Raw genomic sequence first — 1139791 nt, forward strand, 5'->3', positions numbered from 1 at the left:
TACATTAAACACTGGGTCGGTTCAAAGTCGTTGTCATTAAGAAGTATAAAGATCTGGACTGGGAAACACGAGGGTCCAGAGGATGAGAGAAGCGATCTACGAGAGGCGGAGGCGCAGCCCTCGAGGCAAAGGGCCGGAGACTGAGGAGGAGCCGGCGGGGTGCCCTGCTCTGAGGCCCCAGCCCCGGAGGCCGGAGCCGGGCGCCCTGGGCCCGCGGGCATGCCCCACCCTTCCCCGCCAGCAGGAGCGCGCAGGAGCCCTGTGGTCCCGGGCGGGGCGGCGGAGCTCTCGCCGCCCCGGGGTGTGGTTCCCAGGGCCCGGCCGGGTGGGGCGCCCTGTTTAAGGCGCCGGCCAGCAGGTCTCCGCTCATTCGCGCTCCCTCTGCCGCCGCCGCCGCCGCGCCATGGAGCGGCCGCCTCTACGCGCCCTGCTCTTCGGCGCCGCCGGGCTGCTGCTCCTGCTCCTACCCCTCCCCTCTTCCTCCTCTTCCGACGTCTGCGGTCCCTGCGAGCCGGCCTCCTGCCCGCCCCTGCCCCCGCGGGGCTGTCGGCTGGGCGAGACCCGCGACGCGTGCGGCTGCTGCCCGATGTGCGCCCGCGGCGAGGGCGAGCCGTGCGGGGGCAGCGGCGCCGGCAGGGGGTACTGTGCGCCGGGCATGGAGTGCGTGAAGAGCCGCAAGAGGCGGAAGGGTAAAGCCGGGGCAGCAGCGGGCGGCGCCGTGGTGAGCGGCGTGTGCATGTGCAAAAACCGCTACCCGGTGTGCGGCAGCGACGGCAACACCTACCCCAGCGGGTGCCAGCTGCGCGCCGCCAGCCTGAGGGCCGAGAGCCGCGGGGAGAAGGCCATCACCCAGGTCAGCAAGGGCACCTGCGATCAAGGTGGGCACGAGCGCTTTTCTCTCCGACCCCGCTCCCCACAAAGTCCTCAAGGGTGGACAGCCAGCGGGGCGACCCCTGGCGGGTCAGTCCGGACCAGGCGACCGTGGCGGGTGAGACCCGCGCTGGTCCTGCGACTCCTCTGTCGGGCATCTCAGGAAACACTCGGGAGGGGAGGAACTGCAGCCACGGAGACTCTGGCAGAGATGGGTGACGCCTCCCTTCTCTTCCTCTCTTCTTTCTTTCTTTCTTTCTTTTTGTTTTTTGGGGTTTTTTGTGGTTCTATTTTAAGAGTTTAATGTGTGCACCAAGAAAGTGAGGACTTGAAGGGCCAGTGTATGTATAGAAAAGAGTTTGAGATAGCTCAGACTACCGCATCCCAAAAGCTCACCTAAGAGATGCTAACCGCTGGCAAGTCAACTGCAAAAGTGGCCCCCCATTTTGGGGGGGACACCAGAGAAATCATGTTGTCATCATTTTTTCTTGGCTGGGCAGTACAAATAAAGGTGAAGTCAAGAAATAGGGAAAAGAAGTTTGACCATGAAATGCGAAGTAAGGGCTTTCAGAGAGTTGTTTGTCCCACCTTTAATTGGCTAGATTGTTAGAATTAAAACCAGGATTTCGTGGTGTCTTAAAATATAGAAAAATACTTCACTTATGGGAAATTATAGATTCTTAAACACTAATCTAGCTAATTATTTGTGAGCAAAAAATATACAGACTTTGATAAATGTCTTTATGATGTAGTTTGTGTTATGAACCTCATGGACATTTTGTTGTTCTTTCTTGTTCCTTTTTTGTATGATTTGTCCCCAGGATGCACTGTTCAGCAGGAATGGCTTTGAGGTTATTTTGTAATGGTTTATTCCAAACAAGTCCAATCTTGCCATAAATCAAAGTGGAAAATAAGTAGAGTCCTGACTTGGGGGAAAAAAAACAGACTTTCACTCTAATGCCTGCAATAACATTTTCCATAGGCAGTAGTTTCAAGAGAAGGTTAGAAATCCAACCTTGGCAGTCGGTCCCCTGGTCCCAGCCAAAGCAGAAAAGAGGAGCGAGGTGGTTCTGAGGTGGCAGAAGCCGTTGCTTCTGTAACAGCGCAGATTCTCACTGAACTTTCCAAATAATTCATTTTTACAGCTTTTCCCAGAAGTCCCTATGCTAACAGGTCATGTATTATTAATTTCAGAGTTCACTACTGAAAGCCTTAAATCATATAACTTAACTGGCAACTGTACTATTATCACCTGAAACTTAGAAACTCACAGCCCAGAGTAATGCACATACTTTTCCAACAGAAACAGTCATTTGTTCCTTTGGATCTAATTTATCAGTCCCATCATGAAAGAGAAATGTGCATAGCTGAAGAGTTCATTTCAAATACTGAGATTTTCTTAAATGTCCTAAGGGGCATTTTTCTCCATAGTCTTTCCAGATCACAGTCTTCCTAGTGGCTGAGACTGACAGCCGTATGGAACTACAGCGTATCTCAGAGGTCATGCAGTTAGGTTCCAGACCTCCGAATCAGAGTCGTAATCACGTTTTTCTTTTAGGTGGAGGGCCTTGCTGTCCATTTATCTTTTGAGCCTTGACACTTATGAAATGCCAGCAATAAAGAGAAGTGTGATAAAACGAGGAATACCTGTGGTCGCATGACTTCATTACCATACACACCCACCTCTCAGTCTCTTTCCAGGATGCAAACCCCAGGAGGGTATAGATCTGGTTTTCCCATGTTTGGGAAAAGGTTAAGAGAAATAGCATATGAAACTGAAGACCTAGACAGAAATTAGCCATTTCTTCCCAACCTAAATTTAGAGATGGAGTGTAGTGCCTGGGACCAGTTATAGAAGAATTCCAGCAAGCACAGAAAAGACTGTGAGGTCCACCAGAGTGCTTTTCCACAGCAGATGCAATTAGGGCAACAACAACAACAAAAAAAAAAACAGGTTTTCTGATATGTTGCTCTGACTCCTGAATGTATTTTGATAATTATAGAAGCAAACCTGATAGAGTGCCATTGACTTCTGTGCCGTTTACCTTTGGGCCTTTGCAAAGAGTAAGAAATGCATTTTCCTGATTCCTGCCGCAATTTCTACCTTGAGCAGGAACACGAGTTGTGTTTCCTCATGTATTGAGAGAGAGGGGACATGTAGGGCTCAGCCACAATGGTGTAGTCCAATCCGTATTCTTTTGTTTTGGTCTCATGTAACCCACACTTCCTGACCATCCAAAGTGTGTCAGCACTATGCTAGGTGCTATAGAGCAAGGGATGCACAAAACAGAACTGGTGTTGCTGATTTCCATACAAGTTGCAAACTCAACTCCCCGGGTGCTTTTACAGGAGCCCTGGAGACACTCCCAAATCTTCCCCTTATTTTTTGAGAGCAATTACCCACCTTCAGGAGACAGAGCTTGGTCTGTTTATTTTCTGTACCTCTGTCGATAAGAGGCAAAGCCATCTTCTTGAAAATCTTTTTGAAAGGTAATGAGTTCATAATCTCATATCTTAGAACTGTCATCATGAATTTACTGCCACTAAATCTTACTGAGGTCCCTAAAGGCATGAGTAACTAGAAGAGGGGATTTGACAATTCAGTTTAATAAAAAGTTAATTTAGAAAGGCAGCTATGTGTAATAAAATCTCTCAGTTGGAAGAGAACATGGTGCTCCTTTTTTCCAGTTCTTGGTTATACTTCTTGTTCATGGCCCTTTAAATCTGGCTGGGTGCGTTGGTAAGGCCAGTTCAGCCCCCTTGGTCCCTTTTGGGTCTCATATTCTCTTTTCCCCCTCAGAATTAATTTTAACATATGGGATCAGAATTCTTTCTCAAGAATCTCCCACGTTAGTACCTTTAGGACCAAGTTCCAACAACCTAGCAGGGCACACGAGGCTCTTCACCATGACGGTTCTGTTACTGTGGCCTCTGCTCTGCAGCTCCCTTGTAGACCAGCGCAGTGCTTGCTGTTTGCAGTTACACCCGCGCTCTCGCCCTCACCCTTCCATGCTCTGAACTCTTAGCTTTCAAGGATCATCAGGTGTCACTTTCTCTGTGAAGCTCCTTGACTCTCCCACCGCTGCAGTTCCCCGGTGATGTCCCTGTCCTTTGGCCTTTCCAGCCATTTTTTCAGTAGTGTTTATTGCACACCTACTGTGCATATAAAAGCAAGAGGTATTGTAGCAGAACAGTTAAGATATTGAGCTCCAGAACCAGACTCCCGGAAGGTGAATCTTTACTTTGTCATTTACTTGGCCTTGAGCAAATTTCTTGACCTCGAACAAATTTCTTGACCTCTCCGGGCCTGGGCTTTCTTACCTGTAACATAAGGACTGTAATCATACCTGCCTCATAGAATTCTAAAGAGTAAATGTTTTTCATAGAAAGCCCTCAAAGAACATTCATTGTTGTCATCATTCAACCTTCAAGTAAAATCCATGAGGGAAGGAAATTTTTGCTCCCCGATCCATCCCCAAGGGCTTAGATCAGGGCCTGGTACTAGTAGATGCTTTAAATACATGTTGAATGAGTGAATATATGAATTTTCCAAGTACTGTTCTAGTCTCAGCCTTGAATAAGATAGATGAGATGTATCCCTGTCTTATGACACTTCCTATAAGCTTTACACAGAAATCACTGAACAAATAGTTTCACATAGTCCTATGTGCTGTGAAGAATGTACCACAGGAAAAGGGACAGAGACTGGAAATGGATGAGCAGTATTAAATGGGGTGGGCCGAGCCATGCGGAGGACCCATGTTGCAGATTTCAGCAAACGGAGCAGAGCTTCTGAGGGGGAAATGAGCTCTGCTGGTTAGTGGCTGGCTAATAGTTGGACACTTTGTAAATATTTGTTGATTAGACAAAGGATTCTCTTAAGAAAGTGCCTTCCTATTTGGAAATGCAGGCAATGGACTCTCCTGCCTGTCTGCTCTCTCTTCTCCCTGTAGCTTCTGCCTTCTTAAAGTCCAGGCTGGGGAATACACTTGACATCAACTCACCTTCCCATCCTCTGCTGTCCTGAACTCTGACATCAGGTCACTCTCCCCACTCCCGCCCTCGCTGACAAATCTCAGCATTTCCACATCCCACTGCTGGTTAGAATTAGGTTCAAAACAACAGGAACTGTTGAAACTGTTCTGTAAATGGAGAAGCTTCAGTGAGTGTTTTTATTTGTAGAAACTCATTTTGATGTATTTTAAAATATTCATTCTTTAAGAAGCTCATTTTGCACTCATTTTGATAATGTATTACTTAAATGCCCATATTCAGTTACTGCTTTTCAATGAATTTATGAACTTGTGATATTGTGATTTATAATAAGAAATATATACATTTGATCTTCACCCCATATAGCTCCTGGAACCTTTGAAATTGTCCAAGTGTTGAGAGCAACAAGATCTCTTGTTAAATCAACAAGGTGACTCAGAAAGCCCCTAAGTCAGCTAAGGATGACCACCAATCACCAGTGCAGCCAACCATGTGATCAGTGGGTCAGAACTTTCAGTTCCCCGCCCCCCACCTCCTGGGAGGAGGAGGGGCTGGAGTTTGAGTCCAGTCACCAATGAATGAATGATTCAATGACTAGATCGATCATGCCTATGTAGTGAAGCCTCCCTAAAATCTCAAAGGGTGGGTTTGGAGAACTTCTGGGTGGTGGAGGTGCTGGAGGAGTGTCTCACACAGCGAACACGGAGGCACTGTGTCCTTTCTTCGTACGTTGCCCTGTGCATCTCTTCCCTCCGCTGTTCCTGAGTTACAGCCTTTTATGATACACTGGTAACCTCATCAGTACGTAAAATGTTTTTGACTCCTGTGAGTCACTCTAGCAAACTAATCGAACCAGGGAAGGGGTTGTTGGAACCTCCCATCTAGAACCAGTCAGTCAGAAGCACAGATGACAACCTGGACCTCTGGTTGACACATGAAGCCGGGGGTGGGATGGTCCTTTTGGACTTAGCCCTGAACTTGGGTGATCTGATGCTGTCCCAGGTAGATAGTGTGAGCATTAGTTGAATTGGAGGACACCCAGCTGGTGTTGGAGAACTGCTCAGTGATGTAAAAAGAGACACACATGCAACCGGTGTCAGAATGGTAGCACCCGTTGAAAGTTGAAACAGAGTGTCCCAAGGTTGAATGAAATTGTTAATGGTCTGGCTTACCTTGTGGCAAAGGGTTGGGGAGGCAGGCAATGCAAGTCAGTGCAGCACTTTGTTCAACTGCCGCTGTCATACCACAAAGATGGCCAAGGAGCCCATTCAATTCAGATTTACGAAGAGCTAGGAGTCACTTCCTAGGAGAGTCATATCCTGACTGAGACAGGGATGAGAAGGAATTGGCTGGAGAAGAGCTAGCATGACGCGTGTAGGGAGTTAGAAGGAAGTGAGAGGAGCATTACGAGCAGAAGGAACAGAGCCAAAGGAACAGCACGTGGTTCCATGGGGCTGCCTGACAGAGAGGGAGAGCCAAGGGGGCAGCTGGACACTTAACAGAGCTTAGTGATCCAGGGCCTCGTGGCCCACTAAAGAGTTCAGACACTCTCACAAGAGGGTGGGCCACTGAATGATGTGATCTGATTTGTGCTTTTAAAAATCTCTGTTGTCCGCCCTTAGGAGAATGGCTTGGAAGGGGCAAGACTGGTCAGGGACTCCCATTAGGAAGCTGTTACAATAATCCAGCAAGAGATGCCTACCTGCTTCTTCACAAGACCTTTGCTTTCTCTCTCAGACCTCAGAAGCATTGTTGAAGCCAGGGTCCTAACCTGCCGTAGCAAGCTGCTCATTACTTGGAAGTGAAAAGTCTGTTCTGTACTTTTTTTTTAACTAAATGACTCCTCACAAAGCACCCTGACATTGCTCTGTCATGAGCCAGCCCTGCGCCCAAATTACAGCCACTTGCTCATTTCATTTCAGGAAGATTTTCCCCCTATAATTTCCATCCCCCCCTCTCTCTCCATTTTCAGATCAGACACAGAAACAGTCACATGCTAAAAAGTTTACCCAAGCTCCACAGAAATGCTGTAAATTTTTTCTAGCCTCAGTTGCCCTTCTTGAGTACAGAAACTTCTAGAAAACTGAGTGAATCACTGGTTCTTTCTTATCACTTTACCCAGTTTTAATCACTGCATCTTAGGAAAGATTTGAAAACCTGAAGAAGCTTTAGAAAAGAAAGTAGGCAGCCTTGTTCTCCAACCCGCCCATCAGGAACTGATACCATGGGCAGCTGTGCAAACTTCCAGACCTTTTCCTATTCACATATGAACATATTCTTGTGTGCACATGTGACATATATAGCAAAGGTGTAACATACTTATGTGTGGCCACACATTTATTCACAATTAACTTGGTTTTTCACTCTACACCCTACACATGCATTTTTATGAATTTACAATAGTATTTCTGATTGATAATTTACTGTCAGTAGAATTGATGGAATAAAGGTTATTCACATTCTAAATGTTATAGACCAGTTGCCTACCTAAAAGGTTTATACTCCCTCCAACTGTATATGTGAGAATACATGGGTATCATCCATCTCTTTAATTCTTCACAAGCTGAGAAGCAGTGTCTCCATGTTTAGTTTGCAACTTCCTGGTCTCTAGTGAGGTTGAACATCTTGTATGTCTTCTGTGAATTGCCTGTGTATGCCTTGCCATTTTTTTCTGTGTGTTATTTTGTATTTTTCATATTTATTTGGAGAAGATTTTGGATTATTAAAGGTATTGACATTTTGTAAAATACTTATTTTTCCTCTGAAAAGAAAATAGGCAGCCTTGAAGAAGGGTCTTAGAGGACTTAAGATGCTTTTCAGGGAAAGTAATCCAAAGAACAAATCAATGTTTCTTCAAGGTTTGAAAATTAGTTATTAAATGGAAAGTACCTGACCTACTTTTCTATAATTCATCAAGAGATGGAATTAAAAGGCCTGGAATGAAATAGCCCCTCTCACCCAAGGTCATTGGCACCAATTCAAAGTCAATCAGACTCCCCGATTTGGGGTGTGGTAAAGAAGGAAACTTTGTTCAGTGAAAACAGCTCAATTGCGATACAGCACAGCTGTGGAACAGCTCAGTAGTGTTATAGCTCAATTATGATGTAGCAAGGCTCTAAAGAGGCCCTGGAGAGAGGCCCCTCTTCAGCTAGGCCCCTCTGGTCTGCTCCACATGCTCTAGCCCACCCCAGTCTGCATCTGTCTGCCTCACTCTGCTTTTTTGCTCCTGCAACATGTGTTTGGTTTTCAGCTCCAGCTAGGGAAATGTACTCTTCAGTCTCAGGTGGAAAGAGAAAGTGTGCTTGGTGGAGCTGGTTTATATAGACAGAAGTCCCTGCCCCTGGTCCCTGATTGGCCCATCTTCATGCAAATGACAACTCCAAATCTTCCCAGTTTGATTACTCCAAAAGGCACTGTCCTGATTGGTCAGAATGGAACTGCTTTGATTGGTTGGTGAAGATGATGCTAGGGATATAGTTGTGCGGCTCCAATTGGATGGGAAGTCTCAGCCCTGTTGACTGAAATAGAATTCCAAGAACTCTGTTCTGTATAAGGGCTGGCTCAGGTGGAGGAATACAGTGCAACTACGCAGTTCAGTGCAGAGGTGGGCTACTTATTAGTGCAGGCTTCTTCTCCCTGAAGTGCAGTTGCTGTGACAGACCCCTGTGTAGAAATGTCTGCTAGGCAATTTTTCAAATTTGAGCCCAGTTAAGCCACTGAGGGCCCTTCTTAGTAGGTACTTTCTTTCTCAGGGTCCACACTGCAAAGCATAGTTAAATTATACACAGGGAAGAATTTGCAAGTTAAAAACTGTTAACATGTTGAATACTGTTACGTGCTCACACAGGAGTGAGAATTCTGTTCTGCAGATTCTCGGTCAGAGAGCTGAAGGGGAAGCTGGGAGAGGATGTTATCACTGTTAAGATCTTTTACACCCCACATGTGGGATGGAATGATTAAGCTGAGCAGGCATTTATTATCATCTTTAAATATGATTTCCATCCTGTCCCAAGAGCCCGCCCTCGAGGTTTACTAAAGACTTGCCTTCTAGAAGAAACTGCCTTATAAGTAAGTATCTCTTGGATATTTTAGTGACAAAACTCCCTTGGGTGGAGTCCAAGGCCGGCTGGCCTTCCCTTGTTCTAAATTCCTCCCCCACAGTGGATAAGATTGTGGTGTTTCCTTTAACCTCAAGTTACTCCCCAAACCATCTGACCTCATTCGTGTGTTTAATTGTAAGATGAGTAACATCTTATTCTTAGCGACTATTGAAAGGAGGCCCTGAATTAGTGTCAAAAGGACTTTTAGGCCAGAGAATATGTGAGTATAACCTTTTTTTGTCATTTAAATCCAGGAGTGGCACCTTTTGACAGCTTTGAGATGGAAGGAGACTTAAAAGTATATACATTAATGAGTCTGCTTGTTTTAGGCAATTTTAAAGATTTCCCAGGGAATCCTTTTTATGAGGGCGTAGAAAGGTGGGAAGGACCAGAAATGTCAAAGGAAAACTTTCCTAAGCCTGTTCTAGGTGGATTTTCCAGATCAATCAAGACCATCACCCAACAGCGCCTCACCAGCCCCATGAAGCCTCAAAGAGAGAGTGAGAAAGTTGGGAGAAGAAAGCCATGGTTGATAATGTGGGGAAACAGTTTATTTATGACTTAAAATTGATGCGTTAAATAGTTGAATTAATGGCAAATGATCTGGTGGGATTCATCAGAAACAGCTGGAGCTGGCAATAACCCCACCCCATCAAGACCTCTACCAAGCAGTAGGTTACTAGAGAGGCACTGTTCATGAATCACCTGGGCCCCAAATCAGGCCAGGGTTACAGAGAAATTTTGTGTCTGAAAAGCAAGGAAGGTTCAGACCAGGTAAAACAGACCTAGTAACCCCGTGCTGACAAAGCCCCATTCATTTGGTGTGAAGTTTCTTACTTGCACTAAGAGTGTTGACCAGGCTAAGCACAAGCCAACATGATCAAAGTAGAGTTTACCACTATGAGAAAGCAACCCCCCAAAAAAACTTAAGGAAAATATTTATTATAAATGAAGGTAGTTTTAGTTTACCTCCTTCACAGGATTATTGCTAAGGTCACATTATAGAACAGATATGAAATCAGTGTAAACAGTACAGCACCAAATACATATAAAGTATCACTGACTGCCTGTTAACTCCTTTGGACAAGAATTCCATGTAGTGCCTTGTAGGTGGCGATTATGATGACTGAGGCTTGTGGTACTTCGCAGGTTACTGGGGGCTTCTGTGGATGTTTCCTCATTTCTTACAAGTAATTTTGGAAAGTAAGGGAAATTACTGTCCCAGTTTCCAAATAAGGAAACTGAAAGTCAGCTATCACATAGCCAAGTAAATAGCAGTTCTGGTATGGTAATCTAGATATCCTGCTACAGCCTTGCTGTTCAAAGTATGACCTGTAGACCAGCACTGGCTCTCTGTACTGTCTTTCTCTTCTGTAAACCTAACACTGTTTCAAAATAAGCAGTTTAAAACAGAAGTAGCCTTGGCTGAGTAGCTCAATGGTTAGCCTTGGTTAGAGCGTCATCCAGATACATCATCCTTCCAAGGTTGAAGGTTCAATCCCCGGTCAGGGCACATACAAGAAGCAACCAGTGAATGCATAAATAAGTGGAACAACAACTTGACGGTTTCTCTCTCTCCCTTCTCTCTCTCCATAGTCAATCAATCAATAAAAAATAGTAAGTGATTCACAGGAGTCAAACTCTTGGGTGTGAAAAGTTTTAGGAAGGCCTTAATGAATTTATCTTGCTTGTATTTTCTTTTTGATGAATTGATGAAGGGGATACATGATATATTCCTGTCTAAGTAGCTTTAAAAGAGTTCTTTCAATTAGCATAAAGTAGAAATTCTATATGATAACAAAGTTCATGTCATATTTAGGTTGTTTTTTTGTGGTAATGTGGTACACCCTATAATAAATGTCATATCACATTTTGGGGAAGATGGAATTTCTTAAATGAATGAATGTCTCTGAGTGGACAGATTTTGTATAGATTCCTGAGCCCAGTCTAGCATCAGTCACTCCAGGCCCGATTGGAAATCTGAGGGCCAGTCTCCTCATCTGCAACCAACAGGCTCCTGAAAGGCCAGTGGATTGGGGGCAGCAGGCCCGAATATTTCCCCAGGCAGGCCTTCTTGGGGCACAACATTTGTGTGTGGTGTTTGATCATTTGCCAGGCCTTTCTGGTAACTCTGAGTAGGGTAAAGGAGGAGAAAAACCACTAAGAACCGGCAACACATTCAGGTGTTCATTTCCACCTGAGGTTTCAGCGCTGCACGCTGACTGAGCCCTGTCTGAAACATCACTCTGCCATCCACTCTACCAGGCAAGATCATAGTGTTTACCCCACATCCAAGCCGTGGTTCACTGGAGGGTTACTCTTTTCAGGGAATTTGCATTTTTAGGGACTGAAGCATATTTTTGGTCAGGTGACAACTTCCAGAAGAAGGAAAACCCATGTGAGAACTCAAGCATCATCCATTTTGACTTTCTGAGGAGAGTGAGGGGAGAGCATTTTAATGTTCTCACAAGCCAAAGTGCAGCTGACTCTAGTCACCCTGTTCTTCCATGTTGTTTTTCTTCAAGAACAGCCTCCAGCTTTTTTTGGAGACTTGTCTTTCCCACCCCCACCCCCATTCCCTCCCCCGGAGTGAGCGGGCCAGTGGTCAAGTGGGTGAATCAGGAAGGCTTTAGATGTAACATCTGTTCTGCTCTCCTCTGGCCTGACCCCAAGCAAGGGAGAAAATTTTATCAAGAAATAGATCTCCTGGAACATTCAGAAGGCTTTGAAAGAGACCACACAGAAATGAGGCTTTAGGAATTTGTCAGGGGGAGCCCAGGCCTGCAGGCCACAAAGCCTGCTCCTCCTCCCCGTGAGCTTTCAGAGCTTCCAGGAACAGAAATCCAAAAGCAAATCTCAATAGCAGCTGCAGCAATTACATTGCAATCCGTGTCCCCCACCCCCAACCTCAGGAAGGCACAGAGCGTGTGATAGAAAATGAAATGCTTAGGCAACAGTGCCATTCAGAGTTCGAGAAAGCTGGCTGAGGGGATCCATGCAGTGAGGCTGCTTATTAGAGATGCTCAGCCCAGCTGGAGTGGGCAGGCTGGGGCAGAGATCAAGATGCTACTGAGTTTTGACAGGCCAGGGCCGCGGAGCCAGAGGCCGCTCTCCCCTCGGGTGTGTCTCAGATGAGAGCTGTAGGGCAGGGGCCGGAAACTGACCCAGCGAGGTGCACCACAGAGCCTTTGGTTTACTAGAAGATAACCATCAGGGCAGGAGCAGGCTGTCCAGGACCAGTCATGGTGTGAAAAGTTAGTGGCCCCCTTCCTTGTCCTTCTCATCTGAGCCCCCTTGCTTTCCACCTGCTCTGCCTGGCCTCTCATGGCATGCTGCCCCTTTTTCCTGTCTAACTGAACACAAGTGTGGTTTCCTTTTTCCATCCCCAACCCTTTCTCAGTTACAGGGCTTGGCCAGCAGCTTGATAAATCGTGCCCTGCTCAATATGCTCCCCACCATTTCATCCCTGGACTCAAGAGCCACCTCTGGCATTTCTCCCCAAACTTGACATGCCACCCCTGAGGGGTAGCCAACACAGTCTTGGTCATCCAGGAAATGTTTGTCCCTTCTTTTCTTTTTTTTTTTAAACTCTGGTTTCTCGATTTTTTAAAATATTTTATTTATTTATCTTTAGAGGGGAAGGGAAGGAGAGAGGAAGGAAACATCAATGTATGGTTGCTTCTCGTGCATCCCCTGCAGGGAACTGGCCCCTGCCGGAAACTGGCCTGCAACCCAAGCATGTGCCCTGACTGGGAATCGAACCGCAATTGTCTGGTTCGCAGGCCCGCGCTCAATCCACTGAGCTACACCAGCCAGGGCTTTGTCCCTTCTTTTCTTGATGCTACTTCAGTACGAAATTTTTGCAGATGTCTTAGGATCCTAATTTACTCCATGCATCAGCCCAAGACCTTAATGGCCCCTCTTTTAGTCCAAGGGGTAGGGGACACAGCCACAACCCCATGGCATGAACAACATTGTAGCTAGCACACAGTAAAGTCTCAGTGAATGCTGTCTCATTTCCATTTTTATTGTTATTGGAATATAAACCCTGCTATCAGTTCATTATAGCAACCTTGATTGTGATGTGTTGATATCTTATTTTGACCAATCCAAACATAATAGTGCCTTATGTATCCCCAGCTTAGATCTGAACCCTGTTTTAGATCTATGCAAACAAAAATGGCAGGATAATGTTCTTATAACAAATCCCTAGAAACTTCCATCTAGCTCTTGTTCTTGCTCTTCAGAGATTCCAGGACAAGCAGTCCTATTCCATCTCTGAGAGACCTCAGGGTCCAAATGCAGACAGTTGGTCACATGGGAAGCACCCCATGTGCTAACCAGAGGGTTTGCTTTGCTTTACAGCATAGAGTATTTCCATCTTCAAGTTCAGAGTCACACACACAATTTTCTAATGGCAACTTTTAGGTATATAGGACATTTTGGATTCAAAGGACACTCAAATTCAGTAATTATTGGTCCCTTTCTGCCCTACATGTATAAGAAATATTTTGGTATTTTGTTGGTTGGTTCATTTTTTTAAGTTGGAGATATTGGCTTCAAAGAGGAATATGAACCAAAATCATAGAGTTTGGCAGAGAAAGAATACGATTAATGTCCATTGGGCACATATTAGATATTATCCTTGACTTTTAGAGCTTATTGGTGCAAATAATAAAACTCTGCTCGCAATTTATGTCTGTCTTCTTTGGCTTTCACATGTATTCTCAGCTTAGCAGGAACTCACTTAAAAAATTGAAACATTTAACTATAAATGGGCATAGTTAGACTCAGGAAGGTACTCACCAAGGTGGTTCTTGGCATCTATCCAAGAAGTGATAACATCCACGCCACCCCCAGCATAAGGTGGAGAGAAGAAGTAATGAAGCTGTGCAGGGGAGAGTTAAGAATCCAGGTAACTTTCCAGGCCCAACAGGATCACTAACTGCGAGTGAGATGGACAGAATATTGGGACTGCCACCTCTCTCTGCACAGGGCACTCTCTCACCTCCTGAAGCAGAGGTGCTTGACCTTGGCTGGATATCAGAGCTACCTAGAGAGTTTTACAGAGTTCCAATGCCTGAGTTCAACTCCAAAATTCTGACTTCACTGGTTTGCTTGTGACCTGGACAGCAGGACTTTGAAAAGCTTCCCAGATGATTTAATATTCAGACCAAGTTCTGAGCATTGTCCTAAAGAGACTTCAAGTAACTTTGGAGGTGCAGCTTTTCCTTGGGATAATAATAATAATAATGGGCCAATTTTTGCTTAGTTTATCCAGCATCCAGTGTTTTACAGCAAGATAATGTTTCAGAATGTCTCTCATACACCATAGGAAGTAGAAACCCCAAAAAACATGATCACTTGGTACAGTGCAAGCAGCATAATGGTTTGGCTGCTTCTTGTCCTCTTGGCTACTTCACTGCCATTATCTGAATCAGATATAACATTTCTACATCTATCAGTATTATTGGTATTAATAGACGTTTGGTAGTAATAGAGGTTTGAGTGCCACCACACTTTAAAAAAAGTATTCACCTAAAGCCACAAGAGTCTAATCTTTCCGTTATGCTACTAGAATGTAAGTTCCATGAGCTTTTATCTGTTTTTTTAATTGTTCAATACCCGAAGTCTAAAGAGTCCTTGGGATGTAGTAGGTACTCAACACATACTTGTTGAATAAGTGAACAAAGAAGAGTGGATTACAGGGTCTTTGCCAACAGCTACCACAGCTTCCTGCGTCAACAGTGCTTGAATGGAACCTGGTACTTGATCCTCATCGCAGCCCCCCACCCAGATCCATCATTTCGCCCCCTCCTCCCAGTGCTCCTGGACCGCCTGAAGGCCCCCGCCACCGCTCTTGCACCACAAAGCCACCCCTCCACAGGTGCCCGTCGTGACACAGCGTCCACCTCGCAGGTGTGCCAGAACTACCAACAGGACTCAGAAGCCACCATCAACCTGCAGCCCTGTGCTTCCTACATCTACCTGTCCATGTCTTACTACTTTGACCACAATGATGTGGCTTTGAAAAGCTTTACCTAACATTTTCTTCACCAGTCTCATGAAGAGAGGGAACAGGCTGAGAAACTGATGAAGCTGCAGAACCAACATGATGGCCGGATCTTCTTTCCGGATATCCGGATATCGAGATCCTCTTTCTGGTCCGGTTCCAAGAAACCAGACCATGACGACTGGCAGAATGGGCTAACTGCAATGTGGTGTGCATTACACTTGGAAACAAGTGTGAACCCGTCACTACTGGACTTGCATGAACTGACCACTGGAAAACATGACCCTCATTTGTGTGCCTTCGTTGAGGCTCAGTGCCTGGATGAAGAGATGTAATCCATCAAAGAATTGGGTGACCACAGAGCCAACTCGTGCAGGTTGGGGGCCCCTGGATCTGGCATGGCAGAGTGTCTCTTTGACAAATGCACTCTGGGAGACAGTGGAGAGAGCTAAGCCTTAGGGGCTTAGGGGCTAAGCCTTCCCACAGCCACAGGGGACTTCCCTGGTCACCAAAGCAGTACATGCGTGTTGGAGTTACCTTTACCTTTTCTGTAACTTGTACAAAATCATCCACGTATGTCTTTCATTTGTACCATTCCTTCAAATGAAGTAATTTGTCAACCCCCCCACAAAAAAGAGTGGGTTACAGTATGCCCCATGGGGAAGGGGAACCTGGTAGAAGCCTCTTCTCTCTCTGTCACCCAGTCTGGGATCTCTTTAATAAGGAAAGATGGCTCTGTCCAGCTTATAGGTCCCCCACTCTAGAGGAGAATCAAAACCAACAGCCTCTAAGTAATGCTCGAACAAAGATTATCTAACACACATATTTTTTCTAAGACCCAAAATAGCCATTTTTTCCCATACTGCACAGACAGCACTTCCATACTACACTTGGGGGCCATTTTAAACAGCAAGATCACCATCACAAAGCACATAAATGCAAAAAATATGTGGCATTAAGTAGACTGTGAAAGGGACACTTGTTTATAGTATGAAAGCTGAAACGAGGCAGAGGGTTGTCTTGTCCCTCAGCTGGGACCTCAAATTTTTTGCCACTCTGTGCATGTACAAGAATGGTTTTATTGAGAGGTTACAAATAAATTTTAGCAGGTAGGTGGATTTACAGATATGGGAATAATGATCCACAAATCTGTGAATGATGAAGATCAATGTGTTGGAAGTGGTCAGATCAGTGACAAGCATTAGGGAACTACCAGGATTTCTGAGGATGGGGAGCATTCAGGAGATACGCTTCCTTCGAATGCCCCAAAGCATTCAACATAGTTCTGGGCACAGAGAGGGTGCTTAGTAGATCATTTTTGAACTCTTGATCCCATTTATTAAACACATGTACTATTCCTGTGTAGATTGTCTCCATGAGGAACCTCTGGTTTTTTCCTTGTACCCATCTGCTAGCAGGATGCCCATTCCACAGGCGTCAAGGAGAAGTGGAGATTTTTCTAAGTTTCCGCAGGGGCAACAGCAAAATCCCTCCCGTTTCTCTCCAGTCTTCCCACCAGCTGGAGTCTCCTGCATGGCCCTTCCCTCACACAGAGTCAGCCTGGCCTTCACTCTGCCCGCAACCAGGCCTCTCATCCCTCTCCAGGTTTATGCTTATAAGTTAGTCTCTGTCCAGGCTCCTCCAAGCTCACCTATCATGTAGCTCAGGAAACAAAGGTTACCTGGATTCTCACTATCATTAGAAGTAGAAAATATGACTCCCTGTCACTTACGTCGAGTGCTTGCTTTTTGTAAATGCTGCGCTTGGTGCCAGAAGGAAAACTGCAGTGATGAGTCAGATAATGCCCCTTCTCTATGGAGCCACAAACCTCTGGTCCATCTGGTGGGTTCTGAAGCGTGGGAAGGCAGAAGAGGTGATTAGACTAAAATAGAAGAGCCCCATGTAAGTCAAGTGGACAGAAATGCAGACAAGCAAAGAATGCACACACACATATGTACACTCTTCAACTATTTTAATCATTGCAAGCATGTATTGTCTATGCAGTTTCTACTGGAAGGGAAAAATGAACAAAGGTACATTCACATTTGTGGCCTATGAATACATTATAATTTAATTATAGACTGTATGAGCTTATAAATAATGTAACTATGTAACTATGTCTAGATGTGTACTATATAAATTAATGAATTAGTTATTAGCTTGCCCAAAGTGACATTCTGGAGAGGAGATGAATGAATTTTGTTTTGTTTGCTCAAAATTGAGCTAAGGATAGAATATTGATCCAAAAGAATACTAAAGGTCATATTTAACTTGGTAAACACTAAGAAAAAAATACACGGTAAATTCACTTTCCTTTTTATCATTCCCTGAAAATGTGTAAAAGCAAAATTTTAAATTGGCATGATGACCTATTGAAGCAATTAGGATACTATTTTGCAGTTAGTGATCCATTGTCATATGTTTAGCTATTTGGACAAACCACGATGGGTTTTAAATTCTAGACTTACGTATCCTCGTTGGTTAATTTCAGCTGCCGTGCAAGTATTGGAATATGTTTTGTGGGACTACGAGCTCATTTAACCTCCCTTTCCTTAAAGATATTTTTTGTTGTTGGAGAAAAACATAAACACTGAAATTTGTAGGACTCATGACATCAGAGACAGTCATCAGTGTTTTTGGTGTACCCCCTCCATGTTTTATTGTCTTTTATTCTAGTGTTTTGATAGACTCGTGTAATTGATAATGCTATTCATATCTTTTTATACAGATTGTTTTCACTTTATAAGTGTTTTCTCTGTGTTTAAAATATTTTATAAATATCATTTATGCCGCATAATCATCTGAAGGAACCATGATTTACTACCATTTTTCTCTGTCACAAATAACCCTTAAATACTCATCTTTGGACATAGTGATCTTATTTCTTCAGCATGATTTTTTAAGAATAGGTCTCAAATTGGAATTACTGATTCAATGGTATGAACATATTTTTAATTTTAGGTGTGTAGATATTGGTGATTCCATTTTAAAAATTAACCTCTTCTAAATAATTTAGGCACACTTTCTCCAGAAAACAGAAAGCCAATGCAAAGCATTCCAATATGCAGTTGAAATTACTTCTTAATTATTTTCAGAGTTGGATTATACTTGAGACTGTTCCTCTCCAATGGCATAGAGACCATTGAGAGTAATACTTCACCCCAGTTCCTGTGAATGAAATTTGTAATGAGTGGACAAAAAAAAAAAAAAAAAAGCCCTGCCAACTGTCTAGTTTGCACCCCGGGCATCGGGTTTGGTCCAGGTCAGCTACAACCCTTCCAGCCAGGACAAAAGGGCTGTATGCTTGCTAGCATGCTTTTCTTTTGTTAATGTCCATTTTGCCAATAAAATATTTCATAATAATGGGGAAATGGAAAGAATGTGCCTTTGCACGTCATTGCACTGGGGCTCATAAGAAGCACATGCATCCCTGATAGAGGAGCTTGCAGACGTCTGGTAATAGCAGCCACTTACATGAGATGTGAACAGTAAAAGGGCTGTGAAATTTGGAGGTTTGTCTTTAGTATTTTCTCACAGCAGGAGAAAAATGGCCTTCACAACTCTATTTGACTACAGTCAAATACCCATACAGTTGACTCCCAGCATCTCCACGCACAACACGGACACCATGGCTTGACCACTGGTCTCATCTCAGAGTGAGCTGTGCTGTCACTCTCCGGCTCTCAGGGAGCGCCTCTGGCCTGCTCCTCTTATTAAAACTGGAAAGGAGTCTGTTCACAGCATTTTACTGCATGTGTCTTTGGGTCCTTAAAGAGATCAACAAAGTCTTGTTTCTCTTTTCCTCAGATCCTTTCATCTCCAGCACATTCAGCAACAATAGTTCTTTGTTAGGCAGTTATTCGCGCTAATGCAGTAACTAGACAGTGCTGAGGGTATATTTATAAAGTCAAGAAGCTGCTTGTGATTTTTCTGGCAGAATTTTTCCCATATTTGACCAGGAGATAGAAATACAACAATGACTTACATTAACATAGCACAGCATAGTTTACAAAAATGGTCATATACTTTCATGTGCACATCACCTCTTTAATCCTCACGGGAATGCTGTGTTGTGTTAGCCCCACATTATATAATCAGCAACCAAGATGCAGTGCATTTGAGTGCCCAAGCAGAGCCCGGAATAATGGGAATCAAGTGAAACCAGAGCAGATCTGAGGGGAGCTGCTGTGAACACAGGTGCACACACACGTGTGCTCACACTTAAAGCCATAGGAAGCTAAAATTGAGTTTCAGAGCCTGTTCAATATGAGACACCTTATTCCAATTCTTTTTTTCAGTCCTCACCCAAGGACATTCTTTCATTGCTTTTAGAGAGAGAGAAAGTGGGAGAGAGAAACATTGATGGGGAGAAACATGAATTGGTTGCCTCTTGCATGCACCCCGACTGGGGATGGAACCCACAACCTGGGTATGTGCCCTGACCAGGAATCAAACCTACAACCCTTCATTCTGTAGCACAACACTCCAACCAACTGAGCCACACCAGCCAGGGCCTCATTCCAATTCTTCTTTTGTATTTTTTTTATTGTTTATGCTATTACAATTGTCCCAGTTTTTCTCCTCCTCATGCCCCCAGCCAACCTCCCACTTCCATAGTCAGTCCCCACACCACTGACATACACAAAGGTTTATGTCCATGGGCCCTTATATGTTCTTGGATTTCAGTCTCCACTCCTAAATCTGTGTCTCCTTCATTAAATTCCCTGTATTGTTAATACACTAATGATCACAATCTCCCATTACCCTGAGGTAACTGGAGATTGCAACCAGTGTATGGAAATGCACATGCTTGTGCTTGTCTTGTTAAACCAGGCAGGTATGTTTGAAGAAAACTATCCAGAGAATCTAAAGATGTTGTTTTAGTGAATTAACATAACTTAAATTCAAGGTTTCAGTAATGGCAGTTCTCTAATATAGCGTGATAAAATTATTCTCCAAGTGCCCATGATTAACTTGGTTAATTAGAAATGGTCCAACTCCCAAAGCACACACACAGCCTAGGTCTGTTAGCTTTGCTCAATAAAATAACCAATGTGACATGAATTTTCTGAGTAAAATGTAAAACAAGTTAGAAAATCAGATAAGTTGCTGCTTTCATATATATTTTCTAAAAATCAAACATAACTGAAGAGTATAAAAAGAACTTTTTGAAAAACAAATTAAATTTTAATCAATTTGAATAAAATTGAGTTTGGGGGAGATTTCATTCTGGCTGTGTTTCATCTCTGTGAAATGAGAATGTGACCACTGCAAAGTCCTTAAAACCAATAGGCAGTGTCATAGAACTAGGAAGCCTAACTTAGGACACTGCCAAAGAAAGCAGAAAATAGTAAGCTTCTCATAGAAGCCTGACCTTATCTCAGACTCAGGAAATTCTTGGGCAAAGAGGTAAAGAAACATGTCTCAGCAGTCAGTCATATAATTTAGTTTGGAGGTAGTTTGTATTATATTTTAGTTTATAAATACTTTTAAGTACATCTTCTCCGGTTGTGAAGGTGCCATTCTGTACTAGTTCCTTCAGCTTAGAGGAAAGAAGTTCGGTGAGTTTTAGGGAAGGAAAAAAGAAGAATGATCACCCCAAAACAATGGCTATTCTATCAGTAAGGAATGTGTTTGGCTGCAAGTAATAGGAAACCTGGCTACAGTAGCTCACCCAACAAGAAGTAAAAGGGTTTTCCAGTCATCCTTAACTACCTGAGAGGGATTGATTCTAGGACCCCCCTATATAAAATGGTATTTGCATAAGTATTTGCATACAACTTATGCACATTTCTCCATATACTTTAAATTAACTCTAGATTATTTACAATACCTTATACAATGTAAATAGTTGTTACACTTTATTGCTTAGGAAATAATGGTAATTTTAAAAAGTCTGTACATGTTTAGTACAGACTCAACCATCATAAGCCTACTACATGATACACATTAGCAACAATGTTAACATTATTTTTTAAATACAGAGTCTGGCACAAATAATGATCCTTTTTATTACAAAATCATAAACATGTAACTCTGTATCATAATATCACACTCAAGCACACCATATGACATTTTAGGTAAAATGTTCAAATTAAAACTATAAATTATTACACCCATATTATCACCCTACCAANTAATGGTAATTTTAAAAAATCTGTACATGTTTAGTACAGACTCAACCATCATAAGCCTACTACATGATACACATTAGCAACAATGTTAACATTATTTTTTAAATACAGAGTCTGGCACAAATAATGATCCTTTTTATTACAAAATCATAAACACGTAACTCTGTAACATAATATCACACTCAAGCACACCATATGACATTTTAGGTAAAATGTTCAAATTAAAACTATAAATTATTACACCCATATTATCACCCCACTAACCACACTCAAGCAGGAGTTACTTCAGCCATACCCTGTACTTTCGCTCTGCAATTGGTTGAATCTACAGGTGCAGAACCAGCAGATATGGAGGGCCAGCTATACTTGCACACAGAACAAGGAGTCCAGGTGTAGATGCTGCTGGTGTGGGTTGAATCACCCAACAATGCTGTCCAGAGCCCAAGCCTAACAGTCAAAAGTAGGGTGCTGCACCTCCAAATATTGAGTCCTAAATCAAAGCCATTAGAAGGAACAGAAAAAAGGGTTGTTCCAGTCTTACATCCAAAGTTATCAGATGAGCAAGTGTTGCTCAGAAGCTCTCCTCTCAGCAAATGTCTGCCTGATCTCACTGGCCAGAAATGGTCATGTAGCTACCTCTAGCAGCAAGACAGACTGGGGAGGAGGGCAGGGATTAGGCAGCATCAGCCTACCTACAGCTGATGCTCCCTCCCCTTGGCTGGGCAGCACTTTCTGGTTTTAGTTACCTTTCAGAAGCGGTTTTAAAGGATGACTGGAAGTGCAGTGTCAGAGAATCCGCAGACCCCTTCAGACTAGTAATCAATCACTTTTGAAAACCAGATGATAAAACAGATCGTGGCTGGGGGAAAAAACAAGACAAGCTTTGTAGCAAAATATGCCGTGCCCAAAGATTAGTGGGAAGAGAGAAGTCCTTTCTAAAAAATGCCAAAGGTCTCCACAGAGACCATTTTGAGAGAAATGCTATTTCCTCCTTAACAGCTTCCTTTGCAGAAATGATGGTCAGCACGTTTGAGAGTTCCTTCCTGATTTGTTCTAGTATGTGAAAAGGGACCATTCGAAATTAATTCGAACAATAGGGAAAAATGTTTTAGCTGTTTGTATGCAGATATGTGCTGTAAAATTCTCAGAAAACAAGCACACTTTGCTTTTCATTAATTGTGTAAAGATAAGCTTCAATTCACCCTCAGGTCTAAGTATGCTGACTTTTTAATTACAATTTTTTATGCCTATTTAAGTCATACATATTACAGAGATTAATGTTAAGGACAACATGGAGTTCAAGTCTCCACCCTCCCACTTACTAAATGCATGACCTTGGGCAAATTACTTAACTTCTCCGAAACTCGGTTTTATCATCTGTAAGTGGGGACCATAATGCCTACTGTGCAGGGTTGGTAGTAGAACTGACTCTACGTGAGGCTTCCAGCGTGGTGCCTGTCAGTCGCATAGTAGGGGCTCAGCCTGGTCACTGCCTTCATCATAAGTCATAGGTCTAATGCTTCTAGAACTGTCATACCATGGTATTTAACTTGGTTCTTCCCTCTTTTTTGTCTTTCTGCAACTAGAGATGTGCCGATTAGGTATGGAGGCAGAAACTGGGTGGTAGCAGTTGTTTTGGGGGTCGTATGAAGACAAAGAAGCCTATTTTTGCCCAGACTAGTCCAGAACTTCTTTGTTTTTAGATATTTATAATTTATATGTGCCTTCTTCAGACGTGGGCTAAGAGGTAGTCTATACCACCTCACTCTTCAGGTAGTAACGACAGTGTAATAAACACTGAACTTAGAAGAACAGAGTCAGAGTGCTGGCTGTGCACTGACTAAATGTGTGACTGTGAGCACGTCACTGGGTCTCTCAGTTCCCTCCATTTCCTCACCCATGAGGTGGAGCTCGCAGGACCTGTATTAAAGCCTGAGGGTAGGCTTGTGGGAATAAACAAGGTGATGGGTTTGAAAGCCCTTTGTAACTAACTGTAAGGGCTATAGGAAGACAAGATTTTTTCCCTTTGATTCCACTCATTATTATAACTCTCAAATATGCCCAATTAGTTCATTACATAGTGTGCATCTGTGTCAAATGTTTATTTCTGAATAGGCCACTCATGTACACCTGGGCCATGTACTTCCCTCCCTTCAAATCACTACCAGCAAGTAGTGCCCAGAGACTGCTTATGTTACAATGCGAGCCTGAACCAAGCATCATTAGTAAGGAAATGTGCCACAACAAATTCGTACATGGCAGAATGTAAAGTACTTTAAAATCAGCATCCATTTGAGATAGACTGCCCTTTAGTTGGGTAATCAAGAGTTGGCAGCGTCCTCCCCTCTAGAAGCTCATGTTGCATGTTGACCTGGAAAAGTATTAGTCCAGGTAACGATGGCAACTTTTATGTTAACCATCAATCACTTTAATGACTACAAGAAAGCATCCTACCATCCTGCCAGAAACAGGAATTAAGAGAGACTCACTCATCAGTTGAATATGTGCATGTTTTCCACGTGTCAGGTGCTACACTGGAGCCGTGGGCGTGGCGAGCAGACTCGTCTCCAGGAGTTACAGATTGACCCTGGGGCCCTGGCAGCAGCAGAGACTGACAATCTCCCCGTATTTCTGTCCCAGAAACAGAGCCCTAGAAGGGCGGTTGCCAGGACTGGGAAAGGAGGAGGGGGGAATTATTTAATCAGCACAGAGTTCCGTTTTGCAGGACGAAGAGCAAAATTTCGGGAAATTGGGTTGCACAGCCAAATGTACTTAACACTACTGAACTGTACACTTAAAAATAGTTGAAGATGGTAAATCTTATGTAATGTGTATTTCAGCATAAGTTTTAAACTTTAAAAAATAAAAATAAAGCCACTGGATACCAAAACCCCATGGACAACATTTAGCACAGAAAAGGTCATAACTTAGTCCCTTGAATCCCAGTAAAAATGGTTGATGCAACCCACCCAGCCACGCCACAAGGCCATTTAAAGTCAGCTTTGTGGGACTCTAGTCACTGTGCTTTTAACACCAAATGAAAACAACACAAAACAGCTCTGAGGAGTTAGGAAAGGTTCCTTGGACAATACCTTCTTGTAAAAGTTCAAGAAAACTAATTTTTTGTAAAAACAAGCACAGAAAAGGAATCAGTTCAATGTCATACTAGAAAGAAGTCCCATATAGGAACAAAAGAGAGAGAGAGAGAGAGTGGGCATAACATCCCTACGGGTAGTGAAAGTGAGCCAAGAGACATACCTACAAAACAGGGGGAAACTGTAACCCACTATTCAAAATCAGCTACAAGACATTTTTTTTAAATACAAGACATGAAATAATAAGAGAAATCAGAATTCAAAAATGAGGTGAAGAGCTCAGGAAATAATTGCAAATAAAAAGTAAAATTCTTTTAGAACTATAATGAAAAGATAAAAAACCCACAATAGCATATAAACACAACAGATAATCCCTCAAAAGAAATAGGTCAAAAGGAGGAAAATTGTTAAAATTTAAAAGAAATGACAAAAAAATGAAAGAAATCAAAATTAACCACTGAAAATATGCAAAGCAGATAAGCACAAAAATCTATAGCAAGAGAATGGTTTAAATACTTACATTTTACATACTTAAATCTGTATTCTAGAACTATTTTCTAAAACTGTATCCTACAAAACTGTTATATAAATATATATTTAATATATATATAAATGTATATTTATATAAATGTATTTATATAAATATATATATTTATATATGACAGCTTTGTAGAATATAGTTCTAGAATTAAGTATTAAGTAAAAATTGGAGAAGTGGAGAGTATACCTAAGAATAATGGTCTAGAATGACAGACACCAAATCATATTCTTGTCAAATTAGTGAACTTTTAAAGAAAAAAAAAAGCCTTTCAACATCTAAGTAAAAAGAGAAAGTGACTTGTAAGGTAAAAAAACTATTATGAGACCTCTTGACAGCAGCTCTTTATGCTGGAAAGAAATGGAGTAACCACTGACTAATGGAGGCAGCTTAGGTTTGCTTGCAAGCCACCTTGTGAACAGCGCCCTGGGCGGGGGTGGTGGAACAAAGAATCCCTGGACAAGTCCTGACACATAAGGCACCACTCCCAAGCAGAAGGTCTTCATGGAGGAGGGTGGAAGTGTGTTCTCATTAAAGAAAGCCTTGAAAAATTTTAAGCTGCTAACATATTTCAGAATTATAATGTATAAATGTAATGTATTCTCAAAATGTTTAACTATGTACAATATCAGGTTCATTGCATATTGAACCCTGTGTCCATATTTTTCCTTTGTTTTTACAAAGAGTATATTATTTCTAGCTAAAAGGATTTTTAATATTTGAATGTGAGTGATTTATTCTGTAAATCCAGGATATATTGCTATTAAATAAGTGATATACAATTCAGTGACTTTATTAGAGTAGATGTGATTTAAGCAACATACATAAATTTTTTATGTGTAAGTAGAACCCTTGATAATCCAGCCTCTGAGTTGGTTGGTAATTGAAACAAAAGTGATTATATGTAATTAAAGAGAAATCTGAGCAAAATTATTTATAAAGCACTCTCCGTCTTTATTTTGGAGAGGGTTAATTATTTTTAGATATTGTAATAGTATATAAGATGGATAGTAGGGTATATTTACATTTTAATGCATAGAACACCTTAAACTAAATTCTAAAAAAAATGGCATCTTATGTAATGCACATTGTACAAAGTAGTGGCCAAAGTTCAGTGTCAGACAGTTTACCCTGTTTCACACCATATGCAAAACAAATTCAAGATGAATTAGGATTCCAGATAGGAAAAAAAATTAATGAAGAATCCAAGATGCATTCAAGGACTAATTGCAAAAAAAGTAAAACTAATAAAATCGAGCTATTCTGATAGCCCAGAAACCATAGAGGAAAAGATTGACAGCTACATGAAAATGTTAAGCTTATATGTTCATTCATTCATTCATTCATTCACACATCATTGTTGGTATGGAGAACGCTGTTCTCAGTGCCAGGGATAGGCTGCAGCAGCGTACTGCTACACAGCCATCATCACCGCTCTCCTAGAGCTTACGTGCCGTTCGGCAACCAACACCACAAACAAGTGGCTGTAGACAAAACTGAAAGATAAAGATTCCTGGAGAATCATTTGCAAAATATAGATAAAGAGTAAATGTCTGTAAAAAAAAGAGCTCATATAAATTGATGAACAAACCAAGTGAAAAATGAGCAGAAGTTACAAATAGTGAATTAAAAGGAAAGCCACTACACATGGCCAGTAAACATGTGAAACAGAGTTGCTCAACCTCACAGCAGTCCCAGAAGAGCAATTAGAACAACAATGACAAACAGTGTGTCCCCTTCTGCTTGACCTAACTTTTAAAAATTTCTAACTCCCGCTGCTGGGAAATGTGTGTGGAAATGAGCACCCTCACACACTATTGGCAAGTCCAAGAATTCCTCAGAACCTTTTTGAAAGTAGGACTAGATCTGTTAAAATTAAAACATTCTCATACCCTTTGCCCCAGACACCACATTGCTGGGAACCTGTCCCACAGAAACAAAAGCATTAAAACATAGGACATTTGTATAAGAATCTTTATTGTATCGTAGTTTGTATATAGAAAAAAAACTTGAAACATCCTGAATGTTCTTAGAGATATGCCCATGTTATAGAATATTCTACAGCTTCTGAAAGAATGAATTTGATTTACGCGTATTGACCTAATGAGATCAGTATATGGTATATTGATTGTTCACTGACAAGGCAGTTTATAGGGTAATTGGGATGAAATCTTTAATTAAAAAAAGAAAGTGGAAAATATATGTGTATGTATAAACTGCAATGTAGGTTAGGTTATTTGGGGTGAGGGTTATCATAAGATTAAAGAAGACAATCTACTACCCCTTGTAACATACTGCTATAAGAGTGTTTTTTGAATTGTTATAACGAGCAGGTATTTTTTTAACATCATATGGAAAAACAATTTATTTCACAATATTTTGGAGAATGGAACTGTAATCAATGGTAGAAGTTCAGGAAGGCCGATTTTTAGTTCATCTAAGGAAAAACTTTATAACAATAACAGTGATTCAACAATGGATTTCAGAACCTGGGGTGCAGGTTTCTGGACGTGTTTGGGCTGAGACCTGCAGCTGGGGAAGAGAAGACTTCGTATCTAATTTGAAGGCTGGACTACGTGACTCTAAGATTCCTCCCAACCGCCCCCCCCCCCCAGTTTTTGTAATAGCTTAATCACATTACATAATAAGATGTGTAATTATTTTTATTAAAGACTTTATTGAGATGTAATTGGCACATTACATTAGTTTCAGATGTACAATATAATGATTTGATATTTGTATATATTGCAAAATGACCACAATAAGTTTAGTTAACATCCTTCACCACACAGCTACAAATTTTTTTTCCTGTGATAAAAACTTTTAAGATCTACCCTCTTAGCAACTTCTAAATAAACAATACAGTATTATTAACTGTAGTCACCGTGCTGCACCTTACATCCCCATGACTTATTGCTTTATAACCAGATTGTGTGCCTTTGACACCCTCCACCCATTTTTCCCTCCCCCATCTCCCCCTTGCTTCTGGTAACCTCTGATCTCTATGAGTTCTGGTTTTTGTTTGTTTTAGATTCCACATATAAGTGAAATCATACAAGACTTGCTTTTCTTTTTCTGATTTATTTCACTTAATGTAATACCTTCAAGCTCCATCCGTCTTATTGTAAGAGGCAGGATTTCTTTCCTTTTTAAGGCTGTGTTGTATATGTATATCACGCTTATCCATTCATCCCTAGATTGATGGGGATGAATGAGTAAATCAGAAGTGATTGATGGACATTTAGATTTGTTTTCATGTTTGGGCTGTTGTCAATAGCATTGCAATGACCATGGAAGTACAGATAACGTTTCTAGTTAGTGTTATTTCCTTCAGACAGATAGACAGCAGTGGAATTGCTAGATCATATGATAGTTCTTGCTTTAATTTTTTTAAGAACCTCCATTCTGTTTTCTAATTAACCATCCCCTGCTCGCATTTCTATTTTATTCCAATCTAAGAGATTTCAAACACGACAACTCCAAAGACACTAGCACCCGAAGAGCTCTCTCAGACCACACCTGGGGACCCCCACTGGTCTAGGAAGAAGAAGTCCAGAGCATCCTTTGCAAACAGGTTTACTCTTAGGAAAGTCTTTCCTGTTGTGATTGACACCCTTTGTGCTAAAACTTCTACCCTTTTCTCCCACTTCAGATATTAAAGAATCAGACATGATTCTTGGCCTCAAAAGGACCTCCTAGGTGATTGCTTCCCCCTTCCCCTTTTAGAGATGGAAAGAAAACTGAGAACCCAGGAGAATGTGGAACCTGCCTGTGGTGAGAACTGGTGCCCAAACCCGCTCACCTCCCTCCTACACCAGTACACTTCCTGTTGTCCCCGGCACTCCTTTCTCTCAGATGCACACTAGCCTCCCCTAGATGGTTCTACATACAACGCCCTTTACTCATTAGATGCACAGTACTTACCGGACATCCAAAGTATAAACTAATTTATCAGTGTCCAAGGCCCAGGCAGGCAAAGTAGGAGTGTTTCAGAGCCAGGATAAAACTGGGTGGCTCCTAATTTTGTTCTAAGGATCTGGAGCCTCTACTTTCCCTTCTCCACTCCCAGGCTCCATGCTGGGGCTTTGTTTTAAGATCAAGGTCCCACCAGATTAGGAACCAAGGTGGTTTTCTTCCACACCTATTCAAAACTGACGCCCTGCCACCATCAAGATGCTCAAGTTCTTTGCTCAGTGTCTGCTTGTGTCTGGGCTAAGTGAAAATCCTGGAGGAGCAGTAGGTGCTTCCTGCACCAAGTGATTTCTGCATGAGGTCCAAGCATTCCTGCTTGTCTGATAGGAGGCTCACACCACACACCAAGGAGGATGTGACTAATAAAAATGTGCCTTCAGAGACTCTGCAAGTCCAGACAACTTCTGATAAACATTTAGACAGAAGTCAAGAATGTTTTCCTTTCTGAGGGGAAACTATGTGGTCTATGGTGTGAGTGGGAGGAGGTGGAAGAGACTAAGTCTAAATATCAGCTTCCTCCTTCCATAATTCTTACACAGTGTAGCAGCAGCCATTTTTAACTCCCCGACAGGCTTTCATACTCATACCCCTTACCTGGGTGCAAGCCACAGAAAACAGGGACAGGATCTGTGAAGAATGGGCAATTCCCAAGTGACGACCAAGCAAGTTTCAAACTAAACTGGACATCGGGGCCAATTTCCCTGGTTCCCACTGAGGCCAGGAATGCTTCAAAAGGTGTCACGCAAGGCGCGCTTGAAGTACCGAGATGGAGATTCTCATGGATTCTCACTTCCTGTGCTGACAAAAGTGGGAGGCTCAGTGGAGGAAACGGGTATTGCCTCCTGAGGGAGGAAAGGTGAGGTGGAGTAGATGGCACCTCTCAGCATTCTCAGCGCACCAAGGAATTCCAGGACCATGGAGCCAGAACAGGGAGGGGAGACTGAAGAGCAGAGGGCCTGCAGGGACAGCCCCGTGGCAGGGGAAAGGAAAGCAGGGGAGTTTTTGAGATCCAAAGCACTTTTGTTGGTAGTATTGATCCACCTTGCGTCTTCGAGCACTTTCCTTCCCATCGGCTGTTCGGTTTGTCTCCCCACACTTCCTGGACCGGTGTGTGTTACGGGGCATGAGGGTGTTGAGTGGGGGTAGATAAGAGACTGGCATTCTCTCTAACCAATTCTAATAAAAAGGTAAGAAAAACAAATGTCTTGCAAGAAAAGACATTGATGTTAACTTAAGTAAAAACCGTTCATGTATCTGGAATCTCATGTCTGGATGAGAAACCGTTTTGAAAGAAATTTCCGAGTATCTGTCTGTTATTCAGCCATGACCCCTGTGGCCAGGAGCGCTCGGACAGGATGCAGTCCTGCCACTTCTCCTTGGAATTTTAAGCAGGAGGAGAAATGATTGCATTTTGAATCATAAGGATTCCCATACTCAGTTGTAGATATTTCTTGCTTCTCTGAGAGAGTACTTTATTTTAAAAAGTTAGTGTTCAGAAACAGTCATTTGTTTTTGTTTGTTTGTATGTTCATTGATTCATTCATCTGTTCGTTCATCCATTCGTGGGGATGGAAAGAGCCATATCGGTGGGTCGTTACTCAGAAACCTGGGAATCATAATCGGGATGAAAGCTCTGGAGTTGAATGTACCATCGAATCCTGGTCCTGCAACTGATAAGCTCTGTGACTCTGTTCGGAGCCTCCTCCTTCTCATCTGTAAAATGGGGTTAATATAAGCATAACCACCTCATTGGATTCTTGTGAAAATTATCTGATAACATAAGGAAGAGCCTTCACCGCGCCTTCCTTATATGATAAGCTCAGTAAATGGTAATAGCAGAAGGATTAGTGGTGATGACAAGGGCAGTAGTAATTTTTGTTATTAACAATTATTGTTAATGAGACCAAGAGCATAAGAGTGACAGAGCAAACCACCGTTAGATGTCAGTTGCGGGGAGAGATTGAGGGATGGGAAGATTTCATATAGAACTTGACTTGCTAGATTTCTTTCCTTCAAGCTCTATTTTTTTTTCAATCACATCTTTAGTGGAGAAATTGGGTAAGTCCTTTCCCTTTGCATTGCATTTTCTATTACATTCCTGAGCACTGCAGCTTTGGTACCAAATTCAATCGAAGGTTACCTCCCAGCATTTGCATTGACCTTGGAGTGCCAGAATAACTATTCTGTCAATTATTTGACTTGTTAAAGTGTGCTTCCCTTGGAGAACCCCTGCAGAGGAGGACTGTGTTAATGTGTAACATGGAGGTGAGCCGTGTGCTGCTTCTTTTCTGCGGCCATTCAACTGGAAAACTGAACTGGTTTCTATTTGCATCTCATCGAGCAGTGTTGCATAATGGGTGGGATGTGAATTTTAGCAACACAGAACGTACTTCGTTTTTGTTTTAAGAAGAAAAGTAAATTGCAAGATCATGCAATGCCTTGAGTGAGGCAGTGAGGACGTGATGATAGTCACCAAGAAGACAGCCAAGAGGAGGACTCTGAGTTGGTCGAACCAGGTAGCTTTGTGTTTCTCTTGTAGATGGAATGAATGGTTCCCACTTGCATGGATGGCAAGGTCATTTTCTCACCTTAAGTAGAAGGTGTCAATCACTGGGGCTGGATGACAAGATTTGGGACAGGAAGAAATGAGCAACTGCAGCAGGAGGCATTGAGTTGAGCCAGGAGGGTGGGGGACCCTGTGGGCAGGAGCCAGCTCTGCCCCTGTGGCAGCTCCCAGGCTGCAGGGGGACTCTGGAGGGAACAGTGGGGTGGTAAAGCTGGTCTTCTAGAGCCCTAACAGCTCCACTGGTAACTTTCCATTGCTAGAGAAACCTCCTAGTCATGGTACAAGTGCATTTCTGAAATGCCGGACTGCTCAGGGCTCAGTAAGCTCTGGATTAGCCAGCCTCCATGCCCCCAGCCTGCTAATAACTCACTGCACAGGTAAATAGGAAATGCATATGTGTATCACTGGCCCCTCAAGGCTAAGGGTGTTTTGAGAGAGGAGAGAAAGAAATTGATAATTAGGAGTAAAACTCTGGAATTTTTGAGGCAGAAGAACTATGTCGAAGACTGAGGAGCCTGAAAGCAAACACTGGATCTGGAACCACTTTTCCATCACCTGCAATAAGAAGTTTACTTGGATGTTGGTTAATTGATGTGCCGAGGCACAATTTTTAGTTACCAATAAGGTAACATGGCATAGTGGTTAGGTGCCCGGGTTCTAGAACCAACTTGCCTAGTTTTGAATCCCAGCTCCACCATTTTTGAGCCTTGTGAGTGTAAGGCCAGTCACTCACTCTTTCTGTGCCTCAGTTTTCACCTCTGTAAACGGGAGGTAGCTCCAACCGCACAGGGTTGTCGAGAGGGTTAGTTACACATCTGGATGCCATTGGTGAGCAATCGATGAACAGCTGTTGCTATTGTTTCTGTTAATGGCCTCTAGTGGGGAGGTGGGGGGCGGGAGTGAGTTCAGGCGGAAAAACTAATGTGGAATAGGATCTTAGAGTATGGTGGTTGGAAGGGACTCTGCAAGTCATTTAGCTCAGCCTCTTCCTTATCCAGGAAAACAAATTCCATCACATTTTTAAGTAATTATCTTTAAATCATAAATAACAGTTACCATTTATTGGCACTGTGTGCCAGCCAGCCTGGGAAGTCCTATGCATGTATCACAACAATCTCACAAGGCCTGGGTACTATTATTACCCCATTTTATAGATGAGAAGACTGGGGCTCAAAATGTTAAATAACTTACCCAAAGTTACTTAGATTAGAATTTAGATCTGTCTGAATCCAGAGATTATGTGAACACAGCAATTCCTTTCCCTTTGAGTTCCATTTTTTATCACATTCCTAAATATAATGCTTTGGTGCAGAATTCACCGGAAGGCTCCTATATTCCAACATTTGCATTGGACTGTCAATCATTTGCCTTTTTAAAATTTGCTTACCTTGAAGAACCTCTGGGAAGGGAGGACTGATTTATTGTGACCTGTGGTTTCATAGAAGCAATTATTTAATATCTATGTTTTGTTTCTTGCATATAAATCCAGGACACCATATATCAAAAATTAATTCTATTAATCTTGAATGAAGCATTTCCCAATGCTATTGAGGTTAGCTATGTAAAAGACATGGTAATATTAAGCAATAAAAAAATTTTCTTTGGAATCAATTGAGTGTATTTGATTAAAGAAAATGAAGACTTTATCCTTGACAACCCTAAGCCATTACTCATGTACACACAACTGCCTTTAAGGAAGTCTTGTTTATTGTTGGACAGCTTTGTCTGCCCACACTTTGTTACCTTGACCTTCAATGTGTAATGCATCTTTGATCTTAGTGCTTTCTTCTGGGGTAACTAAAATCCAGACTTCTCGTTCTGTGACATGGCTTTCCTTCAGAGGTTGGAAGATATTTAACAGGTACCTCCTTCCCCTCAGGCTTCCCTCCTTTAGTTAAACACTCACATACTATGTTGGTTTTCAGACCCCACAACATCCTTTAATGGGTCAGTTCTGCTTTTAACCTCTTGAACGGGACCCAGGGCTACAGGGCCGGTTGGGTGGGCACAGAACACAGTGGAGCCAGAGGCATGCGTGAGTACCGACCGAGAGGGCTGGCCTCCAGCTCTCTGCCTCACTGATGCGATGGTGGGCTCCACCGCTCAATAGTGAAGACACAGTGAGGAGCGGAGCCAAGGGAAGAGCTCCCAAACCCTGTTTCAGCGTGGTCCATGGCAGAGGCTTTATGTCACTGCTGCCGTTTGTATTTCAAGTGAGAATTTCTCGTTATAGTCATTCTAACAAAGAGAGCCTTGGTAGTCAAGACTTTTATATACTATTTCTAAACTCTGAGGAACAGGTTCTAAAAATGAAGAGATGTTCCTTCTTTTCGTAATAGGGGACACTTGTAGCTATGTTTATCTCAGGCCCGCATTACAAATAGATAAGGATGCGTAGAAAGGGAGATTTTTAAAGCCAGATATTGAGATATTCAGGTGGCTCCTGTGTAATTGAACTACTATACTGGTCTGCTTTGTGTCCACCCTTTTTCTCAGATGTGAAACTATTGGACTTTATTTTTCCACTTGTCAAATTCTCTTCAGCTTTTTAACTGCTGTGTTGAACTCTTCTTTCCCTTAAAGGCATTTAGTTATTTTTTTAATGTTTTTGCTTCACTGAAGCTTATTATGTTTTTTATGGTTTCATAGTTACCTTGCAGAAATCTCATTAGAGAAGCACTTTAATATATTACTTGGCAACCAGACATCTGACAGTGTCCTAGTTCATTAGTTAGGACACCTCCCCCAGCTTGGAGAAATGGACATTCCTCTGTGAGTTGGGAAGCTTTGATCACCGCTTGGAGGGCCAGGACTTTTTGTAATGCATTTTGCAGGGAGGGGAAAAGATACTCTGAATCTGGCCAACTAAAAATAGCACCGATGAAGAAAACACTGAAATATTCTTGAGGAAGGGAGACAGAGTTCATTTCAGAAAACAGGTCTCCTTTCGTGGGCAAGAGGCTTGTCGAACAGCCTCACACCAGACCACAGATTACATTGAAATGATGCTAATGAGGATAGACTTTTCAAAGCTATGTTCATTTTACCATGAATAAACGGATTCAAGTCTTATTCGTGGGTTTTTAATTTTCAACTTTGAATTTGCAAACTATCAAATTCCTGCAAAGCTATGGTGTGCAAGGAAGGCTCCGAGTAATAGGATTGCTTATTTTTTAAAGAAATATGCCCTTTAGCAAAGCACTAGGCTTTGAAATGTGATCAGTCAAGGGTCCAATCGGCATGGACTTCCCCACATGACCGTTTCTTGTGGTACTGCAACCAGGTTTAATATTTTACACCAAGTACGCTACCCTGCGGGCTTCCAGTGCATTCAAAGTAGATAATGCTGTATTGTTTTAACACCGATTATGGCAAATGAAGGAACATTTTAGTCCCTAAAGCATGACAGTACTTGGGTGCTGATGACTTTTTTTGTAATTTAAGATCTGTATCTGTTTATATTGAAGGACTTAAAAGAAGCAAGCCATGAGAAAACGTGTTTAAAAAAAAAAAGACGGCTCGTTGTTAGAATGGTATAAATAGGATGACAGAACACAGTGGTGCTGTGAAAGACAAGCATTCCTCCAGCTTCAAGAGATAAAGGAGGAGGAATAGACAGCTTTGCAAGAGTGAGTTAAGCCCCTGAACTCAGGCTGGAAAGTGAACACCAGCATCTCACGTGATGAGATAGGTAGGGGAAGCCTGCTGTACTTTCAGACTTGCCTGAATGAGAAGCGGAACCCAGATGCCAGTTAGGGCTCACTTCTACCTTTTCACACCTTCAGAGACAATAGGAGACAGGATGGAAGGATAGAAGGAAGGGGCAGAAACAATAGAATGGTTTTGTTCTGGGCTACAGGTATTTTCCAAAGAGGAAATGGGCCAGCAGGGTTGGAACTCATACCAGGAGAGCAGCTGTGTGAGCTCCTGACCTTAGGCAGGTGACTCAGTCCTTCTACCTCACCCCCAGTTCTCACCTCTGTGTAACAGGATTCATGGGCACTCTGCTGATGGCTGAGTAACATACACACTTTAGAGAGCACTCCACAAATGGTCAGCGGTGGTCGGGGAAGTTAGAGGTGATGGTGCTGATGATGGTGTTGTACTGGGCTGATTTATAGTGAGTCAGTAACTGAGTGGTCATGGAACTTTATGAGGCTGCCCAAAAGGCCCATCCAGGTGTCACCCCCATGATTCAGAGACGCTAGTGATCTTGGACAGTTCTGGGACATTCTTTTTTTTTTAAGATTTTATTTATTTATCCTTAGAGGGGAAGGGAAGGAGAGAAGGAGAGAAATATCAATGTACGGTTGCCTCTCGTGAGTCCCCTGCTGGGAACTGCCCTGCAACCCAGGCATGTGCTCTGACTGGGAGTTGAACTGCGATCGTGTGGTTCACAGGCCCGCACTCACTACACTGAGCTACACCAGCCAGGGCTGGGACATTCTTTATAACCACCTCCCTCCCTCCCTCCAGCCAGGGTTCCCAATACTCAAAGAAAAGCTGTTCAAGCCCTCTTAAGCAGACCCAAAATTCTGAAAGCCAGTGTGCACCCGCCTTCCTGAGTACCCTCATATCCTCCATGCCAAGTTCAGCACAATACCAGTGTGGCTCCCTTAGACGTGTCACACACTAACCGAGGCCCAACCCCTCTGCTGGGCTGAGCACCGAGACTGTGGGTCAGGGCCTGAGGACCCAGCGCATGCTGTCAGAGGACCTCGTCTACTCAGTGACCATCCAGGGAGAAACAAAGAGAGGCTATCTTACCTTGTGCATATTGGAGCTCACTAACACTGGAGATCTGGGACTGCTCAGTCAAAGCCTGAGTAATCAAGAACCGGGTTCAGTGCTAGAATGAACACAAGTGTTTTGTTTTGTTTTGTTTTGTTTTGTTTTGTTTGTCAGCACAGATGGAAAAAGGAAAAAGGCATGCTAGCTGTAAGAGTCCCAAATGGGCCTCTCTCGGGACAACCCTCTCTCCCTACCCACCCAGAACTCCCCTGATGTGTGGAGTCACGTTCCCACACGGAATGTAGCACAGGACTAGAAGAGGCTCCCCAAAGGCGGCGGCAGGGGGAGCAGCCTGTGTAATTTCAAGCTAAGGTTTCGTGCCCCGGGTACATCACAGACCGTGCCTTCCGTGGGACCTGGAGCTGCACCTTGATGGGCATCACTTTCAGCCAAAATGTGCTTACCCTGCACTTCGTACCAATTTTCATAGTTCTTCCAGCTCCGCTTCACCACCACGGTATACACATGGACCGCGGTGACTCTGTGAACCCGGTGGGCCAGGTATGATCAGAGCAAAAGAAATAGGACAGAGTATGAAATGTGTACAGAGAACCCATACACAGATAAACTGGCCTTTTTAATTAGCCACTTTACTTCAATCAATTATTTAGTACATTGAAATGTGTGCACTGGACCATTCAACATTGACTGGCAAGATTGATCGCATTTGTTTTTCAGGATCAAATAGAAAGTGCACTGAGGTTTCCTTGTGTTCATTGCCTGCTACCCGCCTCCCCAGTTTGTGAGCTGGCTTGAGTTATCTTAGACAATGAAAAGAATAAAACAAAAGTTACTATTTAAGCCTTCGGTTTTACATTTTGCATGTTTTGATTTGAGAACGAGTTTCATCTCAGGTGGAGGCCTGCAGTGAGAGACTGAGGACCTTCCATCATTATAAGTGTGGCCTGGGGCATCCACCTCGTTGTACAGCATAATGTGGAGGAGTGATTTGGGACTGACTCCTTCCTCCCACAAATTAATCTTTTTAAATGGTTTGTACTTTTTCTTGTCCCTAAAGGAATTTGTTAAATGTGATTTTTTTTTAAGCAGGCAATGTGCTTTCATTGTATTTGTTATCCATAATGGAAATGCGTAGACAAACAGACCTGTGTTACTATAATAAGTCAGTCAGACTTGGTGGTGGAAGGGCACCAGGGAGGGGACAAAGCTAGAAAAGCCCTGTCGAACATGAAATGGGCATTTCTTTGCTTTTCATTTTTATTTAAGCCAGCCTCCTCTGTGTAAAGTTAACTGTTTGATAAGACAACATTATACAGCGAGTCTGATCAACATTTTGAGGGAAAAACATCTCGCTCTGGGAGGACTTCTAGAAGAAAGAGAGAAAGACGCACACCTGGTCCCCTGTAGGAAATGGAAAGAGGATTCCTGCTGCCGAGGGGCTCCTGCTGCAGACCCGCGCTGGTGCTGTGCTGAGGGACCGTAAGCAGCCTAGAGAGAGAGACCTCAATGGCTGGAACATGCGTGGTTCCTGCCCGACCACTGTCTGCTTAGTTGCCGTCTATATCCTTCTCTTCTGCTCCCTCCGGCCCCGTAGAGGGCCCAAGAGGCTCTGGTGGGCATCCCAGCTTCCACACCANGTAGGAAATGGAAAGAGGATTCCTGCTGCCGAGGGGCTCCTGCTGCAGACCCGCGCTGGTGCTGTGCTGAGGGACCGTAAGCAGCCTAGAGAGAGAGACCTCAATGGCTGGAACATGCGTGGTTCCTGCCCGACCACTGTCTGCTTAGTTGCTGTCTATATCCTTCTCTTCCGCTCCCTCCGGCCCCGTAGAGGGCCCAAGAGGCTCTGGTGGGCATCCCAGCTTCCACACCAACTTGTTCTCTTACTGGGCAAGTCAGTGTGTCTTGATAATACTGTCTTGAAACAATACAAGGGGAGGGTATTGTTCTCCTTCATTTGACTCTTGGAAGCACACTTAGAGGAAGGCGTAAGAGCCGTAGGTTTGGTGGGAGCCAGCCCAGATTCAGTCTCCTGACTTGGACCCCCCACCCCTCAATGTCTGGGCAAGGAAAATGCTCAGAACATTGCTCTAGTCTTGGCCAGAAAGGCTTCCTAAGAACCTTGGCTTCTCTTTCATGTTCTTCAGAAGGGGCCTGCACCTGAGAGTGGTCATTGAAAAGCTTCACAGAATTGGCTTTTAATGTAAAAAAATAAATAAAATAAAAGCAGGCTGAGGAATCGGTAAAGAGAAGGCTCACTTCAACTGTCAATCAGCTTTGAGAGCATTGGTGTATGTTCTAAATTCAATCAGAACTCGCCCCTTTCTCCTTGTCCTGATAATATCCAGTTTCTTTTCAATTCCCTCCATGCCTTCCATTAATTGCATCCCAGGTTCACTATGTGGCAATGATAATTAGGTAGATGCATTGTGAAAATTCCACCCCTCGTGTGCCCTTTCCCCTCCTGTGATAATTTTGTTCCTTCTTTTCGTGAAAAATGATATACCAGAAACTCGCTATCCATAGGTTCTTCAGTGCTGGCCCAATCGTGTATTAATGAATAGAGAGCATTTCCATCTTCTTTCTTTTTCTCTGTCAATACGGATGTAACGCACGGCCCCTCTGAGCTGTGCATAAGCTCATTGCTTATCTGAGTCTTTTCTGGTCTCTGTTCTGCCCTCTGCCCTTCTCCTTGGATATTATGTTTACACAATCTTTGCTGTAGGGACAATTAGAAAGTAAACTGGTGATGTCAGTGCTTGACTGGAATTTATCTTTCAAATGTCCCTGTATTTTTTCCTTAGGCCCACTTGTTTTGAAACTTCAAATCTAGATCAGTGATTCCCAGACTTCTTGGAATTACAACATCCTATTCTCCTGCTTGGTTACATGGCATCCTGCCTCCCTTCCCACCCTGCCAATCCTCCAGGAAGAAGGGAGACACGTTTTTGTTTTATTGTGAAACAAGTAAATTTTTTTTATTTTTTAACTTTTGAGGTATTTTTGAAACAGTATCACACTCGGTTCTGGAGTATTAAAAAAAGAATTGCTGCTGTGAATCTGGAATTCTTGGAAGGCCATTTTAATCTCAGATTCTTTTTATTGTAGTTCAAAACCATAACATGAAATTTCTTCTCTTAAATTTTAAGTGTACAATGTAGTATTGCTAACCTATGTGCACATTGTTTGATAGCAGATCTCCAGAACTTTCTCATCTTGCATTGAAACGCTGTACTCATTGAACAGCGACTCCCCCATTTTCTCTCCCCCTGATCTCTGGTAACAACCGTCCAACTTTCTGCTGAGTTTGACCAATCTAGATACCTTGTGGAATCACACAGTGTTTGTCCTTCTCTGACTGGCTTGTTTCACTTAGTATAATGTCCTCCAGGTTTATCCACATAGTATATAGCAGGTTAATCTCACTCACTATTCTTAAATATAAGGCTCTTTTTTAAAGAACAGTCTCTTGTATCTTTATGGCTATTTAAGGTTACAAATACTCATAGTTGAGGCTTATGTCTTGGGGATTCTGAGAAACGTAACTGTCAGTCCTTTTTTAGGTGATGAGGAAGTAACATAAAAGATTCTAGGTACAAAGCACACGTTAAGAGTAGCCCTTGACAACTCTAATAGCATAATCAATAAAATATAATTTAAAAAATAAAATAAAGGAAAATCTGGGAAGATGGGGTGCACTGGAGAAGGAGCTGGCAAACTATTATCTGTGCCTGTTTTTGTAAATAAAATTTTATTGAGACACACTCACATGAAAAAATAGTCCTTGAAGATGTGTATTATCCCCATGCAGGCATCCCCTTGGGGTTGCGCCACACTGGCCTCAAATCAACAAATGTCCATCCACGAGGACTCTGTATAAATGTGGGGTTTTTTTACCCTAACCCTTGGGAAGAGAATATTAGGACAAAAAACAAATAAGGAAAAAAACTCTCATTCTCCAAAAAAAAGATAGCTTAATTAAGGGGAAACTCAGTTAGTGCTGGAGAAAGTTCAAAGATGTTGTTTTAGTTATTTATCGCTACATGGTAAATTAGTCTAAAACTTAGAAGCCTAAAACAACAGTGAACATTTATTATCTCATGCAGCTTTTGTGGGTCAGTCATTTAGGACTGGTGTATGTAGGTCGTTCTGGCGTGAGGTCGCTCCCAAGGCTGCATGCAGTTAAGATGTCAGAGGGGACTACAGTCATCCGCAGGCTTGGCTGGGTTGTAGGGTCTCTTTCCACATTGGCTCACTCACATGGCTCTAGTCGTGAGGATTTAGTGCTTCCTCACACGGACCTCTCCAGTGCTCTGCTGGAGCATCCTAACCCCGTGGCACCTGCCTTCTCCCAGAGCAAGTGAAGCAAGAACAAGCAAGAAGGAAGCTGCAGCCCACACTGGGTAGCTCAGTTGGTTAGAGCGTTGTCCCATATGCCAAGGTTGCAGGTTTGATCCCTGGTCAGGGCACATACAAGAACCAACCAAATAAGTAGAACAACAAATCGATGTTTATCTCTCTCTTCTCTCCTTCCTTCCCTTTCTGCCTTCCTCCCTCCTTCCCTGCTCTCTTCCTCCCTTCCTCTCTGTTCAAAATCAATAAATAATTTTTTAAATTAAAAAGAAGAAAGCTGCAATGCCTTAACAACCTGTCCCTTTACCATATTCTGTTCAGTAGAAGTGAGTTACTAAGTCCAGCCCACACTCAAGGGGAGCAGAATTAGGCTCTACCTAAAAAGGGGATTTGATAAAGGGATGGGAGACCCATACAGCAGAAGGGATGAACAGGACCCCGACCAGATACTTTACTGACACTGGGAGACAAGGAGAGACAATGAAAATGTGGACTGAAGCGCCACCTGTGGTAGGTGCGGGGCTGGGGTAGGGGGTGGGTCAGTAGGTGGGTCGGAGAACCGGGGGAACAACTAGCCAGCCAAACCAGAGAAGTGATGCAGGTAAGGGCAGTGTCAACCAGGGGAAAAAGTGGGTGCTCCAGACCAGCCCAGGAGCTTGGCACTCCTGGAAGGAGGAAGTGCTGTCGCCCATCGGACAATCATTTGCTGTTGGTACAGTGCCATCAGGCCTGGTTCTGCACTGGAGAGGCTCTTTCAGCTCAGCGAGTAGCTGGCTCAGAACCCAGACTCCACATTTCGGTGGAGTGGGTGGGACGCTAACATCTTGGTGCTGTTTGCCTCTGCAGTTGCTTCTTTGAACCAGTTCATCTGTTGGCATTTTCAGAACTCCACGCCTTAAGAGTGAGCCCTTTTCTCACTGTGGAATTAGATTCCAGGGATGGCTTCTGTGTTTTTCCCAAAGCCGAACTTGTGTTTACTTCCTAAATTGGCCTCCTAACCTCCATAGACTTGAGTTTATTTGTCTTGATGGATGAATCAGCATCTCAAAATCATCTCTTGGGCTCCAGCTCTCTTGGCAGAGAACACAGGAAGATAGTTTCTGCTGATATGTGTGTCTGGGAAGGATTTTTTCTGTGTTTTTCTCTCTGCCACAGCCTGTGGGCGAGCCAGCACCTGGGGCCTTGACAAACCTCCATGCGTGGGCTGAGGTCCCATGGGGAGCTCTACCCGGACCGTCTGTGATGGCCCTGAATTCCAAAGCAGGCTACAGTTTTCCAAATCCAAGGCTCGGGGGAACTAGGGAAATTACGTTTCTGGAGCCAGCCTTATCTTATTTGTCCGTGTTTCATTCACGCCAGCTGGAAATACTCCCATAGCTAAGCTACATCTCTGCCTGGGAACTGTGGCTGCGGACGCTTAGTGGCTTTGCTCAGCGCCTTTCTAATCTCTCAGTTTCACACCGTTTAAATGGTGACCCGCTGATGAGAAGAGATAACGATTTTTTTCTGTGTTATTTGTAAAGCACAGGGACATGAATTTGTATAGTTCTAGTTTTTATTCGGTCATCATCCAGGAATGAGCTTAGGCAAATGTTTAACCCACACGAGTTTCTTCTATAAAATGAGAATTTGGGCAAGATGGTTCTCAGGGTTCTTCTGAAAAAGTTCATTGGTTATGTAATCATTTAGGAATATGAACGTATTAACAGGGGGGGATTTGTATACCACAGGAAGAGGATCTCAATACTGGCTCCTGTCACCCATCCCACTAGAAAGGGCCTGTCCCTTAGTGGGAGTTTTTCCTCTATGTATGGAATCAGCAATTCTTCTTTCATGTCTGGAAACAGGTTGTAAGTTGACTTTTTTAAAAATATATTTTATTGATTATACCATTACAGTTGTTCTATTCCCCCCTCTTCATTCCCCTCTACCCACACAATCCCTCCCCCACCATTCTCCCCCCTTAGTTTATAACCACGTGTCTCAAGTTCTTTAGATCCTATATTTCCCCCACTATTCTTGCCCTCCCCCTATCTATTTTCTACCTACTGTCTATGCTATTTTCTGTACCTTCTCCCCCCTTCTCCCCCTCCCACCCCCCTGTTGCTAACCCTCCATTTGTTCTTCATTTCTATGGTTCCACTCCTGATCTAGCTGTCCTCTTGGTTTGCTTTTGTTTTAGGTGTGGTTGTTAATAACTGTGAGTTTGCTGTCCTTTCACTGTTAATATTTTTCATCTTCTTTTTCTTCTATAAGTCCCTTTAGCATTTCATATAATAAGGGCTTGGTGATGATGAACTCCTTGAACTTGACCTTATCTGAGAAGCACTTTATCTGTCCTTCCATTCTAAATGAAAGTTTTGCTGGATAAAGCAATCTTGGCTGTAGGTCTTTGGATTTCATGACTTGGAATACTTCTTTCCAGCCCCTTCTTGCCTGTAAGGTCTCTTTTGAGAAATCCGCTGACAGTCTGATGGGTACTCCTTTGTAGGTGACTGTCCCCTTATCCCTTGCTGCTTCTAGGATTCTCTCCTTCATTTTGGTCTTGGCTAATGTAATTATGATGTGCCTTGGTGTGTTCCTCCTTGGGTCCAACTTCTTTGGGACTCTCTGAGCTTCCTGGATATCCTGGAAGTCTATTTCCTTTGCCAGACTGGGGAAGTTCTCCTTTATTATTTGTTCAAATAAGTTTTCCACTCGTGGCTGTTTCTTTCCCCCTTCTGGTACCCCTATAATTCGGATGTTGGAACGTTTAAAGATGTCCTGGAGGTTCCTAAGCCTCTCCTCATTTTTTTGAATTCTCATTTCTTCATTCTTTTCTGGTTGGATGTTTTGTTCTTCCTTCTAGTCCATTCCATTGATTGAGTCCCAGTTTCCTTTCCATCACTGTTGGTTTCCTGTGCATTTCCCTTCATTTCAATTAGTTTAGGCTTCATATGTTCCTCTAATTTGTGACTATAATCAACCAGTTCTGTGAGCATCCTGATAAACAGTGTCTTGAACTGTGCTTCTGAGAGGCTAGCAATCTCTCGATCGCTTAGTTATGGGCTGTGGGACTTTGAGTTCTTCTTGCACCATCTTTTGGGCTATTTGTGCCTGTTCCATAGCAGGATCGGAGCCCTAGGTGTTCACCAGAGCAGGGTAACTAAGTCGCTGGGTTGTGACGCTGTATGTGGGGGTGGGGTCAAAGAGGAACAATGGCATCCCGTCTGCTGCCTCCCACCGCGGCCCCCACAGGTGGCCCGTGCCACAGCTGCCACTGTCACCTGGGCCCGTGTGTTTTGTCCCACTGCACGCGAGTGTGCCACCACCGTTAGCCCTCCACTGGGTTCGCCCCCTGGGGCCTGCGTGGTCCGTCTCACTGTGCTCGAATGTGCGGCCGCGGTCAGTCTGCCCCACATCCTGACTGTGTCCGGGCTGCCTGCTCACCTAGGTCTGCGGATCTTTCCTGCCCGACCCTACTCCACTGCTGGCTCTGCCCCTCTTACCGTCCCCGGTTGAACCGTTCGTTGTTGTTGGACTTCCGTATAGTTCAGTTTTCTGTTCTTTGGCTGTGTCTTTGTTCTCCAAACCTTTGTTGTATTCAAATTTGGTTGTGGGAGAAAGCACGGTGTTTCCACCTATGTCTCCATCTTGGCGGAAGTCTCATAAGTTGACTTTTTTCACTTAAAAACCTCATATAAATGTTTTGAACATCTTTGGGTAACTAGGGCTTATGCTTAGTTGGTTTTCTTTTAAATCCATCTTTTCCAATATAATTTTATTGCTTGGCAACACAGAATTGCACGTTTGCACTTCTACGTAGTTACCCCAACCTTCATTGTAATTTCTGCCACCAGAAGTCTGACCAAACCCCCAATTTTTAAATCTTATAAATTTATGAATGAGGGGCATTTTGCTATAGAGTCTGTCTTTACTTTTTGTCTCCTGGGTCTTACTTACACTGTTTAGCGGGATGACTATCTTTTTATAGATTTTTAACATATGATGTATAATAGTGTGGGTATAAACATACAGAATCAGCACCCTCGGCTATTTTACTGCTCTGGTTGAACAGCTGCATCAGGAACATGAGAAGGGCATACCTAAACATTGACCTGTTAGTACCTAGGAACAGCTGAGGCCAGCCAATTTTTAACTCGGCCACAGTGAATCATAATCCCTATAATTCAACCTTTCCTGAGTGCTAAAACATGCCCTTGTGCCGACTCTGGAATAAAAGTACAGCTGACCCGTGAACAACACAGCTTTGGACGGTGCAGATCCACTGTACGTGGATTTTTTCTCAGTTGACTTGTACAGCTCAACTGACCCACACAGTTCACACCCATGGTATTCAAGGGTCAACCTTGCATATATGGAGGGTGGACTGGAGTTATATGCGCATTTCTGACTATGCAGAGGTCAGCTCCCCTAAGCCCCACATTGTTCAAGGATTAACTGTAGTTACACCTAACTAGACCCCAAAGTCTTTTTAATAATCAAGAGCAAGGAAAGAGTTTCTTGAAACAGTTCCTAAGCTCTTACTATTTAAAACTTCCTGTGAAAATACTTAACCTGGTGTATGTTTTGGTAGTGGCATTGATTTTCTCAACTGCCCAGCCATTTGTGGACCATCCACTCAGTGCTAGCCTTCGGCACACAGGGAGGAAGTAGCAAGAACAGGTTGATGGGTCCTCACCAGCATGGAGCCCCTAGTCTGGTGGGATGTACAGACACAAATATGATGCATTGTGAAAATGCTGTGATAAGGATAAATACACAAAGCCACAGGAGCAGGAAGGAAGCCCCCATTCTAAATGGGGGAGGCAACGAGAGATGAAGAAAAGAGAGCAATGAAGAAGAAAGGTTGTCAAAGGAGGCTCGTCAAACCAAAGGGTGACTAAACCCAGACCTGAAGGATATCTAGGAGATAACCAGAGGTGGGGAGAAGTGGGAAAGTGGGGATGAGAATCTAGAAAGAGCAGGAACACAAGTTTATTAGGGCTGGAGCCCAGGGTTCAGGAGGGATGTGGAAGAAATGAGGCTGGGAAGATCCTCAGGGCCAGATCTTACTTGTTCTGGATTTCTTAGGTTAGTGAGTGTATTCATTCAGGACCCTCATTTCCTTTCTGGCGCTTATGAGCTTTCTCTCAAGATGCAGATTTAAATCTACAGCATATCTTAGCCAGGAAACATTTTCACTACTATAAAGATTGCTTGGCTGTGCCCAGCAATGTTTACTCAGGCCTAACAATGACTTTTTAAGTTCTCATCGGATTCCTGCCTCTATGAGGTACTTTCTAAGAATGTGGCATCATCTTAGTCAGTTGCAAGAAAAAAATATGAAGGATTATTTTCAAATACTGATTTTCACCATTTAAACATTCATTGAAACCATTCAAATCCAACAAAAAAAGTTCTGAAGTTCCCAGATTGTTTTATTCTAAGATATGGGGAGGACCCTGGCCATATGGTCATACTAGGGTTAACACCCGCCCAGCATTATATGTAAAGAGGATAATTCTCACCTATTTGGAGTTGCAAGTGCAAATTACCCAGAACCAGTAAGATAAAACCTCGAAAACTTTTCAGGCCAGAGTGTGAGTGGTGACCCAAGACCTCTGTTCACATTTCTAGCATTTGTGTGCCATGCTCCCCAAAATCTGTTGATGTTTTTATTATCTTATTTTTCCTTTCACTATGATAACTTGCAGACATAACTAAACTCGTTAGCTTGACATTGAGAACCAACTAGTCTGGCCTCCAGTCCCCAAGATTTCTTTTCCTTCTCTTGAAATACCTCACCCTCCAACAACACAAAGCAAGGCAGAATGTGGCAGCCTTACATAGGGAGGCTCCACAGTAGCCCAAGAAAGCTCTGAGTTTGGACTTGAAACCTAGATTCCTGTCCTGGTCATACCACCCCGTCTAGGTGACTCTGCACAAGACACTTAACCTTACTGAACCTCAGTTTCTGAGTGGAAAACAACCAGCTTAGCTCACAAGATTGTTGGTAAATTCAAAGGAAGTAGTGGATGTAAAAACTCTGTGTGGAGAGTAAAGCCCAATTCCAGTATTAAGGATTACTATTTCCCCTGAGAGGGACACCCCAGCTGCATCTCACCTCTTTGAACGTGCTGATTCCCTTGCCTGCAATTTCCTTACCCACTTCACCCACTGTCTTTAACTTTGGAAAGCCCTTTTTCCTCTTCCATGAATTTGGTTCTGACCCACTCAGTCAAAATATTTATATATATATATATATAAATATTGTACATATTTATATATATATATATATAAATATATATTTAATACATACATACATACATACATATATTTAATACATACATACATATACATATACATACATATATATATATACATATATATCACAGGGCCAGCCATACTTTGTCCATATTATAATTGCTTATGTACTTGTATATGTGTCTACGCTTCCTGGGCTGTAAATCCCCACCAGGTAAGGAGTCCGACCACATCACTTTCCATCCCTCACATCACCCAGCACAGCACTCAGTTCACAAGGGACCTGAATGAATTCATCTGCTCCACATTTCTATCTGCTTCATGCCGCACAGTGCTGAAATTTGGTTTATTTAATGTCACTGTGGGTCCTTCTCAGCTTTTATACCATTTCCAACCGGGACTTTCCTTTAGAGGATGAATTCAGCTGGGCCACAGTGGAAGTTAACACTCTTATTAAGGGTTGGATGTTACAGTTAATGACGAATGGATGGCATTTTTCTTTTGATATCCCCTAAGTATTAGGAATTAAATGTCTGGCCAGCCCAATTTTACCTGGTGATCAGTATGCCCCAGGCCATTTTTAAATCAGCTTTTGAGCATATTGCTTGACCCTGGGAAAGCTCTCCGGTGCTGGCATTGTGGAATACTTGTGGAATTGTTATTCCTCATTACTATAGTGCAGGTAAAAATACTGCTTTCTCATTTCAAAAAATTGCTTAGAACTGTCTTTGAATGGGATTTATCTCAGCTCCAGCAATCATGACCCTCAGTTCTCATGCAGGCCAAGCTCCCATGGGTATGTGGGTAGAATTTGGAGACAGATTGCATGTTTAGCCAACGACATACTTGCCCCAAAAGGCTTGTTCTTATTATTTCTATTTGAGCCTCCTTTGAGTTCTCTTCTCTTCAAGTGACCATTTAACTGGTTTATGGTCCCAGAGACCATAATCCTTTCCCATGGACAGATAAGTCTGGTCCTTCTCATTTTCTATCTCCTCCTTCATTCGCAAGCAGAACAGCATCTTCTCCCTTGTGAAAAGCATCATCTTTGAGGCTCCCCACTTCCTAAAGGAGTCACCCCTTTACTAAAGAGATTCCCTGAAAAATGTACCCAAAAGGACTGAGGAGGCGTAAGCTGCACCTTCCAAGTCAATTTCAGGAAGATCGAGGACATTCTCTTCCCAGGTCTCTAAAGAACAAGTTTCCTACTTTTCTGTATGGCTGCTCTGAAGAGGTGCCAAATCTGAAATTCCAGCTGCTCTCTGCGGAAACTATCAAACAAAAGAATAAAATCTCTAGGGCCAGAGCTGGTGGCCGCTCCAAGGAAGACCTAGGGAGGGGAAGGGGGCTTCTACAAGGGGCCCAGGCTTCTCCCTGAGGCTCACCTCGCCTGTAGGGCACTTGGCTTGTACAGTTGCTCCCAGTTCTGGTAAAGAAGCAACATCCTCCTTTCAAAGCCAATCCACTTGAAACCATGGAAACCCCTTTCCTTGTTTCTTCTTGTATTGTGAAAGGAATTAGCAACTCAAGGAAAACAAAATCCAAACAAAGAAAAAAAGCACCACTAATTACAGAAAAATAATCACTGCCTGAAATTAATCACAGTGCCACAGTAAAGATGTCTGGTCCTATAAATCCCAGTAAAAGCAGGAATGAACAAACCCAGGTCCCCAGGGCCCCTATTTCCAGGGTAGCTACTCCTCTGTACATTGGCACAGCTTTCCCTCATCTGCTTCTCATTTCTCAGAGCTCATACCCACCAGGTTGGGCTCCAGGTTGTCCCCCACCGGATAAGAACAAGTGGGACTTGCCTCACTAGTGAAAAATACAGTGTCCCATTCAAAGCCCCCCCCCCCACCGCCCCCTGCCCAGGTCCCACTAGATAAGCCCTGTGGTCAGAGCGCCACACCTACCTATTTCCCTGGTCTTCAGACCTCATTGTTTGGCACTTCTGAGCCACACTGAACAATCTAGCTCTTCTGGTCCAGATGGTCCAGTGCCCCCACAACTAGCATCTTCTGTGATGTGAATTTCCCCTCAGAAAGAATGTCTTGTAGTTGTGCTGGAACACAGTGTGTTCGCAGTGATTGGCAACACAAGTACACAGTTGTAAGCAAAGGAAGTACCCAGGACACGTGTACCCACAGGGTAAGAGGGGTGCTCTGCTCCAGTGTGAGCCAGAGGGTCAGCACTAGAAAATACAGAACAGGGGGAAAAGACATGATAAATCCTACCAGGAAGCTGGGAGGAAATCTGAGAACACTCAACAAAGCAGAGATAAACAAAGGATGAGACTAGGGGTAAACAGCGGAGAGCTTTCCAGTCTGTGGACCTCACAAAGAAGTACAGAAAGTAGCCAGAGGGCACAAGTAAGAGAGAGAAAAACACTGAGAAAGAACAGGGGGAGCTGTTATGCTGGCTGATTAATGTCTGGGGTTGTCGGCCAAGGAGGCAACTGTAACCCAGAAAGAAGTGAAAAGAAGGCTGGAGCCTGAAGGCAAAAAACATCACCAAGTAAAAATGCCAGGCACAAGCACAGCAGGCCCCAGCGCTGCTCCCAGTCTCCACGGCCGTTCCCTCGCACACAGACCCCTTGTGTTTCACCCTGCTCCTGGCCTCTCAAGGCCAAGTCTAATGTGTCCAGCCAGACCGGCGATCTGACACGAAATGCGCAAAGGCAAAGGGTCCTGATTTAGCGGGGTTTTATTTAAGCCCCACAGACTCCTGTGCAGCGCCCCTCCTCTGCACACTACCATTAAGGGTAGGGATTCCGAAGGCAAGAGAGGGCAGGGGCGGGGCTGGGGCTGTGAACCAAATGCTTTATTTAAGGAAGAGGGACAGTAACACAGGAGAACTGCTAAACTCTGAGAGCAGGCAATTTAGAGCTTTGACCAAAAAAAGGGGGCAAGTCAGACACTGCCCACTGTTCCCTGATATAGCTTAAAACAATGATGATAACAATGCAGTGTCGTTCTTGTCATCAGGTTTCTGTCCCCTTGCCCCTCCGGTCCAGCTCCCAGGCCTTTTCTCTCTTCTCCTTGAGTACTTGCATGTCCGGGTGTCCTTGGCCTCTCTCTAAAAAGACTTTGGAGCATTATGTCTTCAAATCTGCCTTCCTGTCCTCCTCTCTTACTTCCCACCTTCCTGTCTTTCTCATCATCTGACTTACTCCTGTTCTGAAGTCGTGTTTGAACTGAGTGGTTCCTTCTATGGAGCTTTTCAAAAGTCCCAGTGTCAGACTCCACGCCCAGCCCCAGGGGAGACTCTGGGAGTGCTGCCCAGGCCTGGGTACTATGAAACTCCGCCAGAGGAGCCCAGCGTGCAGCCAGGGCTGGCAACCACTGCAACGGAGAACCCGTCTTAGAGCCGGTTTCTGGGTGTCTGCAGCTTGCCTAGTTGGCTCAGCGTGTCTGGTGCCTGTTATTCCTGCTGACTCCCCTCTTCGAGATCTTTCCCAACGTGCCTAACCTTCCCGAGACCGAACAACCCTATTCCCGTTGATAACTCCTGGTCTGAAAGGGGGACCCTGTGTGCTGCACTGACTGACCGCTTCCACAGGCTGTCTCCAGAGCTGTCAGCCCGGCCTGCGGATTTGCTGGGACTGCTACAATGCAAAACTCTTCCTTGGTCTGAGAGGGGAACTGGGGGCTTCTCGAGTTCTCAGGGAGCTGAGGAACTTTAGTCTTCCACTACAGACCCAGGTGGGAGGCACCCTGGTACCCAGGCTGTCCCCTGGACAGGGGACAGCAGAGGTGACTCCATGGTAGTATCTTCCCAAGGCCTCCTGGGAATGAGGCCCCAGCCTTCTTGTTTCCCACGGTGTTCTAGGCGCTAGGCTTAGCAAGACCAACCCTCCTCAAGTTGAAGGCCACGGGGAAGTTCCTCACATCCTTCTCCCCAGGGGCAAGGTTCAAGAACATCAATTTCTTTGGGACCCCGCAGACTGCAACCCTTGTTATTCAGGACAGAGCCCACGGGCTGAGACTAAGCTTTGAGGGTAGGTGAGCCTGCAGGCTCGGGAAGACTTCCCCTCACAGCTCGTTTCAGGAAACACTTCCTGATGCCTGACATGCCAGCACTGGGTGTGCATGTAGGGCAGAGGGTGGATGGGATCTTAGGGAGGAAGTGTGCTGGGGAACCCACTGTCCAAGTTTCTGGGAATCCCAGGATTAGGTGGCAGTGAGCGCCTTCCTGTGGAAACTTCCCCACTTGATTCAGTGCTTGTGGAAGAGAAAAAGGTGATCCCAGGTTTTAATTCGTTGAATTTAAGGTGTGTCATAGTCCAGACAGGACAGGCCCATGAAATGTGGAAAATATTTCCAAGACTCCAGTAACATGAACAAGATACACCCCCATCCCTAGGGCATTTCCCTTCATAAAGGTATGCTGTATATAGTCAGTCCTTTCATTGTGCTCAAACCAAATAAAAATCTAGCCTGCTGATTTAATTTGTGTGGACATCAGTCAGCCTGGTATTATGATGGTAGCCGTAGTATTTCAGCTTCCATGGAGCTCAGTGAATGAGCTCACCCCTTGGCAGTGTCGCTACCAGAGAGATCTCTCCACCTTACACATCGGAACTTGCCCTAAAATCTTTCATGGATTTACCTTACCTAATGCAGGCTTCCTCCAAAGATGGCCCTAGCCAACCAGAACCACCTGTGGGAAAGGAGGCCTCACACCCTGGAGTCAGATGCTTGGTCAGAACCCTACTCTTTCTTGTGCAAGAGTCATACAAGTTAGAGGGAAAGAATAAAAACACACAGTCAAGAAACAGATTCGTTTGCAGGCAACAAATCATTAAAAATCAGCTTTCTATGTTCCATGATAAGTTCAAACTTACGGTAATCATTTAGAGACACTGCAAGATTCACAATCATGATAGAAAGACCCGTGAATACTGTGACATATGACTGTAAAGAAATAGTCTAATACACTCCAGGAAGATTTCCAGTGTCAGAGACTGGGGCCAGCACAAGGTGTCTCATTACCCCAGAGGTGCCTAGGAGTCGGGAAGTGTAATTTACAGGGTCTGTGTGTGTCATCACCTGGTTGGTATCAGAATGGAAAGTCTGCTTCCAGATGGGCTGCTCCCATAAACAAGTGGCTGGCGGCTAAGCAATGCCTTAGCTGTCTACTTCTCTGCCTTAGCTGGGGTGGGACGAGGATAGGCTGGGGGTCACCAGGGAGCTTCCCTCTAGAGAGCTGCCAGGAGGAGAGCCACAGCTGTCCTCCTTGCATATGAAGGAACCCACCCAACCTACCCAGGGCTAAAACGTAAACTAGACAGTGTTTACCTTAGCACCACGGGTCCACCCCAATCGGTATCCTTTTCCCTTTCTCCATGGGGCTGAGCACGTCCGCATTGCCCAGGTGATAGCTCTAACGCAGCACATGTAAGCCCAGAGCCACCCTTTCCCCCTTCCCCAATCCAGTGCCTTCCTCACACTGACATCCCTGCTTCTGTCTGTTGGGTGGCAGCCTCCTCTTGCCCAGGCCCACAGCCTTTGACTCATTCCCCTCTTCCCCACATGCAATCCATTGCTGCATAGTGTTAGTTCTTCCTGAACAGTCTCAAGTCGGCCTCCTCCCTCTCTGTTCCGTCGCCACAAACCTGATTGAGGCCCCTAATCCCCGCTCTGTCTCAATCCTGCTGCAAAATCCTCTAAAATCGTCTCCTGAAATGCTACTTCAGTCACGTTGCTCCAGCATCCGGAGACCTGGGAGTCTCAGCTTCTCCCCAGGGCTCTCCCAGGGCTGGGTTGGTGCGCTCACTCTCCGTTCCTCGGGCAGGGTGGCGTTTTCCTGCCTCCACACCTCTGTTCTCTGAAGGTGAAAACCATCCTTGGCAGAAGGCCGACGTCTGAACTTCAGGGCCCACTCAGATGCTGTCTCCTTTTCCTAGCCACCCCAGGTTCAAGTGATGTGTTTCCTCCATTCCCTGAATAAGCAAGTGATTTGTATCAGCTCTAATCACAAGGAATTTACTTTGAAATAAAAACAACGGCTAATACGTATTATTTACTGCAGGCCAGGCACTGTGCTAGTTCCTGTATCTTGTTTAATCTTTCTGATAGTCTAATGACTTAGGCATCATTACCCCATTTCACAGATGGATAAACTGAGATGTTAAATGAAGGATGCAGTGTCACGTAACTCAGTGTGGTAGAGCAGAGCTCCTGCTTCCAAGGTCTATGTTCCCAATTCACCACAGACCACCACCTTCCCAGCATTTGTTCTCAGTCTAAATGCACTGAACCTCCCCCATCCCACATCAGTGGATCATATTTAGAAAAGAGGAAGCAATTCTCACACACTTTTCTGTGACAGTGCTTGGCAGGGCCTCATCACTATAAACTATTGGTTTTTCATTCCCACTAAAGTGTGAATGACTAACAGCAGCTACCATGACTGGATAACTTCTCCTTAAACTAATACCCTGAAATTAAACCTAAACTATGCTGTTTAAGGTTTAGTACTTTTGTTTCCTACTCTTGCTGTCCTCAGCTGATACCCTTGAGTCTGAGAGTGAGATTCCCATACCAAGGTCCAGCTGCTAAGACACCCCACCTCTGGAAGTTCCCGAAATGACTTGCCTTGGCAAGTGGCTTCACTCTTTAATTAGCCATACAGCTACTGCTTCCCCTTAGTTAATATCAGGAAGTTTACACATGTTCCATCATCCCCTTCCCCATCTTGGCCATAGTGCTTTCCTACTATTCTTTTCCCATGCTGTACTTTTGTTCGGTGCTTTTCCCTTCAATGTGTTATCGGAATTCAATCTGCAGATTTTTGCCAAGTTGTCTGAACTCTATCTCCATATGTGGTACCTCAGGTCTTTCCTAAACCCTCCTTTTTTGTATGAATGCACAAGTTTTACATGAGCTATTCCAGGACCCAGCCTCATTAAGAGTCAAGATGGCTGAGGGTTGCCCTGACCAGTGTGGCTCAGTGAGTTAGGTGTCATCCTGCAAAGCAAAAGGTCGCTGGTTGGATTCCCAGTCAGAGCATATGCCTGGGTTGTGGGCCAGGTCCCTGGTTGGGGGCGTGCAAGAGGCAACCAATTGATGTTCTCTTGTACCTCAACATTTCTGTCCCTCTCTTGCTCCCTCCCTTCTCCTCTCTCTGAAGAGGAATACATAAAATCTTTAAAAAAAATAAAAAGATGAGTGTGGATTGCCCACCTACCAAAACTTACAGAAGTCTTTAAACTTAGCTGTCTAAGACATATTAATAAATACTCAGTGAGGGCTTTGTGGAGGTCAAGATGCCCTGTGACTGCTCTCAGACACATTCATGAGAGGGACGTTCACTTCTGTGCCCAAAGAGATTCTCAGACCTGCTCTGGTTTCCTCTTCTGTAAAAATAGGTAAGTGGCTTGTTCAAGGTCTCTGGGCTATAAACGGCAGACAAGATTCCAGAGCCAAGTTTTCTGTCCCCAAGAGTGCTTCCTTTTTAGTGGTAACATGGTAAGGACATCTTAGGTCATGTCTGAAGAGTGTTTTGTGCTCTGAAGGAGACAAGGAAATTGTTCACATACTTCTTTTACATCTTCCCCATGCTTTTTATAGGATAATAAGTTTTAACTCTGTTTTCTTTACTACAACTTTATGAAAAAGCAGCTGGAATGAATTGCTTGTCAGATTCAAAGTTAATTCTATTTCAGGGTCTTCTTCTCATGACATTTGTGTATTTTGTGAGGAATGTCCTTCTGAGCTTCTTCAGAACCAAGTCAAAATATTCCAGATTTGAATCCATTCACCCACATTAACCAATAAATTTAATGTCACCCCAATAAATTTAATTAAAAATAAACAAATAAGCAAATCCACCCATCTGTAATTCTTCCTTTTGTATAGCTTTAGTGATTTCACAGAACATTGTTATTTCCAGGTTATCACCGAATTTTCCTCAGGTGATCTGCTAGTCAGCTGGTCATTTATGTAGAACTTAATGAAAAGGGGCTAAAAAGGATGAACAGACAGGTAGGGTGTCTAAGGGAGACACCTAATTCCTTCTAGGTACTTTTAAGGTGACACTAATTCATTAAATTGAATTTTAGTATTTCTTCCAAATTTACAATTTTCTTCTTCCTTGCTACATCTTCACTTAGGATCTGGCCGTCTTTCTTTTCACCTTTTTCTTTTTCCTCCTTCTCTTCTACTTCCTCTCTCCCTTCTTTTTTCTTCCTCTTTCTTTTCAAGGAATGATTTTTAAAAAGGCACCATTCGTGATGGAAGGAGACTTGACTTGGGGGGTGAACACACAATACAGTGTACAGATGATGTGTTGTGGAATTGTGTTCCTGAAACCTGTATAATTTTGTTATCCAAAGTCACCCCAATAAATTCAATAAAAAGGAGAAATTATAATGATAAACAATCAAACAAAAAGACACTGTGTTTGGTTACTGGCAACAATTATAAATAAGAGATCAAAAAATGAACTTAGACTTCCGGCCAAGATGGAGGCACAGGTAGACACACTAATACCTCCTCACACAACCAAAAGAAGGACAACAAATTTAAAAACAAAAAACAACCAGAACTCCCAGAAAACCAAATTGTATGGAAGTCTGACAATCAAGGAGTTAAAGAAGAAACACTCACCCAGGCTTGTAGGAGGGGTGAAGACCAGCAGCTGGACAGAGAGGACTCTCGGCGAGGCAGCGGCTGGTGGACCTGGCTGTCCCATATTCACATGCAGATAAACTGGGAGAAACAACTGGGGAGTGAGACAGACTACAAAACCCAGGGTCCCAGCACAGGGAAATAAAGCCTCAAACCTCTGACAGAAAACACCTGTGGTGGTTGAGGCAGCAGCAAGAGAAACTCCCAGCTTCACAGGAGAGTTTTAGGAGAGACCTGCAGCGACCTAAAACATACACAAGCCCACCCAGGAATCAGCACCAAAAGGGCCCACTTTGCTTGTGGGTAGTGGGAGAAGTGACTAAATGCAAGCAGAGAGTGGAGTGAGCACCATTTATCCCTCTTGGACCCTCCCCCATATAAAGCATCACAACACAGCCATGTGAGTTGCCTCACCCAGGTGAGCACCTAAGGCTCCACCCCTTATATGTAATAGGTGTACAGAGACAAAAACAAAATAGCCCAAATGAAAGAACAGATCAAAGCTCCAGAAAAAATACAACTAAGCAACGAAGAGAAAGCCAACCTATCAGATGCACATTTCAAAACACTGGTAATCAGGATGCTCACAGAATTGGCTGAATATGGTTGCAAATTAGATGAAAAAATGAAGGTTATGCTAAGTAAAGTAAGAAAAAATGTACAGGAACCAACAGTGATGGGAAGGAAACTGGGACTCAAATCAACAGTTTGGACCAGAAGGAAGAAAGAAACATTCAACAAGAACAAAATGAAGAAACAAGAATTCAAAAACATGAGGAGAGGCTTAGGAACCTCCAGGACATCTTTAAACGTTCCAATATCCGAATCATAGGGGTGCCAGGAGGGGAAGAGGAAGAGCAACAAGTAAAAATATTATTTGAACAAATAATGAAGGAGAATTTTCCCAATCTGGCAAAGAAAATAGACTTCCAGGAAGTCCAGGAAGTTCAGAGAGTCCAAAAAAAGTTGGACCCAATGAGGAACACACCAAAGCACATCATAATTACATTACCCAAGATTAAAGTGAAGGAGAGAATCTTAAAAGCAGCAAGAGAAAAGGAGACAGTTACCTACAAAGGAATTCCCATTAGACTATCAGCTGATTTCTCTAAAGAGACCACATGGGCAAGAAGGGGCTGGAAAGAAGTATTCCAAGTCATAAAAGGCAAGGACCTACATCCAAGATTGCTTTATCCAGCAGAGCTTTCATTTAGAATGGAAGGGCAGATAAAGTGCTTCTCAGATAAGGTCAGGTTAAAGGAGTTCATCATCATCAACCCCTTATTATATGAAATATTAAAGGGACTTATCTAAGAAAAAGAAGAGGATAAAAAATATGAACAGTAAAATGACAACAAGCTCAAAGCTATTAACAACCAAACCTAAAACAAAAACTAAAACAAACTAAGCAAACAACTAGAACAGGGACATTCACAGAAATGGAGATCACATGGAGGGTTATCTGCAGGAGAGTGGGAGGGGGAGAGAGGGGGGAAAGATACAGAGAATAAGTAGCATAAATGGTAGGTAGAAAATAGTCAGGAGGAGGTTAAGAATAGTATAGGAAATGTAGAAGCCAACGAACTTATATGTATGACCCACAGACATGAACTAAAGTGGGGGGATGTGGGTGGGAGGGGGTGTGCAGGGTGGAGGGGAAAACGGGGCAAATCGGACAACTGTAATAGCATAATCAATAAAATATATTTAAAAAAAGAAATGAACTTTAAAAGTTGAGAAAATCAAGAGATTGAATCAGAACAGAATCATGAAAGTTAAGAAAGGAAACGGAGCAGCCTGGTTTGGATACAGTCATCTGAGATGGAAAGACATGAGTGGGTTTGAGGTGGGGACACCCTGGGGCAGACAGTCTTCACCAGCCACCAGGCAGCACTGTGGGCAGCTTGGTTGCTGCCTGGAGTGGCCCAGGGTGGGAAAAGGGTGGAGAAAGGTAGTGGCAGTCATTTAATTCTATACACAGGATGTCTGCCAGACAGGTGTGTGTGAGCAGCCTGAAGTCCTTACCCAAACAATGGCAAGAATAAATAAATAAGGGAACCCACCCTGCCATTTGTCCCTGTACACGTACATATTCTGTGACTTGCTTTAAGTGGAGCCCAAACACCAAGCATGATTTAGATGGGGGTGCTGTTGTTATCCTTGGCCTGGCCTCCAGGACTGGTTTTGAGCTTTCTGCCTGACAATGGGCTCAGAGTACACTAAAGCGTTCTTAAAAACAGAAATAAATGCTGGATCCGCTTTGGCATTCTTAGAAAGGAGGCACAGTGGAAAGATTTAGAAGTTACTTGGTAAAGAGTCATTTTGCTGAGCACTCTTCTGAAGTGGAATTGAGTTGCACAATAGGCGATTTGCAGTGATTGTGTGCGGGGAAACTGCTTATCAGTGGAATGTGGGGAGGGGAGTGCGGTGTTGTGGGATCTGCCCTCCTGATATTAGGGAAATAGCCCTAATATTTCCACCATCGTCTCTTCCATGCAAGACTTGTCCACTTGCTTTCTCTGAGGGTTATCATTTAGTCCCTTCCTTACTTTTCCTAATCCTTACTCATCTTTCTACAATGCTGCTGCTTTCTGCCTTTATCAAGAATTTCTCCATTCCACTTTTGTATTCTGAGGTAATTTCCAATTTCCAGCCCAATGAGTGGCAAGTCTCCAGGCAGAGTTTAGTGAGTACATGACCCTGTGGGTGTCAGCACTGAACGAAGTAAGCAGGAAGAATCCGAAACCTGTAGATTCGTCCAACGCTAGGAAGTCAGGTGAAGCTAGCCTGGCCTGCAACTACTGGAGAAGTTTGGCTGATCACTAGAATATTAGTCTAATCATTGATCTGACTTTTCCTTTGCAAGAGACCACGTATCGAGCATTAGCCCTTTCCAGTTTAGAAACTGTTACTGAATCCAACATTGTTCGAGGGCTTTTGAAATAGCCGTGGGTTTTTGTAAACGTTGTGCAGCAAACCAGTGTGAATGGCCCCCCCTCGGCCCCTCCATCCATCAGCTCAACAGGAGTCAGTGAGCAATACAGACTGTTGCTGCTCGGAAATCCAGCGGAATTCCTGGGGTAGCCTGGTGGCAGAATCAACGACATCATTTGTATTTTTAGGATGGTCCAAATATTTACTCAGCTCATTAACCGAAAGTATTATATGTATTCCAAGGATTGGGAGAGAGGAGGAGAAACCTACAGTATAACTTGTCCTAACCTCAAACCCCTGGTGATGGATCTCATTGAAAGTGTTTTAGGGCTCACGTTTGTTAAAGAATTCTTGCTGCTCCTTATATGTTCTACTTCCTGAAATAAGGAGAGGATTGGAGGGAGATGGAAATGATGGATCTGCCCTCTGTTCAGTGTTTCAGTTATAATACAATTAACTCTAAATTATACTGCGGTTGTTGGTCAGGGATAGACGCACAGATTGATGGGACAAAACGGAGAATCCCACAAGTAGGCTCCCATGTGTGTGGCTAATAGATTCACCACAAAGCCATCATTACAGTTCAGGAGGGAAAAGATGGTCTTTTCAACAAATGATGCCAAGGCAAGTGGATGTCCTTTAGGGGAAGTGGGTGAACTTTGACCTCTTCTTCATAGCATACACAAAAATTAATTAAAGATGGACCACAACCTAAAACGTGCAGGGTGAAACCATAAAGCTTAGAGGAGAAAACAGGAGATCTTTACAGACTTGGGCTAGGCAAAAATGTCTTTACCAGGACACAAAACACACTAATCATAAAAGAAAACTTGAGCAATTGGACTATATTAAAACTAAGACTATCTTAGTTCTTAAATCACGCCGTGGGAAGAGCCCACAGCAGGCAGTGACAGAAGAGCAGGCGGGAATCCCGCCTGTACTCCAGAATCTGCCTCTGACAAAGAGGAATGGCCCCGCCATCTGCTGGGCAGAGGGTGTGAGTTCAACTCAGCGGCATGTTGCCAGGCGCAGGCACTCGGAGCCCTCACCGTGAGAATGCCCCACGTTCCTCGTGAGGTGTGGGTACGTGAGCTTTGCTCCTGAGCCCCTACACATATCTGAAGACTGGTGTATTCTTCTCAGAGGGTCCCTTGAGGTCCCCTGAGCTTTGATGTCATCCTGCTAAGTCCATGCATGGGAATGAGGACAAAGCCACAGAGGGGTTCTCAGAGAGGTGAGTGAAAGCAGTTCAAAGTCCAGCCAGATCCGGTCATGTGGTGTCCAAGGCCTTGTGGTCCCAGGGCCCTGGAGGAAGCCTGGGACGGGGGGAGGCCCAGCGCAGCCCTTTGTGGGGTTGGGTTGCTGTGGCCAGACAAGGAAGCATCTGAGACAGGGCCAGAAACACACACAAACAGCCCCTCCGTGCTCACCGTGTCCATGTTTACAACAGAAAAGTCCAGACCCCCAGCCAAGACAGGGCTTCCTCTGCAGGCCCGTGGTGTGCGGGGAGGGGGGCGCAAAATATATTTAGAACTTTCAAAACTTTGATTGCTTTGCACATTCTTGCAAAGGAAAAAAAAATTAAAATGCCCCAGAGACTTTTTAAAAATCGGCTTCTAATCCTTTAGTTGAGTGGAAAAAATCTTACATGGTAGGATCATTTCCTTTCTGTTTCAAGAAATTAATGGTGTGCTGGAAATAGCCTGTTGCAAGAAGGGAGACTTCGTGTCCCTCGAATGCTGATTATGTGAGAACACTTTTTAGGCCTAGAGGGGAAGAGTGTCCTTTTCCCAGGACTCTGATCAGGATGACCCTGCAGTTAGCTGAAGGGCTGAAGCCCTGAGGCAGGGGAGAGCTGCCATTCAGAGGGAAGACTTAACTCATTCATTCTAGAAATAGTACTGAGCCTGAGGACTGCGCCAGAGGCCAGGTCTGGTTCTGGAGTAGTGCACTGTCATGGAGTGGGGGCACCCAGCTCCCACCTTCCCTCCCCTCCTCTGGGCTGTCCCCAGTCTCTCTGACGGTCCCTGGGGCCTGAAACCCGGCATTCTGAATTAGCAGAAGTAAAATTCTAATTTCCACCTATTACAAAGTAGGTACGCGTGTCTCTGCTGCTACAGGTGCTGGGGAGCTGGCACCTCAGCAAGAAAGAGCAGTAAGCAAGTACCAATCTTTCAGTATCTGTTGGCCTCAAACGGGCTGCCTTTCAGAACTGGAGCAGAAATCATGCCCTGGGTGCACTGGCAGCTGCTCTGGGTAACGTGTAACGCATTGACATCCGGAGACTCTCCCATAATGTCTTATCTCAGTATCAGTTGCCCCTCAGTTGATTAGAGCAGGGATGTGCACTTGTCCTGTGTAGAGACCAATAGAAAACACTTTAGGCCATATAGTCTTCACCTCAACTGCTCCACTCAGGGCATGGCTGTGTTCCAATCTCTGGGCTCTCCCTGACTGGTCCCATACCGGTGACTCTATTCAGACAGTGCTTTGACAGGTGCCCCCACTTGCCAGTGCCCACTGCCAGGGACCTGGACACTGAGAATCCTGGGGAAGAGCCCTCTCCTTGGGGGCCCTGGTCACACACCGAAGAACTGTCCCTGCTTCTCCTTTACCCACTGCCTNGCCCCTCAGTTGATTAGAGCAGGGATGTGCACTTGTCCTGTGTAGAGACCAATAGAAAACACTTTAGGCCATATAGTCTTCACCTCAACTGCTCCACTCAGGGCATGGCTGTGTTCCAATCTCTGGGCTCTCCCTGACTGGTCCCATACCGGTGACTCTATTCAGACAGTGCTTTGACAGGTGTCCCCACTTGCCAGTGCCCACTGCCAGGGACCTGGACACTGAGAATCCTGGGGAAGAGCCCTCTCCTTGGGGGCCCTGGTCACACACCGTAGACCTGTCCCTGCTTCTCCTTTACCCACTGCCTCCCCCAGCCCGTGCTGGGAAGAAAGACCCTTCCCTCCACCTTCTTCCTTGACAGCCAGGCCTCTTCTGTTCAAAAGTGTCTCCTTCCAGTCTCCCAGGTCACACGCACTCCATGCCAATCTCTTTCATGAAAGTTTCCATCCCTGCCCTATTGCCCCTGACTCGTCAGCCTCAGATCCTAAACTTCCTAAGGCAGGGACTACCGTCTTTTCAGGGTACTCAGTGCATTTTCGTGTATCTTCTAAGGTTTGTTTGTTTATTACTCAAGGAGTGGTTGTATGTCATCACCTCCCACCCCCTGAAATAAAAAACAGCTGGTAAATTTTTTTTAATTTTTAAATATTATAAAATTGTTTGTTAAATTATTTAAAATATTTTAAATAATTTAAAATTTTTTAAAGTTTTAAAAAATTTTTTCCTAATTATCATTTTTGTCTACATATGTGCATTCTTGAAGCACAGCTTAAAGCCATGCTGGTGACAGGAGGAAGCCCCTCTGGTCTTTGAAATTTGCTACAGAGAAGGCACTGAGGGTTGGCCTCAAACATAATCAAGTATTTATTTCCTATCATGCTGACTGACATTAAAGCCTTTAAAATATATATGTTTGTCTTTGTGCCTTCTCTTGTAGGTCCTTCCATTGTGACGCCCCCCAAGGACATCTGGAATGTCACTGGTGCCAAGGTGTACTTGAGCTGTGAGGTCATCGGAATCCCAACCCCTGTCCTCATCTGGAACAAGGTCAGTGACACGGATTTCAGAAAGACAGCCTAGACTGACAAGCTCCTCTCTTTCTGCCCAAGGGTGGTAATAACCTAAAATCCTCATCCTGTTCCATTGCCTGACCCCCCTCAATGGTGAAGCCTTATGCCAGTCTTCCACCTGCCTCCCCGAGTTCCAGCCAGTGATTTTACACAGAGCCTTTAGGAACTGGGGAACTATAATGCTGAACACCCCAACCCACCCTCTGAGCATGTACATGTGTGCACATGTGAGCATGCATGTGCTTCAATGTGTGAGCATGAGAGCTTGTGCATGCATGAGTGTGTGTGTGTGTCCCCATTGAAGTTTGAAGCGTGTGATTTAAGAACAGTGGTTAATGCCCCAGCCAGGTGGCTGAGCTGGTTGGAGCCTCATGCTGTGCATCACAAGGCTGCAGGTTTGATTCCCAGTCAGGGCACACACCTAGGTTGTGGGTTTGGTTCCTCCTCAGGACGTGTACGAGAGGCAGCAGATCAATGCTTCTCTCTTACGTCGATATTTCCCTCTCTCTCTCCCTCTTCCTCTCCCTCTAAAAGCAGTAAACATATCCTCAAATGAGTACTTTTTTAAAAAACAACAGAATAGTGATTAAAAATGTGAGTTCTTACTCAGGTTGGCTGAGTTCTCTCTAAGCCAGGGTTTCATAGCCTCAGCACTGTTGACATCTGGAGGCAGATAATTCTTTGTTGTGCCCTGTAAGGTGTTTAGCAGCATCCCTGGCCTCTACCCACTAGATGCTAGTAGCGCCCCCTCCCGGTTGTGACCATGAAACACATCTCCAGGCACTGCCAAATGTCCCCCAGGGGGAAAATTACCTAGATTGAGAAACACCGCTCTAGGCCTCGGTCTTCTCCTCTGCAGGATGAAAGTAGCGTGCAATTCTTGTAAAGATTACATGAAGTAAAGCAGGTAAAGTCACTTGGCCTGGTGTCAGATGCATTATTAGCATCTGGCTGCTAGGTGCTGTTCCTGGAAACGCTCCTTTTCCAGTGGCATTATCTTGTCACTGTCTTCACTCCGAGGCCAGCATAGTCTCAGCATGTCCGTAGAAGGGAAAACATTTGCTGGTTCAAATAACACTTGACGACTGTACGGTACATTATTTTATATTTCCTTTTTTATACATTTTGACGCGTTTAGATGCTACAACAATCCTGTTGCGTAAATGTCATCGGACTCGTGCTAACAAAAGGGAAATCCATTTAAGTAAAAAGGAAGCCACATTCTCCGCGGCAGGTTTCCTTCCCCAGCAAGCCCTGAGGTGGACATGGTCTCTTGATTACTCTGTTTGCTCCTAGCCAGAAGAGCAATTTTTGGAGCTTTGGGGAGGATTTTTGGCACCAGAACTCTTTGTTGCAAGTTGGAGAAACTCACTTAAAATTAGTTCAGGCAAAAAAGGGGGGAGGGGGGGTAAAGGGAGCGGGGGCGGAGCGGGTGGCGATTCCTCAAGGGCAGCCAGATCCCAGTACAGTGTGGTCAGGTTCTTTCCTCTTGACTCTGCTCACACTGTACTGGTGGTGGTGGTGTTTTTCCTTCCACCTCAGAAAACTTCCTCTACACTGTAGGCGATACTGTCACTGGCAGCTCCAATTTCACGTTATTACCACAGATTAATGACCCCAGAAGAAATTTCTTTCCGCTCTCTATCTATCCGCTCTCTATCTAGGGCATTGTAAAATTCCCACTGATCACCTGCCGACCTCTGGCGCCTCCATGTGGCCAGAGGGATGCATCGCCCCCACGGGGTCCTCTGGTGGGAGTGAATGCAGGGTTTTTCCAGAAAATGCCTGCGGGTGGGGTGGGTAGAGACAGCACCAGCTGTACCACAACTATTCTTTACAGCTTGAATTTCTGTTAAAGAAAGCAGTGAAATCTCACCTTAATAAGTAATTTTTTAAAGGGGAGCGAGGATCCATGAAGAGCAAAAAACGCAGCCAGTAGGAATGTACGTACCTCGCCGCCTCCGGCGAAAGCTGCTGAGGATCCTCACTGCTTATTTGGAAGCTATTGGTTATGGGGTGGGAGCGGGGCGGGGCGGGGTGCGGAGAGGAAGAGGCGGAGGAACGTTTGCAAAGATCAGGCCTACGGTGCTCACAGAGCTCTCTGTTGCAGCCGTCGCTCTAGGGATTGCACTGTGAGAAGCCAGGGTGACCCATGTGTCCCCGGACCGTGACTTCACTGACCAAGAATCTGGCCAAGAATAATTTCTTCTGCCCTCTCTCTGCCCCATCCCAGCTAACGGACAAATATACCAGGGGAACCAATCTGCCTGGGGAATCTTTTCCTTTAGGCTTCTTGAATTGCCTGGGGCAGGGCCCATGGGCTTCCCTGGGGCTTGTCAACTTGGGGTGGGGGTAAAGGACTTGGGGGCGGGGAGGGACAAGAGGAAAATAATGTTCTACATACTTGCCAGAAACGAGCAAAAACCCAGCCGATAGACTCTGTTGACTTTCCTCCACCCTCATAACCTAATTTGCCACGTTCATGACATGAAGCTGCTTTTTCAACCTGCACATCGATTCCTAATTGGGGCCCATGCTTGGGTTGTGGGCCAGGTCCCCACTGTGGGTTGTGTGAAAGGCAACCATGTATTGGTATTTCTCTCCCTCTCTTATTCCTGCTCTTCCCCTTTCTCTAAAAATGGCTAAAAAAATTTTTAAGTTACAAGGGCAATGTTTTAAAACGGGAAAATGAACCGAAATGGCCATATTTACATAAACCCCAGTAAGTCAGAGGTGATGCTTACAGGGAAGGTAAAACACCCACAATTCCTTTCAAATACCTGATGTTTCTGAGATGGGGAGGTTCCTATTCAGTTCTTTTTTTTCCTGCCTGAACATTTCTTCAGATATAGGCTTTTAACACTTCTAAGAATATTCTTTTTTTATTACAAATACACAGTAACTTGTAAGGAGAAACTATCCAAAGATGTATAAAGAGTTCATTCATAGTCTCCAATGTGAACTGCCCTGGTTTGCATCTTTCAAACCCTTATGTCCAAACACATACAAGTAAATGCCCTTTTATGCAGAGTTAGGTGAGAATATAGTGTCCACATCACTCTGAAACTTGTTTTGCTCCATAAATACTTGATGGGCATCCCTCCAGGTCTGCTCCCAGTAACTACATAATATCCCAAGTACAAGTGCACCATAGCCATTCAACAATGCTACCCTGAACATCCAACTACACATATCCTATGTGTAACATTTTCTTTTTTTCCCCCTATAGGATAGAGTTCCCCAAAAGTTCTGTGAACACATCAAAAGATTATAGTTTCACAGACATTGCAGATTACTCTCCATGTGGACTGCAGCAGCCCACGCGTCCCAGCAGTGTGGGGGGCCATGTCCCTGCATCCTCTCCAGCACAGAGCATCACCCCTCCTTTTAGTTTTTGTTAAAGATGGGTAAAAGTACCATCACATTATTGCTTTTTTCCTTGACTACATTGAGAATATTTTCATATTTGGACTTTCTCTTTTATAAGTTACCTGGTTCATATCCTTTATCCATTTTTTTTATTTTTTTAAAGATTTAATTTATCTATCTTTAGAGGGGAAAGGAAGGAGAGGAGAGAAATATTAATGTATGGTTGCCTCTCGTGCGTCCCCTGCCAGGAACCGGGAACTGGCCTGCAACCCAGGCACGTGCCCTGACTGGGAATCGAACCGCGATCGTGTGGTTCGCAGGCCCGAGCTCAATCCACTGAGCTATACCAGCCAGGACCTTTATCCATTTTTTTATTGAATTGTTTCTTGTTACCAGTCTGTGGCTTTGTACATTAAAGATATGGACCCTTTCTCCTGTATTATAAGTATTTTTTTCTAGAAAGTCATCATTTATTTACAGTGGCTGGGGGTCTGAAAGTTTTAACAGATGCATATTCTATTTCATCATAAACTCTCCTGAAACTTACCATAAAGGCACAACAAATGTGTTCTGGGCCCAGGCTGGGTATCTTCATTGGTTAGAGCATCAACCTGATGTTGTGGGTTCGATCTCTGGTCGGTACACATACAGGGGTCGACTAATGAATGCATAAGTAAGTGGAACAACAAAACGATGTTTCTGTCTCTCTCTCCCTCCCTTCCCCCACTCTCCCTCTTCCCCTCTGTCTAAAATCAATAAATAAAATTTCTAAAAAATATGTTTGGGGCTGTATAAACATCCTTTAAAGCTTCCATGAAATTTAGTAAGCCCTTAAAATGCATTAACCTATAGTAATCAGACTAAGCCCTCCTGCTTCTGTAATCACTGGCACTTTAAAAAATTTTTATTTGAGGCATAATTAACTCATAACATGGTGTTAGTTTCAGGTATACAATGTAACTGGTATTTGTAAACAAGGTGAAATCACCACACTATGTCTAGTTAGTATCTGTCACTTGAGGTGGTTACAAAGAACCTTTTCTTGCAATGAGAACTTTTAAGATGTTTCTTAGCAACTTTCAAACATGCAATACAGTATTAATTATACTCACCATGCTGTACATTACATCCTCATGGCTTCTGTATTATAACTGGAAGCTCGTATCTTTTGACCCCCTTCATCCATTTCTTTACCCCATACCCATCTCTGGCAACCACCAATCTGTTCTCTGTATCTATGAGCTTGGGTTATTTTGCTTTTGTTTTTGTTCTTGTTTTAAATTCTACATATAACTGAGATCAGACACTTGTCTTTCTCAGACTTATTCCACTTAGTATAATGCCCTGAAGGTCCATCCGTGTTGTTGCAAATGGCAAGATTTTCTAATTCTTATGGCTAAATAACATTCCCCTATATGTATTTACACCACACTGTCTTCGTGCATTTATCTGCCCAGGGACACTTAGGTTACTGCCATGTCTCAGCTACTATAATCAATGCTGCAATGAATATAAGGGTACAGATATCTTTTCAAGATGGTGATTTTGTCTCCGGCAGATAAGTACCCAGAACTGGCATTGCTGGATTATATGCTAACTCTATTTTTCTTTTTTGAGGAACCCCCATACTGTTTTTCATGATAGTTGTACCAATTTAAATTCGTACTAACAGTGCACAACGGTTCCCTTTCCTCCACATCCTCACCAGCACTATCTCGTCTTTTTCACTGTAGTCATTCTGACAGGGGTGAGATAACTCCTTGTGGTTTTGATTTGCATTTCTCTGATGATTAATGATGTTGAACATCTTTTCATATATCTGTTGGACATCTATATGTCTTCTTTGGAAAAACGTCTGTTCAGATCCTCTGCCGACTTCTTAATCTGATTTTGTATGTGTATGCTGTTGAATTGTATGAGTTCTTCATATATTTTGGATACTAACTTCATATGAAATTTGCTAATTCTCCCATTCAGTGGGTTGCCTTTTCACTTTGCATATGGTCTCCTTTGCCGTTCAGAAACTTTTTGGTTCAATGTAGTCCAACTTGTTTATTTTAGCTTTTGTCGTCTCTGCTTTGAGTCAAATCCAGAAAATCATCACCAAGACTGATGCCAAAGAGCTTACCACCTGTTTTTTCTTCTAGGAGTTTTGATTTCAGGTCTTATGTCCATATCTTTATTCCATTTTGAGTTAGTGTTTGTGTGTGGTGTAAGATAGTGGTCCAGTTTCATTCTTTTGCATGTGGCTACCCAGTTTTGCCACCACCGTTTATGGCACTTTTTTTTCTTAGTTGCTTATCGGCAATAGTAGGATTCAGGAAGATTTTGTTGCAGCTAAAATACAGACAGAGGGGCCTGACATGATTTCCTGGTCTCCCTCTGACTCTCTCCTTGATTGGCCCTTTACAATGAGCGGTCACCACTAGGCAGTTTTTTCTGCACTACAGGTATCTCAAGTTCAGACTTTGAGGCACTTCCTTGCATATTTGTACAATCACCTGACAAGTCACTTTTATCCACCTTCATCTTGTAAAACAAATAAAGAAAAACCTCCCCTTACACAAGCAAGCAGGTTAAAAATTCTTGACACCTTTTCTGTATTTTTAACGTGGTGTACTAACTTTTTACAATATATTAAAATGACTTCTGTTAAATGTAAGTATTCATTTTCCAATCAAAATAGTTGATGAGAACAATTTCTCTGTGTGTAGCAGATTAGGTTAATGGGCACCGAAAGGTCTTTACAAAGAGCTTCATGACCTAAGTCACAGTTGGTCAGACGCACGGTTTCTATGCTGCAGTGTTTTTCTGCTTTGGTCACACACAAAACCCTTCAAGAATCCTGAATTCGGTAAATAAAAACCAAAGATGTATTACTTTAGCCATTGAATCAAATTAATACTTACACATGAGAAACCATTTTTAAATAACTATTTCAAAATCAGCACTTAGCATAAACCATTTCTGCCAGCAACTGAGGAAACTGAAGGAAAAAGATGCTTGTTGAGTCTATCAGTTTTGTCTTATAACACTCATGAGAAACACAGAAAGATACCAGGTTTTCTCTGTTAGTGACAATGTGGAGAAACCCTAGGGGAGAAAAGCAAAGCAGCGAAACCCAGGCCTTCAAAATCAGTAACCCTGGATCCTTTCCATAGAGGAGGAGTGGGCCTGGACCCTACATGGTTTGCAGAGTCTCAGCCCTGGCATCAGAGAGCAGAGGAGACAGAGTGGGTCTGAAGCTGAGACGACAGTTTAGTAACACCACGTGGGGGGAGTGGGCTTACCTGTAGGGTGGCCAACACTGATGCGGGGTCAAAAAAATGTATATACTGTGGTCTGGCCTTTTTTAACTCAAGATTTGCTTCATTACAAAAGAAAAGGAAAAGGAAACAACCTGTTTGAAATTGTAAACTTTTTCTAATTACAAAGGTAATACCCATAATCATCAGCTTATCTTTTAAAGAACCTGGGATGGAATAAACATCACTTCATGTACCCTTTAAAAAAAAACCATCATTATAACAAGCTTGAAAATATATTTATCCTCTGTGACTCAATTCTACTTCTAGAAATTTATGCTAAAAGTATATTCATGGAGGAGCTACAAGTAAATTTTATTCTGTGAATTTTTGTGTATTTTCCGAAGTTTACATAATGAGCACAGTTTGCCTTTTTAAGTGAATGGGAAAGTTAGGACAATGTTCGCTACTGGCCTAAAATCAAGGTCAATTTTCTTAACCCACCCTGACCCTCATTATAAGATGTATAGGGCTAGGCAGCAAGTTTTGTCATGAGAACAATGACAGAGGTATGTACCTGACAGGCATTTTTTGTTCTCAGGACTTCAGTAAATATTTGATGAACCCTTTGCCCTCAAAGAGTTGGTATTGGCTGTGGACTCAACCTAGTTTCCACTGATGAGTGTGTTGAAGGAAGAACCCTGGATCTGGGCTCCGACACAAGAGCCCAAGCATCAAACCTACCTAGCACTGGGCGACACAGTTTGTCAAAGTCAGATACACCTTGGCAAGCAAGAGAAGGCCCAGCACTGAGGAGAACTTAAAAGGGCATGAGTGACTGTGGTAGCCAGTGGCAGGACAGTATGACATGTATTCCCCAAGCGTGCAGAAAAATATATTAATTTAAAACATGTAAGCTTAGAGGGAAACCGACAGGAATAGATCTGTATTTTTTTTAAGTATTCAGGAAAGTGGAATGTGAAAATTGCTAGTTTTAATTGAATTAGAATTTTGCCTTGGCTGGTGTAGCTCAGTGGATTGAGCACGGGCCTGTGAAGCAAAGGGTCACTGGTTCGATTCCCAGTCAGGGCACATGCCTGGGTTGCGGGCCAGGTCCCCAGTAGGGGAAACATGGGAGGCAACCACACATTGATGTTTCTCACTCTTTCTCCTTCCCTTCCCCTCTCTCTAAAAGTAAATAAATAAAATATTTTTTAAAAAATTTGATGTACCCCTTGTACAATTACAGAAATGTGGCCACTTCCAAGCTCATGATTCAGTGCAGAGAACAAAGTGACTATTTCCCCCCTTTTTGGCAGGTAAAAAGGGACGATGATGGATTTCAGAGGATAGAACTCTTGCCCGGTGACCGGGAAAACCTGGCCATTCAGACCAGAGGCGGCCCAGAAAAGCATGAAGTAACTGGCTGGGTGCTGGTGAGTACCCAGAGTTGGCGGGGATTTCTTTGTTGGGATTAGATTTGGCGGACCTGGCGAAGATGCCTGATGCACACCAGGCTGAACATACGTACATGGTGCTGCTGCTCCGCTTTCAGAGGAAACTGAAAAAACAGCAGAGGTTTGCTGGATATTTTGGAACTGACCACAAATAAACAAGAACTACAAAAATTGTTTTTCCCTAAGGGTTCAAAGCAAAATTCTCACAACTAACTAAATGATCCAAGCCATTAATTACTTTAGTCAACTATTACTAGTTACTTTCCTTTACTTGATCTTTGATAGCTATGAGTACTCAGGGGGATAGTACTTCAGTCATAAATCCTATCCCAGTTTTCCTCAAACTGATATATGCACCTCTCCAGTTTTTAACCTTTGCATTGTGACCAAAAGGACCAAGCGTGTCCGCATTTCCTCAGAGTATGAATCTTCCCAGCAGACCAAATATGGTAGCTGTATGATTCTCCTAGCACAGAACCTGCACTATTTCTAGCAGTATCTTTGCTGTGAATTCCCTGGTCATCTTAGGCAAATTATGAAATAATGACTTAACAGAATCCGCTAGAGAGAGAGAGGAGCAGCACAGAGGCACTAATGACCCTTTTTCTTCCAGTTATCCCCTCTCAGTAAGGAGGACGCAGGCGAGTACGAGTGCCATGCCTCCAATTCCCAAGGACAGGCTTCAGCATCAGCAAAAATTACAGTGGTTAATAGCTTACATGAAATACCAGTGAAAAAAGGTAGGTAATAAATCTCACAACCACTTAAAAATGACTAGTGCTCTGCTAATAAAGAACAGAACCAATTTGCAGTTATCAAACATAGCTCTTAATGAAATTCTGTAATGTTAGGAATCCGCAGGGCATTAAGTATGTAATCAAAGTGTGGAGTGCATAGCTCTAAGTCCTGTCAGACGGTTGATGGAATGCTATTACGATGACTTAGATGCTTTCACCTTATCTTACACAGATAAGAGACAAAAACTCAAACTTGACAAATGGCTTATGTTGGGTTGGCCACAAAGTTCATTTGGTCTTTTCTGTGAAATCACTCTAGGAATGCTTAGTTATCTTTAACTTCAAAACAATTTTGTTTTTGTACTGTGATAGGTGTCATATCAGCATTCATTTTTTACAAAACATCAAAATTGGTTAACTTTTGTGTAGCCGTGTTAATATTGAAGATGGAAGAAAATATGCAATATTTTAGGTATATTATGCTTTATTACTTCAAGAAAGGTAAAAACGCAACTGAAATTTAAAAAAAGACTCATGTAGTGGATGGAGAAAGTGCTGTGGATGATCAAATGTGTCAAAAGTGGTTTGCAAAGCTTTGTGCTGAAAATTTCTACTGGACGATGCTCCATGGTCCGATAGACCAGTTGAAGTTGAAAGTGATTAAATTGAGACATTAACTGAGAATAATCAACATTATATCACATGGGAGACAGCCAACATACTCAAAATGTCCAAATCAATGAAGTTATTGGTGAACATGAAAAATGTCTTTTATTTTACAGAAAAAAAACACATAGACTTTTTGGCCAACACAGTATTTCCCATAACTTTCTATCTATCTACACTTTTCCTTAGTGTTGTGATTATTAAACTCCCACTTAAAAGGAGACAATTTGGGTCTGTCACCTGGAGCTTTTACAAAAGCCAGAAAGGAGAGTACAGTGGCAAGGACCCAACTCTGTTCTGCCTACGCCCACACTCCACTGTCGAAAGCTCCCTGTAAGCACCCATCCTGGTGGTGTTAGAGTAATGCAGCTTTGCATTTACAGTGTACAGTTCTATTAGGATGATGCCTGGATTGACTTGTCTTTAAGCCAAAAATACAAAATTTACTGGCAGCATTTGTCAAATGATTCCTGCATGTGGATCACTCAGTTGTGGTATCAAAGGGAGAAATACCAAGTAAAGATGTTTCATCAGATTCTCTTCAGCCAAGATGTGTAAAGCCAGGAAATGAAACAGAGCAATAGCTAAGAGTCATGGGTTTGAGCCTCGGCTCTGCCAGTAATTATTCCACTTAAAATTTTCGATGAGAGCCGATGACAAAGGGAAGTTCTTAGCCTCTCTGGATCTCAACCTGCTCGTCTGTGAAATGTGTTCTGCCAGTTCTATAAGGTCCATTCGTAGACACAGACCAGTTCAACAAACTGGCCTTCCACATCTAAAATGGTATATAGCTCAACCTCCAAAGAGCACTCCCCCAGGTCATACATACGGTATATCCTTTATCTCCACATTTTAACATCATTTACTTGGAAACACTAAAATAGCTAAAAATCAGAAAGCCAACCATGAAAAGACATATAACTAGGTTTTTCATCTTTTTTTTAAACAGGTGAAGGTGCCAAACTATGAACCTGAAGAATATATCAGTCTGCACAGCTAAAAGTAATCATGGATATACCACACCTGTTCTTGCCTAGTAATCAGTTTCTTTTCATCCAGTCCACTAACACCTCTCCTATACTCACTGGTTTTACATAGTGAAATACAAAATAAAAACAACACATCAAGACTATCTACAAAAATTTATTGTCTATTTACAGAAGAAAAGCATGCATATCATCAAATGAAACAAATAAAATGCTTTTTCTCACAACGTAGCTCATATTTGTTATTTTTAAAGCCATTTCATAAAACAAGATACAAAAGATATTTAAAAGTATCTTACTATGAATCTTTTAAAAGAGCTAAACACTCATCATTCGAGGAGCAATACTCATAGACATAAGCTCCTGAAACAATAGTTTGCATGCGTAAGGCATTCGCACCAAAGAAATCTGAAAGAAAAAAAAAGAAGTAATTAGCAAAGTTGTACTGAAATAAGCCTACTTCCCTACCCCAGAAAGAGGTAAAGACTTGGTACTGGAGATGATGAATAAATGAGAAGGAAGATAACATCCTACAAAGTTGGTCTTCACTGGTCCTTCTCTTAACAGGCTTTAATGTTTCACCCTTTCTGCCAGACCATTTATATTCACCCTTTCTTTAAAAAGATTTTATTTAGGCCCTGGCTGGCATAGCTCAGTGGATTGAGCACAGGCCTGTGAACCAGAGGATCGTGGTTCGATTCCCAGTCAGGGCACATGCCTGGGTTGCAGGCCAGTTCCCTGCAGGTCAACTCCCAGCAGGGGACGCACAAAAGGCAACCATACATTGATGTCTCTCCCCCTCTCTCCTTCCCCTCTAAAGATAAATAAATAAATAAATATTTTAAAAAAATAAAATAAAATAAAAAGATTTTATTTATTTATTATTTTTAAACAGAGGGGAAGGCAGAGTGAGAAACATCAATGTGTGGTTGCCTCTCATGCACCCACTACTGGAGACCTGGCCCATAACCCAGGCATGTGCCCTCACTCGGAATTAAACCAGTGGTTTGCAGGCTGGTGATCAATCCACTGAGCCACACCAGCCAGGGCTACATTCACCCTTCCTAAGTTATAGGTTTTTTTAACTGTATCTAAACAACAATAAAAAAATAGCATAAAAATACTGAATGTAAATGTAATTGAAAAATAAAATAAATGGTAAATAAAATAAAATTCCTTCTACAAGGCCTTTTCCAAAAGATGAACAGCTTAGAGACAATACCATAGTAAAATTTAAACTGATTTTTAGAAAAATCTAATTTTGTTTTATTCATTTAAAACTAGGTATCTTATAGAGGTATCTTTCTATAGAATTTCTTATAGAAAATTCTTATAGAATTTTCACTATTCAAAATTGTGAAAATGCCAATCTGTTCAACCACACTAAATCTGCTGGGGAAATTAGCCCAACCTGGTTACATCCTAAACTGATATCAACGGCCATGAAAGTCTATACACACCTGGGTTTTATTTCGACAGCCCCTGCATTCGTACGTATGCGTCCTGGTGTTAGCGATCGCCATTATTCCACAAAGATTGCAAACATGAACCTGATACGGATCTGATGCCTCAAACAATCTTTCCCTTAAAAACTGGGCTGCTCCGTGGGCAATCTGACAATCTCGTTCCATTTCTCCAAAACGCAGGCCACCGTCACTGTTAAGGGAAAAACAACAGATTACTTTGTATTTTTCTATGTCAACACCTTCACTAATGGCAAAGGTAAAGAAGAATATTAGTAATGGAGAACTAGACTCTAATTTGTATATCCTAGCATTCTCTCTACATGGTGCAGAGGGGAGAAATCTACCAACTATTGGATGTACATTAGAAGGTCCCCAAATAGAATAAACACATTAGATCCTCACGTGTAGCACATACTTCTCCTCATAAAATACAATGAGGTACAGAGTAGAGTCTCATGTTAGTTCAACTGACTAAAATTCAACTCTATGTTCAAAAATGAATAACAAAATTTGATCTAAATAAAATAGCTTCTCCATGAATTAGTCTCCCAGGCAACCGCACCTGCAATAATAAATGCATGCTGGCAAAAGTAGTGGGAAGAACAAGTGAACAGTAACAGGTTTCTGCAGAGTGGAAGTGAAATAAAACATGCTCTTCAGATAGCCAGGCAGGTGAATGGTGATGGCTTTCTTAACATTCTTAATACACAGAAACATAAAATCAGTTGAGTTTCTAATGTTATTACCAAAAAACCAATCACTGGTCAACTATGAAGGTGCTAGACAACCAATTCACAAACTGGAAAATAAAGGGAGAGAATGAAGCATTTATCTGCCTTTACTACATGAACTATGTCACCAGGTAAAGCTGAAACCAAGTTTCTCTTCTGTAACAGTATTCTAGCAAAGAAATAAATAATAAAGTTAGAATCTCATCAGTTTGCAATCCTTATCTAATTAATGGTTTTAGGTAATGATCATTAATTAGTAGCTGCTAAAATCAAAAGAGACAACCAGATATCAGTATACAATCATCTATGAAGTATTACTGAACACAATCCCATCATCTCATCAAGGCTCTAGATGTGACTAGCTACTCACGAAAAAACAGGAACACACAGCCCGTGAATGCAAAGATCCAGACTGCAAAGGAATGCAATCTGGACAGCAAATCTGGACTGGGAGAAACCCTCTAGGATAAACAATCCAATTTCTTCAACAAAAAAATCACAGGGCAGCCTACAGATTTAAAAAGCTTAAGAGAAGTACCAACTGCAAAGCACAGACCTTATTTTTATCCTGATTAAAACCAACAAACCTTTTTAAAAATTATTCAAGGAAGAGGTAAATTTGAACACTGCATATTTAATAATATTAAGGAACTACTGTGGTTAGTTTTTGGTTTTTCATGTTATAATCTTTTAAAGCAAAGGTTCTACGTGGACCCCGTGAAAGCGAAAACTATTTTTACAATAATACTAACAACACATCTGCTTCTCTCACTCTGCTGACACTGCACTGATGGTTGCAAAGCACCTGAATAAACACTGCTGGCACCTGAACACACATTGAGGCCACCAACTTCACTAGCTGTCCTGTTTGCTACTGTGAGTGAAAGAAGGGAAAAGCCCATTTTTACTTAACAATGTCAGTAATGAAGCAGTAAAAATGATTAGTTTTATTAAAACCTGACCCTTGAATACACATCTTTTTAATATTTTATGACAAAATGGGAAGTTCTCATGAAGTACTTCTGTTGGATACTGAACAGGAGGGTCCAAGAAAAGCACTTGAACTAGTCAGAGTCACTTTGACCATGGAATATCTTTTCTACTTAAAAAAATAGCTGACTCCAACACCATGTTAATCCACCAATGATAACACTAAATTATGTTAATTCAGACTTACATGGCAGAATATTTTCTGAAAAGGAACAATGTGAGCCTTTTACTTCAAAGAAAACAATTTTAAGTATTTGCTGAAAAAATGATTAAAAATTTGAGTTTTTGATCCAAAATAAGAATTTGAGAAAACCTCTGTCCAACACTATGAGCTTGATACTTCCCAATACATCCAGACTATTCTGATGACCTCAGTGGTGATATTCACAAATGTGAATGTTTTTTCTGGTATAATAAAATATGTCAACATTTAAAAATCTGCGTAACTCAGTGAACCAATATTTTCCATTATGATGCTACAAAATCATGCATGTGTAAAAGATGCAATCAAAGTGCAAAAACAGGATGACAAATTTTAATATAATAAATATAAAAATTCACTTAAATGGTTTCAGACTCTACAGTACAACTAGCCTAGGAGAAACTACAACTTGTCGTTTTGGTGTAGCATCCAAAGAAATAGAGCCACAATCACCTGAAAATGTTATTAGAATATTCTCCCCCTGTCTAACCACTTATCTATCTACATGAGGACAATTATCCTCATACACTTGAATATAGATATAATTCTTAAACAAAAGCTCTTTGGGGTCCTGGAATCAAGAAATTCAAAAAACGACTCTTTTATAAATATTCGATGAAATATTTACAGAAGAAATTGTATGTTTGGGCTATGCTTAAAAATAACCAGTGGTTGGTGATGATGCCTTGAGTTCATAATTACTAAAGGGGTGTGACAAGAACATGGAGGTTCATTATACCACCACCTCTATTTCTCTGTGTTTCACGTTTTTCACCAAAGAAAAAAAGCTAATTAATAATAACAATGACAATGGTACCGTTCTCTTACCGGGATCTGCCCTCCATGGGTTGTCTGTTAAGAATCTGAATAGGTCCCCTAGCACGAGAATGAATCTTGTCATCCACCATGTGCTTCAAACGCTGGTAATAAGTGGGGCCAATGAAAATTTGTGATGTGATTTTTCTGCCAGTGAACCCATTGTACAAGACCTGAAACAGATTTTGAAGCACAGACTTAAAAACAGTAAACAAGTTCAAAGAAGATATATGCATATATTGCATGACTGTATTCTTATTAAAAATCAAAACATAAAACTGATCTATACTGTTAAAGGTCAACAAAGTGGTTACCCTGGAGAGGGGGGAGGGAGTTATGAGGGGACATAAGAGTAGGTCTAAGCATAAAAGAGTTCTGGTCATTTAATTTTCGGGGTCTGGAGCCAGTAACACATGCATGTTCTGTGAAACTTTGCCAAGCTCTACATTTATAATTTATGAACATACCTGAAGTATATGTTATACTTCAATAAAAGGCTTAACTTTTTAAGAATGAAACTATACACATACAAAAAAGAATATACATAACAAAAGTAAGCAACATTACTAAATGCAAAGGCAAGCATACCTCATTTCCTCTGAGATGGTAGCCATAATCAGACAAAAGGTTAGAAATCTTCTGTACATTAACAGCATCATTAAATGGAGTGGCATCACCAATTTCACCCTTGTTAGCTGAAACCTTTTAAAAAAAAGTAGTCTTTAAAAGGATATTTCCTTCATTCTCCCCTTAGAAATTTGTATCAACAATATATTCAATTAAAAATCCTTCCTAGAAAAGATTTTGAACTTAAAAAAATCTTTTATGAAAAGCTATAATATTATATTTTATTAACACAGTATTTGTAACTAATTATTAACATAGTATTTATAACTAGATTTACCTAAAAAATAAAAACTCAATTATAACACCTGAAATACAAAGCTATCCACAGGAACAGTTACAAAAAAGGAGACTCCCAAATACTTCCTATAGCTCAAGAAAACATTTTAATGCCCTAAAACTAAGTCACCCAATTGTTGGGCTGCAACCATTGTACCTTAAGACACTTAAAAATAGAAAACCTCCATTGAAAAATGCACACACAAGTAATAAAATTAAGCTGACAATTAATTAACCATCAATGAATTAACACTTTACCTATAGAAAGAAACAATCAAAAGTATACAACCAACATGTACAGAGGTGGTAACAGGTTTACAGCTTTGAGTACACAAAGAGTTTATTCTGTATTATTTATCAATGGTTGTATTATTCTCTATATGCATGACTATAAACCTACTTTTGCCCACTCCTGTGTGTGTGTGTGTGTGTGTATATAGGTTGGATGTAGTAAATCTTATAAAAATTGTGACTTAGCTGTAACTGCAAATTTTGCAGGGGAAGAAAGGCATGATCATAACCAATTTCAAAGGAGGAAAGTATCGTCTAGCTTTTTCCAAGGTGCCCTGGCTCAAACATGATAAAACCCACCTATCATTCCAGAAGGAACATGAGCTTGGAACCCATATTATTAAAGAAAACCTCTTACCTTCCCTTGAAGACATTCAATCAAGTGACCAATAGTCATACGAGAGGGGATGGCATGGGGATTTATGATGATGTCAGGGGTGATACCTTCACAGGTGAAAGGCATATCCTATAAAGAAATGTTTTAAAAAAAACTTAAACCTCTTAGCTATGGAACTAGGTCCCCCCTCACCTAAGTTCTTCTATGTCCTGAATTCTGTTCAATATAGTGTGTTCATATAACTACTCAACACTAAAATTCAATGTCAAGCCTTTACCGCCTTTGGACTCTTAAGTTAAAGCAAATTTTGAACTAATAAAATGTTCAACAAAACTGGGTTAGGAGTGAGGGAGATCAGAAAAACAGCTTACCTCTTGTCTATACTGAATACCACAAGTACCCTTCTGACCATGTCGACTGGCAAATTTATCTCCAATCTGCGGGATTCTAACAGAGCGTACCTGAATTCATATAAAAATAAGTTAGTTAAGTCAATCTGGTTTGCTTTCTATAAACAGTGATATGACAAAGCTGTACTCACCCTTATCTTACAAAATTTATATCCTTCCTGGTTGAGGGTTACCATAACCTGATCCACAATGCCTGTCTCACTAGTTCTGAGAAAAGTGCTACAGTCTCTCTTGGTATAGCGTCTATTAGTGCTCTCCAATTCATCCTCATTTTCAGGCAAGGTGACTGTTTTGCCTATAATAACATCATCTCCCGATACACGAACCCCAGGAGCTATCAAGCCATCATCATCCAGCTTGTCATAAATGGCATGCCTCATACCTATGAGGAAAAAGATGTGGAATTTTCTGAAATGGCACTACCACGTAGGGAAGTATATAAAATGTCACCTAATCCCCCACTAAATACATAAATCAATTCCAAGTCAGAGAAGTTCACAGAACTCTCTAACACACCACGACCCTATGTGTAGTCATACTAGAATGCCCTTACTCCAAACATTACAAGTTACTGCAAACTCCGTAAAAAGCTCTGGACTAAGCACTAGAAAATGAGATTCTCCACCTGCTGGCCGACTCTAGGTAAGTGTGTTGCCATCTTCTGATCTCTTCCTTACATGAGAAAATATCTATGCCCTCTACACATATCCACCCACAGCAATTTTAAATTTTGTCTTAAGTAATGTTAACTCTACTGGACAGAAATTCTCTACTGCACAGAACCAGCCCAGGAAGTGAAGAAATAGGAAGATGCTTAGGGAACAAAGCACATTTTACTTCATGCAATACTACTGGAAGTCAAAACGGAAACAGAAATACTTCCCTGGGACATTCCATCCATACTACTGCATACGTATTTTCTAAGTGTCTATGAAAATAGTAACAACTAGAAATAAGTCTGAGTTTTTTAGAAGATACAAAAATGTTAGGTATCCTATCATTTATCTGGTAAAATACGGTCACACCCCAATGTGAAGGAGGGAGGAAGTTCCCATGCAAATACATAAACTAGGGGACAGGACACACCCCGCACACGTGAAAATGAAGCCGAGGTGCACCCCATGAAGTTCCGTGACCTCTGTGATTTACAAACACCCTCCTCAGAGCAGGATCCACGAGGAGAGAAGAACTTGTACCAAGCCTACTCCTAGGTACAAAAACTGTTCGAAAACACACATTTTCTTAAATATGACCTCTAAAAATGACATAAAACCATACTCCTACATGGCAGAAAAAAAGAGGGGGAGAGAGAAAACCCAAAAATTAACTAGGAAAGCCACGGTAAGTTAAGTCTGAATTCCATAACTTAAATGTTATCACTTACCCTGGCATGTTTCACGTGTAGGCTTCTCAAAAACTTCTTCTTGATCAAATCCTTTTTTAGACTCCTGTTCTTTGTATGATCGATAGAAAACAGACCTAAAAAACACACAAGTCTGAGGGTAATTTCTATTTTCCTCTAGTAAAAGGACTTACAACATACCAATAATTTGTACTTACTTGGTATTTGGGAAGTAATTTAAATCACGAATTTAGGGTAAGAGTTAACTGTGTTAAGGACCATAATTAAGTCCTAAGCGGTAGTACATGGGCCACACATGTGGCATTTGACCCATAACCTTAACACAGGGAATTATATGTGAGAACAGGAAGGACCTCATGTCACTGAGTACACCCTTCTACTGAAAATGAGAATCCTCCCATTATTACCCTCAGAGATGGTCACCCGGGATCTGTCCCAACAGTTCAAGTGAGAAGTTTGTGATATGCTACACTATAATGCCCACCCCCTGGTCCTAGTGCTAGCTAGCCTCTGAAACTACACCAAAAAAACCCCAAAAACAAACAAACAAAAGTACAGCCTCTTCTAAATTCCCACTTTTTTTAACCAGTCAGCATATGCCAAGGATTTGAAACTGTTTTGTTAATAAATAGCATAGTAGAAAAGAAAATTGAAAACAAAACACATTATAATTTTAACAGTTACATGTGGGTCCTAAGATTACAGGTTTATTTCTATTTCTTAGATGTTTCTATATTATATAAATGCAAACACACATTTGCTTACAAAAAAGAGGGAGTGGGGCTCAAAATAGTAGCATCTGAAAATCCTGAGATACAGGAAGCAGTGTCTTTAGCAGCTCAAGGCCACCAACCAGGCCTTCTGCATTCTGGAGTAAGGCACTGGTTTCACCACACTAAGCTCCTGCCAGCCAGCCACAAGCTTCGTGAATGGAGGCAAAAGATTAAGTGTCTTAACAGAAAATTGTCTGTTATCAGATCAGAATTTCTCCCCAGTCCAACCTTCAAAACCACCAAAAAGTTTGAACACACATAAGTCAAACCTATTTCTAGAGAACTTTTTGACTAACACATTAATATTTCCATCATTTCTGTATTCAACAACTTTATGAATAGCTGACCTGAAAAAGCCTCGATCTACAGCTGAACGATTCATGATGACAGAGTCCTCTTGATTGTATCCAGTATATGATGCAATGGCCACAATTGAGTTGATACCTGTGGTGCATTGAAGAGCACACGTTAAAGCAACACATGGGAAACAAAGACAAACTGCCCCTTCCTTCCACATCCATTTTATTCCACTGTATCTGCCACAGCTTTTTTCACCATGGCAACTGTCAACGTCTACTCCTCCTGGAATAGCAATCTGTGAGACAACCACTCCAAGGGCTTAACATTTAATACAAGCAAATCCTGAGAGCAGTCATTCCCAATGTATTCTTTCTTAGGACTAGTGATTATATATACAAGTTACCTCAGAGTTATAAAGCACCTCCCCAAACCAAGTTTCATGATTCTCATAGTAACCCTGTATCATAAACAAGGCTGTATTATTATTATTCTCATTATCAGAAAGAGCTAATTAGCTTCCGCCAAGATGGAGGCATAGGTGGAAACACTGTGCCTTCTCCCACAACCAAGTCTGAATAAAACAAAGGTTTGGAGAAACAAAGACACAACCAAAGGACAGAAAATTGAGTTATACGGAAGTCCGACTACATCTAACCGTTCAACGGGGACGGTAAGAGGGGCGGAGCCAGCAGTGAGCAGGGTCGGGCAGGAGAGGGCCCCTGACCCAGGCGCGCAGGCAGACGAGAACCAGTTGGGGTGCGGGGCAGACCGCGGGCGCATATTCGCGCACAGTGAGACAGACCACGCTGGCCCCAGGGGGCGAGGGCTGACGGCAGTGGCACACTCGCGTGCAGTGGGACGAAACGCGTGGGCCCGGTGACGGCAGCAACTGCGGCACCGGTGAGGGCCGTGGCGGCAGGCGGCGGACAGGACGCCATAGTCCCTCTTTGACCCCGCCCCCACATACAGCGTCACAACCCAGCGACTTAGTTGCCCTGTTCTAGTGAACACTTTAGGGCTCTGATCCTGCTATGGAACAGGCACGAACAACCCAAAAGATGGCGCAAGAAGAACTCAAAGTCCCAGAGCCAATAACTCTAAGCGACCGAGAAATTGCCAGCCTCTCAGAAGCACAATTCAGGACACTATTTATCAGGATGCTCACAGAACTGGTAGATTATAGTCACAAATTAGAGGAACAAAGTCACAAATTAGAGGAACATATGAAGGCTAAACTAATTGAAATGAAGGGAGATGCACAGGAAACCAATAGTGATGGAAAGGAAACGGGGACTCAAATCAATGGAATGGACCAGAAGGAAGAACAAAACATCCCACCAGAAAGGAATGAAGAAATGAGAATTCAAAAAAATGAGGAGAGGCTTAGGAACCTCCAGGACATCTTTAAACGTTCCAACATCCGAATTATAGGGGTACCAGAAGGGGGAAAGAAACAGCCACGAGTGGAAAACGTATTTGAACAAATAATAAAGGAGAACTTCCCCAGTCTGGCAAAGGAAATAGACTTCCAGGAAATCCAGGAAGCTCAGAGAGTGCCAAAGAAGTTGGACCCAAGAAGGAACACACCAAGGCACATCATAATTACATTAGCCAAGACCAAAATGAAGGAGAGAATCCTAGAAGCATCAAGGGATAAGGGGACAGTCACCTACAAAGGAGTACCCATCAGACTGTCAGCGGATTTCTCAAAAGAGACCTTACAGGCAAGAAGGGGCTGGAAAGAAGTATTCCAAGTCATGAAATCCAAAGACCTACAGCCAAGATTGCTTTATCCAGCAAAACTTTCATTTAGAATGGAAGGACAGATAAAGTGCTTCTCAGATAAGGTCAAGTTCAAGGAGTTCATCATCACCAAGCCCTTATTATATGAAATGCTAAAGGGACTTATATAAGAAAAAGAAGATGAAAAAGATGAACAGTGAAAGGACAGCAAACACACAGCTATTAACAACCACACCTAAAACAAAAGCAAACCAAGAGGACAGCTAGATCAGGAGTGGAACCATAGAAATGAAGAACACATGGAGCGTTAGAAACAGGGGGGTGGGAGGGGGAGAAGGGGGGAGAAGGCACAGAAAATAGCATAGATAGTAGGTAGAAAATAGATGGGGGGAGGGCGAGAATAGTGGGGGAAATATAGAATCCAAAGAACTTGAGACACATGGTTATAAACTAAGGGGGGCAGAATGGTGGGGGAGAGAGGGTGTGGGTGGAAGGGATTGAAGGGGGGAATAGAACAACTGTAGTGGTATAATCAATAAAATATATTAAAAAAAATAAAAATAAATTTAAAAAAAAAAGAAAGAGCTAATTAAGTAACTTTTCCATGATCCCAAAGTTAAAAAGCAATGGGCTGATTTCTGATTTCAGGTAGGAACCTGGTACTATCTCTTCCCAGCCCTGCTCTGTTCCTAAATCCTCTTCCTATGCCACCAAAAAAGTGGTATTATATCCTCACCACCACAATCTTATTCTTAGTTGCCCCAGACCTCCCCAGCTGCTGAAACTACCGTATTTTTCGGACCATAAAACACACCTAGGTTTTAGAGGAAAATAGGAAAAGAATTGTTTTGAAGCAAAAAATGTGGTAAAATATTTAATAACAGAAATAACATAATGTTTCACCAATGTAAATGTAAACAGAACTCAACAGCAGCATTAACAACCATTATTCCTCCCAATTGGGCAGGGGGGCGGGGGAGGAGAAAGTGCGTCTTATAGACCAGAAAAAAATTATTGCTTTTGGTGAGACCATTTAAAAAAATATTCAAGGGGGGAAAAAGTTGAAAACACACTAGACTACAATATAAGAGATGACTTTCGAATGTGAATGTGGTTTCAATGAACATAATCCACATATTTGTAAATCATCAGATTTTTCCAAAAATTAAAATATACTATACTCTAAAGCTATAGTTAACAAGATATCTTGATTTAAGTATTTCAAATGTGGAATAAAAACTACAGAATATAAAGGAACCAAAATCTGGATTACTGAATGTTTCGGTTATCTGAATTCTGAATAAATCTGCTTCCTTGCAGCAAAATTCAATTTTCAAAAAACACCCCACCCTTCATAAAAAGACACACCCTTCATTTACTCCTTTGTGAATTCAGCAGGAATGTACCAGTTTAACAAGTGGAGTGCAGGTGAGGGGTGGCAGTGCTGCTGGCCTGGGACACTCAGGCACACTGCTCCAAGTCCCACGCATCCCCACCCAAAGGACAAACAGATGTGGAGAAAGGGACGCATGCAAAGGGCAGGCCCTGCTCCCAAGCACCTGCATTTGCTCCTCGAAAGCGCTGACTGCTGTGCCACAGGAGGCTTCCCACCAGCTGTTTTAGACACACTGGCCCAAGGTGGCTGATTTCACAGTTTGTTTTTAACCTGAACTCATTCCTAACATTTTTAAAAAGAAATTTCACACAAAAACTTAGGTTTCAAACTTTTCTTGAAAAATATATCTGACATCACTGAGTCTGCACATACACATCACAACCACACCTCAAGCTAAATCAGGCCAAACTCCAGAGACAGGCAAACCTCTGCCCACTAACCAACTACTCACCAGCCCAGCCTAGTCCCGCAGGAATCTGAGATGGCAGGCCCCTTTAACATACAGCACAAAATGCTTGTGCTAACTATAAATGTGACTGCTCTCTAGGGATGAAGGATCACAGAAACAAGGCATTTGTTTTTCTGAGCATCTGCATGTGTTGGAGTATTTTCCGGGAGCAGAAAAAGCTAGAATGCTCTGCTTAGGGAGGAAGGAGAGTGTGAAATTCTCCAAAGACAGGACAGTGTCAGGGCAGCCGAGCCCTTCCTGGGAAGGGCCAGAGATAAAGGCCCCAGTAGCAGGCCGTCCGTCAAGAAGAGATCAGTAAAGTCAGAGAGTCACTTCTCAGGTGTGCAATAAAAACTCCTCCTAAAATCTAAATGATTTCCTCTAAGAACTCTTTAGTAACATCCACATTGGTGGTCATCATCCTTTTGTGTGCATTCTTTGGGAGCACTAAAAGAATTTTAAGTTTCACACAGCCAAGCAGCATAAAGCAGAATTTTGAAGGTGAAAAGACCTGAAAAAAATTGAGAATTTGCAGAAATCTCAGAGTCCTGGAGACATGATGTGATCACAGAACGTAAGTGCCATTTGTGATACATGGAATGGGGAGACCTCCTAGCATGCCCTCACCTTTCCATGGAGCACTGCTATGGCCCCATTCCTCTCCAGGTATGCAGCCCACAGGTGCTCATCCTGTCTTGGCCCTTGGGCGGCAATCCCTAGATCACCCACTTATGTCGCATTCACTAGCGCCCAGAAGGCAACCTCCTCCATTCTACAACCTTTACCCATGGTATTTTGGCAGGTAGAAGAGGTCAGCTGAATTTAGCTGAAAACAGTACACTTCTGAATTGTTTCCTTAATTGTTCCCTTAGCTTAATAGTCCAAAATCAGGAAGCAATGTAGTGAAAAGAACACAATAAAGGGAAAGGCGAAGGGTTGGGGGGTGGAGGTCAAGGCCTATATCTGGTCAAAAAGGCAAAACATACATGCGAGTTTAAATTCTGGATTTATATATTTAAGTTATGTAACTTTTGGCAAATAACCCTTCTGATCCTGTCTCCACATGTATAAAACAGCGATGGTGTAACAACCACTGTTACTAATCAACTGACTCCTACACCTCCCTTACTGCAAGGCACTAGCCATGACTTTTAAGTGGATTTAACCATTTAATCATCACAAAGGTACTATTATCATTCTCATTTAGCAGGTGAAGAAACATCACAAAGCTTTTATGAGGTTTAGAAATGATGTGTAAAGCACCTTGGACAGTGTTTCACACACAATGAATGCTCAATAAATATTAATAACTTTGTTAAAAGTGTCTGCCGGTTCAAGGACCATATACATGTGGAATCACGGCAGCCAGGCTCAAAGCCTTCCTGCCGCTTTGTCCTCACCCACTTCAAGCCTCACCTCAGCACTGAGAAGGCTCAAAGCCCAGACCCACTTTAAGTCAAGGTGAACTTCTGTCACAAGGACCTTTGCTCCCAGAAAGATAAACCAGGTAACAGTACTCTGCAGAAATAGGAATGACAGTAATCAGAAAGACTGTCCTTAAGATAACCTGATTAGCCCATTGCCCTTGGTCAGCACTTGGAAGTTAGCCACCGGGGTGGTGTGTTACCCAGGGGTCAGGGCCAGTAGTTCAGCCAAGATGGCCAGGAGATTGGTTCCGGCAACAGACTGAGCAAAGCAAATACACTGAGGACAACGGGGGCCAGGCTTCTCACTGTGAGAGACTGCAGTTCTAAAATAAACACTATGGTGTGAACTCACGATTATTTCCTATACAGAGACAGTAAATTAGATTAAGAGGGTGCATTTGGATATACGCATATATATTTTCCCTGGTGCTATCAACTGAGAGAACCTAGAAGACATTCTAATAGCATCGAACATACCTAGTAACTTGCCTGAACTCTCCAAAAACATCAAGGTCATGAAAGACAAGGAAAGACTAAGGACCTGCTCCAGATTAAGAAGACTCAAAGAGACATGCAACCAAATGCAATGCACAGTCCTAAATTAGATCCTGGACCCAACAGGAAGTTAAGAGGACAACCGGCAAAATCTGAACCAGGGACTACTGACTAGAAGGGTATCAATGATAATTAACCTCCTGATTTTGATGACTGGTATGGAGCTGTCCTTGTTTTTAAGGAACATACACACTGAGGAATTAAAGAATGATATGGCTTCATGTCTGCAATTTACTTGGCAATGGCTCAGAAAGAGAAAGGGGGAAACGAGGTAAATGTGGTAAAATAGAAACTAGGATATCTGGAGTTATTTTCAGGAGTTATTTGTACTAGTCTTACAACTTTTCTTTAAGTTTGAAATTATCTCCAAGCAAAGTTTTTAAAATAGATAATATGATTAAGGCATGAAACAGTTAACAGACCTGAAAGGCATGCAGATCCTACCACCAAGCTCTCACTACTTCCCATCAGCACCAGAGGAACATTTTACTTCAAATCCAATCCTTCAGTTATCTTTATTTTCTTCTCTAAAGAAACTAGTATCCATATGTTGAAGACTGCACAGCACTGTAAGCACAGCCCAAAGATATGAGCATACTGCCAAAAACTTATCAGATTTTGTTTTTCTAGACAAGAGGAGCCCCTTGTGGAGGACTTCAAAAATAAATCATTCTAACCTGTGAGAATCTGCTATCCAAATGTTAAGTCCCTATTACAGTTAATAATTTAAAGCCACTACTTACAAGGCAAACTTTACTAAATAAATGATGTTACCCACAGTAAAAGCCAAAATTTGTTAATGATACAAGACGACAACTGTAGCAAAGAACATGCCGTCTGCGTTGACATCAGCACCCCCACACCTTCAGACTGCTCTGCACCATTCTGCCTGCTGTCCAGGCTCCCTGAGAACCTCCTCCTGCCAGCTCCTGACTCCTCATCAACTCCGTCCCAAATCCCCTCTCCTGATTTCTTTTCCTGGTGCCCAAAGTTCTGCCTATCTCTGGCTATTAGTCTAGCTCTGAACTTAACCTCAGCAATTTTATAGTCATCTATAGTTACCATTAATACATCAAAAACTTCAGAGCTCTAGATTTGACCTCTTTTCGAACGACACTTGCAACTCACTATTGGGAGATAATTTCTCAGATGTTCTGGTAGCAACTCAAAATCGACAGGTCAAAAACAGAATTTACCCTACCTCCAAAACCTCTTCCTTCTTCCAATGTGCTTCCAAACTTACAACAGTCCCTCTCTCTCCTTGACCACCCAAGCCAGGCACACCATAAATACTTCCAACTCCTTTCTTCCCTCTCTTCAGTGTTCCACAGCCACTCAGTCATCAGGTCCTGTCAAGTGCATCCTAACACCTATCTCCCCCTTACTCTTTTCCAATCTTTTCAGACCTTACCATTTCTCACTTAAAGCACTGCAAAAACCTCTAAATTATCTGTGCTAATATTGTATCTGACTCCAATCTACTCCTCAGACAACTACCACGAATATTTTAGAATATTCCTAAAATTTATTTCTATTATTTTCTTGCTCAAAAGAGCTGAAGGGGTCTTCATTCTCAAAACGAAATTCAAGCTGCTCTCCTCCACACCAGGAGACGAAGCTGTACCCACGTGCATTTACACTCCAGTCATCAAAATGACACGACTACTGACTGTTCCCGTATCTCGTGTGCTCCTGGATCTAGGCCCTGATGACACCTTCTCTCAAACTCAAATACCCTTTCATCAATTTGAGTCTAAAACACTGCTACCTCCCCCCTGAAACTGGCTCTAGTCTCCCAACAAGAATCAATCATTTCCTTCACTCTGTGCTATCAAAGGACTGTGTACCTCCATCACAACACTTTTAACATGTCTACCTTTTTATTCAATTGTGTTTGTGTTTCCCAGCACAGTATCAATTCCATGGAATAGAGACCGTCACATGCATTTTATTAACCTTCTGAAGAACCCAGAAAAGTGCCTTAAGCATGACAGGTCTAAAAAAACATAGAACAAAACCGAACGTACCCGCTGGCAGCTCTCTAAATCGCAGATACTCCATAGACCGTGTAGTCACAAGTGGTTTTTGAGGATAATAAAGAACATGAGCCAATGTATCCATACGAACATGAAAGTTGGTGATATAAACTCCCATAGCCTGCTTACCCATAGCAGACTGGTATGTGTTTCTAGGGGACTAGGGACAGAAATAAAAAAGCAGAATCAACAAAAATTTAATTATTTCTAAAGGAACAGACTCTACAGGTTACTACATAAATCAAAATATGATTGGCAAAGTTTCTGGGTTTTTTTGAGAGATAGTGATTAATAATTATTTACTATTAATTATTTGGAATCATTTATTATTTATTTAAATTGTTTATTTGGAATAATTAATTATGGCTCTTAACAGTGAAACTCAAAAACAAGCACTTAAATTCTGATTCTACAGGAGCTCACAGACTTTTCTTTAAAAGGCTCGTCTTTAAAAATGACACACTAATCTCTAACTTCTATTGTACTTCCCCCAATTCCTCACAAATGAGAAGTTACAAATGGCAACCAACCTGGTTGTGATCAGGAAATGGAATAATAGATGCACAGACACCAAGAATCATTGACGGGTGAATCTCACAATGTGTATACGTGGAACAATAAGCTACTTCCTTCTCCTGCAAATCATCTGGAGTCATTGCAAGCATTACTGTTTCTTCTTCTAGAGTATCGATATACTCCACTACTCCACTGGCCACAAGATCCTGCCAACTAAAAAAGGAGAATTCTCTTAGTTGGCTTGTTTTCTGAACTCTTTTAACTAGGCATTCTACCAAATATAGAGAGTATTCCTATACATATATTTACTCACATAGAAAGTGTTCCAAAATAGGCATATTACTATTAACAGTGAAAAAAAGCAAGTTACTGGACATTACCATTAGTTTTGTTTTGTTCTAAAGAAAGGAATATATTTGTGAGGGTGAGGGGTAAGTATGTAATACACAGATTAAGGTCTGGAGGAACACATACCCAATGGTTAACAGTACTTACTTTTGAAGAGGCAAGTATGAATTAGAGGCTTTTATTACACATACTGTTTGATTTTTTTAACAATAAAATTAGACACAGTCATATATTACTAAAAATAGATTTTAAAGCAGGTTCGCCTTTTTATTTAATTTACTTATATACTGTTCATGTTATATGTTATTTGTAATATTTATTACTTGTTATTATTATTACTAGACTTTAACATGTCACAAAGACTTTTATGCTTAAACCTGTTAAGTCCCTTACTTGGTAACAAAAACTAAAAAAAAACCCACAAGTGTGACTGCTAACGAGTACAGAGTTTCCTGTTGGGGCGATGAAAGTGTCTTGGTGTTAGATGGTAGCAATGGTTACACAATCTTGTGAATATCCTAAAAACCAATGAACTGTGTACTTTAAAATCATTAACTTTATGGTATGTGAATTATAGCTCAATTCCTTCTCACTGCGTGTACTCACCTGTAGTTGTTATATTCTCTCTCCTTCAATTGATCAATATGTCTCTTCTTCAATAGCAGCTTTTGTTTTTCCACAATCAGAAGTGGTCTACAAATACGACCTGCATCTGTATAGATCCGAATCTCCCTCTCTCGAATATCTCTGATCATAGAAACCTGGCCATTAAAAAAAAAAAAAAAAATCTCACGGACTTTTATTTTCTCTGTATCATCAAGGTTTAGCTAAAAATACAAAAAAACTTGTAATGAATTTCTGGAGCACCCAATTATCAAACAAAATGGACAAATTTTAGTTTATCATTGGTTAATATATTAAAAACTTAGGTATAATTTTAAATTTTATAAAGGATAAGTATCTAACCATGGTAATTACAGAGCTGAACAGCAGCATCTAGTAATAATGTCATGCAAGATAAAGCAAACTGAAGAACTATTTTTAGTATCACGAACACTAGTAAATGGCAATTTCTTACTTTGCCCCTTTGATAATCTCACATACTTCACTCTGTAACCTTCTGACAACCTGCCCTATATCACTCTGACTTGACAATACTTTCCCAGCAATAAGCCTGACTTCTCCCACTCACCTAACAGACAAACGGCTTACAGCCTAGCTGTCCAATATAGTAGTTGTTAACCACATCACTCCTGAGCACCTAAAATGTGGCCAATGCAAACCGGCATATGCTGTAGTATAAACTACACACTGGATTGCAAAGACAGTACCACAAAAAAAAAAAAAAAGAGTAAAGTTTTTCACTGATATTTATTTTGATTATATGTTAAAACTGTAATATTTCAGATGCATCAGGTCAAATAAAATATATCATTAAGGTTATTTTCTTTTGTTTTTTACTTTTTAAAATGGCAACTAGAAAATTTTTAATTGAATGTGTAGCTATTATATTTCTCCCAGGTAGTGCTAAAAATATATTCCTAGAATATATCAAAAATATTAAAAAATTGCAATAAAGAGCATAATAATTATTATAAGCACTGCAGAATCTAAAGTACATATATATTAAAAAATAAGTAAAAAAAACAATTTCAAGTTAATTATCTAGACCTAATATATAATCTTGGAAGTTAGCTAGGAAATGAACTACCAATAAGCTGGGAAATGAAAAAATACACTGCTATTTCTCTACAAAAGTACTTTTAAAAAGTAAAATCACATCTGGATACTTTTATTATAAAGAAAAAACTGAGTCTATTTAAGAAAGGAAAAGATATGAATTACTCTGTTTAAAAATAGTAGTAAACCAGCCCTGACCAGTTAGGTTTCATCCAGCAAAGAAAGGTCACCAGTTCAAATCCCAGTCAGGGCACATGCCTAGGTTGCTGGTTCAGTCCCCAGTTGGGGCATATACTAAAGGCACCAACCAATGGTTTTCTCTCATATCGATGTTTCTCTCCCTTTCTTTCTCCCTCCCTTCCCCTCTCTTTGAAATTAAATAAATAAATCTTTAAAAAATAGTAAAGCATAAAAGCTTTACCCAAAATATCAAGTTCTCTAAAACTAAAGCATCAAAATCAATAAGAAGAAAATGTTCCAAGTTCTTAGCCCACTTCCTATCCTTGAAAAGTATCAGAAGCAGTGCCTGTGAGCAAAAACATGAGTGGCATTCTCAAGTCGCAGAAAAGACACTGCTTTCAAATGGTTTGCCTTGAATCCCTAGAGAACCCTAGTAGAATACAGCTCCAATAACTTAACAGAAGGACATAAATTGAGTTGTGCCTCTCAAAGGCCAAACAGTATCTTACGTTCCAAAGGAAACAGGTGTTCTTTAGTACATTTAGAGGACTATTGACAGGAAAGCCGAACAAGCCCAATAGATGACTCAAGTTAGTTATGGGGAAAATGAGAACTTCTGATAATCAGAAAAGATGAAGGAAAAGAGAAGTACAGACTACTTCTGAAAAACAGACACAACTCCCCCACAGAAAGGCTCCCAACATCACTCTCCAACAGGAGATTAAACTGCCTGGTCCAAGGACAGAGGTCCAATTACAATGTTCAACAAACATTAAAGGTCTGCTGTATGTCAGCACCATGTTCAGAGTGGAAAATCCAATCATAGTGAGACATGTTCCCTGTCTCTGAGGAGTTAACAATGTATGAGTGAGTCAGGCAAATGAATCAATAATTACTATACAGTATAAGCATCATGTAAGAAGTATTTTAAGTAAATATGCTATCTACAGTAACAATAATCTAAATATGGGGGGGTCAGTGAACAGTCTACAAGTCAAATCCGCCCTCACCTGTCATCTGCTTTTACACATAAAGTTTTATTGGTTCACATACTGTCTGTCTATGGCTGCTTTTCACTACACTAGGGTTGAATGCATAACAGACACTGCATGGTAAACAAAGCCTGAAATATGTAATATTTGGCCCTTTATAGAAAATGCTTGCCATCCTGGCTGATGTGGCTCAATGGACTGAGCGCTGGCCTGCGAACCAAAAGGTCTCCAGTTTGATTCCCAGTCAGGGCACATGCCTGGGTTGGGCGCCAGGTCCCCAGTATGGGGTGCAAGAGAGGCAACAGTGCAGTGATGTTTGTCTCCTCTTTCTCCCTCCCTTCCCCTCTAAAAATAAATAAATAAAATAAATGAAAAAATAAATCTTGAAAAAAGAAAATGACTGCCAACTTCTGATCTACATCAAACTGGGAGATCACGTAAGGGATCCCGAAGAAGATGAATGTTAATATGCATTTTGCAGATTAAGTGAGATTCACCTGGAAAAAGTAATAAGCACATCCTTCTCCCTACTGCCTGTTTTTAAGGAGGCATTGGACCATAGGGAGCAGAAATACTCCAGGTTGAGGGAATGAGCCATGGAAGGGTAAAAAGGCCTAAAACAGCATGAAGAATTTAGTTTTACCTCAGAGAATACAGAAAAGCTGAAGATGGCTCTCGGCAGAAAAACAGGGCATTCACAAAGTTCTTATTCATAAAAAATACAACCCATTTTGGTTCTTAGGTTTTCTCTTAGCCCTGCCGGCCCTCAAATGAAACATGCTCGTCCTGCCTTCAAGCTATGAAAACACTGGGTCAAAACCTAGGCTGTCTGCCTGCTAGAGTAAAGCCTGGAGCAACCAAACTCTCTGCTCTGCTCTGCTCTGCTCTGCTAGGTAGAAAGGAGGCCAGCTACTAGCTCAAGTGTATTATAGTTTCCCTCCAAATCCACTTTCACCCAGAATGACCCCAACAGTAGATTTGGAAGAAACAAATGGCTTAATACAGTACTAAAAGCAAAAGCTCTATCTTAGGAAGTAATAAAGCTCATGTTATAGTTTAGTAATTTGTGAAAAATCCAGCCTTATCCCCCCAAAGCATTTCACTATCCACCTAAATAGGAGAATCAATTAGAGGTGTATCACACTTTGTGAATGCATCTCTGGATTCAGAAGGTCAGAGATGATTATTCCCTTTTTAAAAGCACTGTTGTCAGCCCTGACTGGTGTGGCTCAGATGGCTGGGCATTGTCTGCAAAGCAAAAGCTCACAGGTTCCACTTTGGGTCAGGGCACATGCCTGGGTCGCAGTTAGGTCCCCAGTTGGGGCACATTCAAGAGGCAACCAATAGATGTTTCTCTCATCAATTATTCTCTCCCTCTTTTTCTCCCTCCCTTCCTCTCTCTCTAAAAAAAAATACAATAAAAGCATTGTTGTCAGCCTTATAAAAAAGATCCTCAAAAAATTCCTTTTACTTAAAAATATAATTTAAGTACTAAAATATAATTTAATAAATTACATATCAGCTTTAGGAGCATATACCTAAAGCATTACAGCAAACAATACCTTATACTAATTGAATTTAGCTCAAAATATCACCTACGATGCTGACAATGTACTTTACAATTCAAGAAACCAGTTAAAGATGCCAATACACAGATTATTTCCTCTCATCTTATGCCTTATCTAGAAATCCCACAGATCATGCCCTCTTAGTTAATCAAAGACTCTTACTTCAGACACAATGATGTCCATCTGACGCCGCAATTTCCTCAGAGTGTTCATAAGTTGTTCAGGATCTTTATGTATTCCAACCCAGCAGCCATTAACAAAAATTTTGGTTGCACTAAAATACAAAACCAAAAGCATTTTCCACTTAGTAACTCTGCACTAAGCTATAACCAAAAAATAACAATAGCTTTTTTCTTTTAATTGCATCTATACACACTCAGCAATAGCTGCAGGAGAAATTTCTTCTAAATTTTCCATACTCCATTCTTCTAAAAATTCCAGAATTGGAGAAGGTTGCGATCCAACTGAAATATAAGCCATCAGGGCTAAATTCTTCACAAGTCCCACAGCATGGCCCTTGGAATAATAAACCAAGTATTAGCCATACTGATTTAACATGCCTATCAAAATTCTCTTTCACAAACACTTCTTCAACTCAATTTAAGGATTTAATCTTACTTTCAAAGAACAAAATTAAAAATAATATCGTAGTTCTAAACCACAGTACATAATTAAATAAAAACTCACTCTAATTATATCCTATGCAATCACTGGCAGACTTTTTGTTCTGAACATAAATTCTCATGCATTACCTCTGGGGTCTCAGCAGGACACACCATTCCCCACAACGTGTTATGCAACTGTCTTGGTTTGGCCAACTTGCCATCTCTACCAATAGGAGAATTCAAACGACGCAGGTGAGAAAGAGTAGATGCAAAAGTCAGGCGGTTTAATACCTAGAAGACAATAATGAAGTTTTAAAGTCCAGCATTTGTTACGCTATCACATTTTTGGCAAATACTAGAATGAAGCAAAGTCATATTTTTACATATAACCCATTATCCATCAAATTGACCCTATCCTGCCTTTCTCCATCCCTTCCCAGGATAATCTTGTTCACTCGCATGACTTCCATAATTTAACTGCCCCTTTAAACAGGGATGGTAAATATGTAATGTACAGTTCTAATACACCACCACACAACATAAATGTTTTCTTTATAGTGTAGATTTTTTTATTTGTTTTCTTCTCTCTTGCGTCCCAGTGCCTAGAACAGTACTTGGCATACATCAGGCACTCGGTAAGCATTAACTGGTACCAACTCACGTTCCTTTGACCATAACAGACATCACTAATCCATCCTAGTATGAGACCTCTGAATCCAACAACGATATTCAATACTTACAGGATATCAAGCAAGGCAATACTTCCAAGGTAACATTTAGAGGAAATAGAGCAAGCAATATAAGCTTAGTATAACTAATAACAAATCACCATCTTTCCCAGCCCTATAACAACCCTAACCTCCCTCTTCTTCCTAAGTCTCCCATCACCCTTCCCCCCTTAATGGCATCACCCTTCCCTTAATCTTCCAATCCAGCAATCTCAAAATAGTTTTTGCCTCTGACTTCCTCGTATCACACATCAACAAACATATCTCATCAACTCTATTTTCAAATTCTCTCAAAAACTCAACCTTTCCATTCCCAATGGCACAGCAATACACCAGCCCCTGACCCCTTACCTATACTACTATCATCACCTCGTGTTCCTGCAATGTCCCCTCCAATCTACCCTCCTCAATCACCAGATTAACACACAGGCATGTCACATCTCTCACCCATTTAAAAATCTTAGAACAGCTCCCCACCAACTACTGAGGAGCACACTTTTAAACTCTTCCCTATGAAGTCCCAAACGACCTTCCCACACCAGCCTCCTAAACTTCTGAACCTGTCAACACTGCCAAACACCCTCTCATCTCCATACTTTTGACCATGCTGCTGCAACGGAGCAGAACACATTTCCCCACACAGCTCTGCCTGCTCTGTAAAGCCATCTGACCCACCTCCAGGAAGATCTGTTCTCTTTTCTAGACTCTATGGAGTTCTTCATCACTTAACTAGTCACTCACGAAATCTTACAAAACATACTCCTAAATAATTCTCAAATTGGACTCCACTCTCCGTCTCTGTAAGACTGCTCTACTCCAAGTCCCAATTATTTTTCACTCAGCCTGCTGCAACCATCTTCCTCCCACCAACTTTACCATTCTCAAATCTTTTCTTCACACTGCCAATTACTGTGAAACTACCTAAAAACAAAAATGAACATGCTGCTCCCCTCTCCAACCCCGTCTTCCTAACCCTCCCACTTTGATTTGAAAGTCCTAGACTGCTCTAGCTCCTCCCACAAACACTAGTTCTCTTCTCTCCATCCCTTTGTTCAGGATATCAAGAAATTTTCTCCAATTTTCCTGCAAGCCACTGGCTCTCCACTCCTGCCAGGCTTGGACTACTTCCGAATTGCCCTTCACCCTCTCAGCTGTGTTAAATGCTTTTTCCAGCATTCCCACAAAGCAGTTGCACACATCTATCCTTATATATCCTGTACCACATTGTAACTATCTATTTACATCTATCTCTGAGTACAGATGGTAAACTACTGGAGATCAGGGATGATGTTTTATTTATCTTTGCATCGCCAATGCATGGCAGAATCCCTGACTCATCAAAAGTCCCAAGAACCAACCATTCACTAAACAGGCAATGCGGAATTTATCATAACACAGCTCATAGCCTACAGAGCTGTACTCAGATAATCAGTTTCCTCTAATAGATGGTGAGCTCCTCGAGGGCTGGAATAGTATCCCACTCATGTTTGTGAATCCAGCATCACAAACACTACATATACTCAATAAATCCTTACTAAAGGAACGAGAAATTTAACTTTGCTATCAAAAAGCCTCCCAGAATTTCTCTAGGTTTCCAGGAATCAAGCACTTGAAGTTGGTGTCTGAATGCCAAATTAACCAGGTGGTACTGCTACAAGCAAAGAGGCCAAGATCCAAAAAAAGGAAAAGCATAAAGTTAGATATTACATTATAGATTCTCACTCTTCAGTGAAAACTAAATAGAAAAAAATTAAAATGCCTGGTGAGACATTCCCCATTATTCCACCTGAGAGTAGCTACTGCAATCACTGTACACACAGCCAGCCAACAGAGAAATCAGCATTAGAACTTCTATATTTTGCAACAAAGTGGATGCCCATTTATATTTTCAGTCAGCTTCTAATATGAAGCTTTTAAGACATAAAAATTTCACTAACATGGACTGTCTTACCTCCCTAATAGCTACGCTCATTTATTAACTATCTTGATGAAAGCCAAAACCTTAAGTCTCTCTTAGTAATTGTAATAGCTAATTTAAGAAAAATTCATTTTCATAATTCCAAACTCTCTAGTGCTTTTACACCCGACCAAGGAGAGGGGGAGGCAAAAGAATTCGCATTCAGTGAATGAGAGAATCTATTTGGCCCACAGCATTTTCCTGTCAAGCCTGGAGCCACAGTCGACACCCTCACCTGAGATACTCCAGCTCTGGCTTGATGAGCTTTCTTTTGGTCGCCCCAGTTTCCAGTAGCTAAAGAATATTTTAGGCCATCAGATATAATCCTTGTTTTAATTGCCAACTCCAAATTAAAATCCTTTCCTCGATCAATAAACTTCTGTGCATAGATCCGTACTTCTTTAAGCAAATTCTTAAACATGCTGCCAAAGAAAATGGTACTGTTTTACACAAGTAAAAGTCTACATCATGCATCCTCAGTAGGAACAACATTGCCCCCAAGGGGACAAAAAGTGTTTGGAGTAGAGAAAGAGAGGCGTTACCACTCCTTTAATGTATAAAGTACAGATGTACACAGAGTACATAAACATATATGGAGAGCAATTAGGGGCAAAAAACGTCAAAAGAGGTTATTTAGTGGGGTAATAAAAAAAAGTTAAAATTAACATTAATCTATAACACACTAAAAAACAGAACATGTACAAAACAGTGCTAATACTATCTTATTTTTATTAAATTGCCTACATATTTTATTTTTAAAAATAATTTTTCTAATTTTAAAATATATGTTCACCATAAAAAAATATAAAAACATAACAAAAATAAAATAAAAATCACATACAACCCCAATACCATAAGACAACCACTGCTAATATTTTGATAGAGTTCCCTCCAGCTTTTGTGTTTTTATAAAATGCAAAAGCAGGACTAATAAAAGTTCTAATATCAGCTCTTAGAAAATCAAGGCAATAAGTCAACTTTTTCAAATGCCTTGCAAAGCTAGCAGAGAAATAAAAAAATGTAAACAAGGGCCATAATAAACTGTTCCCGCAAACCTGAAGTTCTCAGACATGAAGCAGAACTAAATCTGGGCCAGTGGCAAAGAGAATGTAGTTAACCTCATTTGCACCCAGCATGGATGCCAAGATAGTCTGCACCTCTATGTGCAATGACCAATCTAAAATGAAATCTCTCTACTTGTAATAATGTCATTTTATAATTGCTTACCCTCTAAATAAGAATGCAAGTAGTGGTCCAGCAAGATCCAATCTTTTGTTTCCATAGTGATCTCTGTCATCTAATTCTCTTCTACCCAAAGCTGCTAGAAGCAACCTATGAACCATGTACCTTAAAAAAAGAAAAGAAAACACATGGTGTTTGGCATTCTAAAAAGTTTATATATTAAAAAACATTTTTGACATTTTGAGCTTTAAGAAAAGCTCTATCTCAACTATACATTTTGCAAAGAACTTAACACAATGAAATTTAACATACCCCAAGAAATAAGCTTTTTTGGTCTCACAAAAATCACTGACACCAACATGAGGGAGCATTTCTTTTTGTAAGACTTCCTTTGCATATTTAATTCTTTTCTCTTTGGTGACGCCAGGTTTTGCCCCTCTTGAGCCAATGAAATTTAGTGCAACATTCTGTTCTTGGATAACAAAAGCTTCATCCAGAGAAGGTTTAACCTAGCAGAGAATTTATATAAAAGTTATTTTAAAGTTCATACTTTCACCTTAAAAATGAATCAACTGTTAGCATATAATATGTTAAGGATTCTGGTAAACTTAATCAATTATGCAAATATTTTTAGAAAATCAAGGAATCAAAAAATCTTGGAACATGAAGATATTTTAGGGATCTAGAGATCTCTAACAGAGTACATAAACCCACTGATCAGAACTTTCCAAAAAAATACAAATAACTCCATTATAAAAATAACAGTGTTTCTTTTTTTTTTTACATTTTAATAAATAATGGTAAAACAAAGTTCCTTCAACATATCTAAAATCAAAAGTTTAACAAAAGTTAAACTTATCTAATCACAAAAGTTTAACAGTCAAATTAAAATTTAAAATACAAATAACTCCATTATAAAAATAACAGTGTTTCTTTTTTTTTTTACATTTTAATAAATAATGGTAAAACAAAGTTCCTTCAAAATATCTAAAATCAAAAGTTTAACAAAAGTTAAACTTATCTAATCACAAAAGTTTAACAGTCAAATTAAAATTTACTAACCTACATACAAATGAATAAATGTGCCAGATTGTTTTAAACCCTGGTTTAACAAGTTTTTTATCCTGTAAATAAAATTACTCACTTTTTTGTTAAGGAGAATATTTTAAAGGCACATTGTTAGGGAGACCTGCATTCCACACCTGCCCCTAACTATTGCAGCTATGGTATATCAGCATCAGCTTCCTCATCTACAAAGAGGCTAAACAAAATCATCTCTAAATCCCATTTCAGTTCTAACACTGTAAAGTTCCAATTTTACACAATAATGAACACGAGAAATGAGGGGCAACATTTAGTAACACTGGCCCCTGTAAATACACACTTTAAGTCCTATCAAAGTTACTGACGTGCCCTTCCTGTCTTTGATTTCCTATGTCCATATGTCACTGATTCGCAAGTTTTAACATCCAAATTCCAATCATAGAACCAAAGATCAGAAACACGTCAGGTCAACCAGTCAAGTGAGGCTACAGTATGGTAAACAAAAGTAATCTTTTTAAAGGTAATTGTCATTATGAAACTGTTTAAAGTTAATATGAATCTGAAAAAAGGAATAAGAATAACAATGTATTTTCAAGGAAAACACTCTTGCACAGTGAATGCTTAACTCACAGATGTAAAATCTGACTTCAGTTTCATAAGAGATATAGAAACAACCAGTAATTTTCAGAAAGACAATATGCATACATATATACATAAAAAAGGCAAAAAGACAATATACATAAAGCAAATCAGGTCTTTCACTTTACTAAGAAAATCCCAGTACTATCTGAACCCAGTTCAAATCATTTGGAATGCCTTTTGAATAAAAGATAACATGTATTACTTATTATAAAATAATTACTTATTATTTTTAAGTATAAAAAGAAGCATATGACTACTGGTGAAAGCTTAAACCAGTAAAATCTAACCAGAACCCATTCTACTCTTGTAACCATATCAATAAATACTCTAGCAACTAAAATGTATTCTCCTCTCTAACTTTGTGACCAATGCTTACTTAGCCCGCATTTTACCTTATCTCTCTGTAGTCTTAAAGTCTCTGAACAATTCAGAACAATTTTAAGATTCAACTACTATCTATTCACACAAGGATCATTAATAGAAAAGACTGATAAGGAAACGAATATTTATCTAGACTCAAAGGACCTTCCCACAACAATTGCAACTTTACAGAAGAGGAACCTAAAGACACCACACTGTACAGTTAACACTACGAATAAACGGACAAAACGACATCATGTGACTCCTGATGCAATGTCCTGGGAAGCACACAGTATTATTTCTGTATTTTTCCTGCCCCTAAATGCATAAATTGAATCAAATCATGAGGAAATATCAGAAAACCCAACTCGAAGAAAATGATACAAAATAAATGGCCTATCCTCTCCAAAACTTTCAATGTTATTAAACACTGAGGAAAAAGAAGAGGAAAAGAGACAGAAAACAATATGCAATACATGATCCTGGACTGGATTCTGAACTAGGAAAAAGAAATGCCATTAAGAACACTATCAGGACAACTGGCAAAAACCTGAGAAAGACCTGTGGGTTACGAGAACTGTAGGTAAGTTACTGTATTTTTAGGACCATAAGATGCACCTAGGTTTTAGAGGAGGAAAATAGGAAAAAAATTTTTGGAGCAAAAAATGTGGTAAAATATTTAATAACCTGTAACCCCCTGCTCCACCAGCCCCCACCCACAGCAAGCCAGGTAAGCTATATTCGGACTATAAGATACACCCCCATTTTCCTCCCAAATGGTGGGGGGATTATGTCCTATAGTCCAAAAAATACAGTAAATGTCCCGATTATGTAAGTGAACTGAATGTCCTGGTTCTTAGGAAATACACACTGAAGCTTTTAGGAGTAAAGGGGCATGACCCCTGAAACGCACTCTCTAATGTCCCAGAAATAAGGTGCATATGAAGAGAATGCTAAAGCAAACATGCCAAAGGTTACGAGAGGTGAATCTGAGTAAAGAGGATACAGGAGTTCTTTGCAACTTTCTGTAAGTTTGAAATTACTTCAAAATAAAAAGTAAAAAAAAAATTTATAAACTACTAATTTTCCCATTTTTCTAAATTATACCAGACTGGAATGCTTCTAAGACTTTCCTTACTACTGTTCTTTCTTGCACCTGTCAATGAACCCTGACACATCTAGTTTTCACATCTATTTTATTGAGAATTATCAGGAAAGAACCGGAGGCTAAAGGCTTTCACTACAGGATAAATGGCATGAGATTTGTAAGAAGTAAATTGCTCTTCAGAGCAGCTTTCTACTTGTTTTAAGATTAGCAACAATTAGTAACTTTGAACGTCTTGTAAAACACAAGAAATACATTTTATTTACATATTACCATTTCCATCATCTCTGGATCTTCAAAATCATAAATAATATGCTCTAAAATATCTCTGTCAGACACAAAACCTAATGCTCTGAACACAATAATGATGGGGACTTCTTGCTTGATATATGGTAAAGTTGCCACAATGCGCTGACCAATGGCACTCTTTTTTGCACCCTAGGAAAATAAAATATAAGAATATGAGTATACAGATATAACAGCCATATGAAAACATCGTATAAGAACCATTTTATATACATGTTAATCACTGTATGCAGTTCAAAAGAAGCATACCTCTCATGCTAGAAATTATGGCTACTTTTCAAAACCACTAGATCAGATTTATTAATTTTATAGACAGATTTGTCATTTAGATCTAAGAAAACATCCTTTCTCTACTACTGCCTGCCAAAATTCTCTCAGAATCAACCAACACTGTAATTGGAAATGACTTTTTGGCTACAAAAAATGTATGAACACTGACCCCTCAGCTTCTCTACCCACAAAATCAATCAACCAATCAATCAAACCTCTGGAAGAAAAGAGAGACTATGAAAAAGTGAGAGAAAACACGGACAGACATACGTTGAAAAAAAGCTGAAAAATAACTATTAGCTCAGAGCTGGTCTATGTGGTATCATCTCCTTGTTTGAATAAACAGCCTATTTCACAAGCTTCATTTTTTTCCAATCTCTCTCCTTTTATTTGTAAACACAAAACCAAATAAAAATTACTAGCCTAAACTGGCATTCAAATATGTGGCTTCTCAGTTTTAATCACATTTCTTTCCTTCAATGTCAACTTCTACTTTCACTTGGCCTGAAAACCATGCGTTATCATGACCCCTCTAACAGCAGTTTCTGTGTCTTCCTCTTCCACCTTCAGGCCTCCTTCCTCAGAAACTTTATCCCACCTCCTGGCTGTTCAGTAACAACTTTTCATAAATGATCCCCAAATCCTCATCTGGATCTTTTTTCTGTACTCTCAGCCCTCACATGTCCAACTACCATTTGGTTATTTCTATCGATTATTCCATTCAGTCTATTTGTTTCATCATAGATCTTTTTCCAAATAAGCAAAACATTAAAAAATAATGCCTACATCACTCTTCCCCCCAAAAGACTTTTGTCTCAAAATGAAATCAATAGATTCTCTCTAAAAATAAATTCTTGGAAGTTTTTTTATATAGAACACCAGGATAGAAATCACAGAATCTTAAATGGCTCATCTTCACACGCTATCAAACCTATCACTAAATCCAGATGATTTTCCTTTCTCTGCCTCTAATTAATGCATTATGCCCATTTGTTGCCATGACAATCTAGCATATGTTGTGTTCATATCTCTGCCCTCCACAACCCAGGCCAATGCTTCTCAAAAATAAATGCACATCACAACCACCTGGGGACCTTTTCCAAACATTTATACCTGGGCCTCATCCCACTCTCATTTACAAGTAAAAACTTTTAAAATTAACATGTATTCTACATACGTGTTTAACTTGAGGCAGTTAAAACTCTCTATCTTCAAGGTTTTCATCTTTGTAAGACTTATGAAAAGTGAAATTAGACTGCAGAACTATTTGTAAGAGCACAGGACTGGAAACCTAAATGACCACCTTAAGAGAAATAGTTAAATTATGCTACATCTGCATAGGGAATGTCACAGCCCAAAAAGAATGATTGAGTGAAGATGTAAACATGACTTTAAAGGATACCAGCAAAGTGTGTACAATATGCTGCCACTTGTATTTTCTGCATTAAGACTATTTCTGGATTGAGTCACAAGAAATTTTCAAAAGTAGCTGCCTCTACAGAAAAGACCTGGGGGTCAAAGATTACTTTTTATAGATACCCTTTATTGCACTTCTTGAATTATTTTATTATGCATGTATGACTTATTCAAAAAAAATTTTAGCCCTGCCTGGTGTGGCTCAACGGACTGAGTGCCAGCCTGCAAGCCAAAGGGTCGCCAATTTCAATTCCCAGTCAAGGGCACATGCCTGGGTTGTGGGCCAGGTCCCTAGTAGGAGGCATACGAGAGGCAACCATACACTGATGTTTCTCCTCCTCTCTTTCTCCTTCCCCTCTCTCTATAAATAAAATCTTTTAAAATTTTTAATGGAAAATCTTTTAAAATTTTTAATAGAAAATTTTTAATAGAAAATGTACATAAAACTAAATAGAGGTAATTACAACTACTTTCCAAGAAAGCTGTAAAGATTAAACCAAGCAATCTGAATAACTTAATTGGCACACACCAAATATTCTAATCACCTATTATTAGATTACATTATTTTAAGTAACATCCTTATGGTAGGAAGCTTTAAAGATAGTGCCTGACAATCCCTGCCTACTACTATTATCGCCTATGTAATTCCCTGGCATGGAGCAGGGTGCTGAGCATACTGACTTGCATCTAACAAAAACAGTAAGGCAAAAATGATAAAATGTCACTTCCAAGATTAAGTTATAAAAGACTGCAATTTCCACCTTGCTTGCACACTCTACGGCTCTTCCCAATTACTCTCTGATGAAGTCGGCTGCCATATTGTCAGCTGCTGCATAGAGGGAACCCATGTGGCAAGGAACTAAGAGAGGCTTCCAGCCAATAGCCAGCGAGGAACAGAGACTCTCAGATCAAGAGCCCATGGTGAACTGAATCCTACCGACAACCATGTGAATTAGCCTTAAGATGACTGCAGTCTAGGCAAACACATTGACTGAAGCTTTATGAGATGTTCAACTAGGGTATCCAGCTAAGCCTCACCAAGATTTTGGATAAAGAAACTGTGAAAAGATGTATGTTGCTACTGGAGTAATTTGTTACACAGCAAAAAGTAAATAATACAATGCCTGTCATGTAACACTGATAATGTGTTCAAGAAAAGCTTTCTGACTAAGAATCCAGTCTGTAAATTACAAAAGGAATAAACCCAAACAATATCATATCCCAGTCCGTACCTGTCCTCCTCTTGCCAGCATGCTAACCCAAATTGTACTGGTGGGTCGGGAAGAATTCTCCAGACATGATCTACACTCCCCTGTGTAGGCATATTTAGAATCCTTTTTGGCAAACACATAGACTGTGTTTGTTGCCATTTTCTCTTGAGCAATCAGAACCTATATTGACAAAAAAAAAGGTACAGCCAGAAATCCCATTTAAGGTCCCTCCCTGAAGTAGAAAGAGTGAAATCTGTATCTTAATTTAATCTGATCATATAGGGTCACTGAAACATCAATTCTCAAACATCATAAATTCCATTTTGTATAAGTGCTTCACAAAAGCAAGTAAATTCAAACAACAGACCTTATTTCTAGTGCATATTATATAATACAGCTACATAAAATTTTGGTTTATGTAACTTCAATTCTCACACCTCTATAAATATTTCAACTGCCACTTCCAGGTTATTCTGTATAAAAGTTTACTTTTTAATTTCAACTTTCATAATTTAAATCTTAATCATCATTGTGTAAATTTTTTTAAATAATGCTACTATACCTTTTCTGACCCATTAATAATGAAATAGCCACCAGGATCCAAGGGGCATTCATTTAATTCACAAAGGTCACGATCTGTTAAGCCATTCAACAGGCAGTAAGTTGAACGCAACATAATTGGAATTTTTCCTATGAAAGTTTTCTGATGCTGAGTCTGAAGTTGCTCTTCGCCTTCTTTAATAACTGTTTTTGTTATATCAACATAAAGTGGAGCAGAATACCTTCGAAAATAAAAACAGAAAATAATAAGTAATAGTAAGGTATTCGCTAAAACTCTTAACTCATTAAACTTACATTTTCTGAACTGTATTATTTCACTACCAGCTGCTAGAAAAAATCTTTTCTTACGTGAGATTTCTTAATCTGGCTTCATTTGGCATCATTGGTGAAGGAGCACCATCTCTTTCCCAGTGGGTAGGCTTGGAGAGATAAATTTGTTCAAACTTCAGCAAATACCTTGGCTGAAATAAAACCAAAATAACGAAGAAGGTAAATCATTTTTTTCCATAAAAGTTTTAATGATTCCATTTTAATCTATATTAACATTTTGAGAAGAAGCTATAAAAACAGACAAAATTCATCCACTTTACTAACAGGGATGTTTCAAAGTCAACATTCTTATTCCATAGACATCAAGTTTTATACTTACCTTAAGACAGAAGAAACAAAATACACTTAATATATCAAAAGTAAATAAAGACTATGTACATTTCATGTGCTCTAAACTTGTAACAGTTAAAATGAATTTGTATTAAAAATCTATATAGTTCCACGTGTCCTCTCCTTAGTTAGGGTCAGAAGTACAAAGTTATCAGATAAAAAAGATAAGGTAACCCATACAATTAAGAGCTTCCTTCTGATTTCTCAAAAGAGACCTTGCAGGTAAGAAGGGGCTGGAAAGAAGTATTCCAAGTCATAAAAGACAAGGACCAACATCCAAGATTGCTCTACCCAGCAAAGCTTTCATTTAGAATGGAAGGACAGATAAAGTGCTTCTCAGATAAGGTCAAATTAAAGGAGTTCATCATCACAAGCCCTTATTATATGAAATGTTAAAGGGACTTATCTAAGAAAAAGAAGACCAAAAAAAGGTATACTAAAATGACAGCAAACTCACAATTATTAACAACCACACCTAAAACGAAAACAAGAACAAACTAAGCAAACAACTAGAACAGGAACAGAACCACAGAAATGGAGATCACATGGAGGGTTAGCAACAGGGGAGTGGGAGGAGGAGAAGGGGGGAAAAAGTACAGAGAATAAGTAGCATAGATGGTAGGTAGAAGATAGGTAGGGAAAGGGCAAGAATGGTATGGGAAATACAGAAGCTTAAGAACTTATGACACATGGACGGACATGAACCTAAAGCAGGGGAATGTGGGTGGGAGAGGGTGTGCGGGGTGGAAGGGAATGAAGGAGGGGAGTGAGACAACTGTAATAACATAATCAACAAAATATATTTTTAAAAAGGACTTTCCCTCTAATCTAATCAATAGAACACCAGGAAAAACTGCATCTAATTCTTACATAAAACATACAAAAAGATACTAATTATTCTATGTAAAGTAGTAGAACTTCCAACTCTAGTTGACTATAGCTCAGCCAACAGCAGGAGAAAAAAAGAAGGGTCTCAATTAAATATCTATTTGTGTCTTGGTTGGTATGACTTAGTGGGTTGAGTGCTGGCCTGAAAACCAAGGGTTGCTGGTTCAACTCCCAGTCACAGCACATGCCTGAGTTGCAGGCCAGATCCCCAGTTGGAAACACAAAAGAGGCAACCACACATTGATGTTTCTCCTCTTTCTCCCTCCCTTCTCCTCTCTCTAAAAATAAATAAGATCTTTAAACTTGTGTGTGTGTGTGTGTGTGTGTGTGTGTATTTGCTGCCCAATAACAAGATCCATGACAGCTTTCCAGAGATAAATGGATAGTGAGTTTCTCTCTAAATCAAATCTCTTTCTCTGAGGTCCCTTTCAGTGGACCAAACAGACCACTGAAGGTACACTGACACTCCAGTTTCCCAAAATGGGGTAAATAAAGGGCAAAGAGAACTGGTGATGGTAATGAAGCAAAGGGAAGCCTTCCATCTACTCTTATTTCCACCATCACCCTAGTCTAGGACATCATTATTTTAAACTTAGGCTATTCCAAGATTTTTCAACAATTCCCCATGACACCCAAAGATATCCAAAGCCTGGGTCTGGTTCCATCTCATTTTCCATTAGCAGCTACCAAAGCCAGATCAAACCAAAAATCATATACTGAATATTGTGGTCCCCATTCCATCCCCAAGCCAAACACACCAAGCATTTTCTTGCTGAAATGCCTAAGTATCTTTTCTCTACTAAGAGAAGTTCCACCCTGCCCTCCATAGTCCTTCAAATACTTTTACTTTTATGATTCCTTATACTGGTAAAGAAACAAGTGGGTTTTTCTGAAGGAATATGACTATTTTTGCCTTGCTTCATCTTATTTCTGAGCTCCCTCTTCCCAACTATTAAATACTACTATCTGAATAGGATTAGGGTTTTGGATTACAGTTCACCCTTGAACAACTTGGGGGTTGAGGTGCCAACCCACATTCCCAATCTCATGCAGTCAAAAATCTGCATATAATTTTAGACTCCCCCAAACCTTAACTACTAACAGCCTACTGTTGACTGAAAGCCTTACTGATAACATAAGCAGTCAATTAACACATTCTGAATATTAAGTGTATTATATACAATATTCTTACAATAAAGCTAGGTAACAGAGAGTGTTGTTAAGAGAATCATAAGGAAAATACATTTTTAGTACTGCACTGTATTTATCAAGACTACAAGTTTATACAATGTGTGTACAAGATGAAAAAGATCCACATGTATGTGGACCCAAGCAGTTCAAATCCATGTTGTTCAAAGGTCAAATGTACTTGCAAAAATGGATCTCTCCATTTGTAAAAATAAAGTAGGGGATGACTAAAGACCCATTAGTACTCTGCCTAACACACCAACTGACTTTTTTGTTTAACCTTTAAGTCAGGTGAGAGAATTGAGATTTCAAATATACAGTCTTCTTTCACATGTTATTTGATTGCATAACCATCTTACCGGTTCTTCAACTTCTCCACTCGCATGCTGAGCTTCAGCTTGCAGGTCTATAGGTGGAGCATCTTCCACAATTCTTTGAACAGACATCTGAATAAACTCATCAAAAGAATCCAGCTGTTGTCTGACCAAGCCTTTCTCATCAAAATAGGAACTAGGAAAATATTTGAGTTCATAATTAGTTACAACTCAGTGATGTTTTCTAGTACATTTCTCCATTTTCATTATAATTAAATTCAATAAATAATCATTAAATACCAACCACTACATGACCACCACTACACAAGACACTATGAGGTATCCAAAAAGGGGTGAGACTAGGAAAACTTTCTTTGTAAAACTTAAGTTTATAGAAACAAGACTTATAGGTAAAATAATTAAATACAACATAAGAACTATACGGGAGCACTAATTTACAAATGTCCTTTATAGACAGATTTCATCCAACCTCTCAGAAACATTTCTTGACAAAAATGTCAGGAGAGAAAACTAAAAAATTGCAGTCAAAGATAAAAACAAGAACTCTAATTTCAATAGGAGCTAAGATGATATTAGTGACCTTTAAAATATGCATGAATAATTTCAATTTAAGGTTAAAAATTACTAGTTCTATTTTAAATCTGTTAAAGGTGAGATGAGAGTAAGGCATTTAATTTAAGTGAAAATGCTCAGCAAATGATTGATGATAAAAAAATGGATAAAACTGCTTTTACAAATAAAAAGTCTGTTAATGCCCTGGCTGGTGTAGCTCAGTGGATTGAGCACAGGCCTGCGAACCAGACGATCGCGGTTCGATTCCCAGTCAGGGCACATGCCTGGGTTGCAGGCCGGTTCCCAGCAGGGGACTCACAAGAGGCAACCATACATTGATATTTCTCCCTTTCTCTCCTTCCCTTCCCCTCTAAAGATAATTAAATAAATAATCTTTTTTAAAAAAGTTACCTGATTACAATCCAGCATGCTTCTTGCCACAAATCTGGGGTGATTTCATCATCATCCTCATCATATTGCATATCTGCAAAAAATAGAAGCATTATACTAGTTAGGAAAACAATGCTACTAATTAACACTTTGCTCCAAAGACATTAAGTAGCAGAAACATATTTACTCTCTGCTAAATAAAAAGCAATCGTTTCGCCTCACTTTTCTAAAATTTCAATTACATTAATTAAATTGCAATGAAGTAACATACATAGGCAGGTATATCTACGTATAGGTCTACATCACAGAGGTTTTCTCCCCATATACAAAGAGGCCTCATAACAAAGGTTCAGCGTAAGTGTGAATCTGGAGTTTTTCATCTTCTCCAGAAACTCCATCTAATTCTTACTAATAGCTAACTATGAAGGTAACCAAGAGCAAGCTTATAGTCCTCTGTTCATTAAGCTCCTCAGAGACTGGAGTCAGGGATTAGGCTAAAAGTATAGAAGCAGAAAAGGGTTCCAATAGCTGGACAATACCTTAAGGTTGAGTGATCCATTACAGCAATATTTCAAAATGTACATGTATGTACAGATGGTATTTTCCAACCATATCTTACGTTTCACTAGCTTTTTTACTTGTGATCTTGACATTCCTACCATCAAGATATAGGGGTCTACATTTCCTCCCTTTGAATCTGGGCAGGTTTTTTTATTCCCCATAACGAAGACAATGCTGCTAAAGCAACATTATGTGACTTCAGAAGCTAAGTCAGGAAATGCAACATCGTTTCACTTTGCTTGTTGAAACACTTGCTTTTGGAACCCAAAACTGCCATTAAGAAGTCCTACTACTCTAAAACTGTCTACGATAAGGAAGCCCCAATCATACGGAGAAGCTACTTGTCGACAGCAATCCTAGTCCTCGAGTCCTCCTAAACGCACGCCAGCCATGTGAGTAAACACTCCAGATCCTGCACCCTCCAGCTGTCAACACCCCGTCTTTGAGTCTTCCCAGGTGAACTACGGACGTGGAGCAGACAAGTCATTCCTACTACGATCTCTCCAAATTCCCATTTAAATTCATGAACATATTAATTTTTAGGCAACAAATTTTGGAGTAGTTATACAGCAATAATAATTTGAACAACATAGCATTTGAAAAACCAGTGTGTGCTGATCATCTAATACTATTTTCATCTTATGTTAAGGAATAAGTGTGCTCTATTTCTGTTTTTATATTCTGACCTATATAGAGAGAGAGAGTCTGTAAAACTTAAGAGCTCTGGATTCAAAATTTAATATACATCCAAAATAAATTATTTAATAAGTTCCTGAGTAGACTGGAATTACTGGTAACTAACTACACATGGGGCGAGGGGTAAGAAAAAGCTATCTAAAATAGCTCACAGATTTCTAACTTTGATGACAGACTCTGATCATTAATTTCAAAGCCACACAGGAAAAGCAAGTAAGAAGGTAGGAAAAGAAAAGAAAATTATGAGGTCAGCTTTAGGTATACTTATAAAACATTTGTCCCTTTAAATACTTATAGTAGGCAATTAAAGATAAACCTGAGTCCTGGTTGGCATAGCTCAGTAGACTAAGCGCAGGCCTGCGAAGCAGACGATCATGGTTCGATTCCCAGTCAGGGGACAGGCCTGGGTTGCAGGCCAGTTCCCAGCAGGGGACGTATGAGAGGCAACCATACATTGATGTTTCTCTCCCTCTCTCCTTCCCTTCCCCTCTAAAGATAAATAAATTTTAAAAAAGATAAACATGAAACTCAAGGCATATAAATTACAAAAAGTTGAAAACATCAACATGGAGTTGTTAGAGTACAGAGTTTTTCCAAAAAGAAGGAAGACTGAAGGCAGAATACTACAGAACACTGCTGTTGGCCATGTGAAAGAAAATGAACCCCATGAAGGTCACTCAATTATTCATCCATTCTTTCAATACCTATTGAATATGAATGTTTACTATGTCCCAAGCATTGGAGACACCACCTTCAACAAGATAAAAAAGAGAGCTGCGTCCTCCAGGAGGATATCACCTACCAAGGAGATATAGACAAGATGAAATAAACTAGGAGTAAGAACAAAGTGATATGAATAGTCCTAACCTGGACCTGAGGAGGTTAGGAAAGACTCTCCAAAAGCTGAGCTAGGCAGAGACCTCAAATATGAATAAACAGGAGCTAACTAGGCAAAAGAAGTGAGTGAAGGTGGGAGGGATAGAGAAGTATTCCAAACAGAAAATACAAATTGTGCAAAAGACTCCACAATGAAAGCTACTTAAGAAATGAAAGAAGGCCAATGTAGCTGAAACACAGAGTTATGAAGTTGGGAGTGACCAACAAGCTTGGTTTTCACTGACAGAGCTCCAAGGAACCTGTGTAAGATTTACACAAGGACATAGCTAGATCAAATTTTCATTTCTGAAAAATCACTATGTCCACTCTGTGGAAAGTGGATTGGAGAGGCAAGAAAACTAGACACACACAAAGCAGTAAGGAGTCTGAGGAAATAGTCCAAGCAAGAGACGGTGACGGTCTGAATTAGAACTGTGGCAAAGAAGTGACTAGGTTTGAGATATTGAGAAGAGAGAAACCCTGGGGTTTGATGACTCTAGATACAGGGGTAAAGAAGAAGAATCAAGAATGATGCCCAGGCTCTGGTTTCAACAACAGAGGAAGGTGGAAAGCTAGGCGGAAGCATCTTTGGAAGAAGGACTGATAATAGAAAATGCTCAGTTTGGGCAGTGCCAAGTTGGAGAGACCTGGGAGACAACCACGTGAAACTCTGCAGTAGCAGTTAGACATGCAAAACACCTGGCCTGGAAATATAGTTTCAGAAGTCATCCACATACTGATGGTAACTGAAGTCATGGAGAAAATCATCCAGGAATAATGTGAACGGTAGAAGAGATACGAAGGAAAGTCACATCGATAAGAATTAGGTGACAGTGACGTGCCAAAAGGCAGAAGTGACTTTCCAGGAGTAAGTCATCAACAATGTTGAATACGACAGGGTCTGGGTGAAGTTTAAAAATGTCAGTGCTAGCCAGGGGCTCAGCTGGTTAGAGTGCTGCGCCCATAGGCCAAGGCTGCGGTTTAGATCCCTGCTCAGGGCACATACAAGAAACAACCAATGAATGCATAAGTGGAACAATGAGTTAATGTTCTCTCTTTTTCAAACCAATAAACAGACAAAAAATTTTAAATGTCTACCTGACTTATCAATTGAGAAATCACTGATATTCTTAATAAAAGCTCTTTAATGTGTTGACATGAGCAGAATCATACTGCAGTGGATTGAAGAAAACCTGAAAATGGAAATCAGAAACAAGGACAGCCTATTCTTTTTAAAAACTTGTGGTGATGGAAGAAGAAAGACAAAATATTAGAAGAAAAGGGAAAAACAAAGAGTTTAATTTATTTTTTGGCAGACAAGAGAGATTTAATGTTTCACATTGAATCTCCATCAGTTTTCAGATACACCTCTTCTGAAAACTGATGGAGGCATATCTAACTGAGATAGCAAAGGACACTGGCAGGAATGAATGTAAATATCAATCCAGACTTGATAAACAGGATAACGTGTAACTCCCTTTTAGGATACAATGTTAATGAGATTAACAGGATTATGATACAATGTTAATGAGAAGACAAATTAAAGCAATCACTGTGGTGACTCAGCCATCATCTAACAAAATATTAAACATCATTTGACCTGACAATTCTACATCTAGAAATTATCCTAAACATACATACCTGTCTTGGACAAAATGACAGGTACGAAGTTATTAATTCCAACATGGTCTGAACCAGAAACAAACTGGAAATAACCCAAATGTCCATCAATAAGACACTACTTCAGTTATGGTATCCACTCAAACTGAGTAGCTGGCGTGGGTGGGGAGGACATTCTCTATATACCGATATGAAAATCCAGATGTACATAAAGCCAAAAATTAAAAATACAGAAGTGTAAATTCATCTGTAGTGGAGGGAAACTGAATCCCATTTATTTAGTTGAATACCCATGCAGAATTATGAAGTGATAAGAATCGAGGGACAGTAATTGCCTGCTGTGGGGGAGCGTCACACTGGATGGCTGGTGAACAAGAAACAGACCTGACACTTTTATAAATTCTGTCTGTGAGACACGAGAATATATTGCCCACTTGAAAGATAAAGCTAAATTTTTTTAAAATTTCTTTTCCACTGATAGGAGTTAAGGAGAATGTAATGATGCTAGTAAATTTCTAGACTCAGATATGAGACAGAAAAGTTTAAACAGCAGAATTTAAGCATTTTTTGTTTTTTCCATGAATTGGCTGAGAGAAGAAGAAATGTGAAGGGCGGCCACGGGATTGAGAGAAGAAAATGAAGTCTGAAATAGTAGCTGTGGAGAATGGAAGAGGGAGCTTTAAAAATACACAATGAAAATACACTAGATATGACTAAGTATATATGTGAAAAGAAAAAAATAAAGACATAGTGGCCCAGTTAACCGTCATTTTTGGGAAGAGAAAATCTAACGGTCATCTTTTTAGACGACTTACTTACACATATGACAGCATGAAGAACTGCCAAGCTAGACCAATCCCCACCCTCTGTCCCCAGCGTATTTCCAGAGCCTACCGCAGTGCCTCGCACAGGCTGACGCTCAATTAAGCTACTCAATAAATCCACTAACTCTGGCCTTAAGGGAAACGAAAAAAGCGCCCTCTACTTCAAAGACAAAACAAAGGAATTTGTCTTATGGTTCTGCACACTTTTTAAAATGCAGAAAGGTAGTACTGACTCATCAAGGAGCAAGCAGTGGAGAGAACAGTATCACCCTGATCGGGAACATTATTGCTACACTCCCTGCACCCTCCACCCTCGCAATCCCAGATTCACTCCGGTCTGAGCTAAGGGGGAACGCGACTGGGGACACTTTCGCGGCGGGATTGGGGGGAAGCCGCAAATCTTCAATTAGTCCATCTCCCCACATTTCCCTCCTTAGACGGGTCTCCGCGGTGTGTCCTGAGCGGTCACCTACCCTCGTCTGCGTCATACATATTGGCAAACGGTTCCCGAACTCCTAATTCTTGAAATCACAGACAGAAAAGTACGGTTCAACCACCGGCACCTGGAACGAGAGACAAAGTAATTTCCGCCTCCGGGCGTTCCCAGAATACTCTGCGTCTTCCGCCAGAGGCCACCCACTAAGAAGCTAAGGTTAAAATCTGCGCCTGCGCGAATGGCAAGCCGAGGGTTGATCGCCGTTAGAATTGCGCAGGCGCACATTGTGGGCCACCGCCTCTGTGGCTGATTGCGAGTACTTCTACAGTCTCAGGATCGGATCCAGCCAAGGAATGTTTTTTTGTTGTTGTCTTCCAATGTTATTACACAAACGATGACATCTGGAAAAAAGCCAATAATTATTAGTAAAAAGTTTTAGTTGCCGCCATGAGTACGCAGCACTTAATGCTCTAGTTTTTGCGCTTTTATAAACAAGAAACGATGTTTTTTAAAACGCCACTAAGGGCGGGTTGTGCCAGCAGTGGCGTGCTGAAGAAGCCTTTAAAGTGACAAACCCGCACTAGCCCCTTCAGTACACCCAGCACAACCCAAGTCCTGGCACCTTTACCACAGTGTCAAGTGGGCTCTCAAACTCGGAACCTCTATCGCGAGAATTTACGGGATTAGACGCGGGAGGAGGAGACGACTTTTGGCGGCCGACCAATCTTTCAGATGTCCGGGGCTTGCGTCTCCGGTTTGAAGTGCCTCTCGGGCCCCACTGCGGGTGCGCGCGCGTGGCTCCACCCACTTTGTCGACCTAGTTCCCCATGCTGCCTGCACGGTTAACCGCTAGACTGCTCTGGCCCTTACTTGGGGCATCCACTCCCACCGTAGTGTGCCGTGGCCTCCGAGAGCCGCTCCTCCAGAGACGATGCGCGGCCGCCACCTCCTCCCAGCACCCAGCGGGCCTGGGACCTGGGCTTCCTCTTGGCCCGACGGCGAGTGGGGGTTACGAAGGAAGGGATGACTTGGAGGAGCGTTTTCTGTTTCCCGAGTACGTCCCAGAGCCGGAGCCCGAACCCGCTCTAGAAGAGCAGCTGCGGGAGCTGCTGCAGCGTCAGGAGGAGGAGGAACGACAGAAGCAACAGCAGCGGGAGGAGCGGCGGCAGCAGAAGCTACGCGACAGCCTCCGGGTGCACCCGGTGGTGGGGCACCCAGACCCGACGGTGCCGCCCAGCGGCCTGAACTGCTCGGGCTGCGGGGCGGAGCTGCACTGCCAGGACCCGGTCGTGCCCGGCTACCTGCCCAGCGAGAAGTTCCTTAGCGCCGCGGCGCAGGCCGACGGCGGGCTGGCGCGGATCGTGTGCCAGCGGTGCTGGCTACTGGTGCACCACCGGCGCGCCTTGCGCCTGCAGGTGAGCCGCGAGCAGTACCTGGAGTTGGTGAGCGCTGCGCTGCAGCAGCCCGAACCCGCCCTGGTGCTTTACATGGTGGACTTGCTTGATTTGCCCGACGCCTTGCTTCCCGATCTGCCCGCGCTGGTAGGCCCAAAGCAGCTGATCGTGCTGGGGAACAAAGTGGACTTGCTGCCCCAGGACGCGCCCGGCTACCTACAGCGGCTCCGGGAGCGGCTATGGGAAGACTGTGCCCGCGCCGGGCTCCAGCGGCCCCCTGGCCACAGAGGGCCACTGCACCCCGGCGGGGGCGGGCCACCACATAGGGAGGAGAATTCGAATCATTCAGCCAGGTCCCGTACTGTACTCAGGGACGTGAGGCTTATCAGCGCCAAAACTGGCTATGGAGTGGAAGAGTTGATCACTGCACTTCAGCGCTCCTGGCGCTATCGCGGCGACGTCTACCTAGTTGGTGCTACCAACACTGGCAAGTCCACTCTCTTCAACACGCTCCTGGAGTCAGATTACTGCATCGCCAAGGGACCCGAGGCTATTGACCGAGCCACTATCTCTTCTTGGCCTGGTGAGCCTTAGGAGGTCCGCCCCCTTCGTGTTTTTTGTTTGTTTGTTTGTTTGTTTGTTTGTTTTCACACAATTGTATGTCAAGTGTTTACTAAACCCCTTCGTTTTTTGAGATGTTAATGTCTGCCAGGAACTGTTTGGAGCCTTCACCTTAATAGTTCTCTTTCCACTTTGGTCACACCTGTCTTCAGTGTCAGTTTAATGCTTGCAATAGTAATAGAATATTTATGGAGCAGTTCTGTATTCCAGTCACGGTTCTAGGAATTGGAGATAGAGAAGCCAGGCAACAAAACCGTTCCTGCTCTCTCTCCCTTTAGCTTTACTGTATGTTTCCCTGGAATGTCCTTTGACTTTCTAAACCTACCTCCACTACCTTAAGTTTACTCATGAGTTCAGTAAACTATATAGACATTTAACATTGTAATAATTCACTAGCACAGTATGATATATGGCTTTCTTGAGAAGAAATATTAATTTTTTGGCTTTAAGGTACAAATTGGGTCCTTCTGTGACCATTTGTATTTAGCATTTGGCAAAACTGCCTCATTCGTTTCTCTGAAACCAATGTTTAACTTAGTTTTGTAAGCTGTTCTCTTTCCTGGACTTTACTTGAATTATACACAGCAGTTCTTTTTTGTAGGATGGTAGTGTGGTGAAAATAGAAAGAAATCAGGCCTGCAGATTTGGGATTCACATCCTGGTTGAGCCTGTGAGCCAGTCTCTGAACCCATTTCATCATCTGTGAAGTAAGGATAATTTTGTAGAAAGTTGTCATAAAGGTTAAGTGAAATAAATCACAGTACTCAAAGACAGTGTGTGTAGCTCTTCGTAAAATGTTACTTGTCCTCCCCTTATTCCATTGTGCAACTTCATTAAAATACATTGTTTGGTATTTCAGGTACTACATTAAACCTACTGAAGTTTCCTATTTGCAACCCAACTCCTTACAGAATGTTTGAAAGGCAAAAAAGGCTTAAAAAATACGCAGCTGAAGCTGAAGAAGATCTTAGTCAGCTAGAACAAAATCAACTTCATCTCTTAAAAAAGCATGGTTATGTAGTAGGTAAGCATCTTCTGCAGGGAAACTCGTAAGGGGCTCTAGGCTAAAATTATGTTTTTTTATCTTCACCAGAAGACATGCCCTCAGACCTTAGAGAGAAGGGAATAGAGAGGGAGAGTCACACGAGGACTTGCTCACTGACCTTAGAAAGAGGGGAAGATGGGGAGAGAAACATTGATCTGCTGCCGCTCCCCCCCACACACACCCCGTCATCCTGTCCAACCAGGACCAACCCCACAACCTAGGCGTGTGTGCCCTGACTGGAACTGAACCTGCCGCCTTTTGGTCTGTGGGGCCAGCCCTCGACCAACTGAGTCACACTACCCAGGCCTCTATACTAAAATGTTTTGTTGAGCAACCTGAAATACTGCTGTCTGGGGCTAGCCAGGTTTTGCAGGGACAGACTACTTTCCTCATTCTGGAAGATCAAGGCCCCTGAGAGGCAAACCCAGAGTTCATGGTGCTGAGAAAATTGAGAGAGTAGATATTTGGAGAAATCCAGGAAAGGAATCATATAGTAACTAGTCAGTGTCAGCAGTAAAAGCATTCCCGCTGAGCTACGTCCCCACTCCTTGAAGACCAGTGCAGACTGTTGGCAGCTCTATGTAAGATGGTCCCCTTTCCTTGGTATTTCTTCTCAACCTTCATTTACTAAAAAAAGTTTGATTTCCAATACTTCCCCCAATGCCTGATGTACACAGCCAGCCACACACTTGATCCTTGCAAGAGTCTGACTCCTGCTGCCTTTAAAAAAAAAAAAAAAATCTATTATCTTTGTATCTCACTCTCAGAGCTGGTCCCCTTAGTAACTTATTTGACACAAACATGAGAATTATCTGTCTAGAGTTAAAGGCTTTAAAGGAGTGACTAATAACTTCAATATAACTTGTTCTAGGAAGAGTTGGAAGAACATTCTTGTATTCAGAAGAACAGAAGGATGAAACTGCATTTGAGTTTGATGCTGATTCGCTCGCCTTTGACATGGAAAATGAACCTGTTATAATTGCAGATAAACCCACCAAACAAGTAGATCTGACCCCACAAGATGTGAAAGATGCCCACTGGTTTTATGACACCCCTGGAATTGCAAAGGAAAATTGTGTATGTATTTGACATGTTTTAGAAACAACTTTGAACTTTGAATACTGTCTACCTATTGAGAACACAGGAAAGGAGGTACACTTTTATTATAGACTCAGTTTTGATTCATTCATAGAAGTGGTTCAGGGATGACTATGTTCCATCAAGTTCTGTATTTCATTTCTTAGACTTCACTGCTGACACCCTACTTATGTTATCGTGCTTCTTACCTTAGGGAGACATTTACAGAATCATAGATTTTAAGGTTGAAAGAAATCATACTATATTATGCTGTGTATAATGCGCACCCACAGTTTTATGATCGTTATACATGGGATTTATTTTACCTATGGAATTGTGATCATTATACCCATGTATAATGCACATCCTTATTTTTCCCTCAAAAATTTGGGCAAAAAGTACACATTATACACAGCAATATACCGTAAATATCGTTGACTCAAGTGTGCATCCAGGATATAGCCTCACCGCAGGTCCCTTAATCAGCTTCCTTTGAATCTGGTTACTGACCAGGTTGTAATTCACCGAATTGTCTCTGTATCTCCCTGTGAAACAACGTTGGTTTCTTAGGTACTTTTCCTGCCTTTGTCTCATGGGGATTAGAGTGTCAGTCTCAGAATTGTGTTCTGTTTGGTGACCCATAACATAGAATCGTATGAATCTTTTTCTCCCTTCTAGAATTATTGCTGTGTCCAGTCTTCCTTACCAATCAAAAACTTCAGAGTAATTGGACTCTTTTCTGATAATGTTCTATCACTTTAACTTCAACTCGTTTTTGCATTTTAGCCTTGGATCAGGGGTAGCAGTTACTTTAGTCATACCATACCCTCTTGTCATATAGTCAGAAAGGCAAGAATTTGCTAAATATTCTAGCCAGCAGAAGGAGACCTCAAAATATTGGATATAAAAGGTCTTCAAGGTTTTTAAGGTAGTTTGCAAATACTGTCAGATTATTGATATTTATTTGAGGCCTTAAATCAGTGTTTCCCAGGAAATTCTGTTGTAAAATGGAAGTATTAGGGTCCAAAAAGCGTCACAAGTTTTCTTTACCGCAGTTTCTTTGCTGTGCTTTTTCAGACACAAATCCTGGGAAAAGCTGCCAGCAGCCCCTTATGTGTTTTCATGTGAGCCTCTCTGGGTATCACATGTTTTTTATTACTGTTATAATGATAATTTCCTTATTTTTTTAATGTTTTCAACATGAGTTATATTTTTGTTTGAATCCTTTTTTTTTTTTTAATTTATCTTTAGAGGGGAAGGGAAGGAGAGAGGAAGAGAAACATCAATGTATAATTGCTTCTTGTGCATCCCCTGCTGGAAACTGGCCCCTGCTGGGACCTGGCCTGCAACCCAGGCATGTGCCCTGACTGGAAATCGAACCACGATCGTCTGGTTCGCAGGCCTGCGCTCAATCCACTGAGCTACACCAGCCAGGGCTCTGAATCCTTTTTAAACTTTTTTATTGTTCTGTTAGTCGTCCTAATTTTTCCCCATTGCTCTCTCCTGCCCCGCCCACCACACCCCACAGTCAGTCCCCACCCTGGGTCATTGTCCATGGGTCATTTATACCCATGCATTGATTAGACCCTTCTTTCCCTTCTTCGCCCCTCCAGTTGCTGTCAGTGTGTTTCCTGTTTTCATGCCTCTGGTTCTATTTTGTTTGAAATGTAAATGTACCACAGGCTTTTGATCCACTCGTTTACTGATGGACACTTAGGCTATTTCCAGCACTTGGCTATTGCAAATAATGCTGCTATGAATTCAGTATTCTTAGGGTATAATCCCAGCAGTGGAATCAAAATATGATTCCATCATAATTGGTGGAATCAAATATTTGACCCAGTTATCAAAATATGACTGGGTCAAAAGGCAGTTCTGCTTTTAGTTTTTTGAGGAAATTCCATGCTGTTTTCCACAGTGGCTGCACCAGTCTGCATTCCTACCAACAGGGCACTAGGGTACCCTTTTCTCCACATCCTCTCTTAACACTTGTTTGTTGATTTGTTCATGATGGCCATTCTGACTGGTGTGAGGTGGTATCTCATTGTGGTTTTAATTTGCATCTCTCTGATGGCTAGTGATGCTGAGCTTCCTTTCATATGCCTCTGGGCCCTCTGTATGTCCTCCTTAAAGAAGTGTCTGTTCAGGTCCTTTGCCCATTTTTTAATTAGATTGTTTGTCTTCCTGGTGTGGAGTCCTATGAGTTTTTTATGTATTTTGGAGACCAAACTCTTGTCCCAGGTGTCATTGGCAAATATGTTTTCCCATATGTTTGGTTCCATTTTCATTTTGATGTTTTCTTTGGCTGTGCGGGAGCTTTTTAATTTGATGTAGTTCTATTTGTTTAGTCTTTCCTTTATGTCCCTCACCCTGGCAGGAGTGCCCAACCCACGGCACCTGAGCCGCATGGATCCCAGGATGGCTATGAATACAGCCCAACACAAAACCGTAAATTCACTTAAAAACTTTTTTTTTTTTTTTTTTACTCATCAGTTTTCATTAGTGTTTGTGTATTGAATGTGTGGCCCAAGACAACTCTTCTCTTCCAGTGTGGCCCAGAGACATGGAAGGTTGGATGCCCCTGCGAGGATGTACAGGAGACAGTATTGCTACATGGGGTATCTGAAAGTTTACTGCCTGTTTTCCTCTAGGACTTTTATGATGTCACAGCTCATGTTTAAGTTTTATCCATTTTGAGTTTATTCTGGTGGTGGTGTAAGACAGTAGTCTAGTTTCATTCTTATTTTTCTTAAGAGCCAAGTTCACAAAAATTTTCTTTCTCCATTTTTTTTACCTTCTCTATTCTCTTCCTTTTAAAATCAGATGTGAGTTCCTTAGATCTTACCAGAATCTTATACTTTTGGACTTTCGTTTCTATTTTCTCTAATCTGTTAATCCTTCTTCATCCTTAGGAGCCAGAGGATTCATACCTTTCCTCATTTTTGCTGAGTATTTGGGAGAAATAAGGAAACTAAAGACCAGGATTTAGAAAGGGGTTCTTTGAGCTCCTTACCTGATCCTAGAGTGCTGTGACCATTTTGCATGTAATGCATGCACACTTGCCATTAGGACACAAGAGAGTTTATTGCCTTGCCTTTAACTGAAAACCGCTGCCCTCTAAAGCCTCGATGGTGAGGACGCATATTTCTGTCTTGGGACTGGAACAGCAGTGTTTTCAGTGCACGCCGATTTTGGCATGTGGGGGATGCTGCTGACATAAGAAGGTTTCATACTGCTATAAATATTTTGTCATTACTCAAGATTAACTTGTGAAACAGAAGTAGAGCATTTGTAAATTGGTTCATTTAGACAGAAACAATGAATACATTTTACGTGCAACTAATTTGGTTTATTGTGAAATCTGGAGTATTTTTTCATCACTTTATCTTACAGGTAAATCACAGTATATCTTCAATAAAAGTAATTCTCTAAAAAAAAATCTGCCCTTTGCTTCACAGATTTTAAATCTTCTGACAGAAAAAGAAGTAAATGCTGTTTTGCCAACACATGCCATTGTGCCAAGAACGTTTGTGCTTAAACCAGGAATGGTTTTATTTTTGGGTGCCATAGGCCGTATAGATTTCCTGCAGGTAAGAGAAGTCTGTATGTACCATTAAAAAATGACTTAGTATTGGGATTTACCTTAGGGAAGCAGATTTATGAACACTGGGAAAATGTGGCTAACTAGGCCATGACTATATGGAGCACTGAATGCTATTCTTTTTGTTTTATTTTCAAAGTGTCCATTGTAAAAACCTAGGACAAATGAATGGGGGGAGAATACAGTAGTGGGGCTTAAAACCATATCTTCACTAGGATGTCGAGCACCCTATACAGCTGGCATTAAGAAAAGATACTGCCACTACCCCGTGGTGTTGTTCCCCACGGAAATCATCAGTCAGACCTTTGAAGTACAGTGTTAATATGCATTAGATTCCTTACTTCTTTATATCCCAGGATTTGTATACTTCTGTATATGTGGTTTTTGTCTGGAATTCACTTAGATAGCATCGTCCTAGGGGTTCAGACTATCTGGAGAGTTGTTCCTGTCTTGCCCAGTGAGGAGAAGGGAAACAAAACGCAGTCCAGTAGCGCTTTTTGCTACTTGCAGGTCATTGCTTTAGCACGCTTCTTGGGTTTTGTGTTTGTTCACAGTTGGTTGGAAATTCAGCTTTACACACTTAAAACCCTTATGTATTTCTTTAAAGCTCACAGAATGTTAATTTTTTAAAACCTAACTTTACTCAGAGACAGTTGAGGTGACAGTATTTCCTTTTTTTTTTTAAGAAAAGTATCCTTAAATGATACCAACAAGACTAAGTAAGGAATCATAGTTTTACATAAATTGTGGAAATGCACTGCTTCTAACATATTGTGCCCTTATTTTTAGGCATTAATATAGTTTGATTACAGCTGCCATGCCAGTAGTTACCAAGGGAGCTTGCTTATTTTTTTTCAAATTGCACCGTGTAATGTGCTGTTTTTGCAACTGTTTCATTGTGCCAAATAACTTCTTTCTTTCTTAAGGGAAGTCACTCAGCTTGGTTTACGGTTGTGGCTTCCAACTTCCTTCCTGTGCACATTACTTCCTTGGACAAGGCGGATGCTGTATACCAGAAGCATGCAGGTCATACATTACTCAAGGTGAGGTGACACATTTTGGTGATTGCATAGTGAGGTTCCCGTGCACCGTGGTGCTAGACACCCCACAGCTCTGCTAAGAAAGCAGAACCATCTTCGTCACACCATCAGTTAGCCATCCCCTCACCTTGTGCTCCTTAAGGACTTGACTCTGAAGTGGGCCCTGTTGGAAAAGGGGATGTTGGATGGATCCTCAAATAGCTACAGAGCTGTGTTTTCTCTAGACACAACTTCCAATATGGTAGCCACATGTGGCTATTTAAATTAACTTATTTAATATTAAATAAAATTTTACATTTTGCTCGTCATTTGCAATAGCCACTTTCCAATGGCTCAGCAGTCACATCATTGCAGAGAGTTGGACTGGATAATGCTGAGTGAGGAGAAGTGACAGATTCTCTCAGAACTGGGAGATGCTACTGGCATCTTAAAGGTGGAGGTCAAGGATGATGCTAACCATTCTGCAGTGCACAGGACAGCCCCTCACAACAAAGACTTATCTGATCCAAAATGGCGTACTGCCAATGTTGAGAAGCCCAGGTCTGGGCAGAAAAACTCTCCTCCCAGCTTCTTAATCCCAGATGCTTGTAGACTATATCTCACCTTTTCTCTCCTGTTCTACTAGCTCCTTTCTTCAACCTCTAAATATGTTAAGGTTTCTTTCATCTCCAAAAACAAAACTCAGGGTCCTCTTTATTCCTTTCTTTACGATCAGGCTTGCTCCTGCTCCTCATGCCCCTTCCTCTAAAGTCCCTGTTGGCCCTTATGTGCCACTGACGTTGTTCTTACCAAGTTCACCAAGACCGAGTAGGTACTGTTTTCAGCTCCTTAACAAGACATGCTGTAGACACTGTCAGCTGGTGAGTATTGTAAAATGGTTAAGGTCACAGGAGCCAGACTGCCATCAAATTCCACTCCGTTCCACCACTTAACAACACTGTGCTTTAAGCAAAAGTCATTTTACCTGTCTGTGTTGAACCTACGCCGTGAGGCCGAGGTCAGGACACTGGGCGAAGTGCTGGGCGAGCATCTGTGGCAGCCATGGTGCTGGAACAGCGCGGCTGCAGAGGTACCGGGTACATCCAGCGACAGGCAGTTTGACATTAACTCATGCTCATGCAACCAAAAATAAGTCAAAACACAAAACATACATCTGCCCTACAGTTAATATTCCAGAGACTTGTAGGATTGGCCAAGTGGGTGGGGACATAAAGGCAATTGGCAATTAGGATCTGTTGCTTTTTCTGCAACAGAAGACTTCCTTAGTTTGTACGACATGGGGATCAGAAACATGAACTCTGTGTTGCTCTACCCCATGTATCTGTGCAGTTTTCGGGATGGACACTGCTGATACTTTCCAAAGCAGCAATTCTAGTCTTCTCTCCCAATGTGGCATAAACAGTTTCTCTCTGAATCTAGCCCTGGAGTTCAAGCCATCAACTGCTTTCAAAATAAACTGCTTTCAAAACAGTAGGCTGTTTTTGAGATCCTTAAATATTTTCTCAGCTTCCAGTTTTTAACCCCACCCCAAACGTACCTTCTCGCCACAAGAGCAGTGGTTCTCAACAGCACAGACTTTGCCCTTAGAGGACATTGGGCAATAACTGGAGACATTTTTGGTTTTCACACCTTGGTAGGTGCCAGGGATGCTGCTAAGAATCCTACACTGCACAGGACAGCCTCCCCACACCCCGACAAAAAACAGTTCAGTCCAGAATGTCAGCAGGGCTGAGGTCGAACACCCTGCACTGGAGAGATCTTCCCCAAGTACAAACAAAGCAGGTCACGGCGTTGGTTATTGTTGTTGTCGTCATCATCTCTGTTCTCTTTCCTCTCTGTAATCCCTTGGTACTTTCACATTACTGAGAAGTTTGCACCGATAGCCTCATCACTAACACGCATGACCACAGCATACCCTGGACAGTTAAACGACAGTTCCTGAACTCATCCCTTCTCCAGTTTTGTTCCTATACATGAATGCTAACCCAGCATAACTTTCCACTAACTTCGACCTGCTTCTCAAAATGCTGCTGAGATATTGCTTCTTCATTAATGTTTTCCTTGACCAAAACCCATTCATTACTTCTTCCTCCACAACCACAGCACTCAGTATATGCCTCTCATCACATTTCTTCCTTAATTGGTTTACCTGTTACTTCCGCCTTCTGATCTTCCTGGGAGACGAGACCATACTGTACTATCTATCTTTGTGTCCCTAGTGCTAAACACAGAGACATCTGTTAATGAATAGTTATTATCCAGTCACTTCCAATTCATGGAAACATCTGTAAACACAGAAGCTGTATCTTATATATGTACCCTTGGCCTGTCATGAGGCAGGGGTTAATCTTTGTGGGATGCCCGGCTTATAAAAGCTAAGGTATTTGGAAAGACGTTGCTTTAATCACCTGACATTGCTCAGTATGAGGCTTTATGGAGGGCTGTAAAAACAGTGTAAACTCATAAAGCAAGATTCTGCCACCAGCAGGTCACCGCCCACACAGCGCCCCTGGCACTGGCAACCAAATGCTTTCTGTGCTTCTCATCCAACCTAGAAGTGCTTTGGGGTTCTTCCAACAGTTAATGATTAAAAGGATTTTACTCTTGACCCTGTACAGAATTATCAATGTTTTCATTAATATTAGAGTTACAGGGAATTTAATTTGAATTTCCATTTTCAAACATCTTCGTTTTATCCCCATGGAAGGTTCCAATGGGTGGAAAAGAACGAATGGCGGAATTTCCTCCGCTTGTTGCTGAAGACATTACCTTAGAAGAAGGACTTGGGGAATCCGAAGCAGTGGCTGACATCAAGTTTTCCTCTGCAGGTAATTTTACACCAGGCACTTCTTTAAAGGTGGATAAAGTAGACTTCTTACATTTTTGTAGAAGTCTGCCTTAACCAATATAAGGTGAGTATTTTAAGGTATACATGCTAGTTTATTCATAAATGCAACCCTACTCTGAAAATAAGTTTGTACCTTTTCACAAATACATTGTATGCTCTTTTAAAAATAGAGTGAAAGAGAACAGTAGCCTTCTTCAGTGCTCCATATTAAGCTTTAGTTTAGTGGGTTGTTTTTTTTTTTAGAATTTATCAATTTTTTATTTATCAATTTCGGAAAGAAAGAGCAAAGGGAGAGAAACATCAATTTCTTGTTGCATTTACTTATGTATCCATTGGCTGATTCTTGTATGTGCCCTGACTGGGGATCAAACCTGCAGCCTTGGCATATCAGGACAGCCCTCTAACCCACTGAGGTACCTTTCCAGGGCAGGTTTAGTGTTTTTAGTAGTAAGGCAGTTGCTAACATACGTACTGGGCAGGGGAGATACTGTGATCGTGAAGGCGGTTCTCCCAGGGCGAGGCTTGTCCGTTGCTCTCAGGATGTGCTGACCCCATGATTTCCCCACTGTGGGAAACTCCACTGTGTGATTCGGGGCGGGGTGGGGAGGAGTTGCTGATACCATTCTGTGTTCTGTCACATGCCTGCATAGGTTGGGTTGCAGTAACGCCTCAGCATAGGGACAGGCTACACCTCCGAGGCCATACACCTCAAGGAACAGCGCTGACAGTCCGGCCCCCGCTCCTGCCACATATCGTTAACATCAAAGGACAGCGCATCAGGAGAAGTGCCGCCTATAAAACCAAGAAGCTTCCTTCCCTTGTGTACAATCTGCAGAAGAAGAAACAGATGAAGATATAAAGCTGACCTTGCTCGTGCTGAATATTTTAGCTAAACTACATAGCTAAAACTTTTTTACTGCTCAGAACTGTGCCTGTTTGTAATGTACTCAGTTTGTAAATACAAGTTTTCTTGCAGGGTGTGTATATATGTGTGACCCAAATACTTGTATACCTGAAAAGGAGTTCTGCTACATTCAAGTTTCTCTCACCACTATCTATTTTTATTGAGAACAGATGTCATTTCTTATTTGCAGTCTGGTCGAGAGGACAGTTTAGCAATTGGCATATGAAAAAGTGGCATAAAATCAACTTCTCCAAATAAGATAGTCATGAGTAGGGGACTCTGCACTGTGTGGTCATCCAAGGTTCCAGCTGGTGGAACACTCCATGGCTTTCATCTCTAGTCTGGTGTTTGCTCAAGTGGCCATCCTTTCCCAGTGAGGGGGAAGAAGAGTGGAAATGAAGAGCGAGCAGCTTCCCTGTTTAAAAGAAGGGGCAGAACCTGCCTGGCTGGTGTAGCTCAGTGGATTGGGCGCGGGCTTGCAATCACAGGACTGAGGTTCAATTCCCAGTCAGGGCACATGCCTGGGTTGCAGGCCAGTTCCCGGCAGGGGATGCACGAGAGGCAACCATACATTGATGTTTCTCTCCCTCTCTCCTTCCCTTCCCCTCTAAAGATAAATAAATAAAAATCTTTAAAAAAGAAAGTGTCTGAAATTTTAGGTAAAAAGGTTTCAAATTATATCTTGTTGGCATCCATAGTCTATTCTGCAACTATCAGGGAGTTGAACCATTTTCACATTTGTATACACTGTAACATTACATTAATCAAGTTTTTACCTATTTTATTTCTCGATGAATACATACAATGAGCAATTTGCAAGTCAAGTCCCAGGCGCCTTGCCAGAAACTGAGATAAATGCTAGCGGGATAAGCTGACCTGAAATGCAGTCAGGTCTGTGAAGTTCTTATAGACTCAGGTTTAACATAAACTTCTTTAAATTGTTGTATTTTATTTTATTGATTTTAGAGAGAGAGGAAGGGAGAGAAATGTCGATTTGGTGTTCCAATTATTTATTTAGAGGATCAGAAGACACTAACCATCGGAGCTACTCAGCCAGGGTGGCATAAACTTCCGTTCTCTGTCAGTGTGTGCCCTCTGCCCCCCCCCCCTTGTCACTAAGTCCTCTTAGAATAAATGCAACTTGGAAAAACTGTAGATCTCGCTTTCATCGTGTTTCAAAGCAAATGCTATTGGCATCTTGTGGAAGATAGCTTTTTATGTTTAAAACTGCACTTAAGTGTGTCCCTCATCCCCAGATAATAAATGCCAACCACCCCTCCCCCCACTCTGGCAGTCACTGGCAACCTGAAAGTACCGCTGACGCTTCTCAACTCGCCCTCTAGAGGGCAGTAGCTTTCCAACTTCAAATTGGTAGCTGATTTCTAGTTTTTCATTACGGACAGAATGAAATACCATTGTTTTTACAAAGTTACATTGTGGCCGTTCTCTACTGTTCCTAGCTTGGAGCTTAGGCCTACTCTTAGAAAAAGTGGAGGAAATATAGTGAACTTGGCATTTGTAGAGAAATACAGAACCTAAAAACATGGTGTCATTACCCCAGTAACTTCTCAATACATATTTTAGGAAGAACAGCGCTCCTTCGTCTGCTCTCTAGGCTTTTAGGCCTCTTGCCTAACAAAAATTCCATTTTTTAACATTCAAAGCTGATATTCTCAGGTCTCTTACCTCTAAAATTTAACGTTTTTGTTTCATAAATCTTCACTGAGGCATATCTAAAAATGTTCCCAGGTGCCTTGCTAGGAGGTTTAAACTGCAGTTTACTAAGTTTCGGTCTCCCTAGTTATGTTAGTCATTCTTCGGGTCTTCATTTTCTCACCAATAAAGTGAGGAAATGGCAGAGTTTTCTCAGTCCGAACCTTTTACGATTCTCAGTAAAAAAGCAGGGAAGCCAGGAAAGGGTGGTTCCGACACCTCGCACACACAACAGACATACTGCGTGCTCAGATGGCCAAAGACTCCTGCAAGGCTCTGGCATTAATTTACTTCATAGTCCGCTAACCTAATGCAGCCCAGGACCACTGCTGGCCTATTCAACTGTGGGTTTTGCTTTAAGAAAATTGGTTTCTGACTCTTAGTCAGGTTACTGTTGCTCCTTACTCCATTAATCTGAGTATAAAGACTTCCCTTGAATCAGTAATCGGTTACACATGGCAGCTTGCAGGGGTCGGTAAAGAGGACAAATTAATGGCTAAGTGGCAGGACAGCCTCCTCACTTCCAGGGAACGAGTTGTTCTGAATGGCGAGAAAACAATTAAGCAAGTTTATACTAGATCGTTTACTGGGCTCTGCAGCCTTGTGGTGGTCGGTATGTCACTCCTTTTGTATTCAGGACACCGAAAAAGACAAAGCATGTGCCCTGAAAGGGCTTGTTACTTTCTATGTGATACTTGGTTTTATTTTTTAAAGTTACGCCTTTTTTTCTCCTCTTTAAAACAGCACCATTTTTTCCAAAGTTACTGAGACCAAGTTCAGTTTAACGCACTTTGTATTTTTAGTCACCATAAACGGCAAGCTGTACCCATCACCAGGGCTTTACTGTGTAGTTCCCCAGAGTCTACATTTGTTTATGTTACTTGCAACACTTCCCATGACCAAGGAGAAGTGGCGTGCAGATGCAATCTTGTGTGCTTGTGTGTTTTGATCATTCAGACACTTGTTGCAAAAGGGAGCTCAAGACGTTTCCTGCAGATGGCTAACTTGGAGCTTCAGCTGTCCCCGCCGGGGCAGGGTTGTTGCTGCTTTGCTGGGTAGGCACCCAGCGCCGAGGCAAGCTGTTTCGTAGACAGCCTCTGATCATTTACCCTGGCCGCCCTCCCACTTGGCTCTGCCTCATGGAGCAATAGAATCATTTCCATTCTTTCTCAGACTGTTCCATGTTCCCTTGGCTGCTTTCCTCCTCCCAGGGGGGTTGTTTTCCCTCAACTGTCAGCGAGCAATGCTTAAACATTAAAAACAAGACTTCAGTCATGTGAATTAAACAGATAGCACCTCGGCCTGCTCTTAATGTCTCTGTCATTGTTGTCTGCCCCATTAATGACCTGTGGTGGCAAGGGCCTGGTTCAAGATGAATACTTGAACATCACACAGGAATCGTGCCTCACGTGTCCCCTTCCTGTCAAAGAGCATCCATTTAGTAACGGAATTTCACTCTGACTATTTCCAAGTATATGTTTAGATCATCCTTAAAACACCCATGGCTTGAAACTCTGTTTTTCAAAAGCTTCCTTTTACTTCCCAAATAATTCTCAGAATTTATCTTCTGGGTAATGAACCTAGTAGAAGAATGTACTGGGTCTGAACATTCTCATTGGTAGACTCAGAAGGTATGACGCTTCATCACAGACATCATCAGTACCTTTGGCCTATAGCTACAGTAAATTCAAGAAAACTGAGGCCACAAAGAAAAAGAAAGACACACATGTGCTACAGAACACATCATCAGGCGATTTGGGAAGTGAAAAACTGCCGAGATCATTCCTTTTCAGAATGCCCCTGGAAAACAGACATTCGATTAGGAGAATGAAGGGATTTTTTTGTTTTGGTTGTTTGGTTGGTTAGTCTATGTCCCCCCTGGACAACAGTAACGGAGCAGACTTAAACACATTTAGCAGGATTTACACTTTAGAGTTTCTTCCTCTCTTGCATAATGGCAGTAGTACCTCACGTTAGCTGTGTTTCAGACTACCCATGTCGCTCTGGTCATACAACAGCCCATGTACCTTATCATGTATTGCTTTACAGTCCTGTAACAGTAGCTAACTCTTGCATTGAGCCAGGCACTATTTGGAGTGCTGTATGTCTATTAATTGAATCCTTACAACAACCCCATGCAGGAGGAATTGTTACCTGCATTTACAGATGAGGTCACTGATGCCCAAGCCACTTAGTCCAGGTTACACAGCCTAGTAAGTGACGAAGCTCGGATTCAAACCCAAGTGGTCTAGCTCCAACACCCATGTGGGTCTTTTTAATGATACAGTGAAACTGGCTTGTTTACCTTTGGATACACAGTTCTACAGATTATAATATTTGTACAGGTTCCTTTGACGACCACCATAATCAGGATACAGAACCAGCCCACCAGCACCCACATATTTAACCACTGTACAGTACTTCCTCTACGTATAGAGCCCATCACATGTCTAAGCACCAGAACTTTTCAACCCCAGCAGCGAAACATGTTATCTCAGAAAAAAAGCACAATCACTTACCTGGAAGACCTCCAAAAGAAATGACACAGTTTTCTTGTTAACTCTGTGTAACTGCCACTAAATTGCCTTTCTAGCTTCCTTTGATTCCTACCATACACAATTCTACCTTAAAAATATTTAAGAGCTGGGAAGGGCGTATGTATGAGATGCTACAACCTTGCAGTCTTATTTAACCAATGCTACTCAAACCTAAACAAGTCCCAGTGTGGCTTCCATGCCATCTTACCATCTCAGGTAGCTTTAAATTGACCGTGTTTACCCTGACTGGTGTGGCTCGGTGGGCTGGGCGTCATCCCGCAAACCAAAAGATTACTGGCTTGACTCTCCATCAGGGTACATGCCTGGGTTGTGGGCCAGGTCCCTGGTTGGGGGCCCCTGAAAGGCAACCTACTTAGCACATCAATCTCTTTTCTCCCTCTCTTCCCCTCTCTCTTAGAATAAATAAATAAAATCTTTACAAGAATAAAAATAAACTAAATAAATTGACTGTGTTTTTATGGCTCTCTGGGAATCTTTTCAATTGCTAGTGAGCTTTTCCAAGTACCACGGACAGATCACAGCATGAGTGGAGATCCTGACCCACAATTCTGATTTAAAAAATAATCAATAAGATACACAGGAAATCTGGAATGCAAACATCTGAAGAATTACACTGCCAAACTATCAGAGAACAGAGACTGACTTTTAATCCTGGCCCTACCGGTTCCATAGGATCAGAACCAGCAGGCCCCATTCACTCACAAATCACAACAGCCTGAAAAACAAAATTAGTTTGGCTCTGAATCCCTTTGAATGGCCTTGTCTTTGACTTGTGCAGCACTCATCCTGTTTCCTGTTCCTCTTAACATCTTTGACCAAAAGAGCATTCTGGTTTTCTGATTAAAAGCTATTATCTCCCGTTTTAACATCTGGCCTAAAAAAAGACTTATCTTCTTTTACTGCCTTTGACTTTAAGCTCTATGGTTACTCAACAGGATGGAAAATTAGAAAAATGGGGACTACGTTCCTTTAAAGTGACAGATAAAAGGTGTGTTTTATTGAAGCACTAAGGAAAATGTCTTTTTCATGGAATAAAGCTATTACATAAAGCTAATTTTGAGAAATGTGTTGAAAATTTTCAGCATGGGAACTTGAATGAAACTGTTCAACAAAGGAAAATAATGCTTAACAGTCCCATTTACCCATGAATTCCCCCATTTGGCATGGAGCAAGTCACTTCTGGGCACAGTTGCTCGTTTAATTGGAAATGCTTCTTTTCCATTAACTAGATTGAGGGCATGATTAAGCTTGTATCCATGTCTATTGCTGAGTAACGAACCACTCCAAAACTTGGTGACTTCTAGCAAGCATTTATTTGTTCCCACTCTTTAGTTTGGCAGTATACTCAGGGCTTAGCTTAATGGTTCTGCTGAGAACATGCATTTGGAGATCTCACTCCATGTCCGGGGCTTCAGCTGGGATGGTTGTAACAGCTGGGCCTTTTTCCATTCACCACTCTACCTAGCAGGGGTGTCCACCCTTTTGGCGTCTCTGGGATACAGTGGGAGAAAAGTTGTCTTGGACCACACATTAGATACACTGCAACCATAATCACACACACACAAAAAAACCTCATACTCTTTTAAGTAAATTTATAATTTGGGGTTTGGCCACATTCATAACAGTGGGCTGGACACCCCTGATAGGGTCTCATCCTTAAGGTGACTAGTTCAAGCCGGTAGGCTTGTTCACAAGGTGGCTTTTTCAGAAAGTCCAGAGCATGAGAGTAGAAGCTGCAAGGCCTTTGGACAAAGCTCAGAAGCCATATATTGTCACTTTCTATGGGTCAAAGCAAGTCCTGATGTCAGCAGATTCTAGCTGACTGGAAGGGCTGCAAAGAATTTGGGGCCATTTTTATCCACCTTGAGGAAAATGCAGTATAACATGTTACCTGTTCTAATGACCTTATATGAAGAGAATCCACTGTAAATCTACCAAGTAAGAAATATGATGCTAAGCTTACCTCAGGAGTCAGACACGTAAAGCAGCTATGTGACAAGAAAAGGAGGAAGAAATAGGCTGTGAAATTTCTATTCCATTATAAATCTTTTTTGACATATTTTGTTTTTAGCTGTGCAATTTTTATTGGAATCCATGAAAAAATCCATTGAAAAAATCCAATGAAAAAATCCATTACATTTTTTCGGTATGATGGCTCTGGTCATGCTTAGTTGTCTTTAACTTCATTTCAAACAGTTTTGTTAGATCGTATTCTGACAGCTGTCGTATCAGTGTCCATTAAAAAAACACATCAAAACTGCCAAATTTTTGTGCAGCCATTGTAATATTTAATGGCAGTAGTGCTCAATTAATATTTAATGGCCCGTGCTCAATCCACTGAGCTACACCAGCCAGGTGCATATTTATCTTTCTTGAAATGGTAAAGCATAATATGATGCAAATGCATATTTTTTCTATCTTTTTAATATCAAAGAAAGAAAAAATATGCATTTGCATCATATTATGCTTTACCATTTCAAGAAAGATAAATATGCACCTGGCTGGTGTAGCTCAGTGGATTGAGCACGGGCCTGTGAACCAGAGGATCACAGTTCGATTCCCAGTCAGGGCACATGCTTGGGTTGCAGGCCAGTTCCTGGCAGGGGACACACGATACATTGTGTGTCCCTGGCAGAGGCAAACATACATTGATATTTCTCTCTCTCTCCCCTTCCCCTCTAAAGATAGATAAATAAAATCTTTTAAAAAAAGAAAGATAAATATGCAGCTGATATGCAAAGAATGCATTTTATGGAGAAGGTGCTGTGACTGATCAAACTTCATCAGTCAAAAGTGGCTTGTGGACTTCCAGCCAGGATGGGGGCGTAGGTGGAAACACTGTGCCTCTTCGCAAAACCAAGTTTAAAGGCAACAAAGTTTTAGTAACAAAAACATAACCAAAACACAGAAAATTGAACTATACAGAAGTCCGACAAAAATGAACCATTCAGCCAGACAGGTAAGAGGGGTGGAGCCAGTGACTGGCGGAGCTGGGTCGGAGTGGAGTCACGCAGGAAAACTCGGCCAGACTGACCCAGGTGCGAGGGAGGCGGTTGGCAGATCCAGGTGTCAGGTTGTAACGGGCAGACCCAGTGAGGGTGCGAAGCAGCAGGCTGACCGTGGTCACACATTCACGCACAGATAAACCAGGTGAAGGAGCGAACAGTGAGACGGACCACTGCACAGGCCCCAGGAGCGTGCAGCAGCAGAGGGGACTGCCATTGCCCCTCTCTGACCCTGCCCCCACATACAGTGTCACAACCCAGCGACTGAGTGGCCCGGCCCTGGTGAACACCTACGGCTCTGCTCCTCATACATAACAGGAGTGAATAGTCCAAAATACAGCTCAAGAAGAACTTAAAGCCCCAGAGCCGATAACTCTAAGTGACAAAGTGATAGCAAACCTCTCAGATGCACCGTTCAAAACACTGGTCATCAGGATGCTCACAGAACTGGTTGATTTTAGTCACAAATTAGAGAACAAATGAAGACTAAATTAATTGAAATGAAGGGAGATGCACAGGAAACCAATAGCGATGTTAAGGAAACTGGGACTCAAATCAAGGGAGTGGACCAGAAGGAAGAAAAAAATGACCAAACAGAAAAGTATGAAGAAACGAGAATTCAAAAAAATGAGGAGAGGCTCAGGAACCTCCAGGACATCTTCAAACGTTCCAACATCCAAATTATAGGGGTACCAGAAGGGGAAAAGAAACAGCCACAAGTGGAAAACATATTTGAACAAATAATAAAGGAGAACTTCCCCAATCTGGCAAAGGAAATAGACTTCCAGGAAATCCAGGAAGCTCAGAGAGTCCCAAAGAAGTTGGACTCAGAAGGAACACACCAAGGCACATCATAATTACATCAGCCAAGATTAAAATGAAGGAGAGACTCCTAGAAGCAGCAAGAGATAAGAGAACAGTCACCTACAAAGGAGCTCCCATCAGACTGTCAGCGGATTTCTCAAGAGACCTTACAGGCAAGAAGGAGCTGGAAAAAAGTATTCCAAGTCATGAAATCCAAAGACCTTGGCTGTAGCCAAGATTGCTCTCTCCAGCAAAGTTTTCATTTAGAATGGAAGGGCAAATAAAGCAATTCTCAGATAAGGTCAAGTTCAAGGAGTTCATCATCACCAAGCCCTTGTTATATGAAATGTTAAAGGGACTTATCTAAGAAAAAGAAGATGAAAAATATGAACAGTGAAAGGACAGCAAATTCACAGTTATTAACAACCACACCTAAAACAAAAGCAAACTAAGTGGACAGCTAGATCAGGAGCAGAACCATAGAAATAGAGATCACATGGAGGGTTAGCAATGGAGGGTTAGCAACAGGGGAGTGGGAGGAGAAAGAGGGAGAAAGTACAGAGAATAAGTAGCATAGATGGTAGGTAGAAAATAGATAGGGGGAGGGCTAGAATAGTATGGGAAATATAGAAGCTAAAGAACTTGAGACACGTGGACATAAACTAAAGGGGGGGAATGGTGGGGGAGGAGTGTGCAGGGTGGAGGGGAATGAAGGAGGAAGTAGGACAACTGTAGTGGTATAATCAATAAAATATTTTTAAATTTTTTAAAGATTTTATTCATTTATCTTTAGAGGGGAAGGGAAGGAGAGGGAGAGAAATATCAACGTATGGTTGCCTATCGTGAGTCCCCTACTGGGAACTGGCCTGCAACCCAGGCATGTGCCCTGACTGGGAATCGAACCACAATCCCTTAGCTCGAAGGCCCGCACTCAATCCACTGAACTACACCAGCCAGGGTTGGCCAAATAATTCTTTGTTGTGGGACCGACTGATGCATTGGACGATGTTTAGCAGGACCCCTGACCTCTACCCACTAGAAGCCAATTCCAGGAGATAGCCCACATACTCAAAATATCCAAATCAATCAAGTTACTGGTAAATATGTGTCTTATTTTACAGAAAAATGTTTAAGACTTAGGAAAAAAGTTGAGGGTTTGAGGAAGAATCCAGACTAAATTTCCTGAGGCCCTAGGAACTGGCTTGAACCAAGGATAGGGGTGGTGGTGACATGGGATTANGGGAGGAGAAAGAGGGAGAAAGTACAGAGAATAAGTAGCATAGATGGTAGGTAGAAAATAGATAGGGGGAGGGCTAGAATAGTATGGGAAATATAGAAGCTAAAGAACTTGAGACACGTGGACATAAACTAAAGGGGGGGGAATGATGGGGGAGGAGTGCGCAGGGTGGAGGGGAATGAAGGAGGAAGTAGGACAACTGTAGTGGTATAATCAATAAAATATATTTTTTTAAATTTTTTAAAGATTTTATTCATTTATCTTTAGAGGGGAAGGGAAGCAGAGGGAGAGAAATATCAATGTATGGTTGCCTATCGTGAGTCCCCTACTGGGAACTGGCCTGCAACCCAGGCATGTGCCCTGACTGGGAATCGAACCACAATCCCTTAGCTCGAAGGCCTGCACTCAATCCACTGAGCTACACCAGCCAGGGTTGGCCAAATAATTCTTTGCTGTGGGACCGACTGATGCATTGGACGATGTTTAGCAGGACCCCTGACCTCTACCCACTAGAAGCCAATTGCAGGAGATAGCCCACATACTCAAAATATCCAAATCAATCAAGTTACTGGTAAATATGTGTCTTATTTTACAGAAAAATGTAAGACTTAGGAAAAAAGTTGAGGGTTTGAGGAAGAATCCAGGCTAAATTTCCTGAGGCCCTAGGAACTGGCTTGAACCAGGGATAGGGGTGGTGGTGACATGGGATTAGAAGTGATTTCAGGGACCCTTTTGGCACTGGCCACCTGCCAGCAGTTTTCCTGTCTCTATCCCCACCTACGTCTACCTATTCCAGTCCTGTCAGAGCACACTGGGTCCAGGCTGTTTTGAGGAAGGGACATTGTGGAGCAGGGACTGGGGAGAATAACTGCAGCCCCACTTCCCCCTAAACCAGTCTTCAAATCAGTGTGGTATTAGAATTTCACCCCGGGATCTAGAGATAAAGTACTACTTTCTGTCTGTTACAGCTAGCTCCCCTCTGGAACTAAGTAGTAGTACTGGCAGGACAGAGTTTGGGCATTCCTAGGTTCCTGCCTTCAATTCAATCACACCAAAGAACAATGAAACCTCTCCACTTTAAAATGCTAAGGATATGCAAAACACACAAAACCACTTCATATTCTAAATATCTGATACTCTCCAAGGGGCAAGGGAGGCTTACCCTGCTGTGTCAAATCCTCGCAGGGTGAAGGAAGACAGGTTAAAAATGGTGTCAAGGTGAGAGGAGGGGTTGGGTGAAAAAAGTGAAGGGATCAAAGGGTATAAATTGGTAGTTACAGAACAGTCACAGAGTTGTAAATTATAGTACAGGGACGGTAGTCAATAATGTGGTAACTATGTCTAGGGCCAGGTGGGAACTGGAAGTATCAGAGAGACCGCTCTGTAGAACACGTGGTTGTCTCTACCTCCTCCCCTCTACATCTGAAACTCACACAGAACAATGTTGAGTGAGGGCTGTAATTGAAAGATAAAAAATATAAATAAATGCAATCAAGTTTCAGATCTTTTTAAAAATCAAAAACCAGAAAACAGCCTCCCAGTGGATGCACGTTTCCCAACTACATTCCAGAAAGAGTAGCATACGTTTCCTTAATGTCCACTCAAACCTGAATTCATTATCAATCTAACTTCCTCAGCCAAGTCACTAACGCTGCAGCTTTCATCACCACTATCCTATTTACTGGCAAATTCAACTTTTTTGCAGACTTTAAAAAAAGATTGAAACCCCAAAAGAAATTATTTGAATAATCCCCACCAGTTAATGTGAAAAACATCATAAAAATGAAAACAAAAAGGTACAAAGTTGTAACATGACTTTTAAAAGCTTTTGAATTTCATCATATTTTTTATGGAATTGTTAACTTTGTAAAGGCCACTTAATTGACAGTGTTTGAGCAAGAGTTGGAGTCTGGGGACCTGCAAAAGCCTCAGGGTATACACTCTGTGACTTTCCAGACTCTATACTGTAAAGGACATTTCCATTCATATGACCCAAGTCCAGGGGATGTGTCTCCACAAGGGGTCCTTCTTCCACAGTTCATTAACTTGAGACCAAGGCCCTGAAATAAATCTGTGCCTCTGTCTTTATCTGCATGGGGTGAGCTGACCTGGGGCTGCTTGCCAGTAAGCCCTCTGTTTATCAGCCCAAACTCCAGCATGGTTAGTGCAGTTTACAGGCTGGTGGGTGTGCTTGTCTCTGCCCACTGGATACCACACAAGCAGATAGGCATTCATGTCAAGGTTATTTGTTGCTCGCGCCTTTCCTTGTGTCTAGATGTTCTGTTAAGGTAGGTCTCTACCATGACCTATCAATTCTGGGAGACTGAGTCATGAACCTCCTGCAAGTATCTGCAACTCAAGTGATATTCTAATGGATCAGACGGGACAAATACCAAGGCTTACAATATAGCAGGCTCACAAGGTCCAAGGGCCAAGGACATTTTCAAGTAAATCCAACTCTTAATGTTTTCAAATAGTTACCTACACAATGAACACAGCAGCTTATCTAAAAACACGAGCTTATACTCAGTTGCAGGCATAAACAGAATCAGGGCACAATTGTTTTACGTGTACTTTCATCTCAAAAAGGTGCAATATCTTACTGCTGGTAAACTTAAGGTCTTTAGTAAATATAAACTAGTTAGTAGAGTGCCCTCCATATCATGTTACTGCATTAACCTTGTTAAGAACATTCAGATTAGACTTAAACCCATCCTATTCTTTTATTTTAGCATGCATTTCCCCACATTACATCCTTCACTTAATCAGACAGTATGCATGTGGCACAGACCTGCCACTTACTACTTGTGTGACATCGGGCTACCCATCTTTAGGAGATTAATAGTTAATCTAATGTGGTTGGAATAATGCTTGGTTCTAGTTCATCTAGAATTACTCATAATGCTAATGCAGGAACTCCAGTTTCATGCAAAATGTTCAGGCTACTTCTGGGGATCCCCAGATGGCCCATGAGTAAGGCCTGCCCACCCTTCTACGAGGCACTTTCTTCCTCCCAAACAGCTCGCGTTAATGGAATTTCCCACTTCTGTGCATAAGGCACAGAGCAGCCACAGGCAAGGTCTCCTCACACAACTGCTGCCACTAGTAAAGTGAAATTATCACGCTCATTAGTGTCCCTACCAGTCTCTCTGGGTGCTTCTCACACTGCTTGACCATTACTGCCCTTGCCTTTCTCTGGATTCCAGGTACTGCAACCACCAGAGTTACCTTGGCTAGTTCTAACCCCAAGGACCCATGCTTGCTGAGAAAACTTGCCTTATTCTCAATCTTTTAAGGTAAGCTGTATCTTGTCAGAAGAATCTTCCTTCTCTCATGCAAATAACAATCACACTGGACTTCCCACACTGGTCCACTAGACATGGCTGAATTCCAGCTAAGGTTGTAGCTTATGCTCATGTAGGAATCTATAATTTATTAAATTATAATTTAATGTACCATTATGTGGATAATTCATTCACTCCAGTAATGTTAGTTAAGTGCCAAAGTGCTATTCCCCTACTACCGTATTTTGCCGTGTATAATGTGCACCCATGTTTTTGGCCCAAACTTGTAGGAAAAAAAATTTTAATCTTTTAATCCAATTTTTATTTATATTTAGAAACAAAACCAATGATCATATTCCACAGTGTCACCTTGCATATGAATAGTTATTGCTTTCTGGAGTTACACTTTTAACACACAAGCATAAATAAAAGAATTAAAATATTTATATAGATATGGAATTAGTACTGCCCACATATAAAGGCACATTCTTATTTTTCCCTCAAAAAATGTGGGCAAAAAAGTGTGCATTATCCATAGCAAAGTGCGGTATATTTATGTTGACCATTACTTATTGGAGATGTTATCCATCATTACTGACACAACACTAAATTAAATGTTCCAAATATGGAGTCTCCCATGTTAAAAAAAACTTTAATACAGGGTGTTAAGACTTTACTACTATTGGCAAATCTGAAAGATTTGCAAATCTTAAGAACACAAGTATAAACGTGTAAAGTTTAAGAAATTATGGTCCTCTGAAACACTCCATAGTCCCCACTCCCATATACTTCCACAGTGTCAACAAACTCTGGCAATAAGTATGTCAGAAAAAGAAATTAATTAAGCCATAATATATCACTAACTATAGATCATGCAGTAGCTATAAAGAATGAGGAAGGTCCTTAACTATTGACAAAGACCTTCAAATTATGAGTTTTGCAAATTGTAGAGTATCAATTATCTTATTTATGTTAAAAGAAAAATAATGCATTTCAATATGCACACATATGGAGGTAAACAGTGACCAGTAAACCAGCAACAGTAGTTAATTCTAAAGAAACAAATGAATAAGGGGGGGGAGGATGAGTTAAGAGGATCAGTAAGAAAAAGCTAGTCAAGACGGATTTTCTTTCAATTTTATGAGAATGTAGTTGTATACATGACATGATTTTAAACGTAATTAGAGCACCCAGAAAAAAGTGTGATATTTCAAAATCATTAGGTTATTGTTCTCAAAAATGGTCCCTTCTGGTAGTATAATCTTGACCACTAATAAATTTCCACTTGCAGTTTATCCCTCAAGACATTCCATCAAGCTTTCGTAAATTTTATCCTACTGTTATGACTTAAGCAGAGAGAAATTTTGGTATGTCTGAGCTCCCGAGGATTTGGTCCTAAGAAAGAATCCTTCAGTATATTAAGTGACTGTAAGAAGTCTCATATAGGGAGCTGCAAAGGGCAGCCCCCACTGGCTGAACTGGGGTAAAGTGAATGAATTATTGTCAGATTACACATGAAAAGAATGAGTCTCCCAGGAGAAGGGAATGTGCAGAATACCACCTCATACAGAAGGTGAGGGCGAGTCAAGCAAAAATCAAGAGATGCAAAAGCCATTGCTGGGGAATTAGATAGTTTCAATGTATCCCCCCACAGAATATGAACTATAAAGGGGAAAAACAACTTTACAGTGGAGAGAGCTGGTGGGCGCCTTAACCAAATAGTAAGATACAAGCAATAATGGGACACACTGACATCATGTGTCTTCCTATGTAACTGATGCAGAAGTTTAGTATTTCTGACAAAATGCATTAACAAAAAGCATGAGGAAACAATCAGAATAATCCAAATTAAGGAACATTCTTGAAACAGCTGGCATGTGCTCTTCTTAAAGACAAAAAGGAATTTTTCCAAACTGAACTGAAGAGATGGTGACAGCTGAACGCTGTCGGTGATCAGGAACAGGGAGATTGGTACAGCATTTAGTTAGTTAGACGGGTGGCGCAATTCGAACAGACTGCATATTAAATGCTACCCCAACCTTCAAAGTCCTTAATTGGATTAATTATAGTAGGATTGTGCAAGAGAATGGCCTTATCCTTAGGGAGATCCAAACTAAAATATTCTAAGGTGAAGGGGTATTCTTGCAATTTAATTTCCGATGGTTCAGCAAGTAACACTCAATACATATAGAAAGCAACTGAGCGGTGAATCCAAGTCAGGGGCACACAGGATCTTCAGGGGAGCACTCCTGCATCTTCTCTACAAGTTTCAAACCGCCTCAAAATAATGTTTCTTAAGTCTCTTTTTTAAGATTTGCTATTTCCTACTACTTGGGTTGACTCTCCTCAACTGAAAATGTTAACGCATCCAGAAAAACACCCTAATCTGTCTGTGAATCAAAAGATTTCCCCATTATAAAAACCCTTTAAATTCAGTAAAACTGTCTACTGATTAGCAAAAACAAGGAGAAACACATCTCACACAGTTCTTGGACTACGCAATGAAGGACTGTTTGCCCTACTAAGGACCACATAATGTTTTAGGTGCTTGAATAAAAGCATCCTCACTCTTAAGATTATAAATGCAGACACAAAGCCCACATACCACTTTAAAAGCTCACTATTTTGAGCCCTGGCCAGGAAGCTCAGTTAGTTAAACCGTCATCCCAACACACCAAGGTTGCAGGTTTGACCTCCAGTCAGGGTGCAACCAATAAAGGCATAAAGAAGCAACCAATAAAGGCAACAAATGAGTGAAGCAACAAACTGCTGTTTCTCTCTCTCTCTGAAGCCAATAAATTTATTTTTTTTTACTTAAAAAAAAAAGCTCACTATTTTGCATGCAGGACAACCAGGTGAATTATACAACTTCATCACACTGATAGTTGAAGCACTTTATATATTTAAGGACACTTAACTTGGTTATCTAGTAAAAGAGATCCTAAAATTGTAGGCCAACCACTAGGTTAAATGTTTAGTAAGCACTTAATACTCACAGCCACTCTACAGATAGATGTCCCCATTTTATAAAGAAACAGGTTTATTAAAAGTTAAAATGATTTGTCCAACAATAGTAAGATAGCTCTATTGTGAACCCCTCACTAGGCCCTGAAGAGCTCGTAATACAGCGAGCATCAAAATCCTCTGAAAAGGCTGTTTCTTAACATTAAAGTTTCCTGATTAGCACACATGAGCACTGTTCTCAGCACCTTCACCACACTGCCTTCATGGAGCTGAAGATAAGAGCTATAAAGGACCCCTGGGTGTAGCTCATACTACTATACTAGAGCCAAGCCCTGACTGAGACGTTAGGGAGGAAAAGGTTAATAGTAAATGTATGACACGGGTAAAAATCCTAACAGTGGTAAACCTCTGGGAAAACAGCAAGGGACGAGACACTAAAGTTCATTCTGATTCATTAAAGATAACAAACCAAATCAGACATCAATAGCATGTATGTATCCAGCCCTGGCTAGTGTAGCTCAGTGGACTCAGTGGACCAAAGCAAAGGGCCGCTGGTTCGATTTCGTAACAGAACATGCCTGAGTTGTGGGCCAAGTCCCCGGGGGGGGGGGGNGACTCGGGGGGGGGGGGGGGGCATGCAAGAGGCAACCACACATTGATGTTTCTCTTTCTCCTTCCCTTCTCCTTTCTCTAAGAATAAATAAAATCTTTTTTTTGAAAAAAGGCATGTATGTATTCACGGTAAATTCCCCGTATTTCTCCATATAACCTTGATCAGGCAGAAACTCCCCAGATCACAGTCACTGGTTCTACCATGCCAATAAAAGAAATGCTTGGAAATTCATTTTGCTTTGTTGCTTATGAGGAATCTTAAAGGAGGGGAAAGAGAGTGACTCACTCCCACTTCGAGTATGAAACACCCACTCTTTAAGATTCACGATACTGCAGGTCTCTTCGCTGCATCGGACAGAATGCAAACCCAGCTGCTGACGCTTACACAGCCAGAGAGGTTTCTCCAATTCCTCCTTTTTCTCAACTTCACAAAAACATAAGCTCAACTGTATATTTCCATTAACAAAAGAAGCAAAACCTCACTAACAAAAAAGTTTATCACTTTCTCTTGAGTTTCAATTTATTCTCTGAGTTCCGTTAAACACAGTAAAAATCCTTTAACACTCTGTAACTCAACTTACCTTCCCTTCCATCACCTTCTTCTGTTTATGAGTCAAAATTTACCACCACCATACCTGCCAAGGGACTTGTACATTAAAACTGGTAAGGGGACCTGCGACTGGGAAGGAATTACCATATACAAAGTCTTCTGTGAATTGATCTCTCATTGTTTCTCCCTCCCCTCGTCTCCCAGGAAGCAGGTAACAGGAAGATATGCTTTGGACTACTTACTATACAATGGTTTCTTTCCCCAAGCAATCGGTTGCCATGACCTTTTAATCTACTATGAGTTACCTGGAGAAAACAATTTATAAAATTACTGATATACTTGCAATTCCAGCAAAATAAATTTAGCTTCCTTGGTACTTGATATACCAGTAATAAGCAAAGGCACAATATGCTTTTTAAAACTTTATTTCAACATAACTATGCTTACAGAAATACACTCATATTGGTTAATAGAATGCAATTTAACTTATTTTACATGATTTTGGACCAATAACTTGGTACATGGTTTAAGCATTTTTAAAAAAAGATTTGCAATCTGGTTTATTTTTCATCTATTACAAATGTATATAAAAGACCATCCATCAAATGCTGCTAAAGCAAGCAGCAAGAACCTTGAGAAATTAACCTTTGGTTTGTCTCTGAAAAATAACACGTATTGCACTGTAAAAGTTTATAAAATTGGTGCAACAAAATAGTGTTGCAATGTTTCCATGCCAGTTTACAAAGTTCAATAACTAATAGATGCTGAAAAGGGTGGTGAGAGCCTATGTACACAGGTGAAACTGTAAAAGCTATCTGATTTAGTTAATATTGCATGTAGATTGCAAATCTACACAAACCAAGATTCAGATAACTTCCTGAATCTGATTAACACTATCAGCTCAGTTTATCTGCTGAGGTCAACAAGGAAACTCCATATACTAGCTATTTTTCTGATTTATGCAAAAAAGCAAATTACACTTCTTCCCCAGCTTTTCAGTCCAGAACTGATACTGACACTACAGGCAAGGTAGTCCTTCCATCGTCAACATTCATAGGGTGACATGTGATGAGGTCTACTTGGGTTTAAATATGTATTAGCACTCAAATGCAAAACAGTCCCCAAAGTTAAAGACCACAGGACTTTAGAAGTGACTCTAAAAAATAAAATGGCCCTTCTTGGAAGACTAGAAAAAACATCCAGCCATAGTTATAAGAAGCCTTGTCAAAAACGGTTACCCCTTGTAAATTACACTTCAATTAAAAAAAAAAGCCCCAAAGCAGCTCTGAAAAAAGAGGAAAAATATATAACTTAAAATATCTTGAAAACATTACAGATGCAAAAAGATAGTTAAGAGATACATTTTCATAAGACTACCTATGATTAGGCTTATAATGTCTTCTAGGATTTCAAGTTTATCTCTAGTTACTAAACATCAATTTACATATGACATGTTTCACTTTTTATTCCTTTATCAAAAGGGAAAATTCTAGTTTCAATTCTATCCAGTGGAGGGGAAACTGAAAAAAAAAAAAAAGATTCAAACAGTTCCATGCAAATATCACATTTTGCAAATGGAAGAACTCCCAACTAGACTAGAAGTTCATATTACTAATAAACTTTTCACTGAAACAATTTTTAGTAAGTACAAATACATGGCATTAAGGTTCAGAACCTAATATAGGCCTGACAATCAAGTCCTTGTTTTCTGGAAGAAAGGCCTCAAGTCCTACTCAATTTCTAGTAACAATTTTTTCAGATCAATTTAAACAATAAAGGGTTTTAATTTCCTTTACATTTTTGTTTTTGGTGTTCTGGTCTTTAAAACTAAATAAGAAAATCAATCCAATTCCACAGAGGTCATTTTTTTCCTCTTTTGTAGTATCAAAGAATCCACAAACACCTCTCCCCCAAACTGATTCCCAGTCTCTAATCTGTACTTAACAGGAATCTTTTCACATATAAAGTAAAAGACAGCTTACATAAAATGTACCCATGAACATCAAAACTAGCTGTTAGAAAGATTTAACTAGCTTTATAATTTAAGTTTTAAAACATAAATATTTGCAGCTTGATCTTCTGTTGACAATGATTGTCGGAGCTGAGAATTCACCTAGAATTCAACATCATTTACAAATTCCCATTCATGCACACAAAACACACACCGTGAACACACAACTTACTCCTCACGTCTTGAGAGAATCATCTTTCAATCTTTGGCCTCCCAGTCAATTCAAACGTCTTTCAACTCAAACTTCACTCTCAGATTTTTAGCAAGTTTTCCACCCACACTTCATCAATGCTTTTCCTAATCTTCTTCATGTTGCACTGCCAAACTCTGAAACCTGTGCCCCAAAGAGATCACCAGATTAAAATAGTAATAATAAATGAAATATAAAGTGGTTAATTCAAAACAGAAAATGGAAAATCAGAATTATTCAAGATTCCCTACTTGAGACCATACTTTATTTTTACTGCAATGAGTAACTACTATCAGCAAGAAAAATCCTATGCTGGATTTCCATATTCTTCAGCACCTGGCCAAAGAACCTACAAAAACAGTTTGGGAAAACACACTCCCTTCCCCATACAAAGTATTCCCATAGGAACACCAGGATAGCTGCAATTCATTTGAGGCCTCACCTGTATAAAGAGGCTGTCACAGGAACAGCCAGGAAACCCACTAGTTTGTGGAGATCCCTGAGAAAGTGTGATTTTTAAAATCTGAACTGTAACTAAGGTTCACCAGCCTTTTTCATTATATTCATAGGAAGTAGCAGCTGGCTAATCAGCACTCATACTGCCTTTATCATCCTAGGCTTTCCATATAACTGCTATGGCTTTGGAATCTCACAGCTGACATCCTGTGTAATTTGCAGGTGGTATGTGTCTCTTAATTTCAGGTTTGCAACTTCCCAATGTCACACAGTTGAGTAGTCATATGGACACCAACCATCTACGAAAAAAAGTTTTCCTCAAAGATGACTTAATACTGTACATTTAAGAAGTAGCTGTACTAAAACAGGCCAATAAACTTTACTTACAGTTGGTATTTGAGAGAAAAATCCATTCAATATAGAGCCTAGTGGTTCATTTATTGCAAAGTTTAAATTGAGAGCTGTGTGAATTTACTACATCCACTTAAAATAAATAACTTACATGAAATACAGATCTGGCATAGATATAAGGTGTGAAAATCAAAATCAATGACTTGAACCTGCATGTTTCATTTGCTCACAAACTTGCACACACTAATATTCTGCAAAAACGACAATTGCAGCAAAAGAAAAACTGCCCTTTTGCAAACAAGACTAAAAGCATCCCTCCAAAGAGGACAAAATAAACATGCATATATATGTATAAAGTGTTACTGTTCAACACAAATGCTATATCTAGGAAAAATTTAACTGCATAGTTAAAAAAAAACACAATGTGCAATATAGCCATTAAAGCACCAAAATAAAAAATAAGATAAAAAAATCAATGTTCTTATGACGATTAACATATACAAATAAGAAATATTGATCAAAACTTGGGAGTAAATACCTGGACTGAAACAATGTCCACTGTTGGGAGATTTTTTTCAATTTAAATGTCTCTTCTCACCTCTAAAAAAATTTTAAAGTGCTAACTTTATATAAAGCAGGCAAATTCTTCAAGTAATTTGCTATTTAAGTATGCCAATTTTAATAGAGCTAAACAAAAAATTAACAAGAAACTAAACTGTAAGAGGAAGACAGACATGGGGAGGAAACTGACAAGTCATAGCAAGACAAAGCAACAGAATGCGGTACTACCACCTTGGCCTTCTAGTTTCAATTAAATGCACAAGCTAAAAGATTTAGGTGTCTGCAGGTTTAGTACACTAACTCCCTTGGATTTGCTAAAATTTACACGCTAGGTATACGGAGTCCTAAGAAAAAGAGTGCCACTTAAAAATCAGCATCAGACACTTATTAAAGCAACTCTAAAAATAAAAGGTGGTCTACCAGTATAAATGAATATAAAATGTAGACCTTATGAACTAAGAACTGAAGCCTTTTCCAAAGTTTAATTACTCCTGCCCTTTAGCTGCTTTTTCAAGGAAGTATACATTAACCAAATGGCGATTGAGGTGTTTGCTATAATCTTTCTCCTTTCTAAAAGAACGATCACAGAAGATACAAACAAAATCTCCTTCAGGCACCTTGACTGGCAAGGCTTCCTTTGCATTCTTCCTACTAGTTTCTGGTGGAACTGGCCGGGCCCCATTTAATCCAGAATCATCACTACCCTCTGACATGTTGTCGCTTAGGTCACTTCCATCATGACTGTGGATGCCTTCATCCTCATCCATTTCCTGAGACTCGTTTACTGCAATGGTGACAGGAGGTGATGTCACACCAGTTTTGAACACTGCTTCACCTTTCTCTGTTGATGGGGGAAGAAGCAGTGGTGAAACTGGTTCTTCGACTGCTGAGTCTTTTCCAGGGGGACTCTCTGTTTTGTTCTCACTAGTGTCCATTTCACAAAGCCCAGTGTCAGCCTGCTGTTTACCATCTGATGTTTCGCCCTCTGGCATATTCAAGTTCTGTTCAGAGGATGAAGTATCGGCAGATTCCTTGATAACAGCATCAAGACCAGCTAGACTCTTATCTGCCTCTGCTGCTTCTACTTTTTGAAGGGGAGCTTCTTTATTTTCTTCGCATTCGGTGAGTGATTTTTGGTCTGCTGACTCCTCTTCTTCTAAGTTTTCCTTTGGCAATGGTGGTGATGGTGGTGAGAAATCCTGTGCCCCTGCACTTTCCTTCCGAAGCTGGCTATCTTTAACAGGCACTAAGCCAACTTCAATTAGGACTTGCTCCTTCCTAGCCATTTCATTCTGCATGTTCAACTTTGCCTTTTTATTATCTTTTTGAGGAGACCTTTTGGAAACTGGAGGCTCCGCCACAGGAGCAGGCTCCACCCCAGGAGGAGATGCCACAGGAGGAGGCTCCTCCACCTGCACAGCCCCCTTCGGAACAACTTCCATCAGAGAAGGCTCCTCAGGAGGCGGCGGCTCCGTCTGAGCGGGCTCCACGGGGGGCTCCACGGGGGGCTCCACGGGAGGCTGCAGCTCTGTCTGCGTACGCCCCCTCTGAACAGTCTCCTTCTGAGCAGGCTTGCTGCTTTTTTTACTTGATTTATTATTTTTCAAAGTTTTTTTCTTTGTATTTTTTTTCCCAGAAGTATTTTGCTTCTTATTCTCCTCTACTTTGTTCTCAGCCTTTGGCGCTTCCTGACTATTTTTGGACTTGCTTTCCGTCTTCTTTTTCTTTTTTGTCACAGGTTCCTCATCATTAACAGAATCTTGTGAGGAATGAGCTTCAGCTTCTATCTTCCTTTTACTTTTCTTGGTTTTACAGGTTTTTTCTGAATTGTTTCCTGTACGCACATCCACGTCTTTAGCTTCCATTGCTGATTTGCGAGTTCTGGTAGTCACTTGGATGGAAGCATTACTACAAGGCTTTTTCTCCTTTGAAACATTATCTTTTTTCTCTGCTTTTACAGACTTCTCATTTTTCTTTCCAGCCACATCCCCCTTTGTTTTTGTCTGCTCTGTTTCTGTTTTTTCCTTGGTATTGTTATCAGGCAAGTCAGCCTCCCGCTTTTTGGTTTTCTTTAGTTTCACTTTTGAGACATCCATTGTTTTATTAGGACAAGTAGGATGCTTAGATTTGAAATGATACTGCAGATTACACTTCTTGGAAGCTGCATAGTCACATACAGGACAATTGAACTGCCGTGGGTTAACATGTAGCTCTACATGTTTTTTGAAGTTACTTCTATCTGCTGTTTTGTAGTCACAGTGTGGGCAGTTAAGAGGTTTAGGCCCGTTGTGAACCTGCCTTGCGTGGCGAGTTACTTCATGTTGATTAGAGGCCACGTAACTGCACTGATCACATTTAAACGGCTTCTCACCTGAAAGTAAACGAGACATTAAAGACATATTAAAAAATAAATTCAAGATTTTACTAAAATACTAAGGAATTGAGCTATGTAAACAAAAAACCCACAAAAAAATATTTTTGAAAAGTGTTTCATGCATTTACATTTACCATATTTATTTGTATATTTTCCTATCCCTTGACATTGATTCTCAAACCAAACAAAAACAGTATCTCACAGTCATCATTGTCTAAAAAGTTCATCAAGCTAGGTTCTCAAGGACTATTAAAAAGCAGAGACTCGTTAGTATACAATTACTGGCAAAACTGAGCTCTAGATACTCATTTTGGGGCAAGGACTCTCAAAAAATAACTTCAAGTGTTTTATGTTTAGTTAAACAATTGTGCAGTGGAGTAAAATATAAAATTCATACATATTTAAGATAAAACTTGAGACCTCAAAGAAGTACTGTGTACTCTAAGCTACACTCCCGAACCTTCAGCACAGAAGTTTTAAAACACTGCTCTCACATCAGGGAGCAAAGGCTTTTTCTTTAAATTTAACCCTTTTATCCCTCTAGGCAAGAGCTGAGTCAACCTTTATTGGGCAAATTTTTCCAACACCAAAGTTGCTATTTTAAAGCAAAAATATAGTCTGATCAGAAATCTTTTGATTTTTACCCATCTTCTTCTTTAAAAATGGGCCAAGAACCTAGGTAAATGAGAAGGAGCATACAAATAGATATGGTATACAAAATAAGCAAACAAAGTCATAATCACAGGTACATACAGAACCAGAACTCCCACCCCCAAATTAAAGGTACAAGAGTAACACATTCTACCTGAATACATACCCATCTAGATCACACTCTAGTAAATATTACCAAATGGTATCCATACCCCACTGGTCCAATGGAATGCATAGCAGAAAAACGGAAATTGACATTTATGAAAATTCATCTCTCAAACAATCGCAAATTCATAGCAAATCTTAATTTTTTCATAAAGCAAAGCTACTCAGACATTAAATAAAACCATGTAGATGGTAAGCTCTACATAATTAGACAATGTCTGATAACAAAAGACTCAATCACAAAAACAAATACTTATCCAGGTATGTCAGATTGGATACGTAGATAAGTGGACAACTCTTTTCCATGCTTATTCACTAATAAATTGGTAAATACAGGTTTCTATAGCACATGGTATTACACCATAGTACTTGGCTCTATCCTGTCCTCTGCCCAATAAATCGCCTCAGTGGAGACAAGCATTTAACACATACATAGAACAGGCAAAGATAGGTGGCATCATAGTCAGAAACTTTTTTGGAGTAAGAGTGTCTGTCTGGGTGATCAATATGGCACCGTGCAACTTATTGTGAGATCTCGAGCAAGGTACTGAAAACTCTCTAAGGCTCAAGTTCCTTATCTGTAAAATATTCTTTTTTAAAAAGTTTTTATCGAATTTATCAGGGTAACATTGGTTAATCAAATTAAAGGTTTTAGGTATATAGTTCAATATGTAAAATATTGTTGAGTGTCATGAACTATAAATAATCTAATCCATATTAAGCTCTTAGCATCGGCAGGCAGAAAGGAAATCATTAAGCATTACTTTTCATCACTGTTGGAACAACCTGGTTACTTTTTAGTATGAGTCAAAAAAAGTGGGAATAAGAGGTCTTTCCACATAAACCGAACCTCAGAGCAAACATCTGATTAATGCAGTTTGCCTCCTCATGAAAATATCTGTGCTAACTAAAAAATTATAATGTAACAGCACCATTTTAAAAGCCCTAGTGAATAAGGGCACCGTGTTTACATATTTACATAGCAAGCATCAATCAAGTTACAGAAAGATGTAGGAATCTGTTCAAAATTTGACGGCAACATAATTTACCTGCTCTACTCATTTGCTGCCCCCATGTTCCTTCTAGCGTCATAAAAATCCTGCTTGTATTAGAACATCTACTCATCCAATCGTATAGCTTATTAGTACCTAGCTGAATATAAATCCTTTTGCCCTGTACCAATGGTTTTAACTTTTTTTCAATTCTAGTAATACAAGATGAGACAAAAATAGGTTTACAGTTCATGTAAAAAAAAAAATAAATACAAGAATAAAATGTTTTACATACTCACAACTCTAAACCTACTTTTGCTCCACCCTATTATTTACCTATATTTTTCATCTTTATGAATTCATCACATATCCATTTTACTCTCCCCAAATTAATTTATAGATGTATGGCAAATTCAAAAGGGGATTTTTTTTTTACAAGCTTTACACATTCCTATCATGAATAATCTAGAAAGAACAGCAAGGAAAATTTCTAAGTAAAAGAATAATAAGGGCATACAACTGATTACTACTCAACAATAAAAACAAAGTTCTGATCACAAAATGGGATGAATTATCAAAAACATTTCATAGGAGAATGTTCTTTCTGATGGGAAAAGTTAGAGATCTGGTTGGGTGGGACTATGAGAGTACTGACTGGAAAGGGTAATGAGGCAACTTTTCCAAAGGTGGTAAAAATGTTCTACATCTTTAATTAATCTGGGCAGTAGTCAAATAGGTGAAAACAGATGTAAGGTCACTGACTATATATCTAAGATGTGTACATTTTCATGTGTACAAATTAAACTTTAATAAAATATTGTTTAGCCCTGGCTGGTGTAGCTCAGTGGATTGAACGCAGGCTGCAAACCAAAGGTCTCCAGTTCCACTCCCACTCAGGGCAGATGGTCGAGTTGCGAGACAGGTGCCCAGTAGGGGGCGCACGAGAGGCAACCACACATTGATGTTTCTCTCTCCTTCCTTTCCCCTCTCTAAAAATAACTAAAACCTTAAAAAAAAAAACATTTAATACTATTGCAGAATTCATGAAGAGAGTCTCAAACTATAACATCTTTCAAGTAAGCCCAGCTATTAAAATAATGCCCCGATAATAATAATGATAGTAACAATAAAGTACTTAGTGAAAGGAAAATAAACTGATTGCTAAATAAAATAATTTTCTATCTTAAAAAGAGTACTAAATGGAGGTGGTAATTGGAAAGTTTTAAAATTCCCTTTAACATCCATTATGCTCATAATTGAAAAATATTAAAAATGAACTCTTTTTTAAGAGAGAGGGGAAGGGAGAGAGAAACATTAATCAGTTGCCCCTTATATGCACCCCAACCAGGGACTGAACTCGCAACCTAGGCATGTACACCCTGACTAAGAATCAAACTGATGAGCTTTCGCTGTGCCAAACACCATCCAACAAACTGAGCCACCCATGTCAAGGCAAAAACGAACTCTTAACACAGCAAGATGGGGAACTAAATAAATACAAACAATGTATTTCACCCAATAAGAAATACTTCACCCAGGATGAAATGGAAGCATCTCCACTGAGAATGTGAAAGGGAAAGCTGAGGGTAATGTCAGTGTCTCCAGGACCACCCAGGTCAGGACTCTAACAAACATCAGGTAGTTTCACACCAATAAAGGAGAAAAACACCAGAGTAGGGTAGTGTCTGTGTTTTCATCAATATTCAATTTTCTTTTTCCAAGGGACTAAATCAACATTCTAGTCCCTTCCCTATTTGGCTCGACATTCTACCCTATGGATGGAAATACTCCAAGAAAATATTCAATGTGTTTTTGCCTCAAAAACCAATCTCTTTGTCAGTTTAGCCAAAATGTATCAACTCAACAAAGACTGATCTCTTCCAGAAATAAGAGAGTGAGCACACACATCCCTTATGTATAATATATTCACATGAACAAGGAACAAAATGCCCAAGATGACCTGTAAAGATCAGACCGCACTCCGCAGAGAAGGCACCCATGAAGTCACTCCATGCAACCCCATCAGAAACACTCACTTCTCAATTTGAGCAAATTTAGCTTTACGTTATTCCAAGTGTTATCAGCAACATTTATTAAAAATATTAAAATACAGTATCTGCTGAAAATAATTCAGCATACTCAAACACAAAAGAGACTGGCCATGTTTTTTCCTGTTTGCAACTCTAACAGTAGGCATCCAATACAAGACAATGGCTCTACTCTCTCAGTACACCCTGGTTCCAATTTCATTACGCAGTAGCTTCTTCAGCCATTCTCTGAGCCATATAATGTTCTTTCAAGGCTGCTGATAACTAAAAATGGAAGAGTAAGGGAGTCTGACACCAAATCCTAGCTCTTCTAATTTGGAGGAATGACAACCTTACATGGAACATTTATCTTCTCTAAACCTATGTCCTAATCTACAAATTAGGATTAAGTTATTTGAAGAGTACTAAATTTGGAGATAACAAATCCCAATTTTTCAGTACCCAGCATGCATACAATAAATAGTAGCCTCTATTCATTATTAACAGACTTTTTAAAATCGATTTGAGAGAGGAGGGGAGAGACAGAGATTGATTGATTTGTTATTCCACTCATTGATGGATTCACTGATTGCTTCCTGTATGTGTGCCCTGACCTGAAATGACACCCACAACGTAGGTGTACGGCAACAACACTCTAGGCTATTAACAGACTTTTAAAAGACTTTCTATACCACTAACAAACTACTACAAATCACCTTTCAAATATAGCAAAGAAAATCCAAGACAACAGCACACTCAAAACTGTTCAGGCAAAGATTACTGACCAGTATAAAACACCACAGACAAATGCTGATTCCATGACAAAAGTATTATAAATTCAGTAAAAAAGATATGAGTAGTATCATTCTAATCCAGTGACCTAACCAACACTTGTAAGGGTCAATCAGATATGACTTTAAATGAAATACCATGAAGTTAGTTATCAAGCATTTAATTTCCATTGTGCAAGTAATACAAGGCACACGGACAGAGAAACTAAATGACACCAAGAGAAAGCAAGTTAAGACAAATCCGGAAAAGTGATATTCTACAAGAAAAATGGCCACATTTTTTCAATGCCTTTGTTTCCCCATTTGTAAAATAGGAGTAGAACTTACACATCGTAGGATAGTTAGGAAGACTAAAATGAGTTAACTCATGTAAGGTTCTTAAACATTTTATTGAAGAGCAAGAGCATAGCTGACAGCAAGACATATATATGCCTCCCTTCAACGAAGCCTTAGAAAGCATCCAAGTTCCCTCAGAAAATGAAACCAGGAAGTGCAGAAAAAATAACTAGGTTCTGGTTAAGAGACCCAACTCAGTAACTCTGGAGACTTAGAAGGCACATTCAATGTATATTAACCTGACAAGCATGTATCAAGAAAGGCTTGCCAGCACACCATGCAATCCCTTCATTACTACTCAAGTCAGAATCTGTACTGTGATCATGACTTACTCATCACTGACTTCAGACAGCTATATTCAATTGCAATAAAATGCAAGTATTTAATTTTAAATTTTGTAGTAGTCACATTATAAAGGTAAAAAAAGAATCAGATAAAGTTAAATTTACAAATTATGTAATCCAATATATCCAACATTATGTCAAAACTCAAAAAAATCAGTATTTAAAAAATAGGTTATTTACATTTTCTTTATATCGTTTTTGTTTAGAGAGTCAAAGATGGGAGAAGGGGAGAGGGCAAGGGAAGAGAAGGGAGAAAGATTGTTGTTACACTTATTTATGTATTCATTAGTTGATTCTTACATGTGCCCTGACCAGGGATCAAACTTGCAACCTTGGTGAATTGGGAGGGTGCTTTAACCAAAGGAGCTCTTCATACTAATTCGAATTACTGTTCGAATTTCAGTTATTTTATACATCTCAATTCCAACCAACCACATTTCACAAAGCTCAATAAGCACACGGGGCTAGTGGCTACCCAACTGGACACACAGATGTAAGTTACTTGTTAACTTATGGAGATGGGTCTACACCGACTTTTGTAAACAGCAAGACTTTATTTAGCACAGTTTGCCCACAGGGGGTACATCATACATATTCTAAATCTGGAAGGAGAGTGCTCTGATCAGACATGGCAGTCCACCAAGGATCAATCACGGCCAAAATGAAAAAACGACCCATTCAAGACCACTTCTGCTAATTATTCACTCCTTGGCCAACTTGGTAACCGAGACCAATTCTGGTTGGTGATCCTGATTCTTTCACTGAAGTAGATAAACCTCCCACCTGTTATAGTCCTGCATTTTATCTACTATAGACTAGTAAATTAATATCTCAGATCATGTATCATTCTTTAAAGTTTACCTTTTGTAAATCGGTCCTCAAAGAAGCCCTATCAACTTGCAAAAGAGAACAAATCCAAATTTCAAGACCTGAGAAGCTAAGAAGAGATCCCTGGAGCCTCATGACCACACACCATGAAACTTGGTGTCACACTGTGTTGAGGAAGGAGTGCGAGAAGGTAGTTGTCCCAAAGGATTAACCGGCCTTGGTCTATGAAAGTAGTTCAGCTTTTGTTAGTGTCATGAAACTTGCTGAAGAGCTAATAAAAATTAAGGACCTGCCTTCCAGAAAAGTACACACACATTTACATTTACAGGAGTTCCATCTATGGACTCATTAACAATTTCCACTTAAATACAGCTCCATGTTAATAGCTCCATATTAACACAACATTTATTTTTAGCTCTAATTTCTAAATTGTATTAAAAACATAATCATAAATAATGTCCCAGGTCCAAGTCTAGAAGAACATCCTTACAATGGTGATTTACTAAAAATGACAGAGAACTCCCATTTCTTACCAACCTGAGTGAGTACGCATATGTCTAGTTAGATGAGTCTTCTGAGAACTTGAGTAAGGGCAAAGTTCACATTTATATGGGCGTTCTCCTGCAAAAATATAAGGATTAATGTTTAAATATGATAAAAATACAATCCTTACTAATGTTATATATAGTCAATACCGAGTATTTTTAATATAAATGTTTTTCCTATACCTACTAAATAATTTATGCAAATATTAGAAATGTTAATTATTTCACTAAGAATTTAAATAATATCATCATCTCAATTTTGCTAACAATATCATTGGCTTTCTTGAAAAATTCACTTTAGAGAGAAAGTGAAACAGAAAAAGACATCAATTTGTTTTTCCACTTTTTTATGCATTCAGTGGTTGATTCTTGTATGTGCCTTGAGGGGGAGAATCGAACCTGAAACCTTGGCCTATCAGGACAACCCTCTAAACCACCCTAGCTAGCTACCTGGCCAGGGCTACATTAAATATTAAGAACTAAAAATTTATCTTGATAAGGCATAAAGAAGCATTCTTTAATTAGAATTATCCTTAAAGAAAAATCTACCCAAATTTTCTGAATTATGACTTAGTTAACTTTTTTTTTAGACCCTTGTAAATGATAAATCTGCCATTTGAAATTGTTCCACTTAAAGCAAGAATGCTGTTAGTGGGGATTTTGTTGCTTTACTCTAAAAATTTCAAGTGGCAGATATAACTGTTATGAAGTAAGTCAGTGTTAAAACAAAGTTTATTCATAAAACCACCAAGACAGAACAATTGAAGATGAGAGGCCAGTGAGTTACTACTGTACAGAAGAATTGAAGGCAGGAAAATGCATGTTCTGTTTTTGTTGGAGCGTGGGTTGTCCAACCACAAAAGTGTTGGGTTTTTTTTAAGCTCGAAAATTTGTTTCATCTAGTCTTTGGTCACAAGGTAATAATTATGACCTTGAGCAAGTTTCTGTGTCTAGAAAAATAACAGTATCTTCACTTCTTAGAATTGTGAGAAATTAAGTTAATACACACAGAGTACTTAACATTGTGCCTGGTGATAAACATCAGCTATTTTGTCTACATAGTAAAATACAGCAACACATGTGTCTAATAAAATGAGACAAAAGAACGAATGAAAAAAGAAAAAAGGATGTGGTGATGAGTGAGAAATGTGTTTCCAGTAACTGCTCAGCTGTAACTGGCTGGTAGCTATAGATTAGCTGTAAATAATTCATAGCATAGAATGACTACTTTTAACTGGAAGAACTTTAAGAAAGTTTTCAAGGTTTTAAAAGTAGTTCTTTACAGAAGAGCCACAAATGGCCAATTAGTACATGAAAAGGTGCACAGTATCTTCAGCCATAAGGGAAATGAAAATCAAAATAAGATGAAGAATTCACACCTGATTATGCTGGCAATAATCAAAACAACAGATAAGACATTCTAAAAAACAAAAAACCAATAGTAACAAGTTTTGGTTAGGATACAAAGCAACTGGAACCCTTTTATACTGCTGGGCTTGTAAACTAATGCAGCAACTTTAGAAAATATTTTGGCAATTCCTCAAATGATTAAACCTAATTATTAGGCCCAGCAATTCTACTCCCAGCTATATATATATCCAAAGGAGATTTTTTAAAAAAATCGTCCACACAAAAACTCGTACAAGAAATGTACAGAGCATTACTGATAGCAGACGAAAAAGTGGGAAAAACCCAAATACCCATTAACTGGTGAATGGACAAACAAAGTATTGTGCATGCTTACAAGACTTACATGACAAGCAAAGGAAAATAAGTACTGTACATACAACATGAGCAAACCTTGAAAACACTGTGCTACGGGAAAGCAGTCACACAGGACACATATTGTATGATTCCATATATATGAAATGTCCAGAACAGGCCAATACATAGTGAATTGTATGCTGTGTATCTCAATTAAACTGTTACTTTAAAAAGTTAATGAAATAAAAATTAAATAAAATACTGCTATAGAGTAACATGAAGAATCAATAAAGGAGAATTTACTTTTAAATTCTCTGTAACAAAGTAGATTGCTTTTATCTGTGCAATTCTACACTATAGGCACAATCTACAAAATAGTGATTTTTCAGTCACACAAACAGGCAAGAATGCCATCTTTTAAAGTAGAATTCATGAACTGGTTACATATCTAAACCACAAAATTAAAAATCTTTTGATTGAAGACAAATGAAAACAGTCTTCAGCCCCCACCATGATAATTACCCATAAAAAGAAATTAGGAGCCCTGGCTGGTGTGGTTCAGTGGATTGAGCGCAGGCCTATGAACTTTAAGGAAGCTGGTTGGATTCCCAGTCAGGGCACATGCCTGGGTTGCCAGCCAGGTCCCCAGTTGGGGGCCCATGAGAGGCAACCACACAATGACGTTTCTCTCTCAATCTCCCTCCCCTCCCCTCTCTCTAAAAGTAAATAAATAAAATCTTATTTAAAACAAATGAAATTAAGGAACTTTGAATCTGCTGAAGCTGACCTTAGGAACCTCCTCTAAGTAAACAAAGGCTACTGTCGGGCATACTCACTTCATCAACAGATAATTCTGAAGATTAGCGTGGAATTGAAGGAAGTACCTGCCACTGATCACTCAAAAGAAACCCATTAACTGACTCTGAAAACTAGGTTACTCAATGAGAAATAAGTGATTCTGCTATCATTCCTTTTCTCTACTCTTCAGCACTAGATAAATTTATTTTTCCATAAGTACAATTTCTTTTGCACCATGTATTAATACTAGATACTCTCAGAATTTAAATAAATTATCCTTTAATCTACACATCAGCAAATTGTTTTTTAAAAAATCATAAATATCACAAATAGGGTAAAAAAGGGGGGAAATCCCTTTTAAAAGCATAAAGACCAAATAAGTTTAACAATAAAATGTGAAATGAGGCACATACAACCAATGTTAGTATGTAAATCATAACCTTATGGTGAAAATACCAACCTCAAATTAATGTGAAAATGTTAATAAATGGCATAATCTATATAAATATGTAGCCATTAAAATTAGTCACCCAGACTGTAATTAAGTGAAAATAAATCACTACAATAAAAAAATTAATACATGAAAAAATTTTAAACCTTTCACATAAAAAATTGGAAATACACACAAAAATTAAAATTTCCAGTTGTCTTTTTTCTTCTAAAAATGTTTTTGTTTTTAAGATTTTATTTATCTATTTTTAAAGAGAGGAGAAGGGAAAAAGAGAGGGAAGAAACACTGGTTGGTCCCCTCACGCAAGCCCCCAACCAGGGAGCCCCCCTGACAGGGAATTGAACCAGTGACCTTTCACTTGGTTGAGCGTCAGCCTCAACCAACTGAGCCATGCGGGTCAGGGCTAAAAATGCTGTTAAATCAACAGTTTAGATTTACGGTTGAAAACATTTTTAATTTTGTTAGCCTGTGTCACCCCAATAAATTCAACAAAAAGGAAATAAAAACATTTTTAGCTTTTAAGGAAAATTTTTAAACCTGTCCAGTGACCCAACAGTTCGAAAGGTATCAAACTAAAACTGATAAAAATAAAAAATTAATGTAACAAAGGCAATGAGGTGCTGGTAACATTCTCTATGCTGACTTTCAGGGTGGTTAGGAAAATATATATTTGTAAAACTTCATCAAGGTGTATACATAAAAGTCATGAGCTTTACTACGTTTCATAGTTAATACCTGAAAGCTCTACATTATAGCCAATTCTAAATTAGACTTAGAGGTTTTCAAAAGCTGTTAAACGAATATTAAGTACTTAAAAATGAAGTGTACATATGGTCTTTGGGATCAGTTTTAAGACATCGTAGGTGAGGTTAGTTTTAGTCTTTAACAATTTGTTTAACTCAAAAAAATGTTAGGCGATTAATGGGGCAGGATGCCCACATACTTTGTTTCCTACACTATATTTTTTGTAATGTTTGAACTTACTTTAGTTTTGAAATAAAATGGTTTCAAGGCATGTTGACAATCATTCATAGGTTACAACAAACTGCAAAAGGGCTACAAATTATTTTGCTTGACAAGATTTAAAACTTTACATACAGAAGCCATCTGCTGGAGCTTAGAAATCTTGCTGCAGAAATCTTTCATTTAATGGAATTTCACCTGCAAATTTGACGTCTACCACTTAAGCTAAGAGGTATCAATTTATCTCCCCACTGTGTCCCACACTTTACCAGCGGGGTTCAGCCCTACAAAGCAACAACTCCCGCAAAAGGGAACTGAACCCAACAGCATTCAGTTTATTCCCCTTTCACTTGGGATGCAAGAGCACAGCACTAGATCCCCCCCGTTTTGTTCAGACCAGCAATCAGACCTGAGTACCAACTCTTAACAGGAAAATGTAGATGAAAATTAAGTCAAGAGTTTCAAACATTTCTTTGAAAAAAATGAGACCACTAATTACAATAATTTGAAAGTAAATTTAAAAGTGAATAATCAACAAGTGTTGAGGAGAAAGGGGAGTAACCACTGATGTGAGTTTCTTTTTGAGGCAAAAAGACCTAAAACTGATAGTGGTGATGGCTGCAACAACACTGTGACTATGTCATTTTTGAATTGAATTTGGGGGGTGTCACTGGTTAATAAAATTATATAGGTTTCAGGTATACAATTCTATATAATACATCAACTGTATAATATGCTGTGTTCACCACTCCAAGTCAAGTCTCCTTGCATCACCCTTTATCCCCACCCCCTCCCTGTAACTTCTACCTTCCCCAACCCACCCGGCCTCTGGTGATCACCATGCTTTAGTCTGCATCTATGAACTATCTTTTTGTTTTGTTTGTTTTTTTGCCTAAGCTCTTCACCTTTAACCCAGCCCAAAACTCCCCTCCCCTCTGAGAGCTGTCAGTCTGTTCTCTACCTCTGGGTCTGTTTCTACTTTGTTTTGGTCATTAGATCCCACACATAAGTGAAATCATATGGTTCCTGTCTTTTTCTGACCGCCTTATTTCACTTAGCACAATGCTCTCCAGCACTGTGAATGCATTAAAACCACTGAATTGTAACGTTAAATGGATGAGCTCTGTTAAAGCAGAGTGCAGTATATCTCAATAAACCTACTATTTTAACAAATGAATTGCAAAATGTGACCAAATACTGATAACTGTTGGACATAGGTGATGGGTGCATGTTGAAACAGTGTAGCATCAAGTGTAGCATCTTTACTTTTAAGATGTTTGCAATTGTTCATACTTTTAAGACTGTTCCTTTTTTTGACAGAATGTACTTATAAATTAGGAAGGTCCTCTTACCTGTATGAGTCAAATATGCTGAACATTATTTTCTGTCTGAAAAATAGTTGCATTTTCCACGTGTTTCCTTTCTGAGGACAATGGGTTCCAAGCGTGGTGATCCCACCAATCCTCTAAAAACTAACTCCTCATACCTTTCTATGTTTGGGGGACAAAACAAGTTAGGTTGTCCTATTTGGGAGCTCAATACCGTAAGTTAAATGTTCTAAATAGTGCGAGACTGTGTTAAATGGAGTTATGCAAATATTAATCAGTGGATTTTTTTCCTTTTTGTCTAAGCCCTCAATTCCTTTGGGAAACTACTGTATGCATCTTAACACGTGTTCACTGCCAAATCAATCTTCTAAAAAAGTTGTCTAATCTGGCTAAATGGTCTATCCCAAGTTGCTTAAAATATGTATTTTTGAAACATTGATAAGCTTACTAATAGCTATTCTTCCATATAACACTCAGTACTTGTGTTCCTTCACTGAATCATTTAATCCTATAGTATACTGTGACCTCCACTGAGAAACTGAAGCATATACAAAATAAATAATGAGTTCAAGGTCACAAAGAAAGCATATAATGAAACCTAGGTTTGAACTCAGGGTCCCCCTTCCCCCTTTTCAGCATTATTTTTTAACTACCCACTCAATTAACTACCAAAAGTAACGTGAACTTACGGACTGCAAAGAGCCTCTTACCTGTATGAGTTCGAACATGTTGAACATAATTGTTCTTTCTGTCTGAAAAATAGTTGCATTTCCCACATGTGTACACTTTCCTTGGAAAATGGTTTCTCAAGTGTTTTCTCCAGTGATACTCGCTTACTGTGGTGTATGTGCAAATGATGCACTTATAGACTCGCTCATTATCCCCAGCTCTGGTGTGGTGTTTCAAGTGAGCAGTATAGTGATCATATCGATTGGTATTGTAGCCACAGCGGTCACAGCGAATGGGGCCCTTGGAGAAGTCTCCCTCTTCTGCAGTGGAAGAGCCAGATTCCCTGGCTTTTGCTTGCTTCTCTGCACTTTCTTCCACAAAAAACTTCTTGGCACTATGAACTCTGATGTGGTGCACAAACTGTTCTTCAGATTCAGCTTCATACTGGCATGGCTTACAACGAAAGGGTTTGGTCTTCAAGTTTTTGCATTTGTCTTCTGCTCCAGGTGTTTCAGGAGGAAGATCCTTATTTGAGCTATAAATTTCTGGGGCAGCTGGTACCTCAAACACAGGCTGCGGTTCTGTAACACTGAGTTCCAAACTTTCCAGTTCCATGTTTTCCAGTCCATTGGGTTCGTCTTTTACTTCCGGAGACTCCTCAAGTCCTTCTCCATCACTATCTGAAAAGTTGTTATCCCCAACAGGCATCAATTCTGCCATCTGTCTTTCTTCACCAACTAGGTAATCACAGCAGCTGCCATTTACTTCCCCAGTTAAGGCCACATTTGCCAACATGATAAGCTGAGGAGCAGCCAATTCAGCTTTGGAGAGGTCATGCAAGTCATACATATCGTTAGGCAAGGCCATGCCAATGTTGCCACTGCTGTTGAATAGCCCTCCTCCTCCAGAAGACTGCCCCATTACCTGGGTGGCCATAACTGTATTCTAAATTCAAAACGAAACAAAAAAACACAGAAGCACCAGTTTAAATACAACTCTTACTGGTCTAAAACCAAAACATCTCTGTAATTCTCTGTAACTTTTTAAAAGTACGTTTTCCAATACAATTTTGAAGTTCAATGAACTTGGTTAACTAGTAAAAATAAGCCTTTAAAATCTTTTTGTATCAAATTGTCTTTATTGCATCATCCCAAAAATTTCTATTACCCCTCAAAAATTTTATCAATTGTTTGACATAACTCATCCATCAACTAGGTCTACTACTGGCAAACAACACTTTTTAATTTTTCTGGCAAAAAAATCAATAGCCTTCATTTTTAATGTTAATTTAAAGTATCTTAAAATTCAGTACATGAATAATAGTAAATTGCCAGCCTCTCAATTATCCCTTCAACCTTTACTGGTATGAATCTGAAACACAAGAAATTCAAAGCCAGACAAACGTCTAGAAAGTAGAAGCTGAAATAAGTGGTCAACTGAACAGAAATTCACATTACCTCAACTAATACCAGAGGAGTAAACCACTGTGAAAAAGTACCACAATGGTAGTTTCTTTTTTTTCCTGATTTGTCCTGTTTGAAAGGAGGGAAAAAATAAGAGCCTACTTTTCCTGTGAAAAAGTTTGGTGTACTCAAAACTTCACAAATGAAAATAATCGTTTTAAACACCTAATAAAATAAAATAATCATAAAACTCAACAGTCAGCAACTTTTTTCCATCGTGTTTGACTTGGCCTACTTGCCTAGTGGAAGCCATTACAAGATCACCTTCTTGAAAACATGTTGGGCTTTTTAAAATCGTCTTAACCAGGTTGCTTTCCACCCTTTGGGTACTATTCTCAAAGTAGATGTTTTCTTGCAAATTACATAAAATACTAAAAAAGTTAGACCCAAAATACAAAAAGTAATCCGTTTCACCAAAATGGATAAACACAAACCGGTTGAGTATAGTACCAACAAAAGTTGGAATCAAATGCCATCACAGAGAACAAACCGAGGGTAAAAGCTGTCCCAAGGTTTAACAGCCCGAGCTACTTGGTTATTTAACCAAGCATCGACTTTTCTAATACTCCCCAAAACCCTAACTACCATCCCTAATAAAACGTTAACGTTTCTCAGGAAGACCATCCCAGTAAAGTCCCAAAGCCCAATGTGTTGCACGAATTCCTATGTGCTCCTGCCACCAGCGACTGCCTCGGCGGCGGCATTCCTGGCTGAAATAGGCATTCGGCCATTTTCTCAAAATACCAAACACAAAGCAGCTCTTTGCAAACTCGGGCGCTCTCGCTTCCTCTCGGCTCGCCCCGCTCACTGCACACATTTACAAACCAGTTCACAGGAGTTGCCCCGACACTCTTCCTGAAGTTTTCCTGTGCTCCCCAACACTAAAAAAGGCAAGAGGGGCCAACTCGGGGTGCAGTTGGGCCAGACCAAGACTTGCCCAGTCCAGCCTCCTCTCTGGCCTTCGGGCCCGCGACTGGGAAGAGGGCAAAGTTACCGCGTCGCCGGAGTCCCGGCTCCTCTCACTGTCCCCGGGCTCGCCCTCCGCAGAGGGTCTGAAGGCTCCGCGGGCGCCCTCCGGAGGCGTCGAGCCCCGAGCACCAGGGGGGCCCCCACGAGCGCCCACCGCCCCCGGAAGTTTGCGAACTCACTCCCCCACGGCGCCACGCGGGACGTGCGCCCCAGCCCTGCCAGCTCCGGCGGCAAGGTGGCCAGGCGCGGAGGGCCGCGGCGGCGAAACGGCCCAAGTGCAGAAATCGCTGTCCAGCCCCATTGGCGGAAACGCCCGGGCCCCAGGGCTGACTCAACCCGCCCGGCCGCACTCAACGGCACCTTCCGGCGAAAGGGAGAGGCCGGAGAGGGAGGGGGACTGGAGGGCCGCAAGCAGGCGAGGGGCTGCGGCGGGACCTGGGTGCAGCAGGAGGACGAGAAGGAAGTTTCAGGACTAGGGCCCCAAGCAGCTCCGCTCCTCGGCCCCAGGAACCCGCTGCAAGGCGCGTCGGGGCCCGCGCGGAGGCGGAGGCCGGGCCTGGACTGGAGAAGGGGTCCAGGCGCCGCGCAGCTCCCCACGGACGCCCCCGGCCCATCCCCCGGGCCGCGCCAGTGTAACCCGATCCCGCTCGGCCACCCGCCCCCGCCCGGCGCGGCGGCCGCCGCCGGAGCCACAGTATCTGCAAATCAGCCCTGGACAGCGCCTCGCTCCGCGTCCTTCCGCGCCCTCCCCCTCCCGCGGGCGCCGCCGCCACCACTACCGCCCGGCCGGCCCTCCCCCACCCCTACGACCGAGCCCTCAGCCTCGCGCCGCACTTACTGGCCTTCCTCTGCGAGGAGGGACTAGGGACCCGGCGTCGCCGCTCCTTCTCCGACTACTTTTCTTTGTTGCTGGAGTTTCGGGGGAGGGGAGAGGGAGAGTGGAAAAGTTAGGCGCTGGGGCAGTCAAGGCCCGCGAAGGCCCGGGAGTGGGGCTGCAGAGAGTACTGACTGCCGGCTATCGCCCTGCGGTCCCGGCCGCCGCCACCGCCGCCGGGGTCTGGGGCCCCGGGCCTCGGCGGCGCTTGCTCTGTTGCTGCGCCGCGAGCTCGCGGGAGCCGCACATTCCAGCACAGCGCTGCGCACCCGGCCCGCGCTGCCGCTGCCTCCCGCGGGACACGCCTCCTCCTCCGCCCGCGCGCGCCCGCGGGACACGCCCACTCTACCGCCCGCGCGCGTGGCCGCTCGGTATGCCCCGCCCCTTGGCGAATTGGGTTGCGCTGGGCCGGGGCTGCGCTGGGGGCACGCCTAGAGGCACCCTCACTTAATCCTTCCGGCCCCTCACTCTAGACCTTAGGTCAAAAAAAAAAAAAAGGCTCCCTGCTCCCTTTCTTGATTTCTTATTAAATAAGCTACAAAAAAGTAAGCCCCCAGCGCAGGCGAGAATGTTTGAGAATAGAGGTGTTCAAAGAAAAATCTCCAGGCTTTAACCGTACTCTTTAGAACTATTGTCACCCGCCTTCAATATCAAAAGCGCTGGAAGTACCCTTCAGAATCTCCTGGACGCTTCAGCCATAGCCAACCCTTAACTAATGAAACTTGGTTTTAAGCTTCTATGTAAAACTGCATTCTAAATTTTAAACGGTTAAATGCAAGCTGTTCCTGAGTAGTGAAAAGAAGATGTTTCGGGAAATCGAGGACCCAAAACAAAATGAGTGACGAGGGAACAAGTCCCTAGACTTAACAGGTAGCAGATCATTGCTGATCCTTCCAAGCACCACGTCAGTGGGGCAATTACCCTCAGATTACAGAGGGCAAACAGGGTGATGAGGACATAGAGGCTGCCTGGCGACCATGTGTTGGAGAATAACCTGGTTTCCCACGTTTCATGGCGTAACCACGCATAATGCCTAGCACTTTGTAATGTGCTGAGAGAGAGAAAGAGGGGGGAAGGGTGAAGAGCCATGCACCTCTCCTTCAGTATGCACCAGAACTGCGTTCTTAGTCTGTCTTTGATCATTGTAATCACTCCAGTCCTCAGAAACTCTGTGGCTCCCATAAACCTAGTGTGGCGCTTAAGGCCCTAACTAACCTTATCTAGATAAATTGGACTATCACCAGTAATATAATAGAGGTAGTGAAAAGTAGGCGAGAGAACATTCTACCAAATGAAAACAGCAAGCTCAAAAACCCACCTATTGAGACTTCCTCCTTCGGGCTCTCCGGGTTCCTTTTCTTTTAAGTTCCCTCACTTGTTTCTCTGACTAAAGAGCTGCCAGCCAGCCTGTCGTTTTCTGGTCTACTACTCAGTATGACCTTTGTTTTCCTGTATCTGGACAATATATTATTAATTAATGCAGCATCTTGATTACTACTTACTCTCAAATGCATGCTTTCCCCATGAATTAAACTTGAGAAATAGTAATTTTCATTGAACCAAAGAGAGAAGGGCAGGCCCTGGCTGGTGTGGTTCAATCGGTTGGGGGTGGTCCATTTAAGCAAAAGGTTGTTAGTTCAATTTCCAGTCCGCACAGGCCTGGATTGCGGTTCAGTCCCCAATTGTGGTGTGTGCGAGAGTAAACGGATATTTCTCTCTCACATCAATATTTCTCTCCCTTCCTCTCTCTCTAGAATCAATAAAAGAAAAAAATTTTAAAGAAAAGAAAGAAGGGAGGAAATGCAGAAAGGAAGAAGGAAAAAAAAGAAGGAAACATTTTTAGGTCTGGTACAAACTTTTCAGCATTCATTCTCTTTTAAAATTTCTGGGTTTGGTTTGGTTTTGTTTTTTAACTAAAATCCAATTTGAGGCTGCATTGTTTTTTTAATTACCCTAGCCCACGGAGCAATTCTGGCCTCTATCATAAAGCTCTAAATTGTTTTCTCTCCCCTTTTTATGTCCAAAAAGGCAAAAATGAAGCATCTCTTTTTAAACTTACTAGATAAACTGTCCTTCCTTCATTTCCTCAATCTCACTGCTTGCTGGAAATGTTTTATTAATTGCAAATTTATTCCCACATATGGTGATGCAAATAGAAGAATGGCAAATTGGCAGCTGTGTTCATTTAAAATTAGCAGAGGCCCTTGTTCAAGAAATGGCATATTCAGAGTGACCCAAATTATCATGACATGAATGCCAAGGTCAAATTCCAGGCCAGGTTACAAATCAATAGAAAATTTCCTTGGGGGAAGCTGGTGTTATGAACATGAAATCTTAATTGTTTTTCAAGAGACTGTATTTTATTCTGTTGCATCTAAAATTTAAGATCTTCTGCAAGATAAAGACTCTGAAATGTGAACAAGTTCTGGTTTTCTTATATTGAGAATATGGGTTCTTTCCTATATATTTAATTCACCTATTTTAAATTTTAATTTTCATATGTTCTTAATATTGTTTTTCTCTGGAGACTTAAACATGTGGTAAAATGTAGTTTTTGAGTTTCATGTGCTTTTTATTCCTTACCATGTTTGCTTTTTTTTTCTTTAGGCAACAGCATATTTTCTGTAGACCCACATCTTAGAATACCTAACTATGTTGTTTCCTTTATTTGCAGAATTATTTGTTAGATCTGTGAACTATTTGTTAGCTACTAAAACTATAAAGCTCTAATAATATTCAAGTGTTTTTGAATTGGTTTAGTAGGTTGATATATGTTTTAGGTTGACATATCCCAATAATCTGCACTATTCTAGAGTGTGATGGCTTAGGAGTGAATATGATTTAAACTTATTCATGTTTAAAGGATGCCTGAAATTGAAAACCAGGCAGATACACATACTCTGATCCTAACTGTGCCCCTGAACTAAATTGCTAGAACTGTGGTCCCAACAATTAGAGGTGGGGGATTTTTTCAGTATGTCATATTCAAGTGGAGATCAAAGAAGCCCCAATGAAAAAATTGTGGATGACTGACATGACAAGTATGGATTGAGCAAAAATTGTTTTTAAAACGGATTAAGACTCAAAATCAGGAGGAATTAAGGCAGTGGAAGGAATCACATGTGAATTCTTTAAGTAAAAATTTATTAACTTTAAATAATTGTGCCTATGTTATACATAATAAAAAAAACCCTTTACACTTAAAAAAAAAAGAAAAGAGGTTAATTGGACTGAACCACATTAATGTTACATTGAAGTTAAACTATCTGTGTTAAATGTTACATCTGACTCAAGGTTTGTGTAAATTAAAAACTGAAGTATGCGTCTTCATCCTGATGTTGAAAGATTTTAGTTCCACTTGCTGTCACCAGACAAAGAGTAGACATTGGCCTGTCTAGGACTAACATGGGAGGTTTTCTCCCATTCTCTCTACATTTCTGGTGGAACCTATCACTGCTGACCCCTCCAGGAATCTCATCCCAATGTAACAGATTCCACAGGGTGAAACTCTGGCTCTGAAATTTTGCACAATTTATATTTCTCACTTAGTTAACAGTGAACTTAAAACACAACTTACAATATTGCTTCACTTTCTCTGTAATCTTATTCTGAAACTTACCGTAAGAGTAAAAAGGGTTGTGATAGAAGAGAAAATGCACTGGCCATGTAAGCTAGAGAGGCCTCTTTCTCCTTTCCTGAGTTGCTTTAACAAATTACTTCTCTTGAGTTTTCTCTGTAGGATGCAGAGCTTGGACCAGTGATGACTAAAATTCTCAGAAGCTGAGAACTCTAGGGGGATTTTTATTCCATTTGAAATTTTGAATCATGTGCAGTTATTTCCTAGTATAATCATATGTATTTAAAGTTCAGTATATCTGGCCTCCCTAGTTTCTTTTCTATATAGCTCTCTTCTGCCCTCATTGGGGACCCATCAGTAGGCCTTGAGCCACACTGGCCTCAACATGGATGGTGTCTGAAGAAAGGAGAATTTAAGGCCTGGTCTAGGTCTATTTTAAATGCAGCATCATCAAGCCCTTACTGCCAGTTGGCCTCTGACCTTTTTGTTCTGGGTTATAATTACTGGAACACTGTATCTTATTCACTAGATATCTGCAGCTTAAGCCAAGGAGGTGGTTCCTAAATCCTGAGAGGAGGGAGGTGAGCAAGGAAGCTTCTGAATGAAGCTTGCCCCTCCCCTGCATTGTATCTCTTTGCTCTGGCCTTTATCATTGTCCTTCTTCCCAAAATTTTCCCTCCATGTGGTGTACAGAACACAAAATGTCACAACTAAAAGAGATCTTAGGGGTCCAAGCTCTTCTTTTAAAAAAGAAAGGAGCTGGCTTGTCCAGGTTTATACAGCTAGGTAGGGCACAGCTGGAAACGGGATCCAGAAGCTCTGGTTTCCACACAGTCCGGTGTTTTTACCACCTCTCTCAGACTTCCCTCTGTTTTCCCATGACCCGCATAGCCCCCTTCCTGAAAATATATTTTACTCTTGAAGACCTAGTGGGCTACTTTGTTCAATGGCTCTACAGTATGTAGTTGAGGTAAAAATTCTCTTCACATCTATATTTCCTTAACTCTTAAATCTATTTTCATATTAAGATTAATTTCCTTCTGGGTAAGGAAGCCCTTATTGTCTCCTATTGCAAGTAAAATACTCAAGACCCAGCATTGACATTTTATTAATCTACAAAGCTTATCACCAATTTTATGAAAAAGGGGACTTGACTTAACAGGCACCTTCTAGTAGCCCAGGGTAAGGTAAAAAGCTTGCTCCAAAAGTGTCATGAGAAGTATACTCTTGTTCCACTTTTTTATGCATTTATTGGTTGTTCCTTGTACATGCCCTGACCAGGTATTGAACCCACAACCTTGGTGTATAGGGACGACATTCTAACCAACTGAGCTATGCCACTGGGGCGAGAAGTATATCAGCTCTGTCCAAAAGGTTTAGTCATGTAATAAGAAAAATAGAAACATGTGTTAAAAAAAGATACAAACAAGATACAAGAAATGTTCTACATAAGATAATAATGACTCAGTCCCCTTCAAAATAGGTACCTCGGGACCTTACACAGTTCTCCCAATCACTACCAGCTGCTTCACTGTATTTTCCTGAATCTCGCCTGACGGTCTGAAATCTCTTCCCTTTCAAAGGTGATTTTAGTTCTGGAAAAGCCAGAAGTCTCAGGGCACCAAATCTGGGTTGTAGGGAGGCTGTCACCTGTGTAATCTGATGTTTTGCCAAATATCTTTGTACTACATGTGATGTATGAGCGGGTGCATTGTAGTGATGAAGCTGCCTATCACCAGTTGCCCACATCTACAGTCTTCTGAATCATTCCAATAGTTTCCATGGAGGAATGTTCAAGCTTAATGCAAAATTTGATGCAAACTCATTGCTTTACTTGCTTAGTCATTTTGAATGCAATGGCCACACAGTACACATAGTCACTCAATGGCACCTACCTCTTCCCCGCCACTGACTGAGACTGTGAAGTCATTGTTCATGCATGTGCATTCTAGTCCACTCTCCCTGGCTGCCAGATTACACTGATGTTGCACAAACCATTATTATATTAACAATGGCTGGACTTTTTCTGGACAGACCTTGTACTCTTACACATATTTTCTTTCCCATATCCTTCTCACAGGACTGTGAGGACCTGAAGATAAGGAACTGTGTTAAATGTTCTCAACATGATCATATTTTGGACACAGGCAACAAAATCAAACACTGACAAAGTGTATCAACCTAGCCAAAGGTAAAATCAGGCGTTGTTTTTTTTTCATCAGTGAATGTTTCAAAGATGAGTGATCTTACACATTTTCCACATTTGTCTTCCAATTATCACTTCATTTACTGGAATGCATAAAAGTAAATCAGCTGACAAAATGAAGTGCTGATAAGAATGCTGAGCAACTGGGACTCTCATATATTACAGATGAATATGCAAACTTGTATAACCACTTTGGAAAGCCTTGCAGTTTCTTATAGAGACATTTAGCATATAATCAAGGTATCCCATTCCTAGATATTAACCCAAGAGAACTGAAAATACATACCACACAAAGACCCTGTAGGGAAACGTCCATAAACTGGGAACAACCCCAAGTCCAACTGGTGCATGGGGAAACCAATTGGAATACACCCAGACAGTAGAATAACCGTGTCAGGGAGTTAAAACTTTCCCTGTACTCTCTTGGTGTAAGTGACTGGTATCCTGCAATTAAACTGACCAAAGGCATTAGCAAAAGATAGAATCTAGTCACCATGTTTTTGTAAAAGTATATGGAGGGTACACAGTAAAATGTGACTCACAGGGACAGATAGAGTTTGGGGTTATATACCATTTTGACAAGGTCAGCAGAAGCAGAGAAGGACCTTTATGGAAAAATAAAGAATGTCTTAATACGTGAAGGGGAAAGGAGAAAGAACATTTATGGGGAAAGAAAAATGACTGCTTGGAAAGGTAACTGTGTCTCAGGAGAATAGATGGGAGATATTATCTCATTTTTTAAGTATATTTTCTTGATTACGCTATTACAGTTGTCCCAATTTTTCCCCTTGGCCCCCTTCTGCCAGGTACTCCCTTCCCTCCAGCAATCCTCCCCCTTCGTTCATGTCCACGGGTCACACATGTAAGTTCTTTGGACTCTCCATTTCCTATGCTATTCTAAACCTCCCCCTGTCTATTTTGTACCTATCGGTTATGCTTCTCATTCTCTGTACCTTTTTTCCCCATTCTCCCCCGCCGCCTCCCTGCTGATAATGCTCCATGTGATCTCCAGTTCTGTAATTCTGTTCCTGTTTTAGTTGTTTGCTTAGTTTGTTTTGTTTTTAAGGTTCAGTTATTGATAGTTGTGAGTTTATTGGCATTTATTTCACTGTTCACAGTTTTGATCATCTTCTCTTTCTTAGATAAGTCCCTTTAACATTCTATATAATAAGGGCTTGGTGATGATAAACTCCTTTAACTTGACCTTATCTGGGATGCACTTTATTTGCCTTTCCATTCTAAATGATAGCTTTACTAGATGGAGTAATCTAGGTAAATCCTTGCCTTTCTTTCCAGCCCCTTCTTGCCAGGAGGGTTTCTTTGAGAAAGCAGCTGATAGTCTTATGCGAACTCTTTCATAGGTAAATGTCTCCTTTTCTCTTGCTGCTTTAAGATTCTCTCCTTCTCTTTAATCCTGGGTAATGTAATTATGATATGGTGCATTCCTCCTTGGATCCAACTTCCTAGGGGTTTCTGTGAGCTTCCTGGACTTACATGTCTAGTTCCTTTGCTAGACTGGGAAAGTTTTCTTTTTATTATTTTTTCAAATAAGTGTTCAATTCATTGCTCATTTTCTTCTCCTTCTGGCACACCTGTGATTTGGATGTTGGAATGTTTAAAGTTGCCCCAGAGGTTCCTAAGCTTCTCATTTTTTTGAATTCTTGTTTCTTCATTCTGTTCCGTCAAATGTTTGTTTCTTCCTTCTGTTCCAAATCTTTGATTTGAGTCCTGGTTTCTTTCCCTTCACTGTTGGTTCCCTGAATATTTTTCTTTATTTTACTATGCATAGCCTGTACTTCTTCCTATATTTTGTGACCATACTTCTTCCTATATTTTGTGACCATACTCAACCATTTCTTTTTCTTTTTTTAAGATTTTATTTATTTATCTTAGAGTGGAATGGAAGGACAGAGAGAGAGAGAGAGAAATATCAATGTATGGTTGCCTCTTGTGTGTCCCCTGCCAGGGGCCAGGAACTGGCCTGCAACGCAGGCATGCGCCCTGACTGGGAATCGAACCGCGATTGTGTGGTTTGCAGGCCCGCGCTCAATCCACTGAGCTACACCAGCCAGGGCAACCATTTCTGTAAATATCCTGATTACCAGTGTTTTGAACTCTGCATCTGATAGGTTAGCTATCTCCTTGTCACTAATTCTTTTTCTGGAGTTTTGACCTGTTCTTTCATTTAGGCCATATTTCTTTGTCTCAGCAGACCTATTACATTGTAAGGGGCGTTAAAGGAGTTTATCCTCACCGAGCCCTTATTATATGGAATGTTAAAGGGACTTACCTAAGAAAAAAAAAGATAATCAAAATTATGAATAGTAAAATGACAACAAACACAACTATCAACAGCTGAAACTAAAAACACAAAACAAAACAAAAACAAACTAAGCAAACAACTAGAACAGGAACAGAATCACAGAAATGGAGATCACGTGGAAGGTTATCAGCAGAGAGTGGACGGGGGTGGGGGAGGAGGAGGGTGGGGAAAAAGGTACAGACAATAAGAAGCATAAATGGTAGATACACAATACAGGGGGAGAGTAAGAATAATATGGGAAATGTAGAAGCTAAAGAACTTATATATATGACCCATGACCATGTACTAAGGTGGGGGAATGCTGGCGGGAGACAGAGTACAGGGTGGAAGAGAATAAAGGGGAGGGAAGAAACGGAACAACTGTAATAGCATAATCAATAAAATATATTTATTCTTTAGCATTTATTTATTTATTTATTTTTAGACAGAGGGAAAGGGAGGGAGAAAGAGAGGGAGAGAAACATCACTGTATAGTTGCCTTTTGGGCACCCCTCCCACTGGGGACCTGGCCTGCAACCCAGGTACTGCCCTGACTGGGAATTCAACTGGTGATGCTTTGGTTCACGGACCAGTGCTCAATCCACCAAGCCACAGCAGCCAGGACCAATAAAATCGATTTTTAAAATTCATAGTAATACGCAATTTAAAAGAGCAAATTTTACTGAATGTAAGGTATACTTCCATAAGCCTGACTTCAAAAATATAGCTGTAGACAACAGAGAGTAGTTCTTGGTGGGGTGGGGGAGATTATTTACATAATTTTTGTAAGTCTTCAAAATCCTTTTACAAAATGTTATATCTGTGAATGATGATTTTCTTCTGATAGAGTCTCTACCAATTTATACTAAAAAGTTACTTCTTACTCTTAACACTGTTCTACTTAGCAGATATTTATTAAGCACCTTTTCTGTTTAGGGCACAGGGTGATGTAGGAGTGCAAGCCAGATAAAGAAGTATAAAACAAGCCCTGGCTGGTGTGGATCAGTGGCTTGAGTGTCAGCCTGCGAACCGAAATGTTGCTGGTTCAATTCCTGGTCAGACCTTGTACCCTTGAACACATGGCCCATGCCTGGGTTGCAGGCCAGGTCCATCACTGTTTGTCTCACACATTGATGTTTCTCTTTCACCTTCCCTCCCTTCTCTCTAAAAATAAATTTTAAAAATCTTTAAAGAAAAATAAAAGTAGCCCTGGCTGGTGTGGCTCAGTGGATTGGGCGCCAGCCTATGAACCAAAAGGTCCCTGGTTCAATTCCCAGTCAGGGCACATGCGTGGGTTACAGGCCAGGTCCGCAGTTGGGGGCGTGTAAGAGGCAACCATGTATCTCTTACACATTAATGTTTCTTTCCCTCTCTTTCTCCCTCCCCCTCTCTCTAAAAATTACATAAATAGAATGTAAAAAAATAAGTATAAAATAGGTTTTGGCCTTAACCAGTTTATAATCTAGCTGGCGGAAAATATATACATATCCTACTTAATACAAGCACAGTCAGTAAGAGTTTTTAGAGCTTGGTGGAAAAATTGTTCCCAGCCAGGCAAAGCTTCAAGGAGATGGAATACCTCTTCCAGGAAAGTAAGCAGCCCAAGGCCACAGTATACAAGGAAAGAGTTCAAAATCTAGAGATCAGTTATCTTAAGGTTATTCCTAATGTGTCATTCAGGAGAGGAGAATGGTCCTTTGCTGAAAGACAAAGAGGCTGGAGAAGGGATGCCGGGAAGGAAGTCCGATAAAGCAGAAAGTCAGAGCAGCTGGGGGTGGAGCCAAGCAGGGCTGAAGAGGAAGCAGGGCACAGTCTAGGGCAGACACCCTTAGAACTGGGCGTGGCTTGCTCCAAGAGGTCTGAAGTAAGCAATGATGAATTCTCTCAGAAACAAAACAAAACCAGAGCACTTCAGTCTATTCACAGTTGTGGTTGTCAAACAATTAAACCTGAACCAAGTCAAGTATATCGATTGTGAGAAAGATAAAAATCTAAATTCCTGTATTGTGCTCAGAAGAACCGAGTGTGTTCCATTAGAAGCTTATCTGCATACTACCTAGGAATGAGGAAAATGAAGAGTGAAAAAATCACTTTACCCAGCACTGCCCAGATGATGGAGACACTGACTCTGACAGGCAGAAAGGCATACTCTAGATTTCAGACATGGACAGTGTACTCAGATTTTCCATGGTCCAGAACAGAGGTCAAGATTATTTTGTCTCTCCTGACTTTGGACATAAGAATGTCCAAAACTACAGAGAAATCTTACGAGTTTATTTGAGTCAAAACTGACAGCAACTGCTGGGAAGCAAGATCTCAAAAGCTCCGGAGAGTAACAGTTCTGCAGTTTCTTTTAGACATTTGAAATGAAGGATGGTAAGGGAGATTACCTGGAGATGGGAAAGCGCAAGGCAGGGATCGGATTACAGGTTAACAAGATTATGTGTTCTCTTGAGGATCACGCCTTTGCCTTTGAGGGGTATTACCCCCAGCATTTCAAAGGTGTGTTAATCTAGATGTATAAGAACAATGGACAGGGCTTTATTAAAAAACGTTTACTAAAGAAGTTATAGGCCTGAAGCATAGCTACCCAGCAAGACCCATCCAGGAATGTATGATGTATTACAGCACCCCCTTTTCAGCCCTGGGACATTAAGTCCATGCTCACAAAGCAACTTAAAGTCAATAGTACACACCCCCAAGTCATTTATCAACTGGTATTTTAACTTTTTCATCTCCTACAACTTTCCCCTGACACCTCCCACAATATTTCTTCCTTCTCTCACCCTCACTCACCTGGCTCGAGCCACGCATGCCAGGCACAGCCTAACCTCAAGGCTTTTGCAGATGTAATAAAATTAAGGATCTTGAAATTAGATCATCCAGGATTATTTGAGTGTGTCCTAAACCAAAATACAAATGTATTTCATAAGATTCACAGAGGAGAAAACAGACAGAGGAGAAGGCAATGTGAAGACCGAGGTAAAGACTGAAATGATATGACCACAAGCCAAAGAAGGGGGCAACCACTGGGAACCAGATGAGACATGGAATGGATCTCTCCCTAGATGTCATTCAGAGGGAGACCAGCCCTGCCCACACCTTGATTTTGGCCTCCTAGGCTCCTGTGAGATAATAAGTTTCTGCTGTTTTAAGCCATCCAGTTTGAGGTTAGTTAAGCAGCCTTAGGAAATTAATGCATTGCATGATTCCATCTATGTATCATTTTAAGTAGATACAATTGTAGACATGGAGAATACATTAGAAAAGGCCAAATTGTTAAAAATGTGATGTGGTGACCCAGCAGTATTACCTTTGGGAATATATTCAAAGAAACCCGAAACACTAATTCAAAAGATTACATGTACCCCTATGTTCATAGCAGCATTACTTATAGTAGCCAAGATTTGGAAGCAACCCAAGTGCCCATAAGAAGATTATAAGTGGATTAAAAAAACTGTGGTACATTTATATAATAGAATACTACTTGGCCATAAAAAAGATGGAAATTTTACCTTTTATAACAATGTGGACGACCCAGAGAGTATTATGCTAAATGAAATAAACCAGTCAGAGAAAGACAAGTACCATATAATTTCAATTATATGTGGAGTCTAATGAACAAAATAAACTAACAAAATAGAAACACACTCCTAGACACAGAGAACAGACTGACAGCTGTCAGAGGGAAGAAGGTTAAGAGCAGGGGGGAAAAGGAAGGGATTAAGAAAAAAAAAGTCCTTGCCCCAACTCCTGTGGCTCAGTTGTTTGGGCATCATTCTGCAAAGTGGAAGGTTGCCCATTTGATTCTGGGGGCAGGGCACATGCCTGGGTTGTGGATTTGGTCTCTGGTTGAGGCACATGCAAGAGACAACCGATCGATGTTTCTCTCTCATGTTGATGTTTCTCCCCCTCTCTTTCTCCCCTTCTTCTCCTCTCTCTAAAAATAAATAAATAAAAATCTTTATAAAATATGAATTTAAAAACATCCTCACAGCCCTGGCTGGTATAGCTCAGTGGATTGAGCACGGGCCTTCGAACCACAGGATCGCAGTTCCATTCCCAGTCAGGGCACATGCCTGGGTTGCAGGCCAGTTCCCAGCAGGGGGTGCACGAGAGGCAACCGTACATTGATGTTTCTCTCCCTCTCTCCTTCCCTTCCCCTCTAAAGATAAATAAATAAAATCTTTAAAAAAAACATCCTCATAGACAACAGTACACTGATTACCAGAGGGAGAGGGAGTGGAGGAGGTAGAAGAGGGTAAAGGAAAGGATAAATGGTGAGAGAAGGAGACTTGGCTTGTGGTGGTGAACACACAATGCATTATACAGAAGAGGGGGATGTATTACAAAATACATGATGTATTACAAAATTGTACACCTAAAACATATAATTTGTTAACTAATGTCACCCCAATACATTCAATTAAAAAAAGAATGAGATAAGTTAGTGGCTTGTGAGTATAACGGGGTACCGGAAGGACTATCTTTGTTGTAATGGAACAGTTATGTATGCATTGCAAATCTGATGAAATCAGAATAAGGTCTGTGTGCTGCATCATTGTCAATTTCTTTGTTTTGACATTATAATTTATAAGATGTTCTCTCTACAGCAAAGTGAAAAGGGAAACAGAGGGTCCCTCTGTACTATTTTGCAGCTTCCTGTGAATCTAAAATTGCATTAAAAAGAAAAGTCTAAAAAATTAATTTCACTTGTTTCTTTTCACTATTTTCAGTTGTAGCTGCTGGAAAATTCACAATTATGTATGTGGCTTACAGTATATTTCTATTTGAATTTTGCTGCTCTAGGATGTCATTTTCCACTGTGGGGTGGTATATAAACAGCGTCCTGCCCTGAAATCTCAACTTCACCTTCTGTAATTGCAGTGAAAACAATATAAATCTGAGAAGTAACCTGATAACAGAGGAGAAAGTACAAGCTGAGTCAGACAGACCTGGGTGGAATCCTGGCTTTGCACTTAAGTTAGACCTCAGGCAAATTCCTTAGCCTCTCTCACCCTGCTTTTCTCAGTGTGGAGATTCAGAATTATGTCGCTTTGAAAGGGCTAAAGTGAGGACAACATGAGATCACAGATGGAAGCCACCTAGCAGAGTGTCAGTTCTTTGCTTTTCTAAGTTTCTCAAATCATATTAGGCCTTGATATATCAAGAAAAGGGAAGAGAAGGGAAGTGATAATTGTGGGCCATGTTACAGGCTGCCTACCATGCATTGGAAAGAACATTATTGTTTAGAAATGCTTGCAGGTACTTAATTTCTTTCACTGCTCATGATAATCCTGTGATGTAGTTATTGCGGTCAATCATTAACCTTCCAAAAGACCACCAGAAAAACCTATTGATCAAGCAATACGAAGTCTGTTAAAATACTGCAAAAAGAGGAAACAAGATCTAGATGGAATCTCAGTACTCAGAGGAGGATATTTATAGGGTTTGAGGCTCAAGTTGGCTGACTTAAGCAAGTCTGGCAAGACAGGAAACTGGTTGGGATGATCAGGGTTGATAATATAATAGTTTAGGCGTAAGGAGCAGAGCAAGGTGAAGGGCTTTTTATATGTATTTTTAAAGATTTTGTTTATTTATTTATTTATTTTCAGAGAGAGGGAAAGGGAGTAAGAAAGAGAGGGAGAGAAACACTGATGTACAAAGAGAACCACTGATTGGTCATCTCTCACAGGCCCCAACCTGCGTACCTGGCCCGAAGCCCTGTGCCATGACAGGGACTCAAACCAGAGACCTGTGGGTTTGCAGGGCACTGCTCAGTCCACCAAGCCGCACCAGTCAAGGTGGTGAAGGTTTTGGAACAAGTATTAATAAGCAAGTTATTAATTTTGATAAGTAAACTACTTTAATTGATTCATAGAGGTATCTTCTAGGGGCAAGATTTCATAGAGCAAGTAGCTATTTTTACCTGATCCCAGAATTCTTTAGCCCAGGAACAAGAAAGTAAGCTGGTTTCAGTTCTTATGGTAAATAACCTGAAAATAATTAAATTAATGGTTCATGGTACAGCAACAAGGAAAGATACGTATTTAATGCAGCCATTAAATATGGTAATTATTAAAAGTACTAAAATATGTATATCTTATATGTTTATGATATAATAATGTTCAACGAAGGAAACAGAAGGCAAAATATTAACATAGTTGTGACAATGTAAAAATTTGTAACACCCTTAAAAACTACCAGAACTGATAAATGAATTCAGTAAAGGATAGAAAATAAATATCCAGAAATCAGTTGCATTTTTATGTCAATAATAAACTATCAGAAAGTGAAATTAAGAAAAGATTCCATTTATAATTGTATCAAAAAATAAATAAATAAAATACCCCAGAATAACCTTAACCAAGTATGCAAAAGACTTGTACTCAGAAAATGAGAAGACTACTGAAGAAACTAAAGAAGGTAAAAAGAAGTGGAAGCACGTACTGTGTTCATCAATATAAAGAATTAACATCATTAAAAATGTCCATACTACCCAAAGCAATCTATAGATTCAACATAATTCCTATCAAGATACCCATGGCATATTTCACAAAACTAGAACAAATATTACGGAAATGTATATGAAACCACAAAAGGCCCCACATAGCAACAGTGATCCTGAGAAAGAAGAACAAAGTTGGAGGAATCATACTACCTGATACCAAACTATACTATAAGGCCATAGTAAGCAAAACAGCAAAACTTATAAAACTCAACACCCCCAAAAAATTCCAATTGAAAAATGGGAATAAACACTTCTTCAAAGAGGACATTCAGATGCCAATAGACATACAAAAAGATGCTCAATGTCACTAATCGTCAGGGAAATGGAAATTAAAACTATAATGAGATATCACCTTACACCTGTCAGAATGGCTATCATCAAAAATCAACAAACAAGTTTTGGCAAGGATATGGGCAAAAGGGACGCCTCGTGCCCTGTTGGTGGGAGTGCAGATTGGTGCAGCCACTGTGGAAAGCGATATGGAGTTTCCTCCAAAAACTAAAAATGGAACTGCCTCATGACCTCGCAATTCCACTTCTGGGAATATATTCGAAGAAAGCCAAAACATGGATTCAAAAGAATATATGCACACCCCTGTGTTTATTGCAACATTATTTACAATTGCCAAGACTTTGAAGTAGTCCAAGTATCCATCAGTAGATGAGTGGATAAAAAAACTGTGGTACATTTACCCAGTGGAATGCTACTCAGCCATAAAAAGAAGGAAATCTTACTCTTTGCGACAGCGTGGATAAATCTGGAGAACATTATGTTAAATAAATTAAGTCGATCAGAGAAAGACATGTAGTACATGATTTCAATCATGTGAATTTAATGAACAAAATTAACTAACAACAAAAAAATTGTGAATGGGTGGAAGAAAATATGCTAAGAAAATAATTCTAGGTTGCAAGGTGATGAGTATATGAGTCAGGGTCCTATCAGGAAATAAAATCCATTTCTCAATTTTAAACTCCCTCAGTTTCTCAGAGGGAGTTTGAAGTAAGGGATTGTTTGCAGAGTGGATGGAAAAACTGAGGCTCCAAATAGGGCAGTTAAAGAGTTAGGAACATACACCAGGAGCTGGGGCCACATGGGGCTAGTGTAGCAGGAAGTGGAGCCATGGAGATGCTGGAGCAAAGGAAGAGATAACTGCCCTTGCAAAGACACTTTCCAGATCAGAGAGAGAGGGAGACAAACTTCTCCCTTCCTCACCTCCTGCCGGGGCTCCCCACGAGCCAACCCCACACAGAGGCAGAGACTAGGAAATGAAGCTGGCGGAGGCGGCCCCCTTCAGAAGCGATGGAGTGGAGTACACGGGAGCTGGTAATAGATCGGAAGCCACAGTACGAGTTCTCCGTTTGCTTGAAGGAAAAGTATAATATATACATTTGCTGACATTATATTGCTTTTTCTATCCCAACGGGGAGGGGGGGAATGTAAAGTAAATAAATTAATAATTATCAGAAAAAAACCTGAAGTACTCTTCTGACACTGTAAGTCACCGTGTGAATTTGTGTCAGTTCTTGGGCAGGTAATGTGGCTACAGTACCTGAAGAGTTCACTGTACATATTCTTTGCCCCAGCCATTCCACTTCTAAGAATTCACAGAAATATTTGTAAAAACCTGCCAAGATATATGTATAATGATGGTCATCGCAGCACTATTTGCAACTGCAAGAAAACTGAAAATAGCCCAAATGTCCATCAGTAGGGAATTGGTTTTGGATATAATCATAACATATAGTTTCTAGCACTGGCCGGTGGAGCTCAGTGGATTGAGCACAGGCCTGGGAACCACAGGATCGTGGTTCGATTCCCAGTCAGGGCACATGCCTGGGTTGCAGGCCAGTTCCTAGCAGGGGACTCAAGAGAGGCAACCATACATTGATGTTTCTCTCCTTCTCTCCTTCCTTTCCTCTCTAAAAGATAAATAAATAAAATCTTTTAAAAAACCATATAGTTTCTAAAAAGGACAAAATACAATATAGTGAAGGCACATTGTGCAATTTCTTTTAAAAAGCAGGTTTCAGAATATAACATATAGTATAAGCTGGTATTTAATATGTATCATCTCAAGCTGACAAAATTATGTGCTTGGAGACTAGCATGGATGTGGCTAATCTAATACTGTGATTCAGTTTAAAAGGGTGTATGTTGGTACGAAAAAATATTTGAAATAATATTTCAAACTATTTATGGTGATTTAGGAAGTAGGCCGAGAGGAAACTTCTGCTTTCAAATAGTACTTTTCTTGCTGTTTGAATTTTCTATTACACTGAAAAAAATGAACTTTTTATTATACTGAGTATTATTTTATAACATGAAATACACACATTCAATCTAGTAAATGCCTTTTATCAGTTAGCCTAGGTCAGAGTTTCTCAACTCTGGCCCTGATATTTTGACTGGATAATCTTTCTTTGTGGGGGGCGCTGTCCTCACACTTTAGGATGGTCGTATCCGGGCCTCCACCCACTGGATGCCAGTAGCATCCCATCCCCCACCTCCCTCTTCTGGCTCCAGACCTTGGGAATGTTTCCTAGGAATATGGGTATTTTACATAGAGACCCAGTTAAATCTGAATTTCAGATAAGCAGCCAAATAATTTTTTTCAAGTATGTCTCATGTACATACTGATACAAAATTGTATTTTTGTATAAGGATGGTACATCCCATATTTTTATTCACAAAATCTGGCAACCCTACCTGGGGAGGAAATTGCCATGGTTGAGACCCGCTAACACTGCAGTTTTGTGAAGAAAACTCCACTTCTTTGTCCCTCTCTTCACCATGAAATAGGCATGGCCAATAGGCTGATTAGAAGCCTGTAAAACGCCAAATCATTTCTCTGTTCCATTCTTTTGCACCGTCTGCCACTAAACAATCGATAATGTAATCTAGAAAATTATCTCATCCTGACTGAGTCTCACAGTGTTTTCCAAAAGAACCTGCTGGGCCAGTTTTGTGTAGAAAATATAAATCACGTCCTTCTTCTCTAATATGATCATTTCTAAGCCAATCAGTCATGCCTACAAAGGTTCACGCTCCAAGTTGAAAAATAAATTGTATGACAAATTGACAAAGGTTTAATGAAATGGTTCCAAATACATACTGTCAACTTAATTCATAAATTTAACATTGATTAAATGTCATTGTATATAAACAACTGATGGGCTAGATTTTCTCATTTCCCAAGAAATCATGTATGCAGAGTAATTATTGAGAAACCGTAACTGATAAATAAGTTACTTACAATAACCAAGTACATTTAAAAGAAAAATGTTCAATGACCACCTTTTAATATATTATGTATGTGATATTATATTAAATTATATACATTACACTGTAGACTAGAATAGTGTAGTACATTTGATGGGGGTGCATTTGAAGATGATTGGTAGGATGTAAGGTGCCAAAGGCCTCAAAGGCCTAGGCAGTTTTCTCCCAGAATTCCTTAGCGGTGACATAGGTTGGTTACACATGTTGGAGGGAAGAGAAGAAAAAATAAAATTGGTTTTGGAAGTTTACTATATTGACCTTATCATAATCTCATTCTAAACTAATCCCCAAATTGGATGAAGGGCATGAAATACTGTAATTCTCTGGTTTGTATGCTCCAAAATTTTTCTAACTTTTCAAAAAGAATGATTACTTTTATAATTTAGAAAATAAGAATTTTTAAAGTACAACCATGGACAATGAATCTCACAACACTGTGTTTGGGGGAGTGTTAACTGTCACAACCTTTTTGAGAAATAAATGGGCACTTCAATAAAAAGCACGCACGCACACACACATAAGCACAAAGCTTGGGACCCAACATACCCTCCCACACGCATAGTGTTTATACAGGAATGTTCAGTCCAGTGGCTTTACCAAAGCCTTCAGCCAAAATATTGACCAAGATTATTTTGCAGAATGGGTTTGTGGGAGGGCACTTTCACTTTCTACAATATGTATTTTATTATTAAAGATTTTATTTATTTATTTTTAGAGAGAGGGGAAGGGAGGGAGAAATAAAGGGCGAGAAACATCAATGTGTGGTTGCCTCTCCCACACCCTGTCCTGGGGACCTGGCCTGCAAGGCAGGCATGTGACCTGACTAGGAATTGAACTGACAATGCTTTGGTTTTCAGGCCTGTGCTCAATCCACGGAGCTACACCAGCCAGGCCTCTGCAATATACATTTCTATAACATGCTCCTTATAATGTTATATTTAAATTATGAGTCTTAAATTTGCTTAATAATTGCTTTATTTATTCAACAAATATTCTTATAATTTGCCAGATTTGTTCCTTTGAATCTGTCCTCATTAATATAAGATTGGGGTAAAAATTACTTTATTTTATTTTTTTCAATTTGCCTATTTATTGATTTTAGGGAGTGAGAGGAAGGAAAAGAGAGAGAATAATTTGTTCCACTTATTTATGCATGCATTGGTTGATTCTTATATGTGTCCTGACCAGGGATTAAACCCACAACCTTGGTATATGGCGATGATGTTCTAACTAACTGAGCTACCCTGCCAGGTCATAAAAAAAAATTTTAAAAGAAGAAAAAAATAGAGATGAGTAAGAAATGCTTTCTGGATACCACAGAGAATCTAGGTGGTGCAGAAAGACTGGGAAGAAGATAAAACAGAGGATACTAATTGAAGTTTTCCTGGACCACATCCTTCTAGAAAGGCCCACCACACTAGCCACTTTGAAAAACAGACTGATAGCTTCCAAAGAAGGAAATATTACCCTTTGCAACAGTATGGATGGACCTGGAGAACATACATCATGCTAAGTGAAATAAACCAGTCAGATAAAAACAAAACCACATGATTTTACTCATATGTGGAATCTAATGAACAAATTGCACAAACAAGCAAAACAGAGACAGACTCATAGATGGAAAGCAGATGACAGCTAGTGGGGTGGGAGGAGATTAGAGGGTGGAGGAATTGAGCAAACAGTAAAAAGGACTCAGGGACACGAACAACAGTGTGGTGATTGCTGGGGGGGAGGGGGATATAGGGGACTAAATGGTAATGGGAAAAAATGCAATAAGATTCAACTTTAAAAAAGAGAGACTGCTAGCTAAAGTTGATCCCTTTAACTGTCAATCATCACCCTCCAAGACCCAGAAATTTCAGATTGAAATCAAATAAGTTTCACCACTATCCCATCTTCTATATAATTGTTTTAGTAAATGTAAATAAATGGCTACATTTGCTTTCTATGTTCTGAGGCTATTAAATGATTAACAAACCCTGGTGTAAATAAAACAAATCTGGACCTTCTTCAAGTTTATATTTAATATGTAACATAAATCATAAATAGACAATTCTGTGGTCATTCTTGGTGGCTTATGTGGACAGCTGTGGTGACATTGATTACTCAATTTCAAGAAGAATTTTTTAAAAAACATTTATTGATCAGAGAAAAATGGGACAGGCAAGGACGTCTACATACATGAATTCACTTTGGTCTCACAATAGCTCCTGATAAGTATGATAAGTATTGATCATGGGAATTCATATACTAGAACCCATAGAGTGGAGGTTGCCCCAGTGGCCTGGGCCACATCACAAATCTAAACTTAAGTCAGCCTGCACTTTCAGGAAACACTTTGAGGTAACCTAACATAACACCAATCATAATCCTCCAATTCAGCTTTACCCAGTTTACCTTACCCTTAGAAAACAGGGCCTGCTGGCCTTACGGGGAGATTCCGGAGCTCCTAGTCAATCATGCTCTTTCCCATTTGCCTCTTTTGATGCTCTATAAAACTCAGGCTTGCCCAAAACCCCTCAGGAGGAGTGCTTCCCAGCTCATTAGGCCCTCTACTCCCCCAATCCATGGATTCCCCACCCCCCACACCATGAATAAAGAACATCAAATTCATCAGTAAATTGTATTGTTTTTGGCATTACAACACAGACTCCAATTTCACAGAAGAACTGAACAGAGGTTATGTCTTGCCCCATGCAAGGGTCAGGGAGACCAGCAATTTGGAATTATCTGTGACTAGGGCTGTCAGTCCAAATACCATCCTGCTGAGTCTAGCAGGTTGGGAACCACAGGGCACCATGAAGTACGAGAGCCCCAGGGAGCTCTGGACCAGTCTCCTTTGCCAAACTTTCAAAGGCCTTGAGTTTGTACCTATGTCCCAACAGTTTTAAAGCATTGCTTCTTTTTAAAAAAAAATATTTTATTTATTTATTTTCAGAAAGAGAGGAAGGAGGCCCTGGCTGGCGTAGCTCAGTGGATTGAGCACAGGCCTGTGAACCAGAGGATTGCGGTTTGATTCCCAGTCAGGGCACATGCCTGGGTTGCAGGCCAGTTCCCTGCAGGCCAACTCCCAGCAGGGGATGCACAAAAGGCAACCATACATTGATGTTTCTCTCCCGCTCTCCTTCCCCTCTAAAGATAAATAAATAAATAAAATATTTAAAAATAAATAAATAAAATAAAAATAAAAAAAAGAAAGAGGGGAAGGGAAGGAGAGAGAGAGAGATATATCAATGTGTGGTTGCCTCTCATGTGTCCCCCACTGGGAACTGGCCTGCAACCCAGGCATGTGCCTTGACTGGGAATCGAACCATAATCCTTTGCTTCACAGGCCCGCACTAAATCCACTGAGCTACACCAGCCAGGGCAGCATTGCTTCTTATAAATATTTATTATCAGCATTTTCAAACATAATCAAAGTAGAGAATAATGCAATGAATTCTATGTATGTACTGTTTAGTAAAGTATCGTGTTTTTATTTTTTAATTTTTTAAAAGAATTTTAAGCATTGCTTTTTTAAAAATTTAAAAACTGGTCATGTCACATGAAGTGGTCTGTGAAAAATGATGGGAAAAGACAGAATGCATAACTGGTTCACCATCCTAGCTTTCTATGACTAAGCTACATGGCACTGAATAATTTATAATGCCACCTGGGACATGGTTTCCTCATTAACTGAGATGTAAAACCTAGATGGAATTTCTGGGGACTTCCAGGTCTTAAACCCTGCACTTTGATTCTAAAGTTCAGTCATTCACTCAACTCCCACTCAACAAGACACCATTATCTCTTGTTTTAATCTCACTTTGTCCTGCGACTATGATTGGGCTTAAGTTGGGCTGGGTTAGTGAATCCGGAGGAACCCAGTAGGAACTCTTTTTTTTTTTTAAGAGAAGAGTGGGAACTACAACTAAGGAAGTAGATTTACCTTTAATTTGAGCTGTGAAATGGCAGCATAACTTGTTTCAATTATAGTTGATATTCAATAACTCTTTTTAAAAAAGAATAATCAGCCCTGGCTGGTGTAGCTCAGTGGATTGAGCGCAGGCTGTGAACCAGAGGATTGCAGTTCGATTCCCAGTCAGGGCACATGCCTGGGTTGTAGTCCAGTTCCCTGCAGGCCAACTCCCAGCAGGGGACGCACAAGAGGCAACCATACATTGATGTTTCTCTCCCTCTCTCCTTCCCCTCTAAAGATAAATAAATAAATAAATAAAATCTTTTAAAAAAAGAATTTATTAAAAAAATAAATAAAATAAAAAAGAATAATCACTTTTAATATGTCAGCAAATGTAAAGTCACCTTGAACTGAAAGTCCCAATGAAGTGGGTCATTTGCACCCAGAGAAAGTTTTCAGTCCTACCATTGGCTCTTATTTTATAATAGTCTTACAATTTACTTTTATCTTACTAGTTTCTATAAATATAAATTTAAATATAAAATAATTATATACTTTATAAATACTAGAGTCTGTAAATTTTTTGATTTACAACTAATCAGAAACAAGGCTGTAGAAAGTAGCACACATTTTAGAAATATACAATCTAAAAATTAAAACCTTATATATTAACCAAATGAAATGTATTTATTTAGCACTTGTACCGGGTTGTGTCTCCTAGAAACATCATAGCAAAATTTGCTCAAGCATAAAACCTGCCAAATCGTGTTGTAGGTAAAAAGATTAAATTTTACATATAACCTTTTTAAAACTTTTTTAAAAGATTTTATTTATTTATTTATCTTTACAGGGGAAGGAGAGAGGGAGAGAAACATCAATGTATGGTTGCCTTTCGTGCATCCCGTGCTGGGAATTGGCCTGCAGGGAACCTGCCTGCAACCCAGGCATGTGCCCTGACTGGGAATCAAACCACGATCCTGTGGTTCTCAGGCCCGCGCTCAATCCACTGAGCTACACCAGCCAGGGCTAATCTTTTTAATAAATTAAAAAAATTAATTTATTGGAGGAAATCACCCCGAGAAGAGTTCTAGGAAGATAGAAGGGTAGAAAAGGTCGGTGTGGGAGAAGGAAACAAGATGTATTTGGTGTATTTGTGGTATGCAGTTTCAGGAGCACAGTGAAACCTTTCTTTTTTTTTTTTTTGTTTAATTTATAGGAGGGTTGTCTTTAAATGGAGATAAGAGATTAGTAGAATAGATAAACTAAATAACGTTGGTTTGCCTGTGCAAGCCACTTCAGAGTGACCTTGAAGTTCCTCTGGGACCTGATTTAATCCACAAAGGCTTTTTTTTTTTCATCCTTTAATCTCTGTAGGTAAAACCCTGTTTGAAAAAAAAAATAGGACACATTTTTCCAGGTGGACATATTTTGCTGAAATTTCTTTAGTGCTCAGTTTCTTGAAGTGCTTTAGGAGTTTGGATTCCTACTGCTGCGCAAGATGAAACAATGGAGGGTCCAAAGCAGAATGACCAGTTCTGATTCTGTTTGCATGAGGTCACTTTGGCTGATGTGGGGAAATGGACCCCAGAGATGAGCAGCAGCCTGAGAGAGGTTTTATAAATAATGCGTGAAGGTCAAGCCATTTCTTGCTCAAAACTCTCTATCACAGAGTGAGGCCTTTCAGGGCTCAATCCCCTTCCCTGTCTTCTTTCAACACCCCCCCTGCCCTCTCCAGCCACTGCAGGCCTCCTGTGGGCAGCGGGGGCAGGGGTTTACAGCTCTTTCCGTTGCCGTAGGGCCAGTGCTGGGCAGAGCTTCCAGGCTAATAGTGCTGATAATATTGGTTATTTAGTGAATGGTTCTCCTTTGGCTTTATAAATAATTTAAAAATTCTTTTAAAAATATATAGTCTTTATTATATTTTTTAACATTACCATATAGTGCCCCTGATACCCTCCTCCCACCATAAAAATTCTTAAATTGGTATCCAAGGCTTATCTGAGGCAGCCTCAGATTTGTTTTATCTTTTTTGCCTCGAGCTCCCGTAGTCACCCTGAACTGGTTTTTAATTTCTCACAGTCTTAGAATTCTCTGTGACCTCTGCCTACAAGAATCTTGACTTTCTCTTTCCTCGGCCAGCTCCTTTTCAAGGCCGAAGTTTCAGCTTTTGTCTGAGTCTTCGGGACGGCCTTTTCTTGAGAGCTTTTACGGACTCGAACAACGGACATCCCGTTTTCCGCCTTTTTAGTGTTGACCACAATAATTTTTGTTTTTATTTACGGGGAAATTATTTTAAATTTTTTCTAGACTGTATTTTTTTAGAACACTTTTAGATTTACAGAAACATGGAGCAGATGGTGCAAAAGTCCCATGTACCTTTCCCCCAAAGGCAGTTTGTCTATTACTAAAATTGTATATTAACAGGGCACATTTGTTACAGTTGATGAACCCATGTGGGTCTATTACCTTCAATACATCATTATGAACTGAAGTGCACAGTTAGTCCCTTCAGATTTCTTCAGTTTTTACCTGTTGCCCTTTTTCTGTTCCAGAATCCTACCCAGGGTACTTTATCATATTTAGTCGGCATGCCTCCCTTACGCTATGACTGTATCTGAGGTTTTCCTTACTTTTGACAGATCTGACAGTTTTGAGGAGTATTGGTCAAGTTTATTTAGGGTGTAACTTTACATAAAATTTGAATTTAAGTATAATTTCTTAACAGTAATTTAATTCTCTTTGTGAAATTAGTATCTGTCTTCCCCAGTACATTCATATCTTCATGAAACTTAGGGCCTGTCTGACCTCCTCATAGCTTTGTCCCAGGGACTGCACGTGGCAGACGGCCACTGTAGATGGCTGACTGAATGATGACTTGCTCACGGAACAAGGACTCCTCCAGCAGGCAGCACTGATGACTCCATTCTCAGGAATTCTCCTTGGGGCTAAGGATGGTCTTCTTAATCTCTCCGTTTAAATCATATTCTTTCTTCTAGTCAAATTTCTGATTCCTTTGTTCTATCGAGTTTTCCATACTATTTTATTTTACAGTATGCCTCTTTTATCTCAACTTCTTTAGCATTCATTTTGCCACCTATATGAGGCCTCACTTCTCACTAATCCTTACTGAGCAATGCAGAGCTTACTCAAGGGTCGAAAGGAGAGAAAACCTTTTGAGAGGCTTACAATCTCCTTGTGGAGGACACTAGACATATACATGAAGATGAATAACACTAAAGAAAACGTTGGGTACACTGGCAAATGAATGATACAGTATAAACCTAAAGTATTTACTAAGTCTCTGGGAACAGAAAACTCTGAACAGAGCAGACTTGGAGGAAATCTAGCAACAAGGCTCAACCTCCTAAGATCAATCGGTTCTGTAAAGGATATACAGTTGTCAGCCTTAGAGCCTGAAAACCTTCACTGTACCTGCCCCCCCCCCAAATTAAAGATACTTTGTGTTGATGAAGTATAGCAGAAGGAATATGAGCTTTGGGGTCAAAAATCCCAGCCCTGTCTATTATGAACTATGTGCTCAAGAAAAAAGTGGGTGAAGATTATGACACGTGTTAAGAAAAATTACCCAAAGCATGGAAACAAAGCAAAAAGAAGGCCATATCCCTTTTTAGTTATTGTAGCTCAGTTCTGCCTTAACAGCCCACCCAAGAATAATCTCATTCTCTAAGGAAAAAAGCACTCTTGTTATTTACTATCGATTAGGCCCAGACTCGTTAACTTGTAGATTTTTGTTTGATAGAAAGGTAAATGGTTTCTCCCCAGCAGAGCAGATACTTCCAAATGGCTGTCCTCTGACTGCCCCGTAGGACATTCACTCATTTTGTCTCTCAACCTAGCACATTCACTTTAGCACGCCTTTTCAGGCAGCATTTATAAATTTCAATTCTTCAAATGGTCTTTGACCCACTTTAACATTTGCCAGTTCTCTCATTGATAAGTTAAGTCTTTTTCACACACACACACACACACACACACACACATACACACATACTTTTGTTGGGGAAGCCATATTTTAACTCCGGGCAAGTCGGTCGCTAAAAATATCATTTTACTTACCCCATATTTCCTCTCTGTAGTCAGTGTCATGTGGGAAAACAAACTTTTTTTTGGTAAGAGATTTGTCCAGTTTCCACACCTCGTGGAGCTTAATTTTTCTGCTTATACCTTACAGTCATGTTTAGCTTTGAATATGTGAGGTTTAAGATGCCCACAAAACACACGGGTGGAGAGGTCAAGAAAGAACTGAGCTTAGAGGCAGGGAAGAGGCGTGGGCTGACAATATAAATTTGGGGGTTGTTAGCATCATCAAGAAACATCAGACATCAGAGAAAAAAAAAAGTGGAAAAAACAGAAACCAGAGGGCTAATCTGGGCCCCAGTGCTGAGAGGCTGGGCCAGATAAAGAGCAGAAAGTACTTTTTAGACATGGCAACACGGAAGACAGTAGTGCGGTAGAAAGATCACTGTGTGGAGTAATGAGCACAGATGGCTGGCTCAGTTTGAGTGGGTGGAAGGGTAGCTGAAGACGTGGTAGCACAAGTAGAAAACTTGAACCAGAGGTGTACCTGGAACTTCTGGAGGAGAGTTAGACTACAAGCATTTATCACATTCCAGCAGGATCCTGGCCATTTCACCATGAGAAATCCAACAAGATTGGGTGCCTACTACACAGCACACTGAGTGGTATTATGGAATTGCTGACAGGAATACCTAAGGAGGCTTCCGCTCCAGTGGATTGTGGGTTCCAGAGCTGACTGCCCGGGCCCACATCCCAGCCCTTTCACTCAATGAACTTGGGCAATTACTACAAATCTGAGTCTCAGTTTCTTCATCCGTAAAATGGGAATAGACAGTAGCACCTAATTCATGAGGCTGTGGTAGAGATAAAAAATGTTCAGAATATCTGGCACATAGCAAGTGATCACTAAATATTACCTTTATCGTTCATTTTTTCCCCAAGAAGCTAGTTTAAGTAAGAAAATTATTAAAGAGATTTATAAATACAAGGTATTATGTCATGATTGAAGCATAAATACAGGTTATGGGAACCCAGAGGATTGCTTGGCCCAGTAAAGGCCCAGGGAAGATCTCCATTGAGGTGACTCTTTTTTGAAATAAGATTTTTTTAAATGTATTGATTTGAGAGAGAGAGATTGATTTTTTTGTTCCACTTATTTAGGTACTCATTGGTTGGTTCTTGTACGCGCCCTGACCAAAGATCGAACCCACAACCTTGGAGAATTAGGATGCTGCTCCAAACAACTGAGCTACCTGCCAGGACCCAGGTGACTGTTGTCTGTGTGTCTGGACCGTATGATTGTTTTTTCTCATGATGACCCATGAGGATATACTGCACTCTTCTGATTTCTTCAGAAAGAATCAGAGAACAGATGCTGCAGTTTGTTATGGAAGCCAGAAAGCTTCCTTAAATAGTTTTTCTTGTAGTCTGCAAAACTGCAAAGGCCTGGGAATGTGTAGCTTTGAGATCATGTACATCTTGAGCAAAAACTGAATCTCCTATCAGATGCCTAATGGAATTTCTTGATGTAAACTTGCACTTAACCGCCGGGCGAGGGCAGGAGGGAGCTATAGAGATAAAGACTTGTCTAGCGCTTTGTTGTTACAGAAGTTACTTGGTGACTTTCCTTTGTGGTGGCTTGTGTACTGTTAATATCTACCCTGGGACTGAAGTTTAGTGCTTACTTAGCAAGAAAAGAGTGATGGTAAACCAATTTGACCAAGTCCCTTTTTGTTTAAGCCCCGTCCACGTTCCTCCATGGTAAAGCCCTCAACAAGTCCTGTCTTAGGATAGTTTCTATTCATATTGTTTTCATTCTTAAATGTCTTCTCATGAAAAGTCTTCCTGTACAAAGCCATTTAGTCCTTGCTTTGGAGACCTGGTCCCACTGAGTTTTGAGAATTCCGTGAATCAGCAATGCTATCATTACCTGAGAGACTGTGAAAAATGCAGAAAATGAGGCCCAAACCCAGGCCTCCTGAATCAGGAATTGCATTTTGGCAAGTTGTCCATGCACATTAAAATTTAAGAAATACTTTATAAAAGAGGTGAAAGGCACTTAGAAAAACTTCAAGGATCCAACAGATTTGTGCACAGAAGTAGGACAAATTAAAATGAAATCTATCATGGAAATGGTTTCCAAAACCAGATTTACAAATTCAAAATAAAATTTGTGACATTTAGTATAATCATTCAAGTGACTCGCTACAAAGTCTCAGCTCCTTTTTAAGTTTTTAACTTTTTTCAGACAGTGGGATTTCATATTGGTAAGATTGACTTAAATAATAACAGTGGACCTGGCTGGTGTAGCTCAGTGGATTGAGCGCGGGCCTGCGAACCACACGATCGCGGTTCGATTCCCAGCAGGGCACATGCCTGGCTTGCAGGCCAGTTCCCGGTTCCCGGCAGGGGACGCACGAGAGGCAACCATACATTGATATTTCTCTCCCTCTCTCCTTCCCTTCCCCTCTAAAGATAAATTAAAATAATAATAAAATTTTAAAAAATAATGACAACAATGGAAAGGACACATTGTTATATACTCAGCCTGGGACAAAGTCATGTCCAAGAACGTGGGTCAAATAGAAGAGGTTAGTTAAATGAATTCTCTTGCTGTATCTTTTTCTCCTTCTAGAATCAACTGTAGCCACTTTTAAAAGTCTTCTTTTTCTTTTTCTAAAGAATTCATCTGACATTGTTTGTAGACAACTTCGCATTCTCTATGACAATATGTTCTTCCATCATTCCACATAAATAATTTGATACTTTTTTATTATTATGAGAAACCACTTTTTACTCTCTGTGAAATTCTTGGCTTCAGAGAAATTTTTAAACCACTTCTACCTACAACTCTATCTGTCAGGTTTACAAGTGCATTTGAATATCATTTATAGGAAACAACTTGTCAATTTTAAATAATGTTAGGACTGGGCTCAGAAAAATATTGAGAAGTTCAAAGATGATAAACATAGCTTATACGATTTCGGCATATTTGAAATGTGATTAATTATGAAGGGCAGTGGAAACCCAAGGCATGACTTCCTCCAGTGTGGCCGGCGCCTTTAGTTTACCTCGCTGGGAAATGGCCCATAGTAGAAACCTGGAGAGTGAGAGTCTGAAAAGGTAGCGTCTGGTCCTTGAGTACTTGTCACAGGTGTGATGGGCTGGAAGTCAGGACACCTACTAAACTGTTAAAAAGTTCATAATGAAGTACTTTCAATAATAGTTTTCAAATTTTAGTTATTTCCCCCAAATCAGGATGCATTAAAGGTGAGCATTTTGCTCCAACTTAATTAAACGAATATGTTGGGTTAGATTATTTTATGCCCAATCCCTTCGAAGCATAGTCCTGGTGGCATTACTGAGCATACAGCCCCAAACAAGCCAGTAATCTTGAATCCCATCCCCCACTCTCTCATAGTTCCTTGAGTCAGCAGATGAGAGTTCAGACCCTCAAGAGAGCCTCGTTTGTCTCATCAGTAGATGGGACTGGTAATACCTCTTAAATGTGGTAGGATTAAAGTGAATCTGTAGAGACCATAATTGTTACCAATTCATGTTAGTTCTTCCTCTGGAACTGCCTAAAATATCCTAATCCTTCAAGAAAGGTTTCTAGGTATGGAAGGTAGAAATGATTTATAGAAGACAGGACGCAGGGCAGTGCCAGGATCTCCTCCTCTTCCTACCTGTTCACTGAATTCCCCAGCTACAGCCTTGCACTATTAAGAATCACTTTGCCACCCTGGCTGGGTGGCTTAGTTGGTTGGAGCGCTGTCCAGTGCACCAAAAGTCTGCAGGTTCCATTCTGGTTGGGGTGTGGATCAGAGGCAACCAATTGATGTTTCTCTCTCACATCAATGTTTCGCTCTCTCTCCCTTTCTCTTTACGCCCCCCTTCCCATCTTTCTAAAAATAAATAAGTAAATTTTAAAAAAATCAATAAACATATCCTAGGGTGAGGATTAAGGGGGAAAAAAAAAAGAATCACTTTGCCCACAGCAGAGGCACCTTGGGGATCCGGTGCAGAGCCGAGGGCAGAACTGCAGCTCAGAACCATGTGACAGTGGGCATACCCTGTGGAAAGGAAAATCATCTATTTCAGGGTGAGCAAACCCTTGGAAGTCGGCTTAGCTCTCCGTGCAGCCTTCAGCAGTACCGCTGATACTGCTGTTACTGAGGCAATAGTCTCCATTGTGTGGGCAGCCTCCCAGGGTAATTGACAGCGACAGAGGTTAGGAGAGGGAGAAAGGCCACAGAACAGACATCAAAGGCAATTATCACAAAACCCAGCTTGCTGTGAATGGAGGCAGTCACTCAGAATGTCATTTTGGAAATAAAGTCCCTAGACGGATTAAAATTTTTATAGTCACCAAAGTAAAAACGAGACCCCAGAGCTTTCTATGAAAAAGATGTTTTGACCAACAGCACACCAGCATCTGCTTCCTGGGGTTGGGCATTTCCTGGTCTGCAAACACTCCTTTCTAGTGCCTCAAAAGCTCTTTGATTACATTTCCAAAGTAGTCACATCTGTTTTCCATTTCACAGTCAAGTTATACACTCCTTCCTGCCAGCTTGCAGTAAACAGTTAACATAGCACCTACTATGTGCAAGTCATTGCTTCAGGTAATATGAACATTTGACCACAGAGGTGGACAGGGGAGCACATTAATGCAAGCCAGAGATCTCACATTAATTATCACCCTGTCAATTATTTTTGTCGGTATTGGCTCCAGGCCATCAGGAAAAATTCCTCTCCAGTTGGCCATAAAATCTGACAAAGCCGATGTTTTGATGGTCCCAGAGAATTACGCTTTTTTGTTCTTAATACTGGAAAATAGATTCCAAATTCAAAATCCCATTTTGTGTTATTATTTTATATACTCATATTTTAGTGTATATATTTCTCAACTTTGTTTTTGGGGAATACACCTATGTAGCCATAAAATGGAGGTCTCTATCCTTATTATTTTGCAATTCCCACTTCATTTAACAATATACCACAAAGATCTTTCCATATCAATGAACATCCAAATTTGTATTTTTTCTTCCTAATGCACATCGCTAGCTAAAACGAAATATTTCATTGTATTACTTATTCACCCTCCCCTGATGTCTGGTGAGTGCCATGGTCTCCCCCTTAATGCAAGCTCCAGATGGTAGAAATCTAGTCTGCTGTGTTCCTGTGTTTGCAACAATGGCTGCGCCCAGCAGGAGCTTCACAGATACGCATTAAATAAATGATTGAATGAGTAACAAAAATGTTGTACTTGAATATTTTATTTATTTATGTTTAGAGAGAGGGGAAAGGAGGGAGAAAAGCATCCATGGGCCAGAGAAACATGGATCGGCTTCCTCTTCCACACCCACAGCAGGGGGCCTGGACCACACAACCCAGGCATGTGCCCCGACCCGGACTCGAATTGCAACATTTTGGTTTCGGGGACATGCCCAACCCACTGAGCCACACCAGTCAGGGCAGACATACTGTACTTTAAATGCTAAGATATAACTACTCCTTCATTAAATTTTTACTATTTTATGTTTCTGGATTTATGGTTTACACTGTTTTAAAGTAACTGGAGAAAAACCAACCCCCTCCCCAAAGAAAGGAAAACCAAAAAAACCCCCCAAAACATACATATATATATATATATATATATATATATATATATAACAAATAAATAATAAACAAACACTTACTTATATATAGATTTTATATATTTTTATAAATATATAAATATAAAATAAATGAAATTGTGAGAATAAAAGCATGAATTTTTTAAGAAATAATATAAAAATTGGCAAAAATTTCTTTTACCATTTTTCGGGCAAGGCTTAAAGCACAGGTGGCAAACACAAGGCCCCTGGGCCAAACCTGCCCTCTACCTTGTTTTATCCAGCCAGGCACCTTGTTTTTATCTGGGGGCAGTGCTGAGCTCTCGCTTAACAGTTAAGGAGTAGTTACACTTACACAGTCCTAACATTACATTCGGCCCTTTGAAAGCAACCCCGAGGCTGATGTGGCCCCCAGTGAAAGTGAGTTTGACACCCATGGTTAAAGGATGGTCTGAGCTACCTCCAAATATAAATTTGAAAAAGTAAGGAATTTGATTTTAAATAAGCTATTCTAAAAAGTTAATCAGAACAACCTAAAATCTAATAGTTCTTTTCAAGAAGTCATGGTAATCTTCTCATAACTGAAATTTAAGGAACATTAAACACCTGCAATGGCCAGAAGAATAATGACTGGCTGAAGTATGAGCAGAAGAAAAAAATATTAAATATTATAATTGTATGCTCCATTATATATTCACTTGCTCCTACTGACTGCTTGCCTGAAAACATGAACTTCTTTATGCCTGGCTCACAATCCTTCTTTGAGCACAGATACTAGTGAAACATGGGACTTACAGACTGCAAGAGGCTAAAGTTGTTGCTTCTTGACAATGTGTTTCTAGATCTCCCTAAATGAGAAACAAAGAACAGTATTCTTCCCGTGCCCCTTGCATAGAACAGAGGAAGCTCAGAGGAACATGCAAAAATCAGAGAGAAAATGAGGCTCAACCATAATAAGAAGAACTCTGGATTATTCTGTGTTTGTTGATTATCATCGAAGATATCTGCGTATGACTTCACAAAACAAAACAAAAAAAAAAAACCCCTCGGAGATAAGAAATGTTCTCCTCATGTTAGTTAATAAATGTTTACTGTGGGCACATTCAAAGATGTCCAGAACAGGATCACTGCCATGGGCCCCTGTCTTTCTAGGCTTGTGGAAGATGAGTTTGAAAACCACCCCCAGTATAAATGAAAGCGTGGGGTCCCTTGTTAAAATGTTTTTAAAGAATTTCTAGGCAGTGACAACGGAGCATTAAATCAGAGGATCCTTCTAATTTCAGGGCCCTATGTGGCCACACAGGTTGCATCCCCATAAAACTGTCCCTGAAGGAAACAACAAACCACTAAGACAAACTAAAATGAAATACACGCTGGAGAAATGCATAAGGTGCCGAAGAAATAAAAAGGGAAGCAGCTGCAGACACTCGTGCATCAGAAAAGGGGTTAAAAGATTATACACAAAAATGCCAATACCTCCCCCAAGGGCAGTGGACACGGGGCAGAGGAGGGTAGGAAGACGATGCAGGGGAATTTTCTTACTGAGTTTCTGTATTTCTCTTTTGTTTTACATTTTACAAAAAGTTTATATTTATCTATTTGTTATTCAAATAAATGACTTACCAAAGAACCTAGGCTATAGCCTACTATTTCTTTTTCTTTTAAGAAGTGGTTTTAAAAATTCTTTGTTTGTAAATGGTGTTGGGAGAACTGGACAGCCACATGCAAAAAAATGAAACTTGAGCACCAGCTTACACCATACACCAAAATTAATTCAAGGTGGATAAAAGACTTAAATATCAGCCAGGAAACTATTAAAGCCCTAGAGGAGAGCATTGGCAGGAAAATCTCAGATATTTCACGCAGCAATATTTTTACTGATATGTCCCCTAGAGCAAGGGACATAAAGGAAAGAATAAACAAATGGGATCTCATCAAACTTAAAAGCTTCTGCATGGCCAAGGAAAACAGCATCAAGATAAAAAGAGAAGCAACAGTTTGGGAAAACATATTTGCCAATGATACCTCAGAATAAGGTTTAATCTCCAAAATATACAAAGAACTCACACGACTCCACTCTAAGAAGACGAGCAACCCAATTAAAAAATGGGCAAAGGACTTGAACAGACACTTCGCCAAGGAGGACATGCAGAGGATCCAGAGACACATGAAAAGATGCTCGATATCACTAGCTATCAGAGAGATGCAAATTAAAACCACAAGGAGATACCACTTTACACCAGTCAGAATGGCTATCATAAACAAAGAAACAAACAACAAGTGTTGGAGAGGTTGTGGGGAAAAGGGGACTCTAGTTCACTGTTGGTGGGATTGCAGATTGGTACAACCACTATGGAAAACAGTATGGAATTTTCTAAGAAAACTAAAAATGGACGTGCCTTTTGACCCAGCAATTCCACTCTTAGGTGTATATCCTAAGAACCCTGAAACACCAATCCAAAAGTACCTATGCACCCCAATGTTCATAGCAGCACAATTCACGATAGCCAAGAGTTGGAAGCAACCTAGATGCCCATCGGTCAATGCCTGGATCAAAAAACTATGGTCCATTTACACAATGGAATTCTATGCTGCAGAAAGGAAGAAGGGCTCCTACCCTTTGCAACATCATGGATGGAACTGGAAAGCATTATGCTGAGCGAAATAAGCCAGGCGGTGAAAGACAAATACCATATGATCTCACCTTTAACAGGAATCTAAACAACAAAACAAACAAGCAAGCAAAATGTAACCAAAGACATTGAAATACAGAACATGCTGACAGGGTCCAGAGGGGAGAGGGGAGAGAATCATAGGGGAAAAAGGGAAGGACTCACATGAACAAGTATAAAGGACACATGGACAATAACTAAGGTGGGGGGCGGAGATGGGACAGAGGTGGGGAGCACTGGGGTGGGGCAGGGCTGGGAATACAAGACAGAAAACTACTTGAACAAGAGTTATATAAAAAATTTAAAAAATTCTTTGTTTGTTTTTTATTTTGTTTCGGTTTTTATAAAGACTTTATTCCCCCCCCACCCCCATTTATTTTTAGACAGAGAAGAAGGGAGGGAGAAAGAGAGGAAGAGAAACCTCAATGTGCAAGTGAAACATGAATCAGTTGTCTCTCATACACCCGCAACTGGGAACCTGGCCCTCAACCCAAGTATGTGCCTGGACTGAGAATTGAAATAGCAACCTATTAATTCACAGGCCAACACTCAATCTGCTGAGCCACACCAGCCAGGGTCCCTACTGTTTCTTAATGCTTATCTTAGGAGTCAGGAGGAAGACAAATCTTTGGTATTAGTTCTTTATTTCTGAACTAAGTCAAAGTGAGTGGCTTAAAACAACAACAAACACCAGCTCAGACAATACCAGGAATTTGGGAGCACCTTAGCCAGGTGCTTCTGGCTTGGAGTGTCTCATGAAGTTGTGGTCAAGGTATCAGATGCAGCCGCATCTGAAGGCTTGTTGCAGTGAAAGGATCCATTGAGAAGATAGTTCGCTTGTCTGACAGCCCACGTGATGCTGGCTGTTGACAGAGGCCTTGGTTTCTCACCAGAGTGACCTCTTTGTAGGACTCAAATGTCCTTATGACATGGTAGTTTGCTTTCCCCAGACCAAGTGACTTAAGAATGCAGGTCAAAAACTTCAGTGTCTTGTATGACCTAGGCCAGGAACAGGCAGATTACGAGTGGCCCATAAAGCCAGACTGCCACCTGTTTTTGTAAATAAAGTCTTATTGGAACGCAGCTTTACTCATTCATTTACTTATTGGTAAATTTCATGCTACTGGGACAGAGTTAAGTAATTGCAATAGAAACCATATACCCTGCAAAGCTCAAAATATTTACTAACTAGCATTTTATGAAAAAAAGTGTGTCAACCCTGACCTAGCCTTCGAAGTCACACACTATTGCTTCCATGGTGTTCTGTTGGTCACAGAGATAAAGCCTGATACAATGTGGGAAGAGACTACACAGAGCATGAATACCAGGATGCGGGGATTATTGGGGACCATCCTGGTCCCCAGCTGCCACACACTTCCCCGCCTAGAGGCTCTCTAATGTTACTATTGTTGCACTTGCCACTTCCTATGGGTCAGTTTCCCCCACTACGATACTAAAGCACCTGGAGGCCAAGGTTGCACACTGTTTTATCTCTGGGCCTCAAGGCTAGGATAGCAGCAGATACAAGCATAAGGACAGAAAGAGTTCAGTAATATTCATGGATTGAATGTGTGTAAACTGGGAGTGGCTGGAAAGTTTGACTTCACTGGGCAGGGGGCATTTGAACAGCTCATGAAGGAGGAGTGAGGTTTGATTAAGGAGAGAAAACAAGGTAACAGAGGGAAGACACAAACAGAAGAAAGAAAAGCTGTTAAACAGAAGCGACATTGCAACTGTTGATTATTAGCCTGGTGAATTATCATAATCTATTCTTCCTTAAAAGCCTGTGCATTACTCAGGACCCTTTAGCCTGCAAATTGCAGAAGCCCAACTGCAGGAGAACCAGGGAAGGGTAGCAGTGCAAATGGGTCTCAGGGCTGTCCTGCATCCAGAGTACAATGTCACAGGAGTCCCTTTCTCCATATTTCCCCTGCTCTTCTGCCTGTCAATGGGCTGCAAGGCCTCCAGTTGCCCCAAGAAAGGACTCTTTTCCTCTATAACGCTGAGTAGAAAAATTGTAGGAAAGGATTCTGATTGGTCTATTTGAGTCACAGGTCCATTCCTGTGATGATGGTTGAGAGCTGGCAGAGAATAGGTACCGAATGGGAGGTACCCACGAGAGCCCCTGACTTGAGCAGGAGGTGCAGTGCATCCCCCAAAGGAAGCAGGGTGCTGTTAATATTGGAAGGGAGGAGTACTGGGTGGACGCAAGTTATATCTACTCTACCAGTGGCTTCCATGTTGTTTTGACCTTATTGCCCAGCAAGAAAAGGTGTATTTTTTAAAAGACTTATTTTCAGAGAAAGAAAGCAGGAGAAATGTTGATGTGTGAGAATGTAGTGATATAAAGGACTTGAACAGACATTTCTCCAAAGAGGACATGCAGAGGATCCAGAGACACATGAAAAGATGCTCGATATCACTAGCTATCAGAGAGATGCAAAGTAAAACCACAAGGAGATACCACTTTACACCAGTCAGAATGGCTATCATAAACAAAGAAACAAACAAGTGCTGGAGAGGTTGTGGGGAAAAGGGGACTCTAGTTCACTGTTGGTAGGATTGCAGACTGGTACAACCACTATGGAAAGCAGTATGGAATTTTCTAAGAAAACTAAAAATGGACGTGCCTTTTGACCCAGCAACTCCACTGCTAGGATTGTATCCTAAGAACCCTGAAACACCAATCCAAAAGTACCTATGCACCCCAATGTTCATAGCAGCACAATTCACGATAGCCAAGAGTTGGAAGCAACCTAGATGCCCATCGGTAAGTGACTGGATCAAAAAACTATGGTCCATTTACACAATGGAATTCTATGCTGCAGAAAGGAAGAAGGAGCTCCTACCCGTTGCAACATCATGGATGGAACTGGAAAGCATTATGCTGAGTGAAATAAGCCAGGCAGTGAAAGACAAATACCATATGATATTAACGTTAACAGGAATCTGAACAAAACAAACAAGCAAGCAAAATATGACCAATGACACTCAAATACAGAACAGGCTGACAGGGTCCGGAGGGGAGAGGGGAGAGAATCATAGAGGGAAAGGGGATGGACTCACATGAACAAGTATAAAGGACACATGCGCAATAACTAAGGGTGGGGTGCAGAAATGGGAGGGAGGCAGGGAGCACGGGGCGCGGGGTGGGCAGGGTTAGGAATATAAGACAGAAAGCTTTACTTGAACAAGAATTAAATTTAAAAATTATAAAAAAAAGAACATAGTGATACAATTGCCTCCCACACACCCGCACCTGGGGACCTGGCCTGAAACCCAGGCATGTACTCTGACTGGGAATTGAATCTGAGACCTTTTGGTTCACAGGCTGGCACTCAATCCACTGAGCCACACCAACCAGGGCAAAAAGGCATTTTATCATTGGAACCTACTGCATGTATAAAGTACACTGAGTTCTCTGGGAAGCACTCTAGTGGGAGAATGCCATGTTGCTCATTTATTGGGGAGTGCTTCAGGATCAGCACACATGAAAGAACAAGGCACACAGGATTGAGCAGAGGCAGAGGTTGGACTGCGATGTCCTTGAAGCCCAGGTGAAGCTTCGATCGATTCCACAGAGTTCTGAAGTTGGCTCATTAGCGGTGCCCTAAATTGTGGCAAAAGTAGGATGACCAACCATTCCAGTCTGTCCAGGAGAGAGCAGGTGCTTCACAAAAGAAGATACTCAAATAGCCAATAAACATATGAAAAGGGCCTCGGCTTCAATAGTTATCAGGAAAATACAAATTTAAATCATACTGCAATATCACTGCATACCTAACCAAATGGTTAAAATGAGAACAACAATGCCAATTTTTAGTAAGGATATGGAGCAACTGGAACTTCTATACATTATTTAGAGGATTATAAATTGGTACAAGCTAAAAAAAATTAACGTTTTCTACTGAAGCTTTGCACAGACATACACTTTGACCCAACAATTGCGTTCCAAGATACATATCCAACAGAAATGTGTATACAGTCACAATACATGTGTGAGAATGGTCGTAGCAGCCAGGCAGATTCTGTTTCTCCAAAGATGGCTGCAGCAATCTCTCCTGTCTGACATGCTTTCCTATAATATAACATGGGGACTCCTCACTGGGAGAGGTAGGACCTGTGTGCCTTTCCTCTGGACGTAGGCAAGCCTGTGATTCACTTGTACCAAATAAAATGCTGTCGAAGTGATGCTGTGTGACTTTTAAAGTTAAGTCAGTTGGGGGGTAGCAGAATATATCACCCCAAGATAAGCCACTTTGACATTAGGGTTCTTTTGAGGTGAAGGTAATTGAGAAAAAGGAAGCTATAATAAAAGCTCTCTGCCTTCCCTCTACTTAGCTAAAGGCAGGACATACGTAAAGGTGCTCTGTCTCCTCTCCATCAGGAAGGAGGGTAGTGAATCATCACAGACAACTCCAGGCCTTATCAGCCCAGGGATGGCACCATCACAAACCTCGCTAAACCTGGCCCTTATCTTCCCATACATTTACCTTCCTGCAATTTGCCTCCCTGATAACTTAAAGTTCCTTTTATTTGCCTTATTACTTCTCTAAAAATTCATGGTTCTTTTGTGAAGATGTTATATAAGCCCAAGTTCTAACAATGGCTTGAGTTCCTCAGTACAGTGTTCCAATGTGTATGTACTATGCACATGTTAATAAACTTGTTTGTTTTTCTCTTGTTTTTTATTAAAGTATAAAACACAAGTGTAGTTACCATACAATATTATATTAGCTGTAGGAGTATAACATAGTGATTTTATATTTATATACCCTACCATGTGATTACCAGTGATAAGTCTAGTAACCGCCTATCACCGTACAAAGTCACTGTATTATGGGCCACACTCTTTGTGCTGTAGACTACATCCCCATGACTTCATTTTATGACAACTGGAATTTTGNCACATGTTAATAAACTTGTTTGTTTTTCTCTTGTTTTTTATTAAAGTATAAAACACAAGTGTAGTTACCATACAATATTATATTAGCTGTAGGAGTATAACATAGTGATTTTATATTTATATACCCTACCATGTGATTACCAGTGATAAGTCTAGTAACCGCCTATCACCGTACAAAGTCACTGTATTATGGGCCACACTCTTTGTGCTGTAGAGTACATTCCCATGACTTCTTTAGTTTATGACAACTGGAATTTTGTATCTCTTATCCCCCTTCACTTTTTTCACCCATCTACCCATCCCCCTCCCCTCTGGCAATCATCAGTTTGTTCTCTGTACTTACAAGTCTGTTTCTTCTTTGTTCTGCTTTTTTAATTCCACATATAAGTGAAATCATATATTTGTCTTTCTTTGTCTGACTTATCTCACTTAGCATAATACCAGGTCCATCCATGTTTTCACCAATGGCAATTTCGTTCTTTTTTATAAATAAATAATATTCTATACAGCCTAACCTTTTATTGTATATATCTTACATCTTGTTTATCCATTCACCTACAAACTGACACCTAGGTTGCTTCCATATCTTGGCTATTGTATATAATGCTGCATGTTTTCCTCTTATTAATCTGTTCTATTTTTTGTCAGTCTAAGTTGTAGGGCTCTAGCCAACGATCCTAAAATGGGTACAAGGAAACAGTTTTTTATCCTCTGCATCAGAAAAAAATGAGTAGCTTCTACCTTGTTCCTGGGGACACTCATCCTTGCAGCTTTGAGTCACGGTGTGGGAAGGCCAACTGCCCTGAGGCCACCGTGCTGGGAAGAAGCCAAACTACCAGGGAGTCCACAATTGGCAGTACGTAGTCTCAGAGTCCTCTCAGCTCAGGTGCCAGATACATGCTGGTGTCACCATCAATTAACTTCCCTCTTTCCTCACCTCCCTTTGCCACCCTGTTATTGAGTCTTTTCAGCCAGGGCCCTGGCCAGACCTCAGGCCTCATGAAAGAGATAAGCCATCTCCACATTGCCTTTTCCAAACCCCAGACTTGTAAAATCTGTGAGCATGAGAATATGGTTGTTCTTTTACACTACTTTCTGTAATTGCCAAATACTGAAAACAACCCAAATGTCCACTAATAGCAGAATGGATAAATTGCAGCATATTCATATAATAAAATATTCTATGGCAATGAGAGCTACTGATACACACAATAACATGGATGAATTTCATGATACAGTGCTGGGCAAAAGAAGCAAATACAAAAGAATGCATATCATATGATTCTATTTGAATCATTTGATATGGAATTCTATTCCATAGAATTCCAAAAGGGCAAAACTTACCTCTAGTGCTAGGAAGCAGGCTCGTGGTTAGCCCAATTTCTCTGGTGGAAGGGCATACGTGGAGAGTTTCTGAAACGTTAGCCTTGTTCTGTTTCTTCATGTCAGTCTGGTTCCATGGGTGTGTTCATTCTGTAAAAATGTATTGAAATGTACATTTCTGATGTGTACTCTTCTGCTTTTAGGTTCTACTTCAATAAAATTTTTAAAAGGTGCAGGACAGTGGCCAGCGGTGATCTTGCCCCAGGCAGCCAGGTAGGTATTTCAGGTCAACTGCTCAGGAGTGAGCACAGAGCATACTGCCTCCCAGAGGCAACTGCTCTGTGTGGGAAGGCTGTTCTTCCCTTTCAGATCAGGATTGAATTGAAGTGTGCCCCTAAAGAAGGCACCTGAATAAAAATGTTTCTTTAGCACCTACTCTGTACTAGCGCTTTATGTGTACAATCTCATATATCATCAGGACAAACCTATGCAGTAACTTAGTTCCAATTTAGAGATGAGGAAATTAAGGACAGAAGGGGTTAAATAATCTCCTGGAGTTCCCACAGTCGGATTCATGTAGATAGTATTTGTAAGTGTTCAAGGATAGAATCTGACATATTATTATATTTATTGAGTTGCCTGAATACATGGACACACTTCGAATCCAAGGACTGAGAAGTATGGAACTAGCCAGCCCAAAGTGGAAGGAAGAGTTTACTGATAACACTAAAGACTTCTGGCCAAGAGCAACGTCAGGTTAGGAATACATACCTCTGGCATGAGTTCTATCTCCTTGACTCATCTTTGACTCAGTTGAGTCATTTCAGTTGGGTTTTGTTTTTTTCTGTGCTGTTAAGTTTGTTTTCCTTCTACAAAAAGGAAATAGACAAATAATTATTAAGCATTTTTTGACTCTTCAGATCTTTGTATGATTATCTTATTTCTATCATTCAGATGTTTGGCTGAAAAGTCCACCTCCTCCAAAAGGCCTTTTCTAACTGACTTGTTTAAAAGATCCTCCTTGTCATTCTCTGGCTCCTTTTATTCTTTTTATAGTTTTCTTCTGAGCAATCGTCAGTACTTAGAAACTTATTGTTTATTTGTTCATTACCTGTTGTCCCCAAAGAGTTGTCTGTTTTGTTCACCCAACATCCCTACTGCCTAGAGTAGTGCCTAGAAGGAATGTATCATTGTTAGTATTGGGGATGGAAGAAAGGAAGAAAGCCAGGGAGGGAAGGAGGGAGAGAGAGAGAGAGAGAGAGAGAGAAAGCAGAAGAAGGAGAATTGTATAAAGATACTTGAGGACTTAGAGATGGCATTTTGTGTTTAAGATTGCATTGGTAATACTAGTAGCTATAAAGGGATAAACTGCCCTAAATCTCAGTACCTTCACACACAAAAAGCTTATTACTAACTCACAAAATAGTCTAATACAAATGTTCCTGGTTCGGCAGTTCTCCACCAAGTAGTTCAGAGATCCAGGCTCCTTCCATACAGAAACATGGCTCCCAAGGTTGCCCTGGAAGTCATCTCCCTACCTGTTAGTGGGGAGGGTTCAAGGGCATGGAGGATGATGAGTGGGAGTTTTAATGGGCCACGGCTGGAAGTGGTACATGTCACTTTTAACCACATTCCGCTGGGCACACCCAAGTGCAAGATTGGAAAATACAGGGTAGCTGCATGCCCAGGAGGAGAAGGAAACAGGTTTGGTGAAAGGCTAATCAATCCCTGCCACTGTGGTTAAATAAGTTGGTGCCTGTAAGACATCTACAGGGAGTTTAGAGTGAAATAATTTGCTACTGTATATGGGTATAAAAAATCTTATATTTTTTTAATATTTTATTTATTTATCCTTAGAGGGGAAGGGAAGGAGAGAGAAAGAGAAACATCAATGTATGGTTGCTTCTCATGCATCCCCTGCTGGGAACTGGCCCCTGCGGGGAACTCGTCTGCAACCCTGGCATGTGCCCTGACTGGGAATCGAACCGCGATCATGTGGTTCACAGGCCCGCGCTCAATCCACTGAGCTACACCAGCTAGGGCTATGTGTATAAAAAAATTTTAAAGCCCTGGCTGGGTAGCTCTGTTGGTTAGAGCATCATTCCATAAACCAAGGTTGCACGTTTGATCCCTCGTCAGGGCACATACATGAATCAACCAATGAACTCATAAGTAAGTAGAACGACAAATATCTCTCTTCCTCTCCCTCTTTCTCTCTCTCTCCCCCCTCTCTCTTTCTCCCCTTCCTCTCTCTCCCTCAAATCAATAAATTAAAAAATGTTTTTAAATTCTTACCTGAGGATATGTTTGAGGGGGAGAGAGAGAAACTGCCTCCCAAATGCACCTGACAGGGGATTGAACCTGCAGTCTAGGCACATGCCCTGATGGGGATTGAACCCGCAAACTTTCAGTGTACGGGACCATGCTTCAATAAACCAAGCCACGTGGCCATAGCTATATGTGCACTTATAAAATCTGGTAACCATTAGCTTCAGAGACCTTCCAAAGTCCATCTACAATGAAATCATTCCCTGTTTTTCAGAGTTGCCTGTTATAAGCTCTGGGGAGAGAAAAAAATTAGATAAATCAACTAGTTTATTGTAAAAACTCCAATTGTATCTAAATTGCTTTGCAAGATGGTATAATATTTAAATATAAGCTACAGTTTTGACTTGATTGCAACACCTCCCAGAGTTGCCCCCCAAAGGTGTGGATTTTCTGACAGTGTGGGTGTCAACACTGCAAAATACCCTTCTGAGACTTTGAAATCTTACCCCCTAGCAAGAAGTGGATATTTTTTAATTTCCCATTTTTTTTAAAGTTTCAAGGGTTGTTTTTTTTAACATTTTATTTATTTATCTTTAGAGGGGAAGGAGAGAGGGAGAGAAATATCAATGTATGGTTGCCTCTCATGCGTCCCCTGCTGGAACTGGCCTGCAACCCAGGCATGTGTCCTGACTGGGAATTGAACTCCGATCATGTGGTTTGCAGGCCCGTGCTCAATCCACTGAGCTGCACCAGCCAAGGCTAATTTCCAAATTTTAGTTTAGGCATAATTAAAGCCTGATATTTCTACTCAAATTGCCTTACCATAGTGCTTCTTTGCTTTTTCTTTTATTTTTTATTGTATTTTTTTCCATTACCATTTAGTGCTTCTTTTCTAATGTAATACTGGTCAAGACTATAAGCTCTAGAAGAACGAGTTTTAGGACATTGGTCAGAGGGATAGAAAAGTGGTGACACAGATGGGTGACAATAAGAGAGAAACTAACATTTACTGAGGCTTCTTTGTCAAGACTTTGTTAGGCACTGTGTCCATGCATTTGACTTCTTTTAATCTTCACCTCAATCCACAGTTTTACTGATGAGGACCCTTCGTCTCTGAGAGGTTAACTCACCTGCCCTTCCAAGCCACTAAGGGACAAAACTTGGGTGTGAACTGAGGTGCCCCAAAGCCCACACTCTTGACTAGACCAGACTGGGAAAGAGAATGAAACCAGGAACTTGGGAAACCAGCTGGACACCAACACTGAAGAGTTTCGTTCTTTAGAATTTGATTACTCAGTCTTCTCGTTCCTAAGAAATCCCTGGAGATGATTAATTCCTTTGTGTCTCTTAACCACTAGCGCTGTGCAAAGACTGAAGTCACACACGTACAGGGAGAGCTTCAGATACCAGCACCAGCCCTCTGATGTTTCCAGTCCCTTCTTGAAATCTCCTTGCAAGGAGTTTTTCCAAACCAGCTGTCTGTGGGAGCAATCAAGTTCCAGCCCCCATTCCGACTGGGAAGGTTTGGTCTCCCTGATCACGCCTCCATGGGAAAAATTAAACTGACAGATTAAGGGAGCAATTCCAAGAATAATTTTGGCACTCGATTTAAGACTGGAAAATAATTTTCCTTCTTATTTGGGCAAGGAAAATGCCTCAAGAACAGAAAAGCCTGCGGGAGAGGCCAACTGAGAGCCCTTTTTCCTCTTCCCCTCTGCCAGAGCTTATGTCTGTACAACAGCTGAACTATTTGCTACCCTCTGAGTTTGTACTTAGTTGTTTATAGCAGATCTGGAAATACGTGCATCATTAAAGTAAAAAATTCAGCCAACTAGCAGGACTTCAGAATGGGAGGAACAACAGACTTTACAAGAATCAAACCAAAATGCTAGCTTTATCCTCAGGCTAGAATTTTGCAAGATTGAATGTGTCATTTTTGGAAGCCATTCCTTTAGAATCTTCTTGGTTAACACTATTTTCAAATTTCCTTTCTCAGAGCTATTGCATATAGAACAAGGCAATAAGGGACATTTGTGCTAAAATGCAGTCCTCGTAAATTGATGCAGGCTCTGTGGAATCTTGAAGAAGGGTACATTGACATTTATCAAAATTATAGCACAAATTTACAAACTTTTTGACTCAGAAATGCCATATCCAGGAATTTACATGGTAAACATATGTGCCCATGCACTGATATATGGACATGGTTATTCTGCACCATGGTTTATATAAAGGCAAAAAAGAATAGAAACAACTTAAATGCCAATAGATGACTAGTTGAATATAAATCACAGTACATGTATGCAATGAAATACTATTCATTCATTGGAATGAATAAGGATGCTAATATTTAATGTGTTGGTTTTCAATGATCTCCATGATATATTGTTAAATAAAAAAAGCCAAGTGCAGAACAGTGTAGAAAGTATAGAAAAATCAATTTGTATAGGGTGGGGCTGGGGATATATATGTTTTTTATTTACATGTGCAGAAACTCTATATGCAGAAGCTTATGTAAATCTGGACTTTCTGGCTTTCTATTCTCCGTCATTAAGGGTGAAACAGGATGAAAGTGTTACAGAGCAGGAGTGTGTGTGTGTGAGCACATGTGTGTTTTAGGGCACAGAGAGCAAGTTCATTTGGTGAATGCTGATGGCAGACATCATCCAAGAGAGACAAGCTGGGGAAGGTCCTGTGACAGGAGCCTTCGGGGGCTCAGGAAGCCTTAGGGGGCTCAGACTCAGTCCCACACAGGGGAAGGCACAGGGCTCTGGTCACACTGGGAATGTCTTCAGACAATCAGCACCGTGCAGATGGGCTCTTCGTACTTGATAACACTTGCTGTCCGAGTGCCCTGCCACCCACCAGCATCTCTACTTCTCCCACTGTTATCTTCTCACCCAGTGTGGCCAGAACATGCCGACAGTGCCATGCCCTTCCTTTTCGAACACTCTAAGGCCTTCGACTCAGTCCTCATAGGTGCCCTGGTTCTTGTTCTTGGCCACAGTCTGCAGCACAGGCAGGAAGCACCCAAAGTCCTTCACATTCATCCCATCACTCTTGGGGTTCCCCAGGACTTTGGGTGCCTCGGTGTTGGTGGGGTTTCAGCCCAGGCCCTCATCACGTCCTCACATTGGCTGCACAGAATTCTGCCACCCCCTGTTCAGCTAAACAGCTGCAAGTCTCCTTGGACTCAGTGGTCTGGTCCTTGAGGAAGTCACACATCTTGACTGTTCCGTTCTATCAGGACTTTTCCTGCTGTAATGGCACCAGAAGAGTATTTTTTAAACTGCATGGTTCATGAAATCAATGTAGTGGATCCTGACAAGAACTTTGAAATGGCACACAATAGAATATAAGGGTCTGAGTGCATAGCACATAAAAGGGATAAGGATTGTTTTCATAAAACTTGTCCTTGCATGTTTGAGCGTGTACACATTAGTTGCTATGTAAAATGTATTTCTTACTCTTTGTCCAGGTCAAAAGGGTTTGAAAACTATTAGTGCACAGCTCTCAAGGGACATGGAAAGTAATCCATACATGCGCATGGCTCCCCCCAAATTTTTAATTGTGAGTCTTTACTCTCAAACAAGAGGGTACAATGTTTCTCCATTGAAACGCGCACCGCAACCTCGTAGGCTTCCAACTCTGACTCATCTTTTCCAGGGGTTAGCTTTCCTTCCTATACCTGCAGAATATCGCTGACAATTTCCATCTGGTCCAATGATCTTGTATTTCATGGCAGTTCTTAGACTTCCTCAGTTTTATCCATTTTAAAAGTACACTTGCATGTTTTTCATATTGGGAATTTGCTCATTTCTTGCTACATGGTGGATTCCTGAACTTTGACTATGGTATTTTTTCCTTTAGTTTTAAGTTATAATTTGTTTCCATGTGGAATCTGTCTGCCTAACATATGGAAAAACAAAGAAAAACATTGATGATTAAGCCATTTCACCAGTCCTTTGGGTTGCCCTTGGCTCCTACCTTAATTTCTTCTTGCTGCTCTTTCCTACTCTTTTTCTAAGTATTGCACCAAGAAGGCACTTGCCCTACTTCTTCTTCCTCTTCCTCTTCTTCTCCATCTTTTTTCTCTCTCTTCCTCCCTTCCTCTCCCTCGCCCCCCGTTTGGGCAAAGCCAGCTGCCATGCTGCACGTAGCCCTTTGGAGAGACCTATGTGGCAAGGAACTGATGACGCTGACTAACAGCCAGCAGAGGCCCGAGGCCTGACAACAGCACCATGAGTGAATTTGGAGGTGGATCCTCATTTGGATCCACGTCCTCACCCAGATGAGGACCTGCCTCCTAGCTGAGACTTGAGGTGACTGTACTCCTGACTGTTGACTAATTGCTTCCTCCTGAGAGACTCTGATCCAAAGGACCCAGCCAAACTGTATCCAGATTCCTAACACACAGAAAGTGTAAGAAAACATTTATTGTTTTAAGTCACTGTGATTTGGGATGATTTATCACACAGCAATAATAACTAACACAGGGGCAAGTCACCCATTGTTTGTATATTGGTTGAAGGTATGGCTCAGCCTCCATCATGAGTGTTGGAACAAGCCAAGTAAGTTCTGTCCTCAATTCCTGATGAATGTGGGCCCATGTGAGCACATGACCTGGGCTCAGCCTGTCCAGGAATGGCCTGGGATTTAATGACCTAAATAAGTAAGTGTGGTTGAGAAAGAATTCTTCACAGTAGCTGCCCCGAGTGTCCCGCAGCAGAGGTGCCAATGGCAGCGTCCAAGCCAGACTGCTCCTGCAAGGGAACCTTTGTCTCTGGCCCTCAATTTTCCTGTCTGTAAAATGGAGATAATAACAGTTCCTATATTTTAGGGTCGTTGTGAGGATTATATGGATTCAAACGTGGAAAGTGCTTAGGTCAACACCTGGCAAACAGTAAGTGCTATTTGAGTGTTCATTTTTAAAAACAATTATTTTATACATGAGGAAAAGAAGGCCCAGAGAAGCATAAAGCAATTTTCCAGGATTAAAAAAACTCTTACTAAAAACTGAGAAGGGCAAATATGAAAAAAGGGGTTCCTTTTCTACTTTGCTCTTAGGGAACTTGTAGAAAGATGATCTAAAGCTGGAAGATGTTGATACTGAAGACACAGATTCAATGGGAGAGGGTGTTTTTAAAGATTTATTATTTATTTATTTATAGAGAAAGGAGAGGGGCGAGGAAGAAAGGGGGAGAAAAATCTACCAATTGATTGCCTTTTGCATGCCAGCAACCCAGACGTGTGCCCTGACCAGGAATCAAACCAGCAACTGTTGAGTTTGCAGGACAATGCCCAACTCACTGAGCCGCACCAGTCAGGGCACAATAGGAGAGTTTTCAGCAGTTCTGCTTCACCATCCCCAAGCCATTGTCTCTCCTGCACAATGTACACCTGAGAATCCTAGTACCACACCGCCTTGGCTGTGCTGAGACGGGCTGGGACCTCAGGGTTTCACTTCCACTGAGAATGGCCCTGGGCCCTGGTTTGCCAATCTCAAGTACCATGGTGGGGTGGGATGGAGGAAGGGACTTCCCAGTGCCAGAGGTCATATGTCCTAACTGATCTTGACCTGCATTGCACTACAATGACACCACTGGCCAATGTCCTTGCTCTTAAACAAAGGGCACATATCCACAGTGACTTTTGCTCCATGTCAATCCCCAAGTCAAGATGTCAGCAGGTTATTTTGTCCTATTCTCTCCTGGGACAAGGGGTGCTCTGTGGGGAAACTGAGAGTGGATTTTCTGGTCCAGGAAGAGGATGAGGAGAGGCCCCTAACTGGGTGAAGTTAGTGGGGGAGCAGGGGAGGAGCAGATTTTGCTCTAAACAAGGAGGTCAGGTTGGCAGGGAAGGGATGAGGCCTAGACCGCCATGAGGGAGACTTCGGATTCCCAGTGTAGTTCGCTTCTTCAGGGCTGACACAAGCTCACATGGAGAGGTGAGATTAGGGCATGCCCAGCTTTTCTCTGTGAGCAATCCCAAACGGTTAACACTTCCTGAGGGCTTACTGCACGACTGCCACTAGTCTGTTACAGGTTTTTTTATGCACTAATGCAACCATAATGTGTAGTTATTATTATCTCCATTATAAAGATGAGGAAAATGGAGGCACAGAAAGGTTAAGTAACTTACCCAAGGTCACACAGCTAGTGAGTAGCAGAACTTTGACTTTGGGCACTCTGGATCCAGATTGAGCTCCTAAACACTGTGCTTCCCTGCTTCTTAGGTGAAGAGGTTCGGTCCTATTAAAATCAAAGCAGGCTCACTCAGATACCCAGTAACCACCTCATGTGCTAGTCACTGTGGTAGGCTGACTAATGGGCCCCAAAGATACCCATGTCCTAAGGTCCCAAACCTGTGAATATCACCATATATGGCAAAAGGGACTTTGCAGGTATGATTAAAAGGAAAATTAAAATTAAAAAAAAAACACACTTTTTTCCAACTTCTGTCGACACTCAATATAAGTAGAAAATTTTGAAAGGCAGAGATTATCCAGCATTATCCAGCTGGGCACTAAATGTAATCACAAGTGCCCTAAGTGAGAGGCCAAGGGGCATCTTCGTACAAAAGAGCCAAGGGGAGACCTGAGGAAGGAAGCAAGGGTTGGAGCCCATTTGAGAAAGGGGTCAGGAGTCAAGGAATGTAGGCGGCCTCAAGAAGTTAGAAAAGGCAAGAGAATGGATTCTCTCTTCTGTCCCCAGAAAGACCCCGCCCTGCAGACACCTTGCCTTTAGCTCAGGAAAACTGATTTTGGACTTCTGACCTCAAGGAGTATAAGAGAACACACCTGAGTTCTTTTAAACTACTAACTTTGTGGTAATTTGTCACTGCAGCAATAGGGAACTAATACAGTCACCAGATCCTAGGGTGCTTCATTTCAGGGGTCATGGCATTGAAGATCACAGGCAAATTCTGCCTCTCTCTACCTCCCCCCACCCCCCACCAAATCGGTCACCTATCAAATTGTATGCCAGCGGCTTTCATTCCTTCATTCACATATTTTTTGAGTGTCTCTTGGGATCTAAGCACTATTATAAGTCCTGAGCTATCCCAAGCAGTAAACAAGATAAAAATTCCATCGCACAGTGCCTGTTCTAATGAAGGAGAGAGACCAGACACACAAAAATGAAGACATAAATACTCTAAAGACAGTCATCTGTTTAGCTTCTGCCTTAGTCATCTGCCACCTGGGTAACCTCACATCCCAGATGACCTCTAGCTGCCTCCTCATCCACCTCCTACGTATGTCAGACCCTGGGGCAGGCACCTTCATTCTTCCAATCCCCTCGCCCCAACCGGTGCATTACAGAATAATTTTCTGTAAACAACATTACAGAATAATTTTCTTAAATGGCCTGTCTGCATGAGAGATTGAGGACAAACCCTTTAGCATGGCTCAAAAGGTCCTTCATGCTCAGGTGCCTGCCCTCCACTCCAGCCTCATCCCACCTTCCCCTGGCTCAGCCCAGCTTGCCCTTCAGCCCAGCTGACTCACTGGCGCTCCTTACCTAGGCCAGAACCCTCTCTAGGTCTTTGCCTGTATATACACCTGCCTGAAATACCTCTCCCCATGCATTTTCCAGAGAACCTTTCCAGGACCCCCAAGACTGGGTTGACTTTACATGTATTTGGGGAACACCCTAAACATAGCATCTGCCATATAGTAATGTGTTCACATGCCCTCTTCCCTCACTGAACTGTGAGCTCCTTGGAAATAGGACTGCCCATTTTATCCATCCTGAAATTGTTAGTGCACCTTACAGAATCTCCTGGCATGCTGTAAGCCTTCATAAATATTTTCTGAATGAGGGTGTGAGTGGGAATGCTTTACAAATTTAACCATAGAAGTGCAGAGAAAGACGTTATTCATGAGGGCTAGGTGTGTCTTCTGGAGAATGTGAAGTTTCAGACATGCTTCTTGGAAGGGCCAAGACTTGGCAGGGGCTTTGCATATTGGCAAGCGGGTTTTTGGAGATGAAGGTGAGCTTAGTAGGTGAGCTTATCCAGATTGAGGTCATAACTGTAGGCAGGAAAGTTTCAAGAAAACAGAAAAGTTTTTTAAACCATCTTGCTGAGGTGCATGAACCTTAATTATTAAGGTGTCAGAAAACTGCTGAAGGCCAGTAAGCATTGGGTTGGCCAAAAAGTCCGTTTAGTTTTTTTCTATAAAATAAAAGACACACATTATTATTTTCACCAGTAACTTTATTGATTTGGATATTTTGAGTATGTTGGCTATCACCCACATGGTGTAATGTTGACTCATCTCAATTAATGTTTCAATTTGATCGCTATCAATTTCAACTGGTCTACCTGACTGTGGAGCATCATCCAAGGAGAAATTTCCAGCACGAAACTTCACAAACCACTTCTAACATGTACCATCATCAGTCACAGCACCTTCTCCCTATACTGCACAAATGTTTGTGTTACTTTTCAGGTACATTTTTGCCTTTCTAGCTAGACATAATATGCCAAAAAAGTTGTGCATTTTTTCCATTTTTAATATTAAAATGGCTACACAAAAATTCACATCATTTGATAAGTGTTTAAAAAATGCAGGCTGATATGACAGCTGTCACAATACAATCTAACAAAATCGTTTTGAATGAAGTTACAGACAACTAAGCACTACTAGAGCTATCTTAGAAAAAAAAAACCACATAAACTTTTTGGCCAACCCAATATTTGGGCCTCTTATATGGGTTGTACTGAAATAAGTGAAGTGGTTCTTCCTTTATTTGGGCCAGGCCACCTTAAGATGGCTCAGACCGCCCCAGGAAGGAGGAAGGACCCTGAGAGCGGAGGTCTGGGTGGTAGGTGGCCGTGAACCTCGTGTGGCTGGAGGCACTTCTGAATCTCCTAAGAGCTCCGGGGTTCTGTGTGCTTGTCGGCCCTTTCAAAGCTGGAATGAGAGTGAGCATCTTCATTGCCTGTCTTAAGCTTGTTTACTTTCCAGGGCTTCTTTGATTGCTGTGCTTCAGAATATTTGCATATGAATGAGGCACCAGGGGACAATAGTTACCTTTCAGGACCAGAACTGGGGGAGGATTGACCTTCAACTCTTCCAAAAATCTCTACAGCTACTTAATGGACTGCTGAGTTCATTCGGAAAAGGAGCTGGGTGGGGCTCGAATACTTTATTCTCTTTTAACTGTTTTAGGGCTGAGAGGAGATAGGGGAGGATGGAATTTCCTTTTTGCACCAGCGTCCCCACCCCCCTTCATTCCTGCCCTGCACATGGTCGCTTTACTCCACACTGGCCCTGTGCTCCCACTTAAACGGCAGCCCTTCTCCTTCAGTTGCCACCAGTTGTAGAACTTTTTGAAGGGCGAGAGTTTTTGTAACCGTTCTGGTCTGTGACAGCATTCTGATGCCAAACTCTTCCCCACCTCCATGCCTAACCCCTTCACCAACCTCACGTGGTGTCATCTCACTCACCATCTCTTCAAAGCCTGGATCTTGTCCCCTTATGCTGCAGCAGGTACCAGTCATGATGTTGTTTGTGGAATTTTAGCCTAAAAATGAAGCCCTTCAGTGATACAAATAAAGAATGGTTAAACATAATTGAATACTGGGGACCATATACATACGTCTTTTCTGAATTGGGCCTCACTCAATGAGCAAAGAAAAGATCGCTCATCACTAACCCATGCTCACTCGTCCACCTTCTAGGTTTCATTGGAGAGGCACACAGGTCCCTCAGTACTAAAGACTATGAGATTCTTGAAGCTGGAGAACGTGTCATATTTATTCCTGCGGCGACCACACAGTTGCCATTCAGTACACACATTTGTATATTTAGAAGAGAAGTTGCTTGTATTTTCTGAGCCAATTTTCCCCTCACACCCTTCCTTTCCTGCATAAATCATACACTTGGCTCTCACCCCTGCAAAACCAAACCAAACGAGTGTGCCCATAATCTGTCCCCGTCCCTGCCTCACTTGCTCTTACCTGCCCTTGCCATTGGCCTTAGCTACTGTTTTTTTTTCCCCTCTGTCTTTCTAGAAAAAGAACAACTAGTTCCACCTCTCTCCCCCTGAATTATGACATCTGCTTTGAGTTTTGCATTACTCACAGACACTGCACTCACTGCTTTCACCAGCAGCCTCTTCACTGAGCAACCAGCTGGGCCTTCTTTAGTCTCTCAGTGTGGCTTGCTGTTGATTTTTTTGCCTTGACATGTTTCCATCATGGCTTCAGCAACACAGAAAAAGATAAACATTATATGATTGCACTTATATTATATGATTGCAATCATATTATATGAATGCACTTATATATGATTCTACTTATAAGTAGAATCCAAAAAAAGTGCAATTCATGGAAACAGAGAATAGAATGGTGTTTGCCAGGGGCCGGGGGACCTGGGGAGATGGGGAGATGCTGGCCAATGGGTACACACGTCCAGTTATAAGATGAACAGGTTCTGAGGACCTAATGGACAGCATGTCAACTATAAGTAATAATGTGTATTATATACTTGTAAGTTGCTAAGAGAGTGGTTCTCACCACACACACAAACACACACACACACTCACACAGAAAGCACGATTATGTGAGGTGATGACATGTAAACTAACCATATAACCTTTTTTTAAAAGATGTTATTTATTAATTTTTAGAGGAAGGGGAAGGGGGGGAGAAAGAAAGGGAGAAAAACATCAATGTGTGGTTGCCTCTTGCATGCCTACAGCTGGGGACCTGGCCCACAACCCAGGCATGTATCCTGACTGGGAATTGAACCAGCAACCCTTTGGTTCACAGGCTGGTGCCCAATTCACTAAGCCACACCAGCCAAGGCCTTTATAACCTTATTGTGGTGATCATTTTGCATTATGCGTGTGTCTCAAATCATCACATTGTACACTTTGGCTTGTACAATGTTATATATCAGTTAGATTTCAGTAAAGCTGGAAGACAAATAAGAAACAAGGAAAAAATTCTCTTTATGGATTTCAGAGAACTAAATTGAATTTTATTTTCATTAAATGAAATATTTTTAAAAATGCCCTGGATTCCAATTTCAGCTAAGCTTTTGACTAGTTGATGACCTTGGATAACTTCCTTCACTGCTATGTGCCTTGATTTTCTCATCTATAAAATGGGAATAATAATTACTCTTACCTCACTGGAGTTTTTATGAGGATTAAATTATTATAATACTTGTAAAGGGCTTAGGCAAATGCCTGACATATAATCACAATGCTCTGTGACCCTGGAGATGAAAATGAAGAAGAAAAAGATGATGATGATGACGATGACTGATATTAGTGATGGTGCCTGAGTTTGTATCCTGATGCTTCTGCCTGTAGGTGGTAGGACGTTGGATATGTTTCTTAAATTCTGTGAGCCTTAGCTTCCTCATCTGTGACAGGAATAACAGCACAGGCAACACATATGCATCACATTAGATTGTTAGGAGGATGAATCAGACCCTATGGTGTCTATATCACAATAAGCTCAATGATGTGAAGCTTTCCTGAAAAATTAAAACAAACTGGAATAACAGCGTCTATTTCATAGGTCACTATGAAGATAAACTGAGAGCACCCTGAAGATGATCATATAAATGAAGCACTCATTATAATGTCAATTTACTTACAGTGGATGGCAGTAGACACCAGCAAATTCAGTTTGGCTCAACTAAGAAGCACACAGGGAGAACAAACGCAGCACCATTCTCATGAAATTACTTACTGCGCCTCGTCTCACTTCCGTGGCTACACTGAATGCACAGCCTGCTTGGGCTCAGGAATTTCTTTGTTTGATGTGAAACCAAGGATTATTTTTATTAGAGAGCCTGTTCTTGTTCCACATTCATTTCCCTGCATTTCCATCTCTGGATATCCCCCCTGCACCTGTGCCCTCTGGGCTACCTCCTCGTTACTCAAAGTGGGTCCATGGACCAACAGCATCAGCTTTACCCAGGAACTTGTAGAACCAGAGAATCTTGGTCCTCCACTTAGTTACTGAATCCAAGCGGTTCACATGCTTACCAAAGTTTGAGAAGCACTGCTTAAGCCACAGTGAACCTGCTGACATTCTCTCCAGGAGTCACGCTGGCCTTTGCACCTGCTGATCTTCCCAAGTCAGAAACACTTGCCCACCATCTGTTAGGCAAACTGGCCTCCTATTTACTCTTCCTACCTCATTGGTGAGGGAACCAGCAGGATGTGAACCCATCTCAAAAGAGAATAGAGTGGACTGGTAAATATCGTCTATGAAAAAAAGAATGTTGGAATAGGACTGTGAAATTAAATGTAACACTGCTTTATGTTGATGGAACAATAAAATGGTAACTTTTGGAGCTATCCTTTTTTAAAAAAAAGATTTTATTTATTTATTTTTAGAGAGAAGGGGAGAGAAGGAGAAAGAGAGGGAGAGAAACATCAGTATGCAGTTGCCTCTCACATACCCTGTACTGGGGACCTGGCCTGGCATGTGCCCTGATTGGGAATTGAACCAGTGATCCTTTGGTTTGTAAGCCTGTGCTCAATCCACTGGGCTACACCAGCCAGGGCTGGAACTATTTTTTCTATCTGACAAAGTCATTTGCAACTTTTCTTCTATAAGTTAATATCTGCTGGGAAGGAAAATTTTTTCCTCTCCCCTTATAGTTTCTTTTGGCTTGTCTGATAATTTACAGATTCTAGACCCTGTCAACTGTAAATGAAAATCCGAATAAGATAACATCCCCTAGAATGAGATGACCCCCATTGCAGGCTTCTTCTTGCTTGGTCTACAAGGACTTCGAAAAGGCACATAGTGATATTTCGCCTCATTTCCAAGTTTTGGATAATTTTTCTTAAAAGTTTAAACTTGATGACAGGAGCCATAAGGAATACACATGTTGGATTGCCAAACTTGACTTTATACAAAATTCCAAATATGTTAGCTTCAGAGGATGAAGAGAATATCTCTCTCACAGAGCTGAATAGAAAGGACAATAGGACCAGACTGGCCTGTCTTTTAAAAGACATTTCCCTGAGCTTATTTGAGCCCCACTACACTAACCAGAACTTGGGGATAACATCTATTTAATTTCAAGACCAAATTCTTAGACTCTTGAAAATTACTGAAGACCCCCCCCCCAAAGAGTGTTTTCTGTTAGGTCTATCAGTATCTAATATTATAAATTAAAACTGAAAGTTTAGAAAATATCAAGGCATTTAACAGTAATAAAAACTCATCACTGACATCACATCATTTTTGTGAAAAGGAATGACATTTTACAGAACCCCCAAAGATCTGGCTTTGACTCAGAGGACCCAGTTGAAGTTTCCCAGTGTCTTCCGTGCTCCTGTAACTTACATGAGATTTGATAACAGGTTGGTCGACGATAAGCCTGGGAGTGATAACATGTATCTTTGGTGTGTGTGTGTGTGTGTGTGTCCTGATTTAAAAAGCCCTCTGATCTGTACATCTTGTATAATTGATTAAGAGTAGGTTATATATTGATTATGACCATGATTTGAATACTTTTTAGTAGTACTGGCTACTGAGCTTTTGCTCATAGTGATATCACTAGAATGACATCACTTCCTGAGGGCGGGAGTTTTAGTTTTAGTGTGTCTATTCACTGCTAACTCTAGTTCCTAGATGCCACATCCAATGCTAACCAGGTCGGCTGACACAGTCACGGCTTGGGGACAAAGGCTTCACAGAAGCATTTTCTAACCATGTCGGTTGACACAGTCACGACTTGGAGATGACGGCTTCACAGAAGCATTTTCCAGCAGGACGGACGTGGCATTAGTGGATATATGGTGTTGCTTTTATTCTTACTGTTTCTTAGTATTCTAACCTTTGCACTTCTGATAATTTGGAATCTCCTAGAATTAATGACCACTCTCAGAGAAAAAACAACAGTTGGCTCAAGTCCTAAGCAATATCACCCTGGCTGAATTAAGGCATCATACTTTACTTATTTGTTCCTGTGAAAGCCACCCAAGAAAGAACAGTTCAGGGAAAAATATGTATTCCCATAGAACTGCCTCACAGAATAGCAAAAACCCCTTTAGAAAATAGCCCCTGTTTGTCAAAGAGTTGTTAGAGTAACAGCCCCTCCTTTACCTTGAATAGGAATATATATCAGTTAGAATTAGACAGGCATAAAAACAGAAGAAGCTGGTTAGCTATTACAAACTAAGCACTTAGAAACAACTACCAAGGAGTTAGAGTCCACAGTATACAAAAGACATTTCAGACAGCAAGATAGATAGCTAAGTTAGATATTACAAAGGCTTATAATGAATTCCCTAACCTCTGCTCGGTCTAAGCATACCTGTTGCCCATGACAATTTCTGAGAACTTTAATAAACAATAAGACATTCAAACTGTATACACAGAACTATTACAAATTGTCTGATTAATGGTTTTCCTGGTCAAAATAACTTTTGTTTAATATAACTGAAATTATGGGAACTTTCGTACTTTTCCTGGTTACCTTTGTATTGATTTTTTCTGCTTAACTGATCATGCTGTACACCTGTAAATGTTAATCTATGCCAAAAATGAAAATATAAAAAATCAGCTTGTACTTGCAATAAATGGAACAGTGCTTCACCTGCCTTTGAGCTGTGTAGTTGCCTGTTACCCAGCGCCGACGCCTACGCTCACCTGAGGACCCTTAGATGAGCTGCGGCTGGACCGTGGCACCTAGGATAGTGCATCTATAACATTTTATAATTATTTGTGGAATAGATGAGTGAATAAAATGTATAGGATCATGTATCTTTCTGCATAGCAGGGATGATTTATTTAAAGATAATGACTTTCCTTTGACTTGTTTTTCTGTTAACTCCTAAATTGTGACCCTGCAAAGTACCTACTGATATTTCTTTTTTTTTAATGTTTTTTTTTAAGATTTTATTTATTTATTTATCTTTAGAAGGGAAGGAGAGAGGGAGAGAAACATCAATGTATGGTTACCTTTTGTGTGTCCCCTGCTGGTAGTTAGCCTGCAAGGAACCGGCCTGCAACCCAGGCATGTGCCCTGACTGGGAATCGAACCGCGATCGTCTGGTTCACAGGCCCGCGCTCAATCAATCCATTGAGCTATGCCAGCCAGGGCCTGATATTTAAAAAAGGCCTCTGCTGAGAAGGAAAATTTTTTCCTCTCCCCTTATAGCTTCTTTTGGCTTGTTTGATAATTACATACAAGGCAGATTAACAGGGGAAAAACAAATTTAACTATATACATACAGGAGTCCTATAAAAATATGAGAAAATCAGTCCTGGCTGGTGTGCCTCAGTGGATTGAGCACTGGCCTGTGAACCAAAGAGTCGCTGGTTCGATTCCCAGTCAAGGCACATCCCTGGGTTGCAGGCTGGGTTCATGATTGAAGGCACGTGACAGGCAACCACACATCAATGTTTCTCTCCCTCTCTTTCTCCCTCCCTTTCTCCCTCCCTTGCCCTCTCTCTAAAAATAAATAAATAAACAAAATCTTTAAAAATATATGAAAATCATGAGCAAGTTGTTCACATCAGGCTTATGTGACACCCTGAACTAAAGAATGGGACAGGGACGTGGACTTCTGTGGGAGGAGGGACATTTACAGAATACTAAGGTAAGCGATTGTTCAGATGTTTGCCTTGCCACACAGATAGGCCACTTGGGTATCAGGGATCCCTGGTAATTTCAAGAGACTCACTGGCACCTGTAATCACAGGCAGCAAGTGACAGGAAACTGAAGGTAAAAGTCAGACCTCCATAGGCACAGTCAGTAGGATAATTCAGCATAAAAGAACAATGATTTTGAATGAATTGAGCAGATAATAGGCCTGAAAAAGTGGTTTTACCTAAATTTCCTAGACACTTTATGAAATTGTTATTCATTTAGAGGTGTGGACACCCTGAGGCAGCAGTGTGCACCTAAAAAAAGACTGAAAACCCAACCACAAAGACTAAGGGCAGACATATCTCCTAGCTCGCGCTTGGTGCTCCCTGTAACGAGCATGCCAGTGGTCAGCGTTGGCCATTTTTGTTTAGCACATTTGGCCAGGGATCAGTAAACCATGGCCACTAGTCTAGATGTGGCCTGCTGCCTGTTTTGTAAAGTTTTCTGGAACAAAACAATGCCTATTCACATATACTTGTGGCCCATGGCTGCTTTTGCACTACAGTGACACAGCTGACAAGTTGTGACAGACAGCGTGACCTGCAAAGTCTAAAGTATTGTACTCCCTTGCTGGCCCTTTATGGAAAACATTTGTTAACCATTGTTCTTGGCTGACAAATGCTGAGGCAACTACGTGGGAAGCACCATGGCATAAAATATTTCTCACATCAACTGTTTGGAACAAACTAACATAAAGGCAGCAACAACAACCACCACCCACATGCATTTACAACAAATCTACCTTGAGGAGTATATGGTTTTCTTATTGAAGCCAAAATTCCTGTTAACACAACTCTAAGCTTTGTTCCTGAGTCCGTGTCAGGTTTCAGTTTGTATTCCTGAAGCATCAGAGGTGAAGATGTTTATAAGCAAGGGTATACGAGGTCTGTCCAGAAGGTATCCAGCCATGTACTATGAAAAATAGAAACATTTACTGAAGAAGATACAAGATACAAGAAACACTGCATAAAGGACAAGATGCCTCAGCCCCCTTCAAAGTAGGCACCTTGGGACCTCACTCAGTTTTCCTAGTGGCCATAAGCTTCCCCGTTGTATTTTCCTGAATTCCATCTGTGCTCTGAAATCTCTTCCTTTTCAAAGGCAATTTTAGTTTGAGGAAAAGCCAGAAGTCACAGGGCACCAAATATGGGCTGTAGAGGGGCTGAGTCACCAAAAAACTCTACACAAGATGTGATGCAAGGGCAGGCTCATTATTATGATGAAGCTGCGGCCTTCTGAATCGTCCAGATAGTTTCTGCTGAGGCATGTTCAAGCTTAACACAAAGTCTGATGCTGATTCATTGCTCTACTCAGTCATTTTGAATGCCATGGCCACACAGTACACGTGCTCACTCAGTTGCATCTACCACCCCAACTGGTCTGGACAATGAAGTTGTCATTTTTAACACATGTGCATTCTACTCCATTCTCTTTGGCTGTCAGGTTGCATCGATGTCAAACAAACCATTTTCATTATATTAATAATGGTTGCATGTTTTCCTGGACAGAACTTGTATGTTAGTTGTTAATAGAAATCCAACAAAGTTGAGAAAATATTTTTGTATATTTCTGTATCAATCCTTGATGAAAGTCTTCAACAGAATAAGCCATCTGTATTTTATGACCTTTGTTCACAGAACTTACACTAAGTGACTCAGAAAAGCATTAACATTCACTCCAAATTCACCCTTTGGCTTCAAACAGGACACTAACCAGCACTCAGCTGTGCATGGTGCCAGACAAAGTTAAAACTGCATGCTGTCTTCTCATCCCGGTTTTTGTGGTTGCTAAAGTCAAGGGATGGGGTATGCGACCGTACCAGAAAGTCAAGGGATGGGGTATGCGACCGTACCAGTCATTAGGTTATTGTATGTCAGCTCTAAAGCCACCCTTCCAGACTCTGTGATGCTAGATCCCTCCTACTCGCCAGCTGGCTTCCCGAAGGTCTGCCAATAGGATGTGTTAAGAAGACACTGCAAGGCAAGGACATGGAGGAGGACCTACCCCTCTGTGCTTGCTGGTCCTTTCAGCAGTGCCCCAGCAAAGCCTCTCTACCTGGCGTAGCAGCTGACACCAATCTCTACTTTGTCGCACATTCGCAGAACTGCCTCATTGTGCTCCCTCAGACCCACCAGTCTCCCCAGTCCCACCCAAGCAGAGAGCACCCCCCTCAGAGAATTGAGCCCCGGCTTTCCAGGGCCTCTCCTCCAAATTTCTAGCTTCTGACAATGCTGGTCCTTTCTTCCCCCAGACCGAGGTGTGATACCTACATCCTGAAGTTACCATTTCTGTGGGTTCCCTCATTGTTTCCTTTCTGCTTTTTGCAGTTCTCCAATATTGGTCTGGCCAATTTCTTATATTAAATTCTCTTTGGTGCGATTCCTAGTGAGTCTTGTGTTTTCCAGACGAGCCCCTGACTCATACAAGGAGTATGTCACAGAATCAACGTTTGACAGGTAGGCAGAAGAGGCAGAAAGAAATGGATCTGCCACTGCGCGAACTTGCTGTGCTTCTCTGGCAAGATCATTTCTCTTCTCTAAGCCTCTCGTTAAGGTTTGCTGAATAGCTACCAAAACTTGTATTCAGGATTAGTAAATATGTCAAAGGATGCTTCTTAAAGAAAAAAAAAGAATCAGTAAATATTCTCAAATGCTATACGAGGTACTGTTGGAGGGCATCGATGTTTGTGTATCAGAATAATTTTATTTGTTAAATTTTATTTATTGTTTATTTTTACTTATTTTTAGAGAGAGGACAAGAGAGGGAGAAGAGGCAGAGAAACACCAATGTGCGATAGAAATATTGATCGGTTGCCTTCAAGTGCCCCCAGCAGGGGACCTGGCCCACAACCCAGCATGTGTCCTGACCGGGAATAGAACTGGGCACCTTTCTGTATGCAGGGTGATACCCAACCCACTGAGCCACACCAGTCAGGGCTTTTTGCTAAATTTTTAAAAATTTAATTCTTTTAATAAAAATGATACATGCATATAAAACCTTAATGTTTTTAAATCACTGGTACATGCTGTACTAGTTCTCCAGGGCTGCCATAGCCCAGTGATTCTGCCAACTCACAGAAATGCGTTTCCTCACAGTCCTGGAGGCCAGGAGTCTAAGGTCAGTGTGCCAGCAGGTGTTTGTTTTTTCCCCCCGGAGTCTCCTCTCCTTGGGTTTCAGGTGGCCACTTTCTCTCTGACTCCATTGTAACTTAATTACCTTTTAAAAGTCCCCACCTCAAAATATAGTTACATTCAGAGATACCTGCGGTTAGAACTTCAACAAAAGTTTAGGGGAGACATAATTCAGCCCCTAACACATGCAGTTTGTTAAGAAGAGACGCAGTGGGCTGCTCCTGCTCACGCCCTCCTGCCTCATCTCCCAATTTCCAGAAGAATCCAACTGACACTGTTTTAGAGATGTTTATCTTCACATCTCTAAATAATATGCATAAAGGCCACCTCTCAGTCTTTCAGGTTAGATGTTTATCCCTTGTGTTTCACTAAGATTTAACTTTTTCTCACCTCCTCTCCCTCTCACTAGCCGTGTATACATTTCCTCCTCCATTGTCCCCAAATAGTTCATCAAAATTTTGGTTCGACCAGTGGTTAATATTTACATTAGTGAACAACTTTGTTTTTCCTGAAGCCAATAACTATCTTTTCAATTTTTCTTAGTTTTCTTTCCCCTTAATATTGTTATATATTGGCAATACAAATAATCAAGACTGGTGAATAAGAAGTTTCAAAAAATCATACTGTGCTTATTAAGGGTTTTCCTCTGTGAAGCACAATACCACTCCTTAACTTTTTCACTTCTTTGACACAAAACCACTTTGCTGTGATAATCATGTGGCTCTCCTTCCCAGCCAATCATTAGCACTTCTGACATTCCATTTCTGAGTGGCAGGAGTTATTGTCCTTGCCTGCTATAATCAATAATAAAACCACTAGTCTGCAAGAATCTAGGTAAGAAATAGTTTAAAGACAGTATTCCTTAACAACTTGAGCCTACTATAAGTTGTTTACTATTTTCTTCCAAAGTGGCTGGCATGGGCTTAATATGGTCTCTTTTCCTTTTCTGTTTCTTTTTCCAATCAGTAGCTCAAGGAAAAGATGGAATAATTGTGTTTTAAAATCCAGCCAGACTTTCTTTTTTTTTTAAATATATTTTATTGATTATACCATTACAGTTGTTCTATTCCCCCCTTCAATCCCCTCCACCCACACCCTCCCTCCCCTACCATTCTCCCCCACTTAGTTTATAACCACGTGTCTCAAGTTCTTTGGATTCTATATTTCCCCCACTATTCTCGCCCTCCCCCCTATCTATTTTCTGCCTACCATCTATGCTATTTTCTGTGCCTTCTCCCCTCTTCTCCCCCTCCCCCCTGTTTCTAACCCTCCATGTGTTCTTCATTTCTATGGTTCCAATCCTGATCTAGCTGTCTTCTTGGTTTGCTTTTGTTTTAGGTGTGGTTGTTAATAGCTGTGTGTTTGCTGTCCTTTCACTGTTCATATTTTTCATCTTCTTTTTCTTTTATAAGTCCCTTTAGCATTTCATATAATAAGGGCTTGGTGATGATGAACTCCTTGAATTTGATCTTATCTGAGAAGCACTTTATCTGTCCTTCCATTCTAAATGAAAGTTTTGCTGGATAGAGCAATCTTGGCTGTAGGTCTTTGGATTTCATGACTTGGAATACTTCTTTCCAGCCCCTTCTTGCCTGTAAGGTCTCTTTTGAGAAATCCGCTGACAGTCTGATGGGTACTCCTTTGTAGGTGACTGTCCCCTTATCCCTTGCTGCTTCTAGGATTCTCTCCTTCATTTTGGTCTTGGCTAATGTAATTATGATGTGCCTTGGTGTGTTCCTTCTTGGGTCCAACTTCTTTGGGACTCTCTGAGCTTCCTGGATTTCCTGGAAGTCTATTTCCTTTGCCAGACTGGGGAAGTTCTCCTTTATTATTTGTTCAAATACGTTTTCCACTCGTGGCTGTTTCTTTCCCCCTTCTGGTACCCCTATAATTCGGATGTTGGAACGTTTAAAGATGTCCTGGAGGTTCCTAAGCCTCTTCTCATTTTTTTGAATTCTCATTTCTTCATTCCTTTCTGTTTGGTTGTTTCTTTCTTCCTTCCGGTCCACTCCATTGATTTGCGTCCCACTTTTGTTTCCATCACTATTGGTTTCCTGTGCATCTCCCTTCATTTCAATCAGTCCAGCCCTCACACGTTCCTCTAATTTGTAACTTTGTTCCTCTAATTTGTGACTATAATCAACCAGTTCTGTGAGCATCCTGATAAATAGTGTCCTGAATTGTGCTTCTGAGAGGCTGGCAATTTCTCGGTCGCTTAGTGTTATTGGCTCTGGGACTTTGAGTTTTTCTTGTGCCATCTTTCGGGTTGTTCGTGCCTGTTCCATAGCAGGATCAGAGCCCTAAAGTGTTCACTAGAACAGGGCAACTCAGTCGCTGGGTTGTGACGTTATAGGTGGGGGCGGGGTCAAAGAGGGACAATGGCTCTCACTGGTCTTGCAGGGCAACTAAGTCGCTGGGTTGTGACGCTGTATGTGGGTGCGGGGTCAAAGAGGGACTATGGTGTCCCGTCTGCTGCCTGCCGCCCTGGCCCTCACCGGTGCTGAAGGGCAACTAAGTCGCTGGGTTGTGACGCTGTATGTGGGGGCAAGGTCAAAGAGGGACTATGGCGTCCTGTCCGCCGCCTGCTGCCACGGTCCTCACCGGTGCCGCAGCTGCTGCCGTCACCGGGCCCACGCGTTTCGTCCCACTGCACGCGAGTGTGCCACCGCCGTCAGCCCTCGCCCCCTGGGGCCAGCGTGGTCTGTCTCACTGTGCGCGAATATGCGCCCGCGGTCTGCCCCGCACCCCAGCTGGTTCCTGTCTGCCTGCGCGCCTGGGTCAGGGGCCCTGTCCTGCCCGACCCTGCTCGCTGCTGGCTCCGCCCCTCTTACCGTCCCCGTTGAACGGTTAGATGTAGTCGGACTTCCGTATAATTCAATTTTCTGTCCTTTGGTGGTGTCTTTGTTTCTCCAAACCTTCGTTGCATTCAAACTTGGTTGTGGGAGAAGGCACAGTGTTTCCACCTATGCCTCCATCTTGGCGGACCAGCCAGACTTTCTATGGTAACTATTTTAGATGAACAATGTGGGGTACTACTGAAGTTATTCAAATCTCATGCAAAACTCGGATGCACACCTCATCACATTAGACAATTCGGTCATTTTCCATATTTAAAAAATCTCACACTAGAGAGGACTTCCAGCCAAGATGGAGGTGTAGGTGGAAATACTGTACCTCCTCGCACAACCAGATTTAAGGACAACAAAGATTTAGAAACAAAAACACAACCACAATAGACAGAAAATTGAACTGTACTGAAGTTCGACAACAATGAACCATTCATCCAGACCTGTAAGAGGGGCGGAGTCAGCAGCCGTCGAAGAAGGGTCCCAGCAGGAAAAAGCAGAGGTTGGCAGATCCAGGTGCGGGAGGAAATGAGCAAACCCAGTAAGGCTCGCAAGGCAGCTGGCTGACCATGGACACACATTCCCACACAGATAAACTGGGCAAAAAATGGGCAGTGAGACAGACCACGCAACACAGGGTCCCAGCAATGGAAATTAAAGCCTAAAAGCATCAATTGAAAAAATTTGCGGGGGTTGAGGTGCTAGCAGTGGCTTCCAGCCTAACAGGAGAGTTTGTGAGAGAGACCCAAAGGGTCCTAGAATGTACACAAGCACATCCACCCAGGAACCAGCACCAGAAGGGTCCAATTTGCTTGTGGGAAGCGGCAAAAGAGACCAGAATCAGAGAGAGAGGATCAAGCACCCTTGCTCTCTCTCTGACCCCGCCCCCACACACAGCGTCACAACCCAGCGACTGGGTTACCTTGCCCTGGTGAACACCTTAGGCTCCACCCCTCATACCTAACAGGTTCAACTAGACAAAAAAAAGGCTCAAACAGAAGAACAAATCAAAGCCCCAGAGCCAACACTTCTAAGCAACCAAGAGATAGCCAACCTATCGGATGTACAGTTCAAAACACTGGTGATCAGGATGCTCACAGAACTGGGTGATTTTGGTCACAAATTAGATGAAAAAATGAAGGCTACACTAAGTGAAATGAAGCAAAATGCACAGGGAACCAATAGTGATGGAAACAAAAGTGGGACGCAAATCAATGGAGGGGACCGGAAGGAAGAAAGAAACAACCAAACAGAAAGGAATGAAGAAACAAGAATCCAAAAAAATGAAGAGAAGCTTAGGAACCTCCAGGACATCTTTAAATGTTCCAACATCCAATTATAGGGGTACCAGAAGGGGGAAAGAAACAGCCACGAGTGGAAAACTTATTTCAACAAATAATAAAGGAGAACTTCCCCAATCTGGCAAAGGCAATAGACTTCCAAGAAGTCCAGGAAGCTCAGAGAGTCCCAAAAAAGTTGGACCCAATGAGGAACACACCAAGGCACATCATTACATTACCCAAGATTAAAATGAAGGAGAGAATTCTAGAAGCAGCAAGAGATAAGGGGACAGTCACTTACAAAGGACTTCCCATCAGACTGTCAGCTGATTTCTCAAAAGAGACCTTCCAGACAAGAAGGGGCTGGAAAGAAGTATTCCAACTCATGAAATGCAAGAACCTACATCCAAGATTGCTCTATCCAGCAAAGCTTTCATTTAGAATGGAAGGGTAGATAAAGCACTTCTCAGATAAGGTCAAATTCAAGGAGTTCATCATCACCAAGCCCTTATTATATGAAATGTTAAAAGGACTTATCTAAGAAAAAGAAGATAAAAAATATGAACAGTGAAAGGACAGCAAACTCACAGTTATTAACAACCACACCTAAAAGAAAAGCAAACTAAGAGGGCGGCTAGATCAGGAGCAAAACCACAGAAATGGAGATCACATGGAGGGTTAGCAATAGGAGAGTGAGAGGAGGAGAGAGGGAGAAAAGGTACAGAGAATAAGTAGCATAGATGGTGGGGAAAAAATAGAGAGAGGGCAAGAGTAGTGTGGGAAATGTAGAAGGTAAAGAACTTATGACACATGGACATGAACTAAAGGGGGGGAATGTGGGTGGGAGGGGTGTGCAGGGTGGAGGGGAATGAAGGGGGGAAATGGGACAATTGTAATGGCATAATCAATAAAATATATTTAAAAATAAAAAAAAAATCTCACCCTAAAGTGGCAGTGGTCACTCTTCATTATTTTAGCATCTGACCTCAGAGATTTAGACATAAAATTGCCATTCAAGTCTGAGTTTTAGCCACATAGTAGTGCCAAGTATTTTCTGAATGGCCAATTTGGGTGTGTGTGTGCCTTTTGTGTTTCTGTGTCTTAGTAAACTTATTTACCTGTGCACAAACAATTTTTAAATGTTTTTAACTATTTGAAGAATATCACTAACACACTATTTGGTGTTAGCTCATCACTCTGTGAGGAGAATTTAAAGAACCCTAAACACTATAAGTGTAATTGTAATGGAAGGATCTACTGTATCTCTAAAAGTAAAAGAATTACACAGCAATGTTTATCTAACAGCAACTACTACACAGAAAGGGAATGATAGAAAAAAATGACTTCACAAAAACATACTAAAAAATTTGAAAATTTTATGCAGGACTTGCAGTGTTTAATATTTAATAGCACAACTGACCAATGTCCAAGATGTGAAGTTACCATGTGGAAGAAACTGGTGGGAAAACCACTCTGTAAACTAACTATATAGTATGGGATAAGAATTCACACTTTATAATACAATACCTGCCTGTCAATAGTAGTTAGATGCAAAAAGCCATCTGGTCTTTTCTTGGCTTGTAAAAACAATGTCCCTGATTTCAGTGTAAATAGCAGCCTTTGGCTCTTCCACGTAGCAGGTGTCTTGTTTCCCCCTTCCAGGTGTCCCCCTGGCCCCAGCCTGTGTGATGGGGACTGCAGTGGTTTTCTCCAGGTCAACAATGCAACTACTCATGTCATCAATTCTTCCGATGACCTGTTGGACATAGTCTGAAATTTACCTTGCATCTGTTGCAGACATGTCTGCACCACTGAGGTGAGACCCTGCCCGGGCCTGGGGTCAGGCTCTGCCATTTCCCCGGTTCCCAGCCTGGCCGTTGAGTCTCAGACCAACACCTACACTTCCATTTATCAGTGCAGAAACCTCCACCCTATACTTAGTTTTCTTTGTACTGTTCCTAGTCAATCCCTGAACATACCCCTTTGGTGTAAATCTCATCCCAATTACTGTAAGACACATTTCCTATTCCATCTGTGTCACCCTTTAGAAATGGTCACCCGGGGCCTGTTGCTTGTTTCAGTCTGGACGGGCCCCACTGGAGGACAGTTTACTGCTGCGCCACCACCCACTTCCTGGGTCCCATGGCTTCCTTGTTTGGTCTACATTCTTCTTCTGATGTCAGTTTAACGTTTTAAAGATTCACTTATTCAGCCAGCATTTATGGAGTGTGTGCTAGGCAGGCACTAGGGACACAGAAGTCAGAGAAATAGACAATGTCACTGCCTATAGGCTGCAGATGTTCAGCTCTGTGACAACACAACAGCCAATGTGACCCAAGTTAGGAGCATATGCCTAGGTGCTTCTGAACAGAATAACTCCCCTCTATACTCGTCCTCATCTTGCCTGGATCAGCGCAATAGCCACCAAATTTGTCTCTCTGATAAATCTCCTCTCTCCTATCCGGTCTTCATCCAACCTATTAAAATGTAGTTCAGATCAGAGGCCTTCCCTGGCTAAAAGTCCTCCACTGGCTTATCACTGCAACCAGAAAAAAAAAACAAACCCAAACCCCTTATCACAGCCCACCCAGCCACATGTGCTCTGGGCCCCCCAGTTCCTGCTCCCATCCCTTGCCCTCTCCTCCAGGCAGGGCCCCAGCTGACACGCTGGGCCGACTCCTGCCTCTGGATCTCTGCACTTGCTTTTCCTTGAGCCTGGAATACTGGTCCCAAGGCCTTCACCAAGCTTCCTGCTTCTCCTGCCTCAGCTTTGAGCTCAAAAGTTGCCTCTAAAAGGCCTGTTCTTCCCCTGAACTCCCAATGGTAAGTCTTCCCTCCCCCACCCCTTTTCTAACCCTTGATTTTAGAAATTGTTGTATTTATACAGTTGTTTTGGAGTTCCCTGGGTCACCCCATCCCAACCCCTACAACAAGAAACTTCTTGAAAGCAGGGATTCTTTTGTTGAGTTCAGCCCCCGAAACACTGTCTGGGACAGAGTAGATGCTGAAGAAGTAGGGGTTGACCCACAGAGCCCACAGGGTTGTTTCCCACGGCTGTTAGATGGTCCTTGTTTGCTGCAGGAGGAGACCCTCCTCTTAATCATTTACTCCCATCCTCGTAGGGGTGGGGAAGGGGTGGGGGAGGGGAATATAGGGGGCTAAGGTGGGTGCAACATCTTTCCTCTCCACCCTTTCTCCCCTGCTCCCAGCTCCAACCATCAGTCCCTGCCCCTCCCCTTCCTACCTTACCCTTTCTTAACACCTCTCCTAGCCCGCCCCTTCCCCGCCCCTCCCTCACCCCAGCCTGCCTGATTCGTTCGAGGCTTGCGTCTCGCGGGCACCTGAGCGCTCAGTCACCCATGGCCGGCCGTGGAGGGAGGATGGCTCTCTTGGGAGTGAGCTTGCTGCTGTTGTTCCTGGCCGGGGACTTGACAGGTAACGCTCACCCGCCAGCCTGGTCGGCCCAGCAGCCTTGGGGGAGTAATGAGTGGGAGTCTCGCTGGTGACCATCCGGATCCCAGTGTCCCTGGCGTCCCCCCTCGCGCTGTTACTGGCAGTTCCCGGTAGAGGAACGTCCGAGTATGGGGGGTGGCTGAGAAGCCAGGGACCCTCTAGTTCTTGCTTGAGCTTCACTCGCAGCTCTTTCTTAGTGACAGCCTGCTGTTTGCTCTTTCTCCCTTAAAGCAGATTTTCTGGAGCCCTTTTCTGGAACCCAAGATAAGGAGTAGGGTTTTTTATACGCACAGCGACCCTGGTGTATGGGAGTTAGGAGTAGTGAATGCCAAGTGCACGGGAACTCAGGGGCGTATGAGAAAGGGGCTTCAGTCCTGCCAGACTTGACACCTTTTAAAAATGGAGTTAAAATGGTAATGCCTGAAGTTTTGCATTCATTGCCCTGAGTTGCAGAGGAAAAGAATATGGTGAATTATCAGGAGTTACTACTCTGACTTTTATTTTATAGCTCCATAGTCCTCTCTTGAGCAAACCTTTTGGGCAGTCAGTTATGGAGCCCATACCAAATGTTCTTTCTGTGCTAGGAGAACTGCCAAAAACCCCTGAGTATCCTTTGGAGGTGGGTGTGGGGATCAGATGGGCAGTTCAAAGAAGTTAGGCGTTCCAGGGAAAGGAGAAGGAATGGCCTGGAAAAATGATGGGCTGATTTTAAAAGCCCCTTGTGAGCAACAGTTGACCTTAATCACATACTTCAAAATGTCTTGTGTTCTTCTTGCAGCCTCTACAAACAGTCAATTTGATCAACCTTCAGAATATAAAACAGTAAGTAGGAAACCGCTGGTCCTGTTTCTATAATACACTGAAGCCCACAACGGTTTGGGTTGGGGGCTAGTTTTCAGCTCTGACCAGCCGCTTTTGAAACTGTGGACCACTTTAGAAAGCAGAATCTCCTGGAGGCTTTGGATAAAAATAGCTCATGGCTTGAAGGCCTCAGGGCTTTGTTTCCTTTAACATTTCCTTAAATGATTCAGAAAGTCCTTGGCTTAATAGTAATACTTTGTACTAAACATTTTTTGCACAGTACTTTATCAAATGAAATTCAGTGGAAGCAAAGACCAACCGCATGAGAACAAAGAGAAGCTATTTATTCAGAACTTGCTGTAACAAGGGAGTCAGCCTGGCCACTTGTGTTTTGGCAGAAACTCAAAATACAGGTCTGGGGGTGGGAAAGCTCTGCAGTGGGGGAAAGGAAGGCTTCAGGTGGGCCCTGATGCAAGGCTGTGGGCACCGGGAAGCTGGAGACTGGCTACTGAGACCAAGTAGGGCGTGGGTTGGACATGTGATGGTTAGGAGTGCGTGTCAGACTTTCTCCAACTTGTCCTAAGTTGGAAGCAGGAACAAAAATTAGGGAAGGTGACAGCTATTAGTCAAGTCCTGACCATTCTGAGCCTATTAATCATAGAGGTTATTGTTCGGCTTCCTGGACTGTCAATAGAGCTAGCCATCCGACTTCTTACAAGTCTGACTTATGGCAGGCGGGCTTTCTGGGCTGGTTATTCCAAATAATGAATTGGCTTCCTGGGAAGCTTGCTGCAGGTTGTGGGTCAGATTTCTATTTTAATGCCTGGTCTGACATTGTCCATTTGTATATTCAGTCAATTCTCATAATGACCTTGTAAGATAATAGACGTTTTTGTTTTGCATATGGGGATATGGACCTCTCCAGTTAGGTAACTTTGAGTGTTCAGTTCAGATTAGACCTCTTCCAAAAAGCCTTTCCACCCTATTTTCTACTTCAAAGTATATATAAATGCACTTTCTGCTTCCATTCGACCTGTACTGCATCATCATCACTGTGATAGTGTATGGGAGGGAAAAAAATCTCTCCTCTACCCTTCTGAGTTCTGGCTGGGGTCCCTATGACAAAAGACAAGTTAACAAGAGAAAAACCAACGAGTGTATTAACATATGCATTGCACATCCACGTAGGAGCACTCAGAGATGAGGAACTCAGAGAGGTGGCTTAGAACTCCAGTTTACATGTCCTCTTTAACAAAGAACAGTAAATCTGTAGAGAAACGACAGACCAGTGGTTTACGCTTCCAACGTGCATCAAACAATGACACAGTAAATGCATGGAAGTAAACGAATGCAGCAAAGTTTGTTTGCCAATCCCTCTGGGCTGATGGGTTCTTGAGTGTGTCCAGTTGGGGAACATTTATATTCAGCCTTTAGGCAGAAAAGGGGGGGGGCATAGAGAGAGCTTCTTCTGGGTTTGCTGGTTTGGGTTTTTTTTTACATTTTTACTATATTTTTCTTTATTTTATTTAAATATCTTATTGTGTATGCTATTACAGTTGTCCCAATTTTCTCCCTTTGTCCCCCTCCACCCAGCCTGCCTCCACTTTGCTGCTTTTAAACTTCCTTTAGGTCAAAATTATTTTTATGTCAAGGAGCCATCTTGTGGAGGTGACATATTTTGGTTTTATTCAACAAGAAATGCTTAGATACCACTTCCTGTGTGCCAAGCACTGTTCTAGGCATTTTACATGTAGTAACTATGAAGTAGGTATCGTTATTATCCCTTAGGCCACGGTTACTTGAAAGTGGGGGAACGATGGTTCCAACCCAAGCGATCTGACTCCAGACCCAGGGCTCTTCAGGACCCCGTCGCAGCACTGGATTGTAGTTGCCTATCTCCCCCCAGTACACTGTGTACTTCTGTGATCAAGGATAATGTCTTACTCGTTACTTAGTGTCCAATATTCAGCACTTGGTGGGAGCCCAGGAATACTTTTTAATCAGATGATTCCATTTTCTTGGGTTTGATTTTCTTTCAGAAAACGGGGATAATCCCACCTTCATCTCAGGGCTGGGATTAGGTAGGGTCAGGTAAATGAGGTGCCTCGGCTGCAGAATTTAAAGAAACACTCACTCTCAGGAGGCAGTTACCACACGAACCTGCTCTATTTGTACGGGATTATTAAACAGATCCAATCGCGCACAAGATCCTTGTTTTTCCTTCCTTGTTTCCATTGCCACCGCTCCAGTTTAGGGCCCTGTTACCTCTCAACCTAGACTCGCATAACAGCCCCTAAGTGGTTTTCCTCAGTCTTTAGCATCTCCACTTTCCAGCCCCTGCCACACATTGCTGCTGCAATTACTCCTCAAAATCTTTACTCTGAGTAGAGCACGTCCCCGAGCAGAGCCTAGAGACTTCCCAGTGCCCACGGAGAATGTTTCACGTCCTTAGCGCAGCCTGCCTTTCTCTCCTTCTCTGCGCCCACGCTCCTCTCTTCTTCCTGAGAGTCTTCTGAAGGTCTGAGGAAGAGTCTGCCAGGTGCGACTCCCTGTAGTTGGCATCTTGGGTATAATTCAGATTCCAAATTTGTTCCTTTGGGGTAAATTTGGGGAAATGAGTAAAATTCAGGGTTTGTGGGGGGAGTAATTTGTTAAAAAAATTCCGTGACCTCATCGATAAGGTTGAAAAGTCTTTGTTCATACAGCCTTGTGTCTCAGATCAGAGGAAATCCAGCAAGTGAGTAACCTGAATGTCGTAAAGTCACCTGGTAAGTAGCCAAACCGGGCTTTGAAATCAGGAGAAGCAGACAGGCTGGAAACCGTCTGGAACACCATCACTTCCTTCCAGCAGGTTCCCCAAAGATCTGAGGGACGTCAAAAGTCTTCTGCTTAAAAAAAAATTTTCTTTACCTCAGCTCTTCAAAAGTCATGCATGAGTCATTCTCTGGATGAAAGCATTTGAAAACTCCTGTTGAACATAAAAATACCTAACACTCTCAGGCATAGATTGATTTTGAGCAGCTGGTTGTTTACCTCGTCATCTCGGAGAGACTGGGACGCAGGCAGGGTATGCCTGGGTTATAAAGGGGAGGCAGCAAAGGTCTAGAGCAGAGGGTTCTCTGAAATCGTGCATCCAATTCAGTGTCTTCATGCATTTTCCTTGGTGTTCACCAAGTAGTCAGAGTGGACTGAGTGCCGAGATGGGAGGGAGCCCCAGTTCCCAGACCCAGTCCTCGCTGACTCAGGATTCAGAGGACTCTAGACACACAGATTTCAACCCTGGAGATTCTCTGGTTGAGTAGGTCTTGGGTGAGGCCCCAAATCTGTGTTTATAACAAGCTTCCACCAAGACATGCCCATTCAGCCCTGTGTTGGTCCACCATGTGCTACTTGTTAGCAGTTAAAAACTCAGTCAACCACCCTCCACGTTAGCCCCTCCCAAGCAAATGACCCCCTCCTTTCTTCCCGGGCAATTCCCACAGCACGTGCACGCATCACTGCGTGGTTGTAGACAGACCGCTCCCTCCCACGCCGTCAGTGGAGCTGCTGCGGCACCAGGATTCACATGTGTGTGATCAGAAGCCTGTTAGGCCAGCCGCCAGACTTAGTTTGATTAACCAGGTAAAGACACCACAAACATGAGTGTAAAGAAGGAAAGTTGTAGCCCATGTGAGAACTGCGCTGGATGCTTTTAAAAGACTTGCTTAAAGACGACTCGCTAAATAAAAAAAGAAGAATCGCTGTTCAATTAAGTGAAGGTAAAACAAGTATACATTTTTTAAAATTGTATATTTCGTTGTTTTGCAATTGCCTTTAAATCTCACTGTGTTGTAAAACAGTGGTTTGGCCCCCGGGGGCCATTCCGACAGCCATTTTTGACCAGGAGAGAGAGAGAACAAGGACAGGACCAAACATTCTACAAGACAAAGGACAGCCTCCCACTGAGAAAACTCACCTGGTTCCCACATGCGAATTAGGGTTGAGAAATCCTTTTTTAAAGAAACCGAGACAGGAATTCCTAGGTGATTCATTTATGAGTTTTGCAGTGATAACACACAGAACTCTAATTAGTTGAAACATTCAAAGGAAAGGTCTTACCTCCTGTGTTAGTTCAGATTAGATTCACCTGCAAATGACAAAGGCTCAAAATACCAGTGTGCAGTGGTGCCCTCCTGGGACCTGGCCCTTGCCCTTCCGGTCCTCCAGGTGCCCAGCGGCAGGACGGATGAAGAACACAAATTGAGGGAAGTGGAAGGCAGGTGATGGGTCTTTTGGTTTTGTTTGTTTGATTTTCAAGGAAGTTCCCAGAAGCTCCTGCACAATAATTCCACATATATCCCGTTGGATTCATCTTCATCACATGGTCATAGCTAGCAGGACAGATGACCAAAGGCATTGCCATTCATTCCCTTACCTCAGAAGATTGGCATTTTTGTTTCCACTTATGTTTTAGGATAAAATGTTTAGAGTCTGTATTATTTTTGATTCTTTCCTTGCTTTAATTTACTTCTTCCATAAATGACTAACTACCACTTGTCCCAGTCATTGGATAAGTGGGTGAGCAGCCCTACACGGCATCATCTCCGGGAGCCAGGCACAGCAAGAGCACAGCGTGGCCCTGAATGGTCATGGACCGCAGAACAGAGAGGATGGAAAGGGCCGACGGAACCTCTTTGACGTCACAGTTTGGCCCACAGCCAGCCCTGCTTAGGTCTTTTTAAATCCAGAAAATAGCAATAAAAAGATGTATTTCATTTATTCAGGGTGTTGAAATGGCCTACTCCATTTATTCTGAAGTAAAGAAAAGTGATCGCCATTTACTAGGACAAACAAATGCCTTAAGTTTGGGGGGAGTCAGCAGTTACAAGTGGATTTTTGGCTGCGTTGGGGGTTTGTGCTCCTAACCCTCCTGCGTTGTTCAAGGGCCAACTGTACATGTAAATGTACGACTATAAAACAGAAACACAGCGTGCCATGTATTTAACCCTTTGTTACAGTGGCACTCTGCACACTCTGACCTGTTCTAGTCCAGGCCTTGCTGGACGCTAGTGGCTAAGAGCAAAACATACTACCTTTCTGGCCTCAGTTCCATCAAATCAGATGTTTGAGTTCTATGACCCCATATCAGTTTCTTCGCTGTAATAACATACCACAAACTGGGGTAATTTAGTAACAGAAATCAATTGCCTCACAGTTCTGGAAGCTAGAAGTCCAAAATCAAGGTGTTAGCAGGGTTGGTTCCTTATAAGGGCTGTGAGGGAGAATTGGTTCCATGCCTCTCTCCCAGCTTCTGGTGGCCTCCAGCATCCCTTTGCTTGTAAAAATGGTGTTCTGTCTTCACATGGTCCTTCCCTTAGTGGGTCACTTGGTGTCCAAATTTTCCCTTTTTGTAAGGTCATCAGTCATACTGGTTTGGCACTCACTCTACAACCCCACTTGAACTTGATTACTGCATGAAGACCCTATTTCCAAATAAGGTCACATTCTGAGGTACTGGGGGTTAAGGAGTTAACGTATCTTATTGGGGCAGAAACAATTAAACCCATAGCAACTCCTAAGGTCCAGTTCTGAACCTGCTGCTTTCTTTAGTGCTGGTGGTTAAATGCTGGTATCTTAAAAAGTCCAGACTAAAAAATTAGGTTCCTGAGTAGAGATGGTAGGAAGTACAAATTATGATGCTAGAGGATAATAAGAGTAGGCATGGTGGCATGCCTTGGGCTTTCGTTAGAAAATCAGCAGAACGAACCTTCCCCAGGGAACCTTTATTACGTAGTAGGTATTGAACCAATGCACCTGTTCTGCAATAAAAAGCCATTTGTGTGTGTGTGTGTGTGTGTGTGTGTGTGTGTGTAAAAATAAATATTTTTCTGGCATGTTTCTAGGAAATCTAAGGACACTTGAGAATTTGTCTGCCCTCAGCTATTTTGTGACGAGAATGTTTCAAGTTGTGCTCTAATTTTTGTCTTCCTTTTTCTTTTCTAGCCAAACTGTTACCAATATAGATTGCCAGGATGTCCCAGAGACTTTAACCCTGTCTGTGGAAGCGACATGTCCACTTATCCCAATGAGTGCACTCTGTGCATGAAAATCAGGTAACGTTTTTACAGTATAGAATAGCCACATTTTCTTTTTTTAAAGATTTTATTTATTTATTTTTAGAGAGAGTGGGAGAGAAGGAGAAAGAGATGGAGAGAAACATCAATGTGTGGTTGCCTCTCGTGTGCCCCCGACTGGGGACCTAGCCTGCAACCCAGGCATGTGCCCTGACCGGGAATCAAACCAGTGACCTTTGGTTTGCAGGCTGGCACTCAGTCCACTGAGCCACACCAGCCAGGACAAAATAGCCATGTTTTCTTTAGTCTTTCTTGAATTTGGATTCCTTAAGAAGTAGTGGATCTTTTCTTGGATATAAGATTCACACACGACATAAGTAGTTCTGTTTTCAGACTGATGTTCAAAAACACACAGACTCCTGCAGTGCATTTTCCAGGTTGAAGTTGGAGAAGGGCCTGTACAGCTGTAGACCAGATAATCAAGTTCTGTTACTTTCCACAGATGGGTGACTTTCCAAAGTTAAGAATGTTTTTAATTGTTAAACTCTGTGGAATATTAAATGTTCTTTGAAATTCAGAGGGCACGTGCTGGTGACTTGCATACCCTGTGGCATTATGTATTTTGCCACATCTAATGCGCACTTTCTTGCTCAAATTTTTGAGGGCAAGATAAGGATTCGAGTTATACACGGGCAGCACTAAAACACGGGTGTGCATCATTCATGGCAAAATACAGTAGTTGGGAAACAGATCTGAATAACTCTACCCAGAGCATGCTAAGCAGTAACTGTGTTACACCTGATGCCCTTCGTATACCACACCTGGCCGAGTGACTGTGACTCGTCCTCCAGGTGTGTATTTCAGGGGCCCATTCTCTGACTTCCATCTTCAGAGAGCTACGTAGGTCTTCTCAGAGTGATTCTTTTGGGGTTAGTGCCCTGTGTCCCATGGTTAGAGAAAAAAATGGTGGAGTCAGAGCTGTCACCCTCATTGTTTTCCTCATTTAGCTTCAAAAATGATTACATAAACATCACCCAAGAAGGAATGTAATGTACGATGGCGTGGGTCTTTTTAATAATACTGGGACAGTGTCAGTGTGGTAGGTGATAAATGTGTTTTTATGGTTGTCCAATTTGCAGGGAAGATGGCCTTAATATTAAAATAATCCGAGATGGACCGTGCTGATGGAACAGTTTACAGAAGAGAAGTTGGAGGACCCACCTTCATCTGCACACTAGATGAATTTCATTTCCCCTTTTTCTCTTTTCTTGTGTTTCTTTGCATGAGATTTGTTAACCTACATTTTCCGAGAGGAGGTGTGGAAGACAGCCATGTGCAGGAACTGATAATTAAAGCAAAAAAAAAAAGAAACAAAAAAATTCTTATTTCTTGAGCTAAGCTCGGTGCTCAGATGATTTGTGCATTGCTTTGTTTAGCTGGAATAAAAGCAGCACGTATTCAACTGCTGCTGTCCTCTGGTGAATATCCATTCTCTCACAGCCTCTGGGTGGCTCTTTGCCTTTCAGGCAAAGGTGAATTTCCCTGTGGGAGAAGTGGAGTCACTGTTGAGAGCCAAGGTTTATGCTAATTCACCATTTCCCTGAATTGTGGATAGTAATATGTAACCAGTACAGTTATTCGCACATGGTGAATAACTGAAATAGATGGAGCTGACTTTAGCCCAAGCTGGTCATGTCAAAGAATTATTCAAGGAGAATACTCACTAGATTCAATAGCTTCTTTCAACACAGTTTTTCTTCCAGGTTAATTCAGGCATTTGGCTTTGTCCTCCTTTTAGAGCAGTGGTCCTTAACCCCAGGGGACCCCAGGGTCCCCCAGGGGACATTTGACAAGTGTTTGGAGGCACTTGAGGTGTCACACCTGGAGGGCGGGTGCTGCTGACATCTAGTGGTTAGACGCCACCACTGCCGCCGAACATCCTGCAGTGCTCAGGACAGCTCCGAAGAATTCTTCTAAAACGTCAGTAGTGTTCACGTGGAGAGACCCTGTTTTAAAATTTGATACAACATAGAGAATAAACATAACCCAAGAATAATTTAGAATAATATTGTGTTCCAGTTAGAGGATTTTTTAGTCAAGTCCGGGCTTTAAGTGTGTTGTACTGTGTATAGCCCCAGGAAACCATGAGACGTGGCTTAAGGAGGTGTCTGGGAGAGTGTGCAGTGGAAAGAATGTGGCTTTGGGGGGTCACCTAAACATGAAGTCAAATTCTGATTCCAACACCTACCTGTACTTGAGTTTTCTTCTTTGGAAAATGGGGATAATGCTCAACTTATGGAGCCATTGCAAGGACACCGCTTAGCACCATGCCTGAAACAGAAACCAGAGATGGTCGCTACTACGATTTCAAGCACCCTTCTTAGCAAGAAACTGAGGTCCACGGAAGCAAAGCAACTTGCACAAGGTTATATTACACATTTGAAGTAGCCTGGACTTAGAAGCCTGGGTCTCCGAATTCCCAGTCCTTTGTTCTTAAAAGGAATAGAAGCAATGGAGTGAGAAGTTGTATAACATAAATGTGTCAAATTAATGTTCTGTAGTTACTTTTTAAATTTTCATTTTTCAATGACAGTTTACTTTCAATACTATTTTGTATTGGTTCCAGGTTCCTATAGTTATTTTTGGCCTAAAAGTTCTATAAAGTAGGATATGCTTTTAAGAAAATTAATAAACACACGGAAGTATATAAACATAAAAAATGAAAGTCTTGCCCATCTGCTTTTATGAAAGCACTATGTTTTGACTTTTTTTTTAAGGTATAAAATTATTTTGACACATTTGTTTTTTAAAAATCTTGGCTAGACCAGGCACCCTTTCTGCATGTGTGCCCAGTGATAACACACATGCAGATTCCTAGTGATTGAGTTGGGACAGACTTGGGTATAACTGGTTCATTCTACAGAAGAATGAACTCAGGGAGGAAGGAACAACTAGGTGGAGACTTGCCCAAAATGACATTGTCTCTCTGGGTCTGACTGGTAACAATCAAGATGATAATTACCACTAATCACTGGGTTGGCTTTTGCTCTCATCTTTGTCATTTCTTTCAGCCCCCTTTAGAAACAGGCAAAGATGAGCTTGAGTGGGTATATGGAAGAGAACAGCTGCCCAATCTCTTTGCAGCATGAGGCATTCTTTCTAACAGCCCCTGCCAGAGTGAAGGTGCTCAGCTGAGATGGTGAGAGAAAGCACCACTTGGAACAATCACAGCTGTAAACCTGACACAGGCGTGTGTCTCTGGCCCTGGCAGGCTTTCTGCATCCTAGGCTCTGCTGAGCTGCCTGTTGAGAAAGGGGGGCTCCATCTTCTTCTTTGCCCTCACATGCCCTAGAACAGAGCACTCTCTGATGCTACATTTATAAAAGGCTAGCGAAGTAGATCTCTTTGGACCCTTCAGGCCACCTCCATAGACTGGTCTAAAATAAAAATCCCATGAAATATATAGGATGTACATTTTCTACCACAACAGAGATTTGGATCTTATATATTTTGAAGAACAAAAATGGGTTAATAAAATACAGCACAAAAATAGGGCAACAGACTGTAATTATGTTAACAAACAGAAATATGTCATAATGATGATCAGAGATTTTAAGGTATTATAATTAACAGTTGAATATTCAGTAGATTTTTGTGGGATCAAGTTGTTTAAGTTTATACAGCATCATTTTGAATGCATATATAATAATGGCCATTTGCAATTGCTAACAACTCGATCATTTAAATGACCAAATTATTTAACTCCCATAGAGCATCTTTACAGTAGGAAGTTTTATTTTTCTGTGTTGAAAATGGTAAAATGTCCATATCCGTTTTTAATAAGTGATATTCAGAAGTAGGTGGTCTATGGAACTTTTTCCATGTAGAATTAAGGTGACTTTGAGGATCAAAAATTGAGAACTCCTTTCACCTGTTGCTCCCCAAACCCCCAGTCAGGATCAGATCCAGGCCTGCACAGAAATACCCTGTTAGTCACGAGTTTTCAAAAAAAACAAAAAACAAAAAAACAAATCAGATAAAGCAGCTGATGCTACGTGACACTTCCTTCCAGCCCACTGAGGCCTTTGTCCACGGGCCCTCTGTGACACCACACATCCTTATCTATGTTGTACTAAATGCACATCTAGATGACGAAGACAACACACAAGACCTAGAAGGAAAGGAACTTGAAGAAAGATATGGCTCATGCTCAGCTCCTCCTCCAATACCCAGATCTTCGTTTCTATACTTTCCATAGTTTGGGGCAGGGGATCAACATATTTACACAACATTTAGAAACAGGACTAATCACATTTGAAAGCAGTTGACAATAATTACATTGTTTAAAGATCTTATTTATTTTTAGAGAGAGGAAGGGAGGGAGAAAAAGAGGGAGTGAAATGTACCCTGAACCAGGAATCAGACTGGTGACCTACCACTTTGCAGGATGTCGCCTAACCTACTGACCCACACAGGTCAAGGTATAAGCATATCAGTTAGACTGCCTAATTTCCTAACTCCTCCAGGCCGTCTTTAGAGCAAGAAGTTTTATTTCTCTGTCTTGAAAATGAGATATTCAATTTAATGTGTCTAACAGCTGCATTCACTATAGTGTTCTTAATCCATAGAATTGAAATGCAGGCAAATTTTATGAGGTTCTGTGCTCTAAAGTGTTACCCTTTATGTTTTATACTTCTTAGAGAAAAAGGCAACTCTGTGTCTTAGTACTCTCGAAAATTCAAAAGTTAATTTTTCTATTGTGGAGATCATGTTTACATGACATTTATGATAAAATTAGATTTCATAGTTCTTGTGGCTTTTTTTTTTTCTGACCCCAAGTAAAATTAGTTTTCCTTATATGGAGAAAAAAATAGGGAGGAAATATATCAAGCCATTAACAAAATTAAATAATTGTATACACATTTTTCTTCAAGGACTATACATTTTTGACAATTAAAATAGGCCTTTTTAGAAATCGGTGGGAAGAAAAGTTCTACTTTAAAAAGTCATGAGATGAAAGGAAGTCTTATTTGAACCAACAAATCTAAGAGCCAGAAATAGCCCACCGATAATCTTTCACAGACTCGTTGCCAGAAGTTCTTCCTTGCCATGGAGTAATTCTGCGCCGGCCGAGACGCAAGGGGGCAGTGGCTTCTTGGGAACTCGGTCTGCCGCAGCTCCAGCCGCTGGGCCGGAAACCGGCCAAGAGATGCATCTCTGACTCCTCGGCACCGTTCGGAACCTGGGGGAGTCCCCTTTCACTTGCAAACTGCTTCTTAAATAAAGGCTCTTATGCTTATATATGTTGAAGACACCATTTCTGTGAATAAAACGGAATGAGTGGTTCTGCTGCAGTTAATAGGGAATCAAGGACTTAGGCAAAAATACGGGAAAGGAAGAAATAGAAACAAGTTTACCCTCTGGAGTGGGGATTATAGGTAAACACTCGGATAGTGGCTGGAAAAGCCGGAATTTGAAAAGCTGCCGGCGGAGGAGGGTTCAAGCTTGGCTGGCCTGAGCAAACAGCTCTCTGATGCAGGGACCAGCGACTAGCCTGAGGCCGCTTCTCTGTAGAGGGCACGTTCTTGAGAGCCTGGAAGAAAACTTCCAGCTTTCTTTGCTGCCTCCCACTTCCCCTCCGGTCCATTGCCTTTCCTCCTAAAACGTCTACCCCTGTGAACAGATACATTACTTCAGATAATGCATGATATACAATATTAGCTTGGCTATTTAGAATTTAAAAAGTCGTTTAATACTTTATAAAGCACTCTCATGTGTACTTTTTATCCATGGCTTGAAATAGTACTTTGACTTCTGACCCTCACTTTATATTTTATTTCACATCTTGTTTTTAGGATATATTATGTTTGATATTTTGAATTCAAATTAGAGCTCACATTAAGTATAAAAACCACAGTTGTTCTACCTCAGAAACCAAAAATTTGATCCCCAATTTCATGACCATGATTACTGAAAATAAGACTCCACCATAGAGACCAAAGCTAGTATGATAAACCCACGAATGACTGGGATCAAGTGCCGAGGACATTGCATTGGCCTGGCAACGTGGACCAAGCTGCTGGTTAAAGGTCCCGATGTAGGCAGACTGGAGGTTTCAGCATCCCGGTTATCCAGCTCAGCAATGAATTCTTTTCTGAAAAGGAAACACAAGGCGGCACTGGAGCCGAATTTACCACTCAAGGACTTTCAGAGGTTTCCTTGCACCTGAAATCAACAACTAACATTTGTGAGACAGATGGCCCTAATTTTCGTTGTGGTGTCTTAGTCTTTGGAAGAGTAAAAAAAAAAAAAAAAACTTTGTTAGCCAGAAGGTGATTTATTAGGAAAAGATGTCTTCATAAACCATATATTTTGATAAACTGCAACAAGGCAAAACCAGGCAGAAAAATCTCTCTACGGGAACCTTTGCTACATTGTTTTTAGAGTTGTATTATTTTTACATACTTACCGCTTATAAATGTATTTGGAATTTTTGTTCTACTTTTTGTGATCGGTGTTATAATTTTTGTAACATTGAAGTATTGAAACAGCATTGTGCTCATAGGAAATCAGGATTCAACTCATGACGGCCTTTTTTTGGACTGTCTACCAAAAATGAGCTGTTTGTAAGTTGGCTGCAGCCGTGTCTCTATTTTATGGTTTAGGAAACAGTTTGAAATCTGTGAGGCTGGTAGCCTATACAGGCCGATCCAAGTGGGCACATGAGTCGGTATTTGGCATCCTGATCTTGGCCATGTAATCTGAATGATGAGGTGATGATGACATCCCCTTGGTCAGCGTTCTACAAACCAGGGAAACTGGATGGTATGGGCACCAGGAGAGGGACTATGAAGGTCAAGCTTGTTCTACATCACATTTTCAGCTCAGCTTCCTCGTCAATCCTATTTTAATGGCATAAATAAGAAATTAGGGTGGCTGATCACAAAATGATACTTAGGAACATTTACTTTATAATAGTGGAATAGTTTCAAACCTCTCTGAAATCTCTCTGAATGGGTGCTACCCATCTCCAAACAGCTCATTCGTCAAGCCTTGCATACAGATATTTTCCTATTTCTGAGCCAAGGGAGGCCCACACATAATGGACTTGAAATTGTTAATGGAAAGTCTTGAGCAGCTACTGACAAGGGGGGTTTGATAGTGTCACCCAGAAAATAACTATGACATCAGTGTTTCTTCCCTGCACACTGGGGGAGACTGTCCAGGTTCTTGGTGTTGTTTAGAGAACTCTCTAGAATTGTTCTCTTGCTAAACAAAAGTCAGTTGACAGGACCCATAATATAAAAGCAGAGTAAAAATCATACAGAAAGATGGAAGTTATTCTAAGAGAGCGGCAGCTGTAGCTGGCATATTACAGAAAGTACGTTGGAAGTGAACAGAGCTCCTAATAATAAACCATGGCAGCAGTAGTAAAGGCTGTGAGGGCATCGTCAGTTCTGGTCTTGGCCTGACACTTGACCTATTGCCGAGAGTCAAAATTTTCAGTGGTAAATGTAAATCTGTAATTGTTCCTTCTAAAAAAGACTGATGGAGCGCTGAAGAGTATTAGCAAAAAATACAGACTGAGCTGACAGAAAACGCGAGGGTGTGCTGTCCATCTTAAACCCGGGCAGAAATGTTTCCATTAACTTCACTTAACTAAGAATTTATCAACTCCTTAGCAATGAGAGTCGTATTTTATACTACATAAAAATCATATTTTTGTGAGTCATATTTTATAGTATTTATGGGTTTTTCATACTCAGGCATATTCATACATATGTGTATTTTAAAATATATCTATATTCTGCTTTATTCCAGTAAGGTTTTAAAATACCTGGATATGCACGTTCCCATGTGTGTTTCAGGTGGGTGAGCAGATGGCCGACTGGATGGAGAGATGGATGGACAGACATGTCTGACAGGTCATTTGGGTAGGTCAGTTGAGCCTGGCACTTGGGGTCAGGCAACACCATCCTCTTCAAGGTCCCTATGCGGTTCAGAGAGGTCAGTCCCTGATTGTTAGAATGTCCTTAGAGCTTATCAACCATCTCGGCCATGTTCAGGGACACTGACTAACACAGATATCCAAACAGACCCTTTGCTCATCTAAGTCCACAAACTCTGTGACAAAGAAGTGGAACCCAGTCTTGAGTTGCAGATCAGACACGTAGAAATTGGACTTATGGACTGTGACCCTTAAAGGAAGGATTAAGTAGAGACAAAAGGACCTTCTAGTAGAGCCAGCTGGACTGAACATTGGGGTTTGAGATTGTCGCTCTGGTGCAGTGTTCTAGGGGCAGCTGGTCTTGGTGACCTTGGCCTCCAGTCCCTTGAGAGACAGCATGTGTGACAGATAGAACACTATCTGACATATCGTATGTGTTTTATAAATGTTGTCATGTAAATACTCCGGTCCTTGTTTTTTTTTGTATCTTTTTTAAATTTTAATTTTATTTATTTATTTTTAGAGAGAGGGGAAGTGAAGGAGAAAGAGTGAGAGAAAAACATCAATGTGTGGTTGCCCCTCATGTGTCCCCTACTGGGGACCTGGCCTGCAACCCAGGCATGGGCCCTGACTGGAAATCAACCCGGCGACCCTTTTCTTCACAGGCCCGTGTTCAATCCACTGAGCTACAGCAGCCAGGGCCCCAGTTTCTGGTTTTGAGAAGCTCACGGTACTGGAAGGAAAAGAGTGATACACAGAGAAAGCAAATCGCAATCCATTGTAGTGAATGCTATAAAATAGGTATTGCAGAGCTGGACTTTCCCTGCAGCATGGTGGAATGTGGTAAACTCTCGGAGGCCGCATGGCATGTGCTTGCCACATACAGCTTCCCACTGCAGAAGCACGCTGGAGAAAATCCAGCAAGCTTTCATCCTTCCTTTTTATGGCTCGACTACGAAAACAACCTCCAGGATGCTAACGTATAACTACCATAAACGGCTTTCAAAGGCCTTCCTATCAAATTTAAACGATAGCGAAACTCATAGAATACCACCTGCTTAACTTTACAAGGTGCAGGAACAATTTATGTGAAAACGAGATTAGGCAACTCTTCCACAGTTTCTGCAGTTGAAGCCCTGGGCGGGGCACCAAGTGCATTAGATGTGGCAAGAACTCGTAGAGGCAGGGTGGCCAGCATATTCCAGTTTGCATGAGATTGTCCCAGTTTTAAAGCCAAAGGTCCCACTCCACAGGAATCTCCTCAGTCTCAAACAGAAGTTTTAAAAAACATTATAAAACAAATATGATGTTATAAGCCAATTATATTTCAAAAAAATTTTTAAGTACATGTTGCAAATGCACTATTTTAGGCTTCATAAAAAAAGGAAGTACAACTTTTGGGCCCCTTGGATTGGAGATTACTGGAAAGTGAAGTAGAAATTAACAATGTTTACTAACTTTCTGTTGAGGGGACGCACATGTGTTCCTGTGCTTAAGTGACAGTCTGATTCGGGGAATAAGAAATAAACCAGTATAAAGTTAGGTCAAAATACATTTACATATCATTCAACACAATAAGAAAAATCATGTTACGAGATGGCTGATAGCCAAATCCATGCTCTGTTCGAGACTTGCTCTGGGAATGGGGTTCAGAGACAGGGAATAGCTCTCAGGCCAGGGCCTTCAGGGGAAACTTTATAACGTGATTCTGCTTCACAATGGTTTGGAAGAAGCAGGATTTCAATACACAGAGATGAAGGGAGGAGCCAGGTGGGTGGTGCAGCCACAAAAATAAGAGAAGCTAAACAAATTCAGGGGACAGAGGGAAGTGGAGGAGGAGACATGCGGTGAGTTACAGTTAGGACTCACACAAAGCTCTGTGGTAGCGCATATAATCTGGAGCATGGGTTGGAGGATCCTCTGTCAAAAAGATCTCTCTCTCTCTTGTGTGGGGAAGTACTACCTTCCTGCCTAGATCTTTCTATCTCCAATCTTAAATATCATGCAGTAGAGTAGCTTTTTGTTTGGGTTATTTGTGTTGGATATACCCACCCTAGTCTTCCCGTGGGCTTCCTCCCTGCATGGCGACTGGCTTCCCCTGGAGTGTAGGGTGCAAAAACGGAAGCTTCCAGGCCTTCCTAAGTCCTAGACCCCAAACTGGCCCAGCATCACTTCTCCTTTATTCTGCTGGTGAAAGCAAGCCACAGAGCCATGGAGAATCAAGGAGAGGGGACTGCAGGAGGCTATGAATGCCAGGAGGCATGGGGGTTACCAATGCCCCAGCTTCCCACCCTCCTCTTTAGGCTTTCATTACAAGCCTCTTCCATCCAAACCCTCTTTCACACCACAGAGGTTTGCTTAACATTTAATGTTATGCACCTCTGTTTAGAGGAAGAAGGCAGCCAGGAATCTCCCCACAGGGAGAACAGAACCTAAACAGGAAGTTAGGTCTGTTGAGTTCTAAAAGAGACAGCTGTGTAAAGACTGACCAAGGCCTGGAGCTGAGTGAGGGCCAAGCCCAGGACAGAGAATCTGGAAAGGGAATGTAGTGTTTAGACTTGAGATATAAGGGCTGGCCAGCAGCCTGCTGCCTTTCAGCAGGAGCGCCCAGTGTTCTTGCTCACATGTGCAGGGAAAGGTAGTAGAAGCAGAGAATTTGCCTTAGGCATCCACGGAGGACTGGCTGCTGAACCACGGTACATTTGAGAACTCCCAGGAGTGAAGTCAGACTCTGGCAAGATCAGAAAGATTTGAGGCTAGGAGAGTTGTCATGGTTTCCTGAGTCAGTTGATGCCAGATGAATTTTTCCATGTGTTATACTGTAGAGTTTCATAGGGTTATGGACAATAATTTTGCACTGGCTTTCCTTTGTCTTCCTCCTCCCTCCCCCTTTCTTCAAGACACCAGGTGCAGAGTTGAGTTTTTAAACAAGCACCTATCCAGACACATTCTCATCAATGCTCTGTGCAAAGCCCTTCTCTTTTTTCAAATGTGCTTCCCCCATCCACACCAGCCACACGGTCCCATCGCCTGCCCTGTACAGGCATCTCTATCTGATGTGGCTGAGATGTGCTCTTGAATCGGTACACCCTTGTGCCGTATGTAGCGTTGTTGTGTGATTGCAGTGAACATCCATAAGCAGGAAGAGAGAAGGGGAAACCCCAAAGGGGCCTTCCAGGTTAGCTGTTTCCCCTTTCGAGGGGTTTTGCAGCTATCCCATTCAACGACTTCTGTTTCCGTCCTGCCAGCCACGACTTTGCCTCTTACCCACCCTTTTCTACCTGGGAGGCTGGAAAAAGTAACTGACCATAAATACTGGACCGAACACATTGACACGTGCTGTAAAATAAAGATTTATTAGTGAAGAAGATCGGGAAGTGGCTATGGGTAGACATCTAGCTACCTCTGTCACCTGTAAGAATGAAGAAGGGACTGGCAGGGGTTTCCTGGTCCCCAGGGTCTCTATGCAGGGACAGGCAAGGAAACAGAAGGGCTGGAGAGAGGAGGCTGGTGTGGCTCCGACCCATCTGGACCCACTTCCTCAGGAGCAGAGATCATAGAAAGTGACCACGAGGGACATTCACTGTAAATGTGTCTTTTATCCTAGAGGGAACATGGCCAGATGATCTTGGGATAATTCTAGAAGCAGAGAAGAGCAGGAAGGACGCCTTGTGCACAGACTGCAAGTGAGAAGGCGGGGATCTCCCCTTCCCATCCTTTCTGCCTTCCTTCCGAGTGCGACTTGCAGTCCACTGAAAAGTATCCTCAGCATGATGTTTCAGTGAAAATGTTTACAAATCAAAGACAAATTCGAAGATAATAAAGAAATGTTCGATGGGCACTTTGTAAAACTCACCACATAAACTCAAGTGAAGGAGACAACAGGTAAACACTTCAACGTGCTGAACTAAAAAATAAAAGGAAGAAAAATTCTCACTTAGGTGACACGTGTCAAAACTGTGATTGTGATGGTTAATATTGTGTGTCCTCTTGACTGGCCAGAGGGTGATGAGATTGAACATTGAGTCTGGGTGTGTCCAGGAGGCTGTTTCTGGATGAGGTTAGCGTTTGAATTGGCAGTCTCAGTAAAGTAGATCACCCTTCTCAACGTGCGTGGGCATCCTCCAATCCACCGAGGTCCTGAATAAAACAAAAGGTAGAGGAAGGAGGAATTTACCACGTTTTGGTGTTTTGTTTTTTTTTCTGCCTCACTGTTGAGCTGGGACATCTCATTTCATCTCTTCCTGCCCCTGGACTGAGGCTTACACGACTAGCCCAGCTGGCTCAGACCTTGAGACTCAGACAAGGTTACAGCACTGGTCTCCCTGCGTCTCCCTGCGTCTCCAGCTTGCAGATGGCAGCTCATGGGACTCCCCAGCCTCTACAATCATGTGAGCCAATTCCTCATGAGAAGTCACCACGAATATACATCTACATATCTATGTCTATATTTATCTTACTGATTTGTTTCTTCAGAGAACCATGACTAATACAGTGATACTGTATATGAAGGATACTGTTGCTATTTTCATTATCCAGATTCTAAGACTCCAGTCACAGCATTGCATGTGACTTGATTTTTTTTAATTAAAGAGATATATTTATTGATTTTAGAGAGAGAAGAAGGAAGAGAGAGGCAGAAAGAGAGGAACATCAATGTGAGAGAGAAATATCAGTGTGAGAGAGAAACATCTATCAGTTGCCTTCCATATGCAGCCCGACCAGGGCTTGAACCCGCCACCTAGGTGTGTGCCCTGGTGGCTCCCCAACATTTTGGTGTATGGGACAACACTCCAATCAACGGAGCCACACAGGCCAGAGCAAGACTAGATTTCTTTTCAATATTCTTTAGTCTAGACATTAGTATTGATTTATTTTTACACACCTATTTATTCTTGTACCTGCAGTTGTGTCTCAGGCACAGTGAGGGGGCGCTTCACCCCAAGCCAGCATCTCCCCTGTGAACACCCTGGGTCATACTTATGCACTCCATTTCAAGCTCTAGCACTAAAGTTCTACTAACCCTCTACTGAGATGAACTACTGATGCAGTTGTTTCCCTGAGGTAAGTGGACAAGCATTTCCTTGACTCCTGACAAGAGCTTCCTCCAACCCAAAACTTGGCAGAGCCACTGGCAGAAAGGGTAAAGATCAAAGAGGAAGTAGAAGTAAGAGGTTATATACCTTAAATCTTCTTTCTGGCTCCATTTCATTTTGAACTGATGTTTCCAAAGACACCTAAGTTACAGTCAGTGACGGCATTTGTTTTTAAGCTACACCACGGAATCCATGACTTGTTTCATAACTGGGACAGAAGCACAGCTGACCTGAACCCAGAGTCTGGGATCTTCTTCACCCCATTGGAGAAGACCCGAGAGGAGACCCAGGTTTCTCTGGCAGTCAACCTTTTCAGAAAATTCTGGCCACACCTTCAGATCCTGCCTGTCATGGCCTTGCCAGGGCCACTACTGTTTCTTTGCTTTGGAGAGTGAGGGCTATTTGTTCCTGCAGTAATTTAGTTTAGCTCAGCAGCACCTTCTCATCAGAAAACCCGAACCTCCAAGTGGCTTACCTCCACACAATCCAGTGGGTTCCAACAGATCTGTCTTTTCTCATTGCTCTTAACAATTGGGTGTATGTGTCTAACTTCTTCAAGCCAACTTATATACATCACAGTGTCATAATTATAAAGTTCTCTGCATCACAAGCCCAGGAAACAATTTGGGGAGTTGGCCCATGCTCCAGGTTTTTCTGCTACTGTAGTACATCTCAGCTATCTTCTACCTTAGAAAAACACCAACTTACCCAGGACAGAAAACCATTGCCAACAGGCCAGTACAATTCCCTTAATGTCAATGACGACTACAAGGAATGGAGAGGGTGAGGGGAGGGAATCTTTGTTCTCTTTCTTTTGTCTTCCTAAATCCAGACCAGATCCCATTTTTGCACAGGTGTGGTAGGCCCTAGGCAGAACTGCAAAGTCCACAAAGAACTTGTACTCCAGGCTTCTCCATTTGTTTTTCTCTACGGAGGGAGCCCCTGACAATCTCCAAGTACTTATTCTCTTCTATTCCACATTACCACTTCTTATTTTTAAAAAATTCTCAGCTCTTTGGTCACCCAAGCATTGACAGCAAGTCAAAATATTATTTCTCTCAAATGTGCCTCCATTTTAGCAAGGATCAAAATTTCAGGTTAAAGGAATGGGGTATTGGGGACTTCCGCCAAGATGGAGGCATAAGTGGAAACACTGTGCCTTCTCCCACAACCAAGTTTGAATACAACAAAGGTTTGGTAAACAAAGATGCAGCCAAAGAACAGAAAATTGAACTATACGGAAGTCCGACAACAACAAACCGTTCAACTGGGACGGTAAGAGGGGCAGAGCCAGCAGCGGAGCAGGGTCGGGCAGGAAGGATCCCCTGACCCCAGGCAGCTAGGCAGCCATGGACAAATCCCAGGTGTGGGGTGACAACAGGCAGACCCAATGAGGGCGCGAGGTGGCAGGCTGACTGTGGTCACACATTCACGTGCAGTGAGACAGACAGAGCAGGCCCCAGCAGTGGGAAGCAGCAGAGGAGACAGCCATTGCCCCTCTCTGACCCCGCCCCCACATACAGTGTCACAACCCATCGACTGAATTGCCCGGCCCTGGCGAACACCTAGGGCTCCGCTCCTCATACATAACAGGAGCGAACAGTCCAAAATACAGCTCAAGAAGAACTCAAAGCCCTAGAGCCGATAACTCTAAGCGACCAAGAGTTAGCAAACCTCTCAGATGCACAGTTCAAAATACTGGTCATCAGGATGCTCACAGAACTGGTTGATTTTTAGTCACAAATTGGAGGAACATATGAAGGCTAAACTATTTGAAATGAAGGGAAATGCACAGGAAACCAATAGTGATGGAAAGAAAACTGGGACTCAGATCAAGGGAGTGGACAGGAAGGAAGGAAGACATGACCAAACAGAAAAATGTGAAGTAACAAGAGTTCAAAAAAAATGAGGAGAGGCTTAGGAACTTCCAGGACATCTTTAAACATTCCAACATCTGAATTATAGGGGTACCAGAAGGGGGAAAGAAACAGCCACGAGTGGAAAACTTATTNGATAAAAATATGAACAGTGAAAGGACAACAAACTCACAGTTATTAACAACCACACCTAAAACAAAAGCAAACCAAGAGGACAGCTAGATCAGGAGCAGAACCATAGAAATGAAGAACACATGGAGTGTTAGCAACAGGGAAGCGGGAGGAGGAGAAGGGGGAAGAAGGTACAGAAAATAAGTAGCACAGACGGTAGGTAGAAAATAGATAGGGGGGAGGGCAAGAATAGTAGGGGAAATATAGAATCTAAAGAACTTGAGACACATGGTCATAAACTAAAGGGGGAGAATGGTGGGGGAGGGGGTATGCAGGGTGGAGGGGAATAAAGGGGGGGAATAGAACAACTGTAATGGTATAATCAATAAAATATATATATTTTAAAAGTAACAACAAAAAAAAAGGAATGGGGTATTGACAATGCGTATCAGGCATGTGCAGAGGCAGATGAGAAGGACTTGCAGGGAGTCCCTTGGGTCCCTAAAAATCACACCATGGAGGCAAAGCTATAATGTACCTGCCTGCAAACCAGACTTATCTGCAGACTTTGGGGCAAAAAAAGTCTGACTTTTTTTGGAATTCAGCACAGATTCCTCAGTCCTTAAAGAAATTCTCTGTGCTCTTGTAACATTATAATTTTTAGTGATTAATGAACAAAGGTGGGTTTTCCACAGGTTACCTTCCCCTTCCCCCCACTATCTCTTCTCTGTCCCAAACACATATGAAACTCTAAGTAAATGGATTTGGCTCAGGGATTAGTTTACCCCTCCCAGGTTTTGTGATCATTGAATATGAAGCTGGAATAGGCATCAAATTGCTGAATCCATTGGACATATATTGAGACCCTCTATATTTCGGGCCCTATGATAAGAGCCAAAAAACATGGTTCTTATCACAAGTAGTGGAGAGTCTGGTGGGTAGACAGCCATGTGAACAGGTGAAAGCTACTGTAGATTGTGACAGCTAATTTCACGTGTCAATTTGACTGGTCCATGGGGATATACACAAGTGCTTGCTTAAACATTATTCCTGTGTCTGTGAGGGTGTTTCTGGATAAAATTAGCATTGGGGTTGGTAGACCAGGTAAAGCAGGTTGCTCTCTCCAGTGGGGGTGGACGCCATCCAATCTACTGAAGGTCTGACTAAAAGGTTGACAAAGAGAATTTGCTCTTTCTCTGCCTGGCTGTTTTTAAGCTGGAATGTAGGTCTTCTCTTGCTTCTTGACTTGGGCCTGAAGTGGGACTTATACCCTGAGCTTTCCTGGTTCTCAGGCCAACTGCACATTTTGGATTTCTCAACCTTCATAACCACATGAGCCAATTCTTTTACAGTAAATATTTTTTATATCTCTACTGGTTCTATTTCTCTGGAGAACCCAAGCTAATATATAGCCCAAACAAATTTCAGTGCACATTCTTGGATGTTCAAGAAACAAAACTTTTCTCCTTTTTGCTATAAATAAGTTTAATTTTTAATTTTTAACTTGAACCCCCATTGTGCCTGGTGGTAGAAATATAATTTTAATCAATTAAGCTTTCTCAGCCAATAAGATTTTGTTTCTCTCCTCTTCGATCGAAGGTTGCACCTCTATTCCGAAGGCTGTCAGGACATTCTGACGAGAAGGGGGGAGATTAGTTGCTGCCTGGAACTCAATGGCCATATTCTACCTGCTTCTTGGTTGTCCTTCATTTTCTCACTGGAATTCCCCGAGGTGATTTTATTTTCTTATCAGATTGTTGGTAGGAGGTCCAGGCAATTATCTGCTGCTCTGTTTTTTCTTTCTAACCATAAGACTTGTTCGGGCTCATCTGCTCTCTGGGTCCCTTCACATCTCTCCCAGGGCATGGGAAGTGCTGGGCTTGTGTTAGCTGTCTACAAGGCTCTGGGAAAGTCAATGCGGCTGTCTCAGGTGCTCTTGACTTTGATGCACCTTCAAGTCACCTATACGCTGTGCCCATTCTGCAATGGGTGCAGACAGATCCTATGGCACTGGTGTTCAGGAACAGGGTCCCTCTGTGCAGGGAGACCCCAGCCAACCTGGAAGTTCTATTATTTCCCGAACTTCACCCTCAGATTTGCTTTAGAGCAGGACAGTCATCAGAATTGTTCTTGCTCTTCTTCTCTGCCCAGAGGCTCTTTACCTCCTCCATAATGGGAAGACTCAGCCTTACACAAACATGCATTCTTCTGAATGTATTGGTAATAGACGTAACTTACTGTCTAAATTTCTTTGGATTTTAGTTACTGGTATTCAAAGTCCAGATAGTGATGCTCCAAAAAGTAGGGGGAGAGGGAGCTTCTTAGAGTAAAACACTTTCTCTCAAGCTATTGCCTCTGGCCCGAGTTTTAGTCTATTTTTAGGAGTTGATTCTATTCTTTCTTGTCTGCCTTTCTGCTTTACCAATGCTACGCTGAAGGCAGTGAATGCAGAATATGGTTATTTCCACCCAAAGAGGAGAAGTTGTGGAGGTGTCAGGAGATCCTGGGAATAGAAAATTCTGCAGCAAGCTACATAATATCCCCACTGTAAGAGATAAAATTAAAAAGACTGACAATAATGAGTTGCTGAGGATGTGGTAGCCACCAGACAAAAAGATAGATAGATATAGAAATATGAGATTTGTCTATCATATCTATTCATTTATCTTTATCTATCTACCTACATATCTTGACTTGGGGAATATAAATTGAAAAACTGCTTGTTTTACTAAAGCTAAGCAAAAGCATTTTTTATGAACCAGCAATTCCACTCATATATATATAAGAGGTATATATATACCCAACTATATATATATATAGTTTTTAGATTCACCAAAAGATTCACTAACAGTATTATTCATAATAGTAAAAAAAAAAAAACCTGGAAAAGTCCTAATGCCCACCAACAGTAGAATTAATAAATTGCAGTAGTCACAAAATGGACTATTATTCAGCAATTTAAGAAAATACGACATCTACAAGTAACAACATACCATATTGTTCAGACCATAAGACACACCTAGGTTTCAGAGGAGGAAAATGGGAAAAAAATTTTTGAAGCAAAAAATGTGACAAACTATTTAATGACATAAATAACATAATATTTCACCTATGTAAATGTAAACAGAACCCAACAGCAGCATTAGCAACCAACATTCCTTCCAAATTGGGAGAGGGGTGCATCCTAGAGTCCAAAAAATATGGTAGATAGCTTAAAGACACAATGTTGAAAAAAAAGCCAGACATAAAAAACTGTTTTTTATGCTTCCATTTATACAAAGTTCGAAAGCAGGCAAAATTAATCAATGGGAATGAAGGATTGGTGGTTGTCTCTAAGGGGTGTCATCCAGGCAGGAGGGGCCGTGAGAGAAGCTGCGAACTATCAGCGGTGCTGGACAGGTGCTGCAGTAGTGCACGTGTACGTGTCCATCGAGCTGCACACTAAGATTTGTGCACTTTGCTATCTGTAAGTTATACTTTGCTATCAAAGAAAGAGATACATAATTTGATACATAAAAATGTAACCCAACCTCAAAATCTATGTTGTCAATGCGCTAACAGTAGTGCGCAGGTGGTACAATGGACATGAAGGAAGAAAGGCACAACCTGCCTTGGAGAATCAGGGAACGCTTTCACTGAGAGGAGATGCTTGGACTTGGAGGGCTGGCCCGCATTGCCTGCTAGACATCAGGGTAGGGCAAAGACAATAGAGCAGGCAAAGGCAGGGGGCTTAGCAGATTTGGGGATTTCCCCAGAGTGTGGTATGTCTGGAGCATGAAATGCAACAAGAAAGGATTTATAAAACTATGAAACTGGAGTTAGATAAGGCTGTTTAGGTAGAGAGGGACCACACCGTGTTATCTGGGTGGGGATCCATTGAAGGTTAAAAGAGATTGATATGCACAGCTGCTTTGGGAGCCATGGTGGTGAATGGTAGGCCAGGGGTTTTCTGAAGTCAGGGAGACCAGCAAAAAGACTGGTGTTTTGTTCATGAGAGAAGGGAGGAAAACTTGGAAAAAACAAGGCAGCAACAATAGGAATGGATAAGTAAAGGCAGAACTGGGGAAGATTTCAGAGGCTGATGACCAAGACTTGACTGTTTGGCTCTAGGGTCTGTGTGAGAGAGAGGAATCTTTGAAGATTCCCAGTTTTCTGGCTTCAACACTTGAGCTGATGATATGACATCCACTGAGACAGGGGAAAATGAAGAAGAGCAGGTCTTCAGGGACCAATGCTGATCTCCAGGTACTTAGAAGACACCCATTTGGAAACACTCAGAAGACAGGCATGTAGGTTTGTAGTTCAGGAGAGACGTTGATGTTGGAAAATAAAGTTGAAACTCATCTGCACCCGGATGATAGGTGAAGACATGAGAGAGAAAATTTTACTGGGGGAGGGGGGGCGGGGAATGAATAGCATTAAAAAGAAAAAAGAGCCAAAGAAGGACCAATAGCTGCAAGGCTTAGGAGGTGTCTATTAGAAGAGGAGCCTACAAAATGTTGGAGAAGTGACCAAAGAGATAGGAAGAGAATCAGAATGGGAGGTGATGCAGAAACCAGGAGGAGATGAAAAAGATACCTTCCCACCAGCGGGAGCTCACAGTGCACTGAGCCAGTTAGCCCAGGAGGAACATGCGTCTCAAGTTACAAGGAGGGTGTAGGCTTCAGTCTGAGCCAGAGTTAGATGATCTAGGGCTTTCTTTCCAGTGTTCCCACCTTTTCAGAGTTCTTCTCCCAAGGCCCAGTTTCTCTTTCCACGAAACAGGCAACCATGAGATTGGCTTATTATATATAATAATATAATTACATGTAATGTAATTAGCGGGGTTGTTTTCTTAGATGTATGAAGCTGTGTCTACAAGGTTCTTTGAAGTCACAGGGAAATAGTAGTCTCATTTTCTTTCTCATCATTTTTCCATCATCTGTGAAGCTACTAGCTTTCCACATTTGTTAACTGCACTCTGGACTGAAAAACAAAACTAGATCTTAAATTTCTTTAGCCCTCGATACAGCCTTTGAGGGAAAAGTTTCAAATGACAACTATCATTCAGCTACCCACATCAAATGTGTTCAAATTATTTTTCAGACAAGGAAAGAGACAACCAAATTTAGGCAAATATAATGTTAATGCCCACATTTTATATGTGAGAAATATATGCTACCTAATTGGATATTTTTTGAGTCCTTTAGCTTCCGGAATTCATCTGTTTTTAGAAAATATTGCCATGTGTTCCAAATGCCTTTCTTGTTTAATGAAATATTTAGTGTTATCATTTGTCTGTGCTCATTCAATAATTTAGCAGTTCCACCTAAGGCAATTTGGACATTGTCCAAATAAGGCATGAAATAAGAAACTGTCCAACCACTTTGTGAGAAAAATGCTGAGAAATACTCATGGACTAGAGAGAAACATGTGAGCGTAGCTCCCTTCCCCTCACTTTTCACCCAAGTGCAATACAAAGTAACATGTATTTTAAAGTACTTATTATTAGAGCATATTGCTCGTTTATTTTTCTGTGTCAGCTTGTATCATTTCTGTTATTGAGAAGTGCACTTAGTTTTCAAGAGCATTGTATTATTTATAAATGCTGATTTTGCAAAGGCATCATCACCTACATTTATGACCACTTATGGTAAGAAATTCTACTAGACCTTTATGTGCAGAAATGTCACTAGCATTTGTTGGGTTAGAAATCACTCAGGGCCACAAAAACCCTTGTTCAATGGTGCTGAATTTATTAAAATAACTACTTCCAACCCAGAGATAAGTAGGTGGAATTTTCTTCATCTTCACTGAGAGGCTTAAGTGCTTCATGACCAACTTAATATACCAGAGGTTGTAATGTGTTTGGTATATTTTATAACCTTCAAAGTGTTTTGTAATAATTGCAGCAGCTAGAATTGAGTTTTCATCTTCTTTGGAGTGCTTTGAAGAGTACCTATCCTACATTCATTGAATGTTTGGTGAATGAATGGATGATTGAATGAATAGACATGACCTGTCTTGCTATAGACCTTGTGAACTGTGGGCCAGGAGTAGAAGGCCCTTATGAAGATCAAGATAATGGGCCTGGGGATGAGGAGATGAAGCTAATTGGCAGAAGCTTATTTATTAGCAACGTATGATATACCCTCACTATTGCTGTTGGGTAATTAAGAAGGGGTTATACATGTGTTTATTTGCATAAGTGGAGATAAAATACTGTTGTCTTACTCTATGCTGCAAGAACATAGTTTGTGTAATACAGCAACACAGTATAACCAATGCCCCGCTAATGACTCCCTCAGGCAGTGGTCAAGGTGGACTTGCCTCATACCATCTTGTGAAATCAGATTAGAATAAAATTTAAATTTAAATCTAGGTGCACAATATGCTACATCATGCTACATTTGTTTTATTTCATACCCATATGTCTAGCTTAATATGTTTAATATTTCATGCATGTGTTTCTTTTCTTTCTTTTTGTATTTGCAAAACCTAAAAAGAAATTCCACCCACAGTGTTTATGTATAAGGAGCCTGTTTCCCTCACCAACACTGAGTGTCATCTGCCTTTTGAATCTCTGTCAATGTGTTATGCGAAAAATGATCTGGGTATTTTATATGCACACTTTGTTGTTAGGGAGGTGGAGCATCTTTCTACATGTTATCGTGTTGATTCCTTTTTATTATTTATTTCTTTAATTTTCTCCTCACCATTTATCCCACGTATGCCCTCTTCCACCTCTACCCACTCCCTGTCCTGTCCCAATCACCCTGGTTCCTTTTCTAAATTGAGGTATAATTGACATATAACATTATGTTAGTCTCAACATAATGCTTCGTTGTTTGTATGTATTGCTAAATGATCACCACAATAAGTCTAATTAACCTCCATCATCACACATAGTTATAACATTTTTTTCTTGTGAGGAAAACTTTTAAGATTTACTCTTTTAGCAACTTTCAAATATGCAACACCGTATTATTAACTATGGTCATGCTGCACATTGCGAATTTTACTTGTGAGCATACCTGAAAACTTTTATTTATGATAGTCAATAATAAATTTTATTTCAGAATGTAAACATTACTAAACATGCATATACATTAAAACAATCAAACTTACAATTTAGGTCATGTTTTTCCTTTTGCACAGGACATCATTACAGTGTAGAACCTACAGCATACAAAATACATACAAAGTTGTATCTTGGCTTCCGAGAAGCCAAGGCCAGACTAGGAACTGTGCAACTGTAGTACTTCACTGGAGTGATCCGGGAAGACGAAATGTGGCCTTTGGAAGCATGGTGTCGTACTGGTTACAAAACAGAAAAGAAAGTTCCTATGGAAAAGGAAAATGTGTGCTCTATGGAAACAGTCTTGGGCCCTTGGATTCTGCCTTGGAAATTTGGTGAATGATTCCAGAGACAACCTGTCAGTGGCTTTGGATGGGGGAGGGCACATTTGTGTGGCAGGTTTGGAGGCAGCCAAGGACCCCACACAGGCACCTCACGCACCCACACAAGCAATTTCCACTTGCAAAACTTTTAATATAACACATGCTATTTCCTGAGGCTTCTTTAATTTAATCGACTCTCTTACTGTAATAGAGAAAGGCCATGACCCTTGGAGTTAAGCACAGAAGGAAAAAAGAGATCTCCCTGTGCCCTCATTTCAGGGCAATGCTCTCCTGTGAAGGCTCTGAGCTCTACAGAAGCTGGTAAGGGACAAGAAAACCATGATACTTGGAGCTGGAACTTTAACTATAAACTGACCCTAATGTATTTGAAATATCAAAAGGGAAACAATTTTACAACTTTAAGCAGGCAAGAGATGAAAGGTAGAAAATTCACCGCTGGGGTAGATTATTTTCCTTTGAATTTCACACAGGACACAGGCTCTGTTCCAACTACCTGTAGTTGCATAACAGTGTATTCCAAAACACAGTGGTCCGGGGTCTCTTGAGCAGCTGCGGTCAGATAGTGGCCTGGCTGGGACCTTCTGAATGGCATCATTCATATACTCGGAGTAGGGATGTTTGGAAGCCTGGGAGACCTTTCTTTCTTTTTAATTTTTTAAAAATTTTATTTATTGATTTTTAGTGAAAGAAAGGGGGGGGGTGGGTAGAGAGAAACATCAATCTGTTGTTCCATTTATTTATGCATTCATTGGTTGATTCTTGTATGTGCCCAGATTAGGGGTCGAGCCTGCAACCTTGGCATATCCGATGATGCTCTAACCAACTGAGCTACCTGGTCAGGGCTTGGCACCTTTTTATATATGTTCTTTCCCAAATGTAGTCTGTCTAGTAGGGTAGCCTGACTCTTAAATTCCAGCTCAGGGGTCCAAAAGTTTAAAAGTAGAAGCATCCAGGCCTTCTTTAGGCTTAGGCCTAGAACTGGCACAATGTCACATCGGCCATATTCTACTGGATAAGAGAGCGATGGGACCAACCGAGACTTTGTGTTAGAGAGGGCTACTGAAGGGCTTAATCCCAGGAGCCATGGCTCACTGGAGGCTAGCTAGCTTCAGAGACGGGGTGCTACACCCCCTCCTAGAATAGATGAGTTTGACATGAATGGTCCAAGGAGCTAAAATGACCTGAAAGTATGTGTAAGGTATAGACTGCCTTCCCCCTTTTCACCCACTCCTGCCTCCAGCCTCTGGCAACCACTAATGTGTTCTCTGTATCTATTTAAGTTCTCCTTTTTAAAGATTATACATATAAGTGTAATCATTTGTATTTCTCTGTCTTACTCATTTCACTTGGCATGATGCCCTTAAGTTTCATCTATGTTAGACGGCAGAATTTCCTTCTTTTTATGGCTCAATTACCCATTCAGCTGTCTGTGGGCACTCTGGTTGTTTCCATGTCCTGGCCATTGTAAATAACACTGTAAATAGGGACTGTAGATATAGGACTGCAGATGTCTCTTCGAAATAGTGATTTCATTGTCTTTGGGTAAATACCGAGAAGTGGAATTGCTGAATCATACAGTAGTTCCACTTTCAATTTTTTGAGGATCCTTTATGGTGTTTTTCATAGCAGCTGCACCAATTTAAATTCCCACCAACAGTGCACAAGGGTTCCCTTTTGTCCATGTTCTTGCCAGCCCCTGTTGTCTTTGATCTTTTTGATGATGGCCATTCCAACAGGTGTGAGGTCATATCGCCTGTGGTTTTAATTTGCATTTCCCAGATGACTAGTGGTGGTGAGCACCTTTCATGCACCTCTTGGCCATTTGTATGTCTTCTTTGGAAAAACGTATCTTCAGATCCCTGCCCACTTTTAATTACATTGTTTGAGATTTTGTTTGCTTGTCTGTTTGTTTTCTATTGAGCGGTTGTTCTTTACCTATTTTAGGTTTTAACCTTTTTCCCAGATATATGATTTACAAATGTTTTCTTTCGTTTTTTAGGCCGACGTTTCCTTTTGTTGATGTCCTGGCTCTTTCTGAGATGCGCAGCCCCTGGGTCTCCTTGCCGTGGGCTGTTTCCTCTGCTTGCTCCCACATGCCCCTTGACTTGGTCTTCCTTGCTTTTGGCAGCCCTTCCAACTAATTGGGGACCAGGGGTTCTAGCTATCTCCTACTGTCTAAGAAAAATAACTTTGAGTCTTTGTTTCTCTATCTCTTTGTTGTTTGGGGCTGATTTCAATGCAGGGAGGAAGAGAGATGCTACCTTTACAGCACCATGTTCAAACCGGAGATAGAAATGTGTGGGTTTTCAAGTGCCACAGACCTAGATTTGAATCTTGGCTCCACTGCTTGAGTTCCCTTGGACAAGCTACTTGACCCTTTTGTCCCTAAATGTCCTAATCTGTAAAATGGAGCTTTAAACAGCCGTCTCTAAGAGGACTGTGAAGACAGTTAAGTGAGGTGATGCTTGGAAAGATCTCGGGACAATCTCAGCACTGACAGATGCTCAGTAAAGAGCAGCTGTGACTGTTAGTACCACGCTGCACACTGGCCATCAGAAAGCTCCAATGAACTTCTAGCCTGCTGCTATTTATACGGAAAACATATTCATACATTAATATAATCATCCTGAAGAGATTGGAGTTTCCCAAAATGTATTCTACAGAGCACTACTCAAGAAATACTTAAGTATGACTCAAAAACAAGGAGGGAGTAAGTTTCATGGAAAAATAAACCTCAGAGACACCGTGTAGCACAATCTACCCTTTTGAAGATGTACAAGGCAAAGACCTCTATGGTGGTGTTGCAATGGGTCCCATCGCGGGAGGATGTAACAGGCACAGAGAGCGCAGAGAATGCTCAGGTGCATTTATGGGAACGAGCCTCCCACACATGCAGGCAAATGTCTCCAAAGAAGATGAAAGAATTGGAAGCCCTCCTTCCACAGACAGAAAGTGCAGAATCTTAGCCATTACATCTAGGACTGGTTCTCGGGCAACAAAGCAAGCTGCTGTTCACAAGTCCTCTCGTTGCTTTGTTACTCTGGTAAACATAGCACTCGCCGCATGCTGGGCACTGTTCTAAATGCCTCACATACACTAACTAACTCATTGAACCCACAAACGTTTCAAGAGGTTATTTATTCTCCTTTACAGATGAGGAAAGAATTCTTTTCCAAAGAATGAGGAAAGTGTTTCTCTCCTGAAGAGAAGGACCTAGATGAGGAGAGTTGCTGAAAGAGGAATGTTTCCTTTGTAGTGCAGGTGTAAGCATCACTGGTTTAAGTTAGTGTGTCCACTGGTAAAGGCACCAGTGTGTATAACAATTTTGGTCCCCACTGACTTTGGGGACCTAGCAGCCCCACTTCCCTACCCCTTAATGCCCTTTATGTTTTGTAATAGGGGCAAGGAGCATCCCTGGCCACGTGTTAAAGCTGTGTGTGTGTGTGTGCACGCGTGTGTGTGTGTGTGCGTGCGTGCGTGCGTGCGTGCGTGTGTGTGTGTAACACCACAGTGCTTTGGAGACCAGCACCTGTGAAAGGGAAGCAGAGGAAGCAGGATGGAATAAAGGGAGAAGTCGCATTGTGATGCAAACCCAGCAAAAGACTTCAACCGACCCCACAGGGAGATCTGAATGTGAGATGGTCCTGCAGAGTTGCCCCAAATTTAAATGATGGTTTGGTCCTTTACACTCCTGCTCTGGTCAGTCATTAAATGTGGGCTACCCCCAGAGAGAGGTCGGGCACGGCAGTTTATTTTATCAAAGACAGTCACCAGTAAGGGCTGACAGTTGAGAGCAGTCTTGTGGCAACCTTTCCAGCAGCTGGGAGGCTCCGTGTGTCAATCCAGGAGGGGACCCAGGTGGCACATTGCAGTGTCCACTGGAAGGTGCATTTTGAGACAGGAAGTTATTATGTACTTAATGTGGAGAAGTAAACCAGTCCAGGGGTGAGCTCTCTCCCCGTGGTTATCCTAAGGAAGAATAGAGCTTTTAGAGTTTGGGGCACATATGATTCAAAGGAGATACTTGGGGGAAGGTACACCCTTATCAATATTTGATATTGTCTCTTAGATGCTGGCCATCCTCATGGGTGTGAAGTGGTATCTCACTGTGGTTTTGATTTGCATCTCCCCAATGACTAATGGTGTTGAACATCTTTTCGCATGCATGTGGGCCATCTGTGTATCTGCTCTGGAGAAATGTCTATTCAAACCCTCGGACTACATTTAAATAGAGACAGACATCTGTCTTTTGTTGTTGAGTTGTAAGGATTCTTTCTGTATTCTAGATACAAGTCCCTTGTCAGATATATGGTTTGTGAATAATTTCTCTCATTCTGTGAGTTTTATTTTCACTTTATTGATACTGTTCTTTGACTCTTTAAAGGAGTTTTTAATTTATCTATGTTTTTCCTTTGTCATTTGCGTTTTGGGGGACCATGTATAGAAATCATTGCTAAGAATATTTGCATCTGTATTCTTTAAAGAATTACTTTAGTTTTAGCTCTTACATTTACGTATTTGATCAACTTTAAACTAGTATTTATATATAGTGCGATCCTGGGGTCCAATTTGATTATTTGCATGTGGAATCCATTTGTCCCAACACCATCTTTTGGTTTATGTTTGGTGCAGGCAACAGAATGGGGTCGTTTTTAGTAAGGTGGTGAGTGGTGAAGGCACCGTAGAAGGTGTTACCTGTGCTTTTATCTCCGTCTCTCACTCAGAGAAGGGGTGGCCTTAGCCCCACTTCAAGTGATGGCAGGTGCTTGAAACCTCAGAAAAGAATGAGACAGGAACACATCCAATCTTTATTTAAAATTTTGATAATTTGTTCATTACGGATTTTTACATTAATTCTCATCTGTCCGAAATTGCGTGAACATATTATTCATCTCGACTGCTGAGTTTTTGGGCGTCCCTCACTTGTCTCGCCCTAATCCTGGCCCTGCAGGGGCCTTGCTCTAGAAAACTTTCTGGGAAGGGGCCTTCACTGAGCTCACCTACTGCACTGTGAACAGGAATCAGTTTAGACATTTTTCATACAAGTTTTGGGGAACACAACTAGAATATATCAAAAGGTACAAATGACTTTCTTTCTTGGAATCTTAAAGCCCATAGATCCCGTCAAATGCCTCCAGTACCACAGGGTTGGACCTCTGATTGCTATTTCTCCTCCAGTTCAGAAATTCACTCTTAGCCAATGGACATTCTTGATTCTGAAGAGAACTTTGTTTAACCCTGAGTGGGAATGAAATCCAAGTTACATAAAAACAAAACTTTTTTTTTGTCTCCCTGTTTTACTTCCACCCTGGCCTTTGGTATTTACTCAAAGTGCTTTTTAAACAAACTGGTCTGACAGAAACTGATACTGCTGGAAGCTGGAGCCCAAAACAAACAACCACATTAAAAAAAAAAAACAACTTAGGTTCAGCCCTAAGTGAAGAGCTGAACAGGTTCCCGGCAGGTAAAACCCAGTTCTTTGCAGTAAGCCCACTCATCGCCCTACCTTATTACTGACAGATCAACCCTGGCGGTTAGCCCCCGAGCCCTCACTCCAGGCTTTCCATTGCAATGCTCTCTGCAACTTTAATGCCAAGCCCAAGGCTCCAGAGATGCCAGGCTTCATCTGTGCTCCACCCCTCACCCTGCCATGGCCTGGGGTCTCGCACTAACAGAGCAACAGAGTGGTTCAAATGGCAGGACACTCTCAGCTACCTGAGTGTTTGGGGGAGGTGCATTGGGTTTTATCAAGTGGTGAATTAGTAAGGAAGGCCAGCAGGAAAAAAGACAATGACATAATTTGTACTTGTACTTTATTTAAAACAAGGCAAAACAAAAACAAGGCTCAACTTCTGTTTAGAGATCTCAGGACTTGCCCAGAGATCTCAACTAAGTGTTTAACAATGCCTGAGTCCTGTCCAGCCCTCCCTGCATTCTCTCCCCTGCCATAGCTCTCAGGTTGTTTGAAATGCTGGAGCTGCCTGCAAGCCCTTGGTGCAGGAGACCCTGCTGAACCACGCCTTAGTATGTACCTACTGCATACCCCTGAAATGCCAGGACTCTGCCTCTGGCCTTGAGTATATCCTGGCATTTTGACCATTGCCACCCCGTATTTCCCAGAGACCAAGCTGATTTGAGATACCACAGGGATGACCTTTGAAACTGGCCCCAGGCTGGGCCTGGATCAAGCCATCCAGACCCAGAACCAGACCGAGGAATTAGATGGCCTGGAGTTGAATGGTGAAGCCTTGACAAGCACTGGGCTGGCTGTCACACCTGGGGCAGAGCACACGGCACCACCACAGGCCGGCAGTTGGGTCCCTCGGAAGGGGTTGACCTGTCAGACTAACAGCTGTAATAGAGGCTGCAGGGAGTCTCTCAGAGCTCCTCCAAGCCAGTCCCAGGCTTCGTGTACTGGTCTTATGGCATACAAAGCTGTTTGGAGAGGTGAGAGAGTATTCCTGCTCCCTTCTCCTAATGGAGAGTCCAACCTCTTGCAAAGCCCTCTGTTCTCCTTACCCTAAATAACTCTAGATGCCTGCAGACAGTTTCTCTTAGGTCCTTATGATTAAGTGAGTTCAATGACAATGTTATGTCCCTGGGTTCTGCTGCCAGCATCCTGTAGTCTCACCCTGTGCTGCCGAAATGCAGGGCAGAGTAGGGAGGGAGTGCCTCTTCCCTGCTGTTAGTTCTAATCTGTTATTAGGGTATAAGGGTCATGTGGTAGGTCAAAGAATGGCCCCCCCAAACATATCCCCCATCAAATCCCTGGCTTCTGTGAATGTGACCTAATTGGGGAAGAAGGTCTTTGCAGACCCGACCAAGTTTAGGCTTTGGGGAGGAGGTGCTTGTCCTACACTGTTCTAGTGCCCTACATGCAATCACATGTGTCCTCACACTAGAGACACACGGGGGGTGGGGGTACAAAGACCCATAGAGGAGAAGGCGGCATGAGGATAGATTTGGAATGCTGTGGCCACAAGCCCGGAAACGCCAGGGCAGCTGTCAGGAGATGGAAGAGGCTGGCAGTAAGTCATCCCGCGGGTCTCCAGAGGGCGTGCGGTCCTGCTGGCGTCTTGATCGCAGGCTTCTGGCTGCCAGAACCGTGAGACGAGAAATTTCTGTTGTGCTAAGCCAACGGGTTTGTGGTGATTTTTTACGGCAGCCTCAGGAAACTAATACAAATAGTGTTGCTTGTATTCTCCCACGTCCCCACAGAGGTTTCGTTTTGTTTTAATCAGGTGAGCGTTCTCCAATGAAAAGCTCTTTTCGTTGTGGGCCACAGCAGACTCAGACATGAATACATGGGGTGGGACCCCAGGCTGAGTGGCAGCCCCCAAACTCTGCTTGAGATCATGTCTTTTTTCTGCACAAAGTTGTTCGATCTGGTTCCCTCCCCTTTCGGAAGAGTTCTCTCCAAGAGGTTCCTCAGCCCCCCATGGAAGTCATGGGGACTTCAGATGCACCACCCCACCAGGTCGCATGGCACGTGATGACCTGGATGATGGCAGGAGCTTCGACTCAAACTGGGAGTGACGTGATCCACAGGCATTCGTGCGCAGGATGTGGGAAACCTCGTTGCCAAGGCTCCTAACGGATTCAAATGCATATGGTGAGCAGGACAAGCTTTTCTTCAGAGAGGACATAAAATGAAATTCCATAACAAACCGCATCCCAATGGCTCTGCAGCTTTTTGAAATGGTCTTCATTGCCTAAAACACTCTCTTCCTTACCTTCAACAAGATGCTGGAGACTGCTGTGGAAATCTTTTTTACACTGACAATGCATAGTGCAGTGTAGTCTGCATCCGGAGAACCAGCTGCCTCAGAGGGCAGTAGTTTGTGAATAAAGGCACCCAAAGCTACAGTTTATGGTGATGCGCTTGCAGGTGCTACGGACAAATTTTTAAATAAAATATTGTATTATAAAAACACAATTGCAATGGGCAGCATGTCCAGTGCAAACTTACTCTGAAAAATAATTTTCAAAACACAATCGGAACAAAGTTAGTTTCTTGAATTGGTAATACACTCAAATGATTCAAAAGTCACAGAGTATAAAAGAGTATCATGTGGAAATTTCCTCCTGTTTCTGTCCTCCAGCTGTCTGGTCTCTCTCCCCACTGTGCCGTTGGTGCGTTGACAGGAAACAGGTGAACTCTTTCTTCTTATACTTGCCGAGGAGTGCACACACGGTAGCATCCTCTGTGCACTTACAATCTGTCTGATTGAAGTATAACATACGTAACAAAGCACACCTCACTTAATTTTCACATGCTGAATGCATTTGTGCCACCAACACTCAAACAAACAGCATTACCTGAATCCCAGGGCCACCCTCGGTGTCCCTTTTACTCACTACAGCCCTCTAGGAACTTTGCTCTTCAGACAGCATACGTTTGCTGTCTTTATATTTTCTATAAATGGGGACCACTTGGCTCTTAATAGCACTGGTAACTTCTGCAGTCTGTATCCCTTCTATAAATGGAATGATTTAGTATGTCTGTGTCTGCTTCTTTTGTTCATCATTATGTCTGTGAGGTTCTTCCATATTGGCAGATGTAGTTATAATTCATTCATTCTCATTGATACCAAATATTCCATCATTAAACACCTGGTTTTTGCAAACTGATTTTTTTATTATTTTATAATGTATCTCAGAGAGGTTTTTGTATTTGTATATTAAGAGTGTCCTTTCTTTGTGTATTAGTAAAATTTAACAACTTTTTAAAATTTGTTCCTAAAATGAACATTTAGCAGCAACCTATTTTAAAAATCAATACTTGTTTTTTTAAACAATATATTTTATTGATTATACCATTGCAGTTGTTCTATTCCCCCCTTAATTCCCCTCCACCCACACACTCCATCCCCCACCATTCTCCCCCCCTTAGTTTATAACCACGTGTCTCAAGTTCTTTAGACTCTATATTTCCCCTAATATTCTTGCCCTCCCCCTATCTATTTTCTACCTACTGTCTATGCTATTTTCTGTACCTTCTCCTCCCTTCTCCTCCTCCCACTCCCCTGTTGCTAACCCTCCATGTGTTCTTCATTTCTATGGTTCCACTCCTGATCTACCAGTCCTCTTGGTTTGCTTTTCTTTTAAGTGTAGTTGTTAAGAACTGTGAGTTTGCTGTCCTTTCACTGTTCATATTTTTTATCTTCTTCTTCTTAGATAAGTCCCTTTAGCATTTCATATAATAAGGGCTTGGTGATGATGAACTCCTTGAACTTGACCTTATCTGAAAAGCACTTTATCTGTTCTTCTATTCTAAATGAAAGCTTTGCTGTATAAAGCAATCTTGGCTGTAGGTCTTTGGATTTCATGACTTGGAATACTTCTTTCCAGCCCCTTCTTGCCTGTAAGGTCTCTTTTGAGAAATCTGCTGACAGTCTGATGGGTACACCTCTGTAGGTGACTGTCCCCTTATCTCTTGCTGCTTCTAGGATTCTCTCCTTCATTTGAATCTTGGCTAATGTAATGATGATGTGCCTTGGTGTGTTTCTTCTTGGGTCCAACTTCTTTGGGACTCTCTGAGCTTCCTGGATTTCCTGGAAGTCTATTTCCTTTGCCAGACTGGGGAATTTCTCCTTTATTATTTGTTCAAATAAGTTTTCCACTCATGGCTATTTCTTTCCCCCTTCTGGTACCCCTATAATCCGGATGTTGGAACGTTTGAAGATGTTCTGGAGGTTCCTAAGCCTCTCCTCATTTTTTTGAATTCTCATTTCTTCATTCTTTTCTGGTTGGATGTTTCGTTCTTCCTTCTAGTCCATTCCATTTATTTGAGTCCCAGTTTCCTTTCCATCAGTATTGTTTTCCTGTGCATCTCCCTTCATTTCAATTAGTTTAGCCTTCATATGTTCCTCTAATTTGTGTCTATTATCAACCAGTTCTGTGAGCATCCTGATCACCAGTGTTTTGAACTGTGCATCTGATAGCCTGGCAATCTCTCGGTCGCTGAGAGTTATCAGCTCTGGGACTTTGAGTTCTTCTTGCACCATCGCTGTTCATGCCTGTTCCGTAGCAGGATCAGAGCCCTAGGTGTTCACCAGGGCGGGGCAACTCAGTCGCTGAGTTGTGACGCTGTATGTGGGGGCGGGGGTCAAAGAGAAGCAATGGCGTCCCATCTGCCGCCTCCTACCACCGCTGCCACAGGTGCCACAGCTGCCACCGCCACCGGGGCCTGAGCGCTTCATCTCTCCGAGTGCGAATGTGCCACCGCCGTCAGCCCTCCACCACTGGGTTCGCCCCCTGGGGCCTGCGTGGTCCATCTCACTGTGCGAGAATGTGCGACCGAGGTCAGTCTGCCCCACATCCTGACTGGGTCCGGGGTGCCTGTTCGCCTAGGTCTGGGGATCTTTCCTGCCGACCCTGCTCCGATGCTGGCTCCGCCCCTCTTACCGTCCCCATTGAATGGTTCGCTGTTGTTGGACTTTCGTATAATTCAATTTTCTGTTCTTTCGCTGTGTCTTTGTTCTCCGAACCTTTGTTGTATTCAAACTTGGTTGTGGGAGAAGGCACAGTGTTTCCACCTATGCCTCCATCTTGGCGGAAGTTGGTCCCAATACTTGCTTTTAAAAAAGCCAGGATTAATTTCTTTTAAAAAAAGATTTCATTTATTTTTAGAGCAATAGGAAGGGAGGGAGAAAGAGAGGGACAGAAACATCAATGTGCAAGAGAAACATTGGTCACTTGCTTCTCCCACACCCCACCCGAGGACCTGGGCCGCACCCTGGGCATNCCCTCTTACCGTCCCCATTGAATGGTTCGCTGTTGTTGGACTTTCGTATAATTCAATTTTCTGTTCTTTCGCTGTGTCTTTGTTCTCCGAACCTTTGTTGTATTCAAACTTGGTTGTGGGAGAAGGCACAGTGTTTCCACCTATGCCTCCATCTTGGCGGAAGTCGGTCCCAATACTTGCTTTTAAAAAAGCCAGGATTAATTTCTTTTAAAAAAATATTTCATTTATTTTTAGAGCAATAGGAAGGGAGGGAGAAAGAGAGGGACAGAAACATCAATGTGCAAGAGAAACATTGGTCAGTTGCTTCTCCCACACCCCACCCGAGGACCTGGGCCGCACCCTGGGCATGTGCCCTGAGAATCAAACCAGTAACTTTTCGGTTTGTGGGATGATGCCCAATTTACTGTGCTACACCAGTCAGGGCAAGATTAATTTCATAGTACTTTCAGTACACATGAAATATAGGTGTGGGCAAAAATACATTTGCAGTTATGGGTACATGAAATAAGAGTTTATTCTTATTATTTATTACTTACTGTATTATTTATTATTAATATCTACTTTTGCCCACTCTTTTGCTTTTGAATGAAAAATTATTTTTAAAATATATATTACTTTTAAAATATATATATTTATTTATAATAATAAAGGCGTCTAATTTACATAGAGCACAGATTCTGTAGACCTCCGACTGCTCCATAGGACGGCACTGCTAGGGCAGTGTGAATGGTCCCGTGATCTCGGGGAAGAGTGGAGGGACTGGGTGGTACAGGGCCTGAAAAACAACTCAGCCCTTCTGATCGCATGACTGACCATTACCTCGGACCAATCCCAAGGCTATTTGCTTTGCCTGCCAAGCCTAATGGTTTTCAAGTTTCTGTCATTGAAAATGTAGAGAAATTTGTTTAAGTTACATCCAGTTGATGAGGAATAGTTGAAAGTCTTATTCTGTAGTTGGGTCAGAAGCACTTCAGCAGCAACATGTGTAACTGTCTTCTGTGATTCTGATAACACCTTCTAACCCCTTGATGTCAGTGTGGGAGACAACTGGGTAATTTAACAGAGAGCTTCTGCTATAAGGACAAAGAACTATTGTGGAATTAAATGTTCATTTCTGAATTTAGTTGTCAATTGCTTGTGAAGTGATTCTTAAAATTCATTAACAAGGGGACTTCCGCCAAGATGGAGGCATAGGTGAAAACACTGTGCCTTCTCCCACAACCAAGATTGAATACAACAAAGGTTTAGTAAACAAAGACAAAGCCAAAGAACAGAAAATTGGAAAAAACCAGAAATCTGACAACAATGAACCGTTCAACCAGGACCGGTAAGAGGGGCGGAGCCAGCAGCAGAACAGGGTTGGGCAGGAAGGATACCCCGACCCAGACAGCCGGGGTAGGATCGGGTGGACCCAGTGAGGGTGCGGGGCAGGCTGACTGCGGCGGTCACACATTCTAGTGCAGATTAACCAGCAGAGCAGTGAGCAGTGAGATGGACTGCGCAGGCTCCTACAGGCGAACCCAGTGAGTGCACAAGACGACGGGCTGACCGTGGTCGCACATTCGCGTGCAGTGGGACAGATGGTGCGGCCCCAGCAGCAGGAGGCAGCAGAGGGGACTGCCACTGCTCCCCTTTGACCCTGCCCCCACATACAGCATCACAATCCAGCAACTGAGTTGCCCTGCCCTGGTGAAAACCCAGGGCTCCGCCCCTCATACATAACAGGCACAAACAGTCCAAAATATGGCTCAAGAAGAACTCAAAGCCCCAGAGCCCATAACTCTAAGCGACCGAGAAATAGCAAACCTCTCAGATGCACAATTCAAAACACTGGTCATCAGGATGCTCACAGAACTGATTGAATATAGACACAAATTAGAGGAACATATGAAGGCTAAACTAATTGAAATGAAGGGAAATGCACAGGATACCAATAGTGATGAAAAGGATACTGGGACTCAAATCAAGGGAGTGGACCAGAAGGAAGAACGAAACATCCAACCAGAAAAGAATGAAGAAATGAGAATTCAAAAAAATGAGGAGAGGCTTAGGAACCTCCAGGACATCTTTAAACGTTCCAACATCCGAATTATAGGGGTACCAGAAGGGGAAAAAAAACAGCCACGAGTGGAAAACTTATTTCAACAAATAATAAAGGAGAAATTCCCCAGTCTGGCAAAGGAAATAGACTTCCAGGAAATCCAGGAAGCTCAGAGAGTCCCAAAGAAGTTGGACCCAAGAAGAAACACACCAAGGCACATCATCATTACATTAGCCAAGATTCAAATGAAGGAGAGAATCCTAGAAGCAGCAAGAGATAAGGGGACAGTCACCTACAAAGGAGTACCCATCAGACTGTCAGCAGATTTCTCAAAAGAGACCTTACAGGCAAGAAGGAGCTGGAAAGAAGTATTCCAAGTCATGAAATCCAAAGACTTACATCCAAGATTGCTTTATCCAGCTAAGCTTTCATTTAGAATAGAAGGACAGATAAAGTGCTTCTCAGATAAGATCAAATTCAAGGAGTTCATCATCACCAAGCCCTTATTATATGAAATGTTAAAGGGACTTATCTAAGAAGAAGAAGATAAAAAATACGAACAGTGAAAGGACAGCAAACTCACAGTTCTTAACAACCACACCTAAAACAAAAGTAAACTAAGAGGACAGCTAGATCAGGAGTGGAACCATAGATATGAAGAACACATGGAGGGTTAGCAACAGGGCAGTGGGAGGAGGAGAAGGGGGGAGAAGATACAGAAAATAAATAGCATAGACGGTAGGTAGAAAATAGATAGGGGGGAGGGCAAGAATAGTAGGGGAAATATAGAATCAAGAGAACTTGAGACACATGGTCATAAACTAAAGGGGGGAATGGTGGGGGAGGGGGTGTGCAGGGTAGAGGGGAATAAAGGGGGGGAATAGAACAACTGTAATGGTATAATCAATAAAAAATATCTTTAAAAATTCATTAACAAGGTGTTTCAATTTTTTTTCTTGAGCTCATGGATAAACAGTATGATTAAAATTGACCAAGTGCATCTCACCTACTGTGTCTTGCACACATGAAAATAAGCCACTACTTCTAACACTTTTTGATTCTCTTTCCAGGTCACAGAAAAATGGTCTGCGATATGCTTCATTTTACCAAATAAAGAATGACTTTTGAACATATACTTTCTTCTTCCCTTTGATAGAATGTAGAAAGACAAGGAGAAAAATCTTTTGTTCCTGCCTCATCATGACTCCTTTCTAATCATAATCCTCACATTTGTTTGGAGCAAGGCATGATGCAGCAAATAGCTGAGGCCTGTGTACCTCACTCTAAGAGAGAACCTGGGTGTGGAAGAAGCCGTAATTCTACTCTCCAAGCTGTGGGAGTTAAATTATCCTGACCAGTCAGATTCACTTTTGCTGTGCTCCTGTTTTGAAAGAGGAGTTGTGATTTATTCCCTCACTTGCATAAACTCAGCGGGTCTCCACAAGGCACAGAAACCCAGTTAGGCGAGGCATTGGTCCCATAATGAGGTTATGTAAAATGCTATGGGAAAGCGACAGTCAAATTCTCACCGTCCCTCAGACTGCCTGACTATTTCCAATTCCGAAATAGACAGTCTCCTGTTCGCAGTGGCTGCCAACTCTTCTTATGAGTGCTACAAATCAAATCATGTGATGTGAATTTTTTATTGTAAACACATCTTCAGCGGGAATTGTTTTTGCTGTGAATCTCTCATGATCTCTGGGTAATGGAAGTGTCACTACTGAGCAGTTTTCTGTTTGTTTTCATCAGACCCCTGAGTGTTTCAATGGTCCTGAACAGTTTTTATACTGAGTCATTACCTTATATGCTTAGGATTCCTGCAGCACATAGGTACTGTAAAGCCTGAGTCCTGGGCTTTGATTTTTCCACAGGCGATATATTTTTTAATATCCACAACCTCAGACAGAAGGCAAGCTGCCACGTTGACCTCCCCAGGCCAGTGGGAAGAGTTTTCTAGGTCATGACTTGTGGACAGAGCAGTTCTTAATGTTCTAAGACTTATCCAGAGGATAAATTCCAGTTCTCTTATTCCACATGTGCAAAAATGGTTAGTTTTTATGTCTCTTGACTTTTCATAGAGTTTATATAATCCACTTGAGTCTACAATTGATCCAAAATGATTTTGGATGGAAACTAAGTGATAAATAGTGAACTCAAAAGGAATATTTAAGAGGTCTTTATTTTATTTTATTTTTTTATTTTATTTTTGTATTGTGATTCTTTATTTAAATGATGTGTGAATTTATATATTTTTAAATTATTTTGTTGTTGTTTGATTACAGTTGTTTTTATTTTCTCCCCACCCCTTCTCTTGTCCTCTCCTTTATTTTATTTTAAAATGCTAATTTTGAGGTGGTATATGAACTTGGTTTCATGAAAAAAGACTATTAATTTAAAATTTCTGCATGGAAAAATACTTTAACAAAGGAAAAGACCTCTGAAAAATACTTAAAACAGTGATGATAGACTATGCACTGGTTTCCTTCAAATAAAAGAACTCTTACAAAACAATAAAAAAATAACAGCAACATTAACAAATCGATGAAGGATGTGGATAGGCAGCCCACAGAAAAAGCTTTTAAGCACTGAAGAGATGCTCAAGTTCACCCACCATTAAAGAAGTACAAGTACAAGTGAAAACCAGGTTTTCATCTATCATAATGGCTGAGAATTATACTGCTGAATTTTTTTAGCTTGTATAAATTTCTTTTTCAGTAAAATAATCATATTATTTTTCGATAAAATAAGTTTAAGCAAATCTACAAGTTAAAATTAATAAAGACATAAGTTGATTTTGAAATCAGAAATCTGGTTTTAGATTAAGACAAGTTTTCTAGTTTATTTAAAGTTTACCAAAAATCCCATTTTATTTCAACCCCTCTGACATCCTTAGGCAAACGACTTCTTTCTGCTACAATAACATTGTGAGTATTACACAGCCTAGGCTTTAGGGGAGGCAAAGCTTCCCTATTGTTCATCTTTCTGCTGTCTTCTCAAGAAGAAAAGTTGCCACGGATTGTTCAAATTCTTGGACATTTATTGGGTCAAGTTTACCAGTGATGAATGTGCATTAGAATGTCACTCATTTTGGGTGTGGAAAGATGGGCGCTCTTTCAGGATTCTTTTCTTCCTTCGTGCCATGGAAGTGGAAGGTGTCAGTGGAAGGTGTCAGGGCTCATTTCTTTCTGTCTCTCTCATGACAGAAGCAGTATGTGGACACAGGTTCTGCTTCTCTCAACACTAACCAAGGCCAGCCCAGCCAGCCCCCTTCAGGTTCTCCCTGTAATCGCTGATGGGTCAGAGCCTGCTCCATTTTTTCAGACACACATGGGGCTCAGCACCCCAGCAGTCCAAGCCAGCTCAGCACTAGGCAGTGGAAAGAAGTACTCTCTCTCTCTTTATCTTGCTGCTTTTACGCTCTCTCTGGACACATTTTCTGTGTCCTGGTATATGTGTCAATTTGGCTTTTGGCCTGAAGATTCTCACTCCTAACCAGATTGGAAAAATAGGACTGATCCACATTGTTCAGTTCAGGTCACCCAAGGTCTTACAGAGCTCCAAACTCAAGCCCACCAACAAAGGCACACCAGCTACTAGGCACAACAGCTACTCCTGGGAGTAAGTCATCAATATGACTTCCAGACCCTACTTGCTAAATGGGGGAGAGGCTCGTTTAGACTTGGCTCAAGGATCAAGAGCTGAGCCTGCAGCTAAGACGACTGAGGAACAGAGAAGTGGACTTGGATTTGAAAGGTGCCAGGGCATAGTAAGGACTCAATAAATGTCAACTGAGGTCATGAGTAAGGCTAGAAAGACAAAAGAAACACATAGGGTATAATTTCCTTTCTCAATGTAAGAAATTTGATATGCTATCAAATAGTACGTTGTGAGACATCACCAAAATTATGTAGGAGATTATACTAATTAAGATAAAAGCTATGCTACTTCAGAGCCCCCAATTTTACTTAAGAGAGTCAAAGTTATTTCTCTATGTTACAACAATCTGCTTAGTCTATCAAAACAGTGCTACTCTTCAAGGCCATTCAGAGTCAAGCGCTTCTTCCATGATTTCTTAGGGCTGTGGCTCCCAAACCACGCCTGGGTTGTCCCAGGGGGCCTCAGTGAACTCACCAGAGGACCACAGGATATGTCAAATTTCTGAGGAAAACACGGTGATTCTCGACATTCGACAGATACCACATAAACTACTAGCTTGAGGGAGTTCACAGTTGCAACACTGGAAAGTACTACTTTTTGATGACATCATAACTTTGTGAAGCTAGTTTTTTCGTGGCTGCTGTGACAAGAGCCAAGTACTATGAGAAGATGAATGTGGAACAGAGAAAGAGTTGGTGGTGTCCAATCTGATTTCAAGGATTGAGTTGTGCAGTGCCCAACAGATACACTCATCCCACTACCAAGTGATCATGATTGTTTAAAAGTGAAATAAAATATTTTCTTTCAATTTGTGCATAATAAGTTTTGCAAATGGCTATTAAATGTTGGGGGAACAATTCTCCACAGAGCTCGCATGCTTTTGCGTAGGTTGCAAGCAGAGGCACTGACTGCCTTTGATCCAGAGACTATCTTTTCTAGGATGTTTGGATAGTTAACAGCCTTGGAAGACAGAGATAGGGACTCCCTCTGGAACAAAGAGCAGGTCTGCTTACTGCCTAGCATGACAGAAACAATGCCTCACTCTAGAGCAATGACCAGGCAGGTTTACTGCCCATTATAAAAGTTCCAGGTTGCCATAGCTTGGTAACCTGAGATTCAGGTTACCCATCCTGTAACACAACTCACTGTATGCGCGGGTGTCACACAGCCCACTTCTCAGAGACCCATGAGAACTGGGGCTCAGGAGCCAAAGTAAAGGCTGACACTCTGACTATTGCTACTGCCATGAGTAATGCATTCCTTCGCCTCTGACCCAAGAGTATCATGTCTTTTGCCAACATCCATGAAACTGTGGCAGGTTAATTCATTAGCTTACAAGTAGGATAAAAACTGAGAGCCTTTGTAGCTCTTGACACTAAGGTGTCAGGACATAAGTGCCTATTCTGTTTATTACTTAATAAACAGAACTATTAGTTATTTCTTTTGCTCTAGGAACACTGTGGTAGAATTACTGAGACACTACTGTGCTATAAACTGAAAAGTCCAGTCTCTGTGCATTGCCACTTTCCAACTGGCAGGGTGGGGAAAAGAAAAAGTCTAGAAAAGCAATTTTTCTTAAAAGCAAGCTGGGCACAAGTTTCTTCTGCTCACAGCCCATTGGTGAACTTAGTCACGTGGCCACAGACAGCTACAGAGAAGCCTGGAAAGTGGAATCTCTGATGAGTGTCCGCAGCTTGGCTTAAAATCTACACTATAGAAGGAGAGGAGATGGATTCTGGCAAACAACCATCAGTTGCCAGTACAGATGTTTCCCTATGGTTAGTTATTGTTGCTTGAAATAGTCGTGTGGGGTGCGATATGCAAACAATCTTTTAATATCTTCACTGTGAGCTAACTCTGTACAGCTTTTTGTGAGAGGCATTTGCCTTAGCAACCTCTACAGTTTCCCCCCTTCCTTACCCTTTCTGGGCACCCTAGTCTAATCCTAACTTCCAGGAACCCATTAATGAGAACCTTTTCATTGGCAGACTTCGGGATGCTCTGTTTCTTGTCCTGGGTGGCAGGCCCTGGGGTCTGCAGTGTGGACTCTTGGGCTCCAAGCTCTGGTGAAAAGTAGAGCAGTGACTGGAGCAAGGATCCTGGACTCACGTTTACAGTGGGGCAGGGTAACCATATTTCGCATTGAACCAGGCAGAGTGGATCCAGGCTTCAGTGGACCTGAAGCTTATAGAATTTGGGGGCTCTCTTTAAGAAAAAAAATACAAAACTAAGTATGTATAAAGAACACACAATGAACACTTATTCAACAAGAAAAGAAATGATCATTTTCAAATATAAAAAAGCTGGCAAACATTACAAATATCACCAAATCAAAAAAATAGCTTGTTGTTTTTCTTCATTAAGTGTCCTACATGCCTCTATATAGTTTGGGGGTAATTTTTATGTGCTCATTAATTCTAAACAACGTACAAAATTAATATGAAATGAGGGCACATAGAAGAACAATTTTAAATTGCTTCTTGTATTGGTTTATATAATAATGTAATCAAATTACTTTATACTGACACTGATTTATTAATGAACACGCATGGGAGTTTCAACACAGGAGCACCTGTTTCTCCAGGTCAGTTTGCTGTGTCTGTGGCAATGGGGTTTCCTCTTCATTGAGAACAGATTTTGTCAGCACAGAAAGTGCAGATATGTTAGGAGGTGATTTGATCTGACCTGATGCATAACCATGGGACTTCACACAGGGATGTGCTTTCCTCTGCTACAGGTTTATGCCCTATAAACCCAGGAATTGTGATTAATTCTATTTTGCAAGATTCCTATCAAAAAAGAAGAAAACATGTGATGTGTTAATAATTGTGTATGATCAAGCATATTGTCTGATAGTAGCAAACTTTTATTTAAAATTAGGGGTCAACGAGAACTGATTCTTGCACTTAAAATTGTATGTAGCTGATGATTGAAGGAACTTTCTGAAGACTAGCTTTCAATTCCACATGTTTCGAACCTTATTTCTCCTCCATTACACCTATCAATGTCTTGTGCTCGGGACTCTGGGACACGTTCATATCATAATTCTGCCCTTAGCCCTGCACTTTTATGTTATGGTGCCAGATGAGTTGGCATGGTAGAAAAAGGAGTATTCCTGAAAGCCATTATTATACCAAGGGGTATAGTAATAACTTAACTAAACATGGAAGTGACTAGAAACCACAGAAATACATACTACGCAATCCAAACTTCATGTATCCTCAATTCAACTCTCTTTAGCCAGACACCAAAAATGCCTAAAGTCACTCATAAGAAAAGATTGACGGTGAGAAAGTAGGAGATGAAAGACGTAGTAGTCTAAACCACTTGCTATTAAAATGTCTTTACTTTCCAAGCTTTATGAAAACACATGACGTTTGGAATACATTGTTAAGGCTATTCAATGGACCTTGGATGGGGCATGCGCAAGTAAAGCTTAACCTCTGTTAGCTTCTCTTGGCCAGAGGTTGTGAATGGCCAAAAGGAGATCCATCTTAAAACAAATATAATACCCTCAAAAACCAACTAGCATTTGAAGCACTTTGTAATTTTCAGAACTTTCATGTTCACAACTATATTTAACCCTTAGAGCAGCCTTTAGGTTGCCAAAGAGATACCAAGGTTTATGGAAGTACAATTATTTGCACCAGGCAAGCAAAACTTCCTGAACTCAAAACTGCAGACTTCTGACTTCAGAATCCAAGCCCTTTCCACAACACCACACCAGAAAAGATTCATGCACATAAAAAGACATGGTTGCATGACATATATTTACTGCTCAGTAAATATTTGTGGAAAAAATGAAAGAAAAGAAAGAAGGAGAGCAGGATTCGAGTATCATTTAAGTGACCTGGAAAAGACAATATTCAGTGGGAAGGCAAACGGGCCAGAATCCCATCCTTCCATCTGGGACACATACTTTCCCTGCGTCTCTTCCAGATGTCAATCTGTTGTCCATGTCCCATGGCCCAGTCCTGTGTTATGGGAAATGGAACATAGATAATCTTTCTGCAAGAGGGCTCTGTGTCCATCTGTGCCTATAAAATTATTTCTGCTCTTCTGGGTCATAGGTGGGGAGCGGGTTGGGTTTTCCTCTGTGGGTGGGTGGGGGCATTGAGGAGGACATGGGTGTGCCTCAATTAGGGTTAATCGTAGCCTTACTATATAATGAAAATATGCCCAGATAGATTTCTGATGGATGTGTCATTCACCAGTTCAATGCCTATTGCTTAACTTTAGTTGTTAAGTGAGAGGAGGCAGGAAAGGAAAGCTGCACTTTTAATTTACAGATCAGCTGACCTGATCTTTATTCCAGATGGAGTGAGATTGGTGATTTGCTCTTGAACTTCTCTTTTATGTTGTCAGGCTTCAGACAGGAGAAGGCTCTTAATGCTGAATTCCAACACCTTAAAAGCAGACAAAGAAATGGAAATTTATGAAAGTTGATTTAACATGGCCCAGTTCAATTGGGAATCTCATGGGCCTCTGAATTTCTCACAGTACAATTGCTACCCTTTAGCATGAGGGCAGAGGAAGGCGTATTTAAAACTGGGGCCTAGTAGTTTGGAAAGAATGGTCGGAGTAAGGAGGTCTCAGCCAAGGGGGTGAGGTCTGTTCAGAATCATTTCCACCTATGTTTAAACCTTCACGGGCTTGCTTGTTGCCCTTAGAGTAAAAGCCAAACTCACTACTGTGTCCTGGTCTCTCATCTCTCCTTCACTCCCCATTCTCCAGACACACCAGTGGCCCCACTGGTCCTCACAAATGCTGGCCACCCCCACCCCTGTCTTGTAGCCTTTGCATATGCTGTTCCCCTCGTGTTTCATATACTTGACATACTTTTTGTGGCTCAGTTTAGAGTCACTTTTTCGGTGTGGCTTTGTCTAACCACCTCATCTAACGAAAGCAGTGTAACTGCTTTCTCCTGCCACAATGACCTGTTTTCATCTCACTGTCTCCTCCCTAGACTTCACAGTCTATAAGGTTCTTATTTAGTTGTTTTCTTACTTATAACCTGCTTCCCTCCCTAAACTATAAGCTCCATGAGGACTTCTTTCTCTCATTCACTAGCTTATTCCCAACTTCTAACACACCGTCTAGTTCGTGGTAGGTGCTCAATACATATTTGTTGACTAAAGATTGCAAAAACTGTCTCCCTTCAGATCACTAGCTGATATACTGGCTCTCAGATTGGTTTCAAATGCTTACCACATTTTTCCTGCCTTCCTACCCTAGGCTAAGCCTTAGGTCCTTCAGGATCCTAAGACCGAATCAAAGCTTGGCTTGGGCCTCCCTTAGGCCTTTCCCCTGGTATGCTGAGCACGCTAAGGGAGCAGATGTTTTGCAGCAAGTGAAACAACCTGTTTCCCAAGGGTGTGTCCTCTCTCAGGTTGGGCAGGACGTGCCCTCCAAGCTTGCCAGGGCATGCTGCTCCAACAATGGAGGCGCCGCTCAAGCCCAGCAGGCAGAGCCCCGGGAGCGAGGCAACCAGCAGCGTCCACAGGAGACGACCAGCAAGCTCAGAGAGATGCGCGTGGAAAAACAAATCTCCTGCATGAGGAGCCAGAGTAGGGCTGGAAATTCCACTTGGAATGAAATCCCAACAGTTAAGAGCTGAGAGAATTTGAAAAAACAGAAAAACACCCATCTACATACACATTTTCCACTGGAGCCCACTCCATCTGCGGTTGATTTTCCAGGGCCTTGCCATGAGTACTTACATGCTTTGATCATACAGAGCATTTGGTTCAGGGGAAAAAAGAAGAGGAAAGTGGGATGAAAAGAGGTAGCAAGGCCTTGGACAAGAGAGGAGGGCTGCTGAGGAAACACTTTCTGACCCTGGAGGGTGATGATCTCTGGAGTTTCCCTGGGGCTTCCTCCGGACCCTCCAACCCAGGGAGCAGGGACTATGTGTCAACAGTGAGCCCTGGGCTCACAATTCCCAGCCGGGCTACTCACTTTGCTGAGAGACTTGAACAAGCCATTTCGCCTTGAAACTTAGGTTCCTCTTCTATTAAATCAGAAACTGAACTTACTCAAAAAACGTGCTAAAATATACGTAATATAAAATGTACCATCTTAACCATATTTAAATGTATAGTTCAGTGGCATTAATACATTTACATTGTTATACAACCACCATCACCATCCACATCCCCCCCCCAAAATCAAAATTTTATACCCATTAAACAGAAACTCCTCATTCCCTCCCTGAACCTAACCCCCTGACACTCACCATTCTGTTTTCTGTCTCTTTGATTTGACTAATCCAGGTACTTCATGTAAGTGGAATCACACAGTGTTTGTCCTTTTGTGACTGGCTTATTTTACTTGGCATAATATCTTCAGGGTTTACCCATGTTATAGCATGTGTCAGAATATCTTGCTCTTTAAGTCTGAAGAATACCCCATTGTATGTATATACCATGTTTTTGTTTGTTCACTGCTGGACTCTTGGGTTGCCTCCACCTTTTAGACATTGTGAATAAGGAAGGCTACCATGAATTGGGTGTGCAAATCTCTGCTTGAGTCTCTGCTCTCACATCTTTTGGGCATTGCTCAGAAGAGAAATTGCTGGAATATTTCTGCATCACACCACTTTCCACCGTGGCTGCACCATTTTATAATCCCATTGGCAATGCACAAAGGTTCAGATGAGAAATCAAATTTTTATTAGAGAACATGTTCCACATAAAAAAAATCTCTATATACAAGAAACAATGGAGAAAGTGCTCCAGAAGCAATGGGGACAAGGAGCCGGACAAGCCCGACAGGCACCTCCGTGGAGCAAAACGAAAACTGGAAGGGACATTCCTAAGTCTCCTTCATGCGCTAAGGATCTATCATTCTACAATCATGTGACATATTGAGCAGCCAAGAGGTGCAAGTCTTATTTGATTTTCTTATGCATTATCTGTTCCACAAAGGATTTGAGGGGATTTGCAAAAATGCATACAATAGAAAAAGATAAAACACAAAGAGGAGAATTATCGGGGCAGAAACGTGTGGGAGAAATCGCTTTAAGATATACGAGCAGATACTGCCTTTGCCCATAGGCTACTTTAGTGTGAGTGCTGAAGGTGAAGGAATGTGGGAGAAACCCAGAAGAGATGCTCTATGAACATGCAGAATCTCCAGAAGCAAAGGAAGGCAAAATTGTTTATGCCGTTCATAGTTCACCCAAGGCCACGTCGCAAGACTCATAAAATAAAGGGAGCAAGAGTCTGTTTTAAACAGGACAAAAACTTGTTGAGGAAACAAAGTTAGTGCTTCTAAGAATGGATTTAAGTTATAAACCCTAGGTTTAAATTCTAGCTTCACTACCTGCTAATTCAGGGCAAAATTCTTAACTCCTTTAAGCCTTCACTTTCCCAACTATAAAATGAGGGTGACGATAGTGATCGCTGTGAGGATTAAGTGAGACAATGCATGTCAGACCCTGAATCCAGGGCCTGGTATAGGAAGCTGTCAGTACATGGCAACTAACTCTTACTGGAATTATATTTTGGAGGTGTCCATGTTACATCTTTCTGTTTATTCCTCCATCTCTAGCACTTAGCAGAATGCCTGGCTCATAGTAGGTGTTGAAGGGATGTTTGTAGACTTGAATTGATGTAACTGTCTTTCTTATTGGACATATGCCCTGGGCCACAGTCCTCTGACAGTGGCAGGTGACAAGGTTGAAAAGCATGAGGTCAGGCTGGTTGAAGGCGTTGCCCGCTGGGTAACACCCAGAGACTAAATGCTATTGGGTTTTGATGGAATTCAAGCTGTGGCATGTACATGACCATGACCGCCCAAGTCAAGGGCCTCTGCAGTGCTTTCCCTCACATCCTCCTTCTTCAAAGGAATGTGTCTCACCTCTTCCAGCCAAAGATGTAAAGTGAAAAATTAGATAACCAATTAGGACTAGAGATATATTAGCCCTGCCACTTCATTTTAATTCAACTACTACTTATGGAATGTTTAGCATGCAAATGTTCAAGGCTCTTTGCTGGGCACTGCTGGATAGTCAAAGTTCAGCAAGAAAACACTTCTCAGAGCATGTGCCTTTAAATAAATGGGTGGCATATGGATACTGTAGTATAAGGAAAATGTCATAGAGAAGATAGAATGAATGATGCAGGAAATTAAAGAAGGGAGAAATCATACTCAGTTACAACGGTTTGACTGTGTTTCTCAGGGGAGGTGGCTTTTCAGGTGGTCTCTGGATTTGGTAATGGGGGGCAGGGGAGCAGAGGGAAATGGGTGACTTTAGAGGCAGATGGACGTAAGAAGCATGGGGTAGAAAAGTGTAGAGAGCTTAGCAATCAGTGAGTCACCTGTTTTAGATGGATCATACAATACACGCAGAAGAATATGTCTAGAAAGAGAGTTCTGGGGGTCTTGAAGGTCAGGTGAGAGTTTACAGGGGAAGGAGAATGGCTAGGATTTTGAGCGGGGAAGTGGCATGAGCAGATTGGCATTGGGGAAGGTTCAACTGGCAGTGGCACGAGAAGTGCATGGAGACGGAGAAAGACCAGACTCTGGAATGACTTAGGGGACATTGAAGTGGATCAGGGCGGAAATGGAGAAGAGGGACTTATTGGAGAGGCTTTGCCGAGGTAGCTATTACAGGATTTAAGGGTCCGTTCCCCTGGTTTACTTGAAGAGAAAATGAAGTGTGGCTACTCCATCTTTCTTGAATCAGCTCTCACTACTCTGAGTAAATAGACCCCAGGCTTGGAAGCAAAGTATGGACCCCTGGGGTCCAGGAGGGCTTGGAGGACTGGAAGCATCTCTTATTCCCTCTGGCTCTCCGTGTGCTTCATCCCAATTCACAGCTTCAGAGAAAAGAGTGAAGTGAGGGAAACTGAGAAGGAAGCTTCCCCACCATGCCCCAGGGCCTCAGCTCTGCAAGTGACCTCACCTGTGGTAATAAGGTTCATCTCTTGGAATATGACAAAAAACAGGATTATTAGCTTATGTATTCCTAACCTACTCTACTTTCTCTCCTTCACACCTCCCATCAGCTAAAGAGAATTTCCTCTTTATTGCTCAGCTTCTCCCTCGCCCCTTCTCTCTAAGGCATATTCTGTTTACTGGGTCTATGTTTTTCTTAAAAATTTTTCACTCATAGGTGGAATCTAATGAACAAGCGGAACTAACAAGTGAAATGGAGACAGACTCACAGATGGAGAGCAGGATACAGCTAGTGTTGGGGGCAGGTTAGGGGGTGGAGGGCTTGAACAAAAAGGAGAAAGGACCCATGCATATGGACAACAGCGTGGTGATTGCTGGGGGCGGGGGTAGGGAGTATTAGGGGACTAAAGGGTTATGTAAAAAATACAATAAATATTAAATTAAGCAATTAAAAAAAAACCAGATACACAAATAGGTGGAGAGAAACCAGACTGGACAGTTGGGAAGAAAAAGAAATAAAGTTCTTCATAGCTGAGTTAATTACAGGATTACCCTTCACTCTGTAAAAATTCAGGTCATGGACCAAATAGACAAGATATTAAAGAATGAAAGCAGAAGACCAAATCAACCTATATAATGAGGAGCTAAGAGAAAGGTAGGGAAAACAGAAAATGAAAAACAGTCTGGGCTGGGTTTCAGGGAACATTTGAAGGCGAAACTTGGCAAATAAAAGGCTCTGAGATGCAAAATATGTTGTGTAGGGTGTGGATCAAATCTCTTTTAATGTAATAAAATGTTGGAAATACTGTTTTGGTTGCTCAATGTTTTATGTGTTGAATGTTCTGTTTTAATGTCACACTATGCCAACATTGAGTACATGTAAGCATTGTATTCCAGCTTATATTCGGGCTTTATAATAGGATAATGGCTAACAGCAGGAATTCTGGAACCAAACCATTGGATCTCAAATCCCATTTCTACCACTTAATATTGTGTGACCTTTGGCAAAAGTACTTCTGACTTAGTTGCTTTGTCTGTAAAATGAGTTCACAAGAGTGTCCAGTTCAGAGAGCTGCTGTAAGGACTTAATAAGTTAATATTTCTAAAGCTCATAAAAAGCTCTTCTGAAACCTGGCATGTAGTTAACACTATGTAAGTGTTAGCCATTTTTAGTGCAGGACAATTTAAGATCATGGGATTTTTTTTTTTTATCGTGGTTCAACCAACATTGTGAAGGTGGCTGTCAGAGAAGAACTATTCTAACCAAAATAGAGCTTAAGTTTTGAGAGAGAATGAGGATTCTAGGCAGTTGTGACAGGCAGATTTCTAAAGCAAACCCCAGTGATTCCTGCCTCTGGGTGTTCACACCCTGTGTGATCTGCAGCCCTTGCATGTGGGCTGGACCTGGTGACTTGCCTGTAACTCAAAATAGAGCAACCATGACACAATGTCACTTTTCTGATTAATTACAAAAGGCTGTGGCTTTGGTCTTGCTAGCAGACTCTCTGTCTCTTGTTGGATTGATGACGAAAACTGCCTTTTTGGACAGGCCCATATGTCAGGGAACCAAGAGGAGTCTGTGGCCAGCCGCCTGTAAAGAACTGAGGCCCTGAATCCAACATGAGGAACTGCCAGAACCACCGACTGAGTGGGGAATGAATCCTGCTTCAGCTGAAACTTGATTGCAGCCTTTCGTGAGATGCGGAGGCACAAATCCCAGCTAAACCACATCTGGATTCCTAACTCTAGAAACTGTTGGGTAATAGGTGCGTATTGATTTAACAGCAATGTACTAAAGTAGGAACTTAGAAACTGAGTTCAGGGCAGTGACCCCGCTGTAAGATATTAGGGTAGAAATTGGGGAGGACTTGAGGATGAGAGCTATGAGAGAAGAAGCATCCTATGGTCAATGCTGGGCAAAGCTCTCTATGTGGGAAGGAGAGCAACTCAGGCTGAGCCCTTCAGATGGGGGTGGCTGAGGCTATCCTGGCACTCTCTGTTTCAAGTGCAGATCAGTGTGGGAACGCTTAGCTCTCATCTTGCGTCATTGACCTCTTTGCAGCATCTGAGTGTGTACTGCGTTGGCAATACCTCCTTATCTTTACGACACCACTCCATTTGTTTATTTATTCATGCAACAACTATGGGCTGGACATTTCTAAGTGGTATGAATACAACATGAACAAGAAGAAATTGTCCTCACGCTGTCTATAATTTCTTCTGGCCTCATTCCCATCTTTTTCAACCCTTCCTCTGTCTCCTTCACTGGGAGGGGTTGAGGGGGTGGCACTTTTGTTCACATAGCCCCAGCCTGGTGTTCTCTATAGCATTGTCTTTGTCCCTCTTTTCTTCTCACTTTCATGTCCCTCTGAATGATTCCATGCATTATCTATCACCTGGGTACTGTTGACCTAAAATTAAAGGCTGAAGCGAGAGGCAGCAGCATTTATTTGAGACCCCAAAGATTAGCTAATCACAAGACACAAATAATGTTCTGAGTAGGGGGTGAAGGCAAGGAAAGGGGAATAATTACATGAATAGAAGAAAGGAATTTCTCTTGGTGTTAGGAATTTAAGGAAGGACTTCTGGCCAAGACAGAGGCATAGATGGAAACACTGTGCCTCCTCGCACAACCAAGTTTAAAGGCAACAAAGTTTTAGTAACAAAAATGCAGCCAAAACACAGAAAATTGAACTGTGCAGAAGTCCGACAACAACGAACCATTCAGCCAGACAGGTAAGAGGGGCAGAGTCAGTGGTGGAGCCGAGTCAGGCAGGAAAGATTGGTGGACCGACCCAGGAGCAAAAGTGGTGGTTGGCAGATCCCAGGCATGGGGTGGCAATAGGCTGACCCAGTGAGGGTGCAGGGCAGCTAGCTGACCGCAGTCATGCATTCGAGCACAGATAAACGAAGCGAAGGAGCTAACATTGAGACAGACTGCTCAAGCTAGGGCCCCAGCGATGGGAATTAGAGCCTGAAAGCACCAATTGGAAAGACTTTCGGGGTTGAGGTGCTGAGAGAGTTCATTGGGGAGACCCACATGGTCCTGGAGGGTACACAAGCCCACATGCCTGGGAAACAGCAGCAGAAGGGCCCAATTTGCTTGTGGGAAGCGGCAGAGGGGACAGAAATCTGAGAGAGAGCAGAACAAAAGCCATTGCCCCTCTCTGACCTCGCCCCTACGTACAGCGTCACAACCCAGCAACCTGGGTGGCCCTGGCCTGGTGAACACCTAAGGCTCCACCCCTCATACGTAACAGGTGTGAACAGACCAAAACATTATGGCTCAAGAACAGCTCAAAGCTCCATAACCAATAATTTTAAGCGACCAAGAGATAGCCAAACTTTCAGATGCACAGTTCAAAATACTAGTGATCAGGATGCTCACAGAACTGGTTGAGTTTGTCACAAACTAGAGGAACATATGAAGGCTAAACTAATTGAAATAAAGGGAAATGCACAGGGAACCAATAGTGATGGAAAGGAAACTGGGACTCAAATCAAGGGAGTGGACCAGAAGGAAGAAAAAAATGACCGAACGGAAAAGAATGAAGAAACAAGAATTCAAAAAAAAATATGAGGAGAGGCTTAGGAACCTTCAGGACATCTTTAAACATTCCAACATCTGAATTATGGGGGTACCGAAGGGGAAGAGGAAGAGTGACAAGTGGAACATTTATTTGAACAAATCATAAAGGAGAACTTCCCCAGTTTGGCAAAGGAAATAGACTTCCAGGAAATCCAGGAAGCTCAAAGAGTCCCTAAGAAGTTGGACCCAAGAAGGAACACACCAAGGCACATCATCATTATATTAGCCAAGATGAAAATGAAGGAGAGAATCCTAGAAGCAGCAAGAGATAAGGGGACAGTCACCTACAAAGGCGTGCCCATCAGACTGTCAGTGGATTTCTCAAAAGAGACCTTATAAGCAAGAAGGAGCTGGAAAGAAGTCTTCCAAGTCATGAAATCCAAAGACCTACAGCCAAGATTGCTCTATCCAGCTAAGCTTTTATTTAGAATGGAAGGACAGATAAAGTGCTTCCCAGATAAGATCAAACTCAAGGAGTTCATCATCACCAAGCCCTTATTATATGAAATGTTAAAGGGTCTTATCTAAGAAAAAGGAGATAAAAAATACGAACAGTGAAAGGACAACAAACGCACAGTTATTAACAACCACACCTAAAACAAAAGCAAACTAAGAGGACAGCTAGATTAGGAGTGGAACTATAAAAATGGAGATCACATGGAGGGTTAGCAACAGGGGAGTGGGAGGAGGAGAAGAGGGGAGAAGATACAGAGAATAAGTAGCATAGATGGTAGGTAGAAAATAGAGAGGGGGAGGGCAAGAATAGTAGGGGAAATACAGAATCTCAAGAACTTGTGACACATGGACATAAATGAAGGGGAGAATGGTGGGAGAGGGGTGTGCAGGGTGGAGGGGAATGAAGGGGGGAAATTGGACTACTGTAATGGCATAATCAATAAAATATATTTAAAAAAATAAATAAAATACATTTTATGCATAAAAAAGAAGTCAAGGAAGGAATTTCTATAGGTGCAAATAAGCTAAGTTATTCTTTTTAAGTATATTTTATTGGTTATGCATTATAGTTGGTTTTCCTTTTTCTCCCCTTTATTCCCCTCTGCCTTGCATCCACCTCCCGCCAGCATTTCCCCCCTCCTTAGTTCATGCCCATGGGTCATACATATAAGTTCCTTGGCCTCTCCATTTCCTATACTATTCTTAACCTCCCCTGTCTGTTTTGTACCTACCATTTATGCTTCTTATTCCCCATATCCCTCCCTCTCCTTCTCTACTGATAACCCTCGATGTGATCTCCATTTCTGTGATTCTGTTCCTGTTCTGATTGTTTGCTTAGTTTGTTTTTCGATCATCTCCTTTGTCTTAGATAAGTTCCTCAAACATTTCATATGATAAGGGCTTGGTGATGACAAACTCCTTTAACTTTACGTCACCTGGGAAGCACTTTATCTGCCCTTCCATTCTAAATGAGAGCTTTGCTGGATAGAGTAATCTTGCATGTAGGCCTTTGCCTTTCATGACTTTGAGTGTTTCTTTCCAGCCCCTTCTTGCCTGTAAGGTCTCTTTTGAGAAATCATCTGAGAGTCTTATGGGAACACCTTTGTAGGTAACTGTCTCCCTTTCTCTTGCGGCTTTTAAGATTCTCTCATTTTTAATCTTGGGGAATGTAATTACTATCTGCCTTGGTGTGTGCTTCCTTAGGTCTAACTTCTTTGGGACTCTCTGAGCTTCTTGGACTTCCTGGAAGTTTATTTCCTTTGCCAAATTAGAGAAGTTCTCCATTATCTTTTCAAATAAGTTTTCAAATTATTGCTCTTCCTCTTATCCTTCTGGCAAGCCTATAATTCAGACATTGGAATAATTAAAGTTATCCCAGAGGTTCCTAAGCCTCTCATTTTTTTTAATTCTTATTTCTTCTTTCTGTTCTGCTTAAATGTTTATTTCTTCCTTCTGCTTGAAATCGTTCATCTGAGTCCTTGGTTTCCTTCCCTTCACTGTGGGCCCTGTACATTTCTTTTCATTTCATTTTGCATAGCATTCACTTTTTCCTGTTTTGTGACCATACTCAACCATTTCTGTGAGCATCCTGATTACCAGTGTTTTGAACTCTGCATCTGATAGGTTGGCTATCTCTTTATCACTTAGTTCTATTTTTGGAACTTTGATCTGTTCTTTCACTTGGGCCATGTTTTTCTTTTCTTTCTTTCTTTCTTTCTTTCTTTTTTTTTTTTTTGGTCTCAGTATACCTGTTACATAGTAGTTGAGTCTTAGGTATTCATGAGGGCAAGGCAACCAACATAGCTGCATTGTGGCACTGTACGTGAGGGAGGAGTCCAAGAGGAGACAATGCCTCTTGCTCAGCTCTCAGCCTGCTTTCAGTCACTTCCTACCCACAAGCAAATTGTGCCCTTCTGGTCCTGATTCCCTGGTGGGTGGTTTTGTGTACATTCTAGGACCCTATAGTTCTCTCCAGCAAACTCTCCTGTGAGGCTGGGAGTTTCTCCCACTGAAACCCCCACAGGTTTTTTCAGTCAGAGGATTTGAGGCTTTATTTCCACACACTGGAACCCTGGGTTGTGTGGTCTGGCTTGTTCTCCAGTTGTTCCTCCCAGTTTATCCGAATGCAAATGTGGGACTGCCAGCCACAGCCTTCCCTGCCTGGTCCTCCAGCCACTGCCTTGCTTTGCACCCTCTCCACCCCAGCTGCCCCTCTCCACCCCTTCCCACCAGTCTGGATGAATGTTGCTTCTTTAACTCGTTGGTTGTTAGACTTTCATACAGTTAGATTTCCTGGCAGTTCTGGTGGTTTTTTATTTTTTAATTTGTTGTTCTTCTTTTGGTTATGTGACGAAGCAGTGTATCTATCTATGCCTCCATCTTGGCCAGAAGTTATCATTAAGTATTCTTTACCTCTACATGGTGGTGCTAATTCTAAAGAATGTCTTCAATTTTCAGTCCAGTACTCAGAATGTCTGCTTTCCTGTTAGCTTTTCAAACAGTTGTTTGGAATGAATACAACCTTGCTTTAGTCCAGTCCAGAGGTTATTGTGCCCAGTTTAAACACATCAAAGGTGTGAGGAATAAGATGTGCAAGGCAGGCGGCTCCTCTGGGGTAGCAGTCATGACTCTATTTTGAAGTGGCTCTGTGTGGTCATTTCTCACAGTACTGATGACCCTAAGTCTGCCTCTCTAGTTCAGAACTCGAAGTGCCAGCCTGTACATTCAACTCTACATGCTAGTTACACCCCATTGGCGCTTCAAGCTCAAAGTGACCAAAATTAAACTCATTTTCTCTACCTCTCCCCTCTCCTGTCCTGCCCAAATCCTCCAATTCTCCATCATTTCCTCTCTTAAATAACAGTGCCAGCATCCACCCACACATAATGTGAGGCTCATCCAAATCCTTTTCTCCTGACCCCTCCTTCCTCTTCTAATTTCACTAAATCTTATAAATTTTATCCCCCAGATACCTGCTTTCTTTTCTCCATCATTTTTGTCATGGGCTTATTTTAACCTTATATCTTTTTCTACCAGGTCTGACTCAATAACCTTTATACTGATTTTCCTGTCCTGGAGCTCACTCCCTCTGCTTCACCCTTCACACTGGTGCCAGTGTGATTTTCTAATTGCTGGACTATATAGTTCTGACCCAAACTCTACAGTGGCTCCCCATTGTCCACAAGACAAAGTCATTCATTAGCTTGGTGTCCGCAGCCCTTCATGATCTGACTGTGGCTACTTCTCAGCCTCATCTCCAGCTACTTCTGCACACAAACTCTATGCTCTAGCCACATATTTTGTAGTCTTTCTGCCAAGCTGTGGCTTGCTCTCTTTTCCCTGGAAGACCCTTTCCAGATCTTGTCAGCCAGGTCAATGTCAAGTTATCCTTCAAGATTCAGCTCCAATACATACCTGGCAGAAGAGATAACATGATCATTGAGATTCAGCTTCAGACATTTCTTTGACTTCCCAAAGGTAGAACTGAGGTCCTGTACTGTCTTCTGCATTACCTTTATTGTAGCTTTTTTCTACTGTATTTGGATTCAATTGTTTCATGTCAGTGTTCCCTGCTGGCCTGTGAGCTTCTTGAAGGCAGAACCCTGTGCTTTTGTCTTCAATTCTACTATCTGGCCTTTACTGAGCATCCAGTGAAAATCTGCTGAAAGAATAACTGAAGAAATGAACAAATGAATTAACTGGTTGGTGCAAGGCTAAGTCACTACCTGCTCAGGGTAGGGAGATAAATGAGCCCAGCCATGGGGAGTGTTAGAAGGAGGGCAGGGGAAGTAGAGCTGTTCCTTTCCAATCTCAGGGCCAGTAGCCTGTGTTTACCCCTTTATACAGATGCACCCACTACAGGCCTCCTAATTTAGTGAGGCCAGCCCATAAGGTATAAATCATATAAAGTCAAAATTAACCCCTTGAGAATCTCTTATAAAATGCCTCTAAAGTACGGTATGCACATACACCATTTCTCAATCCAGGACATCTGTTATTTTCCTCAGGTGCAGGAATAGATCTATTTTTTTCCACTGAGAACCAGATGAAGTAGTTGGCTTGCAGCTGGGTGCCCTGTTGAAAGAAAAATGAGTATCACACTCATCATGGTGAGATGCTTTTCACTGTGAGAAATGGGAGGAAGTTGGACTGAATAAGAGACCCACACACTCTCATTTAATATATTTCACTTCCGCTCAGGGTTATACATGCTCACCAACACCTCACCATCCTCCCCTACTCCAGTCACCCAAATCCTAAGCTCACTTTTTGACTTCCAAGGCCCCTGCCCAAGCCTGACCCCTCCATATCCATCCACTACAAGCCCTGTTCCTCTCCAGAAGTACTCTTTGTTCGAGTGAGGTCAGCTCTCTCCTTGATTTCTACCCCAAATTCTGTCTTTGCTCAAGCTGTGTACTCTACAGGATATCTTCCTTGTTCTACACCCTCCCCTTTTTAAAAAATTTTATTTATTTATTTTTAGAGAGAGGGGAAGGGAAGGAGAAAGAAAGGGAGAGAAACATCAATGTGTGGTTGCCTCTCGAGCACTCCCAAACTTGGGGATCTGGCCTGCAACCCAGGCATGTGCCCCGACTGAGAATTGAACTGGCAACCCTTCGGTTCACAGGCCCATGCTCAATCCACTGAGCTATACCAGCCTTGTTCCCCCTTTTAATTCAAATCCCACCAACAGATCAAAGCCCCACACCTTTCAGTCTCTCCAAAAGTTCATGTCTCTCCATGTTCATGATGATCTCTCCCATTTCTAAGTTCCTGTTGTCCTTAGGGTTAGGACCATGCATTTAAGTTCATACTTTAACTATTAATCTGTGGAACCTTTCCAAGGGCTTGGAGTTTTGCAGTCCACTTGCACACAACTGGATATTTTTGTAGAAGGGTATCTGACAAATCAAAGTGAGTAGATAATTAGAAGGACTGACAAAACCTAGTGCTGGTAAGACCATGTAGCAACTGAAACTCTCATACACTGCCAGTGGGAGTGAAAACTGTTTAGCAGTACCTGTTAAAGCTAAATATTTATATATCCTTTGACCCAACAGTTCCATTCTTGGATATACACCCAAGATAAATGAGTGATTATGTCTACCAAAAGACACACATAAGCATGTTCATACCAGCTTTATTCATAATAGTCCAAACTGGGAAACAATTCAAATGTCCATCAATAGTACAATGGATAATAGTCTATCTGACAGAATGTGTCACAGCAATGAAAAAGAATAAATTATTACTCAGTGCTGGTTGCACTCACCATTACTAATCTCTCCAGTGCCCCGGTGTTAGCCATAAGCTCCCCTTTACAGCCAAGGAAGCAGGAAGCTCAGAGAGCCTTGGTGACACCATGAACTCAAGGTCACACAGCAAGCACACTGAGAAAGTAGAATCTGAGTGCAGATTCAGCATGCCATCCTTGTGTGTCGCTAAGAAGGGGTGTCTTCTTCCTCCCAGGAAGCAGAAGGGGAAGGAGTATCCCACAAATGAATCAGGAGGTCAAAGAATCTAGATGTGGACTCTCTAAGGCCCCTTAGAGGCCCTCTCATCCACAACTGAGAACGGGACACATGATTCCCTCCTGCAGGGTACAGCCAGGCCAAGGATCAGGGGAAGGAGCCTGACCAGGGTATGGGGCCAGGCCTGTGTGCTGGGCACGTGGTGGCGATGGAGTGGGAGAGCAATTATGTGATAAAAGAGCACCTGCGCCTACTTTTTTCTATAGCCTTGTGTCTGGTGTGTGCGTATCAGCAGTATAATATAGACAACACAAAATTCACCATTCTAACCATGTCAAGTGCACAGTGAAGTGGCACTTAGTACATTCCCAATGTTGTGCAACCGACACCACCATCTAGTCCCAGAACATTTTCATCATCCCCAAAGGAATCCTTATACCCATTAAGAAGTCACTGTCCATTCCCTTCTTCCCCCAGCCCCTGGGAACCACTGCTTTCTCTTTATGGATTGGCCTATTCAGGACATTTCATGTAAATGAAATCCTACAAGATGTGGCCTTGTTCATCATCTCTTTTCCCTTGACATAATATTTTTGAGGTTTGCCAATGTTGTAGCCTATATCAGTACATCATTTCACTCTATGTTCACAGCCTCGCCTCGATACTGCTCTTTTGAACATTTCTTGTAATCATACAGTGATTAACACAGCATATTATTAATGACAAAATAAAGAGGAAGTTCAGTGGAAGCATCTAGAGCAGAAACAGACAAAGTCATGGCTATTCTCTCAGTGCAATCTCCTATCCTTCCTTCTCCTTTAGTTAACCCCGTGGAGCTGTTTCTTCAACCTTAGCAAAACCTTGAATCCCCAATCCCTCTGTTTCTTACTATCTGTCCCTAGCTGTTCATCTTGTCTTTAGTTTCGTATCAGTCTGTTGGGAAGCCTTTCTTCCCAGTCTATGAGACTCCATGTTTCATTATCTCAACAATTATCTACTCATACTTTCAACTTCCTTGCTCTGTTTCCCTTCCATTATACCCTACGGAAAAACCAAACAAAATAAATTGAAACAAACTTGGCTCTAGGGACTGGAAACAGACACAAAGAGGGTATTCTAAGTTGAAAAGTTTCCTCTTAAAAGTCCTGTCCATCCCGAACCTCAGAAAGGTCCTTATTTGGAAACAGGGTCTTTGCACATGCAGTTAGTTATATGATAAGATCATACTTGTGTCCCAGTAAGAAGGCTAAGTGCAGACAGAGAGACACAGGGACAAAGGCATACACAGAGGGAGTAAGCCCATGTGAGGACAGAGGCAGAAGTTGGAGGGATGCATCTATAAGCCAACGAGATCCAGTGATTGCCGGGAACTACTGGGAGCCAGGAAGAGGCAAGGAGGAATTCCCCCCTGGAGCTGACACCTCAGTTTCAGATGTCTGGCCTCCAAACTATGAGAGAATAAATTCCTGCTCTTTTAAGCCACCCAGCTAGCGGTAATTTGTTACAGCAGCCCTGGGAAACGAACACAGGATGGATGTTCTAGGATGCTGGGTATGCAGGTGCTTTTACTGTGTGAATTCCTCAAGCTGTACCTGATCTATGCACACTTCTATGTGTATGTTACACTTCAATTAAAAGTAAAAAATACATAAGTCAATCAATAAGTCACCACTCTTCCTTACCCAGGCCCACACCTGTGCCGCTGAGCACGGCTGGAGAAAACCTCCTGACCCCAGGGAGCGGTGTCAACCTCTGCAAGGCGCCGATGCTGCCAGCGATCCTTCCCTGTGTCCCTGGAAAGACCTTGCTTTGCTCTTNTACAGCAGCCCTGGGAAACGAACACAGGATGGATGTTCTAGGATGCTGGGTATGCAGGTGCTTTTACTGTGTGAATTCCTCAAGCTGTACCTGATCTATGCACACTTCTATGTGTATGTTACACTTCAATTAAAAGTAAAAAATACATAAGTCAATCAATAAGTCACCACTCTTCCTTACCCAGGCCCACACCTGTGCTGCTGAGCACAGCTGGAGAAAACCTCCTGACCCCAGGGAGCCGTGTCAACCTCTGCAAGGCACCGATGCTGCCAGCGATCCTTCCCTGTGTCCCTGGAAAGGCCTTGCTTTGCTCTTCATGAGACTGTTTCAAAGTTCTCTTCTCCAAGTTTATTCCTTCCTTCACTCTCAATGAATTAACCTTGCCTCCAACTTCTCAGAAAAAGATACCACTTAAAGGAGACTCCATGGTGTCCTGCCACACCTGCTCCACACCTCCTACTGCTCTTTCCTCCAACTCCCTGCTCCCATCAAGCATCATCCTGTTCCCTGGATTCCATCTCTTCCGGCCTCTGGAAATACCTAATTCTTCTGTTCTCAAATGTATAAATAAATCCATGCTTCCTTCAGCTAAATATAAAGATCTTGCCGTTTTGTTTCACTCCATCCCCCAGAGAATTTGAAATGTTTCCGTTCTGGTGCCTTTTGAGAATCCCTCTCTCTCCTGTGTCCTCCAAAGGTTAGAAGAATCAAGTAAACATTGAGTGCATATAGTGTATGGTTTTCCAAATGTGGCAGGTAATATATTGAGCCTTTGTCCTGGCATTTCCTGTTCCCCTGTCCAGCCCCACATTTAGGCAGCTGGGTAGGCGTTTTGTTTTGTTGTCTCAGGGAAAAGATGACACAGCAGAATGTGGATAACAAAGGAGATTCAAAATCCCAGGACTCAGGGCAAACACAATGAACTAAGCAGAATATAAAAAAACCAGGCTACCCTTTCAGAATAAAGATTCTGGGGTGTGAAGAGTGAAGAGTGAAGAGAGAGAATTAGGAGGGCCAGGGGCTCAAGGAAGCTCATATGCCAGTGGGATATGGTGGTAGATGCTGCAGCCAGGCTGCCCACTTCCCCTCAGGACTGAACCCTCATTCGCTCCAGCTTCCAAAAGCGTTGACAGCTAAGGACCCTCAGCGGAGTCAACGGAGTCCCTCCCTGGGAACTGCAAGGAGCTGCCTTGCCCAAGATTATGCCCCCTCCCCAGAGACAACCAATAATAAGGATTCTTCTATGTGGAAGAACAAAGGTCCTGCCCTCTTGCCTCAGTTTTGGATAATTCCGAGGGGCCATCCTGGTTCAACACTCCCTGAGAATTGGTGGCGGCTCCTGCTGGGACACCGGCTTCAACCTTTCCCACTGCGCCCTCATTGCTGTAGTTCCCCAAAGCACCCCACCCCACCCCACCCCCACTGCTTGCACACAAATATTTGTCTTCCTGAGAAAACTGCTAGGATGGGGCCCTGCTACCTTTTAGGATGATACATCTAAAAATTGAAGGAACCGGGACAGGCCCCAGAATTCTTCAAGCTCAGCCCAGTTCAGGAGACTAGAGGAGAAAGGAGGTTGGTTTCTGTATGTCAGCAGAGAAGGCCCAACTCAGCCTCTGCCCACCCCCCAAGCCTGAGCAGCTGGCTGCCAGTGCAGCACGGCGTCGTCAGGGTGGTGGGGGCAGACGGTGGACCTGAAGAGGCCTCAGGGCTGGGACCCGTGGGGACCCACACTGATGACCAGACGGGAGCGAGGGAATCTCAAAAGGTGCCACCACAATGGATGGTGACGCCGAGCACAAATCCCAGGACCTCTCCTCGAAGTCTTGGGGCCATCCATACACCCCTAAGCTTCCTCAAGAAAAGGGCATTAGTCTGGGATTGGGAAAAATTTCATTCCCATAGGCTAGGAAGTCATGTTTATCAAACCTTCACGTGACCTCCAAGGCAATAATCAAGACAAACAAAAAAAGCAATGGATTGGGGAAAATATTCAGCAAACACGAAGACAAAGAACAACTATTTTTAACATGTAGAATCCATACAAATGAACAATAAAAAATTTAAAAACCCACAAAGACCTCAAATGGGAGGAGGAGAGAAGAAATACCCACCAAACTATTATGGTGGGTCTCTTGGCTGATATGGGTGGATTTATAAAGGATGGTCACATTTCTGTAATCTTAAAATTATTACAAACTATGAAAATTTAGTTATAATAAAAGCCAATATTTTGTTGAGTGTTTACAGCAGTTATCTCAATTGTGTTTTAAGCAAACTTTATTGTTTCTCTGTGTGAGGAAATGAGACACAGGAGAGGATGAGCCTCACACAGTAAATGGTGGAGTTGGGATTCAAACCCAAAACCTGACTCTGTTGCTATGGTCTTAACCTGTATGTTATGTTGGCATGTATGTTATACATGCCAAAGCGGCACTTGTTTTAGATCTATGTATATGTTTTATACACATGTATTTACATTATCTTTTACACATAAATGTATACATAAATATATTTATGCAAAACATATGTATATATGCTTTGATTTGCAGTTACAACATTTATGAGGACAATTGCAAATATTAAAAAATGCCAGTGAGATAATGTTACCTGAAAGGCAACCCACAAAACGTGTGTGCTCCATGATATATGATTTTCTATATACATTACACACACCTCTGAAGAAGCTTGAACTGCACTATGCATGATGGAGATTTGTTGTTGTTGTTGTTGTTTATTTGTCAAAGTGAAAAAAATAAGTACCAAAAGCCAAAGGTGGGGCCAGCTCCTCACCTCCCTGCAACATCACCCTGACTCACCGTGACACACTATCATTGCCAGGGGCATTGTTCGCCTTCCAAACTGCACTATGAATTTCTGAGGGAGCTGGACACCAAGAGGTGAAGTGTCTTGGCCAAGGCTACACAGCTCGGTAAGAAGCCAGCATGGACTTGAGCCAAGGTTCTCCAGATTTGACCTTGGTATTTCCAGTTCTATTACAGTTGTTGTTTGCATTCCATCACTCTACCTAGGAATTGAAACATATTTTGAAAATATACTTTTTATTTGGGAATAAGATTAGACCTACAGAAAAGTTGCAAAGATAGTACAGGGAGTTTTGTATAGTCTTCACCCAATTTGCCCTAATGTTCCCATCTTTCATAACCATGCTACATTATTACAATTAATAAATTACTATTACTATTATTATTAACCAACCTTCAGGCTTTATTCAGATTTGACAAATTTTACCACAAATATCCTTTTCCTGTTCCAGGATCCAATCGAAAAAACTACTTTTTCTTTCATATACTAAAACGTCAAAACCCACTCTTTAATTCCAGTGGAGAACACCACAACTCCTCAGGCTGTGCTTTCCCAGGTCTGCTGGAAGTACCTTTTGCTTTTTCAATGACCATCCTCAGCAATATTCAGTCTAGTCAGCTCTTCTGAGTACAAGGAACAGAGAAGCCCTCAAACTGGCGTAAGTAAGGCCACAGGGAGAACCCACAGGAGGCACCAAGGACGAGAACGGGAATTGCTGTCAGGAATGGAGGCTGTGCTTTCAGGCTTGTTTCTGAGTCTCTCTCTCTCCCTCTCTCTCTCCCCCTGCCCCTTTCTTTCTCAATCTTCTTCCCCTCCCTCCTCTTGGCTTCCTTTTACACCTGTCTTTTTTCTTCCTTCTCCTAACCTGCTGTCTCCACTTAATTACCCTACACATGGCCACATTGGGACTCGGGCCCACAATCCACATAGTTGAGCAGGTGCCACCATCTGTCACTTCACTCTGCTTAAAGCCCTGCTCCTATACTCCAGCCAGCCCCCTACTCACTGCGAGTCAGTCTATGCATGGTGGTAAAACTTGGGTCTATTTTCCTTCCCAATCAACCTGAAAATATATTTATCACAATGTTTTATGTTACTGTGGCAGAAAAATCAATCTATCTTGAAGTAAGTTATCACTGATTTTTGACAATAGCATTATTAGAATTCACTCATGAAAAAAAGGGAGGAAGGAGATCTTCAAAACTGAATTTCTAATTGTTGAAGGGGAGCTAGAGGAGAATAAATCTCTAGGTGTTATTGACACAGAGTTGCAAAGACTTTATCTCAAAGTCCTTTGAGATAAAGTCTCTGTATAATAGTTAAACATTTCCCAGAATTTCAGTGGAAACAGAATTTAGCTGATGTCCTAAAAAAAGAAAGTAAATAGCTATTCCAAATCTGCTAATTAATAGAACACACTGGCTCTTCATGGCTCTCCTCCCTTTGGGAGTGGAAAAAATAACCCTGCTTGTTTCCTCTAACAGACAGACTGAAATGTACTACAGTTCTGCAGGGATTTCTGGCTTTGAGTGACCCATGGGAGAGTTCTTCCCTGCATGCACATACCCTCCCTCTTCCCCCATCGTCGCCTTCCACCCTTCCTCCCCTCCTTCTCCTTCCCTCATTCCCAGCATACATACTTACTGAACACCTGCTCCATGCCACACGCTATTAGATCTTGGTGAAACAGCAATTAACAGGAAGTAGTGAAGGGGTTCAGAACACGTCATCCCCAAATAAGCTTCTTTGGCATGTTGGCTATTTTCGAAGTGGCTTGAAAATAATAGGTACAAGAAGGGCGCTCTGATAGCCCCTGTTCTTTCCAAAGATGGAAGATGAAACGCCCACGTGACAGATGCTCTCCTTATACCAGAAGAAAGACAACACTCTGACCACCAGAGAGGAGGAGTTGATGCCGAGGGAAGTGTGTACAAGCAGACCCTGTTAAAATAACTCTTATCTTCCTTCAATCCCCCCATGTATTTTAGTCACAAAATAATTGCCACTCTTTTCTGAACCTAGCATATAAGCACTTAGGCCTAGACATTTCTTTGGGGCTCCCCTTTCCTCTGAAGATGTCCATGTGCACGTAAGTTTTTATTGAAATAAAATGTGTGTGTTTTTCTCCTCTTAATTTGTTAAGACAGTTTTACGCAGGAACGCGAAGAATGTAGAGGAGAAATTTTACCTCTGTGACAGTAGTAAATAAATAAAATAGAATGTTAGATGTGCTTTGGGGAAATATAAAGCAAGCGGGTGGGAGAGGGAGTCAGGGAGTGCTGGTGAGGGGCATTACATTTTAAGTAAAGTGTCAGGGAGGCTCGTCGGGAAGGTAATATTTGGGCAAAGGCTGAAGCAGGTGCGGCAGGAAGCCTTGCAGATACCTGGGGCAAAAACAGATGCAAAAGTGCTGCTGGTGGAGTGTACCTGGAGGTTGGAGAGCGCCAAGGACCGGGACTGGGATTAGGGGCAGGTAAGTTGTGCAAAGGCAGGGCTGGGTCCTATTTTCCTCCAAATTTTTATACTTTCCATATTATGATTTTTGCCTCAGTTTTGGCATTATATTAAAGTATTATTTATCTTGGTTACTACGTTTTTTGGTATCTCAAGGCTAATGCCTCACGAGCTTTACCCTAGTCCCAGCCATGGAGTTTATGTAGGGAGTGAAGGGGTGAGTAGGGGAGAGTAGCAGGAAGTGAGGTCAAGAGAAAGGGAGGTGGAGATTCTGAGGAGTTTGATTTATTCCCTGATTCGGATGGAAAATTGCTGGAGGGCCGTATTCATTTTCTGTTGCTGCTCTAACAACTGTCACAAGTTCAGTGGCTTAACCAACATAAATCTCACAGTCCTGCGGATCGGAAGTCCAACATAAGTCTCACCAGACTAGATGTCGAAAGCACACAGATTGTAGCCCCATGGCAGGGTGGCTGGGAAGCTCAGGGGGAATCTGTTCCCCTTGCTCATGGTCTGTTCGCAGAATTCAGTTCCATGCAGTGGTAGGACCAAGATCCCCTTCTCTTTGCTTTTGGCTTGTGGCCCCTTTCTCTCCGTTCAAAGCCAGCAGTGGAGAGTCACATCCCCACAGCACATTTCTCTGACCCATTCTTCTGCTTTCCTCTTCCACATTTAAGGACTCACATGTTTGGATTGTGCCCACCTGGACAATCCAGGACCATCTCTCCATCTCAGTATCCACTCCCTAGGCATATCTGCATAGTCCTTCTTGCATGTAAAGTAACTAACTCTTCACAGGTTCTGGAGAGTAAGATGCCCACAGCTTTGGGAGATCATCATTCAATGCATCCTGAGGGCTTTAAGCAATGAAACAATGGCCACTGTAGCTGCTCCGTTGAAAATAGTTGGATGAAACAACTATGGGACATTTACACAATGGAATTCTATAAAAAAGAAGAAAATTTTACCCTTTGCAACAGTATGGGTGGACCTGGAAAACATTATGCTAAGTGAAATAAGCCAGTCAGAGAAATACAAATACCCTATTTCATTCATATGTGGAATCTGATAAATAACCTGAACTAATAAACAAATAAAGACAGACCCATAGATAGAGCCAATGGCAGCTAGTGAGGGGTAGGGGGAGGTTGGGGAGTAGAGGGACTGACCAAAAAGGAAAAAGGACTCACGGACACAGACGACGGTGTGGTGGTTGCTGGGGGGAGGGGGGTATAAGGAGACTAGTTGGTCATGAAAAAAATACAATAAAGGTTAAATTAAAAGAAAAAATAAACACACACACAAAAGAAAATAGTTGGGGGAGGGGTGAAGAAGGGGTAAGGAGAACAAGAGAAGAAACAGGGGAAGTGGTGAGAGGCTAAAGCAGTGAGGGGAAACAATGTTGACTCCAACCACAGGAGGGGATGTTAAGGAGAGAGATGAGGTTAGGTAATGTGATGATGGCTCAACTTGGCCAGGCCACAGTCCCCTATTCAATGAAACATTCATCTAGGTGTCACGATGAAGACATTTTATGGATGTGATTAAAGTCTCTAATTGACTAAGTAAAGAAAATTATCCTTGATCCAGGGTAGGCCTGACTCAATCAGTTGGAAGGCCTTACAAGCAGAGCTGGGGGCGGCAGGGTTGGGGGGGCGGTGGTTAAGAAGACAGTCCATGTACTGAAAGCAGCTTCAGTATGTGCTCCGAGTTCCTGCCTGCCTTTCCTGAGCACCCACCCTGTGCCTTTCAGAACTGCCTAACCAGCCCACGCGGTTATATAAGCCGATTCCTTACAAGACATCTCCTAATAGATATACATCCTACGGGTTCTGTTCCTCTTGTTGAGCCCCATACAGGCATACTGAATGAGTCCTGTGATTTAAATTGTTACAGACACTGACTGGTTTAGAGAATGACTACATTTTGAATGCAGAGCCCACAGGATATTCTGGTGGACTAGGAGTGGGAGGTGAGGAAGGGAGGAGTCCAGGATGACTCCAAAGTTTTCACCCTGCGCAGTTAAGGTAGAGATCGCTCTACTGTGAAACCCACCTGAAGGAGCCCATTCAAGTGACAGTGAGCGAAGAGGCGCCATTTATCCTTGAAGAAGCTCCTTTCAGAGGGAGGACATGCCAGGCAGGAATGCCTGGGTTAGCCTGCCAGGCCCAAGGGGGAGACAGAGAATAAAGTCACCGCTGTGCTCCATGCCACTCATCCGGAACTATTGTGGTTTTCCACTACATCGGGAAAAATGGAACTTTTTACTGTTCTCTGCTGTGAGCCTTCCCCCGCTGCCCCTCCTCCCATTGACCCCTGAGCCAAAATCAAGCAAGGACAGACAGCTTAATAGAGGTTTTATGAATAAATGCTGCTCTGTGGACTTTTCTCCTTGTGAAGGAACAGGGTGTGCTTGAAAGTAGAAAGTGAGGCTGTCCTTTTGTTTTGGTTGAGTTGAATTTTGTTTTGTTTTTTTTTCATTTCTTAAAATCTTGCTGGAAGGCAGAAAAGAAAAAGAAAGGGAAGGAAAGAACAGTATTTGTCACTTGCAGTGCTCTGGTTAACACAATGGTTGGGCCCCTGACCCCTTCATCAGGCCTCCCAACCTGGCACTGAATAAAAACCGAAGAAATGAGAGGAACTTTTCCACAAGTATGGCGGCTCAGACACAAGCTGAGGTGTCAGAGATGTGCGGTAGCAACCCTCCATGTGGAGGCCTCCGCTTCCTTGTACCTTCCAGAATGCAGCAACCAGAGATCCACAAACCTGCAGTCCTGTTCAGGCAAACCTCAGCGGCAGGTCAACTCCACACAGGGAATCTCAAACCTCCACCCCAGCAGGGGGCAGGGCGGGCTCCTCGGCTTCTAGCCTAATCATTTCTAATATAAGGTTTTGAGTGGCTCTTGGATAGATAAATCAGTAGAGAGCATCTTTAATCTGAAGGGGACTGAATATTGTGCTTTTTTGGTTTATGTCAACAAAAGTTCCCAACTGGAGGTGATTTAAGAGGAAAAACTTTACTCAGGTGAACAGTTTGCAACCTAGAAGCCTCAGCCTCCTATGGGAATTGTAAGTTGCTTCACCCAAAGGGGAGGTTGCTTTTATAAAGTTCCCACCCTGGTTCCTGGTTGGCCCATTTTTATGCAAATGAGGATCCCAAATCTCACAGCTTGCATGGTTCTGATTAGCTGGCTTCCTGAAGTCTGATTAGTTGTTCTGGAGCCGATCTGATTTGTCAGTACCCATGCAAATGAGCATGTAGCTGCACAGTTCCAATCGGACACAGTAGGTCTCAGGCCATTGGTTGAAATACAGTAAAGGAGCTCCCTTATAAAGGGGGACTAAGACGCAGGAGCACAGTTTAGGGGGTTGAAAGGCCAGACTCGCTTTTCCTTAAAATACAATGTGCATTTAAGGAAAGGCGTTCGACAGCAATGGCTGAGAGCATCTGGTTATGGATTTGGTCCCAGTTAATCACAAGAAGTCCTTCTTGACAGATATAGTCCTTCTTGAGATTCACACATACAAATGGCAAAAGATTTCATACCAGGGAGTACTGTGTTAAGCCAGCTAGTTCCCCGAGCCCTCTTCCTCTCCTGTCCTAGTCTATGCTGGACCACCAGTTAGAAGTCAGAACCAGATCCTCCTACCCAGAGAAGTATCCGGTGTTTGTTCTTCCTTCAAAAGCCAAGCCCTCAAGTTTCGGGTGGATTTTCAATGATTTCTGCAGGGTCTTTGCTCTCCTGCCACCTGAAACACTTACTCACTGGTGAGGTCAAATGAAACAAAGTCCTTATCGCCTCAATCCACACTGTAAAGAAAGTGAAGTATTTTTGTCCCCCTGCCTTGATCTCTACAGGAAGGGAAAAAGCCCCAAGGAGTCTGGTTTGGAATAAAAACATGCACCGAACAAGATTTTTGTGAAGATTAAATAACTTAGGCCAAAGTATTCTGAGAGCTGCCAAGGGCCCCCAAGATAAAATATACAGAAGTACTGGCTGAAAGCCGACCCACACTGACAAGCATAATGCAGATGTAAGAAGCTGAAATAGCCTCTGCAGTGTCTGTGGGTGGTGGCCAGACAGGGATGTACAATCGTCATCGATGGGAAAAGGAGTCTCCCAAGAGAAGACAAGAAGAGATTCTTGGCCCAACCAAATGCTAAAGAAGCAGAGAAATGATAGGCAGCAAAATAATAAGTGGTAAGGATCTGCGGGGTTGTACCATTTCTGTTCACCATGGTTATAGATGTTTGAGGGACACACTGGGTGCTAAGGGCACACCCCAGAGACCTGAGAAAGCCAGCCCCCAAAAGTTCTTGTCACCTCTGTCTTCATGCATGAGATGAAGGACACCTAGAATGTGGGATTTGGGGAGCATGGGGAATTTTGGCTTCTATATGGTGCTTTCAGACAAATTTGTGATTCTTTGTTAGTTAAACTTCTTTTCTGATGATTTTGTATTATGCATGCTAGGAAGAGAACTGAGCTGGCCATGCTTGTTCTGCATTTCAGCTATTCCCAGAAGTGCTTGGCAAAGGGAAATGGGGGTGGAAAGTGGGACAGCAAAAATGCTTGGGAACACGCAGAAGGGCACACTGCCGGAGAGGATGAAAATAGAGCTGGTGTAAACTGATTGATGACTTGCTATAGGCCAGGCACTATTCTAAGTATTTCATATGCATTAGCTCATTTGATCCTCAGTACAATCCTATGAGACAGGATGCTTATTCCCCTCATTTAACGGGTGAGGAAATCGATGTACAGGGAAGTTGAGTAATTGCCCAAGGTCACACAGGTAAAGTCAGTTTTTAAACTCAGATTACCTAGCTGCAAAATCTTTATTCAAGTGGATATAGCATATCTCCCTAGCCTGTCTCCAAATAGGGAAATAAGAAGTTAGCAAGGGCAAGAATCATTTGTGCTGACTAGGGTAGCCTTCTAAAGATACAGTGTTAACTGCTTAGAATGTTAAAATGCTTTGGCCACTGCATCGGCAAGGATGCTTTTGGCTATGAGGAACAGAATATCTAACCAAAATCAATGAAACAAATAAGGACATTATTTCACATAGCAATAAGCTGGATCCACTCCAACTGAATTGGACCGACGATGTCATCAAGGATCCAGAATCTGCCTTGGCTCTGCGGTCCTCAGCGTTATCAGCAACGTCTCCCTCCTACTAACAAGATGGTGGCAGCAATTCCAGGCACCACGTGTCAACAAGTCTCAACCCCACGAAGAAGGAATCTTCCACGAGACCCTCAGCAGACTTTCCAGGCCAGTTGGATTGTATTGGGTCTCATACAGATGCCTTAGCTGCGAGGGAATCTGAGGATACCAGTAGCTAGAATTCACAGCTCTGTTGAAAGGACAAGCTCCTCCAGCAAGAAGGGGGTGGGATGAGAGGTGTTGTGCCACTGGTTCACTACCTACTTAATGCTTTCATTTTTACTTTTCTTTATCTCTAAATACACAAAGGATAGGCCAAGGTGATGACTGAATGCAAATTGCTAAATCATGACCAAAAAAGCCCCCCCAAAACAAAAAACCCTATACCCACCTCTAGACATGTTTCTGACCTGGGGTTGAGCTCTAAATCTACACAGCTCCAAACATCCACTTCCGATGCCAGCCACGCAGCTCTCTGAAGAGACTGTGCCATCAGTGAAACTGCACCTGCCCCAGCGTCCCCAGGATGTCATGGTGGTGGCAGCCCAGCAACCCCAGGCTCTGCCCTGTCCTGCTTCCTCCCCACCTGTAGAAAGATCCGTATCTGTTTCTCTCTTTCTCTCTTATTCCTCAATCTCACATCCTGCTTCCCATGCTAAAGAGAGAGCTCATCAGTGTGGCCAAGATTTAAATTGGGTCATTCTCTGCTAATAGAAATTTGTGTAGAATACTAGAAATGAAGTTCCTAATGACCACTAGAGAGAAGTGCTACTATTTCCAGCACCAGCGTGACAGGAATCGTGCCTGTGGCAATTGAGTTCAGCTGCAACAGGAACATTAACCAAGGCTTTAATGTGACTGCGGGGTCCTTCTCTCTCATGTAAAAGTCCTGATTTAGCAGTTCAGGGCTGGTCAGAGGGTTCCACAGCTAGGGCATCCTATTACCTCATAGAGTTGTGATACCAATTAAATAAGGTAATTTATGTGGTGTCTAGACATCATAAACTCTCTCTTTTTATTTGACAATGAAGGTAATAATTACTAATATTAACTGAGCTTTACTTATGTTCCAGGCTCTGGGTAAGGGCTTCTATATATTCACTCATTGAATATTCACAACAGCCCTGAGAGGAAGGGACAATCATTATCCCCGTTTTTGCGGGATGGGGACACTGAGAAATGAGGTGTCCTAGTAAACGTTGCCTAGTTAGTTAGTGCAGAGCTGTGATTCAAACCGAGCCTGTCTGCTTCCGGAGCCCAAAAACCTAACCGCCAAGCTATTCCACCACCTCCCATGTCCAAGTCCTCCCATTACCTGGCCCCTTCACGCTTTTGTCTCCAGAATAGTCACAATGGACCTGGGAAAGCAGAGTATATATATATTTTTAAAAAGGTGAATTTATAATGCAAGTGGGGGTTACATGTCAAATGAATGGTGTAATTCGGGTAAGAAAGAAGTGGGGGAGGAGGGTGTCACAGCAGGGAGGGCGACCAAGCTGGGTTTCAATGAACGTACAGGTTTTGAAGACTACAGAAGGGTGTGCCAGGCACGGGGAAAGGTGTAGGCAAAGGCGTGGAGGTGGGACAGGAAATAGCATGGTCAAGGAATAGCAGTGAAACAGTCCTGGCTAAACCTTAGACTCTCACAGAGGAGTCCTGAGAGAACAGTGTGTCAGTGAAGACTGGAATTAGATTAGGCGTGAATCTGAACGTCATTCTAAAAAGGTGAACTGCATTCAGTAGTCACTGGGTGGTTTTGGACAGTGAAGTCATGTGAGGGAAGTGGTTGCTCTAGGAATGATGTGGTTACAGGAGGGGTAACTTAGCAACGTGCGGGCTGAGAGACAAGAGGCTTTTGAAATGATCGAGACATGAGGCAATGAGAACTTAAAACGAGGTGTTAGCACCAGGCATGCCTGGAATGGTAGGGACGTGAGAGGCATCACTAGAGCAGAACTGAGGTGCCTGGTGACTAGATCTGGGAGCGAGGGAAGAGGAGGAGTCAGGGACAAGGGCCAAAGCCTGGTGACTGGCGAATATTGTTGAAAACAGCCTCTGACTGCCCACCCAGTGAGCATCTTCTCGTACTCACCATTCTCCAAAAGGACTTGGACCCGCTGGCCGTCTTCTCTTTCTTCTTTGCTACAAAGTGCTGCTTCCACAAAAGAAGACTCTAGAATGGAGGGGAAAGCAAGGACTTTGGGTCAAAGAGAGAGGAATTTAAATCTGCTCTGTCACCAGCACCCAGCACGGCAACACTGGACTCATTTCTTAATCTCTCCGAGATCCAGTTCTCTTTAAAATAAGGTTGATAATACCATCTGAGGGCGTATTTGGGAAATTAGTTAATAAACACAAAGCACTTAGTATGGTGCCTGGCACATAGTAGATGCTCAATAATGACTAACCAGTTGAGTTTACTGCACGCACTGTTCTAACTGTTTTGCCTACATTCACTCATTCGTTCCTCGAAACAACCCTGTGAGGGAGATGCTACCATCACCTACCATCACTCACAGAGGAAGGAAGGAGGCATGGGGAAGACACAGTAACTAGTTCTGCTATTATTTCTGGAACAGAAAAATAGCAGAACTAGTTATTCTTACCAGGGTTCTCTGATCAATCTGTGGACAAAACAAACTATGATCTTTAAGAACATTCTCAGTTTTCATATGATATTATTTTTAATAAATAAAATGTATTTATTCATTATTAATACCATGCTTACATTATTTTTTTAAAGATTTGATCTTTTAAAAAATGTAGTAAAACAACTCTTTAAATAAAAAGAAATCATTAAGATATGGGTAAATAATAAATAGTGTGAATGTAAACATCTTATACCCGGAAACCTAAAATAAGAATACAAAGTACAACTGAGCTCCAAGGTTGCCTCCGAGATTCCCAGAAGCCAAGATGAAATGCGAACTAGAATGAGTTTCTTAGAACTGATTATGAAAATAGACCTGAAAGCGTACATCCCTGTGCTTAGAATTTCGGTATGCAGGACCAGGATGGTATTTTGACATGAAAAGAGATGCTTCAACTGGTATTCTTGCCCATGAGCTATTCCACATGAGTATTATATAATCAAAGTGAAACCTGCCTTACCAGATATAGTTACACGGAGTACAAAGCCAATCACAACTTTAAAGTGAATAACTAAAGAAAAAAGTTAAAGTGAATAACTATCTCAGGAGAGGAGAATGTGATTTGGATTTGCTTTTTGCTTCAGTGGCCTTCCTAAGAGTAAAATGCTTTTCAGGATGGCATCTTAAATTATAGTAAATAAAATAATTTGCATGCCACTGATTTCCCTCCACTCAAGTACAGGACTAGCCAATTGCATACAATCTCCTCTCACCAGAGGAAGAAGGGAAACTGCCATTCTTCCTGTGGAGGCCGCCACACAAGCTGTCTGGGATTCTTCCCTGTAGCACCTTCCTGGGATGAAGGGAAGACCTAAAGGGTTGCAATGATTGTGTATTGGTTTAAGACTACACCAGATTCCAGGGGGCTTCTTTCCGATGGATCCTATGACCAAGAAGATCCGTGTCCTGGGGACTAGAAGAAACATTTTCCATTCCTTTTCCACCACTGTTTATGTGACCAAATTGTTCTTTGAGCCTGCTCAGTGAACCAGGTTGCAGGATAGGTGAGCCCAGGATACAACAAGGACAAAGTCTTGGAACATCCTAAGCAACTTGAGGGTATTTAACTGGGGGCATAGGACTGCAGAAAATTGGGGGAGGAATGAGACTCCACAACCAACATCTGACTGTCCCAGACCTCACCACCCAGTGTATACAAAAGGGATCATGCTGCAATGCCCGGCTGCTGACTCGGGCCTTCAGGTTCCAAAGGCTGTCCTTAAGGTTTCTGGGACGGCCCAGGGAGGGATCTACGAACACTAACACACGGCTGCTCCCAGTGGGCATCTATCTGCTAAGCATCACCCTTGCTTGCTGGGCATCTGCTAACTCCTGCCTTTCCCGCTGCCCCCTTTGCAGAGCAAAGGGACATGCAGATGTCAGCCTCTGGAAAAGGGAGAAAGGGTTATGGCTTGCACTGGACAAAGTTTTCATTCATGAGACGACTGACACCTGGGCCTGCTCCTCCTTTATTACATCACCTTGCACAGGTCACCTTGGTGCTTTAATGATGGGACAGCCTTTTGGAAATATCAAGTGCAAGGTAAGTGCTGGGGCAAGAAAGCCAAGGAGTTGTGGCTTCCTTGATGAGGCAGCAGGACGTGTCAGTCTTTTTCTTGTCACTGTAAACATCCTTCGGAGTGAGAACAGTCCTGAATCTTCAGAGTCAATAAATTGTTCTTTCAGCCTGCTCAGTGAACCAGGTTGCTGGGTAGGGGAGCCCCAGGATACGAGGAGGATAAAGTTGGGAAAGGCCTAAGCAACTGGAGGGTATTTACCTGGGGGCACAGGACTGCAGAAAATTTGGGAAGGAACGAGACTCCACAACCAACAACTGTTAATTACATTTTAATAAGAAGGACATTCAATCTTAAACTAGTCTGAAGGCTTTAATACCCTTAATGAAAATATGTACTTAAATTTTAAAGAAGGTGTTTAATAGGAAAGAGAGAATGGCAAGGACCATGGAAAGGAGAAGACAGACATAAATTTTGAAAATTTCGCAGAGATTGAGCAGAGAATGGGGCCCTGCTGCCCCATTCCTATTCTCAGAGGCCATATTAAAAGAAGCTCCTTCCTTCAGAAAATCCGAGACATGTTATGGGTTGAATTGTGTCCCCTTGAGATTCCTATGTCGAAGTCCTAACTCTCAGTCCCTCAGAATGTGACCTTATTTGGAGGCAGGGTCATTGCAGACATAATTAGGTACATTGAGGTCGTACTGCAGAGGAGAGCATGCCTTAATCCAGCATGACTGGTGTCCATGCCTCTGTGAGACAAGGAACAGCAAAGATTGAAACAAACCACCAGAAGCCAGGGGAGAAGCATGGAACAGATTCTCCCTCACCACCCGCAGAAAGAACCAAGGCAGCTGACACCTTCATCTCAGATTTCTAGCCTCCAGGACTGGGCGGCAATCAGTTTCTGTTGTTTAGGCCACTTAGTTTGTGGCCCTTTGTTATGGCAGCTCTAACAACTAATACAGCACGCCGTACCCTAATGAATAAGAGGTAATATGGAGAAGAAGAGATTAAAGTTGGTTAACACAAAGTTCTTCAGTACCTATTCCACTAATTTAGAGATTTATTTACCTTAATATATTAATTTCTTAAAATACAAAAGTTTCTTTAGGCCTTGGCCAAATAGCTCAGTTGGTGAGAGCATTGTCCCAGAATGCCAAGGGGGCGAGTTTGATCCCCAGTCAGGGCATATACGAGAATCAACCAACGAATGCATAAATAAATGGAACAACACATTTCTCTTTCTCTCCCTTCCTCTCTCTGCAAAATCAATTATTTTTTAAAAGCCTTTTAAAAATGTTCTTTAAAGGGTATGATTATCCATTATTTATACCTTATGGCATATTGTACTTTCCACAGGTGGCTACAGTGTTTCCCATCCCACACCACTCTGCTAGAACCTCAGCATTTCTCCATTACAAAGTAAAACTAACTCCCCTTGAATGGAGGTGGGCTTGCAACTCACTTGTAACTAACAGAATGTGGTAGAAGTGATGCTGCATGGCTTCTGAGGTCACGTTGTAAGAGCTGATGCAGCAGACGCCTTGGGAACTGAAATGCTTGCACTGAAGCACCCGACTACCCTGTGGCTGCCGTGTTGGGAGGAAGCTCAAACCAGCTCTCATGGAAAGACACCCAGCAAGACTGGACCTCTTCAGCCCTGCTGCCGTTCCAGCTCCCACAGAAGGGACTCCAGACCAGAATCTCTCCCCAACTCAGGCTTCCTACGTTCCCGTCCACTGAAACAGGGACACACAATAAATGATTGTGGTTGATTAAAGTCGTGAAGCTTTGGGGTGATTTGTCATGCAGCAATAGCTAATGGGCATGCCTTAATGCATTACTCTGATAATCAAATTTCTTGACTTGTAAATGAACTGTTCCAGAATTCAATTTTCTTCTAAAAAGAGTGGGCAGCAGAGGAGAAAAGATGATTTGGTAACCTAGAAACATCTACTTTGCAAGTTTCCCGAGTCTGGAGAGCAGTTTTGTGTGCCACCAACAACCAGCAGCGCCACAGTCCTTGGCATTCCGCCCCAGGTGGAATTTAGAATGGAAATGGGATCGGAAACCACTGCCCACACTGCTGTTTATGCGAATCAGTGAACTCTGATGGAGAGTCCTTTCTGCTCTCCACTCCCAGAGGGGCCCTAATTACGTGAAATTGTGCGTCCCTTGCCTCGGACACAAACTAGTCAGTTATCGCTGGAACCAGAGTCTTGCATGCTGAATTTTCCAACTTTTGAAGACTTCTACTTTCAATCAGAATCTCACACTAATGTTAATTGAGTCTTACTTTATTTGTGATGGGGGTGGGGAGGCCAGAATGGTGAAGATATTTGCACTTTGCACAATCCCCAGCCCTTGGCATCTTCCTACTTAGAGCTCCCCCCCACCCTTCCCGTAGTTAGTGCTGACATAGCTCTTCTCAATTGTGAAGGACTATTTCCCCTTGTCACTTCATTCCTCAGAAACAGCCTGGATCTCTTGACACCTTCATGTTCCAAATACTCCCTATCAGCCTGCAGCTTGTTTTCTATGGTGTCTTTGATTAAGGCCTTCTTCTGTCAGGGCATTCGAATGAGGAACCCCCACCCCTCCCTTTTTGTTATCGGAGTTCTTGCTTGCTGCTCCTGGTCTCCAAGACAGCCCTCAGCCTGTCCTGCCAGGGATTAAGATGCCTGTGAAATCCACCCTTGCACTGCGAATGTCTTGCAAAGGAATCCTTTGAAAACACTGACTTCTTGTCCTTTTGCAGCCCTGAAATAGTAATTACTAGCAAAACAGTCATTCAGAACGTGGCTATTAGTTAAGCATCTCTGTGGACAATAGCTGAGGGGCAACACAGACGCTGAAAGGAAAATGTTCCATAATTCCTTATTTTGACTCCCAAGTAATAGCTGCTAAAAGTGACTTCAGCAAACAGGCAGCTGTCTGCTTCTGCCATTTATCCACATCTGATCATCACAGGACCAGCAGAGTCCTTAATCCACCCTCTTGGGTAAATCAGGGGCTGCTAGGCTTTCTGAAAACTGTGTCGGGAACCTCAAGTGCTGCCCTCACACCTACACTCAGAAAAGTCAAAATACATTTGGAAGAGGAGACAGCTACTTCTTTTCGGAACAGAGGGAGAAAGACATTTTTGTCACCCTATCCCCTCATTTCTTTCTGAAAAATCTTTGGATGGATATCAACCCTACTTCTAAAATACTCTGTGAGGTTCTCATTATCCTCATCTCACATGTGAGGAGATTAAGGTTCGCAGAGGTTCAGCTACTGGCTAGGAAGTGACGGAACTACGATAGTGTGACCGCCCACCTGGGACCGGGGGAGGTGGGCAAATGCAGGACTTTCGGTGCTAAAACCAGGACAGTTCTTGGGAAGCCAGGAGGGTTGGTCACCCTAGGTTTGAACCAGCCCAGCACTGTCTCCAAAGCCTTTCCTCTGAGCCCTGACCCCATCCTAACTTGTCCTTAGCCTGAGATCTGGCCCTGGGACAGAGGGGGCATCTACTAGGAGTGTCATGAAGAATGCAGAGTTCATTTCCCTCTGAGTCAGAGAGCAAAGTCAGGGGCACCAGCCCTGGCAGATGAGCCAGGGCACCAGGGCCTCTTATAGATTACTCAGAACTCACTGGAAAGACCAGTCTGTGAGCTGACTCCCCAGAGAGGTGAAAGCCAGATGCCACAGTGCGCACCACCCACCGTTTTTATAATCCACCACATCAGAAGACATTTTACAAGACAGCTCAAATCATTACCCACTGCACTGCCAGGGTCTCACTACGGAAACCACAAGGAAGGCAAGGTTTTGCTGAAATGTAGAGAGCAGAACTGCACTGAATTAGTTGACAAAATCAGACCATGGCATATTTTTGACAAAAGAAGAAATCAAGACCTACGGACATTTTGTGTGTGTGTGTGTTTTTTTTTTTCAGGGATGATCTACAGTTCTTCCCTCCTTCTCTTTCGCCTTCCCTTCCTTTCTTCCTTTTCTTCTCCCTACCCCTCCCATCAATGGTTTTCTCTTTCAAGTTGTCTCCCCAGATTGCCCTGGAGGGCTGGGAACTGACCAAACTCCTGGTAAAAGCCTTGTAGCTGGAGCAGGATCCTGGTCGCTCTCCCCACACACACAGAGTGGCAGATGTTACCTTCTTGTTGCTGGATCCTAGGAGGACTAAGGAGGCCCAAGGAGACCCAAGTCATTGAGGGGGAGGACTCGGGACCCTTGTGGGTGGCTGCTGACCCAGGGAGTGGAGGGTTTGAAGTTTCTTACAGTGGTGAAGTTGTACCTGGGCACTGAAACTTTCTCTCAGTCCTAGTGGGGTAGCTGACCTTCCCCTACGGCTGTGTGGCATCCTTCCTCTCCACCAACCAGCTCCTGACTCTCCCCCTGGAGGACGGAAGATTAAAACAGAAAGGACCTCAAGAGAGATCAGCTAGTTCTCCTCCTTCCTTATAGAGAGGCACAGAGAGGAGATGGGAGCTTCCAAAGTCACAGAGCAAATCTACCTTGGTGTCTCTGAGGTGAAGGACAGGAAGGAAGGAAAAAAAGGCCTGTAGCGTCTAATTAAAACTCCTTTCCCTTCACGATTTTACCCTAAGTTATTTTCAACCCTTTCTTTACTGTGTCAAACATGATTATATATGTAGTCTTCAAACTATATATATTTTTTGTTAGCTCCATTCTCCTTCCTTATTTCCCCCTCTTCCCAAGTAAAAGGATTTACAACAATCAAGTGTCTTATACAAATGGTGCTCAGAGCTCCAGGTTGGGTGCCCCCTGGGGGGAGCGGAGGCGAAGATCCTGCTCTCCCTCTCCTGCCTGGGCTCCATGAGTCTTGGTAGCAAAGGTCGAGCTACGCAGGAAATGGCAGCAGGAACTGTGCCTGCATTTGACGCCCAGTCCAGCAAGCTCTCCACCAGAGAGCTACCCACCCCCTGCCTGCTAAAAGCACAGGGCCCATCCCTGAAAGTTCTGTAGTGGGTGTGGTGGCGCTCTGTCCTCACCCTGTGTGTTAGGGGATTACAGTCAGGCTGAGGTGGCCCCAATCTGCAATATCTTCCCATCATTCATAACAGAGGCAGCCACTAAGGTGAGGCTCCACCCCCACCCCTTTAGAGAATGCCGTCGTGCTGCTTCTGGCGCTGCTCCAGCAGCAACAGCAAGTCCTCATGCTGAGAGAGAGAGAGTGAGAGAGAGAGACAGAGAGTGAGAGAGACAGAGAGACAGAGAGACAGAGAGACAGAGAGAGAGAGAAATGAAGCATGCATAGGGAAGAAAGATGCTTCCCCCTTTCCTTTTTGCACAGACAGGGTGATGGTCCCTGTTACCAAAGACCTTCTTCAACCAATGGTGTGAGTGGGTTTTCGAAGGAAAACAATGCTTGTGACCTCCCTTTCATTAGACTCCTGGTGAGATGAAATGGAACAAAGAAGAAACCGTGGTTCTTAAGTCAAAGAGCAAAGGCAACATGGGTCACACCAGATGGAACAGCCTTCCCCAAGCACCTTCTGAGATGGGCGTTGCTATGGGTGTAAGTGTATCCTATCTTCCTGTCATCAGCTGGCTCAGGCCCCTATGAGGACAGCACATGGATTAAGTAAGATGTTGGAAAGCATGCTTAGAATGAAAAACCGAAAGGATGACCTAATTATTCTTAGATATGCAAAAAATGACAAAGAGTACAGAGAGTGGTGATGTTAATGTTCCAGAACAGACACACCGGGGCCGCACTCCAGAGGATGGTATACTAATACCATCTGGACCACCTACTGGGCTCATCTGTCCGCCGCCAGAAGAAAGATATCTCTCAACGCCAGAGATTTGTGAAATGGAAAGGTTTATCTAAAGCTATACAGACTTAAAGTAGTGACCCAATGTTTCCATTAAAATATCAAAGTCCTTTTGGATACCCACAGATGCCCACAGTCCTTCCTTCTCCCCCTGCCCTAATTCAGGGCACTGTAACTCTGGAAAAGAAGCACACGCCTGTGTTTCAGGCTGCTGGCACCATCAGCTGTGTCGTCATCCAGGCAGGATCTCCAATTACTCCAAAGCCATGTGGCACCTTCTCATGGGCCACTGGCAAATAGTTCTTTCACCCTTCTTCCAGGCAAAGTCTCTCCTGCTTCCCAGGCCACATGACCAAAGGGAGCACCCCAAAGCCACGTAGTTCTACCAGAGATGCAGGAGTCTGCACTCCAGCCAAAACCGCATGGTTCTTTCCTCCACCAGAGCTGTGGGGAGGGGAGGGTCGCTACTCTGGCAGAAGCCATATGGTATTCCTCCTTCTTCTTACATGGCTGTAGGGGTCCCCACTCTGGCAAAGCTGCATGGTACTCCCCCTTACATGGCTGTGGGGGTCCCCACTCTGACAAAGCCATGTGGTACTTCTCCAATGGCTGCCGTGTCTAGGTTTTAAATCCCTGCGGCAGTCCTCCTTCGCAGCCCATTTCTGACTCCTCCTACAATCGGCTGTACTTGCCAGCATTCCTGTATTATCCCAAGTTTATTGGGCTGCCATTGTGAGTCTAGGCAGAACCCCATGTCATGGAGCCAATCATCTCGAAGCTCTCACGCAGGCTCTGTAATTCAAGTGACCTGCCCCCAGTTACATCTTAGGTGGAAGTCACTTCCATCCCCCTGGCTCAGAGCTGTGACCACAGCTATTTAACATATCTATGAAACCACTTAAAGGTTATAGATATGTTAAGTGACCATTCTAGTGGTTTTCTGCAAAACTGTTGCTATGCAAAACAGCTCTCAGTGGCCCTGCTCCATTTGTTCCTTCCCCCAACTGACACCTGTGGGAAAGGGGGGGTGAGGGGTGAGGACATCTTATTTGCCTTTCTAATATTTCCTGGACACCCTGAGTTCTGGACCCAATTCAACCCCCTTTTTGGACCCCCCTCTTGGCTGCACCCCGTATCATTAAGACTTCCAGTCCCTCTCCACCAGGGAACCTGTGAAATCCTCCACCAGGAACAGCCGTGGGAAACACCTGCAGCCTAGGCCAGCCTGCAGCCTCTTCTGTGTCCCAGCTCTCTGTCATCTGCTGTCTTCTCTGTCTCCATGCTGTTGCTCACCCAGCCAGGACGGGCACTCGGCGAGTCAGAATTTCCACACGGTCTGCAGAGAATTCTCAGTCTTTCTTTCTGTAACTTCCTATCTTGGGGCAGAATTTTTAGCAAGTATGTTTCTATATTCTGGCTACCTGTCTTCCTAATTTGCTTCTTTACAAGTCTAGCCCTATTGAGGGGTTTATATCCTTCACAGTGAATTTTCTTCAGTGCCCTAGGTAGTTTTCTGTTCTCCAAGAAATGGACTCTTCTCTCTCTGCACCACTGCTTGGTTCCCTGTGCTCCCTTTCATACCGTGGCTCTCTGCACTTCCATGACCTCCGGCTTTGGCAGGAAGAAAACAGCACCCCGCACCGTGCAGATATCACTGCCTTCTGGGCGGCTCTGATACAGGGTGCAGCCAAGGGGGGGCCCAGAAAAGATTTGGAATGGTGTCCAGAACTCAAAGTGTACAGAAATATTGGAGGAAATATTAGGATGTCCTCACCACCCCCCCCCCAGGTGTCAGTTGGGGGAAGGGACGAATGGAGCAGGGCCATTGAGAGCTGTTTTGCATAGCAACAGTTTTGCAGCTAACCTCTGGAATGGTATTTAACATATCTATAACCTTTAACTGGTTTCATAGATATGTTAAATAGCTGTGGCCAAGTTTTGGGGAGGGAGAAGTGAGTGGTGGAAAAAACCAGGCCAGAATTGGGAGCTGCTTCTCTGAGAGAGGGCCTGCTTGAGAGCCATGTGGCTTTAGCAGAGTAAGTGACTACCCAGGCTAGAATTGGGAGCTGCTTCTCTGAGAGAGGGCCTGCTTGAGAGCCATGTGGCTTTAGCAGAGTGAGGACCCCCTCTTGGCCAGATGAAGGGGAGAGCCACGCTATTTAGAAAGATGTAGACCCCTGTAGCCATTANTTCAGGTTGCTGGCACTGTGAGCTGTGTCGCCTGCCTGTCCAGGCAGGATCTCCAATTAATCCAAAGTCATGTGGCACCTTTCACCGGCAAGAGTTCTTTGTACCAAGTTCCAGTCAAAGTCTCTCCTGGTTTCCAGGCCACTCAGCCAAAGGGAGCACGCCAAAGCCGCGTGGGCTTCTTCTACCAAAGCCGCACTCCACCGAAAGCGTGTCTTTCTTCTTCACCTGGCCACAGGGATCTCCATTCTGGCAAAGCTGCGTGGTCTTCCCCTTCACCTGGCCAAGAGGGGGTCTGCACTCTGCTGAAACCGCGTGGCTCTCCCTCCCAATGGCTACAGGGGACTACATCTTTCCAAAACAGTGTGGCTCTCCCCCTCACCTGGCCAAGAGGGGGATCCTCACTCTGCTAAAGCCACATGCCTCTCTCGCAGGCACTCTCTCTGAGAAGCAGCCTCCGTTCCCACCTGGGTAGCAACCACTCACTTCTCCCTGGCCCAAAACTTGGCCACAGCTATTTAACATATATCTATGAAACCAGTTAAAGGTTATAGATATGTTAAATTATCCTCATTCCAGAGGTTAGCTGCAAAACTGTTGCTATGCAAAACAGCTCTCAATGGACCTGCTCCATTTGTCCCTTCCCCCAACTGACACCTGGGGGGGGGGCAGTGAGGACATCTTAATATTTCCTCCAATATTCCTATACACTTTGAGTTCTGGATACCATTCCAAATCTTTCCTGGGCTCCCCCTTGGCTGTATCATTTCCACCGCTCTTCCAGTCACTCAGCAAATGCTTACTGAGCACCTGCCATCTCTCAGTATTGTTCTTTGCTTGTGGAGCGTAACACCTAGCTCACTTCACCCGTGACAACAGAGAACAGAGTTCCTGAAGCGCATCGCAAGGGAAAGGTCCAGAACAGCAAAGAGAAGGAAAATAACTACCAGGTGTTAATTTAAAGCTTGCTAAACACCAGGAGAAAAAGAACTGCGTGAGAATTACTGTATCAGCCCATATGTTTATAGTTGACACATCCCAGGCAGCAGCTGGAGTCTCCAGGCAAAGACAGATGCAAACATGTGGGGTTATGGAATTCCACTGAAATGTAACAGACAAGAGGAGAAGTAGGAAAACAAGCCTTAAAGCCTAGAGGCAGTTTTGCAATCTTTTTATAATTGGTTGCAGTAGTGGAATTGATATTTCTAAGAAATCAACAGTATCATCAATCCCATCCGACACAGGAGAAGACAAGATGCGGATAGATTGTCTGTTACTCTGCATATGCAGAAAGTAAGTAGTGATACAAAGAACTAGGATCTAAACCTGTAGGAAAAACAATCACTGTGGCCAGCTACTTACCTTAATTGTGGGTGGCTGAATGTTTTAATTTTGCTCAGAGCCAAAGCAAACTTATTAAAAACAAACTGTACAGCCCTGGCCAAGTGGCTCAGTTGATTGGAGAATCGTCTGTACACCAGAAGTTTATGAGTTCAATCCCTGGTCAGGGCACGTATGGGAGGCAACCAATTGACGTTTCTCTCTCACATTGATGTTTCTTGCTCTCTCTCTCTTTCTCTCAAATCAATAGAAACATACCCTTGGGTGAGGGTTAAAAAAAGTTAAAAAAAGTGCACAGAAATAGAGTACTATTATAGTGAGACCTAATAACCATGGCTGAGACTGGTGCTCAGGCTATAACGCACTTTAGGTTTTCGTACTTTAGAGGACTTCTTGGATTGGCCGTTGGTGCACTTTTCTACTTCCTTGTTATCTGAATCCGGATTTTGTTCAGCTACCATGGAAATTTGTCTAGGGAAGATGGATCCTTCCCTTGGACCCTTGAAATGACATGATCAACTCAATTCATTTCCTCTTTGCAGATAATGGGTGTGGCCAATGTGGCGGTCCTTTGGCCCAGTTTTCAGCCAGGAGCCGTAACTGGAATTCTTTTAGTGCCTTCTGCAAAGATTTTTCTCTCTAACAACCAAAAAGAGCTACTAAGGAGAAAGCCCATGTTCTTTCCTGCCTGCTCTGAATATTTTTGTTCCAGGATGTGGTGTATGGAGCTACTGCAGCAATCTGGCCACAGTGAGAGGAGTCAACACTGTCACACCGAGGGCCACAGCACGAAAACCAGAAACAGCGTGGGTTCTTGGTGACTGCACTGCACCTCTGAACAACCTGAAACCGCACACCTGCAGAATTCCCGAGCAACGTAAAACTGCTCTATGGCTTTTGCCACTTCTGGTTTCATCTCAACGATACACTGGACAAAGGGGAATTGCTGAAAGCCAACGCATTACGCAAGAGCAAAAGAAANTGCTCTGAATATTTTTGTTCCAGGATGTGGTGTATGGAGCTACTGCAGCAATCTGGCCACAGTGAGAGGAGTCAACACTGTCACACCGAGGGCCACAGCACGAAAACCAGAAACAGCGTGGGTTCTTGGTGACTGCACCGCACCTCTGAACAACCTGAAACCGCACACCTGCAGAATTCCCGAGCAACGTAAAACTGCTCTATGGCTTTTGCCACTTTTGGTTTCATCTCAACGATACACTGGACAAAGGGGAATTGCTGAAAGCCAACGCATTACGCAAGAGCAAAAGAAATGCGTCAGACTCAGGAGGAGACTCTGATAACACCAGGCCCTCTGTCTGTTGGGTTACGTGGCCTTCAAAGGAATTTAGAAACTGAGCAAATAGCACATATGTATTGAGCACCTACTATGTGTCAGACACTGCTGGGTGCTGGGGTCACAAGAATGGACAAGGTAGGCAAGGTCACTGAGGTCATTGAAGTCACATTCTGGGAGACAGATGATAAACAAGTAAAGAAATAAAGATAAGTGAAAACATTCTTAGGCAGCTTTTTTAGTATTGGTTCAAACCAGTCCTGAGCGTAAACCCAGACTCTGGAATCCAAAATTCTGGATTCAAATTCCACCTCTACCACTTGCTATAGCCTTGGGAAAGTGATTTAATCTTTCCCAGCATCAGCTTCCCCATCTGTAAAATTATAGTAATGAAAGATTAACTCACAGAGTTGTGAGCAGTAAACAAAGAAACTAACTGTAAAGTGTTTTACATGGAAACTGGCACATAGTCCGTTTCTCTAGATTCTAGATGATAAGGAAGATGATCACACTCATCATTATTCTCATTTTCATTGTCATAATAATTTGTTCCAGGCACTGTGGATATCAAAAGATGAACCTTGCATTCGAGAAATCCGGGAGGCAAGAATTCAGATTTGGCCATACAATGGTCAAAAATTAAGCAATGAATTAGGCAGAAAACAAAAGAATTCCTCTGGTAACCAGGGATGGGGTAGGCGAGGCCCCCTGTCTCTCCTTTTCTCCCACACATGTTTTATTACCATTATCCCCTTTTCCAAGAAGGAAAGAAATATTCTGAATGGCTGCTGCTCTTCTTTCACAGACAGCCACTGTTCCCCAGAGAACCAAGTGGGCCTTTTCTTTCTCCAGTGAAGTGAAAAATACAAGACGTGTGTATCTGGGTGGCACTCACCAGTCTGTGCTGTGTACCAGCAAACGCACGCAGATACTCCTCTAAATGATCTCACCAAACCCTGTCTCCCTTCCTCTATCCTCTCGGAATCATTTCCACTTAATGCATTTAGCATTCCGCATCTGACTTTACCTGCCGTATCTAGCTATAAACTGCTGATAAACATTGACTAACCGCGTCTCTACTCCCACACACATACCCTCACAGTTAGAAACATTTCCACTGTGGTCACACAAGCCACTGAACACTCTCTCACACTTGGAGAGCATCTTCCCACAGGCTTGCTTACGCACTGGCTTTTTATTTGTGCTCTCAACTCTGAGATAGGAATTTTATTAACAAAGGAAAGGGAGGGGACATCGGGAGGAAAGTACCGATGCAGGGGGAAAGAAGTGACAATTGTTTTTGAAAGGGGCCTAAAACTGTATCATCCTAGTCCAAACCTCCCTTGTAACTCTTCTTTGTTTGTACATTCTGTGCCTGAAAACAAAAAAACTTTTCATTGATTGGGCAATTGTCCAGGCCCGCAGCTTGGCACCCAGCCCCCAGAACTGTGAAATCAGCCTCACCAAGCCTATTCTTTGAAATGAGAAAACATCTAACTGGAAGCCCAGTCAAAATAAGGGACTTGGCACAAGGCTCCAGGATCCTGTGTGCCTTCTTTTTCTCAGCTGCATCTTTCTCATCCAGTCTTGGTGAAGAGTCTTACTTGGCTAAGAAGGAGCTCAGGAACAAGGAGGCAGTGCCCAGAAAGTTCCATGAGAGTCACATAAGTCACCACCTGAATAGCAAACCTGAATAACCAGGAGAGATGTAACCTCGGCATACTTGCAGTTGTTTTCTTCCTGCCCACGCTGCAGGCTTTTCAGGTCCTTGCTTGAGCGTCAACTCACGGGCATAAATATCGTGCTGTCAACAGCCTGTGTCAGGCAGCCCAGCTATTTAAGCAGGCTGGCATCCGAGAACTCAGCTTCCACAGCAGCCTGTGCCACTTCCACGTAAGTAACTTTCAGGGGTTTGCCTTTAATGCAGAGGAAGTGAACTTCGTCTAGAAGCGACTGCAATGCTCTAGTTATGATATTTGCTATTCTGCTGGGAAAAGGTGCAGGTAAAAGGGAGAATGAAAGTGAAGAGCTGGTCCGAAGCAGGGAGCCAGAGAATGCTGTTGGATGTAAGATATCAGATCCTTACAGACACTGAGGTGGATTTGGAGCAAATCCACAGAGGTGAGGTGGATTGGAGCAAGAGGCTGTCTATGTTGGCCAGTTGGCCTTTAGGCCAGTAGGTAGGGTGTTTTTCTCACTCTTTCCTATCTCTGAAAGACACTCGGAAACCAGCGCCGGTGGGACTGTGCCAGATTGCATATGAATTTACCATTTAGAAGCCGATATTGCTATTCTACATCTCAGTCTAAAATCAGACATAATGTCATTTCAAAGTATTTTTTGTGTTCAATGTAGCAGGGAAGGGGAGGTATTTCTGGACTGAGTACAGGTGGTTCAGCTATTAATTTGCATTGCTATTTATTGTTATTTTTTAGTTCTCATTATACTTGCCGGTTTTGAAAATGAAAATATTGATCTTTTTTAAGATGAAAAGAAACCCCACGCTTTGGGGTTTTGAAGAAATGGAGGTTTGCTATATTCAAGCACAATGGTATCCAGATAAAGGGTTAAGTAAAGTAGAACAAGAATTATTGAATAAAAAGGCGTAACATGCCACATAGCTTAGGTGAGACGGCCTTAAAGAGAAGAGGAATGCAAAAAGTTTTCATGAAGTAGCACTTCACTCGGCAGGGTCTGAAGTCTATTTGGTTAGGGAGGGTTAGTATAACGGGAGCAGGCAGAGAACAAAGTGAAGGTACCGGGGAGGAGGGAAGGCGGGGAGAAGCGGGAGTAGAGGATTTATAATTAGACAGCATCTTTCCAAAATGCATAGAGGAACATAATTAGGAGTAAAACATGACATTAGTTCCACAGTTCCTCCCTTGGGTCAAGAACCTTGGGATTAAGATCAGGAATCTGGTGAAAACCAAGAGGCTTTCCCAGGTAGTTTCCCTACCCCTTTGACCCAGCACACACCTTATGCACATTTTCTGGATCGCTAGACGGCCAGCCCCTAAATGAAGACCTCGGGTTGCTGCCAGTGCATTATTTTTTAAAAACTAAGCTGAAGCTGCAGACTAGGAACCTGCAGAGAAGTGGGAAGCTGAGACCCTTAACACGGCAGGCACTTCTCGGCCTCTGGACTGAAGCTCCGTTGTAAGGTCATAAAGGTCTGATTTCAATCAAGCGAATAACGATCAAGGGGCTTGCTTCTCCGAGCAGAGATAAGTTGAGGGCCAGGAGGAAGAGAGAAAGAAATGAAGAGTGGGTCCTGTTCTCAAAGCGCTTGACATCTGAGGTACCAGGACAAAACTAATAAGAGGCCAGGCCCAAAACAGTGCATACTCTGTGATTCCATTGGTATAAAATGATAGAAAATGCAGACTAATTGATAGGAAAACAGGTCAGCGATTACCTGGGGAAGGAGGGCAGGGAGAAAGGGGTGGGAGGAAAACTTGGTGATGGTAGATATTTTCACTATCGTGATCATGATAACCATTTCCTATGAGTGACAATTTATCAGATTGTACACTATAAAGATTGCAATATTATATGCTAGTTATGCCACAATAAACAATAATTTAACAGTGTATCTTTTTTAAAAGAATGAAAAGCATCTCTAAAAATCAGCCTATGTGAAATACTGAAAAAAAAAAAAAAGTATGTCTCCCTGACTGTGGTAGTTCAGTGGGTTGGGCGTTTTCCCACAAAGCAAAAAGTCGCCGGTTCGATTCCTGGTCAGGGCACATGCCTGGGTTGTGGGACAGGTCCCTGGTTTTGGGTGTGCAAGAGGCAATGAATCAGTGTTTCCTCTCACACATTGATGTTTCTCCCTTCCTTCCCCTCTCTAAAAAAATTTAAAAAAATAAAATCTTTAAAAAAATTATTATATCTGGAAAAAAATTAGTTCAGGAGCAACTTTAAAAATTAAGTAAAGGAGCAGACTGTCAGGATTGTGGACGTTCGTAGAGCTGGGAGTGTCCCAGAGATCATCTAACTCAGTTTCAAACCTGGGACTGGGCCCTACCCTAACCAACTCGATCAGAACCCCCGGGTGTGTAGCCTGACATTGTTTTCTGAAACTCCTCCAGTGATTCTGATGTGAAATCCCAAACCCTCACTTCACATGTGAGGATGATGAGGCCCAGAGAGAGGGTGGGGTCTGCCCTGGTCACTGGACTGTGTGCCCCGGGGTACAGGGAGGACAGCGGTATGACCTCAGAGGATGAGGGATCCGAGTGGCTCCTGGGTCCCAAGACCACACTTCCGGCTCCAGCTAGAACAGGGTATGCAGTGCGTTTCAAGCATTCTTGGAACCCAGACACGCTCTGGGCCGGCCAATGGGAAGAATTACTCAGAGTCTCAACGGTGCATTATCTAAAGACTGTGCTAACATGGGACAAGGGATGGTGAGAAGGGATGTTGCAAAACTAATAGCTTCCTTTGTTCTCTACGAATTATCAAGCATAAGCCAGAGGATTATCATTATTAAGAATCATGGCAGACACACCAGACACTCTGCTCTGGTGGACAGCCAGGTTGTTCTTTCAGAAATTGGCCTGAGTTGTCAGCATTAGGACGAGTCTATCTGGCACCCCAGGGTCTTTTCCCAATGATTTCCAGGGCAACAGCGGGCAAAGGCTTGAGTGGGTGAAGTTGGCCTCTGTGGCTTCTGCTCTTCCAGTCCGTCCCTCACCTGGGCACTGTTTTGGTGCGGGGGTGCCCGTGGCTGGCTCAGCGAGCCAGGTTGTAGGTGGTTTCCCATCTGTCCTCCCAGCTAAACACGCCTGATTTCCAGGGTCTCAGCTCTTCAAGGCTTCCCTTACCCATTTCTGAAAACTAATTAAAGTTTTGATGTTAATAGACAATAATTATTTAATGAGTTATGTCTCTCCTTGGTATATATTAAATAAGTTCCAGCAAGATAACATATGTGGGAGTTCTTTGGAATGTTATATAATTACTCTTTGTGACAATCAGGAAAATGAAAGTTTCAGGCAAAATTTATAGTCTCTACTGGTCAGAATTCCAAGCAACTTGCCAGGGGGAAATGTACCAAGATTGAGGGTTTTCAGGAGAATTCCTCAAATCACATCCCATAGAGAATTCCCTACAGACTGTGGGTCCTAAGAGGTTTCTTTTTCCAAATTGGTTTACTTTTTGTTAAATGCATTCATCCTCATCAGAGATGGCTATGTTTAATGTATCTTTCTGAAAAAAATGGAGAGCCACCTTAAGGTCATTAAAATGTCCAGAAACTCTGTTCACAGGGCTTTATAAATTTTGTCGGGTTTCTTTTCTGGAGCAGAAGGCTGTTCCTGGGAGAACAGTGTTCCCTGCCTTAGTGACAAGGAATCCGCCCTCCCTGCAGTTCCTGTGACTGTGGGCCCTCGACACCCTCTTCTTCCACTGGACACAGCTGCAATTCCACAGTGGCAGCTCCAGAAGGCACCTCTGCCTCTGAAGAGGGGCGTGGCCAGGTGTGTAATTAACCTCCCTCTGGGCTTAGAGGCAGCGTCTTAGACAGCTGGGAGCCCAGGGCAGCCGGGCAGAGGGCACAGTCTTTGCTGGTGAGAATAGCAGCAAGGAGGGGAGGGGAAGGGAAGCACCATCTTGAGCCCCAGGGGACCAGGAGACAGGAGACTCAAGCTCTGGGGGAAAGGATTAGGCTGTTGGCGTGGGGTGGGGCCAACTCTGGTTTCATGCTGCTGTTTGGATTTGTCATTCCAGTGCTATTGACTCTGAACACACATGGGGTTTGGGGTTTGTGAGTCGACGAGCAAGCAGGTACAGGTCAGGCTGTCCTTTTTATTTGCTGGAAAAGGGCCTTCGTGGGTCCTTTTATTGAACACCCTTCCACAGAACTCCAGTGTAGATTAAGTCCTGGCAGAAGACAGCCTGGCTTGGGGAGCAGAGTATGGGGCTGGTGATCAGGAACCTGGGTTTTACTTTCGGCTCTAACTCAGCTGTAATGGAAGTTTAACATAGGAGGTATCCCAGAAGTTCACTTGTCCCAGTGGGTTAATAGCACCCCCGTTTATTCTCAAAAATACCTGGCCTAAGCAATGAACTATATGTTGTCCTATGAATACAATTCACGAAGGTACAAGAGAGTAAAGTGACTTGCCCTAAATTTTAGGATTTAGTTCAGAGCTGACTCTGAACTCTGAGCTTGAACTCTGAGCTTGCCCGGGCCTCACTCCAGCCTCTCTGCCAAGTCACTCACTCCCACCGTGACTCAGTTTCCCTACAGGAAGCATTGTATCTCTACTGCCCAGATAGAGAGCTGTGCATTCATATTGGCTCGCCAAAAAGAAGTTCAGCATGAACACGGAAGGTTCGAGGAATTGTTCGTCACAAGGCAAGTGACACTCTTTGCTTCAGGTTCCAGTGTTATCTTATGGTCATGTTTGCGGAGCAAGAGCAGCTCTTTTGAAAGCAGAGAAGTTAATTTTTACCCATCCTCTAATAATTTCCTGTAATTTGCTTCAGTCATTTTGATCAACTGTGACCCAACAGGAAAACCCTGCCAGATCTTTCAGAACTGCTTTTACGTGAAAAACAAAAAACAAAAACAAGAGCAACCTAGGGCAGACATCCATCAGTTCTAATCTCTCCTTGCAGACTGGGCAGGAACTAATAGCAGGCATTCTAGCGATTAGATCTAGACGGATTACGGTGGAAGTTTCCTAGAATTCTTAAGGACGTGAGGGATCTGCTTAGATAGTTCATTCTTTGTTGATGTGTTTTCATTTCCTTCCTGTGTGGTTTCTCCCGAAGGAAATTTACATAAATGACCTTCCTTAGCTCTGACATCTCCTCACTCCTTTCCAAAGTTCTAGTCTACTGGTGCCTGGGAATGAAGTTTGTTTTAGAAAAAGACTTAATTCAGTAATTTATACCTGGAAGTGTTTATCACTGTATTGTGTATTCTTCATGCTCTTCCTGGGGAGCGGAATAGCATGGCTGAGAGATGGCCAGAGCTGGGGTTTACCACGCAGGAGCGAAGAAAGTAGCAGGCCGTCTCCTGCTTTTATTAGTATTGTACCTGATTCAGGTTCTCCAATTTAAAAGAAAGGAGAGTGCTTGGAACGAGCTGAAAAGGGCTCCCAGATAACTAAATAATAATAAAAATCCAATCTATAAGCAGCAGCAAGGGGACCTGATGTTATTTCCCTTGGAGGAGAGAAGGCTAGGAGCCCTTTGATGATGGTGTGGAGGAGCGTGCAGAGTGGCCACGGAGGTCAACGGCCAGCCGTTCACTTCGTACTTGGGGAAACCAGAAAGGTCTAAGGTGTGGTGTATGCTGCAGCATGAAGGCTGTTGGCTGAGCCACGAGGTATTCCCACATCATGCAAAAAGTACACTGGAAAGACTCATATAGGCAAGCTCTGAGAGATGGGGCAATCCAACAATGTTTTAGTTTCTTAAGTCTCTTGGCTCATGTTGAATTAGTGTACATATTCCTTAATTTCTCTTACACAAGGCCCTGCGTACGTGTTACACCTCAATCTATTTCATCAGTTCCCTTCTTTCCCTCTCCCTCTTTCAATGCAATGCCATATTTTTAAGATGTACCTATATGGCCAGTCATATTTCAAATATTTCTAATGTATTATTTCTAACTGCTTTTTAATCATCTGCTATTTATATATACTCTTTGCTCGCCTCATCCTCTAGTGTTGGACATTTCTGCTGCCTCCAATTCCCATAAATGATTCTGTAATGAATCATTACAGTATATAGTATACAGACGAGGGTTCATCTGTATACACAACTGCCATTTAGATCCGGTTGGTGGCAGACCAGGGAGGAGAAAGGGGAGGGCGAGATGGACCATGTTTTCTTTAAGCGACATGGAATACTCAATTGCCCATGAGAGACCCAAGATATCACGAGTTGTAGCCTACTGTTTGAAACGTTTGGAAGTTTCACCGAGTTCTTTGGTACTTTACTAGGACTTTAATAGTGACTGAAATGATTTTCTGGAACTTAAAGAGCGTGGTCTCTGTGATCTCCCATTCTCAATGCCATTTTCTTAAATATGAGGTAGTCAGTTTTAGAGACGTTTCATGTCTCCATATTTGTCATTGATTACCCTGGCAAAGCAAATAAAATGTATTAAGAAATATTATTAGTTATAAGGTCAAATGAGGTTTCTAAGATGTTTACCTATTTTAATGATTACAAAACCTGATGTCATTCAGCTGCCCAACATCATATTCTGAGTCACTGGGAAATCTGGTTTAGAACCTTAATAATGGTACTTTGTGTTTACATAGTATTTATCATTTAAAGTGCTACTCATTAACATACTCCATCTTACTGAACCCTACAGCAACCCTGGAGATAGGTGGGGTTAGGGTTAAAGCTTCAATTGTAGATGAAGATATGAAGGTTCCAAGCAATTAAGTGAGTTGCCCAAAGCCACTTGGAGATTGAAGTGATATTGCAGAAGGAGAGCGCGCGTCTTCTGAGGCTCCACCCACCTCCTGCTGCAACACTGTCTGATGCTCAGAGGAGCAATCTACTGCTGTGGGTTCAGAGTCATCCCGTGAGCTGGACTTGTTGGTGTGGCTGTCCGTTTCAATGATTTTGTGAAGTTAATGAGTGGGCAAGAGCAGCATGGCCTGTTTGTCTCATTACTTTGAACACCTGTTCACAGGAACAATCAATTAGACCCATGTAACTGACTCACATGACAACAAGCAGCACAGATGGCTGGACTTTGGCATAATCTCGGGCTCTATAAAGTACAGGGTGCACATCATTTTATCCATTACCTAATTACAATCATAAAATAAGAATGGTCGTTAGACCATAAAAAATAATAATTGATTCAAGTATATTTGTGTAAAGAGATCATTTCATTTTTCTCAGAGTCTTTTTCGTACATGTCACAACATACAAGCAACCTGAGGAAGTTATGCCTGTTCACACTGGCCAGGTCGCAACTGCCTCTGAAAGAGCAGCCGACTCACCTGTGGACAGTGCACACACGACACCACGCAGGCCTCTAACTGCTGCTCCTTCCGAAGTGATTAGGGTTCTGGCAAAAATATGGTAGAACTCAGCATACATTTTTTAAAAGAAATCAGGAAGACATATCCCCTGACTTACAAATGAAAGCCCTATTCACAGTCAGCAACTGGGAGGAAGAACATTTTTAGAAAGAAACTCTGTTTTTTAACATTCTTTTTTAAAATATATTTTATTGATTATGCTATTACAGTTGTCCTATCCCCCCTTTCATTCCCCTCCACCCTGCACACCCACATTTTCCCACTTTAGTTCATGCCCATGTGTCATACTTTAAGTTCTTGGTTCCTACATTTCCCATACTATCCTTACCTTCCCCCTGCCTATTTTCTACCTACCATCTATTTACTTATTCTTTGTACTTTTCCCCCCTTCTCCTCCTCCCACGCCCCTGTTGCTAACCCTCCATGTGATCTCCATTTCTGTGGTTCTGTTCCTGTTCTAGTTGTTTGCTTAGTCTGTTTTTGTTTTAGGTGTGGTTGTTAATAATTGTGAGTTTGCTGTGATTCTACTACACATGTTTTTTATCTTCTTTTTCTTAGATAAATCCTTTTAACATTTCACATAATAAGGGCTTGGTGATGATGAACTCCTTGAACTTGACCTTATCTGAGAAGCACTTTACCTGCCCTTCCATTCTAAATGATAGCTTTGCTGGATAGAATAATCTTGGATATAGTTCCTTGCCTTTCATGACTTGAAATTCTTCTTTCCAGCCCCTTCTTGCCTGTAGGGTATCTTTTGAGAAATCAGCCGACAGTCTGATGAGAACTCCTCTGTAGGTAACGTTCTCATTTTGTCTTACCATTTTTAAGATTCTCTCCTTATCTTTAATCTTGGCTAAGATAATTATGATGTACCTTGGTGTGTGCTTCCTTGAGTCCAACGTCTTTGGGACTCTTTGAGATTCCTGGACTTCCTGGAAGTCTATTTTCTTAGCCAGACTGGGGAAGTTCTCCTTTATTATTTGTTCAAATAAGTTTTCTACTTGTTGCTCTTCCTCTTCTCCTGGTACTCCTATATTTGGATGTTGGAACGTTTAAAGATGTCCTGGAGGTTCCTAAGCCTCTCCTCATTTTTTTTGAATTCTTGTTTCTTCATCTTTTCTGATTAGATGTTTCTTTCTTCCTTCTGGTCCACTCCATTAATTTGAGTCCCAGTTTCCTTCCCATCACTATTGGTTCTCTGTACATTTTCCTTTATTTCCCTCCCTTGGCATAGCCTTCATTTTTTCATCTAATTTGCAACCCAATTCAACCAATTCTGTGAGCATCCTGATTACCAGTGTTTTGAACTGTGCATCTGGTAGGTTGGCTATCTCTTCACCACTCAGTTGTATTTTTTCTGGAGCTTTGATCTGTTCTTTCATTTGGGCCATTTTCTCTGTCTTGTTGCACCTGTTACCTATGAGGGGTGGCGCCTTAGGTGTTCACCAGGGTGGGGCAACCCAGTTGCTGGATTATGACACTGTATGTGGGGTCAGGGTCAGAGAGGGAACAATGGTACTTGCTCTACTCTCTGCCACATTTCAGTCACTTCTCCTGCTTCCCCCAAGCAAACTGGGCCCTTCTAGTGCTGGTTCCTGGGTGGGTGGGCTTGTGTACATTCTAGGACCCTGGAGGTTCCTCCAACAAACTCTCCTGTGAGGCTGGGAGTTTCTTCCAGCACCTCCCCCCCACAGGTGTTTTTGGTTGGTGTTTTAAGGCTTTATTTCCCCACACTGGGACCCTGGGTTGTGCGGTCTGTCTTGCTCCCCAATTTTGCCTGCTTTATCTGTGCACAGATGTGGGACCACCTGGCCCGTCAGCCACTTGTGCGCTGCACCCCACTTCACAATTGCTGCCTCACTGGGTCCGCCCGTTGCCACCCTGCCATGAGCCCTCTCTGGCCCAGCTCCCCTCTGCCCAGCACCCCTCCTTCCGGTCTGGATGAATGTGTCTTCTTTAACTCCTTGGTTGTCAGATTTCCATACAGTTCAATTTTCTGTCAGTACTGGTTGTTTTTTGTTTTTAAACTGTTGTCATCCTTATTTTGGTTGTGTGAGGAGGCACAGTATGTCTACCTATGCCTCCATCTTGGCCGGAAGTCTACTTTTTAACATTCTAAAGTGACTGAATGGCCACAGAGCATTTCAACAATTCTACCTACTTGGTTTCCGATGATCTCTGTATGGTGTATCTGTATTAGGTTTTTTGATAGTGGACTGATTTCTATCATTAGCACTTAAGCTTTTCATCATTCCTCTCCTTCTATGCAACAAACACGTACATCTCCCTAGTCTACAGTCTACTGATCTAATTAATCTAATTAGTGCTTTCCTAAATAAAATATAATTAGGAAGCTAAATGAGTTTCCAAAAATTAATAACATACTCTAAAACACAAAAAGAATATATATTATCTGTCATTTTGACTTACATGTGCCATTTTTTCCCCCACAAACTCTTTAGAAAGTTGATCTTTTTTGTTATTTGCTTCGAGGCTTAGCAGTGCTAATTTCCTTTTGTTTAATGGTTTTCTTTTGAAAATAGTGGAATTTCCACCCCCTCCATAGCAGAAGTCTATTTGTCAAATTTGTTGGCGTATTAGGGCATCAGACATTTTCAAAGAGGAGATCCAATCATATAATCTACTAAACAAGTCTCACCTCTCCTGTATTATCTGGTCTGAAAAGCCCTGAGCACATGCTGTGCCCCATGGAAATCTCTAGTACAAGCCGTTTGTGTTCCTTTGTTTCCATCTGATCATAGGACTGAACTGTGTTTGAGATGTAATGGATGTTTGCACTTATTAAGCATTAGCACAGCCGTATTAACAATGCTCAGAGCAGATGAAGGCCGAAGCATGGTTTATGCCACCAGACAAATTTCTGCCCTACCCATTCAAACCGCAATAAAAATGGAAGGTCAGAAAATTTGAATTCTCCTTAACTTTAACCAGGCAGAGTTGCAACAATATGCTTTCTTAAGAGTACAAACCAACCTCCCATCTGTTACTGTTACACAGGGATTATCTCTGATGAGGGTCAGTGAGATATGCTGACCCCAGAAAGTTGTTGAGACGTTATGGTGAAGTAGGGAGTTTCACTCCCTACCCTTTGAGCTCAAATGTCTAGTTCATATCAACAGGGCAGAGCAAGCCTCAAAGGAAACGATGTACATTCTTTCTCAGGCCAGATTTGCCCCTGGGAGCTGTCTGTTCCAATACAAGGCCACGGCTGCTTCTGGCATTGTTTTCAGGCTGAGTCAGGTCGGGGGAGCAAAGCAGTCAAGAGATTAGGAGACTTCTTACAGGTAGAATGAGGACTCAGGCTTTGAGGACAAAGCACACCCTTTGAGGGGTGAGGGTCTTTTTGCCCCTTCTTTATAGTCCCCTAAATCTTTCCCTGATGGCCCTTTTTGTGGCTATGCCTGGCTCAGGTTGTCCTTCCCTTGAGGGATCTTACCAGTCATTGACTAACCAGCCATCTTTCGGGGCCAAGCAGGGTGAAGTGAGGGAGGGCCCCTGCCAGGAGGATAGGTTCTGTCTCCTTAGTGGCTCATGGCCCGAGGGCCTCTTCACTCAGCCCTAGCCATGGGACCCTTCTGTCCATTAATGAGGTTATAATCCCTGAAACCAGGCAGGATGGCTCCCAACACCAGGCCATTTTAATTATCAGAATTGTAGAGAAGAAATGATCTCATATGTCACCTGGGCCAATGTCTTTACTTTTCTGGATGAAGAAATAACATAACACTTTTGGAATGTGTATATCATTTTAGTTTTCTAAGTTGTTTCTTGAGTATGTATAATCTCACTGGACCCCAACCACAGCAAGGGTCCAGTGAGATTATATGCAAGGAAGGACATTCTTGGTCACATTTTACAGAGAAGAGAACTACCTTCAAATAAGCTTAAAAACATCAGCTGTGGTTGTGTGACTATTAAGTAGAGGAGTTAAAACTGAAATCCAGGTCTAACTCCTTGGCTAGTGCTCTTTCTGTTACTCCATACCACTTCCAGATTTTCATTTAGTAATGGGGATTTAAAATGTATCCCCTACATACAATCTATCCATTAAAGATATACAAACATTCCCTTTGAATTAATCCTGTATATTAAAGAGAATTTTAGTTCTGCTTCTTTCCTTCCCCACCTACAGAGAGCTCTGGCCAACACAACTAAACTGTTCTTGCCTGACTGTGTTGCTTGGTGGCTGGCTCAGGAAATGCAAGGCATAATAAATTTATCTCCTTCCTGTCCCTTGGGTAGAAGGATGAGGGAAAGAGGAGCATGCAAAGAAACTTCTGACTTTCTGTTTACTGACTTTTCTCTTCCTAACTTACATCCTAAATCAAGTACCAGATGGCATCGGTTGAGTTCAGTTTAACAGGCATTTAATGCATGCCTATTAAGTGCCAGACACCTCTAATTGTGTCTCAAACAACCTACCTTTCACATCAGTACTTTGCAACATTCCTTTCCTTCCTCTTTCCCCTCTTTATTTCAGCTATGACACAAACACAGCTCTAATTATTATGCCTTTATAAGATAAAGACAACCCATACATTTGCAGTGAAAAAAAAAAGTTCAATCTGCATGCATTCAATAGGGATTCACTGCACACACAACCATGTGTCAGAGACTTTTCTAAGATCATCAAAAGGTCCCTGAAAACTTCTTCCATACCTGCACCAAAAGCCCTCTTCTCTAAGCCAAATTTTAATTAAACTTTTTCTTAAGCATTTGCTTTCAAAATGAAATGAATTTTTATTAAATTTTACTAGGATAGTTGAATGGGATTATTTTCTACTTTTTTTTCCCAGCAACAAATATGTAGCGTTTTTAACTGTATTCCCTTTGGTGGTTTAGCCTGGGATTCTACCTACAATGTATAATGCCCTTTCTATAGAAAACGTTTCTTTCTGAATTCCAAACAATCGTGGCAGAGACAGACCTTTGGAAAAGCAAATTGTGTAAAACAGGGAGGTCTCTCCTACAGAGGTCGTGGAGATGAGATGGTCCTCTTTCATCTGCTCATTTATTTCTAAGAAGGTAGACCAAATACTAAATTTATATCACAGCACACACAGAAAAGAAAACTAAGGTTTTATTATTGTCTTTCACTATTTCCTTTTGTTTCCACATACAAAACTTTGGATTAGAACATAATCCAAAAATGATGTGCTTTGGGCTATCAATAAAAAGAGGCCAGTGTGTATACAAAGAATTTATGTCTGGGATTAATTATTAATTCACTGCTGGAAGTCATTCACAGGCACTCTCCCCTCCAATAGCTTTCATAATATCTTGCTATTTTCTCTAAGTGGATGTTGGAAGTCTGGACCACTGAGAGACTTGTTTCAACTACAGTTTTAGGAAGCTCCTTAGTCCATTCAACTCTGTGCATGCAGGGATTAAGTGGAACTAGTTATGAATACCCATCTGGTCTGGTTGAAGCCCACCTTTCTATTCCATTCTGTTGGATGCTGTATCTTTTTCCCATTTGGTTACTATATTATTCACAAAATGGTATCTTTCCATTGTGTCTGTACTGATTAAAGAAGAGCATGTAGGGAGAAAACCAGCCTGGCTGGTGATGCTGGTGATAGTCACTGAAATCACTGGCTGGGGCACAGCTGTGTCTGGTCGCCAACCATGAGAGACTTGCCATAGGGAGGCAGACGCTGCTCCCAGCCTAGCCCCACCCCACAGAGGAGCCAGAGCAGACACAGGACAGCACATGACGCTTGTCCCAGGTGGCACCACATTGTTTTATTGTCCCTCTGCCCACAACTACCCACCAAGGTTCTTCTGTCTACATAGCTACTCAATACAAGGAAGAACTACGGTGTAGTGGTTAATAACATGGGCTTGCTGGATTCGAAACTTTGCTCTGCTACTCACTAGACCGCATTTGGGCAAAGTTATATCCTCAATAAAGGTATATAAGTGTTCATCTATATCAGTTTCCATGTGTGTAAAATGGAGACATTATGAGCACCTATTCCTCAGATAATTAAATGAGTGAATGCATTTAAGACATTTTGGGTTGTGCCCGGTGCATCATAACCACTCAATAAATATTTTCCTGCTATTGTTATAAGAGGGGTGAGGTTTCTGTATGCAGTTCAGAAATACAGATCAGCTCTGTGCTTTCGGGGGCAGTGAGGACCAAAAGATGTTAGAAAGCTAGAAAGCTGTTTTTTCCAGTGTTACATTTTGGATTTGGACATGGTCAGTCCTGGCTGTTGGAAACACAGAGCAGTGTCTTCCTAACTTACGTCCTAAATCAAGTTGTGCCAGATAGCATCGGTTGAGTTCAGTTTAACAGGCATATAATGCATGCCTATTAAGTGCCAGACACCTCTAATGAATGCTGGCGAGATACAAATATGGAAGAGATGACCTACCCCCCATAGGAGAGTGTATAATTTAGTGGGGAAGACAGGCCCATGAACAAATTATATTTCAAAACTTTCAATTTGGTCGTTATTCTCATAGGTCAACACAGCCTAGAAAAAATCTACCCATCATTTCATAGAATATAATGTTTCCTTATCCATGGATAAAAGGATGGATTAGAGCATGGCATGGAGGAATGAGCGAAGAAGCCATTATTTCAGTGAAAATACCAATAATTAAGTTAAATTAATGTATAATGTAGAAGTGCTAATGAGAAAACATGCTAAGATATGACCCCACCCCCTACCCCCAACCTTTTTAGTCTTGGGAACTTCTACCCAGAGAGACATCTTTTGATGAAGAAATATATACAGCATTTGATTTCTTTCAAAGAGTTCTGATTTCAATCATTGTGCTTTACCATTCCAGAAAGCTTTAAAAAAGGGACTGTAACCCAGAAAGAGTGAAACTTACAAGCTGTTCTGGCCAGTTTGCCACTCAGGGGATGCCCCACCGAGTGCCCAGCTCACCCTCGTTTAAAGAACAAGGATATCTTCTGTCAGCAGGCACTTCACAGTTTAGATACATTGTCCCTACAATAATATACGAACTTAACAAATCTGTGAGTTCAGCAAAAGTGTGTTGTTGGGAACCACCCTGCCTGGTTTCAGGAGTTGTAACCACCCCCATGGCTAAGGCTGAGTGAGTGAACTTTGGACCATAAACCACTAAGGAGACAAAGCTTATCTACCTGGTAGGGACGCCGCTTCTGCTCCTTTTATTTCACCCTGCCTGGCCCCCAATGCTTGATCGGTTAGCCAATGACAGGTAAGATTCTCCAAGGGGGGAACCTAAGACAGGCATGATCGTGGGGAGGCCCCAGGGGAGGACTTGGAGGGCTATAGAAAAAGGGGGTGATGGACCCTCACCCCTTGGCTTTGACATAGCCTGAGTCCTCATTCTGTCTGCAGGAAGTCTCCTAATCTCTTGGCTGCCTTACTTCCCCTGCCTGACTTAAGCCTGAAACAATGCTGGTGGTGGGTGCCGCCCTATGCTGAAAAGGGTGGGTTCCCTAGGGCGATCATACCTAAGAAAGAATATGTAAAATCCCGTGAAACCTACTTTGTTTAGAATGCTCTCCATGAAATGATAATTTCCAAGTGAGAAGTGAGTTTATTCCTCAAAATTTTATGGCTCTTTAGCTATCTGACCTTGACTCAAAATAGGCCCTCAGAGTTCTTTATGTGTTTGATTCTCACTGCCTGATGATGATTAATGCGCTTTACCTGTATTCTTGTGAAAAACAAACCCAATAGAAACTTGTCAAGGAAAGGGTTGGGGCGCTTCCCCCTTGAGGGAGTAGCCGTGTGGTCCCTTTTCCTCCACAGGACTCGGTAGTCGTGTGAATTTGTCTCATCTCTCATCCATAACGCCATGGACACTGCAGGTCGGTGTCTGGGTCAGTGTGTATTATTATATTGTTTTCATATGAGAAATGGAAGCTCAGCAGTGATGTTTTGAGTAATTAGTACTCAGGACTTCTAATTGTTTGACCTTTTCACTCCATTAACTTAAATTTTGTTTTGCTCTTAATTCTGCTGGGTTTCCTGAAACAGGGAGGCTTCTAGGCAAGAGGAAAGAGAATCTAAAGAGGAGGACCTGGAAAGCAGTAAGCTGAGTCAGCAACTGCACAGACCACAGACAGACATGCAGAGCTTAGAAGAAGGCTGCCCTTCCACTGAGCCATGAACTCCCAGAGCAGGGCTAAGACATCAAAAACCAAACCTTAGGACAACTTTGCCTGACACAACTTGGGGCAATAAGAGGTACTTGGGATGGCGTGGTCCCTGGTGACCAGTTGGAACAGCATGAATCCAAGCACAAGTAGGCATCTCAGTCTTCCTGCCTCCCTGAGTCAAGTGCAGCACATTCTGGGAGAACATCGTGCTTGTCAGTGTGCGCTGGCTGGCGGTTCTGCATGTGCCTGAAGCTGTCACACTGGATCAAAGGTTAAGAGCTCAGATCTTACTGGACAAACTTGAAAAAATCTCCCCAGTTTACCTGCACCTCAAAATATGGAGTCAGAGCAAAGATTGAAAGGGGCGATTCCATCATCTCTGTTACCTTGGTGTCTAGTAGACACTAAGGCTTTCCCAGGGGATGTGTGGAGGTCTGCAAGAAGGCTGCAGCCACAACTAAGGGAGTGAGGCTAGAGAGACCACAGTAGGTCAGCAATGGACTGGCCCACACCAGAAAGACCAGACCCCAGTCCCAATTCATCACTAAAAGTGACGATGACAAAGTTAGAGCTAAACAATCTAAATAGGTGATTCAGAGATGTTTTTGAATTTCTTTAATGTTACTAATCCTCACTCAATGATATGTTTATTGATTTTAGAGAAAGGGAAAGAGAAAGGGGATTGCAGGGAGACACACACACACACACACACACTGGTTGCCTCCTGTGTGCGCCCGAACTGGGTATCAAATCCTCAACCTTTTGGTGTACAGGACAATGCTCCAACCAACTGAGCAGTCCAGCCAGGGCTCTTCGAATTTCTGACATCAATAGAGCACAAGGAGAATACACAGTATTAAAAGTCCAAATGAATCGGTGCTGATGACATCACGAGCTGCCTTTACTGCTGTTGCCAGAATAGAACTCTGAGCCTTCCTCCCACTGTAGAGCTAGATGACTTAGGTAGTTACCCTTCCTGACTACAAAACAGGACTAATTCCATTATAATTTCTCAGAAAGGGTTGTGAAGGAAAGTAAGAACAGTGACAACAACCTGCTTCTGGAATGTAGCTCAGCACCCCGTGGTCATGGGATTGCCGTTCCACCACTTGAGTGCATTATTTGATTTTACATGTTTATTTCCTATTTTAAACTTACAATGTAGTAGTCTCTCTCTTTTATACCTCCTGTCCATCCCTACATTCTTTCTCCTTCTTTATTCAATCATTTTAAATTCATCTCCTGGTTTTTATTTAGAGACTTTGACATTGACTTTTTTGCAGAGGGCAATAATTGACACTGTTAACACGGTTTTAAAAGGCAGAATCAAGTTCTGACTCCCAGGAGCTCTATAGAAGAGAAAATACTGTATTTTGCTGTTTGTAATATGTTCCAATATGTTCCCATGCACACCCATGTTTTGGGCCCAAATGGTCAGAAAAAAAATCTCTCATTTCAATGTTTAAGTCAATTATTTATTTATTTATCTTTAGAAATGAAACTGATTATCATATTCCAGGGTATTATTTTGCATAAAGATATCATTATTGCTTTCTAGAGTTATACTTTTACTACATAAGCTTAAATAAAAAATTAAAAACATTTATATAGATACAGAATAAGTACCACTCATGTACAATGCACACCCTTATTTTTCCTTCAAAAATTTGGGCAAAAATGTGCCCCAAAATGTGCCATTATACACAGCAAAACACAGTAGTAACATTTTAAACATTATACAGACCGGTTCTACTATAACCAGGTTTCCATGCATCTTCTGCATTGTTCCCGGTCACCAATGGAAATGACAAGCTGATCTAGAGACAGAGTCGAAATTCTCAAAAAACCTCAACTCTCCTCTGAGCTGGAACAGGAAATACTTGTAAAAGTAAACAGTAAACATGTGGAAACTTTCAACCCCAAGAAGTTAAGCAGGCTGAAAATATAAATAGCTTCAGGAAGGTTTAGATATTATTCATGGATAAAAAGAATACATAATAATAATAGCAAAAATTAAAAGTTTGCCAATACAAGTGTTTGTGCAGATGGATAGCAAAGGAAATACTATACATTGCTGGTAGAAACATAGTTTTGTTCAACAACTTTGAAAAACAAGGTAATATTACGCTGTAAAGTTAATAGCCACATACCTTGTGACCAGTTCCACTCTCTGTATATGTCCTAACCCTCCTAGATGTGCTTTGGAAAGTATACATGAAAATGTTCAGAAAGGTGTTGTTGATCACAGAAAAAAAAGGAAAAAACAGAAAAACCCAAATAGTTACAAAATGAAAACAGCACTGAATATGAATGAACTTCTCTAATTGAAGAAATACAGATGAATCTTGGAAGCATATTGATGAAAAAAGCAATCTGTGGAAGAATTATGTGTACTGATGCCATTTTTACACGCCTCAAAAATTTAAAAAAACTTTAAAAAAGTGTTCTTTCAGGGAACCATACATATGTCATAGAACGAATTTTAAAAGCAAAGGAAGGGTTAAAAAAGAAAATAAAAACAAGATGATTAATACAAAAATCAGAAACTTGGTTTCCTCTGGAGGCAGATAAGCAAAGGGTGGGACTAGGAAGGAAATACAAGTATCTTCCTTAGACCTGGTAATGATTTAATTTGTAAATTGGGTGGGGTTCACTAATATTTATTTAATTTAGGTTCATAACTTACATGTACGTTACATATAGACTTAGACACTTAATAATCTTTCAGTGGAAATGAAAATGTTTACTTCCCTAATCATCTAGGTAGATTTGATAAAAAAACAACTCCCACGCTCATTCTGAAAATGTAATTTGGTGCCAATAATCAGATGAAACAGAAGGAAAACCATTGGTCTCATCAAGGATATCTTTTTTTAAATAAATAAGTACATAAATTTTCTAATTGCAAAGTAATAAATGTGAAAAACTAGAACACTATACAAAAGAAAACATTTTAGGTCATCTGTGGTTCCACAATCTACATATAAACACTGTTAATGTTTTGTTATGTTTTTGCCCAGTTCTTTTTACTACATAAAACTGGAATGGATACGGCGTTGAGAACGGTGTGTCCTCACACTCGTTTGGAATCTTGTTTCCCCGCAAAAGGCAGCAATGCCGGACGGACGTACAGTCCTTGTCTAATGTTCAGTTTTAAGTTCTATTATATAAGCTGCCTATATAAATGACAACTAACTTTTAGTACTTCCCTCACTGGAAAATTTAAGGAATTAGAGCAGGACAATCAAACTCAGTGTTGCAAAATCTTTTCCACTGTCATTGTTAGCTTCTAACTCAATTATGGACATTTATATGATGGGGTGGGAGAAATTTTTCTTCTGATGACCTGCTTTCTTAAACTCTGATCTCAACACAAGAATGGATTTTTATGAAAGATTTTAGAAAGGGTTTTACATTATTTCTAATTTCTGAAACCATGGGAAATTGTCTTTCTGGTCATTCATAATTTTAAAGGCAATTTCCCTATTCCTGGCCATAGATACAAAAGATTAATAGCATGCTGTTTACTTCTTTATCCAATGTGTTTTTTAAAAGCTTATTCCTTAAAAATTACCCCAACCTACCTTCTAATCAACTGTTGAGATATTATACAGTGTCAGAGTTGGAAGATATTTTAATGCATCTCTGTAGGTATAAGGTATGAGTTCTAAACATTTATAGTTGATTTTAAGGATTAAACATCAAAATCTTACAAGAGCTGGAAAGCTTTTTGTGTCTCTCCCATGCTGGGTTCCTAAAATGTGGTTCTGATTCAGGAGATCCACGGTGGGCTTGGACATTTCTACATGAGACATTTCTCATGCCTGAGTCTGAGGCCCAGCCAGGCATGAGAACTACTGCTCGAAGGTTAAGGATGTTAACCAATCAAAAACCAAAACAAAACTCTTCTTTAACCAGACCTGTGTTAGCCTGGGGAGGCAGATCAATCAACATTCCACTCCTGTGTGTCCATTTTTGAGAGACATGGCTTGCGTGATGCCCCTCCCACCCCGTCCAGAATAGTTCAGTAAGTGATGAGTGGGCAAATCTGCCCACATTCAAATCTGCCCACCGCTTTTCTTGAGGAAATGGCAGCACATAATTTTTTTTCACTTAAGAAAATACAAAATGCTGCAAGAGCCTATTGCCTCCAGGAACTTCACAGTGAACATAAAGGAAATTCAAGCTAAAGAAAACTGGGAGAAGGCCCTCAAGAATGATTCATCTGTTTTTGGTTTTGTTTTTGCTTTTGGCCAGCTCTCCATGGGATTCTTGTTTATGAGGAGTGTCTGCCACTGATAATCTTGTCTTCTTGGTTTGATGTTAGTGGCTTTACAAAGAGGTCAGAAAAGCTGGGAGAAGATGATAAATGTGAATCAAGACCAATCTCTACAGGTTACCAGTTGTAGCACTTCCTGTGAGCTAGTGAGTTTGGGTAAATACCTTTAAAATAAACAGCTACGGGATTAGGGGACAAGGGTAAAGCTGTCTACCCAGGCCTTGGAATTCATTTAGAAAAAAGCCAGCAACTTTCATTTAACCGCTTTGAAAATGTTTCTGCATTATCTTCCCCTATCCACTAAAGAAAACACAGCCGCAGGACAAGTTCGTCTTTGAACATTTCATAAGACATTAACAAGCGCATCAACAATAGAACTTATGCTAAAATTAACGTTTAAGAAGCTCCAAAATATTTTTAGTTCTTTTCATCTGAAATTGTTTAGACTACCTTCAGAGAAACTTTTCAACAGTTTCCTTACTGGAAAGAGCGGAATAGTTTTTATAAGGCCAAGGTCACTAGAATGATTTGATTTATAAGTTTCCTTTAAAAGAAAGAGAAAGAGAGGAGAAACAAAGCTGCAGCAGCAGCAAGCCCTTGGCAACCATAGAGGGCTGAAAAACAGAGTTCTGTGAAGTAAAGTAGACCTGACTGCAGAGGTTAGATCTTTATCTTAATTTCTAGAAGTCAGGTCTGTTTGTTTGATGTACCTTGGAGAAGTAGGTGCTTTCAGATGGTCCTCCCACAGATCTCCTTAGCAATGAGCCAAGTCCAAGGGTCCTCAGCCAACTAACCTGGGCAATACTTTCAAGTCAATCAGGGCCTACCCATGAAACCTCATACAAATCCTATAACAGGAAGCCACAAAAATAGAGTGAGGGAAAATGTACCTGATTAAGTGGAAAAAACATTAGCCGTCCTTGAATTATGTAATAGCAATTAAATAATAAAAAGGGAAGTGCATGCATAACAGTCCTTGAATCTGAGTCCAGTTAGAAATCTGCACATTTGATTAATATTTCTGAAGGACTAAGGATTTCACAAAGAAGTAGCAAAAGTTTTCAGGGGAGAGCCAGCAGAACTGTGTCAACAGAATTAGATGGAATCTTTCTACGGCAAGAAGTAAAATCAGAGGCAGCAGTTTCCCCTGTACTGTGTTCTTTTAGGCAAAATGAGCAGTGCTGGGTCATTCCAGTAGGTGGCTGTGGCTTGAATGGATATCTGAGGGATATCAGTGGCATTGAGGGCAGTCAATGCCCATTCGAAATGGCAGCAGGCCCCTGTCTGCATTTAGACTGTTGCCCTCCTGATTCTTTTTCCTGCTAAACTAAAGACAGACTGGCCTGTTGAAAAGGATCTAGCAGAGCATGGGACCGAAACTGAAGCTAAGGCTTTCCAGTCTAGGGTACTAGTCACTCACTGGGCAACACTGGGAAAGCAAGTCTTCCTGGGCCTTATTCTGCACTGCTACGGGAGAAAACTGGAGTTCATCTCCAAGATTCCTTCTAGCTCTGAAGTTCTGTGTCAAAGAAAAGGGGGAGATAGATGCCAACAGAAGAGGAAGCGTCTCTGACCTCGCTGGTCCCCATCCTAGCTCAGTCCTGTGACAGGAATCACTGATCCAGATTTTTAGGAGGGGGAACACTGAGCTCCCTAAAAACACAGGGAGAACTTTCAGTGACCTGACAAGTGGCTAGAGTCCAAGACTCTCACAGTAGAATGGCTTCCTGTCTTACCTGAAAGCCCCTTCAAATGACCTAGAGGAGAGAGGTAAAGCCACTCAAAGAGCCAGGGATGCAAGTTGCTGTAGCAAAGGTAACAGCATCGCATAGTGGAAAAAGTGACATCGTACAGGCAGGTCAGTGGAAGGTGGCTCTTCCCAGACACAAACCACATCAAAGCATGCTCAGGATCCTACTGGATGGCTTTGCAATTGTTTGTTACAACGACAAACCAATGTGATTATTCCCACACTTGCACTTGTCTCTTAAGGTCAGCAATGTCAAGTCCTGACCTGTTTGTACCAAATTCACAGCCAAGATCTTGAAGACTCTAACTTACACCTCGATATGTCTTAAATTGGGAAGAGGGAGTGGAGGGGGCAGGCTGCCTTTCTCCCCCACCCCCGCCCCTATTCAGAGTCCACTTAGGAATGGAGAAGACGCAGCAGGAAGTCGTGTTGCTCCAAACTCTGCGGGAGCAATGTTTGGCTCTAAAGCAGGAAATACAGGAGACCTTGGGGCTTAGAGTGGACCCGTTCTCTTAACTTTCCAGTAAATATATTTTAATACAATTACAGGGGGAATCTGCGATTTTGAAGGGCAGGTGCTGCAGATTCTCCTCAGTTGGGTTTTGGCTCTATCTTGGAAGTCCTCCCCTAGAGCGGACACACAGTGAAGTGGCCCCTCTCCGTGCCCTGTGGAGCAATGGCCAGGCCACGCGGGGCAGTGACAGCCAAGTTGGCCAGAGGCCTCAGACTCCTGCCTAAAACTCCGGGTGGAGGGGCGGAGGAGCAGGGCGCAGACTGCAGTGACTCACCAGCCCTCAGGTGAAAATCTCTCCTGGCGCTCAGTTCCCAGCCTTGGGCACTCCGGGGTAAATTACCTCTCTGGACCCATCTCCACCTCCTTACACCGGAGAGATTAAAAGCGCCGCCCCACCTTCCCCAACTTGGAGAAGTCACTTCTGTCCTGCCGGTCATAGCTTCGGAGGAGGTGCGCGGTGTGCAGCCAGCCCTCCCTGACGAGGTCCCCTTTACAGGCAGGACGACGCGAACCGGTGAGGCGCCCCCGCCGCCGACTCGGGTTGTACCCTCCCCCCACTGCCATCTGTCAAGCCTATCCCATCCCCGCAACCGCCCGGCGGCCCCCTCGTCCCCCGATAATTTGAAGGGGGGTTTCAAAATCACCTCGCGCCTCCTTCACTCCTTCCTGAGAGCCGTAGGGCAGGCAGGGCGCGCGGCCTCATCTCGCTCCCAACCACAACCCGGGCCCGCGGAAAACCGCTGTCAGGCTCCGGGGCAGGTCCTGCCGCAGCCGGCAGTCGCCGGGGACCCGCGCCACCGCGCGGCTGCGGGAGGGGACAGCCCCGCGGGCAGAGGGCGCCCGGCCGCGCCCCACCCCCGTCCCGCTCTGCGTCGCGCCCGCCGCAGCCCTGCTCACCGCCCGGCTTCTGCTTTTCCCGCAGCCGCGCCGAGACCATGTCCGCAGAGACCGCGAGCGGCCCCACAGAGGACCAGGTGGAGATCCTGGAGTACAACTTCAACAAGGTCAACAAGCACCCGGACCCCACCACGCTGTGCCTCATTGCGGCCGAGGCCGGCCTTTCCGAGGAGGAGACCCAGGTGAGCCCCGGCACGCGCCCCGGCACGCGCCCCGCACGCACCCCGCCTTTCCCGGTCCTGCCCCCCAGACGGCCGCGCAACCCTCGCCTGGGCCGTCTCGCTAATGTGAGGGTGCCCCTCGCCCTCGCCTGGCCTCACCGTCCTACCCCGATCGTTCATCGCTTCTGTCCGCACCCGGGAGCCCCATCCCGGGAGCCCAGATCCCGCATCGCTGCCCTGGTCGCACCCCAGCTCCCGGCTCCGGGGGCTGCCCGTGCGCACCTCCATCCCTTGCCTCCCCCAGGCTCCCCCAGGAATCGCTTAGAAACCTCACGTTCATCCTTCCTCCACGCTTTTCCAATTTCCACTACAGCCCGGGATAAACGTTCTCCCTCCGGATTGGGAGCGGCGTCCCTGACCCACTCTTGCCTGGCTTTCCCGGGCTCAGTCTCTCCCCTGGGCTCTGAGCGAATCCTTTCCGAGAGGTGCCGCGTGCGCGCTCCGAGCCCAACGCTCTCAAATCTATTATCCGCGGGAATGTCAGAGCTGGAGGGGACTTTAGCGATCAGCTGTAAATTCGGTCAGTCCTCAGGTTTGGTAAAAGGGGAAACTGAGGCCCAGAAGGAGGGGATTGCCGGAATGGCACCAGTCGTTAAGCACGCTTTTCTCACCCTATCGCATTCCAGCTTCCCCTTAGCTGCAGAGCCTAAATTGCATTCAACCGGGGAGATTTGGTTTCGGATATTTAAAAAATCGCCGGGTCTCAGATTTATCCTTTTTCTGGGCTTTTCCAAGAAGGTAAACATCCGACCTTACAGGTGAAAGGAGTCTGGAAGCAAATGTGCCCTTAAATGCATTGATTGATTTATCTATTTTTAACACCTTGTATTATCCTGGAAATTGTTTTAAGGTAGAGAATGAAACACTATCTATGATTATTAACCTCCAAAAGTGCGGTGCTGGCTCCTCCGATCAACTTTTTACATTTTACTTATGTATTGTTTATTTAGTAACCCTGCCTAAGCTCTGACTTTTACTTTCCCTTTGGTCATGGAAAGACAGTTATGCCTGATAATACCACTTGGAGCTGCTCTAGCATCTTTCCCACGGGAGCCCAAAGCACTTCACGCCTCTAGCCTCAGCTCTAACTGCGGGGTATCCTCATTCTTTCCATTGCACAGACCAGAGCATCCCATGCTTTGTCCTCTCCTCCCCACCAAACACACTCAGGTGAGGCTTGTAATGGCTGCTCCCGTGGATCCTGGACCCCAGGTCCAAAATGATTTTTACTAATTAGCCAGACATGCTTTGGGTAACTTGCCTCTAGAAAATCCTCGCTCCGAGGTTAAATAGAAAGTCATGCATGCCTGTTTTTAGCAAAGGGGACGGCAGAACTTAGTAGAAGGTGATTTGCTGTAACCCAAGTCTTACAGCTCATGTTTCTTGGAACCCTGTGAAGAGGCAGTCTGCTGAAGTTTTATCATTTAATAGCCCACACTATATTTAGAAAAGAAGAGGGATCACAGAGACAATCCTTACTCATCTTTTAAATGGAGGGTGCGAATTTATTGTGGGCACCGCAGCAAGCAGGGGTCTAAGCTCTCCTCCGCCTCTGATTCTCCCATGGGAATCACCACCATTTCCTTGCCTGTAAGGCAGAATAACTGTTGATCTTTGTCGTGGCTGATACTTGCCAGGCATTCTTCCAGGCACTCTCCAAGTCTTAAGTCACTTATTTGCCGCAACAATGCTGTGTGGTATGCACTATGAGCCCCATTGTGTCGATAAGCCCACTGAGGCACAGAAAGGTTAAATAACTTGCTCAAAAACACAACTAAGGCCCTGGCTGGTGTGGCTCAGTGGATTGAGCAACGGCCTGCGAACAAAAATGTCGCAGCACGTGCCTGGGTAACAGGCCAGTTCCCCAGCTGGGTGTGTACATGTGCAAGAGGCAACTGATTGATGTTTCTCTCCCTGTCTTCCTCCTTTCCCCTTTCTCTAAAAATAAATACAATCTTTTAAAAACCCAAAAACCTAAGAAGTAACAGAGCTGGGATTTGAACCCTTCGAGCTAGGTCACAACCCAGACTCCTAACCAGTATGCTACATTGTCTCCATAGAGAGGAAATGTGAACAACTTAGTGGGCTATGAGGAAAAGACTGAAACTTTAACTTATATTTCTCCCTGACAAAAATCTATGCATTAGATGATAGCCATCTCAGGCTATATTCAATCTTTCCTCAAGACTGATCTTATATTAAAGAACTGAAATGAAATCAAGTGAGGGGCAGGAAGAAGGGGCACCTGCTTCTTTCTGTGATTGAGGTCAGGCACTTCAGAGCCCTGTGCAGAGGTTCATCTATCCTCTTCAGCCAGCCCTTCCCCCATTTCCCCTCTTCTACCTTCCTCCAAGAAGACCCAGCCCTGAAATGAGTGGGCGTGGGGGTGAGTCAGCCTCATAGCAGGGGCCCTGGCTTCCTTTTCCTGCCATGGGGGCCAACACCTCCTTCCTCCCTGAGGTTGTCACAGCTGGGCTTGCCTCTGCCTTCCTGCATAGACCCACAGGGAAGCATCTGAAAGCCCAGGGCTCAGAGAGAGGCAACATTTAGCAGGTTTAGAAAAAGAGGATTCCAAGGTAACCCTCCACCATCCCCATTGGTTGGGTCTCATCATCCAACTGCCCGTTCTTTCCGCCCCCACCCTCCTGCCCCCTTCCACCCCTTCCGAACCCCTCCCACCCTAGCGTGCACTGGTGAATGAGAATGGTTTCATCTTTAATCTTCTCAAACAATGTACATTTTAAAATATGTCTTCTCTAAAAAAAAGTATCTTCTGTAGACATTATGCCAATAATAAAATTTTTTTTCTTTATAGCAGGCTTTACAGAGAGACCCTTTAAATAACTCAGGGAGGCCAGGATGTGCTGGGCCTACATGTAAGCAGTGTCTGGTATCAGCACACCCCCTGTTTCTATTCTTTATTGTAGTGGTGTCCCTTTGCACAAGAAAAGGTCTTCAAAATAATTTTTACTTTCTATACCCGATTCCCTCATTCCTAACACCCCCACCTCCAGAATTAGGATCATATTCTTCATTTTCCTAGAACATGTAATATGTGAGTGGAAGAAAAAGAAGCAAAAGATGCTCCTATGAGATAATAAACTAGAGTTGATTCACATCCCTGATACTTTGGCAGCGGCAAGAGGGACTGAAAGGGTGAAACGTTCTCTGACCGGGGGATTCGATGACCTCTTTCTGACTGTCCCAGTGTAGGACCATGTTCTCTGCTCTGGAGGGTGGGGGGTGGGGGGGACCTGGAGGAACCTGGAGTGACAGGAAGGGTGACGTGAGTGGTGATCTAATGGAAATAACTTTTTAAATTGCTTTTGCTGGGATCCTAGAATAGGTTTTTCTCAGGACAGTAATTTGATACCTCCTACATTTAAATTCGATAAACTGGACAGAATACCAACCCCTGTACCTTTTTGGTTTTGAAGTCAGTGTTAGAAGCCTCTGGGAGAGCTCTTTCATCGGCCCCCCGGGAGGCTGAGATGATCTGGTGTTTTCTATTGTTGCTGATTCGAGCCCAGTGTACCTGGCACTGGTTCTTAGAGAGCCCTCCTCTCGGTGTCCTGGGACCGTTCCCAGAACTCAGTGGTTTTAGTTGTTGGACGTTTTATCAGTGGAATAAAGACCTCTAAAGGTCTCCCCCTGAAAAGGATGAAATGTTAGTTAGTAGAGAAAAGGACAGAAACAATGTAATTTTGCCTCAACCCCTCCCTACCACAGTGTCTAATTATCATCTGTTCACTGGGAGTAAATAAATCTCCATCAATGGGCGAGGGTCATGAGGGCATTCATTTATAAGCAAGCGAGGGATGAATGTCTTTCCCAGGGGGTGACAGAAACAAAGAAGAGAGAGAGCATGCCAGGTGGAACATTAGTATTGATGTGAGTGAGCTGTGGTAAGATTTAGCTCTGGGGGTGGGAAAAAAGCAAGCAAGGTGTCGAATGGTTTTTGTTGGACAACAAATGGTTTGCTAATTTATTATATATATGTACTTGATTTAAAGTATATAGAAAATATACTTTAGAAAATAGTGCAGCTTTTCTTGAACTTTGTCCCATCCTCCCAGGGCTAGGGTTCAATTTGTTAAGCATTTGGATGCCAAGTCACCGATTCACAAGTGTGGTCCTGGCGGAAGTTATTTGCAGTAACTGTACATTAATATTCTGCTTCACTAATGGTGTAAAGATGTGGGTGGCTTTTCTGAATGAGGCCATCTCAATCATTTTGTCTTGAATGAACCCTGATAGTAAAAAGAGACTGTCCCTCTTCCAAGTTTTAATTAGTCAGTCTTTAAAACTCTGCCTTTTATTCAGCTTTGGTAACTGGACATCGCGCTGAATCAGACCTTGTGGCCATGAAAACCCCCCATAGAGCTGCCTCATTAGTGAAACGGGAGCCATGCTGCTCTCACACCAGATTGCAGTTAACTAAACACACACATGGCTTACAGAAGAAGACGGTGCCCGCCTTTTGCAGTAGAACTTTGGCTAAAGCCATCGAGGTTATATGAGGTCTATCTCCTTAAGGTGAGTTAACCCCAGGAGTGAAATATGGCACCCGGAGAGCAACCCCCAAAGAGAAGGCTTCCCAAAGGGTAGTCTGCTGTGCAGAGCCCTCACCTGTCTTGTGGCCTCACTCCCTGCTAACTCCATAGGCCTTGCTCCTTGGAAACACTCCTTCTCTTGTGGCTCTCACCCTTTCTTCCGATCTTGAGCTTATGCCAAACTGCCCTTCAGCTCATTGGATCTCTGCAGAGATGACGTCTTCCCCAGCATGGCCCTAGAGCCAGCCTATTTGTTCTGAGGTTAAATGTGCAGCCGGACAGGTGTCCATCTATGCTAAGTCAGAGCCCTCCCGATGTTCTTTATTGCACCGTCTCCATCAGCACCTCCCAGGTCTGGCATCCCGTAGCTGGGCTCTTTCTGCCCCCTCATCTGCGTACCCCTAGAATAGGTAAATTTTAGAAAACCCAGAAGGGGCAATGGAGCACCATACTTCCCTCTACGTCCACAACCAGCTTACCTCTTCATTTACAGTGAAGCTGACTGGTGCTCTCTTTTTAGGAACTTCCTCACTAGTCTTTTTCCTAGCATGGGTCTCCTTATCTCCTCTTTGCATGGCTCCCCACCCCCTTGGTAGCATAGTAAAGGCAGCCACTGCCTTTCCTTTTTTTTTTTTAATTAAAAAAATTTTCTATTCTTGATTATGGAGAGACAGGAAGAGAGAGAGAAGGAGGGGAAGAGAAGCACTGATGTGAGAGAGAAATGTGAATCGGTTGCCCCTTGTGCATGTCCCAACTAGGGACCGAACCCACAACCCAGGCCTGCGCCCTGACTAGGAAACAAACCTGCCACCTTTCAGTTTGCAAGATGACACCCAGCCAACTGAGCCACACAAGAAGGGCACTGCCTTTGAACATGTAAAAATGCTTTTGCCCTTGCCTGACACCATGTGTATAAACATCCCATCTGGGGCCTTCCTTAAATCCATAACCGCTTTCACGAGGTATCAGTATTTGGGTCACCAACAGCTAGAAGATTCACAGTAAACTGGGAGCCCCCCCCCCCCTTTATCTTCTCTCATCGCTCAGCAGCCTTGAAGCAGGAGAGTGAGCCAGCCTACTCTCTGGATCCCCAAGAGGAGTTCTCTGAGGATGTCCAGTGCTTGGCTGTCTATGTTATTCAACAAATACTTACTAAGCATGACAGATGACCAAGGCTGTTGGTGAGATCAGCACACTTTGACAGGACACAGCAGTTGTTAACATCTATCTGAGGCATTGAGGAGATGCTTCAGTTTCTTTTAGTCATTCAGTAAACATTGATTGCTCTCTAAGTGGTAAGGCCTTGTATAGGGGACTAAGAATGTAATATGATAAGATGAATACAGTTTCTGCTTTTATAAATCTTATATTCTAGAAGGAAATGCAGATTAAAAAGGAATACGCAGGTAAACAATTACAGATATTTTACAAAGTCCCAAGATGGGTAGAGAACCTACTTTAAATAAAGTGGTCAGGGAAGGCTTCAGACAGGTTTCTATTTAAACTGACATCTGAGGGTGAGAGGGAGATCTTGGGTGGCAGGGGAAGGGGCGCAGGAAATGGAGACAACTGCACTTGAACAACAATATATATATATATATATATATATATATATATATATATCAAAGAATGAAGATAGAACTTTCTAAGCATAACAAATAGCATGTGCAAAGGTCCTGAGGCAAGAAAAGTAAGTGTCACAGTGATAACCATCCCCCCAGATACATTCCTTTCTCTTATTTCCATTTGGACCACCAAGCCTCCCTTTTAGAAGGGAATGGACATTTTTTTTCTTTTTTTTCAGTATGCGACCAGTAATTTTGCACATTTCCCTCCTGCAGAAATGGTTCAAGCAGCGCCTGGCCCAGTGGCGGCAGTCTGAAGGCCTGCCCTCAGAGTGCAGATCCGTTACAGACTGAGAAGAGGGCGGGCACCCGCAGCTTCCCTCCATGAATACCATCTGCTGTTTCTCTCCTCGGCTTAACCCAACTGTTTTGTTTTTTCAGTGTAGTGTTGTATGTTCCACTGGTAGCTGTCCTGCTATTTAACATGATGTTGTATTTTTTTAATGTATATAACTAGAAAAGAAAATAACGATCGGAAGCTGTGTGCGCTTCTGTGTAAAGCAGCGGCTTGGCTGGGAAAGGGGTGTGGCTTGCATTTCCCTTGGGTCATGATGACAGATGGTGTGAAAACCACCCAGGTTTGCTTTTGATCATCACCTCCCATAACAATCTACTTTCAACATCCATTTCAGAGCAGGCAAGGCCTCTGTTGACAAAATAACATGGCCAAGAGGGAGAAACATTTCCTCCTGAACCTACTTCCCTAAGTTGTTTTCCTTACAGTTCATTTAATACATTGAGGTTGAGTGAGAATACAGAGGAATATTTGAGTCGTTCAGATTGCATAAAGTAGTTCCTTATGGATTAAAGCTACATTAATTTAGAAAGAACCCAGTTAGGCTAAAAGAAACTCCACAAGTAGCAAGACGGAAAAACAAGTAACTAACAAAAAAAATCCACTAAAGTCTTTGACTTAACTTTATTTAAATGTGTTTGTTAAATTTATTTTGCTAAACAAAATAAACTTTGTCTCTAAAATGATATTCTAAATAAAACCTTAACTTTTTGTTGAAAATGCACTGAGTGACTCCTCTAAAGATGTTTACTGAATAATAAACATATCAAAGAAAAACAGAATAGCTTCAACATAGAAGCAGACTGACAAAAGTGCTGTTATTTTCCAAATTCATGCTGTACTACAAAGTGTGGCCCAGAACTGGCTTCATCAGCGTCAGCTGCAAGCTTGTGAGAAATACAGAACCTCGGACTCCAACCCAGACCTACCAAAGCAGAACCTGCATCTTTAACAAGTCCCCGATTGGTGTCCCACATGAAAGTTTGAGCCGCACTGTTCTACCGGGCTCTGCAGTCTATTTGCATCCATTTTTCTATCGTAGCACATTAAACATCTTAACAGTCTATCAATTAACGTTGTTTGATCGTGTGGAACAGTAACTTGATTACAATGGATTAACCAAAGAGGCTTTCGGTCTCTGTGCTTAATTGGTAATACTGTTCTTACATAGGACGTCAGCAGGTAGGTGGTTCCCTAATGTTGTCGAGGACTGGGGTCATTCTGTTTTCTGCTTTGCTATCTTATCATGGAGCTCCTGTGTTCATGGATTCGAGGAATGCTTGGGCCTGGAGTCTGCTTTTCAAAGGATGGGGTGGGGGTGGGGGAGAAGAGAAAAAGGAAAAGGCAAATGCCAGCTAAGACCCTCCCTTGTAAAAAAGGTTTCCTGGCAACCACCCACCCATCAACTTCTACCTGCATATCACTGGCCAGAATTGAGTTGTGTGACCACTCTTAACTCAAGGAAGTGTAAGGTAAATATTTTAAATTGTGCATATTGCTGCCTTGAGCAAAATTGGGGTCCTGTAGGTGAGAAAGAAGGTGGTGGGGTAGACGTCGGAAAAGCCACCCAAGTTTCTGCCAACCCAGCCAGGAATGACGCTGGTATACGCTTCTCAACTCTTATCTACTCAATCTTCTCTGTTCTTTAACATAAAGAGGCCAACAGGGAAAAATGTGGGACCACTGTAATTGAGCAATTCAAAACATAAAAAATTAAAAGTAAAGAGTCCAAAATAAGAAACACTAACAGTTCACCATGCACATGTTTACAAGATCCCCTTAAACATCCTTGACAAGCTTCCTCTTCCTCTACCTTAAAACATTTCTCTGTAAACAATACACAGTGAACTGGAGTCTGAACAGAACAGCCTCATCTGGTGGCCTGAGCATCTGTCAGCACACAGGGCTGGATGCTGACATCACTTTCTGGAAGGAAAGAAGGGAGAAGGTGAGGATGCGCCGGGAATGTGCACACACACTACACAGTGGCTAATGGAGGAAGAACTGTGCTGCCAATATGACTGTGGGCAAAGTGCGCAGAGAGCTCTGTGCTGTGTCCATGCCAGCGATGAGGGATGCTGACCCCGATCTAAGACCCAGCTCAGAAGTCTTTCTAGCATAACAGAGACATAATTCAAGAACAATCTATCCAGGACAAGAAGAGCTGACCAACCAGGCAGAGAGTGTGCCTCTAGCTTGATGGCTGAGAACTGTTTATGACAGAAGGATCACTTTCTGTGCTTATCAGGCCAGAGAGTCATAAATCCTGGAATGGCACATGCTTGGAGGACATGAGGATTTGTGTCCATTCATTCATTCATTCATTCTAACAAGAGCCAAGTGTTTTATTCCTTCATTTCTTGTATCTGAAGTACTCCTCAATGTCATCCTTACCCTGATAGTCTTTACCATAGTCCTTAACTACCACAGAAGAACAACCAACCATTTGATGGGGTTTCCTTCTCTGTCAGTTTTACAGAGGGCTCTCTTAGCTTTATAATCAGGGGTCTCTTCTGGACCCCCAGGGCCATACACCAAAGTGATAACACCCACCCCAGACTGAGGAAAACTCTGCACAGTCTCTGCCTTGTGTCGCCCCAGTTTTGCCATTGCAGACACGGTTGCTTAAACTGACATTTAGTCCAACCCCCTTCTCTTTCACTACCTTTCCCTGTTTAAGGCCATAGCAGCTGAAACGCTGGAGTACTCCCTCCCCCATCCTCACATGGAAGCTGTGGAGGTCATGTGGCATGATCTGGCCAAGGAGGTCCAGGTGAAAACCTGAGGGGCAGGAAGCTTTGGGGAAGGGTTTTGCCTTTCTTGGTAAAAGCTACAGAGGTACCAGCCTCTCTCCTCTGTTCCTTTCTGGCCTCAAACCAGTGTCACCTGATCATTATAGAACTAGAGACAAGCAAAAAAAATGAGACATGCAATAAAACCCATAAAAATTACCCATGATCCCACCACCCATAATTAACCTTAATACTAATCTTAATACTATATGATGACATGGTGGGGAGGCATGGTTTTTTATTATTGTTTTTTTGTAGATCAGAGGGTCCCATGATCCCCTCCTTAGGTCTGAGTGATTTGCTGGGACAGCTCACAGAATTTAGGGGAAACAGTTTACTTATTATAAAGGATATAATTCAGGAACAACCAGATAGAAGATATGGGGGAGGGGTGTGGAGGTTTCCCACCCTCTCTGGGCACCACACCCTTCAGCACCCCACCCCCGCCCCCGTTCACAATCCCGGAAGTTCCCTGAATCCTGTACGTTGGGGATTGTTGTGGAGTCGTCACTGTGTGCGCATCATCGATTAAGTCATTGGCCATTCAGGATTAGACTCAGTTTCCAGCCCCTGGCTTCCCTCTTTCGGTGATGGGGGTGGGGTTGAGGGTGCCAGCACTGTAATCCAGCGGTTTTCAGATGGGGTGCGGCGGCACCTCTGGTGCACCAGAAGAATTTTTAAAACGTGCAGCCAGGGCACTGATCTCTTTCCCCTCGGATTGTCAAATTCAAAAATGACAACCGCCAACACAACAATAGTCATCCAGTGTGAATGAATCAAAATTATACCCATTTTTAAATCAAACCAGCAAGAAATATACCTTTTTTGGTATGCCACAGAATTTTATTAACTCGTTTATGTATGCCACGAGGTAAAAAAGGTTGAAAATCACTGTTCTAATCATGTGGTTGGTCTCCTTGGCAACAAGTTCCCGTCCTGTCTAGGGGCTTTCCAAAAATCATCGCATTAACATGAACTCAGGTATGGCTGAAGGGACTTGCTTTGAATAACAGACACACCTTTTACCTTCATTCTGGAGCTGCTTCAGAGACTGGAGCTACTTGAGGGCACCATACCAAACACTGAAACAACCGATACTCCAGTGCTCGTGTTCCTTGTAAAATCACAAGGGTTTTAGGAGCTGTGCCAGGAGCAGAATTCAGACCAAACACCCTTGTTCTAAATCACAATGTTACAGGATGGAAAGATCCCTCCTGAGGAGAAAATTTGCTCTTTTTTATAAAAACACCTTGATGTGTTGGGGGTTTTGTTTGTTTGTTTTTGGCTTTGGGGTTTTTTTTGCGGGGGACACCTCTGAAGCACGTCTAGTAGGAGAAAGAAAAAAAATTCAGTGGCCGTGCACAAAAAGTGGAAGGAATTTAGGGATTTAGGGCGTGTTCTGTGGAGGCTGGGATAGGAGGTTCCCTGGGCATTTAGGGGAGGGATGGAGGAGAATGACCCTGAAAGGTCATGGGTCAAGGTGTCAGTTGCCCCAGAAGGCTGGGAGAGTTGGCTCCAGGACTGTAAATGTCAAATATTCTATTTTGAATTAACATCTGCTGTTGTCATGTTGCCACGGTTCTTCGTTATCCTTGGCCTTCAGGAAAGTTCTGTGACACCGAATGGCCTAGTACCGGTGATTTTTGTGGGATGGGGAAGAAGCTGCTCGAGCCATGCGGTGGTCTGCAGGAGCACTTGTCTCTTGTAAAGGGGTAAGAGTACCTCTTCCCTTTAGGGAACTTCTACTTCCTGTGCCCTGGAAGAGCACTTAACCACAGTGCCCCAACTCCCCACATCAGTCACATGACCCAGGCTGGCCAATCACAATGCCGTATCCCTTTGACACAGGGACTGAGCCAAGGTCCATACCTTGGATGGACATGGTCCATACCTCAGCAAGGCCGAAGTCCTTCACCAGGGTTTATCCAACTGGACCAGGAAGAGTTAGGGTTAGTTCTCTATCGTTGTCTTGCACCGAGGGTTATAGGGATGAAGGCTGGGGATTGCAGGCAGCCACATAGAGCAGGCCACTCCGTAGTGTGAAAGCACGAAGCCAGGCAGAGATGGGAGGTGGAGAGAAAGCCAGGTCCTGGGGCCCTGCTTCCCTCTTCCCTTGGGCTGCCCAGCTTTCCTGGCTCTCTGAACTAATGAATTCCCTTCTCAGTGTATATCTGTCCTTTGCATCAAGAAGAGTCCTGACTAACAGCAGAGCGAAGAAAGGAAGAGAAGAGTTCATGCGAGGGGGAATATCAGCCACTACAGTGATTAAGAATCCAGAAAAAACAGGAATTCAGAGTAAAAGATAGCCAGGAATATGTAAGCCAACAAATCTTGAAAATAATTGTGCAGACTTTTCTCAGTTCATAGAGACCAAGAAAAAAGCTGTTTTCACCTCTGAAAGAAAAAGATGACAAGAAGATAATTTATGGACATCAAGTGCATACTTTTTTGAACCAAGTGCAAATGTGCGATAGTTTGTCACCTTCTTGGGGACATTTCACCAACCTCTCTTAATGTTTGCCATCTCCATTTAGAAATCTTGCCCCACATTATTCCACTGTCCACTAAAAAGTCATTAAAAAAACCTCATGCTAACTGTTGCAAATGCATCCCTGCCCAAACTCAACACCAAAGTAACTAGCAATTAACATTGGTAATAAGAAAAATAATTTGAAACTTCACATTCTTTTCCCATGATGGAAGGACTAAGAGGTAGTGAGGTGGATGTAAGTCAGGCAAGTCTCTGGGACATCAGTCACTGCTTGTGTCAGCAAGGCTGGAGAATAAGACTTCTTGGTTTTACGAAGCCTGGTGCCCTGATGCTGTGGTCTACAGTGTAAACAGCTGCAGGCAGGAGGAAGGGGAGGTTTCTGCCTCCCTTTGCCTTCACCGTCAGTTGTGCTCTGCGTTTCAGCACTGGGGACGTGCCCCTGGAAATATAGGTTTCAGCGTAGTTTCTCCTAAGAGTTTGCCACTGACACTTAGAAAACTTAAACACTGGATTTGAGTGTCAGTCTAATGACTAAGTACAGTGGCAAACTGACTCACGGTTCATGTGACTCGGGCTTTCAGTTCCAGATTAGCAATGCAGAAGGATCTTCTTTGTCCCCCAGAGGGAAGTGCCCTATTCCCGCTCCTTTTTTAAAAAGGTGGTTTTTTAAAAAAATTTGGGAACTTGACATTGTAAATAAAGAAGGCAGATTTCTGGAGATAGTGACCTTTAGGATAAGAATCCTCAGAGGCATAGGAACTATAATCTAGAAGCATAGACTCTTTTCAGGATACAGAAGTGTATTCGCCTGTGAGAAGGGAAGTGCCCTGTGATTCCATGGCCAGAGGCAGAGAATCACGTTTGTATTTCAGCACTGCCTCACCCTGTCTCTCCTCCTTCCTGTAGTTTTATCTGAGGAGATGGATGGCTGCCTAGATAAAGACTATATTTTTTCACCTCTCATACAGGCAGCTTGTCAAAGCCAGCTTCCAATAATCTCTGCCCCTTGGTAGTCACACCTTCCCATAGTCCCTTCTCACATTGTACTAGGGTTGGTCTGTGTGACCAGCAAAAGAAAAAGGCAGAAATGGGGTGTGTTACTTCTGAGGGGAAGTTCTAAAAGACACTGTAGCTTTCCACTCTCCCTCTCTTCCTCTCTCTCTGCAATTAGTTGCTCTGGGGGAGACTAGCTACTAGCTGCTGTGCGGAACAGCCCTATGGAGGGACCCACATAGCGAGAACTGAGGCCTTCTGACAACAGCCAGTGAGACAAAGGTCTCTCAGCAACCATGGAAGTGAACTTGGAGGTGCATCCTCCAGCAAGTCTCCCCCACCCCAGTCTTCAGAGGAGTCGATTCCCAAAGCCACAACCACCCAGCTAAACTGTTCTTCTGGGTGATGCCCCTAAAGAGAGTAAGCATGCTCTCTCGTTTCTTTTCCCACACCTCATAGCGTGACTATGGCAATGAGCTGCCTTAGATCGTATAGATGACGGCAACACCTAAGGGTCTGAAGTGCAACAAAACAGAATGAGACCAGGTCTCCATATTAGTCAGGAAATACCAGGTTTAGGGCACTACCAACCAATCTCAAATACACAATGCAATATACAGATGATGTACTATAGAATTGTATACTTGAAACCTATATAGTTTTTATTAACCACTGTCATCCCAATAAAATCTAATGAAAAATAAAAGGGGGAAGGCAGTGCCTTATTTTCCACTCCCATGGATCTGCTTTGAGAACTTTCCCAGCATTGCTGTCCTTAGTGTCCAGAGCTCCTCCATGAAGTTCAGTGAAAGGGAAAACGAGAGCATTTAGTGCACTAGCCACTGAATGCTTCTGTGACACACCTCACACTCACACTTTACTGGCCAAAGCAAGTTGCAAGACCATATCTAACCCCAAGAGGACAGAAAAGAACAATCCCCCCTTATTTTCAGAGGAAGGAGACTGGAAATACTTTTCCAGCAGAACCAATTTCTACCAGAGCACACAGCACCATCAAGTCATCACGCCGGCCCTGGACTTTTATCCAGGAAGATACCCAGAGGAGAAATAAACTTCTATCTTGGTTAAGCTGCAGTGCTTGGGGGTCTCTTATTGCAGAGCCTAGTCTGTATTCTAAGAAATAAGGGCTTGTAGATTAAAGAATGGCTCTAAGACCTGCCTACCTACTCACTGGTTCTAGAGTTATTGAGAAGGAGAATGAAGGCACACAAATGGATAGTTCCCTTCACCCTTCCATATCCACTCTCCATCCTTTTCTACCCTCCTCTGTGGCCAAGGAAGGTGGCATTTACAGATTACTTTAACCAGGCTCCCTTGTCCTCTGACTTCTAGTTGGGTTTAGCCAGTTATAGTCACAAGCAGATCAGGGGATAAGGCCAGAGTTAGGTCAGGGTGTGTTTTCCCACGTCCATGTCTGTCCAGAATTACAGTCTGATAGTAACACGCTCTTCTTGCCCAAAGCACAGCATCTGCCAGGACCTCTCCGCAACTGTCGGTCTCTCCAGCTTCCAGGCGCCTCTTTCCTTGACCCATTCTAGACTAGAAGTGGTAACTGTGATTAGCCCCATGGGTTCCCCATCCTATGTTGATTTCCCTTAATACGCCGCCCCACATCTTTGTAGAGTCCTTCCATTAAATTGTCTTCAGTTACCTCTGCCATCTATCTCCTGTTGTACTCTGACCAAGACAATACTTGTCCCTCAAATTATAGCTATGGCTTTAGAAATAGATAGATGCAAAAGTCCCAAAAAGGATGAGGATGATCTTTTAGATGAACAATGTAATGATCAGAGCAAATAGGCATTAGCACTCAAATCTCACAGTGCATGGGAAAGACATGCCCTTTGTTGGCATCATCAAGACGGGAAGAAGCCAAGTAACATCTTAAATATTTGTGACTTTATGTCAAATCATTCCAGCAAAAGCTAGTTGACTTAAAGCTTATCCCCAAAGACCTCCAGTATTCATTTCAAATAGCGCTGGTTTACTAGCTCCTTAGCTGGAGTTCTACTGAGTTCAGCCAGGAAGCTCTGAGTTAGAGCATCAAGTTTGCCAAGAATTTCTGTTTGAGCAAGAGTCAGGGAGCCTCCAAAAATTTCACAGCCCACAAAGAGTACAGCTTACAGCCCAACTCATTTCATGGTGAAAGAAGAAAAAAAAGTAAAGAGAGAGGGTGAGGGTGGGAGCACCATGGGGGGAGGGAGGGAGGAAGCTGCCTATGAAATTCATAAAAAGAAAGATGATTTTTCAAGAGAGGAGCTGTTCCTATATTGAAAAGCAACCCCCAAGCCCCTCGTTTGGGAGTGCTCCCCATGGGACACACAAGGAGGGGACCTAGAAGAAAATGTGACTTTGCTTCCGAACACAAATGGGGATCTGCAATGGCCAGAGGAGGAACCAATACAATCATGGAAGACGATTTTTATTCACAGAGCTGTCTGGGAAAGAAATTCCCGTAAGATCAAACAAGGCAGCTGTGAAGAAAATGAAAAATACCAGATGCTTCATCCATTTACTAAAATATTCACTCATTTGAATTCAAAACAAACAATGCCAACCAAAATCATGTGTATTTGGATACTTTTGGCTACAAGTGACTGGATATCCAACAGAAAGTGGCTTTTTGTTTCTCATATAACAAAGATAGGTATTTTCAGGTGTGGCCAATTCAACCACAACTAGGCTAGAGCTCTTGTCATCTTCCCCGAGATTCCCTTCTCTGTCTCCTCATGGTCACAAAACTACTGTTCCCAAGCATCACATCCCACACAACATTATTCAAATGCAGGAGGAAAAAGCTCTGGTTTCCTCTGTAGGCAACTCTTGTATTTTATCGGGGAGGAAAAACCTTTCCCCAGAATCGGCCAGCAGTCTTTCCTTTACCCCTCATTGTCTGGAACTGGGTGACATGCCCTCCTCCATGCATAGGATGGGCAAAGATAGCACTTGGAATAGACTGACACTTAGCAGGAGCTCATTAAATGTTCGTTGAATGAAAAAAAGGTGAATTGGATTACTCTGGTTGCCTTAAACTAATTACAGTCCATTTCCTAGAATCCATTTTTCTAGAACTCATTGTCAGTTGATGGCTCAAGAAAATTAGTGTTTTCTTGTCAAGGAAGTGAGAAGGAATGGCTCCCAGACAGCCAGCCACCCACCGGTGAGCCACATTACACTATTTCTTCTTAAAGCAGAGAATGAGAGCAACCAGGGAAAGGGTTTATTATTTTCTAATGGTAACTCTGAGAAAAATGTTTTGAGATTTAAACAAATTATTCATGCAAGAGGGTATCTCATTAATGGACAACTTACTATATTCTAAAGAGAAACGAACCTCTTTTTTCTCCGCTCCAGCTCCGGCATAAGTTCCTTCAGGCTATTCTCTCTGACCAAACCCCATCTTGATTAGGTGTCTTTCCTACGTACTGTGCACCCTTTACCTCCCTATAGTACAGCACTTACCATTCGGGGTTACACTCCCCTGTTTATCCTTAACCCCTGCTGTAGAGGCTGTTATTTGTTCACCAAACTTTTCCCTGCTTCTTCTGTATATTCAGCTACATTTCCCAACCTCCTTTGCAGTTAGGTGTGGCCATCTAACTCAGTCTGGTCAATGCAATGTGAGTAAAGTGATGCATGCCATCAAACTTGCCATGCAATCTCCCAGCTTTCTCTTTACAATCTGCTGGCTGATTAGAAGGCTCTGTGGGCAGAGAAAAATGTGGAAGGAGCTCGGGACCCAGAACGACTACTTGGAGCAGAATACCTGTTCTCTTATCATCCTGAATCGAACTGAAATGAAATGCAAGAAAAGTACATTTTTTATTGTGCTAAGCCACTGAGAATTAGGTGTGGGTATGTGTGTTACAACAGTTACCCCACCCTAACGCCCTGCCCCACCAGAATGAACACCTCCGGAAAATAGAAGTCTCTTCTATCTTCTTCACCATGGTATCCCTTGCTTTAGCATAGTGTCACATAATAGGCACTAAATACATTTTTAGTGAAATAAATGTAATTCTCTCAACTTGTACCTGCTATGTCCCAAAATACCTTTAACTTTGAAATGCTATAGTGGTAATTTTTGATATCTTCTCATAGCTCAACATTGAAACAAACAGTAAATACCTCTAAAAGGTGGCTGGGTTTGCAGGCAAGAAGCAGTTGGAAAGAAGTGTTCCAAGTCATGAAAGGCAAGGACCTACATCCAAGATTACTCTATCGAGCAAAGCTTTCATTTAGAATGGAAGGACAGGTAAAGTGCTCTCAGATAAGGTCAAGTTAAAGGAGTTCATCATCACCAAGCCCTTATTATATGAAATGTTAAAGGGACTTATCTAAGAAAAAGAAGATAAAAAATATGAACACTAAAATGACAATGAACTCACAGCTATTAACAACAGAACCTAAAAAAAATCAAAAACAAACAAAGCAACAACTAGAACAGGAACAGAATCACAGAAATGTAGATCACATGGAGGGTTATCAGTGGGGGAGTGGGAGGGGAAGAGAGGGGGAAAAGGTAAAGAGCAAAAGTAGCATAGACGGTAGGTAGAAAATATATATATTTTAAAAGGTGGCTGGGTTGCCTTTTCTTGTCCGTTTGGCAATAGAAAAGGGAGGGGAAAGCTGCCTCTCACGTTGGAGCCTGTGTTACCGGGAAGAAGAACACCAAGCATGAAGTGAATGGTAGAAGATTTCTCCCAATTTTTATGTGTTTAAAAGGATACCCCAGCAAATCATTTTTAAAGGTAAAAAAGGACAGGGTCAGCAAGGTGCTCTGACGTGAAGTCTCGCCATTATCCCAGCACACATTCTGTGTGAGCACTGCCGAACCTCCAATCTAAACAGTGTTTCTTAGTGGTTTTCCAAACACCAATAACAACGCCAATAACGTGACCTGGGCTATCTCTTTAGAAATGCAAATTCTCTATTTTTAACCAATTCTCTCGTGCTCAGTAAAGTGTGAGAAACACTGCCACTTACGCTTTTTTTTTGTATTATTGTTTTTCAGTAAGTTAACCGGAAACAACTTCAGCATCTCCCATTGCATCAGATCCCTCTCCCTTTTAACCAGCTAATGTCCAAGTTAGGAAACAACCCAAAAATAGTTGCAGGGTTTCCTTCCTGCTGGCACCAGTTGGGGTGGGACAGTTACAGGTGCCCTTTCTGGCCTCTGATTTTATTATTTGTTTGTTTGTTTTCCCATCACTAAGCTGCAAAGCATTACTGGTTCCCTATCTTACCGATCCTTGCAAATTTCATGGTGCTGAAAGCTTGGCCCACGTTAAGGGAATTGCTGACTTCCTTTTTATCTCAAAACGACCACTGGAATTCTCATTGTGGGTGTAAGAGTAAAATGATACAACCACTTTGGAATCACTGTTTGGCAGTGTCTACTGAAGTCAAATATATACCAAACTGGTGACCCAGCAAGTTCACTCATAGATATGTTCCCGTGAAAAATGAACGTGCATGTTCATGAAAAGGTGTGTGCACTGACACTCATAGCAGCTTTATTTGTAACAGCCCTAAACTTGAAACCATCCAAAGTCCATTAACAGGAGAATGGATAAGCCTGCTGGCACCTTTATATCATGAAATACTACAGAGCAGTAAGTAAAGAACAAACCACTGATACATATAACAATATGGACAGACCCAGAAATATTATGTCATACACAAATGACTTTTTGCTGTATGATTCCATTCATATGAAGTTTGAGAACAGGCAAAACTAATCTACAGCAATATTAATAAGAATGGGGCTACTTCTACATGTCGGGGTATTGACCCACATGGGACCTAAAGGTCCTAAAGGGCATGAGAGAATTTTCTGGGAAGAGGGAAATGTTCTAAGTATTGATTTGGCTGTGGTGTCACAGGTATATGCATGTAACACTCACTGAGTTACGTAATGAAGGCTTGCACATTCTACTTTAGTTCTAGAAAGGTGAGTGGCTTCCACTGCTGTCACGGGGCAGCTCCGCGGGGCCCTGCGCGCAACGCCCCTGCCCTTTCTCACCGGGTTTCCTGCACTCCACAGGCCTCTGCAAGTTTTCGTGTTCTTGCTTACCAGCAGCTTCCTGGAGCTGTCAGTCCCTGCTCAGTCTCCCCTCTCGAGTTTTGTCTCCTTGCTATGGCTGTGAGTGAGGCCAGAGCTGATCCTGTGTGTTGACTCCCATCGCCCACCACCCTGGGGGTAGATGCCCACCAAGAACTTTGCAGTCCGGGCCCTTCTATAGCCCAAAGGAGCTGTTACTAGTCCTTTCTTATGGTTCTTCTAAATCTTCTTATTTCTATTTCTTCATCCATTTTCTATGTTTTCTGCAAACTGTCTGCAGCTTCTGGGGATGAATGACAAAAAGTTAATACTTGGCTGGTGGATTTAATTAGGACCGCCACGGTTCGGGACACAAGGCCAGATAGGTTTGCCGAACAGAGTGAACATGGTGCCACGTGGTGATCTCGCAGTAGAGTGTTTACCACATGGGAGGGCGTGCCTCTGAAGGCCACGATTACAGATGGGAAATAAGCCCAGGGGTACAGTCAGGTGATGACCACAAAAGAGGGAGTGCGGCCCAGTGTGAAAATCCTCCCACTTCTGGCTCCTTGTATCTTCAGTTTTTTTCTCAGAACTTTACAAACTATGAAATCCAGATTTTTCAGGGCAAAAGCGCCAGTCCATTTGGGCAGAATCCAACTTCTTTTGTTCGGAAGTGAGACAAATGATCCTCTGCCCACAGTGGAGTCACAGAAACCTCATCCAAAATGAGGGGGCCAGGAAACTGGAAAGCATAAAATATGCCCTCTTTAAAGTACTGAACATTCTGAATCACCCACAGAAAGGAAAACAGTGATGATTTAGAAGAAATTAAGGAGCTGTCCGGACTTGGAGGAGGAGTCTGTGCTTGAGGCTGTGCAGACTTCTTTGTTGACTACCGATGAGGAGCAGAAAATAGGCCATAAGAACGGTTGCCTCTTAGCCCTGACTGGTGTAGCTCAGTGGATTGAGCATGGGCCTGCAAACCATACGATTGACCATACGATTGCAGTTCGATTCCCAGCCAGGGCACATGCCTGGGCCCAGCAGGGGACTCATGAGAGGCAACCATACATTGACATTGATATTTCTCTCCTTCCCTTCCCCATAATAAATAAAATCTAAAAAAAAAAGAATGGTTGCCTCTTGAGTGAATCTCACTTGCTAAGGAGTCATAAGGCTCTAGGCCAGTGGTCACCTGTGACCAGAGTTACCTGCAGAGCTTTAACAACCATGGGAGCCTGAGTCCCACCCCAGAGATTCTGATCTTATTGGTCTGAGATGTGGCCTGGGATTCACATGGTTTTAACATGAAACCATGGTTGACCTGAACCCCAGCAGAGTATATAGCAGACTACCAAACATTCAATAAATATTTGTTGCTATAAAATAAGCTAGAAAAAGATTGATTTTTTATTGGGATATAATCTGCATATAAAATTCATCATCCTAAGTGTAAAATTCAGTGGTTTGTCATATATTCAGAGCTGTGTAACCAGCAGCTCTATGTGATTTCAGAATATGTCCACCATCCCCACAGAGAGTCTCCATACCTATCAGCAGTCAGTACCTATTCCCCCTTCCCACAAGCCGCTGGGAAGGGGGAATATTAATTTTAAAAAACATTAATTTTCATGTCTTTATGGATTTCCCTATTCTGGACATTTCATATCAATGAAGTCATACTACACACGGCCTTTTGTGTTGGCTTTTTCCACTTAGCATAAAGTTTCTAAGGTCCAGCTATGTCATAATATGTAACCGTACTTCATTTTCATGCTTGAATAATATTCCATTGTGTGGAGGTACCACATTTTCTGTTTTTCTATTCGTCAATTGATAGACATTTGCATTATTTCCACTTTTTGGTTATTATGACTAACACAGCTACAAACATGCACATCCAAGTTTTTTTGTGAATGTGTAGCTTCATTTTTCTCGGCATTGCGTACCTAGGAATAGCATTGCTAGGCCATGTTTAACTTTTTCAGGAAATGCCGAACTCTTTCCAGTGACTGAGCCATTTTACACCAGCAAGTACATGAGGATTCTGATTTTTTCCTATTCTCTTTTTTTTATTTTAATCCTCACTAGATGACATTTTGTTCAGTGCTTTAGTGAGACAGGAAGCAAGAGAGGAAGAGAGAGAACCATCATGGATGCGAGAGAGAAGCATTGATCGGCTTCCTCTCATAGGCACCCAGACCAGCGATCAGAGGCTCCTGGACTGGGGATCGAACCCACAACCTAAGTGCGTGCCCTGACTGGAAATTGAACCTACAATCCTTCATTTACAGGGCAACATTTCCACCAACTGAGCCATACCACCCAGGGCCTAATTTTTTCTTATTCTTGCCAATACTTGTTATGTTTATGTTTAAAAATTTATTCATTTATTTATTTATTTAATCACCACTTATTCACCCCCCCTTATACGCTCTTCCACCTCCACTCACCCCTCTCCCCTTGTTATTTTTATTTTTAGAAAACATAGTGTATGTGGAGTGGTACTCATTGTGGTTCTCATTTGCACTTTCCTAATGATTGACGCTGAGCACCTTTTCATTTGTATACCTTCTTTGGAGAAATGTCTGCTTAAGTCCTTTGCCTATTTTTAAATTGGGTTACTTGTTTTTTTGTTATTGAGCTGTAAGTGCTTTTTATGTATTCTGGATACTAGACTCTATTACATACATAGTTTGCAATTTTTTCCTCCTGTTTCACTTTCTTGGTAGTTTCACTTGATACAGTAACATCTTAATTTGATGAAGTCCAATTTGCCTGTTTTCCTTTGACTGCATAGTTGGTGTCATACCTAGGTCACGTTAATTTTGATAGCAAATACAAAGGTCACTTTTGTCTAGTTAGCTGTGGCTGGCAGCATCTCAGATGATTCTAATGATCCCTACCACCTGACATTCATGCTTTTGTGGAATACGCTTCCCTTGACTGTGAACTAGACCCTAAGAAAGAAGGGATGGGATGTCAGCTCCAAGATTATGTTGCCAAAAGACTACGAGTTCTGTCTAGCTCGCGTGCTCACTCTCTCACTCACTCCGAAGGAGGCTGCTTCCGTGCTGTGAGCTGCCCCAGGGAGGGGCCCGCATGCCAGAGACCTGAGGGAAGCCTCTGGCCACCGGCCAGCGCGGAGCTAAACACTGGCCTGAGCTGCACCCACATTCCAGACCCACAGAAACTGAAACAAACACTTCTTACGTTAAACCACTGAGTTTTAGGGCAGTTTGTTACAAAGCAATAGATAACGCAGAGAATAACTTTTGCAAAGGCCAGATGAGGAAATGTAATCAGCTAAACTAAAGCCCTGGCAGCAAAGCGCTCTTGCCTCTAATGGTAAAAGGAGCAGAATTCAGCTGGTTAACCAAATGGTATCTACTGAGCCATCACAGCACAAGTTGTTTTATTTACTAAAGGAATTTCTAATCAAGTACATTTATGTTTAACATAACCTCTATGATATTTAATATATAGTATATAAATAAGTATATTTCTATTATGTACACAATATATCCATATACTATATATGTTATATATTTATGTTATATGTCATTGAAATGTTACAAACTACATGATTAATTCTAGGTTAGTAACACCTGTGTCTCTGAAGCACTCAGTCAGAACATCTGAACCAGTTTCTCTCTTCCCTGCTTCCCCTCACCCACAGCTGTTTGCACTACCTTAAACTGGTATGAGGTTACAGCACACAAGTAATTACAATACTCATCTAAGCAAAACAAGGTTAGGAAAATGACTCAGTTATCCATGCAATATGCAATATAGATGAAGTTCTCAGGACAGTCTTCATATCAAAACTTCTTTCTCATGGTCCTAATGTGTCCTGTTTGGGGTTCAGGAAACAGGATTGCCACATATACGCCACAAGGTCAGACAGTAACCATTTGGAACCTTTTGCAGGTTTAGGTAATTCAATACCATTTCAATGAGGTTATTCCACTGGCTCCAGCAATTGGGAGTTGTGGAGGTTAATAGATGCAAACCTTACCAGTAGTTTAGTTTTCTGCAATTAATAAAAGTCAAAAAACCATCTCCAAAGCCAAGAAAGTTCCAAAAACAATAGCAGCAACCTAAGAGGTCCTGTTGGATTTAGCTGAGTGTAGACAAGGATAATAGCCAAGGCACTTGCCTGACACTGTCTGGAGGAAAAGCCACAGCAGGGTCAAGTCTAACACACATCCCAGATGAAGGATTATTTTGCTCTGAGGAGCCAGCAGCTGGCCGGAGAGAAGAGAGAACCTTCGGTATTCCTGCCTGGCCAACGTTGTCATTCCTTTCATCTTCTCTCACGAGGAATCTGCTACGTTGTCCAGTCCTGGTACAAAATACTTATTCCATAAAAGCACATGGGTGTCTGGTCTGACAAAAAGAAGGGGCTGTTCCCTTCACTTTTTACTCCTTTGCACCGTGCACTCCTTAATGCTTGGCACGGAGGACTGTAGAGAGCAATTTTTGAAAAGCAAAGGCATAATAAGAATCTTCTGTGTCAGTTAATACAACTAAGTTACCATTTTTAAAGCCTGAGAGCTATTTGGAGATATGAAAAATCTGAGTAACGTCGACCAAGATTCCATAAATGTGGACTGAACGCAACTTCATTTCGATGTGATAAACACTGACTGGGTGGCCCAAGGTGGCAGACGGGGAGGGCTGGACCCTGCGTGCAGGAATGGATGAGGCCTGGACTCACGCTCACTAGATTGTTCAGCATCCAGGCTCAGCTGAGCTCCTAAGGGCCACGTACTGCCGCCTGGTACAGTGCAATTGTACCCCGCGCCTGCCTGCACCTTCGGAGAGGAAGTCAGGTTAGCCCCGGTTAAGGTAGACGGGGTTTGAACAAGGGCATTTGCCTTCCTTGCTTTTGAAAGATGCTAAGACAAAAGAGTACAAGGTCACCCTGTTGTGAGACAGCCCAGAGGGGCCTCCTTTTCGCCCCATTTGGAGATCAGAGCATACCCTAGAGGCACTTAAGTGGGGAATGAACAAGGGAATTGATCCAACTCCTCCGTTTCCCAGTCCCAGCTTGCAACAGAAGGCTGGGCACCAAAATAGCTTGTCTTGGTCCAGCTGTGAGGTATAGACCTTTCTTTCGAGAGGAAATGCTAGAGAAATAGAAAGGTTTAGAAAAGAAGAATTAATGGACTTGACAAAGTTTAGGGCTGCGGGGGGCTGGGTGGAGGTGGGAATCTGTGGGGAACACGGTAGTAAGCCCTGGGTGATTGAAGCAGGAGAGGAAGACTGAGCAGTTGCTACAAAGAGCTTCTCTCTTCGTCATCAGCATGGCGCCCCCTAGTGGTGAGACACCGACCTGGGGCCCGGAGACTCCAGCCCACACAGCACAAACTCGAGGGAACTGACGTTGAGTGGAGAATGAATGCAGCTCTCACAGACAACTTGGAAAAAAGAAAGTAGACTGGCTCACCCCATTCCCTTTCCACAAAAGTAGGGCCTACCTATCCTGGACAAAATTATAAACTTTTGGGCTGGTTTCTGAGACCCTTCATATTCCATTTCCAATTCCAATCTCCCAAGGGAGACTATGGCCTCTTCCTTTCTCAGTCTCCATCTTCTTTAGTCAAATCTAACCCATCCTGTGTCTCAGTCCTTCAAGGTTTGCACTCTGCTGAGTAGCCACCACGGTAATCTAAGCATCACCAACAGCACGTTTACATTTGAGATTAAAGAAGTATTGGATGTCAGAACTTGGGATAAGCACTGTGGCATTTGGGGGTAGGAGACTCAGTGTCTTAAAATTTATACTCCTTCCCCTTCTCCCCCCAACCATAATAATATGATGATTCATATTCACCACCCTCCTTAGTGATTCAGACCAAAACCTTTTTCATTTGACAAAAACTTAAAATTCCATCCATTCTGGTGAACGGTGTTCAAAGATATACAATGTCCCTTAGGTGACCAAGAATGGGAAAAGAAGTCTCATGATTTAGCAGCAGGGATGTAACCACCACCACGACCCCACAGGATAGCTCCAAAGTAGGCCAGGGCTTAAGGGAGTACAACCAGAAACTGTTAGCCTTAATGAAACCGGAAAAGACACCGGAGTTCGGCCTGCCTGTCACTACCAAACCCAATCAGCAATGTCAGCGATTGAATCTTCACGGGTGCTTTATTCAGATGGCCAGTGATCTGAGAAGGTGGGGGGTTCATATCCTAACAGACCATCTTCTCTTTTCTCTCCAGGCCAAGGTTTTTATAGCAGGGAATAAACAAGGTGAGGTGAGGGGTTTTGAAATTCAGGCGAAAGTTAATTGGATTAGAAAAAAAACAATTTCAGCATTCTCCCCTGGGTGGTGGTCATCTCACCCTGGAATACAAGGGCTCAGATAACATCTTGAGTTGCCTGCAGTTCCCCTGAGGAGCGAAAGTGGAACTGCTTATGGTCTCCTGAAGTCAGGGTGGGTCATACCCTCAGTTCCTGGAACAAAAGCTTTTACATGAATTGATTACTAAGCTTATTCACTATTACTTAAACTCAAATTTTCCAACTCTTAAGTCCCCTATCATGAACACTTCTTTCTCCACAGGTACCAGGCAGCTTAAAATATACCAGCGGGGATCAGACCTACATGCAAATAAAACATAAGGTCAAATAGCATTTTGATATGTGAATTTCTGCCTTTTTTTCTCTGTAGGGCCCTTTTCTCTTTTTTCCCTCCCAGCAGGCTCTGGCTTCATTGCCTTCAGGGAGGGATATAGCAGAGAAAACAGATCTAGTTTAAAGTAATTTTGCTCCTTGTTCCAAAAGGTTAAGCTCTTAGGGAAACCTAGGGATGAGTCACTGTGAAGGACATTAAAGAGAATTTTTGTCATTCCCAGATCGGAGTGTTCCATGGGTGGGGGTACAAGGAGGGGGCATAAGAGGTCATGGACTCCAGGAGCAGAAAAGATCTGTGCCTGGCTTTGCAACACAGCCACAACTAAGGACAGAAAATCTCAGAGAGAAAATGGCCGCCGTGTCTAAGTAGATAAGATCCAAGGCAGCCCTAACAAAGACTCCCACGTTCCAGTCAAGGCAGAAAAGCAGCCAGGGGACCTGCAAGGAACATGCAGGAGAGAGATGACACGTCTTAGCAGTAACCTGTATGGACCAAGGTGCAGAGAATCTCCCTCCCTCCACCCTCAAGTCCCACCACTCAACATCTTGGCACTTGGGAGAATCCTGGAACCCCTAAGGGTATGAGGTGGTTTTTCCACTGGCTCAAGGTTATAAAGCAAGCTGAGTTATGGAGAATAAAGGATGTCTTTCATTGACCCGAGTTTATGACCTGAGTTAAGATTCAAAGCAGAGGGGAGGGGACAATGGGGTGGAGGAAGGGGGAAGGGTTTACAGGAACAGCCATAAAGGACACATGGACAAACACAAGGAGGAGGGTGGACACAGGGGAGGGAGGGGAGGGTGGCTGGGGTGGTGGGGAGGGGTGGGGGGAAAGGCAGAAAACTGTATGTGAACAACAGTAAAATTCAAAAGTATTTAATAATGAAAAAAAAAGATTCAAGGCAGAGAAGGTGGAGAGTGGCAGGAGGATATAAGTGGCCCCAGGGCTGCAGGAGATCGGGTGTGGTTGTGGAGAGTGAGTTGGAATTCTCCTGGATTACCAACTTCCCGCCTGCCCCGCCCCACCCCCAGGGGGAGTGAAAGATCTGGTCCTCTATCTGAGCAAAAAACTGGGTGTTACAAAGGCTTTTGAAGAGGTGAGTGCTTGCTGATCAACAAGATACTAGCCGAAAAGCACTTGGTTAAACACCTTCATTTATGTTTGTTGACAGGAGAAACTCTGTAGTGAGAACTGCTGAGATACAATGTTTACTCGCTAAATAAACTGAGGGAAATTTGGAACTTTTCCTATGAAGGGGAAAAACTTATTCCTCCGAGTAGATGGATTTAATGTTCATGACAGTCAACCAGGTAAGAGTCTTGGCAATGATGTGAGACATTTTATTGCCCTCATTTTGTTCTTAATCTTTATGCCCTTGCAAAATAAACAACGCACCTGAATGCAAAATAAACACGGAGCCAAAAGCATGTTTTAGCCTGATTTACGTCGGATGATGATTCAAGGTTTCCCCAAGAATATATCATGCAGCAATCTCGTCTTTCATCAATTTACCTTCTTCTTTAATTAGTAGACTATATTACTTTTTTAACCAGTTTTAGGTTTTCATTAAAATTAACTGGAAAATAGAGTAAGAAAACCACCTTCTTACCCCCCACCCTCACCCAATTTATCTTATTACTAATATCTTGCATTAGCCTGGTACATTTATTTTCATTGATGAGCCAGTACTGATATGTATTATCAGCTCAAGTCCATAGATGACATTAGGGTTCATTCTTTGTGTTGTGAAGCCCACAGGCCTTGACAACGTGTAAATGACACACATGCATCATTACTGTGTCATGTGGAAGTTCCACTGCCCTAAAAATCCCCTGTGCTCCACCAATTCAACCCTCCCTCCCTCCTCCTCCCAAACCTGGCAACCACTCCAATGTTTGTTTTATTCACACAAACACTCTGGAGAAAATGAGGGGTCCAATGAATACAAACACCATTTACAGAAGCTTAAATTAAGTCCCTATCTTTATCAGTAGACGAGCTTGTATTTTTTCCAAAGTTGTAATAACTGTGCATACTATCTTGAATTCTAATTGTCTTCAATCAACATTATTTCATAGATCTATTTCCATGTGCAAGCAGAGTCCACACACTTATCATCTCTAATCTTGCCTTAAGGATGGTTACCTTACAGTTACCATAATATTTCAGGATGAACTGGCCTGCAGTTTTGAGATGTTTGTTCTGTTCTAGCTCTTTTACACAAGCATTTGCAAAAGTTGCAATTTTATTCTTCACTTGTGAACAAAATGGTGTCTAGCTTTAAGCCACCCTGTGACGCAGAGGGTCATATTTTACTTAAAGAATACGGTTTTTGGAGATTTCTTATAATTCAAGACTCATTTTCCCACAGCAACAAATAGAGTATGAGGGACACATCCTGGAGTACAAAAATCTATACCTATTGACCACAGCTCAGTTTTACTTTGAAGTGGTTATTGATTTTTTTAAGCATGATTTTAAGCATTTTCCCCTTAGGGCTGTCTCCTAAATTAATAGCACAGTCTTAATTTGGTTGATTGGCCCTTATTTATGCAATTTCTGTCATATCTAACTTTGATTCTGAACTTTTTGATTTATGGTTGCATTTTTCAATCTCTAGTTTTAGCAATATCATCATTTGAATATTTGTATAGGATTCATTAACTAAGTTCTAGTAATACTAAATATTAGAATCACAATGTAATAAATGCTAAAGTCGCTCATTGAATCAGATGTCTCTACATAATGATGATGCTCCTGACAGAATGAAGAGAATTGCGGTTTGCCAGAGAAAGGGGCGCTGCCAGGAGCCAGGCAGCGGTAGACGGCAGTTTCCAAGTCACTCCCTTACACAGCAAGGCAGTATTTCCACCCTCTACTACTGTGGGACTCAGGGTTGTTAAGACTGTTTTAAGCTGAAGGCATTTGAAGTTCAACAGATGCAGAAAGAAGCCTCCTCAGAGCTTCCCTGACCTCACTGCGAGCAGCACCTTCTGGGAGAGGAGGCTGCTGTAAACCCCCTCTCTGGGGAGTGTTACGGCCCCGAAGACCACAGAAAGGCCTTGGCACCTGCATAAACAAGCATTATCACAAGTCTCTTATCTCCCATTTGTCCCAGTGAAGCCCCATTTTTCTTTCCTAAGGGAAGGATTCGTTCTTCCCATAGTCTTTCACCTCCCTCACTTGTTCCTACAAAGTTTGGTCTATATGCCTCTCACATGAGCCATTTGAAGAGGCAGCTACTTCTTGCTGGCTTCCACATGCACACGAATAAACCTTTTTTTGCCTGTCAATTTGGCCTTTGCCAATTTAACTCGCAGTACCCAGATACTAACAGGGTAGAGAGGAAGAGTTTTTCCTGTCTCACACTTTGAATTCACAAAAAATCAAGTTTGCTTACATTGCATTTCCGCAGCCGAATGCAGCCCACCACCAGCCCCATTTGAATTTAATGCACTTTAAAAACACTAGCATTCAGGCCCTGACCGTTGTGGCTCAGTGAATTGAGTGACAGATTCTGAACCAAAGGATTGCTGGTTCAATTCCCGGTCAGGGTACATGCCTGGAAGAGGCAATCACACATTGATGTTTCTCTTCATCTTTTTATTCCTCCTTTCCCCTGTCTAAAAATAAATAAATAAAATCATAAAAAGAGAAAAGCCTGCAAACCAAAGTGTTGTGGGTTTCATTCCCGGTCAGGGCATATGCCTGGGTTGGAAGCCAGGTCCCTAGTGGAGAGCGAATGAGAGGCAACCACACATTGATATTTCTCTCCCTCTCTGTCTCCCTTCCTTTACCCTCTCTAAAAATAAATAAATAAAATCTTAAGAAAAACACCAAAATGCTAGTGTTTGGGGTTCTTTCCCCCTTTAAGCTCCAACTCATTTATCTTATCATCAATTTTGTTTGGTTTTTTTTTTTGAAATGTAAGCTTGGGATTTTTCTTTTCAACATGAAAAACTTCCAAGGAGTTGGGCAACAGCAACTAAAGGGGTTGCAACAGCAATTAAAGGGGTTTTAACCTGGCTGTGCAAGCATCTGATTCTTGGGTTGTGACTTTCGTTTCTTTGAGAAGTTGCTTGGTCTGCATCTCCCCTGCAGGACTTAGAACCTGCTGCAGAAGGAAGGCCGGCAAGAGGCTTTGAAACAGCCTCTGTTCCGCCGACTTCCCGGAGTCACCAGTGTAAATGCAGACGTGCAGAATCCCCATCAGCCAGGCTTGGCTCTGATCCCGCAGCGCACCTAGTGCTGCCTACGATGTCCCCTCTAGTCAGCCCTGCAGCCACTGAATCAAACCACGTAGACTGGTTTTCTGTTGTTACGGTTGTGGTTTTACTGTGGAGTTGTAGGCACTCCTCACACTTTTTGGATATCGACCCTTATCAGGTGTATTTTCTCCCATTCTGTGCATTAGGCCTTTCACTCTGCTGGTTGTTTCCTTTGTTGTGCAGAAGATTTTTAGTTCCACTTGTTGTTTTTGTTTTTGTTGCCTGTGCTTTTGGTGTCATATAGCCAAATGTGGAAACAACATAAGAGTTTGCCAACAGGACTTCCGCCAAGATGGAGGCATAGGCAAGGTTGTGCCTTCTCCCACAACCAAGTTTGAATACAACAAAGGTTTGGAGAACAAAGATACAGCAAAAGAACAGAAAATTGAATCATATGGAAGTCCGACAACAACGAAACGTTCAACCTGGACGGTAAGAGGGGCGGAGCCAGCAGCGGAGCTGGGTCGGGCAGGAAAGATCCCCAGACCTATGCGCGCAAGTATCCCGGACCCAGTCAGGGTGTGGGGCAGACTGACCGTGGTCGCACATTCGCACACAGTGAGACAGACCACGCAGGCCCCAGGGGGCGAACCCAGTGGAGGGCTAACGGCAGTGGCACACTCACGTGCAGTGGGACGAAATGCACGGGTCCAGGTGACTGACGGTGGCAGCTGCGGCACGTGGCCGCAGTGGGAGGCAGCAGACAAGGCGCCATTGTTCCTCTTTGACCCCGCCCCCACATACAGTGTCACAACCCAGCAACTGAGTTGCCCTGCTCTGGTGAACACCTAGGGCTCCAATCCTGCTACTTAACAGGCACAAACAGCCCAAAAGATGGCTCAAGAAGAACTCAAAGTCCCAGAGCCAATAACTCTAAGCGACCAAGAGATTGCCAGCCTCTCAGATGCACAGTTCAAGACACTGTTTATCAGGATGCTCACAGAACTGGATGATTATAGTCACAAGTTAGAGGAACATATGAAGCCTAAACTAATTGAAATGAAGGGAGATGCACAGGAAACCAATAGTGATGGAAAGGAAACTGGGACTCAAATCAATGGAATGGACCAGAAGGAAGAAAGAAACAACCAAACAGAAAGGAATGAAGAAATGAGAATTCAAAAAAATGAGGAGAGGCTTAGGAACCTCCAGGACACCTTTAAACGTTCCAACATCCAAATTATAGGGGTACCAGAAGAGGGAAAGAAACAGCCACGAGTGGAAAACTTATTTCAACAAATAATAAAGGAGAAATTCCCCAGTCTGGCAAAGGAAATAGACTTCCAGGAAATCCAGGAAGCTCAGAGAGTCCCAAAGAAGTTGGACCCAAGAAGGAACACACCAAGGCACATCATAATTACATTAGCCAAGACTAAAATGAAGGAGAGAATCCTAGAAGCAGCAAGGGATAAGGGGACAGTCACCTACAAAGGAGTACCCATCAGACTGTCAGTGGATTTCTCAAAAGAGACCTTACAGGCAAGAAGGGGCTGGAAAGAAGTATTCCAAGTCATGAAATCCAAAGACCTACAGCCAAGATTGCTTTATCCAGCAAAACTTTCATTTAGAATGGAAGGACAGATAAAGTGCTTCTCAGATAAGGTCAAGTTCAAGGAGTTCATCATCACCAAGCCCTTATTGTATGAAGTGCTAAAGGGACTTATATAAGAAAAAGAAGATGAAAAATACAAACAGTGAAAGGACAGCAAACTCACAGTTATTAACAACCACACCTAAAACAAAAGCAAACCAAGAGGACAGCTAGATCAGGAGTGGAACCATAGAAATGAAGAACACATGGAGGGTTAGCAACAGGGGAATGGGAGGAAGAGAAGGGGGAGAAGGTACAGAAAATAGCATAGACAGTAGGTAGAAAATAGATAGGGGGGGCAAGAATAGTAGGGGAAATATAGAATCTAAAGAACTTGAGACACGTGGTCATAAACTAAGGGGGGGGGAGAATGGTGGGGGAGGGAGTGTGCGGGTGGAGGGGAATGAAGGGGGAATAGAACAACTGTAATGGTATAATCAATAAAATATATATATAAAAAAAGAGTTTGCCGACAGATGAATGGAAAAGGAAAATGAAGTATTTACATACAATGGAACACTATTCAGCCTTAAAAAAGGAAATTGTGCCATTATGTGGAAACTTGAATAAACCTTGAGGACTTGATACTCCATGAAATCAGCCAGTCACAACAAGACAAATAATGCAGACACTCCCACGCACACGAGGTACCCGAGCAGTCAGAGTGGTAGGAACAAAGAGAGGAGAGGTGGCACCCGCCGCTGAGGGGAGGAGAAGCAGGAGTTGCTAATACCAGGCTTACGCTGTCAGTCAAAGAGTTTGAGTTCCTATAGCCAACAGTATGTATTGTGCACATAAAATTTTTAAGAGATTAGATTTCATGTTAAGTGTTCTTACCAAAATAAAATATATTTTCAAAAACTGTGCAGATTAAAACAGGGAAATGGACAAAGGAACATGCAGACACATACCTTGTCATTGAACACCTCAGTGGGCTGATGAAGGCCAGTAAAGAAACACCATGAAATACGAAGACCTCCCACCTCTTGGGATATTCGGCTGAGGGTCTGAGATAGAAAGCCCTCATTGGCTCCTTGCCCGGGAAGGACTTCTCAGTCCTTCTCACAACAGGGGACAGAGCCCTGGCTCCTAAGGCTATTTCTCTGACCTCTGACCTCTCCTGTCTTTGTCCACCTCTCTCCCCTTGCTCACTTTGCTCCAGAGGCACGGGCAAAGAGAACTCAGGGATCTTAATAATATCAAAGTAATGTATAAAAGAAGCCATAGTAGGCCATACTTCCTATAAATGGCTGTTAACTGGTGAATGGAATCTACAGCCTAACTACTCGGCAGGCAGAATGTTAGGGTCTGAATTGTGCCCTCCCGCAAAAAATCCTATGTCGACATTCTAACCCCTAGTACCTCAGAAAGTGACTGTTTGGAGATAGGGTCTTTAAAGAGATAATTAAGTTAATAATGAGTTCGTTAGGATAGGCTTTAATCCAGTATGACTGGTATTCTTTTAAGAAGAGGAAATCTGGACACAGACATGCATGATGTGAAGACACAGGGAAAAGGCTGACACCTGTAAGCCAAGGAGCAAGGCTTCAGAAGAAACTAACCCTGCCAACACATTGATCTTGGACTTCTAGCCTCCAGAATTGTGAGAACATGAATTTCTGTTGGTTAAGCCACCCAGTCTATGGAACTTTGGTATGGCAGTCCTAGCAACTAATGCATAGCATCAGCATCACCCAGGAGCATCTTAGAAGTGCTCGTTCTGAAGCCCCAACCCAGACTTGCTGAATCAGAAACTCTGGGGGAGGGGGGAAGAAAGCCCAGAATCCGTGTTTTAACAAGTCCTTTGAGTGATTCTTGTGCAGCTAACATTTGAGTAGCACTGATCTGGAACAGTGGTTCTCAAGATGCCTGTTAGCATCACCTGGGCAGCTGTTGAAAAAGAGCAGTGCCTGGACCTCACCTTGACATTTTGGATGGTCAGGGTTTGCAAGGCAGAAGCACCTTCAGTAATTTTTAAAATCTTCTTCATTGACTGTAAGGTACAGCCAGTTTGAGATCCCCAGGTCTAAAGCCTGTTGACTTAATGTAGAAACCTGCAGAAAAAAATGACTGATCACAGGTACTTCGGAGTAAACTGAGGCAGTTTCCTAACTCTCTAGCCTAAGGAATTTCATCAGTAGTGGGTGATTTCAAGAACTAACTGGATTCCTTCTATAGAGGAAATGAAGTGCGGTGCTTCGACCTGCAAATTCCCAGCTCCCTTCTGTGTCTGGGTGTGATGGTAATGTTGCGCGCACTTCGCTGGCCATGGGTGCCGGGAGAAAGCATTAGTTCTGGGTGTATCTGTGAGAGTGTTTTCAGAAGAGATTAGCCATTTAGATCAGTGGACTCAGTAGATGGCCATCCCCCACATGAGTGGGCATGATCCAATCCTCTGAGGGCCTGCATAGAACAAAAACAGAGGAAGAAAGAATTTACCTTTTTTTCCTGCTTGCTTCACTGCCTGAGCTGGAACATCTTGTCTCATCTTCTCTGGTCCTTGAGCTGGGATTTAGATCATTGGCTCCTCTGGTTCTCAGGCCTTCAACTCTGGCTGAATTACACCAGCAGCTTTCCCAGGCCTCCACTTTGCAGGCCCTGGGACTTCTCAGCCTCTATAATCATGTGAGCTAATCTCTAGTAATAAATCTATTGAGAAAGATAGAGATGATAGATAGATAGATAGATAGATAGATAGATAGATAGGTAGGTAGATAGACAGATAGATGATAGACAGGTGATCTGCTACTGGTTCTGTTTCTCTGAAGAATCCTAACAGATACACTGGGCAAACCTAAACACCAAGGAGGTAAGGACATCTTCATAGTTTAGTGTAGCCTGACCCACCAGATTGAGAGAGGGATTTAGCATTTCTGTACCTAGACCTGAGGTTTTGTCTTCCATGGAGCTGGGCGTGTGCAAGATCCCTCCAGGACAGATTAAGGACATATGGTGCCATTCTTCCTAAGGGGTTAGTAAAGCATATGCTCTAAATTCAGTCTCCTAGTTTAGGGCTTTACAAACTCTTCCATGCTGATTAGGTTTAATGAGGTACCATTTCTGCCTGTGTTTGCATTTTAAAGAGAGACAGCCTTGGGTTACAAGAAAAGAATTCTGGAGGTGGAATTTTATGCGTTGGCAAACTGGCAGGAGAGCTAGAGCCTGGACTGGAAAATACTACTACTAATGGTAACAATCATTGAGTGTTTAGCGTATGCCAGGCCTGTACTTACAGCACTTCATCCACTGTATCCACTAACCCTCACAGCAACGCTGGAGCTCAGTTGGGAAAACTTGAACCTATACCATCTACACCCACACAGCTTGCTGTCTACATTAATACAACTTTTACTGTTCCTGTACCACCATAATAGGGCTTCAGGAAGCTCTTGCCCAGGAAGATAAGGTTAGAAATAACTTTTGTTATTGTTCTGAATGTACAATTGTCAATTGCCAAATGTACATTTTTGTCAATTCCCAAAGATCCCTTTGGAAATCCTTGCCTGGCTGTGTCTATAAATCCCTTTTCCAATCCTAATCAACCTCAAAACTCATAATCCCCTGCCACTGCCCTCCTCTTACTAGAGGCTGCTAACACTGACAAGAGTGAGAGCTGCCTTGTCTCAGTAAGCTATAAGCTTAGCTTTGCTTTGTCCACAAGCTACATTAGGAGCATCATTAGACAGTATGATTCTTACCTCCATTTTACAGGTAAGAAAACTGAGGCCCAGAAAAGTTAGTTAATTTATCCGAAACACACAGCTAGTAAGTGGTGGGTCCAGGGATCAAACCTTGCTGTTCTGAATCCAGAAAGTACACAAGTCCCAGTGGCTCACTGTGCATTTGAAATCACACAATACGATCACTTATCCTTTCTCCACCAATGGTTAGCCATGTGGCAATAATCCCAGGGAAGCTGGAACTTGGAATGGCTCCCTGCCCGAGGCTGCGCTGTGAGGTTGCTGAAGCCAGGACTCCAGCACTTTGCAACTATCTAAGCCCCGGGGCACTCCTGCCCTCTATGATCATTTCCAGAAAGAGGTGTGCTAGTGGCATCCTTTGATGTCCACCTGCCTGAGCCACAGCCACCCTCACCCTTTTCCCAGAGCAACTGTCTGCCCACAACCACTGTCCCTGGGTGACTTCGCTCCTCACCTCACACAGATCAGCTACTTCTTTCTGCTCCCCCCTCCCCACAGCTGCCTGTCTCAGGCCCCAGCCTTATGCTTGCCCTAGTTTGCAATTCACCCCAGGATGCCCATCATCCTGGAAGTGCTGGCAGACCGCACCCTGGCAACAGAGGGCAGGCAGATGCATGCTGCTATGGGTGGGGAAGTTTTGCCATCTGGCAGTCCTTCCAGATGGAAAACAAACATCAATACAAAGTATGAAAGAACGTGTGTCTTCAGGCTCCCTCTCTTACTGCCTGTGTCTCTGCTGCCAACAGTGGCCATGGGCCAGGGCCTCTTCAGATAGGTCCTTAGGAAGCAAAGCCCTCTGAAAGAATCAACATACTCCCCTGCTTCAATTCATGCAAGTTCTTACCGGCCAGTCATGGGTCACTGAAGTTGAGGTCTGTTGTGGGTTTGTTTGCACAGGGTGCTATAAAGGGGCTTTAAAAACACCCGAGGGGGAAGTATGTACCTGCTCATTTAGCAGGCCAAAACCAGGGACATGCTCCTAAGTCTATGGAACTCAGCCAGCTGAAGTCAGAACCATTACCCTTGCTCCCCTCTCTGCCCCGCCACTGCCTTCAGCCAGCTATTCCGCCAGCTTAATTCAGTTTCATTTAAATATGGCTGAATGACAAACCAATGCAAAACCTAGTAGCTTCAACAATAGCCATTTTTCTCTGACAATTCTGTGGGTTAGCTGAGCGGTTCTCCTGCTGGTTCTGCTGGATCACTTACATAGGTACATTCAGCAGGGGGTGAGCTACAGGCTGGGCTTGGAGGTGAGGTCTGGGAGGACTGGGCACCTCTGTCCACCTGGTATCTCAAGCAGGTTGGGTCTCTTCTCATGCCGTCCTAGAGCAGCATTCCAAGGAGGCAAAAGCGGAAGCCCCGAGGTTTCCTGAGACCTGGGCTTAGAGGTCAGACAATGTCTCTTCCACCTCATTCCCTTGGTCTAACCAAGTCACAGGCCAGCCCAGACTCACGAAGTGGGAGGTTGGCTCCACCTCTTATGTTGTGGAGGACTGTGTTTTAGTGGGAGTGTAACTGTACCCACCAGAGAAAGTAAACTCCATTATCCAGAGAGACAATGGAAGCTTCTTGATATCCACTAACATGGAGTAAAAGACAAAACCCACTTACCATGTACTGGATATTGTGGTAAATACTTGCCAAGAACGCAATGAGGTGGATGTTGGAGATGAACATTTGTTTCTCGGGCTCCTGCTCCATGTGGTAAGGCAGAATTCTTTAAAGACGAACTCCCTGCCTTCCTCCCCTATTTCCTTCTTCTCATGGGAGCAGTGTTAAGTCATTAAAAATTTGTTACCATTTTCCTTCCTCCGACCAAATCCAAGTAAATAAACACATCTTCATATATTGCATGTCAAGCACTTGCAACCCAGAAGTCAATGGGGACTCTCTGACCTTTGAAAATTCAGTTAGAATTGACTCGAAACCCCTCTCCTGCCATAGAGTGGTGAGTCCCGAGTCCCCTCCACTCCCCTGGGTTTGCCTTATTCCTAGTGGGTTGTAACTCCACGCTCTTCCTTGCACCAAATTATAAATTATCTCAGCATCTTATATGTGCTATTTCTCCTCCACACTGTCCCCAGACTTGGGTCTTTTCTCCTCCACACTGTCCCCAGACTTGGACACATGCTTTTATTTACCCCCTTAGACAGCCCTACACCAGACATCTGGGAGTGAAGCAGGCCTGCTTGAGGGTGCAGAGTGTTGGGGGAGCTTCACATTGTTCAGGCCCCTCTAGCCTCTGCTGAGACCTGCAATTGTCCATCCTCGCTCCACTCCCACTTTGTACTTCATCACGTAAAATTTCAAACACATCTAACAGAAGAGAATATTACAGTGAGCCCCATGTCCCCATCCCTTAGTTTCAACAGTCATCAGCTCACAATGAGTCCTTTCATCTCTACCTCATCCATTCCCCTGCCAGGATTATCTATGGCAAAGCAAACTCCAGATATCTCTTCATCCACAAATGTTCAGCATACCTAAAGAACATCTTTTAAAAGCATAACCACCATGCCAATACTCTTTTAAATACATAATCAACAGAAATTCCTCAGGATCAGTCAATATCAAGCCAGTTTTCACACTTCCCTGGTCCGCCCTCTTTCACAACCCATCTTCCCACCGACCCCCCACACCCCACTTATTCGGCTTCATCTTATAGTGGCAATACCGACTCATATAACAAATGGCCCACCGGGCACAGTAGGCACAGTGCCTACAGCCCACGATATTTTTAGAAGCTCACCAAAATGTTTTCATTCTTTTTAAATGAGAAGAAAAAACTGAACTTTTAGTTTAAAATGTTTTAATACATAACACGTCTGTCTTTATACCAATGCAGTCACAGAAATATAATTTTAATGCTATTTAAAAAAAGAAAAGACCCAGAAAGACAAACAGGCCTAGGCTCCACGAGAGTCCCCGTGCAGCCCTGTACCTGGCATCTCCTCGTAGATGTCCCGAAGGCGTCCTCTCACCTACGTGTTCAGAACCCACTGTCCTCTTCTGGTCCTCTCCCAGTGTTCCCTCCATCAGCGAGGGCTCACTAGTGTGTAAATAAGGATTGCCCAGATGAGAACATACCAAACTACTTGTTCAGAACTTGCTGTAGCAAGGGTGTCAGCCACCACCACTTGCATTGGGCAGAGGCTCAGTGGCAGACAGGGGAGTGGGGAAGCCTTATAGTGGAGGTGAGGAGGAGAGGATTTGGGATGCTCTGATTAGAGGCTGTCAATGGGGAAGTCGGGGATGGGCTTCACAGAAGCAGGGAATCTTGTGTGATCGGCTTAAGGAATCTATTTGGCTTTTTGTTGAAACTGGGAGCAAAAAAATGAGCACTAGCAAGGACTATTGACCAAATCCCGAACATTCAGGGATGACCGCTACGGAGGATGTGAGTCAGAATTCTACGGTCACGTGTGGCCTGGCCACTGTCCATTTATATATTCAGACACCCACTGTCAATCTAGTTTCATAAGCTAGAAATCCAGGAGGTACCCTGAATACCTCCCTCTTCCTCACCCCACACCCTGTACATCACCAAACCCTGTACACCTTCCACATATCTTTCGAGTCTATCACTTGTTTCCATCTCCCCCATAGTACCACAAAACTAGCTTCATCTTTCATCTGATCTACTAAGTGGCCTCCTAATTTGTCTACCTACCTCCATGGCCTCCTCCTCCCCAATTTATTTCTCAGAGTAATATTTTCAGAAAGTAACTCTGATTACATGATCCCTAGCTTAAGTTACATTAACAACTTCCGTTGATTTTAAGATAAAGACTAAAACCTTTAAGGTGGCCTCTGGGGCCTCTCTACATCTGACTCCCACCCTTCTGCCTCCTCCGGCACCACAGAAGCCCATTTGTCTTTCAGGTTGAGTCACACCAGCTGTCTTCCAGTCCCTGACACATCCTGTCACCTGCCAGGGGATTTACTGGAAGGCTGTGGGCAGCTCCTGAGTCAAAAGCCTAGGTGAAGGGCCAGGGAAGCTCCGGAGGCGCAGGCAGCCCCAAAGAAATCACCAGCAGGGCACCACTACTTGGCGTGGCCGCTCCAACCACCCCCGCCCCTCGCACCACTCTGCTTAACCCAAGGCCTGGAGGACAGTTCAACGGGCTTGGCTGGCTTGGGTCATGTGCCCAACATTTGGCCAGGACACCTTAAACAGAAGTTTCAATAAAGCTCCAAATAATGAAGAAAAAGCTATTCCCCAAAAGAAAACTGGGAGTTTTTCCCAGAAAGAGGAGGAATGAATACGGGGTGGAACCGCCAAATCAACAAATGTCCACTAAACACATGTCCCCACTACCTGGACCCACTTCCTGTCCCCTCTTTGTTTTGTTAACCATACGCAGTTTTTGGATGCCAGCCCCATTGTCCCTTCATTCGAGATGCTCTTCTCGCCTTCCTAAGGGAGTCAAAGTTCTCTATTCTGTTATTTCTTCATACAATAATCTCTCCTTTATAGCACTTGCCACTGTCGTAATTTTACATTTATTTGTTATTGTTTGAATTATATACATCTCTCTCAATTGGCTAAACAGTCCCTGAGAGCAGAATCCACATTTGTTTGACTCTCTGTGGTATCTCCAGTGCCTAGTACAGTACCTGGCAAAGCAAAGATACTCAAAAACATTTATTTAATGAATGAATCAAGCCAGAAAGAGATTTGTTTTCCCAATAAAATAAAGTATGCCACTTCTACCTCAGAAGCAAAAGCTGCTAAATTTTTAAACAATTATTTCCTATACATACTTTATAACATTCTTCGCTAATGTATGCAATAATGCAGCAGGAACCCACTTTATACGTAAAGAAACTGAGCCGCAAGGAGTAAAAGAATGTGTTCAAAATCGCATATCTGATAAATGATTCATAGGGAATACAAACTCAGGTCTGTCTGATACCAAAACTCAAGTTCAAGACTACTAGGTAGTGTTGTCTCACAGAACACTAGTTACCTCCTAAACACAGAAGCCTGAGAGACAGAGCTGATGCATCTGTAAAATTGGCTTTCAAATAAGTTCATTTTCATGTAAATCCAGATATGTCATAAACTTAATTTGTAAAATACTGATCCATGGAGAGAATAAATAAATGAAAATTTAAAACTCTGGGGAGATGCAATTTGACAGAGAATTATAACACCAAATGCCTTGTTTTTTCTGTCATTCATGATAAGTAATACTCAGCATGAGCAAAGGAATGAAAATTGGCAGAGGTGTGACCATTTAAGGCAACATTCCCTAAATTTCATCTACAGATTATAAGAAGCTTTTAGACTTATCCAAAAAGGTTTCACTCTTTCCGTGTTATTTCTTGGGAAGGAGGGGAGGTTGGAAAAGTGACACAAAGCCTGTTTTCGATTCTTAGAACTCGTGAGAGAAGGCACTGAGGCCAGATCAGCTGCTGGGGAGCACGGATCTCACTGGGGCAGGAAAAGCAAAACCAGCCAATATAAGGAAGTGTGTTCTTCAGGTCAGTCACAGCCAAGACGCCTATGAGGCAATACTAAGGATAGGACAGGCTACTGTTCTCTCTTTTATTTCATCCTGGAGTCCCCAGACCTGCTAAACACATGATGACAGGTCACAGCAGCAATTGCCCATTGATGGTCGCCATGGTGTCCCCTGGAGGTCCCGTGTGCTTTTGAGATTGTGGGGGGAGAACAAACTGCCGGTACCTGAGTAGGGAGCTAAGTCATCTACTATGTCTTCCAGATACATAACTAGAGCTTGTGATGTAGCTTTCTGTGCTTAACGTGTAAGAGGTTCTGCCAACTCCTTGATCCTCTGAGAACATTGTGATTTCAAAGCAGCTGGCTTGACTTTAAAGACCTGGGGGTCGTAGTACACGATATGCCCAGGAGTCCTGAAATGGGGAGAGAAGAATTCAGCCTGGAATACGATGAACAGAAAAAGGAGCTAACTTCCCTCAAGCACCCACTCTGTGGCAAGCACAGTGGTATGTTCCCACTGACTTTCATGAGCGCCCATGAAAGAGGAATCACCACTTCCACCACACAGATGAGGAAATGAAGGCTCCGGGAAGTTCTAAGAATGTTCTGTGGTCAAATTTGGACTGGCTTATCTGTCAGATTCCAAAGCCTTTGCCCTTTCCACAGAAAGTAAACTCTGGAAACTTCTCAATCAGCCGGCGATGTTGAAACAAGCCAGACAGTCCTCTGGTGGAATTAAAGGAATCAGATTTTTGAAGTTTCCACCGTTAGCACCTTACTGCCAAGTAGTAACTTCAGAGAAGGGATCTTGAGCACTCAACCTCACTCTTCCCTCCCCTTGGTCAACGCGCAGGGAATACTTTTCATTTCATTTGAGGCTGAACTTTATTTTCTAAAGAAACACACCTTACAAACTTTTTAAGATGTTAATATTATGTAAGTCCTGTACCCTGAGCTCAAGGGTTCTACAGTTTTTTCTGTGTCTCCAGGTTTTCCTCATGATACTTAAAAAGAGGGGTTGGGTATTATGCCCCTCGAAGGCAGCAAAATGAAGTGAGGTTCAGGGAAGTTAAGAGGTCTTTTCAAAAATTAACAGGGATCAGAGACATCTTCTCCTTTGTTGAAGGATTTTCTCATTTATTTGAAATAGGTCATATATGTACATAGTACACAAACATTGAAAAATACAGCCCTGGCTGCTATAGCTCAGTGGGTTGAGCGTGGGCCTGCGAATCACAAGATCGTGGTTCGATTCCCAGTCAGGGCACATGCCTGAGTTGCGGGACAGTTCCCAGCGGGGGACTCACAAGAGGCAACCATACATTAATATTTCTCTCCTCTCCCCCTCTAAAGATAAATAAATAAAATCTTTTTAAAAAAGAAAAGAAAAGTAAAATATGTTTATAAAAAAAAATACAAAAGCCTATTTAGTGAAAAAATAATTCTTACTCCCATCTCAAGTCCCCAGGCTTCAAAAAGGAACCATCGTTACTGCCTCCTTAGACGCTGTGGGCATACGCAAGCAAGCACATGGCACATATGTATTTTTTCCTTGCACACGCTGCAACATTTATGCGCTTTTTTAATAAATTCTTTCACTTTGACAATATATATTAGATAAAGGATACAATACCCATAATTACAGAGTTGTCTCCTAAATCTGTTTCAGTACTAGTCCACTAACCCTTAATTATAGCCTCATATTTATTTGTCACAATAAACGTAACAAATGAGTGAGATGTTCTCAATTTTTTCTTATACTCCTACAGTTCTTTTCACTGGCCTCATTTGGTCAACTTTCCTCAGTCCCCAGCACCGCCATCCATTCCTGTCCCACCTTAGCCTTGAGTTGACATACCTTGTATTTGGATTAGCTAGTTCTTGGACTCTGGGCGATGCCTTGGAATGCATAGCAGTGTAAGAGACTGGCCAGTAGGGGTCACGGGGAGGTAAATAATCTTCATGAAGAGTCTTGGCCTTAGCTAGGGCTATTATTCGACTGCTGGCTTTGGCTAGCAGGGCGGCTTGGGATATCTATAGTGGAAACAAAAAGACACAAAAATATATCCCAAATTTTACCACATATCCCTCCCTTTACAGCTATATCCCTACTCAAGTCACCATTGTTTCTTTCCTGGATTCCTAGAACACACTCCTAACTGGTTTCCCTGCTTCCATTCATGCCCATGTACAATCCAACACTCACACAGCAGTTACTGAGGGAGAGAAGGAGCGTTTCAATGAGTGCATCCCATGAGCCAGACAGTGTCCTAGTCATTTAGCTACGTCACTGCTAGTTAATCATCATAACAACCCCATGAGGTAAGGTAACTACTTCCTGAAGCCCAAGACCAGTCATGTCACTTCCAGAGTTAAAACCTCCAGTGGCTTCCTGTTTTGCTAAGAATAACATTTTGGCTCCTTACTGTGGCCTAGATGGAAGGCCCAGGGTCACACCACCCCCACCCTGGTCACTGTGAGCACCCCGCCTCCATGATGACACGAGGCCCCTCAGGCCCAGGTCTTTCCATCTCAGGACCTTTGCACTTGCTGGCTCTGCTTGGCTTCCTCTGTCCTCAATCTTGTCATGGCTGCCTCTTCCTTATCTAAGTCTCTTGGCTTAGACATCACATCCTCAAGGACTTCTTCTTCCCTGACTGTATAAAAATAAATCAGCTTTTCTAATTACCCCCTTCCACAGTACTAATCTTCCTCAAGGCACTTTCCAACTCCTGATTGAGCTCATTTATCTCATTGTTGATATTTTATTGTGTGATTCTTCCCCCTAGAACAGCAATTTTAAGCCTTTTTTATATCATGATGCATATAAACTAATTACCAAAATTATGCAGCACACCAAAAAATATATTTTTTGCCTGACAAAAAATAGGTATACTTTTGATTCATTCACGCCAGATGACTATCTTTGTGTTGGCTAGTTAATTATATTTGACAATCTAAGGAAAAAGAGGTCAGTGCTCTGAATAAATAGTCAGGTATTGCATGTTTTTAAAATTCTTGCAGCACACCAGTTGAAAATTGCTGCATTAGAATATAAACTGCTTGAGACAAATACAGCAGGTCCTCAGATAATGTTGTTTTATCATAACATTGTTAAAATGCCTAGGAAATTATCTCTTGTTTCTATCAATTAGCCTATGGTAATTAGGTAACATATAGCCTATGACAATTAGGTAACATATAGCCTATGGTTATATGTTACTTGCTTATGATCACAGAACTTAACAACGATGTTAAGTGAGAACTTATTGTACTTGTTTGCCAAAAGCTAGAATAGGTTCTGGTGCATAATTGGCATGGAATAAGCACAAAACAACGAACTGATTGATCAATTCCTTTTGGTCTTACTTGGAAAATCACAATTTCCAGGTTGCCTTTCTATTATGTTGCTTTACTGGTAAAACGGGAAGGATGGTGTATGGCCACTATTCTCTCTCTTAAGTGCTCACTGGAGAGAATCAGGACAGATAACAAACGCCACTTGGCACCCCTGAAGGTGTTCTATGTTGCAGTGGTACAGATTGATTTTTGTTCTAAGTGTATGATTATCTGCAGTGGTATCACTTTTTAAAAAGATTTTTAAGCCCTTCTCCCCCCAACAGTTCTAGCAATTGAAGAAAAAATGCCTGTAATTCTCATTTTAAAACCAAAACACTGAGAATAAAGTGATTTGCTTGAGGGACAGAAGGCAAGTCACTTTAGCAAACTTAAGACACGCTTTCAAGGGTTTTTAATTCCCAGACTAGTTTTCCTTCCAAATGGAATTCCATATCAAATCCTCGGATTCTGAGGAGGGCAAAATTGGTCCCACCTTCTTTGACAGCATAATCATTAGACATTTATTAAAAACTCAGTTGGGACTGGGCACCAAGCTCCCCCTACAATGAATGGAGGGGAGTGTCAGGAGATAGAGCATGAGACGTATTGAATGTGCCAGGCTCTGTGCCCAGCACAGCACCTTATCTATTATTACATATGATTAACAGTTATCCAAGTAAGAACTGTTATCTTTACAGTTCCCTTGCTCCCCCAACTTCAAGGTCATCCCAACTTCAGGACTCTGACATGTACTCTTCCCTTTACTAAAATATTCTCTTCTCAGACCTTCACATAGCTGACTCCACATCCTCATTCAGGTTTCATCTCAAATATCCCTTCCTCAAAGAGGTTTTCCCTAACTACCAAATGCAAAGAAGCTTATCTCCATAAGCACTCATTTCCTATTTTATATTCTTCATAGCACCTATCACTGCTTCATATTATCATATCTGTTTACCTATACATCTTTTTGTTTCTCTTAATCTTATTCATTGGCAACGGTGTCTGGCACACAGTAGGCATTTTAATACTGGTTGAAGGAGCAAGGCTCAGGAAGGTTGTCATAGCATCATGGAGCTGAAGTGGCAAGGCTATAATTTGAAACCAGTTGTTACTGACTCCAAAGTTCATGGTCTTCACCCTTTTCCCCCCAGTCCCTCTCCATATGTAACAGGTCGGTCTTCTTTTTTCAATGACTTTCAAGACTCCCTTTTTCAATGACTTTGGCCAATGACCTGTAGAGGAAAAATAGCAGCCTAGCAACAACCGGAACATGAGCTGAAGGATGCCGAGGCGGTAATGGCTTACAGGACGGATGGGCACTTCACTTTTTTCTCTTGGATAGCACAGACCCTCTATCTTCATCCTTGGATGGGCAAGGTCTACAGTTCTTGGACTTGCGACCGCATTCAGGGCAGAAAATGAAATCTTGTTTTCACTCTAGTGGAGAAAAATAAAACACTACCTTAAGTATTGAATACTAAGCACTATCTTGATCAAGGTTACGAGGTAGGTCTGACCTCTGGACCAGACTTCTCAGCAAATTTAGCAGGAAGAATGAGAATCTTGTAGGAACTCACAATCATAGCTGAAAGGATCAATTCCTATCTTTCTCAAACGAGGTTGTATGGATTCCAACTCAACTTCTCAGGAACTTACTGCTAAACTACAGATGGGGAGGAAATGGCTGATTTACGGAGTAGCAGCTGTTTTATAAAAACTCAGCCAAGAGGGAAGGCCCAGCCCTACCACATGGAAGTACTATCAGGGGCAGGGCTCTACTTTGTTCTTAACTATTTGTGCCCTTCAGACATGGGACTAATACCAGCCCAAATCCCATGCTTCCGGGAAATTTTAGTGGCTCTCTTGTAAGTCGAATGGATATGAAATAGAAACCAAAACCAAGAAGAAGAAAGGCAGAACCACGTATTTCCACAAAGAATGCTGTTCTGGTCCCCCAGGTCACTTCTCACTATCTTAATTGTGGAAATACATTTAAATTTATGGTCTTCTATTTAAATTACTGGCATTTGAACTCAAAATTTACCATAAGACTTTGAGAGGGAATATAGTCATTAGCTAGAAATAAAGGACGATTTTAACTATGGGTGGAAAAATAATATAAAAGTATGTTCCTAATCCTTTCTTTTGATGTTGAAAATGATGATGATGTTGATGAAGACGATGATGACGATATTAACACCACCAGTGTTCTACATTATTAATTTATTTATTCCTCACCTGGGGTATCATTTTTATTTTATTTTACTACTGGGGAAGCCAAGGTAATTTGAAGATCAGTAGTTTATTTAAGTTTCTATAGTTAGTGCGTGGCAGAACTGGGCTTCAAATGGAAGATTCTACCTGTTGGTGCAACACCATGAAGCACGAAATGAGAATCTTAAGTATTTACTATCAGCTAAGCTTTGTCTCTTATCAGGCTCTGGGAAAATGAGAGAAATATATGATAACCATTGCCTTCAATTAAGACTCACAATTAGCCTTAGCTAGTGTGGCTCAGGTGGATTGAGCACTGGTCTGTGAACCAGGGGATGACAGGTTCGGTTCCCAGTTGGGGCACATGCCCGGGCTGTGGGCCAGATCCCCAGTGGGGGGCGTGCGAGAGGCAACCACACATTGATGTCTCCCACCCCTTCTCCCTCCCTTCCCTTCTGTCTAAAAATAAAATAAAATCTTAAAAAAAAGGCAATTAAAAATGAAATAAAACAATCATTCATTAATTCAGTTCATTAGAGAAATATCCCTTAATCAATTATGCTATGTAAGACACAACAAAGAATAATACAGCAATCTCTTTCCTTAAAGTAATTTTCAACTTAGAAGGAACTGTAGCCCAACAGGAAAATCATTAAGATTATCTGATACCCATAAAAGGGAATAAATAAAACTTCAAAAGACATCAGAGAAAGAGTGGGAAAATCCAAGGATTCCTTTTTCAGGAGTAAAGGAACATGAGATTAGACCTGGAAGGAGGATCAGATTTTGACAACTAGAGGGAGGAGGAAAGAAAGACAGGAAGGATAAAGAAAGGACGAGGAAGTGGGAGATAGAAGGGGGATACATAATAATGGAAGAATACCACAAAAATAAATAAAATAATAGAAGAAAAGATGATGAAAAAAAAGGAAGGAAGATGGAAAGGAAAGTCAGACCATAGAGGCAAAGAAGCCTGGAGCAGCATGTCTCTGGTTATGCAGGGAGACCAGGCTTGTAAATGCATTTATAACCAGATTAGACGTGAGGAGGGGGCATTCTTCATAGCCAGCCAAGAACCATCAATCTTTACATTAGAGAGTAGGTGGGATCAGAGCTGGAGATAACCTACCAGGCATGTGTGCGAAGGACTGGAGCAGGGACATAGGGAGCCAGAAGGATAATAGGAAAGTCATGGCCAAAAGAAGGCAAACAAGGCTATATATACCCTACCCCACCCTAAAATATTTTTAATGTTACAATATTTTAAGCAAAATGATACTTGCACAATATATCAGTGTAACCAAACAGAGAATTCGGAAATATGATCTAGTACAGTGACTCAATTATTTTTGGTCCAGATCCCCCTTAAGTTACTCTTAAAAGTAATGGTTTCCACTCAGTGGATTGAGCGCAGGCCTGTGAACCAGAGAATCGCAGTTCGATTCCCAGTCAGGGCACATGCCTGGGTTGCAGGCCAGTTCCCAGGAGGGGACGCATGAGAGGCAACCATACATTGATATATCTCTCCCTCTCTCCTTCCCTTCCCCTCTAAAAATAAATAAATAAAATCTTTTTTAAAAAAGTAATTGTTTCCAAAGACTGAGACACTTAAGAGAATTTATCATTTAGTCTTCAAAAAGCAATTCCATGACATGTTCCTCTAATTTTTTTATGACATACAACTGTATTTCCCAAAGCAAAAAAATGAGAAAATTGACATGTTTCAACTTTTGTAAATCTCTATAATATCTGGCTTAAAAGGGCGCTGTTGTTTTGGTTGAAGTATATGAAGAAAATCCAGCCTCACACAGTAGTTAAAAATGCATATTTTAACAACTTTTTAACTGCCGATATTCTTTGACACTACAGGAAAACTTGACAAATGGTAGTTTCTCAAACATTAGTTGCAATCTGAAACTATGTCAAGGAACTTTTTCTATTTTATTACCTTAAAATCCATTGGTCTATCTTTCAAATTGAAGTAAACTTTTAATCATGCAGGATTCTGAACTTGCAGATTACTTAAAAGGGTCAGGGGAACCTTTATACATACCTGGGTTACATTTTTTAAAACTGTTACCCCATCATAGACAATATTATGGTATATAATAACTCTGGCAGGAAATAAATGAAGGGTAAGGCAATAATGAGAGGGGATTCTTGCCATTTTATATAAAAATACTTCAAACAGATTAAAGAATTAACTATTTGGGGGTTTATTTTTTAAATTTATTTATTTTTGTCAGATAACCATATACTTTACAAAGTGTTCTCCCTGATATTTCCAATGCCCAATTGGCGCCACACATAATTATTGCAATATTACTGACTATATTTCCTGTGCTGTACGTTACGTCCCCAGGACTATTTTGCATCAACCAATCTGTACTTCTCAATCCCTTCACCTCTTTCACCCAGTCCCCAAACCCTCCTTCCCTCAGGCAACCATCAGTCCATTCTCTGTATCTATGAGTCGGTTTCTGTTCAGATGTTTTAATTACAAAATTAATATTATGTAAAATAAACAATATCTAAGGTTGGCAAGAATGCAGTGAAAAAGGCAGCTCAAGTAATGTAAATAGATATGTACATCAAAATCACTTTTGTTGGAACACATAAAAATGTTCAGAAATTTGATGCAGTAATTTTACTTCTAGAATTTTTATCTCAGAAAATAATCAGAGATTGAGAATGATGAGGGAAGAACAAGTTGGTAGAATGACCTCATAACTTAGTCCAGCAAGTCAGACAAAGCCACGTGAGATATCCAGAGCACATGTGGGTATTACTCAAAGGTATATGCTAGATACAAAAATGAGCCTTAAAAGTTAAAGTCTACTGAGTTAAAGATTTAAAAAATCCAAACAGGTTGATTAGTCTGAATAGGAGCTTCCGATATATGTAAGTAGACCCTAAGTAAATGAGCTATGAAACCAACCTCTTTTCTAAGTTTTGTAGTCCTGAAAAAGCCATGGTGTAATGTTCAAGGGGGTAAAAGGACTTTCTATGGTTCATCCGTTCAAAGTCTGGTGGCAAGTAGCCTTAGGTGCCTGCAGTAGTACCTGGGCTTCCCTCGTGGGCATGTGTTGTTTTTAAACTCTGAGATGATTTAGAATTAACTATAAAAAGCTAAGAGAATCAAAACATAGAATTAATAGTTGTGTTAAGAATAAGTATGTGCAAGCTAGCCAAGGTTCTGAAATTTGAACACGGGCCATGAAGTAGGTATAGAATTATATTCATGTTAAATATCCTGATTTTGATATTAGTATTGTAGTTCTTAGGACATACACACTGAGGTATTTAGAAAAAAGGGTATATAATACCTGTAATTTATTCTAAAAAATGAGTCAGGTTAAAAAAACAAACACATACACACACACACAAACACCATAAAGGAGAGAATGATAAAGCCAATGAAATAAAATATGAATTTTTGCATCTATTCCGTGCACTTGAAATTATTATTAAAATAAAAGTATGCATATACTATTAAAATAAAAACCATGTACATATCTAAGCAAATTGATCTATTCGAGTGATAACCTTATACTCCTAAAGTGCAATTTGATATGTATAATTGAGTAACTGATTTAAAATTATGATATTAGGTTGAAATCTTAAGTTTATGTCATTCTTACAACATTAAAAAACTCAGGTTCAACATATTATAAGTTTAATGTATTAGATTTAAAATAATTATTTAATATTTGAGAAGGTTTTGTTTGTTAAAGTAGATGGTTGAGGTAAAATGCTTATAAAAGAAATCAGCCCTGGCTGGTGTAGCTCAGTGCACTGAGCACAGACCTGTGAACTAAAGGGTTGCCCGTTTGATCCCCAGTCAGGGCACATGCCTGGGTTGCAGGCCAGGTACCCACTAGGGGGTGCATGAGAGGCAACCACACATTGATATTTCTTTTTTCTTTTTTAAGATTTTATTTATTTATCTTTAGAGGGGAAGGGAAGGAGAGAGGAAGAGAAATATCAATGTATGGTTTCATTTCATGTGTCTCCTGCTGGGAACTGGCCTGCAACCCAGGCATGTGCCCTGACTGGGAATCGAACTGCAATACTATGGTTCACAGGCCTGAGCTCAATCCACTGAGCTACACTAGCCAGGGCCACATTGATATTTCGTTTCCTCTCTCCTTCCCTTCTCTTCTCTCTAAAAGTAAATAAATAAAATCTTTAAAATAAATAAATAAATCAAATTTAATGTATTTATAAATATAAAGTATTTAAAGTTATTTAAGTTTGAAACCAAGTAAAACATTCAGGACTCTTAAAAGTCACTATTAAAAACTGTTAGAATTTTAAGCAGAATAATAAAACTTCTGAGATAAACTTAAGTGTATAGCTAAAAAAGAATAGATTTTTTAAACTTGGAATTAAAAAAATTGACTATTAATGATTTAAATCAAAAGCATGCCTCTGAACAGTCTTTTCTGCATACAAAGACTGTGCTCAAGGATACCAAAAGGCTCCCATCATTGGGTGTGGCAGTTTTTTTTCTCAGGACTATAAATTCCTCGACACTTCTCTCATTGAAAGGTGGGGTTTGTGTCCCTGCCCCCTTGAATCTGACCAGACGTGTAACCACATCAATCAACAGAGTATGACTGCGGTGACATTATGTGGCTTCCAAGGCCAAATCATAAAAGGCTGTGCAGCTTCCACCTGGCTCTTTGGGAATTCTCACGGATGGGAACTCTAGTGTAGGAGATTCCTTCTCAGAATACAGCTGCTCTGCTGAGCACAGTCTAAGCCACATGGAGAGGCTCCTGTAAATGAGCACCCACTGAGACTCGCCTTTCAGGTCTCCCAACTGAGACTTGAAACTTGAGACTTTCCAGCCTCCCAGCGGAGTCTAGCCCTCAAGTCATCCCAGTCAGTGGAGGTACCACAAATAGGTATTGCTATGGAGTGAATGTTTTTGTCCTCCCTTCCAACCCAAAATTCAGTTGGAGCCGTACCTCACAATGTGTCAATACTAGGAGGGGCCTCTGGGAGGTAATTAGGTTTAGGTAAGATCACGAAGGTGGAATGCTCCTACTGGGTTTAGTGTTGTTTTAAGAGGAAAAAGAGAGATCAGAACTCTCTCTCTGCAGGCTCACAAAGCAGAGGTCATGTGGGCACACACGCTGCAAGGTGGTTTCCGTGTCTGCACCTGGCAAGGGGGCCCTCATCCAGAAGAGAATCCACTGGCACCTTGATCTTGGAGTTTTCAGCCTCCAGAACTGTTGTTTAAGCTACCCAGTCTACAGTATTTTGTTACGAAGCCTGAGATGACTAAGACAGGTATGAAGGAGCCTTCAGATGATTCCAGCCCCCTGGCATTTCAGGCACTTGAGCTATTGGAAATATCCCAGCTGAGACTCCAGACATCCTGGAGTGAGCAGAGACAAGCCTGACTGCCCTATCAGACAGACTTTCTGACTGATAAAATCCTTGAGCATAATAAAATGGTGGTTTCCCAAAGTTTGGGGGTGGTTTGGTACAAAGCAACAGATAGGCAGATCAGAACTTTGAGGGTGGAGTCTCTGTATTGTTTTTAGATCATCTGGAATTTGTTTTCTGAGCTGATTAGATTTAAAGGTATTAATAATCCTCTCACCAGTGACTAAAAAAAAAAAAAAAAAGACACAGGTAGTCCATGGCATGTGGTGGCAAAACAGAAAGTCAGGCTTTGAGTGACAAAGGAGCAGAGAACATTTTACTAAAATAAAAAGTATAGTGGGGCTAGTTGATTGCTTCTAAGTGCACCAGAGAACTTGAGGAAAGAAATGATCAGCTGAAGCCTTTAAATTCCCACCCTAAGGTTGGGGGTAAGTGGTCAGAAAGTTTTTGTGGCTTACTTAAAAGAATCCCTTCTATTCTCTGGTCACGTGGCTGAAAGTTCTGAAAACTAACTCAAAATCCAATTCTGCACATGAGTGAATATCAGTGCAAATTGAATTCCTAAACTTGCATGGTCTCCTATATTAAAGTTAGGGCACTGATCAGGAAGAAATGCAACCCTGAAAAATTGGACCAGGGATATGTGTGCAGGTCCAGTGAGTCTGGGGGCTTTAAACCCCTTGATACTGCTGAGCCTTCCTTATGGATAGAATCAGCCCTTCCTGCCCTGCCAGAGGTTAGAGGCCCCTTGCCTGAAGAAACTGTAATGGTTTCCCCTGAAGTAAATACCTTCCAGGGAACTACTGACCTACCCCTAACTATCTCTCGTTGCTTCTAGAGCTACAACCAGACCCACGTCCCAGGGGCCATAACAGCCTTCTACTGATTTCTCCATTAGCTCCCACAGTGGCTTAAGGTCCAATTCTATTTCTATTACTCATAGTGGTTCTGCTTCTCTGATAAAATCTTGACTGATACATGAGATGCAGGGGAGGTCGTCAGAAAAGTTTGATGAGAGAAGAATATAAGTAGGAAGAAAAGGAAAATACACACCTAGAAAGGGGAGCACATTACATTTACAAACATGTTACATGTTACAAAGTCAACCAGGAACTGTCTCTTTCATGGACCACTTACGCCTTTTGGAGGAATATAGTTTGGATGTATGGGTTTGGCTACTGAGAGTCGTACTATCCGAGCAGAAGGACCAGAGAGTTGAAGAGGCTCTTTCATTATGTAATCACCGAATGACCTATATGCAAATGAAACAAAATATTATAATCATTAGAGGACCAATAGCATTTTTCATTGCTATAATCCACCTCCACACAATTGTATATATTGTTTCTATCTTTAGAACATCTTTTCCCATAATTATTAGTGCTCTTTCTACCAGGCTGGTATTTCTCAAAATTTTTACTTTGATCCATAGTAAGAGGTACATTTTACATTGTGATACAGTCCACGTAAATATGTGTGTACATCTAAAACAAAATTATCATCAAACTATGTTTTCCCTAGGCAATGCATTCTGATTTTTTAAGTTTCATTTGATTTCATTAAAAGAAAAGCTAAAATTGATTTCATAATCCATTGATGGAGACTTGCTGTATTTAAAACATTGTTATTAACTGTAGTAATCAAATGTGGATTCCTTAAGATTTCCTATATAAAAAGTCACGCCATCGATGTCCTAGCTGGTATGGCTCAGCTAGTTGGAGGTCATCCCATACACCGAAAGGTTGCAGGTGCCATCCCTGGGTGGGACATGGATGGGAGAGAACCAGTTAATGTTTCTTTTTCTCTCTCTCAAATCAATAAACATTTTAAAAATTACAAAAATCATGTTATCTCTAAGTAAAAATACTTTTACTTCTTCCTTTCCACCCTGAATGTATTTCTTTTTTTTTTCTTGTCTAATTTCCCTGGCTATAATCACCGGCATGATGTTGAATAGAAGTGGTGAGAGCTGACATCCTTGTTTTATTCCTGATCTTAGAAGGAAAGCACTTAGTCTTTCACCATTAATTATGATGTTAGATGTGGGTTTTTTGTAGGTGCCCTTTACCAAGTTATCGAAGTTCACTTCTATACCTAATGATCGTTGAGCATTTTTATCATGAAAGTGTGTTGAATCCTGTCAAATGCCCTTTCCAAGTCTATTGAGATGATTATGTGGTTTGGGCTGTTTTTGTTTTTTTTTTTTGGTCTCCTAATTTGTTGTATGTTACATTGATTTTAGTATATAATCCTGGGATAAATCCAGCTTGGTCATGGTGTATAGTTATTTTTATATGTTGTTGGATTTGGTTTACTAGTAGTTTGGTGTAGACTGCTACATGTACATTTGATTTAGTTTGGTAGTATTTTGGTATGGACTTCACACCAAGTTCCCCTGGTAGGTATATGGACTGTACCTACTCATAAGAAATACTGTCTGTATTCTCTTCTCTTTTAATGGCCTTTTATGATTTTGGTATCAGGGTAATACAGACCTAATGGAATGGAATGTGTTGGCAAGTGTCCTATTTTTGGAAAAGTCTGAAGCATTTTGCCAGTTCTTTAAACATATTATAGAACTCATCAATGAAGATATCTGGTCCTGAGTTATTCATGGGAAGTTTTAAAAATATTAATTCAATTTCTTTACTTGTTATAGGTCTGATAGGATTTGTTTATTATTAACAAGTCAATTTCAGTAGTTTGTCTTTCTAGGAGTTTGTTCGTTTCACTTACGTTATCTCCTTCGTTGTCCATGCAATTGCTCACAGTAACCCCTTAAAGTCCTTTTTTATTTCTACAAGGTCAGTAGTAATGACCCTTCTTTTGTAAATGACCCTTAGAAATGTTCCTGCTTCTTTCATGATTTTAGTAAATCAAGTCTTCTCTTTTTTGTCTTGGTTAGTCTAGCCAAAGGTTAATTTTTTTGATGTCTCCAAAGAACCAATTTTTGGTTTTATTAATGTTCTTTATTTTTCCAATTTCTATTTAATTTACTTCCACTCTAATCTTTATTCTTTTCTTTGTTCTGCTTGTTTTAAATTAATTTGCTTTTCTATTTGTAATTTCCTAAGATGAAAGATTAGGTTATAATTTGAGATCTCTTTTTTAATGTAGGCATTTGGAGCTAAGCACTACTTTGGGTATGTATCATAAGTTTTGATATGTTTTGTTTTCATGTTTACTGTGTGTAGTAAATACAAAGTGATTTCTTCTTTGACCTATTGTTTACTTAGGAATGTATTTAGTTTCACATATTTCTTTAATTTTCCAATTTCCTTTTTGCTATTGGCTTCCAATTCCATTCTCTTGTGATCAGAGAATTAGGTACAATTTAATTATTTTAAATTTATTAAAACTCATTTCATGCCTTATATATGACCTGTCACAGAGAATGTTTTATTTAAGAATGTGAATTCTGCTGTTGTTGGGTGGAGTTTTCTACGAATGTCTGTCAAGTAGAGCTGACTTACAGTGTTGATCAAGCCTTCTGTTTTCTTCTTGATCTCCTACTTGTTCTCCCCATTACTGAAAGTGTGGTATTGAAGAATCCAACTATTATAGTTTAATTGTCTATTTCTCTTTAATTCTGTCAGGTTTTGCTTCATCTATTTTGGAGCTCTGTTGTTAGTTGCACATGTATTTATAATTATTATATGCCCCTAATGGGCTGATCATTTTATTATTATAAACTGTCCTTCTTTGTCTCTAGTAAAGATGCTTGTCTTAAAGTATGTATTGTCTGATATGAATATTGCCACTCTATCTCTTTCTTGGTTGGTTTTCATAATATATCTCTTTCAACTCTTTTACCTGCAGCCCTTTGTTTCTTTGAATCTAAAGTATGTGTCTTCTTGGCGACATACTCTTGAGTATGTTTTTTTATCTATTCTGTCAATCCCTGCCTTTTGATTGGAGTGTTCAGTTAATTTATATTTAAGTAATTGCTGATAACATAGGGTTTATGCCCACCATTTTACTTGTTGTTACATGTAACATCTTTCTGCTCCTTTTTTGTTTTTGTAAAATATTAGTTTTAGTATATCATTTTAATTTCCTTATTTATTTTGCCATATTTTAAAAACTATATTCTCACTTATTGCCCTGTACATCTTAACTTATAACAATCTAGTTCCAGTTAATATCACTCCATGTTCTTTCTCCTTCTCCTTTGTGCTTTTTAAAAAATACATTGTATGCCCATCAATACAGGTTTATAATTATTGCTTTATGCAGTTGTCTTTTATATCAGGTAGGAGAATAAAAGTTACAAACAGAAAAATGCATTTATATTATCATTTATATGTACCTATAATAGTTAACTCTTTATGCCCTTTATTTCTTCATGTGAATTCAAATTAATTTCTAGTGCTCTTTCATTTCAGCTTGAAGGACTCCTTGTATCATAAAGCAAATCTGTTGGCAATTAATTTTGTCAGTTTTTGTTTATCTGGGAATGTCTTAATTTTTCCTTCATTTTTGAAGGACAGTTAGTGTATTCTTGGCTATTTTTTTCCCTTTTCTTGAATATGTGATCCTACTGCTTCCTGGCATCTATGGTTTCTGGTGAGAAATCCTGTTAATATTATTGCAGAACATTTGTATGTGATGAGTCACTTTTCTCCTGCTGCTTTCAAGATTTCTCTCTCTTTTTAAAAAGATTTTATTTATTTATTTTTAGAGGAGAAGGGAAGGAGAGAGGGAGAGAAATATCAATGTATGTTTGCCTCTCATGTGTCCCCTGCCGGGAACTGGCCTGCAACCCAGGCATGTGCCCTGATTGGGAATCGAACTGTGATACTCTGGTTCACAGGCCCACGCTCAATCCACTGAGCTACACCAGCCAGGGCTGCTTTCAAGATTCTCTTTGTCTATGGGTGTGGATGGTTTGATTATGATGTTTCAGTTATGGATCTCTGTTTATCATACTTAAAGTTTGTTGACGGGTAGATTCATATTTTTCAGCTTCCTTTGGACCTTTGGGCTATTATTTCTCCAGACATTCTTTCTGCCCCATTATCTCCCCTTTCTCTTTTATGAAATTCCCATCATGGTTATGTTAATACTCTCAATGGCATCCCACAGGTTTATGAGGCTTTGTTTATTCTATTTCATTCTTTTTTCCTTCTGTTCCTCAGACTTGATCATCTCAACTAACCTATTTTAAGTTGGCTGATTGTGTCATCTGACAGCGCAAATCTGATATTGAGGCCTTCTAGTGAATTAGCTAAAATACACACCACAAAGTTCAACCTCATGTCGTACACACTGACAAGCCCTGTGTGTTTTCACTAAACACTTGGTTTCCTACCGCCACACAGTTCTGACAAGCTGGTTATCTGTTTCCGGTGCAGGGAAGATCAGAAAGGAGGCTGGTTAGAGACTATTCCCCCAACGAAACAAGAAATGACAGTAAAATTATAAGAAGGAAACATCTCCTGGTGTTAAACCACAGAGGTCAGACCATTCCACTTAAAGACAAGCTATGCTTCATACTCATGAGCTCTTAAGAGGTTTTCTGTATTAAAGTATTATGTAGTAGCTGATGCTCATAATGAAGAGCTCAAGCCAGTGAACAAAGGTTACATGTTTGTTCAGTAGCTGAAGAATCTGCTTAGGAGAGCTGGGAGACATAAACTTTTAAAAATGCAAAAAGTTTTAACATTGAAGGAGGTTTCACTAGCATGAGACATCAGACTCAGTTGTCTCAAAAAGTGGTGACAGATAAAGAAAGTATCCCTTTGGTTTATAAATGTAGATATATAACTACAAATTTATATGTATATTTCAACTAAATTAGCAGATTTTGTCAAATGAACAGATAAATAAGCAAACAAAGAAATTCTGTGGGAAGAATTGGGCCTCTTTTGCTGGATTCTATGATGGAAGAAGACTTAAGCTGCCCAGTTCAACCTCTCCCTGAATGCAGGAATCTTTACTAAAATCCATGTGAAGTGATCATCCCAGCCTATGACTGAGCACTTTCAGAAACCGAGGTGGAGATGACATTCTGATAAACCTTTCCATTACTGGATAGCTGATCAGAAAGATTTTCCTAGACTTAGCTGCCATCTGCTATTCTGTAAATTCCTGTTCAACCTCTTGTTCTAGGGTCAATATAAAGTAATGTTTCTTCCACCTCCTCTTCCTCTTTCAGATGTTGACCCTTTAAACATTTGAATACAACCACCACTGCTTCCTTGGTCTCTTCTCTAAGCTAAACATGTCATTTCCATTACCTATGTTTCATATAACATAGTTTCCAAAAGCCTCAACATCTCATTTATCTCCTTCTGAATAGTCTCAAATTTATTATCAGTTTATTTTTTTATTTTTCAATTACAGTTTACATTCAATATTATTTTGTATTAGTTTCAGGTGTACAGCATAGTGGTTAGACAATCGTATACTTTACAAGGCGGTCCTGTGATATTTCACGTGCCTACCTGGCACCATACGCACTTATTACAATGTTATTGACTATATTTTCTGTGCTGTATTTTACATCCCCATGACTGTTTTGTGACTACCAGTTAGTACTCCTCAATCACCTTACCTTTTTCACCCAGCCCCCCAACCCTAAGGTATAACATCCATAATTGGAGATACACACCTAGTGTGTTCTGACTAAAGTAGTGTACAGTAGTACTACCACTTTCCTGTGTACAATATGTACAATTGTGCACTGTACATATTCCATTAATGGAACCTAGCATATCCCAGCAATCGCAATCTTAGTTCCCTTGTGGAAGGTATCACTAAGCTGTCTTTTAAAGACAAGGAGAAACTCAGCATTTAAAGCAAAAGGGAGATTGTGTGCAAAGTCACGGAGGCATAAAAGAACATCAAGTTCTGTAAACTGCAAAAACCTGTAAGGTTTCATTACACGCTTCCTTTTAATTGGCTGACAGTGATTAAGTTAGCGTGTCAAATGTAATTACTGATGAAGATCTGATTATCTACAGTTGCTGAAAATATTTTTTTACCCTGGTCCTTTGAAACACAAGATGATTTTTAGTTTAGGCAACTGTATACACTAAAATAAGAACATCAATACTGTCACATTTAACCAGATTAGATTAGAATTTATGGAGGGTCTTGAGGTATTCTACCTGTCTGTTAGATGCATTATCTTGAATCTGTTAGGCTGTGCCAGCTCCTGGATCCTTTTGGAAGGTTTTTTTAACAGCACAGGAGAAGGTATATCCCAGATTACAGATTCTCTGCCACAGCTGTAGTGATATTGAACCCTGCAAGTTGTAGAAAGAAAAGAAGTGAAACAAGCATGAATTCAAATTATCACCTGAATTCAAACATTGACACTCTCAGGTCTAGGGAAATGTGCCTGACAGCTTATCCCTTTACTGCTGAGCTATTTTCTACATGGGAAAAAATTAGAAATGGTTACAGCCACCACGTTTTCAGCTACCTTGTTATACCCTATTCCAAAACAGACAATTTACCATAATAAATTAATTGCATCTTTTAAACAGACCAAAAAATACACTAACATGGTTACCGCCATTAAGTTTTCAGGTGGTTTCTAATATCCTCTTCCAAAACAGACAACTTTCTGTATTAAAGAAATTGCATCTTCTAAACAAACAAAAATATATTTATAAAGAAAAAATTTGCTGCTTTCAAACCAAATAATTTCTTTAACTTCTATAATAGATACTTTAAATAGTTTTACTATATTTTTAGTTAATAGCATAAATTACATTGATGTTTTTCTTTGTGAAAAGGAACTCTGATTTTAGGAATAAATTCTACTTGATTATGGTACATAGGTTGTTTCATCATTATTGGGTTGTGTTAACTAAGATTTTATTTAGGATAAATAACAATACTGTTCTTATCACTCCTGCCTCTCAACTTTTTCTTAATTGATCTTTCCCACAGTACATCATCAGTGGGAAAGGAAGTGACGTGGCCTACTTTGGACCTGGTGTTAAATCAGATTGCAGGCCCACTTCTGCTTCTATTATTTTCCTAAGAACTTCTGCTCCTTTAACGTTTTCATGGATGTGAATCTGCATCCACCTGCTCAGGCCCGGGTCTTCTGGTTGGTGATGTAAGTCTGGGTGTGTGTTTAACTCTTTATCTTCCTCCTGTGCTTGTGACCGTCCAGTCTGGGGGCCTGTCCACATACCACACATCTGCTCCCAGAGGGATTGAGCCTGCCCAGCCCACATTCCACTGCCTGGCTGGACTGACGCAGCCATCCTCACCCCCACACAGCCAAACAGACAGGCAGGGAACCTCCTGTACTTTCCTGGGATTAGGTGATTTTGACCAATGGGCACTTCAGATAGACCAGACCCTGGTAAGGAGTGTGGGAGGGGTGGGAGGAATGGGAGGAAGAAGTTACTAGGCAGCCAATGAGCACGAGAGCAAGATGTATTGCAGCGCAGGACAAAGGGTAGAAGCCCCGGGAGCAGGGGAGAAACACAAAAAGGAAGATGGGAGGACACCAGAGACATAGCTCAATGACTCAACATTCTCTCAGCTGGGAAGAGCAAACACCCAATGCCGTGAACATGTGTACCAACAATAATACTTATGCCTTATGCTGCCAGCACCTAGAAGTGTATGGGTGCGATGGAAGAAATAATACATTTTATGGTGATTATGAAGATTTAGTGAGAGGTGTATGTCATTTTATAAGTTAAAAAGCACTATTCAAATAAGATTTTATCATTAACCAACTGTATATTCATTTTAAATGTTATGTGTGTATATCTTTTCTCCTTATAGATACTGCATATTAATAGAATGTAGTGCTGCTGTCTTTCTGTGCTTCTCCCCTCCAGTCATCCACGCCCAAGTATCACAACTCCATCAAGGTAGCAGGCATGCTCAGTTTCCACCTTAAGAAACTATAAAAAAAAAGAGCAACCCCCCCACCCCCAGTAATCAGAATAAAGGAAATAACACAGAACAGAGCAGAAATTTTAAAAAATAGGAAACAGCAAAATAATCGAAAAAATTGATGAAACCAAAAATTGATAAACTTCTAGCCAGAATGACGGGTGAAAAAGAAAGAAGGTACAATTTCCAACATCAGGAGTGAGAGGAGGGGAGCATCACTAGAGACTGGATGATATTAAAAGGACAATAAGAGAATATGAACAACTGGATGCCAGCACATTTTAAAACAGATGGCATTGATAAATGCTTTGAAAAACATATACTACCAATGCTCATTCAGAAAGAAATAATTTGAACAGCCCTTGTCAAAAGTTAAGTTAAGCTTCTTCATGGTACTATTGCCTTGAATCCATTCTGTTTGGCCGAGCAGCCTACAGTGATGAAAAATTAGTCTCTCATGCAAGCACATGCCCTAGATAGCAGCCCACCAAGCCACAAAGTAAATGTAAGTTCCTGATCTGACTTTACCCAATGACCCTTGGTCTAACTATTTCCCCTGACTCCCAATGTCTTGTCCTTATGCTTGCCTTCCAGAAGATTCCTGTGGCGCTTACTAAAGTTCCACTCTTGTGGTTTGAATTGGCCAGTCTGGCTTTAGCCTGGAAATCCCAAAGCATTCTATCCATGGACCCTAATAAAAACATGTGCCCCAGATTCTGCCTTTCTTTGTCTGCACTCTGCCTTGACCTCCCTCTGTGACCTCTTGAGGCATGTCAGGTATTTCCTCTAGGACCTGTGAGCAATAAGCTCCTCTATTTTCATTTCCTTTACGATCTGGTATTGAACTGCAGTTCATCTGGCACCCTGTGTTCCACTTAGCAAGTATTAATTTGACATATTCATAAGAGCCTTAAATCTATTAAATATATCAAATTTATAGTTAAAAATCTTCCCACCAAAAACCTCTAGGCCTAGATGACTTCACTGATGTATTCTATCAAATATTTAAAGAAGAAATAAATATGTTTTATTTATGATTTTATGATAACGGCATTACCATAAAAAAGATGTTATAAAAAACGAAGACATTGCCACAGAGACATTACAAGAAAACTACAGACCAACATCCTTCATGGACATAGGTGCAAAAATGTTTTTCATCGGAACGCAGACACACGCTGCATGAACGTCTATGGCAGCTCTCCCACTACCATGGCTGAGTTGGGCATCTGCAACAGAGACTCTGGCCTACTTTATATCTTGTGCCTACCAGAAAAATTGCTACATTTTGACTAAAGGTGTATATTGAAAAAGATGGAGAAATGGCCACCTCCATTGCCCTGAAAACCAAGCTTTAGATGAGTAATAGTGTCTGCACCTTTTTTTTTACTTTAATCTCCCTCACTGCCTACACCCCTCCCCCCTCCCCACCACAGTAGTTCCTTAAAGAGCCAACTAGCAAAAAATCTAGTCATTTAACAAACATGTGCTAAAAGCAAATTGGCAATAGGCATCAAAAGCCTTGACCACTTGTGGTAATCAAGCTTGTGGGGGGTTTACAAAATTCATAAAATTCCATGCACTGATAAGTTTATCCACAGCGATGTTACATTTGGTTTCTGTCCTCATATGATACCTTTACTTTATTAAAATACAGACATCCTGATAAGTTAAAACATTATAGAATATAGTACACATCTGCAGTAGCTAAATATTAGATCTTGCTCTAGAAAAGTTTTTACCGTAGCATCATATTGGGAACATATAGACTCCCTAATCCTCAATAAATTTTGACTACAAGACTATTTATGACTTTTAGATAAAAAGAGATGGGTTCTGTGTTCATTTTTCTAGAGACTCCTGATAGAATAACCTGGTAACATATAATACTAACCTGTTAGGTATGTATCTGTAGGAGACTTCCTTGGGCAAGGCCAGTTTCTCGAGTCTTTTGGTCATCTGAGACTTCAAAGCACTATAGCAGACAGGGTGAATAGGATCTTGATTTCCCCAGAGCAGTTTTCTGTTAAAAGAAAGAAAGAAAAAATGTTTAGTAAAATCAGCAAAAAAAAAAGGAAAGAAATTCACTGTTAATGAATAACCTAGACTACTTCTCTACTAATTTTACTTCAGTTTAAGAACTATCTCTATTACAAAATTTTACAATTTCCAGGCATCGGGAGCAGATAAACTACTTCACGTAAGTTGAAATTAAAATAAAATTAGACTGTTTTATCTACAACCTTAAAATGTGGCGATCAGAATGAACCTATTAGAGGTAGATAGTTCTGTCTCTGCCCTCAGGTGGGTGACATGGCAATTTCTAATCAGTTCAACATAAAATGGTCACGCCGCCTCTCTACACTGTGCTCACTTTGGGTGATGAACTGTACCAGGTGGTCATAAAATAAAACAGAAGAGAGTAATATCAATAGCTATCATTTGTAGAATACTTACTATGGGCCAGGCACTGGGCTAAGTGCTTCACAGACATCAGATCATTTATTCTCAACAGCCCTGTGAAATAGGCATGATTACTGTGCATGGGGTAAAGAGAGAGGGAGAAATCAGTCTTGGATTAACCTGACAAGGCTTCTTAGAAGTAAGTAGAAGACACAGATGGCCAGAAAGGAGGCACCTTTCAGGTTGGGGCAACTATGAGAAATGGGAATAAGCAAGGACTGGGCAAAGTGTGTTTTGGCAGAAAGCAGAAAGTCACGTTGGGAGTAACTACGTCACATTTCCAGAATCAATGGGGAAAGCCTCGGAGGCCTGGCCAAGGAATGGTAAAACTAACCTCAGTAACCTGACTTTGCACATACCTGAATTTGCCAACTAATTGAGCGAATCCCTTCTAAAGGCCCTAGTCATTGTTTTATTTCTAATTTTGTCTATATTGTATATATTCTTCTGTCTCTAGTTCACAAGCATCAGCCAGAGTCACTATTAGAAATGTTTATTAATAAAATAATTAATATCTCCATGTACTACATTCTGCTAATTCCTTTTCCTAAGTATGATTCAAATCTGTTGATTTCTCACCATCCCTGTGGCTATCTCCCTGGTCCAGATCTCATTATCCACATTTCTTTCTCCACAGCACGGTCAGAGTGATCTTTCTCCAGTCCACTCTGACCAAGTCATCTCCTTGTTTAAGACACATCAAAGGTTCCCATTTGCTTTCGAATCCAGCTCCAACTCCTCACTGTGGCTTTCAAGGCCCTCCACAATTTTGACAAGGAGGCCCTTCCTCTCCACCCTACATATTCTTCCAGGAAAGAAATTCTGTCTCAATCTTTTGGAGATTTCCCCTTCCACTGTTCAGTGCTGTGCGCAACAGGTGATCAATCAGAGTTTGACGAATGAAAAAGTGGTGAAAACTAGGGGTCCACCTAATGGTGATATGGAACAGAGACTAGAGAGGAGAGAATGACTTCAGGGAGAATAGAGGCTAAAGCAGAAGCTGCGACCTCGCATGGCGGAAGTGGTCAGGGTGCTCTCCACAGTCTCTTGTATGAGGCACCAACCCCATCATGAAGGCTCCCTGCCTATGACCTAATCACCTCCCAAGGACCCCACCTCCCAATCCCACTGGGGATTAGATTTGAAAATATGAATTTTGAAGGGACATGAAGATTTAGTTGACAGCACCTGATAGAGAACTGGTATTCAGAAAAATACAAAGAACTCTTAAAATTCAACAATGAAAAACAAACAACCCAATTAAAAAATAGACAAAAGTTCTGAACAGATACTTTACCAAAGAGGATATAAAGATGGCAAATAAACATGAAATATGCTAACATCTAATTAGGGAATTGCAAACAAAAACAAGGAGATGTTATTACATACTTATTACAATGGCTAAAATACAAGAGACCAATAGCACCAAATGCTGGTGAAGATATGGAGCGACAGGAACGCTCATTAATTGCTGGTGGAAATGGCACAGACACATTGGAAGAGGGTTTAGCAGTTTCTTACAAAACTAAATACATTCTTACCATAAGACCCAGCGATAGCACTCCTAGGTGTTTACCCAAATGAGCTGAAAACTTCTATCTGCACAAGAACCTGCACACAAATGTTTATAGCAGCTTTATTCATAATTGCCCAAAACTCTAAGCAACCAACATGTCCTTTACCATATGAATGGATAAATGCAGTACACCTAGATGATGGAATATTATTCAGCACTAAAAAGAAATAAGTTACCAAGTCATGAAAAGACACAGAGGAACCGTAAATGCCTATTGCTAAGTGAATGAAGTCAGAAAAGGTTACACGTTGTTTGACTACAACTATATGACATTCTGGGAAAGGCAAAACTATACACACAATAAACAAGATCAGTGGTTGCCAGGGCTTTGGAGAGGGCTGAGAGAAGGAAATAAACAAATAGATGGGGCACAGGTAACTCTTAGGGCAATGAAAACATTCTGTATAACACTATAATGGTAGATACGTGACTATGTATTTGTCAAAACACATAAAATGAACAACTTAAAAAGTGGACTCAATGTAAACTGTAGACTTTATTAATAATAATGTGGTGATATTTGTTCATCAACTATAACAAATGTACCACAATAATGCAAGCTGTTAATAACAGTGGAAACTAGAGGAGGGGGTGGTAATATAGAAATTCTGTTGTACTTTTGCTCAATTTTCCTGTAAACCTAAAACTACTTTAAAAATAAAGTCTATCGATTTTTTTTTTAAGCAATGGCTAACCACATGATTGCAGTTTGATTCCCAGTCAAGGCACATGCCTGGGTTCCAGGCCAGTTCCCAGCAGGGGACTCATGAGAGGCAACCATACATTGATATTTCTCTCCTTCCCTTCCCCTCTAAAAATAAATAAATAAAATCTTTAAAAAATAAAAATAAATAAATAAAAGCAATAGAAGATCAGAAAAGAAATGAAAAAATTCAAGCTTTACTCAAGAGCTAAATAAGAAAAGGCGTTGTCCTGTAGCTAAGAGTGGAAGGACAGTGGGTTCCGCCTGGAGATTTAGAGCACAGGTGTGCTCCAGACAGAGGCTTAGAGGCAGCAGGACCAGATGTTAGAAGCAGCAGCCTGGAGGATGGACACAAGAGTTTCAAAGGAGTGAGGAGTAACACCCTGGGATGGTAGTTTTCAAACCCATCTGCCCCAAACTGGAATTACCTGGGGAACTTTTAACAGTCCTGAAACCTAGGTTGCACCCCAAATCAAGTCAGTCAAGATTTCTGGGGGTGGGACCCAAACATTAATTCCTTTTAAAGGTCTCCAGGTGATTCTAATGCACAGGTTTGAAACCCACTGACTGAGGGGTTTGCTTTCCATGTGTTGACTCAGCCGAGGTGACAATACTCATTCAGTGGATCCAGCTGAGCAGTGAGGCGCATACACCTAGGAGGCAAGGTTAGTGGGCAGGTAATAATAACACTTACCTATTTAATGGAAGGAATACATAATTACAAACAAAACTATATAATATTTTCTTACCTATCTGGGATCCCCCATTGTTTTTTAGGCTTAGAAAGATCACGGATTCTCCTAGAAAAAACACTAACAAATACCAGCTGATTAATTCAAAGAGAACACTTATAAATATGGTTACATTAGATGACTTCTACTCAAACAAATCCCATCTGAGGGAGAAAAAAAACAATATTTTATTTGATGTAATTTGAAGAATTCTAGAGATTAAAGTATTCAAAAATATTGTAGACCTAAAGTTCTCACTTCTAGAATCATTAGTGATACAGTCAGAAAGATCCAAGATGGTAGAGGAATAAGTAGAAGTCACACTAACCTCCTCTCAGGACTAATCTGGAATTACAACTAAATTGTAGAGAAATCATCTGGAATAACCAACTGAACACCAGCTGGGAGAAGCCTTATAACCATGGAGAGGCAGACAGAAGAAACCACTTTACCCCAACGTGACGGGTATGAAGTGCAGCGGAGACACGGAGGGCTGGCTGGGCTCTCATGGGTGGCAGCTGAAGCCCCAGAGGGATATTTGAGCAGCTGGGAGGGTTCCCCCTGAGAAGTGTGGGGTCTAAACCCCAAGCTGGGGTTCCCAGCCCACATCACCAGAGCCAGAAGAGAACCCAGATAATATCCAGCTGTGAAAATTGGCAGGGTTTCTGTCTGCCAGAGAGAGATGGCTGGAGATACAGAGAGCCTCTTAAAGGGCCAATGCACAAAATTTCATTTGCAGCCATTTACCCTAGCTTTGGCAAAGCTGGGGATGGGGCGGACAGAGTGAGAGAAATTTTTTAATTTCTTTTAAAACTAATACTATACACTTCCCATCTCTTACTCCATTTCACCTTATTCCCTCCCTTTTTTAGTTATGATATAAGTTTTACTTTCTTCCTCTCTTCACCTTGTCTCTATTCCCTCATCTTATTGCTCCTACCCTTACTCTCTCAAAATATTTTTTTTCTTTTAGTTAGTCTTCTCATATTCATTTTTACTTTCTCATAATAGCTTTAACCTCTGTATACCTTTATTAATATTGGCTCATTTGCTGTTGATAGTGTGATTGGGGGTGGGGTTATTTTTGCAGGTGTGAGTTTATTTCCTGGGCTGTTTGGTTTTGTTCTGGCAGCACCTGTACAATGGCATGCATGACATGGTGGTCAGAGTGACTCTGTCAGCCAGCTGTGGGGGAAGGACCCACCACAGAATGACCCAACAACAACCAAAACCCAATTATAACTAGAGAGTCCATATAAATAGCATAAAGGGTGTCCTATCAAGCTCAAGAGATCAAGGGGCAAGCACCACTGAATCCCACAGGTGTTCTACCACAGAAGGTCAGTCACACCATGAAGACAGGGAGTCAAAACAGATCAATCTAAGAAGTGGAAACAAACAAGAAGAGTGATGTAAAATGAAACATAAAAGAAACAACCCCCAATTGAAAGAAAAGGAGGAGTCCCCAGAAAGAATTCTAAATGAAAGAGAGGCAAGCAAACTATCAGACATTGAGTTCAAAATAAGGGTTATAAGGATGCTCAATAAGCTCAGTGAGAACTACATAGAACTAAAGGAAAACTATAAGGAACTTACTGTGAACTCCATCAGCATGAAAGAGGACACACAAACTATCAATAAGAGCCATGAGGAAATAGAAAATACAATATCTGAAATTATATTGAAATGAAGAACACAGTAGAGGGAATTAAAAACAGTCTAGATGAATCAGAAGATGAAATCAGTTAAGCTGGAGGAAGGTAGAAAAAGTTCCAGACAGAGCAACAAAACAAAACAAAACAAAAGACTCAACCCCCCCCCAAAAAGAGTGTTTAAGGGAGCTGTAGGACAACATGAAACATAATAATATTCATATAATAGGGATACCAGAAGGAGAAGAAGAGGAGCAAGGGATGGAAAACCTGTTTGAAAGAGTAATGACAGAAAACTTCCCTAACTTGATGAGAGAAAAAGTCACACAAGTTCAAAAAGCACAAAGGGTCCCAATCAAGATGAACCCAAAGAGGCCCACTCCAAGACACATCATCATTAAAATGTCAAAATACAAAGACAAAGAGAGACTCTTAAAGGCAGCATAGGAGAAATAGCTAATAACATTCAAGGGAGCCCCAATAAGGCTATCAGCTGATTACTCAACAGAAACGCTACACATTAGAAGGGAATGGCAAGAAACATTCCAAGTAATGAAAAACAAAGGCCTGCAACCAAGGCTACTCCACCTAGCAAGGTTCTCATTTAAAATAGAAGGCAAAATAAGAAGTTTCCCAGACCCTTCCAAAAAAAGTCTAAAAGGATACATCTCCACCAAACCAGCATTGAAAGAGATGCTAAAGGGACTGCTTTAAGAAGATAAAGAAAAAGAGTGTCAGGAGGAGAGGGCAACACATGTACAAAATGGCAATAAATAAGTACCTACCAATAATAACCTTGAATGTAAATGGATTAAAGGCTCCAGTCAAAAGACATAGGGTAGCCCTGGCTGGTGTAGCTCTGTGGATTGAGCACAGGCTGCAAAACAAAGGGTTGCCAGTTCAATTCCCAGTCAAGGCACATGTCTGTGTTGCAGGCCAGGTCCACAGTGAGGGACACGTGAGAAGCAACGACACATCGATGTTTCTCTCCCACTCTTTCTCCCTCCCTTCCCCTCTCTCTAAAAATAAATAAATAAAATCTTTTTAAAAAAGACATAGGGTAGCAGACTGGATAAGAAAACATGACTCAAGTATATGCTACCACAAGAGACCCACCTCAGAACAAAAGATTTACACAGACTGAAAGTGAAGGGATGGGAAAAAAATATTCCAAGCAAATGGACATGAAAAACAAGCTGGGGTAGCAATACTGATATCAATTCTGATGTTTTGTATTTTCAATACTGATATTTTGAAAATAGATTTCAAAACAAAGACCATAAAAGATACAAAGAAGGACATTCATAATACTTAAGAGAATAATTCATCGAGAAGGTATGACCCTTATAAACATATATGCACCCAACACAGAAGCACCAGAATATGTAAGAAAAACCTTGGAGAACTTCAAGAAAGATATCGACAGCAACACACTCATAGTAGGGGATTTTCACACCCCATCGTTAACAATGGATAGATTTTCCAAGCAAAGAATCAACAATATTGTGGCATTGAGCAACACTCCAGATCAACTGGACTTAATTGATATATAGAAACTTTCACTACAAAGAAGTAAACATACATTCTTTTTAAATGCACATGGAACATTTTCAAAGACAGATCATATGGTAGGACACAAAACAATCTCAACAAACTCAAGAAACTTGAAATCATATCAAGCATCTTCTCAGACCACAATGCTTGAAACTAGAAACCAACCTCAAGGAAACAACTCAAAAACACTCAAATTCATGGAGATTGAATCACATGCTATTAAATAATGAATCAGATCAAGGAAGAAATAAAAAAGTTTCTAGAAACAAATGAAAATGAACATAAAATAGCCCCAAACCTATGGGACACAGAAAAGGCAATCCTGAGAGGGAAGTTCATAGTTAAAAAAGAGGAAAGATCTACCTAAAAAAGTTAGAAACATTTCAAACAAACAACCTAACCCTACACCTACAAGAACTCCAGGAACAATAACAAAGACAGCCCGGAGCAAGTAGAAGGAAGGAAATAACCAAGATCAGAGCAGAATTAAATGACATAGAGACTAAAAGCACAACTCTAAGGATCAATGAATCCAGGAGCTGGTTCTTAGAAAAGATAAACAAAATCAACAAGCCTTTAATCAGGCTCATCAAGAAAAGAAGAGAGAGGACCCAAATAAACACAATCAGAAATGAAAGAGGAGAGATTACAACTGACACCACAGAAATACAAAGCATTGTAAGAAATTACTATGAAGAACTGTATGCCAAGAAATTTGAAAACCTAGGTGACATGGACAAATTTCTAGAAAAATATAATCTTCCAAAACTCAATGAAGAAGAAGCAGAAAGCCTGAACAGACCAATAACAGTGGATGAAATTGAAGCAGTAATCAAAAAACTCCCAACACACAAAAGCATTTTTGGTCTCTCTCTGTGAGACCAGATGGTTTCACAGGAGAATTCTACAAAGCATTTAAGGAACAGCTAACCTCTATTCACAGACTATTCCAAAAAAATCCAAAATGATGGAAGACTCCCCAACCCTTTTTATGAAGCCAGCATCATCCTAATCCCCAAACCAGATAAAGATACAACAAAAAAGAGAAAACTTTAGGCCAATATTGCTGATGAACATAGACGCTAAAATCCTCAACAAAATATTGGCAAGCCACATCCAACAATACATTAAAAAGATCATACACCATGACCCAGTGGGATTCATCCCAGGGGTGCAAGGATGGTTCAATATTCACAAATCAGTAAATGTAATACATCACATAAATAAAAGCAAAGACAAAAACCACATGATCGTATCAATAGATGCAGAAAAAGCATTTGATAAGTTACAGCACCCATTTATGATAAAAATACTCAGCAAAGTGGGAATAGAAGGAGCATTCCTCAACATAATAAAGGCCATATATGAGAGACCTATAGCCAACATCATACTCAATGGGCAAAAACTAACATCTTTTCCACTAAGGTCAGGAACAACACAAGGTTGTCCACTTTCACCACTTCTATTCAACATAGTATTGGAAGTTTTAGCCACAGCAATCAGACAAGAAAAGGAAATAAAAGGCATCCAAATTGGAAAGGGGGAAACAAAACTGTCATTGTTTGCAAATGACATAATAGTGAACATAGAAAATCCTATAGACTCAAGCCAAAAAACTGCTCAACCTAATAAATGAATTTGGCAAAACAGCAGGATACAAAGTCAATATCCAGAAATCAAAGGCATTTTTGTATACCGACAATGAAACATCAGAAGCAGAAATCAAGAAAAAATCCCATTTGATAAAGCAAAAACAAAAATAAAATACCTGGGAATAAACCTAACCAAGGAGGTAAAAGAGCTATATTCAGAAAACTACACAACACTGAAGAAAGAAATCAAGGAAGACACAAACAAATGGAAATGTATATCATGTTCATGGATTGGAAGAACTAAAGTAATCAAAATGTCCATACTACCCAAAGCAATTTATAGATTCAATGCAATACTTATTAAAGTATCAATGGCATATTTCACAGACATAGAACAAACACTTCAAAAATTTATATGGAACCATAAATGACCCCGAATAGACTTCTGCAATTTTGAGAAAGAAGAACAAAGTAGGAAGGATCACAATACCTGATACCAAACTGTATTATAAGGCCACTGTAATCAAAACAGCCTGGTACTGGCATAAAAACAGACACATGGACCAATGGAACAGAACAGAGAGCCCAGAAATAAATGCAAGTCTCTATGGTCAATTAATATTCAACAAAGGGAGCAGCAACATAAAATGGAGTAAAAATAGCCTCTTCAACAAATGGTGTTGGGAGCTAACTGAAAAAAATGAAACTTGAGCACCAACTTACACCATACACAAAAATAAATTTAAGGTGAAATAAAAGACTTAAATATAAGCCATGACACCATTAAAGTCCTAGAGGAGAATATAAGCAGGAAAATCTCAGATATTCCACTCAGCAACATTTTTACTGATATGTCCCCTAGAGCAAGGGACATAAAGGAAAGAATACACAAATGCAATCTCATCAGAATAAAAAGCTTCCACACAGCTAAAGAAAACAGTATTAAAATAAAAAGAGAACCAACTGTATGGGAAAACATATTTGCCAATGATACATCAAACAAGGGTTTAATCTCCAAAATATACAAAGAACTTACACAACTCCACTCCAAGAAGACAAGCAACCCAGTTAAAAAGTGGGCAAAGGACTGGAACAAACACTTCTCCAAGGAGGACATACAGAGGATCCAGAGACACATGAAGAGATGCTCAGTATTGCTAGCTATCAGAGAGATGCAAATTAAAACCACAATGAGATACCACTTCACACCGGTCAGAATGGCCATCATGAACAAAGCAACAAACAACAAGTGCTGGAGAGGTTGTGGAGAAAAGGGAACCCTAGTTCACTGTTGGTGGGATTGCAGACTGGTACAACCACTATGGAAAACAGTATGGAACTTTCTCAGAAAACTAAAAATGAACGTGCCTTTTGACCCAGCAATTCCACTGTTAGGAGTATATCCTAAGAACCCTGAAACACCAATCCAAAAAAACCTATGCACACCAATGTTCATTGCAGCACAATTTACAATAGCCAAGTCTTGGAAGCAACTTAGGTGCCCATCAGTTAATGAATGGATCCAAAAACTATGGCATATTTACACAATGGAATTCTATGTAGCAGAAAGAAAGAAAGAGCTCCTACACTTTACGACAGCATAGATGGAACTGGAAAGCATTATGCTGAGCGAAATAAGCCAGGCAGTGAAAGACAAATACCATATGATCTCACCTTTGACAGGAACCTAAACAACAAAACAAACAAGCAAGCAAAATATAACCAAAGACACTGAAATAGAGAACAGGCTGACCAAAGAAGAGAGGGGAGGGAATTTCAGGGGAAGAGGAGAAGGGTTTGCAGGAACAAGTATAAAGGACACATGGACAAAAATTGGGGGGGGGGGATGGTAATGGGAGGGAGGGAGGGAGCACTAGGGTGGGGGGTTGGCTGGGATGGGAGTAAAAGACAGAAAACTGTACTTGAACAACAATTAATTTTTTTTAAAGAAAAAAAATGAGGATTACATTGCTGTCCTGTGTTTTCATTGATAATTATTCTCCTGTAGTTAGCTAATAGCTAAGAAAGTTTTAAAAATATTTACTTTGGGGTTAAAGCAATAAATATACATTTATATAGCAACAATTATGGAAAATATTTCACATCTGAATTGATGGGATAATTCAATATGAAATAATTATTTCATTCAAAATGGTGTTTTACATTGAACTATTTTGTTTATGGTCAGAAAATATTTCATAACAATGAGGCACAGCACAATCTCTAACAAAAAGTTTTCAGAGAATGGGGACAGAGACAGATAATGGAGATAGCACAATTTTGTCAGAGAATCAAACCAAATCAACCACACAAAAGAATCAGAATAATAATCATAATTAAAATAATAACAAAAATATTTAAAAGACACTCTCTAAATAGTCTTTAAAAAAAAGTATAGCCCTGGCTGGTGTGGCTCAGTGGACTGAGTGCCAGCCTGTAAACCAAAGGGTTGCCAGTTTGGTCAGGCACATGCCTGGGTTGTAGGCCAGGTCCTCAGTTGGGGGTGTGCGAGAGGCAACCACACATTGATGTTTCTCCCCTTCTCTTTCTCCCTCCCTTCCTCTCTCTAGAAATAAATAAATAAAATCTTTTTTAAAAATTAAAATAATTTTAAAAACTTAAAAAGTATAAACACTTACTAGGTAAACCATACCCCTATCTATGTAGCCACAGGAGAGTTTGCTCGCTCAGCATACGTTTATTTTAGTGATGTGGTATTTTAAGTGGACACTTGATAACAATCAGTAAATGTTAGTTCTACCAGCTATTCTGCTCAGCCACCGTACAACCTTGTGAAAGTGACATAATTTCTCTGAATTTCATTTTCTCAAAAATTTAGTTGATTATATCTGCACTATTGACTTCTCAGGATTCTTGTGAGAAAAAAATTTTCACTGCAAAGTGTTCACAAAAATAAAGTAGTAGTTTAACTGCCTGAAAGGAGAAAAAAACCTAGAAAGCAAAATACATAGAAAATGTAAAATAAATCTAAATAATAACAGTATATGTAAATGTTAAATATTAACAATAAATATGGATGGTTTAACCCACTTATAAAAATTAAATCTACTATTATTTATTTCTCATCTATATGAACGAACCAATGATATGAATGCTTGGAATTTCTCTGTAGTGATTCCATTCTGAAACCTCTTCTATCAATATCTTAGCCAAACCAAGAGTAAACATCTATTTTTCAGGACTTCCGGCCAAGATGGAGACATAGGTGGAAACACTGTACATCCTCGCACAACCAAATTTAAGGACAACAAAGATTTAGAAACAAAAAGACAACCAGAACAGACAAAAAAACTGAACTGTACCAAAGTCCAACAACAAAGAACCATTCATCCAGATGGGTAAGAGGGGTGGAGTCTGCAGCCGGTGGAGAAAGGTCCTGGATGGAAGAGGTGGTGGTTAGCAGAAGTGGGTGTGGGAAAGAAATGAGTAAACCCCAGTGAGGTGTGCAGGGTGGTTGGCTGACCCTGGTTACACATTCTCGTGTAGATAAACCAGGCAAAAAACAAGCAGTGAGACAGACTGCGCAACCCAGGGCTCCAGCGACCGGAAATAAAACCTAAAAGCACTAGTTGAAAAAACTTTCGGGGGTTGAGGCTCCCAGAGAGGCTCCCAGTCTCACAGGAGAGTTCATTGCAGAGACCCACAGGGTCCTAGAATGTACACAAGCCCACTCACCTGGGAACCAGCACCAGAAGGGCCCAATTTGCTTGCTTGGAAGCAGCAGAGGGGACTGAAATCCAAGAGAGAGCAGATCAAGCACCGTTGTTCTCTCTCTGACACTGCCCCCACATACAGCGTCACAACCCAGCAACTGGGTTGCCCCACCCTGGTGAACACCTAAGGCTCCGCCCCTCATATGTAACAGGTGCGAACAGACCAAAACATTATGGCTCAAAGAGAAGAACAAATCAAAGCCCCAGAGCCAAAACTTCTAAGCAACCAAGAGATAGCCAACCTATTGGATGCACAGTTCAAAATACTGGTGATCAGGATGCTCACAGAACTGGTTGATTATAGTCACAAATTAGATGAAAAAACAAAGGCTACACTAAGTGAAATGAAGCAAAATGCACAGGGAACCAATAGTGATGGAAAGGAAACTGGGTCTCAAGTCAAGGGAGTGGACCAGAAGGAAGAAAGAAACAACCAAACAGAAAAGAAGGAAGAAACGAGAATTCAAAAAAATGAGGAGAGGCTTAGGAACCTCCAAGTCATCTTTAAACATTCCAACATCCAAATTATAGGGGTACCAGAAGGGGAAGAGGAACAGCCAAAAGTGGAAAACTTATTTGAACAAATAATAAAGGAGAACTTCCCCAGTCTGGCAAAGGAAATGGACTTCCAGGAAGACCAGGAAGCTCAGAGTCCCAAAGAAGTTGGACCAAAGAAGGAACACACCAAGGTACATCATAATTACATTAGCCAAGATGAAAATGAAGGAGAGAATCCTAGAAGCAGCAAGAGATAAGGGGACAGTCACCTACAAAGGAGTTCCCATCAGACTGTCAGTGGATTTCTCAAAAGAGAACTTACAGGCAAGAAGGGGCTGGAAAGAAATATTCCAAGTCATGAAATCCAAAGACCTACAGCCAAGATTGCTCTATCCAGCAAAGCTTTCATTTAGAATGGAAGGGCAGATAAAGTGCTTCTCAGATAAGGTCAAGTTCAAGGAGTTCATCATCACCAAGCCCTTATTATATGAAATNCAACCCAGCCTCCCAGACACAGAGGGATAGTTTCTGACTACAAATCCTTTGAGGGTAAAAGGCACAGCCAATAAGTAGCATAAATGGTAGGTAGAAGATAGAGAGGGGGAGGGCAAGAATAGTATGGAAAATATAGAATCTAAAGAACTTGTGACACCTTTAAGGGGGGGGACATGAACTAAAGGGGGGGAATGTGGGGGTAGTGGGTGTGTAGGGTGGAGGAGGATGAAGAGGGGGAAATGGGACAACTGTAATGGCATAACTAATAAAGTGAATTATATTTTTAAAAGAGTAAATATCTATTTTTCAAAAGATACCAGTTTTGTACATTGTATGTGCATACATGTGCACAGAAACATATTTTTTAATAGAGGACATTTTCTTCAAGTGTCACTAATTATTGTACTTGAATTAGAGTCGGGGGGAGTGGAATACATTGACCTGGAGCTTCACAAAAACTATGATGTGGGATTGTCAATGCAGAATCCCAAGTCCCATAAAGGTTCATACCTAGTATGTAACACCCAGCATTTAGCAAACAAGTAAAACACTGAAAATAGAAGAGTTCTCAGGCTTCTCCCTTCCCCATCTCATTTCTTAATCACTTTCCCTATTTTCTTTTTCCCCAAAGAACTGTCATTAGAAAAGGGCTTTATGACAAAGAGAAAGGACAGGAACCTTCTCAAAAACCCCAAGTTAGGCTTTCACAGCAAATGCCCCCAAATGATTTTGTTCCATTCAGCTGGGCTGGTCCACTAAAGTCTGGAAGAATGGTACTGTAACTATGGCCTTACCGTTTCCTTACAAACTCACGGGGAACAGGATCTGCAAAAATGAAAAGTAAATGTAAAAATTAGCTTTGATAAGAATCAAAGATATATAAAGATAGTATCACAAATCAATAGAGAAAGGAGCTAGGGAAAAAGTACTATGGGCGAATGGCCGAGTTAAAGGTGGCACGTTACCGAAAGAGACCGTACTTCATAAGCCACAGTTGAGGAGTTAAATATTTTTCTAAGTTGAATTAAAGCAAAAATAATAGAATATCTACCTAATCACTGGATTTTAATCTGAGTTGAAGGTGACAAAAGACAGAAGAGCCCTGGCTGTTGTGGCTCAGTGGCACATGCCTGAGTTGCAGGTCAGGGCCTGGGGACCTGCTAGAGGCAACCAGTGGGTGTTTGTCTCACACATCAATGTTGCTCTCACTCTCTTTCTCCCTCCCCTCTCCCATCTCTGAAAATATATAAATGAAAGCTTTTTTTAAAAGGCAGAGGAAAATATTAATAGATTAAAATATTTAAAACTACAACTTCTGATGTCAAAAATTAAAACTTGAAGAGTTTAAGAATTTGGAGAAATATTTGGCAGCAAGTATGATAAAGGCTATCAGTCTTAATATTTGAAGAATGTAAAAGTATAGATGAATAAGAAAACCACTAAGGTAGATGTTAACAATTAAATGAACAAAGGATAGAATTGAATTCACGTATAAAGACATATAAAGGGCTAATAAACATAAAGTTCAAACTTGCTCGTAATCAAAACAGTGCAAATAAAAATTAGGTATTTTTTAAACTATCAAACTAGCAGAAACTTTTTTTTTGCAAAGATAATGATGCTGAAAGGATAATGAGAGGCAAGTACTCTTGGTACTGTGGATGGAAATTTAAATTAGTATACTTCATTAAAAAATAAACAGCCCTGGCTGGTGTAGCTCAGTGGATTGAGTGTGGGCCTGAGAACCACACGATCTCGGTTCGGTTCCCAGTCGGGGCACATGCCTGCGTTGCAGGCCAGTTCCCAGCGGGGGACTTGAGAGGCAACCATACATTGATTAAAGACTAAACTAAGACTAAACTGACTCAGACCTAAGGAAAAGGTGAGAGTTGCCAACAAAAATGCCCCTGATGTCCATCCTTGCTGGCATCCATGAAACACTCACACTTGTTCTGTGGGTTTTTCATGTGTGATTCCCACAGGTGGCTTCCAGCTTTATCTGTACAGGTCAGAGAGTCAGGATAACACTGAATCAGTCCTTAAACATCCTCTGCAAATACTAATGACATGAATCCATAATGCTCCTTCCTATTGCCCAACCTCCCACAGGTTGAACTTTCTCTGTGCATTTCAGAAACACATTTTAAATGTTATATCAGCTCTTAAGTGGCCATTGTTAGCTAATGTTCCAAGAAAAGCAGTAATACGATGATTTCCACATTTGTCTGTACATTAGAATCGCCTGAAGGATCTTAAATAAAAATTGCCGGTCTCAGGCCAAACCCTCAGCCCATTTAATCTGACCTCTGAGGGTGTGACAGGGGCACTAGCAATTTTTGAAGAAGACAAGTTTGAGGACTACTTCAATACTGTTTAATGGCTAGGACACGAGCTCTGGAATCAGACTGCCTAGAACAAAATCCTGGCTCTAACCTCTGATCTCACAAGTTTACCCAAGCTCTCTGTACCTTACTTTCTTCATGTTCTTACCTCAAAAGGTTGTTGTGTGAAAAGTAAACAAGATAATATATGTAAAGCACTCTGCCTAGTGCCCAAAACATAGCACATACATGATAACTGGTAGCTTTCATTAATCCTAAAAATTCAGCAATTAAGGTTTTGTATAAATTCCTGTGAATTAAAAAAAGTGTTTAAGCCCTGGTAGCTCAGTGGATTGAGTGCAGGCCTGAGAACCAAAGGATTGTGGTTCGATTCCCAGTCGGGGCACAGGCCTGGGTTGCAGGCCAGTTCTCAGCAGGGGACACTTGAGAGGCAACCATACATTGATATTTCTCTCCCTCTCTCCTTCCCTTCCCTTCTAAAGATAAATAAATAAATCTTTAAATAAATAAATAAAATAAAATAAAAAAGTGTTTAACAATTAAGTATAACTGGAGCTTCCAGACAAGGTGGAGGCAGAGGGAGACACACTTCCCCTCCTCATGCACCATAAAAAGAATTACAATCAGATCTCAAAACCCCACCCAGAACTGTCAGCAAATCGAGCTTATGGAAGTCCAACATCCAAAGATTTAAAGAGGCCACATTCGTCCAGATGGGTGGGAGGTGGAGTCAAGAGATGGGAGGAGAGATGGTGTGGTGGGGACTAGAGGCAGCCCTGTCCAAGCTCAGGGTCCTGGAACATTCCTGTGTGGGGGATAAAAATCAGGAGGGATTACTCCAGGAGTGAGTGATCCCAGCCCCTGGCCAGCCCACAGGGTTCCAGCACCAGGGAGATAAACTACCAGTACCTCTGGCTCTAAATACCGGTGGGGGTTGGAGGGCAGACGAAACTGCTGGATTTTCGCAGCTTAAAGGGCCTGCATGGACTTAGAACACATGCAAACCCCAGGGCAGCAGCTGGAGGGTCACCAAGTGCATACAGAAAGTGGGTGAAGTGACTAGAAACAGGGCAAATGCCAAGACAACTTCTGGAGGCCAGACAACAGCTTGTCTCCTCTCTCTGGCCTGCCCCCCAACAAGCAGAGCTGCGGAGCAGTGAGGTGAGTTGCCAAGAACTGGCAATTACCTAAGGCTCCACCTCACACAATTTACAGGTACCTTTGCTACATAGGCCACACTAGTAAGACAGGGAGTAGAAGCAGCTCTACTCAATACTCAGAAACTAACACAGGGAGATTGCTGAATTGAGGAGGCAAGGAAATACGACCCAAATGAAAGAATAGAACAAAACCCTAGAAAAAGAAATAAATGAAATGGAGATAGCCAACCTATCAGATGCAGAGTTTAAAACTGGTAAGAAGGATTCTCAGATAACTCACTGAGTACAACAAAAAAAAATGAAGAAATGAAGGTTATACAAAGTGAAATATAGAAAACTATACAGGGAACCAACAGTGAAGGGAAGGAAGCCAGGATTCCAATGATTTGGAACAAAAGGAAGAAACAAGAATTCAAAAAACAAAACAAAAACAAGGATAGGCCTAGGAACCTCTGGGACAACTTTAAATATACCAACATCTGAATCATAAGAATGCCAGGAGGAGAAGAGGAAGAACGAGGAATTGAATACTTATTTGAAAAAATAATGAAAGAAAACCTCCCCATTTGGCAACAGAAATAGTCATACAAGTCCAGGAAGCACAGAGAGTCCCAAGTAAGTTGGACTCATAGAGGACCATACCAAGACACATCATAATGAAAATGCAAAATGTTAAAGATAAAGAAACTTAAAAGCAGCAAGAAAAAAGTGAATAGTTATCTACAAAGGAGTTTCCATAAGATTATCAGATGATTTCTCAAAAGAAACTTTGCAGGCAAGAAGGGACTGGCAAAAAGTAAAGTGATGAAAAGTAAGGATCTACAACCAAGATTACTCTATCCAGCAAAGTTATCATTTATAATAAAAGGGCAGATAAAGTGCTTCCCAGATAAGGTCAAGTTCAAGGAGTTCATCATCACCCAGCCCTTATTATATAAAGGGACTTATTAAGAAAGAGAAGATCAGCTCTGGTTGGTGTAGCTCAGAGGACCGAGCTCGGGCCTGCGAACCACACGATCGCGGTTTGATTCCCAGTCAGGGCACATGCCTGGGTTGCAGGCCAGTTCCCAGTAGGGGACTCACAAGAAGCAACCATACATTGATATTTCTCTCCTTCTCTCCTTCCCTTCCTCTCTAAAGAGAAATAAATAAAATATTTAAAGAAGATCAAAATATGAACAGTTAAATGACAACAAACTCATGGCTATTAACAACTGAACCTAAAACAAAACAAAAATAAAAACAAACTAAGCAATCAACTAGAACAGGAACAGAATCACAGAAATGGAGATCACATGAAGGGTTATCAGTGGGGGAATGGGACAGGGAGAGAGGGGGAAAAGGTACAGAGACTAAGTAGCATAGATGGTAGGTAGAAAATAGACAGGGGGAGGGCAAGAATAGTATAGGAAATGTAGAAGCCAAAGAACTTATATATGTATGACCCATGGAAATGAACTAAAAGGGTGGGGGGGGGATGTGGGGGGGAGGGGGAGTGTAGGGTGGAGTGGAATAAAGGGGGGGAAATGGGACAACTGTAACAGCATAATCAATAAAAATATTTTTTAAAAAGTTTAAGTAATTGTTAAGGACACATTTACTACTAAGGGTTCTAACTATGAAAATCAGTATTAGTGAAATGACAACTTCATTGTGAACATGTACTCATATGTAGTTTTATACCTTCCCCTCATTTCTAAAAAGATTTGAGGTCACTTACATAAGCACATATACTACAATAGAATATCTGTTTTAAGATGAAAAATTTAAGGACAGAAGTAGAAAAATAGTGGAAGGAGAAGAGAAAGGAAAATAAAATTAAACAAAGAAAGAATGTGTAAAAGCCCAGTACAGTTGCAACTGAGCATTCTACCATTGGAAGCAAAACATACCAACTTTTTCTACTTCTAGAAAGAAGTTTCTCTTGTGAAGTCTCACTGGTGTTATACAGACAAAAAATAATCAGACAATAATAGAAAATGAAATGATTTTATTTTCTTATTTTTTCCTTCTTCAAACTTTTGCTGTGTTTTTTTTTATATAAGATTTTATTTATTTATCTTTAGAGGGGAAGGAGAGAAATATCAATGTATGGTTGCCTCTCATGAGTCCCCTGCTGGGAACTGGCCTGCAACCCAGGCATGTGCCCTGACTGGGAATCGAACTGTGGATTGTGTGGTTCGCAGGCCCATGCTCAATCCACCAAGCTACACCAGCCAGGACTACTCTTACTGTGTTTCATGAAACCAAGTTAAATTAAGAAAAAAAGAATGTTTCCAGTAAAGTGCCACAAATGACTGAATATAAGGCAAAATTCTTCTAAATATTATTCCTCAGAAAAGATGAGGTCACCTTACGTAGAAGTTTTTACAAGAAACCCATCTATGAAGCACTTTCCCAATTAATTGATTTTCCCACAAAATACTGGTCAAGGGGAATGTGTTTGCCTCAAACAACTTCAATAAATGCTAGAATGGAAAACGTACAGAGCTGATATTGTTCTGATGTTGGAGAAAAGCTTTCAGGTTTTTTATTATTAAGGTATTAGCTGAGGTTTTGCAATAGATGGCCTTTGTTATGTTGAGGTACTTTCCTACCGGTTTTACTGAGTGATTCAATTGCAAGTGGATGTTGTATCTAATCAAATGCCTTTTATGCATCTATTGATAAAAGCATATAATTTTTATCCTTTATTTTGTTAATATGGTGTATTGCCTTGATCAATTTGTATATGGTGAACCATCTTCATGCCCCTGGAATGAACCCCACTTGATCATGATGGATTATGTTTTTAATGTACTGTTATATTCGATTTGCTAGTATTTTGTTTCGGATTTTTGCATCTGTATTCATCAGAGATATTAGGCTGTAGCTTTTTGTGTGTGTGTGTGTTCTATCACGCCCTTTAAATGTTTGTGTTTTATTCAATAAGCACATAAACCACATTGCTCATGTTGCCCTCTGGAGCTAGCGAGTGGGATGATCAGGTCTGCGCTCCAAACCATGGGATGGAGAGGGCTGCCATCTGCTGGGAGAAAGCTGCATTCAGACACCATCCGCTCCTGATGGTGCTGAGGCTCTCCTACCCAGGGAGACCCACGTGTAAAATAAAGCATTTTGTAACATTACATGAGTGAATATCAAAGTATAGCTATTCTCCACCTTGCCCTCTACTCTGCCTCCTAGGAGTCCACACTTCAGCTGCTCAGCCTCTAGTCCTTGTGCCCAATGGGGTGCCAGTAATCTACAAGCACCTCTCGGGACAGGTCTGAAGGGCACAGAGGAGTGAGGAATTGAGGCAAGCGGGAGCTTGAGAGAAATAGAAAGGTTATTAGGGAGGAGTTGCTGTGCTAGTGACAGGGACTTGGGAAGAAAACATCCTAAGAACATTTTAGCAGGTTTTGCTCTTTTAGGTGGTATAATTTCTTCGAAAATACTTCAGTAAGACCTACAGTACCTTTCCAGGTATTTTGAAGTAAAATTCATGTTTGTTTTAGGTGTACCTTTATTTGAAGACCAGTGTTAAAGCAGTCCAGTTCTCTATCGGGACTGACTATGTAAACAAACATTGAGATGCTCATTGATACTATATATTAAGCTCTATGGTCTTAATAAAGATACTATATATTAAGCTCTATGGTCTTAATTAAGCTCCCTAGCACTGTGCTCCCAAGGGCGAAGCTCAGGGTCAGGTGGGCAAGAAACGGGAGAATGTGGGGAAGGATTTTGCTTGAGGACGAGAAGGCAGCGGCAGTAAGAGGGCAAGCCCTTCCTTCTGACTACACAACAGCAAAAATGTGTGCTTCTACACAACCTAAAGCTCGAAGATATCACACCTCCAAGTAACTATCAAGGTGCTCTCGCACCCCTAAGTCTGATTTCCTTTGTGATTTCCTTTTATAATTTCAAATCCCATTTTCATGTTCATTCACCTGGTGAAGAGGGCACGGGTAGGCACCAGGAACTGGATGTGTAAGTCACACCACACACCAGGATAAATTCCAAATGGATCAAAGATCTAAACGTTTCTTAAAAAGTTGATAAAAGAAAACACATGGGTGAATTCCTGTGTAACCTAAAAGTAGAAAAAAGCCTTTCTAATGATGACTCAGTACAGAAGCCATGAAAGAAATGATTGATAAATTGAACCATAAAATGTTCTTAGGCAAACAAAAAGATAAGCAAAGACAAACAGACCACCGGCAAAGCAAAACAAATGCCATACATATCCCAGACAAAGGGCTAATCTCCCTGGATACAAGGGGGAAATCTAGCAAGTCAAGGAAAGTAGGCAAAAGGCATGAAAAAATGTATAACAAAAATGACACTTAATAACACTCATACAATAAGATAATTACAAATGAAAACTTAATTGGCATACTACTTGTTTTTCATGTATTGGATTTTCAAAAAGCCAAAAGTTCGAACACACTCCAGTAGTGAGGCTACAGAGAAATAAAAGCTTCCACTGCCAGTGGGCACACCAAGTGCATCAGCTCCCATGTACAAAGTTGTTTGTCTGTTCTCATCATCTGTTCTTCAAGTGCAGACAAGAATTCACAAGAATGGTAGAGGGAGAGGCAAGGGAGTTCAGGATGTTTGCAAGGGAGTGATTCTATTGGTGCAACGGGGACTGTAAAGTGAGTGAGGAGGGACAGAAAGACATGAGGTAGTGATACGTAAGGAAAGGCATCAGTTAGTTAGAACTCCCTTTGAGGCTGAAGAATTGATGGAGGGGGTACAAGGAAGAGTGAGTGAGGTGGAAAGATGGGACACGTTTAGAGATTAGAGTGCTTAAAATAGAGATTTTAGAAATGGTACAACAGTGGACATCATCAAAGACCAGGGCCGTCCGTGCCCAACATGGAGTGACGTACAAGATCATTTGAAGTGAGTAGGTCAAAGAACTGAGAGGACAAGTGGACCATCCATGTGGACACGGACATCTCTGTACAGGCTGACAGGCTTGGTGATGGAGAGAAAGGCAGTAAACTAGAACCAGTTGAATGGAGTGGAGGGGAAAGAAGCCTAACTAGGTGGGTTGAGGAGGGAATGATAGATGATAAAATGTAGTCAGTGATTAGACAACTCTTCCAACAACTTTTTTCAGTGAAGGGAAGAGAAAAATAGAGGGAGCAGGAGGGGTCTGAAAAAGACATGGGGATCAAGGGTTATTTCAAGATGGAAGACCCTGGAGTATAAATGTATACTCATGGGACTGACTGATTAGAAAGGGAGAAATTGATGCCATAGGAAACAGAAAAAATAACTGTGGCAACTTCCTCAGGAGATAAGAGTGGAATCCATAGCACAAGTCCAGGATATTTCTTTTCACAGAAGGAGGCACCATTCTTCCCTGCGATATGAAAAAATACAGAAGCCATGGGTGCCGATTCAGGAATAGATCAGTGTTGACAAAATAAGGCACTTTGTGACTGACTGCTTCTATTTCCTCAGTAAAGTGTGAGGTAATATCCTCAGCTGTTTGGGGTCAAAGGTGTGAGGATGGAGGGGTGAGAACTAACTAGGTGAATACAGTGGGCCTACTGGGCAGTACCAAGGACCAACTGAGATTAGTGGTCATGAACCTGAAATAAAAGCACTCAGTATGATTGTGGGATTCTATACAGCAGCTGGTTGTATAAACAGAAGGTGGGTAGTTGGGTTTCACCAGGGTTGAGGTGTTGTTACGAGAAGTGTGGTGGTAGATCACTTCAGTAACTGGACAGACCATAAAATCAAGACTGATGAAGAGGAGTCGAGGAAAATATAAGATTTTTAAAACATGGTCAACTGAGGGGTTGGAAGTCCACTGTGGACAAAACTTATGAGTTGGGTTATCACTGAAAGGTTAGAAGTGAGCGGGAGTGGTCAGAATAAAAGATGTTCATATCCAAGTCCCATTAGCCCTATTGTCCCCATGAACTTGGTGAGGACTGAGTATACAGTAAGCACTTAGTTAAATGTACCCTTTTAATACTCACTCAAGGAGTGTTTTGTTACTACCACTTTAACAGTATAATAGCATTTCTTGAGTATCACCATGAGATGATCAAACACTGACAAAAATATCTTTCCTTCAATGATCCTCCCTTTAGCCAGGGAGAAAGATAACAATGAAATGCAAAACCTTAAGTACCATAACAGAGGTATAAAGTGGCAACCCAGAGGAATGCAATAACTAACTGTAGAGAAAAATTAAGAAGGGCTTCCAAAAGAAGTGACAATGGATAATCAGTGAAAAAGCCAGGAGGCCATCAGGTGGAGGGAGGAGAGAGCGAAGACATTCAGTCTCTCTCATCACTACAGTCTCAATTTCCCATCAGACTCCCTTCAGGTCCAAAAAGAGGTGACTGCAAGGCAGCAGGTAAACAACACTAGAGCAATCTTCCTTTAAAACAAAGAGAGCATGCAAACCTTCACATTAGGACACCAAGGTTTAGGTGGGACTGGTTGCTCAGTGCTTTGGAGGGGCCCCAACACCTACCTTTCGGAGAAGACCAGGGAACCCATGGCGGGAATCTGATCCCGAGAGAAGGAGAGATCATCAAGGCGGGGCTGGGAAGCAGCTCACCTTCGTGGGACTTGTGGGCCTCGCGGGGAGCTTGGGGCCTACGAGGCTTACGGGGCTTACGGGGCGCGTGGAACTTGTGGAGTTCACCCGGTGCACTTGGCTCCTGAGGCTTGCAGGGTGCATGGATCTCATAGGGCTCGTAGGGCTCATAGTACTCGCAGGATTCCTGGGGTTCGTGGAACTCCCTGGGCGCACGGGGCTTGTAGGATTCGTAGACTTCACAGGATTCATAGGATCCGTTGCGTTCATGGGGCCCCTGAAGAGCATGGGGAGCGTAGGGCTCATAGTGTTTGTGGGGTTCAGAAAGTGGATATGGCTTATAGCGTTTGTGGGGCTCGGAGATCTCTTTGCACTCCTCTCGATGGCCTTTTTTGCGGGCTTCCTCGGATACCTGCAGCTCTTCCCGCTCCTCAGGCTCCGTGGGCTCATCCTGAAGGTTGGGAATCCTGTGTACTAAGGGCGCTTGGAGAACTTTCAAAGAAGCAGTATCTGTCGTATCATGCCCATCTAACAGCTGGAATGAACCCGGAAACTCTCGGCTCTCCATGTGGGTCCGGGGAGCTCCGCTGCACCGGGCGCTGGGACTAGCTGGGTCGCTGATGGCCATGGGCACTATGGGAGGAAGATGAGGAGCCGCCCCGCACCGGACCCTAGCCCACCCCTACCCAACACAGAGGCTGCTGGACTCGCTGTGTCCCCGCCCACTCCCCCCCCCCCCGTGTTCCCCGGTTGCCCAGGCGACGCGATGAGCTCCAGGGGCCCACAAGCCAGCTCCCCCAGTGGGTCAAATGGCGTCGGAGACACGTGTCCGTGGACAGTTGGATCGTACTACTGACCAGCTGTTGGCGTGCGTCGAGGGCGAGTACTTTCGTTTGTTCTCTCGGTTGCTGAGGCCCTGGTGCAGAACGTCCAGACTAGTCACAGCGCCACTCAGCACAGCCAGGTCTCTGTTCGGTTTCATGACACAGATTCTCCATAGGCTTTCGTCCCCTAATCTTACTCGGAAGGGACGCCGAGATTGGCGGTCCAGGCCACCATTATCCCTCTGGATTCCGCAATGCCTTCCGAACCGGTGTTCTGACTTGGTAGACCTCCAATTATGACACTCCAAACTGTTTACAGTAAATCCCAAGCTTTGCATCATAAGGTGCCCCGTGAGTGATCTAGTCTCCGTCTCTCTCTCCAGGCTACTGTGGGCTGTTGTGCTCTTTCTGGCTACATTCCAGCCTTCCTGGTCCTCTCTAAGATGTCAAGCAATTTCCTGTTTCAGCTTCTTCCTGAACCTGGAGCCCACTTCTCCCCTTGTTCACATGCCAGCTCTTTTTTATCCTTTGGGGCTCAGCCTAAATATCCACTTACTCAGATCTTTCGGAACCCATAGGAATTTTTTAAAGGTTCCCACCATTATTTTCTATCTCAAATCCTTGTTTCTACCCAATTTTAAATTATTTTTCTGCTTTAAAAAATTTTGTGTTGGCTTCCCCAGCCGGAATGTAAACACCTTGACATTTTCCGTCCTGGTAGCTGGTGTATATATGCCCAGTGCTGGGCACAGTGAATGACTGCGAATACTTGTCATTTCTAGTGTGTTTTCCCCCCTAGCATCCCTTCACTTTTCTTCTAAAAGTTGAACCCCTTCTTTCTTCGGGGGAATTTCTTCCAGATGGCTTGAGGGGGCTAATGCGGCCCCCTCCCTGGTCTGGGCAAAATGACCAGAGGGATTGGTTAAAGCATGAACATGTGACCCTGGCAGAGCCAATCAGTGCCCCTCTCTGAGATCTGCTGGAGGGAGGCCTTAAAAGGAGGGGGTCCATCTTATTCTGGGATCATGAGCTCTATATGACTGCTGTAGGCTTGGTGTTGACAGCAGTCCCTTGGCGAGGGAATCTGAGAATGAAGCCAAGTAGAGATTAGCAGGGCCAAGTGATGGAGAGAAAGCCTTGTTAACTCTGAACCCCTGAATCCACCCATGGCCATGCCCAGGTTCCCCAGTATGATAAACCCCCCAAAAATCTAACTTGAATTTCCATCATTTTTAGCTAAAAGAGTTCTGACACATTTTGGGGCATATAGTTGAATAATGAATTTATGCTCAATAATGAATTTATGCTCAATAATGAATTTATTCATTTAGGCTCCTAAATGAATAAATAAAAATATAGAGCTACTCTTAGTGCACTTACTGAACTTAAATTTTCTGAGCTTGGAAGGCTGGCAAGAGATGCCAGTTTGCGGTAAGTTCTCCAAAGTAATGAACGCCACCCCCAAGAGGCCTGTTGGGAAGACCTCTTCTCTCATAGGCTCTTTGCAACACTCTGACCTGTCTTGGCTGAGGGCCATTTCCATTAGAAACCCTGGGATATGTACCTCCCTTGACAGCCTGAGAGCATCTCAAGTCTTTGCTTTAATCATCCCCAGCATCAAGCCGTGACCACGTTAGCATTCATTAGCTGTTCACTTAAGGGAAAACACCAGCCACAACATTTATTGCCAAAATGCAAAATCTAAAATCAAAACATGAGAACATCAAGGCGAAACAAGGAAGAACAGAGAGAGATAGTACTTCCTATCTCAAAGGTTTGGGCATCGTCTTTGAAATCAGCATCCAGAAGCTTATATATTCCCCTGACCGCCCTATAAAACATAATAAAAAGATGCCTCGTAGAATGAGAGTTCAGGGATGGAAGTAGTCTGCATGTGATTTAGTTCTTTTCCAGAGTGAAGACTAGGACACAAGATGGTTAAGGGGTTTGTTCAGGGGCCAGTTCATGGCCATCCTTGGGGCAGAGGCTGAAAATCCAGGGTTCAATCTCCATAGGCCAGATGAAAGGAGGTCTGACATTAGACCCTGGAATGGCTGTTGTTACCTCATACTGTTAAAGATTATCCTGCAACTCTGACGGTGAGAAAGCTAGTGACATTAAAGGCACACAGTCTAACATCTCCTCTCAGAGGGCAGGCCTTGTTCAGAAGGATAGAATACTGTGACATATTTAAAAATGGTTCTTTTTCTCCAACCATGGACACACAAGGGTTTTTTCCTTTGATATTTATGATGGGAATCTGATCCAGCTTCTAGAGGTAAATTTCACAAGCTTGTGGGGACCCCAGTATGACTGGGTCACTCTAGAGTTTTTAACTCTCAGAGTAGAGCCTGGAGTGGTCTTCATGGAGCCTCCAGCAATTTGTGAATTGCAGCTCTGGTCACCCTACCCTGGCACTGGCTCTCGAGCGTGTTTCCCACTGTGAGTCTCTGCTGTGGTAAATTGTCCTTCTCTGTACTCTGTTGTTGGTTTCTCTCATCTTGGCAGCAGCGGTTTGCCAATGTTCTCATCTCTGTTACGGATCCTAGAAGAACTGTTGATTTTTCAGTCTGTTCAGCTTATTACTTGCTGTTAGAACAGTGGAGGCTTCCAAGCTTCTCATATGCCAGACTGGAAACTGAAAGCCCTCCCCCCCTTTTTTTTTAACATCAAGACAATAGGCTAAAAGTTGGATTTATATAGTATCTGGGCAAAGAGTTACTTCTCTTACAAAATATATCTAGCAAAAAGAGCTTATATATAAAAGACAAATGTCAAAAATTTCAAAAACAAATCCCAACAATGTTCCTCATCTACTATAATAGGCTCCTAAAAGAGAAGCTTTTCCACCCCAGCGGGTGTGGCTCAGAGGACTGGGCACCCCCCTGCAAACTAAAAGGTTGCTGTTTTGACCCCCAGTCAGGGCCCATGTCAGGATGGCAGGACAGATCCTTGGTTGGGGGTGTATGAGAGGCAACTGGTTGATGTATCTGTTGCACATCATTGATGTTTCTCTCATTCTCCCTCCTTTCCCCTTTCTCTAAAAATAAGTAAATAAAATCTTTTTTTAAAGAAGCCTTTCTTAAAATTTTCTAAAGGCTGTTAATTTATATTTTTATGAGGTTTAAAAGTGCTTACTTTTTTTGTCATTGCAGTATCCCAATATTTCTTTCCCTACAGTGTTATACACATTTACTTAAAGAAAAGACACTTGGATTTTTACTTGCAAAGAGAAAAATTTATTAAAATGTTTTAACATAAATCTCATGTCATTGAAAAACTACAAAATAGTTTTTCAGCTGGGATAAATGCTTGCTAATGTTCACTTTAATTCTGTTGCTTAAAACTCAAAATTTTGCCCTGGCTGGTGTGGCTCAGTGGATTGAGTGCTGACCTGTGAACCAAAGGGTCCCCAGCTCAATTCCCAGTCAGGGCACATGCCTGAGCTGTGGGCCAGGTCCCCAGTAGGGAGCACATGAGAGGCAACCACACATTGATGTTTCTCTCCTTTCTCCCTTCCTTCCTCTCTCTATAAAAATAAATAAATAAAATCTTTAAAAGTAATTTAAAGTTTTTAAAAAAGCCTTGAAATTTCTCTAAATACATTATGTTACCAATACTTTTAAAGTTCAAAATCTAAATAAAGAGATGCTCTTAACCAATTAACATTCTCTTTGTATATATGCCATGCATTGAGAAAATAGGAAATGGCTTACTTTTTATTTGAAAGTGTAACTCTTTGGCTTCAAGCCTGCCACTCATCCCTCCCTGATTACATTTGGATTGGGAGCTGCACAGTAGGCCTGGCCTGGTCACTGCATACCTGCTGCCAGGTGTGCAATCAGATCTTTAGCATCTTGCATGGTGGAGGGTATCTCTGAGCCATTCTCAGTCACTTGAGTCCCAAACAAGAACATCTTCCTGTCATTTCCCACTTCAGACAATGCCAAAGCTTCATGGATGTCTGTAATGTGATAGGCTGATTTGAGATCCTTCATCAAGAGTGAAAAAAAAAAGTTGGTTATTTTGCATTTATTGTTCTGAAAAACTCCCCATTCATTTTAATATATAGGATATTGAGACACCACTACTATGGCCCTAGTAGTTATTTAAATAGAAAGCTTTTTAACAGAATTAAACCAGTATTTGAGTTATCATCAAAAATATATATATTTGGAATGAAGTTAAACCAATATAATACCTTAATTGATTTTCTAATTGGTGCAGTCAATCAGCTTATCACTTTTTATATTTTCCTATTTGTTTCCTTGGAATTATATTGAATAGGATCAGAGAAGACAGGAAACTTCCAGTGAAGATGGAGGCATAAGTAAATACAAGCACCTCCTCTCACACAGCCACAGGAAAAATTACAGCTAGACTACAAAACAAATATCACCCAGAATCATCAGAAAAATCAAGCTGTATGGAAGTCTGACAACCAAGGTATTAACGAAGTCACATTCAGCTCTGGCTGGTGTAGCTCAGTGGATTGAGCACTGGCCTGCAAACCAAAGAGTCACTGGTTTGATTCCCAGTCAGGCTGCGTTGCAGGCCAAGTCCCAAGAAGCGGGTGCATGAGAGGCAACCACACATTGATGTTTCTCTCTCTCTTTCTCTCTCTTTCTCCTTCCTTTCCACTCTCTCCAAAGAAAAAAAATAAATAAAATCTTTAAAAAAAAAGAATTCACCATCATCCTGGGTAGGAGAGGGCAGAGTCTCGGAGACAGGGAGACATGCAAAAAGGCAGAGAGACTCCTAATGGACACACCCATTGGTGGTGGATAGAAATTGGGAAGGATACCTTAGGAGCAATGGATCTAGCCTCACATCAGACTACCCAGGCCAGGTTCCAGTGCCAAGAAGATAAGTCTTCATAATTTCTGGCTATAAAAATCAAGGGGGTTGGATAGTGGAAGAAACCAGGATTCTCAGGAGTCTCCTCTTAAAGGGCCTGAAACAGTCTTAGGACTTACACAGACTCACTCCCTCTGGGCTCCAGCCCTGGGGAAGCAGCTGGTAGGACACAGTGGCATGTGGAAATAAAGTATCTGGCATCTGAGAAGTGCTGGGTGACAGCTTTCTCCTGAACAAAACTCCTGGGGCCAGGCAGTGGCATGATCCCCTTTTTGAGCCCTCCCCAACAGAGAGCCACAAAGCAGTGACATCGTATTAGAGACTCCATCAACCTGGAGTTGCCCATCACGTGGGTTGCCCCTCTGATCTCCTAAGACTCCATCCTATCCAACCTACCCATGCACTTTCTACAATACAATACTCTACTAGACAGGGAGTGAGGCAGCTCTATCTGATACATAGAAACAAACACAGGGAGGCTGCCAAAATGAGAAGTCAAAGGAAAATATGACCCAAATGAAAGAACAGAAAAAAAACTCCAGAAAAAGAACTAAACAAAATAGAGATAAGCAATCTATAAGATGCAGAGTTTAAAACATTGGTTATTAGGATGCTCAAGGATCTCTTGGGTACTTCAACACCATTAAAAAGGAAGAAATACAGGCTATGCTAAATTAAATAAAGAAAAATATACAGGGAACCAACAATGGAGGGGATAAAGCTAAGATTTAAACCAATGATTTGGAACAAAAGGAAGAAACAAGAACTCAAAAAAACAAAAAACAAGGATAGGCTAAGGAGCCTCTGGGACAACTTCAAAGGTACCAATATTTGAATTATAGTGGTGCCAGAAGGACAAAAGAAAAAGCAAGAAATTGAAGACTTATTTGAAAAAATAATGAAAGAAAACTTCCCTATTTGGCAAAGGAAATAGACATACAAGTCCAGGAAGCACAGAGAGTCCCAAACAAGTTGGACCCAAAAAGGACCACACCAAGACACATCATATTTAAAATGCCAAATGTTAAAAATAAAGAGAGAAGCTTAAAAGCAGCAAGAGAAAAGCAAATAGTTATCTACAAAGGAGTTCCCATAAGACTGTCAACTCATTTCTCAAAGGAAACTTTCCAAGGTAGAAAGAAATGGCAAGAAGTATTCAAAGTGATGGAAAGCAAGGACCTACAACCAAGATTACCCTATCCAGAAAAACTGTCATTTAGAATTGAAGGGCAGATAAAGTGCTTCTCAGACAATGTAAAACAAAAGGAATACATCATCACCAACTATTATTACATGAAATGTTAAAGGGACTTATTTAAGAAAAAGAAGATCAAAACATCAAAAGAAGATCATGAACATTAAAATGGCAATAAATTCACAACTACCAACAATTGAATCTAAAAAACAAACTAAGCAAACAAGCAGAACAGAAACAGAGTCATAGATATGGAGACCATTTGGAGGGCTATCAGCTGGGAGGGATAAGGGGGAGAATGGGGGAAGAGGTGCAGAAATCGAGAAGTACAAATTGCTGGGTACAAAATAAGATGTTAAGAACAGTATAGGAAATGGAGTAGCCAAGAACTTACATAAAGATGAACTAAGGTGGGGATTGCTGGAGGGAATAAAGGGTACAGGGTGGAGTGGGGAAAGGGGGAAAAACTGGGACAACTGTAATAGCATAATCAATAAAACATATTTTAAAAAAGAAAAGAAAACATGAGTAACACACATCAACCTGTAGATAATCTGTGCTCTGCCAAAGCAAGCGGCTAGAACATTAACCAGAAAGACCCTGCCATGGAGACGGCATGGCTTCAAGTTCCCTTTTAAATTAATTTCAAATTGGAGATGAAGTAGTGATTGAAAGCTCGTGTCTGCAATCGTTTGTAATTATCTATGGCATTCGAACATGGCCATTAACTTATTCGCTTAACACTGACAACTGTTGTGTTTGATCATGTTCTGTACCTCAACAAAAATCTATCTTCTGTATGTCAGAGTTGTGCACTGGTGGGGGATGAATATTTTTTCTTGTGGATGCGTTATTTGGCTATATTAATCTGGGGGGAGTATAGAGGATGGTGTCATTAGAGAGTTAAAGGATATATAAGATAAAACTTAGAAATTGGCTGGTGTGGATCAGTGGATTGAGTGTGGGCCAGTTGGATTCCCAGTCAGGGCACATGCCTGGGTTGCGGGCCAGATCCCCAGTAGGGGGCACACAAGAGGCAACCATACATTGATGTGTCTGTCCCTCTCTTTCTCCCTCCCTTCCCCTTTCTAAAAATAAATAAATAAAATTAATTAATTAATTAATTAAAAAATAAATTAAAAAACCCAGAAGCTTTCTGGTTAATGCCTTGGTTGAACCTGGTGTCCATAATATCTAATAATAATTTGTAGAAGATTTTTTTCCAAGTATATTTCAGGAGAATTCTAGTGGTTGGGAGGCATCGAATTCCTTGTGCCCAGGGTGTTTCCACATGAAGTGGTGAGCATGGGAAGAGTAGCATGATTTTGGATTCTGGATTCTTCTCTCATGCCCTATTAATAAAAACAACAAGCTACCTTGGTAGAGGGGAAAAAGGAATTATATTCAATAGGATCAATTATTTTAAATTTATCCTTAATTGAAATTTCCTTCATTAATTGGTTTTTGTCCATTCATGTTTCATTGATTATAGCATTTGCCATTGTGAATTTTCTTTTGTGGCTGTTATTTCTACTGAACCAAAGAAATTTGGATCAAATTTTGGGAGGGTGGCAGAGAAAGAAGCAGGGGAACACTGGATTTAGAAAATAGAGTTGTAGGAGAAGGAAGCCAAGAAAGGAGGACAGATGGAGGGAAAGAGCGCAAGATGGAGAGAAGGGGGAAGGCTTGAAAGAGGAAAACCCATGAGGAGAGTCAGCAAGAGACAAGATTCAACTGAGACAGAAAGCCTGAGCTCCTGCCGCATGGCAAGGTCAAACCTTCTTAAGGTCAAAACATACTACTTTGCCTCTCACATGTCAATAATTATTTATGCAAATGACCTCTGATAGGCCCCTTTCTAAATACACAGATTTCAGTAATAATTTTTAAGTCCTTTGTGAAAGTTTTAGCATTTTCACTTTTAAACTGCATTTGTAATCAGCTTTTTGGTTTTTCACGGTGTTCTCCCTAAGCTTCAGGGGATCGTTTTTAAATCTCTAGAAGTAATCCAACATGTGTTATTTTTTCTTCTTTCAATATGAACCAATCAGATTCCATCACTGGGAGCCTGTGAGGCTTTTCCTGATATGTTATACTTGGTATCTGGCTGGAGTTGATTACAGCTCTGGACACCGGTCACCCCAATGTATTGTCTCCCTGACTCCTGAATTAATTTAGGCTTAGAGCCTGCAGTGACTTTTGTAACAGTGTTCATGGATCCAGTGTTAATGGACGATGTCTCAAGTTAATAAATTCACGGATGGAATTGGAGAGAAAATAAATAGGAAAAGGAGGGTGTTGGATAGGAGGAGGGGCTCCTTGTAATGACAAAAGTTGAACAGGGATAATTCTGCTATGAACTTGGGTGTACAAATATCTGTTTGAGTCCCTGCTTTCAATTTTTTTCAATTGGTGAATCATATGGAAATTGTATTTTTAATTTGTTAAGGAACCGCCATACTGTTTCCCATAGCAGCTAGACCATTTTGCACCCCCACCAGCAGTGCACATCATTCCACTTCTCCATGGATGTTTAACATTTTTAATGTATGTGTATGAAGTAAACTCAGATCTGCTCCAATTGATCTAAAACAGTTTCTTTAAAAGTGGCAGACACAAATACTTTGTTGAAATCGACAATCAGTTAATGCTTATTGAAGTAAATGTAACACATATCTGTCAGATTCCTACTATGCCCAAGGCAGTTACAAGATATTATAAGGGACAGAAAGATAAATAAATACCAGTCTCTACTCTCAAGGTGTTTATAATCCAGTAGATCTAATAAATATAAATTGAACTGATTATACAGCATATTGTTTAATATCTACTTGTTAAAAGTAGGTATTTCTATTTCTTGTGTTAATGATAAAACTATGGAGTACAAATTATATTTGTACAGGTTTTTACCTGTTTGTTTGCAAACACAACCAGAGGGATGATTGGGTTTGTCTCAATTAGTCGATGAAGGTGTTTCTTGGCTTCAGGTAATCTGTTGTGATCTGCTGAATCCACCACAAAGATCAGCAGTATTCCCCTGGACATGTATGTTTCCCAGTAGGAACGGAAAGGCTCGCTGCCACCAACTACCAAGAGGAGTAGGAAAAGAAGAAACACCAACAACGTCACAGGTGCACCCACCAAGGGGGTGGGGGAGGCCCATTTACAAACTTCTGAACACCAGACAGGTGACTTGTCCAATAGATTGAACTTACTGGTTACGTTCAAATTTTATGCGTCTTTGCAAATTTTTTTCTCCTCAATCCTGCTAATAATTGACAAAGATATATTGAAATCCCTCACTGCAGTTGTAGATCTGTGCATTTCTCCCCTAGTTGGGTCTGGCCTCCCTTCCTCCCTTCTTCCTTTTCATTTTTTATATTTTGAAGCTATTTTTAAGCTATCTATTTTGTCAAAATAATTATTTGTTCTATAACTTCTGGGCAAATTGAAACCTCAATTCCTAATAATGCTTTTTCTTAAAGATTCACTTTTAGGTTTACTAATTTCTCTGCCCACCATTTTCTCTTCTTAACTGTAGAAAAGCAAAATTAAAAAGGTGATTGCAGTAATCTAAATAGGAGATGATGGAGGTTCTGATTCAAATAGGGGTAGACGGAAAGGATGAAACTGCTGAATTCCAGATTGGTTTTAGAGGTAGAAAAATTCACAGTGTTTTACTGGAGGTGGGGATATAGAAGGAGGAAACAAGGGTGACTCCTGGTTTTCTGTCTTGAGCAACTTGATGGGTATTGACCAGTGGATTATAAGGAAAGGAACTGATGTGGAGATAAATCAAGCATTTTGTTTCATCCATGTTAGGTCCAAGAGGAGAATTAGATAACCAGGTGGAGAAGTCAGGTGACATTTGGATATGTTTGGGCTGGATAGATAAATTCGGGAGTAGCATGCAGATGGTACTTAATGCCAGGAGGATGGATGAAATCCTCCAAGGAAAGAAGCGAACAGAGAAGACGGGAGGAACTGGTGAATCTGTGGGGAACGGCAATATTTAGAGTGGTGGTGTCTCCAGAATTCCTACAGAGTAGGCGCTTCTGGACTGCCTTCTGTTTATAAGATGGAATTTGGGGTTTGTCTGTGGGTACAGAGGCAGAGAAGGAAGATGACTTTATTTACTTAGATTGCATATTTATTTGGGGTAGTAAGGGAGGAGGGAGGCTGTTATAGAAGGGAATATAAAGCCTTCTCCTCAACTCCCTTTATTACCACTGCTGTAAAAAGGAGACAATAAAAAGAACATAGTGATTTCCTCCACAGTGCACCCTAGTATTAAACTACACATGCTTTCTAAATATCTAGGAAAGTCTGACCCAGTGTTACTTTTTGCAAGGACCCAATGTTGTTAATGTTAAGTCCTGCTCAAGGTATAACAAAGTGAGGCTATCATGTAACTAATGAGGAAGAGGGCTTACTCTCCAGGAAGTCCATCTGGCTGTCTTCCGTGCTGATACACACTTCATTGAAACCTTGGGTGGGTGCCTTGCTGTGCTGGACTCTGTTTAAAGCTAGAGAGTGGAGAACACTGGTCTTTCCTGCTCCATCCAGGCCCAACACTAAAATATGATTATTTTTCTCCTGTGAAACAAAAGATAAATCAATAATCCTATGCTATCAGGGCCATGTGTTCCTGGTCCTTGGCAGTGTGTGCCTGCCTGTGGTAAGACCCAATAATACTTGTGGGATTGTAAACCAAAATAAAACTTCACAAAACATTTCATTGGTCTAGAACAAAATGTACCAAACAACTCATATCTTATGAGTTATGTGATGTTAATTGAACATTCCTTCTCCATCTCTCAACTCCTGTTCGACCTATCAAATAAATATAATACACATCATGTATATATGTCTATATATACATATATCTACATATCCAGATACATATATATACAGAGATCTACAGGTATATCTATATAGTTATATATATATATATATCTAAATATATATAGATATATACACATTATATATATATATATATATATATATATATATATATATCAAGATTTTTGAAAGGCACCAGAGACCACAGGGCCACAGGGCAATTTTCAGATTTCAATTTGCTTCTTGAGTTCATGTCCATTGGAGAGTGCCCCAGATTCAGTTTGTTGTCTGGGACCTTGGTACCTACATGGTATTGACTACGCTATTTCAGTACTGACTACGCCATTCAGTATATAAGCATCTAAGGTCTCATTAATCAGTCTTGTCTTCCCAACTAGATCATTAGATTAAAACGCAAGATTCCCCTTTTATACTCTTAAATATAAGTATCACAATTAAATGAAAGGCCAAGATTACAGAAATTGTTAAACCAGTTCCAACCACAAAAGAGCATTTATTTTTTATTTTTAAAAAGATTCTATTTATTTAGTTTTAGAGAAAGGGGAAGGGAGGGAGAAAGAGAGGGACAGAAACATCAATGTGCGGTTGCCTCTTGTGTGCCTCCCACCAAGGACATGACCTGCAACCCAGGCATATGCCCTGACTGAGAATCGAACTGGCGACCCTTTGGTTTGCAGCCTGCACTCAATCCACTGAGCCACACCAACCAGGGTCTATCTTATTTTTTTATCATTTACACTATCATAAATGTCCCCCATTACCCACCCCCCCAACTTTGCCCACCTCCACCCAGACCCTGCCATCCCACTCCGCAGGGTTTCATCACCCTGTTGTTTGTGTCCATGGGTCATGCATATATGTTCTTTGGCTACTCTCTTCGCCTTCTTTATCCAGTCCCCGCCCCCCAAACCCTTCCTTCTGAGATCTGTCAGTCTGTTTCATGCAACTATGCCTCTCTGGTTTTCTTTGTCAGTTTATTTTGTTCAGTAGATTCCACATATGAGTGAGATCTTGTGGTATCTGTCTTTCTCTGATTGGCTTATCTCACTTAATGTGATAATTTCCAGGCAAACAAACATTTATTTTAAAATCTGATGTTAAAGCCTTTTGAATTAAATGTAAAACTTTAGATAGAAACATTCCACCAACATACCAGCCTTAGGAATTTTTATGACAAATGAGAAACAATAAGAGCAGGCTGGTATGAAGAAAGAAATAGAAAGTTTAGGGTGCACAGACGAGCATCCTAATAGCCCTAAGTAATAAATGAGCAACAATATGGCCAGACCGCTCATAGAAAGTTAATTGTTTCCCAAATAGCCTACTAAAGGGGTTTCTCACGCACAACACACTAGGTTTAAAAATAACAATTATCTTATATATCTTTCTTCTTGAACACTAAATGGTGACATGAGCTTTAGACTGGATTTCTGGTTTAAAAAAAATGTGATCCAGGACTTCCGCCAAGATGGAGGCATAGGTGGAAACACTGTGCCTTCTCCCACAACCAAGTTTGAATACAACAAAGGTTTGGAGAACTAGGACACACCCAAAGACCAGAAAACGGAATTATACGGAAGTCCGACAACTACGAACCTTTCAACGGGGATGGTAAGAGAGGCGGAGCCAGCAGTGGAGCAGGGTCGAGCAGGACAGATCCCCCGACCTACGTGCGCAGGCAGACCAGAACGAGTTGGGGTGTGGGGCAGACTGACCGCTGTCGCACATTCTCGCACAGTGAGATGGACCATGCAGGCCCCAGGGGGCGAACTCAGTGGTGGAGGGCTGACGGCGGTGGCACACTCACGTGCAGTGGAACGAAACGCATGGGCTTGGTGACGGTGGTGGCTGCGGTGCTGGTGGGGGCCGCGGCGGCAGGCGGCAGAAAGAAGCCATTGTCCCTCTTTGACCCCGCCCCCACATACAACGTCACAACCCAGAGACTTAGTTGCCCTGCTCTAGTGAACACTTTAGGGCTCCGATCCTGCTATGGAACAGGCATGAACAGCCCAAAAGATGGCGCAAGAAGAATTCAAAGTCCCAGAGCCAATAACTCTAAGCAACCGAGAGATTGCCAGCCTCTCAGAAGCACAATTCAAGACACTATTTATCAGGATGCTCACAGAACTGGTAGATTATAGTCACAAATTAGAGGAACATATGAAGGCTAAACTAATTGAAATGAAGGGAGATGTCCAGGAAACCAATAGTGACGGAAAGGAAACGGGGACTCAAATCAATGGAATGGACCAGAAGGAAGAACAAAACATCCCACCAGAAAGGAATGAAGAAATGAGAATTCAAAAAAATGAGGAGAGGCTTAGGAACCTCCAGGACATCTTTAAACGTTCCAACATCCGGATTATAGGGGTACCAGAAGGGGGAAAGAAACAGCCACGAGTGGAAAACGTATTTGAACAAATAATAAAGGAGAACTTCCCCAGTCTGGCAAAGGAAATAGACTTCCAGGAAATCCAGGAAGCTCAGAGAGTGCCAAAGAAGTTGGACCCAAGAAGGAACACACCAAGGCACATCATAATTACATTAGCCAAGACCAAAATGAAGGAGAGAATCCTAGAAGCAGCAAGGGATAAGGGGACAGTCACCTACAAAGGAGTACCCATCAGACTGTCAGCGGATTTCTCAAAAGAGACCTTACAGGCAAGAAGGGGCTGGAAAGAAGTATTCCAAGTCATGAAATCCAAAGACCTACAGCCAAGATTGCTTTATCCAGCAAAACTTTCATTTAGAATGGAAGGACAGATAAAGTGCTTCTCAGATAAGGTCAAGTTCAAGGAGTTCATCATCACCAAGCCCTTATTATATGAAATGCTAAAGGGATCTATATAAGAAAAAGAAGATGAAAAATATGAACAGTGAAAGGACAGCAAACACACAGTTATTGCAACCACACCTAAAACAAAAGCAAACCAAGAGGACAGCTAGATCAGGAGTGGAACCATAGAAATGAAGAACACATGGAGGGTTAGAAACAGGGGGGTGGGAGGGGGAGAAGGGGGGAGAAGGCACAGAAAATAGCATAGACGGTAGGTAGAAAATAGATAGGGGGGAGGGTGAGAATAGTGGGGGAAATATAGAATCTAAAGAACTTGAGACACGTGGTTATAAACTAAGGGGGGGAGAATGGTGGGGGAGGGAGTGTGCGGGTGGAGGGGAATGAAGGGGGGAATAGACAACTGTAATGGTATAATCAATAAAATATATTTAAAAAATGTGATCCAAACAGCATTAGAATGTCTAGCCTACCTCTTTTTTAAAAAATAAGATCTATGTGCAAGTAAAATGTCTTAAGATCTGATCCAATACATACTTATGTAGAGAGCATGTTTTATGAAGACTGTCTAGAGAGTAAAAGAATTTGAAAAAGTATGTTTTTACAGTGAATTCTTGATGGCTTTTATAGCAAATGGTATTTCCATAAATGTTTCCCATCTCTCTCACAACCTCCTTTCCATTGCCTCCCACCTGCATCTACATGTTACTTACAATGCCATCCTGGGATGGTAAGGAGGAGTGACTTGATGTACAAAGAAAACGTTGAATACTTTAAAGCAAAGCTGGCACCAAGAAATGGCTGCAGGGTGTGGATTGTGCCCCCCTCGTTAACTCCACCCATGGCCCTACTCAGGCTACCCCAATATTTCATCCATTCCAGATCAAATTTTGTTCACATTTTAATGTGTCTAAAATGAGGATTTTACAATGCATGATACATCTTACTTTGGTTGGAAACATTTTTTTTCTTCTTTTCTTTCTCAGTGGTATCCAAAATCATGGCCTCTTAGATCGTGCGAAATATTGAGTAAAAATAGTTCCTGCCCTGGCCAGTGTGGCTCAGCTGGTTGGGCATGTCCCACAAAGCAAAGGGTCATGGGTCTGGCTCCTGGTTGGGCACATGTCTGGGCTGTGGGTTCAGTCCCCATTTGGGGTGCCTATGAGAGGCAACAGATTGTACAAAAGGCACCTGATTGATGTTTCTGTCACATTGATACTTCTCTCCCTCTCTTTCTCCTTCCCTTCTCCCCTAAAAAGAAACAAAATCTTAAACAAACAACACGAGTTCCCTACTCCCTTTCCAACCGCATTGCTCACCCTAAGTTCACCTATCTAGAAATTTTGCAGGCCCCGATGCTTCATATTTTGCTTACTTTTTAGTCTAAAACACATGCTTGCCTCCTGTTCATAATCTCCTAAGGAAATCTGGGATTACTGGAAAGCGAGAGTACAGACACAAACTGTGACTCCAAACTCAACTGTTCCATGTCAAAAATTATTCCTTTAACTAAACGTGGATCTAGGTAGTCTGTGTTTCTCCAGAGGTCGAATCTACCTTAATAATCTACCTTTCTGGTTCTACCATTGTTTAGAACCAGAAAGTAGCTCTGAGCCCAGGAACTCCAGGAGCGCAGAGCCCACTCAGCTGATCCAAACAATGCCTGGTTTTACTTTCCTCCCCCAACCCAGCCCCAATTTTTAAATTGTGTTAAAATACACATAACAAGATTTATCATCTTAACCACTTCTAAGGGTATACAGTTCAGTGGTATGAAATCCATTCTTTCATAATGTGGTGCAAACATCACCAGCATCCATCTCCAGAACTCTTTTCATCTTGTCAAATGAACTCTGTACCCATTAAATACTAACTCCTCTCCCCCTTTCTCCAGGCGCTGGAAACCTCCATTCTACTCTGTCGCTCCGGTTTTGCTCACTCTAGGCATCTCATACAAATGGACTCACAGGCGTTTGTCTTTTTGTGACTACAATGCCTGGCCTGCGAGAGCTCACTCAAACCTTTGTGACCCTTCTGGACGCTGGAGGTCTGAAAACTATGGAGGCAGTAACCGCGACGGCTGCAGAAAAGGTCCAGACCACTCAAAACCACATTCGGCACACATTAAGGAACCCTGCACCTTCCACCGAAGAACTTATTTTCAACAGAAAGGGCTCGGGTTGAGGGCCTGTGTGCAGCGAGGGCTCAGGGCGGGGTTTCGTGGTGTGGGCGGTCTGCGACCTAGTTCTGAGTGCTGGACAGAGATGGAGCCGGAGACCGGCCATAACCTGCGCCTCTTCAACACGAGAGACCTGAGGGGGATTAAGGGTGACGGGCAGGCGGTCAGAGAGAAGGGTCCGGCAATCGGTCAATCATTCGTTGGAAGCTTGACACGTTCCCTTCCACCCACAGATAAAAAGCCCCCCGAAAGAGACCTAACTCGCTCCGGCCGGGGCCTGGGACGTAACAGAGCTGGCACTCACGCCTGAAGTCCGGACAATGGCCTTGGCGAGAGGTCCGGGGCACCAGTCTCTTACCGGCAGTTCCAGGAGAGGCTTTGCCAAGACGCTGTTGTTCTCCTTCTCTTTCTCTTCTTTTCCCTTAAATTGTTCCTTCTCTTTCTCCTTTTCCTCTTCCTTCCCTTTCTCATTCCCCTTCTCCTCCTTCCTTTTGTCTTTTTCCTCCTTTCCTCTTCCCCGAATTTTCTCTTTCTCTGGTTCCTTTCCCTTCTCTTTCTTTTTCACTTTCCCTCTCTCCATCTTCACAGCTCCTGTTTCCTTCCCTCCTGCGTGCCCTGCACGCTGGAGCAGCCGCCCTGGGTCCCGGCTGGTGTGGCCCCTGCGTGGTACCCCTTCGTGAGACCCAGGCAGGGACGTAGACAGACCCACGTGGCGCAGACCTCACTCAGTGGCCGACGCCAGCCCTACGGCGTGTAGGTTGCCACCGGGCATCTCTTGCTAGCGCGCTCCCAGGGCTGCGAGCTGCCCATTCACCAGACCTGAGGGCGGAAGGCGGAGTGACCACGGTAAGGCAGGGGTGCTAGAGGCAGGGTGGAGCCCAGACAAAGGGAAGCTGAAAGCCCAGCGCGGCAGCGTGGCACACCGTCGGTGCAGGAAAAAGTGCCCCCAGGTGCCGCTTCGGGAAGACGTAGTAGTATGGCGTGACTTCCTTGTGCTAGGACGGACTTCCACACAAGACCAGATCTAAGCATCTCCCCTCTACCGAATCATCCCCACGCCCACTCAAGCTCCCTGGACTCCCACTGAGAGAACCCCGAAGGGTCACAATACTGGGCATCGCCAAAGGACCCCCACGCCCCCCCGCCAGTAATCACAAGCCCTGAAAGTGAAGTTGGGTACCGCCCCGCCTACCAGCCAGTGTCGGCTGGTAGTGTCTCTAGACTGTACAGAACGCTTAGGAGAAAACAGTAAAGGAACCTCAATGGTCCCCTCATTTTAAACTCTTAGAGTTTACTTAAGAAATTTCTCAATTAGTCACTGGTTCCATTCCCAGTCATTGTACATGCCTGGGTTGCAGGCCAGGTCTCCAGTGAGGAGGGCACAAGAGGCAACCATACATTGATGTTTCTCTCCCTCTTCCCCTAAATATAAATCAATCTTTACAAAATTTTTCTCAATTAAATTAGTGCTCTGCCAGGATCATGGCTACTAGTAATGCAGGGTATTAAAAAAACTAAAGAAAAATCACTTGTTGCCCCTAATGGTCTAATATACAAATCAGGAAACCCACAGGGCTTTTCAAAGGTTATGTAACATTGCTTAAACTGGTAAGTATATGGATGGTTTTTTAATTTTGTTAAATTGTACCTTAGTATATTCAGAAACAAAATTATCTTACTGCAATAAACTGACTTTTCTTCATCAGACCTGTTTGAAATAGGCTTGTAAAGAACACAGGCAGGATCCAGAAAAATGGAGTGATGCAAGTTTGTAAGGTTAGCAGTTTCCAAGAGTCTTGAAAATGTTATGCTTAGTAACTTAATAAAATGTTTATTCCTCAATTTATTTATATACATGCATCAACACAATGAATTTTCAGGGATGGTAAAACTGGGCTCTCTCAATCCATTAGTTTTGTGGCTTTGATGGGAGGGGCTAAAGATAATTTTAGATATTTACATTTAAAAAATTCTCAGATACATGAACCAGGAATTCCCCATAAAATGTCAACATCCCAAACACCTTAATCCACACTCACTGCTAGAATATTTTATTTTAAAATGTACCACAGTGAATGGGTGTATCCATATTGTTTTATAAATGTAGACACAAACATATGTACAAAGTGTGTGTCACTCGTTAAAGACCTGTCCGAAAGAAAAAATTACAAGAAAGTTAATGTAGATGTTTACACTTCATTTGACAGTAACTTATGTGAATTGAGGTTTCAGTTAGTGATGACTGGTAATAACAAAGACTGGTGATTATAATGACTAGAGAACTGTAAATTTCACTTTGTGCCTTGTGTCAAAATTTTCAATGGTAATTTTCACCAAAATTTTGTAGCTTGGTGAAACCTAAAATAATTATCTTTCACCACAGAAATTTAATGGAATCCTAAATAACAAATTTACTAACAATTATTCTGGTAATGGGGTATATATTTGGGGAAAATGAGTATCTGTCACTTTTACCAAAGACTATTCTCAGAGAGCTCAAAAAAGTTATGCCATAATAAATCATTCATATACGAGGGTCCCTTGTTTAGATGCCACTGCAGATTCTGATTATGTCAAACAGAAGGTCAGCACCGTGTTCCTTACTCTTGTAAAGGAGGGAAGCCTTTTAAAAACTCTTTGAAGAAGTTTCAGTAGATATGTTCAGAGTCAAACACAGCAGCACTTTACTGAGAAGGGTAGAGTAATGTGGTCAAAAGGAAATAACTCAGGTCTAAATTCAATGCTATCCTGGGCAACATAAAATGAATACTCACCAGGGTGGGCATCCCAGTGTGTCTGTCTTACACCTGTTCATCCGGAAGGTGGGGTAGAAGCCAGGAAAGCCCAGAGCAACACTGACAACGCAGACTGACTGCGCAGTACTCCACTGCTTCGGAAAGGGTAACATTCACACCCCTAACTAGAAAGAGGAGCCATCTGAGTATTTATTAACTGAGCTAACCAGGACTGTGAAATTTTAATACTGCCTGCTACTGAACTCTGTTACTGGTCTCCTCTCTACATAGGAGGTCGATGCTCGTGCTTTCCACAGGGTCCATTAAATCTGACGGAGACATCTACACCCCACCTGACCAGGACACTGGGTCTAAGAGTCAACTTCTGGCAACACTGACACGTTTTCCTTGCGTTCTTTATAGTACTAAATCGGCATAATGCTATCATAATCTGAAAATGATATGGAGGCATCCAAGAGTCCTAATTTACATATATTTTTGTGGCTATATGTATATACATACGCGCACACACACATGTATGTATGTGTATAGTATCCCACGACAGAGAATTTGTGGTAAAAATTAATGAAGACATTTAGTTTTCCTGTGGCCAATCATGTAATGAAAAATACCAGTGTATTAATTAACAAGGTCCCTTTTTTATCACACAGTATTTCTAAGCAGATATTTGGAATGCTCAGCAGATTCCACTTTCAGTCTCCCAAGACCTCCTAAGACGTAATTTAAAGTGGGACTTGATAGAACAAGTATCTTCAGACTCTAGTTAAATAAAACAGCAGAAGTAATTTCTGTTTATATCCTAGGGAAACATTAGATAACATGTCTTGTTTGTCAAACTGAGAAAACCATCACGAGATCAGCACATAAAGAAACAGACATTAAGGTGGGTAAATGCCCAATTATTTTGAGTCCTCATCATCTGTACAAAGCTAGGTGGTACAAGTAGGCCAAGTCTGACCAGGCAGAGTTTGAGGAAGGTACTTTCCTTTTTGATACACAAGAAAATAATTTTATGAAAACGAGGGGATGAGAGAGGGAGCAGCCCTGCGTGTCTCACTGCGTTATCTTTATTATGTTCCTGGTGCTGCTAAGACTGGTTAAACATAGCCTGCAACGAGAATGTTCTAATCACCAGCCACCTTTTCCACCTTTCTTCTTTTTCTGCTGTTGTTTCTTTTTTGTTGCTGGAGCCCCTGCAGGTTTCTGGTGTCTTGGGGGTATGATATTACTTGTAGATGTAGATGCTGTTGCTGCACTGCCAGGTCTTGGGGAGGTGGGTGGGCTGCTCACAGTTTTACTGGCATCCCTGAAATCATCAGATCAGGAAACTGTTGGTCATTCATATATTCAACAAAGAAAAAGACTATAGCCCTGGCTGGTGTAGCTCAGTGGATTGAATGTGGGCCTGCGAACCACATGATCGTGGTTCGATTCCTAGTCAGGGCACATGCCTGGGTTGCAGGCTGGTTCCCAGCAGGGGCCGTACGAGATACAACCATACATTGATATTTCTCTCCCTCTCTCCTTCCCTTCCCCTCTAAAGATAAATAAATAAATAAATAAATGAGAAAGACTATAGAAACATACACATAAGGATTTCATTTCTACCCTTAACAATCTCTCACACACATTCTATTTATTTTAAGGTGGGTACCCCAATCCCTATCCATTTTACTTTTGAACAAAATTTTTACTGCTTTATAATGAAAAGATAAGTAATATATGGTACATGCCAAGTCTTAGAAAGCTGAGAAAATAAAGAAAAAATTTTTAATGACTTATAATTCTACCATGTACAAATTACTTAATTAGTAACATTGTAATACTTCTTTCTAGTCATAGTATTTATTTATATCTTTGTTTATCTAGATATTTAATTCACTGAATAACTCAGTGTATTTAGCTTCCTTTTGAAGGTACTGGAATCCTATTATTTATGGTATAATCCTATAATCCAAATACTTAACCATATAATCAAACCAGAAATAACACACTTTCTTCCCTTTATAATAGCATATTGCACAACATCAAAGATATGTGATTGTATTTACCACACTTAAAATACATTGAAAAAAGTCTCACTAGTGACCCTGAGTCAGTATCAGAAAGATTCAACCTATGTTCTTAGTGACCACGGGAAGCAATGACTTACAGTTCTGATGAAGTTCCTGCAGTTGCTCCCTGGGTCCCCTTTCCAATCTGATCCTTCTTTTTACCCTTCTTTCTTCCCCGGTAGTAAGACCGTTCACGCATTGGTAGCCATCTTTCCGGATCTGGGGTCACTTTTGGGTCATAATTCTTGGGCAGTTTTCCTGTGTAACGATTAATTGATGAAGAAATGAGAAATCTATCCAACATGTTTTCGAGGTAGTTTTTTAAACAATGAGTCCCAGCCTAGGAATAAATAACATTAAAACTAAAATTAGTTTATCTGAGAAGCTTTTATTTGTATAATCTAGCCGGAGAAAAGGCCTTATTTCTAAGCAGGATGCAAATATTCAGAATCCATAAAGGAAAAGATTTCACAGATGTATCTATATAAAAAAGTTCAATTTCATTTGGTAAAACATATATTATTAAGAGAAATAATAAAACAAAAAATGTACATTATACAAAAGGGTGCACTAATATTCTTAATATAGAACAAGGTCTTGGCAATCAAGAGGTAAATCACAAAAGAAAAATGGGCATAGCTGTAATTAGGGTAAGCCAAGAGAAACAAAAATCATTAAATATGTGAAAAGATGGTCAACTTAATAAAAATGAAAAGGGTAAAAACTTCTATTAAACTAACAAATATTAAAAGCAGTAATAATACCTAGTGTTAGTGAGATAATGGGAAACACTCAAAAACCACTAGCAAAAAGGTTTACCGGGACAGTTGTCGAGAGCAAGGTAATTGGCAGTACCAGTCAAAATTTATAACTTCTAAAAATTTGTCCTGAAGAAATCTGTAAGTCTCAAAGTTATGTGTGTAAGAATATTCTGTGATAGTCTTTAAAATAGTAAACTAACAAGCCCTGGCTGGTGTAGCTCAGTGGATTGAGCGTGGGCCTGTGAACCAGACAATCACGGTTCGATTCCCAGTCAGGGCACACGCCTGGGTTGCAGGCCAGTTCCCAGCAGGGGACTCATGAGAGGCAACCATACATTGATATTTCTCTCCCTCTCTCCTTCCCTTCCCCTCTAAAGATAAATAAATAAAATCTTTAAAAAAATAAATAAAAATAAAAAATAAATGCAAAAATTAGTTTCTGCACTGTCCCAAAACTCCACTAAAATAATAAACACATTAGAGTAATAGGAGAAAAGATATTAACATAATTTTGGAAGCTGGAAAACAGACGGAGGAGTAGTAATAAACTTAGAGATTTTGGAAAACTGAGTCCTAAGATGGCAGTGGGCAAAATCAAGAAGCAACCTGAATCAGACCACGGATTTCCCAAAGACCTAGGAACAGATAACCTCCGACTAGGTGAGGCCAAGCCTGGTAATTCCACCTACTCCTGCCATAGATGAGGACAGCCTAAGCCAATCAATGCATGGTGTTGCCCTGGTTAATGGTTCAGGGCTGGACATTGACCTATGCTGGCCAATCAGATTAATGGGAAAGACTGCCAAATGTAGAGGGGTCCTCTTTGTCCTGTTGGATGTAAATGACAAGTATGTGGCCCTATTTCCAACAAACCACCTAAGACACTAGTGGGATTCAGTTTTGTGTACAGCAGAACAAAGAGATACTGGCTCAGCCAACTGTGATGCTAATTCTAATGCCAGTTTCACAAACTGAATTTTCTTAAGCTGGTTTGATAAAATTCTATGGTACTTGAAGCCAAAAGCACCCTAATGTATCAGGGCTTACTGTAGCCATGCACTGTTCTAAGAGCTTTATATGTAGTTATCTTATTTAATCCAAAGAGATACATACCATCATATTCTATCTTCAAGATAAAAAACTCAGACAGGTATGTTAAGTAACTGGTTCATAGTCACAGTAAAAGAGCAATGTTACTAGAGCAATAATTTGAATTTATGCAAACTCCAGAGCTGTATTCTTTAATGTAATAAAATTAACTGTTAGCAATAGTCAAGATAAAACAAAGTGTTCAATGACACAAAAGGAGAGGACAGTATATTTGTTCGAAGATTTTATTTTTTTGTTTGAAGATTTTTTTATAAGGCTAAACTCAAAAATTTTTTTTACAGAAAGAAATCTAAAGTTAATTTTAAAAAGACTTACCCTTCTTTTTTTTCTTCTTCTTTTTCAAGTCTCCCTGTCTACAAAGAGAAGAAAAATCATTACCATCAACGTGATAAAGTATAGAGTATTAAACGTGTGCAAGAGTGAGCTGAATAATTTATCATAAAGGTGTTCAAGATTTGCTGAGTGTGGACTCACTAAACCTAAGAGACTAGCTGGTATATTTATTTAGGTTAAATTGAATCAAGCTCCATATACTTGGCCTTGGGAGGGAGGAAGGCAGAGAGCAGTGGGAGGAAGATGTTTTATTTTGCAATTTTTTATTTTTCAGGTTTTGAACGCTGTGAATTTATCTTAAAAATTTAAATAAAATCTTTATTAAGTATATTGACTTAACCCCTGAAAGGACACTAAAAAGAGTTGAAAGAAGAAAACACTTTGAAATAATTATTAAGTACTCTGACAGCTATAGTAAAAAGAGGAAGATATTTAAAAAAAATCTCTGTACATACTCATGTAATATAATTCTACTGACAGTGTAAAATAGTGAACTAGAAAGATGAAACAGCAAGAATTTCTGCCAAAGGACTTCCGCCAAGATGGAGGCATAGGTGGAAAACACTGTGCCTTCTCCCACAACCAAGTTTGAATACAACAAAGGTTTGGAGAACAAAGACACAGCCAAAGAACAGAAAATTGAATTATATGGAAGTCCGACAACAATGAACCATTCAAACTAGGACGGTAAGAGGGGCGGAGCCAGCAACGGAGCAGGGTCGGGCAGGACAGATCCCCTGAGCTAGGCGCACAGGCAGCCTGGACCCAGTCAGGGTGTGGGGCAGACTGACCGCTGTCGCACATTCGAGCACAGTGAGACGGACCATGCAGGCCCCAGGGGGCAAGGGCTGACGGAGGTGGCACACTTGTGTGCAGTGGGACGCCATTACTCCTTGTTGGCCCCACCCCCACATACAGAGTCACAACCCAGAGACTGAGTTGCCCTGCTCTGGTGAACACTTTAGGGCTCCGATCCTGCTATGGAACAGGCACGAACAGCCCAAAAGATGGCTCAAAAAGAACTCAAAGTCCCAGAGCCCATAACTCTAGGCAACCGAGAGATTGCCAGCCTCTCAGAAGCACAATTCAAGACACTATTTATCAGGATGCTCACAGAACTGGTAGATTATAGTCACAAATTAGAGGAACATATGAAGGCTAAACTAATTGAAATGAAGGGAGATGCACAGGAAACCAATAGTGATGGAAAGGAAACTGGGACTCAAATCAATGGAATGGACCAGAAGGAAGAACAAAACATCCCACCAGAAAGGAATGAAGAAATGAGAATTCAAAAAAATGAGGAGAGGCTTAGGAACCTCCAGGACATCTTTAAACGTTCCAACATCCGAATTATAGGGGTACCAGAAGGGGGAAAGAAACAGCCACGAGTGGAAAACGTATTTGAACAAATAATAAAGGAGAACTTCCCCAGTCTGGCAAAGGAAATAGACTTCCAGGAAATCCAGGAAGCTCAGAGAGTCCCAAAGAAGTTGGACCCAAGAAGGAACACACCAAGGCACATCATAATTACATTAGCCAAGACCAAAATGAAGGAGAGAATCCTAGAAGCATCAAGGGATAAGGGGACAGTCACCTACAAAGGAGTACCCATCAGACTGTCAGCGGATTTCTCAAAAGAGACCTTACAGGCAAGAAGGGGCTGGAAAGAAGTATTCCAAGTCATGAAATCCAAAGACCTACAGCCAAGATTGCTTTATCCAGCAAAGCTTTCATTTAGAATGGAAGGACAGATAAAGTGCTTCTCAGATAAGGTCAAGTTCAAGGAGTTCATCATCACCAAGCCCTTATTGTATGAAGTGCTAAAGGGACTTATCTAAGAAAAAGAAGATGAAAAATATGAACAGTGAAAGGACAACAAACTCACAGTTATTAACAACCACACCTAAAACAAAAGCAAACCAAGAAGACAGCTAGATCAGGAATGGAACCACAGAAATGAAGAACACATGGAGGGTTAGCAACAGGGGAGTGGGAGGAAGAGAAGGGGGGAGAAGGTACAGAAAATAGCATAGACGGTAGGTAGAAAATAGATAGGGGGGAGGGCGAGAATAGTGGGGGAGGGAGTGTGCGGGTAGAGGGGGATGAAGGGACGGTAATAGAACAACTGTAATGGTATACTCAATAAAATATATTAAAAAAAACAGTAATCCAATCTAAAGAAAATATTTCTACATCATCTGTGTAAACACAAAGAAAAAGATCTGGAAGAATATACACTAAATTAATACCATGAGTTAATTCTGGATCAGAGGGGAGGGAGAAAATGAGGACTATGAGTTGGGCACAGCAAAAAAGAAGGGAAAAGAAACAAAGGGGACTTAAACCTTATTCACATGGAATTTTTGTAAGAGTCTATTTTTATTTCTAATAATTTAAAATCAGCATTAGTGAATGTTACAATGAAAAGCATTACCCTTGCTCCTTCGGTTGACTATCTCCAGCAACTTTTCCACCCTTCTTCCGAATGTACGTAGCACCAGGAGAATTTTCAAGAGCTTCAACATCTACTTTTAGAGACATGCTATCTGATGAGGGCAAGTGTTTACTAAGACTGCGATAGAACAGGAGTTCAGGAACACAATATATATTATTTCTATGCCAACAGAGAAGCACACTGTCTTTTTTGATGCCTTTTGTCAAAAGAAAAAAAAAGTTTAAATCTTCTACAGAGTAACAAATCAGGTCACAATGTCAATTATATATCATACATTGTAAAAGGAAAACCTGAGAAAGAAGCCATAACCTAATCATCTGTTCCTTAACTAAGTGACATATTTGTAGGTGGTGGCTTAATAAAAACACCATTCCAAAACAGCTATCAAGTGTATAAAATATAGACTTATTGCAAAGCTTTTGACTTGTGGGTGTCTAGCATCTCAGTTTGGGGAACATGCCCATACTGGAGTAGCACACAGGATACAAACTCAGCCAATCAGGACACCAATTCCCCTGTTTAAAATGAGCACATGACCCAAGATAGTTAATCTGAATAACATTTCAGAATCATGTACTACTAACCAAATTATATATATATATATATATATATAGGGTATTGGACTTGAACCTGGGGAAATATAAGCCACATTTTAATGGACTTCACTTTTGCTTGTGATCAAGCTGTACCCCAAACTGGATCTTTCCTTGTATTTTTCAGTCACATCAATCAATAAATTCTCATTTTTGCTTTTACTAGTTAGAAGGGGGGTTTTGTTTGCCGAAATTTACAAAAAAAAAGTCCTAGTCAAACATGTACTGGAAGAGATCTGGTAAACAACCAAAAGGATACGCTTTTGCTTTCTCAGGATCTACAAGAGAGTAAGCAGAAATCAGCTGCGCCAGGGTGTGAATATCTTTTGGATTCTGTCTAAAAGAAGAAATAAGAAAATGACAATTTATAAAACTGAAAAATTAACATAAACAAGCAAAATAATTCCCTCATCTCAAGTAAAATTTGGATTTCTACATCTCCACCTTTCAGAGCTTACTTCCACAGCTGTTCTAGGTCACTAATTGCCTCCTTCTTCCGCCCATATTTGAGTTTGAAGTTTGCAGCTTCTCTTATCAAGGACAAATGAGCAGGAGATTTGGGCTACAGTTGGAATAAAAAGAAAAAAAAGTTTTAAGCTAATCTAGCAAGTTAATGAAATTACATCCAGTAGACCTTTAAAATGGACCTATCCAGTAAATTCCTCATCTTAAGTTTTACAGAATGCATGAAAAATCATAAACAAATTTGCACACACAAATGGGAGGTGGGCAGACAAATTAGTACAAGTGATGACTAGTTTATGAATTAGGAAAATCATCTCCATTTAGACTGAAAAAAATTAGAAATAATCCCATAACCAAATATATGTTACTGTAGCTCTAAAACATTAACTTAATAGTTTCCAGAACACTGATATCTTTCTACCACTAACAGTGCTAACAGCAGTTCTGACCAGTGTGGCTAAGTTGGTTGGGTGTTACCCTGCAAACCGAAAGGTTGCTGGTTTGATTCCTGGTCTGGGAACATGCCTGGGTTGCAGGTTTGATACCCAGTCAGGGTGTGCAAGAGTGGCAATCGATCAATTTTTCTCTCTTACGCCGATGTTTATCTCCCTCCCTCCCTCTCTCTCAAAATAAGTAAATAATCTTTAAAAACCACCACCAACAACAAAAAACCCCAGTGCTAACAGTATAAATGCCACCCAGGTTGAGTACTGCCTATGCAGAGAACCATCTTGGAAAAAATAAAGATGTTCCTATTAGATGAAGGCATGGTGTACAATTACTCCAGGTAGAGGTGACCCTTAAACAACATGGGAATTAGGAGCATTGACCCCTGCATAGTTGAAAATCTTAGTATAACTTTGATGCCCTAAAAACTAAACCATTAATAACAGCTTACCGCTGACAAGAAGCCTTACTGATAACATATTCTATCAACACATATTTTGTATGTTATATATATTATATACTGCATTCTGACAAAAAAGCTGGAGGAAAAAAAGTCACTAAATCATAAAGAAAATACATTTATGGTACTTATTTTTGTAAAAATCCATATACAAATGAACCCGTGCAGTGCAAACCCATGTTGTCAAGGGTTAACTGTACTACTTTTCTACCAATTATTACTATCTATGGACTCTCTGGCCACTAGAGGTGAGTCCTCTTATATGCGATCATGCACTACTATTCTTCTTTCTTTTTTTTTTTAAGATTTAATTTATTTTTAGAGAGTGGGGAAGGGAGGGAGAGAGAGGGGGAGAGAAACATCAGTGTGGGGCTGCCTCTCATGTGGCCCCCACAGGGGACCTGGCCCAAAACCCAGGCATGTGGCCTGACTAGGAATCAAACCAGTGACCCCTTAGTTTGCAGCCTGCACTCAATCCACTGAGCCACACCAGCCAGGGCTATTCTTATTTCTTGAGATTACACACTCAAAAACACATACAAAGGACAGAGGTTTAGAAACATACCGAGCAATCCCCATCCCCCCCATTTTGCAGACATTTCTTACTTCTAATAACTCAATCTGCATCTGGTATGCTTAAAAAAAATAGAGTATGACAGTAATAGCATTTCATCTTTTAAATAGTAAGTAGGAATGTTTCAATTCTCCTAAATTCTGAGTTCAAAAGTGCAGCCTTTAATTTTAATATAAAAACATGCCCTTAATAAAACATTTTATTCCATTTATTTACCTGATGGTTTTGATACCACTGGATAGCTTGTGTGAAGACCTCAATGGCACTATCAATATCTTCCTCATGGCTATACATGGTCACTAATGCAGATACCTGCCCAGCCGAAGGTATAAATTAGTAAATATAAATAAACACCAAACATATCAATGGACTATTAATGCCATTACTTTCACAGTCCTACAAAATTTTAATAACTCACCATGCCTGGTTTATGTTTTAACTCCTCTATGCTTCTTAGGATTAGACATGCTTTGGAAACGTTACCTTAAGAAATTAAAGACAAAATCAGCCATCACAATGAAGAAAGCATATTATGGAAAATAAAAGAGACAAGGAATTTAAAAGCCATATTGTAACATCTCTAAATACTTCAGCTATGGGATCATGGGAAGAACGTACTCTTATTTAGTCCTGGCCAGTGTGGCTCAGTGTGTTGGAGTATGTGTTTCTCGTGAACTGAAAGGTCATCAGTTCAATTCCTGGCCAGGGTACATGTCTGGGTGGTGGGTGTAGCCCCCAGTCAGGGCATGTACAGAGGCAACTGATTGGTGTTTCTCCCTTTTCCTCTATCTCTGGATCAATAAATATATCCTCGAATGAGGATTAAACAAAAAAAGAACGTACTCTATTCATTTTACAGGTAAGAAAACTGAGTCGTAAAGAAACAACACACCTTGCTTACACCCACAAAGATAGATATGGCAAATGACCAGAAAAGTCATCTCCCAACTCCTAGTCTGAGTTCTAGTTCTCCTTTTCTGACTGTAACTTAAAAGTGGGAGTCCTTCCCTAAAGGCCTTGAAATATGTTACTGCAGATGAGTATAATGGAAACTTTCCTATGGTGTTAGAATTCTAATTTTCTACTTACTGCAAACCTAAACAAATATACTTTTCAAAGTCTTTAAAAACAAAACAAAAACATGACAGGCTCTCTCTCAGTAATTGTTATTACAATAAAATAGTTCTTCAAAAAACAACAACAAAACCCTGAAAACCTAATGAGGAAAGAAGATAAAGAGAGCATGACAAAGAGAGGTGGGATCCAAGGAAAAAGCAACAAACAGGGTCACGAGGGGACCAGCAGTGTTTCTCAACCTGGTTTTCATCACTAGCCCACTAAGGAGCCTTTTCACGCATTTTTTTCCGTATTGCCAACTCCCTCCCCACAACATTTTCATTTTAGCCATCATAATACACAAAAAATTTTTGAATACCCCAAACCAATTACCATCCGCACTGAGGATGGTACTCTGCACCCAAGCTGTCTGACAGAACTGTCTGTGCTGATGGAAACATCTAGAATCTTACTCTGTCCAACTAGCCACATGTGGCTACAAAGCTTCTGAAATGTGGCAGCACAACCAAATTTAAATAAGTTTTAAATTTCATTTAATTTAACTTAAAATAGCTACACGTAAATAGTGGCTACCGAATATGGTCAACTCAGCTCTAGATAATCACTCAGGGTTGGTTTAAGATCATGGACAAAAACACTAGCAGTTTTCTGTAATATCCAAAAACATCCAGTTCTCATTAAATTTTCTTGCCCCTCTCCCCCAAAGATATGAGATATAAAGAATAAAGGATAAAGGGTTAAGAAATTCTGAAAACTAGGAGGTAAAGTAACCCTTATTTCATGCAAATACTACCAAGTGACCAATATAAGCATTTCTATGCATGACATACCCAGGAAATCTGAAAGAAGTATGTTCTTTTGGAACAAATCTTATGCTTCTATATACTTCCAAGGCACAGACTGAGAATCATTCTAACAATTCAGTAATAACCCAAGGAAAGGCCAACTCACTATTAAGTCTGTTGGGGCTCACACCATCTAGTAGCGTCATGTTTGAAATAAGAATGAGATCTCACCATTACACAAAAATTTTAAACTCACATGGTCAACTATTTCAGAATCATTCCAACCATATGTTTCCATTAAAATGACATATTAGTCGTGATGAAATCATCATTAATACCTTGGGAAATTTTCAGCTGTGCCATGGTCAGTTTAATTTCAGCTGCATTTTCTGGATGCTGGTCTGAAAATTCCTAAAATTTTTTTAATTGAAAAAAAAAACAAAAAACAAACCAAAACCACGCATTTTATTTACACAATTAACTGTACACATTCCAATTACTTAGCTACATAAAAATTTAAATCCACTTTTGAAATATTAAACTTCTGGTCTTAGTTCAAAGTTTTACTCTGGAAAAATTTTATACAACACCTAATGTGCTTCAAAATTATGCTCTGAAAATAAGTGCAGTAAATGCCAAGTTTCTAGAAAGTCACTAAGAAATAATAAGATTATTCCTCCCCCTGCCCAAAAGATACACAAATAAATGATAACTCCTTACTGATGTTCCCTGTTAGGCAACTCTGCCCCTCAGGATGGTCCTAATTTTACCCCGTCCAACTTTCCAATGTACTCTACCCTCAAGAAATTAAAAAAAAATCTAATAGCTGATTTAGACGGATAAAAACCAAGTCAGGAGCTCTGTAATTATCTGAGTTTGGACTAGACTTACTGGAAAATACATTATTGAAAAAAAGGGTTAAGTATGTTCTGGTATTATAAGCATAAAAAAACCCTTGACGTTAATTAGACCTCAAAATGAAAAGCACTCTAAAGAGTGCTTAGAACAAAGTGCAGAACAAACATGTACTAATGCAAATTTATATGAAACAAAGGTATCGCCCAAGAATTAACTAAAGTGACCCTATAGAATTTTTCTATGGTATATTAAGTAGCAGTTTGTCTGTGACATTTGTAAGTTTTTATGTATAATGAAAATGAAACAAAGTTGAAACTATTTGACACTTCATTAAGTACTCAAGTAATTCCTTTACCTGAAGGAGCTCTATGGCTTTCGTGTGCTGCTTTTCACGACAGAGCTGGGCAGCTTGGATTAACACAGGCAGGAGATGCTCGGGACTTTGGGACTGTAAACTGGCAGATATCTTTCGGCACTGTTCTGCCTAAAAAGACAGTATTCGCACCCCCAACAAAAATAAGCTGGTTAACGAAATTAAATGTAAGTGAGTGACCAAAAAGGAAAAATAGATGGGGTAAGGAGGAAGGAAATCAGCCGAAACAAAATAGGAGGTAAAAATCTGCCTAGGATAAAGAATTGGTTTATAATGTCTATTCTTATTTTTTCCTATTTAAAAAAAGATTTCCATTTACTAAATTTAAACTATGAGTCCTAAAAGCATTTAGGAAAGGATGAGTTATAAACATCCATTTGAATGCTTAAAACCCAGAATTTTGTTTTAAAAAATATATCAAGTATCAGCCTTTGCCTCAAAACAACAAAACATATAGGTATTTCTTGCTAAAGTATTTTAGAATAACTTAACTCCATTCTAAATAATAAAAATGTTACTGCCTCTCATCCTCGCACTAAAAACCTCTGCTCTAGAGTATGAAATCTCATAATTGACTTAGAATTAATGGACATTAGGGTTAGAACTGACCTCCTTAATATTTATAACACTATATTATAATTTTTTACTTTAATTCAGAGAAATGAGAACTAATGTAATGAGGTTATCTCATCTACTGATATGTTTTCTACTAACAGCACACTTTTACACAGAATTGGGAAATTACGTGTCTAACCAATAAAATCTCTTACCTATGACATCCTGAAAAACACATGGATACAAGACAAAATATAGACTGCAATGATACAGCCATTATGCTTCAGGGGCCATACTCCAAAAAGGTTTAGCCAGAGGAACCAGAGATCTGTTACCTACCTGGTTCGTGTACATAGCGAGTAAAGCTTTGTTAAATTCTATGGCTTGCAGCTGTTTTTTGGAAAGCTTAAACTCTACTCCTTCAGCATTGGTTAATTTAACCTTCTTCTTGGAGTCAAAGACATTTTGGTCCTGACAAAGAAAAGTTTATCCATCATTAAGAGCAAGCTCGGACTTCAGTTCTTTTATGCTTATTACTTTCATTTATTTTATATAAGAACAAGAGAACATGGAAGATAATACGTCTGCCTGTTTGGGGTATGCTTCTGCCTATGCTTCTAAGATGCATATAAATTTGTCTTGGGTTCTTAGTTTTGTCTTTCCACTATTAAAGCTTGTTTTATAAAAGCTTGTTTTGAGCTTTTTGACAAAAAGTACACAGGGACAGCACAAATCTTACAGTGAAAATTAGGACTAAAAAGATTAAAATTTGTAAGTTCTACAAATTATGCCCTTTAGAATTTAGATGACAAATGAGGAAAGTAACTCATTCCTCTCTGAAACACTTGCTATACGTAAGTAAATTCATTAAAATTCAGAAATATATTCACACCTCTCTTGAACACATTTTTAGCAAAAAATAATAATGTAACATGGCTACTGTTTTTCCCTTCCTTTATTAACATTATTATTATTTATCCTCACCCAAACACATTTTTAAAGTGCTTTTACAGAGAAAGGAGAGGAGAGTGAGAAACATCGATGAGCGAGATTTCTATCAACTGGTTGCTTCAAGGTCTCCCATACTTTGGTATCATTCAATCTAACCTATTTTTTTAAACTAGTCAACATGTATATATCCTCTTAGTTTCCGTTTTCTCATTTCCTGCCTCCTACAGGCCATAGATGTTTCTTTATAATTTATTTGCTTAGGCTGGTGCTTAACCTTCAAACTGTATCTCTCTTTCAAGGGTAAGCTCAAATTCACCAACCTAGAGATCTTTTCTTTCACCAAATACTAAAGTTATAAAGTATAAAGCAAGAAATTTAAACATGTACACTTTTTTCAAGATCGAAATGAAATTTTAAAACTGTAATGATTAAGACCATGTTTCATCATTACCTATTACACCCAGCAATAGATAATAAATACCTGTTGACTGAAGAAAGCTCAATGTATAATTAATTGCATTAAGATTGAGTATTTAGTATTTAGTATTTTGCACACTCTCCTCACAATTTTAAAACAGGTAAAAAAAATCTGTCCTCACTGGCATTTCAAATTATTCATAAGTGTAGGCAGGTATATATTTTTGCTAAGATTCAATAGCCTGCATCAATTTTTGGAAGCCTAAACCATGCCAATGGCCTTTAACATCCTGTAACTAATACCTCCCTTAATGCCATTTTCCCACTTCTGAATTTCTGCTATTGGAGGAGAGAGGTAGGTACTACAAAGGAGGAAGAGCAAGCCTTGGAGTCAGAGACTGGAATCTGAATCCAAGTTCTACCTCTTACTAGTTGTGACCTTATACATATTTCTTAACTCCTTTCAGCCTCAGATTATACTCTATATAAATTGGAAACAAGTACTGCAACCTAAAAAGATAACTGAGGATAAAATAAGATGGCATTTGAAAAAAAATCACATGGCATATCAAAAACCCCCACAAATGCTACTTTTATTTCCTATTCACCTGAATTTCAAGTCTGAACACGAGAAAGAGAACCTGTCCACAGCTCCCCTTCAAAATAAAAACCACTGGAAAAAATTATCTACAGAAAACTTTGAGACTCACTAGATGTAAATATTATGTAACACATGCACAAAGTTTAAAAGTTCAAACATTTTAGTTTTCTAACAGAGATTCTCCACATTATCACACTAAGAAAACAGTAAGATTTTAAAGTCCAGAATTTGTAACTACAAAAAAGTTTTATTACATGATCTACTACAATTTTGGACTCTGTTATGGAAACAAAAAACAAAAAAACCTACTTATCCTAGAACAAAGCCAGGTAATATGCCGTTAGCTACAATACAAGCATAAGAAAGCCATGGGTAACTCATACCTTGTTAATGGTAATGATGTTATTTGCAATCACGGCCAGCAATCCCACATCTGTCGGCCTGTGAACAAGCAAGTAAAAAAGGATCAACCCTTTAAAAAGAAATCTCCTTCCCAATAAAAGACACTTCATTTTAATAACTCACTTTAGTTTTATTATCTGATTGTAAAGTTGCAAAGCCTCCTCTGTACGACCCTGAAGCTGCAGAATATAGGCCATCTGCCCATGAATGATGGCCAGTTCTGCCTGGGGGTCTTCCTCAGTTCCATCCTAAGCAGAAAAAGAAACATTTTTTCCTGTTAATTCTCAAAGTTGCTCCATGTACTTACCAAGTAATCCAAACATTCAAAAGGTATAGAATCCTAAGACATACATATTTTTAGAAATTTTGCCTTAGATTCATTTTGTTAAAATTAAGGAACTGCTACCAAAAGAGGTAAGTTCACAAAATCCTAATTACTGCCACAGAAAGAGCTTCAAAAGCTGAACTAATTCTAAAATTAAAGCAGCCCTCTTAACTGTCAGTCGAGATTAATTCATATCCTCCGTTCCTCTGGAAAAGCTGACCGATGTCCACGTACCCACGTAAAATGAACGCTCGAGGCTAGGTGGCCGTTCTCTTTCACCATGCCCAGCTCTCCTGTTCTCACCTGTCGAATGTATGCTGACTAGTGGTCAGATGCGCTTGCTTGCAACTCCGTTATGCAAGTTATGTTTGACAAGCAAATGATAAAACGTACTTATCACAGTAAGAGAAGTACTGTGGGTGCAGAGACTTATTTCAATAAAAACTATGTTGAATGCTCAGGAATATTTGATAAAGGTGAATTACTAAAGAAAATTACTAATTAGGTGTGAGCAAGAACATGGTAAGAGACGAATAAGAAAGTTAACATCTAAAAGGACTGTAATGAAACTACTTCACAACTGTCTTTCAGATAGTGTTGTACTTAAAAAAAAAACATAAGACAAACCTGGAAATCAAATCACAAATACTGGATTATGTAAGATATATGCATGGAATTACTATGAACAGACTCATACACAGAGACCTGAGCCCTATATCTAAAATAGAAGACTGATTGTATATTTATGTGATCTTAAAACAGAATGCATCAGGTAGATAAAAACTTTTGTATTGTAATTTCTCACCCTCAGCAATGCCTTTAAGTAACCGATCAAGAGGTTTTTCTTGCCCTGGCTGGCGTAGCTCAGTGGACTGAGCACAGGCCTGAGAACCAGAGTATCATGGTTCCATTCCCAGTCAGGGCACATGCCTGGGTTGCAGGCCAGTTCCCAGCAGGGGACTCACAAGAGGCAACTACACATTGATGTTTCTCTCCCTCTCTCCTTCCCTTCCCCTCTAAAGATAAATAAATAAAACCTTTTAAAAAAAAGAGGTTTTTCTACTATCAATCCTATTCGGTGAGTCACCATCTGTTTCAAAATGTCAATAAAAAGTGTAATAAAGCCCCTTACAAATTTGTATTAGTCCAAAGTGTAAAATTTGGGTTTAACAACAGTAGAATACTTACAGAATCTTCTGATAATGAACGGCGGCAAAGATCTACAGGAAAGAATGGTTTTAAAATTAACAACTGTCGGATAATTCCCATTCCTTTCACCATTCCAGAGAGCAGCATTTCAGGATAATTTTAATAACAAGTAAATTTGACATTTATTGTTAGTATTAACTATACTAGATAATACTATCAGTCCCTGATTATCCTAGCTCTCTGACATTTGTAATCTCTATGTTAAAGACTTTAACATAGAGCTCAATGTATAATTAATTGCATTAAGATTGAGCTCTTGCATTAAGAAGATAAAGACTTTAAAAAAGTCTTTAAAGGGCATTTAAAAATATAAATGTTGATTGCCAAAAGTCAATTTTAGAAAAATATAAAAATAAAAACAATCTCACCAAAAATAACAACCATTAGCATTTCAGTTATTGTTTTTGTTAACATAAATATCTGGCTGCATTTAAAATGAAAGTGGGATATTCTACATATACTATTTTGCATAGTGTATGTAGAATACTACTCAAATTTGAATAATATGTAGAATACCGTCCTCCATTTAATATAGTATGAACATGTTTATGATGTACACCTTCATTTTTAGCGTTAATGTCATAATTTTAAATGACAGCATGGTAATCTGTTTGGGTGTTATAGTAAAATTTAGCCAACTGCCTAACAAAACAGAAATGCAAGATGTTACTACAATTTCTTCTAAAAGCTTTAACACATGTAAATATTGTCTTAGGTTGGCCAAAAAGTCTGTCCATTTTTTCCCATAAAACAGAAGACACATTTTTCATTTTAACCAATAACTTGATTGATTTGGATATTTTGAGTATGTCAGCTGTCTCATGTAATATTAACACTGATTATTCTCAATCAAAGAGAATTACACTCGGCAATGCCTCACTTTGACTGCTGTCAACTTCAACTGGCATACACGACCATGGCGCATCGTCCAGCAAATCTCCTGAATGAAACTTCACAAACCACTTTTGACACATTTGATCTGTTATAGCACCTTCTCCATACACTGAACAATTTTGCTTTTGGGGTTTTTTTTGCATTTCAGCTGTTTTCACCTTTCTTAAAATAATAAAGCATAATATGCCAAAATGACACTTATTTTCTTTCATCTTCAATATTAAAATGGCTAAACAAAAATTTACCAATGTTGATAAGTTTTTTTTAAGTGCACGCTGATATGACAACTGTCACCATACAATCTAACAAAATTGTTTTGAATCAAGTTAAAGACAACTAAGTGCTATTAGAGCCATCGTGCAGAAAAACAAAATCAAACAAACTTTTTGGCCAACCCAATACATGAAAACATACCAAATGGAGTAAAGATATCCTTGAATAGTGTTATCGATGTATAAAATATATATAGTGTATGTGCATACATGGACCCATATAGGTATACCACATTATTACTATACTTGAGCACCTGTATATTAAATATAACTAATATTTACTGAAGGCATACATATTATATGCCATGTACTAATGCAAGTGCTTAACACTGATGAACTCTATTTAAATTTAACATGTACTATAACTTGTCCAAAACCCACCCCTCAAAACTTACACTTTAAGGTCCTGTGTGGTTGAAAATGAACTAGTATAACTCACAAATGAGACAGAAATGGAAGACAGATACTGTAAAAACTCCAAAAGAAAGGATAGATTAAGCCCTGGTTGGCACAGCTCAGTGGATTGAGCGCGGGCCTGTGAACCATAATCGCGGTTCGATTCCCAGTAAGGGCACATGCCTGGGTTGCAGGCCAGTTCCCAGCAGGGGACCCACGAGAGGCAACCATACATTGATACTGATGTCCTTCTCTCCTTCCCTTCCCCTCTAAAGATAAATAAATAAAATCTTAAAAAAAAAAAAAGGCTAGATTAATTTTGAGAGATTCCCACTAAGTTAATCATTTCCCCTTAAAAACTCCAGAAATTCAAACGCAGATTTTGAAAATACTTTGCCAAGTTATATGTACACCACAATCACATATAATCTTTAAAAATTTCCAACCTTCAGCTCTCTGTAGGATTTTCATTGCCTGACTCAGCTGGCCTTGTCCTATCAGTGCACATGCAGCATTGTAGCACAGTTCGTGTGTGCCTTCTTGGAGGCCCAAGTTCTCCTGTCATGGAACAAAATACTAGTCAAACACTAAAGAGGAATATCCTTTTCACAGCTACGTGATACTCAATGACACTTACTGGAGCCACTTTTTCCCAATTGCTTTGAGCTGCAACAACTGCTGAAAGGTTTGTTTTTCTCTCCTCCTCATAATCATCTTGAGAGTTTCGGACGAGATCTCTATACACAGCTAAGCATTCATCATAGCGTTCTAGCCGGTATAACTGAAGACAAATAAATAACAAGTAAAAAAGTCAGGGGACAGAAGAAATACAGTGCTATGTCTCCAACACTATACAAACCCTATAGAACCACAAAGAAGGAAAATATACAGCATAACACGGGCAATCAATCACTCTTCCTTTATAATTTCTCATTTAGTTCTGCATGCTACTACTTCTTTCAAAAAGTTACTTGCAATGAATCTACTATATTGCAGATTTGTAGGCATTATTCAGTTAAAAAAGTTACTGTATTTACCTCTTCTTGAATTTAGGTAAATGCCTAAGTGGAATGTGAAACAAAACTTTTCTTTAATAGAAAACACCATTCCCTAAATCTGACTTACAGTGAAAGAGCTATCTGATAGCACACCACAACTACTAAACTCCAGTAAACAGGAACAAAATTAGAAGTTAACAAAGAGTTAATACTTCCAGGAGTTTGGTACATTTAATGTTCATTTTGTCTTTTTTAGAAACCAGCAATTGTATAGGGTAGTATGTACACACAACATGATACAAAAGGGTAACAAGAACCATCACTGTGGGTCAATTAGTCCTCCATGTGTGTCAAAGACTAGGTACCCTTCACGAATCTCAAAATGCTAGAATTTACCCTGAACTTACCCAGCTTACTTTTAGTTCTTTATAGACCTACAATCTAAGAACTTGCCCAAATATTTCTTCAATTCATTTATATTGTTAAACTCATACTACTTCTTGGGAACAATACAGTCAATACAAGATTATTTGCCCTAGATTGACATTTTAAAAATCTTAAAGAGGGTTTTTCTAGTTCTAACGATATTTCTGTCCTTTCCTCATTATAGCAGTTCTATTTTTACATTAGGCTTCATTATATGTCTCAAAAACTTTTAGAATAAGGTATTTTCAAGGATTTCATGAACTAGCTGAATTCATTCAAATTATCACCATGATTTTATTTGAGATTTAGTATAATTTCAAAATTCTTTAAGTATACAAGCTCCTTTCCAACTTTCATAGGATAATTCATAATTTTAAATTACCCTGAGGAAGTCACTTGTTCATAGGCTATTATACATGCAGCTTTTGCAAGAAGATCAAGAACAGAAAATATGTTTAAATCCCAAGGACTGGTTCGGTGGCTAGTTTTGTGGAGCATCAGGTTCCTCATCCATGCTCTTTACTACAGGTAGAGTCATGCTCACTCAGGATGATTGTCAACAGCTATTTAAAAGCAGTAATTACCACTTGTCCATAAAGTTCCTTCAGTTTGTCAGTCTGCTGGTTGGCACTTTCTATTGTCTTCAAGGCATTCTCAATTCTGTTCAGCCTATACTCGCAATATGCCTTTTCAAAAGAAAGAGAGTTACTGAAAAAGGAAAAAAACAATATCTGATTACTAGCTCACACAGCAGAGCACTCACTATATGCCAGATACTGCTCTAAGCACTTGATATATACTGTTATTTAATCTCCATTAATAACAGACGAGGAAGCTGACAAAGGTTAGTGACTTGTCTGGAAGCCACACAGGTCATTAGTGGCAGAAAATATATCCATGTCCTTAGCCTCTTGCTTTCATGGATATTCTTATGAGAATTATTAGCCTTTTGAAATAAACACTTAAGAATGAAATCATGAATTAGCTAAATAACTGTCTTAGGTACAAACACAATGTGAACACCATTTTAAATAAATTACTACAAAAATTCCTTAAATCTACTAATCTAATAAGCCACATAATGCTTTTTTTTTAATTTTTAAAAAGATTTTATTTATTTATCTTTAGAGGGGAAGGGAAGGAGAGAGGAAGAGAAACATCAGTGTATGGTTGCTTCTCATGCATCCCCTGCTGGGAACTGGCCCCTGCTGGGAACTGGCCTGCAACCCAGGCATGTGCCCTGACTGAGAATCGAACCGCGATCGTCTGATTTGCAGGCCCACGCTCAATCCACTGAGCTACACCAGCCAGGGCTAATAATGCTGCTTTTAACTTGTTAAAGAAGCAAATGATTAGCAAAAAAAAAAAAAAGTAACTAGATATCTTAAAAGAACATAGTATTTGTATTCAAACTGGTAAACATACAACTACCTATATACCACTTTAGACATAAACCTTTATCTACATTAATGTGACACCTAAAACTCATTTTAAAATTTAAACCATAACCCATGAGGGCAAATATTTATCAAAGTGAATGGCAATATCCTTTATTTACTTGCCTGACAAAAATCATTTCAAAATTTCCTTAACTCACAAAATGGTCAAAATTCAAAATAATGAATTTCAGCATAAACATATTTACTAGGAGAAAGCAGCATTTTTATTTCCTTTTAATTTTTAATAAAGTTTTTAAAATAAGTTTTCAATCTGTAATACATGTTTATGGCTCAAATAAAAAGGCATACACTAAGAGGTTTTACTTCCACTGTTTTTCAACTCTACCCTGTTCCCCCCTGCCTCCTACAAGTGACTATTTTAATACACTGTTTCATTGGGCAGTGTTTGTTTTGCACACTTAATAAAATACACATATAAATGTTTATACATCCCTTTTCTTATACAAAAGGAAGTATACTATATACTGGTCTGTACTTTATAAACTAGAATCTTTCATTAAAGAATAAGTGTGCTGCAAACTTCATTTTAATATACATTTCTTCTGGGGCTTAGACATAACTGTAAAAAAAAATCAAAATTAGAGTAACAATTTAGAATACAAGTTCAAATTTCATGAAAAGACAAATGAAATAGCCCTGGCTGGTGTGGTTCTGTGGAATGAGTGCCAGCCTGCAAACTGAAAGGTTTGCTGGTTCGATTCCCAGTCAGGGCACAAGCCTGTGTCGCAGGCCAGGTCCCCCAATTGGGGGTGTGTGAGAGGCAACCTATAGATGTATATCTCACACATCTGTTTCTCTCACTCCCTTCACCTCTCTCTGAAAATAAATAAGTAAAATCAGAAAAAAAAGATAAATGAGATCAACAAAAAATAACAACAAAAAAAATACTACTAAAGACTGCTGAAGAACTCTGGCAATGAAAGATCTTGGCCTAAAATGAACCTTATCCAAACCATTCTCAAAGGAGAATGCTAAAACAGACCTCCTCTTATACCACCTACCACACCGTCTGTTACACTGTTCTCCCTATACCCCTCTGAGAACTCCTGTCACACTTTATGTTCCACCTCCCTCCATAATTTACCTCCTTCTTAGTGGGTCAAAGGGAAGATGGGGTAAAGAAAAGGCCCCTAAAGCAGAAAAGAACAAAGTTACTATTATTCCAACCAGTTTCAAAAACACTACTGGGAAGCAACAGAAAAAAAAGAAACAGGTCAAAAATCACTGAATAGTGGTGGAAAAGTTACTATAGTTATGGTAAAAGTGTTTCTAGTAACTACACAAACAACCAATTGCATCACTTACTTGACTAACACTTTGGTGTGAGTATTGATGACATTCAAGGCTTCCTTGAAGCTTCCATTCTGGATAAGGCACACCACTTTACAGTGCAGGGCAGTAATATCATCCTTGTCGATCTGCAGTACTACCGAACAGTTTTACGAAAATATTTTTAAATCCACTTCTTTCTCACATTTTTACTAAAATTTCCCACCCCTTATCTCAGGAAATTAGTTTCTAATTATACTGCAGCAGGAATGATTTGTCAAACCATTAAACAAAAAGTGGATCTTCATTTTTAACCTAAGAAGTAGTAGTAAGGAGAGTTACAATTTAACAAGTTAGAGTTTCATTGAGATAGATTCCCAAGATGCATGTTCCCAAAAAGGAGAGTGAAATAAAGAAGCAAGAAGCTGTGTTCTTCAGCTTTTTCATCTTCGGATGCATGTTACATCCTACATATTTCATTACTTCACAGGGAAAAGTTCAGGTAGAATTGGGAAACAAATTTAGTTTTGAATACAAGATTGTCATTAGATGACAATTGTCATTAGATGACTTGCGGTCTTAGGCAAGTCATCTCACAGCAAATCTTAATTTTCTGATCTGCAAGATGAGTATGAAAGCATTACCTATTTTATTCACAAGGTTATCAAGAAGATGAAATGAGAATATTTCACTAGTATCTGTAAGCTACAAAGTATACAGATGCAATTTATCTTACAATAGTTTCAAAAACCATTCAAAATTTCCCTTTTCACCTAAAATGACCAAAGTACAAGGAAGGACTCAGATAGCCAAGTTTCAATGCTGAATAGCTGTTCAGTGTCAAAATGATCAGGATCACTCCCCTTGCTCCTGGGCAACTACAGGAGCCCAATTTTAAGAATCAAAGGCATTCTGACAAAGACGACAACATATACTATACTTGAGAACTGAGAGATATTGATGAAATAGTTCCTGCAACTTACTACACTGCCCCAAGTAGTAATGGCTGCAGGCCTAGCCAAACGCTAACTTTAATTCAAAACAAGTTTAGGAATTAAATAATTCTAATTAGTATCCATTTTCCTCCATGCCTGAAATCACCAAAAATGCATTGTGAACACAATCACTTATTTTCACATTAACCCAACTATAGGTTGTTGAAAACTATTTATACAACTTTGTATGTTACTGACATACTTTTATGTTATTACCACTTTAAATAGCTAAATCCTGTACTGGTAATTGCATTTCCAAATCTACTAAATATAGGTGGCATTTTCAGTAAAGAATTTAGCACGAAAGAGAGCATTAAAAAAGCAAAGCCACATTACAGTGACGTAGTAAAGGATACAGAAATATAGTGAGTAAACTTCACACCGAAGTAGTTTATTGGAAATTACAAGTAATAGGGCAAAAAACAGGCCAAGCTTTTTCTTCGAATGTGATTTCATTTTTTAGTGCTCCACACACACACTGCCTGGTCTAGTGACACTGGAGAGATTACATCTGGGAACGCAGGCCTGATAAGCAGATCCAGCCCTTCCCTCTTTCCTGAGTTTGTATTCTTCACCTCGTCACCACCAGCTTCTAAATTACGTGGCACAGGCGGGTTTCCCCCCTCCCCCTGCCCCGAGGCCCAAGAGAACAAACTCCTTCAGCAATAGTCTCCATCGTTCCTCTAAATGGAAGGAGAAAAGGAGGCAATGTGAAATATTTGTAACATAAGGCGTGAAAACACAGGAATCAAGTAAGAGAACAGTCTGGACGAGGCGTAGGCAGCAGACGTCTCTTTAAATCCCTCCCTCGCTTCCTGCACGGCGTAAAGAGGGAAGTACACGTGGCTCTAAACAACCCAAGACCTATAGGTACCTTTGGGCGGTAGGGGGCTTAGACCACGCCCACCACGCTCTCCAGGCGTTCGCACCCTAGACCCAGGCAGCTTGGATCTTTTCCCCCCCAAGCCAACTGAGAGGTGGTCCGTGCGCCCGCAACAGACCGTGTCCTTCCGCCAACCCGGGCTGGCCCCAGCACTTGCCCTGATACTTACTCTTGTTGACGGTCTTGAGAGCGCGGGTGAAATCACCGTTTTGGCCATAACGGTTCACTTCGCTCCACAGCGCACTCACCGAAACCCCACTGCTGCCGCTGCTCGCCATCTTGGAGGAAACGCGGGAGGGGCGGGGCAACCGCTGCCCCGGAAGAGGATCTCTGAAGTGACCGGAGGAGGAAACCGCTGGTTGCTAAGCCTTCAAAGTCGGAAGCGCTCTTATTCTGGAATCAACGTCAGAGACTAGCTTACACTGTTGTTGCTAGAAATTTGTAGATAGTGTCTCTACACCTTAATTGAAGCGGGTCTGGTGGAATGAGGCCTCGGATCTCGCAGGGTAGTTGAAAATGGTTTACCAGTTTTGGTTCTGAGCTTCGTGTATTTCTGGGGTGGCCGCTGCCGGCCAGGTGGGCGACGGTCCATGGAAGATAAAGGGTCAATAGAGTGGTAAAATACCTACTAGAAACCATAAGGGGTCGTTTGAAGAAGGGGGATAGGGAGAGAGATCGTTTCTTGCTACTTGAGAATATTTTGTAGGGGGGTGGAAATGGGAGGGAGGGTGGGGTGGGATGGGAGTAAAAGACAGAAAACTGTACTTGAACAACAATTAAATTTAAAAAATCAAATTCAATTAACTTCTGTTAAAATAAAGTGCTTTGTTAAATAAAAAATATATTTTGTAGAGGAATTGACATTTGTAGGGGGTCCTGAAAGGTAATAGGAATATCTGGGGTTGGTTCTGAGTAACCTTACGGCAGAGAAGCGAATCTGAGAAAACGCACGGAAAAACCTTGAAGTGCAAAGCGCGTTTGGTTACATCCTTTGGCTGCTCTTTGGGCTACAGCCCAAAAGGTGCGGGAGCAGGTGGCAGTATGACTGGAAAAGCAAAGTGTTTGCAGATGGGAATGTCCAGGTTAGTTCCTGTTTTCAACTCACTAGATGTCTGTAAAGAAATTACTTAATTTATCCAAGTCTCAGTTTTACCGACTGCAAAACAGCAATATATAATCGTTCTGGGGAGAAAAGATAATTCATGCATCCTCGCATAGTAAGGACTCAAGTAACACATAGACAGGAGGGTTAGGGTTTTTTAAGCTCTTAAATAACAAGATGTATTTGAATGTCAGAAGAGAGTGAGTGCTTATTGAGTCCTCTTGATGAAAAGACAGGCCATTTGAGCCCGGATTGGTGTCGCTAAGTGGATTGGGCGACATCATGTCAGCAAACCGAAATGTCGCAGATTGATTCCTGGTCAGAGAACATAGCTGGGCTAGGTCCCATACTGGAGCATGAGAGAGACAATCTATGGATGTTTCTCTCCCTTTCTCCTCCCTTCCCCTCTTTCTAAAAATTAAAAAAAAAAAAATCTTAAAAAAAAGGACATGTTAATTGAGCTGCTACTTTAGACTCCTATCTTGTGTGAGCACCCTGCCACCTCCTGCCATTTTCCCTCTCCTGTCTTTCCCAGCAACCTACCTAACTCCTTTCCATCCTTCCCTATTTCTGCATCCTGGTTCTAGGTTTAAAATGATTACTTTGACATTTGTAGAGCTCTCTGTTTCTGGGCATTGAAAGGCCTTTCTGTTTAAGGCCTGTCTCTAGAGGGACTATAATTTCTGTAAGAACAGGGGACTGACTACATTTACCTTGGCTCACGGATTTATTCCTAGGATCTAGCATGTGGGCTGGAACATAGTTGGTTCTCAACTTTTTTTCCTTTTTGTAACTGGTACTCAACTTTTTAACTGGATGAGTTTTTGCTTCTATTTTTCCCCTAACCTGTGAGCTCCTTGAAGGCAGAAACTATGTCTGGCTCATGGTTTTCTCCCATGGTGCCTGGCACATTTCATGTCTGGTCAATATAATACAATGCAAAAAACACACATGGTAGAGGGAAGTCTAACTCATGAAGCTGTAATCTCTGTGAACTAATAAAAATCATGGGGAGAGCTGTGGACTTTTCACTGGCTGTGGAAACAATTATGCCTAGACTTCAGGGGGTTAAGGGAGTTCTTAGCATATCCGAAATATTGTGAGTATTTCTGAGAAAAGATTTTGTAGCTTCCATTGGACTTTCCAAAGGTGTTTCTACCTCCCTCTTTGAAGATTAAGAATCACTGCCTGAGTAGTGCTTTTCTAACTTTTAAGATCATTGACTTTAAGGATGTACTCTTTAGTTACTCTTACCAGTCTGATCCCATATACTTTGTAGCTTCTATAAATTCCTCAGAATTCCTCTACCATGGATTCCCATGTTTCTATTTCTTGGGCCATTTAAAAGTTTTCTGGCAAAAAGGATACAAATATACAGATTTAATTTGCTATTTTTAAAACAGAAGCCTCCCAAACCAGAGTGATATTTTAAAGCATAATGCCACTCTCTGGGATAAAATCCAAACTACAAAGCCAAGCAATGTGAGCCCTGACCAGTGTGGTGCAGTTGGTTGGTCCTGCAGAGTGAAAGGTTGCCAGTTAAATTCCTAGTCAGGGCACATGTCTGTTTTGTGGCACATGGCAGCTTGGGGTACGAGCAAGAGACAATCCATCAATGTTTTTCTCCCTTCTCCCTCCCGTTCCCTCTCTCTAAAAGTAAATACCTTTAAAAAAAAAAAGCCTAGCAATGTGAAGTCCTTTCTATGCCTGCCAACCCCACCCCCACATAAGTCTTTTGTTACTTCCTACTCCCCTTATATATTATAGTCCTCTAATGTATGTGTACTTCCATGTTGTTGTACTTCTGAAAATTTTCACATTTATTCATGCAACAAATATCTGAATCCCTCATATATGTTAGTGTCAGGCATTATATTTGTTGCTAGGGATACAATTAAAAAGACAACCCAGATTTCTGGCCAAGATAGAGGCGTAGGTGGAAACACTGCCTCCTCGCACAACCAAGTTTAAAGACAACAAAGTTTTAGTAACAAAAACAGCCAAAACAGAAAATTGAACTATACAGAAGTCCGACAACAACGAACCATTCAGCCAGACCAGTAAGAGGGGCCGAGCCAGCAACTGGCTGTGCAGGAAAACTCTGCCAGACTAACCCAGGTGCACAGGTAGTTGCACAGGCAGCAGTGGGCGGATCCCAAGTGTGGGGTTGCAACAGGCGGACCCAGTGAGGGCGCAAGGCGGCTGGCTGACCACGGTCACACATTCGTGCGCAGATAAACCAGGCGAAGGAGAGAGCAGTGAGACAGACCCCGCAGGCCCCAGTGGTGGGAAGCAGCAGAGGGGACCGTCACTGCCCCTCTTTGGCCCCACCTCCACATACAGTGTCACAACCCAGCAACTGAGTTGCCTCGCCCTGGTGAACACCTAGGGCTCTGCCCCTCATTCGTTACAGGTGTGAACAGATCAAAACATTATGGCTCAAGAACTCAAAGCCCCAGAGCAAGTAACTCTAAGCCACCAAGAAATAGCCAACCTCTCAGACGCACAGTTCAAAACACTAGTGATTGGGATGCTCACAGAACTGGTTGATTTTAGTCACAAATTAGAGGAACAAATGAAGGCTAAACTAATTGAAATGAAGGGAAATGCACAGGGACCCAATAGTGATGGAAAGGAAACTGGGACTCAAATCAATGGAATGGACCAGAAGGAGGAACAAAACATCCAATCAGAAAGGAATGAAGAAATGAGAATTCAAAAAAAATGAGGAAAGGCTTAGGAACCTCCAGGACATCTTTAAATGTTCCAACATCTGGATTATAGGGGTACCAGAAGGGGGAAAGAAACAGCCATGAGTGGAAAACTTATTTGAACAAATAATAAAGGAGAACTTCCCCAGTCTGGCAAAGGAAATAGACTTCCAAGAAATCCAGGAAGCTCAGAGAATCCCAAAGAAGTTGGACCCAAGAAGGAACACACCAAGGCACATCATAATTACATTAGCCAAGATGAAAATGAAGGAGAGAATCCTAGAAGCAGCAAGGGATAAGGGGACAGTCACCTACAAAAGACTTCCCATCAGACTGTCAGCTGATTTCTCGAAAGAGAGTTTCCAGGCAAGAAGGGGTTGGAAAGAAGTATTCCAAGTCATGAAATCCAAAGACCTACAGCCAAGATTGCTCTACCTAGCAAAGCTTTCATTTAGAATGGATGGACAGATAAAGTGCTTCTCAGATAAGATCAAATTCAAGGAGTTCATCATCACCAAGACCTTATTATATGAAATGTTGAAGGGACTTATCTAAGAAAAAGAAGATAAAAAATATGAACAGTGAAAGGACAGCAAACATATAGTTATTAACAACCACACCTAAAACAAAAGCAAACTAAGAGGACAGCTAGATCAGGAGCGGAACCATAGAAATGGAGATCACATGGAGGGTAAGCAGCAGGGGAGTGGGAGGAGGAGAGAGGGGGAGAAGGTACAGAGAATAAGTAGCATAGATGGTAGGTAGAAAATAGACAGGGGGGAGGGCAGGAATACTATAGGAAATACAGAATCTAAAGAACTTGTGACACATGGACATGAACAAAATGGGGGTAATGGTGGGGGAGGGGTGTGCAGGGTGGAGGGGAGATGAAGGGGGGGAATGGGACAACTGTAATGGCATAATCAATAAAATATATTGAAAAAAAAGACAACCCAGTGCACTCATGATTTATCTTCTACCTGGGAGAGGCAATAAACAAATATATACTATATTTGGTGGTTATAAGTTCTATGAAGGAACCTAGGTTAAGAGAGAGTGAGAATAGAGTGCAAAAAAGAGTACCTTCTTTCCACTCACAATATACACTTACTTTTTATACCCCTTCCTCCTTTGTGTGTTCAGAATACCCTATCCTTTACTACACGCTATTGCAATAATATTTTGAAATTGTCTGCCCAGGAAGACTCCCAAAATTCACTTATGGCAGAAACTGGATGTTGTCCGTAGTGGCATTCTCAGGGTCAAAAACATATTTTTGCAATAAATGGATTTCACAATTTATGATTTCTGAGAAGCTTTCATGTAGCTATCATTTTTTCCAGAGGTAGGCAGAAGAAATGTTATTTAGAGTACATTTTACAATTGAGACTTGAAGCTCAAGAGAAATATGCCCAAGAAAATCTTTATATTCCCATTCCACTGTTATGTTCACAGTCCCACGATGCTTAATGACTCCACTGCAAGTATTTGAGGTGGTAGTCAGTTCCATGCAAAAAAACACCATTAAAAAGTAAACATTTTCAGACTTCTGGCCAAGATGGAGGCATAGGTAGACACACTGCCTCCTTGTACAACCAAAACAAGGACAACAACAATTTAAAAACAAAAAATAGCCCTGGCCAGAGCTACCAGTGTAGCTCAGTGGATTGAGGGCAGGCTGCGAACCAAAGGGTCGCTGGTTCGATCCCCAGTCAGGGCACATGCCTCGGTTGTGAGCCAGGTCCTCAGTGGGGGAACATGAGAGGCAACCACATATTGATATTTCTCTCTTTCTCCCTCCTTCCCCTCTCTCTAAAAATAAATAAATACAATATTAAAAATTAAAAAATAAAAACAAAAAATAACCAGCACTGACAGAAAAATCAACCTGAATGGAAGTCCAACAACCAAGGAGTTAAAGAAGAAACATTCATCCAGACTGGTAGGAGGTGGGGAGTTGGGCAGCTGGGTAGAGAGGACTCACAGCAAGGCAGCTGCTGGCAGACTGGGGCAGGCAAGCGCCGGCTGGTGGAGCGGGTGGTCCGACATTTGTGTGCAGATCAACCAGGAGGAACAACTGGGGAGTGAAACAGACAGCACAACCCAGGGTTCCAGCAAGGGGAAATAAAGCCTCAAAACCTCTTATTGAAAACACCTGTGAGGGATGAGGTGGCAGCAGAACAAACTCCCAGCCTCACAAGAGAGTTTACTGGAGAGACCCACAGGGTCCTAGAATGCACACAAACCCACCCACCCAGGAATCAGCACAAGAAGGGCCCAATTTGATTGTGGGAAGTGGGGTAAGTGACTGAAAGCCAGAAGAGAGTGGAGCAAATGCCATTGTTCCCTCTTGGACCCCTCCCCCACACACAGTGTCAAAAGGCAGCAATGTGGGTTGCCCCGCCCCAGTGAACACTTAAGGCTCCACCCCTTATACATAATAGGTGTGCCGAGACACACACACAAAATGGCCCAAATGAAAGAACAGTTCAAAGCTCCAGAAAAAAAAATACAACTAAGCAACAAAGATACAGCCAACCTATCAGATACACAGTTCAAAACACTGGTTATCAGGATGCTCCAGGAACTCACTGCGTACTTCAACAGCATAAAAAAGATCCAGGCAACAATGAAGGTTGCATTATGTGAAATAAAGAAAAATCTACAGCCCTGGCTGGTGTAGCTCAGTGGATTGAGCGTGGACCTAGGAACCAACCAATCACGGTTCGATTCCCAGTCAGGGCACATGCCTGGGTTTCAGGCCAGTTTCCAGCAGGGGACACACAAGAGGCAACCACACACTGATATTTCTGTCCCTCTCTTCTTCCCTTCCCCTCTAAAGATAAATAAATAAAATCTTTAAAAAAAGAAAAAGAAAAATCTACAGGGAACCAACAGTGATGGGAAGGAAACCGGGACTCAAATCAACAGTATGGAGAAGGAAGAAAGAAACATTCAACCAGAACAGAATGAAAAAACAAGAATTCAAAAAACTGAGGAGAGGCTTAGGAACCTCTAGGACATCATTAAACTTTCCAACATCCGAATCATAGGGATGCCAGAAGAGGAAGAGCAACAAACTGAAAAGTTATTTGAAAAAATGAAGGAGAACTTCCAAATTTAAGCAAAGGAAAGACTTTCAGGAAGTCCAGGAAGCTCAGAATCCCAAAGTTGGACCCAAGGAGGAACACATTAAGGCAAAACATATTTACATTACCCAAGATTAAAAATAAGGAATCTTGCCCTGGCTGGTGTGGCTGAGTGGATTGAGCGCAGGCCTGTGAACCAGAGGATTGCGGTTTGATTCCCAGTCAGGGCACATGCCTGGGTTGCAGGCCAGTTCCCAGCAGGGGACACATGAGAGGCAACCATACATTGATGTTTCTCTCCCTCTCTCCTTTCCTTCCCCCCTAAAAATAAATAAATAAATCTTTAAAAATAAGGAATCTTAAAAGCAAGAGAAAAGAAGAGAGTTACTACAAAGGAGTTCCTATTAGACTATCAGCTGATTTCTCAAAAGAAAGAAACCTTACAGGCAAGAAGGAGCTGGAAAGAAGTATTCCAAGTCATTCATTAAAGGCAAGGACCTACATCCAAACTTACTGTATCCAGCAAAGCTATTATTTAGAATAGAAGGGCAGATAGTGTTTCCCAGATAAGGTCAAGTTCCAGGAGTTCATCATCACCCAGTCCTTATTATATGAAAGGATAAAGGGACTTATCTATGAAAAAGATAAAAAATACGAACACTAAAATGACAACAAACTCACAGCTATTAACCGAAACCCCCACCCCAAAATAAACTAAGGAAACAACTACAACAGGACAGGACTATAGAAATGGAGATCACATGGATGGTTATCAGTGGGGTAGTGCGAGGGGAAGAGAGGAGGAAAAGGTACAGAGAATAAGTAGCATAAATGGTAAGTAGAAGATAGACAAAGGGAAATGAAGACTAGTATAGGAAATGGAGAAGCCAAAGAACTTACATGTATGATCCAGGGACATGAAATAAAAGGGGGGAAATGTGGGTAGGAGAGGGTGTGCAGGGTGGAGGGGAATAAAAGGGGGAGAATGGGACAACTGTAATAGCATAATCAATAAATATATTTTTTAAAAAGTAAACATTTTCATTGGCTTTCCACCACTGCGAGGCTGAAGACAGTGGGGATGTTCCATGGCATGTCATGCTTAATGCAAACTATGCTTATGCTACCTTTTCCCTCTATTTTTCATGTGTCAGGGTGTAACTACATATACATCGACTCATTTAAGTCTCATAACTACATGAGGTAGGTATTGGTCCCATTTTATGCATGAGAAAATTGAGGCACAAAAAAAACCTTAAGGTCACATCATTCCTTACCTGAGCTACAATCTCTGAACCAATCTCCTAGTTTCTTCTCTTGTCCAAACAATAGCCAGAGAAACTTTAGAACATGTTAAATACATCATATCATGCCCTTGCTCCAACTCCAATGGTTATTCCTTTTACTCTTTAAGTGTGGCCTATAGGCAGTAAGTAACCTTTGCTAATGTCAACAGTTTCTCCGTCCATTTACCCTTGCTAACAGAGCTCCAGCAGTACAGCTCTTTGCTGGCCCTCAAAAAGGCAAAACTGTTTTACTTCCTATTCCTCATCTGGAAAGTTAATTTCCTGTATCTTTACATGACTTACTTGCTTTTGTATCATAGCTCCTCTCCAAAACCTTCTTATATTCATCATTATCCCCTCACCTTGGTTATTCTTCATGTGCACTTACACTTCCAGGAATCTATCCAATTTATCTTTTACAATTTGTTTTCTCTGGTACAATAATAACTTTTGGGAGGTTGGGGGCCTTGTCTCTGTTCAGTGCTGCATTCCTAGGGCCTATAATAAAATCAGGCAAGACATGTATTTCACAAATGGATGAATGAAACTTCATACAGAGCTTTGTCTTTCATTTGGCTGCAATGCTTAAATCGAAGGCAATAAAGCAACAGCAATCCTATGCATGGCTTTATGACACAAAGTTTTAGGTTTGTAGTACTGGGCACAATTTCTTTTTTCTTGTTTAGCTTTAAGTCCATAGTATAAATACCCAAAGATGGCAAACCAATTAAGTTTGGGTGAGTTAAAATACTTTCAAAAAAGTATTTACTCTAAAAAAAAGGAATTTACTCTAGCACTGATGAATTACTGAGAATGTATGTACTCTAAGCAACAGAAATGACAATGGATAATGGTGAGTCCTATCCACCAATCTCTATCAGTGGTATTCCATCATTGTGCCACAGATTTTTGTTTAATCCTCACCCAAGGACAAATTTTCATTGTTTAGAAAGGGAGAGAGGAAAGGAGAAACACTGATTGGTTGCATCCTGTATGTGGCCCAGACCAGGGATGGAACCCGCAACCTTTTGGTTATGGGATGATGCTCCAACCAAGCCATACCTGCAAGAGCACTGGAGAATTTTTAAAACATACAATACCTGAGTAGTAAGTCTGAGTCACTGACCCTTTTTTCCTTTAGATTGTCAAATAAAAAAAAAAATGACGACAGCCAACACAATAGCCCTCTGGTGTGAATGAATCAAAATTATACCTACTTCTTTTTTGTCAGATCAGCAAAAAAATACTTTTGATCTGCTGCAGAATTATAGTAATTAGTCTGTGTACACCAGAAGCTGAAAGTCTGAAAACCGCTGGTCTACATCAATGAAATTTTTTCATCTACTGCACAGCAACAGGGGCAGTTTTTGCTAGATGGGGATAGAAGAGTTGAAATAGCAACCATGACTACTGAGAGACCATGAAACCAAAGTTTAAAGATGGCCAAATGTTCTTAATTGTTCTGGGGAACACAGGAAGTTAAACGGTACATGATTTTTATAATTTCCCCATCTCAAGACAGGCATAGCATAGCAGATCATATGGCAGCTTGAGGGAAATAAAGTTTAACATTATTTTCTCCAGAGCTTACAATCCAAAAGAAAGAACTACTTGTAGCCATTGTAGCTATAAGTCATTAGGGAATGTTTTGTGGAGAAAGTGAAAATGTAACCCTGGTAACTATGAATAGATTTTAATGCAGAAATAAGGACATTCTAAAAACTAAAAGTACAAAAAATAGTCCAAAAATCACAAGGAAAGCAAATTCCCTTGATGGCTTACATCAGCAAGTCTTGACCTACAGATCACGGACAGGCTTCAAGGGAACCCAAGAACCAAAGGAATTTGTTGGTGACTTCTCAGGGTGCACTCTTCTAGAAAGAGGGGAAATAACACATTTTCAAAGGAATCAATGTTGCAAAAAAGATTTTAAGAGTTTATGTTGTAAGTTCTTGGATAATCAACTTCAGAAAGGTTGGGTTGAGAAGGAAGACCTTCTACATCAGGCTAATAATGTAGAAGATAAAATAAGTTTGGAGCACTCAGAGACAAATGGACAGTTGAAAATACAAATTTACAGACATAGCTGGGAATCAGTAATGCTAATTCAAGCTGAAGGAGTTAAGATGATCCAACCACTATTTGCAAATAATGGAGACGCAATAGCAGAAAACATCAGTATTTAAGGGGAAAGAGAAATATAAGAGAAATAGTAAAAAAAGGTTGGAATACCTTGATGTCTAGCCCGAAAAAAGGTGTGGTAAGGTCAAGCACCCCCTGCTTCCAGGGATCAGTTGAAAGTAGTGATAAGAAATGCCAGCTTGTTGGTGTTAGAGAGGTGGCAAAGTGCAAAGAATGTAGGCCATTGGTACGGGTCTTGCCTAGATTTTATTTGTCATACAGATTGTCAACATTGAAATAAAAAATAAAATCACCCCCTTTTCATAAAAGCAAGCATATGCATCAAGTTCAAGGGGTTTCACGGACACTTGGATGAGCTTAGTGATCTATAAAGTCCCCAGGGCTGCCCAATGTTAACAGTGATCTACAATGTACAAGGGTTTACAGACTGTCGATGAACTATGTAACACCTCTCAGTAACAACTCCTTTAGAAAGGAATCTTAACTACCGTGAGAAAGAAACTAATTATAGTTATCAACTGCCAGATTCCAACTTCTAAAAATGATGGTACACTGGGATTGTTAGTGTGGCTAAAGTATGTATTATCAGAATAAAAAGAAGATCCACAGAGACATACACCATAGCCAAGTAAGATTCACTGAATCTTTTATTGGGAAGCCAGAGGTGGCTCTACTTTTCCCCATTGCAAATTACCCTCACAGCCATCAGAAGTTCTCGGAAAAGTCACCCCTCCAAGGCTTCCACAATGCCCCTTCATCTTACGTTGTCTTTTCCCTATCCTTACCATCAATCTTAACTTTTCTTGTAGTAACTTCAGAGCTCTATAGTAGGACATCATTAGCACTTAAGAAATATATTTGTTACCTACTTAACAATGACCATATAGTAGCTAAGAGGTTAATTTAACCATGTCCCTAACTATGTACATATATTCTAAAATCCATGGATCTAGAGAAGCATTTATTCACTAATGCATTTTGTTTTTCTCTGATTAATTAAAAATCTTCATCTTTTTTTTCTGCAGCTGAACTAGAAAGTTATAATTTTTTTCCTAAAAAATGCAATGATGTTCTTTCTTAAATATTGCCCTCTCGGATTTTCTTGTCAGCCTGCTTCAGGGAAATCCATGTGTTCAATATACTTGCTCGCAGTTTGGCCCACACCAAATGGTTGTTTAATCCAAATATCTGAGCTGCAAACTGAGCAGATCCTTCTGGAGAAAGTATGGTTGAACAGCCAAGACCTATTGGTTCAGAAAGGAAAAGAGAAAATCAAGCTGTCAATTAATACTGAAAATACTACTTAAGCAAACTATTTTTTTTAAAAATATTTTATTAATTTATTTTTAGAGAGAGGGGAAAGGAGGGAGAGAGGGGGGAACATTGATGTGTGGTTGTCTCTTGCACACCCCGAACTGGGGACCGGGCCTGAAACCCAGGCATGTGTCCTGACTAGGAACCGAACCAGTGACACTGGTCCACAAGCCAGCATTCAATCCACTGAGCCACACCAGCCAGGGCTCAAGCAAACCATTTTATACTCAGAGAAGTCCTGTTAGCCAGATAATAAAAAACTACTGTACCCGTCTCATCTCAAGTAGTTACCTGCAGAAGGAGCTGCTACCCTTGCTGTTGGACTGGTGAGGCGACTACAAGAGGAAAGCAATGTTTATCTTTACTGCCATGAGCAGGTGTTTTACACACATCGTCTATCACTCTGCTTTCTGAATCCACTGGCAAAGAAATTCACCTTTCTCAAAGTTCTTTTTACATACACAATCCCTTTAAACCCCTGGTGAAGGACAAGAAAAATAAAACAAGGAACAAGGTTAAGTGGGCAGAAGCACCTGTTTTCAGACAAACTTGAGGTATGCTAATTGTTTTGATAATATCCTCGATACTAATTTTGTCTTTAAACTCAAACTATTCTATCATTTTTAAGTAGTAAAAAAGTCAAATCCCAAGAATAATCGTAATAAGTATCAGGTTATGAATAAATTCAATAGTAGTAAGATCTAAAAGGCCACAGAACAAAAAAGTAACTTCCTGAAGGGCCACATAATTTCCCAGGTAGAGTTTCATCAGGTCATACTATTCTGTCTGTTACTAAAGTCAAGGACTATAGTTTTTGTTTATGGATCCAAAAGCTCCACTTTTGTAATATTCTTGGAATTCATCAGGCTCTTTACTCTCAATATACTATCCCCAATAAGAACAGATTAAAGTACAAATCACAAAGTTTACTTACTAATTTATATGAATACATTAATTTTTGTAGCTCTACCACTTGCAGTCACTTTACTTTGTTAATTTTAATGTCATTATCCCAAAGATAATGACACTGAAGATGGGAATGATAATGTTGACATAAGAAACATCCAAACCTACAGAGAGTTTTTATGAATTTATTTGAGCCAAACTGACAATTGCCAGGAAGCAAAAATCTCAATGGATGGAGAAAATGATTCGGATAATGGCAGTTTTACCTTTTACTTTATATATTACACATTAGAATCAAAGGGCAAGACATAAGGGGCTTCCACAAAATCCATTGGTGATTAGGGAGGTGGGAGAAAGCAAAGAGGGGGAAATCTCTGAGATGGGATAAAAAAGTAAAATGAATAGACGCATACTTCTTTTACTTTGGTGGGTATAGGAGAGTTGACAGTATTTACAGTATATAAATATAGAGATTGCAGAACAAGGAAAAGAGTTTCAGTGGTCTCAGGTTCAGCTGGGATATTGTGCCCTGAGGGGTCTGGCCAAAAGAGATTACTCTGACATTCCAAAGGTATGTAATCATAGGCGCAAAAAGACAACGGGCAGGTTCAGTTAAGGTAAAGACTAACCTTTATCAAGAAGGATATCAGCCTAGGCCTGCACAATGACTTGCTGTTAGAAGTTTTTTCCCTGAGTCTGTAAGGTTGCTATGCAGGCCTCCTCTGAGCTCGTTGGGTTTAGTGCATGGCCCTTTTCATTGACAGTAACTAGTAGCTACCTTACGTGAGGATTCTATGAATTAACTCAGATACTAGAAAATCTTAATTAGCAAAATATTAGATTATGTAGAGAGCACGCCATAGAGAAAGATAAATGGAGTTTTGGGATTTCACTCAGGCCACTGCAATACTGCTCGAAAATCCCCAGTTCTAGTGATCATAATGTACAAACCTTTGAATCTCTGTTTCTCCCTAGATAGTCCTAGATAAAAACTGCTGAATTTTACTACATTCCTATAAATAGCTTTTTCTAAGCTCCATGGATGACACCTAAACTATTTCTCTAGTATAGATTTGCTATTCTAGAGGAATATAAACTTTGTTTATAGCTATAGACTTTTAACTTGAAAAGTTAATATACTATCTCTCTGAAATTGTTTAAAAAGCAGTAAAGGGAACAAAGAAAACAGACATAAGCACAACTGAAAGGCAAAGAAGTGGTCACTAATTGGCATGACAAGAAATAGTAACCCTGAACCGGAAGCAGGGAAAGATGAGAAGCAGCCTGACTGACATTAGAAAACCAACTCAAAGGTTGAGTCAGTGGTACCAGACACACCAGGAAGGTGGGGTGGGGGTGAAAGTGGGGCTAAAATGAAAACTGAAAGTCAGGAAGTAGTTTGGCCCTCTGGCGCCCTTCCCCTATCTAGGTACCCAAGCAACTGCCTTTTCTGGGTCACGAGTTTTAAATTTTTCCGAAGACAAAACGGACTTGTCCCGACTTCTGTGGACTAGAGAACCACTGGGACAGCGGAGGTAAGGAACGCCATGGTGAAATGAAGGGTTTAAGTTACAGACTTATATTAAGATCCTCAGCTTCCTGAATGCCAGCAGCCAGGTTTATACTCCCAGGTAGGAGACTGAGACTAGAAAGGTACTGAGTTGTTCTGGTCAACACACGAGAACAGGAAAGACATTGATGGGAGAGGCCATTAAAAGAACAACCATATCAGATCACCCCCTAATAGGCCCACTTTTGACAAGCCTCATCCACCTGCACAGAGCTTGACTGGTTTGTTACAGAGCCCAACTCTAAAAAAACCAAGGCAAGGAACTAATACGAAAGACACAGCAATAATGTCAGAGAGACAAAAGATGTTATTGCCAAGATTAAACAAGAAGATGCTTGGGGGATGGAGGAAACCAGAGCAAAAAAGAGCTCTTGGAGGTTAAAAAATACCATATCCAAAAAGAAAAACTCAATGGAAAGGTTGAAATGTAAAGCTGAGAAAATATTCCAGAAAGTATAGCAACAAGAGAAAGAAAACAGAATAATATCGGAGGTCTAAATTTGAATCATATATCTAAAATGACAAAGAAAATGGAAGAGAAAGGAAATTAAGTAATCCAAGAAAACTTCCCAGGCTTTCTCGTGGTGCCTTGGAGACAAGTCAGCTGCTCTGAGATGAAGCTGAACATCTCTTTCCCAGCTACTGGCTGCCAGAAATTCACTGAGGTGGATAAACACAAACTTTGTACCTTTTATGAGAAGCGTATGGCCACAGAATTGCCATTGAGGTTCTGGGTGAGGAATGGAAGGTAGTGTTTCGAGTCAGTGGTGGGAATGACGAAGTTTCCCAGACAGCAGGGTGCCCTGACCCATGGTGTGTCTGCCTGCTACCGAGTAAGGGGCATTCCTGTCATGGACCAAGGAAGGCTGGAGAAGAAAAGTGAAAATCTGTTCGGGGTTGCAGTGTGGATGCCAATTCCTATTAGTGTTCTCAACTTGGTTATTGTAAAGAAAGGGAGAAAGACATTCCTGGTCTCACATACTACCATGCCTTGATGCCTGGGGCTCAAAAGAGCTAGCAGGATCTGCAAACTTTTCAACCTCTCTAAAGATCATACGGTCCACCAATATGCTGTGAGAAGGCCCCTAAACAAAGGAGGGAAGCAACCTAGGACCAAAGCACCCAAATTTCAACATCTTGTTAATTTTAGCATGTGTCCTGCAGCATAAACATCGGCGTATTGCTCTGAAGAAATAGTATACTATTTCTATACTATGTTTATCGTTACTGCCATGAGCAGGTGTTTTACACACATCGTCTATCACTCTGCTTTCTCAATCCACTGGCAAAGAAATTCAGAAAAGAGGCCACAGAATGTGCTAAACTTTAGGCTAAGAGAATAGAGGAGACCAAAGAAAAATGCCAGGAATACATTGCCAAGAGATGTAGGCTCTCCTCTCAGAGCTTCTACCTCTAAGTCTGAGTCCAGTAAAAAATGAGATTTTCTAAGAGTAGCAAATAAGAACAGGCATCCAATTTAAAAAAAAGAAGAAGGAAAAGAAGTCTTCCTAGGACTAAAGAGTCAGAGTTCTCTACATCAGAACATAGAGTTCTACATTAAAAGCTCTCACTAAAAGCCCAGAATGAAAACAGACTCACCAAGACACATCTTTGTGAGATTTAAGGATAGACAGACAAAATATCCTACCAGTGTCCCAAGAGGAAAAAAAATTCATAAACAAATGAGAAGACTGGAAAAACTTCAACACTAACTAGATATTACATGATTTTAAGAAGTTACCATTAATTTTTCATAGTTGTCATAATTATGATTTAAAAACTTGAGTCCTTACCACTTAGAGACATATTTAAATATATAAATACAAAATATCTAAGATCTGCTTTAAAATAATCCAGAAGAGGGCTACCAATATAACAAGATGTTAATTGCTGAAGCTGGGTAATGGGTACATGAGATTTTATTATTCTACTACTGTGCATGTTTATAACTTTTTAACGAAAGATTAAAAAAAATTCAGTGTTATCTGCCCTGGCTGGTTTGGCTCAGTGGATTGAATGCTAGCTTGAGAACCAAAGGGTCACCAGTTCAATTTCCGGTCAGGGTACACGCCTGGGTTGTGGGCTAGGTCCCCAGTAGGGGGTGCAAGAGAGGCAACCACACATTGGTGTTTCTTTCCCGCTCTTTCTCCCTCCCTTCCATTCTCTAAAAATAAATAAAAAATAAAAAAATCAATGTATCTCACCACTGGGCAGTCGAAGAGAAGACCACACATCCTGAGCCCCCCAGTCTGAAGTGAGGGGAGGACAGCTGATAACTGGATACGCAGTGTTACCAGACACCACTGGTCCCAAACCATTGCTTCTGCCGGCCACAGCCACAAATACCGTAGGAATGCCATCCCCTAGGGAAAGTTTACAATTATGCTAAATATTTAAAAGCTATTTAAAGGCAGGCTAAAAATAAAGGGGCCACGCTCAGCTCCTTCGGTTCTTTATCAGTCTCCAGAAAACGCATAAATAAGACATTATTAAATACATTTTCAAAGTACAAGACAAGCTTCACTGCCACTTATTGTATGTCAAGTAATGAAGAAGCCCGATGAGTCTGAGGTCTATAGTATAGAAGAGAGGAAGTGGGTACCAAGGTGCCAGTGAGAGAATGGCTCAAAGGCCCCTCTACCATTGCCATTTAGGCTCACCGAAACACAAAGTGACAACATCCGAACCACCGTCCTACCAGAGATTTAAGGGCACTTCTTTCAACAAGAGTTCAAGACAAATTCAATATAATACCCAAATATTTAAAACCATTCAATATATTTTCTAACATTATCTCTTAAAACATTTTATGATAAAACTTATAAAATTCTTTGGCAAGATCAGAAGAACATAGTCAAATGCTCCAGTTCTGTGAGGTTTACCTTCATACTCTGCTTTAATCCTCAAAGTTTCATCTGGTCCTTTATGGGCAGAGGTTACCCGAAGTTCACATGGAATGCCAAAATTTTCACAGGCTCTCTTGATTTTATCACTGTGCCCAAGATCAGAAGTTGAGCCCATCAACACTACAACCCTGCATTGACTTTCTGGTTTCAGAAGCAACTGGAAAAGAAAAACATGGATATGGCAAAAGAAGGTAAGGACAAAAAAGGATACGAGTCAGTTTACAGAGCTACAGTTAAAAAAAAATTTAATTCTCACCTGAGCACATTTTTTCACTGCTTTCAGAGAAAAGGGAGAGAAACACTGATGCAAGAGAGAAGCACCAACTGGTTGACTCCCATATGCGCCTGGACCAGGAATGGAACTCACAACCTATGCATGTGCCCTGATGAGGACTTGAACCTGCAATCTTTTGATTGCAGGATGACGCTCCAACCAACTGAGCCAGCCCAACCAGGGCCAGAGCTACCGTTTACAGTAAAATTATATCAGAATATTTTCTTTCTAAATAAACCAAACTTAAGACACATAGAACAAAATAAGAGATTTTTCAAAATAATCTATAAAGTTCTTCATAATTAATACTTAGTATAATTTTTAATCAGATAAATGTTTATTATAATAAATAAGGCGACCTGGCTGGTGTAGCTCAGTGGATTGAGTGCAGGCCTGCGAACCACACAATCATGGTTCAGTTCCCAGTCAGGGCACATGCCTGGGTTGCAGGCCAGTTCCCAGCAAGGGATGCAAGAGAGGCAACCATACATTGATATTTCTCTTCTCTCCTTCCCTTCCTCTCTAAAGATAAATAAATAAAATCTTTTAAAAATAAATAAGTAAGGCAAATATTCAACTTCTAATTAATATTCAGGAAGCTATAAATATTTTATTCTAGGATTTCTAGTATATTCTGTTTAATGAAGGATTTAAGGCATAATCAGCCAAAACACAGAGGTCATTTAAAGATCTTTGTAAGTTACCTGCATGGAATTCAAATGTGTATTCCTACAGATATAATGTTCTTTCTAAAAGGAAGTTATGACCTTGGGTAACCAAACCCTATTCAATTTCCACAGAATTATAGTTATCAAAATATGATAAATCGAGTGACATTTAATTTCACATGGAGCTCCAAGCTCCGCTGATGGAACCCATGCTAATGGAACTCTGAGTAGCAGAGGAGAGATGAGTGGGAAATGTAAGCCTTCTCCTGCAGTGGCTGGGAAGAAACCCTTGTTTGTGGGAGGTGTGTACTGGCAAGCTTAACAGCAGGGAATCCAGTACACCAATGAGGCTAGTTCAGCTGGACGTATCATGAAAATACTCTCTCTTTAAAATTACTAAAAAAAGAAAAGTGCTGCGCTCTCCCTTTTTGAATGAAAGAGTTCTTGGAGAAATATGTAATACAATGTGGAGGTACTACACAAGGCTTACCTCTACTCTTTCGGCAACCCACTCAAAATTTTTCTTAACCATCTGGAGCCCTTCAGGAGTTACTTCCTTGAGGTCACGATATGACTAGAAAATAAGATAGAAATTTAGAATGTAAGTATTCCATTAGTAATAGCCTTGCTATCTGAAATTTGATCCGAGCCTACAAATTCATTTCCTGAGTTAGACTAAACAAAGTTTAGATAGTGAAGCTAACTTCTGTTTTTATTTAAGGATGCGTGCTTTCTGCACTAGCACTACAACTAACTCTCACAACTCTCATATACATTCATTAAGTATAGAGAATCTCGTCCTTATTTGTTTTTCATTGTAAAGAACAGAAACAGAACCCGGTAAGACCCAGAAGACTTGGGACACATTTCCAGATCTGCTACTTAATTGTAACTGTAAAGATATCTATCCTCTCGGAACCTTATCTTGAACTAGCCAAACAAGCGCAACACTTGCTGCGTCAGTCTACTGAAATAATGAGAAAGCTGCATTGTGTATTTCAAGTATTATTCCTACCCTTTTTTCAGGATATAGGAAATATTTTTCTTCCAAAAAATAAAAAGCAATCAACAACTCAGGTTCATATGCTAAGAAATAATAATTGCCATCTTTTGGTCCCATTTTCCCTTTCTTCTATGCCCCACAGCCTGACCTCGAAAAGAATAAAAAACCCTTAAGTATTGCCTACCTGTTTGTCTTTCTGTTGGCTTCGATCTCCTGATGGCCAGAGTCTCCAAGAATCATTATCAATAACATCAGCAAGAACAATTTCTTTGGTGGTGACATCAACACCAAATTCAATCTAGAAACAGATCACCAAAGGTTTTCAAAACTATACTACTGAAGATATTTCTAAGTTGTAATTTTCACTTTCAAATCTCCATTTTATTATTTGTACCTTCATATCAACCAGTGTACAGTCCTGGGGCAACCAGGATTTCTCCAGGATCTCAAAAATAGCCTGTGTAGCATGACTCATGATGTCCACCTCAGTCTGGCCTATGACAAGTCCAGCGAAGCAAAATTTTGCAGCAATGAGCTGTTCCTCAGACCACTGTGGATCGTTATTGGCATCATCCTGAAAATAAAGTACAGAATTTAAAATCATTTAAATATAAAATTTTTGAACTTTTCTAATAACCTGAAGTCCTTTTCTTGAGCATGAGTTCCTCAAAAATATTCATTTCCTCTGCAGATTTTTTATTTAAAATATCCTTTAATTCACAGCAATTATTTTTAATTTGTCTACTTTCAATAGTTACTCTTAAATTCAAAATATATGGGTAAGTAACTTATTCTAGGTCATAAAGTATTGAGAGAATTTGCTCTCTATAAACTAATTTAAACAGTTTGAAAAGAGAAAAGCAGTTTCAATAAAGAAAACCAACATAAATTTGTAACTGTGGATTCCTACAAATTTTTAGGAAACATAGGAATATGTTTCTTATATATTGCATGTTTTCATTTATAAGAAACATTGCTAGCCCTGGCTGGTGTAGCTCAGTGGATTGAGCACAGACCCGTGAAGCAAAGGGTCGCCAGTTCGATTCCTGGTCAGGGCCCATGCCTGGGTTGCAGTCCGGGTCCCCAGTGGGAGACACGAGAGGCAACCACACATTGATGTTTCTCTCCCACTCTTTCTCCTTCCCTTCCCCTCTCTCTAAAAATAAATAAATAAAATATTAAAAAAAGAAACATTGCAAATAGTTTTACTGTATTAGAATATAAAAAGATCTCTCATATTAGCCTTTATTTCAAACTCTTCCACAGTAAATTTACATTTTTTTTTGAACTATTACTTTTCTTCCTAGTAATTGCTAATTTTAGTTAGTTCATTTTGTTAGTCAACTTGGTCAAAAGTTAGACAAATAGATTTTCACAAGTGTTTTCTTTCAAAAAGCTGAACTGTCATTGCTAATAGAAGTATACATTATTAACATTTCTGGAATGATAAATGCAATGTAAAAAAACCTTAATGTTTACATTTTTTACTTGGTAATTATGTTGGTCACTATATTACAGCTAAGACACAGACACATAAATAATAAGTACCTTAAAAAACATCTCCACTTTAGGAGGGTAGAACTTATAGCCTTCTTTGACACCAGGATTTCTTTTGAGGAAAGAACCAGTTGCTATTCTTCTACAAACCCATTCAATTGGAATCATTTCACACTTAGGTGCAATGAAAGCTGTCTCCCCACATTTTCTGGTGAAAGCAGTTTTGATACCTATATATTAATGACAAAAGGTAAAAAGGCAGCCATTAAAATCACATTTGAAAAAGTAGATCTGAGGAATAATAAAACTCAAACCTTTACAAAAAATCGAAACAATAACCCTATGCAGCTAAATGCATTACCCTTAAGTGGCCCTACCAAAAATTAATTTAAAAAATATTTTATTTATTTATCTTTAGAGAGGAAGGGAAGGAGAGAAGGAGAGAAATGTCAATGTATGGTTGCCTCTCATGAGTCCCTTGCTAGGAACTGGCCTGCAACCCAGGCATGTGCCCTGGCTGGGAATTGAACCGTGATTGTGTAGTTCGCAGGCCCGCGCTCAATCCACTGAGCTACACCAGCCAGGGCTAAAAATCAAAAAATAAATAAAAAGATTTTAATTACTTATTTTTAGAGAGAGGAGAAGGGAGAGAGGAAGACAGGGAGAGAAACATCGATGTGTGGTTGCCACATACCTGCCCCCAAATGGGGACCTGCCGGCAACTCAGGCACATGCCCTGACTGGGAATTGAACCAGTCAACCTTTTGGTTCACAGGCCAGCACTCAATCCACTGAGCTACACCAGGGAGGGCTCAAAAATAAATTTAATACGGCTTTCTCCCACTTATCGAAATCTAAGGACTATTTTACTTTAACATCACATGGCAAAACACACACAGGATCAGAAAAATCCAAGTTCCAATGTCTTTACCATGCATTAATTACTTAGTTAAAAAAAAAATACTTATTGAGTACCTCCCCTGCCAATGCACACTTAACTTGGCACAAAGCACATAACTTATCTAAGTATCAATAAATTACCTCTAAATCAGATCTGGTTGCAGGATTCTTATATTCTATGCCCCATTATTATATAGGCCTTGTAAAATATCGATCTATTAATCACAATCAGACATAGCCTTAAATTTTGGGTAGCCCTTTTTCTCTTAACATTGGAAGCAAGTAATCCTTGAAAAACTATCCAACATGTAGCAGTAGAAACATAATGGCCCATTTGGCTAAGAGCAAATAAAGTATTTGCCCTTCCTCTCCCTTCTCTCTTAATCAACTGTTACTGAAAAACTGAGACAAAGAGCTGACTTAGGATGTTTAAAATGGGACCTATTTTAGGTGGTAGCCTTGGAAAATAAACATCTTTCTAAAAACAGTTATAATGTTTAATTATGAACCATATGACCCAGCATTCCACTTCTAGTCATTCTAGGTGCTAACATTACAGCCTGAAGATGATTATGTTAAACTCAACAGGATGTTCTATTTACCATTAATGCTACAGTATTACTCTACACGGTGATGTAGTAACACTTCCAGGAGAGGCAGTACAGAGAAGAATGGAAAGCAGGGACTCAAACAAGCACTTGTGTACCAATGTGCACAAGATCACAACTCATAATAGCCCATAGAGAAACAGCCCAAGTGTTCATCAAGAGGCGAATAGGTAGATAAAATGCAGTATATACATACAATGGATTATTCTTCAGTCATAAGGAGGAGTGAAATTCTGACACATACTATAACATGATTAATCTTGGAAACACTATGCTAAGTGAAATAAAGAACAAATATTGTATAATTCATTCCACTTATGAGGTACCTAAAATAGGCAAATCCATAGAGGAATGGAAAATTATTATTTAATGGGTCCGGGTTTCTGTCTGGGACCATGAATGTTATCAAAATGGACAGTGGTGATGGCTACAGTACTATCAAGAACTATACACTTAAGCATGGTTAAAATGATCAATCTTATGCATTTATATTTTATCACGAATTAATTTTAAAGAGTCCTGACCTACTTTATGCCAGGAACTGTAAATTCATTTTCCTCTTGTTTATTCCTTGTAATACCTGATAAGGTAGACAGTATGATCATCCAACAAAACAGGTAAGGACACTAGCTGCGCCAGGCACAGGGGTTATGCCAGCCAATAGTAGGTGCAGCAGAGTTTCTAACCCACACTGACCTCTGCGGGCTGCCCACTTAACCATTATGCTATACTGCCTGTCCTGGCGGTGTATCACAACAACATGTGCCCGGGGCACATGTCTGGGTTGCAGACCAGGCCCCCTGTGGGGGCCATGTGAGAGGCAACCACACATTGCTGTTTTTCTCTCTCCCTTCCCCTCTCTCTGAAAATGAATAAATAAAACCTTTTAAAAATAAGTAAATAAAAATTTAAAATATAATTACAAAAAAAGGACAATTGGGAATATTGGAAATAAAAGGTGACAAAGTCATTAAGTTATAAAATTAGAAGTGAGATGATAAAGAACAAAGATAAGGAACTGGAGATATCAAAGGCTGAGTGATCTAAGGCAAGGAGGCCACTGCAGGGAAAAGCTCAAATGTTTTACTAGCTGAAATTCCACACACTATAGTCCAATCCATCAGCGACTGACAGAATCCCAGCAGAAAACCCCATTATCCTAATTCCCCTTCCTTCACTTAAAATGTTCTCCACAGCATGTTCTGATCTTGGTTTTATCTTTCTAATAAATTTCTCTATTGGAAATAGTGTTTACTCAGTTTTGGAGTAGGAAGTAACCCTGAAGATCTTTGATCTAGTCCAAATCCCTCACTTGGGGAATGGCAGGATGAGGTGTGGTTAGTCTTCAAACACTTTTCAGAGCTTTCTGTATTAGCTCCAAGGAGTAGTACAGAGAATAATTGTATAGAATTCCAGGGACCAAATTTCATTAATTAGAGCTGTCTAACACCAGAATTTGCTTCCTTCATAGGTACGTTCCTTAAGCTCCTTCGTTCTCCTAAGTTCCTCTTAGGAAAATGTTATAGGAGAGAGAAGTTGCAGGGAAGATACATGTGCCGGGCAAGAACCATAGCAAATTGTTAAGATTCCTCTAAACTAACTAAATGATAGTACTTACTACTTTCAAACCAAGTAAAGTGTTATAGTCAAATTTAAGAGTTTCTGGTTCAATTTAAATAAGCCTACTAGTGAGATGCCTCCAAAGAAAACATTGTTAATCCAAATAATGTCACCATTCTATGAAAAGAGATCAGAGTCTGTTGAATGGAAGAGTCGGGGTCTGGAGCAGGGAGAGCCACTTACTTCCGCCATGTAATAACTAAAATAAGTAAGTAAATAACATGTAATACAATGTGTCATTTCCTCCTAAAAAGGACCAATATGTGTATGTGAGAGAGAATGTGAAGGAAGAGGCTACTGGGAAACGCACTTACCTGCTTCCTGTAATAACTGGAAAATACAACTGGTAATTTTATTTGAGATTGCAGCTTTTCCCTCCAGGTGATTCTTTCTGGCTGCATTTCCCGCTGTAATCTGGTCCTTGGACTGCAGGAGGACTTTTCCAGGACTATCTACCAATTCATAGACTTCTTTTGTTTTACCCTCATAAAGTTTTTTACCAATGTTCAGTACTGTGGAAATAAAATGGGAACATCAAATTTCAGAAAGAAATTTCCTAAATATTGAAAACTAAATACTTAGGATGATGAATCAGTGAACATACAAAGTGGTTAAGTAAAAACTGCATAGAACCTTATGCTCTACAAAGTACTTCCACATGCATCATCACATTTCATTCACACGATTTTGTAAATTATTATGTAAATAATTACAGAGCTTAAGAAACAAAGTTATCAGAAACATGGAAGTCACACAATTAGAAAACGGCAGTCAGACGAAATGCTAAGTCTGAGATCAAATTTTACAGTCTTTCCACTACCAACCTGACTCTCACAGCAGAACTTAAACAGAATGACGATCCACTAAAATTAAACAGACTAGTTTTTCACACACATACTTACAACACAATAACTAAACTAGCTTGTGTGTGTTGGGGGGGGGGTGTTGCTTTCTTCCAGATGGGTTCTTGATTCAAAGTTAATATGCAAGAGGAAGCACTTCCACCCACCATTAGCCCATTTGCAAGCAACTTTCCCTTATTTTTCAATCCTGCATCCCAATCTCACATCCTTAACCCTTTCTCTTAACAGTTGGCAGTAAACTATGAGGATGTTAAGGACAAAAGTATCCAATTCTGATGCAGGTTTTCAGCCCTAAAGAAAAGCAGACCCTCATCATTAGAAAAAATGATTTAGATGAAGATTAGAGGTAACATAAGTTTAAGTACTTCAAATTTCCAAAGGGAGAAATCCTTCTTAATTTTCCCAGAACACTGACTCATTCTCAGTATCAGCATTTTTTAGTGTCCGTGTGTCAGATAGTAGGGATAAATACCGGTAAAAGGAGACTAAGTGCCTTCTATCAAGGGACTTGAGCCTGAGGGAAGGTAAAATTTTAGAATAAGGTATCGGAATGTAAAATGTGAGAAACATACAGACTATGAGATCACAGGTTCATAGCAGAGCCACCGAATCTAGTCCAAATATCAGAGAAGAAAGTCTAGAACAAAGTGAGGAATAGGCTGCGATCTGAGGAATGAACAAAAAAATTTAATCAGCAGCATAAATGGCACAATCTTTCCTGAGGATCTAATCACTTACTTGTGAGCAAAATGGTATGTAAATATGACAAATGGAAGGTGAAGCAAGTAAACCTGGTGGTTTCGAAGCAGTCCAAGGCCATCATGGCGTGAAAAGACTACTTTAGGAACACATATCCAAAGTCTGGACAGAAAACAGCAACGTCTTCAGAAGGTTCAATTATTGCATTTTTGGCCAAGATTTGGGTTTGAAAAGTCAACACTAGATGTTCCCTGTTTGTTTTTCAGTGCCCACTGATTGCAAAATTGGTTTCCAGGCACCTCTCCAACCCCTGGCCACTTCTCGTTCCAATTATCTTGTTCCTTTACTTTGTTCCAATTCCACATCCCAAAGGCGGCAGTTCTGCGTGTTTCACAAAGTTCGGGGAGGCCTACGTGCGCTTCGTATTTAAAGCACCGTTTGGCAGCGACTGGGCCACGTGTCCGCCCGCCCCAAGGCCTACAGGGGTGGGCATTGCCCCGGGAGGCTTACGGTCAGGCCCCTGGGGCGCGCACGGGTCCGCGCCGAGCCCGGGAGCCCAGGGCCGGGGAGGTGGGAAGGCCGTGGAGGGCAGGGGTGCCCGGCGGACTCCTGGGCATGCCCGTTACTCACCCTGTGCTGTCGCCATTATCCTGGGTAGGCTGGGGGCAGCGGTCGCGCTAGGACTCTGTAAAAGTGTGGTCAGAGAGACTGACGAGGCGAGGGGAGCCACAGCCCACAGACACTCCTCCGGCGGTAACCTAGAGTGCGCGCTCTGGTCAATAACCAGAGCAGACCCACGCGGTTTCTGCCCACCCGCAGGGACTAGGACTCCCAAAGCGAGCGCTCGTACAGAGGATTCCCGCCGCGCAGGCGCAGCAACGTAAACCCGTCTACTCCCGCCCTCGCCCCGCCTCCGCCCCGCCCCACCCCGCCCCGCTCCGCTTCTTAGAAAAGGGGAAAGTGGCGCGCACCGCCAGCCTCCTCGGATCCCAGCCACACAGAACCTAACACACCTTGCTCCTTTCTCCTAGGGAGAGCGGTTCAGAGGTTGGAGTACTAAGTAGTGACGGACGGGGGAAGGCAAATAAGGAAGGGCATACAAAGTTTAAATCCTCTGGGAGAGGAATGATGTTAACCCAGTCTCATCACTTCAGTCTTAGGTGCTGAAAAATAACGGTGATTTCTACGTGCTGAGGAATTATCTTCCCGCAGGGCTCCAGTGAAGACTAGCCCCACCCCGCAGTGGCCGTGACACCGCCCCTCAGGCGCCCCGGAGTGTTTGTCTGTTTCTCTCCCCACCTCATTGGCAAGCTAGTCACGCCTGTTTCGTTGGGGAAAGCACGCGCCGCCGCAGTAGCGAGGGGTGAGCTCCTCGGAGGAAGTTTACGAGGCGTACAGGCTTTGCGGGCTTCTGGTTGGCGCTTAGACCCCGGCGGCGGGAGTTCCCTCCACGTGCTTCCTCTGGCAACATGGAGCTGGAGGAGTTAGGGATCCGGGAGGAATGTGGCGTGTTCGGCTGCATCAGCTCAGGAGAGTGGCCCACGCAGCTAGATGTGCCGCATGTGATCGCTCTGGGACTCGTGGGGCTGCAGCACCGGTGAGCAACCTGGTGAGGGGTGGGGGCGGCGTGGCGCGTGCTTCTCTATCAGCCCAGGCTGCTTTCTGCGGCCCGAGTGAGCGGTCTCGCGTATGGTTGATAACCCCGGGGACCAGACCTCTCTAACCTGAACCAGTACCTGCCTGCCTCTCCACCCATCTCTTAGGGCTCTTTGGGGACTCTGCCCTCCCTCCGGTGTGTGCGCTCCGAGTGCAGGCCCGTTTTAATTTCTCTGCGCCTAGAGCAGCACTTGTGATAAGCTTGTGTCGGTGGTTGCTAGTGTTAGCGCAGAACCTGTTTGCGAAGGCTTTTGATAAAGGTAATCTTAGGTGTAGGAACTTAATCCTTAGTTCAAACCCGAGGAAATAGGACTTACCGGTGTTCAAAAAAGGACCGGTTCCGGTTCCTTTTGCATGTTGTATAAATTAACTGGGGGAAAAAACCCGATTACAGGGAATGGTGCATCTGCAAAATTTATCGGTTTACGTTCTACTAGATATTGAGAAGGTTAGTGGTAAAAGAAGACACCAAAAAGTAACTGCCTTTAAAAGAAGAACGGAATAGTTCCTATGTGGGGAGATAGACATTCTGAANATGAAGGTAATCTTAGGTGTAGGAACTTAATCCTTAGTTCAAACCCGAGGAAATAGGACTTACCGGTGTTCAAAAAAGGACCGGTTCCGGTTCCTTTTGCATGTTGTATAAGTTAACTGGGGGAAAAAACCCGATTACAGGGAATGGTGCATCTGCAAAATTTATCGGTTTACGTTCTAGATATTGAGAAGGTTAGTGGTAAAAGAAGACACCAAAAAGTAACTGCCTTTAAAAGAAGAACGGAATAGTTCCTATGTGGGGAGATAGACATTCTGAAAAATTGGTAGATCCTTTTGGGTTAAGTAATTTTGCTTTCATGATCTTTTATTTATATACTATCTGATCTAATTGGAAGTTGATATAAACAGTTCTGATGGGCTAAGAAATATAAACGTAGGTTCAACTTCATCACTGAAATTATTCCGAAGTTTCAATAAGGCAGTAAGTACCACACCAACAACTTCTAGAACAATTGAAGGTCCTGGCAATAACACTTACCGGCAGTAGGGGTGCAACCTGTATAAAGGCATTTCAAATGATTATGGTAGCTTTCTTTCATCAAGCTTAGAAGTCGGCTTTTTCCTCTTTCAGGGTCCCACATACTTGAGTATGAGTTTCACATCTTGTATTCTATGTTTACTAAGAGTCACTTAGAATCCCGGATGAATCAAAGTGGATTATTTTTAACTTGAATGAGTCTAATCTTGGCTAGCTGGGTTGACTGTGATAAAGATCTTGTTTTAAAATACATTTATGGAGAGGACTAGCTAATGCAAAATGCATTATCTGCATGGCAGTCCATTGCAACATTAGTTGATAACACTCAGTAGTTATATTGGGTATTCTGTCATGGAAGAGGTGTGTAGAATGTAGGGATCTATAGAGTTGCCTGGTGGTCTGTGAAAAATATAAATTGATTTTGAGCTCTTTTTTTAATATTTACTTTTTAGTTAAAATAACTCAAAGTTCAAGCCCTGGCTGGTGTAGCTCAGTGGATTGAGCGCGAGCCTGCGAGTAAAAGGATCCCGGTTAGATTCCCAGTCAGGGCCACATGCCTGGGTTGCAGGCCAGTTTCCAGCAGGGAAAACACGAGAGGCAACCATACATTAATATTTCTCTCCCTCTCTCCTTCCCTTCCCCTCCAAAGATAAATAAAATAAAATAAAATTAAATTAAATTAAAAAGTTAAAAGTTAAAATAAAACCTCAAAGTTCATTCCAATGATCTCTTTGTTAAATATGAGGGGTGACCCCTCCAAAAATTGGAATTATAGTGGGTGAGCCCCTTGTAATATACAGGCTTCCCTCCAGGTGAAGGAACCCATCTGTATCAGTGTAGCAGCTGCTGTTGTTGAGAGAGATTGCATTTGGCGTCATTGAAATTTTTTTTTTTGAAGAATCTTTCAGTGCATTTCCCTGTTTCATGATGGGTGATTTATGAGCTCACCTGCCTGCTCTATGCTGAATGTTCAGCAGTTTTTGACCCAAAACAGCATGACCTCTGTGCTCCACCCTCCCTATTCACATGATGTCATCTCACTCACCCCAAGCAACATTTTGTTGTTTCCCCCAATGAAAAAAGCCCTCAAAGGGAAATGTTTTGCCAGTATGGAAGTGAAACAAAAAACAGCAGAAACACTAAAAGATACCAAAATTGATGAGTTCAAAAACTGTTTTGAGCAGTGAAAAAAACATCCTGGTGGGTATAATTGCACCAAATGGAGAGTACTTTGAAGCTGACTTAAGTTTAAATATGTAAGACTAAATACACAGTTTTTAAAAAATAAATTTGAGTTTTTATGGATCCCCTCTGAAGGGGACTGATTGTTTTTTTTTTTTATGATTGCAGCTTGATGCTTAGTTACATGCACTTTTTTACATGTGCTTTTTTTTTTAAGATTTATTTTTTATTTATTTTTAGATAGAAGGGAAGGGAGGGAGAGAGAGAGAAACGTCAATGTGTGGTTGCCACTGGCGCATCCCCACTGGGGACCTGGCCTGCAACCCAGGCGTGTGCCCCAACTGGGAATTGAACTAGCAACTCTGGTTCATAGGCCTGTGCTCAATCCACTGAGCCACACCAGCCAGGGCTCTATATGAGCTTTTATATGAAAGAATTATGAGATGAGATAATACAGGATGACAGTATACATGTGATTGTATGATTATGCAAGATTTTTTTTTTGTAGGCACAGAATAATTAAGAGTGCCCCAGTAGGGCTAGTTCTCACCCATAATTCTATCTAAGTCAAAATTTTAAATTAGCAAAGTCCTCACCTTTTATGGGAACTGACTGATTGGAAGAACAATTAAATTGTTCCCTTAGGTCTTGGAGAAAATATCTGTTCATCTACACTGGTAGGTAGGGGGTTAAAGATTAAGAACTAATTGAGTCCAGGAATGTCAAAACTACAAGCCTAGATAGGTTGTTATAGCTTAATATATAGTGGTTAGTTAACACCATACATCGATAAATCATCTGTTGCCTACCTTCTCACCCCCTCAACACTCAGTGGTTAATTTTAAAACAACAGCAACAAAATTTGATTTCCCCCCCTTTATTGATGAAGTAATTTCTCTCATACATTATCTTCCTAAAACATGGGAGTCTAGAGGTGATATTTCTACTGCTTTTGCATTATATATGGTCCTGTTTTTTTGTCTTAGGCATTATTCGACCTAAAATATTTAGTTTCAGGGATAACAGAATACATGAATGTATTTCACTATTCTATTGTACTATTATGTATTTCACATAAAAACAGATGAATTATTAGTTGCTAGACAGTCATGTTCTGGATACTTAAACCTACATAGGTTCATCCAGAAATACTTCTTTTTAGTAGTTCTGCTATTCACAAATTTATTCTTTAGCTTTACTTTTTTAGGGGGCAATGTTAGTTTAACATTGGACATTAAATTGTCCTCTTCATCTGTGTAAGTTGTGTGTGTGCTGGTTTGTGCCAGATTTCGTATAATCACCAAACGCTTTTTTTGGTCTTGAAACATCAGTAGTTTGCAAAGTTTTGGACAAACCACATCCCACCTGTCAAAGAACAAAAGTTTTAATTTTTAAACCATAGTCATATTTTACGGAGACTAGAATGATCTGGACATATTTGAAGATTCCATGAAAGGAATTATCCAAACTTCATAGATTTATATCCTATCTATCAACTACTTGGTCTTTCTTTGGTTAGGAGATGAAAATGCCCTTCAGTGAATTATTGCTTCCCTGGATTAGGAAATGAACCCTACAATTGATAAATATTTTGATACGTCTCCTGAAAACTTATGAGATTTACCTGATGAAGCTGGGTCATGGAGGGGTTCTCCTGTCTACAGAAATAGTCTATGGAATCTTTTGGTTCTGTTGTGCTTTGAGGAAACTGATATGCAACGATCTCAGGAGTTTTCTTAAGAGATACAGACACTGGCTCTGCAAACAGAGTGTATAACATTATCACAGAAAGACCATTGTGAGAAAGATGCATTCAGATAAATCTTCATGGAATTAGTACCTGTTCTTTTCATTTAGTTTGTTGGAAAACACAGAGGAAGTAGTCAGAGAACTTTCTTTGAGTCGCCAAATTAAGGTTGGGGATAACTTTATTTTGATTTTAATGTTTTAGTAATAATGACCAAATGTCGCATTTCTTTTTTTTTTTAATTTTATTTATTTATCTTTAGAGAGGAAGGAAAGGAGAGAAAGAGAGAAATATCAATGTATGGTTGCCTCTTCATGAGTCCCCTGCTGGGAACTAGCCTGCAACCCAGGCATGTGCCCTGACTGGGAACCAAACCGCGATCGTGTAGTTCACAGGCCCGCGCTCAATCCACTGAGCTACACCAGCCAGGCAAATGTCGCATTTCTATACTGTTTTACATCCCCTAGGTTGGGAAAGTGACTTGTTTTATTTTTTTTATATTTTATTGATTATGCTATATTACAGTTGTCCTGATCCCCCCCCCCCCCCCCTGCTATNCTAATCCCCCCCCCCCCGTTATCCTCTAACCCTGCACACCCCAATCCCTCAGGCAATTCTCCCCACCATTGTTCATGTTCATGGGTCATTCAAGTAAGTTCTCTGGCCACTCCATTTCCTATACTGTACTTCATATCGCCATGGCTATTCTGTAACTACCATTTTTTAATTTTTAAAAAAGATTTTACTTATTTATTTTTAGAAAGAGGGGAAGGGATGGAGAAAGAGAGGGAGAGAAACATCAGTGTGTGGTTGCCTCTGGCATGCTCCCTATTGGGGACCTGGCCTGCAACCCAGGCATGTGCCCCTATTGGGAATTGAGCCAGCGACCCTTTGGCTCACAGGCCTGTACTCAATCCACTAAGCTACACCATTTGGGGCCCAATTTGTACTTCTTAATCCCTTTACCTCTTCACCCATTCCCTCATACCACACTTCCCATTTGGCAACCATCAAAACACTCTCTGTATCACTGATTCTGTTTCTGTTCTTCTTGTTTCCTTACTTTGTTTTTTAGATTCCATTGTTGATAGGTATGTATTTTTTGTCATTTTATTGTTCATAGCTTTGATCTTCTTTCTCTTAAGCAAGACCCTTTAACATTTCATGTAATAATGGTTTGGTGATGATGAACTCCTTTAGTTTTTTTCTTGTCTGGGAAGCTCTTTATCTGCTCTTCAATTCTAAATGATAGTTTTGCTGGGTAGAGCAATCTTGGTTGCAGGTCCCTGCTTTTCCTGACTTTGCAAGTTTCTTGCCAATCCCTTCTAGCCTGCAAAGTTTCTTTAGAGAATTCAGCTGACAGTCCTATGGGAACTCCCCTGTAGATAACTAACTACTTTTCTCTTGCTGCTTTTCAGATTCTCTCTTTATCTTTAAGCATTGGCATTTTATTATGTTGTGCCTTGGAGCGGGTCTCTTTAAACCCATCTTGTTTGGGACTCTGTGCTTCCTAGACTTGCATGTCTTGTTTCCTTCACCAAATTAGGGAAAGTTTTTTTTCATTGTTTTTTCAAATAGATTTCCAGCTTCTTGCTCTTTCTCTTCCCCTTATGGTACCCCTATGATGTGAATGTTGGAATGCTTGAAGTTTTCCCAGAGGCTGCTTATACTGTTCTTATGGGGTTTTTTTTTTTTTTTTGGTTCTTTGTTCTGATTGTTTTTTTGTTTGTTTCATTATGTTTCAAATCATTGATTTGATTGCAGGTTCATCCACTGCACTGTTGTTTCCCTGTAAGTTGTTCTTTATTTCAATTAATGTGTCCTTTGTTTCTGACTGGATCTTTCTTATGCTGTTGAGGTCCTCACTAAGTTCCTTGAGCATCTTTATAACCATTGTTTTGAACTCTGCCTCTGATATATTGTTTATCTCCTTTTTCTTTAGGTCTTTTTCTGTTTTTTTCTTTTTTTTTTTTTTTTTTACTTTTTATTTATTTATCTTTAGAGGGGAAGGGAAGGAGAGAAGGAGAGAAATATCAATGTATGGTTGCCTCTCATATGTCCCCTGCTGGGAACTAGCTTGCAACCCAGGCATGTGCCCTGACTGGGAATTGAACTGTGATCCTTTGGTTTGCAGGCCCGCGCTCAATCCATTGAGCTATACCAGCCAGGGCCTTTTTCTGGAGTTTTGATCTGTCCTTTCATTTGGGCCACGTTTCATTGTCTCCTGGTTTTGGCAGCCTCCCTGTGTTTGTTTCTATGTATTAGGTAGAGCTGTGATGACTCCCTGTCTTGGTAGTGTGGCCTACTGTAGTAGGTGTCCTATAGCGTCCAGTAGCATAGCATCCACTATCACCCAAGCTGAATACTGTCAGTGCGCCCTTTATGTGGACTGAGTACACCCTCCCCATGTAGTTGAGCCTTGATTGCTGTTAGTAGATCAATGGGAGGGATTACCTGGGCCAGTCAGGTGCAAGGATTGACTGTGGCCACTGACCACCATCCTCCACCCTCCATGGAGGATCAGCTGTGCAGGGGCAGGGTGATGTGGTCTGTAGCTGTTCACTGGGTACCCTGGCCCTGGAGATTTCTGCGGTGGTGCAGGCCAAGGTCAGGCGTTCCTTGTTTGTTTTGCCTGGGGTTACCCTGCCTGAGCTATAAAGTAATCTGAGATGCCTGCTACTTATGCCAGGCTTGGAGATTCCCAGGTAAAGTCAAGCTGTGATTCTAATCTATTGCTGCTAGTGCCAGGCCTGGGGCTCACTGAGGCCAGCTATTGATTTTTGATAGCATTTAGGAAGTTGTGTAGCGCGAGCCAAGACCAACCTTTCCTACAGAAAAGCAGCTTGGGTCGGCCCATGAGTTGTATGGAGCTGAGTCTCTGGGGATCTCACGTGGGTCAGTGTTAGCCAGGTTGATGGAATCTCAGACATGGCACCAGCCTATCAGCTCTGGGGGGGAAGGATTTAGCAAAGGGACAATGGCCTCTGTTCACCTTGGTGCCAGACACTTCATTTCCTCCCTGTATACCACTGGTGCCTTTCAAGCTGTTACTCCAGTGCTGGATCTCAGAGGGAGTGAGTCTGAGTGTGGGTTCTTCAAGAGGAACTGCTTGGGGCTCCAGCAGTTTAGGCTCTTCCACTGGACCACTCAATGCCCACTAGGTTTTTGGCTCCAGCAGTTTCTTCCACTGGACCACTCAATCCCCACTGGGTTCCTCCACTAAGTGTGGAGGCTTATCTTCCTGCCTACAGCAACCAAGGCTCTACTACAAGAGGAGGGTGTATTCAGCCCTACAAAGGACACACCTTTAGTACCCAGCTTGGGTGATAGTTGAGGCTGTGCCACAGGACCCTATAGGACACCCACTACATTAGGCCACATTACCAAGACATAGAGTCAAAGCAGCTCTACCTAATACATAGAAGGAAACACAGGGAGGCTGCAAAAATGAGGAGACAAAGAAACATGGCCCGAATGAAATGATGGATCAAAGCTCTAGAAAAAGACTTAAACAAAATGGAGATAAGTAATCTCTCAGAGTTCAAAACACTTGCTATAAGGATGCTCAAAGAACTCAGCGAGGACCTCAGCAGCATAAAAAAGATCCAGTCAGAAATGAAGGACACACTAATTGAAATAAAGAACAATTTACTGGAAAAAATAGAGTGGATAAAGCCAAGAAAAAAATCAATGAATTGGAACATAAGGAAACAAAAAGCAACCAACCAGAACAAGAAGAAGAAAATGTTCCCCCCAAAATGAGGGTAGTATAAGCAGCCTCTGGGACAACTTTAGAGGTCTGACATTTGCATCATAGGGGTGTCAGATGGAAAAGAGAAAGAGTAAGAAATTGGAAATCTACCTGAAAAAAGAATGCAAGAAAACATCCTTAATTTGCTGAAGGAAATAAGACATGGAAATCCAAGAAGCACAGAGTCCCAAACAGGATGGATGCATGCAAGGTGACCCACTCCAAGACATACCATAAATAAAATGCCAAATGTTAAAGAGAAAAGAAGTTAGTTACCAGATGTTAGTTACCAGGAAGAGAAAAGTTAGTTACTAGATGGTTGCCAGATGGAAGGGGGTGTGGGAGAATGGGTGAAGAGGTGAGGGGATTAAGAAGTATAAATAGGGCCCTGGCTGGTGTGGCTCAGTTGATTGTCAGCCTGAAAACTGAAAGGTCGCCATTTCAATTGCTAGACAGGGCACATGCCTGGGTTGTGGGCCCAGTCCCCGGCTGGAGGCGTGTAAGAGGCAACTGATGATGTATCTCACACATTGATGTTTCTCTCCCTATGTTTTTTCCTCCCTTTAAAAATAAATAAATATTTTAAATCTTTTTACAAAAATGAAGTATAAATAGGTAGTTACAGAATTGCCATGGGGATCTAAATTAAAGTATAGGAGATGGAGTAGCTGAAGATCTTATACACATGACCCATGGACATAGACATGGACAGTGGTAGGGGGGTGGGGGGGTAAAGGGGAAGAAGTCAAGACAAGCGTAATAACAATAAAATATAATTATTTTAAAAATTTAAAAAATATTCTAGATTGACATAAAGCACTGAGAATTAGAAAAATTTCAATTTGAGGGTCAAGATTTTTTTCATACATTTGCATTCACATAATATGCAAATGTATGCATTTTATAATTAAAATTATAAGGCAGACTAATCTCTAATATTAGTGAGGATTATTTAGCTGCATTTCATCAATAGGGAATCTTCACTGGGTATTTATAAATATGGAGAGTCTCAATGTTTACTAATTTCTGTTACTAAGAAGTAAGAGTAGACATTTTCTTTTCTCCCCCACCATATTCTCTACTAGCTCAGGTATAATGAAGCAGTATACATTTATAGAGAGCATCTCCATAAGTACTTAAACAGGTATATATTAGACTTTAAATATCAAACTAACATTTAAAATTAAACAATTTAGACCCTGTGCCTAACCCAATGGTCTTTTGTGATGCTTTAGGGCCTCCAAGTTCTTCGGAAGCAGTACTTGTGTTATCTTCCTTTGTCAGAAAACAAAGAGAATAGCAGTTTAAATTTGTTTACAAAACTAATATTTTGCGTTTGGAGAATGTGCTGAAAAAACTAGCAAGGCACTGGGTTCCACAATCAAAACTAACCTTGAAGACAACATTTGCCATCTATAATTGAATTTTTAAATGGCTGTGTAGGATTAACCACCATCAAAATCTTAGAATATTCTGCCTGAAAAGTCACAAGGCAGTACACAGTGTATGCTCTATTTGGGAGTACAACAGCACCCTTAGACCCAGTTTGGTAACATCTTTCATTGTTACATTTTAATGCTTGACAAAGGACGCTTACATCTGTTTTCTTATTTGATCATTGTAAATAAGAGTGATCCTTGCTGCAATGCACGTAAAGGAGAATAAGAGTAAATGGTTTCAACACCTTTCACATTCAGACATTACAGCAGACAGGTGATAAACATTTTAAGAAACTGATGGTGCTTAGCCCAGAAAATATAACATGGATTTGCTCTGGTGTACCAGTGTATGAACAGGATGTTTACAAGTCAGCTGTTTGGGGAAAGCTCCTCCTCAGATGCATATTTCTGTGGTGTATCACAATCAAATATTGTATAAATAGTATTCTTTTATGCCAGCTGTACTTATACTCTGGGACATTATTTTTAAAAATTCTCCTGGTTGGTGTAGCTCAGTGGATTGAGCTCAGGCCTGCGAACCACACAATCACGGTTCGATTCCCAGTCAGGGCACATGCCTGGGTTGCAGGCCAGTTCCCAGCAGGGTACTCACAAGAGGCAACCATACATTGATATTTCTCTCCCTCTCTTCTTCTCTTCATCTCTAAAGATAAATAAATAAAATCTTTAAAAAAAATTCTATGTACAGGTGTCTATGCAGTTGCTTGTAATGCTTATTGTAAAACTAGACAATGGTTTGTATTAACACACCAGTGAGGCCAAAGGTGGTTAGGGCCTCATTTGCATGGACAGCAATAGGTCTGTGGAGGTTTACCTCAGGATAAGACCAGATCTTATTTAGGACATGTTTGCACGGTGAGACAGGTGAGGTTTAGCTTCTTGGGAAATATCAAGGTCTCAAATGACAGGTTTTACTTTGGAGCTACATAGGGCTACTAATGAGCTAGTTCTTCTCTCTCTCTCTTTCTTTTTTTTAAGATTTTATTTATTTATCTTTAGAGGGGAAGGGAAGGAGAGAGGAAGAGAAATATCAATGTATGGTTGCCTCTCATGAGTCCCCTGCTGGGAACTGGCCCACAACCCAGGCATGTGCCCTGACGGGGAATCGAACCGCGATCATCTGGTTTGCAGGCAAGCCTGTGCTCAATCCACTGAGCTACACCAGCCAGGGCTAGTTCTTCTCTTGATTGAAATTTTTAGTAAGATAATTGTAGATTCACATGCAGTTGTAAGAAATAACAGATCCTTTTTACATTTGGGCCAGTTTTATCCATTGGTAACATTTTGTACGATTGAAATACATACAAGTACATCAAGGAGTTTGATGTGATCCATTACTCTGATTCAGATTTTCCCAGTTTCATTTATCATCATTTGTGAGAGTGTGTGTGTGCACACACACGTTTTTGTGTGTGTGGTGCATAACAGGTTTTTTGTTTGTTTTTTATAGTGATCTTGTGTCCTGTAAATTTATTGTACTCATTTATCAGTTCTAGGACTTCGGGGTTAATTGATTTATTTATTAACTGCATAGACAAACATGCACTCTGCAAAGGAAAATTTCTTTTTTTTAAAAAGATTTTATTTATTTATCTTTAGAGGGGAAGGGAAGGAGAGAAGGAGAGAAATACCAATGTATGGTTGCCTCTCGTGAGTCACCTGCTGGGACCTGGCCTGCAACCCAGGCATGTACCCTGACTGGGAATTGAACTGGCAACCCTTTGCTTCGCAGTCCAGCACTTCATCCAGTGAGCCACCCTAGCCAGGGCAAGATTATTCTTAAAAGAACAGTGTAGTCTTTCAATTGTGATTTTTAGATTGAAGGTAAGAAAAACCTCCTTAAATAGGATGTATTTCGTTCCTATAGAACTGTGTTAATTATGTCCAGCTTCACCCCTCTGAGCCCAAATTAACCTACCTGTGACTGTCCTACGCTAGAAGCAGTGACACGGAAGAATACCAAGATATCGAGGCATTTCACCTTATATAAATGGCAACTGATATTGGAGATGACTAAGTCAATTTTGTTTCTCCTACCAAAAGAGATATGTAGTTAAATCATCAAACAAAAGTTTCTGTCTAGGCAAATGGTCCTTTCTCCTCTGATAACATTCTAATTTATTTTTCCTGTTTATGCTTCAGTCTAGGAAGAAAAGTACATTTATTTTATTTTTTTTAAGATTTTACTTATTTTTAGAGAGAAGAGAGGGGAGGGAGAAAGAGAAACATCAATGTCCGAGAGAAACATCGATCAGCTGCCTCTCATGTGCCCCCAAATGGGAACCTGGGCCACAAGCCAGGCATGTGCTCTGATGAGGAATTGAACCAGTGACCTTCCTGTTTGCAGGCTGGTTGGTGCTCCATCCATTGAGCCACACCAGCCAGGGCAAAACATACATTTATTTTAAACCCAAAGTAGTTTTGCATTTTTCATGAGCCATTTTTTTTTTTACTTGTACTAGGTATAGCCTAAGAATTCTGTCATTTTTCCCAGTGGCTAACTCCCTTCATATTGCATTAGTCATGAACTTTTAAAAAAGATTTTATTTATTTACTTTTAGGAAGAGGAGAAGGAAGAGAGAGGGGGAGGGACACATCAATGTGTGATTTCCTCTCATATATCTCCAACTGGGGACCTGGCCCACAACCCAGGCATGTGACCTGACTGGGAATCTAGCCAGTGTCCTTTTGGTTCGCAGGCTGGTGCTCAGTCCACTGAGCCACACCAGCCAGGGCTGGTCATGCATTTTTAATTGACAGTATATTAGATTATTTTTCTCCACTAATTGGAATCAAATTGGAGTTTATATGTTACTCTTTTCAACCCTCTGCTGGTTTTATCTAAACATGATGATCTAGCTGTGGTTTTCAACCCTGGTTGTGTAGATGATCTTCTATTAAAATACAGTTGCCCGAATCCACTCTGGTACCTATACTAGACCAAAATTTCCGAAGAGTTTTGAATTGGGAACTAAGTAGTCATCCAGAATCCACGGGATCCATAGCTCTAGCTGAACTTTCTTTTCTGGGGCAGAGCTGGGGGGTGTGGATGGAAAAAGAAGCCCCCAACACACATGTAAGATTGGAAAGAAATTACTTTGGGGGATCAGTTTTATGACCAAATGTCAATGTTAACAATAAGGAGCAATGGCAACTCCAGTTACAACATCTCATTAGTAAAATATATAAAATAAAAATGAGGTAAACTCTACCTATTTTCACCTGAAACTATCCATTGCTTTAATATGTTTTTGTTTTTAAAGAACATTTGATGTGAATATTCATATCTTTCCACCTCAACAACTTTCTAAATAGTGGAGTGACAATTTGTCCATCAATAGGTATATATTGCAGGTATGCCTAAAATCCCTGCCTGTTTAATTTTTTTCATATGTATTTAGCCACTAGGATCCTTATGAGTTTATACCTTCGTTTCTATTTTCATGTAAAAGTTTAAAGTAACAATTTCTAGACTGATTGTAGGTATATCCTATGTCACTTTCGGAATACACTGCATGTTAACATGAAAATCATTGGCGGTTAGGGCCGACTGAAATGGGGTGACACAGTTCAGTCCACAGCAACTTCTGACAATAATATCTTACATATTTTGTCACACGTACACAAAAAAAGAATGTTGTTAGGACTTCATTTTATATCTGTCTCTGAGTTCTTTTGTCATATTACTGAGCAAGTCATTTTCAGTTGCATCTCTAGCACTGACTGTATAAACATTGTGAAATATATAGTGAGTGGGTTTTTTAAATTCACTTTCAGGATTGTGTTTTAAACTCTATTATTATTTTTGGAGAATTGCTCCAAAAATATTAATAGAGCACATTATTAATAGAGCACATTAATAGAGCACATTATTATAGTTTGGAGAATGTGCTGAAAAAACTAGCAAGGCACTGGGTTCCACAATCAAAACTAACCTTGAAGACAACATTTGCCATCTATAATTGAATTTTTAAATGGCTGTGTAGGATTAACCACCATCAAAATCTTAGAATATTCTGCCTGAAAAGTCACAAGGCAGTACACAGTGTATGCTCTATTTGGGAGTACAACAGCACCCTTAGACCCAGTTTGGTAACATCTTCCATTGTTACATTTTAATGCTTGACAAAGGACGCTTACATCTGTTTTCTNCTATTCTGGTGCCACCCCCCACCCGCAACTCCTCACCCCCAGATTATGATTCTACTTTGCACTCAAGGTTGGGAACCAACACTGCTCATAAGAGCTTGGATGAACTCCATTATAATAATTGGTGTATTTTACTCCTTGTGAAAATAAAAGATACCCCTTGGTCAAACCAAATGGCATTTCGTGAAGTATTATGTTCTTTTAATACAAAGAAATGTGCCAGAAATGCCTTGCTCTCATACAGAATATCTCCGGTTAAGTTATAAATCCTTTAATATAGCGTGGCGCCTTCATGTTAGATTTCTAGTACAGTTTTGAAACTCATTTTATGTAAATGATGTTACCTGACACTGTATTGGTTATTTTACACAACCATACTGTCTAACCATACTATCTTGTGTTTTTCTTAGGTTTCATGTTCATGTTTTATAAAAAGGTAGTTCACACCCCAGCATATATAATGTAAGTCATTAAAAAACACGTTATAGTATTTTGCCGAGTTAGGGAATTGTACTTATTTGTGGCTTATTTAATGTCTTTGTTTTGAAGTGCTTTTCAGTATTTTTCTTCATTTTGTTTAAACTTTAGTAAGAATTTAGAAGCAAAAGGGGAATTTAGGTTGACTTTACTTGGGTGAGTAAAATCATCCTTGACCTCTTTATGGATTTGATATTATTTACTTTCAATGTAAAAATTCTGTTTGTGTCTTAGACTCCCTAGAATGCCAAGTGATATGCTCATTAAATATTTACCACCTACTACATGTAACTTTGGCCATCATATTTCTTATTATTTAAAAAATAAAGGTTAGAAATTTGAAGGCTAATCTTTCTAGGTAATTTATACTTCTAAAAGAAATCATGCTTTAAAAATGATTTTTAAAAGTATAGATTGGTAAAAATGAGGGGAACAAATTAATTCTATACTTAGTTCCATTGGTCTGACATGAGAAACCAAAGGTAAAGGATTTCCTGAGATGTCTTCCTTGTCTTCTAATGTAACTGGCATTTGGCCTGGAAAGAGAACAGAATTCCTTTGAGAAATAAGTACTAAGAAAAGTAAAAATTAGACTAACATAACTGGTAATGCTAGTAGCTTGAGCTGAATTTGATCATAGTCATGAAGTTTCCTAGGTCTGTGATGGATGTGTTTTGTAAGTTATGCTTAAATGGACAAAGAATATGTCATTTAAAAGAACATGCCAACCTTGAAAAATGAAGAAGTCTGTCCCTGATTTCCTTGTTTATAGTTTGGGTTTTTTATACAGGTTTTTATAAAGTGAGGAATTGGCTACTTTTTCAAGTAATTAAATGAGGAGGGTGATGTTGAGGAAAAAAGTAAACATTTCAAAGGAAGCCAGCAGGCAGAACTTGGAATTCAATTGGCACAGAAGTTGAAGATGATTACAGTTAGAATGAGGTTTGCATACTGATCAGGAGGTAGTTAAGTACATTTTGATTGTTCTTTGTAGTTTCTGAATTAAAGATTTATTCATCTTGTCCTGGCCCAGTAGCTCAGTTGGTTGGAAAGTTCTCATACACCAAAAAAAAATGTTGCAGGTTTGATTCTCAGTCAGGACACATACCCAGGTTGTGTGTTTGGTCCTGGGTTGGGTCTCATACTGGAGGCAACAGGTCCATGCTTCTTTCTCATATTGATGTTTCCCTTTCTCTTCTTCCCTATCTCTCTCCCTCTCCGCTTCCTTTCTCTCTAAAATCAGTAAACATATCCTTGGTTGAGGATTTTAAAAAAAAGATTTATCTTATTTCATATCATTCTCATGTATTTTTACAGTTTTGCTTATTGTGTAACAGAAATAGCATTACCTTTTACGTTAGATCAACTGTTAGGTGTGGTTTTAAATGGCATGAACATTCATTTAAACTCATGATTCACCATTATATTTAGAGACATTCCATTAAAGAATAAAAAGAAGAATGTTGGTTATTATTTTTTGTTAATAAATTGTTTTTTTAAAGATTTTATTTATTTATTTTTAGAGGGGAAGGGAAGGAGAGAGGGAGAGAGAAATATCAATGTACAGTTGCTTCTTGTGGGTCCCCTGCTGGGAACTTGCCTGCAACCCAGGTATGTGCCCTGACTGGGAATTGAACCGCGGTTATTTGGTCCACAGGCCCGCGCTCAATCCACTGAGCTAAACCAGCCAGGGCTGAATGTTGGTTGTTATTTTAAAAATTTTATTAGGGATTTCTACATTGAAATAGAACAACAAATGAAAAATAAAGGGATGTACCACTATTTTCAAATGTCACAATTATATCAACTTAAAACTCTCAAAGTAAAGGTAGTCAAAAACTTTAAATCAGGTTTTATAATTATTTGAGTCTAATTTGCAGTTAGGGAATATTGTGGCTCTAATTGAGAATATGAAAACTGAAAATCTGAAATTACTAAAGAATTCTTTTTAGAGAGAATTATAGAAGACACAGATAAACCCAGGTAACTTAACATCTGAGTTTCCTTACTGATGAGACCAGTAAGGAAAAAGGTGGGGTTTGCCTCTGTCTGGTTTGGGGCTTGCTTTTTACATCAGTAGAAAAGGGCCTGGAGCTTATCATACAGGTGGCCAGTGTAAAAGAACAACAGCTCACATCAGGGGATCTTTGTTTCCCTTAAGTTAATCATTTCTAACATGAATCCCAAAATTGTACTCGGGTCCCATGCCCTGGAGATGATAGACTGAAACTCTTAAATCATTATTCCCGATGCATTTGTATCAAGGTAAGAGGAGGGAGCTAAAGTGGAAACTTGGTCACTGGAGGAATGTGGCAGCAGTAGCCAAAGGTATTCTGAGGTTGAGGATGATTATAAGTTCCAGAGCATGAAACACCTCTTAGAATTTGTGTTTGGATCCTTTGCCAAGGCTTAGCCAGGTTACCTGCTGCCTAGAAAAGAGGACCAGCCCTGTCTGGTGTAGCTCAGTGGATTGAGTGCTGGCCTGCAAACCAACAGATTGCTGGTTCAGTTACTAGTCAGGGCACATGCCTAGATTGCAGGTTAGGTCCCCAGTTGGGAATATTCAAGAGGCAACCACATGCTGATATTTCTCTCCTTCTCTTTCTCCTTCCCTTCCCCTCTCTCTAAAAATACATAAATAAAATCTTTAAAAAAAAGAAGTATGATAAAACAACATAATAGACTCTACCAAAGTACAAATTATTAAAAAGAAGAAAAGAGGACTAGATGCTCTGCCTTTACCACTTGCATGAGGTTTATCCCAACAGCACGTTTTCTTCTTTTCTTCATTTTACCAAACACCAATGAAAATTTTGCTGGTTATGCCAAAAAAAACCCCCAAAACAGAAGACATTAAAATTAATCAGCTCTAGATAAAGGGGAGCTTCCTATGCCTTATAAAAAGGCCCTGATACATTAAAAACTTTTGAGTTCTGTAGGTCACATAAAAATCAGCCAAAATTGTAAGGCAACAGAGGTCATGCATATTTCTTATATCCCAACTGACATGAAGTCAGATTTTTTTAAAAAAGACTTAGTGATGGACCAAAGGTCAAAGATACCTCAAATGTTTCTGTTGAAGTGATCAGGAATACAGTGATACTAAGGTGGAAACAATATGTAGCAGAATCAATTTTGATGGGAGAAGAGAGTTTGGTTTTTAATCTGGGGGATTGAGATGCCTTAGATATACGCAGCCACGCTGTAGTTGTTGGCCGTCTGCTCCTGAGTAAAACTGGAGAGTTTGCAGCCATGCAGGTAGCTGAATAGACTAGATGAAGACCCCGTTAAGAAGTGGAAATATTAGCACACACATCTTCAGTAGGCCAACCTCCTGTTAAAACCAAAGCCTTTTAGAAGCCGAGTGATTTCTTTTCAGTAGTCAATATTGAAAGTATTTAAATGATGAAAAGTGCAAGGTGATTAACTGAATAAAATAATGTAATTGCTGTATAACATGGTATTGACTACAAAGCTTTCTCAGAATTTGGTATAGCATCAGGAATGTAAAGGGAGTGACTTTTGGCCAAGATGGAGACCGTAGGTAGATACACTTTGCCTCCCCGCACAACCAAAAGAAGGACAACAACAAATTTAAAAACAAAAATCAACCAGAACGGCCACAAATTTGAAATGTATGGAAGTCTGACAACCAAGAAGTTAAAGAACATTAATCCAGACCAGTAGGAGGGGTGGAGATAGGCAGTCAGGTGGAGCGGACATGCAGCAAGGCAGTGGCTGGCATTATATTTGTATGCATATAATCTGGGAGGAACAACTAGGGAGTGAGACAGATGGTACAACCCAGGGTTCCAGAACTTCAAATCCTCTGGCTGTAAGAATCTGCTGGGGTTGTGGTGGTGGGAGAAACCCCTAGCCTCACAGGAGAGTTTGCTGGAGCAACCTACAGGGTTCTACAACGTACACAAACCCACCCACCAGGGAATCAGCACCAGGAAAACCCAGTTTGCTTGTGGGTAGCAGGGGAAGTGACTGAAGGCCAGCAGAGAGCTGAGCAAGCGGCATTATTCCCTCTCTGACCCCTCCGCCACAACTCAGAGACGTGGTTTGCCCAACCCTGGTGAATACCTAAGGCTCTGCCCCTTACTTTATGACAGGTATGCTGAGACAAAGAAATACGGCCCAAATGAAAGAATAGATCAAAGCTGCAGAAAAAATACAAACCTATCAGATGCAGAGTTCAAAACACTGGTAATCAGGATGCTCACAGAAATGGTTGAGTATGTTCGCAAAATAGAGGGAAAAGTGAAGGCTATGCAAAGTGAAATGAAGAAAAATAGACAGGGAACCAACAGTGAGGGGAAGGAAACTGGGTCTCAAAGCAACGTTGGAGCAGAAGGAAGAAGTAAATATTCAACCAGAACAGAATTAAGAAATAAGAATTCAAAAAACTGAGGAGAGGCTTAGAAACCTCTGGAACAACTTTAAATGTTCCAACATCGGAATCACAGGGGTATCAGGAGGAGAGGAGGAAGACCAAGAAACTGAAAACTTACTTGAAAAAGTAATGAAAACTTCCCCAACCTGGCAAAGGATGTAGACTTCTAGGAAGTACAGGGAGCTCAGAGAGTCCCAAAGAAGTTGGACCCAAGAAAAAACACACCAAGGCACATCATAATTACATCACCCAAGATTAAAGATAAGGAGAGAATCTTTTTTTCCTCAGATTTTATTTATTTATCTTTAGAGGGGAAGGGAAGGAGAGAGGGAGAGAAATATCAATGTATGGTTGCTTCTCATGCATCCTCTGCTGGGGACTGGCCTGCAACCCAGGCATGTGTCCTGACTGGGAATCAAACTGTGAACCTTTGGTTCACAGGCCCTCACTCAATTCACTGAGCTACACCAGCCAGGGCAGGAGAGAATCTTAAAAGCAGCAAGAGAAAAAGGAGACAGTTACCTACAAATGAGTTCCCATAAGACTATCAGCTGATTTCTGAAAAGAAACTTTGCAGGCAAGAAGGGGCAGGAAAGAAGTATTTAAAGTCATGCAAGGTGAGGCCCTACATCCAAGATTACTTTATCCAGCAAAGCTCACATTTAGGATGGAAGGGCAGAGAAAGTGCTTCCTAGGTAAGGTCAAGTTAAAGGAGTTCATTATCACCAAGCCCTTATTACATGAAATGTTAAAGGGACTTATCTAAGAAAAAGATGATGAAAAATAATCAAAAGTAAAATGACAACAAACTCACAACTAGCAACTGAACTGAAAACAAAAACAAACTAACCAAACAACCAGAACTGGAACAGAATCACAGAAAAAGCAATCACACAGAGTGTTGTCAGTGGGGAGGAGGAGGGAGAGAATGGGGGAAAAGGTACAGGGAATAAGAAGCATAAATGGTAGGTGCAAAATAGACAGGGGGAGGTTAAGAATAGCATGAGAAATGGAAAAGCCAAAGAATTTAAATGTACGACACATGGACATGAACTAAATTAAGTGGGGAGAATGCTGGTAAAGGGGTGCAGGGGAGGGGGAAATAAAGGGGAAAACATGGGACAACTATAATAGCATAATCAATAAAATATACTTTCAAAAAATGTAAATGGAGTATGTGAGTGGATTTTTTAACCAAATTATTAATAAACTTTAAGCAAGATGTTCAGATAACCCAAGTCAACCCAAATGCAGCCACAATCTCTATCATTTTAACCACCTTCTTATTTACTACCTTTATTATACCACTTACCATATTCTCTTGGGTATTACATTTCTTCATGGTTCCCTTCTTTCCATGGTTAGGCTGCATGCAACCGTGTACACACAAAGTAGGTATTACAGGTTTTGAAGTGAACATTTCTGCTCTTAAAAATAACATCTGTAAGACTTTGGCTATAGGGGAAATGTCATTACTGGTTTTGATTTCCCCACTTTGCCTAATTATGTATTTGGTTTCTGCAGACAGTGAGCAATTTCTCTGTTAATGGTGTTGGACTTAACACAGAATGTCAGGAACCTTGTTTTAATATCTAAATCATTTAATCTATCAAATGTATTTTTATTTTACCTTTTGTTAAAATGGAGCTGTTCTTTGAAGTTGTTTGTCAGGTCTTAGCATTTTAGTGCTTTTTAAATGTTTTAAAAATCCCTCCCCGAGGATATGTTTGATTATAGAGAGAGGGAGAGAGAAAGAGGGAGGAGAAGAGAGAGAGATACCAATGTGAGAAAAACATTGATTGGTTGCCTCCTAAACACATGCAGACCTGGGATGGAAGCACAAACTTTTGGTGTATTAGATGGTTCTAAACGACTGACCCGCCTAACCAGGGGTTTAGTGCTTTTACTTATAAACTTAGGAAGGTGGGAGTGTTAATATAAAGCAGAAAGGTCTGTCTTTTTGGAGCTGTGGGAAAACAGTAGTTGAACAATATATTGGATTTTTTCCCACTCTTTATTAGATTTAAACCTAAAATATTTTCAGAAACCATTCTGTTTTCCAAAAACATATGAGACATATGTGAAGAGCAGTTGACAGTAGCAGTTAGTGTTATTTTAATGCATTTTTTCTCCTTTACCGATTTTAAAAGTAGTGGTTTTTTAACCTCTTTTTGAAATTAATTTTTACCTTGTACAAAATAGCATGACAGGTCAGTTGTTTCAATCACCTTTGACATTTCAGTCTGTATTTATCATATAGATTCAGAAGACCTGTATTTTGCAGCTGGTTGATCAAAAAACAAAAGAATTCTACTTTTCCTTTTTACCTTCAGTGGTCTCTGGGGATGTACTTGGGCTCAGTATTGCCAAGCACCTGCCATTTGCCTCTTCCTCTTTTAATTGAATGGCAGGCTCCTACTGCAGGATTGCATCCAAAGCACAGAAGAATTTCACAGTTTTAGAGCTGTCTCCAGAGAGTTGTGAGCATATTTAACTTTCTGTATTTGTATGAGATTTTTGGACTTTGCCAGGCACTGCTTTCAATCTCTGCATACTCCTAGAGCTTGCAGCCTCTTAGCAATGTAAATTATTCCTTTATTTCTCAGTGTTCCATGAAGTTTTCTTCATATATTTTTTCTGCCCAGACACTTAGCAAGCAAAGCTTTAACCTCTTCAGTCCATTGCTTTCCTGCTCCACTCTCCCTGTTGAAAGTGACCTGGAATATTTTACTATTTCTAGCCAAGGATTTGTTACCCAGGAAACCAGATAGCTCATTTTCAGTAAGCTCTAAGTGGCTGGAAGGATCTAGTTTAACTGGTACAAGCTGCCTGAGGGGAGTAACTTGAGAAATTGCCAAATAAGCAGGCTTTGTGATTAAAGAAAACTGGACCTACATGATTCCTGACCTTATTCATTTCAGCTTTTAAGGGAAAAAATTGCCCTCAAGACAAAAGGGAAAGGAAACCATTTTTTTTTAAATATTTTATTTATTTATCTTTAGAGGGGAAGGGAAGGCGAGAGGGAGAGAAATAGCAATGTATGGTTGCCTCTGCCGAGGACACACAATGTATCGTGTGTCCCCTGCCGGGAACTGGCCTGCAACCCAGGCATGTGCCCTGACTGGGAATCGAACCGCGATCCTCTGGTTCGCAGGCCCGTGCTCAATCCACTGAGCTACACCAGCCAGGGCAGGAAACCATTTTTAAGTAAGATTTATTTTCTTACCTAATTTAGTCTAGTTTACTAAATGATTGTTGGTTTTTTTAAAAATTGGGCTGGAAATTGTTTGGCAGAGGTTCTTCTTTCTGTCCTAAGGTTTATCACTCAGGTTAATTTATTTTCCTCTGATATGAATCTCTCAGTCTTTTAGCATCATTAACTCTAAGACCACATCATTTCAGTAAGTAATCCTAAGTCATAAATAATTTAGTCTGTCAGGGTGTGTAATATTTTCAGCATAGTATTTAATGCATTGGTAATTTAGTAAAATCATTTCAATTATAATTTTTTAGATTTTTTACTTTGCAAGTGCATTTAATGTAGTTTTTCTTTTATTGAAATGCCTAAACAATTATAATATATAATTTTGAGATTCTTTTTACAAATAAATCAATGTATTAATGTATACATAAATATATGGTAGATATTTACTTTATTTCTTAGTGGATATGTATTCTTTGGAACAAAATTTTATTAATAGACATCTAATACTTACAGCTCTTGTTGAGAACCATTAAAAACTGCTGAACAGTTAGAACCTTTATTTTCTCATTTGAGTTCGTACTCTGCAGTGGTGCAGACCCTCTGAGCCTTACCATGTGTTACCCTGCCTCTGGGGTAGCTTTTGGTTTTCTTCTCTGTGTCATCACCTAAAATTACTGATGCAGGAAATAAGATACAGATTGCCTGATCAGATTAAGGTTTTTAAATGCATCATTTTTTTCTGATAACAAGTGTCATTTGTTGGAAAAAATTTGAAAAGTGTAAGAAAGCAAAATCAAAATTAATAAATTTTGCTTATAATTCCAGTACTGCAAGCAAGCACCTTAACTGCTATCTTATTTGGAGATTTTCGTGTATAGCTATGTACTTATCTACATATTCAACCTCGTTTAGATGTCACACAGTACAGAGTTAGAAGCACAAATTCTGGGGTTCAGATTGTCTGTTCTAATCCTGGTTGTTCCACTTCTGTGTGACCTTGGACAAGTTATTTAACTCCTGTTTCTTTAGTGTCCTCATCTGTAAAATGGGAATGGTAATCAGAGTAACTACTTCATAGTATTGTTGTGAAAGCCTATGAGTGAAATCATTCATGTAAATGTTTAAGACAGGGCCTGGCATATTAGAAGTCAGACAATATCATCTACTGCTATTGCAGATTATTATCATGAGTAGCAGTGACAGCAGTACTAGTAGCATTTAATGTGTAGTCAGACTGAATTCATCAGTTCTTCTGAGAAAAGGATGATGACCTCAATGGTGTAAGTTTAAGTCGATATCTTTTTATATTCACAGGGGTCAGGAGAGTGCTGGTATTGTCACCAGTGATGGGAATTCAGTACCAACATACAGAACACATAAGGTATATTTGAATATTAAAAAAGTTGATTATAAAGGTAACAATAGCCAGATGTTAACTAATGTATGAGGGTGGGAGAAGGAAATGTGGATAAATAATTTGCACATAAAAGTTAATCTTTGTATCAATCATTTCTATTTGTCAAATTAGGATGCATTTCTTTCCCAGTGATTGTTTGCTAGACTGATGCAAGCAGGTCATATATTTAAATACTTCAACATGCTTTGAATTTTTAAAATGCAAATAATTTAGTTTATGATATTTGACAAATTTTATGCTTAATACACCAGCCCTTCAAATTCAACATTGTGAATGTATTAAATGCCACCGAATGGTTTTCTTTACAGTGGTTAGTTTATTATGTGAATTTCACCTCAAGTTTTAAAAAATGCTTTACAGTTCTTACAGTTAAGTCCTTTTATAAGATTAGCATTCTGAAGCACAGAGAAATTAAGTGAACTGCTTTGTCTAATTTGTGAGTGCCTGGGCAGAGGCTTAATAAAGCCTCTACTCACTAGCCACTAGGTCTGTTTTTTTTTCCTAAGATGAGTTTTTACTTTGACTTTGCAAGGGAATGGGTCTCATAAATCATGTCTTTACTGAAGACAATCTGAAGAAATTATATACTTCAAATCTTGGAATTGGACACACGAGGTACGCTACTACAGGAAACTGCGAATTAGAAAACTGTCAGCCCTTTGTTGTTGAAACACTTCATGGGAAAATAGCTGTGGCACACAATGGCGAATTGGTTAATGCTACTCGATTAAGGAAAAAGGTAAGTTTCTTTAAAATTTTTTTTAAAGATTTTTAAATTTATTTTTGGACAGAGGAGAAGAGAGGGGAGAGAAACATCAATGTGTGGTTGCCTCACATACGCCCCCCAACTGGGGACCCAGCCCACAACCCAGATTTGGAAAAAGTTGATTTAGAAGAACGAAGTCAGGGTTCATAGTTTATGGACTCTTAACTATCACCTTAGCTTTGCCCCTATGTTAAAGGCATAAGAATTAAATGGAATGTAAACTTGCAGATGATAAATATAAGAAAAAGTGATATGGAAACAATTATAGGACACAGCCTGAGAAAGGGGCAAAGCAAGTTATATTCTGTTTTGTTCATATCATGGTTTTTGGAGCTTTGTGTTTTATTTATTTATTTTTAAGATTTTGTTTATTTTTAGAGAGGAGAAAGGAGGGTAAAAGAGAGGGAGAGAAACATCAATATGTGGTTTCCCCTGGTGTACCCCCGACTGGGGACCTGGCCCACAACCCGGTACCTGCCCTAGACTGGGAATCGAACTGGCAACCTTTTGGTTTGCAGGCTGGCACTTACTCCACCTAGCTACACTAGCCAGGGCTGGAGCTTTTTGTTTTTATTGTGACTGTCTTTTCATCTATCACTTCATTTCCTCCCCCCTTTTTAAACTACCTGGTATTTTTATATTCCTGGTAGCTTCTTACTCATCCATTATTCCCATTCATTAATAAATGCCAATTTTCTTCAGTTTGTTAGGTTCCAATAATCATTTGGTAACCTCAAATAAAAACCTCAGGGAGTATTTAATAATAGGTAACACAGACACACACATTCTCTCTGCCACCTCAACCCCCAACCCCCACCATTATCTCTTTAGTATTCCAGAACCAGGCATTTCATGCCAGATTAATAGTTAAAGAAGTTGATGGTGAATTGATGGGTGAAAAATATTTAGAATCCACGTTTCTGTTCAACGTGTCCTTCTATTTTCGATTCTAGCTTAAGTTATTTCCCAGAGGTTTGTCCTTCCTGCCCTCTTCTTAGGCTCTGGCATTCTAAATAACAATAATGTGTAGTGGTTTTTTGTCCCCCAATTAAAATTTTTAAAAATAAAGCTAGAAAAATATAAAAATGAAATAAAATTAATTTTAAAACTCACCACTTGGAGATAACCACTATAAGTTCAGTTCAATTGCTAGACATAACACCTTAACCCAGATGCCGGACTTCATCTGTAACATTCAGCTGCTCCCTGCAAATGTTCTGTAGTGTCTGTTTAACCTCAGCCTCTGCATGACCTTGGCAATGCCCTTGTCCTGGTCAGACTTTCTCAGAACCTCTTCATCATCAAAGAGTGTACCTAACCAAATTTTATTACATCTTTTACACGTGATTGTTCAATACAGTTGACTCCTTTCTTCTACTCTGTCAGTGGTTAGTGATCAGTGTGAGCCAACAAACCTGGCTTGAGAGCCCCGGCTCCAGAGTGCCAGTCTCAGGGGAATGTGTCCTGTTTGTCAGCAATGTCGGGCTGAGAGAGTTAGAGCCACATTCCCAATCCTTATGCCTTCTCAGCCCTTCTCTCCCCCTTTGCAGCTCTACATTCCTTCATACTCAGCTTTCAAAAGCTTTCCTGTATACTTCCTAAAGCACTTTTTCCCCCCTGCCTGAGAGCCTTCAGAGACTAACTTCCCGCAGCTGTTCTCTGTTATGATATGCACATACCATTTAACGGAAGGCAGGATTTTCATAACTCGTGTCCAGACGGTGCCTTATCTTTTCCTATTACGGCGGGCTACTGGGTGAGGAGTGCAGTGCAGCTCTAATGATCACACTCTTCTGCCTCCTAACCAGCTTCTGCGCCATGGTATTGGTCTGTCAACAAGTTCTGACAGTGAAATGATCACCCAGTTACTGGCATATACCCCTCCGCAGGAACAAGACGATACCCCAGACTGGGTAGCAAGGTAATGTAGTAAATTTGAAAGCTTCTCATAATGAAAGCTTTGCCTAGCAAGTGTTTATAAATGAAATTATTCATTCAATTATGTAATTAATTCTAGGATTAAAAACTTAATGAAGGAAGCCCCCACAGCATATTCCCTGCTTATCATGCACAGAGATGTTATTTATGCAGTACGAGATCCCTATGGAAATCGTCCTCTATGCATTGGTCGTCTTATTCCTGTATCTGATATAAATAATAAAGGTAATGAACTTCAGAAGGAATATAATTTCCTAATGCTTTTCTAACTCCTGGTTCTGTTGGCACACGCTGAAATTGTTATGTATATTGGAAGCATATGAGTAAGAAGGGGCTGGGTGAAAAAGAAAAAAAATGATACTTTATATTTCCTCGAGTATTCCAGACAATGAGTCACTTTTAATATATTTAACATTCTTATTTTTTCCTACCTAAATTGCCTATTTATATCCTTGCCTAGTTTTTTCATTTGTGAAGTATGATTTCAGTGATTTTTCTTCTTGATTTATCAGATGTCTTGTTTGAGCCATGAAATGCTTGAAGGAATCTTGGGATCATTAATTTTTATCTTTGGCTCAAAGCACATGAGGATCCATGTGCTCTTTTTTTTTTTTTAAAGATTTTATTTATTTATCCTTAGAGGGGAAGGGAAGGAGAGAAGGAGAGAAATATCAATGTATGGTTGCCTCTCGTGAGTCCCCTGCTGGGAACTGGCCTGCAACCCAGGCATGTGCCCTGACTGGGAATCGAACCGCGATCATGTGGTTCGAAGGCCTGCACTCAATCCACTGAGCTACACCAGCCAGGGCAGGATCCATGTACTCTTAAAGTCATGGAAATGGATATTCTATGATTTTTTTAAAATTATGTTATCTATTTGGTATTTAATTGTCTTGAAATAGGTAGCCTCTTTTAAAATTTCTTGAATCCATTAACTGAATTGTCTTGTGATTTACAGAGAAAAAACCTTTAGAAACGGAAGGATGGGTGGTGTCTTCAGAATCTTGTAGCTTTTTATCTATTGGTGCAAGGTAGGTTTTCTTATTTGGTATATTAGATTTTTCCACATCAACAAAAAAATTTTAAAAACCTTTACATAAAAGTTTATTTTGATGTCTCCTAGAAGACATATTTATAAATGCAGGATTTTTTGTACATGGTGCTCAGCATTTACACTGACTTTAAAGTTCCAGTAATATTTTCTAATTCTGAAACTGGCATTTTGCTTTCAAAATGCCATGAGACATTTTAGAAAGGAAGAATTCTCAACAAGGAATAACTACAATAAAACAAATTTAAGCCAGCATAAAAATGTTCTCTAGCCTTTATTCTTTGAAAAATCAATGAAAGTTAGGGCCTTTTCCCCCCACCCTGTGTACAAAGAGTTTTTTTTTTTTTTAAGTTAGAATTTAGGGGTAACATTTACAGAAATTACTGCTGGAGTATTATTTATTTTTTAAAGCCATCTCTAGACTTTATATTAAACTGAACCATCTTTCCTTTATAAGGGAAAGGGACTCTGTGTGTACTTTAGCATAAATATTATCAGCCTTAAGTTTATTTAAAGTCTTTTTTAACACTTTCCTAAGATATTACCGTGAAGTCTTACCTGGAGAAATTGTGGAAATATCTAGACATAAAGTCCAAAGTCTTGCTGTTATACCAAGGTCTGGAGGAAACCCAATGGCTTTTTGTATCTTTGAATATGTTTATTTTGCAAGACCAGATAGTATATTTGAAGGTGAGTAAAATTTCTTTATTAATATAAATCTGTTATCTCATTACACAAAGGCATACCTGGCTCTTTGAAGGCACATTATAGATATGGCACTGGGTCTCCCAAGTCATAAGATCACAGTTTTTTTCTTTTATATGACTCTTGGGTGTTGGTTTCCCTTAAGGAGTAAGTACTGTGGTCTTCATATATGTATTGAGGTCACTTTTCAAAAACAGTGAATTTCCGAGTTTATGTATTGACACTTTAGTGTTTTTGTAAGTCTTTTTGTACTCAACCTGTAGAGTTCTAACAAGGTAGTTTCTTAGAATAGTGGTATTATTCTATGTTATATTATACTATGTGAAAATAATCAATTTCCTTTTTAAACATTACAGACCAAATGGTTTACACAGTAAGATACCGGTGTGGGCAGCAGCTGGCAATTGAAGCCCCCGTGGATGCAGATTTGGTTAGCACTGTGCCCGAATCTGCCACCCCTGCTGCTCTTGGTTATGCTGGAAAGGTATTTTCTCTTAACACTCAGTGAATTGTTCTTCTAGCAGTGGAACTGGGATTCCTTGTATGTAAAGAGAAAGTCAGTTTATTGTAAGTAAAAAGAAAATGTCGGTTCCTTTACAAGCGTTACTTATTTTCCGGCCTTTCCATTCCATGGTGCTGTTTTAGTGGAGACCACAGAAAGGGTCACCTGAAGACTAGGAGAATGATCTTCATTTAAAAAAATAACATCATCAATATATATAGACATTACTCAGTGTTCACTATGTTGAAAAGTTTGGCTTATTAATTTTTAAAAGAAATAATGTGTGCAAGTTTTAGAGAAGTATAGCCTTGAGATGGATAAATCACCTCCTAGACTGCATTTCCTTAGTCTCCTGGTTTTAAATATGTTATTTTTTTCTGACAATAATTTATTCTTTGTCATGTCTTTACATGCTTCGTGTTCTCTTGCATTATAGAGAAATAATATTTAAGAGAGAAGCATTACAAATTCTAGCACAGTGAATTGGTTTTCCCACCAAGTATATCACTTACAGTGACTTTTCTTTTTGCCTTCTCCCCCTACTGTTTAAATAATGAAGGAAAATTGTAGTTTCATAACAGAGAGTGCAGAGTAACATTTTAATTTTTACATACACATTGAAATGACCTAGAGAAAATAGGAACCAAAGTTCTCTGTACATTACTGCTCATTGTCCTTTTATTTATTCTCTGTCAGTGTGGGCTTCCGTATGTGGAGGTACTATGTAAAAACCGGTATGTAGGAAGAACCTTCATTCAGCCAAACATGAGATTAAGACAGCTTGGTGTTGCAAAAAAATTCGGAGTATTGTCGGACAACTTTAAAGGAAAAAGAATTGTTCTTATAGATGATTCAATTGTGAGAGGCAATACCATCTCACCCATAATCAAGTTGCTCAAAGAATCCGGTGCAAAGGAGGTAAGTGATATTAAAACATATCCCAAAGCACCAATAATTAACAGTATGGAACTGGCATAAAAACTGCAATTCAGGACAGTGAGTGAAAATGTATAGTTCAATATAATAAACTGACATTTTTCAAATTAGGTGTGTTTAGCAATAACTGCAGCAGTGTGGAAAGCACGTAATAACCACTCTCAAACTACATACTAAATGAATTCTTAACAGATCACAAAGCTCAGTAGAAAAGCTTAAAGTTTTAGCCCTGGCTGGCATAGCTCAGTGGATTGAGCGCGGGCTTGCGAACCAAAGGATCGAGGTTCAATTCCCAGTCAGGGCACATGCCTGGGTTGCAGGCCAGCTCCCAGAGGGGTATGCACAAGAGGCAACCATACATGGATATTTCTCTCCCTTTCTCCTTCCCTCCCTCTCTAAATATAAACAAATAAAAATCTTTTTTTAAAAAAGCTTAAAGTTTTAAAAAATTAATTTAAAAACTAACTAAAGCTACAAAACAGTACTTTAAGTTTTTAGAGTATTAATTACTTCTTTAAAGATGTAGAAACAATCCCAGTATGATAAATTTGACACAGTAGGTTATATTTTTAAATTGCAAAGCTTATTCTATTGCAGTAATTCAAATTACAGAAGTGAGGTATCACTTACAGTTAATAGTTGGATGGATTTAAAAATCAAATCTAGGAGAAACTAATATAGAAAGCAATATAATTATATTGAGAAAGCTTCAAAGATAATTATGATTTTTCATCCTTTATGACTGATTATAATCTGGAATTCTGTGAAAACTAATGTAATAAAAACAAAGAGGTATAAAGCAAATTCAACATCTATTACAGTAATAAGAAAAATTAAAGACAAAAGAAGGAGAAATGGCTTATATATCTACCAGGAGGAAATAGTTTAGTAAACTGATACATCAGTATGATGAAATATAATGCAATAAGTAAAAAGACTTCATAAGGAAGACTTCATAACTTGGGAAAATCTTTGTTGTTATAACAATGATAAAAATTTAATGTGGACATTGATGACAGCCATGTAAATACACCTGATAAAAGGCTGACAATAACAGACAAAATAGACAAAAATAGTTCTTTATAATGGGAAAGATTTTTGTTATATCCTGATAGTTGGTTATCCTTCTTTTTAAAAAGGTAAAATATCACGGTTCAATTCCCAGTCAGGGCACAGGCCTGGGTTGCAGGCCAGTTCCCAGCAGGGGGCACACGAGAGGCAACCATATGTTGATATTTCTCTCCCTCTCTCCTTCCCTTCCCCTCTAAAGATAAATAAAAATCTTTGAAAAAAAAAAAAAGAAGGTAAAATAAGAGGTGGGCAAAGGGGCCATTTAAGTGTTACAAGAGAAAATGGAGATGGGCTTAGAAAAATAAAGCTGTTACATGATGAAAAATCGGAGAACAGAGGAAAGATCCTTGTTGGTAGGTGACGGAAGGGAACAGTGGGAAGCTCTGTAACAGGAATGCTCCTTTATCAGCAGCTGACATTTTGAAATTCTTGTCCCGGACACTTGGGAAATCTAGAGCAGGGCTATTCAAGTAGGGTTCTTTAGTAATGAATGAATTCTAAGAGTAGTTTTGACTGAATGTTGGAGGTCTGTATGTATACCACATGATTTTTCAGGATTCCTTTTCGTCTACCATTCAACAACAGAAATTTTGTAGTTTGCTTTATTTCCCATTATGTTGTTATTAAATATTCTGTAAAAATGGCTTTATGTTACATTTGTCAGTGACAGCGTTTTGTGTAATTATTTTAACAGTGAGTGTGTGAAATGGTGTCTTTCCCAGGTACATATTCGAGTAGCTTCACCACCAATTAGATATCCATGCTTCATGGGAATCAACATCCCAACAAAAGAAGAGCTTATTGCCAATAAACCAGAATTTGAGCAGCTTGCTGAATATCTTGGTGGGTATTAAAGTTTCTGTAAACTTTGTTTTCAGTCTTTACACTTTTTGAATAAAAAAGTGTTAAATCTTTGTTAAAAGTAGATGCTATCTATGTTGAGCAGATATTGAACATTACTCTGAATAGTGAGGGTGCCTGGTGTACAACACACCACAGTTAGGTGCTGTGTTAGAGAGCTGGGTCAAGGTGAGGTCAAAGACAAAGGATGAAAGGCTTTTCAGGCAGAGGAAACTGCATGAGTATATCCGTTACAGTCTCCCAAAGGTCAGATCCTAAGAAAAACAAAAATGACTTCACCACCGATTCTAGTAGAATAATTTGGCTGTGGATACAAATAAAGTGAAGCACTTATGTCGGCTTATCTTTAATAATGAGGTCAGAAGACTTGGAGAGCTAGGTTATCCTGCGTAAGACATTTGCCTTTTAAATTTAGGTGAAATATAAACTATTTCAGTGGCACACAGATGTTCAGCCAGTGTTCTTTTGACTGGTTATGCTTATGCCACGCCAGTTAGATATTTTGAACATCACCCAGTTGCTACATTGTGAGCACTCACCGTTCTAGGAACGGATCTATATTATTGTAATAACACATTGTCACCAAACTCTACAGTGAGGCAGTGTTTTCCTTATCTTAGAGATAAAAAATAGACTTAGGAAGAGAACCCAGATTTTCTTGACTTCAAAATCTGGTTTTTTAACCATGAAAATTATTCCTGAAGCCTTGCGAATCCATTCTAGACTTAAAGCATTTGCTGCTTAAATTCCAATTTAAAATTTAAGAAAATAATAAAAGCCTCAAGATTCATTGATTTCTCTCCTACACACTAATTTTTTAATTTATTTTAATTTTTTAATTTATGTGTTTAAGAGAGAGGTAAAGGAGAAATTTTTAACTTGGCTTAAGCTTCTCTTTAACTTTTATTTTTAACTCATTTTTTTGGAATGAGACCTATAGTCTTATTTTTTCTTTACAATTTTGAGAAAGGGAGGGAGGGAGGGGGAGGGAGAGAAAGAACCATTGATTTGGTGTTCCACTTATTTACAGCTTCATTGATTGAATCACTTTGTGATAATGCCCTGACCAGGGATCGAACTCCCAACCTTGGTATATCAACCTTGGTGTATTGGTTCAATGCTCTAACCACCTGAGCTACCCGGCCAGGATCAGGTCTTCTGTTCCAAGAGAAGTCTCACATCCTTTTCCTTTTTCCCCTATAGGTGCAAATAGTGTTGTGTATCTGTCAGTAGAAGGACTGGTTTCATCTGTACAAGAAGGGATAACATTTAAAAAACAGAAAGTGAAAAAGCAAGATATTATGATTCAGGAAAATGGGAATGGTGTGGAATGCTTTGAAAAGAATGGTCATTGTACAGCTTGTCTCACTGGAAAATACCCTGTGGAGTTGGATTGGTAGCTAGTAGCAGGGGATACGATGATTCAAGATGTGAAGTTGCTCAAGAAGTTTAGAGTGGTTCCATCCTATTCATTAGTGTTGCCCAGTTGGTCAATGGAAATACCACAAGGTTATGTTCACCTTTGTAAGTTTTGAGATCTTTTTTTCCCTGAAAAGGGTACCAAAGTGCTTTGCTTTCTTAATAAACCTAAATATTTTGGTGTTATCTAGGAACTTGGATTATCTTTTTAGTTTTATTTTAGTAGTTTAGTACTTTGAGGTTATCCATTATAAGATCGTCAATAGTAATATAAAGGTTGGGTAAATTTTCGATTTTAGAGGGGATTGCCACATACTATATACCTTACCACAAATTCTTATAGAATTTTGTGGAATGTTTCTTAGGTGTTATTGAAATTCAGTTATGGAATATTTTCATAATTGAACCTTGCTAGTTTCATATAATACAACAATATTGGCTTTTTTTTTTTACACAGGCAACAGCTAGCCATTTCGCCTGGTCAGAAAAGGCAGGTGGTAGGTGGCATTTGCCAGGTCCATGATTTAAAGAGTTAGCAAGCAGTTAGAATGAGATGATGTGATACAAACAAGACATGTTAACATTTCTTGCAAATTTCAAGTCTATTTTACCCCAAATGTGTCAAATCTGTAGAGTTCTGATTGGAAGTATGACTCTGGCTTTCCTGTCTAACTTCAGACAAATCTTTTTTTAATGCCTCACTTTTCCCAGACATGTGCAATGAGGTACTTACCGTTACTAAATTAAATTTATAGGAATTGGAATATGTCATACTCTTGGTGGTTAGGGCCATCATGTCACACCTGTGTGTTTTAGGATAGTGTGTGGTTATTACCTTTTGTAATGTTTGCTATTAGTCTGCCATTAAGATTTCATTATGACGAAGGGACAAACAGTTTAGCGGTGCTTCACCCACCTGCCTTTGAGATGCCCTAACAATGATTATAAAAATATGTCTGTGGAATGTTTCCCTGCATTTGACTAGGACGTGTGAATTACACTACTTAGTGTTCCAACAGTACAAAGCCCAGAAAACAACCCAGTACATTTGGAGTAAAAAATAAAATTTTAAATTCTAAAAAACCTTTCAGTTTTACTTGATCGATCATTTGCAAGCATGAGGTCTGTCCAGAAAAAGTCCAGCCATTGTTAATATGAGAACAATTTGTGTAAACTGGCAGCCAGAGAATGGGCTAGAATGCATGTGCGTGAACAACTGTACTAGTCAGTGGGGGTGCCAGACACCCTTAAGTGAGCATGTGTACAGTGTGGCCATCACATTCAAAATGACTGAGTGAGTAGAGTAACAAATCTGCATCAGATTTTGCATTAAGCTCGAACACTTCTCTGCAGAAACTATTTGGATGATTCAGAAGGTCTTTGGGAATAATGCAATGAGAGCAGTGCAAATAAAAGTGTGGCACAGATGCTTCAAAGATGGTCAAGAATCTTTTGGAAGTGGCCCATGTTTTGGAAGGCCTGTAACAAGCAGAACATCTGAGAATGTCGAGTGTGTACAGACTACAATCAATAAGGTGCTTACTTTGAAGGCAACCGAGGCTTTGTTGTGCTCTGTACAATGTTGCTTGTAATTGTATCTTCCTCAGTACATGTCTTACCACGTGGCTGGATACCTTCTGGACAGACCTCATACACCTACATATATATACACATACATATCATTGCAGTTAAATGATCAAGTTTGAAATACTGTAGGGACCAATTTTATTTAAGGATCAAGGAGACAGCTACTTTTTTGGAGTTAGTGTACCCATCTAATTTCAGACATCAACTTACCACTTTTTTCTGCTTAGTTTTATTGAGACTAACAGATTTAAGCTTTTGAAGTTTTTTTCTTGCACTATCTAAAGATTTAAAATTTGACAGCTTTCCCCCAATTACTGTTTTTGTAAGATCTTTAAAACATTACAGTGTTTTCTGTGTTATTGTTACCATAATTTGATGTATATAGTTTCCAAGCCCATTTGCAAATTTAATATTTATTAATAACTGAAACCTTTTGTCTTCATTTGGTATGTAGTCTCAAATGTTGTATTCTGGTAGGCCAAGATAAACTCCTGACAGCCCTTTAAGCCCAAGTGCATCCAGGCAGCAGTCGGTCAGGTAACCTTGTGGCAGTGACACAAGCGAACTGGCATTTCAGTAAAGCCCTGGGACACTTGAGTATATAGCCTCTTGTCTCAACTGTATTTCTCACAATGGTCTGGAGGAGGCAAGACTTATGGGTCAGTTTTGAACAGCCTTACTTACATTTGATTTTTAAAAACAAGAGACTCAGGGAGAGTACTAAACCAAAATCACTTATCTGACTTTTCTGTTTTCCATAGTTTTTGTTTTATTGAATTGCTTTTATAATGGAATATGATACTGTGACAGTTTGATAATTCTTCAAATTTTTCCATTGTGGCCTTTTATTTCACAAGTTTCTGAAGTCTGAATTACAATTTTTTAACCAACTTAATCTAAAAGGATTAACTGCTTTAAATTTATACATGTAGAATATTGTAAACCAGAGAAGATGAAAAATGCGTTTTCACAGGATCTATATTGTTGTATGTGAAACTAAGCCTACTTTTTTGTGACTTCATTGTGATGTGTTGGTGACAAATATATGTAATTAAGTACGTTTAAAGGTGTGCGTGTGCTTTTTTTAAAAAAAAAATAGTGACTTTTAGTGAATTACAGTAAGCAGTGTGGTGACAGTCATGTCACATCCAGGCTCCACACTTGACACCAGCTAGTCAGGTCTTATTTCTCTGATCTAGGCCCTTAATAAACGGGCCACTTCTTAGGGAACACTGCTGGCTGAGTGGGAGGGACAAAGAAAGTAAAGCGCTATGATTGTGGTGAGTTCTGTGGAAACACGAGTGGGAACAGGGTGTGTCACAGAGGCTTATGTTTGCAAAATGTGTGTGTGTGTGCATACGCGTTGGGGGAATATTTTTTAAATCAAGTGGAATATCCTTCAGTCCTAAAAAGAAATGTGCTATCACCCATGAAAAGACTTGGAGGAAACTTAGATGTGTATTACTGACTAAAAGCTGCCAAGCAGAGAAGGCTACACACTATATGATTCCAACTATATGATGTTCTGGAAAAGGTGAAACTATGGAAACAATAAAAAGACCAGTGACTGTCAGGAGCTAGGGGACAGAGAAGGGTGACTAGACAGAGCACAAAATTTTGACCACAGTGAAACTACTACATTGACCCTTGAGCAGCTGCAGTTTGAACTCCACTGTTATTTTTTCAATGAATACAGTAAAAGTATTTTATGACTTTCTTAACTTTCTCTCTAGCTTATTTTAAGAATACAGCACATGTAACATACAAAATATATGTTAATAAACATTGGTAAGGCTTTGGGTCAACAGTAGGCTATTAGTAAGGTTTTTGGGGGAGTCCAAAGTTAATGTGGATTTTCAACTGGGGGGTGGTGCCCCTAAACTCAGTGTTATTCAAGGACCGATGGTCACTGTACATTTATCCAAGCCCACAGAATCTGCAACACCAAGAGTAAATGCCAGTGTAAACTGTGGCCTTTGGGTGATACTAGTGCATCTGCCTTTAAATACTTTGTTTTAATCAGTATGCTTTAAATAGTTAACTTGTATTATTTCTTACTGTACCTGTTTTAGACATCTCTTTCTCCTCCCCTGGAATTTAGCAAAATCTGCTTTAACAAGTAGGCTTCAACTATTCAATCATTTTAATGTTATTGCCTCAGAAAAGCTTGTTCTAGAAGGGGTGTCCAGCCCGCAGCCCAGGATGGCTATGAATGCGGCCCAACACAAAATCGTAAAACATTAAAACAGGTATTTTTGTGATTACATGTTACCATGTATTTAATGTGTGGCCCAGAGATGCCAAAAGTTTGGACAGCCTTGCTAGACCGTCACTTGAGTCTATAATGCCCTTTTCCTTTGGATTTCAAATATAGGCATACCTCAGAGATACTGAAGGTTCGGTGCCAGACCACCAACTATAGGGAGTATCACAATAAAGTGAATTACAACTTTTTTTTTGCTGGTGGAGGGTCATGCCTTTAATTTGAAAAAAACCAAAACAAAAAAAAAACCCAGAACGCCTGTGAAGTGCAATTAAAAAAATGAGGTGTGCCTGTAGAGCTTAGTCGACTCTGAGGAAAACTGTCTTCACGTTTCTTGAAAAGGTTAAAATGAAAATCCGGGACTCAGAAAAAGCTGGATGTTTCTTAGAAAGACATTTTAAACTGCAGCATACAGTGTAAATTTATGTTTCTGTGTGCAGAAATTCTCCTCAGAGGTTGAGAAGCTGTGGGATGGCAGGAGCCAGTGCTTTAACCTTCTGGAAAGTACTCGCAGGATTTACGGCAACACTGAACTCCCTGCAGTGTGACAATGAAAAATGACAGCACAGAAGAGACCCGCACGGGCCCTTGTACTGTTCCTCAGTCACTGAATTTGCTGTATTGAAAGTTACATTTCCTGTCACTACCAACATACCGATGGATATGTTACATGTGGTGGTTAATTTTACATGTCAACTTGGCTAGTTTATGGTGCCCAGGTGTTGGTTCAAACACCAATCTAAATGTTTTGAAGGTACTTTTTGGATGAGATGAACGTTTAAATCAGTAGACTTGAGTAAAGTAATCTTCATAATTAATGAAGGGTAGGCCTCATTACTGGGTGAGCCTCATCCAGTCAGTTCGAAGGCCTCATGAACGGAGAGGTTTCCTGAAGAAGAAACAGTTCTCCAAATTGCAACACAGAAACCCCACCAGAGCTGCCAACCTGCTGCCAACCTGCGGCAGCTACAGATTTCAGACTTGCCAGCCTTCACAATAGTGTGAGCCAGTTTCTTAAAACCAATATATACATACGAACACACGCATATACATACTGTATTGCTTCTTTTTCTCTAAAGAACCCTAATAGGCTTATTTTCTTGGAAATGGCATGACCTCCCTCATCCCTTTATTCTTTTTATTAGCTGCCCACTAATTCTCTGCTTTCAAGTGGGCAGTAGTCCTTCAAATGAGGACTCTAGATCCTCACCGTTTGGTCCAAAGGCGCTCTCCTGATTTATCAGAACAGAGCCACTCTGGTTGCTCAGAGCTGTGCAAGTTCCCAGGGATGGGAAAGCCTCAGTTCTGTTGATTGGAATAGGGCCTCGGGAACCCGAGAGCTGGTTCGGATGGCAGAAACGGTGTGGGCAGGCAGTCCAGCGTGGAGTCAGGCTGTCCAGCACCGGGTTTTCAATGAAGTGCAGTTTGCGTGGGAGGCCCCTGTGCAGAAATGGCCACTAAACTCTGCTTTTTAATCTCTTGTATGTTTTTAATTTGAGCCCAGTTAGCTCCCCAAAACCCTTCTTAGTCCTTTTTTCTCCTTTAGTTCTTCACAATTTCTCCCTTTCGTTCAGAATCTGTCAACAGACAGCACTGATGACAGATCAGGTCATTGTCTGCTTGCCACCTGCTCTGGTCCCATCTAGTCCCTAGGTGGGACTCCTCAGTGGCAGGGCAGTAGCCAGTAGAGCAGCTAGAGCCATTTGCTCTCAGGGACCTGCAAACTCCAAAATTCAGTCTCTTACAAAAGCAGCTAAAACAACTTCGGAGAGGTTAGAGAACAACAAAGGCGCCCTGGCCGGTGTGGCTCAGTAGGCTGCAGCGTCATCCCGTGGACTAGAGGCTCATGGGGTTGATTCCCAGTCAGGGCACATGCTTGGGCTGCTGATTTGATCCTTGGTCAGAGTGCATGCAAGAAGCAACCAGTCAATGTTTCTTAAATCAGTGTCTCTCCCGGCTCCACTGTCTTTGTCTCCTTCCTCTTCAAAACAATGAAAAGAAATGTCCTCAGGTGAGGATAAAGACAACAACCAAAACAACAGAGGCATTTAATTTGTTAAGAAAAACCATGGGTAATTGACACAAGGTATTTGGCGTCAGGAGTAAAGATTCCTGCCATCCTGAATTCCACACGTGCAAGGCTCACAGTGGCTTGTTGGATCATTTCCTATCCTTCGTGTAACCATTACTTGAGTTTCTGTAAGTTTTCAACATTTGGTTACACGGGGCATCAATAGCATGATAATGAAATATATTGAACAGATCAGAATAACAATAAGTGAAACCGTTTGCAACTCAGGCCTTAAAATAGCTCCAAGCCCAGTTGGGAACCAGCTGAAAATGTCACAAAATTTAAATCTTAACCAGTCATTGACACTAGCGGTTAAACTGTAATGCTTCCTCAAGGGTTTTGGTTTTTAATTCCACCTGGGAAGTGTTTATCCAGATACAGCAGGAGGTGCCGGCTATGGCTCAAACTCCTCCCTGTGCTGCAAGCACATACTCTAGGGTTACTGTTGAGGACTACTCACTCATTCACAGGCATTTAAAGATGTCTGCTGGGCTCAAATGACTCTGGCAGTTGAGCAAACAATTTGGTTGATGGTCCTTCTTAGGTTTCACATTAGATCTAATTAAGCAGTGTCTAGGCCAGGTGAAAACACAGTTCTGTGAAAGCGGTTACCCTCACCTGGAAAACCTGCCAGCAAGTCACATTTCACAGAAAAGCCATAAGCGTTGCCCCCAGAAACAGAGGGATCCTTATCAGGGCAGTACTCTATAGATAAGGCCCTCTTTTTTCCCCTGATAAGAGCTTGGCTGTTGTGGTTTCAAGGATGTAAAAGAGAATATCAATTGACCCAATGCCCAAAGCTGGTTTACATCCAGACAGACAAAAATAGAACCTCTGGGGGTACAAAGGGTGGCCCGCAAGAGTGCTCATTCTAGGGATTTGTTAACAGGAAGGGAGGTGAAAACATTTTCCAACCAGGGCTCGGCTCAGTGTGGTTTGAATGTTCCTCTAGGAGTTCTTCTCAGTATGCCTGTACATCGTGGGGTGAACGTTTAGGTTCTTGACAGTGTGGGCTCTTTCTGCTCTCAATAGCCTTAGGGTTGTTTCACAGCAATCACAACTGAAACAGGTGCAACCATATTTAAGATACATGTAGTAATATAATAAGGGTTGGCTAGTGATCAAGTCAACTGTGGGAGATGGTGGGTTCCCACTTGGGGAGAGTGTGGCCAATGTGGAATGCGGGTTTAGATAGACACGAAAGCTGGAACTCCCTCTTGCAATTTAACCTGGTAAGTTTCAGAAGGAGGAGGTTTAATTGTTACCGAACAAGAGTGGGGGGGGGGGTGCAATACTTGGCCCACCGAGGGATGCCAAAAACTGCTACAGAAAACAGGGACCCTCCCAAGGACGATACGCTAATACCTATAGGGCTCTTCTGTCCACCGCCAATTGGAAAGACATCTCTCAATGCCAGAGATTTGTGAAAAGGAAACAAAATGTTTATTTAATGCTATTCAGGCCTAATGCCTTCCTTAAAATATTAAAGTCTTCAACGGTATACACCTACACACACACACACACACAGCGCTCCCTTCTCCCACTGTCCCAGCTCCAGGTACTGTAAATCAGGAAAAGAGCACACGTCCGTTTTTCAGGTCGCTGGCACGTGAGCTGTGTCGCCTGCCTGTCCAGGCAGATCTCCAATTAATCCAAAGTCATGCGGCACCTTTCACCGGCAAGAGTTCTTTGTACCAAGTTCTAGTCAAAGTCTCTCCTGCTTTCCAGGCCACTCGGCCAAAGGGAGCACGCCAAAGCCGCGTGGGCCTCTTCTACCAAAGCCACACTCCACCAAAAGTGCGCGTCTTTCTTCTTCACCTGGCCGCAGGGATCTCCATTCTGGCAAAGCTGCGTGGTCTTCCCTTTTACCTGGCCAAGAGGGGGTCTGCACTCTGCTGAAACCGCGTGGCTCTCCCTCCTAATGGCTACAGCGGTCTACATCTTTCCAAAACAGGGTGGCTCTCCCCCTCACCTGGCCAAGAGGGGATCCTCACTCTGCTAAAGCCACATGCCTCTCTCGCAGGCACTGTCTCAGAGAAGCAGCCATCAAATCCCAATTCCAGCCTGGGTAGCAGCCACTCCCTTCTACCTGGCCCAAACTTGGCCACAGCTATTTAACATATCTATGAAACCAGTTAAAGGTTATAGATATGTTAAATGACCATTCCAGAGGTTAGCTGCAAAACTGTTGCTATGCAAAACAGCTCTCAATGGCCCTGCTTCATTCATCCCTTCCCCCAACTGACACCTTGGAGGGGGTGGTGAGGACATCTTAATATTTCCTCCAATATTCCTGTACATTTTGAGTTCTAGACACCATTCCAAATCTTTTCTGGGCCCCCCCTTGGCTGCACCCTGTATCATAATGAAATCAACGGTAAGGTTAGGGACAGCTGAGAAATTGCTAACAAATGACTACGGGTCATCAGTTTTACTAGAGGTGGAAACTGGCATTGGATGACAATCCAGAAAGCATCGTATAATATACATCTATGCCCAAGGTTTGCCATTTTGTTTGCTAGCTACAAAGCTAAAGAGCCATGGACTAATGGCACATTCTTAATTAAACCCACATCCTTAAGCTACTTTTTATTTACTAAATACAAATTCTGAATCATCTGCACTTTAAAAGCAATAGGGTCAGTTTAGGTTATTTCTCCAATTTGTATAAGAAGTTTTTTGTGTTAAGCCAACTGAATGAGGCCCTTTCACAATCTAAATTTGAATTTACAGATCAATTTTTGGCAGTATCATCCAGCCATAGGAACGTACATTATCCATAACATAGACACACATAAAGACACAAAGCACAATATACAAAACCCCAAAGAAAAGTAATGGATCCAAAAGTAAAGAGAATGACCCCCAACTGACTTAAAAGCAGCCAGTTTTCCTGGGGGGAAGCTTGAGCGTCAGATGGCTGCTGCCCAACTAGAGACAAAGACTGGGAAGGGAAAGTAGGCAGGGCAGTGGGCAAGGCGGGGGCTGGAAAGTGAGGGGTGTTCTGAGTCACATGCCCAAGGGTAAAGGGAAAGTTATCCAGTGGTCCCACTTTTGTTCCAGTTTCACAAGTGCCAGCTTCCCTTTTAATTTAGCAAATAGTGACTGATTAGCATGTGAAAATTTAGATCATGGGTTACCCTTTTTGCACTCTTCCTTATGGGTGGCATTCCTCTCACCCCTGAATGCCCTTTAGTATGAGCATCCTCATAAACCTTAATGGACAAGGCCTAGTCTTAACCTGGAGGCACCAAACATGAGGGAGGAAAGCCTTCCCTCAAGGACACCTTCGCTGGTGCCAAGTACAAATGAAGGATACCGCTTCTAAGCACAAAACTCAAATCGTAAGAAGGGGCTCCCGGAGTCCAAACATATGAACCAAGGTCACCAAATAATGGTCCCCTATCTAATCTGAATGAAGTCTCTGAGACCTCAGTCACAAGTACGGGAAATCTAGGATTTGAAGAGACTTACCTGAGACCCTCAAGTGCCTCTGGGGAGCACAGGGGATTGCTCAGGCTTCTGACAAGTTGGTCTCAGGATGGCATCAGGAGATCCGAGGGTCACTTCAGAGTCCCACAGCGGGCTCCAAGGAATGTCAACTGATGGTCATTTGCCAACAAGAATTCCCAATTTGGGTTTGGGGTACCATAAAGAAGGAAACTCTTCAATACAAACAGCCAAACAGCAGGGTCGGACTGTGAAAACAGCACAGGCATGGAACAAACACTAAGGTTAGGCAGCCCTGGAGCGAGGCCGCTTTCAGGGCCAGACAGCTTCAGTGTCCAGCTCCACCCAGGAACCTCCAGCCCAGCACTGCCGGCCCAGAAAGAGAGCAGCAATCAAGTCTTTCACGGAAAGTAATCTCCGTAACTTGCACTGGAGCAGGTTTATATAGACGCTAGTCCACAGACCAGGTCCCTGATTGGTCCATTGTCTTGCAAATGAGGACTCAAAAGCCTCATGGTTTGATTGGTCCAAAGGCACTGTCCTGGTTGGTCAGAATAGCGTCACCTGTTAAGAGCTGGGCAGCTCATTGGAAGGGAAAGCCTCATTCCTATTGATTGAAGTGGGACTCTAGGAAATGGAAAGCTGGCTCAAGTGGCAGAAACCCAGTGCAGGCAGGCAGTTAGTTTAGTGTCAGGCACCAGTACAGCACAGAGATTTCTCCAAGAGGTTTACGTGAGAGGCCCCTGTGCAGAAATGCCTGCTAGGTTCTGCTTTTCTTTTCTTTAAATTTGAGCCCAGTTGGCTACCAGGAGCCCTTCTTAATCCTCAGGGTTCACAGTATCCATTTCCAAGTATAGAAACAAAGATAAGTTACACCAGAGAGACCCTTCCCACTCCCACCCCTGACCTCTCTCCTCCAAAAACATGATAGTTTAAATGACTTGTGTTTTGGAGAAGGTCTTATGGGCAGGTTAGACCTTAGGTTTCTGCTACAGTTCCTTACCAGCAACACCTAGGGACAACAGAACACCCTGTGCGTTTTTCATGTATTGCTATCCATGCCGGGATGCCTTCTCAGTCCAGCCAAAACAAAACCCTCATCATTTCCTGTCTGCTATCTTACAGTAGCTTCAAATTATCACATTACGGCCCTGGACACTTGTAGCAATTCATATGCCTCAGGCTACAATAACTCTCCTGGAAGCAGATTATTATATACATGTAAAGGCTATGTAAGTCCCCCTCAGATCTCTACCTCCTACGTCCTACTGAAAGCTGAAGTTTTGTTACTGAAATCCATCTCTTCTAATTAAAATGTCGGCCTAATGATAACAGGGATTTCATTTGTAGGTTTCATCGCTGCAGTCGAGGGCAAGATCTCAGAAGATGTCAGCGGGTAACGTGAACGCACTCTCACATTTCACAGTGATTTCATCTTTATTCACATCTAGGAAATCTTATCTCCACTTTTTGAACATAGAGATCGCGAATCAGAATTGAAGTATCTTGCCCAGAGTTTCTTGGCAGTATGAACGGTGCGGCTTCAAGCCAGTAAGCTCCAAAGTCCTCGCGAACCTATTCAAAACCCAGCACGACTACAGCAGGCGTCTGAGCTGTGAGCCCTCTGCGAGAAAACCGTCGGCATTTGCAGCCTGTTGGCTCCGTAGCTTCGGGAGGGGGCAGAGCGACACCGACAAGTCCCGGTCGCTCGCATGACGTCACCGCAGCGACTCGGATGGTTTCCCAGAGAGCAAGAGAGCTTCCCAGATCCCCGCGGGCGGCGCAGTGGGCTAATCTTTAAGGCCTCGTGGGTGACTGGTCTTTCGCTGTGTGTGGCTAGGTGTCTTGGGTGGGCTGCCAGGCGGTTTGGACAGGCTCGGACCTCCTGCCCACCCCTCAAGGCCTTCAGAATGGGTGGTGGTGGCAGGAGGTTGAGTCCGGCGGGGGCTAGTGTGAAGGAGGCAGGGTACCCCGAGTCCTGGGACTGGTTGTGCACCGGTTGTCCCAGCTTCAGGGCGACCGCTTGGCCTCTGATTTGAATCAGTGGTGTCTGAGGGCTGGTGTCGTGCAAAGACTAAACCGATCTGTGTGATGTCCCTGAGTCGTCCAGCCTTGGATCCCCTGCTCCTTCTTTGGAAATAATCCTGCCCTGCCTACCTGCTAGCTGGTTTCAAAGAGCGAATGAAAAATTGTTTGGGAAGCCATAAAGTTCATTGTTATTAAACGTAATTAATAACGTAAGTTAAGAAGCTGGTGGATACAGGGAAACGAGTTTCTAGATTACTTAACTTTCTTTAAAACACCCAGTTACCTTGGGAGAATCCCCAAAACAAGAGAATTTGATGACACTCCTGTGATGACTAAGTAGCAGCTTCTGTAGTTGTAAAGTAAATAATATCTTAAACTTAATGATCTCATTACTTATGAAATCAGTTTACCAGATTTCGCTTTTTTTCCCCCCTTGAAAGATCCAAGAAGTGTTCAGGCGTCCAATAAGTATAGAATTCTAATGAAAATGAGAACCTTAAACAAGAATAGATTTTTGCCTTAATTCTCTGGGGCAACCACTGGGAAACTCAAAAGTAGAAAAACATCTTAATTGAGTAGCTGTAATTTGTGTGGTGATTGCTATAATTTGCCATAAAAATGGCATTGTTAAAAAATTCTCATCGGAGGATATGTTCATTGATTTTAGAGAGGGTGGAGGAGGTGAGAGATGGAGCTAGGTGAGTGATGTGAGAGAGGGTACCACCCGAATGAGCACCCACCCAGGATGGAACCCACAAACCTTCAGGTGTATGGGAGGGTGTACTTCAGGTGTACTGCAACGAATTTAGCCACCGAATCAGGTGGCATTAAACAATTTCACTTTATAATTTTGCCCCTTACCTTGATATTGAGTATTTTTGGAGTATCATATACTGAGTAGATTGTCCTCAAATGAAAAATCAACTGCTGTATGTGTTTTGGCATTTTAAAAAGTGCTTTAGTATAATACATTCTATCGTATAGGCAGTTTGTTTTTTATATTTGGCAGAGAAGCAGAAGGCATCCTCCGGTCTTGTTGCTTGGAAAGAGGTCATCTGCCATAATTTGAGTGCATGCTATGGTAAGTCTTCCTAATATTTTACAGTGATCATTTGTATGTGTGAAGGAAGCTTCAAATTTTTCCCTTGTGCATCACAAAATAGTATTTGTAGAAATGCTTACTAAAAAGAACACTAAGTACTAAAGTTAACCTTAAAATTTTAAACTTTGTATTTAGAAAGCGTAACATTTCCTAACCTTATGGGTTTCAGCAGTTGTAGATTCATTTTGCTTTCTGTAGGAATATTTTATCAATGTTCTCTAATTGATAGAAAATGACATGGATGAAAATGTATTTTGAAGCAGTAGGAAAATCAACTAAATAAGTATGAAAACTTTAAAAACTTGAATAATTAAAATCTTATTTACCTTGAAATCTGGAAAGTAGGCTTTTAAAAAATCACCTTTACCTTCAAGGAAATACCAGTAGTTTTGAGCTTTTAAAAAATTAGTGATTCCAGCCCTGGCTGGTGTACCTCAGTGGATTGAGTGCGGGCCTGCGAACCAGAGTATCGTGGTTCGGTTCCCAGTCAGGGCACATGCATGGGTTGCAGGCCAGTTCCCAGTGGGGGACACATGAGAGGCAACCATACATTGATGTTTCTCTCCCTCGCTCTTTCCCTTCCCCTCTAAAGATAAATAAATAAAATCTTTAAAAAAAATTAGTGATTCTAGCCCTGGCTGGTGTAGCTCAGTGGACTGAGCACAGGCCTTTGAAACCAAAGGATCATGGTTTGATTCCCAGTCAGGGCACATACCTGTGTTGTGGGCCAGTTCTCAGTAGGGAACGCACGAGAGGCAACCATACATTGATATTTCTGTCCCTCTCTCCTTCCCTTCCCCTCTAAAGATAAATAAATAAAATCTTTTTAAAAATTAGTGATTCCTAAAATTTCTTTGATGAGTTTCAAATATTTTTTTTTTAAAGATTTTATTTATTTGCCCTGGCTGGTGTAGCTCAGTGGATTGAGCAGGGGACTGCGAACCAGAGTATCGTGGTTCGATTCCCAGTCAGGGCACATGCCTGGGTTGCGGGCCAGTTCCCAGCAGGGGACACATGAGAGGCAACCATACATTGATATTTCTCTCGCTCTCTCCTTTCCTTCCCCTCTAAAAAATAAATAAATAAAATCTTTAAAATAAATAAAAGATTTTATTTATTTATCTTCAGAGAGGAAGGGAAGGGAAAGGGAGAGAAACATCAATGTATGGTTGCCTCCTCATGCATCCCCTACTGGGAACTGGCCCGCAACCCAGGCATGTGCCCTGACCGGGAATTGAACTGCGATCCCTTGGTTCACAGGCCCATGCTCAATCCACTGAGCCACACCAGCCAGGGCTCAAATATTTTTATTTAATCTGTATTGAGAAGCCTTGAGAACATTGTATTGATACGGTGTTTTATTGAGTTGTAGTACTACATTTAGAGTCTAAATTTAAGTAAATATTTATTGGCAATTTAAATATCAAATAGAGTATAAATAGCTTATGTCTTAACAATTATAAAGTGACTCGATGTGACCTGTGTAAAGTATTATATTAAATAGTAATTAGCATCATTTATAAATAGTGGACTAAAAATGGATGGATTGTGGGTAGAATTTTTTTTCTATCAAAGGTTGATTTTGCTTTCTCCTAAGTTCAGTTCCTAAACCCAGACTTTATTTGCATTAGTCGTTTCAAAGTAATCATACAGGTTTTTAACCACTTTATATGAATCAACTTGTAACAATACTGAAGAAAAAATTAGGCATGTGGTGCTTTAAATTTGGTTTTATTGGTTAAGTTTATATATATGTGTGTGTGTGTGTGTATATATCTATAATATATATATTTTACATTGTTGTCAGTTGACAGAGAATTCTACATTTCTATTTGTTTTTTCCTTCATCTGTGTATATTACCACCCCCCTCCCAAATTTTCTTCCAGCTCTGACCCAGCATTGGGGTGGTTGTATCATTAATTTTCAACATAATTTTTCTTAGCAAAGTTACCATAGGCAGTTCATAAGTTCAGAGATTCATTAATTGTATGCCTTTGACACAGTTGTTTTTGTGAGGAGTGACCGTACAGAAGTTTCTCTTTCTCCGTCTCCCTCTCCCAGGCTCCATGAAACTTCCTGTCCCCGTAACACTTCTCCTACCAGTGATGTTTACATCAGCTTCAGTGAAATGACTCTTCAGGAACTGGTACACGAGGCTGCCTCCATTTATTCCAATAAAATAGCTGTATGTTTTGATGAATGTAACAACCAACCTCCAGTGTACTATACCTACAAGACTCTGGTTAATGCTGCTTCAGAATTATCAGATTTTCTGCTATTACACTGTGACTTCCAAGGAATTCGAGAAATTGGTCTCTACTGCCATCCTGGGATAAACGTACCCTCTTGGATTTTAGGGTAATATGTTTTAGAACTAAAAATGTGATGTTATTCTAACCTACTTTATGATTCTTTAATACATAGAATATATTGCAGGTTATTTTTCTCTTTATTATTGGATTTTTTGGTATTGCTTTGTATATTCTAGAGAGGCTAAAGGAGATCATATTTCTCCTAGGATTGTTTTAAATTAATTCTTCTGAGCTTATTTAGAAGAGACTAGAAGTTTTCACTAATAGTAGAACATTTAAATGTTTCCAGAATATACGGTCTTCATTTGTCTGCTAAAGGAAAAGTTATAAATTCTATTGTTAGATAAAAGAAAACAACTACTTCACAAATAATATCACTTTTTATCCCTCTAAGACTGAAGTCTTAATTATTCAAGTATTCAGTAAGTGAATGAATAAATAATTGAGAGTTTTGGATAATACTCCCTAAAAATTGAGATATCAGTTGAAGAAGGCACTAATTCAAACAAATATTTGCAAAATGTTCAATTATTTAAGTTGTTCTAGAATACTATTCTCATGTAGTGATTTCTGTATTAGGGTTCTGCAGTAAACACAAGCTGTAAAGAATTAGACAAGTTGATATTCATCCCATAGTATGTGTGTTAGTAGTTTAACTATTTAAATGTAAGAAAAAAGTTTTAAATTTTTTCATTCATGTTTGTTTTCCTGTGAAGGTATACAGGTTTTGGTGAAATATGTCCTTTTAGTATGCAGATTACCAGAGTCCCTCTGCATACTAATAAGTTGCCTGTGGACATCTAGTTTATTTTAGGTTAGTCTACATAGATGAGTAAATAAGAGTCTGCCTCCTGTTTGGTATCTACTAGTATCCAGTTAACCTAACTTATTTTACTGTAATACATTAGGTTTTAAAGTCTTAGATTTCTCTGTATTAGGTAATGAGAATTTAAATAGTAAACTTCTCACTTTTCACTTTTCAGGATATTTACTTTTAAGAGTTAGATAAAAAATAACTACTTATAAGCAAAAATGTGTCAACAAAAACATTGGGAATTTCTGATAAAGTGAATAGTAAAGTACATAGAGAAACAGAAATGCTTAAAGATTATTTTCAATGTACACCGAATACTAACTATATACTTTGTTTCCTTAGGATTCTCCAAGTCCCTGCTGCTTATGCTCCCATTGATCCAGATTCTCCACCAGCATTATCAACTCATTTTATGAAAAAATGTAATCTAAAGTATATCCTTGTTGAAAAACAGCAAATTAACGTAAGTATATATATTTAAGTGTTCTTCGTTGTTACATTTACCTTTCATATGAAGGGTCTCTGCTTAATCTCCTCTTAATGTCTAGATTTACTGACTCTGCAGGGTTTCTCAGTCTTAGCATTATTGACATTTTAAGTTGGGTAATTGCATTTTGTGAGGAATGTCCTGTATGTTATAGGATGTTTAGCAACATGCCTGGTCTCCAGCCACCAGATCCCAGTAGCATCCCCTAGTTCTGACAACGAAAACTGTCTCCAGACGTTACCTAATATCTGTGGGAAGTGCCCTCCCCCCACCATTATCTGTTGAGAAACACTGCTCTATGGCATGAACATATCTTCTAGTTTTATAATAATGTATTGTGCTTCGTTTTGAATTTCCTTTCTCTCTCCAAGGTGATTTTCATCCCAGGAAAGTTTTATAATACTTGAAACTTTTATATATTTATGGCAATTTACAGTGGTCAGAACCATTAAAGAATTAAAGCAAGCTTAGATTTCGAAAAAGAGATTGGTACTTAAGTCAAACCTTTCTGGAAAATTAAATTTATTACATTAAAAAAATTTTGACTGCCAACCAAAGATCTAGCCAAGAAACACAGCTTTAGAGTCAAGTGTCGGTATTATATGTTCGGCAAGATGCAGCTTACATTGCATTTCTTATCTAGAGTCAGGTCATCTGGGAGGGCACTGGCGTGTGAAAGCAGCCCAGGACAGGATTCTTGCCCTCCAATGTCTATAATTTAGTTGGAGAGAAAAGGATAATACTCCCAAACTTGTAAGGTCTGCGTAGTGCGACATTGTCCTAAGTGAAGGAAATGTAATAGTAGAGAGAGAAAAATTTTAATGGTAGATGATGATTTTGAGCCAAGTCTTTAGAGTATGTATCTCTAACTGTTGGAATATTACAGGCCACATCACACCCACCCGTAATACATACACACCAAACAAACAGAAAACACCACAGACTTCTGGGTTTGATGTTTTTCCTCTCATTTANCAGCCCAGGACAGGATTCTTGCCCTCCAATGTCTATAATTTAGTTGGAGAGAAAAGGATAATACTCCCAAACTTGTAAGGTCTGCGTAGTGCGACATTGTCCTAAGTGAAGGAAATGTAATAGTAGAGAGAGAAAAATTTTAATGGTAGATGATGATTTTTGAGCCAAGTCTTTAGAGTATGTATCTCTAACTGTTGGAATATTACAGGCCACATCACACCCACCCGTAATACATACACACCCAACAAACAGAAAACACCACAGACTTCTGGGTTTGATGTTTTTCCTCTCATTTATATTGAATGAAAACTTAAGTTATATTTTATTAAGCTGCTTCTTATCAGAATAAAAGGAACCTCACTTTTGACATGTACAAACCGAATTTAGCAACTTTTCATCCAAACTTGGTTCTGTAGTTCTGTGTTAATCTATATCTACCAAATACCTGACCCAGAAACTCAGTCTTCTCGGGCTCACTCTATTTCCAGAAAGTTACCAAGCCCTGTTGATTCTTTGCTCAGAGACCCTCTCTGTCTACTCTGGTGGCGACACGTTAGTTCGGGCTCGTGTAGCATGTCTGAATTGTTGCAGACGGTTCATCAAGTGGCTCCCAGTTAGCGGAGTCTCGACAGATTGAGGTCTAGTCTGTGGGGTTTCTTCCACCTTCAGCTGGATCCCAGCACTTACAGGGTAAGGCCTACACTCCTCAGTGCTGACTGTGCAGTTACTCAGGATTAGTATCTCTTGTTAACAGCACTACGCACCTTCCTCTTGCCCAATTCTGCAGCTTTTTGGAATGTTTAATACTCTCCACAACACCAGTTTTCTTGGGTCTTTGTATTGGCTCTTTATTTGAAGAGTAGCTACTTATAAACACAAATATTGCATAGGAAGCGGCAATCTCTGACCTTGGCGGTTAAGTTCAGCTTCCTCTGTTCCCATTATCATTTTAAGCATATTTCCTTGTCTCACTTAGTACATTGTACTGTGGTTGTATGTTTTTATATCTTTATTTTGAAAATAAAGACAGCACTTTACTCTTGGAGGTTTCCAACTTATTATTATTTTAATCCCTGGATGTATAGTGAGTTCTTAGAAAAAATGAAAAAGCCATAATGAATGAGTAAATGAACAATTCTTATTACTTCTAGGTAAAAAAGAATGTCTTTTAACATATTGGAAAATTTTGTTCTTCACTGAACAGAAATTCAGATCTTCCTATGAAACATTACTGAGTACATCTGATACATCTACAGTAGAACGTAATGACCTAGTACTCTTCAGACTTCACTGGAAAAATGTTGAAGTGAGCTGGACGCTAGATGATAGTGAGCAGAAATCTGCAAAAGAAAAAATGGCAGACAGCACAAGTTCTGAGAACAGCAGTGAAGGAAAGTCAGAGGAGCTCATGGACGCGAGGCTGGAGCATTGTTTAGCCTATGTTCTCCATACATCAGGCACCACGGGGATACCTAAGATTGTCAGAGTCCCTCATGCGTGCATAGTGCCGAACATCCAGCATTTTCGGTGAGTTCTGGCCTTAGAGTCCTTCTTCAGTGCTTGTAGCCCCTGCGTTATTCAACCATGCACATTTTACGTGACAGCCCTTCATAAGGAATAAAGACTCAGAGATGGCAAAACCTGCGTTTGCTTTTGTATCAGGTTGAACAAAGTCATGTTCAAAAAGTGACTCAGCTATGTGGGTAGGCCAAGGGAAGATGAGAATTATTTTATCAAGGTCTTTTTGTATAGAATTCTCTGAGTTTCAACTTCTGGTTCTTAATGATAAGAATGTTACTTTCCTTCTGGTGTAGAGAGGACGTCTTTCATATGGGAGTTTCAGCTCCTCCTTTTATGGGGGCGGGGAAGGAAGATCAGATTGTTTTTCTTATATATGCTGTTTTTCAAGTGCCTTTAACTCCACTCCTTCACCATGAAAAGATTAAAGGTTAAAGTTAGAGGGCTTATATATCTACTTTGTTAGAGAAAGGGGAGAGGAGGAAAAGGCTTCTGTGGGAAGAAGGAGTATGCTGCTTTAGGGAAGACAGAGAAATAAGACACTCTGTAATAATGTTGGTTTGTGCCGATGAGAGTAGCTTTTCCTGCCTTGGGCCGTCAAACTCCCCTGCAGAGGGGCTTGGGGCAATTTCCTCTTCGTGTCCTTGCTGGAAGTAAAAGCCACTCTGAAGGGAATTTGTGGCAGCCTCATTTCCCAAAAGCTATGGCTATAGTCAGATAAGGGATGCTTGAAGAAGGCTTTTTTCCTACATCTGTTGAATCTAAAATGTCTTCTGTTTAAAATAATCATACCAACTCTGGGCTTTGGAATGGGTCCCCACATCACCATACTTGAAGATATTTTGAAGTTAGGGTAATCCCTGCATTTGGACAGGTTAGGTTTTGTGTGTTCAAATCGCAGCAGTGCCACAGGGTCAACAATGACTGTCCATGCTCTGTATTTATCACCTTGCTACATACGTTCTGTGCTGCTTTTTGTTTAGCTACTAAGAAAAAGTGCCAGATAGTGAGAGAAGGGAGTCAGAGGTCTCTACTAAGCATCACTGAATAAGTAGGATAGAATAGGTCCAGATTCCTCCCAGAAGAGAAGAACCAGGAGGATATATCAGAGATTTATTACAAGGAATTGGTTTACGGTTGTGCAGGCTGACTAAGCAATGATGACGTCTGCAGGGTAGACAGTCAGAAAGGGATGGTTTTGAGCAGGTGGAACCTCAGGGGCATGTGCTTGTCCACGTGCAGCTTAGGAAAGAAGATCCATGGGGTAGGGAGAGTAATTGCACACTCAGCTGCTGTTTTGGAGAATCAGAAGAGACCTAAACATTCTCTTAAAGGCCTTCCCACTGACCACATCCAGCCAACCCAGTATGAGATCTCTTTTAATTAAAGTCAAACTGATCAGGAACTTTAATCATTAACAAAAATCCCTTCACAGCAGCACCTAGAATAGTATTTCACTGAATAACTGGCCAAAAGTGGGTGTGCTACCAAATGCAACTGCCTCCCTCTGTCTTCTAGCTTTCAAGAGAGAATATTCTTGTCTTCTACCCGAATGGAAAACATTCTAGAAAGAGAATTCTGGGGACTGTACCTCAATCCAGCCAAGTTGACACAGATGATATCACAGATGATGAAATAGGTCATGGTAAAAAAATAATATATGGTTTTAAATGGCTTTTAATCCTTACATTTATAAAGAAGAGTTCTAGAATTAATAGCACTATTTTGGTAACTCTTAAGGGAAAAAGAGTAAAAATCTGGCTTGCATCCAAACACTTAATGGCCATAAATTCTTTGTTAGAATATGTGGTTACCAAATGTTAGACTTTTCTCATAACTGCACTCTGTTTTGCCTTAGGGTACTTTTTGAGATCACACAAGAAGATGTTTTATTTCTGGCTTCACCACTGACCTTTGATCCTTCAGTTGTGGAAATATTTGTTGCTCTATCAAGTGGTGCCTCTCTGCTTATTGTACCAACTGCTGTCAAAGTGTTCCCATCAAAATTAGCTGCTGTTCTCTTTTCCCATCACAGAGTGACTATTTTACAGGTACATTTTAGGAGCAAATGAAATGTTTAGTTCTCCATAATTCAATACGTTAAGTGTTTTAGAAAATATTTTGCACTCCTGTAGTTCTTTATAATGGACTCATGACAATCTAGTTGGATTATTGAAGACTGTCCTCTGATGAGCTCACTTTTCTTTTTGTTTTTGAATGAAAAAAAATCAGTTAATTCTGCCTAGAAGATTATTTTATTGTGCATTTTGTATATAGTGTAATAACTAGAGGAACTCGACTTTCGCTCAGATCTGTTGGGATAGGCTGCTTTGCCTGTCTAAGAGTTTGAGTTTATGGTATTTCACACTAAAAACTAAGTCAGTTAAATTATAATTGAGTTAGAAATTTAGATTTTCTAATTTTTACATTAGCAAATTTAATTTACAGAAACATATTTAAGTTTGGCATTTAAACAATTTAAAAATGTATATTTGAAAGTATGTTATTGGTACACAAGCCTTAAGATACTAATTGCACGTAGTTAGGTACTAGAGAGATACTGTGTGTATATCATGATAAACTAAAAATACCAGGCTTATATAGAGCATAATGAGACTCAAGAGGATGTTAAATTTCTGCCCTAAAGACAAAATTTGGTACTGAGTTTGGTTTTTTTTATTTTTTTAAAGATTTTATTTATTTATTTATTGTTAGAGGGGAAGGAGAGAGGGTGAGAAACATCAATGTATGGTTGCCTTTTGTGCATCCCCTGCTGGTAGTTAGCCTGCAAGGAACCAGTCTGCAACCCAGGCATGTGCCCTGACTGGGAATCGAACTGCGATCATCTGGTTCGCAGGCCTGCACTCAATCCACTGAGCTACGCCAGCCAGGGCCTCTGAGTTTGGTTTTTTGGCAGTGTGTTTTTCATCCTGAAAAATAAAACACACACATACATGTATACATATATACATACCTATATGTGTATACATGTATATACCAGTCATACAGAATTACTCACCAACAGATGAGAATTTTATGTCTATTGATACCTAGCAGGCCATATTGCTATACTCGATATACATATATATAAACATGCCTATTGGTGAGTCATTCTGTGAATCTGGACAAGATTTTAATATGGCTTTTATTTTCATATAAAATTAGAGGAACATATTTTTCAGGCAGTGTTTGCAATGTGCTATAATAGATTTGAGTGATAGTTACCAAAGGAATTGGGAGACTTTACTTCTGTGTCAAGTTTGTGAACAATACCTCTTTATTCCAATCCTCTTGCTTAATGTTTTAGCACAATCTCAAACATATTTACTTTAGCAGTGGCTTTTATCTTTTTTTGGCATCATTGCTCTATTTGAGAAACTCATACACATTCACTAACTCTGTTCCAAGAACACAGCAAATTTTGCATATAGTTTCATGGTGATTTTATTTAACTGACAATACTTATTTTGGAATATTATCAGCAGATCACATTTGACTTTGAATAAGGAAGTACAGAAACTGATAAGTTATTCTTTCTTTTGTATAAAACACATGATTGTAAGTTAATTAATTAATTTTATTATTGTTCAATTACAATTGTCTCCATTTCCCCCTTACCGCTCCTCCCTCCTCAACATGTTCTATCTTATAGTGAATTTTAGCTTTGTTGTCAGGGTTCATCTTTACTTCCAAAGTCAGATTTCTTATTAAATGATATGTAAGTCATCAAGAATTAGTGTGTGTGTGTGTTTAAAAAGAGCTCCCTGTACAGATTTTATTTACAAATAATAATCTTACCCAAATGTAATTTGATACTAAGCAAGGATCTTAAAGAGAACACATGCTACTAAGATTTTGAAAATTGGAAAAAGATTGAACATGTTGAGTTATTGTGGAGGAGAAAGGCCCCAAAGTGAAATGGACTGAGCTTTTGAGGAAATTAAGGATCTATTCTGTTTGTTTAAGGAATAAGGAGTTTCTTCTCTTGGGAAGAAAGGCCCAATTTTTTGTTCCTTACAAACCTAAAATATATTTGGGCATTTTTGCTTACTTTGGGTAACAAAAGTTGTATTATTTATAACTTTTAAAAATATTTTTATTTATTTGTAGAGAGAGGGAAAGGGAGGGACAAACAGGGAGAGAAATGTTAATGTGTGAGATGATCAGTTGTCTCTTGCACACCCCCAAACTGGGGACCAGGCCTGCAACCCAGGCATGTGCCCCGACTGGGAATCAAATCAATGACATCTCAGTTCACAGGCTTGAGCTCAGTCCACTGCCCCACAGTAGCCGGGGCTATTTATACCATTTCATTAGAGAGGCAACTACAAGAACTAACAAGTTTGGCAAGGTTGGAGGATATAGGCTCAATATACAGAATCAACTGTATTTTTACATAATAGAAACCCCCCCAATTAAAACAATAAAATAATTATATTCACAATAGCATAAGAACAATAAAACAGGAATAAATTTAAAGAAGAGCAAGACTTGAACAGTACAAACTATAAAATATTGTTGATAGATACTGAAGAGCTAGTTGGTGGCATGCAAGAAGTTGCCAACTGATGTTTCTCTCACATTGAAGTTTCTCTCCCTCTTTCCCCCTCCCTTTCCCTCTCTCTGAAAATAAATAAATAAATAAATAACTCTATTTAAAAAATGAGGGGCTAAATAAATGAAGAGATGTTTTATGTTTATGGATAAGAATTCTCAATAATGTCAAGATTACAGTTCTTCCCCAAATTGATCCACACATTAAATATGGTCCCCATCAAAATCCTAGTAGACTTTTTTGGGTAGAAATTGACAAGCTGATCCTAAATTTTATGTGGAAATGCAAAAGGCATTCATAAACCACGCCATAGAATACAACTCAGCAATAAAAAGTTTTATGATCTGAGTGTATCTATCCCCCCACTCCTAAATTCATATTAAAGTCCTAATTCCCAATGTGATGGTATTAGGAGGTGGGACCTTTGGGAGAACTTCAGTCAGGAGGATGGAGCCCTTATGAATGGGATTAGTGCCCTTGCAGAAGAGATCCCACAGAGCTCCCTAGCCTCTTCTACTTTGTGAGAGCAAGAAGTTCCCAGTACATAGCCTGGGAGAGGGCTGTCACCAGAACCCACCCATGCTGATACCCTGATCTTGGAATTCCAGTATCCAGGAACTGTGAGAAACAAATGCCTGTTGTTTATAATCTATCCAATATGTGGTATTTTGTTACAGCAGCCTGAACAGACTAAATAAGACAAAAAGGAATAAACTATTAATACACACAAATTAGAATAATCATGAAGTATTTGTGTTGAGTGAAAGAAGCCAGATCAAAACAGAATACATGTTGTATGATTGTATTTTTATAAAATCTAGAAAATTCCAGCTAATCATAAGTGATAGAAAATAGATCAGCATGTGTCTGGAGAAGGGGTTCAGTTGGAGGGAAGAATTACAATGGTATATGGGTAATTTTAGGGGCGATGAATATGTTTATTTGGGTTGCGATGGTCTCACAGATTCTATCTTAAAGTTTATATTGAATACCTTAAATATTTACAGTTTATTGTATGTCAGTTATACCTCAATAAAGCTGTTTTTAAAAATCTTTATTCATATTGTTTTCCTTAGGCATATTTTTTACCCCTTTTGTGTACTTTTTACACAGAGATAATGGGAGAGTGGAATGTAAGTTGATAGTCTAGATTTTATCGTTTTTTTCTTGAAACCTTTTTGTCTAAACTATATAATGAAACATAACTAATATTTTTCTCAAGTTTTTTGCTAAAGCAAAGTTGATATTCACTTTCAGAAGATAATGTTGCCTCAGGAGTTTTCAAAATATGATTTGCCATTTAATAAACATAATCTTAATTTCCTTTTGGGCTCCCAGTGTTAAGCTTTGAACCAATTATTGCAGTGTTTACCTTTTAAAGAAATGGAGAAAAATAAATTATTTTTAATGTATCTACAGGCAACCCCGACATTGCTTAGAAGATTTGGATCTCAGCTTATCAAGTCAACCATTTTGTCAGCCAATACTTCTCTTCGAGTGTTAGCCCTTGGAGGTGAAGCATTTCCATCACTGACTGTCCTCAGAGGCTGGAGGGAAGAGGGCAATAGAACACAAATATTTAATGTTTACGGTATCACTGAGGTATCAAGTTGGGCGACTTTTTACAGGATTCCTGAGAAGATTCTTAACTCTACTTTGAAGTAAGAGTTTTAATAACTAAATAGGCTAGAAAGAAACTATTTTTCCAGTATCTTAACACTAATAGAGCTTTTGATAGGCACTGGGGTAATAATTTTAGAACACTATTTAGTCTAGAATTTTAAGCTGAGAATCCAGAACCTTTCTTACTATAACTGGTGCTACAGACCCTGCTAGAACTTTCTCTGACTTAACAGCAACAAATAACGTGATGACTTTTCCATCTAACCTTTTCCTCTTGGTAATCTTTGAATTACAGCATAACAAAAAACATTTTGTTTCTTTATTTGGTACAGTGTGATTTAAATACATTGGAAAATATTCTATTCTAATGAGAGATGTGAAATCTGGTTTGGATTGTTGTGTTTTTGTAGATGTGAATTGCCTGTACAACTGGGATTTCCACTGCTTGGAACAGTAGTTGAAGTCAGAGATGCTGATGGTTTCAGAATTGAAGAAGGCAATGGCCAAGTATATTTAGGTGGTTTTATGTTTATTGATTGGGATTTTTTTTTTCAAGAAAAAATCAGTGTTAATTTTATTTTTCCCTAGTTTTTCTTGTATCTAGGATTCTTTTCGGTGGTGATAAATTTAATCTCATCAAATGTTTAATTTTAAACATTTACATTAAATGTTTCATAGCAATGAAACACTTAATAAGTTGCTGTAATTGTTAGAGATAACAGTGGCTAATACTCTAAGGAAGTTGGACCTTTATATTTATAGCCAAAACTCTATTTAGTCAGTGTTCTAAGAATTTTTAAAATCACATTTGTTTTTAGAAAAATTTTCCCTTATTTCACTTGAGGTTATTATATCTAATTTTATAATATTTAAAAGTGAACCCACCTTTCTTATAAATATTAAAAATCTGAAACTGAGTAACTGAACTGTTGGAGATATTTTGGTTTGAAGGTTTTTAATATGTTTTCCCTGTATTCTTTTTTATTACATTGGTGTTTGTATCTTGTGCAGGTGGCAGAAACAGAGTATGTTTTCTCGATGGGGAAATGACAGTAGCACTCGGCACAGTGCGAGCCACAGGGGATTTTGTGACCGTGAAAGATGGCGAGTTATTTTTCTTGGGGCGAAAGGACAGTCAGATCAAACGCCATGGCAAACGTCTGAACATTGAACTTGTGCAACAGGTAGAAGTATTTAAATTCAGTACTAAGCTATCTATTCATATATGTGTGTTAGAGACAGCTGCCACCAGTTTTCTATGCTAAGATTCTCTATCAGTATCATTGAAGCCTGAAATTTGGGTATTGGTGATGAATTATAATATAAGGTATGGATAATTCAGTGTGCTCTTTATTCCTAGCATGAAGAGATAGTTTAAAAAAATAAGTGACAAAATGGATTTTGATAACTGAAAATTAATTGATTTATTTTGCTATAAAAGCAATTATTTTTGAAAAATATTAAGAACCTGTGTGTTGGTAATAGTAATAGAACAGTTTTTTAAAAATATGTAGTGTATTTCACAATGTAGTTTGACTATGTTGATTTCAGACATAATAAGTTTGAGCATTTAGGAAGTTTGTTTTTAAATGTCTTCACTGGCAAATTGGGATGATCTCTCTCATAGGTTGCTGAAGGACTTCAGCAAGTGGACTCCTGTGCAGTTATATGGTATAATCAGGAAAAACTGATTCTATTCATCGTGTCCAAAACTGAGTTAGTAAAGGATTACATCTTTAAAGAACTGGAGAAACATCTTCCAAGTCATGCAATCCCAGATGAGCTTGTGCTGATTGATTCCCTGCCATTCACATCTCACGGTAAAATAATTTGAAGCAGATATGTTTTAGTGCCAAATGATACTAATTGTTTCATAAATAGTGTAAAGGCCATGCAGATCCTTATTGTAAGTATTTTGCTGTGTATAATGTGCACCCACAGTTTTCTGTACATTATACACAGTGTTGTTACACCCATGGTATGTAATCATTATACCCATGTATAATGTGCACCCTTATTTTTCCCTCAAAAATTTGGGCAAAAAAGTGATATTATGCATGTTAAAATACAGTAATATGGTATATATTGTGGTAGATAGTCTGTTAAATGTTTTGTATAATTAACTAGTTTATCTCCAGAAAATCTTGTGAGTGGGTATTATTATTCCTATTTGCAGATGTGAAAAGTAAGGTGTAAAGAGATGAAGTAATTTTTCTGAGATTACAGTGCTGGTGAGTGGTAGAGTTGCAGTTTTGTTTAGGATTGTTTGGCTTCGAAACATTTGCTCTTAGGCCCTGGCTGGGTCTCTCAGTTAGAGTGTCATCCCGACATGCCAAGGCTGTGGGTTCAATCCCTGTCAGGGCACATGGACATGAATTAACTAATGAATGTACACATAAGTGGAACAACAAATCATGTTTCTCTTTCTCTCTCTCACTTATTTGCTCTTAATTACCATATTATATTGCCTTCCCAATTCCATCTTTATTTAATATTTACTTCAAAATGTAATAATTGCTCAGTTAATTGCTCAGTACCATTTCTTTAACTCTTTAAACAGAAACATTAGCTCATCCTCTTTTCTTATCTGCATCTGTATATCTATCACCCATTACATTCTTGGTAGGATAGGACTGCTTTCTTACAATTGATTATCTATGACAAACTATTCAATAGATTTTCTAACCTTTACACTGAAAAATGTGTGTATTCTTGTGACTAACAAAGATAGAAAAGGTTTGAGCCAAATTTAAAAGTTATTTCTTTTTTATGTTAAGGCAAAATTGATGTTTCTGAGTTAAGCAGCATGTATCTAAACTACACAAACTTGAAGTCTAAGCATAAGCTCAATGGAAAAGAGGAACTTTGGGAAAAGTTACAGCATTTGTGGAAGGTACAGCATTTAAGATATAATTTTATTATTGTAAAGAGGTTGTTTAATATCTTTAGGGAATGATAGCACCCTAATAAGTCCAGTAAAATTTTCATGGAATGTTATTGTTGCCCATGTGGTAAGAGGTAGAGCTTCATTTATTCCATTTGTATTAAAATAAGGGTTAGGTTCTCTGCTGTGAGATTAAATTAAGCTCCCTATAAAGAAATTTACTGGATGTGAGGTAGTCAAAAAAGGCACAAGCACACAAAACCTATCTTGACGTAACTTATCCCCAAGAGGGCCAGTGGAGCCTAGTGATGCCCATGTCACAGTTAGGAAAATGGCCAAACCTTGCTGTACCGTAATTTGTGGTGTAAGGGGGCACATCATTATTCTAGAAGAACTTTCAGCTGCACACACTTAAGGGAATTTATATAATAGATATCTCAAACAATTTTTAAAATTTATTTTGAAATATGTATGTATTTTTTATCACAATCTTAGTTCAGTAATTTTTCTTAGATAAAATATGTTTTCTAAAGGGTTGTGAAAAGAGGGTATAATTGTACAGTCTTGTCTAAAAATAAGGGTATCCAGATAAAAGTCTTAATCTACTTCATTTTTAAATTTTAGAAAATAATTTTGCTTTGTATGAAGCAAATGAAGATAAATATTATTCCCATATTATAGAAATATCATAAATTAGTAACTTGAGGGCTTTATAATTAGTAAATCAAATGTTTTTATAATTTCATTCCCTATTTTATAGTTAGGAAAACTGCTCTAAAGAGAAGTGTAATGTGAATTTTAGAGTGAGTTTGTGGCAAAATTGGTAGCATAGAGATGGTTTCTTTCATTATAAAGAAAATAATTTTAAAATTTATTTTAATTACTAAAACATTTTCTGTCTTATGTTTATATCATCACTGTAGGTGCTATTATCACCCTGTATATTATCTGTAAATGTTGAATTCTGAATCTTTTGACTTTAGGCCTTTATTTCACCATATTTTTCTCTTCTCTCATCTGTAGTCTATTCTGAGTCTCTCAGAAGATTCTTTGAAGGTTCCACATGAGTCCTTCTTCTTAAGTAGTGGTGGAGATTCCTTAAAGTCTGTACGGCTCCTCAACGAGATTGAAAAACTGGTTGGGACGTCGGTACCTGGGCTCCTGGAAATTATTCTCAGCAGTTCCATTTTAGAGATTTACAGTCACGTCCTTCAAATAGTGTTTCCAGATGAAGATCCGCCATTTAGCAAGAATTATGCCACAAAAAGAAAATTCAGCGACATTAATCAAGAAGAAACCAGTGGAGAATCTTTACATCAGAGATCAGTCATGCCTTTAAATTTAGATGAGATAAATGCTTTTATTGCACTGAGCAGAGGGAGTCAGATATTGCCTGTGAATACTACTAGGTTTTTATGTAAGTTAGGACATCACCCTTCAGCCTGTTCTTCTGATTTAGTTTCACAGCCTAACATTCAAAAAGTGCAAAGCTTAAGTCCTCCAGCTTGTATTGGGAAGTCAAAAGATTCAACCTGTGTTGAAGTGTGTGAAGGTGGAACTCCTGTGATAGGGGCTGAGACAATGGAGTTACGTGTGAGGTGGAGGTCAGACACAGGCAAATGTGTAGATGCTTCCCCTCTGGTTGTAATATCCGCTGCTGAAAAGTCATCGGCAACTGTATACATCGGCTCCCATTCTCACAGAATGATGGCGATTGACCTTCACTCCGGGAAGGTGAAATGGGAACAGATTTTGGGAGGTCGAATTGAATCCTCAGCATGTGTATCTAAGTGTGGAAACTTTATTGTAGTAGGTAAGTTTCTGAATTTGAGGTTTACAGAGTTATATTTAATTACCATACAATAATCTAGTTAAGACTATGTTAAATAAAAAATAAAAACTTACGTATGGTGGATTGGGCTGTCAAAGAATGATCGTTAACCATGTGCTGATTCCCACAGTGTGAGCCATGGCGTAGAGTCTCTTGGTCTGAACTTGGCTCTGAAGCTGTTACCAGCTCTTCGACCTTTGCCAAGTTGCTGAATCTCTTAGAACTCCAGTTTTCTCTTGAATTGGTGGACATAGTAAATAAAACATGTTGCTGCATCACAAATTAGCCCCAAATGTAATGGTTTGGAGTAACACATTTATTAAATCTCACAGCTTCTGTGGGTCAGGAATTCAGGCGCAGCTTAGCTGGAAATCCCAGCACAGGGTCTTTTACGTGGCTGCAGCCCTCCGAAAGCTGAGCCCGACTTGGGCTCACTCACGTTGCTGCTAGCAGGCGGCTTTCATTCTTTGCTGGGTCTTGGCAGGAAGCTTCCGTTTCTGCCCACATGGGCCTTTCCTTGTGCTGCTTGGATACCCTCACACACGGCAGCAAGCCCTCCTCAGAGTAAGTGATCCAGGAGGGAAAGGAGGGATGCAGTGGTTTTAGGACCTAGTCTCCAAAGTTGCACACCATCATTTTTGCTTTCTTCTATTCATTGGAAGCACCTCATTAAATCTGGCCCACACTTAAGTGGTGGGTGGGAGTGGGGAGGTGGGGGCTGGCGAGGGATTAGGCTCTTGAAAGGAAGAGTATCAGATAATTTGTGGACAAAATGTAAAACCACCTCAATCGTAATAGAGCTTTTGAGAGGACTAAATGAGATCAGTGCTTGTGAATGTCTTAGTACATTGCTAGGCACAGACTGAGTGCTCATTAGGTGTTAGCTGCTAGGCAGTCCCATTAAGAGTGGGTGACTTTTACTTAACTAGGGATATGGGGGTTCAAGTGTGGTGCCTCTCCGTTTTACTTCCCCACCTACATTAGGTTTCATTTTACATGTTACAGAATCTGTTCATCAAAACTTTTCAGCCTTAGTATGTAGAGATAGACCTCCCTGCTTGTGCTATCCTGGCTGGGATCTGCTTGAATCTGTGTTTGATCCTTCCCTTTCAAACACCTACATTTTGAAAATTACACTACAGGAAAGTTGCAGTTACACATGTAAATGACCATGAGTAATCCCCATCCAGGGAGGTCAGCACGTTGAGGTTACTGTCAGCATCCCAAGTGTCTAGACTGAAAGCTTATGGTACATGGTGGTCGCTTAGTGCTTTAAACAAGACATTTCTTTTTGGCATCACTAAGCAAACTGCTCTCTTGCTACAAGCAGTAACTGCCAGGAAAAAACAAAACAAAACAACCCAGCACAACAAGTGTTCTGGAAATTGGGCTTCAAGTGAGCAGCAGTGGTTAAAGCCATAGGTGGAAACAGCTAGTAGGGGTGTCCAACTCCCGGCCCACAGGCTGCACGCAGCCCAGGATGGCTATGAATGCGGCCCAACACAAAATCGTAAATTTACTTAAAACCTCTTTTTTTGCTCATCAGTTTTCCTTAGTGTTTGTGTATTTAATGTGTGGCCCAAGACAACCCTTCTTCTTCCAGTGTGGCCCGGAGACACTGAAAGGTTGGACACCCCTGGTAGAGAGTGATGGGCCAACGCCCAAATTCAGCTTCCCCAGGGAACTTGAGCAGTCTTTGCTTTGTGGATTTTGACCGTCCCCACTTCCACCTGGGTTATTTTGGCTACGCCAAGTCAGGGGCTCCTGCCCTGTCCCACATCGGGAGAAGCAGTCCAGTGGAGCTGCAAGAGCGCAGGCTCCGGAGCTGCATTTCTTGGATCCAGAGTCTTCTCTGCCCCATGTTAGCTGAGTGGTCCTGCCCTGTTACTCAGTCTCTGTGCTGCAGTTTTGTCATCTACAAAAAATGTAGGTATAATGGCACTTGCTCCACTGTGAGGATTACATGAGTTAATAGATAGGAAATTCTTAGAATAGCACCCTTCACAAGGTGAACACCATTTTTGTACTGGGCGTTTATCTTGATTTTCACAACCCCCAAAGTAGATGTGTCCACATCAGCAGAAAAATAATCTGAGGCTAGGCAATTAATTAATTAATCTGGCTAATTAATGCTCAAGGGTAGATGGCTAGGTTTGAGTCCAGCTCTGTCAGAGCCGCTGTCCCCTGCAGCAGGCTTCGCTGTTTTCTTATCAGTGAAACTCAGTACTTTTTAAAATAAGGTAAGCCTACTAAGTAGGCATTTTACATAAGTGATTACTGTGCGGTTTCTGCTTTGCGTTGCTGCAGTTTGAACCCAAGCTGCACGTGGACCCTAAGTACACATGAAGAGCATTTAATATCAACTGTCATGATTTAGGCTAAAGAATTATTTCTTAGCAACATCTAAATCTCACCTTTTATATTTTGTTTCCCAACAGGCTGTTATGATGGGTTAGTTTATGTTCTGAAAAGTAATAATGGAGAAAAATACTGGACGTTTACTGCTGAGGATGCTGTGAAAAGCTCCGCAACCATGGACCCAACCACAGGACTCTTTCACCTTGGCTCTCATGACCAGCATGCGTACGCTTTGGACATTTATGTAAGGATTCACCCCATCAGTCTCCTACATGGCAGAGTATGAAACTGTCTAGTGCTGTTGGTGAGCGGTATGGGTGCTGTTTTCCAAGTTTAGCATTGTGGTCTGGGAAGAATAAGGAGTTAAACCGTCATATCTTAAGACTTTTTAACTTCCTTACCAAATTTTCACAAATAAATTTGCTACTTAGAGTTTTGGAATATAAAGAACTTAGAATTACTATCCTGACAATAGAAAAGAGTCACAAAGAAAAATATCAATAAGACCTGATTACATAAAAATTTAAAAAGTTAGAGTTACAAAATTTAAAAGAGGTTGGGAGAAAAATTGAAACTCATGTGACAATTAAAACTAATTTATATTTATAAGTATGAATGAAAAAGCAAGTATAAGTTAAAATGAAAAATATAAAGACCCAGAAGATGATTTGACTTTGGGTGGTAGGCACACAATGCAATATACAGATCATGAAAAAAAAGGTCAAGGAAAAGGAAAAATAAACAAGGGACTCCAAAGAAGAAATGGTAGTAAATGTATTTAAATATTTCAGTTCTTTAATAGTCAGAGGAATGAAAATTAAAAATTGCAAGAGAAATAAATAGTATTAGATTAGAATGATAATGTTAAGTGCTGAAGAGAGTCATGGAAGGTTGTGAAGAATCTGAGGAAGCCATTTGGCCCCAGGTAACTATTTCATACCCTTCAATTCAGTATGATTCTTCTTCTTGGAATCTGTCCTGGCAAAATAATCAGAAACGTGGACAGGTATGTGCACCAGGATGTCTCTTTCCAAGTTGTTTATAATTCCAAGGGATTAGTTGCAATTGGTTTCCAATGATGAGGTAGAGAGATAAAATATTTTCTGTTCATTTGGGGTATTATGTATAAAGTAATATTTAAAGAGTTTTAAAGAAGTGAGCCAATGTTAATTAGCTTAACAATAACCTACAACCTTCGGACCAACAACAACAACAACAAAAAAAATAAAGAAGTGAGCTAAATTAGACACCAAGTATATATTCAGAATGATCTCAGCTATATTAAACTGTGTGTATACATATACCATTTATTACTTTTATATTAAAAATAAAAACTTACATTAGTTAAATGGACATAGCATGTAAGAGACAGGGTATGTGAGTTTCTTAACCACTAGCAGAAACTAATTAATTTGCTTGCTTATTTGCAGGAAAAGAAGTGTGTTTGGAAGTTAAAATGTGGAGGAGCTATATTTTCTTCGCCTTGTTTGAACTTGATTCCACATCACTTGTATTTTGCTACACTGGGAGGACTTTTACTGGCTGTAGATCCGGTAGGCATAAAATAATGTATATTGGTTTTATTACCTGTTTTTCTTTAATTCTGTTATATTTTTACTTTGAATTCTGAACATTAGTGGTTTCAGTTACATAGAATCCAGATAGCACTGAACTCATTAAGAATATGGCATGAAGTCTAGAAAGATGAGTAAAATCAACTAAGTTCTGTACATGTCTTTTATCTATTTTTTTAAGTTAACAGAATTTTCTCATTCACATTAGTATTTTGAATGGTCTAGGGATGGAAATTATGTGCTAGTTATTTTTTACCTGGTTGTGCTGCAAGTTTTTGTCTTGGCTCTCATAAATAGCACTGGTTAATTTTATCGCTGTGCATATGCAAACCAGCCCTATTTATACTCTCAGCATGTCAATCATGTCAGCATGTCACTATAGCATTTTCTGATTTTTATAGCTTTGCCTCCAGGAGACTTATGAGTTTGTTTTATACAGGATAATTGAATAGCGACTAAATGCGAGGACTTGCTTTTTGCTCATGACAGGCCACTGGGGACAGAGTCTGGAAACGTTCCTGTGGGAAACCATTCTTCTCTTCCCCACGGTGTTGCGGGCAGTTCGTGTGCATTGGCTGTGTGGATGGGGATTTACTTTGTTTTACTCACTCCGGAGAACAGGTAAAACTTTCTAGTTCAATTTCATGTGTCTTTCTCAAAGCAATAGGAATTGATGACAACTGAAGTAAAATTTTAAATGTCATTATTCAAGTTGTGTTGAAAACTGGTTCTGTTTTGTCAGGCCATGGGTTTCTTCATTTGAAGATGGTGCAGTAGTAGATTTAAAAGGTTCTATCCAAACATTGTTATACGTGTGCCATTCCCCTTCCCCCAATTTTGAAAAAATTTCCAATTGTAAGCCAATTTTATTTTAACTTCTTTTGAGGTTATGAAAATGCGAAGAAGCCCCTGTTTTTCCTATGAAAACAAAAATCTGTTGTGTAACCCAGATTCCATGGTAGAGAACCTGCCTTCAACATCGTGACGGGCAGGGCAGGCCCCCTCCGGGCTGTATCCCGTCTTTTGTTGGGAGCAGTATCTGCATTCCTTTAAGTAACCGCAAGTGACTGTCACTGGTGGCACACGTGCAGCTGGGGTTTCATTTGGGGGATTACTTTGTGGGCTTACGGGTGCACTAGCTCTAGCTCCCATTGATGGCTAGATTTGATTCTGTGTGCTTTTCATTCTACATTCACCCCTCATTCCCTAGCAGTTTCTTTTGCTCTGTGTGACAATCACTTTTTGATGAAATCTTTTATTTTGTTCACATAATATTTTTATTTTCAAAGTTCTTACTAAGATGTAAGAGGCGGCAAATGCAATTACTCCTGTTTGTGTGGATGAATCACAGACAGAGTAGATTTTGTCCAAGTCAGGGACAGAAATGAGATTATAAGTCATATTCCATGTATATGCCCATTCTTTATTATGTTTTTTATTATGCTGCTATTGACAGTGTGCATTTATAAACACTACCTTAGACTTGTGCCTTTTCTCCTTTGTGTCTTTTCTTCAAGATATTGGCCAACAGGTTTGTCTCTAGTAGTAGCTAGAAATAAGCAATAAGCAAACAGTAGCTAGAAATAAGCAAACAGTATATACCCACAGGTCAGACACACANACAGAAATGAGATTATAAGTCATATTCCATGTATATGCCCATTCTTTATTATGTTTTTTATTATGCTGCTATTGACAGTGTGCATTTATAAACACTACCTTAGACTTGTGCCTTTTCTCCTTTGTGTCTTTTCTTCAAGATATTGGCCAACAGGTTTGTCTCTAGTAGTAGCTTTGAAATAAGCAAACAGTATATACCCACAGGTCAGACACACATCTCATAGCTTCTTGTTTAAAGTTTTAATTTAAATTATTGAATATGGATTCTTCCTTTCAGTCCATGTACTTTCTTCTCCCTACATTAGGAGACTACAGTGAGACACGGTTTTTGATAATATACTTTTCGATAATAATCGAAAACTCAGTGCAGTTTTATTTTTAAACTCAGTGTCTCTAAAAATGCTAGTAATAACTCTTGAATGGGGTTCAAATTAATTTTATTTAATATTGTGCATAGCAAATGACTTGTGCAATAAGTATACGTGGTGTATTTTGTGCTGGATTGTAACCCTGGACAGAGGTCTAACCTGAGGTTGCCACTTTTCAGAAATACCCATGTTTTCTGTGTGTAGTTATCATTCAGTAGCCTACATCCCTTACCTTTTCATTAAGAATTGCATGAAGCCTTAACATACAGAATTGTTGAAATGAGATGAATGAGTTATTTTTGCCTTTTCACCCTTCAGGTCTGGCAGTTTTCTACCGGTGAGCCAATCTTTTCATCCCCATGTACTTACGCATCAGAGCAAGAAATATTTTTTGGTTCCCATGATTGCTTTATCTACTGTTGTAGTATGAAAGGTCATCTCCAGTGGAAGTTTCAAACTACCTCCAGGGTGTATTCAACACCATTTGCTTTCTATAACCACAGTCATAGCAATGAAATGTTGCTGGCAGCAGCATCTACTGATGGGAAACTGTGGATATTGGAATCCAAGAGTGGACAATTGCGAAGTGTATATGAACTTCCTGGGGAAGTGTTCTCCTCTCCTGTGGTCTGGGAATCAATGCTTATTATTGGATGTAGAAATAATTACGTTTATTGTCTGGATATATTAGGGAGCAATAAAAAATGATCAAGTACAGTCTTTTCTAAAAAATATATTTTATTGATTATGCCATTACAGTTGTCCCATTCCCCCACTTCACTCCTCTCCATGCTGCACACCCCTCCCCCACCATTCCCCCCCTTTCGCTCATGTCCATGTGTCACAAGTTCTTTAGATTCTGTATTTCCCATAGTATTCCTGCCCTCCCCCCTATTTTCTACCTACCATCTATGCTACTTATTCTCTGTACCTTCTCCCCCCTTCTCCTCCTCCTGCTCCCCTGTTGCTAACCCTCCATGTGATCTCCATTTCTATGTTTCCACTTCCAATCTAGATGTCCTCTTGGTTTGCTTTTGTCTTAGGTGTGGTTGTTAATAACTGAGTTTGCCGTCCTTTCACTGTTCATATTTTTTATCTTCTTTTTCATAGGTAAGTCCTTTAAACATTTCATATAATAAGGGCTTAGTGATGATGAACTCCTTGAATTTGACCTTACCTGGGAAGCACTTTGTCTGCCCTTCCATTCTAAATGAAAGCTTTGCTGGATAGAGCAATCTTGGCTGTAGGTCTTTGGATTTCATGACTTGGAATACTTCTTTCCAGCCCCTTCTTGCCTGGAAGGTCTCTTTTGAGAAATCCGCTGACAGTCTGATGGGAAGTCCTTTGTAGGTGACTGTCCCCTTATCTCTTGATGCTTCTAGGATTCTCTCCTTCATTTTCATCTTGGCTAATGTAATTATGATGTGCCTTGGTGTGTTCCTCCTTGGGTCCAACTTCTTTGGGACTCTCTGAGCTTCCTGGATTTCCTGGAAGTCTATTTCCTTTGCCAGACTGGGGAAGTTCTCCTTTATTATTTGTTCAAATAAGTTTTACACTCATGGCTGTTTCTCTTCCCCTTCTGGTACTCCTATAATTCGGATGTTGGAATGTTTAAAGATGTCCTGGAGGTTCCTAAGCCTCTCCTCATTTTTTTTTGAATTCTTATTTCTTTGTTCTTTTCTGTTTGGTCATTTTTTTCTTCCTTTTGGTCCACTCCCTTGATTTGAGTCCCAGTTTCCTTTCCATCACTATTGGATTCCTGTACACTTCCCTTCATTTCAATTAGTTTAGCCTTCATTTGTTCCTCTAATTTGTGACTAAATTCAACAAATTCTGTGATCATCCTGTCACTAGTGTTTTGAACTGTCCATCTGAAAGGTTGGCTATTTCTTGGTCACTTAGAATTATAGGTTCTGGGGCTTTGAGCTGTTCTTGAGTCATAATGTTTTGGTCTGTTCCCACCTGTTATGTATCAGGGGCGAAGCCCTAGGTGTTCACCAGGGCGGGGCGACCCAGTTCCTGGGTTGTGACGCTGTATGTGGGGGCGGGATCAGAGAGGGAAAAAATGGCTCTTTGCTAGGCTCTCTCTCAGATTTCTGTCACCTCTGCGACTTCCCATAAGCAAATTGGGCCCCTCTGGTGCTGGTTCCCAGGTGTGTGGACCCGTGCACTCTCCAGGACCCTGTGGGCCTCTCCAACAAACTCTCTGTGAGCCTGGGAGTCTCTCCTGGCCCCTGGACCCCGAGAAAGTCTTTCCAGTTGGTGCTTTCAGGCTCTAATTCCCGTTGCTGGGGCCCTAGCCTGAGCGGTCTGTCTCACTGCTCCTTCACTTGTTTTATCTATGCGTGAATATGTGACCGCAGTCAGCCAGCCGCCCTGCGCCCTCACTGGGTCCACCCGTCGTCACCCACGCCTGGGATCCGCCAACCGCCGCTGCCTACGCTCCTGGGTCGGTCTGACCAAAATATCTTTCCAGCCCGACCCCCTCCACCGCTGAGTCCGCCCCTCTTACCGGTCTGGCTGAGTGGTTTGTTGTTGTCGGACTTCCATACAGTTCAAGTTTCTGTGTTTTGGCTGTATGTTTGTTACTAAAACTTCATTGTCTTTAAACTTAGTTGTGCGAGGAGGCACAGTGTTTCCACCTATGCCTCCATCTTGGCCGGAAGTCTCAAGTACAGTCTTTAATAGAATATATCTGAGACATTTGAAAGTATTATAAAAAGCATGTGGATAGTCTTATTTCATGATAAAGATTATATTTTGTTTAAGAAACTTGTCTATTATACTTTATTGGAGAACAACCATGTTTTATTTCCTGTAGGGGCAACAAATACTTTTAAAAGGAGTTATAAAACAAAACACATCAATATATTTAATAGCACTTTTTAGAAATTAGGCTAGAGCTATTTGTTTTTTTTATAGAAGACCTCTGTGGAAAAAAAGATCAGAATACATTTGGTGACTTAAAAACTTAGTCTCTGAGGTAATACACCATTCATTCATTTATACTGAGATTCACAACAAGATTTTTTTTTAAAAAGATTTTATTCATTTACAGAGAGAGGGAAAGGGAGGGAGGAAGAGGGAGAGAAACATCAATGTGTGGTTGCCTCTCGCAAGCCCCCTACTTGGGACCTGGCCTGCCACCCAGGCATGTGCCCTGACTGGGAATCGAACCTGTGACCCTTTGGTTTGCGGGCCTGTGCTCAATCCACTGAGCCACACCCTCCAGGACCATAACAAAAAAAATTTTAAGGTAGAATCTATTCATCAAATCACATTCCTTATTGAGTGGTTTTAGTTTTTTAAATTGAATTTTTTGGAATAACATTGGTAAATAACAAATTTCAGATGTACAACTTTATGACATCTGTATACTCTATTTTGTGCTTACCATGTGACATCTCCTCTCCTTCTGTCACCATATATTTGACTCCCTTTACTCTCTTCATCCTGCCCTAACCCCCTTCCACTCCGGTAACCATCATTCTGTTGTCTATGAGTTTGTATATGTGTTGGTTTTGCTCGTTCATTTGTTGCTTTTGGTTTTATAGCCCACATGAATAGCCCACTTAGGATAATACTCTCAACTTTCATCCATGTTCAGTCAAATGGGAATATCCCATCTTTTTTATGGCCAAGTAGTATTCCATTGTGTATATATACCAAATTTTTTTCAAATACAAGAGAAAGTTTATTTAGGAAGTTACAGAGGTAGGAAACATGAGCTCTAGAAGAAATGGGCTGAAGCAACAAGTTGCAGAGGCAAAAGAAGGGCCCTTGGAACTTAGAAAAGTGTACTCCAAAAGAAGATTTGAGTGGGCGTGCTCTGGGGGGAGAGAGAGAGAGAGAGAGAGAGCACTATATGCACCGCATTTTTATCCAGACGTCCTTCGAGGGAACCTTAGGTGGTTTTCACATCTTGGCTACTGGGAATCATCCTGCAATGAACATAGGGTACATGTATCTTTATGGGTGTTTGCAAACTTTCTGGGCAGATACCCAGATGAGGGATTGCTGGGTCATATGGTATCTATTCTTAATCTTTGCTAAGACCAATAGTGCCTGTTTTTTCTTCTATGTATTTTATTGTTTTAGGTCACACATTCAAATTTTAATCTATTTAGAGTTAATTTTTGTGTACAGTGACAAATAATAGTCTAATTTCATGCTTTTGCATGTGGCTTTCCAGTTTTCCCAACACCATTTATTGAAGAGGCTTTCCTTTCTGCATTGTATATATTTAGTTCTTTCGTCAAAAATTAATTGCTCTTCTATGTGTGGGTTTATTTCTGGGCTTTCAATTCTGTTCCATTGGTCTGTGTGGGTTTCTGCCAGTGACATACTGTTTTAATTATTGTAGCTTTGTAGTATAATTTGAAGTCAGGAAGTATGATACCTCTGCTTTGTTTTTCTTAGGATTTCTTTGGCTATTTGGCATCTTTTGTGGTTCCATAAAAATTTGAGGATTTTTAAAAACTCTTTGAACAATGACATTGCAATTTTGATAGGGATTTCATTAAATCTGTATATTGCTTTAGGTAATATGGTCATTTTAACTATGTTTTTCCTTCCAATTCATGAGCATGAAATATATTTCCATTTCTTTGTGTCATCTTCCATTTCTTTCAACAATATCTTATAGTTTTCAGTGTATAGGTCCTTTGTTAAATTAAAAACATTTTTTCAAGATTTTATTTATTTTTAGAGAGGGGGAAGGGAGGGAGGGAGGAAGGGAAACATCAATGTGTGGTTACCTCTCACACCCCCCTACCAAGGACCTGACGCACAACTCAGGCATGTGCCATGGCTGGGAATCAACCCAGCAACTCTTTGGTTCGCAGGCTGGCACTCAATCCACTGGGCCACATGAGCCAGGGCTATTTTGCTGTTTTGATTGGGTGCTTTCCACTCTTCTGTATTCCAGGTTGCTAAGCCATTCATATGTATTAACTAATCTGATGTTGATTCTTTGTGATGTATTCTTCATTTCTGATTGGTTCATGTTCTAATTCTTCTCTCTTAATTTCTTTTTTATTCTCAAGTTTTTTGAGCATCCTTATAACCATTTATTTGAATTCTTTATCAGTAAATTACTCATCTACATTTTATTAAGAGTTTTTTATTTCTTGTTCTTTCATTTGGGGCGTTTTTTTGTTTTCCCATTCTGTCTGGTGCTGTTCCTATGAGTTAGACAAAATCTTTCCCAATCTTGAAAAAGTGGCCTCGGTGTAGACTGTTGCTGGATGGTTTTGGCAGGCCTGTTGTAGTTGGGGTGGGCACCTGTGGTTCCCGGTGTGCTACCTGACCAGGAGTTGGTTCCAGGTGGGGCAGGCTGGTGTGCTCACTTCCTTGCCCTTCTGATCTGGGCCAGGATTCCCAGGTGCCCACAGTGCACCCTGTTGCTTATCTGTTGCCCAAGCCTGGTCTGGGTGGGGCTGCTGAGTTTGCATGTTGCAGTGCCTACTAATTCCACACTTCCCCTGGATGAGGCAGCCCTGCACACACACACCACAGCACTTTGTGGTTTCACACTTGCTCCAGGCAGGGCAGCCCTACATGCTCTCATAGTATTGCCACACCAGTTCTCCAGGAAGGCAGTGCTGTATGTGGGTACTGCAGTGTTTTGCTGGTTCATCACTCTCCCCAGGCAGGGAGTCCCAGTTTGTGTAGTCCAGTGGGTGCCTGTGTCGGCACTCTGCCGTACACACTCTTATTAGTCTCCAGGGTAAAGGGTCCAGGTGTGAGGGCTGTGGCACTCTCCTGATCCTCCTGGGTCTGCTCCAGGAAGTGAGGTCGGGGACATACCAAAGTGGCCCTTCAGGTCAGCCAGAGAACCTGGATAGAACTCCTGCCTGCTGTCCAAGGGCAGGGGAAACCACTGTCTACAATGGTGCTCACCAGTTCCTCCAGTCCTAGGTAGTTTCCTCAGCTCCCGGAGAGCTCCTGTGCCTCCCCCGCCTTCCACGTGGTCTCTCTTGTGTGCAGAAGCTGTTCAGGTGTCCCTCAGTTGTCTCTCAGGAGAAACTGCTTTACAGAAAGATACACATTTGACGTATCCTTTGGAGGGGGTGAGTTCTTCATCCTCCTACACCTCCACCTTGGACCTGCCTCCAAAACAGTATCTGGGGTTTTTTTTGCACTTGAGGTAAGTACTTCACTCACATTACTCACTTTGACCTCATCCAGCTGCGAGGGTTGGTAGGTCTGGCCCAGGGCTGTAAGCTGCCCACGTACGCCTGTGCTGCTGTTCCGTGACCCACACTTTGGGGAAGGAAGTTGTTGGATGGTATTGTCTGAGACACAGACCCTTGATTCCGACTTAGGATTGCGATAAACATTTTTATTTGACCCTATTCAGTATTCTTCCCCCAAAACACCTAGTAAAAAAAGTATAATAAGGTACCACATAAAAATACCTTGAAATTTTTCTTTCTCAACAAGAGTTATGTAAGTAGGAGGTCCTTTGAAATTAGTAAAAATGTCAACTTGAAAAAGAGATTCTGTCAGTGCTAAAGATCTTGTGGGTATTTTTTTATTGAAAGATCATTTTCCTTCAACAATGGACATTTTACATTGAAACTTTATACAGCCAAAATCTCAAAATAATATTAAAATCACACTAAGGTATTTTCATGGTTAAGCCTCTACTTAATTTTATTGTTGGTAAAAAATATTGCAAGACACTTGTAACTCTAATATTTCTGCTTTAAAATAAGCAATTAAATGTCACAAGAAGAGACAATGAATATATACTACAATTTGCTGATAACTGGCTGAAATGGTAATGTAATAGTGATTAATGTATAAGGAACAATTGCACTTGAAAAATTTAAAAAGTAAACAAAAAAATTCTAGTTTTATATATATATGTCTATGAATGGAAGTTAATTATCTATAACCTTGCCGGGACAAGTGTATGTTTTAATTTTTTTTAAAAGCTGTATATTTAACATAGCAATGAGATTTTTGTCTTGAATTTTTTATGTTTTTACAGAATTTCCCCCAAAGTGTGTTGATGTGAAAAAGACTGCAACACAACTAAAGCAAAATAACACTTCACTGGTATTTAGTGCAAATCTGGAGTATTTTTACATGAAATATTACACATGTAGTAGCCTTTAGGAGTTGTTGGAAGTCAGTGCTGTGACTGCGCCTTCCTCAGTATGCTCTTGTCAGGGTTTGGAGGAAACTTTCACCGCGGCGTTTCTCCTACTTTGTATGGGCTTTACCAAGGGTGAGTCAGTGCAGTGGACTCATCCATCTACCATTCTTGGTTACTAAGTCTGACTTCTTCGCTTGTTCTCTGCCATTACTATGATATAATCTGAAGCTGAGAGGATGAAGGAAAAGGTCAATTCAGAAGAATTACTGTAGCACAAGACTCTAGGTGGAAAAATTCCTATTAAAAAGTGTTATATTAGTGAGGAAATCATCAAAACAAACAAATGCCTACATATTTGATTTGGAAATGAACATCAGTTGGAAAATGTGCATGGAGTGAGTATTGCTCTCCATAGCAACACAAAATTAGTTACGCTGATTCTTAACAAACTGGAGGTCCAGTATATATCTATAAAAATCAACTTGTAAGAGTACAGCTATCAGTATGACCACACATCCTAGCTGCTACCATAAGGCTGAGCCATCGTTTGCAGAAAGAAAATGCCTTCTGTATGTTAAATAAGTTTGCTGTCATTCTTTCTTTAAGGTAAATGATAGAATAACAGCACATTGTCTATTGAGTGAACATAAAGGAAAAAAACAATACATACTAATAAAATGCATTTTTCTAGGGTAGGAAAAAAGGATGTATTTCTCCCTGAACTGGGCAAAAGATGTGTGTACTTATACTTTGGGGTCAGAAGCTAAGGAAATGGGAATATGCCAACACCATGAAATGTCAAGTCAGTAGCAGCAATGTGTGGGCTTGCTGTATATCTATGTTTCATGTGAAACAAATTTAGGGAAATGAGAAAATATATGTGGCTTTTAAATTGCCAGGTCCCTTCTGTGTATCGCATGTGTATAACAAGGCCACTTAAAACAGATGTTTTTCAAAGGTAGCAAGGGGAATGCTCCAAACTACCAATGCTATCGAACAGTTGACTCTAAGTGTGGACTACTCGATTCTGGTAAAGAAAGGAACTTCCCCAGGAGGTTCTCAGTACAAAGGCTCCAAACCTTACTCTGCTGTTGACTTCCCCCAAAGACTTAGGGGCTTTTCAGAGGCACGTAATGTCTACAGCCTCTTGTATCTCGTAATAAAGAGCTGGTTGCAGGAGGGGGCATTGTTTTATTATTTTTCTTGTCTCACCTTTGCTTTTCTGGGTGAAATGAGTCTCCCCTTCAGAGATTTAAAAACTAGACAGCACTGGAAGCTGTGTGTCCTGAGGTTCTCAGCCTTTGGGATATAACAGTATTCGTGTGAAGAGTTTTTGCCAGAATATGCATTTCTGGCCCTCTCCGCACAGTAGGTCTGAGGTGGAGCCTGGATGTCTTAAGAACACCTGCACTAGGTGGGGGCTTCTCAGAATTTGTACCTTCCTTTTTCATGTTAAATAAAAATGTTCCCTAGGGGCCAAATGGGCCCGATGTTTAACGTGTCCTTAAAGGAGAGTACTGGTCCAGCGGGGCCTGTGATCAACAGTGCGGTGGGAGTGTGGGCGGATTCGCTTTCTGTGTTACAGCATCAGGTGGGGGGAATTCACAAAACCAGACACGAGCAGGGTTGGGAGGCAGACTGTTACTTGCAATTCCTCGTTAGTTGCTATGTTCCAGAGAATGGGCGTTCTTATTTCTATCTATACATGACCCCCTCACCGTTACTGTACAAAAAGGTAGAAATCCCCAGACATACGGCAGGGTAAATGTTTTGGATAAAAGAAATTGGAGTACAGAGTCAAAAAAGCCATGACAAAGATTGGCAAAAGTACACGTTCGAGGGTGCGTGGGCGTGTGTGTGGGGGAGGCTGTGGAGCGGGCATGGCAGGCTCTCCTGAGCGGTTCTGGGTCTGCAGACTTTGCCTCGTGTGGTCCCTCGGACAGAACTGTCTCTTTAGAATGAGGAGGAGCTCAAGGCACCAGGACCTAGGGTTGTGCAAATACACTCTTTACAAGGAACACCACCAGTTCTGTTTCTAAACATTGTTTTAGAGCCTATAAAACATGCTGCTTTTCCCTAGCTTGGTTTCTTTACCTCATATCAAAAAATAAATAAATAAAAAGGGCAAGAGAGGAGCCAATAACTAGGAACAGGGTGGACAAGAGTCACTCTTTACTTAATGATCTGTGGGCAGTCGCTCCAGGCCTTGGCTTTCCTTTTGGCCAAAGCCAGCCAGGCTGGTTCTGTTGACGCAGGGGCAGCGTCCGGGGTAGAAAACCTCTTGGTGACTTCTTTCACCAGTGGTGCTGCGGGAGTCGAATCCGAGATCTCCACTGGGTTACATTTTGAAGGAAAAAGGAGAAAGGTGTCAGTCAGAGCCATGTTTTGATTTATCACACATACGGGATTCAGAAAGGAGAACTCAGTGAAACACAGGCATCTTCTGTGAGAAGAACTAGAGAAGAAAGCTGGGGGATCATTACTTTTACATGCGTCATTACAGTGACCACAGTGCAGTCAATTCTAATTTCAGAGGATTTCTAGGAACACATTTTTTTCTGTGCACAGAATTTATGCCTGCATGACAATAAAAAAATAACATTTTGTGACTTTAGTCCTATAGCCACTCAATTTCATGAAGAAAAAGGTCAGACCAATAGTCTGAATTTACCAAGCTGGTGAGGTCAAAAGTACCTGCCTCCACCAAGTACTCCCTGGGGTCCCTTCCCCCTCAGGTCCACAGGTCCTGGCAACTCTTAGGACTCTCGGTCTCGTCTAACAACTGCTTTGCATCATTATCACTTCTGGACCACACCACAAAGGCTTCTGAAGGTGAGGGTTTCCATTCTACCTTTGGGTCATATTTAGTGCCTGGGGCAACGGCCCACGTGCAGCAGACCCGGGAAGTACTGATGGGAAAGAAAGGCTTCATCCTTGTGCAGGGGCCATGCCGGTCTTCTCTGTTTCAGTCCGGTTTTAGTGTACGTGCTGCCGAAGCGAGCACAGAAAAGAAATGCTTCCGAACCAAGGCTTGTTCATTAACCCGAGCTGCTCTGAATTGCATGAACCCTTTGGAGCTTCCAAGAAATCAGGCAGGGAAGGGTGTAATCTGTTTGACTTTGGAGTGTTCACTTTGCTTTGAACCCATTCTCTCTGGCACACCCATGTAATGTATGGAACTCTCAATTCTTGGGTGTAAAAGTCAGGGGAAATAGTACCCGTGAGGTTCTTGAGAAATTGAGAAGTGCTCCAAAGTGGTTTCCAGAAAATTTTTTTCTTCTCACCAAATAGTAAATATAGCTTTAATGGTGAGGCCTCTTTACATTTCCAGAAGTCAGCAAGCAGGTAACCAAGGCACACAAAACTCCCAGGTCTGGAGTTGGGTGCCCTCCGGGAATAGGACTGCCCAGTGGGGAAAACACGCCCTATGAGCCCCTGGAGGAAATCTGTTTAGATTCTTCCATCCTCCAGATGATTTGTAATAAGCAAATAGTTGGAAACATTACTGGATCATTTTTCCTTTTATCAGAATAAAGGATTTAAAAAAATGTGTGTGTCTTTTATGTGTCAAGAACACACGAACACTGCTATTGTTCACGACCATCAAGGACTCTGGGCTGAACGGCCTTGCCTCTCCTAGTCAAAGCTGGGTCAGATACCTGCCCTTTGAAATCCAGTCAGTGAAAGGGACCACCCCACTTTTGCGGGGGGCATCTGAGCTGCCTGGGTCACTGATTCAGAAACCTAGCTCCTATTTCCCTCCCAGGTGCCGCACTCCAGGGGGGTTCTCAGACATAACTTCCACACATTTACTTTAACTTCGTAGTGTCAAAGGAACAGGGCCCTGAGTGTACTTTTCAGCTCAGGCTTGAAGCCAACCCCTTTACGTACGCCCGCGCGCCCTTGCTTCGCTTTAAGTCTATCAAAACACTGCTCCATTTAAGTTGTACCTGAACTTCGCCCTTTTCCCCAAATCCTACTATAATCTTATCTCTTGCTTTGTGTAGAGGCCCTTATGGTCTGTAGTCTCATTACAGCAAGTTCATAAACCTAATTTTATTGGACTATAGGCAGGGGGGCATAGGAGATGGCTCACATCACCTTGTTAACAGTTCAGGACTGTAGCACACCATATTGGTAACTTGGAACTGGCCACGGAGGGAATATTTACACCACAGAAAATGGCAAATACTGCAAATCAGAGGTCTCTCTAGTCCCTGAAGAGTGGATTGTTAAACATGTGCCATGACACCACCGACAGGGTGACTTTCTGGTGGTCGTTACCAGATGAGCTTTATCGGTGTCCCACGTTATGAATGGGGCTGTGAAACAGCCTGTGCTTTGAAATGCCTCAAGGGCTGCCACCGTTACCACACTGGGGGAAGTAAAGCATGCTCTAAGAAGCAACACCTCTAAGTCTGGTTAAGTCCAGACGGTCCTGCTCTCACTACCTGTCACAGATGTCGGGAGGGTGTTGGCCTTTTTCAGCTGCTCTCTGCGCTCCAGCTTGGACCCTGCTGTCTCCGGTTTCTTCTCTTCTGGCTGAGCTGTGGCCTTGTGCAGGGACCCAGCTCTGCTCACACTGCTGCTTCCTGGCGGTGGACTGATGCCGGCCTGGGTGGGCAGAGCAAGGCGGGGAAAGTGTGTTTTCTACCCGAGCACACGGAGAGCCTGTGCAGGGCCCTGGGGCTTCTGTGTCAGCCCCCATCCTCTGCTCCCAAAGGAGCAGCTGAATTGCATTTGGGACCAATGGGTACTCAACCCGGGCCCCCAATCAGGAAGCAGCTCAGTACGAAAGTCCCAAAGAGGGAAGGCCACTTCCCCAGAAGAGCGCCATCGAATTCACTACAAAACAGGGACACGGTGCAAAGACATTGCCCCCAACTCCTGCCCAAATACAATCATCTTCATATTCCTTACTTAACTATTGTGTGTGTGGATTGCTGCTACTATTACATCGTGAATTCTGCCAAATCAAGTTACCCTAACAGCACAAGGAAACAATCAAATTTCTAACTGAAAATGCCTTCCTGGGCTAACGGTGGTTCATTTGTTTATTGCTCTACCCTTTTTCTCAATATTCTATGCCACTCCCAGCTAGCCTTCTTTCTTCTTTTTTAAGTCCTTGCAACCACAAAAAAGAGCCAAGCTCAGAAAGGCAAAGTTTAAGCTGAAGACCTGGCTACTCACGTTATCCTTGGAGAACTTTTCTGCCTGTTTGGCCTCCCTGGCTTGCTTCCTCTCCTCCCGAGTAGCTTGCTGCTCCCGAAAGCCCTTCTGCTTTTGCAGCGCTAACGTTATCCACAGCGGCTGCGCGGTTTCGGCTTTCTCCGCAAGTTTGGAGCCATCTAAAGAGTGTCTGCTCTGAAGCACTGGCTTTTCTGTGGGAAGAAAAGACTGATTGTGACTTATGACAACAAGCATATACTTGGCCTTCATTCCATTTCTGGAGCAGAGCGCCTACGTGAGGGGAGCATAAAGCTGTCTTATGTTATGTTAATGGGGCTACTGTGGGACCACACTTAAGGATGGGGCCTGGTTGCCAGGTGAACCAGCTATGTGACAAGAGGGTTGGGGCTTTCAGTCCCACCCCCCAACCTCCTGGGAGGGGAGGAGGCTGGAGGTGATATAATCACAGTCAGGGCTATGTGATGAAGTCTTTTTAAGGACCCGAATGGACGGGGTTTGGAGAGCTAGCTTCTGGGGTGGTGAACCGTGGAGGTGCTGGGAGAGTGGCCACCAGAGAGGGCACGGAACCTCCGCACCTTTCCACACCTCATCCTATGCATTTCTTCCACCTGGCTGTTCAAGAGTTACAGCCTTTTATAATAAACCAATGCCCTAGAAAGTCAGATGGTTCTCAGAGTTCTGCAAGCTGTTCTAGCAAATTAATCAAACCCAAGGAGGGGGTTCATGGGAACCTCTGATTTTAACCAGTCAGAAGCACCTGGGTCCTAAGCAACAGACTATGGGCCTGAGGCCTTAACCTGGAGAATCTGACCTATCTTGAGTTGAACTGTAAGACACCCAGCTGGTGTCTTGGTGGTGAGGGAACCCCTCCCTCCCAAAATGCACCTTGGAACTGTGATCAGAATCAGTAAAACAAAAGCTGGCTGGCAGTGACACTGTTCTCTTCTCTCAGCACTTGTCCCCTTAAAACTAGTAACTTACTCATATGCCCACTAAACATCCAACTGTCCCTTCTTAATACCACTCAGTGCTGATGCCCGAGTGGCTCCTCTGAGTAGGAGAGTACTGCCTTTGATCAACAGAAAACGAGAGCATTTCTCTTCCCTGGACACAGAAAAAAATTTTTTCCAGGGTCATCAAATCTCAGATCTACAAGGCACCCGGGCAGCTATTTGACTCGTTCTGTTTTTAAATTAGTAGCTTTTTGAATTTTCTTTTTGCCAGAACCTTTCCCCCGCAACAAAGAATATCCTATGTGGAACCCCAAAATATGTAAGAGGAAAATGGGGCTCCGCTCTGCCTTGTGGGACTGCTGAGGGCAGAAGGCTCTGAGGAATGCAGTGGGCAATCCTGATTTGGGTTGAGTGCCCCCCTTTGATAGACGTGAGTACTGGGGTCCACAGCCATCAAGTGCCATGCCCAAGGTCAGCCAGCAGTTAGTGTACAGGCTGAAGTCTGGATGAGGGTTTCTGACTTCCAGTCTCTGTTTCTCTTGTGGTCCACTGCCCTGCCTTCGCAGGGGGTCACCACACTTCACAGGTGGTGGTGGCAGAGGTGGGGCTCTGGAACTGAGAGACCTGGGTTTGACCTTATGTGACCTTACGAAAGCTACTCAACCCCTACAAGCTTGAGCTTTCTAATCCACAAAGTGGGGAGGCTAACAGTCCCGGCCTCATCCAGAGATTGAAGATCCTGAACATCAGTGCATTTAGAACAGTGCTCGGCACATTGAAACCACTCTGCAAAAGTGAGGGTTCTCATTACTTATGTTTATGAGACAATGATTCCCTCCTTCTCCCTCAAGTCAAAGTTAAGTGCTTTTGCAGATAGTCATTCTTGCATTTGAATCCTTTACTATCTTCAAAGGAAAAGAGCTCACTATAGTCCTGTTCTTTGAAACCCAATGGAAGTTTCCACTTCGACCATCCAGAACCTTACCCAACAGGGCTCTCAGTCAATGGAACTTTATATTGAGGAGAAAGAAACATAATAAATTTGAATTAGGAATTCAAGCATGAAAAAAGCCAATGCTGCGTAATTTTCTATATACTTTAGATCCACAATGCTGTACAAGGAGAATTCATATTTATAATGAGGCTTTGGCAGTGCAATATCCCTAATCAAAAAATAAAGATTCAGTTATGATCTAACACAGGAAAGGAAGGTGTTTTTTCTTTAAGAAAAAAAAACCCAAAAAACCAGGGGACTCAAAGGAGCTCTGCTTAATCCAGAAGTTTTGCACGCACTGGGACTGATGAGTTTCAGTTTTTAGAAACCAAGGGCTGTGTAACACCTGTTTGTAAAATGCCTAAAAACCAAATTGCCAAGATGTAAATGATGTCTGCTGAAGCTACTGTGTAAAAGGAAACACTATACTAGACATTCTATCTGAACTTGCTGAGGAAGGTCATGAAAGCAGCCGGCCAATTTCCTGCCTACGACTCTGAATGGCGGTTATCACAAGGGTCAAAATACATGTACATTATAACTGCCTAAGTTTGTGATTGACTCAAATCATTTGAAAAGACAAATCTGTAGCCAGATTTTAATTTCCATAGGACTGTAGTTTGAGTGGCTCATCCTAGAGTTAGGCACCAGGTGCTAATAAGGTTATAACACAGTATGTAAATGGCCTAACAGGTCTGGGTTGTGGTTGGGGATTTTAAAATGGAACTCCTGTTTGAGTTGCAGTCAAGGAAGTCCAAATGACCTGCGACAAAATAATCAATGGCACCTACGCCCACATGGTAAAGTAAAGGGCTACATCACCTAAGACAACCCAGATGGCCCCTCTTGCTTACACATGAACTTCCGGGCTGTTGCCCACAGCCAGTCCTCAGGGACTCTGCACCTACCCCAGTACTGTTTCCACTCCCTGCTTTCACCTTATCCATGGTCACGTAAAGTCTTTGAAAACCAACTCACATCTCTCTTCCCCACATCCATTACGTTAAAAGCTCCATCAGCTCCAGAACAAGCTTGTCTTCTCCACTGAGGCCTGCCTGCTGCTTCAGACTGCCTGCCCCAGGACCGGATCCTTTTTCTGGCTAGCATGGGGCTCAATAAACTCTTTATTTCAGAAAAGCTTTGCTCTGCAAAGGTCTTCTTTTAACAGAAATGAAGAGCCTCACTGAGACTCACTGCCCCCAGGAGTGGCAAACGGGCCTCAGAGGAAGGGAAGTGCTCCAGCACCAGCTCCGAGGGCTCCTCCCAGCCTTGGGCAACGCGCCGGACAGAGGCAGAGTTTTTCCCCACTATGGCTACATACCTTTCCTCCCAGCCTCGGGAGTCTGGGGAGGCTTCTCTTGTGGGGCAGCAGACAGAGCTGGGGACGCAGGTTTCCTCTCTGTTTCCATCTCTTCTTCCTTATCCCTTCTCTGGGCCTTCCTCTCCTCAGGGGGTGGCGGTGAGGGTGGCCGAGGGTCACCGCTCTCCAGGCTCTCCTTGCACGGCTCACTGGACCCCGGATCAGGCTTCCCCGGCCACCGAGCCAGCAGCTCCCCCAGGTAGGGCCTGCTCAGTTTGCAGAGTGGGGAGGGCGGTGGGGTCTTATCGGAAGGCTTGGGCGCCAGGGCTGGCTTCTGCACCACTGGCATTCTGCTTGCTGTCTTGTGCTCTGGAGCCGGGGTCTGGAGGCTGACTGGTGGGGGCCCAGGCTGGGCGGCAGGGGAGGGGCTGGAAGGGCTTTCAGCAGAGTCTTTCCAGGTGGTCGGGGCTTGCTTCCTCTCCAGGGGAAGGGATGGGCCATGCTTGAGGGCCACACCTTCTGTCTCTTTCTCTCCATTTGTGCTCCCTGGCGCAGGCAGCACCCCGTCGACGCTGTCCCCAGTGCTGCTATGCCTTTTCTTCTTCTTCTGGTCTGTCTGTTGGTCACAGTGGAAGCGCAAGGAATAGTTGGTCCTTCTCAACTTTATTCCAAAAGGTGAGGCTTTTTCTTCCCCACCTGGCATCACGGCGTCTGGCTCTCCTACACCACTGGTGGTCTCGTTATCCGACATGGTCGCAGGCTCTGTGTGGGCCACTGTTTTCTGCAGAGGGTAAGGAAGGCTTGGAACAAGGAAAGATGGGAGGTCTTTGGCAAATTTGCATCCCTCGGTGGTGTCCGCTGGCTCCTGGTGCACCCCCAGATTCTCTGTGCCCTTCTGCTGCTCACTGCAATCAGCAGCCAGGGGCGGGGGCACTGTCTCGTCGCTGGCTCCCAACACGGGTCTTTTTCTAATGCCTTCAGCTTCCGTGCTCTGTTTGGAGGCCTCTGTGCCCCCATCAGAGAATTTCTGCCAGGCGGGCATAATGGAGAACTTTGCGTTTAGTGGTGGAGTTTTCCGGAGGTTCCCCCGGGAGTCGCATCGGCCCCTGGGGATGTACTCATCACCAGGCTGAGACTGGTCTCTCTGGCTGCACTGGTCACTCTCTGAGTTCTTCAGGATTCTGGACCGAATGGAAGCCCATTCAGCCAGTGCGGCCACACTGCTCGGGGACTCCTGGGGGGGCCTGGCCTTCCTGTTGCCTGCCCGGGGGTCGGTGGTGGCTCGGGGGGCGTTCTCCAGAGTGGGGACATCCACGTGCTTCTTTTCTTCTGACAAACCCAGGAGAGACTTGCATGCCGTGTCCTTAATCTGGCTCAGGTTGACAGCTGGGCCACACAGCTGTGCTCCCGTGACCAGAATGGCCGTGTGAGGGATGCTCAGCGATGAGGGCAGAGTGTGGGAGGCAGGGCTGGCTTTGGCAGCCTTTGGCTCGTGGGGAGGAGAGGCAAGTCCTGCATCTTTCATGGGCGTCATGGGGCTCAGGTTGACTTTGGGGAAGAGAATTTGTTTCCCACCTGATGACACCTGGAAAGTATAGGGTCTGGGCATAGTCTGCCTCTCATCCACTTCCTGCCACCTGAGTTCCTCCCCCTTTCTGTCTTTTTCTAGGGTGGCAGCTTCTTTCTTCTCCACTGAGCCCAGCATCTCCCTCACTTGCACCCCTTGTTTCTGGTGAGGGGATATGTTAGCTTCCTCCTCCTTTTCCTGATGGACACAGCCATCTTGCCCGGGAGTATCCCTTTGCTTTCCCTGATGCTCTCCTGGTGGTCCAGCCTCCTGGCTCTGATTCTCCTCGGCATCTTCTCTTTGCCTCTCAGGTTTCAGGGGCTCATGCTCTGGTTTTCCAGCCAAGGCAACCTGAAGTGGGCTCCTGCTGCCCGACTCCAGCTGACTCTCCTCGTCTGCACTCAGGGCTTCCTGAGGCTCCCTTCCCACTTCCCGCAGCCTCCGTGCCTCCGCGTCCTTCTGCCTCTTTCTCAGCTCTTCCCTTCTCTTCCTCTCCTCCTTTTCCTCCCGATGTTTCTGCTCTTCCAGCTCCTCCTGTCTTCTGAGCTCCTTCATCCGTTTCTCTTCTTCCTCTTGCTGCCTCTGCTCCTCCAGCCTCCTCCTCTTCCTCTCCTCTTCCTCCAGCCGCTGCTTCTCAGCTTCCTGCCTCCTTTGCTCCTCCAGCCTCCTCTTCCTCTCCTCTTCCTCCAGCCGCTGCTTCTCAGCTTCCTGCTGTCTCTGCTCCTCCAGTTCCTTCAACTCTCTTTCCTCTTCTTCCTGCCGTTGCTTCTCTGCCTCTTGCCTGCTCTGCACCTCCAGCTCTTCCTGCCGGGGCTCAGCCTCTTCCTCCGGATGCCTCTGCGCTTCCCCCTCCTGGTGCCTTCCTTCCTCTTGCTCCCTCTGCTCCTGGCCGCGACCGCCTTGCTCTTCCAACCTCTGCCTCTCCTCCGGGCATTGCCTCTTTCCTGGATCTAGCTGTGGTTCTCTCTCCTTTCCCTCCTCGTCCTCTTCTTCCTCCTCCAAGAGCTCCTGCCTTCTGTTCTCTTCCCAAAGCCTCCTCTCCAGGGCCTGAAGCCTCTGCTCTTCCAGGCGTCTCCTCTCAGCTGCTTCAGCCTTCTGCTGTTTGCACTTGGCCTCCAGTTCTCGCCAGTATTCTTCCTGGTGTCTCTTTTCTTCCTCAGAGTCCAGTGGTTCTGGCTCCTCTTCATGCCACACTGGCTTGTCTTCTCCAGGGTGTCCGTTCTGGTCCAGGGGCAGCTGACACAGAAGGCCACCTTGTTCATTTGATTGATCCTAATATTGGCAAGGGAAACACAATTAGCCTTCTTTTGCATAGGCAGCCATTATACATCCTAGTCACAAGGTAGGCAGCCCTCTTAATCTCTAAAGAAGGGGCAGTTCTCTTGGTTTTGGGATAGATTTTTAAACGCCCTTGTGCACCCCCTGGCAGCCCTGTGCACTGACCGTCTGCCCTAGGACTGTGGCAAAGGGAGCCCTCTCCTCTTCCAGACACGGGCCAGGGAGCTCGGCAGGGCCCTGCCTTTTCGGGTGACTCCTTGGGGTCTTCATTGCTTCTTCCTCGCTTAAACAGTGGGAAACCCCTTTTGTTACTACCCAGAGGAGGTGGTTTGGGGCTCAAAACTTGGTCATTTTCTCCATGGGTTTTCTTGATTTCATTAGACTGTAAGCTCCAGGAGCTTTGTGAGGGCAAGCATTTTAGCCTGTTTTGTGTTCTGCTATTATCGCCAGCATCTAGATCAGTGTGTGGTGTATATAGTACGTGCTCAATGAAAATGTGCTCAATGAGAAGAAAAGAAAAGAAGGGGCAGCTCTAAGTACAGAGCTAGGCACTCTCAGGCTGTCACGCCAAGAGTACATTGTGGGGGCAGGGGGTGGCAAGAACTTCATGTTTATTCTCTAGTGTCTTTATCCTTCTCAAACTCCTTTTTCTTAACATGAATTATCATAGAAAAAAATCAATAGTCTGGGTTTAGAAACAAGAGGGAAAAATTAGATTTACCCTTTGTCTACATCCCCTGAAACTTGTGCCTTAGAAGTCCACCCTGAGCAAAGTGAGGAACCTTTGCTTGAGCCACAGCAGAGGAAGGCTGGGCCGCCTTCCTGCGGCAAAGCAAATGCAAGGTTCCCGCAGCCCCTCTAAAGGCGGGCTCTCTGAGGCCCCCCTGGAAGGGCAACGTGTGGCAAAGAGCGATGGGGAGCAAACCGGCTTGTTTACCCCCGTACTCCCTGGCAAACCAAGTCCCTGCTGGACCCTTCCACCACTACCCAGTCTGGTAGCAGTGGTGCCCAGGAAGCAAGAGCAGCTGCCTGGTCTGCCAGGGCAGGCTCCACGTACCCTGGCCAGTCCAAGTCGCCTGTGCTTCTTTGACACCCTCTGGTTTTTTGGCTTGACGGACAGTTTGTGCTTGGCGGCACTGTTGTCTAGGCGAGCGATGGCCAGGGGGATGGCATCCAGGTTGACACTTTCGATGGTGCCAGCAGAAGAGAAGTGCCTTTTTGGCCGAGACGGTTTAACTGGAGCTACCTATGGTGGAGATTAAAATATATAATCAGTGCGTATCAGAAAGCGACCTATGGGGAATGTGGGGAGGCGGGCACTTCTTGGCGCCTGCGCCGTGGCAAGCAGAGGCGGCGCATCGGTACCGTGAAGTGAACGCTGCTTCTGGAATCCGAAGACAGGACGTTGACTACCTGTCCTGACAATGCTGTTTGCGTTAGCTTGTACTGAGTAACCTTTTGGGGACTGATTTTCCTACTCTGGATAATATGGAGATTGGATTAGGGGGTGACAAAACCTGAGCCCTGCCTGCAGTCTGTTCTGGTAAATCTTCCCTGGCACAAGGCCACACGCCTCGTCACTGTCCTTGGCTGCTTTCACGCTACAAAGGAAGCGCAGAACCGAGTCTCGTGGTGGGACCTTCTGGCCACAAGTCCTAAAATATACAGTAGTTGCCTGAGCCCTGGACAACCTTACCTCCACCACCTCCTGTCCTACCTTAGCAAGGAATGGGTCTTTTTCATCTTTGTATCAGTCCTCTTCATGCCATTTGGCAAGTGCTCAGTAAATGTTTGTTGAAGGAATGAAGGGACAATAGTATAACATCTTTGACTAGAGCATGAAATGCCTAACCCACGAAAATGTCTTAGCACCATCACTCCCAAGTCACAGGGCACTGGGGGCCCTGAGAAGTGAAAGTGCGGAGCAGAAACGTGCCACACACCGGGGAGACGGCAGTTCTTCGAAGGATGAATTGTGGCACCGCTCGCTTGTGTCTGTGATACAGACACGATCACTTACGCACCATGCTGCAGATGAATGGCACAGATTTAGACAGGCCAGAGAGACTGTGGCTCAGCCTGGACCCAGAGACTGCAATGAATCAGATGTAAGAAGCCATATCTGAAACTACAGAGCGTTTATAGGCAGGAAGCAAAGTAGGGGCTCCTGGCTGTCACACACCACACCAACATGTGGCAGGGGGCATTCACAGCCCCACGGCCTGGGCCGGAGGCTCTCAGGCAGAAGGGCTGCGGTAGAGGAGGCCACAGTTCAGCTGACAGTCCGAGTCCTATTGGCAGCATCAGCCGGGTTTAACTGAGGGCTTGGCTTTTTGCAGTTACCTTCCATATCTACCCAAGAAAGCTGAAGCACCAAGCTAGCTCCAAAAGCAAAAGGGATACTCAGTAAATCATTTATGACAAGAATCATAGAAGTAAGGAAAAATACTTCCAGCCGTTGGTCCCTAGCCTTTACCTATTTATGGTTATCTCTGAATGCATATCAAATTCTGAACTATTGTCAAAAAGAGATGAATTAAATGTTTATTTCCATCACCTAATAGATGCATGAGTAGAAGGAGCAGGAACCAAATGTAACAGATTGAAGACATAGATTAGGACTAGAAGCTGAGATTTAAATGCAATGTTTCAATTCTAGTTCTTCCAGCTGGGCCTCTTCACTGTCTAGGAGGTACCACTCTCTCAGGCCACCACCCTCAGAAGACCTGGGGACGTGCCCTGCTCCCGGTGCCGTTTGCCAGACCCCCGGAGGACCCCTGGGCCACTGTTCAGGGGAAAGTCCCCATGGGAGTGGACTGGCCTCTCCAGAAGAGGTGCCCACGAGGCTCTGCAGGGCTCCCTCCGCTCCTCTGGGCGAAGACCCAGGTTTCAATGGCACATAGAAAAGTCAAAAACCAAAAACACGTACAAGTAGAGAACTGATAGGGTTCTTTTTTCGGCATCTCTGAAGAGACGGAAACTTTTTCCCTTACAGACTTGGGGACCCTCAAGAATGTCTTTTTCAACAATTCAACAGTCTTGAAGTACGCAATATGCTCAGGAAAACTGCCAAAGCTGACAGGGCTCTGAACGTAGGCAGGCTCGGCAGGTGGCTATTGCTCAGAGCAGAACTCAGTTCCGGCATTTGCATTGCCAAGGAAACAGACACTCCAATTCCTGCCACTTGGTTGCATTTTGAAGAAATTGGAAGTAATGGAAGAAGACAGCATTGATGAATGGGAAAATGAGGCAGAAGATAGTCAGAAAAAAAGGGGGGGGATAAGGAAGCTAAATAAATATACAAGTTCAAATCACATTACCTTCTCTTCCATCTCACTTCTGGCTCCAGGCAGATTCAGAGGACTCAGAGAACCTGGTGTGTCACTAGACTGGAACGGTGAAGAGAGCAATTTGGTCACACGCCAGGACAGGAAGTTTGGGACAGCTAACCAGACACCGTCTGGGCCTGGAAAGGGCCACCCCCTCCTCCACACAGGGGGGCAGCTGGCTTCAAAGAGCCGGCCGGAGTCCCAAGGGGGCTTTGCTAATGTCCAGACTCCACAAGGATGGCTGAGGCACAGAGCGTGCATTCTCCGTCCCCCGAGTCCAACACACTTCCATCAGGGCGGTCTCCACCGCAATCCTTGGTGTGTTTCCCCATTGCTGAGAGAGTCTGGTGGTGAGGACCACACTGCCTGGGAAGCAGGGCTCCAACCTCAGAGCTTTCACTTTGCTGGCTATTTCCCACCCGCTTCACCTGCCAAACCCGTCACCTGTAAGCCAGGTGTCTTCTCTGTGAGAGGAAAGGAAGGCCTGACCAATGCCACATGCAAAGGGCTGAGCAGGGAAGGTGAGTGACCAGAGGTGAAACAACTCAGGAAAGAAGGAAGGAAAAAAAGGCTGAAGATTCCCATCCTGGTCACACCGGCCTGCCCTGGGAACACCCACACTCCATCACTTGCACCTTGCTTTTCTTTTTTTTAAAGACACAATTTATTTATTTTAGAGAGATGGGAAGGGAGGGAGGGAGAGAGGGAGAGAAAGATCAATGTGTGGTTGCCTCTCATGCACCCCTACTGGAAACCTGGCCTGCAACCCAGGCATGTACCCTGACTGGGAATCGAACCAGCAACTCTTTGGGTCTCAGTCCGTTACTCAATCCACTGAGCCACACCAGCCAGGGCCTGTGTAGCACTTTTCTTGATCTGAAATTACTATATTTATCTACTTGTTGATTTATACGTCATCTGACTCTCCTCATTACAATACAGACAGCCTGAAACAGCCCCTTGTCTAATCTTGTTCGTCTCTGTCACAGCCACAGCTGGGGTAGCGGCAGGCTGAACAAATGACCCTCCTCCTGCCCCCCCGGACCACAGCACCTTGTGAGTATTAGGTTACCAGTAACAGTGAAGACGCTTGTCTCCGGGAGATCCGTGCCTCAAGTGCTGCTGCCCTGCAGAGGCCGCACGCAGAGAGCATTTCCAGCCAAAGCGGGAGGAATGGGCCCGTCCCTGCTTCTTCCACCCTCTGCATGTGTGAGTGCCAGGAGTCATCAGGGCAGGCCCCGACAGAGAGAGACGACAGGCGGGACAGCCCTTTTCTTTCCTTTCTCAATTTGCTCTGAACATTGCTCATCTTTCTCCCTGTCCTTAGGACATATTAGCTAATAACCAGCATGACTGCTGTGGGGGGGGCACACCCATTTTAGCAACACTCAACATCATTTCAGCCCCCTTGGTGGGCAGAGCACGGACAACGCTGTGAGACCGGAAGACTCAGTGCTTTGCCTAGAGAACTCCTTCTCCAGCTCCTTCTCCGTAAGAGGCCTGAGCGTGTCCCTTCTGCTGCTAAAAGGACTCTCACTTCAGGATAGTCTTGTAGTGTTTTTTTTCAGTGTCAAAGGACCAAATTTGGAGAAGGCAGTGCTGGACCAATGTGAGTTTCTTTCTACACTAAGTAGACGACATGCTGGTCTGTTTGATGTGTTCTGTCTTGTTGACCTACTCCTTTCTTTTCTGATTTCCCTTTAAGTTGGTCCACTCCAACAGATAACTACTCTGAGCTACTAAGTAATCATGAGCAAAATCCTGGGGAGACAGAGATGTGTAAGATCCGGTTTTGCCCCCAAGGAACTCAACGTTCAGAAATGGAGGAGACAGCTGACACGATACAGATGGGCTTAGGTGTGTAAGTGCTAAGGAGGCACAGCCGAGGCGTGGAGGAGACAGCACAGCCTCGGGTGAGGCCAGGTAGGGCTTCCCAGAAGTGGGCCAACCTGCATCTCGAAGAGTAACGGGAAGACACTGGGAGCGGCATGTGCAAAGGGCACGTCTCCTCCGCCCCCTCCTCCAGGTGGTCCCAGTGCCGATCCAGGCCCCTGCCCACGAAGTACTCTCCAGCCCCAGGCTGCTCATCAGAAAAGCTTCTCCCACCTTTCCCTCCCCCCCCACCCCCGCACTGCAGACCCCTGAGTTACTGGGTGCCTGTCCAGTGCCCAACATCCTCCGGGGCTTATGAGCAATCAGGTCATCGCCCGGAAGAGCCTTACTTTGTTCTCAGAGTCTGAGAGGACGACGTCCTGCTGAGTTACAATCTCCATGGGACTGGCCAGGAGCAGACCCTCTTCTAGGCTAGCCTCTCCGCTGTAGGCCTTCTTCATGGGAGTGGCACTGGGTGGCGGCTGCCCAAACTTGATGTTCTTGCCCAACTGTCGCTGGAGGGAAACGAAAGAAAGACGTTCTGAAGCAGTGAAGCAGTTCGGAGTAACCGCAACCAGCAACCAGCTTCCCCTGCTTGTCTAGCAGGCACTGGGGCACGTTCTGATTACAGATGCTTTCTAAACACCTTCCTGGCCCAAGCCCGAAGCTGCCCCGACACAAGCAAATGTGTCTCCCACCTTCTGCTCACATTCTTCCCACCTTTGAGCCGGGAGCTTCCTCATCCAGCCACCTCTCCCGTGCAGCCATCCATTTCCCAGGGGGAGAAAGACCAACTCCCGAAGCAAAAGCTGGGATTATATGTTATGACAAAAAAAGTTTTCGTTGACCTCTAAATTAATTTATTCAAAAAGTCTTTTTAAAGTATAAACACTGTACAGAAACCAGTTTCACGAAATGCAGGAACCCCCGGGGGAAATCAAATCCCCCGTGATTGCTGCAACAAGGGGGCCCTGCAGGCCCCTCTGGACACAGTCCCCTTGAATATTTGTTCACTTCCTCACCAGCCTGAACATCACGTTCTGGCCACACTGCGTCCCACTGCCAAGGTGACAAAGGCCCCAGGGCCAGCACATCTTTCCATGATCAATGCTAAAACCATGGGAGGGACAGGTTCTTGTCCCGCCACCAGGACCTCCTCTTTACCTTGCTGTGGCTGCCCACTGTGAACCAGGGGACAGGTGACACCACGTGGGGAAGGGACAGAGGAGTAGGCAGGAGAAAAGCATCAAAAAAGGGACTGCTTGCCAGTGGCTGATAGCTAACAGGATAGGAAGACGGGATGGAAAAACAGGGGGTAGAAATCAGGAAGAAAAACAGTATTTGGAATTAGAGAAAAGCCAGATTAGAAAAGGAAATAGTCATATATTCTCTGAAGAAAATATATAAACATGATAGCTAAAGAAGGGGCAAAATATTTCAAGGGCTGTGGCAGAGAAAATGAACGGCACTCAGGAAGGAAAGCAGGTGTGCCGTGCGCGGTAACCCGGAAGACCGCTGACCTGAGAGCCCTGCGCCAGCCCCGTACTGCCTTGGGCTAGGGCGGGTTTCTCCACCTTGGCACTGCCGACCTCTTGGGCCAGATACTTCTTTGTTGTGCGGGGCTGTCCTGTGCCTGACAGGATGTTTGCCAGCACCCATGGCCTCTGGACACTAGATGACAGCAGCAATCCCTCTTCTTCCAGTCGAGACGACTGGGAGAAATTGTCTCCAGATGCCCAGCGTCCCCGGGGTGGGGGTGGGGGTGAAACTGTTTGCGGTTCAGAACTGCTGCTCTATATCGAGGTGCCTGGGTTTCGCAGTCTTTTTATGCCTCCAAAAAAGACGTAGTGCATTATCTGACATTTGTGTTGAACTGGGCTAATATTTAGTCCCACGGAGCTGCCGAGAGCCTTAGCAATCATGCAGTTCAACCCCCCACTTCACCAACAAGTCAGAGGCCCAGCAGGGAGAGGTGGCTGGCCCAGGCTTATGAAGAGTGAGTGGCCCCAGAGGACTATGGATCTAGGTCTTCTAAACCCACATCCAGTGTTGTTTTCATTGTTTTCCACGGGGCCTTATACGTTTGACAGCGCACTTCCTTCCCATAGGGGCAGGAATGAAAACACGGTGCGGCATTTTATGCCTCACTGAAGTTTCCTGGCTGAGAATTCCTCAAGGGAGATGCCCCTGCACCCTCTGAACCCACCCGCCGGCACCCAGCTCCCCCTCAGCCTTGCACAGTGGATGGTGAGATTGCAGAGACATGAAAGAGGTAAGCCTGAGACTCCCCTGCCCGCACCCGCCGCCCCGGACACCCCAGCATGCCAAGTCAGGAGCACAGAAAGACAGGGACTTGTGTTTGCTCTGCTGGTATTTCAGCCTCAGCCTGGCTCCCCCAACACCAACCACAGGGAAGGCACACATATCAAAAGCCTGAGGCCAGCCAGTGAAGCCCAGCTCCAGCAGCCTAAGAGGGTTTCAGGGAGCAGAAGGCGGAAAAAGGGCGTCTTCTGCAAACAGGTTTGGCAGGAAGCGGCAGTTAGTACCTACTCTAAGCAGATCCATAAGCAGGCACGGTTAGAACAGCCGATGGAGTCAGACAAGAGGACAACGTCACAGGCCCCTCTCACTCTGGGAGCCCCGAAAGCAGGGGTGGGAATGGCTCCCAGCCCAGCCTCCGTGTACCAGTTAGCCCTTCTCGAGGACTGCGGGCTGAGAGCTGAAAGCTGTGCTAAGTCCCCTGAGATGGAGACCTCCCGTTGTCAGGCTCTGCCCTCTACTACTGCTCCTGAATGACTACATGAGGGGGTTTCTTCTACTTACAATGGAAAGAATCATTCTGTAATGAGCTTCCAAGGAGAACCTGGCCTAATGCTCTCATGCCATTTAGTTAGGGTTTTTGCCACCATCATAAAAAAGAATGAACATGCCAATATTTTACTTCATTAGGGCCTTTTCAGAATGCTGCTGCTGGTCCACCCTGATGTTTAGGGGACAGACAAGGATGTGGCAAAATGTCATCATGGTCTCCTGAAGATGGGATGGTAATCACGACTACCAGTGGAAAAATGAAAGATAAAATGGGAAAAAAATCCAAAATGAACCCTGAGTAAGTAAACGAGAAATAAGGTCCATGGCACAAAGCTGGGAAATGGGAAGAGTAATGCAAAGAAGTGAAGTAGAATGTTATGGAAGAGAGATGAACAGAGAGGAAGGTGCAGGCTCGGAGGAAATGCATGCGGAGGAAATGCATGGAGAGGAAGAGCTACAGCCAGGACTCAAGGTGCAGCAGCTGAAGGCTGAGTAGGGGGGAGGAAGGATGTGTGGTAAGTGAAGGGCTGATTTATGTCACAGATACGTTCAATCTGGCAACAGAAACACATGCTGTTGCTGTCGTGCACCTCTGTAAAACAGCTGATTTAAGTTCCCTCTGGAGGAAGTAAATTCAGGCTGGTAGTTATGGGCCTTGGGTGGAGGAAGTGGGATTCTGGGAGGGGAGGAATAGAAAGAAATCACAGAAATGATAGGTCATCAAAGAAATGATAGCCCCTGTTTAGGAACAAGGCTGCAAATTCCTATCCAGACAAAGGACTGTCTTCACAGACACATCCTGCCACTATCCGAAAAGAGATCCTAAGTGACCTGGTGACCAGGGGGACTGATCTCTAGGCTCTTGATGTCAAGGCTCCCGCACCTGTACATTTTCCCTCCTCTGTGGTTCCCGCTCCATCCAAATGCTTCCTTCGGCTGATTCGAAGAAGACTGGGACCTCACCACACTATGTGATTTACTGACAATTAAAACGTTGTTGCGAAAGCCTACTTGGCAGTCTCAGGTGTTGTGTGAATGGAACACGGGGATAAATGTGGCTTTTTTGTGACTTTAATTCTGCCCACTATTCAAGCATTGTTATAGAGAAACTTCCATATAAGCAATCACTGAAAAAAAAACCAGACTGCTAATGAATTTGCCCTTAAGTTTTCATAGAAAAAAATTACTACTAAAAAAAAACACCATGCTCATGGATCCTTATACACACGATTATAACCAGAGGGGAGAGTGGAAAGTTGTGCCCATGTGGGGAGTCCATGTACTCGCAGCTATGAATGGTGTATCTGTTGAGACTGGAATGTGAGCTGAAAGGGACTATATTTTATTCATCCAAACTGGGCCATTTTGTTGTAATATGGAATGCTGGAGAGCGATGCTACAGGAATGCACATCCATATTTATGAGGCTTTTTTAATGGTGTGGAAATTCCAAGCATGTCATATTCTGCAGCTCTCACACTGCAAGATTTTTCATTCTTCAGACCATGTCTGGAAGAATAAAACAGAGGAAAAATAAAGTTGCCATCTTCTTGAGTGAACTGCAGACACTCCCACAGTGAAAACGCGTTGAAAAGCAAAAGAAAAAGCATACAGACTGAAAGACATCTACTCGTGAAGAAGTGGCTAAGAGCAGGTATTTATTCTTTGTGTCCTTGACAGCAGCATGAAGTGTCCAGATCCTCAAGCACCTGACACTTGGGCATTTTTCAGTGAAATCCAGCTCAGCAGGAGACAGTAGCTACTGAGGATGAAGCTTTTTCCTCTTGAGCTAAATAGTTTGTGGAATAATGCACTAAGTACTTTCTGACAAAGGTGTGCTATAATTCTAAAAACTGCCTGCAGGCTTAGACTGTGGTGTTCCTGAGTTTTACCATTGGTCAGTAGATACGTCACAACCTGGTCTGATCTAAAATGAACAGGTCCTTCCCTGATCCGTGCCCTGGGCAGCTGTGGAAAATGTCAAGGTCACTATAGTCCAAAGGCAATGAAGCGCATATCTTAACAAAGTTACTCATGCTACACCAGATGAACAGAGATTCAGTCGTTTGCCACAGAAATTTTCGCAGGTGGTAGGTTCACGTTATTCAGAAAAGTGTAGGCTTATTTTTGCGCTGTATTCAGTCATCCCCAATTCCATTGGGATACTAACCACTATGCGTGCTACAGTCGACAGTTTTAGCAAAGATGACTATACATGGCCACTAGAGGGCAACCTTTCCAAATACACTCGTTACAGGCAGATTCTGTGTGTTTCCAGGGGTTGGGAAGTTTCTTAAGTCAGAGAAAAATGTTTGTTTTGTTTTGTTCTAAATGGCATTCCAGTAGAAATCTCATTTCGAAGGAATGCCTTAATAATGGTAGTTAATCAGCTTGCTAGGACATTTACTGTCAAATAGGTTTTGTCCATTACTTCTCTCTTTTTAAAATAAACATACACAGATACACAAAGACAATTTCAGACATTAAAAAAAGCATACATGCCTCTGACATAACTAAACACCCTCATTCCATGCTGGAGTCTGCGGGGGGCAGTCTGTTATGCTGCTTACTAAGCATCTATACCGGCATAATGTCATGGAAAAATGCAAAGCATTCATGCAATTTAATAGAGTTAACTACTATTTCTACAACTTACCAGGAACATACTGCTTAGTCGACTGAAAAATAAAGCACAGTCTTTTGGGGATGATACAGTTATATCTTATGTCACTCCAAAATTTACATTTTCTATGATAATGGTCCCCATTTCCTGCCTCCAAAAGCAAAGCTTTTTATTTATTTTTAAAATAACTATAGAGCTATAAGGAAGCTTGTCAATCTGTCTCACAGAAACAAAATTAGGAAAACTTCATATGAATAGATATTGTCAAAAAAGAGGTTTCAAATTAGATAGTGTTAATAGAAAGAATTGTTGCTTTAGGGAAGTTGCTTCTTTTATGTTTATCAATTATGAGATCGGATTCTTTAAAACTGTGCCTTACTGCTAATGGGAATGACAGGCAGTCACATACCTTATTGAGTTTCTATATTTTCATTACTGTAGGATTACACATCATTTACCACTCCAACTCCACCTCTTGGGGTGGCAGTGACATGTGTTGTGATGTTACAGAGTAGGTATCACTTAAGAGATTTTTAAAGAAGCCCTAGGAAGTCCTCCTACAACACAGCTGTTTCGTGGACTGAAATCTGTAAGTCAAGCCTCTTAGAAAGCAGATGTTATAAGCCAGGGGTTCAAAGCTTCTGAGGAATAATATTCCAGGAATCAAAAAATTTCAAGATGGAAGGGTAATTTTTCAACCTGTGAGAAGTGACAGCTTGCTTTGTCTTGAGTCTATAGATAAGAGCACAGCCAGCAAGCACAAGGAAGCCACCTGGGTCGGAAAAGCTGGCCTGTGAAGGAAATGCCTGGGTTGGCTCTGAGGGCAGGACTGTGGCCTTGGGCAGTGGTGGCGGTAGGTACCAAGATCCAGACAAGTTTGGGTACGGTTCCAGGGTGTTGGCTATTTTCCTGCTTGCCATATGCTGTGTTCAGCTGAGTGTGTGTGTGTGTGTGTGTGTGTGTGTGTGTGTGTGTGTGTAATGTGTGACAAAATACCGATCGCAAAATACATAGCTAACGTTCAGTAGAAACAAGAAAACATTTCAGAAAAACAGAAAAATTTGAGTATAACCCTTCATCACGTCAGTACCTACTCAAGGCAGCTGTTCCTTCGCTCATTCACTCACTGGCTCACTCACTGGCTCACTCACTGTTGGAGCCTAGAGACAGATGGAAGCCATCGAACCAGAGTTCCCGGTTCCTAATTTGGATCGCCTCCAGGCACTCCTTTCTCAGAGAAGCGCCGGCTCAGGCACTTCTGCTGGGTGAGCAAGTTCTCCCAAGCAACTGAGCGAACAAACCTACATAGTCAGATCTCAGGTGCCCTCACTCCCTTGCTTTCCCTGGAATCCTGACTGACCGAATCACATTTAGAGAAGAATTGTTTTATTATACAGTTGACCCTTGAACAATGCAGGGGTTAGGGGTGCTAACCCCCATGCAACGGAAAATCCACATACAACTTCTGACTCTCTCAAAACCTGACTACTAGTAGCCTACTGTTGACCAGAATAGCCTCACCAATAACGTAAACTGATTAACACGCATTTTGCATGTTCTACGTATCACATACTGTATTCTTACGATAAAGTACTCTAGAGAAAAGAAACCATTATTAAGAGAATCCTAAGGAAGAGAAAATATATTTAGAGTATTCACTGAAAAAATCTGCATGTAAGTGGACCTGTGCAGTTCAAACCCATGCTGCTCAAGGGTCAACTGTATTTTCATTATTAAGGAGTGACCACCCAAGTCAATTTTTTTTGTAGGAACACTGCCCAGGTCTGTAGCCGGGACGGAGGGAGGTTAAGAGTTTCCTTGCAGTCCTCTGAACCTAGGTGGCTCGGGGCGGGGGCAGATTTATAACCACGCCTCCGTTCACTGTCCAAGCAGGGGGTCCTGGAGAGCAAACACTTGCTGTGCAAGCCCTTCCCTGATAGCCAGCCTGTGCTTGGGGATCACGGCAACACTTTAGTGGTCAGGAGCTCCTTCCTTCCGTCCAAGCCATGGAGCTTGTCGTGGGTACTTGTCCTCATGATGTCCACTTAAAAATGAGGGAACAATCTGAGAGAAGAGGAGCGGGGCTGGTATGAAGGTGGTTCCAGTGGTCAGTGCCCCCCTCACAGGTGGATGTAAGGCTCAGAGAACTAACTCAGGTTCAAATAAGCAACAATTCTCACCAGGAGCTCTCCCTGGACCTCCCCAAACATCACTCACGGCCGAGCTGGGGACTTTCCCCACTTCCCTCCATAGCCAGGCCCCCTCTGTGACTCTAACCTTCCAGTCTCAAGCTGTCTTACCTGAAGAGTTTTGACTTTGCCCAGGATGTTGTCCTGTGACATTGCTTGAACTGTCTGCTCACTTTCTGCTCCCCCATCAGGGATAAAAATACTCTCATGAGAAAACGCCCGGGTTCCCATAGAATAGTTGAAGGACCTGGAATGCAAATCATGTGCTTCGTTTTAATAGGATGATAAAATTTCTTTTGGCAATTAGTTTCCTGTTCCTCCCGATTTGGGGGCTCCACCCACGTCCCCAGTCTCGCCCAGCACCGTGTCCTTTTCTGCTGCAGGTCAGCCAACTGGCCCGGCAGACGGAAGGGCCCCGCAGGAGTGAGGGAGCAGGTCTCCACCACCGCAGTGTGTCTGAGCCACTCGCTGAGAGCGCAGGCAGTTCTGCAACTGTAGGGGACCCAGGACAGAGGCCCTGTGGGACTGTTAACCGGGGAGCCTTTCTCCTGAGAGCTGTCACCATCAGTTCTAACCCAGCAGGTCTTGTCACCCACCCCCTTTTAAGTGACATTTGGACCTAGAAGTGTGAGGCAAGAGTTTCCTTCTTTCGGATTACAATTGAATTGGAAGGAAGATATATACATCTAAAACAAGAAGTAAAATTGCTGATAGGGACTATGGGAATAAAGAATCTCTCTCTCTCTCGAGACTCGACAGGAAATAGGAGAAAGGGCCATTCTGACAGGCTTCCTGGTGCAGGTGCCAAACAATAAACATGTCAGTTGAAGGCTTGGACTAAGAGAGGTCCAGACTTCTACCTGCCAGGGAGGTACAGGCAGGTTGAACTGCAGGAAGAAGCAGCAACAGAAGCCAACTGGTTTGACCTGGTTTGGGAAACAAACGTATTTCTGGGAAGGAAGACACATCCAAGTTGTTCGGGGGGGGGGGGGGGGCGGGGGGNGTGTGGGGGGGGGGGGGGGGGGCAGGCGGAGTCACATGCACTCCCTGAGGCAAGAGAGGCACCTCCCCTGGGGAGTGCACACAGGCAGCACCCCCGGGGGTTACAGAGCACCACTTCTCCCTCTCCACGCCCCAGAAAGGTTGTATCAGTGACCACCAGGAGGTTTCATCCGTGACCATGTGCCAAAGGCAATGGGCCGAGGCCCAGCCAAGTCTAGGCTGAGTTGGGCAGACTGAGTACCAAGTCTAATTTGCCAAATTACAGGCAGTATGGTTTTAAAAAAAAAAAGGCCCATGAGGTTAAGAAACAAAAAACTTGGATGCGAGCCTCCTGGCTGTGATTTTAGGCAACAACAACAACAACACCCCTTACACTTTTATGAAAACACTGTGCTGAGTTTTACTTTCACCGTCTCATCACCAACATCTGGCTGCAGATGAAACTCAGGGGGTAAACAACTTTATCTTAAGTCGTCCAATCTGCTGCTGCTAGGCAGAGTGAGAAACTGAATTCAGATCCGGTGTCTCGAAGTAGTGGAAGGTCTTAGGGCATCCTTCCCATGAGTGATGCTCTTAATAGACTATGAGAAGACTATACACTAAGAAGCCTACTTTATAGATGAGGAAACAAACTAAGGCTTAAAGGCAGTGAGTGGCTTGCCATAAATTAAGTGACTGTGATTGCAGTGTGAATCTGTTTCTGGCCCCTGTCCCATTGGCCAACTTGTATTGGTGTGCTTCTTCTTCTTCTTCTTCTAGCAATTATCCATACTATCTTAATTAGTAGAGCTTTTTTTTTAGGATAGAATGCTCTTTATTTTTATTTTTCTAGTTTTTGAGATATAACTCAATAAAGTGCTAAAACCATAATTATACAGCTTGATAAAATTTTAAACACCTATGCAACTGTGTAACCCCCACAAAGATCAAACAAAATATAGCTATTTGCTTCACCCCAGAGGTTTCCTTGTGCTCTTTTTTAGAGAAAAAAATCCTCTACCATTATTCTGGTAATCACTAGTCTGAGGTCCGGTGCCCCATTGCTTCACAGGCCCGCGCTCAATCCACTGAGCTACACCAGCCAGGCCAACGTCCCAGATTACACTATAGCGTGTTAACGATCCTCTGTACCTAGTAGTTTATGTTCTCCAGCTTTGATTTTTTTTTTAAGACGGCTACTCTTATCTCTTTGTATTTGTATGATCAGGTTGCCTGTGACTAAGGAAAAGTTTTGTTTCTTCATTTTTAATCTTGTTTTTTTTTTATTGGCCACATTGCATTAGCTTGGACCTTCATACACAGCTGAGTAGAAGTGGTGATGGTAAACTGTTATGTACCCAAAATGAGCAAGAAAACATTCACTATCTTACCGTCAGTTATGATGTTGCCTATGGAATTTCTGTAGATTATATTACTGCTACTTTGAAAAGACAGTCTAGCTTTTATTTATAGCTGATTTAAAGATTTTATTCTTTCTCATTGCTTTTCGGCAGTTGTGGGTAGGTGTGTAATTCTTCAGATTTACTCAGGTGGGGGTATATAGCACTTCTTAAACCTGTGACTTGGTGTCTTTCATCAGTTTTGGAAAATTCTCAGCCATTACCTATTTGAATACTGCTCCTGCCCCATTTTTCCTTTATTCCCCCTCTGATTCTTCATTGTAAGAACATTTCATCACGAGCCATACGTCTGTGCCAGTTTCTGTATCTGTCATTCTTTCTCACTTAGTATGATTCAGTCTGGATTTTTCTACCAACTTAGTCTTCAGCTCATTAATTCCCTTTTGTTGTGTGCAACCTGCTGTTAAAACTACCAACTGAATTCTTAATTTCAGTAGTGTTTTTCAGATATAAAATTTCCACTTGATTCTTTTTAATAGATTCCAGTTCTCTGGTGAAATTCTCCGTCTTGCTAGCTGTTTTTGGAAGATATTAATCACCACTATTTAAGAGTCTCTGTCGGAAACTGCAGTACCTTAGGGCCCTCTGGATCTATTTGCACTACCTTGTTTTCCTAGTACTCTCCTCCTTAGCTGCCTAGAAAGTTTTTAATGAATTCTCTACCTCATGCATGAAAAATTGCAGAGGCTGGATTGTTTTCTCCTCCCAGAGAGGACTTACTGGCTTCTCTAACTGACCTCAACCCAATGGCCTCAACCCAATGGGGGACTGAACAAATCACTGAGGCTGGTTAGCAATCCTGTAAGGCTCAGACGACCTCTGCTTTGTCCCCTCTTCTAGGGTGTAGGTCTCCCGGAGTTTCAGCTAAGAACCTGGGTTATTTCCTGAGGTCCTCCTCCTTGGTGGGCCCCAAAGCCCACCTTTTGTCTTTCCAGTACCGCTGACTGCCCAAAACCTTTCAGCTAACCCATGCTGCTTTATCAACAAATGTCCTCCAAAAGTCGTTGTCTAGGTTTATGTTCATTCTTCTGGTCTTCTCTTCTCTTGGTGATTTTAGTGTCTCAAGTGCTACTTGCCGGGGCCACCTCTACCTCTAACTTTTGTGTTGCCGGCCCCATGAGAAGGCCTGCAGCCCTGCTGCCCTCTCCACCCCTTGACAGCCACCCCCAGCCTTTTTGGTCTCTTGTCCCACAGCCAGAGTCAACTAACGCCCACAGGATAGAAGCAATATGCAGTTGGGTTCACCGCAATGGACTTCCTTTCTCTCCAGGATTTCATTGCTCAAGTCTGGTTCCCCAGCAGCAATCTGATGCTTTCAAACAGATGTCTTTCATATTCTACCCATTTTTTCCAGTTCTTCTTGGTGGGAGCACTGACGTGCTCCAAGCAACTTCATTGCAGCCCTAAGTGAAAGGAATTAAATAACTTTTTGGCATTTATAAAGTATCTACACATTAGAACATGCCTGTCCCTAGGGCCATTGCTCTTAAGAAGATTACTTTGCAAAGTGACCCAAAACATTTGTGCTTTTTTCTCCTTAGATCTGTTTTTTGTCCCATTTTAAGAAGAAAGAGTAGAGGAGTGTAGTTATTGGTTTATTAATTACAGGAATGAACAATCTCTAAAAAAAGAAAAGTTTTTCTTTCTCTTCAGAAAAATCCAGTTTCCAAAATGCAAATCAACATTAGAGGCTTGTCAACTTGTAAATTTTTTTTGTAATCATGGTTACAGTTCTGGCTCCAAACAGCCCTACAACATAGTTTACTTCCTATTCTCTGAAGGGAAAGCTGAGATGAAGAGTGGGTAGAAACATTGCCTGAAGTTCCAGAGTTTGAGGCAGGGCTGGAACTGAAACTGGATAGTCCACACGTAGAGACCTCAGTGTGAAACTATGTTCTCATGAACGAAGAACTTGGCGGACTCCCTGTCCTTAACCAACTGGGAACTGCGGATTACGTGATTGGGAGGTGAAGGGGTAAGGCACCACAAATTGTACCTTGGCAGAGTTCATCTGGACTTCTTTATTCTTGACATTTAAAGCTCTTTCACAGTCGACTACAAAGCAGGCCTATCCTCCCTCTTCTTTCTACTACGAGGGAGCCAAGAGGCGAGGGGCCTCGGAGCCTCAGGGCCGCGGCCCTCCCTCAGGCTCGACGTGCGCACGCGGGAGAACCAGGCCCAGCTGCATGGGAACCTTCTCTCTTGACGCTGAGAACACAGAGCAGCCTCTTGATCATAGGAACAGACATATAAAGACCTCTAAAATCCCCCAGATTTTTAACTTCTAACCAGAGGGTTGTTGATACAGTCCATGAATAGTCATTTTAATTTAACTAAGATCTGAAGTCAAATGCAAGCATACACAGTGAAAGCAAACTCTGGAAGAAGAAGAAGAGGCCCACTTGGGAAACTGAGAACAACACTGGTCTCTGAGGAGCTGTTTCATAAACTGAGAGTAGAACCACAGGCATGACTTACGGAGGCCAGAAAAATGGTCCCTTCAGACTTGGAGTGCAGGCAGCAGGAGTTCCCGGAAACTTACGGACAGAAGGGAGCGCAGTAAAGCTCTTGCAACTTTCGTTTCTACATCCTTGTCCTGGCCGTGCTGATGTTGTCACTGATGTTACTGTTATCGGCAGAGAGGTTCGGATTCCAAACATCTAACCAGAGGTCTCTACTGAGCCCAAAGAGACCAGCCTTGGGTGTCTCCCCTCAACTCCTCGCCTACTCCTGTGGTTGCCTTTCCAAAGGCGCAGATAGTCCAACAGCCAGAGGCAACTCTCTGGCTTTCACAGTGACTTTTAGTAACAGTCTATCTGACAGCCAACTACAGTCTTTCCTTTCCCAGGGGTCTCCAGCTACACACTGGACCCCATTACCTGACTGTTTCATGGTCTCTCAAAACACAACATGACAAAAGCAAACTCGTCAGTGTTTCCGACAAAACTCACATCTTTCTTATTTCCTTTGTTATCATCATCCCACAGGCTTTGGGCTATGCTATTTTCTAAATGAGGTCAGACTGAGGTTAAGGGAATGGTGTAGTGCAAAGGATCTTAATAGGCAACATCATTTGTTCTTTCACACTCAAAAATCCTTCAAAAACAAGGTAGGATTGCAACTGCTGAGCTCCTGGCCCACTTTGAGCCTGCCCTCGATTCCTCCGGACCACACGCGTCCACGACTGTGCCTGGGGCCCAGGTCGCTGATCTCCAAGCCCCTAGTAGGTGTCTGCAAGGCAACCGGCACAGGAGGGAGAGATGCTAGTCCAGAGCAGCATCTCCTACAACAGATGACAGTTGTCACACAGCCGGTGTCACTGCCAACTCTGTGGGCTCTCTGTCATCATGGAGTCCAAGACTTGAACCCTTACAGGTGAAGACGAGGGCCAGGAAGGTGAAGAGAGACTTGATCAAGGTAGAACTCAAACCAGAATCAGGCTCCACACTCACAGCCGACAGAGTCTTCCATTTTAACAGCGCTCACAGACGTGTGATTTCTTGGGAACAAAAATGTTATGTGAACAGCGGCTGCTGGACCATGACAAGGCGGTGACATTGAGAGTCCCAGTTCACACAAACTACAAATCTTATACAAAAGAAGGCAAACCAATGTTACTGCTTAAACACCAACTCTGTCAATGCCAAATAGGATTCCAGCATCCATGACTTTTTTTCATATTTACATAATAGTGACTGAGATGTTTTTATTGTGGTAAACTATACCTAACATAAAATTTACCATTTTAATTATTTTTAAGTGTACAGTTTACCACCATTAGGTACATTCATATTGTTATACAAGTATTTCCACCATCTGTCACCCCCAAACTGAAATTCCACATGCACTCAAAAATAACTCTTCATCCTCCCTCCCCCAGCCCCTGGTAATCACTATTCTCCTTTCTATCTTTATGAATGTGACTATTCCATGTACCTCATATAAGTGAAACCATGTAATAATTCTCCTTTTGTGTCTGACTTATTTCACTTAGCATAATACTCTCGAGGTTCATCCATGTGGTAGCATGTGTCAGAATTTGATTCCTTTTTAAGGCTGAATAATATTCCATTGCATGTATATAGCACATTTCATTTATGCATTCATCTGTTGAGGGGCATTTGAATTGTTTCTGTCTTTTGACTATTATGAACAATGCTGCTGTGAACACTGGTGTGTTAATCAAGATTTTAAAAATGCATGAATGTAGCATGATGACTCAAAACTAGGCAGAGACATGCCTATAAGAGTCTACGCCACACTACAGTACACTGCACACTACATGCACAGTAAGTATGTGCCCCATAAGTCCTCATTTCACACCAAAGATCTGACCTCACTTCCATACCCTCTACCCAAATTAAACTGTGACTATCCAAAAAGATGAGTTGAGTCTACACCACAAGAGAAGGAAAAGGAGAATGGGGAGGAAGGGAATGAAGAAAAGGAGGAGGGGGGTAGAGGAAAATGAGAAGAAGAGAGATGGAGAAGAGGAAGAGAATTCCTTTGTGTTTGCCTGAAGTCATGGGAAATTTTGAGGGGCAATGCTTGAAAAGCTGATCCTATTGTATGATTCACAGGGCAGCAGCCCCCGGGTTCCATCTCGACCCCTCCCACCACAGGAGGCTTAAACACCATGAACAGGACCTATTCACTGGAGACCAGAGGCCTCTAATTCTAAGAGAAGGTGTCTTCTGTGAGCACTAAGACTGACGTGGAGTGGCTCAGGGGTTCTACATTGTATTACATTCAAGCCCTGGCACCTGAGTCATCATGGCATTGGAAGGACAGGAGGAAAGAGATGCTACTGCTTCTCCCCCACTCCACCTCCTTCCCTCTCCCGTATCCAAAGGCAGCTGCACTGACTGTCACAATTCTGCCTAGAAGTGCTAAGAAGCTGCTTAATCAATAACATGGTATGGTATATGTGGGCACACTGTGAGAGCACATAGACCAAAATGCAGGGTTGTTTTGAATGGCCTTAAAAGTTGTGAATAATTTCAGAAAAGTCAGCTGAGGCCTGGACAGGTTACCCCACTGTACTCTAATACCTACAAGGTCTGTCCAGAAAAGCCAGCCATTGTCAATACAATGAGAACAGTCTGTGCAACATCAATGTAACCAGGCAGCCAAAGACAGTGGAATGGGATGCACATGAGTGAACAATGACGACTTCACTGTACTAGTCAGAGGGGCAGTAGATGCCATTGAGTGAACACATGTACTGTGTGGCTGTCACATTCAAAATGACTGAGCAAGTAGAGCAACGAATACGCATCAAATTTTGCATTAAGCTTGAACATTCCTCTGCAGAAACTATTTGGGTGATTCAGAGGCTTTCAGGGATGATGCAGTGAGTGGCAACACAAATAAAAGTGTGGCACAGACGCTTCAAAGATGGTTGAGAATCTGTTGAAAGTAACCCATGTTCTGGAAGGCCTGCACCAAGCAGAACACCTGAGAACGTTGAACGTGAATGGGCTGCAATCAACAAAGATTGACGACTGACAGTGTGAGAATGAGAAGATCCCCAAAACTACTGTGTCTCAGATTTTGACACAGGATCTTGGCATGAAACATGTCACAGCAAAGTCTGTTTGTGGCTTCTGCTACCAGAGCAGAAGGAACATTTTGCTGCAGTTGCTAATGACTTGATTCAAACCGTTACCAATGAACCAGGTTTCCTCAAGATCATAAGCAGATATGAATTGTTGGTCTATGGCTGTGATCCAGAAATAAATGCCCAGTCATCCCAATACAAGTCTCCTGGTTCACCATGCCCAAAGAAGGTGTGGCAAAGTCACATCAAGATCGAGACCATGTTAACTGTGTTCTTTGATTTGGAAGGTATTATCCATCACTAGCATGCCCTTCCAGGCCAAACAATTAGTAAGGAGTACTATCTCACTGTTCTTCATCAGTTGAGAGATGTCGTATGACAAAAATGGCTACAGTTATGGGTAACTGGTGAACGGCAGCTTTATTACGACAACATGCCTACTTATGTATCACGTCTTATGCAGAGTTTTTTTGAGAAACATCAAATCATCCAGGTGATTCAGACACTCTACAGCCTGGATTTGGTGCCCTGTGACTTCTGGCTTTCCCCAAAACTAAAATCACCTTTGAAAGGGGAGAGATTTCAGACAATTGACAAGATTCAGGAAAATATGAGGGGGCAGCTGATGGCAATAACAGCAAAGAATTTTGCAGCATTTTGAACAATGGAACAGACACTGGGAGAACTGTGTGAGGTCCCAAGGTACCTAACTTTGAAGGGGACTGAGATGTCATTGTCCTATGTACAGTGTTTCTTGTATCTTGCACCTTCTTTAATAAATGTCTCTATTTTTCATGTTACATGGCTGGATACTTTCTGGACAGATGTCATAGACTGGATTACGATGCTGATGACCTTGCCAAAAGCAATATAAAGGCCACACTTTTTAATGCTTTGCTCAGAAGAGGTTTTTATTTTCATTATTATTTTTTATGTTGAAAGCATTTAAGACTTATACAAACACTGCAAGTGTGGTGTGATGAGCCTTTTGTTTTCCTAGACCACAGAGAGTAAGTTGCTGGCACCGTGCTCTGATCCCTGAACCAGGGAGGCAGTAGAAGCCCTATGTGTTCTTAACACATAGGAAGATGTGAGTGAGAAACCTCAGGGAAAGTGGAGGGGCTGCTGAGGGCAGTGGAGGGCCAGGGAGTGTGCCATTGTCCCTGTCGCCTGGGTTTCGACCTCCAGCCTCCTTCCTGTATGAGGACTGACACCTGTGGATGATGTCCAACTGAAGTCTTCTCCACTTCTCTCTCTAACCACCTGTTAATCTTTTTCTGTAAAATTTTATTTTAATTATTTTTTATTATTTAATTCTTGTTCAAGTACAGTTTTCTGCCACCTGTTAATCTTAAAGCAGCTAATTTGCTAGCTCAGAAACCTCCACGAGTTCCCTTTTGCCAAAATCCTACCAGATGAAGCTGCAATAGTTGCTTAATATTTAAGGCTCTTCATGGTGGGGCCCTAAACTCTCTGGACAGGTCTTGGTTCCTCATTTGTGAATGAGGATGGCAAGAGAACCTACCTCATGGAGCTTTTTGGGAGGTTCAATGAGCAGTGTAAGTGCTTATGTAGGTCTTACCCATTGTTATCAAACGTTAGCCTGCTTCAAACAACCACTCAGTTCCCCAAATGTCCTCTCTGGGCTCTCTTGGCTCTTCCTGTCCAGGGACAGCCTGAGGCCAATCTCTCAGTTCAGGTCCTACTCACTCTTCATGGTCCAGCTCATACTTATCAGCTCCACACAGCCTTTCCTGCTTTCTTGGGAGAAAGGGGTCATGTACCAAGGATGAGTGGACAAGGACAATGGGGTGGGGATTGTCTTTGAGAGCAACAGGGGGGAAGGAGACAACTGTAACCGAACAACAATTAAAAGAAAAAGAAAAGGGTCTCTTATTTCACTGAGAGCCTTACGCATGCATCTCTTGCTGTTTCATGTTATGCTTACTATAATCATGCCTTAAATGAGAGGGGCAATAAAAGTGCTCTTGGTATTGTAAAGAGACATGATTCTAATAATTACGGCATCTTATCTCCACTGCAGTTCTACGAGTTGCATGATGGCAGGGCTCACATCTTTGTTTTTCACAAAGTGCTTTATATGATCAAATTTGTGAGTAAACTTTTTCAATGGATGAGTAAATGATTAATATTGCAGGGTAGGTAGTTTGTTAGCTGGGTTCCCCGTGGAGAGGTCTCTGAGGAAAAGCAAAGCATGATGCAAACATGGAGAGGAGGAAGGAGAATATGCTCAGGTCATGGGCCTCTTTCTGGGAGGGGAGGCCTACACAGGACGCCACTGTGGAAAGGTCCAAGAAGCCAGCGGATGGGCAATTCAGGAGGATGTTCCGCATGTCTCTTTTAAAGGCTCCTTCTGAACTTTCTTTTCAACTCAAACCAGGGAATTGCTCCAGGCTTTGCTTCACACCTTCTATTTCAAACCTCCCTCTCACCAAGTTTTCCTGGTTTCATTCTATCTCAGTTACAGTTCTTTGCCACAAGCAACAGAAACTATGTCTAACTCAACCAAAAGAAAATTTACTGGAGGAGAAGCTAGTGATGAGGCTTGGGGAAAGGCAGGACTGAAGAGACCTCTAGCAGCCTAGGCATCAGGTCCCCCGTCAATTGTCACGGGGCAGGAAGAGCCTGGTTCCAGAAGGCTCTCCTAGTTATTTCCCTTACCTTCTCGATCCACCTGCCAAGTCAAAGCCCAGGAGGGAGAGACTGATTAGTTAGGCTAGGTCATGTGCTCACGCCAGGCTGTAGTGGGACAGGGAGTGGCCCTTTTGGCATCTGTCATAGGAAGCTGGTACTATGTCCTATCAGCGGTAGATACAGCAAGACAAGCTTGACTCCCTGAAAGGAAATTTGGGTGCTGTCGAGAAGGGGACCCAGATGCTAACAGCTCATTTACCCCAAATGGCCATCACACTGTGCTTTGGGAACTGTGCCTTGATTCTCCTTTCCAAGCTAGCCCATTTGATGGACAACTAGGAGGCAGCTCTCTGGTGTTCTGATTCTACTTCTCTTTCAAGAGGTTTCCCCTCTTCCCTGGTGGCATGTGATGCTGCCTGAGAGCAAAGGGTGCCACACTCCAGGCTACTGGGATGCCCAAGCCCAGATCCAGCGTCCAAGCCCATGCTTATCCACAGATGTGCTTGAGGTCAGACAGGGTGCTTGGTGGCCTGTGGCCTAGAGCTCAGGGTACCGAAGGGCACAGCAGAGAGAAGGTGAGAAGCAAAGCAAAATGAACGAAGTGAGCCCTGTGGTCACGCTATTCCATCCTTCACCCACAACACACTTAGTGCTAAGGAGAGCAGGGAGGAGTCGAGGAGAGCCATGTCCATTTTAAGTTCTCTTATCTGGAACTAATGTCTGCAGCAGGGCCTGGTGTGAGAGGAACAATGCAAAACTGGGGAGCAAAACTGGGGAGGCGTTCCTTGGAAAGTTCTCCTCTCTCACAAACCATGACACAAGACAGGAACAGTCCCCTTTTTGTCACTGTTTTTTGTCATCTGCATGTGACACCTGGAACTGTGTTGAAGATACTAGTTGTGTTTTCTGTTATAGCTGAAATCTTCCTCCCTGAAACAGCCTTCTAGCTACTAGTCCAGGTACTGGGCAAATTCTAAGACTCACTGACATCTAACCTTAGAGCCTATAAATTAGGGAAATTCTCCCCACCCAAAAGAGGAGAAGCTTCTGGCAGCTGCATAGTTAACACGTGTCTCAGGTCAGTCCCCCTCCTCCTCCTTATTCTTTGTCTTTTTTTTTTTTTTTTGGATAAGTAACATGTAATTTGGGGCCATAGATATTGGGTAATTATCATAGCAATGATTAGGGATTCACATCAGGAATAAGGAAATATAATTATAGTCCCATTGCAGCTTGTTTCCATGACAACAGGGGCAACTGAAATTGATCAGCAGTTTTCTTCCTAAACAGATCCGTGAGTCTCATTCAAATGAAATGCTGAACAGCAATTAACCAGCCTCATCAAACAAACTAGAATTGCTGGAAGAGACTGGAGTCAGATTATATTTTGTGTGGCATCTTGGCGTCTCGTCCCCAACTTGAGTATTCTGTGAACTTATATGGTACCCCCGAGGCCATAGAGTACCCAATTACCTAGTATAATTACAGTAGAAACAGGGTGCATCATAAAAAGCTCAAGGAAGAGGAGAAAAGTTTAGAATCTTAAAACACAGACACTTAGAACTGGGAGTCCAAGGTTCATCTACTCCAGCCTCCAGGCCTATGCCTGCATCACATAGGACGAGCAATCAGGAGGGACTCTGGGGGCTTCACACCAACTCTCCCAGGCCTCAGTTGCCCCCCCACCCCAGAGAAAGATCTTTTCATACACATTTTTATCCATCAGCTGGGTCTTGGTCTATGCTCTGGAAGTAAAAAACTACTGTACTTTGCTGTGTATAATGTGCACCCAAGTTTTTGTGCACATTATACATGGATTATGATGCCCATGGCGTGTACTTGTTATACCCATGTGTAATGGACACCCTTATTTTTCCCTCAAAAATTTGGGCGACAAAGTGCACATTATACATGGCAAAGTACAGTAGTTATTAACCTCCTCTTTATCTCAGTAGTAATATCACCCTGTATTTGTAAAATGCTATCTTAGAGCCAATAATATAATGCCCATGCATTTTTTGTCCTCATAATAATCCTGGGAGACAGCATATCCACATAACAGATAAAGGCGCTGGCTTGGCAGAGGGCACACAGCTCATGAGTGAAAGTACTGCATTTAAAAGAGGATCCCGGCCCCCAATCTGTTCTCTCCCACAAGTTGTATCTCCAATAACTGCTGTAACCGATTCATCAACTTTCCTTCTCCCTAGACTTATTCAGCCCAGTTTTATTAATTCCTCTGCTTTGTACCCAATTTTTATTCATTTAATGGTTTTTGTATCTCTTTTCTCATCCCTGTTCAATTTCAGCACGTGCCAAGTTCCTATGGGTAGAGGATAAATGACCAAGTAAAGTCAGTCTTTCCTCACTTCATCTTCTGCAAAGCAGAAGGCCCAGTGACCTAAGGCACGTGCCAGTAATCAGGGAGCAATGAACTGAGCTTCACTCTCGGTTCAATGGTGATACCCTGTTTCATTACACCAGCTGTGCAATTTACCTTTTCCAGCAGGTCAGAGGCACAGTGATACTCTTCCCCACAGTGAGAAGGTGAAGGATAAATCAGACGTACAACGACTTGTCCAATGCGAAGAGTCCAGTGGTAAAAAGAATAGTATTCATATACTCATTCATTAAACAAATAATAAACGAATGCCTGCTGCGCGCCAGGCACCATTCTAGAGGCTAGAATAGCAGTGAAAGGCCAGTTACTCAGGCCTATCCTTCGGGAGAGGAAAAGGACACTGAGAGCAATGGCGGCAGGCCTCACCAGGCTGGGGGTCAGAGAAAGCATGCCCTCCTGAGGAAGGCACATTTGTACAAAAGAACGAAGGATGAACGTAAGAATGGGGGATGGGGTTGCTCCAGATAAAAGGGTTACCATGTGCAAAATCAGCGGACTAGTCACACCTCTAACACTAACGCCACTGTGATCTAGTTGTGCCTCAGTTTCCCCATCTGTAAAGTGAAGGTAGTAGAGCAGGACTAAGAATTACTTTAAACCTTTAACATTGATGTGTATCTGTGTGTGTCCGCTGGATAAGTGTATCATGTAAGCAGACAGCAGGATTTATAGTAGCTTTTGGGGGTGGTGGCGTGCATGGGGTCACCCAGAGCCAGATAGTTTAGGTAGGTGGTTTTGAACATGGCCTGAGTCTCTTTCCCCATATCCTCTCCCCCACCAAGTCCCCATCCCCACCCCACCCCACAGGGGCTCAAAACCTCAAGCAAACAGGAGCAGCTGTTGGCCCTTCTGAACTAGCCTGCCCTGCTCTGCTACGAAGTCCTACTTCAACGTGATCCCCTTGTTCCATCCCAAATTTCAAACTCCTATTTTAGGGTCTTAGGGGAGAAAAAGAAACCCCTACGCTTCCCTGCCAATGTGAACTTATCGCCTCAGCCAGACGTGACCTTTTCAATGCCACCTTCGTTCCCTCTTTAAAAAGTCTTCATTGAGATTCACATACCATAAAATTCAGCCTTTTAAAAGTTCAGTGATTTTTAGTTTATTCAAAGAGTATGTGGCCATCAGCCCCACCTAAGCTGAGAAGGTTTTTATCACCCCCAAAAGAAACCCCATAGCCATTAACAGTCACCTTTACCCTGCCTCGTGCCTGGCAACCATGGATCCTTCTGTCTCCGTGAGCACGCCTATTTGGTATTTGTATGAATGGAATCACACAATCAGTGGTCATTTTTAACCGGCATCTTTCAATTAGCAAAATGTTTTCGAAGTTTATTCATGTCATAACATGGGTCGGTATTTCATCAGTTTTTGTTCCCAAATAACATCTCTTGATGGACATTTGGATTCTTTCAACTCTTTAGCGATTATGAATAATGCTGCTATGAACATTTCAGTACAAGTCTTGGAGTGAACACATGCTTTCATTTCTTTTGGGTTCACGTCTAGGAGTTGAATTGCTGGGTCACGTGGTAACTCTGTTTACTGTTTTGAGGAACTGTCAAACTGTTTTCCGAGGCAGCTGCACCATTTCCACTGCCACCAGCAAGGCTTGAGGGTTCCGATTTCTCCATCTTCTCACCAGTGCTTGTTATTGTCCCTTTTACAGTACAGCCTTCCTAATGGGTGTGATGTGGTATCTCACTGTGGCTTTGATGTGCATTTCTTTGATGGCTCATGAAGCTGAGCAAGTGTGCTAATGGACATTTTTATATCTCTGGAGAAACGTCTATACAGATCCTTTGCTCATTTAAAAAACTGCTCTTTTGTTTGGTCTTTTTATATTGTTATAAGAGTACTTATTTATTCTGAATACAGTCTTATCAGGTGTTACAAAAACGTTTTCTTCCATTCTGAGAATTGTCTCTTCACTTTCTTGATGGTATTACTTACAGCACAAAGGTTATTTTTTCATTAAATTTACTAGAGTGACATTGGCCAGTACCGGTTTCAAGTGTGTATCTCTGTGACACGTGACCTGTGCATTGTATTGTGTGCCCGCCACCCAAAATCAGATCACCTTCCAAAACAACTTCCAAAAAATTTATTTTTGGTGAAGACCCATTTATCGATTTTTCTTTTTCCACTTATGCTTTTTGATACCTAAGAAATCATTGCCTAATCCAAGGTTATGGACTTACTTCCTTGTTTTCTCAAGAGTTTCATAATTTTCCATTTTCCATTTAGATCTGCTACCCATTTGGAGTCGCTGTTGTGACCGGTATAAAGAAAGGGTCCAAATTTATTCTCTTGCACGTGGCTGTCCATTGTCCCAGCACCACTGGTTCCAGTTCTGTTACTAAAAATCATCTGACCACAACATACATGGCTTTATTTCTGGACTCTCTCAACCCCATTGATCTGCATGGCCAGTACCATATTGTGTCGATGACTGTACTTGTGTAGCAAGTTGTTAACTCAGAACGTGTGAGCCCTTCAAGATTGCTCCAGCTATTCTGGGTCCCTTGCATTGCCATATGAATTTTAGGAGCCTCTTGTCAACTTCTACCGAAAAGGCAGGTAAATTTTGTTAGGGATTGCAATGAATCTGTACGTCAGTTTGGGGAGTACTGCCATCTTCACATTACATTTTCTTATCCATAAATATGGGATGTCTTTCCATCTGTTTAGAACTTCTTAAATTCCTTTTATTTTTGAGTATATGCTTAAGTAACGTATTTATTGGGGTGACACTGGTTAATAAAATACAGGTTTCGAGTGCACAATTCCACAATACATCACTCATACACAGCCCCATGTGTCCGCCATCCAAAGTCAAGCCCCTCTGTTTATCCCCCTTTACCCCTTTCACATCCCCGACCCCATTCCTCCTGCAGCCACCAGACTGTGTTCACCTGTGTTCACGATCCCCTTTTATTTTGCTCAATCCCCTCACTTTGTTCACCCAGCCACCCAACCCACATTTCCTCTCACAGCTTTCAGTCTGTTGTCTCTATCTACGAGTCTGTTTCTATTTTGTCTGTCTGTTTATTTTGCTCATTAGGTTTTGCTCATTTTGCTCATTATTTTGCTCATTTTCACATGTAAGTGAAACCACATGGTATCTGTCCTTCTCTGACTGGCTCACTTCACCCAGCATAACATTCTCCAGGTCCATCCAAGCCATCATAAAAGGCAAGACTCCCCTCTTTTTTATGGCCAAGTGGTATTCCACTGCGTAAATTCACCCCAGCTCCCCCATCCACTCATCTACCGATGGGCATCAGGGCTGCCCCCAAATCCCAGCTATTGTAAGTGACACTGTAATGAATGTTGGTGTCATCACTGTGCTTCTTTAACTCCTTTCAGTGATATTTTGTCATTTCTGGGGTATAAGCCTTACATTCATTTGTTAAATTTATTCCTAAGTAGTTTATTCCTTTTGATGCTATTGCAAATGAAGTCATTTTCCTATGTTCATTTTTGGATTGTTCATTCCTAGTGTGCAGAAATATCACCGAAATACCACAACTCTCATCTTGTATCCTGCAACCTTGACTGCCCTTGCTTATTAGTCCAATAGTTCTTTTCATGGATTTTTTAGGGTTTCCTACATATAAGATCGTGGCATCTGCAAACAGAGATAGTTTTACTTTTTCTTTGGCAAAACTGATGGTTTATATTTATTTTTCTTGCCTAATTGTCCTAGATTTAATCTGAACTATAGTACAATATGATATTGAATAAACACCTTGTCTTGTTCCTAATCTTGAGGAAAACATATTTATTCTTTCACCATTAAGTAAGATATTAGCTGTGGATTTTTTGAAGTTTCTCTTTATTAAGCTAAAGAAGTTCCCTTTGATTCTATTCATGTGCTTTTATTATGAGAAGGTGTTGGCTTCTGTCGAATGCTTTTTCTGCTTCTCTTGAGATGATCACGTGTTTTGTCCCTTACTGTATTAATATGGTGTATTATACGGAAGGATTTTTGCATGTTAAATTAACCTTGCACTCCTGGGGCTAAACCCCACTTGATCATGGTGTATATATAACTCAGCTAAATCCAGCTGAATTATGTGTTGCTGAATTCAGCTTGCTTGTATTTTGTTGAGGATTTTTATGTCTATATTCATAAGGGATATTGATCTGTAGTTTTTTGTCTTTGTCTAATTTTTGTATTAGGGTAACACTGGCTTCATAGAGTGAGTTGGAAAGTTCCCTCCTATTCCATTTGCCACAGTCATTCTTGTGTGGACGTCTCTGCTCCTGCCATTCCAGATCTGAACTGTCTGTGCCTTGTCTCCTAGCTGCTCCAAACCCTGCCCACCCTTTGGAGCAGCTCCAGGGCTCCTCGTTCCTGACAGCTGCACCCCAGAGTGAGCTCACCCTCGTGGAGCCCCTTCATCTCACTGTGGTGCAGAGCTGACTCTCACTAGGCGGTGCTGTAGCTGTGCATAACACAGTGGATGCTGGGTGTGAAGCAGAAAACTGCACCCAGGACAAGAGTCCCAGTGAGCAGGAGAGCCCCGGTCAGGTAGCAAAAAGCAGGAAAACACCTGAGCCTGGGGACTCAGGACTAGCAGGACAACTCAGGGCCACAGAAGTAGCTCCCCTAGGGAGGCTGCCACAAAACAGTGGGTGGTTAAGAAGGTACCCTTCACTGTTTGAATTGTGATTCAGTAACTCACCAGCAAGTCACTCTCTGGCCTTAGTTTTCTCATCTTTCAAATGGGCATAATGATGTCAATTTCAGATGTCCTGGCACATATTATGAGTTCATCTATACACAACACATTGTGATAAATTCAATAAGTGGCAGCTTTAATATATGCTATAGGGTATTCTCTATGAAAAAAGCATTTGTGGTTAAAGCAATCTTGGAAATGCTCTATATTACATTCATCCTTCCTCTTACAGATTCCCTGGGCACATTAGCATAGGGAAGGCTTTTAAAAGTCCTATATAAAGGATCCTATTTAACTTGTTTTGGCCAGGTGTTTCCCAAACCTATTTGCCAAAGTGACCCTCTCCCTTTTTAAATTTAACATCTATTTAACACACTTCAGGAAACACAATATTAGTTGTATGTAATTAATAAAGGAAGTTACATTCAGTTGTAAAAAACTGATCATGTTTTACTATTTAGCTCTTCCCACAGGCATGTATAATCTAAAAGCAGCAGCCTAGGATAAACAAAGGCTTCTAACCTAGAAAAAGAACAGAATGCTTTAAAAGGCCAAAGGAAATGAGAAATTTCAGGCAGAGGGAGCAGATCAATAACGAGCTATTTCTGGCCATGGAGACATTTCTAGAATGACAAATTTCTGGAGGTAAAGTTCAGCTCCTTTAAACTCTCACCAGTGCCCCAATTCCCCGCATCGGTCTCCGGCCATGCTGACGCACCCAGCCTCCCCGTTCTTAGGCAGCTCCAGTCGTTAGGAAATTCCCCCTCACACTGGGCTGAAATCTGCCTCCTTGGAAGCTCTGCCCGAGATCATGTTAATGGACTCCTGTGTTTTAGGGAGAGCTGTCCATTTTGGCGATAGCAAGTAAAAGGTGCTGAAATGTTGTGAATCGTTACACAATGTAAAGTAACATGTCAATTGATGGAGCAGGAACTGAAAATAAGAAGTGTTGGAAACAGCTTTTCTTATCTCCATCTGTACATAGGACGAGTAATCAGAAGTTCAGCTATACTGTAAGCAATGAATGTAATATTTATTTGGTGGGTGAATTAATATGGCAATTGCCAATTTCCAAGAAGTGGAATACGTATTTTAAATGACTTGTATATTCCCATATTTTTTATTTAAAAAATATCTAAAGACATGGTTTATTTGTTTGTTTTTACCCTCACTGAGGGCTTACTGATTTCAGAGAGAGGGGAAAAGATGGAGAGAAACATCGATTTGAGAGAGAAACATCATGATCAGTCGCTTCCCATACACACCCTGACTGGGACTGAATCTACAATCTAGGCATGTGCCCTGACTGGGAATTGAACCCATGACCTTTCAGTACCAACCAAGACAGACCAGCTAGGGCTAAAGAGATTTTAAAAAACCCTTTGCCCAAAGCTTATCCTTCCAACTTCATTATAAAGACAGGATAAGATACAGCATGTGTCGCATAAATGTAGGCTTATCAATAAGAGCCAACAGGAAGACTTCGGTGAGCACTTGTAGAGCTTAGACGCACTGCTTGCCTAAGGATTTTGTAATTCGTGCTCAACTGGGGTGTCCGCGAGAATTTGTTTACTAATACACACCACAGAGGATATTTCTGTCCATGCCCTTGAAATATAGTAAAAATGTCATAGATTGTATCATCCCTCTCTTCAACATGAATGGGAGGACACCACATTGTGGACTGGTTCTCAGAAACTGCAACTTTAAGCAAAACAACACATCATAAAACCAATTTTACTACAGGTTGATACAAACAAGAGTTAAAGTCTATATTTCTGGTCACAAGAACATCACTAAATTTCTAAAATAAAGACCCCCAATACTTCTAACATTACACATCGAAATAAATGCGAGCTACACATACATTTTTAAAAGATGAATAAAATGAGTAAAATCCCTTTTTCCCAACCCACTTGTTGCAGGTTCAGGGTGGTGGGTGGCTGGAGCCTCTTCCTGCAGCTCAGAGCACGAGGGGAGACCCAACCCTGGACAGGATGCCCCTCCATGGCAGGGCCACTCACGCCCATGTGCACTCAGCCTGGGGTGGTGCAGACAAGCCAGCTCACCTCGAGTGCACAGCTTGGGGGTGGGGAGGAAACCCACGCCAACAATGGCCTGGTGGGGGAGTCACTTTCTTTCTTCTCATCAATGTTATAATTAAACGGTGTTGAAGTAAACGTTATTCAAGGACCCCCCGTTCTACATTAGGACAATTTATGCAGTGCCAGGCATTCACAGGAAACAGTTTTTGATCACTTAAGATGAGAACCTGGGCCCTGACTTAATGGAACTAGCAGTAGAGCGAGAGAGACAGACAAGCAAATCAATGATTTCCATACAAAGTGACGAGAGCCAGCAGGAGCCAGGCTCGTGGCGCTAGGGAAACGCAGGCAAGGGCAAGCGAATCGGATCGGGCAGCGGGCAAGGCTTCTCAGAGGAGCTGACTTCTAAGCTGTCAACAGCAGAATTTAACCATCTCTGACTCCACCTTTAGCTCCCAGCACTCAGGTGAGAAAGTAAGTACCTTCTGACCCTGCTTTTTTGAGTTCTTTACACTGCCATGGCCAGATTTAGTGCCTGTGTTTGTTCTGAGCGAGGGAGAGAGGAACATAGAAAACAGAGAAGAATTTGGTATCTTATCGCAGGCAGGTTCTGGAAGTCACTAGAGATGGCCAGGGGTATGAGGGGTGACCGCCCTGTGTCCAAGCAGTTGGTGTCCTTGATACAGGGGTAAAAACTAATCTATAACCACCCTTTCCTTTGCCAAACAACGAGACATGGAAACAAGGTCCTTTTCAATCCAAGAAACGCTGTTGAGCTAAGCCAGCGATATGCAGCCTCCTAGCACTGTGAGCCCAGCTGGACGAAGGCGCAACCTCTGGGCTCTCCCAGGGAGTGAGGCCACACCCGTCTTCCATCGCCCCCAGGTGACTTCTCCACAGAGCACACCAGGTATCCCAAAGTCTTCCACCTCCCCAGGGAGGGAACACATCTGCGATTCCACTCCTGCCTTCTCTGGGATCCCACTCCCCACCCCGGAGCTCCACCAAAGGTCCTCCCCCTTCAAAAAGTGTGAGTTATTACCTTAGATTGTCCTCCAGGGTCTCCTCATCGGACGAGAAGGTTCCATTGCTGATGCTCTGAGGAGAGTGACTCTTCTTTCCTGCTGACGCCTCCCGGGAAAACGAAGTGTCTTTCTTTTTCCTTTTGCCAAACAACTTCTTAAAAGGCTGGAATTTGCCGCCCTTCTTCTTGTCTGTGGATTGCAAGACAAACACCTGCTGCAGTCTGACAGGGCTGCACCTCGGAGCCCAAGAGCAAATTACAACTGAGCTGCCTCTGGCCCTGGGAGCTGGGGCAAAGGGCAGCCATCAGAGTGAATGTGCGACTGAGTCCTATGCCAGGAACGCCAGGGCCTGCCCCTGTTCGTGCACAGTCAGGTGGACACAAGCCAGGAGCGCAGCAAGCCTTCTGCCTCCCGGCTCCCAAGAAGCACTTGGAGGCATCCCGGAGGGGTTCCAAGCTTCATGGTGGCCGGCACAGCACCCCCTTGCACATGCCAGACAGAGGTGTCTGCTTTCCTTAACAAAGCAGATGGCCCATGCCCTTTTCCACGAAAGAAAAACACATAAGCCAGACAGTTAAGAAAACTTATGTATGTATATAATGTCTTCTGAAAATCACTGTTTGAGCTTTTAGACACAGAAGAAAACTGCCACCTCTTGGTATAAGCTTTGCTCCTCAATTCTCTCCATGCCCATATATTTCTGGTTTATCTCTTTTCTCCTTTAAAACTACGATGAAGAGCCCCAAAAGAATTGCTACGAACATCTTTCCATACATTATTACTTCATCTAGTCAGGACCCAGGCTCATGCCAGCATCTCCGACAGATATTTGAGGTAATCCCTTTCAGTCCTGCTTCTTCAGATACAAACTCCTCCACATCACTCCACTCCTACCTTGGAAAAGGAAGTATAAATCATCCCATACCAGAAGCATCTTCTCAGGCCTTGCCTCTTCTTTAAGAAGATTAAAGAACCACTTATCCAGTGGTCAGGCCATTCTTTTCTTGAATTATTTAGCTCTTACTATGCATCACCGCTGTTCTAAGAACTTTACAAATATTAGCTCAGTCCTCACCACAATTCTATAAGGTAGACAGCCATTAACAGCCCCGTTTTACAGACGAGGGGCCTGAGGCACAGAGAGATGAAATAACTTCTTTTTTTAAAAAATAAATTTTTAAAGATTTTATTTATTTATCTTTAGAGGGGAAGGGGGGGAGAGAAAGAGAGAAAGATCAATGTATGGTTGCTTCTCGTGAGTCCCCTGCTGGGAACTGGCCTGCAACCCAGGCATGTGGCCTGACTGGGAATCGAACCTCGATCCTGTGGTTCACTGGCCCGTGCTGAAATAACTTCTCTTTCACGGGAAACATATCTTTGAAGCTGGAGCCTGGGAAAAGGAAACTTGAAAATGCACAAGGTGAACAGAAAAACACCTACAAGGAACACAGAGGTAGGGCCCCCAACAGTATCAGGGGTCCCAGAACTTTGCTCGCCAGAGTCTGTAGGGAGATCCAGGTATAACAATGAGGTTAAAAGACGTTTAAGGCTGTTGTATCATTTCCTCTGGTGATCTTCAGTCCCAGCCTGAAAATCTGAAGTGAGGAGGAGGTGTTTCAGACCACTTCGTTCTAAGCAGTGGCATGAGACAGTGAGGAAGCAGGTAGAGTAGTCATCAGTTACGAAGAGACGTACACTGGGATCCTTAGTACAGGTGCAGAACAGACCTTCAGACTCCAGAGGTCCCTGAAACGTGCTGTGTTAGACCACATGTAAAAGGAAAGCAGACTTTTAACATGTGAGACACCTCCCATACCTAAGGCTTTGTGCCAGGGATGTAGTCCTCAAGAAAGTTCATTTTCACTGTGTGTTACTTAAAAGACAATGTGTGCAATACAACTGAGATAGTATCATTAAAAATGGTAAAAATTTAAAAAATTGGAAGGTTTGATTTCAGAATGTTTACTTCCAGTGGTGACTTATTCAGGAGTATAGGCCCGAGATTTTCATGACACCTACTTCTGGTTCCCATGAGCAAAATCTCTAATGAGTAATTTTCTTAAATTACCATCAGTGGATTTTGAAGACCACCAAAGAACATCAGGCGAGTGTTAAAAGAGTTGACCTTACCTAAAATGAGTCCATCGAAAATTTTAAATTAGAAAATTTCTATACGGTGTTACAGGTGTCATTACATTATTATATAACTGGTCTTTAGCACTGACTGATGAAACAGTCAGTGACTGTTTTCTCTGTGACTGTTCAAGGCTCAAAATATGTAAATGACACTATTATTATAAATGGGCATCATTATAAATGGTCAAACAGCAATTTATGCTACATTTCACTTATTTCTGAGATAAATTCTTCTTCTTTCCCTTTATACCAATCGTCTTTTTCCCACTGTAGAAATATCTAACCCCAAATTCTCTAATCAGGAATATTCTAAAAGAGCATAGTGAAATTCTAAAAACACCAATATGACATCATTACTCCCAGTCTGGGCCCACTACTCCAGCTTTGAAGCTACCTAGAGAATTTTAGATCACTTCAGAATTTACTTGTAGAAAAAAACTGCTCTGAACTCAAGGTGGAATTGGTGGAATCAAGGGAGTTAACTATTATTAGAGACAGATTAGTTTCTCGAACAGGTTATTGTGTGTTTAAGGGGTGACTTGGTCCATTGTGTTGCCACATGTCCAGAATGGCGGCAGCCACCACATTAAATATTTGTTGCATTGGTTATATTGTGGGGGGGCCATAAAGTGAAGAGAGCCTGGGAAGAACTGAACACAAACACAACGCCGGGACAAAAACGGCCTTGAGGAGGGTGCCAGGATACGGAGGCCTTGGCTCAGAGAATGTGATGGGCTGCCTGCAAGCACAGAACGGCCTCCTGTGGGTGGTCCCGTCCTTCAGGTGCAGAGCTGGCCCATCTGAGGACTGCTGGTGAACCAGGCACTCGGGCACTCTGCGCTGCACGTTACAGGGGCAGTGCCTTGGCGTGAGTGCACACCCATTGTCCTGGAAGGCGGGTCAAAGTCCAAATGTCAGACAGCACACTGCTCAGAAGTACTTGGGAAAGGCTGTTTCAGCAATGCCTTGATTATTATCAGGAAGATAAAAGAACAGTAAAACCTACCTGAACTCCCCATCCAACAACCCCTCCTTCTTACCACGAGAAACACCAATCTCTCTTTGGAGGAGGGTTCAGAAGACAGAGGCTTACAAGTCTGCTCCAAAGTCTTAGTGTTTGGTCACATCGTGGTTATAAAAAGCAACTTCCCCCTTCCTCGCTTTCAAAATTAATAATATGTTTTCTCTTAGAAATATCTTCCTATTTTGAATAAAATCTAAAAGTCCGTTTTTTATGACATTTTTACTATCAACTGTGGCAATTATTTAATTTGCCAGCACTAACTTTATGAAAAGCCCCCCAAACTATATGGAGGCCCACCTACATTCACACGGCAAATTGGGATTGAGCAACATCAACAGGGAATGAAACTTTATAAATCAGATATGGAGTTATACTCATATTTACTTGAGTCCCCAGTTTCATTCTCTAAGTTCATAATAAAATCTCTCACATCATAAACACAAGTACCTCAATTTTACGAAACATTTACAATTCTGTGCCACAACCACCACTATGAAAATTTGAGCTGTGTCTAGAAATGTGCATTAAATAAACTATTTTAAGATCAATTTATAATTGGGGGCTAAATTAATAGTTTGTCTCCACAGAATCAACTGGCTCACGTGCATGGTCATCACTAGAAGCCACATCTTTGACAAAAAACACCAACTGTTATTGAGAGTATTTTTGTACAAATGGGGCCTAAAAGACCGAAGCAACTTTAACAGTGTAGTGAAACGAGCACTTCTGCAAATGTTAATGTGACATATTCCCCCAAACAACTGCCACAGAGAGGGAGTCCAGCCTAGCCAAGTGCTCTCCGACATTAAAGATGGCGTTTTCGACCTTTACAACACAAATTTACCCTTGCTGGGCGGTGGGGAGAAGCAGAGAAGGAGAAGGAAGACACATTCTATTAAATTGTTGTTTTAGTTGGTTGCAGCTCTAGTTAGGAGTTAAGTACATGGGCCCCAGAGATAGGAATAGCTGGCCCAAATCCTGATCCCATCTCTTACTAGCTATGAAACATCTGCTTACCAGCCTCTCTGGCAATGTACCATCTTAAGATGTAAGAGTGAATTTATTGGAGAAAAGACAGTGGGTGCCACATTGTCTTAATATTTTGCCATTTTTGTCTTATAATTTTTCACACGAAAGAACCTATATATGCATATATAGTGCTTTCAGGGAGCACGATAATTATCATTCTTTAAGTACGGAAATGAATTAATTTATTTTCATCATCCAATAATAACTTTAGGGAATTTTTTTCACTTAAAAAAGTGCTCATTATCCATTATTTCATGGATATAATTACCATTTTCTGGCTGCATCATCATAATTGCTTACATAGAAGATTCTAAAAATTAAAAATCACTGGGCAAGTCAAGCAAGTGTGATCATTTTCCATTTGTCATAAGGATGCAATTCTTACATTTTCATTCCTAAACCTAAAATAATAAAAGCATACAATTTCTCTGCATTGGGTTATTTACATGGTATGCTTTTAAATGGGAAACAGAATTTCCTATCACAGTTCATTTGGAGCATCACAAATGTTTGAGTCTGGGTTTCTCAGACTGTGCTCTTTGGGTTGGTACCAGGTACTGATTCCAAGACCGGTACATTTGAGATTCCAGGTAAAATAAAGTTAAATATGTTTCTTTACTGTGAGACCTTTCAGAGTCTTTAATACGCTGATATCACTACTGCTCTTCAAAAGAGCAGAGACTGTGTAGTGCTTCCCAAACCTGTCTGGTCATGGAAACTGGACTTTCTAGACTTCCATCATGACTCGTGTTCCTCTGGACATACTCTGGAAACACCTGTCTTCACTATATCTTTCAAACATCTCTCAGTTTCTGTAGGCACCCTATATTTCATACGCACACCTCCCCTACACGCCAGAGAACTCTGCTCAGTGAACCTGAGTGAGTTGACGGAAACATTTTGGTTAAATAAACCTGTAACTGATGCCATAGTTGTATGGCATCAACAGGATCAGTTTGGACCTGCTGATTTATGATTTGTGTCTTTACACTTTTAATCATGTTCTCCTACCTGGGATGCCTTTCTCCATTTGCCTAGGAAACTCCCAACCATCTCCCCAAACTCATTCCAGCTGTCACATTCCCTTGAAAGCCCTCCTTGAACACCCCATCCGAGGAGAAGGACACCTCCTTAGTCTCTGTCTGCGCATGAGCAGACGCCTATTACAGTACCACAAAGAGTGTGGTCTCTCCCAGACCACAAGTGCTCCGAGGGCAGGGACAACCAAGCCTTGTTTTTTCCCCCTCTCCAGCGTCCAAAGTGATGCCCGACTCAGGGCAACACACACTGATGTGGATCCCTGTGCCCTGATCCCTGAAGGCAAGACGTATCTTAGAAATCCCAATTTTTTGGACAACACAAAGGTATATTTAGACTCCGGGGCGGGGCCCATGGCAGCACTTTATAACCAAATGCAATATCTCTGCAAGGCATCCATACACCCCTTGAGTTTTGCTACCAGATGAACTTGTGCCAAACTCACTAAGAACTGTGGGGGTGGCGATCTCGTTACACAGTACAGACAGCCACGCAGTCACACACTTGCTTTCATGCAAACCTGTTCCAAAGTGACTGATCTATGCTATCTCATCCATGAGAAACACAAGGGGAAGGCAGCAAACTGCACCCAGCTGAACTGAGCTGTGTAGAAATACACAAAATCCCCCCCCCCGCATACACCCCAAATACCTACCAGTTACCACAGACCACCACTTGTGTTATGAGGTACCCATGCACAGCCTTCTTTCCAATTCCCGGTGACCCTCTTCCCACCACCTCACAGTAACTCACAAGCTGTTGCCCTCCGGTGACTCCCCAGTCCACAAGCAAACTTGAGCTCATTTTCAAGGTAAAATGCTGTATGTATTGTAGTATTTATGGACACTTATGGAAACTGCCACATTTTAAAAGTTAGGTTCCTAACGTTTTAAAATGTCACTGATACCTTTTTTTGTGTTGTGCTACTATCCTATTTTTTCCCTTAGTTTCATTATGTGGTTCTGCGTAATACATGTTGGCTTTTAGCAATGCATACGTCACATTAGAGCTGAACTGACTGTACGTGTCTAAAGAGAACCTACTGAAGTGTGTTTGTGCTTCCCTAGGTCTGTGCAGGGATCTATCCATGAACATAACTTGGCTGTTTCTCGGGCCCCCCGTTTCTTGAAACCACATCAATTTTCAATTTTTCTGGTTTTCCCCATTGGTTTGTCTTAGAACCCCCTGTTATGTTTCACAACAATTCAAAAGAAACAGTATTTAGAAACAGTAACAGAGGCAGATTATGATTTTTAACGTGAAGTCTCAGTGTTGGGCCACATTGCTCCCACGCACTGGAAGATGTGTGGGCGCTGATTCTTTTCACTGCCAATCTCTGCCGCTTGAGTTTCAGAGGGTGCTGTGAATCAGCGGCCAACCCTGGGTGGAAAATAACGGCAGGGGGAGCTGCCTGCTCCCTTGACCTCCACACTTACTTAGTGCAGCAGCAATCTACCTCAACGGAGGGTACCTCCACAGGAGGGCTGTGCACATTACATTCCTTCGGTCCCATTCACTGAACACCCGACACCCACAGGATTGGTGCGGGCCCACCTGACAGCACCGATGGATAAAACAAAAGCTGTAGGGACATCGAAGGCTGTTTTGATCAGGGTTTAATCAGAGAAGTAGGATCAATAGGATATCATGTGTGTGTATTTGTATATGTGACATATTAGGAGATTTACTGCAAGGAATTGGTTAAGCCAGGTGGGGGCTGGCTAAGCAAGTCTGAAATCCACAGAGCAAGTCACCAGGAAGGGCACCTGGAATTTGCCGGCACAGGGTGAAGTGGCTGTTCCTAGGTGGAATTTCTCCTTTTAGAGAAGCCTCAGGCCTGTTCTTAAGGCTTTTCAGGCCCACCCAGACTGTCTTGGAAAATCTCCTTTACTTAAATGAACTAATTATGGACTTTCATTACATCTACCAAATGCCTCCAGAGCAACAGCTCAATTAAAACAATATTTGTGTTTAATTAAATAACTGGGGGCCATAGTCTAGCCAAGTCGACACATCCGAATATCATCACACTCCATCCTTCGTCAAGTTGGCACTCATACACATCTCCTTAAACTATACTTAATCTCCAAACAGAGTCAATAACAAAATAATGGAACCTCCACAGACATGATATCAGTGTCCCACGTGCCTCTGAAAACACACTAACATGTTTCCCAGATGAGAAGGCCAAGTTCTTGGGCAACATTCACCCTTCTCCTGTAACTTATATACTGAGATATATGCAAAGTTCATATTTAATACATCTTCTACCAGGTTGTAAGGAGATAAGAGAGAGAAGAAATAAAGTATTTGTTATACACATACCCCCCAAGATATTTATAACAAAATGAAGAAGAAATACCCGTAACTGCTAGAGCCCCTGTCTCTGCAGCTGGTCATGTGGCTGTCGCTGGGCTGCAGAGCCATCTTCTCCCACCACCTGTTCCACATTCCTGCTGCCCTCAGCAAGGGGCTCAGCTGGTATGGCTCTCTGCCTGGTGAGGTGAGCCAAATGTGGGTTCCTGAAGAACCTGGCCATGAGCTGTCCTGAATTGGGCTCTTGTAGCTTTTAATTACTCCGCAGCATATGAGAGTCCTAGAGATGCCCTAGGGGATCACCCGTATTCTAGACACACTTTTCCTTACCTCCACTGTGTAGGAGCAGCCCGATTTTCCCTTGGTGGTTAGGATCAACCATTCTGATAAGTACAGTAACCTCCTTCTTCGCCTGTTGAATAAGAGACACGAGGAGCTCAAAGGGACCTTTTGGCAGTCTCAACCACCAGTTCAATGGAATAAATCACCACTGTGTCTCCTGGTGAAGACATTCCTCCCAATGGAACTAAAAACTCTAGACAAGCAGAACCTAAAGTAAAGGGGATGGGAAGCAAGTTTTCCTAGGGCGTCACTAAGGGTAATAGTGAACAGAGTCACTCCCATTTATAGCCCTTGATTCCTGGACCCATGAAGCCTGGGTATGAGAGAAACAGCACCACAGATTGGATACTGACTTACACTCCATCCTAGAGGACACAGTCCCAGCCCTACGAAGTATTGCCACCTAGCTAGCACCAGAAGTCTTCCAAAGGCTGTTGCACCGTTTGGTCAAGCCAGCAGCTTCAAGATGATGGGGAATGAAGTGAGACCAGTGAATTCCATGAGTGCGGCCTATCAATTTCCTCAGTCAGCAGCAATGTCTATGTAGAGTACCATTATAGTGAATAAGGCATCCCATAAGTCCTGGATGACAGTTTTGGCAGAAGCACTGTATACAGAAAAGGCAAGTCCATATCCAAAGTAAGTATCTACTTTAGTAAGAACAAAGCACTGTTTTTTCACGATGGAAGTGGTCCAACGTAATGAATCTGCATCAGGTAGGGAGCTCATCACCCCAGGGAATGGTGCTATGTTGAGGACTCAGTCTTGGTCTCTGTCGGCCTTGGTGAGTGGGTCAATGGAGCTGAGCTCATGAATAACTCCTTTCCCTGACAACCTGGCCATTTTTCATAGGCCCATTGACAAGTGGCTGGGTAAAGAGGCTGACAAATATTCACAGAATGGCTCCTTCAATGGACTTGATTATTAAAAGCCTCCTGAAGTTATCCTTGGGTGAGCATTCATATGAGACTAAGTACGTTCAAATCCTCTGCCCATCTGGAGAGGTCTATCCTCATACCCCTTTCCCAGACCTCTGTGTCACCAGATTATCTAATCACATTCCTTCCAAGTCCATGACCATCCAGCCAAAACACTGGCCACTACCCATGAATTTTTATAGACTTGCACCTCTGGCCATTTCTCCTTATAAGTAAAATGAACAGTAAAATGACCCCTGGGAGAATTTCCCTGTACCACTGCCCTTCAGGGCTGCCCCAGAATGGGGCTACAGCAGTACAGCTTTCAAGTGGTGCCTGAAGATCGTGCAAAACCATCCATGAGCCAGGCCTGCGTTTTCTCTTCCCCAGTCAACTAGTCGTGGGGCGCTCTCGGTGAGGTCATCGGAGCAGACTGGGAGAGGGAACGGAGTGTGGCAGGCATGGGGACCATGGGTATTTGAGCCACTTCTTACTTGTGCCTTCGAGGCCTACTTGAACCTGATATTATACATACCACTTCCTCTTTTTTGTCATAAACTTCATCTAAAACACTTCGGTGTACAACCCAGAATGAGAATGAGGTATCTTTGCCATAGTTCAGATTTAAAAAAAAAGACTTGGGATTGTAGCTAAGCCCAAGGTATTAGTTTCCTGGAGGTGCTGTTAAAAACAACACAAATGGCTGACAACAGAAACATATTCTCTTGCAGGTCTGGAGTCTAGAAGTCCAAAGTCAAGCTCTCAGCTGGGCCATACGTGTTCTGCAGGCTCTAGGGGAGAATCTTCCTTGTCTCTCTGGTTTCCAGTGTTCCTTGCATGCCACTTCCCTTTGATAAGGGAGTGCTGCTGTGCACACCCAGCTTTATGGCTGGTGGGTCAGACAACACCCAGTTCATGATGGGCAGCTCTTAGTCATGGGTGGCCCATGGTTAAGCCTTCAGTTTTCACTAATGCCCACTAGCAAGACAAAGGCTGTTTCTGAAAAGGTGCGCCGTTATCTGCAGAGGACGACAGGGTTTTGCTTCAGCCTGGTAAGGGCCCGTGCTGTGATTCCCTGAGAGATCCGCCAAAGGCTCCCAGTGGCATCCCTCTCTGTCAGTGACACTCAAGCACCACTGGATCTGCAGGATCCTGCGGCCCCAATGGCAGAGCAGTCCCTGCACAGCAGACTGGACCTGCTGCAGAACCTTCTCTAATTCTGGACACTCTTCCTTAACAACAAGGGGAAATGCTCATTTCAAGCAGTTGTGTGAAGGTGAACAAACATGCCCCAGAAGCTTAAAGATCTATGTTTATGTAGTCACCTGTGCCATTTTCTAGATTCTTGGGAACTCAGTTTTCACATCTGTAAAATGGGTTGACCTAACTGTACATTATGATCAAAGTCCCTCCTGTTCTGAAATTCTATAAACTATTTCTTTAAAAAGCTAGGCAAGTTTAGACTATATATCCTGGCTCATAAAACTTACTACTCTTTTCATAAATTATCTATTAACTATATTCATTATGCTTTCTCCATTCCTTTTTGGTCTCCAAATTACACTGGTTTTGTTACCATCATACTTATTTAGTAAAAGTAAGGAACTTCAGGGCTTGGGAGAAGCAAAAGCATATTCTACAAGTCGGTAAAAGAGAGCTCGGTCATTCCATCTGTTCATGGCAGGACCTAGGTCCCTATTCCTAGGACAGGCAATGCTGAAGGAGAAGGAAGTGTCCTAGAACCTGCACCCCCAATACCCACCACCCCACTGCCATCCTGCGGTCTGTCTCAGAGAGCTGTTCTGAGAAAGGTGACTAATGTGTGAGTCACTTTTGACTCACACATTAAATGGTTGCCTCAGATCTGGGCAAAACACGTGAACCTGCCTTCAGACACACTTCTAGGATACCAGAGAAGACACGAGCCCCTGGAGGCTCCTCTAAAGTTCTGAGGGGCAAAGTCAGGCGGGCCCCAGAGAGCCTCAGACTTATGGGCCAATGACACAAATAAAGATAGTTTTAGTTGCTGACCAATTCTGTCCTAGCAGATTCAGATTTTGCTAGCCCTGCATTTTGCCTGTCTGCTTTCCTTGATGTCTTGTATATTCAGGAATGTATGCCTTACCCAGACTCTTACTCTGCCTAACAATCCTACAACTTTATATCCTGTCTGTTAAACTCGGCCCATCTATGTTGAAGCAGTATTATTCTGTCTAGCACAGGCCAGTGCTACCTCTGCAAGAGCCCTGTTTCCACGGGTGCATAACTGGGACTGCTAGGACTGATGAACAAATATTTACTGCAGTCCTACTGTGTGCACTGAGCTAACACTGGCATAGCACAGGAATTAAGTTTCTGATACCAGCTAATGGGGGAATTAGTAAATTTAGCAGACAGAAATCAGTAAGTTGTTTTTCAAATGCATACAGTTTTTAGAATTCTGGCCTCCTAGGAGAAAAACTGGAGTCCTACTAGGAGAAAAAAGCTCTGTGAGCAGCTGATGGCACTCTGTCTACCTGAGAGCCTAGCTGGTTTAGCAATAGCAGCAATGATGTGATGATGGTATGTGTGTCCATGAGGGTGGGTGAGCTAGAAAGAGTGTGTAAATCTTCCCTCAAGGGCATGTGAAGTCCAGGGAGGTTTCCACTAAGGGGAATCCCAGGCCAGTTTTCTTCAATTAGTGGGTGACAGCCCATGTAGTGGATCCTGCAATCAATTTAGTGGGCCACGACCAAGAGTCCTTGGAAACTAAGTAGAAGAGAATAGACTGGAATACAAAATCGAGTGAGTACTATTTCATGAAATTTTTGTTTTCAGATTACACAAGTTCTGTCTGAAAAAAGTCCAGCCACTGTTAATACAGTGAGGATGGTTTGCGTAACATCGATGTAACCAGAAAACCAAGGAGAATGGAGTGGAATGCTCATGTGTGAACAATGATGGCTTCACTGTATTAGTCAGTGTGGGTAGTAGATGCCGTTGAGTGAGCATGTGTACTGTGTGGTTGTCTTATTCAAAATGACTGAGTAGAGCAATGAATCTAGATCAAATTTTGTGTGAAGCTTGAACATGCCTCCGCAGAAACTATTCAGGTGATTCAGAAGGCTTTCAGTGATGAAGCAGTGAGTGATTGGCAGTTTCATCACAATAACATGCCTGCTCATGCATCATGTCTTGTGCAGAGTTTTTTTGAGAAACATCAAATCACCCAGGTGACTCAGTCCCCCTACAGTCCAGATTTGGCACCCTGTGACTTCTGGCTTTTCCCAAAACTAAAAACACCTTTGAAAGGGAATAGATTTCAGACTATCAATAAGATTCAGGAAAAAACAATGGGACAGCTGATGGTGATTGGGAGAACTGTGTGAGGTCCCAGGGTGCCTACTTTGAAGGGGACTGAAGCATTTATGTACATTTTTATATCCTATCTTCTTCAATAAATGTCTCTACTTTTCATCCTACATGGCTGGACAGACCTTGTATGTGTGCTTATGTGTGTGTATACACAACTTTATACATACATATGTTCTGATATAAAACATATTTCTTGCTTTAGATCCAAGTCAAAAATATTTGAGAAAGGCTAGTCAAGAAAAATCACCATACTTCCCAGTAAGTTAGGCATTTCCATGCGAGAGTCAACAACTATTTATCAACACAAGCCACTGCATATGTGGCAGTCAATTTGGCTAAATGAAGATGAGAGAGCATTGCATACAAAAACAAGCTGAGAGCTGCCAAAGCCATTAACTAAGCTCCCAGACACTGCCAGGGCCGGAGCTGATGTGCGGACTGCTGACATCTCCGCTTGGCTTTCATTATGCTGCTTCTCAAGTACTGAAACTTTATCTCAGGGATCAACAAAATCTTCCATTTCCTAATTGAAGAAGGAAGAAAGCTTCATTAAACTGCAGCTTGTGGCTGCTGAGCTTGGCTTCAGAGCATAACTTAAAAACTTACAATCTGGGGCATAACTTTAAAAAAGGATTATGCCTTTTTTACCGTTTGTATCTGCTGCACTTTCAATAGGAAATTCCTTCAATATAAAATTTCATGCAGGAAATCAAATCTGCACACACCAGATTAATTTCTGCTGAATCGTATCACTTGGTATTTTTCAAGTGCCTTTCCCAGGACAATTTTAAAGAGTTGGGAGTGATGGTGAAATCACTACTTGCTTTCCACGTCCGACTAGAGAAGCTAAGTTAGCTGAACAAGGGCAGAGGCTGAGTGAAGACACCGGGTCTCTGAACACTGAGCTTGATGGTCAGCGGTCTAGGAGGTCAAATCAGAAGACACGTGGTTGAGGAATACTCTATTCCACTCCATCAGTGTCTCAGGGATTCCTTCCCTAGACCAGTATCCAAAGTACTAATGAAGCTCTAGGGTATTAGGCAAAAGGCTGAAAAAAGATCACTCGGGAACCATTCAATGGAAGTGCTCCATACTGCTCCTTCACATTGCGTAGAACATTTTAGAACTTGTTATTAACCTCTAGAACTGTGCAGAATGAAGACATTGATAGATTCAAGAAATCTTCAGACATGTCATTAATGATAAATTCCCAATGGTTATGGAGCATACAAAGATAGTTTGTAATATGTTTGTAATTAAATGAAGCTGATAGCAGAGGGGCAGATGTTATTTTCCCAGAAATAATACTACCAGTAAACTTTATTAAACTTTGGATATGTGCCGGGCTTAAAGTTTTACACGTACCGTCTCACAAGAACTCTGCAAATTCTTTCCCCCATTTTATACATAAGGAAACTGAGGCTCAGAGGGGCAATGCTTTTGCCCAGAGTTACATGGCGATGAGTGGCAGTGCTGAGATTCACTCTAAGTCTGTTTAAGTCCAGATACTAAGCCGTTGCCACTGTGCCGCACCTGAAAGTGTGTCTTGGTGACACTATCTGGCTGAGAGCTCACTCTCTGTGAGGTACCTGAGCTCTGGAGTCAGACATTGGGTTTGAGTCTCCATTCACTTACTAGCCACTGGACTTTGGGCAAGTTCCATAATCTCTTACGCCTTTTGCCTGTAACATAGGGATAATAGTAATATACAGCTTATTGACTTGGAAAGATTAAATTAAATACTGTATGTAAAGCATTTAGCAGAATGTCTAGCATATAGTAAGTAGGCAAAAAAGCTACTACAACGCTAGTATTTAGAAATTGACTGGTAAAGTATATGATTGTCTGACTACTATGCTGTACACTTGAAATTAATACAAAATAACACTGAGTATAAACTGTAATTGAAAAATAAAAATAAATGAATTAAAATGAAAAGAAATTCACTGAATTAACGAATGGGTCTGTGTTGACAACTATGTGGCCTTTCTTAGTTATTGTGAAAAAGAGAAAAGAGATGAGGAAAGGAGACAAGTGGGAAATGTGGAAGCAAAATGGGAGAAAGAAGAGAACAGAGAGAAAAAAAGAAAGTTAAAGAGCTTTATATATGTTTCAGAGTAACTCAGATTTTCTCAAACACACAGAAAAACTTTCTTATTTCACCTCAATCCTTTTATTTTATTTTTTAATTTTAATTTTATTTAATTATTGTTCAAGTACAGTTTTCTGTCTTTTACTCCCATCCCAGCCCACCCCACAGTGGTCCCCACCTCCCTCCCATTTCCACCCCCCCTTAGTTTTTGTCCATGTGTCCTTTACACTTGTTCCTGTAAATCCTTCCCCTTTCCCCCTGAAATTCCCTCCCCCCTCCCCTCTGGTCACTGTCAGTCTGTTCTCTATTTCAGTGTCTTTGGTTAGATTTTGCTTGCTTGTTTGTTTTGTTGTTTAAGATCCTGTTAAAGGTGAGATCATATAGTATTTGTCTTTTACCACCTGGCTTATTTCACTCAGCATAATGCTTTCCAGTTCCATCCATGCTGTTGCAAAGGGTATAAGCTCCTTCTTTCTTTCTGCTGCATAGAATTCCATTGTGTAAATGGACCAAAGTTTTTTGATCCATTCATTTACTGCTGGGCACCTAAGGCTGCTTCCAACTCTTGGCTATTGTAAATTGTGCTGCTATGAATATTGGGGTGCATAGATTCTTTTGGACTGGTGTTTCAGGGTTCTTAGGATATAATCCTAGCAGTAGAATCCTAGGTCAAAAGGCAGATCCATTTTTAGTTTTCTTAGAAAATTCTATACTGTTTTCCACAGTGGTTGTACCAGTCTACAATCCCACCAACTTGTTCTTTGGTTTATTGATGACAGCCATTCTGACAGGTGTGAGATACCTCACTGTGGTTTTGTGTGTGGGTGTGGGTTTACAGTTGTATGTGAAACAGAGTTTATTTTTGTATTATTTTTAAATTTTATTTTATTGCTTATGCTGTTACAGTTGTCTCAATTTGTCCCCCTTTGTCCCCCAGCATCCCCCACTCGACACACTTTGCTCATGTCCATAGGTCATGGGTATAAGTTCTTTGGCTCCTCCATATCCTATACTGCACTTTATAACCGCATGGCTATTCTGTAACTATGTATTTGTACTTAAAAAATCTTTATTATATTTTTCCCATTACCATTTAGTAGTTATACCCCCTTCTCCCCAGTTCACTGTGGTTTTAATTTGCACTTCTCTGATGATTAGTGACATTGAACATATTTTCACATGTCTATTGGCCATCTGTATGTCCTCTTTGGAAAAGTGTCCATTCAGGATCTTTGACCATTTTTTTATTGGATTTTTTTTGGGGGGGGTATTGAGTTTTGTAAGTTCTTTATAAATTTTGGGTATTAATCCCTCACCAGATGTATTAGGGAATATGTCTTCTATTCAGTAGGTTGTCTTTTTATTTTGTTGATGGTTTCCTTTGCTGGGAAAAAACTTTTTAGTTTGATGTAGTCCCATTTGTTTACTTTTCTTTTGTGTCCCTTGCCTGAGGAGGAATATCAGAAAAAAATATTGCTATGAGGAATGCCTGAGATTTTACTGCGTATGCTTTCTTCTAGAATTTTTATGGTTTCAGACCTAATATTTAAGTCTTTAATCCATTTTGCTAAGTGAAATAAGCCAGTCAGAGAAAGGCAAATATCATATGAGTTCACTCATATAGGGAATCTAATGAACAAACTGAACTAACAAGCAAAATACAGACAGACTCCCAGACAGAAAGCAGGCTGACAGCTCTGGGGTTGGGGGTGTTTGGGGGGATTGGGGGGCTAAGGGGTAGAGGAATCAAGCAAAAAGGAAAAAGGACTCATGGATGTAGACAACAGTGTGGTGGCTACGGTGGGGAGGGGGAAAGGGGAGAGGGTATAAGGGAGGCAAATGGTAATGAAAAAAACAATTATAAAATAAATTTGTAATGCTAAAAAAGAAATATTTTCTAATAATTTGAGTGAAGGAAGTGCTCTGAAAACAAACTGCATTGCGCCGTTCTCCGCAACGCTCCGGCTTTTCAGTGGAAAATGAACAAATCACACTCCTGATGTGTCTGCACGAAGAGCCTGCACCAGGACCATACGCTGAGTGGTCTCTAATGGGATCCCACAGCCCTGCCACTTAAAGACGAATCCACCTTCAGTGGTGCTGTGCTGTTTTATTCATTCACTTATTTATTCTGGGGGTCTACCCCATACAGTCCTCAGCCTCACATGTTATTTACCTTGATAACATCCTGGGGCACACTTTGAGTACAAAGCGTCTCATGCCAAACCCAGCAGAACTCTCCAGGTGTCTCCCCCTCCCAGTTACTAACTGAAAGGCTTCAGACTATGGGGGGAGAGCACCTGAGTTGAGATCCCTCTGTAACTCTGACAGCCCAAACAGGCTGTTCTTTAGAGTCCAGTGTCACTGCCAGCTGCCCCTCAACAACTGCTAGGTCACACAACAGCAAACGTGGCTGATATACTACCAGTCACTCACAACGCTGGGGCCAGGTGAGAAAAGGTTATCCTCATGAAGGACAGATCTCGCAAGAGAGAAGGGACTCAAGAGCTTCAAAAGGTCCTGATGACATCAGGGCCCCTACACTTAGCTTCTGAGGCAGAAAGTGGAAATAGTTTGTGAAAGGGTCTCATGCCCCAGTGGCTTTTAGCCTTACTTGTCCCGCACGCCCCATGAGAGATGATCGCAGCAGCGCGCAAAGCTTGGATTACGTGCAGTTCCCTTGCCCTAGTGACAATGCAGCTTTCTCTCACATTCAACGGAGCTTATTAAAAGGCAGGTAAATGGGAAGGACTTCCAGAGGGCCAACTCTGCGTGCATTCTAATTTTTTGAGAACTAAGGTACTTTACTAATAATAACAGACTGCTTGAAGGATACACCTCTGTAGATTGTGCTGCCACAGAGGCCAGAAGCTGGAGGCCATTCTCTGATGTCAGTAAGGGTAACAACTGCCTATTTCCCTTCACCCCTGACTTCCCAATTTCAGAGGATGAGTCCAGGGCCTTCTCTTCACATTCCACACACTTACCTTCGGTGCTGACTGAAGGCTAAAGTTTCCCAATCAAACAAGAGATTCTTCCATCTAGTGAATTATTCTAGGGGAAGACACTGCAGGATGGCCCACGTGATGGGCTCAGTAGGGCCTTCAGTATGTTATAATAAAAAGTCTGCAGTCTGACTCAGGGGAGGTCCAAGCGCAGCTGGGCTGCCTTTTGCCACAGTTCTAATTCCAGTAAGGAGGAAAACGGCCAGTGGAGTCTTCCACTCAGGATTCTGCCTCCGACAGTTGCTCTGAGAAACAGTGTGTACAACAGAGTAACTGCCCTCCACGCTACAGTGCCTATTTTCCTTCCTGCCCCATGAGTTATCTATGCCTCGACTACCATATTTTACTGTGTATACTGTGCACTTTTTTGCCCAAATTTCTGAGGGAAAAATAAGGATGTGCATTATACATTAATTTTTTTTCAGAAAAATTAATTAAATCCAAGTCAGTGCATGGGTAGTACTAATTAGTACGTGGGTAGTACTAATTAGTATGGGTATTAGTACATGGGTAGTAATAATACCATATCTATATAAATGGTTTTAATTCTTTTATTTATGCTTCTGTATTAAGAATGTAACTCCGAAAGCAAGAATGATATCTGTATGCAAAATAATACCCTGGAATATGATAACCAGTTTTGTCTCTAAATATAGATAAATCAAAAATTGAATTCAAAAAATTAAAAGATGTTTTTCTTGGAAATTTGGGCCCAAAACATGGGTGCGCATTATACACAACAAAATATAGTAGCCTCATTTACCCTCACCGCCCACATATGGCCCCACTTGAAGATACAAATGACCTTTTCACGAGAAGGTATCAATGAAAAAGGAGGGGAAGTGAGAGGGAAGAGATCAGATACTTTCGTTCTAGTCAGCGTTTTCTAGCTTTAGAGGAAGAAAATAGCATCCCAGGGAAGTTTTATTTCCCCTCTACCTGACAAAGCTTTGCTGAGAAACTGCATCGCAAAGCATGAGATCTTGCTGGGTGCTCAGGCCATCAAGGTGGGGCTGGCAATCAAAAGCCTCGTGAGCCCGGCAGGCCTTGGCCAACGCCTCCTGCCCACACCCTTCTCCATCGCAATCTACCTTGGGCAAACTAGATCGAGTCAGAGTCCTCACGTGAGGAACCTATCAGAGCCAATATTTTATCTGAATTTTATTTAAAAGAAGAGAAAAATGCAATTAGACATATGCTAGGGAAAAGAAAACCTGTCTAGATACCAAGGACATTAAGTGCAAATTATTTGCAACCTCAATCCGACACTGGAAGTTTGATTTTTAACTTCACTTCTGTGAAGGGCAAAAGGAGAGTGAGGGTTCGGGGGACATTATTGGTAGCAAGGTACCATTGGTATTCTGCTCTTGAATCTGATTGCAGGCAACGCTTGTCTCAGCCAAAGCCATGACTCATCCTTTGTTGCCCGTGTCACAACAGGAGCTCGGTTTGCTGCAGTCCGACAAACAGTGCAGCCCTCCTGGGAAGAAAAAGCTCTGCTCTAGCATTTCAGAAAAATTAATTAAATCCAAGTCAGTGCAGGAAATGGAAAATTTCCATCACCGTTTTATACTAGAAAGAGGTGACCAAAACACAACTTGAGAGTACCAAAAAAAGCTTTACTTAGCCCTGGCTGGTGTAGCTCAGTGGATTGAGCTCGGGTCTGCGAACCGCACGATTGCGGTTCGATTCCCAGTCAGGGCACATGCCTGGGTTGCAGGCCAGTTCCTAGCAGGGGACTCATGACAGGCAACCATACATTGATATTTCTCTCCTTCTCTCCTTCCCTTCCTCTCTAAAGATAAATAAATAATAAAATTGTTTTTTAAAAAAAGCTTTACTTAAAAAAATCAGCGAACAGTTCTGCGTTTGTTTGTTTTTGGTTGTTTTAGTTATTTATTTTTTTGGCATGTAGTAACATATTATATTATAAAAATCAGAGCCAGAGAGACTTTTGGGGAATCTAGGATTATTCCTCATAGCCATGCTAAAGAAGTGATGAAAACTGCTGGCAACTGGATGCCAAAGATAATGGCTAGAGTCCTCTCATTTAGACTCATACTTCCATTTATTCAGCAATTAATTATCCCCTATACTATGAAAAAGACTTTATACAAATACTAAGATATGTCAGTATAGGATGGGAAGTAGTATGTTCTGTGAGAAAGGGGTGGTTATTTCAAGAAGGGAATGGCCATTTCAAGAGAGGAAGGCCTTGTGGTAGAAGAAGAAATTGAATGGGCCCTGGAAGCACGAATAAAACTCAGAAATCAGGGAAAACTCTGAAAAATGAGCACAAAGACACAAAGGTGAGACTATGGAGGGAATCAAGGAGCAGTGTGCAGATCAGATGGCCAGAGCCATTTGCCAGGGACTCAGAAGGGACTGGGGCTAGGTTTGTGGACCGTGACAACGTGGACTAAGCACATGGATATGCAGAAAATGCGTTTGGCCTTCAGGAACCACAGGCAGGAGTTAAATGGAAAATTTTGACAATCGGAGCAGGCAGGACAGCTACAGGCTGGTACAGGGCTCTGGAGGCCCACTTCTGGGCCATGTGTTAACCTGTTAGTTGCTGGGCTGTGGGGTGGTGTAGGGGTGTCAAGGAAGGCTGACCACAGTAGGATGCTGGAGGAGGCAAGGCATTCAGGGGGTGGGGAGATGTGAGTCTGAAGTATTTACCAATGAGTGCAGAGTATTTCTGAATTTCATCAACCAGTACAGCCAAACCAATGGCCAGTGGCTGAATTTCAGATCTGTCTATGGTTAAAAAAAAGTCAAAAGCTAATAAAAGCTTTTGTTTTTCAGATCTATAGACTAAACCTCTACTTTGATGTCAAACACAGTATGTTAAAACTAAACCCATCATATTCTATACTAAACATGTGGCATCTTACGATTACATCAGGAATCGGCACCATAAGTTACTCAGGCACACATTTCAGAAATCTGGGAATCATTATCGGGCCTACAACACCATGGACATCGTGTGACCCCATTCCCAGTTCGGGGGAATTGTCACTGGGTGAATTGTGCCAGGACCCCAGGCTACTCTCTCTTCCTGACCCCACCTTTTGACTTTTTGATCAACTTACATTTTAGGGATTTAGTTGAATTACTGACAAATGTGATCTTAAAATATATTAATTTAAAATATTATAATTCAATTATGCCTATTTATTTGATTAAATAATACATCGATCTGAAAATACTATATTATTCAACTCTGACATTTTATAAATCATTAATATAGAGATTGTTTTTGATGATTTTTTATAATTATGCTTGCTATTTTTTAACTCTTTTTGAAATTCACATTAGTAATATGTCAGACTTAATGCAATATTCTCCTTTTTCTGATTTTTCTCACCATTGCCCATCCTTTGTTTTTAATTCACTTTTGGGGAATTTTCTGCAACTCTATCTGCCAACCGTTTATTGAACTATCTGACTCAAATGATTAATTTCCAAGAGCTCTTTTTTATTCCCTGAATGAATAGCATCCTGCTTTTTTCTTGTAGGCCGTGTCTTTCTCTTATGTCTGAGCATTTGGCTACATTTCCTTTGAAGCCTTCTTCCGCTCTCTGCATTGCTTCTGATTCCTCTGAGTTCCCTTTTCCTGTTTCTTCACTTGGGTTGCTGCCTTTCATGCTGGATGCTTTAATCACATGGCTACTGATTCGTAGGTGTCCATTCACATTTAATAATGAAGCACTAAAAAGCTGTTTGGAAGCTAGCACATGTTATGAACTGGCAGGCTTCACTATAGAGTATTCAGACAAAAAGCCAAGTGTTTGTTTGTTTGTTGTTATTAAAATATCCACAGCACAGTAGTTAGGTTACAGGCTAAACTGCTACAACAAAGAGGCCCCCAGATAGAGTGATTCAAACAAGGTAGGATTTCATTTCTTTCTCTTTTATCATTCCACAGTTGATGGGTGGCGCTGGACAAATTGGTGCCACTGCTCTTTCCGTGCTATTTGCTGCTCCACTGTCCCCAGGTCCTGTCCTTGCCTCCAGCACACACTTACAACTCGCCTTTGAAGGGAATGAAAAAAGCAGGAAGACAAGCAAGTTTCATTTAAGAAGGTAAAGTGGACGCTGCCCCACTGCTCCACATTGATAAGAATTTAGTGTTCATACCTCACTGCAGGGGAACCTGGGAAATGTGGTCCTATCTAGGCAGCCAGGTTCCTTGCCAAAACTTGGGGGCATTCTTTCAGTAAAAAGGATAAGAGGGAGAATAGATGCTGGTGGACATTTGAGTCTTCTCCACTTAGGGACTCTCAAGTGTCCGAATCTCTAGGTTTTTCTCTGGGGTGGTTCATTTTCTCTAGATGTGAGTCCTCCAACATCTGCATATCCAGGCTCCTGGTGTTCACTGTCAAGTGTAGAAATTAGGGCTTCTCACTCCTGACCTCTTCTGTGCCTGAGATCTCAGAGTCTGATCGTCCTCTGGTTTACTTTCTCCAAAGAATAACTTTCTGATTTTATGTGGGGGAGGAGGAGGCCTGGTTACTGGTCTGTGTGGAATGAGGTACAACTGCTCCTCCTGAAATCCCTGTTCTTGGCTCCCCAACACTGCCCACCCCTGCCCACTGCTGTCTCCTGTGGTCCCCAATGCCTTTATTTCTAAATTTGTCATGGGTTCTTTGGGTGCACGTACTGTGGACACTTAGATTTGACCTTTTTGCTTTCTTGCCATTCTTTCACCACTTTTCAGTCTTCAAGAATCCTAGTTCAGGGTTACACACATCTCCTAGCATCTTCAAAAATGACTTCTGCCTTTCTGTTTTTTGCTCTCTTTATTCTTCATGGGATTTGAAAAAGGAGAAGGAAGTGAAAATGGCTGTTACTCTACTAAAAAATTCATCTGTACATGATGCTATCATTGGAAATTTTATCTCAGGCCACAAACATCCATTTGCTTAAAATAAGAACAGTTTTAGTTTTCTGTTCATCCTGTGAAAGTACACTCATGATTCTCCACAAAGTGACCACTAATTGTATTTCATTTTAAAGTGATTTTTAAAAGGCTTATTTGCAATGATACCTAAGACTTGCAACTGTGAAGTCATTTCTCATTCCCTCCTCCCCAAATATTTACAAATCTATATTGAGTTTCTTTGCTTCTTCTTTAAAAATACTTTTAAAGTTGACTTTAGAGAGAGAAGAGGGAGAGAAAGAAAGAGAAACATTGATTTGTTGTTCCCTGCATTTATACATTCACTGGTTGGTTCTTATATATGCCTTGATCGGGTTCAAACCCACAGCCTTGGCATATGGGGGTGACACTCTAACCAACTGAGATCCTCAGCCAGGGCCCTTTGCTTCGTTTATCAAATGGTCTCTATAAATATATAAACCAGCAGTGACAGAGGCTATTGTGTCTTTCCTAAACAATTCTACATGGTACAAAATAAAGTAACTGAGAGAGTGCTCTGTAATATAAAAGGTGTTTAAAGGCCTGCAGATAAGTCAACTCTCTTTGTTTTAAAAGATAATTTTTAGAGCAAAACTTTATACAAAAACTATAATTTGGCATAAAGAACCTAGACACTCACTTTCTTATTTTTGCCCGTGGTAGGCCATGTACATGGCACACCTTCTGCCACCTCTTTCTCTGGCTGGCTCCTACTCATCCTTCCAGAGTCGGTTCCCCCATCAGCTCTTACAAGAAGCCTTCCCTGACCACCTCCCGGAGCTCTCCCCCAGGCTGATTGGGGGCTGCACCTGTGTACTTCCATGGCACCTGGCACTGCCCCTAAGTAGCATTTGCTTTATTGTAACCACCAGTTTATTTTTCAGTCTCCCCCACCAAACTGTGGGCTCCCGGAGGCCAAGGTCCATGTCCTATTTATCTTTATATTCCTGGCACCTATAAACCATGCCTGGAACACAGCAGTTGCTAGTTACATATTCACTTACTGAGTGAATAAGAAAAATGCTAGTTGTCAATTGGAAATTAAAGTTCCTCAATGAGATCAGAAACAGACAGATCAGGAGGAGTAACGTACCTTGGCTACTTTCAATCACTCATTCCCTCAGTGGCAAAATATCAACGGAGCCAAGAATAGAAAATTTCTTCTATGAGATTTAAGTAAATGGGATTTCAGAAATAGATATACCTGAGGGATTTAAGCCATTGGCTTGCTGGCCAGAGAAAAAGATGCATAAACTTGTACTTTTGGTATTTGTTTTAGTCCAGGCCCTTTGGTTGCAATGGACAGAAATCCCCCCTGGTTAGAAATGGGGGTTGATGAAACCAGAAAGCACACAACTTCTACAATGAGCCATCACAGTGGGGAGAAGAGCCGTAGAGGGTGAGCACTTTGGGTTACAGTCTGCCCTTTCCCACATGAAAACTGGATACATGGAAGAAAATGGCAACTGCTCTTAGACTTGGACGTGCAGATTGCTTTGCTTTTGTTTTGGGGAGGCAGCAAAAGTTATACTCAGAGACTATTTCTTCCATTGCCAGTAATGTATTTCACACAAGTTCACTGTGGGAATTAAAATGTCACAAGCCAACAGCATACATGATAATCTTGCTTAATAAGCTAAATAAAGAGATAACAGGCTCCACACAAATGACAGCTTAATCACGATGTTCCAGGCAAGGGGAGGTGAAGGAATAAAGTCCAAATTTAATAAGGTGTACCTTTTCGAATGAGGAGGCACTCAGGAGACTCCGCGACTGACCAAAGAGCTAAGTTCCAGTGTGGGTAGGTGGGCAGATGAGGAGGGCCTCGCCAAGCCAGGGGCCGATGCCCCAAGGGTCTTCAGAGAATTTTTAGGTTGAGGAAGAGTCACCTTACCCAAACCGAAAATCTAAGCAGTCCTCACACACTCTCGGTATTTGTAGTCCAAATGTTCCTCCCTGGCCATAGCTGCTTCTCCACGTGTTCCTATTGATAAGCCCCCAGCGGGGCCGCTCTGAAGCTGGGCTGCTGGCTTCTTGCTTATCAATGACAACAGATGCAGAATGATGACATCCGGGCCTGGCTTACTTCGTTCTTGCATCAAAGCAACTTTCCATTTGAACACATCTTTTTTTTCAGTCTTTGTCATTGTCATAAACAAATAGATTCAAGCAACTAAAGTCGTAAGCAAGTAGATTTGAAGTCATATGAAACCTATTCATGATATAGGCTGAGCAGCGGACTAGGAGACCCCTGCCATGAGTGCGCCCACCCACCACGCTGACAGTGCAGCCAGACGCCTCCTGAATCTGTGCAGACAAACTTGATCACTGCTGTACTAATGGAACTCTCGGGGGCGGCCAACGTGGAAGTTTCTAAAATGTAGAGGAATTGCTGAAGGAGCAGAAGACACACCTAAGAATCCTCTTTTTTCTTTTTTTAAGATTTACTGATTTTTAGAGAGAGGGGAAGGGAAGAAGAGAGGGGAAGGGAAGAAGAGGGGGGAAGGGAAGAAGAGAGGGAGAGAAACATCCCAATTGGTTGTCTCTCACAAGACCCCAACTGGGGACCTGGTCCTCAGTCCAGTCACGTAACCCGACAAGAATCAACCCGGTGACCTTTTGGTTTGCAGGCTAGCGCTCAATACACTGAGCCACACCAGCCAAAGCATTTAAAGATCATAGCTAAGCGGAAGAGCAACTCTGTGACTAAGTCCATCCACATATACTCTGCTTGAATCGTGGCATGTCTCCCAGGACCAAGTTATCAATGAAAGAGGCCAACAGAGCAAGACCTGAATCACATACTGAGCAAGACTGTGTTGACGGTTTTGGTGTAGCCTATTGATTTGTCTCTGGGGTGCCCCGCTCCCCGACCCCAGTCTGTGTTAGGTGTTCCCCTCCTCATCCACTCTGTGCTATGGCAGATCTTTGGCATAGCTCTACCAGGGCTTTTATTGTCAGCATCCTTGTCAATCTTCCCCACTTTGAGGTTGGGAATGACATCATTTATTATAAACCATTTCATATGCCTTTTGGTATGAGGAAGGGTATACATATTTAATAAATGAATAAATGCCTTATAGTTTTGTATTCTCAGAGCCTAGCATGTGCCCAGATCATGTCAGACAGATGAATAATATCATAATAAAAGAATAAATGAAATTAAAATATCTGGAATTTAATTGCTTTTAAAAAGCTCTGCAGTAAGAGGCATGGGTTTAATAATTTCTGTGGCTTTTATCTGATTTTATCTCACATGTAAACATCAGCAGAGCAGATGTTCGCCGGTCCTTTTTGAAATGCTTGTGTTCCAGAAGTCTGTAAGTTTTGATGTAACTATGAGAAAAGCTTTTTATTATGGTGTAGTAGTGTTCTTGACACACCGGAGACTGGGAAAGGGCATGGGGGTGGGGCCCACAGCTACCTGAAACCGGATGCTAACTTATTCTGCCAGCGGCTGTGTCTCACCACAGTCAATTTAACCCGACAACATCCATCCTATTTCTACATTTTGACACTTGTTTTAGGTGCAAAGATGACTTGAATTTGTTCCAGGTTCTGTCCTGTTTAAATGCATTCAGATGGTATTTAGGCCATTGCTCATTTCAGCTAAACTTGGGGAGAAGTGAAGTTTGGATGACTCTCTTTATCTTTCTTCTACTAAAACAGAGAGTAGATAATGATGTTTCACATTAAAGATCAATTTCTAGATCTGTAAATCGAGCATGAGAACACCCCTCTCACAAAGCCGCAGTGAGGGATAAATGAGAGATGTTGGTTCACTACAGTGCCTGGTGTGCACATAGCAGGTTCTTGGTATCTGTTTGCAGATCTGAATCAATTTAATACAATAAGAATTCTAGTTCAAAGATGCTTCTTTTTTTCCCTCCTCATGGAAGGCAACTCTTCTTACAAAGGATTTCTTTCTCAGGGGGACTGCAGTAAAAAAATCAGAATTTTTGATAAAACAATGGGGACCATTAAGCCTGAAACACAGAGGACCTCCCTGTCATTCCCATTTCCCTCTGAACTGCTCCAGCCCGCTCTGTTCTGTTTTGCTGAGAAAGCCTCCTCTGCCTCAGGTGTGGAGTGACGAGAAGGCAGAGAGGAGTCAGGAGGCCTCTTTCCCTCCCTTGCCTGCTGGAGCATCAGATCAGAAAACCACGTTTCACTCTGGAGAGCCTCGGCGCCACACGACCACGCTGAAGTCACTCTGCTGTCTTAGTGACTGATATAGAAGAGGACACTGTCAGTAAGGGCTAAACACTCCAGTGCCCTGCGATACGCAAAGAATCAAAGACCAGACTGAAATATCAAGTCAAAGTCCAGTAACTCTGTGCGAATTCACCATCAGCACCCTGTCCAAGACACTCTCATTTTTGCCTGGATGACTAATCCATTTACTCAGTATAGGCTTACCTAACTGCAGCCCTTTCTCTGCATAGTAGCCAAGGGATTTCTAAACAAGGTGGTCAAAGAAGGTCCAGAATCTTTTTATTATTGGCTCACCTGCCCTGGCCTTGCCTGCCTCTCCGGTCTCATCTCTGCCCACTCTCCTTAGGTCACACCAATTTCCTTTCAGTTCCTCAGACACACCAACTTTCCCCCTTTCTTTGGGTCTTTGTAGCCTCGGTAAAAACCCACCCCTAACTCGTGCCTAGATATCTCCTCCTCATCTTTCAGGTTTCAGCTGCCATGTCACTTCCTCAATGATATTTAAATGGGTATTTAAATAGACCCCTTGCTTTGTGCTTTACACACCCTACAGTTTCCTTCACAACACTCACTGTGACTTGCAGTTTTGTATTTACATTTTTTACTGTTTAATGTCCAGGGCTCCCAGTAATGGAAAAGCTCCATGAGCACGGATAGCCTGCTTGGGTACCACTGCGTGTCCAGAGCTGACTCATGCTGAGTTAGTGCCAGCAAAAAGGAGTTTGTTAATCATATATAATTTTGTTGGGGATATACTTTGGAATTGTACCAAAAACTTTTCTAGGACATGTTATATGGGTAGGATCCTCTCCACAGACATAGGGTTCCTTTTTACAGCATTTCTACAGTAATGTTATTTTCAATCCACTATAGTTCTAAATGGCAAATTATTTTTAATTACTGCCACATCCACCCAAAGTGTTTACTATCAATTCAAAGTGCTGAGTTACTTGACATAAGCTTTGCATGAGCTTATAGAACTCTGAACTTCGGGTTCTTTGTGACTGAATCTCCCTATCAGTAAAAGGGGGCAGGTAGGAACTAACTGCTCTCAGACTCTAATTCAAAATTCCAGCTATTATGACTATCTTATTTTTCTGAAAGACGTGAACCAGAAGCTCACAAAAGAAATAAAAATGTCCAATAAACTTTAGTAGTAACCAAAAGTATAAATTAAAAATAATGAGCACAGGCCTGTGAACCAGAGGATCGCGGTTCGATTCTCAGTCAGGGCACATGCCTGGGTTGCAGGTCAGTTCCCGGCGGGGGACGCACGAGAGGCAAGCATACATTGTAATTTCTCCCTCTCTCCTTCCCTTCCCCTATACAGATAAATAAATAAAATATTTTAAAAAATAATGAGACCATCTTTGCAGATCAGATTGGCAAATTTGGGAATGAATAATAATAGCCTTGCGTAACAGTTTCAAGAAGAATCACTTTCATCACTGTACAGTATTTGGAGTGGCTATTTGGCCATGTGTATCAGCAGTCGTAACAATGAGTGAAGCAGACTGTATTTTCCAGAGATGACCACACCAATGTGGCCCCTCAATCCCATACACACGTCCTACAGGGTCAACATTTCTTCCTTGACGGGTGGGAGTCGCTGTGCCCCCTCAGCCTGGGTGGGCCTGTAACATGGAAGTGGTGTCTCAGGGCTGTTAGGAAAGGTGACAGTGCTTCACATGACTCTCTGTTGGGACGCCCTTGGTGCCATGTAAGGGGTCTAGCTACCCTGAAGTCAACGTGCTAGCGAAGCCACACCCAAATGCAGGAAGATGCCTGAGGAGGCCCAGCTGTTCCAGCTGCCAGCCGGTTGGCTCCTCCCCGCCCCAGCACCGCCCATGTGAGTGAAGGAGCCCTCAGGAGCGTCCAGCCTCTCACCTTCGAGTCCCACAGTGTGTATCAAGTGGTAAGCTACTGTAACTGAGCCCTGCCCAGGCTGCAGATTCATTAGTAAAATAAGTACTGTTGTTTGACGTACTAAGTTTAGGGCAGTTTGCGATGTGGCGCTAGATAACTAGAACACTGTATGTACTGCTGAGTTAAAAGATATCTATATATCTGTTCACATATATATGTATACAGCCATAACTGTTCTGAGGTAGTTGGTTATGTAGTACCAGATAACTAGATTATTATATATAACATGTAAAATAAACATTGCTGGTCCTGGCTGGTGTGGCTCAGTGGATTGAGTGCCGGCCTGTGCACCAAAGGGTCACCAGTTTGATTCCCAGTCAGGGCACATGCCTGGCTTGGAGGCCAGGTCCCCAGTTGGAGGTGTGTGAGAAGCAATGACACACTGATGTTTCTCTCTCTGTCTTTCTCCCTCCCTTCCCCGTTCTCTAAAAATAAATAAATAAAATATTAAAAGTAATAAAAAATAGCCCTGGCTGGCATGGCTCAGTGGATTGAGTGCCAACCTGTGAACCAAAGGGTTGCTGGTTCGATTCCCAGTCAGGGAACATGCCTGGGTTGCAGGCCATGTCCCCAGTAGGGGACACATGAGAGGCAACCACACATTGATGTTTCCCTCTCTTTCTCCCTTCTCATCTCTCTAAAAATGAATAAAATCTTTAAAAATAAAAAATATATTGCTGGGTTTAAAGATATCTATATATCTATATATTTTATATGTACATCTCTCTACATACATATAGGCATAGATAGAAGCATTTTTTTGACCTAGCAAATTCAGTTCTAGGAATTTGTGCTAAGAAAATATTTGGGAAGTATACAAAAATGGCTACCTAGCATTATTAACAAAACAAAATGTTTTGAAACCACATAAAATGTTCAGCAATAGGCAACTGATTAAATATATTATTTTATAGTCATATAATCAATTACTAGGCTGCCACACAAAAATGTGTTTACTGGCCAGATAGTTATTAATCAAGAATTACAATTAATCTTATTCTTTGTACCTAAGGTCCACTTTTCTTATAATTTTTATAGGACTTTATGTGCAAATAAATGTATATTAGATACAAAAAAACCCAAACTAATCATACTCATCATTAGTTCATGCCTGGCTCTCATTTATTTATTCATATAAAGATACTAATACATAATTGTTTTTTTAATTAAAAACTTTATTTATTTTTAGAGAGGGAAAAGGAGGGAGAAAGAGAGGGAGATAAACATCAGTGTGTGGTTGCCTCTTGTGCACCCCACACTGGGAACCTGGTCCACAACCCAGGCATGTGCCCTGACTGGGAATTGAACCAGCAACCCTTTGGTTCTCAGGCCACCACTTAATCTGCTGAGCCATACCAGACAGGGCTGTTACTTTCTCTTCAAACAAAAAGGCATTAGACTCTACACGTTACTCTGTAATTTGCTCCTTTATTTTATAATATATCATAAATATATTATATTTAACATATTATAACCCTCCAGGTCATAGATTTGGATTTAACTCTTCTGTCTAATAGCTGTACCATAATTTATTTAACCTTTCTTCCATGAATGGACATTCAGGTTGTTTCCGTTTTTTCTCTTACATCACTACAAGCAATGCTAAAATAAATATTTTGATTCATTTATTTTCAGGCATTGATGCTTCTATTTTAATAAAACAAACTCTGAAGAATGGCATTGCTGTGTCAGTGTGTACTTAAATGCTGATGTGCACTGCTAGATTGCTTTCCAAAAAGGTTATGGCAATTCATATTCCCACCAGCAATGCGTGAGATTCCCTTGCACCCTGAACAGTGACATAGTCTCTTTCTTTCTCATTCTTTATAATGGGTAGAAAATGGTGACAAGGTTATACAGTTTTTACATATTTAAGATGTAAACCCCATCATCTGTTGCAAGCTTTTATTTATTTTTTTTCTTGGCACACTTGGCAGTATAAAAATTTTAAATTTTATATGGTCCAATCTATCAATCTTTTCCTTTATGGTTGCTTAAACCTTTGTTTTAAAAGCTGAATATACTGTCAAATGAATTGGCATCTGTGGGCACAGGAGTGGTTGAGCAGGCTTGTCTGGACAGGCTTTTCCTTTCAACACTGAACCCCTGAAGTGTGACCTTCAGTTAGTACTTTGCTACCACTATCCAGGGAGACTGTATACTAGTGTGACCGAATTCTAGAAGTGGTTTGTGTGATACCTTTGTTCAAAATGAGCAATTCCATTCCACAAAGAATTCAGCTTTACTGATGGAGATGTGAGCTGCTGTTTAATGAGTCTGCAGCACTACAAAACATGCTCATCTATTTCTTGTTTCTCTAAGGAAATAAAAATAATCTTCAAAATAATCTTTCCATAGACATCTCACAAAATGCAAGTTTCTAAGTCCTATAATATTTCATTTTTCTCAACAGAATCCTTCAGTGGTTTATGCAAATCCAGGCAGCTTCGGCTTTAGATATCTTATCAGTTTTTGATGAAAGCCTCGACTTGACAAATACCCCAAGATTTACTGCTTTATGGCATGTGGTCAGATATGAGTTAACAAAAGCTTTTACAATTTCTTACCCTGCTCCCACTGTATCTTTTCAAGCCCATAACCTTGCATTTTTATCTATCTAATGGAAACATGGTGAGGCATTTAAATTATTTTAAAACTCATGGTTTGTAGACACCTTAAAAGTCTATTTTATCATAACAAGTATACAAATTGTCAATGAATTGTTGAAAAACACTTTCTTAAACACAACAGGACTCTACCCTGTAAGTAAGATTGGAGTGTGGAATGGAGGGCAGTGCGTGAGTAATTCCCTAACAGTGCCTGAGAAAACACCAGAGAGTCCTCTGGGCTGTAACAGCACTGCTGTGGCACATTCTTATATTTTCATGCTTAATATTTCACCCAAGTTTTGATGTCTACCAAAACTTTCACTTCAGTCATGTCGTACAGTTACATCATATGAAAGCAGATTAATCAAAGTCTCTACCACTTCTGTCTTTGTCAATGGCTTTAAAACTCCCCTCTACCTTTCCTTGACCTTCTCATATCCTGTCAACCTTTTAAGCATTTATTTATTCAATGAACATTTATTGCACATTTACTACATTTTTATGATGATCGAATTACACAACATAAGATTTACCAGTTTAACCATTTCTAAGTGTACAGTTCACACATTCGCACTGGTGTGAAACCACCACCACCATCAATTTCCAGAACTTTCAATTACACCAAACGGAAATTCTATATCCACTAAACAATAACTCCCCATTCCCACTCCCTCCCACCCAGGGCCTGGCAGCCACCATTCTGTCTGCCTTCAGGAATGTGACTACTCTAGGTACATCGTAAAGTAGAATCGCATGGTATGTATCCTTTTGTGGCTGGCTTCTTTCACTTAGCATAATGCTATGAAGGTTCATCCATGTTGTGCCATGTGTGAGAATTTCCTTCCTTTTAAAAAGACTAAATAACACCCCATGTATGTATGAAGCACATTTTGCTGACCCAGCCACTTGACAATGGGGTTCTGGGTTGCTTCCACATTCTAGCTACTGTGAATCACACTGCTATGAACATAAGCATACAACAAATACCTATTTATATTCCTGCTCTCACTTCGGTTTGGGGGAGTAAATATCCAGAGGTGGAATTGCTGAATCATACAGTACTTTTATTTTTAATTTTGATGAATTGCTGTGCCATTTTCGACAGTAGTTGCATCATTATACGTTGCTACCTGCATGCACAAGGGTTCCAATTTCTCCACATTCTCACTAATACTTGTTATTATTTTATATAATAGTCATCCTAATGGCTGCAAAGTAGTATTTCATTGTTGTTTTGATTTGCATTACTCTAATTATTTGTGGTGTTGAACATTGTTTCATGTGCTTAATGGCCACTTATATATCTTTTTGGAGAAATGTTTATTTAAGTCTTTTGCCCATTTTCTTTTTTTTTTTAATGAAAAAAATTTTAAATTTATTTATTTTTCAAGTACAGTTTTCTATTACTCCCATCCCATCCGATCCCCCCTGCTCCCCCCTGCCTCCCATTTCTACCCCTCTCAGTTGTTGTCCATGTATCCTTTATATATGTTCCTCTAAATCCCTCCTCTATTTCCCCTGAAATTCCCTCCCCTCTTCCCTCTGGTCACTGTTAGCCTGTTCTCTATTTCAGTGTCTTTGGTTATATTTTGCTTGCTTGTTTGTTTTGTTGTTTAGCTTCCTGTTAAAGGTGAGATCATATGGTATTTGTCCTTCAACATCTGGCTTATTTCACTCAGCATAATGCTCTCCAGTTCCATCCATGTTGTTGCAAAAGGTAGGAGCTCCTTCTTTCTTTCTGCGGCACAGAATTCCATTGTGCATATGTACCATAGTTTTTTGATCCATTCATTTACTGACAGACAGGTTTTTGTTATTGACTTGTAGTTATTTATATATTCTGGATATCAATCCCTTATCAGACATATGACTTGCAAAATATTTTTCCTCTTCTGTTCACTACCTTTTCATTTAATATTATCATTTGATGCTTCAAAGTTTTTAATTTTGATTAAGTCTAATTTTTGGTGTCATACTAAGAAATCATTGCTAAATCCAATATCATGAAACTTTTCCCTATATTTTCCTCCAAGTTTTATAGTTTTAACTCTTATATTTAGATCTTTGATCTATATTGAATTTAGATATAGACTGTTACCGTGTCAGGTAACAGTCCCTCTTCATTTTTTAAATTTTGCATGTGGATATCCAGTTTTCTCAGCATCATTTGTTGAAAAGATTACCCTTTCTTCATTGAATAGTCTTGACACCCCTGTTAAAAATCATTTTAGAGCCAAGATGGAGGCATAGGTGGAAACACTGTGCCCCCTCCCATAACTAAATTCAAAGACAGTGAAGTTTTAGAAACAAAAACGCAGCCAAAACAGTGAAAATTGAACTGTACGGAAGTCCAACAACAACAAACCACTCAGCCAGACTGGTAAGAGGGGGGGACTCAGGAGTGGAGTGGGGTCAGGCTGGAAAGACCATTCCATCCAACCAACCCAGGAGCAGAGGCAGAGGTGGTTGGCGGATCCCAGGCATGGGGTGGTGACAAGCGGACTCAGTGAGGGCGCAGGGCAGCTGGCTGACTGCGGTCACACATTAGAGCACAGATAAACCAAGCGAAGGAGTGCACAGTGAGACAGACCATGCAACCTAGGGCCCCAGCGACGGGGAATTAGACCCTGAAAGCACCAACTGGAAAGACCTTCTCAGGGGCCAGGGGCCAGGAGAGACTCCCAGGCCCACAGAGAGTTTGTTGGAGAGACCACAGGGTCCTGGAGAGTACACAGGCCCACACACCCAGGAACCAGCACCAGAGGGGCCCAATTTGCTTGTGGGAAGCTGCAGAGGGGACAGAAATCTGAGAGAGAGCCTAGCAAAGACCCATTTTTTCCCTCTCTGACCCTGCCCGCACATACAGCATCACAACCCAGTGACTGAGTTGCCCCACCCTGGTGAACACCTAAGGCTTCGCCCCTCAAACATAACAGGTGCGAACAGACCAAACACGATGACTCAAGAACAGCTCAAAGCCCCAGAGCCTATGATTCTAAGTGATCAAGAAATAGCAAACCTTTCAGATGCACAGTTCAAAACACTGGTGATCAGGATGCTCACAGAATTGGTTAATTTTAGCCATAAATTAGAGGAACATATGGAGGCTAAACTATTTGAAATGAAGGGAAATGCACAGGAATCCAATAGTGATGGAAAGGAAACTGGGACTCAAATCAAGGGAGTGGACCAGAAGGAAGAAAAAAATGACCAAACAGAAAAGAATGAAGAAATGAGAATTCAAAAAAAAATGAGGAGAGGCTTAGGAACCTCCAGGACATCTTTAAACATTCCAACATCCGAATTATAGGGGTACCAGAAGGGGAAAAGAAACAGCCACGAGTGGAAAACTTATTTGAACAAATAATAAAGGAGAACTTCCCCAGTCTGGCAAAGGAAATAGACTTCCAGGAAATCCAGGAAGCTCAGAGAGTCCCAAAGAAGTTGGACCCAAGAAGGGACAGACCAAGGCACATCATCATTACATTAGCAAACATTAAAATGAAGGAGAGAATTCTAGAAGCAGCATGAGATAAGGGGACAGTCACCTACAAAGGAGTTCCCATCAGACTGTCAGCGGATTTCTCAAAAGACCTTACAGGCAAGAAGGGGATGGAAAGAAGTATTCCAAGTCATGAAATCCAAAGACCTACAGCCAAGATTGCTCTATCCAGCAAAGCTTTCATTTAGAATGGAAGGACAGATAAAGTGCTCCTCAGATAAGGTCAAATTCAATGAGTTCATCATCACCAAGCCCTTATTATATGAAATGCTAAAGGGACTTATATAAGAAAAAGAAGATGAAAAATATGAACAGTGAAAGGACAGCAAACTCATAGTTATTAACAACCACAACCTAAAACAAAAGCAAACCAAGAGAACAGCTAGATCAGGAGCGGAACCACAGAAATGAAGAATACATGGAGGGTTAGCAACAGGGGAGTGGGAGGAGGAGAAGGGGGGAGAAGGTACAGAGAATAAGTAGCATAGACAGTAGGTAGAAAATAGACAGGGGGAGGGCAGGAATACTATGGGAAATACAGAATCTAAAGAACTTGTGACACATGAACATGAACATGAACATGAACAAAAGGGGGGAATGGGGGGGAGGGGTATGCAGGGTGGAGGGGAGTGAAGGCGGGGAATGGGACAACTGTAATGGCATAATCAATAAAATATATTTTAAAAAATCATCTTAGTATTTATACAAAGGTTTATTTCTGGGCCCTCTATTCTATTCTGTTGGTCTATATGTCTGTCTTTATGCCAGTACCACACTATTTTGATTACTACAACTTTGTAGAATGTTCTTTCCAGTGTTATTGAGAAATAATTGATATACATCACTGTATAAGTTTAAGGCAGACAGCACCATGGTTTAACTGATACATATTGTGAAATGATTGCAATAGGTTTAGTTAACATCATATAGATGCAACATAAGAAAAAGAAAAAAAATTCTCCTTGTGATGAGGACTATTAGGACCTACTACCTTAACAATTTTCCTATATACCATATAGCAGTTTAACTATAATCATCATGTTGTGCATTACACCCCTAGTACTTACTTATCTTAGAACTGGAAATTTATACCTTTTGATCACCTGCTTCCAAATCCCCTCCCCCATACTAAGTTTTAAAGTCAGGAAGCATGAGACTTCCAACTTTGTTCTCTTTCAAGACTGTTTTGGCTACTCTGATACTCTTGAAATTCCACGTTAATTTTAGGATGGATTTTTCTACTTTTGCAAAAAAAGTTGTTGGGATTGCATATTTACTATACTTAAGGCAGTGTTACTTTTATTTATTCCTTTCTTTCTACTTTACTGGACACAATGCCCTCCTTTCTGGTACAGGAGGCCCTGGAGTACTGTTGCTTCATTATAATGTGGATGAGATGCTGTAGAAACTTAACACTAGTTTATATTAATCACCCTATGGTAAGATTGGTTTTCTTACAGTCATTTCACTTAAAAGTTACAGAACCTATTGGCAGTGTTAAGTGAGGACTTACTGTATTTCTTTAGCAAATGCTCCACATTTTATGTAATACAGTGTATATACTGCTATGAGATAAATATCCCTAAAACATCACATTATTATATTACTCATTGGAACAAAGACTTATAGTGCTTCCTAGTGCCTGAATACTCATGTCCATGCACCTCTGCTTGGTGTTTAAGATGAAGGGTGTTTAAGATGAAGGGTGTTTAAGATCAAGGGCAAGATGAAGGGTCTTAATGTTCATCTTGCCCTTGATGAGCCTATATTTATTCTCTACCCTTTCCTGGCACCAAGTCTGGGTTCCAGTCAATGTGCTTTCCTTCCCTCACATTCCCCTTCATTTCTACATTACCTGACCCAACCTATAAAGACCATTTCTAGTCTCATTTCTTCTTTGAAATATTCAGTGACAGTGCTATTTACCATGATTGCTTCTTTTCCCCCATCCACCACTATCTTTCCTTTTTGCAAAAGGAAATATTTTTGTTGTAACAAACTGAGTTGAAAATTTATGGACTCACCACACAAAAACTGTATACAAATATTCATAGCAGCATTATGAATAATAGTTTAAAGGTAGAAACAACCAAATTGTCCATCAACTGAGCAATGAATAAAAGAATCCATATAATACAATATTATTCAGCCATAAAAAAGAATGCTACAACATGGATGAACCTTGAAAGTATTATGTTAAAAGAAAGAAGCCAGTAGCAAAAGGCCACATATTGTATGATCCCATTTAAATGATGTTCTGGTAAAGACAAAACTGAAGGCACAGAAAACGTATCAGTCATTGCCAGGGGCTATTGAGACAGGAGAAACGGGTAGTGATTGCTAATGGGTATTGATTTGTTTTGGGGGGTGATGAAAGTGTCCGAACATTAGAGAGTGGCGATGGTTGCATGACACTTGCACCAGAAGCCATTGAATTGTATACTTTAAAAGAGTGAACTTCATAATCTGTGAACTGCATCTCCATAAAACTTATAAAAATTATGAAAACTACAAATAAGCTATCAGAACTAGAGGGTACGTGTAGCAAGACTGCAGGATACAAGAGCAATATATTAAAATCAATTGTATTTTTATGTGATAGTGACACAGTCAGAAATTAAAATGCTGAAAATAATATCATTTGTAAAATACAGCATACTTAAGATAAATCTGGCAAAAGATGTGAAAGACCTGTATACTGAAAAACTACAGAATACCGATGAGAGAAGTTAAAGATGGCTTAAGTAAGTGGAGAGATATTCCATATTCACATATCGGAAGACTCAGTCTTGTCCAATTTTCCTTTACAGACTCAACATAATCCCAAATTCCTATCAGGCTTTTTTCTGGAAACTGGCTGTAAAATTCATATGAAACTGCAAAGTATCTGGAGTTGTTAAAACAACTTTTAAAAGATGAACAAAAGCGTAGAAATAACACTGCTTGATTTCCAGACTTACAAAGATACAACAATCAACACACCATGGTATTGGCATAAAGATAAACAAATAGATAAAAGACAAACTAGAAGGCTTAAATGATAAATGAAATAGTCCAGTGCACATATAAATATATAGACAACTAATTTTTTTTGATAAAGATGTAAAGGCAAATATCAATTGGTTGCCTCCCATACATGACCCAAATTGGGATTGAACTTGCAACCTAGGTATGTGCCCTGACTAGGAATCAAATTGGGAATCAGAATCACATCAGTGCACAGAATGCTGTTCCAACAAACTGAGCCACATGGCCAGGGCTGCGCATAAGTATTTTTAATGGTGTATAGTATATATTCAATAAATGTCTCAGGAAATTAAATATTGGAGGATCAATTTTATATCTGCTTTAATGTAAAGCCTAAAAAGCTAAATTGTTGGGTCAAAGAATAGCCAGATTTTAATACTTTTTATACACCGGTAAATGTTCCTCCAAAAAAAGGCCAATTGTTAAGAGAGATTATATTTATCTATACCATACCATGGTTTACCCATATAAACCAGTTGCTGATTTATAAGAAAAATGCTTACCCTTGTTGTTTTAAATTAAATTTATTGGGATGACATTTGTTAATAAAACTATATAGGTTTCAAGTATATCATTCTATGGTTTATCATCGGTATATTGCATTGTGTGCCCACCACCCAAAGTCAAATCTTCTTCCATCACCATATATCTGAGCCCCTTGACCCTTTACTACACCCTGACTTCTCCTCCTTCCATGTTTACCCTGTTTTAATCTACGGTTATTTATACATATCAAATATATTTGATTATTTTTTATTGTTCATTGGCTTATCAGACATTTTCATTCCTTCTTCCAGGTCTTTCTGCACCAAATTTGCGTAGCACACAATTAGCAGTGCATTATCTATTTTCATTTGTATTGGACAACTCAGTTATCATCTTAATATGCAATGTGGTTATATATGTTGCTGCTGTTGTTTCTGTGGCTTACGTGGAAGCTTGCCAGGGACTCTTAGGAGAAGCCACTGCTGGTCTTACAATCCTAGCACATGTTACCATTATTCACCATGGTACATACAGAAAACATGGTACCATGTTTTCTCCATGTACATATAGAATATATTTTTTCTTTTTCCCCCTCCATATTTTTATGTAGATTTTAAATTAACTGATATAAGGCCCATACTAATTATACATTACCAATATAAAGGCAAATTATATAATTCAGTTATAGATAATTAGTAGATAAGCTGATTCAGAAATAGAAGATTATCAAAGGATAGCATAGAGTACTGGTCTGATGATTCCAACTGCAGTTCTTACAGCACCATTTCTAATGTGACTTAGAGCGTATTCTTTTACCTGCAGTTTTCTTCCCTATAAACTGTGTGCAAACTCAGGAGGAGAGCATCAGTTTGGCAGAACATCAGAAATAAAACACAAGAATGACCACCAGGAACCCAGGACAGTGTAAGAGCGATCGTCTTTAACTGTAGGATCTACTAGCATCTTTTTTCTTATTTTTATTCTTTTCTATATTTTCTAGGAGTTTTAACCTTTTATATTAGACACACATTTTCATCTGAATACAAAGAGTACCTAACTGAAGATACCTACGATGTTTAGAAGCTATAATATTCTCCAATCTGCAAGGAGGTGAGTGAATGTTTGTTGAGTGACCAGTAACAGAATCCTATGTCACACATTGGGTACATGCGTACATATGTTCTGATATTTTGTTGCAAAGTCTTAGGTTCACAGAAAATCAGAACTGGAAGAGATGCTGGGACTCATTTTGTCTACTTGCTTTCAAATACTTTTAGTTCTGGAAGCTTTCATTTGAAATTTTATATAGAAACCTATTATATAAAAGTAAGAGACTCAGAGCACTGAGAAGGGGCCTTGTGAACCACAGCCCTAAAGGTAAACCCATCCTGAAGGTCAAATATCTTTGAGAGACACTGTGAAAACCACTGATTCAATTCAATGCATTCATTTTCCAGAAAAAGAAACTCAAGCAAGGCCATAAAGCAAGTTAACTACAGAATCAGATCTTCTGACTTGGAGTCGAATCTTTTCTAACACAACACAGCTTTTCAGGTGGACTCGATGCTCTCTCATGGGAACAATGCCTTATGCCTCTGTCTCCCTCCCGGGCCAACACAGACCAGTGCTAAAGGCATCCTTTTAAATCAATTGATGTATACCTGTTATTCAACTGGAAAAGGATAGACTGCTACCCGAGGTTAACTATATACAGAAAAAGCTATGCATGCTTTTTTAAAAAAGGAGCTAAGGATCATTTCAGTCTCTGTACCTAACTTTCTCAGTAGCCCAACACCAATGCAAGGAAGATTAAGAAGTTAAGCAATAGAGCAGACAAGGTAGATAATAGACTTACAACCAAAAGCAGGAAGGAGATCTATACTGAAGAAACTTCTTCCTGCCCAGAGTAATTAATGTGGTGAACAGATGGGAAGGCAAGCAAATTATTTTTAAGCTTTAAAGGGAAGATAAGAGACACAAAGAGATAATAAGCAGTAAGCCTACAGGGCAGGGGCAAACAGAAAGGTTATGTTTTTCTTTCTTCCAAAAGATTTTTTTATTGTTGGTAGTAATTGCTCAGAGTTTTACCCTGTTAGTTGTTTTCCATTGATTGTGGAGAGAAAGAATAAAACTTCCAGAGAGAAATTGTGTAATAGAGACATTAGTGCAAGCAAAGGAGATGAAAATGAGCTTCCCAAATCCTGTACACGCCTTGTTCCTAGCTGAGTTTATAAAAAGGTAGGCTTCCCTTTATTCAGAGGGTAGCATATAGTTCTGTTAGAATTGATTATTATAATGATGATCATGAAGGGCATTTGTATTAGTGAAGAAACCACATGGTACATGTTCACCTAAGTTTGGGGATTTTCAATTGTGTTGGAGTTATTTCTACAACCCACACACAGCGCAGTACAGATCCCCTTCTGTCCACTCACGTGCCACTGGAACAAGCTCATCTCTTACCTACAGGTGTATTCATCCTGATTCGCCACTGTCATAATATCCCTGCAATTTCTGACATATGCAGAGAACTTTTTTATAATTTTCTTTTTTTGGTTCATGATTTATTTTTAGTTTTTAATTTATTTATTTTAATTATTGTTCAAGTACAGTTTTCTGTCTTTTACCCCCATCTCAGCTCACCCTCCCAAGTGTTCCCCACCTCCCTCCCATTTCCACCCCCTTCAGTTTTTGTCCATGTGTCCTTTATACTTGTTCCTGTGAACCCTTTTCCCCCTGAAGTTCCCTCCCCCCTCCCCTCTAGTCCCTGTCAACCTGTTCTCTATTTCAGTGTCTTTGGTTATATTTTGCTTGCTTGTTTATGATTTTCAAAACATGGTTCACAGTTTTTTCTCATTTACCTTCTTGACATCTTTGTGATGGGTATCTGTGTGACAAATAAAGAAACTTAAACTCCAGAACTGTAAATGATGACTCCAAGGCTGCATAATTAATAGTGGCAGGGCCAAAATGGGAACCTTGAACTTCTGGTTGCTAGTACCTCACTCTCCTATTACAACTTACTTGCCACTAAACCACACAAAATGCCATCAGATGTTCTTTATTGTCCTCGGGACACTCCACAGGCTCGGCGTGGCTTCCCAGTTCCTCCCCATCTGGCGCGGGTCCCAGTCCACCCTTCTCTCCCCCACACACTCGCTGCTTGTTCCTAACAACACTTTCACCTGGAATGTCCTCCCTTCTTTCCTCTCTTTTCATTTACTCTTAATTTTATTTTCTCCATTACCATTTAAACCCATTACACCCTCTTCTAACTCCACTGACCCCTCCTACCACAGTCCTCCCTTCTTGTCATTTTACTGAATTCTTTTTTTTTAAAGATTTTATTTATTTATCTTTAGAGGGGAAAGGAAGGAGAGAGGGAGAGAAATATCAGTGTATGGTTGCCTGTCGTGAGTCCCCTGATGGGAACTGGCCTGCAACCCAGGCATGTGCCCTGACTAGGAATCAAACCGTGATTGTGTAGTTCACAGGCCCGCGCCCAATTCACTGAGCTATGCCAGCCAGGGCCATTTTACTAAATTCTGTATCATCTTCAAGGCTCAACAGAAGGGTCAAATGGATATAATCTTCCAACAAAAGCAATTTATACCTGAATTACATATTTTGACATTTTATTATATAGTCAACATAATTTTTAGTACAACATAGCTATAAATCACCTGTTATACCACATGAGCTAAATTATTTCATATTTAATTGTTCAATGTGTCAAAGTCTTGTTTCTGTTAAAGACCAAAACCTTTGGTGGGAAGGGAGGTATCATATACTTTTATTCATGAACTTGTATCAGTGTTCAGAAGAGAGTAGGTACTCAATAACAGAAATTAATGTTTTTTTGGTTTGGTTTCAATACAGTTTCTATCATTATATGAAAACATTGTCACTGAAATGACTGGGTAAGGGGGTGCTAAGGCAGAATTTTAGGTTTGCAGGAACTGGGGTCCCAGAAGAGCTTGGAAGTAGGGATCCAAACCTGCACTGGCACACAATGAAAGCAGAGCAGCAGCAAGACTGACTTGATGCTCTGTGTATGTCTCCTGCTTAAGGAAGAAGGCTCACTTCAATACTGGGCGAGAACTTAACCATATGTGAGGTTAAGTAGTCCCTAAGAAACACAGGGAAAGAGGGAGATAAAAAGAGAGAGAAAGTGACTAGCTAGATCATTAGTGGACTGTGTCCTAGGAAATAGTTACCTTGTACAGGACAGTTTGTAGGTATATTACACACCTGTTGCTGATCATGAGAAGTGGCGCTCACTTCAAAATTCCACATTTGATTTTTCAAATATCCATACTACCCAAAGCAATTTATAGATTCAACACAATGATATATTAAACAGATACGTCATTGGCTATTAAAATACCAATGACATATTTCACAGATACAGAACAAACATTTTGAAATTTATGTGGAACCACAAGCAACCCTGAATAGCCTCAGCAATCTCGACAAAGAAGAAGAAAGTAAGAGGGATCACAACACCTGATGTCAAACTATATTACAAGGCCATGGTAATCAAAACAGTCTGGTATTGGCATAAGAATGAATATATAGATCAATGTAACAGAATAGAGGGCCCAGAAAGAAACCCAAGTCTCTATGGTCAGTTAATATTTGACAAAGGGGGCAGAAGCATAAAATGGAGTAAAATTAGCCCCTTCAACATATGGTGTTGAGAGATCTGGACAGCTATAGCTACATTAAACTCAACCAAGAACTTACACCATACACAAAAAGGTAGATAAAAGACTTAAATATAAGTCACAATACCATAAAAGTCCTCGAGGAGAATATAGGCAAGAAAATCTCAGATACTCCATGCAGCAATATTTTCACTGATATGTCCCCTAGAGCAAGGAACATAAATGAAAGAATAAACAAATGGGATCTCATCAAAATAAAAAGCTTCTGCATGGCTAAAGAAAACATCAGCAGGACTTCCGCCAAGATGGAGGCATAGGTGGAAACACTGTGCCTTCTCCCACAACCAAGTTTGAATAAAACAAAGGTTTGGAGAAACAAAGACACAACCAAAGAATAGAAAATTGAATTATACGGAAGTCCGACTACATCTAACCGTTCAACGGGACGGTAAGAGGGGCGGAGCCAGCAGCGAGCAGGGTCGGGCAGGACAGGGCCCCCGACCCAGGAGCGCAGGCAGATGGGAACCAGTTGGGGTGCGGGGAAGACTGCGGGCGCATATTCGCGCACAGTGAGACAGACCACGCAGGCCCCAGGGGGCGAGGGCTGACGGCGGTGGCACACTCGCGAGCAGTGGGACGAAACGCGTGGGCCAGGTGACGGCAGCAACTGCGGCACCGGTGAGGGCTGTAGCGGCAGGCGGCGGACAGGACGCCATAGTCCCTCTTTGACCCCGCCCCCACATACAGCGTCACAACCCAGCGACTTCGTTGCCCTGTTCTAGTGAACATTTTAGGGCTCTGATCCTGCTATGGAACAGGCACTAACAACCCGAAAGATGGCACAAGAAGAACTTAAAGTCCAAGAGTCAATAACTCTCAGCGACCAAGAAATTGCCAGCCTCTCAGAAGCACAATTCAGGACACTATTTATCAGGATGCTCACAGAACTGGTAGATTATAGTCACAAATTAGAGGAACAAAGTCACAAATTAGAGGAATATATGAAGGCTAAACTAATTGAAATGAAGGGAGATGCACAGGAAACCAATAGTGATGGAAAGGAAACGGGGACTCAAATCAATGGAATGGACCAGAAGGAAGAACAAAACATCCCACCAGAAAGGAATGAAGAAATGAGAATTCAAAAAAATGAGGAGAGGCTTAGGAACCTCCAGGACATCTTTAAACGTTCCAACATCCGAATTATAGGGGTACCAGAAGGGGGAAAGAAACAGCCACGAGTGGAAAACATATTTGAACAAATAATAAAGGAGAACTTCCCCAGTCTGGCAAAGGAAATAGACTTCCAGGAAATCCAGGAAGCTCAGAGAGTGCCAAAGAAGTTGGACCCAAGAAGGAACACACCAAGGCACATCATAATTACATTAGCCAAGACCAAAATGAAGGAGAGAATCCTAGAAGCATCAAGGGATAAGGGGACAGTCACCTACAAAGGAGTACCCATCAGACTGTCAGCGGATTTCTCAAAAGAGACCTTACAGGCAAGAAGGGGCTGGAAAGAAGTATTCCAAGTCATGAAATCCAAAGACCTACAGCCAAGATTGCTTTATCCAGCAAAACTTTCATTTAGAATGGAAGGACAGATAAAGTGCTTCTCAGATAAGGTCAAGTTCAAGGAGTTCATCATCACCAAGCCCTTATTATATGAAATGCTAAAGGGACTTATATAAGAAAAAGAAGATGAAAAATATGAACAGTGAAAGGACAGCAAACACACAGTTATTAACAACCACACCTAAAACAAAAGCAAACCAAGAGGACAGCTAGATCAGGAGTGGAACCATAGAAATGAAGAACACATGGAGGGTTAGAAACAGGGGGGTGGGAGGGGGAGAAGGGGGGAGAAGGCACAGAAAATAGTATAGATGGTAGGTAGAAAATAGATAGGGGGAGGGCGAGAATAGTGGAGGAAATATAGAATCCAAAGAACTTGAGACACGTGGTTATAAACTAAGGGGGGCAGAATGGTGGGGGAGGGAGGGTGCGGGTGGAAGGGATTGAAGAGGGGGAATAGAACAACTGTAATGGTATAATCAATAAAATATATTTTAAAAAAAAACATCAGCAAAATGAAAAGGGAACCAATTGTATTGGAAAATATATTTGCAAAAGATACCTTGGACAAGGGTTTGATCTCAAAAATATATAAAGAACTCACATAACTCCACTCCAGGAAGACAAACAACCCATTTAGGAAATGGGCAAAGGACCTGAACAGACACTTCTTCAAGGAGGACACACAGAGGGCCCAGAGACACATGAAAGGAAGCTTAGCATCACTAGCCATCAGAGATGCAAATTAAAAGAACAATGAGATACTACTCCACACTGGTCAGAATGGCCATCATAACCAAATCAACAAACAACAAGTGCTGGCAAGATTGTGGAGAAAAGGGAACCCTAGTGCACTGTTGGTGGGAATGCACACTGGTGAAGTTACTGGGGGAAACAGTATGGAATTTCCTCACAAAACTGAAAACAGAATTGCCTTTTTACCTGGCAAGTCCACTGCTGGGACTATACCCTATGAATCCTAAAACACTAATTCAAAAAGGCCTATGCACCCCAATGTCCACAACAGCATGATTTACAATAACCAAATTTTAGAAGCAACCCAAGTGTCCATCAGTAAATGAATGGGTCAAAAAACTATGGTACATTTACACAATGGAATTCTATGCAGCAGAAAGAAGGAAGGAGCTCCCACCCTTCATAACAGCATGGATGGATCTGGAGAGCATTATGATAAGTGAAATAAGCCAGACAGTGAAAGACAAATACTGTACGATCTCACCTATAAGTAGAACCTGATCAACAAAACAAGAACCTGATCAACAAAACAAACAAGCAAGCAAAATAGAAACAGAGACATTGAAATAAAGAACAGACTGATGGTAACCAGAGGGGAGGCAAGAGGGGATGATGGGAAAAATAGGGGAAGGGTCATCAAGGGACATGTATAAAGGACACATGGACAAAGCCACAGGGGGTAGGATCTAGGGTGGGAGGTGGAGGTGGGTGGGGTGGTGGGGAGTGGAGGAGGGAAAATGGAGACAACTGTACTCGAAAAACAATTTTAAAAAATCCCACACTTGATTTTTTCAAATAAGGTATTACTGGGACACAGCCACACCCATTTCTATGAGCACTGTCTATGGCTGCTTTTACATGACACGGATGGAGTTGTTGCAGCAGACATTAAAATATCTGGCCCCATAGAGACGTTTGCTGTCCTCTGCTCTAAAATCTAGTCCTGCTTTTCATAAGATCAGGAAGCAATTTTTGGCAAGGAATAACCAGAGCTGTCAGTAGATTCAGAAAGGCGTTTCCTTCTGTTACTGACAATCCATTCTCTCTGGCCTATGAACTCATTGCTTGGCTATTCTGTCTTACAGCATGTATTTGTCATGCTGAGATTATTCTACCCTTTCCTATGTCTTGGGTCTAAAGTTTTCTAGCACTTGTGCAGTATGTCTAGCTATGATTATTCTCCAATGCTCATGCTCATGTAAAATATTAGGGCAGAAAAAGAATGTGTTGTTTATAGCATGGTCAGTAAAAGTAGTTACAACAACTTGCTTATCTGCCCATAAGGAAGGAGTAGACTTTTTCAGCTGACAAAATGTATATCCTTGCCATTATGCTTACTTTTCTCACTGGAATCATTTCTTGAATAGATTTCATAGGTTTTCTCTTAGCAAGAGTATAAAAAATATAATTTAACAATTTTGTTTTACTTCTTGCTGACTCAGAATCATCCCAATGAAACTTTTGCATTATAGCCTCTGGGGCCACAAAGGAATGGAGGTTGAGCTAACACCAAAAGTCTGAGAAGCTGGTTTCACGGTTCTTTCATCTGCTTTTCTCTTCCCCTCACCCGCAGAAGCCGTTCTACTGGGGATTGCTAGGACTGGAAGGGGATCTACAGCAGCCACCAACCTCATGCCAAAATACCTCTACGGCAACCACCAACCTCATGCCAAAATACCTAGATTTTTTTTAAAGTGCCTGTATAATAGAATGCTCTTTGTCTTGGCCTGCTCAGACCGCTGTAATAAAATGTCACAGGCTGGGCAACTTATCAACAACATAAATGTATTTCTCGCAGCCTTAGAGACTGGAAGTTCCAGATTAGGGAGCCAGCATGGTTGGGCGATGCCCTTTCATGGCATTCTCTCAAAGTGGAAGGGGCAAGGGATCTCACTAGGGCCTCTTTTATAAGGCCACTAATAATGCCATTCACGAAGGCTCTGTCTCATGCCCTAATCACCCCCTCAAAGACTCCACTTTCCCAAACCATCACAGTGGGCATTAGGATTTCAATATTCGATTTTGGGAGAAGACACAAACATTCAAACCACAGCAGTCTGACCTAGTTTAATTCACCAAACCATTAAATATATACAATATGCCTCCTCTGGGTCAGTCGTAATCTTATTCAAAGATGATTAAGACATAGTCTCTGCCTTTATGAAGCATAAGATCCCAACCTTGCTAGAAAGCCCAATGTTCTTATATACGATTGTATGTGAATAAGAAGGGCCCACTTCTTAGAGCTTCTTCACACTGTGCTCATTCAGTGCTACCTGATAAAGCCATTTTGCTTTCAGGGCTTCATTCTCACACTAGGTATATTTTCTAGTGACAGTGAGGAATGTCTAGACAGATAAGAAAGTTCATGAGCAATCACCACACTTGCTTTCCACAATCAGGATTTTGCCTCACAAGAGTTTTAAAATGTGGTTTCTAAGAATAAATACTAACTAAAGCTGAAGGATTCTTGGTATAATCCAGTAATACCTCAAATAATTGTTTCTACAACAATTAATATTCCGATCCTGAATTTCTTGCAAAAGGTCCAAGGTAGAATTCGACATGATGCTCCCACTGCACTAGTTTAAAATTCCTGTCTCTGTTTCACAGGGATGAGCTAGATGGAAGTCCTAAATATTGATCCCAAATAAAGCACAGTAAGTCCAGATGTAAGATTTTTCCCTTATAAGAAGATTTTAATCATAGCATGACTCAAAATCAATTATAATACAAAGAAAATGAGTTACCTGGGAAAGAAAAAAGATGGGAGAGAAGAGAGAAAGAAATGAGTGGTAAGAAGAAAGGGTTCAGGAAAGCAGAGAAAAATGGAGGCAACAAAAAAGAAGAGAGGATCAAGAAGAAAAGACAAAAAAGATAAATATTTAATCAAAATGTCTTTATTCAAAAAATTACAGTGTTGTGAGGAGATCACAAATATAGAGCAATTTACCTAATACCCTTACAAGGGTAAGCGTGTGAAGAGCATACAGTTTAGAATGAGGGGCACGGACCAAGGCTTGTGTCTTCTGACCCCCAACCCTCTCTAGATCTGATTCCAATTGATCACAACTGGCTCTCAGATGCAGGGCAAAGGAAGCAGGTGTGTCACCTCCTGCCAGGTAGTGCTGGAAAAGCTGGATTTAAGCCACAAACAACTGTGTGGTAAAACAGTCCTACAATTGAGGAAATAAGAGGTATGAACAAGGATTAAGTGGGAGGTTTAGCCAACACAATAAAAAGAAATTAGATGGATAAAAAGTGGAATAGAGTAGGTTAAATCATCACTATTTATAGATGACATGATGAAAAACCCAAGTCAACAAAACTACTAAAACAGAAGAGAATTTAGTGAGTCTGATGGAGAATGAAACAAGGCCATTTACAAACAACAAACAGAACATGTAATGGCTAAAAAGACCTCAATGTTAATAACAGCCAAAACAACAAAATACCTAGGAATAAACTTAATAGGAATATCAAGGAAATATATGAAGGAAACTTCAAGACACTTCTAAAGGACAGATAAGCGACTAAAAGGAAAGGCATGGCATAGTCCTGGGAAGAAAGCCTGACATTATGAAGACATCATTCTCCTTAATTTAACCTAGAAGTCAAATGCCAATTTCAACAAAAAAGAACAGTAAGGGGAGATCTGGGGGGAAAAAAAGAGTATTAAAGGGAAACTAGCCCTATCAGATATTAAGATGTTTTATAGATCCTCAATAATTAAACCAGTATGACAACATTGCATGAATATACAGATAGATCAATAGAACAGAATAGAAAGCCCCCTAAAATGGATCCAAATACATTTGGGGATTTACTACATGATATGAGCGGCATCTTAAATCAGTGAGGAAGATAGACCATTCAAAATATGTTGTTGGGTTAGCTGGACAGACAACTGGAAGAAGGTAAACTTGGAACCATACTCACACTACAGACCAAGACAGACTCCGTGGAGCAAAGATTAAAATGTTAAAAATGGAAGAACACACCACCTGTGAAATAATCTTGAGAAAAAAAAGAATCTAAATTTGACAGCATCTGGCTTGACACAACTACCAACCTAAAAAAATGCAGAGGACAGAGGAACCTACGTACCAACCCCACTGCAGGAAGGCGAAGACTGAAATCCGGACCATGGGAGACCCCACTGGACACCCACGGTGCAGTACTCCGGTGAGAAAGCATGAAGAGTGTGTCTGGTATACGGATTCGTTATAAGGAGCAAAAGAATAGACATTAATAAATTCCTGGATATTCATAAAAAATTTCTAGAGAGACTCATAGAAAACTAAAAACTGTGGTATCTTGGAGTGGGAGCAATTGGTATGAGACATGGGGTGGGAAGAAGAGTTCACTCCATGCCTTTTAAGCTTTTGAATTTTCGACCTATAGAAATTCATTACCTATTCTAAAATTAAATTAAGGAAGCAGGGAAGGAAGGAAGGAAGGAAGGGATTAAAGAACCAGTGAACTTAAGTTAAAAAGTAGCAGCTTTTAAACTCGTGATGACCAAGATGAAAGCTCCCGTGTAGAAGTTACCAGAATGGTTTACAGCAGGCCAGGAATGGCGAGCACCTGAACTGGGTATCGCGTCTTGCTCCTTTCACCAGAGTGGGGCAACAGCGTTCCAATGTGTTCTCCCGACTGCAGTCTGCACCTTCCAAGCCATGCTCCGTGTATCTATCAGAATGACATTCCTAAAATGCAGGTCTAATCATGTTGAAAAACATCCAGGGGTTTCCTCAAAAATCTAAAAACTACCACATGATCCAGCAATTCCATTTCTGAGACTGGAAACAAAATTCCAATTCTGAAGCAAATGAAAACATGAACCCCCAAAGTAACCAGCACCCCCATATTTATTGCAGCATTACTTCTAGTAGACAAGATATGAAAACAACTTCAGTGTCCACTGATGGTGAGCAGATAAAGAAAATGTGGTTATGCACACACACATATATACACACATACATATACAACAGAATTTTATTCAGCCAAAAAAAAGAAAGGGAGAAAATCTTGCCTTTTGCAATAGCATGGATTAAATTCAAAAGTATTATGCTAAATGAAATAAATCAGAGAAAGCCAAACACTGTATGATCTCACTTATATGTGGAATCTAAAAAGAAACTAAAATCCCCAGGTTCCTAGATACAGGGTACAGACTGGTGGATGCCAGAGGTGGGGGTAAGTGAAATGGGTGAAGGGGGTCAACGGTACCAACTTCCAGTTATAAAACAAGTAAGTCATGAGGATGGAACACACTGCATGGTGACTATAGCTAATATTGTATCGCATATTTGAAAGTTGCTAAGAGTAGATTTTAAAAGTTCTCATCACAAAAAAATCATAACTATGGTGACAGATATTAATCAGATTTACTGTGGTGATCATTTCATAATATATACAAATATTGAATCATTATGTTGTATACCTGAAACTAATATAATGTTATATGTCAATTATTCCTCAATAAAAAAATTGTCAGCATCTCTCTCTCTCTCACAGGATCAAGTTCAACTCCCTAGCACGGCACAACAGTCACATCTTTCGTGATCTAACCTTGACTTACAGGCTTTCCAGAGGTTGGACCTGTCACTTCTCACTACAAATCTCCCCCGGCTCCCTCACTAATTACAGGTACTGATAAAGCTAAAATGCTACATTCTTCAGGGAGCCTGCCCTCACTTACCCCTGCAGAAGTTCCAGGGACTATGCCCACTTACTATAACTAATTCTGCCCTTCCACTAGGCTCACAGATTGCTTCCCTCAAACCTATAATATAGCACATGTCACACCATGTTGTAACTATTATTTGTTCTAGTCAGTATTTAATAAATGAATAATCATGCCTTACAGCCAACCCAACTCCTCTTCCAAAGGTCCTAAGTTCAAAGAAAATGATTCCAAAAAAGAGTATCAAAACCCAGGCTTGCAAAAATAATTTACTAGTCCACTGAAATTAATTTATTGGCTTATTTTCATTCCAGATGGTCCCTGAAATCAACATTCTGTACTATTCACACAGCACACCAAGAGCTGCAGCCAGGCTTGTGTTCTTTTCTGACAGGCTCCAGCAGGCTATCTGACCAGGGCATTTACCAACGAAAATCCCACCATCTGTTTCTTAGGGAGCAGAGTGAGGCTCAAAGAGCTTGTTTATAAAGTGCCGAGTGGATCTAAGTGCAGAAACTAGACATCATAAATGCTCCTAATTAGATCCCTGTGCTAATCTAGAAAGCAAAAAAAGCCTGCAATCTTACTACTTTTTTCTTTTGGGGAAAGCAAGAATTTGGCTGCAGAAACAAACTTGAAAGGTGGTAAAGGCACTCGTGTGGCGGCTGATCAAAGTGCTGGGGTAGAGGAGGCCCCTCCAGACCAGTACCTGCCTACTGGCCCCGTGTTGGTTTCTACACTTTTGCTCCTTTTCTTTCTTTCCCTCAAATGTGATCTTTTGGTATCCTTTCTCATATTTTTTACAACCACATTTCCCTAATTAGTTTTTTTATTATACTTCCCTGCAGCGTTACACTGTAAGCCCCAATGTACAGGGTAATCATTTATGTTTTCACAGATTATGTTGAATCTCTTACCCACACCTTCTAAGACTTCACCCAACACATATATTTGAGCATTGACCTAAGTCATTACTATCAGCCTGAAGAAGAGTCTGATGCAATAGTAACCCTGGAATCACAGGGCTTTAAGCTGAAAGCTATCTGAGACATCACCCGATGATCCAAAGCCCACACTGTTGAGTTAGTAAACAGAAAGAGGAATTTACTTGCCCAAGATCACATTAGTTAATTGCAGAATATTGACTAGTCTGTTTTCCTCATATCTGGTTCATTTGTTTCTATCACATCAAGCAATCCCAGTTCCTTCCATTTTATTTCCTCCATTTTAGATACGGTTTTCAAATTTCTGTTTCATAATGAACTGTGGTCTAGACACCAGAATCCTCAGAGGAATTTTCTGATCCCAGGAGCATCTTCTTGACTTATATTCAAGAAGTGGGGAGTAGCAGCGGGGGCGGGGAAAGAACTAAGGTTGGGGCTGAGACTCAGGTAATATGCATCTTCAATTGCATGAATTCATCTTCAATTCATCTACCAGTTAAACAGTTCTGAGGTGACCTGACATTACTGATTTTTTCCTAGTATCTCATACTCTGTAAGCTGTATTCAGGGCAGTGAAGGCCAAACACATCAGGCTTTGCCGCAAGTACGTGGCCCAGTGTGAGGAAAGACTATAGACTTAATTGTTATGTGTTACAGCCCAAAATGATTGAAAGAAACAATATCATTATAAAATAAATAATTCTTGTGAGAGTGTTTCTGTAATTATCCAAAAGCATTTTTGGGCAGAAATTATTTGCAACCATCATAAGAAAAAATTTCCTGCATAGTCAAACACATATCTGTTATCGGTTGAATTTTGTCCCCCTCAAAAAAAATGTTGGAGTACTAACCCCCAGCACCTCGGAATGCGACTTTATTTGAAGATAGAGCCTTTACAGAAGTAATCAAGTTAAAAGGAGGTCATTAGGGCAGGCCCCAATCTAATATGACTGATGTCCTTATAAAAACGGGACATTTGGACACACACACACACACACACAGGGAAGACAATGTGAAGACACAGAAAAACACCATGTGCAAGCCAAGGATCACCTGAGGTTATCAGAAGCCAGGGAAGAGGAATGACACATATTCTCCCCCACAGCACTCAGAAGGAATCAACCCTGCCAACACCTTGATTTTGAACTTCAGCCTCCAAACAGTGAGACAATCAATTTCTGTGGTTTATGCCACCCACTCATGAGAGTACTTTCTCATGAAAGTGCTGGCAAACTAATACAACATCTGATGACTAGTGGGTCTCCAATACTGCCCAGCCAATGCTGGTAGGAATCAGCTTCAGGTTAACAGAGAGACTACCTCTTAAAGTTAACAGAAGTTATAGTGCTTATTGCAGAAAACAAATCCAAGAGTTTTTCCACTTCAGAATAATTGATTAATTTATGTAAAGGCCAATAAACACCACCCTGCCACTCTTGGCAAACCAGGGTACAAAAGGTAGCCATACACACACACCTACACACATAGGAAGAATATCCCTATATTTGGACTTGAATAGATTGTAAGTTCCCATAGTTGTTGGGCCTATAATTCCAATAATTCCTGTCAATTTTTACCAGATGAGACTGGAGCAGCTGCATCTTCCATATGCATTATTGTCTTAAAAAGATGCTCAGAGTGAATTACAATTAAATTACAGAGCTGTCAAAAGGGTTATAATTATAGCATTTATCCACCACATTTAAAGGCCAGACATACACAAAAAGAATTAAAAGCTGAAGAAAAAAACGCAGAAAACTCACTCCGCATCACTTACCTCAGCAGGAAATCTGGATGAGGGAAGAGGAGTTAGTTATCATGCAAAGAGCCCATTTATTGCGAAACAAAAACCGAAAAACAAAAAACCCACAATGCTTTGTGTTTCCAGAGGGTCTTCCATTCCAGCAGTCAGAAGCACTTTAAGACATCATCTGGTAGCAACTCATTTCCCTTTTACAACTGGAAAAAGGAGGGCTAGCAAGGTGGCAGTGACTCACCCAGTTACAGACGAGCAAGGGGGGAGGGTGCTGGGACCTCAACCAAGAGCAAGGGCGACTCCGCCCGTGGGCTGAACAAGGAAAGCAAACCCAGGACGCCAGACCTGCCCTGGTTGTGCTCTCATCTAGAAGAGGATATTAATTTATCCTGAAATTATTTATCATGCAGCTCTTGGAGAGGCCTGAAAATTGTCCTTCACGTCTCCTGCCAAAACAACACAAGGGAAAAGAGGAAGAAAATCTTCAACTGGCATTTATGCTAGTCAATTCTGCGCCTAATCAATAATGCATTCAGAACTGCCGGAAGAATGGTACAATTCACTTAGTCACCTTCAACCTCAGTGCTGGAAAAAGAAATTGAGGATAGTAATGCTCATGCAGTCAGCAAACTCACTGAATAAAGAAAAAACCAACACCAACAGACACTAATTTGATCACGAGGTATAGTTTCAATCCAGCAACGAACAAATATCTATTGCACGTTCTCTTTGTGTAAGGTGTTGTGCTAGAGACCGCCAGGGACACAGAGAGGTGTCACATTTTGACTCGTTTCTCAAGAGCTCACAGTAAAAGAGACATACGAGATAAAGCAAAACAAGGCAATACATGTCCAGTATTTTAAACTATCAATTTAGTCTCATAAAAAGTTCAGAGCAAGGAGAAAATCAATTCTTTCCGATCTGTTTCTCACCCTTTCTTCCCTGAATATGATCACATAATAGTGGCTTGCTTGGTGCCTTCAGGTGTACCTGAGTGTTCAAAAAGTTTATTCCAATTGGCCATTCAATTAAACTTTCCTCTCCACTGTGTGTGACATCCAGTCGGTTCCGACTCCTGGCGACCCTCTGAAGGAGTGACGTCCGCAATACCCTGTCCGCAGCAGCCCTGCCCAGCTCCTACGGCTTCTTTTACCTGTCAATGTATCTCGTGGTCGGTGTCCCTCACATCCCACTGCCTTCTATTTCCCCAGCATTACTGTGTTTTCCAAACCTGCCTTCTCTTCACATACCCAAAGTAGGGCAGCTTCAGTTTCGTCATTTTTGCTTTCGGTGATGTTTCAGGCCTAAATTCAGCTTTCTGGTGGCCCATGTAGACACACAGCTCTCCACCAACACTGTACTTCAAATGAATCACCTTGTTTCCCATCAGCCTCCGTCACTGTCCAACTGGCACACCTGTATGTAGTAACTGAGAATACAAGGGTGTAGGTGATCTTAGCCTTGCTTGGTCTCTAGTGACACATCTTTGCTCATAGCCATCTTTCCTGACACGTCCATTACCGTGCTACTGGGTCTCAGCCTTCTCTTGCTTTTTTGGCTGCAGCCTCCATTTGAATGGGTAACTGAACCAAGGTGAGCAAAATCTTTAACAATTTCAATGTGTTCATTGTTAAAGTTGTGTATTTCTTCTGTAGTCATGTTTTTTGTTTTCTAGATGGTCCAATGCAGCCCAGCTTTGGCACTTTGTTCCTTCCCTTTCATCAGAAGTCATTTCGAATCATTGCTACTTTCTGCCAGTGAGATGGCGTATGTGTACATCTTAAGCTACTGATACTTTTCTTCCACCAGTTTTCACTCCTCCTCCTCCTGTGTCTCAGAGGACCGTTTTTCATATGACATAGTCTATGTACAGATGAACCAAACAGAGATGACATGCACCCCTGTCTGATACCTTCGCCTAGAGGAAACCATTCAGTCTCTTTCTTCCGTCCTGACAGTGGCTTCCTGCCCACAGCACAGGTTACTCACCAGGACAATCCGACGCTGAGGCAGGCAAGCCCACTCCAGAGACCCACAGCATTCTCTGACCCACAGTCAATTTTCCTATAAATTCTAGACTTATCTAGAGAAAAGATGAGCAAGCACACACACATACATATTGTAGATCTTCATTTATAAATCTGTATACATACAGTATCTCTCAGTTCATAAGTACAATGCTGAACCATGGGAGTACTGAATTCTGTTTCAGAGCCCTAGACCCTGAGGTTTTGCCACCAAAAATCACAAGAAAACCTGAAACAAATCTGAGGATCTAAGCAAGTAAACAAAACAAGGTATTTGTTTTCTATAATGAGTACTGGACTTTTAATTTCTAACCCTCTCCCCAACACACACACAGCTTGCACATTCACATGCATGCACACTCAAAAACATTTAAATGTGTTATAAAGAGTTCAGAAAAGTTCATGGGAGCTTATTCGTCAGTTTTGTGTAATTTCAGCTCCTTTAACCTACGTCTCATAGTCCCCGTCCCTCCTCAATCCACTCCTCGGTGCTGCAGCCCGAACACCGGGCTAGACAGTCATGTAGCCACTTGGCACAGCCCTTCTGCTACCCCAATATCATTTCATGGTAGGAATGTAAGTGGAGTTTAGAAGGTCAATATAAACAGAATTCCCTCTCCCATAGCTGCTTCTGAGTGTATCCATTTATTTCTTTTTGGTGGGTGTCAAAAGAGAAGGGAATCTGATGTCCTTTCAATTTTTATTTAATGTCAAAACTCAGTTATAAAAGACTTTCAAGAGCCTGACCTTGCTTGCCCTTTTCTTCTCTTATTTCAGTCCTCACCTCTCCTTGGCTTACTTTGAGGCAAAGCTAGCCAGGAATTACAGATGGCTATAAAGATGATAATAATTCATTTTTCTTTTTACATTTCATTAATCTCTTTTCTCTTTAAATACATATATCATTTTAGGAGTGAGGTGTAAAACTCCACCCACTTAGAACAGAAAGCTGGAGGAAGAGTCTAACGCACCCGTCTGTCTGCCACCAAAGGAACTGGTTCTGTGACACTAGGCAGACAGGTTGCCAGATCCCAGTAATAGACTGTTTTTCACCACAAGAAAGGGAATTTTAAAAATGAGTGAGCAAAAACAACCAATAAAAAGGATGAAGAGCTAAGCGTTAAGTGCAAACCAGAGACGCCTAAGTACTCAAGAACCCCACATCAAGGGATTTGGATTGTCACGTGGGAACTATTAAGGAGAAAGGACATTCTAGCCTGCTGCTCTTGCTATTCTGTGGGCAAGGAAGCAGTCAGATTGTCCCCTGAGCAAGCCAACTGTAGAGGATTCATGCAGGCTGTTCCCCACACGGAGATGCCCAGCCAGGCATGCTAGAGGTGAATGAAATCCAGCCTGCCAGGCTAGGTGCCCCAGAACAGGGCTGTGTCTACTTGAAGGAAGGGCAGTATTTTTTTCATTATGCACAAGGTTTCAAGTCATGGGTGCATGGGGCTGTATCTTCCCAGAGAGGGCGGTAGGATAGCAGAGAGTGCCATCCCAGAATATGACCCTTTAGCATAAGGATTATTTTGAGTGGAAGGCAATTGAGATAAAGGAGATTCAAGAAAAACTCTCTGCCCTCCTCTCATTTGCCTAAAAGCAGGACATAATTTACAAAGGTGTCCCCCCACACCACCAGAAAGGACATGAGTTAACTACTGGTGACAACTTTAGACCCTCATCAGCCTGGAGACGGCACTGGAAGAATCTATATACTGAACATTACCAACTAGCTCTTATCTTCCATAAGCATCCCCTTACATTTGCCTTCCAACAATTTGCTGCCCCTGGAAAGGCAAAGTCTTCTTCCTTTGTCTTCTGTAAACAGTTACAGGTCCTTTGCTAAGATGTTTTATAAGCCCAAGTCCTAACCACCTCTTAGAGTTACTCATATCTGGATACTCCCGTGTGTAAGCACAGTGCATGTGGTAACAAACTTCCATTTGTTTTCACTTGTTCATATGTCTTTTGTCATATGAAGAGAGACAACCTAGGATGGTAGTGGGAAAAGGAGTTTTTTTCTCCCCTGCAACACCCGACCTTCCTTCTCAAAGAACAGGTTTAGAAAACCAGTAGCCCCATTAAGAGGTAAATAATAGTAGATGACAACAAAAAAGAAAGGAGGAGGACTGGACTACTATCTGCGTGCCCTCTCTCAAAACAGGATGCCCCTGGTCAGGAAGTGAGGCTAAGGTGACCAGAGCTGATTCTTGAGCATGCAGGGTATATAGCCCCCAAGGGCCCCATACTAGTGTTCGTGCTTTGCTTATGCTGTCTTACAATTCTTAATCTTTGAACAGGGGGCACTGCATTTTGCGCCAGATTCACAAATGGCACAGCTGTTCCTTAAGGTGAAGGTGGCATAGCAAAGTGCGGAGAAGTTAGGAACTACTCAGTGCTGCACAGAATTCAATATGCAATTCTGGACTTGGGTGAAAGGAGGAGGGGACCTCAAGACGGTACTGACCAGACCCACATGTAATCTAAGAATGGATGATGGTAGAGCACCCAGTGTCTGTTACGGAAAAGGGGAGATTTAAGTCGGACCACCCGGGGTGAGGAGCTTAGGATGGTTAACTTTGTGATCCAATCACTCCTCCTACAACTCTGAGTATATTGTGAGGATCTGAATCCCCCAGGGAATTACTCTCCACCAAATAATACAGGCACCTCAGGTCAGCGATGGTCCTTTCCATTGTCACCAGCCTCTGACAATTACTGGCAGGCTGCCTACCAGAGCAGGACAGCTGGAGAGGAGCAGCAAAGAGAAATTCCTTCACTGGTTGCTTTGGTCACAGACACTTTTACTCCCTCCGTTAGTTAGTAACGTGAAAATTTAGGATTTGGTTGTCATACTTGTTTGCCCCCGTAGTTCTTTCTTTTTACCATTCAGCATAATTATCCTTCTCTTTGATTTCTTCTTATTAACACCGTGCAATGTTACCAAGCAAATTTTTGACAGGTAAAATTCAGGAAATTTCATTAAGATTGTATGCAATCCCCTCCCCAAATATTTCAACAATGAAACAACTGACTAGAGTGAAGCATGCTCTCAGTGTGAAAATAAAGTCTCTCTGAAATTTCAAATAGACAGCAGAAATGAGTTTTAAAACTCAGCCTACTATTATCTCTAGGCGAGAAAATCAGAGGTAATTTTATTATCTTATTTGTAGCCTTATTTTTTCAAAATGTTTTATAATGATATTTTACCTTTATGGTTAGAAAAAAATAAAAAATATTTCAAAAGATTTAACCTGAGTAAAAGCTTTTTCCATATACTTTAGAAACATCCTTTTCCATATAAACTGTTGATATACTAATTAGAAATCATTTTTATGTGTTCACTAAAGCTAGTTTCTAAAAGGCAATACTTTGAAATTTGAGCTCAAATTGCTGTATGTTTTCCTCTTCAAAAGCCTTAAGAATGGCACCTAATCAAATTTGGGGGTATAAGAACGCAGAAAGGAAAAAAGTAAACGTCACTTATAATTCAATCCATTAAAAATCATATAAAATAAGAAGTGAATTATCTCCCAATCCCAGTTTTCCTACAGATAAACAGAGTTATCTACAAATGCACTCTTTTTAAAAGAAAGGGCAATTATAATATTTCTACTTTTTCACATACAAGTGTATCTATCACACACGTCTTCACTGGGAAGTGCACATCTATGTCCTTTGCCCTTTTTCATGACAGCCTGAACCATGACTTCTGTGGCCAGGTTGCCTGTTGCTGAGCAGCAGATTGCTTCCAATTTCTTGTTACTGCAAACAAGGCTTCTGTAACTATCTATGCACATGTGTTCTTTATATAATGCTTTCATATCACTTCTGCAAAGTTCTCAATAGTACAATTCTTCAATTAAAGCGGACACACATTTCAAACCTTAACAAGTACCATCAAATTAGCTTCTTAAAAGTTGATTCATTACACTCTCAGAGCATACAAATATCCCATTTTCCACTTAACATGATCAATTTTTTCAAACATTCTTAATCTGATTCTAGGGGGAAAATGCTTTCCTTCACATCTTCAGAGCATCTTTCCACATTTTTGGGGGCCATTTATGACACTTCTGTAAAGGTGTTCAAATCCACTGTCTATGTTTCTGCTGACTGGCGTTCTCTCGTTCACTCTTATTTACTCATTGCTCGATCCCTCCCACTGATGTTAGTTGAAATCACTCCTTCAAAATGTCCAATGTTTGCCCTTAGTTTAAGGGAACAGCATCATCCAAGGACACACCAGCTTTATTAATTAACATAAGCTTTCAATGTTTTCACACCTTGGCAGGAAGGAATAAAAGACATCTATCCACTACTGATGACGGGAAGTCTGAAGCTGTAGCAGTACTCTGGAATGCCCAAATACTGGGCGAGATGACTTAGTGGAAAGCATCACACCACAGCAGATACAGCCATGAAGTTATTTTCTTCACTTGAATAATTTCATGTGTACACACAGCAATGAGAATCACAGCACACCTCATCACACTGTGAGCAGCGTTAAAGAGACAGAGCCGTAAACTCTCACAAGAAAATTTTAAAATAAGTGCAGAGAAAACTCTCATCATGCCTTGTAAAGTTATCTGGACATAAAGAAACTAAAATAAGATGTACAAAAAGTGACAAGAGTTCAGTTAGAATGGTAAGTTTGGGGGATATTTCTTTGAATTCTCTAAATGGCATTTTAACTTTGTCATCTAAATTTTAATTCTGAAATTAGAGAACAGTGATGGTAACATAACTCCACGAACATACTAAAACACAGAATTGTATGCTTTAAAATGGCAATTTTGTGATGTGTGTATTATATCTCAATAAGGTTGTTATTTTTATAAAAGTAAAAATTGTAAGTTAAAGGATTACACTGTGGGAACAGGAAGTAATCGGGAACAGGAAGTAAACGGGAACTCTGTGCTCACTTTTGCTGTGAGCCTAAAACTGCTCTAAAAAGTAAAGTTTATTTTTTTAAAAACTGCAGTTCATTCTTTGTTAATTTTCCACGAATTTTATGTTGATGATTCTGGAAGGCAGGAGAACACACAGGAGCTACAGTAAGGCAAGTCTGTGTGCAAACCCGTGTTCTTAGTGTCCATATCTGATGAGCAATCGTAAGGGGCTTTTTACAGCACCAGTGAAAGAAGTGTCAGCATGTCCAAAACCTTCCGGGTGATTTTTTTATTCTGGAACAATTATAGACCCTGTGTAGGGGGATCCACACTCCCACTGTGATTATTAGAATGAACAATGTTAACACTGGAAAAGAAATAGCCATTCCTTTCCTTTCTGCACTGGCTCCGCTCTGGGGCCCCAGCTGATAATTAATGAAAATTTCATTGTGTAGAACTATTTCATAGAAAAAATTGTTCTAGGTTAATTAAAAACCCACAGACAATAAATGAGTTCCATTTCTCACAAGTGTAATGTGATGGATGACAGCACTCTGGGGCGGGCTGTTCTTTCAGAACTTTCTATTTAAGCGCTTGGCCAAAAAGAAAGGGCTTGCGGCAAACATTGCATCTAGAATGCTAACAAGACGCCAGAGTAACAACAAGATGTTAAGTAACCCTCTTTCATTACAATGAATTTGGTAAAAATAGGCTTCTGAATGTTTTACAGTTTCTACTCTTTTGAAAGGAACTAAAACCACAATCCATCTTTATTCCTAAATGATGGGCGGGAAGAGAAGGATATTACTGTGTTAGAGAAGTCTGGTCCGTGGGAAGAGCTACTACTCCCAACTTAGGATCATAAAAGTCAGAAGTTTAGCTTTCAGTGATGTGAAGTCTGTTCCTGGAAGCTCAGGGGAGTGAACACTTCTTTTTGGAAGGAAACTTAAGGAGTTTTTAGGGCGTGAGGAGTAAAACACACCCATGTTGTTAGACTGCAAAGGAAGGACATAAAGAAATGCCAAGGAATCTCCAACCAAGCCTGTTGCTCACACCTACACCGACGTGCTGCTAAAAGCATAGAAAAGACCTAAACAGTATCTGTGACAAAATTTCAGCACTTCTTTGACTTTTCGTTTGCTACCTCGATGCTTGTTTTGGGGGCTATTTCTCCTCACTCAAGGGGCTACTTTTTCAGGTCATCTTCCCTGAAAAGGACAGTGTAACTTAGGGGGAGCATCTGTGACTGGAGGCAAATATCTTTAGGATTTGTCGCGCATGCGATGCCTCAAGGTGTTCTCCCCCAAAGGCCACTCTGCTCTGAAAAAGCTGAGAGGGACCCCACCAAAACACAAACAAAAACCCCCCCCGAAGCTGATAAAACACCAGGGGATCCATCTGAATGAAAAGCATAGGAAACATCTGACTGAACCCAAGCAATCAGGTTCAGCCTACTCAAATTATACTAAATTTGAATTATCGATCTCCACGACAAAACTGGTACCCTAAGGTTAATACTTTGGTCTCATTTTAAAGTATATTATTTTTTCCTATGCCATTTATTTTCCCTTTCAACTTTTTAAAAAGATTTTATTTATTTATTTATCCTTAGAGGGGAAGGAGAGAGGGAGAGAAACATCAATGTATGGTTGCCTTTGGTGCGTCCCCTGCTGGGAGTTGGCCTGCAGGGAACTGGCCTGAAACCTAGGCATGTGCCCTGACTGGGAATCGAACCACGATCCTCTGGTTCGCAGTCCCTTTCAACTTTAAGAGTGCAAATCTATTCTGCCTTTTTTTTAAGTCAGCATTGGGAAAGGACACATGGTTTTTTCTATTCCATGGATACTAAAGAATGTGGCTCTAAGGAAAATAATACTTGTGAAGGAAAATCAGAGCACAGTGCCTGGCACACTGTAGGTAATAAATGCACATACGTAGAGAAACAGAGCTGTGCTTATGAAGGTTTTATATATCCACCTCTTCACAGATACTAAGTAGTTCAGCTCATCCTTCTTTCCTTCATTCCTTCCTCCCTTCCTATTTCCAGTCTAAATACTACCCCCTACCCCATCCAAGAAACAGACAGATAGGAATCTCTTGCTATATTACGGGAGAGTAGGGATGAGACCATTATGGATCTGTTTCTTCCCCGATTAGACACGAGAGTCAACTTCTATCACCAAAGACCTATGATAACACAAATTCCCTCAGGAGAAAGTGGTCAATGGACTGCAAAATTTCTCATGCCTCCAGTAAATGACAATTTAACATATATGGCAGGTGTACTATTATATGTATGGCAAAGTGCATAGTTTTTTTCCCAACCCAAAATGAAATCTGGTTCACTTGGAGTTTAGATAAGAGAAACTTGAGGAATCAACTCCTTTATACCCCAAACAACAAATAACTATAGAAGTGTGTAGGTGAATCACACAGCAAAGTAAAATTGTGATTTCCAGTGAGGAAAAACAAGAAGTAATGTAGTCAAGGGAATCATCTGAAGAAGACAAAATATATTTCTTCAAAAAATTCAGCCTCCACGATAAGGAAACAAGGAAAGCTAACAGAGTTTGTGACCTCCCTAGACATGTAGTAAAAGCCTCACAGTGCGAGTCACATACATTGTTGGCGGAGGGTGTGTGCTGGGGAGCTGCAGCGGGGGCGGGGAAGGGAAGCTCACCGCAGCCATAGTGCACAACGTCTTCCAGAGCTCTCAAGTGCCCTCACTTTGATATATACTTTCCAAAAGAGAGAAGTATACAACGTCCAAATAAGCTAATTTCAAGCTACTATTTTCTTTTTTCTTTCTATCGAATTTATTGGAGTGACACTGGTTATCAAAATTATAGAGGTGCAGGTGTGCAATTCCACAGCCTGTCATCTGTGTTCACCACCCTAACCTACTATTTTTTTTAAAGGGAGAAAAACTGCTCTGCGTAAAATAAAACAAAAGCATATGACACCCAGGAAATCGGCCAGCAAGAATGGACCAGTACACACGTATATCTTCACCTCTGCTAAGTGGGGTAAATCCAATCATTGATACTTTCCACGTAACTCATTTGAAGGAATTTTGAAAGAAAAAATTAAAATGGGAATTTAAAATCAAAATGTTCTGATCAGTAGTGATAAAAATATGTATTTTAGGGCTTATTCAATGCACTATGTTATTTTTTAATTTTTTTAATAATGTTTTTTTATTTAATTCTTGTTCAAGTACAGTTTTCTGTCTTGTATTCCCAGCCCTGCCCCCCCAGTGCTCCCCACCTCCCTCCCATTTCCACCCCCCACCTTAGTTATTGTCCATGTGCCTTTTATACTTGTTCAATGCACTATGTTATGAATTATGTTATGATAATTCTCATTTATATGATATTGTTAAAGAATGAGGCTAAATAAATGTTATCCCTACCAGCATCAATTTAAAAAAAAATTAAAAAACAATTATCAAAAAAACAAAAATTAAAACTTTATTTTTATTAAAAAAACAAAAAAGCATTTTATTTATTCTTGTATTATTATTATTTATTTTTAAACCATATTTTTATTGTTTACACTAGTAGGGATGTTCCCATTTCCCCCACCTTTACCTGCCTCCCCTTTCTATACTAGATTACACGGTGAGTAGAATCTAACCTGTTGTTGATGTTTCAGGGCTATTACTGTGAAGCTTAGATGCGATAAAATGATATCCTGAGTGGAAACTGAAGTGGATAGGATAGTCTGTCCCAGTGAGTGGCCCTATGCCTTAAAGCCTGTTTGTGCCTGTTTTAAAATAAGTATTCTGAGGCGGGTGTGGGAAGATCTGGGTGCTGGCCCATTACAGAGGCCACCCAGTCTCGGATGTGTGTGCACACTTATCACTGGTCTGATATGCCCACCCCCTGCCTTCACACGGATCACCAACTTCATCCTTTCCCCAGGTCACTGGTCACTGACCCTTCCATAAAACAAAACAAACAAACAAAAAAATAAAACAAGCATTCTGCCTTCTTCTTTGATGTCTTTTACTGTCACTTCTTATTAGGTTGGTGAGTCTGAGTCTCATAATTTCTTCTTTCTAATTTAGCACAGCCTCATTGTGCCTGTGACATAGGAAACTGGGTAATCAAACCTGAAAGAATTATTTGCATACAGAGAATCTCCAAGTGCAGAGAGGAAGCCTCATACACTTCCCCCCTGAGTTAGGATGAATGGCATCTGTTCTAGCTGCCTCTGCTTCGCTTTGCTTACTTCTGGATGCCTTCGCTGCACCCAGACAGTGGAAGTTAATGCACAGTTATCTATGGTTAAATCCAGTATTTTTGTACACTGAAAACAACAGAGAAAAGACGGCTTCTGTCTCTTTAATGTGCAACTCAGAGTTTGTACCATACCTGCAACATCAGCACCCAGAGCCTCATTATGGACATTCTGTGTAAGCTTAATTTCCTCCATGGCCATGGTTTTGTTAAATGTTACTGAAATAAAAAGCACATCATGCAATCTATGAGCACAAAGCTTACGAAAATGGCGGGGGGAGTGCCCCACACTTACACGATCAACCCTGCCCTACACGTTCCACTTCAGAAAGAGAAAGCACGTTATCCTTCAGCCGGTTGATGCATATAAGATGTCATAAAATGGAAGAGATGGAGGAAACAAAGTATACCTGTAATAAAACACTAAAATTAGTATTGCATTTCACAGTCTATAAAAACTGCACATTCACTGAATTACAGTCTCCATCAAAATCGCTGACCCCGGCAGTGGGAAGAAATTGACTGTATTCCTCATGCCTGAAAAGGAAAGGTGGGATTAGCTCAGCGTCAAGGTTTATACTGGACGCAACTGCGTAATTCCCAAACCGTGCACAAGAAAAATGTGTCATACCAGACTGGCAACCCTTTCACATCTCATCGCTTCTGCTTCAAAATGGTCTCAAATATCCAAAGACTTGTATTCCGTTACTACGATCTAATTTTTCACAGTATTTAGGAGAGCATAATAGGTTTACATCATCACAATCAGAATTCTTTTCTTTCTGCATTATATTTCAAGGAATTCTAAATTCTGTTCAGCTATTTATTCTCATAGAGGTTTTTTTTTTTGTTTTTTACAGAAAGAATATCCTGCATTGACAAACTAAGGCAAAAAAAAAAAGCTTTTGAAACCTTCAATTTATATAAGGTCCATTTTTATCCTCCTGTTTTGACAGGTATAACACATTTCCATTTTAAGTTCTGTTTCTTCAGAAAAATTAAATTCCATGTGCTTTCTAGTTTATGCCCAGAGGTTCCTTTGGGATCCATCTTCCTACTCAGTATAGTCACCTAAGTTGTCTTAATACCACAATGCCATCATTTTTAACCTTTTTCTACCTTTTCAAGTTACATTTTTGAAGCATTCATTTCTCTGCATTTCTGTACATTATCATGTTTTGATCTCTGTGATCTGTATCGTTTTTATCAGCTATACAACATCTTGCCATGAAATGTCTGTGTACCTTTTCCCTACATATTTATAGCCATGTGTTGAACATGCTCCCTTCTGTGTCTTAAATCACCCACTTTCTGCCACACTGGCTGCGTGAAGTAAGCTGTGTGTCCTCCCTACCTTCCACATCACAGAATGAAATATTTCCTTGAACTCAAAATATCCTCACAACCTGTTCCTTTCCAAGGTCTTATCCTTGGAATCATACCACACACAAAAAATCTCAAATAGAAAGATGAAAATAAATACTTTTCTTATACCTTTTATCAGCATTATAACAAAAAGTCTCTTTTTTGCAAGAGATGAGGAGCCAGTCACCTATAAAGGAGTTCCCATCAGACTGTCAGCTGATTTCTCAAAAGAGTCCTTACAGGCAAGGGGCTGGAAAGAAGTATTCCAAGTCATGAAATCCAAAGACCTACAGCCAAGATTGCTCTATCCAGCAACGATCACATTTAGAATGGAAGGGCAGATAAAGTGCTTCTCGGATAAGGTCAAATTCAATGAGTTCATCATCACCAAGCCCTTATTATATGAAATGTTAAAGGGACTTATCTAAGAAAAAGAAGAGAAAAAAATATAAACAGTGAAAGGACAGCAAACTCACAGTTCTTAACAACCACACCTAAAACAAAAGCAAACTAAGAGGAAAGCTAGATTGGGAGCAGAACCATAGAAATGGAGATCACATGGAGGGTTAGCAACAGGGGAGTGGGAGGAGGAGAAGGGGGGAGAAGATACAGAGAATAAGTAGCATAGATGGTAGGTAGAAAATAGACAAGGGGGAGGGCAAGAATAGTATGGGAAATATGGAATCTAAAGAACTTGTAACACATGGACATAAACTAACGTGGGTGGATGGTGGGGGAGGGGTGTGCAGGGTGGAGGGGAATGAAGGGGGGAAATAGGACAACTGTAATGGCATGGTCAATAAAATATATTTAAAACATTCCTGATTTTGCTACTTCCATCCTTCTTCTAATGTTATTAAATTTACTGCTATGACAATTCACACAGTTGCAACACAAATGTCCTCTCTCCACTGAGACTTGGCCAGATCCGAGAGCTTCAAACCACTGGAAGAGGCCAATCGACTCTCAGAGAACAATCCCTTTTCCCCATGTTTTCACTTCTCATTTTGAAACATAAGCTATATTATTATAAGCTTATAATATCATAAGAAGGAATGGGTCCTTCTTTAATTTTGATTCCTTTTACATATCTCTTAGCTGCTTAATTACTCTGTTAGTGGTAACCTGAAATTCCATGATCACTGAAGAACTGGAGCTTCTGAAGCTTCACTGCTCTTTTATTAATTGGTTATCATTGTCATATTGCTATGAATGTCACAATATTACTTCTGAAAGCGATTCCCTGGGCCTGACTTACAAACGTCCTTTATCAGAGTGCCTTGAAATCAGTTACATGTTTTATTATAGGACCTATTGCCACCGTATTCTGCGAAGTGCTGCCTGCAGATCTGTCTTTTATAATGTATCCATCTGATCATGCATGGAATGTTAGCAAAGAGTTGGGAAAATACAATGTGTCAATAGAGTTCATTGTATACAGAAATGTGTTTCAGTTTATGCCTCTCCACACTGACTTTTACAGTGCTGGTATTGGTCTGTTTTTCCCTCCAATCCAAGCCATAAACTACTTACTGTGTGCCCAGAAAGTCCACTGTAAGTCATCATCTGTCCTCAGCACATTTATAATCTCGACAGATGCAGGAAAGAATACAAAAAATGGAAATTCTTCTTCCTGATTTTCTAAATAAAACACAGTAACCTATAAGCATTCTTGATTTAGGATTTGCCAATCTGATTATTTGCAAGTTACTCTCTGAGATGATGTATACCACAGCGGGCAGACAAGAAGTAGCAATTTGCAATTTAGCTGAAGAATGATTCTCGTTACTTAAAATGAACATCTGAATCTCAATATACTTTTGTTCTTCTCTTCTCTTGGTGCATATGTTTCTTTGGTGAAAAATTATATGATACAGCGAGTGAAATGAATGATTTGGGAAGGAAGAAAATATCGAGATGTGTCCTTTAAATTCAACAGTCTACTGCACATCACACTTTTTAATCTTTCTTTTCTCATATACCCCTTCTCTTGTCGGTTTCTTTCAAGCAATTCCTTTCCAATGAATCAGTGTTGTGATGATGTGCAGGAAGAGACTAACTCTGCAATCATTTCACCTGATGTTCAAAGAACATGACGGCAACGTGCCACACTATGTGCTATGGTTTGGGACTCCAAGATGAATCAGATGTTGGCCCTGCTCTGGAGCAATTCAGTTTTCTGAGATACTGTTGTCTGTATCTCATGAAGGGAGGTTGATAGTCTCAGTCTCATACCACTCCTTGTTACTGTCTGATATAATTCTCTGTGGAATTTCAAAGAGCTTTTACACTTAAAACTTGTAAGCTAAAGTTCACTTTTTTTGAGACTGGCAAAAAGTCTCACTCTACTTATTTGAAATCAAGTATCTTCCTTAGATTATTTCGTTTCCTCTGCATAGGACAACATTCACATTTTAAATTTTTTCCCAAAGTCTTTTAAAACATGACACCTGTCAGAAATTAGGGCATTTTTCTATCCCTTGGCCAGCTTTCTTCTCTGGTTCATTTTTCTATTCTTCCTCTTAGTCAACCTCTTTCCACAAGCTTTCACATTATTAGCGTCCTCATATATTGTGCTTTGTTTCACGTTAACACTTGNTCTCACTCTACTTATTTGAAATCAAGTATCTTCCTTAGATTATTTCGTTTCCTCTGCATAGGACAACATTCACATTTTAAATTTTTTCCCAAAGTCTTTTAAAACATGACACCTGTCAGAAATTAGGGCATTTTTCTATCCCTTGGCCAGCTTTCTTCTCTGCTTCATTTTTCTATTCTTCCTCTTAGTCAACCTCTTTACACAAGCCTTCACATTATTAGCGTCCTCATATATTGTGCTTTGTTTCCCGTTAACACTTGTCTCGTGCCCTCCTCACAGGCTCCGCTGCTGGAGAATGTTGTTCAAGTCCACGGGTCAGTGGGCATGACATGGTGGAAAGAGAGACTGCCAAGCACAGCACGGCTTCTTGAACAAAGAGTAAAAACTCATTACAAAAAGATGAGTTTGCTCTTAGTCCAATGTAGAGCAGGTTAACACTGATATAGACTTTAAAAGGTCTTGAGAAACTGACAGGAAAAAAATCCTACCGGGCATTTCTACCACATGATTAGTCTGACGTATTGTGAAAACAGGACTGTACATCCGAGGCTGAGAGAGAAGCGAGGTGAGGCAGATTTGTGTGCAGGAAGGCCATCAGTGATCTTTACTGTTACGACTGCTGAGGTTGCCATAAAAGAGTTTACAGTTATGCACAGCTGTCTATCAGATGTGCATTTGTTTTGCCTCACAGATTAGAATTATTTACCCGTATAAATAATGTTGTAAGTGGGGGTTCTACCCAGATCCCTCACTGAGGAATGAGGGAGGGCTTCTTTCCCTGACTGCTGCAGAATGCGTGTCCTGGGGCAGGCAGAACGCCGGTCCTGCAGAGTTGGCCACCTTCTAATCCCTGGAAACTGTGACTATGACAAAAGGACTTTGCAGATTCAATTATGTTAAGAATGCTGAGATGGGAAGATTATCCTGGATTTTCAAGGCAGACCCAATGAAATCACAACCATCCTTTTTAAAGGGCGGCACTCATGTCTTCCTGTGGCTACAGGAAGAGATGCAATGACAGAAGCAGAGGTCAGAGAAAGAGAGGGATTAGAAAATGCTACATTGCTGGCTTTGAAGATGGAGGAAGGGGTCACAAACCAAGGAAAACAGTGGCCTCCAGAAGCTGGAAAAGGCAAAGAAAGGGATTCTCACCTCAAGTGTCTAGAAGGAACCCAGCGCTGCTGACTCATTTTAGACTTCTAGCCTCCAGAACTGTAAGATGATAAACGTGTGTTGTTTTGAGCCACTAACTCTATGGTAATTTGTTACAGCAGCAAACAGAAGACTAATACACACTCTGAAAAAAATCACCAAGGCTTCTGTGGTCAAACAACTCTGGGAAGTATTATTCACTGTATTGCCTTCTCAATGCCTACAGTTTGAAAAGTCCTGTAGTAAAGAATCCTGTTTAACTGCGTTTAAATCAGACCATTGATATTTTAAGGAGTATCTTTTAACACTCCTCAGAATTACTGTTCATGGAGCCTACTTTAGGAAACTGGTTTAAGGCTTTATGTTACGGATGTCAGAAATGAATTACGAAAGAGTTGGCATTTGAATTCAGCCTATATGCACAACTAGGCTGTTAATGAAAAGAGAGGGAGGGTGGTCCGAAACCACGGCAGCAGGACGAACAGCCTCATCTATTAAGGCACCACCCAGCTCAAGAAGTAAGTTTTTCTCAGGATTCTAAATTGGGGTTCCAGTTCTAGGAAACTATTAAGTCCCACAAAGACACCAATATTCATCACAAATAAAAACAAGAAACACACAGATGCTTTCTGAAATAACATAAGTATATATAACCAAATACTTAATATTCAGTCCTCAAGTTCAGTCTTAATGCTCCTCTTGGGGGTATTTTTCTCAAGGAAAGGACTTTCTAAGGTGTTTTTTCCCTTTTCCTGGTAAGTCTTCCAGTGGTAAGTTCAGCTTTCTTCATAAGTCCTTTGACCTCTGAACTTCAGTTTGGGAACAATGATCTATTTTAAAAAGTCTCAATGCCAATTCTACGTGCATGGCTGAACCCAAAGACTTGGCTTTAACAGTAAATGGCCGAGGAGCTGTGCTGACATGCGCTTCCTGTTCAGTGTCAGCTGAGCCTGCAGGGGGGCAGAAATGATCTCCCTGTTCAGACGCCCAGCCTCCAGAGCACTGCCTTTTCCGTGGGAGGCACTCATTGCATGCTTGTCGAAATGACCAGAGAATCATGAAAGTGGATGGGATTTGGGCAGGAGGCCTCAGAATATACCACCTTGGCATGTGGATTATTTCAAGCTGAAGACAATTAAGGCCCAGCAGACTCACGGAGAGCCTTTTACCTTCCCCTAAGTAAAAGAATTTAGATAGGGGGCTTGTATCAGGAAGAGAGCTATTACCAGAGAAAACTTGTTATATCAAAAAGAATTCTCTGCATGGTGTGGCAAACATTTGTTTACCAAACATTTGCTCTTCCCATCTTCCTGTGAACCATCTTCCTCCCTTTTCAAGTCCCAGACCCTGCCCCCCACTTCTGCTGAGTGCAGGATGGCATATGAGCCTCCATTGCCAAACTGTCTATGAGCTTGTTATGTCTCTGAGGGGCTCCTGTATGTATAAAAGTAAATTTGCTTTTCTCCTGTTAATATTTTTTATGTCAATTTAATTCTTAGGCCAGTCAAAGAACCTAGAAGGGAAAAAAAGGGGAAGAGTTTTCCTCCCCTTCAAAGTGGAATCTTGGCTCCACCTGAGCCAAATTAGAAAAGGAAATAGATTTTTTTCTATTTATTTCAATAAGGAAAAGGAACATTAGAGTAGGTGGCATTTTAGGGATAAAGAATCTAGTAGCTGTTTTTGGTGTGGGAGGGGCTTTTAGCCCTAAGAAGAAACTAGGCTATGGCTTTCGGGAAGAGATGCCTATTCTGTCCCTGGGCTTGATCCAAAGCTACTGGTGAATCAAATAGTTTCTTCCTGAAGTTTCATTAAGAAAGAAAGGGAAGGATTTAGAAGATCAAAGGGCCCCTCCCCCCAAACCTCCACGTGGTGTGACCTATGGAGATTGTGCGCCCCCCTCGCTCGTCCTGCAAACACCTTCTCGTCTTTCAAGACGGCTCCAATGACACGACTGGGAGGCCCCTGGGCTCCCTTTGGCAGTTGTTTGCTGTGCCCTTTGTGCTTCCCCGGCACTCTGGGTAAAACTCTCTCAAATATCACTAATCACATTTTATCCGGTATCTGTTTACATATCTGAATTCAATTCAATAAAGTTCTGCGAGGGCAAGGCTAGATCCAATGGCTTAAAGGCAGGAAAGACTCTGTCCTTTAGAAGCAACTTCCTGTTCTGGAAGACAGACAACTACACAGCTATGACTCTCTGTAATATCAGGAGAACATAATGCAGGGAACAGGGAACAGAGAACAGGAAGGACAGAGTGACCATGAACTCCTGGATGGCAGGATCTTACTGCATATCCTTCACCCTTGGCAAGGTGCCTGGCACAGAACAAGTCCCCTGCTAATGGCGAGAGGGAGAGATGAGAGAAGGAAGGAGATAGGGAAGGAGGGAAGGAGGGAGGGAGGGAGGAAGGGAGGGACGGAGAGGAAAGGAATCAACAAAAACATCCCCCATTTCATCTCCTCCACCTGTTCTAAGTTGTCAAACCAATTAATTCAGCCAAAAGTGCCATCTTCAGGCTCCTGGAAGATGTATTTTAGAACAGATAGTTGATGATTAGGTCACACCTAGCACATAATACAGTACCTGATAACCACCATTTGAAGGAGACAAGCCATAATCTGTCCTGTACTTAAATGTCCCAGAGCGCTCGTTACTAACACTCACAGGGGCCTAAAGAGACTTACTGAGGTTGCACTGGCTGAAACCACTAGCACTGCACCGATTTAATTCTTGGGTTTTGCATTATTAGACCAGCAGACGCTTTTGCTCCCACAAATGGCTTTAGCTAGAACTTTGGTCCCCTCCGAACCTTGTTTGACATCCAGGTCTCTGTTTCTCTGCCAGCTTCATCTGTGCAACTCATCTTGGGTTACGTCTGGCAGATGGAGAGAGGAATCTTATTTCAAGCCTCTGCTGTCTGCATCCCAGAGCCCTCCCTGAGTAGCCTATATTTCACCGGGCAGAGAAGAGAAGGGGGGGATGATCAGCCTCCCCAAGAGATGAGAGTGTAAAGTATTTCTCCAATTTTCATCTTCAACGGCTGGTATCATTTAACTCCCTTGGGGGGAGACTATGCTTTGTTGCTTAGGCTAGCAACATAATCTCCAGCTATCCCAATGCCAAAATATCAATTACAGGTTCATTTGGATGATGGGATAAACTGGTGTTCAGACCACTAGACAATGACATAAATTGGGGGTGGGGGGACAAGGTGCTGGAGGAGGCTGAGTCTCAGGAGAGAGCTGAAGCTAGGTCAAGTTGAACCCTTTGCATCCTCACACACTAGGCAGCTGAATCCCAAACTGCTATCTGCCTTCTGAAGAGAACCCTGGCCCCCCGCCCCTACCCAGGAACAAACCTGAAGCAGGTATTCCTGAAGGCTTTCTTCTTGGAGGTTGTAATTAAAGAGATGTTGACACTCCCATAGCACCCCAGCTTTCTGTCTTCCATAGAGACAGAAAGCAGATTGGTAATTGCCAGGGTCATTGAGGGGCAGGGGCAATGAAGAGTAAATGCTTAATGGGTACTGTGTTTTATTTTGGGGTGATGGAAATGTTTCGGGATGAAATGGAGGTGGTGGTCGTGCAATATTACGAAAGCACTAAGTACCAATGAATCGTTCACCTTTATAATGGTTAATTTCATGCTATATGAATTTCACCCAAACAGAAAATTAATAAATACTTTTTAATAAAATGTTTTCTAACTAAAGGCTTCACTGTTTCTCATTGCTCAACAATCTACCACTTTTGGGAAATAAGAAATATTTTGTTCCTATTCCACAGTGATAAGAGGGATTAAATAGGTTTCTAAGTTCTAATATTTGTCACCATTTGGCCTTTCCTGTGAAAAGCCTAGTCTTTTCCCAGAACGTCTGTAGCTGTGAAGTAATTCAAACCACTGACCCCTGACTTGCCTGGCCATTCACAGTCAGCAGCAGCAGCAGCGACCGTTTCGCTGTAGTTGCAAAGTGCCGGCCACACAATCAAAAGTCAGTGGGGTGCACCTGTGTTTATTAGACTGCGAAGCCCCCTGGCAGACCCCTGGGATCCAGCCCAGTTCTGGGGAGTGGTGGTGACATCGGACAATGACTGGGGGTCATTTTAACTCAGTAGAAAAAGAGAAAGACCTTGCTCTTTCCACACACTTTAAGGATCTAAAAGGAAACTCGATTTCAACAAAAAGTAGAAGCCTCTTTCGAAGACAGGCAGCTTTTCCCCCCTTCCTTTTGATACTAAGAAAAACATATGCTTCAACGCAAAGATCCAAAGCAGTCAGCCGGAGAACTTAGGGGGAATAAAAACATACTGAGAACAGAGATTAAAAAAAAGGAACCTTGAAAAGAAACTGTAAGACTATGTAACACAACAAAAAATGACTAACAGCCATATTTACAGTCACACTGTGCAGCTAGGGCCATGGACAAACAGGCCTTCCAAACCCTCACCCCATTTTCAGAACCACTCAGTTTGTCCACCACGCTACTTCCTGATAGAGCTCTGATCTTCCCAGTTTTGACCTTGTAGCATTTTTTTCCAACCATGGTTTTGTCTCGTCTCCCAGACTTAAGGCTTGGCTTTAAGCGTTTGCTTATCATGACTGAGATTTAGACACTCCTGTGGGACTGCAGCCTTTGGTGGCTGCACAGCATTTAGCCCAGCCCAGGGATGTCGCACATCACTGTGACTCATGGAAAAGTGTTCCGTTGTGTTTTAGCGTGCCCTTCCTTTTCTCAGGTGTATTCCGCAAGGCCAAGCCTGAAATAAGGCTTTAGCATTGACTTCAGGCTCACAAGTGGTTAGACAAATTCCAAGTTAAGAAGGAATTGTTAAATATAATGAGAAAGCAAACCATATTCAATGTTTTCGAATCCCCTATTTCCACTGGCATATTCCACCCAACTCAGAGAGCCATACATTTTTTCTTAGATTGTGCGAGGAAAAACAAAACAAAACAAAACATGGGCCTGTCACAAAATGCTCACACACCACAGACACTGCAGTATTCGTTTTCTGGGAAAGTTCCTAAAGGAACGAAGAAGCATCCGTGTCCTACATTCGTCACGCTATGGAACGAGATGCGGAATGGGGAGTGGTGTACGGAAGGGACGTCTCTTTCTCACCGACGGGAACGCTGAAATAGAGCGTCAATTTTGAGCTATGTATTAGGCAGCGCCATGCGGATGGGGACTGCCATGTTGTATGCGTGGGATTCCCTGTCCCCTCCAGCCTCACCTCACTGCCGCAGTGGCGGAGGAGCAGCACCGTCAAGGTGCTCGGACCCGGCTCTTCTGCTTACTGACTCTGACCTTGCGCACGTCAGGTGAGCGTTCTGGGCCTGTGTCCCCACTTGTAAGATGGAACCAGTAATACTTATTGTCTATTATTAAAGGTGGCTGTTATAGGTTGAGTTGTGTTTCCTCAAAAGATATATTGAAGTCCTAACTCCCAGTTGCTCTAGATAGAATAGATAAAGTGAAGTAGGGCGGGCCCTCAATCCAATGTGTCTGGTATGTGTATAAAAACAGGGAAGACGCCACACACAGACAAACACACAGAGATAATGCCACGTGACAAGACAGGCAGAGACTGGAGTGACACAGCTGCAGACCAAGGAACACCAAGGATTGGTGGCCACCACCAGAAGCCAAGAAGAGGCAAGGAATGATTCCTCCCTACATGTCTCAGGGGGAGCATGGCCCTTCCTTGACTTTGGACTTTGAGCCTGCACAACTAGGAGACAATAAATTGCTGTTGTTTTAAGCCCCCAGCTTGTGGTACTGTGTTATGGCAGCCACAGGACCCTAAAAGTGGTTGTTCTGTAATTTATTTAGTGTGTGTGCGCTTGCGTGTTTCCATCGCAGAGAAAACAGACTGAGAATAAACAAGGTAGATCAAAAGGAAAAAAAGGTGATTTTTCTTACACATCTAAAACAAGGAAATAGCATTTCCTTTAGAGCCAATACTGCCTCTCCAAACTCATCTCCTAATACTTCTCCCCGCCCTTCCCACCCCATTTAATCTGCTCCAGAACGCTGGCCCTCTGTCTGTAATGCCCCACCATGTTCCTTCCTTAGGTAGGGCCTTTGCATCAGCTTCTTCTTCTGCCTGGACCATGCCCAGGGCTAACCCTGACTGCCTGTCTTCCTCACAGAGGCCAACCCTGCCCCCCCCATTTACCACAGCAGTTCGTACCCCTGTCCCACCCAGCACCCCCAAATCCTCTTGCTCAGCTCCACTCCTACTTTTTCTCTTTTCTATGTTCTTATTGGCTTCTAATACCCTAGTAATTTACTTCTTTCTCTACTATGTGCATCATTTACAATCTGTCCCTCTCCTTGCCAGAACATAAGCTCCATGAAGGAACAAGTATCTACAGCAGCACCTCGGTCAGAATATGTGCTCAACAAGGGTTTTTAAAAATCCATGTTTTATTTTTAATTAACCAGTGTTTGCCATAACAACTAATGCAGGTGTTTTCTTTCCTTTGATTCTTGTCTTTTACTTCTATCTCTTCCCCTAACTTCCAAAAGTAGTCAGTAGACATCTGCAGCCAAAAGAACGGCATGACGCTGTGCTTAGAGGGGAGGGGGGCAGGAGGGAAAGTTCCCGTGTTCGCAGTCCCTGGCTCTACGGTCCACACACACCATGAGACACGGGCCACTGGCTACTCCACAGGATTTTTAACAGCAGCAAAGCAATAAACAATGATAACTACATGTTACAGTAATTTCTGCCATTACCACTGATCCCCCTATACCCTCTTGCACCTCCACCTATTCCCTCCCCCCCAGATAAACTGCATTTTTATATTACTCTCTCCCATTTGCAAAACATTCTCATATGAAATTTTCCTTTATAGAGGCAAGAACTGGGGCTCAGAGAATTTAAGTGGCTTGTCTAAGCGTACTCAGCTGGTAGTAGAAGGGCTGGGAATTAAATCTGGAATTAGAAGATCAGCAGCAACAAGGATCTTGAACTTGGAATTCAGTGAAATGTGTGCTACCCATTTCTAAAGTCCCACTCACAATACAGGAAACGCACTTTAGCATTTTCTCCAGAAGCTCCTTCCCACCCTCCCCATCCTCAAAACAAATGACTTACCCACCTTAATAGCCACGTGCGCTTTCCCTGTTGGGTAGCTCTCCACCAAAATTTTCTTCTTGTCAAAAGGAGAATTGACCTTCAGTGGTGAGTGTGCCAGAAAATGAGGTACATTTCGAGAAAGCCTGGGAATCACGGCTCTTGTGAACTGTTGGGGGAAAACACAAAACATCAAGAGTTATATATCTTCAATCTGTTCCCGGAATACCTTCAAAATGAATGTCTTTTCCATTGTGTGGCACAAGCCAGTGCAAAAGAGTTTTTTTGCTGAGATTTCCAGTGAAATTTAATAATATTAAACTTGCATTCCTTAGCCTAAATTTATTCTAGGGCCTCAGTAACATTTATTACAAACTGTTTCCACTTTTGAAGGGACTGAAAGAGTCACATCCACGAATGTGGAGGCTCCCATCCTTCTGACACATGGAACTCTCCTTCTTCGCGGCAGTCTGGCTAAAAGTCAAGGAACTAGAAGACACAAATGCAACCCAGAAGAAGTGATGGTGGTAATCATTAGATTATTTCTTCCTCCTGAGATATCAAAAGCATCTTTTTATTCAAATACCAATCACCGAGTTAACTAGGTCCCTGCTTTTATGCCCTCTGGGAGGGCGTGCATGACACCTTCTAAACATGGCCAGAGTGAAAACCATGGCGGAAGGACTAGATTTTAACTGGAATTGAAGTGGAAATGTCTGGCACCAACCCCAGACTCACACATGCCCTTTGCAAAGCCCAGGATAAGAAGACAATGTTCTGGGACAATGATACTGGAAGAAACCTCGTCTAGTCTCAGGCTGACAATGGCTGTCTGGCCCTTGTGGGGAGACCACTGTGTGGATTTAGAGAAGGAGTCTCAGTTCTGGCTCTGGGAGGCTAGCTTGTGTCAGACCGTCACCTCCCCACTGAACACAATGAGAAAAATGCTGGATAAAAAATATTTGGAAAACCTATTTAAAGACATTGGAGAGCTACTAAGGCAGGCAGGGCATGAGAGGCCAAGGTCTTAGGGAGAAGAGAAATACAATTAAGTCATGGTAGCACTTTTCTTCTCAGGGCACCCACTGATCTTAAAGAGGCACATTCCAGAACTGCTGAGAGGCCAAGCAGAAAGCAGCTGCTTAGAGGCACACAAAGTGAGCCAAGCTCCTGGCAGACTAAAGAAATCGCAGAGAGAAGGGACATGCAGAGAAGCGAGCTGGACATTCTGCCTCTCTAAGCACTTGCTAATTGATAAATGAGGCAAACCAAGCAGAAAGCAGTGCCAAGAGGCTGGGGAATTCAACAGAGCTTGGGACAGTTTCATGATGTTGGAGGAATTAATATTAACGTTCAGGGTCCACCCCAAAAAGGAAAAGACCAGGTAAATAGTCCCTGCTATTATTTAGGACCCCTGAAGGGCTGGCTCCTACCATGAAAGCCTGAAGGAATACCACAACTGACCTTTGATCGGTTCAGTCCCCCATTGGATTAAGGCAGTCTGTCCTACTCTAACTGACTATCAGAAGCAAAAGGATCCATGGAGAAGGATACCATCATCGAGAGCAGGGGTGTTAAGCTCATGTTCACCAGGGGCCACATCAGTCTCATGGCTGCCTTCAAAGGGCCAAATGTAATTTCACCTCCTCAACAGTTATGGGGTAATTACATTTATACAGTCCTAAAATTATTTTGGCCCTTTGAAGGCCACTGTGAGGCTGATGTGGAACCTGGTGAAAATGATTTTGACACCCCTGATCTCAATTCTTTATACAGAATGTCTGAGTCAATCAACAATTACTAGGTATACCAGGGCATGAGTTCAAGAAAGAGAGAGACAATAAAAACAGCCCCAGACATGACCCAAACAGAGTCATAGGATATGGTCTTTAAAATATCTATAATTCATATGCTCAGAGTTGTAAAGATTATAAAATATTTTAACTCACAGAACAAGCCCCCAAAATTAAGATACAAAAGATTTGAAGAACACGATTATGAACTCAACTGAAGTAATCGCTCCAGAATACTGTACCCAACACTTACATGAAATACCTACAGAAATTAATTACATGTGGGTCATAGAGTAAGTCCCCAATAGTTTAAACAAATGGCAATCGCAGTGTACTTTCTGAACCTACAATTTTGAAATAATATAGATTCATAGGACATTACAAAAATAGTATTGTTTTCTATTAAAATTTTTTTTCTTTCATTGATTCCAGAGAGAGGAGAAGAGAGGGAGAAAGAGAGGGAGAGAAACACCAATGTGAGAGAGAAACATCAATGAGTTGCCTCCTGCACACACCCTGACTGGGGAACTGAACCTGCAACCCACACATGTGATCAGACTGGGAATCAAACCTTTGCCCTTTTAGATTGTGGGACAACACCCAGCCAACTGAACCACACTGGCCAGCGCCAAAAACAGTATAGTTTTTTGAATTGATGGGAAAAATTTTTTAAAAATATTTTACTTATTTATTTATTTTTAGAGAGAGGGGAAGGGAAGGAGAAAGAGAGGGAGAGAAACATCAATGTATGGTTGCCTCTAGCACAGCCCATACTAGGGACCTGGCCTGCAACCCAGGCATGTGCCTTGACTGGGAATCGAACCGCGACCCTTTGCTTCACAGGCCCGTGCTCAATCCACTGAGCTACACCAGCCAGGGTCTAAATTGATGGAAAATTTACAAACAGTAAAATACAGACTGCTCTTAGGTGTACAATTTAACACATTTTGATAAAGAAATCCAACTATGTGACTGCTAACAAAATAGAAACACAGAGCATTTCCATCACTCCAGAATGCTCCCTCATGCCCCCTTCAGTCAATCTCCACATCTCACACACAACACTGTTCTCATTTCTATTACCACAGGTTGACTTGGCCTGTTCCTGAGCTTCATACAAATGGGCTCATATGGTATATGTACCCTTGTGTCTGACTTTATTGACTCAGCATGTCTCTGAGATTCATCTACACTGTTGAGTTTATCAATAGTTTACTCCTTTTTATTCCTCATCAATAAATAATCTATTATATAAAAATGCCACAACTTATTATATACTCTCCTATGGATAAATTTGGTTGTTTCCATTTAGGGCTATTATGAAAAAAAACTACTATAAATATTCTTGTACAAGTCTACTTGTGAATATATTATTTTTCTTGGGTAAATACTTAGGAGTAGAACTACTAGATTACAGGATTGATAAGCATCTAAATTTATAAGAAACTGGCAAATATTTTTCCAAAATGGCTGTATCACTTTACATTCCCATCAATCATGCCTGAGAGTTCTAGTTTACACTGCCTTGTCAGCATTTGGTGTGGGCAGACTTTGAGTTTGAGCCGTTCTAGTGTGAGGTTTTGATTTATATTTCCCTGGGGACGAATGATGGTAGTTTTTTTGTGTATCTTTTTCTGTGTAATGTCTGTTCAGATCTCTTATCCATTTTTAAAATTGTAGGGAGTAAAAGAAAACTGTACTTGAACAATAATTAAATAAACTAAAAACTGATTTATAGAAGTTTTTAAATATATTCTGATCATAGTCCTTTTGTTAGATATATGTATTACATATATTTTCTCCCAGTCTGTGGTTTATCTTTCCAATTTCTTTTTTCTAAAAGATTTTATTTATTTATTTTTAGAGAGAGGGGAAGGGAAGGAGAAAGAGAGGGAGAGAAACATCAGTGTGTGGTTGCCTCTCACACACCCACTATTGGACACCTGGCCCGAAACCCAGGTATGTGCCCTGATGGGGAATCAAAACCAGCAACCCTTTGGGTCACAGGCCCACACTCAATCCACTGAGCTACACTAGCCAGGGCTATCTCTTCAATTTCTAACAGTCTTTTGGTGAACAGGCGGACGTTTTTAATGTTTATAAGTACCAACACCATTTTTTCTTTATGTAAAGAAAAATACACTCTGCTTTGGGTATCCTTCAAGAAATCTTTGCCTATGTCAAAGTCTAGAAGATCTTCCTATGTTTTTTTCTAGAAGTTTTATAGTTTTAGGTTTACATTTAGGTTTACATTTAGGTCTGTGATCTCTTTCAAATTAATTTTTGTGTACAATGTAAGGTAGGGGTAAGAAGTCAATTTCACCCCCCTTTGTTCCAGCAACCTTTGTTGAAAACACTTTTTCTTCCACACTGAATCATCATAGCACCTTCACTGATAAATAGAAATACAGCCTAGCTTGTTTTCAGTTAAGCTAGATATTAATACAAAATTATAACCAGAGAATCCTCAAATGTTGACAATTATGCAGTGCACCTTTAAACATGGGTCAAAAAATAAATCACAAGGGTAACAGGAAAAAGTTTTCGACCTCAGTAGTGATGTGGTGATGACAAATAAAAAAATAATCAAATGTGGCTAAAGCTATATTAAAAAAAATTGCAAATTCATTATTTATATACTCATCTCAAGAAATTAGAAAAATAGAGAAATAAATCCAAAGAAAGGAAGAGAAAGCACCAAATAACAATAGGAGTAGAAATAAATGAACTAACTGACAGAAACCAGAGGGGAGAAGAGAGGAGATCACGGGGGAAAGAAGGGAACGGGTCATCAAGGAACATACAGAAAGGACACACGGACAAAACCAGAGCGGGGCCGGTTAGAGGGTGGGAGGTGGGGAGTGGGAGGGGCCAAGGCTGGGGTGAAGGGAAAATGGAGACAACTGCACTTGAACAGCAATAAAAAACAATTTAGTATCAGTGAAAAAACAAAAAAGAGAAAAAGAGAGAAGTGAACTAGGAAACAACCCTAACTAGAAAAAAAAACAACAAAGGCAAAAGTCGGTTCTTTGAAAAAGACTAAAAAGACTAAAAACACTGATAAGCCCTGCAGAGGCCCCTGAAGGCAGAGCCAAAGCTTTTCATCTCAACTCTATTGCCTAAAATTCTTCTCCGCTGATTTCAGACAGATTAAGTCTCCTCAGTTGCCCTACGGCTGTTGCCAAAGACAGGCACAGGGTCCATTTTGCTTGTAAGAGTTTTGCTTTTCTTCTTTACAGAGAAACAAATAAAGAATAACAGAAATAAAGAGGGGAACATTGCCAAGCTTCCAGAATCTTGAAAATTAGCTCTTTGTCAGCAGCATTATGAGGTTTAAACAATGCCGACCCTACATTTGACAAGCCATTAGCCCCCAACATATGAAACTGTCTTTNTTGCCCTACGGCTGTTGCCAAAGACAGGCACAGGGTCCATTTTGCTTGTAAGAGTTTTGCTTTTCTTCTTTACAGAGAAACAAATAAAGAATAACAGAAATAAAGAGGGGAACATTGCCAAGCTTCCAGAATCTTGAAAATTAGCTCTTTGTCAGCAGCTTTATGAGGTTTAAACAATGCTGACCCTACATTTGACAAGCCGTTAGCCCCCAACATATGAAACTGTCTTTAAGACTAGCTGAAATACTGGTTTACATCCACTATTATTATGAGTGGCTTCATTCTGAATGGATATGGGGCTTTAAAAGGGCAATTAACAACACTCACTATAAAGCCAATGTGATTAGCAAGACATTTTAAAATTAAGTCTCCAAGAAAAAAGAACCCTCATACACTGACTGTGGGAATGTAAACCGATACAGTCACTAATGGAAAACAGTATGGAGGATCCTCAGAAAAATTAAGAATTGAGTTACCATATGACCCAACAATCCCTCTTCTGGATATCTACTCCAAAAATTTGAAAACATTTATTAATAAAGATATATGAGATCTATCCAGACAGTATCCAGCCATGTAATATGAAAAACAGAGACATTTCTTGAACAAGATACAAGGTACAACAAACATTGTACATGGGACAAATGATACCTCAGTCCCCTTCAAAGTAGGCACCATGGGACCTCACACGGTTCTTCCAGCATCTCCTCCACTGTTCAAAGCACTCTGCAAAATCCTTTGTTGGAATTGTCATCAGCTGCCCCATCATATTCTCCTTAATCTCGACAGTCTAAAATCTCTTCCCTTTCGAAGGTGATTTTAGTTTTAGGAAAAGCCAGAAGTCGCAGGGTGCCAAATCTGGGCGGTAGAAGGTCTCAGTCACCTGGGTGATTTGATGTTTCTCCAAAAACTCTGTGTGAGAGGTGATGCATTAGAGGGTGTGTTGTCCTGATGAAGCTGCCAATCACCAGGTGCCCACAGCTGCAGCCGATTTTGTTGTTTCCACCTCTCAACTGATGAAGAACAATGAGGTAGTATTCCTTATTAGTTGTTTGGCCTGGAGGGGCATATTTGTGATCGACAACATTTGTGATAAAAAACCACAGTTAACATAGTCTTGATCTTGCTGCAGTTTTGCTGCTCCTTCAGGCATGGAGAACCAGGTGACTTCCTCTGGGGTGACTGAGCCTTCATTCCCAGATCATAGCTGTAGACCCACCATTCATTTCCAGTTATGACCTTCTGGTTCATTGGTAGTGGTTCGAATCAAACTGTTAGCATTTGTAGGAAGACGTTTCTTCTGCTCTGGTAGCAGAAGCCAGAAACAAATTTTGCCCTGACATGTTTCATGCCAAGATCCTGCATCAAAATCTCAGACACAGTAATTTTTAGAATCCCTAAATTAGCTTCTAATTCTCACACTGTCAGTTGCCAATCTTTGTTGATTGCAGCCTGAACATGTTTAAAATTCTCAGGTGTTTTGCTTGTTGCAGGCCTTCCAGAATGTGGATCACTTTCAACAAATTCTTGACTATGTTTGTAGCATTTATGCCACAATTTTATTTATGCTGCATTCATTGAATTGTCCCCAAAAGCCTTCTCAGTGATCCAAATAGTTTCTGCAGAGGAATGTTCATGCTTAATGTACAATTTGATGCAGATTTGTTGCTCTACTTACGCACTCATTTTGAATGTGATGGGCACACAGTACACATGCTCACTCAGTGGCATCTACCATCCCTACTGACTAGTACAGTGAAGTCATCATTATTCATGCATGTGCATTCCAGTCCCTTCTCCTTGGCTGCCAGGTTACTCTGATGTTGCGCAAACCATCCTTGTTATATTAACAATGGCCGGATGTTTTCTGGACAGACCTGGTATTTATCCCTATGTTCATCACAGCATTATTCACAGTGGCCAAGACATGGAAACAACCTAAGTGTCCTTCCATGGATGATTGGCTAAAGAAGATGTGGTACATACATACACTGGAATACTACTCAGCCATAAGAAAAGATGAAATACTTCCATTTGTGACAACATGGATGGATCCTGAGAGTATCATGCTAAGCAAAATAAATGGGACAGAAAAGAACAAGAACCATATGATTTCAGACACCAATGGGATATGAAACAGAAAGCAACAAATAAACAAACAAATCTCATAGGAAGAAACAACAGTATGGTGGTTACCAGGGGGAAAGGGGTTTGAGGGGAGGTTGAGAGGGTAAAGGGGTCAAATATGTGGTGAAGGATGGATCCATTTGCGGTCGGTGAGCACACAATACTATACAGAGATGATACATTACACAACTCTACTTTATCTTTTATTTAATTTACACTTTAAATGTATTGATACAATCTTACTCAAGAATGTCAGCCCAATAAATTTAATTTAAAAAATTAGGTCTCCAGGATGTACATACAAATCTCTGTATAGTTTCCAGTGATGTTAAGTCGCTGATATGTAATACAATACTTAATAAGTATTTTCAAACAGAAGACAAAAAGCCACACAGCATCTGTGAAATATTTGTTCTCCTGCCACTGTAAAAGTGATTTAAATAATACACAAAACCAACTACTTGTATTAATAATTTATCAACAATTAAATAAATGCACAGATTAAATACAACAATCAATCAAATTCATTCCTTAATTAATAGTTAAAGAAAATGTGTTGGAGATTTGAGGAAATAAATATTTAAAAATTACTCAACGTGCAAAATTTATAATACTGTTCAATGAAAGTACAGATGTTTCTGTCTCAATAATGAAATACATGAAAGACTATTTTTTTAGTGAGCCACTAAAGAAGGAAGTAGAGTGGAAGAATATGTGTTCTAATAAATGACTTCTTCAATAAAAACAATGTTTTATGGAGAGCCTACGCACATTGATCGAGTGGAGTGAAGGAAAGAGTCTAGGAAAAGATAATAATACACCTGAAATGCACTCATTGCACCATTCACAGGCAGACTATTATAGAAAAGAAATTGAATCCAGAAGAGCACCAAGTGTTACAGAATGTCAAGGTCACAGTTCATTTAGTAGAATCATTATACATCCTTGTAATAAGACGGGGAGTGATCACAAAAGTTTTTATGCTACACAGTGGCCCTTGGTTATTTCATTCCAGAGCACCAAGAAGAGGTGTCAAATTTTAAGTTGCCTCACATTTTTCTTTTGCAAATAGGGAGGTGTTCTAAAATGCCCTCACTGCTTCGGTGGTGGCAACTGAATGTCAGTTGCACGCTTTTTTATTTTGGTAAAAAAAATGAGGATGTTTATTTTTTTCCAAAATATTTTCTAAAATATTTTCTAAATATTTTGGGAAAACACTGCAGATACCCCATTGTTATTTAGTTAATACATAACTGATAAAGTTATTTATTTTTCTGATAAAGTTAATGCTTTAACAATGAGTGATAAAGTAAGTACTTTTCAAGGAAATTCACTCTATGGGAAAGAATATTTGAAAAGGTGTGTTTGAAGAGGTTTCCATCATGCGATTTCATTGTTACTGAAAATGATGGAAGTCATCACCTTTAGGAGCCATCCTTGAATTCTCTCTTTGTAACACTTCCCACAACTAATTGTCAGCAAGGCTGGTTTGATCTCCTTTCAAAATACATCAGGAACACAACCGGTGCGGAAAGAACCAGTAGACTGTAAGAACCTTGATATTTGCACTACTTCTCATCTTCCACGCTGCTGTCACACGAGTCCTGGCCACTTCCTCGTCATTCCCAGATCATAGCCACAGCTTCCTGGTGGATCTCCCTGCACATACTCCTCCCCCACACCACTGCCCCCAGCAGCCGAGTCCCCTTATCAACACCTAAGTATGTAGGTTGTAGATCATGCCACTCGTCTGCTCAGAGCCATCTATTCGTTTCCCAAATACCTCAGAGTAAAAGCCAAATTCTCTACTATGGCCTACAAGTCCCTGCATGATTTGGCCAGTGCTTCACTGACATCATTTCCTGTTTAATTCTCCTTTTCTTGATCCACTCTACCCTCTTTGGTGCCATACATCAAAGAGGACAGGCACACTCTGCCTCAGGGCCTTTGCACTGGATGTTCCCTTTGCCTGGACTATTTCCCCACGTATTTACCCTCCCCTCCTTCAAGTCTGTACTTAAATATCACTTTTCAATGAGTCATTCCCTGGCTTCCTTATCTGAAAGAGCAATTACTCTCAACACTTTCCATTCATCCCTTTTTTGCTTTATTTTTCTCTTTAATGCTTATCACCACCAAACATAATTTACCGTAACTATAAATATTTGTTTATCTGCTTATTACCTGTCTCCCTCTCCCACTGAATGAGGGAAGAATTTTAGTTGTGTGCTCACTGTTCTACCTCCAAAGTCTAGGACAATGACTAGCATTAATGCTTGAATACATGAATGCTGAAAGAGCCAGTAGACTACGAAGACCTTAATGTTTTCACACTTTAAAAACTTGGAAACAGTTTTCTGTATCTCCCAAATTATGAACTGTAATGAGTTTTGAACTATTTTTCAGAAATAGAAAAATATAACACCTTAAAAATAATTTGTAAAAATAACGGAATGACATGAGAAAATAAAACTTATTAGCTGAACTGAAACAAAAATTTTGGCAAAGCTAGTGGATGTGACTGAAAAACATATATTATGATTTACTAAGTGTAGCCAATTACGTATATGAACATTCTTGTATTTGAATCAACATCTCTATGAGTTATCTTTTTTTAGCTATTAAAATCTATTAGCAAAATAAAGTGAACTTATAATCACACCATCAATGTCTGTATCACACAGTGTTAAACCAAAATAAGGCAAAGCAAAACATAATGACATATTCAGTTACTGGGCTCTCGTGGAGCAAAGGAAATTTTTGCACTGTTAATCAATAAAATTTTAAAATATTTTATCTTTATCTCAGCCTTGAAACCTTCAATTTTGTGAATGTTTTAGGATACCCAAAATATTCATATATTCAATATTTAGAAACAAACATTTGTAGGAAGTGAATCTTCATTTAGAGTTTGGAAACCACAGTGCTAGTGACTTGGGAAGCGGGAAGGAGGCAAGACTTGCCCTAGTTGACAGAAACAGAAAAGTAATCACATAATCGCCACAGTGTGACAGGTATTATGATAAAAGGTCCTTTATGACTTGGCCTCTGCCTTCCTCTGGGGCCTAATTACTCAAACTCTACAAAGTTTATGCTCCAGCAACACCAAACCTCTGGCAACTTCTCATGCACAACTCTTGATTTTGGACCCCTGTGCTTAGATCGCCAGGTGAACAACAAACAATTTTTAGTATAAGTATAGTCAATGCAGTTTATGGGTGTTCTGTATTTTATCTGGAAGCTCTATGCTATGGAAACCCTTAAACAGAGCCCCTAACTTAGAATTGGAAATGCTTCCCCAAAGAGGTGATGCTCGAGAACTCTTTTTTCCTTTTCTTTTCTTAGGTGAATGAAACACTGATGGCAACTTAACATTAATAATCTGGGGCCATACATTTGGCTATTTTACTAAAATTTTGTAATAAAAATGGAATGAGAAATCTTAAGATAGGTAATATGGTATCATACTGTACTTGTTAGGATCCATTTAATTGCCAGTAACAAAAATCAACTTAAGTAAATCTGAGGAAACGATAAAATATATTATAATTATATTTCAGTATTTAAACAGAAAGTTGACAACGGTGTATCGCCCAGCTGCGGAAAAATGTTTTAAATGGGAATTACAGACCTTTTCTCATATCTGCTTCCCTTTTGGTATATACTCCACCCCTCCTCTCTACAAGCTTTCCCCCTACCCTCGGTCCCCTGCTGGTGCTCAGTTCATAGGACAGGCAAAAGAGGGTCATGCCATATCTTCTAGACCTCTTCTGTTCAATGCTACAGTCCAGATTAAAGCTTAATCTCTTAATTCCAATTCAAAATGTCCATAAGAAAGACTCTAATTAGGCCCAGCTTGGGTCAATACAATTTACTATAGTCTCAGAGACGTAATTGTATGATATAGTAATAGGTGCCAGGGAATCATTCCTGAAGAATTGAGACGAGGGGACTATAATTCCCAAAGAAAAAGGAATTGAAAGTATTGAAACATTAGCAACTAGAAAAGGGCAGCCAGTACCTATATCCAACTGCGGGTTACACAGGACCCTCACATACACCAGTATCACCTTCAACATTACCATCCATTGCCGCTGCCGCCGCCACCACCACCTCCTTCCACTACCTTCTCCACTTTTTCCACTTCTTCCTCCACCTACAACCATGACCACCCACTACCATCACTACCCACCATTTACAAACATTCTTCTCTCAATCTCCACTGTTCTTATGAAGGAGACAAGGCTTTAAGGAAGAGACTAAGCAGCAAAACACTGAGGCATTCACCCCTGGATACATCTTCCTAACCTAAGCTGGATGTTAGTCTACCCTGAAGGATTACTATAAAAGGACAGAGAGAAGTATCTAGAATCTTCTCTTTTAAAATCAGCTGGACACCAAAAGGCTACAAATGATTCATGGTGAATCATCATTTATTTTAATGTTTTAAAATAAATTCAAATAAAAAATAAACACAGGCATTACTGCTTACCCTTTTTCAGTTTATCTCTGTTTCAGGTTTGCTACAATAAGAGTAGAAAACAAACAACATCCTTCTCAACCACACTCCAAAAGAGGAAGTCAACACAGAAGACATTTTCTGGTGACTGGGATCAATAATGAGCAACATTGACTTTCCTAATGAAACATTAAAGGAAGTGGTAGAATCAGAAGTGAAAGAAAGGGAAAAAAAGATAGTCATCAAAAAACTATTCTTCCTGCTCTTCTTCCCAATAGTGGCTAGAGGTGACCTCTGAAAATCGTTCACTATTCACCTGACCCAGAAAACCCCACAAAAATAAAGAGGTTCAAATCTTTGTGTTCACTCTAAGAACACTTATGAAACTGCCCACACTGCCAAGGGTATGCATATTTGAAAAGCCACCAAGTACCTGAAGAGTGTCACTTTACAGAAGCAATGTGTATCACTCTTTCATTACAATAGTGGAGTTGGTAGGTGTGCCCAGGCCAAGCAGTGGGGCTGGACACAGGGTCAGTGGCCCAAAAAGCATGCTGAATTTTTGCTGCACATCCTGGAAAATGCAGAGAGTAATGCTGAATTTAAGGGTTTAGATGTAGATTCTCTGGTTATGGGGCATATTCAGGGGAAAGAAGCTCCCAAGATACCCTGTAGAACTTACAGAGCTCGTGGGCAGGTCGATACACACACGAACTCTTCCTGCCACACTGACATGATCCTACTGAAAAAGAGCAGATTGTTCCTGCGTCAGAAGAGGAAGTTGCACAGAAGGAAAATATGTCCCTGAAGAAACTTGAAGAAACAAAAGCTAATGTCCTGGGAGTAAATTCAGTGTACAATAGATACTAATGAAAGCAAACAAAACTCTTCCTCCTCTCAACTCCTTAACCTCCTGCTAGTGGCAACTAAGAAAGAAATTTGAAGGAAATCACTGAGCAGAACTTTCCAGAGAGCCTCCCACAATTGACCAGTTGCTGAATAAGCTCCTCCTCCTCCCACAGGGCTCCAGGACCCAGCAATACCTATGCTTCACAGGCCTTCAAAGACGAGCTCAAATCTTGCAATGTGTATACTTTTCATTAGTTATTTGGGATGGCATTTAATATTCACTAGTAACCCAACCTTATTAGTGAAATAAATATATCTCACTCTAAAGGAAGCACTTGTTTATATACAGTTGACTCTCATTATTTGCAGCAGGTATGTTTTAAAGTAGCCACAGGTACTGAATTAAGGAACATGGACCAGTGCTGCTAGGGGAAATACAGGGCCACGTGCCTGAGAACCTCTGGTGCCATGTTCTCATCAAGCAATCAATACATAAGCATAATCTTATTTTATGTGTGCTTCTGGGTAATGACACCTTATTTAATATATATTGTCAACACTGAATTCACAGGCAAGGACATTACAACTCATGCCTAAATGAAGGTCATCTAACATAAGTATTTCTCCATAAAGCACATCACAGCCTTCCTGAATGTAGGGAACATTAAATGGCACTTTGCCACTATGCCAGGGGGCTATATTAAACAGAAAAATAGCCAACAAAAAATACAAAAATGCAAAGACCGTAGCACTAAATCAGCTGGGAGAAGGACACTTACAATGTAAGAGCAGGAAAAAGATGGCAGTGTTGCCTTGTTTGACATCAGCTGAGAACATGCATGTTGGGCAGCTCAAATCTTTCACTGCTCTGCGCGTATCTGCAAATGGCCACTAAAGGTTGCAAGCATTCTTGGGGTAGTGAACACACAATGCAATATACAGATCATGTATTACAGAACTGTACACCTGACACCTGTATCATTGTATTAACAGATGTTACCCCAATAAATTCAGTAAAAAATAAAAACAAAATTACCAAAAGGATTGCATGAAACTGTACATCCATGTTAAAAACAAATTAAACAATAACTATGAGTCTTACCCCCAAATAATACAGTGAGTAGTTGCTTGAAGTAAATTATCAGGACTATCTTAATGTTTATTTTTAAATTAATTGCTCTATAATCTGAAAGCTTCTCTGCCTCTCCCTGTGCCTCACAGTATAATATACATCCTCCCCAGAACTCACTAACAGCTGAACAGTTGGTGCAGTACAGCACGGTGTGAAAGAAACATATTGGGTTGGCCAAAAAGTCTATATGGTTTTTTTCATAAAATAAAAGACACATTTTTCATTTTCATCAATAACTTTACTAATTTGGATATTTTGAGTGTATTGGCTACCTGCCACATAGTATAATGTTGATTGTCCTCAATTAATGTCTTGATTTGATCGCTATCAACTTCAACTGGTCTACCCGACCATGGAGCATCGTCCAGTGAGAAATCTCCAGCAGGAAACTTCACAAACCACTTTTGATACATTTGACCAGTCACAGTACCTTCTCCATACACTGCACAAATCTATTTTTTGCCTTTCAGTTACATTTTCACCTTTCTTGAAATAATAAAGCACCCATAATACACCAAAAATGTTGGTTATTTTCTTTCATCTTCAATATTAAAAGGGCTACACAAGAATTTACCAATTTTGATAAGTTTTTTTAAATGCACACTGATATGACAGTGGTCACAATACAATCTAACAAAATTGTTTCGAATGAAGTTAAAGACAACTAAACATTACTAGAGCCATCTTACTGAAAAAACAAATGAACTTTTTAGCCAACCCAATGGTTATGTAGGAAAACAACCCATGTGTGGCTGCTACGTGGACTTCAGTATTGAATTAATATGAAGACCGTTGTCTGAATGACCACCATTCCTCCGGAAGCCATCAATGTCCCCCTGTGCTCACAGGGTAGAGAGTTCGGGCACAGAAGCCAGATAAGGCCACTCCTAACTCCAAAGAAGGCAGAGCGGATCTCTGTTCCTCAGAGTATCTCAGAGACGCTGCTCCAAGTGGTGGCCCATCCCAGTAACAGCCAGGAGGAAATGCAATCCTAGCTGACTTTTCATTTTTCAGAAGTGTCAATTATAGTCATTCTTCAATAAACATCTTCAAAGCATAAGTAAACAAATAAAGAAAGTGTTACCAGCATTGATTTTAGGGTTATAAATGAATGTAGCCAGTAAGTGAACTGGCAAATATAGAATCTGGGAATGAGAACTGACTGTATGCATGGTTCTGAGTCTGAAATCTGGTTTTCTTCTTTCAAATTTCTTCCAACTCAGGAAGAAAGAGGTAAAGCCCCAAGCGAGTTTCCTGACACCCAGCAATGTTTTGGCTCAACTAACCTAGCTTCATGGAAGCTCACTCACTGTTGAGGTACCAGTTTAAAACATTTTGTCCATCTCTATTAATTTCTTTTCTCATATCCTCAGGGGGTACTTTACAGAACACTTGAAATGTTAACAGTTTGTCATTCAAGAATGACTATAACCAGAGATGAGGGGGGAGGGGGACAGCGGGATGAGAGGAAGAAGGGGAAAGATCCTTAAGGAATGTGTATAAAGGACCCACGGACAAAGCCAAAGGGGGAAAGGACTGAGGGTGGGGGTGGGGCAGTGGGGAGTGGCAGGGGGAAAATGAGGACAACTGTCATTAAAGAATAAAAAAGAAGAGTGACTATATCTGGATGCATTTCTCAGATATAGAACAAAATCAGCAATAATGGGGACACCTATGGTTCTACACTCTGGAGACCGACGGGAAGAGGAAGGAGAGGGGAGAAAACTGACCCTTCAGTGGACCCCGAGTCCGCATGTCCAGGTGAACTCCTGTGAATACGTCACCCAGTGGACTTTTCCCATGTGCCATGGCCGTGTACAGGGTGTTGCACAGCCCCTGCTCTCTGTGGGGTCCACCCTAAAAAACAAGGGCTAAGAATGAGTCTCCTGTGTTCCGAGCTCTCAGCCCAGCAGCCAGGAAGAGCGGCTGTCAGGACCCCATCTCCAGGATTCATTTACTTCTGTGAGTCAGGGTGCCGTGACCTGCCACTTGAGAACAGATTGTAACAGAGAAACCACAGCTGAGTTACTCAGGAGGTTTCTGTCTGGAGTAGTAATTGTGCTGCTGGTTCTGGCCAGCTGGAATTAGGTTTCTATCTGGGTGACTTCGACTTTGCAGACCCACAAAACACGGTCACTGAGCAGTGTATTCTCTGCCCATTCTCAACAGCAATTGGCAAGAGAAGCTGTGACACCAGTTTGGGTGTCTCCCAGTGGACAGCAGGACCCAAGTAGTGATGCTGTCCTCTTTCCTCTCCTCTAAGGCCCCCAACCTGACAGCAACATGCAGTAGGAATGATCTAGACCAGGAGATCACTGAGCCAGGAGACTCATATTCAAGTTTTGGCTAGATGTGAAATTATACTGTGATGTTAGAGGGGGGAAAAGATATAAATTACCTCCTTTTCTTTCACCTCTGTGCCCATGCACTAGCAGAAGGGGTATCAAAAGTCTGCTTCTTCACCTCCTGACTTCCCAGCCTCTTACCCATCAGAACTTCTGAGACCATGTAAGTGCAAAAGATCTACTTAATACTGTGCGACAGCATCGATAAGAAAGGAAAAATCTAAAGCCATTAGTACATAGAAATATCTTCATGGTGTCTTATATATAGGAATCAGGCTCAGGGGTTGAAATCTACCCCTATTCACCCCACCCACCCCACCCCCAGATTGTATAATTTTCCACTATTCCTCTACACGCACACACACACACTCTTCTCAGCCAAACTATAAGTTTTGGATTTCTGTCAAGTTGCTATTCTGAATTTCATTTCTTACCATTCTACTCAAACCGTACTTCTGAGAGTTGCCAATGCCCTCTGAATCCCAAAGAAAAGTCTTGCTCAACTAGTTCCTATTTGTCTTGATACTCACCACCCTCCCTCCCACAGAGCCCTGATATGTGATGCTGCTAACTGGATACCACTATCTGAAATTGTCTATTTCTTTAGTTTCCTTGATTACTCTCTTCCTGGTTGCTTTCAACCCTCTACATACTCTTTTTCACCTCCACACATAAATCTTTAGAGCAAAGCAAATATCTATTCCTCACCAGCTGTAATAACAACACAGTCTTTCTAAGATGGACACCTGTCATTTTTCTTTTTCGTTCTCATTCTCCATGCCTGGTTAGTTTTAAAATTTTATTTGTTTCTTCCCTTGACCATCTCTTTAATCTGTTCTCTCTGTCACCATCCTGATCGAGGCTCTCATCTACTTGTGCCTAATGTGCCGCAATGGCCTGTTACCCAGTTAGTCTGCTTCTGCTGTGCCTTACACGTGAACACCAGGGTAATTCAGCAACTTCTGCTTGCAGTAGGTTACTCCCTTTCTATAAAGTATGCAGTTACTCCCCATTATTCACAGGGTAAATTTTAATGAGCCAGGCAATCAAAAGCCCCCAAACCTGGCCCGACTCAAACCGGCCAAGCCTTTTCTATTGCCTAACATCTACCACCCCCAATACAAATGGTCTATTCTGGACAAATCAGTGGCCTTGCACCCCATCACTACCCAGGATGAGTCTCAATGCTAACCTTTCCTCATTTTCCATCAGCAACGTAGAATAAAACTCATTTTTCCCTGGACATGGCACCTAATATCCCCATTGCCACTGTGATCCGAGTTCCCAGCAGAGCAACAGGAGATGCACAATTCCCACGGAGAGCCTGCACTTTTCAGAGCCACGTGGATTCCACCAGGAACACTTACTCCACTCAAACAAGAAAGCACGTGGCGGGTAGGGAGCTTCGAGTCAAGAAATGAAGGGTCCTCTGTGTTTGTAAAGTTGGTGTAGGGAGGTTATTCCAGTTCAGAGGGTGGAGGAGGAGGAGCAGGGGGAAAGGAGGGCGGTTTGTTCTGCTTGTCGGTGAAAGTAGAAACAGAACCTGAGCATCATGGACTGAACTCATTCAATTCCTTGCAGTAAAGTAGCTCACCAGATAAATACCTCTGCTTGTTGTTTGAATTACAAATGAGTAAACTAATCTGTCTCTTTATTTTCAACTTCTCAAAGGCAACTGTTCAGAAACACATCTTAGGAAATAAATTGCATCTCCCCGACACTTGGCTGGAGAATAAATGGCTATTAATTTTTTATATTCTCAAAGGAAAAGCTAAGTTTCAGGCATGAAAGGATAAGCATGATATAGGGTCATACCCTGTTCACCTACTGAGACAGGTGGTCCGCAATCCTCACCCTTTGAGAGTACTATGACTAAACTAATGCTGGGCACACACGGTTCTTGATGAGATGATAAAAACTAGTCATACTTTAGACGTGAAGGCTCTCTTGAATTTCCTTTCTCCTATTTTCACTTTTCCATCTCTTTTCCACCTCATTTTATCTTGTAAAATATTTCCTGACTCAACTCAGGTCTGGTCTTTGCTGAGATTTGAGAATACAGTAGAGAAGCCTCATGATTTAGCTAAAAAGAAATAGCTTAACTCCCTCTCTGTTTGCTCTCTAGCAGTAGGAATAGACTTCCACTGTTCCATGCACACTCTAGCCCCTGATGACTCTTACCAGTTTCAGTAATGTCGATGTATACTGTCGTAGTCTTTAACCTTAAAAAATGTGGTTTATGCTGGTTTGTAAAGTCAGTTGTTGAAATGCTGATGGTCTTTTCCTAAAGACACTACGTGATAAACAGTGATTTATTTACTATAAATGCTTAGGTTCCCGGGCTTGCTCTCACTCCTGATTACCCCTATCACTGCAGGAGTAAGGAATCCAAGGTCTGTGTTCCTGGAAAGGGCCAAAGGATGGTTCCAGTTTCTCTGCGTCTTTCCAAGGATCCTTTGTGCACACATAATACAACTATACATGCACATGTCTTCTCCCCTTTCTCCCTTTCTGTTCCTTTATGTAAGAATTAAATACAATACACACTGTCCTACGCATTTCTGCTTTTCCTTAACAAGAGAGCTGGGAGATCATTGCATATCAGTACAGTAGTAGGTCATGTTCCTTTTGATAACTCTAGGAATGTAACATATACTTTTTATAAATAAAAAAAATTTATAAATTTATTCATAATGTAATAAAATGGGTTATTAAGGTAAATTTTAAAATCTCCTTTCTTCATTGTAAAAGCAGTAAATAACAGCCACCACCAAAGAAAAATCGAGAAAAAACTTATTCACAATCCCATTAAAACTATGTTGATATAGGTTCTTCTTTAAAAAATAAAAATAGTATTTTGTATAACAGAAGCTCCCAAATAACACCAACACTGCTCCTTGTGGACCACACCAGAGGACTAAGAGGGACTCTCCCATATGTGCCAAGGAAGCAAAGATAAGTACGTTTGCTGCGGTCCTGGCTTGTATAGCTCAGTGGATTAAGTGTGGGCTACAAACCAAAGTGTCATCAGTTCAATTCCCAGTCAGGGTATGTGCCTGGGCTGTGGACCAGGTCCCCAGCAGGGGATGCATGAGAGGCAACCACACATTGATATTTCTCTCCCTCCTTTCCCCCCTCCCTTCTCCTTTCTCTATAAATAAATAAAATCTTTTTTTAAAAAGAATGTTTGCTGCCACGTTGTACTAGCAAATCTTTAGATAAAGCCTTAATACCATCTTGACAAGAATTGATCAATTGTAGCATATCTTAAAACAGAGAACTATAGAACATGGAAAATTAATAAAATGAAGCTACATATATCAACATTATTAACTCACACAAAACTGTGTTAAGCATAAAAATAAAGTTCTAGGGTGTTGTATACAGTATAATAGCATTTTTTTGTTTCTTTTACCACTTCCATTATTAATGTTAATTGTGGTTCCCATTAATGCTTTCTTTCTGTATATAAATACAAGAAAGTATCTTATGAACTCATTTCTATTTTCAGTATATGTATTTGAGCTAACATGAATATTTTTTAAACCTTTATAGCTTATTTTTTAAACCTATAATAGCTTTTGCTATTATAGTTGTCCCAATTTCCCCCTTTGCTCCCCACCCTCCAGCGTGCCCCCCATTCCCATAGTCAATCCCCACACCATTGTTCATGTCCATGGGTGATGCATATATGTTCGTTGTCTAGTCCCTTCACCTGTTTTCAGTTAGGCCCCCACCCCCTCCTCCTCTCCTACAGCTGTCAGTCTGTTCCATGTTGCTGTGTCTCTGATTCTATTTTGCTTGTTAGTTTATTTTGTTTCTTAGATTCTTCTTATAAGTGAGATCACATAGTATTCCTCTTTCATTGAGTGGCTTATTTCACTTAGTATAATATCCGGTTCCATCCACGCTGTCGCAAAAAGTAAGTCTTTCTTTTTCACCGCTGCATTGTATTCCATTGTGTAAATGTACCACAGCTGTTTTTTATCCACTTACCTACTGACAGGCACTTACACTGTTTCTAAATATGGCTATTGTAAACAACACTGCTATGAACATAGGGGTGCATATACTCTTTTGAATTGGAGTTTCAGGATTCTTTGGATATATTCCTAGCAGTGAAATCGTTAGGTCAAAAGGCAGCTTCATTTTTAATTTTGTGCGAAAACTCCATATGGTTTTCCAGAGTACCGCACTGGTCTGCATTCCCACCAACAGTGCACTAGGGTTCCCTTTTCTTCACATCCTTGCCAGCTCTTGTTGTTTGTTGAGGGATTAATGATCACCATTTTGGCAGGTGTGAGGCAATATTTTCTAGTGGTTTTTATTTGCATCTCTCTGATGGCTAGTGACGAGCATTTTTTCATGTGTCTCTGGGCCCTCTGTATGTCCTCCTCAGAGAAGGTCCTTTGCTCATTTTTTAATGTAATTGTCTTCCTGGTGTTGAGCCATATGAGTTCTTTATATGTTTTGGTGATTAATACCTTGTCTGATGTATCATTGGTATAATAGCACTTAAATAAAATTGAAAACATGTAAAGTAATATTAAATATTGCTTAGGAATTTGCACATGTATTTTAAAAGCATAAAATCATGCTGGTGAATGATAACAACAAATTCAGAACACTTTCTTCAAAAGGAAGAGAGAACATGAGGCAAAATGTTATTATTTTGCAAAGATAGAATGGTGGGCCCATGGATGTTTAAAATATACTTCTTCAACTTAGCGATTTCAAATATCTGTGGGTTAAAATGAAATCATACTTGCAAAATTTTTGGATAAAAGTAAAATCTCTGAATATTGTTTTTTTTTAAAAATTAAACAATTTCAATTTCATTTCACAGTCAATATTATTTTGTGTTAGTGTCAGATGTACAGCATAGTGGTTAGATAATGATATACTTTACAAAGGGATCCCTCTAATATATCTAGGACCCACTTGGCACCAGAAATAGTTGTTCTAATACTACTGATTATATTTCCTATGCTGTACTTTACATCTCTGTGACCCTTCACCTTTTTACCCAGTCCCTCAACCCCCCTCCCCTCTGGCAAGTATTAATCTGTTCTCTGTATCTATGAGCCTGTTTCTGTTTTGTTTGTTCTTCTATATTGTTCTTTAGGTTCCACACATAAGTGAAATAATGTGGTATTTGTCGCTCTCTGACTGATTTACTTCAAGTAGCACAATGCCCTCGAGGTCCGTCCATGTTGTCACAGATGGTAAGATTTCACTCTTTTTTATGGCCAAGTGATATTCCACTAGAGGCAGGTACCGCAGCTTTTTTTTTATCTCCTCATCTGTTGCTGGGCACTTGGGTTGCTTTCAGAGCTTGGCAATTATAAATCACCCTGCAATGAGTATATGAGTATATATTTGTTCAAATTAGTGTTTTGGGTTTCTTCGGATACATTAATGTAGTTCTTTTCAGGCTGTGTTCTTAAAATCTGGTGGTTGGAGAGTTCACACCAGAATCACCTTGGGTGCCTATTAAACAGGCAGGTTCCAGGGTAGAGTCCCACATATTAAGTCAGAATTTCTAAGTATGGGGCTTTGGCATTGCAAGATTTATAGATGAAATCTGAAAGCTAATGTTTTATACATATGTTACTGAATTGTCTTCACTATTATTTTAATTACCTGCATGATATACCACTGAATAAGTTAACTTATCTTTTCAACTGTTGTTGGACATTTAGGATCATTCATATTTTACCTTCATAATTCTTGGTCTTTCATATTGTGCTTTGAAATCAAGTACATGGTTAAGGGCCAAGGCTAATACTTATAGGCAAATTAGTCAAGTAGTGCCCAACTAATACAACTTCACTTTCATTTAAGACATGTGTACTGAAGCCCCTCATTTCCAAGATACACTGGGGGACAACTAAGATGAGAAATTCAAGAATCTCCTTGTTAACAGATAGTTTGCAATTTACAAACAATCAGCCTTGGTTCTGTTTACTTGCTTAATCTGGGGTGGGGTCCAGGTGGTGGTCAAGTTTTAACACCTCCAAGGCAGCTGCTCTAATGACCTCTGTTTTGCAGATGAAGACACTGAGGCTTCCAATAATCAAGCAGCTTGCCCGGCATCACACAGTTAAGTGGAAGAATTGAGATTTGGACCTGAACAGTGTGATTCTAAGTCGGGACTACAAAACTGTTTCTGTAAAGGGCTAGACAGTATGTATTTCAGGCTTTGGGGCCAGATGATCCCTGATGCAGATACTCAACTCTGCTGCTGTACAGTAAAAGCACCCACAGACAAAACCTTAAGGAATGGGCAGGGCTGTCTTCCAACAGAACTTCACTTGCAAAAGCAGGCTCCTGCTCCAAAACACAGACTCTTTACTTCAGGCTACTGTGCTGCCTCATTCAGCCAGATATATTGAGCATCTTCTCTGAACCAGGCAGATAAAGTTCTGCAAAAAGAATGAAATGAATCTCTCTCTCCTCAAGAAGTGTTAAGATGAGAAAAGGATCACATGACTTGAAGTAAGACATTAATCCACATCAGTGACTCAAATTTAAAGCTACAAACATGGAAAAATAATGTTTTTCCTTACACAACATGGACGTTGTGAAGATGAATGGAGAGTTTGTATACAGGGATTTCCTCAGCTGAATTTTTTTAATGTTAAATTGATGCTTGCTCTTTAGCAGTACCAAAGGAGATGAGTAACTAAAACAGTATATCTTTTGCTCACAAAGGAGTCCTCTTATGTTAATAAACCAGCAATTTTTATCCAGTTTGATTGCTATATAGTTTATATTTATGAAGCACTTTTTAAATGTTATATTAAATTTTCTATTGGGGCCAAATAGCTTTAAATTTTTATTTAATACAACGGGAAAGAAGAAATCTCTATAACTCAGAAACACTGCAATACGTGCTCAGCAAGTTATATATCCACAATATCTCCCTGTTATTTAGATTTTCTGAGTTACCAAAGTTCTTTATCTAGATCTCCTGGGCATTCTGACACTCACAGAGCTTCTGCAAAAACAGGCAGGACAAGTCAGACATTTATTGTTAGGAGGTAAAGAGGGTGGTTTTCCAATTGCTTCAAAAATCATATATTCAGGGATAAGAAGAAATGAACTCCTGATCTGTGCAACAATGTGGATGAATCTCAAAAGCATTATGGTGAGGGAAAGAAGTACAGAAGACTAGGTACTGTATGGTTCCATTTATACGACATTTGGGAAAGCACAAAACTATAAGGATGTATTTCAAGCTGGTGGTTGCCAGGGACTGGGGACAAGAAGAAGGGATTAATGGAAGATGGACACAAAGGAGTTTTGTTCCTTTTTATTGAATTTGGGGCGACACTGGTTAACAAAATTATACAGGTGTTAGGTGCACAATTCTACAACACAGCATTGGTACACTGTATTGTGTGTTCACCACCCAGCAAGGGACTGTTTGGAGTGATGGAAATGTTCTATACTTTGTGATATGGTCACATAACTATACATATGTCTAAATTATCTTAATAAGTTTAAAGTTTACTGTATGTAAATTAGACCTTAATCAACCTGTCCAGAACTGTTATAAAGAGGTCCTTGGGTGAAGATAAATGAAGAATAGCTTAATAGGTTCCAATAACTAGCTAATACTGAGACTTGGGTCAGAAGCACGCCATTTGTTTACTCCCAAAGGCAGGCCCCTTGACAACGTGGGGCAGGCTGATCTCTGAAAGCAAGTGAGGGGAAGAGACACAACTCAGGCAGTTGGAATGTCCTGACCCAGATGGCAGTTTCTGGCCATCCTTCACACATTCCTGAGAAGCTCGTTTCACTGTGTTAAAGAAGTTGAGATAAATTATATCACTTTCTACTGTGATCAGTCTGACCCACATTTTGACCTCAAACTGTCCCAGAAAGTGCAAAGTGCCAACTGCAGACACTTGAGCGGTCCTGTTACTGCTTCCTGTACTGTTTCTAGGGTTGGCCATTTAAAGAATAGCCACTGAGAGCCTTACTGGCACCGACACAGCAGCAAACAAAGCCGAAATCTCTGCTCCCCTGGAATTCACATGCTGAAGGATGGGGGGAGCTGCTGTCCTGTATCCCTGCAAGTGGTCCAATAAACCAGAACACCTTGCATACATTTCCTCATTAAATAATGAAATAAAAATACATTTTTATACTGTTTAAAAATCCAAGCTTAAAAATAAACTAAAACATAAGCACCTCTGTTGCAAAATTATACTTTTTGACAAAGTAGGTATTGGTAGTCTCACCTGCCCTGGTTGGGCTGTGGTAAATATCAGCTAGAAAGTATGCACATGTAGCAATGTGTCAAAACACAAAGGAGGTATCAAGGGTTTAAAAAGGAAGAGATTTCATTTGTCAGAAATGCGAAGATCTGGTGGGCATATGGAGCAAAACCATTCTCAGGCCCCAAATTACATCAATCTGTGTGACTTTTTTTTCCATTCTCATCCCCAAATGCCAAAGGAAAATAGGTTTTCCCTTCCACAGTCCCTCCTAATTTTGCAGACTGCCTAAACATGTGAATTTATGCAAAAGCAAAATGCTATTTAACTCCTGAGAGACTCACTCTTATTCCGTGATCTTCCTCTAGACAACGAGCACCTCATGTTGAGTTACACCTACCAACCTAAAGGACTGGGAACTAGTCGTTATAATTACCAGGCATAATGAACATTTTTCAGCTAATTGATTGCTTCGTAGACATCAATGGGATTTTTAAACTACAGACCGCATTTAGGATAAGGAGCGTCTCCGCAGTTTTCTTACAGAAATATTCTCACACCCAGAATCCCCAGGCAAAGGCTTCATCTGGAGTCCTGCGTCTTCCTCTACATCCTTTTCCAGCACCAGTGCACACCTTCAGGATAACAGACAACAAGGAAACATGCGCAAGGTGTTCTGATCTATTTGACAAATTGCAAGAGGGTGAAATGACAGGAGCACAGTGGGCAATGAGTACCGAGAATGAAGCCAGACAGGTAGACAGAGGTGAACAGACTCAAACGTATGGAAAGGATGCATGCATGTGCACCAAATCACTTCACTTTCAGAGTGCCTAGAAAAGGTAGGCATAATTGCCCTCCTTTTACTGGAGAAACTGAGGCTTCCAAGGTTTAAGCAGCTTGTCCGAGTCATGCAGCTGACAAGAGGCAAAAGCAGAAACCAAATCCTGATTCAGGGCACAGTCTCTTTTTATCTGGTGTCCTTCATGATCCCTCAGTGCAGCACCTGCATTCCACAGAAGGGGGTGTCTTCTGTCGAGTCTGTTCATGTTAGTGTGAACTTTATAAGTAGCTTTCTTGCAAAACCAGGTATCGAGGCAGTATAAACCTTCCCTCCCCCTAGAAATATGGGATGGTTAAAATATAAAGATATGAGAGTGACTTGGCTATGAGTTTTCTGGTGTGGCTGCTTTTGCTAGATTTTCTGTAATAAACTCGCATAAACTTCTACACAAAGGAAAATTCCAAAAAAATTATTTTTTATTATTTTAATATTGTGAAAGTCCAAGATAAGAACAAGGTATTATGGAGCACTGTGCCCAGCAGGTTGGAGAAGAGGCTGCTAGGGTTGGTGAGCGTGGTGATGATAGCATTTGGGTGGGGTGAGTACATTTAGAAAGACTTTGTTTTGCGTAAGCTTTATTAAAGAGACTCTCTCAGAAACCAGGAGAAAATGTACTACAGATATGGCAGCAAGTGCTAGAATATTTTGCTCCCCCATGAATGCTAATGATAACTTTGAAACAGGACTTGAAGAGTGATTCTTCCCCAGAGGGGTGAGGTGCCACAACGCCACAGAATAACAACTGCCGTCACCTAATATACAATACTCAGCGACTTCTGCGTAGAGGAGGTGGGAGGGGTTCCACAGAGAGAATGACTCTGGATTGGATAGAAAGAGTCACATTTTTGCCAGATGGGAAAGAAAGAAAGAAAAGAGCATTTGGTTCAAGGGAGCAAAAGTGCAAGCTTGGTTGTCTCTGGAGTTCAGAAAACAATACTGAAAAAAAGAAGCTCAGGTGGGGAGGTGGAGAGAGGTGGAAGAGGGTGTAAGGGGGATAAATGGTGATGGACAGAGACTTGATTCGGGGTGGTGAGCACACACTACAGTGTACCGATGATGTGTTGTAGAATTGTGTACCTGAAACCTGTATAATCCTGTTAACCAGTGTTATCCCAATGAATTCAATAAGAATGAAAAAGCTGTGCTCTAAGACTTGTCCTGAAATACTGGGGTGGCCAAACGTTCATGGAGTTTTTTCTGACGATGGCTGTAGCCGTGCTGCATTGGTTTAACTTTAAGGGAAACAACTTTGTTAGATTGTATTGTGACAGCTATCATATCAGTGTGCATTTTTTAAAATTTATCAAAATTGGTGAATTTTTGTGCTGCCATTTTAATATCGAAGATGGAAGAAAAATGCAACATTTTCAGCATATCATGCTTTATTATTTCCAAAAAAGGTAAAAACGCAACTGAAAGGCAAAAAAAGGTTTGTGCGGTGTATGGAGAAGGTGCTGTGACTAATCAAAATCAAAAGTGCTTTGTGGCCCTGGCTGGTGTAGCTCAGTGGATTGATTGAACGCGGGCCTGCGAACCACACAATCGCGGTTCGATTCCCAGTTAGGGCACATGCCTGGGTTGCAGGCCAGTTCCCAGCAGGGAACTCACAAGAAGCAACCATACATTGATATTTCTCTCCTTCTCTCCTTCTCTTTCTCCTTCTCTCTAAAGATAAATAAATAAAATCTTTAAAATATATTAAAAAAAGTGCTTTGTGAAGTTTCTTGGCATTATTGGTATTTTGGCCAAATAATATTTTGCTATGGGACTCTTTTATGCATTGGAAGATGTTCAGCAGCACCCCTGGCCTCTACCCACTAGAAGCCAGTATGGGAGATAGCCAACATACAATATCCAAATCAATATAAGTTATTGGTGAAAATGAAAAAGTTGCCTTTTATTTTATGGAAAAACCAAAATGGACTTTTTGGCCAACCCAGTAGTTCTCTATCTTCCATCAATTTGTGAATGCAGAACTCAGCCAGAATCCTTAAAAAGCTGACCAAGGGCAGTGCCAGCTCGGTGACATTGCCCTGATGGATGTGGCAGTTTGCTGTCACCTTGTGATGCACATTCTTCTCTCTCCATCTTGACATATCATTGCACAGGTGACGGCCAGCCACAAAGATAAGTCATTATTTTTTCCTAAAACAAATACCAAGTAGACAAATTGTGGGTTTTATGCAAAGATTTATTATCTTCTACAAAATGTCAATAAAAGAGTTGCCAGTTGATTACCATTCCTCATAAATGTCCTTTTCTGTGAGTTGAAGGCAGAGCACCAACAAGGTCTACCTTTAACTAGGAATGTACTGGGTGAGCTCTGCTCTTGCCTTTGAAGGAATAATAAAAAAACTTAGTTTATTTGCAGGATTTTCTATAAGGGCCAAGAGACTTCCAGGCAAAGGCACTCTTTTGGCAAACCAAAAGAACACAAAAACAGGCCGCTCATTTTCAGAAAGCTACACGTGTGTAGCCCAAACATTTTAAAGCCCATATTCATACCATAAAAGCCTCGGGGGCAGCAGAGACACAGCACTGGGAGTTTTTACTTGATCTGTTGAGGGGGGAGGTCCTTCCTCCTAAGTGTCAGCAACCAAATTCAGAGGCCCTTCTGTGAGTTGTCTTAGAACTGTAGAAATGCAAGCATGCACGTGTATTTATTGATAATGTGCCTTGTTTCATAGGCATCTGAGATGGCTTTAAGTAAGAATGTGCCTAGCCAAATATTAATAGATATGTTGAAGTCCAGACAGAGAAAATATAAGTGGGAATAGAAATTCAAGACCACTGACATGAAAGACACCAGCATGCACGCCATAATTAAATTTCCAGTTTGGCTTTGAGGCTCCAGGCAGTGCACATGAAAAAGGCTGAGCCAGTCACATTACACTCATGAGCAGAAAGGAGGAAACAGGCAAAACCTTGGACAAGCAGAGATTTCCTGGTCTGGGTTTTAAAAGGAAATTCTCAAAAAGGAGCCTTCTTTGTGGGACACTAAATTAAGACAGTAGACATTGTCCTCAAAACTAATCATTGCAGTTATTGATTCCATGTTTTTTTTCCTCTTCTATCATCATTTGACTAAATTTAAAAAAAAAACAGAACCCACAGGACAAAACATTAAAACTCAACTTAATGAAGGGAATTCTTTAAGTTGCTAATGCAATTTTGCTCAGCAAAGAAAGAACGAATGGGAGACATTTTTTCCAATCAATCTTCCACAAAACAGGCACTCATTGATTCAGTCATTTGTTCACTTTGAGCTTCTACCAGGAGATGCTAGGAATCAAGATGGGTACTGTAAAGTCATAGTAACACATGGTCCTAATCCTTGAGGAATTCACAGTTTGGTAAACTCTGATTTCCAAAGATATTTTTTGTCAGTGACCTATTTCCACACATTTTTACTGTAACTGGTCACGGAAACTTGGAAGGGATGATACAAACAGCAGTGCTTTTACTATGTTTCACTAAAAGAAGTTACAACATGATTTCATACTTAATTCTCTAAAAAAATGTTTTCTCCACAGTTCATATTCGGATATTCACTCAATCACTTAAAAAACATTTATTGAGTGTCCATTAAGTCCAGATACTGTTCTTAGCACTGGGTGATAGCCATGAACAGTCATGCACTACAGTGACTGTCACTAAGAACAGATGCGTAGGCAGTATCTGTCGAGTGGAGGAACAGAAGAGAGGAGGACAGAAAGGTCAGAGAAGAAGTCAGGAAGGATGCTATAAAGATTAATCAAATCCTTACACTTTGCAGAAATCCTTAATGGTCCCAACGTTCAAATGAAATGTCACTGAAGTTTCACGAACACTCTACGAGGTATGTATTCTGATCCTCCTTATTCAGAGGAGACAGAGCCCGCCCCAGGTCACACAGTTGGCAAGTGGTGAATCTGGGTCTCCTGTGCTCTTTCTAAAGCTCCTCAGAGGCAGGAGAGGCGAACTCAGCTCAAGGTGCCACGTAATCTTCCCAGAGGAACAGTCATGGAGTTGTGCCTTTAAGTGTGCAAGTGGAATTTTAAAGTCACGCTTCCAGAAGATTAAGGAAAATAAATAAATTAAAAAATGAGGCTAGGCTTATAGTAATAACTCAATAAGTATTTGAACCAAAACATCTGCCGATGTGGTGCACTGAACCCAAATGAACCAAGTGTTTGCCAATGTGTTACATTGTGCTACTGCTTCCAAATACTCAGTCCCCGTCCTGATTCCTCAGGTATCCCCAGGATACCCCTGGTACCTCCATGAATTCCATGGGGTTTGCAGGATCCTGAGGAAGGATTATTTACCCCCAACTCATTGCCAATAGGCTTGGCCCTGTTATTTCCCTTGGCCTTTAGCCTGTGAGTAGGCAAGACACACGCAGTAGCTGAGAAGTTTTAACAGCCAGCGCATGCTTCCACTTGCTGCCTTTGCTCTCTGCTACAAGTATGCCCTGGCCCAAGTAGGGGCTGCCCTTCAGCCCGCGTCGTGGAATGAAAAGACACAAGGAGCAGAAGATCCAATGCCAGTCTGCCAAGGACACACAGTGTGCACAAGAAATAACCTCCTCCCAAAAAACTCTTTAAGTTTTGAAAAACTTTTTAAAATCAATCAAAATTCCAAATCATCCAAATTCCAAAACAAGAGATTTTTCGCAACAGACTGGAGTGTGTCTGATTCTAATAAATATGTCATAGAACTATTCTGTATTCCCATTCTGAACAGGTCTTTCTTTTTCCCTTTACCTGCCAAGCCTGTCTCCTGAGGAACCTTACAGGTGATGACAGGATCTCTGCAGAGCTCATTTTCCGCCCTCCATTCACATTCTCTCTGGGAGACGTCACTCACAAAATGAAGTCAGGACGCTGGCTTTGGAAGGTCTCTCTTAGAAACTCTACAGCCTTGTCAAATAAGCTACTTTTCATTTGAAGACAAAATAATTCATTGATGCAGGCTTCATCATCATTTATTAATAGATTCCCACCTATTTTATATTCCTAGCTCAGCCTTTTGTAGTTTTTAGAAAAATTAGCTTCTAAAGGTTAGTTATTGTTTTATACCAACAACAGCATGTATGCTTCTTTTAGGCAAATGCTCTGTGTTCATTTCCGGTGACATTAAGCACCAAACCACTGCCACTGTCCTCTGACACCCTGTCACGTTAGCGCATGGGCACAAACTGCTCTTCTCAGGAGCCTGAAGTCTAGTGGGGAAAACAGGAGAATAAGCAAGTAAGTAACCAAATGCCTTCAATCTCGTTAAAGAAAAAAGAAGGTTTTAGTCCCCTTATGTGAAGAAAAGAGAGGGTTTTAGTCCCCTTATGACCCGCTTCCCTCCAGGATAAAAAACAAAACAAAACAGAAAGCAGAAAAATCTCCCACACAGAATAATTCAAAATAATGTATGTGCCCACTCTGCCCCCAAGGAGGTGAAGCATCACTCCCTACTCCTCAACAGGATGGAAGGGGAAGAGGAGTCACTTTACAGTGGAGACCCCTGACCAGTGCCTGAGCCAGGTGATCAAGGTCAGCGTCAACAAGTCATACTAATAGTAGAGACCCTTGATGTGATATAATGAGAATGATACTCATCCGAGAATGGTCTTCCTCCCCCAAAACACACTACCTAAGTGTCACCACGAGAAAAATCCCCACAGAGGGACATGCTGCAACATGCATGACCAATGCTCCACCAAACCCAAGGACACCAAAAACAAAGGATGTTGGGAAATTGCCACAACTAAGGAGACATGACTAAATGTGTATGGTATCCTGGGTAGGCTCCTGAAACAGAAAAATATCTAAAGAAATGTGAATAAAATGTGGAATATAGTTAATGATGATATATCAACATTTGTTCATCAGTTGTGACAAAGGTACCATGCTACAATAAGATGTTCATAATAGGGAAATCAGGTATATAGAAACTATCTTGAACTGTCTTCATACTTTTCCTATAAGTCTAAAACTGTTTTAGTAAAAAGTCTATTTGAAATTTAAAAAAAAAAGAAAAGAGAGGGTTTTAAGAGAGAATAATGAGGTATGGGATGAGATGAACTCAACTACTAATCAGGGAAGGCCCATCTGAGTGGGGGACAATTTCCTTTCATGCTCTGAGCAGGGCCGGGAGACAGGTGCTCACATGAGGCCCTGAGGTAGAAAAGAGCTTCACATGGTTAAGAACTGAAAGGAGACAGAGCTTCCCTTGTTCTCCACATTTTAGCAAGAGGAAGAGGGAGAGGAACGTGAGGTGGAACTGAAGAGCAAAGCACAGGTCAGGTCGGGCAGAGCGTTATCGATTTGGATTTTATTCGGAGAGGAATGAGAAGACACGGCAGGGTGTTCAGCAAGGATGTGATGTGATATGAGCTGCACTGATATAAGATGTGTGGGAACAGACCAGAGTGAAGCAAGATGGAAAGTGCAGGATCCCATGAAGAGGTCACTGCAAACATCCAAGAGGAAGGAGAGAGTGAGCCAAGAGGAAGTGGAGAGAAGTGGAAAGACATGAGTTTTATTTTGGAGGTGAATGTACAAAAGTTGGTGACAGACTGGAGCTCGGCATGGGGAAGATAGCGAATACTGAAGGCTGACATCTAGGATTCTGGCCCGAGGAGGGAGGTAGATGGTGACGCAACTGAATGACGTGGGGAGCACAACAGGTAGAATCCACTTAATGGATGAGGTCAGAAATTCCGTTCTGAACAACTAAAACCTAAGATGCTTGTGAGATATCCAACTGGATACCAGACAGCGTTTTCTGATTTCCCTGAATCTGGAATAGGAGCTCCTCCTACTCTTCCCCACACCTTTATTTCAGCATTTACCACACTGTGTTTTAATATCCTGTTTTCTTAACTCTATCTTTTGACAGACTAAGGCTCCAAGATGGCAGAGATTTTACTGTCTTGTTCACCAATTAATGCCTAGTACCCAACAGCATTCTGGGTACATAATAGAAATTCAATATGTTTATTCAAGGAATTAATTAATTTTGTCATTGACACCAAAGATAAAAACAAAAGCACCCATAGTAAAACTATGAGTCAATTTCATCTATGAATATGAATGTAAAATCTGAAGTAAAATATTAGTTAAGTCAAATCCTGTGGTCTAATAAAAGAATAATGCATCAGGTCAATAAGGATGAGATTAAAATAATAAGAGAATTATATGTAAACTTCATCCTTAAAAATTTGAAAATAGATACAAAATAAACAATTCTAAGACTTCAAGGACAACTCAGAATTAGGAAACCTCATCAGAGAAATTACACAATTCTTTGAATAAATGATAAAGAACACCTGATAGACTTCAAAGTTCATCATGACAATCATTCAGTAAATTTAAAATAAAAAGATGTTTAAACTTTTTATTAGAAAATTCAATCTTGATGAATCTACAGAGGAAAAAAACAAGTAAGACAGGAAGAGGCCTGTGTAAACTATTATTGTTTTGAACACTTGAGGTAAACGTCAGTTAAGACCAAAAAAAGAAAGAGTAAAAGTTTTGGAAAAGAGATTAAAAAATTATCATTCTTTTCCGCTTATGGCTATCTGCCTTGATACTACTTAGGATTAATTGGAGATTTTACTGTTTTCCAGATACAAGATAACAACTTTCCCACATTAACGAGTTAGAAAATATGACGGAGAAAAAAAGTACCATTCATGAAAGCACCAAAAAAATAAAATGCCTGGGATTAAACTTAACAAAAAAATACAAAACTTAAAAAAATCCCCGAATTAATCTCTAATATAACTCAAGTCTAACCAAGTCAATAAAAATTTTGTGTTTACAACTGGATGTTATAATCTAAAATTCTTCTAATAAAAGAAGGGACTTATAATATGTACCAAAAAAGTGAAAAAGAAAATCAGTGAAAAGGGGGATGCCTTACCAGATAATAAAATGGAATAAAATACTGAAATTTAAATAATGTGCTACTAGAATTAAAAATATCAAAAATAATCATGGGACCATGCTAAAATATACATGGATTAAAAAATTACTGGAACTTAGGGTAGGTCTCATTTGAATTATAAGTTAGTGTGGAAAAAATGTATTATTTAATAATTTCTCTTCTGACAACCAAATACACATTTGGGAAAAATTAAGATAGATGACTACTTTATAAGTTATTGCTAAGTATATCCTCAGGTATATTAAAAGAGTAGATATTTTAAAAATGATTTGAATACTCTAAGACATCATTATACTGCTGAAAGATGAAGGCTTTTATAAGCATGAAAACATAAAAGACTGGTAGATATAATTATATAAAAATTTAAATTTCAGTCCTGGCCTGTGTGGCTCAGTTGGTTGGGTGTCATTCCACAAAACAAAGGGTCACTAGTTCAATTCCAGGTCAAGGAACATGCCTAAGCTCCAGGTTCAGTCCCCGGTTGGGGTACATGTGGGAGATCAATGTTTCTCTCTCCCCTCTATATTTCTCTCCCTTTCGTTCTTTCTAAAATCAATATCCTCAAGTGAGAATAAAAAACAGTTAAATCTCAACTAGCATAAAATACCTAGCATAAAAGTTCTTTTTAAAGGTATTGGGAAAAGATTTGATAATTTCAAAATTTCTCCAGGATATGGGGAAAGGAATTTTTTTTACAAGGTTGATAGTACAAATAGTATAACCTTTCAGAAGAGTACTTTGGAACTGTTTCCACAAAAAAAAGGGGGAAGAAATAAAATAACTCTAAATACCATAATTAAAGAAGTAGTTTGTTAAATTATGGTATGCAACAGAATACTATCTAGCTGGTAAATATCATAGTACAGGTCTATATTTTTTGATATGGAAAGATACTCATGATATATTCAAATATATTTAAGAAATAATCTGTGCCGCATAATCCCTTTGTTGTAACAATTTACATATATAAATAAGCACAAATAATAAAATGTTAATAAAATGGTTATTTCTGGGTATAGGAAAATGGCAGATTTTTATATTTTTAAAAAACTTTTCTATGTTCTAATTTATTTCAGTGAATATCTATTACTTTCATAATGACTGAAAGGTATTTAAGCAAACTCAATCAAAACAAGGGAAAAGTTGAAATTCGTAACATAACTCGTAAGTGAAAGTAAATATCTAAGCTGAAAAAGAACAATCTTTAAGGAACTTTTATTCCAAGTGCTGGAGGATGTCTTGAAAGCTTAGTGACAGGTAAATCACGGATAGATGACAGGTAATCACAACAAAGTATTTCCAATATGTTTTGCAATCCTCTGTCAAGCATTCCAAGTTCTTGCACCAACTGGCTGAACGTTGCCTTCCAGTCCCCTGTTACTCCCTATATAAACTCTGTCAAGTCAGTCCTTGTTTCTTCAGTGCAAAACACAAAGAAATCTGTTTGGTGTTTCTCTCTGGTATGCAGGATTTAAACAGTTTTAGTTTTGTTGTTAAATGTTTGGGTTTGGCTCTTCATAAAATCCCACTTGGTAGTAGTTACCAGAAATAATGGTAGAAAAGTGAAGAGAAGTTAAACCTCATCCCTTCTCTGATTATGCTGATCCAGAATGATTTCCCCTCTTTCTGACTCCTAGAACAATTATGCTGTGCCACCACAACTTTTTACTTGTGCGTATATGGGTAAATGCTACTTTCTTTACATTTGTTTGTTCGTTCGTTCATCCATTCTTTCATGCTTGGTTGTATGACTTTTTGTTTTCCAATGACCTCAGCAGCCTGAGAACAGGTACGGAAAAAGCAAATAGTTGGAATTCATCCAGGGTTTACTTTTTGCTGGGCTTGCATTCTGGAACGGCAAGAGAGTTCACCATATTGCCAGGAGAGGAGCTGTTAGAATGGACTATGGATTCAATATGGATGGGACAAAAAGAGGACAAGAGAACCGACAGACAAAGAGGAAGTGGATATTTCAAAGAACTAACCCTGTGAAATGCTAACTAGGCTCTTCAGAATTGTTTTTCATTTATCTGGGACTACAAGTACACATTTTCAGATCATAAGAATGTGTGCACAACTAGTTATATAATGTAGAATATTTATGTGATTCTATTTGGAATAAACAATGTAGAAATTCAATAGTAGAGGGCAGTCCCTTTCATCAAACTCATTAAGGCAATATGTGTCTCTCACTGATGTGTACGTGTATTCTTCAGAGACTGAGGTTATTAAAATAGCAAAACAAACACAAATACCAAAGGACAGCTATCATAGAAGGTGCACAGGACAAGAAAAAGAACATGCTAATAAATAACATCCCATCCCCAACCCACTTGAAATCATCTGCAGCCTCTGCTGTGACCCAGAGTAAACACCGAAGAACAAGGCAAGTTTGGTGCTCAGTGACAGGTGTCTCTCAGTGCCTGAGAGACTTCCAACCCTTCCCGAGCTCAGGGAACACGAACCTCGGAGAGTGTCTCTGCACAGAGGGACAAAGGGCAAGAGAAGAAAACTGATTCTGTCTTCTGTGACCACACTTTATAAATATGTATAGTGAGAATAAAACTAAACAAATTTACAGTAATGCAGAAAAAATTATGCTATGTGAAGTTGACTTAAAAAACCTGGATACTAAGTTGTATTTGTTACCATTTTTTATTTCAAAATCATTATGTGGATGGGCAAACACTGACAGGGAATAGCAAAGTTAAAATATGTGGGGATGGTTATGGACATTTTCCTTTTTTACATGTAAATATATTTGTGCAAAAAAATGCAAAAACACCATTTTTTCTCTTATGTAAGAAATTCCGCCTGCACTGTATTCCCAGGGACATGTTCCACGTAAATTGTCAACCATCCCTGCATACCAACGCACATCCCTTCCTCTTCCGTAGTCAGTGTCTCATTTGCAAGCATTCCTTCTGAGGTAGTTCAGGCACTCAGGGGCTATGACATAAAATAAAAACTGAGCAGGCAAAGCCCCAGCATCCTCTCAGAACCTCCTCTTTCTTTCGTTATCTATTCAAAAACAAAGGGCAGCTCTAAACTTCCCAGATACAAGATTTAAAGAGGATCACTTTTCTCCTCTGCATCCTTGCTTACAAAGATGATGTAAAAAGGGAAGAACAACGCTCTTTCCCAAGTAGTCATCGAAACAGCAGAGAGACATGGGGGTGGGGGCGGTGGGGAGGGGAGAGAACTTTACCTCCAGACTCAAAAAAAGGAGAAAAAGGTAAAGCAAGGTCATTTTCTCTCTTGCTTTAGAGGCATGACTATAATATCATGACAAATAATGATTATTAAATAGTGAAGCAATTTCACAAGTCATATACCATAAAGGAAAAACTGATCAGTTATAGATATTTATAATTGAATATATGAAAGCACCTTTTGGTGAAAACAAATGTAAAAATAAATTTTCCAGCTTAATTTGGACCCACTGATAAATAGACACCAGCAACAATTTCATTAGTACTTTTCTTCATATCATCAGTAGGCCTTTTATCAGAATTATTAAACACACAACCCAATTCTGAAACCTACTAAAGTTATACTTACTATTGGAGACTCTAATAATCAGAGCTTTTTGAAATCTTACAAGAAAAGGGAAGATACCTTTAGGAAAGGACGAGGAACAAGAATCATCAAATGTGTTTTCTTTGTTGATTAAAAGAAGGACAAGTTGCGGGCCTGCGAACCAGACGATCGCGGTTCGATTCCCAGTCAGGGCACATGCCTGGGTTGCAAACCGGTTCCTTGCAGGCTAACTACCAGCAGGGGATGCACAAAAGGCAACCATACATTGATGTTTCTCTCCCTCTCTCCTTCCCCTCTAAAAATAAATAAATAAATAAAATCTTTAAGGAAAAAAAAAAAAAGAAGGACAAGTTATTTTCAGTTCCCATATTAAAGGTCTTAAAATTAGAAAAGGCATTTCTAGTCTTAACTAGGGTCAAACCATTTTAAATCTCCTATTTCAGACTCTTCTGACAGAGGATGGTAAACTGTCCTTTTACACACAGAGTTCAAGTGCAGTTACAGGGTACAGGACAGTTAATAGATAAAGTCTGAATTTAGAATCAGAAAACTGGATTGTTAGTGATTTAATATCATTCCTTCATCAACCCACCTATCTTTTAAGTCAATGATTTAAACTTTTAGATTATAATCTTGGAGAAAGTCACCAAGAACAAATGTAGGACAATCGGGGGTCAATGTCACCCAAACTTACACTGTCTAATCCTCTGAAACGCATTCAAAGGACACACTTAATCAGGTAAAATAGGCTAATGCAGAACCTTTCCATTGAAGTTCAGTAGAGAAAGGGGCCTTACCCAATTTGTTACCCGTTTCCTTAAGGTGAAAAGATCAGAATACCTGAAATAATACTGTATAAATTCACATTCTTGTTTTAATTTAAAAAAATTTTAAATGTTACCTGAACTGTGGCCATGATGAAGTAAGAGGGATAGGGATCCTATTGTCCTTCTCAGAATAAACAACTAAAAAACTGGACAAAAAATATATGTCTAGTGTCAGCAATGTTTTTCTGACACTAGATGACAGTTAATGCAGGACAGTGCCCAAGAAAAAGGAAATAAAAGAGGTGAGCCCTGTTTGTTGCCTGGAGAGAACGTACAGCCGCCTACAGTGCAGGTGGAAGGAGGCCAAGGGCAGCCCCGTGATTTCTCTTGAGTTGAGGAGACAGAGTTGAGAGTTAGGGAAACAAGGCAGCTGGAATTCAGGGACAGGGGAATAATAAAGAGAGAGCTACACAATGAGAAAGGTCTAAAGGTTGCAGAGGATTACCCCTGAAGCTTTAGCTGAGTACTGACTGGCACAAGACGGTGAGGAAATTACCTAAACTGTGGATTTGAGGGCACAGTAAGTGGAGTTCACGCAAGACCATGAATCATTCATGTTCCCACCAGCCAGATGGGAAAGCCTTTCCAGCACATGGCAAGGAGTATAATCCTTAAAGGAAAGGCACTGCCTGAGTATTGGGAATAACTGAACACCAGACAAAAGACTTAATTAGTTTCCACGAAAAAGACCAATGGGAAAACTTGAACACATCAACTGTGTCCCCAGAAGATCAAGCTGTTCCCCAGTTAACTATATGCTAGTACAAAGTCTAATCTTATTTCAAGGCACTTTTTACAAATTCCAGGACTCAACAACCCAAAATTCACCCTGCTCAATATCCAATAAAACTTCTAGACATGCAAATGAGCAAAAATATGACCAATAATTAGAAGAAAAATCAGTCATTAGAAAGAGACTCAGAAATGACATAGCTGAGAAACTTAGTAGACAAAGTGTTAAAGCAACTATCAGCCAGAGGGTTTATCAGATCCTGAGAACATATAAAATAGTCCCCTTCTGTTCCAGGAGGGAGAGGAAAGTAGGAACATGATAGGGAAATAAAAGATAAGGAAGACCAAGTCAAACTTCTAGAGATGAAAAATATGCTGGATGGGATGAACAGTAGTTAAGCTAGTACAGAAGAAAAGATTAGTAAATATGAAGGCAAGAAAAACTCTCCAAAATGAAATACAAAGAGCACAATTACTGAAATGCAATAAATAAACAAATCAGCAGCAAGCTGTGGGACAACATTAAGCAGCCCAACACAAGTATAATTGGAGTTTCAGAGGGAGAGGATAAAGGTGAGAAGAGAAAAAAATGTTTGAAGGAAGAGTAATGTCTGAAAATTTCCTGTTTCCTAAAAACTACAAATTCAGATCTGGTTAGCTAAACAAAAACTCAGGCAGAAGAAATATTAATAAAACCATTCCAACATACAACAAAATCAAGTTATTGAAGACTAGTGGTAAAGAGAAAAGTCTTTAAAGAACCACATGGAAAAAAAGGTACAGTATACATAGAATAAAAATAACAACAACAACAAAAAACCCCTCAACCACCAACTTACACCATACACAACAATAAACTCAAGATGCATAAAAGACACTGATGGGAATATATCCTAAGAATCCTAAACACTAACTCAAAAGAACCTATGCCCCCCAATATTCATAGCAGCACAATTTACAATAGCCAAGTGCTGGAAGCAATCTAGGTGCCCATCAGTAAATGAGTGGATCAAAAAACTGTGGTTCATTTTACACAATGGAATTCTATGTAGCAGAAAGAAAGAGAGAGCTCCTACCCTTTGCAACAGCATGGATGGATCTGGAGAGCATTATGCTAAGTGAAATAAACCAGGCAGTGAAAGATAAATACCATAAGATCTCATCTATAAGTGGAACCTAATTAATAAAACAAACAGGCAAGCAAAATATAACCAGAGACACTGAAATAAAGAACAAACTGACAGTAACCAGAGGGGAGAGGAGAGGGAGATAATGGGGAAAGAAAAGGAAGAGTTGTCAAGGAACATATATAAAGGACTGATGGACAAAGCCCAAGAGGGTAAGGATGGAGGGTGGGAAGTGTGGATGGGTTGGGGGGGAGTGGTGGTGGGAAAACGGAGACAACTGTATTCAAACAACAATAACAATAAATAAAGAAATAGAATTTTAAGAAATACATATAAATAATAAAAAAGAATGACAGATTTCAATAGCGGCCAGAAAACTAGGGCATATGTATAAAGTCTAAAAGAAAGAAAAAAAAACTCAACACACTATAAACTGAGAATTCTCTATCCCATAAAAATGTCTTTCAAAACCAAACATAAAATAAAATTCAGCCCTGGCAGAACAGCTCTACAAGAAATTTTAAAGGAAGTTCTGTAGGTAGAAGAAAAGTGATACCAGATGGAAATCTGTATCTACAAAAAGCATGAAGAGCTCCCCAAATGGTAAATATAGGTGTAAATACAAAATACTTGTTTTTCTTAAATTTGAAGTGTCCTCAAAAATAATTAAAATGTTTAAAACAACAATAATAAGAAATTGTAGAGTTTATAACTGAAAATCATGTACAAGCAAAATGTATGACAACAACATACAAAAGCTGGTAGGGGGAAACGGAAGTTCTATATACTATTGTAAGATTCTTACAGTAGATGTGAGGTGGTATGATGCTACTTGGATATGGAATTTGTAAAAAAGTACACTGCAAATTATAAAGCAATCACAAAAAATGTAACTAATAAGCCAAGAGTGGAGATAACTGGAATCATAAAAAAGACTCTTCCTGCCCCAAAAGAGGGAAAAAGGACAAAGAACGAACAAAAACCAAACAGACGGTAGCTTTAAATTCCACGTATCAGTAATCAAATTAGTTACAACGAAAAACAGGAGAAATTGTCAGGTTATATAAAAAAGAAAAGCAACTCGTTTCAAATACAAAGACAAAGATTGGTTAAAAGTAAAAGAGGGGGGAAATATATACCATCATCACACTAACCAAAAGAAGGCTGGAATGGCTACGTTGGTATCAAAGTAAAATTCAGAGCAACATGTGTTACCATAGGTAAAGAGGAGCATTTCAGCCCTGACCAGGTGGTTCAGTTCATTGGAGTTTTATCCCGTGCACCAGGATGTTGTGGATTTGATTCCAGTCAGGGCATCTACCTAGGTTGTAGGTTCGATCCCCAGTTGGGGCAAGTACAGGAGGCAACCAATCAACATTCCCCTCTTACATCAATGTTTCTCTTTCTCTCTTTCAATCTATCTCCCTTCCTCTCTCACTAAAATCAATAAACATACCTCTTCAGGTGAAGATTGTAAAAAAGGATCATTTCATAATGAAAAATATTTATGTACTTAATGACAATGGTTCAAAATATATGAAGTAAAAACTGATAAAAGTGAAAGGAGAACTAAATTGATGAGAATCAGAGATTTTATTTATTTTTATTTTTAAATATAATTTTTCTCAGGTTTCTCCTGAATTCAGGAGCCAGAATCTTTTTTTAAAGATTTTATTTATTTATCTTTAGAGGGGAAGGGAAGGAGAGAAGAACAGGAATATCAATGTATGGTTGCCTCTCGTGAGTCCCCTGCTGGGAACTGGCCTGCAACCCAGGCATGTGCCCTCGCTGGGAATTGAACTGCGATCGTGTGGTTTGCAGACCCGGGCTCAATCCACTGAGCTACACCCGCCAGGGAGAATCAGAGAGTTTAGTACTGCTTTTAATAATTAATAGAATGAGCAGAAAGAAAGAATACAGAAAACTTGTACAACACTACCAACAAACTAGCCTAATTGGCATTTATAGGACAATCAACCTAAAATTCTTCTCAAATGACCACAAAACCAGGGCCAAATAAATTTAAAAGGATTAAAATTATACAAAGTATTTTCACAGAACACAGGGAAATTAGATAGGAGAAAAGATGTCTATAGGAGACATCTCCTATAGGAGAAAGATGTCTGGAATATCTAACGAGTAAAAAAAAAAAAACTCTAACAACTAATCCTGGAGGCAAAGAGGTAATCAACAGGGAAATTAGAAAATGTTTTGAATGGCATAAAAATGAAAAGATGACATATCAAAATTTGGGAGATGCTGCTAAGGCCACGGAGAGGGAAATCTCAGGTGACTCAAATGGCAAAGCTCATCAAATTACACACTTTAAATATGTACAAGGTGCTATATGCCAATTTTACCTCAATAAACTGTGAAAAAGTACCCTGAACATTCAACTGTGACCTGTTCCTTTAACCCACAATTTTGCATTTCTTCATTCCTAGCCCACTCAGCAACACCTACTGAAGAGTTCCGAAGTCTGTCTCAGGGTGCTGGCAACATCCCCAACATGTATTTAAAATAAGAGACCTATTTTCCCTTACCAGAAAAGCAGGTGGAGGTAAAGGGGTCAGGAAACAATAGAACTGATAGTAGAGCCACAATAATTCAGAGGGCAGGGAACCCTGAAAGTAAATGGCATTCTCTGTTCCCTTTTATCCCTGGGTACCCCCTTACCTGTAATTGCTTTGGAGCTTAGAGCTCCCAATCTGTTTTCTTTGCCAAATAATGTGTTGTTAAAAAAAAAAAAAACCCTGCTTGAGTTGCCACATGGTTCTTAGCACGAAAAAGAAAGAAAAAAGAAAAAAAATCCACACATAAAAATTAGCTTTTCTACTGATGTACATACTCCTCAGAAAAGAACAACGAGGGTGCATCTGTTCTTTCCATCTGAGTCACAGGTATCGCTCAAGTCCTACTCCCTCGAAGGCAACCAGCCTCCCTGGACCACTCTGGGACCTGCTGACGTGCTTCTCCCTGATCTCTGATCGCTGCAGAATTCTCAGATCGAGTCATGCCATTTATCATTAAAAATCTTTTCTTAACCTGGTGTATGGTGATTTCTTCAGTTCTCCTCCCCAAATTTTAGCTTTGCCTATGAGAACTTCTGCCTATAGTTCTGCTCTCTTAGGGAAGTAATGAGGGAGAAACTTTCACTCTTACCATTATTCATATCTCCTCCTCTCAAGAGATATAAACAGCCTGGTTGGGGAGGTCAGTGCTCCTGCAAAACCCGCTCTGGGCAGCTCCTTCTCATGGACAGAACTGCTGGCCCATCAGCAGCGCACATCCCCCACTTGAAGGGAGCATTTGGTTTTCCAACCACCGTGCCTCCAGTGGAGTTGACACGTGAACTTGAGGAGAAAGAAGAAATGATGTAGGCTTCATTTTGACCTGGGGTCCGAGCCACACTTCTCAATCTAGCTTGATCAGCAATACAGCTGATGATATCCCGACACCAACAGGAGTGGAGGAGAGGTATAATTAATACCACCAACATCCTTTATTGGACCGTCAAAATGTCTGCCATTCTAGAATGACTTTTTAGTCATGGAGTCTCTCATCATTCTCAAGCACCTGATACATCATTTCCTAGCTTCTGCCCCCAAGTACTATTTTTGTGCCCTTTCTACAATATTTATTTTGCTTGGCATTCTAGTTAGTTGTATACATCTCTTTTGACATTTGAATTATAAGCTCTTTAAGAGAGGAGGCTGATTATATCATACTTATCTTCAAATCAGTTCAATTTAACTTTTAAAGACATTTAATTTGGACCACCTTCGTAATTCCTTGTTTACTGTTTGTTTTTAGGCAGACTGAATTCGACGAGGCAGGGAGTCACTTCTTGGAACTGCTGTATCTCTTCCACTAGCAAGGGGCTTGACACAGATTAAATGCTCTGCAGATATTCGTTGAATTGTACATTTTCTCTTACACGTTTATATTAATGCCTAATAAATATTTGTTGACTGATCAATTTATTAATTGATAGGGGAAGGTGAGATGTGGAAGATGATTCTAAAATCAAAGTGCCATCTTATTTAATGTCAGAATAACTGAAGTTAAAACATTACCAACAACAAATAAGTACTACTTTTGAAGGTAATGGTAAAATGACGAATATCATTTTATTCACCTTTACCCACTTTTGGAAGTTGCAAAACTATAAATTGCTATGCTATTTAGTGTACTCAATACAAAGGGCATGATCCAATTTGCATAATCACTGATTGCTCTTGTTCTAAATGATAACTCCCTATGAAAAACAGGTTTTTCACATTGCAGATATAGGGAAATCTGGGACATAGAATCCAGACAATCCAATAGTTCTGAAATAGTGACTCAGCAAAAGAACACAAGCTACAAGGGCAATCTGACCTCCAAAAGCTTTTTGCTATTGCAAAATGGATCAGATATTCAAGCTCTCTGCCATACAGGGCCAATGACAATTGGTGTATCTTGGCCTCACAAAGGTCCCTTGACTTTCTTTCTTTCTTATTTAAATGATTTGTTTGTTTTTAAAGATTTATTTATTTATTTTATGGAGAGGGGAAGGGAGGGAGAAGGGCAGGGAGAGAAACATTGATGTGAGAAATATCGATTGGTTGCCTCTGTATGGGCCCCTACTGGGAACCAAACCCACAACCCAGGCATGTGCCCTGATCAGGAATTGAACCTTTCACTTTGTGGGATGATGCACAGTGAACTGAGCCACACCAGTCAGGGCCCATGACTTTCTTTCAATAGTTCAGTAGCACCAGAACAAATATTTATTTTAGGTATTCAAATTTAGACTTATTATTTCTAACTGATTAGAAAGGGGAAAAAATAAAGTCCAAGAAAGTGCCTAATAACTTAAACAAAAAAAGCATGCATACAGAAAGTGACTACTCATTGTCCAGTCTTAGGCTGGGGCCTTGACAAGAACGTGTCTGTCCTTTAGAAATGTACACTATGTTCGATTCATACTGAAATAGTATAGCCTACAGTATGACTGATTTATACTGAAGCCAGCACAGAACAAAGTAAAGTGGAATATAAGGAAGTGTGAAAGTGTGTGGTTTGGCCAATCAGAACAGAGAAGAAGGATAAGAAGGATGCTTCAAGGTGAGCCTTAAAGAAAAAAATGTAGCAGGTAAAATGGTAGAGATGAATAGGGATGTTCAGGAAAGAGGGCAAATCTCAAGAATTACAATCTACTTGCCATGTACCTTCAAAAGAATACATTCAAAAGTCCATGGGAATCTGATCTCCCTCAGAGCAGGCAATAATACATTGACTGATCTGGGTGGCAAACTCAAACCTGATTAAGACTCTCCTGCAGGGCCTCTGAGTGGGTCCCATTTTCCAAGACCCCCTGAAAGTTCTGTAACCACTAAAGGCCAGGAAAGGGACATCACACAGTTAACACATATCTAACAGGACATTAATTATGACCATCCGATGATTATTATTTACTGCCGTTTTTCTGGAGGAAGATGTCAATGACTTCAACTGGCAAACCAGGTGGCCCTGGGTGACAGGTCTGCACTAGACAGCTAAACTCGTTATCTATGGTAGTAGTTTCCAATTTGTGGGAAATACGAAGTTATTCCAAGGATCCCAATAAATTCATATGAGTACCAAGCACTGTCTGAACACCATATAGATTATGTTTCACAAAAATATACTGTAATGTTCCAAAAATAGACAATTACTATGGTTTTAATTTTTAAATGGATATTTTGAAATGTAATTGAACTCAAAAGTTTTTTCCAGAAGGAACTGTCTGAGGGATCAAAAGGATTTCTAAACATGAGAAAAGGAAGATTAAATCACTTGTTGAAAAATTGTGTATTTTTTCCAGGTCTAAAGACAGAACAAAACATGTATAATGGAATCCAACTCTTTGAAGACATCAAAAAAGGAATTTTCAAGCAATTTCTTGTACAATTGAGCTGTTCAAATTTGCACATAATCATTTCAGTCTTTACAAATAAATAATTTTTTTAGCCTTCAGAAAAATGCAATTAAATTCATAGCCAGTTTCTTCACCATATCATTTAGGACTCCTCAAGGAGCTTAAAGATAATGACCCAAGAAATGATGAGTCATAAAGAAAGAAGCACAGAAAAGAGGTTCACCTCACAGAGGGTGGTGGGGTGTGGAGGTGCCAGCAAGGGCTTTTCAGAGAGATGCTTGAGTTAGTGTTTTTTAAAGAGGGATGGTCTCAGAAGTCTGAACATTTTATGAAAGAATGACTTAGCTTATATTTTTCCTCTAGCAGCATTCTTAAATACACACACACACACATATACATTCTGGATCACCTGGATGCCCACCTGGTAACTGAGCACGGTAGCAAGGTAAATGGGGATTTGCAGTTACGAAGTGGTCAGGTGCCTGATCACCTGAGCTGAATTATATACTAGGCCACGGACAGGTTTAAAATAAAAGTGACATAATCTGAATTATATTTCTAAGAGATGACTCTTGTGAATGAACACAGAATGGATAATGCAGACGGGCAGGAGAAGTAGCAGAAACACCAGGTAGGGAGCTTTTGGAGTAGTCCTGACATGTGATAATGGTTGTTCAGACTAGAGGTGCTGAAACGGAGATCGAAGGAAAGATTAAAAGGAAAACCTGAGTCCACACTCAGGCCTAAAGGATGAGGAGTTTGCCAGCAAAGGGGTAGAGAAAAGAAGACAGTGGGAAGAGCAAATTCTGGAGGTAAGAAACATCATGGTACACTTGAGATACGGAGAAAAAGTCAATTGTTTGGGATCTTCACAATGAGTGGAGAAGTGTGGTAAGAGATAAGTCTCCAGGCATGAGTGGGGTCAGATGTGGCCATATTAAGAAGTTTGAACTTCATCCTAAAAACAATGGGGAAACAATGGTTTTAGGCAAAGAAGTGACAATCTTTTCAAGAAAGATGTGCACTGAGAAATGCCTGTGAGATTTAATAACAAGGAGTAACCTGGCCAAAGGGGCCTCACAGGATGAGGTGCGAGTCCGGCTGGCAGGCACCCAATTTTGTCTCAGGCAAAGAAACAGAAAACAGCCGTGTGCTTATTGCATAGTATGCACTATCATCTAACTAGAGGATGAGAATGTTAACAAGAATGCACAATATTTTTTTTTTCATTCCAACCTACCTAGAAGTCACAGATTAGACAGACAGATAGACAAACCGTAAATAAAACAGACCAAAAGAAGGAGGGAAGGGAGGACCCACTGACTTTTGATCTTAATAGATTTAGGGTAATTTTAGGATGGTTTTAAACGAAGATTAGAATAAAATTGGTTGTTAACAATGAGAGATTAATCAGAAGATAATGAAATACATTGACCTATATTCTTCTAAATCTTGCCCTAAATAATTTCCCTACATGTATTGTATTTATGATTATTTTTAGTAACTGAAGATTTAGAAGTTTTTTTATTATTATTATTTGAGCTTTTTAAAATTTGAGTTTATGGTCACAGTTTTACAGATAAACACAACTTATGTACATCTTGGAATCAGTTACCTGCAAGACTATTCTCACTTTAACTAATTCATAAGTCATCCGTCAAGATGCTGCTCAGACAGAAGTTCCCTTAAGGACAGCTTCCATAAAATAAAGACTGGTGGTGTTTTTTTCTTTGTCCTTCTGTTACCCTGCATGCATAATTCTATCACTTTACTGGTTTGGGGTCTGTCTCTCACAGGCAGGGATTCTGTCTCACTCTTCTGTGCATCCCCAGTGTCTAGCACAGTGCTTGAGGCATAGGAAGCTCCATAAAGGCCTGCTGAACTGCTGAATGACGGGGATGCCCTTCAGTTTGGACGACGTACCCACGCTGAGGCCCCAGCATCCACCTGGTGGCAGCAGCCCCACAGTGCAGCATACCCAGGAGAGAGTAGGCAGTTTATGGAGAGTTCCTCTAACAAGCCCAAAACATCTATAAAGTAATAGAGAAGGTACCTATACTCCTCACTCCCCCACTGCTTCTCCACCTCTTCTTCCACCTAAATATCTCAACCCATCAGCAAAAGAGCAAGTTCAAACAAAGTTGTAATGCTTTATCTTTGTTTTCTCAGAATCAATCAGCAACTTATGATGAATATTAAAAGAAAAAAACATTTATAAGTAGGTAAAAGATCCAGTAGTCCTGCTAGATTTTTAGCAGATTCCCAGAATACTACTTCAAGAAATTTTACCTCAGAAACATTTTCTTGTTGTTTCAAACAATATTATTCAATATAGCCAAATTTAATATTTATTTTAAGGTATCTTTAGCATTCATCCAGTTATCACAGAATATGGTCTTTAATTTTTATAAATGTAAAGAGAACATTTTATGGGGGAGGTTCAAAAACAAAAAATATTTTATTCTAATTTGAACTATTATTTTTACCCTTCTAATTCATAAAAATCAAAATTGAAACATTTCTCTAATTGCTTTCCAGTCTGGTTGCATCTTGAAACAGCAGAAAATGACCCACGCACCCTTGTTTAAAGGCATTTACAGTGGTGGAATGAGGGATCTCCTCAGCAAACAAATTAATTACAAGACCAGGCACCAGACTCCAGAATTCCAAAGTCAGCAGTGACCGAGGATTCCTTTACACAGGAGGAGAGGAAAACAGGAACTGTTTCNAATATAGCCAAATTTAATATTTATTTTAAGGTATCTTTAGCATTCATCCAGTTATCACAGAATATGGTCTTTAATTTTTATAAATGTAAAGAGAACATTTTATGGGGGAGGTTCAAAAACAAAAAATATTTTATTCTAATTTGAACTATTATTTTTACCCTTCTAATTCATAAAAATCAAAATTGAAACATTTCCCTAATTGCTTTCCAGTCTGGTTGCATCTTGAAACAGCAGAAAATGACCCACGCACCCTTATTTAAAGGCATTTACAGCGGTGGAATGAGGGATCTCCTCAGCAAACAAATTAATTACAAGACCAGGCACCAGACTCCAGAATTCCAAAGTCAGCAGTGACCAAGGATTCCTTTACACAGGAGGAGAGGAAAACAGAAACTGTTTCATCCTTATAAAACTCTGCTGTGTTTGCAGAAGTCTGTAGGTAGTGCTTTGAAAAGCACTAAATTAAAATCATCTGTTATTTCACAGACTCTCAGACTAGCCAGTTTGGTGTGCCTACATTTTAAGTGGCTATATTTTCCAGCATTATTTAATGTCCAGCCCCCTCTTCACCACCACCACCCCTACACACACACACACATCAGAAACTATTGATAATCTAGGACACAGTGGTGACTCCCAACTTATTTGGCTCAAACTGTAGTGCTTCCTTGTACTATCTCTTCCACTACAAGGAAACACTAGGGAGAAAATGGTAACATTTCCCTCTTCCACTCATTATGATCCAAGGACAATGTAACAGAAGCAGCCCTCTGTGCAAACAAAGACTACAATCAGCTTTGAGATGTGCTGCCTTGGAGCTGGCTTGGGCTCTCTGGAACAAGGCGGAGATTTAATGAGGCTTTCCAGACCGAAGGTCACGGTGCGCTGAATAACAGTTTCTGCAGAGAACCATACATTCACCCTCAAGAGTTAGAGACAGCTCACAGATGACTAACAGAAAACACTTGACGACTGATGACAGTTTCATAAAGCCAGCCACACATGCACAGGGGTCCATCTGGTGAGACCCCACGGTTACAGGCACTGTACTGGAGGGAAAGCTGCTGTTCATGGGTAGAAAAGTTCCATACTCTATGCCCTTCCTGAAACTCCATGTTTGGCCTCTGCCTCGCATATCATCACCCACTTTTCATGTTAAATATTAGGGAAAGAAATTCTAGAAAACACTAATTTCAATAACAAAGAATTCTATTCTTGTTACACTAGAAAACTTAGGTGCCCTGCTTCTATGGACTTTTGTTCTTAAAATAAAAATCTCCTCCTCCTCCCTTCACAAGGCCATTCTTTTTATGTGAAGGTCTTTTTCTCACTACATTCCAGAACTATTAGGAAATATAAGTGGGAATAGACCAGTTCTTTTCATGGGAATAAAAAACAAACAAAACACCCTAGGCTTTAGTTTGTTTCTGCTAATGTGTGACATTAAGGAAGTCACTTAAACCTTCACTGATCCCAAACTTCCTTACATCTAACACAGGGTTGAAACATTACCTGAGATCATACAGAGGGTTTCTTATAGATGATGGGGCTTTAGAAATCCAAGAACCCCAAAAACTGTATGTAAGAAAATTTGTGTGTGAGCAGTTTTCCAGGGCTAGAGTCCACTTTCATCAAATTTTCAAAATGGGCTGAGACTCAGAACTGGTAGCGAACTACTGGCTAAGACAATTTCTCAGTAAAAACTTGCTAATTCCAGAGAGTCTACAACTCCCTGATTTTCTGAGAACAAATGACAAGGTAAAATTTTAAGTGAATGGCCCTGGCTGGTGTAGCTCAGTGGACTGAGCGCAGGCCTGTGAACCAAAGGATCGAGGTTCGATTCCTGGTCAGGGCACATGCCTGGGTTGCAGGCCAGTTCCCAGCAGTGAACGCATGAGAGGCAACCATACATTGACATTTCTCTCCCTCTCTCCTTCCTTTCCCCTCTAAAAGATAAATAAATGAAATCTTAAAAAAAAAAGCCCTTTAAGTGAATGACAAGAGAAAAGAGCCTACAAAAGTTCATTCCTGGAGAACATAAAAGCTACTGTTCATCCAACCACTGACAATCCTGACGGATCTCGGGGAATGACAAGAGAAAAGAGCCTATAAATATTCATCCTTGGAGAACATAAAAACTAGAAATACTGTTCATTCAACCACTGACAATCCTGACGGATCTCGGGGCTGTCTGAGCAGAGATGAAGGATCTGGCCCTTCTCCTCCATCCTCGGCCAGACACTTAAGGCCATGTCAAAAGGGGCATGGAAAGAAGCAGTCAGTGCAACTAGCACCCAGATCTTGGGTTCTAAACACCATTTTCCACTACAGAGGTGGAAATGCTGAAAGAAATGGCTAAGTTCTAGTCTGGGGCAGGGAGCATAGGAGGTGACCCTTGGGTAGCTTGTTGGGGAAGAAGGTAAGGAAGTACTCAAAGACTAATTGATTATGCTCAAAATTGACAGGAACTGGTTTGAAGGGGATCCCACTGGCCAAATTTGGACAATGTAAGTATTGAAAAGAATGACAGTAAAAGATTATAAATATTCAAAATTTAAAATCCATGAGTACAAAATAATTAAAGAGAGGGAGTGTAATCAGAGAGCAACTAAAAGAGAAAAAAAATAAGAAAAGTTTTTCTTTATAAAAGAAATGCCAACTAATAAATGTAGAAGAAATCATCACATTGGGGGGGAAATCACCATTTTCAACCCCATATCATAACTTATTTAGGCAAGAATCAACAACCTATGTAAAGATCACAGGGTAATATTGACATGGTCTTAAAGAACCACCCAATAAATTTTTACTACCAAGATTTCCATTCTCTGAATCTAGATTTAAAGAACATAGTATTGGATATTGTAATTAAATGATATCCTGGTGAATTGAGATTAATTTTATCAAACATCTGTAAACTTACCAGTTTTCATAGAATTAGAACATATCACTTAATATATATGCAGCATCATTTGATAAGTATTTGAGAACTTACTAGGCACTGCTAGTGCCTTACTCTGCTGCTTCATTATCAGTATGAACATAAAAGATGGAAGAATCACCGCACAGAGAGAGGTCCCCAGCAGCACACTGGGGTTGGCACGCTGCCTGTTGTCCCTCTTGGCTTCCCAGTGGCCAGTGGTTCCACGTAGGGATATCACAGTCCGCAATTGTTCTATCCTTGCCTTGGCTTTAGAAAAATAAACAGCAACTCTTTCTCATCCAAAGGTAGAGTGAGACAACATAGAAAATTCTACCAAACAAATGACCATGTTTCTTCAACAAATGGAAATAGAGAAAGAAAAGGTAGAGAAAATGTTTATGTATTAAAAGAGACTTAAGAAACATATCAACCAAATAAATGCAGTTTTATTTCGATCCTGATTCAAACCAACTATAAAAATATATTTATGAAATGGGGAAATTTGAACACTGACTAGACATTAGATATTAATTTTAATTTTTAGGTGTGATAACGTAATTGAGGTTACATTTTTAAGAGTCCTTTTTGATAAGACACATAATGAAGAATTTACAGATAAAATATTACGATGACTGGAATTTGCCTTAAAACATTTCATTGGGGGTGGCAGTGGGAGGATATAGAGAAAATGATATTGGTCATGCGTTAATTGTCTAATCTGGGTGGTGGGTTGCAAGGGTTCATTATACTACCCCTCTACTTTTGCATATGTTTGGAAGTTTCCAACATGAAAGAATTTTTTTAAAGCAAGGAAGCCCTATTGGTTATAGGTATGAACCAATTGTTGTTAGTCAGGATGTGTCATTTTTCAAATTTCATATTTATGTGGAATAGGCTTTATTTCAGTAATCATTTATTGCGTGCCTGCTAGCTTCCAGCATTTCTAGAACTCAGTGACATCCAATGGTCCTTTTAAGTACCATGGAGAGTGCAGTGGTTCACAGTACGGTCCCTGGAGCCAGACTGTCCAGATTGGGATTCCAAGTCTGCCGCCTACTACCTGTGCGTCATGGAGAAAATTGCTTGGTCTTTCTATGCCTCAGTTTCCTCATCTATAACATGGGAATAATGAGTCAGTCCCTAAGTCAGCAAACCCACATGAAGTAATTAGAAGTGTCTCACACATAACAAGCACTCAACAGAAGTTAGCTATTATTATTAACGCTCATCAGTTAATAATACTAAAAGGAAATCTACTATTTCTGCTCTTGGGCCACTAAATCTCTTATAAAACACTTTAATACCATTCCAGATTTTCTAAAGTTTAATGGATGTGGCATTTGGCTGTGACACATCTATGCTTATAACAGTTTGAGGAAACAGTATGTTCCTTCATCTTAATTGACAGAAAAATACACCAGGGTGCAGAATAATAAGAAGCCACCCCAGCTGCCCTTTAGTGAACCAATTTATTTGGAAACACATTTTGTCCTCAGGCAATTCATCATTGATATTTATCTGTGGACTTAAGGTCACACCAGCATCAGCAGGGCTGGGAAATGCAAATCAGGTTGATTTACCAATAACCATTTCTACTATTGAGATTTTGAAATGTAATAAAGCCAGAGCTGAGTTAAGAGGTACAACCTCTTGTTTCTTCTCTGACAATGATGGTTTGGTGGAATTGGTAATGTTACTGGGGATGGGGAGTGAAAGTCAGAAGAGAAGACAGTGGGAGACCTGCTGAATCCAAAACAGAGATCAGATGCCAGCTAAGAAGATAATGCATGTTTATCAGAGCAGGTTACAATAAATGGACACGTGGAAGAGAAGTCTAAACAATAACTCAAGACTGATCAGTGGTATCTCAAGGGCAGGGCGGTGGGTGTGGTCTGCACCAGGTGTAGACAATAAGGGGACGTCAAGTCTGCAGACTATTTCAAAGCCTGGGTGAGCTGGCTAAATGCAGTCTGCCTTTTCTTACCATCATGCACTGCTAATCCAAAACCATGTCAGTGATAAAATATTCCTCCCCCCCAAAATCTTTTGTTAATCTTAATTCTAAACTGTCAAGTCACTGTCAAGTTTTAATAACACATACCTAAGCTTCATGTCAGCACCTTTTAAATTTTGTATCTGTAATAAAACATTTATTCTAGAGAGCATCTGTTTTGGAGAATGCCCATTCATCCATCTGTGGAAATGGGTTCAGACTCACAGATTCATTTTCAGAAAAATTTGTGATGGTTCCTAATTGTTATCTCTGGCTTCGCAGTCCATGTAAACCCTGTCACGCCACAGATCCCTGCACTTCAACAGCAGATTCAAATAGACGACGGTCTAGTGATTATAAGATGAAGAAGTAGAATTGTAGTTACTTCATTTCTGTAATTTAGATGACTACTTTAAGTTTTTAATTTGCATTTAAAACTGTGAAACAGCATGAATTGCAAGATGTATTATTTTGCTTGGTAAGTGCAAATTTTATTTTATACAGGAAATATTTTACAATTTGAAATTGCTTATTGTTTATAACTTTGTTTAAACTAAAGAACATTATAAGTGTTTTATAAAATAATGACTACTTACTGATATTACAGTGATCATTTTATAGAAAATAATGACTTACTGAAAATAAATTATTACTAGCAAACATAATTATGTTGTACAGAGCGGAGGGTGTTAAAAATGACCACCCCAGGTTAAACACATTAGGTACAGCACTTCCTGTGACACTCTTCTGTTCTGCCAGTTGTCACTTAATAGAGTACATGTTAAAAAACCCAAGACCTTGAAGATAAGCATCAGACCTAGTTGTGCTGACTGGTACTGCGTTCTAGCTGTGAAATGCAAGGACAGGCTAACCTCTGTTATTTTGTGATATCACATGTATGAGTCAACACATTTCTTCAAAGGGCAGGGCAACTCAGATCAAACAGATAATTGTCTTTCACAAAAGAAGCATGAAACAAGACCCAAACGGCTGACTGCTGGTCTGAATGGTACTGAGTTATGGTTCATACACGGGTATTCACAGAAATTCTCCTCATTACTTGGCACACTGTCTGTCTCGTTTTCACATCAGGTTTTTAGATCCTTCAGGTAAGAAATCATACACTGGAGCTCTATAATCAGAGCTGAACAGACACTTGATTAGTAGGTAATGAATAGCCACTTGAGATTTTTAAGTAGAAAACTGTATATTCTGACACTTAACTAATTTTACTGCATGAATTAATGTAAATAAGGCTAAGATTTTCTAAAATTATTTGACTGGCTACTTATTAATAGAGAACAACATGGTAACACCTTAGAAAATTAAATTATGCATGCCTACCCTAGTTGGAGTTCATTTTTGATGTTAAAATTATGTGAATTGTTCCTCTAACCTTCAAACATTAGTAAACATTTGCCCTGTGCCTGGCACTGTGCTTGCTGGGGGTGACTGGGCTTCAAAGATACAGGACCAGAGTTCGCTATTTAACAGAATGATAAATACAAGCAAATAACTATGAAAATGTAACTAGTGAGAAAGAAATACACAAAGTGCTACAGGAGTAAAAAGAAGTAGCTTGCAGTAAGCTCCAAATCTCAACTACTTTGAGATCAAGACAATTCCGACAGGTCTGTCAATTAAACTGTAATCAGTGAAAGTTGACTTAGCATAAACTTTTTCTTCACATCCAAGCAATCTGATCATTTTGACTAGTCTCAACATCATGAGATCTATTAAACAACTTCACCATCAGATCCTAAAATCAGAATAGTTAGATAAATGACTGGGAGCAATAAACCATAGATGAGAGCAGAGTCAGCTATGGGATGGCAGAAGAAAGGAAGGATGCTTGTGTTTTGGGGAAGGGCAGAGACAGCAATTCCTTAACGGGTCCTGGAACAGAATGAGCAGATGCCGTGAGCAGGTCTTAGGTTCATCTTTGGACACACCCTGTATGAGGTGTCTACGGGACAACTGTGCGCAGATGTGCTGCAGACATTGGAAAAGCAGGCTTGAGGTTACAAGAGAGAAGGAGTTTGCAGATGAAGTTTTAGAAGTCATCCATTGAGAGGCAGAGATTAGAATCACGGGGCTGGAGGAGAATGGTGAGGGAGTGTGGGAGAGAAAAGAGTGGGAATGGAACTCGATTACATATGGTGGCTCCCTGGTAGTCTAGTGGCTAGGATTATATATGGTGTCACATTATTCCTTAACATTTTACCTTGTAATAAAAAGTATAAGCTTTCGTAAATGACAAGTCCCTCTTCTTTCCTTCTTTTATCCAGAGCAGTTGTTAAGAGCCTGGGATTGGAGACTGGCAGTCCTGACTCCGCCAGGAAGGAGCTAGGGGATCGTGGGTAAGTAACATGATCTCTCTGGGCCTCAGTTTCCTTATCCAGACAATGGGGACATCCCAGCAACTACCTGTATGGTTTCTGTAAAGATGAGATGAGGTGATGCATGTAAAGTGCTTCTACAGTGTCTGGCACAGAGAAAACTGTCATTGTTAACTACTACGATGGTGACAGTGACAAATCTTACTACAGTTCTGGCTGTATGGCAAGAACTTAATACCAGCTGTATCGTTCTATTTGTTTTTAAACTCTATGTTCATCTCTCAATGGATAGTCTATATAAAGAGTATTTTGTTGCCATGAGTAAAAAATAATTCAGTATCTCTTAATAAAGACTGAACTCATTCTCTAATTATGTACATACAACTGTCACTACATAAAAGAACTTGACTGAGAAGTAACTGTATTCTTATATTCCTTCTGTGTTGATATTAAGTAACAACCTACTGCCTCTGATCTGTTTCTGCTTTAAACATTCTAAGTATCCATGAGCAAAAACAAAACCCTGAATTTCCTAATCATTCATCACAACAAAGGATGAAAATGTCTAGGTAGAAGGCACCATATTGGTCCTCAAAGCTCTCATAGTTTACAGCAACATTACTACACTTCTTATATGGCATCATAGCCATATGTGAGTCTCTTCCTAGATTTGTAGGTACTGTGAAGTCAAAGAAGGTTTTATATTCATCACTGTAGCCTCAGTCTCCAACTCAGTACTTAGCATGGTGGTAGATTCTCAGTAAGTGTTATGGATGGATGGATGGATGGATGGCCTCACCCACCCATTCATTCCTTCCCTCACTCAGGAGCATGTGGGACAGGGGAAGAGATAGTTTAGACTGTACCAAGTAGGGAGGGTGGGCCAAATACACCGACGGTTCCTTCTGGTTCAGTTGATGGTCATATTGGTTGGCCTATGGTTGATGTATCATATTATAACGTTATTACGTATATTGCACTGTCATTGACGATAAAAATCTGTCGTTTGAAAAATAAAGGATGTGAAAGATGGACCTGGTTTTTTTAGCAGTTTCAATATTGGAGACGTAATCTTAGAACTAAAAAACCCAGTCACGTGGAAAAAGCCAAAAAGAAGCTGTATTATGGCACTTCTTTAAATTGCATAAGTTTACTTACAATAAGGAAGCTAAAAAGAGATAGGGCAGAGGTATGACAGATAAATGTGATGACCACTGAAACTGTGACAGCAAAGCCTGTGAATATCCAGTCCTTTTAAGAAATCTATTAAGCAAAGCTCCCTTTCTGAAGTCCTATATGATCATCCTGGTGCAGTACTAAGTGGAATGAAAAGGATCTGGGATTGAATTACAGCTCCATTATTTACTCTGACCTTGTAAAATGAAGACAAGAACGTCTAACCCACAGAAATGAAGACAATAATGCCTATAACGATTGCACAAAGGGCCCGCCCTGCCATGTCGAGGCTCTGGGTAAAATGTGTTCAGTTCATTTTTTTCTTAGAAAATTCCTTGTCCCCTGTGCTATTATGAAATCAGAACATTGGTGCTATGCTTCCTGAAACAAAGAGCAGGAGTCGTGTCATTCACGAACTGGATAACACTTACATGTGCAAACCATGAAGAAAACTTATTACAGTCTTGTACAGGACAGGACTGTTACAGCTCACCATCTTCCACACTCCACAGAGAAGATGACTAAGCTTGCTGATTAAAGCAATTATTCAAGAATGCAGGCAGAGGAAAACAAGGAGCGGCAAACACCTAACACTGACTGGCAAGGAAACAGATTGGCTGATCTTTTGATTCTGAAAATGGGTCACTGTATCCTCAGCAGTAACCTCAGAATTCTAATGACTGCAGAACCCAGGGAATGCTGACCAAGGTACAGGGCAGTGGGGATGAAAACAACTCATTTTGGTAGTTCTGACTACATTAGTACCAAATACCTTACAAGGTGTGGAAGCATTCTTTTCTAGCAAGAATAGAAAGTCCTGAAATTCCCCTGGGTTCTCACTTCCTATTACTAAGTGGAGACAGTGTAAAACCAGCAGTTGGCTAGGAAGCCGCTGCCCCAGGTCCTGGCTTACACCTCATACCTTTAATCGCTTTGATTCTCAGTATGAACCTCGTGAGATTGGACCATTTGTAGTATCTGAAGCATCTTCCAAACACTAAAACTCTGTGACTCTCGGAGCACTTTGAGTTCTAAAAGAATGTTGTTTTACTCTGTTGACAGCACCGATCTTATAGTTCTATGCAGCTTTGCCCCGATCCTACCGGTAAAATAATGCAGCACATACATGACCCTATTTTTCCAGTAAGATAAGAACACCAATTATTATTTGAGAATTGGTGGTAAAGATGATTTGCCCAAAAGTCACTCTGATATTTTGGAATTTAGAAAATGCAGTCATTTTCAGAAGAGACAAAAAGAAATAGGTCCAGAATGAAATCAAGATATTCTTAAAGTTTTCATAATTCTAAAACATCTTGAATGGAAGGTAACTTAGGGTTCCAAGGTGGGCACAATCAGCCAGCTCTGACACAGGTGGGAATGGTCATTACAGGGGCAGAGGAAGAGGAGGACCCTCTGATCCTCCGAGTCTCGGTCAAATGCCACCCCCTTCAAAACTCTGCTCCCTCTCCAAACCTCTGCTCCCTCCCCGTTAGAATTCCTATAAATCCAGATCCGCTGACCTTCCATGGCACTTTTTATTGGTATTATTCTCTATAGCTTTCTTCCTGTATTACAAACATGCATTGCACGTGTTTTATCTCCTCTATTATAAGTTTGTCATTTACTTCCAAATTGCTTGAAAGAATAAATACCTACAAAATCAATGGTTCTCCAGAACAATCAATAGCTTTCAAAGTGTTTAGCTAGAATGCACAAGTAAGAAATATTTTACATGGTGACCCAGTACCCATCTACTACATATAAAGATAAATATATAAATGAAACAAGTGTTATATTTGCCGTAATAAATTAAGATATACTCTTAACTGATTTTACTCTATTTGATTCTTTTTAATAACGGCAGCAACTGATTAGGCTGATGTTTATGAACCTCCAAGTCTCATTCTACAGTATGAAAAACAGCACTCCAGACGAGCTATTCAAAAAGAAAAAAAAACATTAAAGGAAGATCTATTTCCTGAAATTCATTTTATAGTTTGATTATCCAAAAGTCACTCACAACTTACTTACTCCTCACCTTCCCACAGATGCTAAAAGGCTATATATTTATCAGCCTAGGCTCCCTTGCAGCTATGCACAGCCAGGACCTACTTCTGGCCAATGAAAGGTAAGCAGAAGTCATGGGAGTATATTCTAGCAAAGTTTCTTTTAAAGGAGCTAGATTCTCCTGACCTGACCTTTTGCCTCTGTCCTTCTTTCCCTTCTTGCCTGAAATGCAGAAATAACACCTGAAGGCACAGCAGGCATCTCCTGACAAGCATGAGAGCAGGACTCCCAAGAATGAAAGAACAGAAGCCTAAATCCAGGATAATCTCCTGGAGCCCCCAGGCCAGCCGTGGGCTGCCTTCCCCAGGCATTTTATTATGTGAGACAAAGCCCTCACTTGGCTTAAACCACTCCTAGGTTTTTAATTACTTATAGTTGAATATATTGATCAAATTGACCTTATACTCAATAAACATGTTTAGACTCAATGATCCTCCACGAAAGGCAAATTTTTAAAAAAGGAAGAGCGGCGTTTTTGGAATTTATTTTGGAGGGCCACCGATGCTTCTATTTATACAAGAAAGGCTTTGGCGATCTCCAGATGAAAAATGCCTCCCGTGGTCAGTTCACAGAAAAGAGCCCTCTTTGTAAAAATTTTAATCATGGGTTCATTTAATTGCATCCCCAGGCACAGTGCTAGTCACCGAAGACGCCACAAAAAGAATCCAACCCCTGTTCCTCAGAGGCTTATAAACTGGTGTGAGAAGCAAGGAAAGAACAGGCTTGTCCAACACTATGAGATCCACGCTATGAGAGGGTGTGGTCAGGGCACTCGGGGAGGACAGATATGAGGTAGAAGGGATTCACATGCCTTTTAAAGAGTCACAGGCAATAAAAACTAGGAAATTTCTCTCGTTTTTCAACAATTTTATTTACATATATTTTTTGAGAGAGAGGAGAAGAAAAGGAGAAAGAGAGGGAGAGAAACATGGATCCGTTGCCTCTCACGTGCGTCCCAACTGGGGACATGTCCCACAACCCAGGCATGTGCCCGGACCGGGAATCAAACGGGAGACCTTCGCTTCCAGGAAGATGCCCAGCCGAGCCACACCAGTCAAGGCAAAACTAAAAACCAGGAAATTTTCTTCAATCATCATAGCAAAATCATTTCTCCTCTAAAAGCGTATTTATAAGGATCATTTTTAATGGAATAATGTAGAAAAATATCTTCCCATGGCCTCCAATGAAACCCTTCTATGATCACTAGAAATATTCTATGGGAAAGAATTTCATTTTTTTCAATTAGGTCTTGAAATAGCTTCTGCAAACTGGAAGACTTATTGCCTGTCATCTCACGTTACATTTATTTTTCATTTGTCAGTTAAACTGGTGCAATTGTGGGTGTTAATTGACTTCTATTTTAGCACTTTGGAAAGATCAACAACCTAAGATAATTTTTATTCATTTTTATTCATCAACACACACCAAAATAAAGACAGTAGACCAGAACAATCAGACAGTAAATTTTGTCAGATAAAGAAGAAAAGACAAAAATTCAAGACAACAGATTCTGACTAGGTTGATTTTTATTAATATGGAGACTTAATTAATTGAATCAAACTATTGGAGCCAAGTCCGTGTATAGATGATATTGACCGCAATGCAGTGGTTTCACATGAGCACCAGACAGACAGACAGACAGGCCTACTATCAGGGATTTAAAGTATTTTAGTTACTTATTTTTGATTTAGGATACAACACTTTTAATCGCAGTGACCATATTTGCAAACCAAAAATTAATACTTTAATTGCTGAAATTGAAACTAACCTAAAAAAACCCAGTACAAATAACTACCATGCCCGACCCCCACCTAGCCAGAAGAAATGGTCACACAAGAGAGAGAGAGTAAAGGACTGTGTTAAACACATATTGTAAGTAATATGGTCTAGGAGTAATTTCTGTTTTAGCGCAAGAGCATCCTTTTTTCCTCGAAGAAAACAAAAGGCTCTTGAGAAGCTTCAGATAACCAGGACAACTGGCAAACTGTCATGTGTACAAGTTGGTGCTTCCTCTAACTGTTAAGTCCTTCAGTTGTTTCTTTATCACTCTGTCTCTTACCTGGTAGGGTCCATGAAAAATTCATTTCTCAGCATATATTAAATACTTAAAACCTTTCAAATGACTTACATTGGGGAATTTGCTTTCACTTTTTTTATTTACTTACTTTCATTTTCGTATTTATGTTATGTTTCCTTTGACACCAAAGTTGTACAGACAAGCAGTTTAAAGAATCAAATAGTTCTACGTGGCTCATTATACCAAACAGCAGTACCTTTCCACTTCCCAGAGGGCGCCACACCATACCTTCAAATGGAATGTTTCTATATATTTATTTTTTAGACAGAGGGGAAGGGAGGGAGAAAGAACAGAAGAGAAACATCAGTGTGTGGTTGCCTCTCATGCACCAACAACTGGGACCTGGCCTACAACCCAGGCATGTGCCCTGACTGGGAATCAAACTGGCGACCCTTTGGTTCACAGGCTAGTGCTCAATCCACTAAGCCACATCAGCCAGGGTTATGTTGCTACTCTTGATTTTTGAGTTACAAAGGTTTCTCTTTTGATTTCCCATTATGAAAGTCGCCACCTCCCCAACCCACACCCACATGCCCATACCTCCCATCCTTCTGCTGTAGTGAGATCATCATTTTGTGTAGTTCTATACTCAATTGTTACTTGTTACCTTGTTACTACTTAAATGCAATTTACCACTCAGCCTTGTGGTATATTAAGGATTATTCTTTTCTTCAACAATCCTATCATCACCCTGACCCCACCCTGAGTGACTAATTGCCTTATATATTTCTTTTAATTTTTTATGTATTTAACACCAATTATTTTGAAAAATTTCCACAAATTGTTTAATCCTTCCCTTGAATTAAATACAAAATGTTGTCAACTTCATCTTCTTGGAGAGAGGGCCCCTGAAAATTTCTGACCTCAAAGTTGGACTGTCTTGCTCCCAAGGCTACTGCAAAGCTGTCATCTCGAGGTTCTCCTTCGCTGTCATCCTGGGGACTCCCTTTACCTCACTTTTGTGTTAAATCTACCATTTCCTGCTTTCCACGTTTGCTTTCTTTCTTTTTTCCATTCTTTGATGAAGTGCATCTCCAAGTACCTTCCAGAGAAGTAACATTTTTGAGACCCTAAATGTCTGGAAGTGTATTTATTCCTCCCTCATATACTGTTTGCCTAAAGATAGAATCTGAGGTGGAAAATACTTGCCTCAGAATCTCCAAAACATTGCTTCATTCCCTTCCTGTATTCTTCTATTGCTTTACTGTGTCTTTGTTTTTCAAGTTTGATGCCATCTGGCCTGTTGTCAACAAGACAGGTAATAGTATAGAAAAAAAGAACCCTCATTCACTGCTGGTAAGAATGTAAACTGGTACAGCTACCATGGAAAAGAGTATAGCAGTTCTTAAAAAAATTAAGAATAGAGTTACTATATGACCTGCAACCCCTCTTCTGGGTATCCACCTAAAAAACTCAAAAACATTTATTCACAAAGATATATGCCATCTTATTATGTTCATTGCAATATTATTTACAGTGGCCAAGACATGGAGACAACCAAAGTGTCCTTCAACAGATGACTGGATAAAGAAGGTATTATATATATACACAGATATATATATATGTATATGCACACACATACACACATGCACAATGGACTACTCAGCCATAAAAAAGATAAAATACTGCCATTTGGGACAAAATGGACCTTGAGAATATTACGCTAAGTGAAATGAGTCAGTCAGAAAAAGCAAACAGCCATATGATTTTACTCATATGTAGGATATGAAACTGAAACTCATAGACACAGACAACAGAATGGCAGTTCCCAGAGGGAAGAGGATGGGGTAAGTAAAAGGCAAGGGGCCAAATATATGGTGATGGAAGATGATCTGACTTTGGGTGGTGGGGACACAATACAATGTATAGATCATGTATCATGAAAATGTCCACTTGAAACTACATGATCAGATTAACCAATGTCATCCCAATAAATTTAATTTAAAAAAATTTTGAAGTGTGATGCCATTTTGATTCTTAACTTTGGATATGTGACCTGTTCATTATCTCCCTTTTCTCTGAAATCTTTTGATCCCACATATTTTGCAATGCCACACCACTAAGCTTCAGTGTGGGTCCATTTGCATATATTGTGCTGAGTGTGTAATGGGCCTTTTCAACATGGAAACTCGTGCCTACAGTTCTGTGACTGTACTGACTGATTTCCTTGATAATGTTCTCCCTTCCATTTCCCCTTTGTGGATTTCCTGTGATTGAGATGTCCGGCCTCCGGTACTGATACTCTAATTTTCTCTCCGTTTTTTTCCCTCTACTTCCTGAGAGTTTTCCTCAACATTATCTCCCAAACCTTTTTATTACATTTAAAAATCTGCCTATGGTGTTTTAATTCCTTCTTTTTGAATATTTAATTTTAAACATATTAAAGTTGCAAAAATTTTACCAAGTTCATATATACTTTTCCCTAATGTTAATACCCTATATAACCATAGTACAATTATTGAAACCAGCAAATTAACAATGATATATAGTATTAGCTAAATTACAGACCTTATTCAAATTCCACCAATTATTAATGACCCTCTTCAGCTCTAAGACCCAAACCAGGATCCCGCCCTGATTTAGTTGCTATGGCTCCTTAACCTCCTCCAATCTGTGACAGGTCCTCAATCTCATCTTTCATGACCTTGACACTTTGGATGAATGCTGGCCAATTATTAGTATCATGAATATTCTCTCCATTTGAACTTGTCTGATGTTTTCTCATGATGGTACTGAGTCTATGCATTCTTACATACTGTGATGCCACCTCCCTCACAGCGCATCATTGGGGCATATTAACATACTGTATGGTTGGCGGTGTTAATTTGACTGCTTAATTAAGGTGATGTCTGCCATGTTTCTCAACTGTAAATATGTTTTTCGCTTTGCAATTGAAAAAACGGCAACAGGCAGGCAAGCAACTAAACTAACTACCCCACTTTTAATCAAAAATAATCAATAATAATAATGGGTTAACTAGTTACTGCTTCTCTTGCACTTCACTTGAAACAAAAGAAAAAGACTTTTGTTCTCTGAAAACTTCAGAAATAAGTAGTTCTCCAGGGCAACAGGAGTCCCAGTATCCTTGGATCTGACACAGTCTGGACATCTACACACACAGTGTTTATGTTTATCGTCCCCTTTTGTCAAATGAGACTGAACACTTGGCAAGCAGTTAAAAATGGCCTAATGTTTAAATCCCAACTTAGACAAAAATGTGGGTGCTTCCCTGAGGGGAAATGAGTTCCTATGCAAACGTGTCATCCCGTGGCCTGTAATATTGCCTCCATCTGAATAACACTTCTTGCCTTCCACTAATAAATGCCCATCTCAGCTAGGGCACTACATATGTGAAAGCTAAATGCCAAACTCAAGGTATACTTACCTCTAGGGGATGGAAGGGAAATATGACCAGGGAAGGGGCTTTAACTTGATTTCTAATATTTTATAGCTTAAAGTAGATGGTGGGTGCCCAGGTAACTATTATGTTATTCTTTATTGCCTTTTTGTATGTGAAAAATATTGTTAACATCAAAAGGAAGGAGGGAGGGAAGAACACAGGTGGCTTTTCTAAACTAATTTTGCCAAAACAACAGAACCTAATTACACATAGATACAGCCCTGGGAAGAAAAAGGGCTGGGCCCAACCTCAAAGCAGAGAGAGAGAGACCTGGTTTCTAGGTAGAGATGTGCCAATAACTAACCATGAGCCCCTGGATGAATCCTCGAAGCACTCCGGGGGTTAGCTTCCTCCTCTATAAATAAGGAGGAGCAACAGATGATGTCTAAGGTCCTTCCAGATCTAAGGGTGCATCGTTTCCTCCTGTAGTCCACCCCTTACTGGCAACTGGCAACAGAGGGGCTAACTCATGGTTTGGTAAACTCATTTGTAATCCCATGAAGGGTTTAAAATTTGCATTTACCTTTACCTATAAAAATATTATCTTTTTATTCTCTTGCTCACAGTTGGTTCCTGCACTAGTTTGCTAGGGCTTCTATAACGGCGGAGTACCATCAGGCTATGTGGCTTAAATGATAGACATTTATTGTCTCACAAGTCTGTAGGCTGAAGTTCAAGATCAAGGTGTTGGGAGTGTTAGTTTCTTTGGCTTGTACATTGCCATCTTTTCCATGTGTTTTTATAGTATCTTCCATTTGCGTGTGTCTGTGTCCAAATTTCCTCCTCTTACAAGGATACCTGTCGTAATGGAGTGGGGCCCACCCGCATAACTTCACTTTACATTAAGTGCCTCTGTGAAGACCCTCTCTCCAAACACAGTCACGTTCTGAGACACAAGGGGGTAGGACTTCAACTCATCCATTTCGGTGGGGACGCAATTCAACCCATACATAGGAAAACCCTAAATCTTTGTACCGATAGGCTTGTGGAAGGAGGTGGCAAAGTTCATTACTAATTTAAACGTATTACCCACTCTAACTCTATAACTGTTTACTTCTTATCACTGTCGTGCTTTTTCATAATTAACCCAGGGACAATTTATATCTAAGGCTGCTTAAAACTGAGTAAATCAATGATGAGATTTAGCTATTTACGCTATTCAAGCTAGGTTAATGCTTTCGGACATTGAAATTAAATAATGATGCTTTTTTCTTTAACAAAAATGCATTCATTTTCTAGAAATAATCTGGCTGGAAAAATAACCACACAACTGGTTTCCGAGGACAAACATCTGGTGCCAGAGTGGCACATACGTGATTTCTCTGGCATATTATTTCACCAGGCTCTGCTCACGGAGAGACACGCCGTTTGGTCGGCAGCAACACATAAGGGATAGTATGATGCACAGTTGGCCACTCTGTGCCACTTCCAGCACACTTCTCCCTCAATTTGGCCCCGTGAGTGACAGACCGAACTGTGCTGGCGTGGCCTGCGGAAGTCCCAGTGACTGCGGACCCACACAGAGCTGCCTTTCTTGAGCCTGGAAGTCACAGGAAAGACAGCCAGGTCTCATTAGGGCAAAACCGTCAAAGGACATTGGGAATCATGGAAACTGGCCATTTCCGAACAGTCAATATGCCAAAACCTAAAATACCCTGCGAGGGCAGCTGACAGATACTGTTCCTGAAGCCAGAAACACATCTATTTTTAACTTGGGGAAACCTGTGATATTGGCCAAATCACACCTTTCACTAAAGGCAGGTGAGCACATCGTCAAGGCATGTCCCCAAAGCACAGGTATTTATAAGACCCAACTCCATTTGAAAAAAATAAAGGGGCCAGAGGAAACAGAGAACATCAAATATTAATGACGGATCCTAGCCCTAAGAAATGGCACTGACTTGCATAGTGTAGTCACCAGCAGACAGACACAAGTCCAGCCTGCCCAGAGTTTTCTGTGCTGACTCTAAAGGCACCTACAATGCTCCTGAAAGATGATGGTTCAAGTTCTTAAAACAGAGTTTGAGGGTTCAGACAGAGGTCCACAATGACCTGTTCCTTCAAGTGAAACTAAATAGCCACCACTCCTCCAGGAATAGTCAGCAAAACCTGCCCAAATGCTGTTTCTAACGTAATTAACACTCAGGAATCCAGCAGAGGCCAGTGCTGTTTACTTTGCTGAAGAACAGCTGCTGGGGGCGGGGTCACGTTGAAACGTGGAGACCTCCTGGGAAACAGGTTGTTGACTCCTGGGACCTATCCTACTGACACCTCAAGTTCTTATTATTAAGTGGAAGAAGTGCGAATTATATCAGTTATTAAGAATGAAGCAATTGTGCTCCAAACCAGTGACAACTAAAATTCTTCTTAAAGAGTAAGTCAGGATAAGCCTCATTATTTCTTTAAAGTTGACCACATTTTGCAGAACTTCCCAAGGCTATAATATTTACTTACATTTTTACCAAAGTAGCATAAATATATGCACATATAAGGAGGTAACATTGTTTGTCATATATATGAAAATTAAAAAAAAACAATTAAAAACCTCAATATGAAAAATCAAGGCAGATTTTACAAATGTCCATAGCAGCATCTAACACACTGCTCCACCAGAAAACCTTAAGTCCTTCACACTTGTCACAATATTCTTTATGTGCCAGCTACTTTCACTTCAATTTCACAATAACTTTACTATGTAGCCTCATGTACTGCAATAAAACATTCAAGTCAGGGTGCAAAGCCAGCTTAAAGCACCAGAACTCCAAACAAGAAAGTCATTGGATTTTCCAAAGGCATTTTGAAAAATATTTTAAAGGACCAGCAAAACACATTTATGGTTTTTAAAAACTTTTTTTGAAAACTAAACTTACATATAATTTTTTTCATTTTAGAGTTTCTTTAGAGAAATTTAAGTGTTGATTCATAGAATATGAACAACTGGGGTGAGAATAGGTTAGACACACATTTCTTCAAAATAACCACCAAGTAAAACTCAGATTAAATATGAAAATACTACTTCTCCAAAAGTATCAATAACAGCAACTCCTCCATCCAGCTCTCTGTAGCTTCCTTTTCTCCCTCCCAGTAGCTCTTAAGAATTCCTTGACCCCACTGTACCTGCAAGCCATTGACCTATAATGTTTTCATCTGTCACTATTTTCCTGTACTCAAATTTCTTCTTAGCCAGCTGAGATCCAGGGTCCATCATAATGACCACTTCCTGGTATGCACCTTCACCTCCCTAGCCCCTCTTCTCATTTCTCCATTTTAAGCAATAAAAACACTAACCCTAGCTAAACTCAATCCTTACCTCTTCCACAACAGTACCACTATTTTTGAACTTGGCTAGAGAAACCCTCAACTACACTAACTGGTCACATTTTCAATTCATGATCTTGAACCTCAACAGCAGAGCCCCTAGTGTGGTCAGACAATGCTGAAATTGGATATACATCACCAGATTCTTCCACCGTCCTGGACAGCTGTTCCATACCTTGCCCCTCTTTCCCTGAACCGCCAACACGGGCTCCCACCCCCTCACTCTAAGGTAATGGAACTGAGGGGATCGGAACAGAACTTCCAAGCCTTCACACTGCATCTACTTACCTACCTGTAGCTGGGCCCACGTATGGTATTCTCTCTTTCCTCCTCATACTACAGATGTCTACTTCACACAGCCAACCCTTCGACTCAGTGCACTGGATTCCATCCACTCTTACCCACTCACATGGAAAGCTCCAGCCATTTTCCCTGCTTCCCCTACATCATCGACTCCCCATTCTACTTCAGCGTCCATCGGTATACACGGGAACATATAAATGTGCTATATTTCCCATTTAAAAACAAAACTCTTGAACCTTGTTTCTCTTTACAGCTTCTGTCCCATTCCTCTGCTCCACATGACAGTGACATTCAAAAAGTTATCTCTAGTTGCTGTCTCCAATTCAACTCTGTCTACTACCCTTTAAATCTATTCTAATCAGTCTGTCACCACCACCATTCCACTAAACTCCTCTGGCCCATGTCACTGAAGATCATACCTGTAAACCCAACAGCCAATTCTCAGTCCTCCTCATCCTTGACCTCTCAGCAGCATGGAAGACAGCGGATTATTCCTCCTTTCTTGAAATACTGTCTTCTCTCAGCTCCAGGACTTCATTGTCACTACCTCACTGGAGTCGCTCTCAGTCTCTGCTGAGTTCTCCTCATACCCCAAGCCTCTAAAGATAGAGGTGCTCCCAAGATAAGTCCTTGAACTTCTTCTTTTTGTGATTTATACTCACTTTTTGGGTAACTTCATCCAGTCGCATAGCTTTAAATGCCAACAATATGCTGATGTTTCCCATATGCATATTGCCAACCCAGATCTCTCTCCTGAACTTCAGCCTCGCATATTCCTCTGCCTCTTCTACATGTCCACTTGGAGGTTTAATAGGAGTCTGAACTTGTAAGTCCTAAACTGAACTTCTGGTCTTCCTCTCCACATCTGCTCCTTCCACATCTTCCCTAGGCAACAAATAGCAACTCCGTCCTTCCGATGGCTCAGACAAGAAACTTCTCAGATGGAAGAGTCATCCTTGACTCCTCTTTTTCTCACTGCCCACATCCAATTCATGATCCAATCCTGTTGGTTCTACTTTTGAAAAAATATGAAATCTATCAAAACCTATTTAAAAACCTGACCACTACTCTATCATGAACGTCAAGAGTCTCCTACCTGGTCTCTCGGTCCCTTCACTGTATTCTCCACAAAGATGCCAGAGAGACCCCTATAAGTTAGATTACATCCCTCCCCTGCCAGAATCCTCCAATGACTTTCCAACCCTCTGAGGTAAAAGTCAAGGTCTTGCATAAGGTTACCAGGTTTTCTCATCTCCTACTGCTCTTTCTCCAACTTACACCACTCCCGCTGCACGGTCCTGCTGTTCCTTGAATAAGCCAGGCACGCCCCCACTCAGAGCCCTCCCTCAGGCTCCATCCTCAGCTTCATTCACTCTTTCCTGTAACAGCTACAGGCCACCACCTCTGTTCTGTGCTCAAATGTTACCTCCTGGGTGCTTGTTTCCCACTTTTTGTCAATGGAGGTCATTGCATATTTCTCCAATACAATACTAATTGTACTAGTATTGATAATACTAATAATCTGCATGTGCTTGATTTTTAGTTGATTATCTGTCTCAATCACTAAAATGTAAGGGCAGGAAAGCAGGGATTTTTGAATGCAAACATCTTCAGAGCCCAGAAGAGCTCCTGGCACACTGTAAGCAATAAATATTGTTGAATGAATGAGGAAAGAATGAACATATATGATTCAAACTACATGTTGTTTTTAAATTTTAATGTAAGTTACTATATCAATCTTTTTTGTTTATTAGGTATGCATCTAACATCTTGTTTCAAAAACCCTTCTTTTTTTAATATTTTATTTATTTATCTTTAGAGGGGAAGGGAAGGAGAGAGGAAGAGAAACATAAATGTATGGTTGCTTCTTCTGCATTCCCTGCCGGGAACTGGCCTGCAACCCAGGCATGTGCCCTGACTGGGAATCGAACCGTGATCATCTGCTTCGCAGGCCCACGCTCAATCCACTGAGCTACACCAGCCAGGGCTCAAAAGCCCTTCTTGTCCCAGATATAGCTGTATGCCATTTCTTTGAAAAGAAACAAAAAGTACAAGTCATGAAGGAAGGAATTAACAAGTTTCCTTATTTCTTCCTGACTAAAAACAATATAAATAAAACTAAAAGGCAAAGGGCAGATGGAGAGAAGATCCAAAACATGTAAAGATCTCCTTGAGATAGGAAAGAAAGAAGACAAAAACAAAACATAATTAAGTAATTGGCAACACTGGGTGAGGCAGTTCACAGAAGAGAAGGGTGAATAAATAGGTCATTGATCCTGAGAAAAGATGCCAGCCACACTGCTGTCCAGAAAATGGAAGTTAAAACAACTCTAAAATACCATTTTATACAAATAAAATGGACAAAAAACATTGAGCTATCTGCCAACAGTGAGTGGTGGTTAAGAACAGTGATATATCACAACTCATACTTTTCTAGTGGGTGTGTAAACTGGTATACAAAATAAATTATATCTCTTTGCTTTTATTATAAAAATGTAATTTTAAGATTCCTGATAGATAATATCTGATAAATGTATGTAGATAAATGTTCATGGAACTATGGAATCCAGGTAAATGAAATCATGTATGTCATTCTACAAATTCCTTCTGTAATTTCCTATGCCTACATTTCCAAGTGAACAACTTCAGTAGCAATGGACTAGTCTCAAACATCATTATGATTTACCCAGGGAAGAAGGTGAATACACTTGAGACACAGGATTCAGAAGCAGTTACTGGAAGAAAAGACATGTGAACCAACTCAGCTTTCATTGTATTTTGAACAGTTTTCTTTCAAACACAACTTTAAAATCCCTCAGATATTTAACAAAACATCAAACAATTTTTCCAACATGGGACTCAATAAATGTTCTTTGAATTAAATTAAAATTCAAGCAAGCTATCACGTTGACTTCTGGTGACCATCTGAACAGGGAGCCACAATCAGTCCCCCAAATACTTTAAAGTTTTTTTATTTAAACCAAATGATCAAGACTCCCAGTGTCCCAGTTTGAAGCCCAGGAACTGCCAGCCGAGGTGCACACCTCGGAAGGAAAGACCTTTGTGCTTCTGCCAAAATAAAAAGCATCAGTATTTTCTTCCAACCAATTGCTATCTCAAATGGCCTTGGGCCAGAGGGCCTCTAATTACCCAATCTCTTAAACCATAAACAAGTTCTTCAGGACTCTGATATTGTCACTTTTGTAGAACAAGAGTATCAAAAACAGTCAGAAGATAAGGCATCAATCATTTTGGCATGGACTCTGGCACCAGAATTCCTATTCAGGGCTTCCAGGGGAAGGACTCATCCACCTTGTGGAGAAAGACTGTAACATTTAAAGGAAGGGAAGTTAGCCTGCAGGCAAGAGACAGGAGGCCAAGCTCCATGTGCCCAGGGAACTCTGCAGGGCCACTCAGGATACAATGCAATCTCTTTACTTATAAAATGGAAATGATTAGCCTTGGCGGAGTAGCTCAGTCCATTACAGTGTTGTGCCAATATGCAAGGTTGCAGGTTCCACCCCAGGTCAGGGCACATACAGGAATCAACCAATCAACGCATAAGTAGTGGAACAACAAATCTCTCTCTCTTTCTGTCTAAAATCAATAAATTAAAAATTAGGCATAATTGTTTTCGCTTTACAATAAAGACCTCAGAAACTCCACTTGAAAAGAGTAAGACAAGAAAATTAACATCGTGTCATGAACCTGCACTGCAATTTCCGAACACAGCCACTCTGCATTCCAAGTACATCCCCAGGCATGACTAACATAAGGAGGAGACATTTCTAAATGAGAAGTTAATATGATTTTCCAGTGCCTAGCACACAACACGCACTGAACCAGATCTGATTTAATCCTCAAAACAACGTGCAGCGTAGTACGATTAGCCCTCTTCGATGGATGAAAACAGAACAAGCAAACAAAACTGAGGAGAGTCAAGTAAACTGTCCACAGTAAAACATTCAGTGACTACAACCAAACCTGGTAAGTACTCAAAGCCCCATCGATCTGAGTCTTGCTCTGGCTAATTCATCTATACCAGCACTATCCAACATTATACAACATGAATCACGGATACAATTTTAAATTTTCTAGTAGTTACATTAAAAAAGTAAAAAGAGCCCTTTCAGGGGGATTCAGTTGGTTGGAGTGGCATCTGGTGCACTAAAAGCTTTGCAGGTTCGATTCCCAGTCAGGACATATACCTAAAATTGTTGGTTCGAGCTTACTTGGGGCAAACGGGAGGCAATCAATCAATGTTTCTCACACTGGTGTTTCTCTTTCTCTCTCCTTTCTCCCCCACCTCCCTCCCTCTCTAAAATCAACTAAAAATATCCTTGGGTGAGGATTTTTAAGTAAAAAGAAACCAGTGAGTATTTTAATCATGTATTTTATATAACCAACATATCAAAATATTATCAATTCATTGCATAATCAATATAAACATTATTGAAAATGTATGCTTTTTATTTCCAATTTGGAGTGGCCACCTTTAGTGCTCAATTGCTGCTATAGCTACCGGCCATGGCGCTGAGCTGGTGTGGGTCTCTACCTGACAGACCCCCATAAGCAGAGAGACTGTTTCTCGAGCTCCACTTCTGACAGGAGCTCTCCACCTTGGAGCTGCAGGTGTGGAGAGGCGCCATCCCGGAGGCACCGTGTTTCCTTCTTTCTCTGGGTCAGGTGCATCTCACCTGGAGAGTTCCATATTCAGCAGTGCTCTTCCTTGACCCTGAACTCACTCTTCTCCCCCGACACCCCCAGTCACCCTCCTCCCCAGTATCCTTTTATTTTTCTTCATGGCCTGTATCATTAAATAAATTATCTGTTCATTTATTTGTTCATGGTTCGTTGCCAATCTTACCCCTAAAATTTAAGAACCACAACAACAGAGCCTTTTCTGTGTCCTTCATCACTGTTTCAAACCTTAGCACAGTGCCTGAAATGGAGAGAAGGTATGCAAAGACTATTTGTTGTATTAATGAACTGCTATATCTAAGGGACAAAAACTACATTCTCCAACTGGGAGAATTAGGAAACTCATTTGCCATAGAAACAATGTTATATGGAAGTTAGTTTCCCAGACTGGATCCCCAAAGTCTATTTAATCCATCATGTAAGTGAAATCCAGGAACAGCTAACAGCACGTGGCAATGTCAGCAAGTGGTTTAGGAGAAAGCAAGGGCTCCTCGAAGGCCCCATGCATCGTAATCACCTTCATTTCCCCAGTGCCTAGTACAACCCCAGGACCATGGCGGGCCTTCAATATGAATGGAAGAATCCATTCTGAGGAGACACAGAAATCAATTCCAACTATACTGCGGGTAAAATGATCATTTGTGGGCTATCCTGGGAATCCAACCAACAACTACAGCACTGTGTAAAACTGTTATAACTTCTCCTGATTGTTTTATTTAGGTCAGGTACCTGTGCTATACCTGTCTGTATCAGAAAATAACTACTGTGGGGTCACACAACAGAAATTCAGCCCAAACTACCTTAATCCAAACTGAATGAATACATGAACGAATGAATGAGAAATTTATTGCCAAGGTTCTGGGTACAGTACACTGGTTGGGCCTCATGAAGTTCTCTAACCAGAAGCCCAAACGCTGCCAGAACTGTCTCTCCATGTCTGGTACCCACAGCTCTGAGTACTGAGTTCATTTCCACCATTCACTTTCTGGGGCTTCCTCCCCTACTCACCAGGTCTATGGTGGTGACCCTAACAGCTCCCATGCTTTTATACCACTTTTTAGACACCTAAATTTTAGACACCATTCCTTGCTTTTCCTGCCTCTGCTGCACTTCAAGAATTCTTAAAATCTGGACAGGCGCCCACCTTTGAACCAATCACCTGTGATGTCAGCACTGGTTCAAGTTATACTCACAATAACCATGTGAACAGCTGGGCCTAAGGGGTGATTCCTAGAAAAGGGGTGCCTGGCAGAGGGCCCCACTGAGGTCCATCACAGCTCCCCTAAACCGTGTCTTGCCAGTTTCATTATATTCCTCACCTGTGAGTGTAACTACCTGTTTGAAGTTTACCTTTCAGATTAAGCCATAAAATCAAGGGAGGAAGAATATGCTTCTCTTGGTCTCTATTCTAACCTCTTACCGGGAGTACTTTCTGGCTCGTAGATGCCCTTCAAGATACTTCTGTTAAACAAGTGCAACTATTTTCAAATGAAATTTTAAGGTGAAGACACATAGTAAATGTAAAACTCATCAAGAACTTTTTAATACATTAATGATAGACTGAAACTCTACCAGCCCATGAAATAAATCCTCCTTAAGAGGTAGCCACCTGGAGAATTCAGCTGGGGATCCAGTATTGCAGGCCACAAAATCCTAAAATACCCTCACCAAACGACTTTGTCCGATGACCCCTGTACACACAATAGCGAGGTCCTCTCGGGGAAGTGATGCCCATAGGCGGCAACTTAACAGCAGACATTCTATCAAGAAAAGTGATAGGGCTCAGAAAAAAAAAATCTGCAAAGTGAACCCTCAGGTAACAAAAGCAGCAGCAGAGCAGAGAGGGAGAGGGAAGCATCGTGTTTACAGCTTCACAAAAGGAAGGATAAGAAGCCCTGTGACAGGAGCAACACAAGCTCCTTTCACGCAGAACGTGACCCAATTTAGCTGGCACAGGAAATCCCACTTCAGGTTAAGGTAGGAACTCTTCAAGGCATGCAAATTTGTACTTCCCAACTTTTAGAGGGCATTCTAAAGAGTGCATTACTGGTGCATTACATATTAATTCATTTACTCAAATGTAAAGGAAAATATCTCTGGTTTGTAAAGAAACTGAGGCATAATACTGTGAAAAAGAACTAAAAGAATTGCTGGAATCTGGTCTCTGAAGTGTACCCACATACGTAAACTGAAATGAGAAAGGAAGTAATAAGTCATGTTAGTATAGCCCTTACAAAAAGCACTTCCATAGGCAGTACATGGTTGTTCAGTTATTATTGTGCCCCTTTGGAAGACAAGAAAGGCTAGGAGGGCATAAGCAACTTGGCATGCATCAGTTTAGCTAGCAATGGCCAAAGGAACACTCTAACTCAGGACCTGAAACTAAATTCATTGTTCTTTCTGCAGCCTCAAATCAAAACATTATTTGGGTAAAAATGAGTATTTCTTAAATTTACAACTGTAAATTATTGTTTCATTCTCAATAAAGAACTAGATGTGTCAATACTGACAAAAATCCCAGCTCTCTCGCTGCACTGGATACATAATATTGAGCAAGATGTTTATTCAGCTTCTTTTGAGCTTCAGTTTCTTCACCCGTTGACTAAGTATAATAATGTCAACAGCACGGGCATCATAAGAGTTAAATTGGGGCCCTGGCTGGTGTAGCTCAATGGATTGAGTGCGAGCCTGTGAACCAGATGATCCCGGTTCGATTCCCAGTCAGGGCACATTCCTGGGTTGCAGGCCAGTTCCCAGCAGGGGCCAGTTCCCAGCAGGGCATGCACGAGAAGCAACCATACATTGATGTTTCTCTTCCTCTCTCCTTCCCTTCTCCTCTAAAGATAAATAAATAAAATATTTTTTTAAAAAAGAGTTAAATTGGGGGAGGCTTTTGCATTCAACGAGAAACAGACAAGATTCCTCTGTCTTGGAGGAGCACGCAGTCCATGAGGGAGACAGATAACAAACAAACAAAAGTGGAGAGAGAGGGGGATGCACAGTGTGTGACAGCAAACCTGCGCTGAGTTGGGAGTACACGTAGAGTGAGCCAGGACCACAGAAACGGCACCGGGACAGGCGCAGCAGCACGGAAGAGCAGGGGCCGCTCCAGGAACTCAAGAACACGGTATTACTAGAAGGTACAGTGGACAAAGGGGGCCAAGAAATGGGTCTGGAGAGGTGGAGGGCCAGATCAGAACGAGGCGCATAGTACTGCGGAATGTGGGTTTTACTCTGTTAGCGACGGGTTGCCACCGAAGAATTTGAGAGTGTATGAAATGTCACAGGTTTGAATTCTGGCTATGGCTACAGAGCGAAGGATGGATTTATGGACAGACGTGGAGAAAAAGATAGGAGAGAGGGCCTGAATTTATGATGTGGTAGCAGAGTGTACCTCTGAAACTAATACAGAACAATACTGAATGGAAACTGTAATTGAAAAAATAAATTTAAAAGTGACACAGTAGCAGAGGAGAGATACAGAAAGAAGGGGTCATGTGGTAAAATCAACAAAATGTGGGAAGTGATTGGGTGGGGAGGGGGCAGACGAGAGAGAAACTCCGAGGTGGAGGAAGATGCTCATGCTTCTGGCTTGGGTGCCTTGGGTAACTGAGCTGGGTAAAGAGGAACTTCAGGTTTGGGGGAGAAGTACTGAGGTCACTTTCACATATACTGATTTTTGTGTGTATCTGGGACATCCATCTAGTCACCCAGCAGGCACTGGAGTGAAGGAGTGTGAAGTTAGGGGGAAAGGTCAGGTTTGAGATGCCCATTTAGCAGCCACAGGCATAGAGGTGACAGTTAACACCTCAAGAATGAATGAGACACCCAGCTGAAAAGAGCCAGAAGGAGAAGAGGTTTTTGGAAAGGCCGTGGGCAGAGGGCAGGCCCAGAGAGGAGACGACGCAAGAGGGCCCTGAGAAGCACTGGAAGGATCCAAGAAACCCGGTAATCGAGCATTTCGGTGTGTCAATGGCCAGCAGTGTCTCTGCAACAAAGACGTTCAGTTAGGAAGGGAAGGAAAAAGTGTCCCTTCCATTTATCAAGGCCAGAATCAGCAGTAAGCCTCCTGAAAGAAAAAAGAGGCAGAGAGAGCATTTTTGTGGAGTGGAGGAGGCTAGTGCCACATTTGGGGGCAGGGAAGTGAAGAGAAGGTGGGAAAGTGGAGTGTAGGCTTTAAATGTGCCTGCCCAAGGACAGAAGGCTAGTGTGCAAAGCGGCTCTGGAACCAAAGCCCCAAAGTCTGTAACGAGTCCCTAGGACAAGCAGGGGGCCAGGCCGATCCGTCAACCATACCAGCCAGCAGGAAAGTGGAACAGGTAGAAAGAACCCCACGGGGCAGTGCTGGAAAAGTGATGTGGACGGGCAGTTCCTGACTGCCATGGAAGTCAGACAAGAGGGGCAGAGAAGAGGAGGAACACAGGAAGGGGCACAGGACCTGTGTGTCTAGGTCGGGGAAGAGGAGGAGGTGAGGGATGGTCCCCAGTGCCCTCTCCTGGGTCTAGTCCTCCAGGTAACCAAAATGGCTGCACATTCCCATACTGGCCAAGGAGACTCTTTAAGCAGAACTGTGGGCTATTCATTCAGAGTGGATAACAGGATTCAACGCTATCCGAAAGGAAAGACTGAGGTATTTCTTACCATTCACTCCTGCCCCTCCCCTGCCATTCCCTGCTGCCTCCCAGAATTAGAGTTCATTTCTTTGCCCAGGGCTCCAAGGGCAATAAAATGACTGTTTCTCTTTTTCGTAAGTGAAAGGTCACATCTCCAACCATAAAGAAAGCCATTCGTCCCTGTTTGCTTCCAGGGGCAATTTGTTTGCAATAAGAAATTTGAGGTAAGATTGGTAAAGAGCAGTATACTTGGAGAGTTGAAGAAAAACGGGAGCTAAGAGTGAATGAAATACAATTTAAAAGCCAGGAAATTATTAAAAGAAACTATATGTCATGAATAGATATTTAAAATAAAACAAAACAAACAAATAAAACTTCTGCCTCCAGAATCTACCCTTTAGCCTGGTGTTCCTCAGAGGGCCTCACAGTCCTCTGTCTAAAAACTGTCGGTTCAAATGCCCCCTTTTTGCATTTTTCTCTCCTTTTTCACTATGTAGATCAGAGGTCATCAAACTAAGGCAAGGGGGCCAAATCCAGCCCACAACTTGCATCTGTGTGGTCCAGGAGCTCAGAATGGTTTTTCTGCCTCTTAAAGGTTATAACAAACATGTAAAACCAAAGGAGACTATTCCACAGAGAACGTACGTGGCCTGGAAAGGCTGAAAAGTTTACGTTCTGGTCCATCCCAGAAACAGGTTGTCAACTCCTGGTACAGATGAAGACTTTGGTGACCAGCAGGGTCCAGACTTTCCGGAGGCCACACAGCAGATTAGCAGGGGAGGGGTGGGAGACAGCGCTCACACAAGCATCACTGCCTTGGCTCTGGGTCCAGGGCGCTCTCCCAGCCGCGATACTCAGCACTGATTGACTGTCAGCGAAACAGACTTGCAATGATTCCCACTTGAAGGCAGCAGTGGGGGTGGGGCGGAGTCTTTGGGGTTTCTGAGGCAGTCAGGTAAATAAACTAATATTTTTATGGACTCCTGGCTGAGTAACGTGAAATGGAATAAAATACTTAGTGGTGATGGGCTACACACATCTCAAACTCTCCTTTTCTATGCTTTTCCTCTTAAAGTGCCTCCTGAAATCTCCTCTTTGTCACCTGGATGGCAATGTTTGTAGAGAAGGGACATCAGGAGGTATGGTTTCTCTCGGCCCGGCACCCACACTCACGCACAAAAGTGAACTGTGCAGCTGTGTGGCAACCTACAGGCACCGCCCGCAGTGAAGGTTATGCCCGAAAAAGATTTTCCTGTGGTTCAGTGCTAATCCAGGTCGAAATGTTTCTTTTAATACTTAAAACACTTTCACATGCAATCCATTCACCTAACCCTTTGAGGAACTTATAAGTAATACTCAAAACTCACCTTGAAACCGCCAAGGAAAATTCAAAGGGTACCACTTCCTGCCCAAAGCTTGCCGTGCTAACTGGGCCACTTTCGTCTCGGCTCTCTATCCCAAACGGCCATTCATAAACAGCTCCTCTCGCGGAAGCTACCTAGCATCAATCACTAAGAAAGAGCAGCAGTCATTTTTCTGTCTTTATAAATCACAACGCATCCCTGGCCATTTTATCAGACATTTCTCAGGGCCCATGGCCTTGTTCTGTCCTGGAGACGGCAAGAGCTGACCCTGGTGGGAAACAGTGTGATGAGCAGCATCATACGTAGCCTGAAAGGCAAGAATTCAGGACAAATGCAAATTTCATACAAGAATTATTGTTAGAATGTTACATTAAAATAGACTTTAGAAAGCTAGTCTAGTCTTTCACAGAAATACTAGGACATAATCGTAAATAACAGAACCGAGGTGTGATGTCTTGATTGAGTGTTCTTTCCATGTCCTTTTAAGGAAATGTCATATAAGAATTTAAAAATAAAAATGTAAAAGGAAAGAGGAGGAAGAAGGGGAAGAGGGAGGGAGAAGAAGAGAGGGAATAAAAAAAAATCCTCAACCAAATGTATGTCCTGACTTTTCAGCCCAATGTAGCTCCATAGCCTTTAAAGTTCTCAGTTACTTTTTAAAATTTATTCTTACTGTTTGTGCCAGAGTTTCACTGGCTTTTGGGGGTAAAACAGAGTGGAGGTGCCAATAACATACCCCTCCTACAGTTCACCGGTAATCTTCTTGGACTTTTAATAATACATTTATCTAAAATCTTGTTCCTCATATCTCCCTGTTAAATTGATTTATTTGTAGGTTCTTATATATTTCTAGCAATCACATTTTTAACTAATAAACAACTTTTAAGAAAATTAATGGCTCTAGGAGGATATAGATCTAATAATAATAATAATAAAAATAAACAAACCTCAAAGTGTTTTTCCATTCTAAATAGCGCCTATATATTATGTCAAAAAATTCAGGTGGATTAGGGTATTGTATAGTACAGTACGGAATGTATGAATGTAGTTGTTGTATATTTGTTCATGTGTTTATTCCTGCAACTCAACTTTACCTATTAATGGACGGTTAATTTCTCACTCTTTCCATTAAGGATTGAGAATCATTTTCAAAGAGCCACTTTTAGGATCCTCTTTTCTTTTTCTTTTTTCTTACATGTTTACTAATTTTAGAAAGAGAGAAGGGAGAGAGAGAGAGAGAGAGAGAGAAACATTAATGTGAGAAAGAAACATCGACTGGTTGCCTACAATACACAATTCAACTGGGGATTGAGTCTGCAACCTAGGTACGAGCCTCGATGAGGAATCAAACCTTTGATGCACAGGACAACACTCCAACCAACTGAGCCACACTGGCAAGGTCAAGAGCATCTTTTCTTTACAAAATGAATAACTGTCACTGCTACTAATATATTTTCAGGTCATTATTGAACCTACTGTTTAGCTAATAACAGATTGAAAAAAAATTTCATCCTGGAAATATTTCAGGGTGCAAGACCATTCACTGAAAATTGAATAAAACCAAGGCAATTTTCCTACTTCTGACAATGATTTGGTCTCATTTGCCTTTGGTTGGTCTCTTGGTATGACTCCCACAGTTAATTACAATAAAGAAAAAAATGTTCTGACCTCCTTACAGCTGCCTCTAGCATCTCTGTCTTTAGTTCTAAGTGCAGCACACAGGGGAATATTCATTCTGTGTGTATGTCCCTTGTGCCTCAATTTTGAATGTTTCTTGTTTCTGTAACTTTTCTTTCTGCATCTCTCCATCTCTGTGTCTTTCTCTGACTTGCTCATTCCTCTTGTTTCTATTTTACACTCTTTCTTTATTTCCCCAAACTTCATTTTACTTCTCCTAACAGCCCATCATGTAGGAAAGTACTGTTTATTTGTAATGTTTTTAATTTATTGAATAGAATTGAATAGCATTGACTGAAAAGTCTTGTTTTTTACAAAGTCTTAAAAGCCTAGCACATAAGCCAGGTCTTTTCCTACCTCTATAATTAAGATCCCTGGCTCCTTTTCTCCAAATCATATTTTTCTTTCTTCAAAGATCACCATCATTTGTCCAGTTGCTTAAACCAGAAATTTACAATCACCTTTGATCTCTATTTCTCTCACATCCCATTTCAAATCCAGATCCTGTAGGATCTATACCCAAAACACATCCCAAATCCATCCATTTCACCTCATCCACCCTATTCTCCTCCTTGGAAAAGACACTGTAATTTCTTGCTTAGCCTTCTATAGTCGCTCCCTAATTTGTATCTCTACTTCTGCTCCTGCCATCCTTAAATCCATTCTTTACACAGAGACGAGAATAAAATTTTAAAACTGAAACCAGCTCATGGCCTGCCTTTGCTTAAAGCCCTCCCGTGGCTTACCGCTGCAATTAGTATTGAATCCAAACTACCAAAAAACCCCACCAAGTCCTACACGATTTGGTTTCTCCAACCTTTCTGATTTCAACTTTTCATTCCTGTTAACATATCAGGCTACTTCCTGCCTAAGGGTCTGGGCACTGCCCACCACCAGCCTGGTGTGCCCAGGTCCCTGCAGGGCTGGCTCCTTCCCGTCATCCAGGTCTCAGCTGAACTGTCACATTTGCAAAGCAGACCACGTGGACCGACAATCTAAAATATCCTCTCAAGGCACTCTATCCTAGTGCCCTGCACTAAAGTTCTGCAGGGCCATTATCAGATATTTCCCATTAAATAGATTTTTTAAAAAATTATTGTTCTCTCCCACCAGAAAGTAAATGCTTTAAGAGCAGAGAACTGATCAGTGTGTCCACTGCTGCATGCCCTGTACCTAGAAGGGTTCCAGGAACTTTAGTAAGCTTTAAACAAACTTTTCATAAATGAATGAACAAAAATCCCAGTCTTCCCAAAGCCCTGTCTTCCTACTCTGGCCTATGATGTTATTTTTCCTTTATGACTTCATAGCATCATTTTGACTCTTAATGTCTTACTACATCTCTTATGCTGATGCTTTAAATGTATTATTTACTTTTCCACAATGTCATCATTATCAACCAAAAACATTAAATATGTACCTCCTATCATTGAATGAAAAAAATGTTTTTATCAGAAAATTAGCTAGCGCTTTTACATGAGCATTATACCTAATCAGATCTTTGTATTTCTGGGTGTCATTCTATTCAGGCATCTAGATCACTAAAAATAAAAGTGTATGTGATACATTCTCTATCGGACTTCCAGCTCAGTCTTAGTGCTAAAGGGTATTTAGTAGTGCTAAATACAAAGTGTTGTTGATATTAAAGAATCTGGAGACTTCTGGCCAAGATGGAGGAATAGGTAGATACACTTTGCTCCTCACAAAACCAAAAGGAGGACAACAACAAATTTAAAAACGAAAAACAACCAGAACAGCCAGAAAACAGAACAGTATGGAAGTCTGACAACTAAGGAGTTAAAGAAGAAACATTCATCCAGACTGGTAGGAGGGACAGAGGCTAGCAGCTGGGCAGAGAAGACTCATGGCAAGGCAGCAGCTAGAGGACCCCAGGATGGGCAAGGTGGCAGCTGGCTTACCAGGTAGCGCCACATTTGTGTACAGATAAACTGGGAGAAACAACTGAGGAGAGAAACAGACCAAGCAACCCAGAGTCCTAGATCTGGTAAATAGAGCCTTAAAACCTCTGACTAAAAGCAGTTAGAGGTTTTGAGGGGGTTAAGGCAGTGAGAGAGACTCCCAGTCTCACAGGAGAATTCACTGGAGAGACCCACAAGGTCCTAGAATGTACACAAGCCCACCCACTCAGAATCAGTGCCAGAAGGGCCCAATTTGCTTGTGGGTAGTGGGGGATGTGACTGAAAACCAGGGGACAGCTGAGCAAGCAGCACTGTTCCCTCTCAGACCCCTCCCCCATTCATAGCACAACAACAAAGCCACCTGGGTTGCCCTGCCCTGGCCAATACCTAAGCCTCTGCCCCTTACAACATAATAGGCACACAAAGACAAAACAATATGGCTCAAATGAAAGAAGAGATCAAAGCTCCAGAAAAAAATACAACGGAGAGATGAAGAGATACCTAACCTATCAGTTGCAGAGTTCAAAACACTGGTAATCAGGATGCTCTCAGAAATGATTGAGTGTGGTTGCAAAATAGAGGAAAAAGTGAAGGCTATGGAAAGTGAAATAAAGGGAACCAACAGTGAGGGGAGGAAAACCGGGACTCAAGTCAATGGTCTGGACCAGAAAAGAGAAATAAACATTCATCCAGAACAGAATGAAGAAACAAGAATTCAAACAAATGAGAAAAGGCTCAGGAACCTCCAGGACAACTTTAAATGCTCCAACATCCAAATCATAGGGGGTGCCAGAAGGAGAAGAAGAAGAGGAGCAAGAAATTCAAAACTTATTTGAAAACATAATAAAGGAGAATTTCACTAACCTGGCAAAGGAAATAGACTTCCAGGAAGTCCAGGAAGCTCAGGGAGTCCCAAAGAACTTGGACCCAAGGAAGCACACACCAAGGCACATCATAATTACATTACTTAAAATGAAAGATAAGGGGAGAATCTTAAAAGCAGAAAGAGAAAAGGAGATAGTTACCTACAAAGGAGAACCCAGAGGACTTCTCAAAAGAAACCTTATAGGCAAGAAGGGGCTGGCAAGAAGTATTCAAAGTCATGAAAGGCAAGGACCTACATCCGAGATTATTCTATCCAGCAAAGCTATCATTTAGAATAGAAGGGCAGATAAAGTGCTTCACAGATAAGATAAAGTTAAAGGATTTCATCATCACCAAGCCCTTATTTAATGAAATGTTAAAGGGACTTATCTAAGAAAAACAAGAAGATAAAAAATACAAACAGTAAAATGACAACAAGCTCACAACTATCAACAACGTAAGCTAAAAAAAAGAAAAACAAACAAAAAATGAACTAAGCAAACAACTAGAACAGGAACAGAATCACAGAAATGGAGATCACATGGAGGGTTATCAGCAGGGAGGGGGAGTGGGGAATGGGGGAAAAGGTACAGAGAATAAGAAACAAGTGGTAGGTACAAAAGAGACAGGGGGACGTTAAGAATAGTATGGGAAATGGAAAAGCCAAAAAACTTGTATGTATGACCCATGGACGTGAACCAAGGTAGGGGAATGACGGTAGGAAGGGAGTACTGGGTGGAAGGGAATAAAGGGTAGGGAAAAAATGGGACAATTATAATAGCATACTTAATAAAATATTTTTTTTAAAAAGGGATAAAAAGAATATGAACCAAAGACTGTCAAACCAGTGTCTCATTTGGTCTAAAGTAACAAGATAATTGGGGTAAGAGAAGATGAGTGGATAAATCTAATGCAGCTTCAGAAATGACACATTTTGTCAATTTTATTAAATTTATTGAGGTAACACTGCCTAATGAGATTATATAAGTTTCAAGCGTATAAACCTACACTGTATCACTGTGTACTGTGTTGTGTACATTTTAGAACTTTTTCTTTTAGAGAGAAGGCCCTCATGACTCTAACCACACTCGCTGTCTTTGTTAAGGAAGGTCTGGTGCCTGGGTTGCTGATCTCTAAAGGGTATGTGCCTTTGAAAGCCATAAATATTTTAAGTCTTGTCACCTTGACTTTGCCACTTAAACTATCTGTTGATGAGAGAGGGGCTTTTATTTTGTAACTATATCCTCCAGAAAACTGACCTTACTAACGAGCTGGCAAGCTACCACCATTTGCCACGCATGTGCACTACTCAAGTTCAAAGGAAGGCCCATAAAAGTGGGAGCCACCCTTCAGTTTATAATCAGAGACTGTGTGACAAACGAGAATTCTTTAGTCACCCATACGGTAATGTGTGTTGAGATAGCACTGAAAAGGATTAAAAAATTATGTAGGACCCCTTAGGCAGAGGTGATATTTGATGTTTGGACTTATGCCATACCAGGCCCCGAGACGGGTGAAAATCTGGTGCAATTTAATATCAGATCCAGTGTACTTGGCCACCTACAAATAATCTAAGATGATTTATACACATCAAATTTACAGTTGTGGACACTACCTCTGAAACAAAAAATTGTATTTTATGGGCCAGAACACATAATCGTGTTTCCAGCAAATGTTACCACTTTGAATAATTTCTTCTAGTTTTTTAGCACCATTTAAAAATATTTTATTTTTTAAATATAGTTGGCAGACAGCATTGTATTAGTTATATTCATTTCCAGTGTACAATACAGTGATTTGACATTTTTAATACCTTAGAATGTGATCACCCCACTATTTCTAGCAATCATCTGTCACCAGGCAAGCTTACCACGATGTTATTACCACCATTTTAACACAGTTCTGAATGGTATTTTAATATACTAAATACTCAGCTAATGACACAAACTAAAGGCCATTAGAACATGGTGTTTCTAAGTCGCAGTTTCCCTCTTCCCATCTCATTCACCACCCCACACCACCCCCCAGCACTCAGTTCTCACCATTCAGATGATGAAACTCTCCTAGTGGAAAACCTACGCTTGCCTTGCGTTGGTGGGGAAAACGTTAATCTGTTATTGCACAAAGTTGAAGTTTTTATATTTTTAAAGAAGAGAAAAACAATTTTTTTTAATTATTAGGAAGACATTAGGCATAAGATTGGTTTTGACCCAGATCAAATAAACAATTGTTCGGCAAAAGAGACAGAGAAAAACATTCTTTGAAGGGGAAAAATGTGATAATTCAAATAATTTAAAAGTAATTTTAAATCTTAAAAAAAAATCTTCCTTCCACAAACAAAATCAGAAAGGAGACATCTTTGCACGTATGTACACACCTTTAGAGCCGGTCATAACCTTTGCTGTATCACAATGAACAGAGAAGCCTATTCAGCCTCTAAAGTTGTTTTGGGAAAACCTCCAAAGCCTGGTGTCTGGGCCGGCGGGGTGCCTTTCAGTGGCTTCCCCTGCCCTGGCAAGACATGCTGGACTCCACATAAAAGGGACCTTCCACCACCAGCCAAGTGTCTGCCGACTCGGTTTCCTGTACAGCCTGACTTCACCTGCCGTGTTTCTTGCTCCTCCATCCTCTGGGCCGGAGGTGTCCTCTGAGCATTCCACCTGTGGATTCTTCCCTTTCACTAAAACAGTCCACCGTCTCCAGGATCCCTTCCAGCTGCCCTGTGGTCTCACCTTCTCGGCTGAGTGCACACCACTAATCGCATGCAGGGTGAACGAACTCTGCTCAACCAGGTTAAAAGACACCCGTACACTTCAGCAAAGGGTACACTCCCACTAGGTCTATCCTGGCCTCCCAGATGAGAACCAGTCAACAGAAATTCAAGGGAAAAGGAAACTCGGGTCTGTTTATCAAAAAAGGAACCAAGCCATATCCTGTTCTGTGCCTTCTACTAAAAAAAAAAAAAAACTAACAATTTAGTCAATTAGGCAATGCTAGTTTAATCTGGATGTTAAATTAAGTACAAATACAAGCAATAAGAAATAAATCAATTCATTGATAAAATAGTCACAAGCTTTTATTTCATTTTTAGTTATGAAAAAAATATGACAATACTTTTTAAAAATTCTGAAAAAAGCCCTGGCTGGTGTGACTTAGTGGATTGAGTACCAGCCTGCAAACCAATTCCAGTCAGGGCACATGCCTGGGTTGCGGGCCAGATCCCCAGTAGGGGCGTGCAAGAGGCAACCACACATTGATGTTTCTCTCCCTTTCTTTCTCCCTCCCTTCCCCTCTCCCTAAAAATAAATAAATAAAATCTTTTTAAATTTTCTGGGAAAAAAACCCCTACCTATAATTAATTCTACAACCATAAAACACCAACCATTCAACTATTCATTTGGGGATACTCCTTTTCAGTTTTTTGCCACATACATATTCATTTTTTAAATAGTATTCTTTCTTTTTTTTAAAGATTTTTTTATTAATTTATCTTTAGAGGGGAAGGGAAAGTGAGAGGGGGAGAAATATCAATGTATGGTTGCCTCCTGTGCATCCCCTGCTGGGAACTGGCCTGCAACCCAGGCATGTGCCCTGACTGGGAATCGAACCGTGGTTGTTTGGTTCCCAGGCCCGTGCTCAATCCACTGAGCTACACCAGCCAGGGCTACATATTCATTTTAAATCAGATAGTCCATAGATTGGTTCCTTTGCGTATTTCTTTCCCACTTTTTATCTGGTAAATTCCTCCTCTCCTTTCAAAATCCAGCTCACACACGATGCCTTCCCAAAATACCTCCAGGCAGAGCAGCTGCTGAGCTTGTCTGGCCTCACAGCGCCCTGCTCCAATCTCTGTTGTAGCGCTAACCCTGCTGCAGTAGAATTCATCTGTTCCCATGCCTCGTCTCCCACAAAACTGTATACTTCATGTGAGCAGAGAGGCCTTGCTGAGTCACCTTTATATCCCAGGACCTAACACACTACCAGTCTATGCGAAAAGAAGGAACAAAACAATTACAATTGTGGTGTGCATTTAATTTGGATTCAGCTTTAACTTCATGATACACACTAAACATTGTCTAATATTCATCTCTAGAAACTGCCAAAAAAGAAGACAAAATCCATACCCCAATCTCCAATAGGAGTTAACTGGGACACTACAAAAGGACTAGCAGGAGGCTTTTGGAATGTGGTAGGAAGTGTGAAATCCTTTGGGGAACGAATCAAGGTTGAGTCCATTATGCACAAACATACACATGTACTCATACTTGCAAGCACGCATGCCACGCTGCCCGAATGCGGACAGCAGACACCACTAGCATCCTTTCGTACTCAGAGGCAAACCCACGCCCGTTAGGACAAATCAGATGAATTACTGGAGAAGCAACCGGGTATCACGGGGAAAACTGATTGCAGATACTGAACAACTAAGTTCAAGTTATTAGCTACAGGATCTGATTCATTCATTAACAACATACCCTGGCACTCTGCTCAGTGCTGGGAGTTCAGTTTTGAAAGGAAGAGTTCCTCCTCACCAGGCTGCACAGGTGGGAGAGGAAAGGGATAATAACAAGACAAGTGTCTATTGTGCAGTACAGCTGGCACCACCACGGGGAGCCACTGAGTGCTAAGGAAGTGTGTTGGAGGACCTCAGAAGGCCCCCTGAAGGAACCTGTGTGCTGCGAGGAGTTAGCAGAGAAAACGGGTGGCGTGGGAGGAGGAGAAAGTATCTTTCTAGGCAGAGAGAGAGCAATGTGTATAAATGTCCAGAGGCCTCTACAAAATAGGAAACTTAATACCTAATCACCATATAAAGCAATTTTGAGGTTCAAATTAGATATTGATGTGGAAGGGGCTCAGTAATAAGATTATGAAATTGAAAACCAATTTTGCAATTTTCAATAACATGGAGAATCAGAAAGAAATAGACCTGAAGTGAACATAACATAAAACGGAGTTAAGTTTTTCTGCATCAGTGTTTCTCAACCTTTCTGTCATTATCGGCCCCTGTAGTAGTTCGTTAGGGCTGCCATACTGAACTACCACGGACTGGCTAGCTTAAACAACAGAAACTTATTTCTCCAGAGATCTAGAGGCTGGAAGTCCTAAATCATGTTGTCGGCAGGGCTGATTTCTTCCGAGGCCTCCCTCCTTGGCTGCAGACCACCGCTTTCTCCCTTCGTTTCCACAGGGTCTCTCCACTACGCGGGTCTTTGTCCCAATCTTATTTTCTTGTGAGTGCACCAGTCCTACTGGGTTAGGGCCCATCCTAAAGACCTCACTTTATCTATACAACCCCAGCTCCAAATGCAGTCACGCGCTGGAGTGCTGGGGGGTTAGACCTCAACATGTGAATTTGAGGGGGAAGCACTCCCCACGAGGAGCCTTGTTCACTATTTCTTCCTAGTAACTTCCCTCCCCCATGACATTTAAATATCTGTTTCTGTACTGTGGTCCTTTGGAGGAGTGTATTCTATCATAGATTCTGCCGCCTGGCCCCCACCAGAGTCCATTTTGGTCCCCCGTGCAGGCAGCATCACCTCTGTTGGGAAGGCATGCTCCACATTCAGAACCGAACCAGATCAACTTCTAGGTCACGGGCAGGAGATATTAAATAACTCTGAACTAAAATTTCATGTGATCCCAATGTGGCTAACAGAATAATTTTTCATTTCTTTTAATACTTTTCTGAGTTTCATATTTTTATAATGAAAAATTCTTTTCTATCAGGAAAATAATCAAACATGCTTTTTTTCTTTAAAATTATTACTCATTTGTTCTTCCTTTACCACTAGCCAGCAATCTTCTTGCAGATCTTGGTAATCTGATGCCAGCACAGTAGTGACGGACCTGAACTAAGTGTTAGGAAACCGTTCAAGTAAAGAAGATTGCTTACTAGCTGCTCACAAGAGCTGTGTTGAGAGAGCGGTCACACTTGTGCCCTCTTGCCCCTGCCTTACCTTCTCTAAGACTAATGAAGAAGGCCACTGACTGGTAAGAAGTCACCCAAAGGCAGATGCGGAGATGCACGTGGGACTGGAGAAGGGCAGTTCCTCATTAGCACATCGTGTGTGTGTGTGTGTGTGTGTGTGCGCGCGCGCGCGCGCGCAGGTCCTAAGGTTTATTTCTTTAGCAGCAGCAGATGGTTGGTTAATCACCTCCACAACCATGGTCAGCAGCAGCTGTGACCCTCAGAAGTATCCACTACAGTCTAAAGTCATGTCCAACTGCTCACTACAAAGATACATTAAATGCTAAAATCAAAACTATCAGAGACAAAGGTCAGTTCATTTTGTATACACTTTAATTTGGGGATATAGTAAGTCATATCACAGCCACAGGAAGATACAGAAATTCAGCAAAGTATACTAGAGGATGGGAGGGGAACCAAAAGGAAGAGGGAAGAGAAAAAAAGGAAGAAAGAGGAGAGAAGAAAGAAAGAGGGAGGAAGGAAGGAAGAAGGGGGATGACAGGGGAAGAGGGAGAGGGAAGCAGAAAGGGGCAGAAGGAAGAGGGGAGAGAGTAGGAGAAGGGGGAGAAAGGGACGACAGAAATGAATGATGCAAGCAATTCTGAGAGCCTCCACGAGCATACATGCAGTGAGGGCTTGGCAAAGGCATGTGAGTCTGTTTGGACCCAATTTCTATGTGCACTGAAATTCTTGTATTTCCAGGTAAGTATTTTTCTAATAGCAGAGGCCCTAAACGAAAGTCAATTCCTTCAGCTGGTCTTCAAACACAGAAATGACCAGGTGGAACTGGCTGTACTGAACCAATGAAAATCCATGCTTCCTCTCCAACCCTGCGCCTCCCTAAGGATTTTCAGGGGTAACTGCACCTGGGTTTGTTTTGTGCCTTTCCAACAGGCTTTCATACTGAATCCAATGAGAAACAACTCCAATGTCCACAATTTAAAATGCCTTTTTTTGTAATGAGAGTAGTAAAAGGAGAGGAGTAAAGCCACACTAATCAAGACAATGTGGTACCAGCATAAGGACACACATACGGGTCAATGAAATAAAATTTGACAGTCCAGAAATAAACCCTCACGTTTGTGGTCAACTGATTTTCAACAAGGGTGCTGAGACAATGCCACGAGGGAAAGAGCTGTCTTTCTAACAGACGGTGCTGGGACAACTGCACAGCCGCGTGTGAAGGAACAAAGCTGGAGCCCTTGCATACACCACCTACAAAATGAACTGGAGAGGATCAACGACCTAAATGTGAGGGTTCAACGATAAAGTTCTTAGAAAGAAGCATAGGTATAAGTCTTCATGACCATGGACTAGGCAGTAGTTTCTTACATATGACACCAAAAACACAAATGATAAAAGAAAATAAATGAAACTGTACTATGTCACAATTTAAAACTTGTAAGCTTAAAGAATACCATGAAGAAAGAAAGAAGACAACCCTCAGCATGAAAAAAATATTTGCAAATCATATCTGTTAAGGAAATTTGTATCTGTAATATATATACATATATATAGAACTCTTACAAAACATTTTTTAAAAAAAACAACCTTATAGAAAATTGACCAAGGATCTTAATAAACATTTCTCCAAAGAAGATCCATGAAGGACTCCTAAGCACATTAAAATGCTCTACATCATTCGCCATCAGGGAAATGCAAATCGAAATCACACTGAGACACCACTTCACAGCCACGAAGATAGTTATAATCCACAACACTCATAACAGCATGTGCTGGCAAGGACATGGAGAAAACAGAACCCTCATGCACTGCCGGTGGGAACAAAAAATGGTGCAGCCACTTTGGAAAAAGGTCTGGCAGCTTCTCAAATTCTAAGCATACAGTTACCATATGATCCAGAAATTCCACTCCTAGGAACACATCCAAGAGACTGAAAACATACATCCACTCAAAAACTTGTACGCATGTCCATTATATAAACATATAAAATTATGTATTCATTTACTCAAAGTTTTGATGAACAGCTTTATGAAACACAAGATAAAATGTCTGATATAAAAAGAATTTATGAGAGTGAAACTATAAACAGAAGTATAATTTATGTTTCTTATACTATGAACCTTAGTCAGAGTTCAGACTTTAATTTGGGCCCAGATATTCCAATTCTGCAGCTTTTGTTAAGAATTTAAAAAATAGGCCCTGGCTGAAAGACTCCCTTGCTTAGAGTGTCATCCTGATACTCCAAGGTTGCAGGTTCGATCCCCAGTCAGGACACATACAAGAATCAACCAATGAATGCATAACTAAGCGGAACAATCAATCTCTCTCTCTCTCTCCCTTCTTCCTTCTCCCTGTCCCTCTTTAAAATCAATAAATAAAAACAAACAAGTATAACTTGTCCTAACATTGTTACTATCACACATTTTAAGGTAGATGAAAATAATTTAGATTGTTTAATGACAAGGTAAATACAATTTTAGAAAGAAGAGCAAAGGTAAAGACAAGGGGACAAATTCTTCATTAATACCACCAAGGCTTGTTTTTTCTCTGCCCTTCAAGCAAGAAAGCATCTACCTAAAAAGATTCTGGTTACTGTGGGTGCCTATCACTGTTATCGGTACCTTTCTTGCAAGAAATCAGTTTTCTCTTTTCCTGGGTCATCTTAAGTTTATCCTAGTACAAAAACTTTAGGAGAATACAAGTCCTATCAAAAGAAGCAAGCTATTTGATTACTAGAAATGATCCTTTTAAAAAAGGGCTATTACAATAGCTATTTTCATTCTGGTAATATTCTGAGAGGGGTCCAAGTTTAAAGCCCTATATGGCCTTTTTACATCAAGGTGACACTTCTGCCATCAATGATGGCAAAATGTCACATAGGCCATGCCAGACACAACACAAGCTTCTGTTAGCACAGCGTCATCAGGGCAGCAGCCAAACAAAAACAACGGTTCTTTTCTTCTGCCCAAGGTTGCAAAGGTGTACAAGCACACACACTGCACAGCCCCTGGGCTGACGCTGACACACACACACACACACACACACACACCGCACAGCCCCTGCAGCACCCAGTTTGTGTCCTTGGACTCATGCTAGAGAATTCCGGAGAAGAGAGTAACACGGCTAGATAGGTCGGGAAAGAGTTCACAGGGGTTGTTAGAGCCGTGAAAATGAGCACAGGCCTGTGCGCAGGGAGAGAGGAAGTGCAAGGGACCGCAGGCAAAGCACACGTGGGGAAGGCGTGGAATCCGGAGGGACTGGTGCTGTTCACAGACGATAGAAGGGGGACTGGAGGCACTGGGCAGACGGACATGGAGTTGGAACCAGACAGCAGAGGGCAAACCAAGAACTTTCCACTGGGTTCCCCTTCTCTCTGTGTAGCCTAAGGGAATTACTTTTGGATCCCGAATATTTGGATCGCAATTCCCTCATTTGTAAAATGAAAGCTCAGGATTAGAAAATAGCTATTAACTAATAATGATTATATTAAGTTGCTCATAATTACATTAAGTTGCTCGCCTATTATACATAGAGCTGTATGCTGAGCCTGTACACGCGCTATCACATTAATTAAGCCCCTTCCAGTCTCAACCTGCTATGACTATTTGAAAGACTATGTCTCTAATGGATTCTAATTCCTCCTTTGATCGGCTATATTCCCTGTTTTGGAGAAAGGGACTGAACACATAGCTTCTTTGCTCCTCCAGTAATATTCCAGCAGCTTTCCACACATTCTTGAACAGGATAAAAGGTCCTCACTATCCTTTTGTCCACCCTCCCCTGATAGAAATGTCTCCTGGTGGAAGACATCTTAACTTAGCATAGGGCAAATGCTAAGTGAACACCTTAGAAATAGGAGGTCTCTAATTCAATACATCATTTTTCCCCTTGATACTCAGAAAGGAAGAAAGGTTCAGGTTCCCCTTCCTACCCCCAGGGCCTACCCATACTTCTGCCCAAATGAGCTTACCAGCTGCTCTTCCTAAATCCTCCTCACCTGCCCAACCTCTGAACCTACGCGAGCCCTGGGACTTGATCCTTGGACATATTCTCTTCTCAAGATACTTTCTCCCCAGGATCTCATCCATCCCCCTTTTAAACATTACCTCCATATTGCAGGCTCACAGTTTTGTATCTCCAAGCCAGAGCTTTCCCCTGAAATCCAAATTCACTGGTCACTTCATCTCCATGGTGACGTCTGACAGGCATTAGTATGAGTTTCTTAGAGCTACCACAGCAACTACGCAAAAACTTGCTGCTTTGAAACAACAGAAAATTATTCTCTCACAGTTCTGGAGCCAGAAGTCTGAACTCCAGGTGTCAGCAGAGTCATGACTTCCTCCCAAAACTCTGGGGGGGGGACCCTATGTGGCCCCTTCCAGCTATGGTGGCTCCTAGCATTCCTCGGACTGTGGCAGCATCACTCTGATCCCTGCCTCCACCTCCATTTGGTCTTCTCCCTCATGCAGTGTCCTCTCCCTCCAAAATATATGCAGGATCTGACACTTCCCCACCACTACCACTCCAGTCCAAGCTACGACTAACTTCCCCGACGGTCTCCCTGCTGTTATCCTTCTTTTCCTAAAGTCATGCCACTCTGATGCTTAAGCCCCTCCAAAGTTTTCCTATTTCAACTGGAGTAAAAGCCAAAGGCCTTCCAATGGTTCCCAAGGCCATGCAGAGTCTGCTCCAGCTTTCCCCGGACCCTTTCTCCTGCTACTCTCTCCCTTCCTTCAGCCAGGGCTTCAGGGACTCCCCATTTCCTCCCCTCAGACATGCCAGGCAGGCTGTGTGTCAGGCCCGTGGCGCTTGTTCCCTCTGTCTGAAATGCTTCTCCTCCAGGTACCTGCATGGCTCCTGGCTCCCTCACCTCCTTCAAGTGGCAGCTTCTCAGAGGGGCTGGCCCTGACCACCCTTCCTAAAAGTGCCACCACCACCATCTCCCCATCCTCCTTCCTGGCTTCCCATCCCCTGACACTTAAACCGTGAACTGAAATTCTACATGTTTTACTTATTGTTCTGTTTACTGCCTGCCCTGTTCAAACACACACTACAACGTGAGCTCTACAAGGGCAGGGCGTCTAGTGCTTTGCTCACTTCTGTTGCTCCGGAATCTAACACAATCTCTAGCACGTAGCAGCCGCTCACCAACTATTCGTGAACATATGAAGGAATCAAGTTCAACTATCTGATCTGAACCACGAGGGGCAGAGAACTAAATTTGCCACACACTGAGTTGCAGAACCAGGACTTATTTTTCTGTTAAGCAATTTATGCTAATCAAATACATTAATCCATGTTAATAACAGGCTACCCCTCCCAGGCAAAGAACTTCATTTTTAAGAGGACTCCTTTAGAGTCAGGTATGTGGATTAATGCGGATCCAAAGAAGTAAATCAAATGATGGAAATTTGAGATAGGACAAGGCACGTTTGGTGACAGGCCAGATTCTTCATCAAACCAAGTCTCATGAGCAGCTACTGCAGGCTTGAACGAGGGCAGGGGGGTTGGCTCCTGATCCATTAGACTCACCCCTTCCCTTTCCCATGGATAAAGACCTAATCTTTCCTGAAAAGCCAACCATCTCATCTCATCTTGTGACCCGGGCAACCCTTATTCTATTGTATTTTGCAACTTCGGCTAATTCAAACTTCCTTGTTACATTTCTTTTTAGTGTATCTAACTCTAAATTTTACTCTTTCTTTTTTGTCTTAACCCATTTACTTTTCTCTATTTTCTCTATTTATCACCATCTCCTTTCCTCCTCTATGCTGCTTTCTAGTCACCTGTAACACCCAGGCACTCCTAGTCCTCATGGGCTCACTTATTTTTATGCACTAACTCAATGAGCTACTTATTTATTTTCTTCAGTGCACATATAGCACCATAACAGGCCTTCCCCATAGTATGTGAGTGTGAGTGTGAGTGTGAGAGTGTGTGTGTGTGTGTGTGTGTTCCATCTATATGTGTAGGACCAGAGCGAAACAATCCTGTTTCCAAGAGAGTGGCCATCACTGTTAGCCACCTGCCTCTGAGCCATACCATTGGGAATGATGACAGCAATGAAAATTTTAGACACACGACTGATCCCCAAATGAGGTGGAAAATTTCTCATGCAAAACCTTGGAGCTTTGATATGTATTTAACAATGTTCCTAAGATAACCTAAAGATGGAGGTAAAAACACAATCGTCTAATTTCTAATATCTGGATAGGGTATTCAAAATGAACCGACCGCAGTGGCTGTCTTCTGGTATTTGTGGAGAATCGCAGGCCCTGGTCATCTTACTGCGCCTTCAAAACTGTGAGCCCAGCACAGGCCAGCACACGCTCGGAGTGAGGATGAACTGGCTGCACTCTAGCTCCCTGGGAACTGTAGGTGTTGCAGAGAAGCTGGGGCTCACTTGTAGGCACAGGAGGGAAAGGCTGAGAGATTTTTGCCTGTGGCCTCATCCCATAAGCAAGTAACCACAGAAGGAAGGCTATGAATCACAGAAAATGATGGTTCCCTGTCACCTGTGTGATCATAAAGACTCACATCAAGAGGGTCCAGAGGCACTTCATCACCTCCATCAGGAACTGAGAGCTCCCGACAGCCTACTTACTGCATTTGGCTGTCTCCTTCACCCACAGCCAAGACCCACAATTAGACGCCCTGAACCGCAACGCCAAAACCTCGGATGACTTCAGTTGTCTTTGAGGGTGAAGAATCCTTTCATTTGTCTGTGACTAGCCTGAGATCAGACATAGATTATAAAACGGGCTCTTTGGGGGGACTGTGGTTGATATTGTTGGTGAATCAGTAAAAGGCAGTGTAGTTCAAGATGGGAATAGGAAGCCAGAATTCACAAGATAAGTAATCAGTGGCAAATTTAAAAGTTAAGGTTGGGACATGAGGCTTTACTTATGAGAATCTCTGGAGTGAGTGGAAGAAAAAAGATAGAATGGCATCTCAAAGATGGAGTAAGCCCTGGGAGCTTTTTTTTGTACATTTGTTTTTAAATATCAGCCCTCTGCCAAAGGTATTTATATGAGGAAGGAAAAGAGCTATTGGGAGAAAGGAGATCGTCTAAGACTAAAGTTTCTGAGGAGGAGGGAAATAAGCTAAAAGAACAAATAAAAAGTTTGGTCTTGGAAAAAGGAAGTTTTATTCCTGAAAGACTATAGAAGGTTTACTTAGATAATGATTTCATGAGAGAATGTATATGCAAGTACCTAGTAATGTGTACTGATCCATTCTAATACAAATTATTATTATGTTGCACCTACCAAGTATCAATGAGCAGGCACTGGAAAAAAATCTGTTAAGCCCTGGCCAGGTAGCTCAGTTGGTTAGAGTGTGATCCCAATACACCAAAGTCATAGGTTTGATCCCAGTCAGGACACACACAAGAATCAAACAATGAATGCATAAATATGTGGAACAACAAATCAATCAATCAATCTCTTTTTCTTTCTCTCTCTCTCTTTCTCCACCCCCTGCCTCCCTCCCCTCCAGTTTCTAAGAATCAATAAGTTAATATATATATAAATGAGTTATAGAGAAACCCCAAGACAGTGAAGTAGCTATAGGAACTGAAATACTTGAGGAGAGAAGCAAGTTCACATTCACTCTGCTAAGAAAAGCAAGAGACTAAGTCATTCAGAAATGAAGGAGAATTTGAAGTGTGTGGAAAAGCTTTGAAATAACTGCTTTGAAAATTTTGCTAAGGAGTGAAGGACAATCAAGTAATAAGCACTTGTAATTTTAATTAGTATTTTATTGGAAACCTTTCAGTCCTAACAGACTGGCGACTCAGCCAAGGACAGGCAATACGAACGTGTGTCGCGCCAGTGAAGAGAGCTGGGAGCAGAGGGAAGTGCGCAGTGCGCGCAGCCGGGGCTCTGGGTGGGTGTTGAGGGCGCTGGCAAGGCACTGCCGATTACTGAAATGATGGAGTCTAGGCGGGGTGTGAAGGTAGATAAAACTGGAAGACTGATATGCTAAAAAAATGGGAAGGGGGAAAAAAGAGGGGTAAGTCACGATCAAGGCAGAAAACACAGATTATGACTCTGAGCAAATGGTGGAATTGAAAGGCAAGAAGACTGTGGTCCGAGAGGAGAGCTGCAGTCTGTAGGGTTTGGAGCAGGAAGTCTACAGCATCCGGGTCGGAGGAGATGAGGCCTGTGAGCTCATCGTTCAATGAGGAATGCTGGTTGTCTCCACCCTTTAAACAGCGCAGAGATATTTAGAGAAGTTGGGTGAAATAAAATCTTCCCAGGCCAGGGTCTGGAAGTTTCACTCTACTGAAAAGGGAAAGTCCTTATTTATTTCTTCTCTTGTTGCAAGGATGGTGGTGGTACGGAATTAACTATTCTTAGCTCTGGAGCAAATGCGAACACATTCATTGTAGCTGAAGCAAGGGGGCCAAAAATACTGCAAGAATATAACCTGAAACTATGTACAGAAATGGCTTGTCTCTTTTATACTGAAACATTACTCAGTGCAGTAAGACTCTGAAATATCCTCTGAGGAAATACTCGTTCCCTTATTACCTTCCAAAGGTACTGTCTCTCTAACCAATCAAGTTCAAATATTACATTTTGAGAAACTATTTATAAATAAGATTGCACAAAAACTAAGTCATAGGTATATATACACACATTTATACATCTCAGAAGTTCAGTTACCATAAAATTATTCCAGCAGAGCAGCTTTGTAATATTATTAGTCCACTAATAAAAATAAAGATTCAACTGTATCTGAGAAGAACTCTTGTTCTTTTATAAGAAGACAAAAGCCCCCAATTCCCCAATTCTCTACTGACTGAGCCACTGGTGCGATACTGGGACCGTGAATTTCATCCAGTCTTCAGACCTGATGTGGCGCCCTGGGAGTGGAAACAGAACAGGATTCAAAGCTCTGTTGTTGGTGTATGTCAACCTATTTGTCGATGATAATTCCAGAGCTCACCACACTTGCAGTTAATCTCACGCACAGAAAGTAGGCTCTTCTACTAACCCCTCTTATCCACTAAAGACAGAACTGCAGAGGTTAGTATCTTTGCACCTCTGCAGAGACATGTGAGAAAACATCACTATTTCTGAACTTTTTAATAATCTTCATTCTCCAGAAAATTTGTTCTTGTTTGTTTGTTTTTGTTTTAAAATTTTATTTATTTACCTTTAGAGGGGAAGGAAGGAGAGGGAGAGAAATATCAATGTATGGTTGCCTCTCATGCCTCCCCTGCTGAGAACTGGCCTGCAACCCAGGCATGTGCCCTGACTGGGAATCGAACTTTGATCTTTTGGTTGGCAGGCCCGCCCTCAATCCACTGAGCTACACCAGCCAGGGCTGTTCTATTTTGTTTTAATTTTACTTACTGGAATTAAGGACAAAGAACCATGTACTAAAAACTTATGCTATCCCTTCATGCTGTTTCTCCATCAACTACATTGCAGAGATGATTTCCTGAAAGTATGTATTGCAAGTTTTTTGCTTACTTACTCGGCTTCATATATCACCACAAAGAAGATTTGCTGTACTGAGAGCCAGTAAGGATACACTGGTGTTTTCTTCCCATTGTCCTAAGTATGGGTTTGGGGAGAGTAGTAAAGGCAATTTTCTTCAACTCGACAGTAAGCTTTAAGCATACCACTAAAGCTTCAAGTTGTAAATAAACAAGGAGAATTCCAGTAAAAAAGAAAAATTTCTTGAGAAAGTTGGATATAGTAGTTGCAAACATAAGACTTATAATGAAAAACATCTTTAAGATGGAACTGTAATGCATAATCCCATCCCTAAAAAAAATAACCAGAGTAAAAGTTTATCTGGTTACTCACTGAACTAGTAAGTAGTTCACCAGTGAACTATGGGCACGTCAGGACAAAGGTACAATTAGCAAAATGTGTATTTTGCACAGATGGAGCTTTGACAGGGAAAAGCAGGTGAATACCATGGACAAAATATCAGTGCTGATCAAAGAGGACAGAGATATACAATATACGAAAACCAAAACATGAGGGTTCTCAGCAACGTCTGGGAAGCAACATGGAGGAAAAACACATACATGACCAATACCTGACTCTATCCTGTGTCAGAGCCATGACTGTAAGGAGTTCTACATTTTCTCGGGGTTCACTCACGGCCTTGCCTGCCAGCTTCCCGGGGGCAGCAGGTACAAACTCTCAGGGAAGCTGAGATCAGACTGTAACCAAGAAACTATGGTCATCTTGTCTTCTCCTGGGAGCCTTCACCATATAGCACCAGAATTCCCATCTACTTAAACAGCTAGGTTTGTGTTTGCTGCTTAATTTTTATGTTAATCTCCTTTTCCCATCCATGTGTAACTATGACAGTTAAGAAAGCATGTGAACACTATCAAGAGAATAAACAGACAACCCACAGAATAAGACAAAATACTGTAAATCACATATCTTATAAGTGCTTAATATCCAGAATATATAAAGAACCCCTACAACTCAACAACAAAAAAGCCAGCATGCAACTTCAAAAACAGGCTAAGAGGACAGAATTCTGGGGAAGAAGGCAGAGTAGGAAGTACCAGGAATCAGCCTCCCCATCTAGAAAACAACTGCAGTAACAGAATCTGCCTGATACAACTATTTGGAATTCTGCAGTCTGTTGAAGGATTACGACCTCCAAGGGAAGACTTGGAAGACTGTACACTGTGATTAATTTCAGCTCTCAGCACAGAGGCAGCTAGACCTCCCCACACCTCTGCCAAACGGCAGGCAGCCATGCTTGGTTCCTGGAGCAGCAGGCACACAGTCTGAGGAAACCGGGGTGGGAAAAAGAACTCTGTCTTCCAAATACCGGGGATGTCTGCTCTGATTACAGTGTCTTATCACAGAAGTACAGACAAAGAGGCTAATGGCCACTGCTGATGCACCTCCCCCAGTGGAGCAAACTCCACTTCCTCTGGTTAAAATGACTTCCAGGGCATTTAAAAGACCAGAGCCCTTCCTCCAGCCTCCATTTTCCCTCTTTCTTCTTTGGGGATCTAGACATTAAAAACTAAGATATGTAAAAACTGACTGCACGTGCAAGGAAATCAGAAAGTGACCATGAATGCCCAAAGGAAGTCTCACAAAAGAGCTGAGAAGACATTAAGTTTACATTTAAGGCTAATCCTCAGCACAGAGACAAATATGACAATGAAAAAGACAAAAACAATAACAACAATAAAAAACCCCAGCAAACCTGGGGAGGGGGGAAAATCCATTTTCCAGAATTATCACACATTAGATTCAAAGATCCAGTGTTTAACACCAAAAAAGTCACAAGGCACACAAAGAAACAGGGAAGTATGATACATTCAAAGAAAAAAAAGAAACCAACAAACTGTCCCTGAGAAAAGACCTAATGGCAGATACACTCAACAATGGCCAAAACAACTGTCTCAAAGATGCTAAAAGAACAAAAGGGAGATGTGGAGACAGTCAAGAAAACAATGCGTGAGCAAAATAAAACTATTCATAAAAAGATAGAAAACCTAAAAAAACCCAAAATATTCTAGAGCTTTAAAAGTACAACAGAAATTTAAAAAAATCACTAGATGGAATCAAAGGCAAATTTGAGCAGGGAAAAAAAAGAATCAGTGAAATTTAAAACAGGACTATGGAAATTACTGATGCTGAGAAGTAGAAAAAAGACATTGAAGAAAAGTGAACAGAACTTAAGGACACCATTAAGTGGACCAATACATGCCTCATGGAAATCCAAGAATAAGAAAGAGAGTAAGCGGCAGGGAGACCATTTGAAGAAATAATGGCTGAAACTTTCCAATTTGACAAGACACATTAATATAAACATCCAAGATATTCAACAAACTCTAATTAGAACTCAGAGAGATACACACTGAAACACATTACAATCAAACTTTAAAAAGACATGGAGAGAATCTTGAACACACCAAGGGAGAAGTGAATCATCACATGCATGGCATCCTCAATACCATTAAAGCAGATTGCTCAGAAACTTTGGAGGTCAGAAGACAGTGGGCCGATATAGTGAAAGCAATAAAAAAAAGCTGCCACCCAAGAATCTTATAACTGGCAAAACTGCCTTTCAAAAGTGAGAGAGAAATTAAAACATCCCCAGCAAACAAAAACATAGGAAATTCATGACCACTAGAACAGCCCTGCAAAAAATGCTAAAGAGAGTCTGCAAGGTAAAAAGAAAGGACACTAGACAGAAATTCAACACTGTATGGAAAAATTTCTATCTCAAAGTTAAATACATAGACAATTATTAAAAGTTAGCATTATTGTAACTGTGATTTGTAATTGTCTTTTGTTTTCTTTGTACATGATTTAAGAGACCAATATATTTAAAGAAAAAAACTGGCGTAAAAGCTAGAATTACTGTATCTTTGGCATATAACCCCAAATATTGTTTTCTATACAATTTAGGGACTAATGCATTTAAAAGAATTTTTAGTTTATACTTTTGGGCACTTATGTATAAAAATATAATTTTGTGACAACAACCAAAAGGGATGGGGGTAGACCTATATAGGAGCACAGTTTTTGCATGAACTGGTATAAAATCAAATTAGTGTGTAATCACTTTAGGATGTTAAATGCAAGCCACATGGTAACCACAAGAGGTAACTACTGAATATACACAAAAGGAAATGAGAAAGAAAAGTAAACATTTCACTAAAAAATATCAATTAAAGACAAAAATACAGTAATGCAGGAAATGAGGGACCAAAAAAAGCTACAGGGCATAAAATAAATAGCACAATGACAAAAGTAAATGCCTCACTATCAGTAATTACTTAAAATGTAATTCAATGAAATTCTCCAATCAAAAGACAGCCATTGGCAGAGTTGATAAAAACACTTAACCCAACTATATGCTACCATCAAGATCCAAAGATACAAACAGGGTAAAAATAAGGACCCAGGGACAAAGACAATAAGGGGAGGGGAAGAACTGAATGTGGGAGGTGGGGGTGGGTAGGGCAGGGGAGAGTAATGGGAGGAAAAATCCGGACAACTGTGATTGAACAACAATAAAAATATAGTAATAAATCTTAAGAAAACACATCTAATGAGTGACCATCAAATATATGTAGTAAAACTGACAGACCAAAGGAAAACATATCTACAGTAATAGTTGGAGACTTCAATACCCCACTCACAATAATGCATAAAACAACCAGAGAGAGGTTAAGAAATGGAAAGCTTAAACATGATAATAAAACAACCAGATCTTAAAGATATATAGGACACTCTACCCAACAATAGCATACACATTCTCTTTAACTGCACATGGAACATTTTCCAGGATAGAATATATGTTAGACCACAGATTAAGTCTCAGTAAATTTTAAAAAACAGACTGATCATACAAAGTATCTTCTCTTACCATAATAGGATGAAGTTACGAATTAATTTTAAAAAGTAAAACTAGAAAGTTCACAAAATTCTGTAAATTGGACAATACACTTTTAAACAACCAATGGATCAAAGAAAAAATCACAAGGGAAATTAGGAACTATCTGGAGACAAATGAAAATGAAAACAAAACATACCAAAACATATGGGACACAGCAAAACATATGCTAAGGGAAAATTTATAGCTATAAACGTTTATATTAAAAACAAGAAATACAAGATTGGGCGCATTCAGGGTGGTATGGCTGTAGACTTAAGGAGGAAAAAGAACAAACAAAACTCAAAGCTATCAGAGAAAGTAGATAATAAAGATTCGAGCAGAAATAAACACAATAGAGAATAGAAAAACAATAAAAAATATAAATGAATCTAAAAGTTGGTTCTTTGAAAAGATCAACAAAATTGGCAAACCTTTAACTAGATGGACTAAGAAATAGTCCATTTACAATCAGAAATGAAAGTGGGAACATAACTAACGATTCTATAGAAATAAAAAGGAGAAAATGGAAGACAGTACTATGAGCAATTATATGCCAAAAAATTGGATAGCCTGGATGAACTGAACAAACTCCTTGAAACACAAAACATATCAAAATTAAATCACAAAGAAATAAAAAATAGAAAATCTGAATAAAAAAGGAAATAGAATCAGTGATTTAAAATCTCCCAAAGACAGCTTCACTAGTGAATTCTACTAAACATTTAAAGAATAGCAATCCTCAAACTTTCCCACACCAAAAAAAAAAAAAATGAAGAGAGAACACCTCCTAACCCATTCTATAATGCCAGCATAACACTGATACAAAGCAAGACAAAGACACCACGAGAAAAGGAAACTACAGAACAATATCACTTAGAAACACTGATGTAAAAATACTCGGCAAAATAATAGCAAACATAATTCATCAGCATATTAAAATAATTATTTACCATGGCCAAGTGGAATCTATTCCTGAAATCCAATGATGATTTAACATATGAAAATTGATCAATGTAATTCATCATATCAACAAGATGGAAGAAAATACCCCATGTTCACCTCAACTGACACAGAAAAATACATGACAAAATTCAACACTCTTCCATGATGAAAATACTTAACAAAATAGGAAGAGAAGAAAACTGCCTCAATGTAATACCAACCATATATTAAAAACCCACACCAAACATCATGCTCAATGATGAATGACTGAGAGCTTTTCCTCTCAGATCAGGAAAAAGGCAAAGATACCTGGTTTCGCCACTTCTGTTGAAAAAAGAACTGAAAGTTGTAGCCAGAGCAATTAGGCAAGAAAAAGAAATAAAAAGCATTCAAATTGGAAAGAAAGAAGTAAAATCATCTTTGTCTGATGATTATGATCTTGTATGTGGAAAACCCCAAGGACTCCACAAAGAATCTGATCAAATAAATCAATTGACCAAAGTAGCAATATTTCATGTAAACATACAAAAATCAGTTATATTTCTATACACAAAAACAATCCGAAAAGAAAATTATAAAATAATTCTATCTCTAACAGCATAAAAAAAGAATAAAATACTTAGGAATTAACTAAGAAAGTGAATGACCTATACAATGAAAACTATAAAATACTGTTGAAAGAAAGTAAAGAAGACATAAATAAATGGAAACATGCCCCATGTTCATGGATTAGAAGACTGAATATTGTTAAAATATCAATACTACCCAAAGCAATCTACAGATTCAATGCTATCCCTACCAAAATCCTGATGATTTGTATTGCAGAAACAGAAAAACTTGCCCTAAAATTCACACGGACAATCAGGGAGCCCCCAAGAGCCAAAACAATATTGAAGAAGAATAACACTGAAGGACTCCCACTTCCTGATTTCAAAACTTAGTACAAAGCTACAGTAATCAAAACAGTATAGGGTTCTGGCCAAGATGGCGGTGTAGGCAGAAACGCTTCACTTCCTCACACAACCAAAAGAAGAGTAACAACCAATTTAAAAACAAAGAACCACCAGAACTGCCAGAAAACCATTTGCTTGGAAATCCAACAACCAAGGAGTTAAAGAAACATTGGTTGAGACTGGTGTGCCAAGGCAAAATACGGCCCAAAGGAAAGAACAGATCAAAACTCCAGAAAAATAACTAAGAAACGAGAAGACAGCCAACCTGTCTGGTGCAGAGTTCAAAACACTGGTAATCAGGAGGCTCACAGAATTGATTGAGCTTGGTCGCAAAATGAAAGATGAAGTGAAAGATACCCAAAGTGAAATAAAGGAAAATACACAAAGAACCAACACTGAAGGGAAGGAAACTGGGACTCAAGTCAATGATTTGGAACAAAAGGAAGAAATCAGCATCCATCCAGAACAAAATAAAAACAACAACAATGCAAAAAAAGTGAGGAGAGGCCTAGGAACCTCTGGGACAACTTTAAACGTTCCAACATCTGAATCATGGGGGTGCTGGAATGAGAAGAGAAAGAGCAAGAAATGGAAAACTTATTTGAAAAAATAATGAAGGAAAACTTCCCCAATCTGGCAAAGGAAATAGACTTCCAGGAAGCCCAGGAAGCTCAGAGCCCCCAATAAATTGGATCCAAGGAACCACATACCAAAGCACACCATACTTACATTACCTAAGATTAAAGACAAGGAGATAATTTCAAAAGCAGCAAAAGGAAACAGTTACCTACAAAGGAGTTCCCATCAGGCGGTCAGCTGATTTCTCAAAAGAAACTTTATAGGCAAGAAGGGGCTGGCAAGAAGTACTCACAGTTATGAAAGGCAAGGACCTACTTCCAAGATTACTTTATCCAGCAAAGTTATCATTTAGAATGGAAGGGCAGATAAAGTGCTTCCCAGCCAAGGTATAGTTATAGGAGTTCATCATCACCAAGCCTTTATTATATGAAATTTTAAAGGGACTTATCTAAGAAATAGAAGATCAAACATCATGAACAGTAAAATGATAACAAACTCACGACTATCAAAAACTGAATCCAAAAAACAAAAACTAAGCAAACAACTTGAAAAGGAACAGAAACACAAAAATATATATCACATGGAGGGTTATCAGGGGAGAAGTGGGGGTAACAGTGTGGGGAATAAGAAGCATAATAGGTAGACACTAAATAGACAGGGAAGGTTAAGAATAGTATAAGAAATGTAGAAGCCAAAGAACTTACATGTACAATACATGGAAATGAACTAAGGTCAGGGTGGAATGCTGGAGGGCAGGGGGACGGTTCAGGGAGGAGGGGAATAAAAGGGAGGAAAAATTGGGACAACTGTAATTGCATAATNATGTAAAGAAGACATAAATAAATGGAAACATGCCCCATGTTCATGGATTAGAAGACTGAATATTGTTAAAATATCAATACTACCCAAAGCAATCTACAGATTCAAAGCTGAGTGTGGGGAATAAGAAGCATAATAGGTAGACACTAAATAGACAGGGAAGGTTAAGAATAGTATAAGAAATGTAGAAGCCAAAGAACTTACATGTACAACACATGGAAATGAACTAAGGTCAGGGTGGAATGCTGGAGGGCAGGGGGACGGTTCAGGGAGGAGGGGAATAAAAGGGAGGAAAAATTGGGACAACTGTAATTGCATAATCAATAAAATATACTTAAAAACAGTATAGTACTAGCATCAAGACACACATGTTTTCTGATGGAAGAAAATAGAGATCCTTAAATTCTCACATATATGGTTGAATGATTTTTGACAAGGGTGCGATGACCATTCAATAGAGAAAGGACAGTCTTTTCAACAAATGGCACTAAGAAAACTGGATACCAACCCGTAAAAAACTGAAGTGGGACCTTTACTTAACACCATATATGAAAATTAATTCAAAATGGGTGAAGAAGCAAAATTCAAGACCTAAAACAAGAAAACTCTCTGAAGAAAATGTAGGACAAATCCTTCACAACATAGGATTTGGCAATCATTTCTTGGAAATGACATCAAAGGCAGAGATGATAAGAGAAAAAATAGACAAATTGAAATTTATAAAAATGTTATGCATCAAACACTATCCACAGAGTAAAAAGGCAACCCACAGAATGGAAGAAAATATTTGCAAATCATATTATCAGAAAAGGGATTAATACCCAAAACATACAGAGAACTTCTAAAATTCAATAGCAAAAAAACCCCAAACAATTTAATTCAAAAGAGGGGAAAGGACTTGAATAGACATTCTACAAAGATGACATAAAAATGGCCAATCAGTACATAAAAATATGTTCAACATCACTAATCATTAGGGAAATGCAAATCAAAGCCACAGTGAGATACCAATTCACACCTGTCAGGATGGCTATTATCGAAAGAAAAAAGAGGCAAGTGTTGGAGAGGATGTAGAGAAATTGGAACCTTTGTGCACTGCTGATGGGAGTGTAAAGTATTAAACAGCCACTACAGAACGCAGCAAGGCAGTTCCTGGAAAAACTAAAAATAGCATTACTGTATGATCCAGCCACCTCTCTTCTTTTCAATACCGAAAAGAATTGAAAGCAGGGTCTTGAAGAGGTATTTGTACACCTTTGTTCAGAGTAGCATTATTTACAACATCTAAAACACAGAAACAACCCAAGTGTCCATCGACAGATAAATGCATTTTTTAAAAATGTTATGTACATAAGATGGAATCTCATTCAGCCATAAAACGGAAGAAAGGTCTAACATATGCCACAACATGAATGAACCTTGAAAACACTCTATGAAGTGAAATAAGTCAGCCACAAAAGGACAAATACTGTACGATCCCCCTTACATGAGGTATCTAGGATAGGCAAATTCACAGAACGTAGAATCAGAACTAGGGAACATGAGCATTTTTTTAACAGGTACAGCGTTTCTGTCTGGAACGATGAAAAAGTTCTGGAAAAGGGTTGTGGCTGGCAATGGCTGTTCGACTTTGAATGTAGATAATGCCAGCCAACTGTACACTTAAAATGGTTAAAATGGTAAATTTTATGTTATTAATATATATATTTTGCTATAATAAAAATTTTAATATTTGAGAAAAAACCAGAGTATTAAAAATTCAGATATAAGTAGATCAAATACTAACATGATCTGTTAGTGTCTAAACAGACTTCTTCCTTCCTCTCACCCTCCTTCCTTCCCTTCCTTTCTTTCCTTCAGTTCTATACCAAATAACTAAACATTTTGAGTAAGACAGATGCATGAGAGAATTATAATAAGAATTTAATTTTTAAAAGATAAATCATATAACAACAGGGAATGGCAGAATGAAGTAATCTAGGGCAGGGATTATAAACAACCAGAAGGCAGAACCAAAGACCCAGGAGATACATTTATATTCAGTGAAAGGAAAAGTGAAGAAAGAACAAAAACACATGCATAAACCCCAAATGTGTAAGTCACTTAGTTCCATAACAACACCCTGTAAGGCTCATAGAATGATTTACATAATTTAGGCAGGGCCAGTTCCACTGGCTGTAAACTACTAGGCAAGGAAACACAACAATGTAGCTTGGATTCTATGCGAGCATAAGGTCAGGGGTCACATTTTACACTATCTCTGAAAGTATAGCATTCCACTGTCGCTTCCCAACCTGCAGACACAATTTCTGGGGCACCAATTTAAAACTCTATGGGAATGGTCCTCAATAAACGCTAAGTCCAGGTCTCCCAACGTAGCATCTCAGATATAAGAACAAGTCAGTTTTACACATACTCTCCCGCGGATTACCATCCCCAAGAAAACAGTTTGGGGCCAAAGATGAATGTCTGCATTCTGCAGCTTTTCACTTGGTTTGACGAGAATCATCTACGCGTCACACTTTAGAGCTCAGGAAACACCCGGCTTATTAATGATTCTTTTAAAAAATCGTAGTGCCACTGTTACGATTTTAACTGGCAGAAATGGTCTCCTAAGACGCATTCCGACTCTAATTAAAACAGGGCTATCCCAGAGCTCCCACTTAACTTTAATTTATATTAAAATAACTTAGAAGAGCTATTCAATATATTGAGCAACTGCCCACATCTGGTTTGGTAAAGGTTAGCACCCTCCCCCTTCCAAAGCCACAAAGGTCTTAGATGGATAATGTACTGAAGGAGTCAGGCAGAATTCACATGGCCACCGTTTTTCCAGAACACTAAAGAGGCTGTTTTCTAAAATGAGATTGTGCTGTGCTTAGCCAAGTTATATATAAAAGGTGAAGTGCTAAAAACATTAATAACCATATTGGTGGGATTAATCAAAACTGTAAGAATAGCATCTATACGGAAATCAGTTTAAATCAATGTTGAAGAGCTTGAATTCCCATAGCCCTTCAGTTAATTATACTTATGATTTGAGATCTGGAAGAGATTCCCAGTATTTCCAAGACTTCTTCCACCTCATTCAAAGCCCCCTGGGCTACTCTATCTGTAAACAGCACGATTTTTTACTGCACTCTCTCAGCTGTACTTTCCTCACAGCACTTCTCACGACCTAGCACGCGCTTACACACTTACTTGCTTACTGTTCACTGTCTGTCTCTCCCACCAGAAGATCATCTCCACAGTACAGGGGCCCTGCGTTTGCTCCCAGCAGCAGCACCTGGCACAGACTAGGCCCTTAGCACCTACTGTATTTGTTTGCCGACAGACAGAATAACCCTTGCCCATACCTTTTATCTTACACATGAGATTATTTTAGGCTCAGAGAAATGAACTGACTTGCCCACGGTCATGAGGCTAGAGGGAAAGCTGACCTTAGAACCAGGCATGCTAACTCCCAGTCAGCCTTCCAAAGTAGACACGATCATGGCACTCCCTACTTCTGATAGCTCCCCATTGCCTAAAAAATGTCAGCCTTCTTTGCCTTTCAATCTCTCCAAATTTTGCCTCCCTTTTCTAGTCCTGTCTCCTGCCGCTCCCTTCTATGCCCCATGCTCTTGCCACCTCAGCACCTCAGCAAGGCTTTCACGCTTCCAGATCTTTGCTCACTCTGTTCCCTACCTCTAGAATACCTTTCTACCTGCCAAAATTCTACCCATGTTTCAAGACCCAGCTCAAATATCACTTCTTCTGTGAGCTTCCTCCCTACGTCTCCATTCTACCCTTCTTCACCAGAATACTCACTCCTTCCTATGAGCTCCCACAGCGCTCTGACCCTCTATCACAGCACACTCTCCATTCTGCGGTGTCTTTCCTCTTTACTAGACTCTGGGGCCTTCATCCTTATACTCACTACCAGCTCCATGGGGCCTGGTATAAACACCTGGACCCAGAAGAGGAGGAGGGAAAACAGGGGACTGTGCTACCCCGACGTGTTCAGTGAGATTCCCAATGGGGTGGCCAACATCCCAGTATCCCAACTCACTGTCCCAGAGACCCAAAGGGAAAAACCAGTTAGTGCTAGAAATGGGACATGACATTTAACAGGACAGCACATGAAATCACTAGTGCATTACAGAATATGAATCAAAATGCATTTGTTGTACAACAACGCTTCTGTAAAATTCATTCTCCAAAAATGCTACATTCTTTACCCAAATTAGAAATGAAGACAAAAGTTTTGAATGCTTTGGTCTGATATCTACTATTGCCATATTCGAATGATCTGCATCCACGCACCTTTGTTCTTTTCACGCCATGCCCCTGGTGCCCAGCACACGTGTGTGCTCGGTAAGTGTGCGCTGACACACCATAAACTGGGCTCATGCCGACTGGGCTGGGTGAGATGTGGATGGTCATGGTACTTCGCATTAGACTTCATACCACAGGGGACAATTACTTTCTGGGGGCTACTAAATTCATAGGAATGTTCAAATTGCTATGTTGTTTTATTTCTCTGTACCTAGGATCAACAGGGGTTGTTTGTTAACAGACAAAAAGCATAGAAAAATGATAATCTGGAAATGTTTTTATAAGCCACTATTCTGGAATTAGTCACTTATCTTCTTTGAACCTCCAAAACACCCTTCCTAAAGCCTAAATTTATACATATTACTATCTAGTATGGATGATGAAATTAATTGAAGTATCAGAGGCTCCCTTACAAAGTCCTTGTTCAAAGTTGTCATTGGGTCACTGATGATAGACTCTGAATGACTAAAAACTCTGCATGGGCCAAAAAGAAAGGCTAGATCCGAAGCTACATCAAGAAAATGTCTTTAAGCCCTGGCTGGTGTAGCTCAGTGGATTGAGTGCGGGCCTGCGAACCAGACTATCGTGGTTTGATTCCCAGTCAGGGCACATGCTTGGGTTGCAGGCCAGTTTCTGGCAGGGGCCAGTTCCCTGCAGGGGATGCACAAAAAGCAACCATGCATTGATGTTTCCTTCCTCTCTCCTTCCCTTCCCCTCTAAAGATAAATAAATAAAATATTTTTAAAAAAACATTCAATGAGATTTCAATAAACTTAAGTGTTTAAAAAAAAGAAAATGTCTTTAAGATGTTCATTTGAAATGGGGGAAAGGTACAGGGAATAAGAAGTAAAAATGGTAGGTACAGAATAGACAGGGGAAGGTGGAGAATAGTATGGGAAATGGAGAAGCCAAAGAACTTACATGTACGACCCATGGACATGAACTAAGGGTGGGGGAAATGTGGGTGGGAGGGGGGTGCAGGGAAGAGAGGAATAAAGGGGGAAAATGGGACAACTGTAATAGTGTGTTCAATAAAATATATATATATATATTTTTAAATATTTATTTATTTATCTTTAGAGGGGAAGGGAAGGAGAAAGGAAGAGAAACATCAATGTATGGTTGCTTCTCGTGCATCCCCTGCTGGGAACTGGCCTGCAACCCAGGCATGTGCCCTGACTGGGAATTGAACCGCGATCGTCTGGTTCGCAGGCCCGCGCTCAATCCACTGAGCTACACCAGCCAGGGCTTCAATAAAATATATTTTTAAAAAGATGTTAATTTTAACTACCTCTATTGATTTAGAAAACAAAAATCTCAACTAAAAATAAATAACAAACAACAAATTTGGTCCTGAGATTTTCTCCCTTCTTATCTTTGCCGACTGGAGACCCTTATTCTCACAAAACTGAAAAACATTCTGGGTTTGCACCAGCCCAGTACTGAACCATCAAGAGAATCCCAGGTTACAAGATAGTAACTAACTGCTCATATTCTTTCTTCAGAACACAGGCTAAGCAATATCTCTTCACTCAGCTCTCTCCATCCAAATGACATACAGCCTGAAAACCTTGCTGCTTTCCCATCAAGGTTCATTTAAAACCATATGAAATCTTTGTAATAAGAAATACATATTAAAAGCATCCATTAAAATGAGCAGCATATCTTATTTATCCCAGAGTTACAACTGCTAGCGTCTAATATTTTAATGTGCTTTCCTTAGAAGTAAATAAAGCTGTAGGGCCTCTGGCCTATACAGGGAGGTAAAACTGAGCCTAAACATCAGTATTATAAAGAAAACAAACTCCCGCTCCTTTATATGCCCATACACACAAATACACACACACACCCCAACCAGCATCACACCTAATACACAATGACTCAGGCACAGATCTTGCAACATATGGTGACTGCCATGCACTAAATGGTCCTTAATGGTTCAGAGATCCATCTGCCTGAGTACCTAACCTATTAGCAGGGAGAGATTACAGGCGATGGAAAGAACTCAACTCAGTTACTTAACCTCTGAACCTTAGCTTTCTTATCTGTAAAATGAGGGGTTGGTCTAGGAGAGTAGAAATATAATGCAAACCAGAAATGTGAGCCATGTACATCATTTTTAATTTTCTAGGAGGCATATTTGAAAGAGTGAAAGGTAAAATGAATCTTAAAAATATTTTAGTCAATCTAACACAGCAATGTGCACAAGCCATTTTTCAATGAGCAGCGGCCACATGGAACCAGTGGCTACTTTATAGGACAGAACAGGTCTAGATGACCTCTGGCATTTCTCTGAAAAATAAACATAATTTTAATGAAGGGAACATGAGATTTGTAGCTTAGGAATAGTTAGAAAAACTCTAAAATGTGTCCCTGAAGATTCTCAGTGTATTTATTCTCATTCAAAATGGCCCTTTGCTTTTTTCCCCATTTTTAAAAAATTCAGTGGCACTGGGTCTGTGAACAGCTGAGTAGGCGGTCTGAGCTCCAACTTGCAGACTCGCCTGCCCTCCCCACCACGGCCACTGTCCTACAAACCTAGAGGGAAGTTAAGACCATGCAGGAGAATGTACAACTGCTGAATGAATGAGACTTCTAAAAAATCCTAACTTGAAAAACAATTGTCAAAATGAGAGTTTAACAGAAATGACAAAAATATTTGACGACTATGTTATCTTCTACATGTTAAGATAATATAAATAACGCAAGTTTCACGTGCTTTTGGGATTGCTTTCCCAGTTACTCAACATCTATTGAGAAAGACTCATGCTGCTCCTCCCACAATGTCTCCCTTATTCGTTCCTTTGTGATCAATGATCTGCCTACGCCAGATGGCTGGTCTGGGTGAAGAGTACCATATGAGATGAGAGAACAAAGCTACGCTAACGGGCTTTCCCGGGCATTGAACCTGTGACCCTGACCTCTTTAACTCTAGAGCACAGTCAACACATCACAAATATTGCTGGGGCAGCTTCATCGTAAGTGCCAAGAAGGTTCGTCTTGTCTGTCACAATGATACTATAGCAGACGAAAAGTCACTAAATGTATTTAAAACTTTTCACAAGAAAATAAAAAATGCAATCATTTAGGGAAGCCTGGAATTCATCAGCAGTATCTTATCAGCTCTGTTCAATCTGTCACAAGGTTCCCTAAGAACATCAGCTGTGGTCCCCAACTGAGACCATATACAGCTTTGACAATGGAGTTGTGATGCCTTCTCTTCCCAAAACAGGAATCTTGGGACCATGGCCTTTCCTTTTGATTTCTCCCAAGTGAAGAAACTATGAGCTACCTACCAATTATATACAAGAATCTTCACTGATTATTTCTTGAATCCAGCTTATCCTAGATTTCAATAATAACTAAGTTACTCTGTTGCACCCCTCCCCTCTCCCTCTTAGAGCCAGCCAATACCTCACCAGGTGAGTGGGGCCCAGACAGTGGGCTCTGTGTGGGTTTTTTACCTTCCCTGGTAAAAGCCAACACCTTTTTGAGCAAGTTGTCCTTTCTCTCTTGTTATTGGAAATAATTCCTCTTAGCAGCTGCTATATGCTCTTGAATTCTATTCTCACAATCTGCCTCTACTGATCTGAGTGCTTACTTCCAACTTAAATATTTCTCAAAGTGTTTCAGGGATGTAGTTTCTCTATCTTTTCCTAAATTGCTTAATAATTATACCATGCTGGTTTTGGAAACAACTTTATCAAAGAACTGGTGAAGATTTTAAAATCTGAAAATAGCCCTGGCTGGTGTGGCTCAGTGGATTAAGATCCAACCTGTGAACTGATATGTTGCTGGTTCAATTCCCAGTCAGGACACATACTTGGGTTGCAGGTCCCCAGTTGGGGGCAGGCGAGAGGCAACCACACATTGATGCTTCTCTCCCTGTGTTTCTCCCTCTCTTTCTCTCTCAAAATAAATTAAAAATAAATAAATAAAATAAAATCTGAAAATATTTCAGCTTTTCATTTTTGATAATTTAAGTGAAATCACCTTTCCACATACAAACTTACTAGAACATAAAAGCTATTACATATGGTTGTGCTATTTGGCTTCTTAAATATTTCTGATAACATGTGACTATAAGGCATTCAACATCTCTTCAAGATTTTTACTGTTATTTTTATTTCCACAAAGTTACTTAAAATAATTTTTAACTTATGGATGAAGAGTTTGTGATCTTGTACTTCTCATATATCTGTGGAAATCATACCTATATACGAACCTAAAATATTTGTACGTATCTGCCTCAAGGCCATTTGTACAAGTAAATATCTAAATTGATTTTGCTCTTATCTCTAAGAATTTCCAACATCAAGAATAAAAGTAGTACAGAATGTAGTGGTTACTGAGTTTAATATCTGCCTGAATATAAAAATTACAGCCAACAATTAATTGCTGAAATGTTTCTTAGTGCTCACAAAAACCATACCAACCCATTAAGGGTTAAGTGTTAGGCAAAAGGAATAAAATAATAAAATAAACATAGAATGTAAGCTTACTACATTTGCATACACAATTCCATTAGGGGCAAAACAATTTTCTGAGGGCTAACCTAAGCGTGAAATCTGATAACAATAAACAAAACTATATTCATTCTTATCTAATCTTAACACAAAATGATGATTGATTAAGAGAAAGAAAGGTTTTCAAACCACATTTATAAATCATGAAACTGGTGTGTGTCTAAAATATCATCATGATCTACCCAAACTCTGATTTCAAAATTAACAGTTTGAAAAGACTAACCTTAATTCAACAAATAAACTCTTTTAACATACGTCCAGCGTAAAGTTCCGTGCCATAGAAACTGTAAAGCAAAAGCAAGCACCTGATAATCATCTTATGTGTAGGGCATACCCTAGAGGCAATACACAAACCAGACCACGTGTGAGTCAACCTGTAAGATACAGTTTGAATGAGAAACAGTGAAATTCGTCTTTCCCTTATCAGTTACACTCATCTACTTGTATAGTCTAAGAACTTTTTATAATAAAATATATTTCCTTAACATTCTCTAATTATTTCTCAATATTTTTAAAATAGGAGGAAAGTGCAGGAAAGGCCATAAATTCAAAATTAAAATACTGCAAAAAATTTAAGAAACACTTGCAAAAACTGAAATACAAAAACAATTAACAGGACAGTTAGTGGTGTTTTCTTACCAGTATTTTACAAAATAAACACTGCCTGGGGATTTTATGACAAATCAATGTACCATCAAGTGCCCTGTGTAGCTCTGAAGTCTTCATTTTGAGCCTTAAGAAGCGCTGGCAATCATTCCTAATGAAGTCTTCCTATAGTTACATAGTTTTCATGTCTCTTCTGAAGATACATTAAACCTTTGGGAGCTCGATAAAACTGACCAATCAGTTGACTCTACCATAAACACCTGAGAAGCTATTTTAAAATATTTACATTAAAGACCAGCGAAGTCAAAATAAGTTACTACTCTACCTAGTATACCCTCTTACTTTATTTACTAAGTTCAATTTTTTTCAAATGGGTTCTTTCAAAGGGAAGAATAAAAGATGTACCACAATAGGTAAATTCTCAATATTGCCACTCAAATTTATCTGAAGAAATGATAGATTAGAAACTACTGTGAGAGAATATCAGAACAGAGTATGGAGGAAAGAAAAGAGCTTCGGGGCCAAACAGAACTCATGAATTCTTGATTCACCTCTCACTTTATGATGTTGGGCAAGTTTGTAAAGCCTCTTTGAGTCTTAATTTCAATTATCAAATAGAAACGCATGACCCAACTACAGGCTGCTCTGAGCAATGAATCAGCAAGCGTGTGTTAATAGCAGCACGGCACCTAGCCCATAATCAACACTCACCAAATGGCTATCATTACTAAGAAGTGTTTAATAACTCATACTCAGTATAATTTAATATTCAAATTCCAACTGATGTTGTAAATCATGAGAAGGAAAAACATAAAAATTCAGTAAGATTTTTCTTTAATGAACTTAACCATACTATCCTTTACATTAGTGTTTTTCAAACTGCAGGTGATAATCCTTAATGGGATCGAAGTCATTTAGTGGATTTCACACAGCATTTCTAAATAAAATAGGATAATATAAGAATGCATTGCAAAGAGAAAATTCCAGCATTGATTCACGATATATTTTTTAATTAAACACATTTATGATGTATCTATACACTGGATAGCAAAATAAACATATCACTTACTATGCAAAAAATGTTTTAAACCAGCGCTTTATATTATAATAAAAACAAAAATAATTACCTGACACTGAATGCTTAGTTTCTACTAGACACTGTGCCAAGCACATACACTATTTCATTTCATCTTCCCCCATATCCTGTAAGGTCGATTCTATCACTTCCCAATTGCACTGATGAGGACACTGGGACTCAGATTAAGTCACTTGCCAAAGAGGCGCAGCTAGTAACTGGTAAATTCAGGGTTCAAATTTAGTCACCTGACTGAAGAACTTGCACATTTAACCACTTCACAAGTGTTACATCATAGAATGAAACTTCTCCTTATATAAAAGTTATTCAAAAGACAGACTTTTTCATGAAGCTTCATGGTCGAGCGCTTTTTCGGGCGGTATGGCCTGTCTGGGAGAAGGCAGGGTGATTGGGAGGTGAAAGCACTGGGCGTGAGAGCCAGCGTCGGTCCCTGGCATTGTTGCTTCAGTGGCAAGGAACTGGCAAGTCATTTAATCTCTCTGTGTCTGGATTTCCTCACCTACAAAACAGGAATGATAGTATCTGCCCTGCCTCCCCACAGGCCACAGTGAGCAAGTATATGTACATATCACAAGTGAAATGTTCCTTTGTGCTACGGAGTTATATGAGATGATCATTAATACCACCCAAGAGGCTCCATCCATCATAGACACACACATCAAATCTGATGAAAACAGGAAGGCCAGCAGGCCTTTTATAAACTACGTGGAAACACTCCACACAGTTCTTGGCACACCAGAGACCCCCATTAAACTAAAAAAAATAATCCAATTTGATTTTTATACATGTTTTACCCATTTGTATTTTATTTTAAATTAATTCATCCTTTTGTATTGAATACTTACTACACACCAGACTAGAAATGTGGGCTACAAAACAAACAAACCTGAAGGGCCATCCCTTGCCCTGGAAAATCTCATATTAATTTCAATTAGCTTTTCTAAAATTGTGTAAGAGAAAACTGTCAAATGCAGCTTCCTCATCTAGTAACAATAATAACTTAGGTTATTATAATTCAGAAAGAACTACAGGCATACCTTGGAGATAGTGTAGGTTTGGTTCCAGACCACCACTTCCCTGTGCAAGTGGAGGGCCTTGCTTTCAATTTGTTTAGAAAAAAAAAGCAACACCTGTGAGGTGCAATAAAACCAAGTTCAACAAAACGAGGTACACTTCTGTACCGCAACTTTTGTTCCTCACGCTGATTGCCTAAATAAGTTAAGTCTGTGTCACATTCCTGATTCCAAATCCAGCGCCAAGTACGCTACGTCTTTAGAGGAAAAGTTTCTCAGTGTCAGAGATGACTGTAAAAATAAGGTTTTGAGGAATATACTTTCTTAAATAACGCTGGGACGGGGTGATGTAGCAGTGTGATTGCTCTCCCTTCGCAGTCCTAAGTTGGTCTGTCGTCTATAGCACGACCATGTCATCTATATAACAGGCATTTCCCCAAATGTTTCTTTTAAAAACCTGCCTTTGGATTTGTTTTCTTACAGGCAATTTTCTGTTGAATATCTTGAACTAGGATTCAGTCTTCTCACAGAGTGAAGGTGGTAGCAGAGAAGGTGTCCTTCCTTTGTTGACTTTTAAAAATTACTCAAAACTGATTGTTCTATTCATATTCCTAAGTCACATAACAATGCCAAATAACTGTTAGCCATTTTATATATAATTCAACAACTGCTGTAGGTGATTTTTACAGGGAGACAATGATTTGATGACAACTTAATGAATTAAAAATTTGCTGCAGGAAATTTACTGAGAATCTTACTAAAAATGCCTTATCCTTTGTATTCTAACCACTCCCTCTCCATCACCCTGCTCTCCTCAACACACACACACACACACACACACACACACACACACGCCCCCACCTACACAAGAACAGTTTTCCGGCTATTATTCATAAAACCATATTAAAATTTCACAACACATGGTCATAGTTCCTACGTTTTGTCCCCCCTCCCCACATCCAAGGAACCAAAAATGTCTTTAAATATACACATTCTCTCTTAAAATCCAGAATCCAGTTAATGATTCTGATGTCTCTATGCTGAGAATATCTAATATCAAGTGTGAACGTCAGCCCTTCTGTTTACTGACAACCACGAATAAAGGCCGTACCCCACCCACCCGGTCCATAGGGTTAGGGGGTGCAATCTCGCCACTACAGACCTCTGCAAGAAAGGACGATTACAGAACCAGGAAAACCATAGCCAGACCTCTGGGAGAAGATAAGGAAAACACATTTTACACTACTGGCAACGTGTAATCTCCTGGCTCCAGCCCTCGGTAAACAGGGAAAACCTTTGTCTCGTTCCAGCCATCAAACTGGGGCTCCTCGGAATTGGGGCAACAAGGTTTTGTGCGAAATGACTTGGCAAAGGTTAAACAAAGCAATGCAGCCCCAGCAGGGGAGAGGGCTGACCCTGGTCGGATCTGAGGGCTGACCTCTCAGATCCCAGACGGCGAGGTCTGAGGTCTCGCTCTGTCCCGCGCCGCCACCCGGACCAAGCTGGGGACCCCAGGACCGGAGCCCGCGGCGCGGGAAGGAAAGAAGGAATTAAAAGGTCCCACGCTCTCGGCAAGTTCCCTTACTCGCTGCCCGTCCGCAGGTTCCCTCGAGTGGGATCCTAAACGGCGCACGCCACGCGAGGGTTGCTCGGGGAGTGTCCACGGCGGGCCACGCCAAGCCCACGCTTCCAGGGCAAGGGCAAGGTCAAGGTCGGGAATCCCGGAGCTCCTCGGGGACCCCGCCCGGTGACCCCGCCCGGGACCGCGAGTGGAGGGGGAAAGCCCGCTCGCTACCCCCATTGTCTGGCTCCGGCTGCGGCCCGAGAGGGCGCTCACCTGAGGTCCCCGCCCGGCGCCGAGGCTGGTAGAGCGGCTGGACAGTGACGAGCGGTCCCGCGCAGGCGGCGGATGCGACTGCCCGCGACTGCGGCCCCGCAACACCAGCAGCCCGCACAGCAGTCCCAGGAGCGCACCCGCCTCTCAGGCGGCCGCGGCCTCCATTGCTCTCCCCGCCGCCGCCACCGCGCGGCACTGCTCGCCCGGCCCCGCGCGGCGTGGTCACATGCTCCGGCGGCGCCTCGGGCTCTCGGACCCGCGCCGCGGCCCCGCCCGGCTTCGCCCCTGGACCGCCGTACGCCGCCGAGAGGCGCCGAACGCTCGCTCTGAGTTTCCTCTGGCGCCCACCGGGAGTGGCGCGCACCAGACGGCCCCTACTAGAGGGTGCCCAGAAACCGGTAGCTGTCCACAGGGAAGGGCATGGGATTGACCAATGCCCAACCCACCACTGCAAGGGGACCGCCAAAGGGGCATCCGAACGCGTGGGTTCTGAAGTTATTGCAATGGGTTCACTGCGAGGCTTACATAGGGCAAGACCCCTGGACTATTAGTCACCTGCCTACGGGATGCACATCCAGCCCTTGGTACCTGGATGAGTCAGAGACTAACCTAGATACTAACCCTTGGTACCTCAGATGAGTCAGAGCGATCTGGACTCCAGAGGGAGTTTCGACCTGCAAAGCCCCCACGATGGGAAACAGCACTGGGACTCCTGAAAGTCGAACAAGTTGAAAGATGCCACACAGAGACAGAAAAGCTCGAAATTGCTTTGCTGAGTCGCGGTACATTAGAACTAAGTGACAGTGACATTCAGCATGATTGTCCCCAGCCGCAATGAAATTAGATATTGACTTTGATGTTTCAGAGAAAATATGTATCTGTTCCTTTTTTGGCCTCACTGGAAATACTGAGACTTTTTCTCCATATTTTTTGTTACGAAACTCAAGGGTTTCAATGTGTTACCAAACTCAAGGGTTTGGGGGCTTGGAGTGTTGTAGTCAAGAGCCAGATGTGGTTGTCCTTAGATAGTTTCATTTGCTTGCAGCAAGTAAAGGAGACAGGGCATTCATATGCAAAGTTTTGTCTCTGAGAAGGGAGGTTTAGTGTCTGTGTACACACTGTTTGGTTAATTACATGTTGATTTCTTCTTTGTAGTTGGCTATACTTGTCAAGTTGAGTTCCTGGGTTCGGGTCAAGCTCATCCTGTTAACATCTACTTCTGCAAAATACTGTGCTATATTTTAACATTTAGCAAGAATAGCTTTTAGAAAGAGCTGCCCAGACCTTGAGACTTGTCCTATCAGGAAATCAGTTTCTGGTGATCTTTCCCTTCACTATTCATGCAAAGATGCTAAAAATAATTTAACATCATTATTAAGCAGGAAATTTAAAACAAAGCAAAAAAACCTCAATGACAAAGATGCAAAAGATTAAAGGTAACCCCCAAAGGTATTCAATCTTGATCCAGATGTCTCAACGCCAAAAACAGGACTAATAATTTTAAGGTAGGTGCATGACTTAGAAGAAGCAACTTTGTTACTGCAAAGATGTGATGCGTGTTACCTTACCCAACTGGGTCTAGAAAAACACTTAAATTAATACCAGCATAAAATATGGTTGTGTATTTTTGTGAATATAGGTATCTTTCAGTTTTTCAATGCTTACACATCCTAAAGTATGTCTGCTTTATTCCTAATAAGAATAATGAAAAATTTTGTGAAGGTTAGGCAAGTCACTTTTGGTTTAATACAAAGCACTAAACGTTCCCCAAAACTCAAAATTAAATCCATGTAGAACATATAACCGGAGTCTTTTTCGTGATGTAGATTTGTCAACTACAAGAGAACACACTCTATAAAAATTAAAATTTACATAAATCAAGTTTGGGTCTACTGTCTTTTGATTTTGCAGGGCAAGGTATCCCAAATTATACACCCTTGAAATATTGAAAGAGTTCTAGAGAACTCATATTAGAGCTTTCTAGGTGGACTTTGTGTCTTGCAGGCCTCAGAAGTCAAAGCACCATTCTAGACAGGGTCTGTTTTCCCCTCACTTTTCAAATGCATTTGTTCATCACTACTGCAGATGGGGCTATAAAAAACTGTGGCTCATCAAACCAGGTACCAGTCCACTGTTGAAATAGCTAACTGCCTTTCAGTTAAGACATATTTTCAGAGACCTTAATACAATGCAAGAGAAGAATGCAGAACATTGGGCATGTTAAAAATATGTAACCATCTATTTGTTATGTGAGGATTATAGAAGGGATGTGAGATATTAATTATATAGCTAAAACAGTCATTCTCAATTACGGGTAATTTTCCACTAAAAGCTGTTTGACAATGTCTAGAGACATTTTTGATCGTCACAACTGGTTGGCAGATGCTTCTACTGGCATCTAGTGGGTAGAGGCCAGAGATGCTGCTAAACATTGTGCAATGCATAGGACAGTCTCCACAACAAAGAACAAACTGATCAAAACGTCAATAAAGACAAAGAAGAGAGAGCCCGAGTTAGACCCGGACTAACGAAGCCTCTTGAGTCTACACTGCACCGGGTTTGCTTTGGCATCCATTTTCCTGCATTCGCAGGGAATATTTTCAGAGCTCAGGAAAGGAGTACAGCAGTAAACACTCGCGCTGGGAGGAGAGACTGATAGGCTGAGTGGGCAAAAAAAGCATGTGGATAATAAAGAGAAAACGATAGGAAAGGCTAAAGTAGTAGAAATACTGTGGTATAGGAGGTAGTTCCATTGTCCCTTGCAGCTTCTTTCAGAACCCTTTTGTGCCTTCTCAAAAGCCCTGACTTCCAAGTGAGAAAATTGAAGTATACCATCATTTTGAAAGTTTCTGTTAGTCAGGCATAAGGCCAGCAGTTCCCTCCTGGCTACTCCGGGCAACAGGCCATTGTAAATAAGCTGAGTTCAAGGTGAGCGAGGTGGGGTGAGAAAGAATGAGAACAACTTTCCGATCCATAGTGCTGCCTCTCTGTTCCTAGGCAAGTCCCTGGATAATTCACCACGGACATTTCCTCAAATCGGTAAAATGGGGATAACTGTTGTATCTCACATATCTTACTTCTGAATTACAAAGTGAGGCTGGCATCTAAAAATAAAGTAATGGGAAAGCATTGTAGGCAAATACTAACAAAAAGAACACATATGGGACAACTGGATATCCATCTAAAAAACGAAGCTTGGGAAAAATATTATGAAACTGGACCAGTATATCACACCAAATAAAACAATTACTTCAATATCCATTGTTGATCTAAAGGTGAGAACTGAAACTCATAGAAGAAAACATAGGAGTAAGTCTTCACATCCTTGGGTTAGACAACAGTTTCTTAGATATGACACCAAAAGCACAAGCAACAAAAGAAAAACTAAATGAAATTAGACTACATCAAAATTAAAGACATTTTTTTGCTGCAATGATACAGAGAGAGTGAATGATACATAAAGAGAGTGAAAATATGACCCACAGAATGGGAAAAGATATTTTCAAATCCTGTATCTGACAAGGGACTTGTATACAGAGTATATAAAGAACTTTTACAACTTAGTAATTAAAGGGACAAACATCCCAATTTTAAAATGGACAAAAGATCTCAATAGACATTTCTTCAGTGAAGATATGCAAATGGCCAAGGAGCAAATGATAGCTACACAACACCATTTACCAACGGCGAGGGAGAGGTAAATCAAAAGTATAATGAAATACTACTTTCCACCCACCAAGACAGCTACAATAAAAAGGACAATAGCAAGTCTGGTAAGGACGCAGAAAAACCGGAGCCCTCATACATTGCCAATGGTAATGTAAAATGGTGTGGCCACTTTGGGAAACGGTTGGCACTTCCAAAAATTGTTAAATACGGAGTTACCATATGACCCAGAAGTTCTACTCCTAGGTATACACCCAAGAGAAATGAAAACATATATCCACACAAATGCATACACGAATGTTTATACTAGCATTATTTATAATGGCCAAAAAGTAGAAACAACTGAAATGTCCCTCAACTGATGGATGGATTAAACAAAATGTGGTATATCCATATAATGAAATATTATTCGTAATAAAAAAGAATGAAGTACCGATACATGCTATTGCATGGGTAAACCTTAGAATGCTATGCTAAGGAAAAGGAGTCAAAACAAAAGACCACATGTTATATGATTACATTTATAGCAAATGTCTGGACAGGCAAATGTATAGAGACAGTTGCAGATCCACGGTTGGTGGAGAGGAGCCAGGGGAAATGGTGAACAACTCTATGCGAGTATGGGGTTTCTTTCGGGGATGCTGGCATGTTTGGTGGTGGTAATAGCTGCACAACTCTCTGAATATACTAACGATAATCGAATCATACAATTCAAATGTGTGATTATATGGAGAAATATAAGTTATGTACTAATAAAGCTGTTACAAAAAGAAGAAAGTGTACGTAGCAATGTTAATATCTGATGAAGAGATTTGAAGGTAAAAAGTATCAGATGCTAAAAGGTACAAGCTAAAAAAAATACCCATAAGAGTCCTGAAACTTTACATATCTAACGATAGAGTTTTTGAATTACTTAAGCCAAAGAGTGAAATACAAAGAAAAGTCAAGAAGCTGCTTTCATAATGGGAATTTTTTTGCTTTTCTCAGAAATTGATATGTCACTTAGACAAAGATAACTAAATGGAGAATTAGCAACTGAAAGATGTTCATCTAGAAAAGACCACGTGACAAGGCAGCGAGAGAGGCCATTTGCAAGCCGAGGTGGGAATCCTCAGCAGGAACCAAACCTGCCAACACCTTGATCTTGGACTTCCAAGCCTGTAGAGCCGAGATAAAATAAATCTCTGTTGCTCTGTCCAAAAAAAAGATGTTTATCTAAAAGATATCAAGAAATGTATACCCAACAGATAGAAAATGTTCATTCTATATAAAACCTCTTAGAACAGTCAGAAAAAAATAATGAGGTTTTAGACAAAAAAACAAAATCAATACAACCTCAATAGATTTCAAAAAACATCTATGCAAACAACAGTTTTTATCAACATTCACTAAATTAGCTATTTCCAACAAAATCTTATGTGAAAAGTTTAAAACTCCCTTCTAAATAACTTGTGTTAAAAGTAGGGTGACCATACTTTCTGGTTTGACCAGAATGGTCCTGGCTTACACCTGTTTTCCTGACCTAAAAGATACAGTTCACTGGCAAAAGTGCCCAGTTTAGATGATGAATCATTTAGTGATCCCATTTAAGGAATAATCCACAACCACGGGCAAAATCTAGTTAGAAAGCAATGACAGAAGTGTGACCCAAAACCCCAGCATAGCTTGAGATTCTCAGAGGAAGTTTTGTAGCCTCTGTTGCATACATTAGTAAATAAAAAATAAACTAATCTTATAACTCCAGAAGGAAAACAAAAATAAAGGAAGCAGAAAGTAGAAAGGAGTAAAGCAGAAGTTAAGGAAAGAGAAAACAAAGCAAACAGCAGATTTGATCAACAAAAGAAAAGGTTGATTCTTAGGAGAAAAAAGTGTCCAGTCCTAGTTAATCAGTGAAGAAATAAACAAAAATCAAGATTTCTCAAGAGAAGTGACTAAGGTATAGATTTTTAAAAATCTAGATGAAATCAATTTTCCAGAAAAACTGAATTACCAAAACTAACTAAAGAAGGGGGAGACACTTTCAATAGATCAATATTTGTAATAGAAATTGAAAAGGTGGTCAAATATTTTCCTATAAAAATATACCTTCCCCAGTTGATTTCATGAGTCAGTGATGAGCTTTCCAAGTGCCAGGAGTTCCCATGCAAAAGGTTTCAGAGTCTGGGCAAGGAGAAATTTCAGTGCGCGCCCCGGGAGCTGAATCAAAGCCAGACAGCGCTGCTGCTTTCCGCAAAACAAGACTGCGGTCCCTCCTACCTATGAGCACAGGTAAAAACTCTGAATAAAATTCTAGAAAATGCAAGCCAGCAGTGCATTTAAAATAATATTACAGTTCTGGTGCTCACTTTGGCAGCACATATACTAAAATAATATTACAGTTCTGGAAATGGGTAACTGATAGTTGTGGATTTTTTTTGGCTGCAAAAAGCTTTACTGTTTCCATTTGGTCCAATGCATGGGAAAGGGTTCCAGGGTTATCAGGTTCAGACAAAAGCCAGACATCAGGGAAATGCAGAGGGGCCCTTTGAAGGCCTCTGGGCTCCAAAGGCTTCCTAGTCGTGCTTGAGGGTGAGCCTTTGGAAGAGATACTCTCCCATCCCAGCCTGGGGCCGCCCAGCCTGCGGATGTTAGTCAGGTGGTCGCCCATCTTCTTGAGGATCTTCCCCTCCTCCTGGAGGAAATGGTTCTCCAGGAAGTCACAGAGATGAGGGTCTGTGCAGGTAGAAGCCAGAGCATGCAGATCCAAAAGGGCCTGGTTCAGGGTTTTCTCCAAGGCCAAGGCTGCTTCTATGGCATCCTGAGTTTTACCCCACTCATCTTGGGAAAGCTTCGCCACGTACGTCCTGGAGAGGAATGCAGCCACCACGCTGGTTTTGCAGCTTTAAGAGATGCTCAGAGCCCTCGCGCTTCTCCTACGCCAACTCTCAGAAGTGGCCCACGCCCTGCAGAGCCGCATTGTCCCGGTGGAAATAGAAGCCCAGAGAGAGGTGGGTGCAGGAGGCCCACAGATGCAGGTTGGCCAGACGGTTGACCGCCGCTTCCGCCTCGGTAGAATAATTCTGGAGAATTTGGGAGCTCATGGTTGCTCGGCAGTGAAGAATTAAGGTCGAAAAAACGGTGCCGGTTGGTCTCGGAGGCTGAGGAAGGCTGAGGTGGTTTCGAAGATGGTCGCTAAAAAAGAAGATGGAAGGGAGTTGGAAAGGAGGGGCGTCCCTAGGTCTGTTCCGTCCAAACCCTGTTGAAGCAAGAGACAGATCCCAGGACCGCTGACGACACTGTAGTTGTGAGTGTTTTAATGCCAGTGAATTGTACACCTGAGAGATGTTAAAATGGTACATTTTATGTAGAAACATACACATCTCAATTTTAAAAAATAACTTTTTTATTTACTCATCTACAGATGGGCATTTAAGCTGTTTCCAGATCCTGGCTGTTATAAATAATGTTAATATAAACATAAAATGGCATATATTTCTTTGTATTGGTGTTTCGGGATCCTTGGTTTATATTCTCAGAAGTGGAATCACTGGGTCATAAGGCAGTTCCATTTTTAGTTTTTTGAGGAAATTCCATACTGTTTTCACAGTGGCTGCACCAGTGTGCATTCCCACCAACAGGGCACTAGGGTTCCCTTTTCTCCGCAACCTCACCAGCACTTGTTGGTTGACAGCAGTAAAAAAGAAGAAACTCTTACATTTTGCAACAGCGTGCATGGACCTGGAGAAAATTATGCAAAGTGAATTAAACCCATCAGAGAAAGACAAATACCACATGATCTCACTTACGTGTGGAATCTGATGAACACAATAAACTAATAAACAAAATAGAAACAGAAGCTTAGAAACATTAAACACACTGATGGTTGTCTGAAAGGAGGTTGCAGGGACAGGATGAAAGATGGTGGAAGGACTAACATTTGTGTACAACTGATGGGCACACAGCAGTTTGGGAATTGGCTGGGGGTGGGGAGGGGAGGGGGAAGAAAAAAAGTGAGCAAGAACAACAGTAACAGCAAAAATAATAAAAATAAAATTTAAAAAATCACTAGTGTTGGGAGACTATTCTCTACAGAGCTCTTGTTTCTGTCTGTCTTTTTAGCAAAGGCACTGACAGTTTACATTCTGGACTATCTTTTCAAGGTTGTTTATACAGCTTTGAGAGATACAGTGTCATCCCAGAGCAGGGGGCAGATTTGTTTGCCGTCCAATATAAAAAAGATAATGTCTCCCTCCAAGGCAAAGGTCAGCAGGTCTGCTGGGAGTCCCCCATAGAGGAGCATCCAGTTCCTCAGCTGTGATGTAAACCCACCACACTCACAGCATCCATCTAGGCCTACCTGCCTGGTCCCCGTGGGATTTGGGGACATGAGGAACAGGTGCAAAACTCATGCTGCCTGCTTGCAGTAATAAAGAGTTTTGTTTCTGACCCAGAAGTCGCTCATCTTCTGCTTGCACTCATGACCCGGTGGCAGGCTAATTTGCTGAGTTGGGAGTAGGGCAAATATCTCACACTGCTCACAGTTCCTCAGAGTTTGGGCAGCAAGAATAGGCTGCTGACGGGATAGGCTATCTGGAAGAGAAAGGATGAGGTTGCAGGGTATGAGAAGGTTGCATGGGAAGTAGTGAACGCCTTCACCCAAGTGTAAGGGGGAGGAAATAGGGATCCCCGACTGTCCTACTTGTTAATGAATACTTAGAGGCTGAGCAATGAGGGGGGGATTAAAAGGAGCTGCCTGAATGGCTTTCTCCTCCACACATGGGATAAGAAAAGGGTGTCAGCTGATTTCTCAAAAGAGACCTTCCAGGCAAGAAGGGGCTGGAAAGAAGTATTCCAAGTCATGAAAGGCAGGGACCTACATCCAATATTGCTCTATCCAGCAAAGCTTTCATTTAGAATGGAAGTGCAGATAAAGTGCTTCTCAGATAAGGTCAAGTTCAAGGAGTTCATCATCACCAAGCCCTTATTATATGAAATATTAATGGGACTTATCTAAGAAAAAGAAGATAAAAAATATGAACAGTGAAAGGACAGCAGACTCACAGCTATTAACAACCACACCTAAAACAAAAGCAAACTAAGAGGACAGCTAAATTGGGAGTGGAACCACAGAAATGGAGATCACATGGAGGGTTAGAGGGGGGGTGGGAGGAGGAGAAGGGGGGAGAAGGTATAGAATAAGTAGCATAGACGGTAGGTAGAAAATAGACAGGGGGGGACAAGAATAGTATGGGAAATACAGAATCTAAAGAACTTGAGACACATGGACATAAACTAAAGGGGGGAATGGGAGGAGGGGGTGTGCAGAGTGGAGGGGAATGAAGGGGGGGAATAGGACAACGGTAATGGCATAATCAATAAAATATATTTTTTAAAAAGGGTATCATCATGATAATTGGACAGTAAGCCCAGAGACCCCTGTCAAAAGATAATTTAACTCTGACCACTGAGTCAGGGGGTCTCCAAAGCTGACAAATTGTGTCAGCAGTAAGGATACAGAATTTTGGCTTTGTGGAGTCTGGGCCACCATCAGCCACTTGAAAGTGGACGTCAATGCAAAGCTTTGCTTACTGAGGAGGAGGAGCTGCCTCTCTCCCTCTGCGTTCTCTGCTGTCCCCTTCCTGCTCTTTCCCGAACTCAAGAAAGTCCTTCTGTGTGTGTCTTCCTCGATTTCTTCTTCAGTGTTGTGCCGTTTTCTGAGTACAGGTCTTTTACCTCCTTGGTTAGGTTTATTCCTAGGTATTTTGTTTTCTTGTTGCTATATCAAATGGGTTTTTATCCAGAGACACATGAAAAGATGCTCAGTATCGCTAGCTATCAGAGAGATGCAAATTTAAACCACGATGAGATACCACTTTACACCAGTCAGAAAGGCTATCATAAAGAAAGAAACAAACAAGTGCTGGAGAGGTTGTGGGGAAAAGGGGACCCTAGTTCACTGTTGGTGGGATTGCAGACTGGTACAACCGCTATGGAAAACAGTACAGAATTTCCTCAGAAAAGTAAAAATGGATCTGCTTTTTGACCCAGCAATTCCACTGCTAGGATTATATCCTAAGGACCCTGAAACACCAATCCAAAAGAACCTATGTACCCCAATGTTCATAGCAGCACAATTTACAATAGCCAAGTGCTGGAAGCAACCTAGGTGCTCATCAGTAAATGAATGGATCCAAAAACTGTGGTACATGTACACAATGGAATTCTATGCAGCAGAAAGAAAGAAGGAGTTCCTACCCTTTGTGACAGCATGGATGGAACTGGAAAGCATTATGCTGAGCGAAATAAGCCAGACGGTGAAAGACAAATACCATATGATCTCACCTTTAACAGGAACCTAAACAATAAAACAAACAAGCAAGCAATATCTAACCAAAGACACTGAAATAGAGAACAGGCTGACAGTGGCCAGAGGGGAGAAGGGAGGGAAATTCAGGGGGAAAGGGGAAGGGTTTGCAGGAAAAAGTATAAAGGACACATGGACAAAAACAAGGCAGTGGGGTGTGGAAATGGGAGGGAGGCAGGGTGGGCTGGGGATGTGGGCTGGGATGGGAGTAAAAGGCAGAAAACTGTACCTGAACAACAGTTAAAATAAAAAATAAAATAAATACTTTGGAAGAAAAAAGAGAAAGTCTTGATACTTTTAAGGAACCAACTGACTGTGACAGGTTCTCTCCCCAAGGAAGCCTGAAGGCCATACAAACTCTGCATGAATATACTGAGTAACTGCAGAGGGAGGGGCGTTCCCAAGGATCTAGGCACCTAATCACCATCACCTAATCACCAATGATGGGATTTGGACAAGGTTCTGAATGGGGGAAGGAAGTTAACGTGGCCTTACGAGGAGGCCCTTCGGACTAATCCAACACAGCATTGTTGCTCGCACATCTGAATGAGGCACAGGAATTGCGGTATTTGGATGCTTACACCCATCCTGTGTCAGAGGGGACTATCCCGACCAGGGAGGGGCTGAGAGTAGAGATTGCTGGTGGGATGCACAGACTCTCTGCCACTTGCCACTAGTGAGGGAGCCAGGACTCAGTGTGTGCTGATCTACCCTCTGACTTCGAAGTTTTCACCCTACAGATGATGCCCTGCTGGTTGGCAAGTTGGAAACGTCCGTCTCAAAACTCCTGACCGTCACACTTAGAGCAGCAGGGGTCGCTGTTAAAAAACCAGCAAAATTCAGTGTCCTGCTTGTCAACTGAAGTTTCTTGGAACTATGTGGGCAGATTCACAAGACTCAATTCCTCCGGCACCTCAGGAAAAGGTGCAGTACCTCTGGGACCACACCACCCAAAAAGAGGTTCAGCTCCTTGTTGGACTTTTGGGAACTGGAGACAGTACGCACCTCACTTGGGCATTCAGTTTGGTCCTTGGTATCAGCTAATCCCCAAATCAGCATTCTCTGAGTGGGGCCCAGACTAATAACAGTGAACGTTCTCTTTGTCTCCGACAGTGAGCCTGTACTGCAGCCGGCCAAAAATCATATGGTCTGCTGCTGTCAAGAAACTGCAGTGGCTGGCATTTTGACTGCTCTGCCATCCCTGTCCATGTGCTATGGAAACAGAAAAACTCATGTGGGCATGGCCTCTTTGGAGCCATTTTGCTATGCTTAACACCCTCAAGGGCAGCTCCTGAACATGGACTCTGCCTTGCACATGTAGAAACACAAAGACCAGCACACGCTTTAAAAAACTTGATTGATACTGTGCAAATGTACATGCTCTGGCTGCTGAGCAGACTCTGGCTATGCCATGTATAGCTCTCCAGGCTGCAACTACTCAGCGACATGGCCCATGTTTTTTTACCAAACCAGTGTAACAATGATCCAAGTCAAGTTTGACAACTCTCTAAACGGAGTAACTTGTGACCCCTTGGCCTGCCGGTTTGCATGTGGGAGAGATAGTTACGGATTGTTTCTCCATTGAGGATGAGGGATGCTTTGGGCAGTGACACCAGAGGTAGCAGGCCAGTCCAAACTGCATGACTGATAATGGATAACAGACTGGCTCTAGCCCTGGCTGCTGTAGCTCAGCGGAATGTGTGCAACCAAAGGTCACTGGTTCAATTTCTGGTCGGGGCACAGGCTTGGTTGCGGGCCAGGTCCCCTGTTGCAGGCATGTGAGAAGTAACCGATTGATGATTCTTTCCCTTTCTCCTTCTCTTCCTCTCTCTCAAAATAATAATAATAATAATAACAACAAAATAAAATTAAAAGATTGGCTTTAGACTACATCCTGGATGCCTAAAATAATAGCCAGTGCTACCTTTGAAAGTTACAACTGGCTGGCTGGGAACCTAGAAGTCATGATTGAGGTCACTACTGCTGGTTGGTCTCTTCCTGCCATTTGAAATCCTATTGATATTAACCTTAACTAATACTATATGAAACACATTGAACAGGTTTGATCCCAGCATGTTGATCAGATTAAGCAGGGTGGCCAATACACGAGAGCTCAAGTCTGGCTAAGTATGTTATCTGGTCAAAGGGTGGACTATCCTTGGGAAAGACAATTTGCTATGGACCCTCGAGTATCCCTGTATATTTCTGTTGTGGGTAGGCCAAGAATGCAAGACCCTGATCAATCTTGACCCAGGTTATTTCTCAGCAGTGTTTGCAGCAAGCAGCCTTGAGGGATAAGGCAGCACCTCCTTCTGGAAAGGAGAGTGGGTTTACTGGTTGCTTGCTGTATGAGAGGCAGATTCTCTAAGCTCTGTGTTCCTAGGTTGTGATGAGAACGTCTGCACGCATACTCATCTAGGTGCCCCCATATTGTCCCTCTGGGGTTTGGGAGATTAGGATGAACTGGTGCAAACACGATGCTTATGCTGCTTACTGTGCCATGGGAAACAGAGAGCTCTGTCTCTGACCCTGTAGTCTCACATCTGCCAATATATAGGAAACAGCGAGAGCTTGACAAGTAGAAGAAATGGTCCTGGTCACAACTAGGTGGAATAACTGGAGAGTTGAGATGGTTTATATTATAATAGGAGGGAAGGAAGTTATATGGATACAGATGTGTTGTTAATAGGTCCAAAGGTTGAGAAAGTCCTTTTCTTATTGTTTCCATTTTCTCAGTGAAAAAATAAACAAGCTGAGAATGAGGAGGCGTGAAATGCTTGGGGAGAAGGTGTGAAATACTTAGGGAAGCTCTGAGCAGAGAAGGTGTGAAATACTTGGGGAGAGGTTAAAATGTATTAGGACTGTCACAGTGCTGTGGACACTATAAATTTTAAGTGAAAAGACACAGCATGGTTGGCTCCCTCTTCCCCCGTCCGAGTTCATTCAGCTGTTTGGGTGCAGATGCAGAGTAGGTGAAGTAGTTGGAAACAAACAAGCTTTGAGTGTTCAGTTCAGAGGGACAAGATTATTCAGGGTACATGCAAGGAAAGTGATGTCTCTGCTAGATGAAGAGGAAAGGGAGAGTGATGGAATTACAGGCAAGAGACAGGAAATGAGATCAACTGGAGATCCTGGTAGTCAAGAATTGTTGGAATAGGCACTAATTAATATATGGTGTGACTTAGAAACGGGTGAGTAGGATGCCAGAAGTTGAGATATTGGAGGTAATTTTAAGATTTACAGCCTTGCTTTCATTAGTGAGTCATGACATCAATTTGGTGGATCAGTTTCTCAATTAGCATTGTAAATTCCTGCTACACATTAGAATCCAGAGAGAGAAAACAACCACCACCCATACCTAACTCCTAGAGTATCTGATGTATTTGGATGAGGTAAATTTCAGAAATTAGTTTTTCATTAAATTTGTCCAGGCAACTCCAATGTGCAGGCCTGGTCAATAACCATTGTTCCAAGACAATACTGACATAAAAATACTGCTACAATTAATGGTAGAAAGTCAGTGTACCAGGTGCTAAATTATTCTAATAATTGGGAGGGGTATGAGATCAGATGTGTGATAAATTTTAACAGGTGAGGGAGCTGGTGGCACAGTGGATGGATGGCAGTGCTAGTTCTCAACAAAAAGCATTTGCAAGGGAGAAAAATGTGCACACACGAACCTGTTTAACCATTTTGTAGATGAAGTTCAAACAGAAACTGTAACTTAATTTCTTATATTTTGAATGATTGAAAATAAAGTCAGTAAAAAACAGAAACAAAACAAAACTGCCTGGTACCTAAGTTCAGAGAATTCTCCACATCTCACCATGAGAAAGTTTGACTTGAATAAACTACTTAATTTTATAATTACAAATATTGCCAAAATTATTGAAAAGCTAGTGTAAGAAAGAGAAGATAAACTGACTGGAATGTTTACTGGAAAATCTATGTCAAGCTCCATAATTTAAAACAAATTAAAAACACCTACAAAAGTTCAGAACCTTTAGTATTTTAAGATAAAACTAATTTTAGAAAGCTGGAGTACCATAGTTATAAAAGCAACATTTATGTCAAGAAATATATTTTAATTACAGAAAACATTAAAAATAAAACACATCTAACAAAATATCTACAGCTGTTGCTTTGGGGGAAAAGGTGGCAAAATATTTTTATTTTATTCACATATATTTATTAAGAGATTTTCCATTGGACATTGCAAATACTCCCTTTTTCTTATATGTTGCTATATAATACATGGATTCACACAAAGGAGATGGATACACAAAATCACAGAGATGGTGGCAAAGTACGGCACGCCACACCCAACACAGACCCAACTGCTGCAAGGGTGAAACTCAGACACGCACGGTGCAGTAGTTTAAGAAAGAGCACTGCCCACCTCCAGGTACATACAAATGCACACACACACTCCACTCTATTAAGCCGCAAGAGGAAACAAAATGTATCATCAAATAATTGGCCTTCCACTTTCTATGTTAAAAGTCTTTTTTTCAATCATAATTAAATTTATTAGAGAACAGGATTTTCTTCAAATGTGTATAGTTCAAACACGATTAGTTTTTGTATCCAATTTTCTATTTTATACTACTGTTATTTTATTAATATATGCATACATCTATATTCCTTAAAATTAAAACCTTAAAATTTAACTGTAAAAAAGTCGTTTTCTAATTAATATGTCACAGTTCAGTGCTTACATACCATTCTGGAAGGCTGATTAAATTACAACGTATGAGTTTAGAAACAAAAATCTAATTGAATGTATACTGGAAATTTAGCCAAATATTTTACTATATTTACCCCATACACTTTTATATTATGAAATTTTAGATTAATACAGTGAAGAATTTTATTTACTGAAAAAAGTCCTGAATTTCTGTTCTACGGTTTTATAGTTTGAACACTGCTTTAGTTTGATTTTTGATAACATTTGTATTTTGTGAAGAGTCCACATGATGGTGAAAATAATGTTGCATTTAATATATGAATGTATCTTTTCCATCACAGTTCTTCTGGTTGGCAGTAACAAATTATATATAGGAATCGTTATTTTATCAAGACCTCTGCTACTGTAAGAATGGACCTGAATATATTCCCCTCAATGATAGACAGCAAATTGGCAAGTACTTAAGTTAACATTCAGAGCAAAAAAGTTAAGTGTGACTAGATGACATCAAAGTCAATAATCCTTTGGGCATGTGTTAAAGTTATGGGTTATAAACACATCAAAACACATTAAAACAAGTACTATAAGAATATTTATATACAAATATCATGGCTCATTAAGAAAAAGATTATTAAAGCATAATGTGAACAATACATTATATTATTTCACAGTATAAATACATTCTGAGGAGTAATTTAAGTCAGGAATAATAAAAATACAGATATAACATCAGCACTATTAATATATATTTTGTTCTGTCATATGTATGAAAATATACACAGATATAGCTCTTTTACACCAATTTTTAACATAAATATTCACTGATTTAAATAAAAGTTGACAGAGGTAGAATTTGTATCAATGTTCATGATTTTCAGGAACTTCAAATACATCGTTACTGTTCTGTCCTCTACCAAGCCCGAACAGCCGCTCGTTGAAAGTCGTCATTCTGAAAGTGGGGAGGGAAAAGGTGGGTTAAGAGAAAAATGAACACCCAAGTTACTCAGTACAGCATGGAAAACTGAAATTCAGTAATGTTTTCAATGAAATTATAGTCTCTAATAAAACTCTGCTTACAATTAAGTTCTATTTCAGGTTTAAGAAGTACTGTTCTCTGCTTCAAGAAGATATTCCCTTCAAACTACCACAGCACATCAAAACACACGAGGACTAAAAGAATGACTGGAATCAAGGCATGTTAACTGAGAAAAACCACTCAGAATAAAGGGTAGCACAGTGTCTAAGTTAAATAACACTGTACACAAGTACTGGAAATTATGTTAAGTCTTCGAATGTTATGGAAAGCAAATATTTTTCAAAGATTTCCCCCTTATGTGCTACCTAATCATCCTCCCAATGAAAACACACATATTAAAATGTGAAAAATCCCACACTGGAAACACTGGGAAGCAATTATATGTTCTGTACTGAGGAAGACACAGTTCAGAGGATGTTACCAGACACGTTCTCTAATACTGATATAAAACATTATTGATAAGAGAAAAAAATGGGAAACAAGCTATATGTCCCATAAGAGGAGAACGATAAATAAATCCCAGAATATCCATGTGATAAACCATTAGGTCACTGTTTTAAAATGGCATTTTTTAAAATGCTTTGAATGATATCCATAAATTCTCACAACAGTATTGGGAGGTGGGAGGAAGCACAAAGGATAAAACAGAACAAAAAATAGGATAAAAACTGACTTGAGTATGATCTCTATTAGAAGTATGTATGTGTGTCTACACATGTGTGCATATGTTAACTACAGACCAAATACAAGGAAGTACATCAAAATGCCAATTGCTATTTTCTCTGGGTTGTAGGATTAAAAGTGATTTTGATTTGTATATCCCATGTTAGTAGCAGCATTTTCATAACAGCAACCCAAATGTCCATCAGCTGATGAATGGATACGCAAAATGTGGTGTGTACGTACAATGGCATATGATTTAGCCTTAATAAGAAAGGGGGTTCTGAGAGAAGCTCCAACGTGGGTGAACCCTGAATTATGCTAAGTACCATAGCCAGTCACAAAGGACAAACACTGTAGGATTCCATTTATATGAGGTGCACGGGGTAGGCAAATTCAGAGACAAACTGTAATGGTGCTGGTCAGGGGCTGGGGGATGGGAGGATGGGGAGTTAGCGGTTCCTGAGTACAGACAGGGTTTTGGTTGGAAAAGATACAGTTCTGAGGTTGGATAACGAAAATCATTTGTGTACAACAATGTAAATGTACTGACTGCCAGAGAAATTTACACTTAAAAATGGTTAAAATGATAAATTTAATGTTATGTGTATTTTCCATATAAAAATGTAAAGAAATTGATTTTGATTTATACTTCTTTATACTTTTGTATTTTGTTTTTTTCAGTGAGCATGTATTAGATACAATAATCAAAAAAGTAAAAACCAAATTGGGTTATATATTTTAACCATACTGACACTGTAAATGTGAGCTGTATGACTATTTCATATTCATTTTTGAGTACTTATGGGGAAATTCCTTACAACTAGTTTTGGTGACAATATTTAGAAAATATGAATGGAAATGGGCTCCAATTAACAACATCATTGGGATACTCTGGGACTTGTTACTGGTTGTAGAAGTGTCTAATTCACCACTACCATGATGTCTATGATAAAAAATAAAAAATAAAAAATAACAAGGACTGACAAGATCTGAAAAACTGGAACCCTCGCACTGCTGATGGGAATGAAAAATGGCACAGCTGTGTGGAACAGCCTTGCCAGGTGCTCAAGAAATTAATCGGAGAGTTTTCACACGACCCATATGATACCAATTTCCATATGACATCAATGTTTTCAGCAGCATTTTTCACAAAAGCTAAGCAATGAAAACAACCCAGGTGTCCATCAACTGATGAATAAATAATGTGGTATGAGCATACAAAGGAATATCCTCCAGGCATAAAAAGGAATGAAGTTCTAAGACACTCTATGACACAGACTGAACCTTGAAAGCATTATCTGAAGTGAAATGAGGCAGACACAAATGGGCAAATGCTGTATGATTTCACTTACGTGAAAACCCAACAGGGAAATTCATAGGGACAGAAAGGGACATCAGAGGGTCCCAGGGGCCAGGGAGTGAGGCCAGGGGACTGAAGCTTCCTTGCTTCATAGACGCAGAGTTTCTGTTTGGGATGATGAACACGTTTTGGAAATAGTGGTGATGGCTGCACAACATGGAATTTCAGGCCACTGAGTTTTCACTTACAAATAAGATGGCAAAGTTCATGATATATATATATTTTATTGCAATTGAAAGATGTTTTCCAATTCATTACATCTTTAGAGATTGCTGAAATCCACTAAGTTCTGTATCAGTGATTCTTAAAATGTAGTCTGGGGATCCCTGGAAGTTCCCAAGACTCTTGCACAGGACCCTCACTCATTACTTCACAGGAGCACCGTGGAGCTTCCCACAGGATCCATGATGCGACACATCAAGCAGTAAATACTTCAGATTTGTGTGCCACCAGGTCTGCCACAACTATTTAATTCTGCCACTGTAGACAAGTAGTCTCAAACAGTATGCATACAATGGGTGTGGCTACGCTCCAATAAAGCTTAATTTACAGAAACAGGGAATGGGGCGTCTTGTCCCACAGGCCCCAACTTACCACCCCTGATGTAAAAGGCAGCCACAGATCAGGCATGAAAAAATGATTGTCACCACTGTTACGCAGCTTTATAACGAGAAACTGAACCTCTACCTAATCACATTCAAATTAATACAGCATGTAGGGGTTGTGAGGACACAGTAATTGCAGCCCGCACTGAGAAGTGGTCCTCAAAGTGGCAAGGAAAGTAAATGTTTTACTCAAACAAACAAATGCAAAGGCAAAAGCACAGCAATCAGGAATCGTTTAAACACAGGCCCTCCAAACCAACAAGCCCCGGGAGCATCTTCATGTTAAAGCAGAGCACATAACCAATGTTATAAGGAGGATTCCGAGGCATCGAGGAAATGCTTAATTATCTCCTATGCACTTCTATGAAAAGAAGCAAAAAAGTGTGTATTTGAAAAACTGATTTTACTATTTCTGTGAACGAGCCTGCACTTTTCAGTCACCTATCCCTCAAACCCTGGGTCTGATATGCTTCTTTCCCACTGGTTCCTACCTCCACTGAACGGGCACATTCTCTGACTCCCTCAGTCTAACGTGCCCTAGCACTCTGGAAAACCGTCCTGCCGTGCCCACTCAGGCTCAAACACTTGCGTGTCCCATGACCTGACAAGCCCTAAACATGCCTGTCCAGCGACCTGACAATTTCACTCTGAAGTATATACCCAAAAGAAATGCACACTTCTGTCCATCAACATACAGGTACTAGAATGATCATAACTCTGCCATAGTCTGGACTAGAAACCACCAGTGTCTATCAACAACAGAACAAGAATACGGACTATGGTAAGTTCATGTAATGGAAATGCAATGAAACAGCAAGACTGAGCAATCTACAAGTGCACACAATAGTGGGATGAATCTCACAAATGTACTGTTGAGGCAAAGAAGCCATAAAATATCATTTCATTTTTAAAGTGTCCAAAAAGAGGCCGAAATATGTATGCTTTTAACAGAACCATTACTTTTAGAGCAGGGCTTAAACCAGAAGGGAGCCCCAGTGAGATATTTTGTTTCTTGTCCTTAGTACAGGTTGCACAGGAGTGTGTGCCCATTTTGTAAAAATTCACTGAGCTGTGTATATCATGACACGACACTTTTCTGTGCGTATAATTTATTTTTAAAGTCTGTCCTGGCTAGGCTGCTCAGTTTTCAGAGTGTGGTCCTGCAACGCCGACGCTATGGGTTTGATCCCCAGTCAGGGCACAATCAAGAATCAACCAATAAATGTATGGATAAGTAGAACGACAAACTGATGTTTCTGTGTTTCTCTCTAAAATCAATTTTTTAAAAAAATCTGCCCTAGCTTTCAATATTATTATACTGATCCTGAGCTGACTGTACTGTTCATTTCATACCAGGCGAACGGTTCTTTCATCTTAGCCCCTCCCTTGCATGCGTCCTACACACAGGAAGACCTCCGAAGGCTCCCCTGACTTACAGAAGAGTAAGTCTACAATCTTTAATTTAATCTCACATTAAATAATTGTAAATATCTCACTCGGCCTTCCACACCTTTATCCCTCATTATTCCCCAACAACCTGCCACTCCAACAAGATTCGGTCTATGGTGTTACATACATTCCTATCATCTTTGTCCACAATTTTATCATCTATTATTTGTACCTTGAACCTAGCACCCCATGAACTATTTCTTTCTCTGTGATGTCTCACATTGTCATGGAGGTTTTATAAGCATATATACCCATGTGACCATTACTACCAAATAGAACATTCCATCATTCCCACCAAAGGTGGTCAGAAAGTTCCCCTGACCACTTTTGCACACAATCTCCACACCTCCCCCAAATGCTACTTCCTGATTTTTTATAACCACAGATTCATTTTGCTTGTCCATGGTGTCACATACGTACCTTTCTGATAACTGTCAGTTCATGTGTTCAGGAGAATGTAAAGGAGACTTCAGAGTAGAACTAAGGGGTGGCGTGGGAAGACCATGTCGACGCATCTCTTGGATTGCTCGTTCTCTGTCAAGTGAGATCAAATAAGGGATTATACCAAAAAGGGTTACACAAATAAGGTACTGTTGTTAATTAAATAATTTCTACTCAATTTCTATTTCTACTCAATTTAAATCCCATGTCCTTATTTGATTTTTTTAAATGTTTTTTTAAAAGATTTTATTTATTTATTTATCTTTAGAGAGGAAGGAGAGAGGTAGAGAAACATCAATGTACGGTTGCCTTTCACGCGCCCCCTGCTGGGAGTTGGCCTGCAGGGAACCTGCCTGCAACCCCGGCATGTGCCCTGACTGGGAATCAGACCTCGATCCTCTGGTTCATAGGCCTGTGCTCAATCCACTGAGCTATATCAGCCAGGGCTCTTACTTGATTTTTAAGTAGTAGATATAAGAAAGACTTCAGTGAGAGGAATTGTACTATTATACAAGACTGTTTAAAGCCCCTCTGAATACAGACTTACAAAGTTGTATGGTCCCCCTCCAGCCCCTTCTTTTCCCACCTCTTCTTGCACATAAATCTAGCCTTCTTATTCCTCCCTCCGAACTCCCACATGTCAGAAGTAAAGTAAGCCTTTCTCTTTGTTATGCTTCCCTTCCCTGTGTCTGTGTCTGCCCCATGAACCATGGGGACCGCACTGCCACTTCCTTTGGGAGCTCTGCACACAGTGCCTCTGGCCTAGACCTTTCCTGTTCCAAGTTCTTCGGCATCCAATATTTCTGCCTGGTTGGAAGGTTTGCAATCCAACTCTTTTCCACTATTATTTCCCTAAAGAAACTTTTATAGATATTCCCCACGTCCCTCACAATTATATCCATACTCTATGAAATTTTAACACATAGGTACATTGCTTACATACTGTGGCCCTCTGGAGGGCCATCAAATACTGTAATACCTAAGGGCTTTTGCTATTCTAAGAACCAATTTTGTCCCATGGGGTGGCAATATTGTCCTTTTAAGAATGCATGATCTAGCCCTGGCTGGTGTAGCTCAGTGGATTGAGAGTGGGCCTATGAACCAAACAACCATGGTTCAATTCCCAGTCAGGGCACATGCCTGGGTTGCAGGCCAGTTCCTAGCAGGGGACACACAAGAGGCAACCACAGATTGATATTTCTCTCCCTCTCTCCTTCCCTTCCCCTCTAAAGATAAATAAATAAATAAAATCTTAAAAACAAAAAGAATGCATGGTCTAGATGAATGGTAAGAAGACATGGTCATGTAGGTCAAGGTTTTTGGGGGACTAAGGTAAGGAAAAAGGAGAGAACTTAAGGGGGGGTCTATAATCTTAGGCAATAGAGAGCTTGACCTAGGAGACTGGAATTGAAAGAATTTATCATTAAGAAATCATTATATATGTACAGTTTAACATTTTAAGAACCTAGGTCTTCCAAATTATGAGATAAAAAACACACCTTTCAAGACACCGACACAATCTCAGGCTTCATTTCTCACTAGATCATAAATATTGAATGCCTAGCAAATTCTGTCTATACTTCAAATAGCACATTACTGGTGTCAATGGATAAGAATGAGAACTCAAAAACTGACCTGATAAGCTATTTGAACATTACTTGAGAATTAAATCTCAGAAATGTTGATACTATGACATTAATATAATAGAAATAAGTAATGGAAGAAAAGAAACCCAACAGGTCATTTGCAAATTAGACTTTGATTTTAACTGTTAAAACAGGTGTCATTCCTGACTGTAACACTTGGGGATTAAATTTTTTAACATAATGAAGGATATGAACTAAAATTTAAGTGAGTATGAAAATGACTAAGTTGTACCCTGACCGATGTGGCTCAGTTGGCTGGGCATCAGACTGCAAACTGAAGGGTTGCTGGTTCAGTTCCCAGTCCAGGCACATGCCTATGTTGTACATTTGGTCCCTAGTTGGGCTTCCTACAAGAGGCAGATGACTGACGTTTCTTTCCTTCTCTTTCTCTTTCCCTTCCCCTCTCTATAAACATAAATAAATAAAATCTTAAAAATAATTACTAGCATGTAGCCCTGGCTGGTGTCGCTCAGAGGATTGAGTGCTGGCCTGCAAACCAAAGGATGGCCAGTTCAATTCCCAGTCAGGGCACATGTGGCGCAAGAGGTAACCACACACTGATGTTTCTCTTCCTCTCTTCCTCCCTCCCTTCCCCTCTGTCTAAAAATAAATGAATAAAGTCTTTTAAAAATTACTAAGGTGTAGAGAATATATTGTAGAGGTTAGGAGAACAGGCTTTAAAATTACACAGACCTGCCTGAATTTCATTCTTGACTCTGCTATTTACTATTTGTGTGACCCCAATTTCCTATAGTACACACATAATAATAAACTGTTTTGACTCTTGTGGAATCCTTACTAGCTTATTCATTTGGTAACTATATGCTCTGAAATAATGCCCTAATTTTGCCTTGAGAAATACTATGGGAAACATGAAAATAATACTTGTTACTTTATTTACTGTAAGGTATATTATCTTCCATAACACTTGTTGCCTTTTTAAGAAGAATTACTGAAGAAATTTATTTTTCGTATTAATGCTAAAAAAAAGTTTGCTATTTGTAAGCCACATTAAATCCTTTTTCGACTGGGATAGGAAATAAATAAAAACAGTCTAATGCTAAAAATTTTTCTTACCTTTCATATCTTTCCGTTGCAATCTGCCTTTTCAGGGCATCATGATCAGTTTGTAACTGTACCACTGTAGTCCGAAGCATGGTGTTTTCCCGACTCTGACTAGTTCTTAAAATCAAATTTTAAAAGTCAAAGAAATAAATAATGAGTACTTTGTTTTATAGAGTTAAGTGCCATAGATTATTGGCTTTGTAATTAATACATATAAAGGAGATAGTACTTAAGGGGGAAACAAAGAGAAGGTCCAGACTTTCAACTGTGATTCTCTAAACTTCTGGAGCTTCTGTCACAAAGTTTCCTTTGTCGTGCATGTCACTTATTTAATAAACATTTACTAAGCCTGCACCATGTGCTAGGTATGGTGGCAATGCTGGGGATACAAATCTGGGTAAGACATGGATTGTAACATCTAGTTGTAAAGTATCTTCACTGGTTCTTTCTTGACTCTTGCCTCAGAAAGAAATATTTCTAACTCTTTTTAAAAATGTATTATTCCAGCCCTGGCTGAGTGGAGCAGTTGGTTGGAATGTCCTCCCATGCACCAAAAGGTTGCGGGTTCCATCCCCGGTCAGGGCACATATCCCCGGTCAGGGCACATACTTAAGTTTCAGGTTCAGTCCCAGGCTGGGGAGCATATGGGAGGCAACTGATCAATGTCTCTCCCTCTCTCTCCTGCCCTCTCTTTTCTCTCTAAAATCAACTAAAAAAAAATATCCCTGTGTGAAGATTTAAACAAAAAACAAAAAAAGAAGGTTAATTATTTCATTTGTGCTTTCTACTCAGGTTTTCTCTCTTCTTCCAACAAATATGCTTAAAACCTCTCCATTCTAAAAAGATACCATTATCAATCTCCTACAAGGTAATCACTACACGAAGGTCAAATTGCATAGCTTTTCTGAGGTCTTTTTCCTAGCCCACAGTGTGAGACCCTGCCAACACTCCCATGTTAAATGCTCTCTCCTTGGCTGACTCCTCTCTTCCAGGCTGAAATGTAGACATTTTTCTGAAGTCCAGTGACTGACTTCCACAGGAACCACCTCTGTGGTGAAGATACACAAACCAACATCTCCAAACATGATGTCTCTTCGGAACTAAACCCTCAAACTTCTGAAAGCAGCAGCCACATGAGCAAAATATTTTGGTTTTTATTACACTTCATATACCCACTACCCTCTCCCTCCAAAAGTTGAGAAAATATTTTTATGCATCCATTAGTGTTTTTAACCATTTGCTTTATGCTACAAATCTACAAAAAAATTTACTCAGATTAAATAGTATTTTGGGGAAGCTATTTTCCTCATGTGGATTGACTTATAACACTTACAATTTGCTTTCTGAAAGGGTTAACTTCTCTTTAAGTAGCTGAATTTCTGTATCCTTCTCATGGGAGTTTAAATGTGAATGAAATTCTTTATCCCTATTTGTAGCCAACAATGATTCAAGGTTTTTAATTGTATGTCTTTCACTCGACAGTTGTTTTTTTAACAGCTCTGATTCTGATTTGATATTTTCTAATTCCATCACAACCTGCAGAAAAAACAAAGTAAGATTGCTTCAGCACAATTTCAGACTTACTCTGAAAAATTATCTGCAGGGCTATGAACACAGACATCAGTTCCTTCATTTTGGGTACTGGTTAAAGATTTCTGAACCACTGTTTCCAGTATAAGAAAACATCTTATTTTCAAAATCATCTTTGCTATTTTAGCAAGGACTTGTTTGGCTGTGAGATTTACTCCAACCTTCACACAGTTTTTTCTAGTACTATCTTGTCAGGAGAGGGTCATCACCATAAAATCGTCAAATATGGCCACCCTATCAGCAAGGAGGCCCTCCTGCTCTATTAAATCTGCGTCCTCTGACTACAGAGTCAAGCCGGTACCTGAAAACAAATATCCTAAATGAGCAAAACCTAAAAACACCGATGTCTGAAAACACACACTGTGTTGTTTAAAGCAATGCTTCAGTTCGGGAACGGGAAGTTCCAGCTAACTAGACTTTTAAAGATTAAAATTCCTTGAGATTTTTATTAGAAAAATATTCTACTTAAGAAGCAGTTGAAGTGCTCATTCTTCCATTTAAGTCTTACTTTTAAACAGAGACAGAATGTATTGGGATATGCCCCAGTTCTATGATGAGAAGACCAATATTCTCCTAAATACGCATCTACCCTAAAATAGCACCTAATTTCATCACCATGTTTAACAGAAAAATCTTGGCAAAGAATCTAGTCAAACTTAGTTCTCAAAATCCTGCAGTCTAAAGTAGTCCCTCCAGCCCCTATCACTGTGGATTCGATGGTTGGGTGATGTCCCGCAAAGTGAAAGGACACTGTTGATCCCAGGCAGGCACGGGCCTGCATTGCGGGCCGGGTCAGTCCCGGGTCAGGGTGCATAGGAGAGGCAATGGATCCACGTGTCTCTCTGGCATCGACGTTTCCCTCTCCTTCTTTCTCCCTCTCTTACCCTCTCTCTATAAATAAATAAATAAATAAATAATCCTTTTTAAAAAGTACTCCAAAGAGGAACAAATAGATTAGGTAATAAATGATAAAGTAAGGTAATTAGAGTAGGGCTTAATAAAACCATGTGTCACAACAATAACTTGTAAGTGCTTACCCTCTCTAACTCAAGGTTTTTGGCATTCAATTGTTGGGTCAGAATGTCTTTGCCTGAATCAAGCTTAATGCAGAGTTCTCTAAGAGACGACAGGTCACTGAACACTGCTGCTTTCTCATCCTCTTGGTGTCTCAGCTCTTCTTCTAATCTAGATATGGCTTTTGTCATTGACGAGATCTGAGATTCATAAGCATGATGTGCATTTATGTGCTGAAAATAAAATCAGAAACAGGTGAAAGTTAAAATAACCTAATAATTTTAAAGGCTTGGATCTGTGCAGCTACAACCTTACTTTATAAAAACATAAGCCAATGTTTGCATCTTTTAAGATACTCTAAAGAAGTTGCCTGCTATTTAAAGATGGCATATTTCATGCTTAACAAAATAAACTGTGTATAATCATTCATCATGGTACTAAGTATTTCCTGTTATATATTTAGAAGATACAAAAAATAAAAATTATTGTTATAGGGTATTGTGAATATGAGAGATCTTTGAAGTTACATTAAATGTTACTTCATAAATTCTTTGTTATAATGATGCCTTTTCAAGAAGTAACACATATACAGGGCGGGGCAAAAGTAAGTTCACAGTTGTTCGTATGGAAAATAATACAATAATTAATAATAGTACAAGAATAAGCTGTATTTCATGTACTCACAACTGTACGCCTACTTCTGAGTTTTACAAATGGAGTTTGCTTTAAAACCAAATACCTAATCTCATATTTATATTTAATTTAAAAATATACTACAGTGTAAGATATTAATAACTCAAATAATAAGCAAATTTTGAATACTGATATATTTTTAGAAATATCCACAATTTAAATTTCTAAAAATTTAAATTTTCAGTGTTAAATACAAACTGACTTATATGCTACTTCTAGAGTTTAGGAACAAGCCCATACTTGAAAACTAATACAGAATGACTCCAATGGAATGAATCAACATTAAAAATCAAATCCTGTGTGTACAGATTTAATAAATGTCAACAGTTGAAGAAAACTAAATTTTGGATTTTCCAAATATTACTGAATTAATAAAATCAAAGGTTTCCCCAAACAAACTCAATATAAATGTTAATCAATTTCATGTATCACATAACGACATGAACAACAACATAGAAGAAGAGAATGAAAGGAATTTTCTCCTGAGAGCTCTTTCGAAGGTTGAGAAGCATGCCTTTAGTTACTATACTCTTAATAGAAAGTTTACAGAAATGATGTATTCACTTCCTAGGACCGCTGTAACGAATTACTGCAAATTATTTGGTGTCCTGAAACAATGGAAATGTATTCCCTCCTAATTCTGGAGGTTAGAAATCTAAAATTTAGACGTCAACAGAGTTGGCTTTTTCTAGAGGTCCTGAGGGCGAATCCATTCTGTGCCTCTCCCCGTCGTCTAGTGGCTGCTGACAGTCTTCAGAACCCCCTCTCCCCTTATACGTGCATCGCTCAGATCTCTGCCTCTGTCTTTCCCTGGCATTCTCCCTTTGTGTCTTCTGTGTCCAGATTTCTTCTATCTCATAAGGTAGTGATTTTTAACCCTTTTCATCTTGTGGCACACACAAAGTAACTACTACAATTCTGTGGCACACCAAAAAATATATTTCCTGCCAATTGTACAAATAAAAATAGGTATAGTACTGATTCATTCCTACCAGATGGCTATTGTTGTGTTGGCTGTTGTCATTTTTTATTTGACAATCTAAGGGAAAAGCGGTCAGTGCCCCTGAGTTAATAGTCAGGTGTTGCAATGTTTTAAAAATTCTTGTGGCACCCCAGTTGAAAACCACTGTTATGAGGGCACAGGTCATTGGTTACGGCCTGCCCTGATCTAGTGGAACCCCATTTTAAGCTGCTTATAACTGCAAAGACATCGTTTTCAAACAAGATTATATTCACAGGTACTTGGGGTTAGGCCTTAAACATAAGTTTTGGAGAGCAGAAGTCTACCTATTATTAAAACCCCCAGAAAAATAACAAGTGGAGAAACGGAAATCCTTACATTGCTGGTGGGAATGTAAAATGGTGCAGTTCTTGTAGAAAACTGCATAATACAGTTCCCCAGAAAATTAAACATACAATAATCATAGGCTCCAGCAGTTCCACTTCTAGGTACATCCTACAGAAACCCCGCACTCACAGATACTGTGCAACCATGTTTACAGCTGCATCACTCTCAACGGTCAAAGATGGAAACAACCAGATGTCCACTGGTGAATGAATGAATAAACAAAATGTGGTTCCTACATACAATGCAGTACTACTCAGCCTTAAAAAGAAATGAAATTCTGACACATGTAAAACATTCATAAACTTGAGGTTACGTGAGTCTTATGGCCAAGTAAAACAAACCAGTCACAAAAACCCAAATATTGTATGATTCTACTTACAGGAGATACTACACAGAGTAGTCACATGCGTAGAGAGAGAAAGCAGAACGGTGGATGCCAGGAGCTGGGGGTGTGCAGAATGAGGTGTTCAGTGGCAGAGTGTTGGTTGGGGAAGGTGAAAAAGTTCTGGAGACAGATTGGGCGGTGACAGTTGCCCACTAATGTAAATGTAGTGACTGCCACAGAATTGTACGCTTAAAAATGGTAAATTTGATGTTGGGTATATTTTACTAAATTTAAAAAAGTAATGGGGCTCCTAGGTAAACTATCTGAATTAATGACGGAAGATCAGCATTGAACTTGATTTTATCAATGCTTAACCCTCATTTCAAATAAAGTACCTTCGAATGCTTTCTACTAAATAGTCTTCACAGGACAAACAAATATTTACCTCCTGAATTTCTTTTTCTAATAGCTCCACTCTTTCGCGAAGGTGCCTCCTCTCAGTGTCGATGGAAAGAAGCTCCAGTCGAACGGAGCTGCTTTCTCCCTCAGCTTGATGGGCTTTGACCTCCCAGTCTTCAGCTCGGTTATGAAGCGTCTGAAATCTGTCTAGCAAATCTTGATTTTCTTTTTCCTGGTTCAAGCATAATTAAATCGTTTCAAAATTAGTAACTCTCACTTTCTGGAATACCTATGTCAGAAACACATACATGCACTGGAATTTTTGTTTTAATTTAGGAAGCATAAGCTATTTGTTCAGGCACTAAACTAAAATATGAGGGGGAAATACAGGGAGACTGTAGGCAAGGTTTCCGATCTCACATGTTAATAATAGAGGAGGCAGAATTAAGAAGTATAACACAGTGAAAAAAATCAGTCTTAAATCCAACCTAAACAATGTTATTTTACCTTGGCAGCCATTAAGCTCTCCCATCGTGACACCTCGGTTATGTAGTTATGAACTCTACTCTTCATTTCTTCTTTTTCTTGCACTGCTGCTTCCAATTCCAATGAGATTTCCTATAAATCAGAACATTGAAGACAAATCTCAAAGGAACAGAGCACCTAATGAGTTTTCTTCTATTCAAACAACTACTTTTGAATTTGGGGAACAAGAGAGAGTAGGATAAAAGGAAAACTGTTCCTAAGTGTTACTTGCACTTAGTTTTCCTGGATGATCTTGATTTTTTTCTAATCCTCACCAGAGGACATGCCCACCGCTTTTAGGGAGAGAGAAATATTAATTAGTTGCCTCCTGAACACACCCAGGCACCAAACCCACAACCCAGGCACATACCCTGATGGAGAACTGAACCCATGACCCTTCCATTTTACAGGACGACGCTCTAACCAACTGAGCCACACTGGCCAGGACTGATCTTGACTTTTTAACCAAATGTTACCACACATCTTCCACAATAGTCCTAACTATATATCTTGTTCAAGGGTTGGCATTTTTAGAAATTCATATACCAGCAATATGCTTTATATGGAATAATGTTGAAAGTAATTTAAAAAACCCAGAATATTAAAAATAGGAAAATTATTGGTTTTCTGGGTACCAGCACAAACAAAACTAATACTTTTAAGTATTTGACACTTAAAATGTTCATTAATTGACCCTGGCTGGGTGGCTCAGTTGGTTGGAGGATCATCCCATACACCAAAGGGATGTGGGTTTGATTTCTGATCAGGGCACACACCTAGGTTGCGGGTTCCATCTTCAGCTGGAGCGCCAATGGGCAGCAACTGATCGACGCTTTCCTCTCCTCCTCTCTCTCCCTTTATCTCTCTCAAAAACCAATAAACATGTCCTCAAGTGAGGATTATACATGTGTGTGTGTGTGTATACTATATATATACATATATATTTTCATTAATTTCCTTATACCCCTAAGTAAATGAAGCCACTGGAAGTAAGTATAGGTAATTAAAATCTATCATGTAATTAAAACAGGTAATCTACAGGTAATTAAAACACAGCAACTTTGCCCTGGAAGTGATGCTGAGGTCCTCATCCTGTAGGGTCACAACAATTTCTGCCACGAAGGATAAATACTGTGCTACGAGCTTTAGGAGGCCTTACAGCACAGGGGGCAAAGACAAGGCCCACAGACCAAATCCCTCCTCCTCGTTTTATCCGGCCCGACACCTTGTTTCTACCTGGTGGTAGTGTCAAGCTCTTGCTTAACTGTGAAGGAGTAGTTACTCCTAAACGGTATACTTATACAGCTCTAAAATTATACTTGGTCCTTTGAAGGCACCCACAAGGCTGATGTGGCCCCCAGTGAAAATGAGTTTGACACCCTTCCCTTACAGTAAAGACCAAATGGTGAGGGGACCACAGCTGTATCCACTAGATACCTTATAATATACAGCAGCATTTTAAACTACATTTTTAAACACCTGTATAAACACCATTATCTTTAATTATTTCTGTTGCTATTATTAAAATAAAAAAATAGAGCTTAAGATTTAACAAAAAATATACTGTAAAACTGAATAATATAAAGCTATCAAAGTTAATGCATAGTACTCATACTTGGTTTTCTCTTGCCATTGTAGCTAGATCATCCTGTAATCTTCTATTTTCCTTAAAAGATATGTCTTTAGCTCTTCCTACTTCTTCAAGTTCTTTGTTAGTTGCATCAAACTGGCGCCGGAGGCTGATCACCTCACGGTCTCGAGTGGTCAGTGTTTCCTTTAACTGGCTGTTACACGGATAATGTAGGAATACAAAAGAAAAGAAAAATAATCTTACTAATCAGTGAGATTACTCTGAAATTGTCTTTATTCCCTTTGTCCATTCTTTTGCTCCCTGAAACCAGTCTTTAGTCTTAAATCCTTACTGCACTACTAATGCCAAATTCCCCAGTTTACTATGGCCTCCAGTTGATTACCATTGAAAAGAAGAGTGTTCACGGACAACAGTGTGGTAATTTCAGGGGGAGGGGGATGGGTAGAGGTGGAAGAAGGTATGGGGGGATACATGGTGATGGAAAATAAATAAATAAATAAAACCGTTGTACTCTGAATTAAGTATACTAAGAATACAAGAAATTATAACTACTGCATTAAGACACCGATTAATTAGGTAAAGCAGACATTTAGCTCTGTCAATCATTATGTGCAAATGAAGTCATAAAATAATTTTATTATTCCAAAAGTCTAGTAAAAACAGAAGACATTCAAGTGTTAGGAGATTAATTTAGCAAGTAGAATAATAACAGCTTTTATTGGCAAATATTTACTTAATATTTAAGTCCCTACTATGACATAACATCAAAGGGTATACAGAAGAAATGAGTAGTGACTTTGTCTCAAAGTAGAGAGGCTAGATATAAAATGTAAAATTTTGTTCAAGATAGAATTAAATGTAGAATAAATTTAAGGCTGGCTACTACCTAAATTTTAATAATTAAGGCCTGCATAGGGTAGTTAGAGTACAAACAAAAAGCAAATAGGCATGTAAAAGAATAATTAATAAGTATTCAGAGGTAGTCGATAGAAGATGGCAGAAAGTTAAAGAGAGTAACACTTTCATGCAGAAGACTGAGGAAACAATGCCACTGCCATTGGCAAAAACAGAAAAATTGAAAATGGAAATTAAACAATTGACAGATGCTACTTAAATAAAGCTGCATTCACAAAAACTTCTAAAGAAAGCTGGACACCATTGCATCAATTACTTACTTCAGAGAAGATTCATACTCAGCGAATGTTACCTTCATTTGAGCGATAGCTTTTTCCTGTAGAAATCAGAAATATAGATGATTCAAAACAATTCATATAGGATGTCTGAAATTGAATTTATACAATTTAGCACATTCATGCAGTTCAAATCCAATGATATAACTTATGCTATAAATGAAAGCTTCACATACTAGCATGTTCCTACTCACTCTAAGAACTTACACTGTTTCCTTGAGTTTGCTGTAATCACACCTGATAAAATTACATTCAAGAAACAGAACTTTTGAAGATCCAAATTATCAAGGTAAAATGAAATTTAAACATATTTCAAGATACAGCCTAGGTCTTAACTTGTACACAGGTAATGAAAACTGCATATTTGAAACAGAGAATGAAATAATCTTTTCTGTTCAGATGCTGGGTAACCATATGTAACAGTCACATACTTTATTAGCAAGGTTTTCTTGCAAGTTTGCTATCTGTTCTGTCTTCTCATCTACAGCTTCCTGAAGGAAGTCTTTTTCTTTATCAATAACACCAATGGTCTTTTTCATTACATGAGCCTCTTGATCCTGTGAAGTCATTTTAAGGTGCAGTTTACCTATAAATGAGTAGAAATGTTTGTTAGCCAAAGTAAATTAAGGTTAGCAAAAACGAAACTTAAAAACACGTACCTATATTTTCTTCCAGTATTTTTATTTGTGCTTGGGCTGATTCGAGTTCACCTCTTTTTACCGAGAGTCGGTGCTGATAATCGTCAAGTGACCGCTGTAGCTGCTCGTTTACTATCCTACAGAACCAGTGGACAAAAACAAATGGCATTCTTTATCTCTGGTAGAAATAACTTTTAAAAAGTGAGAGGTCTCAAAAATGTATTTCTTATTTTTAAAGTTTCTTTTATTTCTTATTTTAAAGCTCTTCCAGTATAATCAATGGTATATTATATTTTATTTCTTGCCGTCCACCTTCCTTCTTCAAAACGTTTCATCTTCCTAAAAATAATACAGTATAAAAATCAAATTAATGGTGTGCTCCCTTCTAGAGGTTTCCTGGTAGTTTTAAAGCTCTTCTCAGTTTCCTAATATCAACCTTTTTTCTCCTAAAATCTATTTCCAACATGGAGGCAAAAAGAAAGTCCTGTTTTTACAGAGTGGCCTGACACTCAAAGGATTAGCCTTAAATCCTGACCATCCAGACCAGTGAGCTTCTAATTTTGCTTCCTTTTCTAACTTTTTTGGTGGGTAATCAACTGGAGGCCATAGTAAACTGGGAAATTAGGCATTAGTAGTGCAATAAGAATTTAAGACCAAAGACTGGTTTCAGGGAGCAAAAGAAGGAATGGACAAAGGAAATAAAGACAATTTCAGAATAATCTCTTACTGATTAGTAAGATTATTTTTTCAGAAGTATCAAGAATTTCCTCTCCTGTCATCTGGAGACTTTGGAATGCTTTTAGCCCTCACCTATGAGTTCTTAACCCTGCCTTGCTGAAAAGACAAAGCGCTCACCTAGGCTACTTATTGGGAACTCCCACAGGGATATAACCACAGGAAGTATTCATTGTATTGATACTTTATATATATTTAGCTCATTTATTCCTAGGGCGGTTCTATAATTAGAACTATTATTTCAGTTTTATAGAACAAATAACTAATAACCTGTCCAAGGTAACAAAGAAAAGAAAAAATGTAAATCCAGGCTAGTTGAACTTGATGTCGATGTTTTTCTACCACACTGTGTTGCCTGTTATAAAGAATACGGGGAGACCGACACCCTCTACATGGGAGGGAGAATGTCTGCCAGGAAGCTATACAGAGTCCTTTTAAAAATCCAATGGTCCCCAGAATCCCAAGTAATTGGCTGTGCTTGAAATCTTAAGTAGAAATGTACAGTTCTCTTTGCATCTAAATTCATTAGCACAGTTAATCCCCCATGAAAGTAGGGTTGAGAAAGTAACGTCTTGACTGATTATACATACGAGGGGGTCCTTGGTGAGTCCTAAAAATAGCTTTGTCTTTTCATATTTTAGTGTGGAGAGGGAAGGTGACAACAGAGACTTCTATACCAGGCCTTGGACATAACTTTTGTGGCATCAGTAATGCTGCTAAGATAGAGGTCTTCTTAATAAAAGAATTGAAGTATGCTATAGAGTTCATCATGAGGAATAGCTGAGTGAGTATCTGATTATTTGTTCATGGTAGTGTCTGGGAAGAGAATTTGGGGAATTTTTAAAAAATTTAAATGTATTTGGGTGATGCTCTGACCAGTGTGGCTCAGTTGGTAGGTGTTTTCCCACAAAGCAAAAGGTCACAGGTTCAATTCCCAGTCAGGGCACAAGCCTGGGTGGCAGGTTCAGTCCCTGGTCGAGGCACCTACAAGAGGCAACCAATGGATGTTTCTCACATCAATGTTTCTCTCCCTCTCTTCCCCTCTCTCCAAAACTAAAATGTTAAAAAAAATTAATTTGGGTGACATTGCTTAATAAGATTATATAGGTTTCAAGTGTACATTTCTGTGATACAAGATCTGTACATTGCATTGTGAGCTCACAACCCAAAGTCAAACCATCCTCTGAGAGAACCTTTTGAGAACTAAATTATTAGGAAAATGGAAGCAATTTCTTAGCTTTGAAAGTGCTGTAAAAAGAAGTGATGACTTCTCACCAGAAAGTAAGTCAATAAAACTTCACTTAGAATCACAGTTCTAGTTCTCTTCTACCCACGTGGCTATGCCTCAAACTCCTCAGTTATATCACCTTACATTATGAGCAGGCATGCATGTTTTCATTTTAGGGGGAAAGTAATTACTTTCCTTCAGAATGGACAGCATCCTAAAGAGTACGTTATTCATAAAAAGTGTTCAAGTTCTAAAATGGAGCTGAAGCTCCATCTAAGAGGAGTAGGCTAGGAATTTTAATGTCCTATTAGAGGAAACAGACCGATATGATATCCCTATTTTAGATGTCTCTAAAGCCTACAGTCATGGCCCACCACTGACTGAAAGGCTGCTATGAAGTGTCATCTTTTGGTGAGCCAGAGAGAGGAAAAGGGATCAGGATGGGCTTTTCTTTCACCTTTCTGCAAAGGGATGATGATTTGTATCTGGGGGCCCTAGTTCCCTTGGCCGTTTCAAGTCCAGCTCCATGAGCTCACCTGTGGTCACTTAGGGCCCTGCCTCCTCTTTCTGTCTTGGTAGGAAAATGTTAAGCATGCCCAGAAGACAGTTTTTAGGCATCCTAAGAAATCTATGAGCATTCTTTTCCATATCTACAATGGTTTTCAATTCCCTTAACAAATAAATACTTCTCAAGGGAAAACTGTTATATTTGGTTTTCTGAATACACCTAAATCCTACTGTAATAACTGATACTTACCGCCATAATATTAACTCGAATGAGAGCTTATGAGCCCTTCCATGGAAAATCTGCTAATGCATTTCTTTGATCCTGGGTTAGTTATATAACCCTATATTTAGAAGAATGTTCACAAATAACTTAAGACTAAAGTGAAATGAGAACAGTCTGAAAGTGTTTTCAGGTGCAGGAATCTAAACATTTCGAGACTCCATTTAAGGGGCAATGGTGAGGACTAGGGGTATTCACAGTGGGGTTAAATGAGAAAAGTTAGCTCTCTAACTGGGCTAAAAACTATTTATTCTCAAGCAGGTCATTCTGCAAACTATGGCCTACTAGCGATTTTTATAAACCTAAGTGTAAGGAATGGCTTTTCTATGTTTAAATAATAGAAAAAAATTACAATAGAAGATCAATATTTGTGATGTAAAAATTATATAAAGTTTAAGCTTCTGTGTCCATAAAGTTGTACTGAACCACAATCCCCCTCCCGTTTGTACATCTTCTGTAGCTGCTTTGTCACTACAAAGGCGGGATTAAGTACGGGCAACAGGGACTACCTGGCCCACAAGTCTAAAATAAAATAATAAAGGAGAACTTCCCCAGTCTGGCAAAGGAAATAGACTTCCAGGAAATCCAGGAAGCTCAGAGAGTCCCAAAGAAGTTGGACCCAAGGAGGAACACACCAAGGCACATCATAATTACATTAGCCAAGACCAAAATGAAGGAGAGAATCCTAGAAGCATCAAGGGATAAGGGGACAGTCACCTACAAAGGAGTACCCATCAGACTGTCAGCGGATTTCTCAAAAGAGACCTTACAGGCAAGAAGGGGCTGGAAAGAAGTATACCAAGTCATGAAATCCAAAGACCTACAGCCAAGATTGCTTTATCCAGCAAAACTTTCATTTAGAATGGAAGGACAGATAAAGTGCTTCTCAGATAAGGTCAAGTTCAAGGAGTTCATCATTACCAAGCCCTTATTATATGAAATGCTAAAGGGACTTATATAAGAAAAAGAAGATGAAAAAGATGAACAGTGAAAGGACAGCAAACACACAGTTATTAACAACCACACCTAAAACAAAAGCAAACCAAGAAGACAGCTAGATCAGGAGTGGAACCATAGAAATGAAGAACACACGGAGGGTTAGAAACAGGGGGGTGGGAGGAGGAGAAGAGGGGAGAAGGCACAGAAAATAGCATAGATGGTAGGCAGAAAATAGATAGGGGGGAGGGCGAGAATAGTGGGGGAAATACAGAATCCAAAGAACTTGAGACACGTGGTTATAAACTAAGGGGGGGAGAATGGTGGGGGAGGGAAGGTGTGGGTGGAGGGGATTGAAGAGGGGGAATAGAACAACTGTAATGGTATAATCAATAAAATATATTTAAAAAAAATAAAATAAAATAAAATACTCAGTCTGTCCTTTTCAGAATAAGTTCGCTGACCCGCAGCTCCAGGGGATGGACAGCAAGCATCCTCTGGGGGGCTAAGACCATCCTTCCTGGATACAGTGAAGTTGCTTTATAGCAGTTTTGCTATGAAGTTTTGATATGGGACATAAAATGCCAGGTCTTATTAAATGCTAAAATTCAAGGAAGACAACAGGCATTTGTTTAACTGCAATGGGTGGTTATAAAGTGGGATTTTGTATTACGCCCTCCGGTGCTGCACCGGAAGACCAGACCACAGACCCTCTACCTGGACAATCAGAGACTACGCTGGAAATAGTCTGGTTGGGTTAAGAGCAAAAACAAAAACAGGAAAAAAAACAGTCTTTCTCAAAAAGAAAAGACTGTTTGGTGGCACTGAAATTCGGTGAAAGGGAAAGAGAAGGGAAGGGAAAGAGAAGATAGGTTTACCAAGTAGGTGGAAAGGAATATACAATTCATCTTAGTACCAGCTCCTTAAATGTTTTCATGACAAGGGAATGAGAACTCGATATGATTAAAGGGGTAGCAAGATCTCTACTGACCATATTGAAAGTGGCATGAGGTTTGAATAACATGGCTTTGCTTCCACAGAGTATTTGGTATTACGATTTGTACTGAGTTTAGCTTTGGATTTGGACTTGATAGTTTGAATTCATGGTTCTACCAACCTATGCTGATATGAAGACCATGAATGACACACTTTCCTCGGAAGCAAGGTAAGTCAGATTTTTCTGCCATGGCACAACAAAGTTACAGAAACACCCTTAGGTGAGGGAAGTACCAGACTGAGCTCACAGGAGAAACGGGTATTAGTATAACAAAGACAACAGCAAAGGAGCTGTATGCTAAGGTGTCCAAGAGAGCTCTGCCTTAAGTGCCTGAGACTATGGAGGGCCTCCTGCAAGGAGAGGAAAGGAGAGTGCGGTCTAGTTCGAAGAAGAAAAGCGAAATGGACTAAATGCCAGATCCAGCCATCTGCTGGACAAAAAAAGAAAAGGGAAGACTAATAATTCTGTGTGTCAAAAATACAGCACAGTACCTGTACTTTGGAGTTGAATATAGACATGAACCAGAAGAAGTGAGGCTGGTCCATTTGGTTAGCTCTCCTTCATAGGATGTATGTAGTGCTTGCAAAACATGAAGGAAAGAGAAAAAAAAGGAGGGAAAAAGCAGCTTCTAATTTAGTTCTTTACCTAACATTTGACTTATCAAAGACTTGTAGTCAGAGCAGAACAGGAGCAAAAATTAAAGATACCCTATGAGTCCCTGAAAGAGTATTCCCTAGTTAAATGGACACATCCAGCTCTTGGTTTTATTTCATTAAGTTTTGTTTGATAATCAGGAATCCCTCAGGAATATAATCTCAGGCCATTTTCTAATTATTCCTTATTCCTTCTGCTGTTTATGTTATATATTTTTGCAATTATGAGTGTTTTTATGTTAGATCCATGTCTTTTTTTCCCCTCATTTCTTTTTAACCTTGAGTTTTGAACTCTAAGGAATTTGAGTTTGTTTTCCATTTGGGTAACTCAGTTTTCTGACAGTATATCCACCCTGCCCACCAACACTTTCCGTTTTAATTTATCAGTCTTTTTCTCTGATCATTACTACCATCCTTTCTGACCTCAAGTGGTGACTACTCCACGACTGAGCTAGTTTCATATGTGCAATGTCATGTTGACACCTGAAAATCTTTTCCTATTTCTTATAGGAATTTAGAGAGAAATTTACATTTCTCTCAAATGTATTTAGAGAGAAATATACATTTCTCTCAAAAGTATTTAAAGAGAAATATTTCCTCTGATTCTTCAGAGGGATGCCCTTCTTCTGACTTTCAGTATCTTTTACTTATTGCAGCTGCTCAGTCCAGAAAAAAACCAAGTTTGTTGGCTTTTTCCCTTCCGTCTTCTGTATTCTAAATTGATTCATGGTTAACCAATATACGATCGAAGGTAAACATTCTGCACTACTGTATATTTTCCTCATTTCCATGTAAGTCATGCAGTCCTTTTGATTTTATGTAACAAGTGTTTCCTAAATCTGGCCTCTGTTCTCTAAGTCCACTGCCACCGTGTCAGTCCAGACACACGGTCTCTATCATTTGCCATCAGCCTCTCAGGACTCCAAGTCCATCTTTCCTATTTCTGCCGGAATTCACTTTTTAAAAAGCAGGCTCATGTCAGCCCCTGGGTGAAAAATGTCTGTTTCTTCTCTACGTTTATAAGATAAAATCCCGACACTCTAGGTCATCACACCAACTTCTTCATAACCTGACTCGCACCTGTAGATACACCCTCTTTTCTCATACTGACCTTCTTACCATTTTTTGGACACACCGCCTTTCAAGACTCTGTATAAAAATACTTTGATTTTACATTTCTTGAAAGAAGAAAGACAAGGACAATGATACAAGTAGCAAAAAGTTCTGTAACTTTCAGCAACCCTAGGCTATGGAGTATAAATAATCTGATGGATATGCTAGGGGGATTTTTGGAAGAGGCAGGTACAAAAACTTGCCGGCAATCATCAGTCTACTAAAGTCTTTAAAAACACAGATACTCAAAACCTACCCAGATTCACTCGATCAATAAGAACCTCCAGAGATCACCTCCTAAATCCATACTTTTCGAAAGCTCCCCAGGTGACTCCATTGCAAGGCCAACCTTGGGGCCCACTGCTCAAAGGCCTAGGCCACAGATGCCACCACATCAGACCTTACAGAGCCATCGACGTGTTCCCGGAGGTGAAATAAGGAAACATTCAATAAACTTACCTAAGTGAGTTCATCTCTGTCTTCTGAAGAGATGAGTCACCGGCCACATGGCTAAGTTTATGAGCTTGGAGTTTTGCTTTGTTCTCTAATGACTCCATTGATTCTTTCATTATTAACATTTTAGACTTCAATTCACAGTTCTCATTTTCAAGCTATAATTCAAATTTTAAAAATTAATATGTAATGTCTCAGTTTTTTCCCCTTAAGCATATTTTAATAACATTTCTGGAAGAAAACTAAGGAAATAAATAAGATTTATTTAAAAGCCCTTTAAAAGTCACGTGTATACTTTAGGTTCTACACCTTAGAGTAGGCACACACATTTAGCTCTCTTTTTCAATATCACTGAAATGAAAGGAAAGATAAAAAGCAAGAAAGGAAGAAAAGAGAGTAGTATATCCATAACAACAATAAAAACAGAAAGGGAAACAATTAGCAGAGCAAAAATTTTAAGAAATTTCTAAAGAACCGTAGTAGGTAGGCCTGATTGAAAGAAAAATCATAATAGAAAATACTGTAACCCAAACACAAATGGGCAAGATACATGGAAAAAACTGTAAAAATTCCCTGGAGGGCATAACAATACCACCCAACTTAATGTAAAGACACACCATGTTTCTGAGTGGGAACGCAATAATGGAAATGTAGAAAAATTTCCTGAAACAACTGTAAATCCAATGAATTTCACTAAAATCCTAACAGAACTTTTTAAAAGTAAGAGGAGTGGTTTAGATTTCATTCTAAAATTCATTTAAAAAAAGAAATTTAAGAAGAAACAGCCCTTTGTCATGGTGCCTTGATGGTGGTTGGCTATTTCAGGATGAAGCTGAACATTCCTTTCCCAGACACTGGCTGCCAGAAACACATCGAAGTGAACGATGAACGCAAACTTTGTACTTTTAACCAGAAGTGGAAGGTTAACAGAAGTTGATGCTGATGCTCTGGGCGAGGAATGGAAGGTTATGTGTTTCAAATCAGTGGTGGGAATGACAAATGAGGTTTTCCCAGACAGCAGGCTGCCCTGACCCATGGTGTGTCTGCCTGCTACTGAGTAAGGGGCATTCCTGTTATGGACCAAGGAAGGCTGGAGAAGAAAAGTGAAAGTCTGTTTGGGGTTGCAGTGTGGATGCCAACCTCAGTGTTCTACACTTGGTTATTGTAAAGAAAGGGAGAAAGACATTCCTGGTCCCACTGATATTACCGTGCCTTGTTGCCTGGGGCCCAAAAGAGCTAGCAGAATCGCAAACTTTTCAACCTCTCTAAATATCATACTGTCCACCAATATGCTGTGAGAAGACCTCTAAACAAAGGATGGAAGCAACCTCGGACCAAAGCACCCAAATTTCAGCATCTTGTTATTTCATGTGTCCTGCAGCACGAACATCAGCATACTGCTCTGAAGAAACAGTGTACTATGGAAATTAAGGAAGAGGCCACAGAATATGCTCAACTTTTGCCTGAGAGAATAAAGGAGACTGAAGAAAAATGCCCGGAGCACATTGCCAAGAGACGTAGGCTCTCCTCTCTGAGAGCTTCTACCTCTTAGTCTGAGTCCAGTCAAAAATGAGATTTTCTGTAAGAAACAAATAATATCAGACATTTAAAAAAGAAAAAAAACAGGAAAAATTGAGGGTGGGGGAAGAATGCAAGTAGATTTGCCTTGTGAGATATAAATAAATTAGGAAGCTACCGTGATTAAAACTGTGGATTTCACATAGAAATGGACAAGCAAATACGTATATACAGATGTCACTTTGGAAAAGGTAGCATTTTAGGGAAGTAGGAAGAGAATAAACTTTATAAATAGAGCTGGAACAGTCACTCACTGGAGGAAAAAAATAGGTAGGTTTTTATTTTACTTTACATACAAAAATAAATACTAAATGGAATAATAATTATATATAAAATTCAAAACCAAGAAGTGTTAGTGATAAATATAAGTCTCCCAGTTAATACTGCAAATTGACCACACACATTTTATCCCCCCTCCCTCTGGAAACAGTGCTAAAATGACAGTCAAGGAGTAAACAGGTCATGAGAACATAGAGAACAAGACAGAAAACAAGAGTAGACAAGTGACTTCCACACCTTGTGGGAGACAAAGAGTAGATGGAGTAATGACTCAAAATGGAAGAAAGATACACTCTACAGCAGTCTCTGCACCTAGGAACTACCGACATTTGAAGCCACATCATTCTCTGTTAGGGCAGGACTGTCCCGTGCATTGCAGGATGTTTAGTGGCATCCCTGGCCAATACCTACTAGATATGGGAAGCACCCTCCCCTTTGTTGTGACAACCTGAAATTCCCCAGATATTGCAAATATCTCTGAGGAGGCCAAGCTGACCCAAATTGACCTAAAGTGACCACAACAGGAAACACCAATGTGCAGCCGGATGGTATATCCTGAAGCAGCTCAGCTCATGGAGACACCAAGTGGTAGGCTGGGCTCAGGAGCAGAACTGAACAAGGAGCCTACTGAAGGGGAGAACATATTTGACAATGACAGATCTGATAAAGAGGTTAATCTCCAAAAAATATAAAGAACTTACATAACTCAACACCAGGAAGACAAACAAGAACTCAGGCACATGGACAATAGTGTGGTGATTGTGGACACAGGGAGGTGGGCAGAGGTGGAAAGGTATAGGGGAGATAAATGGTGGTGGGAAAAAATAAAATAATATAATAAAACTTTAATAAATAGGTAATAGACCTGAATAAACACTTCTCTAAAAAAAGTATACAGATAGCCAAAAGACATATGAGAAGATGCTCAACATCACTAATCATCAGAGAAATTAAAACCACAATGAGATATTGCTTCACACCTGGCAGAATGACCGCGATCCATAAATCAACAAACAACAAGTGCTGGCGAGGACGCGGAGAAAAGGGAACTGCTGGTGCACTGCTGGTGGGAGTGCAGACTGGCGCAGCCACCGTGGAAAGTAGCACAGAATTTCCTTAAAAAACTAAAAATGGAACTGCCTTTTGACCCAGTGATTTCACTTGTGGAAATGTATCCTAAGAACCCTAAAATACTGATTTGAAAAAAATATATGCAGCCTTATGTTCACAGCAGCATTATTTACAATAGCCAAGATCTGGAAAATGCCCAAGTGTCCATCAGTAGAAGAGTAGATAAAAAGAAGTTATGGTACATTTAGACAATGGAATACTACATGGCTATACAAAAGAAGGAACTCTTACTTTTTGCAACAGCATGGATGGACCTGGACATTATTATGCTGAGTGAAGTAAGCCCGTCAAAGAAAGACAAATATCACATGATCTCACTTAACTGTGGAATCTAATGAACAAAATAAACTGACAAAACAGAAACAGAGGCATGGACATATGGAGTAGACTGACAGCTGTCAGAGGGGAGTGGGGGGACCGAATGGAAAGGTGAAGGGATTAGCTAAAGAACATGTATGTATAACCCATGGACACAGACAACAGTGTGGTGATGGCTAGAGGGAAGGGGGAGTGAGGGATGGGAGGAAGAGGGCAAAGAGGGGAAGATGGGGACATCTGCAATAGTGTCAGTAATAAAAAGAAAGAAAGAACTGAGCAAGGAGTTCAAGGGAGAACAAGACGGCGAGAGTTTGCAAGGCAGACAGTGGAGGAGAGCTGCACAGAGTGAGAGCTCCAGAGGTCTGCAAAGCGTGGCCCTTGAGCCTTTGGCCTAGCAGAGCTCAGCATGGAGGATGCCACCCCAAGGCAGGGGAAGAACCATCAAAGAATTAGAAGGAACAATGCTCAGGACTCACGCAGGACCAGGAGTAGTTCCTGTTCTCACTAATCATTTGAAAACAACGTAATTCATGGGGAAACAGGTAGCGTACTCAAAAGGGTTTTGTCTCAGTAGTGAAACAGAATTAGTTCAAGACTAAATGTTACTCTGATGTCACCCAATGAAGCTTACATGCATAAGCAAAAAGGATTAAGCTGCCTCCATCTGTTTCTTAACTGTATCTCAGAACTAACCTCGAGAGTACCTACAGGAATGTAAGTTATCCAGCAACCAAGAAGGTAAAATTCACAATGCCTGACACACAACCTAAAGTTACCAGGTAGGCAAAGAAGCAGGAAACTACAACCGGTGATGTGGAGGAAAAAAAAAATCAACTGACCCAAAGTTGATAGAGACAGATGAGAAAATTAGTAGACAAAAAAAGTGAAGACATAGTAAAGGAAACTAGGAAAATGAAATAGAGAGAAAAAAAGACCGTCAGAACTCATATTAATCTTTAAAAATCCCATCTCTAGAGAAAGCAATAAGAAACAGAAGTGCATTTACCATGTACTCTGTCTATACGAGTATATGATTTTTTAACAAGAGCAAAACAGTAATAAGCATGATATCTACTGAGTGCTTACAATATGCCAGTGACTGTTTCAAGTTCTTAAATGTGTATTAACTCATTTAATCTCCACAGATCAGGCACTAGCACTATTCTTATTTTACAAATAAAGAAATTGAGGGATGGAAAGTTTAAGTAACTTGCCTATAGGTAATAGGTGGGTGACAGGGATGGATGTGAACCAAGCAGTCAGGCTTAGGAGTACATGCTCTATCATCACTATTTTAAAAACCTTTTTTTATCTTTACCTGAGGACATTTTTCATTGCTTTTAGTGAGACAGGGAACATCGATGCAAGAGAGAAGCATCGATTGGATGCCTTCCACACATGCCTAGATCGAGGATATCACCTGGACCGGGAATCGTACATGTCCAGACTGGGGATTACACGTCCTGGTGCCCAGACAGGGGACTGAACCTGCAACCTAGGTGTGTGCCCTGGCAGGGAATCAAACCCGCAACCCTTCAGTTAGGGAATGACAGTCCACCAATTGGGCCACACTGGCCAAACTGTATAATACTCCATCGTTATTATACAGTTTCTCTAGCCTATTCTGTAATATCAAAAATATACAGTATATTAAAATTATAATTGATATAGTCATTCATACAACACAATATACCCCACATCCAGTTTGAAAAATTACCTGGTGATTAACATATGTTAAATGTTCAATAGTTTTCTCTAATTCTGATTTTCCGAAAAGATTCATTTCCTGGAGAGTCTGAAAGAGAATTTCATAAAAGATGTTCATTCACATCAGACAATACAACAAAACTACCAAAGCAAGCAATGCAAGTCTTCACTACTATTCTACTTGTTTTTTGAACAACAGAATGTTTTAGAAAGAAAATCATTAGACATTTTACAAAAACAATGCTTTTGGTAGAGAAAAAACCCACTCTACCTCCATGTGTTATTTTAACAGAAGACACAGATTAGTATAAATTCATTTATAAAGATTTATACAGATTGATTCAGTAGCACAACCATGAAAGGAAAAAACCCAGCAGGCTGAGTAAGCTCAGGAGCACGTCCTCTCAGGAGAAACAGGCTGTAAAGGAGAAAAGGTGAGGTCTGAGGGACACAGGAACAGAATGCCACAGGACTATGCACACCATCGGTTTCAAAAATGAGCTGGTCAACAGGGTGAACACGAGAGCTGTTTCCTGGTTACGTCACCTTATCGAACTCTTGTGGATGCTAAGGCTAGGTACGGAAGTTGATGTTTCAGTGAGAATTTTTCTAGTGGACTCACACTTCCATCCACATTATTCATTAAAAATAAATACAGACATCGGACTAGACTATACATTTGGTTGAAAGAGTCACTGTGCTGCATGCATTTTTTTAGTTTATTAAGTCATTCCACTAGCATTAAGTACATACTACATACCAAGCACCTAGCACGGTGTTAGAAATACAGTAGTAAAACGTATTTTCTGATGCCACAGATACTACAGTGTAGTGGAAAAGAGAAAACTTAAAAAATATATTAGAATAAAATCTGTGCATATTCTGCTAGAAAAAGGAACTTTATGGAAATATACTGAAAGGAAATCTAGAGTCTAGCATCATTTCCTGTGTGAGTAAGTATTTAACCTGGCTCTACAGGATGAACAGAAATCAGCCAGGCAAGGGAAGAGAAAAGTGTAAAGGAGAGCTCCCAATAGCTATGAAGGTTGGGGCAAGAGAAAGTCCACCTGGAGTGAAGAAAACGAGGGTGGGAAAAAGGGGGGAAATGAGCTTAGAGAAAAGAGGCTGTACCTCAAAGCAGGCAAAGACAGTCACTGAAACCCCTGAAAACAGTTAATGGATTTTAAGTGGGGAGTGATGTGATTGGATTTATATTTTTGAAAGATGACTCAGACTTCAGTTTGAAATAGATGTGTAAGGGAGCTAATACCCTAATGCAGATGAGAGAGAATTAACGGCCAGAACAGGATGGCAGCAGGGGAATCGAAAGAACTAGACAGGTTCAAGAGAAACTCACGTGACCTCAGGAGCCAGACTCCTGGTGATTTCATAGGTAGGTGATCTTGGGTAAATATTTAAACTCACCGTGACTCAGAGATCACATCTCTAAACATTACCTATCTGAAAAGGCAGCTGTCAAGATTGACTCACAAGTCTGTGTAAAAAGCACGTAGCACAGAGCCTCCTATATAGAAAGGACTTAATAAATGTTAAATATTACTTAAGAAGTAGCACCAACAAGGCTTGGTGACTGAAAGACATGAGCTTTCAGGGAGGGAGGAGCCACTGGTGGTCCTGGGTTTGACGCCTGGGGTTGACCGTGGCATAACAGGACACCGTTAGAGGAGGCTTAAGGATGGAGATGATTATCTCAGTTTTTAAGTAAAAGACCTGTAATAAACTCATAAGTCCTCGCTCTTACTATCCAGAGAGATTCTGGCAACATGAGTGCCACTTTTCCTGAGTTTTCAATACTACTGCAGTTTTCAAACCCTGTTTTTACATTCCTTGGTCACTTCAACATACAGAAAACAACAAATCAGCAGCTTGTGCTAAAACCTGTCACAGTACACACAAGTTCCCCGTTTGGTAATTTAAACACTGTTTTTTTTAATAACAAATTACTTTTGGGAAGGTAGTATTTCAAAAGATCCCAATTGAAAGTATTCTTTTGGAGTAAAACTTTAACTGAAACTTTATGAAAAAAGACTACCCTAATAATGCTTAAATGTTCTTATTCCTAATTTTAGACACTAATTTCTAAACATTAATTCCATAACATTTTTGGATATAAACTATAAACTCCATATTAGTAACAAGAATAGTTAATACTGAGTTCTTCTTATGTACTGAGTACTTACTTGCTTTACATACATTGATATATGTATTTGTTTGGCAATTACAGAAGGAGTTATAAAAGACTGCCTCAGATATGACATCAAAAGCATACACGACAAAACAAAAAATAGATTAATTGGACTTCCTTAAAATTAAAAATTTGTGTGCTTTAACAGACACCATTAAAAAAAATTAAAGGATAACCCAGAGATTGGGGGAAAGTGTTTGCAAATCATATCTGATAAAGAAAATTTTATTGAGGACATATATTCTTACAACTCAATAATAATGAAACAAATAACCAAAATTAAAAATGGGTGAGGGATAACCTACATTGACATTTCTCCAAAAAAGGATAAGCAAGTGGCCAAATAAGCACATGAAAAGATGATTGGCATCATTATCCATCATGAAAATGCAAAGCAAAACCACAATGGATACCTACCAGCATGACTATAATAAAAAAGACAGACAGTAACAAGTGTTGCTGAGGATGTGGGTGAACTGCTGGTGGGAATATAAACAGTGCAGCTGCTATGGAAAATGGCCTGGCAACTGCTCACAGGGTTAAATACTGTTGTCATATGAACCCAGGTGCGCACCCAAGTGAAAACATACATCCCCTGCTATGAACATACATGAATATTCATAGCAGCATTATTATTTGTTGCCAAAAAGTAGAAACCACGCAAATGATAAATAATGGAGTGTTATTCCATAACAAAAAAGAATAAAATATTAATCCATACTACAACATGAATGGACTGCTGGGAACCACTATGCTACATGAGAGAAGCCAGACATAAAAAGTGCATACTGAGTGATTCAGTTCACACGAAATGTCCAGAGTACATACATCTATAGAGACAGACAGTAGACCAGTGGTTGCCTCAGACTGAGGAGGCTGGGGGAAGTGGAGAGCAGGTGACAGTGGGTACAGGGTTTCTTCTGAATTAATGAAAATGCTCTAAAATTGATTGAGGTGACGATTGAACAAATCTGTAAATACACAAAACACCACCTAAAGTGGGTAAATTATATGGCATGGGAATATCTCAATAAAACTCTTTTACAAAAACAAGATAACGTCCCTCCTCATAAGGAACTGCCTATTGAAATCAGAGATTAATTATTTTCTATAAAGAACAAGATGATAAATATTTTCGGCCTTATGAGCCATTGTTTCTACAGCAATTACTAAACTCTGCCACTGCCGCAAAGAAGAAGCCACACAGAACATGCAAACGAAGGAGCATCATATTCTAATACCATTTACCAACAATAAAATCTGAACTTCAAAAATTTCATGTGTTATGAAATATTCTTCTTTTCACAGTTTTTCAGTGATTTAAAAACATAAACACCATTCCCAGGACACAGGCCAGACGGAAACACTGTGGTCTGGACGTGGCTCGTGGGCCGCTGTTCGCCAGCCCAATCTATCAACAGCTGTGCATTCTGAGAGGCAACGTCACAGAACAACATAGAGAAAGACCTCTTTTTCTCAATACATTACCTTTCAAAAATCAGTCAGTCTTATTACTTACTTTTAGCTTGTCTTTCAAAGCTTCCTTTTCTGCCATAACCCTTCTTAAGTCAGATATTGCAACTTCCTTTTCCTTTTCCATGAGACTAACGATATTATGGGAGACTGTGCTTTGGGAGGATTCTTGTCGTAGTAAAGATAATTCTTCCTGAGCCTTAAAGAATTAAAAGACATATATAACACTTTGGATATGCCCCCAGTTAAAAAAAAAACCATAAAACTAAGCACATGCTATCTGTGCTCTCTTTCCAAAGCCCCCCAAAATGAGTAAAAGGATTAAAGTAATAATAATAACAATAATACAAGAAAATTGAGGGATGTGCCAGTCACAGAATTGTGGACACCAGAGAGCAGACAGATAACCAGTAATTAAGCAGACCCTAGGCCAACACTAAGGAAAGTCCAGAAACGGATTCATTCATCCTGCGGCATCCCCAAAGCGAAAACACCTTTCAAACTGACCTTCTAACTTGCACGTCCTTCTTCCCCCCTTGAAGAAGCAGGAGGGATTCTTGGGAGACTGACAGGGGAACAAATCTAGGTGACAGCTACCGTGCCTTGTTTACACTCGCCGCGGCCTGACAGCTGAGGTTCCGTAGCTCGGCCAAGCTGCTAGGATTCCCTCTCCCCGAGCGTTTCCTCACTAGGGCCTCAGTCCTTAATATCCAACAGCCCCCCTGAGTGGCTGCCACTCACTGTTCAATAGACATGTCCAAAACATCTGAATCCCATGGATTAATTTGGTTGGCTCAGAGATAGCCTAAGACCTGGTCCAGACCATTTTAGAAGTAGATTATCTCTAACTGACCTGACAAATAGAAAATAAAAAAGAAGAAATATGAAAAAATAATAGAAATCTCTGCTTTGCAAACAGGATCGTAAGTACAAACTACTACTTATTTTTTTTGAAATATTTTATTTATTTATTTTTAGAAAAAGGGGAAGGAGAAAGAGGGAGAGTAACATCAATGTGTGGTTTGCCTCTCATGTGTCCCCCACTGGGGACCTAGCTGCAACCCAGGCATGTGCCCTGACTGGGAATCGAACCAGCGACCCTTTGCTTCATAGGCTCATGCTCAATCCACTGAGCTACACCAGCCAGGGCCCAAACTACTACTTATAATTCCAATTCTGAAGGAATACCATGAGATCCCTGTATTACAATAATTTCAAGGATATATTCTGGTTCCATTATAGTTAACTAGTTCTGTATAATGTTAGCTTAATTATAACCAATTTCTTACTTCATTATATAAAACACTCAGTTTATCTCTTTCTGCTGTCAATAATTTAACATTGGCCTGTATATCCTCCATATGTTTTTCAAATCTTTCCAGCATATGCTGAAGTTCATCTCTTTCTCTTGCGATCAGATGAATTTCGGAATTGCAATCACCCTGAAACATAATTTAAAAACAGAAGTTATCATTTGTTATAACTACAACCACAAGGTTATCACAAAGATGCTGGTGATGAGACTGATTGAAAGATGCTGACAAAAAACCCCAACATTCCTTCAATGTAATTGTGGAACACGACTCTTAACCTGTAACGCGAGGCGATGAGAGGGCTGGCAGTAGTGGGGCAACTTTCCCGGCCTCCAAATTCCCGGGAAGAGACCCAGCCACCAACGATACTATGTGATCAGATCCCACCTGATGCTTCAACCATCATTCCCCTGGAGTTACTCATACACCCGGTGGTAACTAAGTGTCATCTCCAGACCAGAAGCATCAGTCGAATCTAGGAACCGTCAGACATCCAAGTTTCGGGCCCAACCCAGACCTACTCAGTCACAAACTAGAGACAAGGCCCAGTAACTGGTTTATTGTGGGGAAACACTAGTTTACAACCAACTCCAGGGCTGAGACTCGGAGGCACTGTGTGCCTGCTCACCAGTGCGAGTAACTGTAACAGCCTCGCCCACCCCTCAGTGTTTTCTGTGACAATCTAAGATGAACGGCCTAGACACACCAACCCAGGCTGTCCCAGCTTGAAACCAACGTGAGGTCTACTTCTGCGATTGGGTAAATATAAATATTTCTACAAGGCAGTGTACGTACATTAAACAACACCACAGCATTTCTAAAACAAGATTGTACTGATGATTCCAGTCCAATTCAACAGAACCACTATCTTCACAGGAATTGTGGATAATAAAGATGATAAACGCAGACTTGGGATCTATGGTATCTCACTGTTAAAATGCTAAATTCAGAAAACCTAGGTAGGGATAATCAGATAATCTGATACACACTGGCCACATCCTGATCTATGTTATTCAGTGTCTCCTGTGCACATACCACGTCCAATGTGGAGTTGGTAAATGGCAGATATCTCTGGGGTACCCCTCACCTGACACTTGGAAATGAACTATCCTCTTGTTTAAATAAGTCAAATCAAGGCATAATAGATGTGGTTATTCACCTGGACACCTTAAATGATAAAATGTCTTACAGGACAAAAGCAGATTAAAATTTGAGGACTTAATCAAAGCTTGAATAACTATAAAAGAAATCTATAACCTGAATAAAAATATCTTACAGAGAGGAGTTGGTCTACATGGATTTCAGAAAAGGAGAGCTCAATGAAAGAAGATTTGATAGTCTATTTTCTCTATTGTCTAGGTTTCAGCTTAAATGCCGCTTTCTGTACAGAGTCCTTCCAGATTCTCCCATCTAACTTAGACCTCCGCTCTATACGATCTCATAGCCTTCTGACTCTTTCTTCATTAACATTTATATCAATGATTATAAAGTAATTCACATGAGTATGTGCTTAGTGTATGTCTTAACCACTAAAATGCAAGCTCTATGGGGGGCACAGTAGGTATCCACGTCTTCAGTGCCTAGCACGGCACCCGGTGAGACGTGCGAGTTCCCCTAGCACTTACTGACTGGCCTTCTGAAGCAGGAACTCCAGCTCTTTTCTAAATGTGTCTTGTGTGTGGATATTTATACTTGTGTTACTATATAATTATCAATAATTTCCTTTTTATCATGCTATTGTTTTCAACACACGCATGCACATACGCAATGCTCAAGGTGACGAGGCTAAGAACTATGTCTCCTTTACCTCATATTTCTAGAGCTTGGGCACATGTTTTTTTTGTTGTTGTTTTTTTTTTAAAGATTTTATTTATTTATCTTTAGAGGGGAAGGAGAGAGGGAGAGAAACATCAGTGTATGGTTGCCTTTTGCGTGTCCCTACTGGTAGTTGGCCTGCAAGGAACTGGCCTGCAACCCAGGCATGTGCCCTGACTGGGAATCGAACCGCGATCGTCTGGTTCGCAGGCCCACGTTCAATCCACTGAGCTACGCCAGCCAGGGCTAGAGCCTGGGCACATGTTTGATGAACTGAATGTGACTTTTGGCCTAGACTTGATTTGCTTTGAACCAGAAAATAATAAAGAAATGAAACATTTACTAGGAACTAGATTTTAAACTAGACCCTTATGCAAATCATCTCATATAATCTTCACAAGAGGTTTTATTTAGTCACTTTCCTCATTTTGCAAATGAGGAAATCAAAGTTCCATGAAGTTAAATAAGTGTCCAAGTTCATAAAGCCAGTCTGTGGAGTTAGTACTTTCAACAGGCCTCCAACTCCAATGCACTTTCCACTACACTATACTCAACACTTGCACTTGGAACCAGAGCGAGTATAAGGTGAAAGGGGACAGTGCCCTCCCTGACCCCCGTACACAGACAACAGAGAACCAACAGATGTACTGTTGACAAAGATCCCTGACATTAAAAATGCAGTATTTTTTTCTGAGTTACTGTAATCCCAAGAAACTGTGCCTAAATCTCCCATAAAGCAGGGGTTGAAAACTCACAGCTTATATACCAAATCCAGCTTTGGAGCTGTCTTTAATGTTTGCCAATAAAGCATTTCTAAACATGTTTAAAATACCCAGTTTCCGGTGCGGATGCCCTCTCTAGTCCTCAGCACTCACAACTGTCTTACCCTCCACCCTTCTCACTAGTGAACACACCCACTTCCCTTCCATGCCTCCAATTTATCCCTGGGACCCCAAAATGCTCTGAACACCTCAACTTCTAAACTTTGGAAAATGAATTCTTTATCCACGCTAGTCAACATCAGAACATTTCAAGAAAGTGAGTAAAACTGAATGGGTAAAATGTCTCTCTTGATGTTACCAGTGCCTTAGTAAAATCTCTCATTTGTCTTTCAATTGTGAATCTATACCAACAACTGAATTGAATCTTTAGGTTGAAAGCTCTGAAATATTTATCTACTCAATTCTATTTAGTAAATGGTTGATTACATCAATCAACCATTTTTGTGGAAGATTCTCTTACACAATGAAGGTGACAAATTTAGTGAGTCATTTTTCATGAGTCTCAACTATATATGGGGATTTAAAAAACTAACTCAGTAAATTAATTTACACTTTATTTTCCCACCAATTCATCTGCTTATAAAATAAAACGGTGTCTATACTGACACTTATAAATTGAATTCAGCCATTAGTCAATGAGGTTCAAAAACAAAGGCTCATCAGAATATGACTCAAAACCACTTGACAACTGACAGGATCTTCAGGAAAAAGATGATGGAATTGGCCAATTCAGCCGAGTCTGAAATCCAATGTTTGGAGTTTTAATGACTTTACTCCCAGCTTCCCCTAATTTTATCTAGTGTGCAGTAATGTTACGGCAATAAACCTCCAGGACTCCTATGGTTCCAAAGCCACAAAACAAAAACAAAAAGCAAAACAAAAAAAACCTAAAGAATTCAAATGATATTCACAAAACAATGACACTCATACAACAGTGAAAATAATTAAGACCTAAAATTGAGACTCATGATTTTAATCTCTCATGAATCAGGACTAACTTTACCTCATGTACATCTGCAGACTGCCACCTTGCGGAGGTGGCTGCAGTGGAAACGGGCCGACCTGCCTGGCACCCTGGCACCCACCCCCACTCACTAGTTTCCTCCTGTCGTGGGATAACATGGAGATGCCTGGCCTGCACCATGCGACCGCTTTTTTGACTAGTCCAAGACTGGGAATGGCATGAGGCCATGGCGCCTGCCACGTGGACGAAACCACTCTGCTTTGAGAGAGACCATGCGGCTGATGCCAAACGTAAAGGTGAGAAAGAGAAGAAACATCCCCTGGCATGAGTTCCGGATTCTGGTTTCTGGAAGCCCAGAAGCCCTTGCACTCCTCCCATGTACGTAACGAGCTATTCAATATTCCCTTAAGTTCCAGAAATCAGCATGCCATGCTTTGTTCTTGAGTAGTTTTCCTAATTAACACAGTGTTCCTATAGTTTAAGTCCTGGAAGAAAACAAAAATCAAAATTGAGAAAGAGACTTCCGGCCAAGATGCAGGCATAGGTGGAAATACTGTGCCTCCTCGCACAACCAAGTTTAAGGACAACAAAGATTTAGAAACAAAACACAACCAAAACAGACAGAAAATTGAACTATACCGAAGTCCGACAACAATGATCCATTCATCCAGACCAGTAAGACAGGGGGAGGGCAAGAATAGTATGGGAAATGTAGAAGGTAAAGAACTTGTGACACATGGACATGAACTAAAGGGGGAGAATGGGCGGGAGGGAGTGTGCAGGGTGGAGGGGAATGGCGGGGGGAATGGGACAGCTGTAATAGCATAATCAATAAAATATATTTTAAAAATTGAGAAAGTTTTTAAAAGCAAATATGAACAAAGTTACATTTGATACAGTAATAAAGCAGAGAAGTTTGTTCAAAAAGATACTCTCTTACCAATCACACTGATAAAGAGATATTACCTTTTCTAGCATTTTAGATGTTGGAATTTTTTCACGTGCAGAACAATTTGTAGAGCAAGATCTTCGCTGTATTATATGCTGGAGTCTTTCTAGCTCTTTCTTATAAAAATCTCGTTCTTCTTCTATACTTTTCAGAAATGTATCTAAACGAGAAGGGGACTTGTCTCGACGTTTTATCCCATGCTCTAGCCTCATCCTCTCAACCTCCAAAGTGAGTTCTCTCTCTGAAAATGAGAAAATAATTCGATCTTAAAAGTGTTGCATTTAAATTATATAATTAGCCAAATACATTATATCAATTACCATAGAATGCAAGCCACTAAAAATCGTTAACTGCTTTGTACATCACCTATAACTGCTAGATATTGAAGAAGCAAATACTGAGAGAAAAGGAGAAAAACAGTCTTTAGAGAGACACCGGTTTGTTTCTTTTGTTTCTCTGACTAGAACAAAGGTCTTGTGCATCTGGTTTACCTTCACATCCCAGTACCCAAAACAGCCTGGCATGAATATTTGTCTAATGAATGAATGAATGAATGAATCCTTACATGTTCTTAAAAAAATCTCATTTAGGACTGGCACTTGGCAGAAAAGTAGCTACTTCATTTGTGTGTGTGTACTTTCAAGTGACAGAACTGCATTTCCTTATATATATTCTGTTCTTTAATTTTTCACTTTTAGAAGAGTCTTCCCCTTAGTCTTATATAATTCTACTGTCATTTTGCCTCAAAGAATATACTTCTATTTGAAAATGTTGAAGCAGGGTTTCCTTTACTAATCAAAATAACAAGAATTCTGCCAGGCCCTTGAGGGAGAAAGGTTTTCTACAGCACCTAGAGTGCCTCGTACGGTTTCTGTTGTACACAAGCTCTGAGTGAATGCGAGACCACCCACTAAGGAAAATAATACACCAAGAGGAAATCACAATCACTTTGTAAGTTGTCAACATTTTACATTTTACCTGTAACTCCAAAACTTTCAATTTTTTTGCTAAGTCTTTGCTTTTCTTGTTCAAGCTGATGAACAACAGTTTCCAGGTCTGATTTTATAAGGAGTTCATCACTCAGTCTCTCTTTCTCTTTACGGCATAAGTTTAATTCCTGCAAATTTTAATACTATAATTAAGATTTCAAACAATGTCATAAAATATCGTAGCATTTAAAACAGATATTTTAAAAAGCATGTTTATTTAAGAGTAGTTCAAATACACACACACATACACAAACACTTTAAGTCAAATGTATGGTTTCAACCAAATTAATGATCAGTTGTGACTAAAAGCAACATAAAACCCAAATATCAATGGTGTTCTCTTCTAAGTAGTAGAATTATTAGGTTTTTATTTTCTTTTACTTTGTTTAGCAAATTGTTCTATATTTAAAAAATAAACATGTACTGGTACAATAAAAAAATTTAAAGCTTTTTTACTTTTAAAGGAGGGCAGAAGAAAGACAGAGTGTTCTAGGAGTACCCTAGGCATCTGTAACTACATTATTCTCTCAACCTCATCAGCACAGTGGGGACTAGACCAGTAACTAGACATCAATGATGCACTGGCGAGAAGACATCTATGGAAGTGAAGCACTCTGCACAGTGTCCAGCACACGGCAAGTGCTTAATTACTGTTAATTATAGAAATTAATATTTACCTTAAAATACATAAAATATGGCACTATTAGAAAAGACAGAAAAGGTCAGAAAGTAAGCACAGCAACATCTCACTGTCTGCCAACACTGGTAAAACGTGGTCCTAGTTCTGACACCAGCACTTCCAATCGCATTGAACGGCGTGTAGTGTGCACAACAGCAGCAGCAAACAGCAAAAATCCCTGCTCTCGTGGAGCTTATGGAGAGTTTTACGATGTAAAAACGTCATCAAACGTATAGATGTTTATCTACTTTCTGTGTACTGACCTCATGGGAGAAATTTAGAGTATCTACGAGACTAAAGAGAGGACAACATTTAGCAGGTTTAGCTAATTCATCATTCAATATTGAATTGAACTGAATACCTACAGTTGAATAAAAAGAAAGCCATTGTGATGTTGCCCATAGTGGGCATATAAACATCAAGAAGCATCTGAGCACGCACCATGTGCCAGCATATCACAATGGCTTCATTTCCAAGTTCGTCCTATGCCAGCAGAGCACTGCACACTAGGATGTACACAGAGCATACATAAAAGAAAACCTGGAAATTAGTATTAGTCTTTGTTTCCAATCTTAGCAGAAACTCATCCAATTTAACAAGCTATTAAAAAAATCCTCAATAATCTTTTGGGTGACCACCCAGGAATTTCCACCTGTAAGCAAGACATTCTGCCAGTTTTAGACTATATGAGACAATATTGCATGTCTAGGCTCATGTTGGAAAGATCACTAGCATTCTGATTTGAAGAACAAATAATACAACTAGGAAAATGGTTTGCACTACCAAACAAAGCTATTAAAAGAGGAATGAGTATTTTAATAAAAGTCAAGAATGTCATCAAGTAATTATTAATTTCTAGTTTTAACATTTATAAACTGACAAGTCATAAAATAGTTAAAAGAATATAAAATTCCTAACAGGTTTTCCAAATTTGAATTTAACTTCCCAAGTACTGTATATGAGATTGAGGCATTATAAAAATATAAATCAAACTAAACAGCCATAACTATTATTATTCAGCCATAAAAAGGAAACACTGGATATATGCTACAAGCATGAACCCTGAAAACATGTCAAATGAAGGAAGCCAGGCACAAAAAGCCACATATTTGCATGGTTCTGTTATATAAGTGTCCAGGGTAGGCAATCTACAGAAACAGAAAGTAAATTATTCGCTGCGAGGGGCTGAACAGAGGAAAATGGGGCGTGCCTACTAGCGATTTCTTTCTGGAGTGATGAAGACGTCCTGCCGTGTGACAGTGGTGATGGCTGCACTGCTTAGTGACTACACCAAAACCACTAAATTATACACTTAAAAAGAGTGGGTATTATAATGTGTAAATTATATCCAAGTAAAAAATATGTATGTAAAATAAAGCATAAAAATTTTCTTACCAGAAGTTCTGGTGATTCAATATGATAGGTACTTACCAGTTGAAGTTCTGCCATTGTTTCTTCAAGATTCCGCATCTCAGAAAGATTTCTTTTAATCTCTTTCTAGGAATAAAAAGCCTATTAGATAAATACCTAAAAATCAAAAATACTTAGCACTAAGTCACACTGCAAATAAGACCATTTTTTAAGTAATTCATGCTCCCTCTCACCAGTGATATGAGGCTTTAGGTCTGAGCCTACATTTCAATGAAGAGGAGGCGAAGTTGAGGCTTCTCTTTAATTTCTTGGTATCCTGAATGCTTACAGGGAGCTATTTGTGAGAACTGGAAACTCTCTTTGGCCTATGTACCTGCAGGACTGTCCTGGAACCCCGATTTCAGAATTCATCGTATAGCACTCTGCTTCCTCATCTTCCTGTCCCACTGCTTTCCCCGCACTGATGACGACAGTCTGGATCCTCTACTACAACTGTCTTCTCTAATTTCTTCCAGCAATATTGCATAGTTCTCAGTGCACACTTCCTTGGTGACGTTTATTCCTAAGTCTTTTATTCTTTTTGATGCTATTGTAAATGGGATTATTCATTTGCTTTTTGGATTTTAATTATTAGTTCATCAAAACACACCTGATTTTTGTGTTGCTTTTGTATCTGCAACTTTGCTGGATTTACCCATTCTGTTGTGTGTGTGTGCACGTGTGTCCGTGAAATCCTTACAGAGTTTTCTACATATACAGTCATGTCATTTAGAAACGTAATTTTACTTCTTTCTTTCCAACGTAAATGTATTTTATCTCCTTTTCTTGCCTAAGTGCTCTGGCTAGGACTTCCAGTACTCTGTTGAACAAAAGTGGTGAGAATGAGCATTATTGTTTTATTCCTGATCTTACAGGAAAACCTTTTGGTCTTTTCACCACTGGGTATGATGTTAGCTGTGGGCTCTTCACACATGGCCTTTATTGTGGGAGCCCGCCAGGCCACAGGGGACCAAGGACAGAGTCCCCCACTGTGAAAATGGTGGAGGGACTTGGTTTCTGGTCCCTGGAGCCGGCGGGTATCTCGACATCTTCCGGACCTTCTCCTTCTCAGCCTTGAAGGAAAGAACAAGATCTTGGCATATGCGTCATGTTCCAAGAAAGTGATAGTCATGAGGACACTGCTATCTTTGGGCTCATGTTCTCAGGATATGAGAACATCTTGCCCTCTTGATAGCTTTCGGGAGTGTACAAACTTTTGTAAAACAACATTGTTCTCAGGCCACTGCAGTTCTGCATATAAGCCAGCAGTTCCTTGAATAAAGTTGCCATTTGCCAGCAGAGCTCATGGTCCTCTCCATTCTTTTAAGTCCATCGCCTCACCTCGCGACCACCCTTGCTGCTGCGGGCAGCGGCACTTTATTATGGTGAGCGAGTTTCCAATCTATTTAACTAGTTAGTGGAGGTGACGCTACAAACTTAACTCAGTGATATACAACAGTGGTGGTTTTCAAACTAGGTTATACCATTCCAAACTTTCCAAAGATTACATGAAAACTTTCCAAATATTATGTAAAACTATTATATACACATGGTTTTAAGGAATCAATGTCTGGAATCTTAATTTGCAGATATAGTCCTTCTTAAATAGTATTTACCTGAGAATCTGCTTGTGGTCTTGTAATGTGGGTTCTCCTTTCCTACCTTCTCTTTCACAACTGCCTTTCCCCCACTTTTCAAACTAAAGACATACATGCAATGTCTCACTGTCTCAAGATATGAACAACTTTTGAAGCACCAGACAAACAGATAATCTGCAGTGTTGGGGCTGGCCAAAACAAATTTTAAGTAAGACACTATTTTCTCCCATTTCATCTCATTAAGAAATATATTTCAAATAAAAATTTAGTTTTTTATTTAATAAGTTTATGTCGAAATTTGTGATGTATTTGTCACTTTGATCCTCTGATTACTAATAAGTGTTTACTAATGAGCACAACATGACAAAGACAGCAAACTTCTGAAGTTCACTCACAATGCAGAGATAAAAGGACAGATGGAAATACTAAAGGAAAATAGGGCACAGTGTGGAGAACTACCTCAATAGGTGTGTTTCAGAAACAAACACAGACAACTAGAAAAAGTGAAAGCATTTAGAGCATGTAAAACACTTTAGAAAAACACGAATTACAAAACAAACAAACAAACCAAAAAACCTGCATGTTTATTAGAAGGGCTCAAGCTCACCGTGTTCTGGAGAAGTAAGGAACACTCCCACCACCTAAACATACCTTTGCTTCCCCAAGTTCTTTATCGGCAGTCTCAAGCACTTCTTCTTTATGTCTTTCCAACTGCTGTGCTAAATGGTCTATTTCAGATAATTCTTGGCAGAGTTTTTCATTCTTGTTACTTAAATTAACTACTTCAGTAGTCACTGTTTCCTTGGTTTCCATAAGCTCTTGTATATGCTTCTCCAAGTCTTTATTTGCTTGCTGAAGAAAGTCAACCTAAGTTAAATTTGTAATTTATAAGAAATATGAAATGGAAATTATCTTAAATACGAAACTTTCAAAAATATTTCAAAATACTATATTTTTAAAATACCAAAAATTAAAACCACAACTATTTTACATTTGCAAACTTATACTGTTTTGATTTGCAAAATTGAAAATGTGTGGTTTAATAAAACCACCCATTTTTTGTGTGAACATTTTTCCAACACACATCAAGGTCTAAAAATCTGATGAGAATATCACTACAATGACAGTATTACTCTAAACGATGCTACCCAATGCAGTGGCCACCAGTCTCCACATGTGGCTACTGAGCACTTCACACGTGGCTAGTCCAAACTGAGATGTGCCATAAAGGCAAAACAGACACAAGATTTCAAAGACTTAGCACAAAAAATAATGTAAAATACCTCAATTATATTTTACAACGTAAATTACATATTGATATAACATTTCAGCTACATTAAGATACACTATTAAATCAATTTTACCTGTTTCTTTTTACTTTCATAATGTGGCTACTAGAAAATTTTGAGTTACATGTGTGGCTCATAAAATATTTTTTTCTTGGACAGTACGACTTCAGAACTGCTGCTGACACTGGTGCCTTACTCTGTTCTGGTCCACCCCAGGCGGCACAGGTGTGTCTACATTTCTAAAGACAATGTGTCGTGAGCTATTGACCTGCTCTTTCACGTTTAGGTTGAAGGCATGGCAGGGAATCTACGTCATAAGTAGCTAAAAACTACAAGTTTAGTATTTGTATTTATTTTTTAAACCCTCTCTTCTGCATTATAAAGAAATATTGTCACAAAAATTTTGAAAATAAAGTGATAAAGAAGTGATAAGAAATGTGATCTTTATCCTATCACGTAAAGATAAACTGTGTTATCGTATTTTGGTTCATTTTCTTCCAGTGTTCCCTCTGAGTTTATATATACATTTTTAAAAAGCAAATTAAAGATCACATTATCTCTACGGTTTATTCTCTTCTTTTAAATATTTAACATCGTGGCATATATGTTCCTGCCTCATTAAATACTCTTTACAAACAGGACTTTTCAATAGCGGCCCTTTTCATCGGGGTGCACTGACTCCATCGCATTTTCCCCACTGTGCACAACACTTCGGGGAACAATCCTGTTCCTTCCACAAGCCCGTGGGCCATCATAAACAGCCAGGAGTGTATATCCTCAGTAAAATAACAATAAAAGTCATTACCTGAATATTTAAATGCGCGATGAGCTTTTCGTTAGATTTATTTCTGCTCTCCAGAGAGAGGATGTCCGAGGAGCGGCCGCCGTCCAGTGCAATGGATAGCCGTTCTATCTCCCTTTCTCTTAGCTCGATCTAAACACATACAGTCATGCATCATTTTTAAAAATACAGCTTTGGGCCAAAATGATTAGCACTGAATAAACATTTACTTGGCTGTACTTCCATTTTCTTATGTTGAACAATGCATAGGAGATTAACATTCATATATGTACCCACACATTTATGAGATTTTGAAATACATATATGTCAAGCAAAAATAAAAAACACAGAAAATGTCAACATAGCTTTCATAAGTATTTCAATTAAATAGATTCTTCCTAATTCAGTTTTGGGTTTTTTTTCCTTCTCTAAGACTAGCATATTTATATAAAAACAAACTTGAGTATTGAAACTCAGTCTGAATTACTTCACTGCTTAGTTCAATAAACGTAAAATAAACAACAAATTTAAAACAAAAGAAAAATGAATTGCAACCGAAATTCAATATTAAAAAGGATAGAAAGCATGTGTGAATTTAATTATCTATCATTTAGAAAACAACAAATGTATAATCAAAAAGATCACTGCCAATCATGAATTCACACTTGTTCACATGCAAGAACTTGGAAAAACCCACACACATTCAAGCTTTGGTTTAAAAACAAAAAAAACAAAACTGAAAAAAAAACACACCAAGCATTCAATTCACCAATTCTTGAGCACAGTTCTAGGTATACAAAGATAAATAAAACATGGCACCTGACTTTCAGGAACACAGCTTTACCCAGAAAACTAGCAATTAAACCAATAATCACGTGTAGTATGTTTGTTAATGGTAGAAGAAAGGGAATAGGCATATGGCATCAACGTAGTTAAGGGAATAAAGTGACTCACTCTTCATGATATGTGTACAACTGTGCAAATTAGCGCAGGTCTTACCAAATAAATTAAGCTCAGAGAGGTTATAATGATGCTGTGAAGAGGAGGAAGGCTGCTCCAGGCAGCGGCACAGAGCACTGAACATGGCATGTTTGAGGGAGTAGAAATGGCTCAGTATGACTGGACTGTAATGTGCAAGAAAACCAATGGTTGGGGATGAGTCTGAAGAATTGCGCAGGAACTAATCAAGGTAAACACTGAATATTTAGCCAAGGAGAAAGATTACTCTGAACTAAAGGATAAATTTGAAAGAATAAAACCAGAGGTAGGGAAATGTACTGTAGGAATGGAGGAGAGATGATTAAGGCCTAAAATAAAACAGTGGGATAGGGCAGAGCAGAACGAGTACCTGTGAGGAGTGCTCGGGCAGGAGAACTGACAGAACTTGGTGAGCAGGGCGTGAAGGACAGAGCATGAGGTCTGGAAAGACCGGGCAGAATGTTGGCCGGGCAGATGGTGATGCTGCCAAACAGGAGGCACAGCAGATTTGAGACAGAAGCCAGGTTCAGTACTAGGCGGATGAGTATGAAGAGCCTCTATAGCCTCCATCCAAGTGGAAATGGCCAATACTAAGCTGGACACAGGGGTCTGGAGCCCAGGAGAGAGGTTCACGTCTAAAGTAGTTTAGGGGAGGCATCGACATAAGGCAACATTTTAAATCAAGAAAGTGGATGAGACCAACCTGGGAAAACATACAGGGACAGTAGAAAAGGTCAAAGACAGAATCCTGGAACACAGTAATATTTCAGGGAATGGGCAAAGAAAAAAAACAGAGAAAAATCACAAGATGTTAAAATAAAAAACCCAAAAGAAAATGAAGTCATGGAAGGACTTCAATGAGAAATAATCAATAATGTCAAATAATACATAGTAGGTCAGGAAGATAAAGACTAAATGTATTTTTTTGGATCTAGAAATTAATGTCACTAGCGTCATTAACCAGACCAATTTTTGTAGTGGGGGGCGGGGCAGGGAGAAGCCAGACTGCAACAGGCTAAGGAGTGAGCAGGAGGTAAAGAAGTAGAGACGAGAGGAAGATGCCCAGAGGAGTTGCAATGAGGAGGAAGGAGGAGGCATGAGCAAGCTGGAGAGGTAGTTAAGGTTTTTTAAAAAAATATTTTATTTATTTATCTTTAGAAGGGAAGGGAAGGAGAGAGGGAGAGAGGGAGAGAAACATCAATGTATGGTTGCCTCTTGTGCGTCCCCTGCTGGGAACTGGCCTGCAACCCAGGCGTGTGCCCTGACTGGGAAACGAACCGAAGTTGTTTGGTCCACAGGCCCGCGCTCAATCCACCGAGCCACACCAGCCAGGGTGTTAAGGGGTTTTTTTAGGGGATGGTAGTGATGACTGTCATAATACCTTCTCCTGTGACTGTTACGAAGCTTAAAAGAATTACAATGTGGCCATGCAAATGTTTGGTAAAGAAAGAACAATCTATTAAAGTAAGGTCTTAAGGAGGAGACAGGAAATAGGACCAAAAACAGAAGCAAGGAAGACTAAACCTTACACTTGAAGAACATTATCCTACCCTTTAGTCTTGAGAGCCTGAATGTGAATACCACTACTTTTAAAGGCAGAGACAGAAGTTGAAACAAGGTGATAGCCCGAAGAGGAGGGTATTGTAGGTTGGGGAAATAGTTTGAGAGAACAACACAATTTAGAATATATGCTGAGAAAAACAGAACTCAAGGGGAAAAAAGACAGGCAGCAATGGACTTAGCTGAGATTGATAACCACAATAAATTGGCAGCTTCCATCAGAGCAGTCAGACCATTTTCTCCAGATACCTCAGCCATCTCGCAGATGGTGGGTTTACATTCATAAAGTACTTAGAAAAATGTGATGAAAATGTAATTAAAGGTTAAAAAATACCAATAATATTCAATTCATGTGCATATTTGATATTATAAACATCTCTCCATAAAGTTAGTTTTTTGGCTGACATTACTATTTTTTTTAACTCCATTTTTATCCAAATAACCTTCAAAGTACTTTACGAATATGAGTTATACCAACACATAAGTTAAATCTATATTTGCATGTGCAAATCACATCACTCCAAAATATGCAGAAAATGAAAAATGTGTTACCCAGTTTAAACTTCAGCAAGCGTATTAAGAAAGGAAGCCTGTAATTACCCAAATCAGCATTTACTGAGGACCCCGACAGAAGTGGGAGAGAACAAAGGTCATGTGGCTGCGACCTGTGTCCAACTACCGACTCCCCCACCTCTTCTGAAACCTGTGTTACGAGACACTATCTCTTGAGAGGAAAGAAAACCACAAAAATATAGCAACAGAGGAATAACTTTCAAAGAGACTTACATTCAAAATGACAAAATTTGTAAGTTTAGAGTAACAAAAATTAAAAGACCATTATAAAGCATTGCATACTTCAATAAAATATCTCCTAGATGAAAACAGTAATATATTCATAAAATTATATTTGAGGAAATAGATGATTCACCTAAAAAAAACCCCAAATAACAAAACTAATGAAAAACTACTATTCACCTAAATGAATAATGAAGTGAATAGACTAGAATTGCTCTAAAACCATCTAAGCCTTTCCAGCTATTGACTCTATTAACAAATTGATGAAAAAGATAAAAGCTGTATAGAAAACTCAGTATCAGTAATATCAAATGTAACCACTTCTATTTACAATGCAAATACATCCATCTCAATCCTTCCTGTGTGAATAAACAAAAATCCTACCTGCTTGTTATAATCTCTCAGTCCACTTTCCATCACTGCCAATTTTTCTTGTAACTGATGGACTTCCTGTTGAAGCTCTTGAATTCTGAAACACATTCATAACTAATGCCAATACATTTTTGTTAAGAAATACAAAATAACAAGAAATAACACTAGATATGTTCTTTTGTAAATCCTCTACTTTGTTTCTCAATGAGTTATGAAGTGTTGTGCCATGCATAGAGAACATCATCTTGTAAAGTTAATCTCATAGGAACAGCTAAAAAACTGAGTGGCAAAACTGAGTGATAAATAATTTTAAACTCAGACCTATTTACTGAATTTTGATCCTTAGAACAACTCCTTCAGATGCCACTAATCATTAGGTTCAGAAAATTGCGGGTATCCAAAATTTGTAAGATTGTTAAGTGAAATAAGGGCCTTACATGGGTTTTCTGACCCTTACTGTCCCTGTATTTTACAATAAACTACCTACCCTGTAATCCCGGAAAGAAGAAAAATATCGAGAAATCCTACAATTTACGAAGTAATTACAGCAAAAAAATAGCTACTCTTTTCTGGCCCTTGTTAATTCCAACTGCATCAAGATTTGTCCAAATTACCTGAATTCTACAATTGCCCAGATGTATTTGTATTACATCCAACCTTTCCAAGCATTAACATATATTTACACAACCACTTCCACACTGGAAAGATAAAGCCTAAAGCCAGGTCTGCTTTTAAGATTTTCCGTGGGGTGGACTAAGAGAGGCTGGACACAGCTTGTCGCTGCTATTACTAGAACCCACATTTTCTACTGATCTAGCTTTAGGAGAAGAGTACATTCACAACTGCACTCATATTTATGCACAAATGACTGAATGAAAACACAACATGCATGCGCAAATTAAAACAAACAAGATAATCAAGAGACTAATGCCACCTATGATGGTTTGATAGAAAGAAAAATGATAAGGAGATAAAGACAGAAAATGATATATATATAGCCAATAAACTCCTTAAATAATACCAACACACTGCCTAAGAAGTCCTAGATTACAACTGCAATGGAGGAACACAAACTATTCCTCCTTTGGGTAAGGTCAGATAACCATACAAATACAGGTACATGATATTGTGCGAGGATAACTAAGCTAAGGGATCCTAATGAGTACCTCAACCAAAGTACTCTTTTAGACTGTTATACCAAAATTAGTAAAATGGAAACACTACCACATATTCTCTGCATAATCAACAAAATTAAAAGTTATCTGCACTATCTCCAGTGATGTATTCCATATCAGAAAATGCTTCTCCAGTTGTGATGGCAGAAGCTGTCACTAGGGCTCTCTTGCTCCTTTGAGCCCCTTGTCCTTCTCTCAATGGCATTAGTGTATTATTCCTCTTGTCTCATCCCCACCACCAGATTGCAAACTTCTCTAAAGTGGTGACAACAGCTTACTCAATTTTGTATCTTGCCCAAAACACTGATATCGTGCCTTTCCTTGAAAGCTTAACAAAGTTTTAATTAAAAAGAAATTTATGCCTTGGCTGGTGTAGCTCAGTGGTCTGAGCGTGGGCCTGCGAACCAAAGGATCGCGGTTTGATTCCCAGTCGGGGTATATGCCTGGGTTGCAGGCCAGTTCCCAGCAGGGAACACACGAAAGGCAACCATACATTGATATTTCTCTCCCTCTCTCCTTCCCTTCCCCTCTAAAGATAAATAAATAAAATATTTTTAAAAAGTATTTCAAAGCCAGTTCCAAATCTATACATGTCCATTGGCATTTGACATAAATCTGAAGTAAGAGAGTCTTGGAAAATGTAACTTTGGATGATGAAACTAAATGTCAAAGCAACTCCTACTGAAAGAGGTTCTAGGTGGCATTAAACTGTTTTAAAGCAAATACGGGCAGACACATTAGGCATGTGATCTACCTGAAATCAAAGCTTCAACACAAGTAACAACATTCTATAGTCAGAATACATTCAGAAAGTTATAAACTGAGTGCTTGTGCAAATTTCTCTGCCAGGCACTGGAGATACAGGAATTAAAGAGACAAGAGCCCTACAGTCAAGAAATTTACAGTTACTCAAGTGGTCAACTAACTCAAGTCAACAAAAAACTACGTAATGTACCTATTATCAGCCACTTGTAGGAGGTCTGCAATGTAAGGGTCATCTGGCTGAGGAACTGGATAGGAAGTGACTTCAGAAGGAGGGGCTGGTTCATCAATTTGCATACGCTGGCGTCTGAAAGCAATATTTCTTTTCTTGCCACCTAAGAGAACAAACGTGTATTTCAAAAAATTAAAAGGCAACAAACCACTGTCTTAAAACTCAATATTCCAGGTTAGCCTTTTTGTTATAAAGTATGTCTCTAGCTTTTATTACACATGGATAAGATGTTTTCTCCCCCACATGTAAATACCCACCCTGATCTTTACATGATGCCCTCCTGAAAACCTCAACGGATGTAACATGACACAAGACTTATTTTCTGCATGCTTGGCATGGGTATCCAGATTTAATCTGCTCTTTCAGTAGATGGGGAACAGATGTTGTCAAGATTAAAAGTTGAGTGTACTTTGTGGTGTTTATTACATGAGCTCAAGAAGCCCCCACCAATAGAAAACTGTGGAACAGGGAGCTCAGGGCCGTGAGGACTGCCTTAGCACACACGCTCTCTAAGCAATGCCAAAAGAGCAGGTAACCAAAATTTTAAGTAGCAAAACTAGTATATAATAGAATGTCACCTGTAATATAGTCATACTGTAACCTAAATTAGTGGGGAATGTTTTAATTAATTATCCTTAAAAACAGCAGGAGTAATTTCTTTTTATGAATGAATATACCCTGCCTTAATGCAAACCACATGGATAACTTTTCTAGCATCTAACCAAAATCAGACATGTACTTAGAAAACTCATTGGTCCTGACTAAGAACATAACCCACAACTCTGTCTTCCTTAGAATCTTAACAAATTTGGTATACTCTTATCTCTCATTTTCAAGATGAAGCAACTGACTCAAAAGTATTTAAACGACCTGCTAGTACTTATACACCTATACAGGACAAACCATTTTCTTCTTCCCTTATCTACTGATTTTCTTCCTTGGTTGCTCCTCAGTTTTTGTCAATGAACTTCTTCTTCCATCAGTCACTTAAATACAAACTGCCCTAGGGTCTTTGGTTCTCCTCTCTTCCCAGACTACACAATCTCACTAGATAATTCCCACCACATCCATAGCTTCAATCTCTAAGATACTCCAATGACTCCCAACTTGAATCTCCATCTGGGACTGCACTTCCACGAACAGATCTATGTAACCCACTATTACTAGAAATCTCAATGTCAATGTCCCATGTAACTTCCTCAACACATGCAAAAGTGGACTTCTGCTCCACCTCTCACATTCTCTACCTTAAGAAATAGTACCATCATCCACCCACGAAGTCATGTGCAACAGACTTACCACAAGCTTACCACAGACTCACCGTCCAAGCTTACCACATTCAGTTACTATCCAGAGACCACACCTCCTGAATCTCTCTTGAATCTGTCCCATTCTTTTCTCAGGAAACCAGATCACCCTCTTTTTTCTTAACCTTGTTGTTACTTCTGAGATCTTCCCACTTTTCCCTGTCTTTTCTGCTGTGGGCTCACAGTCCACCTCTCCAACTCATTTCCTGCCATCTTGAGCTCCACTGATTCTCCACCGAATCCGTCAACTCTCCTGAGCTTCCGCTCCATGCAGCCTCAAGCACACAACACGATTGTGCCACTTGGAAGTATGTTAACTTTTAGATCTTCAACTCTCTTCTGACTATAACCTTCATCTGACCAAATTACTATTGGTCCACACCATGCTCTTTAATCTCTCAGTCTCTACCCAGTCTCATTATCCAACACCTTCCTACGCCTCAGTTACTTCTATAATCTTGATCCCATGGTTCATACATCAATGATCTTATCACTAGTTTTGGACATTCTTCCAACCTTACTCCTAGACAACCATCAACTTGGATATGCCTCATCATTTCTTTTCTCTTCCTTGAGAACTACTGAGCATAAAACTAAAAGTAGTAAAATAAAGAAAGTATATATTTTTCAAGTTCTTTGAGTATAGATTACTTTTACAACTAAAATAATAACAACAGGAAAAAGAATTTACAATAGTGATTAAGGAAATAAAATCCTGGGCCCTGAAGTTAAACTTCTTACATCTAAGAAGCTATTATTATATAAGTTTCTAAGCACAGGTAAGAAGTACCACGGGGATATTCAGAAATAAATGGAAAAGTTTATGTGACTACCCAACTGTATCTTTTCATATACTAAAGTCCAAGCATGAATTACCAAGGTCCTATTCCAGTCAATAGTGAAATGTCTCTAAAAGATCAGATGTATGTAATTTGTTTGGAGAAGAAAGAGACTTACCTGGAGTTTGTACAACAGCATGCAAATTCTTCTCTTGAAGCTGTTGAATTTTTTCATTCTTAGCTTTGCTCTCTTTCTCCATAAGTTTGAGTTTGTGAACATATTGGTTGTTTAGAAATTTCAGATCAGCTGTTTCACGTGCACACTTCTTCAATGTAGTTTTCAACTCTTAAAAGATTCAAAGACTGTTTTACAGATCAAGAAATCTATAGAATTCCTCCAGTTCTCAAAATGCAAAAAGTCATCAATTTGAAAGGCTCTATCTGATTCTTAATATGCATGCTTTGTTTGAAAGGGTGATACCTTTTCTAACACCATCAACAATACTGCAAATAGTCATTAAGCACAAAAGGGAATTACGTCCTTCTTCTACTGTATGAGTTTAATCTAAACCATCACTTCTGATCCAGTAAATTGGGTATGAAGTTAAGAAATTAGAATTCATGCCAGGTTTTAGACAGGGCTTTCAACTAAATAAGAAGAATTTGTAATTCATAAAATATAGCCATATAATTACCCTTTTCTCAGTACTTTTGAAAATCATCTTACAGTACCTTCTAGCTCAAAGATGGAGTATTAAAGAATCAGAATGACATATGTCTTTTAACTGACTTAATCCTACTTTCAGTACAGGAAAAACGAAAGTTGTTTCAAGAACAGTCCCTTGTTCCAGCATTTAATCTGTTCTATAGCAACTATAAACCTAAAAAGTTAATCCAGATATAGTACAGACAAATATAGACATGGAATGGAAATTTATTTTACTTCTCAGGAAATGCTCTTGCTGTTAGCAAGATTATCACATTTTTTAATCAACAGTTTTAAAATCAGACTAGCCATTCCTACATATAAAAAGGGCAAAAATACAGCATTTAAAAAAATCACAAAATTTCACCTTTAATGTCTTGTGCTGATTGTTCTCTCAATTTCATTAATTCCAGGTATAATTCATTATTTTCCCTGTTCAACCTCGTATTTTCAAGTTTATAAGGTTCCAAGACAAAATCAAAATTGGCACTTTCTTTTTCAGCTTTCACAGCAGATAATTTTGATTTCCGAAGACTTTCTGTTGTATGAACTAGGTCACTAGAATTAAAGAACAGAAAATGTAAATACAAGGAAACGTTCTATTAGCTTCTTAATAACTAAAAATATAATTATAAAAAGCTTCTATATGTTAATGCTAAGTCAACCCAAATCTAAAAACAAACACTAGGAGACTTTCAAGGTACCAGGAAGTATTAAAAAACTTCTCAAAACAAGATCTGATTTAAAGTTATACATTATATACTCATAGTTGGAACCATCTTGAATCTCCCCTCTCACTCATTCCCACGTCCTATTATCCATGTCACCAGATCCTGCAGAATCTGTGAAACTTATTTGTTCATTCAGCAAATATCTGACTGACTGTTATATGCCAAGTGCCAGGTACACAACAAATAAGAATTAGTTCCCTACTTTGAAAAACACAGATCAGTGGAATATTTACTCCAACAATATTTATTGAACAGAAGACACAATAAAGAATTCACTGCCATCGTGGAGCTGATATTCTACTGACAGTTTGTCAGAAAGCTGTATTATGTGATAAACTCAACAAATATTTCAGTGCCTACTATTTGCTGAGCCTGTCCTAGGTTCAGCAGTGATACAGTTAATCTCTAGTCTCATGGAGTTTGATTCTAAATGGAAGTCAAAAGGAAGTTTGCAATAACAATAAGTAGTTAACACAGATGTGAAGAGAGTCCTGAGGACCACACAGCTAACCAAGCACACGGGCAAGGGGAGAGCAGACAGGAGCTTCCCAGGCAGACAGAACGGCGCCTGGAGAGACGAGTGCTGACTGTACGTGTGCTCAGAAGGCCACAGGTGCTCCACACATGGGAGATGAGGCTGCAGGGACCGCACCAGGAAGGGTTTTGAGGGCCATACCGAAGACCACAAAATACTTTCCATCCATCCTCTCTTTCTTATCATCATTTCTTACAGTCTTAATGCAATGATTTTTAACCTTTTTCATCTCATGGCCCACATTAACTAATTAGTAAAATTCTTCAGCATAGCAAAATATATTTTTTTGCCAATCTGAAAAAAAGTAGGTATAATTTTGATTCAGTCACACCAGATTACTATTACTGCATTGGCTGCTGCCATTTTTTTAATTTAACAATCTAAGGGACAAGAGATCAGTGCTTCTGACTAAGTAGTCAGGTATTACATTTTTTTAAAGATTTCATTTATTTATTTTTAGAGAGAGGGGAAGGGAGAGAGGAAAAGAGGGAGAGTATTATCAATGCCCAAGACAAACATCCATCAGTCGCCTCTCACACGCCCCCAACTGGGGACCTGGCCCACAACTCAGGCACGAGCCCGGATTGAGAATTAAACCAGCAACCTTTCAGTTTGTGGGATGACGCCCAAGCCACTGAGCTACACCAGTCAGGGCCAATATTGCAGGCTTTAAAAACTCCTGTGGCACACTCGTTAAAAACCGTTGTCCTACTGCGATAGCTCCCTGAGAAACTTCCCTGCTCCAGTCTCAGAGCACAGTAATAGAGCACATGTGGAAAAGAAAATCAAAAAGAATCTTTCAGTTAAGGTAACATATACTAGCTAAAGAAATCACTAACCACATGTTAGAGAACCATAACTTAACAGTAATTAAAGAGCAGTGAGTGAGGCAGACACAGAACCCCCAATTATATCAGAAAATCACATTAAAAAACCTGTAATTCTGTTCACAGGGAAAATCCTCAGAAATGTGTACTCTGGATGGTATTGTGTGAATGGTGACCCCTAAATGTGGAGGCCCTGAACTGATGATGGAGGAGTAGGATCTAAGATGAACAGATGAGCTTCAGGTGATTTAAGGGCTCTTTGAAAACCTACTCATTGCTTTACTGAAGTATGAAGTTCAACCAGAAACCAGGTAAGGTGGATTAAGGATCATGCAGGTTTAGAACTATAGTCTTATCTTTACCTGAAAAGTTTTTCTACCAGAGGTAAACATTCCACTGTCAGAGTCTGGCGGTATCCCAGCTGATCCAGTCTTTTTCTAATATTAATATACTTTCTTTCTGCAGCTGTAGTCATCTTGTCTTCCAAAACCAGTTTTATTCACTTCCAAAAATTAAAGTCCTAAAAGAAAAAGAGTGAAACATCCTTCTATTATTATAATTATTATTATTATTTAGAGATTGTATTTATTTTTAAATAGAGGGGAAGGGAAAGAAACACCCATCTTGCCTCTCACACGCCCTGAACTAGGGAAAATGGCCTACAATCCAGGTTCGTGTTCCGACTGGGAATTGAACTGGCAGCCTTTAGGTTTGCAGGATGATACCCAACCCACTGAACTGCACTGGTCAGGGCTAAAACTACTATTATTTCATGGTAAGAAGAAAAGATTCTTTTAATAGGAAGCAATTATTTTTTTCTCTTTAGGTAGGCAGACTTTAGGAATATTTAGATTGACTTAAATAGAGTACTTATGATATTCTTATTGCTGCATTAAAATGACTATCTGTTCATTAAACTATATGTAAATGTGAAAACAATAACGTTTCTGGAAGAAAATATTTTCTCTAGCCTGAGGTAGGCTGAGAACCCTTAGAGAAGTTTCTTTAGAAAGCACTAAACATAAAAGAAAAACTTGAAAAATTAGACTTCATCAAATTAAAAATGTTTGCTCATCAAAATATTCCATTAAGAAAACAAAAGGCAAACAAAAATGGGAGAAAATGTTCATTATATCTAACAAAGGATTTGTATACAAAATATATAAAGAACTCTTGCAAATTCAACTCTTAATAAAGACAAATAGCCTCATAAGGAAATGGGCTAAAGACTTGAATAGGCACCTCGCAAAAGATATGTGAATGGGAACAATCATATGAAAATGTGCTTAACATCATTAGTCATCAAAGAAATACAAACTAAAACCACAATGAGGTACAATTTCACCCATACTAGAATAGCCGTAATTAAAGGTACAGTACCAAAGGTTGTCAAGGATTTGGAGCAACTGGAATCCTTACACTGTTCACATGCGTTTTTAAAAAATATTTTACTTATTTATCTTTAAAGGGGAAGGGAAGGAGAGAGGAAGGAAACATCAATGCATGGTTGCTTCTTGTGCATCCCCTGCAGGGAACTGGCCCCTGCCAGAAACTGGCCTGCAACCCAAGCATGTGCCCTGACTAGGAATTGAACCGTGATCGTCTGGTTCGCAGGCCCGCGCTGAATCCACTGAGCTACACCAGCCAGGGCCTTACACTGTTGACTAGAGTGTAAAACTAGTAGAAAATATCTGGCAATTTCCTATAAAGTTAAACATATCCCTACTAGATAACTCTGTAATTCTACTCCTGGGTATTTATTCAAGGACATAAAAATAAACATGTACACAGAGACTCTACAAGAATATTCATAGCAGCTTTATTCATAATGGCCCAAACTGGAAACAAACTATATATTCATCAACAGCAGCACAAATAAACTGTGATATATTTATACAATGTAACACTGCCCCAAAATAAAAGCAAAGGAACTACACATACACATTAACCACACAGATGAATCTGAATGACATTATCTAGCAATAAAAGCCACCTATGCATACTATATGATTCCATTTATAAAAAGTTCAAGAATAAGCAAAATTAAACTATGTAGACAGAAATTATAACAGCAAGTGGCCTGGGGCTGTGGATGGGTGCAGACTGACTGGAAGGGTCAAGAGGGAACTTTCTGGGGTGAAAATATTATATTGATTGGGGTAGAGGTTGAGCGTGTGTGCATATTTACCAAAGTTTTTGAATTAAGTACACTTAAGATCTGTGAATTTCACCATGTAAATTCTACTTCGATTATAAAAAGCACAAAAACACATAAGTATCTCTATACATTTTATGCTTGTTTCTGAAAATATTTATGTTTTCTATCAATCTGCCCTAAAATGTAGTTATCCAAAGACCACTTCTTCAGAAAGTTTGCTCTTTTCTAACCTGCCAGGAAAATATAGTCCTAGTACTCTAAACCAAATAAAAACCTTTACATCTCTACTGTTCTTCGTGATTTATAAACCATGAATATGTGAAAAATTTGATCCTCACAACTTCTGGGTCAGGCAGAGGAGGTCAAAAACGACCTCCCTATTCAAAGATGAGGAAAGACTGACCCCCAAAAGAGTAACTTTCCCAAACCACAGGGCCAGGTAGGCAGTCAGGTTTCTCGGGTCCTGTCCAGCACTCTGGTTTCTGTATCATGCCACCTCGACTTACCCAATCACGTGTACCTGTCCTTGATTACTCCATTCTACCAATCTGTCAATCTGTCTTTTTCCACTCTCCCTAACCTCTTCTTCTGAGTGGTGTCCCTTTGGACTTTCTAGGTTCCTTCCACAAAAGGAGGCTGACTGATGCACGGTGTTTGAGAGAAACTCCTGGAAATGTCAGAGACACACCTGTCAAACCAAGAACTAGAAGGCTAGCAGGCCTTCACCACTCAAACATTTCCTCTCTTTGTCTGGTACCAACTTTGGTTACTCAGAAATAATACTTCCTCACATCCTGGAGAGGGAAGGAGGGAAAGGGAGGGAGAGAGGGGGAGAAAGAGAGAAAGAGAATGAATGAACTTGAATTAAAAAATCATCAACAAAGAACAGATGAAAAAGATTACAAATATCCTCCCAAGGACAAAAACGCATGTATTAGACATTCCTCCTCCATGGGGCTACTGTCTCTATCCCCTGCCCTGACTCCATTATCCAACATTGTGGCTATACTGAATGTTTCTAGCACAACAACTCAAAACGTTAGGTTTGGCGTCCCCCACGATACGCACAGGCGTTTGGAACTATCCACCTGCTTAACTAGGCGGGGGCGACGTCTGAAAATTGGAACGTCTTACTTTACTAAAGTCTCCTGTGTGTATGTATGTACGCACAGGGACTAAGTCAAACCAAAACACGGCTTTAAGTGAGATAGTCTCAGCGTCCTTCCTTCCTTAAAATAGTTGAGACTGGAAGATAGAGAGGATGTATTCCAAGTTGTGGGACGAAGATGAACAAATAGCCTTCGTCCTCAACTCTGCAGCATTTGTTTACAAAGAGCAAGTGTGATTCTTAAACGAAGAGGGCATTTTAACTTAAATCGACCCATCCGTCTTCGGTATTGGCAGATCTGCGAGGATAAGCACTGAGAGAGCCAGACAGGAGGCAATTCGGGAGCCGCAGCAGCCCCAGGATGACCTCTGGACGCAGCTTACGGTCCGGGTTAAACGGAAGGTGTCGGAACCGGAGCCTGGGGGGGACTCTCTCCGCCCCGCCCTGCCCGGACCCACTTCCCTCCGCGGCCTCGCGGCCTAGCACCCGGCAGCGTCCAGGCCCGGCCCGCAGGGACCGCCCGGCCAGGTCCTACAGCAACCACCCCGCACCCCGCGGCCACCCTCACCCGCAGCTCCGGCCGCCGCTCCCTCCGCCCGCTGTAGCATCGCCCTCGAGCCTGCCTTCCTCCTTGGCTGCTTCCTTGCCAAACACCGCCTCCGGCGCTAGGACAGTTTGAAAATGGCGCCCAGAGAGGATCCCAGCCGGTGCTCAGAGGCGCCGCCGTTGCCTCGGTAACGGGAGCGGTAGACCAGGCGGCGCGCGGCGAGAGCGGCGACAGCGGTGTAGGTGGAGCTGGGCCGGAGTGCCCGGAAACGGGTGGCCTGGGCGGTGCGAGGCCACGGCGCCCCCAGGCGGCCAGCAGACCCAGAAACTCAGGGGATGTCAGGGATAGGCTCCGCCTCTGGGCCTGATGCGGGCTTAAAACGGGGCCCCAACCGGGTTCTTGCATAGGATTAACCTTCACGGGCAAGGTGGACGCCTACTCACCAGGTAAACTCCAGCTTAAAAGGCACGTCTTTGCAGCTTTCCCTGATAGCCATCCAAACCTTTGCTCCCACACCCATGTCCCAATGAGGCTCTGTGTAGATCCTTACACAGCCAGCCCTCACTTAGCCTGTTGACTTTAAGCAAAAGGATGTATCACAAAACCAATTCATCGTGGGCTAATCGATAAACCAAGAATTAATAAGTTCCTGCTGCATATTTCTGGTCACAAAAACATCGCCAAACGTACAAAGACTCAAAACACCTCTAATATTAAACATTAAAATAATTGTGATCTATACATATAATTAAGAAAGAGTAATTAAAATAAGTAACATAATTACTTTCCAACCTGCTTATTCCCATTCTGGGCAGCTGGTGGTCAGAACCTATTTTGGCAGCTCAGGGCACAAGGTGGGAACCCACTCTGAACAGGACACCCTTCCTGCCCAGGGTGCCCTCACACCCACACCCACACCCACACCTACGCAGACAGGGACAATCTAGACACCCCAAGTAACCCAAATTGCACATCTTTGGGGTGTAGGAGGAAACCAGAGATGCAGAGAAAGCCCACACAGATGAGGGGAGAACAAACTACACAGACAGTGCCCCCCCCCAGGATTTTTTTTCTCACCAATATGATAACAAAAGGACCTTTAATAAAATGATGTTATTGAAGGACCCGCTGTATTATAGAATTCATCTAATTAAAAAACATAATTATTTGTTTCTATAGCTTTCCCTGATGCCCCCAGTTGTGAATTTTTTTAGTTAGACATTATCTTATTCAGCTGTGTTTCTCTGGCACTGACCACATTAAGCATTTGTGAATGAAATTAAATTTAAATAATCTGGTTTTAAAGAACCTGCTCACATAAGGAAGGCACATAGTCAAACCCTAGAATTCTATTTCTCTCCTGAGATCTTCGACATGATGAGAGAGGAACTCATTTCCTCTCTATTTACTACTTTCCCAAGTAGGCCTTCCATTCTGAAAATGTACTTCCTCTTTGTCTATCATGTAACTGCACTACAGTTGTGAATCATTTTGTAGATGTTCATATATTGCTTTACCACTTCTGCTTTGTATGCTTTGTCTGTTTTCCTGCCTGCCTTAATGAGCTGTTCCATGGAATTTCAAGGAAACCATGAGTTCGTTTCTGTACGTGGCTTTTGTAGTCTTGGAACACGTACAATTATTCTCTGCTGAGCAACAATTATTTTTAAAACAGGAAGCCATAAACAAATTAATATCATAGCAAAATGGCTATACAGCAGCCATTCAGTCTAGGTAACTTTTTGGCTTCCCTTTGCCCCAAATACAAAGCACTCAGATGATGTAAATTTGAGATTCTTTCACAGTTCTGGAGGCCAGAAGTCCACAATGAGGAGGCATCATCAGGGCCACATTCCCTCTCTAGGCTCTAGGGAAGAATCCTTGCTTGCTTTTTCTACTTTCTGATTGGCATTTGTGGCTTCCTTGGCTTGTGACCACATCAATCCAGTCTCTGCCTCTATTTCCACACTGATTTGTCCTCTGTATCTGTCAGATCTCCTCTGTGTCTCTTGTATGAGGACACTTGTCATTGGAGTTAGAGCCCACTGGGATAATCCAGATGATCTCTTCAATTCTAGGTCCTTAATTACATCTGCAAAGATCCATTTTTCCAAATAAGGTAACATTGGATGATTCTGGGGATTAGGATGTAGACAAACTTCTTGGAGGGGCTACTCTTCAACATGCCACTCTCCCCTAGTTCTTGCCATTTTTATTTAGTAGGGGTGAGCAAGAAGATGAGACCATGTTACCTATCCTACAGAACCTTACACTTGCATGAAGGTTTTTCATTTTCCATTTTCTTCCTTCCACCCTTCCTCCTTCATTTCAGTTAAAAGCCAAGAATTTTCCATCTTTGTTTATTTGTCTAGTTGTGGCTGGGGTAGGACAGGGGTGGGAAGGCTCCAGATAAAAGAAGAAGAATTCAGTGACATGTAAAAGCAGCACAGCAGCGTATGAAATAGCATCTTATTGGAAGTTAGATGATAAAGCCAGCCTATGAGGCAACTGTTGCATATTATTAAATTCACATTTTTACTAGATCACATTCTGAGGAGGAAATCGCGACTGACTGGTGAACGGCACAACAGCATTTTCCATTATTCAGTTGTGACTTTCCTTTTGTGTTCTTTCTTGACTGAGTGCATTTTCTTAAATTTGTGTTAGTAAATACTTATGATAAAACTCCTTTATATATTGTTTTGTCTTCCCCAGAATTCATATGTAGATATTCTGTCCCCTAATACCTCAGAATATCACCTTCTTTGGGAATAGGGTTATTGTAGATAAAATGGTTTAAGTCCTAGTGGAGTGGGGTGGGCCCCTAATCTGATATCCCTGTTGTCCTTATAAAAAGAATGGCATGTGAGGGTAAAGGGACACAAGGAGAGGGAAGACAGTGTGGAGACACGGGGAAAACCCCATCTGTAAGGAAAGTCCAATAAATATTCCTAGCAGGCCCCCAGAAGTTAGGAGAGCAATATGGAACAGATTCTCTCTGATTCATAGCCCTCAGGAGGAACCAGCCCTGCCAACACCTTCTTGGACTCATCTTGGACTTCTAGCCTCCAGAAAGGTGAAACACTAAATTTATTTTGTTTAAAGTACCCACTCTGTTGGACTTTGTTCCAGCAGCCCTAACAAGCGAGTACATACATGTTTAGATGCCACTTGATGGCACAGGAATTCATAAAAGAAAAAAAATTCTCTGAGGACAAGAACAACCACTCAAGTTTTCATTGAGCAGATGGGACTTGGAGTTGAACCTTGAAGCAACCATAACTTGAATGCGTAAGGAAGAGGGGGAGAGAGGTCTGAGCAACGGAGAAAGGAGAGGAAGGAGGTCATCTGACGAGCAAGATTCTGATGGGAAGCATGATTGCTTGGGTGACAGCAAAGGCAGCAGTCTGATGGGCAGAGTGGCCCAGGTGATGACCGCAAGTGGAAAGGGACATCACATGACCAAGGGACTCAGCAAATGTTAGATTTCAGTGCTTGAATTTTATCCACTATGTGACGGAGAATTAGCCAACATTTTAAAACAGGAAAATCACACAGTGAAATTAGTTTGGGGGAAATTATTCTGGGTGGTAGGAGGATGGAGTGGCGAATGGTATAGTCAATGTTATTATGTAGAACAAGAGTTAGAAGATTATTTTAATAATGAGACAAAGGTCTGAGGGAGGTGTGAGAACTATTACAGAGGAAGAATGGGCAGGGCATAGTGAGGGACCAGACTCTGAGTGAAGGAGCGGAAGGAATCCAGGTGACTGTCGAGGCTTTGAGCTTCAGGGACCGAACAGCCTGTTTCCGTGAAATGGTGTTGTTAGAAACTCATGCAGGGGTGCGCTGGAGGAGGAAAGGACACGGGGCAGATAGTAAGTTCGGTCTGTGATATCAGGGGCTTGAGGTGGTGTCACAAAAATGTCCAGGTGTGGCCTGATAAGAGATGTTTGGTCATTATTCCTGGTTCCTGGCACCGAGCTTCTAAGTCCTTGGAATTTTCTTGTGACAAGGGTAATAGGAAGGCATTTTGTTCTAATTAGGTGATTCTCTGCAAGGCCCCGGATAGCTTCAGGATGGGGGTTAGAAAGACCAAGCTTTCACTGGGAGCTTGGAACTTTCAGCCTCACTCCCCAACCTCTAGACAGGGTACAAGGAGATTGAGATAATCACCAATTTCCAATGATTTAATCAATCACACCTATGTAATGGAACATCCATAAAAATCCTAAATGACAGGATTTGATGAATCTGGGTTGGTGAACACACCAAGGAGCTGGGAGGGTGGAACGCCTGGAGAGGGCATGGAAACTCCATGTTCTTTCCCCGTACCTTGCTCTGTGCATCTCTGCCATCTGGCTTGTATCCTTTGTATGGTACATAGGAAATAGTACTGTGTCTTCCTGAGTTCTGTGAGCCATCCTAGGAAATTATCTAACCTGAAAAGGGTCATGGGAACCCCTGATCTATAGCCAGTCAGAAGTATAGGAGGCCTGGGGCTTGCGACTGGCACCTGAAGTGGGAGGTAGTCTTATGAGACTGAACCCTTAACCTGTGTCATCTGCCCTAGCTCAGGCTGTCAATGTCAGAATTAAGCTCTGGACCAGTGGATGTCCTGAGAGCTGGAGAAGCAGTTTTGTAAAAGACACCGTGTATTTTGTATCGGGAGGGGGGAAACCCCTCTCATTGGATGTCAGCAGTGTTTGAGTAAAAATAACTCACCAGGAAACACCTGGGTGTATTATATATGCAGGAAATGTGTAAGAGAAAGTTGGCAGAGATACATTGGGGCTGTTTTCCGGGTTTCTTCTCTGTATTCTGCATCTGGATGTTAACTCTATTGTATTCATTGATTATCCAGTTTGTCTTTATTTATTTATTTTTATCCTCATCCAAGGACATCTTTTCATTGCTTTTGTTGGGGGACGGAGAGAGAGAGAAAGAGAAAGAAACATCAATGTGAGAGAGAAACATCAATTGGTTGCCTTCCTGTACACTCCCCGACTGGGGATCAAACCCACAACCTGAGCATGTGCCCTGACCAGGGATCAAACCCGCGACCTTTTGGCCTATGGATCAACACTCCAACTGAGCCACACAGGCCAGGGCCCGTTTCTGTGTTTAGACTGTGAGCTCTTTACAGTACACAGAAGATTAATGAGTTCTTCTCTGTACCCATAACCCAAGCAGAGTGTCTGGAGTTTAATAAAAGATCAAAAACAATGTGAATTGAATCAAGTTGAATTGAACTGAACTGAATGAAGGAGGCCTTCTCACACCACGACTAGTTAGTATGGCAAAGTTGCCTGCCTTCAGTGAGTAGCCCAGAGATAGGGCTAAAATGTCATTATTATTGCTGGCTAATTCAAGTCGTTTTATTTAAGTACCGGGAACTCAACTCTCTGTTGCCACAGGTGTTTGGTTTGGCTGGCAACCTGATTATTACGGGCAGAGAAGGATAATGGTCATGTTAGTTCCAGTCTGCCTGGAGCCTTGCAATGGAGCCTCCGTAGTCACTGGGCTACAAAAGGCACTCAAGCTGTGTAAATGATCAGGTGTTATGAGAGAGGCTATTATTTAGCAGCAGAGACAATGGAAAATAATTCTCAAGAAAGGGTCCCTTTTAAAAGCACAATGATAAGGCATCTTGATAATGTAGCAGTTTATTCTGTGAGTCTACAAAGACATCAGAAATTTTCATTTCATAATGGTAGTGCAAGGAATTATACCTTTTAATCACGTTTTGCAGTCAGTAGGAGTAGGAGGAAGTAGGAGTAGAGGAAGTCTGCATGAATTAAACGATTGATAAACAGTAATATAGTTAAAAAACAGTAATATACTTAAAAAAACCTCCTACATGTTAAAAGTTCTTTGGTCAAAAGAGATAAGCTTTGGAACAAAGGAAGAGCATTTGCAACTATTACGGTAGCCCAGACATGCAAAGAGCTCCTGTAAATTGACAGTGAGGTGAATAGAAAATAACAGAATATGTTAGGGAAATAATTTTTAAATGGGCAAAGCTAAAATCTGCCTCTCCGCGTGAGCAATTTGCCCCGAGCGATCGAAAGAATGCGAACCTTTTCTCTCACATATGTGGTGATGCCCCAGATTCTTCAGTCTTTGCCCATGTGACATGGTCTCCAAGCCCGTCCCTTACCTGACTTCCTCCTCTGGAGTAGAAACATTCTAGTTTCTCAGTCTTCTTATCGAAACTGATACGCAGAAGTGATTGCATCAGATTAGGGGTAAGCACTGAGCTATACTTATTTCCTTTGCTATATCTGCACAGCACATTCAATGTATATCAACATAGTGTAGTCTCACATTAGTCATTTTGCAACTGAGTCACATGTTTTCCAGTGAAGAAACAAACAAAAGCCTCTTTCTCTGCTACGTTTTTAATATCTATTTTTATGTATAGTATCCCAAATGCAAATATGAGGCATCTGGAGCAGAGATCAAAGTTATTACTTACATCAATAACTATCGGTTCCCTTGTCCAACACCCCAGGGTGACATGAGGAGAACCTGATGGCACCCTATGTGTCCTGGGTTCTGTACTGCACGGAGGAAGTTTCCCTTGCCACAGCCACCTCCCCCCCACAACACCCCCGTTCCTACAAGTTAAGAATCTGAGAGTTTTTATGTGAGAAGGACAGCTCCCTCCCTTCTCTGCCTGAGAAAGGGGGAGAAACCTTTGCTGCCCAGTGCATACTCCTTGTCCCAGGGAAGAGGAGGGAAAGGTCCCGAGTTCCTACCCTTTGGAATGTAAATAAATGTTGGGAGGAAAAAGAAAAGAGAAGCCAGCTGTTCCTGGAATTTCACCTGGGTTCCAGGTTATGCCCCCACTTTGACATGTAAACACACTCCAGGGAGGTAAATGTCTCCAGAGTTCTCTCACTATCCAGCCACAGTCATAATTTAACTTCCCTGGCTTGTTCTTAGCCCAGGTTCTGATAAAACTTGCACAGGGTCCTAACTGCAGAAACAGGAAAATACTCACTGGGCTTGGGCTTGATCCAAATCTCTTCCACAGGCACAGTCCCTCCTCAGTTTCTCTGTGTCCCTATTTTTGTCTTTGTTTCATCAGGTTCTAGGGACTCAGCCTGAGTATCTGTCCGTGTGCATTGGCCTGCAAGGATCAGAATGCCTGAGTAACAATCGGTTAAGTAATAAAAGCATTTTGTGGTCTCCCTTGACAAAATAGCTGGCAGTAGCCAGTCCTAGTTTGGTTTGCAGGTCAATGGTACCACCAAGGACCTGCTCTGACCCCTTTTCATCCTTCCACACTCTCTCCCCAGTGGGAGGCTTTTATCCTAGGACCTTTCGATCTGTGGTCACAGAATGGCCATCACAAGTCTAAGAAACCCGTCCGTCTTCAGCAGCACCCAAAGCAAGAAGTGAGGGCAGGGACCGGGGATTTCATGACAAGAAAAGAACAACAACAAGGTTTTGCCTCCTAAGCTGCTTTTCCCTCAGGGATAAAAATGTCTCCCAGAGTCCCTTAGTAGAGTTCCCTGTAGGGGCCACAGCTGGGTTCTGTGTTCAGCTCTAGAGCAGTTACTGGCAAAGAAGACTTGAGTCAGTTATGATTTATTTCCAGGCCAAGTTAGCGTTCTAAAAGTGTAAATTTTCAAGTTGATCTAGGAACTTCTGGAGAGCCTCTCTCTTCATCTCAAATTGAGAGGGGATTTAAAGAGACCACTTAACCTGGCTGGTGTAGCTCAGTGGATTGAGCGCAGGCCTGCGAAGCAAAGGATCGCAGTTCGATTCCCAGTCAGGGCACATGCCTGGGTGGCAGGCCAGTTCCCAGTGGGGGACTCACGAGAAGCAACCACACATCGATATTTCTCTCCCTCTCTCCTTCTCATCCCCTCTCTCTGAAAATAAATAAAATATTTTAAAAAATAAAGAGACCACTTAATATGTATCCTTTGAGTGAAGAAGAAAATCCTGAGTTCATGCCCTCTCACAGTTGGTGGCATCTTTTCCACAACCAGGTATGAGCCGCATGTGAGAGAAGATGGCGGTTCCTGTACCAGGTCCTGGGGGTTGGTTCCCTCACTTTCACTTCAGGCTCCTGATGTGTCTTCCTGTGCGAGATTGGAGAACTAAGCTGAACCCATGTGTTTCTGGGGCTCCCTTAAGCTGGAGTTCTGCCTCATAAGCACTCATGTAAGACTTGCATTAGGAGCTGGATGAAGGAAGGACAGCAGCAAGACACGAGGCATCCTTTGGGCTGCAGTGGGTAGCGGCCTCAGGAGCTTCCTGCACTCAGGTGGGAGCTCTGACCACAAAGGAGCTGTGACCCTGGGAGTGGGAGCTGTTTCTAGATGCTTTGGCCCGTTCTTCTAGCCCTCCAAGCAGTTCTGTAAGCCTCCTACGGCCTAGTTCATTCTCTTGTTTAAGCTATCCAGAGGGTATTCTGTGGTCTGCAACTAAAACCAGACAGAAAAGGATCCTAGCTAGGAAGGCCTCCAGGGAAGGCAAGGAGCCTTCTGGAGAGAAGCCAGAGAGAGTGCCTGTTGCAGGGATGGAGGAAGTGGTATGGGATCCCTGGAAAGTGAAATACATTTACTCTTGGCACATGAGCTGCTAGTAATAGATCCTCAGAGAAGGGAGGGACATTCTCAAAGCTCCCACAACAAACAGCCAAGCCAGGTTTAACCACCTAGCAGGGCAGGAGAGCAGGTGCTGGTTCACTGCAATGTTGTTGGAGTAAGATCGCTCCCGCCCCTTTCCCACCTCTCCTTCCCTTCGCAACCTGGATAGAGAGAATGGAAGTCGGGAACCAGAGAAGAGGAGAGTAGTGACAACTTCTCTTTTCTCTCCACAGGCGGCAGGCCCAGCTAGGGAACCGTGAGAGCTGACCATTAGTGCGTTTAAAGTTTTGGTTATGGCAGTGAACTAGACATTTTAATTACTGACCAAAGACTTATTTTATGTCAGAGACCAAAAAGGCCATGGGTTCTGCCTGAATTATCATGTAGGGCAAGGAGAAGAAATGGATGTGAGGGGGAAAATGTATATTTTGAGCTATTCTGAGCAAACTATACTCACTATCTAATCCTTGGACATAAATACAGTTTGGCCTTTCTCCCCACCTTTAAGTGGGGAAAAACACCTCAGAGAAAGATTCTGAGAAACAAATTAGATTCTGCCTCACTTCACTCTTCCTAACTCACCAAAATTGGATGATAACAACCAGAATGTTCAGAAATGTCCCCTGCGGAGACTTCAAACCTCCAGGAGGTGGTGCAGGTGTATAAAATGTTCAAGCAGAGTTGGAGAAATCAATGGATTCCAAATATGTAATGGGATATTATGGGAAACTGGTGATATTTCAATGAATACTCTTAATTTGCCAGTTAACAAAATGCAAAGTCAAAATCAGCCATGCTCCCTCACTCCAGCCCTCTGCAGACTGGCCTCGGTTTCACCAGGAAGACCAGATCCTGGGCTGGACTCTCTGTGGGTTTGATCCAACACAGCAATTACTTTTGCTGCACAGAGCTCCCATAGCACCCTAGGCTTCTTTTCATAGCATTTAATGCCCTGTATTGTAATTGATTTTTAAATTTGTTTAGCGGGATCGTGAATTTAACTCACACCATCTCAGAAGTATAGAGAAATTGTAGCCCGTTTGTTAACTCCTCCAGCCTTCTTCCTCAGTCCCTACCTTCTGGTAAGGAAGAAAAATAATTAATGTTTAAATCCTTCCTTATTCAAACTTAATCTGATCCAATAGTTTAAACAGTCCCTTTAGGTGATGTTACTCTGTCTAGGAAAACAAAAGCCTTGTCTGTCAGATTTCTTACCCTTTCAGCTCCAAGATGTTAACCCATCTATGCCTATGGGGAGGTGTGAGGTTGCCCGGCCATGTGACCAAGGGGAAGACTGTGGTCCTTGGGAACCTCTTCTACCCTTGTCTGCCTGGTTGCTCTCGGTGATGCTGGCATTGCAGCTGACGCTTATGTCTGGTATGATACATGATCTCGCTCTCTCTTCCCCTGCCCTCCCCTGGGCTCCTCTCAGTATTACACACTCTTTTGACTTCTGGCTGTGACTCTCATTTCATCCTGTCCCATCTTGCAGTTGCTTACCCACCTCACTGGCTCTGTAGATCCCCGGCAATAGTTTCAAGATATTCTTGGTCACAAGGGTCCCATGTGGTAGATATAGGTGAGTCAAAAGTTAAAAACCTCATGACCTTTCTCCACCTGGGAAGGGCATGGTGGCCCCTCTAGGACTGATACAAGGCAGCCTGCAATGAGGCCTCTGCTCAGAGTCTCAGATGGGGAGTCGGGGGGAAGAACCCTCTCCTGCCACGGTGCCTCCCTCGCTCACTTGGACACAGTCGGGACACTCAGAAACACACCTTCTTCGTACTGTGGCATAGTTACACGCCCTCTGTGGAGTGTCTTCTCCACCCCAGCAGAGAACTCTCATCCAGGCTTCATTCTAATGGATAGAGGATGAAAGTGAATGAAAGAATTTAGAAAATCTTCTCTCAGTTCAGTAGTCTGGGCTGAAACTATTGATTGGCTGTACAATCCTATTTTGAAGGTCAGAAGCTGAATATTAATTCTATATTTCTTACATTATAACTAAATTGCTTAGAACAATGCCTGGCACCCAGTAAACAGTCAGTGTTCTCTTTCTGTATCAAATCTCTTATTCTCCCTCTGAGACTGGTTAGTGTCTTGGGCCAAATAGAAAAAAAAAATTATGTGCTCGGAAAAGCAAAAGAGAAAGATTTTGTTAATTTCTAAGATATTAACTTTATTAGCATTCACATTTTACCATATTTAAAATCTTTCAATGAGTATATACTTGTGGAGGGATTCAAAAAATACAGAATTATCAAAATTACTGAGTCCAAGTCCCATTAACTTGTAATATTTTCCTGCCCTGGCCCCTGATTCTACTCTTCTCCCTCAAGGTAATGACCGTAAGCATTTTGGTTGGATCTCTTTACTTATTCATCTTCCCCATTATACTGTGAGCTTTTTGAGCTGGTCTCCATAGTCCCACAGGCTGTCAATAAATATTTAATGATGAATAAATGAGTGAATAATGAATACTCAACTAATAGAGAGCAAATGAAATAGCTTTAAGAAAAAATTCACTGTTATATAAACTTGTTAAGATATTGCTTAATTTTGAGTTTTCTTGGTAGGATTACATCTGATTAAAACAGAACTGAGATTCAATTAAGAGGCCTTACTCTTCTAGGCTCTGGAGATAGAGGGGTGAATCAGAGGCAAGACCCCTGCTTTCAAAGAGCTTACCTTCTAGTGGGGAGTGTGGGAGATAGAAAATAAATGAGTAAAAATAAATAAGTGAGTAACTGACCATAGGATTATGATAGGCGATATGAAGAAATGAGATGTAATAACATAAAAAACAATGATGGGAGGAGGAGAGCAGCTTTCGGTTGGGTGGTCAGGAAAGGCTCCTCTGAGATCTGAATGATCTTAGCAGGTAAGCAGACTTACAGAGATCTGGTGTCAGCGTATTTCAGGGAAAAGAAATGAACTTAGTTTAGTGAGTCCATGGAACAGAAAGAAGGCAAGTGTGATAGGAAATGACGGTGAGAGGTAGGAGATGAATTCAGAGGGGTAGGTGGTGGTATCCAGGCTGCACAGGGCCCTGCAGGCCATGATAAGGAGTTTGACTTTTTCTGAGAGCAACGAGGAGCCATCGAAAGGAATAGCAGATGGGATTTTCTAAAGATAGCTACACCAGTCTATAACGCCCCCCATGCTGTCCTTACAGAGGGACTGAAACCGTGCGGTTGAGAGGTGGGGTCTCTGGTTCCTCAGTGCGAGTCTGAACATGAGGCTTGCCACTTCTCTGACAAATAGAGCATGGCGGAAGTGGAGCTATGTGAATTATAAGTATATCATAACAAACATAGTTTGCCCCTATTTCTCTCTCTCAGCACTTTTCCATGGAACCTAGATGCCCCCCTGTGACAGAGTCCAAACTAGTCTTCCTAGAGAGATTACCTGAAGGGTCCTGTGGAGAGGTGCTGAAGCTCCTGGACAAAGGCTGTGTCACCACCAGCTGTATGAGAGAATGAGCTAGAAGATCTTTATAGAGTATGTTTACAGACAGTGGCTCTTGGTATGACCACCAGAATAATTTAACTTCAAGTGTCTTTATTCTACCCAGTGCTACTCGGATCAGGATGCAGGTTTCTGGCAGAGGCACAGAGTCTGGTGGGTCAGCCAGTAGAGTCACCTGCCTGATAACTTGTAGAGCATGGGGACTGTGATGGATGGTCACCAGGACCCAGAGTGAGTCTACTGTGATCCAGAATGAGCAGTAGGTCAATGCATTTCTGCAGAATTGATCAATTTTGTAGCCCCTGATTAAGAACAATATAATTTTTCAGGCAGAAAAAAGAAACTGTGGTCCAAAGAAACAGCTATGAGGTAGGAAATTATTTATAGACAAGGGACCCTGACAATAAACATACACATCACAATTCTTAGGATGATGTCCTACAGAGAAGCATAGCACTTCAGGCTTCATCAGTAGAAGTCAAAGTATTCTATCTCTAGTCCTCATTAAATATCCCTACTTTTCTGTTAACCATGATAAATTTTATGGTTTGATTAATCTTACAGCAAATTATGCCACTTCAATAAACAAACATGGAAATGAATTCTATGAGCATAGTTTATAAATAGTATGTTTGTAGCTATAGTTAAACTTGCTTTGTAAATTTCAAGTAAAGTTATAATAGTAAGTTTTATTTTACTTTTAAAAATTATTTCTTGTATTACTTTTAAATTTTCTTTTTATTTCTTTTTATTTTTCTAAATTGTTGTTCAAGTACAGTTGTCTCCATTTTCCCCCTACTGTGCCCCCCAACCCCACCCATTCCCACCTCCTACCCTCAACCCTACCCACCTTTGGCTTTGTCCATGGGTCCTTTATACGTGTTCCTTTGCAAGGAACCCTTCCCTTTCTTCCCCTCTTTATCCCTCTCCCCCTTTTTCTCTGGTCACTGTCAGTTTGTTCTTTATTTCAATGTCTCTGGTTATATTTTGCTTGCTTGTTTGTTTTGTTGATTAGGTTCCACTTAATAGGTGAGATCATATGATATTTGTCTTTTACTGCCTGGCTTATTTCACTTAGCATAATGCTCTCCAGTTTCATTGTCACAAAGGGTAAGAGCTCCTTCTTTCTTTCTGTTGCATAGTATTTTATTGTGTAAATGTACCACAGTTTTTTGACTCACTCATTTACTGATAGGCACTGAAGTCGCTTCCAGCAATTGGCTATTATAAATTGTCCTGATATGAACATTGGGGTGTAGAGACTCTTTTGAATTGGTGGTTCAGGATTCTTGGGGTATAATCCCAGCAGTGGAATTGCCAGGTCAAAAGGCAGTTCCATTTTTAGTTTTTTTTTTTTTAGGAAATTCCATACTGTTTTCACAGTGGCTGCACCAGTCTGTATTCCCACCAATAGTACACTAGGGTTCCCTTTTCTCCACAGCCTCACCAGCACTTATTGTTTGTTGATTTGTTTATGATGGCCATTATGATCAGTATGATCAGTATCTCATTGTGATAATAGTAAATTTAATAAAAACCAGTTCAATATTTTTTTCTTCTATTAAATTTTAGGACCTACAAACTTTCTTATGAGAGTATGTGGTATTTGGATTAAATGTTGTATTTCATCACTTAGAAATTCTTTTAGAAAGTTCTCTTTCTCTAAGTGCTATAATATTGACTGGTCAATGCTGAGCTCAAAGTAGTTGCAGAGAATCGATATTGGCTTAGTTACAGTGTGATGAAGCCAAGAAGGTAAACTAAGAAGAGCTATTGGACCAGAAAAACCATCTAAAGATAAAAAGCTCTTTTTAAAAGTATAGAGATGCATGATATATTAGACTCTAATAAAACAATACAAAGCTTCTTCCAAATTTTTTCAACCTCCCTATATATTTTATTTAAATCATCTATAAAACCCAGGAAGATCATGCTTGTGCTTCTCAAGATTCCAAAATTCTTAAATCACTTGCTTAAAGTTACTCAATAAATTAGTGTAAAAGTTTGGGCAAAAATTTTTTCAGCGTATATTTAATCCACCATGCAGTGAAAGTTAAATATAAAACCTCTATATGTTACTGTGAGCCATAGTAACCTCTGTATGTTAGAGGGATTTAAATATTTCCTCAGTGATATGAATATGCAGCAGATTGAGTTTCAATGGTTTATGCCAATATTGATTTTTCACATTAGTTTGAGCATGTTACTATTCTACAAAAGTGAGCTGTTAGCAAGGAAGAGTAGGCAGACCCCACAGCCCACAATGCCAGCCAGAGGAACTTACAGAAGTAGGTCTAGAGAACCCTCCTCCCAAAGATAGCATGTCTGAATTCTACAGAAGACACTGTTCCATGAATTTAATTCATCAAGCATTTGTTGGATTTACACTACTTAAATGTGCAAGACTGCTATATGTGTATACAGTAAAAACTGGCAGCCGAGCACAATTTTTCTTTAGCCTCTGGGTTAATTTCCTTATAACAGTTCCTGCATTCGGCACCTAGGAGTATTAGTCTTTAACGTCCAGTTCCTGATCACTTAAAGCAAGGCTGCAGATTAGGTACTGGGCTCAAGCTGTGAACAAAGCAGGCAGAGCCTGTACCTAATGGAACTCATGTTCAGGAGTATGGTCATGCTCTGGACATTGAAGGGAATAGTAAAGAAATATGAGTGACAGTTTCTTCCTTCCGTGAATTAACAATTCAGGTTTTACCTGTTCACTTTTTAAGGTCAACATTTATTGAGTACAATGTGCTGATACACAGTGGTAAACTGAATGGTCTTTATCCTAGCCATAAAGCTTGCAGTCTAAATGGAGGAGACAAGATACCTAGGAAGTAAAAAGACAAATAGATATATTTCAAATTATGGTAAGTGCCATGAAGAACAAGAACAGTCTCTTCTGAGAGAAATACAAGGCCATGTACTGTAAATTACAGGAGATCGGGAAAGGTTGTTTAAAATCAAATGGGGGCAGTGACTTGGCGATCCCATCCAGAAGCATGTTTGTTGCAGGAGTAGTGCACCAAGCGTAAGGAATGACATTTCACGGACAAGCTAAACTGGCGCTCAAAAGCAAGGCTTCAGTTCAGGATGGAGGAGTAGGAAGATCCTGAGCTCACCTCCTCTCCTTGACACCAAAACTACAACTACATATAGAACAGCTCTTTTTGAGAATGACCTGAAGACTAGTAGAACAGGTTTTCTACAACTACAATATAAAGAAAAGCCACATTGAAATGGATAGGAGGGGTAGAGACTAAGTCTAGTCAGGACCTACCCTACCCCCTACTCCCCAGGTGTTGATTCAAAAGTGGGAGGGGTATCACAACCACAGAGGTCATGCCCAAAGAATCAGGGATATAAGTCCTAACCTAGGGAACCTGCACCAGGAAGAGAAGCCCCCCTGACATTTGGCTTTGAAAACCAGTGGAGCTTATATCTGAGAGAGCCAAACAGCTGTAGGAAACCCAGGTTATGCTCTTTCTGAGTCCTGGCATAGACACAACAGTTTGAACAACATGTAGGTCATAAGTGAAGGTGATATATTAACTATTTTAAGGTGTGTGCTGAAGGAACAGGGAAGGAACGGAGAGAAAGTTGGAACTTTCTCTCGAGTCAGAGGGGCTGGTAGGCACCATCCTCCCACCACCCCCTTTCTATAATCTAGCTGGTCTGACACTAGTAGGTGCCATATCTGACACTCTCCATTAAACTTGCTATTCTGTTCACCCCACCCTGGCATTTTCTTGAGGACCCATCCAGCTAGCACCCCTCTGAAAGCAGCTCTTGACCTGCCACAGCAAGTGTGTGGCCTCAGTTGGCACCAGCACACAGCAGTGTCAGCATGGCTGGACCTCATAGCCAGCCACACTGAAGGGTTGCCCTGTGTGCCAGTGAGCCTGCAGCAGTTGTGGGCAGTCCTCACAGTCAGCAGGCTGGGGACCAGCCTCGCCTGCCAACGTGTCCATAGAAGTTGTAGCCCTGCCGCAGCAGGAGGCCACACAGTCTACCCAGGAAGCACCTCTGGAGCACCTGGCTCTGGTGACAAGGGGAGTTCCCCCACTGGGCTCCACAGGACACCTTCTAAATAAGGCCACTTCTTCAAAACCAAGAGATTTTAGCTGACTTACCAAATATATAGACACAAACAGGCAAAACGAGGAAAGGAAAGAATGTGTTCCAAACAAAAAAAAATGGGACAAAACCCAGAAAAAGAACTAAATTAAACTGAAGGAAGTTGTTTCCTAGAAAAAGGGTTCAAAGTAGTAATCATAGGATGCTCATCAAACCTGTAGACAAATGGATAAGCTCAGTGAGAACTTAAAGATATAAAAATTTTAAATAGGACCTTCCCTGGCTGGGTGGCTCAGTTGGTTGGAGAATTGTCCCATGCACCAATAGGTTTGGGTTTGATCCCTGGTCAGGGCACATACCTGAGTTACAAGTTCAGTCCCCAGTCAGGGTGCATATGCGAGGCAGCCAATCAATGTTTCCATCTCACATTGATGTTTCTCTCTCTTCTCCCTCTCTCACTCTCTTTCTCCCTCTTCCTCTCTAAAATCAGCATATGTTCTTGGATGAGGATTAAAAGTAAATAAATAAGTAAACAAACAAACAAACAAATAAATGTTTTTTAAAGGACCTATCAGAACTGAAGAATATAAAGACTGAAATGATAAATACACAGGAGGGAATCAACATCAGATCAGATGACAGAAAAGTGGATTAGCAGTCAGGAAGACAGGATAGTGGAAATCAGCCAATTGGAAGATCAAAGAGGAAAAAGAAAAAGAATGAGGATAGCATGAGGGACCTTTGGGACAACATTAAGTGTACTAATATTCAAATCAGAGGGATCCCAGAGAGAAGGGGATGGAAAACCTATTTGAGGAAATAATGGCTGAAAAATTCCCTCACCTGGTGAAGGGAACAGACAACCAAGTCCAGGAAGCACAGAGAGCCCCAAACAAGATGAACCCAAAGAAACCCACATCAAAACATATTTTAATTAAATTGTTTAAAGTTAAAGATAAAGAATCTTAAATGCAGCAAATGAAAGACAACTAGTTACATACAAAAGTCTGACTGTCTTCTGACTTTTCAACAGAAATTTTGCAGGCCAGAAAAGAGTGGTATGATATATTCAACATAATGCAAGGAGAGAAACCTACAACCAAGTACACTCTACCCAGTAAGGTTATCATTCAGAATTGAAGGAGGGATCAAACTTTCCCCAGACAAGCAAAAGCCAAAGGAGTTTATCATCACCAAACAAGAAATGTTAAAGGGAATTCTTTCGGTGGAAAAGAAAGACCAAAACTAGAAATAAGAAAATATATGAAAGAAAAAAACAGCGCACTATTAAAAGCAAACATATAGTAAAGATAGTAGACAAATCACTTATAAATTCAGTACGTACCCAGCGATTCCACTTTAGGTGCTTATCTAAATAAACAAAACACTGATTCAAAAAGACGCATCCCTATGTTTACTGCATTGTTACTTACAATTGCCAAGATAGGGAAGCAGCCTAGGTGTTCCTCAATAGATTAGTAGGTAAAGAAGAAGTGAATACACATGCACACACATGCCCTGGAATATTACTCAGCCATGAAAAAGAATGAAATGTTGCCATTTGTGACAACATGGGTAGACCTAGAGGGTATTATGCTAAGGGAAATAAGTCAGAAAAAGACAAATACTACATCATTTCAGTTATGTGTGGAATAAAAAAAAACTAAACAAGTGAACAAACAAAACAAATGGGCTCATAAATGCAAAAAACTGATACTTGCCAGAGGGTTGGGTGGTGGGAATATGAATAAAAAGGTGAAGGAGATTAAAAGGTACAAACTTGTAACTATAAGCCAGTCTTGGGAATATAAGAGACAGCACAGGGAATACAGTCAATAATATTAAATTACTTCGTATGGTGGCAGATGGGTAGTGGAACTTTTGTGGTAATCACTTTTTAACGTGTGTAAATATGAAATCTCACTGATATACACCTGAAATAACATAATATTATATATCAACTATGCTTTAAAAAAGAGCTTTACATCCAGAATGAGAACTTTTAAAAATTTAAAAGGAGACAAGCATAAAATCTATATTAAAACACATTCCTTCAGTTTCTTAATTTCTTCTTTACTATCCTGTCCTCTGGCCAACTAGACAAAATATTTAACTTTTGGAAAGGCCCACCATCTTGCACAGACAACTTAAATTGATTGAGATGCTGATTTCAGAGAAGCTGCTTTCTTTTTTTTTTTCTTTTTTAAAAATATATTTTATTGATTATACCATTACAGTTGTTCTATTCCCCCCCTTCAATCCCTTCCACCGCACCCTCCCTCCCCCACCATTCTGCCCCCCTTAGTTTATAACCACGTGTCTCAAGTTCTTTGGATTCTATATTTCCCCCACTATTCTCACCCTCCCCACTACCTATTTTCTACCTACCATCTATGCTATTTTCTGTGCCTTCTCCCCCCTTCTCCCCCTCCCACTCCCCTGTTTCTAACCCTCCATGTGTTCTTCATTTCTATGGTTCCACTCCTGATCTAGCTGTCCTCTTGGTTTGCTTTTGTTTTAGGTGTGGTTGTTAATAACTGTGTGTTTGCTGTCCTTTCACTGTTCATATTTTTCATCTTCTTTTTCTTATATAAGTCCCTTTAGCATTTCATATAATAAGGGCTTGGTGATGATGAACTCCTTGAACTTGACCTTATCTGAGAAGCACTTTATCTGTCCTTCCATTCTAAATGAAAGTTTTGCTGGATAAAGCAATCTTGGCTGTAGGTCTTTGGATTTCATGACTTGGAATACTTCTTTCCAGCCCCTTCTTGCCTGTAAGGTCTCTTTTGAGAAATCCGCTGACAGTCTGATGGGTACTCCTTTGTAGGTGACTGTCCCCTTATCCCTTGATGCTTCTAGGATTCTCTCCTTCATTTTGGTCTTGGCTAATGTAATTATGATGTGCCTTGGTGTGTTCCTTCTTGGGTCCAACTTCTTTGGCACTCTCTGAGCTTCCTGGATTTCCTGGAAGTCTATTTCCTTTGCCAGACTGGGGAAGTTCTCCTTTATTATTTGTTCAAATATGTTTTCCACTCGTGGCTGTTTCTTTCCCCCTTCTGGTACCCCTATAATTCGGATGTTGGAACGTTTAAAGATGTCCTGGAGGTTCCTAAGCCTCTCCTCATTTTTTTGAATTCTCATTTCTTCATTCCTTTCTGGTGGGATGTTTTGTTCTTCCTTCTGGTCCATTCCATTGATTTGAGTCCCCGTTTCCTTTCCATCACTATTGGTTTCCTGTGCATCTCCCTTCATTTCAATTAGTTTAGCCTTCATATATTCCTCTAATTTGTGACTTTGTTCCTCTAATTTGTGACTATAATCTACCAGTTCTGTGAGCATCCTGATAAATAGTGTCCTGAATTGTGCTTCTGAGAGGCTGGCAATTTCTTGGTCGCTGAGAGTTATTGGCTCTTGGACTTTGAGTTCTTCTTGTGCCATCTTTCGGGTTGTTCGTGCCTGTTCCATAGCAGGATCAGAGCCCTAAAATGTTCACTAGAACAGGGCAACTAAGTTGCTGGGTTGTGACATTGTATGTGGGGGCGGGGTCAAAGAGGGACTCTGGTGTCCCGTCTGCCGCCTGCCGCCCCGGCCCTCACCGGTGCCGCAGTTGCTGCCGTCACCTGGCCCACGCGTTTCATCCCACTGCTCGCGAGTGTGCCACCGCCATCAGCCCTCGCCCCCTGGGGCCTGGGTGGTCTGTCTCACTGTGCGCGAATATGCGCCCGCGGTCTGCCCCGCACCCCAACTGGTTCTCGTCTGCCTGCGCGCCTGGGTCGGGGGCCCTGTCCTGCCCGACCCTGCTCGCTGCTGACTCCGCCCCTCTTACCGTCCCTGTTGAACGGTTAGATGTAGTCGGACTTCCGTATAATTCAATTTTCTGTCCTTTGGTTGTGTCTTTGTTTCTCCAAGCCTTTGTTTTATTCAAACTTGGTTGTGGGAGAAGGCACAGTGTTTCCACTTATGCCTCCATCTTGGCGGAAATCAGAGAAGCTGCTTTCTAAGATTGCTGGGTAAGCAATTTGCTTGTACTGCTCACAGGTTGATATCACTTTGTCTTCCTGTACTACCTATGGCTTCTTAGCACCTGCTTTCCCCGCCTTTTAAAAATATTTCTCTCCCTCTTTCATCTTCCCCACTGCCTTTTTGACCACTCCTCAATTCTCTTTTGAAAATACCAATCGCGCCTAAGTGCACTTAGGGCAATACATATTTAGGAGTTTGGGTAAGTAAGCAGCATTACATGAGAATGCCACCAAGTTTAAAACCTGAGAATCTTTAAATCACAAGTACTAATGTCAGCCATGTCCTAAGGATTGAAAAATAAATAATCCTGATTTGTTTGGGGGTGTGAGTGATACAACTCTATCTGTAGAGCTGTGCATTTCCAACTGTGGGATACAGACGGATAGACAGCAGCCCTGGTATTAGTTGGGATCTTGTTAGAAATGCAGCATCTTGGACCACACCAAAACCTGCTGAACCAGAATCTGCATTTCAACAAAATCCCCATTTGTTTCATATGTACACAAATAAATAAAGTTTGAGAAGCACAGATGGAGAGGGTCCCACAGCAGACGGTTATGAGAATTAGCAATCTTTGACATCGCTCTGATATTACATATTTAATTTTACTGGCATAGCCATTTTTTTACTTTCTTAGTACTTTTTCATCTACAGTTATTCCCTAAATTATCTTCAATAGTTGCTCAAATCTTTTATGTTCTTGTTTGCTTATCCTTTCTAGCAAACAACAGCATAGATCTTTAAGGTTTAGAAAACTATGGCTGGTGAGAGTCATTTTACCTTTTAAGTAAGAGCCACACAACCTCAGTTATGTGAGTGCAGATATTAGACAGTGGTTGGTGCCTAGATGTGATATATATTTATATCTGCATAATTTCTGCTGTGAGAAGAGGGAAAGGCCAGCTCTTTGAGAGAAGTTTGGTGCTGTGTGGAACCTCAGCTCTGTTAATACTTGGCTTGGACCCTGATCAGGTTGCTGGCTTCCTTTGGCCCCAGATTGTCATCCTAAATGTTCAGGTTTTATTATATAGCAATAAAGATATACACACAAATATAATTTAAGGCTTTTAAATTAAATATTGAACTGATATAAAATAAAATTTATAAGGCATGTATCAGGGATTAAAGTATCATGATACTGATAATCACTGCCCAGTTTAGAAACATTACTTACATGCCTTTAAAACCCTGTGTGTCCTTGCCAGGTGCCAGCCCTGCCCTTCCAGCCCCCACGCACCCTTCCAGAATTTTGCTATCATTTCCTTGCTTTTCTTTTTTTGCATGTTTGTAACTCTAAACAACATATTGTTTAATTTTGAAGGTTTTTAAACTTTTATATTAATAGGCTCACATTGTATTTATTCTTCTATTGATTTTTTTTTCATTTGACATTACTTTCCTGGCATTTACCTATACTATATTGTATAGTTAAAATTAATTTCTGATATACTTGGACTAATAGCTACAATATTGGTTACTATTTTCTATTTGTTGCCCTTGTTTTTTGTCCCTATATTTGTCTCCCATTCTTTTCACTTTTCATGGTTTTAACTAATTTTATGATTCCATTTTCTCTCCTTTTTTAGCATATCAACTATGCTTCTTTAAAAAGTTTTAAAAATGGTTGCCCCAGAGTTTGCATTATACATTTACAGCTAATCCAAGCCTTTCAAACCACCGTATACTGCTTCATGAATAGTAAGCATGCTTATAAAAACGAAACAAAATGATCCTAACCTCTTTGCTCTCATCTCGTTATCACTGCTGTCATTTATTTCACTTCTACATAAGCACATGTGAGTACATGTGCATAAATAATTGAATACATTGTTGCTATTATTTGAGCAAACTGTATCTGTTAGATCAAGTAATAAAGTTTTTATTTTACCCTCATTTATTCCTTCTTCAATACTCTTCCTTTCTTCATGTATCTCTGAGTTTCTGACCTGTATCATTTTCCTTCTCCCTAAAGAAGTTCTCTTAACACTTCTTGCAAGGCAGGTCTACTGGCAACATATCTCTTGGTTTTTGTTTTTCTGAGAAAATATCTCTCATTCACTTCTGAAGGATAGTTTCACAGGGTACAGAATTCTAGACTGGCTGTTTTCTTATCTTAATACTATAAACAATTCACGCCACTCTCTTTTCACTTGCATAGTTTCTGAGAAGTCAGGTATTCTCATCTGTGTTCCTCTACAGATAAGGGCTTTTTAAAACTCTGGCTTCTTTAGGATTTTTAATTTATCTTTGATTTCCTGTAGCTTGAAAATGATATGCATAGATGTAATTTTTCAGGCACTCGTTGTTTGTTGTCCTCTAAGCTTCCAGGATCTGTGGTTTGGTGTTGGACATTAACTTGGCAAAATTCTGTCATTGTCTCAAATGTTTCTTCTGTTCCTTCCTTCTCCTGTGTTCTCATTACATGCATGTTACTCCTTTTGTAGTTGTCTCACAGTCCTTGGATATTCTGGGGTTCTTTGGTTTTTGTTCTTTTGCTTTTTGATTTTGACGGTTTCTATTGATATATGCTGTCCTTCAGAGATTTTTTTCCTCAGCCATGACAGGTGTACTGAGCCCATCAAAGGCACTTTATTTCTGTTCACGTTTTGGTACTTTAGCATTTTCTTCTGGTGCTTTTTAAGAATTTCTGTCTCTCTGCTAACATTGCCAGTCTGTTCTTACATGTTCTTTATCCATTAGAATATTAATCAGTTATTGTAAATTTATGGACTGATAATTCCAACATCCTTGCCCTATCTGAGTCTTGTTCTAATGCTCTGTCTCTTCAAACTTTTTTTCCCTTTTAGTATGTCTTGCAATTTTTTCTTGATAGTCAGACATGACGCTGGGTAAATGAAGTGCCGTAAGTTGACCTTTAGTACTGCATTGCTAAAGTTGTGAGAGGGTAGGTGTTCTGTAGTCCTGAGAATACGTGTGTCTTTCAGTGATGCTGTCCCTCTGGACTGAGAACATAAGCAGTGCTTTTCAGCCTCTTTCCCCCTTTAGATGGGAAAGGGTAAGGAGAGGGGGTTGAATTTTGGGTTTTTCCATCTTCCAGGTAGAAGTCCTCAGCCAACCAGAGTTGGGTATTTCCCTTCACGCAGGTCAGTTAGGCTCTGGTTAGTTTCTCCTGAGGACAGAACTTGTTCAAACCAGAATGGTCCGGCGTATTTCCAAACAGTTCCTTTCCCCTCCCCTGCCAGAGCACAGATTTTCCTTGATACTCACCGTGAGACCTGGTAGAACTACAGGTGAAACTCAGACTGTGTGCGGGGCTCCCAGTGACTGGGTCCCCCTGTATTTTTCTCAGACTTATCCACACACAGCCTCCAGCAATTAGTCAATTACAATTCCTCAGCTTTCCCTACCTCAGCACTGGTTCCTGTGGGTGTTTCAGCTTGCATGTTTCTGCCCTGTTCAAATGTTTCTCTGCATTCTCCCGCCAGCCTGCCCAGTTGTGGCAGTGGTTTGCCTGTGACCTCCCTTCTCTTGCAGATTTAAGAAGTCGATTCTTCAGTTTATTCATGTTTTTTTAAAAAAGAGGCAACATTTGTGAAAGAGTTTATTTATTTAGTTTTAAACAGAGGGGAGGGGAGAAAGAGGAGAGAAACATCAATGTGTGGTTGCCTCTTGCACACCCTATACTAGGGATGTGGCCCACAACCCAGGGATATGTCCCGACTGGAAATTGAACCAGCAATCCTTTGGTTCACAGGCCATCACACAATCCACTGAGCCACACCAGCCAGGGTGGTTTATTCAGATTTTTATTTGTTAGGATGGAGAAGTGACTTCAAGCTTCTTATTTGGAGTCTGGAAACTGGAAATCTGCACTGAATCTTGAAATTTGAATAACCACCGTATCTACTGTGTTGCGTGTTCTTAACCAGAAACAAGAAATATTCCTCCACTTATTTTGGCCTTCCTTAATATCTTTCATTAGTTTTACAATGTTCTCTAAAAGGTCTTAGGCATCTTGTATTAGTCAGCCCAGGCTTCCACAACAAAAGACCATAGACTAGGTGGCTTCAAAACCAAAAATTTATTTTTTCAGTTTGAGGCTGAAATTTTGAGATTAGGTGCCAGCATCTTGGGTTGTGCTGAGAACTCTCTTCTGGCTTGCAGATGGCTGCCTTCTTACCATCTCCTCAATCATCAGAAAGAGAGCTCTGGTGGCTCTTCTCCTAAAGACATCAGTTCTGTTGGATCGGAGCTCTACCCTTACGACCTCATTTAACCTTAACCACCTCCTTAAAGGCCCTATTGCTAATACATTCATGAGGGGGGACTTCCATATATGTATCTCAGGGAGAGACAAAACTTAATCTATAGCATGTTAGGTTTAGTCCTAAATACTAACTATTTTATGCTATTATTATTTTTTCTTATACTTTAAAAAAATTCTCACTTGAGGATATGTTTACTGATTTTTGAGAGAGAGGGAGAAACATTGCTGTGAGAGAGCACCATCAACTGGTTGCCTCCTGTACGTGCTCCAACCAAGGATTGAACCTGCAACCTAGTATGTGCCCTGAGCAGAAATCAAACCTACAACCTTTTGGTGTATGGGATGATGCACCAACCAAATGAACCACTGAACCAAATGAACCAGGACTTATTATTATTCTTTTCAGTGTTTTTTATAGTAAATAGACTTTTTTGTGTATTGATTTTGTAAGAACTGTTTTGTGTACTGATCTCTTAAACATATAACAGATCTAATTTTCAACTTTTTTGAAAATTTTTTTATTTCAGAATCATTGCTACATAATCACATGATCCTCAAAATCCATGTTTACAACGGATCATTACAGGATCCCTTATCCATATACACATTAGACAGAGGGGGGGAAAGTCTGTACAATATTTAGCAGTTACATGATTCATAAGCAATAGTAAATCAGTGGAAGGTGAAAAACTCCCGATGCATCACTCATTGAATAACCACTCACAAATACGAGAAGCTAGGCAATAACGGCAAATTTCCTGTTTAGTCATAGAAAAATGCTAACGGCATTTTATAAGATAAATGTTTTACATTAGTACACAACCTGTTGACCAAATAAAACTGTTACATAAGTTGGTACTTTTACTCTTGAATATTTGTAGCATGGTATTATCATTTATCTGACATTTAATACTGCATAAAATTTCAAGTCTGGGATCTCAAAAAGTTGCTGATATTTTTTTATAGTGTCTAGTGTACTCAGTGTTCTCTTCATGTATCCCTTCTCCTTTCATAAGGTTCAGTGGGACTGTGCAATGCTGGAGCAATAATCTAGAATGTCCTGAATAGTGAATTCCATTGTAACACCAGATCCAGGGTAACAGCGAGCTATCAAACCTTCAAAGTGCTTGTACTGGCGTATAAATTCATCTTGCATGGAGTGCCATACTACCTATTTTGAAAATGAAAATAAAAGTCATTAAACTATAAATGGAAATAATATATAATCAAATATGCAAAAATGTCAAGACATACGAGGTGGGGACCCAAAAACCCTCCAGACTAACTTCTAGAGGGCAGGCCCCTTGTAGCACAGACTTTCCCTGCTAGGTGAGTGTTCTAGGAACCCATGTGCATCCACGTACCAGCTGGTAATGTTGTGACAGACTGAGTTCAGCTTCAGTGAATTTTTTTCTGAAGACTCTTTCAATCATTTGCCCATTTCATGACGGGTGATTTAAAAGCACACTTGCCCACACCATGCTGAGTGTTCAGCATTTTTTGACCAAAAATGGCATGACCCTATTCCTCTCCCTCATTCACCCAACTCTTGCCCCAAGAGATGTTTTTGGTTTCCCTGGATGAAAAAATTCCTCAAAGGAGAACATTTTGCCAATGTGGATGAGGTAAGACAAAAAACAACAGAAGCTATAAAAGGCATCAGAATCGGCCCTGGCTTGTGTGACTCAGTGGATTGAGTGCTGGCCTGAGAACCGAAAGGTCACTGATCTGATTCCCAGTCAGGGCACATGCCTGGGTTGCATACCAGGTCCCTGGCTGGCGGCATGCAAGAGGCAACCAATTGATGTTTCTCTCCCTCTCTTTGTCCTTTCCTTTCCCTCTCTCTAAAAATAAAGATAATCTTAAAAAAATAAGTTATTTCACAAAAAATAAAAAACTAAAAGACATCAAAATTGACAAGTTCAAAAACTGTTTTGAGCAGTGGAAAAAACACCTTGATAGGTGTATTGCATCAGATGGAGAGTGCTTTGAAAGTGACTGAAGTTTAAACATAAAGAATACACACACAATTTCTTATAAATAAATTCTGGGTTTTTTGGGGGCCCCCCCTCATATCCTAAGAATTAACATGCCCAGACATGTAGCTTACTCTGCACCCAGATTATGAACTCATTTCTAACTCCACCCCCATGCTCAGAATCACTCCACTGTTCTATATGATATTCCATCTGCTTACTCCTCCCAAGTATAAAAAATTCCCCCAAACCCACAAAAAAGTCCATCTCCAAACAAAAGAAAAACAACTTAGTGGCTCAAAACAATAAAACATAAATATCAACTAAAGAAGAAAAGACACATAAACTTATATAAATATCACTCCTTTCTTCCTCAGAATTCACTAACCCAGTCTATACTTTAGGAACTTTCTTCCTAAAATTAGAAAATCTTTTGCATTTCCAGAGGGATGTTTTGGAGAAAAGCAATGCATGTGAGGACATGCGACCTAGGACGGCTAAAGGAACTAAGCATACCTGAAGTAAGTTCTCCTCCTCACAGAGATGTTTGTCAACCTTCTTGTAGAGGTTATCTAGGCCTTTTTTCACTTCCTTTCCAGGGTACTCCTTAATGACTTTGCGAAGTTCTTGTTTGTTGAATGCAAGCTGATAGCTCACTTCCTCCTCTCTTACACCCTGTGCTACTCGAGCTTCGACGCCTTCAAAGAAATGCTTCAAGGAAATGAAAAGAAGTAATGGCTAAGAACTGCTTGTATTTTCACTTAAAAAAATCCGATTATAAAACAAATAGTATGTATTTACTATGTAAAAAACAGGCAATATGTAAAAGCATAAATGATAAAATAACAATCACCGATTATGCCACCACTCAGAGATAACCACTGCTAACGTTTTAGATTTCCTTCTAGTCTTCTGATGTGTGGGTATATAAAAGAGATTATAATTTCATATGTTGTATTTTCCATTTAATATTTTATATTTTCCCCTAAATATAAATTTTAGTGGCTGTATTATATTCCATGCAATGACTGAACTAAAATTTATTTATTCATTCCTCCAGTATTGGATATTTAATAATTTTTACTTTTTTTTCAGAGTTGGCAATATCAACTCAGATTTAAAACAATCTATACAAATACAATTGCCATAAATACCTTTTGTACATAAGTATTTACCTACATTACCAGTTACTTTCCAGCATCAATTTCTAGGACTCTAATTCCTCAGTTGAAGAGTATACTTGTAAAAGTATTCTGAAGATTCTTCATATACACAAACTGCCTCTAAGAAAAGTTCAATTGATTTATACTTCTGTCAACAGTATATGAGACTGCTATCTTACTGTAATACCATGAGTATTAGCACAACTAAAAAAGTCATTTCCATTTTGGTGAGTGAAAAATGTTTATTTGTTTCACTTCATAATTTTTTGTCATCTTGCTTTCCTATGTTTAGTAGTTACATTCAGAATGCTTGCCCATTTATATACTAGGGTCTTAGTAATTTTCTTATTTTAAAAAGATCTTCTATATGAAATATATTGACTATTGTATTGATATACGTTTCAGGTTGACTTTGTTTTTTTAAATATGTAATTTATATACTGTTTTCTAAATATGTAATTTTATTGGTTGACACACCTCTATTTGAGCATTATTTTATGATTTAATACTGATAGGCCAAATCCACTCTCATTACTTTGCTCTAAAATTTTCTTAGCAATTATTGTTTATTTTTATTAAGTGATTTTTTGATAATTTTTTGGCCAGTCTAATCCTGGTGCTTTTAAAATTTAAAATTTTGTTTCTATGTAAACTTTTAATTGGTTATTATAACATAAAAAAATAAGCTGTTTTTAATATACTTAATTTGAATCCTACCACTTTACCAGAGACCAATCATTTCAGCATACTATATACAGATAATTATAATCTTGACTGTCTTGTCTTTGTTTTAAAGATTTTATTTATTTATTTTTAGACAGAGGGGAAGGCAGGGAGAAAAGGAAAGACAGAAACAGCAATGTGCAGTTGCCTCTCATGTTCCTCTTACTAGGGACCTGGCCTACAACCCACACATGTGCCCTGACTGGGAATCACACCGGCGACCCTTAGGTTCACAGGTCAGCACTCAATCCTCTGAGCCACACGAGTCTGGGCTTGACTGTCTTTTCTTTATCATTTATTTATTTCATGTCTTATTGCATTGGCGAGAGCTTCCATAACAATGTTCAAAAATAAAGGATCTAGCAATGTTTCTGCTTTAAATTTGATTTCTAAGGGAATGCTTCTGATGTTACAGTTATGTATCATATAACTTTAAGTCTGTGACAGACCTTTTCCCCTAGAGAAATATCTGTGCTTAACTTTTATAAGGTATTCGCTTTGTTATTTGGTTAAATGTCTCTGAAATATTTCTTTGAATTGTTGACAACAGATGCATATTTTTAATTTGCCTCTAAGTTCAAGTTAAAAATATATAGGAGACGACTAATCACACTGTGGACAAAGTTAGAAGGATCCATTTCAGCTTATACAGTAAGTCTTAATGGTGTTGATAAGTTCTATGACTAAATGAAACAATGTATCAGCTAAGCAAAAACATGCATAAAAAATAATTTTACCATAGGCTAATTAATAGAAACAAGAATTAGGTTCCTGGCATCTCATCAACATTATAAAGAAACAATATCGAAAGAAATGACGTTAGTGGAGGACCCGCTGTATTATGTTGCAAACTTTTCTAAAATCATCATTTCTTAATTTTAATGATTGAACTTGCTCTGGGGAATGATTCCAGTCAGGAAAGGAAGGGAAAGGAAAAGGCAACAAGGAAAACACTTTTGGTTTTTCTTTTACCTTGATGAAGTTTCAAAATCTTCCTCTGAACTATCGATAGTAAGATTGTAAGATTAACCATTTATAATGCAAGAAATGGCAACATCTGGTAAGTGAAAAATTCTTACATCTAGGGTTCATCCTTCCATTTTGCTACTTGCTGGTTATAACGTCAAGCAAATTTATCTACTTTCAGTTTCTTCATTTTACAATAGGAATAAACTACCTTACCCCACATCACTGTCGGTCAGAATTACAAGAAACAATGCATACAGTATGAACATCTAGCATTGTCTTGGCAGCTTCAGTAACTGAGTCCCCCCGTCCTTAGCCTCCTGTATCCACACAAGAGCAGACTGAGGATAAGTGTCTGTCATGCTTCTCATATATAAACATATGTGTATGTGTTCAAAACCAGAAAAATATACTAAGTGAAAATATACTTACATTTAGTTTTTCAAGAGGTTGTCCTAAAGAGTAAATGACATAAGATTGAAGGTGATCTGTGTATTTTTGTTTGGCTTCCTTTTTCTCAGTTTCTAGACATGAGATTTTCAAACGAGAAAGTGTTGCAAAAATATGGTGAAAGTTTTCCATCATAACTACATCCCTGGGGGTCTTCTGGCTTTCATTTGCTACTTTCTCCACTAAATAAAAACAGAAAGAAAAACCCATACTGATATATGACCATATATTTAGCTATAAAAATATTTACATGATTTTTTTCATTTGTACATTTAAGAAGAAGGCACATTTATGGACTGAATAAAATACACTGCATTGAAGGATCTTCACAGCCACCCAAAACTAATAAAAAAATCATTCTAAAACAGTCCTGTAGATACTAGAATATAATAAAGGTGGCTTTTCTAATCTGTGGGTAAATGATGAATTATTCAGAATGTGCTGGGACAATCAGCTGGTCCTTTTGAATGCATTTGATTACTATTTCACATCTGTCAGCCAAATAAATCCTAAATTACTGAAGCACTTGAAATGTAAAAAGCAAATATAAAATCATAAAACTAAGAAAAAACAAAGCTAATTAAAAATAATTTTGTGACAGTGTTTCCTTTCTAAGACTGCCCCTCAAACCTAGAAGTCATAATGGGAAAGGTGGATAAATTTGACATAAAATTGGAAAGCTCTTGTATGGTAAAAAATACCATAAGTAAAATAAATTTGCAGCCCATTAATTAGACAAAGATGAAAACAAATAATAATATTTTACTAGTAACCTTCCTCACTGGTATAGATGTGACAGAAACTCTAACCAACTGCTCAAAGCACTTCCCTGGCATGGCAATTTGGGAAAAGCTTTGAGATATTTACAAACCTTTTGATCCAGTAGTTACATTTCTGTAATTTCCCTGTGGAAATTATTGGACAAGTATACAAAAATATATTCAGGAAACTGGATATAAAATGCCTACTTACTACTAATAATAATTATCTGATTTTTAAAATCTGTCTTCTGAGTTTGGGGGTTGTGTAATGAACATATGTTACTTTAAAATCAGACAAAACAAAGCTACTTTGAATTTTAAAAGAAATATCAACCATACATTGAATCATGTAATTTATGTTACATGTAATCGATGAGATGATCCTACTTCCTGTCAATTGTTTTAGCATTTAAAATTCCTGCATATGTGCAGTCAGATCATTTATTTCAAATTAAAGGACATGTCCATGCTGTTTCTCCATAACTAAATTGTGGGATCCGCCACAGGACGACAGTGAACTATAGAAGCTTAGCACTAATCTACTTCACGTGACAGACACGAACTGCCGCCTCCCAAAGTGAACTGATTTACTTCAGGCCACAGAGATGTCACTGTGTGACTATCTACCATCTAACTAAAATGCAAACGTAATCTGGCAGGTCATGATTTTAAAGTTCCATTGTGCACAGTGGTAAGGACATGTGAACAATGAACTCTGCGGTTCCTGACAAATATGAATGGATTTTACATACTACGATTTTTCAAATTTAAGAAACCTTTAATTTCAGAAAACTTTAAAAAGACTATAGAATATGAAAAATAATGGATGTATCTGCCCTGCAGCTTCCAAGTTATCAGAAATAATAAAAACCGACCAAAAGTTCTTTAGAACATAACAAAAGCTTACCGTTAACAAATACTCCTCTGATAAGTTTAGTGTATGCTTTATCTAGATCTCCACGGCGCTCAGCATTTTTAAAGATTGATTCTGCAAGTCCAGCAAATTCTTCAAATTCAGCAACAAATGGAAGAATTCCTACTTTACTCTTTTTTGAGATCTTGACTTCTTCCATTTGCCTTATTTGGTTGCTCTAAAGTTAGGCAGAAAGCAATGGAGAGAAATAGCCAAGCAACTTAAAAACAACAGATAATTATTTTCTGTCTTTTACTCCCATCCCAGCGCCACCCCCCCGTGCTCCCTACCTCCCTCCCATTTCTACCCCTCTTAGATTTTGTCCATGTGTCCTTTATACTAGTTCCTATAAATCCTTCCCCTTTTCCCCTGAAATTCCCTCCCCCCTTCTTTCTATAGATTAAAAAGTACATATATTTTATTTAAGAAAATAAAGTCAAGAAAAAAATCCAAATTATTTAAAGCAAGATGTAATCAAGGCCTATGAACTTCAAGTTCTTTGTTCTAAGTAAAAACAACCAATAACCATTTTTTACCATTTACACAAGACAAGTACAGGCAGTCGCCCACTTTGGGAAACGGCTGGTACCAGAGCACACACGGGATCCCCCCGGTTTCTTCTGGTCGGTGCCCATGTGGCCAAGTCTGAGAACCACAACCATTCTCAGTTCGCATCAGCCCAAAATTTGTTTGGATAGACAAATTCTGTATTTTGGGGGTGTGAAAATGGAGGGAGAACAGGCATTTCTACTATGGGTTTAGATTATATAGCTGGTTTCCCATTATGTATTTGTTATTTATTCTGAATTAGCTCAGGAAAGTGCTTGTGGATGACGGTGACAAAGTACAAAAGGGGCGTTCATGTAGACAGAGTCTAGACATTTGGATTCATGAAGATCCATGGATTCGGTTGTGGTTCTGGGTATTCCTCAGGGGATGTAGGGTCTATTCACAGGCAGAATCACACTGCCAAACACTGTTGGACCATTTTCAGCTTCTACCTAAAATTTCACTGTGTTGAGATTTTGATGGTATTACTTAAAAACCATAGACATGTGGATTAGAAAGATAATTATTTAGGCTATGGGCGTTAGTGTAAGAAAATCCTGTTATGACTATCAACTGCTTCATATTATCTTTACTACTATTGCACTTCGTCAGTATAAATAAGTGTTAAGAATAAAAATAGATGCAGTAGAGAATGCAGTATTTGATTCCAGGTACTGAAAGTAGACCATGGGGTATGAATAACAACTCCATCACTTTAACTGTTGACCTTGGGAGAGTAACATAACCTCCAGGGACAAGTAAATTATGTGGGGGAGGCAGTTAGGAGGATTAGATAAGATAATGTGTACAAAGTATTACAACAGTGCCTGGTACATATTAAATACTAACTTGTGAATGCTGCTGTCTGTTGTTACTAAGCTACAGTGAAGATTTTTGTTCTGTGTGGCATTTAAAGGCACAGAATATAATTATAGCCTGAATATACTTGAACATTGATAGGCAATGTTCTAAATGACAATTGTCTTCTCTGGCTTTGTAACTAGTAGGAGAGAAACAGTGTAATCATTTAAGAAAAGAGCCATTAATGAACTAAATCTCATGAAAAAAAACACTTCTCTCAAGCTAAAGATATGCGTAACTTCCAGCTGACTGCCCAGTCATACTGCCATCACTAGAAGGACTTAGAAGTTATTCAGTGTCTAGGCTCCAACTCTGATGCTAGCCACATATCACTCTATTGCTTGTTCATTCTCTGTCCATGGCAGTTTAACCAAGTCACATCATTCTCAAAGGATTGAGCGTGCACAGCCATGTCATTACAGTGTGAGGAATCCTGAAAAGCAAATTAAATGCAGTTAAGACATGTACCAGACTGCAGAGACCAGCTTGGTAGTTCTTGATGTATGAGTTGCTTTTTCACTTTGGCTCTAGTTCAGGCTAGGCTAGCTTTCTTAGTCCCGTTCTCTGAAGAACAGCAGATACTTTGGGCATGGCCACCAAATGACAGGCCACTCAGGTGCTATCTCTTCCACCTCTGCAGCCGTCTGGTATTCATGTTTTCAGCTCAATACACACAGACATTCATTACTTCCCAAGGTGTGCTCTAGGTCCTGATCTTGTCCCAAATACCAAAACATACAATACAGAGCACACCCAATCTACCAGACAGTGAGAAGATGTGAGTTACAACAAGAGAAGAGACTGAGATGACAGGCAATACAAGGAGCCATTCCTCCTTCATCGATAAAATGTAGATCCTTTCAAAATACATGCAATTTAGGAGAAAACATGAGTTTATACCATTGTCTAGGTTAGTTTTACTTTGTTTCTCCACTGTCCTGTCTTGAGGGTAACAGGAAGATTCTCTAAGAAATCATTAGTAGTTTCCGCTGCTATTACTATTACTATCACCATCACCACCATCAATCCCCACCACAACCACCACCGTCATTACGAGCTATTAGTTGGTTGGTCAGCTCTTATTCTGGGCCAGGCAATGTGCCCAGCATTTCATTTGGATCCACAGTGACAGCTCCCTGATGTGACATCCTATGCTTCTGACAATTATGTCTACTGGGTTGAAAGGTATTCTATAAAGTTGTATTTTACTGATAAAAGCAACAGAGCTTTCCTATTCTGGAAATGCAGAGTCCACACGATTCAGTGTTCCATCTGTGTCATGTGACTCATCACCTTAGCCTCTGGTGGCTCTTCCTTTTCCTCTTGGCTCTCAGCTTGCAATCAGACTTGCCAGGTTCATCACCACCTCTGGAGGAGGTGAGACTGGGAAGAGGGTGAGTCTTAAAGGGTCAAATTTCAAACACTAAGTGAAATCCTTTTGTAGGGAAGGAGGATTAACAAGCTTACTGAGGAAACAGATTCCACGGTGGACATAGACTGCTTTTTATACATTCAAAAACTCAACAGATATTATTTTTAAGGTATGAAAAATTATATGGATTTTAATTGCCCTTACTATTTTTATCTCTATAATTAAATGTCTATTCAGGAGCTGTATATAACCTAAAGATTACATAGGAGAAAAATTCATGATAAATATCTATTTTTACAAACCAGGTACATTAACTTAAAAACAAACTTTTTTTTAGCATCTGACTCAGCCCAATTCATACCTATAAGATTACCAAAAAATAGCAACAAAAAACAAAATTCTTAATGATTTTTTTCTTTCCCGTTAGAGGAAAAAGATGATTTCTGGAAGCTATTATAAGAAAAATTCTTAAAGTGATATGCTTATTAACTAAAGCTATTAAATATAAAACTAAGTAATTTATATAATCAATTAAAATAATCTGATTATTAATGTTATTAGAATATATCAGAACAACAACAATAAATCCAAATAGTTTCAATTGTTTCACTAACTCTGTGGTCACTAATTGGTTAACTGAGATTTCCCTTACCTAGTGGATCTCTTAGGTAGCTACAGTTTCTACACCACCCACTCCAGCACTTGCCACGATTCATGGGGAAGAAGAGAAGCTCGCTGGCACACTATCACCCAACTACCTCTGTCCATATATATATTGCAGGCAATACCCTGCTTCATGGTACTGGGGGATGTGAGCTGTAGATCCCCTCTTAACTTAAATAATTTACCTATTTTCTGTTGCAATGACTACAATTCTGAGTTATTTAAAAAAAAATACAACTTACAATGCATTTGTCAAAGTTCCTTTTGACAGTCACCAAAACATTTCCCAACGTAGTACTCAAAAAAGAAGCAGGGTCCACATTTTGCGCAGTCCACACATGATGACTCATTTTGACTAGCATGTAAAGGGAGTTAAAGCTATCGATTTTGTCTCCTAATGCAATTAGGTTGTTCAGTTCTGGCTCAATGCAACGAAATATTTTAGTCATCATTTGGCGAATCATCTCTTTCCTGTTCAGAAAACATACGAAATATAGAAAGTTATTACAAGCTTCAGGTATATTCATCTTTAAAGTTAACCAACAGGGTATATAAAAAATGACTAAAAGATGGTATTTCCATAAAAATATCCAAATATGATGAACTAGTTATTCTACAGCAGTTTCCATATAAAATTTTTTTGAAGTTAGGTTTCATCACTCAAAATAACTCATTTGCAAAAAAGCTGGATCCTGAAACATGCTTTGGGATTTCCAAGAAATACATGGCAATTCATATGCTACTTCCTACCAGCAAATGTCAACATTGCATTTTTTGTGACTACTAGAGCAAAGGAGCCACAGAGTCACACAACAGGACTCTGTTCATTCAGTAAGATGTTTAGCAAGACCACTGCACATGTTTGTGTGCCTCAGAGCTGAGTGCTGTGAGGTTACTGAGAGCCATCTGGATGCCTCATTGAGCTGTACGCCTCTGTCCTAAATTCAGAGTTTACTTTTCTCCAAAATAAACAATAGATTGTAACAAACACATACTCAGATGAAACGGGCAGTGTTGTACCAGAATTATGTTGCCTGGATAACAGTCCTCCATCTAGGTCATCTGCTTCAGTCTGCAAAAATTATTCAGGTACTTTACATATTAAAAGGCCAACAATTTGATTAGTTTACATAGCAAAAGCCTGCTCAATCTTAAAATTCCTAGGAGAGAATACATTATGAAAAATAATGATTTTTAAAGGTAGCATTACCAATGAAACTATAATTTAGTATGCTATTTAAGAATATGCATGAAACTGTGTGTGTACATCGTATCTGAGAATTATGGGGAGAAGTTGTGTTTGTGTGCACACCAGCGGACCATGGGGAAAAGGAGGTACAGAAGGCTGGAGGGCGGAGATGGGAATGAGTGGGCAGCTCAACAACTAACAGAAAACATCTAGGAGAAACAAATTGCGATAGAGAATTGTAAAAATTAAAGAAATCTCACCAATCATTCTGAAAACTTTGGCATTTAAAAACATGCTATCAAAAATTCTTACAGAAGAAGTAAGCAAATTTACCACCACCACCACCCACAACAAGAAGTCCCTACCCATCTGAGATAACAATCGCTCATTCATTTTCTAACTGCTTTTTATATGTGGGTTCTTTTTTAAGATGACCTTAATTTTAAAATCATTTGCATTGTACTTTTAAGTTCTTCATATTATAGCAAATATTTTATTTTCCTAAATTTTTGCTATGTAAGAAGCATGCTTTATAGGCATTTTTATATCCATTGAGCAGAAGAGAAGAGGGAACTGGGGATGAAGTAATTGGTTTAAAGCTCACAGCTAGTTAATAAGAAAGCAACAGAAAAAAACAGATGAGGCCTCCTCACCTTTCCTTCCTTAATTAATTATTTAATTAGACCATGGTACATACACTCTTAACATCGCACATCTTTTTGGGAGGAAATTACTTTTTTGTTTTTACTTGATGACTACTAAAATAATACTAAAATTGCTTTTTAAATAATGTTTTTTTGCAAGGTAAACTCAGACATTTTCCTCCTCTATAACTTAGAGAATGTTTAGGCCTAATACAGTCTGGAATATTAAATTAGCTACATAAACCCTATCACTGTTTTTATCATCTTGTAGTATGACAAAAATTATCTTAAAAGTTCTCACATCATAAATCCTTTCTTTTTTGTACTGATACTGAAATTGTGACAACATATTAATTGAGCTAATTATGTTACAGATCATACACTCTATGCAATAAATAAACAGGAGCCATACCACAGTTCCAGGCATACTTGGATGTTGCTGTAGTTTGAAAAATTTACTTATGAAGTCCTGTTCTGCTAGACACAGAGGTTCCAGTTCACTTAGTACCTGTTCAAAGATCTGAAGAAAACCAAAATAAAAGAACTGCACTAGATACTTAAAATAACATTCCACATTTAAATCACTTCTCTGCAGGGACCACATATGTTTTATCCATATCTCAGCAGAATCCCCAAACTCTTCCAAGACTGACAGGATAATGCAATATATCAAGGCGCAAGAACACACCTAAAATGAAACTCACAATAATTATTCACTTGAAACCTGGAAAGAGGAACACAAAACTTTTTAAGCTTATTTAATGCATTGCAGAGAATAGTTCAGCTTTCATAAAAGCTATTATCTCCTCTTTGTAGTTGTTCAAAGACCTTAGATTTGAGATGCAAGCAAGCACTTTATGATTTATAACAAAATTTAATAAAGCTGTAATGTCATTTAATTGATGATTCACACTTTAGTGGCCATTTAACTAGTATTTTTTCAGATTCAGAATTGGAAAGTAAGAAGTGGTTAACTATGAGAGGGCTCAAATCTTTGAACCCACTTAAAGTAACAACAAACTGCTATTAGAAAACTAATAATATTAATGTTTAGGAAGTACCTGTCATTTTATTTACCTTATCAAATTTGGTTCTGTCCGCAACATCAAGATCAGAGGCAGACATGTTTCCCATATCCAGCAAGGAAGATGACTGGGATCTGCGATTCCCTGAACTCTGAACACTGAGTTTATTTAGACTAGAAGTAGATCCAGTTAATTTCCCAGAACTTCCGTGAAGACCTAAGAAACAACAAAGCTTTGAAAGTTGTGACCTTCACGAATAAAAGATCCATAGAGTAAATCAGGGCTACCTCCCCATCTGAGTCTTCAGGGCTCATACTAGCTAGTGCACAAGTCTACCACATGGGATAGTTGCTGAGTGTCCTTCTCTTTAACATTTGTGTCCTATTCCTGAGCATATCGTAAAGAGTGGTGGAAACTACACAGATCTACAGAATAGGAGTGAAAGGATCTTAGTCTCATCATAAATACATAGTTTCCTGATGATATCTCTAAAGTAGATAAGGATTTACTTCTTTCCCACTGAAAACAGACATGAATATGGATGGCCACTGACTCCCTAGTATACTAGCTTAACATGACTTTGTTCTATTTCTGGAGAAAACTGCCATATCCCAGACCCACCCCAAAATAAATCATCATATTAGGTTGAATGAAGCACATGAAACTGCCAATATTCTATCATTCTTGCCCTACAAAAAAAAGTCAATTACATACAGACCAACTTAATACATCCTGAACCCAGAAACTCTGCTTTTACATTATGTGAATTGATTTACTGCAGTTCTTTAAAAACAAAACAAGGGGGGAAAAACCACCCTGACAACTTGCATTTAAAATACAACTACAATATAATACATCACTAATTATATTAATATAGGACATCTGCGTTTAGGTATGAACATAGGTATCCATCAGGGCCATGAAGAAAAATTAGAACAATATGGCTGGACAGTATCTTACATATATCAAAGAATTAAAGGAGTCCATATTATAAGAAAATGTGATACTTTTATTCAGAATTACATATAAATAAATTTCTTTATTCTGCTTTGAGTATCTCTCAGTTAACTTATATTATTTGCTGATGGTCAGAAGGGACAAATGAAGATAATTACAGATAATTTTTGGTTTCACTATGTAAAATCTGACCATATGTAAACATTTTTATAGTTTCTAACCATAGCCTGCAAACCAAAGTATAACGGCTAAGCCTTTTCATAAACTTATTACCCAGCATGTATTTCTAATGATGTAGATATTTCTTTGATGTAGCCACACCACTACCACCATGTTGGCTTTCCTTCACTGATACCTGGCAGCAACTCAGGAGCAGTCAATATTTTGTAACTTTTTTCAAGACAAACAACTAATTTCTAGACATTAAACAAACATGCATTGAGAATACCTACTAACACACTAGGCATACTCACTCTCTGCTTCCTGTTTGACAGCACTTTCTTTTCGAGGAAGTGTAGCTGTGATGGATTAGGTTGCAAGCATCAAAGACAAAGACAAGTTAATAAACTGCAATTTGCACAAACCATGCACAAGAGGAAGTTAAGCTCTAGTTAAAAGACACATGCAGAGAACCATGAGCATCAAGTAACAAGAGGTGCAACATGTGTTTAGTTGGTCAGCTACTGTCTGAAAAATTATATGAAAAATCTGTCTTTTCATGTATTTAATATTCAAACAAAAATATCTATATTTGTAAAACTGCCCCCATACTTTTAAATGATTATTTTAAGTTTATGAAGCCAGTATCCTTAAATTTAAAAGACTGTATTTGCAAGTTTTGGTTTCTGAAGAAAATATGGTTCAAATAAGTAATTTAATACAGTGGAAATTTATTAGAATAGAGTCATAGATTTAGACATTAACTGCAGCAACAATTTCAGATTCCCTAAAAGTTCCTGAAAGGAACCTCCACTGTACTAAATAATTTTGTATTATATCTAATAAAAATTTATATGACGGGGGTTTAAAAACCATTTCAAATATCAAGCTGCTCTATTTAGTAACTGGCTTTGTGAACACCTAGAATGAAAGGTTTATATCAAAATACTATTTATGAGGAAGAGTAAAGCTGAGGGAACAAGTTTAATATAGGAATTTGAGCTTTTAAAGGACCATTTGGTTTTACTCTAAAACTTCTGTATATATAATATTGATTAGATCAGTTGTACAGATCATCTTGTGAAACACTCTAAACTCAAATTAGAAGTAGATATGAACAGTAAAGAAAGAAATTACAGAATAAAACAGAAAATTAAAAAGCATAACCCAGAAATATTTTAAAAACAAAAAACAATGTGCCAACTTTCACTGCCAACTTTAAGGCAAATGCCCAAGTATCAACGACTAACTTGTCACACCAGCAATATGCGTATCTCCCCAGCCTTGGCTACCTGAAGCTCAAGAGAATATAAAACAATGCTGCTGCACATTGAAATTGCAAGCAAGGATCATGCTGGAGCAACTAGCTGGCCCCTCTGAACAGTACCTTCTGATGGCCTTAAGGTGTCACTACATAAGTCGAAAGCAAGACCCAATATGTTATATACTACTTTTTAATAGCCAATGAAGAATACAGAATTACTACTGGAGTTTATTAACTATAATTTGGGGCTCATAAAAAATCCACATTATTTATCATCAATAAGCAACAATCTTCAGGTAAGTTTTTAAATATCTTTAAATAATCCCCAGTAGACTATAAATATCATGAGGGGAGGAGCTTTATAATTAATAAATATTTATTGCATCTCCCTGCCAGCCATGAATTCAGTCTTGTATTCAAGGCTTTCTTTGGAATCAATACGATTTCTTAGTTTAGTGGAGAAACATAAAATGAAAAAATAATTTCAGCAAACTATTTTAAAGATTTTCTAATATTAAAATAAATGTGAGAAAGGCAGTAATTATGTAAATGCATATGGTAATGAACTAAAATAACGTGTTATCTTAGCTGTAGAAAGAAAAACCTGGTGATTTACAAAATAATTACTAAACTTCCTGCCTGTCATTTCATTAAGTACAGTTGTAGAATATAAAACTGAAAAAAATCCCACTAAAATATCAATCTTGAGGAGAAAATTCCACGCCTCTAAGGATATCAAAGTAAACCTATTAATCAAAAAAGGCAATGACCTATATAAAGCCATGTTCATGAAGAAAAGATAATTTATTGGAATTTTAACATTATTTTGAATTGTTTGAATTAAGTGGATGGTAAACATTTGAGTCCAGAGTGGTTCAAAAAGAGAGTACTCCCCCGAATGTCTATGACCATACTGACTACAATTTACTTTTGCAAAGTACATTCAATTGGACTTTCCATTCTTATGAGCCATCATTTTCAGAGCAAAAAAAAAAAAGAACAACATATTTAAATATTATGTATTGTTACTGATTTTGACTCATTAAAAAGTCATCTAAAATTTCAGGTTTCTATTTTAATTATAATTACTACTAAAGTTGACTTAAACATAATTTGAATCATTGAAAAGATACCTTTTAAAAATTTTATATTCTACCTTACTTAGAACTTGGCATTTGTATTTAACTTGAAATTTATTTTTAAATGTTGAGTAACAAGTTAGATCTTCAAAGATGAATCAAACTGTTTTTATCCTCTGAGTTCTGTTTAGTTTATTCTACTGTTATAACTGGTATCAAAATAACTGAATTTTGTAATTTTCTGGTGCCATCAACCTTCTATTTCTTATTTAATAGATTACTATTAATCTATTAGAAGAAATGTAATTTTTAAGTTTTAAAAATATAAAAGTGCCTTCTACATTTGTATTACGTTAATAGAGAAGTATTTTCAACAAGGTAATTTAAGAATTTTCAAAGGGTAAGAAATGAAAAAACTTAGGTTTCAGGTTAATACAATGATACCATTAAGATATTCTTGTACTTGATTTAAATTATATTTTTATTATGTCATTTATCTCAATGTGAATCTTAGGCTTGATAATCTATTGATACTGTTATTAATGACCTCCTGAGGAGATAATTTTATAAAGATTTCCCTTTTGCCTCCAGTGTTCATATACTGTAGAAGAGTACTCTCAAAATAAAATGATTCACTAACAAGTGGTGACAAATATACTAAATGAAAACACTGAACATGTAACTGCATTAATAATATGCATGTACTAAAAAAAGCATAACATATTCACAGTGAAACATTAACAAGGATAAAAACACACTGCTGTTTATAACAATTAACCTTTAGGATGAGTTAGCATTTCTGTTTCCAAAAGCCTACTGTCCCAAGATTCTCATCAGTATTTATACCTAAGTGTACCATATTTCTACACAGATTCAAACCATTCCAAAAGTCTGGACTAGTATAATCAATGTATTAGTGTTGTATTAAAAAAACCCACTCAGTGAATTTCAAAATAATTACCCGCTAGAGACAGTCTTCTCTGTCCTAAAGAAAAGAATGGAAAGATGAGCTATCAATTTCAGTCCTGTTTGCTGAATATAGAAGTTGCTTAGGGCACAGGCTCCGTTCAACAAGCAAATGCTAAGCTCATTTTTCTAAAGGGAGCTACACAGACACACTGAGGAGTACACATTGTAGCCACTTAAGGCCAGGTTTTGACTTGATAGGCACAGAACTCCATCCAAAAAGGACTCCACTGATGGGTACATGCAAGAGCAGAATGTGGCCTTGGCAAATCACCTTCCTTACAACTTGATACTTTCACTGGTTATCCTTTCGAATCATTGGGTTTTTTTTGGGGGGGTGGGGGGTTGGTCCACTTAACATATTTAGAAGCAGCAAAAAATAACATACTTCAAAACTACATCTTTGGAAAAATAAGGTATAATTACAGAAGAAAGTTTAGTTACATACTTAAGCCCCTTGGAAGGAGATAAAACACTTATAAACTTTTCTTTTATTCAAAATAGCCAGTGAGAAGTAAGAAGCCAGGAATCACTTTCATTTCCCTGTGGAGAGTGAAGACTTAAGAAAGCAATCAGTGATTTGCCCGCAACTATAAGTAAATGTCTTTTAGAAGATCATAAACTGAACTCTCAACACGTGCCTCTTAGTCTAATACTCTCTCCACCAGACTGCACTTCATTGTCTGGCCAACTGCTTTTCCTGTGAGTATATACCTTTGATTATAGCAGAAATATAAAATTGCTGTCAGATTCACATACTACAGACTTTTAATAAAAAAGTATTTTTTTGCAGATATAAATATTTCTTCTATGAAATACCTATAAACCAAACCAATGTATATTGGACTTACTCTCTCATTAATTCTACTGTATCTTCTTCCTCCTTGTTTAAAAGTCTTAGACTTAACTCTCATAAATAAAACCATTTTTAATGGAATAGAAAACAATGAACTGAGGTGCCTAAGCTTACCGAACTTCTTGCTTTCTTTAGTTGTGCCAGTCATCTTGATCTTTGCAACTTCAAAGAAATCTTTAATTTCTCTCTCATACAGTCGTGACAAATAATCCATGTAATTCTTAAATAAAAGTAACATGTACTTCTTATTAATAAAACAAATATAACAATTCCCACTCTAACCTCCCCAAATCTGGCTTAAGATTTAAAACAATTTAAAACTTGATTGTTTTAAATTTTGTGGTCTAAAACTGTGATGCAGTTCATAGGAAATAAAAAGTAGGCTATTTTCTGTCTTTTTAAAAAAACTGAACATTAACAATTTACAAAAATATGAAGTAAAAGAATCACATTTTCATCTTTATATGTTAACTTCACATATTTTAAGTGCAGCTGCAATCTTCTGTATTGGATGTTTGAGTTACAACAGTCGCGTGTCTCCAGGCTCACACCTTTAATGACTGCAGAGTATTACGCTTTGCTGAGGCACCACTATCTGTAGCAAACCAATCCCCAACACAGGTCACTTAAGTGGTTTCAATGTTTTGCTATAATGGACAATATTACAATAAGCTTTTCATCTCCAATGAATTGTTTCCTTGGAATAATGACCTAAGGGTGGAATTACTGGGCCCAACAATGTGGGAATCTTTATAACTCTTCCTCCATGCTGCCATGTTGCTTTAAAAACCATGATACCAAAGGACAGTGCCAGTGGCAGAGACAGATTACGTTCAGTTTCACTGTACGCTGTTTGGGGTATTGTCCCAAAACAGAGTATTATCAATATGAATTTAATTAGTATATCATACAGTTTTCATAAGTAATTTATTTATAAACAAATTTGATTTACTCTAGCTCAATGAAAACATCTATTATTCAGCACATATGCTCATTTCTTTCTTATATCTGCTTATCATCACATACCCTCAGGAAAGATTCTTCCACAGTGGGAGACCATGTATGTTTCTAAGTCCTAAGTTACATGCCATACGCAGAGTTTGACAAAATTTAAATAAATCCATAACAGAAAAATTATACAAAACTATTCTTTTAACTGTATTGTGGAATCAAGCTTCAATTTCCTTTATTATTTCAAATTAATGTAGTCAGTTTTAGAAAAGGTTTACCTTGCTTTAAACATCAGGTGCACCTTTCAAACATTCTTAGATATTTTATGGATATATCCTTATAAAATAGTATTTGGAGTAAACATAATATAGATTCTATTTTCAATTTATAAGCCATATTACTCTCTATAAGAAAAATAAAATAGGCAGTTCTTTCCCATGATTTTTGCATAACTTTACAAGCAAATATAAATTAAAATATACCCTACAGTTAATTTGTAGTTCATTGGACTGTCTCCCTTTTTCAGTGTCTCATTTTTCAAGTTTAAATTCTCATAAAAATACTGGCCACTGCAAATCAGTAAATGACTGTCCAAATGGGAAAGCAGCTTTGCATTATTTGTAAAATCTTCATTAGTGGTTTTCTACTGAAATCAGTCAATATAGGAGGCTATATTCCAATACCTATACTGTGAAAAGTGCACAGTACCATCCAAGCAATTTAAATGGTTTCAAAATAGCTACTTTGTTATCTAGAAGACAGTGACTTGAGCAGAATATTGAAAATCACCCCTTTTCAATGGGACCCAGCTGACTGGACACCTTTTTCCCAGGTACTCAAAAGAACTCACTGGTGGTCAAGGCCACAGACAGGTGTGACTATCAGTTCATTCACTTACCCAATTCTGAAAGATCTCACTCCCTGTAAGTATTTTTCCTCTTAGCATTTTATATACAGCACCTAACCTAAACTTTAACTATCATGAGTTTAAATCTTATCTCAAGCAGTCTTTTCATTTTCACTCGGTACTAACTGTAGGGTACTTTGGAGACCTCCATGTTTACTTTTCCTTCAAACACAAGGCAAATCCACAGATGGAGACCAGTGGTTAAAGGAAGGCATTCGAGTGATCTTCAAGACTGTCTATAGCTTCAGAAAGTTATTAGGAGAGGAAAGCTCACTTCCTACCAAGCCGGATGGACCATCTCTATGAATTACCCTATATGCAAAACACGGAGCCACAGATAAGGGTCGTAGTTTGGGAAGGAAGGAACTTGGGCAGTTGAGCCCATTATAGGACCAAGGCACTCCTATTTTCCACAGGCTCTAGCTATGCATTCCGAAAATCAGGGCTTTTCTTAGACACAGCCAAAATACAGCCAGGGTAGTACCTAGTGATACTTATCCTGAAAGAATTTGAAACAGGCTTCTCCTGTTCCCACCAAAAACTGTGAGCTGTGTACACCAAACTAAGTGCAAATAGTATCTGAGGGGTTTTTTTCTTAGTAAAGAAACTGGTTTGTCTGCTTCCTTCTTTCTTTCTTCTTTCATTCCTTCCCTCCTTCTTCCTTTTTAATACAATTCCTGTTTTTGACAACACTTCAGCAACCAAATTCAATTATGACGTAAAATACATAGTCTATCAAAAGTTCAAACCACAGGATCAAGTAACATTCTTGGGAAATGAGTTAATTTTATTTTAAAAAGCTAATTAATATTGTCAATCAAAAATATACTGTAAGCAGAGAAAAACTCCATAAATCATCACTAGATTGGCTATGGTCTTGTTTTTTCACTTTAAATTACATTCAAGAATACTGCATTATACATAAAGGTAGGGCAATAATACTCACTGAGAACACAATTAGGCAAAAAGCTTATTGATTACTTATTTGAATATTCACTAGGGGACAAAGCACTTGTTGGCACAAAACTCTTAAGGAGATATAATATTGTTTAATTATTCAAAATATTAATCCTCCTAAAACTTTAAAAGGCAAAGAATTCCAGTAATGTAAGTATTTTTCTTAAGATATCTCCAAATCAGAATTCTGTTGAATGAAAACAAAACAAAAGAAGATATGACACAATAGTAGAATTGCATAATACTTAAAAGGCTAATTCTGATGAACAACAATAATCTTAACTAAAATGGCTAGACAGATAAGATATATGTGAACATAACATGTTTTTCTTAAAAAGCATTTTTAAACTTCAACCTAAAAATATTTTTACCAAAGTTTATATCCAATTTCTTATGATCACAGTTTAGAAAAGGGAGCCAGATTTTACTTTAAATGGGCAAAGACACTTTGATGAGAAAATATATGATGACTGGTAAGAGTGAGTCATTCCCATCGTCCCCAACAGCTGACACTCAGTCAGTGACAGATAGCACTGTTCTAACCTCCAAGCCTAGCAATCTGGCATCATCCTGTCCCTCCTGCCTCTGGAGTCTCTATTTTGGTTTATGTTCTCTCTCTATTCCTACCACCATCTTCCTGGTTCAAGATTTCATTTCCTTTGAATTACTGCATTAAGTTCTTATTTCCTCCATCTAGTGTTTTCTGATGTGTGGAGAGGATGCTGTTAGGTCTCATGGCTCATCTTTTTCAACATAATTTCTCATTACTCCAGAATATGAAATTTCTGGTTCAGCCAGGTTGCCTCGTCAATGACCTGGGAAATGGGCATTTTCCCAACTCTGTCCAGACATCTTGCTCCTCATCCCTGAATGCCCTTTCTCTTACTTCTGGCTTTTCTAATTCCACTCATTATTTAAAACCATTTCAAGTCCAATATCTTCCATAAAGATTTCCCCCACAGCTTCAGGTCATATATTTCCCTTCTCTAAACTGATTTAGATTTCCCTTCTCATATATTTAAACTCATTTCCAGTTTTGAATTTAAAAACTTTTGCTGATTATTTTTCTTTCCCAGTCAGACTTAGAGCTCTTTAGAAGTAGACATCTGTTTGCTAGGCCACATGTGCCTGGAACAGTGAAATGCTTGCTTAATAAAGAGGTACTCTGCACTTGTTTAATAGAACAGATTGTAAATTCTTAAAGGGTGACGCCTCACTCACATCTTCATACCTTCTACTTTCTATAGTGCACGTAAAGAAAATACAGCATTTAATTAAACTAAATGATGCCTCAGACTACATGCAGTATGGCCTAATACTGTATTACACTGAAATTCAAAATTTATCCAAGTAAATAAAACAAATGTTCTCCCTCATCAATGAGCACTCAGAAACTCAATTATTTTGTGCTAAGAACGTACTAGAGTATTTCAAATGTCACTTGGAGAACTAAATATATAACCTCCTGATTCTAAAAGATTATGCTCTGTACTCGGTGATGTCAGATTGATATCAAATTCATACCTTTGTTAGTCCCTCATATTTTCCATAATCTGTACTCTTTAGCCACTCCATCAGCTTGGCATATCGGAGCAAGTCTCTATGAAATGGATGATGATTGGGTAAAGTCAGCTCAACAGAGTGTTGCGCCAGGGTTGAACTCTGATCGTGACCCTACAGTGAGTGAGTAAATAAATAAATATGTATCATCAACAGTAAAAACATTGTTGTAAATGAAAATTATAAGTAATGACCAAATGTGACCAAAGCCAACAGAACAGAAAAATAAAAACTGAGGACTTACTTGTCTTCTTTTTTCATCGTGTGTACAACAACTGAACATTACCAGCATAAAATAATCACAAACACTCAAGAATGGCACTCTGACAAATCAACTATTTGTTTCACCTTCTAAAAGAGTTGAGAATGAATGTTTTAATCAAGCTTGTCTATCATTTACAATTTACTAAGCAAATAAACATGATGATACAAACTGTACTAAGAAACATACCAAATAGGGAAATATTTAAAACAAATTGCCTACATCCATGGTATTTCCATTTGAGTCTATAATATTTAAAACAGATAATATATAGTATATTGAATTTTAGAACTAAAAAGGACTATAGCTGTCTTTATCTGGGCTTTCCAGGATAACCACTAATGATAATATAGTTTAAATTTTTCTATTACTCTGTTAAATAAGAAACCATATTATTAAAAAATTAAATGATGAAATTAAATTTCTCATAGAGATAATTGTATTAATTTAAAAAATATGAAATTATGTTTTTCTATTTTAGTGCCAAAACATCATTTTTAAAACAAAAAGATAGTGCAAGTAGATGTCAGTATTTTTATTTAAGGTTTTTGCTTGGTAAAATATAAAATTGATTACTTGGTCAATCTCCAAATTTTATTTCTTTTAATTACTGACGTGTGAATTTTAAAGACTAGGAATCAATGTTCATAAATTACTGTTATACTTTGATCAGTGGGTTATTTACACTGGATTCTTCTGTATAATAGTTATAAATGGTATAAAATCTATACGTTTGCTATACACTGCATTGCAGGGACTCTGTTCAAGTCTTACCTGTGATGCCATATCTTACCGCTAGGATCCTCAGTAAACTCACTCTTTTTTTTCCATAATCCTCATCCAAAAATGTGTTTATTGATTTTAGAGAGAAAGGAAGAGGTACGGAGGGAGGGAGAGAGATGGAGAGGCATCAACTGGTTGCCTCCCATATGCATCCTGACCAGGGATTGAACCCACAACCTAAGTATGGGCCCTGACCCAGAGACTGAACCCACAACCTTTTGGTGTATGCAATGATGTTCCAACCAATGGAGCCACCTGGCCAGAGCCTTGGTAAATGCACTTTTAATTAAACCTCACTAGCACTTATATATTGACATATGTATACTATGTATATGTGGTTACACAATTAGTACTTTAATATACACATTGTTGTAGAACTTTAAGAACATTAGCCTCCTTACAAGTATCTTGAGGGTGGGAGTTATTTCTTATTCTTACATATGACCAACAGTGAGTATATAATAGGCTTACAATGAAAATCTGACAAAGAAAGTACCATAATAAGGGTAATCAAATTTTCCCAGCTAGTTTGACCACCAGGAATAGAAATACCCAGGTTTCCCAACTCCTTTGCTAGCTGACCTGGTGCCCTGAATTCAACACACAGAAAATCTCTTTTCTGTACTTGGGGCATCCTCTTCCACCTTCTTCAGCATATCCCAGGGTACTGCAACATTGTGGTTTTTATCATGCATAATTCACATATGTAGTAATACATATATATTAGATTTTCAGAACTGCAAAGCATTCATTTTAAACAAGCCATTAGTTTATAAGGCAAAGAAGCAAAATCATAAATAATTACATGTTACAACAAACAACCAAGGGTGAAGAAAGGACATCATCGTTTACAAATGGTATTCTCAATACCACGGACAAGGGTAACATCACTGTCAACAGTGTCATTTGTAAAGACTAAGGAGATGTAAGGACAACACGAATTATTATTTCCTATGTGACTTCTAGGTTTACTTTTTTTCTTGACACTTTTCAAGTCAAGTGAAATGTCAACAGAATGCTTCCCGATTCCCCGGCCCCCAACATGCTTAGTTAGGTCATCTTCTTTTATGCTGCCCCATGGCACTATCATAGCATTCACGCTCCCTGAGTATGTCTATCTCCCTTCCCTCAGCTGGGAGCTACTTGCAGGCAGGAGCAGCTGCTCATCTATCCCAAATAAACGTCTGGTATGAATTTCAGTCAACTGGCAAGTATTTCTAAATAAATGAAGGAGCGAGTGAGTAAAAGAATGACAGGAAGAAAGGCAAGCAGAATGAGATTAGATGCCTTTTTGGCCAAAATAAACTTTTACTATGGGACATTTAAAAACAGCTACAAATATGGTTAACAGGTAGCTTAAATCAGTAAGTTATAATCTATAAAGATTTTGCTGTTAAGTTTAGCAAACTTTATATAGAAAAAAAAAGAATCAGAGATGCTTGAGCCAAATTTGATGTACTCACAGGCACCGAAAGAAAGTAGGACCTGTTATAGAGTTGAAGGAGGGCCTGAGTAAACTAATCAGAAATAAAATACAGTAAATACAGTTGTTTTAGAATACTGTAGAGAGTAAAACAAAGTAAGAATCCAATGTTTCAGACAGCATTTCTTGATGAACAATATTTCCCACAATTTTTTTTGCCCCAAAACCATAATAAAAGAGATGAAAAACATAAGAAACCTATTATACTAGATATTAAAATGCCTTCTATTCAAATTCCTCTAAGGTAGTGTTAATATTATAAAAATTAACATTATTGCCACAACTTTGTAACATCCCTTTCCATATAAAATGTAGACAAACAATTCACATAGGATTAAATCAACTGGGATTTACAATGGAGCTAAACTCATTTTTCTCATATATATAAGTACATGGAGCCAAAGAAACATTTTATACACTGGATCAAGTCCCGGTTCTCACCTCAAATGTTGAAAAATATAACAGGCCAAATAGTAAACATGCAGAAAAGTTCAGACTTATTTTTATAAATAAGATTATCTTAATAGTATATGCACTAAGAAAGCATATTTATGTGATTTCTAGAAGTAGAGAAGTTTAGCTGAAAAGAACCAAGGTTTACCTACAGAGGCAGTTGAGGCCCAAATACATCTATGAGGAAATATGCACATATTTAAAATTTGTAAAATCAAATAAATATGTGAATATGCTGTGATCCCAATGAAATACATGAAAATATTTGTGGGAATGGAAGTTTAAGGTCATACACTATATAACAAGCTACAGGAACTTGCCAGTATTAATGCTAAAATTACCTGTTGAACAAAAACATTGTTGAGGTGACTGGCCAGCCTCCGGGCAAAATGCTCTCGCAAATCACTGAAACGCTGCTGCTGCTGCTTCACCGCCAGGAGCACGTCGTGGCCTGAAATCAGAGTGTGTCCTGACTGCTTTAGTGGTTAAGAAACGATTTCCCCGAGGTTTCACGTGTATATTTACCACAGCATCCATATTTCAGTTTTGAAGCACTCAAAGTTCGACTGTTTTATTTGTTTGCTTTTATGAAAGAAAGGCAAGGATAAAAACAGTATGCACAGTAGTTCTCAAAGAGTGGCCATTCCACAGCATCACCTGGGAAATGTTAGAAACGCTGGTTCTAGGGCTTCGGCCCAGACATACTGAATCTGGGGTTAGGGCCCGGTAACCTGTACCTTACTTAACAAGCCTTCTGGGTGCTTCTGATGCAAAGTCAAGTTTCTGGCCTACCAAAACCTTACGCTCTCTGATCTAACCAAAGTATCTACTTTGTGCTAGGTTCTGTGGACAACACTGAAAAAAAATCATAGTGTTAACTTGGGTCATTCCAATCAGGAACTGAAATGAAAAATTCTTGGTGCCAAAAGAAACATGTTTGGAAATAAGTGAAACTTGTCTGAATAGCTAATAATGTAACCCTAAACCACTTGCCCCATGTATTTCTTGTCAAAAGCATCATGCTAAGTTACAGGCTTAGACTCAGGTTCTTGGTCACATTTTATCATCTCCAATGAACATACCCGGTCGAAGAGCTACATTCATGCACTGCAGAAGGGCATCGGCAGCATTGGTGCAGGCCTCGATGCCTCTAGAAGAAGCGAGATCGCCTTCCTGAAGGGCCTTTATATGACCTTTGGCCAAGTCCATGTGGTTCTGGAAAATATGGAAATGTAACATTTTTATATGTAATTTTGAAAAATTCACAGGTGAGTGCTATTCCATCCTATCACTAGGTCTTTGTAATTATTTTAAATCTTGCTCTCATAAGGAAATTGGAAAATGTTTACAAATGGGTTTTACGTGTTATTATGAGATTTTGTTTTTTGTTGCTATTGGTAAATCAAAATCATACTTACCACAAGGAACTCTATCTCAGACAGCAGTTTTACATTATTAGTGTTACTAAGATGAATTAAGTGGTTGCTTTCAGAGATTTGATTCATCTGTTCTTTTACACTTTGGAGCATTTCCTCATAACTGCTGAGTTTAAATTCAATCTGATCCACCTCCTTTAAAGCCTCATCCAACAGCTTCATCAGGATGTTCACTTGCTTTTCAGAGGCCATGATTGACTGGATGTTCGCCTACAAAGTTAAAAACAGAAGTAACACTTCATATTATTTCAATGTGTAAAAGAACTATAAAGATGAAATACTGCCAAATCTCTTTGATAGAAGAGTAACAAAGATAGGTGTATGTGCACATCTACTTCAGTTTATCCCTTTATGTTTACATCCCACTTTTCTCACAGTATTTCAGGAAGATACACCTGCCTCTCTTTTGAGGTTAGGGACCAGACCTCAGTATTTTATATTTCCACACAATGCACAAGTGTGGTTCTGGCCAACTATGTAGTGGTATATTCTCATTTCTGTAAACTGAGCATCACTGGAGTACCCAACATGAGAATCAATGTCATTTCCAACATTTCTTCCAATTCTATTGGCTATAGCAATTTTCTGTACTTCTTAACATTAAGTAAAACCCTAAATAAAAGCATAATAATTTATGCAACACCTAGTCTCAAGAGACTAGCAGTGGTATACCAATCTCTGAAGGTTACATGGGACTAATTTATAACTTTGGTACATTTGTACTAACAGGATGTGGAAGAGCATGTGGCCATAATATAGCTCTTTTTATGGTCTCATCTTCTTTCTTTTCTTTTTCATTTGCAACTACATTTTTTTCTAGGCAAAGCAATAACAAACCACCATTCCCTTACCACTGTTTTTTAAATGCCTCTGACTGCTGATTCTCAATTTCCTCAAATATGGATGTTGCCAAATCTAAAATTAAACAGCAAAGCAATATGATGACTGGGAACATATACGCAATATTAATTAGGAAATGTAAACCACTATACCACATTAAGAAGGCAGGCAACATAGTATGAGGAAAAACATTGGACAAGGAATTAAAAGAATTATTATTGTACAGCTAATGGTGTCATTTCACACGTGTTATTTTACATAATATTCATCATAACTCAACTGTAAGTGTAGGCTGACAAGAAAGTCAAGAGTGCTCAGACCATTAATATCTTTTAAGTAGCAGAACTGGGGCCTGAACTTGTCCAGGATGATTCCACTTTAACATCCCGAATCCTCTTCCAGGCTTTACTTCTGGCGATTCTGTAAACTTGCAAGCTAGGTCTATTCATGTAACCTCTGAGCCTGAGTTCAACCTCTAACTTTTGTACATAAAATACACAAAAAACCTTTTTCTTAAATGTTTACCTTGCCTAAACAAAACAAAAAACCCCAACTGATCATATTTTTTTCATATCAGTTTGCCTCCTTCTAACTCTTTATGTTCTAAAGATGTACATTTAGATACTCACACACTGTGCACAAAAATTAAAGGATCTATTCCAAAGCTTTTCTGCAGAGGTGTCAGACATCCTTTTCCCTTGACTCTCTTGTTCCCCCCATGTTTATTCTGCTCCCTTTCAATGAGTGATTCACTTACTTCAGCCCAATTTCTCTCTTTCTAATTTGTACCTGTTTTTTTCAAACCACAAAAATGCTATTTTTTAAGTCTAATTTGGTGTCATTACGTCGAATTCCTCTTTTATTTTATTTTTATTTATTTTTAAAGGATTTTAAAAGATTTTTAATTTATTTATCTTTAGAAGGGAAGGGAAGGAGAGAGGGAGAGAAATATCAATGTATGGTTGCCTCTCATGTGTCCCCTGCTGGGAACTGGCCCATAACCCAGGCATGTGCCCTGACTGGGAATTGAACCGTGATCCTTTGGTTCACAGGCCCACGCTCTATCCACTGAGCTACACCAGCCAGGAAAAATGCTATTCTTTTATACTGAACTATTCTGAGGTGTTTCAGAGACTGGAGGAATCAACTCCCAAGTTGGTTTGTGGTTAGCTACTTTTTATTTCCATCATTTCATATCAAAAACCTCTCAAGATCCAGAACCTTAGCCAAGTGCCTTCACTATCCTAATAGGAATGCTTGTTCCATTTGATCAAGAACAGTGAAAGACTAAAGGCAGCCTTTGATGCACTTGTAGAGAAAGACAGCAAGAATTACACTATATAGCAGTAAAATATGAGTATCACCAGTCTTCTCAATCCACTACACATCACTATTCATAGATTACAGGATAGTCTTACCCCATCTAGCACCTGCAGCTCTCTGGACAACTTTTCTGCAAAGGCCTCAGCATTAGAAATTGCACATTCACAGCCTTCCATCATTATTTCAATATCCTGCTCTTCTCTTGCATTTAACTCTTGGTATTCATCTACCACTTCTTCATCACCTCCTGTTACACTCTGGTTTTCTCCACTTGGGACCGATTCTTAAAGGGGGTAAAAATTAAAAATATAAAAGTGAAAAAGCAGGACAGTAACATGGTACCTATAGGTAAGGTCAGTTATAAGCACGCGTCACATTTAGTGGCTGAAAAATAGGAAAGAATGATTCAGAATATATGGGAAAAATGCCTACTTTTATAAAAATGGCACATGTTAATACATTTATTATAATAAAAGCATGCAATCTAATTCATTGACATGTAAGTGTTAAACTAGGCTTTCCTCACAATTTCCCAAAGCACAATTAAACTAAAAAACAAATACAGAAACAGAAACAAAACACATGAAACAAACCTAACCTTTTTTTTCCTACCTGAGTTGACTGTTCTTCTAACAAAACAACAATTATTAATTCAGGACAAATGAAAACAATCTGCTTTCTTTTTTTTTCCCTGGGGAACATTTTTCTTCTGTTATTTTTTTCTTTTCATCTTCGTAACATTTTTTCAGTAACGTTTAATTGAAATGAAAAATGCATCCACAATTCACAATTTATTTGGGGCACTGAAAATATTATCTGAATTTCTTTTTTTGTTAAAAAAATTTCACATGAATTGATAAAATTTCTACAGATCAGCTACAGAAGCTTTCTCAACAACTCTATAGTAAAAAGAGCAACAACAACCTGCTGTGTGAAATTTCAGAAATTTACACAGGCCTTCATGCTTCTAAAGGTCAAATCTGAGGTACTTTCTAGATAAATGTTTCAGTTCAATTTTTGAATATACTCAGCATGTGAGAGTTTATATAAAGCTTGAGGTTAAAAGAGGTGAAACGGAAAAAATAATTTTTATCCCCTAAATGAATCTCTAAATAAAATTACAGATTTTCATAAATTTAATGGGACATGATTCAAATCACAAATTCTGGATGCTTTAAATATTCATTATTTTCTATAAAAATGAATCTACATTCAACGTGACTTAACATATATTAATTTGTCCTAGAACAAAACCCAGTAATTTCAAAGTGAGAAAGGATTTACTCTTAAGAACTGATAATTAGGCAGATTTAGATAATGTCCCAGAAAGAAAAAAAAAAAAAGGAGGACACTAAAACTTTTGGCAATTGCAGATTACAGTATATAAATCTAAGTTCTTTTGAGCGACATCACCAAGCTCCTTGACCTTGGAATGAGTTCATTTCAGTTCACTGTGGAAATGATCCACTTCACGTGTGACAACTCATTAGCCACTAGGGAGTAGGGATTACCCAAAACATTCAGTGCAGCTCTTTACACAAGTAGATATTTAAAATAAACAAAAAATTTTGAAGTTTGTAACTTTAAACTTTAGAAGTTAAACAGCTTCAGAAGAAGTATTTTCTCTCCCATGAAACAATACTTTGGAAGTTAATAATTAATAATATCATTAATTTTATTATGGTATGGATTTTGTAGTAATGAAGTTGTCCCTAAACACAATTTCATAAAATATGCAACCAACAGTACATAACAATGGCAAGTAATAAAAATATATAGAATAAGAAGAAAAGGTGTTACGCACCTTCTGTAACTTTAGGCAGTTCTGGAGAGTAAAAAGGTATGAAAAAAGCAGAGGAAAGCAAGCAAAGAATATTAGCTGGGTAGAAAAGTACACAGGTTTAAATTTTTTAAATACTACCCATATTTCATTTACACTTCATGCTAAATCAAGGTGTAAAAGACAATGTCAGAATTAACTACAAAGTGGAAAGATCCATGAGAAGCCAAATTTCCAGAGTTCACTTTTCTTATTCATTTTCTGACACTTACTAAAAATACAACAAATCTTTCTAGTTTCTCTAAGTCTTTTAAGTAACAGTACTGACTAGTCCTTGGAGGACAAAACTGGGAAACAGATCACTTCCTGGGGATTATTTTAGGTCAGTTGTGACTAAGCATTTAGTCAGTTATTGTCATTCAGGGCCCTGCAACTTTTACTGGGACTAACACACCCTCACAATGGATTAGTCATAAAACACTGTTAAAAAGGACAAAATTGAAGCAATTAGAAAACACACAATATATCAGTTCAAGCTGGCACTGAACTATTCAAGTCAAAGATTTTTTTAAAAATCTAGTTACAAAAATGACACAGAAAAGGACAAATAAAAACTTTAACTGCTAACAAAGTCCTCTTTTAAAAATCTGTTCTGCTGAGAAGCCCAAATTATTAGCATGAACATTCAACTGTCACCAATAAAAACTACTGAAGTCACCGCTGCTAACATTCACAATGAGCAAATAAAAGGAGATAGTGATCATTTGTTTTCTAACATCACCCAAAGCTTAGAGACATCTATTTTTTTTAATGGGAATTAACAGCCATGAGTTTCAAGTCCAGTAAAACATTAAAACAGGTATGTAAACTTAAAGAAAACTACTCTCTGAACTCCACTAAACCAAACCAGTGGTTATTTGATTTACACAAAGTAATTTTCAAAATGAGATCCTTAAAGATCTCAGTATTCTTAAAATTGATCTCAATATGGTTAAATATTTATAAAAATGAAAATGTCTTCACCTCTGTTTTAGGCCCTGAAAAATTAAATTGTCTTTTTTTTAAAGCTGGACGCTTCAATCTCAATAGCAGTAATACTCTTTGGTTTTGGTAATATTTCTTAATGAGGTAAATATAGGTAGGGGATATATTTTCCCATATTGTTGATTTAATATAATACATTGGTTTAAAATACATTTTAGGCAATAAATAACATAATACTTGAAATACATAATACTTGAAAACAATACAATAAATATAATAAATACAATATAATAATATAATATTATACTATTTATATAATATAAATAATACAATGAATACAGAATACTTGAAAACAAGACAGCCTGCTTTTAAATCACTTAACAGAATGTTCAACCCTGAAATGGTAAAAATAAATAAATGGCATTAAAAAAAGTCAAACCACTATTCAAGGCATGAAAATCTGCCTTAAATTTCTGAAGGTTATTTCCTCCACACCCTCCATCCCCAAGACCCTGGGCTGCAGTGTTGGTGAGAGGACGGCCCTGAGGGCTCCTACAGAAGCCCCGCCTCCCTGGGGGAGGAGCGCAGGGCCTGGCAGATGGGACTTGCCCCTGCCAGTTCCAAGCATTAGGCCTGAAACCAGTATCAAGCTCACTAATTTATAACTAACGAAAAAGAATACTAAATTTAAGGAGATAAAGATCCATGACCAAACAAAGAAATAAGTAAAAGAACACAGAGAAGACAAAGGCAAGTGACTAAGAAAATAGTTTGAAGCACCTGAAACTACTGTTTTTACAGGTCAGGCTGGTTGAGTACAGGCAATTTCAGATGTTTCCACCACAAAAAATAGGAGCTATTTTTAAGAATTAATATACAACTTAGGACAAATTTAAGTTTTCTTTCTAATATATAATTTAGGACTAATCCAACGTTTTTTCATCCACTAAGAAGAGCAACAACTCTGTTCTTTCCACTGCTTTCTTTGAGGTAAAGAATACAACACAAATTGCATCTACAAAGCATACAGAACCATTTTCTTACCACGTTTATATCTCTATGAAAGAAATTTTAAGAGTAAAACTTAATATATTTTCAATAATTAACAGAGCTTTTATCTTGTAAAACAAAATATAATTTTTAGTAACATTCCTGAAGACAGACTGATCAAAGTTATCCTAATTAACTTCATGTCTAACAATTTTATCCTGACAATAACTAATATTTATTGAGTACTTAATATATGTCTGGCATTGCTCTCATCATGTTCAAATGTTAAGTAATTTAAGCCTCACAATAATCCTATGGGGTAGATCAGGGCTGTCAAACTCATTTTCACTGGGGGCCACATCAGCCTCACAGTTGCCTTCAAAGGGCCAAAATAATTTTAGGACTGTATAAATACAACTACTCCTTAACAGTTAAGGAGTTGAAATTATATTTGGCCCTTTAAAGGCAACCACCAGGCTGATGTGGCCCCCAGAGAAAATGAGTTTGATGCCCCTGGGACAGATATTATCTACATTTTTGAGATAAGGGACCCTAAAACACAGAATAACCAAAGTCACAGAGCTAGGAAGTGACAAAGCCAGGATTTGAACTCAGGCAGTCTCCCTCCAGAGTGGTGTTCATAACCACTACACCTACACTCTGCACAAAAATATAACCACAAGACATTAATCTCAGAGTTTTTAAAATAAGCAAAGACTAGAAAATTAAAAATAAATCATAAATAAACTAATACAATAGAATACTATGGTGCTATTAAAAACAATGTTGGGTAAGTATTTAATAACATAGAAAATGTTCAATACATTGTATGAAAAAATAGGAAACAATGTAAATTTCTTTATTTAAATGTGCACAGAGAAGACTAGAAAAATTCTAGCAAAGTGTTATTTAAAAAATAGGAAACAATGTAAATTTCTTTATTTAAATGTGCACAGAGAAGACTAGAAAAATTCTAGCAAAGTGTTATTTCTGAGCATTAAGTTCATATGTGATTTTTATTTATTTAACAATATATCAATTTTCTATAAGGAACAATCATCACTTTTCCAATAAAATTATTTTTAAATTCCTTTACAAAAAGTGTTTTAATTACTTTGAATAGTGTCAAACCATATATTCAGTTAGAGATACCCTGGATTTCACATGTACCTTTTTACTTAACTTTACCTTCCAGAAGCTGTGAACTGACATTGACAAAGTCAATTTTCTTCCGGAGATAGCGCTGATTCAACTTCCAAATGCATGAAATAAATGCATTCTTTTCAGCAGTGCTGCTGGCAACCCATTTATATATTTTTTCAAAATGTAAATCAAATTCAGGATTTTCCTGAAATAAAAACACAAGATATGGTTGCCAGTATATCATATCCCATTTCCAGTATCGTAAAATGTACATTTTGATAAAACAAAAGAAAGCTGAAGCTGTTCTTGAAAAAAACAAATCACCATTAAAAATCAGCTAAGTGACTCACAGAGAATGGCTCAGAAAATCCAATTTATAGCACAAATGTTATTTACCTCCCAAAACAAGCTGGATAAAAAAAAATACAGTGTTTTGATAATTTCCTTCCCATCCCCCTGAAGTATATGAGTAAAAGTACAGGATGTCTACTTAACAACTTTGTGTCTCAGCTTCCTAATCTGTAAAATGACAATGGTCTCTAGTTTTGATGTGGACCTGATTTTTCTTTTTAAATTGCCTTGGGGTTTTAGAATTACATTTCTTCTTTGATAATGAATTATTATCGTAATTCATAACTATGACTTGACACTAATTCCTTGATAAAGAATATATCTTCTCATTATCACATATGAGAAAAAAATACAATCTATATCCTAGTATGGTTTTCCAGAACATATCTATAAAAAGCAGATTGCCTCTAACTGTTTTCAATCTGAGATACCTGTAAAGAATGATTACAGGTGTCTCAAAAGTCAAAAGAAAAGTTCAACTGATGAGAAGAAACTGCACATGCTCTATGCATGTCTCTTCAGCCACATTACAGCAACAATTTCATGCCAGCCTAATTCACCTCTGAATGTAGAACTACTTGACTACTATATAAAAAAATGAAAACATATGGACATATACTTTTCTTCACATCCAAAGAATTAAAAAATAGGCTTGAATGTTCTTAATATTCTAAAGAAGGCTAGTAATATACTTAATTAATTTAAAGTGCTACTTAAGGGGGAACAAAATGTGAATTAAGATCTTAAAGGTAAGGGAAGTTATATCAGATTTTGGCTGTGAACATTTGGGATACTTTATAAATAAGGATTTGACCTATACATGCTATAATCATATATATCAAACTAGCACAGAACTACTAATTTAATTTATAGCTCAATAAGCTAAATTGAGTGTCAAAAGATTAATAACCTGTATTTACAATGAAAAGGTAGTTGCCTTATTATTTACCAAAAAATCTAAGAGTATTTGCAACTAATATGAAACTTGATGGGAAATGGTCCCTTCCCTGGGAATATTTCCCATGCCATAAACCAAGCTGAGTGCTCCAGTGGCAACACTAACACAAATCAATGTGTGATACTAAATGGCTAATATCAGGCTCTGTATAAAAATTTTATGTTTGATATCCATATATAGCATACACACATCAGGGTACCTACATAAAATGGAAAAAAAATCCATTAAGCACGTCAGCAATGAGGCATCATCTGTGAGAAAGCATTCGAATAAGCATTTAGCCAAGTTAGCAAATTATGCAACTCAATGGGGTTATGAAGTGCAAAACTAATGAAGAAAAAAGACTTTAAATAAAGGTGTGTTTCTATAAAGCTCTTAAAGTATTTTCTCCTAAACACAAACCTGCCAGAAGTTTCTACTCTTGATCCACTCCCATGGTAACAGAAATTACTTTTTAAATAATTTATTAAAGATTTTTTAAAATCCCATTTTAATTTTCTTTCCAAATACATGCATACACATACACTCAAAGCATGTACCAAACCCTGGTTCCACATTTTTCTAAAAATTGGGTGCTCCCTAGGGATAAAAGCAAAGGCCCAGTTTGCTTAAAATACTTATAGAAAAAGCATTCTCTATATTTGAAAGAAATCTGAATTCTACAGATACGCAGGGCTCTCCTAAACTTGTTTTTGCTTCATTTAAAAATTCTGCACCTGACTCAGCCATCTGTCATTTTGTCCAGCTTTCAGTTCCTCTGACAGGTTTGCACACAGTCAGAGTAAAACCAGAACCTCATGCTATCAGATGCTCTACAAAGGTGGTCTGTACTTCTTTGAGCCTCTTTAATAAATGCACCAGACTTGTAATGACCTTTAATATAAGCCTCTGATATTAGAGGCAATTAGCCTCATCAACAGTACCGGTCCGGTGGCTGTGGTTCCAAGCATTCCCTGGAACTCTGGAGGTGCCTTTGGGCTGTGGAGGAAGCTGAGGGACGGGCTTAGAGAGGATGAGGAGGGGGAAGCACCTAACAGAGGAGCTCTACTTAATTTCTTTGAAAAAGGTATTGCTGTGAAAAGAGCTGAATTGTCAGGAATCCTTCAATATGATTACCATTTTATTCAACTTTCTTGGAGTTTGCATATGGCTAAAATGAAAGGTGTAAGATTTACATCCCTATAGCTTATTCTTTAAACTCATTAAAATAAGGTGTGTAAGTCACTTCACCTGCACCACAGTCATCAGACCATGGTCTCAAAAGGCCAGCTTGGTTGCCTGAGCTGGTGAATCAATGTGAGGTGAGGACTAAGAGAGACTGTTAAACTAGTTTTTACTGGAAAAACGATTTTTTAAAAGCCACTCACAACATACCGCTTTAAACTATGTACTAATTTGTGGATTTCATACTAAGTATACCTGACTTAAATACAGAAATGTACAGAGTCAAGATTATTTTGCTGTAGTTTATGTAGCTTGTGCATAAACATAACTGTCATTCAAGAAAGCAAAAATGAAACAAACATACATATGTACTTATTTTCAGTAGTATAAGACTTAGGAGTGGAAGAATGGAAGGTTGAATGATACAGTTTAGATGAATTCTTGGTTAGTTAGTGGACCAAAGGTCACAAAACAACAAGCTGAGGGCATTTTAAAAGACATTATTACGCCCTGGCTGGCGTAGCTCAGTGGATTGAGCGCGGGCTGCGAACCAAAGTGCCCCTGGTTTGATTCCCAGTCAGGGCACATGCCTGGGTTGCAGGCCAAGTCCCCACTTGGGGGCACACGAGGGGCAAACACATTGATGTTTCTCTCCTTCCCTTCTTCTCTCTCTAAATATAAATAAAAATAAAATCTTTAAAAAGCTGACCTTCCATTTAAAAAATATGATATTATGGTATGAAATGAAAGATACTTTTGAACCCAGGTTGAAATAAATTAAATAAACATACTTTAATAGCATCCTTGGCATCTACCACAGCAAGGTCTCGAAGGGCCCAAGCAATCTGCCTTTTGTAGAAATCTCCTTTATCAGATTTCTTCACTTTGACCACCTTCACTTGCACGGGACGTTCAGTTGTCACTGTTGAATGAAAAACACACTTTCATTAGAAATATTATTCACTTATTCATTTTTCATTCATTCATCACTCATTGCAAATATAGTTATCAGGTGGCTGTATACAATACTAAAAAAGGAGCAATATTTCATAACAAATACTATGAGCTAGGAATGTTCAGAATACTAATGAAAAATTCTAAATCATACTAGGGGGTTAGTGGCAGATTCTTTGAGAAATAAAACACTTAAAACTCAACAATAAGAAAAAATATCTGATTAAAAAATGGGCCAAAGACCTTGACAGACACTTCACCAAAGAGGAGACATGGATCACAAAGAAGTATATGAAAAGAAGCTCCACAAATTAAAACAACAGTAAGATAACTACACGCCTATCAGTGTGGCCAAAATCTGACACACCAAATCTGACACACCAAATGCTGACGAGGATGTGAAGCAACGGGAACTCTCATGCATTCCTGGTAGAAATGCAAATGGTACAGCCACTTTGGAAAAGTTTCTAGGTTTCTTACAAAACTGAACATCCTCCAACCATACAATCTAGCCACTGTGCTCCTTTGAGGAGCTGAAACACCTACATCTGTCCCAAAACCTGCATACATATGTTTATAGCTTCTTTATTTATAATTGCCAAAACTTGGAAGCAACCAAGATGTCCTTCAGTAGTGAGTGGATAAACTGTGGTATATCCAGACAATGGTGTTATTTGGACTAAAAAGAAATGAAGTATCAAGCCAGAAAAAGACATGGAGGACCCTTAAATACCAGTTACTAAATGAAAGAAACTGTGAGTAGGCAATATACTGTGTGAGTCCCACTATATGACATTCAGGAAAAGGCAACACTATGGAGAGAGTAAAAAGACCAGTGATTGCCAGGGATGAAGGAGATGAACAGGCAGAATGCACAGAGGACTTTTAGGGCAGCAAAAATACTCTGTATAATACTTTAATGATGGATATATATCACTATACATTATCCAAAACTATAGAAAGTACAATACCAAGCGTGAACCCTATGGACTTTGGGTGACTGTGATGTGTCAATGTAAATAACCACATCCATTCTTGGTAACAAATGTTCTACTGTTGTGAGTGGTATTAATAAAGGGAGAGGCTATGTATACATGGGGGCAAGGATGGGGTACATGGGAAATCTCTATCTCCCTCTCAATTTTGTTGTAAACTTAAAAGTGTTCTAAAAAGTAAAGTCTTAAAAATGTATTACTGCTAATGAGTTATTATTATGATAGTATCAAAAAATCTAGGAATAACAAAATACCTAGGTAAAAATATAACACACGCACAAAGCTCTTAAAACCATAAACCTTACTGAAAGACATTAAAGAAGACCCAGATAAATGGAGAACTGCACCATGTTGATGGACAACACTCAATTCAAAATGCAAGTTCTCTCCAAAGGAACTACAGATTCAAAATAATCCCAGTCAAAATCCCAACAGAATCGGGAACTTGACAAGTGGATTCTAAAACTTAGGTGAAAGAATAAAGAACGGAAACAAGACAAAATTAAAATCAGATATAAGAAAGAACTCAGAAACAGATACACTCACATCACTACAAACATGGACACAGGTAAATTAAAGACTAAAATGTGGAAGGTAAAATTGTAAAATTTTCAGAAGATAACGAAGGTGAATACTTTTATTATCCAGGTCAGAAAAGGATATCCTAGGTAAAACACAAAAAGGGGAAGCCATAAAATATAAGATTGATTAATTTGACCACCAGGGGAGAGCAATAGGGAAAAAGGCGGGACAAATGTAACCGAATAACAATAAATATATATATAAATAAATATATAAAATATGATGATGACACTTAAAAATAACAATAAATTTCATTAAAAAACATCATAAAAATTGAAAGCACAAGCCACAAACTTGGATACATAGAAATAATAAAAGCTTAGTATCCAGATTATATGAAGAATTTTAAAAAAATCAGTAAAAGGACAACCAACACAATAGAAAAATGAGCAAAAGGCCTTAAGAGGCAAAATTTCTTAGACAAGGAAGCCAAATGGCTATTTGTAAAATGAGGCTCAACCTCATTATTAATTAAGGAAATGCAATTTAAAACCACAACAAAATACTCTTTCACACCTACCACATTGAAAATATTAACAATACANGACACTTAAAAATAACAATAAATTTCATTAAAAAACATCATAAAAATTGAAAGCACAAGCCACAAACTTGGATACATAGAAATAATAAAAGCTTAGTATCCAGATTATATGAAGAATTTAAAAAAAATCAGTAAAAGGACAACCAACACAATAGAAAAATGAGCAAAAGGCCTTAAGAGGCAAAATTTCTTAGACAAGGAAGCCAAATGGCTATTTGTAAAAGGAGGCTCAACCTCATTATTAATTAAGGAAATGCAATTTAAAACCACAACAAAATACTCTTTCACACCTACCACATTGAAAATATTAACAATACATTAAAACCCAATTATACCTTATATGTGAGATAGAAATTCTTTTATATCTATTGAATATTTAATTTCAAACAATTAAAAAATGTATTTGCTGGCCCAACAGTTTTTCCAATTATGTTTTAAAACGAGAAGGAAAAGTTCACTAAGGAGTAAAATAATGCCAAACAAGAACTTTTTCTTACTAAATACCCACCTGTGGCACATAAAAAACAATTCTTTTTCTTTTTTCCTGCTTTGCAGACATTGACAATACTCAGCAGGCGCTCATCATTTGGTGTAAAAATGTCTCTCTGTAATGCATGTTTGATTGCTGTCATCTTCACTCAGCTGAAAAGATTGGGAATATAGATATTAAGCTCATTCTCAAAATCATTCTCTCTTACATGTTTCCATTTATGATAAAAAAATTACCTTATTTATGGCTAATAATCCCAGGAAAAATTATTTCATGCATTAATACACTTACATCATAATATAAAAAGCAGTATATTTGGAAAAGAAACTAGAGAGCTGGTGGTGTTGTCAAACTCTAAAATCTTTGGAGGTATTCATCAAATATTACAATACCCAAAAAAAAGACTTACAATACAAATATTACAATACAAAAAAAGAAAAAAATTAAAAACCCATGTTCAATGTTTAAATATACATTTTCTACATAAAGAACTTTTACCACTCAATTACAACTTAAGAAGGACAAATAATGCAATTAAAGACTGAGCAAATGATTTAAAAAATTTTTTTTTAGATTTTTTTCCACGCCACCCCTAGATTTTATTTATTTTTATTTTTATTTTATTATTTTTTTAAAGATTTTATTTATTTATCTTTAGAGGGGAAGGGAAGGAGAGAAGTTTCAATGTATGGTTGCCTCTCATGAGTCCCCTGCTGGGAACTGGCCTGCAACCCAGGCATGTGCCCTGACTGGGAATTGAACCACGATCCTGTGGTTTGCAGGCCCACGCTCAATCCACTGAGCTACGCCAGCCAGAGCCAATTTTATTTATTTTTAGAGAAAGGGGGAGGTAGGGAGAAAGAGAGGGAGAGAAACATCAATGTGTGGTTGCCTCTTATGCACCTCCTACTGGAGATCTGGCCCACAACCCAGGCATGTGCCCTAGGAATCCAACCAGCAACCTTCGGTTCACAGGCTGGCAGTCAACCCAGTGAGCCACACCAGCCAGGGCAGAGCAAAGGATTTTAAGCACATGAATGATACTCTACCTCACTAACATTACAGAAATGCAAACCAAAACCACAATGAGATACTTTACACCCACTGGGATGGCTAAAAGTTAAAAGACAATTGTTGGTAGAGATGTGGAGAAAAGGGAACTTTCATACTGTGGTTGTAAAATGGTTAACCACTTTAAAAAATAGTTTAGCAATTCCTCAAAAAGTTGAATACAGAGTTAACATATGATCCAGCGATTCCACTCCTACGTATATACTCAAGAGAACTGAAAACTTATGTCTACACAAAAACTTGCACATGGTCACAGCAGTATCACAATAGTCAAAAAGTGGAAACTCTAATATCCATAACTGATAAACTGATGTAACAAACTGACATATTATCCATACAGTGTAATATTATTCAGACATAAAAAGGAACAATGTAGGGATGCTACACTACAATATATAGATGCTAAAATGTTGATAAATCCTAAAAGCATACTAAGTGAAGGAAGCCAGGTACAAAGGGCCACATACTTTATGATTCCACTTACATAAAATGTGAAGTAGACAAATCCAGACACAGAATGATTTCTGGTTGCCAGGGACTAGCTCAATGAGGAATGAGGAGTGCCTGCTAATGGGTATGGGGTTTCTTTTTTGTGTGATGAAATATCCTTGAATTAGATAGTAGTGGCATATACTAAAAAACACTGAATTATACACTGGAAAAGGGTGAATTTTATGGTATATGAATTCTGTCTCAATAGGACTGTTATAAAAAATGGGTTTCCACTTACCTTTTTTGCATGTAATTCAACATCTTTCTAAAATATCAGCTTAAGTTAAATATTTTTTAAAATCTCTTCTCAATTTTATTTTTTGAATATATATATAGTGTTACACATATTACTATTTTCCAATGCAAATGTATTTCATATATGTGAGCTTGCTTAGGAAATTAACTTCTAACACCATTTCTATGGAAAAAATGAATGAATTACAAGTTTTAAATAAATGACTTAGAATGAATTTTTGCAATACAAAATTTTCTAAGAGGAGACACTTTTGTAAACTAGATTTCTCCTATTTTACTCAATCTGTGAAAATCATATCTTTGCTCCAACTCAAAAAATTGCTTTTCTCACAAAAATCAGATCTTCCCCCTTTCACCTCATCTCAGCCTCTAGTCTTCTGACCTCCCTGTTTCCTGTTTTCTTTGTCCATCTGACCTCTCTGAGCTTCTTTTCCACTCTGGCCTGGAAGCAGTGTTCATTTCTCTACCCTCACACTACCCCTTCGATTACCTTACTCTGCAGGCCAGTTTGCCCTGTTTATAAATCTCCATAAACTTTCTTTGCCCACTTCTCTGGGGCTACTACATGCCACTTAAAAATACCACATGTCCTTCTTCCCTGCATTCATTACAAACATCTAGTCTTTCAGTGTTGTTCAGCAATCTTTAACGCTTCCTTTGATGATGCCTCTTCCTATTCCGCATCAGTGTGGTTGTAAACCCTTATTTCTCTTTTCCAACTCCCAGCCCTAGCGTGAGCCTCCTCCCTCTCAGCAAATGACTCCACCTTCTACTCTGCAGAGAATATAGAAGCCATGAAGTACAACTTTCACCAACCGCTTTCTTTTCCATTTCTGTACATCTTAACCTCCATTCCGCCTATTACTGAATGTCCTTGTTCTAGGGCCTACACACTGTGTTAAAAGCTCTACTCCACCCTATCCCCAAGCCACATGGGATACTGGCCAGCTTACTTTTCTATCTCGGTGTTTTGTTAATGCAATTTTCATTTTCTGGAATGCTTTTCTCCCTGGGAAAGTCCAACTTATCCCTCAAAATCTGTGAAGTAGTCACACACAGAGAATAATTTCTTTCTATTTCTCTAATATTTCCTCTCTACTCTGCTAACACAGCACTTTAAAACCTACTTTCTAGCTAGTCATAATCTCTGCCCCACTGAAAGTAGCTCCTGAGAGACAAGGATGGTGTCTTTCTCATCATTGTAGAACAGAACTTGGCAAGGGTGTAGTAGGCATCTAACAAATTAACCAAAATGACAGCACCCAATTACATGACAACTACAGCTTCCCTAAGCTTAGTTCCCCCTTTCCAACTCTCACTCGGTTCAAAATGTCGTATTTGATTCTCCTCCTCTATTGTCACCATGAAATCTGCTACCACACTCTGTTGATTTTCACTTGTCTACATATAATTTATCCTTCCGTTTTGTTCTCACCATCGACACGGTAAACCAGATTCATATCGACTATATTTATGTAACAGTACAGTATCTGATTATCTCTTTGCAAGTTTCCACACCCCCAAAACCCTCAACAAACAGTTTTAACTCATATTAAAACACAGCTTTCATCACAACATACCCTTGTTCAACATTTTACTAAGGTTCCCAAATACAAACCTTCCACTCCAAGCCCTGTTGTTCATTCTAGACTTCAAATCTTTGCTTAGGCGCTTTTCCATGCAGGGAATATCATCTATCCAAACCCTGATTATACTTCATAGTTTACATAAAGTTAATTCAATAAAGATATTAATCCGAATTGACCTCTCAATTGCTATAGCACTTAACTGTATTTACTAACCAATCAAGCACTTGCTGCAAATTGCTTCCTGAGATGGTAAACTCCGGGCATCTCGGGCACTCTCTTGGAAGAGAGAGAGACACAGAAGGGCAGGGAGAAAAGACACACTTTGGTGTAGTTTTGTGTTTTCTTAGTGGGTACTCAAAAAATACCTCTTGAGGTAGCCCGAAGAGTAAAAAGAGGTCAAATGAATGACTATTAGTGGACAATGCTTATATCACAGTCCCTCTTTGATTAAAAGCAGTAACTGAGTATATGGTAAAAAGAGAGGACTGGCCATACCTCATAGAGGAGTTAGACATCACGAAAGGCACTCTGTGACCCTCACTCAATCAACAAATATTGATGTCTACTAAATGCGAGGCGCTGTTCAGGTTACAGCGGTGACTATGACAGATGTTTTCAAGAAGAGACCACCAGGGGCTCCATGGCATTTACATTACAAGGGTCAAGTGATCAGTCTTTACAAGGCCCTTGTCTGTTAAGACAGTGAATAATACATCACTAGAGATCTTAAAACTATTTTCCAGATTTAAGAATCCATGTCTGGCCGCCTTCCACAAGCGGTCAGACACTGCTTACTCTGTGTTGGTTCTTGTTTCCTTAAATCTAGCCGGACCATTACAATGCATGACAAACGGCTGGTCAATGTGAGTGTCCGTGTGGGTTGGACCCCGTGCGCTATGGAGACATCTCAGCACGTGGAGCATTGTCTTTCAGAGGACAAAATATGCTCGGACACAGGAAAATGTACTAAAGAGATTGGGGGGGGGGTGTATTTGGACAAAAAGGGGAAGGCATTGTCACTCCCTCCAGTCCTGAGGGCCAAGGATCAGGGTCGTTTGTTCAAATGAAATATGGTTCCTATGGGCGGATCCCTTAAGGGATGTGTGAGGATTGCTCTCTCCGTGCCTCCAGGGCAGCAAGAAACTGGGGGTGCTCCGAGCAGACTCTGCGCCTCACCCAGGGGCGAGGAAAGGAAGGAAGGCCTAACTGGAGCGAGAGGTACCGGACCCCGGGTTCCGAGCCAGCACCGGGCTGAAGAGCCGGCCTGAGACCCTGGCGCCCGCCTGTCCGCTGGACTGTCCGCCTCCGCCGAGGCTACTGAGCAGCCGCCGCCCAAGGCTTACCGCAAGGCCGGACCGAGCCCGGCTGTGCCGAGGCAGGTCCTCCAAAACCGAGACGCGAAGGGGCGGGAGTGCCACCCCTAGTAAGGAGCAGCCCTCAATAGAGCAGCGAACGGGAAGCAGCCATTCAGCCACCACTTCCCATATCCGGGCACGTGACAAACCGCCACGCCGGAAGTCGACCCGGTAGAGAAAGAAGTTGCGGTGATGGGCGTGGAGAGGCGGGGCCATGTCTCGCCGGAGGGGCGTGTCGAGTACGGGCAGTGGTGGGACCTCGGTAGCTCGGAGACTGACCTCGGACCCTAGGATTTGGTGCTGTATGATATTGCTTTCTCTACGGGAGTTCTTTATTCAGATATTTTAAGCAATTTATTTAAGTGTTAACGAAGTGACGCCAATGCACAGTTGATTTTGAGAAGCACAGATGATACCAATGTTGCTGGTTGCGAGGCAGGTGATTGCATTCACTCTATATTCTCGGCAGCTGTTTTATGTCGAAGGAGGTGCAGAGATGATTGAGGCATGAATCCTACTTTGAAGAAGTTCACAGATGGTAGGGCTAAGCTAGATACACACGCATACATATAAAATAAAGCAAAATAAGTGCCCAGAATTAGGTACAGGACAGAGTGGGCTGGGAATTAAAAGGAGCGATTTTTTTGCTCCTGCACAAAGCAGTCCTTTTCAAGGGTTCTGCAGGGATCCATTCATGACAAACCGTGCCACTTCTGTGCCAAGCACTGTGTTAAGTGCTGCAGCTACAAAGACAGAGAGGGCACACTCAGGAGAGGGCACACTCTCATCAGGAGACAGAATTAAATAGGTGGATAAAAATACAGTCTGGTGAGGTAAACCCAACGGCCGAGGTAGAAAAAAATAGACTAAATTTGGGAATGCAAAAGAGTTAGTAATCGATAACTCAGTCTGTCAGGGGTGGATTCACCAGGTAGAGACGAATGAGCTATGTAAAGCGTCTTTCAGCATTTATCTAAAGATATAATTTGTTGGAAAAATCAGCAGAAATAGGGACATGTTTGCTACTGTTACCAATATGTTCTAGTCAGTGCTACTTGAAATGCTTTTTAATTTCATCGAATAACTTCCCTTTTAAGAGCAGAATCTGTATTCAATCTTATTTTTATAAAGACCCCCTAGGTCCTTCCTGCTTGATCTCAAAACACTGTGGAAACTCTTTATGTCACAACTGTATGTGCTTTTGTCTCCTTTTTAAAAAAAAGTTTATGTTTATATGCCTCTTCAAAGTTGGGATGTGAATGGCATTTCAGAAGCCTGGACTTCTTCCCTGGACTCCAAATTTGCATATCCACTGCCTCCCCAACATTTCCACTTGGATGTCTGTTAAGCGTCTCAAAGTTATGTATCCAAGCATTAAATTCTCCTCTTTCCCCTCCCCTCCCCCCAAGTAGAGGCTGAAACAAAGCAACCGTGCAGTAGCTTATCTGGGGAAACATATTCTAATGGTGACTCTCTAGTCTCACATAATAAATGCATTCTAACATTCCTGCTTCCCAGAGTCTTTTGATTTGTTTGTCGATGTTCATTCAGAATTATTCTGACATCTCATTTAGCACAGGCCATCATCATATCCAAGCTTTAAGGAGCTACCAAGGCTGTGTGTTAGGACTGACTCCAGATGTTCTTGTCAAAACATTCAATCCAAAAATCACAGGTAAATGGCCCCATGTCGTAAGTTCACCCCTGTCCAGCCTTATAACCTGATTCCTCTGTTTTCACATTCTAAATGTGCACTCTCACACACAATCCCCTAGTTCCTGTAGGTACATGTCAGCCAGTTCTATAATTCCTTTAAGTAAGTCTCATTCAGTGGTTCTCACCTGGGGGTGATTTTGACTCCCAGGGGACACTTGGTAATCTCTGGAGACATTTTTGATTCTCGATACTGGGAGGGTTCTATTGTACGAGCATGTGGGTAGATGACAGGAATGCTGCTAGACAAACTAGTACACAGGAGAACCCTCCACAACAAAGAATTATCCAGCCCAAAATATCAGTAGTGCTGAGATTGAGGAACCCTGGACTAGTTCTTTCTAGAGCAGGGATTGCAGTCCCCCACACAGGTTGTGCTGCTTACTGGCTCAAGTCAATGAGAGTAATGGGGGTGGATATTGAGGAAAATAAGGTCATATTAGGAGACTCTTGCCTCAGATATTTTCTTTGTATCATTTCCAGACAAAGGAGACTGTTGGCACAGAGGATGACTAAAACCTGGGGGATTAAGACTCTAAGGCATGCCCACACAAATATCCATATTGTATGTAGATCTCAAGCTCCTGTCGTTTTCCTTGTAGGGCACTGGCATTGACAATGAGTGATGTTTCAAGTCTGTGCATTCAGACTCCTTTGCATCTCTGCCGCCCTTATAATTATATACTGGGGCTGATTTTTAGCACAGTCTTCTCAGTGACTGCATCGCCCTAGAAGTGTTCTTTCACGATGTGCCATGATTTCACTGTTGGCCTACTGTGACTGTCATTTTCTTTTGTTAAGCTCTCCAAAGCAGTTAACAAAAGTCAGCCTTATAATTATCATTGCTACCATGATTCTCAATACAATCCAATGAATCATATTCTGTCTGCCCCTCATTCAAATCTGCTACAATTGAATAACTGTGATGTTGCTGTATGTCAGGGATAATCACCACTTGCAATTTACCACCAAACACATAAAACCAGTAGGGGCTCCCTGTTGTCTTGTGACCAGTTTGTAGGCTCAGCTTTCAAAATTCCGTACTGAAGGTTTGCTCTCTAGAGCCAGGTTTGGTCACCAGGGTTCCCTTGAATGCAGAGTTCAAGACAAAGGTACTTTATCTGAGAATTTAGTTCAGTGGATAGAATAAGGGGCTCAGGGGAAATGAAAGAGAAAAGAAGGGAAAGCCAATACAAGGATGCATTGTTCAGTTGACCCAAGCCATGGATCATTGGTTGACTGATCCTCTGATACCTTTTGAGGAGCCTTACGAAATGTATCTCCCAATTCTGTACCAGAGTGAAGAGAAAAGAAGAGAAAAGCATTTATTCATCAGCTCTTGTCTACCGTTGGTCAAAGTTTCACCACATGCTTCTAGTTGCACATGTGTGTGGAAGGCTTGTTTCTGCAGGTACCCCATGCAGTGGGCAGGGAGTGAGGGAGGCAAGGTGATGTCATATTGCTCTTGAGAGAAGCCAGTTGATGCCTGCACAGAGCTGATCACAACACCTCGAACAAGAGAGGAGGCTGGAAAGATATAACAGGATACACAAAAGATTTCTAAACACTGCTTCTACTTGAGTTCTGTCTATTTGAGTTGATGGTATCTCTCTTTTTAGCTGCTCAGGCCAATCCTTGACTCCTCTCTTTCTCTTACATTCCACCTTTAATCCTTACAGAAATATTATTGGTTCTTATCTTTAAATAGAACCAATAGGGGTCAGATGTGCAGAATCTGACCCCTTCTCACCATCTCCATTGCTACTCTCTCTTTGAATGCTACTAATATTATGTCTTTTCTGAATTATTGCAGTCTCAATGGTCTCTCTTAGCTTCCTATTAGTGTGTTTTGCTACCCTTTCTACAGTGTATTCTTAACGTAGCTGCCAGAGGGATGCTTTCTGAAACACAAGTCCAATCATGTTACACTTTGGTCAAAACCATCCAATGGTTTCATAGCAAAAACCAGTGTTCTGCCAATAACCCACAAGACATTATACAGTCAGCTCTATCCCACCCACCAGGACTTCATCTTCTACTACCTGCCCTGGTCACTGTACTCTAGTTCCTTAGACCTTTCTGATTCCTTGAAAAGGAAACTAGATCGTGGCATTTGCTTTTCCCTCTGCTTGGAATTATTTTTTTTTATTAAATATCTGTGTGGTGCACAGCTGCATCCCTTTAAATCTTTGCTCAAGTGTTACTTGTCAGTGAGGTCTTCCATAATTGCCCTATTTAGAATAGTGTGCCAAAGTAGTGTTGTTTATCTTCCTGTTTCGCTCTGTTTTTCTTCATGGTTCTTATTACATTCTGACATACTATATGACATTACATCATAACATATGTTTATTTGTCAGGCTATTTGCTCTTTCCCTTTTTCCAGAATGAAGCTTTATGAAGGCAAGGATTTCTATCTCTTTTGTTCAATAATGTATTCCCAGTTCCTAGAAGTCATACCAAAGCACTTATATGTTTCTTAAATGTTCTATGTACTAGTCGAAGCATCTTTCATGTATTAACTATTTATTCCTCACAATACAACAACACTGTGAGGCAGGAATCTTTATTATCCTCATTTTCAAGACTAAAAAACAGAGGCACAAATTAATCATTTAGCTACATAACAGCACATAGTACTGTTTCGATGAATATCTTTTTGTTATAGTCAATTTACATAAATTAGACTTGGGAAGCAACATAAAACTGGGAAGTACATGGTCACTGGGGTCATGCAGACCTGAGTTCAAATCTGATCTTTACTGGTTCAATAACCACAGGGCAAGTTACTTAACTCTTCTGAGCCTCTGTAAATTCAAAATAATAATTCCCATCTTTTGGGACCTCCTGCAATTTGCTATTCCCTGTAAAGCCCTTGGCCACTGCTTAGCCCGTAGCAAGCATTCAATAAATGGCAGCTATTATTACATGCAGGTTAGTCTAGAAGATTAAATTGCATAGATTTATGTTCTTAAACAATGTATAGTGGTCACTCGGGCCCTGAGGTCCTGCTTCCCTTTCATAAACGGAAGGTTGCATATATTAATATACATCATATATAAGGCAATCTCATATTTGGCTAGCCTGAAATAATCTTTCCATTGTTAATAGACTCCAAGAGAAGAGCCTCATCCAAATGGCCAAAGGTAGTGAGTACTGGTGATTTAACAGTACTGGCAGGATCACTGAAGTTAGTTGTTTCCTCGGAGAAATCACTCACTGCTGTGCACCCATGAACCAGAAGTGTGAAGCTTGGGGAGACTCCATGACCCCAGAGCACCCAGAGTAACCTGCACTCATTTCACACAGATTGGAGGATGAAGGCAAGTCCCTTTTCCTCAGCTTGAAAGCCCTGTGGAGGGAAGGACAGAAGTGTACGACCACATCCAGGACCCTGCCTGATGGAGCCCCAGGGGGAGGCTCGGGCACCTGGCTTTGTGACCTTTGTTTAGCAAGAAACTCCACAGATTTCCCAGAAGAAGGCTTTCATATAGTGCCCTTTACTGTGGTCCAACTGTCCCCTAATTTAAGCTTGATTGATTTTAATTTGAGTAGGGCACAAAAGCTCTTTATATGTTTTAGAAGCTTATTGGGGTTCATATGATTTTATTTTTTCCTTATTCCTAGTTTGGGGGACTTTATTATATCAGTTACTTTGATTTTTCTCTTTTCTACTTCTCAGCATGGTTTTCTTGTAATCAGTTAAGCACATTCCTACCCGAAGAGTGAACAGCTTTTCAGACATGTCAGACCATTAGTATCAATGCAAGGGACAGCAAGTACTTTTTTCTGGAGCAGTGAGTGTCACAGTGTCCTACTTTCCAGAATCTTACTTCATAAGTGGCTTCAACAGTGGGAAGATGAGAGAAGAGCTTCTACTGCTATGCACATGGAGCAATTGTTTTAGGCTCTATTAGAGACAGATGCTGAATATCAGTTTAATGCTTTCATTTATTTTCAGGTTTATGGAAGGAAGTTAGGGAGCCACTAAATGAGGATAGTAATTACCTGTATCACTATTAATTCAACAAATATTAATTAGATCATAGATGCACATCCTACATAGAGAAGCAATGCAATAAGATGTACAGATACAAGGAAAGCAAAAGTTGGCTTGCAAAATCACATTGCATTTCAAAGCTTTTTTTATGCAGATACATATTGTGGGGCGATATTACAATAACAGGTACAGTGCTAAGCTCCCTATTAACATTCAGAGAGATTTTCTCCTAAGTACAGAGATCATCTCTCACCTAATTCTGAATTTCTTCTGGGAATTGCCCACTGTGGACAAAAGTCTATGTATTTTGGCTTGAAGTAGAGGTTAATGATTCTCAGCATGACTTTGTTAATACACTTCGGTCAAGCACTGGCCAGAGGATTTTCTACTCTCTGCACTTGGGGAATTTAGAAGCAATGCCACTGCAAGCCTAGACCTGCACTTAGAGGTGTAAACAAACCAAGACAAATATAAATGACTACACAGATCTAATGGTAAATACTCTGCTTTAAATGTATATTTTCCTTTATCCAAAAGAGTCATAAAATTTTCACCATTTGTATGAGTAAAATTCAGTGGGAAGATATGTTTTTACATGGACTAAGTAATGTGTTTAAACAACAATCAGTAAGTAACTTTCTGATAAGTAGCTCTTAAACTGGATGAAGATAAAGCTATTGTTACTGCTGTTATTGCTTAGTGACAGGAAGTATAGATAATTAACTTTTGCCATTAATGAGGGCTTTGCAGGATCAGGGACTTCTGGGAGAGGAATGGAATGAGTCTCCATAACTGTTGCATGTATATAATATTTGGTACTTCTGTAATAGTTTGTTACCTATCTTTCCACAGCATCTTCAGTCTTTCAGGCAAAATACTTAAAGTCAGTAGTAAGCAAAATGGAGTCAAACCATGAAACAGAAAAGCACCATTGTTAGGAGAAATTCAGTAAAAGGAGTCTGCAGTAAGTTGTCCAGCCTGGAGTGATTTTATTAGAACAATATACAAAAACATGATATTGGGACCACCCATCAATAAAAGTTAGTTTACCTGGAACACATATCCATCAACATGGTGAAATAAAAGACTTGTTTCTGAAATTATTGATGTCCACACAATTTATTTTTTTCTCTTGACAGCGAAATATAAATGCGACTTGTCAATATTGGCAGTGGTGAAAAATTACAAGTATTTTTATGTGGCTTAATATTCTTATCATTGTTAATTTTCAGGACAGCTTATGGTTTTTATTTGCTTGGTTATTTGTTTGAGGGTAAGGAAAATTTGAAAGCACAATGGATTGTTCATTTCCTAAACATTCTCAGTTATTTTTTTTAATTTTTAAAACTATGTTTATTGATTTTAGGGAGAGAGGGGGAAAGTCGGGGGAAACATTGGTGTGAGACAGAAATATCAATTGGTTGCCTCCCATACATGCCCTGAACCATTGGTTATTTTTTTCCATTTTTAAAAATTATTGCAAAATACATATAACATAAAATTTATCATCTTACCTACTTTTAAGTGCATGTTCAGGGATATTAAGCACATTCACATTGTTGTGCAACCATCACCACCATCCATCTCCATGACTGTTTCCATCTTGCAAAACTGAAACTCCATCCCCATGAAACAGTAGCTCCCCACTCCCTCCTCCCCAGCCCCTAGCAATCCCTTTATGCTTAGTGGTCCTTTGTTCTTTTAATAGGATTTTTGGGTAGGGAATTCAATGATTAAAAATATTACATATGATTAAAAAAAGTTTGTCTTCTTCAGAAGCCTTACAGTATCTGGGAAATAATTCTGTTAGTTCCTAATTTCCTGGCTCAGACTTTCCTGAAAGGGCAAAACAGCTGCTCTCATGTCAAGAATAAGCTGCTGTCAAAGGTTGTGGAAACAAGTGGCCAACGTGTCCATCAGTTCTCTTTTGGCAGGACTTGGCTCCACTTACCCAAGGACTAAAAGTTTCCAGCTTCTGCCTTGGCTGATGTGGCTCAGTGGGTTGAGCCCTGGCCTGCAAACCAAAAGGTCGCTGATTAGATTCTCAGTCAGGGCACATGCCTGGGTTATAGGCCAGGTCCTCAGTAAGGGCCACAGGAGAGGCAACCACACATTGATGTTACTGTCCCTGTCTTTCTCTCTCCCTTCTTCTCTCTCTAAAAATAAAGGAATCAAATCTTTTTTAAAAAGTTTCCAGCTTCTCCTACAACCAGCCAGCTTTAAGGGTAATGAGTCAATGGACTTGCAAGATCATGCACTTATTTGCTACTTTCTTAAGGATTTTTTTTAAAAAGAATATCACTTGCTAATGGAAACTATGACAACTATAAATCAAAGAAATACCTTTAAATTTTAGGTCTCCTTGTTACAAAAAATAAATCTAGTCTTCCAAAAAAAAAGCTCACTTTTATATTTATAAAATATCTACTTGAGCAGGCACTGTAATATGTGCCACAAGGAAACCAAAGACAAACCAGCTTTCATCATGACTTTAAGGACCTTGGAGTGAGAACTGATGAGCATTGGACATATCTACCCAATGGGTTACTATTTCCTTGCCCATGCAATGCCTTGGTATGAATTTGAACAAAGCATACCTTTTTATTTTTTTTACGTAAAAAATAAAATAAAATTTTAAGTAGTATATTATTGTACAACCTGAATAACTCTCTGTAAGGGGGATTTCCAGAACCTAAGCCTGCCAAATGCTTTCTTTGCTACCAGCCATCCTCACCAACCACACCCCCCCCCCCCCCGATATAAGTGAGGAAACAAAGTCAGCATGGCTCAGGCTTCTGAGAGTAGCAGGTAAGCAAGAAAACCAACCTGAGGGGTTTGCTAGATTGAGTTATTGTTTTCTATTGCTCCTCTATATTTTTATTATACATTCATATTCTTGACATAGCCTTGTGGTGCATAGAGTGTATTCCCTGCCCTTTGACCTTGAACTTGGCCTAGTGACTTGCTTTGACCAATGGGTTGCTAGTGGACATGATGTGAGAAGTTTGAAATGTGCTTTCACAATCGGGCTTGCCCTTTCTGTTCCTGACTTTGATCATAAGAAGAAAAAGTTCTGGATAATTTTTGGTCCAAGGAGGAAGAGAGATGTGAAACAAACCTAAACTCAACCCAAAGCTGGGAGCCCAGCACAGCCAGTCTCAGCTTAGTTCAACCATATTCTAGTCAACCTGAAGATGCATGAGCAAAAGCTACATACTTGATTTTTAAACCACTCAGACTCACAGTTGTTTGTTATGTGGCATTATTGTGAGAATAGCCAGATGGTATAAAGACATGCTCAGAACAGCATTAAGAGGGAGCGTGGACAATAGCTAGAGTGAGAATGTTCACAGTATTCTCCATGAGTGCAGATGAGGGTTATAAGGGAGGGAACTGTTCCCCACTATCCCAGAAGTCAACTAGGCAGCCTGAAATTAGAGATTTCGCCTGTAAATTGTTATCTAAATTTACTTATGTCTATAAAGAAATTATTTTCCACCCTGGCTGGTGTGGCTCAGTGGATTGAGTGCTGACCTATGAACCGAAAAGTCACCAGTTCGATCCCCAGTCAGGCACTTGCTTGGGTTGCAGGCCAGTGCCTGGTTGGGGGCATGTAAGAGACAACAGATTGATGTATCTCTCACGCATTGATGTCTCTCTCCTCTCTTTCTCTCTCCCTCCCCCATCTCCAGAAGTAAATAATAGATAAAATCTTTAAGAAAAAAGTAGTTTTTCTCCTTTAGATGTGGTCTTTTTGCGTGGCACACCCTGAATGCCTATATGGGTTACTCTGTCAGTCTTGGCAGTAAGGCCTCAGGAATCTCAAAGGACTTGCTCCGTAGTTACTCCTTAACTTTTACAGAGGAGTAAAAGAAAAAATATATAAGGAAAGAGTAAAGAGAAATGAAGACATTTTGGCTTGCAGAGGAATTAAACTTAAAAAGAATGGGGAAGAAAAGAACACAGAGAAGGCAAAGGGAAGAGAGGAGAAACATAAAATAAGCAAATGTGATCTAGTCGTCAGTAGGTACCTAAAAAGTCAGATTTCCTTTATTAGGATTACAGGTGAAGAAAATAAATACACGTATCTTTTATGCTTCCTGTGTATAATTCAAAGGTGAATAAGATACTGTCTTCAATCTTACTCTGAAAACATCAGTTCAATATAGGAAATGGTCACTTTCATGAACCACAATTTGAACTTTTTACCTGAGAAGCAAACACATGAGCTATACAGATAGGTTTTTATTAGCTGCAGAGGACAGTGAAAGATTACAAGATGTGTAAGGTTTTTCTAGCCTACTGTCATTTGAACTGCCTGCTTTGACCCCCCAAAAAACGTGTTTTTACTTGTTGTCCTCAGCTAGAGGGCATTTTCATTTTCAACACACCTAGACAGCTAAGTGACTTGCTTCCAAGGACTGAGACACAACTAACTCATCTGTCCCCACTTGGATGTTGTAGGTATATGATAGTCCTCCTCGTTTTTAGCTGTCTCTTCAGATCTTCTGCCCATTTTTAATTGGATTATTTCTTTTTCTGCTATTGAGTCATATAAATTCTTTATATATTTTGGATGTTAGCCCCTTATCAATTATGTGATACTTTCTCAAATCATAAAAGAAAATGACAGTAATAGAAAATCACCATTAAAAATATCAACCTAGTAATCAACAAGAATTTTTATAGTTTCTGATTTTATATTCAAGTTTTTAATCCATTTGAGTTGATTTTTGTGTGCGCTGTAAGATAGGGGTCCAGTTGTATTCTTCTGCACAAAGATGTCTGGTTGTACCAGAACCATTATGGAAAGGATTATTCTTTCCTCTTTGCATAAGATTGGCATCCTTGTCAAAAATCAGTTGACTGTAGATGATAGGTTTATTTCTGAACTCTCAGTTCTATTCCATTGCTTCATATGTCTACCCTTATGCCACTGCCACACTGTTCTGATTACTGTAGATTTGCAGTAAGTTTTGAAATTGGAGATGTGAATCCTTCAATTTTGTACTTCTTTTCCAAGATTGTTTGGCTATTTGGGGACCCTTGGAATTCAAATGAATGTGAGGATTGGCTTTTCCATTTCTGCAAAAAAGAAAAAGTCATTGGAATTTTGATGAGGATTGCAATGAATCCATGGATGGCTTTGGGTCATGCTGACAGCTTAACAATATTGTCTTCCTATCCATGAGCATGGGCTGTCTTTTCATATATTTAGGCCTTTTAAGATAGTCATTGAGAATACCAATTTAGGCAAAACCATTCGACTCCTTCCAAAGTTACCAAGGAGCACATAGGCAAAAGTCCCAAATGTCAGATGACTTTATTAAAACACATTTTACTGCAATTCACAAAGCGTCACTTTATTTCCATATAAATAACAGTCACTCATGAAGGGGAAAAAACCAAAATCATGACTACCAACATTTACTTAGGGAACCATTTTGTAGAATACTGATGAAAAAAGGGTCTGCATCTTCAGAGTGGCAGGGGACACAGGGACAGGCACAGCAGATTGAAGGCATAAAAGCATATTCTCATGAGAACCAAGCAATCCTTGTTGTTGGAGGACCACACAGAATCATCGTTAATGTAAGTCGAGTCAAAGTTCACGATCTGTAAGTCCTTCTTAAGATATGCATGATTCAGCTTATTTATAGTTCGAGCAAAGGCATATTTAGAAGCACAACTATATGCTTCCAAACGGTACACTTTCTTGAAGTGCAGATCAAAAAATGGGTTGTCCTAGAAGAGAAAGAGAGACATGCTTTTGTTTGTAGTCAGCAAGGTAACTCGATTTTCTGGATTCTCTCAGATTCTTTTGTATGTGCTTTTTGAGTATAAAGTACTAGTACCAAACATATTTCTAAAACCTACACATGAACTTTCAAAAGCTACCTGCTTCAAACGCATTGCTTCTAAAAAGAACAATAAAGATTATTTTTATAGGATCTGTAATTTTTCAATTATGCAAGTAAAACATGTGTCAGAATGTGCAATTATCAACTCTTCCCAAGGTAGTGAATTTGAGAAGATGGGTAAAGGAGAGGAGAATAGATTTCTCCTTTTTTCTCCTGGGAATTTGTTCCGGTGCTACTTCAAAGGCAGAAGCGGGGGAAGTACAGGAAGGCTAATTAGCTTTTGGCATACTGCATACACATCAAGTTAACAGCAAGGAGTTACCTTTGAAGTTAATAACAAGGACCATTAAATCATTGGACTGAGACTGAAAAATTATTAATGACTGCCTCTTATTGGACTGCTCTAGGCTTTTGTTATACTTCTGGTGTAGATGTTTTGAGAAAAAGAAGACATCAAACCTGATCTAAGTCTTGCATGTTAGAATAATCTTTGGCACTGTTACTAATAACAGTAACAACAATGCCTTGCACTTACAAAGCGCTTTTCAGTTTACAAAAGGCTTTCACATTCATACTCTGCCAAATCCTAACTCTCCTTGAGGGCAGAGGGTTTGAGTTATTTTCTTTGTGTTCATGGTAACTACTAGGTTCCCAGTGAGTGTGTGTTGAGCTGATCTGAAGTAGTTCTGTAAAAAGAGAAGTGGAGGTAAACATTGCCCTGTAACTGACACCGAGGCAGAGAGGCCAATAGGAGAGTGCATAATTTGTTACCAGGTGGTGTGTAAGCATTATGCACAAACAATGGAGGTATCTTTCACGTAGGAAAAACTCTTGCACCAGGCCAGGAAAAGAAGATGGGTTTAGAGGTTAAACAACCATTTTGAATCTCGGATATAACACGGACAAAGTATTTATGGAATCTGACCCTGTCTTTTCTCCTCTTTTTTTGGACAGGATTGCTATGAAGTTTATTGTGAGATTAATTATATAAACTGCGTAATATGGAGGTTAATAAAATAAAGATAGTTCCCTTTCCCAAATCTGCCTCCAAAGATTGTGATGGTAGTGTTACTGCCACCTTGCTCTATATTATTAACAAAATTTAAAAACAAACAACCCTTCTAAAAAGAATGTACAAGGGCCTTGGTTGCTGTGGCTCATTGTCCCATAAACTGAGAGGTCACAGGTTTGCTTCTTGGTCAGGTCACATGCCTGGATTGCAGGTTTTGTCTCCACCTGGGGCACATGCAAGAGGCAAGTGCTCAATGTTTCTCTCACATCAATGTTTCTCTCTCTCTCATCAATAAGTATGTTCTTGGGTGAGGATTAAAAAAGAAGAAAATGTATAAGGGTGATGTGATTTTAAGTGCAGTGTTCCCCTAGTCACACCTTGTAAAAATTTCCCTGGCTATCATGATTGCAGCTTGAATGGCACTTCTGCAGGGCATCTCAGTAAAAGGAAATCACACCCATTCTGTCACCAAATGCTAATCACCCTCCATATATAGTTCCCTCATTGAAACATTTGCTCTTCCTCATGTAGAAAATATCCTTCATCCTTTTGAGATACTTGGAAAGGACTGATAGTTTCCTTTAGCCTAATAATTGAAGCCTGAGAAGGAAGCATGCACATAAAATACAAGCTCCTTCCTTCCTTCCTTCCTTCCTTCCTTCCTTCCTTCCTTCCTTCCTTCCTTCTTTCCTTCCTTCCTTCCCTCCTTCCTTCCTTCCTGAATTTGAGAGGGTGGGTAGGGATAAAAGAAGAGAATAAACCTATTTACGGATGTTCAGAGGGAAAAATATTTCTTCTTTCTGCTTGGTGCCAAATGCACCACATTTTAAAAATAGAATTCCTTCCTCCCTCCTTCCTTCTCTCTGTCCCTCCCTCCCTGTCTCTCACCCTTTCCCCTCCCTCTGTCTGTCCTGATAGGTTCCTAGAGCTAAAAGGGGATCTCAGATGTCATTCAGTGATCTCCTGTTTATCGTTGGGATAATAGTTTCCAGAGAGGTGAAGCCCAGGCCACACATGAAATTTTTGGCAGAGCCAGGACAGAACCAAGATTGCAGTCAACCCAACCCCATTTTTTTTGCTGCATCATTTTCTCTCCCATTGTACCGTGTCAATCTCCAAATCCCCAGACATTTTGATATCTGCTTTATAAATTGATTTTAATTTCAATTCCATTCCTTTAAAAGGTTGACAGCATTCCAGCTTGAAATTGCTCTATTTAAAACTATATGACTGCTATTGAGAACACACACACACACACATAAATATGTTCTCAATTATATATACATATATATACACACACATATATAAATAAATATAATTGCTGACCCCTGAGGATTTGATTCAAAGGGAAAGTAGAAATGAAATTCCAGGAACAACTGAAATATTTTTGCTTCATCCACAGAAAAGAAATCTTTAAAAAGACTACTCTTTGGATATTATAGGTTTTCTTCTGGCAATCTATTATTTTAGGTCCCAAATGATGAGAAAAATAGAAATATTCAACTTTTGAGGTATCTAGTCTACTTTCAAAGCTAATGATCTTCCAAGAGGAAAGAGAAGACTCAACAGTGTGAGACCAGAAAGGCGAGGAGAAAGCAGAGCAGGGCTGTTTGTCTGCAATGACTGTGAGCTGACAGGCTTGCTGAGTGCATCTCCAGACACTGAATAAACCTGCAGAAATACTTACAACAGCATTACCATTTGAGAACTTCAAAAAAAATGAAGAATGGTCAAAAAAAGAGATGGGGATGGTAATTCTTGAAGCTATAGGTAAGTGAACTTGACAATGATTTCTGATAAAATTTACTGCAGCAAAGAAAATTTGTTAAGTACATAAAAGTATAAATAAAATAATAATCTAAAAATGTGTAATCTTATCACACAGAGATAATTATTGTTAAAGTACTGGTTTATTTCATATATACATATACTTACACATACCTCTGTGTATTTTTTGCACTAAAATTGAAGGTTCAGGTTTCAATTTTAATAATGGGACAGATTAAATATACAAACTGAGAATATTCTAGAAAAGTTTTGTACTTGTCAGACTTCTTTAAAACTTACTAAATGGTGAACAATTGTGTTCTGAGGTATTCTCTTGGAAACTTGTTGTGTGTGTGTATAATATTCCAGCATATTGATATGTAAATGTTAGGAGATACTTCCTAATTATTTCCTAACAGTTATGTAGGATGTATTATCAGAAAAATGCTATATGAGTCATTAGAAAAGAAAGCAATGAAATCCTGCATGCGTTTACTGAGTATCATGCCAAACATACCAAATTTTAAAAGAGGATTCTTAGGTGATAAGTCAAGAAAGTAGCAGATAGCATATATTGATTTCAGTAAAGATCTTAGGGACAAAACTTAGGCGTTGAGACTAAATAATTATGTAAATAATGCAGAGTTAAGGGCTTATGTGTGTCTAATTCTCCACTGTGGCCTCAGGACCTGGCAAAGCTTGAGTTCTCAGTGAATGAATGAATGAATGAATGAGTGAATGAATATATAAGAATTTGCAGAGATGTTAAACAACCAATCCAAAGAAAGCTATTTAATAGATTTCTGGGTAAAGTCAGAAATCTATCTCTATCGCTTAATAGCTTTGTGACCTTGGGCAGGTCAGTTAATGTCTTTAAGTCTCATTTTTCTTTATCTGTAAGTCAGGAATAATAATGGAATTTAACTCATGTGGATTTTGTGATGACTAGGTGAAATTATGTGTGGAAAGAGCTTCCTGTGGTTCTGGGCACCTGATAGGAGTTCACTAAGTGTGACACGGTAGCAGGTAGCAGTACTACTGTTAGTAGTAATAGTAGTAGTAATGATATCCTACCTGCCACCTAGAGGCATACACTTCCCCACCTGCTTCATTGTTTTCATTATTGACTTGAATGAAGTCCTGAATGTTATGGTTGTTAAGTCTGCATCACATTATAGTGACTCTTTTAAAAATCATACTATTAGAAGAGTTGATAGGTGGAAGAATAAGCCAGATTAGGAATACAGTATTTAGTAGGATTAAGAATAAATAAGTTTAGCCCTGGCTGGTGTAGCTCAGTGGATTGAGCGTGGGCCTTCGAACCACACTCAATCAATCGATCAAGCAATCAATCCCGGATTGATTCCCGGTCAGGGCACATGCCTGGATTGCAGGCTAGTTTCCAGCAGGGGACTCATGAGAGGCAACCATACACTGATATTTCTCTCCTTCCCTACCCCTCTAAAGATAAATAAATAAAATCTAAAAAAAAGAATAAATTTAAATTCTACTTCCAACAATAATACAAATATTTATTGAGTGTCTAATATATGTCAGGTTGAAGGCTACAGTAAAAGGTTAATAATCATGGTCCCAGGTTTTTTTTTTTTTTAAGAAGCTTTCCATCCCAAGAAGAATCAGAAAAAGCCAACACTTGCAGTTTGTGGGATTATGACTATAACACATTTATATCCACATTTATATCCTTCCCTCCCTTAGGGAAGGGAGACATGAGCAAGACTTTACCCAATGGAGAGTCTCGTAATGGGGTGAGAGATAGAGGTGACTGGGCATTCTAAGCCTCAAGAGTAAGTAGTAAAGCATGGTGAACGTGTAAAGTTCAAGGTGGGGATGACCAGTGGTAAAGAAGCCAGATCACCCAGGACCTTTATTTAGGTTTTATTTTATGTAACTAGAGCATATGGCAGGGGATTAAATGGCAATTTATACACAAAGACCTGAGATTTCAGTTAAGTGTTTCATAGAAATAAGGAATCCAGAGCAAGGGAACTGCCAGTTAGTCACCCTAAGTCTAAAATATCGCATGTAACTCTGGGCAAACAAGAAGATTCCAGAAGAGAAAATAGTGCAGTAAAGGGTGTTGGAGCAAAGCCATGAAAAACGGTAGCAGCAGCGCTACTGCCTCTCGGTGTCTGTTATCCTGTCATATCTATCAGCTTATGCGATCTTCATATGAAAGTTGTTTAAAGAACAAAATGGGAGCATTTAACCTAGAAAAAAGGAAACTTGAGGGGACATTACAATCACCCTCAACTATTGCAAAGGCTGCTATATGAAAGAAGGATTGGAGTTGTTCTGAATTGCTACAAATGGCGGAAGTAGGACTGATAGGTGGATATTTTGGTTCAACATAAGTAGAAAATTTAAAAAATAATAAAGTATGGCTGAAACCTATGTCACCCTATTAACCAATGTCACCTCAACAAACTTAATAAAATTAAACAATAAAAAGTATAGTATGGCATTTCAAAAACAGAATGGACTGCCTCATGTGGGAATGAGCTTTCCAACAGTAGGAGAGATCAAGGAGACTGGGAAAACCGCCTGACATCGGGTCAAGTGGAGAGACTGGAGCAGACATCCTTTCCCCCGCAATCTTTTCATTTTAAGGTTGTAGGATTTCCAAGAATTATTGATCCTCCTGGAGGATCAAATGGCTGATAGTAAAACTTGTAGAAACTGAGGGAAGGAATCCCCGAATCTTATGGAGGAATTTGGGGTGGAGGGAGGGAGTGGCGGTGGAAGTGCCATGTATTTAAAGTGTCCAGATTGACAGGAAGAGTGCGTTTAACCTGTTAAGAAGCCTTGGGAAAGACTTTTAAATTTAATAGCCGAAATTCAAATTTAAACTGATAAAAACAGAACAACAACAAAAAATGACCTGTACATCATTCCAGTAGATTGAACTTTACCACTTAAGAACACCATGCCATTTTAACATTTAATTACATGCCAAGAACATATGAAGTAGGATATTGAGCTTAAAGATCACTAGCCCATGGATCCCACGTGTCCCTTACAAAGTGTAACACTTACGGTATCTGCTTCTTTTCCATCAATCATCTGCAGATCGTTCAAAGACCACTTTTTGGTTACTTCATATTTTTCATCTAAGCCTATTCTGTAGTGTTTCACCATAATTATTTTTACTTCTTCATTTTTGGTCACTGTAGGACAGAAAAACACTTACATAAACTCCTAGAAGATGATAAATTACTCAGCACCATACTTTTCAGTATTTATGTAACCCTTTTTCACGTAGTGAGTTTGAACCTACATTGTATCTGAATCCTCTTTATGAACCCTGATGTATCTGAACCTTCACAAGTATGCCCCCAGATTTGCTCCATGTCATTACTTTTGCTACAGTTGTGGTTACATTCAGCCACAGTAATGTCTGTCAGATAGAACACTGAGCTGTGTGCTTTTAGCTATGTTTTGTGGTGGGGAATGGGGATCAACGCAGGGCAGAAAATAAGAGGCTTAGTGTTAGCATATAGTCAGTGCCAAAGTGTTTACCAGAACGATTTGGAATTTTAATTTATGATGATGTAAGTAAGTGAGGTCAGGGAAGTAAACGGTTCTGCTCACCCAGCAACACAGGGTCGCAGAGTGAGCACCAACAGGCTTTCTTTTCAAGTTACCATGAGATGTTTTGATGTAGAAAAGCTTGCATCCCAGATACACCTGTTTGGTATTGTTTGAGATTTTCAGTCTTCCCTAGAGTGTCTCCAAAATTCTAGTGTTCAAAATGTGTCACCAAGACAAAAAGTTTTAGTGCTGTTCTTTAAAAAGTGTTGGAAAATCACTGCTTATTTTATGTGAACAAAATGAGGAAATGATTTCCTGGCCTTAAAATCATTGTCTTTGGCCTCACATGAAAACATCAGAATTTTAATGTTAGAACTCCTGAGTTGAAAATTATTGATGAGTCAATGAAGGAGTAATTATTGAGTATCTGCTATGTGCCCGGTAGAAGTGTTATAGATGCCACAATGGGTACAAGTATTAGACGTGGTCCTTATCCTCTAGAAATGTATGGTTTTGTTGAGGAGACAAGACTAACAGACATAAGTTTCATAAAATATATCTTATAAAGATGTACAGGTGTGGAGAGCTGGCAGTTGGAATCAAATATCTTAAACTTTCATTCAACATGGATGCTGTCACTGAGATGTAAGCTGGTTCTGTCTTCCAAGAATGAAACTGGAATCTGTCGTTAGGGAAGACATTTGGTCCTGGAAAATGCTACTTTGGCATGTCTTCCTAGTTACGACTGTATAAAGCACTCTATTACAGCATTATCACAGTGATAGGTAAGTGATGTGGAGGGTAGTCCCTGGTTTATAGTCATTGTTAAAGTGTTTCATTTTCTGTAAGGGACTAGTGTTGTAATCTAAGCACAGGATGTGTGGGCTGTGGAAACAGAAGTGGCAAATCCCTGAGGCATTGATGACATTGGGTAGAAATAACACTAGATGGAAACCAAAATAGGAAAGTCAGGAGGGCGAGCTGGGTGAAGGGAATGATGACCCATCTCCAAAGGGAAAGAGGTGGAACTTTACAGTTTAAGAATGGAGATATGGACCTGGTATTTTTCTGTGTGGACAGGTTTGCAAGACTAGGAGAGTAGGTGAAAGAGCAGAAGGAAAAGGTGAGACAGTGGAGAAGAAAAACTTGCCAGCAGAGCGGTCTGAGAAGGGGCTGTCGGAAAAGAAACAGTGCAATGCTATGAATATCAAGAGGACGAGAATTTTGAAGATTTGAAGACAATCCTGTGAAGCCATTTTGCTGGGTGAAGCAGGAGTTCAGTCCAGGCACGGAATCTGACTTGGGGGAGATCACTGATTTCTTCCCTGTGGGCAGTTTCTCTAGAACGGTAAAGGCAGAAGGCAGCTTGCAGAGGATTCTTTCACGCACGAACGCTGGGTGCATACTGTCTGCCAGTTCCTGGGTTAGGTAGGATTCAATGAAGAAATAAGAAGAGACTAAAGGCTATGATTTAGATCTCAATTTCTAAGAGTGTGGAGGAGGAGGGATCACATATTTAAGGACAAAGGGAGTGATCGAGAGCCATGTCCTGGAGGGGACCTAGAACAGAAGATCTTAACCAGAGGTCAAAAAAATGGCTCAGAGTTCTGAAATAGTGTGCAAAAGTTGATGGGTTTCTGCCTATGCACATGTCTCCAGCACTAAAAAAGGTTCGTTTGTGGACCAAAAAGGCGGTTGTGTCTGTCTACACAAAGGCTCTACCTCTGCCCCAGAGGACGATGTTCTCGGTCTGCCTAGCTGCCTCACCGCTTAGCGGGTGGGAGAGGATGGGAATGGGGAGAGATAATAGGATATTGTATGGAAACGTAATTTGAAGCAAATTCCACTGCCTCATCTATAGATTATGATAACCAGCTAATTGATTATAGATCCACGGACTCATTGATTTGATAAATGTTTGAGAGCCCTTTTGAATAAAGCCCTGTGCTAAGCATTGGAGTGAAGAATTCCCACGAAGCACCATTCATTCCTGCTGTCACCAAGATTACAGGGAGTGGGGGCTCCAGGAAGAAAACACCTGATCTCATCACTTTATAAGTTGTATAAAGGTATAGGTCTGTGGAGTACACCTGAAACTAATATAAACGTCTAAAAAAACTTGAGTAGGGCTAGTGGATTGGTGGATAGTAATGAATCAGTGTTGATTGCCTCATTGTGATGGTTGTGTTGTGATTATATAGGAGAGTGTCAACGCCTGGAGCAATTATAACCTAAGGTTTCAGTGTTGGCACTGGGGCATCATGTTGGCGATTTACTCTCAACTGTTTCGGGAAAACAGTTATTTGTACTATTATTGTTGCAATTCTTTAGTAAGTTTGGAATGATTTCGAAACAAAAAGAAAAAGTTATGTTTAAACACCCCCTCCCACACACATTATCACAGTGCTGTGCATGTGGCAAGGACAGGGTGACTAGGAACACGGAGAAGGGACATCGTCATGCATCTGGGGGTCTGGGAGAGCTTCTTGAAGGGGGTCTTCTGAGTTGTAAAAGGCAGTGGGACTTAGAATGAAGAAAGGCGTGAAAATCCTGGAACAGCGTGTGTACAGAAGCATGAAATACTTGACACTTTTAAGTCGCACAGCATTTGGTATTGTTGGCTTGAAGTGTGAGGGCGACTAGGTGGTACGAAGGAGGGGGGAAGGGGCGAGGCAGTCTGGGATGCTGGGCGAAGGACTTTAAATGTCATCCTGAGAGCTGTGTGGGGGGGAGTGTTTGGGAGGAGGGCTGTCACGAAAGCAGTTTAAGTGAATGGATAGGAGAAGTTTTATATTTTAGAAAGTTTTTTTTGTTTTGGGGGGGACAGGGGGTTCAGCCATTCTGTAAAGGATGGGTTGGAGGGAGGGAATGGAGAAAGAGATGTTAAGAAAGGATCTCTCAGTTATCAAGTTTTCTTACATTAATGGTCTTTGTCCACTAACATTAACTAAGAAAGTTGGAGCATGCTATAAGTGTTCATCTTTGGGTACAGTGATGCAGCGCAGAGGCAGTCCAGTCTCCTCAATTTGGCAAAATAGCCTCCTCTGGAGCCAATGAGGCTCTGAGATCTTCGTTAGCCAAGAGAGAGAGAAGTCTGCTCAGGCTGGACTGGCCCCAGTCCCTAATTCCCACACTTCAGCTGTGCTGCCAGCCAAAATTAAATGGCCATATCCACATTAATGGAGTGGGAAAGTGGAAACTTATCACATCATCTTAAAACAGAAATGTGTTTATACAGTCAAAATGTTAGACAGTTGGTTTCAGTAACATCAGAGATGACACTGAATAATTATCATTTAGTGAGTAATATCCATAGGCCTATTGAAATTCAGAATGAACCTGCTCCAGTTTCAGTATTTTAGTTAGCACCTTCACAATTACAATCTTAAGTCATGTCTGCCATTTATTTTTACTCTTGATTTTAAGATTAACATTGTCATCAATAACTGTCTCTATTAAAATAGTCACTGTTATTTATGAGGCTAAATGCAAAGAAGACCAGCCAACCGAACAAGTGTGATTTGGCAGAACAGAGGAAGAAGGGTCTCTGGAGAAAGCTGCACAGCAGCGCTCCCAATAAACAAATGACTGGTAGTGTACAGCCCTAGTGTTGTTCATCACTGAAATTAAACAATAAGGAAAAGTTACTGTGAGTTATCAATGACAAGAAGCTTCAGTGAAGATGTTTCAGTGTATTGATGATGTTTTGAGGTCATTGAGAATGCTATTATTGATTTCATCAAGTAATTTTCATATAATATTTTTCCTAGAAATGTCTTTTAATCCTCACTCAAGGTTATGTTTATTAGAGAGAGAGAGAGAGATCCATCTGCTCCTGGGGGAACCGGGACTAAATTGCAACCCATGTATGTTCCCCCACCAGGATTGAACCTACAACTTTTGGTCCATGGGAGGACACTCCAACCAACTGAGCAAACTGGCCAGGGCTGGAAATATTTTTATAAAATCAATTCTGGGGCCATGCTGGGTACCATCGATTGAATGTTTGTGTCCCCCAGCCAAATTCATATGTTGAAATCCTAACCCCAAGGTGACCGTATTACGAGGTGGGGCCTTTGGGAGGCAGGGCCTTCATGAATGGCGTTTGTGCACTTATAAAAAGACCTTGGAGAGACCCCTTGACCTCTGCCATGCAAGGTCATAGGGATAAGACTCCTGTGGATGAGGACATGGGGCCTCACCAGACACGGAATCTGCCAATGCCATGACCTTGGACTTCCCAGCCTTCAGAACTATAAGGAATAAATGATGTTTATAAGCCACCCAGTCTCTAGCATTTTGTTTCTTATTAACATATTAACTTCTTTTAAAAATATTCTTACGGTTAACATTTTTATTGTAAATAACTTGACAAAATTGTTAGATTCTCTGGTTCACAGAGAAGTAGTTTTGTCCTGGCATCAAAATGCAACATGTATGGAAAATTTATGTATACTGCTTTCATAATGCTAACAAATGCCTTTTATTTTCAAATTAATTCTATGAATGGAGAATGTCTTTCTAAATATATGAGAATACTTAAAATAATCTATCTGAAAATGTATATAATTGCTATTTAAAAATATATAATTTAATATATTTATTTATTATATATTAAATAGATGTACTTTTATACATATACTGTATATTTTACTTTTATTACAAATATTTATCTACAAAATATACTACTGATACAAATATATTTCAGCATGTTTCACAGTAAATACATTGTTCTGTATACTAAAACAATAACCCTACCTTTTATTTTATTTATTTGGAATACAATTAATCACATTTGTGACTTAAGACTTAACAGGAGAGCACTGTGTGTGATGCAGGTGTGACTATTGCCATTTCAGAGATGTCAATACCGAGTCCACAGAGGTTCATTATTTTGCCCCAAACTTCACAGCTGGTAAGTAGGCAGAGCAGAGTCAGGTTTCACACCTGTTCTTTCTGATTCCAAACCTTCCAACATTCATTCCACCATGCCCTGCTACTTTCCATTTAATTGTGGCTAATGTTTTATGTGCCATTTCAGGTCCTTTAGAATTTCTTTAATTCAACTACACTCTCGTCTTTGCACAAGTGACTTACCCCTTTTCGAGTGCCCACACATAATACAGCTTCTCCCTCCTTCGTAAGAAGATGCTGCTTTCCACAGCCAGGCAGGATGATGTTCTAGCCGAGGGGAAGCTGGCCCCGAGGAGAAATGACCGTGCGAACCCTGAGGTGGGAGGGTACTAAGATGCCAAGACCCCCTTGGCAAGACCTGGCAAACTACAGGGAGGGTGACTGAGTCTATAACATCTGATTTTTGACACTGACCAGGTAATGTGTTGAAATGACAGCAAATCACAATCATCCGATTGTGAGACTATTGTATGTGACAGACTCTGTTCAGATAAATAGAAAGTTTAACTTATTTAAACATATCTTCTTTAATTTGGAAAATTCACAGTGGGATGTGACTACTCTAGACATATGATTCTTAAAAATTTGGGACTGCTGGATTGTAGGATAGAAAAGAAAATTGTAACTATGTGTCTCTCTCTTCCCCGGAGGTGGCCACCATTCAAGTCTGGAGTTACCTGCCTCAACAACTGTGATATGACCTGTTCGATTCACATCCATGGAAATTTTCTCAGTAAAGCATGGACCAAAGCTCAGGATTGTCAAGCTTCACATTGATTTTATCTTAAATTACTGTTCTGTCTAAATGTATTTGAAATAGTCATAAAGAGATGGTGATATTACATTTGGGGAAAGTGCTTTCAAATTGATGGACATGATATAGAGGAGAGTCGTGAAACTTAGTGAACTAATATTACTTACAATCCTAACTTTTATCAGGAATATTACAATATTGTCTTCTCTTCCTCACATCTGAGAAAGCCTTGTTTTCTCTTGCTTCTTATGTGACAGAATCATTGAATTTTACTAAGGACAGTGATCACTTACTTTACTTAGTCATTTCCCAGAAGAGAACACTGAATCTTTTCGGAATTGCCCTCATACATGTTAACAATGCTAACCCCTGGACTCTCCAATCCTATTGAAAAGACACCTGTCATTTATGAAGAAAGACAGCAGGTGATACCAGCTCCCAGTGTCTTTCTCAGAACTCAAGGGTACTGGGGAGAAAAAAGTCACATCCATATCCAAATATTTCATTCTAGGAGATTTTTCTATTAGAGAGAACAAGTTTAGTTAATTATATAGTTGGAGGGAGGCATTCAGATATATTTAGTAAATTAGATATATACATTATCCTGATTATTTCATTTCTTATACCTTTCTCTTAAAAAATACTTGTATTCTAAGGTTACATAATGTGTAATTGGCTTTATAAAATAGGATCTCAAAGGTATAAAATTATTAAAATGTTAATGTTGCAATAAGCATCTTCTCTAATGTATTAAGTAAAAATAATTTAAGATTTGATGGTTAGGATACAATATAGTTTCTAAAATTGTTTCATTTGAATTTTTCCATACTTTGAATTCTTTTCCTGGGCTAGTTAGACTTTTTACCTCACTGAAATGCCAGTCTCCACACTTTGTATTTATACATAGCAAAATACAGTAGGTAAAATTCTAGGTGTATATATACCACTGTTTTTTTAAAGATTTTATTTATTTATCTTTAGAGGAGAAGGGAAGGAGAGAGGAGAGAAATATCAATGTATAGTTACCTCTCATGAGTCCCCTGCCAGGAACTGGCCTGCAACCTAGGCATGTGCCCTGACTGGGAATCGAACTGCGATCGTGTGGTTCGCAGGCCCACGCTCAATCCACTGAGCTACACCAGCCAGGGCTATATACCACTGTTTTTATTATTGAGTAAATATTATACTTATTAAGGTTGATAAAATTTTAAAGAATTCTTAACACTTTTTAGAAGATGTTCTACTTCCCTTACAGCACTTCCCTTGACATCTTTAGAAAGTCCTTCTAAGCCAATTACCAGGAAGGGGATTTTAACAAGTTGTTTTCCAAAAATGATGAAGTATGTGTCTGATAAAGGAAAATCCACAGTGGACACTTAGGGTTTCTAAGCTCTTTCCTTCTAAGCCCCTCAACAACATTAAAAGGCATGCATGGAAAAAATGGAAAGCTGTATATTAAATTCAATCGTTGTACAAGGATTTCTGTGTAAATTCAGTACAAAAATTACTGGTTAGGAAAATCATAATTAAGTGCAAAAGCCTATTTCTACCTCTGGACAATTTTCATACATTTTAAAACCATGAGGGAAAACCAGTTTTGGTTAAATAGTTTGGAAAAAATTCTATTAAAGTTCCATCTTCATCAACTAAGTTCTCCCACTAAAGTATTACTCCTGTGAACATACTTCCTGTAAGAGAAAGAATTTTAAAAAGATCATTCTCTATTCAAAATAAGCCCTCAGGAGAAAATCTGAGATATTTTTTCTTTCCTAGCATGCAAAAGGAGAACCCTAGTTGTCCAGACTAGTTGGAAATGGAGTGGTACAACTCAACTTTCCAGTGTATTTAAAAATGTACAGAGTTCTCTGTTGAATTTTCAAAAATGAGCTCTTCCACAGTAAATCTGCATGCTCTGCAAGTGAATTACATAAAAGATCAGAGACAAAATAATCAAATAAGGGAAAGTACCTACCCAGTTTCGTTTCTGAACAATTAGCCAAAATATTCTTAACACAACAGTCCTTTCTGTCTTCCATTTTAGCACTTAAGAATTATGTAGAACCCAAATTCTGAACTTGGGTAGTTAAGTTCTATCATGAGAAGATACACATGCTATCGTCGTACAGGAAAATAAATGCAAAGCATGTCCCTCGACCGCCCAAGCCACTGGGGTTATTTACATTTAGAAATGATAAGAGAAAGAACATATTACCTGACACGCAGAGGTAATATCTGTCCTGGACCGAGAACTCTATTTCGATAAACTCACACAGATTCTGCGAGAGCGGCTTAAACAGTTTCTTCTCCAAGTCCTCCTTTACCAATGATGACATTTCCTCCAGTTTCACTTGGCCCGATATCTTGACTCAAGCTCACCCTTTCCTCCCTTTTGCTGCCTAGATTTCTTGTTTTGGTTTGCAGCTCCTTGGTGAGTCCTGCCCACCTCCCACCTCTCACTCTCTTAACATCCCGTTCCTACAGCCCCAGGCTCCCAGCGCACTCCGCACCGTCAGACCCCTTGCTGCGGGATCTGCTCAGTGGCAGCGGCAGCAGCGGCAGCAGCAGCCAAAATACAGCAGCAGCACTAGCCCCACTGTCACTCCCCAGCATCCAGGCTCAAGCAGGCTGCTCTCTAGAGCTCTCCTGTGGTTTGTGGATGGGGAACGCGTTTATGCACACCGGCAGCTAGACTTGTGGAGTCCTGGTTATTCTTGTGTAGCAGCCTTCCCCCCTTTCCCATGACTTCTCAGAGGAAGACCACTACTTCAGCTTGATCCCATTATATAAATGAGCTGCCTGGTTCTATTGATTGGGATCATCTTCCATTAAGGACTTTGCCATCATCAGAAAGAGAAAGAGCACTTGTATTTGCTCCTGACACTTCCAACAAGCTCCTCTCCCTCCTTGCTATTCCCTCCTGCAACTCAGTCAGACCTTGGCTTTTTTTCCTTTTTTGAGAGAGAGTCAGTACTGGTGGCTGGATCCAAATTATTTTTAAAATGGGCTCACTTTAATGTTATTTATTTCACTACTTACAAAGAAAAATTGACTAGGTACTCATTGAGCCAAAGCATTGTATTTATTTCTTGGGAGGGTGACTTTCCTATCCTCAAGGAGAGTTTATCATCTAGTTAGAGATGAGTACTCAGTAATCATAAGTGCTTAAAAGTGATAAATGGCACAAAAGAGAAGAGAATATAGAAAAATATTTTTACCAAGAAAGCATGAGAGAAAGTTCTATGAGAGCTTGATGAATGAGATAATGTCTTGAGGTGGAGGAACAGGAGTTTATTTTGTGGGAGGAGCACTGTAAGCCAGTAAAGCACAGGGAGTGTTTGGGAGGACAGGAACAGTCCAGGTTTCCTAGGCTGTGGCATGCGTGGAGGAAGACAAGGCTGGAAAGATAAGTTGGGGCCAGATCACGAAAGGCCTTGAATGCCAGATTAATCCTTTGATTAATTTCAACTTGATTTCATAGAAGTAGAGAGCCAATCACAATTTGGGGGCACTCATTTATCCAACAGATATTTTTCAAGGGCTGACTCTGTGCCAAATTCTATTCTAGGAACTGGGAGTATGGGAAATGAAAAACGTAGACCCATCAGTTGCTCTTGTGGAGCTTAGTGGGGTTAATGGAAGGTAAAGAAATAAACAAGGCAGTAGTCCATTCAATGGGCACTAGGTAAATAGCAGAATATGTGACATAAAGTTATAAATAGGGAAGATTTCAAACAATCTCTCATAATAAGAGGTCTGCAAGAAGCTAGTCCCAAGGTTAGCTGATAGAAGAGGGTCTCAAGGGCTTTCCTTTCTTCTGATTCTTCATCCCAGATGTGGGCTTTCTATCCTCAGCCTGCTGTTTCCAAAGACAGGAAGAAAATGGCTGGGGTGAGGAGCGGCTCTCCTTGATTACTCTTTTTGTCAAAAGCAAACTGTTTCTGAAAGACCAGGCAGCAGATTTCCCTTTACATCTCGGTCACTATAATCCGGCCATGCCGAGGAAACCAAGTATTTGTCATTTTTGGCTCTTATTATGGGGAGGGGGACTTTTTAACAAGGAAAAGGGGATGGAGATGACTGTGAGCAGGAAAATGTCAGTGATTTCCGTGGCTGCTCTAAAGAAAAACTGGTGGCGTGTCTGTGGCTAGTCAGAACTGCAGAGTCCTGGGCGAGACCTTTGCCTTTCTGAGCCTCAGTTTCCTCATTTGAAGGATGATCTCCAGAGCCTCTCTCCACTTTTACATTCTCCTGTACTGTCTGTGATCACTGTTGGTGATTCTGACATTGTTCACATAATGCCAAGAGGACCAGAGAACTAGTGCCATGCTTTTGGATATGGAAATGGAGAAGAGTAGATGAATATAAGATACATTTGCATAACAAAATCAATAAGCCACTGGCATCTAACTGAATATGAGAGGTGGAGTCGGTATGACACAACTACTTTTTGTTACTACCTAGGGAAGAAGGAAATGGGCTCATATTGCAGGAGGTAGGTTTCCAGAGAAGAAATTATTTCTACCTTTTACACATGAAAAATTATTTCCTGGTTGTTTTAGTCTTCATATGGGGAGACAAAAGGGGAGGAAAAAGATTGGAGTGATAATCAGACCAACTCATCAGCAATATTTTCATTAAAATTTAATTAGATGTTTATGTATGTGATCCTATGTTTTACATTTTTCTCCTCTGCTAGACTGTAAGTCTCATGAGCTAAGAACCATGATTTTCTTGTTTGCCATAAATCCAGGATGTGTGGTGTGCAGTGCCTAGCACATCATATGCATTTTTTTGCATTCATTTATTCATTCAATTTATTCATAAATATTTACTAAAACACTAAGTGGGTCAAAGAGTCTCATAATGACAATTTTTGGTGTGTAGCTGAATTTGCAGTTATATATCCTCACAGTTCAAGTACAGTTGTTAGTCTTACCAATCATTTACCTTTTATCAATGTCCATTTGCTCCTGTTGCCAGGGATGCACGGTCTTTAGTTGTGAGAGTCCCCAGTGCACTTCTGCAGAAATACTACACTTTCTCCGGAAGTTCTTAAGAAAAGAGTGGCTGTGTATTCCAGTAAGGTCTTAAGTAACATTGGAATTAGAGGCTCAGGAACTAGCAAAAGGGCCTTCTAGTTCCAGAATGAAATGTTTGCTATCAATTTTGAGTGCTCAGAAGTGATTTGCCAGTGGTTTGAATATTCTTGTAGTATTAATTTGATTGACACTCAAAGGGGGAAAGTCATGTTAAAATGCTAATAAATGTCTTTCTTAAGGTTTTAATTAGTTCTATAAGAATTATCTATTAAAACATTGTTTAAGTACAAAATATTATATACATATTATGTAAATATATAGCACATGATATAATTTAAAACATAGTATAAATATATCTTATATAATTAATATACAACAAATATGTAACATTTCCATATAGCTTAATTTTATAATGAATCTATAATAAAAAAAGAGAAACTGTGGGTTCTTTTGTATTAAAAAATTATCTAAGTCATAAAGAATCAAAGTGCCTAGACTTAAAAGAAGTACAAATGACAACTCATTACAAGTGGAAATAAGGAAAAATCTTTAGAGATGCCGATTTCTTTGTTAATTAAGAGAAATATAGCACTAAACCTTTGAAAGCAGAAGAGGTTATAGAAAAATAACTAAAAGATCCAAAAGTGTTCTTTAGAATACTTAATGGAGCTACTAAAATACCGGTATTCTTTCCTCAAAGCCAAAGATTATTCTAATCTGTGCATTTATTTTTTTAGATGATATAAAATTGTTAATGGAGATTGCATTTTTCTGGAAACACTTATTTTTAATATTCCAATATTCCCCAAATGTATTTCCTACAGGGAAGGGATCTTTAATACCTACCATTTCACTAATGAGGCCCAGTTAGTCTGCCATCCTGGGTAAAGTAATAAAGCACGTGTCTACGTAGGCAGAACCCAGCTACTGTACAGGGAGGCAAAGCTCTCGGAAGAAAAGACCCCTAGCGTGTAACACTCAGATTAATTAACTTTTGTGTCAACTGAGGAACTGAAGCCTGAATTCTGAAAGACCCACAACTGGAAGGGTGGACTCTAATTTCTAAGTCTAATAATGGTCCAAATCTGTGGAAACATGCTAACCTATCTTAAACCCCCATGAAGGGGATGATGCATCTCTGTCCCACATGTATTGCTTGCGCCTTTGGAACGTGTGTTTAGTAATGAAATGTCACTGTCACTGAATGTTTTTCATTAATAAAGTCCTGAACTTGATGCCATTTTATGTGTGATTATACAGTAAATTGAAAAATGTCGGTTTCTGTGGTGTATTTCTTAAGCTTTTATTTGTAGGACTCAGGACCATATCGGCATCAAAATATGTAATTTCTGTTACACATGTACATTCTGTTGCTATATTATGTCACAGTTTAGTTAATCCAAGAAATACTTCTTTAATCAAATGATTTCCTTGATAATTCCAGTTTAGGGACATTTTATTTGTGTGCGTATGCGTGTGAATATGTACAGCGAAATGAATGTTTGTGTCCCCCCCAAATTCATATGTTAAAATCCTAACCCCCCAATGTGATGCATTAGCATATGGAGCTTTGGGCAGGTGACTAGATCATGAGAGTGGAGCCCTCACAAATAGAATTAGTGCCCTTACAAAAGAGGTTCCAGAGAAGGTCATCCTTATGAGGACACAGGGCAAGAACCGGGATGCAGGTTTTCACCAGGTACCAGTCTGCTGGTGCCTTGATTCGCCTTGGTCTTGCCAGCTTTCAAAAGCGTGAGAAATAAATATTTGTTATGGAAACCACCCAGTCTATGGTACACTGTTATAGCAGCCCAAACTAACCAAGAAACTGTGTGTATGTGTGCGTATGGTGATTTAGGATAAATTCCAAATGGATGGACTTTGTGAGGTGTTTTCCCGTGTTCCCACTTGTTTGCTTCTGGTTTTGGATACTCCAGACAGTCCCCAATGTCTGACTGTTGTAAGAGTCATTAGGAAATGCAGCCCTAACCCTGAAAGAAAAAGGAAAGTGGTTCCTTCTTACCGTGACCACTTGTCCTTGACTTTCTGGCACTCACCCATGAGGACTTGCTGTGATACCTGATGTCTCAAAATTCACCCTATCACCAACATTGCAGAATGCGTCCCAATAGGAAGGCTTCAGTGGTCCATAGTCAGTGCCAGAGTCCTCATTAAGGAAGGGCGGCTCTGACTCAGCCAGAGGAGCACATTTCTTTTTGGAATGTTCTAGTACCATTTAAAACCATTAGATTTACAGAGGCAGCTTTCTTTTCAAAGTGAAAATGAAAAAGAAATTCTAAAAGTATTCCACGAAAAGGTATTCTTTTGACAAACTAGATATACAAATCAATTTTCAGGGGAGATTTTGTCTTTTTATGCAGTTTTATCAACATTTAAAGACAGGTGGCAAAGAAAAGGTTTGCATTTTCTTCTGTATCCTACTGAATAACATGTAAACACATTTTTGTTTATTTTTTCTATTTGGTCTCATGGGATACATGAAATATTTCATAAAGAGGCTACTTCAAATCATAAGGTAGTGAAAATAAAATTATGTCTATAGAATGGCCCTTTTCGTGTCCATGCTAAGATATATGTAGCACCTAGACAGATGTTTTCAAAAAGTTTTTTTTATTCTGGAGATAAGGGGACTTCAAATTAGTTAATGGAAAGTCTCATAACTTGAAATGTAGTAGTAGCCAATTCATAATAAAACTAATAGTCACATAATCCTTGCTCTGAGCCAGGTACTGTGCTAAGAGCTTCATAGATGTTAGCTTATTTAGTCCTCCCAACAATCCCGTAAGGTAAGTATTATTGTTAATCAGATTTTACATTTGTGCAAACTTTGGCACGTTACCAGTTACTTGCCCTGTGTCGCATCATAGTGGATCTGATTTGAACACAGGCATCTTGCTCTATCGTCTGCACTCTGAGTCACCGGGTCGTACTGCCTTGTTCCAATTTGACCATGAGGAGTATTTTAAAACTTTGCTGCAAAGTCATAGACATATTACTTAGGACATTTAATCTGTAAATAGATGTACCATATTCTTGTCTCAACCTCTTTTTCCCCCAATCTCCTGCTCTCTTTTTATACCTTTCAATTCTGATGTGTCTTTAGATATCAGTAGTTCAGGATGAGGAAGGATGAGGTCCTTTCATAGTAGCTGCTTCATAAATGTCTCTTGAATGAATGAAAATGTAGTTATCAGTCTTTAAAAGGGGTCTTCATTTTTTCTTTTCTATATAAATACTCACAAATGGAACTAGACATTTTAAGGTCAGTATAAAACATGCAGAGGCTATGTGTCATTTTCTTTGCCTAGCACTCTTTGCTTTATTCTGGTGGAAGAACCCACCTTTTTCTTTGGAAAAGCCATTCCTAGTGAAGGGGTTGGGCTGCTCCCCCTGCCATTTGTTTCACTGGGACACAGGCGGGAGCACAGGACTCTGGCCCCATCTGAGCCAAAGAGAGTCTTCCTTCCCCTGGTCACTGTGATTGGCTCAGGGCTGTGCATGTGATCCATGCACGATGGGTGCCTAACCTACTGTCTCTCAGCTCCAAACCCACCCTCCTTCGCCTTCTTTGCGATCTTGGAGCTGGAATGTTAAACTTCACCAACAGAGAACAGTGGTGTGACTCTGCAAGGCAATAGCTTCAGGAAGATATTTCCCTTCCAGGTTCTGGTTTTTCATTATTATTATTAATTAGAGTGGTAACCTGGAAGCTGCACAGAAGGATTCCAGGTCTTGCCTCTGGCCGTACTCTCCCCGTAGGCACCCACCTCACCCTCTGGCAACAGGTGGTTGCTTCCACAGACTAGCAGCCTGTCGACACCCTCCCACATTGGCCAGCTGCTTCTATCCACTAGCCCTGGATGATGCCCTATGGCAAGTTACTTTCCCACCAGCAGGCTTCTGGTCCCTGTGCACGGCACACCCCTTTCAAAGAGGCCTGAATGTCAGCTTGCAGGGGGAGAGGGCCCTTTAATCCTCAGTCCTTTCTTGTTCACTCGTCCTTGGCCTCACTTTAGTAGCTGCTGTTTTGTACCTGCTATTTCTGGGCCCCTTAAAGTCCCCTTTTTTGTTTTGTTTTGTTAAATAACTTCCATTTTTTAAAACGAGAGTTAACTTTAAGTAAACTGTCTTTTACTGCTTTAGTTAATAATTGTTTATGTTAAATTTTCCCTGTTCGAATAACCAATGTGGTTTCTGTCTTGTGACTGGATCCTGATTGATGTAAAGATCCAACAATTTCTCTTTGAAACTTTACAGAGATTCTAGGGGGAGGAAAAAAGGTTTCTCTCCTTCCTGGGTCAAGACCTGTAAGTATAAGGTAAGCTGGAGCTGCTGGAGGACATTGCTCCCAATCACAGTCTATTTTCAGTTAAAAAAAGGGGAAGAATAGGAGATCATGCACAGAGAGAAACAGACGTGAGAATCTAATAAAGATGGAGAGAGTTCTGATGATCCTTTGACCCCTTAGACCATCCATGCCCAAAGACAGTTCCATTCACACTACTAATCAATTCTCTCTTTTTTTTCTTAAGCTAATTTGAGTTGAATTTCTGCCTCTTGAAATTGAAAGAATACTAATTATGATATAAAGTAGCTTTACCACAAAAGAAGTAACCACTTTTCATTTGGGGTTTTCATAATATCTTTAATTTTTAAAAGGATCATTTATTTAACTTTTACTTAGAGTCTCTCCAAGGCAGCCTCTGAAGGCTGGCTGCTGTCAGGCCTCCTTTACCGAAGGGGGTTGGGAGATGGGCTGCACTGTCTACCACAGGGGTCCTCACCCTACTCAGTCTGAGGAATCAGAAGAGGGCCTCCCTAAGAAAGTGGCCACTGAACTGATACACAAGGATGTGTTCAACTTACCCAAATCTTACAGAGTTGAAGAGTTAAAGAGAAGATACATTAACCCGATTATTCAACACTGATTGCGTCCCTCCTTCGGATGCACAAAGGATTGTGGTGAGTGCTAGGGATACACACCTACATAAAGTCCCCTACTCTTAAGGAGATGGTGTCAACCGTGAGTTTTACTTTCTGTGTTCTGATGCTTTGACATCTAGGGCCTTGCTGACTCTGGAGGGGCTTTCTCTCCCAGGGTTAGTTAATTCCTGGACCTAGGAAACAACTCCCCTGTGAGTGCGTCTTTCAAATGCAAACCCACCAATCCAGAGCTCATACCCCCACCACCTTCCTTCCCAGGCACTTCCACCAGCCACCTGTCGTAATCACCCTAGGGCCAGGTACTACACACGGAGGGACAACCCCTAAATACCCAGGGCCCACTGAAATTACTCAAACTAGCCGATCCTGGACCTGCCTACCCTGCCTCACCTTTCCTTCCCGTGGAAACCACAACACAGGCTCCTGCCCATGATTTCCATCTCTCTCTTTGCCTCTTGACAGACCTGGTGCTGCCCAGTGTGGCCCCCACGGTGTGGCATGGCAGCCCACCTCCTCCGGGGGCCTGTGAATGTCAAAACCATCTTTCTAATGTCTGTTGTCTGTCTCCTGTATCTGCGGGCCAAACTTCCGCGTTTCTATCACTGCACTATATTTTAGAACAGAGACCCTAGGGAAACTTTAAAATATTTTCCTATTCCCAACTAGTCTCCTTGAAATCAGAGGCCATACCCACTTTATTCAGCATTGCATCCTCATCAGCCCTCTCAGTTGTGATTATAATGATTCCATACGGATAACCAAGCATTGCCCACCTAATGTGGTATTCATTTGATCTTTCTGATTTCTATCTTGGGGTTTTTGCTTTTGGTCAGTTCAAACAGCACCACAGCCACAGCCTCTCCTGACCCTCTCAACTAGGTGCAGGCCTGCTATTTCTCAATTGTCACACTGATTACTTTCAACCTTTCATTGCACACTTCATTTCTTGTTCTAGTTACACGTGCCCCCTCTTTAATCCCTCTAATAGGTTGTAAAGCCCTTGAAGGAAATAACTGCATTGTAGACATCTCCATCTTATTTCCTAGCACAGTGCCTGAGAGGAGGTGCGCCATAAGTATTTGTTGAATGAGTAGAAAAATGCGGGATTACAAACTCCTTGGAAGCAGGGGCCGTGTTTAATATCTCTTTATATGTCCTGGAGCACCCACCACAAGGTCTTGCATGAGCTACACGTATTTAGTGAATTGAGTAATCCTGTAAGGCAGGGAGAATAAGGACTATTAACAATCCCATTTGACAGATAAAGAAACTGAGGCTGAGAGACATGCTTTTTCCAAGGTCACCAAGTTAGTATGAAGTCCTATAGCTACATTAAACTGCAAGTACTTTACCACCTACTCCAGAGTACGTCCCACTGCCCATCATTACAGCAATAGCTGGAATAACTGAGTAATTTTTGTGTGCTAGGAAGATAAGGATGTCATTGAAAAGTCTTTCACAGGCTATCTTATTCTCTCTTGTACATGTTGTTTTGGACTGAATATTTACATCCTTTGAAAGTTCACACGGTGAAGCCTAACCCCCAAGGTGATAGTGTTAGGAGACGGGGCCTTTGGGAGGTGATTAGGTCATGAGCATAGAGCCCTCGTGATGGGATTAGTGTCCCCGTAGAAGAGGCTAGAGGGCTAGCTCACTCTCTTTCCCTCCTGTCAGGATACAAGAGAAGTCAGCAGTCTTCAACCAAGGGGAGGGCTCTCACTAGAACCCCACCAGGCTGGCACCCTGATTGCAGACTTCTAGCCTCCAGAACTGTGGGAAGTAAGCCGCCCAGTTTGTGGTATTTTGTTAGAGACCCAAACCGACACAGACACATACTTCAAAACCTTCTTGATTTTCATAAGATGAGGTATGTATCATGACATTTATTGACAAGAGATACTTGGCTATGTCTCCAGTATTGATTTAATAAAAGGTGAAGGTTTTAAGTGTTGTTGCTGCAGAAGATGAGGAATTGGAAAGTATGAGAAATTTTGCATTATTTTCTTGAGAATGACACATTGTAAGTTGATCTGAATCTCTTTGGTTTCCCAGAATTTTTACTGGCTGGGTTTATTGCATACACACCTCCCCCTTACCTTGGCAATATCTCATGAGCTATTGATAAATTATTAAACTGTGATGCAAACCCAAGTGCCAGCATTGACCATAAAATGGTGTATTCATCAGGGTCTAGTCAGGAGGCAGAAAACACAACAGTTAGCATAACAGAGAATTTAAGATAAAGTATTATTGACTAGGTAGAAAGAATCTTTACTTGAAAAAGTGAAATAATTCTGGATGTAGCACCTACCATCCCTTAGGACTGAGGAAACAAAGAGGTTGAAATATTTAAAACTTAGAAACTGAGAGGCATAGCCCTGGAGTGCTGAAAGCCAGGTCTCTGAGGAAGGGTGCTGTTCAGAAGGTGTCTTGAAAAAGGTACCTGGGATTGTTTTTAATTAGGTGTGGGAAAACATGCAAACATAGAAAAGTTCATGAAAGAAGAAGTTTATACTCACAAATCTCTAAAACAGTGCCTCTAGGAGGCACCGTATTCCAGGCAGGACCTTGTGTAGAAGCACCAGGGTAGGTCAGGTGACAGGAGGAGCGGGGAGTGTGGTCTCTTTAGGAAAGGCAAGGTAGGGTGTGGCTGGTTTGAATTGGCTGGTTTGAATAATTTATGCAGGCTCTGGACTATACAGATGGTCCCTGCTTATGAAGTATCTGACTCTGGAGTGACCTAGGGCAATAAGAATATTAGCTCCATGTAGGAGAGTTTGATAAAGAAGGCAGTCAGGGGCATGGGCTCTCAACTGGTTGGCTTGCATATAAAGGTGTGTGCATGGGCAAGTTGTTTGCTATCTCTAGGAATTAGCTAACCCTGGGAGGGGCAGTCGCTCCTGAGTCTGCAAGGCCCCCAAGATGTCCAAGAATCACAATGTATAGAAAATAAAAACTATGGTTAGTACATTTGGGCTGGTGTTTCTCGGTTCCAAGGTCTTCCAGCTGTTTTCCTGAGTCTTTCTTCCATAAATTAAACCTCTCCCCTCCTATACTATCCAAGAGGGGAGGTAACATCTAACTTTCAAAGGGGTGGCATTTTCTGGCCCTAATTATTGAACTTAAGAGCAATCCAAAGATTCCACATTATCAGTGGTTGCCTGGATAATCCAGATAGCCTAGAAGAATATTTACATTCATCTCCTCACCTCACTTGAAGACATTCTTCTCCAGGTTCTAGGTTCATTAGTAAACATAAAATATTTTCTGAGAGCAGACATGTTAAATTGAGTTTTAAATTGGAGAGAAAAGTGGAGACCTGCGATGAATATCATACTTACTTTCTCTGTCTCCTGTGTCCCTTACTATATGCCCCTCTCCCCGTTGCCAGAACTCAGATCTCAGAACGAAGTTTCATCCACAATTGCCAGCAGAGTTTGTGAAACAATATTTTTGATTGGTGAGAGACTTATTTTTCCAAAATTTAATCTTTTATCATGTGAGCTGGGTAGAAAACAGCCTAAGACAAAGCATCCCTACAAATGTTTTATTGGGGAATGCAGTTCCAGGACAGCAAGAATAAGGGAGGAAGGAGTGTGAGGAAGAAACCTTATTGCACTGGCCACAGCCTCAGAAGAAGACACAGATGGCACTTTCATCACCCAGGATGTCTCCAGATAGGCTGTTTGGAACCCCTGTACCTTAAAGCAGTTCATTGTAGGGAAGAAAGAAAATGAAATGGATTCATCCATTGGTTTCTTCCTGCCTTATGACTCTTATCGGTAAAAGTCTGCCCTATTTTCATCGTGTCATTTGACCATTTCGGGCAGCTGATAGGAAATCCATTTGCCATGCTGCACAGAGCCTCCGTGGGTCTGTAAGATTGGACTTGGCATTGGAGCTGCCATGGCTGCTGCCATGGCGGGCATGATGGAGGCCATGGCAGCCTCTGGCCTTTCCCCATGGAAGAGGAGAACTTCAGCAGTGTTACTTCAGTGATGGTGGCAGTGGTCAGAGCTCTCCACTGAGCGAGTTGCAAGTGGTGACTAGCTAATGCGAGGATCTGATATAGAGAGTAATGGGTAAGAAGTGAATAAATCAGAGACTGGGAATATTTGTAAACACAAATGAAAGCGATTGGAGAAAAAGAAAGTTCCAGAAGGATATATCTAGAATATGGGTCTATAGAAGGTGAGAGACAGAGACCTCTTTTAACACAAGGAACCAAGAGTGTTGGTTGGAGGGCAGCCCTGCCCCAGGAGGCAGGTGACCTGGTCTCAGCTCCCTGATTTTTCCTGGCTGTGGCAGTCTTGCATTAGTCTCTTCATCTTGAGCCTCTGTTATTTTATTTAAGAAATGAGAGAGATTCAAAGCTGATTTTTTAAATTCTAAAGATGTTTTAGAAAGACAATTTTGTAGAAGTAATTTACATGTACACTCCTTTCAAATTTCACTATATAAAAGTAAGGAATTACTGTGAAGAACATCATCCGACAGAGACTCATTTTTTAACTTAAAATATGCACTAATGGGTCTGACAATGAGCTAATGCCCTGGGAAATCAGCCAATCTGAATTTAGGCCTGACCCTCTCAGCAGCTAGCTGTACAATCACGTGTAAATCAGTTGACATTTACCTCTGGGCTTCCTGAAAGCACAAGCTCTGATCTCCAGTCACCTCTTTTAGAATCCTGGTGTTAATACTCACCAGCTGTGTGACCTTGGGTGCATCACTTAACCTCCTTGCTCCTTATCTGTCTTGTGGGACTGCTGTGAGCAAATGCACATGAAGTGTCTGACAGTGTACACTTGAATGTTCAATAGTATTTTCTTTTTTATTATTTTTATTGTATTTTTATCACCATTTAGTACCCTTATCCGCCCTTCCCCCACCCCCACGAGCACCACACTGTTGTCCATGCCCATGAGTCCTTTTTCCCTTTTGCTCAATCCCTCTACCTGCTAACGTCCCCCCATTAGCTGATATCCTGCCCTCCATCTATGAGTCTGTCCCCATTTTCCTTGTTAGTCCAGTTGGTTCATTAGATTCCACATATGAGTGAAATCATATGGTATTTGTATCTCTCTGGCTTATTTCACTTAGCATAATGTTCTTCAGGTCCATTCATACTGTCACAAAGAGTAAAATTTTCTTTCTTTTTTTAATGTCCTAGTAGAATTCCATTGTGCAAATGTCCCATAGTTGTTTTATCCACTCATCTACTGATGGACACTTGGGCTGCTTCCATATCCTGGCGATTGTACATAATGCTTCAGTGAACAAAGGGGTGCTCATGTTCTTTTGAATTAGTGTTTTGGGTCAACACTCCACGATTCCCTACTCTGGTTCATTACTTCGTTATTACAAGTGCACAGTGGGTATTTATTACATGTGTGGTCCTGTGCTGCCTTGTCCTCAGGCAGCACATGTACCGGGTGAGACAGTCATAAGATTAGAAACCATACACAGTAATCTACACTATTGTGATAAAGGGTGATACTTTAAACGTGTAATTTATTACAGTTCTAAGAACTGTAATATATCTTATTGAGAGTTCTAAGACTGATGAGTTATCAAGCATGTTATTCTGGGAAAGGCACTTTTTCAGTGTTGGAGGATATACTTATGACAGGTCCTTACAGTTCTTTAAAAAATTATTTTGTAGCTGCCCATTAGCATATGTTCAACTGACAACTAATGGAGCATTGTTGGAAGCGGCGTCCACATGGGGTTTTATTTTGAAGTCTGGAGTGTGGTAAATTATATATCATTGCTTAGTCCAGCTGCTCTTTATAATGATATCATATTTCTAATGGAAAAGTTAACATTAAAATTAATATTAAGCTTGTGACTTGAGTTGAAATGAAAATGTTTAAGTGGAAATGTGTTTGTTGCCATAAAGGTTACCATGGTTGCTTGTAGATTCTGCAAGATACCTCACATGAGAAATAAAGGGCAGTGTCTTGCTCATCAACAGTGAAGACTCGCCAATCATTTAGGGAGCAATATTAAGTGCAGGACTCAAAGATCCTGTTTAGTTTGAATTATACAGATAAAGAAGAAAAGGAAGTTGCTTCAAAAAGGTGTTTGGATTATTAAAAAAAGCTCATTTTAAACAAATAATGCTGGGCAAAATGGAAAAATCTGTAATATTATTAGACATTTAATAAAACATGAAGAAAAGTAATTTAAGAAGGCTTAAGGCAGAACTCCCAGAAGTTTATTTTAGGATATTCGGGAAGATGCTATGGGCGGGTGCAATGTGCTGATGGTGACTGAACTTTGATTTAGAACATGTTGGTTCGACTCCTTAACCTGCCACTTCCTGTTTTAGGTTATCTTGGCCAAGGGTCCTGCTCTCCCCAGGATTTGGTTATCTATGAAACTGAGGGACTTAAAATTATTGTGAATTCATTATGATTGTTATTTGTTCATAGTATTATGAAAATTTTACAGACACATAATTTTAAGAGCTTTACAAAGCTTGTTTTCAAATAGCTTTCCTCTCCCCACCATGTTCTCATTTTCAGAAGAAAATACTTTCAAATCTTAGAGGGTTTTTTTGTATTTGCTTCTGTGTCTCTAAGTTATATGCTTAAATTGGCAGTTTTGAAAACTGGGGTAAAATATATGTAAAAGAAGATTTGCCATTTAAACCAATTTCAGTGTACAGTCACGGCAAGTGGAATTAAGTATACTCACATGGCTGTGCAGGCCTCACCACTATCTACCTCCGGGACTTCCTCATCATCCGACACGGGAGCTCTCTACCCTGCAAACAGTAGCTCCCCATTGCGTCCTTCCTCCAGGCCTTGGTAACTTCTACTCTGCTTTCTGTCTCTGTGAGTTTGACTACTCTCTGCACTTCATACAAGTGGGATCATATGGTATGTGTCCTTTTGTGACCAGTTTATTTCGCTTAGCATCATGTCTTCAAGGTTCATTCATGTTGCAGTGTGTGTCAGAACCGCCATTTTTAAAGCCCAAATAATATTCCACTGTATGTATGTACAACATTTTGTTTGTTCCTTCATCTGTCAATAAACATTTCGGTTGTTTCTACCCAGAAATGTTTACCCAGTGCATGTCTACCCAGTGTATACCCAGAGGTAGAATTGCTAGGCCCTAGGGTAACTCTATGTTTAAGTTTTGGAGGAACTGCCAGATTGCTTTGCACCGTGGCTGCGCCGTCCTACGTTCCTGCCCGCGGTGCACAGGGCTTCAAGTCCTCCACATCCTCACCAGCACTGGTTATTTTTTCTCCTCGTCCTCCTCCTCGTTCTTCAGATACAGAAGGCTTCATGAATTTGCCTGTTGTCCCTGTGAGGGGCCACACTGATCTCTGCATCATTCCATTTTCATATATGTGCTGCTGAAGTTAGCATTCTGGTTTTTTCCTTGCTTTGTGGATGATTTCCTTAATTTTCTCTTCCAACCCTTCTAATGAGTTTTCATTTCTGCTACTGTACATGTAATTTTCAAGAACATTTGGTTTCCTAAATGCTTCTTTGTAAAAAGTACATCTTATTCTTTGTTTAAAGACTGCTTTTTTAAAAGACTTTTTTAGAGCAGTTATAGGTTTATGACAAAATTGAGAAGCAGATAGAAATTTCCCATATACCTTGTTTTCTCTCATTATCAACACAACTTACCACAATGGTGCTTTTTTAAAAAAAATCAAGGATGACTTTACATTGACACATCATAATCACCCAAAGTCAATAGTTTAGCTTAGGGTTCACTCTCGGTGTTGTACATTCTGTGTGTTTGGGCAGATACATAATGACATATATTCATCATTATAATATCATATGGAGTATTTTCACTGCCCTAAAAAATCCTCTGTGGGCCTTGACGGTGTGGCTAAGTGGGTTGGGCATCACCCTGCAAACTAAAAGGTCTCTGGTTCAATTCCTGGTCAGGACACATGCCTGGGTTGCAGGCCAGATACCAGTAGGGGGTACATGAGAGGCAACTACACAATGATGATTCTCTCCCTCTCTTTCTCTTTCCCTTCCCCTTTCTCTAAAGATAAAAAATAAGAAATCTTAGAAAAAATAAAATGCTACATTTGGTCAATGCTTTCATACCTATCCTAGAATTAGAGTAATTGCATGTACCATGTTCAGACCGAGAAACTGAGTCATGAAAAACAGTTAAATAACCTTCTTAAGTATATACAGCTAATGAGGATCTTTTGGGGTCTAGGAAAAATCATATTTTATTTCTTCATCTACCTCTATCTGGTAGTGATAAGGTGTCTGCTCTAGGAAAGAGATTTTTGGAGAACTGTCACCATTTGTAAGTGCTACTTACTGAGCATCCACTAAGTGTGTGGGGACACCCAAATGCTTTACACGCCTTGTCTCATCAATCTTTATCATGATTGTCTTTCCTTACAGATCGGAAACTGAGACCTGGAGAGGTTAAGTAACTTGCTGAAGTACACATAACTTATAAATGCGGGAATGAGGTTTGGAAACCAGGTCCCTGGCTAGAAAGCTCAGGCTCTTTCCACTGCAGCTTCCTTTTGGGCACAAGTTAATAGCTTAGTCTAGTGGTGATGTGGGGAAATTACAATACCATGACAAGGTCTGCGCTGGGTGTATAGTGTGGTGTTATGCGAGCCTGTGGGAGGGGAATCTGGGAAATTACCTGGGTGGAAGAAATTACCTGGGTGGAAGTAATCTAATCTAATCACAGACTTGGTGAAACAGGAGGAGCTCCCCAGGGAAGAAAGGGTCAAAGAGCATTCCAGGCCCAGTGATCAAAGACACAGTCCAGTACCTGGGGGAAAACAGTAATTCAACAGGTGTCGTTGGGAGGGAGGAATATGACAGGAGAGGTGGGGAGGGTAAAAGGAGGCTGGGCTAAGGAGGAAAGCTGGGGGGGCGGGGAGGGGGGAGGGTGGCCAACCAGAAGAGCCTTTAAAATTTAATGAGGCAGTTAGGAGTTTATCCTCAGGCCAATGGGGAACCACTTAAGGATTTTTAGCAGGCCTTTAAGGGTTTAAAATTTAAGGGCATTTTACATTTAGCAGTATGCAAAATTTCGCATTTTATAAAAATCACTCTGGTAGCTCAGGAAGAATAAATTTGAGAGGCCAGTAGGCGAGGAGTCAAGAATGATTCTCAGATGTGTCCTGGACTAGTGGACGAAGTGGTGCTGAGCACTGAGGCAGGGAACAGCTTCAGGAAAAAAGTCTGTTATAGAATCTAGGAGAGTGATCAGATTAATCAGAGCTGATTTTGCACAAGAAACTCAGTATATGTTCAGAACATATACTGGATAGACCTTAATTTTTTGATCATTATCTATAATAGGTTCTGATCTGAAAAGATTTGGGTATCCTTGTACTCATCACTGTAATCTTCCTCCAATATTTTAAAGAAAGTTTTGATTGTGTATGAGCTCTTTAAAAAATTAAGTTGACTTTTACAAGTAACAGTGGCTTTCATAGATTTACTATTCTATTTTTAAAAAAACATTTTATTTCCTTATTTTTAGAGAGAGGGGAAGGGAGGGAGAAAGACAGGGAGAGAAACATCAGTGTGTGGTTGCTTCCCACATGCCCCACTGGGGACCTGGCCTAAAACCCAGGCATGTGCCCTGACTGGGAATTGAACCTTCGACCCTTTGCTTCACAGGTAGGTACTCAATCCACTGAACCACACCAGCCAAGGCAGATTTACTATTTTTAGATGTGTTTCCATATAAAAAGGAGTACCAATATGAGATTTTAAAAATATGTAATTATCAGATTTGCAATTTTCTAGATATTGATCAAACTGTCAAAAACTGAAGAATTAGTGAAATTACAAAATTCAATTTTTTGAAATGAATGTGGCTGTATGATTTTAAAAAGCCTCCTAATGTAATATATTTATTCATTGATTCCTTCCTCTAATATTTGTGATCTTTAGAAAATGTTACTGTTGGTTATTCTGGGCATTCTGTATGATATACAACATTAAAAATAATAAAATTATAGAGCAGAAAAGAAGTTCAGATAATTTAATTCTCTCATTTTACAGCTGAAGAAACTGGGCTCCTGAAAGTCTGTTCTAAAATACTCAACCACTGCTGTGCCCTTGGACACTGCATACTATTTCATGAAGAAAAAAGGATAACGTCAGTCTTCATGTTCTTTTAATGTAATGAAAAGTGGAAGATGACATGGTTTTGTGGAGAGGACTTGAACTGGCTTAAATACATCACTGGGCCACAGTTGCTTCGGGAAAACAGTAACACGGGTTGACTTCACAGTAACGGTGGCGATAGCGCATATGTGTATGGAAGAGCGGCTTGTAGATACCGAAATGAAAATCAATGAAGGGCCGTGGTGCGTGAAAGGAATTTCTGTATTAAACATTTCTAAAGCTCACTGTGTCTGCACAATATCTGTTATTTGCATAACCACAATCCCCACACGTCTCAATAATCTAATTTCTTGCAGAGGGTTGATAAAATACGAAGCACTTTTAGGAACTATGTGTTTCACATGCATCTAAACAGTCTCTATTACATTCTGGCAAAAAGAAGAGAATAAACATTTATATTTTTATCAGGGTAAAAATTAAGCAACTGAAAAAGTTTGCTCCTGTGTCAAACACCAGTTGACTGACTGATGGATGGATTTCCACGGTGAGACCATGGGGGAAAATGCACATAATTTAGCCTGATGTACTGATTCTAATGTGTTCAGGGACTAACCTGGCACAACACAAAATTACAAATTAAATATTTGATTCTTTACTATTGGGAATAACCAAACACTGTAGAAGTCCCTTAATAAAGGCAATGTAATATTTAGTGTGTTGGATGCATCATATGTGGTATAGGCTAGAATCTTTGTGAGATAATAGGAAAAATACATATTGGTCTCTTCCCTTAGTTCCTCACACAGGGCTCCCAAAACCGTAGTAAATTCTGAAGAGATAAGAGCACTTGGAAGCATCTTCTCTCCTATTGAGGTGACTGAGTGGAGTCCTAGATGGCTCCTGGTCACCAGAAAGACCAAACCACAATTAGAAGCTGGGAATTTCCAGGCCTGCCCCCTACTTCTCCATAGAGCAGGGAGGGGCTGGAAATGGAGTTAATTGATCATGCCTATCTGAGGAAGCTTCCATAAAATTCCAATAGCATGGGGGTTTGGAGAACTTTCATTTGGATACACTTCAGGTAGACAGTGTCAGAATTAAATTCTGTGAGTGTCAGCGAATTAAATTCTGATGTTGCAGAGAATTGCTTGGCATGGGGAAAAACCCTCCATACATGTGGAGAACAGAAGTGAAGAAGTGTTTTTGCGTGAGCAGTAGAGGAGAAACATAAAACTGTAGGTTGCCCTGCTTCGTCGGTTCTCTCCTACGGCCCTGCACACTTGAGGGCCTTCCGAAACAACCTAACTCTTCATAAACCTTTCAGCTGTCAACCTTTGCTCCCCAAGAAAGCATAAAAAAGCAACCTCCTTCTACATTTGTATGTCCTCCCACCTGTGCATATCGCCACGGAAGTTTCATGTATTCCCGGCAGAACTCCATTGTGAAGGCTTTCTGATGGAATGGACCCAAGAAAACTGTGGAGGACCAGTAGTCCATTGAATGGCCTGTTGCTTGATGACATTCTAAGTACTTAAAAATAACTAAAGTGCACTTAACTTCGTTTCCCAGGAAATTTAAAGTAAACAGGGCTATTGTTGCTTCTCCACCCCAAACCTCAGAAACTTACAAATCAACCTCATATAAGAACTTCCAGGGCCCTTTGAGCCATGTTCATCCTAGCTGCAAAGTAGAGCTTTTGGCTTTCAGCACCCAGTTCCCTAAAGTGCTCCTTAGGGCTTATTATCTCTCGGTCTTTCCGTTGTCTCCAGGAGGCCCAGATGCAAATGACATTTTCTTGGTGAAGAGCTTTGAGGGCGGGGACCGCGGTCCTCTTCCCACCTTGGCTCCAGATGGTTTGCGCGCTCTGTGCGGGACGAGGGGCCTTCTAGATCCAAAACGGAGCTCGCAGCGGGGTCTAGGGCAGAAACTCATCTTTAGAACACAAAAATCTTTAAGTCCAAGAGGTGGGGCCAGAGGTGCGGCCAGAGGCGCGTCCTCCCTGGACCCCGCCCTTCAGCGGTCTCCGCGGAGTTCGAGGCTCCCCGCAGCGCGAACTCCGGAACTCCAGTGCCCATGGCTCACGCCCCAGGCCCCGAGGGCCCCTCCGCGCCACGCTGGGCGTCAGCGAGAGAAAGGTTTCAGAAGGCGGCCGGGATCCTGGCGCACGTGTGCGGACTGACCCTGCTCATGAAAAGGTAACAGCCACCCGGGCGCCAGCACTCAGAGGCCAAGGCTGCCTCTTCGGTGGGGACTGGGTGCCCGCGGAGTGCTGGTTCCAAAAACCGAACCCTGCGGCTCCTTCGGCAGGACCCAAGGTGCACCAGCCGTCACAGGGAGGTCCGTTCCCTCCTCGAATTTGCACTTACTCCTCGGGAAGGAAAATCACTGCCTTCATCCTGGGAACCGGGTCTAGCTCTCCCCTGGCCCTTTGCCTCTTCTTTTAACAGCTGTGAATGTGTCAAAGTGGTTTCCAAAACTAGGAGACGACTGGAGGAAAAGCCTACCTACATTTTCCCCTGTTTTCCTCTGGAGAAAGCAAAAATCAGAGAGTTGGCTCCTGGGACTTTGATTTTAAGTGTTGCCCCAAGTATGGCTTGCAACTGTGTGGGAACTCTCTGTTGCTTGAGGAAGACTGGTTTCGTGATTGAGATCACACAGCATAGATGAGAGAGGGGTTTTATTTTTAGTTTTCGTTTCCCTCTCAGGAGCTAGGTGAAGAATCCATCTATGAGGGACTCCCGCAGAATAGTAACGGCTGACGTTGAGAAAAGCTTGATTTTGCTTGATTGTACACTTGCCATGTAAAATGCAGTATCAAATGGGTGTGTGTACCTATAGGCAGTCACCCAGCTGTGGAGTCTTTAGATTACCCTTAAGTAACGCTGGGGCCAACTTCACACTCCTGGGTGCCCAGCTCTGTAGGGCACCTGGATGGCACCTGGCATGGGCACCTCTGAGAACACAATAATAGCAGCAACAACAAAATTTACAGTATTTATCAAGCACTTACTACGTGCTGTGTGTGATTCTAATTGTATGTGCCACTTAATGTAAAGTGCTATTCTGGGTGCTTTAATACACTGCTTAGTTTTGACAAGTACATGAACTAGCTGCTGTTATCAGGCCCATTTTACAGGGGGTGGAACAGAAACAGTTTTTCAGGTAGGTAGGTGCCCCCATTCTCCAGGTGCTAGGAGTATAGTCTGCCAACAGCTCACAGGTGTGCCTTCTCTCAAGAATTGCCCTTGCCTAATGGAAGGAGTCCTGCCAGAAAATGCCCAGGAGGTTACACCCCAAGACTCTCAGGTGTGGTCTGTGACTAAAGGATGATTGATATGGGGGTACCCCCCTCCCATAGAAGGGTGGGATGGAGCTAGACCCACATTTTTGCCTTGCTTCTTCCCTTTCCCTGTCCCGCTCACCTTACTTCCTTACAGTTTTCACCTGAGAGCCTTAAAATCACGCAAGAATCTTCATTCCAGGCTCTGCTTCTGTGAAACTCAACCTGAGGTAGCTACTCTGCTATCCTGGGTTGTGAAGTTTTCCAAGTTTTATTCTTTATTCATTAGAGATATTTCTATGGCAAGACAGACAACCCACTGGTTTTGAACATGTATCAGATGACAGTTTCTTCTGATTAGAACAATAAAATGTATGTATATGGAAAGTAGGCTGGTAAAGTACTTTATTAACTTGTGTCAAAAATATGATAGAATGACTTCCCTGAAGTGCCGTGTCCATTCCTACCCAGGAGGGAGTTAGCCAGAGTGGGTGATAAGTATTTGTTCACTGGTTTTTGGCTGATGAAACTGGTTATGAGAAGGATACATCACACAGGCATACCCGAGAGCCATTGCAGGTTCGATGGTAGATTACTGTCATAAAGCAAGTATCACAATAAAGCAGTAGTGAGTTTGGCCTTCAATTAGTTAAAAAAAAAAAAAAGCAACATCTATGAAGTGAAAGAAAGTGAAGAGCAATAAAATGAGGCATGCCTGTACTGTTGTTAATAACTTTACAGAGATATAACTGACATAATGAAAGTGTGCGTTTTAATAAGTTGCTATATGTAGACGCCCATAAAACATAACCACAATCAAAATGCTGAAGATATCCATCACTCCCAAAAGTTTCCTCAGCCCCTTTGGAATACCTCCCATTCCAGCCCCAGGCAACCACTGGTTTGCTTTTTGTTACAGTAGCATAAGGTAGGACAAGGTCTTGGAGACAGACCGTGAGCCTCAGCCACCCAGCAGCTGAGCCTGCCTGAGCTCAAGGCATTCGGGGGTTTCCATGGGTAGGACCGTGAGGGGAGTTGGAGTAGCTGGGGCCAGGCTGCCATCTGCTCAGGGAAAGGAGGTGGATACAAAATCGGACTCTGATGACAACTCTGGCATCCAAGGCAGATTCCAGAGCATGTGGCAGATTCAGATGAGGTTCCGGCAACTTTGGGGATTAAGGCAGTCTGTGGTTTTGTTACAGGTTAAAGAAGGCCCTGAGGCCATCCTTGAAATGCACACCCAAAATAAAGGCATACAAGCAAAAGTCACCACCAGCATCCAAAACTCCAAGGCTGGCATGGGAAAGGGAATCTCCTGGCGGGTGGGGCAGCTGATTTCTGTCCTTCAAGTTCATCATCTTCTTGGTTTTTATATTGGTCATTCCTGGCTGTGGGAGACACACCTTCTTGTTTTAACCCTGTAGCTCAAGTTTGCTATTTTGTTCCAGCAAAAGACATGTTCTGAGGAGTGTTTGAAGGTTCTGGCAAAAGCAACAGAGCAATAAATAACACAGTGAGAATGCTTGTGTAGGATAATTTGTTTTTTAAAGCCATTTTTTCTTTGATTTATGATCCTTTTCAGCTTCTACACTGGCTCCCGTGCCTGGAAATCCCCTTCACCGACTCCTCGAATTGCAGACCAAACCCAGTTCACAGGATGTCCCGAGCTCCTTTCCCCTCTCATGTCTTTGCTTCTCCTTGGAGGATTCTTAGGGAGCAACAACTGATGGTTAACTTTGTAATCTAGCTCTTGATCTCAATGGTTTAAACCATTGCTATTCAGTAGAAACATAATATGAGCCACAAATGTGAGCCCTGTAGATAATTACAAAAATTCCTAGTAAGCCACATTAAAAAAGTTGAGGTGGGGAGAAACGGGTAAAGTTATGTTTAGTATTTTTAACCCAATATCTCCAAAATATCATTTTAGCAAGTAATCTGTATAGAATTATTACTGTGATATTTTACATTCTATTTTCATACTAAGTCTTTGAAAATCCAGTGGGAATTTTACACACACAGTACAGCTGTTTGTCCTGCTGTATGCCGTGTGTACATAGTGGACGGTAAAGTTCAGATGGAGCATCACGTCCTGGATCCAAAATTAACTAAGCATTCTGCAGGGAGAAGGAGAAAAGTAAGGGAATTTTTACCCTTGGCTTGGGTACTAGTAGGCAGTCCTGTGGACAGCGATAACAGGCTTTGGGAGATGCCATTCTAGGGCATCAAGACAAAAACACTTTCCAATTTCATTTTTCAGAGCAAAATATAACCACATCTATAGTAAGCCGCAAGTTTTGCCTTGCTTTTGAATCCACACCTTAGTTTTCCTCTGGATACTAACTTGCATCTTAACCTGTGTATGTTCTACTCCAGTTGATCAACCTCCATGTTGGCTTGTTTGTTGCAAATTTTCTCTACTAAGCAAGTACTTTTATGTTTCTAAAAGTTGCTATCACTTCTCCCTCAGGTACATTGAAAAAAGTCAAGCAAAAGAATGGGCACAATTTTACTTAAGCATAAAGAATCATTCAGCTGATGAACTATCATTCGACATGAGCAATTTTTCTAGATGTAACTTGGTTAGTATCTTTGTCTTCATCTTAATTAGTAGCTATCTAGTTTTAAGATTATAAAATGTGTGATATCTTTTTAAATTATATTTTTAATTATACAGTGATGAGTAATAATAATATCATCTTGGGAAAAGGTTTAAAAATAGGGTGATGACCCTGACTGGTGTGGCTCGGTTAGTTGGGCATTGTCCTGCAAAGCAAAATGTTGTCAATTTGATTCTCAGTCAGGGCACATGCCTGGGTTGTGGGTTTGGTCTCAGGTCAGGGTGCGTATAAGAGGCAACCGATTGGTGTTTCTATCTCACATCAATGTTTCTCTTTGCCTCTTTCTCCCTCCCTTCCCTTCACTCTAAAAGTAAGTAAATGAATAAATAAATACATTTTTTTCCTTAAAAAAAGGGTGATATCACTCAGCATCTCAAGGATATGGGAATATGGACACTTTCGTCCATCTGTTGATGGTGGGACTGTAAATTTCTACATGGATTTTGGAGGACAAGGTGACAATATATATTACAATTCAAAATGCTCATATCTTTGTCTCTGTGATTCTAGTTTTAAAAATGTACTCCATGAGAATGATTGGGTAAATGCACACATTTGCATGTGCCAGAATGTTTACCTTATTGTTTATAATTTAAAGAAAGGGAACAATTTCTATTTCAACAACTCCCATGCTGCTATCTCTGCTGAGCATGGGAGTTGGTACAGGGTTACAACAGTTAGTCAGATGTAGTTGGCCTCCTGCCCTCACGTAGCTCAGAGCCTAGGGAAGTGGACAGTCAGCCACACCTCTGCTGAGTGCAGCACTGAGAGTGTGGACTGTGGCTGAAGCACAGATGAGGGGAGCTCAGTGCAGAATTGGGGAGGCAGCGCAGGCTTCTTGGGGCAAGTGAGATCTAACTGGGCACGGAGGACTACCTGGGCTAATTGTGTGTTGTGAAATATGTGGTCGAGTGTGGCGCACCTACTGAAAATGGTGGTGTACAAGGGGAAGTAAGTAGTATATCTTTGAAGAAAAACCATCAGGTCACAAAACAGAATAGTGTAATTTTGTTTTTGTAAAATTATATGTTGCTTTGTGTGTGCACATGTGTACATATGTATCTACATACACATGTGGGGAAAGACAAAGCTAGAGATCTAGAAGCCTTAAAATTTGAAATAAAATAACAGTAATACAGGTTAAGTATAGGAAATTTGGAAATTATAGAAAGGTCAGAAAGAAGAAGATTAGAATGACTAAAAATCCCATCTCTGAGATGACAGATGATCAGTTGTGACATTTTGGTGGGCTTCCCTCCATTTTTCACATGCATATGAATGTGTTGGCTCTTGTCATAATGATATGTGTCTTGTACATCAGTTTGAAGTTTTAGTATATTTAATATTAAAAATTACTTGAGCTTGTTCATAGGTATTCTGTTACAAAGTAAAATTTAACTATGAAAATTAAAGTTTGTTATGCTTAACAGAGTTAAATTCCTTTATATATTTGGGAAAGATATTGACATTAAAACAATTCCCTTTCCTCTGTTTTTAAAAAATGTGGTACCATTCAATTGTTATATATGAATCGTACCTATCATAATTTTTTGTGGTCATTCTTTTGAACAGATTTTAGGGTTAAACTGGGTAAAAGCTCGTTTGTCATGGGCTCTTATGCATAACATTACTAGATCCCATTAGAACAGTGCTGGCCGTGATGGGAGTGTTAATGTGATTCTCACTGTACCTGCAGTTCTTAATGTGGGCAGGCGGTAGAGTGGAGTATTGTTCCTTGACTTTGGGATTATATGTTGCATTATCTCTGCTGTGTTGCTCTGGTAACTATGGTAGTGCTGCCATTCATTCATTGTTTTAAATAGCTGCTAAAACCCAGAAGAATAAATCCAGCGTATCCCTGTATCATTTATAAGCATTTTAAATAACCAGGAGAGTTTCTTTCTTATATAGGAAGTCAAAAAAGGTAAATTGCTTTCATGAATTAATACATGTAAAGTACTTGGAATAGTGCCTCATGCATACTGAATGCTCAATAATTATCTTTATTATTATTGAGGTCAAACAAGTTATCAGAACAAGTGTAGGAGTATCTTAGATTAATATTTGGATTCTCATCATTAAGCATAGGATGTGAAAAGTAAATTGATATCAAGATGTAGGATGGAGGGCATACTTTTTTATGTGAAAACCTGAGACCTGGAATAAAAAGTTAAAGGAAGATACTGTATTGAGATAAACTCAACGGAGTTGTATTTCATCTTATAGCCCTAGGTTAGTAATACTATTTTGAAATTGAATTCCCTAGATAAAAAGTAAACAAGAGTTGACACTCTTGTATAGGTTCATTGAATCTGGTGAATGTGATATCCGTTCAACTGGGTTGACATGAGATTGAACTACATTCATGAGGTGACTCATACTCATCAACTAGAGAAACAGCTTTTAGCACGCAAACTCTCAGTTCGCTGTAATGGTCTTGTTGCCTTAGTTACAATCAAACATGCCTATCCATAAAATGACCAGTGCATTCCATACTTGGTACTTCAATTGTTTTAAGTGAATTCATTTCAATGAAGTTAATGTGTAAAGTTAAAAGTCAATATTACATAAACATGTCACTCAGTGTTCCCCAAGCTATAAATCCTGTACCAAGTTTTGGAAGAAATTGTGTCCATGGGGACAAGTAGGATGCATTCAATGTAAGTGTACCTTTTTTTCACAGAGCAAAGATTTCGCAAAGCTGAAAACACTGATGTTCATTCAACCTAAGCAAAGAAGCCAAAAAAATCTCCAAGAGGTAAGTAAATAAAATTTTGTTGATATATGATTATTCTAGTGTATTCAGTTATGCTTTTCTTCTGTTATTTTAAGCAAGTACAGGTTAACACTATAAAAACATTATGCCAAATTCTTTTTCTTATACTTCTGTTCTCCACTCCTTAATGTTAGGGTTTAGAAAACAAAAAAGGATTAAGTAAAGATGGTTGGAATATTTACATATTTTAATACATACATCCAGTGAAGCTCTTTTATTTATTTCATATGTTGATTAAAGAAATATTAATCAATGAGTTCCAACTATGTGTTATATTTGAGGTATGTACTTGAGATAAATCATTGATTTTTTTAATATAAATTTAAGCCTATGAAAATGTTTTCTGTAATTTTAATTTACTAATCTTTGAATGAACTTCAGCAGCCTATTATGTAGATACAGATTTCTGTTCCTGAGAGATTAGGTAGATCTTCTCTGTATCTGTTAAAATTTTAATATACTTAGGTAAATTGGATGTGTATTTGTTGTTTTTTAACCTCTAAAGAATGTTTTGTATACCAGCTATAAAGTATAAAGAGGTATTGATTTTTAAACATTTAAAAATATAAAGCATTTAGTATCCTAAAAAATCAAGTGTTGCATTACAAGTTGTCATCATCTTTGGCATCAGACATTTCTAAGAGGCGGTGTTTTCTGTGCTTGGGCCCCTGTCTTGAAACCACCTGTATCATAGCCATGTGAGTTCTTGCTGCTATGAGGTAACATTCTTGTGTGGGTTCAGACAGTCCTCAAATTAACAGTGAACAAATTTAAGTTAAATTTATCTCTCTCATAGAACCTACTTTAAGTAGAGAACTATATTCCTGAAGATATAAAAATAAACACTGTATTTATTCAGCCCTGGCTGGTGTGGCTCAGTGGATTGAGTGCCAGCCTGCAAACCAGAGGGTCACTGGTTCGATTCCCAGTCAGGGCACATGTGTGGGTTGCAGGCCAGGTTCATAGTAGGGGGTGCATGAAAGGTGACCACACATTGATCTTTCTCTCCCTCTCTTTCTCGCTTTCTCCCCCTCTCTTTAAAAATAAGTAAATAACATATTTTAAAAACATACTATATTTATTCAATTCTTTATGAATCATGTGCATACTATGAACTATACAGCTTTCTTGAGTATACACAAGGCAGTCCAAGTGGCATTAAATTACCAAGCACTTTGTAATTTCAGAGGTTCCCCAGGGTTGAAGAAGTACTGGGAGTGGAGACAGGATTCTGATGGTGGGTAGCTTTCAGAGTCAAGAGCCAAGGGCAGGGTATCTTATGCATAAGGACCATACTGGTTCCAAGCCATTGCCACCCCACAAACCCCATGTTTTGAAAGGTCTTTGCCTCCTAACAAAAGTCATTTGTTTAGTTAATTTATCTTCCTGCTTTCTAAAATTAATGATATTTTGTGGTCAATCACCACTTTTGTTCATGCTGACATAATTCCAGCTGAAAAGAATAAATTCCATGTTATTCTGGATGACTTTATTATAGGTAAATGAATGATCTCATTAGGTTTTTCAAAATACTGAAAGTTCAAAAATCTCTGCCCACCCACCATCTCCCTTTTATTTCTTCAAAGAGCTCTTGAGGTGACAGAGTGGAAGTCCCTGTTCTGGATGTTGTCAAAAAGAGGACAGAAGGACAGCAGGAACGAATAATTTTGTATCTAATCAGATAGGAGCAATTGTCAGTTCAGGGAATACGTTTACTGTAAACCAGGGAATTTTCTCTGCATCATCCTAAAGATGGATGATTATTTTACTGCTACATGCATTTTAGGTAAAGAGAAAGCACTGGGCTGAACAAAGCTATGTTCTTTATGTTTTATTAACCTTTCTACAAAGTGCTACTTACACCAACTTCCATTTGCATCATCTCACCTCAGCCATCAGTCAAACCGCTCACTGGTACCAGACTGTGTCCGTGATGCAGGAGCCTGGGAGGATAAAGGGGTTGAACTGGAGGCTGATTCTCCGTAATCTACCCCAGGGTCTGCAGCTGGGTGTGTTGAACTAGGGCTACCTCACAGAGCAACAACCTCCTCAGCCACACTTCTGGGAGATTTTAGTTTGGGAAACTTGGACATTCAGAATGCACAGGTGAATAGTAATAATATCTGGTTACTGCTGATTTGTTTTGTTTTTGGCTTCAGTCACCTGGGATTGAGAGATCCATTCATTTCAAGTTTCTGAATGTAACTCCTGTATTTAGCTGAAGCTAAATTTAAAAAAAAACCAAACCCTTCACTTTGATAAATTTAGACTTACGGAAGACTTGCACACTCTCTACCTTGCTTTCTCTAATGTTAGTATCTCATATAGCTGTGGTTCAATTATCTAAATTAAGAAATTTAGATTGGTTTGTCAAATACTATCAACTGAAGTCTAAACTATTTAAGTTACCCAGGCATTTTGACTAGATGTCTTTTTTCTATTCCAAAACCAGGATCCCACACTGCCTCTCCCTGTCATGTCTTTTTAGTTTCTTTCCGTTTGCAACGAATCTGCAGTTTTTCTTGTCTTTGGTTAACTTGACACTTTTGAAGAGTACTGGTTGGATGTTTTGGAGGGTGTCCTTCAGTTTGGTTTTCTTTTTCCTTGTGATTAGATGAGGTTAGATTTTGGGTGTGTGATATCAATATTTTATTACTTGGCTATAGTGGTGCCTGCCAGGGTCTCCACCATGAATGCACCATTTCCCCCTTTCTGTACTCTGTTCTTTGGAAGTGAGTTAGTAAGTGCCCTCTGGAGTTACTGCGTCAAGTCCAGAGGATTTAAGATCCATCTCCTGGAGGGAGGAATATTTAATAAATAGACATATGCTGCAACCACCACAGTCATTAAGAAATATTTGATGGGAGATACTTTGGGGTGATGTGAATACCCTGCTTCTCTTTAAAGTTTCACTCACTAATTTTAGCTTTTGTTTGGGGATCTTGCCTGCAGCAATGATTACTTTGGTACTTTAATGACGATGTTGTGTTTTCCTCACTTTTTCTGTATTTATAATTCTTCTTTAGGAAGAGTTGCCTCTTTTCATCCACTCATTCTATTGTGTATTTATATCAGTATAGTCTCATGGATATTTATTGACTTATAGATCTTTATTTTATTCTTTGAGTTATAAAATTCCTTTGAGTTATTAATTACTATATTGTTCAAATTATTTCAGCTCTAGCTATCAGGAACTCTGAACAGTCGATTCCTGTGTTCTTTTGACAAAACCACATCTTTTTTTTTTCCAGCACTAACTTACTTTCTGGCATCCTTATGATCCTCCAGGTTTACCTTGTCTCTTCTATACTCCAGCCCAAGAACCAGCCATTTCTTTGAGCCTTTTATTGTAGAATGAAACTGGAATGAGATTTGGAAACCAAAATCTGGCTTCTAATTGTTCTTATTACAACTGGAGAGTCATTGCTGCTAGGCCTTCTTAGTACAGAGAACCAGCAAATGTTTGCATGGTTACTAACGCATGTATCTATATTCATTTCTGAATATACCCATCTGCACATATATTAAGATAAACACTAGGCACTGAAATAGAGAACAGGCAGACAGTGACCAGAGGGGAGAGGGGAGGGAATTTCAGGGGAAATAAGGGAGGGATTTAGAGGAACCTATATAAAGGATACATGGACAACCGAGAAGGGTGGAAACGGGAGGGAGGGGGGAGGATGGGGGGTGGGATGGGATGGGAGTAATAGACAGAAAACTGTACTTGAAAAATAATTAAATAAAAAAATTGAAAAAAAAAAGATAAACACTAGGTCATACCGACATGCCCAATTCCAGCCCATACCACAGGATTTATTCCAGCAACCCTTTCTGCTTGTCTGTAGCTTCTTTCTTCCATAGACACAAACCTGGCTGTCATTATCTACAGTATATTTATTTATTTGTTAAACTCTAGTATTTATGTGAAGTAGTTTCAGAATTGTTGACCTAGACCCCTGTGAGATCCATATTTACTAACTTGAGCACAGTGTCTTGTCTTTAGCCTTACAGTTTCAAAACTTTGTTATATTAAAGTTTTTCATTGGCAAGTTCTTTATCATGAGACTGTCCCTCTGTTTTTCTTCTAAGAATTTTACAATTTCAGCTCTTACATATTTACATCTTTAATCAATTTTGAATTGATTTTTGTGTGTGGTATAAGGTAAGGGTTCAATTTCATTTTTTTGCCTGTGGATATCCAGTTTCCCCAACACAAGTCGCTGAAGAGACTGTCCTTCCCCATTGTGTATTCTTGGCACCCTTGTTGGAGATCAGTTGACTACATGTGTGGATTTATCTCTGGGCTCTCTGTTTTGTTTCACTGGGCTATGTGTCTGTCTTTATACCAGTACCACACTGTCATTACTATAACTCTGTAATCTACTTTGAAATCAGGAAGTGTGATGCCTCCAGCCTTGTTCTTTTTTCTCAAGATGGTTTTTGGCACTTCCGGGTCCTTTGTGATTGCATGCGAATTGTAGAAATTTTTAAAAAATTTCTGTAAACGATGCCATTGGGATTTTGATAAAGATTGCACTGAATCTGTAGAACACTTTGTGTAACACAGACATTTTAACGATATTAAGTCATTCAGTCCACGAACACGAGACCTCTTTCCATTTGTTTGCATCGCCTTTTACTTCTTTCATCAATGTTTTATAGTTTTCAGTGTACAGATATTTCACCTCCTTAGTTGTTTATTCCTAAGTATTTTATTCTTTTCGATGCTCTTGCAAATGGGATGTATTCCATAACAGCATTGATCTTGGCAATTATTTCATGGATATAACACCAAAACCACAGGCAACAAAAGCAGAAATAGACAAGTGGGACTACATCAAACTAAAAAGCTTCTGCACAGCAAAGGAAACAATCATCAACATAAAAAGACAACCTGTGGAACGGGAGAAAATATTGCAAACCATTTATCTGATGGATAATATCCAAATACATAAGAAACTACTACAACTAAATAGCAAAACCCAAATAACTCAATTAAAAAAAATGGGCAAAGGGACTGACTAGACTGTTCTCCAGAGAAGACCTGCAAATGGCCAAGAGGTATATGAAAAGATGCTTAAGGTCAGTAATCATCAGGGAACTGAAAGTCAGAGCCACAATAAAATATCAGCGTACACCTGTTAGAATGACTGTTATCAAACAAGCAAAAGACGGCCCAAAAGGAATGAATTTATGGTACATGACACAATATGGGTGAACCTTGAAGACATTGTGCTAAATGAAGTTAGCCAGTTGTATAATGACAAATACTTCATGATTACATTTATGTGAGTTATGTAAAATAGTCAAACTCGTACAGGCAGAGAGTAGAATGTTGGCTAGGATATCGAGAAATTGGAACCTTTATAAACTGTTGGCAGGAATATTAAATGGTGTAAGTGCTGTGGGAAACAGTATGAAGCCTCCTCAAAAAGTTAAAAATAGAACTATCATATGATCCAGTAATCTCACTTATGGTATTTATCCAAAAGAATTGAAATCTGGACTTCAAAGAGAGATTAGCATTTCCATGTTCGTTGTAGCACTATTCCCAATGGTAATGTGTGGAAACAGCATAAATATTAGTTGATGGATGAACGGATAAAGAAATGTGGCATTTCCATTAAACAAATTTTCAGCCTTCAAAAGGAATGAATTTTTGATGCATGCGATAACAGAAATGAACTTTGAAGACATTATGCTAAATGAAGTGAGCTAGTTACACAGCAACAAATACATCGGATAATGTGTTGTGGAATGGTGCACCTAAAACCTATGTAATTGTGTTAACCAGTGTCACGCCAATAAACTCAATAAAAAGGAAAAAACTCAAATACTTCATGATTCCTTTTATATTACATACGTAAGATAGTCAAAATAGGTAGAGAGTACAGTGGTTGCCAGGGGCTGGGGAGAATTATTGCTTAGTGGTCAGAGAGTTTATTTATGGGACGAGAGAAAAGATTTGGGAACAGGTGGTGGAGATGGTTGCATGCCAATGTGAATGTAACTGATGCCCTTCTACTGTACACTTAAAATGGTTAAAATGGCATAAAATTTTTTGGAAAAGTATGCTGATAGCATGCAGAAGCTATTACTTAAGGTTTGAACACTCTAAAATTTCAAGTTTCTGGTATCTATCAGGTCAGAAAATGATGCCTTTTAGTTGGTCAAGCATTTTTATAAATAGTAAATTAAGTCTGCATATTATAAACACCAGATTTCAAAGCGTTAAAAAATAAAATATTGACACAAAATATAGTCATTTAGGAATTCAGTGGAATTTTAATTTTTTAGTAACAAAAAGGGAAATTTAAAGCTAATTCTTATAAATGTCCTTCTGCAGGTGAATGGATAAAAAATGGATACATCCATACAACAAAATATAAATTGGGCAATAGAAAGGAACAAACCTCTGATGCACACAAGACAAGGATGACCTTAAATGCATTTTGCTAAGTCAGAAACAAAAAGCAGTGTATCCTATGATTATATTTATATGATATTGTGGACAGCAAAGCTACAGAGAAAGAGAGTGGTTGCCAGGATTGAGAGTCAGAGAATGGGTTACCTGAGATCAGGATTTCTAGGTAGTGTGATAATTCTACAGCATTTTGAGTAACTGCCAAACTGTTTCCCACAGCAACTGCACCAGCAATGACCAAGGGTGTGAAGTGGTATCTCACTGTGGTTTTGATTTGCATTTCCCAAATGACTAAAGATGTTAAGTATCTTTTCATGTACTTATTGGTCATTTGTATATCTTCTTTGGAGAAATGTCTGTTCAAGTCCTTTGCCTATCTGTTAATTAGCTTGTCTTTTTGTTTTTGAGTTGTAGGAGTTCTTTGTATATTCTAGGTGTCAAATCTTTGTCAGATGATTTGCAAATAATTTTTCCCATTCTATAAATAGTGTTGTCTCTTTTCTGATACTCTCCTCGAATGCAAAAAGTTTTAAGTTTGATGAAGTCTAATTTATGTTTCCTTTTGCTGCTTCTGTTTTTGGTGTTGTAACTAAGAATCCATTACCAAATCCAAGGTCGTGAAGGTTTGCCCCTTTATTTTCTGGTTTAATAGTTTTTAGGTCTTACCCTGACTGGTGGGCCTCAATGGGTTGGGTGTCATCCTGTGAGCCTCATCCTGTGAGCCTAAAGGCCCCTGGTTTGATTCCCGGTCAGGGCACATGCCTGGTTGCAGGCCAGCTCTTTGATGTCTCTCTCCTTCTCTTTCTCCTTCTCTTCCCCTCTCTCTAAAAAAATAAAATCTTTAAAAAATACTTTGTAGGTCTTACATTTAGGTCATTGGTGCATTTTGAGTTCATCTTTGTGTACGATATGAGGGGGTTGTGAGCATATCTTTGTTTTTAAACCCTTTAAAAAATTCAAATATTTTAAAGATTTAGTAACCATATCACAGTTCTTTTTCAAAGATCCCAGGCAAATGCAATATTAGTGCATAGTAAAACCCAATACTTTGGAAAAGGAATGTTTGAACTTCTTAATTCTAGTGTCTTATAATAAAGGACTCCTGGATGCCATTAGATTTTATTTTTATGGTTCTGGGTTTTTACTAACTTTTTATTTTCTAAACAAGCTAGGTACTAAAGGATTCCTTACCAACTTCTTCATGGATGTGTGCTCCTAGCATCAGGGAACTTCATGAATTCTGGGGAAGACCATCTCATCATTGTATCATTGTTTCCTTCACTTCCATAGGAGAGTTTTTGTTATTTTAGGGCCATCCCAAATTCTCATGAATCCAGGCATGGTATATTTTAACTCCCAACATGTACCACACAAAAAATGGCTAGACTCTGGAAAACACAGAAAACTAAACCTTGTTTTAGTTATCAGAAATATTGAACAGATCTGAGCTAATAATAGAGCAACAAAATTATTTGCCTTGAGCCCTTTTCTAAGCTGCTCTTTCTTGTTTTCTTTTCAAGATTCAACTATGTCTAAAGAAGAACAGGTCATTTCACAGTTTGCCAAAAGAAGTGCAGCTCCAACTTTGCCAGACTGCGATCTACCAAGAGTAAGTGACACAAAAATACCCCATTGGGTTTTGGCAGTCCCCTAAGAAAGGCAGATGGTGACTAGAGTTTAACCAAACTTCCCAGACAAAACACATGCTATACATTGAATGCTGACCAGAAGATATATGTAATAGTTTGAGGTTTGTGCTTTGAATTTTGTCTTGTAATGACAAATTTTCAAAGCAACCTGAAGGAAACTAGAATTGAAAGTAGGATGAATACTAAGACTTGTTTGTTATAAGCAAAATGCCAAAATAAAAAAAAAATTGGACTGCTATAAGAGACCACTTATTTATTTATTTATCTAGGAAGAGGAAAATATGCAAACTGTATTAGGTAAAATACTCTAAATTTTATGATAGAGGCCTGAAGTTGACATTTTGCAACTAGGGGTTGCCCCAAATCTTTTGAACAAAGTTTGTATTTTTATAGTGCTCCATAATGTAAATCCCACCATCTTAATGAGACTACAAACAAAATTAAAAAACAATACAGCAACCTACCTTTCCCTGCCTCCCCTCAATGTAATTTAGATTCTGAGAAGTATTTCTGCATGACATTTGAGGTGATGTTAGTATACTTGGGGAAATAGGTAGGACGTGGACCATTCATTTTGCCGGGACTGATATTGGCACACAGCACAGGAGTTTTTGTTCAGATACAGCGACCCCAGCTTCCGAGCTGTGATGGAGGCAGTGTTCTGGGGTCTGCCCAGCACCTTCACCAGAGTTGGTTTTGGAAATTTGGCCTGGACACTATTTCACTAATCTTTCCAAAGATTCTATAGGTTATCTAATACTTGTAATAAATCTTTACTTTCTTTAACCAATCACAATGGATTCTGTTGTCTGAACATATAACCATGTTTCATAGAAGGTCTATCATGTATACAATTCTTTCTTGGAAAAAGTTAACTAATGTAGCTTTGACATGAAGTGTCATTTTAAAAATCATTGATATTTATAAATTTTAAGGGAGAGTTACTTTTATCAAGCACCAGTTCACTCATTGAAGATTGATAGCACTTTACTATTTATTCATGTTTACCCTATTACATGGAGAAGAAAAATAAAAAATCAATGTATTATAGTAATTAATAATGTTCATAAGTTCTTCTTAGAGTTCAATATTCACATACAGCTATATGTATATTTTATGTAGGCATTTTAATGTCTGAATGTAACAGTGTTAAACTTGCCTTTTCTATTCTTAACAAAACTACTCTGATTTTTGCATTTGTTGAGTTGGAGCAGTTGTATCTATAGGCTTAAAAAGAAAATAACTGTTAAGGAAGATGATTTTAATCAAACTAAATATTTGCAAGAGCTTCAAACTCTCTGGAAGTATAAAATTAAATGTTTAAGCAGAAGAAGCATCTTTAGTATTGGCATTCCTTCACCTCACTCAAGTAGGGCGTGGAAGGACCATCCTGGCATTGCAGTTTAATATAAAAGTAGAGAACAGGCTCATGTGAATATTTTATGGTTTATTGTATGGATGATATTCTGAAATTTTAATGCTGTAGAAGAAATGGGAATCCTTGTGTCGATGAGTTATAGAGGAGGCTGGTGATCCAATTAGTATAATGGGCATCTGGCTGCCAAATGGTGCACTTCAGAATCTGGCTGTGAATGACTGGCCCTCATCCACTTTCACAATATAGAGGAGAGAAGACAGAATGTGGAGTCATCCTGCTCTTTCTGTGTCTGAGTCTTGAATGCCAGGCTTTTTTCCATTATAACACCTCTCATCTATCTCTTCCCTCTGTAAGTTCTTCATTTCTTATGCTTCTCCTCCTACTTTTTTTAATCACACATTTATTACTGGACTCCTTTGCTGACTCATTGGTGATCTTATTGACTATTCTCCTATTTTTCAAGTTCTCACCCAAGGGTATATTTACTTTAGAGAGAGAGGGAGAGAAAGAGAGAGAAATCAGTGTGAGACAAAAATATTGATTGGTTGCTTCCCATATGTGCCTGACTTAGGATTGAATCTGCAACATTTTTTGGTGTACAGGATGATGCTCCAACCAACTGAGCCACCCAGCCAGGGCCCTCTAGTCTTAATTCACAGAAACCAACCATTATCTTGAGGCTATTTCTATGATGCAGCAGTTACTTCAGCAATTTTTAATGATTTTTCAGTCCACAGAGTGAAAGTAGTGGACTTAAGTAGTTTTGAAGTAGTTTTGAAAAATTGATATTAACCTATGCACCCCAATGTTCATAGCAGCACAATTTACAATAGCCAAGTGTTGGAAGCAACCTAAGTGCCCATTAGTAAATGAGTGGGTCAAAAAACTGTGGTACATTTACACAATGGAACACCATGCAGCAGAAAGAAAGAAGAAGCTCCTACCCTTCACAACAGCATGGATGGAACTGGAGAGGATTTTGTAAGTGAAAAAAGCCAAGTGGTGAAAGACAAATATCATATGATCTCACCTATAAGTGGAACCTAATCAACAAAACAAACAAGCAAACAAAATATAACCAGAGACATGGAAATAAGGAACAAACTGACAGTGATCAGAGCAGTGGGAGGAGGCAATAACAGGGAAAGAGGGGGAAGGGTCATCAAGGAACATGTGTAAAGGGCCCATGGACAAAGCCAAAGGGGGTAGGATTGAGGGTGAAAGGTGGGGGTGGCAGGGGAAAGTGGAGGCAGGAAAATGGAGACAACTGTATTTGAACAATAATTAAAAATGCAAAAAAAAATTTGGTATCTATTAACATTAATAGTGGAAAGTCAGGAGTCATCATATTTTAATCTCGTAATCCTCTTCCCAAAGGCAGTGAATATAGTATTGTTGAATTTCCCTTTTGCATAGTCTTCCTTTGGAACTAGAATTATAGTTTTTTAAGTAACCATAGAGCCTTATTTTAAGATTCTGTTTCTTTGCATTAACAAGTCCAGTATGTTGACTTACAGTCTGTGAAGAGCCTTTTGCACTCCTACACGTCTTGCTGAATGTGCTGAAATCCCAAAGCTTTGAGTATTCCTTTACTTGAGACACTTCTCAGGACAGTTCCTGAGGAGTTCCTTCTCGCGCCACTGCAAATCCTGAGAAGGAATGCAGTGCAGCTCCTGCACGCACCTGCTCTCTTTCCAGACAGCTTGTTTACTGCTTATTGTAAAAGCACTGGATTCCCTAAGCTCAGATTCCTCCTCTGTGACTCATCGCACTGCACATGCCCAGGGGACTGGGCCCTCCATATTGCCCTGTGGGACTTGGGGACTGGTGCAACCATGCCGATACTTCGGTTACTGCTTTTACTGCAACTCCTAAGTCTTGGACCGAAGGGTTTCATGTTTTCTGTCATAAGAACACCCAGGGAGATGTGGCAGACATGCTTATATAGTTATTTTGGTGGGAATTATCCTGCTTCTAACTCTCCTTTACACTGTCAAACTTCTTGAAGCAGGGTAACACCCCACTACTTTACTTATAAAATATCTTCCTTTTGAACAATTTAAATATATTCCGTATTTTTTCTAAGACATTATTATGAAGTATGTAGTAGGTACAGGTTTGTTCTCACTTTATAAATAAAGAATTGGGACTTCCGCCAAGATGGAGGCATAGGTGGAAACACTGTCCCTTCTCCCACAACCAAGTTTGAACACAACAAAGGTTTGGAGAACTAGGACACACCCAAAGACCAGAAAACGGAATTATACGGAAGTCCGACAACTACGAACCAACAACTATGAACCGTTCAACGGGGACGGTAAGAGAGGTGGAGCCAGCAGCGGAGCTGGGTCGGGCAGGACAGATCCCCCGACCTAGGCGCACAGGCAGCCGGGAACCAGTCAGGGTGCGGGGCAGACTGACCACGGTCGCACATTCACACACAGTGAGACAGACCACACAGGCCCCAGGGGGCGAACCCAGTGGTGGAGGGCTGATGGCGGTGGCACACTCGTGTGCAGTGGAACGAAACGCGTGGGCCCCGTGACGGCAGCAACTGCGGCACCGGTGAGGGCCGTGGTGGCAGGCGGCGGACAGGACGCCATAGTCCCTCTTTGACCCCGCCCCCACATACAACGTCANAGAAAATAGCATAGATGGTAGGTAGAAAATAGATAGGGGGGAGGGCGAGAATAGTGGGGGAAATACAGAATCTAAAGAACTTGAGACATGTGGTTATAAACTAAGGGGGGGAGAATGGTGGGGGAGGGAGTGTGCGGGTGGAGGGGAATGAAGGGTGGAAATAGAACAACTGTAATGATATAATCAATAAAATATATTTTTAAAAAATAAAGAAAGAAAGAATTGGAAGTGGAAGGTAAGTGATTTTTCTGAAGGTCATTTAATTAATTCATAGCATATCAAGTGCTGCAATTCAGGCCTTCTCACTGATAACACAGGGGTGGGAGTGTCTTTAATATATAGTACTGTCCTCTTTTTCCCTAACATTCTCCCTAATGACACCTGCCTAATTGGGAATATAGATATTATAACTGCTATTCTTCTAGAAAGAAAGAATTCTGGGTAGTATAATTAATTTCAAATCTAAAATTACCCAGGCTTCCCAACATTTCATAGAACATGTCTTGTTTCAGTCTTCACAAAAATTACCCCTATAAGAAAAATAAAATAAATAATGTTTGTTCTTAGCCTCAAATACAGTGTTAGTCAGTGTGGTTCTTATCAAAATAGTCTGAAGATCCTTTTAAGAATGCAGATTCCTGACCTTGGCCAGGTGGCTCAGTTGGTTAGAGCATTGTCCTGATTCACTAAAGCTATAGATTCTATCCCTGGTCTTGTATATGCCCTGGTCAGGGTATATACAAGAATAAAGCAATGAATGCACAAATAAGTGGAACAATAAATCAATGTGCTTTTTTCCTCTCTTTCTCTCAAATCAATTTCTTAAAAAAAAGAAGAATACAGATTCCTGGGCTCCACCCCAGATCTACCAAATGAAAGTTTCCAGAGTGTAAAGGAATCTTGATCTTTCATGAAATGCCCCAGGTGATTTTTTTAAAATGTCCATTACTTCCAGGGATGGGTTGTTTCTATAAACTTGGGGTGGGCAAACTACAATCCTCTGGCTCAATACCTACAAATAGTGAAAAGAAGCAGATTTACAAACTGTTCCTAAATATAATACACCTCAGCGCTGTTTTGTTCAGTGTCATTTGGTACAATGTTGATGAGGTGCCATAAGAACTTGATTCCTGTTTATATCAATCAACCTGTGGAAAAGTGGGTCTGTTATAAGTCATTTTGCTGCTGTTCCAAGAACCTGTTGATGATGTTAGTGAGGACTTGCTCGTACTTTAAAAAAATCTTGATAAAAGGAATACAAATCAACACCAAATTTGTCTCCAAGAAAGCCAAAAAGCTTGCCTTACATCATGAATTCAGCAGCCGTGTTTTTTACACCTGTATTTTGTGAAATACCAGGACTTATCTAAGGAATTCATTTGTACAGAATTCATTTCTGTTCTGTGATTGTGCAGCTCCTCCTTCTGCCTATTCATAAACCCACTCAATGTATATTCATTGAGGGCCTAGTTTCTGAGCCAAGCACCATTGTAGGCACCAAAGCTGTAACAGCGGACAAGTTGGCTGGGGTCCTTGCCTTCAAAGTCTGCACCGGAAAAAGATAATTGCTTCTTAACAACAAGTAAAATTCTTTACAGATATAGGTGGCAGGATTCTGTTTGCCACCAATGACTTCAAAATTACCATTTTGCAGAAGGCTTGTTTTTATTATTCTTTCTCCCCAGGTTGGAAGCTGAAAGTATGCTTCTAAGACAAGGACATGTACCACTTGAATGCTACCTGGTTCTTGCTGGATGTTTAAAGGTCATGTCAAGCAGTAGAAGCATGAACAAAAATACCAACTCTGAAATTTTAAGTGAGGTGGAAGAAGGTGACTTCATAGGGGTAAATATTGTCTTAATTTCTCAGTCTCTTATAATTTTTATGTATTTATTTATTACATTTTTTAGTTTTTCATTTTTATTTTTAAAAACTTTAAAATTATGTCATTGTATTGAAACAATATAGTATGTTGTAACATTGCCCTCAAGTGTTAAATATTCCAGTAATTGAAATGCTTAGAAAAATATATGTTTTCCTTAGCAGTGTGGAGCCAACATACAGCCTGATATGTAGTTTGTGAACAAACAGAACCCACAAGATTCATAAGTGATCGTTGTATGAATGATTGACCAGCTAAAATAATGAGTTACAAATCATATAGCTTTGGAGGCAGAATGGTATTTTTCTTAAGTATACTAAAATAGGTCCTGATTCAAGGAGATATTTTTGATTCTTTGAAGAAAGTCTATTCTTGTGGAAGATTTTATGCAGAAGGGGTAAGATTTAGAGCAAGAAAGCAGCTTGTGTGTAGGAAGAAAACTTGTTTTATTTCTGTATTTAGTTGAGGACAGCCTGGATTTGGAGATCCTCAGATGCTGAAGTCCCTAAGCGTAGAGGTCTTGGGAGGTAAGAACAGTTGCTGATGTTTATTTTGGAAACATCAGCTGAGGTAAGGTATGGCATTGAAAACAATGCAAAAGAATGTGGACTTAATTCTACAGTTAGTACATACAGCCCACTGAGAGTTTTTAAGTAGGAGGGAGATGAATCAGATTAACATTTAGGTAGATGGCTGGTGTGATCACTAGGAAAACGTGGAACTGGAGAACAGGCAGAAGATTGGTGAGCAGATTCTGGACCAAAGGCACTGGTGGTGGGGATATCAAACAGGAGATGGAGTCAAGATATTTTACTGGTAACAAATCCAATGAGAAGGGCAAAGGAGAAAAATGTATCTCTAACAATTTTTTATCAAAGTCAAGCCTTATTTTTCTCAGGGCATTCCCATTGTTAATTATGCATCATTATTGATGGGTCAACAATTTCTTGATAGATTGAGCATTCATTAAGATGTTAGCTACCCTGTGACTGGCCGAACGTTCTAGTGTTGGAAGCACTTTGAAAGCATTCTTAGACTCTTACGATGCTTTGTGGACACCAAGATCTCCAGGATCAGCAACTTCATGTTAGAAGGAGCCTCAGAAGTTAGCTCAACAAACCCTTTCATGGTACACCTTAGTGAATGGAGACCCAGGGCAGTTAACTGAATTGCTCATCTTGACAGAGCTAGTTGGCAGCAGAAATGGGAGTAGAATTTGTAGTTAGTGTTCTGTTCTCTCTGCTGTGCTGCTTTAATTGTGTACAGATCAAATAGAACCATTGATTTTTCAACTAAAGGGAAGAAAGTTGGAAATCATCTGAACTGGTGTTTCTCAGCCAAAATCCATACAGGGTTCTCCAGGGAAACAGATCCGATACAATATGTACAGATATATGTAAGAGGAGATTTATTGTAGGAATTGGCTCGTGCTATTATGGAGGCAAAGAAGTTCCACAATCTGCTGTCAGCAAGCCGGGGAACCCGGAAAGCCACTGGTATAATTCAGTCCAGGTCCGAAGGCCTGAGAACCAGGGGGATAGATGGTGTAAATTCCAGTCAGAGCCCAAAGGCCCAGGAATCAAGGGGCTGATAGGATAAGGCCTGGTCCAGGGCTGAGGGCCTGAGAACCAGGGGTGCCGACATCCAAGGGCTAAGTCAGACGGATGCCCCAACTCAAGCAGAGAGAGATTTTAAAGTCATGTCTCTCTCCCTTCAGTCAATCTCACCTTGATTCTGTATTGAAACATCTTTTTCCATATTATAAGCATAAAAAAGTGTTAACAGTTTTGCATATGAGCATCTTCCCCACTGAGCATCTCCAGTCCGTTTGTCATCTTTAGGACAAAGCACCCTTTTTTCTTAGTAAAAAAGTGTTGAGTGGAGTTTTAGGATGCAGTGTTACGTGTTTTTGCCAATCATGCTGTTGTTTTAATACATCAGGTATTCCAGAATAGACTCATTCAACCTAGTGTTCTGTTTTAAAATAATCCATACATTTTAATCTGTCTGCTGGGGCTGACAGATTATTGAAAATAAGACCAGATCAATCCTTTCTTATCAATTCTATAAGCTGAAGATTAATTTTTGAAAAATTATTTGCTTAAAATGACACATACTTATAATTTCATCCACTCCAAGAATTTCATTGTAATAATATTGTCAAAGCTGAAATAATTCCAGAAAGAAATCCAAAATTTTTTTTCCAGGAAATCTGCCTTTTAACTAACACCAATCGGCCTGCTTCCATTTCATGTAAAACAGATGTAAAACTTCTTGTGATAAGTAAAGATGTAAGTATATGATGGTATTCATTAAACTGACTAATGCTTTAAGGAAACCTTTTCCGAAAGCCCAGGTAAATTTCAAAGCCAAAAATGTTTACAATGACAATCACTACTGAGGAAAATAAGTCTCTGTATTTAAATAGTGTACTATCATAGCTTTATACTGATAGATCAGTTGCCTTAATTAGGTAACAAATAATCACAGATGTAGGGGAGGCAAAAATCTGCCTCTGCCCTCTTAGGGTGTGTTGGCTATTCCTGGAAATTCAACTGACACCAAATAGATTAACAGGAGAAAAGCATATACATCCAGGTAAGTTTTATGTGACTCGGGAGACCTCATAAGGAAATGAAGACTCAGAGAAGTGGCAAAACCTATCAATAAATATGATAATACATTGAACAAAGAGAGGTCATTGTGGAAAAATAATTAACATGTATGAGGAGGCTAAAGGAAAATGGGAATTATTTTAACAAGGTCTGTTTTTTAGAATTCTCTCAGCTTTGACTCTTCATTGAAGAATGTTTCTTTTCTCCTGGTGAAAACTCCAGCTTTCACATGGGAGCTTTTAATCTGTTTTCAGAAAGAAAGGGGAGATTAGAATGCTCATCTTGCATGTCCTGGTTTTAGGTGCCTTTAGCTCAAAATAGCCTTTATGCCAAAGTGGCATATTTTGGGGTTGTATATTCTGCCATTCTTCACAGACTACAGGATCTTTTTCTCAAGGATTAAGTTAGATAAGTCACATACCACTATAGGGCCAGTGCCTGACAGAACAGCACTCAGTAAATGAATGGTAGTTGTTACTTTTGTTGCTATTAATTATGATAAAAATAACGGCATGCTGTTGATGACAGATGCATACCCTCTGAGTAAACTTTTGAAAAAATTGCCAGTATCTCTGCTGTGTTCTTTAAGAAACCGGTTGTTCGGTTCATTGCTGGGTTTATGATTCGCAGTAAAGAAGCTTCTCTGGCGGGACGTGCGGGGAGCTGCTGGAGTTCTCAGCAAGGAGGCAGACGCTGCCTGCGGTTCCGCTGTTGGGCGGTGCGTTTTGTCACGCGAGCCCGCATCACACAGAAAATGAAGTTTTTCACCATTTTTGTGGGGAGTGACTTACAAGTGTTTACTAACAGTTCTTACAGCAGGCTCTGGGGTGCACTATAATTCCCTTTTTATTTAAAAAGTATTTCTTAGATAAATTTCATGAGACACGTAGCCTTATTTTCAGGGCGATGGTGATACAACAGCAGCTGCTCTATTATTATTATTATTATTATTATTATTATTATTATTATTACTCCAGACAAGTGGCTTTCAGAAGCTATTTAGTCTGTGTGTTCCTATTCTGCCTTATAAATCTTGATGTGCCAGGTACTGGAGAGATTGCTTAGTTGTTCCCTTGGGAAGCCTGAAGTGAAAACATTGATTAGGCCCTTTTGGGCCGAGAGCCCAGTTCAGCTCTTTTGCTGGCAAAAAAAGGTCTTCATTTTCTCATTAGGGACACTAGTGGCAGCAGAATCTTGCCCAGAAAGATTTATTATTATTGGCATGGCCGTGGGACTGTCTACTGTCTCCTTACAAGCACTGTTGGGAAGCCATTCTGGAAGCAAAGGAATGTGCTTGAATCTGCATTTGTTAAGAATTTTTAAAATGCACATCTTTGTCAATACTTTGATAAAGCTCATGAGATGTTCTGTGTATTTGCTAAGATGAGTAATTCTGTGAGGAGCTTCTTAAAGTCAGAGTAGAATGTATTGCAATCTACTTTGAAAATGTCATGGGAAATTTCTTGAACGTTCGAGTATTGACAACTACCAATTTATAAGACACATGCTGTGTCCTTCTTGGCGAAACCATTGCTGTAGGAACTTGATGGACTGCAATGATTATGGCCGTAATAAGCGCCATGTACTCAAATGTTCTATGGAAAAAGCATCAGAAATACAATGATATGCAGGATGTGGTTTTCTTTTTAAATATTATATTTGATTTATTATTTATGGCCAAAAAAAGAAAGGTGAGCTCCATTAACCCAGTGACCTTTATTTTTCTCCAAGCAGGATAATTGCATTCTAATGGAAATATAGAAACAGCAGGTATTATAAATACAACTCCCTGAACAGGGGGGGGCTTCTGGCTTCAGCCTCGGAAAGTGTTCAGTGGGGTTCCACATAAATTTATAAGCAACTCAATTTCTTTACCAAACAAAATAGGAAAACGCTGCCAATGCATTAGCATTGGGAAGATCTAATAATGTTCCTGGTGTTAATCCTATATTTTCTTTACACATATCATATTCTTTTAAAAGTTATAATATTCTGTTTTATTCAGGACTGAAGTCACAGCCTTACAGTAAGCGTGCCACTGTGGCGTATCTCACAGATCACGGCGACGTGCTCGTGTTGGTCAGTGCTGTGTGTGTCTGTGTGAAGGTCGTGCACTGAGTCCTTCGCTGGCTACTTCTCACAGACCTTCTGTGGTTTTTGATGTGAACACAGCGTCTGGCTCTTAAGATACTGAATTTTGAGACCTTCCTGAATGGTATCCAACCGGAGAAGGATGGAGTCTCAATTCTGCTTTTGAGTCCTTGCTGTTCTGGGGTCACAGAGACTCCTAAGGGAGCTTGTCAGTGGTTCTCAAGTGCAAGTCCACACACCATTGATATTCTCTGGCTGTTCTTTACCTCTCCGAGGCGAACAAGAAACATAAGGGCTGTGTACCTTTCTCAGAAAGCTGAATTTATTCACAATTTCAAAACATGATCCTCTATATTTAGATTGTGCTCTTTCTGTTTTATTTTTAGTTTTTGGTAGTTATGTGTCATTTTTCTCATGAAATGATGTTGACAATCCCTGGTAGTTGTTTTAATGTTCTTACTTGGCGTATGCACACACACAAAGAGGTATGTGTCATATTTTGAAAAAAATTCACTAGCCTGGGAAATCCTTCAATCTGGCAACTTTGTCAAACTTTTTTGTCTTATGAGGGCTCAGATCTCTGTTTGGAAATGCTTCCTCTGAATCATTTTGTTATTAATTGTTTTAGGTTGTCTATCAGAATAGCACTGCTTAGTCCTTAAGAGCCTGAGCTGTGAGTCGAACAGCCAGAGTTCAAATCTCAGTGCTTCCCCAGTGAGCACTGAGCCACTTCGGCACCTTTCAGAGCCTCAGTTTCCCATTTGTATAAACAGCAACAGCAAGGTACCAGTTCAAAGAAGCTCTGTGACCGTCAAGTGAGTTAATACACCTAAAATGCTTAGAACAGGGACTGGCACAGATGATACATATTGGCATATATCAACTCTGCAACTGATCATCGTTTCCTTCTTTGTTTTCATAATAGGACAATTACAGCCAGGTTTGCCTGTACCTAGGAGATGATTTGGAGAAATTTAATGGCCAACCCACCAAATTGTTGTAATAGGCCAATTACAGCCCATACCTAGGAGATGATTAGGAGAAATTTAATGGCCAACCTTGCTTTTTCCCACTCTGTATTCTCTCTTCCCTCGGACTCCCTCCACTGTTTGTTTCTACCATCGATCATGTGCTTAAAAAAAAATCCCACCAATATTTGGGATTGGGGTTAGATATATAAAATAACTGGTTAAATTTAAAAGTTGTTTCTGACACCAAGCCTCACGTTCCACTTCAGAGTGACTTCACTGTACTCTGACTTCAGACCTGCTCTGATTACACAACTGACTTGGCCAGCCATAGCCTCCTGGGTACTAGAGCAGGAGAGGGAACGCAGTGGCTGCGACCTGGGGGCACCAGGGGCCCCCGGGGGAAAAGGCCACTGATAGACCTGATGGGAGAAGATTAGAGGTCCTGACACAGCTGTAACTCAGATATCGAACATAGCCATTTACTGAACACCTTTTTTTGTTTTAAAGAGATTTGTGTATTTTACTTGTAATATCCTGTTTAGTTCTCACAGAAACTCCATTAGCTACTACTCATTTCTCTTTCACAGGTCGACAGATTGGAGAAAGCTAACAGATCTTAAACAAGTTGTCCAAGGGCCCATAAGCAGCAGAACTCACACCCAGAGTACCTGACTCTGAAACTACCCCTCTTCGCCACTGTGCTTCCTGTCTGTTAAGTTATTCCCAGGAAGTGATGTGACGAAGCTATAGGCCTCCTGTAAAGTTCCAAACAACTGCAGTGGCAAGCTTGCACAGCAATCTGTGCAACTTCCTGATGTTGAGAATAATAAAAAGACCTCTATTCATTTATGCCAAGATTTTCTGTATAGTGGCCCATCCTATACTATGTCACCAGAACATATTTTTGTCCCATCCTACACTATGTCCCAGTTTTATGGCGTATCTCACCTTCTTAGTCAGAGACCTGTGTACTCTGCCCTTACCTTCTGGTTAAATCATTTTACTTACATGGGCATTTACTTACTATACTTAAAATTTTCCTTAATAAAAGGTGGTGTTTTGATACTAAGAAGTAAGCACTGGGCGTGCCTGTGTCTCTGGAAGTTGGCAGCCAAGCTCCTTTCCTGAGTGGTAAGGGAAACCTGAGCAGTGGAAGTATATCTCAGGACATCCTCAGGACAGGAGTCCACAACTGCCCTGTGTTTTGGGAAAGAGTTTCATGCTGGTGTGTCCAGAGTGGGAGGAGACTCTGTTTTAGCCAGGCCATAGAGGGGTCTCGGCATTTGCATGGAAAATGAATACTGGGCAGAGACTCATGTGCTGTGGGAAATGTGAAGTCCTTGTTCTGTATGTGAACATATGCCTTAGAGTTGGACCTAAACGTGAGTGGATGGCAATCAACAGTACTTGGTGTGGCTACCTAAGGAGACTGCAGTGGATGTAACAATTTCACAATTTTCTCTTACTGGTTTTGTTTTGTTTTGTTCATTGTTTGTTCAGAAACCTGATACGCCACAACCATTTCAAGCTTTATTGGAGCTGGAGTCCTAGAAAAGAGAGATCTAATCACTGAGAATAAATGTTCTTCTGAGAATACATTTTAAGCCTCTTCACAGCAGGCTGCTGATTGTTCATCCAAGGTCCAGATTTTGCAAAATCTCATTCCCAAAAAGTACTTATGAAATTAAGTGATTTTGGGGGGTGTTTTTCCCACTTATTCATGCATACTTATAGTTTTCAGTCTTACTTTTATTTCAAAGTTGAGTAGGAATAACTCATTTAATATGTGTACTCTGTTCCCTTGGATTTATGTTGTCCTTAAAGACAACATGAAGGTAACTATTTATCCATCTTTTTTGTGGGTTGCTATTCTCTAATGTCTTTCCATGGTATATTTTGTTGAAATTCGGCACTTTGGACTATGTACACTTGAGTCATATGATAGACCAATAGAACAGACTTTCAGACTTTTTTCCAAGCTGAATACTTTTCAAAATAACCTCTGTTTATGTTTGTATTAAAACAGGAATAACTTCCATCTTCACAGCCTCGTACTATGATAAATAGCCCAGCTATGTGACTGATGGAGTTTCACAGTTCTCTCTGTCCTCCAACTTTTTTTATTGCTGCTCGAAATGATGGAAACCGCTTGGCTTAACAGTCATATGAAAATTCATCGCTTCTCACTAGCAGCTTAATCTTCTAAAAAGAACAAAAAATCCTTCTTTTCCTCCCTTTATCACCATTCATTTCTTAAATTTGTATTTATTAAAAATACTTTCTTGAGTTCCTCATATACACCAGGCACTGCGTTAGGACCCACCACAAATAAAATACAGTGTATGTTCTATATGAGGTAATGGGTTCAATATTGGTTATTGATTTATATAATTGATTTCTGATCCACATAACAATCATCTGGTGCTCAAGTTACAGGATAGTAAGCGGATTATGTATTCATCCATGTTTCTGTTTTTGTAACATCAGGGGTAGACCCACGCTGGGGGTCTAGCTGACTGACGGCCAAGTGGGCCCGCGGGGCGGTGAAGTCCTTGTTTCCTGGGTTCCACATTAGATGTGCAGTTCCTGAGGTATACACGCCAGTACTTCATTCCAGGGACAGGCTCATGCTAATTTACGAGAGAATGGTGTGAATCTGAATGTTGGTTTGTTAATTTGGTGGCGAATATCTTTTAGCAGTCACTAAAATATTCATGTTTATCATTTAATGAAGCCTTTCTGTACCAGGGGGGACTGAGAAGCTGAATTTGCAGTCAGAGAAAATGCTAAGGGAAAAGAACATTGAAGTAAAGTTATATAAGTGGCCTCGAGGGATCTTTTATACAAGTCAAAGGGACGACTGGGGTCAAGCCAAGCCCCGTAGCTGAGAGCACCTCTAGAGTGAACCAGTCACATCCCCCAAGTTCTGTGTCTCACCAGCGAGGGGACGCNTTCTGTACCAGGGGGGACTGAGAAGCTGAATTTGCAGTCAGAGAAAATGCTAAGGGAAAAGAACATTGAAGTAAAGTTATATAAGTGGCCTCGAGGGATCTTTTATACAAGTCAAAGGAACGACTGGGGTCAAGCCAAGCCCCGTAGCTGAGAGCACCTCTAGAGTGAACCAGTCACATCCCCCAAGTTCTGTGTCTCACCAGCGAGGGGACGCTTACTACTGCCAGTGCTTTCCTTCCCCATCTCCATCCCCATTTGCTATGTTCCCTTGCTATGTTCCTGAGTGACAGTACTGTCAGTCTCATGCTATATGCTGGTGCTTCAGGACTGAGTTATAGTCAGACCTGACTCTTAGCCATTGTGTCTCTTTAAAGTGACTTTGTTTATGTCTGATGTCATCTGGAATGGGTTATAATTACTGGCCAAACTTTAGTAGGACTTCAGCTGTACCTCTGTCTATTCAAATTGTTCTCTTTGCTTCTCCTTGTCTACCCCTGCATGTTAAAAAGCATGACATTTCTTTAGAACAGAAGCATTATCCCTAAATAATCCATGAGTTTATTTTTTTTGATTAGGCCTTTCCATTCCTGCATTTATTTAATCTATTATATTTGCTCACTGACCAAATTTTAGAGAAGTGAATCCACACTCAAGCTTTCAGAGAAAGAAAATCTTGTTCTTAATCATGACCTGGCTTCAAATGGTTTATTTTGAAATAATATCAATGACATCATTTTCTCACTCTTTTATTCCTTTCCCAGGGATCCACTTCATTCTGTGCCTGGGTCAGTCTCCCTGGCTCTGGAGGCTAGTTCTGCTTCTCCCTTCCTCCCTGGGCCCATTCCAGAGAGCAGTGTCTTGACTGGGTCTATTTGGGTTATAACCATCTTGGGTGTATGTGCCTTTCTCAGGGGGTCTTTAAAATGTGATAAGGTAAGCAGTGACCTGCTTTATCTGTAGTAACTCTGGACCTTTGCCCAGATGGCTGGTCTTTATAGTTTCAAAACAATGCCTACTTAAACTCCATACTTTTATATTATATTCCTGACCATTTTATTTTACCTTTGATAACTCCAGGGAATGGTATTTCTTTTCCTCACAGACGTCTAACAGTGACTTCATGCCCCGGACCTTATCATCCATCTGCTACTGTGTGGTAGTAAATGAAATCTATAGAGTTTAACACTTCACACTTTTCCCCCAGGAATCCAGTGTATTGAGATCACCTTTGTCATCACTTTTGACATTGCTTACTTTAGGGAATTATTAATGTGCCAGCTAGTGACATTTTTAATTCCATTTTAGGACTTCTGGGTATGATACGTTTTTTTAAAAAAACTCTCTCCTGTCTATTAATAGTGGACAAGAGATGGCATCATATTAGCACATGAGGCCTTGAAGAGTAAGGTCCCAGGGGGTTCAGGAGAGCAAATCATAGGGAACATTTTATGTCTTGGAAAGGGAGCAAATACTACAATGAATTTTTAAGTTAGCAGTTTATTTTGTTTCCTGGGGCCCTGGCAGCTTGCTGAGGTTCTGGGAGCACCAAGCACCTGCAGAGAGGAACCCCCAGTCAGAACCAACATTTACAGTAGTGCGCCTCAGTGCTGACAAAGAAACCCTGGTGCATTATTTACGGCTTCTAGCTTTTGCAGCTGCATCTCACCAATGATGCTCCAAGAGGTGGAGCCAGCCTGCCATTCTCCAGGCTCCAGCTCCCATCTTTTGTGTCTTTTCCAGTGGAGTCTATGGCACATTCTGAAAGGCTCAGCTTGGTTAAAAAAGTATGGCCCAGGACGTGAATGGAGGCCTGTGGCAAAGGACATTGAGCCTCCATTTAAAAAAATCCTGCTATTCTTCTTTAGGGATTATCAATGATTTAACTTAAAATCAAATAGATTTTCAAGGATTCTGATTTCATGGGGTTGTTTTTTTTTGAAAAATGAACTCATATGTGATTAGTGTTTGATTAAATGTTCAAAGAGGACAATTTTCATCACAATGTTAAGTGAAGATGTGTCACAAAAATTAGATCAGAACCCAAGGGTCATTGAAGATTCCGTGAATTTTTATGATATTATCACTGAGTAATTTGAGTTTGAAAAGGGAAACCAGGGATTTGGGCAGCTTCCAGCAATGGTTAAAGAAGTTATGAGTTAAATTCAAATGCAGTCCTGTAGACCATAGTTTTCTAAGGGTCCAAAAACATGGATGTATAATAGACATGCACTATATAATAGACCCCTTAGCAGGGAAGGAGATATGGGCCTTCGCTCTCGGACAGGCTGACTGACTCCTGATGCCTTGTTGAAGAGTGTTTGTGTGAGCCCCACTTACTGTCCCCCAGTGCAGATGCAGTCTGCTGACATCACAGACCAGATCACAGTCAATCTTGGCCACTATTTTGTCCCCTCCTTGAAATGTTGTTCCTCCTTGTTTCAGGAATCCCCAAGGTGGTGTCTGCCTGTGCTCAGGAACTTATCCCCTCAAATTCTTTTGTTCTTGCCTCCTCACCTAGCTCCCGCTGTTGCTCTGGGAATGTCTGTGGGCACAGCACCAATTCTACACTGTGGCTTTTTGGTCTGTTGTGGGATGGGACGGGCTTCTTCTCCATGCCTTTCACTTTTGGGGTTAAACCTTCTCTCCATCATGATTCAAAACCAGAGCCATGGACTGTGTAGGGAACTGACTCCACCCCATCCCATTAATCTCCTTGTCTTCCTTCTTCTGGGCACCCCTGCCGAAAAAGAACTGCTTCTCCTCCAGTCAAAAAAAAAAAATCCTTTTCAATGATCAACTCATGCTGATTGATTTCTATAAGGATCACCAGGTCACCAGTTCTGCAAACCACAATCTATTTGGAACACAGGGCACTCTGCTGCTAACGCAGTTTTACTTGGAAAACAGGAAATGTAAGTACATAGTCAGTGCAATGGTGAGTTTTCAGACAAGCTTAAATGGCAAACAGGATTCATCCAAGGAATGTTACCTTGGATGAGGAATAGTACCTTTCGACTGACCTTTGAGATTCTTTGCTGGCCATGATGAGTAGAATCTTATTTATTCCTCAGTCCTCTGTGCTCAATGGAACACTGTAAAAAAGATTGAAAGACTATAGAAACTTAAAAGTGAAGCATTCACTGTTTCTACTTTCAAGAAATAATCCCTAAAATTATTTATAATATATAACTTTATTTTTCTTGTGTGCATTTTCCCTCTCTCTATACGCACACATACAATCATTGTTTGTTATATGATATATGTATTTTTACACTTATACATTATTGGTATATGTAGATACACCTCATTTTAAAATGGGTATATTATATGGTAATTTATGAAGATTTATTATAATATTATCAACTAGCTGCGCACTCATTCACTGCATACCAGAATGCTTCCCTGTCTTCCCGTCACTAGTCCCTGTCATTCTTGGAGATTTGCACCCAGCAACTTTGGCTTCTTTGATTCTGGATTGGTTCTCTCCACCTCAATCACCAACTTTGACTTTTCTGTAGCTGAATATTTCCAAAATCTTTACTTCAAGCATTCATCTGTTGATCGATATCTTCCATACTTCCAGCAGGCCTTCGAATTCCAGCAGTTCTTCAAATTTGTTTGGACCCTTACTTACTTTGTTGATCTCTCCTTCCCTCAAACCTAAACCTGAACAGCTAATTAATGTGGAGAAAAAACAAGCATGTCAGCTAGCTCCTTTTTGAATTCATGATCATGCCCTGGCTGGTGTAGCTCAGTTGGTTGGAGCATCATCCCGTATACCAAAAGGTTTGGGATTTGATTCCCTGTCAGGGCACATACTTAGGTTGCGTGTTCAAACCCCAATTGGGGCGTGTATAGAAGGCAGCCAATTGATGTTTCTCTCTCACATTGGTGTTTCTCTCTCTCTCATTCTCCCCCTCCCTCTCTCTCTAAAATCAATGAACATTTAAAATTAAAAAAAATAAATGTATGGTCACTACACCATAACTCTACTTGATTTTCTTGATATGTTAGCGTTTCCCTTCCCTATAGTGACTATCTTACTTCTTTTCCTTTCTCCTAAACCCTCCTCCCCATATGTGTTGATCTGATGATCTGGCCTCCTTATCATGCTTAATAAAGATAAGCAAGAAAGGAGAAGCCCCCTCCTTGTTTTCTCATCATTCTCTCAAACCTATAAGTCTCCACTTCACTCCTGTGTCAGTGAATGAAGCGTTCCTGACTGCATGGAACACCAGCCTTTCCTCGTGTGCCCTGGCCCATCCCCTCTCAGTGCTCAGGACATGGCTCCAGTGGTGGTTTGATGGCTAGAAACTCGGACCCTGGAGTTGACTGCTGGAGTGTGAATCTCGGCTCTGTTGCCTGGTAGGTGTATGAGCTTAGGAAAGTTACGTAGTTTCTTTGTACCTGAGTTGCACCTCTGCACAACATGGGTATGAATGTAATCTACCTCACAGAATTGTCATTGTGCAGAATAGAGGATGGAATTTAGCAAAATACTTGGGACAGGGCGAAGCCCCCAGTGAGGGCTGTGTCTGCATTGGCTGTGTCTCATGTGGCCAGCCTCCCTCCTGTATGTGGGCCTTCAGCTTGCAGACAGGGCCTAGTAATTTTGTTTCTTGAACAAATAGCAACCCCCCCAAAAAACCCACAAAAAAACAAACAACCCCCCCAACCCTTCCCTTCCCATTTCCCCAGCCCCCTACTACCATTTCATTTCTCTGCTCAAACAACAAAGCTTCTTGATTCCATCCACTTCTCTTCACCTTTAATCCTCTTTCTTTCCAAGCCTTTCTCATCTGGATTGCTGCAATGGTTTCCTAATACATACATTGTAAATCAGATAATGTCACTGAACTCTTTAGAAACCTCTCCCAGGAGTGAAACTCATGCTCTTATTCTGGCATACAAAGATCAGTATTGATCAGATGTAGCCGCAGTGATACTGAGGAACAAACCACCCTAAAACTCTGGTGTAAAACAACTCTTTCCCCTGGATCTGCCAGTCAGCTGGTTTCCTCCCACTGCCTGCAGGTCAGTGGGAGGCTGCCTGATCTAGGCTTTGAGGACTGAGCAGCTCTGCTGCACACCGCAGGTGGGCCTGGGGCCATGCTGCTCATTCTCAGGTGTCTCTCATTCTCCTCTTGGGACCAGTTACCAGCAGGCAGCGGAAGAGCACAAGAGGGCTGGCCCAGGCATTTGAACACAGTTGTTGTATCACGTCTGCTGATACATCTCATTGACCAAAAGGAAGTTCATGGCAAAGCCAAAGTTCAAGAGCAGGGAAATATATTTCTTCTTTTGTGAGAGGAATTACAAAGTGGCATGTCAATGGACATATGTGTGTGTGTGTGTGTGTGTGTGTGTGTGCATGCATGTGACAGGGGGACTGGGGCTGGTAATTCAGTGTACCACACCACTCTCTGACGTCTTACACCAGCTATCCCCTTACCCATGATGCTCTAGCTGCATGGGACCTTCTCTCTGCTCCTTGAACACAACAGATTCCTTCCTTCTCTAGGACTGTTTGCACTATGTTACACGATGCTGTAAATTTATTGGTAGCTGTAGCACTAACGTTTGCTTTCCAGAGTATTCCAGTGCCATGACAGCTATTCCTTTTTTCTTCCCTTTTTAGCCCATTATTTTATTTTTGATGATCATGAGAGCACTCATTGACTTCTGGATAGGTCCAAAAGCCTTTAGATTCACCATCAAATCGATAAAACACTTTTATTTTCCTCTAATACTGTGAAACCTGCCAAAAGATGATGAACAAATTAATTTGCTGTACATTTGCTCAATAGGAATAATGGGCAGTGGGCAGAACGCTATGGAGAAAAACAAGTTTAATGGAACTTTAGAATTTGGGAGTTGAGATGACTTAGATTTTGAGAGCTTCGTAATTTAATAGATGCTATTTCCTAATCATTTGTAAGCTAATTTTGGTTTTCTTTATTCACATTACAACATACCAGTGGTCAGTTGGGTGTCCATTTTTCTAGAGCATTCCAGGCATGTGTGGAGTAATCTGAGACTCTGGAGGAGCAGGGTTTTGCAAAGATGGAGGGTCCAGATATAACGTGTATGTCTGGGGTCAGGAGTTGGCCCACAAGGCACGTCAGTGGGTGAAAGGGACCAGTGGAGAGAGAATTCAAGGCGTTGTCCTTTCTGCTTCTGAGAGAAGAAGGAAAGGAGAGGGTTTTGAGATTTGGGGGAGAAGACATGCTGCTTCCTTATTGCTGGCTTAGGGAGAGCATGCAAGAACAACTCTCCTGGTGGAACAAAGGGGAGACTTTGCAGCAGCGCTCAGTGGGCCCAAGGGAGTGTGGCTTCTGCGCCGCTGTGAAGCGCATCCTCCTCCTGACTGATTAACCTCACAGTCGCTACATGGTCGAGGGCTTTCAGCAGGTCATATACTAAATGCTTTCTACCTGAACTCATGTAACCCGCACAATTTACCTATGACTGTGGCAGAAGCAGTGAGCATTGTTGACACGTGGGCCAGGAAGGATATAGGAGGCCACCCCAGGCCCCTGTTGGAGATCAAAGGACACTAACTTCCTGAAAGCCCTGGCTGAGTTTTGTCAACTAGGAGCCCATGTTGTTTATTTGCATTTATCCACCCAGCATTCACCTGGAGCAGTCACCTGCCTCTCACTCTGTAGCATTCCTATCACTAAGAATGTGTCCAGGGACACAGCTGCCCTCTTGCCTAGTTCCATGTCCTCAGATCAGATAACCATGCTTACATCTCACTACATAGCCTTGTCCTGCCAGTCATCTCCTCTCTGGCCTCACTGTTTCCATTCCTGGAACTATAAGAGAGTACAGGGAATAAGGTGGATGAAGCTGGTGGACATGAGAGCAGCTTGGAAGGGGCCGTGGTATGGCTTGAGCCACCTTTTGCTAGCAGTCCGACTGGCTGCTGTGGAAGACCAGAAGTAGCAGCAGTTAACACTGATGAGTGGTTCCACTGAAATGTTCTGTAGCAACCCCCATCTTGCGCCAAGGGTTGTTAACGGCATCAGATGAGATGATGCAGATGAGTCTATTTTGTAAACTATAGTCCTAGGTGCAGGGTACTTTTAGTGCTTTTAAAAGCTGTCTCTCCCTGTGGAAGATTGTTCATCCCCACCCTATTGATGTCAGGCTTGGTCATGTGGCTTGCTTTAGCCAATCCCATGTGAGTAGATGGGTGCATTTCTGGGCAGATGCTTGAAGAGCCAGCACAGGGTTCTCTGTGTTCTCTGCTTCCTGCCCTTGTTTTTGTCAGCTGAATTTTCTGCTTCTGTAAGCAGACCAAGCCCATTGCTAACCCAGGGTGGATATGCACATGAGTGAAAATAAAATGTGATTTTAAAATGCTTGGAGTTGTCAGGTTGTTTGATAATGCAGAATAGCTTGGCCTACCCCAACTGATACAAAGTTAAACCCTGGAAGTCTAGGATGTTTCTGGAAATTAGGATTCAGTTGTGAAATGGAATGCTACTATCAATAACTAAGATTGAAACACTTGGGAAAACTTCCTTGGTTTCAGGTTAAAGAGAAAAGGAAGTTGCCTTTTTACTACTTGTTGCATCTTTCATTTCTCTCCGTGTCTTGGGGTTTGGCACATACGTATCCTGGTGTGCAGAAAGTGCAATACACTGTATTTATTTTTACCTTTTCTTTATTTTCAGTGCACACACTTGGTTTCATATTAGTGTTCGGGGATGTGGCCAAACTGACTACAGCCTTTAAAAAATCACTTTAGACATTTATCCTCCATTATCTTTTTATGAAGTGTTATGCAGTTTGTTGAAAAAATCTCATCTGTGAAATAGAATAGCTTGTTTGAAGAACAGTTAACAGCATCACCTCAGTTTATATACTAAAATCACTCAATTTAAAAATCAATAAGTAAATCCATTAAAAGGTTTATTTTTTTAAAATTAAGGATTCCTGGAGCTATTACTCACTTAGTTTTTAAGTGAAAATAAGAATGCGTTAAAAACATTACGGCCATTGAAATAAATTTCATGAAATAACCATTTTTTAAACAAATCTGATTCTATAAATCAGAAGCGTATAAGATTTAAAAAAAATAATTGTGTGACTTGACCAGGGAAGAATAGAGTGAATGACTTTCCAAGGTTGCTTTGTATATATGTGGGTGTATCATCTTCATATATATATGTATTTTATCTATGCATGTGTGTGGGGTGAGAGAGACTGATTCATCATTTTTTACTTTGTTTTTAGGATTTTTACTGTTTTCTTGCACAAAGAATACAAGAACAGTATCAAGAAACATGCAGCTTTCTAAGGTATGCATTTCCTGTACATAATTTTTACCGTTTTAGAGGAAAGTCATTGATATTTGATAGTTTTAATTTGAAATTCAGGGTAATCTCCTATAAATGTCTACTCTGGTGAAAGCCAGCAGGGTGTATTGAAAAGTACGCGGGCCTTGAAGACACACAGACCAGGATCTGAATCCCAGTGTTTTCACTTGTTAGTTTTGTGGTGGGCAAGTTAACACACCTTTTCTAGCCTCAGCTTTTTCATCTGTAAAACAGACATACATTCCTCCATGTTGTAGATTAAATAAGACAGATTTTTTAATCTTTGGTTTTATCAGGATACCTACAAGAGTGCCTGAGACTTAATACAAATTCAACAATATTTGTTGAACAAAGGAATGAGGGAATGATTAGCATAGAGGAAAATAGTAAAACCATTACATAAAGCCCATGAGTTTGCCATCTGTTTTTGGATGCCTTATTCTCTTCTACTGCTCTGTCTGTTGCAGAAATATAACCAAATCAGGCAATGCAGTCGTTGTAGAAATCAGAAGCATGTTGTCTGTGTGTGTTTGTGCATGTATATGTGTGTGCCCTTCAGAAGACTGTTCATTGTATGATTTTATAACAAATGCAACCACTGAGGCAAATACATCTTCGTGCTTCTAATTTCCATATGATTCACGCATTTACCATAACTGATATCAGACCAGTTGTATATCACAGTACCTGAGAATAAGTGCATGAATTAAACTGGACTGTAAAACAAGAAGCGGAAACATCTTTAAAAACAAGGGTAATACTCACCAAGAAGCTGAGAGCTATATAGCTTAAAAGCAGCTCAATTGATTTTTTAATTTCATTTAGTTTTGGTTTTGTATAGCAGTATTCTGATAGCTCATCTATGTCTCCTGATCCGTTGGCCTCGCTACCCCTCAGATTTTCTATTAATATACTATATTTTAAAACAGTGAAGAGCTGACTTCACTCTGCATCCACTTATGTACAGTGAAGGCTCAGGAGGATGAGAACTGGGAACTGTGGAGAAAGCCTTTCCAGGCAGCATGGCCTCCTGCCTGCGCTTTGCTTCATTCCTCCCCCCGTTCTGAGGACTGGCTTCCTTTGCTATCTTGGTCGTGATTCACCCGAGTTGCCCACAGATGCTGGTGGCCTCGGCTGATGAGGCTTCTAATCCAGCATTCATATCTTACTGCCGGAGGCTTTCTGTGTCCCTCTTCCAAATTCCTGTGAGAAAAAAGAAGTCTGATTGGGCCAGTCCAGCCCTGGAGCAGCTGTCCACTTACCAGCTGTACCCAGAGGGGAGAACAGATAAGGTTCCAGGGCTCACAGATGGGAAGTGGGAGGAGCGGGACCATTGCCTAAGATCCGGCACCTGAGGGCATTTCACAGTCTTCTTTTAAAAATGAAGTTAAAAAATTCCATTTAAAAAAATCATAGTACCTGAAAATATTGTATGTTATTATTCTTTACAACCAGATTTGTTTAGTCAGCCACCTCACCTCCCGAAGAACAAAGATAAAATCTAGAGGTGTAGAGTGTTATTAAGCCCAGTCTCCTAGTAGGAATTATAGATGGATGACGTCTCAGAGTTCTGAAGCAAATTCTGAGAAACAGCTAAACCTAGTTCTTACATTGTAAGTAATGCCTTGAAGTTCCGTGGAAAGCTAAAACCTGGAAATTATTTAACTACAAAGGAAGAATTATTTCAGAGACTAGGTTGAAACATTATGAAAGACTAGCAAGTTGATAAAAAAATAAACACCAGATGTGCTTGTTAAAGTAGAAAAGGACTGCAGATCAGGGAAAAGGAGTCTAAAGTGATTTGGCTAAGATGGAAACTCCAACATTCAAACTTAGTAATTTTGAAAAAAGAGGTGCTGTAATTATTTTAGTTTTAAGAGGCAGTATGCAAATGATAAAGAAATACACTGGGGTTCCTTTGCTATTGAAAAATTCTTATGTGGAAGACCTAACCGCCCAGTGTGGCTGAATTTAGACATGGGGCCCCTAATTAAAATTGAACGAGGCCAGAAAGATGGGGCCCTGATCTGATAAGGTTAGTGCCCTCATAAGAAAAGGCACCAGAGGGGTCCCTCGTGTGTCCTCTCTCCATGCCCATGGGTGGAGGAAAGGCCATGGGAGGGCACAGGGAGAGGGGGCCATATGCGAGCCAGGAGCTGGGCCCTCACCAGGAACCAAGTCAGCCAGCACCTTGATCTTGGACTTCTAGTCTCCAGGTCTGTGAGGACATAACTTTCTGTTGTTTAAATGATCTGATCTATGGTGTTTTGTTATGGCAGACGATGCCATCCTTTGAATCCTTTTTGTCATGAAATTTGTTATCCAGGTATTATTGTTGTGTTCTCTGTGAGCTCCTCCCAGACCAAAACAAAAAAGCCACACTGTTTCTCAAACTGTGAGTAAGGAAGCCCATGTATTTCCTTTCAAATGTGTAAGTGGTGTCGACCTCTTTCCTCTGTCAAAGGTCAAGTGGCTCTGCGTGCCCCCATCGGGTGTCTGGGTGAGGAGACTTTACTGTAGGGTGTGGGGGCCCAGAGTTGAGTTCAAGTGTGTAACTTAAATATATTTTGAAAGTTACATATTAACTTATCTGTTTGGAAATGCGGTGTAAATCTCAGTCCCATAAGCCCTAGAGCTGCTTTTCTCAGTTCTGCTGACCTGTTTCTTATCGGACCCAAAATCTGAACCTTGGGTTATTGTAAGGCCTGTGGACAGTCACAGGGATGAAAGGCCACTGCCAGCACATCTCAGCACTGCATGATCCTGTCATATGACTGTGTTGGGAACAAGGGCTGTGTAAGGTAGGCTTGCTGACCAAGAGAGGTAGAGGTCCTTAGACGCGGTAAAAGCGATTTGATCAGAGACTGGAGTGGCCTTGGCCCTAGACTCTTTGTTTATTCATATATTATTACCCAGTGGACAAAGTCCAAATTCCCACAACTTTTCACCAGAGGCCTATGAGCCACTTCTGGCCTGTAGGCTTTAAAAAAAATTTTAGTAACATTTAAACACTTAAAGATCTCTCATAAAAATCAAGCCTTTTGGCTTCTCTTAAAAAAAAACAAACCACCACCAACAAAGAGCTGGCTGGTCAGCACAAAGTATATCCCTTGGAAAAGGCCTCAAGGTCCCTAGTCTCCACCACTCCCTAATGTCTTTTACCTGTCCTATTTTACTCATTCCAATTACTCATGGGTCATTTGGGGTTAGAGACCTTTAAGACGGTTGCTGTAAACCAACCTTCTTTTTCTCAAAAAGCCTTTGGAGAGTTGTATCAGAAAAACAGGCTCAAATACTGAAAATCGGTCAACTTTAGTGATTTTTTCACAAATAAAATATGAAGGAGGGGCTCCATTAGAATGGTTATTAATGGGTTGAAAAACAAACAAAAACTCTGCCTTAGGGAATTACAAACTAGACACAGTCTTTGGAAGAAAATCGAATCCTGCAACTTAAAAAGTAGTATTTGCCTTTCTACTTGATACCTGGAAACATTTTAGATTGTATTAAACAAGACACGAGTAAGCGTGCTGCTCGGCCACTCTGAGGACTCAGTGGTACTGATAAGTGGTGGCATGGGCGTGCCTAAGGTGTAAGCAAAGGGAGGAGAAGAGTGACTGGATAGGGGATGAAAGGAGGGAGAGAGGTGGGGGGAAAGAATAGAGGAGGTCTAAAGGAGAAGGAAAGGAGACAAGAGGAGAATCATAGGGTTCCATTACCAGTTCTTCTAAAACCAACGTTTGCATTCACTTTTGTTCTGAGCTGTTATTGTTAATTAATCCACCAGATGGTGCTCTGAAATACCAAATAAACCTCAGTCCTTAATTTAAAAAATTACCTTGCCTGACCTGCCCAGAATTGACAGTTGTCAAAACTGGAAAGGATGCATGCCTGACCACTGGTTATTTGAAAATATATATTACATAACTATGTAAAATGTTTTTATTAGGTTGGTGTCATTTAGGAGGAAAATTAGAGACATTTAATTTTGTTCTTTTCAGTTTTCTTAATATTGTCTTTATACTTTATAAAGTATAAAATTTAAAAACCAAGAGAATCACAATGAATATTTATTCCAAAAAATGTATGTGCATATATCCCTCTCCTCGTACTCAGGGCTGCAGTTGGTCCCTTTTAGAACCATCTGTCCCCACTATGTATCTGTGGGGTGCTGAGGAAAGTTCACTGTGGGAGCCAGGTTGTCTGCTTTCAGCCTGGCTTGTCAGTCACACCCTGGGTCCATTCTCCGCATTTTGGTCTCTGCCTTAGTACACCTCCATCCTCTGGGTACCCCTCAGCAGCTGAAGTCTGACTTGTTCACCCAGCACCCCAGCTTTGCTCTTGGCTGCCTCCAAACAGCATGTCCAGGTAGGCCTGACTCTATTCTCAATCCCATAGCCACTGGAAGTGAATTTAGACTCTTGAAAAAAGTCTCTAATTTGTGGCACAATATCAATTAAAGGGGAAAAATAAGTGACATGAGGAGAAATATGCATTTGGTATTTAACAGCCATAATATATGGCAAATGACAGTGTGAATATAGCAACACTATATTTTTGAAGTTAGCCTGGTTTGAGTTCAGATTCTGACGGCCAAATGGGTTACCCATATGATGATGCCAAAACACAACAGACTCTTTGAACCTCAGTGTTTCTCTCCTGTGTAATGGGGATAATACCTACTTTGCATGGCTGTCTTGGAGATTAAAGATTATGTATTTAGTCTGCCCATCAATTTCAGTGCCCTTTCCTTTCTCTTCTTCCTTACCTTACTCCTGGGCTCCAGCTCTAAATGTGCCCTCCAGTGCCAGTAACGGGCACTGCTGTGCTCCCCTGAGCCTTCCTTCTGCCTGCTAACCTGCTCCCAAACTTTCCTTATGCTGACCACTGCCTGGGGCTCCACCATCTTGCTGCTGCCAGTTCCTCCCTGCCTCTTTGTGCTCTGTGCTCTGGAATAACCACCTGATGACATGGTTTGTGCTTCTCTGTGGCCACATGCCTGCCTGTGGCCGGGTCCCTTGCCTGCTTTATGAGAGGCTACTATGCCAAACAGCATGCACTCTGGGTACATCCTCCACTCCACTTGCCCCGGTTGGATCCCCATTTCTGCTGCTGGGGTAACCTGCTAAATAATTGCCCTATTATGAAAGCCTCCTTTAAATCACTGGTTGTGATGATTTAGACAAAGAGCTGTCCAGATGCACTGGGCAGAGCATGTGTTTGCCACTTGGGTGTGTGTGCAGAAAGTTTGTGCTTTTCAGATTGGACTTGAGAGGTGGTCTGTCCTGACAGAGACAGCTGGCATCCGCTGTTACAGCTTGAGGATCTATGGAGCTGCCTCCGGGGATGTTGCACCGTCTTCAAACCTGGGTCCTTCCAAGGCAGGAGCGTCCCCCAAGGAGCAGCATTGCCAAGATTGTAATAGGAAGTGAGAAAAGTAAGGTGATCCACAAAAGACGGTGAAGAGCCCTGGCCAGGTGGCTCTGTTGGTTGGAGCACCATCCTGTATACTAAAAGACTGTAGGTTTGATTTCTGGTCAGAGCATGTATAAAGACTGTGAGTTTGATCCCCAGTTGGGTCATATACAGGAGGCAACCAACTGATGTTTCTCTCTCTCTCCTTTTTTCTCTCTCCAAAATCAGTAAACATATCCTCAGATGAGGTTAGAAAAAAAAAACAGTAAAGAGCTTAGAAGTCTTGTGTATCCAGAGCAGATGGTCCAGGAATAAGGAATGAGTTACAGGAGCCCGTGGAACTAGAAAACTGCCCATTAGGAGATATGTTACCATGACTATAGTGGTTTAGCAGACATTCCTATTTACATATATTTAAACCAATTCAATACTTTCTGGATATAACTTTCTATTTATGTAGGGGTGTACAAAAGTAGATTTACAGATTGAGTACGTAAAACACAGAGTTAATAAAGCTATTGTAATAATTATAACTTGCATTTTCTCCATATGAACAACTGTACACCTAATTTTGCCTACGCCTGTATGTCCTGAGACTGCTTTCATGCTAAAATGAGTCCTTTAGAAAGTCTGTTTATCTGAATTACTTTTTATTCTCCAAACTTGTATAATCACAATTTTTTTTGAAAAGTCCAAAATTTTGTCTCATCGGATTTTGCATTAAATGCTTAAAACCCAGGCATTTAAAACTCTGAGGGAAGTAATAAACATTGCTTAATAGAAGTGTTAATGTACCACTTCACTAATGGTAGAAATGGCTGTGAACATCTGCTCCTTTTCATGGATAGTGTTCCTAATCACAGATGCAGAAATACTGTAGTAATTGGCATTTGATTGAGTTCTTAATGAAAATTTTATCTCCAAAACTTTGGCCTATTTTACACAAACAGCAACAACTATTTGAGCAATAAACCAAAATGCTATGGTTTCCAATGTCCTAGTTTTAGAGAAGTCAAAATAAGATGCTTCAACTTGGCAAAATCCATTTCTTTTCAATCTCCTCTACGAAGTAGCTCCATGAACAGCTCTTGAGTTTATTCCAAATTGCACATGCAAGCATTCTCCCTCTTTTATAATTCCAAATGCTTTTTTCTCTGCATACTGTATACAGAAAATAATTAGATTCGTTTTTGTGCTTTTTTTAGATTTTATTTATTTATCTTTAGAGGGGAAGGGAAGGAGAGAGGGAGAGAAATATGAATGTATGGTTGCCTCTTGAGCATCCCCTGCTGGGAACTGGCCTGCAGCCCAGGCATGTGCCCTGACTGGGAATCGAACCTGTGACCCTTTGGTTTGCAGGCCTGCGCTCAATCCACTGAGCTACACCAGCCAGGGCCAATTAGATTAGTTTTGATGCCAAATTGTTGTGAGTTGTATTTTAGAGTTTGCTAAATGAGAACTTGAAAAGTCAATGTAAAGGATGGATCGTATGGGCAAAGAGGTAAACAAGCCAATTTCAAAGACTTACGCATTGTCTAATTACATTATAACCAGTGTCCGAATGACAAGTTATAGTGAAAGAGAGCAGACCAGTGGTTGCACAGGCTGGTGTTGAGAATGTAACACCTGGGAGTTGCCTTGTAGTGATGGAACACTTCTCTATCCTGATTGAGGCATTTGTTATTTGAATCTATGCACATGGAGAAACTTCATAGAACAATAGACCGAAAAAGAAAAGAAAAAGAACAAAGTAGTTTATGTGAAAATTTGAATAAGGTCTGTACATGAGTTAACAATATTGAGCTTCAATGTCCTGGTTTTGACAATGTGCTAAGGTGATGTAACATATTGTTATTGGGAGAAGCTGGGTTAAAGGTCCATGGGAACTCTGTACTACTTATACACTTCCTTGTGAACCTTAAACTTTCAAAAATTATTTTTAAATCATTAGAAAGAACTTATTAGATATATGAAGAGGTTTTTTTTAATGCTAAAATGTGAGTTCTCTGAGTTCTCATATAAAGCAGTGACACAAAATGCTTTAGGGAAAAAAGGGATGTTTGTAGTAATCTGGAGGAATTTTCCAATAGTGTTTCCTAAGTAATACTTCCTTTTAGTGTTAGTTTCTTCTCCACCCCTTGTTCGTCCAGTTTCCGCCAGTCTCCTGTGCTCCCTCATAATAACTGGCAGCTTCCTGCCTCTCTCAGTCTTTCCCGCTGTCTTCTCTTCCTGTGTATAATATAATCTCCTGATTATTTCCACAAAACCCAAAACCAGGTCAGGCATTTCCATTTATAGTTATTGCCTGTGCGCACTTCTGTGTATTTCTGGAAAGAGGATGGGGTGTTAGATGAATTCTAGTGAGCAGGGGTAGGTGAGACAGTGAAGAGAATTTGTATTTATATATTACTGAGGGTGTGAGCTTCAGTATTCCTTTGGATGGCAAAGTTACTAACAGCTGCCCCAAGTCCTCAGATCACTCACTTGTAGAAGTGTTCTTTAGGAGGCATCTGGAAAGGGACTGGAATAAATACGAAATAGGATGGCAATATTTTCTATAATACTGATTTTGCTCAAAATCAGGTCACAGTCAAAATTGCTGATTTTCTCATCCCAATGCAAGAGCTCTTGGTATTTCAGAGGTCAGAGTAGATTTTCCCAAGTTGTTTTGGGGTTACTGCTTACCTGAATCTTTTTTTTAAACATTTTATTTATTTACATTTAGAGAGAGGGGAAGGAAAGGAGAAAGAGTGGGAGAGAAGCATCAATGTATGGTTGCCTCTCATGAGTCCCCTACTGGGGACCTGGCCTGCAACCCAGGCATGTGCCCTGACTGAGAATCAAACCAACAACCGTTTGCTTCACAGGACTGTGCTCAATTCACTGAGCTACACCAGCCAGGGCTAAATCTTGAGGTCAGTTTGATACCAAATCTCAACATAATAATCTCCTGTTGATTTTTATTCTATCCTTAAAAAGAAAAAAAAATTGTGGGTGCAAAAGAAGATTTCTGATTGATATTCAGGAATGATTCTACATTGCTTGATTCTATAAATAAACTTTGTAGATTATTGGAAATGCCTTGCTAAATTCAATTTCCTTTATAATTTTAGGCACTGCAAACTCTTCTGCAAAGCCTTTGGAAGTTTTGGGGTCAAGGGAAGGCCATAATAAAAATTGTAATTGCAGGTACATAGAATGTCTGTGTGAGACAGAGAAAAAATGATTTTTTGAGATTAAATTTATGCAATAAATAGTTACCAAGTGGACCCTAATATCTACTGGTATGTAAAATGATTTGATGTTGTGGAACAGTAGTGGTAGAAGATGAAGCATGAAATTACCATTTATGAGACATCAATCAGGCCCTTCTTCTGCATGTTTTTCCTGCCTTCCCCTGAATTTCAAGTAAAGAAAAAAATTGTCCTGATTCTAGTGAGCCTTATAGAAATGAACGCAAAATGTCTCTGGATGGGTTCTTACTGATTTAGGACTCGATGGCATCGCCATTTCTTTCTCAGTATCTCACCAGATGTTTTAGAGGTATCTTCAGTGATCCTACATATCCCAAATGATGACTTGGGAATCTCGAGCATGTAGACTATTTGAAGGCACGATCTCGTGTATTGCATGCTGTGTTCCTGGGGCTGAAACAGTGTCTGACACAAGTGCTCATAGCTTTTTGTTGAGTTGAATTGATGATTTAACGTTGGGAAAATAAGTTTGTCTCTGGATTCAGATCGACCTTGGTTAGGAGCCTGGCTCTGCCACTGGGCAACCTGGGACGGGTTACTTCACGTCCCAGAGCTCCAGCTTTCTCGTGTGTAAGTTGCTGTCTGGAACTACATGTGTGAAAAACTAAGCACGGAGCTTGGGAAGTATTGAGTGCTTAGTGAATGACTGTTCCCTTATTAACTCACATTTCTCCCATCATTTTTCTCTTAGAACATTCTATTTTTCAAAATGCAATTGATTCAAAAAGAAGCATTTTCAGAGAAAACCATCATGATTTCTATACAGAGTCCTAGACGCAGAATTCCTGGGCAGAGGAGCTAACTCCTCCTGTATTTACGAGTTTTCCTGACCCTGAATCAACCAGTCGCTTCCACAGAGGATCGCTACCCACATGAACAGGGAGAATTCCACCCTCTAGATTCCCACCAGCCTTCATTATTTCCTCCAACCCGCACAGTCATTATTTTCCAGCAGGCGGCAAAGTTTGTGTTCAGTTGTGTTTTTGTTTGTTTCAGTTTATTTTCCACTTGTCAAGTAGATTGGTCTATGGACCTCTTCAATATCTGAGATGACCCAAGGAGCTGAAAATGCAGAACTTTTTTCTCCCTTGACATTTCATGGTTGATATATTAATTCCTCTGAAAGGTGATTTTTAAGCATTCTCATCTTCGAGATTGATTACAAGTTCTTGCTGTCATTCAGTTGTTGCAGTGTGCCTTAAATCCCTCATTTATTTTGTGAATATTATAATCAATTATTGATCATTCATGGTGTATCTATGTATTCTAGTGCTGTGAAGGATAAGTAAAGTGAGGAAGAATGTTGAGGGTAAAGGCTCTGTTCTCAAGGAGAAAATAAATATAAAGTGAATGCAAATTATATTTTATGTATAAAATATTTTATATATAAAATGGCTTACATAAATAAAGATATTAAATAAAAAGTTATTATGATTACTAGGTTTGTTATTAAACTGGAGAGATAATTCTTGTGTATAGTAGACAACTAGGAAAATTATTTGGGAATATTTAAGTGTACATGGCAGTACAGTAATTTATATATATATATATATAAATTATATATATATTTTATATATACATAACTTATATAATTATATATATATATATATCCTCACCCAAGGATATATTTATTGATCTTGCAAGAGNATTATGATTACTAGGTTTGTTATTAAACTGGAGAGATAATTCTTGTGTATAGTAGACAACTAGGAAATTATTTGGGAATATTTAAGTGTACATGGCAGTACAGTAATTTATATATATATATAAATTATATATATAATTTATATATACATAACTTATATAATTATAAATATATATATATATATCCTCACCCAAGGATATATTTATTGATCTTGCAAGAGCAGAGTATTAATTGGTTTCCTCCCATATGTGCCCTAACCAAGGGCCAAACCTGCAACATTTGGTGTATGGGATGATGCTCCAACTAACTGAGCCACCTGGCCAGGTCAATATGTATATTTTTTAAAGTGTAAGAAATGTCATAAATAGGCCCCTAACATTATAGGCTGTCCAGCAAAGAGGAAGTTACCAAAAAGGGCTAGAAGAAACTAGTGAGTATAAACAGCTGGTGCCCTCCCATGAGAGCCCAGAGATGAAAATCCCCATGACTGTGGAGGGTGGAAAATTCCATTTCAACGTGGGCCTGCAATACTGTCCAAGGAAACTGGTCAGAGGGAGTTAGGATGCAGAGGCAGGAACTCCGAGCTAGGGATGGTTCTCTGTGACTCATGTGACAGGATCATAGGTCGAGGAGGTCCTTCTGGGTTGAAGGTGTCTTGGTTAGAATGCTGGGACATGCTGAGAACATGGAAGAAAGATGAGCAGGATTGGGGCTGGCTGGAGTTGACAGTAGAGGAAATTAATTGGGAAAAAGGATGAACTTCCCTGCCTCAAGAAATGGACTAGAAGTCTAAATCACGAGGTCTAAGAAGGCATAGAAAACTCTTAAGTATTTCCCTAAATACCAAAAAGTCCTAGGGATCAAGTAGCACATTTGTTAAAAAAACACAGTCACCCTTACCCCACAGGTCCTGAATCAGAACCCGTGGGACAAAGGCTTGGGACTCTGTATCTTTAACAAGTGTACCTGATGACTTTTTATGACTGAGTTTTGGAAACACTGCTTTAGTCTAACCCTGTCTGGTGCCAGAATTCAAGTTCTCTGGCACAAGAGGTTTGCAGGACAAGGCTAGGAAGCAGGGCTTTTGGATCAGAGGGGTAGAGTAAATAGTGTATCAGGATCCCTTCACCCTCTTCAGTTACTCAGGGTCACAGTCAGTATAATTATGGGCCAGGTCTCCCAAAGGAAAGGAGACTCTCAGAGGGCTTGAATAGTGCTATTAAGCACAGGAGACCCTCCCACAGGAGGCTTAGTCCCCTGAAGCTTTGGGGGAGGCTCTGAGGAGGGCAGTACTCCAAGGCGAGGCTGGAGCAGACAGGTGGAAGTGGGCATGAGGTGTAAGGAAATGACTGCGGGTCCCTCCAAGAGGAGGGACTGTTAGACTGGGAAGCAATGTATTTTGACTTTGACCATTCCTACAGAGTGAATGCTTGTGTCCCTCCATATCCATATGTTGAAACCTAATCCCCAATGTGATGGTGTTGAGGAGCCTTTGGGAAGTGATTAGATTATGAAGGTGGAGCCCTCATAATGGGATTGATGCCCTTTGAAGGGGCTGATGGGGTCAGAGTTCTCTGCTTCCACCCTGTGAGGACACAGTAAAAACAAGCCTCTGTGAACTAGGAAGGGGGCTCTCACCAGACACCGACTCTGCTGGCACCTTGATCTGGGATTCTTTTTCTAGCCTCCAGAGCTTTCAGAAATAAATTTCTGTTGTTTATGAGCCACCCAGTCTATGATATTCTGTTGTAATAGCCTGAGTAAACTAAGACAATTGTAGAATGAATAACAGGATCTACAACTTTTTTTGTTCCTTTGGATATATTCCTGGAAGTGGGCTCGCTGGGTCAAAAGGCAGATCCATTTGTAATTTTTTGAGTTATCACCATATTGCTTCCCACAGTGGCTCTACCAATGCACACATGTTCATGCAGCATTATTTACAATTGCCAAGATATGGAATCAGCCCAAGTGCCCATCAGTAGATGAGTGGATGAAACAAGTGTGGGATATTTACACAATGGAACACTACTTGGCCATAAAAAAGAAAGTTTTACCCTTTGTGACAGCATGGATAGACCTAGAGAACATTATACTCAGTGAAATAAGGCTGTCAGAGAAAGACAAATACCATATGATTTCACTCCTATGTGGAATCTAATGAACAAACTATACTAACAAGCAAAATAGAGACAGACTTATAGATAGAGACCAGGATGACAAGAAGTGGGGAAGGTAGAGAGTGGAGGGATTGAGCAAAAAGGAAAAAGGGCTCATGGACATGGACAACAATGTGGTGGTTGTGGGGGGGTGGTGGTATAAGGGGACTAAATGGTAATGGGAAAAATATATTAAAATACAAAAAAAAAAAGAAATTACACCTCCTTTTAAAAATTCAAATAATAGCCTGGTGTATACTTCTAAATTCTGATGCATTTGTTTCCTCTCTCAACAGGAGCTTCCCATTGTTCTTCTCATGGCCGAAAGAAAAGATAGACCTTCTGGCTCACTGTTCTTTACGCCGATACTACAGGTTATATCATTATATTTTTGTATCCTAGGCTTCTGTTTTAGAATCAGCAAATCAATAGAGTAAAATTTATTTAATGATTAAGAAGAATTAACTCTTTTCATCTTTAAGAGTCCTCTCTGCCAGTCATTGTCCTACCTGTTGCTTATAATCACAGCAATACCATCTCTTGCACAAACTCTCACTGGCTCCTCTGTCCGTATGTTGTTGTAGACCGCTCTGCATGGTTCTAGGAATTGTATCTCGACCCCTTGTGGCTAAGGGCCAGGGAAGACCTCTGGAATGGGAGCTGCAGGAGACAAAGCTTGTCTCTGGTAGCAAATGCTGCCTCAGTTTCCTCTCCCTGCCCCCAAAGCTTGGTCAGAAGTCAAAGATGGGTAAGACCCCTCACAGTGGGGGGTGGGGGCAACCTAAGCCAGACTCGATCAAGTGGGAGGCCTTCATGGAAGGACTGGAGGGGCTGCAATAAAGAGCAATGGACTCTCACCCTCCCCCGCCCCGCCCCCCCGCCCCGCCCTGGCTTTGACAAAGCCCGAGTCCCCATGTTCTCTGGGAGAAGCCTTCCTGACTCTAATCCCCTTAAGCCTGAATGCCTGATGGGGAGGGATGCAGCTCCTTGCCTAGCAAGAGCCTGTCCTGGGGAAAAATCTGGCATCACAAAGACTTCCTGATAAACCTGTGAAATCTGTTCTGCTAAGAGTGCTTTCATTCATATGTTAAGGAAACTCTAAAACTCTGTTCCTGACAGATTCTGAGTCATACTAAGCCCTCAGATTTCTCTGAAATATTATCTACTGTTTGATCCTTGCCACCCTGTATGCCTGTGTATTACAACCCAATAAAAGGCCCTGGAGGAGGGGGCTTGTGGCCTTTTTCTCTTTGGAGAAACTGGCCTTTGCTGGCCTTTGTCTCCCCTGAGAAACTGGCCACTGCTCACTTCTCTTCCCCAAGCAGATCACATCATGTCTCAGTCATATTTACTCTCATCTGTGGCACACGGGGGGGACTTGTGAGGAAAGTTGCTCCCACAGTATATGACTTCTCCATCCTTTGAAACCCCATGGATGCTGGTTTATAAGTTCTTTGTGGCACTCAATTTATTCCTCTTACTCTTCGACAACACTTAATTTACCTTCCTGTGGAATTTATTTATAACCTTTTTGTTCCACAAAGGGAATAGAAGAAAATATAAAATACATGAGAAGATAGTAATGAGAGGAAAATAAGTATAGCACTGTAAGATGAAGCCACCTGTTACAAGCACGTACTGGGTACTTGCCCTGTCCCACATGCTAGACTGTCCCTGCTTTCCTGGAATGCAGAAGTGAGTGGGGACATGGCTGTGGCTTCGAGACCACGCCAGACCTAGGAAGCCGCTTCAGACCATCACTGGAGATTTGATATTAATAATTTTGCCTCCTACCTACCCATCTTCTTACTAATTCACCCACTTCTCACTGTTGTTTGCTGCTGGAAAGTAGGCTACAGTATCTTATCAATTGTACTAATACTAAAGGACTTTCTAACTCGGTGGGTACCTTGGTAGCTCTTCCACTAGCCTCTTCACAGTTCAAGGGCTTCCCTGCCAAAACTGTAAGACCATGCACGTGATTGTGCCGGGGAGACAGGGTGTCCCTCAGTTTTTTCTAAGGCATTTCCATGCCGCTTATGTGGACTTAACACACACTATCCAGTAGAATGAATCCCTGCCAGTTTTCTGTTACAGCTGCCTCTGGAGGAGAAACTTCATTTGTATGATGTTCCCTCTACATTGGCTAAATGGCAGCAAATAAGATAAGGGAATGATCATCATTTTCTAAATGTTAGAAGAACAGCATGGGACCAGTGTAGTCCTTTGTGCCTCCGGGGGCAAGTACAGCTGGAGGGTTGTGGCTGTACCCATGTGTCAAAGGGTCCCTTATTATCGTGGCAATATGCACAAGCGAGGGATTTTCCTCAGGTCACTACCTCGTTTCTGTATTTTGACCAAAATAATTGTAGAGGAATATTCCTTCTAAGCCATTTTTGAAGTAAAGCATTTGCAGTAGGAACGTATTTTAAGAATATTTATTCTAATTTTGATTTGTCTTTATGTATAAAGCAAGAAGAAGGAAAACTAAAATTGAAATAAATTCTATTATAATTGACCTTATAAACAGTATTTTATTATAACAAGTATCATATCAAGTAACAACTAGTAATCAGAATTTTTCTCACAGGTCTTATTTCTTCAAAAATGCTGATTTATTTTTGCTGCTCTATTTTTAAAATTCAGCTAAGTTGCTAATTTAAGAGCTGGTCTGAGTGCTCCTACATGAATTAGAGTTTTACTCCCAGGCAACCCTAACATTAGAGTTGCCTGGGAGTAATGTTAATTTCTGTGAAATGTAAATTAACAGTTCTCAGAGGAATGTTAATTTCCTGTGTCTTTTCCCCCCCATTATATAATGAGTCACTTACTTTAACCTAGAAAGAGGTTAAACCTAGAAAGAGGTTAAAGAGGTTCTAGGTTCTTTAACCTAGAAAGAGGAGTGTTGCCACCGTCATTTCTGGGTTTGTTTTGGAGGGTGCAGCAGGGTCGGTGTGGACAGTGGCATACAGACGTTGGCCTGTGACCCGAAGCAAGCAGGTCTCATCGGGAGGTCATCAGGTGATGCCAACACAGGCGACAATAAAAGCCAAAGGGAACTAAATCGGGAACCTGAGAGCAACTGCTAGGGATCCAAATAAATTTGCAAAAGCAACTTTCTTGCAAAGCATAAATATTTAGTAAATCCCTGGTCGTGTTTCTCAAGGTTTTCTGATCGCAATTTAGTAAGAAATATATTTTAAACTGTAGCCTAACACATGCTCACTCACAGCCCTCATTGTGTCTGAGTTTCAGAAAGATCCCTGCCGTCGCCAAGGGTGAGGCACTCTGATGTTTTCGGTTCTCTTGGGTTGTATTCTACTTATTTAAAGATGCTGGCAGGAGACGTATGAAACCAGTTTCATGATCTGCTAATTGATAGAAGTCCATAGCTTCAAATATACTGCTTTGGAGACTTGGGTGATGGGATGAAGAAAGCAGAAAAAAAAGACTGAAGGTGTGTTTTCTGATGTTAAGGAAATTGAAAGCCCCTTAGGAAGTTAGACTGTTACACGTGAAACAACAAAATAACACATTTAGAGGAGGGTAAACCAAAACAAACACATTAACAGGCAAGTCAGTATCAATACCAGTTATTTTTAGATGTGTCAACTTGAGATGTGAATAGTTAAGCTCAGTGACAGAGAAGTTTCCCAGGAAAAATAACTGGAAAGCAGCTTTTGAGTGACACGGGTTGATTGGGAGTTCAGCAATGGAAACAGCCCCAGGGGGTCTTAGCAAGCTCTGAGTGTGTAGCTCTCGGCTAGGGTGTGTTCAGTATGGAGGGATGAAGAAATTAACTTTGAAGAGGGGAGCTAGATGGAAGCTTTCAATATTTTAGCCTCAAAGACACTGGGAGAAAAGTGCCTTTTTTTCTTTCAATTTTTATTTTATTTTATTTCAATTGTTCAAGTATAGTTTTCTGCCTTTTGTTCCCATCCCAACCCATCCCCCAAGCCCTCCCCACCTCCCTTCCATTTCCATACCTCCCCATTGTTTTTGTCCATGTGGCCTTTATGCTTGTTCCTGCAAACCCTTCCCCTTTTCCCCTGAAATTCCCTCCCTTCTCCCCTCTGGCCACTGCCAGCCTGTTCTCTATTCCAGTGTCTTTGGTTATATTTTGCTTGCTTGTTTGTTTTGTTGGTTAGGTTTTTGTTAAAGATGAGATCATATGGTATTTGTTTTTTCACCTCTTGGCTTATTTTACTTAGCATAATGCTCTCCATCCAGTTCCATTCATGCTGTCCCAAAGGGTAGGAGTTCCTTCTTTCTTTCTGCTGCATAGAATTCCATTGTGTATATGTACCATAGCTTTTTGATCCATTCATTTACTGATGGGCATCTAGGTTGCTTCTAATACTTGGCTATTGTAAATTGTGCTGCTATGAACATTGGGGTGCATAGGTTCTTTTGGATTGGTGTTTCAAGGTTCTTAGGGTATAATCCTAGCAGTGGAATTGCTGGGTCAAAAGGCAGATCCATTTTTAGTTTTCAGGGGAAATACCGTACTGTTTTTCATAGTACTTATACCAGTCTGCAATCCCACCAATTGTGCACTAGGGTTCCCTAGAAAACTGCCTTTGCCCGTAAATGGCACAATACAATTGTGTTTAAGTTTATTCTTGTGACCTTGTTGAGAGAGGATACATTGCCATTGGACCTCATAGAGACAAAGGAGATTGTTGTTGTAACCTAGAGAGTGTGAGAAACCTGATCTAATGTCACAGAAGTGAAAATAGACGCAGGGAAGGACCCAGAGGACTTGAGGATGCATTGGCTCCTGTTAATCAGTTTTGTGATGTGTCTTCTTGGTATGAGAGACTAATTCTGGGTGTGACCCAAAAGTGAGTAAAGGGACGGGTTGTCCACAATGTCTCCTGTTGCTCTGCCAAGGCACTGTTTTCCTCCAGCTGACCCTGATTTACCAGTGTTCACTGTAACTGGGTTAAACCACAAACTGCAAACTCATTCAAGACTTAACACCTGGTAGGATGGGACGATAACCTTTTATCAGCCTCCCTCTGACCTCTGAAAAGCTGTGAGTGCATTTAGGAAATCTGCCAGCTCTTTGCAAAACTGGACCTAGATCCTGCAACGTAATGAAAGAAAAGAGATTTTTCATGTGGTCAGGGGAGAGCTTGGCCTCAGATCCCTGCCTCCTCCTTCTAGAGATTCAGCTTTCCCCTGGGGAGCTCATCATTGCCCCTGCTCCTTTTTTTGCTGGGGTCACCCTTTTTTACCTCTTCTGCCTGGGAAGATCTAGGCCTGATCTCATCAAGGGAGCTTGATAGCAGATTTAGGTGCAAGAACCCATTACCACCAAGCATGCTGTACCTCAGAACCAGCAAGTGAGTGCATGAAAGGCAGCTGGCATGGAGTGCTCAGCCCCCTCTTGGCACTCATGCACACACTGCCCCCATTGTTCACTGATTAAAGTGCTTGTGCATTGATCTCTCCCTTAACTAGCTGATAAAGCCCCTTACTCATCTCGATAGTGCCTTACTGGTAACATGCAGTAACTTGCACTGATGTTATAAGTAAACTAACAGCCCATAAGAATATAAAGCATTATTGTTATTCCAGGTGTCTCTACAAGGCTGAAGCTAAAATTTATGTGTTTTATTTAAGAGAATAACTGAATCAATTACTAGAAATTAGTTTTGTCAGATTAGCAGAAATTTGTTATTTGGTCTTGGACTATCTTGGAGGCCGGGCATGGTGACTGTCAAAGGGGAGACCTTGGGAAGGTGCCAGGGAGCCTCAGAGACCTCAATGAAAGGAAGTTCTGTATATAAACAGAAGCAGAACACTGAAGTCAAGCTTCATCTACTTGATACCTTAGCTCAATGTTTCTGCCTACATCACTGCACATTTCCTAAATGCCGTCTTCTCCCACTCTTGTTTATGGTGCACTTCCTCAATATCCCAAAGAGAGCACAAATGCTGTTGCTTTTCAAGGCTGAACACTATGGGCTGTCCTGCCTCCTCAAATCTATAGCATTGGCACATTGATGCTCAAGAATTATATATTTGTGTCTGGGAAAATACATAAAACTCCATGCAGTGAGGGAGTGTCTCTGTTTTGCTCGTTTTATCTGTAGCCTAGCATACACTAGTCTCAATGAATATTTTTGTAAGAATAAATATACTCTGCCTTCTCTGAATTCCATCCCCCTCCACATGCATTATCCTCTCTTTCAGGGCTGGGCCAACCATCATCTCTGACAACTTCATCTCCCACTTTCTTGTGTTCATCATATCTGTAAGTACACAATGAAACATTAATTTTTTTCAACTGAAATTCTATATCTCTAAATGACTTTCATATTTGTGATCAGCTCTAGAGCTAGGGGCTGGTTGAACCTGACCACAGATTGCCAGTCACATTAGATGGTTCAGTAGTATCAACTCCTTGTTGAAGCTGTAAGTTAAATAACCTGTATATGTCATATAGAGGATGATGCATATTGGAACTCCAAGTTCCTTTCTTAGTCATTCACAGTCTTTTCTCAGGGTCGTTGTCGGATACTTGCTCAGGTGAACTGTGCAGAAATATCTGTATGTTCCTGCATAATGAAGACCGGTTCTTCCACCCTGAAAAATGCCCATGCTGTTTTTCCACCGAGAGGACCTCTTGATGTAACTGGAAGAAGTTTGGGAAGTAAGAGAATCTCTGTCTGCTAAGGTTGCCCAAACATTGGAATTTCTTTCTGAGTTGCAATCTACTAGTTCTGGGTCCACACCTGCCACATTATGTTTATTTTTGTGAATTTGTATGACATATTTTTGATATACCATAAAAAAGAAGGAAAATCTAAAACGAGCATTTTCTTTTTCATTAAATACTCTCCCGCAACACCACTGTAAAGAAGTTCCTAGTGCTGCACCTAATGAATGGCTTTGATGCAAATAAGTTAAAATAGAATTTACGACAACAAAATGCCTGTTTTTATTTACGCAGCCACGGTTTCTCCCAGGACTTCATTCTCGGCTGCTAGGAAAAAAACGCTAGACACAAAGAAAACTCCACTCCAGGTAATAAATGCTTTAAATTTGGCGTGTCACTGAAGATCTGAGTTTTAGGTTCTTTTCTCTCTAAAATACTGAAGATCTTTCTTCCAGGGGTTGCAGAGTCAAGACATGGGAAGATCTCTGTTGTTTGGCACTAATCAAGGGAGCACCCTGAATTCCTGTGTTCATTTCTTTAAAGTCTCAGGTGGTACCCAGATGTCAAACTGATCACTTACTCTTTCTGGAAGTTTTTAGGATGAGAAATCCATTCTTTCTCCATGATGTAGGGTAGTCTAAGTATGAGTGAGACCCAATCTTGTAAGGAAGATGGCTTTCAATCTCCATTGGCAAAGTAGATTGTTTGTTAATGCTTTTGAAGAGTGTGAATTATTTGTAAATAGCATTTGTGAGTTTTTTAAATATAATTTATTATTAGACACATCAACGGCACACGTGGCCTGGCCTGCTCCTTGCAGCGTGTCATGCTTCTTTTGTCTTGAGGCCCTGTATCTAGAACTTTCATTTGCTTCCGTGTTTGAAAGTCCTTACTAACAAATTACCGAAAAGAAATGTATGATAACTGCAAACAGACCATTGTATTTGATATCTATGTCGATAACCATCAGCCTGGTGCCTTCCTTCATGTTCCATAAGAACACACTCTCTTTCACTGGAGGGTCTGACCAACCTCCACTGATGGCTGTCCTGTCAGCTGTTCTAAGGTTGATGGCTCCCCACTCAATCAGGGGTTTCTGTGCTCCCAGCATGCTCAGCTACTGCTTATCTCTTTCACTGATCCACCAGCTATTTCCTGAGCATCTATTCTAGGGTACTACTGTTTTCTGCTCTTGGTACCACGTAGCTTGGGCCCACTGCATGTCCCTGACTTTCTAAAAGTCACAGGATTTTTATTTGTTTTTTCTTTTGTTTCTAGAAAGTATATTTCATTGTTTGTTTGCTTTCGTTTTCGTAACCATGTTGTATTTTCTGTTGAGTAAATTCTTTGTTAGAAGGTTTTGGTTTGGTCTTTAATCATTCCGATGAACCTGAGAGTTGCTCAGCGCTGGACTGATAGGCACAGCTCTCTCCAGATTCACAGAGAAGGGACAGCTCAGAAAGGCCATCCACAAACTTCTTTAGCAACTTCTGGGCAAAGTAAACTGGCGAACAAAACAGAAACAGAGGTGTGCGTACGTGGAACGGAAAAACAACCGTGAGAGGGGAGGGTGGCAGTTTGGATAGTTGGTCCAGTGCCCGTCCTGGATACATTAGAGATTCTGCCTGGTACTTAGACTAATAGGAAAGTCAGGTAACTCAGGTTTAATCGAATGTGGTTTGTCTTCATTTGATGGAACTAAGGAAAATTCTAAGCATTAAAAAATTTAAATCACTTTAATGAAGACAAAGTAATTTCCTAAATTAATTAATATCATTTATTAACTACCATCAAACCCTTGTTAATTTAAATAGAATGGTAAAGTTAAATAAGAAGATGGATGATTTCCTGAAGGAGCTGAAACTGTGATTTAAACATTATTCTTAATTGGCTTAATGAATCCATAGAGCATTGTGTAATTCAGCCAGGACTTGGAACTACAGGATGATGAAAAACCTCATACAGGTAGAGCATGATGGGAGCAGGAAACAGTGAGGATTATTTTCCAGAGAATGACTGTAATCTAGTTTACTCTGTTCAGTGGTTATTAACTTTTGTTAGTTAGAAATTCAATATACATAAATCAACTAATATTTACTGAGTATCTCTTATATACCAGACATTTAGGCATAGGAGCTGAGGAGTTATGTGAGCAAAAATAGTTCCCTTTTAGAATCTGGTGAAAACGAGGGATCCTTCTAACAGAAAAAATACAGTTTACACATGCAAAACTGTGGGCCTTGGCTAAAAAAAGATGGAAAGTCACTGTGTTCTGTTAACTCTTTCCTTTGTGTCTTTTATAGACTTGGTTTATTTCAATGAACCAAAATGAGGAGTAATCATTGTTATTCATTATTATTTCCCTTGCCATTTCAATTGTGACAACTCAATTTGTGAGAAATCTTTTAAATTAGCTCCTGAGATTTATGAGTGTTGTTGTGTGTACCAGAAATTTGTTCTTTTTTATCACCGAGAATAGAATTTCATTGTATCACTATCCCGCAATTTGTTTTTCTGTTTTTCCGTGATAGACATGTGTGCTATTTCCATTCTGAGGCTATTATTAGTAAAACTGCTGCAAACATTTTTGTGCTTTTTTGTGGATGCAAGCATTTAGGTCTCGTGGATGTTTGTGTTTACAGTGGAATTCCTGGGTCTTAGGGCAGGCAGATGTTTACTTAACTTTCAGAGAAATTGCCAAGCAGTTTTCCAATGTGGTTGTACAGGTTTGCACTCCCACCAGCAACGTGTAGGAGTTCCTGATGCTCCACATCCTTGCCAAAATCGGCTATTGTTAATTTTTTAATTTTTGCTACTCCGATGGGTATGTGGTGACATCTTACTGAAATTTGAATTTGCATTTTTCCAATAACTAAAGATCTTGAGAACTTTTTCAGTATGCTTTTTAAGTATTTAGATATTTTCTTTTATGAAGTGAGCATTCCAGTCCTTCACTCATTAAAAAATTATTATTGATTTGCTCTTTATGTTTTCTGTTAGTCTGTGGCTTGCCCTTTTATGTTAATAGCAATGTATTGTTAAGAATAAATGTTTTTACATTTGATGAGATCTACTTTATTTATTTATTTATTTTTTTAGGATTAATGTGTTTTGTATCCTAAGAAATTGTTGTCTACCCCAGTGCTGTTTTTTTAAAAGATTTTATTTATTCATTTTCAGAGAGAGAGGGAGAGAAACACCAACATGTGGCTACCTCCCACGCACCCCAAATCTAAGCTTCCACCCCTGGGGACCTGGTGGAAGCACAGGAAATTGAGCCCTGACTGGAAATTGAACTGGTGACCTTTCAGTTCATAGGTCAGTGCTCAGTCCGCTGAGCCACACCAGCCAGGGCTACCCCAGTGTTTTGAATACTCTTAACAGTGATAAAGATGAGGATATATCTTTTTAAGATTATGACTTCACACTGATTTTTTAAAAAATTCTAGACAGAGAGGAAGAAAGGGAGAGAGAGAAACACTGATGTGAGAGAGACACCCACCCGGGGACCGAACCAGCAACCTAGGTGTGTGCCCTGACTAAGAATCAAACCCTCAACCTTTCAGTTTATGGGATGATGCTCCAATGAAGTGAGCCATACCGGCCAGGCCACACCTATTTTTTTCTGTCTTGTTTTGTGTTTATTTCTCATTTATCTTATTATTATCTGATTTTCTCATAGTAGCAACAACTAAGTTGTTCAACTGCATTTCATAACACAAGGTCTTATTTGGAAAGAAAAAGTTCTTGAAACTTAAATAAAAACACTCCACCAGACTTCGTGGTATTTAAAGTCAATATTGTCATCATCATCTTTTATGATTCCCTGCATGAGGATAATCTAAGCAGAATTGTTTGTTCAGGACAATCCCGGTTTTCTGGGACCTGAAGCTTATATAGTTTAGGGAAATTTTTTTAAGGAAAAGAATTTTTCAGCCCTTTCATCTGAATTGCCACATTGCAACGTGTGTCATATATGCCAAGATGCGATCTGGTACGTTGAGGTTCAGAGACATGGAAGTTGCTCTCAGAAGCACTCATTGTTTGCACGTTACTGTAAATTTATACTTATAGAAATCGTGAAAATGTTTGTTTTCTTGGAGTGTCATAAAAATATATGAGCCCCGGCTGGTGTGGCCAGTTGTTTGGAGTGTTGCTCTGTACACCGAAAGGCTGGGGGTTTAATTCCTGGTCAAGGCACATACCTAAGTTACATAGCCTGGTTGGGGAGCATATAGGAGGCAACCAATAGATATTTCTCTCTCTTTCTCAGATCAATAAACATATTTTTTAAAAAATACATGAGACATGTTTATAGTTCTATACAATAGAGAGCTTATTTTTGACAAAATAGAAATTTCATTTTGAGTAGCAGAGAATGAGGTCAGATCTTCAACTTACAGTTTTACATGTCTGATGCTTGGAAGAATTCTCCATAGAACAGCTTCTGGCTTTTCTCTCTCTATGTTCATAACATAATATAGCCAGCACCCCCCATCTCCGTGTCATGATGCCAGGTGAGTCACCGAGTGGGCACTTAAACTGTTCCTGGAAGACAGTGTTCTCTGGGAGGCTACTAGTAACCTAATTATGTAGAAAAGTAACTGACAACGACATCAGTGTATCCCAGTAAGTCCAAGGGAAGTGTGTCGCCAGCTCGCCCTTCTCCTACCTGGATCTTCAAAAACACTTCTGGCCACTCCACTGCCACCCGACAAGTTGAAAAATATGATGGAGAGAAACTATTAGTGGGAAGAAAAAGCTATCTTAAATAGTTATAATTAAAATACATAACATTTACAAAAATATAAGTACTTGTGAATATGTTTATTCACAGAATACCCTCTTCTAGACCTTGGAGAAGGCCTGTGCAAGGGGGCGCTGTAAAGCTTAAGGTTCATTATTTCACAGTAAATCTGCTTCTCCAGATTATTATTTACTCCACGGCATAAAGCAAATGCATAAAGTGAAAAGATTTTTAGAACTTTTATAATTTTTCTAAGCATACTTTTAAAAGCACAAGTATTGCTGTAAATTATTAGAGAATGTGCCTAGCAATATTATAAAGTATATTGAATATTTCAAATTTGACATTTTCATGGTGAAGGGATGAGTCAAGGCAGAAATTTGGGATTCTGAGGAATGAGCCCTTGAGTAGTTAAATTAGTTTAACCAGCACTTTTAAGTTGATAAAAATGATAGATCTTATTTGTACATCCTAAATGTATTATAATGCTCACATGTGACTTCCACTTTATTCTATTTAATTAAATAAAATTATTTATGCACCAAGAGAATTGCCTGCCATAAAGAAAAATGTTAAGTATGTTAGTTGCATCCTCTTAGCTTCTAATTAAATTTAACAAAGATGTTAGTTGCATACTATTATGCCCAAAGTTATGCTAGATTGGGTAATTAAGAAAATATATCTTTTTTATTTATTTAAAATACATATATATAATTCTTAGCTTGAAAATAAATGGGAAGGGGTAGCATTTAATCCAACAAATGCAGATTTACATTTCAAGCTGTAACAGGCAGGGATTTAAAAAATATATATATATAACATTGATATATATATCATTGTCTCTGTCCTTGAGAAGTTTACACTTTGCTGCTGCAGTCTGACAGTAAAACCACATGTAAATAAGTGCTCTGTTGTCTTACGTATGTGGTAGGTAGCTAGCCCTTTAGGAAAAGGCAGCCATGTGGCCTGGAGTGGTCAGTGAACCGAGCCTTAATGAATGGACAAGGTTTGGATAGGCAGTGAAAAAACAGAGCTTCCTGGAAGAGTAAGTGCTTTCTCGTTCACAAGCAGAGCAGTTTTTTTTAAGTAATTAGAAATTTGCCATACAGATTTCGGTACTTGCTGATGCTCTTTTAAGTTGTTTATAAAACTATTCCTCAAAAGGTGTTTGGCTCAAATCTCCTTTAGAAATTCAAAGGACTCAGAATAAGGAAGACAATCTTGAAAAAGAAGAACAAAGTTGGTCAAGGTTGTGCTTAAGCCTTGGTAGCCAATTAGATTTGAATGTGCATAGCTTGGAGGCAGCTGTACAATTCAGAGTTTACTTCGTTGTTTCACCATTGCATCCAGGAGCTTGGAGGTTGCTTCTCTGATTGCTCTTCAGAGATGTTGTTAAAAGAAAATCTTCTCCACCCAGAAAACTTCTCCGCAGACATCGATTGACAGGTCTCCTTCTTTCTTCCATCTCCTTTGTTTGTGTTTCAGATGACACCATTAGGCATCCTCAAAGTAATTTTTTTAAATTTAATTTTTATTGCTGTTCAAGTACAGTTTTCTGCCTTTTCCTCCACCCCTCCCCTCCAGCCCAGCCATCCCTGCCTCCCTCCCTCATCTGCACCCCTCCTTGTTGTTGTCCCTATGTCCTTTATACTGGTTCCTGTAAACCCTTCACCCCTTTCTCCCATTATTCCCTCCCCTCTCCCCTCTGATCACTGTCAACCTCTTCTCAATTTCAATGTCTTTGGCTCTACTTTGCTTGCTTGTTTGTTTTGTTGATTAGGTTCCTAATCAACAAAATTTATTAGGAACTTATATTAGAAACTTATATTGATTAGGAACCTAATCAACTAAATGAACAAGCAATCAAAATAATTTAAATTTTCTAAAATGATCTGTTGTGGGTTTGGGGAGATCAGAGCAGTTTCCAACAGAAGAGGTGATGGGCAACACTCCTGCCTGCTGGAAATTTCTGCAAGTTCATGTCACAGTCATGGCCATCTTAGACTTTCAGTTTGACTTGTGGACTACAGTCAAGTTGTTGGAGATCCTGTTCAAAGAATAAACATCACATGATAGGAATTGACCTTTTAATATTAAAAAGAACCTTCCAATTAGAACTAGTCATTTATCAGCTGCATCTGGACATGGAAGCTACGCATGGGACAGGCTGTTTTCATGTAACTGTTTGCAATGAAGTTTATCTGTGAACCCCAAGCCTCAGAGTCCCACCCCCACCATATATGAGGTTAAAATTCCTTCACCTCACCCCAGACCTACTGAATCTGAATTTGGTGGGAAAAGCTGGTGCTGAAGGATCTACAAGTTTCATAAATTCTTCAGATAATTCTTAGAACTCAGGTTTGGAAGCCACCATGCTAGTAAGTTGGAAATCATTCCTTTCTAGTTGTCTTGCTGAAAGCATAGGGTCAAGACAGATCAACACAACTTAGTAGGGTGAACCTGACATCATTTTGCTGCAAAGAAAATGCACTTCAGCAAATCATTTGCTTATAGCAGATAATTCGTGCAGTAACTTCATTTGAATGTTTTCCTCCTAAATTTCTGTTCTTCAATTTATTTTTGAGTGATTATGAAAACACAAATGATCTGTGGTATTTCTGGTTATTTAAAACTGCTATTTAATTAAAAGTAATATATAAAATCACTTGATTTTTTTCTTAATGTTCCCAAAGTGTACATTAGCTTAGTTTAATTTATCATCAAAAGGAGACAATAGTGTATAATAATTTCTGTGACTTTAAACCACACCTCCCTGACCAAAAAGCAAGAAAAGAAACCCTTCACACTATAAAACTTTTTTGTTTGATGATCATTGTTCCTATGTCCCTCTGATGAATTTTAATCTATTAAATTATCAATGCATTTTAAATATAATAAGTACATATAACATAAAACTACCATCTTAATCATTTCAGTGTACAGTTCAGTAGTATTAAATATCTTCACATTGTTGAGCAACCAGTCTCCAGAACATCTTCATCTTCCCAAACTGAGACTTTCTCCCCAGCAGACAATGCCTCATTGCTCCCCCGCTCAGGCCATGGCAACCACCATTCTGCTTTCTGTTTCTCTGAACTTGACTACTCTAGGTACCTCGCGTAAGTGAATACATACAACTCGTCTTTGGTGACTGGCCTGTTTCACTCAGCATATCGTCCTCAAGGTTTTGCCACATAGTAGCATGCGTGAGAATTTGCTTTTCTTTAAAGAAGTGAAGAGTACTCCATTATATGCATATACACCACATTTTGTTTTCCATTCATTCAGCAGTGGACACTTGGATTGCTCCTGCTTTTTGACTAGTGTGAATCATACTGCTATGAGCATGGCTATACAAGTGTCGCCACAAGACACGGGATTCACATCTTTTGGATGTATACCCAGAAGTGGAATTGTTGAATTATATGGAGGTTCTATTTAAAACAAATCTGAGGAGCCACAATTCTGTTTTCCACAGTGGCTGCCCCATTTTACACTTCCACCAGCAGTGCACAAGGGTTTCCGTTTCTTCACATCCCCTTCAGCACTTGCTCCTTCCAAAGATCACCGACATTTTGATTTATTCTTTTTAGGGACTTTCATCAGCAACATGTTTTGTTGAGATAAGAGTTCTGGAGCAAGGTGAAGTTTTTGTAAGTTTTCTTAGTTTATTATTATAATTCATTTATGTTTTACATTTCATAGATTTGTTTGTTTAAATACTTAGAGTTACATAGAATTCATGTTTTACCTATCTCTCATGGTCTATAATATAGCCAATCATGACTTATATTGAGTAAAAATAAGACCAAGCATTTATATAGTGATTTATGTAGTGATTTACAGTTTACAGTAAGTCTTCTTCATATGTTTTCTTATAATAATCTTATCTTGTTTCTCTATAGCTGTAGCCTTTCTTAAATGCAAATCTGATAATTTCACTCTAATTTAAGGGATTTTCATAATTTCCCAATGTCCATAGAATAAAATTAAACCTCATAGTGGCGAACCACCCTCTCTAGCCTCATCTCTTGTTCCATCTCCCTCCCACTCTGCACCTCAGCCAACTCAGACTGCATGTATGTAGCTTGCTCACTACCACACCATCCCATGCCTTTGAGTATTTACTTATGTGGTTCCCTCTGGCTGAAACACCCTCCCCGTATCACAGCCCTCCCAACATCACACCCCAGATTCACTGGGAAAAATGACTAATGTACTTTACTGGGACTTAGCTCAAGTGCCACCTTTTCCGTGATGCCTGTCTTCTCTCTCCCATGGTGCCCATGAGTTGTCCTTCCCCTCTACCTCTCACCAAGTGGAAGTACCCTTTCCTTTCTGCCCTCGGCAGCCAGGACAGGTTTTCTTTACAGCACCCACCACATTTTTCTACATTATTTTATATTTATCTCTGTCTCTCTTTTTAGAGTGTGGGCTCCTTGAGGGCAGAGTCTGGCCCAGTTTAACTCTAACATGTCTCCAGTGACTGGCCCTTAGTGGGTTCTCAATAAATGTACATTGAATGGGTAATTGAGTAAAGAGATGGTTGCGTGGGTGGATGGGTCAATAGATGGGTAAATGGGTGGGTGGGTGGGTGAATAGATGGCTGGCTGGGGTAGGAGAGGTATTAATACTCCTACAAGATTCAAAGTGACAAAAAAAACTGCCTAGGATTATACCACAGTAATTTGGGGGCTAAAAATCAAATTCAGGTTTTCTGTTCTAATGCTTTTTTCTCTACACAGAGCTGCCTTCTAAATTTAAAATTGTAATATTAAAAACATTGCAATAAGAGAACAATAATACATTTATTTAACTGATAGAGTTTTTTAAACAGGTGGATAACATTAATCTGATTCCTTCAACCCATTTAATTGGGTTTCTATTTGCTGATGCTCCTGCCCTATGTCATTTATGAAATATTTTGTTAAAATTTAACCAAGGCTCCATATCATTTTATTAATAACATCTTGATATTAATATCAATACACAAGGAGTTACAAACACATGCAAAGTTTTCCTTCAGCGTGTACCTCACAATGATTGTTCTCCTCCCATTTGTCCTATGGGTGCCCCTGTAGTGATGAAAATAGCATGGACATTGTACCAAGAGACATCGACCTGCACTGGCTCCTGGGGACTGTCACTCACTAGTTATATGACTTCATCCAAGTCACCTCCTCTATACGAACCTCCGTTTCCTTACCTACAAAATGAAAATCATTCTATCTCCTTCGTAGCATTGCTGTTGAAGATTAAATGAGAAAGTATATGCCCAGTGTCCAGCACATATTAAGTATGCAGAACATGTTAGTTTCCTCCTTATGTGAATTTAATTTATTTTTTAAAAAAGATTTTTTTTTTCAGAATGCAATTAGATCAATTCAAAGAGCAGGCCTTGTGTTCCAAACAAGACTTTCATTTCTTGAAGGCGAAGACCACATCTCATTTATCTTTCTTGTAGTCACTTACATATTTTGAATAAATATTTCCTAATTTCTAATCATTTCCATCAAACATGTATATAACACTTTTGTTTTTCTTTTCACTTTTTTTTAAGTAGAGGAAAGCAGAGGGAGGGAGGGAAGGTGAGAGAGAAAGACAGAGACAGAGAGAAACATTGGAACATCGAAACATCGATGTGTTGTTCCACTTATTTATGCACTCATTGGTTGCTTTTTCTGTGTGTCCTGACCAGAGATTGAACTTGCAACCTTGGCCTTTCGTGATGACTCTCTAACCAACTGAGCTACCCAGCTAGGGCCTATAATACTTCTAAGTAACTTTTATGGATTATCACTTACTGTATACTTCAAAAGAAGAAATGCCTTCATTTCTAGAACTGCAGGAGGTCAGCACTGAAGCATGATGACTGATTATGACCTTCACATGTTGTCACAGTGCAATGTCTTTATAGATGGGGCTCAGGTGGAGAATCAGAAACAAGCTCATTTGGCCTCACATTTATCTGGTTTTATACACTGACTCCATTCTTTGTGAGCTATGGAGGGATGAGGCTTAAGATTAAATTATGTTTTCTCAGAGCCTGCTATTAGGATTCTAATATATATTGTATTTAATTTTTTATTTTGCAAATATGTAATTAAAACAATCACATTAAATGAATGGTTACATTTTCTCTCATAGTCTGGACAACTATTAATTTGCTTTCCTGAATAAAAATTATTCATTCTCTTACAAGTCCCAGCTCAAGTCCCACTATTCCCCCAAATACTAATCATTCATTTTTGCCATTAGGAAAATTTCTTACATGTCTTGGATGTGTTAAGTTTTAATTGGTGGTATGGCTCATTCCTTATGAATATATGATTCTCGGCTTTATATGTATTTTAGAATCCTGTGAATATAGTTTATATTCCCATTTTATCTGATTCCTGGAAAACTATTGCTATAGTAGAATTAATTTAAAAACTCGTGTTTCTGACTTGATTCTTCTTGTCTCTTGCTTAATTTCACTGATAAAAAGGTCCTTTTTATTTTTAGTGACTGAGGCTCTCTTACAATTTTAGGGCTTGGCAGAAGCATTGGGCAGTTCATGTGACCTGCATTTGTACCTGGTAAGGGTGCAGCCTTTTCCCAAAGTGGTCCCCGAACCCTTCTTAGGAAAGTGGTATGCTTTTCCCCTTTGGTTAACACACGAGAACTCACAGACCAAACAGCTACTAGCATTGTACAAAGGAGAAATCCAAAGAAGAAGATGACCTCATGAGAATCAAAAAGTTCAGGTTCAGGATTACTGAAATAATTTAAATAGAATTATAATTTTAAAAAAATTTGCCATGTAATTTTATTTGGTCACATCATCTTTCTTCAAGAGTAAATACCTTTTTTTTCCATCAGTCACTTTCCATGTCAGGATTTATGCCATGTTAATGGAAAGTGTAAAAAGACTCAGGCTTTTCTGTTGTTTTTTTTGAGAGTCACAAAAGTTTTAAAATAATATAAAGTAAGAATATTTATTCAAGGTAGTTTTGAAAGTTGCATGACCAGAGCCTTGCCTGTAGAATCCATACACAACGAGCCCACAGAGGTGCTTGCTGCAAGGCCAGCCTCCGCCTTCCAGAGCAGGCAGTGGCAATGGGGACATTTGTATCAGAGCAGTGGAGCAACCCTAGAAGAAGAGTCACTAACTGAGAGACTGGACTTGCAGGCATATCCAAACCAGAATATTTCGTTTTCCTCTTTGAAAATCCTAGAGGATTCTAATTCACTCCCATCCTGCTACAGGAAGTACTTAAGAGGCCCAAATGTCTGACACATTGAATTGGGCAATAGCGATTTTAAAAAGAACACAAATTTCAAAACCCGAAGGAATGACTGTGCTGAACCTTGGGAGAGACAGAAATTGTGAATAATTGAAGAGAGAAAGAAGTCTAATGTGAGAAAAGGATCAGTCTCTTGCTCACAACTTTATCTCTGGCACATAGGGACCCATCTGAAGCATAGAAGTGTACAGCAAAGGTCAGAGGCAGAGAACCTGATGCAAGAGAAGGAGAGGAAGACTGGGATGAGGACCAGAGTAGAGGCACAGGACACTGTCTTACTGACTGAGATTAACAGTGAAGATCAGACCCACACCTAATGCTACCTGAAAACTGTAGTACAGCTACCTATCTTACATATAAACTGTGCATAGCTTATCTCATTTGGGGTACATATTTTCTTAATTAATCCTTTATGGTCCGTATGCAGAATCCTTTAATGTTTTGGTAAGGAGGGACGTCAGGATGACGTGGGCCCAGGTGACTTTTACAGTGACCATCCTGGTGCCCAGATTGGGTAGACCAGGCAGTAGCTCCTCATAGGCACAGCACATCCTTGTTGATTGATTAGGCCCTTGGGTGGGGTTGTGGGGCACATTAACTCTTTCAAACCCATGTTTGACCCTCATTGCATTTCCCTTGTGAATTAGACAACTAAAAATAAGTAAATGTGTTTATTCTCTCCTCTAGATCAGTGAAGGAGTAGAATGCATTTTTATTCCCAAGAACTTGTTTCTCACAGAAGCCAGCACTGATTTCAGGAGAAGTGCTTCAGAGCTGGTGTGTGCCTACCCCACAGAGGAGGCCCTGAGGGAGTACCTGGTGGAGCAGCAAGTATGGAATGAGTACAAGGCCAGACTCTTGGCTCAGCAGCTGAAGAAATGAAACTGGCCTATTGGGTCAGCTCATTTTTATTTTGAATGAAAAATCTTAAAATAAATGGAAAAACACAACTTGGACGTTGTTTTAATAAATCCTTAAAAGTGCCTCCATACAGGTCAGGGCATGGGATTTATTTATTGCTTGAATTAATGATGCCACACCCTAACTCGCTCAGTGCTCCAACTGGTAACTTCCTCATCCTGGAAACATAATTGAAACTTAGTAAGACATGTTGTTGTTTGTCATTGAATAGTGTATTTAAGATTTAGTTAGTAAAGTGGTATCATTGGAAATGGTTCTGAATCTGTTTGTTAGTGATAAAATCAGTCCATGAAACTGTGACTAATAGGATTTCAATAAAATGCATATGCATTTTTACAGGATGGTCAATGACACAAAAGTTGTCTCAAAGGCTCTTTATGCTATCCTCATTTCTTATTTTTTCATTCTTTTTTCTTCTGGCTGTTCTGATTTGTTGTTTTTTGATTCCTTATGTTCAAAATCATTGATTTGATTCTCGTCTTTGTCCACTCTACTGTTGACTCCCTGTAAATTGTTCTTTATTTCAGTTAGTGTATCCTTCATTTCTGACTGGATCTTTTTTATGTTGTTGAAGTCCTCATTAAGTTCCTTGAGCATTTTTATAACCAGTGTTTTGAACTGTGCATCTCGCAGATTACTTATCTCCATTTTGTTTAGTTCTTTTTCTGGAATTTTGTTCTGTTCTTCATTTGGGCAATGTTTCTTTGTCTCCTCATTTTGGCAGCCCCCCCTGTGTTTGTTTCTATGCATTAGGTAGAGCTGCTTTGACTCCATGTCTTGGTAGTGTGGCCTAATTCAGCAGTGTCCTGTAGGGTCCAGTTGCAGCCTCTCCTATCACCCAAGCTGGGTACTCAAGGTGCACCATCTGTGTGTGCTGAATATACCCTTCTCTTATAGTTGAGCCTTGATTGTTGTTGGGAGGAGTTTACCCAGGCCAGTCACCTGCAAGGACTGGCTATGACCACTGATCACCAACCTCCACCCCCCATGGAGGATCACCTGTCCCAGGGCCTACTCCATTGACTGGGACTTACTTCAGCAGGGCTCCTGTGCCCGTTGAACCTGCCCCTCAACTGTGTCACTTGTGAAGGTGGTTGGGAGGTAGTACTCCAACATCATCTATAGCTGTCCACTGGGTGTGCAGGCTCTGGGGTTTCCCAGGACATGCAGGCCAAGGTCCACCACCACCTGTGGTCACTCTGGCCCCTCTAACTGGGGCCACTTCGAATAAGGTATAAAGCAATCTGCAGATCACTGCTACTTGTGCTGTGCTTGGAGGTGCCCAAACACGGCCAGTCTATGAACTAAGGTCAACCACTGCTAGTGTCAGGCCTGGGGCCACTTAGCAAGAGGTATAGGAACTCACCGAGGCCAGCTGCTGCTTGTTTGAGAATATTAGGAAGATCTGAAGCATGAGCCAATACAAGCCATTTGTATGGAAAAGCCACAGAGAATAGCCAGGGCAGGGCAAACAGTGTGAGCCAGGTTGATGGAGTCTCAGATCTGGTGCTTACCTCTCTGTGGCTCTGTGGAGGAAGAGAGACTCAGAAAAGAAACAATGGCCTCTGCTTGCTGCTCTGTCTAGGAGAAAGATGTCCCCCAGGTCTACCCCTGAAGTCAGACACTTCGGTGTCTATATTCCACTGGTGATTTTCAAGCTGCTGTCTGAGTGCTAGAGATTAGAGGAAGTGAGTTTGGATAAATCTGTGCATGGGTCCTTTAAGAGAAACTGCTTGGGACTCCAGAAGTTTATTTCTATTGACTCAATCCCCACTGGTTTTTACAGCCAGATGTTATGGGGATTATCTTTCTGGCACTGGAACCCTAGGCTAGGTGGCCTGGTATGGGGCTGGTACCCCTCATTCCTGAGATATCCCTCCAGGTGGGTGTGGGACGAGCTCATTCCACATCTCTGCTCCTCCTACCAGTTTATATGGACATAGTTTCTTCTCTAATTCCAAAATTGTAGGACTTGCATTCAGTTTGATTCCTGACAGTCTGAGTTATGGTTGTTCTATAGTTTAGTTGTAATTTTGATGTTGTTGTGTGAGGAGGTGAGGTGTGTTTACCTAGGCCACCATCTTGGAGAATCTCCTCATTTGCTTACATCTACTCCCTGAGATCACCTTTTCCCTCCTGAGTCCCTGAAAACTGACCTAAACCTAAACCTCACTCAGGTTCTCATTTCAGAGGGACCAAAGTAAGAGAAAGCCTTGCCTAGTATGAAAAATGTTGCTCAGAGTCTTTCTTGAACTTTGTTAGTTGAATAAAAAATAGTTCTAAAATTTTTAACTTTAACTTTTTATTTGAAAATAATTTAAAACATAAAATTGTAATAGTGGTATAAAGAACTCACATATATCTTTACTCAGATTCACCAATTTTTAAGGTTTTGCTGCATTACTTTCTTCCTCAAAGGCCTAAATTCTGAAGCTTATTAAAATATCCATGTCATTCATGCATTGCTGTAATTGTATATTTATAATATTATTTAATCATATTTTTAATCATTATTTAATCATTATTTAATCACAATATGATTATCTCCTGGGTGGTCCCTAATCATCTTACATTTGTCCTACTCATCTGAAATGTGAAGATAACATTTACGATTTCAACTTACTATAAGGATTTAGTGAATTGTGTGCACAAGTATTTAGTACACAGTAAGAGTCCAATAAATATTAGGCTTTTGTTCATTCATTCTTTCAACAAATATTTATTGAGAAACATTTTGCTGTTGTTCTTACCATGTGTCTTTGATGAGTGATAAATAATATAATATCAGGAAGTAAGCACTGGAAATAATAGTAAAAATTGTCATGCCTAGACACGATGAAATAAATGATATCTGAGCTTCAAGATCATTTGCAGGGGAAATAAACAGGAGTGTAGAGGGAACAAGATTGTTGAAGCCCAGTGATGGGCATGTGAAGTTTCATTATACTCTCCTCTTTCTTGGATATGTTTGAAGTTCTCCATAACACAACGTTTTTTAAAAAGTACAAAGATGCTCACACCAAATTAACCACTCTGCAATGCCTAGTAAATGTGCCACATTTCCTCAGGGTTAGGTCATTTAATTGGTTTGAAAAATGGTAGAATGAGATGATGAATCTTAAGATCCTGTCGATCATAGGAGTCCGCTTCTCCTATCTTTACCATTAATTTTACAGCCACTTTCCACACTTTTTCTTTTTACTATTGAGCCTTGATACAAATTGTGTTCACATATTTACCCACTGGCTATGACTGAATAGTAAATTATTCATATCATGCTTATTCTAATACATAGGCATTTATAAGACTACATTTATAAATGTAATTCTTAAATCTACTAATTAACTTAGGGCTTAAGCAGTGGGAACCCAAACATTTTAGTTTAAACTTGAATTATGAATAGCTATATTCTGAGAGTAAGCAGCATAATTTTCTTGATTTATTATCAGTAAACAATAGGGAAGTTACCAAGGTGAATAGTTTCCAGGTTAGAAAACTGAACATTTATTGTGGACCTCTAGAACTCAGTCTTCAAATGACTTTTCAGATGACTGGGCATTCAGTCCCCACCCCACCTCCTTCAAAATCTTGCACTAATAATTACCTTCTCCGCAATTTCATCTTATGTCTCTCTCCATGTCTTACTTTGTGTGGTTTTGTGGACCAGTATGATCTGTTATACCTTATCTTAAAATACCATATAACTTGTTCAAGGCACAAAACTCTTGCAGGTGCACAAGAAGAGGACAGGAGTACCTGCTCCAGGTGTTAAGGCAGAGTGGACAGAGATGCAATGACTGCCAAATACCCCAAGGACTGTGGCCTTGGGCTGTGGCACTAATTTGCCTTGAAGCTGCTTCTTCCATGGCCACCCCTGGGCAGTATGCTCCAGGTTAAATGAGAGCAGAAATATTTCAGTGATACTTAAGTCTCCCAAGCAACTTTGAATAGGCCAGTAAGTAAAGAATAAAATAAGAAATCACACAGAGGAGTATCAGCAAAGGGTTAGTTTCGTCCTCTTAAAGCCCAGAATTAGCTCTGACCTCTTCCTTCATGATCCCCCTGTTCCTTCCATTCCTTCGTGGTCCATTCCTCTCCTGATAGAAGATGCTGCAAGTCTGATTTCATTGTTTAGTCAGAGGTACATGGTTTTAGAATGCAAAAGTTAAATTTTTAAAAGCAATGGATTCTAAGTGGAAGTTTTTACACCTGGTAACATTTTGGAAGGGGGAATTAGTTTTCTCATTTCCGCTCCTATTATATTGGAACTCTTTAGAAGGACTTAGCGGAAACAAACTCAGTTGGGCTTTGTTTAATGTGTACTCAGTGATTACTGAGAGATGTTCATCTGAATCACTGGACTGGTTCCTTAGTTTTGTTCTCGAAGTTGCTCTTCGCAAGATGTTAACTTAATTCTCCCTCTCCCATGCTCTGTTTATAATAGCTGTGGCTCACCAGAAAGAAATAATTCTAATATTCAAAGTCAATAATATTTATTTAGTGAAATTAGATACGACTGTACTTTGGGATGGAAACTTGGTGCAGAATGCCATGCATTTTCATTTTATGTTTCTTTTTCTGTCTTATGGTGATAAGTGGATTTGCTGCATTTAATCACTAGGTCTTAGAATTGAAAGGTGCCTTATATATCAGTGCAGGGACTGATTCAGTTCTTATCCTCTGCACCTAGCCCCTGGAAAACAGTATGTGCTTAGCAAACATTGGCTGAATAACTTTATCTGGTTCAGTCTTCCCACCCAGTGCAGGAATACTTTTAATCATTTTCCTGAAGGATGGTCCTCTTCATATCTTCTGCTTGAACCGTTCCAATTCCAGGGACACTCTTCCTTCCTTCCCCCCACCCCCTCCTTCCTTCAGTAGATGTATGTTGAGCTCTTACTATGTGCAGGCTCTGGCATATTTTGAATAAAGATACATTCCCTGCCTTCATGGGATTCACAGGTTAGTACAGGGTCAAAAAAAAGAAAAGAAAAGTGAAGGCAGGACTCTGATAATTGCACAGAGGGCAAAATGGCCTCTTCTAGCAAGTCAGGGAAGATTCTACAAAGGAGGGGAAAGAGAGATGAGTAGGGGTGGGTGTGGTATACAAAAGAAGGAAGACCACCCAGGCAGAAGGACCTGCACATTCAAGACCAGGAGGTGGGAAGAAGCCTGCTGTACACCAGCGACTAAAGGAAGGTCTGGATGGCTGCAGCTAGCTCAGTAAGAGGGTAGTGAGTACAAACTGGGACTGGACGCCAGCAAAAGGACGAGCCACAAAGGGCCTTGTAAACTCTACTCAGAAACTTGGGCTTGATCCTAAGAGCACTGGGAAGCCACCCAGTGGTTTTTATAGGGGGGCAGCATGGTCAAATTTGCATTCAGCTCACTGCTAGGGGTGTGTGTGTGTGTGTGTGTGTGTGTGAGAGAGAGAGAGAGAGAGAGAGAGAGAGAGAGATCTTCCTTCTATGGACTTAAAACTTCCTCCACAGGGCTTTTTTCCACTGGTCTTGCTCTTTCTCCAAGAGCTCTACAGAAACAAGTTTCCTCAGTGAGGGCTTTTCAAACCCAGTTCTGTTTTAGTTTCCTGTTATCCTGATCATGCCATTCTGTGTTTCATATATTTCTATCTTCCTTAAAAAAATGTAGCTAGTAGAGTTGAGCACAACTTTCCAGAAAAGTTCTGGAGAACAAATACATTGTTTTCTGTAATATGGACACTGCTCTTGAACACACACCATCAAATGCTTCATAAAAGTCTGCAGTCCACTAAACCACCCAACCCCCAGATATTTCAGGTGCTGTGCCAATAAATTAGAAGGCCTCTCCCATCCTATTTTTGCTCCATTATTTGTCTGGGTTTTTTTAAACACGAATAAATAAAAGAGTCCTAGGCACCATCCCTGACACCGCTACCAACTTAGCAGCATAACCCTGGAAAGGTCATATAGTGTCTCTGGGCTCTCGTGCTTTACAGAGAGCAAAACTTCTTTCCCCAGTCCTGACATTTCCTTCTGTGTGGTGGGAACCCTGGTCCTGAACTGGTCTTGGGCTCTCTTCATTCCTCTCACTCATGCTACGCAGAGAAGGAGTGATTTAGTCTGATGGGTGAGTTTGGAAGGAGAAAATGAACATCTGTAATGCCCTTTCTCCCCTTTCTTTGTGAGCAAGCGCACACTGAAGGCATGTGCTCTGACCTGCTCTTTCTGTGCTGTAAGTTTCTCGAGGGGTTTGAGCCCCTGAGGGAGGCCTGCAATAGTCCCAGAGGGCTCTGTATTAGGAGCCCCACTTGCCTGCAAATTTAAGCCAGTTTCTTCATTATTTATCAATAATAAGGTGACAGTTCTATCGTGTGTCATTGTTTTATTTCTGAATTGGTTAAACACCTGGTGCTATTTCTTGGGCTTTCCCAAATAATGGAAGGATAACCAATATTTACTTTCTAAAATTCCATGTCCCTAGGAATATGACCTTACATTTATCCCATTAAATGTCTTTAGGTTTTCCTCCGCTCATTCTTCACTACAGCCACAATGAGTATTAATTGGTACCCAGTAGTCTGGAGAACTTAATTCATGCCCTAAACCAATTAGCCGATTCCGAGGAAGGGAAGCTGGTCCTGGAGTCCCTTCTGGAAAAAGAATGCGGTACAGTGGAATGTGGCCATATTACTGTCCTCAGTGTTACTCTCTTATTATGCTATTCTCAATGCCATAGTGCAATTATATGGAAGCTCCCATTAGTAAAATGCCATTTCTTAGAAAGGCTCAAAATCAGATCTGCTCTGTGTTCAATTCCACTCTGTTACAAGGGGTGGCATGGCAAGGCTGTAGGCTACACGTTTGACATCACGTTTGTCTCAACACGTTTGTCCTTTGAAAAGCGTGTCTCCCGTGCCTGTCATGCAACAAATGCAGAAGTAAATTATACACATGATGATGGTGATGTGTCAGAGTGTTGGTAGTTTATATCTGCCAAGTGCTTTATGTGATTCAAAGAACTTTTTAACTATTTAGGAGTGGTTATTTCTGACCTATGTACTTAAAAGTTAGAAATATGAAACTAAATAACTTTTCAAATGCTTGTGTGGTTAAAAGAATACAACTACAGTTAATTTTTAAGTGTTTCAAAGATAAAATTTAACTCTGATGTGGCTCATGGGTATACTAAATATTTATTGTACTGAAATGCAATACTGAGGGGCTTTATACAAGCATCTATTATTGTTGTTGTAATTACAACTAATAGTGATAGTGAAGGGTCACCTAAATAATTCAGTACAAGAGAGAAAAGATTATCTTAATTTCACCAAATATGCTTTCAAGTGCCCAGAATGATGGGAGTCAAGTAAAAGATCTTCAGTGAATGAATATAAATTAGTGAAAATGTCCAAATATTGACTTGTGATTCAAAAGTGTGCTCGTAAGTCAGCTCTGTGCAACTTGGTCACCTTTCCCTAAATAAGTGGTTTAAGAAGTGGGATTTAAGATGAAATTCATAATTCTGGATTATGACAGCATATTCATATCACTTGGGATGTACCCAAATTGGTGCTACTAATTTTTAATTTTTTGTTTTAATTTTTATTATGAAAACATTCCAGTTTTAATTATGGGAACAATAAAGAGGTGCGAGAGTGAAGAGAGAGAGAATGTCTCTTCTCTCTTTCACCTGAACGATGAATTGCATTGTTCTGGCCCATCTTACGCCTTTTCCCTATTTCCCATTTTGTCTCCTCTCTGGCCCTACTGTGTTCTATCATTGCCCCATTAAAGAGTCTGAGCTGAAATGCCTGCCTTTCATAGTGATCTGAGAACAACTAACCTGACTTTAAAAATCCCTGCAGTATTTGGATGTTTGCCAGGATCTTTGTGATCACAAAGCAACTGCTATTTCATAGGACTTCTGGCGAGATGGCAGCGAAGTTCAAAGGTCCAGGTAGTGAAGGAGAAAGAGTTTGAGGTTTTGCAGACAGCCTTTGGGCAACTCCTCACCCTGTTGCCACTTGTTGCTGCTCCTTCTTTTCCTCCCCAACAAAAACCCTATTATTTTTCTAGTATCTCTAGGGTTACTTCCACTGCAACCACGGAAGAGTTGTTTGTGTAAGAAGAAGAGGGTGGAGCTTAGGGAGCAGAGGGTGGAGCTTAGGGAGCAGAGGGTGGAGCTTAGGGATGTGGTCCCTTGTGTGGAGTGGAGTCAGCTGTACCACGTTTCTGTGGACTTGGGTGATGTTAAAGGCTGAAAACTGCTATCTTCAGAAAAAATGTGTTTTCCAATCCAATTTATAATTTTAATTTAATTTGTAAGATTTTTCCCTTCCTCCCTTCCTTCCTTCCATCCATCCTTCCTTCCTTCCTTCCTTCCTGGCTTTAAGCAACAAGAATTTATTATCTCATAGTTTCTGTGGGTCTTTCCTTCCTTTTTAAATAGATAGGGCCAAGCTATGTTATACCCAGCAATTACCTCATCTCCAATCTGAACCAGTCTAAAATAATGAGTAATCACAAAACATGGGCAAGTAAAATCTAATTCATAATCGGCAGTTTTTTAGGTGCTGTGCTCAAAGAATGAGGACTAAGTAACAAACTGAGTTTGAGGACAGGGATGGGCAAATATGCAACACTCCCCCATACTGGTCTATTTCTTTTCCATTATGTCACCATCATCCCTCTGAATCATAAGGCCATTAGGTTCTGTAGAAATGTCTTTCACATCTGTCTCCTTTTCGTGCCCACGGCCTGGATCAGTGCCGAATGTGCACAAGAGCCCCTGTCTTCTGGCTTACTTTTCTCCCATCCAGCCTCTTCCACTGCATTACAGTGATCTTTCCAAAACACAGGTCTTACCACTTGAAATTCTCGAGGGCTTATTCTCATCTGGTGAATACACCTTAGCACAGTAAACAAAGCCCCATTACACATCTTGCTGAGCCCATCTCTCCAGATTTGCCTCCATTCATTTTCCCACACAGATTTCTCTGTTCACCTTCCTTCCTCTGTTCTGTCTGTCCGTCTGCATGGAATTCCCCTTTGTCTTTGAGGGAATTCCATCTCAGCTGCCCCTTCTAAAGCAGGAATAATCATTCCCTCTGTTCCCTTATACTTTGTATGATGCTAAACATTGTCATTTTTATAATGTCTAGTTTACTATTGCAGTAATTTTGCACGCTTTTCTTATTCCAGTCTAAGAAATTAGCTCTATCAAGGATCCTCGTTGTTCTTGGAACATAAAAGATGCACAAAATGTCAAGATCAAATATTGAGAAAAGTTGAGATTGAGTTGAGTCAATTTAAATAAAGCAGAACCGGCAGAAGTAGCCACCTTACTAAAATCTTAATGAATTAGCCTGCTTATAGCACATACATCAAACATCTTTCCCTAATCCTATGTCTTTCGATTAGAGCCTTAAATAAAAATAATCAAACAAAACAATTAGGAATTCAGGAAACTGGAGAACGCAGAAACTTGCATGTGAATACTCCATAACAGAAAATGGCACTTTGTGATATCCACACCAGTGGCAGTGATAAAACTACTACTTGTGTTATGCCTGTTCACCGTGGCATTTCTCACATGACATAGCATTAGTTTCTAGTCTGCCTCTGGCCATCCACTATGAGGAAGGCTTGGGTTGACACTGTCATGCAAAAGAAAATGAATGACCTGTCTGCTTTGGGGGAGCCTTAGCCAGGCCCTGACATGGACAATATCCACAATATTGGAACTACTATGCACCCCAAAATATCGGAGCTAGTGAAAAGACCCTTGTTGTGACACAGCCCTTAATTCTTTTAGTCATTTTGTCTCTTTTTGAAAGGAGCATCTGAATGATCTAGGGTGCAGGGTACCTATGCCTTCTGTAGGAGTAACAGGTCTGGATCCCAGCAAGGATGCCAAGCAGTCGCCAGTGTCTGGTTTGTGGTACTAAAGGGCTCAAATATATTTTACTTTGTTTGTAGAAAGTTTCCTATACACAAGCATGTATGTCATACTCTTCTGTCTAAAAACCCCACTGAGCCCCTATTCTGCTCAAGGCTGAGTGGTGAAGGCTCTAGGGAAGAGTGGACCCAGGTGTTGCTCTGCAAAGGTGATAGTACGGTGGGGCTGTCAGATGTGATTGCTGGAAAAGACACTGGCACGTGCTTTGCCAGTGGGGAAGGCCGTTGGGGGATGAGTAAAATCTCCAGAGTGAGGGTAAGGTGTATTTATGTTTGCCTTGACGAGTCTGGGCTCTTCATACAGCACCGGCACTCTCTGCCTGTGTGTTCTGAGAAGCTTTTCTTTTGTGGATGTTTTTCCACACTTACTGCTAATGTGGGTAATGTGCAGTTTGAAGGCACAGAGGCCACCTGGGTGGGGGCTGCTTGCCTGGTTTTCCAGGCAAGACCTCATAGATTGGTCTTACCTTGGTGAAATCACCGGACTCCCTAATGTGTTTCTTAGCTTTGTGGCTCTGACACCTCACACCCTCAGCCTACCAAAAAAGTCATCTGACTCAAGTGATCTGATTTAAACTGACAGTACTGACCACATTATCCATTTATGGGGAGGGGGCCGTTCTTTTAAGGTGACATGCTTACATCTGCCCTCCAGGAAGCTCTTCCTGGTCTCCAAATGTCTTAAAGTCCGTGTGGACATAAGTCAGTTGGTTGCTCTTTAAGCACCAAGAAAGAGTGAAAGGAGGTTTCTAGATGGCCAGATACCTCAAGTGGCTGAATGAGTCCTTTCTCACTCAGCAGGGTACTGCCATCAGCAAGCACATGTAACCTTCTTGGGGGTGGTATTTTCTCCCCTGCACAGTCTTAGGTGCAGTTGTCTTGATCCTCAGGTTCATATATTCATGTAGACAACCCTCTCACGTTGCAACATTTGCTACTGAGAGATGTTAACATCACACAGATAAATTCTCTCATCCTGTTTGGCGGTGGGGGGAGGAGGGGAGAATCCTTATTTGTTTCCTTTTTTAAAAAATTGTCTACCTTTGCATGGGTGTTGATACATTCAATCAAGCCACGTTCTTACCCCCTTTCCCCACCTACACTGTACTGCTGCTCACGCATGGCTTGCTCAGAATGGGGTAAATTAGACAGCTCCATGCAAGAACTTATTTTTAAAGCCTGCATTGTGCTTACTAAGGTAGCTGTAAAAACACTGCTGGGGAAATTAAAGAAATAACATAGCACTAGCCCTCATAAGCCAACATTTGGATACCCGCCATTTATATTTCACTCCTATATTGGTTTGTTCTCCATAGAACTCTCTTATGAAAACCCAGAAGAGATCTTTAGACCACAAATACAGTTGTGTCAGATGGCTATTCAAGTTCTTAATACCTTTTTTCCTTTGGGGTGTACTCTCCCAGATCTTCTCCGCTGACTTCCTTATTAACTTGATCTTTAAATATCATTATATTTATTTGGCTTATATCTATGACTAAAGGCCAATGCTCTCCACCAGTAGTTTGCATCTATTTGTTTTCATCAAAATTTTCAAAAAACTTTTCTTGATGTGACCGGATATTCACATATTCCTTGAAGTTTGAACTTCATCTATAATGCAAACATAATACCAGGATCAATTTATATTAAGTTTTAACAGAATTTAATATAAAGGAGATTATATATTTATATTTTAATACAAATTATTTATAAATTATAACACATCTTTAAATATTTAATTTTAATATAAATTATTTATAGATTGTAAAATATTTCTATTTTATACTGGTTCAGTCTGCTATCACTTTCAGACTCCCAACCACCTATATTCTTTAGTTCCAAAGATAAGGAGTTTGTGGTGCATCCTAGGAGTTAAAGAAGCTCTACTGTCAGGTGAGAATGAGTGGAAGCCCCCCCAAATTACATTCCTCTTGCAAGCCCTGAGGAATTTCAGGGTGCCGCTGTAGCAGGCGCTGTGGCTGTCTCCAGCAGAGCCTCCCCGGCCACTTCAGCACGCTCTTGTTCACTGCCAGCTGACAGTATCCACACCTATTTGCCCAAGGGCTTTTCCAGAGCCATGTTCTCCGCCTAGATACAAAGGGGCAGGCTAGAAGGAAGGAATGGAGAATTGGTGTCCCTGAATATCCTCAGCCAAGTCCTGATGGGACATGGTATACAAATACCTAGCAACTTTTCCTCCAGGGTGGATAACTTACAAGTGAGTATTACACTGTTTCTCCAAGTTCTTGGCACCATGAAACTCCAGTTGCCCACAGTGCTGGCCCAACAACACATCCTTCATTGCTTCCTTGCTTTCCCTGGCTGACTTCCTCATTCCCTACCAGTGCTTTCTGCACCTCCCAGATAAACTGCTTGCACTTCAATCCCTGTCACTGGGTTTGCTTCTGAGCTCAAACTAAGGAATGATGTCATACAGAAGAGGAAACTTCCCAGCCAATCTAATCAACATCCAGGAACTGATGAATTATAATGGATATAGTACCTGGCACATGATAATAACTTTTTCAAATGCTTTTCACAATATTATCACTTTGTTTTCCCTCTCAAGGTGTGGAATTTCAGTGGGAGAAGTTGACTTATCAACCATGAGACTTTAATACACCAAACTTGGTGCTATAAGGGAGGTGTGAGGAGTTTCCTGTGGGAGAATGGAGGTGAGCCAATGGTGCATTAGGATGGGATGGGAGTGATGGAGGGGCTTCAGGGAAAGTTTTATTGAGGGGATGGCATTAGATAAGGACGTTGGAAAGGAACGTTTCAAAAGGAAGAACATGGAGAGAGATGGAAAGAACTAGAGATAACCAGCTGTGAATACTGCCCTGTGAGTGGAGCAGTGAGCAGGAACATGGGTGTTTGGGGAGCAGCGACTGGTATGAGATGGTGAGAGGCCGTCTTACTGGGAGTTGGCCTCTTCCTGAAAGTCATGGTGAGACACCAAAGGTTATTAAGCAAAGGAGTAACATGATTAGCTCTCTGTGTTAGAAAATCTTGTTTTCAGATATATATAGAGTCACAGTGAGATACTTTGGACTATTTTTGGATCTCAGTTTACATAGCTGGGGTAGTGGAAGGTAAGTGGTTAATTAAGCACGTGGATGCTTTAATCTGAGTCCCAGCCCTGTCACTTATTAATCATGTGATAAAAATAACTGACATATATTGAGTATACCAAGTGCCTGGCACAGTTCTGAGGGCTTTGCGTGTACTAAACTATTAAGTCCTTTGTCTTTCAGATTCCTCATTTATACAATGGAGATCACATTGTTTTATGTTAAGAGAATATTCTTATGACAATATTTTATGTAGCTGCCTTGCAAAGTGGTTACATAAACTTCTCAGACCAGTGCCTTAGAACACAGGCAGCAGGTGCCGCGTAAACATTATCGTTATTGTATTCCCCTGTGCTCTCAGAAGAGCTCGTATAAAAGGCACCTGTGGCTTTGCTAAGTGCCCCTACATCTGTGTTTGGACATTATTGAAAAGCATCCCTGGCAGGTACCTGCCCGAGTTGAAGGGTATGCAGGAGGCTAACTGTGGTGCAACATCCCATAGCCTTACTTCCTTTATGCAGCTCCAAGAATTTTCTTCACGGAAAAAGCTCTGTTCAACCTAGACCAGACCTGTGCAGAGCTGTCCTTTAGTGGAGGTGCTGAAGGAGTTGGGGGAGGTTGTCCAACATCCAAGGCACCTGAGCAGTGTTCTTGGTGTTAGAATCTAGGAGGAAAACGCAGCTTGAAACCAGCAGTGAGTTCTAGGATCAGAGTCTGGAGCAGCATCTGTCTGGTGCGCCTGACTCCAAGGAGCTACGCCGTCTGTGGAGCCATCTGTGGAATCTCTAGTGAGCAACCAGGAAGTGGCCCAGCAGAGGGAGAAGATTCACGGGGCTTTGCTTGTCTGTAAAAGGGCTACTGGGTCTCCTTCCAGAAGGACCTTATCCCTGAAGCTCCAGGTTCTGGTTACGAATGTCCTGCTTGAATCAGGTAACATCTTGAGGGACAATGGAGACTGTGGAGTAAAAAAGTTAAGCTCCTTACCTAGACAGCTTATGAAACTGCAGATGCAGAATTAGGAATGTGGGCTCTAGGCACCCACATTCGTATTAGACTAGAACTTGACTTTCAAATTTCTGGAAACAAACCAGGTATGAAAAGATAGAGGTGCACTAATTTAAATTTTATATGCACAGTTTAAAGTAATTGTAACTTTTTCTCAAAAGCACTGCATGACCACACTGCTTGCTTCTATGCATCCTGTTTGACGTTTGTCCTCACAGACTCTTCCACCGTGAGGCAAGCAGAAGAGGTGGAACTCAGCTTCCTCAGTAAAATACGATACAGTTGTGTCTTAAAATGTTTCATGTTCACAAGGAACTTCTGGGCCACTTTCCAATTTCTTTAAAACAGCGGTAGAAGACTATCTACCATTGACTGTGCCCGTGTCTAGCTACTGATAGTTTCAGTACGTATCCTTGGCTCTTGGGGGTGTGTGCGTGCACCACTGACATCGTATATATGCTTATCTGAAACCTGTTCACTTTTTAAAATAATATATCATATTTAAAAATACCTTTGATATTTACCTAACTTTTAAATTTTAAACGCAAAAGTGTGAGATATAATTTTGCAGTTTGTGCTCCCTTGTGTCATGTAGACAATAAATGGTATTTTTAATCTACATGCTGTGTAGTCCTACTCCTTAAATTTAAGCATCTTTTAAAAGTAATATACATACATATATGACTTTTTAATTTGTTTTTCATATAAAAAATGCAATAAAAGAGAATTCACTGTGTGAACAGCCTGGACATTACTGCTTTTTACTACTCACATGGTTAACATGTTTATTATTTTGGGTAAAATCTCAAACATTAAACAGGTTAAGTATCAACTTAGGAAATAATATTATCAACTATTATCAGCAAGGTAAGAAACAGACTTTAGAATCCTCTGTGCTAATTATATCAGTGATACCAAATTACAAAAATAAAAATGATTCAAATTTTCACCAGAAACCATCAGATTCTTCCTTTTGTTTATCTGGGGAGCATTTCTGAGTCCTAAAAACAATTAGATAGGAGCAGCCTTACAGATCTCTAGAATAAAATGTTTGTTGCTAAATCTATTTAACAAGAGGTGAGTCTGTGCATTTATGTATTCAAAAATGTATATTTATGCATCCTATGGCCTCACTACTCAAAGTGTGGACCGCCCCCCCCAGACCAGCAGTATCTCCATTACCCTTGAACTTCTTAGAAATGCAGAATCTTGGGCTCTATTCTAGATCTCTTAGTCCCAATCTGCATTTTAACAAGATCCATTACTCACTCAACATGCACATTAAAGTTTGAAGGGTGTTGCACTTGGGAGAGAAAATTCTACTGAAAGAAGATTTTTTCAAGACTACTCCTACCTAATTGTAGGATTTAGAACTTTCCCCAGATGGACAAAAGACAGGCGGTCTCTTTCCTCTTTACTATGTTGACTCTATACACTGAGGTCTACTGTCTTGTGTGGAGGTGTTGGTCCTCCTTGGTTTGATTCCTATCTTTACTATTTGTATAATCTCTCTATAACCTCAGTTTCCCTACCTGTATAAAAAGAATAATAGTATCTCAAACAGTTGTGAAGATTAAATGAGTTAGTACTTATAAATCTAGAGCTTTAGTAGGTCTGTGTTTTATAAGCTGTTGTCTTAAAATCTCAGGTCCTCCTCTAAGGCTGTTGGTGGTGGCAGAGTGATCCAGAGACAAGGTGCTCAGTTCAGAAAGCCTGAGATGGATGGATTTGTCTGCATTCTGTTTAGGACATGTCCAGTCCTAGCACAGGACTGCCTTTCAGTAGCTTAGTGCCCAGGTGTATTGATCATGGGATATTAATTACTGACCTCCTTTAGTCAGTTCTCTGAATAAGTTGCATAAGTTGATATCATTGGTGGAATAAATTCTAACACCTCTCCATTCCCTCTTTACCTCCTGAAAATAACTGTAAGTAGAATTAAGATGATGGACTGAGTGAAATGTGAATGGCAGGAACCAGATTTCATCCTCTACCAACCATTTATAAGCAAGAAAGGTACCATGCTAAGACACACTTATCAGCTGGAGATTTTTGTCTCTAACCCCAATGTAGAGTCTTGGGGCACAAGGTCACTACGCCTGAAACTTTAAGACACCAATAACTCATCAAAATATCTTGTTAAATGCAATTCTGAGTCAATGTATGTGGGTAAGACCTGAGATCTTGCATTTCTGAGAAGCTCCCAGGTGAATTCAATGCTGCTGGTCCATAGACCACACTTTGAGTGAGGCCTAAGCTGTAACCAGTCTGAGTAAGTCAAAAGGATTTTTCTCCATCTGCTTAAGTCTGCACCTGAATCTTGGCTTTCTTCATCAGTGTTTTTTTTGCCCTAGTTGCACATTACAACCACCTAGGGTTCTGGTACCCACCTCCAAACATTCTGGGATTCAAGGGTAAAGGAAAGCCAAAATGGAAGGATCAAAAATAGATGATTCTGGGAGAGCTTGGACTTTCTAACCCTTTGTGTTAACAAAGAAAATCCTCCTCAGTACCATGATCCAATAAAATAACCTTGCCCTTGACCCTGGTCCAGCTTTGTAGTAGAGTGTCAACAATAAGTGAAGTCCTTGAGTTTTCTATAGAGATGAATAATAATTGCACATGGTCAACATGGTTGGCAAACCATTTTTATAGAGCAGGTGCAGAGTACTTTTCAAAATGTAGCACTTGGGTGAAAACTAGGTTCAGAGAAGTTGAAAAATGCTGATTGACTGACTCTGGCTAGGGGACAACCAAAACTCATTCACCTGGGGGAAACTAGAAATATATGATCCTTTTTGAAGCCTTATTCTCTGGTTAAGGAAATAAGACCAATGCCTGTGTGCAGTAAATGCTTAACTCAGCAGGCCTGGTTTATTCAAACCCCATACATTCCAAAGAAAGCCTAGCTCCATAGGACTGGCTCTTGGCTAGCTCCTGGGAGGTAACTTTAAGCCCTTGGAATAGACTGTCTGATAAGTGTTTTTGGTATGCCCGAGGCCCTGAACTATACAGTATCAGTTGGACCCCTGGGTGCTGGAGTCTGAGTAGGTAAAGTCAGTTACATGGGTACAGCGTGCCTTTGTGCCTGACGTGCAATAATAACCCTAGACACCAAGCCTCCAGTGAGCTTCCCTAGCTGGCAGTGCTTCACATATGTTGTGACATGTCATTGTGTGGAGAGTTGGATACATCCCCATGCAACACCATTAGGAGGGAACACCTAAAAGCTTGTGCCTTATTTCTCCTGGACTTTGTCCAAAGCACTTCCCCCATATGTTTATTTTAATCTGTATTTTGTCACGGTAATAAACCATAACCATGAGAAGACCAGTTTTTCTGAGTTCTGTGAGTCCTTTCAAATCATCAGGCCTGAGTGTGTTCTTAGAAACCCCTGAGAAATCACATACTAGGTGAGATTAATCCTGGGTCTCCCATGAGGAAGTTTATTCGGGATATGATCCAGGAAACAGAAGAGAAAGAAGGAAATAAAATTGTTATTGTAAGTGCCCATGGCCTGATGCCCAGAATGTGCCCTGGGACGTTCTGAGAATCTATAAAATGTCTCTCTGTCCTCCCAAGGGGAGGTAGGTAAGTGTCAGATCTGTACAAAGCTCGTTGCCATTGTAATGGCTGGAGCGAAAGATGGGCTGAGAGCATGTGCAGCTGAGTGTAACGGTGTTCATTCCATTCCATTCCTTGAACCACAAGATGCACTTGTGCCCTGCACCAAGTCCGATCCGGAGCCCTCAAGGTGGTGGCTGACCATAATCTCTACAAAAGAACTCAATTAAAGGAGGTTAATGGAACAAGTCACAGTCACTGTTGATGCAAATGGTCTCAAGGCTATAGTTGATATTTATCATCTACCTCCTCTATCATGCATTCTAGATTCCCTCACCCTAGGCCTGAACATAAGCCAGCAAAGTGCAAGCTATAGGAAGTGAACATCCAAAACACGTAGAAGGAAATATATAAAACATGTTAAATGAGGGGAGAGAATCATAGGGGAAAAGGGGATGGACTCACATGAACAAGTATAAAGGACACATGGACAATAACTAAGGTGGGGGGGCAGAAATGGGAGGGGGTGGGGAGCATGGGGGGGCAGGACTGGGAATATAAGACAGAAAACTGTACTTAAACAAGAATTCAGTAAAAATAAAAATAAAAAATAAAACATGTTAAATGATTATTAAAATTCCAACTGATACATGACAATGGTTGCTGGTTGTACAGATAATAATTTATATTTATAATAGTTGTTATTGAAGGGAATATGCTACATACTATGTGTTTTGAGCAGAAAAAGAAGGTTAAAAAGGTTACTGATCTAGAAAACAACTAATATTTGAAAACTTGATTTAAATTTAAAATTTTCTAGAGCATAAAAAATATCGTGATTAAATATATACAACTGGTCATCTGCAATCTATGAGACGAAAACTTTTTATGCTCATATAAGAATTATACCCTGTCATTTTTTATTATCTGCTGGAATCCTGTTTCATAGAACTAATCACTAAGGCCTTTAATTTATTGGAGGGGTACAATTATATTAGGACAATTAAATAGCAATTTAATACCATCCATTTTAAAATAAAATCATCAGAGAGACTTGATTTAAGGAAAGTTCATAAAAAAAGATATCTCCCTCAGCATTTTCTATTTCTGATTTGAATTAATTTCTTATTTAAGAAGTTAAAACTCAGCTTGATAGTTTGATGTCAGGTCTACATTTGACCGAGAGACTTTGTGAATTCAAAAGGTTAGCCACATTTTTTTCTTCCCTCTAAATATTGGGTTGGCCAAAAAAGTCTGTATGGTGTTTCCTGTAAAATTAAAGACACATTTTTCATTTTCACCAATAACTTTATTGATTAGGAGATTCTGAGTATGTGGCTATTTCCCACGTGTTAGAATATTTACTGTTCTCAGTTAATGTCTTGATTTGATCGCTATCAACTTCAACTGGTCTACCCCACCATGGAGCATTGCCCAGCAAGAAATCTGCAGCACAAAACTTCACAAAACACTTTTAACACGTTCAATCAATCACAGCACCTTCTCCATTCACTTCACAAATCTTTTCTTGTGTGTTTCAGTTGCACTTTTATCTTTTTTGATAAAAAAGGATATAATAAGGCATAATATCATAATATGCCAAAAATGTCACGTATTTTCTTCCATTTTCAACATTAAAATGACTACACAAAAGTCACCAATCTTGATACGTTTTTTAAATGCACACTGATATGACAGCTGTCACAATACAATCTAACAAAATTATTTTGAATGAAGTTAAAGACAACTAAGCACTACTACAGCCATCTTACAAAAACAACAATAACAACAAGTGAACTTTGCAGATAAATCCAGCAGATAAATCAGGGCAAACCAAAGAAGTAAAAAAAGTATTCACATGATGTTGACAAATGCAATAAAAATATATATGAAATTATTTTGTAAAAAACATGAAGATGAGATAACCGTAGAACTCAACTTTTACTATCATTATTATTGTCATGGTTTTTATTATTATTCAGGCCTATATTCCTTGTCTAAAACCCTTGGAGCTAGACATGTGTCAGAGTTCAGATTTCTTGGAACAAAATGTTGGCTTGTTTTACTGCTTCAAATACAGCATCTTTTAGTCACTACTGGAGATACACTTTATTCTTTATATGCAGCTAAATCTTTCCTTGGTCATGACACATCTGTGAGAAGCATCCAAATATAAAAATAAAATATGAGGCTTAGCTTAGACTTTGGTATCATGAAAGAAAATGCATTTGAATGGTTCTGCTTGGCAAAAAAAGAAAAAAAGTAGCCGAAAGGTATTGAGAAGAGTTGTCATTTACATATAGTAACTCGATATTTTGCATTTGAAATTTCCCCAAGAGTTTGAGGAAACACAGTAGCCATTTTTAGATAATGGCCGCCAAACAAGGGAACTTTAAAAACTTAAATTTTCAAAGTTTCACTCATAAATTAGACTTTTATAATATAGCTTTACATTTTCACTTTAAAGTTGCTTGTACTCCCATACAAAAAAAAGGCATTTGTAAGTAGACACATTCCTCCAGTGTTATTTTTGATATAATTCATGATGGGTGTATAATTTTCAGGTAGTTCTGTAATGTTTGAGAATCCTTTACTTGAGGAGATGCAGGATTTGGGGACTGTCTGGAGCCAGTTACATTTGCCATAATCACTTATAATACAGCTGAGCTTAAGTTAAGTTAAGGATGAAGTTAAATAATTCAGGATGCCTACAGTATGTCATTTTTTCATGTATAAGATTCAAAAGTGAGTCAAAGGATTTCAAGATTTTATGGTTAATAACCAAGAAAAATAACACTTCAAATTTATCTCAGGCTCAGGGAATTAAAAGGACTCTCATGAAATCATATTCTCGCAGAATAGAAAGTCACAGAATTAAATCATCCATCAAACCTTGGAAAGAAAAGAGATATTATCCACTTGATATCTTCGTGAGTTTTAAATGAGTACTATGTGTGCTTGCAAATGAAAGTCTGGCTGTCAGAGATGCTGATGGACCATGGGAGTTGTTTCATCTCTGTCACAAGAGAATGTTAATAATTCTCTGAACTGCCCTTTGACACAAGAATGATCAGTTATCTTGTGAAACTGGGTCTAGATGGTGTCCTTTTTGGGGCTGTCCTTATTGTCATTCAAAAAAATGGCAACCATTATAAATGAAAATGCTAATATTTGGGAGCTTTGATATTATTAATAAGTAGATATGCTCATTTTTGACAAGTAAGACCCAAAATAATATATTAGAAATCTTTATCAAAAGATAATGTTTCTCATGTATTCTATCTTCTGGGCAAGTTATTTAGTCTCAAGATACTGAAAATAGTGCTAATGATTTCATAAAATTTGATTATAATTACTTTTAAGTAGTCTTCCATGTTCCTGGGATAATCAAAGTGCTCATGAAAACAAAGTTCAGTTACTTATGAATTCTATTTTCTCTCCAGGAGATTCTTCATTTTTCTTAGATGATACAACTGATACCACCAGGGTTTCATAAGAAATGAGTCTGTGTCAGAATCAGCCATGTTAGTCAGAAAAACATTAAGTGCTAACATTTCTTCATTATTTAACCTGTCTCTCTCTGCAATGACCAAGTCATGTGGTCAATTAGGCTGTTATATTACTGAGTGTAACAATAATATTCTCTTCTACAAGGTTAGACTTTAAGGAGAAGTTTTCTGTAAGACATCGATACTTCATCGCCTGTTAGCACTCTGAGGCAGTTATTTGCTGAGGGAAACTCAGGAGCAAATTATAGATGTTCCAGAATGTAACATTATGTCTGGTTCAACTGTTTAAATACTCGGCTCACTGAAAAATGTATACATATATTTAAAAAATATTTTATTATGAAAATTCCAAACCCATAGGATTGAAGAGAAAGGTTCAGTGAACACCCGGGCTTTCATTGCACAGCTGCAAGACCGTCAGCTCTTGGCCTCCTGTCTCGTGGAGTTCAACCTCACTCCTTCCCCTTCCCCTCATTTAATTATTATGAATCAAATTCCAGATAGCATTTAATTTCACTTCTAAAAGTGCCAGCATTATCTCTAAAGTATAAGAACACTTTAAAAGACATGTAACCCCTATGCTTTCACTACCTTAAACAGTAATAATATTAGGAAAGCTGAAATAAAAAAAAGATGGATATCAAATTGGTAAGCATGTGGTGCAACTGAAATGCTTATATATTACTGTTGGGAATGTAAATTAGCACAATTACTTTGCAGCTTCTTATAAATTAAATATACATCTAATATACATTTAATCTATCACTTAGCAGTTTTACTCTTAGGAATGTACCCCCAAAGGAAAAAAACAGTGTAAGAATACTTAACATGTTTTATTAATAAGATCCCAAACTGTAGGCCACCCAAGTGTCCGTGAACAGGAGAATGAATTTTTTTAAAGTGTTATATACATATGATTGAATGCTACTGAGAAATAAACAGGAATGAACTACTAATACATGAAGCATCAATAGATCTCAAAAACATTATCTTGATACATACCCATTTGAATGGCTGTAATCAAGACAACAAGAACAGATATTGGCAAGGTTATGGAAAACTAAAAGTCTCATACATGGTGAGTATGTAAAATGCTGCACCCACTTTAGAAAATAGTTTGACTGTTTCTTAAGAAGTTAAACATAAATGTGCCTTGTGAGCCAGTAATTAATCTCCTACTTATCTATCCAAGATAAATGAACATATGTGAGGACAAAGACTCACATATGAATGTTCATAGCCACATTTTTCATACAAGCCAAAAAACAGAAACAACCCCAAATGCTCATCAAAAGATGAATGGATAAACAAAATATGGTATATTTGTACAATGAAATATTCAGCTAATGAGAGAATAAGGTACAGATCTATGCTACAACATAGATGAACCTCAAAAAAACTAAAAAATACGCTAAGTGAAAGAAGACAGATGCAAAGGCCACATATTGTATGACTCAATTTACACGAATTATCCAGAAAAGGGAAGTGTGTGGAGACACGATAAATCAGGAATTGCCTGGGAAGGGTGTGGGAATGGGGATCACTCAAAAATGAGCATGACAGATCTTACTGGGGTGATGAAAATATTCTAAAACTGGATTATATGATGGTTGCACATTTAGGCAAACTTGCTAGGTCATTCAGTTCTACACTTAGAATGGGTGAATTTAATGAGAACATTAGTGTGTGATTCCTTTTATGTGAAGTCCAAGAATAGGCAAAATTGATCTATGACTCGAAGCCAGAAATTAGTTGTCCTGTGTTAAAGTGGCGGGGGCAGGGTTAGTGACTGGAAGGGAACAGGAGGAAACTTTCTGGGGTGATAGAAATGATCTGTATCTATAGCCACATCTGCATTTATATCTTGTTTTGGATGACTGTTACCCAGATTGTGAAGGGAAATACAGTTGTTAAAACTCATCATACTGAACACTTAAGATTCATGCACTTTATTGTGTACAAATTATACATTCATTAAAAATATATTAGTTATTTCTTAGTCTATCAAATATCCAGTTCTGAATTGCCTAATTGCTTATTTATATATCATTGATTTTTTTGAAATAATATCTAAAAAATTCCACACATTGCCCTTAAGTGGTATGCCTTTAAGTTTTTTTCTTAAGAAAAATAAGAAAATTGATTTGTAGGTAGTGTGTGTTTTGCACATGCATGTTATTGACCTTAATTTTCAATACTTTATTGAAAAATATATTATACATAATAAAATGCAAGAGTTTGGTATATACTTCAATGATCTTTTAAATATGTACATGTATTTCTAATTAGAAAACTGATTTAGCCACATTGTAAAACATGTGGAAATAAGAGAAAAATAAAACAAAATCAACCACAATTACCATTTTGGTGCATTTCTTTCTTTCTTTTTTTTACAACTTCCTCTTCTTCAGTGAATTAATAGTATATATAAAGTACAGTATCTATATTATTATTATTGTTATTATTATTATTTCACAGGCATAAATGGCTGAGGAAATGGTCAGATTTGTAGCTGTGAATCTTAGCAATGCAAACATATTGAATCTGGAAGCCCCAAGCCCGCCAAAGCTACTCTTCCACCACGTTCGTATCTAAGAGATAATCGGGAAGAGGAAGCATGTGTGCAGCAGTCCTGTGGACAGCCACCTGCAATCTGATGCACTCATTTCTTTCTCTAGAGTATAGATGAACTTGTTCACATTTTCCTGAGTATTGGGAAGATCTCTGTGTTGGATTCAGGGGGAGTGATCCTGGCTGACTCCATCCACAGACCGCCACTCACTTTCCAGTCTAGCTTTTCAGTTAACAGAAGGATCACACAGGTCTTTCCTTTGACATTCGCAAGTTCTAAATTGAGTACGTTTTCTCAAAAAATGAAGTCATATCTCGGCATGTTTTGATCTACACTTCTTGTCACCTGACTGCCTCTCTACACTGGCTTTTTGAAAACAGTTTCCATGTAACACCTGGGGCATTGATCTCATTATCTCCCACGTAAATGCCAGGTTTTGCTGAAGAAGAAGAAATTACGTTAAATGATAGGGACCTTGGGGTCTGAGTATGAATTTATAAGCAGTACGTTTTCTGGTCTGAAAAGGTCACACCACTCAAGGAGTGTGCTCTTTTGGGGGGCTGATGTTCTTTTTCCTGAGACGCAATTGACCTGTCAACATAAATGGCTTTCAGAGGCTGCAAATACAGTAAAATCAAATCACTGAAAACAAGATTATCCTAAAACGACTTTTGAATAAATGGTAGCTCTACTTTCTGAACAGTTTCAAAGATAATGCCAAAAGAATGAAAACACAATCACAGGCAACTTCATGTTTTTAAAAGTTTATGTGAGCCTTTTCAAATAATGGCGTGGGATCAATTGAACGTCCATAGGCAAAACCTTGACTTAAACTTTACACCATATATAAAAATTAACTTAAAATTAATCACAGATTTAAATATAATACTTAAAAGTATAAAACTTTTAGGAAAAAACTTTCTGAAAAAAATTTTCAGAACCTAGGGCTAGGTGAAAAACCTTCAGGCATGATACTAAAGCACTATCTATAAAAGATAAAATTTGATAAATTGGACCTCATCAAAATTAAAACCTTTGCTCTGTGAAAGACTTTGGAAGAGGATGAAATTTCAAGCCATAAACTGGAAGAAGATGTTTGTGAATAACTATTCAGTATAAGACCTTGTATTTAGAACATATAAAGAATCTCCAAGCCCTGGCTGGTGTAGCTCAGTGGATTGAGCACGGGCTTGTGAAGCAAAGGTTCGAATCGCCGGTTCGATTCCCAGTCAGGGCACATGCCTGGGTTGCAGGCCAGGTCCCCAGTAGGGGACACATGAGAGGCAACCACACATTGATGTTTCTCTACCACTCTTTCTCCTTCCCATCACCTGTCTTTGAAAATAAATAAATAAAATATTTTAAAAAAAGAATCCCCAAAACTCAACAGTAAAAAAAAAATTACAAAATGGGCAAAAAGACACGACCATACATTTAATTGACGAGGACATCCAGATGGCAAATAAGCAAATGAAAAGGTGCCCCAAAGCAACAGCTGTTAGAGAAATGCCATTAAAACCACAGTAAGATATTACTACACATGTACACATCAGAGTGGCTAAAATAAAACATAATGATAACACCAAATGCTGGAAGAGGTACAGAGAAACTGGATCACTCATCGCTGTTGGAAAAGTAATATATTACATCTACCCTAAAAGAGTTTTTCAATCTTTTATAAAATTAAATAGGTATGAACCAAATGAGCCAGCAATTGTACTTTTGGGCATTTATCTCAGAGAAGTGAAAACTGTGTCAAGACAAGAATTCGTACAGAGATATTCATAGCAGCTTTACTCATAATAGATAACAACTGGACGCCCTTCAACCGGTGGTTAAACAAAATATAATGAAGAGATGAACTATTGATACACATAACTTGAATGGATCTCAAAGGAATTATGCTGAGTGAAAAAAAGCCATTCTTCTAAGGTAATATAGTATATGGTTCCACATACGTAACATCCTTAAAATAAAAAAAAATGATAGAGAAGATGGTCAATAGTTGCTGGAATTAGGGATGATGAGAGGAGGGTGAGCGTGGCTATAAAAGAGTAGTGTAAGAGGGCCTGTAGTGATGAAATTGTTCTGTGGCTCTTTTTTAACAAGAAAAAATTGCCACATTTAATTGCATACATATGCACAGGGCGTTGTTCTATGTCTTGATTGTGGTGGTGGTGGTGGTGGTATTTACAAGAATCTATGCACTTGATAAAAGTGCATAGAAATACACACGCACACACACACACACACACATACACATAAATAAACGTAAAACTTGTGAGATCTGAATAAGCTCTGCAGATTGTACCAATGTCACTTTCCTAGTTTGGGTTATGAAAGATGTTACCTTTTGGGAAAACTAAGCAAAGGACACACAGGATCTCTCTGTACATTATTGTGGGGATTTCTTGTGAATCTGTACTTATTTCAAAATAAAAAGTTTTAAAAGTTCTTAAAAACTTGGGTTGTGTGTTTTCTGAGAAGTCTGGATGGTGAAAGATTATTGTAGTCATTTCTCTCATCTCCTGCCTTCCTGAAGAATTGTTTGGTCCAGGTCTTGGAAGTTGTGTGGAAGAAAATGAATTCTCTTTTTATGTCCAGTCTTCCTATTTTAACATTGCCACTCCTCATTATGAAATATCAAAAAAAGTAAAACTTTGGAAGTTTTCAAAACCCTCTTCTGTTTAAGCCCTTTTCTTCCTCCTCCATTTTCTTGTCATCACCAATCTATTTCTTCCTTATGTTCCAAATCACTGATTTGAATGAATCCTGGCTTCATCCATTCCACTGTTGGTTCCCTGTAGATTTTTCTTTATTTCACCTTCATTTCTTCCTGGATCTTTTTTATGTTGTTGCTATACTCAGTGAATTCTTTGAACACTCTGGCCACTAGTGTTTTGAACTATGCATCTGATAGGTTGGGTATCTCCATTTTGTTTAGTTCTTCTTCTAGAATTTTGTTCTATTCTTTGATCTGGGCCAGATTTCTTTATCTCCTCGATTTGGCAGCCTCCCTGTGTTTGTTTCTATGTATCAGATAGAGCTGATTTGTCTCCCTGTCTCAGTAGTGTGGCCCATTGTAGAAAAGGTACTGAAAATTGTACAGGGCAGAGCCTTAAATAATTGCCAGGGTGGGGCAACCTGCTTCATCACTTTGTGGCTCTGTGTAGGGGAAGGGCTCGGATGGGGGGTAGTGTCACTGCCTGGTTTCTGGTGGTTTGCTTGGCACTTGCCCTGTGTGACTGGTACCCTTTCAACTACTGCCCTGGTGCAGAATCCCAGAGGGGTAGGTCTACACACATTTTAATTCTATGTGGGTCCATTAAGTGGAATTTCTTGAAAATCTGGCAGTTTCTTCCATCGCACCAACCTCCACTGGTTTTTTACTGTTAGAAGTTATGGGGATTTATCATCCTGGCACTGCAACCCTGGGTTGTGAGGTCTGGCCTGGTGCTGGGATCACTCACTTCTGAAGTATACTGCCTGATTTTTATCCACACACATGAATGCGGGACCACCCATTCTGCAGCCGCTACCTCTCTGTGCCACACCATGTCTCCCCACTTCTCCATCCATCTCCACACCTCCATCCCTCCTACCCATATGGATGACTGTGCTTCTTTAAATCCTTGGTTGTCGAACTTCCATATGCCTTGATTTTCTGAAGATTCTGGGTGTTATTAGTTTTGAGGTCTAGTTGCAATTCTTTCTGTGGTTGTGTGAGGAAATGAAGTGTACTTGCCTATGCCTCTTTCTTGACCAGAAGTCTAAAAACTCTTAAATTGGGGTTGGAGTTCAGTAAGATTGAAGGAACTTACATCTGAAATTATACGAGTGGATGGAAACATAGAAAAAGGACCTGTGATTAATTTTTGAGAAAAAGGAATTTGATTACCTCACAGATGAATATAGACTCAACATTGCTAACTTTAATCTTCTCAGAAATTTCTTAAAATAATAAGCTAGTATTTAATTTAGAGCAATATGACATATACACAACTTTTGGCACTTTGTATGATCCACTTGAAAAATCAGAGCAAACATTATTTGAGATAATATAGATAAAATGAGTAGTGATTACTCCTTTTATGAAAGTAACTGAAATGTCACTTATTTTTGTATTCAAAAACTCATTCCAGGTCTCTTTGTATTATTTTAAGGTTTTAAAAAAATCAAATTATACCAACTTTTTCTCTCAATTCCTTTGACTAAATGCAATAAAAATTTTGCTTCGAACACATCTATGTATAAAAATTGTGTATTTTTCATAAATACTAAACGTCTTTACAAAATATAATGTTTTGATTCATTTTAAGTAGATTAAAAATCTAGCTATAAAACATGTTTGTACAACTTACTGCATAGAAATAATAAAATTTGATCTTTCTTGAATTTTTATAGCTATCATTTAATTTTAGGTTCTATTTCAATAAAACCTCATATGTCTGGAACAATCTGTTTTTCTGCCAGCTTTGCCCTGATGTGGTTCATAAATATGTCAAGAAAATCTAATAAATCTTTCATGAATATATATATTAATATTTTAATTGCAATTAAAGGAACAAAGAAAAGACTGACTTCTACAGATTGTAATTTTTTAATGTCATGTTTCAAATTAGCAATAACAATGCTGTTTTTCTATAATGGCTTCACCCATGACTTAGATTCCTGTAAAAAAATCTAGTCTTGAGGGCATCAGAGTAACTGCAATATGTTATGGAGTTGCTTTTAAAAAAATTCTCTTATTACTTATCTCAAAAGGAATTTATCTCTAATGGCTCTCTGAGATAAACCTGCCATCAGGCTTAGAGAATTCACTGACAGTATCTCTACCCACGATGCCTACAGAAATTGAAGAGATGACACCTGCCTCCTTCTGCAAAAATCATTAGCAAGAATATCTCTTGGACACAAATCTTTTACTTGCCATGAGTCTACATCACAGTCACTGTGTCTCCTGTATGAACCTGAAAACAACCTCAAGAGGAAGGACTTCTAATAATGTTGTTTATTATTTCTGTAAACTGTTTAGATTAATTTTACCAAGTAATTAGAGAAAATAAGAAAAGTTTTTCTGTGAGAAACTGTGAGACAGGAAGTCTTAAGAAATGTATTTGGCCTGTGATCCTCTTTTTTGTTGCTGTTGTTGTTATTCACTATTTATTTGTTGTCTCTTAGAAGAGTGTTTCTCTTGGGGTGACTTCTCAGTACAACACAGTTCATTCAAAAGCCCTTTCTGGTCAAGAGATTTTCCTGGAAGCAGAGGTTGATATCTACATAGTTTGAAGAGATAGGTGGGAAAAAATAATTATGAAATACTAGTGTTGAAAGAGAAGGCAAACTTAGTTATAAAATGGGAATTTCATCCAGATTCCAAAGATGTTTGTAGAGAGAGCTGAAAGGTATCCTTGTCTCTAAATAAATACCTCTCTTTGGAACTAAACAGACTTCCAATACATTTGTGAACAGATATTCAATCTCATTAGCACTGGGAATTGCAAATCCACAGTGAGATGCCCCGCCCGCCAGATTGGCAAAGATTTTTGCAAGCATGTGCATCAATGGAAACTTCACGTACTGCGGTGGCGTATAAACTGGTACAACACACTGGAAAACAACTTAAAGCAGACTTTAACTATAGATTATCCCCTATGACCTAACAGCTCTACTCCTAGGTATATACCTCAGAAAACTCTTCCACGTGTGTACCAAGAAACATGTACAAGAGCATTCAGAACAGCCTGATTTGGGCAGAAAAGAAAAACGTGTAATGTATGATTGTTTCTTTTGCTGACCTGCAGGGGTTATAAAAAGCATTGAGCCCACTATTTTCAGGCTTTTTTGTTTTCACTGACATCTCACCTCACACAGGCCACTGAAACTAGAGATCTTTCAGGGCACTTTCAGGAGACACAAAGAAGGCAGTGGGGAGCAGGAGCCACCTCCAACCACCTACATCCTTATTTCATGTACATCCTTTACGTCTTTTGTGCTACTATTTCATTACTCTGGGAATAAATCAAAGTATAAGCAATTTTGAACCACGTCTATTCTCATCCATCCTTGAACCTGGACCAGGCTCCACAACCTGACCTTGCTCTCATATTTTGTGTAAACATAGAACTTAAAAATGGTAACCTTCTTTTCCCCACTTTTTCTGTCAAAGTTATACTTCTGCCTCTCTCTGTATTTCTGACACAGCACTATCCCAATCTCCTTGTAATACAGCTATTTGAGTGTGAGTTTGGGGTTCTCTATCTAATTGTAAATTCACTTTGGAAAGGTCCTACTGCTACTAAATGTTGTAGCCTTAAGTGCAAGCCTTGACTATAGTGGGTTGCACAAGGCATACCTGATACATTAAAAACCCTGATTTGGGGGAGAAGCATCTTTGGAGAGTAGAAGGGACAGCGGCTCTCTCACATGCTGATATCCTTGAACAGACTACAGACATCTCTCCAACCATCATCAAATGAAAATCATAATACTTTAACATCCCAGAGATGCCATGAATATTAAATGAAATAGCATGAGACAGTGCCTGACTTAAAGATGTCCTTTAAGAAATGTCAGTTTGTTCTTTATTTTCATGTCTTTGATTCTATTTTGCTCATTTGTTCATTTTGTTGATTAGATTCCACTTATAGGTGAGATCATATGGAATTCGACTTTCACTGCCTGGCTTATTTCACTTAGCATAATGCTCTTCAGTTCCATCCATGCTGCTGTGAAGGTTAGGAGCTGTTTCTTTCTTTCTGCTGCATAGAATTCTGCCATGTAAATGTATCACAGTTTTTTGAACCACTCATTTGCTGATGATGGGCACTTAGGCTGCTTCCAGCACTTGGTTATTGTAAATTGTGCTGCTATGAACATTGGGGTGCATAGGTTCTTTTGAATTGTGACCAGAGTGGTGGTGGGGGGTATAAGGGAAGAAAGAAGAGGACAAAGAGGATAAAGGGGGCAAGTCAAGAAACATGAAGAGAGGAATCATGGGCACAGACAGGGGGGATTGACTGTGGGAGTGAGGATAGGAATGGGGCAGGGGAGAGCAACAGGGGAAAAGGCAAAATATCTGTAACTGAACAATCATTAAAAAAATGTTAGCAGTGGAATTGCCAGGTCAAAAAGCATTTCCATTTTCAGTTTTCTGAGGAAATTCCATACGGTTTTCCACAGTGGCTGCACAAGTCTGCAATCCCACCAACAGTGAACTAGGGTCCCCTTTCCCCCAAAACCTCTCCAACACTTGTTTGTTGCTTTGTTTATGATAGCCATTCTGACTGGTGTAAAGTGGTATCTCATTGTGGTTTTAATTTACATCTTCTAATAGCTATCAATACTGAACATCTTTTCATATGTCTCTGGGCCCTCTGTATGTCCTCCTTGGAGAAGTGCCTGTTCAGGTCCTTAGCACATTTTTAATTGGTTTGTTTGTCTTCCTGGTGTGGAGTTGTGTGATTTCTTTATATATTTTGGAGATCAAATCCTTGTCTGAGGTATCATTGGTAAATATGTTTTCCCATATGGTTGGTTCTTTTTTTATTTTAATGCTGTTTTCTTTAGCTGTGCAGAAGCTTTTTATTTTGATGAGATCCCATTTGCTTATTCTTTCCTTTATGTCTCTTGCTCTCGGGGACATATCAGTGAAAATATGCAACACCAATCTAAAAGAATTTATGCACCCCAATGTTCATAGGAGCACAATTTACAATAGCCAAGGGCTGGAAGCAATCTAAATGCCCATCAGTAAATGAATGGATTAAAAAAACTAGGTACATCTATGCAATGGACTTCTATGCTGCAGAAAGAAAGAAGGAGCTCCTACCCTTTGTGACAGTATGGATGGAACTGGAGAGCATTATCCTAAGTGAAATAAATCAGGTGGTGAAAGACAAATACTGTATGATCTCACCATTAACAGGAACCTAATCAACAAAACAAGCAAGCAAGCAAAGTATAGCCAAAGACATTGAAATTGAGAACAGGCTAACAGTGATCACAAGGGAGAGGGGAGGGGATAAAGGGGGGAAAAAGTGAGGGGCTTACAGGAACAATTATAATGGACACACAGAAAAAAACAAGAGGGGTGGGTGGAAATGGAGAAGGGGGGAAGGGAGGACTGAGGTGGTGGGGAAGGGTGGGGGGAAAGGCAGAAAACTGTACTTGAGAAACAATAAAAAATTTGTAATAATTAATTAATTAATTAATTAATTAAACCGTGTAAAAAAAGAATTGTGTTAATGTACTTCCTTCCTCAGTGTTCCTTTCAAAAGGGGGTCAAATAAGAGCAGCCTTCCCTTTCTCTGTAGAAGGAAATGAAAGCCTTATCAGGCAGTGTCCTCGGAGAGGGTGTGAGTAACGGGTTCCACTTAGGAATTAAGAAGAGGACAAGGTTTGTGAAAGCCAGGCCACCCTAGAAACAGGATACAACAGCTGGGGAGTGACAGTAGCGAAAAATGCATAGGAAAAGGGATTACCTTAGGCTTGAAATCCAGCCATCAGACAGCCAGAGACCTTCTAGACTTGTTAGAAATGTATGTGTGGTCAAGGACCCCGCAGTCCTTTCTTCTTGACCTTCGTTAAGAGACAACTGCGTTTTCCCAAATGGTCTTAGGCCTTGCAGGAACCTGGGGGACCATCAACATTACCGTTGAATCAGTGTTGTTTTAAAATGCACCGGGCACTGCTAGGAGCTGGGGTAAACCAGTGAATGGAACAGAGGTGCTAAGGAACTCTGGGAGAGGGGACACCACAGTGCTGGGCAGAGATGGCTTCCCCAGGAGGGTGAGGAACGAGGAGAGTCCCCGTCAGGCTAGTAAAAGAGAATGGAGCCACATACGAATTAAAAAGTCCCAGCCTCTTCGGACAGCCTGGTCTTACACCCTCCTTCGCCCCCTACTCAAACCCCTCCAAAGAAAGGAATGCACGGGCGTTCATCGTTTGAATTCCATTCTCCCCTTCCCCAAAGCCCGCAGGGTGGGGACAGCGAAGTGCGTGGTAGCCTGAGTCACAGCTCAGGCCAGCGGCCGCGAGTCCGCTTGGGGGTGGAGCGGGGGCGGCCGGCGGGTCCGGAGTGACGCCGGAGGGGCCAGGGCAGCAGACTGCCAGGTGACTGGCTTCCCTCCTCCGCCCGGGGAATGCGCCCATCAGCCCACGTGTCCGCGAGATTTAAAAGTTGGCGCCCGCACGGCGGTCAGTCAGGCTGTCCAGCCCCACGCTCCGAGTTCCAGGGACACAGAAGCAAGATCAGGGCACCGTGTGGGGCAGCGAAAAGGGCGGACCCCGAGCCGTCTGAAGGCGCCAAGATGCTGCCGGCAGTGAACCGCCGCCCTGGACCGGCCCCGGGGCCAGGGGCTACGGGATCCCTGCTCCGGGTGCTGCTGCTGCTGCTGCTCGCCTGCTGCGCGGGCGTCTGCCGAGGTAAGCTGGCCCCTCCACTCGAGGCGCTCCCGCACCGCTCCCCACGCTCTCTCCGCCCCCTTTCCTGCCTCGCCTCTGGGCTTCTGGCCGCGGGGCTCTCTAGGCTCTTGCCCTGGACCACAGGCGCGGGCAGCCAGCGGAACGGGTGCCAGTGGCGCGGCTGGAGCGTATTCCCTGGCCCCGCGCTGGTGCCTGACAGGCAGGGGACAGCCAGCGGCAATGGAAACTTGGAGGGCTCCCTCACACTCGGGATATCCAGACCCCATGGCCCAGGGGTAATGAGAGTTAAAGGAGTGAACATTAAAATTATTTCCCATTGATTGCAATTACTGGAGGGATTGATGGTTGACTCGAAACTAGAGTGAGTTTGCTAGTTCACTTGCTGATGGTGCGAGGTAAACTCGGAGAATACTCCTCTTATGTTCAGATAATCTTGAGCAGTGAAACAGGCCCTATTCTAGCGGTTTTGAAGGTAAGAGAGACTCTGAGGTTTATAGGTCTCAGGCATTAGATCAGGAAAAGGAATAGAGATTTAAAAAAAATACAGTGTTGGAGAGTCGAGCGTGCACGCCAGGCTTTCAGACAGTGCTACAGCTAAAGTCAGGGAAGGCGGACGTGATTTGATAGCAGTAGGGACTTCTGAGCTTGGATTAGGGAAAAGAAGTGGGAAAAGCAAAGACGAGGGCAGGGAGGGAGGTCTGAAGCGTGGGAGACAAGGTAGAGTAGAGCGCACCTCATAGGGAGGAGATCACCTTCAAGGTCACCTTTCCAGATACCTGGAGGGGGCCATCCTTCAGGGCAGACACTGCCCTAAGAAGGCGAATTTTGGAACTCCCCAGCAAGCGCTCCTTGCTTCCCTCCTCTGCCAGCAACAGCAGAGTTTCATCATTGCTCACAACACGGGGGTTTGACGCCGCAACCACAGGGACCTTTCAGGGCACTCAGCCAGCTCTGGTAGAGGTGGGGAACCAAAGCTATTTTTCTTTTCCCACTGTATTTATGTTATTGCTACCCTTTAGTTGTTTGCATTTTCTCCTTTCCTGGGGGGAGAGGGTGTGGTGGGGGGCGGTCCCCTGCTTGAAAAACAAGGTAATTTGACTTTGGCATCTAAGCAGTCAGAAGCTTGGAGACCTAAACCTTCTCCATATCACATAGCCGGCAGTGATGACTTATGCAAAGTACCGGCCATATTTTCAATTTGTTATTGGTAAAATTAGGAAGGCAGTCTTTATCTATCTTAGCAGGGAAGCAGATAATCATAGTTTAAAAGTGAGGTTTCTTTCTCTGACAGGCAAATGTACTTTCCAAGCAGGTTACATACTATATGTTTGCAGTGATTTTTGTATCAGTGAGAGATAACTGTTTTGGGGAGCAGAGGGGGAAATTTCAGGCTGCTGGTGACTGAACAGAAACTATGGAAGGCAGCAGCTGTTTTCTTTAAAAAGATGTCTTGGGCTTTGTTTCCAAAAAGCATACCTACTGTCTGATCAGTTGACTCATAAATATATCCAATATTTCTCAAGCAAAGGGATTAGACACAACCCATCAGTACACAGAGATTTCCTATACTATCCTTTTGTGTCTTCTTCCCCTTCAGATCTGCTATTGATATGAAAAGCTAATTTTACCTCTCTACAGTTGTGATGGGGTGGGCAGAGAGTGAATACACTGTGCAATCTGCCCTAGTCCCAAGTCTCTAAAGATGGCACTGAGGGGGAAGCATGGCACAGATAAAGAAAACTGGGAGACAATGTATGAAGATTAATTGTTACAGAAGATGCCACTGGATGTATCTAAAAACAGCAAAACACATCACAAAGGCGGAGGAAAATAAAATAGTGTCAACCAGAGTAGCATCCTTAGCAAAAATGAGTTAGCAGAGTACGTGATGGCAATGGGAAGATAAAGGGCCAGTCAGATTCTGTGGATGGAAACAGTTTGCTGTTTAGAAAGCAATATTAAAATAAATAAGGAAATTTCCTATAACAGAGGAACGTTTTGGATATCTGCAACAAACTATCACTTGATAAGTGATCAAGCGCCCAAGACTAAAATAAGAAGTATCCTTTTCTAGTCAGGGCCCTGCTTGTTGAAGAATCCTTCAAATTCATTCCCACTCCCAGCTCCAGGCGACCTCTAGTCTTTCCATAATGCAGAGTTGTCTTTTCTGGAAATCCCACGTGAAGGGACTCATACAGTATTTGGCTTTGTCTGACTTATCCTGATATGTCTGACGTTCAGCTCTGTCGTAGTACATATCAGTACAGACCATCCTCTACTAATGATGACTCCACTTAACACTTTTGAACTTTGTGATGGTACAAAGCAACATACATTCAGTACAATGTATTGAATTTTTTAATTTTGATCTTTTCCCAGGCTAGCAATACTGTCTGGTATGATAGTCTCTCATGATTCTAGGCAGAGGCAGCAAGCCATAGCTTCCAGTCAGCCACTTGACTGTGAGGGTAAACACCAACACTCTACAACAAACAGTGTTGCTACCATTTTGGCGATATTGTGTTTTGTGTTTTGCATCCCATCATGGCTACGAAACACCCATCTGTGTCTCCTGCTTATGGTGAACAAAACAAGAAAGGCAATTATTATTGAGGTGAAACGCAAAACAATTGCCCAGCTGTAGACTAATGTAAGTGTTCCAAGCACATTTAATGTGGGCTGGGCTAACCTGTGATGTTTGGTATGTAACCCCGTTGTAAGTTGAGCAGCATTTGTAGTTCATTTCTTTTTTTGGCCAAATAGCAGTCCAGTGTTTGGGTGTACCACACTTTGTTGACCTATTCACCAGATGATGGATATTTGGATTTTTTTCTGCTTCTGGCCATTATGGATAATGCTGCTATGCACATTCATGTACACATTTTTGTGTAGATATAGTAAATGATTCTTTCCTGAAAGAATAATCATTTATTCTTAAATAAATAATTTAAGAATAATGGTTTATTCTGAAATAAACCATGATTTATTTAACAATTATTTTGACTTCTTATACTAAGTCAAATGCTGAAATATGTAGTTGAAAGAGGAGTATAGTGATGTACAGTGAAAAATAAGATATATTACTCCATGATATACTATAGTCATGTGCTGTATAATGACCTTTCAGTCAATGATGGAGGCCCCGTAAAATAATTATAGAGCTGAAAAATTCTTACTGTCTAGTGATGCCTTAGTGCAATACATTGCTCATGTGTTTGCCATGATGCTGATGTAAAAGGTGTATAAAAGTATAGCATATACCATTATGGACAGTACATGGTACTTGATGATGATAAGAAAAGACTCTGTTACTGGTCTGTGTAATTGCTATACTGTTCTTTTGATCATTACTTTAGAGTGTACTCTTTATACTTATAAAAAGTTGGCTATAAAACAGTGTGTCACGTTACTCCAGCTGCAGCCTCATGCGCCTCGTGTTTACCACATCTCTTGATTGTTCATTTTCTCTTGTGCTTGATTTCATCTCACATTGTTTTGTTCATCATGGCCCCTAAGCACACAGAGTCCACTGCTAATCTTGTTAGTAAGTGGTGTTTAGCAATTGACCTGAAAACAAAATTAAAAGCGAAAGGCTACAAAGGTGGAAAATCAGTGAAGGCTATTACTCACCAGTCACACATGTCCCATGTCACCATCGCTCCAATCCTGAAGAACAAGAACAAAGTGATGGAAGCTGTTAGAGGATCTATTTCACTGAAGACAACGAGACTAACAAAAAATGAGAAGGGGCTATGACAGACATGGACAAACTTCTAACGGTCTGGGTTGAAGACCAGACACAGAAGAGTAACCTGCTCAGCACCAGGAGGATCACAGCCAAAGCAAAAAGTTTGTTTGCAGCGTTTAAAGAAAAGGCTGCCCAGACTAGGTAAAGCTAAAGGAATTCACCATCACCAAGCCATTATTGCATGATATGTCAAAGGGACTTATTTAAGAAAAAGAAGAAGATCAAAACTATGATCATTAAAAAGGCAACAAGTTCACAACTCTCAACAATGTAATCTGAAAACAACAAACAAACAAACAAAAAACAAGGAAACAACCAGAACAGGAACGGAGTCACAGGTATGGAGATAATTTGGAGGGTTAGCAGTTGAGAGGGGTAAGGAGGAGCATGGGGGGAAGGTACAGGAATTAAAAAGCATGATTGATAGGTACAAAATAGAAGGGGAATGTTAACAATAATATAGGAATTGGAGAAGCCAGAGAACTTATATGTATGACCCATGGACATGAACTAAGGAGGTGGGGAATGCTGGAGGGGGTGAAGGTACCAAGTAGAGTGGGGCAAAGGGGGAAAATTGAAACAACTGTAACAGCATAATCAATTAAATATACTTTAAAAAAAGAAAGAAAGAAAAGGCTGGACCTGACTGTAATGTCGGATTTACTACTAGCTCTTGGTGGTTTAAATGATTCAAGACTTGTTATTTGTTACACAATGTGAAAGTGAGTGGTGAGTTGGCTGGTGCTGATGTAAGGCAGCTGAGGAAGTTTTGAAAACTCTAGATAAGCTTATTGTGGTGGAAAATATGGATGAAACCTCCCTGTTCTGGAAATGATGCCTGAAAGGACCTGCATCCATAAGGAGGCCAAGTCAATGCCAGGGCTCAAAGCCTTTAGAGACTGGATGACAATCTTACTTGGGGGCAATGTTGCAGGCTACACACTGAAATCCTCTGTGATCTGAGGCAGTGAGAATCCAAGGCCTTCAAGCATATCAGTAGGCTCACACTGCCAGTGTTCCACAAGAGCAATTGGAAATTATAAATGAGGAGTTGCCGAAATAGCTCACTGGGGAAAGCGTTAGACTGAAGATCTAAAGAAATTGTAAATGACCCAGCTTCTCTTCCAAGTTGCCCTCCTGAATTACTAGGCCAGTGAAAAGAAGTACTATTTGGAGAAAAATATATCTTTCAAGACTTTGGTTATTGTTGATAATGCTCCCAGACATCCTCCTCTTACTGATGATCTTCACCCCAATATCGAAGTGGTGTTTCTCCCTCCAAATGTCACTCCTTTGATCCAACCAATGGATCATGGAATGATAGCAGTTTTCTCAGCTTGTTATATGAGGAGGACATTTGAGCAGGCTATTGCTGCAACTGGGGAAGACACAGAAGACGCTGATGCAATTCTGGAATGATTATAACATCTGCGAATGCATCAGGGACTTGCTTGGGCTTCAGATGATGTTACCAAGGAGTGTATGAACGGGGCATCTTGAAGAAGACACTTAAGAGGTTTGTCCATGACTTCAAAGGATTTGCTAAGGATGAGGAGGTTGCAAAAATCAAGAATTTTGAGATGACAGACATCTTTACCTTGAATGTGGATAAAGCTGACTTTGAAGAGCTTCTAGAGGTGGTTCCTGAGGAACTGACTAATGAGGAGCTGTTGGACCTGAAACAGGAATGCATAGCTGGAGAAGAGGCAAGAGAAAAGGCACCTGCCAGATAAGAAAAAGAAGAAGACCCCCTACCCTGGCTGGTGTGGCTCAGTGGATTGAGTGCTGGCCTGCAAACCAAAGGGTTGCCAGTTTGATTCCCAGTCCAGGGCACATGCCTGGGTTACAAGCCAGATCCCCAGTGGGGGTCGAGTGAGAGGCAACCACACATGAATGTTTCTCTCCCTTTCTTTCTCTTTCCTTTCCCCTCTCTGAAAATAAATAAATAAAATGTTAAAGAAGAAGAAGGACCCCAAAGAAAACTCACAGTGTATGGCTTAAAAGAAGTTTCTACAGACCTGAACAAGCTCCTGAAAATGTTTGAAAATGTGGACCCAACACCAAAAGGTTTTCATTAACAGAGAGGGATGCGCCGTCTGCTTACAAGGGATCTGTGATGGAAGAAAGAAGAAATGAGTCAGGCGAACCATGTGGACATATTTCTGAAAAGAGTGACACCTCCTCCAAAAGAGCCCAGGCAGATCCTTGAGGAGGTGGCCCAGAGAAGGCAGTGTTATCACAGGAGGTGACAACTCCAGGCATGTCATCGCCCCTGAGGATCTCCCAGGGAAGTCAGGTGTGGAGGGGACCACAGCAATGTCCATGACCCTGACCCGTGTAGGCCCAGGCTACTGTGTGTGTTTGTGCTTTAGTTTTTAACCAAGGAGTTTCAAAAGTACAAAACAAAGTTTAAAAACAGAAACAAGCTATAGAATAAGAATGTAAAGAAAGAAAACATTTTTGTGCAGCTGTAAAATGTGTTTGTTTTAAGCTAAGTGTTATTATTAGAGTCAAAAGCTAAAAAAATCAAAAGTGTATAAAGTAGAAATGTTACAGTAAGCTAAGGTTAATTTCTCATTGAAGAAAGAACAAATTTTTATATAAATTTAGTACATCCTAAGTGTACGGTGTTTATAAAGTCTGGAGTGTGGACAGTAATGTCTTAGGCCTTCACATCACTCACCCCTCACTCACTGACTCACCTGAGTAACTTCCAGTCCTGCAAGTTCCATTCATGGTAAGTGTTTGGTACAGGTGTTCCACTTTTAATCTTTTATACCGTATTTTTACTGTATCTTTTCTACTTTAGATATGTTTGGATACACAGATAGCTTTGTGCTACAGTTGCCTGCAATATTCTGCAGTATAGTAGCATGCTATACAGGTTTGTCACCCAGGAGTAGTAATTGGCTATATTGCATAGGCTAGGTACGTATTAAACCTTACCATCTAGGTTTCTGTAAGTGCACTCTGTGATGTTCACACAATGACAAAATCGCCTAACACTGCATTTCTCAGAACATATCCCCACTGTTAAGCAACTAATAAATAAATAAATAAATAAATAAATAAATATATATATATTTAATTTTAGAAGAAATACTATAAAATTAACATGTGAGTACAACTTTATTTTTAGGTGCTCCAATATCACCTCAAGGATTACGGCCTGAACAAGAACTACAATTGTGGAATGAGGTAAAGAATTATCTTCATACAAGTTAGTGGAAAACTTTACCTTTCTTGGGACTTATCACGGTAAACTGAAAGAATATAATTGAGATTTGGGACATTCACCATTCTGGGGCACTCCAAACTTTCCGCTTCTAACTGCACACCCCTGTGACTCTGCCCACCTGGCCTGTGCTGGGGCAGACCAGAAATGCTGGGAGTAAGTGCCCCACTGAGGGCAGCTTTTCGTTGGTGACCCAGGGGAGTCGGTAGCTAAATACCTGAGCCCAGTTGGGGTAACTGAGTTCTGCAACAGCTCCCGGAGTTCCCCAGACATATTGACCCCAGTTACCCACAGTGGTAATCTGCTTGATAACATTCCCTTGATTGGAGTTCTCCTTTTCCTTGTTTTACTTCTTTCTAAATATATTTTGTTGATTATGCTATTACAGTTGTTCCATTTTTCCCCTTTATTCCCCTCCACCCTGTACCGCCTCACACTAGCATCCCCCCCTTTGTTCATGTCCATGGGTCATACATATAAGTTCTCTGGCTTCTCCATTTCTTATAATATCCTTAACTTCGCCCTGCGTGTTTTGTACCTACCACTTCTGCTTTTTATGGCCATACTACCCTGAATGTGCCTGATCTCATCTTCTGCTTGTTTTATTTCTCCAGTTTTCTAGTAATGCTTCTTGGATCATCCACCCCCAAATCTACTTATATCCACATACTTATTTCAAGGCCTGTTTCTGGGGGACCCAACCTAAGACAGAAATTCACATACACACAAGCTTGACTTACAATAAAAGTAATACTAAAATTCAGTGGGGAAAGACAGACTTTTTGGCCAATGAGGATTGAGAAACTGCCTCACTATATGGAGGAAAGTAAAACTTACCCCTTATACAAAGGTGGGCTGCAAGTGGGTTAAAGATGTAAATATAAAGGGTAAGATTATGGAATTAATAGAAAAGATTTTCCACTGGGAAAATATCTTTGTTAGCTAGGGTCAGGGAAAGACTTCTTAAATAAAACTTCAAATATAAATCATAGGGCCAAACATATGGTGAATTGAATTGCATGAAAAATAAAGATTTCTTTCAGCAAAAGACCTCATGAATAAGAGATTAATTTTAGAAAACCTAAGAAATCCTGTTAAATAATTTAGATAAAGATGGGAATTCAAAGTAAAAACAGTCAAAGGATAGAACAATTTAAGACAAAACCTAAAAGACCAACAAGCATCTAACCCACTGTTCAAATTCATTACTAATAATAAAGTGAAAAATAAAACAACAACAATATGTCACTCTCTACCCATTATCTGGGCAAAAAACAATGGAAATATAGTTAATGGCAAGGGTCAGCAAGGATGTGGGGTGACAGGACCCTCACAAATTGGTGGTGAGAATGTCAACGCCGGAGCCATCTGGAAAGCAGCCTAGATATCCCCATGATCTAACATTACCTCTCCTGGGTATGTAACCCGAAGACACTCTCCTTCAGATCTCTACGTGGAGGACAGATACAAGGAAGTAATGGAAGGATTGGAGGGAACCCTGCTGTCTATCATTGGGAATGTGCGGGCAACATGGCATGGGTGCACATTGTAGAATATTCTACGGCAGCTCGAAGCAGCATACTAGAAGTACCCAGTAACATGGATAGATCTCAAAGTATAGTACTATAGAAAAAATAAGAAGTACCATATATGTGCACAAAACAACAGTAAGATTTTCTAGGACCTAAGCAATTGGAGGTTCCACCTCAACTACATTAGAAGAGTTGCTTATGGGGGGATGGGATAGGAGTAAGAACTGGAAATATAGAAAGAATAAGTAACTAAAGCAAGTCTGATGGTGATAGTGTGCTGTGAACTGAGGGGAATACCTTTGTGCCTAGCCACCCCAACAGTACATATAAGGGGAAAACAAGACAGATGAGATGGTGAGGGCCAAGCACTAAACAGTCTTCAACAGCACAGAAATTTGTAAAGTCTATTACAAGGATCTTTGCTTTGCTATATCAAAATATGCATTAGAAAAATATAAACAAGATGAAAAATAATTTAGACAACAAATAATGTATAATACAGAAATAGTTATTTTAGCTTGAAATCATCTATATTTCTGTGGGAAATTTCTGAAAAGACATTTTAGGTGATAATGCTGGGCAAAACTCAAAGATGTAAAAGCCTTATACATTCTTTTAGAGAAAAAAATATTTAAAGGAGTTAAGATGCTAAAAATACTAGAAATACATATTTTCAACCCATATACAGAGAATTAATGGACCGGAAAGATGAATAAGCAGCATCAATCTGTAAAAAACAAAAATGCCAGTTACATGTTAATACATTTCCAAACATTCATCAGTGGGCTCTACAGACCACTCCAAAGCAATTAGTGGCACTTACAACCATTAGGGCTGATAGCTGAGTAAAACGAACAAATGCTTGCCCAAATGGAGAGCAGGAGAGCAATGCTGTTGTGCCTTTTTGTAAAAAGGAGAACAAAGACTGAAAAGCTTCGCAATTATCTCTTCATTTGATTAATTGGCGTTTTTTTCTTATTCTGATGTTTTTATTCAAACAACGTTGATGTACCCGTTAGTTAATCTTGTGGCTCAAGAGCTCTCTGTTCCTGGACAGGGCGATCTCACACAGATGCATGGTCTGCTCTGCCGGTGAACAGCTCTCCCCCGAGCATGTGGTGTCTTCAGTACCTAAGCACCACAAAAATTTCAGGAGGAACTGCTTTTTCCTACCCAGCTAAATCACTAGAACTATCATTTGGAGCTAATCTATTACACCTTGGTATCAATTCAAAGCTTAAATTAAAATTGCAGGTCACAATTCAAAGTTTAAAAGGGTATCTTTTTTTGGCTTTCCCCTCTCAGCTGACTTCTCATATTTTTTTCCACAAGTTCAATTAAATTTAGCTCAATGAGATTTATCAAACACTTATTCTGGGCAAGTTAGGTTCACATTCATCACTGTGAGCGTGCATGTGTCTTTCCACTCGTGATTCCAGGTATGGCATGGAGGAGGGAGCAGTGGGTCGGCGCAAGGGACAAGTGGAATAAAACAGTTCCCAAATATCTGTGACCTATAGAGATGACAAGTTCAGTGAGGATAAGAAGGAGAGAGACATAAATAAGCTTATGTTTGCAATAATACTGGACACGTTTTTTAATCTCTAAATTAGAGAATCATATATTTGAGGACATGTTCAACTTGGAACCAATGAGCAGCTTGAGAAATTATGGAGTGTGTGATAATCCCCACCCCCTCAGTTTGGTGGGAAATTGGAAATTAAATTAAATTGATCAACAGAGGATTCTGAAACTAGAAAGGGACCCCTGAGATATTATGTCATAAGCAGGACTCCAGCTAAATGACCCCAGACAGGCAAGAGTCAGTACCATTTTTTTCCCAACTCCATTTTAAAAGGCCACCAAAGAAATAAATATAAAAACTTCAGACATTTGGCTTAGTGCTTAACTTCTCAACACGGTTTTAAAAATGATTAATATGTCTTGTATCACAGTTTAAAATCTTTCAGGTTTTCTTTTTAGCACAAAAGTTCAGAATAGCAAGTTGCCAACTGTAACTCAATAAACCTTTTCTAATGCTGGGTCCTTGGTAGCAAACTGGTAGGTTGCCCTGGTTGTGTAAGAGTTTTTACTGCATGCTATTCAACATGCTATTTATAATTTAGCACTTATGCTGCTATCATTGAATTTAGATGGTGTGGTTAGATTTATGTGTCATAAAGAACCACATGACTGCAGGGTGCTCCTTAATGCCAAGGCCATTTTTAAGTCGTTGTTCACATTTCTCAGGCTGTAGAATATAGCAAGTTTTTCTCTCAGTGTTTGAAGTACCTTTATACTCTCCGATGATCATTATAAATTGTTCTTGGGAACATCTACCTATTGTGGCTTGGAGTGAATTTTGAAACAATCCCAATTTCAGGGCTTTCTTAGATAATTTACAAGGCTCCTCTCTCTCAAATCCAAGATTTCTTTTTTTTAAAAGGAAACAAATGATTTTTAATTTTTAATTCTTTTAACTTTTTAAAAATTTAATTCTTGTTCAAGTACAGTTTTCTGTCTTGTATTCCCAGCCCTGCCCCACCCCAGTGCTCCCCACCTCCGTCCCATCTCCGCCCCCCACCTTAGTTATTGTCCATGTGTGCTTTATACTTGTTCATGTGAGTCCTTCCCCTTTTCCCCTGTGATTCTCTCCACTCTTGTCACAGAACTTCGATTACTATTATGTAGGTAACTTGACTTTATAAAATTTGCTTTCCATTTTCTGCTATTTGTCTGTCTATCTTCAAAATGTAATTTGCATTTTTGTGTTCTACAGATAGGTGCTGCTTGTTCGTCTTTCCTGTCCATTGGATCTCAGTCTCAGGTAATTCCAGCTGGGAGTGTTTTGTAATGATGGAGGCATTAGTGTGGTGCTGAACATCCATTATGCCCTTTGGATCTGCCATTACTTTATGGGCTTATTAAAACACGCCAGCATATTAGAAATTATCATATCATCTGCAGGTAATGTTCAGAGCTATGATCTTATGTTGTAAAGTGCCAGGACTTTTATTTCTAAGTAAAATAGATTTGCAGATAATATATACATATTTTGCAAAGTAAAATGCTGATTTCATAATCAAATTCTGTGTTAGGTTAGAAATACTATGTCTATTGCTGTATTTGGGGGCTAATATCCTGTCCCTCAATGGAATTTGAAACCCATGGAGGGGGAAACTTATAGAATCAGTCTTACAGAGGTCAAAGTATCATTGTAACTGAAAAGTCAATTTATAAATATGGCCTTGGAGCTGATGCCAAGTGTGTTTGCTAAAAGTATGCCCAGAATTAAACTGGGTTAGACAGTGACTCTGGGCCTCCTGCCAGAATCAGCTTTCCTACCACAGGGAAGAGACCTGACAAGAACAGCTGGCCAGAGAGCTGGCTCCCTAAGAGGAAAGGGCTGAATGGAGCATGCCCAGTTTCCTCCTGTCAGTCATCTCTCAGGTAATTCACTCCTCTGCCCATAGGAAAGAGCTAAGAGCGGGTGGGGAGTGAGGAGCGTTAGTTTAGCTCCTGTACATGGAGACATGAAAAGTGGCGTGTAAGTGTGTCCTCCTCACACCATCTGTCTACAGCTCTGTCTTTGAGTTAGGTACAGCAGTGTTAGCCTTTGTGTCTTGATTTTTTACATCAGTATCACTAGACTTCTGGATGGAGCAGAGGGCTCAGCAGGGGTTCAGTTTGACCCTTTCAGAGCAATCAGTGGTGTGCCTTGGGCGTGGCTACCCACTACATAGTCTGGCCAAGGTTCCATGTCCTTCATAGCCCTTCCAGAGTGTCCTTGTGGCTGGTGTGGAGACAGATAGCCTTGTATAAGGCTATGTTTCTTCTGTCTCAAGCCATTCCTTGGTCTGCAGAGGATCACTTGAAGGAAGTTGGGAGCAGCACCAGAATCATAATAGGTGACCTCTTTATGAATAATAATTCAAATTACTTTAGGAGCATTGATGGCTATGTAACATGTGATGGATATGAAATAACGAGCTTTCGCATTGTATTAGAAATTCAGGAACACCCTCAGAATCACTTTTATGTTTGCAGTACTAAACAGACAAATTTTAAAACACTCATCTAAACACCATCGGGATAAACTAAGTTTTCATTGAATTCAAATACTATGTACATTTTGAGATGTGGCTGCTAAATTATGAAATCTTTTACAATACCTGATACAATTTAAAAAAATCATTGATTTTCACATTAACTGTTATTTTATTTTTTATGTGATTATCTGAATAGTGCTTTAAAACATTTTTATCAAATAGAAAATAAAGGATCTTTAAGGTCTAAAATGAAACAATAAAATATTACGAATTAGTATAAAATAAGTCCTTAAACAAGAGTTGTAGCTAATTAAATAACGGCTTCATGTAAAGTGTTGCTGGAGAAAACGTAATTTGTTTTTGAAACTTCTCCTGTCAAACTTCAATCTTGATGCCAAGCCTCTATCCAGCTTAGAATATCTTTTCTAAGGAGATACTCGTATGTCTGAATTTATTCTTCTTCAAATTAAGAGACACATCTTGACAAATTATATCACTAGACAGTTTTGTTATGGTTTTATATTTTGCAGCATTTCTAGATGGGCCATAAAAAGGAGTTCCAGGGATTTACTTCCAGATTTTTATGGGGTGACCTGTGTCTCCATCCCTGACGAGAAACAGTGGGAAAGGATGTGTCAGTGTTCACACTGTTTTCTCTCTCACCTGACTGCCAGACATAGTTGTAAGTCAATACCAGCTCCACGCAGGAATATATAAAGGCCAGAAGACCTAGTTCACAGGCCACACTCTACCAACTGCTGGACATATGTGGTATTGGGCAAACAACAGTCTCTTGAAACCTTACTTGTTTTATATATGAGAATAGTATTTCCTTTCCTGTATACCCTACACTGTGTTTTAAGGACAGGATGTGAATTATGTATGAGAAAGTGTTTTGAAATTTATTGAAACACTATATAAATATGAGCAATTTAGTATTATTAATAAATAGCCTAATGAACTGCATGGCAGGCAAACAAGTGGAAGAGAGCAAAACAGACCTCCTATGCCAGGAAGGATGTTCAGAGAAGCTGTTTCATGACTCCAACTGTATTCCTAACTCCAACCAATCATGTTAAGCATGTACTATTGTTCAAAAGTTGAGGATATAGGTGGCCCTGAACAACCCTCTTGATATGTCTTCTAAATGATGAGTAACTACAGCTGTAAATCAAGCTTTACAGGTCACCCATTTTTAATGCCACCATTGTTAACTAATTGCTATAGACCTGGCACTGTACTAAGAGCTTTAACCACATTTAATCCTTCCAAGAGCTCTCTGCAGCAATGTTGTCATCCCTGATTTATGGGCGAAGAGACTGAAGTCTACAGAAGTTAGGTAACCAACCCAAAGTAACACAGCTAATAAGGAGTAGGATGAAATTGGCACTGCTGTAGAGGTGCAGGCTGCTCAACTTGGTAGCCCCTGTTTTTAACCACTGATTATATCACCCCCATGGTTCCAGATCCTCATTACTTCCTGTGTGCATGTATTAAGCAATCAGTTGTTCATGGTACTACTGTGCTAAGTTCTGTGCAAAGTAGGTTTCGCCCCTGCTTGTCCATTTGTGCGACTCCTCACCACACCCAGCTGGCTGCTAAACACAGAGAGCCCTGCCCTACTTCTGCACTCAGATGCTTTGAAAACCTGCTCCTGGGGTGTGCAGTCAGCAGCCTGGAAGGGTGGTAACTCAGATTAGGGCCCATTCATGGTTTCTTCCCTTCCCACTCCCATTGTCTGCAAGCAGTTGCAGGATTTTCAAATTAGCCAATAATGAGTAATATTCAGTGAGGCTCAGAGCTTTTGCATGTACATCCAGGCTTTGCTACATACTGGGAAGAATAATCCCTCTTTTGGTACTGCCTGCATTAGTGTCAGTCATAGAATTCCATGAAGTCTTAGCAAGTACTGAGAACTATGTGTCCGAGAACTTAGCCCTCCACAATGGAGAACTTAATTAGTGCACATATACAGCACATTGCATTTTTTCCCCCTGATTGGAAGGAAGGTTTTACTTTTAGGAGCCAAGTTATTGTCATGAGAGAAATTGAGAGATTCCAATAGAGTTTCACTGGGCCTCAGGAAGGATTCTATTGTGCATAATTGGAACATCCATGTGTCCCTAACATTCTATGGTTGTGTCTTCTATGCAAGTGTTGTTAAATCAGAAGCATAGCCTGTGTGTCTTCTCATTTCCATTAGGCATCCAATGCACTGGAGGAACTTTGCTTCACGATTATGGGGATTCTACCAAAACCCCAGGTAAGGTTGAAACATTGTTTTATTTGTAGGCAAAAAATTGCCCAGTAATTTTAAAAATTACTGTATTTTTAAAAATTGCCCAAAATTGGCATCTTGGAATTCCTACTAGAGGAAAAAATACCCAATTTAAAAAGTAAGCTGAGAGGAGCTTGAAGAGGATAAGCTGATTTGGGGTAAGAAACAAATACTTCAGTTTCTCTGATGTCTGAGAATTTAAGGTCATATCCATGGAGTTTACAAGCATCAATTGGAAAGTTATATGTCCCTGTGAAGTATCTACTTCTGGTGAGAGAAATATGGGTTCATTGGCTTCTTTTCTCTCCCTGACTCACTACAGTTGGAGAATAGATGCATCTTTTTTTGTTAGAAAGACATTAAGAGTGCAAAAAAAAAGCACGCTATATTGTTAATGTCAGTTTGAAAATTATATTCTAATTGTGATGCCTTGGTTTCTAATGAAAATTACTTGATTCTTCTGGGAGAGCTTTTTGTTCTGAAGTGAAGATAGGAGGGAACTTGAAAAATAGCATAATAGCAATACTTTATTTTATATTCTGTATCTTATAGATGTACTTATTTTAAAACTATCTTATTAAGTATAAAAGCCTCAAGTTTAGAATTATATTTCTCATTAGCAATTCTAATTTAACCATGACTATTGGTACATTCTGTCATGCCTTTCACATATAATAGCTAAAAGAAAGCTTGATTTTTTGAAACCATAAATGTTTCCTGAAAGTATTTTTGACTGTATTTTTCCCAGTGTTTTTAATAGTGACATTTTCCAAACCTTTTTCTTCTGATTAAAATAAAAGAAATGACAATGGTGTTTATCCATGAGTTTCCTCTTATATTAAAAGTAAATGAAAACAAAACAGAACAAAAACAACAAAAAGAATGATATGGTTCATTTATAAAGACAGATTTTTGGAAGGGGGGAAAATAGAAAGGTTTATAGAAGAGAGCAAAAATAACGTATAATCTTATTATTTAGTGATAACAACTACAAATACTTTCATGTGATTCCTTCTAGTCCATTTCTCTGAATATTTTATATGTAAGGATATCATTCCCAGTCCACCACTGTTGAACTGGTAGGATGTTTCCATTGTTTTCACTCATGAATGATGCTGCAGTAAGGACCTCGTACACCATGAACAGTCTTTAATTTCTCATTTCTTTTTAGAGCAATATATGCTTAACCAATTTCAGTCTTATAATTTACATGTAACATGTCATATGTTTTTAAAACTTAATGAAAATTTCACATTATAAATTTTATATTATATACTACACATAACATACATTATCATTTTATGTTATGCATAATATGATAGTTATATATCTTTTTTCAACAGGAAACAGATGAAAAAATAAATACCAAAAGGGTAAGATGATTTCCACAAACATATACATTGAAAAATAATAAAGTAAAACATTAATCATCTATAGTGAATCTCATTATTTCTTTTTTAAACAGTTCTTATTTCATTATTCCAAGACACGGAAGTTGGGCAATTCAAATGTTGTGGTAAGTTGTAGGATTAATTCTTATGAGTAATCACTGGTATTTTTTCCTAAACCTGTTTTTGCAGTTTATCAAATAGAACTAGAATACGATTTTTTTTACTTTAAAGATTTATACATGCATGAACAAATAGTATTCAAATTTATTATACATTTATTTTATATCTCAATAACTACATGCATATTAAAATCATTCATTCATTCAACAATTATTCACTGAGTATCTGCTATGTGCTAGTCACAGTTGTAGGTACTAGAAATATAGCAGTAAATAAAATAGGAGATTAAAAAAGAAATCCCTGCTGTCATGTAATTTACATTCTAGAGGTCAATAAAATGAAACAAAACAAAAAACCCCAAATGATTAAGTGAAACATATTGTTTTAGATGATGATTAGTGCAAGGGAAAATAGATTTATCCAAAGGCATTTTATCAATTATTTTAAAAGATTATTGTTAAAAATATAATTAAATATAACTGGAAATATCCATTTCTATTCCTAAGATTTCCTTATTTGTAATTAGGCATTTACTGCATTTAGTGTGAGAATTTACTAAGATTAGCTAGATACCAATAACTTGAATTCAGTTCACTTTCTAAATTATCTGATTTAGTGGTAGTTTTTCTTTTTATGCGTGGCTTTTAAAAATGCTGATGAACCTACTTTGGTGTTCCAATTAGAATACTTAATAATCCACTATAATAATCTCTCTAAGCTTGTGACTTGCTACCATGGACCAATCTGAGACTGAGGAGCACAGTGTATTTTAAACAAGTATGTACCTGTGGATACCGGTGGAAAGGGAACTGTAATCTTAAATTCAGTGTTAAAGTTCATCACATTGAAAATCTTACTTATGAGGAGTTTCAGGTTAGGTTATACTGGCTTTAAAAAGCAAATGCAGATTGAATTGGTTAACAATGTTGATCCATTTGATGGGGGGTTTTAATAATTTGCGAGAAGGTTCAATTCAAGCCATGCCTTTAAAATGAAACCAAAGCAGGTAGCCACACGTCTCAATCAAATGTGCTTTCATTTTCTTCTGCTTGCATCTTTACATTTTGAGAAAATGTATCTTAGTCATATTCTTCGCTATCAACAACACATTGTCATTTTTTGTGTCCCCTGTCGTCTTGTTCCAATGTTGAATTTTAAATAAACTATATAATTTATAAAAGAGATTACTAGATATCTATACAGTATAATCTTCTAGAGAAACACTTTAATAATAAAAAACTGATTCTCCCAGAGGCATTTTTATCTACCCCCAATCATTTTGAGTAAGTCTGGAAGCAGACACTGCTTCTTGCCTGCCAGAGATGCAGGTGGGTGTTTTGCTTCTTGGTAGCTCATGGCAGACTGATGCTCTCAGAAAAGTGCTTCATCAACGTAATGCCCAACCAAGATCCTAGCATAGAGCAACCAAATTTCAGTCCATCTCTTGGCTTATTTTCCCCAGTTCTTTGAAATGCTCACAAAAGGCTGTCTGAGATAACATCTTTCTTGTTCTGTTTGGTCTGGAGCAAGTGTAGCGGGTAAAAACAAGTAGGAAACCGTCTTTATGCCCAATGCTGAGAAGCCTCTGTGCTCATCGTGTGTGTGTTCGTGTCTCTCAGTCATCTGTCGTGCATCCGTTGCTGCAGCTCGTTCCTCAACTGCATGAGAGAAGAATGAAGAGATTCAAAGTGGACGTATGTAAACAAACTGCATGTTTGCTTGGCCACTCTGTGTGGGGCGGCTCTTCTGTTAACTCCCAGTTGTGTTTCATAAGATGCTCTTTGCAAGATAAGCCCCACGTAAACAGTCAAGTAGCCTCAGAGCATACGTTTCTCAGAGTGGTGTCACACTCAGGAAGAAAAATTTGTTGCCCTTCCCTTTAGCATGGTCCTTCTAGGCCAAGTTATGAGCAATGAGGAAAGCTGGGATTAGATTCCTTTCCCAGTGAGAAAACCTATTCTTGATTTAAGTAAGGACACAGCCAGTGTGCCTAGTCTCTAGGTAAGAAAAAAAGCAAAAAAGCAACTCACTGCCCTTTTGTATACAGGTCGGCAAATGGCTGTATGTATAGAAAGATTAGGATGGCAATCTTTCTATCCAAGTGTTAAAGTGTTAGTAAAAGTAATACTTTAGCCTCAAGAAGTCAATATATCAGAAATTAATTGTGGGAGTCTTGTCCAAAATCAGTATCTATGTTTAAGATAAATATAACTTTGTTAACTGCTTTCTAAACTAGAAATTGTGTTTATAGTGTTATTTTAAAAGAATGTTAATTCTTTCAATGATGAAAGTTTCTAGGTATTATTTTTAAGTAATGCCCCAGATTGTTACAATAATTATAGTTTTCAGTCTTATTTTTTCTTTTGGCAACTCTGTTGGTCCTTATATAAATATTGTTATCCTCCGTTTACTAATGGGAAAACAACTCAGAATGGTTAAAGGTGATCCCAAGATCATTCTAGCAAGTGAGATTAGAAATTACAATAGATTCTTCTAACTTCTTGTCTTGGCAAATATTTTTTCACTATTTCTTTTATAGTCTAATCTTGGATACTTTTGTTATTTTATTGTTATATTTTCCCTTAATTTAAATGCCATCTCAATTCTATTCTTCTTTATGGACTACCAAAACTCTTCAAATACTTTAAAAAATGCATACAGTTTAGAAAAAAATTCCTCAAAATTTATTTTTCTGGTCATTATTTCCTCCCTTAATTCTTTACATTCTTAAATTAACCTTCTAGAGAGGTTAGTATCTGCTGCCAGCTTGAATGAGAAATGTAAGAGAAATTGTAGTAGCCCCTTTAAATTGTAGAGTTTCCAGTGTGAGAAGAATCAAATCAGTTATTATCAAGCTTTCTAGAAGTAATATACACTTTTTTGAATTAATTCTACTCTCTGAAGTTTGCTTGACTTATGAATAGTGTAAAATTCCAATTTAAATATTCAGTTTCTTAAAATGTATCAACAAATTATGAGTTTGCTAGATCACTTCATACTATATTTATAGACAACTAGCTAAAAATATAAACTGTGACTTGGTAGGATGTTCTATTGGGCAAAGAATAACTCCTATGTTGCAGCAAGACAAATTTCCTAGCAACTACGAAAGAAAAGAATGTAAGCCATGAATAGAAAAATAAAATTACAGTACTGTTAGCTTTGCCGAGCCTAAGTCACCTAATTTTAAAACATATTTTTGACAGTGAAGTATTTTGGATTCTTAGAGAAAAGGAGCTTTCAGATCCTGGTGCATTCCAACACATTCTGTAAATTTTGTTTGCTAGACATCCTCACTTCTATCCCCACAGATTCTCTTTCCATACTGTTCTCTGTCCAGTGATAAGATTAAAACAATCTGTGTATTTGGATGTGAAAGTTCTAGATTTTATCATGCTTTAAGCTACATTTTGTCCTACTTTTTACAATATAATCATATACAGGTATAGTTTCTATGTGCATATTTATAAATATGAAAAATTTCAATCTTTTAAGTAATTTGAGTGGACTTATAGTCAAGGTGAGAATTAGGTATTAAAATATTGAAAATTTCAGATAGATTCGTTGTAAAGCAGGGATTTCAGAGTTTTAATAGATGTCAGAGCTATTTCTTAGAATTTAAAAATATCATTTTACTTATATTATGGAATAATTGAAAAAGTCTTGTTGGCAAATTTTATAGTGATTGCCATCCTGATACTTTTATAATAAGTAGTGGATGAAAATAAGAACCTATTGATATAAGAACCAATTTTATGGAAAACATAGAATGTTAAATATTTTTCCATTAAGTTTAAAATGAAATGTTTTAAAAAAAGAAACACTTCAAAATATATCCAGTATAGATAATTGGTTTGTTCGTACTTGGTACTGTTTTCATTAGCATTTCTATAAATATAATTAGTTTGGAAAAATCTCTTCTGAAGTCTCATTGAAGAAATATAGTTTACTAAAGTTGTCCCTCAATTTCTATTTAAATTCCTATAAAAACATCATGTAGTTTAGTTCTGACACAATTCTACATTTTTTTCCTGTTGTTGTGCTAGCACATAAAATATGTATTCAAAAGAAATTATTTTGTTTTAACAAAATGCTAAAAGGAGATTTTAAATATAGTTAATTATAAAGTTATTGTCATTTCTCTTTCTACTTATTGATGAGTACATACTGTGACAAATTTCTTGCAAATAGAATCTTTATATTAATAAGGGAATTATTTAAAAATATAAGATTCTGATGATACTGCTAGTTTTTGGAAATTCTTCAGGTAGAAATACAAAGATTAGCTATTGTTATGAATTATACAGTCAAGTCCTTGAGTCCCTCTTTGTTTAATTATGATAGTTGAAAATAACTTTGAGCTTCACAATACTCTCAAGAAGAATATGTACTTATTCCTGTTATTTGATTTTTAATATCCTTATTTTCAATTCTAGGAAGAATTACAAGGTCCTATTGCAAGTCAAAGACGAAGCTACTTTTTATTCAGGGTATGCACATACTGTATTTTAAAAAATCAATTAATATCAAAATTGAAAAATACTTTTACTGTGAATTTATTTACATTAACTCATTTGAGTTTTGAAGTTTATTTATAGATAGTTGACATCAAGTGTCATAGTCTGAGATTCACTTCTGTCACCAACTTATTGCTTTAATATTATGGTATGTGTAATCTCTAATCTGCTACTCATATTTGTGAATGCTGCAGTGACATTAACCTATTTGCATGTCCACAAACCTAGTTCCACAAAATTTCACATGTAGGAAATGAGCGTCTTAAACATGTGTCACTCTTAAGTTCTAAGGACTTGTGTACTGAATGTTTTATTTGGTAGATTAAAAGAGTTATGACTAAAAAACATAAAAGAGATATGACTATTTTCACAAGTTTTTAGAGTAAAAGAATCAACTACAATGGAAGCTATAAGTAGACAAAACTTTGTCATTGTGTTTAGTATTTTGCATGTTCAAATTATCTATGAAATGTTTCTTTCTAAGCAGCTATATTTTCTAAAATGTTTGTACCTCTAATACATTATCAGAAAATTTTCATCCATTCATTCAGCAACTATTTATTGAATAGTTGGGTGCTAATAGTTTTTACTGGGTGCTAAACAATCTATCAAAGGCTGGGAATATAAAGCCAGATAAGATTCTATTCTTTTGCTCTAGGAGTTTACATACTAATACAAGATATTGATGGATAAATAAATAAATAAATAAATTAATTAATTAAAAAAAAAACTATGATAAATGCACCTTCAATCCAGGGCTATGGTTTTCTAAAAAAAAGTATGTGACCCAGACTGGAGACTGAAAGAGGTACAAAGAGGCTTTAAGAGATTAGTTTGAAGAATCAACAGGAATTAGCCAATGAAATATTTAACTAAGGAATTTCAACCTTATTGTAGAGGTAATGAGATCCATATGGCAAGAACTGCCTTTTGAAAATGAATTCTAACAACAAATTGGAGAAGGAATTGAAGGAGCAAGACTACATAGAAAAAGAAATAAGACCTCAAAATCATCATGAGGCTGATTTCTATGACAATTTCCTTCCTTAGTTTCAGTGTTTTATAACTAATCTGTTATTTTTCAGCCACGCAATGGAAGATCAGAAGGTTACATTTGAAATGGTATGTATTTCACAATTTAACCCAGTTTGAAATGTTCTATCATTTTCAGGTATTCAGAATTCAAACTATGCTCAATATATTTCTATTACTTGATTGCATGTATACATTACTATTCTATCGAAATACTACAATGAAAGCAGCTGTGGGGGCTATATGATTAGAAATGCCAGTACTGGGGCCCGGTACTCAGGCCGTGCCACAATTGATTTTGTAGACACTGACTTCACCATCATTTGTTGTGCAAGTGCATGTAAGGAATGGTGTTTTTACCGTGTTAATCGGTGACCACAGGAATGGGTCAGAACTTACAGAATGAATGTATTTCTGTCTTCCGAATGATTCATTTTCAAAGATTCTTTATAAAAGCTGTGATTTTATCTCAATAGATATCTCAATAGATGCTTTTGGTAAAATTCCACATCAATTTCTGGTGTTTTAAGAGAGAAAAAAAGAGATGAATTTCCTCTTCACATTATTTGTATAATGGTTTCAAAGAAAGTTAGTATAGGCTTGATAGTAAAACAATTTGGGACATTTTAGTTTTTTAATTTAACTTTTATTCTATGTTTTCCATTACCATTTGTCCCCTTACACACCCCTCCCCGAGCAATCACCACACTGTTGTCCGTGTCCAGGAGTCCTTTCTCCTTTTTGCTCAAACCCTCCACCTCTAACCTCCTCCCACCCAGCTGTCATCCTGCTCTCCACCTGTGAATTTATCCCCACCTTCAGTTTATGTCAGGAACAAAGCAAAGATGCTCTTTCAACTTTTATTTAATGTGGTTCTTATGCATTAGCAACTGATTTGGACAAGAAAGAAGTAAAAGTTACAAATATGAGAAAAGTGGGGAGAAAATTTAATGTGCTCATGGGGCACACTTAGGGACTTAGATATTCAAACTATTTCTGGCATTAAATCCTGTTTCAACAAAGCCTGTTGTGTTCATATCAGAAATATAGGCCAACATATTCTTAATTTTTTCTTTTTTTGAGGAACTAAGAACAAAGAGTTAATTTAAAAAAACTTTCAAAATTTTACAAATGTAGAGGCATTTACATAATGTAGAAGTAGTTTAATACTAAATGGCAAAAATCTGTGATTGTGACGTCAAAGTAAGTATTAGAGTGCTCACATATGTAAAATAGAATAATCTATGATTTGCTCAATTTAGTAAAAAGTCCTCTCTAAAGCCAAGAAAATAGTTTTATTTGGATTATTTCCTAAATTACGGTCTATATAGACTAGTTTGCTTAGGATTTCATTTTATTTTTGTCGGTAAAAAAAGTTACATAATTATTTTTCTTTGTTTTTCTCATCTGATTATCTGAGGTCTTACTTTGTTCAGATGACTTACATTTACTTATAAACTGTTACACATAATAGGATGATTTAATTGAAAATAGATAAGGAAATAAATATTACATGAGGAATAACTATGTAGGTTTTGAAATATTTCACTCATAAGTTTTGATGGTATCAATGCACTTTAGGAAACCACTTTTATATAGTTATATACTGTAAAATTTTGGAAGATCCAGTCATAAAAAAGTAAATTTTCCATCAAAGAGGGATTAAATGATAGCTAAAACTATACACATTGAGAAAATCTGAGAAATACCTCAGATTTCAGTTTTATCGTACATGAAAAATATTAATAGAAATTTCTATATACAACACAGGATGCAGCACAAATAATGCCCCCTTTTATTACAAAATGTTTCATTACAAAATCATGAGCATGTAAATCTGTAACATAACAATATCACACTCAAGCACACCATATGACATTTTAGGTGAAGTGTTCAAATTAAAACTGTAAGTTATTATCCTACCAGCTGCACTCAAACAGGTGTTACTTCTGCTGGACCTTGTATATACACATTCACATACTCATTTGTACTTGAATATAAATTCAATTTTTCTCTCTTTACAGAATACCAGCTATTTTCCACCGAAGCAGTGCCATGGAATACCAAATATACCGATATTTTGTTTTCTCCTCAAAAACAATCCTTGCTAAGTTTAATATGTTTGAGTATTCCTGTGTTGTGAACATTCGCAGTAAAAGTTGGATGAGACTATAAACGTTTCATTTGCTGAAAATTACCAAGCATCTTAAAATGTTTTTCATAGTGTTGTAATGATAGTGTATAATAAAGCTATAAATCATGATTTTCTTAGATCCTACAGCTTTTGACACTACATGCTCTGTTGTTGTTTTTATTAAAGGCACGCAGTAGAGAATTGAGTTTTAATGAGCTTTTTTGGTTGATCCTATTTGGATTTTGCCAGTGACAAAATCACCAGCTCTTATAAATACCAGAATCCCCAAGAGCTAACAATCTTAGAATGTGCATACCAAATAAACCTGCTGGAGGGATACCAACTAAACCTGTTGGGTGGTTTGGCCATGATCCATCCAATAGTCCAATAAGCAAGCTCTGATTTATAGCCTGTAAAATGGATGTCTGATTGCTACAAACATATCTAGGGACTAGCTTTTTTCTTTTTTTTTACCAGCTAGTAGTATTCACTTTATCTTAAAATAAGTTGTTTTACCTTGCACCATCTGGAAAGCACCCAATCTTGCCCATTACTGGAGGAGAACAGTCTCAGACAATCATGAATACACTGGGACAACTTTTTATGTCAAGTCAGGGTTTGGTGGACACAGAATTAACCACAGATGGATGTTGAGATTATCTCCCTTCCGGTTCCCTTGGGTTTTTCCTTTCTGACACCCCTACTATTGCATAGCCGCCCTACTCCACCAAGCAGATTGCTGGCTGATTAGAGAGGGTGGCTCTCTGACTAGACAGGACTAGAGCTTAGTCTTCAGAGTAGAAATCTGACAAATTTTTGTCTTATTAATGTTGACCTCTGATTATAACTTAAATTATGCCTTGTACTAATAAAGTCCCTGAATTTCACTTCCCAATTAAGAACAAAGAAAAAGAACGGAGCAGAATAGGACAAAAAGTACTGTCAGCTTTGAAAAATGAATAGCTGTGCCCTGGCTGGTGTAGCTCAGTGGATTGAGCACTGGCCTGTGAACCACAAGATCACGGTTCGATTCCCAGTCAGGGCACATGCCTGGGTTGCAGGCCAGTTCCTAGCAGGGGACTCATGAGAGGCAACCACACATTGATATTTCTCTCCTTCTCTCCTTCCCTTCCTCTCTAATAAATAAAATCTTAAAAAAAATGAATAGCTGTGACAAGATGGGGTCTTCAAAGCTGAGAGGGCCTCCTGCTCTAAAGCAACAGATGCACAGGGTAACATTAGGTAGTGCAATGCACAGTAAACAACTAGCATGAATTTTGGAGAGTCAAAATAAGAAAATGGAGTGTAATGATAATTTAAGACAGTTCCCAGAGCCTCGCAGAATGCCAGAGACTTAGGCCACTTACATGTTTTGGGGCTCACATGATATTAAAATTATTTTAATATAATTATTTTAATATCATGTGAGAAGAAATACCAAAATATGTTTACAAAAATGTGGGATGTTTTAAAATA

The 1139791-nt window shown here is 40.7% G+C and overlaps 18 protein-coding genes, 2 non-coding genes and 2 pseudogenes across 50 annotated transcripts; 10 read left to right on the top strand and 12 right to left on the bottom strand.

Annotated features, from left to right (window-relative positions):
- Positions 1 to 326: 326 nt before the first annotated feature.
- Positions 327 to 72575, top strand: IGFBP7 (insulin like growth factor binding protein 7). The gene is made up of 5 exons (XM_037034164.1): positions 327 to 878; positions 61756 to 61865; positions 69822 to 69938; positions 70573 to 70699; positions 72312 to 72575. Exons 1-5 carry the CDS (start codon positions 404 to 406, stop codon positions 72329 to 72331), a joined length of 849 nt encoding a protein of 282 aa, XP_036890059.1. The 5' UTR covers positions 327 to 403; the 3' UTR covers positions 72332 to 72575.
- On the top strand, positions 13738 to 17300 carry LOC118978656 (ferritin heavy chain-like; annotated as a pseudogene).
- On the bottom strand, positions 72490 to 114437 carry POLR2B (RNA polymerase II subunit B). Its single transcript, XM_037034161.1, has 25 exons — positions 114270 to 114437; positions 109241 to 109313; positions 108302 to 108452; positions 105555 to 105667; positions 105208 to 105427; positions 104667 to 104825; positions 101716 to 101880; positions 98604 to 98800; positions 98337 to 98456; positions 97345 to 97531; positions 94572 to 94715; positions 94196 to 94335; positions 93982 to 94093; positions 90006 to 90160; positions 89066 to 89264; positions 88527 to 88695; positions 80978 to 81074; positions 79879 to 79973; positions 78626 to 78876; positions 78456 to 78545; positions 78106 to 78213; positions 77142 to 77255; positions 76566 to 76726; positions 73809 to 74004; positions 72490 to 72756 (listed from the first exon to the last, which is right to left on the bottom strand). The coding sequence occupies exons 1-25, from the start codon at positions 114286 to 114288 to the stop codon at positions 72667 to 72669; spliced, it is 3525 nt and encodes a 1174-aa protein (XP_036890056.1). The 5' UTR covers positions 114289 to 114437; the 3' UTR covers positions 72490 to 72666.
- Positions 114438 to 114828: 391 nt separating this feature from the next.
- NOA1 (nitric oxide associated 1) lies at positions 114829 to 126894 on the top strand. The gene is made up of 7 exons (XM_037034162.1): positions 114829 to 116209; positions 117107 to 117271; positions 118164 to 118369; positions 121828 to 121959; positions 122897 to 123013; positions 125718 to 125838; positions 126509 to 126894. Exons 1-7 carry the CDS (start codon positions 115060 to 115062, stop codon positions 126715 to 126717), a joined length of 2100 nt encoding a protein of 699 aa, XP_036890057.1. The 5' UTR covers positions 114829 to 115059; the 3' UTR covers positions 126718 to 126894.
- LOC118978674 (U1 spliceosomal RNA) lies at positions 126323 to 126483 on the top strand. The gene has a single exon (XR_005064774.1). It is a non-coding gene; the product is annotated as a U1 spliceosomal RNA (small nuclear RNA).
- Positions 126895 to 143898: 17004 nt separating the features above from the next.
- REST (RE1 silencing transcription factor) lies at positions 143899 to 165630 on the bottom strand. Of its 6 annotated transcripts, XM_037034072.1 has the most exons (5): positions 165295 to 165630; positions 162066 to 162969; positions 156104 to 156187; positions 147676 to 149429; positions 143899 to 145834 (listed from the first exon to the last, which is right to left on the bottom strand). In XM_037034072.1, exons 2-5 carry the CDS (start codon positions 162958 to 162960, stop codon positions 145808 to 145810), a joined length of 2760 nt encoding a protein of 919 aa, XP_036889967.1. In that variant the 5' UTR covers positions 162961 to 162969; positions 165295 to 165630; the 3' UTR covers positions 143899 to 145807. The 6 variants fall into 6 exon arrangements, with proteins under 6 accessions (XP_036889967.1, XP_036889962.1, XP_036889966.1 ...); XM_037034067.1 differs by having other exon boundaries at positions 143902 to 149429; XM_037034071.1 differs by lacking the exon at positions 165295 to 165630 and adding an exon at positions 164892 to 165040 and having other exon boundaries at positions 143902 to 149429.
- A 68497-nt stretch (positions 165631 to 234127) lies between these two features.
- Positions 234128 to 242542, top strand: SPINK2 (serine peptidase inhibitor Kazal type 2). Its single transcript, XM_037034177.1, has 4 exons — positions 234128 to 234258; positions 235055 to 235098; positions 241060 to 241169; positions 242270 to 242542. Exons 1-4 carry the CDS (start codon positions 234183 to 234185, stop codon positions 242313 to 242315), a joined length of 276 nt encoding a protein of 91 aa, XP_036890072.1. The 5' UTR covers positions 234128 to 234182; the 3' UTR covers positions 242316 to 242542.
- An 84644-nt stretch (positions 242543 to 327186) lies between these two features.
- Positions 327187 to 357499, top strand: HOPX (HOP homeobox). Of its 3 annotated transcripts, none has more exons than XM_037034114.1 (3): positions 327187 to 327378; positions 350111 to 350267; positions 356701 to 357499. In XM_037034114.1, the coding sequence occupies exons 2-3, from the start codon at positions 350124 to 350126 to the stop codon at positions 356776 to 356778; spliced, it is 222 nt and encodes a 73-aa protein (XP_036890009.1). In that variant the 5' UTR covers positions 327187 to 327378; positions 350111 to 350123; the 3' UTR covers positions 356779 to 357499. The 3 variants fall into 3 exon arrangements, with proteins under 3 accessions (XP_036890009.1, XP_036890007.1, XP_036890008.1); XM_037034112.1 differs by lacking the exon at positions 327187 to 327378 and adding an exon at positions 330992 to 331086; XM_037034113.1 differs by lacking the exon at positions 327187 to 327378 and adding an exon at positions 349615 to 349702.
- A 33567-nt stretch (positions 357500 to 391066) lies between these two features.
- Positions 391067 to 436304, bottom strand: SPMAP2L (sperm microtubule associated protein 2 like). Its single transcript, XM_037034117.1, has 9 exons — positions 435611 to 436304; positions 434712 to 434844; positions 416115 to 416165; positions 412518 to 412646; positions 408865 to 409002; positions 402890 to 403004; positions 395447 to 395578; positions 392658 to 392833; positions 391067 to 391212 (listed from the first exon to the last, which is right to left on the bottom strand). The coding sequence occupies exons 1-9, from the start codon at positions 436302 to 436304 to the stop codon at positions 391098 to 391100; spliced, it is 1683 nt and encodes a 560-aa protein (XP_036890012.1). The 3' UTR covers positions 391067 to 391097.
- Positions 436305 to 440045: 3741 nt separating this feature from the next.
- ARL9 (ARF like GTPase 9) lies at positions 440046 to 453269 on the bottom strand. The gene is made up of 4 exons (XM_037034233.1): positions 452747 to 453269; positions 446986 to 447148; positions 445463 to 445638; positions 440046 to 440492 (listed from the first exon to the last, which is right to left on the bottom strand). Exons 1-4 carry the CDS (start codon positions 452966 to 452968, stop codon positions 440313 to 440315), a joined length of 741 nt encoding a protein of 246 aa, XP_036890128.1. The 5' UTR covers positions 452969 to 453269; the 3' UTR covers positions 440046 to 440312.
- Positions 453270 to 454416: 1147 nt separating this feature from the next.
- SRP72 (signal recognition particle 72) lies at positions 454417 to 479858 on the bottom strand. Its single transcript, XM_037034075.1, has 19 exons — positions 479715 to 479858; positions 477704 to 477824; positions 475523 to 475646; positions 474152 to 474295; positions 473961 to 474072; positions 471932 to 471963; positions 470542 to 470666; positions 470400 to 470457; positions 468387 to 468518; positions 467475 to 467603; positions 466600 to 466672; positions 464818 to 464882; positions 464616 to 464711; positions 462912 to 463015; positions 462713 to 462790; positions 461840 to 461977; positions 459385 to 459422; positions 457297 to 457456; positions 454417 to 456450 (listed from the first exon to the last, which is right to left on the bottom strand). Exons 1-19 carry the CDS (start codon positions 479821 to 479823, stop codon positions 456273 to 456275), a joined length of 2016 nt encoding a protein of 671 aa, XP_036889970.1. The 5' UTR covers positions 479824 to 479858; the 3' UTR covers positions 454417 to 456272.
- Positions 479859 to 490188: 10330 nt separating this feature from the next.
- Positions 490189 to 505565, bottom strand: PAICS (phosphoribosylaminoimidazole carboxylase and phosphoribosylaminoimidazolesuccinocarboxamide synthase). Its single transcript, XM_037034066.1, has 9 exons — positions 505334 to 505565; positions 503456 to 503653; positions 500065 to 500243; positions 498911 to 499090; positions 498701 to 498814; positions 498004 to 498087; positions 496548 to 496728; positions 495870 to 496028; positions 490189 to 491119 (listed from the first exon to the last, which is right to left on the bottom strand). The coding sequence occupies exons 1-9, from the start codon at positions 505347 to 505349 to the stop codon at positions 490953 to 490955; spliced, it is 1278 nt and encodes a 425-aa protein (XP_036889961.1). The 5' UTR covers positions 505350 to 505565; the 3' UTR covers positions 490189 to 490952.
- A 453-nt stretch (positions 505566 to 506018) lies between these two features.
- Positions 506019 to 538614, top strand: PPAT (phosphoribosyl pyrophosphate amidotransferase). Of its 3 annotated transcripts, none has more exons than XM_037034062.1 (11): positions 506019 to 506300; positions 529077 to 529143; positions 529712 to 529918; positions 531754 to 531866; positions 531963 to 532108; positions 532842 to 532914; positions 533473 to 533624; positions 533996 to 534123; positions 534838 to 535059; positions 536871 to 536991; positions 538213 to 538614. In XM_037034062.1, the coding sequence occupies exons 1-11, from the start codon at positions 506173 to 506175 to the stop codon at positions 538407 to 538409; spliced, it is 1554 nt and encodes a 517-aa protein (XP_036889957.1). In that variant the 5' UTR covers positions 506019 to 506172; the 3' UTR covers positions 538410 to 538614. The 3 variants fall into 3 exon arrangements, with proteins under 3 accessions (XP_036889957.1, XP_036889958.1, XP_036889960.1); XM_037034065.1 differs by lacking the exon at positions 506019 to 506300 and adding an exon at positions 510434 to 510489; XM_037034063.1 differs by lacking the exon at positions 529077 to 529143.
- Positions 538615 to 549521: 10907 nt separating this feature from the next.
- On the top strand, positions 549522 to 576868 carry AASDH (aminoadipate-semialdehyde dehydrogenase). 9 transcript variants are annotated; one of them, XM_037034148.1, is made up of 17 exons: positions 549522 to 549606; positions 550837 to 550908; positions 552992 to 553288; positions 554399 to 554519; positions 556723 to 557045; positions 558895 to 559087; positions 563011 to 563252; positions 563625 to 563731; positions 564226 to 564398; positions 564842 to 565034; positions 565992 to 566107; positions 567122 to 567911; positions 570368 to 570531; positions 571718 to 571840; positions 572351 to 572482; positions 574168 to 574561; positions 576522 to 576867. In XM_037034148.1, exons 2-16 carry the CDS (start codon positions 550901 to 550903, stop codon positions 574555 to 574557), a joined length of 3372 nt encoding a protein of 1123 aa, XP_036890043.1. In that variant the 5' UTR covers positions 549522 to 549606; positions 550837 to 550900; the 3' UTR covers positions 574558 to 574561; positions 576522 to 576867. The 9 variants fall into 9 exon arrangements, with proteins under 9 accessions (XP_036890043.1, XP_036890045.1, XP_036890046.1 ...); XM_037034150.1 differs by having other exon boundaries at positions 549526 to 549606; positions 553034 to 553288; positions 576522 to 576868; XM_037034151.1 differs by having other exon boundaries at positions 549533 to 550908; positions 567122 to 567484; positions 567566 to 567911; positions 576522 to 576868.
- Positions 576869 to 579980: 3112 nt separating this feature from the next.
- CRACD (capping protein inhibiting regulator of actin dynamics) lies at positions 579981 to 821524 on the bottom strand. 5 transcript variants are annotated; one of them, XM_037034085.1, is made up of 12 exons: positions 821216 to 821523; positions 702552 to 702695; positions 690460 to 690543; positions 625853 to 626024; positions 605171 to 605306; positions 597788 to 597952; positions 595557 to 595625; positions 593294 to 593482; positions 589413 to 592230; positions 586145 to 586335; positions 585406 to 585568; positions 579981 to 583287 (listed from the first exon to the last, which is right to left on the bottom strand). In XM_037034085.1, the coding sequence occupies exons 3-12, from the start codon at positions 690524 to 690526 to the stop codon at positions 583127 to 583129; spliced, it is 4131 nt and encodes a 1376-aa protein (XP_036889980.1). In that variant the 5' UTR covers positions 690527 to 690543; positions 702552 to 702695; positions 821216 to 821523; the 3' UTR covers positions 579981 to 583126. The 5 variants fall into 5 exon arrangements, with proteins under 5 accessions (XP_036889980.1, XP_036889985.1, XP_036889982.1 ...); XM_037034088.1 differs by lacking the exon at positions 585406 to 585568 and having other exon boundaries at positions 583158 to 583287; positions 821216 to 821524; XM_037034090.1 differs by lacking the exons at positions 690460 to 690543; positions 702552 to 702695; positions 821216 to 821523 and adding an exon at positions 649750 to 649870.
- On the bottom strand, positions 583850 to 583958 carry LOC118978667 (U6 spliceosomal RNA). Its single transcript, XR_005064769.1, has one exon. It is a non-coding gene; the product is annotated as a U6 spliceosomal RNA (small nuclear RNA).
- A 5774-nt stretch (positions 821525 to 827298) lies between the features above and the next one.
- Positions 827299 to 828159, bottom strand: LOC118978639 (ferritin light chain-like; annotated as a pseudogene).
- A 7195-nt stretch (positions 828160 to 835354) lies between these two features.
- Positions 835355 to 896466, bottom strand: CEP135 (centrosomal protein 135). Of its 3 annotated transcripts, none has more exons than XM_037034172.1 (27): positions 896246 to 896466; positions 895256 to 895363; positions 892774 to 892931; positions 890686 to 890876; positions 889791 to 889958; positions 887488 to 887629; positions 885370 to 885454; positions 881677 to 881805; positions 880234 to 880449; positions 878006 to 878071; positions 875885 to 876023; positions 874924 to 875147; positions 870373 to 870525; positions 869130 to 869282; positions 865415 to 865492; positions 860398 to 860549; positions 853511 to 853626; positions 853283 to 853437; positions 852837 to 852892; positions 851686 to 851854; positions 850053 to 850163; positions 849592 to 849777; positions 846804 to 847013; positions 845510 to 845712; positions 844189 to 844293; positions 841445 to 841558; positions 835355 to 836860 (listed from the first exon to the last, which is right to left on the bottom strand). In XM_037034172.1, the coding sequence occupies exons 3-26, from the start codon at positions 892884 to 892886 to the stop codon at positions 841459 to 841461; spliced, it is 3420 nt and encodes a 1139-aa protein (XP_036890067.1). In that variant the 5' UTR covers positions 892887 to 892931; positions 895256 to 895363; positions 896246 to 896466; the 3' UTR covers positions 835355 to 836860; positions 841445 to 841458. The 3 variants fall into 3 exon arrangements, with proteins under 3 accessions (XP_036890067.1, XP_036890065.1, XP_036890064.1); XM_037034170.1 differs by having other exon boundaries at positions 895076 to 895363; XM_037034169.1 differs by lacking the exon at positions 895256 to 895363.
- Positions 896467 to 921123: 24657 nt separating this feature from the next.
- On the bottom strand, positions 921124 to 965950 carry EXOC1 (exocyst complex component 1). 8 transcript variants are annotated; one of them, XM_037034247.1, is made up of 21 exons: positions 965806 to 965950; positions 961074 to 961207; positions 958282 to 958412; positions 955063 to 955222; positions 951925 to 951945; positions 950216 to 950403; positions 947940 to 948167; positions 947604 to 947736; positions 946863 to 946972; positions 946049 to 946102; positions 943505 to 943654; positions 939280 to 939385; positions 935315 to 935359; positions 933937 to 934100; positions 933272 to 933379; positions 932022 to 932098; positions 931269 to 931497; positions 927576 to 927759; positions 925890 to 926089; positions 923122 to 923316; positions 921124 to 921800 (listed from the first exon to the last, which is right to left on the bottom strand). In XM_037034247.1, exons 2-21 carry the CDS (start codon positions 961195 to 961197, stop codon positions 921648 to 921650), a joined length of 2760 nt encoding a protein of 919 aa, XP_036890142.1. In that variant the 5' UTR covers positions 961198 to 961207; positions 965806 to 965950; the 3' UTR covers positions 921124 to 921647. The 8 variants fall into 8 exon arrangements, with proteins under 8 accessions (XP_036890142.1, XP_036890141.1, XP_036890143.1 ...); XM_037034246.1 differs by having other exon boundaries at positions 965639 to 965950; XM_037034248.1 differs by lacking the exon at positions 951925 to 951945 and having other exon boundaries at positions 965639 to 965950.
- A 10881-nt stretch (positions 965951 to 976831) lies between these two features.
- EXOC1L (exocyst complex component 1 like) lies at positions 976832 to 992238 on the bottom strand. The gene is made up of 3 exons (XM_037034229.1): positions 991600 to 992238; positions 983225 to 983355; positions 976832 to 977272 (listed from the first exon to the last, which is right to left on the bottom strand). The coding sequence occupies exons 1-3, from the start codon at positions 991718 to 991720 to the stop codon at positions 977006 to 977008; spliced, it is 519 nt and encodes a 172-aa protein (XP_036890124.1). The 5' UTR covers positions 991721 to 992238; the 3' UTR covers positions 976832 to 977005.
- A 19271-nt stretch (positions 992239 to 1011509) lies between these two features.
- On the top strand, positions 1011510 to 1081363 carry LOC118978649 (uncharacterized). Its single transcript, XM_037034231.1, has 14 exons — positions 1011510 to 1011686; positions 1015242 to 1015353; positions 1018076 to 1018150; positions 1026116 to 1026204; positions 1031948 to 1032107; positions 1034352 to 1034435; positions 1049018 to 1049082; positions 1061870 to 1061947; positions 1067775 to 1067835; positions 1068087 to 1068234; positions 1068535 to 1068608; positions 1076581 to 1076640; positions 1079518 to 1079565; positions 1080961 to 1081363. The coding sequence occupies exons 1-14, from the start codon at positions 1011565 to 1011567 to the stop codon at positions 1081153 to 1081155; spliced, it is 1371 nt and encodes a 456-aa protein (XP_036890126.1). The 5' UTR covers positions 1011510 to 1011564; the 3' UTR covers positions 1081156 to 1081363.
- A 32599-nt stretch (positions 1081364 to 1113962) lies between these two features.
- Positions 1113963 to 1138386, top strand: NMU (neuromedin U). The gene is made up of 10 exons (XM_037034156.1): positions 1113963 to 1114279; positions 1121167 to 1121225; positions 1125574 to 1125621; positions 1129047 to 1129106; positions 1130465 to 1130494; positions 1130587 to 1130637; positions 1132252 to 1132326; positions 1135069 to 1135122; positions 1136235 to 1136271; positions 1138206 to 1138386. Exons 1-9 carry the CDS (start codon positions 1113997 to 1113999, stop codon positions 1136265 to 1136267), a joined length of 693 nt encoding a protein of 230 aa, XP_036890051.1. The 5' UTR covers positions 1113963 to 1113996; the 3' UTR covers positions 1136268 to 1136271; positions 1138206 to 1138386.
- Positions 1138387 to 1139791: the final 1405 nt, after the last annotated feature.

The sequence above is a fragment of the Sturnira hondurensis genome, unplaced genomic scaffold (assembly GCF_014824575.4).
Source record: "Sturnira hondurensis isolate 20B ecotype Veracruz unplaced genomic scaffold, ASM1482457v3 Scaffold0022017, whole genome shotgun sequence".
Taxonomy (NCBI): Eukaryota; Metazoa; Chordata; class Mammalia; order Chiroptera; family Phyllostomidae; genus Sturnira; species Sturnira hondurensis.

Excerpts from the sequence above, each read along its gene's own strand:
- IGFBP7 (XM_037034164.1), top strand. The coding sequence starts at position 404 with ATGGAGCGGCCGCCTCTACGCGCCCTGCTCTTCGGCGCCGCCGGGCTG. Across the intron at positions 61,866-69,821 it reads CTGTCCTCATCTGGAACAAG|GTAAAAAGGGACGATGATGG; the intron begins GTCAGTGACACG and ends CCTTTTTGGCAG. Across the intron at positions 70,700-72,311 it reads TGAAATACCAGTGAAAAAAG|GTGAAGGTGCCAAACTATGA; the intron begins GTAGGTAATAAA and ends TTTTTTAAACAG.
- POLR2B (XM_037034161.1), bottom strand. Across the intron at positions 108,453-109,240 it reads GCATGCTGGATTGTAATCAG|TTCCTATTTTGATGAGAAAG; the intron begins GTAACTTTTTTA and ends ATATTTTCCTAG. Across the intron at positions 94,094-94,195 it reads TCTCCTGCAGCTATTGCTGA|TGCAACCAAAATTTTTGTTA; the intron begins GTGTGTATAGAT and ends TTTGTATTTTAG.
- NOA1 (XM_037034162.1), top strand. The coding sequence starts at position 115,060 with ATGCTGCCTGCACGGTTAACCGCTAGACTGCTCTGGCCCTTACTTGGG. Across the intron at positions 117,272-118,163 it reads AAAGCATGGTTATGTAGTAG|GAAGAGTTGGAAGAACATTC; the intron begins GTAAGCATCTTC and ends AACTTGTTCTAG. Across the intron at positions 118,370-121,827 it reads GAATTGCAAAGGAAAATTGT|ATTTTAAATCTTCTGACAGA; the intron begins GTATGTATTTGA and ends TTTGCTTCACAG.
- REST (XM_037034067.1), bottom strand. The coding sequence starts at position 162,960 with ATGGCCACCCAGGTAATGGGGCAGTCTTCTGGAGGAGGAGGGCTATTC. Across the intron at positions 156,188-162,065 it reads ACATGTTCGAACTCATACAG|GAGAACGCCCATATAAATGT; the intron begins GTAAGAGGCTCT and ends ATATTTTTGCAG. Across the intron at positions 149,430-156,103 it reads ACATATGCGTACTCACTCAG|GTGAGAAGCCGTTTAAATGT; the intron begins GTTGGTAAGAAA and ends GTTTACTTTCAG.
- SPINK2 (XM_037034177.1), top strand. The coding sequence starts at position 234,183 with ATGGCCGGCCGTGGAGGGAGGATGGCTCTCTTGGGAGTGAGCTTGCTG. Across the intron at positions 234,259-235,054 it reads CCTGGCCGGGGACTTGACAG|CCTCTACAAACAGTCAATTT; the intron begins GTAACGCTCACC and ends TTCTTCTTGCAG. Across the intron at positions 235,099-241,059 it reads AACCTTCAGAATATAAAACA|CCAAACTGTTACCAATATAG; the intron begins GTAAGTAGGAAA and ends TTTCTTTTCTAG.
- HOPX (XM_037034114.1), top strand. The coding sequence starts at position 350,124 with ATGTCCGCAGAGACCGCGAGCGGCCCCACAGAGGACCAGGTGGAGATC. Across the intron at positions 350,268-356,700 it reads TTTCCGAGGAGGAGACCCAG|AAATGGTTCAAGCAGCGCCT; the intron begins GTGAGCCCCGGC and ends TCCCTCCTGCAG.
- SPMAP2L (XM_037034117.1), bottom strand. The coding sequence starts at position 436,304 with ATGGCCATCAGCGACCCAGCTAGTCCCAGCGCCCGGTGCAGCGGAGCT. Across the intron at positions 412,647-416,114 it reads CAATGGGGGATCCCAGATAG|AAAACTGCTCTGGGGAAATC; the intron begins GTAAGAAAATAT and ends TTCTTTTAACAG. Across the intron at positions 392,834-395,446 it reads GTGAAGTGCCCATCCGTCCT|ATATCCCAAGCCGCCCTGCT; the intron begins GTAAGCCATTAC and ends TTTCCACTATAG.
- ARL9 (XM_037034233.1), bottom strand. The coding sequence starts at position 452,968 with ATGGAGAGAGGGAAAGTGAAAAAGAAAGAGAAGGGAAAGGAACCAGAG. Across the intron at positions 447,149-452,746 it reads AGCCTCTCCTGGAACTGCCG|GAGAAAAATAATCATATTTT; the intron begins GTAAGAGACTGG and ends TTTGTTTCACAG. Across the intron at positions 440,493-445,462 it reads TTGTGTTTGCAAACAAACAG|GATCTCAAATCAGCCTATCA; the intron begins GTAAAAACCTGT and ends CTCTTGATGAAG.
- SRP72 (XM_037034075.1), bottom strand. The coding sequence starts at position 479,823 with ATGGCGAGCAGCGGCAGCAGTGGGGTTTCGGTGAGTGCGCTGTGGAGC. Across the intron at positions 477,825-479,714 it reads TCTCAAGACCGTCAACAAGA|TACTGCAGATCGACAAGGAT; the intron begins GTAAGTATCAGG and ends ACTGTTCGGTAG. Across the intron at positions 457,457-459,384 it reads GAAGAAGAAAAAAAAGAAGG|GAAAACTGCCCAAGAATTAT; the intron begins GTAAGTCTTTTT and ends ATCGTTACACAG.
- PAICS (XM_037034066.1), bottom strand. Across the intron at positions 500,244-503,455 it reads CCAGTTATTACAGGAAGCAG|GTATCAAAACTGCTTTCACC; the intron begins GTAAGTGCGTTT and ends ATTAATATATAG. Across the intron at positions 496,729-498,003 it reads GGGTTGCCGAAAGAGTAGAG|TTGCTTCTGAAACCAGAAAG; the intron begins GTAAGCCTTGTG and ends TTTCTTTTCCAG.
- PPAT (XM_037034062.1), top strand. The coding sequence starts at position 506,173 with ATGGAGCTGGAGGAGTTAGGGATCCGGGAGGAATGTGGCGTGTTCGGC. Across the intron at positions 529,144-529,711 it reads CAACATACAGAACACATAAG|GGAATGGGTCTCATAAATCA; the intron begins GTATATTTGAAT and ends TGACTTTGCAAG. Across the intron at positions 534,124-534,837 it reads CTCTTGGTTATGCTGGAAAG|TGTGGGCTTCCGTATGTGGA; the intron begins GTATTTTCTCTT and ends ATTCTCTGTCAG.
- AASDH (XM_037034148.1), top strand. Across the intron at positions 557,046-558,894 it reads CCGAACATCCAGCATTTTCG|GGTACTTTTTGAGATCACAC; the intron begins GTGAGTTCTGGC and ends GTTTTGCCTTAG. Across the intron at positions 570,532-571,717 it reads CGTACGCTTTGGACATTTAT|GAAAAGAAGTGTGTTTGGAA; the intron begins GTAAGGATTCAC and ends GCTTATTTGCAG.
- CRACD (XM_037034085.1), bottom strand. The coding sequence starts at position 690,526 with ATGGCCATGGAGGAAATTAAGCTTACACAGAATGTCCATAATGAGGCT. Across the intron at positions 595,626-597,787 it reads TCTCAGACTCTGAGAACAAA|TCTAGTGACACACCAGGTTC; the intron begins GTAAGGCTCTTC and ends TCACCGTTCCAG. Across the intron at positions 583,288-585,405 it reads CCTCCCGACATCTGTGACAG|TGGAGATCTCGGATTCGACT; the intron begins GTAGTGAGAGCA and ends AATGTAACCCAG.
- CEP135 (XM_037034169.1), bottom strand. The coding sequence starts at position 892,886 with ATGACTACAGCTGCAGAAAGAAAGTATATTAATATTAGAAAAAGACTG. Across the intron at positions 890,877-892,773 it reads CTGGTAGAAAAACTTTTCAG|TGACCTAGTTCATACAACAG; the intron begins GTAAAGATAAGA and ends CTTTAATTCTAG. Across the intron at positions 850,164-851,685 it reads CAATGGCAAGAGAAAACCAA|GAAATCTCATTGGAATTGGA; the intron begins GTATGAGTACTA and ends TCTGATTTATAG.
- EXOC1 (XM_037034247.1), bottom strand. The coding sequence starts at position 961,197 with ATGACAGCAATCAAACATGCATTACAGAGAGACATTTTTACACCAAAT. Across the intron at positions 955,223-958,281 it reads ATGCCAAGGATGCTATTAAA|GAAAATCCTGAATTTGATTT; the intron begins GTATGTTTATTT and ends TTTTTATTTCAG. Across the intron at positions 948,168-950,215 it reads AGCTGCAGGTGCTAGATGGG|GCGAACATCCAGTCAATCAT; the intron begins GTAAGACTATCC and ends TTAACTTTGTAG.
- EXOC1L (XM_037034229.1), bottom strand. The coding sequence starts at position 991,720 with ATGTCATCATTGGTAAAGGAGGACTTGGAGAAGAAACTGTTTAAGCCG. Across the intron at positions 983,356-991,599 it reads ATATTACCTCTGCGTGTCAG|TGACCAAAAATGAAGAAGTA; the intron begins GTAATATGTTCT and ends TCTGTCCTACAG. Across the intron at positions 977,273-983,224 it reads ATGGAAAAGAAGCAGATACC|GACAACCCATTTTTTGATCT; the intron begins GTAAGTGTTACA and ends TTTCTCTTCTAG.
- LOC118978649 (XM_037034231.1), top strand. The coding sequence starts at position 1,011,565 with ATGGCTCACGCCCCAGGCCCCGAGGGCCCCTCCGCGCCACGCTGGGCG. Across the intron at positions 1,011,687-1,015,241 it reads CTGACCCTGCTCATGAAAAG|GTACATTGAAAAAAGTCAAG; the intron begins GTAACAGCCACC and ends CTTCTCCCTCAG. Across the intron at positions 1,049,083-1,061,869 it reads GAAACATGCAGCTTTCTAAG|GAGCTTCCCATTGTTCTTCT; the intron begins GTATGCATTTCC and ends CTCTCTCAACAG.
- NMU (XM_037034156.1), top strand. The coding sequence starts at position 1,113,997 with ATGCGCCCATCAGCCCACGTGTCCGCGAGATTTAAAAGTTGGCGCCCG. Across the intron at positions 1,114,280-1,121,166 it reads CTGCGCGGGCGTCTGCCGAG|GTGCTCCAATATCACCTCAA; the intron begins GTAAGCTGGCCC and ends CTTTATTTTTAG. Across the intron at positions 1,130,638-1,132,251 it reads TGGGCAATTCAAATGTTGTG|TCATCTGTCGTGCATCCGTT; the intron begins GTAAGTTGTAGG and ends CGTGTCTCTCAG.